Source organism: Felis catus, chromosome F1, assembly GCF_018350175.1.
Source record: "Felis catus isolate Fca126 chromosome F1, F.catus_Fca126_mat1.0, whole genome shotgun sequence".
In the NCBI taxonomy this organism is placed as follows: domain Eukaryota; kingdom Metazoa; phylum Chordata; class Mammalia; order Carnivora; family Felidae; genus Felis; species Felis catus.
Window position 1 is genome coordinate 31,674,669 of NC_058384.1, and position 979,846 is coordinate 32,654,514.

The following is a 979,846-nucleotide window of genomic DNA, read 5'->3' on the forward strand; positions in this document are numbered from 1 at the left end:
TAAAGGGTACAATGTGATTATTAGATACATGTATACATTGTGAAAAGATTCCCGCCATAGAGTTGATTAACACATCCATCAACTCTCAGGTTTACTTTTTCTTTTTTTTTTAAGTGAGAGCATTTAAGTTCAAACTTAATTATAGACACAGTATCATCAACTCCAGTTACTATGTAATAGATTAGGTATTATTCTTACTGCAACTAAAAGTTTGTATCCTTTTACCAATCTCTCTCTCTCTCTCTCTCTCTCTCTCTCTCTCTCTCTCTCTCTCCCCCCCCAACACCTGGCCCCTGGCAACTATTTCTCTGTTTTTATGAGTTCAACGTTTCATTTTTTAGATTCCACACATATGTAATACCATGCAGTATATGTCTTTCTCTGACTGGCTTATTTCATTTAGCATAATGCCCTCCAGCTTCACCCATATTGTCACAAAAGGTAAGATACACCCTGTATCTTGGCTATTGTGAATAATGCTCCAATAAATATGGGAGTGGGGCACCTGGGTGGCTAGTGTCTGACTTTTGATCTCAGCTCAGGTCTTGACCTCGGGGTTATGAGTTCGAACCCTGCACTGGGCTCTGTGCTGGGTGTGGAGTCTACTTAACAGAAACAAACAAACAGGGGCGCCTGGGTGGCTGAGTCAGTTAAGTGTTCCTCTTGATTTTAGCTCACGTCATGATCTCACAGTCTGTGGGACTGAGCCCCGTGTCGGGCTTCCCACTGGCTGTCAGTGGAGGCTTCTTGAATTTCTCTCTCTCCCTTTCTCCCTAATCCTCCCTTGCTCGTGCATGCTCTCTCTCTCTCTCTCTCAAAACAGATGAGCTTTAAAAAACAAAAAAACCTGGGAGTAGAGGTATGTCTTCAAGACAGTGATCTTGTTTCCTTTGTTTACATACCCAGAAATGAGATTGCTAGATCATATGATAGTTCTATTTGTAATTTCGTTAGGAACTTCGATACAGCTTTTCATAGTGGCTGTACCAGTTTACATTCTCATCAACAGTATACAAAGATTCCCTTTTCTCAACAACCTTGCCAGCATTTGTTATCTTGTCTTTTTGATAACAGACATCCTAACAAGTAGGAGGGGATATCTCATTGTGATTTAGTGTTTTAAAAATATTTTTCTTATTTTTTATTTTAGAGAGCACACGTGAGAGGGGGGAAAGGGACAGAGGGAGAGAAAGAGGGATTTTTTTTTTTTTGAGAGGGAGAGAGAGAGAGAGAGAGAGAGAGAGAGAGAGAGAGAGAGAGAACAAACAGGGGAGGGACAAAGTGAGAGGCAGAGAGAGAATCTTAAGCAGGCTTCATACCCAGTGCAGAGCCTGTGGGGCTTGATCCTATAACCCTGGGATAATGACCTGAGCCAAAATCAAGTCAGACGTTCAGCCGACTTAGCCACCCAGGCACCCCACTCTTGCATTGTGGTTTTGGTTTGTATTTCCCTGGTGAGGAGTGTTGCTGGACACCTTTTCATGTACCTGTTGGCCGTTTGCATGTCTTCTTTGGAGACATGACTATTCAAGTCCTCTGCCCATTTTTAAATTGGTTTTTTGGGGGGTTTTATTTTTTGGTTTGAATTTATGAATTCCTTTTATAAATGTTAAATATTAATACCGTATTGGACTGGATGTGTGGTTTGCAAATATTTTCTCCTCTAAAGGCTCGAGGAAAGAATCTTTCCTTTCCATTTCCAGCCTATCCTGCCCCCAGATGTTCCTTGGCTTGTGGCACATGACTCCAGTTGCTGGCTTGATAGTCACATGATCCCCCTCGTTCATATCTTCTTACAACACCCTTCTTCTCTTCTTACACCACCACCAGTCACTGGACTCAGGTTCCTCCTATCCCCCTGATTCCAGTGTGATCTAATCTTAACAAAATACACCTGGAAAGACTATTTCCAAATAAGGTCCCATTCTAAGGTTCTGGGTGGACATGAGTTTTGAAGGGGATACTGTTCAACACACTATAGTGTGTATACATTCCTGATATATTGACCCTTTTATCATAATGAAATGTCCCTCTTTGTCTCTAGTAATATATCTCAAAATCTAATTTGTATGTGTTTCATTAGCTTCATAAAATCAATTAAAAGGTATTCTATATCCTTTCATATTCTGGAGGAGATTATCATATATAATATGGGACTCACCTATTCCCTGAAAATCTTAAAAGAACTAAGTGGAAAATCTGCCTATCAATTTGTGTTTTGGATAACATTTATGACTTCTCCCATGAAGAAGTTTTGTTTTGTTAACTCTCTGAGTCAGTCTTGGCAATTCAGAGGTACTATACTGCAGTGTTTCTCAATGAGAGTTCTATTTACATTTTGGATGGGTCAATTCTTTATTTTTCAGGATCATCCTTCACATAACAGGACAATTATTTTGGGCCACTAACCACTAAATGCTAGTAACACTCCCCAGTCATTAGGAAAGCTAGATCCATACTCCCATGCATTTCCAAATAGCCCTTGGGAGAGGTCATTTGAGAATCAATGGCATGGTAGTTAAGAAGGTGGACTACAGAGCCAGACTTCTTGGGTTTGAACACAAGCTGGGACACTACTGAACAAAGCTTAGCTGAATTACTCAATCCATCTGGTATCTCAGCTTCCTTATTTGTAAAATCAGAATAGTAATGGCACCTATTTTTTTAAATTTTTTTAAATTTATTTTTGAGAAAGAGAAAGAGAGAGAGAGAGAGAGAGAGAGAGAGAGAGAGAGAGAGAGAGAGAGAAGGCAGGGGAGGGGCAGAGAGAGAGGGAGACACAGAATCCGAAGCAGGCTCCAGGCTCTGAGCTGTCAGCACAGAGCCTGATGCAGGGCTCGAACCCACAAACTGCGAGATCATGACCTGAGCCAAAGTCGGACGGTTAACTGACTGAGCCACTCAGGCGCCCCAGTAATGGCACCTATTTAATTATTGTTATGATGATTAGTTGATACACCTAAAGTTCTTAAAATAATATCTGGTACATAGTACATGTTTGATAAATATTAGCGAACATTTTTCTACCAATTTGTCATCTCAACATGTTTTTATGTGACTGGATAATATTTTGAAATGTCAACTTTTCTTCTCCTTTTGGCTCATCTTTTTCTTATCTCTCCTCCCTCTTATTCCTTCTCTTATTCCTTACTCCTTGTAGGCAGCTAGGCAGCTGTGAGCTCATTGTTTTAGGGAAGGGATAAAGCAGAGTAGTAAACAGAAAAAAAATAATTCTTCCTGAATTTGGTTTCTAAAACTGTAAGCCATTAGGAGAATAGAGAAGGTTCCATATATAGATACCATATTTGGGAGAAATATAACTGGAGAGAATTGGACTGAGTCTCACTTCCCCATACCCCCACCCCAAGCTGCAACAAGACTAGAAAGAAATTTTCAGACTAAGGAAGAAGAAAATAGATATTGTGGGGAAGTGATAGGAGTATACAAGTTGACAGACCTCAAAAAGATAAACCCTGTACTCTGATTCATTGGACACCAGAGAAGTAGTAAGGATCCATGCAAATACGAGGAATCTAAGGCCAGGGGAAAGGGAGGCTATACTCTGAGCTGTGGGATAGTAACATGATACCAGAGAAAAAATGAGCAGGAGGACAGATTGGATTGTGCTGACCAGGCTTTAAATCACCTTGCATTTGGTATCCCTGCATGGCGTGACATGGAAGTAACAGAGAGAGAGCCACCATACCTGATGGGACCAGGCAGACAGGAATGAAGACATCTCAGTAGCAAATGGCATGGATCAATGGCAGGACCAGACAGAACAACGGACATCTCAAAAGGTACCTGAATGAACAGATAACAATGAAGTCTAGTTGAGTATCTTCTCCCCACCCATGCTGTGGAAACACAAAAACCACGCCCTGCTTCCTCATCTCTCTATCCCCGTCCCTCAAACTCCAAATTGGCAGACAGCAGGTTTCATCCCTCTCCAGTTGAGTGAAGCCTTCGAAAAGAAAATGAGAAGAATTATAGAAAAATAAATTTGGGTTTCTTGTATCACTGGGTTGTAGACAGATTTATAGGTCTATGTAAGCAGAGTCATCCATATTTTCATGTTCTCTTTAAGTTTTTAGAGCAATATATCTGTTGATATATCCTTTATTTTTTAATTTTTATTATAATAAACTTTTTTTAGTCTTTGCATTTGCTTATTTTTTTTTCAAGTCAGTTTATCAAAGGTTTGAATCTAAAATTAGAAGAAAGCAAATGGGATGGAGACAATTGTTTTTCATCATAAACCGTCCACACTCCTTGATCTTTTAATCATGTGCACGCATTATGTTGCTGAAGGTTTTAAACTATGTTTTGAAAGAATGAAGGCAAGCAAGGAAACAGAGCCAAGAAATATAAACTATATTTTATGAAACACAGTTTTATGAAAGCAGAAAAATTGGCATTATGGCTGGAGGGATTGTCGAAGTCAAGGGTAGGATTTTAAGAGAGATTCTGGACAAACTACAGTGCTTTTTTTTTTAACTTAAAAAATCTACTTTTAAATTTGCATACAGTATGAGTGTGTGTGCACACAGTACTATGCATTTTAACACACGCATAAATTCTTTTAACAACCATTAACAGTATACAGAACAATTCCAGTATCTCATAAAATTCCTTCATGTTATTCCTTTGCAGTCAGACCCTTTCTACCTTTAAACCTTAGCGATCACTGGTGTGCTCTCTGTCCCTTTAGTTTTGCCTTTTCCAGAATATCAAATAAATGGAATCATGCAGTATGTAACCATTTGAGATTGGCTTCCTTTGCTTAATAAACACATTTGAGTTGCTGCATGTATCAATAGTTTCTTCCTTTTTTTTTTTTTAATGTTTATTTATTTTTGAGAGAGAGAGAAAAGAGAGAAACAGAGCACGAGTGGGGCAGGAACAGAGAAATAGGGAGACACAGAATCCAAAGCAGGAGCCAGGCTCTGAGCTGTCAGCACAGAATCTGATGTGGGGCTCGAACCAGCTTTGCTTTGGGACATTTTGGACAATTACTAAAAATGCTGCTATAAACATTTATGTACATATTTTTGTGGTAACATATGCTTTCATTTCTCTGAGACAAACATACAGAAGTGGAATTGTTGGATTATATGGTAAATGCATGTTTAACTTCATTATAAGAAACTGAACAACTGCTTTCCAAAGTGGCTATACTAGTTTGCATTCCTGCAGCAATTGTTCTGGTTGCTCCACATATTTGCTGGCACTTAGTCCTGTTACTGATTTTATCCATTTTAATAGATGTGTAATATTTCTTGTGTTTTTTTTTTTAATTTTTTTTTTCAACGTTTATTTATTTTTGGGACAGAGAGAGACGGAGCACGAGCCGGGGAGGGGCAGAGAGAGAGGGAGACACAGAATCGGAAGCAGGCTCCAGGCTCTGAGCCGTCAGCCCAGAGCCCGACGCGGGGCTCGAACTCACGGACCGCGAGATCGTGACCTGGCTGAAGTCGGACGCTTAACCGACTGCGCCACCCAGGCGCCCCTCTTGTGGTTTTAATCTACATTTCCCTAATGATTAATGATGCTGAACATCTTTCCATGTGCTTATTTGCCATCTGTGTATCTTTAGTGAAGTGTCTGTTCAAACTTTGCCCATTTTTTATGGAGTTGTTTTCTTGTTAGGTTTTGAAAATTCTTTAAATATTTTGGACACAAGTCTTTTGTGACATTTAGCCATACCTTTCATCTTCTTTTTCTTTTTCATACCTTTCATTTCTTTCTTTTCATTTCTTTGTAGTATCCTTCATGTAGCAAAATATTTTAATTTTGGTAAAGTCCAATTTATCAATCTTTTCTTTTAAAAAAAATTTTTTAAAGTTTATCCATTTTTTGAGAGATGGAGAGAGAGCACGAGTGAGGAAGGGGCAGAGAGAGAGGGAGACACAGAACCTGAAGCAGGCTCTAAGCTCTGAGCTGTCAGCATGGAGCCCAACACGGGGCTTGAACCCATGGACCGTGAGATCATGACCTGAAGTCAGACACTTAACCAACTAAGCCACCCAGGCACCCCAAATCAGTCTTCTCCTTTAAATATGGTGCTTTCGGTATTGTATCTAAGAACTCTTTGCCTAATCCAAAGTCACAAAAATTTTTTTCTCTTATGTTTTCCTCAAGAGTTTCATATTTTAACTTTTACTTTTAGGTCTATGATCCAGCTTTGATTTAATATTTATATGTGGTGTGAGATGTAGGTCAAGGTTCATTTTTTCACATGTGGATATCCAGTTTTTCCAGCACCATGTATAGAAAGGGCTGTGCTTTCTTCATTAAATTGCATTTGCACCTCTGTCAAAAATGAGTTGGCCAATTTTTGTGGGTCTATTTCTGGACTCTATTCTATTCCATTGGTCTATGTGTCTATCCTTTCACCAATACCACATTGTCTTGATTACTATAGCTTCATAGTATGCCATACAACTAGATTGTGTGGATTCTTCAATTTTGCTCTTCACTTGTAAAGTTGTTTTTGCTATTCTAGTTCCTTTATCTTTCCTTATAACTTTTAGATTCAACTAATCTATACATACAAAAATCCTGATAGGATTTTTATTGCAGTTGTATTAAATGCATAGATCAATTTGGGAAGAATTGACATCTTAACTATACTGAATCTTTTAATCCATGAACACTGTATGGGTGTCCATTGCTTTCTTTCATTGGCATTTTGTACTTTTCGGCATAAAGATCCTGCACATATTTTGTTAGATTTATACCTAAGTATTTCATTTGTGGGAGAGAGGTGTGGGTCACCTTCCAATTGTTCATTGCTAGTGTAGAAACACAATTATTTCACTTTTTACCCGACACCCTACTAAATTCATTTCTTAACATTAGGACCTTTATGTAGATTTTTGAACTTTACTACATAGACAGTTATGTCATCTGAAAGTCAAGATAAATTTATTTCTTCCTTTCCAATCAGAATGCCTTTTATTTTTCTTCCTTACTGCAATTGCTAGGACTTCACCAAAATATTGGGTATGAGTAGGAAAAATGCACATCCTTGTCAGGTTCCCAATCTTGAGAGGAGGGAACATTCAGTCTTTCCCCCATTAAGTGTGATGTAACTCTAGGTTTTGTGGATGCCTTTAATCAGAGTCCTTCTATTCCTAGATTGCTGTTTTTTTTTTTTTTAACATTGAGATATGAAGACAGCCACATACGTTATAAATGTTATGGTTATATTCTATTTGTTTGCTGAAGTAAAAATGCACAATTTTTAAGATAGAAACAAATGCATAGAAAAGTAGTGAATACCATCTCTTGAAGAGACTACTAAGACCATGTCAAATGCTACCACCCCTCCTCACTCTTCATTATCTCTCTGCCATTTTACCAATGTGGTCTCTTTGATGGAGTAGGAGTTGGGATGCTGAATTGCCAGAGCAGTTTTGCTTGGAAAGCCAGGATCTGGCCAGGCACATCTCAACTGCTCAAGGAGTCCCAGCCTGAGAGTCCTCTTGTGAAGTCCTCAGATGATGGTCATTACCATAGCTATTAAAGAACCAATGACCTCTAGATGGGTTGGATTCTTTTTTGGGGCTCCAGACATGAATTTGACCTCATCTTGGATGAACCAAATATTTATTCATTTATTTATTTGTTTGTTTGTTTGTTTGTTTGTTTATTTATTTATTTATTTATTTATTTTTAGGAGCACAGATGAAACCTCTTGGGTTTGTGATGCTGAGTTTTAAAAAATCATGATGTTGAATTTTGTTTAGTGTTTTTTTTTTTTGCATCTATTCAGAGGATCATGTAGTTTTTCCTGTTTAGTCTGTTAATGTGGTAGATTATACTGATTTCTGAATGTTGAGCCAGACTTGAATTCCTAGGATAAATGACACATGGTCACAAAGCATTTTTCTTCTAACATGTTGGATTCAATCTGCTAAATTTCTTGAGGATTCTTGCATCTTTGTTCATGAGAAATATGGATTTGGTTTTGTCTATATTGGTTTTATCTGATTTTAGTCTCAGATAATTTTGATTTCATAAAAATGAGTTGGGAAGTCTTCCTTCTTCTATCTGCTGGAAGAGCTTGTGTAGAACTATTATTTTGTCTTTCAGTGTTTGGTAAAATTCACCAGTGAAGCCATCTGGACTTTTACATACAAATTTGATTTCTTTAATAGTTACAGTACTATTCAGCTTATCTGTTTCTTCTTGGGTACATTTTGGTAGCTTTGATAGTGGTCTATTTCATCTGAGTTGTTGAATTTGTGAGTATATAGTTGTTCACATTATTCCCTTACTATCCACTGGGTCAGTAATGATACTCTCTTTGAACATGTATACATCAGGAATGACACAGTACGATCAAAAACAGATAAAAAAAGAGAAGGTATGTAACTACGGCTGCAGAGGCCTCAAGCCTTGTTATCATTGACTCCTTCGTGTCTTTAAATTCTATATCCAGTCAGGTACCACATCCTTTTGATTTGTCCTTGCCAGTATTTCTTGCAGTTTCCCTCCATTTCCATTACTGCTTGGCACAGCCCTGTAATATCTCCTAAACTATCTACCTAAATTATTCCACTGCCTGCCTAACCAGTCTCACTGCCTTTTCCCACTTTAATTCACCCTTCACACTCCTGCCAGGCTTTATTTCTTAACTTCCAATGGTTCCACTCTGTCTACAAGATAAGGATCCTCTACGTCTGGTTTAGTCTTGCCTTTTGAATTGCAGTCCATTGTATCCTCCTAAATCAGGGGGGTCTTCAACATGCAAGCTTTGGAAGGGAGGGATGGGTCATGAATCTCCTAAAATTAGAGTATAAAATGTGATATGAATGCGAACTTTATTTCCAAGGCAAGGTTCCAACCATTATCAGATGTTCAAAATGAAAAAGAAAAAAAAAAGTGCTAGGAAAAGCCTTCAACCTAATCTTTGTTTCTATAATGTCTCAAGAATACACTATTAAAAAAAAAAAAAACAATACAGCCTCTCCAACAGTTCCCACATCAGTAGCAATCACTCATTTCTCTGAACTTAAGAGTCACATAGCTTTAATGATCTAGCCTAACCTTAACATTTTACAGATGAGGACCTAATCTAGCACTTAACAAATTTGTCCAAAGTGGCTCCTGTAGAACTTTTCTGTGCAACTGAGTGCTGGTGTGCTATTTTGTTGGTCTTTTTTTATGAATAAATTTCATATTTCTCCTTGAGGTCAGGAACTAAACCTCAGAGTTCTTTATAACTCCAATTATCTTTACTGTCTTACATAAACTAGCTGCTCAAATGTTTGCTGAGAACAGTGATAATGAAAAAGTCATACTGAGGCAAAGGAAGAGGGCTGGTTAGCGAGTACTGGGTTAGGAATACATTTTTAAGAAGCATAATAAGCACATTTGGAGGACACAAAATATTAGTAAGCTCAGATCTTAGCCTCTGATATAATGTGAACTCTCAAGAGTCTGCGCGAGGAGAGCTCTGACAGTTCCTAGACAGAGGCCAAATTTCCACAAACAGGGATGCTCAAGACAGCATTCAGAAACAACTCCTCAGAAGCAACTAACAGGGGGATGTCCAGGTATTGTTAAAGAGAAAGGATTACAGCACCTGCTTTTGAGTGAGCTACACAATGGATTCGAATTTCAACTCCACCACATCCATGCTATGTCACCTTGAACAAATTATTGAACTTTCCTGTGCTTAGGTTTACTCATTTGTATCTCCCTAAGGATTGTTGCAGTGATTAAAATAATGGCTGTGAAGTGCTTAGGTCAGGGTCTTAACGCCTAAGGCACTCCTTCATTAATTGTTGCTATTATTTAATGAGAAGAAGGGTTTGGGGACGGAAGGAGGGCGCTGTGCGGAGAGGGATGGTCCGTTCCGTCGGAAGCGGGAAGATTCCGTAGCAGACAGGTAAGGTATATTCAAAGAAGGGCGAGGAGTCGCGTTTCCACGGTGTGTACCCGCAGGACCCCTCAGTGGCAGCGAGAGGAAGAGCTGGGAGAAGTGTCAGACCAAGAACACACCCTCCACAATATATATACGAGAAACCAGAGATCGGCTAAGATGAATGCAGCTTAGGAGAAAGGTCTCATCTTTTAGGGAAACCTGGACCTTTGGAAGCGGCCTCATTTGGGAAGAGGAGGAGGGCAGCCCAGGGCGTGGCCGAGAGGTCGGGAGAGACGTTGAGGGGGGTGGGGGAAGCGAGAAGGGGAAGAAAACGCCAATGCGGCCCTTTTCCAGTCACTGGACTGACTGCGACCGTCACTTACAGGAAACTGTAGGGGAAACGGCCATTTTGGGCGGGCTCGACACTCTCTGCACGACGATGCCTAGGAAACACCGAAGCAAAAGGCACGGAGCCGGATATTCTACCACGCGGTCGTTGCACGACTGGAACCCGCTGGGAAAACAGCCCAGGAGGCGCCCCGCCCACGACGCAGGGAGGGGCGTGGCCACGGGCCACTTCCGGCCGCGAGTCCTTCAGCCGGGGCTGCGGGCGCGGGAGCGGTTCTGCTCTGGCTGTCACGCTCTTCAGAGGGCGTTTCCGCACGCGACGTCGGGAACCTGGAGCCGTTAGGCAGATTGTCGCCAAATGCAGCCTTTTTCCGGCATTTGTTTGGGATTCCATTTCAAATTCTATAGTGGATTGCTGCCAAATGGCAGAGGTTTCCTGGGATTTGGTTTTCCATAGATTAGTTTGCCCAGATTTGATACCAGTACAATATTGAGATTTCTCATCCAGCACTGTGGATATTTCTCCGTTAATTCAAGTCTTCCCTCGTTATTCAGCTGAAGTCTTCCAGTTTCCTTGGTGTTTTGCACATTTCTTTTTAGGTTTTTTTCCTGGAAGTTTTTGTTGCTGCTTTGGTTTATTTGCTCTTCCTAATGGACTATTATTGTACCCTAGGATACTTTGGGGTTTGGTGTGTGGATCTATGTGGTCACTTCGCTGAACCTTTATTTTCTAATAATCCTCTTGGATTTTGTAGGTAAGATTTCATCTGTAAATAACAATTTTGCCTTTTCTGAAGAATCCAGCACAACGCTGTTTACTAGCCTCAGGGCTTGCTTACCTCTTTCCGAAGTTACTTGGATTGCATCTTAAAGTTACTTGGATTGCATCTTACCTTTCGTTCATGATGGGTTTTTGAAGGTTTCTGGCACTTACCTTTTTAAAAAATTAATTGCACTTTGTTCTTTTTCTGGTTTACCAATTCGTTTTATTGCTTCCTAAAATCAGAAATGGGTATTTATTACCAAATACTTTCAGTATTAGTCTTACAGATGATCATATAGCTTTTCTCCATTACCCTACAGTAATAGAAACTACAATAATAGATTTTCTAATGTTGAGCCATCCTTACAGTCCTGGTATGTATTCTTCCAGTACATTGCTGGATGAAATTGTTGTGTATATCATATAGGACTTTTGTATCTAGGTTCATAAGTGAAATTGGCTTATGGTTTTCTTTAGTTGTCCTTGTCTAGTTTTGATATTAGTTTAGGGTAGGTCTCAAAACGACCCAGATTAGTTTCTTTTTATATGACCTGGAATAGACCTAGTGTGTGAATGATCTATTCCTTAGGTTTGAGGAACTCATCTTCAAAGCCACCTGGGTGTGGTGCCTTTTTAAGAGATAAATATTTTTTTCCTAGAAAAGTATCGATTTCATTTACGTTTTCAATTTTTTTGGCATTAAACTATCCTTGTGTCATGAGCATGCTATGAAGGCACACACCCGGGTTGTGTCTTTCCACAGTGTTCACTTTATTCAGTCATAAATCAAGGTTAACAATTATAATGCAGGTTCAGAATTTCAAACTCAATGACATTTCACCATGTGATTAACCTGGCTTCTTACCGGTACACAGAGCAGAACGTAAGACAAGCTACACAATAAACAAGATAACACAAAGGATAGGATGTTGAAGAACCAAACACGAAGTCAGTCTGGGGGCACGCAGTTGAGATGAGTCTTGGTCAGGTCTGGGTCAGCAGCTCTTAGCACTTACTGCTTATGTTCAAGCAGTGAGGGCTCTCAGTTTTATTGGGAAATCAATTGGGCAATCTTCAATGGCGGCTGCCTTTTTTTAAATGGTCAGACATAGAGGGGTCAGTGTCTGGAAAGTCTGACATTTTGCTGCAAAATTCCTCCCTTTTTAAAGGGATTTAAGGGGAGCCCGGGTGGCTCAGTTGGTTAAGCGTCTGACTTCAGCTCAGGTCATGATCTCATGGTTCGTGAGTTCGAACCCCATGTTGGGCTCTGTGCTGACAGCTCAGAACCTGGAGCCTGCTTCAGATTCCGTGTGTTCCTCTCTCTCTGCCTCTCCTCCACTCATTCTCTGTCTCTCAAAAATGAATAAGTTAAAAAAAATTTTTTAAGAATAATAAAGGAATTTAATCAGTCTGGGGCCCCTGCAGACCTCTGCTTCTGCCTCTTACCAGTTCTGGGGTGTCAGCTGGTGGTGGTCACCATGATACCTGTTAGCTGCAGTACCTTTAACTGCTCGTGTCATTGCTTGACATAGGTTCCTGCTTGACATGAGTGACTCCATCCCATTCTCTACACTCTGGGATTAGCATTTTTTGATTTCACATTGTTCTTATTCATTCTTACATATTCAATTGAAGTCTTTTTTCTTTTTCTTGGTCAGATTTTTTGAACCACGTTTTGGTTTTTGACTGATTGATTTTGATTTTTTATAGATAACCTTTATCTAGAAGTTTTTTCTCTTTCATTAATGTGTGCCTTTATTAATTTCTTATTTCTTTGTTTTTTTTGTGTGTTTTGTTTTTGTAGAATCTTGAGTTGAAAGCTTATTTTCTTTACAATATTTAATAGGAAAGGGGCACCTGGGTGGCTCAGTCGGTTAAGCATCTGACTTTGGCTCAGGTCATGATCTTGTGGTTCTTGAGTTTGAGCCCCGAATGGGCTCTGTGCTGACAGCCCAAAGCCTAGAGCCTACTTCAGATTCTGTGTCTCCCTCTCTCTCTGCCCCTCCCCACTCGCACTCTGCCTGTCTCTCTCTCAAAAATAAACACACACACACAAATGAAATATTCAATAGGAAATATTACAAACATAACATTAGAGAATAATATGAACACCTATATACCAACCACTTCACTTTATCACATTTTAACATTTTTCCATATTTTCTTCACAATTTACTGTTATTCAGTTATAGCCTCTTATGAACACTTCTGCAATCTTTCTCCCTCTCTTCTTCCCTAAAATGAACTCCTTCCCATGAAAGCTTTTATACATACATACATACATATATATGTGTGTGTGCATGTGTGTGTATAATGTATATATAGCTATATAAGTACCTGTAGTATTATTTTGTAGGTTTTTAAACCTAATATTAATGTTACCATTGTGTAACTTGCTTTTGTCATTCAAAGTTATGTTTGTGAAAGCTATCCATATCATTTCATGTACTTCTTACTTTATCATCTTAACTGCTGATCTTTACATACATTCCATTGTATGACTAGGAAGCAATTTATCCATTCTCCTGTTGCTAGTAATTTAATTACTCCTGGCATTTGCTGTTACAACACAGTTAACGGACATTCTTTAACGTATCTTATTAGGCACATCACAAGAATTTTCCAGTGTATGTCTAGAAGTGGAACAGCAAGGTTTGCACAATCCAACTTTATTTTTAATGCCAGATTCTTCTCTAGTGTTTTTGCCAGTTTACCCTGCCCCCAACAGTGTAGGAGTTTCTGTTGCTTGACATCCATGCCATCCCTTGTTTGTTTTTTCCCAGGTTTTTTTGTTTTGTTTTGCTATTGTAAACAATGCTGGTAGTAAACTTCATTGTATGTGTCTCCTGGTACACATGTGCAAAAGTATCCCTGATACATAACTAACAATGGAGTTGTTAGCTCTGTTTTGTTACAGATATATGTTTAAAAAGCATATACATATGCCCCCATATTGGAGATATTTCCTCTTTTAATAGTAAAATTTAAACCATTCATATTTATGTGCTTAGATTTAATTCTAACTTGTTTTTCTATATGTTGTGCTTCCTGTTGTTTTCTTCGCTTTTCTGTCTTTGGTTTGATAAAGTTCCTTTTTCCAGATTTTTTTTTCTTCAGTAGTTTGAAAATTTTATGTTCAATTTTTATCTAGTGGCTACTTTTACTGTATTTTAGCTTAATTTAATTTGTACTTTTATATAGTCATGTGGAGTTTATCAGCATTTTTATGAGGCAATCTTATACAGTGTTAAGAGTAGAGACTTTGAGGCCAGAATGCCTAGATTCAAATCCTGGCTTTCCCATCTATTAGCTGTGTAACCTAGAGCTTATTACATAACCTCTCTGTGCTTCAATTGCCTCATCTGTAAAATGGGGATAAAATAGCATATACCTGATAAGATTATTGAGAGGATTAGTGTGTTAATGTATAATAAGTATGTAAAATTCTTAGGACAATGCCTAGCATGCAGGGCATAGATCTAATCACTACTTTTCTCATTTATGTAATGGACATAATATCTGATTTGTTATAAAAATAATGCATTATTGCATATATACTATTCAGTTTATTTATTTTATTTATTTATTTTTAATATGAAATTTATTGTCAAATTAGTTTCCATACAACACCCAGTGCTCATCCCAACAGGCACCCTCCTCAATACCCATCACCCACCCTCCTCTCCCTCCCACCCCCAATCAACCCTCAGTTCTGTTTTTAAGAGTCTCTTATGTTTTGTCTCCCTCCCTCTCTAACCTTTTTTTTTTTCCTTCCCCTCCCCCATGGTCTTCTGTTTATTCAGTTTAATATAATGAGTACCTTCTATGCACTTGAACTAGTATGCTTTTTGGCTTCAAGGAGTTCATGATCTAGTAAAGACACAGACCTAGAAACACAGGTGCATTATGACATAACCTTAATACTGTTTCCATGTCCTCTCTTGTCCCCTTCTTATCTATGTTCCATACAGAGCAGTTTTAGAACACATTAATCAAATCGTGTATTCCCCTGCCAAAATCATGTCCACTTTCATTACACTTTACATAAACCACAGTCTCCTCGCTATGACTTTAACATTAGACTCTGGGCCCTGCCTCCCTTTCTAATTTCATCAAGTCCAACTCTCCTCCCTTCTGGTGGCCCCTGCCACACAGGCCTCTTTTCAGTTCCTTAAACCAACTCTCTTTTTCCTCAGTGCCCTCTGCCCAGAATTTTCATCCCACCTGCTCTGACTCATCATGGCTGACTCATCTTTCAGGTCTCCGCTTGATTCAGTCAGGTTCTTAGTTACAGACAACAGAATCCAATCTGGCGAAGATTGGGACTTTGTTAATATTACGTAGCCCCCGAGTCTCCAGGAAGACCAGAAGCCAGATGCAGGTGCAGCACAGCTGGGTCTGATACCCAAACACGCTAGAGGCTCTAGTGAAAATCCACTGCTGCCACCACCACCTGACACCAAAATCACAACTTCTACGAACACAGGCTCTGAAAGTAAGGATGAGGGAACCAGTCCCTTCGGTACACTCATCACCCTCACCACTGGGTAGCCGGAGTGGCACATTTCTTTCTTCACCTTTTTTTCCCCTAATGTGTTTATTTATTTGTTTTGAGAGAGAGCACCTGCCCTAGCGGGGGCTGGGGGCCAAAAGAGACGGAAATAGAGAAAGAATGCCAAGCAGGCTCCAAGCTGCCAATGCAGAGTTGGACGTGGGGCTCAAACTCATGAATAATGAGATCATGACCTGAGCTGAAACCAAGAGTCGGAGGCTTAACTGACCCAGCCCCCCCAGGCACTCCTCCTTTTTCATCTTGCAAATGTTTCTTGCAACAAAAAAGTTGAATCTTTCCAACTTTATCTTTCAAGTTTAAGTTTTGCCAGACCATGCCTGATTGGTAGGGCCTAGGTCACATATGCCTGTGCTGCAGAGGGGGTCAAGGAGGCGAGTCTTGTCACATTAAATTCCTCAGGTATTATAAGCGTGTCCAAAGGGGCTGGACAGTCAGAAAACATGTCATGTGAACACTAAATAGCATGTTACCTCAGCAAAAGGCACTCCCCAACAACCCTAAGTATGCACATACTCTCTCCAGCCCAGTCCTATTATTCTTTCCCTGTACTCTGTCATTGTCTTCAAGGCTTTTATCACAACTTGTATTGTATATTTGTTCAAATGCCTTATGAATCCTGGAGCCAGAGTCTAGTCTCCATGTGGAGTTTCACTCGAATACGTATGACTCAAGCAGCCAAAAATAATTTAAAAATGTATTTCAGTCTTCAACGTGGATCTCTTGGAAGAAAAAAACATCAAGGGGGCTCCAGTCACAATTCCCAAAGGTTCTCATAGGTTCATATTCCCTTTTCTCTCTCCTTTCACTTTCCTCCAGTCCTTGTGTGCGTTGGTTTATCATTTCTTCATAGATTTTGCCCCTAGAGCTCTGTCTTCAAATGTTTTCTGCCTGCTCTCATCTTGCATCACAAACATGCAGCACTGGTCTGTGAGATACATTTTTCTCAGAGCACAGGGTGAAGAAGTGGAGAGGCAAAGTCCTTATCGGACAGAGAAGGCTGAGAGTATTTACACATTGAACATTCTGGCTCACCATTTGTGACTGACCTCCAGATTATAAATTTTATGAAGACAGGGACAAGATCTGTTCTATTTGTGCCTAACACAAAAATCTGACAAATACATAGCCAATTAATACTTGTTTTCTAGAAAAGAGAGAAGTCCAGGGGCGCCTGGGTGGCTCAGTCAGTTCAGCTTTAAGCGTCCAGCTCTTGATTTCGGCTCAGGTCATGATCTCACAGTTCATGAGATCGAGCCCCGTGTGGGGCTGGCTCTGCACTGGACAGCATTGAGCCTGCTTGGAATTCTTTCTCTCCTGCTCTCTCTGCCCCTCTCCTGCTCTCTCTCTCTCTCTCTTTCTCTCAAATAATAAATATTTTTTGAAAAAAAGAAAAGTCCAACAATTGGAGTATAGACCAGGAAGTCTATAGCACAGAGCCGGAGCTCTCGGCCTAGCGAAGGGTCGAAGGTGGTGAGTGGGATGTACAGTAAGTGAAGACTAGTTTGGGAAGACATCCTGGAGTTGAAACCAAAGAATCTTAAACAGAAAGAGGTAAGGATAGTGAAGAGTATTCCAGTTAGAAGTGCAGCACCAGCACACAGAAATGTCCAATGGCTTGGGGTGCTATTGCTAAATATGAAGTAGGAGGACTGTCAGGAGGTGGGTTGGGGGGGGGGCATGCAGAGGCAGGCATGCAGAGCCTTGGCTTTGGCCTTTGGGTGATGTGGCCACAGTGGGTGTTGCGAGGAGTCATTCTCAGATTTTCATTTCAGAGAGATTACTGGGTGGCAGCGTGAGGTTAGATGTGAAGAGGTGAAAGAAAAAAGTGTAGCCAAAAACGTAGGCCTGCAAACAGGACAGTAGTGGGCAGTAGAAACAGGTAGTAGGAATAGTTTCAAGAAATTACTTGGAAGTCAAATTGGCAGTACTGGGTGGGTGACTGGACGGGGAAGGTGAGGGAGGAATCTAGAATAGTGTCCAAACTTCTGGCTTGGATGATGAGGTCATTAGCCGGGGTAGAATAAACAGGAAGCATCACAGGTGGGCAGTGGCGGGGAGAGTGGGAAGATCTCCAGTTCAGTTATGGTGAAGTGTACTTTAAGGTACCTGTGGGACTTGAAAGATCAGATGTGCAGCAGGTACTTGGATATTTAAGCCTGCAGCTTAAGGCAAAGGCTGAGGAGGGAGTGGCATGGAGGGGGCGGACTGTGAGCTTAAGAGTTGGCTGTGGGGTACACTGTGAGGGACCACTGTTGGCAGGGTGGCCCTGCTGACATTCTTTGCCTTCCTACCTCCCTTGGTACTTCTCTTCATCTCCTCTCCCTCCTCCCCTAAAATGTGGTGTTCTCAGGTGACTGCACCACCTGGGTCCCCTACTATGCCATCAAGGCTTTATCTCCAGCCCACAATTCTTAGGTACAATTAAGACCCATGTCTCCAACCACTTTCTAAGAGAAAAGAGGTAGTTGGCAGTGTGGACCGATTGCCCAAAGCACCACACAAAGGCTTTGTGCTCTCTGTTCTGTTTAGTTGTGCTCAAGATTGGCACTGTGAATTGGAACTGGCTGTGACTATCTCTTGTTTCTCTGAAAAATCAAATTTGGATATCAGGGGTCAGAGTTCAGATCTGTTAATATGCATTCATATGTAGAGTACCTCCCCACCCTACCTTAATCCTGTACATGCCTTTCTTAACTTCCCTCTTACACCTATTTTTTTCTCTTCATCAGGAATTGAAATCTAACCAAAATAGAATAAATTTAAATATTTGTGATATAGAGGCACCCCGCTGGCTGGGTCAGTAGAGCATGGGACTCTTGATCTTGGGATTGTGATTTTGAGCCCTATATTGAGTGTAGAAATTACTTAAAAAATAAAATCTTTAAATATTTCTGACATAGAATAAAAATAACTGCTCAGATAGTAAAAGAGGAAAAACAGTTTACATGGATCCACTTCTATAAAACAAAAATCACAACTCTTATTTTTGAGAAAGAGTCCTTTTTACTCTGTAATACCTTGTTTCATGATCACTGTTTCAATGATGAAGGGACTCTGAACTCATAAGCAAACCATGCCATGATTGAAGCTTTTTATGTAGAGAAGCTAGTTAGAACACAAAACCAGTATTTTGATAAATTCACTTTAAAATGTTTTTCATACCCACTTAAAACTAATTACAACAATATGATCTTCTACTCCCAAGGACTTGGACTGGATTAGGAACATTGAAAACAAACACACAGAACCACTGGGTCTGGCTGTGTGATCTACAGAAATGCTTCCTGTGTGTGAGGTCAATCTGTTGACCATCAATTGTGCCAGAGTTCACCAGCAGCTACAGTGTTGTTCTTTAGTATGTTTCCATTGTGAACTTATTTCTTTAAGTCTTTGGGATGATTTCTGCAAGATGAGTCTTTAGCATCTTGAAATTTTTCAGAGAAGAGATTAAGAAAGTCTCAATTATTCCAGAAGCCACTGGTATAAAAATCATGTTTCTTCTATCAGATCGACTGCTCAAAAGCTATAAGGTACACGGTCCTCATTCGGGTAAGCTGCATTAAGTGGCCCTCAGCCCAGGGCACTTTATCCCCACACACTCAAGGGAGTTGGCTTGAATGTCAGGAAACACTGAGTTGCATAACAACAAAGGAGGGCTCAGGAAAACTGGGATTCACTTGACTGGTATACACACCCTCGTAGATAGACCCACACAGACAGATGCGTAAGAATAGAATCATTTCTGTTCCTCACAAAGTACTCACAACTTCAACAAGAAAAGTCACAGGTTTATATAAATGCCCATTTTCATATCAGTTTATGAATTCAGAAGTTCTTTCAAAAAGAATAGGAGATACTGCTTTTAGCAATCAGTTTGGGATGAGAATACTTCTGACACCATAGGAATAATAATGGTGTTCTCCCTAGGTTTAAATTCCTCTTATCCATTTATGACATTTTTCTCCATCATGTACTAAATTCTACCCATCCTCACAGTAACTTACTATTATTACCAACATACTTTTAAACTAGGTGTATACATACATATACATGTACATACATATCTACTAAATTGAACCTTATGAAACTGTTAATACTTGACCTTTTCTGACCTATGAAAACAGCTTTTTTTCACATGGTTGTACCTAATAAAATATGAGCTTTAGTTGGATGACTATATCTCCATATATATGTATAAACTATCTCTCCCTCTCTCTCTCTCTGCACACACACACACACACACACACACACACACACACACACATACACACAGTGCAGTACTTTCTGTTTACTTCAACAGGAAGAATGAAAATGCTTCCTCTATTCACCAGTTCTAACACAGCCTTGCAAAACTGTACTTGGTGACTACTGGTAATTTTTAATGAAAATATTTAGAGGTGTAGTAATTTCCACAAATTTTGTATTTGACCAAATAAAGTCTGGTCCAAACTGGGCTTATGGTCTTTGAAAGTACATCACCCAACTACTTAACTGGAATAGTCTACCCTGGAAGATGGCTTTTGCAGGCTTATGGTCAGGTCTAGAATCAGCAGGCCAAATAATAAAATACCAAAGCATTTTCAATTCTTCCTTTGTGTCCTCAGTAACATTTCACATAGTGCCTACCATGAGACGCTATGCTAAGCACCAGTAAAACAGATATGCCCCAGACCTCGCTTTCAAGAAACTTAACATCTTTCAAGAAATATAAAAATATAAATAATGAGAGAATATTCTAAGGTTTTAAGTTTCAAACTGGGATAGAGTAAAACGTAAAAAGAAGATAGCACTTGAGAAGTTTTAAACTGCCTTCAAACACCAAGTGGCAAGAAGCCAAATACAAATGTGTACTAAGTTCAATGTCAGTCCATATGATAATCACAGGTGTCCTCCTCCATGGTTCTGGACCCAACAAGTCCTTCATCACCCCCAGAAACAGGGACTAGAGATCCTCTAGGTCAGTTAAATCCACGGCCACTTTCAGGAACACGGTGTCATCTTTAATGTAGGTGTTCTTGGCGCTCTCCAAAGTGGAATGAGCCACGAAGCGGGGGCAGCCAGACGCAATGTTCATCTCTCCATCAGGTCTTTTAAAGCTACTGCTATTGGGGTCAGCCTTGAAGGTCTCCATAATGTGGTTCTTTTTGCCACTCTGGTCCAAAAGCATCAGGGTCACCCTCTGCCTGAACGGCCACTGCAACAGTGAGTCAAACTCCCCTCGCATCACCACGAAGTACAGCGACAGGTGTGTCCCCTTCCCGGACCCATCCCCGTTTAGGTATGCTCTAGCACAGAGCCGGTAGCCGCACCGGCTGGTGTAGAAGGGCTGGCTGAAGATGGACACCGTGTGCCCATCGAGTGCCTCCCTCTTCTTCGTCTTATAGTCTGTCACCTTCCAGATGAGCTTTCCGTTGTAGCAGGCACCTTCTAGTAGTTTAAATCTCTCTTCGTTTTTATTCAGCTGTGCTTTATGAATATTAATGTGGGCATCATGTTTGTTAGTCTCCCCTTCCAAAACAACTGCAAAGAAAGAAAGACAAAAAAAGATTCCATAGGCCTTAAAGTTGTCTTTAGAATGTGCCCAAAGTGGAATTGTGTTATCTGAAGAGAAAAATAAAATTCTGACATCCTAAAGATGAACTGAACTCAATGTCCACCAATGGATCATTTATATGAATAATTAACTCAGTGACTCGCATGTCTTGGCAAAAGTAGCACCAAGGAAACCCAAATACACACTCTTGAACTGAAGCTCACCAAAGCATATAGAAGACACACAGCATTTGACTCATGTGCATTAGCATGGTAAGGCCCATTATTTAATAACTGGGATGCTTTTAAATAGCCAAGCCCTTTCAGATTTTCCTATACTTCAAACAATGTTTCCACCGCATCTCTCCCTTAGTTTTTTCATTATTTTCCACTCTTCTTAAAAACCACCACTCCCTGTGTTTGGAATTTCCTGGCCCATTTCTACCCTTTGCCTGTTCCAGCCCCTGCTCATCGCCGTCCATCATTTTCCCCCGAGTGGCCAGAATCTCATGCTGTTCTGTTTCACAAATACCAGATTCGACCATTGTTTATCCTGGACAGCTGCGACTCTCCATCTGGCCAGGTGTTTGCTTGTTCCAGAAACATATGCAGACAACAGAGTCATCCAAAGAGAAGTAAAATACGTGCCATACCTAGTCTTTGATCATTGGTTTCTAGCAGAGTAATTTTCTGCTTCACTGTATCAATCGCTTCCACCAAAGGCCTCAGATCAAATTTATTTTGTTGCTGGTTAGCCACTTGTAATAACTGACGCACTTGAGCTTCTAGCCAAGCGGACTTGTCAATGAGACTGGCAAGAGCCTTTCAGTACAACATGGATCATAATGTAAAAAAGAAAAAAAAGTTAATATCTTAGTAATTCATTGATATTGAATTTTTTCAACCCAAACATTTCACATTTAATTAATCAATTAATGCAATGAAAAATGCACAGTCTGGAAGAGAAAATTCAGTGAGGTTCACAGAGAGATGAACTACCTAGTATCTTCCTCCTCCTTCCGGTCACAGCTCCTGTTCCAAATTTTTGAACTTCTCTTCATCTGACTTATACTCCTCCCTCAATTTCTATCCATTTGGTGCTCTAACCTATCTTTATATCTTTGTTCTCCTGTTGTTTCTCCTCTTGCCTTAATCACTTCCTTCTCAGAGGCTATTCTGATCCACGCCTGCCCTGTTAGAAGGCAGAGAATGAGCTGGAAATAGACCCATCCGTTCTGGCCTGAGCCCTACAAGTGGTCCAGAAGTGCAATGAGGTAAGGCTTGAACTTTAGATTCCCTGCCTGGGTAGAAGAGAGTAAATAAAACTAGACCCATACTTCTCTTCCACACTTGGCCCTCAGGACCTTAACTCTGACTGGTTTTGTGTTAGAAAAAGGTCAGAATTGAGATAATAACAAAAAAGATTTCCTTTTTTTCTACACACACACACACACACACACACACACACACACACACACAGTGTGCTGACAAAGTATGGGGAAATTACATGGCCTACATTTTTCTGGGATAGTCCACATTTCAAAACTGCTACCCATACCACAGGTCTTAAGATCCTTTTCACCACAGGGGCGCCCGAGTGGCTTAGTCGGCTGAGCGTCCAACTTCGGCTCAGGTCATGATCTCGAGGTTCGTGAAATCAAAGCACATCCCCCCTCCCCCCATCAGGCTGACATGATGACAGTGCAGAGCCTGCTTGGGATTCTCTCTCTCTCTCTCTCTCTCTCTCTCTCTGCCCTTGCCCCACTCATACTGTCCTTCTCTCTCAAAAATAAACATTAAAATTTTTTTTTACCATAAATTTTATAACTACAGTAAAGATACTATTCATTAGAAATTTGTTTATGGTTACTTAACATTCATGATTTGCAAGTAATTTTTGATATATTTTAGTGTTTAAAGCATTTTATTCCCAGGGCACCTGGGTGGCCCAGTGGGTTAAGAGTCCAACTTTGGCTCAGGTCATGATGTCATAGCTCATGAGTTTGAGCCTTGCATCAGGTTCTGTGCTGACAGCTCACAGCCTGGAGCCTGCTTCAGATTCTGTGTCTCCCTCTCTCTCTGCTCCTCCCCTGCTCATGCTGTTGCTCTCTCAAAAATAAACATTAAAAAATTTTTTTAAATAAATAAAGCATTTTATTCCCAAGGGAATTAATATTTCACTTTGTTGACTATGGATACACTCAATGAATCTTACATAAAGGAACTAATATTGGCCCAACATCAATTATAACCCTAATTGCCATAAATTATATAAAGTATTATGTCAATTCTGTTAATACCTTAGTTATATTATTATAATTAAATATAACATAAATAAATATAATATTATAATTACATAATTATATTAGTTAACTTACTGACATTGTTAAATGTACTGGGGTTATGTAAAAGAAGATCTTTATTCTTATGAAATACATAGTGAAGTGTGTACAGGTACAGGGCCATAATATATACAGCTTACTCTCAAATGCTTCAGAAAGTACATACACATACAGCAACAGAGATGTAGAGAGATATGGGACAAAATACTAACAATGGGTGAATTTGGGCGGAGAATGCACAGATTTTTTTTTTTTTTTTTTTTTTTTTGAGAGAGAGACAGAGAGAGAGAGCATGTGCACAAGCAGGGGAGGGGCAGAGGATCCAAAGCAGGCTCCATGCTGACAGCAGAGAACCCAATATGGGGCTCAAACTCACCAACTATGAGATCATGACCTGAGCCGAAGTCTGACACTTAACTGACTGAGCCACCCAGGCACCCCAAGAATACATGGGTATTTTTAAGCACTATCTTATTCTTACAGCTTTTCTTTACATTTGAAATTATCTCCACTTAAGAAGTTATAAGAAAAACCCTGACTGCCAATTGAAGGTCAAATCTTGGCTATGAATAGAGAGGCCATTTCTCACCTGGATGTTTGAGAGGAAGCTTCCATTTTTGCCGAGTAGCTGTGCAAACTGCTTGAACTCCTTTTCGAATTTCTTTACTGTTTCTGCTAACTGCTGGATTTTACTTTCTTTCTGTTCTAGGCTCTTATATAAATCAGAAATCTAATAACAGAAATGGGAATGAGATCATTTAAGTGTATGTATACAAGTTTAAATAATTTAAATACAAGTCTAGAAAAATATTGTAGGTAAGAAAGTGTTTCTAGAAAAATAAATATACATGTAAGTAATGAGTCACTAAATTCTACTCCTGAAAGCATTACTACACTATATGTTAACTAACTTGAATTTAAATAAATTTCAATAAATAAATAAATTAAATTTAAAAAAAGAAAAATACATGTATTTCTAGGAAAATATTTACAGGTAGATTTCTATATAATATTTGTAGGTGCTTCAAAAAAACCAGATCCACAGATTTCTCATCAGTCTTTTTCATAGCTTAACCAGCTATGATGGTTCATCTAATGATAGTGACATCACTTGACAAAATTTACTGAACTAGTTCTCTTCATTTATTCAGTATGCACTTATTAAACAACCACACAGTACTGATCATCACAGCACAGCAGATGCTATCTGCACAGTATCAATAGTAATAGCTGACATTTGCTGAATGTCTGTCATACCCTTGTATTCATTAGCTCTCTTAATTCTCAAAAAACCCTATGAGTTGGGTATGATGATCAGTTCCGTTTTATAGATAAGGAAACAGAGGTAGAGAGTTTAAGTGACCTGCCCAGCAGACAGCTAGCTTAGCAAGTGGTAGGCAAAACATGATATGCTCTTAGAATCTGTAATTATTTCAGGGAAATAACCAAAAGCTTTCGTGTGAGCCTAGACAACCCTCCTCCTATCGCCTCATCCATTCAATCAGCAATACTTACCAACTTTAAACTCCCGACACACAACAAAACAAACGATTCTTATATCTACTTCTCATTTCATCTCATTTCGTTTCACACTCACTGTAGCCTTATTTCTCACCTGGGCTGCTACAATAGCTTCCCACCTGGTCCTACACCATCCCTCGCACTCCCGCCAGATGGGAAGCTCTATGGGAATTGGGACGCATGTCCCACAGTCTGCTGTAACCTTGGCAACTGGTCTGGTGCCTGGCATCGGCAGGTATTTGATAAATATTTTTAGTATGAACGAATGATGCTCTCCCTTTCTTTACACTTGTTTTTCTCCAATTCATCCTTCATGCTGTAACCAGAGACAAGTCGATCTTGTCACTCCCCCCCCCTCCCTTAACCATCCTTAGTGGCCTTCTTTCACAGACCCTACAGGGTCCTACATGATCTGCCCCTGGCTACTTTCTCAGCCTCCTGCCTATTCCCATCCCACCTGTGCCCTGCGCTGCAAGCCTACACACTTCTATTGTCCATCGAGTCCTGGTCTCTCACACACTTCCTCCTCCATCTAGAAACTACCACTTTTTAAGCCTCTACTCAAGGACACTTCCTCTCAGAAACACTTCTTCACTAGTATCACCTACCTAGGTCATCTCTCAAGTTCTAAGACCCCCTGACTACACTCTAGCATTTAACTTACCTTCATTACTCTTATTGCTTTTTTGGGTTGTTTTGGTCTTTTCCTCCACTAAACTATTGAGGCTACATCTCCCTTATTTCTTCATCCCCAAAGCCTTGCACAGTGCCTGGCACACAGAGGGCATTGGATATGTGTTTTATAAATGAACAAATGGTTGCAACAACCATCTGCTCTCTGGCCCCAGAATCTTCCATTTAGATCCTGAGAGCTGATTTCCACCTACATGGTTGACATATCTCCCTGATAAGTGTCTTCTCCCTCCACCTTACCTCTACTTGTCCTGCAGTGTCCATCTCAGATAATAATTCCATGTTCTCCGCCTTCTAAACTTACAGCTTGCCATTGTGACCTTGGAGTGTCTCTCAATGCCCTTCCCATCCCCAGACACAGCCTTGGCTGAGCCACCAGCACCATCACTTCCAGTATCTCGCCTTCACCTAGTACTGAACTGCTTATTACATTGCCACTGTGCTAAGAGCTTAAATATATTAGCTCATTTAACCCTTCCAACAACCCCATTTTATGAATGAGGAAATTGGGGAAGAGCGGAGTTAAGTAGCTTGTCCAAACTCATACGGCAAGTGTGGGGCCAGGTCTCAAAACCAGGCATTCTGGCTCCAGAGCCCTCACTGTTCAATTGCCAGGCTCTACTGCTACATTGCCTAGTTCGTGACAACATCCTTCTGCCTGGTCCCCTGTCCTCATGCTCTCCTCTCCCTCTATCCATCTTCTGTGCTACCACCAGCTATCTTACTGTTTAAAGCCAAACAATTAGCCAGCCAAGCAGTGGTCTTCGCCTGCCCCCACCATCCAAAACTTTGCTTCACGCCACTTTGCTTTCATGAAAGACCTGCGTTAGTGCCTGTTTCACTAACCGAAAGAAATCAAAGAGGATCTTCGCTTTCATGAAATGGTAGTGGCTTCTTTGCTTTACACGACATTGGCTTATGAAAGGTTCCATAGGATTGCTCTGTTTCCCATTGTGTGAGAAACCTGTATTTTCTTATCTCGAAACCTCCATTAGCTCCCCTATTACTGACAAACATTAGTTCAAACTTTGGCCCTTAAATCCTTCTTGAAACAAAGCAGATATGAATGAACAAAAAATAATAATTGAATGTACAGTATCTGCAACCTCTTAGCTTACATGGACGGCCACTGCAATCTGCACCCAGCACACCAGTCTCCAGCTCTTTCTGGCTCACGTTCAGGAGCCTCACCACCCCAAAACCCCAGTTCCCTGAACCATCAGCCTCTCTCATAACTCCTGGTCTTGGCACAAGCTTTCCTTTTCTGGAACGTTCTTTCCCCACAACATTTAAGTTGACAAATCTTTTCTTCCTTCAAAATGAAGCTCGGATGTGCTACCTTGAAGAGCTTTCCCCAAATCCCACAGAGCAAACTGCTGCAGCCTCTGTACCCCGGACTGAGTAACAGCATATCCTATGGCACGGCAACTTATCTATTTGCATTTTTGCGTTGTGAGTCCTTCAAGGGCAGAAGCTGTGTGTTTCTTGACTCAGAGCCCCTAGCAACGCACCTCATAGCTGATGTATAGCAGGTGTTTGTTGAATGAGTGCATGGATGGATGGATGGATGGATGGATGGATGAGGCAAGTGGTACAGAAAGAACTTAGGAATGGTTATCAGGCAGTGTGCCCTCTACCAAAGTCACGGTCTGAGTGGTCTTCGCACTTTTCTCCAGGGTCTGACCTTGGAACTCACATACCTACTTTAATATGGAATTAGACACCATAAACTAATTGGCAATAATAGAATTCAGCTCCCTCTCTTCCTGACATGGGCTTGAGAAGTCTGATCCTCTGAGATGTTCTAACAAAATAATTAACTTTTATAATAATTACTCAATAGAATCAGCATTTGGAGTCCATTATGAATATTCCAGGGACTGTGGCAGGCATTTGCACACATAATTTCACTTGGTAATCACAACTCAGTGAAATACATATGTATGTATGCATTTATCAGGCTGCAAAGCTTTTCATAGGCAGGAGTTAAGACTTACTACAAAATATATAAAACCCAAAATGCCTAGAACAGATAGTTAACTATTGCTTCATGGTAAGATTGGTCTAATTAAAAAACATCAAGCACCTGCTAGTCACCTACTAGGTGCCAGATATTAACCAAAAGGCGTGTGGATAGGCTGCAGAGACAGTGTGGTATTTCTAGACTAAGAATCAGGGGACATGGGTTTGAGAGTAAATTCTACCACTTACAAGTTACAAACACATCAAAATTTCTTTGAGCTTAGTTATTTCATCTGCTGAATGAAAGGGTTGGGTCCAGAGATCTCAAAGGCACCTTCCAGTTCTAATATTCTATAATCCTATGGGTCTGCCTGGCCACTTAGTAGAAAACCATCTACCTCCAGTAGACATGTACTCAAACAGAGGAGACTATAAAAAGCCAACGATTACCAGCCCCAGTGGTTGTGATGCCTCCCCTTATATCTGAATTCTTGAATATTTACCTGTTCTTCTAACTGGAAGTTCTTTTCTAAAACCAGAAGCATGTGGTCCCGTAAGGCTGAATGCTCATGCTCCAGCAGGTTCCCCCGTTTATCCTTCAATGTGAAGAGGAAAGGAAGTCAGGCTGCTGAAAAGCTCCAAACATGAAGGTGGTGACGAGATATTCTGCTAAAGCAGACCTTAACAATTTTGCTTGCTTGTCTGAAGCTGAGTTGCAGAAGAATCAGCCCCTCCAGGTCCCTTTCCCAGCCACAGGATTCTACAGTGCCCATGAGACAATTTTAAACTTACAGAAACAGAGAATCGGGCCACTGTCAAAATTTCAATGCGGATTTCCTTCCTTGTGCTGGGAATGTGTGACCGTGGGTCAAGTGTAGTTATCCTCTGTCAACTATTCCCACACAAAACCTATCTCTTTGGCGGGTTAGCTTCAGATCAGTTTCAAGCCTAGGTTAGTTCTCTCTCCTACCAAGCACACATTTTCATGCTGTCTTCTATCAAAGGCCACAGGCATGCAACCTGATTGTAATTTCAGCCCAGGCAAATTTGTTGCCCTCAAAATCAAATAACAGGTTTATAAGAATAAAGGGTTACTTCTTCCCTGATGATTAAAATACCGAATTGCAAACTGCCTATATTACTAGTAAAAGCAAATGGTAGATGTTCTGGGTGATCTGTGGACCAAAGCATACATTTATCAACAATTTTCCTTCAGTTTAGGATTGGCCCCTTCTCCAGAGAATACCTTTCCTCCTCCTTTTCTTCCTTTTCATCCTGGAAGGTCTAGACTACAGCCCAACTGGGAGTTTAGGCCTAACTATTAGGAAGATTCCTTTCAGAGCTGGAAAGCAATGCCATATTTCATGCACTAAAAAGGTAAACCTTATCCTTTTTGTAGCCAAGACTGTCACTGGTTTGATATGTGAAAATCTGTGGACTCCAATGATTTTTTTTAATGGTTCCCACAATATGCATTTTTAAAAATAGGTTCTTAAAATAAGAGAAATGTAGGGGCACCTGGGTGGCTCATCAGTTGGGCATTTGACTTCAGCTCAGGTCATGATCTCACAGTCCGTGAGTTTGAGCCCCGTGTCAGGCTCTGTGCTGACAGCTCAGAACCTGGAGCCTGTTTCAGATTCTGTGTCTCCCTCTCTCTTCCCTTTCCCTTCTCATGATCTGTCTCTCTCTGTCTCTCAAAAATGAATAAACGTTAAAACAAAATACTACATGGCAATGAGAAAGAATGAAATATGGCCTTTTGTAGCAATGTGGATGGAACTGGAGAGTGTTATGCGAAGTGAAATAAGTCATACAGAGAAAGACGTACACCATATGTTTTAATTCTTATGTGGGTCCTGAGAAACTTAACAGAAGACCATGGGGGAGGGGAAGGAAAAAAAAGGGGGGGTTAGAGAGGGAGGGAGCCAAAATATGAGACTCTTAAAAACTGAGAACAAACTGAGGGTTGATGGGGGGTGGGAGGGAGGGGAGAGTAGGTGATGGGCATTGAGGAGGGCACCTGTTGGGATGAGTACTGGGTGTTGTATGGAAACCAATTTGACAATAAATTTCGTATTAAAAAGATTTTTTTAATAAAATTAAAAAAAAGAGAAATGGGTGCTTTCCAATACAGCAAGATATGGAATGAAAAGCAAAAGGCCTCTTCTTTCCAGCACCGCATCCAATTTGCTAAGTCTCTCACTCACCAGAGTCAGTGAAGATATATACACATTTTTAACTCAATGAGATCATAACCATATTTAATTTTTAAAAATACATACCTCATTCTTTTTATCAGATGCATGGTATTCCAAAATATAAATAATATATTATAATATATAATAAAAATTATACAGCCAGTACTTTAGTGATGGACTTAGAGGTTTTTAGTTTTTTGTTGTCTTTTGCTACATAAACAGCTTCGTGTGAGGGTTTGTATATGCGTGTAATCATTGCATACTTATGAAAGAATTTCTGTGAGATAAATTCCTAGCAATAGAATTACAAGGCCACTGTATGGGCTCACTATTTTTTTTTTAACAAAAAATTTATTTTATTGTATTTTATTTTTTTATTAAAAAAATTTTTTTAACATTTATTTATTATTGAGAGACAGAGACAGAGCATGAGCATGGGAGGGGCAGAGAGAGGGGGAGGCACAGAATCTGAAGCAGGCTCCAGGCTCTGAGCTGTCAGCACAGAGCCCGACACGGGGCTCGAACTCACAAACCATGAGATCACAACCTGAGTGGAAGTCGGACGCTTTACCGACTGAGCCACCTAGGTGCTCCTGTATTTTATTTTTTTAAACTAAGCTCTGGGTGCCTGGATGGCTCAGTTGTTAAGCATCTGACTTCCACTCAAGTCATTATCTCATGGTTCATGAGTTCAAGTCCCACGTCAGGTGAGCTCATGCCCCGCTTTGGGTGAGCCCTGCTTCTCTCTCTCTCTGCCTTTTGCTCACTTGCACCCTCTCTCTCTCTCTCAAAAAAGAAAAGAAAAGAAAAGGAAAGGAAATAAAAGAAAAGAAAAAAAGAAAAGAAAAGAAAAGAAAAGAAAAGAAAAGAAAAAAAGAAAAAAAAATAAGTAAGTTCTATGCCCAACGTGGGGCTTGAACTCACAACCCTGAGATCAAGAGTCACATGCTCTACCAACTAAGGTAGCCAAGTGCCCCTCACTTTTCATAGATACAACTAAACTATCCTCAGAAAAAGTTGGGATATTGTAAGTTGTTTTAATCTTTGTCAATTTGATGGTGAAAGTTATATTTCTTGTTATAATATACATTTAGGAGTGAGATTGAGTGTCTTTTCTTACATCTGTTAGTCAATTGAATTTTTTTCTGAAACTACTCATATATTCCTATGCCTACTGTAATGATTCTTAATATATTAAGGAAAATATCCTTTTTTGTCTTGTCATATGTTGTAAATATTTACTTCCAGTTTGTGGTTTCCCATTTGATTTTATTTATGGTATTTTTAAAAATCATATAAAAGTTTAAAATATTTGTAGTTAAACATCAAAATTATAGCTCCTGGTTTTGTGTTAGTCATCTAAGAAAGACTTTTATATCAAGAATAAAAAAATCCACTCACCTTTTCTTCTAGTATTTTTTATGATTTTTAAAATAAACTTTTTTTAAAGTTTACTTATTTTGAGAGACAGAGTGAGTGGGGGAGGGGCAGAGAGAGAGAAAGAGAGAGAGTCCCAAGCAGACTCTGTGTTGTCAGTGCGAGGCTCCATGCAAGGCTTGAACCCACAAGACCATGAGACCATGACCTGAGTCAAAACCAAGAGTCAGGTGCTCAACCGAGTGAGCCACCCAGGTGCCCCTAAAATAAACTTTTAATTTGGAGTAATTTTAGATGTACACAAAGTATGAAACAATACAGTGCATGGTATATCTTAATGCCTAAAAGTTTGATCCATCAAGAATCTGTTAAAATGAGGTAGAAAGCAAACTTTCTTTTCTTTGTATATTTTATAAATTTATTAAATGACATTTTTAAAGGTGTTTAACAGGTAATAAAATACATTTTATTTTTTTATTTAAAAAATATATATTTTTAACATTTATTCATTTTTTGAGAGATAGCACAAGCAGGGGAGGGGCAGACAGAGGGGGAGACACAGAATCCAAAGCAGGCTCCAGGCTCTGAGCTGTCAGCACAGAGCCCGATGTGGGGCTCGAACTCATGAAATGCGAGATCATGACCTGAGCCGAAGTCGGACGCTTAACTGACTGAGCCACCCAGGCGCCCCAATACATTTTAAAACATGATTTCAAATCAATTCCATCTCAAAATATGTGGTAATAGAAGGGGTACCATAAAACCAAGATTTATAATCATCAGAAGGATGACTCCAGAAAGTCTCAAAATCTGGTAGAGGCAGTGGAGTCTGAATTAGAAATAATTACCATGATGGTTAATTTTATGTGTCAGCTTGGCTAGGCTACGGTGCCCAGTCGTTTGGTCAAAACTAATCTAGATGTTACTGTGAGGAACTTTTGTAGCTGAGATTAACATTTACAAATCAGTTGACTTTAAGTAAAGCAGATTACTCTACGTAATGTGGGAAGTCCTCATCCAGCCACCTTTTAAGAGCAAAGAATAAGGTTTCCTCAAGAAGCACTTCTCCTCGGGGCGCCTGGGTGGCTCAGTCGGTTAAGCGTCCGACTTCAGCTCAGGTCACGATCTCGCGGTCCATGAGTTCGAGCCCCGCGTCGGGCTCTGGGCTCAGAGCCTAGAGCCTGCTTCTGATTCTGTGTCTCCTTCTCTCTCTGCCCCTCCCCCGTTCATGCTCTGTCTCTCTCTTTTTCTGTCTCAAAAATAAATAAACGTTAAAAAAAAAAAAAAAGAAGCACTTCTCCTTAAGACTGCAACATAGAAACTCCAGCCTGAGTTTCCACAGTGTTGGTCTGCTCTGCAAATAATCAGATTCACCAGTTCCCACAGTCACATAAGCTAATTTCTTAAAATAAGTCTCTATATGTATATGTAGGTATGTATCTCCCATTGGTTCTGTTTCTTTGGAGAACCCTGACTGAAACGGCCAGTCTAAAAGTTCTCCAAAGTGAATGTCCTTCTGCATCCTGAATGGAATCAAAGAGTGAAATAAGCCCGCCAAATAAATGATACAGTAGAAGGCAGGGGCAGAAACAAAACGGCATTCCATACCTTTACAGTACAGCCATAGTGCTTAAAAGGACAGTCTTGTTCAGCTTCAGGACACACAGCGAGGTGTTCATCCACCTACGAAACAGACAGCCTCACGCCACAGAAATTCATCACCAATTAATTCTCCAACTGCCTGATAGAACTGCAGCGTGCAGGGGACCAAGGGTGGCTTGGGAAAAAGGGAGGGAACAGAACGGGAAAAGCCATGCTGAGGCCTGGCAGAAGGAGAGCTGTGGTAAAAACCGAGAAGAATTCTCAGGGAAAAGGGAAGGGAACACAGAGATACGGCTGTCGTGGGGTTATTTAAACCTTGGGCTTCTGCCTGTGGGATTTTATCAAACACATACCACATTGGTTACTAAAACTTTACCTTACGTAAAATCTAAGAGAATCATTTACAGTTACCTCAGATCTTGGAATCATCTGCAAACACTTGTTAGGACAAGATACTGGGTACTCAGGACACAAGTTTTCCTCATGATTCTGAAACAGAGAAAGTGTGATGAAACAGAGCCAAACTGCGCCTCCCAGGGTTCCCTACTATGGCCTCACAGGGTTTATGCATAGGTCTCTGGGGATCTGTGTTATGTGGCTTGCCCTCTACAGGAAGGTACAGCCTAGTTCCAAAAAGGACTAAATAAAGATGGCCGCTTTCTTCATGTAAATTAATTCAATTTTCCAATTATTCCAAAAGGTCAGAGGGCGCAGGACTCACTGAGGGCAAACTTTGTGAGTCATCAGTATGGCTCCTCTGGTACATGTGAAAAGTACAGCACACTCTCTTTTTCTGCCTACGTCCTGCCACTCCAGATGGACTGAAGCACCCTGAGGACACAATATCATCACCTCCTCATGACCCAGCACCTAGCACTGCTCCTTGCACAATCACACTTAGTAGGTGTTCAAACAGTGCTTTCACCAATGATAAATGAGTAGTGTCCTACCAGCAAGGTTTTTGGCTTTTTACAGAACTCTAAGATAATTCTTTGGACCTATTTCTGTACAAAAATAAATTCACTGTGACCACTCAGGTAGAATTTAGTCCCATAAAAGACAATCTTTCTTTCTTTCCCTTTCTTTCTTTCCCTTTCTTTCTTTCTTTCTTTCTTTCTTTCTTTCTTTCTTTCTTTCTTTCTTTCTTTCTTTCTTTCTCTTTTCTTTTTTCTTTTTCTTTCTTTCTTTCTTTCTTTCTTTCTTTCTTTCTTTCTTTCTTTCTTTCTTTCTTTCTTTTCTTCCTTTCTTCCTTCCTTTCTCTTTCTCTCTTTCTTCCTCTGTCTCTCTCTTTCTTTCTCTTTCTTTCTTTACCTGTAGATTGATTACTACCACATCTTTTTTGCAATAAAGGCATTTTTCCTCTCGAAACTGGCAATATGCGCTCAAATGTTCTTTCAGATCTTTCCGAAGGACTGGCTTCTGACAGTTCTCATTAGAACACTGCACGGCTTGAAACGGGCATTGCTGGAGGTGGTCCTGCAACAGATAACACAGGCCAGTGGGCCCCGCTGACCAGGGCGGCGGGAGGGGAGCCAGCTGGAAGCCTAGAGAGGGAGGGAGGACACTGGGGGCAGCTGGGCAGACAGGGCTGCAGAGGAGAGGGCACGGATGGGGCTGCCCAGACGGAGGCTGTGATGGCTAGCCTTGTTTGGTAGGAGTTAGGAGGACAGGGAAGATGGCTGAAGAAGGAAGCAAGCTGAGTCTATTTCAGATTATCTAGTAACATGCCCGAATTTGCAGGGTAGTTCCTAAACACTTTCCTTAGGCTTGCTGAGTAATTTACCAGTCCTGTAAGGGCATTTTTAATTTCTTCTTGTGCACCCTCCATCCCCACTGCCAGCACCAAGTACTAATCTCTGCATGGCAGATGGTAAAAGCTGGGACGGAGGGAAAGAGCAAATAAGAGTGGGGCATATCCTAAGTACATGAAGGAAGGAAAAGGATTAAAGGAACAAAGGGGAGGGAGAGAGAGCTGTTCCAGAGTGGTCAAAAAAAGCAGATGGGGAAAAAAAACCAAAACCAGAATCACAGGCCCAAGAAAAGCTGGGAGCGGTCAAGCTTGTTAGTCAGGAAATGTTCTTAATCAGAATACGAGACAACGAGAACATGGACAGTGTTCGTTCCAGTATTCTTTATGGTATCAATTTTGAAAAGGAGGTGGTATATCTTTTTTTTTTCTTTTTGAATGTTTATTTATTTTTGAGAGTGAGAAAGGAAAAGGGAGCTAGGAGGGGAGGGGCAGACAGACAGCGAAACAGAGGATCTGAAGCGGGATCTGAGCTGACCCCGACATGGGGCTCAAACTCAGGAACTGTAAGATCATGACCTGAGCCATAGTTGGACACTTAACACACTTAGCCATCCAGGCGCCCCCAGCAGGAGATATATCTTAATAAACGCTTTGGATCACTGCAAGTTATTGTGATGCTAACAAGTTATCAAAACCCTATTGATGTTATTCCCAGCAAGACCCCTTACAATACTGTTGGCAAGCTCCGGCCTGTGGGCCAAATCTGGCCTGTTACTTGCTTTTGTAAATAAAGTTTTTCTGGAGAACAGCCATACTTATTTGTTCACATACAGCCAGAGGCTGCTTTCCATCTGAAATGGAAGAGGTGAGTGGCTGATACACAGATTGTATGGCCTGCAAAGCCTAAAAAATCTACCGACTGGCTTTTGACAGAAACACTTTGCTGACCCCCTTCCTAAAGGAGAAAAACCAACCAGTTTTTCTACAGGAGGTAAATAAATATTACAGCTACTCTCCTTTACCTTTAGTAATAAGAAACAAACAGTGACCGTTGAAATCCGTATCTTCTCCAAAATTCACTGCTGCTACCCCTCCGCTCTCACCAAAATAGTGAACATCCATCGGGATTCTCCTGCCTGAGAACCTTCACCTCACCTTTGGAAGCCAGGGTGGTGGTGGGGGGAGGCAGGAATGAGGGGAAATACAAAAGAAACAGGTGAAAAGACACCAGCCACTCTTCTCTAGAAAGTGTGGATCTGGTCACAAAAGCTGATGGATGGATGGTCCATTTGAGCCTCATTTCCTTTTCAGCCTTAGTGACAACAAAGCTGGAAAAGAGGCCTTGCTCCAGGGCCTATCAACCCAGGAGAAGTTCAGTGAACCTCCAAAGAAATCCTGGGGTTAACAAGGAAATCATTTACTCATTTATAAGCTCAGTGCCCGGGGGGTTCGGAGGCAAGGTGGAGAAAAGGCTGAATCACCTGAAATGTGTTCCAAAAGATGTGGGTGGGAGAGCAAAATTTCAGCAGCCCCCAAGCAATTCTCTGGAAGCTAGAGATGCCTGCTTCTTATTCCTGCACAGTGTGATCAAACCTGATACGGGCCTGCCGTGGCACAGCCACATTTCCAGCTTCCCATTTATGGAGCTTCCCCAGCTGGCTGGAAGAACCAGGTAGGGCAGTTCCATGTGAGAGAAACTCCCCTTCACTACCCCTACACCTCGTGTGTCTGCAGCTCACACCAACGCTTCCCCTTTAAATCACATCCTAGTTCTGCTCTGCTCTATGTTATATGCCTTGGATCATAAACCAACGGGCTGGGACCCACAGCTGCTGGAAACACCCACCAGCATCTGCCAATGCTTTGGGGCAGGGACCCTTGCAAACGTGTCTTTGTGCACACTGCCCTGGCTCCCACCCTGGGGACCCCAAATCTTTTACAGTTCCCCAGAACTGGCATGTCCTTTTGCTCAGCATGTCCCACAGCTTCTCTTTTGGGTCAATGACCCCTAACCCACAGTGTAGGTCCAGCACATATAGTATGCCCTCCGTGCATTCCATATGAGATGGACCTCTTCACCCACACTTAGCTCTTGGAGTGCTGCACTGCAGCCAACTGTATTGCTAGACAGGAATTCTCTGAGGGCAACCCAATGAGCCCCCTATCATGCTTTGCCCAGTAACTGTCATATAAAGGTGTTCAATACATGCCACTGGAAAGATAGCCAAAGCAAATATTGCTCAAGAGTAACACCCACCTGGTATCGCCCCAGAATAATCTTGGCGTTACATGAAGGAGCATTTTTGCAATACACATATAAGTTCAGGACTTCTCTTTTGCAGCAATTGTCTTTAAACACCTAAAAGAGAAACACAACAGGTCTCATACACTCCAAAGCTTCAGAGCAATGTGAATGAAACTATTATTAATTTGGTCTTCAGATACATCTCAAAAGTCAGGTGGAGGGGTGCCTGGGGGGGCTCAGTCAGTTAAGCATCCAACTTTGGCTCAGGTTATGATCTCACTGTTCATGGGTTCAAGCCCCATGTTGGGTTCTGTGCTAACAGCTGGGAGCCTGGAGCCTGCTTCAGATTCTGTGTCTCCCTCTCCTCTCTGCCCCTCCCCAGCTCACACTCTGTCTCTCTCTCTCAAAAATAAATAAACATTAAAAAAAAAAAAAAGTCAGGTGAAACTTCCAGACAGTGGTTGGAATGGAAAGATCAGATTCGTCATCATAAAAGAAAAGGCTTTCTCAGATACGTATTTCCAACAGGCCACTGAACATACAGGCCAGGAAATTCAATGCTCAGCACAGTAGGCTGCAAGAGAATCTCATGGTGCACTTGACCTCATATGCTCAAAGGTCAGAAGGTGGGCTGTGGATGAGGGTGACGCTTTCAGCTTCCTGTCACAGTATAAAAGTTTGTATTAGTCATCAGGTACTGTCACTGAAGCTGTGAGGACTTGCTATTTCAGCACACACCAGGGGTTGGCAAACTTTCTCCATAAAGGATCAGATAGTCAGTATTTTCAGCTTTGCAGGCCACAATGCAATGTTTTCTTTTGCAACTATTCAACTCTGCTGCATACAATACTTAAATGGATGAGCTTGGCTGTGTTCCAATAAAACATTATTTATGGACACTGAAATGTAAATTTCATATAATTTTCACATGTCACAAAACGTTATTCTTCTTTTGACTTTTAAAATAAATTTCTTGCTGGGGTTTCTGGGTGGCTCAGTCGGTTAAGCATCCGACGTTGGCTCAGGTCATGATCTCACGGTTTGTGAGTTCGAGCCCCATGTCGGGCTCTGTGCTGACAGGTCTGAGCCTGGAGCCTGCTTCAGATTCTGTGTCTCCCTCTCTCTGTTCCTCCCCCACTCAAACTCTCACTCTCTCTGTCTCTGTCTCTGTCTCTGTCTCTGTCTCTCTCTCTCTCTCAAAAATAGATAAACATTAAAAAAATTTTTTAATGAAATATTTTTTTGTTTTGAAATAGTTTACACACTCATGAGATGTGCAAAAGTAGCACAGAGTTCCTGTGTACACTTGTTTGGATTTTTTTCAATGATTTATATGAAAACCATTCTCAGCTCATGGGCCAGACAAAAACAGGTGGAAGGCTGGATTTGCCTCAACATATCTCATGTTGTAGTATGTCAACCCCTGGTCTAGTGCGTGAGGCAAACACAAGCACAGCACTGTCCTCTACTAGGCATTTGGAAAACACAACATAAGAGCATAGACAAGGAGCATGTACATTAGACATGCTCAGGGAGCTTCCTGGAGGAGGTGATGCTTGAACGTCCTGTAACAGAATTGTAGAGGAAGAAAACTGAGCTTAAAAGAAGTTTTTTTTTTAATTTTTTAATGTTTATTTATTTTTGAGAGGGAGAGGGAGGGAGAGAGAGAGAGAGAGAGAGAGAGAGAGAGAGAGCGCACACGTGCACAAGTGGGGGAGGGGCAGAGAGAGAGGGAGACAGAATCTGAAGCAGCTCCAGGCTCTGAGCTATCAGCACAGAGCCCGATGTGGGGCTCGAACTCACAGACTGCGAGATCATGACCTGAGCCAAAGTCAGATGCTCAACTGACTGAGCCACCTTAAAAGGAAGTTTTAAGGGAGAAAATCTTCATGATCAGGGGTTAGGTAATGGTTTCTTAGATGCAACTAAAAGAACAAGTGACCAAAAGAAACAAAAGACAAGTAAGACCTCATCAAAATGAAAAGCTTTCATGCTTCAAAGGATACCACCAAGAGTGAAAAGACAGCTCACAGAATGGGAGAATATTTGCAAATCATACATTCGATAGGAGCCTTGTATCCAGAATATATAACGAACTCTTAGAACTCGACAATAAAAGACCAATAATCCACTAAAAAATGGGCAAAGAAATTGAGAAGGCATTTCTCCCAGAAGATACACAAATAGACAAAAAATGAAAAGATGCTTAATATCATTAATCATTAGAGAAATGCAAAGCAAAGGTACCCACTAGAAAGACTTAATCAAAATGATGGCCATTAACAACTTTCAGCAAGGATCTAGAGACATTAGAACTCTCACAGTCTGCTGGTAGGAAGGTAAAATGGTGCAGTTGCTTTGAAAAATCGTCTGAAGAAGCTCCTCAGAATGTTACACATAAAGTTACCATTATGGCCCTAAACAAAATTACCATACAACCCAGCAATTCCACTCCCAAGTATACACCCAAGAAACATGTACACTTTACTTTATGTTATTATTTTCCAAGAAACATATATACTTTAAAGGTAAATTTTATGGCATATGAATTATACTTCAATAAAGCTATTGTTAGACATAATAATAAAAGGAAGTTTTAGAAATTAACTAGAGGAGAAAATGAATTCCAAGAAACAGGATGTTTAATTTCTCCAAGCAACTTAATGTACCTGGAGCTGGTGTCGGAAGGGGGTAAGGAGGGGGCAGAGTAGAAATTTGGTTGGGGGCAGGGGGAGAGGCATCAATAAAGACCCAAACAAGCCTCTGAAACAGTGGTAGGAGTAGGGTTTGGCCTGACCCCACACCAGAGGAAAGTGGACTCTAAGAAAGGCCCCCCTCTCCCGCTCTACTGCTGCAACCTCTATATCCAGTTCAACCCAGGACACTGGTTTTTCCATCACTCAGAGAGCTGCTAAACCCAAGCGGTGATTTTCTTACCTCCTGAGATTTGATAACCTCCTTATCTACAGGGCAGAGTGGGACTGCATTTAATTCTCTGGAGAGAAAAATAAAAATAGAGCTGGAATTAAGAGTTGACCTCAAATGCTCTTCCAAGAGCAGCCCCAGCACTCCAGCCATGCTTGACCCCTTTCAGCTCCCCTGAACAGACCTGGCCCTATCTTCCCTCCTGCTGCTCCCTCCCCCAAGAAGGGTTGTGTCTCTCCCCCACCTCCCACTGCAGTTTCAGCACCTTCCCAGTCTGCCAAAAAACTCCCATTCATTCTCCAAGATGCAGGTCAAATAGTCAGTCCCCCAGACAGAGTTAAATGTCCCCTGCCAGTGCTCCACGGCAGTCTTTTGCTTATCACACTGTGCCACAACCTGTCTCTTCACTAGACTGGAGCGTTCTGGAGGGCAGAGAGTGGGTCCTGTTCCACACTGACCTCCAGCTCTTCCTCTCTGTACAGTGAAGCTTAGTTTAGCAAGGTGCCTGGAACACACAGGTGCTGAATAGACAAACCCATGAATAAACGAGAATGTGCTGTAATAACCCTCTTTCCAAGCTTGGTAGGAAACAACCTACTTAGTGCCCTAAAAAAAACCCCAAAGCCTGCTTCCATAGCTTCCCTGGTCTTCTCCCTCAAAATGGTATGACCCAGGTTTTCCCACTGCCCTAAGTGGACAGCATCCATTGCAGAGAGGTCCATTCTGGATGCGACACCACCTCTGCCTTAAGGCAAGGAAAAGTCGGAGCAACAACTACACAGACCCCTGTGAGATGCAGGTCCTTCCCAACACAGACTGTGCATCAAGGTTTGCCTCGCATGTGGTCTGAATGTCAAGAAAAGGTGACTATCGTGAGCCCTGAGTAATGTAGGGGATTGTTGAATCATTACATTGTACACCTGAAACTAACAGAACATTGTACGTTAAGTATGCTTGATTTTTTTTTATCTTTTGACTTATCGTTCATTTTTTATTATTTGTTCACACCATCAGACTTATTATTCTTGCTGATTTAAGCAGAACATAAAACAAATATGGATCCCGAGGCTTACTTTCAGAGCTACCAGCATAGATAAATTACTACGGCGATCCAATCTGGAAATCCCTAGTTACCAGTAAATCACTGCATGAAAGAGTAAATGAGGCCCTCTTTCCTCACGGGTAGGATTATAATGTTTCTTAGATTTTCTTGAAAAAGACTTCACATTTTCTCAAATATACAGGAGAAATATAGTTCCTCTCTAAGCCCTACAGTACCATTTATGTGCTCTCGTCTTAAATATAGAAAAATTACAAATTTTGAAATTGATTTTATAAATGTCCACATTCTAGATAGAACTCTCCAACCTGTACAATATTAGATATTAAACATGGATTCAAAAGAAGTTACTAGGAATTGAATTTTTTTTTAAAGGGAAAAAAAGGTGACTATCAATAAATGAGAGGCCAAAAAAAAAGGTTATTCCTCAGGCTCTCAGAGAGAGCCCCTGGGAGAGCCCCTCCTCGCGTTCGCGGTTCTGCGGCCAACCACAGCAATTCCAAAAACCACAATGACAGCCGAGTGGCCACGTTCGACACTTCCATCCCAGGAACAGCCACGCCTGGTCTGGCCAGAGCTGCAGGCCCTGCCCACTCACCTCAGGGACAGGATGCAGTGCTGACAGAAGCGGTGCCCGCACCCCGTCTGGTGCGGGTTGTGAAGCACTGAGTGGCAGAAGGCACATTTGTAACGTTCTTCCAGCTGTTCCACAAACCGGTACTCCGTGTTGGGCTCAAAGTCCAGGGAAATGGAGTTGCCGGAATTCTGGCGGATGAAACCACAGGGGACCCCTCCTTGCTCCTCAGAATAAGCCATTCTGGGGGAGGGGGGTTGAGAGAAGGAAAGTTAAGTGTGCAAATACCAAAACAACTACAGCCATCAGGTGTTGTCGTGGTTGGTTTCCTAACTAGTGCACTGTCACCCACATGGTCATTCTGTTATGACTTTGTAGCAACAGTGACGATCTCCAGCCACTGGAGGGCTTCTGCACAGGGGAGATGTCTCCGGGGGGGGGGGGGGGGGTCAGGAGGGAGGCTGGACCAAAAGACTTGTAGCAAGATTTTATGAGACTTCAGCCCCTCGTCCATCAACCTTTTCCAGATGTTAAATTATCCTGTCAGTTTGGCCACATGCTCGGACCAAATAACTATGTTCTAAGCAAACCCTTATTATGGAATTTTCTTCCGTTCAGTTGAGAGAATTGAAACAAATACTTTGTCAACATTTTTCAGAAGCAGGAACCTTTTATACCAATACATTTCTTGCAATATATGTAGCCACATCATTTCTCACCTGCACTAAATAAGCACATTAACTGCTCTCTCGTCCAATCCATTCTCCATACTATAGCCAGAATAGCATTTTCAAAATGCAAGTATGATTGAAGGTTCTCTCCTCTCATCATTCAGTGGCTTCCCAGGATCTTAGGGGAAAGTCCACAATGCTAAGAGAGCTACAAGACTGCATGCTCCCCACCCAGCAGCATCCCAGACCTCTCCTCCCCTTGCTTTCTGCACTCCAGCCATATAGGCTTTCTTTTCATTTTTCTTAAATTTCTTTTTTTTTTTTTTTTTAACATTTATTTATTTTTGAGACAGAGAGAGACAGAGCATGAACAGGGGAGGGGCAGAGAGAAAGGGAGACACAGAATCTGAAACAGGCTCCAGGCTCTGAGCTGTCAGCACAGAGCCCGAGGCGGGGCTCGAACTCACAGACCGTGAGATCATGACCCGAGCCGAAGTCGGACGCTTAACCGACCAAGCCACCCAGGCGCCCCTCTTTTCATTTTTCTAATACATCAAGCTGTCTCCTGCTACAGGGCCTTTGCATAAGCTATTGCCTCTGTCTAAATGCTTCCCCTAACCCTTTCCCTTCACATTCATGCTTCAAACTTCAAGCATCATATCCCCAGGTAAGTTTTCTCCTTTCCGCCCTCCTCTCCCCTCCCTCCATCTAACAGCAGAACACCCACTCATCAGTCTATAAAACATGCATGGCCTCCAGGGAGAGGCTAGGGAATAATGGTAGGTGGGTGGCCAGGGGTGAGTGTGTTTCATTGTATAATTCTTTTGAATTTTTGAACATGAGTATATTACCTCTTCAGAAATAAACATTCAAAAACAAAAACTAAACATCCACTGTTCTATCTGTCATAGAATCAAGTTCTGAAATTCAGAACCGCATTTGATTTTAAATTAGACATGCAGGTCACCTGGGTGGCTCAATTGGTTAAGCGTCTGACTCTTGATTTTGGCTAACGTCATGATCTCATGGCTTGTGGCTGTAAGCCCCGCATGGGGCTCTGCGCTGACAGTGTGGAGCCTGCTTGGATTCTCTCTCTCTCTCCCTCTCTCTCTGCCCCTCCCCTGCTTGCACTCTCTCTCTCTTTCTCAAAATAAATAAACTTTTTAAAATAATAAATTAATAAATAAACAAGTAAATGAATTAGACATGCATTTGTGTATTTCATTTATATCTGTGCCCTTCAATGACACATAGGTCACATCCGATCTTACTCATTGTTGTGTCTCCAGCCCTTAGCACTGAGCCAGGCATGGAGAACTCAACTCTTTGTTGAATTATTATCATTGGAAGGACTCTTTGAAACTCGTCAGCAGGACAGTTATAACTAGTGTTGCTCTCTAGCACAGTGATCCTTTTAACTTTTTATAAGGATTTTCTCTACTTTTGAAATCTGATGAAAACTCTAGACCTTCCCCCCAGAAAAGAGCACACATACCTGGTCTCGGGACCTTTAAGGACCCTCTGAACCCACCAGTGGTCCCCAGGTTAACAACAGCCTTGCCTCCCCTCAAGGCAAGCCTTGCCTCCCCTGGAGTAAGCATACTGTCACTTTTGGCACAGTGCGGGGAGTGGTGCTTCCAGGGTGTCTGGCAGTTGGCTAAAGGATGGGAGGCAATCGAGGGTGGTCCCTGGAGGTGACAGCCTTCCACATGGCTAGGGAACAGGAAGGCTTGGCCTTCAGGCTTGCTTGCTTTGGCTTGCTCTTGAGATCCCTCAAGATTTCCCTGCAGCTGATGAAGTCAACTGGGCCTGAGAGCAGCTGCGTGGCCTGACTGTGCGGGTGGGAGATGGGTGCCGTCCAACCCCCAGCTCGGCTTGAGTCAGCTGCGGGTCTCTCCCTCGGCTGGAGCGGGCTGATATGGGGTGTGGCCGCCATGAATGGAGCGGAGTAAGCAACTGGCCTCTTTCAGCAAATAAAGCTTTCTCTTTGGAGGAGCCCCGCTCAGCAGAACAGGGGATTTTTTTATTTTAATCCTGGGGTTTGAGACCAAAGCCCCGCCTTTTCCTCTCTACGTTTCCTGCAGAACTTCAAGGGTGGTAGGTAAACAGCACAAGATGTGATTGTTCCCCTTTTAACAGGGCTTACTCTTGAGATTTCACAAGCCTTAATTATGAAGGTGAAAAGGCATAGTACTTGATTTACATGCACAACCCTAATCCCCAAGACTCACCTTTCTCTCAGAGAAATGGAAAAACCAACTCCAAACCTCCCTAATCTGCCCTGAGTTCTCTGGTCCCAAGGGAAGACAACAACTCATGTCCCACGCCCATCTAGGATTCTCTAAGACCAGGCTCATGTCTGTGTCACAAAGCATCTAAATTTGGACTCTCAGAGATGTACCCTAAAGCAACGGGCTTGCTCAGCTCCCAAAAGAGGGCAGTTAAGATGTAGTCTGAGTTCAGTCTGAGTTCCCTTCCACCACATTCTATCCTCTTTCCTAACAAAAAATTTAATACACTCATCTGTGTGTCCATCTTTCTCTACAATAGCAGTTCTCAAACTTTTTGGTCTCAGGACCCTCCCTTCCTGCCCCACCCCCCCACTTTAGACTCTTAAAAACTGAGGACCCAAAGACCCAGAATAGCCAACACAATATTGAAGGAGTAGAACAAAACTGGAGGATTGACACAACCCTACTTCAAGACTTACTCTAAAGCTATAAAATCAGGATGGTGTAGTAGTTGTGAAAGGACAGATAAGTGGAACAGAAGAGAGAGCCCAAAAATAGACACACATAAATACAGTCGACTGATCTTTGACAAAGAAGCAAAGGCAATACAGTGGGGCAAAGACAGCTTTTTCACAAGGGGTGCCAGACGACTGGACATCCACGTGCAAAAAAAGAATCCAGAAACAGACTTTACGCCCTCACAAAAAGTAACTAAAAATGGATCACAGACTTAAATGTAAAATGCAAAACTTTTAAACTCCCAGAAGACAACAAGGGAGAAAACCTAGATGACCTTGGGTATGGCCGTGACTTTTTAGAGACAACACCAAAGATGCAAACCATAACAGAAAGAATTCATAAACTGGATTTCATTAAAATTTCCTACTCTGTGAAAGACACTGTCAAGAAGACGAGAAGACAAGCCACAGACTGGGAGAAAATATTTTCAAAACACACATCTGATAAAGGACTGTTTTCCAAAACGCACCTCACCCAGGAAGAAGACAAAGAAGCACATGAAAAGGTGCTGCACATCATATGTCATCAGGAAAATGCAAATTAAAACAACAATGAGAGGGGTGCCTGGACGGCTCAGTCTACTAACATGGTTAAGCATGTGACTCTTGATTTCGGCTCGGGTCATGATGCTGTGGTTTGTGGGATGAACCCTTGCATCAGGCTCTGCACTGACAGCATGGAGCCTGCTTGGGATTCTCTGTCTCCCTCCCTCTCTGCCCCTCCCCCACTCGCCTCTCTTTCTCCCTCTCCCTCAAAATAAATAAATAAACATTAAAAAAGAAAAGCAATGAGATACCACTACTCAACTACTAGAACAGCCTCAAACCCCAACACTGTCGATCCCAAATAGTGGTAAGGATGTGGAGTAACAGGAACTCTCACTCGCTGCTGGTGGAGATGCAACACTTGGGAAGACAGCTTGGCAGATTCTTGCTAAACATCTCTTACCATCCAGGAATCCCTCCTTGGTATTCACCCACAGGAGCTGAAAACTTATGCCCACATAAAACCCTGCACACGGATGTTTATAGGGACTTTATTCCTAACTTCCAAACCTTAAAAGCAATCTAGAGGGGCACCTGGGTGGCTCAGTCGGTTAAGCGGCCGACTTCGGCTCAGGTCATGATCTTGCAGTCCGTGAGTTCAAGCCCCGCGTCGGGCTCTGTGCTGACAGCTCAGAGCCCGGAGCCTGCTTCAGATTCTGTGTCTCCCTCTCTCTGACCCTCCCCCGTTCATGCTTTGTCTCTCTCTGTCTCAAAAGTGAATAGAACGTTAAAAAAAAAAAAAAAAGCAATCTAGATATCCTACAGTAGGCAAATGGATAAATGGTGATACACCCAGACAACAGAATATTCTTCAGCACCAACAAGAAATGAGCTACAGCGGTGCCTGAGTGGCTCAGTTGGTTGAGCGTCTGACTTTGGCTCAGGTCATGATCTCGTGGTTTGTGAGTTTGAGCCCCACATCAGGCAGGCTCTGTGCTGACAGCTCAGAGCCTGGAGCCTGCCTCAGATTCTGTCTCCCTCTCTCTCTGTTCCTCCCCTCACTCGCACTCTCCCTCTCTCAAAAATAAATAAACATAATTTTTTTTTAATGAGCTATTGAGCCATGAAAAGATGTGGAGGAATCTCAAATACATATTATTTAGTGAAAGAAGCCGATCTGAAGAGCCTACATACTGTAAGGTTCCAACTATACAACACTCTGGAAAAGGCAAAATTATGGAGGCAGTAAAAAGATCAGTGTTTGCCAGGGGGAGAATGGAGGCAGGGAGAGATGAATAAGTGGAGCACAGGACTTTTAGGGCAGTGAAAACACTCAGTATGATACCATAATGGTAGATACATATTCTACATTTGTCCTAAAACAACACCTTATCTGACTAAGGACAAATCCTCCAAGAGAAACTCAATTATTATAAACCATCTCTCCAGAAGTTTCATCAACCAGGAAAGAGTAACTCATCACAGGAGAAGAAACTAGAAGGTGATACCCAGACAAACCTGGTCACAAACTATCACAACTCTTCTAAGGGATCATTCATCTTTTCCTAAAAATCACTCACTCCCCACTAAAAAGCCTTCTTCCCCCTCCCTTTTCCCTCTTACAATGAATCCTGAATTCCAAGCCACCTCAAAGAGCTATCCATTTTTCCCTGGGTATCTCCCATGCATACATGAGTTATATATGTTAATAAACTTGTTTGTTTTTTCTCCTGCTAATCTGTCTTTTACCACAGGGGTCTCAGCTAAGAACTCAGAAAAGTAGAGGGAAAATTGTTTTTCCTCCCCTAAACAATGTAGGTTCATCAGCTGTGACAAATGCACCTCTCTGGTGGGGAATACATGCACAATGGGGAGGCTGTGCATGTGTGGGGCTGGGGGATCTGTAGGAAATCTCTGTACCTTCTGCTCAATTTTGCTGTGAATCTAAAACCACTCTAAAAAATAAAGCCTCTTAAAAAATTGAGGACCCCCAAGTTTTTGTTTATGTGGGTTCTCTCTGTTGATATTTACCACTTTGAGTTTAAAACTGAAAACTAAAAAAAATATATTTCTTGGGGGTTCCGGTTGGCATCTGACTCTTCATTTTGGCTCAAGTCATGATTCCAGGGTCCTGGGATCAAACCCTGCATCGGACTTTGTGCTAAGCATGGAGCTTGCTTAAGATTCTCTCTCTCTCTAAAATAAAAAAATAAAAAATAACATAACATAACATAACATAAAATAAAATAAAATGAAATAAAATAAAATAAAAAAATAAATTTAAAAATAAATAAATATTAAAAATGTCTACTTCTTTATTAATTCACTTTAAGATAATGAGCCAATTATATGTTAACATAAAACATTTTTATGAAAAATAGCCATTTTCAAAACAAAAAAAACAGTGAGAAGAGTGGCATTGTTTTACATTTCCACGCATCTCTGGGCTTAACAGAAGATAGCTGGGCTCTCATATCCAATTCTCCCACGTGCAGTGTATTACAGAATCACACATCATGAAGCTTTTGCAAAACACCACTGTATGCTCAGGAAAGCAGAGTAAAGATGGTAAATGATATCTTAGTAGTATTACGAAAATGGTTTTGCTCATGCAGATCCCCGGAAAGGGTCTCAGGGAGGCCAGTTTGTACAATTTGCCAATTTCTGTGCCCGAACATACCTGAACTAAGTAAGAGCCCATTAGCTGCTTTCCTGCTAAGAATTGCCCCAGCACCCCCGGGGCCCTTGCTCTATCAGGCTGCTGGGTGGGCCCATGTCTTGTCAGTCTTTGTGCTGGGCGGCCCAGCACAGTGACCTCACAGACCATCTCCTTGCTCCTGCTGATTGACCAGCAGAGTCCTGAGGACCCGATGCCCCACGCTCCCTCTCCCCACCTTTGTGTCTTGCTCAGCTGTAGTCAGCACGCAGAGGTCATCTACTGACCCTGTGCACTCTCTAATCTGTTATCTTGCCCAGTATTTGTTCTTATGAAATTGAGTTTTTATCTCATTAGATATTTTTTTAAAAATAAGCACTTATGTTTTGCTACACCATAGGCACTAGATGTTTTTGGACAGTATTCTTGTATATAAACTGAACTGTGGTATCTCCCAGGACGGGGTCTGTCTCCTGCCTCTGAAGCTTTTTCAGGCGCATGACCAGTCCCCAAAATGGAATCAATTCAAGGTGTTTGTTCACTGACACAAGACAGTCCCAATAATAGAACTATGAGGGCTGCTGTTTCTTTGTCTAACAAATATATTTCTCTAATTAATTGAACATTTCCAGTGAGTACTCTGTCATTCCCAGGCAGCTATTTAGTGGAAATAAATAAGAGTTACATTTTATTAAAATCTTTCCCCTTTGGGTATAATAGCTTATGTAACAGGAATAGTAGAAAGAGTTCAGTTCTCGCAAATAAGAAAAGAAAAGTCATCAAAATCACTTTCAGGGCTTGTATACCTCCTTATTGGAGTAAACAGTGCCTTTTTCCTTGGGAGAAGATATTTGCAAATGACATATCTGATAAAGGGTTAGTATCCAGAATCTATAAAGAACTTAGCAAACTCAACACCCAAAAACCAAATAACCCAGTGAACAAATGGGAAGAAGACATGAATAGACACTTTTTCAAAGAAGACATCCAGATGGTTAACAGACACATGAAAAGATGCTCAACATCAGTCATCATCAGGGAAATACAAATCACAACCACAATGAGATACCACCTCACACATGTCAGAATGGTTAAAATTAACAACATGAGAACAACAGGTGTTGGTGAAGATGTGCAAAAAGGGGAACCCTCTTGAACTGTTGGTGGGGTGTTCTCTCTCTGGAGAATAGACTGGAGGTTCCTCAAAAGACTATAAATAGAACTACGCTATGATCCAGCAATGGCACTATTAGGCATTTACCCAAAGGATACAAAAACACAGATTCAAAGGGGTACATGCACCACAATAGCCAAACTGTGGAAAGAGCCCAAATGTTCACCAACTGATGAATGGATAAAGAAGATGTGTGTGTGTGTGTGTGTGTGTGTGTGTGTGTGTGTGTGTGTGTATACGATGGAATATTACTCAACCATCAAAAAGAATGAAATTTTTGCAATGACATGGATAGAGCTAGAATGTATTATGCTAAGCAAAATAAGTCAGAGGAAGAGAAATACCATATGATTTCACTCATATGTGGAATTTGAGAAACAAAACAGATGAACATATGGAAAGGGAAACAAACCACAAGAGACTCTTAACAACAGAGAACAAACCGAGGGCTGATGGAGGGAGGTGGGTGAGGGATGAGTGATAGGTATTAAAGAGGGCTTGTTATGATGAGCACTGGGTGTTGTACGTAAGTGATGAATTGTTGAATTCTACTCCTGAAACCAATATTGCACTATATGTTAACTAACTAAAATTTAAATATTAAAAACAACAACAACAACAACAGTGCCTTTTTCCTGCCATTGATGGAACTCACAGTGTGGGCCTCCTGCTGAAAAGTTATTTACTCAGACCTAAAAAGACAACAGAAAATCACATACAATAAGCCTTATAAACCTCATTTTTTAGCTTCATAAATTACTGCATCTTTTTCTCGAGAATTTTCTAGATATTCCAAAGGCAAAGCTGTAGATGTCAGGATTTAAGTTCTTTACTTAGAAATTTCTTCTGATTCATTTTTGGGGAACACATAATGAGCAGTCTAACATTCTGAAGCAACAGGAGTTTAGGTTTTAGTTACAACAGAAAGGACACACATCTAGCAGAATTCAGTCTCAGGTTTAAAAAAGAAAAGTAGGTCCTTGTCTACTTTTCTTTAAAAAAGAAAAGTAGGTCTGTCTGTCTGTCCACACTACTTCCACAGGACCCCAGACATCTTGTTTAGATGAATGAAAGAATGTTTTTATAAATCATTTCAGACTTTGTAAGATATAAGGCCAGGAGCTATGTCTCCAGAGTTTTCAAGATCTGATTCTTGGGAGTTACTAGTTACTACGGATGAAATTCCAGCGTGAAAATGGCACAGGCCCAGAGACCTGGGCTCCATCCCTGCTCTGCCACTCACCAGCTACGCAACCTTGAGCAAGACACCCTGCAAAGCAACCTCATTTACACATCCCTGCATGGACTCAGCATGCACATGTCCTGGTTTGGGTCCCAAGAGTGCAGAGATCTGTGATACTACATCTGCTGTTGGAGGGTCTCCAAGTCAAGCAGAGGCAAACAGACACAAGAATGATGCATTATAACACCCTTGTAGCAAGTACCACAAAAGAACTGTTTGAGCCCAGGTGTGGGGTAGCTAATGCTCTCTGGGGTGTCTGTGCTGATTTCACAGAGAAGAAAACATCTCACCTGGTCTTGAAGAAGAGGGGAAACATTTTCTACATGAAGGAAGATAAAAGAATTTTTCAGAGGCTATCATAAAAGTTCTGGAATGGTTAATAATTAACTGTAGGTGAAGTGGAATTAAGGGAACATGCCAGTTATTTGCCTATTGGTTTCTCAGGTCCACTCTCTGCTCCCCTGCCCTGGTCTGCATCACCACGTGGGGTGAGGGTTGGCCCCCAATGCTCCCTGGCTTCTGGCTAGATTCGGATAATAAGAGAGACTGTCAAGACATTGAAATGTGGAGGGAGAAGCCAGAGTATTTCTCTCCCATCTCTTGGAGTTGGGTAGCATCTCAACAGTGACTGGGTCTCCTCCATGGCTGAGGGTGGTCTCCAGCTCCTAAGCTCTAGAGGGGGTGGGCAGCCTCCCGCATGACTCATCTCCAAGTTCCCTCACCCCGAGTCTCCTGTTCAGCTTCCCAGCTTACCTGTATAAGTTGATTCCTGTGTAACTAAATTCCTGTCAGAAACCCCTAAAAAAGTCGCTGTGAGATGTAAGTGTGGAGAGAGAGGGAGAGAGAGGAGGAGCATGGCATGAAGAGCCCTTAATGAATGCCAGTCAGGAATTCCAAATTTTACCCCAAGGTTTAGATCTTTTTAGGGATGCTGAACATACAGGACAGGCCCAAACAGGGAGTTCAGGGGAAGAGGCTGATCTAACAGATGAAGAAGGATGACAATGGCCTGATCCAAAGCAGGGGCAAAGAGAAGCCATGTTTGTGAGGCATTTCTGAGATAAAATGCAGAGAAATGGGTTAGAAATGGGTTCCGTGGAAGGGCCGAAGGAGAGGACAGTGGAGGATGACTCCCAGGTTCATCTGATGACACCAATGGGAGAGGATGAAGGAGAGAAGCAAAGAAGCAAGGATGTGGGTAGGGGGTATATCCAGGTTGAGGTCCCTTAGGGACAGTCTTAAGAGAGTAGAGGTGAGTCAGAAGACAAGACAACTAACATCTCTTCCAGAATAAATGACGTGATTCCTAGGAATGGCCACATTTCCTTTTTGGTATATCGATAAGTGGTTTTAAATTGCCCAGGGCATGAAATTTTTTTTTTTTTTACTTCACAAATAATTCAGTTGTCATTTTAGTGATGGCATTTGACATAATAGGTTTAGATCTATGTCAGGAAAATAAGATCTGGAGAGAGAAGACATCCCTGACAGACAGCAATGGGAAAATTCCTTGGAGCCAGTATTGAAGTCTGCCCTTCCCACTTATACCTGTGGCTACAGCACAGACCTTGTTTCCTCCCTCCTTGGGATTGAACAGGTGCTGCTTCCCCCAAAGTAACCCCTGTTCAGCCTCATGTGACCCTCCACACCTTACTAGGTCTGAGATCCTTCCTGCTAATGACTTCTGGGGTCCAGGGGGGTTGATAAGTGTCTAGCAGTGATGGGGAAGGGTTTGAGGACTGTGGGAGAGGCCTACAGCCTTCCCCAAGGCTCCTTTGTAAGGGAGGGTCCTGAGATCTGCAGAGTCAAGAGAGGCTGCCTTCTCTCACAAGTGGGACTTACAGGGCCAGGTAACAAGGTGGGGGCACAAAGGCTGGGCAGGAGCCTCAGGATGGTCCTTGAGCCATGGGCAATGGAGGGGTAACACTGCACTGGCCAATGAGACCTACCAGTCATAGGGTGGGCTGCTAGAAGGCAAACTGCCCATTTCTCAGCTCTGTTCAGGCTTCACCAGCATAAGGAGCCAGCTCCCTGATGGATGCTCACATTCAGCAAGAGGGGGCAGGTGCAAGGATGTTATTCCCCAAACCCACCTGAGAGCCAACAAAGTGTCCTGGGCTAAAATTAAAGGAGAAGAGATGTGGTTAGTAAGGAGGAAAAGTTAAAATGTCAAATCCCAAGACGCAGCAACCCGAGGAGACTCTGGAATCTGTGCCCTGGCTCAGACAGCCAGGTGCCCACCAGTTAGGATAGGCAGCTCCCTCTCTCAGTCACCTGGCCTTTGAATTCTGAGATTCTGCTCTTCCAAGAAGAACAGCTACTACCAGGAAAGTGAAAAAAGAAGAAGAGGAGGAGGAGGAGGAGGAGGAGGAGACCAAAGAGGAAGAAGAATAAAGGCATTTTATCTAGTACATTATCCTCATTGCACGAGGGAGAAGTGAGATGGATTTCAAGTGCTTACCAAAGCCTGCATCTTCAATGGCTCAGAAAGATCTTTCCTTGGAAGATGAAACCCCTCAAGAAAACTGCTCAGCCTCAGCTCCAACCCCTGATCTTCTCTTCCTCTCCACTGTTTCCATGGCTTAACACAACAACAGTGCAACTGCACTGTGACCTCTGGGAGAAACTGGTTTTATTTTCATTGACCTTTCACCATGCAGGCTAGACAAAGAGGAAGGGCCTTGGAGAAATACAGAAGTAATGAGGCCATTTTCCATCAGGCATAATGTGGGAGGGAGACCATGCAGAGGCCAGGTGACACCACAACAGCCAGATAATTTGTGACAACAGCTCACCAAACCCACCACCGATCCACGTGACGGCTGGCGTTGGCACTGCAGAAGCAGAAGCAGAAGCAGCGTGTATTTTCTTTTCCTTTTCTTTTCCTTATGCTTTCCCAGAAGAGGGTTTTCTTGGATACAGGATGAAGGATGTGGGTAAGATTTTAATTCCTGTGAAGAGAAGTATGACTTCTCTCCAAGTTGTCAGGAAACTCCTGGTTCCTTGTTTTCCCGGGAGTGCAGCAAAGCACCGCTGGTGAAGAAAAGGGGGTTCAAGGGCTGAAGGGCATCCCCGCGCCCTTCCTGGGGCACCCATCTGAAGGTACCCCATGGCAGCTGCTCCCTGAACATCAGTCTCACTCACAGGGAAGCCTCAGAACCCTCCAGAGTCCACCAGGCTCCAAATGATGCTGAAGCAGACCTTTCAGATTTGCTCTCAGAAACTTAGACCAAGAGAAAAAAAATAGAGAAAACACTACTGCTCTTGCCACGTGAAAGTTTCTTCTTTAGGAAGCTTTGACTCTATCTCTCTGCCCCTAGCCTCAGCTCCCACTTTTTCAAAGCCCTCCCTGCTGTCGGGGTTCAGCTCCTGGGCGAGCTCCTAGGGAGAGCTGTCTTCATTGATCCCCAGATACTCAGAGCCAGCCCTATGCCTGGCACACAGCACTCAGTGTTGGCTAAATAAGGGACATCTAAGATTAACGTGAGGCCTTATTGGAAAGGGGCTGTCAGAAGGAGGGCCACGAAGACAACCTAGGACAAATCTGAATGAGGTAGACAGAGGGCAAGGGGACAATATGAAAAGATATGAATGGGACCTAAGGGCTGGAATTGAATCTGGGTCAGGATTACACGCAGTGAGTCTATGTCTAGGCTCAGAGCCAGCTAATTTACATGCATAGTCTTGTTTTAATCTTGACAGCAGCCCTAAGATGTACATACATCATTAGCATCCCCAATTTGTTGAATGAGGAAACTTGGAGAGGTCCTATGGCCAGGAAGCAGTGGAGGCCTTCAGGGGATAAGGAGGAGCTGGGGGTTCCTCTCTGCTTCTCCAAAGTCTGACAAGAGGCAGTGTGGTATGTTGGCTAGCACCATGGACTCTGGAGTCGACCTGCCTAGGCAAAAATCTTGATTCTATCCCTGAATAGCTGTATGACTTCAGGCAAGTTACTTGGTCTCTACACTTCGCAGTTTCTTCATCTATAAAATAGTGATAATGATAATGATAATTACCTTGTAGAATCTTTAAAGATTAAATAAGTTAATACTTTACATTAAGGATCAGCTGGCCCACCACTTGTTTTTGTGAATAAAGTTTTATCAGAACACAGCAATGCTCATTTGTTTACATATTGTTCATGGCTGGGGTTTTTGTTTGTTTGTTTGTTTGTTTGTTTGTTTGCTACCACAGTGGAATTGATCAGTTGTGCCACAGACCACATGGCCCAAAGCCTAAAATATTTACTATCTGGTTCTTTACAGAAAAACTTTGCTGATCCCCCTCTGCATGAAGAGCTTATAACGGTGGACACAGGAAATGCTGTGATGACTATTATTATTATTAAGCATTTGTTCCCAGAGTCCCTCCATCAAGGTCCCCTACCCTGGGGATGACCTGACTGCCTGACATGTGGGGCATGGTATCAGGCTCTGGGGGCTGGGGAGGAACAAGACAGAAAGTGTTCAAGCCTGCTCCTGTGGGGCTTACAACCTAATGGAGGAGACAAGGGAGTAACAAACTACGGTGAGTCCTTTGAAGAAAATAAACAGGATGTTGAGATAGAGAAACAGGAGCAGCCACTTGGACAGGAAGGGCTCACGGAGGAGGGGATACCTGACCAGCGAGGGGAGGAAGGGGAGGAGCAAATGTGAGGAGTAGCAGGAAGGACTCTGCAGGCAGCCGGGACAGCAAGGGTAACGATCGGTTCTGGGAAAGGCCTTGCCATGTTCAAGAAACAGAGAGGCCAGTGTTGCCTAATGTCAGGGACAAGAGGAAGAGCAGCAGGAGATAGGGCCGGAGCCAGATCACATGGGCCTGGTCGCCCACGGGAAGGAGTCGGGTATGTTCTAAGAACACAGCAATGGGAAGCAGCATGAGTACTTCAAGGAGCCAATGGCAGTGTCTGCTTTGGAGCCTAAAAAGACCATTCCAGATGCTGCACGGACAATAGACTTTGAGGCTGGGGACAGGGGTAAAGCAGTCAGGAGGCTGATCTCTATGTGGGGACACTGTAGCCATCAGGGAGAGATGACACAGAACTGAACTATGGTGGTGGCAGGGAAATGGAGCAAATAAATGACTGCATATGAAGCTTGGAGGCAGGGAGGACTGGAGGCTGATGCCAGGATTTGGACCTCAATACCTGGGGGGAGGTGGTTCTGTTCAAGGAGATGGGGAAGAATGAGGGCAAAAGGAGGGACATGAGGAGTTGTTTGGGACCAGAGGGAAAGAACCTCATCCCTTTCCTGAAGACAACCCTGCAGGTGGGAGACAATGACCTCAACCACTCCCCAACATCTCTTCCCCTCCCCCATGCAACCTGCCTAAATATTCCCATTTCCTTCCCACGTTTTTTCATGCTTGTGTGTGTTCCCTCACTCACTGCTTTTCTGTGAATGCACTTTGCTTTTGCTGTATCCCTATATTCCTACCCCGCTCCGGTCCCCTTGTCTAGGCACAGAAGTGATGGTGATAAATGACAGTTCTGATCACAGAGTTGAGTCTGGAGAGCCCATCCCCCCCACACACCCCACTGTCCCCTCACCTACAGTCAGCACTCCCATTAAGGCTTGAATCACAACTACTCCCTTGCAGGTGGGCACAGCACCTTGCTGATTCATCTTCACTTACATGCATAAGTTGAACCCATTTCCATGATTTCTTCAGATACCACGCCCTCCCCCAAACAGGGTGCTACTCCCCCTCATCGAGGACCCTTCACTAAGCTAACTGCTCTCTCTCCACCCAGAGCTGCCTTTCTGTTGTCATTTTTCTCACTTCTCTATTTCCTCCTCCAAACACATTTTCCTCCTCACTTCACCCAGTGCGTTATTCTGAACTCATGCTTACACTGGACTATCTCCCACTAAATGTTCATTCATTCAATCACTTTGTGTAAATCTTTCCCTCGCTGAGGACCTACTGCATGCAGACACTGATGGGGAAGCAGAAATGCAGCACGGTGGGCCTGGATTCCCTCCACCCCCACTCCCACCAAGCAGCACCTGCATGGGCCACTTAGCCCCCTCCCCTCCCTTCCATTCCTGGCTGCAGCAGTGCCTGCAGACCTGTGTCCCTCCTAGGGTCCCATGGGCACATCCCTGAAGCCTTGCCTGCTCTCCCAGTTCATCTGTACCCTGCCCTTGAACAACCTGGGGTCCCCGAATCATCTGAGTGTTGGGCGGGGACTGGGGGAGTGGGTAGGTAGTTTGGAAAAGCATATTATGTTCGTTCCATGACCTCAACTGTAATCACACAATCAGAGCTGCTGATTAGTCTGTCCTAAATCATGGCCGTCCTGCCCTTTATGTGGCATTTGGTACTTCCTCCTTGAAACCCCCGATCCCTTGGCCCTGACCCCCCCACCGACCACACTTCTGCAGGGCTCCACATGGGAGTCCCCTGAGACTGGATCAGCCTCTGTCCCTCATTCTTGCCAAACTCCCACCTCTCCTCATGGGAAAGGCCTCCTCATCCCAACCGGACTTACTTCCACATGTGGGTGGGGATCCCCACTTCATCACATGCTGGGGTGTCAGCTCAGCCTCACAGCTCTCTCGCCCTCTCCCTTCCCAACCATCCTATTTTCTCATAGACAGGGAGACCGCGATTCCAGGGGCTGGACAAGCAGAGCCGCATGGCAGTCTGGATACATGGCCAACAGACAATAGTTTAGATCAGGCTGGGAATTTAGAAACCTTCACCTGGCCTCACCCTTCTTAGCCCAAGGGTGCTCAGAGGAAAAGGGAGGGACCTGAGACCATCCTAGACAGGCTACAGAACAGACGTGCCAAGCCACCTTGGCTTGACCTTTTAGTGATTTTTAGCTACCAAAGGCCAACATCATTCTAGCCATGCCTCATCCCCCACACATGCTTGCGCACAACTGCCTCTGTGCTAGGTTCACATCTCCAAAGCTGACCACAGATGTGTGATGCACTGCCCACTGTCTGAGAGTTGGGTGAGGCTGTGGCCGGGACATGAGCTGATGTTCTGTGAGAGGCAGACAGAATAATCTCTCCTGATCAGCAGTGAGGCCAGCTCTGGCCCAGGCCCAGGGAGGAAGCAGATGGGACCAGAGATGGCCCTCTCGCCCAAGCTTGAGGGGAAAAGCTTCCTGAGGTCTGCTACCCCAGGTATACCCCAGTTGCCCCACCCACACATGGGTGGGCACCCTAGAGTCTTGGTCACAGAACGCTGTAGTCCCTAGTATAACACTGGATGGACATCAGGTTCTTGAGATCAGGACCACAGAAGAGGGAGAGAAGGAAAGGAGCCCAGGGAGGAGACCCAAGAGAAAGAGAAAGAATTTGAAAGAATGGCTTTCCCCCACAAAACCAGCCAGTCAACTGTGACAGGGTTTAAGAGATGAGTTAGACAAGAGTGTCACAACCTTTTAAAAACAGTGAAACTCATCAAACCAAATCTTATGCAGAAATATCAGTAAATAAAAAAGTATACAGGGGCACCTAGGTGGCTAGTTGGTTAAGCGTTAAACTCTCAATTTCAGCTCAGGTCGTGATATCCCAGAGTCGAAGACAACCCCATGATGGGCTCTGCTTAAGATTCTCTCCCTCTCTCCCTCTGCCCCACTCCCCCACTTGCACTCTCGCTCTCTAAAATAAAAAATAAATAAATAAAAATTGTACAGAGGAACTATTTTGGTTGAAGCAAGGCCTGTGGGGTTTCCTGTGGTCTATACCCCTCTGGCAACTTTTTTTGGGCAATCTTAGGAGTTCCACAGTTTGATTTTTCAAGATGATAAAAATAACACCAGTTACACACACTCTGGTACTTAGCAGTTTCTACTTTTTTTTTAATTTTTTATTTTTTTAATGTTAATTTTTGAGAGAAAGTGGCAGGAAGGGGCAGAGAGAGAGGGAGACACAGAAGCCGAAGCAGGCTCCAGGCTCCAAGCTGTCAGCACGGAGCCCGACGCAGGGCTTGAACTCACGGACTGCAAGATCGTGACCTGAGCCGAAGTCGGAAGCTCAACCAACTGAGCCACCCAGGCGCCCCAGCAGTTTCTATTTTTACATACCACATCATACCCGGTCCTCACACTAACCCTGTGGCAATATCATCACATTTCTGATGAAGTTCCTGAGGCCCCAAGCTGTCAATCGAATTGCCCCAAATCACACGGCAGGCACATAGTGGTGCAGGAATGTGAACCTAGGCTTCCTGACACCAAGTGCAGTGCTCTTTGCTCTGTGTCATAGCTAGAGGGAAATGGACCACATCCCAACCAACACCAAGATGGAGCTCTCGAGGAGAGGCAGGACAGCCTAGAGACCAGCTCTGGACCCAGACCGCTGGGTTCAATTCCTTCTGCCATTCACTTACCTGTGTCCTCTTTTCCTCATCTAGAAAGTGGGAGAATAGTAGCTGCCTCTATGGCTTGGAGTTAAGATTGAAGGTGTTGATCCACGTAAATTACTAGCACACAGTGCCTGCCACGTAAATAAGCACTAAATATCCATGCATGTCCATCCTTCACTCCTAGTCAGCACTTATTCAGTGCCTGCTGTGGGCATAGGCCTGTGCCTCATTCTACTGCGGGAGAGGGTGGAGTGGGGGTCGACCCCCAGTTACCAGACAGTTCCTGTCCCCAAGAGGTTTTCAGTCTAGGTGGGGGCCATGCCTGTATACAAAGTACGCCAACAATGTGCTCTAAGAGTGTGCCCGGGAGCATGACAAAGATGCTGACTTGGATACTTTACCCCAGAGAAACAGACCTCTGTTTCAGAAGCCTATTTGTTACAATCTTTTAGCCTACCCTAGTTAACATATTTCAGAATCAGGATCTCTCAGTAGTAGCCAGATTCTACAGCCAGTACCGTGTGAGATGCACAGAACTAGACCATTGGGCCAGCTTCTAGACTCCTCCTCCTCCTCTGCACTGGCTACTCCTCATGTCCCCATCTCTCAGAGGGCCCAGGCTGGTGCTGGACCTCTTCTCTCTGGTGAGCTCATCTTGGCTCCTCCCTTAGATGCCATCCCTAACAGTGCCCCGATGTCTACCTGCAATCTGGACCTCTCCTCATTCCAAGTGCCTAGTCCATACCTCTGTGTTTGTTTACCTGGCGCCCCACCCAACCTGCTCCTCCCATGGCCTTCCTCCACCTCAGTAAGATGCTGTCACAATCACCCTATTGCTTGGACCAAAACTCGGGAGCCACTCACCCTTGACTCTTCTTACTCTGCACCCCACAACACAAATCCTCTCGGCTCTTCTTCCAAACATATCAAACCCTGTTCCCTACTTTCAGCACAACCGCCCTGGTCTAAGCCAGTGTCATCTCCCTATGGGGAACAGCATTAATCTCTTAGCTGGCCTCCTGCCCCTGTCCTTCCCTGTACAGCCCAGTCGTACCCCAGCAGCCAGAGCTATCCTTTTAAAAACAGAAGTTAGACATGCCACTCCTCTGGGCTCCAATGGCCCCCATGTCACTCAGGGTTAAAGCCAGTGTCCGTTGAGTCCAATGCAATCTGGCCTGTCCTTATTTTCTAGCACTCTCCACCTGTTCACACACTCTAGTCCCATGGCCTCACTTTTTCTTGACTAGTGCAAGCGCCTTAACTTGCTGTCTGTCCCCCTGACACCTGAATGGCTTGTTCCTGCACTTCAGGTATCTGCGCCAACGCTCACTCTCAAGTGAGGTCTCCACTGATCTCCCCAACTGCAAACACAACCATCCCTGACCACACGCCCCATCACCTGATGCATTCTTTTCCAGAGCACTCCCCACCATCAGGCATGTTGAGGTTTACTTCCTTACTGCCCGGCTTCCCCAGGCAGAGCGCAAGCTCTCCAGGAGGCAGAGGTGTCTCCTTTGCTTACTGAGGTGCTAATACTTAGAAGGGTGCCCATGACAGGCATACCATAAACACTCACAGAAAGACTGAATGCCTGCCTTACCGTATTCTGCAAAAAGCAGGAAAGCTTCCCTCCTACCTATGCTGCTTCCCGGTACCTAAAACTTCCTATCTTAACGGTTTATTAGTCCTACAATCCCACCAGTTCCAGCTAGACAGAGGAAACTTGAGGGGAGCCTGGGTGGCTTAGTCAGTTAAGCATCTGACTCTCGGTTTCGGCTCAGGTCATGATCTCGCAGTTCGTGGGTTCGAGCCCCACATCGGGCTCTTTACTGGCAGTGTGGAGCTTGCTTAGGATTCTCTCTCTCCCCCTCTCCTACTCACGCTGCCTGTCTCTCTCAAAACAAATACATAAACTTTTAAAAGATTAAAAAAAAAAAAAGGATGGCTGACTTGGGGAGAGGTAGTCAGTGTCAGGAGGGGAGGGTCTAGCCATACAGGGCTGGAAGAGCCAAGTCTGAGCCATGGTCCTTAGTCCTACTAACATGAACCAGTCCCTGGTGAGATGTCATGGGGGAAGCCAGGTACCTGGGAAGGAGGGGAAAATGTTGAGGAGGATTTTTAAAGGTAGACAAGGCCAACAATTCAACTCAAGAAATATGTATAGGGCCCTCACCCAGGTGCCTCACAAGGTGCTAGACAGGTGAAATCACATTTGCCAGGGTCCTTTTCTGGAGGCTTCACCATGTGAACAGGTAACAGAGATGGAGGCCAGGTTTTCCTTTTCAGCTCACTCTCTTGTTTTCACTATCTATTTCAAACCTTTCTCTTCTCTGCAAACCGTGACCACGCCCCCCCCCCAGGCCTCACCCAGAAACTTCACTTCCTATTGCACACAGAAAATAGAAGTCTTCAGACCAGAAAGACCTCCGCTTCCTGCCACCAGACCTATGTGTCTCCCTGCACGGGGGCCCCTGCTCTGCCCTCTCCCTCTCAGAGCGTGTTACAGGTGACCTCTGAATGAAGCCAACTTCTCCACCTGTCCTGGACCCCTGCCTCCTCAGGGAGCTTCACATCCACTGTCACCCACCCCCCTTCCTCATCGCCAACCTCTCTCTTTCAGCTGGCTCCTTCCATCACTCTCACACAACCACGATCTCTCTAGAGATCAAGCAACACGAAAAATCCTCACTCTCACATTTCTCGAAAGTTCGAGCTCTCCTTCCTCTCACAGCCAAACTTCTTCACTCACTCTCACCCTCAACACAGCGGAGGGACTGTCTCCACTGGCCTCTCTTCAGTCCAGTCCTCAGCCGGCTCGGGCCTGGCTCACACCCTCACCAAGCCACCCAAATCGGTGACTGCTGGCTCACTAACGCCAATGGTCCGTTTTCAGACTTCATCTTACCTGGCTTCTAAGCAACATCAGACATTGTTGCCCCCTCCATGCCCTTCCCCAAATACACACACTCTCCCTTTAGCTTCCCTGAAACCACACTGTCCAAGAACAGAGACAATGTATGAACTAACAACTCCCAACTCTCTCTCTCTCTCCAGCCCAGACCTCCTCTGCATCTAGACCCACATGAAGGCTGCATGCTGAGTGCCTTCTTCCGATGCTTCCGAAAGCCAAAGCATCTCAAACTGAACCGATTTCCCCTCTCCTAAGTTGCTCTCCCCAGAGCTACCTCTTGGTAAATACCCAACTCTTTTATCTTCCTGCTGTTGCCAGATAACTGGCATCATCCGGGCGATGCCTTCTCTCTCCTCCCCCACATCCCATCAGTCACAGAGGCCCCCTGAGTGTACCTGACAGGTACACTCCGCCTCCTTCTCTCCACCCCCGCGACCAACACCTTGATTCAAGCCACCATCCCTCTCACTTGGGCCACAGCACAGCCTCCTACAACTGGTCTCCCTCACCCACTCACTCCTCCAGAGCATTTTCCACACACCGCCTGACTGAGCTTCTGAAAACACCAAGCTGTGTCACTCACACGATCTTTTCACAGCCTCCCATTCCTCTTAACGTTCCAAAGCCCTAATGCATGCTGCAATGGTCCTGTCCAATCTCTAGGGTCATCTGGAAGCCCCCCTCCTCCCCTACCTTTTATTCTCCATTCTCCCTGGTCTTTTTGCCATTCTTTTTTTTTTTTAAGTTTTTATTTATTTATTTTGAGAGAGAGAGAGAGAGAGAGAGAGAGCGAGCAGGGAAGGGGCAGAGAGAGAGGGAGACAGCAAATCCCCAGCAGGCTCCTAACAGTCAGCACAGAGCCCAACCCGGGGCTTGAAGTCACAAAATATGAACTCATAACCTGAGCTGAAATCAAGAGTCAGATGCTTAACCAACTGAGCCACCCAGGTGCCCCTGTTTGCCATTCTTCATACAAGTGGCAAAACTGCCCTCTTTACAGCGTTCACCCCTAAGGCCGGTCTCCCTTTGCTCAAGCTGCTGTCTCCACTGGAAACATCCTGTCCTCCCCTTCCCCTAACCTCTTTCTGAGCGAAACTCACTGAGGCCCAGCTTAAGCATCACATATTCAGCCAGGCCTTCACATGCCTCCTCAGCCACGCTAGGTCCCCTCTTCCAAATTGCATGCTATTTACCATGCTGTACTTCTCCTTCATAGCATTTACTATGACTGCAATTCATTTTTGTATGTCATTATCTGTTCACTATTAACCTGAACCAGCAAACAGAAAGCAGGCCTGGGGCTACATATTTTTCAAGTTGCTGGCACACAGCAAGCGCTCAACTACCTGAGTGAATTAATAGCTGCCATTTTGGGGGCCTACAACGTGACAGATACTGTGGCTAGAAGCTTTACATGGGTTGTTCCACTGTGCACAGCAACCCATTGAGGTGTGGGCACCAGTTTTATTTTCCTATTCACATTCTACCGATCAGGATTATATAACGTGTTCAAGGTAACACAGCTGGTAAGTGCTGGGTTTAATATCAGACTGGTCTCCTCTCGAAGCCACTACACCACACTTCCCTCTGTACTCCCACAGTGCTCACTCAGTGCCTGACACACAGTAGGTGCTCAACCAAGAGGGATAGATAGAATAACCCACTATCAAGGGTGTAGGCCTCACCCTTGAGGTCTACAAAGAAGAATTACAATTCCCCTCTTCCACAGGAAAGAAGAAAATGGAGTGAGAGCTTCAAAGGGTCACCCAGCAGTAGGTGGCCATGCTGGGCTGGATCCTAGGTCTCCTGGCTCCTATCTAGAGTGATTTTCTCTACAGCATAAGCATAGCTAGGCACTATCGGGTGGAATTATGCAGGCAAGCTGTGCAGAAAAGAGGTAACATAGCAGGCCTGAGACTGCCATCCTTGGGAAGTTCTGTTTCCAAGGATGGCCCTTGGTTAACATCTTAGAAGGTGGATTTGGGGCCAATTCTCCTAACTAATTAGGGTGGCTCACTGTCCCCAAACTGTTTTGCAAACAATGTGGTTATTCCTAAGCACCTGTTTTTCTTCTGGAAGTCTGGAATGTTGGTATACGTTAGGCAGAGGGTGCCTACATGACCAGTCCTCAATAGAAACCCTGGGCACCAAGTCTCTAATGAGCTTCTCTGGTAGCAACATTTCACATGTTGTCACTATTCAATGCTGGAGGAATAACATGACCCTATGTGACGTCAGTGGTGGAGAGGACTCTTGCAGCTTGTGCCTGGCTTCTTCTGGACTTTGCCCCATGTGCCTTTTCCCTTTGCCAATTTTGCTTTGGATCCTTTCATTGTAATGAATCATATCTGTATAAGTATACGCTGAATCCTGTGAGCTCTCAGAGAAAATCATTGAAGCTGGGCATGGTCTTGGGGAAGCCTTCTTAACAAGAGATGAATTTGGGTTTTCCTTCAAAGGCAGGGGGCATGAATTAGTAGATTAATACAGGAGGCACTCTAGGCAGAAGAAATGATGTGAAGAAAGTTAGGAACAGGGAAGTCAGGTGTAAAAGGCCTTACAGCTGTTTAACACACCCTAAGCAGAGCTGACATTGAGAGAATCAAGCACTATGATTGTAAGGTGGAAGAAATGGATGCTAGAGAAGTCACATTTGCTCCAATGATCCAGCATCAATGAAGTGAATCAAGTGAAGTCACACATATGGAATTAATACCAAGAAAAGAATGAAAGAAGGTAGTGTCTGTCTGTCCACGGCTAATATCTATGGCATTGGACATTTCTCAGAAAGGTCTGCCAGAAGTGTCACTGAGCAGTTGAAGTAACAATCCAAATTATTGGCTTTTCAAATAAACCACTTCAATATGGGGGCTCCAGAATAATCTACTTCCCATCCATTAAAGGCAACTATTCACTCCTTCCTTTATCCCTTTCAAATGCCTTTGCCCAGGGTCCAATATCCCCTCCCATCTCTCTGGCCCACTTCTCCTCACTCCTCAGGAGGGCTTCCTGGAATAACCCCACCCAACTGGTGAATCACTTCTTTTATTCTGCAACTACTGAGCACTTAGGCCTTCACTTTATGTTAAATTATTTGTCTTTAACCCAGGGAAGCAGGGTAAATTTGCTAGGTTGTAGCGTAGGTATCTGCCCAGCCTCTTCCTCAGAATCTTAATGTCATGAAGGCAGAAGAGGGACTTTCATGACTGTTTAGCTTCACTCCACCCACTTGCCTCCATCCTCTGGCCTCAAGGGCCCTCTACAAATGCAAATGGAAGGCTCAGAACACAGCCTGGCTGTTCCCAGCCACCCGCCTTAGTAAGGGAGTGTGGAAAAGGCTCTGGCTGGCAGTTCTGTACCCAGTCAACCTCACTCCACATTTTGCTCTGCTTGCATAGTTGGATCCCATTAAAGGACTTCTCTGCTCCTGGTGATCAAGCCAGTGCCTGTATTTTGCTTCCCAAATCCATTGTATTTCTTCTGCCGGGTCCCTGTGTCACCTTATTACCAGCACAACTATCCCTCCAAGATGGTGGCTGCTGTGCCCACACATTATTCTAAAGGCTGGAATCCTGCCCCTGAAACGCTCTCCCTGGGCCTGGGCCTCCATTATCTTATGCCTCCTGCTCTCCTCTCTGCCTTCTGCCTGCCAAGGGCTTGTCCCAGCTTATCCCCACCATGTCCAGTCCCATCCCAGCCCACCTACCTGGCTGCTGAGCTCTGCTCGGTCTAGATTGCCAAGTGTCAGCAACAGGCTAGTTTAAATGATGGGCTCCCTCGGAACTTGGCAGTTCTTTTGTTTGTCTGTTTTTAATTTAATGTGAATGCCTTTAGGCTCCACACACATTTTCCACCTCCCCAGAGACCCCACAACTCCCTATTGCTATCAAACACATAGAAGAAAAACAGCTTTACTGAGTACCCGCCAGACACTAGGCTCTGTGTATATATTGGCTCATTTAATCCTTCCAGCAACCCCAAGTGGGTGACATTACTATCTCTATTTACCATTGGAAACAGAGCCTCATGGAAGTTGGGCAACTTGCCCAGATCATGCAACTACAACCAGCAAGTCATAAATTCAGATTTGAACGCAGCTTCTGAAGTCCACACTATTTCCACTACGCATTTAGGCGGCCCCTCTGCAGCAGTGCAGGAGAGGAAACGGAAAGGCAGGAAAGTGAGTGAATGCACAATCAAGGTAATACAGGAAAGAGGTCGAATGGATGTGTCGAATGGACGTGAACTCAGGGTGCCGCCCTTCGGACCAGAACCGGCCAGGGGAGACAGGCCAGAGGTGACTGTGGGAGAACAGTGATGTCTGCACAGGTGAGGGAGAACTCAGAGGAAGGCACGGCTTGGGATGCATGTCTGAGGGGCTCCAGAAACATCACGGCGAAGATTCTGTGTGTCACAAATCAAACTGGCCAGGAACAGAGCTGGGTGAGAGACAGAGCCTTTCCTGAAGAGTGTTGGTTTGAGCCATGGGAGGACAGGGGGGCTCTAGGGAGAGGAGCATGGGGGTTAGAGGCCCAGCCTGAGGACACAGCCTGGTCCTCATATGGGCACTTGCAGGGAGGGAGGAGGATGAGAAGCTCAAGGTCAATGAAGGGAACGTCGGTGGGGACAATGGGGCACCCTCCAAGGAGATGGGCAACAGCTGCAGAGCAGGCTGGCGACTGAGGATTACCAGGCCCCAGAAACCTTCGGGCAATCTGAGCGGCAGGGCAGGTGCACAGCGTGGAGTGAGGAATACATAAGTGCAAGTGCTGGCTGCTCTTTCCAGAAGCTTTTCAGTGAAAGGGAGAGAAGAGGGGTTGCAGAAACATGGGCTGTTCCTGTTTAACAGAGGCTGAGCTAGTGGGGCAGAGGATGAGGTCAGTGGTAAGGGAATGATGGATGGAGCCTGTCAGAGGGAGAAGAGGGCTGCATCAGGGGCATAGGTGGAGAAGGTGCTCTCCCTCCCATGGGTCAGGAGAGTACCTCTTCCCTGAGAGGAAACAGACCATGGGGGAAATCCCAGGGATGTTCTGGACTGGAGAGGAGAGAAGCTGGTGGAGCGCATGTCCAGCAATGAGGCATGGGCAGCTGCTGAAAGTGAATGGGTCCCCCTTCCCTGTTCACACACTCCGGAAGGGGCGCTCCCTGGGCTCTGTCATTCAACACGGGGACCACAGACCCTGCAGGTACCTGCAGAGGTACCCAGTTCTGGCCACGGCACCATCTAATCATGTGTCACCACCTGCCTCCAGATAACATGACGCAGAATATACTCCCCACTGCCGCTTCAAGCTGACTTTGAATTTTTCTGTCAGGACTGGTGAGTATTTTCACTTTTATTTCCTCTCTGGTCCTCCAGTCCACTTCCCCACAAGACAGGGCCTGCCAGGGGCCATGTGGGTCAACTACTGTCTGACCCTCCAAATAAAGCTTTCCTCTGGGCAAAGCAACAAGCTCAGTGGGGCCCAACCCTGGCCTCAGCAGAGGGCCCTGGTGCCCTCTACCCTCAGCACACACACAGATGCCCACCTCGCTCTGCTGGGGTGATGACTCCTGCCCCAGAGTAGTCCCAGTAAAATCCACCATCTGCACAGAAAAAGCTCTTCAGAGACTGGGTCTGCCACAGCTCCCCCCTTCCCTTGGTCTATTAGCCCTTAAAGACCCCCAATCAGTGACAAAGGTGTCAGGTGGATTTTGATGAATGCCTTTCTGGTTCCCTCACGCTCCTCCTGCCCAGAATTCTGGCTTCCTCTAGCCAAAATACCAGGAGAAGAGCACAGGAATTAGAGTCAGAAGACTTGGGCTGGGGTCCTGGCTGGTCCCTACATTCTGTGAGATCTTTCCGGTCACTTCTGTGCCCTAGCTTGCAACCAGGGAAGTGGAAGGAACAGCAACCTCCCTTTCCCTTCTCTCAGGGAGGCCATAAGAAGTTAATCAGGTCAGAAAGGCTATTTTCAAACTGCACAGGGCTGTTCTGATTCCTGGGGTCTAAGCAAGCCCTGCTGACAGCTCAGCCTCTCTGTCCAGAGCCCCACCAAGCACATGTTCCCCAGCCATCAGTCCCAAGGGAGACACATCTCAAATGAATTCGACACAGACATTTGTTTAGGCCTACTCTGTCAGATTCCAGGACCCAAACCAGAATAGACACAGGTCTTGCCCCGAGTTCACTGAGTTGGGGTAGAGCTAACAGAGCAGATGTCTGTCCATGTGGCGCCCCAGGCAGAGCCTCCAGGGGACTCTGCTCTGTGTGGTTGGGAGCACACCAGACATGTGTTACCAGAGTCCAGACTGAGGAGGAGGTGGGTAGATTTAGTTGTCTGAGAAACCAGGGTGGGGGCCTGGAGCAGAGGAACCAGGCACCTTAGGGACCCAGGCCCGGCCCAGCAGTGGAACCTAAAGGGTTATTACACTCAGGACTTCACCCTCACCATCCGGGAGACGAGGAGAATAATCCTGCATTGGCCTGACTCACTAGAATATCAGGGAGAACAAAATGAGAACAGTAAAGAGAAGACGCTTTGAAAAGGAAAGAGCTTTACAAACATGGAATTATTTTTTCTTCAGGGTCCTCTGCTGAGAAGCTGAGATAATCACAGAAGGTCTGATTGTCTAAAGGCTGACGAGCCTAGCGGGGCTGACTCAGAGGCATCCAGCTCCCTCGCTCTGCAGATCGCCCCCAATGAAATATCCCAGTTACAGACTTAGTACTTCCAGTGGACGGGGCCTCCCTCTCCTTTCCGTACTCTTTCCACTGCCCTGCCACCCATAGCCAATGGGTGCTCAGGTGATGCTTGCTGACAGATGGAAACGCTGCCCATCCTACCCTCATGGCCACGGACCTCAGCTCAGAGGACCTGAGAAAGTCACCTCCTCCATCATTGCCCCTCCCGCAGGTCATCCAGAGCTGGGCTCACACAGGTGACTTTCTCCTGCCTGTGTCCAGGATCTGAGGGCCTACCCATCCCACACAGTTCAAAACAGAATGGTAACGAAAACAAGAAAGCCTCGACAGGGGCTAGATATTTTCTGCTTCCATCTCACAACCAGCTTTCCTGCAGCAGTGACCTTACTATGCAAATCAGAGTAGACCACAGGGAGGAGTGGTCAAATAGTTTTCACCCGACCATCAACTGCACTAACTCCCTTTCACCGGCCATGTGACAAGGGCAGACAGCCAGCAGCAGCACCCTGGGTTTGAGAGGCCCTACCCAGCCTTTCCCGGCCTAAAATTCTCTCTCACACACGTAACTGTTCTATTCCCAGAAGCACCTCCATTTCTTTGCATTTTGTCTTCCAGAGCCCTTTTAAACCGTGAACGTCTCTAGAGGAAGAAACCATATTCCACTGGCCTTAGTCACACAGCACCTGTGCCCAATAAATATTTACTGAATTAAATTGGTTACTAGATGCCTGTCCTCAGGGACACGGGTCACGGCCCAGGGCTGTGGAGGGTGGGGCTGCAGGGGCAGCCTTTTCCCAACCTCACCGCTGGCCTAGAGCGGCCCTGCCAGCCACGGGGCGATAACTGAGTTCGAGAAAGTAAATCTGAAATAGCCAAATATGGAAACTCTGCAGGAGGGGGCAGAACCAGCCGAGAAAGTCGGCAGCGGGCAGAGCAGCCCAGTGGAGTCAGCGACAAGAGTGAGGCCCCGGTATTCACAGAAAATCTTCAGAACTGCCAAAACCCTGCAGAGCAGCGGCAAGGGGGAAGCGATCTGTTCCGGGAAACCCAGATTCCACCAATCCTCTGGGTGTCCCAGGGCAACTCACCTCCCTGAACCTTGGTATCTTCCAAGACCCCTCCGAGCTCAGCTTTGGGTGTGTGTGTGTGTGTGTGTGTGTGTGTGTGTGTGTGTGTGTGTGTGCTGTGTTGTGTGCTGTGTGGTGTTTCTAAATGAGCACGCTCAATCGAACAGTTCGTGGAGGTTTCCATTCATTCCAATATTAAAGTTTCATTCCAGAGGGCTCCGGTTGGAGAAGTCCTGCAGAAGTGGAGGGGGCGCTGAAGGGTGCGAACGGAGAGCCTCGGGTTTGCAGTGCGTGCGTGCAGGGCACGCCTGGAAATCACCCCTCAACCTGAACCTGGTCCCTCCAGGCCACAGCCGTGCTCTACAGCAGCTCCCCAGTCCAGACCCCCGGTCTCCGTCCACGACACACCCTTCTGCTGCAAAGAAAACCCGCTCGGAGCCGCGGAGCCTGGCTCTGACCCTCAACACCCAACTGCACCCCCTCGCCCGCAGCAGCGGCCACCAACCCAGCGGGCTCCCCCGGTCCCCTAACCCCCACCCCGCGGCCGCCCGGCGCTAGTCCGGGACGCGCTAGACGCGAGCGCGGCGGGCGGCCAGGCCCGGGACCCCCACAGCCGAGCGCCAGGCGCCAGGAGGTGGTTGCGGGGCCCGTGCCGCTGTGGCGCTTTCGGTTTCAAAGCAAACGGGACGAGCCGAAGAACGCTCCTCGGTCCCCTCACTCCAGCTCTACAGCCTCGGGGCTTATCACCGCGGCGCGGCCACCGCCCCGGAGGCGACCTGCCGGGACTCACGTGTGGCTCGGCGCGGGGGTGCTCAGCCGGCGCTGGTCCGCAGGCTCGCGGCTACTCCAGGCAGCGACCGGCGACGAGGCGGGGGCCAGGCTCTCAGCCCCCCAGCCCTGCTCGCTGAGCCAGACCGGGGGAGGAAGGAGGGCGGGCCCGGGACCCGGGAAGGGCGGGGCCTGGGGCGGGGCCCGGAGCAGTCCTGGAGAGGGGCGCAGGCCCCAGGGGAAGGGCGGACGCGCAGGAAGGTGTCGGGTAGGACGCGGAGAATTACTGAGCAGTTAGAAATCTAACCTAACCACACTGGAATCACAAGTACCTACAAATAAAAAGCATCTCAGATTTTCCTCAAGTGCCTTTGAACTGTACCATCTTACCCTTCAACCTGGGACAACCAAGCTGAGCCAGTCCTTTCCTGCTTTGACTCCCTTAGCTCAAGGTCTCAGGTCTGGTTGGAACCAGTCCTTCCCCATCTTCCTCAGCAGTAGCACAAATTTGTCCGCCCTCCTCCTTGCTGCGTGTCTAGCAATCCTTTAGAATCGTTGAGGTTGACCTTGGACCAAGGGCTCCCCAGACATCTCTTTGGATCTTCAAAACAACCTTGTGAAGTAGGCCTGTTCCTCCTCATTTTACCTATGAGCTGAGGTCCAGAGAAGTGACCTGAAGTGAGGTGCCCGAAGGTGGACACTCAGCAAGGGCTGTAGTTACAACTTAAATCCAGCTCTCCTGACTCCTAGATACAGGCCTCTTTCTTAGAATACTTCTCTCCAGGAGCGTATGTTCTGAATGGTATTTGTAGGCTATATAAATCTCTGTGGAGGTTGATGGAGCATGAAGAGCGAGATTTTGGAATGAAATAGATCAGAAGTCCAATTCTAGCTTCCTCACTTTCAGTTAGGCAACCGTGGGCAAGTACTTGATTGCCCTGAGCTTTGATTACTCATCAGTAAAAGGGGAAAATTAGTAAAATGCACAACCCAGAGATGCATGGGAGCCAGGCAGAAAGAGACAGGAAGGAGGCCCAAGGCCTCCAGTCATGGAGGAGGGGGAGGGACACTGGTACACTACAGAGCTTGTGTGGGATCTGGAGGAGCAGCCAGGCTCCGGCTCAGGCTCAGGTTCCATGCCATCCTGTCCTCCTGTGGTCTCCATTTTTCAACAAGAGCCAGAAATCCAGATTCCAACTTTTGGGTTGGTGAGCCAGATTAACCACTCCAGTGGGCATTGCTTTGGGACTCTAGACCCACCTCACAATCCTGTGTGAAATAAATGAGATAGCATTCCTATATTCCTGACACAGAGTAGGCACTCCATGAACCTTACTGTCTCTCCCTGTTCCCTTATACATCTTCTCTTATCGTTGCCTACTTCCTGACTCATTACCCACCACCCCCCCCCATACCCTGACCAGCATCTACAAGTCATTGTTGATATGTTTTGTAAGGGTATATCTCCTTTCACTGGCTAGAAACATTTGCAGGTGTGCACTGGGCTCCTTGTACTGTCATTGACTATGATTCCATGGTTTCTCCCCCCTCTTCTTCCCTATCAACTGAATAAAGCAGGCAATTTGTCCCTAGAATCATATCTGAGTTTTAAATACAATGAAATCAGATGCTGGGACAGATAGAGAATCTTTAGTTGTGGGGAGTGGGGGCTGCATGACTTCAGGGCTAGGAAGTTGAGAGAGAGGAATTTTCAATAGGTGTTACTGTTAGTCAGAACTAAAGGTCATGTTCCCAGCTCCCCATGTTGATCACAGAATCCTGGGCAGGGTGTCTGGGAGAATAGAGAAGACAGACCCTGGGAATAGACCAGTCTGATGGAAGAGATATGATCCCTTTCTTCAAGGATCTTGAAGATGGAGGAGAAGGACAGAATGTAAATGTACATAGAAAACCAATATTAAATACTTGCAGGTTATAGCTAACATTTATTGTCTTATTATACACCAGGTACTGTGCTCAGTGCTTTGTTGATATCAACCCATTTAATCATCAGCCCTATTTTATAGATAAGAAAACGCATGTTTTGAATAATTTGCTCAATTGCAAAATTCTTAGTTTGGGAAAGGTGGGATTTTAACTTTGGAAGTCTCGTTCTAGGGCTCATAACCACTACACTGCATGTAAATTCAAACAGAACAACTTTAAGAAGGAGATGAATGTTAGCAATTTTATGTTCTGAAAATATTTGCAATGTTACAAACAGAATCCAGTCTTCAAACTAAATCCATCTAATAAAAATAAGGGCAAGATTGGTATATACCAACTTTTTACACCGAATAAAAGAGCTAAACTTTTTATCTATCTCATATAAACACTTTAAATTTACCCCCAAACTTCAGAAAGACATGGCTTTCAGCTGTTTAATTTGCTGGATAAATTAATAGGGTAGGTGATTGTAGCCCTGGTTGTCAATGGAAAGATTGTGTTGATGGAGAGGGGAGGACGCCACCTACTGGAACAATAGATGGATGTATTACCTTCCTCAAGCTGCCCTTGTGTGACAAGACTGGTCAATACAAGCAGTTAGAGCAGAGTAAAAGGTCATACCTTCCAACACCTAGAGATCAGTGAGATGAGAAAAAAGGAAAAAAATTCTTCTTGAGACCTAGATTGCATCTTTAACTTCCATTGTAAGTTACAATGGAAATTCTTTGCCCATAATGGAACCACACGCGGAAAGTGTGATATAGCAGCAAACCACTCTCAGGCAAAAAGCAAAACCTCAGGGTGCTGAGCACATAGAACGCTCACTTGCTCGCTAAGTAGGTCCTGCATCGAGGCAATAAATGAATGAATATCTGTGGGTTTTCTGAATTTAAATTCTTGACCCAGTGATATGTTGTCCCTTTGCTTTCATCAAATAACCTTTACCTCAGTGAGCCCAGCAAACACCACAAGAGAGGCAGGAAGTGCTGGGAACAGGGAGCTTCTCCCAGGATGGATATAATTTAAAAAAACAAAACAAAAGACTTGTTTTCCAGATACTGTTTTTCCAGAGGTATATCCATTATCTGGTAGTACCAGAATTTACTTATCCATTCACCTAATGAAGATCATCTTGGTTGTTTCCCATTATGAAGTAGAATTAATTGGCAGTTATGAATAAAGCTGCTATAAATTAGTATGCAGGTTTCGGTGGGATATAGATCTCCATATAGTCTGTATTTGTTCCAGAGGATCACTCTCTGAATATACACATTCCTCCCTCCCCTTCTCTGTTCGTGGTTTGATTGTGTGATTGTCAGCTCTTTTGTTGCAACAATTAGATTTTTATTGTTTTAAAATTAGGCCTGCTGTCTTCACTGTTTGCTTGGCCAAATGTAGATTCGGTCCATTTTGACAGTTCCTTTAATAAGATTCACACATGCAATTCCCATCAGTGCTTGGAAAAACATTTTAACATGTTAACTCTGCATAGTCACTGTAAAGTATTAAATATATGTGTGTGTGTGTGTGTGTGTGTGTGTGTGTGTGTGTGTGTGTATTAAGGTTATTATTTAGCCTTAGGAACCATGAAGTAAGATTGTGGGTTTGATTGGCACAATCTGGTTTTGTTAGACCTTGTAGTAGGTTGGTAACAAGGAAGACCATTCATTATTTGATATTTCTCTCTCTCTTTTTTTTTTTTTTTTTTTTTTTTTTTTTGGAGAATGGCGCCTACTCTATATGGAGAGATTTTAAACAATGCTCTTGTAACCCTGGTTATCCACATCCTCTGTTTTACAAACAGGACAGAAGCATTAAGAAGGAAAGGCATATGCTCAGAAAGGGTTTAACATGGGGAAAACTGACAAATTTCAAATGCCTTTGACTCTTACAACACCTCTGTAGTCCATGACCTTGCCTCTCTATCCTGAGAAGTTCCATATGATCCTCAGCAGTCACAATAAGGGCCTCTCATTACGATACACCATTCTGGGGCTGCTGCATCCACTGCACACACTTTGGTTACATTTCCCCCCCTTTTTAAACAAATTTACTGTCATACTTTCAATACCACAAAATCCACCCAATCAATGAATTTTAGTAAATGCATACAGTTATGCAACCATAAAATTTTAGAACCAACCCATCACCCTATGTGTCCTTTTGCGTTCCATCCCTACTCCCAGCCCTGGACTCAGGCAAGAGGGGATCTGCTTTCTGTTTCTATAATTTTGCAGTTTCTGGAAAATTTATTTAAATAACTACACAGTATTTTGTGTCAACTGGCATAATGGTTTTGAGATTCATCTAGTTTGTTGCATGTACCAATAGTTTCTCCCTTTTCGTTGCTGTTTAGTATGCCATTGTATGGATACACCACATTTTCTTTATCTCTTCACCATCTGATGGGCATTTGGATTATGTTCGGTATTGGGATATGAATAGCGCTGCCATGAACATTTAAGCACAAGTTTTTGTATGCACATACATTTTCATTTCTCTTTAGGTAGATACTGAGGAGTAAAATTACTGGGTTGTATTGTATGTATACCTTTATTTATTTCTCTTTTAATTTTTTTTAATGTTTATTTTTGAGAGAGTGAGAGACAGAGCACGAGTGGGGGAGGAACAGTGAGAGAGGGGGACACAGAATCTGAAGCAGGCTCCAGGCTCTGAGCTGTCAGCACAGAGCCCAACGCAGGGCTTGAACCCACGAACAGTGAGATCATGACCTGAGCCGAAGTCGGATGCTTAACCGACTGAGCCACCCATGTGCCCCTGTATGTGTACCTTTAATCTGTTAGAAATTGCCAGCTTTCCAAAGGGGTTGTATCACCGCATCATACTGCATTTCTACCAGCCATATGAGAAATTTTCGGCTTCTCTGCAAACCTGGCAATGGTTAGTACATATTGTCAATCTTTTTAATATTAGCCATTCTAGTGGGTATTCTAGGTACCTTATTGTGGCTTTACTTTGCATTTCCTTTATGACTAATGGTGTGACATCTTTCCATGGACTCATTTGTTATTTGCATAACTTCTCTATCCAAATGTCTATCCAAATTTTCCACCCATTTGAATTGATTTTTGTTGTTCTTGTCTTCTTATTGTTGTAAGAGTTCTTATTGGGTTCTTAAGAGTTCATTATACGTTCTGGATACAAATCTTTTATCAGATACATGTTTTATAAATATTTTCTCCCTGCCTTTTTATTCTCTTAGTTGTATCTTTTTGAAAAGATGTTATTAAATTTTGAAGAAATCCAATTTATCATTAATTTTTTCTTTTATGGATCATTCTTTTGATAATGTATTTTATTCCAGGAGTTTATAGTTTCAGTTCTTACATCTAGGCCTATGATCCATTTCAAGTTAATTTTTTTGTTCACAGTGTGAAGTAAGGATCAAGGTTTTTTGTTTTGGGGGCCATTGAATTACTCTGGCACCATCACTGAAAATCAATTAACCATATATGCGTGAGTGTACTTCTGGACTCTATTCTGTTCCATTGATCTATATGTCCATCTTTACACCAATATCACAGTGTCTCTATTACTGCAGCTTTATAACAAGTAATCAGTTAGTGTAAGTCCCCAGTTTTGTTCTTCTTTTTCAAAATTGTTTTGGTTAATCTAAGTTTCAGGTTGGCATTTGTTTGTATAAATAAAGTTTTGTTGATAAATAGCCATGTCTGTTGATCTATATATTTTCTTTAAAAATTTTTTCTTATTTATTTATTTTTTTTATTTTTAAGAGAGAGACAGAACTTGAGCTGGGAAGGGTCAGAGAGAGGCGGGAACACAGAATCCGAAGCAAGCTCCAGGCTCTGAGCTGTCAGCACAGAGCCTGACATGGGGCTTGAACCCACAGACCACAAGATCATGACCTGAGCCAAAGTCAGATGCTTAACCAACTGAGCCACCCAGGCACCCCTGATTTATATATTTCCTATAGCTGGTTTTGAACTACATGGGTAGAGATGAGTAGTTGCATGCAACAGGTGTGGACTGCAAAGCCTAAAATAGTTACTGTCTGGCCATTTATAGAAAAAGTTTGCTGACCCCTGGTCTAGAGCCTTTACATCACCATGTAAATTTTGGAAATAATCTGACAATTTGTACAAAACAAACCTGCTAAGATTTCAATAGAGATTGGGTTGAATCTATGAATTTGAGGAGAATTACTATCTTAACAATATTAAGACTTCCAATCCATAAACATGGTGTATCCCTCAATTTATTTAGGTCTTCTTTAATTTGCCTCAGCAATATTTTATAGATTTCAATGAATAGGTCTTCACGTCTTTATTAAATTTATTCCTATTTTACTTTTTGATACTATTGTCAACAAAGTTGCTTTCTTAATTCTATTTTTAGATAATTCATTGCTAATATATATGTAATTGATTTTATATCAAACTTGTATCCCATGACCTTCTTAAACTCATTTATTATTCTAGTAGGTTTTTGGAGATTTATTTTTTACATGCCATCGTCCACAAATAGACAATTTTTTAAAATAAATTTTTGTTCTTCCAATCCGTATGCCTTTATTTTTCTCACCTTTTTGCATTGCTAGAAGCTCCAGTAAAATGTTGAGTAGAAGTGGTGAGAACAGACATCCTTCCCTTGGTTTCAATCCAAGGAAAAGCCTTCAGTTAAGTGTGATGTTACCTATAGGCTTCTTGTGGATGGGTGCTCTTTATCAGGTTGAGGAAGTTCTCTTGTATTACTAGTTTTCTGAAAGTTCTTATCATGAATGGGTGTAGGGTTTTGTCAAATGTCTTTTTGTGTCTACTGACATGATCCAATGGTTTTTTTTCCCTTTATTAGTATGATATACTACAGTGATTCTCAGCAGAGGGTGATTTTGCTCTCTGGGGGACATTGGGTAATGGCTGGAGACATTTATGATTGTCGAGCTGTGGAGGGGGCTGGTGCTACCGACACCTGCTGGATAGAGGCTGAGGATTCTGCTATACATCCTACAGTGCATAACAAAGAATTATCTAGCCCCAAATGTCAATAGTACTGAGGTTGAAAACCCCGTTACATTAATTGATTTCTGACTGTTAAACGAGATTTGCATTCCTGGGATACACAGGAATGGGTTATGTCATGCAATTCTTTTAGGATACTGGTGATTTTATTTAATATTTTCCTAAGGATTTTTGCATCTCTGTTCATTAGAGATATTAGTCTGAAGTTTTCTTATCTTCATTTGGCTTTGAATCAGAATCATAATGCTCTTATAGAATGAGCCCTGTATTTTCTGAGTTTGTGTGGGTTTGATATTATGTCTTTAAGGATTTTATAGAATTCATCAGTAAAGCCATCTGGGACAAGACTTCTCTATGTGTGAAGATTTTTAAGTTACAAATTCAGTTTCTTTACTTAATTCAGATTTTCTTTATCTTCTGAGACAGTTCTGGTAAGAATGTGTCCATTTCATTAACCTTTCCAAATTTGTTGGCATAAAGTGGTCATAATATCCCTTTACTAGTTCTTTTAGTTTCTGTAGGTTATACAAGGATGACCCCTCTTCCAGTTTAGATTTTGGTAATTTGTGCACTTTTTATTCTTGATCTAATGTATTTTGTTGATCTTTTTGAGAACTACTGGTTTCAGAGATTTTTCTCTATTATTATTTCATTTATTTCAACCATCTATTTACTCTTTTCTATTTCAGTTGAGTTTACTGCTTTTTCCCCCGAGCTTTCAAGGTAGAAGAAAGCTTAGATGACTTATTCTTTCTTCCTATGTAAAATAAATACTTAAAGATATAAATTTTCTCCTAGGCACAGCTTTGTTGCATCCAAAAGATTTTTAGATACTATGTTTTTACTTATTTTCGGTTCAAGATATTTTCTAATTTCTCTTGTAGTTTATTTTTTGACCCGTAGCATATTTAGAAATGTGTTTAATTTCCAGACATCTGGGAATTTCAGAGATTTGTTGCTTTTTTAAAGAATGTTTTTAAAAGTTTACTTATTTATTTTGAGAAAGAGAGACAGAGTGTGAGTGAGGTAAGGGCAGAGAGAGATGGAGAGGGAGAATCCCAAGCAGGCTCCACACTGTCAGCGCAGAGCCTGATGAGGGGCTTGAACTCATAAACCATGAGATCATGACCTGAACTGAAACCGAGTCAGAGGCTTAATGGACTGAGCCACCCAGGCCCCCTCTGTTGCTTATTTATAATTCCATTGTACTTAGAGGACATTCTCTGGATGATCTGAATCCTTGTCCACTTATTAACACTTGTTCATGGCACAGAGCATGGTCTATCTTGGAAATATTTCATGTTTATTCTGTTGCTGGGTAGAATGACCTATGAATTTCAATTAAAGGTAAAGATGTTGATAGTGTTGTTCAAGTCTTCTATATTCTTACTCATTTTTGGTTTTCATGTTGTCAATTTATGAGAGATGGTTATTGAAATCATGGACTTTAATGAGGATTTGCTTATTTCTTCTTGCAGCTCTAAGAGGGATCCTCTGATGAATGGGCACCTTTTCATTATTAAATGACCATCCTTGATAATATTCTTTGCTTTGAAATCTTTGACATTAGTCATTCCAATTTTCTTTTGTTAAGATGGGAGACAGTCATCTATTTCATTAGTTTTCTATTGCTGCATAACAAGTATTGCCCCCAAACCTAGCAGCTCCAAACAACACGAATTCAGTTTCTGTTGTAAGAAATTAGGGCACAGCTTGGCTGAATTCTCTGCTTCAGAGTCTCTCATAGGAGGCAATGCAACCAGAGAATGCAATCATCTGTTAACAAGACATAAATCACAATCTTTTAGTCTAACCATAGAAGTGACATCATCACCTTTGCCATTTCTTATTGGTCAGAAGCAAGTCACTACATCCAACCCACACACAAGGGCATGAATACCAGGAAGGAAATCTTTGGGGGCTGTTCCATATCTGTGCCTCTAATCTGAGGTTATTATGGGATACTTCTGAGAATGTTTTCCTGTACTTTTGCCTTCATGGAGTTGGGAAGTTCCTTAATTCTATGAGGTTTTGTCATAATCTGTCTCCATCTGCTGGTCGTACCTCCCCTGGCTTTCTAGCACTGCTAAGTGTTATTTTGATTTTTGTTATTTCCTGTCAGTTCAGTAAGATTTTGGAAGGGAAGAAAAATAAACTGAGGATTGTAGAGCTGAAGTAACTTGTTCAATAGAGTTGGAAAAGAGTCATCACAGTAGAGGGAGGATTTTTTTTTTTTTTTTTTTTTTAATGTAAGTCAAGCAACAAGCCCTTCAACGATCGATTGTTTTAAAACTCTTGGAAAAGCTACAGCATGTGAAAAAAAATGGTCTCGGGAGTAGAGGCCTCTTGAAGCCAAATCCTGCCAATCATGAAAGCTGTTCTGGGCAGTAAGCTAAGTAGATACTTCAAGAAGTAACTTTTGTTGTGGTGTTAATTCAGGACCTCCTTAGTTTTGGTAACTGCACCCCATATATTTAAATAAGATTAGACCATATAACAGAGAAAAAAGACATTATATAAAGCATCCTGGGAGGTTAGCCTTTCTGCCATTTATATTGTGAAGACTGCTCCTAGATCTCTCCAGTTCGCATTCCCAGCATCTTTTCCTTAGAGACTCTGCTCACCCAAATTCCAACTTTAGGATTCTCAAGTTTCAATTAACCACATTGTAAACACCCATTCCCTTTATCAGTAAACAATGGTCTACTTTAAATCTGGAAAACATCTCAACCCAACACTAATTCCTGGTCTTCATCATTCTCCCTTAGGTGTGCCAGACTTTTGCAAGTAAAGGAAGGGCAAATAAAGCCACATGGCCTTTTGATACAAACACACATCCAGGAGCAATTCAGTAATTTACTTCCCAACTCCATTGCTACTAAAATTTATTGCTGCAGAACATTCCTTCACTGAGGTAAAGTTATGATACGGATTGAAGTTAGGAGGGGTGACCTATTTTGTCCTAGGAGAAGGCAGTTATGTACTCCCAGTAATGCTGCGAGAAAATGAGGTCGCTTCTTACGTTTTATATCACGTGGTTTCTCAGACTTGATTATTGGATTCTTTCTGCATTTACTTATTGGGTTATCTTCTTATGGATATCTATAATGAATGCCTAAGTTAAAAAACTAACAGACGTTAATTTCTTTTTCTTATGTTTCCTAGTCCAGATGTATTCATCATTTTGGAGAAACACAAAGAGAAACATAGATCTTGCTCTGAGTTCTAAGTTGGATTATTAGTAGCTTTGAGGAGACCTTGATACTCTAGTGTTAAGTGAGCAGCCATTATTAACATGTCTGAGTAATATTCCTTGGATAGCAGGAAGAAACATTAAAATACTATAACATATTTACCAACTAAACTTGGTACTTCAACAAAAAACTTGCAATATTATTTTTTTTTTTTAAATCATGACTGTTACTTTTTGCTTATTCCCTACATTTATTCCTGAAAAGAATGCTGGCCTATATTAATACAGAATTTTATATTCTTTCATCTTTATTCTACATCTTTACTCACTTAATTGTAAAATTATTAAGGAAAAGTTATGACCAAAACTTACCTTTACCTCCATCCATATTACACTGGAATTAAAGAATATATAAAAAATATTTTTTCATTAATATTACCAGGCATATCAATAGTGTGATTTATTTTTAGTTATGTAATGAAAAAAAATACTTGGGTGTAGATTTTTCAAAAATGATAACCTTGACATTATGAAATGGTCATTAAAATATTTCTAGATTTTGCTTTTTTATAAAAATCAATAGAATTTCACAGTGAAGAGGTCCTAAATTCCTCATACAGCATGAAATTATATAAAAATAGAAGACATAGACACCTTTAACTCTTTAATCCTTTGATTAAGCAGCAAGCATATCACTCTTCCAGGCCAAACACTGCTTAAACAAAAAAGAAAATTAATGGCGTGCAAAATATTTACAAAATATGCAAAGCACACAATAAGACATCTCACTATATACATGTGTCATATTACTAATGAAGCTCAGATTTTTCTACTGTGTGCTCTAGTGTACGTAAATAAAATCACAGCACATCCCTCAGATACAGCATCTTGGCCCACGGGTGGGGTAGAACAGATTTTTAAATGAATCATAATATACTTAACAGCCGGACAGATGCTGGTGCTGACCAACGTGACTGACATGTCCCACACACTGTATACTGAAGGTCTACTGACGAGAGACAAGACAATAAGAGCTGTATAATATGCACATATGCAAGACAATCTTTAGAAAAATGCTTTAGATATTTTCTTTTAAGATATATAACTGCCCCCCCTCCCCTCGTGGCTTTTAAAGTAAAAATAAGTATAAATTCTTGAATATTAAGGATTTTAAATCTAGGATTTTTATCTAGTTACAATCCAGGGGCAGGAACTATTTAAGATGATCCAATGAGAAAGAAAAGACACACCCTGGAAAAAGTTTGTGCCAGAACTTAAGGTCCTTCTGAAGAAGAGTGATCTAAAACTTCAAAATTGAAACTAAACAAGGAATTTAAATCTACAGCTCTTTTAAGGCTTTAGAGCCAATGGTAAGGATTATTTTTCCAATATTGGGAATATATGACTTCTCAAAACATAAATTAGGGCCTTAGATGTTGTCAAGTAGTTTTAAATATGAGAATGTAAATGTGCAAACATTTAGCCTTATGTTTCACTAGGATAGTAATCTAAGTGATCTGTCCCTTTGCACAAGTCATGATTCCAATATGAAATCACTGTATCAAAAATATTAGTAACACATTGTTGAAATACTATTACTTGCAAAATATTCTTTGTAGGTACTTAATGATTTATGAGTTCAATTAAGACTTGAAATGTTTTTGCTTCTTTATAAAAAGGGGTCTCAGCATTTTAAGTTAACAGCACAATTGTGACAATATACTGATACATCTTTAGATGACACAGAACAAATTCTTAAATTTATTTTATGAAATAATGTTGATGATTTAACCCTAAACCAAACCCACAAGCACAGGTCGGCTGCAAGGAATACACAAATGTATCCAAATAGTACAATAGAGATTTATCAAGAAAACATCCTTTATATTAAATGCAGACCATATTAATAAGTATGAGGGCAATTTTAAGTCAGAACCTAAACACAAAAAGGGTACTGTAAATAAATGCTTCCATAACCACTATCTCCACGTTACTGACAAAATATAATTCTCTTCTAACGTCCCCGAATATAGGCAACTAGTTAAAAGCAGATAGCATTTAGAAACATTAAAAAAAAAAAAAAAAAAAAAAGTCAAAATTAACTCCATCTTCAAGGAACTTAAAGACACCGTACTTCAACAAATTAAGTCCTCATTTGTACGTACAATTATTATTCCGATCCTCTTATTACTGATAGATGATGGGTCAATGACCTTTAAGCAAGGACTTTGTACTAGGACCCTGAAGTGTATGTTAAAGGGTTAGTAGGTTCAGTACATTCTTTGTGGTTTCATATAATTGCTTTGCAATTGATTAAATTGCTTTCTTTTAAAGGAATATATTAAAATTCCTTTGGAAAAAAAAGCAAGATTTTTTGAAAAAAGGGATATGCACTATAGTTTCTTAAATATGCATTAAATGAACATATGTCAAAATCTGAAATGCAGGCTATTTATTCTTGCACTCCTAACATAGGAAAATGTTGTTAAAAATTAAATTAAGGAAGAAAGAAAAAAGTCAAACATCCTTAAGAAACTTAAGGAGTTTTCACAATTCCTAAGTCAATATTCCTGTACTAAGAGCCTTGACTATGAAGAGGCAGAAATATAAAGAATCTCAATAAAATAAATACAGTAAAAATAAAACAAGAAAACCTTGGTATATAGAATACTTAATCTTTTTTTCCTTTTAATGAGATCATGTCACTGAACGTATACTCTACAAAGGAGGCTAACCGTAGGCTTTTTATCGTATAACATTTAGTTCAGTTGCATGAACTAAAAAATTTCTTAGACATCCACTTATGCTAGCCCACTGCCACAGAACTAGTTCGCAGCCTCAGTATCTAGGAAGGATTATTCTGTCCTCTTTTGCATCAGTCTGATGAGCACTGGTATAACGGTAGGGTGAAAAGTTACTGTAGCTCTGTCCAATTTAACTCTAGTGCAGTGAGGACTGTGAATCTGTCTGAATTCCGATAAGTGACGGTGGCTGTTGACCACCGACCGTGGACAACACTGGTCTTGGGTTTAGACGGGGTGGCATAGAATTAGCAGGGCGAATGAGAGGTGGTGGAGGCTGATTTAAAGTTGGCCGGGGCTGGATGAACCGAGCCTGCTGCTGGAGTGGAGGAGGCTGCCGGTGAAGAGCAGGGGCAGCAGGCAGTGTTGGACGAAGAAGTGGTGGAGGCTGGTTCAGAGTGGCAATGGGGGCTGTTGGTGTTGGAGTGGATGATGGGGCAGGAGGTGATGGACCCAGAGTCCGAGGAGCCTGTGGGGTCTGTGCCTAGAGGTGAGGAAACAAAAATACATGTATGAGATGATAGTTCCTAATGAACTTAATACAACATAGTTTGGGCTGTCACAGGAAAAACAAAACAAATCAAAACAAAACAAAAACGTAACACCAGTGTTTTTTGGAAGCACAAGCTTCTTTTATTTTAAACAAAACAAAACAAAAACCAAAAACCGAAAAAGCAACGAAGCTACCAAACAGGCATCTTTATTAGTAAACAGCTTAACACTGGAAATAAAAATAAGACTATGAAAGAACAATACACTCTCCATTCTTCTGGGATCAGAACTTAGCATGTCATTAGGACTTAAGAGTCACGAGAGAGGCACCACTGAGTAAGTGTATTGTCAACCTTTCATGCTCATTTAGCTAGTCCTCTGACAAATTAACCTTACAGAACACCACACAAAATGATTCCTCAACTCATATGAGCTCAAATTCCATACACAAACACACCTCCTCTTCTTCATCAGTGCTCTTCCCTGATGGCACATTAGAAGCACTTTTTGTCTCCTCCCCTAAAGCAGAAGCATCACCATTAGAAGCCTGGGTTCCTTGTTCTGCTTCCCACTCCTGCAATACCTCCTCTAAGTTAAACCGACGCCTGTAGTTTACAAAGAAGTTCTTCACTTGGCCAACAGTCTTGTTGCCAATTACATCTGCAATAGCTTGAAAATCTTTACCATATTTGCGGACACCTGGAAGGCAAAGTAAATAATACACCTGTGAAGGATCAATAAGGAGAGCTGTGTGTACTACACATCATGCACACACAAAAGATACCAGCAATGAAAATCCTTTCTCATAAACTCTGCTCATTTCTCAATTCTGAGATAGAGACTAAGATATCACGGTCACAGATGAAAACTATCAATTACGTCATTTCATCGAGCCAGCCACTTGCCTTCAACTGAACAATCAGGAACTTACCATTTTTTACATACTCAGTTATTTTCTCCAATCCTTTCTTGAACTCTCAAATACAGTCCATTTATTGTAAAGCATTGAATTCTTTGTTCCATCCTCAATTCCACATTCATTTATTTCCCTAGTAGCCAGTCACCTAAATTTGAGCAACACCGTTTGTAAACAAAACTGGATGGGAATAAGCCATCTCTTCTATCCCCTCAATGGACTGAGTGAGTAGTCTTAGAGTTCCCCCATTAAGAAAAGCGTTATAATTTGGTTTTAATATCGGCTTCACTATGATTACTTGCCTAATCTCACCAGGGTACCAACGTATAGAAATAAGAATTTAAACACACACGAAAAAGAATCATCACAGTGTGACGGACAAAAACAAGGGAAGCTATTTTTTGGAGGTAGCTGGATTTCAACTCCTCTAACAGTTGCAAAGGCTGTGCATGTGGAGGAGTCCCAGCGGTACTGCAGAGAGGGCTTGTTGGGCTTATCGTCACTACTGTAAATTTAGGAAGGACTGCACATTTAGTTATTTGAGAACTTAACTTTTCACTATGGAAGTTTTACTATAACAAAAGATTACATTTGATTTATGAACTTGAGATAGTCAATTATACTACAGAATTTGAAATGACTTTCTGTAATCAGATGGGTAATAAATTGCTCTTAAGGGAATTGTAAAAGGAGGTTCACTGACTCATTCTAGAAAGAGATGCACTTAGCTCAAAAGATAAAAGCTGTCAAAAATTTTGATTTTACAATTTGATAACTACTGTTTAAAATACAGAAACAGTAACTCATTAATTAGACATGAGAAAGGAGGAAAAAATGATACTTATGATAGTAAAGTCCGTAATTTAACCTAAGCAACCAGAATCATGGGGCTTTAAATAAATTCAACATGTACACAATCACAGATGAGAGAATAATATGAGGATATGTTAACACCCCAGGAAAAACGCTAGGCACGTTCTTAGTGGTACCTATTGGTATCATCTCCCCAATTATCTTCTTAAAGCAGCATCATGATATGACAAAATTCTTGCTTTTAATTTCTGCCCTTCTTTTATATGGAGAACTTGGGAATGAGTATCTCCTGCTTACATTCAACTAGCTAGGCTTGACTCCTCAATGGTGCATTCCTTTATCTTAAAGGGCATTCTGGGCAAGAAGTTTGAGATTATTAAGCTATAGTGATTTTTAATATAGAGTTCTGGGTTTATAAACTATGCTCATTTCCTCTGTTCTCAAAGGCGAAGACATATGCATGATAATAAATTATGACACTTGACGTTCTTTACAGCATTTAGCAATATAAATTCTCTTTAAATCCATGAGCTAATGTCCAGTTTAAACTCTGTAGTTGAGTATAAATTCTAATGGTGACTAGGTTCCACTGAGGGCTTATTTGGCAATAGAAATCCAAGGTTATTTAATATTAGAAATTACTTCTATATATTCAAGTACTTCTCTATTACTTATACTTTGAAAATAACAAATTATTTGAGATTGCTGCACTTGAAAATAACTACTCTTTAGAAATCAGACACAGTGTTCTATCGATGTACTAATTTTCAAGGGATCGTTTACATTTTAGAAATGACCAAATCTACTGAATACATGAGTTTAGAAATGAAAACTTCAAATAAATCTGAGATTAGTTCTTCTGTATTCTAGCAAGAAGTCACATTAAAATTAACTGAGTCCAAGTATGAAGATATTATAACGCTCAGAACACCTATTTCTTTAGCAAAATATATTCCAAAATCTACCAGTAAGTTGTCCCCATGTCTGATTCCATTTTATAGCTGTCCCCTTTTTTGATTTCCCATTTTCTCTTGCTCAATGGACTTTACCGTGTCACCAACATTGTCGCACTTCCAGAGTTACAGACCCCTCAAAGCAAAACTACTTCCTATAGGAGCCTTAGTTTTCCCAGATACTTTGGATATCAAGGACCTTTTCCAAGTCACCTAGGTTCTGAGTCACCCAGGTATGTTTATTATTAACTCATGGATGCCAGTCTTATATAAACTACTTTGCAAAATTTTAAGGCTCAGATCAGACCTCTGGAGTCTGGTTGAGGATCCCACTCATGTCCGGAGAACAAGTGGGCTTTCAGGGATATTAATACCCTCAGCCTGCAGGACAGCTGGGCAGGTTCTGGAACAGCCAGAGCTCTTTGGCAGTCCCTTCTGGACAACAGCAGTCTCATCTGTTTTCCCCAGTGTGTTGTGACAAATTTTGTATTTTTTTTTTGTATGCCATGATGTGAGAAAGGTTAGGAAGTACTGTCCAATGAAATGTAAGTACACAGAAAATGTTCAGGAAATAGAATTGATTTTTCTTCCCCAGACAAGAGTCACATATAGCTAACTTCTTTATCACCTTTACACTCCCCATGATGCCGGCTCAACAGCCTATTTTGGTTAGAAGGTGGAATTCTTAAGTTTATACCGTAGCTGATTAACTAGGTAAACTCTAGTGAAACACCAACTGAAGACTTAATGGGGCAGCTCCTTGAGAAGAATCCCCAGCTAGCCTTCTGGAGGAAAACCTAGCAGGGGCAGTCAAAGCAGAGGAACTAACTTTAACAACACAGGACATCAGAGCTACTGTTGTGCCGATTTGGACCTTGAAGAAGGGTGGTCCATTCTTTTTTCATAATTTATAATAGGCAAGGCCATCTGATTGATTTATCAGCAAGGGAATTAAACACAATGATTAAATCTCTCTCTTTCTATAGATGAAAAAGGCTTATTAGGTCCATCTGAACCATGGCTTTAAATTAAACTTCTCACCTTTAGGGCAAAAAGTCAGTTTTTAAAGGTTACTAGAATGAAATTTTAGAAAATCCTGGAAGATGTAAATTGTAAATTTCCCAGGAAGACAAAGAAAAGCATTTTCAGTCAAATTTCGAAAGTTCATTTGAAAGTTACAGTGAACAACTTGGCTTCCTATGCTGGCAAATGATACTTTAGAATCTTTAACATACACTTTTAAAGTTCTGTTTGGGAATTAATATAAAAATATGACTGATATTACATTTTATAAAAGCCCACATATTCCGAACAGTATTCTTCATTCCACCCCCCAAAAACCATATTCGTATATATTTTTTAATTTGGCTAGTAAGATTGTAACTTCAGAAGCATTTGTAGCATGGTGTTTCCCAGCTTTGGACATGAAATTACAGACTTTTTTTTTCTTCCTGAGACAGAAGGGATATCCCGAGACCGCATTTGGTACGTTTAAAAAGTTATTTTTTAAAATCTGATTTTGGACTACAAAAAAATAAATCAAAACATTACAGTGGCAAGCTGCTTCTGGGCAGTAAAATTTGGAGGAGGCAGGATATTGTTTCCTGCTTCTTGTAACAAAATTTCTTAAAGTGAGCATATACTTAGTATAACCAGGAAATCCATTTTGAAATAAGAACATAGTGACATCCAGAAACTCCAGGGATACAGCTCTTTCCTATCAAAAAAAAGATTAATTTTCAACTCAAACCATTTGGGAACATGCACTTCTTTCTATCTCCTGCAAATCTCTTCAAGAATTCATATTAAGGTGAAAAAAAAAAAAGATATCAATAGCAGTAGGACAGTGAATGGTGCCATGTAGGTGAGGGCTAAAAGTCAAAATCATATATTCTCTTTCTAATGTCTACCCTTTCTCTTCTGAGTCTTGTGTTCCAATCTTCCCTGTTATAAGTTAAATTCTATCACAAAAATGCTGGAGATTTTGAATCAATTATTTGAAGTGCATGCATCAGAGGGCTGATACTTTTGGGTCTCCATTCTTATGATACCTTTTGATAGAAGAAACTCTCTAAAGCAAACAGGTGTTTTTTAGATGGAAAAATATGAATCACTTATTTCCATTTCCTTTTGATCATTCATGTACTGGGTTACAATCCCTATGTTTTAATCAAGTGCCGAATCTGTTTTCCCCTCCTTTAGGAACCATTCTAGCTTTTTAAAAACGTATGAGATAAAACTAGAAAGACAATTTCTAGACTTGCTACTTAATTTCTCCTAAAAACAAATGAAACATACAAACTACAGGAAGAGAAGGTAACATTTAAGTGTAAAAGCATAACTGACTTGAACAGTTTTGTCGTTTCCTGTTTTAGAAGAGAAGGCAGGCAATATGGAAAAAAACAACTAAAAATTGAAGTTGACATCTTGATAAAACTGGAAAAATTTCTTGTCGTTTACCTTAAAATAGCACTAATATTTTAGGTGGGGGATGTATTATTTTTTAGCACTAATGATTAACACAGTTAAGAGAAGGTCTAAAATAAATATTGAATACCATGCTCTCTCTGCCTCTACACACTTTAAAGAGTCAATGGTTTGTACTATCATTTAAACGTATTATTTTTTTGAAAACAGCTAATAATTGTTCCATTTTACATGAAAAAAAAAAATACACCGAGAATCTAATTCCTTTCTTAATTCTTGTTATGAAATGTTTATCATATGAATATCAAGATTGATTTTAGGATAATTCTAAAAGCACTATAGATTAGAAAAAATATTTATATGTAGATGACACAAGCCATAAACAGAGATATTTCCATTAACACAAACTGTGAAGACTGTAATTAATTTCACTGTTAACTAATTTGTTATAGTAAGAAAACACAGACACATAAGGCTGGAACAGATTACAGAAAATGTAGAAATACCATTCTAAGCAAGTACTTTTAGAGGTTTAAATTAGTTGGTGTTTATAATATCCTACCTGTGGACTCTTGAAGAATGTTACTCAAGTTTTAACATAGCTAGAACTAAAATTAACATTTAGTAAAGTGATAGATTACACAAGTATAAACAGATATTCTTGTTTGGTCTGAGCATGACTTCCCCCCTTCCAAATAAGGGAGAAAAAAGGAAAAATAGTTTATTATTTATTTAAATATTTATTATTTAAATGGTAGTATTTAGTTAACAACAGTATGAGTATATGGTAAAAAGAAAAAAGTGGGAAATATATGTTTAAGCCCTAGGAAATGATCTTAATATATTTATGTGGTTTTAAAAGAGTTACAACAAAAAAGTTGATTTAATAGAATTATAAATCTCACTAAATGACACTAGAATTTACAAATTTCTCTTTCCAAGTCACTCTAATAGTCAACTATGAGCGAGATTTAAAAAAGCATTTAACAAATGAGTATCCAATCAGAATATACACACAGAATGTCTTAAAAATAAAGTGCTTATAAACTATTAATATCAAAATATAAATGATTTACTTTGTGAAACTGAAACAGTCATAAGAATATCATCTAAAGGTTTATCACAAATAAAGATTAAAGAGAAAAAAACCCCAAACAACTGCCCGCTAAGACAGGTACTTCTGAATAGCAAACTCTAAAGTAAAAAAAAAAACTGCAGTTATGTACCTTACCTACACTGAGACTCAGGTTCAGGTGACAATACTATGTGATTGCACTGTTTATAAGACATACTTCTAAGAATTTTATAAATGTGTGGGCTCATTAGCAAAAAAGGCACTTTTTAATTTTCCCTAAAATAACTATTTTGGACACAAATAGCTCTATATTATTTTATTTTATGAAACAAAAACCACCCAAAATGAAAAAAAACAAAAACAAAAAAACCCTTAACAAACCCAAAGAGAAACAAAAATTCCACATACAGAGTTAAAATAAATAAAACGATGACATTAACATATTAAGAGAGTACCTTCAAAATCCTAAGACATGCATATTTCTGTACAAATTGCTACATCAGTATGATTTATTTAAGGATTACTTTTTAAATGGGCATAAGAATACAATACTGAATATATCTCAGCAGAGGGGAAATGTTTGATTATATTCATAACTATTCTTTTAATATATATAAGCTGAGATAATGCCCACATAAATATATAGCTTAAACTATAAATGTAAACCTTGCCATTGTCCCTCTCCTTGAATGCAGCTCTGCATCACATCCAGCCCAGCCATAAGACTCAATGGTCTCTACCACTTAAAAACAGTGCTGCAGAACAGTATCAAATCCTGAATGCTTTGGAAACATCAGCCCAGATTTTCCCAAGTAAGTCTCTTCAGAAAATCCTTTACTGGGATAATTTTCTTATACTAGAGTACAGGATTAATATACTAACCTTTAAGCAACTGAAATACTGGAAATCAGGGTTAAATTCTCCAGGTTTTATACACACACACGCACGCACACGCACGCGTGCACACACACACACGCGCACACACACACACACACACAAGGTCGGACAGAGAACACAGGCTTTACATCAATAAAAGCAATGCCTCCTCAAATAACTATGTTAGAGCTATTAAGTCACAGATCCAAATCAGTATGAAGCAGCCTCTGGGGAAAAAAATTTTTTTTGTTAAAGTAAGCTCTACGCCCAACATGGGGTTTGAACTCATAACGGTGAGATCAAGAGTCACATAACCTACCAAATGGGCTGCTAATTTTTTAATCTGAATTTTAAATAGTTTCTAATTTAAAACTGGCTACTACTGAACATTATAAACTAATTAAGCTTTGTTCTGACTCATTCAGAAACTTAGTTCCACAATTATAGATGTGCTCAATGCACGTCCAGTACCCTGCCTCCGTAGGATCAAGCATTCTGTTTATGAAATGACTATTTTGTGCTGTATAGGCCAAAGAGAAGGATGACATCACCGTGTTGGCACCGTCCTGTGACAGTTTCTAATCACAGTGGCCAGGTAACTCTGACTCACTCTAATCCAAACTGCAGAGTTGTCTATTAATCAGTTTTTAATTACATTATTCTCATATCCAAATGATACCTGCAGATCATTTTTGAGTTAAATATGTTCTCTATGCTTGAATACCTAGAAATATTTTTTAAAGTACTTATATGTTTCACGGGGGCCCAACTTTCTTAGATAAAAAAAAAAAATTGCTAGTAGCTACTGACCTAGCAGCTATTAGCGTTCAACACAAAGAGGGCTCAGCCAGGAAAACGAAATTATAGACCAAACTTACAATTACACAATCAGTCCTGCAGACAGTTTATCTTGAAGGGAAAAGAAAAAAAAAAAACAAAAAAACAACACACAGCTACAACACTGAATAAAAAATATACAGTTTGCCCTTCCTTAATTCAAACATGGGAAAATCCAAGTTTAAAATGCTTCCAATTTGCCGACAGGCATTCATAATACAAAAAGTGTTCTGTCATATAATTCAACAAAGCATTCTTATAAATAGTGCATTTAAAATGCTTTATGTATATTTTTAAAAGCATCTCTTAACTCTCTTTTGTTTTACATATATATGTATTTTTTTAAAATTGGGTTTCTAATCATTCAGTGTCACATATCTCAAGTTACAATACGTTGAAAGTGTATCACTAATATTTTCAGTACCTGACATTTATCAAGAGAAACACTATTATACAGAGTAATTAGAAAAACCAGAAACATAATAGTTTATGCTCTTAATGATGAATTATCAATGACTAATATAAAGAATGAACCCAACTGCAGGAACACAGAAGTAAAGGCACAGAGAAACCATATGACTTGTTTGAGCTTGTCATCACCGTCATGGTTAAGGCTGAGAATGTGTTACACGCTGTACAGGACCCAAAATGCATATAGGCTCAGTAAGTCACATCCACAAGAACAAAACAGAATTCCTGATTATCAGGACTTTGTGGTAAACACAAGAGCTCTTTCTTGATCCATTTCTAAAGAAAGGGAAGAACTATGGTCGTCACCTTTCATGACAGGTTAAATAGTTAACAACAATAACTGCTTATCTTTAATATACCTTGCACTGCTAGAAGCTGCTCCTCTGTGGTCCAACGGGCATTAATTTTCTGATTTGACTACAAAATTAAAGAGAAGTTTCCTAATGAGGATATGAAGACAGACATTTTTCCAAAGTGCTTATTTTTTTTTAACTTTTCACCAAATCACAGACATGAGATTACTAAAACTCTGATTTACGTAGATTCTGTTTTTATAAGGATTAAAAAAATATATTCTGAGTTACCTTTTACCCACACAAAAAGATAATGAAAGTGAAATGTACCAATTTGGGAGCATGAACAACATTCACATTTATACTCTAGTCAGAGGCATTAAAACTGAGAAAATCTATTAGTCACCCATTTTCCAACTACAATGTTCCTACCACCCATGGCAAATGTTAATTTTAGCTTGGTTTTAAACATTTAAGAGAATTAATCTTTAGAGAAGATCTGTGACTCTCTTTAAAATTTTTTCTCTTCATATTTAGAATAAACCTAACCTTGCTCCACCAAAACCAGTGTTACAAATGAATATAGAACTAGAGACGAGGCCTAACTCCTAAAATATTTCTTTTAATTTCTGAAGCAGAGAGTGACGCACTATAAGAACAGATTTTTCCCCCAAGACCTCCTCACATTTCTCCCAATATTTTTGTTTAAAAAAAAAATCCAAGTTTAGGATTTTTATTATGACAAAATTACAACATTAAACACCTAATCAAATTTCATTAGTGTATACTCACTGATTAGTACAAGGACTTCTGGCAGAAGAAGGAGGGACAGAAATAAGTACACCAGCCTACAGAGGTTTGCAGAAGAAACTACCAGATAAATTGTCCTGGTGTAATGCATGGATGGATAGGCTGTAATACATGGATGGATAGCAAAACAGAAAGAAATGCTTTCTTTGAGAACAAGTGTTTAGGTCTTATCTCACTCAAGGTCTTAGCAATAAGAGTTTCTACAGTACAAAGAGGTTCTGGGTACATCTACTTTCTCACCATGAGGAAGATGTATAAAAAGCAAGCATTCAGAAGAAAGACTAAAAGAAAAAATTTAAATTAGAAAAAAATTATTAGAGAAGAAAGGAAAAAAGTTTAAAAAAAGACTGAATAAAGGAGGGACAAACCTAAACCAGAGAGCACTGAATACCAGGTGATGAGATTAAAAGAGATAGCAAGGCAAGGCCAGACAGACAGTGGATAAGCCTCAAGGTTAGGATACTGGCAATGAAACAAAAGAACAGCAAAAAGGTCAAGAAAAAGAGGGGGCTATAGCATAAAGAAGCAGTAATAAGAGTGAACCAAAGTTTAAAAGCGTAAAAACGAAAGAAGGAAGGAAGGAATGGAAAAGCAAAAGGAGACAACAAAAGAAAAATTCAAAATTTTAAACATATGTTCCCCCAAAAGAGGGCTAACAAGAATGTAATAGGAGCTAATATTTGAGGTGGCAATCTGATGCCACCTGGGCTGTGAAAGGTAGATAAACGAGGTCCTTGGTACCCAAGGATAATTGTTCTAGAACCTTTTTAAAAGGTCCAGGTATTTCAGAATAAATGGTGTAAAAAAGAATAAAGGGTTGACTACAACTTAATCTGAAATATGAAACTAAAACTTACGAAAATTATTTTTTAAATAGTTAATGATTTCACTCATATGCTTTTATTTATTTTTTTATTTTTGGCATATAATAGTATAATGGCACAACATTCACCAGCTTTGAAATTTGTAACATGAGCATATAATAGGTAATTCTGTTTTGAAAACTTCCAACAATTTTTTCAAGGGCCTCCCTTAATTCTTTGCTACTCAAATTGTTCTTTGAAATGCGTATGAGTCATCAACCTTTTTTCAATTGTTAACTCTGCTAAATACCCATCTGTCAACAATTTTGCAAGTGATTAAAGCCATTCTCTTGTACTTTCATAGACTTTATGAAGTTTTGCATCTTTTGCAAGGTTTATAATTTCATTTTGGTTTGTGCTGTATTTGCATTAGATTAGCAAGGAAGTAATAGAGAAGGATGCTGATGTGATGGATGGGAAAGATAACAGCCAGAGTTAATGAGGGATAGCTGGTGAGCAGAGCCTAATTTTAGAAGTGCTTAGTTCATCAGTGAATATTCTCTTGTTTGGCAAATTTGCTTATCCATGAATCCTTTAGATTAATGAACATTGGATACTGAAGATCTCCTGTAATACTACATTACAAGTGTTCTGAAGATTAAATTTAGGATAAATGTAAAATTTTTGTAAAGCTACGTTTAGAACATATGTTAAAAACCTCTAGCACAATGCCTGAGCCAACTGAAGTTGAAGTTGATTAACTGATGTTTGTTAAACCTGAAAGGCAGAAACTGGGAGAAAAGGTACCATTAATGAAAAGGGAACAAAAAATAAAAGAGCAGTAACACGCACTATGAAAACTTATTTTCAGCTTATAAGCAAATCAGGACACAGGAAAAACACAAATAGCTATTAATAAAATTAAAAGTTCAGAGTATATGGGGAATTTAAAGCTGAGAGCGAAAAGTCACAATGACTAGAACAAAAAAGAAGGAAAGTTGGAAGGGCTGGACATTGAGGTGGGTTTAAGAACAGGATACGTTTCTGAAAGGCAAAGATGAGGAGAAGGCATATCATGTATCGGCAACAACAGATCAACAATTAGGAAGAACTAATAAGTAATCCTAGAAAGTTGGTGATATTTAACTAAACTAAAGTATGGTAAGGATCATTTATGGAAGGGCAGTAAATATCAAGGTTAACGAGTTCACACTAAATTTAATAAGCAATCGTTTCTTGGGGGAGAGGGAACAAGGGGAGAGAAAGAAGATTCTAAGCAGAATAAGACTTTAAGCCCACAAAACTGGGAGAAGGGTGGTGCTGTTAAGGACCTAAGAAGTTCTGAATTGCTGACTGGGGAGGTGTGGGAAGGCAAGGCTAAGATGGTGACAGTGACTGGGGATTCACTGACAATGAGGTCATTAAGCAGGACATTCAGGTGGAGCTCAGGATCCACTTGAGGCTCAAACAGGTTCATCCATGTAAACACAGTTTTTAAGGGTATGGAAAAAAGTTTGAGGGAAAACAATGGAGCCATAGCTTACTTAGATGAAGGTTCTAGAATCAGCCCATGAATTAAAGAAAGATTTTTACTTTTAATTCCAAATTACTCTTGAAATATTCTTAAAGGTGGTAATGGAGACAGGCACACAATCTCTCAGTAAGTCCACATGGCCAGGTATTCCTCCAGCACTGAAACGGACCATTAGTTTTTCAGTGAATCCTAGATGAAGCCTTTGGTTGAAATTTAGGGTAGTAACGAATGAACAACATGAATACATACATAAATACTAGAATTTCAAGTCAAGGAAACTGCTCACACAGGAAGCACATGGAAGCTGAAGCTGACTCAAGAAACAGTGGATTCACAGTTCCACCTCCTAACTGCTCACTCTGGGGGAGATGCTTGATAAAGGGAGTCCAGGCAGGACTGCCAGCATTACTCTACTTGCTATTATTAAACATTCTTTTTCATTTGGCTGAGTATCTGTGGTTGAGTTTGTGTCATTTACATGTACATATGATGTAATTTTAATATATTGAAGTGATGAGCTTGTATGCTGTCTCCAAAGAGAAGAGAAATGAATGAGGATAAAAACTTGGGAGAATGCTTATATTTATGTACAGAAAGGAAATTACAGCTGAGATGGGAACATAATAGTTATAAAAGACAACATCACCTCTCAGAAGTTAAAGGGAGAAAGAGAGGCTGTCATCTATGTCAAGGGCTCAGAAAAAGGCCAGGGAAAGGAGTGAGAGCTGTGGAATTCGGTCACTAGCACCAGTGTTAGCCTTTAAGAAGCAGCTTCAGTTGAAAAATGTAGGGAGGGGGATTGAAACTGCATGAATTAGGAAGTCTGTGTATGACAGAAGGGAAGCAGTGGAAGAAAGGGAAGACAAGGAGAAACAGGGTCAAAATTTTTTAAATATACAGGATTCCTTTAAGTTATTGATTTTCCTGTTCTCTTTCAAACTCAAGAAACTTTGGTAGAGATTTAACTTAAGGAAAGGACAACTAGAACGTATCTAGCAATCTAAAACTGTGTAGTAATTGTGGCTAGCTAGGTAGTAGCACAGAGAACATACTTCTACAGCAAAGCCCCAACTGAAATGCTGTTGTTTTAAAAATAACACATTACTCTAAACTAAAATAATCCAATGTATAATGTCATTAAACTAATAAAAGGCCTAAAGAGCCTTCTAGAAGAATCTATGACATCCTTAGAAGATCCTTCAGAATCTTCACTGCATCCTTTCCCTGTTAAATCAGTCTTGACATCTTTCCCATTTTTGTCAGTAGCAGATTCATACTATCTCTGACTTGAAAGAATTAGGAAAGGTCACCAAGTTAAACCTTTCATCCAATGCTGAAAACTCCATCCAATATCTGTAATGAAAGGAGGTCACCCACTTATGCATGAAAATATCCACAGATGGGGAAATTTCTAGCTTCAAAAAGCACTTTTTTAAGTTTCTTCCTTCCTGGATTCATTAATCTCCTTGTCCCCACGCACCTACCTCCAAGTAAAACAAGTCAAAGCATAACCCCACATGTCACCACTCCTCCCAACACTCTTACACGGTTTCAAATAGATACATTAATTTCTATTTGGCAACGTTCTTTGGATTTATCACTTGCTGGCCACTCCTACAATTAATACCTGACCCTACCCAAAACTCCTTTTATCATTTACTTTATCACTCACGTGCTTAGTATTTTAGCAGCTATAAAGATTCCAACTTAGCCTATGCAATACTACCAAGATAATCTTCCTAAAATTAAAAATTCCCATTACATCCTTCCTATAGGAGGAACTTATAGGTCTTCCCATTTGACTTAATTTAAAAGGCAAACTTCTCTTCCTAGCTCTCAGACTTTTATACTCCTGCCCTTGCCCACTGCTCTCTATCATAAAGAAGTCCCTGTGAAACCCAATCTTGTTAATATCTCTCTCATACACCATGTTTACTCATCCTCTGCATCCAACTTTGCCTTCCTAAGTAGACAACATGCTTCATGAGAAAAAACTGTTTTATGTTTTACACTTCCACTGGATTCTGAATAGTAATCAGCACTACAATGAGCACATCCTAAGTGCTCAGGGAATACCTGTTGACTGGTTTTTCCCCACTGGATTTATACATAGTTCGAATGTACTGTTCAACACCAAGCCAGTGTTCATACTATTCTCTCCATCTGCCCTTTCTTTATGTGTAAAACTCCTATTCGTCCTTCAAACTTCAGCTAAAACATCTCCCGTTAGGAAGTCTTTCCTGATTATCCTAGCAAGAATGAATATTACCACTTGTTTTCCTGTAGCATTTTACTTGTAAATCTATCACACAACTTCAGTCATTTCGTCTGATAACATCTAGACGGTAAGGTGGTGTTTTTTGTTTTTTTTTTTTTAAAGCAGATGAAAAAATCCATCTCTTCCTCATTTTAATGTGTCCCCTCTTTCCCTTACGCACTTCCTCCAGTGCCTAAAACAGTGCCTTACATGAAATAGGTGATCAACAAATACTTATGGGAGTGAATGGACTTTCTTCACCAAATATTTTCCTAAATGAAAACAACAAATACAACCAAATGAGTAAGTAAAGCATCTTAATAACTGTTTACTTCCCGTTCAGTTACATCATTTAGTAGCCTACTGTTCCAATGGTTAATGAAATTCTTTTGTTAGGTATTAGGTAGAAATCCTATTAACTAACCTAAAGAAAAGGGGATAGATTAATTTTTCAAGGTGTTTACTGTGACTGTTAATCTAGTATTTTGAAATGTATCTATTCAGGTTATTTTCCCCTGCAAAGCAACAGAAATTATATGATAAATATAAATATATCCTGGGTATTTCCTAGATAATAAAATACACATATTTTTTCAAGTCATCTGAGTTCAATAAATCAATCTCAAAGTAATATTCAAACTTCACTCTATGGATAATAGAATGTTAAGATTTTGGTAGTTTCATTTTATCATTATTTTTACCAAAAAACCCCAAAAGATGTAATAAATGTTTGATAACTTCTAACCCCAAAACTGCATTTAAATGTGAGAATCAATATACAATTTTGCTATTAAATGAAAACTTTCAAAAGTAAGAGGGAGCATGATATTAATCTAGGACTTCAACTGAACTCTAAGATTCTGAAATATAGCCAAAATTTGACTATTTATTAGATGTGTGGCTTTGATCAAGCCAATTAACCTCTCTGAGGCCCAGTTTTATCGTGTAAAATAATAGTATTTGCTTCATCTACTTCTTGGGATTGATACGAGCATCAAATGAGATGGCATAAAGTTGTAAGTGCTATTGCATTTTCATGTCTTACTTTATATAATGTTCATGAGTGAGGTTATCCTTCAATTTTCTGGAAATACTGAGGTCAGAATCAGTTTCCTTGAAAATTTGGTAGATGTTTTCTGTAAAACTGTCTGGGCCTGGTGTTTTCTTATGAAAAAAAATGTTAATTGTTCCTTTATCACATTTTCTTTTTAAAACAATTTGGTGAGATAGATTTTCCTATGAATTTCTAAGTTTTATTTAAATTTTCAAATTTATTGACAAAGTTCTTTAAGGTACTCCCATGTTTTCAGTATCTGCTATTTTTTTAAGTTAATTTATTAATTAACAGAGACAGAGAGACAGAGAGAGAGAGCGCGCGCATGAGCATGTGCACAAGTAGGGGATGGGCAGAGAGAGAGGAAGACAGAGAATCCCAAGCAGGGCTGGAACCCACGAAACCATGAGATCATGACCTGAGCCAAGATCAACAGTTAGACATCCAACTGACTGAGCCACCCAGGCACCCCTATCTACTGTATGTTTTAAATTTAAGTTTTAAGTTATGAAATTGTAGGCATTTAAAGTTTTTGGCTTTTATGCATTTAAAGGCATAAATATAAAATTAAAATAATTTCAGTGTAAAATTTAAAATAATTTTTGTTACAATAATATAAAGTAGTATTCTTTGTATTACTATTTCTAGATAAATAGAAATGTCACTAGAATGTTTGCCGGATAACCTGTGGTTTTGGAATGAGATATTTTATTAGTCTATATATATCTTATTCTTTTCCATTATCTAACCTTCTTGAAAGAGACCTTTGAAACAAAAACACAAAAACAATTTTATTCCTAATGATTCTTCCTTTCTAAAAGATTCAAATGAGACAGAATATGGTGCATTAGCTCTGAAGCACTGTTCTTCTGCCCTCCCCCCACCAGTCCCTCACACATATTTCATTTGTAGATATTTCAGGCAACCTGTGATGGGGCGTGGGGGTTGGGGTACGGGGCATCACATTAGGACCAAATAAGATTATTTGATTATTACATACATAGAAAGGCAAGTCCAGGATATGAAGCATAGCATAGGAGTCTTAAAAAGAGAGAATGGAGAAAAGATTTAAAATAGAAGCTTCTGTAGAAAGATTTGATTGGACTTTACGGGCATTTAAATACTCCTACAATTGTCACAAATATCCAAAATATATTAGATTTCAGACGAAATACAAGAAAGGCTTGAGAAAAAGGTTAATCTATATCTTGTTTTTAGATTTCACATTTTCAGGGGTATGAGTATAAGAATGTTAATTAAGTCCACATACTAAAATCCTAACACAAAATCTGAATCAAAAGACAAATACCTTAAAATAAAAAATTAAAATTGCTAAATGAGCTCCTTTTATTGTAATCTTTTTCCTGTTGTATTACCAAGTCACACACCTCGAGCAAATATTGCTATAGACCCAGAGATGTACTGGCTTGCTTCTCAATTACCTTCTACTCTCAGTGCACTGGGCCTATTTGTATAACTGTTTTTCCCTACTTCGCTTGATATGAATTGCTAAGCGCAGGAAAGAAATGAATTCACTTAAATCACTAGGCAAGTCTCAAAAGACTAACTATCTAAATGACAAAATAGAGACATGACAAATTACCCACATTATGACATCTTCAAAGTATTAACAACGCATGTGACCAAAATAGTAAATACTGGATAGATAATTCAAAGAATAAGGTTTCACCACACTTAGTCACATATATTCTTCAATAACATACCTCAGGAGGTTTGAATTCTTCAATTCCACCTTCCATTTTCTGTTTAAGTGCACTGTTTACTTGCTTAGCATTCTGAACCTTCAACAAAATAACCCAAAGTATGAATCAGATCACAGACTTAGGTAAATGTATGAATATTCAATAAATGAAAAGGATATAGGATATATACCAAAACCTGCTTAAATTTTATTTCAGGAGGACAAACACTTATACTTTATCACACTTGGGGCCATTCAACTAATACCCACATCAACTAATATATGTATCAACTAATTATTTATATATATCTAAAAAACTAATAGTCTACAAATCATGGTATCTGAGTATCTTTTAACAATATCACCTCATAAGAAAAATGGTATATAAAGGAATTAAATTCCATTACTATTTCTCATTACCATAATGTTTTGATCGAATAATTATTCCAATAAGAATGATAATTTTAATAATTATAAGTATCACTGTTGGTGCTTCACATGTAATAAATCATTTAATTCTCAACTATTTTGTGAAGTAAGTATAATCAGTTCTGCTATAACCTGACATACGCATTCTCAAAAATCAGCCCACTATGCAAAGCTGCACAATAAAAAACCACAGGACTTATGGGGAAACAGAGTTAGGGACACAACACTGAAAAACCTCATCGATGACAAAAAAAAAGGAACCTCATAAAAATAATAGCTTTATACATTCTAAATAAAAAAGAAATTCACAAATGCTACAATAAAGATGGTACTTCACCTTGGAAAAGACCTGAGGTTGCTTATAGAAGGTAGTGTCAAAACAGTTGCAGCTTGTGAGTTACTGGGAAGTGGTAGAAGGAGGTTATTTGAAATCAGATGCAAAGTTTTAATACCACATGTGGATGTGTGTGGTTCGTAATATGCAGTGAACTGAGGGAGATAGTACACATCTGAATTGTGTGGATATATACTCAGCTAGGTACAGTTTTTCACTGACAAAAGTCAAACATAACCAAATGCAAAATGCACATTGTACTCAAATTGTTTCCTAGTGTTATCAGTTGTGTTGGAACAGATTCATGTTTTCAAAACAAGCTTTATAGCAGAACTGACTCTACTTTTACTGTAACCATTTTAGAGATGAGGAAGGTAGGGCACAGAGAAGTCAAGAAACTTTCCCTAGGCCACAGCTCTAGGAGGCAGAACATGAATTTGAACGATGCCAAGTTTTTAACTACTATTCTACTAGAAATATTATTAACATTTACTAGATTATTAAGGGTTAGGATTTTTTTTTGCTCATTTGGTTACATTTTTTCTTGGTTTGCTTTTTTTTAGTTTGGCCAATATTTATAAAGTGATTTGTGGAAATTTTTTCCTCAGAGATCATTCAAGTGTGGTCAGCCATGTTAGACATACAAAGATAAAATGTAAAAGTCTCAGTCTTTAAAGATTTCATAGATTAGTGGGGAGATAAATATAAAAGTATAGTAAATGCTAAAACACCCAACCTAGACTTGGAGGAAGAGAGAGAAAGGAGTAAGTGTTTTGTATATGTGTTAGTGGGTGTGGGTAGTGGGGAAAATAGGGGATGACACCTAAATTTAGTTTTAAAGGATTAACAAGAATTAAGCAGGGAGATAAGGTTGGAGCAGGAAATGCCTTCCAGGCAGAACAGCAGGTAGAAAAGACAGGAAAGCAGTTAGGCTGGGCCAGAACAAAGAATTTGAATCTTGCCTAAAGACTAAAGGAAACTTTCTGAAGAACTTTTAAGCAAGGGAGTAAATGTAACCATATTTGTCTTTTTAGAGCAATAATTCCAGTTATAATTTGGAGAAGGGGATAGAGTGAAGACGAAAATTAATCTAACAAGCCAGAGAAGAAATACTGAGGACTTCAATTACCACAGCAGGAAAGAAGGGGTGATGGTGGTGGCACACAGACGGATAAAATAAATAACTTGGAAACAAAATTAAGATGTGCTTGTAAAAAGCTGACAGGGGAGACTCAGGAATCAAGGGTAACTCCAGTCACTGGCCTGAATAAGTGAGTGTACGTGGTGCTGAGACAGGGAATGCAAAACGAACAGGTAACTGGAGTGGGTAAGGGAGAAGTCCGTTTGGACACTAGGAGATGGGTCTGGGATATAAAAGTAGTAGAATTTATAAACCCAAGAGTGCAAACCTTTACTACGTCACACATCAAAGGACTAACCAAGAAAGGAGTTTAAAGCTTTAAAGAAGGTCCTTCATAAAAATCAATAAATATAAGCTATAAGTGAAGTAGTAGTGTCAAGGATAAAGTATAAATACAGGTGACTGAGTACCTTTTATCCCTTCATTATTTAAAAAAATTTTGAGCACTTGGGCACCTGGGTAGCTCAGTCAGTTAAGCATCTGACTCTTGATTTTGGCTCAGGTCATGAACTCATGGTTCGTGGTTCAAGTCCACATCAGGCTCTGTGCTGGCCGTGCAGAGCCTGCTTGGGATTCCCTCTCTCCCTCTCTCTCTCTCTCTCAAACTAAATAAAAATAAACTTAAAAAAAATAAAACAAAAAATAAAAAAACAAAAAATTTTGAGCACTTTTAAAAAATTTTAACCATGTTAACCAAAAAAAAAAGTTGAACGACTTTCATACATCAAAACTGGGTTTTCCTTGGCTTTAATACATTAAAATGACATAATCCAATCTAACTCGTGTTAACACTTTCAGAGACACAACGCAACTGGAAATACTTTTGCCATTCCAGTGGATATTTCCAAAAAGCAAATGCCTATGGGTGCTCCTGCATCTTCAAAAGAAAAAGAAAAGAAACAGAACCACATTTCTCCAATGATGGCTGTATTTCCCACACTGCAGAAAAACAATAAAAATCATCCTCAAGAGTTTCAATATGTATTGTAACAAAGATTTCACTCCTTCAGTTTCCTTGCTGACTTCTTAGATCACTTGATTAGAAGACTGCTTTCATTGCTTTTTAACTGCTATTGGTACTTGGTGGGATCTAAGTTTTAAACTTCTGTAAAAAACATTACAAGCTATTTCATGTAATTTAATTTTGGGCTGAATATTCTTCAAAGGACTTTATAAATAATACAATATTTTAAATGAATCCCCAATTCACTTGTCTTTCTACCATATTGTTGCTTTCTCCAACTTTATCAACAAATGATCTAGTTCCATGTAAATTCAAGAGGAACCCAGGGACTGGCACTCTTCTAATAAAGCCAGTGACCATAGGAAAGAAGCCCCTGAAAACAAGAAACAAAATCAATAAATTTCAAAGATCATGCCTACCGAAGGGCCAACCAACAAGGACAACAAATATACCACCCAGGAAAAATCCTGTAGCTTTCATGTTATGTTTTTGGAAGAAGACTCTGAATGCAATTGTAAACCAATTGTAAACCAATTGCAAAAGCCAAGCTAGTCACAAATAAAACATTTCCAATAGCCAGTAGTGCTTTGTCAAATAAGAGAATCATTCCAAAGAACAGGAAAAATACTCCATATCCTGTTAATCCCACTCCAATTCTCTGGGTGTCCGGTAAGGAGATCATGGCTGCAACGGTGAGAGCAGTTGCAACAGAACCTCGGGGTGCCCAGGGCGTGAAGCAAAGTCAAGAGAAGCTCCAGGAAGCAGCCCAGGCAAGAACCACCACATCTTCTGGAAAGATGCAGCCACTCCTACCCCAGCTTTAAGACCACTCAAGCCATTTAAAAAAATTTTTTTTTCAACGTTTATTTATTTTTGGGACAGAGAGAGACAAAGCATGAATGGGGGAGGGGCAGAGAGAGAGGGAGACACAGAATCGGAAACAGGCTCCAGGCTCTGAGCCATCAGCCCAGAGCCTGACGCGGGGCTCGAACTCACGGGACCGCGAGATCGTGACCTGGCTGAAGTCGGACGCTTAACCGACTGCGCCACCCAGGCGCCCCGACCATTTTTAAAAATATTACAGACAAAGTGTTTTAGAAGTTCTCTAAGGAGAAGGGGTGTTGTAGTTTGGGAGATGGGAGTCTTACATACATTCACTGTTCAACTAAAGGCTAAGCATTCAGTCAAAAACATGCTACCTATATTAGAGAGTCCAGCGTCAGAGCAGTCAAAGGAAAGGAAGTCTAAGAAGGAAGAAGTGGTTGTCAGTGTCAAATATTATTGAGCAGTAACAGATTCAAGAGAAATAAGAACCAAGAAGAGGGCATGAGATCTGGCAACTTGTTAATAAACAAACTTGAGATTGCTTTTGCAGAGGTAGAATTAGGACAGTGTATGGGGCAGAAATTAGATTGGGATGGGTCAGAGAATATGTGATGATAAGAAAGCAGAGGAAGCTAATATGGTAGATATTTATTCAAGAAGTCTGTTGGAGAAGAGAAGAGGAATGTAAGAGCAGTTTGGGGAAATAACAAGGGTCAAAAGATAGAGAAATCTGAATGTTTGGGATACAGAAAAACGATCTTGCTCCCACACTATACTGCTGCAAGATTCTTACATTTTATATACAGTGGTATAATATTAACTCCAAGGAAGCATATTGTAATACTTAAGCAAGGACGATTATGGTAGGTTGAAGAGGCATACTGTAATCTCTAGGGCAACTACTTAAAAGATGCGAAGAGATATAGTTGAAAAATGTAAGTAAGATCATGTCACACTTCTCTTTAAAATCCTTCAGTGATTTCCTAACTCATGATTAATTTTACATTTCTTAACATAAATTCCTGTCTGCCTGTGCTGTAACGTGAAGGCAAGTAGAAATTAACGAAGAGCTTTAAGATGAATGATTCTGATCATACGAGTATTTTAAGAAGATAACACTGACAGCAATGTATAACATGGAGCTGCAGAGAAGTGGATAGTAAGGACAATCAACAAGACAGTTAGGGTTGGATAAGAGGTGGTAAGGGCCTGAACAAAGGTAGTAGTGATGGGATTAAAAATGAGGGGACTGATTTAAAGAAAATTTCTCAGATAAAACTTACACAACTTGGTTACCACTTGGGTTTGTGTGTACTGGGGGATGTGATAATGGCAAGGGATAAATCAAAGATGATTCTCATGTTTCAGTAAGACAGAAAACAGAAAAGAAATCTTTAGGGGATAGATTAGATGCCTAGCAGGTAGCTAGAAATACAGCAATATAGAGCTTGGGAGAAAAGTCACAGCCTGAGAAGTAGATTCAGCTGTCACTGGCATGTAGTGTATGGTTGATACAGACCAAGAAAGTACAGACTTGGAAGAGTACCTAGATCTAAGAGACAGGGAAAACAACAGAGACAAATAAAAAGAGGAAAAGGTGACCGAGAAAGGCCAGAGACCTAATGACAACCATTAACTGAGTACATACTATGTGCGAGGCACTGCTGTAAGCATTATCATGTATTTTCTTATTTAATTCTTCCCAAGCATCATATTGTTATCCACATTTCAAGATGAAGAAACTGAGTTAAGAGTTAAACAGCTCCCCTAAGGTTACACAGGAAGTAGACGATGTAGGTGGGGTTAAAATTTAGGTTCACTGATCCTATATCCTTACTCTTAACCATGATTAACCTAATTATGATGAGAATACATTTATAATACCTCGGTTGCTACCACTGGTAATAATGATGAGGAGGTGAGAGCAGCCAGTACTCACTGAGCATTCAAAATGTGCCAGACGCTTCTCAACAACCTACGTGTAAAATCTCAAACAATTCCCAACAACTTGCAAGAGAAGTAGGATTATTACCCCCAATTTCATAGATATAAAACTGAAGCTCAGAGAGTCTATTATTTCCCAGTATCACAGAGCTAACAGGTAGTGATGCTGGGATTCAAATCTAGAATAGACAGAAGCATCTTTGAATTTGGAAACAAAGTAAATTTTAAAGACTGAAACTTATGTAGCTGAGAAACAGGTAGCTGAAACAGGTAGCTGAGAAAACGTGCAAAGAGCTGAAGTTCACTGAGGTTTCAAAAGGGGATAAACAAAATGGATAGGATCATTAAAAATGATTTTTATGAAATACCTGACGTTTTAAAGAGATCAGCTCCATGTCCAGTTGCCGCAGGATGGTGTTGGCTGCATTGGGACTACAGGAAACTGCTACCACATCCTCCTGGGTTAAATACATGCCCTTAGGTGGACGGCACTTGGAGCGCTGAGAGTGATGGCGGTGTTGTAAACTCTGATACTCTCTCCTTCCAAGTCCAATCTTGCTGGTTTGGACAGGCTGTTCAGTATTGCCCTAGAAGGATAAAGGTAGAGTAACAGGTTATTTCATTTTCACGCACAAATAACCTGAAAACAGTCTATTACTAGAAGTATCTGCTGCACTAAGTACACCTAAAAAAGACTTCTAACCCATTACATCACGTATGAGTACACACGCAGCACTTACCAACGGGGGGAAAAAAGTATACAACATAATGCATCCCTGACCCAATCTACTCAATAAAATGTTTGGTTTCCAGCCCAGAGGCCTATAGAGGACTATGAACAAATGAAAAAATAAGTTGGACTCTAAACTATTATTCTTGTTTGCTTCAAAATAGAATACCATTTCCCTCAGCAATAAAGGGCCAAAAAAGCTATAACTTATTAAGTGCAAAAGTATTTTAAGAAATTAAAAAGAAGCAAGTTAGGAATTATGACAAGTGGCCAATAACATTTCATTCTCACTTTAAAGTTGTTGAAAGAAAAGTAGGCCCCTAAAGATTAAAAAGGACACAGAATTATCTTTTTATTTTTTTATTAAAAAAATTTTTTTAATGTTTATTTTATTTTTGAGAGAGAGAGAGACAGAGCATGAGTGGGGAAGGAGCAGAGAGAGAGGGAGACACAGAATCCAAAGTAGGCTCCAGGCTCTGAGCCATCAGCACAGAGCTCGACGCGGGGCTCGAACCCATGAACCCTGAGATCATGACCTGAGCCGAAGTCGGATGCTTAACCGACAGAGCCACCCAGGCACCCCTCTTATTTTTTTAAATGTTTATTTTTGAGAGAGCGAGCGAGTGAGCAGAAGTGGGGGAGGGGCAGAGAGAGAGAAGGAGACACAGAATCTGAAGTAGGCTCCGGGCTCTGAGCTGTCAGCACAGAGCCCAACGCAGAACTCGAACTCAGAACCGTGAGATCATGACCTGAGCCAAAGTCGGACACTTTAAACTTGACATTTCTAAACTCTAAATCTATTTATCTGTGAATAAAATATGATGTGAATTTGTATTTTGGAAGAGGTTAAGACAGTCCTAATAATAATGACCATGAAATGTTAAGTAGGATTTCATTGTTACTTTCAATATTCTTAAAGTGTGACATAAAAATACAATGTTATTCTGTGCTTCTGAGACAGGAATCCATTTGAAACTGCCCATTAGGTTGAATGGCACCTAATTTCAACTGAACAGATTTAATGCTCCAATTCTTTTTTTTTTTTTTTTTAATTTTTTTTTCAACGTTTATTTATTTTTGGGACAGAGAGACACAGAGCATGAACGGGGGAGGGGCAGAGAGAGAGGGAGACACAGAATCGGAAACAGGCTCCAGGCTCTGAGCCATCAGCCCAGAGCCCGACGCGGGGCTCGAACTCACAGACCGCGAGATCGCGACCTGGCTGAAGTAGGACTCTTAACCGACTGCGCCACCCAGGCGCCCCTAATGCTCCAATTCTTTAGAAAAGGAATCCAAGGGGATAAGTGAGTATGCAGGAGCTGGCACTTGCCTAACACCCATGCTTCAATGGATAACAGGTGTGTCACACTGGGGGACATCTATGTGGCTCAGTTGGTTAAGGGTCAGACTTCAGCTCAGGTAATGACCTCACTGTGAGTTTGAGCCCTGATCCGGCTATGTGCTCTCGGTGCAGACCCTGCTTTGGATCCTCTGTCTCCCTCTCTCTCTGCCCCTCCCTTACACTCTCTCTCTCTTAAAAATAAATAAATTAGAAAGAGAGAGAGAGAAAGAAAGAGAGAAAGAAAGAGAGAAAGAAAGAAAGGGCCTCAGGTTGATAGGGCCTTCAGACATTTAGCAAAAACAAATGCAAAGTGTCTCTAGAAGAATGCATTTTATTTATTTTTTCTTAAAGTTTATTTATTTTGAGAGAGGGAGAGCATCCATGTGCATGTGGGGGAAGGGCAGAGAGAGAGAGAAAGAGAATCCCAAGTGGGCTCCGTGCTGTGGAGCTTGAACTCACAAATCCGTGAGATCATGACCTGAGCTGAAACCAAGAGTCGGATGCTTAACCAACTGAGCCAACCAGGTACCCCTTAGAAGAATGAATTTTAAACCCACGTCTCAAAAGTTTTCCACAAGTATGTTCCAAGGAAAATGAGCTCCCAACCACAAACTGCAAACAAGTCCCATGAGTGACAGACAGCAGAACAACAGAATTAGATCTGCAAAGATTGAAGATATTAGAATTACTGGATAAAGAAAATACAACGTGTTACATGTGCGTAAAGAAATAAATGACAGAATTGAAAATATGGAACATTCTTTTATGAGTCTATCAGAACTGACTAAGCAGATATGCAAAAGAACTGAATAGAACATCTAGAAATTAAAAAAAATAGTATAAAGAAGATTAGAAATTCCGTGATTAGAAACTCAGAAAATTAGACAGAGCTCAGAAGAACAGCAGCAACTGCACACATGTAAAAATGACCATAATGCAGTACAGAAATATGGAAAGACAAAAAGATGGAAAATGAGATGGTTAAGAGACATGTTAAAGTCCATTAAAATGATTCCCAAAGGAAAGAATAGGGAGAATGAGGAAGACATAATATTCAAAGAGGCAACCAGTGAGAATTTTACAGAACTTAAGACATAGGATTTAGGAAATACAATGAATCCAAAACAAGTTTACAAAAAACAAAACAAAACAAAACAAAACAAAACAAAACAAAACACAACAAAAACACCAACAACAAAAAACCCCAGCTCCACACAGATACATTAAAGTGAAACACCACTGGGGTGCCTGGGTGGCTCAGTTGGTTAAGTGTCTGACTTTGGCTCAGGTCATGATCACCTGGTTGACAAGTTCGAGCCCCGCGTCAAGCTCTGTGCTGACAGCTCAGAGCCTGGAGCCTGCTTTGGATCTATGTCTCCCTCTCTCTGTCTGACCCTCCCTGCTCACACTCTGTCTCTCTCTCAAAAATAAACATTAAAAAAAAAAAAAGTGAAACACCGTTAAGACAAAGTAGACATGTGCCTGTGTGGCTCAGTCAGTTAAGCATCCGACTTCAGCTCAGGTCATGATCTCACAGTGTGAGTTTGAGCCCCACATCAGGCTCCGTACTCCTGGTGGTGTGGAGCCTGCTTGGGATTTCTCTCTCTGCCGTCTCCCACACCACACACGTGCCCGTGTTCTCTCTCTCTCTCTCTCAAAATAAACTTAAAAAAAAAAAAAAAAGACAAAGAAGAGACCATAAAAACAGAGAAAAAGACAAATTACCTCCAAAGGAATGATAATTAGCCTGACAGCAGACTTCTCTGCAGCAACAATAGAAATGAGAAGCAGTAGAATATTATATTCAAATAATTAACTGTCAACCTAGGAGTCTAATCCCAGCAACCAGGGTTTCAAGAACAAGAGAGATATAGACATTGTAGACATACCAAAACTAACTGTGTTTATAAGTAACAGATTCTCACAAATTTAACTTGTAGAAGATACATATACTTCAGGACAAGGGGAAATGATTTTTGAAGAAATGTCTAAAATTCAAGAAAGAATAATGAGTAAATTTTAAACACGTGTATAAATGTAAATAAAGAACAACTATATGAGATTTTAAAAAACAAGATGCAACTTAAATTAGACAAAAATAGCATATAAATGAGGAGGGTAGTGAATAAAGTCAACACATTCTAAGGGCCTTGTATTAATCAGAAAGTCATTAATTTAGATTTTAAGTTAAATATGCAGGAGAGTGTCTGGGTGGCTCAGTCAGTTAAGCGTCTGACTCTTGGTCTCAGCCCAGGTCTTGATCTCAGGGTCTTGAGTTCAAGCCCTGCATTGGGCTTCACAATGGGTGTGTAGCCTATTTCAAAAAACAAAAACCAAAAAAGCCTCCACCAAGTTAAACATGCAGGAAAATTTTCCAGGGTACACAATAAGAATAGAAATATAGAAACATCCCAAACTAGCAGAGACTAAAAAAATGGAACAGGAATTGCAGTCTTAATGCCAAAAAAAAAAAAAAAAGCAAGCCATGAAGAGAAACAAAACTAGAAAAAACAAGTCAAAAGGTAAGAACAAGAAAGAACAAAAATACACATAGATCAGTGATTCACAGAGAACACTGTTGAAATGCTGAAAGAAAATAATAGAGATACACCAGGTAAATACTTAATAAATGAAAGATACCAGGCAAAATAATCTTTAAAGCAGAACACATTACAAGAGATGAAAGGGTCATTACATATTGATAAAAGGTTCAATTCAACAGCAAGATAAAATAATTCTAGACTTCTATGCACCTAATAATAGCTTCAAAACATAAAATATCACAAAAACATCACTTCTCAATTAATTGATCAGTAAGCAGATAACAAAAACCATGCTAGCAAGGAAGCAAGCAGTAAGAGAACATAGACTTCAAGCACAGAACGGACAAGCTACAATTAATAGACACAGACAGAATCCTGTAACCAAAAGGGTATATATTCTTCTCAAGCACATAAGGAAAAACATTTCTGAATATTCCATATTCTAAACCTGGAGGTTTCAAAACATGTCATCAAAATCCTCAACATTCCAGTCACTGAGAAGTGGGGATCTATATCCTCTCCCCTCGATTCTGGATCAACTTCAGTAACTCACTTATAACCCACAGAAGTGATGCTGAATAACTTCCAAGGCTAGGCCAGAAATGGCTGGATAGTTTCCACTTAGTGCTTTTGGGATGAATGCTTTGGAGAAAACCAGCCCATGGTAAAAAGCCAGATCACTCAGATCACTCACGGGCCATCAGGCTAGAGAGGAATGCCAGCTGACAGCTAGCATATCAACTACCAGTCATGTGAGCAAGTTGAAAACCTTCAATTATACTCTAGTCGATGCTGAAACATAAAAACCATGCCCTCTACAATTAGGAATAAGGTAAAAACATTTGTTATCATAATGTTCTTTTCAACATAATAATGGTGAACCCAGCCAGTTCAATAAGGGAAGAAATTAAAAGGTAGGTAAGAATTGAAAAGAAATATTACTATTATTTTCAGATAACATAAATACCTTTGTAGGAAATGTAAACTTATCTACAAATAAATTACACAAAAGTTTCATCTCTCCCTATTTGTATATCTCCACTTCTATATGTAGATTCAAAGGAATATCTAATATGGCTTTTCTAGGAATTGTTAAGCCTCAAGAGCAAAAGTCAAAGAACTTACTCTTTTTGTTTTATTTAGTTTTGAGAGAGATTGAGATCGTGCGCAAAAGCAGGGGAGAGGCAAAAAGAGAGAGAGGAACACAGAGGATCTGAACACCAAGCAGTGGGACTTAACCTATCAGCTAACAAGACTTATTATAAAGATATAGTAATTAAGACAATGTGGGACAGGGGATATTTAAGTGACAAGCAGACTAGATAGCCATGTATATACAAAACCTCATGTATGATAAAGCTGACACTGCAGACCAATTAAAAGAGATAAACTCACTTCCATATTAGAAAACAAAAATAACAATGGATTTCTACCTGACAACATGAACAAAACTAAATTACTAACAGATCAAGGACTTAAGTGTAAAAAGCAAAACTTTAAAATTTGAAGAATATAAAAGAACATTGAAATTTGAATATTTATACGCTTCTGACAAAATAGGTGTTCACCAAAACACGTAAAGAGAGTTAAAAGATAAACCACAAACTGCTAAAAGATATTGCAACATGCTTAACTAAAGGATTAGTATCCAAAATACATAAAGAATTCAATATGAAAGAAAACTTTTATATTCTGTCTTAAAAGACAAAAACCCAACAGAAAAGAAGATAAAAAACAAACACAAATAGCATTTTTTTCTAAAAAAGACACAATAGACAGAAAAATATTCAGCGTCATTAGTAATCTGATGAAATTGAGAAGACAACACCATTTCATATTACCATATCTGTAACATTTTATAAGTGATTATGTCACATATTGGCAAGTGGCTAATAAGTACCCTATGGTCCAAAAGAAATACAACTGAACTTGAACAATGTAGGGGATGGGTGCACTGACCTTCCTTATAGTCGAAAATCTGTATGTAACCTTTAATTCCCCCAAAACTTAACTACTACTAATAGCCTACTGTTGACCAGAGCCTTATTGACAATTAACACGTTTTGTATGCTGTATATATTATACACTGCATTCTTAAAATAAACTTGGCTAGAAAAAAGAAAATGTTATGAAGAAAATAAACCTTACAGTACTGGATTTATTGAAAACATCTGCATGTAAGTGGACCCACAGAGTTCAAAACCCATGTTGTTCAAGGGTTGACTGTACATCAAATGTGGAAAATGGTTTGCCATTACCCAGTAAAGCTGAACATGGTTATACCCTAGAATAATTCCATTCCAAATACTGCTAGGGTATTATTCCGTCAAGTCACTGGTGGCATTTTGGTGGGAAAAATCTGTGCTGTGCATTGCAGGAGAGCTGGTGGGCATGCCTTTCCCACCACATACCGGCAGTGCTCTACAATCATCGTAATAACGAAAACCCCTCCATAATTTCTACATGCCCCTTATGGGTGCAATATTAAAACCTGCTAAACCTGAGAAGCTCTGTTCCAAAAGAATGCTTAAAAAAAGTTTTTTTAAGTGTTTATTTATTTTTTGAGAGAGACAGAGCATGTGGGGGGGAGGGGCAGAGAGAGAGGGAGACACAGAATCTGAAACAGGTTCCAGGCTCTGAGCTATCAGCACAGCTAGGCAGGTTTGGGAAGAAAGAGAATTCCAGAAAAAGAGAGAACCAACATAACCACAGGACAAAAGCCAGGGAACTAAAAAACTTATCTAAAACACTGCTAGTAATTTGAAATATGTGGGGTGGGGTAGGGAATGCCTCACTAGAGAGCTTTGTGTTTTATCCTAATCCTACAAAGCCATGAAAAGGTTGCCAGCAGTAAATTTGGTTTTCAAAAGATTGCTTCAGTAATAGGGTTAAAGAACAGACTGGAAGGGGTGGTGGGAAGAGTCTGGAAGCAAGGAGAGAAGACAGAACATTCCAGTAATTCAAAGAGATGAAAACCTGAAAATAAGGCAATGGCATACAACATAAAGAAAAGGACAAAATTTATTCTTGAGAGAAAAAAATTAAAAACAATGACAAAACAAACAGAATTGAGAAAGTATAGAATAGTATAGTTTAAAATAGTAACTGAAAAAGAAAAAAAGTCACCAAAATTGAGACACAACAGTTTAAAAAGTAGACAAGAATCGCGGAATCGTGTTACAAAAATCAAAGAACAGATTTTCAGGAAGAAGGGAGGGGTGAGTTACTTGAAATGATAAAGAAAGCACAAGTAGAATACAATGAACAATCAATCACTGGATATGGCAGTTAGGTCACTGATGACCTCTGTCCATAGTTTCAGTGACGTGAAAAGATAGAAGCCTGACTGAAGCAAAGTCAAGAGTGAAGTAGTTACTAAGGAGGAGAGTTTCTTCTAGACTGGTAGAGAGATACTTATGCTTTTCTATTATTTTTTACTTGAGTGAGAGCGAGCGAGTGAGTGCACACAAGCAGGGGAGAAGAGCAGGGGAGAGAGAGAGAGAGAGAGAGAGAGAGAGAGAGAGAGAGAGAATATGAATGAATGAATCCAAAGCAGGCTCCACACTCAGTATAGAGTCTGATGTGGGGCTCGGTTGTGGTGGGGCTCGATCTCATGACCTCAAAATTGTGACCTGAGCTGAAATCAAGAGTCAGATTCTTAACCAACCAACCAACAGAGTCACCCAGGCACCCCAAGATAGTTATGCTTTTAAACAGAAGACCTGGACATACTTTTGAGCTGCAATGAAAAAGCTGAGGGGCATCTGGGTGGCTCAGTTGGTTGAGCATCAGAGTTCAGCTCAGGTCATGATCTCACAGCTCGTGAGTTCGAGCCCCACATTGGGCTCTGTGTTGACAGCTCAGAGCCTGGAGCCTGCTTCAGATTCTGTGTCTCCCTCTCTCTCTGCCTCTTCTCCACTCATGCTCTCTCAAAAATAAACATTAAAAAAATTAAAAAAAAAAAAAAGAAAAGGCTGAAAATATGGCATAGAGAGGGATAACTAATGGAAAAAGTTCTAGATGTGACATGAAAGGATAGACAGGATCAAACAAGCAATGGAATTATATAGCACAAGGGAAGGGACCTTTGTTACTGTGTGAGACAGGCATTTAGGCAGACTTCATTCAGTAAATGTTCCTGATATCATTTCATACTGACAGATCTGTAACATTTTTTGAAAGTCTGATCACCTCAAATACTGACAAAGTGGACAATGAGTACTGTGTAACGTGCTAGGAGATACAAGATACACAATGTAACTCAGTCCCTGACTTCAAAAACTTTGCTGGAATGTAAGGGAGCTCCTGCTTGATATTTTCTCTGTGGAGTAGAGAAGTTCTCTGCTGAGATTTTGGGCGGGGCAGAAGCGGTAGATGATGTATACAGAAAACCAGCAACTTTTATTCAGGATTTATTATGTCCTGGGTACTCTAAGTGATTCTATACATATTACCTCTCTGATTCCCAGAACAATTCTTTTTCATTTTACCAATGGAAAACCTGGAGGCTGAGAGTTTAAAAACAGGCATTAAGGACTACACAGAGACCTGAAGCTATTTTTTCTAAGTAGCAACAATTTACATGATTGTGCCATGTTCTCCTGCTGTGCCTCTCAGACCAAGGACAGCAACTGAAGAAGCAGTGTGGGTTTACAGGGTTAGGGAAGGTATGCAAAATAGGGACATGGGGACTTAAAGATACTAGGAAGAGAGCAATTTAAGTAGTTGATCCTTGGGTCTATAGCTCAGGGAAACAAGGCAGACTTGGAAAAAAATTAAGGAATCAAGTAATTTGAAAACATTTTGCAGTAGTAAGAAAATTAGTTACATATTAAATTGAGGCAAGAGTAGGATCCTTAAGTTGTCACTGATGAGAATTTAAGATGATGGCCAAGGGCCAGGACAGGCCACGGCAGTGAGTTCCTTAAGAGGAATAGGAGTCATTAAACAGGATGAGGTCACATTCTGTCTCCCAATTTCAATATTCACCATTCCACAGCTGTCTATAACACAATCTTTTACCCTTCAATATTGGGTCTATTTTGTACAATTACATAATTCCTTGCTTTTATAAATGAGTGTGTATAACAATTTAGCCTTTGCTTGGTAACTTTAAGTCATCATTATTATCATTTTGAGGAATATGGGTGCTTTTCTAGCTGGGGATTCTTCCATCTCTTCCTTTGAGGCCGCTTTTAATTTTCACTGCTATCAGTATACCACTACTACAGACAGTCCCCAATTTATGATGGTTCCAGTTACAATTTTTCAACTTTATGATGGTGTGAAAGCCACAGGCATTCAACAAAAACTGGACTTCGAATGCTCCTTTTCCCAAGCTAGTAATACGCAGTATGATGCTCTCTCGTGATGCCGGGCAGTGGCAGTGAGCTGCAGCTCCCAGCCAGCCACGCAATCACGAGGGTAAACAACTGATTCACTGACAGCCATTCTATTTTGTCCTTTTGGTACAGTATTCAATTACATGAAATATTCAACACTATATTATAAAATAGGCTCTGTACTAGATAATTTTGCCCAACTGTAGGCTAATGTATGTTCTGAGCATGTTTAAGTTAGGCTAGGCTAAGGGATACTGTTCGCTAGATCAGGTATATTAAATTTCATTTTTGACTTCAATATTTTCAACTTACAATGAGTTTATTGGGATGTAACCCCATTACAGACTGAGAAAGATCTGTAATTTCTAATTTGCTATAACATGGAACAAAAAAAGTATTTTCAAGAAAAACTGTGTAACAAAACCAGAAAGCGTAATTTTACACTATACTATACTTATATCATCTGAGGGTGGTTTTCTTTTCTCTGGATTAAAGACTAGGGATTGTGGCAGGGCTTTTATACTTCTAAGTGGATGAGATAACCCAGCAATTTTTTTTTTTTTTTAATTTACTTATTTTAAGAGAGTGTGCACAGAGGAGGGGCAGAGAGCAGGAGAGAGAGAATCCCAAGCAGGCTCCTTGCTGCCAGCACAGAGCCTGACGCAGGGATCGATTTCACCACCACAAGATCATGACCTGAGCCAAAACCAAGAGTGGCATACTTAACTGACCGAGCCACAAGGTGTCCCCCCCTGCCAACAATTATTTAAACTATTGGCTAACTAGGAGTTCTAGATATTACTTTTTTTTTTCAAAAACCTCTAACACTGAAACTTACTACTTCTTATGCCATTATATAAAAATGTTTTCCTTAACATGAAATACGATTCATTCCTTTTTGCATGGATTTGTAGAACAACTATAAGTACTCTAATGATCATCATTACCTCTTTCTTGGCTTCTTTTTTTGGATCATAATCACTATCATTTCCATCCATTGGGTGTGTTTCTTCCACATCATCATCGCTGAGAAGAAACAAAGATCAGTAAACTTAATTCCATTTTTATTCTATTCCAGGGCTCTTATCAAATTGCAATACACCTTGCCAATAATCTCACTAAATATTTCCCAACAAAACATGAGCTGTCTTTGGGAAGATGAGCTTCTATAATTTAAATTTCTGTAGTATTTGGAAACATTGATCCTTTTGGGCACATATAATCATTTTAGCAAACATTTCTACCTAAAAAGCAGAGACCCAATAGGAAAAATATTTAGAAAGAGTATCATTGGGAAAGAGAACACATATATTAATTTGATATAATACTCATGATTTCAGTTCTCCAGTTGGAGGATAAAGACAAACACCAGGAAGCAAAATGATTTTATATCACCAGAAAGTGGTGAAATAATGTGGATTTCAATTACTCAGGTTACTGTACTCAGGCAAGCCATGTTCTAGAGGATATACTTCTTAATGTATTCTAAAATATGTATTGAATACAGCAATACTAAAAGAAAGCCATCATGAGTACAGTTAAACACAGCTCCAATGTAACTCAGCTGCAAGTTTGCTGGCTATGACTAACAGTGAAAGAGTTGCAGAAAGTTCTTGCTCTTAAGACTTCTGATCACTCAACTCTTCCTGTCAGAGCAGAAACATGAATGTAAGGTTAAAAAGTATTTACAATGTGTTGTGATAATTTTTCTTCCTTGGGAAATGTAAGCAATCCAATCCAATGTCCCTAACAATATAACTATATAAAAGCATCCAACCTACCTGTCACCCTGATTATGTCTATTGGCTAGTTTACGAGCCTGGCGATCCATCAAGCTTGTCCTAGATCGAGTTTTTTTCCAGGAATAGTAATATTTTACAAGGCTAGCAATTGTTTTATCTGGAAGCTTGAAAAAAAAATCATGTCAATATCAGCAAGTTTAATTCATAAACTGATTAACAGAATGAATAATATTTCTGATATTATTCTTTGATACTTAAAGTGATAGATGAAAAATATTTTCATGGGTACCTTTATGAATTATAGAACTAAAAAGTGCTGTTACAGTCACAGGAAACCGTCACACCTGTGTCACTGACATTTCTGAATGACTATTCCTATTTGCTCTGGGGGGGAGGGGAGAGAAGAATGTCACAAACTAACATGGTAACAATGCACCTAGATGTCCCTCAGTATGATGTTAGCATTTCATACATATTTTCCTTAAAGAGTTACTTTTTCCCTCCTCTATAAATTGGAATTTTTAAATTGATACATAATTAATATACCAGGAAATTCACCCATTTAAAGTTTACAATTCAGTGGTTTCTTTTTTTTTAAAAAATTTTTTTTCCAACGTTTTTTTATTTATTTTTGGGACAGAGAGAAACAGAGCATGAACGGGGTAGGGGCAGAGAGAGAGGGAGACACAGCATCGGAAACAGGCTCCAGGCTCCGAGCCATCAGCCCAGACCCTGACGTGGGGCTCGAACTCACGGACCGCGAGATCGTGACCTGGCTGAAGTCGGACGCTTAACCGACTGCGCCACCCAGGTGCCCCATACAATTCAGTGGTTTCTAGTATATTTGCTAAGTTATGCAACCATCACTCTTTAATTCCAGACATTTCCATAACTTCAAAAAGAAACCCCATACCCATTAGCTGTTACTCCTTGGTCTTCTCTTATCCCAGTCTCTGGCAACTAGTAATCTACTTCCCGTCTCTATGGATTTTCCTATTTTGGACCTTTCATATAAATGGAATCATACAATATGTGACCTTTTATATCTGGCTTCTGTCACTTATAATGTTTTCAAGAAAAGCTATTCAATTCTTAACAATGAATTCTTTTAATCATTTTGTTTTAAATCCAGGTTTTAAGATGATAAATAATACAGACTTTAGCTACCAAATAAAGTCTTTGGGTATTAAAATGACTAATGATCATGCACTGATTTGTCATCCTAGCAAACAAGGATACGCACTCCCAATAAAAAAGGCTCTCTTCAGTTAATGGAACACACTTATATATATTTGTAAACATTATATAATTTTTCATCCATTCATCCATTAATGCAGCAACTTCTCAGGTTTATATTATTTTGACACCATACTAGAAATTTAAAAAATAGAAATAAAGGGTTTTTCTCCTTAAAAAAAGGCAACAGCACCTGTGCAATATTGAAATACAGAACTTTAAAAATTAATTTTCATATCCAAAGGAATATAAATTAGAAAATAAAATCCTAATGTTAAAAAATGAAACATTTAAAAATAAAATTGAAATTATGATTTTTTCCCTAGAACAAGCACATTTAATAACTCTATTACACATACATTTAAGCCAAAACAAAACATGACTTATAACGAAATAGCACATTAACTGTCATGCTTTAGAATGGCTGTAGAAAATAGGACCATAAGCAAGTATATAGGTATTTTAAATGTCAAATATTTTTAAAAATGGAAATTAGACTGAAAACTTTTTTGTATTTAATAATCAGAAAGTGTTTAATGATAGCATAAGATATCTTTCAGGTATGAAACACAGTAAAACCAAAATTACCATACCATTTGCTGAATCCTGTGAAAGCTTTTCCCATGAAAACTAAAGGCTTGTTCAAACAGGACTTTATCTTCCACTGTCCACTCATCCGGAAAGGGAGTGAAATTAGGGAGATCAGCAAGGGACTTCTCAATGTTATGTTTATGCCAGAACAACATGCCAAGTGCCTTTGAAGAGAAATCATTCCCCTTTGGTTTTAATGGACTTATGTTCCATCACACTTAAGAGAGTTAAACACAAATTAGGTTAAAATCTTAAGCCTAAGACTTCAACTGAAAATACACTCACAGTTTGGGGCTTTTAATCAAGGATGCCCAGGTAGCAGACCTCATTTATTTATTTCTTTTAAAACAGGGCCTCAGAACAGTGAATGTTCTTACATACCACATTTGCTGCATGATCTAGGAAAAACAGTGAGCTGAGGAGAGTGACTATAATTACTAAGGCAGGTTTGTAGGCTCATATCAAGACTCTGACCCACGTTTACTCATTTGTCAATGTGTAGAGAAAAACATGCTATAAGGAAAAATATCTAGTAAATACGGGAATGAAACTATCAATCATAACACAAAACTAGAAGTGTTCAGTCAAAACATAGTCATGTTTTAAGTATTAACCTTTTAAAAGTATATCACCGGCTCAATAGTTCCAAGGAGTACCTCAATTGCAACCTTATTATTTACCATATATATTTCTTAAAGTTCTTCATTATCATAATATACACAAAAAATTTTTATGAGGCATATTAATAACTCCAATGACTTGTTTACCAAATCATAAGAAAGCATGAAATGGGTAATTTCTAACTATTGCACAACTTTCCCTTCTATGATTAAAGTCACAGACCTTTACCTTTACTATAAGGTACTAACACATTTCATTTTTTAAGAAGAGATATAGCAACTTTTTAAATAATGAGTTTTAAAATTAATTTTTGTACTTTGGTAATACTCCTTTAAAATGAATAAGAAAATTAACATATGTGCTGTCACATTTTCAAGGATTAATGCCTCAAACATTAAACAAAAAGTCAAGAATTAAAAACAAAATATATAATCAAAGGCTTCAAAATTCATAAAAAAGGTAACTACATTTAGATAAACATCTCGATTTCACAGAAATGATTTCTTAGTATTTAACCATGTTAGACTATAAAGTTAATTCTCAAATAATACAGGTTATCAATAATTTGTTTGTTTTACTATTAATTCTGATAAAGGTCATTCCAATAATTAGCTGAAGAGATTTAAAAATCTCTTATTTCATTTTTAATTTTTCATATTCTTCATTCCCTCATTATTAGAGATAATGAACCATCTGCTATATAGATCTTTTATTTTTTTAAATTTTCTTTAAAGTTTATTTCTTTATTTTGGGAGACAGAGAGAGCAGGAAAGGGGCAGAGAGAGAGGGAGAGATAATCCCAAGCAGGCCTCGAAATGTCAGTGTGGACCATGAGATCATGAGATCTCGTGAGATCGTGAGACCATGAACTGAGCCAAAACCAACAGTCAGACGCTCAATCGACTGAGGTACCCAGGAGCCCTGTCCTTTTAAAGCTATCTGATTTTTAAAAATGTTCTTTGTGAATTATTTTATTCAAAATTTAAAAGTCTTAAACATTTCTTTCAATAAAAAGTTTAACTTGTAGGTCTTTTAGATTAAAAGATCACAGGGGCGCCTGGGTGGTGCAGTCGGTTAAGCGTCTGACTTCAACCAGGTCACGATCTCGCGGTCCGTGAGTTCGAGCCCCGCGTCGGGCTCTGGGCTGATGGCTCAGAGCCTGGAGCCTGTTTCCGATTCTGTGTCTCCCTCTCTCTCTGCCCCTCCCCTGTTCATGCTCTGTCTCTCTCTGTCCCAAAAATAAATAAACATTGAAAAAAAAAATTTTTAGATTAAAAGATCACAGAAAATTACCTGTACTCAATAAATAAATAAATAAACAAACAATTCCATTTTTTGGTAAACATTTGTCAGAGTCATCCTAAAGGCTTTCAGATACTTTTAGAACTCAGAGTAGAGTAACAAACAGAAACACTGAAAGAAAAATGTTCAAGTCCTTGAGACAAAAGTGTTTATAAAAGCAAAATCCTTTATTCTGAAAGGTCAGACTTTGCTAGGACTTTTGTGGTATCTACAAAATTGGTTGAACTACACTTTCTTAGGACAGAAACAACCAGGAGATATTCTTTGGATTCAGCAAGTATTGAGGCAAGCTTTAATATCAGAACATTTCTCTACACACCTGTTCCACGTTGTAGCCATGTTTCTCTTTTGCAATTGCAATATATTCATCCACTGCAATGAAACAATATTACATAATTATTATTTACTTCATTTTCTCAGGTCTACATTTTTTAACAAAGTGAAAAAAAATAGCTGAATTCATTTTCCATGAAGTCATTACAAAAAAAAAAAAACAAAAAACAACAGACTTTTACTTCTAGGAACAGGATTAGAAGCTTACTTGGTTTAAAATTTTACCTACTATGATTTATAGCTATGATTATACAGCACATATGTACTAAATTCAATGACATTACACAAGTATTTTTGTGTACAAAAAAGACCAATTGGTATGTAGTCTATAGAGCCTAATACATGTAAAATATTGGATAATTTCTTCATTTTCTGTTGCAATCTTTATTTGAAGAGACTTAGCTGTTTCAGACCCCACCTCGTAGTAAGAGTTGGCCCAAGTCTTTACCTTCCCCTTTCTGATCGCTGTACAAAGGACAGTTTATCTATGGTTTTGCCAGCTATACATAATAACACATTTAAGTGTGTTTCAGTATCCCTAAATTTTCTTCAGCTCTTCCTGTAGGCCATATAGAAGGTGTCTAAATATTCCATTTTCATTCAACTTCCATATGTAATCAAGCCACCAGAATTACTTAGATAAGCACAGCTTCAATGATTATGTACTAGGTATTTCAAGGCCTCATTGCTGAGACATCTGCCATTTCACATTCAGCAGGACTCGGTTTTATGTGAAATCCATATAGTCACTCCTGTTTGATCCTTTTTTAAGTATATTATATATTTTTTAATATATAAAATTCTCCTTTAGCATATTTGGAGAAGCAGAGGTTAAGAATTCTGATCCCAGAACAGCTAGTTTACCAGGGCTTGATTCTCAGCCTTGCTGCTAGTTTTTTGACTTTAGGCAATTAACTTGACCTTTTCGTACCTTAATTTCCTCACTTTAAGACAGTATCTTCTTCCTAGGATTAAATGAGCTAATATACATCAAGTGCTTAGAATAACAACTGACATAATTTTAGGTACTTTATATGAGTTTGCTATTATTAGTAGTCAATATAATATAGCTTAATATATAAATAAGATATTATAACAATAATGTTGTTAGAATAACAACTATTTTTTATGGATGCTACTATATAGTTCCCTAGTGCAGGGATCCAAATATTGGTGCAGAAAACCCAAATATTATATTTCATTTAGAACTTCACGTAGCATTAAAACACAAGACAGGTCTAAATACATGCTGATTAACTTTAACAAAAATGTCTTACAGTTCTATAAACAGAAGGCTAACCAATACCAGTTAACTTGTGGTTTTCAACCTGGGCTATGCATAGAATCAGTGAGGAAGCTTTTAAAAAGTAAGTCCAGACTCCACCCCTAAAGATTCTGATTTAATTGGTTTGAGATAGAGACTAGACATCAGTACTGTTTTTTAAAAGTTCCCCCAAACGACTCCAATGCACAGCCAGGGCTGAAAACCACTGCACTAGATGTTCAGTCTAGGACATTCTACATGGATACCACACAATCAGGATATGGTGGCTTTCTGAATTTTGTTTTCCACTTTGCTAAGAAATGCACCATTGTATAAAACACTGCTAAGACAGCAAAAGCCATTGATACCCTGATGCTCAGTTTATGAATGACAACCTTTGCTTGTAATGAGAACTGAACCAGAGAAACCTGATAATCTCCTTCAGGGTTCTCAGTATACAGTCCCAGGCCAAATGTACAATTTTGTGTTTTCTGTTAAGAATGCCTCAAGGGCATGTAATTCCTAGATTACCAGCTAGACCTTTTTGTTGGTATTCCAAAGCTCTCAAATAGGAATTATCAGGTATGCAACATAATACTCAATTTTCCATTTTTAGTTCTCTTATTGCATCAATAAGTATGCTTAGACTTATGCACATGATATATAAGACATCATTAATTTTCATGGGACTAAATAAACCATCATGGGACATCTTTAAGATTTAGCAAATATTTTTAAAAGACAAGCTTATTTTATAGCTGCAAGAATAATTGTGTGGTGGTTTCTGTTTGGGTTTTAACAAATTCAATGATAACTGAATGGAGGGGTGGGTATCTTAGTTTTGTTACCTGCACGTTTCCTATATCTGATGTGCCGCAAAGGATCAGGTCCGCTACATCACATTGAAGTCTAAAGCCACACCATGATTCAAGAAGTGCATGGTCAATGATCCAGAAGGTCTCCGTCCAGAAATGGAGAGCTCAAAGATGACCTGATTGATGGCTGCTGAAGTCAGTTCTTTCCCCTTTCCTCTTTAAAATGGTAATGATAGTGGGGTCTTTGAAGTTTGAAGGCATTTCTTTACAGCTCCATATACTGAGGAAAAGCCTGTGCAGATGTCTACATAGTAACTCCCTCCCCTGCTTGAGGATTTAAGCAGCAATGCCATCAGATCCTAGGTATTTTCAGTCTTCCTGGGACTGACACAAATTGGAACGATCAACCCACTATCTTTCAAAAGGAAAAACATTCTAATATAACAACCTCCATCAAAACACAAAACAAAACAAAAGCAAACCGTTTTCTTACGAGAATCTAAGCAACCCAAAACAAATATAGGTTGGATTTTGAATTGGTTGATAGATCCCTATGGACATAATATTCAATTTCAGAAAACTTACATTTGGTATCTGGGATACTGTGATACGGAGACCATACAAGCATTCCTCCATTGTCTTTATCTGTGTATTTTGTAGCACCTGGGGAAAAAATTGATTACTTTAAATATGATGGATTTTATTTACATTCAAAATAAATATAAACAAAGCAAGCTTTATTTATCTCTATTTTATATAGTACCTGCAAAAGGACAAAGAAAGTACAGGGAAACAGAGAAGGAAAACAGGCTCACATTAAATATACTAAATATTTCATTTATGGAATTGAAGAAAATTTCACAAACACTAAAATTTACCCCTAATAAAGTTTACACTCTTTAAATTAAAAAAAAAAAAAAAAACTTTAAGTACATTATATAGCCCTAATTCTTGGCAGGTAATAAACCTGGTTTGATCTTCTGTACATTACTTAGGGGTCATTAAAAACTCTTTTAAGTTTATTTATTTTTGAGAGAGAGCATGAGCGAGGAAGGGGCAGAGGGAGAGGGAGAGTATCCCAAGCAGGCTCCACAATGTCAGCAGACAGCCCAACAGGGGGCTGGATCCCACAAACTACAAGATTATGACCTGAGCTGAAATCAAGAATCGGGCACTCAACTGACTGAGCCACCCAGGTGCCCCAATTCTGACGTTAAAAACTAGAGAATACATCAGGTGGTAACTTATTTCTGTTTTGCCCCATATCTAAATGGGCCAAGATTACCATAATTTAAAAATACTTATGCCTGCTTTTTAAGGTTTTTATTTAGTCTTATTCCTTGTGAATCTGCCAGCTATTTTTTTTCGGCATTTTCATTTATTAGTTTATATTTATAAAAGTATGTACTCTGTGTGAGAGGAAAACAAAGTAAAAAACTGTAAAAGTTAATAATGCTGTTGAAATGTAACCTGAGAGTCTACCTCTAACGTAGATGCACGCCATTACTGTTTCTTATTTCTAATCTGTTATAATCTAAAAAGTCAGAAAAATCAAGCTCTATTGGAACTGCATGTAAATTAAGCACAGAATGGATGTAAGCTATCCCAATGCCAAGTACACGCCCGTGGGTTCTGTCTTTTAATTACTTGGTGGTCTTTTTCTGGCTTCTAATTCCTAGGTGCATTCAAGTTAATTAAAACCATCAAGAAATGAAGCATTGTTGCCACCTACTCACTTGAAGACTTGTGTATGAATATGTCATAACTGACTTTTATGAGGTGTTGATAGCTACCACCACTAATGGCAAGAATTCCAAAATTGTTCACATAAAACATTAACAGAATTCTCAGGTTCAACTGTAATCATTCATAAAGTTATAAGATATTTGGAATAAACAACATTCACTTCCAGGGGTAAAGAACTACTACTACAATCTCAAACTAGAGAAGTTATCTATCCAACAATAATTTAATATAGTTCAGTAGTTTTTAATTTTTGGAGAATCATTACACATCACTACTGTATATGTATAATCAACAAATTATAGTTAGAAAATGATATATGTGATATATATGAAGCTAAAATTGTTGAAAAAATATATGTGTTTTACTGTAAGGAAAAATTAAGGATGGAGAAATCTGAAATGAGGGAACACTACCAAAGTAGTAGAAAAACCATAATTACAAGTGAATCGAAAAGCAAAACCTACTGCAAGTTGTCACAAAGGTCTTCAAAAAAAGGTTTTTTTTAAAATCTTTATTCATTTTTGAGAGAGAGACACACACACACAGAGTGCAAGCAGGGGAAGAGCACAGAGACAGGGAGACACAGAATCCAAAGTAGGTTCCAGGCTCCGAGCTGTCAGCACAGAGCCTGACGCGGGGCTCAATCCCACGAATTGTGAGATCATGACGTGAGCCAAAGTTGGATGCTTACCCAACTGAGCCACCCAGGCATCCCTGTCAGAAGTATCTTTAATAAAAGAGGACAAAAATAAAAGCTGAAAATTTACAAAAATGCAAATTAGGAGTACATTATGAAAAATTCATATTCAATGAAAACAAATTCCAGGTTTTTTTAAAAAAAAAAAACTTCAAAAGTAAGATCTAAATTAAATTTCTAACCACATAAAATACAAACACAAAAGCAAAACAGGCAGCCACTTGATGGAAATAAAACAGACATGCTATCTAAGTGTTAGAAACCTTTTATCTACTGCTATTTCTAGTGAGTATTCTAAATTTCAAATCTTTAACATGGCACTGATCTTTTTTCACAATGGATTATGACAATAAGATAATTTAAATCCTACTTAATAGAATAAGGAATGCAACAAAGGTTTCCATAAGTCTCAAGTCTTAAGAGCACATCATGCTTAATATTTAAACATATTTCCTTGCATTTGATTCTTGCATTAAAGAAAATCTTAATTAAAATATCTTCCTGAAATGTCTCTCCTTACACAGATATAAACTTTTTTTTTTGTATTTTTCCCTATGAAGAATAACAGTTAAGTTTCCAAAAAAATTCTTAGCACTGTAATTAAGGGCCTGATCTGACATCCAAACTGTGGGGACTAACAGCTCTTCTAATATGGGGGTAGGGGGGTGGTGCTAATAAGGGAGAGTAATCATGTCTGGTAGTAGAGAATGCCTAATTAGGCATTTCACAATGTTCTTTTCCTAACCCTTGAACTAGACTTCACCATTTTCAATCATGTATGTGTCAACTAGGCTTAAGAGATGATTGATGTTCATAGGAAACGAGATATTTTAGCATAATGGTTAAGAGTGTAACCATTATACAGCCAGACTCCAAGTTTGAATCCAACCTCTGCCACTTCCTAGCTTTATCATCTTGGGGAAATTTATCTATGCTGTCTGTGCCTCAGTTTAAACTCTTCTTTAAAACATGGATAATGAGGGTTGCCTGGGTGACTCAGTGAGTTAAGTGTCCGACATTGGCTAAGATCATTATCCCGTGGTATGAGTTCAAGCCCTACATCAGGCTCTGTGCTGACAGTGCAGAGCCTGGAGCCTGCTTCATATTCTGTGTCTCCTTCTCTCTCTGCCTCTCCCTCCCCCTGCACTCTCTCTCTCTCTCTCAACAATAAATAAAGCATAAAAAAAAAAAAAAAAGCCACGATGATGAGAGTACCTACTTCACAGTATTATTTAAAAATTTTTTTTTTCAACATTTATTTATTTTTGGGACAGAGAGAGACAGAGCATGAACGGGGGAGGGGCAGAGAGAGAGGGAGACACAGAATCGGAAACAGACTCCAGGCTCTGAGCCATCAGCCCAGAGCCCGACGTGGGGCTCGAACTCACGGACCGCAAGATCGTGACCTGGCTGAAGTCAGACGCTTAACCGACTGCGCCACCCAGGCGCCCCTTCACAGTATTATTTAAACATTAATGAATTATGGGGCACTTGAGTGGCTAAGTCAGTTAACCGTCTGACTTTGGCTCAGGTCATGATGTGAGGCTTGTGGGTTCAAGCCCCCATGTTGGGCTCTGTGCTGACAGCCCAGAACCTGGAGCTTACTTTGGATTCTGTACCTCTCCTTCTCTTTCCCTGCCCCTCCACTGCTAGTGTTCTCTCTCTCTCTCTCTCTCTCAAAAGTAAATAAACTTAAAAAAAAATTACAAATTAATGTATGCAAAGTACCCAGCATCTAGTAAGCTTTACCCAGGACATTTCTAAGCATAAGTATATGCTTATTGAAAACAGTTCTTTCTTGAGTTCCCTTCTATCTCTGAAACGGCTTCTAGTCACCGTATCAATCAGATAACAACATAAATGAACACAAACAGCTGATGCCTCCTCTCACCAACCCCTTGAAAATGAGATTGGATAGCTGAAGTGACTAGCAACTCAGACCTGACTCCTCTCCTACAAAAGAAGAGGAGAAAGTAACTTGTATTATTAAAAACAATGTACCCCTCAGGATGCTTTGCATCCCATAAAGTTTTATCCTTTCCATTATAAAAGTTGAACAAAAATATTAAAAGGATATAAACTCAATGGTTATTTTTCTTTTATGTGTACTAATATTTAACATTATATCCCCAAACTGTCTGGTACTCAGAAATAATACTGAGAATCAAACTTGACTCACCACAAAATAATCCAGTCTTAGAAGTATCCTATCTTCTAAAGAGATGAAAAAACAAATAGAAACCTAGACAGCAAGCTACCATCATGTAAAAAAACTATATAGTAGCAGGACAGTTCTGAAAACAAAATTATTAAACGGTTTTTAAAAGCATGAAACACTGAAAAACTTAATCCTTTTGAAATGTTTTAGATATCCTTAACTGCAGTTGATAAAGTACATTTATGAGACCAACTGGGAAAAACCAACAACTAAAAGCCAAAGGTATAATTCTGATAAGCCAGGATTTCGACATCTATAGGAAATTTCAAAATAGGTACAAAAATAAAAATCTTCTATTTCTTCTCAGATTTAAGACATTTAAAATAAGGATTTTGACTGAAATCCTGGGATAGTCTATATAAAGAACTTAAATCCTGGGGTGCCTGGGTGGCTCAGTTGATTGAGCATCCAACTCTTGATTTCAGCTCAGGTCATGACCCCAGGATTGTGGGATTGAGCCTCACGTCAGGCTTCATGCTAAGCATGGAGCCTGCTTAAGATTCTCTCTCTCTCTCTTTAGGGGTGCCTGGGTGGCTCAGTTGGTTAAGTGTCCAACTTCAGCTCAGGTCATGATCTCATGGCTTGTGGGTTTGAGCCCTGCATCAGGCTCTGCGCTGACAGCTCGGAGCCCGGAGCCTGCTTCAGATTCTGTGTCTGCCCCTCCCCCGCTCATGCCGTCTCCCTCAAAAATAAACATTAAAAAAAATTTTTTTTAAAGATTCTCTCTCTCCCTTTGCCACTCCTCCCCATTCTCTCTCTCTCTAAAATAATAATTTAAATACTGAGAATATTAAGACATACCAAATATATATTTTTAAGAATTTTTTAACGTTTATTTCTGAGACAGACAGAGCATGAGCAGGGGAGGGGCAGAGAGAGAGGGAGACAAAGAATCTGAAACAGGATCCAGTCTCTGAGCTGTCCGCACAGAGCCCGACACGGGGCTCGAACTCACGGACCGCAAGATCATGACCTGAGCCGAAGTCGGACACTTAACCGACTGAGCCACCCAGGTGCCCCCATACCAAATATTTTTTAACATTCTGCAATTTACAGATTTAATTCACCACCTTCAAACTGGGATAAACAAAGACTTTCCAAGGAGTACATGAGCATAAATAGATTTTATGGGAATCAATTTTCCCTTTAACTTCCCTATGTTCCCTTTCCCACAAAATCTGCCTAAGAACTCACCTGCAGTCTAAGCTGTATACTCATTCTACTCTGACCCTCTTCACAAATACCTTTTCTCACTTAAAAAAGCAGCTCTCACCCCCTCCCACATCTGACAAGAGTACACTGCCTAAAATCTTAAACCTCCGTAGTGCCAAACAAAGGGTGTTTGCAAGGCTCTCCTTTACTCAAGGCATCATAGCTATTACAATTTCAATCAATTACACAATAATTGTAATCATTCAAATCAGAAGAGACTTAACACTTAGAACCTTAGGTTCACAAGAATACATATTACAGTGGTAGAGATCAATAAAGCACTTCAAGCTAAAAAATATAAAATCCTGTGGGGAAAATGCACGGAAATGATGTAAAAGATAAAAAGGAAAAATGTAAACTTTCAGACTGTGAGCCTATTCATTCTTTTTTTTTTTTTTTAAAGTAGGCTCCTCACCAAGTGCAGAGCCTAATGCGGGGCTTGAACTCATGACACAGAGATCTAGATCTGGGCTGAGGTCAATCGGAAGATTAACTGACTGCGCCACACAGGTGCCCCATTTCATACTTTTTATAAATAGATATTATCATATTACTGCAGTAAATTTAATCTCATACACTTAAAATAAGGATATAACAATTTTATTTCAAAGTGTTAATATTTTCAATACACTGGAGATCATGTTTTTCAACTATTTAAACACAGCAACAAGTGATAGATGTCAAAAATATGTAAGAAAATCTTTTTTTTGAAAATTCTTTTATGGATATACAAGCAAAACATCTGTAGACCGCTGCTTTATAGACATTAATTTTCACCTAATCTTATGATATAGTTAACATTATCTCCCATTGACACATGAGAAAACAAAGGTCTGGATACATCAGATGGGTCATCAAGGTCACTAGGCCCTATTAACTAAGAGGCATACAATACGATTTGAGGCTATAATCACCACAGGAAACTGCTCCTCCTTGATTGATGAATAGTCAGGAGGCACTAAATAAAGTTGGGAAGACCTAGCGAAAAATGTAAAAAAACAAAAAAAAGGCACCTAAGAAAATAATCAAATCCAATTAGTAAATTTTTATAAAGGTCTTTTTAGCAATGATCTGTTAATTAACATAAACTATTCCTAATCTCCTATATTCACTAATTCCAACTTAAATCACACTTCTTCTCATATTTTTTAAAATACCCATTTTGGTAAGTCATTCTGTGTTTGATTTCTACCATCACTATCATCTCCCCCAATAAAAATATCCTCCAGACACACACGAATCCTCTTTTAATTTTCCTATATTCTGATCATAATAATCTTGGTAGCTAAGGAATTTTTCTTCCAAATAGCTTGCATGGTTACTGGTGAATAAACTCTATGAAGTGGTTAACAAGACTAAAGATGATGTCTCTGAAGAAGAGAAAAGGAGACAGGAAATGACCATTTCTCAATTTCTATCATTAATTAATGAAGATCTCTTTTCCTTTTTCCAATGAAATGTTTTAATTTCTCAGCGAATTACATTGAATTGATACGAAGTAGAAACTTCACACAACAGTACAACACTCAGAATAAAATAGACAATGGTACTATGTTGAAAGGTGTAGAGGTTCAATACTTCCTCGTAAAAAGTATCTAACAACTGATAATCTTCATTTGTTTGACAAGATTTGCTTACGATGGCTATAGAAAAGTCCACCTAGGTTTAAATGATAACTGGTTTTAGTTGTGTCCTTGGGCTCAGTATTCTTCTGCAGATGATTAAGGAGAAAACTTCTAGATGAGGTTTTAAAATAGGACATATATCCTTATTCTAATAAGGAGTATCAATTGTAACCTAAGTAAATTGAAAATATGACTAAAAAGCAAAAAACAAAAGAAAAACCTTTACAGTGGTCTATGCCATGGCATGTATAAATAGGTTCCAGCAAGAAGCCTGGGTTTTACACACAAGACCACCTAATCTACCTGTGTACAGCTGTCTATGAAATATAAACCTACCTAGTGGAGCAAAAAGATAAATGTTTATTAACATATGAACAGTTCTGACTGTTGAGTTCTAATTTGTAAGTAAGTTTATCATTTCCCCAAAAAGCAGAGTACCAACGAAAGCCCCAAATCAGAAAGGTATAAGTGTATGCAGAATCATTCTTCCTAATTATGAAATTTAACCTTTACTGAGTAACTCCCACATGCCCAGTCATGTATTCCTTATAAGAATTCCATGAAGTTTTTTAATTTCCATTTTACAGCTAGGAAACTAAGGAACAGGGAAGCTTGCTCAGAGCACAAAAATTAAACAGCTGGGAACTGAAATCAATGTATCTTAAGCCAAAGCATGCTTTTTCCAAATGTCAATACCTGAGGCAGCATAGTAATGTGAAAGTGTCATCCACCTACTAGTTGCATCAATAAACAAAATTAATTTCACAAAACATTTAAAATTATTTAAGCCCACCAGCACACACATTTGATAGCTTCTGAATAAAATCTATTAACAGCTATGTCATTTAGAAGGCAACCCAGATCTAGTGAGAGCTCTTGTATCATTGTTTTTACCTACTGAAAAACAGACTGCTTTGACAAGCCTTTTAACACTCATTATTTTATCCTCTCCCCTGGGACAGGAGGAGCTGCTATCTAAAACTCTTCAAATGGTTGGTAAATAGCTCGCATTGCCGTAATGGGCAGGGGAAGAACGATAATACCCATCTACACCCTATAATGAAGCAAACAAGCTATACCCCTTCCCCAAAATACAAGTAAGCCATATTAATTAATATCTAATACAGAACTCGAGAGTTCGACACAATGTTATTATAAGCGGGCAATGGGCAAAAAACTGATCAACTGTAAGGGAGAAGGGAAGAAAAAAAAAAGAAAAACAAAAAACAAAAAAATGGGGGAGCTCCTTCAAAGTCTGTCCAAAGCCTGCACTGAAGAGGGTCTGGGGTGGGGGGAAGGAAACCCGCTCCACTCCGGGAGGCTCCAGCAAGGGCGCCTCCATATGCGGAACTCTCGCCCAATCCCCGTCCAGACTGAAATCCCGTGACCGCCAGAGAGCCTGTTTGGAGAAAAGTAGACAGGGAGCCCGCAAGCTGGGTTGGCAGAGGACGCTGGAACCTGGCTGCTCGGGAGAAAATGTCTCCTTGGCAGCTGCAGCCACTGTCCTGTGGTCTGACTTCCTAGGGCTGGCTCGAGGGCGAGGTGTGCCTCTGGCTTCTCCCCACCCCCTTCCCCCATCCCTTTCTCTCCGCGGCTCCTACACTCCGCAGGGCTGTCTCGACCAAAGCTACACCACCTAGCCAAAAAGAAAAAAAAAAAAAAAAAAAGAAAAGAAAAAAAGAAAAGAAAAGAAAAGAAAATCCCGTGTGCGCGCGGGTCGGGCAGGGCTCGCCCTCGGCTTCGGCCGATGACAGCAGCCCCCGGCATCCGCCGCCCTTGCGGAGCGCGGCCCTCCGCTCCCCGGGGCCGGCGGTGTGGCAATTGACATTTGCATGGCTCTTCCACACGCAGCCCGCACACCCTCTCTTCCAGCCCTCGGCCCAGGAGCCGCTCCTTTCCCAGCCCCGGACCCCCGAATCCGCCGAGGGCCGCCTCCCTCTGCTCTCTCCGACCTCGCCCCAGGCTCATGGGGGCAGAAAGGCGATGCCACCAGCGGGCAAGTGGCCTCCAAAGGAACCATGTTAACCTTGCAATGCACACATCTGCCCACACGCCCTGTGTCACAGCCCTGCCAAGCCTGACAGCCTCCCCGCCAGATGCCTGCCCATCCCAGCCCCGCATCCCCTCCCAACCGCACACCCGGACCCCTACCTCGCCCGCCCTTCCACCCTAAGCCATTCCCAGAAAAGGGGAGAAAGGATTTTGCTTAAAACAAATATATCTACCTGGATCAAATTCAGGGATCCGAGCTTGGTATTCAGCTCCGACTCTCATCCCAACATCTGCAAAGCAATGCCAAAAAGAAAAAAAAAAAAGAGAGAGAGAGAAAGAAAAAGAAAAGAAAGAAAAGAAGAAAAACGAAGAGACACTTAATAAAATATAAAAATTGCTGGAGGGAGGAAAGAAGAGGCGGGTGGATGGGAAGATATTAACTCCGGGCACTCCGGGAGATGGCAGCGGATGGGGGCGGGGAGCGGGGGGGGGGGCGAGGGCGGAGGATTGGTCGAGGGCGGAGGGACGGGGGTCGTGGGGGGTGCTGCTGCACTGCACCGGGAGTTCGAGGCTACCGCAGCGCCCGGGCTCCGAGGGGAGGGAGGGCGGGAGCGCGGCGAGGGGAGGGGGCTGGGGGAGGGGAGGAGGGAGAGGGGCAGGCGGGCTGGCGGGGAGGAGTTCGAGGCTACCACCGTGCTCGTCGTCGCTGCTGCAGCCGCTCTCGGGCTCCGAGTAGTGCAGCCCGCCGTTGGTGGACGAGGCACCGCCGCCGCCGCCGCCCGCCGGGCTCTTGGCGCTGCCGTTGGCCGATCGGTTCTTCCCCAGTAACTCGGGCCCTTTCTCCATCATGCCGGGCATGGTAGAAGAGGGGAGGGGGAAAGGTGAAGGGAAGGGGTAGGCGTCAGGGTGAAGGGGGAGATGGCTTACGAGTGAGGGCGGGAGGGAGAGGAGGAGGAGGAGGAGGAGGAGAAGGAGGAGACGGCGGCGGCGGAGGCGGAGGCGGAGGAGGAGGGTGTTAATACGGAGCCGCCATAACCGCCCCGGTCCGGCAGTAGCGCAGTCGCCTCACAACAACCCGCCCCGGCCCCGCCTCTCTCCCCTCCTCCCTCCTCCCGCCCCGCGCAGTCCCGGGCGCCCCTGTCGGCCGCGCCGCGCTCTACGCCGCCGCCGGTATCACTCCGCCCCGCAGGGAGGTTCCGGCCGCGGGGCGGGGAGGGGCGGAGGGGAAGAGGGGGAGGGGCGGGGAAGCCCGGCTCGTCGACTGCCCGGGCAACCCCAACCGTGCGCTAATAAAATCGCCGCAGAGGCGCGGCCGCCTCTCGGGCTTCCTTCCTAGGGGGCGCTCTGGCGCGCGGGCGCAGGCAAACGCGAGGGCGTGGGACTCTTTGCCCTCTTAGGGCGGAAGGAACGCGTCCAGTCTGAGAAACGGCGGCCGCGACCCGAGGCGCCCGAGTCAAAGGAGCGGCCCCCCTCTCTCCGAGGGGCTTGGGGGTCCGGACGGCCGGGCGGGTCTCGGCGGGAGCCTGGGCCCTTTGAGAGACTGTGGCGGTGCGGCTGCTCGGTTTCGCGGCTTCTCCGCCGCCGTCGAGCTGGTGTCGCGCCCTTGCCCGCCCTGGAGTCGGACTGTGTAGCGGGGCGCCCTGCGAGTTCCAGGCCCAGTGGGCCTGAGTAGCAGACGCGGTCATGGTTATCTGGACGCTGGTGTTATTGTTTCTGAATCCCGGAACTGGGGCCTGACTCCCTAGAGAGAGTGAGGGTGCCGAGATGAGTTTCCAGTGCTGACCAGTGCAGCTGTATTTGCTAAAAGGTGTTTTGGGGTGTTTTTTTTTTTCTAACCATTCCCCCGTTTTCTCTTCTCACCTTTTTATTTTTTACCCATTTTTCATCTTGCTGTTTTTTCAGTTAGAAGTGGGTGCTGTCAGTGGTGAAATAAAATTAGGACCGAGGCCTTGTCCAGTTGGTGCTTACTCAGTCCGTGCTGACCCGTGGTCAGGGCTTGGAGCAGAGCTGTAAGGGAGGGCGGAGTCCTCCAGTAGAGGTGAGGCAAGAGCTGCATTCTGGCAGGGTTTCCAGCCTGGCAGACGACGTGCTCTGTAATGCTTTTCTGAATTGCCTTAGCCAGAAGGAATAGGGAACTGCATATTTCGTTTACTAGATTTGAGGATGTCTGCTATGTGCCACGCTGTCTGGCATTGGGAGCGATTTATGATTTGCTTCTCTATCATTTACTTACTGTTTTTGCTCAGCAGTAAGAATTGAGGACTTCCTGTGAACATCTAGCATGCAAACCTATGCAAAGCAGTATTTGGGATCCATAGGTAAGGTCTTCTCCAAATCCTTAAAGATTGTCTTGTATGAATTCTGTTATAGGTCAGTGCGGAGTGGATCAAAGCAGAAATAAGCCTCTCTGGCCAGCCCAAGACTTCACTGAAAGCAGTAACATACCTAAAGCAGGAATGCCTCAATCAGGAATTTAGCCAAGAAACAAACAAACAAAAGCCTGGGAAGTAAATAATTTGGCAAGATCCCTGTCTAAAGGGAAAGTCTCCTGAGCAGGTACAAAACCTATCTTGTTCTGATAGTGGAGGTAGTTTGGTCTATCAAAGTTTTATGTGATTCTATTAAGTCATACAACTAAACCTATTATTCCTTTACTTTTTTCAATAAGTGCAGTTCTGAATATTATTTTAATTTCCATATGGTTTTTCTACAATGAGAGAACGGCTTGGCCAAATGAAATAAATAGCCATTTCCTATGACAATTACATTTTTCACTGTAAATGAATACATTGGTATTTTTATTTTTATACACAAGCTTCTAATGAACATGATTCAGCATGTCTGGTCCAGTAATGCAAAGGCCGGACCCTAAACTAAGTGAATTCACAAAAGATAAATACTGCTCTGAGGCCTTTTGGCCAGCATGTTTTCTAACTCCCCAATTTTGCAACACCTTCCAACCTCTTTTGCACTGAAAGGAATTTCTGCATACAGTCAAGTGTTAAAACATGGTGAAGAGGGGCACTTGGGTGGCTCAGTCGGTTGAGCGTCGACTTCAGCTCAGGTCATGATCTCATAGTCCATGAGTTCGAGCCCCACGTTGGCCTCTGTGCTGACAGCTCAGAGCCTGGAGCCTGTTTCAGATTCTGTGTCTCCCTCTCTCTGCCCCTTCCCTGCTCATGCTCTGTCTCTCTCTGTCTCTCAAAAATGAATAAACATTAAAAAAAATTTAAAAAGAAAAAACGTGAAAATTTGGGGACTTTTGTAACTTATTTCTAATTATTAGTAAAACCCTTAAAGAAGATTCTACACTTTATTTGAGTAAAGCAAAGAGGGCAGAACAAGGGCATTCCACTCTTAGGAAAAGAACCTCAGGGATGGGGGCTTTTCTTTCTATTCTGCCCCTGAAGAAAAGGAAAGCACCTGAAGCTGGCCTGGTTCTGAAGAATAATATTAAGCCTTAAAATGATTTCCCAACACTTAACAAGAACAGTATTTTAAAAAAAGGAAAAACCTAAGAAGAAAATCTTGGGGATGTCTGTATTATCAAGGAAGAAAAAAGCTTTAAGAAAGCATTAATAAATAAGGCCCAATGATGCAGAATCATGAGAAGGGTTTAAGAAAAGGCCTCTCGATTTGTTAACTAGAATAATGTTAGTTATTTTGTTTGGCTGCTTTTTATTTAAAATTTTTTTCTTTTTTTTTTCTTTTTTTTTTTTTTTTTTTTACTATTTTCATTGCAGTTTAAATTTGGAATAGATGATACATTCTCATACTTCCAAAACCAAAAATTGTAAGAGGAGGGGCGGCTGGGTGGTTCAGTTGGTTGAGCATCCAACTCTTAATTTTGGCTCAGGTCATGATCTCACAGTTCCTGAGACCAATCCCTGAGTTGGGCTCTGCACTGACAGCTTGGAGCCTGCTTGGGATTCTCTGTCCCTCTTTCTCTGCCCCCACCTGCTTGCGCTCTGTCTTTTCTCTCTCTTTCTCTCTCTCTCTCTCTCTCTCTCTCTCTCTCTCTCTTTCTCTCTCAAAAACAGACATTAAGAAAACAAAAGATATAAGAGGAAATACTGAACTATTGTACTGGACATCCAGCAATTGTAAAAAGGCAAGGGAAAAATGTATAAAGATAGGAAAGAAATACATAAATCTGTTATTTGGAGAAATCTTGATAGTCTGTAAATAAAGTTATAATCTATAAACCTTTAGTATTAATAATGAATTTAGTGAATTGCTGGATAGTATATAAATCAACTATATATATATATATATTTTTAATGTTTTTTAAATTTATTTTTGAGAGAGAAAGGAAGGAACAGAACGTGAAGTAGGCTGCAGGCCCTGAGCTGTTGGCACAGAGCCCAACACAGGGCTTGAACTCAAACCCTGAGATCATGACCTGAGCCGAAGTCAGATGCTTAACTGACTGAGCCACCCAGACACCCCATAAATCAATTATATTTTTAAATACTAGCACTAAGCAATTAGAAAATGAAATCTTAAAAAAGGGGTTAACATACAAATGCATCAAAGATGTCAAATACCTAGTGTATTAGCTTCCTATGACAGCTGTAACAAATTACCACAAACTCAATGGCTTAAAACAAACTCCTGTCATATTTCTGGAGACCAGAAGTCTGAAATCAAGGTGTCAGCAAGGCTTCACTCCCTACAGAGGCTTTAGGGAGAATCTGTTCCCTGCCTTTTCCAGTTTCTGATTTCTGCTGGCATTCCTTGGTTTGAAGCCACATCACTCCAATCTCTGCCTCTATCTTCACATTGCCTTCTCTTCTGCGTGTGTCGTGAATTTTCCTCTTCTATTACACAAAGACACTGATAGCATTAGGACCCATCTGGATAATCCAGGATCATCTTCTTGTATCAGGAGCCTTAACTTGATCACATCTGCAGAGACCCTTCTTCTAAATAAGGTAACATTTACAGGTTCCACAGATTAGGACCTGATATTTTGGGGGCACCATTTAACCCATGACACCAAGGAATAAATCCTAATGAAAGACATATAAGAACTATATACAGTAAAACCTTAGTTTGCAAGCATAATTCATTCCAGAAACATGCTTGTAATCCAAAGCACTTGTATATAACAGCGAATTTCCCCATGAGAAATAGTGGAAACTCAGATGATTAAATCCACAACTTAAAAATGTTCATATTAAAATGATTATAATACTCTAATATAATACAAAATAAAGAAAATGCAAAATGTAAAGGAAAATAAAATTAACCTGTACTTACCTTTGAAAATCTTCGTGGCTGGTGTGAGGGAGAAGAGAGAGGAAGGTTATCGTGTAGGACGACTTTCCCTGTCACTAACAGATCACTGCTGTCTGTTGGCTCAATGGAATCTTCTTTTTGTGCAGCTAAAATGAAGAACCTATCCAATGACACTTGCTTTTGACTCCTTTGGAGGATTTCGTGGAAATGTGACATCACATTGTTGTTAAACAGTTCCATCACTAACTGCTACAGCCTTATTCGGGTGGTGCTTTTCTACAAAATTTTGCACTGTTTCACACATTTTACACATCTCCCTAATCTCATTTAAAGTGAGGGATTCTTCTGCCTTTTTCTCCTCCTCTGCAGATGAGATGCAGACATAGACTTCTTATAAAATCTTACAGTTTCAGCCATTCACATACCTCATTCATATTTCTCAATGATTTCCTTCTTCCACTGTAATCATCCCTTCCTTACTGCCTTTCTTTTGAACCTTTTTCTGCAGGGGGGTGGGCATTGTAAACACTCGCACGGATGTTGACTACAGTACAGTATTAATAAACTCTTGTCATATACTGTATTTAATGTAACTGACAAGCAGCAGAGAAAAGGGTCTATATCTGCAGGCAGACTGACCTAGAAAAAAGCATTCCTAAGCTTACTCTTATATAGAAAAGCAAAGGACTATCCATAGGTGCTTTGGAGTCACAAAAAATTCACTAGTGCCAGTTGTAACAACATTCTGAAAAATCACTGATTTCTGCTAAACACCACGTCTCATGTGACCAAGCATGGGAGATGGTCACCCACAATCTCGCAGAGAGAGGGAGGGAGAAAAGAACCATTGGCTCAGTTGTGAACATGTGACATTTGGTGTCTCGTACTACTCATATTGCAAGACATCGCTTGTTTATCAAGTTAAAATTTATTAGAAATGTTTGTTTGCCTTGTGGAACACTCACAGAACAAGTTATTCTCAATCCAGGGTTTTAATGTACTGAAAATTATAGTATTGAGAGAAATTGGAGGAGGCCCAAGTAACTGGTTAGATACAGTATGCTCATGGATTGCAAGACTCAATATAAAAATGTCAGTCACTCCAACTGATCAATAGATTTAGTCTGATCCTTATTAGAATCCCAGCAGATTGTGTGTATGTCATTTGACAAGTTGAAACTTCTATGAAAATTCAGAAGATCAAGAGCAGCCAAGACAATCTGGAGGAAGAACAGAGTTGGAGGATTTATGCTACCAGGTGTTAGAAAGTAGATGGATGGAACTAAATAGAACTTGTGAACATTTTATGCAAAGGTGACCCTACTAATGTGGAGAAAACAATGGATGCTTTAATAAATGCTGCCAGGTCAATTGACTATGTGGAAAACAAAAAAACTTTGATGCCTACTCATACTAAAATAAAAAAAACAAAACTCAATAGATTGTGGGCCTAAAATAAAAGGTCCTAAATAAGGACCTAAAATAAAAGGTGAAACAATAGTGCTTTTAGAAAATACCATAGGTTATTGTCTTCATAACTTTGGGGAGTCAAATTATTTCCTAAGCAGGACATAAAAGACATGAAAATGTTGAGGATTCCAGAAAATAGTATGGGGATTGCCTAGCTGGCTCAGTTGGTAGAGCATATGACTAAATCTCAGGGTTGTGAGTTTGAGCCCCACATTTGGGTGTGGAGATTGCTTTAAAAAAATCTTAGTATAGGAAATGTAAAGGATCTTGAATTATGTCAGGAAACTACAAATAATTTTGTATTCCTGGAGCATGGAGTGAACTCAGAATGAGCCTAGAGAGGCAAGGACTGAACCACATAAAACCCTTGATAGTATTCAAAGGGTTAAGCAATCTATAGACAATGGAAAAGTATCAGAGGGATCTAAGCAAGAGAGTGATTTAGTTCAGTTGGTATTCTAGGTGAAAATTAAATGTGGCAAAGAAATCAATTAGGCTGTTGAATTAGGAAATTATGAGGTTTCAAATTATGGCAGTGATAGCATGAATAGAAGAAGTGGGGACTGATGAAAATAGGAAGTAAAATTAGCAAAATTTGGGGATTGGTTGAATATGGAAATAAAAAGGGGATGGAGGAGTCTAAGCTGATGCCAGGATTTTGGCTTCAGTGTCTGGGTGGATTGTGTCAACAACAGAGTTGATGGATACTGAAGGCTTATCAATTTGACAGACAAGGAAAATAAATTCATTTCCAGATATGTTGGGTTCTCAATGGGGAGATATCCAGCATGCAGTTAGATATATAATTAAGATCAGGAGTGCAGAAAGTGTTTTATTACCAATTGGTTGTAGCTAACTGAGGTCATGAGACCTAACTAGATCTCACAAGAAGAGGATGTAAAATGAGAAGTATAAAGAGCTGAGAATGAAAGCAAATGAGGACCAATGTTGAAGGGCTATAAAGAGGAAAAGAAATCCATAAAAGAGACTAAGCATAAATACAGAAATAAGAGAACTCAGAGAGTATAACTTCCTGAAAGCAAAAGTATAGAGAGATCTGAATAGAAACAGGATCACCAGGACAGCAGAGAAGTCAGTTAAGATAAGGCAATAGTGTGTACAATGCTTCAACAAGTAAGAGAACATGAATGATTTTGGAGAGCAGTTTTACTGGGATCATGAGCAGAAGAACCAAACTGCAGTGGTTTGAGAAGTAAAGAGGTCCTTTAAGGAAATGGGAACAAGTAATATGATCCTACTCCAGAAAAGTACTCATATGGAAAAGAAAAACACGGAACTACACTTAGCGTCTTAAAGCCAAGTAGCTATAGAGTTATAGGCAAGAGTATGTATATATGTAATATTTCAAAAGTTGAAGTACCAGGGATGCCTGGGTGGCTCAGTCAGTTGAGCGTCCAACTTTATCTCAGGTCATGATCTCAGGGTTTGAGCCCTACATTGAGCTCTGGGCTGACAGCTCAGAGCCTGGAGCCTGCTTGGGATTCTGTGTCACCCTCCCTCTCTGCCCCTCCCCTTCTCACATTCTGTCTCTGTCTGCCTCTCAAAAATGAATAAACATTAAAAAAATTTTTTTAAGTTGAAGTACCAAATGCTATTTCTTCCCTGTTACCAGATGGATATACACAGCTGGAACTTTATGCTAAGGAAAAGAGAGAATAAAGGTTATCTAGGTCTCTGTACATAGTAGATGCTTAATAAATGTTTGCTGAATTGAACAAAACTAACATCCAGACCATAGCAGTATGTATCTCCTTTCTAATAAACACACAAGTAAATATATCTGCCTTTATATGCTGAGAATATTTCTGAAAGTATATATAAAGAAACTTTACTGTTGGGGAAGGGGTGTCACAGTCTGAGATGGAAGGGGGATTTTATTGTTTGTATATTCCAGTCACAGTTGGTCTCTTTTGCCATGTAAATGTATTACTGTTCTGAGGAAATAAATGTTTAAAGAATCAATAGACAAAACAAAGATAAGTATAATTTTTAAAATAATGTAAAAGTAAAGTTCCACCTAATAGAAGTTGAAAAGTAGAACGGAAGAGGAAAGATGGAAAGAGGATAGACATGTTATCTTCATTTTACAAAAAGAAAAAAAAAATTAAGCAGGGAAGTAATTGTGGACTACACCTTAATTCACCAACTAAACTAGGCACACAGGAAGGACATCAATAGATGTCCTATTTTATTCATATTATCAAGGCTTATAATGATTTTCTTTATGACACCAACTTTGCTGAAAAGTTTATTGGTTTTTGTACTCTTTCACTATTACTTTAGAAGTGCCTGTCTCAGAATAAGTTTAACGCCAAAAAGGAGTGAGATGATGCTGTGCAGCATTGGCCCAATGGTGGGGAGAGCCCAAACATTTACATATTTACCACAGGAAGGAGCTTTATGTTTTTGTTTTGTTTTGTTTTTTGAGAGCCATAGATTCCTAAGGTGGGATGGGGGTGGGATCATATAATCTTAAAGAGCTGACAGGACATTTAGAGGTCTGGCAATGCCCTTTTTTTTTTCTTCACCGCCAGGAATACTTACATTTCTGAAGCTGCTCCTACAAACTCCATTTAAACAGATACAGAGACAGTAAACTGCAACACAAAGTAGATTATTTCATTTTTTAAGATGTTTGAATCTTAGAAAACCTCTTATTTCTCTTTTCTTTTTTTTTTTTACCCAAAGTTTAACTATATCTAGAAAACCCCCAAACAACTGTCTTAAACAAAATGAAAATTTACTTTTCATAAAAAAGATATCCAGAAGTAGGCAGTCCTGGGCTGAAATGACAACTTCAATGAAGGTGTCAGCGATCCAGGCTCCTTTTATCTCAGCCCTCCACCTTTCCTAGAGTATCATTTTTTCCCTTGTGATCCAAGATGGCTGTTAGACTCCAGGAAGGAGGAAGAAAGGCAGAAGGGCATACCCCTTAGCTTTAAGGAGATTTTCTAGAAGGACCGCATGCAATTTATGCTGATATATCGATGTCACGTGGTCCACTAATTTCAAAGGAGGCTAGGAAATGTCAAAGTGCTCCACTAAAACTCAAGGTTCTATTGCTGAGGATAAAGGAGGAAATGGGTACTGAAAGGCAACTAGCAAGCTCTGTCACACTAGTCTCAAATATTTGAAAAGAACAGTCATGTCCCACTTCAGCTTCTTTTTCAGACTAAACAGCATTATTCTCTGAGAAATCTTCAATGATACTGTTTTCAGATCCAACAGCTTTTTTATTATCTTATTAAAATGCTCTGGTTTGTACTTAAAGTAAGACACTCCCCTCCCCCTCCCCCATGTGAGGTCGAATTGGTGCAAAATCAATTGCAAATTGTTGGCCCCTTTGCACCTTTTTAAGATTAATTAATCTCAGGGGTGCTAGGTGGCTCAGTCCGTGAAGCATCCGACATTTTATTTCTGCTCACTTCAAGATTTCATGGTTGTGAGATCAAGCTTCTGGTTGGCTCTGTGCTGGGGGTGGAGCCTGCTTGAGATTCTCTCCCTTTCCTTCTGCCCCTCCTCCGCTAGACGCTCTCGCTAAAAGACAACAAAAGACACATTAAAATTAATCCATCCTGAAATAAGCTTTATTGGCAATAACTGCACATGGTTACTAAATCTGGAGTCATCTCTGTTCTCTGTATCTTTTACATTTATTATTGTTTAGCTTGTCTCTCTTAGACTCCAGGAGGTTTATTTCCCCTTTTCCCTCCGTCCCCTCCTGAGCAAATGAATATAAATGTATTGTCATTTAATTTCACCTGGTTGTTTTAGCTTATGTGAACCTTTTGAGAACTTTTTGAATTCTAACTTTCCTACTTAGCATATGACTTAGCTGTGGGCATTTGCACCTATGATAAAAAGAATTTCTCTTTAAGGACAGAAATAGTGTCAGGGGGTCTGGGTGGCTTAAGAGGCCAACTTCGGCTGAGTCGTGATCCTGTGCTTCATGGGTTCAAGCCTCTTGTCGGGCTCTGTGCTGACAGCTCCGGGCCTGGAGCCTACTTGGGATTCTGTGTCTCCTTCTCTGTCCCTCCCCAGCTCATGCTCTGTCTCTTAAAAATAAATAAACATTTAAAAATTTTTTTAAAAATAGTGTCTTAATTTATATTCTCAGCATTGGGTACAGTCCCTGTGCATAGTGGATTCTCAATATTTGTTTGTGAATGAATCCTGCAGTTAGAAGTAAAGGACATTTTCCTGAAGGTTTTTTTTTTTTTTTTTTTTTTTTAATTCTGGAATTGTTTATGAAAGGAGACTATGAAATCTCCCTGCCTTTTAAAATAATATAGACATTTATGTGTCTGGGACAATTATATTTGAACACATATCCTGACTTTTAAAAGTGGGAAGGTGATTTAAACAGTTTTGCTAAATTTCTAGATCATACAAATATGATTTTATAAAGACTTATTTGGTTAAATCAAAAAAAAAGGAAAAGACTAGACACTGACAAGTTTAAAGTTTATATCTTAACTCTGCCCCTAATCCATATTATCCTTTCCTTACACACTTCTTTCCCTAAGTTTTACATATTACAAAAAATAGAATTCACAAATCAAAATTTGTTTTCAATTGAAAAAGGCATTTAAAGAACATATTCACTAAAATCAGTCTAGGATCCAAATTCTGAGCTATTTTGAAGATTTGGGGATAAGATTAGGGGCACCTGAGTGGCTCAGTTGGTTAAGCATCTGACTAAGGCTCAGGTCATGATCTCATAGTTTGTAAATCTGGGCCCTGCTTTAGGTTCTGTGCTGACAGCTCAGAACCTGGAGCCTGCTTTGGATTCTGTGTCTCCCTCTCTCTCTCTCTCTCTCTCTCTCTCTCTCTCTCTCTGCCCTTCCCAGGTCATGCTCTGTCTCTGTCTCTCTCTCTTAAAAATAAAATAAGCATTAACAAAAAATTAAGATTTGGGGATAAGATTAGATAGGGCAACCTCTGAAATGGAAACAAACTAACATTAAATTCATTTGTGGAAATAACCCTAGAGAGTGACTTGAAAATGTTTTAGAAAAATGCTGCTCATGAAATTAGGGGGCTTCTAATATATATTCTTATAGACTGGAGATAGTAATCTAAATGTAATGTATAGAATGATCTATAAATTTGGCACTTAGACATTAATCACACACACACACCAGTAACTGGCACATAGTAAATATTCAGATGTTAATTATTATTATTATTGTTATATGTATAGATTAGAAATAAAATCAAAGAGCTTATTCAGAAAGTGACCAAGGAAATGGCACCCCAAATCTATACAATTTTCCTTTACTTAGAATACAATATTTCTAGAGGTAACAATACAAAGAAACAGGTTCCCTAAAGAAACTCAATTTACTGGATATATACAGGATTTGTTAAAAGTAACTTACCAACTGTACTATGTTTAGTCCCCCTTTCCTTCTGGTTACAGGGTGTCTTAGCTACATCTTGATCTGATTTCATTACTTTTGGTTATCAGAATAATGTGATTCTCTTTAGCATGGGCCAAATTTGTGGCTCTCAGGGCTTGCAATGGACCCTTATTGCTACTAAGTCTCTCTGTCTCTCTCTCACACCTACACACACACACACATGCACACACACATACACACACACACACACTCAAGTACACATCTCATTTCTCATCTCTCAGCTCTATTTTCTCTGTGTTTACCTTCATTCTCTGTTACTGCAAGAAACCACTTCTTGATAGGAACTTCCTTTAAGCCTTATTAAATAGCAAGGAATGAAGGAGAAATGGGGTGCTTTACTAGACCAGTGGCTTTTCAAACCTTTTGTAACCCAGTGCAATACAGATTATATTGTCAACCCAATAGAGACAGACATAAATGTGTACCAGTCAGCTGTTTCTGCATTATAACAACAAGAAAATCTCAGGGGCATACAACACTAAGCATTTATTTTCGCTCAATGGTGTATATTGGTTAGGGTCAGCTGATCTATGCTAGACTCAGCTGGGTGTCATGGCTAATTCTTGGCAGGGTTTGCTCATGTGTCTGGATTGGTTGGTGGTTAGCTGACATAGGCTTCTCTTACTCAGGGGAGGGTCAGCCTTTTTGTTTTATTATGTTTTCAACTGACTGGACAAGGCTCACCCACATTAGAGAGAGCAACGTGCTTAATCAGTCTAAGGATTTAAATGTTAATCTTACCCAGAAACACCTTCAAAGGAACACTCAAAATATTTGACCAAATATCTGGGCACCCTATGGACCACTCAAGTTGACACATAAAATTAACCATCACAGCCTTTTTATGCTTTGCTTTCCTAGAATAGTAATCGACCCCAATCTACCTCTTAGGTTACTCCTTCCCCACCCTCCTTCAGGAAGAAAAATCATTGTAACACTCTTGTTTCTGGAAGATATATCATATTTATCTGTGGTTTTGTGAACTCCCAATCCACCACTGAATACTCTTTGGGGTTTAATACCTCACTGTGAATAATACTATTTTATACAAAATTTGTCTTATATGATTGTATATTTTTTTTACAAACACACATAAAGCTATTTAAAATCCTTGTGAAATAGAATGGAATATAAATATGCATACATTGCTTTTACCAACCAAATTTTTTACATCTTTAACAATTTCTCTTATAAAGTGAAAGCTGTGTTTTAAGAAAGGTCTTAAGTTGTTGGGTTTTCAGACTAACTCAGTCTTCTCTTTTTCTTCCTTTTTAAAAAATGTTTATTTTTGAGAGAGAAAGAGAGATAGCGAGCAGGGGAGGGGCAGAGGGAGAGGGAGACACAGAATCCCAAGCAGGCTCCAGGCTCTCAGCTGTCAGCACAGAGCCCGATGCAGGGCTCAAACTCACAATAGTGAGATCATGACCTGAGCCGAAGTCAGACAGTCAACTGACTGAGCCACCCAGGTGCCCCTTTTTTCTTCCTGTTTTATTAATAAACCAGAAAAGGCTTTCCTGGTTCTTAGTTTTTTTCTATTTTTTTTCACAGTTTCTTAGTTTGAAAGAACAGAGATGTTGTAGACACTAGCTGATAAACCCAGAGTCTTTAAAATTCATTCCATCATGATTTCATAAACATTTACCCATCATAATTTTGAGATATTTGGAACACATAGATGAGTAATTTATAGTCAGTTGCTTTTAGGGATTCATAACTATATGAAAGGGGGGGGGGGGAGGGAGAATGATCAAAAACATAATCCTGGAACTTAAAGCCCCATGCTTCTCCACTTTACAGGTGAACTAGATGCAAAAATCTATAACCAGTTGGGCAGATTATATTGAATGGTGTAACCCAGTACAAGAGAAAACACTGAGGTGACACCCACTTTTATAAATCTGTACCTGGGTTTGAGCCTGGCTCAAGAGAATTAAGCCACTGGGCAAAATGCCAGTCTGGTGACTGACTGGCATGAGTTCAATATGACTTGCCATACCTCCCAACAATCCTGTTGTTTAAAGTCCACTCCTTTTCTCATTCTCAACAAGGGCTATTTCAGATAGTCTCCATTGTTTTCATTTCTCCATCTCTACTACTCACTTCTCCACTTTAATAGATGACCTTTTTTTCTGACTTCAACCCTCTCCCCCAACCATAAGCTATTAACACTCAGCCACCAAATTATAGTCCAAGCCTCTACCTTCCTTCCCCTTCCAAAGGTCAGTGTAGAGATCATGGGGAAGTTCGGACTCACATTGCCCTTAAGCTGCCTACTCAGTTTCTTTTCTAGGTACCTAGTCAGCTGTGTGTCACTGTTTTCTGTACTGCTGGTCCCTGAGAGGAAATCTGGGACAGGGTATCCTTCAGAGAAGACATGAGACTGGGGAAGACTACCACTCCAGTTTATCCAGGATCATCAGTTAGACTGCAAATACACATGAATCTCTTTACTGATGCATTGGGCCAATTTTAAAAGTGGATTTGCAATGTGGAAGAGAAAAGGCCAAAACTCTGCACTGAATGGGCTTCTCCCTGAATCCAAAGGAAAACTATCTGTAACAAACACTGTCAGTATCCTGCCTCATATCCCCCTGGGCTTAAGTTCACTGTGAGTATGGTTTCCACACACACAGTTTCTTACCTCAAGCCTCCATGTCTTTTTTCCTTTGCTTGAAGGGTCTCTTCAGTCCCATGGGAGGTTGTTCCGCTACAGCAGGTATGCAACACACAAGTGTGGAGGGGGAGTTACACCTTTGGGGGCAATCTTCAACCAATAGGGATTGGGGTGGGTGAATAAATGCCCCAGCTACCTCACCACCACAGGGATGATTCTGTGCTGTCCCACCTGGTTTCTCAGAAGATTCTCTGTGGGATTGAGTCCTAGTTGTCTACTCATTAACAATGGAAAACCACTCATTGCTAACCCATTCATTAACGCCACTCAATAAAGCACACTTGCTGGCTTTTCTCCCTTTTCTGTCTCACTTTTCCCAAGTCTTCTTCTGTGCTTCTTAGAATCACCTCACAAATAAACTTTCTACACCCAAAGCCTTGCACCCAAGAGTTTGCTTTTTAAGAAGCCCAAACTAAGATGTTGAACAACTTAGGTTTTTCAGAAAGGGATTCCCATAACTAGAGTCACCTACACTGACTATGCAGCTTTCAGATTTGTTTCTGTCTCTTGTGAAACTTCTTGTGAACCATTTCAGAGTGTCTTGGCCTCACTTATCTTTTATTCCAGCTCCTGCTGTGGCAACCAATTCTCTGCATATTCTTTCAGCTTCCTCTAGGTGCAACCTGGCAATATCTCACATCAGGCCCATGGAGCTTGCTTCTCACTCTCCACCTGGGCTTTGTCTGATGATTCCATAGTGAAGAACAGTGTAGAAACTGATTGTGGTTCTCATGCTTATGCAACTCAGGAGTACTGAGCCACGCAACTCATGGCTTTGGGGAGGGGATCTTTGAGCAGTGGGGTATGGGATCCAACTGACAAATACTACCCCTGTTTTATCTCTAATTAACAGCCTGGAGATGTATCTCAGGCAACTCCTTGGAAGCCCCAGTGGATCCTACAGTAAATCACCCATAGTAGTGTCCAACTTGATAATGCATCTTTGCGGTGGTTTTTTGTCTTCCCTGTTCCCCCACATCCCTTGATCCTGCTTCCTGGTTCACACTCCTCAATAAAGAATCTATACTTAAGCCTTTGTTTCAGGCTCTGTTTCCTGGTGAATTAGGGTAAGATAGTACCTTTCTTCTTATCAGCCTCATTTTTTAATTCTTCCCTATGAAAGTTTTATCAACCTTTTGGTAAACCAAGAAGGTGGTGGCTCCCTGGATTCATAGTTCTTGCCTCATTTGTACTATTTGTACTATTCTGTAAATTTGCATTATTTAGTCTGAAATGATGCCCTGTAGTTTCAGAGCCTGGTGAGGGATGTCAAATCACACAGATCCTTTTTCCCCCTTTTTTCTTTTTGCTTTGGTGCACAGCTGTGGGGAGATTTGACACACTGGCTCTCCTAGTGGGTCCAAAATAGGTTGGAACTTGTGAGTTGGGTCCTTTCTTTGATGTGACTATCAGTGTAAATTGCACAACTGTTGCTCTCCTGCTGTACACGAAGAGACAAACATGAATACACTGTGGTGGTAGTCACCATCTAAAATGGCTCCTGGTGGCTTTTTCCCTGAGATCAGGAACACGACAGGGATGCCCACTCTCACCGCTGTTGTTTAACATAGTGTTGGACGTTCTAGCATCAGCAAGCAGACAACAAAAGGAAATCAAAGGCATCAAAATTGGCAAAGATGAGATCAAGCTTTCACTATTTTCAGATGACATGATACTATACATGGAAAATCCGATAGACTCCACCAAAAGTCTGCTAGAACTGATACACGAATTCAGCAAAGTTGCAGGATACAAAATCAATGTACAGAAATCAGTTGCATTCTTATTCACTAACAATGAAGCAACAGAAAGACAAATAAACTGATCCCATTCACAATTGCACCAAGAAGCATAAAATACCTAAGAATAAATCTAACCAAAGATATAAAAGATCTGTATGCTGAAAACTATAGAAAGCTTATGAAGGTAATTGAAGAAGATATAAAGAAATGGAAAGACATTCCCTGCTCATGGATTGGAAGAATAAATATTGTCAAAATGTCAATACTATCCAAAGCTATCTACACATTCAATGCAATCGCAATCAAAATTGCACCAGCATTACTCTTGAAACTAGAACAAGCAATCCTAAAATTCATATGGAACCACAAAAGGCCCCAATTAGGCAAAGTAATTTTGAAGAAGAAGACCAAAGCAGGAGGCATCACAATCCCAGACTTTAGCCTCTACTACAAAGCTGTAATCATCAAGACAGCATGGTATTGGCACAAAAACAGACACATAGACCAATGGAATAGAATAGAAACCCCAGAACTAGACCCACAAATGTATGGCCAACTAATCTTTGACAAAGCAGGAAAGAACATCCAATGGAAAAAAGACAGTCTCTTTAACAAATGGTGCTGGGAGAACTGGACAGCAACATGCAGAAGGTTGAAACTAGACCACTTTCTCACACCATTCACAAAAATAAACTCAAAATGGATAAAGGACCTGAATGTGAGACAGGAAACCATCAAAACCCTGGAGGAGAAAGCAGGAAAAGACCTCTCTGACCTCAGCCATAGCAATCTCTTACTCGACACATCCCCAAAGGCAAGGGAATTAAAAGCAAAAATGAACTACTGGGACCTTATGAAGATAAAAAGCTTCTGCACAGCAAAGGAAACAACCAACAAAACTAAAAGGCAACCAACGGAATGGGAAAAGATATTTGCAAATGACATATCGGACAAAGGGCTAGTATCCAGAATCTATAAAGAGCTCACCAAACTCCACAATCGAAAAACAAATAACCCAGTGAAGAAATGGGCAGAAAACATGAATAGACACTTCTCTAAAGAAGACATCCGGATGGCCAACAGGCACATGAAAAGATGCTCAACGTCGCTCCTTATCAGGGACACACAAATCAAAACCACACTCAGATATCACCTCACGCCAGTCAGAGTGGCCAAAATGAACAAATCAGGAGACTATAGATGCTGGAGAGGATGTGGAGAAACAGGAACCCTCTTGCACTGTTGGTGGGAATGCAAATTGGTGCAGCCACTCTGGAAAACAGTGTGGAGGTTCCTCAGAAAATTAAAAATAGACCTACCCTATGACCCAGCAATAGCACTGCTAGGAATTTACCCAAGGGATACAGGAGTACTGATGCGTAGGGGCACTTGTACCCCAATGTTTATAGCAGCACTCTCAACAATAGCCAAATTATGGAAAGAGCCTAAATGTCCATCAACTGATGAATGGATAAAGAAATTGTGGTTTATATACACAATGGAGTACTACAGGGCAATGAGAAAGAACGAAATATGGCCCTTTGTAGCAATGTGGATGGAACTGGAGAGTGTGATGCTAAGTGAAATAAGCCATACAGAGAAAGACAGATACCATATGTTTTCACTCTTATGTGGATCCTGAGAAACTTAACAGAAACCCATGGGGGAGGGGAAGGGAAAAAAAAAAAAGAGGTTAGAGTGGGAGAGAGCCAAAGCATAAGAGACTCTTAAAAACTGAGAACAAACTGAGGGTTGATGGGGGGTGGGAGGGAGGGGAGGGTGGGTGATGGGTATTGAGGAGGGCACCTTTTGGGATGAGCACTGGGTGTTGTATGGAAACCAATTTGACAATAAATTTCATATATTGGAAAAAAATAAAATAAAACAAAATGGCTCCTGGTGATCTGTGATCCTGATATTCACTCCCTTGTACAATCCCCTCCTCTTGAGTGTCAGTGGGATCCAGTGACTTGGTTCTAACAAATAGAATACAGCAAAAGTGATGAGATGTCACTTCCAAGATTAGGTTAGAAAGGACTGTGACTTCCATCTTGCTCACACATTCTCTCTGGTTCTTCTCTCTTGTTCATTCTGATGAAGCCAGCTGCCATGTTGTGAGATACCCTATAGAAAAGCCTACATGGCAAGGAACTGAGAGAGGCCTCTGGCCAACAGTCTGCAAAGAACTGAGGCCTTCAGTGCAATAGCCCAGGAGAAGCTAAATCCTGCCATTGACCAGATGGGTGAGCTTGGAAACACACTCTTCCTTCAGCTGATATTTGAGGTGACTGCAGGCAGCCCCCAACTTACTTATAATTTTTTCACTTTACAATGGTATGGAAGCAACACACACGCATTCAGTAGAAACTATACTTCAAATTTTGAATTTTAATCTTTTCTGGGGCTGGCAATATACAGTACAGTCTTTTTCATGACACTGGGCAGAGGCAGTGAGCTGAAGCTCCCAGTCAGTCAGGCAATTATGAGGGTGGACAACCATTCTGTACCCAAACAACCAGGCTGGTTTTCACTTTCAGTACAGTAGTCAATAAATTACATGATATATTCAACACTCTATTATAAAATAAGCTTCCTGCTAGATGATGTTGCCCAGCTGTAGTATAATGTAAGTGTTCTGAGCATGAAGGTAGGCTAAGCTATGATGTTTGGTAAGTTGGTTGTATTAAATGCATGTTCAACTTAATGGCATTTTCAATTTATGATGGATTTATATGGATGTGATCCCATTGTAAGTCAAGGAAGATCTGTATAGCCCCATCCAACATTTTGATTGCAGCCTTGTGAGAGACCCTGGCTCAGAGGACTCAGCCAAGCCATTTTGTGATTCCTGACCCACATGAACTGTGAAATAATAAATGTTATATTAATAATATATTGCCCTCGGGGCACCTGGATGGCTCAGTCCGTTCAATGTCCAACTCTTGATTTCGGCTCAGGTCATGATCCCATGGTTGTGGGATTGAGCCCTACACTGGGCTTTGCACTGAGTGTGGAACCTACTTAAAATTCTCTCCCTCTGCCACTTTCACTCACTCATGCATACACACACTCTCTCTCTCTCAAATAAAAATAATAATAATAATAACAATATATTGTCCAAAAACAAACATTAATTCTCTGGGACAGTAAATCTAAAGCCATAAAGAAGAAGAACATATTTTCTGGTTACATTTGATTTGAAATGGGTTGCTTTCCACAACTCACCCCCTATTGGAATCAACTAGTTACTTTAAACATTTTATTTATTTATTTATTTATTTATTTATTTATTTATTTATTTATTTATTTATTTATAGCATGTGCATACATGTGAGCAGGGCAGAGAGCAAGGAAGAGAGAGAATCCCAAGTAGCTCCAAGTTGTGAGTGCAGAGCCTGACACAGGGCTTGATCCCACAAACTGTGAGATCATGACCTGAGCTGAAATCAAGAGTCAGACACTCAATGAACTAAGCTACCCAGGCACCCCTACTTATTTTTTATTTGAGAGAGAGAGAGCAAAGGCAGGGGAAAGGGGCAGAGGGAGAGAGAGAGAGAGAGAGAGAGAGAGAGAGAGAGAAACCCAAGCAGTCTCCACTCAGTGCAGAGCCTGGAGCAGGGCTTGATCCCACAACCCTGGGATCATGACCTGAGCTGAAACCAAGAGTCAAACACTCAATCAGCTGAGCCACCCAGGTACCCCTCTACTAGTTATTTTATATTGTAGAGTAGTTAGTTCTTTTTATATTTTCTCTTTCAGCCTTCAGATATAATAACTGAGTTGTAAGTATACCTACCTTAGTTGAAACCACTAAAATGATGGTTTGAAGTGTTTCCCTTCAAGAAAAACAAGTTTCCATCCTGTTTTTATGGCTGCAAGGCCAAATGTCTCTCTCTCTCTCTCTCTCTCTCTCTCTCTCTCTCTCTCTGTCTAAAGTATGTATTCAGCAAACTTTGAGAACCTACTACTGGGTGCACCAAGTCCTCTGACTAAGGTTGGGGGTTACAAGGATTAACTAGACTTGGTCTTTAGTGAGGGAGTCTAACAAGTCAACAAGGCCATTAAATACGGTAGGATAAGCCTCAGTCGCTTTGGAAACACAGAGTGGGGATTCTGTAAGATTTTTTGTAGGACTTGATTTCTGAATTGAGATCTGAACAAGTGGTAGATGGCCAGATGGAGTAAATGGAAGGGAGTCTGTGGTAAGAGCGGAACAGTATGTGCAAAGCCTTGGAATCTTAATCATTAGGTTATTCTACTTCACTTTTTCTGTATTTTTAGTATCTCCCTTTCCATTTGGCCTCTTCTTCTTGGCCTTTAAACATCTTAATATTTACTAGAATCAAAAACAATGAAAAAGAAGATGGCAGAGTAGGAGGACCCTAAGCTCATCTTGTTCCACAGATAACAACTAGATAATATACCAGTGAATAACCCAGAAAATGACCTGAAGACAAGGCAGAACAAATGCCACAACTAAATATAGAGAAGAGGCCATATCGGAGAGGGTAGGAAGAGCGGAGATTGGAAGCTAAATGGACCTGCAGCACTGTCGCTGGGAGGGAGGGAGACTGTGGACATGGAAAGGGGAAAGAAACATACCCTTACACTGAGGGGCCCACACAGGAAAATGAATCCCCATAACATTTGGCTTTGAAAACCAGAGGGGCCAAATTTCGTGAGTTTTTACAACCAGTAGGACTTAAAACCTGGATTTTAGAATCAACAGGCTCAGCTCTGGGAGAGCCAGGAAAGTCAAAAGGAAACTGACTCCCCACCCTTAAAGAGACAATATGAAAAATAGTCCATGGAGATACAGCATAGAAGCAGCAGTTTGAAAAATGCCTGGGATGTACAGGAGGGAGAGTAGTTTACTCATCTCAGAGCATGTCCCAAAGGGGCAGAGATCCTTGGGAGACCTCTCCAGGAATAAAGGAGCAGGCAGGGGCCAATTTCCTCCCTTATCCCCTAGCATAAACACATGGCCACCTATAGGAACCACCCTAGTGCTGACACTACCTAACTTGCTAACACCAGTCCCCTATTCCTCTCTGTCCCCTTGTGCTGTGTTTCAGTCAAGGCTTGTCTCCAGCCAAGCCTGCCTCAGTCCTGAAACTGCAGGGCCACTCCCACAGAGGGCCAGTGGCCCAAACCTTGCTAATACCGCTGGACTGCTACACTGCCCAACACCCCCCCCCTTCCCGCATATTGCAGATCTGCTCCCTCCAATATGTTCTTGGCTGGAGCCCATCAAGGGAGGTGCCACACACCTGGCAGTGTGCAAGCAGCCCCTCACTGCCTAGCACCACTCCAAGATGACTCCTGCCCTGGAGAGAGGGGAAGATAACCACACACACCAGTCAGAGGCCTCAGCGGTGTGCTGAAGGCTGACAACTGGTCTGACTGCAAGCCTCGCACAATAAGGAAAGCCTTTGGGCTTTGGGAAAATACCCTGCAGTTTGGTGCTGCCACATCTCTGGTAAATGCTTAGTCTGACTCAAACCCAAGGCAGCTCCAGACTGGCCCACTAACACCACAGGGAACTAAACACTGACCACAAAAGGCAAAGAGAGCCACTGCAGATAACAGGACTGAAGAAAAATGTGGCTGAGCCACAATAGCAGGGCACATGCACATAGGAGACACACCTGAAGAGCCAGATTTCAGTAAACAGGGAACATTGCACTGCAGGACACTATAGAACCTCTTCTTAATAAGGCTATTATTTTCAAGAGCAGGAGACATAGCTGACTTTCCTAACATAGAGAAAAAGACACAGGGAGTTAGACGAAATGTGGAGACAAAGAATAAGTCCCAAATGAAAGAAACGGACAAAAATCACAGCAAGATATCTAAGCAAAATGGAAATAAGTAATATGTCTGATAGAGAATTTAAAATTATGATCATAAAGATACTCACTGGACTTGAGAAAAGAGTGGAGGACATTTGTAAACCCTTAACAAAGAGATTAAAAAAGAACCAGAGATGAAGAACACAATCAAAGAAATTAAAAATACACTAGATGGAATAAATAGTACATTAGAGGAAGCAGAAATACAAATCAGAGACCTAGGCAGAGTAATGGAAAGTAATCAAGCTGAGCAGGTGAGAAAAAAATTATGCAAAATGAGAATAGACTTAGGGAACTCAGTGATACCATCAAGTGTAATAACATTCACGTTACAGGGACTCCAGAAGGAGAAGAAAGAGAAAAGAGGGGCAGAAAATTTATTTGAAGAAATAATAGCTGGAAACCTCCTGAATCTGGGGAAAGAAACAGAAATCCAGATCCAGGAGGCACAGAGACGCCCAACAAAATCTCCCCAAGGAGGTCCGCACCAAGACACATAGTAATTAAAATGACAAAAAGTAGTAAGGAGAGAATTTTATTTTTGTAAGTTTATTTGTTTGTTTGTTTGTTTATTTATTTATTTAGAGAGGGAGAGAGCACACATACACATGTGAGCAGGGGAGGGGCAGAGAGAGAGAGAGAGAGAGAGAGAGAGAACCCCAAGCAGGCTCCTCACTGTTGGCGCAGGATCCAATGTGGGGTTCAATCCCACGAACTGTGAGAACATGACCTGAGCCAAAATCAAGAGTCAGATGCCTGACCTAATGAACCACCCAAGTGCTCCAGGAAAGAATTTTAAAAGCACCAAGAGAGAAGAAAACAGTTACATACAAGGGAAACTCCATAAGGCTGTTAGCTGATTTTTCAGCAGAAACATTGCAGGCCATAAGGGAATGGTATGAAAATATTCAAAGGGCTGAAAGGAAAAAATCTACAGCCCAGAATATTCTATCCAGGAAGGCTATCATTTGGAATAGATGGAGAGGTAAAGAGTTTCCCAGACAAACAAAAGTTAAAGAAATTCATGACCACTGACCTAGCCCTACAAGAAATGTCAAAGGGGACTCTGAATGAAAAGGAAAGACCATAATCAAGAATAAGGAAAGTAGAAAACACAAAAGTAGTAACGATAAGTGTACCTGAAAAATCAGTCAAAGGACTCACAGGATAAAAGGATGTAAAGTATGACACAGTATACTTAAATATGGGGAGGAGAAATGTAAAAAATGGGTTCAAACTTAAGCAGCCATCGACTTAAGATAGACTACTATATGCAGAATAGTAACCACCAATCAAAAGCCAGTAATAGAAATGCAAAAAATAAAGACAAAGGGATCCCAGTATATCACTAAAGAAAGCCTACTAATCATGAGAGAAAAGAGCGAGGGAAGAAAGGAACAAACTACAAAAACAACTATAAAACAATAACAAAATGGCAATAAATACAATAACAAAATGGCAATAAATACATACCTGTAAATAACACTCTGAATATAAATGGACTAAATGCTCCAATCAAAAGACATAGGGTGATAGAATGGATAAAAAATAAGACCCATCCCCATGCTGCCTACAAGGATTCATTCCAGACCTACAGACACATGCAGATTGAAAGTGAAGGAATGGATCAGCATTTATCATGCAAATGGATGTTAAAAGAAGCTGGGGTAGCAATACTTATATTGGACAAAATAAAAAAAAAAAAAGATTCACCAAGATCAAATGGGATTTATCTCTGGGATGTAGTGTGGTTCAACATTCTCAAATCAATGTGATACATCGATAAGAAATGGATAAAAACCATATGATCATTTCAATAGATGCAGAAAAAGTATTTGACAAAGTACAAAACCAAGAGGGTAACAAAAGGCGAAGAAGGATACTATTTAATAATAAAGAGAACAATCCAGCAAGAAGATTTAACAATAGTAAATATTTCTGCCCCCAACAAAGAAGCACCCAACTATTTAAAGCAGTTAATGACAAACATAAAGGAAATAATTGGGGGTACCAGGGTGGCTCAGTCAGTTAAATGTCAGACTCTTGATTTTGGCTCAGGTCATGATCTCACAGTTCATGAGTTTGAGCCCTATGTCGGGCTTTGCACTGACAGCATGGAACCTGCTTGGGATTCTCTCTCTGCCCCTTCCCTGCACTCTCTCTCTCTCTCTCAAGATAAATAAATAAGGTTTTAAAAAAGGAAGTAATTGATAATAATACAATAATAGCACCCCACTTACATCAATAGACAGATCATGCAAACAGAAGATCAACAGGGAATTAGAGGCTTTGAATGACACATTGGACCAGATGGACCTAACAAATATATTCAGAACATTCCATCCTAAAACAGTAGAATACACATTCTTTTCAAGTGCACATTGAACTTTCTCCAGAACAGATCACATATTAGGCCACACAACAAATCTCAACAAATTCAAAAAGATCAGTCATACCATGCATCTTTCCTGACCACAATGTTCTGAAACTAGAAATCAACCACAAGAAAAAAATCTAGGAAGAGCTCAAAACATAGAGGTTTAATAACATGCTACTAAACAATGAATGAGTCAACCAAGAAATCAAAGAGGAAATAAAAAAATACATGGAGACAAATGATAAAGAAAACACAATGGTCCAAAATCTTTGAGATGCAGCAAAAGCAGTTATAAGAGGAAAGTTTATAACAATATAGGCCTTCCTCAGGAAGTAAGAAAAACCTCAAACAACCTAACCTTATACCTAAAGGATCTAAAAAATGAACAACAACAACAACAAAAAACCCAAATACAGTAAAAGGAAGGAAATAATAAAGATTAGAGCAGAAATAAATGATATAGAAGCAATACAAAACAAAATGAACAAACAAAAAGAAACTAAAAAACAATAAAACAGATCAATAAAACCAGGAGGTGGTTCTTTGAAAGTAACAACAAAATTGATAAACTTTTAGCCAGAATCATGAAAAGAGAGAGAGAGAGGGGATTCAAAGAAACAAAATCAGAAATGAAAGAGGAGATGGGAATGCAAGCTGGTGCAGCCACTCTGGAAAACAGTATGGAGGTTCCTCAAAAAACTAAAAATAGAACTACCCTATGATCCAGCAATTGCACTACTAGGCATTTATCCACGGGATACAGGTGTACTGTTTCGAAGGGACACAGACACCCCCATGTTTATAGCAGCACTATCAACAATAGCCCAAGTATGGAAAGAGCCCAAATGTCCATCGATGGATGAATGGATAAAGAAGATGTGGTATATATATATATATATATATATATATATATATATATATATATACCACATCTTCTTTATATATACATACATATACATATATATATATACACATACATACAATGGAGTATTACTTGGCAATCAAAAAGAATGAAATCTTGCCATTTACAACTACGTGGATGGAACTGGAGGGTATTATGCTAAGTGAAATTAGTCAGAAAAAGACAAACATCATATGACTTCACTCATATGAGGACTTTAAGAGACAAAACAGATGAACATAAGGGAAGGAAAACAAAAATAATAAAAAAAACAGGGAGGGGGACAAAACAGAAGAGACTCATAAATATGAAGAACAAACTGAGGGTTACTGGAGGGGTTGTGGGGGGGGATGGGCTAAATGGGTAAGGGGCATTAAGGAATCTACTCCTGAAATCATTGTTTCACTATATGCTAACTCATTTGGATGTAAATTTAAAAAATAAAAAATAAAATTAAGAAAAAGAAATGAAAGAGGAGAAATAACAACTGACATCACAGAAATACAAAGGATTATAGCAGAATATTATGAAAAACTATATGACAACAAATTGAGCAACCTAGAAGAAATGGTTAAATTCCTAGAAACATAACCTTCCAAAACTCAACCGGGAAAAACTAGAAAATTTGAACAGATTGATTACCAGTAATGATATTGAATCAGTAATCAAAAAACTTCCAACAAACAAAAGTCCAGGGCCAGACAGCTTCACAAGTGAATTCTACTAAACATTTAAAGAAGACTTAATACCTATTCTACTCAAACTAGTCCAAAAAATAGAAGAGGAAGGAAAACTTCCAAATTCATTCTATGAGGCCAGCATTATCCTGATACCAAAACCAGGTAAAGACATTACAAAAAAAAGAGAACTTCAAGCCAATATTTGTAGTTGCAACAATCCTCAACAAAATATTAACAAACCAAATTCAAAAATACGTTAAAAAATGATTCACTGGGGTGCCTGGGTGGCTCAGTCGGTTGAGCGTCTGACTCTTGGTTTTAGCTTCAGGTCTTGATCTCAGGGGTCATGAGTTCAAGTTCTGCATTGGGGTACATGTTGGGTGTGGAGACTACTTTAAAAAAAAAAGGTCCACTAAGATCAAGTGAGACTTATCTCTGGGATGTAAGTGGGGTTCAGTATTCTCAAATAAATCAAAGTGATACATCACATTAATAAGAAAAGGATAAAAACCATATGATCATTTCAATAGATGCAGAAAAAGGAGTTGACAAAGTACAATATCCATTCATGATAAAAACCTTCAACAATGTAGTGTTTAGAGGAAACATACCTCTAAGGCCATATATGAAAAACCCACAGCTAACATCATATCCGATGGTAAAAAACAGATCGTTTCCTCTGGGAACGAGACAAGAATGTCCACTCTCACCAGTTTTATTCAACATGGTACTGGAAGTCCTAGGCACAGCAATCAGACAAGAGAAAGGAATAAAAGGCATCCAAATTAGTAAGGAAGATGTAAAACTTCCACTATTTGCAGATGACATGATAGTATATATAGAAAATCCTAAAGACTCTAACAAAAACCTACTAGAACTGATACATGAATTTAGTAAGGTCACAGGATACAAAATCAATGTGTAGAAATCTGTTGCATTTATATACACCTAAAATGAAGCAGCAGAAAAGAGAAATTAAGAAAACAATCTTATTTACAACTGCACCAAAAATAATAAAATACCTAGGAATAAACTTAACTGAAAAGATGAAAGAAAGGATTGGAAGAACAAAGTTTGTTAAATGTTCATACTACCGAAAGCAATCTACACGTTTAATGCAATCCCTATCAAAATACCAACAGCATTTTTCACAGAATCAGAACAAACAATACTAAAATTTGTATGGAACCACAGAGGACTCTGAATAGCTAAATCAATCTTGAAAAAAAAAAAAAAGCAACGGTGGATGTATCACAATTTCAGATTTCAAGTTTGCTACAAAGGTGTGGTAAGACAAACAGTATGGCACTGGCACAAAAATAGACACATAGATCAATATAATGAGACAGAATACCCAGAAATAAACCCATGACTATATGGTCAATTAATCTTCAATAAAGGAGGCAAGAATACGCAATGGAAAAAAGACAGTCTCTTCAACAAATGGTGTTGGGAAAACTGGACAGCTACATGCAAAAGAATGAAACTGGACCACTTTCTTATACTATACACCAAGAAACCTCAAAATGGATTAAGGACCTAAGTGCAAGACCTAAAACTATAAAAATCCTAGAAAAGGACACAGGCAGCAATTTCTCTTGCATCGCCCATAGCAACATTTTTCTAGATATGTCTCCTAAGACAAGGGAAACAAAAGCAAAAATAAACCACTGGGATGACCTCAAAATAGGAACCTCTGCACAGCAAAGGAAATAATCAACAAAACTAAAAGACAACCTACTGAATAGGAGAAGATATTTCCAAATGACATATCCAATAAAAGGTTAGTATCCAAAGTATATAAAGAACTTCTATAACTCAACACCCCCCAAAACAAACAATCCAATTAAAAAATGTACAGAAGACACCAATAGACATTTCTCCAAAAACATACAAATGGCAAGCATCTCAACATCAAAAAGATGCTCAACCTCATTCATCATCAGGGAAATGCAAACCAAAACTATAATGACGTATCACCTCACACTTGTCAAAATGGCTAAAATCTAAAACACAAGAAACAAGTGTTTGTGAGGATGCAGAGAAAAAGGAACCTTCTTGCACTGTTGGTGGGAATGCAAACTGGTACAGTCACTATGGAAAACTGTACAGAGTTTCCTCAAAAAATTAAAAATAGAACTACCCTATGATTCAATAATCACATTCCTGGGTATTTAGTCAAAGAATAGGAAAACAGTAATTTGAAAGGATATAGGCACCTCTATATTTCTAGCAACATTATTTACAATAGCCAAATTATGGAAGCAGCTCAAGTGTCCATAGATAGATGAATGGATAAAGAAGAAGTGATAGGTAGATAGATAGATAGATAGAGATAATGGAATATTTATTGGACATAATGGATATATATATAATGGAATATTCCTCAGCCAAAAAAAAGAACAAAATCTTGCCATTTGCAATGACTTGGGTGGAGCTAGAAAGTATAATGCTAAGTGATATAAGTCAGAAAAAGACAAATACCATATGATTTCACTTACCTGTAGGATTTAAGAAACAACACAAAGGGGGGAAAATGAGAGAGAGAGAGAGAGAGAGAGAGAGAGAGAGAGAGAGAGAGAGAGAGAAATCAAGAAGCAGTCTCTAACTGTAGAGAACAAAGTCATGGTTACTAGAAGGGAAGTTGCGGGGGGTGGGGGATGGGTAAAATAGGTGATGGGGATTAAGGAGTGCATGTGTTGTAATGAGTATTGGGTGATGTATGGAAATGTTGAATCACTGTGTTGTACACCTGAAACTAATATTACACTATGTGTTAACTATACTGGAATTAAAATAAAACCTTAAAAAAACAGAAAAAGTCATTTTTATTTTGTTTTTATCTAACCTGTTTGGTGAATACCTTAGTCATGATCAAAATGAGATAATGCATTTGGAAGCAATATTTAAACTGTAAAATGCTACACAAAAGAATCTAAGACTATAAAGACATGAGATTGCTTCTTCTCTTCCCTAGAGGAAACAATCCTAAATCTGTTAACCTTTCTAAACAGGATTTCAATTCCAACCACACAAATTCTTGAGAATCCACTAAACTGCAGGCAGAAATAGGGCCCCACACTGATCCTTTACATCCAACATGTCCTTATATGAGGCCAGAACAGAGTTCCTCAGACTGCGTCATGCTGCCCTAGGTCTGACTTAGATTTCTAGCTTTTAGTGAGGTGGAGTATTCTTTGCTGATTTGCATTTTCCTCATTGTAGCACTAAGCTCAATCATGCAACCTTTCTCTGTAGCGTTTCTTTGAAAGCACCAAAAAAATTAGCTTCAAAATTATTTTAAGTGATAGAGAATATTTAGTCCTTCCCTCTCACCACCAAGAAAAATATGACAAGTTTCAGGTTTGGAAAAACTACATTTTCCCGTTTATATCCAAATTTGAATGACTGCTTTACTACTCACCAGAAAAAAAATATTTCCAGTTCTCAGAAACCCACTATCTACTGACTGCTAAGTAGCTTATTTGTAGTTGGGAGTTACTAAGTTACTTCAAAATTCCTTTTCTATATAAGATACTACTAAACTTTTGGCAACAATAAATTTTATTTTTTTTTATGGGAAGCTAGGCAAAACTGCCAAGGGAGTATTACAAACCACAAAATTGTTATTATTGAGAACAATCTTAATATTATGTGGCAACAAAGATACTGAGCCACATTCCACATTTGTATAAATTCTTCTGAAGTATAGCACGGCCATAATCAATGTTATATGATTAAATTTATTTCAAAATCTTGGTGGATCTGAGGCATATAAAATAATAATACATAATATAATAATAATAATAATAATAATAATAATAATAATAATACAGAAAGAGAGAGAGAGTAGGCAAGGGAGGGGCAGAGAGATAGAGGGAGACACAGAACCCGAAGCAGGCTCCAGGCTCTGAGCTGTCAGTGCAGAGCTGGACGCAGGGCTCCAACCCACGAGACCATGACTTGAGCTGAAGTCAGATGTTCAACTGACTGAGCCACCCAGGCACCCCTAAAATAATAATACGTTTTAAATGAAGTCAGAACATTTTCTGAGTTTTCCCCCAAATTTTTGGAGAATAAGTTTCTTGGTCAATGTCAAGAATTTTTGAGACCCTGATAGTTTGTCTTAAAATAACATTTTATTTAAAAATTTTAGGCTCTTTAGAAAGAGAAATTGCTTTGAAATGCTAATTACCCCCACCCTCCTTGGTTTCTATTGCATTTGTCATCATATCATCTTAAGACATGTTGGTAAGAGGCTGATATGGAAGGGCTTTGAAACAAGAAGAAAGTCTTTCCAACCTTGAATTAAGGTAATTTTAAGTATCAAGTCTGCAGACATCCAGGGGGTTGTTCAAGAACAAAGCTTCATCTGTTGCCTGTTCTTATGCATTTTAATGTACTGTACACTAAGACTCAAGAAAAAAAGGTTTAACAAGCTTCTGACTTTTGATTGAAACTCTTGCAGGGTTTTTCACAAAAAACACACACATTTTATAACCCAGAGAACTAAGTAAAGATTTTTTTTTGTTTTAAGAAGAATGAGCCAGGTTTTGAAAGGCATTCTTCTAGAAACCTAAAACTTTGCTGATTGCTTCCAGGTTTTGATATATTTCTGTGGTTAACAGGATACCACAGTAGGGGGCATCAAAGAGATAGTAAGTTTTGCACCTAGAAAATAATTCTATTTTTGTATTGAAATTGAATTTGCCTTTATAGATAGAATAAATTTACATTTCAAATAGCAAAGGGAATTCTGCAAAGGACTCCTACAACATCCAGACCCAAGTTATGTATAGTCTACCACCGTCAGTGACTTCTTTGCCAATTATCCTGGATCTGCAGAGAAATTCTTATAAGGGCATTTTAAGCACCATGAGAAATGTATGATTAACGTTTAGAGAAAAGCAGTCTAGAATATAAAAACTATAGGTTATATGTCCAAAATACCTTTTTCTGAAGATCAGGAACTGTGGTCATCAGGGAGAATAGACACCTAATAAACAGAAATGCGAGCTGCTGGGGAGTAACAGGAGTTTAAGCTGAGTGAGGTGTGCCCAAAGCTCAGGGTGCTACATGGTGACCTGGATGGGGTTGGGGAGATGCCTGCCTGCATGGTGAGCCAGGTGCCTGTCAGGTGCCTGTCATCCTCAGAGAGGCTGTAAGGATTAAACTCACCTTGTTGCTCATCCCTGTTTTCATTTTTTAAAAAATGTTTATTTATTATTGAGAGACAGACACAGAGCGTGAGCAGGGGAGGGGCAGAGAGAGAGAGACAGAGCATGAGTGGGGAAGGAGCAGAGACAGAGGGAGACACAAAATCCGAAGCAGGCTCCAGGCTCCAAGCTGTCAGCACAAAGCCCAACGCGGGGCTCAAAACTCACAAACCGCGAGATCATGACCCAAGCCGAAGTCGGTTGCCTAAACAACTGAGCTATCCAGGAGCCCCTCATCCCTGTTTTCATTAATCAACACCTAAGTTTCTTGTCCTTGGCCTAGTCTTAAACTTTACTTCCCACCTCTTTCCAAATCATTTCACTGCATGTTTAGGAACTTCTAGTCCACAGATTAAACACTCTTGAATAATCTCAAACTATGACTGGGAACTCAACCTTCAAGTCTTGGCTTAACTGAAACCTGGCTCTCACCTAGAGATACCCTTCTCTGTGGGGATTTCCAATCGCGGCTATTCTGACACCCAGCTATGGAGAAAGACATTTATTTTATCAGCCCATAAATGGGACCGCCTCCTTCTTGCAAGTATTTAAAAGTTGCCTTTTTTCTTTCTGATTTTCTTAGCATGCATAGCCTGACCCTGCTCAGCACTATTTTTGAGGTTCAGTCAGCCTCCGAGAAGAATGTGTCCTCTTCTTCTTCTGTTTTTGTTCTTTGTTTTTGGCTGACAAGAGGCATGTAGTTCTTGGTGAGTACATTTAATTGGTAAAGGTTTGGTAAGTCTAAATGATGTTTAATAGGAAAAGTTCATATTTTGATCCTCATATTACCTTTCATTTTTTACAATATAAAAAGGTTTTTTATATTAAACTGTGAGTATGTATGAGAAAGGAGCCAATTTTTTAAATGTTTCTTTTTGGGGGCGACTGGGTGGCTCAGTGGGTTAAGTGTCTGCCTTTGGCTCAGGTCATGATCTTGCAGTTTGTGAGTTTGAGACCCGCATCAGCTGTGTGCTGACAGCTCAGAGCCTACAGTCCGCTTCAGATTCTGTCTCTCCCTGTCTCTGCTCCTTCCCCACTCATGCTCTGTCTCTGTCTCTGTCTCTCTCAAAAATAAACAAACATTAAAAAAATTAAATGTTTCTTTTTGTATGTTAATCGACTACCTTATGGAGTTTTGTTTTGTTTTATATATCATTTGCCTGGAGTTACTTAATTATTTTCTTAAGTACTATTTACTGAAGCCAAGTACAATTACTGGTGTACTTAGGTTGTCTTTTCCAAGTTTTTCTCCCTAAATCAGACTCTAACTACTTTGAGGGCCACACTACCATGCTTATGTGACAATTACTTAAAGAAGCATTCTTAAGTCCTTGGAGGGATTCTGATCAATGCTTTCTCTGAAACCTTGTAAAAGTATTTTACTTCCTTTTGCAGCAAAGACAAGTAATACTGCTTATAATAAGTTTGGAAAGATTACTTGAATGGAGGCTGCTGCTTCTCACATTTCCATAAAAAGAGGCCTGTAGCAATCAACATTCTGCTAGTGCCATCCATGTTCTAGACCTTCACTTTTCCATCCTTATGTAACACTCCTTTCTCTGGAATTGATACTATCTGACTATCCTCATTGCTGTATCTTCACATCTTAAGGTTACTCCCCTCACTCTTGAAGATTTTGGCTCCTGTCTTCTCTTCATAACGACTTCCATCATCCTAGATGGCTCTCTCTAACACTAAAGCCTCAAAGTTCTTTGACAGCTTGACCCCATTAACCCATCCCTCCAGTCACAGTTGTGGAAAGGAAGGCAAGTGTAGTAGGCCGAAGCTTTCATAGGCCCCAATGAACATGCTAGTATTTATGCTCTGTATATCTCCTTGCCTTGACTCTGAGCTGGCTGTGTGACCTGTATGGAAAAATTACATCAGTTCCAGCCCTAATACTTAAGAAGTCCTGAGAGCTCTCTAAAAAACCTGGGTTTGGAACTGATGTGTCATGCTTTCTTTGAAGTCGGTTGTTTTAGAAATGTCTCTTTCCCATCGCGGGTTGCTTGGAGTGAGCTCGCGGGTCTGTAAGACCAGAAAATTGAGAGTTTCTTCGCGCCCTGTAGCTGCACCAGGGGGCTCTGCCGCTATCACCAAGCCACAAAATGAACATGTTGAGTTACACCGGAAGCACTGTGGCTATCATTTAGATTACCATGAGAAAAAGAGAAAGAAAGAAGGTTGAGAGGCTCATCAACATTCAAAGAAGGCAAAAAAGATGATTGGTCTGAAAGCTAAGTTCCACCGTAAACAGCGCCATCCTGAGAAAATACAAATGAAAAAGACTATCAAGATGCATGAAAAGAGAAACACCAAGCAAAAGAATGATGAAAAGGCTCCACAAGGAGCAGTACCTGAATATGTACTGGACAGGGAGGGACAGTCCCAAGCTAAAGTACTTCCCAACATGATTAAACAAAAATGAAAAGAGAAAGCAGCAAAATGGGAAGTCCTTTGCTCAAAGTTCGTGCCCAGGGACAAACAGAAGTATTAAAAGTTATTCGAACAGGAAAGAGAAAGAAGAAAGCATGGAAGAGGATGGTTACTAAAGTCGGCTTTGTTGGAGATGGCTTTACTCTAAAACCACCTAAATATGAAAAATTCATTAGGCCAGTGGGCTTACTTTTCAAAAAGGTCCATGTAACACATCCTGAATTGAAAGCCACCTTTTGCCTGCCAATAGTTGGTATAAAAGAGAATCTCTCATCCTCACTATATACATTTTTGGGTGTTCTTACAAAAGGTACTGTCATTGAAGTGAGCATAAGTGAGTTGGGTCTTGTGACACAAGGAGACAAGGTTATTTGGGGGAAAATATGCCCAGGTTACCAACAGTCCTGAAATCGATGGATACATAAATGTGGTCTTGTTGGTTTGACAGCAGTTTCAGACAAGTAACTTTACAATTACTGATTTCAACAATAGAATTTAGTGATTCATCACTTACATATAACACCCAGTACTCATCCCATCAAGCATCTTCCTTAATGCCCCTCACCCATTTAGCCATCCCCCACACCCAACACTCCTCTAGCACTCTTCAGTTTGTTCTCTGTATTTAAGAGTCTCTTATGGTCTGTCTCCCTCTCCGTTTTTATATTATTTTTGCTTCCCTTCCCTTATGCTCATCTGTCTTGTATCTTAAATTCCACATATGTATGAGGTCATATTTGTCTTTCTCTGACTGACTGATTTTGCTTTGCATAATAGACTCTAGTTCCATCCACGTTGCTACAGATGGCAAGATTTCATTCATTTTGATTGCTGAGTAGTATTCCATTAGTGTGTGTGTGTGTGTGTGTGTGTGTGTGTGTGTGTGTGTATCACCTCTTCTTTATCCATTCATCCATTGATGGACATTTGGGCTCTTTCCATACTTTGGCTATTGTTGATAGTACTGCTATAAACATTGAGGTGCATGTGCCCCTTCGAAATAGCATACCTGTATCCCTTGGATAAATACCTAGTAATGCAATTGCTGGGTCATAGGGTAGTTCTATTTTTAATTTTTTGAGGAACCTCCATACTGTTTTCCAAAGTGGCTGTTGCATTCCCATCAACAGTGCAAAAGTGTTCCTCTTTCTCCGCATCCTCACCAACATCTGTTGCTGCCTAAGTTGTTAATTTTAGCCATTCTGACAGGTATGAGATGGTATTCCATCATGGTTTTGATTTGTATTTCCCTGATGATGAGTGATGTTGAGCACTTTTCATGTGTCTATTAGCCATCTGGATGTTGTCTTTGGAAAAGTGCCTATTCATGTCTTTTGCCCATTTCTTTACTGGATTATTTGTTTTTTGGGTGTTGATTTTGATAAATTCTTTATAGATTTTGGATACTAACTCTTTATCTGATATGTCATTTGCAAAGATCTTTTCCCATTCCGTTGCTTTTTAGTTTTGCTGTTTCTTTCACTGTGTGAAAACTTTTTATTTTGATGAGGTCCCAATAGTTCTTTTTTGCTTTTGTTTTTCTAGCCTCCAGAGACATGTCAAGTAAGAAGTTGCTGTGGCTGAGGTCAAAGGGGTTTTTGCCTGCTTTCTCCTCTAGGATTTTGATGGCTTCATGTCTTACATTGAGGTCTTCATTCTATTTTGAGTTTGTTTTTGTGTACGGTGTAAGAAAGTGGTCCAGGTTCATTCTTCTGCATGTCACTGCCCAGTTTTCCCAGCACTACTTGCTGAGGAGACTGTTCTTATTCCTGTGGATATCCTTTCCTGCTTTGTCAAAGATTAGTTGGCCATACATTTGTGGGTCCATTTCTGGGTTCTCTATTCTGTTCCATTGATCTGAGTGTCTGTTCTTGGGCCAGTACCATACTGTCTTGATGATTACAGCTTTGTAGTACAGCTTGAAGTCTGGGATTGTGATGCCTCCTGCCTTGGTTTTCTTTTTCAAGATTGCTTTGGCTATTCGGGGTCTTTTCTAGTTCCATAAACATTTTAGGATTATTTGTTCCAGCTCTGTGAAGAATGCTCATGTTACTTTGATAGGGATTGCATTGAATATGTAGATTGCTTTGGGTAGTATCGACATTTTAACAATATTTGTTCTTCCTATCCAGGAGCATGGAATCTTTTTCCATTTTTTTGTGTCTTCTTCAATTTCTTTCATAAGCTTTCTATAGTTTTCAGTGTATAGATTTTTCACCTCTTGGTTAGATTTATTCCTAGGTATTTTATGTTTTTTTGTGCAACTGTAAATGGGATCGATTCCTTGATTTCTCTTTCTGTCACTTCATTGTTGGTGTATAGGAATGCAATTGATTTCTGTGCGTTGATTTTATATCCTGCAACTTTGCTGAATTCATGGATCAGTTCTAGCAGTTTTTGGTGGAATCTTTTGGGTTTTCCTTGTAGAGTTCCATGTCATCTGCGAAGAGTGAAGGTATGACTTCCTCCTGGCTGATTTGAATGCCTTTTATTTCTTTGTGTTGTCTGATTGCTGAGGCTACCCCTACCCTACTTTCTTTCCCTACCCCTACTTTCTTGAGGGTTTTTATCAAGAAAGGCTGCTGTATTTTATCAAATGCTTTTCAGCATCTATTGAGAGGATCATGTAGTTCTTACCCTTTGTTTTATTAATGGGATGTATCATATTGATTGATATGTGGATATTGAACCAGCCCTGCATCCCAGGAATAAGTCCCACTTGATTTGGAGAATAATTCTTTAATGTATTTTTGGATCCGGTTGGCTAGTGTCTTGTTGAGAATTTTTGCATCCATGTTCATCAGGGATATTGGTCTGTAGTACTCCTTTTTAGTAGGGTCTTTGTCTGGTTTTGGAGGGTAGGTTCTAAATATAATGACTACTATTTTTATATTAGAAAGGTGAGAGAGATTTGGACACACAGAGACACAATGGAGACAATGTGAAGACAGAGACAGGGATTGGAAAATGGGTCTATAAGCCAAGGACTGTTGGAAGACACCAGAAGCTGGAAAAGGCAAGGAAGGTTCCCCCCCTAGAAACGTTGGCATCTTAATTTTGGATTTCTGGCCTTCAGTACTGTAAAAGAATAGATATCTCTTGTTTTAAATCATCCAGTTTATGGTAATTTGTTACAGTAGCCCTAGGAAATGAATACACTGACATGCACTAATGGATGAAGTCACTGCCTTGAAAGGAAATGGGTGACCACAATTCTTGGATCCATCTGTACCTGGATGAATGCAACAGGCCTGAGCTTCTAATGCATATAGCTGATTAGAAAAGTAGACTTGGAGTCTCTTATACAGATCCTGTCATATCCCTGACTCTCAGGAACTTCTTCCTTCCCAATGCTACTTCAGATATTAAGTGTATCTACCTGCTCTCTGCCAATCCAGGATCCTATCTCTTCTGATGTAAGGTAGTTCAGTTCAAATGTAGTGTTTCCAGTTAGCACCAAGGACAGTAACTGACTTAACTTTTCAATAGTACTGTCAAGGGACATAATTATGGACAAGGGACATATGTTGAGGGACATAATTTAGGAGTTTGGAGGGCAGTTTGCACAGGATAAATCCAAAATAATATTGGTATTCACCCCACACTATGCAACTTGCTTTGCCAATGAACTATGAACTGAAGTAACATGTATGCTTTCAGCAGAAGTTTTGAGAACTACATGTGATTCATCATAATATCTTTTTCCTGTTTCTGCATACATGGAATCATGCGTCAAGATGGTCTCCATCAGTATGGGTCCTTGAGTGTCTTTAATGAGTAAACTTCCCTTAGTGCTCTATAGTAGATATGTAGTGTGAAGAAGAAGTAATGTTTGTTTTTTAAAGTACTACTGAGATTTTCAGGTTGTTTGTTGCCTCAGCATAACCTGGTCTATCCTGTCTATTTCAATACCAATATCAGTAAATTCAGTGAGCATCTAAAATTATACTCTTCCTTTCTTGCTCTAATGCCTTTAGAATTCATTTTAACACTTACTCTCCGTATTTCTGTACAACATAAGATAGCAAAATCTTAACATTATTAGAAACCGTAATCCTTCTCTTCTTGTTTTAAGTTTGCAATTAGCTCTCAGGGAATCTCTAGAGGTGCCAGACATTGTATGATGCTACAGTGGCCAGAAGTTTGGAAACTGCATTTCCTAAACTCCCTTGTCATCAGGGTTTGGGTTTTGATTCTTACAGTAAGAGTTATTCATGCTAGATTGTGGAAGGTGGAAGACAGTAGAAATCATTATGGCTCAGTCAGTCTTAGCAGGCAGGCATGTGGTCTTCAGCGACATCAGGTATGAGATTTTGCAGTGGTTTCTAGGCTTTCTACTGAACACCATGTTTTGGTGTAACAGGCTGTTGAGATGATTGGTGTCAGTTTCATGTAATTCCTGAAACTTTCTGATTTCCAAATATAACTGATGACTTTCGCTGTCCATTGCCCTCTTCCACACTTTCAAAAGTTTTATAAATACTTTCCTGCCCAAAAAGCAGTGGTTTCTGTTTTCCTGACCATAGACTTATAGACAATGATCTGACTCTAGTTATTATTCAGGCATAGACACCAATCAATCAGAGCAGATGCTAAACTAATAAAAATAGATCCCAGTTATAAGAAACCAGTACAACTTCACTGGTGGTACCAACTGAATATAAATATCAGCTCTGGTTAAGGAATTGGAGAAACGTGTATGTGAGAGAGGCATGAAGTGCATTGCTCTCCCTATGGACACAGTCTTCACAGTTTAAAGTAACAGCTTCATCTGATAGGTAAGAGGTAGCTTCATTGCTAGTATGGTGTAACAAACGTATATGGTCTTTGTCTCAAGTTTCTGGCACAGAGTTCCTAAGACCCTTGGAAATTCCTGAGTGATAGGATAGTCTTTTGTCATGCATTAGAAATCCTTTTGAGCACACTTGAGTTTATGCTAATGAGACAACTTAACATGGGGTCTCCAGATAGCCTTGAGATGGAGCTGGTCACCAGAAAGATCAAGTGATTAGAGTATTGGAAGTTTCAGACCCACCCCCTGACCTCCAGGAAGGGGAAATGAAGGGCAGCTACAGATTAAGTGCTATAAAAACTCTTGAACAGCAAGAGTTGATAAACTTCTGGGTTGGCAAACATGTGAAAATGGGGGGAAGTGGAGCACCCAGACATCATGGAAGCTCTGTACCCTTCCCATAAACCCTGCTCTATGCATCTCTTCCATATGGCTATTTCTGAGTTATATCCTTTTATAATAACTAGTAATACAGTAAGTAAAATGGGACAGGGAGGAAAACAATAAGAAAACATCATAAACATGGATTTATTAAGGAGTTTTTGTGTGTCTGAAAATGTCTTTATTTCACCTTCACTTTTGAAGGACATTTTATTTTTATTTTATTTATTTATTTTTTATATGAAATTTATTGTCAAATTGGTTTCCATACAACACCCCGTGCTCATCCCAACAGGTGCCCTCCTCAATGCCCATCATCCACTTTCCCCTCCCTCCCCCCCTCCCCCCCCATTAACCCTTAGTTTGTTCTCAGTTTTTAAGAGTTTCTTATGGTTTGCCTTGAAGGACATTTTAACTGGATATAACTTTTTTGGTTGGTGTCACTCTCTTAAAATTTAAAAACTTTATTCCATGGTCTTCTGTCTTCCATATTTTCTTTTGAGGAGTCAGCCATTGGTTTTTATTGTTACTCCTTTAAAATTATGCCTCTCTCCCTCTTCCTCTGCTTTTAAGTTTTCTTCCTTCTTCTCTAATTTTAACAGTTTTATTCTGATATGTATAGATATTATTTTCCTTATATTTGTCCTACTTGAGATTTTTCGAGCTTTTTGAATTGGTTGCTTATTGTCTTTCAAGAATTTTGGAAAATTTCTCAGACAGTGCCTCTTCAAATACAGTTTTTGCCCATTTTCTTTCTCTTCTCCATTGAAACTGCATATTTTGATTGTTTTACCATGTTTTACAAGTCCATTGTATAATTTTCTTTATTTTCCTTTCTTTTTACCTGTTTTAATCTGTATAATTTCTTCTGACCTATCTTCTAGTTCACTGATCATCTCTTCTGTTGTGTCTAATTTGTTGCTAATCGTGTGTGTGTGTGTGTGTGTGTGTGTGTGTATATATGTATATATGTAGTACTTTACTTCTTAAATTGTATTTTATTTTTATTTTTATATATCTTCAATTCTCTAATAAAATTCTCTGTATTTACCTATTTCGGCATCATTCCCTTGATATTCTTGAATATATTAATCAACTTATTTTATTTTTTATTTTTTATTATTATTTTTAAAATTTTTTACTCAATTTATTTTTTTAAATTTACATCCAAGTTAGTTAGCATATAGTGCAACAATGATTTCAGGAGTAGATTCCTTAATGTAATCAACTTATTTCAACTTATTAAAATGATAACTTAAAAAATGAATAGATCTGAGTATCTATTTCTACTGTTTATTTTTAGTTTGCTTTTTAATCATTTGGTCCAGTAAATTTTTTAATTTAATGCTGGACATTGTATATGAAACTTTTAGAGGCACTGGATGATGTTATCTTCCTCCAAAGAGAAATAAATTTTTAAAAATTTCTTCTTGCCCTTATTTAAGTAGAGACAGATTACATTGATTCTTATCAGTCTTTTTGATGGTTGGAAGCTGGGTTTAAAGTTTTGTGAGGGATGACATATCACTGTTGTAGCCTTTAACCTAGAGTATAGTTATTTAGAAATGTCTACTTGAAAACTGACATACTGTCCAGAATTCCTTTTCCATTTCAGACTCTGAGTTCCTATTTTTGTCTGTTTAGCTTCATAAGACTGCCTAAATCTCTATGTATCCTTTAGACACCTTAACAAGTTTGAGGTGTGTGTGCATGTGTGTGTGTGGTTTTTTGTTTGTTTGCTTTTTTTTTTTTTTTTTTTACAGTTAATGGTCTTCTTCCTTACACAATTCCCTCAAAGTCTTAGGATTCAGAAATTTTCTTGAGGCAAAATCCTTGTGGAATGTTCTACTAATTTCTCTGTGATTCTCTTCTGTGATCCTGGCTGTCATACTTCTCTTGAATCTTAATTTTTGTCTTCCTATCCTCATGAGAGTGCTAAAAGCTCTTGGCCACTGCATTAGGCTGTGCCGTTATCTCTTAGTTAGAAAATGGCAAATTCCTGAGCGGAAAAATTTGTGGAGAATGTCTGATATTTTTCAATTTGTTTCCCTCTCTTCTAGGATTTTGACTTTCCTGGTCTGGCTATTTGGCTGTCTTCTGTATCTTCAAATGACTGACTTTTTGTTTCTGTATTTTATCTAGCTTTATAGTTGTTCTTGATGTGTGTTAATTTGACAAGAGCTTCTCTTAAAAATCTTAATGCTATACTTAAAAATTAAAAGTCTAGGGGCGCCTGGGTGGCGCAGTCGGTTAAGCGTCCGACTTCAGCCAGGTCACGATCTCACGGTCCGTGAGTTCGAGCCCCACGTCGGGCTCTGGGCTGATGGCTCGGAGCCTGGAGCCTGTTTCCGATTCTGTGTCTCCCTCTCTCTCTGCCCCTCCCCCGTTCATGCTCTGTGTCTCTCTGTCCCCAAAATAAATAAACGTTGAAAAATTAAAAGTCTAAATCCCATACAGCCTTTTATGGTTAAAAGAAGCAGAACATTTCCAATTGCTACTTATTAGACTCTTAAGTTTTTAGCATCCTCTGGTTACACCAAATAGAAGATGACTTTCAAAGATTTTCTTAAAGCATCTCCTGTGTTCTCTTCACTTGTGATACACTCATATAAATGTCCACTATGTGTCTATTTTTCTACTACATTTATCCCAACAGAAGAGTCTGAATAGCAACAAAACAAATGCTTCCAAACAGATTAGTTGAGAGGAAGAAATACAACTCTTCCTTAAGTAAATAATGCTGAACAAAATTCTCACTTTTTGCTTATTGAGAATCAGGGTAGTAGTCTGCATCAGTGCATTTTTGTTCTTGAAGTAAATAACTCTCTCTGGTCCTACTTTCTTAAAAAAATTTTTTTTAATGTTTATTTATTTTTGAGAGAGAGAGAGAGAGAGAGAAAGAGTTAGAGTGGGAGAGGGACAGAGACAGCAGGAGACACAGAATCTGAAGCAGGCCCCAGGCTCTGAGCTGTCAGACAGAGCCCAGTGTGGAGCTCGAATTCATGAATGGTGAAATCATGACCTGTGCCAAAGTCAAATGTTTAACAGACTGAGTTACCCAGGCACCCTTATGGTCCTACTTTCTATTGCCCTCAGATAGTGGCTTATCCCAGTAGTGACTTTTCAAAATGCAATCGATGCATTTCATTTTCCACTAGAAAAAATTTGTCATAATTTTTAACACTTTTTTGTGATGTGGCATCAATATGGTTATCCATGATTCATTGACTGAATGCTTGTCTTGTTCTAGGTACTGAGCATGCAGTGGTAAGCAAATAGACACATGGTTGTTATAGTCTGTGATAAAAATGACAGGCCTTGGGGTGACTGACTGGCTCAGTTAGTTGAATTTTGGCTCAGGTCATGATCCCAGGGTTATGGGATCAAGTCGCATGTCAGGCTCTGTGCTGAGTATGGAGCCAGCTTAAGATCCTCTCTTTCTCTTTGCTCCTCTCCCCGTGCCTGCACTCTCTCACTCTCTGACATGTCTCAGGGGGATGATGCAGGTAGAACTCAACCACTCTTTTCCCTGAATATTGCCAGGCTGCTGCACTGTCTTCATTCACAGTTTGGCTGTCTTCTCCTTCAGTGATGCTTCTGAAATTTTGTGGTTTGTAATACTGAGTGCTTCCACATTGCATGCTCTTATTCTGTTTTTTTCGTGGTGATAATGTTGTCTTCCTTTTTGTTTCATCTATCTTCTCCATGGTAACTTCTTGAATCTGCCAAATTGATGTTACTTTTTTCCTCTTCCTTTCTCTCAACCATTCCTGCACAGTTGCCAAGGGAAACCTGGTAAGTATTAAATGTAGTATTAATTTAAATATTCTCTGTTTGTATAGAGATAAAATGCATAACTTTAATGACATCTATTCAAACTAGCTTCAGGCTTTTACTGCATTTGCTTTAGTTTTTTATTAGGCTCACAGATGTTCCAGAGTTGAGGTTCCTGGAAGTCTAAGTACCAGTTAAATAGAGTGATGTCTATGAGGAAAAAGTTTAGATAATGTTGTTAGGGAAATTGGGGGTGGGAGATAAGCATTATGGCCTATTTGAGATTATCTTAATTAACAAAAAAAGACTCTAATATGAATAAGTAACGGATGGCCTATAGGCATTTTTAACTCATTCGTAGAGTCTCTTGCTCCTGGTTCCCAAGTGGTAAACAGCAGGAAACAAAGGCTACTCCCTCTGTAAAGTTGGCTAACTTCATCCTGCCCATTTTTCCCCTTCAATAAGCTGGTCAGTCTACTCTCAGCTTCTCAAATTCTCACTATCTTTAGTTCTACAGTTTTGATTGGCTCTGTCACATTATGACAGTTACTAACTAGTTGACTATTCTATTCTCTGCTTTGTGTTGCTGGACTCTGAAAACCACAGTTTTGCTTTGCCAGCTGCCTCCTGTTAGGCTTTGACAATAATGATTCTTTACATTGACAATGACAAGCGGTTGCAGTGTTTGGTTTCTGTGTGCAGTTTTTCCCATAATACCAGTACCAGAGAAAATGTAAATGCAGAGAAATAATACCATCTGACCAGTGTTCTTCCTCAAAGGATTAAGTACCAGTTCCATGGGGTTCTTCTTCCAAACCTCTACATTTTAATAATACCAATGTCTCCCTTTTCTGTTTTCCCTCAGCCCTAAGACTGGTACTTGCTTCCTGAGGTTACTTTCTTTGTGATGCCTTAGCTTCCATGTTTGCCTTTTCCATTCCTTACACATGACTAACAATTGTTTAGATTAAATTCTCTCTGTTAGAATAATTTATGTGGTTTTTCTTTTTTGAACGTGACCCTGACTGGTGCATATGTGCCATTTTATTTCTTCCATAAGACATGCCGTAGGTTTATGGCACACTAAAAGTGTATAGAGAGTGACCAACATTCATATCAATCAGCCCATAGTTCCTGGCTCCCAGGTAAGGAATATACTGTAGCAAAAGGCAGTTCAGATAGGAACAGGGTGGTATGTAGTTACTGATTTCTAAAACACAGAAATTTCTAGTAAAAATTTTAGCACAATGCAGAAAACTCATGAAAGCATGGGGAATGAAGTTTATTACTACAAAATTAAGCTTTCTTTTTGGTTCTCCAAGATAATTGAATGTTCCCAATGGATGAGGCTTAGGATCTCTGCTGAAGTAATCTGCAGTCTAACTCTTGTGGTAATTTTTACTTAACACTTCTCATAAGGATTATTAAATAATTATTTATTAACCCAATTAGGCTGCTTCTTAAGGACGGGGACTATGTCTGTTTTGTTCCTTTCTGTATTTCCAATTTATAGCACAATGCTTGGCAGAAAGATGTTCAAAAATTTTGTCAAGTGAGAAACAGGAGGAAAAAGATTTTAAATCTAAAGATCACATGCATAGAGCACACAAAATGTCCCTTTTTGGAAGTCACCAACTGGTCTAGATGCCCAGGACATAATTTTCCTCTAAAGTTCCTCTTATTTTATTGTTGAAGGCTGTCTATCAACCAGGAATAGAATTATTTGGTGCATATAAGCTGTTGCCATTCTACTTCCCCTTTCTAGTAAACTCACAGTGTAGGAGGACATCAAGGTTTCTTGTTCAGAAAAATGATGGGCCTGAAAGCCTTTCTGCCAAAAGCACCTAGAAATGCTGGATAAAAGTTAAGAAGCATCATCTTAAATATGTTTCTGAGTTGAGTCCTGCTTTTTCCCCCCGCTTATCTATTCTGGTATTTGTTGTCCCCTTTTTTGGAATGTTTAGTCCCTTAACATTTAATGTAATGAGAGATGAGTTATTTATTCCAGAAGTTACAATATACATAATTAACTTTTCAGTATATTTGGATTTAAAGTTTCAAGTCTCATAATGTGTAAATCTTCATTTGTCCATTTAACCCTCTATCTGCCATCCTTATGCTCTAGTTATCATATGTATTACATCTACATTCATTATAATCTTCAAAACTAATTTTATCATTTTTCTTTAAACAATTATGTTTATTTGAAATAAAATAGGAGGAGCAGTCATATATATTTATTCAATATTTACCATTCTTGATTGATGGCTCTAATTCATTCCTGAAGATCTGAGCTTTTCTTTTATGTCACTTCCCTTTAGTCTGATGAATTCCCTTTAGCATTTCTTATAGTGCACTCTGGTAGTAATGAAACCTCCTAGTTTACTTTTATTTAAACACTTTTTTATGGGGCACCTGGGTGGCTCAGTTGGTTGGGTGTCTGACTTCAGCTTAGGTCATGATCTCATGGTCGCGAGTTTGAGCCTCTCATCAGGCTCTGTGCAGAGCCTGGAGCCTGCTTTGGATTCTGTGTCTCCCTCTCTTTCTGCCCCTCCTCCACTCGCACTCTGTCTGTCTGTCTGTCTGTCTCTCTCTCAAAAATAAATAAACATGAAAAAATTTTTTTTAACTTTTTAGTTTTCTTTCATTCTCATAGGATATATTTGCTAGATACAGCATGCTGAATTAATAGTTTTTTTTATTTAAGGACTTAAAAATTATTGTTCACTGTTTTCTGGCCCTCATAGCTTTTGATGAAAAGTCCAAAGTCATTGAATGATTTTCCCTTTTGTACGTAATATTTCTTAGAGCTGCTTTCACAATTTTCTCTTTATTTTTGGTTCCAACAGTATTTGCTTCTCTGTTGCTGTGTAACAAACTATTCTAACACTTAGCTAAAACTATACGCATTTATTATCTTACTGTTTCTGTGGGTCAGACATTCAGAATGTGGGTTCTCTGATATAGGTCTCTCATGGGCTAACTACAGTTTTCTCAGGCTTGATTGTGAAGAATGTGTACATAGCTCATGTGTGTGATTGTTGCCAACATTCAGTTCCCTATGGGCTGTTGGCCAGATGTCTCAGTACCTCATGAGCTGTTGGCCTGAGGTTTCCCTCAGTTCCTTGCTACATGGTCCTCCATAGAGCATCTCACAGCATAGTAGCCTGTTTAGTGAAAGTAGGCAAGCAGTATGGAGGAAGGGGGGGGGTGGCGGTTGGGGTGGGGAGAGAGAGAGAGTGTGCACACTACCAAGAGGAAAGTCATAACTTTTGTCATCTAATCATGGCAGTTACATCCCATCAGTTTTCTCTATTTTATTCACCAAAAGCAAGTCAAAAGGTTCAGCCGCACTCAAGGAAATGGATTACACCAGGCCATGAATACCATGAGGTTGGAGTCATTTGGACCCATGTCAGAAACTGCTTACCAGTTTGACTATAATATGTTCAGACATTGTTTTCTTTGTATTTTTTTTTAAAGTAGTCTTCATGCCCAACATGGGGCTTGAACTCACAATCCTGAGAACAAGAGTTGCATGCTCTCCTGACTGAGCCAGCCAGATGCCCCTGTATTTATTCTTATTGGGATTTGCTAAGCTTCTTGAATCTGTAAATATATATATTTTATCAACTTTGGTATGTTTTGTTACCATGATTTCCTCATATATTTTTTCTACCCCATTCTCTCTCTCCTCTATTTTGGGGATTCCAATTGCCTGTATGTCAGCCATCTTGATATTTCATCCCTCAGATTCCTAAGGTTCTGTTAATTTTTTCAAAAATTTTCTGTTTTTTCAGATTTCTATTGATCTAACTTGAAAACAACTGACTCTGCTCTCAACTTTATTTCAGTATTAAATCTATCTAGGGAATTTTTCATTTCAAATATTGTATTTTTTAGTTCTAAAATTACCATTTAAAATATGTAAAAATGTTGTAACCCTTATTAGAAATTTTTTCAAATTTTCACTATAATAGCCTCAAAAAATGGAAGTGGTCAGACCTCTCACAACCTCTGAAAAGATGATTACTTAGAAGATATTCAACAAATGTTCACTGATTTGAATTTAGTCATAACAAAGCCAGTGAACAGAACATCAAGTCATAGAAATCCAGGAAAGGAGCAAGTAATACCAGATATCTTTACTGACTTGATTTGGGGAGTCAGGCACACTGACTTCAGATAAGTCTGATTAGTAGAGTACCAAGAAAAGGGAGTGTGTGTCTTCACTTACAGACAAGTGGCAGGCAGATTGTAAGATGGCTCCCATGATTTCTGTCAATTGGTGTTTGCATCTTTGTGTAATCCCCTGCCCTTGAATGTAGACAGGACTTGTGACTTGTTTTTAACAAGTAGAATATGACAAAGGTGATGGAATGCCACTCCTGTGATTATGTTATATAAGACTTTGTCTTGTTAGCAGACTCACTTTACAGGCTATTTGCTAGCTTGATGAAGGAAATGATATTGTTGGGGAAACCTACATGACAAAGTCCTACAGGTGGCCTCCAGCCTCCAGCCAGTAAGAAGCTGGTCTTACAACCACAAAGAACTGAATTCTACCAACAGCCCAAATCAATTTAAAAGCAGTTCTTCCCCCAGTTGAGCCTGCACATGAGAACGCAGCCCAGCTAACACCTTGCTTCTGTCTTGCAGAGGACTGAGCTAAGCCATCCTAAGTCTCCTGACCCATAGAAACTGTGAAATAATAAATATGTGTTGCTTTAAGCCACTGAATTCATGGTAATCTGTTATGCAACAATAGGAAATGAATACAAACTGCATTGTTACAGAGTTGTGCTACCTTTTATTTTGTTGATTTTCTGAAGTGATTTCCATTCTTAACATGCTGCTTAAGTTTTAGCACATGAAATATTTTGAGAGCAGCAATTTTATAGAGTCATTGCAGGAAGAATAGGACTCCGGGGAACCCACAAGAAAAGCTTCTTTTTTATGATCTGGGGCCAGCATTACCACTCTTGTGAATTTGTCCATAAAAATAAAGGCTTATTCAGTGAGGACAAATGCATGTATATAGTTTTAATTGTATTGTTGTAGTGGCAAAATAACTGGAAACAAATTTTTAATAGCTAAATTGCTTTCCAAAAAGCCTGTTAGAATTCACGTTTCTTACAGCAGTGTGTAAGTGCCCTTTTTCCTCTGTATTTTAATGGATTTCTCCTATCCATCTGTATTAGTTTGCTAAGGCTGCCAGAACAAAGTACCAGAGGGCTGTTTTTTTTCTGGGCCTCTCATCTGGGCTTATGGAAGGCTGTCTTCCACCTATGTCTTCCCATAGTCTTCCCTCTGTGTATTTGTATCCAAATTTTCTCTTCTTATATGGATACAAGTCATATTGGATTAGGGCCCACCCTGATGACTTTATTTTTATTTAATAAGGAAATATATATGTGCTTGTACTTATTATCCTTCATGATATATCACCGTTGTGATATTATCCTATTTTTTAAGACAATGACAATTCTCCTTTGTGTATATGTTTATATATTTGTGTATAATTATATAAAAGTGGAAAAAGGTATAGAAAGATACAATATAGATTGGTAATATTGGATACATGGGGGGTGGAGGAGAGGGATGGTAAGGAGAGTGGCAGAGATGTAGAAAGCAAACAAGCAAATAAAAATCAACAACAAAATAAAAAAGATACAGTGTTCATGCATGGATGGATAATACTATAAAATTTATTATTTTGAAAATTTTGGAGAGGGCCACCTGGGTGGCTTAGTCATTTGAGTGTCCAACTCTTGATTTTGGCTCAGGTCATAGTGCCAGGGTTGTGAGATAAAGCCCCGCATGGGGGTCCACGCTGAGCATGGAGCCTGCTTTGGATTCTCTCTCATTCTCCCTCTGCCTCTCTCCCTCGTTCGCATGCTGTCTCTCTCTAAAATTAAAAAAAAATTTTTTTCTTTCATTGCCTATATATAGTTGTATAAAAAGAGTTGCAACCTCTCATTGACAAAGAGCAATAAGCATTTACTTATCTTCTCCAGCTGTGGCTTAACTGGACCAGCAGAGAAGGTTTTGCACAAAGTGGGATCAGTGGGAGGGCTAGAGCAGACTCTTCTTATGGAATAACAGAATCTCACGAGGTCAAGAAGAGATATGAGAGGCATGAGCAGGCCTAGGCTTGAAACTGGTACATTGTCATTTATTGGCCAAAGGGAATGACAAAGTCAGGGGACTGGGAAGTATGCTCTACTCATGGAAGTGGAGTCAGGAGAGAGAGTTAATATTTCTGACCAATAATCTAATCTACAATAGTTGTATAAATATCTATTTAGAGTTATGTATTTCCATGTGTACACAAAGAGTTTTATGAAAGGATAGATCCAAAATTAATGGGGATTATCTGAACATGGTAATGTTGGAAATCATGTTTACTTTTTGTTCTTTTTACTTTATGTGTTTAAATTTTTTGCCATGCATATACTGCTTTGTATCATCAACGATAACAATAAACGTATTTTATTGGGAAATAAAGTAATTTCCTCAAATGAAGGGGATGGTAGGGAGAGAGAAGAGCAGTCTAAGTAGAGAAAGCCCTCTGGAGTCAGGCTGGCTTCATGCACACAGCCATGAATCCTTAAATAACTTAAGTAGAAATTTTCTGACTTTGCCAACATAATTTTGGTTATTATGCAAAACCACTGAGTTCAGTCAAGTAGATATTCAGTTGTAATTTGGTATATTATCATCCTAATTTAATTTAATAATTATTTTCTGCTCTATAAGGAAAATAAAGGAGTGGTTCTCAAAAACCCAGCTGGTCCCTAATTGACCGGGGAGCTTTTCAAATTATATAAATTTCAAAGCCCTACTGCTGACTCAGGTCTATGAGGTGAGGCTTAGAAAGTATTTTCACAAAGCTCGCGGATAATTTTTATGATCACTCACATTCGGAAACCCTTGGATAAAGCTGATGTTGTAGACATTGTCCAGCATCCCCTCTTCCACACAGACGATGAAAATGAAAAGAATTCAATTATGTGATTGTCTACAGGCTTTCAGAAGTCCTGACCGAGCAGACTAGCTCTTTATATTGCTCCCATGTCACTGGTGCGAACACTTGCCATGCGGCTTGACTGTGTAGACTCAGATATAAGTAGCCGTGAGATACGTGAACCTGATTCCTGGGGTTCATTTATATACCTGCTGAGGAACTGATTTACTTTTAAGTGAAATTTAATAGTTCTGAGAAATTCTTGATTAGGCTGACTTCCATGGAGAGGGTTTTCTAAAAGTGTTGACAGACCTCCATATCACTAGAAACATCCTTCCCTAACGTCAAAATGCAAGTTTTCCTTCAGACATGCGGGTACTGGCTCAGTGAGCCTAGAGGTACATGCCCTAGAGAGGGTATAGAATAATTTCCTGAGGTTTAATTTTTTTTAACGTGATTTGGTTCCTTTTATGCTTTGCACTTTCTTAACAGCCAGGCTTTGAGACTGCTTTATTCCCAAGTGGGCTGAGCTGAGGCCCATTGGAAGAGGAGATAAGCCTATTCTCTGCACTCTGGCTAAGAAAACAGAACAACAAACAAACAAAAAAAACTAATGTCCAGAATTTGGGGGGTTAGGGGAGGTAGAAAAGATTTGGAATGTTTGGATATGCAAACGTCCTTTCCTTGAGAGAGGAAGTAGAGGAAAATCGAGGAAGCTACAAGGTTCTCTGACAAGCTTGTCAAATTTGTCTCAATGTGGAGAACAAAATCAAATTGACAGGCAATTAACAATCTGGACCTGTTTTCAAAATTTCTCTGCATTACAGCCAAAGGAATTTGGAATTTACAGAGATACACAGTAGAGTAAATTTCCTCTCATATTTCATGTGCGTAAAATGTGCTGAGAAAAATAAATAAACCTAAACTAAACGTACAAGAATATGTATTTCTTGTTCTCTTGCCCATCTCAAGGGCTGGAAAATTCCATCTCTACCCATTGCATCTTGAATTTCTCACTTGCTTGGTTTTGGAGAGAGTCTTATACTCCAGGCTGTAAAAGGTAGGCACAAATTCCTGTCAGGTACAAGCATCCTGATTCTTTCTAGCCACAAATTTGACCAATTTGTCCCTTGTGTCAATAATTGGGATTGCCAAGAAGAAAATGCAGAACAAATAAAAATGTGACTAGAATTATAAATTAAAACAAAAGATAAAATTCAGATTTAAAATTTGGTTCTGTTAAAATGTGCTGACTCTGGTCTGGGGGAATGCCATCACTCTGTGGCTAGTCCTAACGAGTTCCAACATGGCCCTTTCCCTCAATTTTTCCGTCCATTATTCTTCCCTCACAGGATGCCATTCATCACTATATTAAAAGTGGTGATGTCTTAAGAAAAAAAAACCTCCTAAAGATATTCCATATAATGCTCAAGGTAAAAACGCTGCCTTCCCTTCTCAAAGAGTAGAACTTAACCAAGTGGCTATTACTTTACTTTAGGTTGTTTTGGAGAATATTTTTGTGGACCAAATTTATTCAATAGTTTTATGAAACAGCTACACATTCCGTTCAATTTGAAGTAGTAAAGTGCTTTCAAAAACCTTGAAATTTACTTGAAATACAGCTAAAACATAGTACTCAAATTTATTATATGGATACAATTTGTTTTTGGATTTAGGATCGTTTCAATTTCGTTCCAGTGTCAGTTTAGGCTACCACTGTTAAATCAGCCTTGGAAATGAAAGAATGAGTCTGGTTAAAAACATTTTTAATGTTAACTTTGGCCCTTGATAAAAGAAGAATTTTTTCTTCTAAATAGGGGAAGAGAAGGTTGGGAAGTACCATGTCAATGATTCTTAAACGCTGTTAAAACTGCCTATCATCCGAGGGTTTGAAGGCAGGGCGCAGAGGGAAGCAGAATGTTTTAGATGAAAGCTTTCCCTCTCCTTCCAGGATCGTTTTAACAATATGTTAAACCATATTCTTATTCTGACTCCCAAGATAGTGACCCAGAAAGAGATAAAAGAAAGAAGAGAAAGGGTCAGTTAAAGAACCATTCTGGAATGTTTGACAGCTGTCTAAAAGTCCTGGGTTAGATGAGAGCCTTCCCCCCACCACCCTTCCTAAATTCAAGTCTTCAAATGCATCTTGTTTCTCAAATAAACAGAGAAACAGATGAAGTTTAGTAGTTTGTTTTAAGAGAAGTCCAAGGAGTTTATTTTTTTAATTCTAAAGGCTCAACCAAAACTTCATCAAAAGTAGCAGAGAGGGGCGCCAGGGTGGCTCAGTCGGTTGAGTGTCTGACTTCTGCTCAGGTCATGATCTCGCAGTTCATGCGTTTGAGCCCCGTGTAGGGCTCTGTGCTGACAGCTCAGAGCTTGGAGCCTGCTTCGGATTCCGTGTGTGTCTCTCTCTCTGCCCCTCCCCTGCTCGCACTCTCTCTCTCTCTCTCAAAGAATAAATAAACATAAAAAATAAAGTAGCAGAGCAATTAAGTGTTTTGACTGTTTTAAGAGGACCAATGATAGTGTTTAGGGATTGAATGTTTGTGTTCCTCCAGGATACCCAATATGGTGGTATTTGTAGGTGTGGTCTTTGGAAGGCAATTAGGTTTAGATGAGGTCGTGAGAGAGGACCCTCATGATGGGATTAGTGTATTTATAAGAAGAGGAAGAGACACTGGAGTTCTCTTTCTCTCTGCCAAATGAGGACACAGCAAGAAGACAGACATCAACAAGCCAGGAAGAGAGCTCTTACCAGGAACTGAATCTGCTAGCACCTGATTTTGGACTTCCCAACCTCCAGAACTGTGAGAAATAATAGGCTGTTGTTTAAGCCACCTAGTCTATGGTATTTCATTGTAGCAGCCTGAGCTGACTAATAGAGATAGTTCAAAGGAGTAGTAGTCTTAAGATGTACAGAGTAATCCTAACAATAAGTAATGGCACATGTAGAGCATAACAGAAATAAAGTAGAATGGGTACAAGTTAATCATCTGGTCTTAGGAAAACCAGACTGAAAATAAATGTTTAGGACTTCTCCTTTCCAACCATTACTGGAGTAGTTGGTCTTGAATTTCTTCTCCTACTACCGACAATAAGAACACCAGAAAAAATATGGTTTTAAGATTTTTCCTTATTTTTGGTTTTCATCAGTTTTCAAACTTATTTATTTTTTAAATTCCAGTACAACTAACATATAGTGTTATTGGTTTTTAGCAGTTTGACCCTGACATGCTAACTAGCTGTGGTTTTCATTGTATTTATCCTATTTGGGGGTTTGTTGAGCTTATTGGATATGGAAATTAATATTTTCTACTAAATTTGGGAAATTTTCAGCCAACACTCATCAAATATTTTTCTGTCCCATACTCTCTTCTCTTTTGAGACTCCATTATATTGTCCCACAGGTTTTTGAAAATGCTTCAATCTTTTTCTGATTGTTCTTCATATTGAGTAATTTTTTTGATCTCCTTAAAGTTTACTGATTCTGTTTTCAAATATGAAGTTGAGTCTGACATTACAAATATGTAATGATTTCCATTTCTATTATTCTACTTTTCACTCTAGAATTTGTATTTGTTCTTTTTTAAAAAATAATTTCCACATGTCTATTGAGATTCTTTATCTGTATGAGAATTGAGACCACTGTTTCCTTTAGTTCTTTGAACACATTTTAATTCTTTATAATGGCTGCTTTGAAATCTTTGACTTCCATATATATAATATTGGGCCCACTTGGAATCACTATATGTTGACTTCCTTTCTCCCTGAATGTGTCATGCTTTCCTGTTTTTTGGGTTATTTTTTTTGTAAGGCTAGTAATTTTTTATTTAAAACTGAATATTATAGATAATATATTGTATCAACACTGGATATTCTTATATTCTTCTAAGGATTGTTGGTTTTTTTCTTTAGGCAAATCACATTCTTATCTTCATATTTTCTGCTAATATTATTATTAATTATTTTTATTTTATTTTATTTTATTATTATTTTTTTAATGTTTTATTTATTTTTGAGACAGAGAGAGATAGAGTATGAGCAGGGGAGGGGCAGAGAGAGAGAGCGAGACACAGAATCTGAAGCAGGCTCCAGGCTCTGAGCTGTTGGCACAGAGCCGGATGTGGGGCTCAAACTCACAGACTGTGAGATCATGACCTGAGCCGAAGTCAGATGCTTAACCAACTGAGCCACCCAGGCGCCCCTATTTTATTTCAAAGAGAGAAAGAGGGAATGAGCATGAGCAGGGGACAGGGGCGGGGAGAGAGAGAGAGAGAGAGAGAGAGAGAGAGAGAATCTTTTTTTTTTTAAGTTTTTTTTTTTTCAATGTTTATTTATTTTTGGGATAGAGAGAGACAGAGCATGAACGGGGGAGGGGCAGAGAAAGAGGGAGACACAGAATCGGAAACAGGCTCCAGGCTCCGAGCCATCAGCCCAGAGCCTGACGCGGGGCTCGAACTCACGGACCGCGAGATCGTGACCTGGCTGAAGTCGGACGCTTAACCGACTGCGCCACCCAGGCGCCGAGATTGAGAGAGAGAGAGAGAGAGAGAGAGAGAGAGAGAGAGAGAGAGAGAAAGAAAGAGAGAGAAAGAGAGAGAATCTTATGCAGGTTCCACATCCAGCATAGAGCCTGATGCGGGGCTCAGTCCCATGATGCTGGGATCATGACCTGAGCCAAAACCAAGAGTTGGACACTCATCTGACTGAGCCACCCAGGCGCCCAGGATTGTTGTTTTTTTTATTTTAATAAGCAGTTAATTTGACTGGATTAAAACTGTTATAGTCCCATTGGTATCATTGGTATGTCCCATGCATTCATAAACTAGTAGTCAGTTTATGGGCAGATTAATATTCAGGTTTTGACACTTTTGCCCTTTTAGGATTACATTTCTAAATTTCTAGCTGCTCTTTCAGCCTTGAACTCTGCCCTCTGTCACACTGAATGAGTAAGGCTTTAGTTTTCTGCTTCTGGATATATGGAGTTTGGAAGAATATTTTAAGACAAAAACATCCCAAACATAATTCTTACATATTTCAGTCATGGGTTTTCAAGTGGAAACTTTTCCGTGGTTTCTTTTGAATGCCTTTAAATAGTTGTTTTTTAAAAACATTTTGTCCAGATTTCATAATCAGTATCTGTGCAAGGATCTGCTTGAATATATCACCCTGTAAATATGGGAAACTAAACCTTCACCCTTACTTTTGAAAGATATTTTTGCTGCACTTAGAATTATGTGCTAAAAGCTTTTTCTTGTTTTTGTTCTGCACTTTAAGAGGTGTTCATTGAATTCTGGCTTCCACTGTTTCTAATGAGAATTTAGCTGTCATTCTTATCATTATTCCTCTGCATGTAATGTATCTCTTTTTCTCCAGCTTGGGTGTGTGTGTGTGTGTGTGTGTGTGTGTGTGTGTGCGGGAGAGCATATGTGTACTTTGTCTTTGTCAACCTGGGGTTCACTAAACTTCTTGGATAAATATATGCCTAAGTACATGTTTTTCACAAAGTTTGGAAAAGTAATTTTTGCTCCATTTACTCTCTTCTCTCCTTCTGTGATTCCAATTATAAACATTAGACTGATTAACTTCTTTTAAAAACATATTATTTAAAAAATAGTAACACTTCATAGTGGGATTTAAAACATATGCAACAATGAAATATATCACAAAAAAAGCCAAAAAATATGGAGGACTAGAAATGGAATTGTAATACAGTATACTCCCTTTATTGTATGTGTACAATATTAACCCTAATTAAGCTGTAATAAGTTAAAATTACATATTGTAGTAAGTCAAAATTATATATTGTAATCCCTAGAGCAACCACTAAAAATAATGCAATGATGTGTTGCTAAAAAAATTAGAAGAATTGAAATGTAATATTAAAAATATTTGCTTAAGCCCAAAGAAAAAAGAAAGGAGGGAGAAAAGAAATAATAGATAGGACATATAGAAAACTGAAAGCAAGATTGTAAACCCAGTCCCAAAGATATCAATAATTATATTCACTGTAAATGGATTAAATACTGCAATTAAAAGAATAAGATGGTCAGAATGGATTAGAGAGAGAGAGAGAGAGACAAGTGTCTACAGAAGAATGCACTTTCAACATAAACTGATAAGTTCAAAGTACAAGAATGAGGAAAAGGAGATCATGCAGGCAATAAGCATAAGAAAGCAGTTGTGATTATATTAATAGACTGCAAAGTAGACTTCAAGGAACATTGCCAGAGATAAAGAGGAACATTTTTTTTAATGTTTACTTATTTTTGAGAGAAAGAGAGAGAGAGAGACAGAGCATGAGCAGGGTCAGGTCAGAGAGAGTGGGAGACAGAGAATCCAAAGCAGGCTCCAGGCTTTGAGCTATCAGCACAGAGCCTGATGCAGGGCTCAAACTCACAAATTACAAGATCATGACCTGAGCTGAAGTCGGACACTTAACTGACTGAGTCACCCAGGCGCCCCAAAAGAAGAACATTTTGTAATGATGAAAGGATTGATTCATCAAGAAAATATAAAAATCCTAAGTATCTATAAACTTAATAATACAACTTCAAAATACATGAAGCAAAATTGAGAGAACAAAAGGGAGAAATAGACAAATGCACAGTTTTTAACATCCCTCTCTCGGCAATTAATGTAACAAGTGGATAAAACAAATAGACAAAAATCAATAGGAATATAGAAGATAGATCAACCAACTTGACTTAATTGAAATTTATAGCATATTTCACCCAGCGACTGCAGAATATGAATTCTTTCAAAGTGAATATGGAATGGTTGCCAAGTTAGACCATATGCTGGCTCATAAAGTAATTCTCTATAAATTTTAAAAGGTTGAAATCTTATAGAGTATATTCTCAGAACAGCATGAAATTAAATTAGAAATTAATTACAAATAAAGTACCTAAAGAAACTCTAGATATTTGGAAATTAAACAACTCATTTCTCTATAAGCCATATGTCAGGAAACAGCAAAGAGGAAAGTAGAAAATATTTCAAACTGAATGATAATAACAAATACTTCAAAAGTTATGGGGAAATTTTTTGTTTATCTTTTTTAAATGCTTATGTCAGATCATGGCAAATTCTCAAATCAATGACCTCAGTTTCTACCTTAAGAAGCTGGAAAAAGAGGAGGTAAACAAAGTTAGAAAAAGTACAAGGAAAAAATAAAGAGCAGAAATCAATAAGACAGAAAATATCCAAACAATGGGGAATAATAAATAAAAGTTGGTTTTTTGAAAGCAGTAATAAAATTGGCTGACCAAGAAAAAAGGAGAGAAAACACAAATTACTAAAATGAGGAATGAAAGAGGGACTATGGATATTAATGAACTATCTGGGGTGATGGAAATACTCTGTATCATAATCGTTATTTTGTTACAGGAGTATGTACATTTGTTAAAACCCATTGAACTGTACACTTAAGATGTATGCATTTCACTGTAAGTAAATGTTACCTTAATTTTAAGAAGTTAAGTCAAATGTATCATGTTCTCTGTTGGCTTCTTTCTTTCCTTTTGTGTATGCTTTTGTGCAAACCAGCATTTAGGTAAGACTTGAATTTATTCATCCTGTTCTCTAACTTGGATTCAACCCATTCTCTAACTTGGAAATGCAGTCTTTTGACCTATTCATTTTGTAGTTACTGTAATTGTATGTTCTTATTTCCTTTCTTCTTAGATTATAAACTCCTTAAGAATAGGCCTGTCTCTTCTGTACACTATGTTCTGAGGACCTCATCTGGTACCATGAACTTTGTGGGTGCTTGACAAATATCTGGATTATTTCTCAAGGTCCAGCTTTTGATCATAATTAAAGCAAGCAGAACTAACCAAGATAGGATCAAATATCAGGCATTTAAGAGGGTGAATTAGAGCATGGCTGTGAGTGCTTTTGTGAGTGACTGTACATGTATAGCTCTGTTCCACAACAGATGAAGAACAATTTGGGTTCATTCCACATTAGTTATTTTTTTTCTTTTTGTTACTGGGCATGCTTAAGACTTCTCTTTTTTTTTTTTTCAACGTTTATTTATTTTTGGGACAGAGAGAGACAGAGCATGAACGGGGGAGGGGCAGAGAGAGAGGGAGACACAGAATCGGAAACAGGCTCCAGGCTCTGAGCCATCAGCCCAGAGCCTGACGCGGGGCTCGAACTCACGGACCGCGAGATCGTGACCTGGCTGAAGTCGGACGCTTAACCAACTGCGCCACCCAGGCGCCCCAAGACTTCTCATTTTTAATGGGTCTGGAAAATCATCTCAAGAATGTTACTTTGTTGTAAAAAAAAAAATCTCTAACGATGTTAATGATTACCGTGCCTCACTTCCTTGTCAGAAACATCATCAACAGAAATGAAATCACATAGGATGTATAGGGGAAAAAAATTCCCTAAGGTCATATAAATTGTTAAATGTACAACACTCCATGGTAAATGTTAATTAAAATAAAGTCAAATGGGAGGGACCATATCAAATATGCATTGGAGCATAAGATGCATTGGATAAGATTTACTTCTAAGCATGTGCCTTTGAGGGAGTACAGAAGAATTAAGAGGGCTGGTGGGAGAAAGAAAGAAGTGGGGGACAGATTGGGGGTGAGGACAACTTATTTTTAAAGCATCAGAAGCTTGAGTTCATCAATTCAGAGGCCATATGCTCCTTTCTTTCCTCCTCAACATTTATTGTGCATTGATTTTGTACCACGTGCTCTGCATGGTTCCATGGCCATTGAGACAGTCCCTGCCCCTGGGACAGTCTGGGACTTATGGGGATTCAGTGTGTAATCTGTACAAAGTGCCTCCTATTTCTGGACATTTGGGCACCTTTCAGTCTTACTGTGTTTATTCACTTTATGGATCCTAATACTCCTCCCTCTCCCCTGGCAGCTCTCCACTTAGATTTCAAACTTATGAAAAACTAGGTCCTGTCTTATGACTTCATCTGTTATTTTATACAGAACTTAACACCCTGTAGGCAGCATAGCATTACTGTCCTTAGCCTCCAGCAAAGGGGCCTTTGGCTTGGGTCCTATGCCTAAGAGGGCTCCATTTATCACACACACACACACACACACACACACACACACACACACACACACACAAATATAAATGTGTGGACTGTGTGTCACTCATGAGATGAGCTCAGCTGTGGCACAGCATGACCTGTAATCCTAAACAACCCCTCTTGAGACAAACCCATTCATCTCTCCATCCCTTTTTCCTGTCCTCAAAATAAAAAGTGACTGTGTCTGCGTGCTGAAGATTGTAGTTTGTGCCACTGCAAACATTAGAAACAAACATTTCTGAGGGAAGGATTTGAGTAGTAGAAGCACTCAGGTAAGAGAGAAAACTAATTAACTAACCTGCCAATTTCTTCGTCTCAGATGATATGAATACATTTTCACACAATGAGTTGTTATGTTGCAATACTGCCTAGCATCCATTTTCTTACTCGCTTACAACCATTGAACACGACATCGGGGATTGTGTAATACTAAATGATTCATATTACTCTTAAGTTGATATGTACTAGGTCTAGATATAACATGTGTTATAACTGATTCTTAATTTTTTTTAAACATTTATTCACTTTTGAGAGACAGAGTGTGAGTGGGGGAGGGGAGGGAGAGAGGGAGACAAAGAATCCCAAGCAGGCTCCAGGCTCTGAGCTGTCAGCACAGAGCCCGACACGGGGCTTGAACTTACAAACCATGAGATCATGACCTGAGCCAAAGTCGGACACTCAACCGACCAAGCCACCCAGGCACCTCTATAATTGATCCTTTATATAAAATCTCAGATATAGATGCTGATTTAAGAGATGATAAAAATTATTAAATGATAATATATACAGTGAAATTAAAATATCTTGTAATATTTAGCAATTGCAATACTTTTTCATACGTAGCTTTATTACAGTGTTTGAGCATGATACAAAAATTCATGATTTGTTTTTGAATCTAAATAATGCTGTAGAGATTTTACTTTAGTTGCTATTGTTTCAGCAAAGTTTCTCCAAATTCAAATCAGTAAAAAGCAAACAAATAAACAAACAACAAAACTTACATAGGAACTTCTCTGGTTCAAGAAAGCCCATCTAATTTGGAATGACTCACAGTAGAAACAAATTATATGAAAAATCTTGATTCTGACCACATAATTAGTGGTTTTGCTAAGATGAAAACTAGAAAAGTAAATTTCATGGAATAAATGTAATTAATGAATTTTGTGTGTCTTTGTTTTGTTATTCCTCACTTATTACTGACTCATCAACAGAGCACCCCAGACATGCAGTAATAATTAAATTCAGTTATCTCTGATATTTAGCTGACTTTTGATCATATAAAACAACATAATTTCATACATTTAAAAATATTTGTTATGAAAGGTAATTTGTCAAGGTACAAGGATAGAACCTATTTTATTTGAAAGTTTATTAATATAACTTAGAACTTTCAAGTATTTTTTTTTTCTGCTGGTTTGTAAGTCTACATTTGTCCTCTTGCGCTGGGCCATGTATATGCTAGGGGAAGTTTCACAAAGTACTGTATAATGAATATATTTTTGTTTATTGGTTGATATAAGAACTTCATGGGAAATAAACATTTTCTTCATGGTTAGAATTCATTTTAAAAAGCAATGCTTTAATTTGATGAAAATCTTTTTCTAGCAATTTTTTTTAAGTTTATTTATTTATTTTGAGAGACAGAGTGTGTGTGAGCACAGCAGAGAGAGAGGGAAAGAGAGAGAATTCCAAGCAGGTCGGCACTGTCAACACGGGGCTTGGAGCTGGATGCAGGGCTCAAACTCAGTAACTGTGAGATCTTGACCTGTGCCAAAATCAAGAGTCAGATGTTTAGCTGACTGAGCCACCCAGGCACGCCTTCAAGCAGTTTTAAATGAAAGTTTCTGGTGATTTCTTTCCCTCTAGAATGATTCTCATATTTTAAAATAGCATTTGATAATGTATCAGTTGGCTTCTTTTCTCCTTTCTGAAAAGCTCAGATATTAAATCAGATGCCCCTAAGGGAGTCATCTTGAGGTGGGTGGTGTGATGGGGGGAGGCAGAGCCCTCCGAACCAGTCAAGAGCATCTTGCCAGGCTGTTTGGTGTGGGGTCAGAGCCTCAGTGGGAGGAGGAAGCAGTCTACTTTGTGGGGAGTGCAGGGTGGGGTGTTAGAGCCAAGCTGGGTAAGGAGGGCATTCACATGGTAGGGCACCCAGAGCAGAGTGTCAGAGCCCAAGCTGGGTGGAAGGGTGCCCGTGTGGAGTGCAGCCTGGCCATGAGGTTTCAAAGCCTGAGCAGAATAAAGACGTCGTCTATATAGGGAACACCTGGCAGCAATCATGGGAAATGGATTACAAACTGGGGGATCAATCAAAAAGATGAAGATATCAAGAAAAATGGGAGTCAGGATTTTCACTATGTAGTGGAAAGGGAGAAAACTGGGATGAACACTGTGGTGTTAGGTTGGAATTGGCTGTATTGGTGTGAACTCATGATTTCAATAAATATAATACTTTAAATTAATAAAATAAATAAAGAGATGGGTATAGATGTGCATGTGTATGCACGATGGCCTTGCAGTAGCACCCCCTTTCCACCTCAGTAGCACTGAGCTCACTTTCCATCCAGGTTTCTAAATATCATTTTCTACTAAATAAGTATCAGGGTTTTCCAGAGATGACTGATTCCAGGGCTCAGTGAAAACTTTTGGGACATCCTATTGGGCCAGAGAGTAAATCGTTCTCAGAATGAAGGCCCCATATCAAAAGGATATATGCACAGCACAGGAAACCATCAACAAAATGAAAAGGAAACCTACCGAGCAGCTAATACCCAAAATAAAGAATGCATAAAAATCAATAGAAAAAACCAATTTGATTAAAAAAAGGTGGGGAGAGGAGATCCGAATATACATTTTTCCCAAAGAAGACATACAGATGGCCAGTGTATAATGTACCTATACCTGTTGCTCAACATCATTAACCATGAGGGAAGTGCAAATCAAAACCACAATGAGATATCACCTCACAACTGTTAGAATGGCTACTATCAAGGAGACAGGAAATAAGTGTTAGTGAGAGTATGGAGAATAGGAAACTCTTGTACACAGTTGGTGGAAATGTAAATTGGTGCAGCCACTATGGAAAACAATATGAAGTTTCTTCAAAAAAATTAAGAATAATAAAACTACCATATGATCCAGCAATTCCATTTCTGGGCATTTGAAGAAAATGAGAACACTAACTTGAAAAGGTATATTCACCCCCAAGCTCACGGCAGCATTATTTCCAGTAATTAAGATACAGAAGCAACCTAAGTGTCCATCTACGGACGAATGGATAAAGAAAATGTGTTGTAGCCTGGTGCCCTCCTGCTGCTCCTGCTGGGCACTGCAGATGGCCAGGGCTCCACCCACAGTCTGACCTCTGCTTCAACACCCTGTCAGGTGGTTTGAAGCTTTTTGTTAAGAGAACAGAAATGCTTCTGCCTCTTTTCAGGAACTGGAGGATAAGAAAGAGTTATCAGAGGGATCAGAAGATGAAGAATTGCAGTTAGAAGAGTTTCCCTGTTGAAAACACTTGATCCCAAAGACTGGAAGATAAAGCGATGATTTTAAAACATCACCCAGACAAATGGAAAGCAGCTGGTGAACCAATAAAGAAGGAGATAACAACTACTTCACTTGCATAACTAAGGCTTACGAAATGTTATCTGATCTGGTGGAAAGACAAGCATTCAACAATGTAGATCCTACTTTTGATAACTCGATTCCTTCTAAAAGTGAAGCAAAGGACATTTTCTTTGAAGTGTTTCCCCCAGTGTTTCAAAGGAATTCCAGATGATTGAGTAAAAAGAAAAATGTCCCTAACCTTGGGTTATGAATTCATCATTTGAAGATATTGATGAATTTTGTTCTTTCTGGTATAATTTTGATTCTTTGAGAGAATTTTCTTATTTAGATGAAGAAGAAAAAGAAAAAGCAGAATGTTGTGATGAGAGGAGATGGATTGAAAAGCAGTAGAGAGCAACGGGGCACAAAGAAAAAAAGGAGAAATGAACAAAGTAAGAACATTAGTTGACAATGCACATAGCTGTGGTCCAGTGATTAAGAAGTTTAAGGAAGAAGAAAAAACTGTGAAAGAAGCAGAAAAGAGAGCCAAAGCAGAAGCACAATGGAAGGGGCGAGAAGCTAAAGAAAAACAAAGACAAGCCGAACTAGAAGCTTCTTGGTTAGTGAAAGAGAAAGAGGAGGAGGAAGTTAGACAATAAGCATTATTGGCTAAGAAGGAAAAACTATTCAGAAAAAAGCCATTAAAAAGGAAAGGAAAAACTTTGAAACACATAAGACCTGGAATCACTTTTTTTTTTTTTTTGAGAGCATGAGCAGGGGAGAGGGGCAGAAGGAGAGAGAGAGAGAGAGAGAGAGAGAGAGAGAGAGAGAGAGAGAGAGAGAGAGAATCTTAAGTAGGTTCCATGCTCAGTGCAGAGCCAGATTCGGGGCTCGATCCCAGGACCCTGGGATCATGACCTGAGCCAAAATCAAGAGTTGGACACTCAACTGACTGAGCTACCCAGGTGCCCCTGGAATCACTTTTCTGACAATGAGGCAGAGCAGGTTAGAGTGATGGAAGAAGTGGAAAAAGGTTGTGATTGACTTGAACTAGCAAGCTTACTGTGTTTGAAACACCGACATCACCTACGAAAGAAGTAGCAAAATCTGCTCTGTAAAAAAGAGAAGAAATAAATGAGCACATTAGAAAAGAGAGGAATCTGAAGCTCTCATGTGATAGCATCTAAGAATGCAGACAAATCAACTGACAAAGTGGAAATGGCAGTAAAAATTAGGCAGAAGATGATTTGCAATTACTACTTAATTGAACCTCTTTCCTATGGAACAAAGTGAGGATGGGAAGTTATTGCTAATTACATGAACATACCTTCTTCTGGAGTCAAGAGAACTGCCAAAGATGTTATTGGTAGAGCAGAGTCTTCAAGAACCTGATCCTCATAAAAAAAGATGACATAAACAAAAAGGATTTTGATAAAATTTAAAAAGAGCATGGAATGGTGTCCCAAGCAACACCTTCAGAACAATTTGAAGGTCCACGAACAGATTTCACCCCTTGGACAACAGAACAGAAACTTTTGGAACAAGCTTTGGAAACACACCCATTAAATACACCTGAGAGATTGGAAAAACTACCAGAAGCAGGGCCTGGCAGGACAAAGAAGGTGCTTGAAATGATAGAAGGAATTTGTTGGGATTGTAAAAACAGAGAAAGCTGTTCAAATGCAAGTGCTGAATGCAAGTAGACCCAAGAAATGGCTCACGACAATTTTTGTTGTATGTGCATTTTTAAAATAAAACTGAAAATACTGTACAAAAAGAAAATGTGTATATAAAAAAATTTTTTTTGATGTTTATTTATTTTTGAGAGAGAGGCAGAGTGTGAGCGAGGGAGGGGCAGAGAGAGAGAGAGGAAGACACAGAATCTGAAGCAGGCCCCAAGCTCTGAGCTGTCAGCACAGAGCCCGACTTGGGGCTTGAAGTCACAAACTGTGAGATCATGACCTGAGCTGAAGGAGGACACTTAACCCACTGAGCCGCCCAGGCACCCAGCCACCCAGGTGCCCGTGTGTGTGTGTGTGTGTGTGTGTGTGTGTGTGTGTGTGTATACACACACACACACACACACACAATTTATTCAGTTGTAAAAAAATGAAGTTTTGCCATTTGTGACAACATAACTGGACTTGAGGGCATTATGCTAAGGGAAATAAGTCAGACAGAGAAATACAAATACCAAACTCCAAAATCAAATAAAAAACCAAGCTCACAGATACAGAGAAGAGATTGGTGACTGTCAGAGGTGAGAGGTGGGGATAGGTGAAGTGGGTGAAGGAGGTCAAAAAGTACAAAAGGTACCAACTTCTGGTTATAAAATAAACAAGTCATAGGGATGTAATGTACAGCATGGTGACTATAATTAATAATAATTTGAAAGTTGCTAAGAGTAGATCTTAAAAAGTTCTCATCACACACACAATTTTTTTTTGTAACTATGTATGATGCTGGATGTTAACTAAACTTATTGTGGTGATTATTTCACAATGTGTATTAATATCAAATCAGTGTATTGTACACCTACAATTAACATAATGCTACATGTTAATTATACCTCAATAAAAAATAAAAATACAACAACAAAAGCACAAAGAAGCCAGCTTGAAGGAAATCTTACTGATCAATTTGAGCAGCAAAAAGATATTATCTAGGGGCGCCTGGGTGGCTCGGTCGGTTGGGCATCCGACTTCAGCTCAGGTCACGATCTCACGGTCCATGAGTTCGAGGTCCGTGAGTTCGAGCCCCGCGTCGGGCTCTGGGCTGATGGCTCAGAGCCTGGAGCCTGCTTCCGATTCTGTGTCTCCCTCTCTCTCTGCCCCTCCCCTGTTCATGCTCTGTCTCTCTCTGTCTCAAAAATAAATAAACGTTAAAAAAAAAAGATATTATCTAAGAGATGGTAACTCATTGAATATAATAGGAAGTCATAAGTTCATGCTAATATAAATAAATGATGATTTGATGAAGAATGGAATATTCACATTATTTTAAAGTGTCTCTACGTAAAATATTTATTAATTATAAAGAGAAGAGTAAGTTTGCAGTGGAGAATCTTGGCAGACACCATCTAAATCAAATAGTTAAAGCTGACATTCTCTGTAAAGGAACAAATCAAAATCTGCACCACCTGGGAATGCAATGTGATCTCAGCATTGTTTCTGCAATATTCCCACCAAAGATGCATAACCTGAATTTAACCGGGAGAAAACATCAGACAACTCTAAATTGAGAGACATTCTATAAAATAACTGGCCTGTCGTTTTCAAATGTCTCAGGGCCATGAAAGACAAGGAAAGACAGAACTGTTCTAGTCTGAAGGAGACTAGAAACAGAACATCTCAATGCAACGTGTGATTGTGAACTAGATCTATAAAAGACAGTAATGGGACAATTGGGGTCTGCGGATTAAACTGGAGTGTAGTGTCAGTGTTAACTTTGTGGTTGTGATGGTTGCATTGCAGAGTGTGGGAGGATGTTATTTGCAGGAAATACACACTAAAGCACTTACAGGGTGATGGGGCATCAGGCTGGCGATTTATTCTCAAATGCCTCAGAAGAAAAGGTCTTTGAATTCCACTTAACTTTTCTGTAAGTTTGGGATTATTCCAAGACAAAAAAATATGCTAAATATAAAAAATTGAAAATAATCCCTTCGAGTTATAATTTTTAATTTACAAATTATAATTCTGAACATGAATAGAAAATCACAAATCCGTTTTGGCCAACTAACCTGAAGCCACTTTAAGAGCACAGTTTATGTAAGACATCCCCATTGTTCTAGTGAAATGGGAGATAAAACGCAAGAAATGTTGTGCCTTGTAAGTGATATATAAGCACAAAATCTCATGTAGCAAGGGGAGAAGCCTACATCCATATGAATACTGAGTACTCAGTACCGAGGTCTGAAGTAGACTGCTGAGCACAGAGTAGATTTCTTACATCATTAGAGCAGAAAAAAGCATGTGTTCTGCCTACTAAGACAGAACATCACAAATGGTTGGATTGTTAATTAATTGATTGATTGATTGGTTCATCCTGGCTCTGCCATTTACTAGCTGTTAGACCTAGACAAGTCACTTAATCTTCCTATGTCTCAATTTCCTCATATGTTTAAGGATAATTACAGTGCCTACTTCATAGGTGCTCACAGGGTAAACTTTAAATGAATTAGTATATGTACTGCCTGGCATGAAATAATGCTACCTGAAAGTATTAGCTGTTGTTGTCACTGTTATTAACTCATTCATCAACAGTACAATCTGCATTTTTCACTGTTAATGATGGTAATGTCATGGTATGTCACTCCCTACAGGAAAGTGACAGAAACTTTCCCTGCTGTGGAAATTTCTTATACCAGCCCCAACCCCCTCCCCTGCACCCCTACCCAGACTGTGTCCCTCTGGACCCTTCTTAATGGCAGAGTGTCGGTAGCCACCATGGCCTGACCTCAGCCTAGAACCCCACTGGCTGAGCTGGGAGCCCTTAGCCAGCATATCTAGAACATATTTTATATTTTCTGGCAAATGGTTCATTGTTTTCCTTCATGTGACTCTGCCTTTAGGATGTTTGCCTCTTTACCTCCTTGTAGAACTAATCAAACTGTCTAGAACTACTGACCAAACTCCACCTCCTCTGTGTCCCGCAAAGCTCCCCTGTTCACCTTGGTCCATTTTGAAGTCAACACAGAATCTTCAATACATTTGAAACTGATATACTGTTGCATTTTTATTTGATATTTTATGTTTTCAATAACTATTCAGTGCTTAGGCCCCAAAATTCTATGATTATGAGCATATGATTATGAGCCTTGACAGAGGAGGGCTTCCAGAATTTTTTTAAGGATCATGTGTAAAATTTTAAGCTTTTATTATTGTTATCAGTCAGTAGTGAGACTTCAGTTCTTGTTTGCTTGCATCTATTTGTGGGACTCATTTAGGCAACTAACTCCCTTATGGTCTGTGAGTCATTTATTTATGCATTTTACTGCTGTGTCACTGTGACGAGCAGATGGCAGTAGATACCTCCGGACTTGATTTAAGGACTTGAATTTCCCTTGCATTTATGGATTGCCACTTTTAATGCTGCCATCCCCTTCAAAGTTGCTTGCTGGAGAGCATCTGAGAATGTACAGTAAACACCTGTGTGTGCTTTACCTTGTCTAGCACAGATGCCTAAATGTGGACCCCAGTGGAGAGAATAGGAATTTCAGAGTCAGTCGACTACAGCTGCATTTAACACTTGGCTCTTCAAGAAGGTAGTTCATAATAGCTGATGAGTTTGGGCAAATTTCTTCATCAAAGAATAGTGAGTGACATTGACTGTTGACTCCCCAGAAGGCCACCAGAAAAACAAAAGAAAACAAAACAAAACCTATTGATCAAACAAATCTATTTGTATTGGATTTGCTGTAGAAAGGGGGAGCATCATCTTGACAGAGAGTAATATCTCAGGAGAAGTCAGGGGAGGATACTTATAGGATTTAGATAGGTTGGATACCTTGTAATGTGGAGAACTAGTTGAGGAGGGGGAGAAACTGTGACATAATAATACTGGATTGGTGGTCCTAATGAGACAAGCATGCAACTAATGTTGGAATTAACCTATTTTAGTTGGTTCACAGTCTTATTTTCCAGAGGCAAGCAGGTCATTTTTGCTTCTTTTCAGAGGGACAGGAAGGTGTGTCTAGTTGTAGGACTGCTTAACATAGGTTTAGGAAATGTGTTAGTTTTAGTTCTTAGTGATCAAATTATGTTGTTGGATTATCGTATTACAAAGAATACCATATATAAATGAGAGTGGCACTGAGTAAGTGCTCATTATAATGTTTCTTTTCTCTCCTAGCCCAGCCACTCCCCAACCCTTCCACCTCTGTTTATCTATATGGGGACCTCCTCTTCTTGGTAACACCATCTAGATCAGTGGTGTGCCATAGTAATTAATAGTTCTCAAAAAAGTTTATTGATGGATGACTGCATGGCTCAGTCAGTTAAGAATCTGACTTCGGCTCAGGTCATGATCTTATGGTTTGTGAGTTTGAGCCCCACATCCAGCTCTCTGCTGCCAGCACAGAGCCTGATTAAGATTCTCTGTCCCCCACCCTGTGCCTTGCTTGTGCACGTGCTTTCTCTCTCAAAAATAAACATTAAAAAAAGTTTATTGAATGAATAAATAAAAGTCAAAAGATAAAACTTTAAAAATCAAAATCAAAGTATTTGCAGAGTTTTAATAATAGTTTAAACCCGTGAAACTGGATTTCTTCCAAGCATAATTAATTTATTTATTGCCTTACTAAATGCAAATTTCTCATTAACTCATTAAAGTTCTGGAAACCTAAAAACCTAAGGGAAAGCACTTAGATTTTGATTCCAAATATTTAGTTAAATTATTCAACTTCATTAGCTCTCATAGGGAAAAGTTATTCAAATTAGTTAAGAGTCATTATCTAAAGATGTTCTAAAGATGCTACAACATCAGAATAAAGTGAGAGGACTGAATATTAGGTTCCTTTTAGCATCTTTTTCGTTTTTGAACTGGTAGGCTTTGTTTTTGATCACTTTCATTAGGAAACAATTTCAGTTACTTCTGAATCAGTTTGCATCTACTTTTATTGATAAAGTACAATAAATTGTACAATTGGAAAGGTCTTACATCCCATAATGTTCCATTTTCCCACAGCACTTGCCTGATTTCTCTGTCTCTGTTTCTGTCGTCGTCGTCGTCTTCTTCTTCTTCTTCTTCTTCTTCTTCTTCTTCTTCTTCTCTCTCTCCCTTTCTCTCTCTCTCTCTCTCTCTCTCTCTCTCTCTCTCTCTCTCTCACACACACACACACACACACACACACACACACACACACACGGAGGATCCCAGATATCAGATGGGAATGACATTATATCAGCAGTTCCCTGATCACTAGAGCCTCTCAGAACTTTTAAAGGTACATGTATCAGAATACTTTCTCTCCTCACCAACCCTAGGAGATTCTGATTCAGTTAAGTCTAAGCTGAGCACTTAGGAATCTATTCTTTTATTTTTTTTTATAATTTTTTTTAACGTTTTATTTATTTTTGAGACAGAGAGAGACAGAGCATGAACGGGGGAGGGGCAGAGAGAGAGGGAGACACAGAATCAGAAGCAGGCTCCAGGCTCTGAGCTGTCAGCACAGAGCCCGATGCGGGGCTCGAACTCACGGACCGCGATATCTTGACCTGAGCTGAAGTCGGACGTTTAACCGACTGAGCCACCCAGGCGCCCCAGGAATCTATTCTTTTAAAAAGCATCTCAGGAGATTCTGGGGATCAAACAGGTTTGAGAATCAACCCCTGAGCAATATGGCCTTACGAGCATTCATAACTCCTGTTTTCAGAGGATCCCTGCATTCTCTGACAGTCATTCACGCACATCGGGTGCAATTGCTTGGATGTCTGCCTTTTCTGCCACCATTCTGGTTTCAGTGGACGCAAGCAGGGCACATCTGGTTACAGGCATGCTTCATTAGCTGCAAGGTTAACACAACTGTGACTTTTTTTTTCTTTTGGAGGGCCATCAAAAGGACAAGATGAACAGGAAAAGGAAATTGAATATAGTAAAATTCTATTCTTCTTTTAAGAAACTGGAGCCCCCTTTATTCCTTTGTGTGCACAAGGTATATCAGCTGACAATGGATCATGAAAACCTCAGGAAGAAATGTCTGAGTTTCTATAGAATTTAAAGCCCAGACTGATCTATTTTAGTTTTGAGGCAGGTGCTAATTCTTGTGGCTAAGGCAGGCCTCTCTCACTCTTTCATGTGGTGTTGGACTAATAATAGCTACCATTTATTGGCAGCTGCTATGTTCTGAGAACAAGTTCAGCACTTTCTCTACTTTGTTTCATTTAATCTTAACAGCAACACTGTCTTCCTCATATCACAGAAGAAGAAACTGAGGCTGGGAAAGATCAAATAATTTACCCACGGTTAGAAACCATGTAAATCGCACAGCCAGCTGGACACCCAGGTTTTTTAGCTCCAAACCTGTATCCGGAAAGTATTACAGGATAGCGATTACAACTGTGGGCTTTGATCCCTCCTGCCTGGGTTCAGCCTCAGCTGTGTAACCTTGGGCAACTTGTGGAACCCCTCTGTGCCTCAGTTTCCTCATCTGAAAATGAGGTTCTTAACCCATTAAATGGGCAAAAGATCTTGGCAGATGGCAAATAACCTTATAAAAAGACACTCAACATCGTATGTCATTAGGGAATTGCAAATGAAAACAACAACGGCATACCATTGCGTACATATTAGAATCTCTGTGATATCTACCTCCCACCTCTTTTCCAGTATGCAACTTGGGCTATACTGCAATGAATTTCAGCTGTTTGATATCCCAGTGATTGTAGGTTCTTAGCCCTACAGTTGACTTTGAATTTGAAATGTATCCTTTTGGTCTATCAAACTTCATTGAGTTTATCTATAACCAAACTTCACAGTCTGATATGAATTCTAGATTTCAAATAACCTTTAATCTCTTAGAGGACAGAATTACAAATATTCCACTAAAGTTAATTACTTTTTCTAGAATGGTATACATATATGTGTGTGTATGTGTGTACCTGTGCATGTGTGTGTGTATTAAAGATAGGTATTGTTTTATGTTCCTATGAATTCTACAGATATTTAATTAAAATATGTAGACACTGAATATCCTCAAAACAGAATCACTTTTTTATGAGTGCTTAAAAGATTGAAATGTTTATGTATAGATCTTCTGGAGAAAGGACAAAGACACGGTTTTAACAACAGAAAAATAATCTATTGCTTTGCATTTTTAGATATGATAATTATGATAATATTAGTGCGTGAAAATTAATGCATGAAAGCTATTTCAAACTAAAAAAATCTAGGGGAAATGTATGTATAAAATATGATATTATCAGTGATTATTCTAATAATATGCTGAAAACACATGTGTACTTCTTACAAGTAAACTCTAAATCATAGTTTTTCACTGGTGCTCTTGATTTATGGATCCTTGGAGTTCTCAAACATGAATCTTAACCTTTCAAGGTGGCCTAGAGGATGCATTTGGCTTATCAATGTTGATGGTGTGGAAAATTCTCAAAGGGGAGAACCCTGCCTCTCTGGATAGTTTATCAATAGGCCAGTGAATGTTTGACCCTTTTATTGAGTCAATCTATTGTGTTGATTAGTCCAGCTTCACAGGGAACCAAAAGGCTTATGAGACAGTGTTAATAAAATACTTTTATTCCCTAGAAGAGAGGCACTTCACAAAAATGAAATGTATACATCTTAAACAATTTAAAATTTTCTGGAATACCAGAAGTTTACTTTACCTTGAGTATGTTGCTCATAATAGGCTTTGTATTTTTATGATAAGGGAGGGAGTACTCTGCAGGGTTAGGTATGATGCCATTCTCTAAAATGAGAAAATTACAGGGTGCCTGGGTGGCTAAGTCGTTTAAGCGTCTGACTTTGGCTCAGGTCATGATCTCACGGTTTGTGGGTTCAAGCCCCACATCAGGCTCTGTGCTGACAGCTCGGAGCCTGGAGCCTGCTTCAGATTCTGTGTCTCCCTCTCTCTCTGCCCCTCTCCTGCTCATGATCTGTCTCTCAAAAATAAATAAACGTTAAAAAAATTTTTTTAATGAGAAAATTAAGATCCCAGGTAGTCAAGTGACTTTTCAATAGCCAACATGAAATGTCTTTCTGCCTGATCGAACTGCTCTCACTCTACTTCCTATAAAGGTATGAATATCCCCTAACTTCTCTAATTTTTCATTACCATCACCACCTGGTCTCACTGCCTCCAGGCTTAGGCCATTTAATATATCCTCTTCATTGCATCTGAAATGATCTTTCCATAAAATGCATTTCTAATCCTATGACTCCTATCTTTAAAATCCTTTGTGGCTTTCTGTTGCTTTTTGATAGAGTAAACCTTTAACTGGGCCAACGAGGTCTGACATAATCACCTTGTTAACACATCTCTACCCACATCTCTCACACTTTTGTATTAAGCTGCACCACCTCTTGTCCTTCTATTTCCCTAGCCTGTAATGCTCCCCACACCAACTGATTCTTAGAAGGGGTAATTCCTTCATGTCTCTACTGAGATCTTTCCTCTCCCCATACCCTATACTCTGTTCTTACTCTCCTGACCCATTCTCCCAATTCTACATTGGAAAAGTTCTGGGACCCCTGATGGCAAAGCACATTCACTCCTTGAGCTTTCTGGGGGGTGTTGGCAAGTAGGGGGCAGGAAGGCCCTTGGAAGGAACAATCCTGCACTGGTTAGGAAATTAACTTGTGTATAAAGTTAGAGTTGCAAGTTAGGCACTCAAAGTATAGCAAGTAAGAAAGGTTACAAAATGTTACAGTGATCTTTTCTGTCAGGTGATTTTTTTTGTTTCAGTATGTTTTTCCTGCAAAAGAAACACATACCAACTTAATAATTATGGAAGCTTATATCTAATCGTTTGCAGTGTTACTCAAATGTTGTCTGTTAACCCATAGCATTATGATCACCTGACATCAGATTGGAAATGAAGATTGACAAGATCCCAAGCTGATCTAAATGCACAATAAATTTTAACACACTGACAAGCTAAGCATAGGCTTGAAGTTAGACAAGTCTGGGCCCTAGAGTAACACTTTCCAATAGAACTTTCTGTGATGATAGAAATGTTCCATATCTGTACTGCTCAAAACATTAGCTGTTAACCACATGGGTCTATTGAGCACAAGAAATGTGGCTAGTGCCTGAAGAAGGCCTCCTTGAGTATTTAGCAAAGTACTGGATTGGCACATATGTATAAGGAAATTATCCAGATTGGGAAAGAACCATCCAAGAAGATTAAACTATAGAATAGGAGAATAGGAGTGCCTGTTCCTACAAACTCAGTGCTTTATACAGTGTGGCAAATATTAAGCGTTTAGCTTTTGTTATTGTTGGTGTTGTTGAATCCTTCTACTCTTAAGAAAGTTACTGTTATTAATCCTCATTTATAGATGAAAACAGAGGCACAGAGAAGTTAAATAACTTGCCTAAGATCATACAGCCAGTATGGGGTAGAGCTGGGTCTCAAATTGGTTCTACTTGACTTCAAAGCTCATATTTTCAACCACAAAGCTGACCTAACTCCAATAGAAGAGATTATATATATTTCTTCTCCTTTGCTCTTCAGTTCTGCACTAGCTCCAGATCGACTGGGTCTTAGTGTAAGCGGATCTTCAAAAAGTGTTTGTGGTTGATAAGAAAGATGGTCCTTTCATAACCATTTCTGGAAAATGCCAATATTCCCTAGGAAGCAGCTCACATATCATTTCTGATTTTCCCCTGCACTAATACTAACATGATTTCTTAAATGCTGACAATATGTGGGAAGGTAATTTGAGACTTTCCCTCTCTGCTAGAAACTAGAAGTATGAAACAATGACTTGGTGATCTGAACAGCTGCCTGGCCTTTCTCTCCATCCCTTTGTCAATCACAGTTCTGCTCTCTGACCTGGGTTAATTAGTTTATTTTTAATGCCCCCATGTAAAATACTTGTCCCCATTCGAAAATGCTCTGTAATTTGCAACTCGGATTGCCTTCCCAACCCCAACTGAGCACTTGACTGCCTTTTTTCACGTCATTCCCTAACCTCTAGACACAGCTCTCTTGCCATGCCAGTCACCTCAGTGACTCTATCATCTCCAAGGCCAAGTAGAAACTCTTTATTTTTGGTTTATGTAACCCATATGTCAGCTGTAGATCTATTACCCACTGACACCTAAATAAAGTCACCTCAATCCTAGGAAAGTCTAGTATTTCTCTCCAAGATTTCTGTGTCTGCATCTTTTGCATGAATAGTCCTACTGCTGGGCTCAGGTTTTAGTGGGTAGTGCCTCCACAGCAACTCAAATATGTAATTCTGCTTGTTTTTAAGTTCTATACACATTTAAGGAGCTCCCTAGAATTTGACCATAAAATTAGCTGACACAAAGCTAATTTTGGAAAGATTTATACTACATCAATGCAAATGACTTCAAATTGAACATTAGCCATTCCTTTTTTGAAATGCCTTTTAGCTACTCCAACATTACTGGCCTTTTACCCTACATGGTCTCCAACTACACATCATATCCCTGATTCTTCTCTTACCCTCCCTTTTTAGAAGTTAAAACATATTTTTTTCTTTGCTTTAGGAAGATCACTGTAGCCACTTTCTAAAATATTTACCATGGTGCCCGCTGACATTCACACTCTTTGGTCTGTCATAAGCAGCAGTCCAAGTATTGGCTAAAAAAATTATAGTAACCTCCCTAAGAAAAATTCTGGTGCCAACTATTAAGATAATACATTTTTCACTTCCATTGACCTAATCTTTGCTCACCTTTCCATCCTCATCTCCCCACTTAGTGCAAGTGCTATATTTCTGCTGTCAACACATTATGTTTTTCCTCATTTCCATATTTTAAAAAGTTGTCACTGCTTCTGCCTGGAACTCCCTTCCATCCTCCCATAAAAGGAAATATATTTTTTAAAGGGAAAGTCATGCCTCTTGTACAAGATAAAATTTGAAAAAAATTAAAGATTTTATTCAGCTCATTAATTAATATAGGAGTTAGTAAGATGCTACAACAGGTTCAAAGGAGAGTCCAGAGAGCAGAAACTTATATGGGCCATACAGGCCATTAGGAATATTGAGAAGAATTTGCTTCATAAACACTAAACTGTTTTATTCACATTGGTGGGGGAAAATCAACTGATGCTCCATCAGAAAAAAATTCATTTCTACATCTCTGGACAAAATTAATTTGCACTTCTGTAAGTTGTCTACAAATTACAGAGTTGTAAGTAGCTCAAAGGTCATGAAAGGCATGAAGACCCCCGTAGAACTGGATATCTTTGGAGGATATGCTAAAAAAGACTTGGTTTTCATTAAAGACATCCTGTAATCCTTTTGGTCCATTTCCAAGGAATTCACAATTTTTCTTTATAGTCTCTTTCTCTCCCTCTACTATTTTCTGCTCCTCTCTTTCCCCATTTGGTTTACCTGTCTCTGGTTCCTTGTGGTCAACTCATTCCTTTCTACATACTCTCAACCCATGTATTTAATAACCTATCTATAGTTTGCTCAGGATCTGGATCGTTAGCTTGCTAGACAGTGGTTTTTATTTAAAAAAAAATTTTTTTAATGTTTATTTATTTTTGAGACAGAGGGAGACAGAGCACGACTGGGGGATGGGCAGAGAGAGAGGGAGACACAGAATCCGAAACAGGCTCCAGGCTCTGAGCTGTCAACACAGAGCCTGACGCGGGGCTCGAACCCACGAACCATGAGATTGTGACCTGAGCCAAAGTCAGATGCTTAACCAACTGAGCCACCCAGGCGCCCCGTAGACAGTGGTTTTTAAAATAATTTATTTCTTGGGGCCCCTGGGTGGCTCTGTCGGTTCAGTGTACGACTTTGGCTTAGGTCATATCTTACAGCTTGTGAGTTCGAGCCCCACAGCTGACTCTGTGCTGACAGCTCAGAGCCTGGAGCCCGCTTGAGATTCTGTGTCTCCCTCTCTGCTCCTCTCCCACCCATGCTTTGTCTCTCTGTCTCTGTCTCTCTCTGTATCTGTCTCTCCCTCAAAAATAAATAAACATTTAAAAAAAGTCTTTAAAATAGTTTATTTCTTTCTCCTTAGGAAAGAATCAGGAAACCATTGTTTGTGTGCTTGCGCTTCTGGTTACTCTAATGTTTCACTCAGCTGGGTTTGGAGGCTTGAACTACTTGAACTAGCTATAGGGTTTCTTAATGTATTTTTTCCGTATCTTAGATTTCACTTTCTTCTTTATGATGTTGGAAGGTTGAGTGCAGTTCAAATATTGTCCTTAACAAAGAGCGTAAGAACAAAAGGGACCTTGAGGAATTCCATATTTTCTGTCATTTTTTACATTTTTTATGCATACGTATTCTACAAATGGTGGTCCTCTGCTTTATATATTCTTTCACTTGTTCTAAGAGTAAGGTTTGGCTGCCTGCAGCAGTGTTCACAATTCTCAGAAAATTAAGGGAATTAGTCTCTGGCATTTGGCTCACAGTTTGATACAACTCTTTGGCATTCATCTTTGGTCATTTCTGCATTTATGTCCTGAATGTGAACTATGTGGAGAGCTGTAGTGCTCTGGGTTCTTTATGTTCTTCTTCACTTTCTTCCTTCTTGGGATGATACATAAGAGTACTCTTAGAATTGTATTGGACAAGTCAATACTTTATAGAGGTAAATTATATTAAGGCTTCTGATAATTCATTCTATATAGTTCTTACTGAAAGATACTTTACTGAGTAACTTATTAGGTGGCCACATAAGGGGCCTATTGATGTTGAGATGGTATTTTTCAAAAAAGGATGGCCAATGAGTAAACAAAGTGGCATTTGAAGAGCAGAGGTAAGTAGATCCCATGCTGGTGAAGAGAGAAATCTCGTGATAACAAGGTCATATATAATGCAAACAAACCAAAGCTATCCAAACGGTGTCACGATGATTCCCCCGTGACTTACAAGCACCATTGGGAGTTACTCTTCCACTGGATTTTCAATTCTGAATCATGCCTAGTGTTAATTTAAGCACAGAGAGTAAAGTCTTACACTGTTCTCCTGGCTGCTCTGGGTACAGTTGGACAATCATTTGTGTGGTTGAGGCTATAAAATCTGCTGCTCACAAAGCTGTAGGGATTGAGGCTCTCTGGGGTGGGTCAGCTGGAGAGGAAGGCTCTGCCTGGGGTAGGCACTGTAGTGGGTGGAAAGCCAGCTGTGGTAGGCGGATCCAGCCTTAAGTATGTTGTCATGCAACAATGGGCACCCTCAAGGCCTCTGCCCACCGTTTCTCTTAAGGAACCTCTGTTATAGCTTCCTAGAAAGATTAGTGGGGAGTGGAGATTTTAGCTTCAAAGGTAAACCACTAGGGTTCATGGCTTTTGTTTTTTCTCTTCTTGTGCAGCATCTTTCTGGTCACAAACCCCTGAACTGCAGGCAATTCAGTTGCACCAACCATTTTTAAACAGTAAAAGGGAATGGCAGGGCATAAAGACATGACTGAAAACAAACAAACAAACAAACAAACAAACAAACAAACAAACAAACAATGGTGTGCCAGACATTGTTCACATTGCTTTACATTATTAGTTTGCTCACTCCTCATCACACCTAAGTGAAGCAGATAATGTGTTATATGTTACAGATATATAGATTATATAAAATTATATACATACTGTTCTATGTTACTCAGTTAATTTGCTCGCAAAGCAATAATTCATTAAAAAAGGCTCTTCTTGTTTTACACAATTTACAGTTATAGCTTGGTGGGGTTAGGGGGATGTGAGAGAGGGGAGTCCTTGTCTCTGTTCCATTGAATTAATTTCTTCCCTCTAGTCCAAAGTATCTCCCCCTAACCCACTCCATCCTCTTTTAATTTCTGAGGGGAAAAATTCCATGTGTGAAGCTCAGCCATTCCTTTTGTAGCTGGCCATCCCCAGAAATATTGATTCAGCATTTGACACCATGATTGAAATCACACTGAACTTTCCAACTTTCATGCTAAACGTCTTGGTCTGCTTCTCTACTTGTTGATCTATCTGTGATCTTCACCAGCAATATAGCCATGGTAGCAGGTCCCTAGCTGGTTTTATGTGTCTCATAGTTGATGAAAATCTTTGGCTGACAGATGGTGATGATAGGAATCTTTTAGAATAGTTTTTGGGTTATTTGAGCTACCACTGTTTCTTTCAGAATAGTAATAACTAACACTTACATAGTGCTGACACTGTGCCAGGCCGTATTCTAATTGCTCTATGTATATTATCAAATTTTAATCCTCACAATAACCTATGCAAGCAAAATTAGTTTGACTTATTTCCTTCCTTCCAGCATTTTCTTCTAATTCCAAGTCTCATGTGGATGCAGTAAGTAGTGGGACTTAACATCACATGCTCACACTTGATTACAAGGGAGGCTGGCAAGGCAGGCCCTGGTCTTTGCCTTGGGAGTTGGGACTCATCATGAAGAAAGTGAACACAATATGGAAATGTGTTTAGAAGATTCCAGGACACCATAAATATAAATAATGCCACTACAGAGACAGAGGAGGAAAATCAGGAATGTGGCATCACAGAAACCAAGGGAAAGTGTGTTTCAAATGCCACAGAGTGCTCACTTTGGCAGCACTTTAGTAAAGTTGGAACAACACAGAGAGGATTAGCATGGCCTCTATGCAAGGATGACACACAAATTCATGAAGCTTCCATATTTTTAAAACAAACAAGCAAACAAAAACACCAAATGCCACAAAGAGATAGAGTACTACAAAGAGTGAAAAATATTCATTGGCTCTAGTGATGTGGAGGTCACTGGTGACCTTAGGGAGAACTGTTTCAGCAGTGTCGGGAGGGGAAAGAAATGGATTGGACTGAGGAAAGAATAAGATTGGAGGAAATGGAAGTAGTGAGTTTAGGCAATTTGTTAAAGATCAGCAGTGAAGAAGGGGAGAAATCTAGGATAGCAGTTGATAGAGTGGGAAGTGGGATCAGGGATTAAAAGAAAATTCGTATGTGAAGGATTCAGTAGAGAGAAGATGATGAAGATATAGGATAGAAAAGATATAATCAATAATGGTAAGCTTCTGAGAAGGTGGCCAGGGATGGGATTCAGCACTATTTCAAAAGGTGGAATAGATGAGAGAATGGCAGCAATTGTAAACAGGTCTTTGTGGTAGAAATTTAAAGGAACCCCTATGGTAGACTTTGTCTTTTGAGAAGTGGAGGCATTTACCATTGAAATTGGGAGAATGAGGGTGTGTTGGTTGAAGGAGGAAGGTTATAAATGGTGAAGAATAGCAAGCAAGCTGACTCAGGTCATACAGGGTAACTGCCAGGTCGTGCTGAGGGCTCCGGCAGGGTAGGAAATCATTAAGGTATAGATAGAAATGCGAATCTGGCCTTTTTCACAATTTCCTGCAGCATGGTTTAGCCAGCAAGATGCAGGCACAGAGGGAACAGATGATGTATTCATCCAGGGTTGGGTTTATGAAAAGACAGAGGGTAGAGGGGCAGGAGAGTTTAAGATGCTGGTGAGAGAGTTACCAAACGGATAGACCAGGTAATCTAAACTACTAACATGGAAAGTAAACAGCATGGTAGTGGTGGTGGTAGTGTTAACTAATAGGGAGTTCAATGGCCTGAATGTCCTAAAGATACAGAAGATACAGAAGAATGTTTGTGGTGGGTAATGGTCGAATAATCAAATGGGAAAGATAGAAGCTTAGGGTCAAAAGTAGATGTGGTAAGCGGCCTCTAAGAAAGTTCACAATGATCCCTGCCTCTGGGCATTTATACTCTTGTGCAATCCCCTCCCCTTGAGTGTGAGCTTAATTTTTAATAAACAGAATATGGCACAAATGATGGGGATGGGATGCAACTTCTGAGATTAGGTCACAAAAAGACTGTGGTTTCCATCTTGAGTATCCAGTCTTGTGCTCTCTTACTCCTCATTCTGAGTGTCTGCCATGTTGCGAGCTTCCCTAGAGAAGCACGTGGCAAAGACTAAAGGATGCTTCTGGCCAGCAGCCAGTGAGGAACTGAATCTTTCCCAAAACCATGTGAGGGGACTTAGAGGCAAATCCTCTGCCAGTTGAACCTTCAGATGAGACTTCAGTCCCAGCCAACAAGCTTGATTGGTCTCATGAGAAGCCTTATACCAAAGGTACCCGGCTAAGATCCCTGGATTCTTGACCCAAGTAAACTGTGAGATAATAAATATTGGCTGTTTTAAGCTTCTAAATTGTGAAGTAATTTGCTATGCAGCAGTAAGTAACTAAGCAGGGTTATCACAGTACTAATTAGATGCTATAATCGTTTGTTAAAGGAAATATAAGAACGTTTTCATAAAAGTCATGTTAGAATTGGATTAGAGTAACATTTTTGTTCCAATACCTAAAGACTGAGAGAGAGAGATATCAGGGAGTGGGGGAAGAACAGAGAGTGAGAGAGACAGTGGATCTGAAGCAGGCTTTGTGCTGACAGCAGAGTCCAATGTGGGGCTTGAACTAACAAACCACAAGATCATGACCTGAGCCCAAGTAAGATGCTTAGTTGACTGAGCCACCCAGGTGCCCCAGTTAACACTCTTCCAATTTATCTGTTAATGTCCTCATTATTTTTAGGAGTCAATATTTATTTAAGTTTATTAACACGTTTTTACCAGTTTCTCTGTTTGCCATCGCATCTTGTACTCCACCTCTCTCTTCAGCTCATTTTCTTTTCTGCTGTAGTAAATTCTTAATCATTTCTTTCAGCAAATGTCTATCAGTTTTATCCTTTCTATATCTGAAAATGCCTTGTTTTATCCTCTTTTTATTTATTTATTTAAAAAAATGTTTTTTTTTTTTGTTTGTTTTTTTTTTTTTTTTTTTTTTTGAGAGAGAGAGCATGCACATGAGAGAGGGAGGGGCAGGGACAGAGGGAGAGAGAATTCCAAGCAGATTCCACTCCCAGCATGGAGCCTGATATGGGGCTTGATCCCACAACCATCAGATCATGACCTGAGCTGAAATCAAGACTCAGACACTTAACCAATGAGCCACCCTGGTGTCCCTATCCTTTTTTAAACATTAATAGTTCAGATGGATATGAAAATAATTCAAATATATAGAAATACCGAAAGGCTTGTACAGTGAACACTATATACCAACTACTCAGATTCTTTTTTTTTAATTTTTTAAATGTTTATTTATTTTTGAGACAATGCGAGAGACAGAGTGCCAGTGGTGGAGGGGCAGAGAGAGGGAGACACGGAATCCGAAGCAGGCTTCAGGCTCTGAGCTGTCAGCATGGAGCCCGACTCGGGGCTCGAACTCACAAACCATGAGATCATGACCTGAGCCAAAGTCAGATGCTCAACCAACTGAGCCACCCAGGTGTCCCTAGATTCTTTATTTGTTAACATTGTGCTGTATTTGTTTTAACTTACATCTATTTATTTATTTTTCCATCTTATTTTTTTTTTTAATTTTTAAAAAATGTTTATTTATTTTCTAGAGACAGAGAGAGCAAGCAGTGGAGGGGCAGAGAGAGGGAGACACAGAATCCAAAGCAGGCTTCAGGCTCTGAGCTGTCAGGACAGAGTCCGATGTGGGGCTTGAACCCATGAATTGTGAGATCATGCTGAGCTGAAGTTGGATGCTCAACTGACTGAGCCACTCAGGCACCCTAGTATCCATCTTATTTTTTGATGCACTTCAAAATAAGTCCTAGACATCCATATACCTCATTTTTCAACACTTAGACTGAATATGATTAACTAGGGTTCAGTATGTGTTTAGAGTTCCTTTTTTGAAATAAAATATACACTATGCATAAAACTCAACTGTATCATTTTATGAGTATGACAAATACATGTACTTGTATAACCTATACTCTCTTCAAGATACAGAATAGTGACATCACTCCAGAAAGTTCTATCATGCCCCTTCCCAGGCAATCCCCACTATTCCCCTTGAGAGACAAACACTGTTCTGATTTCTTTTTCACCATAATTTCATCTGCTTGTTCCAGAGTTTTGTATGAGTAAAATCATAAACCATGTTCTCTTTTGTGTAAAATTTTTTCACTTAGCATAATGTTTTTGAGATTCATCCATTTATCTGTAGTTCATTTCATTTTATTACTGAATATTATTCTATTGCATGAGTATGCATACATAGTATATATTTTGGTGGTGAGGGATACATGCTGTTTTTAGGTTTTAATTATTATGAATGAACCTGATATAAATAAATCTTTTTGTTGACATGTGTGGAATTCCTGGGTTGGAGGGTAGGCGAATGTTTAGTTTGGTAAGAAACTCAGGCTAGGTGGTCCTCTTTTCATGCCTAGAGCAGCCATGGCTTGTGGTCCCAAGAAACATCTGAAGCATGTAGTAGATCCAAAGCATTGGATGCTGGATAAACTGACCCATGTGTGTGCCCTTCATCCTCATAAGCTGAGAGAATGTCTTCCTTTCATCATTTTCCTAAGGAACAGACTTAACTATGCCCTAACAGGAGATCAAGTAAAGATCTGTATGCAGCGTTTTATTAAGATTGATGGCAAGGTCCAAACTGATATAACCTACCCTGCTGGTGTTATGGATGCCATTGGCATTGACAAGATTGGGGAGAATTTCTTTCTTTCTTTTTTCTTTTTTTATTATGATTTTTAAAATTTTTAAAATTTACATCCAAGTTAGTTAGCAAATAGTGCAATAATGATTTCAGGAGTAGATTCCAGTGATCCATCCCCTATGTATAACACCCAGTGCTCATCCCAACAAGTGTCTTCCTTAATGCCCCTTACCAATTTAGCCCAACCCCCCTCCTGCAACCCCTCCAGCAACCCTCAGTTTGTTCTCTGTATTTAAGAGTCTTTTATGTTTTGTCCCCCTCCTTGTTTTTATATTATTTTTTGCTTCCATTTCCTTATGTCATCTGTTTTGTATCTTAGATTCCTCATATGAGTAAAGTCATATGATATTTGTCTTTCTCTGACTAACTTCACTTAGCATAATATCCTCTAGTTCCTTCCACATAGGTGCAAATGGCAAGATTTCATTCTTTTTGATTGCCGAGTAATACCTCATTGTATATATACCACATCGTTTTTATCCATTCAACCGTCGATGGACATTTGGGCTTTTTCCATACTCTGGCTATTGTTGATAGCGCTTCTATAAACATTGGGGTGTATGTGCCCCTTTGAAACAGTACACCTGTATCCCTTGGATAAATACCTAGTAGTGCAATTGGTGGGTTGTAGCTGTATTTTTATTTTTTTGAGGAACCTCCATATGTTTTCCAGAGTGGGTGCACCAGCTTGCATTCCCACCAGCAGTGCAAAAGAGATCCTCTTTCTCCACATCCTCACCAACATCTGTTGTTTCCTGAGTTGCTAATTTCAGCCATTCTGACTGGTGTGAGGTGGTATCTCATTGTTATTTTAATTTGTATTTCCCTGATGATGAGTGATGTTGAGCATTTTTTCATGTGTTCGTTGGCCATCTGGATGTCTTCTTTGGAGAAGTGTCTATTCATGTCTTTTGCCCATTTCTTCACTGGATTATTTGTTTTTTGGGTGTTGAGTTTGATATGTTCTTTATAGATTTTGGACACTAACCCTTTATCTGATATGTGATTTGCAAATATCTTCTCCCATTCTGTTGGTTGCCTTTTAGTTTTGCTGATTGTTTCCTTTGCTGTGCAAAAGCTTTTTATTTTGATGAGGTCCCAATAGTTCATTTTTGCTTTTGTTTCCCTTGCCTTCAGAAATGTGTTGAGTAAGAAGTTGCTGTGGCTGAAGTCAAAGAGATTTTTGCCTGCTTTCTTCTTTGGGATTTTGATGGCTTCCTGTCTTAAGTTTAGTCTTTCATCCATTTTGAGTTTCTTTTTGTGTATGGTGTAAGAAAGTGGTCCAGGTTCATTTTCCTGCATGTTGCTGTCCTGTTTTCCTAGCACCATTTGCTAAAGAGACTATCTTTATTCCATTGGATATTCTTTCCTGCTTTCTCAAAGACTAGTTGGCCATACGTTTGTGGGTCCATTTCTGTGTTCTCTATTCTGTTCCATTGATCTGAGTATCTGTTTTTGTGACAGTAGCATACTGTGTTGATGATTACAGCTTTGTAATACCTCCAGCTTTGTGATGCCTCCAGCTTTGTTTTCTTTTTCAGGATTGCTTTGGCTATTTGGGGTCTTTTCTGGTTCCATACAAATTTTAGGATTGTTTGTTTTCTAGCTCTGTGAAGAATTCTGATGTTATTTTGATAGGGATTGCAGACTGGGGAGAATTTCTATCTGATCTATGACACCAAGAGTCGCTTTGTTGTTCATCAGATTACACTCAAGAAAGCCAAGTACAAGTTGTACAAAGTGAGAAAGATCTTTGTGGGGACAAAAGGAATCCTTCATCTGGTGACCCATGACGCTCGTACCATCCACTATCCTGATCCCCTCATCAAGGTGAATGACAGCATTCAGATTGATTTAGAAACTGTAAATAGTACTGATTTCATCAAGTTTGACACTGGTAATCTTTGTATGGTGACTGGAGGTGCTAACCTAGGAAGAATTGGTGTGATCACCAACAGAGAGAGATACCCTGGTTCTTTTGATGTAGTTCACGTGAAAGATGCCAATGGCAGCAGCTTTGCCGCCTGGCTGTCCAATATTTTGTTATTGGCAAAAGCAACAAACCATGAATTTCTCTTCTCTGTGGAAAGGGTATCTGCCTCACCATTGCTGAAGAGAGAGACAAAAGACTGGTGGCCAAACAGGGCAATGGGTAAAATGGTCTTTAGGTGATGTGATTGGAAGTCTTTATGTTTAATGAAAGATAATACAGCATGATTTAAAAAAGAAACTGTAAGGCTATTTTCCAGAGTGATTTTTATTATTTTACATTCCCACAACAATGTAGGAGAGTTCTGATGGCTCCACATTCTTGTCAACATATTGTGTTGTCAGTCTTTTTAATTTTAGCCATTTTGTTGTGTATATATGGGAATTCATCATGTATTCCATTGTTTCTGACTCTCTTGTTCATGTTGAGATCTCTAATGGCAGCATCATGTTTTCACTTCTTTGCAGCTAATCTATTTTTTCCTATGATAGTTTTTAAGACGTTATCTTTTCCTTTTATGTTCTGAAGTTTTACTGCAATATGTCTAGGTCTGGATTTGTTTTCCTTTATGCTGCCTTTTCAGTTTGAGAATTTAATTCTGGAAAATTCAGTTTGGTGTAATTTGTAATTATGTCTGTATGCTCACTGTTGTGGGGAGGTTTTATCAGTTGGACCTTAAGGTGTACTGGTTGGTATAGGTTTTTCCTATGGGAGCAGTTTCCTATTGGTTTCTTATGGGACTATGTGAGATTTCTATGTAAATTTCTTGGCACAGAGTTGCTACACTGTGAGGGCACTTGGGAGAATTCCATCCCATATATGTGAATGCTTTGTCTAGGGGTTCTGATTTCTGAACATCAGCTGTTTCCACCTATGTTCTGGGCAAGCTGAGAAGTAGGGCCAGTAGGTCCTAATTTTCTAAGCTCCTGGCTCCATCAAAAATCCAGTTCCAGTTTCCCCACTGTCCACAGAGACTGTGTCCTCAGCTTATATCTTCACACAAATACTAAAACTGCAGCCCCACAGGTGCATTTTTCTTTGGGTTACAAGTCCTGCCCCCCACCCCCCGCCATTAGATTCCTACTAACTGCTATGGATTCCTTCCTATTCTTGACATCTGAAATTTACCCCTTTTTACTTTTGAGATTGAAAATATGTTAAAGATATGTTTAAAAACATTTTTTTCCCGGAATATCTTTGTTTTGTGTAGAAAGGCAGTACTCACTACTCCTTAGCTCAATCTGTCATCTTGATTGTAAGTTTCTACTTAGTCTTTAAACCCATTGCAATTTGGTTTCTTCCCCACTATTCCATTGAAAATGTATCTACTAAGGTCTCAAATGACCCACTAATCATTAGATCCAGCGGACATTTTCCAGTGTTTACAGCAAATAGCATAAGATGGTATTCTTTACTTCTCCCACTTAAGACTTTCTCCCTCTGGGCTTCTATAAAGCTGCTTCTCACAGTTGTCCCTGCTTCCAAATTTGCCCTTTTCTGCCTCCTCTGAAGGCTATAAATTGTTGATTTTCAGTATCTGGCTCTACACACACGTGTCTCTTGGGCTCTTTACCTGTGGGTATCCACCTGCCTACTCAATATTTTTTGCATTGTCCCACAAACACCTCAACTTTTCCAAGACTAAATAAAAATTCCCCTAAATCTATTTTAAGAAATACAGAAGAGTAGAGTGTTATTTCTATTGATCATGGCCTTCAAAGGAGAAAGTTTACATGAATGTGGAAGAGTAGTGGTTTGGATATTGTAGTAAGGAATTAGATGAATTCTCGCCACAGCTTCTGGTTTCTAGGTACACAGACCAGGGAAGATGAATACTTTTCTCCAAAGAAGGGGGATCTGTGGGATTTCAAGATCTTAGAGGAAAGCCAGCTTTCAGTTAAGAGGAGATGGGAAAGTCTTCAGTGATGAGATCAAGTTGAACTATGGTTCATTGGCAAAGAAAGCAAGATTTAGTGTGTACAACAGAGAGGAAAGTAGCTGAAAGAAGAGAAAATATAAAGAAAGAAAGCACTCCCCAGGTGTTTTCTGAGCTTCTTGAGGGCAGGTGCCAATCATAACCACCTTTCCATCCTTAGAATCTATCCCAGCATCTGGTATATGCTAATCTCTGAGCAAATGTTTGTTATAATAAAATGAGACTGTTGTAAATGGCTTTTAATTATTTTCCATGAGGGGGAGTGCAGTAAAAGATCCTGCTCTCTGATGATAAGAGGAAATGAGAAAGAAGGATATTAGCTTTGGGCATTTAGAAGGACATAACCCAATTCTACAAACATTTATAAATGCCTATTGAGTTAGCCACAGTTGAATGTAACACCCACATCTGGGTATCCTTTCCCCCAGTCATATAGATTAATTGGCTATGATTCTGATTGCAGCAGATTCTCTGCCTTCTCCCAGCACTTAGGGGGAGATATCTATAATACAGAACAGGTCCTACTAGTGGATATGGCCCGCCCACTTCTCTTCCTGTAAGTTTATTAGAAAAGAATTTTTTTAACAGAAATTAAATATAATGAACAATAACCAGTCACTGGGTTATAGCAGCTGAAATGTCTCTTGCTGCAAATTCCCCCTCTTTTAGTTATTTCTCTCATGGTGGCAAAGCAAGTGAGTTACCTCTGCGTATAATTTCTCCTAATGATGCTAATTATTTGGTAATGAGACAGTGTCCCTGCTTGGCCATTCTGGTGCCCAGGCCTTCCAAGATTCATAGGAGACTCTCCCAAGTTTGAGGGGTTCTTGGCTTTCTGAAATCTGCCACCTATACCGGAAAGTATTACTAAAAGGAAAAAATGTAATTTCTGTCTTTGCATAATGCCATTTCCCCCCTCTGGTGTGTGGCATTGTTTTCCTCTGCATTTGATAGATTTTTTTGTTGTTGGGCATAGAGATTTTTCTGTCTTCTCTTGGACTCTTCCCAGCCAGTCTACAGACCTCCATGCTCTCTCTGTAGTGGCATACCTCCATCACTATCAATCCCTTTGTGGACTCGCTAATTACATCATGGTTCAATTGCTTTTGTCAGAACAAAGATTGGAAGAGTTCATCTCTGTTTCAAGGAGGTCTGCATCTGTTGTGTGATACAGATATAAACCCATGTTGTGATTGAGGGGTAAACAAAATGCTGCAGAGTACAGGAAGAGAACTAAGAAGGATAGGCGACAGACATTGGAGTAAACGTTTACAAGTTTTCATTTTAGACTCTGTATCCTTCTTGGTAGAAGTTCTCGACAGTAGTAGCCCACTTTCTGGAGGGAGAGACAGGAAGCTTAATTGGAATTCTGGTCACAGCTATTTAAAATTGTCCCTTTAAATAAAAAGTACCTTGTCTGTTATGTAAAAATACAGGAACTCTCAACTGCTTTGCCAAAGCACATTGGTATATTGTGAATCCTATACAAATGTGTCACCAAATTTTGACAAATTTGTAAGATTAAAGCTTGCTCCAACTGAGATTCCTACATTTCAGTGATAAAACACTGAATTTTAAGCTGAGTAGATCCTGGAACTGAATGTAGAATAGGGAACAGAAGGTGCCAAGTAAGAGGTAAGAGGCATAGTGTACTGTCAAACCAGGCCCTCAAATGATGGTATGTTTACTGAACACTTGCAACCTTGGCCTGTGAATCATCAAAGAGAATGTGGACAGGGCAAATAACGTGACTTTCTTTTCACAGTGTTGAGGGTTGGGCAGGAGAATGGGGAAACGGCTTGACAGGCTTTCATAGACACTGTGAGACATCATCACACTGAGTAGTGATGGTGGGTTAAAGATTACTGACTTTTCAGTGTTCTTTTAGGCCCTTTAATCTCTTCAAGTGTGCCACTAAAATTTATAGTATTCAAAATGGTACTCCCCCAATGCCCTGAATGTAGTGCAAGATGAGAATCACTATAGTAGGTACATTTAAAATTAAAATGAAAGAGATCTCCTTGTTCCTTTTTCTTATCAGGTAGAAGCCTTTAACATCTCTTACCTCAAATGAATATCATCTGTTTCCTTTTTATCGGAGTCACAGAACATAAGAACTCATTAAAATCTGAGTTTTATTAACTCTCTATGACAGTTTTCCCCCATTCTTTTCTTTATCTTCCTTGCACAAGCAGGATTATGAGGCTGCTTGATAGGTTTTTAATATTGTCATGAAAAATCTCCCCTTGGGCATGTTTGTGCAGGAGATAACATAACCTTAAGAACCTTATTCAAATGAAATGAGCAGATACCACTGAGACAGCTCAGCACCAAATACCTTTCAGATAAGTTCTTGTCAACCGCCGCTTGTTAGCTCATTTGTAATAGAACAACCACTAGACGGAGCTAGGACTTAAGAAATCACAGCTGTAAGTTGGGTGACTAATGTGATGGGTAGAACGCTATCTTATGCAAGAAGTGTATCATTACTTTGATTTCAAAGCCTATGCAAGCCTTACGTCACTCGGCTAGCGGCTGTCATCTGTTTACTTTGTGTCCACACAGGATGATGTCCATAATGGCCCAGTTTACTTAGTCACTCGAATGACGATGGCTCATCTTGGTATAGCACTTTACAATTTAGAGTGCTGCCCTTGGCATAATTATGTTTGATCTTCCCAGTTACTCTGAGGCATTGCTGGGCAAGAATCAGTTCTTGTATCTTTGAGACCAGTAAATGGAGACAGGGTATCTGCAATACATTAGGATGTGTCAGGATGGTTAACCCGGACTATTGAGGTTGTGGGGTCTGCTTTTCCCTCTTAAACTTGTGTTTCAACTCTTGACCCAGCCTGGAACTAACTAGAAAGCTGTCAATTCATTCCTTTTGTGGGGCAGTCTCTGGCCACACCCACTGGGGGGAAAAGGGTCATGTGCAGGTGGAAATCTCCCAAAATAAGTGAGCACAGGAGAGTGAGCAAACGTGAGCTCCTGCTCAGAAACCTTTGGTGTGTGTGATTATTCATCATACCAGGGGCAGGTGTGGAGACAAGCACCTCACTCCGTGTGGTGTAGACCATCCTTCAAGCCCAGGTTGTGGTTATTACTTAATGTCAGGTGTTCAGGAAGGTGCCCACCTCACTCTCCTATCCCAAGCATATGCCCTCGGAGGCAAGCCCACTGTTTTAATGTTTGTCAGTTTGTTCCTGTTTCCTAACATTACACACCGATACTAACAGGGCGTGCGTCAACTAAAAAAAAAAAAAAAAAAAAAAAAAAAAAAAAAGCAAAAAACAAAAAAAAAAGTTATATACAGTACATATATTTTCTCAGTCTTTTGTTAAAATATCGCTGGATAAGAGTGGAAATCAGGTCAGTCAGTCACTCAGCAAATTTATCAAACGACCAGAACCTGCGTTAGTGCCTTCGGTTATCTTTAAAAACACCTCAAGATAGCTCTTCTGGAGCCGGATCAGTTGGCCACTCTGCAAGTCTGACCTCTTACAATTCAACTCCTTTAACTACTGGTAAAACACTGGCAACTTTCACAAATAAGGCTAACAGACCCTAATGAGAGGCGGGAAAGTGTTCCAAGAGCCTGGGAGCTCCCAGAGGCTCCAGTCTGAAACAGAGCGAAGGCAGACGGGTACAGCGTCATGTTCCCCCAAGGCTCGTGGTGATCTTGTTGCAGGTGAATCCACCCAGGATGGCGGCTCAGAACGCCCCCCTCTTCACCAGCCCAAGGCGCACCTCGAACCCATTTCCCGGCGGTGCCCAGAGGGTGGCGCTGTCAATCCAGCCTCGGCCCACGACTGCCCGCCACTTCCCGCCGCTGCGGGAGCCCCCCGCTCGCTCTCCCGCAGGCCGGCGGGGGGGGGGGGGGGCAACGCCCGGTAGGGGGCGCCCCGGCCCAGGCGCCGCGGCTCCCTCCGCCCACCCGGAAGCGGCTGCGGCGAGGCGAGCCCCGGGCGAGTGCACAGCGAGGCGGGCGGCAGGGAGGGAGGCGCGAAGAGGGCGCGAGGGTGGCAGCCGGAGGGAGCCGCCGCCCCTGGCCGCCCGGGTCCCCGCGGGGCGCATGGGGCGCTTCGAGCCGGGATCGCGCGCGGGCCCCGCGCCCAGTTCCCTGCTGCCGTGAGAAGCCTCGCCGGACGCCCCCAGGACCCCAAGCTGCCGGGAGGATGACCATGGCCGGGGGCAGGAGAGGACTGGTGGCCCCGCAGAACACGTTTCTGGAGAATATTGTCCGGCGGTCCAGTGGTAAGAGGTGCATTCGGATTTCGGTTACCCAGGCTTTTTATCCGTGCCTCGATTGCCGACGCCTCCCGCCGCTCGGCGCCAGCAGATGCAGCAGAATCCGGAGCTCTGCTGGGAGCCGCGGCGCGGGCGCCCGGGGCTGCCTCCCGGAGGCTGGGCTAGGTGGGCAGGGTGGGGCGAGGGCTGTGGGCCCCCATCCCAAGAGGAGAGCTCTGTTGGGGACGCCTTTGGGGCCTTTCTTGCGCCTTCTCTGTCTCCTCTCCAGAGAGCGTGACAGCTGATGGGTAAAGTACTGGGAAAAGTGATGGGAAGCCGGACGCGGCAGGAACGGCAGCGCGTTCCCCGTGGGTACTGCCCACCCCTCAGGGAAGGCTATCCAGGCTCTCCCGGGGCTGCACCCGAGGCGCTGCCTCTCCCGGGGGAGAGCCAGCGGGAGAGAAGGCCACTCGGGTTCCGGCCCCCGAGGGATGGGGGACGGCGGCTGCCTCCACCTTCCATCCGGGAGCCGAAAAGTCCGAGGTGTAGGGACGTGGGGACTTAGGGACGTGCCGCAGGCCACCCGGTTCCACCTCTTCACCCACCCACCCACCCTCTTCGAGGTTAAGTTAAGGCTCACGAGGGGCAGAGTTTCCTGGACTTAGGTGACAAGCGGAGCACATAGTTGCAGAGCTGGCCAAGCAGTCACAGGGGCAAACCTGTCATAGTTCCTCTCTTCCAAACCCCAGCAGCGTTTTATGCCTACAAATTTTGCTCACCTATAAATTCCCAAACTCACCAAGCCTGTAAATCTATCCATTACCCAGTAAACCGGTGCTCCCCGCTGCTCTCTCTCTCCCTCCGTGGCATTAAGATGGACAGTGGCATGAAGCGCTGGACGGCGAGAGTCCTAAGAGCAGGGACGGAAAGGGATACATTTCAGATGTCTCCTTTAGGAGCCACAGCAAAGCATCCTGGCTAAAGCACTTGCAGAGCATATAGCTCGGCATCTGGAAGGTGCGGTGCACCCGTTCATCAAAGGGCTGAAACGAAAGGGGCCAAGTCTGGAGATGCTCTTTACAGGCTCCGGGACTCCTTTCCTTCCAGAGGCAGACGACATGAAGAGTTGACTTAGGAAATAGGTTTTAAAAATGTGGAAATATGACAGTTTCAGAGCCTTAAGGAGGAGCTTGTATTAAAATCATGAGCTTCTATTTGGATTTAGTTAGGGGTTCAGGGGAAGAGCATGGAAGGTGACTTATGCTCCCAAGAAATGCTCTTTATTAAAAAGTGATTTAAGTTTAGCTCACAATGAAAACCTTATTAATTAGGACAGCATATTGTGTATTTAAGTATTTTAGAAATGGTCATTTATTGTGTGCCTCGTAAGAATAAGGGCATTGAAGAGTCTGTGGTTAGTCACCTTTCCCTTCAAGGTCTTCCTCACTCAAACTAACTAAGGTGGCATTTAGAACAAGGTCACAGCTATTACCTGGGACTTCAAGGGGATGCTGGTTATTACATGAATAGTCACAATGAACTCTTCTGTCATAAAAAAAAAAAGCTGGAGGTGTTCGTGGGGTTTTAAATAAAAGCACTATTTAAGAGTTAATTTGCTGGGATCTGGCGTATTAGCTGGGGTAGGAAGAAAAAAAAAAGAGAGGGAAGGAGGCAAACCATAAGAGATTCTTAAAAACTGAGAACAAACTGAGGGTTGATGGGGGGGTGGGAGGGAAGGGAGGGTGGGTGATGGGCATTGAGGAGGGCACCTGTTGGGATGAGCACTGGGTGTTGTATGGAAACCAATTTGACAGTAAGTTTCATATTTAAAAAAAAAAGAGTTAATTTGCTGTGATTGCTATGGTTATTGACCTGTGAGGAGTCATGGAGATAGTCTTGCAGATTTGGGGATCCCATTGCCAGTGACACCAACTTTCTCATAAATAGCAGTGACAATTCCATTTTTTTGGGGGGGTGAAGATGCAGTGTCCTTTAAATTAGGGGAAACCTTGTGTCTAATGTGTACCATATTCTGTTTTTGAGTGGAGAGGGAGGTAACAGAATCTTACATGTAGCAGTCATAAGGTTCCTTGGGCTTGTAGGAGGACCTTAAGAATTGTGGAACTAATACCACACACACACACACACACACACACACACACACACACACACACTGAATCTTGGAACTGAGAAGGCAGAATATCCTAGTTTAGTTGATTTTCTTAGAGCCACTTATCTCTAAGCATATATAGAATGTCAATAGAATAAGTAGCTGGGAATATTTTTAGCATTGGCATTTTAATTTTAGTACTGATTCCAAAAATTTGACTTCAGTTAACCCACCAACCAACCAACATCAACCACACAGACAAAAACACCTTAGGAAAGTCAGGTGAACATTTACAATTATCTATGATTTCAGAAGAAGATATTCTGGTCTTGAAATGTGAGATTTAAGCTTTTAGTTATCCCTTTCATCACATTTCTAAACACAAATAGAAAAAAAAATGTGGACTCTTGGAAATATCACAATATCTACATGCATTATTTTATTTTACTGGGATGGAAAAAGTCTATTTAAAAATATTGATTGTCTCCTCCTAAAATCCACCAGCCATTTTTTTTTGGACATTACAGTATTTAAATAGCATTTTACCTTTAAATAGCAATACTTTTTGACCATCTTTATTAAACATTTTCTCCCAGTAATCCTATGCAGTATTACTGTTCCTCTTTTACAGATCACGAAACGGAGTCCTAGGAATATTAAGAGACTTATTCAAAGGAGCAGGCACACAGTCCCTGACGCAGGTCTTTGGAGGGTATCATTCATCCTTTCTGTAGCATCATTGTTCCTCCAGCCATATGACTTTGCCTATGGAACTATTGTTATCCTTAAAAAACAAAAACAAAACAAAAAACCCCCCGACTCTCATTATATGCTTGTGGATAATAGAACTGGCTTTGTCTTGGGGCATTTGAATATCTGGTATCTGGAATATGATAACCTGTAGGATTAGATGCTATGTCCTCTGCCTCTTCTTTCCCCTCTTGGTATAGATGAAGACACTGAAGGGAACACATCTCCTCAAATATTTAAGGGCACAGCTGATGAGACCCTTGACCCCTGTGTCACGCTCCTATGTTACACTATGCAAAGACCTTCCTTGTATTACCGTTATTTTCTCTTAGAGAAGCTTAATTTCCCAGTGGAGATTAAATAAAATGCTATAACACCCAGGACAACATCCATTTTGGCTAATAGCCGCACTACTACATCCAAACAGAATAACAAGGCAAAAGAGAAGCTGATTCTGTTTTAAGGAAGGCAGTATTTTCACCTTTCTCAGGGGTTCAGCTAAAGTCACAGGCAGGGTAACAGGCACTTATTCCTGCACCTGCTGTAGTTATAAAGTGTTAAATAACTTTTCAGAAAATATCACCTCATATGCCAATGGGGGAGGTGCAGTGCCTCCATTTTCAGTGTCAAGAGCTAAGAATCATTTGGTTAGGTAATTTACTTACAGCTAGTAAAAGGCAGAGTTAGAAAAGGCAGAGGCACATCAGGGACTAGTCAGCGGTTGTGACAGGTTTGTTCATTCAAAAAGGATTTGTTGAGCACAGTTATTGAACACTGGGGATAAAGTGGGAAACAACTTTACCCTTAGAAAGTTACATTCTAGTGAATCTTGGTCTAAGCTTCTGGACCCCGTTCCACACTGTTTTCTGGCTGCAGCTCTTATTTAGGCCTGATGTTGTGTTTAAGGAAAAAAAAACCCCACAGGACAATTTCTAAGGTGTTTACTGGTCTTGATGGGACTAAAATCTAGTTTAACTTTCTCTGATACTTTCCGAATACCATTTGAAGGAGAGATTTGATAATTATCTGTTTTTTGAATAGTCACAAGTAGTTAGCAGGAATAATCAATTCCTCCCCAATTTTGCTTGTGGTCATGTTGGTGATCATTTCAAATCCTTCTATTGATTTTTTTTTTACCACATAGGCAAAGCCAGCCTGATTTTCTTTATATTCACGATTGGAAAGTGTTGTTCCAGAATATTTTTTGATGGTTGCTTAAATCTGCAGGCACTTACTGTCAGAATGGTTGTTGAAGCAAATAGGAGATCTGTCTTAGGAAGGCTGGCAGACCTTAGTGCCAGGAAGCTACAAAAATATTACCCTAAATGGTCCCATTCTAGGCAGAACATATGTTTTAGTGCTCAGAAACCTATATCAAACAATTGTAGGTGCCAGTAAGAATCCGTGCACATTAGCAGGAGTGAAACGCAGCACATTTTGGTACAGATTTATGTACATGTATAATTTACAGATTGCTAAATCAGCTGTGTTTTTGTATAGTGTTAAGTTGGTTCAGGTTGTTGATATAATTAGTACACAAACAGGATGAAAGCCGCGGGTAGTGTTGTGTCTCCTCATAGATGTGTTGAGCCACGGTAATATTTACAAAACAGAAAACTGGTTAAAATACATTGTTGCTCTGAAAGGGGGAATGGATGGTCATCTGGATTATTACCAGCCCAATAGTGCTTGTTTCCTCTTGTAATGTGCTCTAAGATAACCTTCAGCCAAGGCTCAGCTGTCTTGCTCTGAAAGTGTCAAAAAGTTAAACCTTGTGACTGATACTAGCTCGGAAACAGGGAGAAGGCTTCTGCTTTAACAGAAGGTAATAAAGCTTCCAAACCCCACGGTTTCTATGAAGTCCTTCTATTTTAATAATCTGTTGTAAAAGAATAGATGCATTTGTGGTCAGGCTTCCTTTGGCAGTGGTTTCTCCCACATTGCCTTGAAGTTTCTCAAATCTTTGCCTTCCCTTTAGTTTTGCTTGTTAATGGCTTCTAAGCAAACATTTAAAAAAGATTTTAGTTCTTTATCCAAAGGAATCCCTTTTGTAAAGGCAGTGTCTGCTTTATGCATTTAGGGTATTTGGACTGTGGTTTGTTTTTGTGTCTTTAAGTGGCCACACCTGTACCTGGTGAGAAAGAGGTACACCAGAATCACAGAATCTTAGTTTTTGAAGTACTGTTTTTTCCAGTGTTTGAGTAGACTCCAGAACATCCCTCTCTGTTGTTATCCAGCCGGTGCTTGAATACCCTCAGTGATGGGACACTCACTTTGTCAGGAATGTTCTGTTTTAAGTAACTGTAATTGAGTACTAGTTTCTCTTGTCTTGTTTTGCCTTCTCTTCCCTTCTCTTCCCTTCTCTTCCTTTCCCTTCCCTCCCCTGTCTTTCCCTTCCCTCCCCTGTCTTTCCCTTCCCTCCCCTGTCTTTCCCTTCCCTCCCCTGTCTTTCCCTTCCCTTCCTTTCTCTTTCCTTCTCCTCTTCTTTCTTTTCTTGTTGTTATTCTTTGGTCTCACCCAATTCTTTTTTTTTTTTCCTATTAATATGGTGTTTTATTTTTTTTTATATATGAAATTTATTGACAAATTGGTTTCCATACAACACCCAGTGCTCATCCCAAAAGGTGCCCTCCTCAATACCCATCACCCACCCTCCCCTCCCTCCCACCCCCCATCAACCCTCAGTTTGTTCTCAGTTTTTAACAGTCTCTTATGCTTTGGCTCTCTCCCACTCTAACCTCTTTTTTTTTTTTCCTTCCCCTCCCCCATGGGTTCCTGTTAAGTTTCTCAGGATCCACATAAGAGTGAAACCATATGGTATCTGTCTTTCTCTGTATGGCTTATTTCACTTAGCATCACACTCTCCAGTTCCATCCACGTTGCTACAAAAGGCCATATTTCATTTTTTCTCATTGCCACGTAATATTCCATTGTGTATATAAACCACAATTTCTTATCCATTCATCAGTTGATGGACATTTAGGCTCTTTCCATAATTTGGCTATTGTTGAGAGTGCTGCTATGAACATTGGGGTACAAGTGGCCCTATGCATCAGTACTCCTGTATCCCTTGGATAAATTCCTAGCAGTGCTATTGCTGGGTCATAGGGTAGGTCTATTTTTAATTTTCTGAGGAACCTCCACACTGCTTTCCAGAGCGGCTGCACCAATTTGCATTCCCACCAACAGTGCAAGAGGGTTCCCGTTTCTCCACATTCTCTCCAGCATCTATAGTCTCCTGATTTGTTCATTTTGGCCACTCTGACTGGCGTGAGGTGATACCTGAGTGTGGTTTTGATTTGTATTTCCCTGATAAGGAGTGACGCTGAACATCTTTTCATGTGCCTGTTGGCCATCTGGATGTCTTCTTTAGAGAAGTGTCTATTCATGTTTTCTGCCCATTTCTTCACTGGGTTATTTGTTTTTCGGGTGTGGAGTTTGGTGAGCTCTTTATAGATTTTGGATACTAGCCCTTTGTCCGATATGTCATTTGCAAATATCTTTTCCCATTCCGTTGGTTGCCTTTTAGTTTTGTTGGTTGTTTCCTTTGCTGTGCAGAAGCTTTTTATCTTCATAAGGTCCCAGTAATTCACTTTTGCTTTTAATTCCCTTGCCTTTGGGGATGTGTCGAGTAAGAGATTGCTACGGCTGAGGTCAGAGAGGTCTTTTCCTGCTTTCTCCTCTAAGGTTTTGATGGTTTCCTGTCTCACATTTAGGTCCTTTATCCATTTTGAGTTTATTTTTGTGAATGGTGTGAGAAAGTGGTCTAGTTTCAACCTTCTGCATGTTGCTGTCCAGTTCTCCCAGCACCATTTGTTAAAGAGGCTGTCTTTTTTCCATTGGATGTTCTTTCCTGCTTTGTCAAAGATGAGTTGGCCATACATTTGTGGGTCTAGTTCTGGGGTTTCTATTCTATTCCATTGGTCTATGTGTCTGTTTTTGTGCCAGGTCTCACCCAATTCTGTCCTCTTATAGCCACCACTCATTTGAGATCTGCCCCATGGAACAAAACTGACCTATTTCGTTCCTTTTTCCACCAGAAAACCAAAAAAAAAAAAATTTTTTTTTGGTGGTAATTTGATAACAGTTTTCCTGTCTTGATTCTTCTCCTTTTTTTAAAAAACCTTTTTCATTGTATAATACCACAGTAGGAAGGCACATAAGATAATTTTGTATAACTCAGCACATTTGTATAAAGTGAATACTGTGCTGTCCCCATCTACGTCAAGAAATAGAGTCTTGCCAGCTCTCCAGAAGCCCCCGGGGGCCCGTGGGACCCCTCCTGATCCCAACTCCCTTATTCTCCAAAGAGAGCCATCTCTTGACTTTATGGTGATCACTTTCTTGCTTTTCCTCCTAATTTGACCACCTTGTTTTATATTTCTGAACACCGCAGTTGCTTTTTGTCTGTTTTTGAGCTTTATATGCCTGGGGCCCTACCGCATGTATTCTTTTGTCAGTTGGGGATTAACCTGTATGGTTACATGTACCGTTGGTTCATTTTCACGGTGACATAATACTTTATGGTATGACCTACTGTACGTTTTACTTATCCACTCTGCCGTTAATGGACATGTGTTGGTTCACACACTGGAAAGCAAAGACGTACCAAAGAAAGAGGCAGGCCACTCCAGACGGGTAGGTGGCAGGTTTAGTAAGCAAAGGAACTTACTTAGGAGGCTTGTCTTGGGCAGCTGAAAGACAGGTAGATTCCCCACCCACCACCAGAATCTTAAAAGTTTATATGGAGGCCTTAATTGGGGTCAGTCGTGTATTCAGTCCACATGGTATCAAACCCTTCGTCTCTCAAGGCTACATGCTTGGAGTGGCTCCCACTGTGGGAGCAATGAGCAGAATGTATACCCCAAGGGCAGGGGAGAGGGTGTGGGGCCTTCAGTTACCTGGGTCCAGTTTGCAGGTCAGCCTAGTGGTCATGTTGTCTCAATGGCCTCCTCCAGCAACAACTGAGTTGTTTCCAGGATTTTGTTATTGGTGCTGCTGCAGGTATTCTCATACATGTCTTTTTGGACATGCGGGCAACATAGTTCTCATGCATGCACAGTTGGGGTGTGTATGGTTAACTGTGGTAGATGCTGTCGAGCAATTTCCCGAAGGGTTTGTATCAATTTACAGTCCCACCAGCAGCGGAGAATTCTCGTCACTCCTTGTTCTTGCCAAAATTTGGTATTTTCTCCTTTTTCTCTTCAATACTGACTTTGCCCAAACAACCTAGTAACTAGCAAAGCAGGGTCATTTAGAGTTATGTTAATAGCAAGCACATGAACAAGTTTGAAGTGAAAACAAAACTTGCTCTTGTCCTTTGGGAGTCATCAGTATCTACTGTGTGTTGAAATGTTCTCACAGTCTGAACTCCCTCACGCATGATGGTAAATGACATGAAAGACTGGAACAATTAGAATTGTGTGCAAGAAAGGGTACAGGCAAGGGTGCACCCATGCACACGCGCGTGTGGATGTGTGTGTTTAGCAGACTCATTTTTCTTAAATAGAGAAGCACTAAACCCTGGGGACAGAGATTATGTAAGAAGTAGAGCTGGAAGTGAGAGGGAAATAGGAAGTGAATGATTTATGTTTATTTTAATGGAAGATGGAAAATGATGGAAAATGATGGAAGGGCATAGATGAAGGAGGAATGAAAAATCACAGATAAACTAAAAGGAAAAGCAAAGGCTAGCTTATGGGTTTAGACTCACAAACGTGGTGGACCTCCTTTGTGCCCAATACTGTGCGGGAGTCTGAGCATACCAAAATGAGTGAGACTTTTCTTATATTGGGTCTCATTGAGGGATTTATGATAAAGACCAATATGCACGTGAACTTCAGAAGATTTAAGAGATGTTGTGTCGACTGAACACACACTGTGCATTTTTCCATTATAAATGCCTTACCCCAAAATTATTCTTAGATTTTTATAGCCATTTATTTTTTGTGTGTGAGATTGGTTGTGGGATGACCAGATGCCTTAAGTCAATTTAAAGAAGATTGCAGAATGTGTGAAGCTTCGTTTTGGTGGGTGGAAGCTTTCCTAAAAAAAAAAAAATCTCATTTCTTGGGATATTTCATTGCTCTGACTTCTTTGGCATGCTGTCTTGGGTTGTTCACCCATTGTGAGTTTTCAGCTGTTGGCTTTAAAAATAAAACAGTGATTTTATCAGCAAATTGGTTTTATTCAGAAATCGCAGAGAATGATTTGGGACAAGCAGGCTGTGGCAGAAACCATAGGCTAGTCCAACAAAGGAATGGAACGTTATTTTATGGAGAAGAAGGAGGAAGTTGGGAGGGGTTGTTTTGAACAAACATCCATTAGAGAAAGGCAGGAATTCAGGGTGATGATGGTTTCTCATTGGATGAGTTGCTGAGGTGGTTGATTCTTCTAGGAGATTCAGTGTGCATCTTTTCCTGTTGGGGCCTGTAGCTGTTGATTCTTTCCTGTTGAGGATTCTTCTTTGGGGGTCTATAATGGACAGTTCTTGGTGTTGAGTGGTTCGGCGTGGGAGCTCCCTTTTCTGGCCTCTGCATTCCATTTTAGTAGGGTTTCCCATTATTAATTTTCACATAGCACGTCTTAGATGCTGGAATTTGTTTGATGCTCTGGTTGTTCTCTGTGCATGTGTAGTCTTGCTGAACACACTGCGACCTGACCAACTTCAGCATCTCCTCGGTTCTCAGGGTCTCTACTCTAACAGTCATGCACTGCTGTTAATGACAAACTACCAGAAATTCTTCCGATTGCGTGTTAGACAGTTATGCCAGTAATCGTTTGCTTACTCATCCTAAGATTGTTCATTTTGCATAGTTAAAATGACAATCTTCTGATTAGTCCTATGTTGCATAAAACTGATGTTCTGAAATTAACGGAATCAATTCTATAATTATTAATGTAATTTTTAACCAAGAGTGCTCCCAAACCATCATTTTTCATATCTTTTTAAAAATTTTTTTAACGTTTTATTTATTTTTGAGACAGGGAGAGACAGAGCATGAACAGGGGAGGGTCAGAGAGAGGGAGACACAGAATCTGAAACAGGCTCCAGGCTCTGAGCTGTCAGCACAGAGCCCGACGCGGGGCTCGAACTCATGGACCATGAGATCATGACCTGAGCCGAAGTCGGCCGCTTAACCGACTGAGCCACCCAGGCGCCCCTCATGTCTTTTTAAAGGTCCTGCCTGGGTGGCTTAGTTGGTTGAGTGTCCGACCTTGGCTCAGGTCATGATCTCACGGTCCGTGAGTTCGAGCCCAGCGTCAGGCTCTGTGCTGACAGCTTGGAGCCTGGAGCTGCTTCGGATTCTGTGTCTCCCTCTCTCTCTGCCCCTCCCCTGCTCGTTCTGTCTCTTTCTCTCAAAAAATGAATAAACATTAAAACAAATTTAAAGGTCCTGTCATGACATTGGGTGCTTTTGTAAAGAACGGCCTCTCCTTCTTTCCTTCTTTTCTGAAAGCAGCAGCATATAGGCGCCCTGCCCTGACATTTGAGTGCTGGGGTCAGTATCTCAAAGATGATACTGTACTGGCAAACTTTACTGATATTTAGCTCCTGCTTAGGTTTGGTTTCTATTTTAAAGTAGGACTTCACAACCATGGCAAAGAAAATGGAGTTAATTTGATTTGAGTGGTAAGATCGTATTTATTTTATCTCACTAGATTTTTAAGTTTTGTTTTCTTTTGTGTCTTCTCAGCATTATTGGTGTGGAATTGGTTGGAGTTCTACACTGCTATCATGAAGGTTGTGTTTTGAGCCTCTTTGTGAGTCTGTGTACTGCCTGTCTTCTGCTTGCCTCCCTAGGGCCATTCTCTTTTCTTCTCCAACCTGCTCTCTGTCTGTGAGGCCAACCTGTAAGGATTTTGTCAGTAGGCTCACTTGCCTTCTGGCTCCTGGCTCGCTTCAGCTTGTGGGGCATACCGCCAGGAGATGGGAGGGAGAATTTATTTATTCTGTGGTGTTTATTCTCCCAGTTTCCTCTCTACAGCATTCTCCCTCCATCCCTAGATCATAGCCTCGTTGTTTTCCCTTGATTAAAGGTTACATATCCAGCTCGCTCTCTTTGGGTTTGGGTAGAGCTGAATGTCTTACAGTTTCCAAGCAATACTAACCCTGGGGGGGGGGGTACTGTGCTGTCCCTGAAGTTTTCCTTAGTGGTGTTCTGGGGGCAAGCTACAGCTGGCTGGTACTACCTTTCAAGATCTGATTATGGGCATCTATTCTAGGTTCTGGGACTTCACGTTGGTAGCTTTAAATATACCATGCTGGGAGTATTTGCACCTCAGAAATTGGCAAATGGTATAAATAATTTGCCATGACTCACCAGCATGCTACTGCCCATACCTCACCCATATGGCTTTGTAAATAGCTTTGTTATCAAACACTCCTCTAACTATTTGAGTGTGCCATTATTTCCATGCCACAACTGACTGATAGAACCAGTTACTTGTTCTCTGGATCAAGTACTTTCTCAACGTTTATGTCCAGACCAGATTTAATCATGGGCGTGAACTTGGTGAGGGGGTGAGCTCAGATATTTCTTTTAACTTAACAAAAAAACCCTGTGTTCTGCCTGCTGAAGGCAGTGTAGCCTTGTTTTTCAACTCGACAAGTCGGTCACCCTACTGGCTGAAGAGCTACTTTTATATTCCTTCCTTTATCTTTTCTCACTTTCATGAGCTCAGAAGTCAGGAAAGACCATAAGTAAATGGGGGAGTTTATCAGAGACATCAGAAGGCAGTAGTACTAGTTATAAGCACCCATTGTAATTACTGGTTATAATCATGACCTTAGACAAATCGCCTTTCTCACGTGTGTCTGGCAGTATGTGAAGGTTTTACATGCATTGACTCTTCTAATGCTCACTATAACCCTTGTTCTGTGGGTACTTCAGTTATTCCTATTCTACAGGTGCAGACACTGAGGTTTAAAGAGACTAAGTAAATTGTCTTCAGTTAATTTCTAACAGTGGAATCTCTAGGAATTTGTTAAGGGTGAAGATTCTCAGGCCCTACCTCAAACCTGGTGCATCAGAAACTCTGGGGAACGGGCCCAGTGACTGTGTTTTACTGAGCCCTCCAGGAGGCTCCATGCATGTATGTGGCAGTTGGAGGACCAGTGATTGTGAGATAACCCCATGCGTTTTTTGTTTGTTTGTTTGTTTGTTTGTTTGTTTTTACTTGCAAAGTAAATGGTTGGGTGCTAGGGTGTGTGGATGGAGGAGGGTTCACTGGGTGAGTGGTCTTTTTCTCTATAGTCTTTCAATTAGTTTTCTAGTTTCTCTCACATGCTATTCCTGCCTTAGGTAGGAGCTTGTGTTTCAGTGTCTTGATTCTCTCCAGGGACCTGCTGGCCCTAGTAGCCCCCTCCTTGGCCAGATCCCTCTGGAATTTTGAAGTTGTAGTTTCCTCTTCTGCATAGTTACCCTCCATCTACTTTTCCTCTTCCAGAAATGGAGCTCATGCCTGCTGTTAACTCCCTTCTCTTCATTGTTGTTATGTTCCTTTTAATTTTTAAGCCATCATCCCAGAACGAGGAAATACATGTGTGGGATCAATCTGCCATTCTGAAGTGATAACTGATACTTTCTGAAGACAGAGGAGGCCCTCAATTCTAGTCATTCTCCTTCTGTCAGGTAAAATTACACTTTATACTTTTCCCACCTGGCGAGCCTGTCCAGGGATTGTGCTCTGGCCTGACTTCATGGAGTGTGCCACTTTTCTCTGTTGTTCCTGACAGTGGCAAAACTCAAACAATTTAGTAATGAGTTTGATGTCCTTTATTCAAGGGAAAACAATCCATGGATTGGGGGAGTACAGTTCCTCACAGGCAACAGAGGCTTTTACAGAGGGATTTGGGACAAAAGCGGGTTTTATGCAGTGTTAGACAACGCAGGAACATGGCATTACTGTTGGTTAGGTGGTCAGAAATTTCCTTATGAGACTAGCAGGTTCTGTTTTCTGGGTAAGGTAGGCTAGCTGAAGCTGAGTTGGAGGACTGGAATTGGTGTGTGTTAGGTGTCCTTGATAGGCAGTTCCCAGTGTGGGCTGCCTTAGGTTTAGATTTGTGACATGGGCCAGGCCGCTGGGGTGGCCACCATTTTGTGGATCCCAGTATACAAATTAACTATCCTTCTCTCCCCCAACTTCCAATCCCTACCTTCTAATTGTCTCTAGTTATGCCCTCTCTTTGAATTTTCTGGTTTTCTTCTCTTTCTCTATCTTCTTCTGGCTCTTGGTCTCAGTCTCCTCTGTCTCTCCTGTATGTTCTTTCAACAGCCTTACATTCTCTTCTCACTATGTATTGCTACAGGTCTCTCTCTGTTTTTTTTTGTTTTTTTTTTTTTAATTTTTTTTAACGTTTATTTATTTTTGAGACAGAGAGAGACAGAGCATGAACGGGGGAGGGGCAGAGAGAGAGGGAGACACAGAACCGGAAGCAGGCTCCAGGCTCTGAGCCATCAGCCCAGAGCCCGACGCGGGGCTCGAACCCACAGACCGCAAGATCGTGACCTGAGTTGAAGTCGGATGCTTAACCGACTGAGCCACCCAGGCGCCCCTCTGTTTTTTTTTTTTAAGTTTATTTATTTTAAGAGAGAGGAAGAGAGAGATGCAGAGAGAAAGACTCCCAAGCATGTTCCATGCTGTGAGCATGGAGCCTGATGCAGGGCTTGAACTCATAAACCATGAGATCATGACCTGAGCTGAAATCAAAAGTCAGACACTTAACCAGTTGAGCCACCCAGGCACCCCTGGATTGCTACAGGTCTCTTGCTCTTGGGTGCCCATTCTCCAGTTCTGGCTCATGCTGTTGTATTCTCTGTTGGCCCTCCTCCACCCCCCTCCCCCCACTTCCATTCTGTCTGTCTCTCCTCTCTCCATCTGTCTTCCCACCTATCTCTGCCTACTGCTGCCTGCCATGGATGGTCTCTGTCTTCTGTCTCTGTTGCTCTTGGCCCTTTGTCTATATTCCTGTCTGTCCATATTGCTCTCTGCCATCTGTCCTCATCACCACCTGGCTGTCATCTCTTTCCTTTTGTTTGCTGTCTCTCTTTGTCTGTAGTCTCTGCCTCCATCTATCCATTTCTGCCTTTGTCTGTCTCTTTCCAGTTCTCCTGTCACATGCCTCAGTAGATGCTCTTCTGTGTATCTGAGTGCGTTGTTTCTCTCTCAAGACCTCCTTTCTCCATTTACTTACCAGCTGCATGGGGTCAACTCTATAGATCTCTTGGCCTTAGTGTCTGGGTTTTGTTCTGAGAATCTTATTGGCCCAGTGCTGACTGTGGGTTGCTTGGCTAGTTGTATACTCCCAGTCTAGTCTGCTGTGACTGGGACCTGGGTGTGTGGTGGGAAGGGTATGGAGTTCTGTGATGTATGGGCTGTGGCAGATACACCTAGACAGGGAAGGTGGGTGGAACTTTCAGATGGACAGATGTGTCCCCTGCACTCCTGCCATGCTTAGGACTCAAATATTTGTTGTGCTAAACTGGGCTGCTCTAAGATTCCTTCCATCCACCATGGTGCTATACTTTAGCCTCACTGAGCCATTTACCAAGAACGTTTTAAAATAACACAGGAGACGAATGTAAAACTAATTAAAAAATCTTTGTCTAGTACTGCTTAATATTCTATACTGCTTACTTTGAGTCACTTTTTTTTTTAAGTTCTGGGAATGAATTTTTATTGTGTGTTATTTACTGATGGTCAAAGAGTTTTGTTCAAAGTGACTGTAATATGTAAAGATGTGCATTAAGAAATGATTATGACTATAAAACACCTACTTGATTAATCTGTTGTACCATTTGTCAGCAACTGATGACACCAACAAATATTTGTTCACAGCAATTCAACATACCACTGACCTCTTGTTTATTAAGTAAACTATCATTGAGTCATAAAAAAAGTTTACATTTCTCACACAGTTTTATTTCCTTCCAAACTGCTTATAAAACTGATTCATCTGTTTTTAATGCTTTAAAATCCTTTAATTTGATGCTGAATGTAGGTGGAGGTCATGCCTCTGAAACCACGTACTTAGGGGCAACTACCCAGTTAAACAGAGTTTGAGTTTGCTCTTGAAATGGAAAGCTCTCATTCCATTGTAACTTACTGATATAATCAAAACATATTTATGAAGTATATTAAAATTAGAGGCAAAGCAAGTAACTATCGAATCTCTTGGGAGTTCAGTTTGTATTGTACCAGGATTGGGCCCTTGATAATTTAGAAGGGTCCTTTTCATGGAATTTTATTGTTGAAAAACACAGTAGAGCCTAAACATGATTAAGATTTTAAATGTTTTATTTAGGTGTATCATCCTGACCTAACTCCTCGTTTCTTATCTCCTCTCCATTCTCCCAAATATTACCAAATCTTGATCTGGGTGGGTTTTTTTTTTTTTTTTGCTTTTTTAAAAAATTAATTTCTGGGGGCGCCTGGATGGCTCAGTCGGTTGAGTGTCCGACTTCAGCTCAGGTCATGATCTCGCGGTCTGTGAGTTCGAGCCCCACGTCCGGCTCTGTGCTGACAGCTCAGAGCCTGGAACCTGCTTCGGATTCTGTCTCCCTCTCTCTCTGCCCCTCCCCTGCTCATGCTCTCTCTCTCTCTCTCTCTCTCTCTCTCTCTGAAAAATAAGTAAACATTAAAAAATTAAAAAAAATTAATTTCTGGTATGGATTTTATTTAGGTTCAGGCAAATCAAATTATTATTTTCTTGTCTTTGTCTAGTGCTTACGTACATCTTGTTCTCATTTATCTCAATCATTTTTCTATTGTTTTAAAAGAAAGAAAAAATAGTTTTACTCAAACTTGCTTTTTATAAGAGCACTGATAGATAGCCTTAGTAATCTTGTAGCAGTGAAAGTATCACGAAGATATGTTCCCTTCTAAGAGAAATATCTCTAGTTATTAGAAGCATATTGTCAAATGTACACCACAGGCCTCCAAATAACCAGGGTTCTCAGGGAACAATACATTTGTGTGAACTGCTTGCTGAATGTAGCTTTTATCTGTGTGATTGCCCAGACTGAGTCACCTTTCTAAGCCATTGCTTTAGTTAGTTTCTCCTTTGTTACTTGTGGTAATTATGATGAAAAGTAATTTTCTAATAATTTCTCTTTAGAATATTTCTGTGTTATGCTTTATGGGCAAATGGTAAGTTTGGAGTGATTTTGACCCATCTTACTTACTACAGTGTGGTCTGGCTCATGGCCCCAATTGGCTGAAGAAACTTTACACTGGGTGGGAGGGGGTGTCTTTCAAATTTTAAGAGTATTTGTTTTTATTCTACAAATTGGAGGAAACTGTGTGGGCTGAGGAAGGTTGAATTTGGGAAACCTTACATTTCATTGCATTTGCTCTTACAGCTAAAGACCTTTAGGGGTAAAAAGGCATCAGAGGGAGGCAGTAGAATCTGGCTAATTTGCATCAAAGACCGGGAGACACAGGGAACTTTAGATGAGAGCCAATGAATAAATCATGGCAAGGGCAGCCAAGTTGAACCTACACATTTTACTGAACAGTGTAGGAGGGACTTGATCAGTTCAGAGAATATGAATTTGGAAACAGGCTGTGTGCTTCAGAATGAGCCACTGGCTGGCTGGAAGTTTCACATTCTATCTGCAGAAGCTATCACGTACAGTCAAAAGCATATGTCTTACCCGGATTTTATAGATTACAAAGACACATTTAGGCATTTTCTGTATATATAAACTGACCCACCAACATGTGATTTATTTCTACTATAGCCTCCCTTGACAACATGGTATACTTTTACATTAAAATGGCACATCATATCATGTCTCTAAAACCAGGTAATTCACTGAGCAAAAAGCCTGGTACAACATGGTTCACCTGAAATGTATCACTTTCCACTTAGTTAAGTTTAGAAGGTGTTTCTGTTATTTTTTAAATTTAAACTCAAGTTAGTTAACATACAGTGTTGTCTTGGCTTTAGGGGTAGAACCCAGTGATTCATCTCTTACATATGACACCTAGTGCTCATCCCAACAAGGCCCCCCCCCGCTTAATGCCCATCACCCATTTAACCCATCCCCCACCCACCTCCCTCCAGCAACCCTCAGTTTGTTCTTTGTATTTAAGAGTCTCTTATGGCTTGTCTCCCTCTATTTTTATCTTATTTTTGCTTCTTTTCCCCTATGTTCATCTGTTGTATTTCTCAAATTCCACATATGAGTGAAATCATATGGTATCTGTCTCTCTCTGCCTGACTTATTTCCCTTAGCATAAATACACTAGTTCCATCCACATTGTTGCAAATGACAAGATTCATTCTTTTTCATCACAGAACAGTATTCCATTGTATATATATACCACATCTTCTGTTTCTGTTATTTTTAAAGTGGCCTAGACTCTACAGAGTCCAGCATTTAGAGAAGTGATATTTCAAGTTAATGACTGGTTGATTACTCCACAAGGGTGGGTGATTGAAGGTTGTAGAGGCTTCATCTGATTTATTCTTTGTTATGAATCTGGTTACTTAGTCAGATTTTATTGCTGCCGGAAGCATAGAAAACTAGTTTGCCTCCACTGAGATCCCTAGAGCTGAAGTGACATTCACACAGCTCATTAGGGACAGTGCTGCCACTAGGACCCACCTTGTGGTTGTCCCCATGGTTGTTCTTTCAGACGGTGCTCTGGAGACCCTAGGGATTGCTGGGGAAGGGTGGATTAATAGGGTGTCTTTTACCCACCCCTTCCCCATTCTCCCATTAGTTTTAATTGTTGACGAGGTTCCTTGGTGCTTCTCTGTTTAATCTCATGGCCTCTGTCCTACTTGGTGCCCTGTGCTTGTAGATTCTCCATATGGTGTCTCCAGATGTATAGCTCTGGGCTCACCTGGCAGCTCAGGGCTCTCAAGAGTGCAGAAGCAGATGCTTCTGGACCTTAAATGTGTAGGCCTGGGATTGGCATAGCATCCATTCTACTGCAGTCTGTTGGTCAGAGCAAATCACAGGCCCACCCAGATTTAAGGTGAGAGAACTAAATAATAAATAAGGGCATGAATGTGAGGAGGCATGGTTTATTGGGGGCTACCAGTATAATCTCAACTGACCGTACCAGTTGTCAGAGCCATCAGCCTGAGACATGTAAGGGGCTGGTCTGTACTAAAAGAAGAGAGAAGGTGAAAAGGCTTATAAAGCACCAGCAATGCTCTGGAAGGGACTGTATTGCCTCTTCCTTTGTAGGTATTTTATGAAGACTGTAACCAGTGATTGGTTTGATAGTGCCAGGAGGCAGGAAAGCAGATGACCTCTGAATAACCTTTGGTCTCTTGGAGCCTTGATCTGCGTCAATGTGTTGGAGAGCCTTTAACCTTTATCCCTCCAGATTTTTACCCAAGTGAAGACTCTCTGAAGGAGCCACATGAAGGTCAAAATACGGTATCAGGTTTATAACTATTAAACTGGACAAGGGAACATGCTGCCACCTGTCTCCCTCCTCAAGCCTGGACTTTGGCCTCTAGACCATGAGTCACTGACCTACTCCTAGGCCAAGAAGCTGGAGATGACAGAACAGAGGGCTGTCACAAATGGGTTCTGAGAGAAGTAGTTCAGGCCCTGGCTTCCCCTACCACACAAGGCACAGGCAAGTCTGAGAGGTCAAGATGCACAGAGTGGATTCCCCTTGCCCTTGAGATACCTATTGATAGCTTGATCAATCTACTTAGGCAGGTATAAATGAGGGGGGTGAAGAAGGAGGTCAAAGTATTCATTTTAACACTTGTTTCTGGGGATGGGTAGATACTCCTTTCTCTCAGTGGAAGCCCCAGGCATGGAAAGATAAATAGCTATTTATCATAAAAAGCTATTTATCATAAAAGCTATTTATCATAAAAGCTATTTATCAAAGTAGAGCTTTATAGAGGTACTGTATTCTGCCAAATCTAGAGTCCTGGAGTACTACCAAGGACTTTGAGGGAGCTGCAGAATTTGTGAGCTATGGTTCTGCTGATTTCTGTTAAAGATTACTGCAGGGCATTATACAGTTAAGAGTATTGGCTTTAGTGTTTGTGATGGTTAATTTTTGTGTGTAAACTTGACTTGGTTAGAGTATGTCAAGATATTTGGTCAAATATTTTTCTGGGTGTTTCTGCGATGGTTTTAGATGAGTGTAACTTTTCTATCAGTAGACTGAATAAAGCAGATTGCTCTCCCTACTGTGAGTGGGTTTCATCTAATCAGGTGAAGGCCTGAATAGAACAAAAGGCTGACTTTCCCCTTTTGTCTGACTACTTTTAAGCTGAGACATTAGTTTCTCTCTGCCTTTGGGTTTGAACTGAAACATTGGCTCTTCCTTGGCCTACACCATCATCTCTCTTGTTTCTTAGGCATTTAGACTTGAACTGGAACTACACCATTATGTCTCTTGGGTCTCCAGCTTGCCAACTGCAGATCTTGGGACTTGTCAGCCTTTATAATCACATGAGCCAATTCCTTATCATAAATCTTTCCCTCTTTCTTTACATATATAAATACGCACACACATACACATACACACACACCTCCTATTCGTTCTGTTTCTGTGGAGAACCCTGATACAGTGTTAGACAGTCCCAGCTCTACCAGACATATGACCTAGGGAAAGTTTCTTCGATTTACTAAGCCTTTGTACAATATCTATAAAAATGGATTAATACCAGTGTCTACCTTATGGAGTAATGATCCAGTGACTGTTAATACACGCAGTCTTGAAGGTGATGATGCCCTTTTCACTGATGAAGAATGGCAGATATCCCAACATTTTCCAGTTTACAATCTCCAAATCACTTATATCCAGATCAGGCCAGTTCTGCGGCAGTCTGTTTTTTGATGTTTTGTTCATGCAGTGGGATACTTACCTAATTAAGTTTTGTTTGGCTTTGAAATAAATTTTCATATATTCAGCTAGGAAAATAGTAAATAATCCCAGAGTCATTTATGTTTGGATATGTAGTGCATGTCTCTCCCTTTGACTAGAAAGTCCATGTCACTTCACTAGAGCCCTCTTCTTTGGCATTCTTCACCAGCGGGAACATAGCCAACCGCCTGGAAGAATTAAGACTTGGTTAAGCAAAAGTGCTGTCATGGGGTTCTTGCACCAGAATTTATTGCACTTTTTTTCACGGGATTCCCGCTTTCTGAACCTATCTCTTTTGCAGACATACTTCTGGAGGCATGGTAGCAAATTGACTCAGACCCACCTAGGTCCACTTCTTTATTTTATTTAGCAAATCTTATCTCCCTCAGAAGCTCCTGCTCCACTCAACAGCAAAGGGAGATTATGAATATCCCAGTTAGTAGTATCTCCAGCTCTTCCATTTTAACTATTCTTTTTTTAAGGTGTTTATTTATTATTTTTGAGAGAGAAAGAGGGAGAGGGGGGAGGGGCAGAGAGAGAGGGAGACACAGAATCCGAAGTGGGCTCCAGGCTCCGTGCTGTCAGCATAGAGCCCAATGCGGGGCTCAAAGCCATAAACCATGAAATCATGACCTGAGCCGAAGTCGGACACTTAATCGACTGAGCCACCCAGGTGCCCCTTTACTATTCTTTTTTAGGTGACTTAGTCTCTTGTGCTCAGAATCCAGTTCTGCCCTTCCCATTGCTTTTCCCCATGATGGTGTGTGGGGTAGAGGCAACAGAACTTGATGCCCTGCCTCAACCCAACACATACTCCCTTGTGTGTGTGTGTATATGTGTATGTGTGTGCATATGTGTGTGTTATGTGTATGTGTGTAAATGTGTGTGTGTGTGTATGTAACTTCATCCCATCTAGGCCCCCATTGACTGTGCAGTTCATCTCTGATATTTGCCTGAACCGCCAAGTGGGGCAGTTTGACACACAGCCTTTGGCTACTGGGTGGCTTCACTCCACTGTGATAACCATCTGCTTATGCAACTTCAGCACTAGTGGCATAGTTGGAAGCTTCTGGATCCTTTCCAGACTCCATAAGAGCTGAGGCGGTGCTCAGGAGGCTAATACAGCCAGGTTTACTCTGCAGCACCTTTAAGTTGCCAGTGTGGTGTCCTCTCCACAGATGTCAGATGGGGATCCAGGCACAAAGTGTCCCCTCCTCTCCTGTCCCTTCTCTTCTGTCACTGTGTGGAAGCAGTGCTGTTATAGAATAGGTCAGCATACTATGTTTTAAGAAGTGGGAAGTGATAATTTGCAAGTGAGGAAAGAGACAAAACATTGAAAAGTAGACAGAAGAACCCAAACATTTAGATGAAAAACAATTGCTTCTACCCACATCAATATTTCCTGAGGACATCATTGTAGATCACAAGATAGAATCATGATATATGATAACAATAATGGCATTGTTGAATCATCAATTAAAGGTCTCATTATACTTAGTATTTTTATAGGAAGGAACATTAATGTGTTACAAAGATTTTCATAGAAATGGTCTGATTTTAGTACTTAATGGAGTAAGAGAGAGATGATGTAATATGATGATTAAAAGCATGGATTTTGAAGTCATATAGACCTGGATTCAAATCCTAACTCTAACCTGCTATGACTGACTGTGTCTGCAGACGCTCAGTGTACTCATGAGTAAAATGATGAAATCCATGACACTTCCTTTAGTAAAGTAATACCACCTCACAAAGATTGTTACAATGGTTAAAAAACCCCACCTTAATATATGATAAAGTCTCAGTACAGAGCCTGGCACAGAGTAAATAACAATAAATGGTATACATTATTATTAATACCTGGAATATTGCCTGTGTGGAATCTCTTAGTTTCTGATGATACATGTGATGTTATTTGTATAGGTAGCCCACAATTTATAAATAGATTGGATTTTGGAAGTCAATTTGCAGGTCAATTATTTGTAGCTTAGGAATTGAAGGGAATCTAGAATATTCTCCCTTTCCAGCAACCATAGTAGGATATACGTGTGTGCAAGGGAGAGGCAGGGGAAAGGGGAAGAATTTCTCTCCTGTTGGAGGCAAATGACTTTGTGACTAGGACTAGAATTCTTTCCTTCATTCAGGCCACATCCTTCAGTAAAGAGGGAATTCCTAAATCTTCTATCACATAGTGACAAGGGAATCTTGCTCCCTGCCAACTATAATTTCTTGCTTGGGTTAACAGTGAGAGATAACTATTTTGGAATTTTGAAATCTATGATTGAAAAATCCTCTGACTGGATGATCAGTAGGTTGATGTTTCTATTCCTACACTACTTCCTATTTTTCTATTTCCTTTCTGAAGTCCAAGAAGATACTAGGAGATGTGGTTTTTCCCAGATAAGGCTGTTATCTGCACCCCAGGGACAATGGAAATGCTTGAGGAAGGGTGAGCACATTTCAGGATGGCCAGAATGCAGTTATGGGAAATTGCAGTGATATCTGGAGCTTGAGTGTATCCTGTTCTCATTTTTTAGCAAATAAAAAAATTAATCAATAAGTTAATTTTTTCTGATTAAGTTCATTAAAAATTAAGAATATACTTATTTTTATCAAAGTAATATACGTTCTTGGTTGAAAAAAAATCAAACTGAAGAAGCTTATGAAGAAAAAGAATCATCCCGTGCCTTGTCCCTTTGCCTATCCTGCTCACCAGAAGTCACATACTCTAATTTTAGCTGTTTCTTCTTATAGTTTCTGCCATGTCTCTAAATAATATGCATTACAGCTATTTCTAGATTTATCACTTTTAGCTATTAGCTGTTGACTTCAGTTAATTTAGCTGAGTTTTTATCTCACTTTATTTACTTTCTACCCTTTTCTCCTAATACAATTATTTTACTCCTTTATTGGTTATCTTTGCAACTTTAAGGAAAATCTTCCTTCCTTCCTTCCTTCCTTCCTTCCTTCCTTCCTTCCTTCCTTCCTTCCTTCCTTCCTTCCTTTCTTCCTTCCTCCCTCTCTTTCTTCCTTCCTCCCTCTCTTTCTTTCTCTTCCTTCCTCTTTCTTTCTTTCTTTCTTTCTTTCTTTCTTTCTTTCTTTCTTTCTTTCTTTTCTTTTCTTTTCTTTTCTTTTCTTTTCTTTTCTTTCTTTCTTGACAGAAGGAGAGAAAATGAGTATGAGCAGGGGAGGGGCAGAGAGAGAGAAAATCTCAAGCTGGCTCCATACCTAGCATGGAGCCCAACTTGGGGTTGGATCCCATGACCCTGGGATCATGATTTGAGCCAAATTCAAGAGTTAGACACTTAACTGACAGAGCCACCCAGGCGCTCCTATATACCTTTCTTTTTTATTATGTCACCACTAGACACCATCCCATGATTGTTCTCACTTCTCTCTCTCAACTTATCATTTGCATTTTCACAGTGTTGGAATTGATACAGTTATATTCAGATACTTATAGTTAAGTATTTCATGCCTTGACCATATGTTGGTTTTAAATATTGGAAATTAATAAGGTGTTTACACTGTTGTGAGAGCGATAATGACATAGTGTGATTTGGTTTCCTTTCTTGCACAGCTTTTGTTTTCTTTGATGCTTCTAATTTTTCCTGCCTCTCTTCCCCAAATTATAATAACCATATTGACTTTTTATGTTGTTTCAGGTGATCAAGAAAGTTATCAGAATCTGACTTCCTCTTTCCCTAGATAACTCTCTTCTGGAACTTCTGTTCTCTGAACCATTCTGTGCTAAATCTTTCTATTAGCTTCCTTCCTGCTTTCTATATTTGGAGCCACTCTTCCTTCTAGTTCACATGTTGTCTTCTTTCCTTACTCCTTCACTTTGCTGATACACATCCCCAAGTAACTTCCTGAGGAAGAATATGTGAGAAATAACTTTCCTAGCTCTTTGCACATCTGAATATCTTTATTCTACATTTGGTTGTTTTAATTAAAAAAAAAATGTCTCTGGCTTTTTCTCATGTTGTTCTTTCTGCTGTTCCTGTTAGGAGGCAAGTTGTTCCTCTTGGATTGGTCCTCTCTGTCTTATTTCTTTTTTATTTTTTAAAATTTACATCCAAATTAGTTAGCATATAGTGCAACAATGATTTCAGCAGTAAATTCCTTAATGCTCCTTACCCATTTAGCCCATCCCCCCTCCCACACCCCCTCCAGTAACCCTCAGTTTGTTCTCCATATTTATGAGTCTCTTCTGTTTTGTCCCCCTTCCTGTTTTTATATTATTTTTGTTTCCCTTCCCTTATGTTCATCTGTTTTGTCTCTTAAAGTCCTCATATGAGTGAAGTCATAGGATTTTTGTCTTTCTCTGACTAATTTCACTTAGCATAATACCTTCCAGTTCCAGCCACGTAGTTGCAAATGGTAAGATTTCATTCTTTTTGATTGCGGAATAATACATATACACACCACATCTTCTTTATCCATTCATCCATCGATGGACATTTGGGCTCTTTCCATACTTTGGCTATTGTTGGTAGTGCTGCTATAAACATGGGGGTGCATGTATCCCTTTGAAACAGCATACCTGTATCTCGTGGATAAATGCCTAGTAGTGCAATTGCTGGGTCATAGGGTAGTTCTATTTTTAGTTTTTTGAGAAAGCTCCATACTGTTTTCCACAGTGGCTGCACCAGTTTGCATTCCCACCAACAATGCAAAAGAGATCCTCTTTCTCCGATTCCTCGTCAACATCTGTTGTTGCCTGAGTTGTTCATGTTGGCCATTCTGACAGGTGTAAGGTGGTATCTCACTGTGGTTTTGATTTGTATTTCCCTGATGATGAGTGATGTTAAGCATTTTTTCATGTGTTGGTTGGCCATCTGGATGTCTTCGGAGAAGTGTCTATTTGTGTCTTTTGCCCATTTCTTCACTGGATTATTTGTTTTTTGGGTGTTGAGTTTGATAAGTTCTTTGTAGATTTTGGATACTAACTCTTTATCTGATATGTGTTTTGCAAATATCTTCTCCCATTCCATTGGTTGCCTTTTAGTTTTGCTAATTGTTTCTTTCACTGTGCAGAAGCTTTTTATTTTGATGAGGTCCCAGTAGTTCATTTTTGCTTTTGTTTCCCTTGCCTCTGGAGACGTGTTGAGTAAGAAGTTGCTGTGGCCAAGATCAACAAGGTTTTTGCCTGCTTTCTCCTCTAGGATTTTGATGGCTTCCTGTCTTACATTGAGGTCTTCATTCCATTTTGAGTTTCTTTTTGTGTATGGTGTAAGAAAGTGGTCCAGGTTCATTCTGCATGTCACTGTCCAGTTTTCCCAGCACCACTTGCTGAAGAGACTGTCTTTATTCCATTGGATATCCTTTCCTGCTTTGTCAAAGATTAGTTGGCCATACGTTTATGGGTCCATTTCTGGGTTCTCTATACTGTTCCATTGATCTGAGTGTCTGTTCTTGGGCCAGTACCATACTGTCTTGATGATTACAGCTTTGTAGTACAGCTTGAAGTCTGGGATTGTGATGCCTCCTGCTTTGGTTTTCTTTTTCAAGATTGCTTTGGCTATTCGGGGTCTTTTCTGGTCCCATACACATTTAGGATCATTTGTTCTAGCTCTGTGAAGAATGCTGGTGTTACTTTGATAGGGATTGCATTGAATATGTAGATTGCTTTGGGTAGTATCGACATTTTAACAATATTTGTTCTTCCTATCCAGGAGCATGGAATCTTTTTCCATTTTTTTGTGTCTTCTTCAATTTCTTTCATAAGCTTTCTATAGTTTTCAGTGTATAGATTTTTCACCTCTTTGGTTAGATTTGTTTCTAGGTATTTTATGGTTTTTTTTGTGCAACTGTAAATGGGATCGATTCCTTGATTTCTCTTTCATTGTTGGTGTATAGGAATGCAACTGATTTCTGTGTGTTGATTTTATATCCTGCAACTTTGCTGAATTCATGGATCAGTTCTAGCAGTTTTTTGGTGGAATCTTTTGGGTTTTCCTTGTAGAGTTCCATGTCATCTGCGAAGAGTGAAGGTTTGACTTCCTCCTGGCTGATTTGAATGCCTTTTATTTCTTTGTGTTGTCTGATTGCAGAGGCTAAGACTTCCAATACTATGTTGAATAACAGTGGTGAGAGTGGACATCCGTGTCTTGTTCCTGACCTTAGGGGGAAAGCTCTCAGTTTTTCCCCATTGAGGATGATATTAGTGTTGGGTTGTTCATATATGGCTTTTATGATCTCGAGGTATCCTCCTTTTATCCCTACTTTCTTCAGGGTTTTTATCAAGAAAGGATGCTGTATTTTATCAAATGCTTTCTCTGCATCTATTGAGAGGATCATATGGTTCTTGTTGTTTCTTTTATTGATGTGATGAATCACATTAATTGTTTTGTGGATATTGAACCAGCCCTGCATCCCAGGTATAAATCCTGCTTGGTCGTGGTGAATAATTTTTTAAATGTATTGTTGGATCTGGTTGGCTAATATCTTGTTGAGGAATTTTGCATCCCTGTTCATCAGGGTGTCTTATTTTTTTAAAAAATATTTCTTGTGTTTTTCTGTGCTACTCTCTGCAAGACTTTATCTTCTAACATTTACATTGAATTTTTAATTACTCACTTTTAATTTACAGGAGGTCTTACATGTTCTCTTATTTTTTTTTCTTTGTCATCCTGTTCTTGTTTTATGGATGTAATATCTCTTGAATCTCTCTAAGGATGCTAATTGGGGATCTTTTTTTTTTTTTAAAGTTCTTTTTGTTTCCTGTATTATTTCTGCTTCTTCCATAGTCATTTTTTTTTCTGTTTTCTTTTCCTCTAATTTTTGTGGATTTTTACCTTTTTAATTCATTTAATTTTATGTTAATGGTGCCTAGAGAGGAGAGAAAATAAACACAAGCAGTCAATTATTATCTATAACTGGCTCTTATTCCCTCTTAACACATAGCTTTAGTGGGGCACTAGCCATGAAAAAGCTCACTCAGTTTTCTTTAACTGCTCTAAGTCTTTGAAGGAAATTACTGACAATTTTACTCAACAAGAGAGATAGTTAAACTGACTGGACTTCATATACACTCAGGGGTGATTTAGTGAATGTTGTGCTTTTTTTAAAGGCTAAGTTGTTCTTTTCAAGAAATGTGAATTATTCAGGAAGAAAAGACCAACATATAAAGAGTTATTCTGTCTCTAGAACAAAGTCGAAAATCTTTGACAGTCAAGACCCATCCCAGTCTGGTATTTGGGCTCATTCTCCAATCTTCCTGACTGACCTTTGTTTGTCTACACCTGTCTTTATGTGTTCCATGTTGTCAGACCTTTGCTCATGTTGCTTCTCAGCCTGGAATGTTCCCTTCCTCCCACAGCCTTACCAAAGGCAGGCATCATATTTTCGTTTCTCTAAATATTGTTTTTGTATCATACATGTTAGGCATTCACAATGTTTGAATGAGTCTTACTCATCTTTCCAGACTAGAACAAGTTCATATATGACCCCTCTGAGACACAATTCTTTGCCTACCTTGGAGTTAATCAGTTTGTTACTGCTTTCTTCAGTTGGTTATGCACATCTTCTTGTCCTGATAAGTTCCTGGAGTGCATGGACCATATCTCATCAGGCTGGATATCTCCAGGGTCTTATAAGGTGGGTTGGTACCTAGTGGGCACTCAACAAGTATTCATGACTATATGGGAGAGACAGAGGGAAAGACTGGTTGTAGATTTTCAATAAAAGCTTATTTATAAATTTAACAGGTTTATAGATTAACTTCATGAAAGTTGTGTTTTAAATAGATTTAATAGTTCCTTTTAAATAGATGAAAACATTCTCAAAAGTAGATTACTGTATTTAGTTATTTCTCCTCCCTTTCATTCCTCCACTCCTCCCCACATAGATAGGAAGGATGGTTACCCATGTTGTGAATAAATAATAAATGCTGTACTAGAATAAAATTAACCTCCCAATTAAATGAAGACATTATATGTCACTACTGTTTCACTCTATCCAGTACACATACACAAACAAACCCCCATCAGTTTACAATAAAGAAGGGTTTGTGCATGTTCTTTCTTTTCTTGAGGAAGGGGTAAGTATTCTGTGGAGAGGAGAGAGCCAAGCTAAAAATGATTATATTTAAATTCTGGATGTTATTTGCTTAATTTAATGTCTTGAAGAGAAAAAAAGGGACAGTTGATAGAGCACAGAAAATACTGAAGGCTTTTGATTTTCAGAAATGTGGGAAGTGATGAGAACCCACTGAGCAGCCATACCTGCTGACTTCATCCCTGCATCTGAAGTGAACGTGGGCTGGTGGTCAGTGAAAGAGCTCTGACACGTGGCGTCTGCTGCTACAAAAATCTCAAAATCAGCAAGAAACCTTTTGCCATCACGAGCCTCTTGATCAGGTTCTGCAAGGCTCTAGTATGGGGGGGGGGGGTGTCTAGTCACTTCCTTACCAAGAGGAGGGCTATCTGGTGTGTTTCTTGAGGCAATCCTCTGTCTCTCTTCCTCTGCCTCCTAAGAAGACTGTCTCCTCTTAGCATGGGTAAATGCTACTCAGGGTCAACAAGGCCAATGTGTAGCTTTTGGCCAAAAGACTGATAAGGCTAAGATGCTAGATGGAGCCCAGAAGAAATTCCTTTTATGTTCTCTCTTGCTCCATAGTACCAGTGTACATTCATTGAGATTAGTTAGAACTTGAATGTATCTCCTGGGAATCACTGAATCTCTGCAAGATTCATCGGTTGGTTGGTTAAGTATGCTTCCTTGGCTAACTTCTTCTTGGAGTATAATAACCTTAGCATTTGGATTCCAAATATTCAGCTCTAAAGGACTGTTCTTTTGTATTCTGCACAGGGCCATTTTCCTGTTGAAGAGACTGTTTTAGAGGGAAGCAAAGATACCTGGATTGGTTGACATTATTTATATCCTCATTGAATCTCAACTAATGTCTTGCCTCATATGCCCTTTTCTTTTCTTTTCTTTTCTTTTCTCCTTCCTTTTTTTTTCTTAACAGATACTAATTTTGTGTTGGGGAATGCCCAGATAGTGGACTGGCCTATCGTGTACAGCAATGATGGATTTTGCAAGCTGTCTGGCTATCACAGGGCGGAAGTGATGCAAAAAAGCAGTACCTGCAGGTATTTATGTTTGGGGTTGTTCTGTTGACCAGTCTATCCTGGTATTTTCTGGAAAAATAAAAATGGCTTACTTGGTGTGGGATTTGCCTTTCTCTCATTTAATGTTTATACGGGAATGTTTATGGTAATATTACCTCTAGTTCACGCAACATGCTGGGAAATCCAAGAAGCCTTAAAGCATGGTCTGTACAAAATAAGGGACTTGAAGTCACTGAGATGTGGGGGAGGGGTGCTAGAAAAACTCGGGAAAGTCATTTTCTTTATAAAACAGGAATTCAAAAGTTTGTGAGATGTTACATGATTTGAAAGATGATGAAATAAAATCAAATGAAAATGAAATAAAATTTTAGATGAGTAAATTAATTTTTTAAGATTTATTTATTTATTTATTTATTTATTTATTTATTTATTTATTTAGAGAGATTGATTGAGAGAATCTCAAGCAAGCTCTGTGCTGTCAGCACGAATTGTGAGATCATGACCTGGGCTGAAACCAAGGGTCAGCCACTTAGCTGATTGAGCCACCCAGACACCCCAATGATTAAATTAATTTAAAAAAAATACATGACTATTTGAGAAGAATCACTATGATGTTGGAAACAAGGACTTTGTTCATAGGGCTTTTCACCAGAAAAGGAGAAGAGAGCTAGGATTTTGTTGCCTTCTGAATCATTCTGTCACATCTCCGGTCACAACCTCAAAGACAGAGGCAAATGATGCTAACAGTGCACATAGCCTATGCATTTGACCGGGTTACTAACCAGGCTGTACCCTTGAGCTGTGGTGCTAGAAACACTCTTTTAAAGCACCTTCACGGTGTGGAGGAGAGCAGAGCCAGCAGAGCACGCAGAGTAGAGCCTGTCCCTGGCCGTGCCAGACGCCCCCCTGCACTGCCCTGGCAAGGTCTTGGCTCAGCACAGCCTTGGGCTTCTCTCACTCCTTGCCTTCTTCGGAGTCTTCTGTCTTTAGTGGTGTTTGCATTAAGTGGAATCGTTTTCCCAGACCTGCCAGATCAAGAAAGCAACTCCTCTCTGAGGGGTGGCAAAACCTGTCTGACACAGGCATAGTCTTTGGTTTTCATTTTGATGGTATTAAATCAGCCATGTAACTAGTTTGGTGAAAAGTATTAAATGCTTTGAAAATACCATTTTCTTATATTTTAGGTGTTTTGGGTCTGGGGAATGGGAAATGTAAGATTCCCCTTCTTCCCTCAAAGATTTGGAAATTATGACTATTAAATACCGCAATAAAATTCTGTTATATTTGTGGTTCTCCTCATAAGCATCTACATCCATATCTGCGTCTACATCGGTATATACACATATACAATAGAAACAAATCGGGAGAGTTAGCTTCACTTTTTGGTGTGACTGAAGCAACGTTTCCTTCCCTTTCTTGCTTCTTATTGGCTATAATCAGACACTTAAGTTAGCCAACTTTTTTATGCACAACTGTAGGAAACGTATTTAATTCTCTGCAAGTGTCCCCTCCCTAACAATAAAGTAAACATGCCTTTGTGCTCACTATATTCCTAATGGCTCAGGAACCTCTTTTGCTTATTTCTTGCATTGTAGGCATATGAAATCTAATGTCCAGGTAAAGGAAACTTATGGCTACCGTTATATTACAGTACATAAGACTGATGGAAGCTGGGAGTAATTACGGCACTTCACTTATTTCAAGTCTCCATTTTACAGGGATTCATTTTACCTTGTGAAGGAAACTGCCAGCATGTATACCATCATGTCACGTAAATGGGGGTCACTTATCTAGCAAATTAACTCAGAGAAAGCTAAAAAAGGCAACTGGCGGGGCGCCTGGGTGGCGCAGTCGGTTGACCGTCCGACTTCAGCCAGGTCACGATCTCGCGGTCCGTGAGTTCGAGCCCCGCGTCAGGCTCTGGGCTGATGGCTCAGAGCCTGGAGCCTGCTTCCGATTCTGTGTCTCCCTCTCTCTCTGCCCCTCCCCCGTTCACGCTCTGTCTCTCTCTGTCCCAAAAATAAATAAACGTTGAAAAAAAAAATTAAAAAAAAAAAAAAAAAAAAAAAAAAAAGGCAACTGGCTATATAAGATGGTCCCAGAGCTCCGTTTTTACCTCCTAGGAAAAGTCCTCTTGTTCTCAGGCAGGGCGAATTTAGTCTTGATCTAGCCATCTTTTTAAAGGTAATTCAACAAGCTCGGTTGTCTGTTTTCCTGATTCATAGATGAAAAGCAGAGTGCTGCATGAGAGAAGCACAAGGTGAACCATAGATAATAATGTCTCTCAGTGGGCTGGGAAGGGACATAATAACACAAGTGACACAGAATTTATAAAGTCAACAGCTAGGGCACATTTTTTTTTTATAGAGTGCTGGCAAGCAGAAGCCTACAGTAAGCTCAAGGCTGTTCCAGTATGAGGCCAAGCGAAGCATTGGAGTTGATGGTTGCCTCTGAGGTTCTTTGTAGCTCTGAAATTCTAAGATTCTGTGATTCAAGGCATCAAGAGGAAGTTGGATTGCATTCCGCGTGCACAATTTTGGAAGATGGGATTGTTTAGGAACACAAGCCACTGCTTCCACATTACCCGAGATTCAGAGGCTGGGCGTTGGTGTCCTTCTTTTCTGGTCACATGCAGGCCTGAGGTGGTCAGGAGTGGCTTTTCCTGCCCCATTGAGAGATGGCTTTTGTCCTCTCCCATTTTGTTAGTGTCCCGGTGCCATGGTTTACTCCACCTAGTTGGGGTGTGTCTTATTCCTAGAGGGACAAATCTGGGTCTTCAGACCATATTCATGGTGGGGCCCAGGAAAATGGACAGTCCTGGCAGTTTTCGGGCCTCTGCTGAGAACCAGTATTAGTCGGTAGGAATATCTACTATCTAGAGGTTTTCTCTAATTTTCTTCCATGTTACTTATCTCCACCACCCCCACCCCGCCTTAGTCTACTTTTCTCCAAATGTGAGCAGTACTAAGAGTTACAGGATTTTATCATTTCAATTTTTTAAACCTGGTGCTTTTTTGGGGGTGGGCTGGGGTGGGGTCGGTAGGAAACAGAGCTTCCCAGACAGTGGCTGAATCTTCTGTTTCTTTCCTCAGCTCTGCCTTAATGTTTAGAGCATCAAATTGCACCCTTTGGTGCAATTCTTTGGCTGATGAATTTCTGTGATTTTTTCCCCATTCTTTTGTTTATTTTGTTGGGAATTAGAAGAGGAAAAATATATGGCCCACATTTATTCTGCCATCTTTCCTGGGAAGTTTCGCTGAGTTGTATTTCTAAAATGCAAATCTGATTATGGAACTGTCTTGCTTCAAACCTCCCAGTGTTTGCTCCCTCCACCCCATTGCTTTCAAGATAAAGTTTAAATGACTTCACATGGCTTGTAATGCCATGTGCTCCTTCGTGATTTGGTCTGTGCTTTTATTTCTATGTTATCTGTTGTGAAATCTCCCCACCTTGTGTATATTCCAGTCACACTGAACTGAACTACATTCAGATTCCAGAATTAACCTCACTCTTAACCTCTGTGCCTTTGCATATGCTCGTCTTTTGCCTGGAATGTTTTTTCCCTTCCTCTTCTCATTAATTTCCACCTGCTCTTTAGATTTCATTTGCCTCTACCCTGGGAAGCCTTCACTGACCACTCTGTGCCTGTATTCTGTAATTCCAAAAGTGTTGGTCATACTGTTTCCTGATCCACACTTTTCTGGGTGTCTTCCTTATAATACTGTTCATTTTTGGGGGGCAGTGGTAGAGTGCCAGTCACAGTTGAATTAGTGAAGCTTTCTTGATTGAATGAATGTTTGCATTTGTGTGTGTGTGTGTGTGTGTGTGTGTGTGTGTGTGTGTGTTCATTTCACATATCACAGTGCTGGGTATAGGAAACATATTTAACATATGATGGTACAATAGTCAGTATTTGTGGAACTAACTTCAGCTTTTTGGTTGATTTGCAGTTTCATGTATGGGGAGCTGACTGATAAAGACACAATTGAAAAGGTTCGACAAACATTTGAGAACTATGAGATGAATTCCTTTGAAATTTTGATGTACAAGAAGAACAGTGAGTATTAAGACCATCCTGAACCATACCTTTATTTATGCACTTGGGATAGTAAAAGAGGTCCTGTTCCTTTGTTACTGTCTTGCATTTTCTTTTCCTCCATCAGCTGAGTGTTGTTACCTGAGGCTGTTGTGTCTGTTTTGAATAAAAGGTTTGGATTGCCGAGTTACCCTGATCCTTATGGAACATTTGAACTTGTCACCGACCAAATAAGACTTCTTGATCTCTTTTTCTGCCAAGTTGGTGTTTTTCCTGTATGGTGAGCTGTTGGCTCAAGGCATTTGTAGACTTTAAGCCTTCTTGGGGGAAAGGAAGACGTGGGACAGTGACTCTGGCCAGATCCTCTTTGTATTTGTCTTCCGTAGTACCTAGCACAGTAGGTAACACCATCAGATGCCCTATTAGGTGAAGGGGATTAAGAGTACACTTATCTTGATGAGCACTGAGTAATATAGAGAATTGTTGAGTTACTATGTTGTATGCCTGAAACTAATATAACATTGTATGTTTAACTATATTGGAATTAAAAAAAAAAAAGAGTTTCTGAATAGGGGAGGCTGAGGGTGTTGAGTGTCCCAACTTCAGCTCAGGTCGTGATCTCACAGTTCGTGAGTTCAAGCCCTGTGTCGGGCTCTCTGCTCTCAGCACAGAGCCTGCTTTGGATCCTTGTCCCTCTCACTCTCAGCCCTTGCTCTGCTCACATTCTCCTTCTCTCTCAAAAATAAATAAAACATTAAAAAAAATACAGTTTCTGAATAGAGTTCTTCTCCTGATGACCTCAGCTTTCCATCAGAGACAGTATTAATATTCACAGTGGGGTGTTAATATGTATTTGTTTTTGCTACGATACTTCCTCAAAGTGTATTAATGAAGAATTTACATCAATAGCCATACACAGCTTAAAACTTGCTTTTCTCTTAGGAGGTTTCCTGTTGAATGGGGATTAGCTATGTTAGAAGTATGGAAACGTGGGGCATGTGGTCATAGCAGAGCTGCAGAGATGTTAAATAGTACTTTGCTTTTGTTTTTAAAAAACGATTTTGTTTGTAAAGCATTCTGTTCTTTATGTAGGATTGAATGGTAGGTCATAGGTTCAATACAATGTTTCCCGCGTGGCCCAGATAGCATATGAAGATAAGTGTTTATTTTGGTGGCATTCAGAGTGATGCATTTTGCTCTGGAAAGCAAAGGGCACATGTTGCTTTTATCTGGAAGGTGCTGGGACTTTTCTTCAGTACTGCAAGTGTTGGACCAGCCAGCTGAGAGGACTGTTTGTTTGGTGGCCTGTGCTGGTGCTGATCTGAGAGACTGCCTCAGGGCATCAATGAATCCAAGAGGGTTGTTCCTGTAGCTTTGATGTTAATGTGGCTCCTTGTTCCATCTCCCTCTTTCAGCCAGTAGATCTTATTCCTACCTCACTATTAGGCAGGAGAGGAGCGAGGTGAAGACTGTGAATGGCTCTGTGCTGATGGGGAACACAACCCAAAGCACGAGCTCTTACAGGAGCACACTGGCCTTCTCCTCTGCACATGTGCCTTGAGCTAATGGAGTCAGTTCAAGGTTTTCCACACTGGGAGCCTTTCGTATGGGACAGTGTGGATTTCCCCTTGACACAGAATACCAATTGGGTAGGTGTATCACAAAAATAATGCTTTGCATTTATATTTTGCTTCAGAGTTTTCAACCTTCATTACTATGCATTTAACTTGTTCAAATTATATGTGTTTGGCACAGAAAGGAGGGAAAGGGGAACTTAATTTAAATGGAGTCAGTGATTTCACTTGCTAGCCCCGTCAGGGGGTAAGTACTCCAGAGGGGGTATGCAATGGGAGGGGGGACGCTTGCTGTTCCCTCAGCTGCCTCCCAGGCTGAAGGCCTTGTATTGCGAGCATCTCATTGCACTGAGGGTGACTCTATACTTCAGGTAGACATGGCCCACATATGTGTGCCAATTAGTTCAACTATTGTTCTACCAAGGAATGAGCATCTCTTCCCTCCTTTCAGGTTGTGGTAGGCTTATTGAGAGCTGCGTGCCCGTCTCCAGCGGGGCACGTCAGCCTAGCATGGGACTTTACTTCCTGAGTGGTGGTAAGGAATTTTCAAGAGTAATTTGGTCATTTGAAATTTTTACCTTACCCTTTGACTTCAGAAAATAAACTCTGTAGAAGGTATGACTCCACTCTATTTTAAAATGTTGATTCTCTAAGCCCCATACAGTAGGCATGGCTGATGTTATGGATATCCATTGTATAAGAAGTTAAATTCCTTACTCAGGGTCATGTGGAGCCAGGACCTGGTTTCCAGTACTTGTTCCAAGGCCATTCTTCCAAGACTGGGACTATCTAACTGTGGGTACAAGGCAGGGCCACCATATATGGTTGTGCAGGCTACGCCCTACGTGGGGGGAGGGGGTGGCAACTGGAAACCAGCTTGTGGTTTGTGTGCCGAATCCTCCGTGCACCCTAGCCTAGCGTTACATCTGTGCTGAGGGAGGAGCTTCTCTTTCTGATTTATACAAAAATGTCTAGAGGGCCAGTGGGGAGTTCCATAAAAGGCTAAGCCTGTATGTAAAACATGCAGCATGAAATGCAGATAGTAGTGGTTTCTTCCTAGGAACCTGTTCACCAGCCCTCTCCCCGCCCCCCCACTCCAAATCCCATCCTGTCCTCAGGAATTTAGAAACTTTAAATTATTTATTAAGCCTGGGAATTTTATATTTGCACTGAATTCTGTGCTTTTTTTTTAACTGCTTTTTTATTGACCTGCTACTCTATGTCAGACACAGGCTTTATGCTAGGGATGTGGTTATGAAGACAGACACAGCCTCTGCCTGTACAACAGATGGTACAAAGCCCTAAGTGGTTTTTTGTTGTTTGTTTGTTTTTAATACTCATTTATCTTGGGGTGAGTGCAAGTGGGGAAGGAATAGAGAGAGAGAGAGAGAGAGAGAGAGAGAGAGAGAGAGGATCTGAAGTGGGCTCTGTGCTGACAGGCTGACAGCAGTGAGCCTGATGTGGGGCTCAAACCCACGAACTGTGAGATCATGACCTGAGCCAAAGTCTGATGCTCAATGAACTGAGCCACCCAGGTGCCCCCCTCCTTTTTTTAAATACTTATTTCCAAAGTGTGTGTGTGTGTGTGTGTGTGTGTGTGTGTGTGTGTGTGTTTTGATGGTGACAACATTTGGAGGAGGTCACTGAACCCTAACTTAGGAGGGCAGGGAAGGAAGTCTTCCTAGCAGACAGGAAATCATGCAGAAACTGAGGGAGGGTGGGAGTTAGGCAGAGGGAAGGGCAAAGAGTAGCCAGGGCTGATGAAAGGCATGTGGTGAGAGCAAGCGCTGAAGTTTCAAGAGACCCGAAGCAGGGCTTCTCAGACTTTGACATGCATAAGAAACCACCTGCACATTGCAGTGCTAGTTGTGGTCAGTAGGCCTGTGAAAGGGTCTGAGCCTCTGCTCCTAGGTGATGCCAGTACTGCTGTGCACGTATCACATGCTGCACAGCCAGGACAGAGGGCAGCTATAGTGAAAACTGACCTCCATGCCTACAGGGTGTGTCTCCTGCACGGCTGGATCCCCTGCACCCAGCACAGTGCCTGATACACAGCAAATGCTCCCCGCAAACTCATGGAGTAATTACATAAACATATACACTGAAAAGGGGTAACCGTTGAGGCTGGAGAGGTTTGGAGGGACCAGGAACATAGGCACATTATAGAGTTTAGAATTCGCCTTAAGAACACTGGTTGAGAAAGAGGGTGGGGGTGAGGGGCGTTAAATATATAAGCAGATTTACATTTTATAAAGATGACTCCAGTAGAGTGGGGGAGATGGAATGGAGCACAGGAAACTGGAGGTCAGGGACCCACTTAGGAATGACTCCCCCCTCCCTTGATGAGATGGTTGCGGCCTGCTGGGGGAGGGAGGAAGAGTCAGTTATGAAGGAGAGAGGTCCAGGGATGTCTCCTCCAGGACTGGGGAGGACTGAGTGTGGGGACTTCATCAGTGGTACCCACTGACTGGCTCTCCCCTCCGTCTGCTTGGCCCTGGGTGGTGCCCAGGAAGTGGGAAGCACCGCGTTTCCTGTCAGGAACTCTACTTCTGACCTGAGGTAGAGCATGCCCAGTAGGTAGCAGCGCAGTTAAAAGAGGTGCTGTGTGAATGTTTGTTGAGTGACTTTGAAGGGGCTTGGTAGTTACCAAGAAACAGATGAGTGAAAGAAGCATTTGATTCAGAGAGAGGGTATCAGAGCCGCGGTGGGAGCAGCGCGGGGCTGAACTGACCAGTGATGCCCTCAAGGAGCAGACTGAACAGAAATGGGCGGGAGGAGAGGAGGGAGGAGACAAAATGTCTGGTTCAATAGACTGAAACTCTCAGCATTTTAAAGCAGTGTAGAATCCCACGGGAGAAAAGTCACCCCTGTTGAGATTTTTAGCTGTGAAATGTCATCATCTAGAAGAATTTATATTTTGTTTCTATGATTTTTAAATTGAATCATTTTTACTATGAGAAACACATGAAGATATGAAGAAAAACAATTGCCCCAAAGACTCAGAGAAATACTACTATGCTATTAAGGTTTTGGCGTGTTTAGGTTTTTCTTGCACATGATACATAATTGAGATTTTGATGTGTATTCTTTCTTTCTCTTTCTTTCTTTCTTTCTCTCTCTCTCTCTCTCTCTCTCTCTCTCTCTCTCTCTCTCTCTTTCTTTCTTTGTTCTTTCTCTTTCTTTCTTTCTTTCAAGAGCGTGCATGAATTGGGGGAGGGGCAGAGGGAGAGAGAGAATCTCAAGCAGGCTCTACATCCAGCGTGGAGCACAACAGGGGGCTGTGGGATCATGACAGGAGCCGAAATCAAGAGTCGGAAGCTGAACTGACTGACCCACCCAGGCGCCTCTGACGTGTGTACAACTTGAAGTCATACATATATCAATCTTTTATCATAAAAATATCCTCATTAAAATTCCCCATAAATATAATTTAGAAAAGAATTTCATTAATACTTCTTCCATTGTTGGATATTTATGAGGCTCTAAACTTTATTAAACACAGTGCCAAAGTGGGTATCTTCATGTAAAGGTATTTATTGACATTCTGAAATATTTCCTAGAAGTTAAGAATTACACTGTCAGAGAATGTGAACTAAGGTTCCTGAGACACTTTGCCAAACAGTGTTTCAGAATTGAACCCATTCCCAAGTTCACTTGCAGATTTTGAGTCTGACTCATTGTACTACACCAGCACTGCAGTATAACTTTCAATTTATCAAATTGCCTACAATTAAATTTTTTTGTTTAATGAGTATTTTTAATGCTAGTGAGACTGAAGTATTTTTTCCTATTTATCTTCCATTTAAAATGATCATTTCTTTGTTAATTGTTCAGTTTCTTTGCTCATATATTCTATTTAATTCTGGTGATTTTCTTATTGGCTTTTTTAGTAAACTCGTAATGAATTGCTTTTTTTCCCTCTCTCTCATTCTTTACTAGTATTTGCAAGGACAGCCTTGTAGAAAGAATCTTCTATTGATAAGCATTAATGTTTGTCCTACTTTTTAGGAATTGGGAGTAATTAGCAAAAGGCTTCCTGGTGTGCTTTGGAATGAATGTGTGGAATACTATTAAATATCTTCAAGGATGGATTACTTGAAAGATTTCTTTCTATCTGTTGGCCAGTCTGACGAACAAACCCAGTCATTTTAGTAGTGCTATGTGTTTTGTATTGTTACTTCACTCATTCACAGTATGTTGGATAATTTTGTTACATCAATGACAATCATTAATGACCTCATTCAGTAAATATTTGGGGGGTCGCTCTTGTGCTAGGCACATAGTTTTTCCATTTTTCAAACAAGAATATCATGAAGTATGAGCTCTGAGTGAAAGCAGGACACTCTGGGTAACTCTCCACAGCATGTGACTGACCTCACAATTTGTGGTGTGGCAGGTGGCCTCATGTTTGAGACTTCTAGATCAGCTTCTCCATTAGAGAAGCTGAGGAAAAGGCTTCTTACTGTGGTTGTGCCAAGCCAGCAGGGAGAAGTTGCCAGCCAAATACTTATTGATTACCTACTGTAGGCCTATGGGTTTGAGCCAAAGAGATCCAGGTATAAGAAACTGACTCTGCCTTTAAGGAGGTTACAGTCTAGTTGTGGAGAAATCTAATAGAAAAACCATCATATTTTGCCCATTTTTCTAATGGATTGTCTTTCATTTATTCAGTGCTAGGAGCTCTTTATATGTAAGGGATATTGATTCAATGTTGAAAAATATTTTTCTTATTTAAACATGTTTTCTTTTTAATTATATTTTTTATACCATTTATAAGTAAAATGAATTTATGTCACTATTTTCCTTTATGGTTCTTTATATATGTTTATATATAAAGCTTTATATGGAGCTTTATATATGTTTAGGAAGCTCTTTTCCTTACCTAAATGATAAAAATATTCTTCCTTTTTTCTTCTGGTACCTTTATAGCTATGTTAGAATATTTAAAACATTAGGGCGCCTGGGTGGCTCAGTCGGTTAAGCGTCCAACTTTGGCTCAGGTCATGATCTCATGGTCCGTGAGTTTGAGCCCTGCATTGGGCTCTGTGCTGACAGCTCAGCTCAGAGCCTGGAGCCTGCTTCGAATTCTGTGTCTCCCTCTCTCTGCTCCTCCCCTGCTCACACTCTTTCTCTATCTCTCAAAAAATAAACATTTAAAAAATTTTAAATTTAAACATTAAATATGTATTTTTATGTATTATGTGACGTAGCAGTCTCAATTTATTTTCCACATTGCTTATTCAGTTGTCTCAGTTCTATGTACTAAAGAATTCAGCTCTTCCCTTTTAATTTCAAATGTCCTTTCCTTTTTTTGTTTATTTATTTATTTATTTAGAGAGAGAGAGAGAATATGCATGCGAGGGAGGGGCAGAGACAGAGGGAGAGAGAAAATCCCAGTCTCCATGATGTCAGCGCAGAGCCCCATGTGGGGCTTGATCTCATGAACTGTGAGATTGTGACGTGAGCTGAAATCAAGAGTTGGATGCTTAACCAACTGAACCACCCAGGGACCCTGAAGTGTCCTTTTCTTCTATGCTAGATTCTCACACATTTATGGGCTTGTTTCTCTCCTCACCTTTTCCAGGAGTCCTTTTGTAACTTATTAGCTATGTGAGCTTGATTAAAATGCTCTCCCACTTGGGTTCCCCATGTTTAAAATTGGGGGATAATGTAGTCGCAATCCATCTCATGGTGGGGCTATGAGAAATAAACCACAATGGGCTCCACTGTAAGCACTCAATGAATTCAATGAATGATATTGTTGTTTTAAAGCCAGTGCCCATGGCTCTTAGTTCCTGTGCAGTTGATCTTTGAACAACGTGGAGTTAGGGGTACCAAACTGTCTCGCAAGTGTGAGTATAACTTTTTTTTTTAAAAAGATTTTGTCAATTCCTTGGGTCTTTTTTTTTAAAGCTTATTTATTCATTTAGAGAGAGAGAGAGAGAGAGAGAGAGAGAGAGAGAGAGAGCGCACATGGGAGGGACAGAGAGAGACAGGGAAAGAGAGAATCCCAAGCAGGCTCCACAGCATCAGCACAGAGCCCGACAAGGCGCTCAGTCTTACAAACCATGAGATCATGACCTGAGCCAAAATCAAGAGTTGGAGGCTTAACTGACTGAGCCACCCAGGAGCACCTGGAGCACCCAGGAGCACCTCCTGGGTGTAACTTTTGACTCACCAAAAACAACTACTAATAGCCTATAATTGACTGGAAGCCTTATCAATAACATAAATGGTTAAAACATATTTTGAATGTTATATGTCTTACTGTATTTTTAAAGTAAGCTAGAGAAAAGAAAATGTTACAAAAAATCATAATGAAGAGAAAATACATTTACCAAAAAAATACATTTACAGACAATATAGTTACAGAAAAAAAATTGGGGTATAAGTCAATGTGCGCAACTCAAACCTGTTTTGTTCAAGGGTCAGCTGTGGTAGATGGTCCTTGTCACTATTTTTCTTTCAAAAAAGTTCAAAGATTTCTTGGCCCTTCTTCTGCTTTATTTTTCTACTTGAATTGAATTTCAATTCATCAACTCCGAGAAAAACAAACAAAAAAAGAACAACTGAGATTCTGATTGAAATTCCATTAAATTTATATATTAAACAGGGAGGTTTGACATCTTACAAAATTGAATCTTCTCATCTACAAACAATGTAACTCTCTCCATTTATTTAGGCTTTGTGTTTTGCTCTTCAATCAAATTTGAATTATGGTGAGGCTTAAGCATTGATTTTTCTAGCTTTTCCCTCATGTTTGAGAGTGGCCCTCTTTCTCAGAACAGGTAGAGGCAGCTTTGGAGTTTTATTAAACACCTTGAGATACATTCTCTTTTGAGTCATCCAAACACCTCTGTGAGGTGAGATTGAACATTTCAATCTTACCGGCAAAGAATTTAAAAGGAAGGGAGGAACGTATCAGACATGTGTGTAGTTTTACTGAATCTAAAGTAATTCTATTATCGCTACTTTGCAAATGAGGAAACCAATTCTAAGAGGTTAAGGTGACATGGCCAAAGTGTACAATAAACTAAGAGATAGGGCTCAAACCCTGGGCTTGGGAATCCCAATCAGATGTTCTAATGGCCAGTAGCCACTGCTTCCCCCTGGTGTTCTCTCATACTCTCTGTATTTGTTATTTATCTCAGTGAAGGTGACCTGAGACCAATTGGTCTGTTTCCTGGGGCAGCCGCCATGCCCTGGTCTAGTTTCTGGATCTATCTGAATGGCTCATGCAGCCATTCCCATGAGCCAGTGATAGTGGCTTGGTCAATTCTGTTGCTGTTGAATATGGCCTGGCTGCCTGGTTACAGAGAGTACCTGGGAGGAGGCCCAGGGTAGGAGGAAGCCTGATGGAGGCCAAAAAGTCCCTTGTACATCTGAGCCTTGCTGTTTTGTTATCTGACTTCTGGGGTTGAGAAACACTATAGCCAGGTCAAGTTGTCAGGTTCATTACTCCATGACCCAAGGGAGCTAGTAAAGGATGAGAATCACAGAGTGACCAGGAGGAGGGGCCTACCCCAGGGCTGCCCTTCCACTTGCACTTTCAGCCAGGAAAGACCTGCTGTCCCAGCAGCAGCTGCCTTTGCCATCAGCCTTTGCTGTGTTTTTCCTAGATTTGTGCATTGATCTTCCTTTATTTATTATTCACCCTTTGTCCTTTTACAGAAACAGGACATCAAATACTTGCTTTTCTCGATTTTTCCACTGTAGCCACTTGGGTGCAGAGGCAGAATTTTCCTGATTAACCTCATCTCCCTGATTTTGTGACTGTATGTGTGAATATTTGTGCATGCATTGCTTCTCTTTATCTTGGTGGAAAGAATCCTACTCCAGAATCTGGGCTCTAGGAGAAATCCCTGGCCTCTGCCTCCAGGAAGCTCCTGAATATCCTTGGGGGCATCCAGAGGGATGGAAGAGAAACTGAGTGGGGCTCCAGGGTCTGGACAGCCTATGTTCACTTGAAGCAACTGTTTCATATATTGAGACTTAGAGTAACGTTTCACTAGTCAAAAATGCTTTGCTCTTATGATTAAAAGGTTGGAATTACTGTTCTGTGCCACCTAGGTGGGACTCATGTTCTCTTTTGAAAGAATTTCAGAAATAAAAATTTAAGCCCATTCTGCTTGCTTTCCTAGATTTTGTAGGGAATGATAATTTGGGAGAGAGGAAGTTCTGAATGACTGTGAAGACACTGGAAGTAGGATTTATTTCTTTGAAACTCAGCAGGCATTCTTAGAGTTCCTACCCTGCCAAGGTTGTTGGTTTTCACAACTCCAGAATGGTGCCTCCTGGAGTTGAGCCACGTAATGACCTAATGGGATCCTATGAAAGCATTGCACTAGATGCCATTTAAATAGGGGTGCAGGCTGATAAGACAGCGGCAGTATTTCAGATATCTTGCTCCAGAGTGGACTATGGTCTAATTAAGGGAAGAGTCCTCAATTGTTAAAGTTGGAAGGGGGCCAACTCATAGCACTTTCTTTCCCTGCCTGTGATCAGAACCAATCAACAGAGATACAGGAATCAGGCAAATGGAGGTTAAAATATCACTTTGAAGTCCAGTAAAGCTGATCCTAGAGAATGTAGTTGATGTCTGTGTTCAAGTAAAGTTTCTAAAAGTGAATTCTAGAATCAGACGGACTTACCCACCCAACACAGGTAGTACTGGAGAACCGCAGGCTTCTACCAGTCATCCCCTGCCTTTTTGACTTCTCCCCTACCATCTATAGAATGGGGACACAGAGCAGAATGCAGATTCATCTCTAAGAACGCAGATGTGGAGAAGTGGTTGAGCTAACATATCCAGTTCTTGACCCCAAAATTACCAACCCAGGGAAAAGACTCAAGAGTTCCTTCGAAAGATGTCTCTCCACGAGGAAACACCGGATCGGGGAATAGGTTTCCTCTCTCAACAAGCCCAACTGATCAGCTTGAGATGAACTCTAAGGCAGTGAATACTGACTATGGGAAGTTTTGGTATGAGATTCATATTTATTTACTGAAAAGAAATGATCAGGATAGCATGTGTTTACTCAGGGAACATTTCTGGAGGAAACATCGGGCACGGTTTGGTGGAGAAAAGCACACAGCCTTAAACAGTTTTACGTGTAGAAATGGGGAGAGTCCGGGGCGCCTGGGTGGCTCAGTCGGTTAAGCGGCCGACTTTGGCTCAGGTCATGATCTCGCGGTCCGTGAGTTCGAGCCCCGTGTTGGGCTCTGTGCTGACAGCTCAGAGCCCGGAGCCTGTTTCAGATTCTGTGTCTCTCTCTCTCTGACCCTCCCCCGTTCATGCTCTGTCTCTCTCTGTCTCAAAAATAAATAAACGTTAAAAAAAATTAAAAAAAAAAAAGAAATGGGGAGAGTCCAAGATGAGCTTGAACTCTAGCAAAGTGAAAAAGTCCTCCCAGCATGACTAATACAGTGGGGCTCTCATGATCTGGTTGATATGGGCTAACGTCATCAATCCCAAGAGTCATAAATGGAATATAAAGATTAGATGGCACAGTTCCAACTGGAAAAGTTCACAGGCATTAGGCCCAGCTGACACAGTGCAGTGGATGGCCCATAGGTGGTGGCTGGGAAGGCCGTGGTTCCAAGGATTCCAGCAAGATTGAGGCTTCTGGGGTTAGACCTCACAAAAGCGGGGGGGGGGGGCTCTCATCTGATTCCTTAGTGGTTTGATAAATTCACATTGTTTTCTGGTTTACCATCTGAAAAAACTTGCTTAAGTTTTTTTTTGTTGTTGTTGTTGTTTTTTGTTTTTTTTAGAGCAGAAAGAAAATGGTTTTTTGATTTGTTTGCTTTTTGTCTTACCAGCTAGGATATAATGGAGAGCTGTGGGTGTATAAGTTCACTTGATGTGACACTTTATTCTGAGGTTTCTGTTGCTTAATTGAAAATGGTTTAAAACCTACAGGTTCTGAGCAGGGGACTGGGAGGAATAGTAACACAGACCTTTCAAAAACAGTAGGGGTTTCAAAGGCCATATTCTTCTTGACTTTGGAATGCTGTATGTGATTTTTGTATGGTGGATTTTTCTTTTGAAACACATTTTTCTTAGGGTGACCTTATAACCTATTTGTCTTCTGTAAGCATCCAGAAACAGGCAGCCGAAAATTATGGAAAGGGAAAATGGACAGAGGATTAAAATTAACTATGGATGATTACACAGATAATATCAGGATTTAAAGAGAATATATTTCCATATGATCTATTTGCTGCCTGCTTGTATATTTTATGGTTATTTATACTTCCATATGAATAAGTGGTATAGCCAGTTTTGTAAAGCTAATGTCAATCAGAGACGTCTCTCTGTCCATGTCATAGGATAGAGTTTGCTGTGATTGCCAGCAGAGACCCAGGTACCTCTTGGGGGTTTATTTCCATCTCCAAGATTCAGTGAGTTGTTTGCTTGTTATCTTCTTAAAGTAAAATAATATATGTAGAATGCTGAACACCATGCCTTCTCTAATTCTTAACATGGAGAAATACTTATTGTATTTTAACTTCAAAATGGTTATAAAATAGCATGTAAAGTTTTATCCCAGTTATGCAAAATTCAGCCAATAGTTATTAAGTTATTTCCCAGATGCTGTTTAAGGACCTGGGGTATGAGAACTAGGTAGGGAAGAACCTACCATTTCTTTGTGTCTCATTAATTTTTGCATCAGAGAGTTGATTGGTGTGGCTTGCTGTGATGTCCTCTATAGTCCACCCACCTCTATATGTCCACCCACCTTCTCCTTGTGTAGATTAGGGCAGTGCTTTGGAAGACCTCATTTATCCCCCATTTTCACTCAGGAATAAGGATTGGAAGTTAAAACACATTTGTTGAGCTTCCTAAAGCACTAATATAATCACAGCCTAAACCACCTAGAAACCTCCTTTTTGAGGGAGCCTATGCTGGGAGAATCATCGTGGTGGTTCTCCTCCTTCTTCAGTGCGTTGTCACCTGCCCCATTGTATTGGACCTTTTGGATCTTTATTTTTGGGAGAGAGACTTAGAAATATACCTTTTTTTTTGGCCCATGGTTGATTGAGCATGTGAGTCAAACTGATGGATTCCCAAACTGGATTTTGACAGTAGGGCCTTTTAGCAATGGAAATTGGAGTTTGCGTGGTCTGCTGTCCATGGTTGGCAATGCCCATTGTTGGTCCCTACTGTTTACTTGTCCCCTGCATGGTCTAAGGCAAGTATGTAGGCTTCTGTACCTTAGTTCCTTCCGTAAGATCAGGAGGTTCTTGACCCATTTTCTAATCATTTTGCAAGGGTTAAGAGATCTACACTTACAAAATCATTTGAACTAAAGAAAATCCCTGCCAAATAGTCACCATGAAAGTTTTTTATTCCAGCAAGAAGAGGAATTAATGGTATGATATCCCAGCACCTAAAGGAATGAGACCATTCAAAAATGAATTAATATGTGTACCTATTCATTTCCAAGTCTTTATTCCATAGCCCCTCACGTGAAAATGAAAATTACTGACCGACCTTTTGATGTCTCTTTCAGGGACACCTGTGTGGTTCTTTGTGAAAATTGCTCCAATTCGAAATGAACAGGATAAAGTGGTTTTATTTCTTTGCACTTTCAGTGACATAACAGCTTTCAAACAGCCCATTGAGGATGATTCATGTAAAGGTTTGTAATTCTGATTTGTACAAAAACATTTATGCCTTCCCCCCCCCCCCGTGGTGTGTCTCCCATTACGGGGAATTTGAGGTTGCCAAGGCAATCTCTGCACAAAGATCAAGATTTAAACTCAGATTTGTGTTGGGTAAAGCACTGTATCATTCTGGAATGTATTAAGCGGGAGAAGGGGAGGAGAAAAAAAAAAACTTTGTTTAGGAAAGCATTTGAATCAATTTTATACCTTTTGTAGCTTAACCCTTTCCAGTAAAGGTTAGACAGAAGAAGGTAGGTGGGCATCTTTGGTATCAGCAGAGTCTTTTTAGGTGTTCCCAGGACAGGTCTCAGTCAAGTAAATGAGGCAGTCCATGGCCACATTCATCTTACTTGTATATAAACTTTGTTAGATTTGACTGACATCTCTCCCTCTGTGGTTGATGGAGCTATGTCTGTGGCTGGTGAATTCATTGGAAACATGGTATTAATGAGGCCAGGGTCTTGAGTAGCCTTTCCATATGGGTCGTTTGATCAGCTTGTGACCACAGATTTTAGTGCTCACTTCAGCCATATCACATGCACGTATTGTTTGAATAATACTGGGGGCCAAGGAAGGAAATGGCTCAGGATTTCTAGAACACGTATATGCTTGAAGAGGTTCCACTAATCAGATGTACAAAAGATGGCTTGTGATTCCCAGAGGTTTGGGATTAGGGGGTGTCACAGCCCTCTCTTCCATCTGTCTTCTCGCATGCGCACGAGACAGTCAGGAGGCCGTCAGCTCTTCTTTGTTGCAGTGCTTCTTGGCTCTGTGGCTGATTTTCCAGCTCTCTCTGAGAACTCTGCTCCTTGCGGTTTCCCAAGATGCAGCAGAGAGATGCTAGAAGGGCCCGGGCAAGAGTAAAACTGGCAAAATTGTGATTGTTAAAATGTGCCTTAGAGGAGGAAAGAAAAAACATTATGTGGGTGCTGAATCCTCTAGCACATGTGGATGCTCACATTTACAGAGTTCAGAGCACAGTCCTGTGTAGACCAGTGCATCCTATTTTTTAAAACTGATAACGATAACCCAGTAAATCGATTTTAGCCTGCCTTTTGATTTTAAGACGACTGCAGATGTCAAGTTTCTCGGCCAGTTCCTCAGCCTCCTGCAGTCTCCTTTTTCTCCTGCAGATCTGTGATTCCCTGATTCCTAGTTTCTGACTTGCAGATTCCTCAGTGCAACAGGGATTACACGGTGATAGACTCACTTATGATTAACGGTCACCCTTCTGTCCTCCAGAAACGCCATTGGCTTTTTTTAACTGAATAAACTCATAGATCCTGTTTTAAAGGCAGTCAGATATTTTGACATTTGCTTTTGCAAGTTTTCTCTTAAATCTTTAAAGTAACGTGATTTGGTTGAGTCAGCACACTTGCGTTTCACCACCACTGGAACATTTTTGGGTGACATGCAAGTATTGTTTAGTAGGAAAGACATACCCAACAGAGAATGTGCCACCTGGGTGTCTGCATTTGGTTCTTATGAAACGTGAAAGAAGAGATAAAAACAGTGACGCGGTGAGGCTCACCTAGGTTTATTTTCCAGGAGTAAAAAATGCTCTACTTCACTTAACCTGCCTCAATGATGCATTTCCTCGCTGATGAGAGTTTTGGTACGTGCACACGCACCCACCTTAGTGCTCCCTGCAGGAACGCTGCTAGTGGATCATCCTTAATGTCTCCGTAAGCCTGTACATTTTAAATGCCATGATGGGTATGTTTAGACACTCCCACTTTTATGTCACTGTGGCCCTGGCTGACGTTGATTTGGTAGTCCACTTGGGACAAGGTCAAATTTTATATTATTCCGTTTACGATAGAAGAGCATGACAGTTCTCCAGGCCTTGTTAGTTGTAAGTCTATAAACTGAAATTCTGGCTGCAAGGATCGAATCTAGGAAAACACGTTGCTGTGTAGCTGGATTGTTCTCCTGACTTGACATTTCTTCTTGGATGTGCTCTCACATTGAGAGGTTCTGGCAGGTCCAACTGGGTTTTCAGTACAGCACCTCAGTCAGCCATAAGAGTCTCAGAAGTCTTGCTGACCCAGGCTTGTTTAGAATTCACTTTTGAGATGGAGTGGAAGGGTGGATTATCCCAAACCCCAGAAATCCCCAGATAATTGCTCTTTGGCATAGCAGCACAAGATGTTTCCCAACATCAGATTAGTCTTCTTTTTAGTCAACTGTACTCAAATTGTCTTTAAAGTGACTTTATTTTCTCTAACTTTGGGGCTTGGGAGTGGGATAAGTGCATCCAGTAGTGACACGAGAAAGCCACTTGGTGCCTAACATTTTCCCAGAAACACTCCACAAAGTGGTAAACACACAGGGTAATCTTCAGTGGACTATTTTAGCATCTGACACAACGTAACTCCCCTTTGGCGAGTGATTGGGCCACCCCAGACCCCCTTTCCTTTAGTGTATCAGTTCTCAAGCTCCTTTTTATGAATCATCTGGGCCCCTGGACTTCCTTATCTCTTTTCTGTCCATCTTTTGACTACTTCCTTTGCTCTCTGACAAAAGGTATCTGCAGGACCTTCCTTTGGACAGAAAATACAAGTCGAGCTAGGTTTGCTGTTTAGTAGCAGCTCTGGGGTGTGTGTATATGTATTTGAAGTCAGAATGACAGAGTAGATGGGAATTCTTGGATGAAATGAGAATGGAATCTCTCACTTTTCTGTTATTATGGATAATTGGTAGTGGGGCTGCAGGACATTTTTCTCTGTCCTATTCTCGCTTCTCAGCTGGCAGGCTTGGGCAAGTGGGTAGAGAAGAGTTCGATGGTAAGGCTCAGGGTTTGCTCTCTGCATTGCTCCCCAAAGGATGAGGATGGATTACCCCTCTTGTTTTGTCTCTTACTCCACCAAATAGTCTCACACTGAAGGAGCGAATTCATTTTCAGAGACCCACAAATTTAGTGCTACATAGTTAAACTTGAGCCAGATTCAGATAAAGTAAAGGAATGTAAAACTCCAGAGGAGATTTTCAAAGGCCAAAGACTGAGAATATTCAGGGGTGAGGCCTCTGGCAAGCTGCTGTAACTGCTGATCTGTCCGTATGTCTTCCTGTGGGATATTCGTGAGGCACTCTTGGGAAAGAAACCGGGCAGTGGATACCAGCCACAGGTGCCTTTGGCCCCTTCAGTATTAACATTTTATCCCTCTGCCCTTAGGATGATGGAAAGGTGATGATTTAGTGGCTGCTCCTCAAAGAAGCCACCCTAGATTTTTGGTTGTTTCTATAGTGATAGGGAAAAGACCAGGGGAGGAAGACTTGAGGGTGCTTGGGCAGTGTCCACACTGACTGTCCATCTTGGTCCTCAGTGTCTTCTGTGCTCTTGTGTATGTTGGGTTATGGCACCCGCTCCTCTAAGAGAATCTGTGACTCTGCAGATTAGGGCAAACTTGGCCTCGCAGCCTCCCCACCGAGGTCAGGATACCTTGCAGCCGTCTCCTCTTCAACTTCTACTCAAAGTGACTTGGCATGATTTCCCAGGGAGGAGCCTATATGTCTGTCTTTTCTTGTATCCCTGGACTTCTCCTTGGACGAGGTGGAATTTCATCTCACTCCAGAGTCATCTCTTCTTCTGGCCTAGGGAAACACAGGGCTTTGTGGGCTAAAGAAGCCTAGTGGGTGGCTTACCCCAGTTGAAACCAGTAGCTATTGTGTGGTCAAGGAAGGGGAAAATAGTTGCCCTTACTAAGAATGGAGAAAAGACCTAGTAAGTGCTTTTTAGCTGATTGCTGGATTACATATTGTGTTCTCTTTCTTATATCCTTCTTCTCCCGTCATGCTTCCTCTTCCCTTCCTGCCCACCCCCTCTCACCCTAAAGACACACAGTAAGTGTGTGTGCTGAAGAGCTATATGTCTGCCTAAGGCAGAGGGGAGTGTACAAAGGAAGGAGTGAGCTGTTCTGCTGGTGATAGGGCAGGATCCTGGAAATGTTCCCTTAGTTTCCTCGTGGAAAATGACCATTGGACTTCCCCCAAGGAAGATTGTCTTGAGCTAGGTTCGCATTGGGTTGTCTCCTCCCATTTGGCCTTTTGGACAACAGGAGCTCTGTTGTTTTCAGGAATGTTTCTCCTGATGGCTTTGGTCCAAATTATACAAGGTATCTTCCATAAAATCCATTTGCTCCTCTTATGTGTTTTTAATCTCATTGCATGGCTCTCACCCTAGTCACCCAAATTGGGAACCCAGAGGCTGCCTGGATTGCCACAGTATTGTCCAGGCACGCAGAGTCTCTTGCCTGGGGTCCTAACTGGTCTTTTATCTATCAACCTTGTTTTTTATTTTTTTAAATGTTTTTATTTATTTTTGAGAGAGAGGGAGAGAGAGAGAGAGAGAGAGAGAGAGAGAGAATCTGAAACAGGCTCTAGGCGCTGAGCTGTTAGCACAGAGCCTGACATGGGGCTCAAACTCATGAACTGCGAGATCATGACATGAGCTGAAGTCAGATGCTTAATCGACTGAGCCACCCAGGCACCCCTATCAACCTTGTTTTTTAAAATCTACTATTCACATTACCATTCTGTCTTTTGTCTTTTTTCTTCTTCCCCTTCTCCTTCTTCTTTTTCTTCTCCTTCTTCTTTTTCTTCTCCTTCTTCTTTTTCTTCTCCTTCTCCTTCTCCTTCTCCTTCTCCTTCTCCTTCTCCTCCTCCTCCTCTTCCTCCTCCTCCTCCTCCTCCTCCTCCTCCTCCTCCTCCTCCTCCTCCTTCTTCTTCCTCTTCTTCATGTTTATTTATTTATTCTTAAGAGAGAGAAAGTGCAAGTGGGATAGGGGCAGAGAGGGAGAGAGAGAATCTGAAGCAAGCTCTGCATTGTCCGTGCCACCCTCAATGTGGATCTCAAACCTACGAACTGTGAGATCATGACCTGAACCAAAGTCAGACGCTCAACTGGCTGAGCCACACAGGCGCCCACCATTCTGTCTTTCTAAAGTGAAATCAGAGTGCTTCCTCCTCCCTACTATATTTGAACTCCTCCCTGGTTCCCTATGGGTTTCAGAATGAAGTTCAGATTTCTCAGTTTGCTATCTAAGTTGTTATCACCAAAGTTCTTCTCCATCTGGCCCCTGACAACCACTTTAACATCACTTCAAGCCACTGTCTACACCCCCCTCCTCTCTACCAGTCATGGCATTTGGGATGTCTTACTCTTCACTGACATGTTACCCTATTTTATGATTTTCGCTTTTGTAGGTGCTGTTCCTTCTGTGTGCAATGTCTATCTTTTCCTTCTTGTGTTTTTAACTCCTACTCATCTTTCAAAATTTGTCCTAGTGTTACCCCTTCTGGGAAGCCTCCCAAGCCTGGATTAGATAGATATGCCTTCTCTGGACAGTCTTGACCATAGCATCCTATACTCATCTCTGTTATAGAACTTAGCTAATGAGCTAAGTCATGGCTTATGTCATGGCTTTTAAAATTTATTTGCCAGTCTTCCCTACTAGAGCACATGCTCTTTGAAGCCAGAGTCTGTATCTTATTTATCTTAGTATCTCTAGTACCTAGCACTATGCCTGGTATATAGCAATTATGTTTATAGAATTAATACATGAATGGATGAAGTTTTTTCATCTGGCCAGGCAATGATTCCTACTAGAAAGTATCTGTAGTTCAGAAAGAACATGGGGTGGAACTTGAGGGAGAACTTATTTCCTTCCATCAGAACAGGCAGAGCCTGGCCGTCCTGATAGAGATGCGATGGAGAATTTCACACTGCCTGTCCGTTTCCCCATCCAACACCCACTCATCTTCCCATGCTGTCCACTGAGGTAGCCGAGAGCCAACTCCTTTAAGAGCCACATCCTTAGAAAGGTTTCGGGGCTAGCCTGAGCCTGGGGAAATGCCTAGAGGTCCAGGGATCTTTCTTTTCATCCCTTGTGCTAGATAGACCAGGACCCTGAGTTCCCTGCCAGGCAGGGTCTGGGGTATCTGTCCTGCCACCTCCTTCTTATCATTGGTCCCAGAGTATGGGTCATGGTGGTGGTAGTAGTGATGGTAGTGGAAGGGTAGGTTGTGGGTTAGGTTGGGGGGGTGTTGCAGAGCCCTCGTTGATGTCTGCATGCCCAACTATGTTTTACCTGATTGAAAATTATACTTTCTGTTCTTGAAAATCGTTGTAGAATTCAATTCCAGTTTTGTTTGGAGCTGAAAGAGAGCCTAACTCTGAAAGAGACTTAAAAAAATTCTGGTTGACAGCTCACAAAGCAGATTCCAGTGAGCATCTTCATAAATGGTACATTTGGGGGAGATGTGAAACCTCTGCAGAGTCTGGACCATCCCCTCCTGTTAACATTAATGGGACCCCTACCGCCTGACTACCATGTGTCTCTTTTCAAGCTGACTCCAGCGGTCCTATTTCTCTGCTTGATGGCATCAGGATGGATGAAAATGCCACTGTCTTTTATTAAACCTAGAACTTCTGGAATAAGATAATAAAGCACTGATTTGCTATTCTTTCCATGTTGACGAAAATTTATCCAGATCATGATTCTTAAAGGTGCAAAAAAAAGGGCCATTCTGCTGCTTAACTTCATTCCTCTGGATTCGAAGTCTATCTTGGAAAGGTGCTCCAGGGTAGAATTTGGCAGAACTGAGGTCTGCTGCAAGGTGTTGAATACTGCTAAACACTAAGGGATAAAAACCAAAAAAAATCACCTAGTCCTGTTTTTAGCTGTAAAAAGAGTTGGGTGCTCTGTTTACTTGCTATCTACTCCAGGTCTAGGTCTTTGGAGCACCTCAACCCCAAGGTTGGTCTTGAGAACACTGACAGGGTTTCATGGATCTCTTGAGGCAATTGCCATGGTCATAACCTGGATGCAGATGAGTTGGGTTGCTGGGTATTGGAATGGACAGTTGTCTTTGGAGATAATTAAATGCAGTAAAGATCACTCATATGTCTTAGATTCTGCGTTGTGTAGGGGGCTGGATTGGAAAAAGATCAGTATTTTACTTTTCCTGGAGGAGCTGGTCCAGAGTGCCAAGGAGGCCTCCAGACAGCCTCTGTTTTAGTCTACTAACCTGAGCACACTAAACTTAGCCCCTTTGTTTTACCGGACAAATGCACCCTGCCTTTAGGCAGCTAGAGTATTTTAATTTCCACTTTATAGATAAGGCTTAAGCAATTTAAATGACTGGTTGGTGATCACAAAGAAAGCTGGAGGCAGAAATGGGACTTGTGTCCAGATTTTTTTTGCTCCAAGTTCAGTACTAGGCTCTTTGGGATTCTTGTTATTTGGAGGAACCTGTCAGCAACTGTCCTTCCCCCATCCCAGAGCAGACTAAAATATGCTTGTGCTTCACCCCCCCCCCCCCCCCCCCCCCCCCCCCCCCCCCGCCAAGGGATTAGATTCATTTCTCATTCCCCTGGCTTTGGAGAATGCATTGCATGGGATAGCCATTTAACTGGCTTGTCCACATAACACTTGGAACCTGCTTGGTCTCTACTAGATCAGACTACGTGGGGGTTGGGGGTAGCTTGAGCCCAAAGTCTGGGAAATATCTCAATTGCCTGGCATTATCTGGCAGAAAAGCCTTGAGCTAGAGTGGAAACATCTGGGTTCTGGACTCTGTAGTCATCTGAGCACTCTGTGCCTCAGTTTTCCTATTTGTAAAACAGTACTAAAACCTGTCACAAAGCTATGATTAGGATAATGTGAAAGGTGAAGAGTAAATTGCGGCACAAATTTGTCCAGGTGCTTTTCTGAGCAGCGAGTCTGGGCTGGGAGGAATACAGAATGATTCATGGGAGCCTAGGAGGACAATGGGTGTATGTGCTTCTGACAGCCTAACTTGTGGTGTGAATGTCCATGACCTTCAGGACATGGTTGAAGCTGTCCTTTCTCTCCTCTACATGCTCCAGGCTGGGGGAAGTTTGCTCGGCTGACCAGAGCACTGACGAGCAGCAGGGGGGTCCTGCAGCAGCTGGCTCCCAGCGTGCAGAAAGGCGAGAACGTCCACAAGCATTCCCGCCTGGCTGAGGTAAGGGCAAGGGGCCAGCTCGTCTTAAACCACACTTCCCTGGGATCCCTGGGCTGAGAAAATGCCACAAAGCAAGTGTGTGGTTTGGAATGGACTTTCAGGACCCTCACACTCATGTGTTGGCTGGGCTGCACACCATAATGAGTGACTTTGGGAAAGTGACCTAATTCCTTTGAGCTTTGTACTTTCCCATATGTAAAAGGGGCCTGCAGACAGCTCTGTTCTAATGTATTGAGGTTACAGGTGTCAGTTCACTTTTTTTGAGGGAGTAGAGAAAGAGCTAGAAGTGCTATAGACATGAAGGGGTTTTTACTTCTAAACCATAAACAATTCTGTTATTCAAGCAATACATATTATTAGAGGGGAAAAAAAGGTACAGAAAGCAAAAAGAAAAAAACCAACAACCTGTAATCTCACTAACCACATGGCTTTATTGTAATTTTTGTATACATTCTTTAACTCTTTTCTTTGCATATGTTGTCTTTCCTAAAGCCTAATAAATACATTTTTCATGTTAATATTTATGAAGTTCAGATGTATCTAAGAATCAATGTGTATATTTGATACGGTCGTGTTACCTTTTCTTCCCTTTCTATAATCATGAACATCTTTCCAGGTTAATACATGTACCTGAAATTCTTGTTGTTCTGGTAACCTTTGTAGTAAGGAAAACCTGTGACAGGTGGCATTCTCCCTTTTACTGGGACAAATGAGCAGCTGGGATGCCTGGACTTAACGCACCCAAATTACTGGTCTCTGTCTTTGGTGGTTCTGCATCCAAATCACTTACTATCTGCCTTTGATGGTGTCTGGCCCTCATTCTTTCCACTCAGCCTGGTGGACCAGGTAAGAGCATTATACCCTGCACACAGCAAGCTTTCATTTTAGCCAGAGATGACAGTGTATGTTGTCTCTCTGCCTGGTGGTGGCCACTCAGCTCTTGACCCTTGCTCAGATGCCAGGACCCTTTCTGGCCTGACTCCTGGCTCCCGGACTCCTAAGAGAGAAACTGCCAGCATGGTGTGGCTCACAGGGGCGCTGTGCACAAGTGCACTGAGTGTCAGATGCGTTAACTACAGATCTCCTTGGCGGCATCCCAAAGCTTTGGCCAATAGTGGGAGTGGGAGGATTCACCTGTGTCATGTTAGAGAAGGAGAGGCATTTGGAAGCATAGGTTTTGGTCATGATGTGGGCTTAGTATAAGATAGGAAGAATAATAAAGGAGACCTTTTGTTCACAGCCTGCACTTTCCTTGTTGGGTCTTTTGGTTAATAAAACAACCTCCTTTGGGGCTGTCCTCTGCCTTGCTGACTCTTAGCCACTCTGCTTGCCGTTCCTTGCACACACCACGCCTGCTCTTCTCGCAGATATCTGCGGGGCAGTTCCTTCACCAACTCCAAGTCTTTGCTCAAATGTCATTTTTTCTGGGTGGCTACCCGAATCAGGGTTCTACCAGAGAAACAGAACCACTAGGATATTTGTATGTTAAGAGATTTATTGCAAGGAATTGGTTTATGTGATTGTGGGGGCTGGCTAGGCAAGTCTAAAATTTGTAGGGCAGCTTGGCCAACTGGGAAAAACTCTTGGACGGATCTGATGCCAAAGTCCACAGATGGTATTTCTTCTCCTGCAGTTCTGCTCTTAAGGCCTTTCAACTGATTAGGCAGGGCCCGCCCAGATTATAGGGTATACTCTGCTTTCCTGGAAGTCAGCTTATTGTAGCTATCACATCTACAAAATTCCTTCACTGGAATGCTTAGATTAGTGTTTGATCAAATAACTGGGTACCATGGCCTAGCCAAGTTGACACATAATACTGACAATTACAGTTCATGCCTTGTCAGCTTGTCATACACATTTACTTAAACCATACTTAATCTCCCAATAAAGACAGTAACAAAGCCATACTTTCACTTAACATGCTCCACTTATCCTGCATATAACCAAAAACATGCCAGCTCTTCCCACAGAAGAGGACACAAAATCCTTGGGTGATGTTCACTCTTCCCCTTGATGCTCTGTCACTTAAATACTCAGATGTAAACTAGTATTAATGCATCTTATGTTTGTTGATAGGGGGCAAGAGAGGGAAGAAAATAGAGTATTTGCTTAATATATGTATATATACATATATATGCGTATGTATGTACTATATATATACACACACACACATTTGTATGCAAATGAAAATACTCATAACTCCTAATTCTCTCCTGCTCTTTTTCTCCACTTAGTCCCTTATAATGTACTATACAGCTTATTCATTTATTCTGTTTGTTATTCATCAATACATCCCAAGTACTTAGAACAGTGCCAGGCACATAGTATATAGCTTATCAGTAATGGTTTTTTTTTTTTTTTTAAATTGATTGAATTGATGACAGAAAGGAAATGATGTAGTGTTTTTGTCGACCTGTCTGGCAGAAGCACTTGCTCATTGACTGGCAATATGAAGCAGACATCTGGGTCCCATCCCAGGGAATAGTAAATTTTAGTTAGCCTGGCTAGAGGCTTATGGATTGTATCTTTACCAAGAACCAGATTTGGATTTTGTTGATTTACTCAAACGGTTTTCTGTTTCCAATTCATTGATTTCTGCCCTAATGTTTATTATTTATTTTCTTCTATTTACTTTGGGTTTAACTCACTCCTCTTTTTTTTTAGTTTCCTAAGCTAGAAACTTAGATTATTGATTTTTGATCTTTCTTCTCTTCTCATATATGCATTCAATGGTGTAAATCTTCCTCTAAGCACTACTTTCACTACATCCCACAAATGTAAGTTCTGTGTTCATTAAAAAAATTTTTTTTAATGATTACTTATTTTTGAGAGAGAGAGAGACAGAGTGCAAGTGGGGAAGGGGCAGAGAGAGAGGGAGGCACAGAATCCCAAGCAGGCTCCAGGCTGTCAGCATGGAGCCGGATGCAGGGCTCGAACTCATGAACTGTGAGATCATGACCTGAGCCAAAGTCAGACACTCAACTGGCTGAGCCACCCAGGTGCCCCAAGTTCTGTGTTCATTTTAAACTGTTCTCAGTTTAAAAATATTTTGAAATTTCTCTTGAGATTTCTTTTTTTTCTCATGTTATTTATAAATGTGTTGTTTAATCTCCAAATATTTTGGGGTTTCACAGCTATCTTTTTGTTATTGCTTTCTAGGTTTTAAATCCACTGTAATCTGAGACCAGACATTGTATAATTTCTGTTGTTTTAAATTTGTTAAGGCTGTTCCACTGACAATAAGTTCCTTAATTTTTGTCGGAGAAAATCATGATTTCTCTCTTACTTTTTTAAAAAAAAAGTTTACTTATTTATATATATAGAGTGAGCACATGTGCAAGCTGGGGAGGGGCAGAGAGGGAGGGGGAAAGAGAGAGAGAGAGAATCCCAAGCAGGCTCTGGGCATCTGAGCAGGGCCTGACGCAGGGCTCGATCTCATGAACTGTGAGATCATGATCTGAGCCAAGATAAAGGGTAGGATGTTTAACTGACTGAGCCACACAGGTGCCCATCTCCTTCACTTTTTAAAGATCATTTTATAGGGTACAGAATTCTAGACTGGTGATTGTTCGTTCTTCTCTCAACTCTAAATATTTTAGTCTGCTCTCTTTTTGCTTATGCTTCTGAGGAGAAGTTAGATATACTTCTTATCTTGGCTCCTTACAGGTTAGGTATCTTTTGCCTCTGGCTTCTTTCAGGATTTTTTTTTTTTTTTTACCTTTGATTTCCTGCAGTTTGAGTATGATGTATGCCTGTGTGTGTTGTCTGTTTATTTAATGGTCCTATATTCTGTTTGTGTTCTGTGAGCTTCCTGAAACTGGGATTTGGCATCTGATATGAATTTGGGGGAAATTGTCAGTCATTATTGCTTCAAATATTTTTTCTGTTTCTCTCTTTCTTCCCCTTCTAGTGTCTCCCTTACACCTATGTTACACCTTTTGCAGCTGTCCCACAGTCCCTGGATATTGTTTTATTTGGTCCTTTTTCTCTTTGCTTTTCGGTTTTGGAGGCTTCTATTAAATCCTCAAGCTCAGAGATTCTTTCCTCAGCTGTGTTCAGTCTGCTAATGAGCTCATCAAAGGCATTCTTCGTTTCTGTTAAGAGTGTTTTTGATATCTAGTATTTCTTTTTGGTTCTTAGAATTTCCATCTCTTTTCTTACATAACCCATCTGTTCTTGCATGTTACGTTTTCCATTAGAGCCCTTCGCATATTAATCATGGTTGTGATAATTCCAATGCCCCATCATACCTGGGTCTGGTTCTGATGCTGCACTGTGTCTTTAGACTGTTTTTTGGCTTTTGGTATGGCTTGCAGTGTTTTGAAAGCTGAACTTGATGTTCTGGGTAAAAGGCACTTGGGTAAATAAATAGGCCCTTAGTGGTGTGGGAGTGAGGTGTCAGGGGAGAAGCAGCATTTATAGTCCTATAATTAGCTGTTCTAAGGAGCTTATGCCCCTGGAATGTGAATTTCACGAATGTCTCTCAGTATATTCCCTACTTAGGCCAGACAAAATGCATAGAGGGGCCCAGAATTGGATATCCCCACCCCCCTATCAGAGAGGCTCCACGAAACCTAATACATGAATTAGGTTCTGGTTCAATAGTTTCTCCTGAGGGCAGACTTTTTTTTTTTTTAAGAAGAATAGAATGCTCTCATGTATTTCAGTATGGTTACTTTTCTCCTCCTCTTCAAGAAGCATGAGAGTATATTTTGCTTTGATTTTCACTGTGAGGATGGCTACAGGTCCTGGAGGTCAAGCTCTCAAAACCACGAGTGGCTCCCCCTGGAACTTGTAATTCTCAGACTTGGTCACACTGAGCCACCTGCAGGTTAGATTTCCCCATCCGGCACTAGTTTTTGTGCAGGCTTCTGCTCATGGAAAGTTGTTATTTCTTTTATTCACCTGTCCTCTTCTCCAATTTTGGTGCAGCACTTGCTGTGAAGTTTCGCTTCTTGGATGGATCTAAGAATTGTAGATTTTTCACTTTGTTCAGCATTTTTACTTGTTGTTATGATGGAGTGACAGTTTCCATTCTGAAGTGGAAGTTGGCAGGTAAGTTTTAAACAGAGAAAATGTGTTCCCTGCTCATGGCCTGTCGCCAGTTTCCTGCTCAGTTTTCTCACTGGTAGGGGCCACTGGCCAAATGGTGATTACGAGTGTGGATACTGCAGACCTCTCCCACTTCTGGGAAGGTGTGGACACAAAGCCCAAGTGGACTGGAAATAGCAGGTTTGCTTTTGTGTGGATTGCATGCGTTATTTTCAAGGCCACCTTATTTCCCTGTTAGACTGCTTTCCTGAGCTCAGGCAGTCTGGCTTTAGTGCTCACCTTACGCCTCAATATCTCCCTCCTGGACTGATTGTAGGAAAGAAGGAGGCACTTACTGTATGCTATGTTCTGGGCTTCTTGTCTTTAATCCTCTAAACAACTTGGAGCAGTTTTACAGAGGTGGAAACTGGGGCATAGGGAAGGTCACAAACTTGTTCATGGTCACCTGGCAGTAGGGGGTAGACTCTGGATTGAGAACCAGGTTTATGTGACTTTAAACCCAACCTGTTTCCCAACTGGGCCAGTTCCTTCTGTGAATTCCATGATCTCCCTCCTCTCAGGATAGAGAACCAAGGCCACTTTGTCTGCTGTTCTGGAGCACCCTGTTCCCTTGACCTCAGTTATTAGTATGAGCACCTGTTCTTTTAGCGGGCCAGTTTATTTTCAGATCTTCGTGCGTGAGTCAGGCCAGAGGACCCTTGTCAAGGGTTGAGTTCTGTGGGATACACATGCTGAGTAACATCTGTGAAGGAGAAGGGGGAGGAAGCGGCACTGGGGGAGGGGGGCATCAGACCACAGTGCAGATCTGGTAGAGGCTCTGCAGCCTGACCGGAGCTTTGTAGCAGAGATGGCCTGCTGGGCCGGGCAGGGGGGTCCCATACAGGGCACAAGGGCCAGGCCTCTCAGCCACCGTCTTGCTCAGTCAGTGGCAGGTGCCTCAGTGGAAAGTTCAGGTTTCTGTCCCTGAGGAAGCTAACAGGGGGCTGTCCACTAACTGCACCTGCAGCTGGGCAGAGAATCCTTTCTGGAAGTGGGATCTGAGGGGTTGTGTTTCAGAGTTCGCTAGCACACTGTAATGCTTTCTGCCTTAATAGGGAGGAGAGGCACAGTCAGTGTATGGAAGGGCATCACTCCTGCTTAGAGGATTCCGCACTGCGGTTTTCACACAGGGCTGACCCTGCTGGGGTTTGGTCCATCTCGGAGCATTCTGCCGCCATGCCAGCCTCTCTGTCTGGAACGGCTGTGGGGAAGACACGGAGGGGAAAGCACCTTTCCCTGTCACGTCCTCTTTCAGTGCTTCCCTGTGAGTGAGCCAGCTCAAGACATAATGTAGATATGCCATCGTGACGGGCACATCATTCAGCCATGTGCCCAGGGGTCGCGTGGCCCAGCTCCTGATTCTCACCATCTCACCGTAAGGACACTTGGTACCTGGCACGTGTTCTGCTGTTCTCCACGCCAGTGATCGCAGTGATGGGCTGAAGTAGCATTGCAGGTTCCAACCCACTGAGCAACTTACTCAATCGTGAGAGTTCAGGCAAGTCATTTCACCCCTAAGAGCTCCCATTTCCTCCTCTTCCTTCTCTTCAAGTGGAGGGAGTGAGTTCAAACGAGAATAATATGTACCCACAGATTTGTTCAGAGTAGGTTCTCAATGCAAACACTCTGGCATATAGTAAATGCTCAACGGTATTAATATTAAATTTTCATTTTTGGTTCTTTAAATCTTTATTTAAAAAGTTCTCAAGGGGCGCCTGGGTGGCTCAGTCAGTTGGGCGTCTGACTTTGGCTCAGGTCGTGATCTCACGGCTTGTGAGCTGTGCTGACAGCTCAGAGCCTGGAGCCTGCATTGGATTCTGTGTCTCCCTGTCTCCCTGCTCCTCCCCCACTTGTGTGCACGCTCTCTCTCTCTCAAAAATAAACACTACAAAAGAAATTTTTTTTTAAAGTTCCTCAAAAAAGGAACTTTGGGACAAGATGGATGGACATTGAGTACAGTGCTAAGTGAAATAAATCAGACAGAGGAAGGGCAAATAGTGTATGATCTTACTTATATGTAGAATCTAAAAACAAACAGGCAAACAAAAAAACTCGAAGTCATAGATACAGAGAATAGTTGATGGTTGCTAAGTTGGGGGTGGGAGAAATGGGGGAAGGGGTTCAAAAGTGTACAAACTTACACTTATAAAATGAGTAAGGGGGATGTAACATACAGCATGGTGGCTATAGTTAACAATACTGTATTGCGTATTTGAAAATTAGTAAGACAGTAGATGTTAAAAGTTCTCATCAGAAGAAAAATTTGTAACTGTTAATGATCATTTCACAACTATACAGATATCAGATCATTATGTTGTATATCTGAGACTAATATGTTATACGTCAATTACATCTCAGTAAGGAAAAAATTTCAGTTTTCAGAGATAAAACAGGTTCTTCTTTATCAGATTTTAAAACAGAGGTATATAAAGTAAGAAGTGAAATGTCCACTATTTCTTGGAAGTAACCATTTTTAAACAGTGTATGAGTTTTATTACAATGTGTTTGTATATATTTATAGTGATTTTTTAAACAAAAATGTGGTCCTAGCATACAAATTATTTTCCATTGTGCTTTTTTCCCCTACTTACTCGTGTATTTGGGATATTTCCCTAACAGTACATATGCCCTTCATTCTTTTTTTTTTCCCCTTTAAAAAAATTTTTTTTGACGCTTATTTATTTTTGAAAGAGAGAATGGGGGAGGGGAGGAGAGAGAGGGAAACACAGAATCTGAAACAGGCTCCAGGCTCTGAGCTGTCAGAGCCGGATGCGGGGCTTGAACTCACTAACCTTGAGATCATGACCTGAGCCAAAGTTGGAACCTTAAGTAACTGCACCACCCAGGTGCCCCACCTTCATTTTTACTGGTTCTTTTGCCTTCCACTGCATGACTGTATCCAGATCTATTTAGCTATATTCCCTTGATGGGTATTTATACAGTTACCAATTTTTGGCTATTATAGATAACACTTCGGTGAACCTCCTTGTATGTATATTTTTGGTTTTAAAATAGAAATCCTTTAAACAGAGAGGTAAAGAGTAATTTAACAAGCCTTCTTTTATTATACAATCTATATAGTGAATGTTGACAGTTTCTCACTTCAAATTCTTTTGTGAAAATTAAAATATTAAAGATAAAGTTGAGGTCCTCTTTAAACTTATTCCTAGAGGTAGTCATTACCCTGAAATTGTATGTCTCCTTACTACTGGTGTTTTAATATTTTTATCACTTATGTATTTAACCATAAAGCGCATATGGTATGATTGTGTGTATTTTAAAAATATATTTGTACAAATGATATCATACTGTGATATTTTATAACTTGCATTTTACACCCAACATTGATTTTTGAAAGCTTTTTATTTGAAAGAATTACAGATTCACAGGAAGTTGCAAAACTAGAATGGAGAGTGGTTCCTTTCACCCAACCTCCCTCAATGGTAACATCTTATATAACTGTCCTACAATAGCAAAACCAGGAAATCGGCATGTGTAGAATAAGAATCGCGTTACTTAAATTAAAGATTATATATGGGCTTTACCAGTTTTTACATGCATTCGTGTGTGTGTGTGTGTGTGTGTGTGTGTGTGTGTGTGTGTGTATGCATGTAAGTATATATTTAGTTTTGGAAGGAGCTGCCAAACTATTTGCCAATTGCAGTTGGTTATATCACTTCATCTTCCTACCAGCAATGCGGTTTCTCTACATCCTTGCCAGCATTTGATATTGCCACTCTTTCTCATTTTTCACACTAATGAATGTATCGTGATAGCTCATCGTGGTCTTAGTTTGCATTTTAGTAAATGGCTCAAGATGCTGAACATCTTTTCTTGAGCTTGTTTCCAACTACAAGCTTATTGGGTAAAAAGCTTATTCATGTCTCTTGCCCATTTTTAAATTCAGTTCTGCTAACATTTATTTCTTTTTTTATTGCATTAAACATGTAAGCATACTTTAAAATCTTCTCTCTTACCATTTAATTTTCTCTCGAGCTTATCTACAGCTAGAGGTTTTTGGTGGGAGTCTGTTGGGTCCTCAGTTGTGGAGGCATCTGGATATGGTGGTTGAGTGTGCCTGTACCGTATATCATAAAGTTTCCCCGGGGTTCAGACCAGCTTTTCTGTAAAAGTTTTAGCCCTGGGGCTTCCAACCGTGTGCACAGTGTGAATTCCGGCTCCACCCTTGTGTATGGCATACGTTTGGGGTTTTGATTTGTCACACATAATGCTTTTTCTCCCCAAAGTTCCAGACACGTGTCCAGTTTCCTTTTATATGTGGTGGAGGTCTTTTGTTCTTGTGTTTCTCTGTCAGGGCAGCCCTTTGTCACCCCAGCCAGAGCCTGTGTGACCCTCTCCTGTCCTCTACAGCGTGCCCCCTCTTCTGGTAACCCCGCTTCCAAAAAAACACCTGGGCTGTTTGGTTTCAGCTCCTACTGGCCGCTTTGGTTTTGTGCTCCTGTTTCGCTTCCGATACCTGAGAGTTTGAACTTTACGATTTCTTTTTAAATGTTTAATTTTTAAACAGTATCTCAGCATGTTTGGTATAACTGAAAGTTTGCCGTATTTGCTTGGTTCACTCTATTGACTGTTGGCTCTGTAAATACTTGCGCTCGTGAATATGACAGGTTCCTAGAAGTACGATTAAGGAGACAGAGGGTACAAACATTTAAAACTTGGTAGAAACTGCCAGAGTTCACATGACAAGGTTGTACCCATTTATGCTGCCTGTCTAACCCCATGTGCCACTTTCTTCTGTCCCCATTACTGCATGTGGTGCTACTGATTGCTTTACTCAGTCTAAAGTTTTAACATTTAAATTCATTAAAATTTTTTAAGTTTATTTATTTATTTTGAGAGGGAGAGAGAGTGAGCACGAGTGAGGGAGGGGCAGAAAGAGAGGGAGAGGGAACCCCAAGCAGGCTCCATGCTGTCAGTGCAGAGCCTGATGTGGGGCTCAAACCCATGAACCATGAGATCATGACCTGAGCTGAAATCAATAGTTGGATGTTTAACCCACTGAGCCACCCAGGCACCCCAACATTTTCATTAATTTTTAAAGGAGGAGCACTTACTTTTTTATGTACTGCACAGGGATTTGATAGGATAAATATAGAAGATGCCTGCCTTACATGGTCAGGGATGCTGCCCCAGCCGCCCCTCAGTACAACGTGCCTGAACTGCATGAGCTGGTGCAGAACCAGCCAGCAGCCTGGGCAGCTGGACAGAGATGCAGAGAACTGAAGTTTACTTACTGCACATATGCACAGCCACGCTTGCTGTCTGCATTCACAAGTGACGCTCAGAGGCACTGCCTGCTGCAGAGGCAGGTACCAGGTCCAGGATGAGTCTGTGTCATGGTTCCTAGTTTTCCAGTCTCACAGGCCGGAATCACCGGTGGAGGCTGCCAATATGTATGGGAGCAAAGGGTTATCCTTTTTCCTAGAAGCAGACTGTATGTACCTTGAAATTGGGATTTCCTGCTTCACTTTTTTGCTTTCTAGGTGTTGACTTCATTTGACTCTTCAGACTCAGGGAAGAGTGACACGCTCCAGTGATGCCTCGCTGCTACATGATACTCTCCTGTCTTGGAGAGGAATCTAACTTTGACAACAGAAGCTTCTGCTACAGGGTTTTGGGCTAATTTTGCCTCTTGAAAAGAGTCATTTTAAATAGAACTGTCTCAGTGTGCTTGTAGGTAGTTAAGTTTGTCACTACCGGAGGTTTTTGGATGACCACTTGATGGTATTTTGAATGTGGGCTTGGGAAATAAGGATGGACTAATGGCCTTGCCGTTGCCTTCCAGCCCGGAAGGCCAGCATCGCTCCATGGGCACTCCCGGTCCATGGGGCTCCTTCTGACCAGCCCTCTCTTGTCTGACGCCTGGCGTCTTGTGCTTGGGGGAGGACTCTCGGCTTTTCTCCTTGGTGTATCATTTTGTTTATGGTTTATTATATTTTAATAAACTGTTTATTCAAGACAGGCAGGGGAAAAAGCAAGTGATCGGTTATACCAGGGATCACCCATACATTTGATTTTGGTAAAAAGTTATAAATGATCATGTGAAATGATGCTTAAGGATTTTCTGTAGTTTTTTTCTTTTCTCCTTTCCCTCTCTCTCTCCCTCTCCTTCTCCCTCTCCCCATCCTTCCCCCTCCCTCCCTCTTTATTTTTCTCTCTCTTTCCTTCTTTCCTCTTAAGAGATAAGATGAGATAGTAGAATGAGAAGAGGATTTGGAGTCAGACTGACCTGAATTCTCATCCAAAACTCCACTACATTCCAGCTATGTGACTTTCTGAAAGTTACTTCACCTCACTTATCTTTCCTCATCTGATGAAATAAGGATACTACCTGCCCCGAAGGATGGTAGTAAGGATTTGCGATGCTTTACGACAAAAAGTGATCTTATCGCTTCCTGCTTAAAAATCCTTTAATGTCATCTCGCCACTTCTTTGGGTGAATTTAAAATTTATGTAATGACTTACAAAATCCAGCTCATCTCTCTCCAGCCTTATCTGGCTGCCCCGGCTCTCTCTGAGCGTTGTTGGCCAGGTGGCACTCTCACCGGTCAAACTCTCCTTCCTCTGGGACTTGGAATGTGCCCTTCCTCTGCCTGCAAGTTCTTGCTCCTTCTCTGGCTGGGCTAGTTCCTATCCATTCCTCAAGTCTCCAAGTACACATCACACCTTCCCAACGGTCCCTGCCCCACTCAACGCCAGCTCAACCTCCTCAGTCCCTCTCCTTGACATGTGCAATTTCCGTGTTGAGCACTCATGCCGCCGGGAATGCTGTCGTTGAATATTTGCCTCTTCTGGTGGATGGAAGGTGTGTGAAGGCAGGGGCATTGTCTCTCTTATTTATTCTACATCCGTGCCATCAAACGTAATAGTAAGTGCTTGGTAAAATGTTCATTAAATGAATGAAAGAAGAAGGAAGCAAGAACCTCATTCAGTGCTTCACACTTAGTAGGTCCTCACTAAATGTCAATTCCCTTTCACATTAACCCCCTCCTCCCTTGTCTGTCTTGGCCATGGTAGTGGAATACTATTTCTTGCTGATTTGGTGGGATGGCAACATTACTGTCATTCGCCCTCATCACTTATTCTCAAAACCTGAATTTAAAAAATTTGGATAAAGATTTCAAAATACAAAGTTAAAAGAATTTCTCAGCAGAAACCAGAGTAGAAGTAAGAAGAGTAAGAAGTAAGAAGAGTAAGAGGAAACCCAGATCGTTACCCTATTACATTTTGTGGGGCTTGGTACTGGACCATGACATAAAGTACATGGGTTAATACTTTTAACTGCTTCCCACTGCCTTTATCTCTTCCATGAAAGAACAAGGACATCATGGAAAAAGTTCTAAAAATAACACCTGTCTGGTTTATGGAGAAGGGTGTTTATGACAGGAATTAAACAATTGTTTAGCTTGGAGTGTTTGAAACCCCAAATCAGGCTTTATTTTGTAACTGGAGCATCATTCTCAGCTTCGTTAACATCCTGCTCTCCCATTTCCTTTGTGCATTTTCTGGCGGGGACTGAGTTTGTCCTCACTCTGTAGTCATAAAAACCAAAATTGTTTCTAAATAGAAACAGAGTCTGTGTTAGGGAAGTGGGCGGGGCACGGGGGGGTGCGTTTGCCTGGAGTAAGGGGTTCTGAGGGCTAGGGTTTCTCTTTGCCCACAGGGGGAGGATGTTTGAGAGAGTCGTGGTGGATGATGGGATGGTGGTGTTTGTGGGTTGCCCTGTGTCCTTAAATGGTCAGTGAAGCCAGTTTGGTTGGTGAATCGTTGAGTACGTTGGGGCCACTGTGAAAGAGGAAGTTCCCTGTGTCTGACCCTGGGCCCTTCTGCTGCCATCCTCCCGGGAGATGACGGCTGCCACCCTCCAGGAGATGGCAATCTTGAAGCTGCTCACTCCTCTGACCCTTGTTAGGACCCATCCTGGCCATGGTGGATTGGCCAGGTCTTCAGTGTCCCAGGACAGGAAGACTTTAGAGTTTGCCCATGATCTTGTCCACTGCTCCTCCCTATTCAGCCCGCATCGTCTCTTTCCTGGAATTCTGTGGTACCTCATAGCAGGCCTCCCTGTGCGTCCAGGCTTGCCTCTTCTCCTTCTGTCACCCGGATGCTGGAGTACCTTCGCACACAGCAGTTGATAATGCACCTCCCTTACTTAAAATTCTTACCTTGACGTAAAGAGCACATCAAGGTTTGCCTTCCTCTTCCCTTATATTTAGCATCATTTTCCAATTTTGTCTTCTGTAGACACGTCACCCCATCAAAACACAAAATGACAACAAAACGCAAACCACTTCTAGGCCTCAGCCACACCAGGCTTCTCCCACACTCAGCTCTTACCCCACTTCCTCTACATAAGCCGTGTGTACACTGGGTGCTGAAAATGCCCTGCCTGCGTTTTGTCTGTCCATGGCTCATCCTTCAAGGGAGGTCTTGGCAATCACCTCACGTCTAAGCTTTTCCTGACTACCTAAGTCAGTTCATTGTCTCTTTTCCTCTGCTCCTGAAATACTTTTATACATGCATCTCTTACCACTTTTGTATTATATTTTAGTAGTTTGGTTGCACATCTCTTTTCTCTTCAAAAATTTTTTAATGTTGTTGGGATGGGCACTGGGTGTTGTATGGGAAACCAGTTTGATGATAAATTTCACATTTAAAAAAATAAAGGAATGCCAAGGTCTCTGGCATAGAAACTCAAAAAAAATTTTTTTTAATGTTTATATATTTTTGAGAGAGACAGAGAGACAGTGTATGAGTAGGGGAGGGGCATAGAGAGAGGGAGACACAGAATCCGAAGCAGGCTCCAGGGTCTGAGCTGTCAGCACAGAGCCCGACATGGGACTTCAACCCACAGACCATGAGATCATGACCTGAGCTGAAGTTGGATGCTTTATCGACTGAGCCATCCAGGCACCCCTTCTCTTTTCCTCTAAACTATGGGATCTTTGGATCCTCATGGGTGACTTTGGTGTCCAGGTGTTCATGGTTGTTTCCATAAGAGTCCATAGAATTGATGGGATCTCTGAGACCATTTTATTTTGCCTTTTTTCCCCCTAAATAAATGTATTTTGTCAGTCTTCCTTTCTTACAAGGCCATTTTAGTTCTGTCATTCTTGGTCCGTGATCTTTGAGGAAGCCAAGGCCGTTAGGCAAACAGGACGTACTCCATGAGCTGATTGCTGGAGTCTTCCTGATTTTCACCCAGGATCTCCTGACTGGGAGAAGATATTTGCAAATGATCTACCCAATAAGGAGTTAATATCCAAAATATATAAAGAAGTTATATAAGTCAACACCAAAAACTCCCACAAATAATCCCATTAAAAATGGGCAGAGGACATGATAGACATTTTTCCAAAGAAGACATGCAGATAACCAACAGACACATGAAAAGATCCTGAAGCAATCTTTTCCTTTATTTGTACAAAAATACTAGTGTTTGGATACTGCTTACCTATTTACAAGAAAAATTCATACATGTACACCCATATCTATATCTCTATTTTTGCTTGACCTTCACAGTATCTATCTGGAATAAGTGGTATTAGCTTCATTTTTCAGTAGAGGAAACTGAGGCATGGGGACCTCGCTTTGCCTGAGGCTCATCAGTAATGAAGCGAAGATTGACTTCCCTGATTTTTTCCTTGATTCACAAGGGAAAAACATGAGCTGGGAGTGAGGCATAGCAGAGGGCAGCACTTGAGATGCTCTAATTTCTAATCTACTTCAGTAGGAATCACTTTGTGTGGTGACCATCTTTTGACACAGAGGGTTTCCGGGTGAGGTGGCTTGGTCCCGCTTCTTTCTTAATCTAGCTAGGTGTGGCTTGGGGACCATGGCATATGGTCTTCAGGGAGATAGGCTCTGGCCAGTGTGGCTGGTTTGGGACTTTAACTGGGAAGGCCTAGAGAAGGTCTACACTGGGGGATGTTGCTTTCGACCAGAAGCTGGGTTCATAAGATGACAGGGTGACGTGTTGCCATCATGCAGAGGCCTTGTGGAAAAGCTGTAGTTTTCAAGGGTCCTACGACAGAAGAAGAGCATTGAATTAGGAAACTGGGCTTGGTCATCTGCAGTATGATTGTGAGCAAGCCCTTTTGCCTTCTGGGCCTATTTTCCCAATTTGTAAAATAAGAAAAACACCGGCCTTCCCCTCTCAGGAGGTTGTGTGAGATGTGATGACGTATGTCACTGTGCCGTGAAGGGTATTTCAGACTGTACAAACAGATTAGTGAACACACTTGAAGGCTCGGAGTTGGCAGCCTGGCTTGCGCTCCTAGCTCTCTGCTTACTCAGCCCTGGTATGACTCAGGGTGAGTCACTTTGTCTCTCTGAGCCTCTGTTTTCCCATCTGTAGAACCCCCTCACAGGGTGATTACGGGGATTCAAAAATCCAATAGAGGATTTTGGAAGTAAAAGCACTAGAGAAATGTGACAGCCAGACAGATGTGCCTCTTCTTCATCTAGGGAAAAGCCTTAACTCCAGAATCAGTGTTTGAGATGAGCATTCTTTGGCATCATCAGTAATGGCCTGTAATGAGCCTGGGACTGGGTGTTGTAGGGGGAGGAGGGACAGGGAGAGTGTGACACTTGGTGAAGTAGTATCTGCATTTGGGGGACTCCTGGTCTGATTGGGCAGATAGGACAGACACAAGCCCGCTCTTGGAAGCGCATTTTGAAGGGGCTTCCAGACCTCTGCCTTTGGAAGCTTCTACTGTACGAAACGAATCAAATGAAAGAAACTAGAAGCTCGTGTTCCTGCCGACAAATGCAGAAAAGAGGTGGGGAAGATGACTGGCTGCTGTGGTCCCTGGGACCGCCTCACCAGGTCATTGTGTCTTCACGTCTGGGGAAGCTGTTCCTCTGCAAAGCTCTGGAAGTGTCACTGAACATCTAACATAAGGCAAGCCTCTTATGGCTGGACACAAGGTGGGCATCCCATCTCTTTTGAATCTGAACTCGAAGACTTCCTCCCTTGGGAGGACACTAACCCTTTCCCAGATAATGATATTCTGAATGACTCTGAGAAAGCTTTTTCTCCTGAGGATGACAGTCCTGGAGCTCATCAGAGTGGTGCCTGGTCTGAATCCATTTCCACACACACTTCTGAGGGGGGAGGTAGGCCAGTCTCTCAGGAATCTTTCTGATCAACATGCATAATTAGTCCTTTGTCACTGGACTCTGAAAAGACTGTTGGAGTCAGATAGTTAAATGGATGCAAAATATTCTTTTGATCAGGAAACTTTTCTTAAGAATATTGGTTATCATGAAAAAGTTGCTTCATGGATATTTCCACCTTCTGTTTTCTTTTTTTCTTTTTTTTGAGAGAGAGCACGTATGTGTGCATGTGCAAGTGGTGGAGGGGCAAAGGGAGAGGGAGAGAGAATTCCAAGCAGGCTCCATGCTGTCAGCACGGAGCCTGATGTGGGGCTCGATCTCACAGCAGTGAGATAATGACCTGAGTAGAAATCAAGTGTTGGACGCTTAACCGACTGAGCCACCCAGGTGCCCCTCCACCTTCCATTTTCTATAGGTAATTGCTGAAGAGTTAACATGAGAGTAAAATATATAGGATCACCAAGCTACAAAAGCTTGACCTTCTGGGAATCATTTGTAGCCTTTAGCATAAAGATTTGGAAAAGAGTGTCACATTTATTCTGATCAAATATTCTAACATCTGAGTCTACTCCCAGAATGCAGTTACCCCATGGTTTCAGTGTGAAAGGCTACATCTCAGAGATGGAAGAGAGAAACTGAATTCGAGTCCCCAACAACCCTCCACGTCTAGCTTCACACCTCAGTCAATCCCCTTTGAACACATGATGTAGGAATAGAAGTGGGGGGCAGAATCTGCGGTCAACCTGGCAGTTTGGGGGAGGTATGAAGACACTGTTGACTCAGGCCTCATTCAAGCAGGGCTTCATAGTATCCCGGAAAGCTTGGGAATCCACTTAGAAATAATTATGGATTATATTAAAGTGTCACAGGAACAGCCATTTTTCTCTAAAAAGGCATTTCCTCCTGAGGGCTTGTTACCAAGAATCCTGGAGCTCCAGGCAACTTTGCTGTACCATCAGCAGGTGGCTGCTTACTTGTGGATTCCTTTAAGTTCTTGCTCAATAGTCTTATCACCCAGACTGTATTTTGCAAACAATACAATAAACCACTAATTAAGTCACCTACCTTTCCCCTGCCTTTCCCTTAGCTGAATGCCCAGGACCTCTTCTTTACAATGCTTGTAATTCATCTATATTCATTGACTTTGTAAAATTAAACTTCTGATTTTGAGATAACTATAGCTTCCACATGGAAGAAATAATACATAGAGATCCCATGGGCTCTACCTCAGTTTCCCTGGATGGCAGCTTCCTGCAAAACTATAGAACAATATCACAGCCAAGATACTGACATTGGTACAGTCAAGATACAGAATATTCCACTGCCACAAGAAAGCCTTGTGTTGCTTTTGTGTAGCCACACTCACTTCCTTTCTGCCCTCACGCCCTCCGTAAGCCCGTGGCAACCATTAATTTGTTCTCTCTTGGTATAATTTTGTCCTTTCAAGGATCTTGTGTGAATGGAATCATGTAGTACCTTATCTTTGGGGATTGTTTTTTTCAGTCCCGCTCACTGCATGTATCAATAGTTTGTACCCTTATATTGCTGAGTATTTTCTGTAGTGTGGATGTACTGTGGTGTACCTAACCATTTATCTGTTGAAGGACATCTGGGTTCTTTCCAGTTTTTAGCCATTAGGAATAATGCTCTGTAAATATTCGTGTACAGGTTTTTGGTGAGCATAAGTTTTCATTTTAATGGGATAAATGCCCAGGATTGTAATTGCTGGGTCATACGGCAGTTGCATATTTGGTTGTTTAACTGCAGAATTCTTTCCTGGAGTGATTGTACCATTTGATATTGACACTGACAGTATATGAGTGCTCCAGTTTATCTGCATTCTCACCAGCCTTTGGTGTTGTCACTGTTTTCTAGTTCAGCCATTCTCATAGGTGAGTATTGATAGCTTATCATTATATTAATTTGCATTTCCCAGATGGCACATCTTTTCATGGGCTTGTCTGCCACCTGTATATGCTCTTGGAGGAAATGTCCCTTCATGCCTTTTCCTCATTTTCTGATTGGATTGTTTGTTTTTTTTATTGTTGAGTTTTGAGATTATACATTATAAACTATATATTCTAGATACTATTTCTTTGTGGGGTATGTGGTTTGCAAAAAATCTTCTCTAGGTCATAGGAGTGTTTTCATTCTCCTAAAAGAGCATTCTGCTCTTGGTGGGTGGAGGGTTTTATAAATATCCACTAAATTCTGTTGGTTGATGATGTTGTTGGGTTATGCTATATCCTTGCTAATTTTCTGTCTGGTTGTTCTATCGAAGATTGTGAGAGAAGTGTATGGACTGGACTGTTTCCCCTTTCAGTTCTACCAGTTTTTGCTATGTCCTTATGAATTGACCCTTTTATCATTATGTAAGACACTTTTCTGTCTCTGTTGTTCAGATTGGGTAATTTCTATTGTTTCCTCTTCAAGTTGCACTGATTGTTTCCTCTTTCCCCTCCATTTTGCTGTTGAACGTATCTACTGAAATGTTTACATTGGTTATTGCATTTTTGGTTCTAAAATTGATATTTGGTTCATCTTTATATCTTCTCTTTCTTTGCTGAGACTTTCTACTCTTTTGCTATTTCTGACACTTTCTATTTTTTTTTTCATTTGTTTCCAGCATATTTGTAATTGCCTGTCCAAGCATTTTTAGGATGGCTGTTTAAAAATCTTCATCAGATATTTCTGACATCTCTGTCATCTTGATGTTGGCACCTATTGGTTATTTTTCACTCATTTGATATTTACCTATTTCTTGGCATAACAAGCGATTTTTGGTAGAAATGGGCATTTTGGAAATTTTATATTTGGAACTCTGGATCTTATTTAAGCCTTTTGTTTTAGGTGGCTTCCTTTGACCTGAATATGGCAGAAGAAGGGGGAGGTATCCCCTCATTTCTACCAGGTTGGGGTAGAAGTTTAGGTTTTTAACCCAGCCTCTATTGACACCTAGGGGTGCTGCTTGTTATCTCTGGGTTGGGGTGAGAATTCTGTTGCCCATTGAACTTACACTGATACCTCCCTGTCTTGTGGGCAGAGGTGGCTTCATTACTGCTGGTGGACATGGAAATCCAGGCTCCCTACTGGGCCTTTTCCAGCACTAGCCCCATAGGGAGGAGGAGAAAAAGGAGGAGGTTGAGTGCTTCATTACAGCCTTGAGATGGGGGAAATCTAGCTTCCTAGTAGCCTTTGCTGGCCTGGGTAGTTATGGGGCCACCCATTTTACTGTGCTGCTTGCCTACGGTAGAGTGGTTATTATCTAACAATTTTCTGTCTCGGGAGGCTGCCCCTTTCCCATTCTTGTCGCTATAGAGAGTGGGCTTTTGTTGGAACGTTTTTTTTGTCTGCATCCATTGGTCTTTCCAGGTTCTCGGCTTCTTTAGCTTTAAGTCTGGGAATACATGAGGCACAAAGAAAACCCAGAGAACACATCTCTGTTATGCCTAGGCAGTTTTTTGCTTTTTTCCTCTTTCAGAGTCTTAAATTTGTGTTAAATGTAATGTCCAAGATGTTTAGCTGTACTTAGAGGAGGAGTAGAAAAAGTGTGCCTACTTTATCTTTCTGGAAGTGCAAGTCCCTTACAATTTATTTTTATTTGCTTTATTCTTATAGGTCTCTCTCTTTTCCTGCTTGGCGGTTTCAGGCTCAAGCTTCCTTAACCACACTTGTATAAATTCCTTTCCATGGGAAGAGAAGTTAAAATCCCAAGCCTAGAAGGGCTATGTGCATCGGGGGGAGGGGTGGAAACAGTTCCCGTACCCAAAGATGTACACTGGGCACTCTATAGATTTCTGGCTTTCTTTCACTTGCCTTTTAAGGCCTGGAGCCAACCATAGAGGAGACAAGGGTATTCAGATTATTTTATATTCACTAAGGGCTCTTTATCCTCTAGGGGAAAAAACGAGTTCTCATGACACAAGAGGAAGTTTCACCTAGAGATTTATAAGAACCTGTAGGTGGCACAGAGGAGCAGCTGGGGGTAGGGGGTGAGGGTCCCTTCCAGCTTGGCCTGGCCTCTGAAAGCTGGCTACTGAGTGTGAAACCCATCTGTGATACTTTCTTAGAGCTGAGCTTCTCTGGACTTCATCCTTCACTGAGTCTGCTTCTGCAAAAGCCTATTATTTAGGGAAATGTAGCCTTGATGTGAAACAGCATGTGTTTCTAATCCAGCTAGACCTAGTCTGGGGCTTGGTTCCATCTTTTGCTAGCTTATGACCTTGAAGTTCAGTCATCCACTTAAAAACCATCCTGTAGTGCCTGCCTACTCTGGGCCAGCCACCATGCTGGGTTTTGGGACAGAGTAGTGGTACTTTTCACTGCTCCCTTTCCTTTCCTTTCTGACCATAAGCACGTCATCAGCTGGTTTTATGTAAAAAATATGTAAAAAAATCAGACTACTACTCATCTCTTTCCCAGGCTGTTATAACAAGTCCCCTGAGTCTGTTCTTTGCTCTAATCCTCTGCCTCAATTCATTATCTACATAGTAGCCAGGGTGATCTTTTAAAAACACGCACCAGATTAATGTTCTTTTGTTAAACCTCTCCAGTTCCACTCAGACATACTGGGAATGAAGTCCAGTCCCTCCTCATGGCCCACTAGGTCCTGTGTGGTCTGGTTTCCGCTCCCCCTCTGAACTCATCTGGCATCCCTTTCCCATCATCCAGTCGGCTTTGGTCATGCCAGACTTCCCTTTTTGCCTGAAAACATCAAGCTTGCCCCCCCAGGGTTATTTGCTAGTTATTATCTCTGCCTCAGATAGTTTTTCATACAAGTTTGAATAGATGGTTTCTGGTTGTCATTAAGAGTTTCAGTTCAAATGCTGTTCCTCCCCTGCTCTTTATGTCATATTCTATCCAGTCACCATGTCCCTACCCCTTCCTCTTAGTTAGCTCTTATCACAATTTGAAGTTATCTTGATTTGTCTACTAGTCCAAGCTCCATGAGAGCAGGCATCACACTGTTTCCTTCATTGCTGTATATCCAGCATCTAGGACAGTTCCTGGCACAGAATGGTGAATATTTGTTGAGTAAAGTTGCTTAATCCTCTTCAGCCTCAGTTTCTGACTTGTTGCATTGGAATAATAATTAGCCAACAATACAGGGTTGGGTTTAGAATTAAGTGAGATAATAAATGTATGTGAGGTACTTAGTACAATGCTTGGCTCACAGGAAGCCAAATAATAGATTTTCATTGTTTCCTCATGATTATATTATAATGTTCACTTCCATTCTCTCATACTCCTCTAGTACCCCCCCCCCCTTTTTTTTTAAGAGAGGAAGTGTGAGTAGGGGAGGGGCAGAGGAAGAGGGAGAGAGAGAATCTTAAGCAGGCTCCATGCCCAGTGCAGAGCCAGACGTGGGACTTGGTTTCACAAACTGCAAAATCATGACCTGAGCCGAAATCAAGAGTTGGAGACTCAACTGACTGAGCCACCCAGGCACCCTCTCTAGTACCTGTTTTTGCTCCTAATGATCCATCTGGAGTGTCATGAGCATTTAATAGTGACAGATGCTGATTGGTCAGATGCTTGCAATGAAATCCTAACTTAGTTCTCTCTTGATCATGTTTTTCTGTACAGGTTCTACAGCTGGGCTCAGACATCCTTCCCCAGTACAAGCAAGAGGCACCAAAGACTCCCCCTCACATCATCTTACATTACTGTGTTTTTAAGACCACATGGGATTGGATCATCTTGATCTTAACCTTCTACACAGCTATCCTGGTCCCTTACAATGTCTCCTTTAAAACCAGGCAGAACAACGTGGCCTGGCTGGTTGTGGATAGCATCGTGGATGTGATCTTTTTGGTGGACATTGTGCTGAATTTTCATACTACTTTTGTTGGACCAGCTGGGGAGGTGATTTCTGACCCCAAACTCATCCGCATGAACTACCTGAAGACGTGGTTTGTGATTGACCTTCTGTCCTGTTTGCCATATGATGTCATCAACGCTTTTGAGAACGTGGATGAGGTTAGTGCCTTTATGGGTGATCCAGGGAAGATTGGTTTTGCTGATCAGATTCCACCACCCCTGGAGGGGAGAGAGAGTCAGGTACATGCCTCAAATCTCAGACCTTGTTGTCATGTCTTGAAAGCTGAATAAATGTGGGTGGTCAACAGAAGAGTAATTACATGGGTGGGAACTAGCATGGCTAATGTCTGGAACAGAGGGAGCATGCTTGATAGATATCCTGGCCTGCTGTTTTTGTCCTTTGGAGGTTTGGAGGCCCTGCATGTCCATGAATGGATGTGGAAGAGACCAGAAGCTTCCTTCTTATTTTACGTGGAGTGCAAGCCACTGGCTCAGGGGTGGTGGGGCTGCAGAAGCAGGCATGCATTGCCACTGCATTGGTGAATCTTTCACTTGGTATGCAATTGCTGAATGCCTACTTACTGATTATTCTAATTATGGGGATTTTTGTGTCATCTGCTGCTGACCTTTGGCTGTTGCATAACTAATTAACTCCTGGCAACAGGGATGCTATTTAACCCCCAGGTTTGCTTGCTTTTTTTTTTTTTTTTTTTTGTAAATGTTGGAAAAGAATGATTTGTTACTTGGCAATGACCACTGGAATTCAGTGGTCCATACTCTCCCTTGCATACATTTGCCGAGGGAGTCAGGCTATGGTCAAGTTTGCCCTGTGACTAAGAGGAGTAGTGCTATTGCTGGATTACGCTGCTTTGGATTGTTAGTCCTGCAGGCAATGGAGGGGATGAAGAGAAAAATGCTCTTTAAGTGTATTGGAATTAGGACATGCTCAAACAGTCAGTGAATGGGTGCCTGGGACGAGTTGCACAAGGAAGTGGCCACTGGCCTGGTTCAGGTGATTTCCTCCTTTGAAAAAGCAAGGATATCATGTCATCGCAAAGGAAAATGCAGATTCTTATCCAGCTTAAGTGTTACATGGGAGTTGTTCTTTCTTTATCCTGCTGCCTACTTGATCCTCCAAATGCATTAAAGATCAAGTAGTTCGTCTGGTAAATCTTCAGCGTCATGTAGCAGTGGGCCCTCACTGCCTCAGATTACAGAGGGTCCTAGAAATCTCAGTCTGGCTAGGGTGTTACCTGGGTGGGTAATTCAGGAAGCCATCTGGAGACTGAGTTGAGGCAAGATTCACTCTCTGGGCTAAAGAGCTAATGGGACTAGACTTGAGATAATTGGAAGGAATAGCCAGCTCCCTGCCAAGACCACAGGGCCTGGCCAGTGACTCTGTGACTTGCTGGTGGCATAATGATACCTCTCAGCCTTCAGATCAGTGTCAGTAATGGGTGAGGACTCCAGCCCTTTTCTCTTTGAGAACCCAGCTACCTACCACTTCTCTCTCCAGGAACTGATGTTGAGATGCTCTAAACCCAGAACAACCCCTGCTTTTATCTGTGTGGTGTGTTTTAATGTACTTTGAAATCCCAATGGCTAATGCTCTGGGTGGCTTGTGTGGATTTTGTAGCTGTATTGGATGAGTGAGACTGATCATTTACAAGAATGAAATTGTCCCTAAAGTGAATGTTGGGATTCTTCAGTGTGAATTTGAGTACACGTTGGGAATGATATTTTTCTCTGTGAGCACATTTCTAGATTTTATGTTAGTGAGGAAATTATTATCATTTTGGCTCAGATAACTGAATGATTTCAGCCTAAAAGAGCTTCTCCTACACATATGGGAAATGAAATTTAACTTAAAAAAAGAACCTCTCGAGTTTTAAAAATAAACCATTTGCTATTTAGAGCAATAGCATTGAAAAATTGCAGATAAATAGAACAGTTCTTTGGCTTCTGCAGGTTCTTGTTAAACATTGGCAGAGCCATAAACACATTTGTAAATGTGTCAAGATTACCTCGTCGGTTAGCAAAGCAGGGCTTCTCCTCAAGCTCTGTATGTCAGGTTGGAAGTCCTTTGCCATCAATCGTGAGTACCCCTGACATGGTTTCTGATTTCCATAGTCACTAAGTAGATTGGCTGGTAAGAAAAACACCAGCTACCCGTAGCTTTCTAGTTGGAAAGGGTTTAGCATCAAAGCTCTCACTACCATCTCTTGGTCATAAATAATAATATGAGTATTAAGGGGCTATAGCTATGATTTGCTTCCATAAAGACTTGATTTTGTATTTAGTGATTTCTTTTCAAGCCCTGGCTGATACCCGAAATAATGCCTTTTCATAACATCCGTTGTGGTCTGGGGGAAGTCAGCACTAGGAAACTGAAGATTTGGCTCCTGGGCCTCTTGGTATCACCTGTTAAGACAGCTGGGATTTTCCAGGGGCACCTGGGTGGCTTGGTGGTTAAGCATCTGACTTCTGATTTCGGTTCAGGCCATGATCTCGAGGTTTGTGAGTTCAAGCTCCGCTTTGGGCTCCACACACACGGAGCCTGCTTGGGATTCTCTCCCTGTCTCTCCCTGCCCCTCCCTGCTCTCTTTCTCTCTCTCTCTCAAAAAAAAAAGAAAGAAAAAAAAAGAAAAAAAGCTGGACTTTGTGCAAGACATTTAGCTTCTCTGGATCACAGTTTTCCTATCTATTCCTAGCTATATTTCCTATCTATGGCTACCTTTCCTGCCTGAAGGCATGGCCTCTGTGCAGCAGAATATTTGAGTCCCCTACTAGCTGCAAAGTGAGTTTGAGGAGTTGTAAAATCTCACCTGTGTTCATTTTACCTCTAGGAGCTGATGATAAAAAAACAAGAAGTCCAGCACTTTGACCTCCTACTTGCAGTGGGGGTGGGAGGAAGGTGGGATGGGAGGAGGACTCAGAGCCCAGGAGGACCACGAAGGTCATCCAGTTCAACCCTTTTAACTCACAAATAAGGGAACAGACTTGGAGAATATGACTCACTCAAGAGGATCCAGCAAATCATATGGTTACAGCAATGTTGAGTCTCCTTCTGACTCCTCTATATTCTTATATATTTTTTTACATGTTTATTTATTTTAGAGACAGAGAGACAGAGCACAAGTGGGGGAGGGGCAGAGAGACACAGAGACAGAGACTGAAGCAGGCTGCAGGCTCTGAGCTGTTAGCACAGAGCCTGATGAAGGGCTCAAACCCACGAACTGTGAGATCATGACCTGAGCTGAAGTCGGACACTTAACCGACTGAGCCACCCAGGTGCCCCAACTCTTTTCTATTCTTAATAGTGAAAGAATGGATAAAATAGGAACAAAACGTTGATGGACATAGTTGAGTCCAAACTGACCAAGAAGCTTCCAAAGTCTGTGGCTCACCCCTTGGCCTGGTTGTGGTGGTGGGGAAGTTGGGCACTGCGTATGAGGAGTGGTACATCTGTATTCCCCGCAAAGCAACTGTGTTGGTGATGAGATGGGCAGTTGAGGCACTCTCTGAGGGACAGACCCAGCATGGTTTCCCAGGCATAGGCCTTTTGTTGAAAGACGCCATTAACTTAGTGGGAATGGAAGTTTGCAGGGCGGCGGTGGTGTGGGGGGTGGTTTAGAGGAGGTCGGGGAGGGCATGAAAGGTATCCCAACTGTTGAACCTGGATTAGGCTGGATAAGAAAATTCTGATTAATGACTCAGCAGTTTCCCATCCGCTGCCTGCTGTCTTCTCGCACTCACTGTATCGTGGAGTTGCTGATGTAAGGTTGCAACTCCCTCTGCTCTAGTCCCTTTCTTTGGGGGAGTGTGAGGAGAAAAAAACATACTGATGCATTTCTCATAAAAAATGCATGGAGCTGAATTCTCTCTGGTGTCTTCCTAATTATACCAATGGAACTGTATCCCAGTGGGGACCACCAAAGAAGAGGAATGTGCGGTGGTGGCTTTACCATCTGTGTGTGTCGGGGGGGGGCGGTGGGGGGGACTGGGGTGTGGGGGTGGGGTGGGGGCTCTTGAAGTGAAAGGACTAGACCCGCCCAAGGCTTGGGTCAAGAAAGAACCAGGTTAAATTGCTAATGCCAGCCATTGTGAATCCAGTCCTGTGGATGTCGCCCACCTCCATGATTTAAGCCACACAAATGATCCCTTTTGACTCAACTTGTTTCACTTATGGAGATGGCCTCCATTTGCGTCATTGTCCAGTCTGTTGGTAATAATCTGTTTTGGAGGCTGTTTGGGAATATGTTTGCACATTAGTTAAACTGGTGGGAGCACAAAAGGTCTGGAAATGGGGTGAACCGACGCTTCAGTGGGTATGCTGAAGCAAAAGCCAAATGGGTCTCTCTCAAGCGCTTAGCGGATTACTGGCCTGGCGTGCTTCATGGATTAGAGACGGAATTATTCTTCACAAAACATATTCCCTTTCCCCAGGAAGCCTTATTGCCTACCGCCATTGGAGTGCACAGGGGGAGAATACAGCCAATCAGGCTATCTCGCAGGTCACAGTTCTGGGGCCAAGAGCTTCCTCCATCCCTGGCTCTGTAACTTGGGATGGCAGCACCACCAGCTGGTGCCGCTGACACAGCTGACCCTTGCCAAGAGCCTCTCTCACAGGAGATGTTCCCCTTAGAGCAGAACAGGACTGAGGAGTGAGAAGATAAATAGTACGGACAACAGCTTCCCTTTAGCTAGTGTGTTTAACGTTCCAAAACATTTCACACAGATTATCTTTATTCTAACTCTCCTGTGGCCATGCACAAACTGCAGTGAACTAGGAGGAAGGCAGTTTGTCAGTCAGGAGTCCCTCTGCTACCCAGCTGTGCAAACTTGTGCAAGCGTTTACTCTCCCTGGACTCTGTTTGTGTCACCTGCAAGCTGGGTCCATCCCAGCTTTAACTTTATGGATCTAGGGCACCTATTATCCTGGCTTTGCTGATGAGGGGAAAGGACCAGGCCATCCAGGTAGTGAAATGGGGCTTCATTCAGTCTCTGACTTCTAGGCTTGCACTTTTCCCCAGGCAGGTCATGCTGCCTTATCACAGAATTGGAGCCAGAGTGAACCAAGCTGTGCATGTCGGTGCCCAAGTCTCCCTTTCTGAATCATTCCCCAGCATGGCCACTTCTGCTTCCCTCCTACACCACGGACAGGTGAGAGGTTTGAGCGGTCAGCAGGGGCGACCCTAAGTGGAGGTTGCTGGTCCACATGTGCAGGGCTGGACAGTGAGTGTGAAGGTCACAAGTGACTCCAGCGGTCGGTCATCTGCCCTGCTTCTCTCTCCTTGGCAGATGCACTCCTTTCTAAGTTCCCCTAGGTTCACTGTTCCTGGCTCTTTCAGGCTTTCACTGATGCTGACAGCAAATTGGACCCCCATGTGTTGCTCAGCCTATAAATTTGTGGTTGTCAGTCCTAACCTGTGGTTTTTATTTAGGTGGATGGACACCAGTTTAATTTTCACACAGGTGACTCCTGTGAGGTCAGCCGGAAGTCATGAGATGACCTGGGATTTCCTTTCCTAGAGTCCCAGCAATAGAGGCCATATCTATGGCTTGTAGTAGCAATTAAAAAAAAATCAAGTCTTTTTCAGAGCAGTTTTAGGTTTATAGAAAAATGGAACAAAAAATGCAGAGGCACAGTTTCCCCTGTTGTCACCATCTTGTATCAGTGTTGACATTGGTGATAGCCAATGTTGATACGTTATTATTAGCTGAAGTTCATAGTTGACTCTAGGACTCATTCTGTGTAGAGCACATTCTAAGGGTTTGACCTGGCTCCATCATTATGTATCATACATAATGTTTCACTGCCCTAAACATCTTTGTGCTCCACCTGTTCATCCTGCCCTCCTCCCTAATCCCTGGCAACCACTGACCTTTTTACTGTCTCCATAATTTTGCTTTTTAAGAATGTCATATAGTTGGAATCATATGGTATGCGCTTTCACTTAGTAATATGTATGTAAGGTTTCTTCATGTCTTTTCGTGGCTTGAAAGCTTATTTCTTTTCATTGGTGAGCAATATTTTGTTGAGTGGATGTACCATAATTTATTCAGTAAGAACAATTAAAAAAGATACTGAAAACCATTGGTTATTCAAGCCTGATCAGTGCAGGCTTTGTCCTGGGATTTCTTCTTCCTGTGGGTCCCTTGGACACCGAGAGTGGACAGGAGCTGAGACCCTGGCAGGCAGACTGACATGTCTAAGCAGCCTGTGGTATCTCCTGGATAAACACTGACAGTGTTTAACTTAACACAAGTTGTTATGTCTGACACTATGATGGACAGGAAAGCAAATGTGCTATACTAGCCTCACATTTCATATGCTTTTCCTTGGCATTTCTTTTATTTTTGTGCTATTTGTACATCCAATTTTGGCAAAACAAAAGAGGACAGGAGCAGACACACTATAGTTTTCATGTACATGTCTTGTTATGGGCACGAAGTACTGCTGATAGGCATGTTTCTCTTTTGCCAGCTCACAGCAGTGGCCAGGGGCCAAGGTCTGATGGCAGTGATGTTACCCGTGTTGTTGTTGTCTCCTCCATCTTACCCATGAGGGGAATCCAGCCTAGATCATTCCCTCTTATTTTTTATTTATTTTTAAAATCAGTCTTCTTCCTAACTTGTGCTCAGAGCTCATAAAGGACTGTGGAGATCCTTGGAGCAACATAGACTCAACTACTACCATGCCTCATTTCCCTCTGCTTTCTAACTGTTCTCCCCTAGGCTCTGTTCTGGCCAACTCCAAGTTCTATTTCTCTTTTAATTCTCCACCAGCTTTTCTTGGTACCTCTTTAGGGTTGTTCCTTCTTTAAAGAATCTTATTGACTTGGGTGATAAGGGATGGGAATACAACTCTTCAAAGAGCTTGCAGCCTGATGGGGGCCACAGGTGATTGACGCCGGCAGAGAATGTGAGAGGTGCTGTTCTAGGGGTCAACTCAGGGTGTTGTGGCTTACAACTGGGGAGTACTTAGCCTAGTGAGAGAATCCAGGAAGGCTTCCTGGAGGAGATGGCTGGGGTTAGATTGGTGAGGAATAAGGAGGGTGTTCTTGGAAGAGGAGAGATCATATGCAGAGGAGTTTGCTGTTAGGGCTGAGCAAGGCATTCACTGTGCCAAAGCAGAGTTGGCACTCGGGGAGGGAGGAGTAGTGAGAGGGAGGCAACATCCAGTGACAGAATCCTGGAGGCCTTCCAAGGAGCTTACATTTTATCATGTGGTCAAGAAGAAACCGTTAAGGGTTTTCATTAGATGTGTAACATGATCTGACTTTGATTTTTTTTAATGTTTATTTATTTATATTGTGAGAGAGAGAGCTCGAGCAGGGGTGGGGCAGAGAGAAAGGGAGGCAGAGAAGCTCAAGCAGGCTTTGCCCTGCCAGCGTAAGCCCGATGCGGGGCTCGAACTCACAAATCCTGAGATCATGAAGCCAAGAATCGGATGCTTAACCTACTGAGCCACCCAGACACTCAATTTTTGATGTTGAAGGTGTATCCAGGTGAGAGGGAGAGGGAAATATCACATCTCCCCTCCTGTAGTTCCCTTGAACCCAAAGCTGTCAGGCTGTTCCCTCCACCCCTGCACTGAAGCAGCCACCACCTCCCTGCCCCAGATCTCCCATTCCTCTGGCCCTCACCCCAATACCTGGCCAAGCCCCCACCCCGAATCCTGATTGGACCCAGTTCTCTGGCTCCTCCAGGCTGTGCTCCAGTGTCTCAGCGTGACTGGAGAATCCATCCATGTAGACCCACCCTTAGTACACTTGGGGTGCCTACTGTGTTTCTCCAGGCACTGCCTTCCAGAGCAGGTCATCTGTTCCCCTAACCCATTGAAGTCTGGCTATCACCTCCACCCCTACTCTGAGCCTTGCTCATAAATCAAGTGACTGCACGTGGGGGTTTATTGTTGGACTCTGTTACCATGTTCCATTGGTTTGTCAGTTCTTAGGTCAATACCGCACGGTGTTAATTAGCATAGCCTGGCAGTAAGTATTAAAATCAGTTACCTGTGTTCTTTTGCTTCAAGATTGCTATGTCTATTTTAGGTCCTTTGCACATCCGTATAAATTTTAGAGTTGGCTTGCCAGTTTCCGCTCCAACCCAAAAAAACCTGTTGGGATTTTCGACCAATTTGAAGAGAATGGAAGTCTTCATATTGAGTTTTCCAAATGTTGACCATAGAATATCCTTTAATTTAGGTCTTCTTTAATTAGCAATATATTAGCAAAATATTCTTAGCAATATTTTGTTGCTATTCTTTTTTTGTTGATGTTGTTAAACTTATTCCTAGACACCTAGTGTCTTCAGCACTCTGTAAATGGGACTTTTAAAATTTTCATTTCCTAATTGCTTTTTGCTGGTTTAAAGTGTTTTTTGTTTATTGACTTTGCAGCAGAGTTACCAAATTTGCTTATTAATTTGAATATTTTATAGGTTACTTAGAAGTTTTTACATGTACAATCGTGTCTTTGTGAATAAAAACTACCCTTTTTTCTCTGCAACGTCTTTATACTTTTAGTATTATTATTATTTTTTGACTTAGTCTTGGCTAGGATCTATAATATAATGTTGAATGGAAGTGGCTATAGCAGACATCATTCTCTTGCCTTTCATCTCAGGGGGAATATGTTCAGTGTTTCACCATTAAGTATATTATTGACGTTAGTTGTTTATAAATATACTCTTTGTTAGGTTAAGGACCGTCTCTTATATTCCTAGTTTTCTGAGAATTTTTATCATTAATGGGTTTTAAATTTCACCAAATAATTTTTCTGTCTTTATTGAAATAATGTTTTTTCCTCCTTTAATTTAATATTTATTAATTTCTTCCTTTAATTTAATTTATTAATTTATTAGTTATTAACTTATTAATCAATTATGTTGGTTGACTTATTTTTATTTTTGAGAGAGAGAGAGTGTGTGTGAGAGAGAGAGAGAGAGAGAGAGAGAAAGAGAGTGAGAGAGGGGGAGGGGAAGGGCAGAGAGAGAGAGAGAGGGACAGAGGATCGGAAGCGGGCTCTGTGCTGCCAACAGCGAGCCCCATGTGGGGCTCCAACTCATGAACCACGAGATCACGACCTGAACTGAAGTTGGACACCCAACTGACTCAGCCACCCAGGCACCCCGATTGATTGACTTTTGAGTGTTGAATTAACCCTGCAGTCTGGAATAAATCCTAGTTGGTCATGATGTATTGTACTTTTTTATAACTGTAAATGATTTTCTAATGTTTTATTTAGGGGTTTTGCATTTATGTTCATGAGAAGTGTTGGCCTCTAATAATTTTTTCCTCGTGATATCCTTGTCAGGTATATGCAGGGAAGTGTATCTTCTTCCACTATTCTCTGAAAGAATTTGTGTAAGATGAGACTTTCCAGATATATAGGAATATAGGACCATTCAGGTATTTTTTTTTTTCTCATGTCAGGTTTGCATTGTTAAAGATTTGGCCATTTCTTCTAGTGTGTCAAATGTACTGGCAAGAAATTACACATAATTTATGGTTATTTAAAAAAACTTTTTTAAATGTTCATTTTATTTTTGAGACAGAGAGACAGAGCATGAGCAGGGGAGGGGCAGAGAGAGAGAGAGAGAGAGAGAGAGAGAGAGAGAGAGAATCCCAAGAAGGCTCCAGGCTCTGAGCTGTCAGCACAGAGTGGAGCTCGAACTCATCAACCATGAGATCACGACCTGAGCCAAAGTTGGACGCTCAACCGACTGAGCCACCCAGGCGCTCAATTTTAAAGAAATGTTGGATCTAAAGTGATTTCCTTTATTATTCATTGGTCATTTGTGTCATCTCTCTGTTCATCTTAATAAGTTTTGGTAGAGTTTTCTCAATTACATTAATCTTTTCAAAGAACCAACTTTTGGCTTTGTTAATTAATTGTCTGCTTTATATTTCATTGATTTTTGCTCTTATTTGTATATTTTCTTCTACTCTTCTGGGGGCATTTAATTTATTAGGATTAGCCTCCCCCCCAACCAGGTTACTGGGATGGAATTATTGATTATTCAAGCAAAGATTTAATATGTGAACTTAAAGCTATTTAAATTTTTTTAATGTTTATTTATTTTTGAGAGAGAGAGAAAGAGAGAGCGACAGCACGTGCATGCCAGACAGAGAGGGAGACACAGAATCTGAAGCAGGCTCCAGGCTCAAGGCTGTCAGCACAGAGCCCGATGTGGGGCTTGAACTCATGAACTGTGAGAACATGACCTGACCGAAATTGGAGGCTTAACTGACTGAGCCCCCAGGAACCCCTAAAGCTATTTTATCTCTAAAGACCTTTTAAGATCATCCCAGAAATTTTGACTTGTCATAATCTCATTATTCAGTTCAAAACACTTCTTATTTCCACTGTGATTTCTTTTGTTTCAAAGTGTGTTGCTTAATTTTCAATCTTTTGATAATTTTCTACTTACCATTTTGTTACTTATTTCTAGATTAATTTCTTAGTGGTAAGAAAGTACACTATATGATTTCAATCCTTGAATTTTGTTGAGACTTGCTTCATGGTTTAGTATCTGGTCTATTTTGGTAAATATTCTATATGAAATTGCCAAAAATATATATTTTGAAATTGTTGAGTGTTTATTCTCTGTAGACTAATTAGGTCAGGTAGATATATATTTTTTAATTTAAATTTTAGTTAGCCAGCATACAGTGCAATATTGATTGCAGGAGTGGAATTCAGTGATTCATCACTTACATATAACACCCAGTGCTCATCACAACAAGTGCCCTCCTTTTAAAAAAATTTTTTTTTCAACGTTTATTTATTTTTTGGGACAGAGAGAGACAGAGCATGAACAGGGGAGGGGCAGAGAGAGAGGGAGACACAGAATCGGAAACAGGCTCCAGGCTCTGAGCCATCAGCCCAGAGCCCGACACGGGGTTCGAACTCACGGACCGTGAGATCGTGACCTGGCTGAAGTCGGACGCTTAACCGACTGCGCCACCCAGGCGCCCCACAAGTGCCCTCCTTAATACCCATTACCCATCTAGCCCATCTCCCACATACCTCCCTCCATTAACCCTCAGTCTGTTCTCTATCATTAAGAGTCTATCATTAAACAAACATTGTGGTTTGTTTCCTTCTCCCCTCTTCTCCCACCCCTTCCCATGGATTCATCTGTTTTGTTTCTTAAATTTCACATATGAGTGAAATCATATGGTATTTGTCTTCCTCTGATTTACTCATGTCACTTAGCATAATGCATTCTGGCTCCATCCATGTTGTTGCAAATGGCAATATTTCTTTCTTTTTGATGGCTGAGTAATATTCCATTGTGTATATATACCACATCTTTATCCATTCATCGGTTGATGGACATTGGGCTCTCTCCACAGTTTGGTTATCATTGATAAGGCTGCTGTATAAACATTAGGATGCATGTATCCCTTCAAATCTGTATTTTTGTATGCTTGGGTAAATACCTAATAGTGTAATTGCTGGATCATAGGGTAGTTCTATTTTTAGTTTTTTGAGGAACCTCCACATTGTTCTCTAGAGGGGCCGCACCAGTTTGCATACCCACCCAACAGCACATCCTTGCCAGCACCTGTTGTTTCTTGTGTTAAAAATTGTCTATATTACTATTTATTTTGTCTACTTGTTCTGTAAGTTACTGAGAAAGGGGTATATACAATCTTTAACTTTATGGAATTTTTTTATTTCTATGAATTTTTGCTTTGTAGATTTTGGAGCTATGTTACTAGATGTATACACAGGTAGGACTGCTTTGTCTTCCTGTTGAATGAGTTCTTTTGTTGTTATTAAATATTCCTGTTTTTATTTAATAATACTTATTGCATTTAAGCCTACTTTGTCTGAGGTTAGCATACACCCAACTTTCTTTTGGATAGTGTCTGCATGGCATGCTTTTTTCCATTTCTTTTCTTTACATTTCCTGTGCCTTATTTATTGAAGTATAGTTGACAAACAATGTTACATTAGTTTCAGGTGTACAACATAGTAATTGGATAGCTCTGTGTGCTGTGCTAACTACAACTGTAGCTACTATACAACACTATGGCAATAACATTGACTATATGCCCTACGCTGTACCTTTTATTCCTGTGATTTATTCATTCCATAACTGGAAGCCTGTACCTCCTACTCCCCTTCACCCATTTTTTTCCTGTACCCTCACACCCTTCCCTCTGGCAACCATCGGTTTGTTCCCTATATTTATGGGTCTGTTTCTGCTTTTTTGTTTGTTTGTTTGTTTTGTTATGTAGATTCCACATATAAGTGAAATCATACGGTATTTGTCTTTCTCTGACTGACTTATTTCACTTAGCATTTTACTTTCTGGATCCACCCAGGTTGTTACAAATGGCGAGATTTCATTGTTTTCATGGCTGAGTAATATTCCAGTGTGTGTGTGTGTGTGTGTGTATACCACTTATCTATTCATCCGTTGGTAGACACTTGGGCTGTTTCCATAATTTGGCTATTGTAAATAATGCTGCCACAAACATAGGGATACATATATCTTTTTGAATTAACGTTTCTGTTTTCTTTGGGTAAATACCCAGTAGTAGAATTACTGCATTTCAGGATATTTCTACTTTTTATTTTTGGAGGAACCTCCATACTGTTTTCCACAGTGGCTGCATCAATTTACATTACTGCAAACAGTGCCTAAATGTTCCTTTTTCTCCACATCTTGGCCAACACTTGTTATTTCTTTTTGATAGTAGTAGCCATTCTGACAGATGTGAGGTGATATCTCATAGTGGTTTTGATTTGCATTTCTCTGATGATTAGTGATGTTGAGCACATTTTCATGTGTCTGTTGGCCATCGATGTTTCTTGTTTAGAATAATGTCTATTTAGGTTCTATGTCCATTTTTTAGATTGGATTATTTATTTATTTATTTACTTATTGGTTTTGAGTTGTATAAGTTCTTTATATATTTTAGCTATTAACCCTTAATTAGATATATCATTTGCTTTATCTTCTCCACTCAGTATGTTGCCTTTTCATTTTATTAATGGTATTCTTCCACGGTGCAAAAGCTTTTTATTTTTGATGTAGTCCCAATAGTTTATATTTGCTTTTTTCCCCCTTGCCTAAAGAGACATATCTAGAAAAATGTTGCTAAGGTTGATGTCAAAGAGATTATTGCCTGTGTTTTCTCCTAGGACTTTTATGGTTTCATGTCTTGCTTAGATCTTTAACCCATATTGAGTTTTTTTGTGTATGGTGTAAGAAAGTGGTCTACATACATTCTTTTGCATGTAGCTGTCCAGTTTTCCCAGTACCATATACTGTCTTTTTCCTACTGTGTATTATTTCCTTTTTTGTCATAGATTAATTGACCATATAAGCATGGGTTTATATACGGGACTCTCTATTCTGTTCCATTGATTTGTGTGTTTTTGTACCAGTACCGTACTGTTTTGATTATTATAGCTTTGTAATATATCTTAAAAAAATCTGTGATTGTGATGCCTCCAGCTTTGTTGTTCTTTCTCAAAATTGCTTTGTCTATTCAGGGTCTTTTGTGGTTCCATACAATTTTTAGCATTATTTGGTCCAGTTCTGTGAAAAATGCTATCGGTATTTTGACAGGGGTTGGATTGAATCTGTTGATAACTTTGAGTAGTATGGACATCTTAACAGTTCCTCCAATCCATGATCATGGAATATTTTTCCACTTGTCTGTGTTGTCTTTAATCTCTTTCATCAAATTTTATAGTTTTCAGAATACAGGTCTTTCACCTTCTTGGTTAAGTTTGTTCCCAGGTATTTTATTCTTTTTGGTGCAATTGTAAATGGAATTGTTATCTTAATTTTGCTTTCTGATACTTTGTTATTAGTATGTAAAAAAAAAGCACAACAGATTTCTGTATATTAATTTTGTATCCTGCAACTTTACTGAATTCATTTATCAGTTCTAATAGTTGTTTTGGTGGAGTCTTTAGGATTATTTGTGTATAGTCTTGTGGCCATATTTAAAAAAAATATCTCTTGTAAATAGCAAAGGATTGAGTCTTTTTTATTTGTTGAAAATCTGGTCTATCAACAGTTGTCTTATAATTGGAATATTTAGTCTACTTACTTTTATCATAGTTGTTGCTATCACTGTGTTTTAGTCTGTCATCTTGCTATTTATTTTCTCTTTCCCATACTTGTTTTGTGGTTCCTATTTCTTTTTTTTTTCCAAGCTTCTTTGTATGAATTAAGTATTTGTTTATTATTCCATTTAATTTCCTAAGTTAGTTTTTTAGTTGTATATATTTTTATTATTCCTTCAGTGCTCTCCCTAGAGATTACAGCTGCATTCTCCACATATTGAAAGCTATTCAGTTAGTACTTTTACCCCTTTGCAAACTACATAAGATATCTTCACAATAGTTTAATTCTATTTAACCTCCTTTTTATCCTTTGTGTTATTTTTGTTATAAACCCACAGGTCTTTGTTACCATTATTGTTTTAAATAGCCAATATTATTTTTTTGTTGAAAAAAATTTTTTTAATGTTAATTTATTTTTGAGAGAGAGAAAAGTACAAGGAGAGGAGGGGCAGAGAGAGACAGAGACACAGAATCTGAAGCAGGCTCCAGGCTCTGAGCTGTCAGCATAGGGCCCAACGTGGGTCTCAAACTCAAACTGTGAGATCATGACTTGAGCCAAAGCCGGACACTTAACCAACTGAGCCACCCAGTCACCCCTAAGTAGCCAATATTCTTTTGTATTTATTAATATATAATATTAATACATTATTAATTATATTATTAATATAATGATATTAATAATATTAATATATCTTGTTTTTAGTTTTGTATTTCTTGGGGGGAGGGGGATCAATTTCTTACAGCCTGAGCATCTCCTTTCGTTCTTTTTCCCAGTGCTGTTCTTTTGGTGATGAACTTTTAATTTTTTTTAGTGTATTTATTTATTTATTTTTATTTTATTTTTCAACGTTTATTTATTTTTGGGACAGAGAGAGACAGAACATGAGCAGGGGAGGAGCAGAGAGAGAGGGAGACACAGAATCAGAAGCAGGCTCCAGGCTCTGAGCTGTCAGCACAGAGCCCAACGCAGGGCTCGAACTCACAATAGTGAGATCGTGACCTGGGCCGAAGTCGGATACTCAACCAATTGAGCCACCCAGGTGCCCCTTTTGGTGATGAACTTTTAAAATCATTTGTTTGAATGCATCTTATTTTGGATTATTTTCTCAAGGTATAAAGTCATAGGTTTGCTTTTTTCTTTTTAAACCTATTAGCAATTTAAATATGTTATTTCTTCTGATGAGAATTCAGGTGCCATTCTTTTGTCTTTCTCCTGAATGTGATGTGTCTTATTTTCCTCTGCATCTTTTAAAATTTCTTCTATATTTTTTTATTTTTAAATTTTGACTGTTAAGTTCCTGGGTCAGATTTGTTGTTGTTTGTTTATCTTGCTTCAGATTTGCTGAGATTCTTGAGTTTGTGGATTGATGGCTTTGATAATTTTTGGAAAAATCTTGGCTCTTATTTATTTTAGAGAGTACTTCTGCATCCTCTTTTTTCTTTCCTTCTAGGACTCCAGTTATATAAGCATATTTCATATGTTTCTTGTGTTCTGTTCTGTTCTTTATTCTCTTTTCCATCTATGATTCAGGTTGACTAATTTTTATTGACCTATATTCGAATTCACTAATCCTATTTCTGCTATAATCAGTCTGCTGTTAAATCTATCTGATTAATTTAAAATATAGGTTTGATTTAAAATATAGATTTATTTCTAGAATGCCCATTTGATTTCTTTTTTCCCCTTTTGTAATAAGTTAGTTGAGATACAATTCAGATACCACACAATTCACCCATTTAAAGTGTACAACTCAGTGGGTTTTAGTATATTTCCAGAGTTGTGCAACCGTCACCAAAATCAAGTTTAGAATATTAACAATTAAAAAAAATTTTTTTAATATTTATTTATTTTTGAGACAGAGAGAGCAGAGCATGAACGGGGGAGGAGCAGAGAGAGAGGGAGACACAGAATCAGAAGCAGGCTCCAGGCTCTGAGCCATCAGTCCAGAGCCCGATGCGGGGCTCGAACTCACGGACCACGAGATCATGACCCAAGCTGAAGTCGGATGCTTCACCAACTGAGCCACCCAGGCGCCCCTAGAATATTAACAATTTTTTAATCATGGTAAATACATAGAACATAAAATTTACTACCTGGACCATTTTTAAGTGTCCAGTTCAGTGGTGGTAGGATATTACTCATTGTCTTGGTCTCAACACTACCATTCACCCACAGAATTCTTTTCACTTTGCAAGACTAAAACTCTGTGCCTATTAAACAATAACTCCCCATCTACCCATAAATTCAGGTTTTGTGTGTACTACCACCTTACTGTTGATGGAGTCTGAGACACAGGGAGGTTGGTGCCATTATTGGAAAGTACATCGCTTGTGAGAGGCAGAGCAAATCTTGTCTTCCCATTTGAGGAGGTTCCAGAATTATGGAATATTTGGATGATTATGTGTTTAACTTTGAGTTCACTGCAGCCTGGGGGCCCCATTTAGATGATTGTGGCTTCTAATGGAATTATCCAGCCCAAACCAACAACAGCATCCATGGCCACATATACAAAAAGGGAGTCTGAAGGATGTGGAAGCTACACTAAGGGCTTTTGAGATTACACTTTCTCAGAGAATTGGTGTCTAGTGTTATTTCCCCAAGCACAGGAAAGCTCTGTGGATAAGACATAAGGTTTGAGGATTAGGTGTATCTCAGGGTGTAGGGAGGCAAGAGAGCATTGCCTGTCTGATGGCCAAGGCCTTTGTAAGAACTCAAGGCTAAGCCTTCCTTTAAGAAGTAGTAGTTTTTAAGAAGTAGTAGTTTCTGTATGTCTGTGCTGTTACCTTCTTTTTCTCCCTTTTTCCACTTATTTATTTATTTTTAAAATTATATCCAAGTTAGTCAGCATATAGTGCAACAGTGATTTCAGGAGTAGATTCCTTAATGCCCCTTACCCATTTAGCCCATCCCACAACCCCTCCAGTAACCCTCTGTTTGTTCTCCGTATATAAGAGTCTCTTATGTTTTGTCCCCCACCCTGTTTTTATATTAGTTTTGCTTTCCTTCCCTTATGTTCATCTATTTTGTATCTTAAAGTCCTCATATGAGTAAAGTCATATATTTGTCTTTCTATGACTAATTTAGTTTAGCATAATATCCTCCAGTTTCATCCATGTAGTTGCAAATGGCAAGATTTCATTCTTTTTGATTGCCGTGTAATACTCCATTGTATATATATACCACATCTTCTTTATCCGTTCATCCATCGATGGACATTTGGGCTCTTTCCATACTTTGGCTATTGTTGATAGTGCTGCTATAAACACTGGGGTGCATGAGCCCCTTTGAATGTGCTTTTACCTTTTTAATATGTTGGGAGTTTTTAAAGGCAAGAATGGTGCTCAATGCATATTAATTGATGGCCTGAATGTCACTGTCCACGTATTTGATTTAGAACATAGGGGAAGCATTTGTCTTAGGTTGAATGAGAAACTCCCCCATAGAGAGATATGAGATGGTCAAGAAAAGTCCCTTACAAATATTATTTCTCCCACTAGCCTGCTTGAAATCTTTTGACTTTCATGCCTCTTGTTATTTGTTACATGTTTTCATATGAAGCAAAGTAACAAATCAAAATAATTGTAATTGTGGGAATAGTGGTAGGCAGTGGTCTCTCGTGACCTTTGGGGAGCAAGAGGGGTGTGTGTTCACTGTCAGACCACGGCCTTGTGGGGTGGAGGCCTGCTGTGAAGTTTCCTAAAGCATGGCCTGCCCCAGAGACATGGAGGGTGTCACCAGAGATGGGCTGTCTTCTTCACAGTGGTCCAAAGATGGACCAGCAGAAGTGGTGCAAATAGTGAATACAGATTTAGGTGTGCTGTAAACAGATTGCCAGGTGGATGTGGGGCTATGTAGGAAAGAGAGATGGAACCTCATTAAAAGGAAACATAAAGAAAGAAAAAGGAAACAAAGAGTACTAGGCAATAGAAGAGACTTACCTTTTTTAGTTACATTTTTGTATAACCAGAGTTCTTTGAAAGGGACGTGTATAAATGAAAAGCTTCTATTTGAATAGAAAAAGCAACAAAAAGCATTGCAACACTTGGAGGAAAGAATGGAGCCTTGTAAATAATGTCATTTTAAATGTTTTACAGAACCCCTTCTTTATGTCTTATTCCAATAAAAGTGTTTTGTTTTGTTTTGTTTTTTAAAGCAACCACTAGAGCAGATGAGAGAGTAAATATGAATGTGTTTTGTGCTCTTTGAGAAAAGAATGACAGAAACATGCCTCTATTTATTCACCAGTCATTGACTGAACAGCACAAATAATAGAGCTCTGTGTTAAATTCTTTGGGAATTTTAGAGGAAATAAAATTTCTTCAGGCTGAGGGTTTTGAGCCAAGTCTACAGGAAAGGGATAGCCAGAGACTGGCAAATAGAATTGTCACTTGGTCAAACAATGTAACTTTCATGATGAAATAACCAATTGCCTGTCTGACTCTGTCACTGACTAGCTATGTGACCTTGGGCACATTAGTTATCCTCTCTTAACTTTGGTGTTCTTATCTTTAATGAGGGCAGTGTCTGTCTTTCAGGGTGTCATGGGCATTAAATTAGGTAACGTGTGTGAATGGGTGCAGTCCCTGGCACATCACTAGCACTTAGGAACTAGGACTGCTATTATTGTTTCTGTTTGCTCAAGAAATGATCCAAAAGAGTGATGATTACTTTCCTCATGAAGATAGTTGGCCCTGGGAAGTCTTGCTGTTGGGAAGCTCTTCTTTATTCCTGAGCACATGGGCTTGAACCACCTGATGACCATTCACACGCCACCCTTCGTGGAGCCTTGGCTAAAAGTGAGAGGCCCCCAAATGCAGGAGAGATTTTGCAGAGATTTTGCATTAGAGGTCTAAAGGCCAGACCAGAATAGCCATGCTTAGGGCTCACTCCATTTTCTGGTTCTGGGTACAACTTGATTGCACATTAAAATTACCTAGGTTGCCTGTTGAAAATACATATTCTCAAGCTCCACCCCAGTCTGCTGGTTCTGAGTTCCTGAAACTCATATTTTTAACATTCTCCTCAGCTGGTTCTTCTGTGGCCATCCCTGACTAGCATTTGGAGTCATCTCGGACCATTGGAAACTTTCCTGATGGGCTGTTAGTGGCCTCACCGATGTTCTAGGCCTTAGCTGTGTGCTCCCTGTTTTCCTGGCTCTTGGGATGTCTTTAGATGTTGACCGGCTCCTTGGGGTGCCCTCCTCTCTCACAGCCATGCCTTCTCTGGGTTCTTAAAGCCTGCACAATCACCCCAAATTTGAATCAACAAACAAGTACTAAGCTCTAGAGCGGCAAAGTATGCAAACAAAACAGAACAAGTTCTTGTTCCCTTTGTTCTTCATGCATTGGTCTGTGACACACACCTCTTCATACTGTAGTGGTGATAATAATTATACCATAAAAAATAGCTCCTGTTTATTGGGCACTTATGTGCTGGGCATGTACTGGGCTAAGTGCTTGATGCTTATCATCTAATTTTGTTTTATTTTCACAATTCAATGAAGGAGACTTACTCCCATTTTATAAGAGAGGAGATTGAGGCTAAGAGTGGCCGTATTAGGGAGGACTTGAAACTTTGGTGTCCCCACTCCCCCAACCTCTTACATATGCTAAATGCACCTGACAGGTTAGGTTAGTGAATGCAGGGATGCCTAGGTACTTGCAAAGTGCTCTGAGAGCCCAAGGAAGTTGTTAAATGGGCTTGATGGGACACTTCATGGAGGAGGGGGCAGATGGGCCATGCCTTGAGGGAGGAGGCTTGTTTTGACAGATGACACTGTGACCAAGCAGATTTTCCTCACTGCCATGGCTGGAATGATTGAGGACTTCAGTGTCATAACATCTCTGGGTGGTTTGGGGGGGGGGCAGTTAGCCTATTTTTGTTACTTGTTGACATGGTTGTGCTAATATTGATAATATTCTTCCTTGAGTCATAGTTTACAAAGTAGAGTTTAAAATGTAGAAAACATATAAAAATGTTTACATTTTACAACTTTTCAGAGGAAACACAGGTGGAAATAGAAGGTTCCCAGTATAAAAGGTGGTTATTTTAAAGGACTGCCTTGGCTTTGTTGAGGGTCACTGGAGAAACATGTCTTGAAGCTGACCCTTCTTTAAGAGTAGTTAGGAATGCCAAAGTTTAGGAAGTTTTAACCAGGGGAAAACTAGGATCAGGAGACAGGAGTGAAGAGGGACCCTCTAGCCTGAGCAAGTAGCATAGCCAAAGCTTGGAGGTAGAACCTGCATGGTGTGTTCAGAGCACAGGGAGCTGCCCTGTAGGGGCTGGAACATAGTGTGTGAGGGAGGGAGTGGGAGATGAGTCTTGAAAGGTGGGATGTGGGGGCACCTGGGTGGCTTAGTCGGTTGAGCGACTGACTTGATTTCAGCTCAGGTCATGATCTCATGGTTCATGAATTCAAGCCCCATGTTCTCTGCATTGACAGCTTAGAGCCTGCTTGGGATTCTCTGTCTCCCTCTCTCTCTCTGTCTCTGCCCCTCCCCTGATTATGCTCAGTCTCTCTCTCTGTCTCTCTCAAAATAAATAAATTAATTAAAAAAAAGAAAGGTGGGATGGTGGAGGCTTTGAATTTGGGGTACCCTTTTGATGGAGGTATATACACCCTCGACTTTAACTCCAGTGTGGGGGATTAATTTTATATCCTCTTATCCAGTAGGGCCAAAGGAAGGGCCTTTGGGGAGCATCCCACATGGTTATCTCACCTGTTTTGCCATAATCCCTGTTGGTATAACAAAGTATATGTTGTCCAGGTTATTGTGGAGTTCTAAAGAAGCTACATACACTCCATATTGTAATGCTTTAGCACTTTACATTTTTTCCATATGAAATATCATTTTTGATTCTCATCATCAGAACAGATGGAGTATTGCTCTTGGGTCCAGTAACAGTTGTCATTTACTGAATTCCTAAAATGTGTTCCCACCTGTGTCAGTGCTTCACAAACATCACTGAATCCCCACAACTGTGCAAGGTAGTTGTCAATTTTTTTTGTCTTGGCTGATGAGTAAAGCAAAGTTTAGAAAGCTTCAATAACTTTTTCATAGAGGCCCCATCCCAGGGTTTAGAAACCAGACTTGTCTTACTGCTGAATCCATGTTCTTTCCACCAAGCCTTGCCACCGCCTCCGTCTTCCTGCTGGGGGACCTAAGGTCCAGAGGGGGTATCTTGTCCAGGGCACACTTGGAATGGTGAGACAGTAGCTTGTCCAGGTTACTGTGAGTCTTTTCTTGACCTGTGAGCACCCTACTGGCTGCCAGATACCCCTAGTATAACCCTTAGTATAACATGAGTTATCGGCCAGCTGGCCCCTCTGGAATGTTGTAATATTCATTCTTCTTCATTTGTTCAAGGATGCACAGTCTTCCCTCCCTGAGTAGTTAGGACTCCGAACTCCTTCCTAGGGTTGACAGCTTAGTCATTATACCGTCCTCTCATATTTACAATTGTATTCACCCATACTTGCTGTGTAAACCTCCAGAAACAGCCTGTTTATAAAGGGTCCTTTGACAAGGCTGTACCTCCAGTCTGATTTGAGGATGCTGCTATATAATTCATTACAGGTTGGCATTAGCTAAATCGAATATAATCCATCATGCTTATTAGATGTGGTGGGGGAGATGTGCACCCTGAAGTTTCAGCAGGAAAGACACATTAAATATAAATAAGCTTGCGTATTTTCCCAGGCAGCTGGATATGCGGAGTGGGGCCATGTGTTTATAACATAGCAGCTTTTCTGCAGTGGCACAGAAGAAATAGTGGGGGCTGGGGAAGAGAAAGCACTTAGAAGCCTTGGAAGTAAACTGAGCTAGTTACAAAGTACCTCTTAGAAAAACTAAATAGTAAAATGTGTGAGTGGAAAACCGAATAAGTGGTTCTTGAGGTAATTACCACAGATTTCTCAGGTAAGGATGGAGCTTTCTCCAGGCACAGGTATCTTGACACCTACAGGGTCTCCTAGTTACCCAGTGGTTTTCACAGCTTTTGGGCACTCTGGCTGTTTTCAGTCTCCTGAAGTGCCACATATACTCTACATTCTAGTTAGTTTGCAGCTCTTTCATTTTTGTTCCTCAACATCAAAGCAAACCTTTATTAATAGCCTCATTTTAAGAGGCACTAGGGCATATGAGGTCTATGGCTTGGTTCAGTCCATATTTTGGAGGATGTGCCCTTGAAGGCAGCACTGTTGTAACTGGCTACCTAAATCTCAAAATCAACCCAGTATTTAAATACCCATATGGATAGGCTCTAATACTGGGTTTGTTTGTGTATTTCTCAGCTGGGCAGCAAATCTCAGCTCATGGCTAATAATAAGAAAATTCACAGACTGGTTGTGATGTGTATTTCTTTCTTTTTTTTTTTTATTTTTTAAGTTTATTATTTGTTTTGAGAGAGAGCAAGCACAAGTGGGGGAGGGGCAGAGAGAGAGGCAGAGGAAGAATCAGAAGCAGTCTCCATGCACTGTCAGTGCAGAGCCCAACGGAGGCCTTAATTTCATGAATGGCGAGATCATGACCTGAGCTAAAATCTAGAGTCGGTTGCTTAATCGACTGAGCTGCTCAGGCACCCCTTGATGTGTATTTATGATCACAATGAATACTTGGTGTCTTTTACCTTTATTTTTGCTTCATAAACATATTGGAAGTTCATCAAAAAAAAATTTACCTACAGTACAAGCTAACATCTATAAGAGTCCTGAGTTTAGTAGTGTGGCACTTGCGTGGGGCAGGTGCGTTGAAATAACACAAAGATTGGCCCCAACTATGTTTTCTTTTACCACTGGTGGGCTGGCCCATGATCACAGGGGCAGTGACAGAGGATGTGAAAGTGCCATTGCTTGATCCAACTCATTCCTGGAAAAGCCACCTTTTCCAGTAATACCATTCTTTTAAAAAAGAAAAAAAGGAAAGAAACAGAGCTACCTAGTTTTCATTTCCTATTGGACACCTTGCCACACTTATTCTGTCTCTCTCCTGGTTATAGCTCAAACCTAAGGACATGCATTGACCATCTCTTAGTTTCATCCTGCTAAGCATGTCAGTCTCTGGGGCATGATAGAGACACACACAGCTCGTTGGGCAGCACTGCCATTGCGGTGAAGGACATTTTCTTGCTTTACTAAATGTTGTCAAGTCTAATATTGAGCAGACAGCACAGCGTGAAGCATAGCTTCCATTTTATTTTGGTTTTCTTCTAGAGTAAGAATCTGACTGTCTTCGTTTTCACTCTACTGGAACATGGGCACTTCTTCCCTGCTGAAATTCATATATTAAACAGATATTTGTGTAGAGGGCTTATAGGTCTTCTGTTTTCACAGAATCCAATCCAGATTAATCATTATGATCATTTATTATGTCTTGGAGGCAGCACTTTCAAATGTGTTACTTCTAAATATTTATCCCATGACCAGGAGGTGGATTTCCCAGGTGATAGCTTATTGCGATAAAGCTGGCTCGCGTTACTTAGTTTATTTTAATTTCATCTGAATTTTTAAACAGTTCTCAGCCTATCTTGCAATAATAAAGGTTTTTATTACTTTTCACATCCTTTTCCTATCTGTTATTTAATTCTGTTCTCAACATCCTTATGTGGTTGTTGAGAATTTTATGGAAAAGAGGGACAGAGGTCAGGAGCAATGGACTTATTCAAAGTCTTATGGCTGGTGGAACTGAAGACCAGATTTCCTGACCCCTAGACAAGTTCTCTGATTCTTGCCTGATTGGTTCCTGACATTTTCTCTGTGGTTAATATGAACTTTGTTTTTGACCTCTTCTTTTCAACTGTACCTCCTCTCCAACCTACGCACCAGATTTATATACATGTTTGCACATGCATCTGTCCACATATCTGTGTTCTCCTTTGCCTTTACTTCCCCATCTGACCTTGAAATTATGAGTTCTTTAGTGTGTCCCCAAACAGTCTTCACTTCTAGAATTAAGTGGGAAATGGAAGAGGATGCTGGAGCAAAGGGAATAATTCTGGTATGGGGGAAAAAGCTCAGGAAGTTTCCCAGTATGCTTTGCTTGGGTCACTGGAAAGCTGGCCCCATTTCTGCTTCACTTTGATGGTATAGATGGACTTTGCACAATTTGAAAATAATTAGACGGGGAAGAACCTGGTTTCAGATTATGCCATTTATAACTGAGGAAGTGTTTATAGCTAGAAAGCTGAAAGATTTTTATATGGAAAAAAATTCCCCTGTATTAGGGACCTGATTCACTTGGGACAGCTACACAGTCACTCCTACTCAATCATTAAGAAAGACAAACACTGGCTTTTTTTTTTTCATGCTGGTGATTTTCTTCGTACAGCTATGGTGTGATAAGGGATGATTCATTTTGTTGTTGTTGTTTCTTCTATGACTCATTCATGGACTGAGGAGTCCTTTGGACTTGTTGTAGTTTCTGCAGTGATGACATCTCTAAAACTCCGCTTTCTTTTGGGCAGTCAGTTCCATGGCATATCAGCCCATCATGGTCAATGTGTAGAATAAGACATGGGTTAGACTCCTTGCCTGTTTCCATCTTGTCTAAATATGCTGTAAGCACTGTCTGCCTGGATGGGGAAAAGTCTTGAGTGGCCTTATCTGAGCGCCTCTAGTATCTGTTACCCCACTCATGAAAAGGATTTTTTTCCAGAAAGCCAAAGGATTACTTAGAGAAAAGGATAAGAGTTCCTATTATGGGATATTCATGGATCTTTCTCCCTGGTTTCAAGATACCCAGTAAAGATTTTAAAAGTGGTCATAGTGGAAAATGCATAGGTTCTGGAGCCAGTTGACCAGAGTAACATTTATAACTAAGCCTCCATATCTTCATAGGTGAAATGTAGGTCACAGTGTCTTGTCATATGTATACACACACACTTGTATGTACAGTATATTTATATGCTACATACAAGTGTGTGTGTGTATATATGTATATACACATGCACATACATACACAGTTACCTACTACATTGTAATGACTGTTCTCAGGTTTCTTATGTTGCTTCTTAATATATATTGGGCGCTATCACCCTATATAGGATTTAGGATCAGAGTAGAGAACTGGATGGACTCTCTGTGCCTATTACTGCTTATATTTTTCTCAAGACTAGACAATTCAGCTACAATAGACAATTTCTTTCAGTCTTGGATTGTATCATAAGACAGTCCATATTATTCTTTTCTTTTTCTTTCTCCGAGCTTCCTGCTGACCCACCTATTTGTACAAACTGTTTCTTTGTCATCTGTCATCAGTATGCTTCTGTAGGGATGTTGGGCTCTTAACAACAGGCTGCTTATAACTCGCATGTTGGCGTGAATTTGTTACGGGAAGATTACTTGAGGTAGAAATCCCTGTTAGAGGGTAGATTCGTGTGAGCACCAATTATAGAAGGTGATCTCCAACCTATAGCCTTCAGTCTGTCCTGTCCGTTATGGCTACCTTGGCATGTCTTGACCTGCATTCTGGGGACCAGGTTTACTTTTGAGCTCATGTGCCTTGTCTAGCTTCCAATTTCAGGCTATGCTCATTTAACAGTTGTTTCGGACAAAGCCTGGATTAAAGCTTGCCAGCCATGAAGGAACCATTTCAAGGGTAATTGAGATGGAAGAGATGGACAGAGGAGGACAGAGCATATTTATTCCAAATTCTTGAAACAATTTAGCGTTTTGTGATATGTTAATATTGGTGCCAAATTAAAAGTGTCTGTTTATTAATAAGTGTTCTGCCAGAACCACCTGGTGTTACTTTGTCAGAAGCTAAAGATAGTGCAATAAATATAACAAAACTGCATTACATTATTTAATTTGGATCTCACTAATTAATATGGCCTCCTGTTAGCATTAGTTTTCTGTTAAAGTAATTTGATTCATTAAACACTAAATGAATGGCTTGTTTACTTAAGAAAAGTACTGTGTACAGAGTGGGCTGGGAGATGGGAGATGGGAGGATTAGTTGAGATGCCACTGTAACTGGTTTTAGTAGAGTGTACCTGGGCAATTTTCTCAGGCTTGAAGCACCAGAAAACACTGTAGAGCTTGAAATAAAAACTTCTGAGGAAAAATTATAAAAACAACATAAGAAAAATAATTGAGGTTAATACACCAAATATATAGGCAAAAGTTTAACATCTACAGTATGTTCACAGAAATGAGAGAAATATCAAGATGAGGGGGAGCAAAAAAGAAGAATGGAAAATTCACTTGGTGGAAAATATAAACAAACAAGAACATGTTTGAATTTCTAACAATTAAAAATAGTAAATGAAACAACAAGAAATTTCAAATATGGACTAGCAATGCTTAAATGAGGAGGTGGTCACATCTTCTCCCTAAAAAGTAACTCTAAAGCTTGATGAAATTAGTGAAAATAACAATTTCAGTACTCTAGAAATTGACCTAAATTATATAATCATCTGAGAAACATTTATACATAAAAAGAGCCCCTACAGAACTTCAGGTAAGACCAGTGGCCGTGTGTGGTTGTTTGCTTGGGGCACCTGTTGTACCCCCCTTCCCCCACCGCTCAGTTGGCATAGAGGTCTGCCCTGTAAGACAGGCTGTGAGGACCAGCAGTTGTACTGCTTCAGTCAGAGGGGATTCACTTGATTTGGAGTGACTCATGACGCCCGCACCCACCAGTGTTATCAGTGGAAGTGACAATCTCTGTGGTGGGGTAAATGGGGAAGATCACTATCTCTAGCTAGAGCTTGAGGTTGCAGTTGTGATTAGGGCAAAATGTTCCCAACTGAAGTGCAGCAAAGACCAGAGAGGGCCCAAACTATCCACATACTTCTGGACAACCTTGAAGCTATTTGCACATGCAGAGAAGACACTAAAAGCCAGCAGCAAACAAAATACTAGGCAGACTTAAAACAGATTGATTTTTTTAAAATATAATTTATTATCAAATTGGCTAACATACAGTGTGTACAGTGTGCTGTTGGTTTTGGGGGTAGATTCCCGTGGTTCATCACTTACATACAGCACCTAGTGCTCATCCCAACAAATGCCCTCTTCAATGCCCATCACCCATCCCCCCCCCCCCAATCAACCCTCAGTTCTCTGTATTTAAGAGTCTCTTATGGTTTGCCTCCCTCTCTCTCTGTTTGTAACTATTTTTTTCCCTTCCCTTCCTCTATGGTCTTCTGTTAAGTTTCTCAAGTTCCACATATGAGTGAAAACATATGTTATCTGTCTTTCTCTGACTGACTTATTTCACTTCGCTCTCCTACTTATAAATAGATTCACTGGCAGAGGATGGAAACCTTATGGGCTTGAGGTGTTTGATCCCATCCTCTGACTGACTACCAAAGCTATGTAGACACAGGAGTGAACATGAAGAGTCCAGCCTTAAAAATAAAAACAAGAATAATGATAGTTAAGAAACACAACTCAGCAGAGACATCATGAGTATATACAGTGAGAGAGATAGATTTCACAGATTTACCGGAGGCAAGTTACTAAACAAAAAAACAAAACAAATAGCAATAACCTACTATGGTTGTATTATCTATAATGTCCCGTTCTCAACAAAACATGAGGCATACAAACAGTAAAGTGTGATCCATACTCAGGAAAAAAAAAAGCAGTTAGTAGAATCTTCCTCTCAATGTCCCTAGATATTGGATTTAGCAGACCAAGACTTCAAAGTAGGTATATACATGTTCAAAGATGTAAGCAAAGCTATATTTAAAGAATTAAAGGATAATATGACAGCAATGACTCAACAAGTAAAGAGCCAGAAATTATGAAACAGAATTAAATCATGATTCTGGAGTTGAAAAGTATAATTGAAATAAAAAAAAGTTACTGGAGGAACTAAGCAGCAGATCTAAGATGGCAAAAGAAACAATAAGTGAATTTGAAGATAGGTCAAGAGAAATTATCTAATCTGAAAAGAGAGAAAACGATGAAGAAAAATGAATGGGACAAAAGCCAGAGTGAAAATTATGGAAGCTGCAAGAGAAAATTAGTAATGGACTCATTGATACAATTAAAGTTAGACTTCTCATCTGAAATAATGGAGGCCAGAAAGCTATGAAATGATTTACTCATTGGTCAACCAAATTTAACAAAGAATCCTGTATCCAGGAATCCTATAGCCATCAAAACTATCCTTCACAAATGTAAATAAAATAAAGATGTTCCCAATAAACAAAGACCGAGAGAATTGGTTGCTAGCACACATGCCTTTCAAAACATATAAATGAAGTCCTTCATAATGAAAAGGAAATGATTAGGTTTAGCTTAAATCCCCAGGAAGAAAATAAGGGCATCAGAAATGGCAAATATGTGTGTGTGTTTTTTTTAAATTTTTTTTTTAACGTTTATTTACTTTTGAGACAGAGAGGGACAGAGCATGAACGGGGGGAGGGTCAGAGAGAGAGAGGGAGACACAGAATCTGAAACAAGCTCCAGGCTCTGAGCTGTCAGCACAGAGCCCGATGCGGGGCTTAAACTCACGAACCGCGAGATCATGACTTGAGCCGAAGTCAGACGCTTAGCTGACTGAGCCACCCAGGCGCCCCAAATATGTGTGTTTAAAAAAAAAAACTTTTAAGTATATCTTTTTATCATTTCTTCTCTTAACTTCCTTAAAAGACAAGATTGTATAAAGCAATAATTATAATCATATATTGTTGAGTGTATAACATATTCAGATGTGATATGACAATAATAGCATGAACTCTTTTAAGAACAGAGGAAGAGGTAACACATCAAATGGAGAACACTTTATCTCTAGAGCTAGTAGTGTTCTGATAACAAGGACAGACAGTATAAGAAATAAAAGAATAGACCAATATCTTAGGAACATAGACATAAAACAACACAGTATTAGCAAACCAAATCTGGCAATATATAAAAAGAATCATTCACCATGAGTAAGTGGGATTTATCCCTGGAATGCATGGTTGTTTTAGCACCCCAAAATTAGTTAATGTAATAAAGGCAAAGGTTGCATGATCATCTTAAATGTAGAAAAAACATTAATAAAAGCCCAACACCTATCCATGATAAACACCTTTAGCACACCAGGAATAGAAAGGAGCTCTCTCAACCTGATAAAGAGTAGCTATGAAATACAATGGTGAAAAACTGGATGTTTTATCCCTAATATTTAGAAGAAAAAAAAAACACAAAAGAATGAAGGAGGAAGTAAAGAAGGAAAAAAGAAAGCAAGGAAGGAGCTGTAGTCATCCAAATTGGAGAGAAAAAAGTAATATTGTCTTTATTTGCAGATTAAATGATTCTTTATATAGAATATTCCAAGGAGAATACGAAGGACCAAGAACTAATAAGGAAGTTTAACAAGGTAACAGAATACAAGATCAGTATACAAAACTCAATTCTATTCCCAATTCTATTCTGTTTTCTCAGAAAAAAAAATCCAAAAAATTAAATTAAGAGAATGATTCTATTTACAACAGCATTGAAAAGAATAAAAGTTGGAGGGCTTACACTAATTGATTTCAAAACTTACTATAATGCCACAATAATCAAGAACGTATGGGGTACCTGGGTGGCTCAGTTTGTTAAGCATCCAGCTCTTGATTTTGGTTCAGGTCATGATCTCACAGTCATAAGATCAAGCCCTGTGTTGCACTCCATGCCGAGTGTGGAGCCTGCTTAAGATTCTCTCCCTCTGTCCCTTTCCCCTGCTCATACATGTGCCTGTGCTCTCTCTCTCTCTCTCTCTCTCTCTCTCTCTCTCTCTCTCTCTCAAATAAAGTTGAAAAATTAAAAAAAAAACAAAGTATGGAATTAGCACAAGAATAAACATATAAATCAGTAGAACAGAATTGGGAATCTAGAAATAAACATTTACATTTGTGATCAGCTGACTTTCTACAAAGGGGCTAAAATAATTCACTGGGGGAGAAGAATAGTGTGTTCCACAGCTGGTGCCAAGACAGGCATCTTTATCCCTTCCTCACACCATACACCAAATTTAACTCAAAATGAATCATAGATCTAAATGTAAAAGCTACAACTATAAAAGTTCTAGAAGACAACATTGGAGAAAATCTCATCACCTTGGGTTAGGCAAAGAATTCTTAGATAAAATACCAAAAGCACAATAAAATGAAGGGAAGAAATGGATAAATTTAACTTTATCAGAATTAAAACATTTATATTTCAAGAGATACCAGTAAGAAAGTGAAAATATAAGCCACAGACTGGGAGAAAATATTTGCAAACCATATAACCATTAAAATATTTGTATCCAGAATATATGAAGGACTCTTATTATAATTCAGTAGTTGCTAAACCATCCAAGTAAAAATGGGCAAAAGAACTTCCTCAGGCCTTTGAGAACTTCCCCTTGGAAACCCAGCCTGAAACCCCTAGGCCATGAAGGTGACCTCTAGCAGATCACATTTTATAGCGACCATTCTCCCCTTCTCAAAGAAGAGCCTTCAGCCCTGCCGGGAGCTCTCTTCCACAAGGGAGTGAGTATGTGACCCCCCCCCCCCCCAGCCTAGAAGGCAGATGCAAAGGAATAAGAGTTGCTATTTAATGAGTGTTAACTATGTGCCAGACACTTGACCTATGTGGTCAGCTGAATAAGGGCCCCAAAGATATCTCTGTCCTAATCCCTGGAACCTGTGAATGTTGCCTTATATGGTAAAAGGAGCTTTGCAAATGTGAGTAAATTAAAGATCTTGAGATGTGGGAATTATCCTGGATTGTCCAGGGAGGCCCTAAATGTGATCACACGTGTGGAGGCACGGGGAGATGGAATGGCAGGAGAGGAGAAGGTGAGGTGATGACAGAAGCAGAGACTTGAGTGGTGAGATGTGAAAATGGAGGAAGTGGCCACAAGCCAAGGAATGGGGCAATCATGAGAAGCTGAAAAGTTAAGGAATCAGATTCTCCCCTGGAGTCTCCAGAAGGAACCAGCTGTGCCAACACCTTGACTGTAGTGCAGTGAGACTGATTTCAGACTTTTGGCCTCCAGAAGTGTGAAAGAATAAATCTGTGTTTTTTAAGACCCACTCTCAGGATGGGCAAAAGATTTGAATAGATTTTTCACCATTACAAATGGCTATTAGCATGACTAAAGGTCGTTTTCTTTTTGTCCTGTGACTTATTTATTTTTTTAACTTGTTTTTAATTTTTTTGCCTTTGACTAAAGATCCTTCACATCTTTAATCATTAGGGAAATATATATTAAAACCAAAAGTAAAGTACAGTAAAACCTTGGTTTGCAAGCATAATTTGTTCTGGAAACATGCTTGTAATCCAAAGCACTTGTATATCAAAGCAAATTTCCCCATGAGAAGTAATGGAAACTCAGATTATTTGTTCCACAACCCAAAAATATGCATATAAAAATGATTACAATACTGTAATATAATACAAAATAATAAATAAAATACAAAATATAAAGAAAAAATAACCAAATTAACCTGAACTTACCTTTGAAAACCTTCGTGGCTGGTGTGAGGGAGACAAAAGAGAGGAGGGTTATTGTGTAGGACAACTTTCACTCTCACTAACAGTATCACTGCTATCTATTGGCTAAATGGAATCTTTCTCAGTGGGGGCCATTTGTATGTGCTCACACGGATGTCAACTACAGTACAGTATTAATTAACTCTTGTCATATACTGTATTTAATGTAACTGGCAATTAGGCAGCAGAGGAAAGGGTCTATAGCTGCAGGCAGCCTGACCTAGAATGAAGCAAAGCATTCCTAAGCTTACTCTTGTATGGAAAAGCAAAGGACTGTCCATAGGTGCTTTGAGGTGACAAAACATACACTAGTGCCAGTTGTGGGCACCTTCCAATGTTCTGAAAAATCAGTGATTTCTGCCAAACACTGCAGCCTGAGACCTGAACATCTGAGCATGGGAGAGGATTACCCATAATCCCGCAGTGTGCGTGCAAGAGAAGAACCACTGGCTCAGTTGTGATCATGTGACGTGTGGCATCACATACTACTTGTATTACAAGACACTGCACATTTATAAAGTTAAAATTTATTAGAAATGTCTGCTCATCTTGTGGAACACTTGCAGAACAAGTTACTCGCAATCCAAAGTTTTATTGTATATCTATTTACCCACCATAATAAAAAAGACAATATCAAATGTTGATGACAACGTGATGAAATTGGAACTCTCATCCATTGCTGGTGAGGAATATCAAATGATGTAACCACTTTATTTATTTACTTTTTAAGTTTATTATTTTGAGAGCACATGTGCTCAAGTGGGGGAGGGGCAGAGAGAGACTCCCAAGCAGGCTCTGCATCAGTGCAGATCCCGATGTGGGGTTCACACTCATGAACTTTGAGATCGTGACCTGAGCTGAAATTAAAAGACACTTAACCTACCTAGCCACCCAGGCGCCTCATCAAATGGTGTGGCCACTTTAAAAATAGTTGGGCAGTTTCTAAAAAGTTAAACATAAATTTCCCACCCAACTGAGAAATTTCACTCCTAGGTATCTACCTATGGTATATGAAAGTGTATGTCCACACAAAAACATGTATGCAAATGTTCATGGTAGCAATTTTCATCATAGTGGAAAATCTGGAGACCACCCAAACGTCCAGCTGGTGAATGAATGCATTTTTGGAGGATATTGGAAATGTACGACATGCTGGATTATGGTGATGCTTTCACACAGCCTTATACATATACTAGTGATCATTTAACTGCACACTTACCCCAAAATGGTGCTGATTTCTTGGGAGATTGTGGTGAGAATGGGAAAGTCATATTTTGAAAACTGTGACTCTTCAGGAAAGTAATGTAGCAATAGATAGTATGAAAAATATATATTAATGTAAATGTCTGGACTTCACTCACTCTTAAAAATGTTTTTTTTTTTTTTGGAATAATTCAAAGGAAGAAAAATATCCTATGTGCATGGAATGTTCCTTGAAGCATTCTTTGTAAATGTGTAACACCAGAAGCCACTAGTAGTTTCATAATAGAGAAATGGTTAATACATCATTTAGATGAAATATAATGTTTTCATTTAAAAATAGCTATGACATGAAGATATGTATAGTATTCTCATAATCAAAGAAAATAGTCTTTAAAATTATATGTTAGCTATAATTAAATTGTGTAAAGTTATGTATACCAGGCCCACACTGGAAGGGAGTGTTAACTGTGTATAGTTGACTCTTTTTACCTTTTTAAAAATTCCATTACTCTTGCGCTAAAATTGTCAAAATAAAACAAATATGGCACCATGAGGGAAGAAAAATAGTGACAAATGGTATTGGAGACATTTATATTTGTATCACTTTTTAAAAATTTTTTTCATTTATTTATTTGTTTATTTATTTAAATTTTATTTTTTGTTTTTAAAAATTTACATCTAAATTAGTTAGCATATAGTGCAACAATGATTTCAGGAGTAGATTCCTTAATGCCCCTTACCCATTTAGCCCGTCCCCTCTCCCACAACCCCTCCAGCAACCCTCAGTTTGTTCTCCATATTTATGAGTCTCTTGTGTTTTGCCCCCTCCCTGTTTTTATATTATTTTTGTTTCCCTTTCCTTATGTTCATCTATTTTGTCTCTTAAAGTCCTCATATGAGTGAAGTCATGATTTTTGTCTTTCTCTGACTAATTTCACTTAGCATAATACCCTCCAGTTCCATCCATGTAGTTGTAACTTGTAGCTACATGGATGGAACTGGAGGGTATTATGCTAACTGGAGACATTTCTATTTGAAGAGAAAAGGAGGGATGGATGGATGGAAGGATGGATGGTTAGGAGTTTTGTTTTATAGATTCAATTGGCATGATTCGGTGATTGGTTAGGATATGGGGTTGGGAGAGAAGAATCTCTGTGGTCAATAAATTTCTCTCTTGGAAGATGGTGATTCTGTTAATAGAAAAAGAAAAGAGGTCTAGGGGCCACAGGCAAAGATAGTAATCTCATGTTTTGTTATGTTATTGAGTATGTACCTGAAATAAAGGTATTCAGTTAATATCATTTCCCTTTTGGGAAGTGCCACTGTGATTTCCATGTTGAGATGTCCAAAGGTTTAGAATGAAATGGGTATATAGAAGTTCAAAGGGTAGATGTGGAAACCATATAGATGTGGGTGCTAGAGCCTGAGGAAGTCATGAAAGTTGATGAGTAGGCATCACTGTGACATGCTAGAGAGCACATGGCAGTAGATGGTGGTCCCTGGTGTCAAGGAGTAGAGGACTAAGTAAATAGGTGGCCAGTATAACTGTCCTTAGGCGTTTGGCAGTGAATAGGAGGAGAGAGGTGAGACAAAACTAAAGTCATAGCCAGACTGTAGAAAGAATTTGTTCCATAGGTCTTCCTGAAGATTTTAGGGTGAAATTTTCCTGTTACTTGAAGAACCACCTAGACCCAAGGTACTTCAGCCTTCCATTGACTTTAATGCACTTTGCCTGGCAGATACAGACCTTTCCCAGTGTAGCAAACACCATTTCCTGGTGTTCTGTAACTGAAATGATTGTTGCCCTAATGATGATTTTCTCCTGCAGTGAGAAAAGAATTAAAAATAATCAATTTCTCATTTTACTGACTCTTTCAAGGACTGTCTTCACCAGAAAACAAACTAGCTTGCCAATTTTGACAGCCTCTTTGTTAAAAGCAGGGTTTTATCATTTCTTTTCTCCCAGTGTATAAATAAGCCTTTTTAAGAAGTAACTTTCGGGCAGCTGAAAATCATTAAAAAGACGGAGGGCTTTCTAGATGAGGAGTGACAAAAAGATCACAACTCCTTGGTCTGAAATTACAAAAGTGGAGCAGGACAGAATCAGAGTCTAAATTGACAGAAGCTACGAGGAAACAATCTGGTCCATACATCTTGGACACCAAAATGAGAGGCAGTCTTCTGATACTATCTACCTCATGGGGTCTTTGCTAGCATTAAGTGATACTGTACATAAAAATGCTTTGTAATCCATCAAGCACTATTCAAAAATGACGTTATTATTAGAATTTTGTGGGTGGTGTTTCGGACAAATAGAAAAAAAATCTCTGCTTTGTAGTTGGGGAAGGAGCATAAGCCCATGGAGTGTAAACAGAATGCCTATGTGAGGTCACAGACATTTGAACCCAAGTAGATTTTTAAAGCCCACTGGGTCTTCTTTGTGTGTTCCCTTGACCCTGAAGTTGAACTACTATGTGCTCATTATCACATCTATTTGTTAAAGACCCGCTAATGGATTTGATGGACACTAAACCCACCATTTCCCTCAGTATATTAAAGTTCCTTTAAGTTATAAAATATTATATACTAGAAAATAATTATAAAGTGTGTAAATATTTAACAACTTGCTCTATAGAAGAAAAAACATCCTGATTTGTAGAGTTTACTAATTTCTATGGTACAAATACTTCTTCCATAACTGATTTCAGGCTACTAATCTGAGGTCGCTGAATGTCACTTGGGAAGAGATGCACAGTGGCATATCATTATATAATATTTTCACTATCCTGACACAATAAATGACCTCGAGAACATGGATAATAGTAAAGTGGGATAAAGATAGAAAGTAATGTGTTTGAGTATTTATTACCTTTGCTTTAAATATAATTCATTTAGTTTTAAGTTTGTGTAATTTTATTTTATTAAAAAAATTTTTAATGTTTATTTATTTTTGAGAGAAAGAGATAGAGTGCTAGTGGGAGAGGGGGACACAGAATCTGAAGCAGGCTCCAGGCTCTGAGCTGTTAGCATAGAGCCTGACGTGGGGCTCGAACTCACAGACCGTGAGATCATGACCTGAGCCGAAGTTGGACACTTAACTGACTGAGCCACCCAGGCGCCCCTAATTTTATTTTATTTTTTTTTAATTTTTTTAACGTTTTTATTATTTTTGATACAGAGAGAGAGAGACAGAGCATGAACGGGGGAGGAGCAGAGAGAGAGAGGGAGACACAGAATCGGAAGCAGGCTCCAGGCTCTGAGCCATCAGCCCAGAGCCTGACACGGGGCTCGAACTCACAGACCGTGAGATGGTGACCTGAGCTGAAGTCGGACGCTTAACCGACTGAGCCACCCAGGCGCCCCCCTAATTTTATTTTTAATAATATCTGTGTTTAAGAACTCACTTTCAAATTTCCTGAAAATTTAATAATTGCTCATTTGAGCTGGTATGAGCTGGCTCAAGTATGCAATACTCTGAATAAGTTATGGGTCAAAGATCAGAAAATATTTAGGCCTATTAGATGGGAAAAGTACCATATATTAAACTTGTAGAATGAAGCTACAATATTGCTTAGATGGCAATTTAAAATATTAAATGGTTCTATTAGTAAATAGGAAAGAATAAAAAATAATGATGTAAGCACTCAAGATGGTAAAAAACAACTGAATAAATCTTTAAAAAGTAGAAATAACATATAAAGTTAAAAGCAGAAGTATTAGAAAATATACAAAGGCAGGCTCATCCATGTCAAAAGTTGGTTCTTTGAAGAGACACACAAAATTGACAGAACTTTTCTGAGATTAATCCAGAAAATAAGAGAAGGCACAAATAAAAGAGCAAAAATAAGGCATATCTACAGATATAACAGAAATTCAGAGAAGAGTAAGAGAAACTTAAGGACTTCTAGCAGTATGTTTGAAAACTTAGATAAAATACGTTTCTGGGGGTGGGGTGGGCGTGTGGGGATTTAAAAGGGACTCAATTAAAAAATATAGAAAACTTAACTTCTCTTATAACTATTAATAATTGAAGTGGTATTTAATAAACTTCTAATAAAGAAAATACTAACACCAGGTGATCTTATAGATTAATCCTACCAAATTTTCAAGATAGATATCGTGGTAGTCTTAGGTAAAGTTGCTGAGAGAATAGAATAAGGAGGAATATTCCTAATTCACTCTGTAAGGCAAGTTAAGTTCACAATACCAAAACACACAAGTATGGTGAGGTAGGAAAAGTACAATTACAGGCCAAACTCACTCATGAATATGGATGCAAATTCATAACGAAGTAAATAAAGTGCCATACTATACAGAAAAGGTAATATGTCATAACTAAGTGCAGTTTGTTTTAGGAATGCATAGGCAGTTCAATATTAGAAAATTTATGAATTTAATATATGAACAGATAAGTGGAGGTAACAATATAATTATCTTAAAGATACAGAAATGGCAGTTTCTTAGATGTCAGTACCATTTATGATTAATGTCCTTAATCTGGTAAAGAGTATTTACTAAGAAACCTCTGATAACATCCTTCTAATGAGGATATTTTAGAAGCATTTTCCTTAAAATCAGGAACAATGATGCTCATGATCACAGCTTCAAATCAGCATTGTACTGGCAATACTTACCAATAGGATAAGAGAAAAAGAAAAACAGTGTAAAGATTAGGAAGGGACAAAAGAAGAAAAATTAAATGGGAGGATATCCTCTAGCAGATATCCAGACTTTCTTTATAACAACATAGTGATTGGGACAGTATAATTTGATGCAGGATAGACAAATTGATGGAACCAAATAGATGGAGGCCCACACATATGGGAATCTGGTAATAAAGAAAGGTGGCTTTGCATGGTCCTGGGGAAATAATTGGTTCTTGGATATTTGATTATTTGTATGGGTAAAATGATAGTGTTTTTTTTTCTTATACCACACATAAACTCCATATAAATTGTTGACTTAAATGTGAAAGGCAAAACTTTAAAACTTTTAGAAGTGAATCTAGAAAAACCCCTATGTCCTTTGATAGCAAAGGGCTTGTTAAAGCCATTGCTGAAAAGGCTAATCATAAAAGTTTGAGGTGTTTGGCTGTAATAAAATTAAGCATTTTTGTTTGGCAAAGATAGCATGAAAAAAATGAAGAGACAGGTTACTAGTCCAGAGAAGGTATTTCCAAAACTTATAATCATTAAAGTATAAATTCCCAGAACATGTATTTTTAAAAGTTCACCAAAGCAATAAGAAAATGGTAAAATGCCTAGTGAAATTAATAGGAAACACACATGAATAGGCATTACGCAGAAGAGGAAACACAAATGGTCAACAGCATAGCAAATGATGCTCTGCCTCATTTCTAATGAAAGAAATAAAAACAACACTGCAAGAAGCTACTCTTACATACTCAGTAGCTTACAAAATTTGAGAGGTTTTATAACATCAAGTGGCAATATGTGATGGGACAGTATAAAATCCAGCAGTCCTGCTCCTAAAATCCCAGAATCCCTAGAATCTCTTGCAAAGATTCATTAAGGGACATGTTCAGAAGCATTGTTTCTAAGACTTAAAATCTGAGACAACCCAAAGCTCCATCATTGGGAAAATAGGTAAAGATGTTGTTGTACACTTACCCCATGGGATGTTCTTAGGTGGTAAAAATGAATAAACTTCAGTTATTTATAAGCAGTAGAATACCTGAATCTTAAAAATATAACGCTTAGCAAAATCAAAAAACTGAGGAGAAATTCACAAGGTGTATTTATTATGTTCATAATGCTCAAGAACTCAAAACTAAGTAACATATTATTTAGGGCTCCATATACTTGTTAAAAGTGGAGAGAGCGAGAGAGAGAGCGAGAATTAACCCTGGCATAAACACTGCTCTCGTCTTGTGTAACAAACCTTAAAAGCAAGACCTGAAGAGATCAAAGAATATCTAAGTGATGTAATGGTCTCCCAGAACAAAGCTCAGTAGTATTTATAGGAATACAAAAACATCCAGCATCCAGTGAGGTGAATTCAGTGTCTGCCATCAAATAAAAAATGACCAGTCATGCAAAGAAATGGGGAAATGATCAATCAAAACTAACCTATAAATGATACAGAGGATAAAATTAGGAGACAAGGCATGAAAGCAATTAGTATAATTGTATTCCGTATGTTCAAGAAACAAGAGAAAAGACTTAGAATGTTAAGTGGAGTCATGAAAGATATAAAAAAAAAAACAACAACTCGTATCGAACTTCTAGAGATGAAAGCTGATGTGGAAAATGTTGGGGTTTAGAGCCAATGCCTCCAAAGAATTTGGAGAATTCCAAAGACTTTGAACCCAAAGGCTCCAAAGAATTCTTGAGACATCTTTGGTGCAAAATGGTGGTTTCATTAAAGCATGGGGACAGGACCCATGGGCAGAGCTGCACTGGGGTTGTGAAGAGTGACTGATTATATACCTTCAGGTTGGGGAAGGGGGTTAGAGATAGTGTAAGTCTCTAAGGTATTTTGGAAGCAAGGTTTCCAGGACCTTGAGGGGCTAGCTGCTGTTAGGAAAAGGTCATTTATTACTGTTTAGTAAAAACTCAGTCATGAGACCCTTCAGATATATATATGTATATCAGGGGGTCATGATTGCCAACATATATCTTGGGTGTGTGTGTGGGGGGGGCGGGTAGCAATAAAGGAAGTTTCAAAAGGAATTTCTATATGTTAAAGTAGACTTACAGGATCCTGGGAGGTTGGGATGATGTTAAGCTAAGATTCCCTTTTGCCCTTAGCAAAGTGTCATCATCAAGGCAGCTGAACTCCTAGAGGAAGGTCACTCTGCCTGTTTCAAAGACTTGTCAATGAACTGTAAGTTGTAAGGAAATTTAATTTGTTCTTTTGCCTTTGTTTCTCACATCAAAAAACTACTATATCTAAAGTGGAAAATATGCTGGATGGGCTTAGCAGTAGATTAGAAGTTATAGAAGAAAAGATTCATCATCTTAAGGACATTCTAATGGAAGTTATCTATTAGATAACAGACAGACACACACACACAAAAAGAAAAAAACCACTGAAAAACAATTCCACTTTTGAAAGATGCTGTTGAGAGAATGAAAAGGCAAGTCACATATGGGGAAGATGTTTTTGCAAGTCACATATCTAATAAAGGATTTGTGCCAAAATATAGAAAGAGCTCTTAAAACTCAAAAATAAGAAAACAAACACCCAATACATATGAGCAAAGGATTTTAACAGACACTTGATCAGAGCACACATAAAGATGGCAAATTAGCACAGGAAAATGTGCTCACATCATTAATTATCAGGAAACGCAACTAAAAGTGCAGTGAGCTATCACTACATATCTAGAATGGCTAAAATGAAAGACTGTACCAAGTATTGATGAGGATGTGGAGGGACTGGAGCTCTCTCATATGCTGCTGGTAGGCATGTAAGTTAGAACAATCATTTTGGAAACTGGTTGGGAGGTTTCTTAAAAGGTTCAGTGTATGCCAATTATGTGGACCAGCTATTCGACTTTCGCTTGCCAAAGAGAAGAGGCAGCGCATGACCGTATGAAGACTTGTACACAAATCTTTTTGGTAGCTTTATTTGTGTTTTATTTAATTGGACAATCCTAAAATCTATGCACAGGCCATGCGTTAGCAAATTGTGGTACATTCATGCAATAGAATACTACTGGGGTGGTGAATATGTTCGTTATCTTTATTACAGTGATGGTTTGATGGTTATGCAGAAATTGCCAGTTATGCCTCAGTAAATCTTTGTGTATCCCAGGAGAATAAATAATCCAAAATTTATGATGGTAGTTCCCTCTGGAGAAGGTTGGGAAGGGGTACACAGGTAGATGCAACAGAATTGGTAACGTTCCAGTTCTTAGATTGGGTCTTGGGCTTGTTGTTTTTATGTAACATATATATACTTAAACAATAATTTTATGTATGTGAAAATTAAATAATAGATTTAACAAAATGCTATTGGTAGTGAAGAACATTCTTGGCAGAGAGAGCCTTTTAGGCTAAATTTTGAAGGCCATGGCACAAAAGGAAAACTGCTAGTAATATATCTGGAACTGGGAGTAGAGGAGGTCAGTAGGAAGAGAGGAGATGTAGGAAATTAACAGGTGCCAGGTTGGAGAGGGCCTTGAATGCCATCTGTGAGACTTGAACTTTACTTATAGACACTGGGAAGTCACTGAAGTATTTCATGCAGGCAGGAGACAGAAGATAGGATTAGAGTGTTAGAAAGAGTCCTACATTTATTTCTCCCTAAGGAGTCTAGATCGAAGGGGGTTGCACTGGAGCCAGGGAGACCAGCTGAAGTGCTGTTGGAGTAATCCAGGCAAGAGGAGGTGAGCGCTGTGGAAATAGAGAGAAAGGGAGGCATGCAACAGATTGCCAGAGAATTAGGAGAAGAACCAAAAGGGAGTTGTCAAGAAGCCGAGAGGGGAGAAATTTAAGAAAGACATGATTGTCAACAGTAGTACATACTGCAAAGAGATCAAATACATGGGGCTAAAAATATCCTACTGATAGACCTGATAGAAGTCATGTGGTGAACTCAAGTGGGCACACTGAAGGTGGATGCCAGCTTGCCCTGGGTTCTGCGTGACTGCTGAGGAGGTGGAGACCTTGGATGAGAACTTGAGTTTCCAGAGACTAGTCTGACCCTGGAGGGAGGGAAAGATTTGTTTATATACAGAAGGAAATGGAGGTTGGAGATGGGAAAGTCATAGAGTCCTCTGACTTGGGGAATCCAGAGCAAAGTGGGAGGGCTCAGCCTTGACATAAAGAAGGCTCACTTTTTTCTCTAAGCCTTTAGAATAAAGAAGCAAAGGTGGCTCCAGCTCTAGATATGAGTAGAGATAGTAGGTGTGAGAGAAGGAATCTGAGGGAGTTGGTATTTGGTAATTTTGATTGTCTGGGTCAAATAAGAGCTGGGTTAACTTTTGAAATTTGGTACAGAAGTTTAGAATAGCTATAATAGCATATTAAACAAACACAAACAAAACCACATAACATTATTGCTATAGTTAGGGCCATTGCATATGGTTGTGTGGCTTAAATATTGCACAAGACTAGAAGCACCAGCTTTCTCATAATATTGTATGTGAATGGTACTCTGGAGGGTTGTGAAGTAGGTGGCCTGAACAACTGGACATGGCAGACTTAGCTCTAAGCTAGGCTGAGATTGGAAACCATAAGTTTACAGTAAGAACAATTGGTCCTGAGATTAGAAGCTATAAGTTTACAGTAAGAATAGTTGGCATGTTTGTCTGATTTTTCTCTAAGAGTGAATCTTTGGGTTGATTCCAAATATCCAAGGGTTCATGGACTTTTGGGAACATGGAGGAAAAAGACAAAGGATTGAATGTTAAAGATGATTGTTCAAGGGTGAGGGGAATGCTTAACTTGAATCTCTGTTCTAGCTCAGACATCAGTGTGTTCTCATCCCCTCCCTGTACTGTGGATGTTAGTTTGTCTCCTTCACAAAGCTATAAGCTCCATGAACAAGTGACCAGTCTTTTTTTTTTCCTATTAATTTTTTATTTTTAAATTTTTTTGTTTTGTTTTGTTTGTTGTTTTTTAATATGAACTTTCTTGTCAAATTGGTTTCCATACAACACCCAGTGCTCATCCCAACAGGTGCCCTCCTCAGTGCCCATCACCTACCCAACCCTCCCTCCCACCCCCCATCAACCCTCAGTTTATTCTCAGTTTTTAAGAGTCTCTTATGGTTTGACTCTCTCCCTCTCTAACTTTTTTTTTTCCCTTCCCCTCCCCTATGGTCTTCTGTTAAGTTTCTCAGGATCCACATAAGAGTGAAAACATATGGTATCTGTCTTTCTCTGTATGACTTATTTCACTTAGCATAACACTCAGTGACCAGTCTTAATGTCCCCTATATCGCCATGCTTAGGTCACACCTGCGTATAGTAAAGACTTCATGAATATCTGTTGAATGGACAGATGGATAAATGAGGTCTAGGCTGCATGAGGAAGGAAACATTCAAAGAGCATGGACTAGGGAAAATGGAAAGAGGTAGGGTGTATTTGATGCATTTCAAGGACTAATGAAACAGGAGTAAAGGTGTGAAAGAGCTGGAAGGGGTTTGGTGGTCAGAGTTAAGAGTTAGTACAAGCCTGTGAAGTGCAAATTCTCAGATACAGCCCTGGGAGTGGGTGCCGGGAGTGAGAAGAGGTAAAGGCATGAGTAGGAAGACTAGGACACCGATGTCCGGCACATAGCTGATTCCAGTTAAGGGAGTGCAGGGTGGGTGGCCCGAGTTCAGTTAGGAGTTAATCTGCCTGTACTGAGTAGCTGTGCTGCTTTTGTTCTTTCCCTGAACAGCCAGCCTTTTTTTTTTTTTTTTTTTAAATACAATTGCTGGTCAATAGTTTTAATAATACTTTGATATTTTAATAAAATTACTCCAGTACAGAAAAAGCATATCCTACTGGATTTTACCCCATTGCTGATACATTTCTCTATGCCCAGGGAAAGCTTATCCCATTCACCCCTAGAACTGTGACAGGCAGAATATCCGGAAAGAAACTGCTTCTGCCAAGAAGCTTACACCAACAAGTTACTAGATGTAGCAGATACCCCGCCCTATTATATAAATCACGTGTATAGCAGGTTCAAATGCTCTTCAAGTATGGAGAACATTCTCTTTGACAGACGTTAACAGGGGTGTCTCCATTTCACTTTTTCCACTGGATCCCATGCTTTACAAACCCTTTCTGTACTTTCCTGTGTACGTTGGTCTGGTTTCCTCAATGCACACAGGCTTCTGTGTCTCCCCCTTTATGCATTGCAGCCCTGCAAATGGGGTCTACCCCTCGTGGGGTTTCTGTAACAGCCCTGAGAAAAGAACAGCCTACTTCCCCTGAGTGGGACCCCCTGAGTGTGCTGTTTGAATGCAGAGATCCTCACTGCATGTTTAGGCTGAGCCTATCTGGGGGCAACTCCTCTTCCTCCCACTTTTCGTTAAAAATGGTCCTTTACCCATTTAACTCATTTACAGCCTTTATAGCACTTTATAGGGATATTATCTTGTTAAACTTTTTCCCCTTATTTTTTGTCTCTCTCACTAGAAGAGTAAGCTCCGTGAAGGTTGAACTTACATGATTTGTTTAACGTTGAGTCCCCAGAACTTTGCACAGTGCCTGGCACGTGGGACCGCTCGGTAAATAAATCTCTCACATCATTGTTTGTTGTCTGTTCCTACATATTTATCGAAATGAGGATGAGGGGCACCTGGGTGGCTCAGTTGGTTAAGCGGCTGACTTTGGCTCAGGTCATGATCTCGTGGTTCGTGAGTTCGAGCCCTGCGTCGGGCTCTGTGCTGACAGCTCAGATCCTGGAGCCTGTTTTGGATTCTGTGTCTCCTTCTCTCTGACCCTCCCCCATTCATGCTCTGTCTCTCTCTGTCTCAAAAATAAACATTAAAAAAAATTAAAAAAAAAAAAAGAAATGAGGATGAAAGTACCTGCTTCGTGGAGTTATGGGGATGAAGATGTGATGCGTGTAAAGCACTTAGCATAATATTTGGTGTGTGAGTTATGAGTCTCAATAAACGGTGGCTGGTACAAGGGAGTGGACACATTCAGGGCCTGCCCTTGAGACCTCTGAGCTGAGAAGTGAGGAAATCGTCTGCGTCTCACTTGCCCTCCCCCTACTGAGCAGTAGGTGGTGCTCTGGAGAGAGAACACCAAGGGGTTCTGTTTGCTGGAGCAAGGAGTGTGTGCACAAGGAGAAGAAATTCACCTCCTACTTATACACCTGTTTTTATTCTTGTTCTCTTGTGTCTGTGTGGCTTGATAATCTTCTCCTCCCTGACTTCTGGTTTCAGAAGAATACTGTGTTTGATTAAAGAACGCTTCATTCCCATTGTTGGTTTACCATTCTTCCTTTTAAAAATCTTCCCTATACCTGAGTGATTGATTCATAGCATCTCTATATAATGAATGTTATCTCATCATGTCATGGCTAAGACCTATATTTGTGGCGAGCGGTTCTGTGCACAGAACATAATTACTTTTGCAGCAGCTTGGAATGTGTCAAAATAATGACCAGATGAACAATCGTAATGGACAATATGGCTCATGGTGGCAAATCTGCAGAGAGCACTAACCATATCATTACTAAAATCAACAGCAGAAACCTGGACCATCTGCTAGCACACCCCACCCTGTTCATTGGCTGGGTCTCTTCTAACGGCTTACACTCAGCTAGCATTTGTGAAGTGCTGCTGTGTGTATAGCAGCCTGGGAGGTGCCGTGGGAGATAGAAAAGTAGCAGAAGGCATTGGTCTCTGACCTTGATCTTGCTATCTTGTTGGAAAAGAGAACATGTATTATGATGTAACAATTGGAAACAGTATAAAAATTCTATATTCACATCGCTTAATGAAGCAAAGGAGTGAGCTATTTGGGTTGAGGTCTGTTAGGGGAGACTCCTTGGAAAAGGTGAGTCTAGAATGTGGTCTTCAGGAAAATGGTCAGATTTGGGCTGTCAGGGTGAAGACATTAGAAGAGAACTTGAAATGCAAAAGTTGAGAGATTAGCACGTCATGTACTGGCATCTCCAAGGAGAGGTGAGGCCAGACTCCTGGGCCTATGGCAGCTTGTATGGGACATGAGTTTGCAGAGGAAGTAAGGGCCAGCAGGTTTGTGTGTGAATCTGAGCTTGGTCAGTTTTATTTTATTTTTTATTTATTTATTTATTTATTTATTTATTTATTTAATTTTAATTTTGATTTTAATTAATTTATTTTTTATTATGAAATGTATTGTCAAATTGGTTTCCATACAACACCCAGTGCTGAGCTTGGTCAGTTTTAAATGGCTCTAGGAGACCCCAGGGAATGCATGGCATCTTCTTTTTTCCCCCTTTAGATGTAAAAATCATGTGACAACATTAAAGACAATTATAATGAAAGAAAATTGTTTACTATACATCATCGTAACCCAGGGGTTAGCAAACTGTAGCCTGTAGGTCAAATCCAACCTACCATCTGTTTTTGTATGGCCCATGAGTTGATAATAGTTTTTACATTAAAAAAAAAAATTAACGTTTATTTGAGACAGAGAGAGACACAGCACGAAGGGGGGAGGGTCAGAGAGAGAGGGAGACACAGAATCTGAAACAGGCTCCAGGCTCTGAGCTGTCAGCACAGAGCCCGACGTGGGGCTCGTACTCACGGACTGCAAGATCATGACCTGAGCCGAAGTCGGACACGTAACCGACTGAGCCACCCAGGAGCCCCAGTTTTTACATTTTTAAATGGTGGAAAACATTCAAGCGAGAAGAATAACTTTGTGACATACAAAATGACATTAAATTCAAATTTGAGTGTGCATAAATAAAGTTGTATTAGAACACAGGTACATTTATTCATTTACATATTGTCTGTGGCTGCTTTGGGCTGCAGTGGGCAGAGTTGAGTAGTTGAGGCTGGATGGCCCACAAAACTTAAAGTATTTACTATGTGGCCCTTGACAGAAAATGTTTAGTGACCCCTGCCCTAACCCACTAATTTCTTTTTTTATATATTAAATATAATTTATTGTCAAATCGGTTTCCGTACAACACCCAGTGCACATCTCAACAACTGCCCTCCTCGATGCCCATCACCCACTTGCTCCTCTCCCCCAACCCCCATGAACTCTCAGTTTGTTCTCTGTAATTCAAGAGTCTCTTTTGGTTTGCCTCCTTCCCTCTCTGTAACTTTTTTCCCCCGTGGTTCTCTGTTAAGTTTCTCAGGATCCACGTTTGAGTGAAAACATATGGTATCTGTCTTTCTCTGCCTGACTTATTTCACTCAGCATAATACCTTCCAGTTCCATCCACGTTGCTGCAAATGTTGCCAGATTTCATTCTTCCTCATTGCCAAGTAGTATTCCACTGTATATATAAACCACATCTTCTTTATCCATTCATCAGTTGATGGACATTTAGGCTCTTTCCATAATTTGGCTATTGTTGAGAGTGCTGCTATAAACATTGGGGTACAAGTGCCCCTATGCATCAGCACTCCTGTACCCCTTGGGTAAGTTCCTAGCAGTGCTATTTCTGGGTCATAGGGTAGATCTATTTTTAATTTTTTGAGGAACCTCCACACTGTTTTCCAGAGTGGCTGCACCAGTTTGCATTCCCGCCAACAGTGCAAGAGGGTTCCCGTTTCTCCACCTCCTCACCAGCATCTATAGTCTCCTGATTTGTTCATTTTAGCCACTCTGACTGGTGTGAGGTGGTATTTCAGTGTTGAACTCAATAACTTCTTCATTTCTGCCTGTTTCCTTTTAGTCTTTATCTAAATGTACACATAATTTACATAGTTGTACACAGTTTTGCACACAGGTTTTCTCCCTTTGTATCCTAAACATTTTCCTGTAATAGCCATCATAATTATAATTTGAACTTGTATCGTGCTTTAAAATGTAAAAAGTGCCTTATATCCATTTTCTTGTTTTACTATTAGTGCCCCTGTGATAAGAGGGAGTGCTCCCATTTCACAGAACGGTCATAGTGATTAAGCGATCAAGGTCACAAAAATAGCAAGCAGGTAAAGCCAGGATTTTTGACTCCAAATCCCTTACTCATTTCAGTTTACAATATTGCTTCCTGATAATTGTGTAATTTCCCCCCAAGTTGATGTAAATTATTTTTAATTATTCTTCTATTGTTGGATATGTAAATTGTCCCCAGTTCTTCCCTTTTACCAGTAATGGCTTAGTGAACATCATGTATATGACTTGTTTTGTCTTTCATTTATTTTAAGGGAAGAATTTAGATTTGTCCTATCATCTGCTTTTCAGCAGAGAGCGCCAGTGGTATGAATGAGGTAGGGATTGAGCTGTAAGTAGAGGGGATAAAAGGTGGTCTACCCTTGTTCAGAAGCTGCCTGCTCAGAGGATGAACTAATTTCCAAAGTTACTTAGCAGTTATTTGTGGGGTGCCTGTTAGTGCCAGAGGGCTGGTAGGTTTTGGGCATTTGGTGTTGGAATCGATGGAGTCCCGGCCTTCCAGAAACTAACAGTCACGTGTGGGACAGAGAGAGGATGGGCAAGCTGGCCATGATGTTCCCCAGTGCTGAGTACCACAGGGATGCCTGCTGGATGCTTAGGAAAAGGCTGGTCTGGCTGGGAGCTGAGAGAAGAGTCTTAAAACACAGGAGTAGGGGGTTGGTCAGGTGAAAAGGGGGAGATTGGAGGGAGGGGACAGTGGGACCAGATGTAATTTCAGGCCCAGGGACCAGCCTATGTGAAGGACAGGTGGTGAGACGTACCTGGCACATCGAAGGGATTCACGTTGTTTGCCATGGCCAGAGCATAGGTGTGTGCAAGGTGGGGAGAGGGAAGGCAGGAGGAGCAGCGTAGGGCCCAATCACGAGGGCCTTGTGTGCCTCACTGGGGAGCATAAGCTAGATCGTAGGGCACAGGAGAGTCTAAACAGAGGAGGATTGTGAGCAGAACTGCCTTTTTGGAGAGAATGATTGAGTCGCAGCACAGAGGATAAATTAGGTAGGGGTAAGCCAGAGGCAAGGGGCCAATTGGGGTGGCTGGTGCAGCAATCCAGGTGGGAGACGAGTGTGTCTGTGTGGATGGGAAAAGGTGCGCTGGTTCCAGAAACCACTAGAGGAAACATGAATAGGACTCCATGGTTACTTCATGTGGGGGATCAGGGAGAAGGAAGACCCTGATGTCATCCAAGATGACAGGTTCCTAGAATGGGTGTTTTGTCTTTTAGATTTTCCTCCCCACTGTTAAAGTCCAGTAAAAGGATTACTGGACAAAGCATAAGCATTTTTGAAGATTCTTGACATGATTTGAAGGTGTTGCATTCTCAAGGAGGCAATCAGTTTACAGTGCCAACAAATGGGTTTTTGTGTAGAAGGGAGTAATTTGATAAAAATAGTGTAAGGTGATAGAAATGTGGGGATCACATTCAGTCAGAGAACCTGGGGTTGGGGGTGGGGGGCTCTTGCAGAAATCCAAGCCTGAAAGTAAGGGTAGGGTATTAGCCAAAGTTTGTCATGTTTCTGTCAATAGCTGATCATTTGTTCATTCAGGAATCAATTACTGTGCGCCTGCTCTGTGTGAGGACTGTGCTGGAGGTCTCAGGGACATATCAAGGAGAAAGAAAAATGTTCTTTTGCCTAGAAAGTGTTCCTATATGTAGTAAGAGATCAGGATATACAGCAAAAACTTTGTAAAAGGTAGGACACGATGAATGTAATAATAATGGTACAAAATGCTATGGGAATTCAGGAAGAGATTGATCTGGAGCAAGGGTGGGTGGGGTGGAGGAACAGGCAGATTCAGACCAGGATTCCTTGAAGAGCTATTGTTTGAGTTGGTTTTTATTGACTCTAAGTGGAAGTTTTGGGCAGGTGAATGGGAATAGTCCAGGTGGAGTATGCGACACAAATCCAGGGACATGATGCTTTGCTGTTTATTGTGAGATCTCCCTTAGGGCTGTAGTAGATGCTGCAGAGAAGGCAGCGCTGTGGGTTTCTGCATGTAAAGCTGGATGAGTAATACAGGGGTTTCTAAAACCAGGAATGTCTCCATGATTCTGTGCCTCAAAAAACAGTGCCCTAGTTTTGGTCACAGAGTGATGCAATGGAGAAGGATTTCTGATTCTGAAACATGGTTTTGCCTCCGGGCTTTTTACTAGGTACGGGCAGGACATCTTGCCCTCCCTGAGGCAGGCTGGTGTGCTTCCAGGACTGGACTGGGTATTCTCTGGCTATTTTCTGGTTGGTGCTCCCTAATCCCCACCCCCCCACCCCCCCGCCAAAGTACAAGCCACACCTCAGGCTACCAGGAATGTGCTTCCAGACCAGTGGAACACATAAAGCCTGACCTTGATGGTATGATTGCATTAAGACATTTTCAGTTATTTTATGAAAACCAACTGGAATAATATTCCTGGAAGAGCTTTGTAAGCTGTTAAGTGCTGGGTGGGTGCTACGTAGTCATTCGTTCACCGAATCATTATGGAGGGCCTGCTCCAATGTTCTAGGTGCTGAGGATACAGCAGTGCCCCTCGGCTTTGTGTATATATTCTAGTATGTGGGGCAATCAACAAACAAAATGTAAAGCCTATAGTATGTTAAATCTGATAACTGCTCTGGAGAAAAATGAAATAAGGAAGGTAGATAGGATGGGTATGTTGGGCTGGGCATCGTGAGGGGTATCAGAGGGGCATCCGAGAAGGTGTTGTTTGAGAAGGTAACATTTGGGAAATGGCCTCTTGGTGAATGAGGGATATTGGGGGTGTTGGGGTACAGGTGTCCCCGGCAAAGGAAAAGCAAGCACGGAGGCTCTGAGGTGTGAGCCTACCTGACATGCCTGAGGAACAACAAAAGTTCTCTGTGACTTAAGGTGAGGGCAGTGGTAGGAAATGAGGGTGGAGATGTCCTGAAGCAGGAGAGAGAGCAGTGCAGAATATGTGGGTCTTGAGGCCACTATGGGGACTTCAGCTTTTGTCCGGAGTGAAAGTCATTGGCAGACCCGTTTAGTATAACTCTCGTCCCTGCGCTGTCCTCCCAGTCACCCTGAGCCAGCCGGCCTGGTTAGAATCCAGCTAGGACACTTAGCTCACTTTGTAATCTTGAGCAAGTTACTTAACCTTTCTGTGCCTCAGTTTCTCCTCTGTAAAATGGGGAGAATAGTGGTTCCTACCTTATAGGATTTATGAGAATTAAATGAGCTTGTGCTTGTAACATGCAGTGCCTGGCATGTGCTAAATGCTGTGCAAGAGTTTGTTAAAAACAAAACATTTTTTAAATTACCACATCCTCAGAGACTCAAAACAGATATTTGTGCACTGATTCATAAGCAGCATTATTCACAGTGGCACAGGGGAAACACCTCAAGGGTCTATCCACAGGTGAATGGAGAAACAAAATGTGGCATAAAACTGCTGCAACCACTATGGAAAACAGTGTGGAGGTTTCTGAAAAACTTAAAAACAGAACTACCCAGGGCGCCAGGGTGGCTCCATCAATTAAGCGTCTGACTCTTGATTTCGGCTCAGGTCATGATCTCAGGGTTCCTGAAATCAAGCCCCATATCGGGCTCAGGGCTAGCAGTGCAGAGCCTGCTTGCGATTCTCTCTCTCCCTCTCTCTCTCTCAAAATAAATAAATAAACTTAAAAAAATAGAACTACCCTATGATCCAATAGTTCCACTCCTGGGTATGTATCTAAAGGAAATGAAAATACTCACTTGAACAGATACCTGCACCCCCATGACCATCGCAGCATTATTTATGACAGCCGAGACACGGAAACAACCTAAGTGTCCGTAGACAGACAAATGGATAAAGGAATTGTGGCACATATATATACAGTGAAATACTGTTCTGCCATTAAAAAAACAGCAAATAACTATCACTTGTGACAACATGGATGGACCCTGAGTGCATTCTGGTAAGTGAAGCAAGTCACACAGAGAAAAATAAGTATTGTATGATATCACTTACATGTGGAATCTTAAACAAAGGTGTAAAAACCCAGCCTCATGGAAAAAAAATACTAGATTTGTGGTTGCCAGAAGTGGGGCTTGGGGGAGGGGGAACGGGAGGAAGGTGGCCAAAAGGCACAGACTTGTAGTTATAAGGTATGTACAACATGATGGCTATAGCTAGCACTGCTGTATAAGGTATAGGAAAGTCGCTAAGAGAATAAATCCTAAGAGTTTTTATCACAAGGAAAAAAATTTTTAATCTATATGAGATGATGGATATTTTTTTTTTAGAGTACAGATATACAAATTTATTTATTTATTTATTTTTATTATGAAATTTATTGTCAAATTGGTTTCCATGCAGCACCCAGTGCTCATCCCAACAGGTGCCCTCCTCAATGCCCATCACCCACCCATTCCTCCCTTCCACCCCCCATACCCTCCAAAAAAATGGTTAAAGAGGGAGGGAACCAAAACATAAGAGGCTCCTAAAAGCTGAGAACAAACTGAGATAATGGATATTAACCAGACTTACCGTGGCCATCATTTATACACACACATGGGTGTGTATAAACACACATGTGGGTTATATACACACAATGGAATATTATTCATCCATAGAAAGGAATGAAATTCTGACACATGTTACAGCTCCGCGATCCCTGGGGTCCCAAAGTTCTGTGATGCCGGGACTCCTGAGCCGAGGCTCATGTCCTCAGCCCTCCATGTACATCTGGGCCATTCTGCAGTCCCATCCTTTGGCAGCCTCCTCTGGCCATCTGCTTTGTGGTCTGGGGCACTGCGGCTCTGTCTGCATGGAGGGCTTTGCAGCTGAGAGCTCTGTTCTGTACAAAGACGGGTCTGTGTCCTCGTGCCGCCAGGAAGGGATTTTAATTATTGTCTGTAAGTGCATCATGACTTTAAAAACCATTTGTACATAATGCCACCGCTACCAGCAGCACTCATTTGTAGAGCTTTTGATTTTAACTTTCTAACAGGCGCCCCCGTGAATTATTTTGCTGTAGCCTCATTATAGTTCTGTGAACCAGGTGAGGGTTGAGAGCCCTTCAGAAGAGCCTCAGCTTGGCCATTGGCCTTTGGGTCAGCCTGTCCCCCCTCTCTGGGCCTCAGAGGCCTCATCTGGGGTAGGGCTGAGAGTCTTGGGAGTCTCTTAGTGCCCATTTTGTTTCACATCTGAGGTGAAGTAATTGGAATAATCAATAGCTTGCTGTTGATCATATAGCCAGCTTGCTGTCCCTGGACCTGTTATGTGTGGGAAACCCACATCAATGGAGTCCCCGTGGAACATACATGAGGTGCTGCCCTGGGAAGTCCTAGGATGCCATCCCTCCTGTCTGCAGGTCACCTTGCAAGAGTCCAGGATCCTTAGTCTGTCCAAAGACAGCATGGTCCAAGTCTAAGCTTTTCCATGGTATTGGTCTTTAGGCATTGGTCTTTAGGTATTGGTCTTTAGGAGCATCATCTTTTTATCCTAGTACTGCTTTTGTTTGTTGCTTTTTCATTCTGCTGCTTGCTGTACATACACACAGCCTACCCACTGCTTGAAGAGAAGGTGGGAATCCGTCTCTCCTACTATGGCCAGCTTGGCTTTGGGGGAGGACTTCCCGAGTGAATGGAGGAGAATAGTAAGCTGATTTATGTCTTTGGAACAGCCATTGAAGGGTCTGATTTCATTGTTTGTTTTTAAAAATCTGATTGTAATCAACATACATCATCCTTTGTGGCTCTTATCCATCAGTTCATTAAAAATGCATACATTCACATAAAATGGGGAGAATTAAATTGTTTACCCTATAGAATAGTTATAAGAATTAAGTGAGTTGGTGTATATAAGGCTAAGAGTTAGGGTAGCTTGCCATATTGCAGATGCTTAGTAAATCATGGCTGTGATTGTTTGCTGTTACTTAGCAGGAAGCAGGATGGGGTTGACTGGTCAGGGTTTCCATTGAAATAAATTCTAAGTAGCATGTTTGTTATTTTAATAATTTCTAATCATGGTAGTCATAGAAGTGATAGATCTTTTAAAGTGAGTTTAGAAATCCAAATACCTAGGTATATATTGTATTCTGTTAGATTTCCAGGTATCCTTGGCCTTTCCGGTCCTTAGGAAGTGAGCCCAACTTTCACGTACCCCTGGAACTCTGCATGTCCGGAAGTACAAAGCCAGGACACCTGCCTGCTTTCCTTCACCTTATGTGGTGATTTGGGCAAATGCCCTTGACTGGTTGATCTCAACTTTTCAGGGAGGGGCCATTATTTTACCTCTTTATTAATTCTCACTTAGTGGTGACTTCTTTCTGCATTGCAGATCTTTTTCTTTTTTACTGAGAGCAGAGAGTTTCTCCCCTTTGTGACTCTCTCTCTTTCTCTCTCTTTTTTTTTGGCTGGATTTTTATAGCTGAAGGGGAGCAAGTTGACCACCTCTCAAATAACTACAAATACTTTTGTGAACATTAACCCTGTGTAAATGCATTTCCCCCACTTGACAGGTGATGAAATGAAGTTCAGAAAGGTTGGGTGACCCGCTGGGGTCATGGAGGTAGTAAGAACCATACCAGAGGCAAAGGCCTGGTTCCAAGCCCAAGTCCCACACGTGGCTTTGGGTGTGCAGATGCTTTGGGACTTCTCATGGTGGCCTTTTTTTTTTTCTTTCCTAATGAGAAGACAATTTCTCTTCTCTATGGCTTCTCTTAGTCTCAAAAGTTGTAGTTACTGATTATTTTAACCATATAGAATGGTGACTATTCTTACTTCTGCCTGCTTCCAGAAAGTTTAAAACTCTGTATTTACCAGAAGCCTCTTAAAGGAGCCATAATTTTTCCTTAGAACATTCCTACAGAGACTTATCCTCAGAGGGCCAGATGGCAGGAGGGTAGAACTCTGTGTATGTGAGTTGCTTCACAGAATGAAAGTCTAGAATGATTAGTGGTCCTATCACTGTTCACTGGTAAGGCTGCAAAGAAGAATAGCCCTCAAGGGCTTTAAATTTTTTTGTGAAGATGGGGCACAATTAAAACCATGAATAACATTAGGGGTGCCTGGGTGGCTCAGTCAGTTAAGTGTTTGGCTTCAGCTCAGGTCATGATCTTGAGGTCCGTGAGTTTGAGCCCTGCGTCGGGCTCTGTGCTGACAGCTCAGAGCATGGAGCCTGCTTCAGATTCTGTGTCTCTCTCTCTCTGCCCCTCTCTCTCTGCCCCTCCCTCTCTGCCCCTCCCTCTCTGCCCCTCCCCCATTTGTGCTCTGTCTCTCAAAAATAAATAAAATGTTAAAACCCATGAATAATATTAGAGGTAAAGCACTGACACTACATTAGCTCTGAGAATTTAAAATCAGATTAGTCTAAAGCAAATTAAGGGCTAATTAATGAATGACTAATAGTAGTGGGTAATAAGGGGGTCCTTATTACCCTTAACCTACAGGTCCCTTAAGTTACGACCATGCAGTCTTCCTGAGAGTCTTCTGTTTCTCCTTGTCCCTTTCTCAGTACCCAGTATGTCAGTCACACACTGTGTCCTGGGGCTAAGCCAACCCCCATGGCCGCTCCAGGCACCATGCTTTGATGTCCCCAGTGGTCCCTCAGAAGTGGCACCCAGTGCTGTTTGCCCATTTCAGCGAGCTAGTCCTTGAGCACTGGGGACACCTTGCACCCGCCCCAGTTCTCACAGATACAACCCAGGTGGCTGGGCTGCTGGCCTGCAGCTTGCTGTATACCAGGATCCCAGATTCTGGGGCGCATTTTACACGTCCAAACCAGCTGCTTGAGCCTTCCTTCCTCACCACCCCACCGGAGGCCTCAGGGCCATACCACAAATTCCAGTGTTTGTCAGGAAACATTTAAGGGCTCCTTTATAGTGTCTGGGGACTTCCACCTTCTGATTGGAAGCTTTGTTTTGGGTGACAGTGAAGCAGAAGTGGATTATGTCTGAGGAAGGAGGGAGAGTGGTTTTTATTTTTTTATTTTTATTCTTTTAAATCTTTTTATTTATTTTTGAGAGAGTGAGCACAAACGGAGGAGGGGTGGAGAGAGGGGGACAGGGGATCCAAAGCAGGCTCTGTACTGACAGCACGTATCCCAACGTGGGACTCAAACTCACCAACTGTGAGATCCTGACCTGAGCCAAAGTCAGAGGCTTAACTGACTGAGCCACCCAGGTGCCCCAGGAGTGTGTTATTTATTTATTTATTTATTTATTTATTTATTTATTTAATTTTTTTTTCAACGTTTATTTATTTTTGGGACAGAGAGAGACAGAGCATGAGCAGGGGAGGGGCAGAGAGAGAGGGAGACACAGAATCCAAAGCAGGCTCTAGGCTCTGAGCTGTCAGCACAGAGCCCGACGCGGGGCTCGAACTCACGGACCATGAGATCATGACCTGAGCTGAAGTCGGATGCTCAACTGACTGAGCCACCCAGGCACCCCAGGAGTATGTTTTTTAAAGCCAAATTAGACTGCATGGGGAATGATCTCCACCTCCCTCACCATTAAAGAAAGTGTTATCACATGTAGTCAGGAGGTCACAGCTGCATGCTCACATGCTACTCTTTGAGGCGATGCTTTTATAATGTCAGCGCTGTTCCATATCAAGAGCTCTGGCCAAGCAGGGACACATGCCCTCCTTAGTCCTCAGTGCCCCACATTTCTATATGTACACAGCCCTCAAGAAAGTCACTGGATTTTCACCTACACCAGACCCTAATGTGGTGTTGGCTCTGAGAATTTAAAATCAGATTAGGCTAAAACGAATTAAGGGCTAATTAATGAATGACTAAGTTCTGCAGAAATGTCAGAGCTGCAGGTACAACATGTATTTATTGCCTCTTTTGGTAGGAGAGAAAGTATAATCTAGGCTACTTGGATTCACTTCACTTCCTTGGAAGAAGAAAACCTGAGATAAGTATTCTGAGAAAGACCAAAACATGGCTTGACAAAACCAGATTCTCTATTCTGTATACGTAGGATTTTATTTGACCAGTGATAGCTTTCAATTTTCGGTGCCTCTAGGAAGAAAAAGAGCCGATGGTTTAATATCGCAACTGAATACACAGTTTATTTCAAGGTTTGAATTGTCAACAAAAGGAACGTGAATGGTTTCAAGTGATATTTCTAAACTTCCTTCAGTGATTGTTTTCTGTGGAATCTGCAGATGTGTCTTTTGGATACATTCTTGGATTAAACAAAGGGAGGGTTGCAGGCTGTCCCATTTCTGGTTAGAAGGCTCCCGTTAAACTCAGTAACCACATCCTCCTCCTGAGTATGGTCCATAGACCTGGTAAGTAGAAAACCGTTCCCTTCATGCACAGCCCCAGCCCTTGTGGTAGTTCAGCCTTTATGGTGGAAGCTGACCTGTGTTTGCTGCTGCACTGTGGTCATTTACAAGCTATTTTCTCTGTGGCCCTATGGTAGGCATCATGAGGACAGGGTGTTCCATGTTTGTTTTTGTGCCACTGGTGGCTCTTGGCTGTATCTTCCTGCACTAGGTTTTCAGGAAGTGATTGTTGAATTAAACAAGCCTAAAGTGAAATGTTGAAGCAATGAAAGGGAAGCAAATTATATTTAAGCTTCAGTGAGTAACTTCCAATAAGATCTGGTAAGCCAATTTATTGCTTGTAGTTGAGATGGGTCTATAGTGCCCAGAGTGGTGGGATCATCGTGGAATATTTCTTCTTAAAGTCATATATGTTGTTGTTCTTGTTGTTGTTTTAAGTTTGTTTATTTATTTTGAGAGAGAGAGAGAGAGAGAGAGCACGCATGAGCAAGCAGGATAGGGGCAAAGACAGGGGGAGAGAGAGAATCCGGATTCAAGCAGGCTCCACGCTGTCAGCCCGGAGCCCCATGTGGCACTCAGTCTCGCTAGATCATGACCCGAGCTGACATCAACAGTTGGATGTTTGATTGAATCAGCCACCCAGGCCCCCAAATCATCTCTGTTTTTAAAACAGACAACAAACAAACCAAGCTTTGTTAATAAAGTTGTAAATCCTCACACCAGACCACTAGGTTTGCGACCCTCATGAGTTCTTGTCGTAAGGAAGCATCAGTGTAGGTTTCGGTTAATAAACGTGTATTGAACAACTGTGAGGAGCTAGCACTTTAAAGATGGGAACTTAGAGCAAGGAGTTAAGGACATCCACTTAGGAGTCAGTTGATCAGCCTTCTAATTCTAACTCCACCACTTTTTACCTGTGTGATACTGGACAAATGGAAACAGTTTCTTCATCTGTGCATTGGGTATATAATATACTTACCTCCCAAAGTTGTGAGGATTAAGTGAGGCAATCCTTGCAAAGTCCTTAGTGTGCCTGGCACTTAGTAAGGACTCAACCAATGTTAATTAGTACTCTTACTGAAGGTGTGCTTCCTGACCTCAAAGGGCTGTCAGCCTAATATAAAGACATTGTGACATTCCTGCCTCAGGACATTTGTACCTGCTGATTCTTCTATCCGGAACATGTGTCCCTTAGATACTCTCTGGTCCACATTCTCATCTCCACTGGGCCTTTACTTAAATGCCAAGATCTCAGGGAAGTTTTCCTTCACAACCCTATTTGATGCTGAACATCACCCCCTTTTCCTGTTACTTTTTATATTCATTTACCACTTAATTTTTTATCTTTTTTTCTTATAACATACCATTTATTTTATTTATTTATTCTATTGTCTATCTTTCCGAATTGAATTCCAGAAAGGTGAGGATTTTGGTCTAGTTGGCCGCTGATCTGTTATTAGTGATGGAAATCACATGTGCCCCATATTAAAGTGCTCAATAAGTGTTTGTTGAAAGAATGAATCAAGGACTAGTCATGGGAATCTAGTAGAGGGCATGTTGAACTCTGCCTGTGTGTATCGGGGAGCATCACAGAGAGATGATGCTCTGTTGAGTCTTAGGCTAGCCATTCTTGACCTTTTTTCTGCTAACACTGTCAAAGATTTTGGAGGCTGAGAAGTCCCATAAACTGCCATCTGCAAGCTAGAAACCCAGGGGAGGTGGGGGTGTAAGTTCTAGTGTGAGTGCAGGAGAAGATTTGATGTCCCAGCTTGAAAACAGTCAGGCAGGGAGTGTGAATTCTCCCTTACCCAACTTTTTGTTTCATTCAGGCCTTTAGTAGATTGGAGGGGGCCCCTCACACTAGGGAGGTCAGTCCGTTTTATTCCGTGTATGGATTCAAATGTTAATCTCACTCTAGAAACGTCCTCACCGACTCACCCAGCATAATGTTTGACCAAATATATGGACACCCTGTGTCCCAGTCATATTGAGACAGAAAATTAACCATCATAGCCACACACAGAGGATTCGTTTTCTGTGTGTGACATCTGATTCACAGTTTCAAGGGTGCTACTGTATCTACACCCCTTTCTCTATAGGTCAGGAAAGCAGATGGGAACTCAGATGAGAGAATAGTACTATTATTGGAATAAGTTTGGATTCACTCTAACACTTATTTTAAAAGGCAAATGTCTTGTATACTTGCTAAGGATATATGACTCATCCTGTCACTGGGGTGGTGAGAAAGGTCTTTAAGAATGGGTGTTTCCTAGGCAGACAGCCAGGGAAATAGTGTTTGAGACAGAGGGAATGGTACATGCGAAGGCATGAAGCCACAGTGTGATTGTTGAACCACAAATAATTTGATATGACTAAAACAGAAGGTGCCTGGAAAGGAGGCAGTGTGAGGCAAGGCTGTTGGGGGACCAAATTACAAAGGATTTTGTTTGCTAAAGAAATGGAATTTTATCTAGAAGGCAGTGGGAGCCATTAAGGGGCTCTAAGCAGGGTTGTGTCACATTTTTTTAAAGTTTATTTTTATTTATTTTGAGAGAGATATACAGAGCAAGCGGGGAAGGGCAGAGAGAGAGGGAGTACCAAGCAGGCTATATGCTGTCAGCACAAAGCCCAATATGGAGCTTAAACTCACAAACTGTGAGATCATGACCTGAACCAAAATTAAGAGTAGGACACTTAACCAACAGAGCCACCCAGGTGCCCCTAAATTATATTTAATTGTTTTTATAACTTGATTTTTTAAAAATTTGAAAAAAATATAATTTACATGGTATAACATTCAAAAGGGTATATACAGTAAAGAATCTCCCTCCCTGGGACAGTCAGTGTTTTCAGCATCTTATCTTTACTTCCAGAGATGTTATATGCATAGACAAGAAAATATGCTTATTTTCTATTTTTATACAAATGGCAGCAAAATTATTCATTGGAATACTGATGTACCTTAATATCACCTCTTTAAAAAGAACATTTAGAGGGGCGGGGGTTGGGGAAGTAAAAAAAATAAATAAATAAAAATAAAAAAAAATAAAAAGAACATTTAGTTAAGAAAAGTCTGTATAGCCAACTGAAAAGATAACACCTAGTTTTCTACTTGGGAGACTGTAGACCTAGGACACATTCTCCACATTGGGTTGTAGGAGATGGGCTGAAGGCTACATGTGTCAAACTCAAGAACTCATGGGATGTCCCAGTGAAAAGCTCATAGGGGTCTTACAGTCGGGAGAAAAGTCTAGTTTGGAAGGATGGACTTATAGGTTATTAATGTATAGATATGGTGGTTAAAGCCACGTTAATGGATTCAGCTGTCAGGGAAAGGGGTAGGTGGAGAAGAGAACAAGGCCCAGAGCAATGCCTTTTTAATAATTATTAAATGTCTAATATTAGATATCTAATTAGGAATAAAGTTACTGTGGGAATCAAGGGAGAACAGTCCCTTCCACATGGTTTACTCAGGGTTCAAGTCTGGCAAATATAAGGGAAAAAAGTTTATTGAAAGGTTGTTAGGTACTCACAGAATTTTTGGGAAGACTCAGAAGATATTTGGAGGCTATCTGGCAAAATCATATTCTAGAACTGGTGCTGTGAATATGCCACTGCTGCTATTGGACGTGGACTTGCAATGTGCAGGATCGATAACCACCATCACTGGACCCTGGGCACCAATTCCAGAACCACCACCTGCTACCTCTGGGAATGGGTGATGCTGCCATGCTCTTGCAAAAGGGGTCCTGCACAGTTCTCCATTAGATACTATTCAGTGATGGGGGTGGGTGTCTCTGGTGGTAGATTCTAGGTCATGTGCCCACACTTTAGCTGCAGCAAGGGTTGGAGAAAGAAGATTTGTGATCTTCAGCTTCTGGGGTGTGAAACAAGTTCTACTTTGTAAGGTGGTGATTCCTTAAATTCAGGAAGACAGGTTAGACACTGTGTGGCCATGAATAATGTTAAATGTCCATTACAGATGTCAAATGCTGTAGGGTATAACAGTTAGAAGGTAACTGGTGATCTTCAAGATAGTAAATTTCTGACAAGTGGTGGGAATGGACGTCTGAATGCAGTGGATTGAGAAATGAGGGGGAAATGAGGAAACTGAGCCATTGTGTGTTGATTATGGTTAGAAGGAAGGAATATTAGGAAGGGGAGGGGAGTTATTATATCTGGAAAGGTGTGTAGGTCTTGAAACAGTGGTATGATCTAGTCTAAGAGAAATTAGTCTTTGAAAGGGAGGTTTGAAGAGAAAGAGGAGAGAGAAGTGTGGATAGTTGATGGAATGATGCCTGTGAGCAGGTGGAGGAATAGGCTTTGGTGCAGTGTGGAAAGACGTGCAAAAGCACATACTTGTATTTGTGGAGATGGGATGTAGAGGGAGAGTTGATACTAACAGCCTCTACTTTCTCTGTGTGTGGGGAGATAATGTTGGCTTAGAATGAGAATGGCACAGGTCAGGTGGGGTCTTGAAAAGACTAGTGAAGATTTGGAATATCTTTTGGTGTGAAGGGGAGAAAGGGTTGTTCAAGGAAGAGAAAAAGGATGGCTTAGGAAAATCGAGGGACCCAAATGAGAATGGAAATGATAGCTAGGCCCCCGCTGTTGGATCCCATGCAGTACCAGATTTGGCAGGAGGGCAAGACGAGAGCTTTTTGGTTGGTAGGGAGATGGAAGTGATGGAAGTGATGTAACAGGGTCTAGTATGATGGGAAAAGAAGTGAAATCTAGAGAGTTGATGGTTGGAAAAGATACAGATATCAAAGAGAAGCCAAAGAGTAGGTTGGGTTGGATGGGGATAAAGGAGAGAGTGGAGAAACAGAAGGAAGCATGTAATCATCATGTTGAATGCTGGGTGTGTAAGATTTCAGAGAGAGAGTGGTTTCCAATGATGACTAGGCTCAGAATGTGAAGAGGAGGTGAAGGTCACTGGGAATAGAGAGGCTGGAGTGTTGAATAATTTTTCTTCATGGACATTGAAGGTTCCCAGGCTGATAGCAGGAGATAGGCTGAAAATCCAGGTGCAGAGATTTAAGGGATGAAAGGACAAAGTTGATAAGTGGGATAATTAGTGAAAGATTAAGTTAAATTATGGCATATTTGTAAGCATTCAACAGATGGTAGCCATCAATAATCAGATGGCTGTAATGAGGTGTTTTTGCTAGATGGCATGAATCTTAAAGGAGGGGATTTTGTTTTGTTTTGTTTTGTTTTTTTGGAGTGCCAGCCAACTCTTGTTTGGAAGATGGAAGTGTGGAGATTGAAAATTCCCTGCTCTGAACTCCAGGATGTAAGGGAAAAGCAGGGTGCTCAGGGAGAACTGGCTTCAACTAAAGCAAGAAGATGGTAGGAAAAATCCAGGCGGTTGTTGAGGCTGGGAGTTTTTTTTTTTTTTTTTAATGTTTATTTATTTGAGAGAGAGGGAGAGGAATGGGGGCAGAGAGAGAGAGAGAACAGGGGAGGGGCAGAGAAAAGAGAGAGAGAGAATCCTAAGCAGGCTCCATGCTGTCAGCCCTGAGCCTGACATGGGGTTGGATCTCCTCAATGATGAGATCATGACCTGAGCCAAAATCAAGAGTCAGATGCTTAACTGACTGAGCCATCCAGGTGTCCCGAGGCTGGGAATGGTTTCCAGAAGACTCGCAGGGAAACATGTGAAGAAGGCCTTTAGCTGCAGGAGATTGCAGGAGGAGAGTAATCATGTGCGGTTGAACACAATAAAAAAATCAAGTTTGCCTGCAGAATCTGTTATGGATGCCATCATGTCACCACCCCAGGGAAATTATTCAAGGACCTGAAAGACTGGGTAGATCTTTTCAATAGCACATTGTCATTAGTCTGTGACAGTGTTATATCAATACATATGGCAGATGAAAATATGAACCAAAAGTTGATGAATCTGGCTAATTGAGAAAGTAACGTATAGATAGCTCAAGTTAACAAAATGATTTATTTAGTCTGGGTAAATAGGTAAAACTTGATAGTTCACATGCTGTCTGAATAAGATAATTGCCAAATGTCCATTTCAATCTGAATTGCATCAATATCACTACAGCTGAGTTTATTGAGGTTTCAGAAGTCTTCCTTGTAGTCATAGTTGTTGGCCTTTGGTGATGAGGATGGCATGGGTTCTCACCATCCCTTCATCCATGTTAGTTCAGCTTGAAAGTCTTGGTTCTTCATAATTTTAAGGTTGTGATAAAGAACTTTCTGGTACAATCTGGAATGTGAGATAGGCTTTCTGATACAAGAAACTCCTGGGGAAATGTGATTCTCTACCATATGGTGCTATCATGTTTTTAGCATACTAAAATTAAAAAAAAAATTTAGAGTATTCTGTTTATCCCATCTAGAACTTGAAGCAAATAAGGAAGAAAAACCACACAAACTAATAGTTTGAAATGATTTTAAATAGCTAGAATTCATGTAATAGCAGACAACTTACACAAAACCATGTAATAGAGTATCAGCGTATACAGATCAATAACACGATGAGGAAGTGTTTATTTTATATTGTTCTGGAGACCTCTTAAAATGAGAAAGAATTCCTTAATCAAACTCTTCAATTCAATTTAGAAAATGTTTCAGACCTTTTCTGAGAAGCTGCTGGCTTTAGATCCTGTGTAGGTATGTTAGTCTTCCAGGGCAGCTATGACAAATTACCACAAACTGAGTGGTTTAATACAATAGAAATTATTCTTCCACAGTTTGGAAACTAGAAATCTGAAGTCAAAGTTTCAATAGGGCTGTGTTCTCTCTGAAGGCTCTAGGAGAGAATCTGTTCCATGCCTTTCTCTTAGCTTCTGGTTTTGCTGGTAATCTTTGGCATTCTCTGGCTTGAAGACACATCACTCCAATCTCTGCATTGGTTAAAAAAAAAAAAAAAAACACCTGGTTTTCTCTCTGTGTGTCCAGCTCTTCTCTTTTTATAAGGTCATCAGTTATACTGGATTAAATATGACCTCATCTTAACCACCTATACCTACAACAACCCCTTTCCCAAATAAGGGGTTGTTTCCCAAATAAGGTCACATTCTGAGGTTCTGGGAAAGACATGAATTTGGTGGGGACACTATTTAGCCCAATACAGGAAGCTTCTAAAGTGAATAGCAAATGACTTCTGTCTTCAGGAAGATGTAGCACCTGCTGTGGTTGGGGAAACTATAGGGCCAAGGCAACGTGTTCAGTTGGTAATGGATACAGAATACCGTGGACACATAGAGGGGTGAGCAACTGGTTGTGAGTCCAGGGTAGACATGGAAGGCTTTAGGGTAGAGGCAGTGGCAGACCTGAAGGATAACTAGTATACCGGCTGGTAGAAAGGGAGGAGCAGGGCATTCTGGGCTAAGGGACTAGTCCGAGCAGGCACGGAGATGGAAGTGTGCATCCACCATGCGGGAAGCTCAAGAGGTCTGGGGTGTAAGGCTATAGAAGAGCAGGCCTTTGGGTAGTGTGGTTGCATGTGTTGTGTGGCCATTGGGAGGGGAGGGAGAAGGGAGGAGGGAGCAGAGGGAGATACGAAGGGTCATGGGAGCACAGTCATTCATGTCCATGAATGACTGCCAGAATGGGATCTTAGAGATGTGAAGTGGTGAAGGGGGGAGTTCAAGGAGAAGCTGAATGACCGTTCCTTAGGGAGCTCTAGAAGGCATCCCTGGACTCGGAGGGCTAGACTGGATGACATCTGTTCTTCCTCTCAGCAATCAGGTTCTGTGGCTGTGAGATAGAAGTATTGTATCTTGCCTCTTGCACTAGTTACTATGCTCTTACTTCCTCTCCTCTTTCTTCCTATCAAGCCTCTTCCCCATGCCAGGCACTGCAGCCATAACAGTGAACAGGAAGACAAAGACAGCATCATTTTAATCTTTTCCCTGTGGTATTAGCACAAGGAGTACATAGTAGGTTCTCCTTAAATGTTGCTTTGAATTGAATCTGAGTGGGGGAAAATGACAAGGCAGTTTTGCCCTGGGTAATAAGTTCTGCTTCATGGTTGATCTGCTGTTGAAAGATGATCTCAGTAACCTCTTTATGAACAGGTGGAGAGTAGGTGGCTGCTTACATGTGTTTGGTTTCTGAGTCATCAGAAAGGCTCCTTTGCCTCCCAGAATATCTCCTTCATCCAGGCTGTGGATACTTTTAATTCTACTATTGGAGGTTAGTTTCCCTCTGTTAAAATGCAGATGCCCTCTGGAGAGAGGATATCCATTTACTCTCAGAAGTCGTTTGCACCTTAATGGGGGGGGGGGTTCTTGGCCTTTTCTGCATGGCAGGTTTTTGAGGAAAGCACATGGAGGGAAAAGGGGACCCAGGGGATGAGTACTGGACATGCCAAAAGTAAACTTTGTCAGAGTTAGCAATTTGGATAGCTGACCCTGGGGATGTAGTCTCTTGGCTTAGAAAAATCCATTATTACTTATTTGCTGATGTATGTTGGGCGAGAAGTGCTTATTTCTATTGTAAGTTTTATGGCTCCAAAACTGTTGTTTATTTTTTAAAAGGTGCAATACTAACTAGAATTTAAATAAAAATTTGAAAAAAAAAATAAAAAAGCCAAACCAAAATAAATAAATAAATAAATAAAGGTGCAATAAATCCCATCTTCCCCACTCTCACCTCAACAAAAGTAATTTGTGTGGCAGCCTGATTTGTGGTCTTTATGGACAAGGCTATGCTACATACAGTTTGTGTGTTCACGTATCAGGGAAGGCTAATAATATCTACTGTACCAAATATCCTCCAGAGTTTTGGTGGCTTGTTTCAGAGGTTTCTTTTTTCATTCACATCATAATATGATTCAGATTGATTGGGAAGGAGAGGGTGTTCCACATAGTCTTTCAGGGACCCAGGCTTCTTCCATGCTGTATGTCCGCCATCTTTATTACTTGGCCTCAGGGTCACACTAGCCTCATCTGGAAGGTATGTCAAAGGGAAGAGAAAGCATACTTCCTTTTAACTGCCTTGACCTGGAAATGATACACATTTCACCTCACATCCATTGATGAGAACCAGTCTCAAAGACCCACCGAGATGGGAAGAGGCTGGGAGATGTCCAGGAAGAGGAAGCAGCCTTGGTGAGCCTCTGACAACAGGTCATCAGAAAGCATTTACACATTTTCCTTCTGTCTGTGACATAACCTGACCCTTGGGGGTTGTTATTAAGGGAACAGGGAGCAAGAGAGACTAGCAGTGACCTGGAAACTGTCCAGTGTTTAGAATGGTGAAAAGTCATTCATTCTGCTTGGTGAAGGACATCATCCTGCTGTTGGATTTTTGCTGTGTGAGGGAGACTGCGGTTGTGGTGCAAAGAGATGTCTCTATTTTGTTTGCTTGTTTATTTCCTTTTTCATGGAAGTAGGAAAAGCTATAGGAATTTGGGGATTTTGAATGCAGTGGCTTCTATAATGTTACGTTTCCTCTAGTCCACTTCCCTCATTGGGATGAGAGAGGCAGTTGTCTGGATGAGAGAGGCAATTGACTTGTCCAAATTCATATAGCAAGTTAGTGGTTTACTTCAGTCTCAGACCTGTTTTCCAGATTTCTACTCTGGTGTTCTTTCCACTACTGCTATTCCCTTGGAGAACCACTATTTGGAGACTAGACATGCGCTGCCAGGGTCCACAGGATGATAGGAGGCTTGATCAGGTGAAATTGGAAGCTTCCTTGTAGCTTGGAGATTCCTTGATTGTGTTTGAATATATGGTGTCTGATTGTATAATCCCTGGCCTGATGGGAGTGATGTAGTTTCCAAGAATTTGTAACTCTCCTGAGAAAACAGAATCTTAGCTTTTTATTCTTCTCAATTGTGTCTTTAATACTTTTTTATCTTTTTTAAAACTGTGTTTGCTTTTTAAATACATATTTTTTCTAACTGTAAAAGTAACAATTTCAATTTTAGAAATTAAGTAAATATATTAAGATGTAACAAAAATATATACAAATATAACAAAAAATATTCTGTAATTCCATAACTCAACAATGCAGCAGTAACCACTATTAATATCTTACTTTTCTATGTGTGTTCCCTAGCCATTTATTGAATACATAAATACTTGTATACTTATGTACAGTATAATTAGAATGAAATATTATACAATATGAAATAAATATTATACAACTCTTAAAATATTTCATATTACTTAATATGAAATATTACATAACCCTTAAAATTGTTTTAAAATAGTAGTGGTATGAAATATGCTCATATATATTTGTATACTTATCATAATATAATTAGAATAAAAATCTAATTTTATTTGTCTTGCTTGTCTTTTTTTTAATCTGCTTTTTAATGGAAATGGTAAAAAGCAAATGGAAATTCATATACCTTGGAATAAAATTCGAATTGTATTATGCATAACTGTACAAATATGTATGAGCATTTCTCCATATCATGACTTATGTTAAAACATTTTTTAAAGGGTTGCACAATATTGCATCTTGTGGAAACACAACGTGCTGAAGGAAACAGCCCAGGCAGGGAGGAGGGAAGGAGTAGTAGCATCTTTGGTTCTTGGCCCTCATGCTCTGCTCCTCTTCTCCCAGGGCATCAGCAGCCTATTCAGCTCACTGAAGGTTGTCCGGCTGCTACGTCTTGGGCGAGTGGCCCGTAAGCTGGACCACTACATTGAATATGGAGCCGCTGTACTGGTGCTGTTGGTGTGTGTGTTTGGGCTGGCTGCTCACTGGATGGCCTGCATCTGGTACAGCATTGGGGACTACGAGATCTTTGATGAAGACACCAAGACCATCCGCAACAACAGCTGGCTCTACCAACTGGCAATGGACATTGGCACCCCTTACCAGTTTAATGGATCCGGCTCAGGGAAGTGGGAAGGTGGTCCCAGCAAGAATTCCGTCTACATCTCCTCGTTGTATTTCACTATGACCAGCCTTACCAGCGTGGGCTTTGGAAACATTGCCCCATCCACAGACATCGAGAAAATCTTTGCAGTGGCCATCATGATGATTGGCTGTAAGTATGACAGTTGCTGGGACTGGGTGGGGGATGGGCAGGGGACATCCTGTTTCACCATAACTTCTATTGGTTGGAAATAGGGGATGGCTACAACGCTCACAGGATCAGGGTGTAATGACTTAAAATAAGCCACATTCTGTTCTTTTTTTTTTTTTTAGATGAGCTTTAAAGTTTTCCTGATAATTAAAGCATTGCATGTTTGCTGCAAATATTTAGAAAATATTAAAGGGCACATGTAGAAAATCGAGACCAATGAAATTCTACTTCTCAGAGATAACTACTATTACCTAATAAAGTTAGAATGAAATCATCATATACAACTTGGTAACCTGCTTGCTCATAGAACAGTGAATTGTGAAAAGTCTTTCCACGTCTGTTTAACTACAGCTCTAGGTCTGCACATTCCCTTATGGTACCAGAGAAAGAATATATGGAAAAAAAGAATGTTAGCTATCTCATTAATTATCTTTTATATTTATTATATGTTGAAATGATATTTTTATATAGGGGGTTAAATAAAATATCCCATTATAATTAATTTCATGTTTCTTTTGGATATTTTTAATGAAAAATTTAATTTAATGCTCCTAGGAATATTTTTTAATTTTTTTTAAATATGAAATTTATTGTCAAATTGGTTTCCATACAACACACAGTGCTCATCCCAACAGGTGCCCTCTTCAATACCCATCCCCCTCCCTCCCCTCCCTCTCACCCCCCCATCAACCCTCAGTTTGTTCTAAGTTTTTAAGAGTCTTTTATGTTTTGGCTCCTTACCTCTCTACCTTTTTTTTTTTTCATTCCCCTCCCCCATGGTCTTCTGTTAAGTTTCTCAGGATCCACATGAGAGTCAAACATATGGTATCTGTCTTTCTCTGTATGACTTATATCACTTAGCATAACAGTCTCCAGTTCCATCCACGTTGCTACAAAAGGCCATATTTTATTCTTTCTCATTGCCAAGTAGTATTCCATTGTGTATATAAACCACAACTTCTTTATCCATTCATCAGTTGATGGACATTTAGGCTCTTTCCACAATTTGGCTATTGTTGAGAGTGCTGCTATAAACATTGGGGTACAAGTGCCCCTATGCATCAGTACTCCTGTATCCCTTGGGTAAATTCCTAGCAGTGCTATTGCTGGGTCATAGGGTAGATGTATTTTTAATTTTCTGAGGAACCTCCACACTGTTTTCTAGAGCGGCTGCACCAGTTTGCATTCCCACTAACAGTGAAAGAGGGTTCCCGTTTCTCCACATCCTTGCCAGCATCTATAGTTTCCTGATTTGTTCATTTTAGCCACTCTGACTGGAGTGAGGTGGTATCCGAGTGTGGTTTTGATTTGTATTTCCCTGATGAGGAGCGACGTTGAGCATCTTTTCACGTGCCTGTTGGCCATCTGGATGTCTTCTTTGGAAAAGTGTCTATTCATGTCTTCTGCCCATTTCTTCACTGGGTTATTTGTTTTTCGGGTGTGGAGTTTAGTGAGCTCTTTATAGATTTTGGATACTAGCCCCTTGTCCAATATGTCATTTGCAAATATCTTTTCCCATTCCGTTGGTTGCCTTTTGGTTTTGTTGGTTGTTTCCTTTGCAGTGCAGAAGCTTTTTATCTTCATGAGGTCCCAATAGTTCATTTTTGCTTTTAATTCCCTTGCCTTTGGGGATGTGTCAAGTAAGAAATTGCTACGGCTGAGGTCAGAGAGGTTTTTTTCTTGCTTTCTTCTCTAGGGTTTTGATGGTTTCCTGTCTCACATTCAGGTCCTTTATCCATTTTGAGTTTGTTTTTGTGAATGGTGTAAGAAAGTGGTCTAGTTTCATCCTTCTGCATGTTGCTGTCCAGTTCTCCCAGCACCATTTGTTAAAGAGACTGTCTTTTTTCCATTGGATATTCTTTTCTGCTTTGTCAAAGATTAGTTTGGCTATACTTTTGTGAGTCTAATTCTGGGGTTTCTATTCTATTCCATTGGTCTATGTGTATGTTTTTGTGCCAATACCATGCTGTCTTGATGATTACAGCTTTGTAGTAGAGGCTAAAGTCTGGGATTGTGATGCCTCCTGCTTTCGTCTTCTTCTTCAAAATTACTTTGGCTATTCAGGACCTCTTGTGGTTCCACACAAATTTTAGGATTGCTTGTTCTAGCTTCGAGAAGAATGCTGGTGCAATTTTGATTGGGATTGCATTGAATGTGTAGATAGCTTTGGGTAGTATTGACATTTTAACAATATTTATTCTTCCAATCCATGAGCACCAAACGTTTTTCCATTTCTTTATATCTTCTTCAATTTCCTTCATAAGTTTTCTATAGTTTTCAGCATACAGATCTTTTACATCTTTGGTTAGGTTTATTCCTAGGTATTTTATGCGTCTTGGTGCAATTGTGAATGGGATCAGTTTCTTTATTTGTCTTTCTGTTGCTTCATTATTAGTGAATAAGAATGCAACTGATTTCTGTACATTGATTTTGTATCCTGTGACTTTGCTGAATTCATGTATCAGTCCTAGCAGACTTTTGGTGGAGTCTATCAGGTTTTCCACGTGTAATATCATGTCATCCGCAAAAAGTGAAAGCTTGACTTCATCTTTGCCAATTTTGATGCCTTTGATTTCCTTTTGTTGTCTGCTTGCTGATGCTAGCACTTCCCACGCTATGTTAAACAACAGCAGTGAAAGTGGACATCCCTGTCATGTTCCTGATCTCAGGGGGAAAGCTCTCAGTTTTTCCCCATTGAGGATGATATTAGCTGTGGGCTTTTCATAAATGCCTTTTATGATGTTTAAGTATGTTCCTTCTATCCCGACTTTCTCAAGGGTTTTTATTAAGAAAGGATTCTGAATTTTGTCAAATGCTTTTTCTGCATCAATTGACAGGATCATATGGTTCTTATCTTTTCTTTTATTAATGTGATGTATCACATTGATTGATTTGTGAATGTTGAACCAGCCCTGCATCCCAGGAATGAATCCCACTTGATCATGGTGAATAATTCTTTTTATATGCTGTTGAATTCGATTTGCTGGTATCTTATTGAGAATTTTTGCATCCATATTCATCAGGGATATTGGCCTGTAGTTCTCTTTTTTTGCTGGGTTTCTGTCTGGTTTAGGAATCAAAGTAATGCTGGCTTCATAGAATGAGTCTGGAAGTTTTCCTTCCCTTTCTATTTTTTGGAACAGCTTGAGAAGGATAGGTATTATCTCTGCTTTAAGTGTCTGGTGGAACTCCCCTGGGAAGCCATCTGGTCCTGGACTCTTATTTGTTGGGAGATTTTTGATAGCTGATTCCATTTCTTTGCTGGTTATGGGTCTGTTCAAGTTTTCTATTTCTTCCTGTTTGAGTTTTGGAAGTGTGTGGGTACTTAGGAATTTGTTTATTTCTTCCAGGTTGTCCAGTTTGTTGGCATATAATTTTGATAGTATTCCCTGATAATTGCTTGTTTTTCTGAGGGATTGGTTATAATAATTCCATTTTCATTCATTATTTTATCTATTTGGGTCATCTCCCTTTTCTTTTTGAGAAGCCTGGCTAGAGGTTTGTCAATTTTGTTTATTTTTTCAAAAAACCAACTCTTGGTTTCGTTGATCTGCTCTACAGTTTTTTTAGATTCTATATTGTTTATTTCTGCTCTGATCTTTATTATTTCTCTTCTTCTGCTTGGTTTGAGGTGTCTTTGCTGTTCTTCTGTTTCCTTTAGGTGTGCTGTTAGATTTTGTATTTGGGATTTTTCTTGTGTCTGGAGATAGGCCTAGATTGCAGTGTATTTTCCTCTCAGGACTGCCTTCGCTGCATTCCAAAGCCTTTGGATTATTGTATTTTCATTTTCATTTGTTTCCATATATTTTTTAATTTCTTCTCTAATTGCCTGGTTGACACATTCATTCTTTAGTAGGGTGTTCTTTAACCTCCATGCTTTTGGAGGTTTTCCAGACTTTTTCCCGTGGTTGATTTCAAGCTTCATAGCATTGTGGTCTGAAAGTGTGCATGGTATGATCTCAATTCTTGTATACTTATGAAGGGCTGTTTTGTGACCCAGTATGTGATCTATCTTGGAGAATGTTCCATGTGCACTCGAGAAGAAACTATATTCTGTTGCTTTGGGATGCAGAGTTCTAAACATATCTGTCAAGTCCATCTGATCCAATGTATTATTCAGGGCCCTTGTTTCTTTATTGATCCTGTGTCTAGATGATCTATCCGTGGTTGTAAGTGGAGTATTAAAGTCCCCTGAAATTACCACATTCTTATCATAAGGTTGCTTATGTTTGTGATTAATTGTTTTATATATTTGGGGACTCCCGTATTCGGCACATAGACATTTATAATTGTTAGCTCTTCCTGATGGATAGACCCTGTAATTATTATATAATGTCCTTCTTCATCTCTTGTTACAGCCTTTAATTTAAAGTCTAGTTTGTCTGATATAAGTATGGCTACTCCAGCTTTCTTTTGAGTTCCAGTAGCATGATAGATAGTTCTCCATCCCCTCACTTTCAATCTGAAGGTGTCCTCAGGTCTAAAATGAGTCTCTTGTAGAGAGCAAATAGATGGGTCTTGGTTTTTTATCCATTCTGATACCCTATGTCTTTTGGTTGGCGCATTTAGTCCATTTACATTCAGTGTTATTATAGAAAGATACGGGTTTAGAGTCATTGTGATGTCTGTAGGTTTCAGGCTTATAGTGATGTCTCTGGTACTTTGTCTCACAGGATCCCCCTTAGGATCTCTTGTAGGGCTGGTTTAGTGGTGATTAATTCCTTCAGTTTTTGTTTGTTTGGGAAGACCTTTATCTCTCCTTCTATTTTAAATAATAGAATTGCTGGATAAAGGATTCTCGGGTACATATTTTTTCTGTTCATCACATTGAAGATTTCCTGCCCTTCCTTTCTGGCCTGCCAAGTTTCAGCAGATAGATCCGTCACTAGTTTTATTGGTCTACCTTCATATGTTAGAGCATGTTTATCCCTAGCTGCTTTCAGAATTTTTTCTTTATCCTTGTATTTTGCCAGTTTCACTATGATATGTTGTGCAGAAGATTGATTCAAGTTATGTCTGAAGGGAGTTCTCTGTGCCTCTTTGATTTCAATGCCTTTTTCCTTCCCCAGATAAGGGGAGGTCTCAGCTATGATTTGTTCAAGTACACCTTCATCCCCTTTCTCTCTCTCTTCCTCTTCTGGAATTCCTATGATACAGTTATTGTTCCATTTGATTGCATCACTTAGTTTTCTAATTCTCCCCTCATACTCCTGGATTTTTTTTATCTCTCTTTTTCTCAGCTTCCTCTTTTCTCCATAATTTTATCTTCTAATTCACGTATTCTCTCCTCTGCCTCTTCAATCCGAGCTGTGGTCACCCCCATTTTATTTTGCACCTCATTTATAGCATTTTTTAGCTCCTCGTGACTATTTCTTAGTCCCTTGATCTCTGTAGCAATAGATTCTCTGCTGTCCTCTATACTTTTTTCAAGCCCAGCGATTAATTTTATGACTATTATTCTAAATTCTTGTTCCGTTATATTGCTTAAATTGTTTTTGATCAATTCGTTAGCTGTCACTACTTCCTGGAGTTTCTTTTGAGGAGAATTCGTCTGTTTCGTCATTTTGGATAGTCCCTGGGGTGGCACAGAACTGCGGGGCACTTCCCCTGTGCTGTCTGGAGTAACTTGTGTTAGTGGGCGGGGCCACAATCAGACCTGATGTCTGTCCCCAGCCCACCACTGGGGCCACATTCAGACTGGTATGAACCTTATCTTCCCCTCTCCCAGGGGCAGGACTCACTGTGGAATGGTGTGGCCCCTGTCTGGGCTACTTGCACACTGCCAGGCTTGTGGCGCTGCTTTGATGGGATCTGGTGTATTAGCTGGGGTAGATCCACAAGGTGCACAGGGGCTGGAGGGGTAGGCTTAGCTCGCTTTGCCATCGGTGGTCCCCTGTGGGAGGGGCCCTGCAGCACTGGTAGGGAGGCAGGCAGACCTGTTGGAGGGATGGATCCACAGAAGCACAGTGTTGGGTGTTTGCACCATGCAAGCAAGTTTGGTGCTGGGAACTGGTGCTGGGAAATCCTTTTGGGGTTTCAGCTGGGGGATGGGAGAGGGAGATGGCGCTGGCCAGCACCTTTGTTCCCCACCAAACTGAGCTCTATCTTCCGGGGCTCAACACCTCTCCCTCCTGGTGTCCTCTCGCCCTCCCGCTCTCTGAGCAGAGCTGTTGACTTATAACATTCCAGGTGTTAAGTCCCACTGGCTGTCAGAACTCCATCTGGCCCCTCCGCTTTTGCAAGCGAGACTCGGGGGCTCTACCTTGCTGGGCGGGCTGCCCCTCCACTGCCCTGGCTCCCTCCCGCCAGTTCATGTAGCACGCACCACCTCTCCGCCCTTCCTACCCTCTTCCGTGGGCCTCTTGTCTATGCTTGGCTCTGGAGAGTCTGTTCTGCTAGTCTTCTGGTGGTTTTCTTGGTTATTTAGGCACATGTGATTGGAATCTAAGTGATCAGCAGGACGTGGTGAGCCCAGCCGCCGCAAGCTTTCCCAAGCCTCTGGAATACTATTTTTTTTTAAAGTTTATTTATCTGAGAGAGAAAAAGAGACAGAAAACAACTGGGGGTGAGGCAGAGAGAGGGAGAGAGAGAGAATCCCAAGCAGGCTCCGTACCGTCAGCAGAGAGCCCAAAGCAGGACTTGACCTTACAAGCCATGGGATCATGACCTGAATCAAAATCAAGATTTGGATGCTCAACTGACTAAGCTGCCCAGGTACCCCAGTGCCATCTTTTATTTAGTTAAAAAAATGTTTTTGTAATGTTATTTATTTATTTAATTTTTAATTTTAATTTTAATTTTTTATTTTTTAAAATTTACATCCAAATTAGTTAGCATATAGTGCAACAATGATTTCAGGAGTAGATTCCTTAATGCCCCTTACCCATTTAGCCCATCCCCCTTCCCACAACCCCTCCAGTAACCCTCAGTTTGTTCCCCATATGTATGAATCTCTTCTGTTTTGTCCCCCTCCCTGTTTTTATATTATTTTTGTTTCCCTTCCCTTATGTTCATCTGTTTTGTCTCTTAAAGTCCTCATATGAGTGAAGTCATAGGATTTTTGTCTTTCTCTGACTAATTTCACTTAGTATAATACTTTCCAGTCCCATCCATGTAGCTGCAAATGGCCAGATTTCATTCTTTTTGATTGCTGAGTGATACTCCATTGTATATATATACCACATCTTCTTTATCCATTCATCCATCGATGGACATTTGGGCTCTTTCCATACTTGGGCTATTGTTGATAGTGCTGCTATAAACATGGGGGTGCATGTGTCCCTTTGAAACAGCACACCCGTATCCCTTGGATAAATGCCTAATAGTGCAATTGCTGGCTTGTAGCGTAGTTCTATTTTTAGTGTTTTGAGGAACCTCCATACTGTTTTCCAGAGTGGCTGCACCAGCTTGCATTGCCACCAACAATGCAAAAGAGATCTTTCTCCACATCCTCGCCAACATCTGTTGTTGCCTGAGTTGTTCATGTTGGCCATTCTGACAGGTGTAAGGTGGTATCTCACTGTGGTTTTGATTTGTATTTCCCTGATGATGAGTAAAGTTGAGCATTTTTTCATATGTCGGTTGGCCATCTAGATGTCTTCTTTGGAGAAGTGTCTATTCATGTCTTTTGCCCATTTCTTCTCTGGATTATTTGTTTTTTGGGTGTTGAGTTTGATAAGTTCTTTATAGATTTTGGATACCAACCCTTTATCTGATATGTCATTTGCAAATATCTTCTCCCATTTGTCGGTTGCCTTTTAGTTTTGCTGATTGTTTCCTTTGCTGTGCAGAAGCTTTTTATTTTGATGAGGTCCCAGTAGTTCATTTTTGCTTTTGTTTCCCTTGCCTCTGGAGATGTGTTGAGTAAGAAGTTGCTGCGGCTAAGATCAAAGAGGTTTTTTGCTTGCTTTCTCCTCAAGGATTTGGATGGCTTCCTGTCTTACATTTAGTTATTTCATCCATTTTGAGTTTCTTTTTGTGTATGGTGTAAGAAAGTGGTCCAGGTTCATTCTTCTGCATGTCGCTGTACAGTTTTCCCAGCACCACTTGCTGAAGAGACTGTCTTTATTCCATTGGATATTCTTTCCTGCTTTGTCAAAGATTAGTTGGTCATACGTTTGTGGGTCCATTTCTGTGTTCTCTATTCTGTTCCGTTGATCTGAGTGTCTGTTCTTGGGCTGGTACCATACTGTCTTGATGATTACAGCCTTGTAGTATAGTTTGAAGTCTGGGATTATGATGTCTCCTGCTTTGGTTTTCTTTTTCAAGATTGCTTTGGCTATTCGGGGTCTTTTCTGGTTCCATACACATTTCAGGATTATTTGTTCTAGCTCTGTGAAGAATGCTGGTGTTATTTTGATAGGGATTGTATTGAATATGTAGATTGCTTTGGGTTGTATCAACATTTTAACAATGTTCTTCCTATCCAGGAGCATGGAATCTTTTTCCATTTCTTTGTGTCTTCTTCAATTTATTTCGTAAGCTTTCTATAGTTTTCAGTGTATAGATTTTTCACCTCTTTGGTTAGATTTGTTCCTAGGTATTCTATGCTTTTTGGTGCAATTGTAAATGGGATCGATTCCTTGATTTCTCATTCTGTCACTTCATTGTTGGTGTATAGGAATGCAACCGATTTCTGTGTGTTGATTTTATATCCTGCAACTTTGCTGAATTCATGAATCAATTCTAGCAGTTTATTGGTGGAACCTTTTGGGTTTTCCTTGTAGAGTTCCATGTCATCTGTGAAGAGTGAAAGTTTGACCTCCTCCTGGCCAATTTGGATGCCTTTTATTTCTTTGTGTTGTCTGATTGCAGAGGCTAAGACTTCCAATACTATGTTGAATAACAGTGGTGAGAGTGGACATCCCTGTCTTGTTCCTGACCTTAGGGGGAAAGCTCTCAGTTTTTCCCCATTGAGGATGATATTAGCATTGGGTCGTTCATATGTGGCTTTTATGATCTCGAGGTATGCTCCTGCTATCCCTACTTTCTTGAGGGTTTTTTTTTTAATTTTTTTTTCAACGTTTTTTTATTTATTTTTGGGACAGAGAGAGACAGAGCATGAACGGGGGAGGGGCAGAGAGAGAGGGAGACACAGAATCGGAAACAGGCTCCAGGCTCCGAGCCATCAGCCCAGAGCCTGACGCGGGGCCCGAACCCACGGACCGCGAGATCGTGACCTGGCTGAAGTCGGACGCTTAACCGACTGCGCCACCCAGGCGCCCCCTTAAGGGTTTTTATCAAGAAAGGATGCTGCATTTTGTCAAATGCTTTCTCTGCATCTATTGAGAGGATCATATCGTTCTTGTCCTTTCTTTTATTGATGTGATGAATCACATTAATTGTTTTGCGGATATTGAACCAGCCCTGCATCCCAGGTATAAATCCCACTTGGTCGTGGTGAATAATTTTTTTAATGTATTGTTGGATCCAGTGGCTAATATCTTGTTGAGGATTTTTGCATCCATGTTCATCAGGGAAATTGGTCTGTAGTTCTCCTTTTTAGTGGGGTCTTTGTCTGGTTTTGGAATCAAGGTAATGCTGGCTTCATAGAAGACTTTGGAAGTTTTCTTTCCATTTCTATTTTTTGGAACAGTTTCAAGAGAATCCATTGTTTTTTGGGAGATTTTTTTTCAATATATGAAATTTATTGTCAAATTGGTTTCCATACAACACCCAGTGCTCATCCCAAAAGGTGCCCTCCTCAATACCCATCACCCACCCTCCCCTCCCTCCCACCCCCCATCAACCCTCAGTTTGTTCTCAGTTTTTAAGAGTCTCTTATGCTTTGGCTGTCTTCCACTCTAACCTCCTTTTTTTTTTTTTCCTTCCCCTCCCCCATGGGTTTCTGTTAAGTTTCTCAGGATCCACATAAGAGTGAAAACATGGTATCTGTCTTTCTCTGTATGGCCTATTTCACTTAGGATAACGCTCTCCAGTTCCATCCATGTTGCTACAAAGGACCATATTTCATTCTTTCTCATTGCCACATAGTACTCCCTTGTGTATATAAACGACAATTTCTTTATCCATTCTTCAGTTGATGGACATTTAGGCTCTTTCCATAATTTGGCTATTGTTGAGAGTGCTGCTATAAACATTGGGGTACAAGTGCCCCTATGCATCAGTACTCCTGTATCCCTTGGGTAAATTCCTAGCAGTGCTATTGCTAGGTCATAGGGTAGGTCTATTTTTAATTTTCTGAGGAACCTTCACACTGTTTTCCAGAGTGGCTGCACCAATTTGCATTCCCACCAACAGTGCAAGAGGGTTCCCGTTTCTCCACATCCTCTCCAGCATCTATAATCTCCTGATTGTTCATTTTGGTCACTCTGACTGGCGTGAGGTGATATCTGAGTGTGGTTTTGATTGTATTTTTGGGGGGGAGATTTTTGATTACTAGTTTGTGTTCCTTACTGGTTATGGGTCTGTTCAAATTTCTATTATTTCCTGTTTCAGTTTTGGTAGTGTATATGTTTCTAGGAATTTCTCAATTTCTTCCAGATTTCCCATTTTATTGGCATATAATTGCTCATAATATTATTTTATTATTGTTTTTTTTTTCTTCTGTGTTTGTAGTGATCTCTCCTCTTTCATTCTTGATTTTATTTATTTGGGTCCTTTCCTTTTTCTTTTTGATCAAACTGGCTAGTGGTTTATCAATTTTGTTAATTCTTTCAAAGAATCAGCTTCTGGTTTAATTAATCTGTTCTACTGTTTGTTTGTTTTTTTTTGTTTCGATAGCATTAATTTCTGCTCTCATCTTTATTATTTCCTGTCTTCTGCAGGTTTTGGGTTTTATTTGCTGTTCTTTTTTCAGCTTTTTAAGGAATAAGGTTAGGTTGTTTATCTGAGATCTTTCTTCCTTCGTTAGGAAGGCCGGATTGCTATATACTTTCCTCTTATGACTGCCTTTGCTGTGTCCTAGAGGTTTTGGGTTGTGGTGTTATCATTTTCATTGGCTTCCATATACTTTTTAATTTCCTCTTTAACTTCTTGGTTAGTCCATTCATTCTTTAGTAGGATGTTCTTCAGTCTCCAAGTATTTGTTACCTTTCCAAATTTTTTCGTGTGGATAATTTCAAGTTTCATAGAGTTGTGGTCTGAAAATATGCACAGTATGATCTCAGTCTTTTTGTACTTACTTAGTGCTGATTTGTGTCCCAGTGTTTGGTCTATTCTAGATAACTTTCCATGTGCACTGGAGAAGAATGTATATTCTGCTTTAGGATGAAATGTTCTGAATATATCTGTTAAGTCCACCTAGTCCAGTATGTCATTCAAAGCCATTGTTTCCTTGTTGATTCTTTGATTAGATGATCTGTCTATTGCTTTGGGTGGGGTATTGAAATCTCCTCCTATTATGGTGTTACTATCGATGAGTTTCTTTATGTTTATGATTAATTGATTTATATATTTGGGTGCTCTCACATTTGGGACATAAATGTTTACAATTGTTAGGTCTTCTTGGTGGATAGACCCCTTGATTATGATATAATGCCCTTCTGCATCTATTGATACAGTCTTTATTTTAAAGTCTAGATTGTCTGATATAAGTATGGCTACTCCGGCTTTCTTTTGTTGACCATTAGTATGATAGATGGTTCTCCATCCCCTTAGTTTCAATCTGAAGGTGTCTTTAGGTCTAAAGTTGGTCTCTTGTAAACAGCATATAGATGGATTTGTTTTGTTATCCATTCTGTTACCCTATGTCTTTTGATTGGAGCATTGAGTCCATTGACATTTAGAGTGAGTACTGAAATATATGAATTTATTGCCATTATGATGCTTGTAGAGTTGGAGTTTCTGTTGGTGTTCTCTGGTCCTTTCTAATCTTTGTTTCTTTTGGTATTAATTAATTAATTAATTAATTCATCTTTTCTCCCCTCAGAGAGTCCCCCTTAAGATTTCTTGCAGGGCTGGTTTAGTGGTCACAAACTCCTTTCATTTTTGTTTGGGAAACTTTTTATGTCTTCTTCCATTCTGAATGACAGCCTTGCCAGATAAAGAATTCTTGGGTGCATATTTTTCTTATTCAGCACATTGAATATATCCTGCCTTTCCTTTCTGGCCTCAAGCGTTTCTGTGGATAGGTCTGCTGCAAACCTGACCTATCTTCCCTTGTAGGTTAGGGACTTTTTTTTCTCTTGCTGTTTTCATGATTCTCTCCTTGCCTGAGTATTTTCTGAATTTGACTATGATGTGCCTTGTTGATGGTTGGTTTTTGTTGACTCTAATGGGGGTCCTCTGTGCTTCCTGGATTTTGATGTCTGTGTTTTTGCCTAGGTTAGGAGAGTTTTCCACTATGATTTGCTCACATAACCCTTCTACTCCTGTTTGTCTCTCTTCCTCTTCTGGGACCCCTATGATTCTGATGTTGTTCCTTTTTAATGAGTCACTGATTTCTCTAATTCTTAAATCGTGCTCCTTTGCCTTAATTTCCCTCTTTTTTTCTGCTTCATTATTCTCCATAAGTTTGTCCTCTATATCGCTGATTCTGTGTTCTGCCTCATCCATCCTTGCCGCCGTGACATCCATCCATTATTGCAGCTTAGTTTTAGCATTTTTTATTTCATCCCAACTAGTATTTACTTCTTTTATCTCCGCAGAAAAGGATTCTAGTCTATTTTTGACTCCAGCTAGTATTCTTACTATTGTGATTCTAAATTCTGGTTCAGACATCTTGCTTGTATCTGTGTTGGTTAAGTCCCTGGCTGTTGTTTCTTCGTGCTCTTTCTTTTGGGGTGAGTTCCTTCCTTTCATCATTGTGAAGGGAGAAAAGGAATTAATGAGGTGGAAAAATTAAAATAAAAAAATTAAAATTAAAAAAATATTAAAATTAAAAAGTTAAACACACACACACACACACACACACACACACACAAAATTGAATAAATGATGCTAGATCCTAGGTGTGTTTTGGTCTGGGTGTTGAAAGTGGTTTGAGAGATTAGAGAAAAAAGGGGGAAAAAAGGAAATCGTTCGAGAATTTGAAAAAAAATGAATACACTGAAGTAGACTAAAATGAAATGATGGAAGTAAAATAGAATTTGAAAAAAATTTACGTAAAATTGAAGAATATAGTAGAAAAAAAGTAAAAATATTTTTGATACGAATTAAAAGTAAAAATGAATTCTCTTGCAGTATTCATGAAAAAGAAATGAAATGAAAAAGAGAAAAAAGCAAAAAGAGGGAATCGTTTGAAAATTTGAAAAAGTGAATACACTGTAGTGGACTAAAATAAAATGATGGAAGTAAAGTAGAATTTGAAAAAATTTACATAAAAGTAAAAAATATGCTAAAAAAATTAAAGAAAATTATTTTTAATAAAAATTGAAAATAACAATGAATTTTTTCTCTTTCTGTATTCATGAAAAAGAAAAGAAGTTAAAAAGAGGGAAAAAAATTGAATAGATGGACCTGGTAAAAGATTTAAGTACGACTGAAATTACTTTGTTTTTCCCTAGAAGTCAGAGTATGAAGTGCTTTTTAGTCCATAAAATATGCCAGCGGTGAGACTTGTGTTCTTGAAGAGCGAGGTTGGCCCAGTTGGGTGGGGCTAAGTGTAATGGCTCCGTTCTCCAGTTGATGGCACTGCTAGCCTACTGGGGTGGACTGTTGTGGCACTCCTAGGTGCATATGCGCAGGTGTGGAGCAGTGAAAATGGCATCACCCAGCTATCTAGTCTCTAGTATCGGAACTCTGTTCTCCCCCATCAACAATCATGCACCCGTCCTCTGTCTTCAGCTTTCGTGCACTCCCCGCTTTTTCACTGTCCATGACTAAGCCTCAGGAAGTACCTCTGTCCCTAGTTTTGTCTCAGATGTGACTGCTTTTCCCAGCCCCTTACTTCTGAAGGACTGCAGCTTTGAACCATTCTGCCCCTCTGCAGGAGGGTCTTGGTGTCTCACCAAGCAATGGTCAAATGTCGGCTGCACCCAGGAACGCTTGCTGGACCCTGCTGCTGCCGGTGCCCCGAGACTGTGACCAGGTGCCAGCCCACCCCAGAAAAAGTTCACAAGATAGTGTAGCAGCAGCATTTCAGGGATTATGGAAAATCACAACACACATCTGGAATGAGGCTTCACCCTTAACGACCTTGTTCCAACACCAGCAAATGTGGGCGTTCTCTGGGTCTGCTGGGACCAGGGGTCCTCAATAGTTTCTACCAAATGTCCTTACAGCCATGGAACCACTATTCCCTGTGTGGCCCAGGAACCTCCTGGACCCCACTCTGCTCCTGGGGATTCGCCCTTCCCATCAGAGCACCACCAGGTATCGAGCTGCAGAGTTGCAGACTCTGTGCTCCCCTTGTTTACAGTTTTAATGGAATTTAAACCCTCTCCTTTCTTCTTTCTCCCTTTTTAGTTTAGTTCTCTCTAGCTGCTTTTGGGTAGGGGTGCTTTACCCGTATTCTCCCTCCCCACCATGTCTTCATCCTCTCTCCTCCCTCAAAAGCTGTTCCCTGCCCACCGCGGCTTTTCAGTCCCCAAGTTCACCTCTCCGTGCCATGTACCTGCTGAATTCTGTGGTTCAGATTGTGCAGATTGTTGTGTTAATCCTCCAATCAGTTTTCTAGGTGTGTAGGAAGGTTTAGTGTTGGTCTGGCTGTATTTCCGGGACGCAAGACACACAAAAAACTTCCATGCTGTTCCTCCACCTTGGCTCCCCCCCTATTTTTCATACATTTTTGATATCTGCTTGATGGTTAAGAAATTTCCCAAATCCCCATAAAACCCCATGAAACCCCACAGGATAGAAAGGCTCCTGTTCAGTTCAGTAGTGATGGGTTATTGGACTACTTGACTGGACTGAAAACCAAAAACAACCCCAGTTCTTGAGGAAGGTGTTTGTTTGTTTATTTATTTTTAATTTTTTTAAACGTTTTATTTATTTTTGAGACAGGGATAGACAGAGCATGAACAGGGGAGGGTCAGAGAGAGGGAGACACAGAATCTGAAACAGGCTCCAGGCTCTGAGCTGTCAGCACAGAGCCTCACGCGGGGCTTGAACTCACGGACCATGAGATCATGACCTGAGCCGAAGTCGGCCGCTTAACCAACTGAGCCACCCAGGCACCCCGAGGAAGGTGTTTAAATACCTGTCAGTTATCTATTGACCATCACATAGCTGTTGCCAGTGGCTGGTCTGGGAACAGCCTTGGGCTGGAAACAATGAACTGCCTTCACTGAAGGGAGTCTTAGGGGGAAGTAGACCTAACTTGCCTGGGGAAAGCATTATGTATTCAGATGGCTTGCACTCACTTGATGAGTGCACCCTGTTGGCACTTCCATGACAAATGGCGACATGGGAGAGGACAGTCCTCCCATGAATTGTCAGTGTGGACCAGAGTCTGGTCACACCAGGCAGAGGCTGTTTTGCCTGATGTACTCCTTCCAAGTGGAGTAGACACATTAATTTCTATACCAACCAGGAAACCAGGAAACCCACCAGGGATGCAGCAAGTGGGTTTTGTTACCCCAAATGGTCACATGTGCTGCTTGCCCCTTTTCTGCAACCACCTAATCATGTCTGATGCAGTTCTTCCATACAGGCCCTCTCTGCAAGGCACAGAGCTGGCCTCTGAGTATTTACTGAATGTGTCTAGGGGTAATTGATTTGTGGGAAGTGTGTGCTGATTGAGCTTTTGGGTTTGTGTCTTACTTTAATATGGGTCTTAATAGAGATGATTGCCTGGCCATGGGAAGCAGCGTTAAGTATCTGTGGGTGGCTAATTGCTTTAGCTTAATTAGAACTTGAGGTGCTTTCTTATGTCGTATAAAAGGATTTAAGACCTCGGCTCTTCTAAGATTATTTCAGCCTTACTAGTACAAGTTTTCTAGGTAGTGCTTGTAGCGTTTTTGTGAGCTTGGGGGCATCAGGTAAGCAACAAGATGTGCCAGCCATGTTGTGGGCCTAATTTCTGTCTCTAAGAGGGGGAGATGAGACATTTTGTCAAATGAAATACCTCATTATGTCAATTACAGAAAATTTGTTAAGAGTGGTTAGAAAATGGGCCCCATGTTATGGGCTCGCCAAAGGCTTTCAGATACGAAGAGACTTCATTGCAACTTTTTTCCTGGAAGAAAAGAAAAAAGAAAGTAGCGAAGATAAGCAGTTTGTGTTTCCAAAATTGTTCTTTTAGGAAAAGCGTAATTTCCTGGGTTTAGTCTCTGAGGGAAACCTCAATTATTATCACCTCTTTTCTTTCCCTTACCTTCTCAGAGTTTTATGATCTTCCCATTTCTTTTTTTAAGAGTGTAATAATACACAGGTAGTCACCTCTGCATTATGCAACCAAGTGTGATGGTTAAGTAGGCAAGTCTACTTAACTGTAATCCTGTTTCCAGAACACTTGTTATTTGCCAGGTGCTGTGATAAGTGCTCCATCCGTGAATTCTCCTGCTGGTAACAACTCTGTACTTTAGAGATTATTATCTCCATCTTGTACGGAATGAACTCAGAAAAGGTAACTTCTTGGGTCACCTGGGTGGCTCAGTTGGGTAATTGTCCGACTTTGGCTCAGGTCATGATCTCATGGTTTGTGGGTTCGAGTCCTGCATCGGGCTGTGTGCTGATAGCTCAGAGCCTGGAGTGTGCAACGGACTCTGTGTCTCCCTCTCTCTCTGCCCCTCCCCCACTAATGCTCTGTCTCTCTGTCTCTTTCTTTCTCAAAAATAAATAAACATTAAAAAAATTAACAAGAAAAAAGAAAAGGTAACTTCTTTTCCCAGAACATGGGGCTGGTAAGCAGGAGAGACAGGATTTGGATCCAAGCCCCTCTGAATTAAATGCTAGGTTCTTCCCATGGAGGCCACCTGTGGTCATGTGGGCTGAGAACACAGACCAGCACAGCAACACCTTGAAAATTCTCTCCATAAATTTTAACAGGTCAACAGTTTCTGCAGTGGAAAGTTTTTGTATGCTTGTTGTTGTTTTAATTTAAGAACAAGATTACGATACAGACTTGTGGGACCAGGTGCTTTGGAAATCAGCCATTTTTCATCAACCTGTCACTAACAGTTACAGCTGTTCTACTTTCCATGTGACACGTCTGACAAATTGTGGTGCTAACAACAAAGTTATTGTGCTCTGTGTAATGTGGTGGTAATTATCCTTGTAAACTCACATTCTGAACAACCTTTGTTCAGGACAACTGCTGATGTCTTATTGGATTTATGGGTCCTCTTTTACCTTGCTTTGCCTGTGTGCACACATGTGCACACTTTCATCCTTACTGCTGGCTCACAGGATTGGACCGATGCCAGAGCTGGGATCACTGGTGGTAGGGAACATTGCCCACAGCCTGCATTTGTGCCAAGGGGTCATACCTCTCTCCCTTTCTAGTCACTCTGGCACTCATGCCCAGCAGTCCCTAAGGAGTAGAGACACAAAAGCCAGTGCACTTTTGAAGTAATGGTTACTTTGTGAATTTTTCCTCTTTGTGTTGAATTTTACATGTGCTGGTAATATTTTTTGGCTATTCTGTGGCATTGTGTTAGCTATAATATAGGTTATCCAGAAGCCTCCTGTTGTGTCTCCTCTCTGCTCTCTGGCACTGAATATCTCATGATAACTTGGCCAGTTCCCCAGAGAATGTCAGCAAAAGTAGGAAAACTATTTTCAAGCTTGCCCACCTTTCTAAATTCTGATGAAAAGTTGTAATAGGAAGAGGTGAAAACTATTGGCTAAAATGAGTTTTTGCATAATACAGTCTAGTTCTATCCATGTTGTTGCAAATAGCAAAATTTCATTTTTTTATCGCTAATATGCTAAATGAACTAAGTCAATCAGAGAAAGACAAATATATGTGGAATTTAAGAGGATCTTAAATACAGAGAAGAAACTGAGGGTTGATGGAAGGGCGGAGGAGAGGGGGAAAATGGGTGATGGGCATTGAGGAGGGCACTTGTTGGGAAGAGCACTGGGTGTTGCATGTAAGCGATGAATCAAGGAATCTACCCCCAAAACCAAGAGCACACTGTATACACCATATGTTAGCCAACTTGACAATAAATTATATTTAAAAAAAAGAAACAAAACAGATGAGCATAGGAGAAGGGAACGAAAAATAAAATATGATAAAAACAGAGAGGGAGGCAAACCCTAAGAGACTCTTAACTATAGAGAACAAACTGAGGGTTGCTGGATGGCGGTGGGTGGGGGATGGGCTAAATGGACGATGAGCGTTGAGGAGGGCACTTGTTGGGATGAGCACTGGGTATCATATGTAAGAAATGAATCATTAGGTTCTACTCCTGAAACCAGTACTACACTGTACGTTAACTAACCTGAATCTAAATAAAAATATAAATAAATGAGTTTGTTTGTGATTAGGCTGTGGATATAGGTGATCTATGATGTCTCACTTCCATTCTGACATCCTGACCTGGACCAGGGGCTAGGCCAGCCCCCACCCTGATCTCCCTGACCTCCTCATGTGGGTCTTTGGTCCCTTGCAAAGGCTCACCCTGAGGTGTGGTGAGGCGGCTCCTTACATCTTGCACATCTCCTGTGTGCTGGTGATGCTGAGATGAGAAGGCCACCCTAGCCCTCTGTGTGACACCTGGGAGAGAATGTTCCCATTCAACAGGCATATGCTGAGTGCCTCCCCAACAGACCCGGAGCTGTGTGCTAAGGATCTGCGTGCTATGGATGGCACTTGCAGAGAGTCTGAAGGGGGTGGGGGCAGTGGGAAGGATAGAGACAGGTCCCATCGCCCACCAGCCAGGGACGAAGGCCTGGGGATGGAGCCACCACTGTGGGCCAAACCTTGCCCAGGCCTCCCAAGGATCCCACAAAGAAGGACTGCCAGAAGGAAAGAGTCTCTTTATCTGGGACGTCTCAGGCTAGGGACACGACCCTGTCTTGGGAGCTCTCCAGGGAGGATTTGATGGTGAGGAGACAGTTCCCATTTTCCTAATATGGGCTTTGCACTTTTCTGATTCTCTCCTCATAATGTCATTGCTGTCATCCTGTCATTATAATTAAGCCACATTCATTTCCTTCCTCTCTGATAATGGCAGAGGGTCTAGACATTGTACTCCTACCCCAGACACATTCCACCCCTAAAGCTGAACATCCGTCTCCTACCTCAGCACCGCACACCTGTTTCTTTGGATTCGTTTCTCTCTTGCCTGTCCTCCCCCACCTCAGCTCCTTAAAACCAGAGCAGAATGTCAGTGCTGGAGGGACCCTATGAGTGTCTATTTAGTCCACATTAGCCCTCCTTCTGGTTCTTCTGCTGTGCCAGATCTCATCCTGGTCATTGTTTTAGTCAAGTCCCCCCTTAGCCCAGGGGATACCTGAGACTAGCTGGCTTCCAGACATCACCTTCTCTCCTGGGGAAGGGACACTAGTAACCTGCACACCTGGACATTTGAGCCCACTACCTCACCCACCTCCAGTATGCTTTGTGGCTTCCTTTCCACTTAAATTGTTATTTGCAAGCAGAGACTTTCCCTGCCTCCGTCATGATCTTTTTCAAACATTTCTTGTTTCTTTACATTTCACTTTTGTTGAATATGCTTTTTTGCATACCAATAACGTGGTTTTTCAAAAATGATATGGTGCTCCTCTCCCAGGAGGCTGTGAATATACTCTTAGGAGACTTTAAACACATAGTAGACTCTTAATAAATATTTATGGCTTTGTTGATTCTGAACAATCGAGGAGCCTCTAGAGTTTTGGAAGTGGTCTTTAGTGCCATTGGCAAAGCTTTATTAGTTAGGATATGGATTCTGCTGCTGGACAGAGACAGAGAGTACTGGTAGCATCAACAAGGGATATGTTTCCTAAAAGTTTAGGGTTGTTCTGGCTGCTCTGCAACCATTAGAGACCCAGGCTTCTCTGGTGTCTTCAGCACATGCCTTCTATATCTGGATTCCATATGGCTGTTCCGGCTTCAGCCATATGTTCTTTTTCAGAAAGCAGAAAGAAGGGGAAGGGAAAGACTAGAAAGTTGTACCAAATTATTTTTGTTCATATCACATCGGCTGGAACTTGGTAACCTGGCCACACCTAGCTGCAAAGGAGGTTGGGAAATGTAGTCTATTCTGGGTGGTCACGTGGTCAGGTGGAAACACAGTAATACAGACAAAGAGAACAGCTGTTGGAGAACGAAGCAGTGTCTGTCTGCCTCAGCTTTCCTCCCTCTTCTTATCTCCCTTCAGTTGACACTAGTAAACATTACAGGCACACCCTGTTGGAGCTTCATTCCTGAATAGCTGGTTGAGAGACTTTGGTTCAAGTCCTGGATCAGCTCTGTGCTTTGGGTTGTACCCTTTAATTTCTGTGGATTAGGGGTAAGAGGCTCTCCTTATTATCTCACTTAGTAGAAGTGAGAACTAATGACATAATGATGTATGATAGCTCTTCGAAAGAGCTGGAAATTTTACTTTCAGATGTCGTGATTTTATTGTTGTTAGTAATAGCTATTATTTCTTGCTCTTCCCAGTTAATTTTTCTTTCCTATTCTCAGAAAAAAAGAAAATAATAATTGCAGCTCCTTTCTCAGGAACATGGAAGTGCTGTTTAGTTTCACCTTTGGTTTATGTTTATTTGGGAAATGGAGTACTATCCAGAATGCTATGGGAAAAGAAACTATTCTAATCTATTCTTAGAGGTTTATTCCTAGCCAGCAAATCAGTTTATTTTTTTCTCTAGAACCTGATTTTTTTTATTTCTGCCTGCCACTGTATAGTTCACATGAGTATCAAGCTGCTTTCTGTCTTCTACTTGCCTTTTTCCTCTCCTCCAGAAAACTCTCTGGCTACTCCCTCCTGGTTTTCAACCATTGGTTGTCTTCATGCTCTTAGGCCTAATGGACTCTACTTTGGGTTTATTAGCTTGCACTTAGAATGTACTGCTCTTTAAATATTCTTGTGACTTCCTAGTTATCTGTCTTGCCTCGTCTATATTTTGTTAACTCCTCTGAAGCTTTGAGCTTCTGGAAGGCAGGGCCTGTGGGTCTCCTGGGCCTTCCCTTTTCTTCTTTGTGCCGGGGCACATGCTGTTGAACCTGGGAAAGACCATGAGCTTTGGAGCCGGGCACGTCTGGCTTTCAGACCCACCTCTACTTCTGATTAGTGCCTTCACTTTTGGCACTTGCCTCAACCGAAAATGGAGACCCCAGACCCTACATGACCAAGTTTGGAGGTGAGACATTGAAACGTTGCAGCATACCTAGCACGGTGCTTCTCACATGGGGTGTTCAAACAATGGTAGTTCTCTCCCTAGTCCTCCTGTCCCCCTCTTCCGCACATTTCTAGGGCTCTCCAAACAATATGTCTCAGCCATTTATTAGTTATTCAGGTGTGCCGTACTTTAAGAGAATTTGACCTTGCATGGAATATCAGGTGTATTGCATTGTTTAAGGTACAGGTCACTAAAATACACACACCTGGATGTGAGTTTCTTTAGCTATAAAGCTCTTTAAAAAGAAAATTTGTCCTGACTTCAGAGCAAGTTAGAAGAAGCTCTTAAAAATGGAGAAAGGAATTATGTATGGTTGGAAAGCCTCCCAGGCATCTCTGTCCAGATCTGACTGGCAGGATCTTCACTGGGCAGGAAATAATGCCATGAGGAGTGAGAGAAGGGGCTTCTGCTTCCCTGGAGAAGGAGAGCAAGGGCTAGAAACACAGGCGCACTGGGCACCCGGAATGTGCCAGGTGTCATGCTGGGAACTTTACCTTAATCAGTAACCTCATAAGTGGGCGTTATTATCCCTGTTTTGCAGCTAAGAATACTTAGGTTCAGAGACCTGACATAACAAGATCACAGGTTAAGAGGCGGCTTAATTGAGTTTTGAACCCAGTTTTATCTGACATCAAAGTTTCACTTTGTTTTGTTGCTTCTTTTGCTGATTATTTTGGAATATGGGAGCAGAAAATGTTCTCTGTGGTATGAGTGGTGTTGGGAGACAGGAGAAAGAGCTGGGGAGAGAAGGGGCAGTGGAAGGATTCCAGAGAGGGGGTGCTTTCCTTGGAATCCTTCCCTATTATTTTGAGTTACAATCACAGTGACAAAATATCTGAGTATGTGTGTTGTGGGGAGACATTATCCTCATTCATAGCTGGACTACTGTACTGGGCAGAAGAATTTACAATAAAAGTCTTGAGATGTCAGGGAATTCTGCCAATGGGAAGCCAACTGGATGAGGCGTATTGTTCTTGATCTTACAGATACCCATGTCATTCACAAAACTTCTTTTTCTTTTTCAAAATACAGTTTCCATTCAAGTGAATATTATCACGTGGAGCTGTTGCTTCTATGTCTTTTGTTGCCTTTGAAACTCTCAATGTTCCACAGAACAGGTAGCATTCTCTCCAATTTTTGGATAAGGAAATTGTGGAGTCACTTGCTGAAGGTCACACAGCCAGTCAGAAGCAGAGCTGGGCTCAAGCCTGGGTCATCGCCCTTGGCTCAGTGCTTCCCCTTTTTGCAGATCTCCATGGTAGCAGTTGGTACTGGTAGGCACGGCCACAGGTTATGGCAGCTGGCCCCTTGATGGGATGCCCTCAAAGCTTGATGAGAAGAAGTGACAGTGGGTGAAGAATGGGTAAGGCTTCCATTCTATTTTCAGCAAAGGAATTTGATTCATCAAGTTCACATCTCTTGGGCTGCTTTTTTTTTTTTTTAATTTAATTCAATTTATTTTTTTAGTTTACATCCAAGTTAGCATATAGTGCAACAATGATTTCAGGAGTAGGGCTGCTTTTTATAAAGCCTTTATTCAATGTGGCTCTCCACTGATAGGCTGATGACTACAGACAGCCAGAGAGAAATCACACAGAGGAGAAAATCATTTTCCCCCTCCTTCTCTAAAACCTGAGAGGAAGAAAGCCCACCAGGGAAATATGAAGTATGGTCCCTGAGAAAACAAATGTTAGATTGACCTGCCAATTCCCCCCAACCCCAGTCAATCAGCGGTTTACCTGAGTAGCCCTTTGTTCACTTAACAAATGGTTTTTGAGTGTCTGCCACATGCCAGGCACTGTGTAAATTCTGAGAACGAAGCAGTGAATGAGTCCAAAGCAGGCTCTGCCCTCCTGTTGCTCATGGTCTGCTGGGGAGCCAGATGAGTATATAAGAAGTTGCAGTGAAGTGAGGTGAGTCTCTGCTAAGGAAAGGATAGGTTGTTATGGGAACATGGGCAGGGATCAAGCAGGAGGACAGAGAGTCTATGCCCTGCTCGTTTGGAAAGAGCCTTGGGAAGACATCATACCTTCCTCAATTTGCTTATGATTTAGCTTGGGAAATACAATTGCAAACCGGAGAGACTGTGTGAAGATGGAAAGTAGGACAGTAGTCCCCACTCCCTGTCATCTGTGGAAGACACATTCCATGACCCCCAGTAGATGCCTTAAACTGCAGATGGTACCGAACCTACATATACTGTTTTTCCCATATAAACCTATGAAAAAGCTTAATTTATAAATTAGGCACAGTAAGAGATTGACAACAACTAATAATAAAATAGAACAATTATAACACTAGATTGTAAATGAAAGTTATGTGGATGTGGTCTCTCTGTCAAATGTCTTACTGCACTGGGTTCATATCATCCTTGTTCTTGTGATGACATGGGATGAGAAAATGTCTGTTGCTGAGATGAAGTGGGGTGAATGACAGAGGCATTATGACATACTGTTGAACTACTGTCAACCTTCTGACAATAGACAGAGGAAGGGTCATCTACTTCCAGACTGTGACTGACCACGGGTTACTGAAGCCACAGATAAGGAAGGGTGGGGTTGTAACTACTGTAGATGTTCGTGAAATAGAAGTAGAGCCTCTTGCTTCCAGATCTCTGGGAGGGCAGTGATTTTTTTTTTTTTTTTTTTTTTTTTTGTAAAGTAGAGATGAGAGTGGCATTAAAGAAGAAAAAATTTACTGACCAGCGAATAATAGGATTGTCAGGGCTTATAAAGATGGACAAGTAAGAATAGTGCTAACAATAAGCTAACCATGATGTGCTGTGTGTAGAACACTTCATATGAATTTGTCATGAACTCTCCTAACACTCCCGGGTTGCTGGTGTTCTTATCCCAGTTTCACGGGTGAGGAAGCTCGGAGCAGTCAGGTATGTTCCCCTGACTCAACCTTTTGTGACTGGTGGAGTAAGAAATCAAACCCAGATCTCTGGCCCCCAAGCTCATTGTCTCTCCATCATCTGTGTTGCTACCCCAGTCACTGTCGCCAAGGGAGGATGGCCCTGAGGATATCAGTGACATAGCCTGGAGCGGAAGGCTGCCGAGAAAGCAGCCACCACCCCTTCCTGTGTAATAGGACAGCCGAAAGAAATATGTGCTGATCCAAGAGGGACCAAGTCCCCACTCTGTGCCTCTTGGCTTTTCAGCACCTCAGTCTCCTTCCTGTGGTGGGCTAGTTCTTGGTGACCACCTCCAACTATCCATCATGTGCCAAGAGACAGGGATGGCCATGAGTTGTAGTGGGGCTAATTTACTGAATTTCTTGAACACCCAGATCTCAGTGTTTTGGTGTGCCACTTAGAAATGTCATTGCAATGCAGACTTTATTATCTTTTTTACTTGGAGGACATTATTGGTGATTTCTGGATTAAATTGCTCAGTTTGTTAAGCTAAAGATGCCACAGTCACGATACTGCTCAGCTTCAAAGCCTGTCCCCTTTTCCTGGGCAGTCCCCTTTTCAATCAATGCTGCTTAGAGAGGAGACCAACTCAGAAATGAGGATGGTTTCTGAAAGCCATTTCCATTGCCAGCAAAACTAGTTAAGCTGTGTGTGCAGTTGACATTGGGTCAGGAAGATCATTTTAATTTCTAAAATCATTATAATGTAGATAGTCCATGGGCACAGAAGACCTGAGCATGGCTATGAATCCTGACTCCATTACTTAAGAGTCAAGGGAACAAGATACTTAATTCCTGAGCCTGTTTCTTCATCTGCAAAATGGAAATTCAGTGGCACACAGGACAGTAAAAGTTCTTCCCTTTTGGAACCTTTGTTTCTGCTTGGTGCTAAGCCCAGAGCCACAGATGGCCTGTTGGTTGATGTTGATGCCATTCTTCCAGCACCCTTGGTCTGTACTGTTTGTTCAGCAGCTCAGCAAGGGACTCTGGTAGGTGTTGGCTGGGGTTTTAGAGACAGGAGGAGGTGTGCACAGTTGGTGATGGAATAGGGACAGTGCAGGGCTCTGCATACAGAAGTGCCTGATGAGGATTTGCTCACGGAACTAAGTATCAAGATGAAAATTTCCTAGCGAGGACGCCACAAGCGAGGAGCTAGCTGTCAGGGCCAACTCTGCAAATCCTCACCGGGTAGTGACTTTGCAGACTCGAAAAATGTTTCCATTTTCACTTTTCCCCATTGTGGTCCTCTGTGTGTATGAGAGAGAATAATTTTAGCTCTCATCAGCTAGAGGTCTGGCTCTGAATCATAGCTACATGGTGATAAAAACCCACTGTTGCCACAAGAAAGCTTGGCAGGGAGAGAGGTCTTGGTACGAAGAACAAAATGAAAGAGCTGGAGGCTTAGAAAGAAAATAAAATACGTGAAAAATCACCAGCGATTTCTGCAGAGCTGTGGGTGCCCTGCTTGTAGAGCCAACTGTGTTCAGGAGGGTGACCCTTTGTTCTTCTGTGGGGATGCAGAGAGGAGCTGGGCTGGGCTGGAATGGGCGTGATGGCAAAGCCAGAGCAGGGGAGGGATCCATCTTCCTTACCCTCCCCACGTAACTGAGGGCCAGGCCCCCCTCTCAGAGCTCCCTGGGGTAGGTATGAGGGAAGCAGAAGGCACCCAGTGGGGTAACAACAGTAAACTCTAAAGGGTCCTTATAAAGCAAGGCACATATGTGCATCTTAACAGAGAACAGCAGACTGACCCCTGCTCTGCAGAGACAATATGCAGTGGGGCTCTCTCGGGCTGTGGGACTCTGTCAGTCTAGCCTTGGCAGGCAGCAAGCAGGAAGGTGAGGAAGCGGCAGAAGCCACAGGTTCTCTCCTGATTGTCGTTTGATCCAAGCCCTCCTGGGAACTCAGGTATTTAATTACACTGAGCTGTATTCATAGGCCTACACCGGAGACCTTGGCTGCTTTCCAGTGCCTTAAGTGGATGGGAGGCAGGATTTCTTAGCAGAGGCTTTTTTGGACGTATGGCGGAACGTGTGGTTCAGGCCTTCCATCTTTTCTTCTTTGTCTCCCTCCCTTCCACAAACATTTGTTAAACCCCTACTGCATGCAACCACTTAGAAATGGTGAATAGACAGATGAATAATCAGCCATTCTTTTTCCGTGATGATTAACTAGGTCTCCAATTAGATCAGGGGCACTCACAGAATTTTGGAATTGAGAGTGACCTCAGGATGTCATCAAGGTGGCATTAGATCCTTGAATCCCTTCCCTGAAGTTTAAACAGCCCCTGGAGTGAGACCATTCCATTTCCAGGGAAGCTCAAGGGTGAGAATTTCCCTTTCATATGAAGCTAAAATTCCCTCCCTGTGGATTCCACCCCCTTTTCTCGGCTTTTGCCTCCTGGGACTTCGTGGGACAAAGTAGCTTTCCTTTCATACAGTAGGGCTTCAGATATTTGAAAATGATTATGTCTGCCTTGAGGCTCCATGACCAGCTTCTTCCATGTGGTTCTGAGAAGTTTTCGGTGATGATCTTTTCTCTCCCCTTTGTCCATGTGTCTCTCATGAGGGGCCCAGGAGTAAACAGCTTTCTGTCTGTGGTTTGGTCCCAAAGGGAGTAGAACTATTGCTTCTCTCATTTTGAAATCACATTTATGGATTGAAAGAGCATCAGAACTAGTAGGGGTCTTAGAAACCACCTGTTCTAACAGCATCACTGTGAAGATAAAAAGATGAGGCCCAGAGAGAAGTGGCTCACCTAGTTAGTGGCAGAGCAAGAAAAGGACTTAAGTCTCCCCAAATCCCAATCCTTTAAGGTTTGAGCACTTTCCATCACTCCTTACCACATCTCTACATCTCTCTTAATTGCTCTTAATTCAAAATTTTTTTTTTTGACTACTACATCATGCTGTGGATTAAAATTCACTGGCACACAGCTAGAGTCTTAAGTTATTGCATAGGCTCTCCTATGAACAGTGTTTCTACCATCTTCTGCTTTTCCAGTTGGCTTTTTGGATCCAAGTCTGTGATTTGACATTTCTCCAGATGTGTTTCCCCATTTCCCTTAGCTGTGCCAATCTGGGAATATAGTCATGGAACAAAGTCATAGTAGTAGGAAGAAAACAATTCCTTTTTCTGTCACTTCAAGCAAGATCATTAGAACCTGGTTTATGGTTTCAGGGGTATTAGTGATATCTCATGTTGACTCAGGAGTGACCATCTCCTTCCACCTGGTAGTATTCACTTTCCTTCCCTATCCAGTGCTGTCACTTACCCTGTGGTTCTCCAGTTGTGAACCCCACCCTGCTGGGCTATGGACTTTCTCTATGAAAGTGCTGATGTTACTTGTTCTGTGTCTCCCACAAAGACATGCAGAAGCTTGTACTTCACTACTGTGGGGGCGAGATGCCCTCCTCCTACCTGTCCTAAACTCTGGCACCAGCACACAACAGGATTATATCATGTTGCCAGTTAGAGAACACTTTTATCTGACTCTTGGTTCAGCTTCTTGAGTTTGGGTTAGAAGACACCGTGTACTGCTGTATTCTCCCTTTCCTGCTCTCACAGGGTCTCACCCTATCCCAGTGTTTGTAGACAAAGCTCATTCCTGGTAAGCCAAGGAAAAGTTGGCTTTTGAGACTCAACTCTGTGACTGCTGGTAGGGTGAATCCTTCCCCATTGGCTACAACTTCTTGGCACTAGGAGGGCTATTGTTCCCTGGCTACTTACCCGTCTTATCTGGGAAGCAGCCATTAGTTCCCTGCACTACTCTCATCTGAATGGCTCCTGGGGCCTCATATGTAAATAGATTCCAGCCTTTTGCCCCCATGTGCTTCGGCATAGTTTTGGCCAAGTTATGGTTTTGGATTTATCTTTATGATTTTTTGATTGTTAGATATATGATTTGTAAATATTTTCTTTCATTCTGTAGGTTGCCTTTTCATTTTCTTGATGGCGTCCTTTGCACAAACTTTTTAATTTTATGAAAGTCCCAATTACTTGCTTTTGTTGTTGTTGTTTATTCCTCTTGCCATGTTAAAGGATAGCGACTTTTTTTTAATGTTTATTTATTTATTTTTGAGAGAGAGAGAGAAGGCATGCTGAAGGGGGGATGGGTAGAGAGAGGGAGAGAGAGAGAGAGAATCCCAAGCAGGCTTTGCACTGTTAGGGCAGAGCCTGACGTGGGGCTCAGTCTCACGACTGTGAGATCACGACCTGAGCCTAAATCAAGAGTTGGCCACTTAATTGACTAGGCCACCTAGGCACCCAAAGGATGGTGATCTTTAATCTGTCCTCTTGGTTATTGCCTCCCTGGCCTAAAGTTATCCATGAATTTGATCAGCACATCATCTGTCTGACGGTGTTCTGGCCCAATCCTTCCTTCATGTCACATCATATAAAAGCAGTGCATGCTCTAGAACCCCTCTTCTCCTCCTACTTCAGAAACTTGCAAGGGAACTTCCTAATGGATCAGTGAGGGTATCAGAGTGAATATGAGGGAAGGCACAGAATTAATAACCACCCACAACCTTTATTATAGATAGGAAATACTGCTTTGTGAATTTCACTGGATGTCTCTTATTTCTGTGTAGTGAAGGAAGTCCTGGGAAATGATGATGAAACTCTCTTCATTTTTCTGGGATACTGCTGAGAGCTAGAGCCAAGACTGTTGTTGTGGGGAATGAGAATCAGCACTGTCCTCCAGTGGGCATTCCTGAGTGTTACCTGAGTCTGGGTCCAGGAAGCATGTGGTGTTGAACAGTGATACCTGACCTGGTAGCATCTTGTCATCCGGTCCCCCTGCACCGTGACTTCCACGATGCTCTGGAAGCCAGAAATGGCTGCTGCTCACCACATGTTAAACTCCCGACCTGCTTTTCACAGTCAGCGCAGCCCTAGGGGACTGTCTACTCCCGAGGCTTGGAAGCCAAGCACGAGGCTTGGGGCAGGGAGAGAACTCACATGAGGTCACATGCTGACCTTTCCACCACCAGCCCAGCTGAAAATAGCACCCACAACTTCTGACTCCGGGAGTTCAGACCTGACTATGCATTTGTCATGCACATTGTTCCCTGCAGCCAGCTGCTCCCCCGAGACCCTGAAACCAGCTGAGAGAAAGAGAGAGAGAATACCACAGTGTGAGTATGACGAGTGTGCAGGTGAGGTCTTATTCGAGGGAAGTAAGAGCTTACATTGGAGCAGGTGCACTTGATTAAGGGAGAATGAAAATATTAATTCTAGTTCCCTATGTTGCTATGATGCTTTGCAACAAACGGAGTGTATTGTACACATTATGCTGTTTAATCCTCATAGTAACACAGTTGAGGAAGCGAGACTCAGACTGGTTTCCCTGACGTGGCACGGCTACCAGAGCTCACACCTAAGTCTTCTGAGGTGTTCCCTTAGCACCCCACAGCTGCCCCTTTGGGAGCCCCACTGAGAACAAGGGAAGGCTGGGCCAGTTTTACCTTGTTCTTTTTTCACTGCGATGAAAGACATGAGGCTCACACAGAGCTCTCTTGCTCACAGCTGTCAATTTGGACAGTTTATTGTTAGCAAAAGTCTCAGTTCTGTGGACTTAGGGCCACATGTCAGGAACAGAAGGCTGAATAATGGACTCTGCTTTGGGGAGGTATCTGCATTGGCCATTTAGGTCCTGGCCTGTCTGAGGGAATAGTCAGTCTCCTGGTGCTCTGTGTATAGAAGCTCATCAGTACCAAGATGTCTTGCTTTTCTGTGTTTGGGGCAGTCGGGATAATGGCAGTATTGCCAATGATATTAGGCACTAGGATTTATTGAATACTTCTTATGGGCCAGGTACTCTGAACTCGTATTGACTTATTTAACCACCACAACCCTATGAGATGGGACTATTACCATCACCCCCACTTTATAGAGGCACAGAAGGTGATACATCATTTGTTTCAAATCAGCTAGGAAGTGGAGGAGCTGGGTTTCACAGATTCCAACTGCAGATACTTACCTAACTCAGTGAGTGTGGAAGACCTACCCTATGCCCAAGATCTCTGCGGTACAGTCAGCTTTCTTCCTGCTCTGCTGATCCTGTACCCCTGCTTCTGCCTCTCTAAAGGGCTGAAGGTGTAGGGAGTTGTGAGAGAGGACCAGGTGGGGTAGACCCTCTGATGAAAATAGGCCGTAGAGATGTTCTCTGATTCACCTTGCCTTCCCTTAGCTACTCACTCCCTTTGTGGCTTCGAGAAGTTCTCAAAGCCGAGGCTACCCTCTGAGCTCATTTCTTCATCTGCAAAATGAAGCTGATGATGTTTACTTGGCAGAGTGGTTGTGAGGACATAGTGTCTGTGAAATCCCTGACACGGGGCCTGGCATGTAATAAGTTCCAAATAAATAAGTGCTGGAGTTATTAATCACTGTTAGTATTTTCCCTTTTCCTTCTCCTTTCTATCCCTACCCCAGATAAAGATGTGGGTGTTGCCCCGTGAGCACTATCTGGATGTTGTCTGACCCCAGCCCCTCTCTCAAAATTGGTGCAGAGGCCTGTGAAGTGGGAGAATGTGGCCCACTGCCATGCAGCCCAGTTCCAGAGCCATCTCTTGTTATGAAATGGCAGGCATAGTTCACTTATTCATGCCACTGGCCTTTGGGATAAATCAAGTACAGTGCACCAAAGAATTTTCTTCCCACCTTCCCCTCAGTTTGTCAGGCCTCCCTCCACAGCTGTGAGCCACTAGAGATGGAGGCCCTGGATGGTAGGCTGGGGAGAGGGGAGGTCTGGGGAGACGAACGATGCTCTCCTTCTACATTGTGGGCAAGCTTCTGTGACATCACCTTTCTGCAGGGCTTACTCAGCTGTTGCTTTCCCCATTAATCAGGCTTCTTGCAAAGCTGTTATCTCATTATTTAAATATCCTCCAGTCGAATGTTCTCACATTCATAATTTAATGACCTTAATTATGCATATTAGCTGCCTGCTGATATTCCATGGCTCCTCAGAGGCCAGGAATTGGACTTGGAAGTGCATGTTCCCTGGCCAGGTACATGAGGAGATCAGAGAACATGAGAACTCCTAACGTGCCATAGGCCTTTCCCCAATGACTGCCACTCACTGTCCTCAGAGGTTGGGTGTCTTGGCTCAGCTGTGCTGCCTCTTTGGGGTGGGGATGAGAAGAGAACAAGTACTTAGAGGGCCTGGTTCAGTGTCTACTCCCAAGGAGCACTTTTCCTTGTCTCTGTGTTTCTCCACCTGGAGACAAGACGAGTAACCCTCATCTCTGCCTTCCTGAGAATAGATGCGTGGGGTACATTTGAGATCTGCTGTGTAACCTTGGGCCAGATCTTTCCAGAGAGGACTTCAGTGAAAACCTTAAGGGTTGACTTGAGGTCTCTTATTTCAGTGAGAAGGTGAACAGAGTTTAATCTCTTGGTTATGTAGCATTCCATTTTTTCCTAAACTTTTTTTTTTAAGTTTATTTATTTGAGAGATACAGAGACAACATGAGTGGATGAGGGGCAGAGAGAGGGGGAGAGAGAGAGAATCCCATGCGGGGCCTGAACTCACAAAACCTCGAGATCATGACCTGGTCCAACCGAGAGTTGGACACTTAACCAACTGAGCCACTCAGGCACCCCTTCCTAAACTTTTATTTAATGCCTACTGTGTACAAGGCACATGGTAGGTATTTTCCAGGTAGCCAATAGACCTGTCTTTGCACTGAGCCTACATATTGATAAAAAATGTTGCTATTTGCTGACGTAGGAAATACCTACTGTGTCCACTATCGGTGCATACAGTGGGTGGAGGCAATATTTCTGAGCTACCCGAGGAAAGATAAGTCATTTTGCCTACTTGTGCTTCCATAGGCTTGACATCATCCCTTCTGAATCTTCCCAGAGAGGTTGATGATTTACTGTCATTCATTTGACAGAAGATTGAGCAGTTAGATGCTGAGAATAAATGAAACAGTAAAAACGTTGCAAGGAGGTGACCGTAGCAGGGGGACAGACAAGAACACAGGCAGTTGCAATGCAGTGGGAGAAGTTCCGTGGTTGTTGGTGAGTGTGTTTCTAAGAGAAGATGTGGGTAGAGGTTTCCTAATCCGGTCTTTGGAGTCAAGGAGAAATGGGTGTTTACTGTGCCCTGAAGGCTGACTGGAGTTAGCCAGGTTAAAAAAAAAATTTGGAGATGGGAGCACATGGAGGCAGTCCAAACAACATGGTGCATTTGAAGAGAATGAACTGAATTCACATGGTTGGACCATAGGGAGAGAGAGCAACTAGCAAGCATCAAGGCTCCAGTAGAAAGTAGGGGCTAATTTTGCAGGGTCTCATGGGATCAGAGCTCACACTTTTGCCAGAGGGCAGGTGGAGCTGTCCAGAGATTTTCAGCAGGGAATTTTACCATGAGAGAATGGATGGGAGCGAAAGCCTAGATGCAGAAACAACAGATAGGAAACTTCAGTATTATTTTAGTGGAGAAATGATAATGATCTGAGCTAAAGCAGTGATAGTGAGGATGGGGAGAGATGGAAGGATTCCAGAAATATTAAGAAAGTCAATGGACAGCTCTTGGCAATGTCCCTGCCTGGGGTTGAGGACAGAGTGTGCCACTGCACTGCTGCCTCACCGTGAGCTTCCTTCCCAGCCAGACAGGTAGATAGATGCGGCATTTTAACAATGCCCAAAAGCACCACTTTGAGCCATATGGAGGGTCTGTGGGCGGCTGGGCAGCGCCAGTGGGAAACAGACGGGCTGGCCAGGAGCGATGATGAATGAGCACGTCTGCCAGAGCCAAGACTTCCCTCTCAGCCTCCCTCCCACAACTGCTGTGTGCAAGGGCCCGGGGGCACCCAGTGGCAGAGATGCCACGGTCAGCAGCAGAACAGCGTCCTTGTTTCTTCTCTTTTTCCTGCAGTGGCCTTTGCTTGAGCTCCTCTGGGGCAAAGCTGAAGAATTGCTCTGTCTTTACGAGATTATTTTACTAAAGAAAAAACTGGTCAGATCCCTCTCCAGCCAAGCACCATGTGTAGATTTTGTCTGCTCTGCAGACCTGGGGAGAGACCGCTCCTGGTTGAAGGGGCTGTTGGGGGTGGGAGGGAGGCACCCTTTTCCACCCCCTCCCCCTCCTCTCACTGGTCCATTTGCTCCTGGTTGATGTTTCCTCAGGGACTGTTCATCACAGTCTTGCTAGACCCCCCACCCCTCACCTCATCCCACTCCTCTGGGCCACCCACGTGTGCACTTTGGAAGGTACCCAACCTCCTCAGAGAGGCCAGCCCTCAGCGCTGGCTGTAACATGGTGGTGTTTGGAAAAGGGAAGGCTTCCCACTGTCCTCCAGAAGCCTGGGGTTTGGAAGTCTAAGTGCTTTGATGTTTGTTCTCCTAAAATCACAACCCACGTTTTTCTCATTTGGGGCCACCGGACTTTGCTGAAAGTGATCCAGGCTGGACCCACATTTGTATCTTTACCCACTTCCTCCTCCTACTCAGGCTCCTCTCCTCCTACCTTGTGGGAACGACCACACTCTTACCCATTCCCATTCCCAAGCGCCACATTCCTTCCCTCTGGCTCCTTTCCTTCCCCACTGCTGTCCGTCATTCTCCTCTTCCTAGACAAGTCTTTGATTCTGGGCTGCAGAAATGTTTCCCAGCAGCTTCCCTGGATTGTTGAAGGATACTCTTGCCCTCCTCGAGGTCAGGTCTTGGATCCTGCTGCTCTGCTCACAGTTGACAGGTGTGCCTTACTTGGCCGCAAGCTCCAAAACCACCACGGGGGCTTGAAACCTCTCACCTGGGAAGCCTCTCCCAGCAGCCTTCAAATCCTTGGCTCTGAAACCAACCTGCCAGCGGGGCCTCTTACCCTTTGTTAGTTGTGAAAGAAACCACTTCTGGGGAGAGGCCCCTCCCTTCTCAGTCTCCTTTACATAACCGAGGCGCTGGCTGCCTTTGGCCTGGATAAAAGTACTCAGTGGATGCCTTTTTTTCTGAACCTCTTTCTCTCACCCCTAACCCTGATGCCCTAAACTCACAGCTTCCTTGGAATCACTAGAAATAGAAATGGTTTGGGGCGCCAGGATGGCTCAGTCGTTTGAGTGTCCGACTTCAGCTCAAGTACTGATCTTGCGGTTTGTGAGATCGAGCTCTGTATCCGGCTGTCTGCTGTTGGCACAGAGCCTGCTTTGGATCCTCTGTCCCCCTCTCTCTTTCTGCCCCTCCTCCACTCGCTCTCTCTCAAAAATAAATAAACATTAAAAAAAGAGAGAAAGAAATGGAAATTGTTGGGTTTGCTTTGGAATTGTCTCTTCCAGTGTGAGGAGAAGGGGACAATGGGGCGGGCGCTGTGTGTTGGCCTGCTTCTGAAACTCAGTAACCATGGTGAATGCCCTTCCAGCAGTCCAAGACCAGGGAGGCCACGGAGCAAGGGGCTGGTTAGATTGATTTATTCTGGCTTTGGCCGTGTCTTGTGAGCTGTTGGGATCCAGTTGCTGTGAGCCAGATGGGAGCAGTGGTGTTCTTCGGCCCAACTGGCTACCTACTAACGCAGGTAGTAGAAGCACCTGGCGTGGCTCCATGGCCCCTGGGACTGCAAACACTCTGCTCTTTCCCTTTCTCTTTGTGTCATCTTGTTAGGTCCTTGTTGGTGCCTGTTTTGGAGTTGGTTGCTCCCCAGTGCATAGGAGGTCAAATTAGTGCCCTTCTGTTCTTGGAGGGGGTAGGGGGAGAGGACCCTGGCTCCTGGGGGACTCGGCATGCCTCCTCTGCATGGCTGCTCAGCGTCGCTGGTGCCATCAGCAGGGGCATTAAGGGAGCCTCGAGTAATTGCCCTCTGGTGAGCTCCTCTTAACGATTTTTATTTGTATCGTAGTGTCATTTTATCTTTACCTGACAGCATTGGTTCCAAGCCTCTAAGCATTACTCGGGTTTTAAAATTTACACGGAGAGCTATGTGGACTGTGCTTTTTTCATTTCTTCGTTGTTCATATATGCATGGAGCCCTGTGTTCCAGGCGTTGGGCCAGACTGTGGGGATCCTGGAGGTGGATCATTCTCAGAGTCTGCCTTTTAGGAGTTTGTAATCTGGGGGCTCAGCAGACAACTCTAAATCAAAGTGGGTGTGATCCATGCTGCAAAAAGGTCTCTGGAGAAAGGGCTAGAGTTTAGAAAATGAGAAGTGACTCTCAGGAAGATACTTCTTCTACGACTGCAAGAGCAAGCCTTTGAGAATACTGTGTTCACGCTAGTGTGCTCCCCACAGGTCTGTTATCATTACTGGGCAAGCAGAGATGGATTCATGGACCGTGTAGTATCTGATGTGAGTCTGAAAGAAAGCTCTGTGTAATTCAGATATGGGGATAGACACTTCTTGTCTGTCCATCTGGCCAGTGGAGATGTACCATGGACCTTAAGCAGCCAGAAGAGGAAGAGTCAGGAGTCCTACTTGCTTGGAAAGACCTCATGTATGGGCTTCGGCGACATTTACACTAGGCAGCTAGCAGATATGGATAGCTCACAGCCAAGGAATGCCAGTGTGTAAGACAAATGGGCCCAGGAGACCTGGGCTGGGATGTTGTAATGTTTGAAGCTATACAAAAGAGGCAGGAAAAGGTATTTTGAAAATAAGCACTGGCCTTTGGAGGTCAGAGATTCCAAGCCATAGGAGATGTGGTCCTAGCCCCAGGCAGCTCGTCATCTGAGTGACTGTTAGATCCCTTCACATAAAACACATAAATGGGGCATAAGACAGTGTGTGAGACTGTTCTCCACTATCTCAGGGTCAACAGGGTTGCTCTAAACCCCCAAAGCACCTCTTCTTCCTGACTTCCTTAACTCTCTTAGTAATACCACCATACTCCCAGGTACCAAGCTTCTGCCCCTAGGCCTTTTCTCTCCTCTTCTGCATCATTTCCTCCATGGAGAGCCTGGAAAGTTGCATCCCCTTGAACTTGGTGTCTATATACTCCTTTAGGGTCTTGTTACCACACCCTGATCCTGGCCCGCTTCACAGCTCATAGGAATACGATAAGAGCCTCTTGATTTGACCCCTACTTCTTGCTTTTCCCTCTTTCAACCATCCCAGAGCTGGCCACCCAACCCAACCACCTGCTGCCATGCAGGGATTGAATTGGAGGCTGAGGGTGGAATGCATGCCGAATCCTGTAAGTAGGGCATTGTGGTTGTCCAGGTGACAGCTGAGGTAGGCTCTGATGATAGTAATGGCAGTGAAGATGGAGAGAAGTGGGAAGACCTTGGGTAAACTTCGGAGGTGGAACCAACAGGAGCAGGTGATGGATTGGCTGTGGAAGGGGTGGGAGTGGACGTTGTAAGATTAGTTGATGAGTTGGACTAGTTAGACTAGTTGGGAGACTAGTGCCTTACCTGGGGCTGGGTTGGTGGAGGTGGCCCAGGTCTTGAAGTGAGGACGGGGTGTTATTTAAGGGTGGATCATGAGTTTGGGTTCAGATATGTTGAGTTTGAGCTATCCAGGAGATGTAGTAGAGTTGACTTATGGACTGGGGCTAAAGAGGGAGTTTTGACCCAGAGATAGAAATCTTGGAGCAACTGGCTTATAGCATCCCAGTTAGATCAGGGTGTTAACTGAGTATATACTGTTATATCCAGCTTTCCACCAAAGGTCTTGGAGGTGGTGTGTGTGTTTCATTTTTATGTAGGCGGAGTGAGCCATGTGTAACAGGGTACTGAAGCTGGGCCCCTTTCTATCTGGCCAGGTTCAGGAAAAGGAGGATGGGGATAGCAAACAAGGAACCATCTGTGATTAAGCACATTGATGAGGGAACCCCGTTGTTCCTTTAATCATTGCCTGCGAAGATGTCCGTGGCCCTTCTATTAGTCCCGCGGAGAGGCAGTTTGCGTGAGCCATTCACACCTCTCCTCACTCCCTCATGACCTTGGCCCAGTGTTTGCACACCAAAACTAAGAGTGTGGCTAATTGCATCAAACCCACCTCAATACCACCCACCGGCCTAGTTATTATTCCTGCTTCTACCCAGAGTCCTGTTCCAGAAATTCTGTGAACAGACCAAACATACCCAAGTGCTTCACACCTCCCACAGACTTCCCTAGCCCACCAGGCCTCACAAAACATATTTGTCCTTTCAAATGAAACAGTAATCTTGGCTTATCTAGATTCAATAGTCCAGAGATGTCTGTAGCTGAAAAAAAAAAAAAAAAGGAACTTCTAATGCGCTTCTGCTCAGGCTCACTGTGCAAACAGCCCCAGCCAGGCTCTGACAGGAGGACCAGGTGTGGTTTGTGCCAGATGGGTGCCTGCCCTCCCCGCTGTGGCCCTCCTGCCTCTCTCAGTGTGTTATGAATGGGGACTGCTCTGAGCAATCTCCATTCCCATCCAGACGTCTCTGTGTTTTTGAACTGCTTTATGTTTGTGTACTTATTTGTTTAAAGTCTGCCCCCTTCTCTGTAAGCTCCTTAAAGGGAAGGAAGAGTCTGTCTTGTTTACTGCTGTATTCTTGAGGCAGCAGACAGCACCTGGCAGATAATACATGTTTAGGATTAAAGAATCATATTATTCACTCATCATTTATTCATCATATATGCATCATTTACTACCCCTTTATCCTAAAGTTTTCTCCTTCACAGTGGGGCTTCTCTAGTTCTATTATGCCCATGGTTTTGTTTTGTTTTGTTTCGTTTTGTTTTTTAAACTATCCTTAACATATAACATCTTTGCAGTATTGGTTTTGTAAGAGCAGGATAGCCATTAGCAGCCTGGGCCTTAGCATTGGGGCTTGGCATGGGCTCAAGACATGGGCTTGTGTTCTGTTTTCTGCCCACCAAATAGCTGCATGACCTTAGGCAAGTGACTCAACCTCTCTGTGCCTCATTTTCCTGACCTGCACAAAGGGGACAAGTTTCTTACTCTAAAATGTTGTTGTGAGGAACCAGTGAGATCACAAATATAAACTGCTTAGGGCCATATCTGGCCCACCAATTAGTGATGATTAAACACAAATACATTTTAAGTGTGTCTACCATTATTCATTACATCGTTTACATGGCTCTCAAACTTTTGGGTTCAAGACTCCTTTATAATCTTGTTTTTTTATTTTTACTTTTTTTAGAGAGAGAGAGAACAAGTGGGGAAGAGGGGCAGAAGCAGAGAGAAAGAGAGAGAGAATCCACACTTAGCATGGAACCTGACATGGGGCTTGATCCCACAACTGTGAGATCATGACCTGGGCTGAAATCAAGAGCTGAATGCTCAGCTGACTGAGCCACCCAGGTGCCCTGACTCCTTTATAATCTTTTTAAAAAAAATATTTATTTATTTTGAGAGCAAGCGAGAGAGAGAGCGAGCGAGCACTGAGCCTGATGTGGGGCTCATCTCATAAACCATGAGAGATCATCACCTGAGCCAAAATCCAGAATTGGATGCTTAACCAACTGAGCCATCCAGGTGCCCTGACTCCTTCATAATCTTAAAAATTATCAAAATCCCAAAGAGCTTTTGTTTGTATAAGTTATATCTATTAATACTTATTGTTTTAGAAATTAAAACTGAAAAATTTTTAAATCACATATTTTGTTAAGTCATTTAAAAAATAAACCCATTGCATGTTGCGTATAACTATATTTTCTAAAACAAAACAGAAAACATTTAGTGTCAAGGATAGTATTGTTGTACATCCTTTCAAATCTCTTTAATCCTGTCTTAGTAAATGACAGCTGGATTCTCATATCTGCCTCTGCAGTCCATTGCGTGATCACAGACCACATAACCCCTGGAAACTTGTGAGAGATTGAGAGTGAAAAAGAAAATCAATGGCTTAGTATTATTATGAGAATAATTCTGAACTTAAGGACCCTCTGAAAGGGTCTCAGAGATTCTCATTGGTTCCTGGCCACATTTTGGGAACTGCTGTTCTAGGTATTGGGTTCCAAAAATTAGGATCATAGTCAGATGTTTGGGGCTAATCTGAGGAGGAAATCAATGAGACTGAAAACCTTTGTGAGCTGACTGAGCCCCACAAGGTGCTGTGAGAATCTCAAAACCTGAGCATCTTCACTTCATTCTTTTCTCCTTCTTCAGCATGCAGGCTGGTTGATAACTCTCAGAAGAGCCTTCTTTCACTTTTTTCTTCTCCATTTTTTCTGTCTCCACTTGAGTCCAGGTTCTAATAACCCACTCCTGAATGTCAATGCCGGGATTCTCTCCTGGGTGTTGACCATGGATGTAGGAGAAAGAGCATGAACTCTGGAGTCCATATATAAGTGATGAATCACTAAATTCGACTCCTGAAACAATAAATAAATAAATGAAACAATAAAACAAACAAACAGCTCTGGAGTCAGACCTGGCTAAAATTCTAAGTTCATTTACCATGAGGCAATGGTTGCCCCATCTGTAAAAGGCAGTTGCCAGGACTGTCCTCAGGGAGTCGTGTAGTTCTAAATGAGATCATGATGCCACACACCTGGCATGGGGCCTGGCTTGCAGTGGATACTCAGTTCTGCCAGCGCACTCCTGGGGCATCACTGAACCCCCCTCCTCTGAACCCCCATGGGTTTAAGCCAATACTATCTGCATTTACCACTCACTTGCAGGTTGTGTTGTTTCTTCAAGATTGTTTGGCACAAGAGGCACAACCATGCCTATAAATGTTTCTGTGCCTTCCATGGGGCTGAGGTTTATAAATATTTATTGCTTTGTGTAAAAGAAGTAGAGGATGCATTTTCTACCCTTGCCAGATGAATGGTTTTGTTGGAGGACATATTCCATCTGTCCAAGGAGATACTGTCCTACTTAGAAACTGGTGTTCTGTTGTTACCAACAAGTAACAATCAGCAGGCAGGTCAGATGCATGGACAAGAAGAGATGGCGGGGCGCCTGGGTGGCTCAGTCAGTTAAGCGGCCGACTTCGGCTCAGGTCATGATCTCGTGGTCCGTGAGTTTGAGCACCGTGTCGGGCTCTGTGCTGACAGCTCAGAGCCTGGAGCCTGTTTCAGATTCTGTGTCTCCCTCTCTCTGACCCTCCCCCGTTCATGTTCTGTTTCTCTCTGTCTCAAAAATAAATAAACGTTAAAAAATTTTTTTATTTTATTTTATTTTATTTTATTTTTTTTTCAACTTGCCAGTGCTCCCTTTGTGGTCAAAGCAATAGTATCTGTGATACTCTTTTAGCCTTGGCCAATTATTATTGCATCTGCCCTGTGTAGAGGCATGTATGAAGGTTTGAAGGTGAATAAAGCATGGGCTCTACATTTAAGGAGCTCCAAGTTCAACGAGAAGATAGACAAATAAACCCACTGTTAAAATATTGTGCAGTTGATTGGGCCAAGATGGAGTAACAGAAACTAGATTTAGCCTCCTGCTTGAAAACAAAACAAAACAACCAGACAAAACATATGAAACAATGCCTTTCCAGATACTGGGCATCAAACAATGAAGGACAATGATCTCTAAGACACATAAAATAAAAGAGGCAAGCACTGTGACTGCCCCAGATTATTGCCTTAGAACAATTTCGAAGCTGTGAATCCAGGAGGAGGAACTCAGCCCTGAGGACAGGCAGCAGTATTTTACAGAATAGAGCAGCAAACAGGAGAGGCTATGCAGACAGAGAACTCTGGGGATATGTAGAGAGTGTCCCCTTGAGTTTTCAATAGACCACTAATCACTGTATGTGAATGAAAAGACTACCCAAGTCTAGGGAAAGAACCAGGCAAAAGGATTAAGAAAAATGTGCTCACATGGGGCTGGTAATAATGCCTATTCCCACCAGCCAGTCTGGATGCATAGGCACTGGGTTGAGTTCTCAGGAGGGTCTTTCCTTGTGGGGAATAACCAGGTTTAGACTAAACACTGTTCTGGTCCCACATAACAAATCTCAAAAGCAAGACCTCTAAGGATCAAACCGTTTCCAACTAACTTAACCATTTCCTAGAACAAAGCTCAAAAATATTTGTAGGAATACAGAAATATCCAGCACCCAAAAAAGGTCAAATTCCCAAAGACTGACATTCAATAAAAAAATTACCAGCTATACAACAAAGCGAGGCAAATACAACGCATGATGAAGGAGAAAAATCAATTAATCAAAAATCAATTAATTGATTAACTAATCAATTGATTTTTGATTAATCAATTAATCAAAATTAATCCAGAACTAATACAGATGTTAGAATTACATCTAGCAAAATAATTAAGTTAGTTATTGTAACTATACTGTATGTGTTCCAAAAGCTAAATAGGTACATGGAAGATTTTTTTTTATCCAAATTAAGCTTCTAGAGATGAAAAGAATAATGTCTGAAGTTAAACAAATACAGTGGATAGGATTAATGGTAGAAGCAGACACTAGATATTACAGAAGGAAAGATTAATGAGCTGGAAGATCTAGCAATAAAAACTACACAAAATGAAACCCATAGAAAGAAAAGAATTTTTAAAGAATGAGCAACTTCAAGGGGCTAATATACATGTAATTGGAGTCCTTGAAAGAGAGGAGGGAACAGAAATAATATTTGAAGAAATAATGTCTGAAAATATTCCAAAGTTGATAAAAACTGTGAATTTACCAATCCAAGTACCCAGAGAGCCCCAAACATGAGAAACACGGGGGGACAAAAGCCCTATGCCAAGGCACATCATTATCATATTGCTCAAAAATCAGTGATACAAAGAAAATCTTTAAAGCAACCGGGGGTGGGGGGGGGAATATGTTCTATATACTGAGGAATAAAAATACCAGATTTCTCCCTGGAAACAATGCAAACAGAAGACAATGGAGCATCACCTTTAAAGTAGTGGAAAAAAAAAAAAGTAAGGAAGGAAAGCAGGGAGGGAGGAGAGGAGGGAAAGATACAAACACTGTCAACCTAAAATTCTATGTCCAGCAAAATATCTTTCAAAATTAAAAAATAAAATGAAGACATTTCAGACATACTAAATCTAAAAATATTTCTCACCAATAAACCAGTACTATGAAAAAAATGTACACAGAAGTCCTTCAGACAAAAAAGAAAATGGTAAAAAAAAAAAAAAAAAGAAAATGGTACTGGGTGGATTATGGATCTACATAAAGAACTAAAAGCACCAGAAATGGTTGCCCCACTGCCTGAGCTTTCTTTTCTTCTTTTGCTGACTCCCTTCTACCAGTCCTTCAAGACTCAGCACAGATGACCACCATCTTTCCCCAACCTCTGAGGCTGGAGTCTGCGTCCCTCCCAAAGTACTCTGTGATGAGCCCTTATACTGCATTCATCATACTGTATTGCAATGGTCTGTTCACTTATCTAACTTCTCTAGGAACTTAACAAGCTCCTTGAAGGCTGAGACCATGTGCTGATAACTGGCGGATAGTCATTGACTAACAAACACTTATTGGGTGGATCAGAATTCTGAACTAAGACATGATAGTGATGATAAGACAGAAAGGGCTCTGTCTGGAGACACTTCTGAGCAAAATCATTAAGACATCATTGGTGACCAGGGAGTAGTAGTAGATTCTACTTTGTTTCTCAAGATGCTAGTCATTTCTGGACCCCTTTCTGTCATATCCAAGTTCAACATGTATTATTATTTACTTAACATTATTTTTAAATTGGCTCATACATTTTTTAAAATAACGAAATGTATTTTTTAAAGAAAAAAAAATACATGGTAACAAGTTCTGGGATGGAGGCATGATTGGCAGAGCCATTGGTGGGTGTGGTGAGCCCCTGTGAGTCAAGGGAGGCTTTGCTATTGTTTGCATGAGTGGGTGACTGAAAGAAGGAATGAGGTGTCATTTGAACATTTCTAACAGCAAGAATAAGCAAATCCTCAAGCAGAAAAGTAGAGAAAGGCTGCATCTTGCAGAGGGTACTGTGTTCGCAGAAGCTGTGAGCCTGGTTTGCCGATGCATTTCAGGCATTCAGGGAATGGTAAGTGTGACTGGGGGTGAGGGCAGGGTTTTATGGTGAGAGTTTATTTTTGGCCTCAAGCTGGTCCTGAAAGAATGAAGCTCACTCACAATAGGCCAGTGTCTGACCTCTTCCCCTCTGCCTAGTATCTCCTCTAGAAGGGATGGAAGAACACTCATCTGAAAATGCCATGAAGTCTCAGCTCAGAAACTGTGATACAAACCGGCATGAATGCCTGGCAGAGAGCAGGGCAATCTGTGAGCACACATCCAACTCCTCTTACCAAGCGCAGTGTTGGTGGGGGAGTGAGGCCGGCATGGCTCCAGGCCGGGCCTGTGGAGGGGGACGGGGGTGGAGTGTGGCAGGCAGGTTTCCTGGCTCCTGCTCCTCTTCTCCCACCAACAGTCGGAGTGCCCCTGAGGTTGAGGAGAGAATAGCCCAGAACCTGAAGGCAGGTCAGGGGTTGAAGGCCTTGGTCCCTGACTTATGACTTACTGGTTGTGTGCCCTTGGGCAAAAACAGTCTCTTTGACCTTTGGGTTCTTCCTTCTATATAGTAGAGCTAGAAAGAAATTCTCTGCCTACCTCAGGATGCTTGAGGCTCACAATGTAATAGATGCAGGAGTGCTTTGTAAACCCTCAGATGCTGTGCAGGTGCTAATTGTTCATGTAGAGGAGAGAAGCCCTCTCAAGAGGCTTTTGAGTAGGAGGCTGCCTTTCGTGTAGACACCATATTATTGGACTTCCTCTTGGAACCAAAGATGGCATACATGGTCCTTTCCCAGAGTTAGAGTGAAGCTTGCTGAGGGCTCTTTCCTTTTCAAAAGGTAATGGCCCTGGCTGTATGCACGCAAGTGCCTGTGAATGCAACACAGGCATTGTGTCTCTGCCCTCTCTTTGCTGCTTCTAGTTCTTTTTCTCTCCATGACATGGGCAGCTAGGGGCATGGCTTAGGGCTGTTAGTGGCTGCAGAGCCAAAGGGGCTGATGAAGCATTGTCCAGATCTTGGGCTGGGAGGAGGAGGCTTGCATCAGACCATATGTAACCCAGGCCCTTGGTTTAACCATCTATGTTTAATCCTTTGATGAACCTTGTTCAACAGCCATTTAGCAGTGCAATACATTCCTATTGAACCTCTTGCATTTCAGACCCTGTAGTAGGTTTTGCCTGTTTCCTTTTCCTCAGTGGGCCAACCTCCACCAGACTTGCTTGGAATTGATGAAAGGGGGCTGCTCAAGACAGAGCATCAGAAACCTGTGATTTATATAGTGTGTGTGTGTGTGTGTGTGTGTGTGTGTGTGTGTGTATTACAAAGGCTTTCTCATGGCCCTCTTTAATGCTGTAAACAACACTATGCAGTATGCAATATAATTTTATGTGCACTTGAAGTCAGGTTGGCTGGGCTGAAAAGAGATTTAGCAGCTTGTTCAAGGTTGCACAGCTAGTAAGTGGTGGACTCAGGAGCAAACCTAACTTCTGATTGATTCTAGAATCCCTGTGCCATCCAGAACAGGACATGAAGTACATTGTGCCTTGTCTAGGAGGAGGGCCAAACATCTTTAGGATGTGTGCTTTGTGTCTTTCCAGTGCTGACAGTGGGTTTGTAGAGAAACTCCTCCACTCCCAGATTTGGTGTGGTCCCTCCAGTGATGGAGTGATGGAGTGATGGAGTGCATGAGGCAGGCTGACTAGGTTAGCCTCACACATGATGGCCAGGAAATCTGCACTCTTCTCCACTGGAAGCAAATCCCTGATGGCACCCTTTGTCTTCATTAGCACCGATTCACTTCTCTGAGGCACCGAGCTTACCGTCTATGACTGAATTCATTTACATTCATTCCTCTGAGGAGACCTCCAAATGAAAGTTTTTCTAAACGTTCCCTCCCCCTAACTTCATACCCAGCGCTTGTTTCTGGTCTATTAGATTTATAATTTAGGAAGAAAATTAGGTGACTTCATTTTTTAGGGCAGGATTTATTCATTTTAACCCCCACCATTGCAACTGGAGCTTAGTACTTTATTCTTCCAAAATGCATTCCTGCTAAATGCTGGTGGCTGCATGCTTCACAGCCTTTTTTCACAGTTTCTATGTTTTACAGGGTATTAATGACTCCATTTTGTAGAGTGATAATGTGGTGATGCTTTTTCTTTTCAGGGCTGAAAAGGTTTAGAGAGTCTGCCTGATGTGGCTTCTAATTAGAGGGGAGTTTAGATGCAAGCATTGATTTCTTCTTTCCAAACAAAGGGAAACACCTCAGCCATTCTCCAGCAAGCACATTCAGCCAGAAATGGGAATGATTTTTTCCCTCCTACTCCTCATCTTTCTTATGTTTGTATTTTCCTCCTCCTCCTGACTGCTCACAAGTACACCAAAAACTTCTCTGACTCATAGCACACGGGAGCCAGCAAGTTCTTCTTCTAATCTTGAATGTTCCATGCTTTGGAATAATAGAGGGGCCAGTGGGTTTGCCATTTGAGCTGCTTCAGCATCTGCAGGCGTGGGTCTGAGCCCTTGAGATTCTTGAGGGCTATTTTTTTTTTTTTGGCTTTTTAAGTTTTTATTTTAATTCCAGCTAGCTCACATACAGTGTTACATTAGTTTCAGGTGTACAGTGTAGTGATTTCAACAATTCCATACATCACCCGGTGCTCATCAGGACAAGTATACTCCTTTGAGGGCTACTTTGGATCTGGAGATCTGGGGAATGAGGTTAGAAGTGTTTGTGGGTGGTGGGGGAAGGCGGTTCCTTCAGGAGCTTTCTCTGAATCTGTCCTGATTTCTTCTCCCTTGGTTGGAGTTTAACTTACACCCACATGAGAATCACTATTTCATAGAAATATTGCTTATATATTTGATATGTGTACCCATGACTACACATGTCTGTGAAAACCACCTCTTTTAGACACCTTTATTTATTTATTTATTTATTTATTTATTTATTTATGTGTATTTATTTTGAGAGTGAGAGAGCAAGTAGGGGAGGGGCAGTGAGAGAGGGGAGAGAAGAGAATCCCAAGCAGGCTCAGTGCTATTAGTGCAGAGCCCGATGCAGGGCTGTATCATATTAACTTGAGATCGTGACCTGAGCCAAAATCAAAAGTTGTTGCTCAACCAACTAAGCCATCCAGGCACCCCCATCTTTTAAAAAATTTTTTTTTAATGTTTATTTATTTTTGAGCCAATGTGAGAGACAGAGGGCAAGCGGCAGAGGGGCAGAGAGAGAGGGAGACACAGAATCCAAAGCAGGTTCCAGGCTCTGAACTGTCAGCACAGAGCCCTACGTGGGGCTCGAACTCACGAACATTGAGATCATGACCTGAGGCGAAGGTGGGTGCTTAACCGACTGAGCCACTCAGGAGCCCCGACCCCCATCTTTTTTGAAAAAAAAAAAAAAACAATACTTAAGGGAGTTCTTTTAGCTGGTGGCTTCATAAAATCCAAAGATGGCCAACACATAGAAATAATTTAGTTCGGTAGTGAATTCATGTGCCAAATTTATAATTCAGAAAGATAATTAAGTGACTTCATTATTTATTCATGTAATTAATTTCTGTTCATTTGTATGTTTGGCTTATATTGTTAATGACAGGATGAAAGGGATTATTCATTCATTAATCCACTTGGTACCACCTGTGTTCCAGATAAGTGTCTTGTTGGGAATACAGCAATGGGTAAGACAGACAAGGTCCCTGCCATCTTGGAGCTTATGTTCTAATGGAGAAAACAGAAAATTAATTAAGTCATAACTAGTCCCAGTGGTGTAGATATGTTTTATATTTTCCTCAGATGGTAATACAGTGATACACGCACAACAGGAGTTGTTCAGTTATTTGCAGAACAGAAGGATTGAAGAATTTGTATGGAATAGTGCATTGAGAAAATGAAGGCAGATTTAGGGAGGAAGTTTTGGGTGGTAGTGGGTGAACTTTTGGGAGTTATCGGTAGTGTTGCTGATGAAGCTGGTGGACTCTGATGGAGGGATGCAAGTGTGGGAAATGGGACATGATGTGCCCTGCTAACTAAAGACTTCCGTGGCCTACCCAGCTCCTCAAGTTGTAGTTTCATTCCTTCCCACCTGGGAGCTGTACCTCAGAGCCACTTTCCTGGCTGATTTATGCACCAGTGAGACTCCCCACAGGGCTGCGCCCAGAATCTTCTTCAGACTCTGCAGCCCCATCTTCTGCTCCTCCCTATGTTCCTACTCCTGCCCCTGCTCCCTCTTCTCCACACAAATGACTAGATAAGTATACCCTTAATTAGGGGTGCTTCTAGGGGCGCCTGGGTGGCTTAGTCAGTTGAGTGTCTGATTCTTGGTTTTGGCTCAGGTCATGGTCTTGTGGTTTGTGGGTTCCAGCCCCATGTCAGGTTCTGTGCTGTCAGATTCTCTCTCTCCCTCTCTCTGGCTCTCTCTCTCTCTCAAAATAAATAAACAAACTTCAAAAAAAAAATTAGGGATGCTTCTAAACTTCTAGAAGCAGCATTCTCCCTCCAGTAGCAAATAACACTTTCTGCAAGCAAGTCATTTATCCTGACTGGTGAACTGTGGAAATCAGGCGTGGTGGTGGTGGTGGTGCTGTTTTTTGTTTTTGTTTTTGTTTTTGTTTTTTAATTCAGGGGAAAAGCCACACCCTAACACCCTAAGTTGACTTAGATTTTCGTCAAGAAAGAAAAATCACCAAATCACCTTGGAGCTGGTTAACTCAAGCCCAGAGCTAAGGTTTAAATGCTGGGGAAGGAGAGGTGGAGCAGGCAAGCTTAATGTACTTAATCCATTTTGAGTTGATTTTTAGTGTGACTTGCTGGAGGCAGAGCAAATTATGCCTGCATTTGGCCATGGACTTAGAGGGGTGTTATGGTGCTAAATGACAACAAGGACACCAAGGGATTCCTTGAAAAAACTAGATGTCCTTCACAGCCCCATACAGAAGTGCTCCTTGAAAGAATAGGGATTGTACTGGCTTCCCTCTTTAATTTGTGGGCATTAATGTTGCCGCATTTTTGTGGCTCTTGAGAGCCACCCGTAAAACTGATGGCCCCACAGAGACGGAGAAGCCTCAGGGAACTCTGTACATGTGAGGAGAAGAGCAATGAAGAGATTTCCATCTTTCCCCTAGTCCCAAGTACCCCTGGCCATTTCAGTATAGTTTCAGGGAACATGTCATGGCCCATACCCATCAATGGAGGAGCAAAGAATTAAATCCAAGAGAAATGGACAGAAAACACTTTTCTACTATGTTAAACAACCAGATTCCAAGGAGTGTCTGTCAACTGCAAAGGGAAGATGGGGGAAGAATAGGTTTAGGATGGGGGTGGGGGAGGGGAGGGATAGATGAGGGGTTTAGTTTTGGACTTGTTAAGTGTGAGATGCCAAACAGAGATGTTTCAGAGCTTTTTAATCTGATCTACCAATCCTGCTTTCTAGGTTTAGCCTATCACTGTATTGACATCTACTTTAATATAGATGTTTAATACATTTTTTTTAAGTTTTATTTTTTTTTATTTTTTTTATATGAAATTTATTGACAAATTGGTTTCCATACAACACCCAGTGCTCATCCCAAAAGGTGCCCTCCTCAATACCCATCACCCACCCTCTCCTCCCTCCCACCCCCATCAACCCTCAGTTTGTTCTCAGTTTTTAACAGTCTCTTATGCTTTGGCTCTCTCCCACTCTAACCTCTTTTTTTTTTTTTTTTTTTCCTTCCCCTCCTCCATGGGTTCCTGTTAAGTTTCTCAGGATCCACATAAGAGTGAAACCATATGGTATCTGTCTTTCTCTGTATGGCTTATTTCACTTAACATCACACTCTCCAGTTCCATCCACGTTGCTACAAAAGGCCATATTTCATTTTTTCTTATTGTCACGTAATATTCCATTGTGTATATAAACCACAATTTCTTTATCCATTCATCAGTTAATGGACATTTAGGCTCTTTTCATAATTTGGCTATTGTTGAGAGTGCTGCTATGAACATTGGGGTACAAGTGGCCCTATGCATCAGTACTCCTGTATCCCTTGGATAAATTCCTAGCAGTGGTATTGCTGGGTCATAGGGTGGGAATGCAAATTGGTGCAGCTGCTCTGGAAAGCAGTGTGGAGGTTCCTCAGAAAATTAAAAATAGATGTTTAATACATTTTAACCAGTAGGTCAGTTTTCTTCTTTGCTCTTCTTTTAAAAATTATCTTAATTATTCATGTACTGTTACTCTTGCATTGAAATGTTAAAATCAGTTAAAGTGCTCTAAAAACTCTTGGGAATTTGCTTGGAATCACCTTTATAGCAATTTGGGAAGAATTAAGATTTTAATAATGTTGATTCTTATCATAATTAATGATTTATTTCTCCATTTACTCAAGCATTAAAAAAATTTCTTATGCTATAGATTGGATAATTTTCTCCATAAATGTTCTGTGTATTTTTGTTAGGTTTATTCCTAGATGTTTTACACTGCTTCCATTGTGAATGGTCTCTCTTTCTCTCTCTCTTTTTATTATGCTTTCTAATTGATTATTGCTTCTCAAATAATGCTGTCAATTTTTAAAAACTTTAATTCCAGTGTAGTTAACATTCAGTGTTATATTAGTTTCAGGTGTACATTATAGTGAGTCAACACTTCCATATATTACTTAACAGTGATAAGTGTATTCTTACTCCCCTGTTGACTTTGCTTGCAGATTTTACATCCAGCAACCTTCCTGAACTCTCCTATCAGTTCTACTAGTTTTTTTTTTTCTGATGGTTCTTTTGTATTTCATACATAGATAAATACATAACCTACACCTACAATTTTAACTCTTATTTTTTAAATCATTATCACTCTTTGTTGTTATTAAATTTTTAGGACATTGAGTATAATATTCAATAGTAGTAGGCTCATTTTCTTTGTTACTGACTTTAAAGGAAAAGCTTTTAAAGTTCCCCCACTTTATTCACTACTGAGAATAATGTTGAGTCTTGGTTCTTTACAGGTTAAACCACAGCTTCTTTAATCTAGGCTTCTTAAAAGTAATTGATAGTAAGTTTTATTGAATACTTCATAAGTATCTCTTGAGAAGAATATTTTATCTCAATCTGTTGAGGTGGTGAATTACATTCCCTCCCTTCCTTCCTTCTTTCCCTCCTCTTCCCTCCCTTGTTCCCCCTCCTCTTTCCCTTCTTCCCCTTATCTTAGGTATAGAGAATTGAGTTGCTCATAAACTCCCCAGAGTATGGAACACTCACAACCTTGGTCTGTCAAGACCCTCTTCTTAAATTATCATTATTATTCCCTTTAACTCACTATTTTACCTTCTATTTGTATATTTAGAGATATGTGTGTACTGGGAAATATACACTGGAGCATTGTGTGTATGTAGAGGTATATGTATGTGTGTTTAATTTACATAAAAGGTACTGTGCTATGAATGTCATGGTTTCTTTTTGTCCCTTCAACTCCGTGGTCTTTGGCATTCTATCTATGCTGCTATATATAAATATATAAAAATCTTTTAGTTCATTAATGTTTTAAAGTAATATGATAGAACTATATTACTACTGATGTGATTCTGCACAGAATTCAATTTATACAAAACTACATTTTACTTCTCCCCTGGTAATGGGGACTTAGGTTACCTCCCATGGCTTGATACCAGAAATAGTGCTGTGATGAATAATCTTGTTCATGTTTCCACAGGACCTTTGGGAGAGTTCTTCTGGAGTATAAATGGATGAAAGTGTGGCACTCTGCTAGCTTTTCTCATATTGGTCAATTCTTACATTTCCAGGATAATTCCTACTTGATATTCAGTTAGAATGCTTTCAGCTATAAATAGAAATCTCTAACTCCAATCGCCTTAAATAAACATTAGGAAAATGTATTATCTCACATTATAAGATGCCCTGATGTAGAGCATCTTCAACGCTGTTTAATTCAGTGGCTCAAAGGCAACATCAGATTTTTCCATCTTCCTGCTGTGCCGTCTTCCACATTGCTGTTACCTTCTGCCACAGTTCCAGGACTCATGTGCAGGTACTACAGTGCCCAGCAGAAGTAGAAGACAACCTTTTTTCTTTGAATCTTTTTAAAAGTGAGGAAACTTTTCCCAGAAGTTTCCACGTCCACCCTCAACAGACTCTTTTGTGCCTCACTGGCCAGAATTGCATTATGTGCTGAGGCCTAATCTGCTCCCCAGCCTGGGGAATAAAACCATCCCAACTTCCTTAGACCAGTGACTCTTAAGCCTGGCTACACATTAGAATCACCTGGAAGCTTTAAAAAAATGAATCAGGGGCTCCCAATTTCACTTACCTGAGTTCTATTGACTAATATTTTATCTAAACTTTTTACTGCTCTCTCGTGTCTCTTGTGGTGATTGGTCTACTTGAATGTTTTAAATTCTTTGCTTTAAGTCTTCAATGATTATAAATCCCTGTGATCATTTACCATATTCTGTGTCTGGAGGAATTCTTCTTCATTTTCTATATTACTTTTGGATTCTCTTTTCTTTTTATGTCCTTGAACCGGTGGTGTATCCTTTTCATGGCAACAGGTCGGGGCACAAGAAGGAGATCCCACCTGCCTGAGCACATTTCAAGCCTTTGTTCATGGTACACTTTCTGATATCTCATTTTTTCAAGTAAAGTCGCATAGTCAAATCCAAAGTCAAGGAGGAGACAATTTCATTAAACCAACCATAAGGCCATTTTGTGGGTATGGATAATAATATAGCTCAGGAGAATGAAGGAGTAAGACCAGCGATTCAACCTATACCAGGCAAGAAGTGAAAAAGGACAATTCAGTGGTTATGGTAGCCAAACAATGAGAGAATGGGCAATGCCGCCAGGTGCTACGGAAAAGGCAAGAACTAATAGGCCACTTAATGTGGCTCACTGGTCTTTGGTGAATTTTAGAGAAGTTTGAAGTGTTGCGGATAAAAGCTGGATTAAAGGGAGTGAAGAATAAGGTGGCAGAAGAGTCATAGAGTTGAGAAGCTGTGTTTATGAAGAGCTGGGAAGAGAAGAAAATACACTGCTTTTTTTTTTTTTTTAATAGGGGAAATCTGGTAAAGTTTAGAAGGGAAATGAAGGGAGATTGAAGGAGCTGTTTGATAGGGAAGAACTGTAATCATCAGGTCAGGCAGAGGGGTGGTGTGTAGAGTACATGGAAGAATTAGCTTTAATCATCACTGCTGTCATCATAGCTAAATTTATTAAGCTTTTATTATGGTCCAGGCACAGTATTTTCCATGGATGATCTTGCTTAATCCTTAAGATAACTTTAAGAGATACACAGAATGTATTATCCCAATTCCAAAGTTTGGACACAGTCTCAAAGGAAGAAAGTAAATTTCCTAGGACTACCCAGTTAATAAGCATCAGAGCTGTTACTAGGAACCAAAGGCAGTGTTATTCATCCTAAGGAAGGATGGGTGTGGAAGAGTGATGAGTTGAAGTGAAGGTGGTTATGCACCCTCAAACCTGATGATCTCACAATGATGCAGTGTATTGAGTTAGGGGAATAAAGTAACCTGAGTAAGGAGAGAAAGAGGCAACTACAGTAGGAAGAATGTATAAATACCATGGAGGAGCAGGGGGATATTAAAAAGGGCCACTCTGTTATAGACCAGTTCTCATTCCTCTCTGTCAGAAATGATCAATTTGACAAGAGATAGAAAGAAAAGGACTAAGATTTGAGATTTGACATGTCCACTAATGAGATATGGCTAATATGATTCTGGGACCAGGATAAGAGGAAAAGCTAGCTAGCTAACAGAGGCTGCAGCTGTGAGCAGAGATATGAGTATATTTAAAATAGGGATTGGGGGAGGGCAGCTGGGTGACACTGCTCCCGTTGGGAAAAGAGCCGAGAATTTTGGCTGGGAGAGTACCCTGTGCGTTTTCATCTCAGCCGTGGTGTTGGGGAGCCCACAGTTTCTGTTTAAGAGAAGACCATCAAGCCTAAACCAAGTCTTGGATATTGAATACCACAGAGACAGTTTTACGTGGGGGAGGAGGGACAACACTGGATCTTTTCATGACACCAGTTACCTCTTCTGTATACAAAGAATAACTGGGACTAGACTTGCTCTCCTACCACATACAACTGGAAAACCAGACAAAATCTTTGAAACAACCCTTTATAGATACTAGGCAACAGGAAGTACAGTTCTGTGACTCCTCAAAGAAGGGAAGCAAATTCAGTAAGCCCTATGAAAGTTCCAGCTTTCTGTCTGGGGCACTTTCTGGATCACCAAGCAGACCATGGAGATATTGCTGAGCTGAGGAGATATAGGAATTTGGTTGGGGCACCTGGGTGGCTCAGTTGGTTAAGTGTTCGACTTCAGCTCAGGTCATGATTTCATGGCTTGTGAGTTCGAGCCCCGTGTTGGGCTCTGCTGACAGCATGGAGCCTGGATCCTGGTTCAAATTCTGTGTCTCCATCTCTCTCTGCCCCTCCCCTGACCTCATGCTCTCTCTCTCGCTCTCTATCAAAAATAAACATTAAAAATTAAAAAGAAAAGAAATAGGAATTTGGAGAGGCTAGGGTAGCTGGAATGTGCTTGTAGAAGATGCTCAGGATCTAGATAGAGGTCTTTTTGAATTTATAGCTAAATACTAACTATAAGGTAAAACTTCATGAGGCAGGCAAAGGATGACTAGATACCCGTAAGGTGAATGATTCCTAGAGATAATACACAGTTAGTAGAAACTTAAGTTCTAGCCAAGCAGAGTGGAAGATCCTTGATGAACATTGAGGGCATTCCAAAAGAGATCCCAAGAGAGTCACAGCTCAGTAATGGGACTAAACAAGTCCTAGAATAAACTCTACTTAGTAATATTTTAATAAAGCTTGGAAAAGGATTAAGCTGATATGCAAATAAATTAACTGCCTGACAGAATACAATCCAAGTCTTTATTAAAGAAGACAAGAAAATCCAACATTTAATAACATAAAAGGCACAATTTCCATCATGTAATCCAAAATTACTAAGCATATGAATTAAGCAAAAAAAAAAAAAAAAGTGACCTATAATTAGGAGAAAGACCAGTTAATAGCAGCAGACCCAAAATAACAGAGAAGAAAGAATTAGCAGACAGGTCTTTAAAACAGCTATTATAAATATCCATGTGATTGGAATCCCAAAAAGGGAGAAAGGTAAAAAAAATAAAAGGAATTAAAGCTAAAAGCTTTCTAAATTTTGTGAAAATGATAAAATCACATATCCAAGCAGCTCAACAGTCCCCAAGTAGGATAAACACAAAATAAAAGCACGCCAATTGAATTTAGATCAAATTACTGAAAACAATTTATAAGGAGAAATTTTAGGACTGTGCAAGAAAATATCGCATACAGAGACACATTACATATGGAAGAACGAAGGTTAACAATGACCACATGCTTCTTGTCAGAAACTTTTAAGCCAAAAGCAGATGGCATGGTTATCTTTAAAGTGTTGAAGCAAAAGCACAACAAAATAAGCTATTAACCTTGGACTTTATATACAGTAAAAATATCCTTCAAAAATAAATATGAGATAAAAACTTTTTCAAAGGAGCAAAAATTGCCAAAATTTTTCACCAGCAGACCTGAAATGCAAGGTGGATAATATCAATGAAACTTAGATCTACACAAATGGAAGAAGAGCATCATGTATGGGTAAATACAAAAAAAAAAAAAACAAAAAAAAAAACAAGAAAACACAGCCTGAAGAGGGTATATATTTTATGACTCCATTTATGTAACATTTCTGAAATGACAAAATTATAGAAATGGAGAACAGACTAGTGGATGCCAGGGCTTAAGGGGGGGAGGGTGGGAGTGAAGTGGCTATCAAAGGGAAACATGAGGAATCCTTGCGGGTTGGGAAAGGTGCTAAGAGTATTTCAATGGGGAAGTAATCTTTTCAACAAATGGTGCTGGAAAACTTGTTATTCATATTTGAAAAGGAACCCTCCCATCACACCAGGCATAAAAATTAACTTGAAATAGATAAAAATTAAAACCCCTAGAAATCAGGGCATTTTTGCAACCTTCAAGTAGGCAAAGATTTCTTAGGATACAGAAAGTAGTTTGAAACATAGAAGAAAGAATGGATACATGAGACTTCATCAAAAACACTATCAAGAAAGACACCGTTAAGAAAATGAAATTTCTAGCCACAGACTAGGATAAAATAACTGATAAAGGATTTGAATCCAGAATATATAAAGAACTCATACAACTCAGTAATGAAATAAATCAATTGAGTTTTTTAAATAGGCAAAAGATTTAGACAGACACTTCACAAAAGCAGATATATGAATGGACAGAAAGCACATGAAAAGATGCTCCATTTAATTAGATATCAAGGAAATGCAATTTAAAGCCACAATGAGATACCCACCAGACTAAAATTAAAAAGACTTGAGCCTTGCTGGTGGTGGGTGTGCAAAATGGTATTAACATTTTGGAAATTAGGCAATTTCTTATAAAGTTAAGCATGAAGTTACAATAAGACCCAGTGTTTCCACTTCTGTGCATTTATCAAAGAGCAATGAGAACATATGTCCACACAGAAAGTTAGACATTAATGTTTGTAACAAATCAAATCAGGAAAATCCCAAATGTTCATAAGCAGATGAATAAACAAATTGTAATATATTCATATGATGTAATACTATCAACAATAAAAAAGCAGTGAAGTAGACATACACAAAACATGGCTAAATATCAAATATATTACACTGAGTTTAAAAAAAGCCAGATCTGAAATAGTACACAATGTATGATTTATATGAAATTATAGAAAAGGCAAAACTAACTTACAGTGAGGTAAGAAAGATAACTGGTTGCCTGGAGCTGGGCACTGGGGCACAGATAAAGATGTTTGAGGGAACTTTTTGGTACTGTAATTAAAATGTTCTGTATCTTGATTGTGTTGGTGGTTACATTTGTCAAAACTCATCAAGCTGTAAACTTCAAGTGGGAACATTTTGTCACACCTAAATTATACCTTGATAAAGTTGTTTTTAAAAAATTAGCATCATCTAGTTGCTTTTCAGTCTACCTCTGGCACACAGCTCCATATGCTAGGCTGAAGCAGAGCTCCTGGAGGTGGTTCATTTCATTTTTGACATTGCCTAGGTTTTCTATGAAACTCTTATATGTATGTATGTATGTGTATGCATATTACATATATGCATATATATACACATGGATATATATACTTTATTGAAATAAAAACTCATATATATATAACTCACACATTTAAATTTTATAGCTCAGTGGTTTTTAGTGTATTCCCTGAGTTGTGAAAGCATCACTACTATCAATTTTATTTTCATAATCTCAAAAAGAAACCCCATACCCATTTGCACTTCCTATGTCTCCCCACATCCCTTAGCCCTAATTGCATTAGTAGGACTGTCACTAATATACCTTCTCTCTGTATATGTATAGGTTTGCCTATTTTGGAAACTTCATACAAATTAAATCATACAATATGTGACTTTTCTGACTGGCTTGTTCCACTTAGAATACTTTTTTTCAAAGTTCATCTATATTGTAGCATATCTCAGTAATTCATTTCTTTTTACTGCTGAATAGTATTCCATTGTATGGATATATCATATCTTATTTATCCTTTCATTATTTGATGGACACACAAGTTATTTCTACTTTTTTGGCTCTTATGAATAGTGCTGCTATGAACATTCACGTACAAGTTTCTTCATGGACATGTTTCCATTTCTCTTGGGTCCATACCTAGGAGTGAAATTGCTCGGCCAGTGGTAACTATATTCAACATTTTGGGGAACTGTCAAACTGTTTTCCAAACCATTTGCACCATCTGCATTCCTACCAGCATTTGACAAGGGTTCTGGTGTTTTCGCATCTTCACCGACACTTGTCTTTTTGGTTATCACCTTGTTGTGTGAGGTGGTGGATGTCATCATGGTTTTGATTGCATTTCCCTGATGACGAATGATGTTGAGCAACTTTTCATGTGTTTATTGACCATCTGTATATCTTCTCTGGAGAAATGTCAATTCATTGCCTTTGCTTATTTTGTAATTAAGTTGTCTTTTTATTATTGAGTTTTAAGAGTTCTTTATAGTCTGGATACAAATCCCTTATCGGATTTATGATTTACAAATGTTTTCTTCCATTCTGTGGTTGTGTTTTCACTTGTTTGATGGTATCTTTTGCAGCACAAAAGTTTTCTCATATAATCCAATTTATCTTTTTTTGTTTTTTGTTTTTTTTTTTTTTTTTTTGCGTGTGTGTTTTTGGTGGCATAATTAAGAAGACTTTGCCTAACTCAAGGCCATAAATATATACTCTTATATATGTATTTGAAGAATTTCATGGTTTTAGCTCTCATAGGTCTGTGATCCATTTTAATTAATTTTTGTGTGTGGTATGAGGATAAGGGTTGGACATCATTCTTTGGTGTGTGGATATCTAGTAGTCCCAAATCCATTCGTTGACAATAGTTCTTTCCCCCATTGAATTTCATTAGTATAAATACATTAAAAAAACACTAAAGCTGGCCTTCATCATACTTTTTGATTCATACTTAGCTTATCCATCCATCACATAGCTGCCTGACAGGGAGAATAACAATGAGGGTCAAAATGAGGGTCATCTCATTTGATTGTGCTTTGTCCTACAATCTAGGTTACATTTCAAAATAAAAAGTATCTATCTTAAGGAGTTGGGGCAAAGTAAGAGAGGGGCCTTTGTCCACTTTGAAAAACAGAGATTCTGAGCTGTGCCTTCCTTTTCCCACTCTGGGAAATGTGACAGGGGTGGAGGGGACCAAGGAGGGACCAGCAAGGCAGCCCACACACATAGCTTCCATCCCATCTGGAGATATAGCATTTTTCTAAACTCTTTCCTTATTACATAAAATGCCTTTATCAGCAAGAGAAATAGCATTTATGAGTTACAAGGCTTAACTATGGCATTATGTGTACACCGTGAACATTTAGGCGTCAAATAACAATTTTTGATAAATAAAAGGCTGCCTTCTAAAAAAACAAAAAACAAAAAAGCAAAACAAAACAAAAGAACCGTGTTCCCACTACCCTAGAACCCAGGATCATTTTGTTTGCATCACAATGCCTGCAAAGGTTAGCATCTTTGAGTAAGTTGTTAACAGATTTAGATCTGGACTTGATACTGTTTCTGTGCTTAAAAACTACATGACCTTGGGCAAGTTATTGAAAGTCTGAGTTGGGTTTTGGATACAAAATGGGATAATAAACTACCTTGCAGCATGTCTGTAAGGACTGAATTAACAAGCTGCCATGTGAAAATACTTGGTCCAGACCTGGCATGCACAGCCCTGCAGGGGGGATAATATCTGCCCAGGACTGTCCTTGGTAAAGAGCATGTGCTCAGTGGATGCACAGATAGGCTCACCAGTTAAATCAGACCAGGTCTCTGCCCCTTGGCAGATCCAGACTTAGAAAGCTTCCTTTTTGGAAGCTTTTCGTGGATTCAAGGAAGTTCTCTTGGCCATTTTTTACTTTTTCAGGAAATAAGTAATGCTGACTGTTTCATTTGTGAATCTTCCAATTTAAGTCCTCACAGCCTAATGCAACTTGCATGCCCTAAAAGTTCCTTCTCCTGCCTGCCAGGACAGGGCAGATTCCAGTTAGCATTTGGTTTTCTTGCCCAGGAAATCACCATTGTTGAGGTTTGGCCAATCAACAGTGAGCTGAAGCCTCCCTAGGCGGGGATAAGGACCTCTCCTTCACATCCCCTGAGTGTTTCTTTAATGTTGTATTTCCCACAAGAGCAGAGGCTGGGTCTTTCTTTTTTCTACTTGTATGCCCAATGCCTAGCACAGTACCTGTCACATAAATGTGTACTCATGGATGTCTGTTTTGAGTAAAGCATGAAGGAACACTTATCAATCTGTCTCTAATGAAACTATCCAAGGCAAGCTTCTTGATCTTAGGCTCAACTCTCTGGGTCATATGACTTGGTTTCATCCCAAGGTCTGCCTTCACGTGTAAACAAAATAGGCATCCATCCTCATGGTGTGATTTCTGGGCTGCTGATGAGGCCTCAGGCCCCTTGTTTATTCCTTTTTTTTTTTTTTTTCTGCTTCTACATGCTAGAAATTCTTTTAATAGAAGTAAAGCCTTTTATTATAAACAATATTAAATGTATTTATTGGTGTGACTAGTTACCTATTGACCCAAATGTACTGTAAACCGGTGCTTCTCAGATGTCAGTGTATGTACAGATCACCCGGGGATCTTATTAACATGCAGATTCTAATACGTAGGTCTGGCATGAAGCTCCTGTGTCTGCATTTCCACAGTGCTCCCAGGTGATGGTGCAGCTTCTGGCCTGTAGACCATACTTTGAATGGAAGGCTCTGCTATGGGCTGAATTGTGTCCCCTTAAGAGTCGTATGTTGGGGGCACTTGGGTAGCTCTGTCAGTTAAACGTCCAACTTCAGCTCACGTCATGATCTCACAGTTTGTGAGTTCAAGCCTCACATCAGGCTCTGTGCTGACAGCTCAGAGCCTGGAGACTGCTTCAGATTTTGAGTCTCCCTCTCTCTGCACTCCCCCCCACCCCTGCCACCACCGCCTGCTCTCTGTCTCAAAATTAAATAAACATTAAAAAAAAAAGATTTAAACTTATTTGTTGAATCCTAACACCTAGTATTTCAGAATGTGACTATATTTGGAGATAAGGTCTTTAAAGGAGATAATGAATTAAAGTGAGGTCATTCAGGTGGGCCCTAATCTAATATGATGGGTTTCCTTATAAGAAGAGGAAATTAGGACACAGACTCACACAGAGGGACAACCAAGTGAAGACATGTGTTAATCCATCTACAAGCCAAGGAAAGAGACCTCAGAAGAAACCAACCCTGCCGACACCTTGATCTTAGACCTCTAGCCCCCAGAACTGTGAAGAAATAAATGTTTGTTGTTTACATCACTCAGTCCATGGTCCTTTGTCATGGTGACCCTAGCAAACTAATACAGGCTCTGTTCCAGGGTTTCTCAGCTGAGAGGGCATCCAAATGACCTATGATGCAAAGTTTAGATTCAAGACCTTATTATTAGAGGTACTGGGTGAGCATCTCCAGAGTGAACACCAGCTATAAGTATGAGTACTTTTTAAAAAGACCCACCCAGAGTTCTGATGTGCTCCCCTGGCTAAGAACAATTCCACTTCTTGGTGGAAAGTTCTACCAAGGGGTTGGGTAGGGGGTGAGTGTCTAGTCATTACTGCAAAGCCTGTAAGAGAAAGACGTTAATATGCTATAGTGAGTCACCAAATGGGTGACTTGTCCACATGGCTGGCAGAGCTGGGGAAGGAGGAAGAGGCCAGGCAAAGACCCTCTGTCTGTTTCAGTGACTTAAGAGTTTCCTCCTGCTTAGCTTTTTCTCACCACCTCACCCCTGAGGTCAGTGGGGAAAACAGGTCTGAGGTGGAAGATGGGCAGCATAGTTTTTCTGTGAATACCAATCAAAGAGCAAAGGAGCAACAGACATTCAGTTACTTCAAGGGGGTGTTTCTGGCTCTCTTAGAGAAATAGGGGTGGAGATCATGCCAGTCAGGCTTGGTTTGTGAAGGCTACATGGAATGCCTCTCACAGCAAGTGTCTCTAAAGAGTGGATGTTACTCATACTAAGAATGAGTGCAATGAAAAATTTTGATTCTAGCTAAATATGGCAAGTAGGGTTTTGGATGGCAGCTACCCAAAGGGTTTGGAACTCTTGCTCTGTGTAACAAGCTCAGTTGAGAACTCAAGATTCAATAAGGAGGAACACTTGAAAGGATCTTGATGATAAGGGTGAGAAAATGCCTCCAGAACATGGGCACCATTGCCTGAGGCAGGAGATCACCTGCCAACCAAATCGCAGTTAAGAGTAAGCGAATTGCTTGATTTTTTTCTTTTAAAGCTTGTGAATTTATTCTTTTTGTGTGTGTGTGTGAATTTATTCTTTGAAAATAAATGAGCTATCTAACTACAGTTCAAGTACTGGCAGGTAGAATGAATCACTGGGAGAAAAAGCGCTAAGGGGAAGAGTAGATTACAGTAGAGCCCAGCCCCTTAGACCATGTGTGGAAGCATTGCCGGCTTTCCCCACTGAGTCCTATGAGGCTCTGTTCTAGAAAACCAGCAGGTAGGTGGGGAAGGTAGGGGACCTGAATATCCCAGAAGATTCACTGAGACTGGGCTTGCTCTCCATGGTGCTAATGGGGCAGCTTCTAGCTCTCCAAGCTAAACAATATTCTTGATACCCTTACCTGCTCTATGTCTTATGTTTAGTTCCCAGCCTAAAAAGGAAGAATATGGTCAAGGTCGTGTCCTTAAAAATTGGCAGAAATCCAGAGCCTGGGCTTACTTCTCCCCAGATGGGGCCTGTAGCCATGGCCACAGTTCTCACACCTTTGGTGGAGCCATTGGCCACCCCAGGAGAGGTATTATTTTGGGGGTGAGGAATCAACTCTGGCAAAAGCTTACAGGAGATAGTGAGAGAGGTTTGAGAAAGAGTGAGTTCACATTTCTTTTCTTTTAAAATCTTTGTTTTAAACATTGTGTGAAAGAGTCAGAGTCTTTATCCCCTTGTTATAATTTCTATCCCTCTTTACTGTGGTTCCTTCCTCTTTCAGTGTGTGCCTTTGCCCATGGCTTGTGATGTCACTGGCCTGTGGACCAATTTCAGGTGGATAAACTTTAGATGATGCTCTGGAGAGGAGACTTCCAGAACTTTCCCACACTGGTACCTTTACCCTTTCTCCTTCATCAGTAAGCATTTGTGTCCAGGTGGGGTCAGGTCAGAAGGAATCAGGAGGGCAGATTTTTCAAGAGAAATAAATTGCAAAGGGCAAGCTGAGGGGTGAGCCCCAGGCATTTTTAGCATTAGCTAAAAATCTCCTAGGGGTTGTCATGATATGAAAGCCAGGGATAAGGACAATTGCTTGATTCCCTATGCTCATATTTGTTTTGGCTGATGTGAGGTGTAACTTGTACCTTGATGGGCCGGTCCAGGTAGATGATGTACTCGGTTGTCATTGGTTGTGACTGGTAGACAGCCACTAGTTGACAGCCTGGTCCCCAGGCTTCTCTGACATAAGCTCTGTCATATTCCTTTTCAGTCTGCAGTGGTTGTGGATTGTCCAGGTCTATTTTCCTTTTTTTGTTTTTGACCATACTGGAATCTGGCGGTGACCATTCTTCCCTCCTCTTAGACTGGATAAATTGTCTGAGCCACATTGTTCTCTGAGCTTTGATGTCTTCATTTTTAAGTGGAGGGGGGTCCTCCTTCTATTTTTGTTATTTTGTGAAATGAAGTAAAATATTTCTTCTTATGATTTGACAATAAATAGAGATTGGGAAGAGAATCCATTATTATATTGTATAAAATAAGATTTATGGATTTTAAATTAATGTGTGGATTCCAAATAGAAAGGCTCCTCTGTTCTGATAATTGATCACTTGCTGAATTTTTCCTACTTCACAGAGAGTCAAAAATGGGAGGTAACATGTTTCTGGAATAACATGATTTTTGATCCTGGGTTATTTTATCTATGTGTTAAAAACTTATCAGGAATGTCAGACACATTACATCAATAGATAAGTCTTTGGTCTAATTTTTTAACTAGATAAGCCCTTTTATTTCTAGGGATATTGAAATGTTGCCTGATTCAGATTTATCAGTTTCCAAGAAAATGAATTGAACTGCTTTACAAGAAGCAAAAGACAGTTGGGCTGACTTTAAGCAGGATGGTTAGGTCTGTAGGTAAAATTTAGACAAGAACACTGATCAGACAAGAATAACTAATAATGGGCTCATCTGGCAAAACCCAAGATATCTCTCCCAAATTGTGTTTCTGTGATGCAGAGCTAGGGACGGTGGTAGGTTTTTAAGCTCTTAAAGGCAAATATTCTCTGTGTAGTTCTACCCCGTTAGGCTGAGTCTGGGCTCTATGGGATGCTCTGGTCCCTGGATGCTCTGGGAAGCCCTTGCCCAACCAGGGGCCCTTGGTCCTCTTGTTCTCCTGTAGAACAGAGTCCCCTTGGAGGTTTGAGGTCCACTGGAGGATTTCTGTCTAGTGGGCTCAGTGGTGGTGGGTCTGTCATGGTGAACTCCACCTCTCTCTCTTTGTCATCTGTCTCAGTGGTCAGGCCTCTAGGGAGCAGTCCTGCCAGCAATGGCTTTGCCACATCCCAATCTTGAGCCCCGTTCCAGAGCTGCTTTTTGTTATTTCATGCCTATTGTGCTCCATACACTGGGCTAGAGCCTTTATATATGATCTCTTCTAGGCCACAGAGGCCCTGCCAGCTAGGTGTTGCCTTTGGCTGGCAGAAAAGGAAGACTCGGAAAGGGACAAAAGTTGATGTGGCCAGTGAGTGGCAGAGTGGGGGGTTGCATATAGCTGTGCTTCACTCCAAACTTTCTATCGCAACTGAGGGACAGTAACCCTGGCAAAAGGAACATCTTAGTGGTATTTTATCCTGATTTTTCAGTGGCCCTGCATTCATTCCTGATTGGCACTAGGAGAGCCAATGAATGATGGAAATGTTGAAACCAGAGAAAGAAGAGAAGACACAGATCCCCAAAAGAGGACACGTCACTCAGATGAGATGTGGTTGTGAACCTCCCCCCCCCACACACTTTTTGTTTTTTTTTTTTAGCATAAACAAATGGTGTAGTTGTACCTGGAATTTTCTAAATTGCTTTAGATTCTATGGGTCTTTTTAATGAGACAGCTAAGAAATTCCAGCATTTTTTCTTGATGTGTGAGGCTAGTGTTTATTCATGAAAGAAAGGGAACCATGAAATGATGTTAACCTTGCCGACATTTGTAGCCATAGAAGGATTTATTGCCTCCCTTGGACTGAGCATGTTTGCTTGAATTGCATTTAAATAGTGCATCCTTACTTTGAACGGATGAGCTAGTGGATGAGATTTCTAAGGGTAGAATTCCCTTTCCACAAGGGTTCTATTAATTGTGTGTTTTACAAAGGACAAGGGAGTCCTAGATTTTTTTCTTTCCTTAGCAATTTGTGGACTAGAATCATTGAAATAGAAGGAGCTTTAAAAATCACTTTGATTACGTATTAAAATGGACTCTATCAGCCAAACAAAGCATTTATATGGAGCCCATGTTAATTGAGGGCCTACTATGTGCTCAGTGGATAACCTCTTGGTTGGCCATTCTCCAGCTTTTGTCTTACAGTCTCCTCTTGTTTCCCACAGTCCCAGCTCCGAACACCTGAGCTCTTTTGAGTTCTTGAGCATGCTGAGCTCTTATACCCCTCTGGGCCTTTGGCTATGATATTCCTTTGGCCTGGAAGTCCCCTTTTCCAGTTTCCTTAGCAGGCTTTTCCTCACCCCTCATGCGTGCGTCCCCTTAAAGCTGCTTTCTTCACTCCCCAGCTGGAAGAAAGTCCACCACCCATCCCATCTTGCTTTCTTCCTAAATGTACTGTTTTTATCCTTTGAACACTTCAAATTTGAAATTATATATTTGTTTAGTGATGTGGTTTCTTTTTCCCCCATGAGTCTTCAAGCTGTGTGAGAACAAAGGCAAAGTTTATTCACCAGGATATCCTTAGCATTCAGCATGCTCCCTGGCACATAGTAAGCAGACACTCAGTAAATATTTACGGATGTTTGGAGTAGGTATTATAATTCCCAGTTGATGCAACTGAGGGGTGGAGAGGTGATGTGACTTTTCAAGGTCACCCACCTAGTAAGTGGCAGAGCTAGGAGTCTACTCTTGTACCCTATTATCAAATCCAATGCTCACTTCACTTTAAAGTTCAGTTTTTGACTTTTCCTTAGAAACGTAGCTTTTGGGCACCTGGGTGGTTCAGTCAGTTCAGTGTCTGACTCTCGGTTTTGGCTCAGGTCACAATCCAGTCTTGCGTCGGGCTCTGTGCTGATAGAGCAGAGCCTGCTTGGATTTTCTCTCTCCCATTCTCTCTGGCCCTCCCCTGCTCATGTGTGCTCGCTCTGTCTCTCTCTCTCTCTCTCTCTCTCTCTCTCTCTCTCTCTCTCTCTCTCAAAATAAATAAAGAAGCATTAAAAATAAAGAGGCATAGCTTTCTTGCTTCATTGTTATACTGACAGAAACAGACTCTTTCAGCCATAAGAGTTATATCATAGTTCAGGAGTAGAGAAAGTACTGAATGAGGTACATCAGACTGAGAAGACAAGGTATCTTCTATTAATTGGGAGCTCCTTGGGCTCAAGAGGCACAGCTCTCCAAAGGCTGGCAGCACTATGACCAGAGAGAGGTCTGGGTTGACTCTTTTTACTGTGTCCCAGAGCAGAAAGCACATGGTTTAGTCTTATGGAAATGCATGGGCCAGGAAGGCTGGTTTTGAACAGCTCTTGAGGTGAGCAAGAAGGTTGATTTGGCAGGTGTTGGAGGCAGAGAGGTGCCTCTCTCTTCCTGGTGTAAAATGACCTCTTTGTGTATGAAAGAAGAGACACTGGGAACATGGTTACTGGAGGTCAGCTCTCTCTATAGAGATGGAAGAGACATCTGGAACAATTTCTAGAAAGTGGGCTTTGATCTGCCCCTGGATGCTGACAAACAGAGCCCATGTTCCCTTTCCTTCTATGAAAGGCTGTTGTGGTTTTGACTCGTTGTAAATCACTGATATTAGAGTGGCATTGTTCTGCCTCTTGGCTTGCCATTGGGGCTGCTGCATCAGGCCTGAGCTGGTGTCCTGAAATCCCTCAGGAGTCCCTGCTTTGCCAAGGCCGAGCTAGCAGAGCTTTAGGAGAGGTGATATGCTTGCCCATCTCTGGATCCTGCTTTGGATTCAGCATTTTATCCCTGGGTTCTGAGTTTAACACTGATCCAAAGTCTTTTAGATAAAAATAAATGACTTGCTTTGCCTCCTTGCTGCTAATGTCTTCCTTGACTTTCTTCCTTTTCTGAAAGCCCTTCTTCCTGGGATGGGCATTTCAACAAATGCTTTGCTTTCCTTCTTCTCACATGTGTTTAGCTTTCCTTCCCCAACTACAGGGAATACTCCCAGGGAGGATTCCAAGTCTCACACAGCATGCTCTTCCTTCTAGACCATGCACTCACTGTTCCATAGAGACTTAGACTTGAATCACAGACAGTGACAGCAGGAAAGAACTTGGTGATCATCTTGCGGGGGGTGGGGTGGGAGGGTGTGGTTCCATCTTGGGATTTGCGAAGACCAAGGGTCTTTGGCAAGTTGGAGGAAGGTGCAGGGCAGGTGGGGCTCCCTTCCCTTCCCATCTAATGAGCCATTCTTAATTGTTTTACATATTGAACTTCTATCTAAAATGTTGTTTGATCAAAGGGCTTAGGCTTAAAACCATGGTTTGAGGAACTCTATTCTGGTTCAAACCCTCCAGGGAGGCAATACAGATCAGAATGAAACCTCATACTCTTCACCTAAGTGGAGTTGTCAAGCTTTCAGCAGGCACCGTATTATTTTTCATTCTAATTATATCATTTTAATTCTGAATTGTATCCATGTAGTAGAATTTTTATACAATTCTGTACAAGTATAGGTATATTTTAACATGTGTACACAATACGCACACTCACATACAATACACACATATATGTATATATATGTTTAAGACCTGACTCCAATGCCCACATCTTTAAAGAAACAGTTGGTAAGCAGTTGGTAACCTCCCATCTGGAAGTAATCTTGCATTGCCTTTTAACATGCTATTTACAGATTTTTTTTCTCTTAATTTCCCTCTGCCTTGAATTGTAATTACTTGTGTGTATTTCTCTCCCCTATAAACTGTACGTTCTTTAAGGTTTGAAACTCTGAACTGCTTATCTTTGGAATCTCTGTAACACCTAGCAATGTGCTCTGCACATGCAATGAAGGAATCAGTATTTTATAGTGTAGTATTTTATTATGAAGTCAGAATTTCATGCTTGGACCTCATAAGAACCTAATTAACTTTTCATAGAGAAAAATGCCACATGGCTATAGACTGACCATCCACCTCACAGATGTATGCTGTTATTCACAAGGTGGGGCAGAGAAGATGGTCTTGAGTGCTCAATACAAATTAATTTCCATCACTGCAAAAACAACTCTAGCTATGGGGCTTATTATAGGAGGCCAAGAATGTTAGTTATTAGGGAATTCATGGAAGTGGATGTGATGGTTAATTTTAATACATTAGTTTAATGCATCAATTTGACTGGGCCCCTGGGTGGCCATGTATTTGGTCAGACAACATTCTAGGTGTGTCTGTGGGGGTGATTTTGGATGAAATTAACCTTTGAATTAGTAGACTGAGTAAAGCAGATGTCCCTCCTCAGTGTGGATGACCCAAATAGAACAAAATGTTGACTCTCTCATGAATAAGAAGGACTTCTTTATCTGACTATTGAGCTGGGACATTGGTCTTCTTTTTTCTTTTGTTCTTCTTCTCCCCCTCCACCCATTGGTCTTTTTCTTGCCTTTGGACTAGAACTGAAAAATTGGCTCTTGGTGGTCTTGAGCTTGCCAGCTTTCATACTGAAACTGACACCATCAGCTCTTCCGGTTCCTAGGCTTTCAGACTCAGGCTGAATTATGTACTGGCTCTCCTGGGTCACCAGCTTGTTGACTGCAAATCGTGGGACTTCTTAGCCTCTATAATTGTGTGAGCTAATCCTTATAATAAACCTCTTTATCTCTGTCTTCCATTGGTTATATTTCTCTTGAGAACCCTGATCAATACAGATTTTGGTATTGAGGAATGGAGTCTTGCTGTGACAAAAGTATAAAAATATGGAAGTAGCTTTGGAACCAGGTAGAGGCTGGAAGAATTTTGAGGTGCTTATTAGAAATATGGATGTTAAGTGCATTTCTGGTGAGGTCTCAGACAGAAATGAGAAACATGTTATTGGAAATTGGAGAAAAGGCATTCCTTGCTATAAATGGCAACAAGTTGACTGAACTATGTTCTAGTGTTTTGTGGAAGTTAGAACTTCCAAGCAATGACATTGGATATTTAGCTGAGGAGATTTCTTTAAAAAAAAAAAAATTTTTTTTTAACGTTTATTTATTTTTGAGACAGAGAGAGACAGAGCATGAACGGGGGAGGGTCAGAGAGAGGGAGACACAGAATCTGAAACAGGCTCCAGGCTCTGAACTTTCAGCACAGAGCCCGACGTGAGGCTCAAACTCACGGACTGCGAGATCATGACCTGAGCCGAAGTCGGATGTCCAACCGACTGAGCCACCCAGGCACCCCAAGCTGAGGAGATTTCTAAGCAAAGTGTTGAAGAACTGTTTTTTTTTCCTCCTGACTGCTTATAGTAAAATGCAAAAGGAGAGAGATTAAATAAAGAAGAAATTGTAATGCAAAAAGGAATCAGAACTTGAAGATTTGGGAAATGCTCAGCCTATCCATATTGCAAAAAATAAGATAGTATGTTCTACCTAGAACAGCAAGGGTATGTCTGGACTATCACTGAGTAAAGAATTTATGGGATTATGCAGAAACACTGCGTGTTTGAACCAATGGGGACAGAGATGGGACAAAATGATGGAAGCTGTCAGACTTCTTGGATTTGACAGGACAGGACAAGAAAGCTATTCAACAGCAAAGATGTACTGCCCTTCAAGAAGAGGGAAAGTGACTCCACAAGCAGTTCAGAGATCATCAGGGCCACCACCTGAGTTTTACCAAGGCAGACAGCCTCTGCCTGAAGCCTTGGGGTGGGACCCTGGCTTGGCAAAAAGCCTCAGGGGAACAACTTGTGAGGTTAACGGGGAACTGCCATCCCAGTGGGCCTTGGGGCAGAGTGTTGAACCAAAAAGGATTATTCATGGGACTTAAAAGCTAATTTGCCTTCCTAGGTTGGACCTATGTGATGTTTAGACAGGACTTTGGACTTAAGACTTTAGAGTTGTTGCTGGATTAAGTTAAGACTGTAGGGACTTTGGGGATGGAATTAATGTATTTTGCATGCCAGAAGCAAATAAATTGGGGGGGGGGTGGCAGAGAAAGAATGCTATGGACTTGATTGTATCCTTCTGAAATTCATGTATAGAAATTCTAATATCCAATGTGACTATATTTGGAAATTGTACTTTTAGGAAGTAATTAGGGTTAAATGAGGTCACAAGGATGGGGGGTCCTAATATGATGTGATTGGTGGCCTTATAAAAAGGCCAGACTCTTGTCCTCTCTCTCTGTATATATGCACTGAGAAAGGCCATGTGAGCACACAGTAAGGAGATGGCTGTCTGTAAGCAAAGAAGAGAGATCTCACCAGCAACTAAAGTTGCTGGACTTTGATCTTGGACTTTCCAACTTCCATAATTGTAAGAAAATTAATTTCTCTTGTTTAAGCCACCCAGTCTTTGGTATTTATTGTGACATCCCGAGCAGACTAATATGGTGGGATGTCTGCAAATCACTCTTGCATTAATGGTCCAGGGCCTGGGTGGTTAATATGGACTGTTGAGTCTTGACAGAACTCAACTCAAATGCTTATTGTTTTGAATTGAATTTATTAAGACACGGGTCAAGAGAAAGCAGTCGTATGACCAATAAGCCAATGAGAGACATAAGCCTTGGATTATTTATATTGTTTATGCCCTAAACTCTCTATGTCAAATCATCTTCTTAGATGTAAAATAATAGGCAGGAGAAGTCATGCATTGAGTAATGTAATTCAACAGATATTTATTGAGATCTACTACCTATAAAGGTACCTTGCTAAGTCTAGGTAGAAGGTATTAAGACTCCTAAGATGAGGCCTCTGCCTTCCAAGAAATTATAGCTCCCTGACATTCCTGACTCAACAATTCTTAAACACATAGGTGGATATTATCAACTTTTAATGTACTTCAGGTTGAGATTCCCCATCAATCGTAACTATTGTTCATCTTCAAGGACTGTTACCTCCCAGAGTTTGGCCCAGTCTGTTATTCATTCTTCCACTCTTCATCCCTGATCTGTACTGTTGGATCTTGGGGAATTGCTACATTTGATCTAGCTTTGTTTCTGGTCATCTTAATCACCAGGGAGATACTAAAAAACCTCTAAAAAATGGAAAAAGGAGGGATAGGTTCATGGGTTACAAGATTATTGCATGAAAACTTGACATAATTTAGGTGGGAGATGTTCAGAGGTGAAATTTAATTTAAGTATATTATAATTTCCTGATAGGCACTAATGATCGTAATGAAACTTCACTTCTAACCAGTGATTATGATTTACAGTGGTAGTACCTTGACCCTACTTAATGGAGGCATTCATTGTGCTTCTTTGCTGTTCCCCACATTTCCTTATCAGCCATGACGTGAGCAATAGTCCATTTTAGCTTTTGGGTTGGGTGTTACTCTGCACATAAAGGAGGAGACGTTGTCACTTTGCTTTGAAATCTAGTACCTATATCATGGAGAGTTTCAAGGGGCAGGGATATCTTTTGACTTTCCCACATAAAAATATGGAAAGAACTGACCTTTCTTGTTGACACTGTCTTTGCCTTTCTTCCATAGTAGAAAAGCCTGTAATTTTTAAATTTGTGGGAAAATTGGACATTTGTGGGTTAATTGGCAATATTTGCATGTGACAGTTAGTCTCATTATGCTCCAATTATATTAATTAAACTCTGTCCTGGAGAGTAGGCATTCACTCATTTTTCTTCCCTGCATCCCTCCAAATGTGCATCTGCAAGCTGCTTCCCTGTGGTTTTATGAGCACGTGGGGCAGGGTCCATATTCTCTCATCCTTTTATGCTCAGCACAGTATTGGCATATCATAAGTGCTTATAAATGTTTGTTGAATTGAATCAAACACATAGAGACACAGTTTGGAAAATCAATGATGGTAACTCCAGTGGTTTTTAGACTCCTTCTCCGTGTCAAGCCAGTGCCTACATTTGCTAGTCCACACATGTGCTTTGTAAGCCTTCCCATTCCCATTTATTTTATAAATTAGCAAAGTAAATAAGAAAACAACCTATATGCAAGGTGAGAGATGGGAGAAAGGAGGAAACTTATATTTCAATGCCAATTTTATGCCAGGCACAGGGTAGGAACTTACACATTCGCTGTCTTGTATTATCACCAAAGCATTTTTCCCCTCGGTCCAGCAGGTTAATTTTAACAAAAAAAAAAAAAAAAAAAAAAAAAAAGCCAGCTGAAGCAAAGAAAGAAAAAAAAAAGGAATTGCAACTTGGCTTGCTGAAAATCCCTAAAAGCATCAGGTTCTGCTGAAGGGGTTGATAAAAATGGGTTTAACAGAAGTCCTTCTATGTGGTCTCATCACTAAATCGTTACCTGTTGAGACAACAGTTTTCTAGATGATATACTTACAGTGAGCCATACTGAACTGCCAAATCCTTATTATTCCTTACTTACTCTGAGTCAATTGCTCCTCACTTGGACAAGGTAGCTGTTTCTGAAGGAGGGCTGTATGTGAGGTAGAAGCGGGAGGCAACTTGCCTCCTTAATATGTCCATGCTTTTAAAAGGGGATAAAATAGGTGATGTCATGGTAAATGTGCTCCTCAAACAAAATGTGATTACAGATAGTAAATAGTTGCCTTCCATTCCTGATAGTAAATGTGAATATTAATGCAGTGCTTTTTCATACACACACGTGTATTAAATGAATGTCATCTTGTTACTCTCTGGTAAACGCTGTCATTTGGTTATTTTTTATTAGCCGTGACCTCTCCAGGACTACCTTAATGTGGGCCAAGATATAAGAATGCATAGAGGTCAAATAATATCCACTGAAGGGCAGTTCATCTCTAGTATGTCAGGTGCTGGGAGACTTTATTGCAGAAACAAAAGAATTCCAACCCAAAGACTTACTAATAACATTACCAGAGTACAGTTACAGAATAGAAAGATCAGTGTTCAGCAAGAATAGGGAGAGCATAAACATTTGTCAAATGGCTAGCTTGGTCCTTCCACCTTCTAAAGAGGCAAGCATATTAGTGGTTGGTTTCCTAATAAATTATACAACAGGATGCTCCAAGGGGTCCATTTCCTGAAGGTGATTGCTCAGCATCATGGAGCACCAAGCATCGTTAGCACCATTAATGGTCTATCAGAATGGTCCAGTGGTCTAGAAATGCCACTCACACATTTCTTGGAAGCACATTAATTCAGCCTGAGAAGAAGCAGAGCTTTGCACCAGACAGTTGATGCACTGTTATATCATCCCTTTTTCTCGCTTCTTCTAAGAGAGCTCTTCCTACCTTCTGCAGATCCAAGTGATGGGTCCATATTGGGTGGTTTTGAATATTTTGCAGGCTACATTCCTTATTTGTTTCATTTATGGCATTTTAGAGGAAAAACTACTTTCTCCTTAACTGTGGCTTATTGACCTGCTAATATATATAATGAATGAGGGAATGTGGGTCATGCAACCATCCCCAACTGGGAAACAGCACTCCTTAGAGTTCTTACATTCATAGTTACCAATCACATCATCACTGAGGGGTTTTTCATCCTGTCTTACTTAAACTCCAGCTATTTTGTCACCTAAAATTAAAAAAACAAACAAACAAACCAGTAACACTATACAAGGGTGGTATGAGTAATAAATATCATGATTAAAGGTGCTAGCCCTGCACCCGACACTTTAGTGACCACTCAGTAAATGTTAGTTGAATTTGGAATCCCCCCCCCTCCCTGAGGAGTCACCTCATTAAAGCATTGTACCTTTGGTTAGAGTATAATAGGTAGTTTTCATCATGTCCATTTGTTAGCTCAATCCCTCACCATCTGTGTTCTTTGTTCATCTGCCAACCTAGAAAAATACTCTTCTTGTCTCTAAATGATGAGTTCAGTTTTTTTAGATAACACTTTATATTTTGGGCTTTATTAAGGTGGAATGCTGTAGAGTGTTATTATTTTCAAGAAATAATTTAGTGTCTTATCTAGATAATTAAGGTCTTTGTGTTCTATAGGTAAGCTTCCTGGTCATGGTAGGAGAGAAAACAACGTGCTCTTGTGCCCTCGTGCTATCTTTGGCTAGTGGAGCAAACGGGAAATCCAGAGCTGGTGGGGACAAAGCCAAAGCTGCAAGTATGTTAGATTTACTGAGTAGGCACATGTTGGTTCAGCGTCCGTAGCCAGCCTGCAGTAAGTGGAATTAGAACACTCAGCAGGGACAAGTTGGTTCTTTGGAGAAATTTGTTAAAGAAGGAGTTCATGTTGTATCCAATTTAAACCCTGGGGGATTTGAAAGTTCTTGTCCATGCACCTCCTTCTGCACCATGGGCTTATATTCTAGTAGTATTTGCAACACACTAAGGTTGCTTGCACTTGTAGATTCATTGGTTCTTAGGAGAAAAAGCGTCTTGATCCATACAGGGGAAAAGCCTACTAGAGGGCAGCTGCCCCATGTTAAAGTAAGAGAAGAGATTGTAGAATTCTTGGGGTTCTTCAATTCATGTTAGCAGCTACTCTTCCAGCATGGATTCAATCTTCTGGATCTTCATGGCCCTGTTAACTTTTCCCTATGCCTAAGAAGGCTTGGTTAGGTTTTCACAGTGGGTGGTGGAAAGAAATAGGCAAGTTTATTCAGTGGTTTTTAAGAACATTTACATTTGATCTAGCTTTAGAGGGGAGTAAAGTCACCATCTCACAATTTATTATTATTTTTCCCAGCCTGACTGATATTCTAAAAGTCAGCTTCACTGTTCTGGGGGGGTAAACTACATTCCCTGTTCCCTGATGGCTCTCTTTACAGTGCAGAGGATCCCAGAAGCTTTGGGCTGGAAGAAACCAGCTGGGAGCTTCTAGTCTCTAGGTTTTACAGGGGGCCTTGGAAGCTGGTCCGTTACAGTGTTAATATGATATTGAACCACCATGGCTCCCTTGTAGTAGAGGACAGTCAGATGTGCAGGTAACTAATGGAGATGGGCATAGCTGGGAGGAGGTTGAGGCATAAACTAATGAATCTTTTACATACTTAAATGGTATTTAACAGGAAACAGCCCCATGTGCTGGTCCATTACTGACTAACCATTTTGGGGGTCCAGATTTTGAACTGTTTTTAAGTAGCAAGGACAGATTTTTGCAGATGCTAATGCCATTTTGCCTGAGCTCCTTATTTACTGGCCCACATTTGCAGGACAGCTGCCCTGGTGTCCATTTATGGGGAGAAAGGTAGCAGGCCAACACAGGATTCAAAACCATGAGTTTGTCCTCATTAGAAGTGGGCTTACCAGTGGTGTCAGCCATGGCATCCTTCCTCCTGATGGTTTGGGTGAGCTTGTGATTTCTATAAGTTTTGTTATTTAAACTGTAACAGGGAGGCGGCTGTAAGTTTAGGAGACCTAAGGGGCCTTTTGTGTCTGAAATGATAGTTCCACAGAGAACTCTGGGTATTGGCCCCGACCATCCCCTGGCCTCTACATCATCTCTTGAAAACAGAGTCTTAACTTTCTCTTCAGCATCTCTGGAGAAGACTCCAAACTTGATTTTGCAAATTGCTGGAAGCAACTTCTTCCCAATATCTCATCGCAGGCCCACCTGGTATGATATTATTTCCATGTTGTCCCTTTTGATGGGGTGCAGGGGAGAGCCTCCTTATACCTGAGTGTCCCTCCTGCCTTGCCTGGGGTGTGTTTAGAAACGATTGTGTGAAACGGCACCAGCCAGTTCTGGTTTTCATGGTATGGGGTCCCCCCCCCCTTTTTTTTCTCTTGTCCTTTGTAATATATTTTCTTTCCCTGGCCCTTCATTTAACCCTCTCAAAGATTGGAAATACTCTGGAGATTACCTACTGGGTATCTTGTTTCTTATTTTTTGTTTTTGATCTAGGCTGCTTTTTGTGGAAGAAAAACTCCCGAGCCACTCTGCGGTGTGTACAGTGCCTTTACTGAAAGGCAAGTGCCCTAATGCAGTGAACGCTATGGACGAGAGACATCTATCCATGACTCATGTTGTCACAGACTGAGAAAGATATGTGTTCAGACATTTCCTGGAGACACTTTTCAGAAAACATCAGAACACAAACACACACACACGCACACCCCTCCCTGTCCCAGCCCTGGTTAGCTTATTCATGGGTCCAGGACCTTTATTCCAGGTAGATCTTCCTTTAGACTGGCTGTCCCCTGATTCTTTATTTGTGCTAGGGAAGATGGAATCCAGCCTACAAGTTCCAGGGCAATTTCTTCTACTGTGAATACAAAATATTTTCTTTGAAGCCTTATCTTCTGAGTTTTAAAAGATATCAGGATATTTCTCAATGAAATTAAGTAGACTGCTACTTTAAAACTGGAGTCTAATTCTTTTTTTTATTTTTATTTTTAAATTTTTTTTCAACGTTTATTTATTTTTGGGACAGAGAGAGACAGAGCATGAACGGGGGAGGGGCAGAGAGAGAGGGAGACACAGAATCTGAAACAGTCTCCAGGCTCTGAGCCATCAGCCCAGAGCCTGACGCGGGGCTCGAACTCACGGACCGCGAGATCGTGACCTGGCTGAAGTCGGATGCTTAACTGGCTGCGCCACCCAGGCGCCCCATGGAGTCTAATTCTACATAGTTATTTTCTTATAGCTCTCAAGGGACTTTCCTTACTGTAAACCTAAAAAGATCTTTGAAAATGTTATTTTTAATATCATAGACTTCTATTTAGCTATTATAAAACATTTTCAAAAGGCAGTAATAGCAACAATAACAATATCTGTCATTTACTAATTGCTGACTATGTGAAGGACACTCTTCTAAATGCTTTCCAGGCACTAGCTCAATGAATCCTTTCAATCACTTTATTGATTACATGCTATTGTTATCCCCATTTTCAGATGTGTAAACTAAGGCATCAAGGGACTAAATCATTTCCCCAAAATTGCATTGCCAGTGAGGACTAAGGCAAAGGATTCATTTCTAGGTATGGCTGATTCCAAAGTTCTTGAACTTTCCAGTGTCCTATGTGGCCTCTTAATCCTCAGTGTCATGTAAGAATACTGAGTTTCAGAGCAATTAAGTGACTTGATTCTGGTTCCCCAGTCTGAAGTAACAGAATAAAATTTAACTTTTTTTTCCTTTTCCTTTTATTGGTTTCTCCCTCCCATGTAATAGGGCTCTAGGTCAATATTTTAGTGAGCTCAAAGCATTCACTAATTCCCTATTGTGTTCCAGGTGCTGGGGTAACCTTTGGTGATACAAAGATAATGAACTTCCTGCTCTTAAGAATTCACAATCTGAGTTTGGGGGGTTATACAGATAAAAACACAGTGACAAATGCAAGCAGTATGATAAATGTTCTAATAGGGCTAAGCACAGGGTGTTTGGGGGAACATAGGGGACAGGTGGCTAACCCAACCTAGGGACTGTCCAGAAAAGCTTTGTAGGGGAACTGAGTCTCTAGGAAAGAATGGGAGTTAGTCAGATTGAGACCAGGAAGATGTTCTGGACAAAAGAAACACCTTGTACAAAGACCCAGATATATTTGAAAACATGGAGTCTTTGGGTACCACCAAGAAACTTCTGTGTAACCTTGGGTTTAGAAGGAAAGAAATCAGAGAGATGAACACAATTTAAATCACAAAGAACACCGTAAGTCATGGTAAGCAGTGTTGACTTCTGCAGTTGGCTGGGTATCACTGAAGGATTTTAAGCAGGTGTTGTAGAGGATGGGCTAGAATAAAGAATTAAGCTTGGAGGCAGGGAGACCCATTTAGGAGGCTATGAGAATTGTCTAGATAAGAAATGATGAGGGTCCTGACCTCAGGGAGAGGCAGTGAGTCAAGCTTTTCCTATCTCCCCAGGATACGCTTAATTGATTTATTTGTTGCCTTCAGCAGCCAGCTTGTCTGCCTGGCTGTCTGTGTTGTCACCAAACTTTCATCCCTCGTCTTTGTAGTTTTGCCTTTCTTTGCCTTTCTGACCTGTGATTCATGTATTGTCTCTCCTCTGAGACCTCAGCTCCTTGGGGGCAGCAGTGTATCTTTCTTATCTTTGTTTTTGCTGTACTATGCCTGGGATGTGTTCTTCAAGTTTAGTATAGCTATAGTCTAGAGTCCTTTTTGAGAAATAGTAGGAAGAAGGGGTTGTTGGAAAGGAAGGGCGAGGGAGGAGAATTCTTCCATGCTACAATAAGTTGAGGGATGTTGATGGATGAGAATTTTGTATGACTCCACTTGGACTCTGCCAAAGGGCATCAGCCTTCTTCTGGGACTTAAGGTAATTTCCTGGCAGACTCATTATTTACTCTTATTATGTTACACAACTTCTGTGCCATCTCTTAGAAATAAATGAGACCTCAACACAAGTAATTAGAGATTAAAAACAGCATCTGTTGTTTTATTGTCTATGTTACTAAGTATGCACCTACCCTCCACATTGTAAGTGAAACCCTGTGCTGTTTCCTATAAATTCTGGGGGAGATGGTCATTTAGTTCAGAGGCTTTCAGAATCTCTTTATCTTAAATACAAAGCCTACATGGAAGCCCAACATAGAAATCAAGTTTATACAAAGAGCTGCTCTTGTTGAAGCCAGATCCAAATTTGGGGTCCTGAAGCCGTGTCCAGTCATTCTCTTTGTCATCCCATCCGAACCTCCAAATAAAGGGACTGTGAAAATCACTACTTAAGAACAGCAATATTTTCCCTTTAACCATTCACTTTGGTCAGTTTCTCTTAAGTTACATGTGGTTTTTCACCGGTACTTGTTGGTTTTGTTTTTATGGTCTCTAGTGCTCCACCACTTTTTGGGCCCTCCTGTCTACCAAGAAGAGGGGGATTTGGCCCTTCTTCTGCCTACCCCCACTTCCCTCCTCCCAAGTTCTTATAAACCATTCTTCAGCATTGAGTGGAAGATAATCTTGCACCTACCAGTAAATGCCTACAAAGACCCTAAATCAGAGGTAATTATCATTTAGATAAAAAGATTTCTTTGAAAGGGTGTTAAGGAGGTATGCCTTCCTTGAATTCATGCAGTGTATTGTTCTGGTTAAGATTTGATTATAATGGAGTTCTGGCTCACGTGAGTGTGTTTCGTGGCCTTCATGCTTTAACTGACTGTGTTAAAATTACTACTTGACTTTATGGAATAAGAGGCTGAACTCTGTCCTAAAGATTTTTCAGGGTTACTGAAAGGCTTAGAGAGGAAAGATACCTCAGCCTGTTTGTGCCTACATGTGAAATTGTAGTCATTTATTTGTCTTGAGCACTCACAAAAAGGATTTGTATGAAATTTGGTAAAGAATTACTTTATTAGAAGAATCCAAGGGAATTCTATGGATGTGAGTTTTTAGGCGCTCTGCTGAAGATAATCAGCCATTTCTCCCCTTCTGTTCTAGAAGACTTTACCACTCGTATACAGAAGTTCATCAAGGGGTGAGGTGAGGGGCTCACTGTCAGCCATGCAAGGTGGCATTGGAGTGAATTCTTTCTTTTAAAAAATTTTTAAATTAAATTAAATTAAATTAAAATTTTAATTTAATTTAATTTTTCTAAGCAGACTCCACTGCTAGCATGGAGCCTGATGTGGGGCTTAAACTCAAAACCCTGAGATCAAGACCTGAGCTGAGATCAAACTGATTGGGCCACCCAGATGCCCCTGCAATGAATTTTTTCCATCCAGTAAAATAGTTGTGAAGTTGTGCCCAACTCGAGAGGTTGGATTTATAAACACAACGTATTTAGTAATTGTCAGCTCTGTGAAGTGTGATTATTCACTTTGGAAAAGGTCTTTGCGAGTAAGTGTATTTATCCAAATTCCTAAAAATAGTCCTCTCGTAGTGCTTCCCAGGGATTGTTTACAGATCATTAACAATCTAGAGTAAAGAGAAGAAAAACTGAAAGCCAAGATGTTTAGGTATCTGCTGGCTCTTAGAAGAGAAATCTGGAAAGATGATAAAGAAATGATTTAAATTCCTCAAATTCAACTTATACATACTTTTTTTTTTTGAGAAAAGCAGCACCCATTAAATAGTTTGCCTAAAGAATATGTTGACTATAATTTGCTAATGTTTGATTTTCTGTGTAATATATAAGACATTTAAGTGAATGTAGTGAAATCTGCAGCCCCCTCTGAGGTGGCTTCCAGGGCTGAGTGAATGAGAAGAAAAGGTTCCGCCTACTGAGCAGTGAGGATTGAACTTTCTCTCACTTTGATTAATGTCAGTTGTAATCTCTGAAGGAAGGTACTTACCTAGAAATGTTATTTCTCCTTCAGATAATGATTATTATCTTTTCAGAAGGTTATTTCTTGTTATCTTCTAGAGGGAGACCGAGTAATGCTGGTTGTCCTTAAAAATACTTATGTTTGAGTTTTTCATTTGTTTTTACATAATTTTAATGTAGGAATATCTGATGTAATTAAGAGCCACAAATCCTCAAAGCCAACAAAAAAAAATTGTAACCAAGGGAGGAAAAAAAGTAGATGTGAGAAGACTCTGAATTGGGAAAGTGAACTCATTAGATTATATCAAGATACTTGGAATATTCATTTGAACTTTAAATATTTACAGAGTGTCTAGCACATGCCAAAAATGTATAGGCTAGGTTAGGTTTAAGGAGAGGATTATCAAACATCTGAGAAGGGTCAGATAAGAAGCTATGGTCTTTTGGGCAGACCTTTCCTGGAGTTCCTGGGAATTCCTAGGAAGTTGGCAAATCAGGACATATCCAGAGAGGACTGGCTGCATGGAGATGGATCTGGAAGCCATTTTATTTGAGAAACTATTGAACAAACAAGAGAAGTTACCTGGAGAAGGGAAGATGTTTGGTAAAGAGATCATGAAAAATGTTTTAAAATGTTTACTTTTCAATATGATAGTCACTAACCACATGTAGCTATTTCAATTTAAATTACTTAAAATTAGATAAAAATTTAAAGACTAGTTCCTCAGTTACACCTACACCTTCCAAGAGCTCAGTAGCCACATGGAGCTACTAGTTACCATATTGGCCAGTGCACAGATATAGTAGTTTCCATCACTGTGGAAACTTTTATTAGATGCTGCTGTTTTAAATACCTGAAGAATTTCATGTAAGAGAAAGAATGGATTCATCTTGCATATCTCTAGAAGATATAGTTATGCCCAATGGAGAAGAACTGGAGAGGAAGTTTTTCCAACAATTGAGTTTGGTCAGTAACATAAGAAGCAGAATAGGAAGTTCTCTAAGAGGGGAAATATTTTTTTTAATTTATTTTTAATTTTCATTTTAATTTTTTAAATTTACATCCAAGTTAGTTAGCATATAGTGCAACAATGATTTCAGGAGTAGATTCCTTAATGCCCCTTACCCATTTAGCCCATTTCCCCTCCTACAACCCCTCCAGTAACCGTCTGTTTGTTCTCCATATCTAAGAATCTTTTATGTTTTGTCCCCCTCCCTGTTTTTATATTATTTTTGCTTCCCTTCCCTTGTGTTCATATGTTCTGTGTCTTAAAGCCCTAAGAGGGGAAATATTGACTCTTGGTGACCCTTGTCAAGGTTACTGTAGCAGGAAGGATAAATAGGTGAGTTTTGCAGCTTCCCAGCTAGCAGACTTTGTCTGTCTATCCATTTCAGCCCCTAAGCCACAACCCACCCAGCCCACTCAGGCATCTGTTAGAGCTCTCTGCCACTTCCTTTTGTTTGGTCATAGAAAGTACTTGATCGTCTGACTGAGACTAATCTCACTTCCCTCTCTCAATTTTGTCATAATCTGATTTGAACCCTCCTTGGGAAAGCTGGTAATTTATAAAGTGTATTAAAAGCTTATTTCTCAATGAAATTATGCCTAGAAATAACTTATTTCTGGAAGTGCCAAAATGGAGATGTATTTTCTGAATATAAATTTGGATGGATGATGGCTGGGGATAATGAAAAGGCATTGTCTTCTAACCCTGCATAAGCTTGAATTATCCAGGGTCCTGTATATTCAAATACTTGAATTTAAGCAGAGTGAATCATCAATTAAAAGTTGGCAACAATAATTTCTTTGGATAAGCCACAAAGCAAATAGTTCACCTATGAATTTGGAGAGGTCTATATTTGTAGGGTATTTTTATGGCAAAGTCATCCTTCCTCAAAAGCTTGGTCAAACTTACAGAGAATTAAGGAACCATAATTAATAGGTATTTATAAAGTTCTTTAGTAGCTTTTAAAGAGACTACCTGATAACTCAGAATTATTTCTGGAAATCTAAAACCAGGGTTGGTTACCTGAGCATATTCCTTAATTGAAGCTTGATGGTGTTGCCTTGTATAAGAATCTTAACTCTGGTCAAGACTGGGCAGGTTTATTGGTCTTTTGTACTTCTTAAATGACACTCTCAAACTGCCTGAGATTATCAGAGGAGAAATCATTGGGAATTGATGGGAAATCATTGTCTACTTTTTTTTTTAACCTTAGTTGTTTATCTTTAATGTCCTTTAATTTGCTCCTTTGAATGGTATATAGCTGGTCTCTCTTCTTTCTTTCTCCTCTCTTATTCAACACAGAATCTGGTTTACTCTTGTCCAATGGATGGTGTGAAAATACACTCTAGGCAAGTGTTTTATCATTGACATATCGTTGACATATTCCAACTCACCCTGTGCTTGAAGCTTAGGTATTATTTCTGTGCCCTGACCCTCCAAAGAAATGTCTCTTTAAGGCAAGCATGGGTGCATTTATTTGTCAGAACTAAGTTTCTTCAGGAAAGTACCCTTGGTTTGATGTGGCTACAGTGAGGAAGGACCTCTTAACTATGTCTGCACACAGTCAAGAGGAAGTTCTCAAGGGCAGTGATGCTTAAATCAAACTAAAGAATGAGAAGGAGTTTGTGGCATGGATGAGGGGAGATAGCATTCCAGGTAGTGGGAATGGCCCATACAAAGGGAGAGAAATCACAGAACTTGAGATATTTAAAGGAAATGCAGGGATGATTCTGTGAAAAGAACTAGTGGGAGAATCATTAATTTATTAACAAATATTTATTAAGCACCCATGATGTGCTAGGCACCGCAGATATATTAGTGGATAAAATGATGATTCCTGTCCCTATGAAATTGATATGTTAGTGGGAAGAGTGAGACAATAATCAATACCTACAATAATGGTATTAAATTAGTTATTTCCAAAGAGCTTAGAACAACCCTTGGCACACGATAAGGGCTACATGAGTGTTTGATTGATAAACCAAATAATTTTATGTGCTTGCTAGACAGCAGTAAGTGCTGTGAGGGTTGAAGGGTGGGGATCACAGAGTTTGGTAAGGAAAGTTGGAAGCACCAAAGGGAGGCATTATGAATGGGTTGTAATGGTACACCCTCTTTGTGAAACCTTTTGGAAAAAGTACCATTGAACAAAGACTTAAAGGTGGTACAGAGTTCACAATACAGTTATTTTGGTAAAGAGCCTTCTTGTGTATGTAATAACCCGTGCAAAGGCAGGAGAATGTCTTCAGGAAACAGCAAGGATGCCAGGGTGGAGGAATGAGGTTGGAGAGATGAGAGGGGACAGACAGAAGGTCATCATAGAGGCTCCTAGTTCATCATGAGGACTTCTTGGTCATCATGAGGACTTTGGCTTCTATTCTGAGTAAGATGAAGAGTCGTAGGAATGTGATCTGACTTAAGTTTTAGGAGGTCAGTCTGGCTGCTCTGTTGAAAACAGACTTTAGGGGAACAACATTAATGGTCACATGAAGCCACTTAGGGTACCAACCTATAAAGGGCATTGTTATAGCCCTAGGAATTTGTAAGAAAGACATTGTTCCTACCACTTTAGGGAAAGTACTATACATAGGAAGTGAAACTTAACACTGGGACATGTTTGGTTGGGTAACAAAGATATACACTGAATGCCTTCTGAAGACCATTGGTCTAGTTAGCTGCAGGGCTTTTCTTTACTGAGGGAGAACTGAAGTTTGCTGTCAGAGTTGAATTGTCAGAACCAGAGAGGAGAGGCTAAATGGGCCTTCCTTCCCTACTTCCCTCCACTGATAGCTCATTCTCTCCTTAGACTAGGGTTCTTATTTAATCAGACTACCCAGAGAGCCCTGTGTGTCAGTACCACCACACTAAGGAGAAACGCAGGGGGCAGATCCTAAGTGACCTTAAATGCCCTTCATAATATACCTAGGAACATGAGCCACATACACTTCCATGAAGACCTTTATTTTCCAGACCCTGTAGGAGGATATTCTATTCTTTCATGCTGGTAACAGTTTTATTCCACTCTTCAGTAATAACGATTCTTGTTCATTATTCAGAAAGTCACTGCAAATCATTTCTGAAAGTGCCTGCTCTTGAACAAATGGTTTAGCTGAGGACGGCTCAGAAGATTAACTGTCACTGTCCTAAAAGATGTGGACTCTACCTGGGAATGGATCCCTGCAGATCTTTGACATAGATGAGTAGTTTCCAAAACCCATATTTAGAAAGGATGGTCTTGGGCATTACATAATGATAAAGAGGTCAATTCTTCAAGAAGATATAACAACCTTAATGTGCATGTGCCTAACAACAGAGCATCAAACTCTGAGGCAAAAACAGAACTGCAAGGAAAAATAGATGAATCCACTGTCATAATTGACAAATTCTACACCCCTGTAACGAAAATGGACAGAGCTAGCAGGCAGAAAATCAGTAAGGACAAAGCTGAACTCAACAATACCATCAGTCAACTGGATATGATTGACATCTGTAGACTACTTTATCCAACAATGGGAGAATACACATTCTTCTCCAGCTCATATAGAACATTCACCAAGATGGACCACATTCTGGCCATAACACACATACTAACACATTTAAAAGAATAGAAATCATACAGTGTCTGCTGTCATACCACAATGGAATGAAATTAGACATTAACAAAAGAAAGATAACAGGAGAATCCCTGAAAGAATAATCTAAGCATGAACAACCTACTTTAATTCAGCACACTTTGTTGAGTGCCTCCATCATGGCAGGTCCCCAAGGGCAAGAACCATGGCTATGTCTTTGGCACACTCATTCCCTGACTCCATGATCTGTCAGTACTTGTATAGTAAATAACTAAGGATTTAGCAAAATAATAAAAATTACCTGGAGTTCATAATGTACTGGTAAGAGGTGGGAGTGGGGTATCCAGAGATCCTGACAATGCTAGCATATTCCATAAATGCTCTGAGATCTAGGTGTCAAGGATAGTGTATTCCATAAGTGCTGAGATCTAGATGTTATTATGAAAACATTGAGGAGGCAGTCTTTATTCGTTCCTGATCTGTGGATTTTGTTTTATCATGTTACGTCCTTTGCCTATTTCTCCTTGTATCACATTGTGAGTTCCCATGTCTGTTATTTTCTGCATATTGTAGTCCATGGAAGTGGGGACTTAACAGGGACTCTTGATGGAATAGTGATAACTACCATCACTTATTGAGCTCCTCCCATCTTCACGAACATTTTCTCAGTTAACCCTCCAAGAGCCTATTGAGGCAGGTGTTACTTATCTCCATTTTATAGATAAGAAAGTGAAAAGGGCTAATGCATCCAAAATAACCAGCTAAGGTGATGACCATTGGCACTGGTTTGTGAAAGCAGATATATCTGATCCAAAGTCATGCTTTTAGCCACCACTATGGTCTGAATCATACCCTTGTGGTGTGAATGTAAGAAGATAATTTAATATGTCCTCCTTTACAGTTTCTCTTTGGGAAAATGGCAGTAATTGTTCCCTGCCTATTTCAGTTGAGATATTCAAATGTGAGCTGTAATGTACAAACATAAGGTATTGAAATAATGACCTGTTTGCTATGTAGCAAAAGTGCCTTTAGCATAGAAATTGTCTTACTCATCTTTGATCTTCCGGGTTCTCCACCCAAATCCTTGAAAATTAGTAGTACTTGTTAATGTGTGTTGCATGATAGAATTACAAGATAGGGAGAGATTAGATAGTCATGAAGCGTTTTGCAAATGGATATTTTTAAAAGGTTGGAATTATATTTATGAAATTGGAGAAGGTAAATTTATATTCTCTCCAGGTTTAAGAAATGAGCTCTTTGATGGTGAATGTGTTTCCCAACCAGACTCTGAGTTGCCACGTGCCAACTCTGCAGGTCCTGGGCAGACTTGGCGGAGGAGCTGCCTCGGCTCTGTGCCTGCACAGCATGGTCAGGAGGGATAGGTAATTGCTCACTGGGCTCTGCACACAAAGGCACATTTTGCAACGCTGCTTTTTGCACGTCGTCAGTTGGAAATGTAACTTTCAGAGCAGAAGTCAGTTTAGTTTGTATGTATTCAGAGTGACTGCAGAATTGCTGTAGCAGATAATTTCATGGTGAGAGGAAAAATACTTCTTAGATATTCTCAACTGAAATCCTGAAAGCTGAACTAGAGGTTGTCAGCTTTTCCTTTCGATGACTGTGCTCCCTTGAAAAAGAAAGAAAAGAAAAAGTAATCTTCAAGTTCTTCCCAGGAGGGATGAGATGCCATGACCTCTACATTGTTTGACCTTTTCCACTGACTCTTTTCTAGTTGGTTTTATTGTCTAAAATGAGTTGGGCTGATGTGAGGTTCCATCCTTATTATTTTCACCTTATTCTTTATGGACAGCATTACTCACTCCGCCAGGAACTGTGTTGTGAAGTCATGAGCATAGGGATATGGGTGTAGGAGAAGGGGTATTGGAGGCTCCCAGAAACCCATCGTTGCAAGTAGAAAACAGCTCAGAACACACCTACTGGTCATGGGTCTGGAGAGTCTCCACAAATAAAAAATGAAAAGCATATGTGCTCTTGTCAGTTTGCTAGTTCAGTGCTTCTCAAGGTATCTGTGATAAAGAACTAGTTTTTGATTTCTTAAAATACCCAATCCCTCTCAGACTAATACTTTTGTCAAAATATAGTAAGTTCAATTTGGAAAAATTAAATTTTAATTTTTTTTTAACGTTTATTTTTGAGACAGAGAGAGACAGAGCATGAACAGGGGAGGGGCAGAGAGAGAGAGGGAGACACAGAATCGGAAGCAGGCTCCAGGCTCTGAGCCATCAGCCCAGAGCCCGACACAGGGCTCGAACTCACGGACCGTGAGATCGTGACCTGAGCTGAAGTCGGACGCTTAACCAACTGAGCCACCCAGGCACCCCTGGAAAAATTAAATTTTAAAAAGATGAATAAAATACAAGCCCCAATTTTTAAATTAGATTCAACAGACATAAACTTTTAGTTCAGTAAACATATTCAGAACAAATAGAAAAAGAAAGAAATTACAAACACGGTGCACATCTTTTATTTGACATGCACACGCTGGTGATTAATATAGAAAATTCCTATTACACTTGTACTTTTGTCATTCCACAATCATAATTAAACAAAGTTATGAGTGAAAAAGCAATTCCTTCTATTAAACGCCTATATGCACACTTTGAATGAACACCACGCATAGATGAGCTTGCTTCTTGCTTGTTAATTTATTGAATCTAGGTTGGATTGACAATAATGCTGTTCTCGGGGGATAGATGATGAAGCCCAAACGGAGTGCATCAAGGACACAAGCCATGGTTTAGGCACACAACAGAAGCATGCTGAATTAAAGTAGGTTGTTGGCAACTAGATGATCCTTTCTGATACGTAGTTCTGGGAACTACTCATCCATGTCAGAGATCTGTGGGGCTCCACTCCCAGGTAGAGTCCACATCTTATAGGACTGCGACAGCTAATCCTCTGAGCCATCCTCAGCTAAACCCCTTTGTTCAAGAGCAGGCACTTTCAGAAATGATTTGCAATGACTTTCTGAATAACAATGAACAAGAACCATTATTACTGAATTGTGGAATAAAAGTGTTCCCAGCTTGAAAGAATAGAACATCTTCCTACAGGGTCTGGAGACAGGAAAGAAAGGCCTTCATGGAAGTGTATGTGGCTTATGTTCCTAGGTACGTTATGAAGGGCATTCAAGGTCATTTAGGATCTGGCCCTTGCGTTTCTCCTTAGGGTGGTGAGATTAACATACAGGTTCTCTGGGTGGTCTGATATAACATTCACAGGAATAAAAAAAGAGACTCTAGCTAATTTAGCATTGCTCAGAATATTCATTTGTAATTTTTATCTGAAACAAAGCAAGTGGTGTTGTGTGTCTAAATTCATCTTCAGTTCTTCATCAGTATCCAGTTCCAAAAATGTTAAATTTAAATTATCTTTTGATGAAAATATAAATCCACAGAATTGTATATATATAAACTTAAAAAAATAAATTCAAAACACTCAAATTCAGAAAATATTTGTTGATAACTTTTTTCAGGTATGCTATCTCAACATCATCTCCTCCTTCATTGATACTTGTTAAATTCTGGAACATGTTGTAAACTATGGAAATTGTTGTTTTAAGTGTCCACATTTTGTTTTTGGTCTTCAGTCTTACCTGTCATTAAAAAACATGTTTCTCCTTTACATGGAGGTATTAGAATCATTAAAGTAACAAGGACAGACAAAGAAACAAGTTTGGATGTGTTATTTACATCTTTGTAAAGTTGAGACCAAGATGGCAAAACACCAAGAATTCTTTCTGTGCTTAAGACATTATTGACAAAACTTTTCCCCTTGATAACTGTCAAACATCAACATGCAATGCTGTTGATTATTATTAGCTTCCTTCTCAATAATTTATTCAGAGTAATCATGAACTTAATATATTTACCTTTATGTAATTTACAATTTTTACTGCATCACCAAATACAGTATTTCTTTTAGCTGACTTATTTCTGAAGTAAGTCTTTCTCATCAAAGGCAGCAACGCACTAATTTACACTCTGGTGCAAATTTATTAACTGGGTAATTCCAGAATGTTTTCTTATCTTTTTAGCTGTGCTATCAGAACATACTCTACACAAAACTTGAACTCCAAAGCACATCTGTTGACAATGTAATTTTTCTTAACTTTATGCTTTTGAGAGCGAGTACTGTCTTTTGGCAATGAGCATGGAAAAAACCAAAACAAAACGAGATTCGTTCTTCATATCACCATCATGTTCAAATCATCCACGTACTGAAAGATTGCGGTCTTAAGTCTTAGCAGCATCAGTGCATTCAACAGGTTATAATGGGAAATACTTTGCTTGCTTTCTTTGGTCTATGACTTGGTCTTCTGTATCATTAGGCTGGTATGTTACTCTGTGATATCATTTGGAAGTGGTAGTGGAGCCTACCTTCTTAACCACAGATTCACCCAACATTTCCAAGTAAATACCTCTGATGCAGATTTTTACATTTATTGATTGCATGTGGTTTTTTGCCTCAGCAACCAAAAGTGCTATTTTTATTAGAAGCCTGCAGAGTGTTAATAGGTAAAAATTTGAACATCTGCTTCTGTGGCTTTCTAAGGCAATGTACTCTTTTATTTCAAATAATTCCACTGATTTTGAGCTTTTTTTTTTTAACTTGTGTAAGTAAACCCTACCCAAGAAGTTTTGGAGGTGTCATTACTTAGAACATCTCTGCCAGGAACACATTTGGGGGTTTAGCATGCCACCCTCAAACATGGCTACAAACCCAAACTTAATATATGAGGAATAGTATTTCCAAATAAAACTGGCATGAACTTCTTGGTTTCCATTTCTTTGGAATCACTTCCACTGCCATTATTTGATTCACTTCTACTGATGCATTCAGCCAAAGTATGTCTTTTCTTGAAACAAACAAACAAGTGCTGTGAAATTTCATTTAAGGTCTTAAATTAGAACTAAAAATACATGATGCAATTTTTTCTTTCTTAATTTAGCTAATAATGTTAAGCTATAAATGAAGCAAAGTTCCATTAAAAATGGAAACATTCACAAAAATAGCAAGTTATAAAAGTAAATACATGCCAACATTTTCTCTATCTGCCTTGTCTTCTCTGGCCTCCGTTGTCTGACTTCCTGACTGGCTATCTCACATTTCTCATCTGAGCTGGCGAGGAGGTAGGCAGGAAGACATTCATCTAGTAATGACTGTTTAAAATCCTTCTGTAGCCTAATTCATGTGGGAAAATAGGAGACCAGGGTTTTATGGCTTGTGTTTTACATTTCATGTCATTTCCTAATGGGTATGGTAGTATCTGTATCCTGGGGAAATGAGATGTATTTTATCCCATTGGATATGTGGCATCAAAAATAAGTACTGACTTCAGGTGAACACATATGTTTTGAGCATTACAATGTGCACAGCCCTGTGCTAATGTGGTAGGGAATACTGGGGTAAGTATATCATAGTTTCTGCCTTCTCTGACCTGACAGTTTGGTAAGGAGGATAGCTCAAATATAAAGTATATTGAACGTCTGTTGCTGCATAATAAATTACCCCCAAAATGTAGTGATTTCAAACAGTAGCAATTTATTATTTAGTTAGTTAGTTTTTTGCTCATAAATCTGTAGCTGGTCAGTGGTTCATCATGGTGTCTCATTTATGTTCCATATGTTGTCAGTAGACTCAGCTCAAGTGGGGACTAGATGATCCTTTTTTAAGATGGCTCACTCACGTGGGTTCCTGTGTGCAGGCTGGGAACCCAGCTGGGGCTTTGAGTCAGGGACCCAGGTTGCTTTCCATGTTGGCCTCTCCACTGGCTGTGTGGACTTCCTCCAGGTATAATGGCTGGATTTCAAGTGTGAGTGTCCCCAGAGATCAAGGCAGAAATGGATGGCACTTTAAAGACCTAGCCTCAGAAGTCAAGTGACATCTTTCCTACCATGCTCTAAAGGTTGATGCCATCACAAAAGCCGACCAGGTTTAAAGAGAGGGGAACAGACCTATCGATGGGCATGTGTCAAGATTATAGAAGGGTAAGTGTGATGGGACATATTGTTAAAACCATCGTTAGAAAACACAATCGTACAAATTATTCATCCATTCAGCAGTGTTTATCAAGTGCTTTCTCCATGCCTTGAACTGTTAATGGCTTGATATTCAGAGGTAAATAAGACAGTTTCTGTCTAAAGAAACTTATAGTTGGGAGGGGGGGAGATGATATAGTTAACTATGTGTCATAAAACGTTGTAAGTACTATGCCAGAAATTTGTGCAAATTACAGTGGTGGCTCAGAAGGCGAGGTGGTAAAACTCTTCAGGGAAGTAGCATTTTAGAGCATTGGCTCTAAAAAGATATGTAGGGCAACCGTTCTCAAAGCAGGATCTTTGTATCCTTGGGGTCCCCAAGAGCTTTTCAATGAGGTTGCGAGTTCAAAACCGTTTAGGTAATAATGTGAAGACATTATATGCCTCTTTTACTGTGCTGATATGTGCACTGATGGTACAAAACCAATGGTGTGTTAAATAGCCAGCACCTTGGCATGAATCAAGGCAGTCCCAAACTGTATTAATTGTGATTATATTCTTCACTGCTAGGCACTTGTTAACTTTCATTAAAAAAATTTTTTTAATGTTTATTTTTGAGAGGGAGAGAGAGAGAGAGACAGAGTGCGAGCAGGGGAGGGCAGAGAGAAAGGGAGACACAGAATCCGAAGCAGACTTCAGGCTCTGAGCTGTCTGCCTGGAGCCTGATGCAGGGCTCAAACTCACAAACCATAAGATCATGACCTGAAGTCAGACACTTAGCTGACTGAGCCACCCAGGAGACCCTGCCAGGCACTTGTTAAAAAAAAAAAAAAAATCTAGTTTCACTTAAGAATGCCCTTGATGAAGTGATAAGAATAGTTAAATTGATTAAATCTTGACCCTGGAGTATATATTTTAATATTCTGTGAAACAAAAAGAGAAGTGTACGTAAAGCACTTGGGCGTACTGGAATACTATGGTTGTTCCAAGGAAAGGCATTTGCGCAATTGGATTCCAAGCTGAAATAGCCATGCCCTTTCCTGCTGTTTTCATTACCATTTTTACTTGAAAGAATAACTGACAAAGTGTGGCTTTCCAAACTGGGGTATTTGGCAGACAGTTTCATGAAAATCAATGAGGTGAGCCCATCGCTTCAAGGAAAACAACTGACAGTATTTGTTGCCAATTATAAAATTAAAGCTTTCAGGCAAAAATTAGAATTATGGAAAACTGGTAACTGCCATCGTGAGTTTGACAGTTTCCAACACTAAAGTCTGTTTGATGCAACTGATGGTGATATTAATGAATGTGATTTCTTTTGATATTACTTGATGGAATGTGTTGTCTTTTGGAAGATCAGCATAACTTAATGAACTCATCATACCTGGGTAAGAAATCCATTCAAAGTGCAAGATAGACCAATGTATTAACGTAACACAATATGAAAAGTTCATTGATATGATTTCAGATTCCACATTAGTCTCTAAGAAACTACTGCTTGTTGAATTTCAGTATAATATGAAGGAAGAATGTCCTTAGTTGTCTGAGAGGTCTGTTAAAATATTCCTCCCTGTCCCAACTACATATCTGTGTGAGACTGGATTTTCTTCATATGCTTCAACCAGACCAATATATCGCTTCAGGCTGAGGGCAGCAGGTATAAAAATCTAGCTGTCATCTATTAAGCCAGACATTAAAAAGATTTATAAAAACGTAAAGCAGTAACACTCTTCTTACTAACTTTTTTATTTTTGGACAGTATTGCTATTTTTGTAAAAGATGTTATGTGTGTTAACATATAGTGAGTGTATTATTATTTTTAAGTGGATAAATAAATATTGTAAAGTGTTCTCAGATTTAAGTTCTAACATGGTTAAGAGTAATAGATATAATCTGCATAAACAAAAGCTCTTTGTTGTCCTCGATGTTTTAAGAGTAGAAAGGAGTCCCAAGACTCAAATTTGAGACCCGAGTCGTAGGGGTCACATTCACTGGAATAAAGGACATGCTGGGAACAGAGGCTCAGAGCCTAACTGAGGGGAACGGGGCACAATCAGCACACTGAACAAAGCCCAGAGGGGCTTCAGTGAGGGGCCTGAGAGGAGACAGCAGAGAGGTGCGAGGGACAGAGCTGCCTGGGTAGCCAAGCGCCAGGGCAGTGATAAAGTGCTCCGGCCTCAGATCTCCTAGTTCAAATCTTCACTCTAGCACTTGGTTCCTGTTTGACTTGGGGCTAGTTACTTAACCTCTCTGTGTCTCAGTTTTCAGGTATTTGCAATAGGGATAAAAATACTGCCTGTTATCTAGGTCTGTTAGGATTCAATGAAATCAGCTCTGTACAAACCTGTATAGTACTTGGCACAAAGAAAGCACTCAGTAAACGTTGGCGATTTTTTACTAAGATGTTTGGGCTCTGCTCTCCAGTAAGAAGAGTGTTGGAAGGCTTTTGAGCAAGAAAGAGATGTAACTGGATTAAGATGTGTTGTAAGAGAATTTCAGGGACCGTCCATGTCACAGTTGGGCCTTTTCTTCAGGCAGTATGGTCCTTTGGGGAAAATACTGAAGCTGAGCTCCCCTGGCTACTTTTCTGGCGGAAGTCTTCAACCTCAGGAAACTTCTTGGGCATACCAGTTACTTTAGGAACAATTTGATACACAACTGGAAATCAGTTCTCTTTTGTGGAAAATTTTGCTGGGCTGTGAACTTACAAATTTGGGTTTGTTTGGGTTTTTTTCTCCTTTTCACTCAGACTGCTCTTCGTGTGCATTCCTAGTTACAGAGCCATTTCGCTCACCTAAAGTAATTGCCTGCCTGGTGCCCATTCTTACATTACCATAGTTTCTGAGATGGTCAAACGTTACTATGGACACAGTCAGTGGAACTTGGCTGGGCCGGGAGCGGCTCACGGGAAGAAGAGACATTGGTGGCCAAGAAACCACTGGGTTATTCTGGAGAGTGAAATTCAGTTCATCAATAATGAGTTGAGGGTTTACTCTGTGCCAGGCACTGAGGAGCAAAAGAGGTGAAAGAATACACCTGCCAACCCCATCCCAGAGAAGCTTGCCTTTCTTTTGTGAGGGAAGGAGGCACGTTTGCAGATAACTACCTCGTGAGGTTGTGTGTGCCACATTGTGTGTGTCACATTATGTGTGACAAGTGCTAAAGCAGAAGTAAAGGCAAAGTATGTTGGGAGCCCAGGGGAGAGCCTACCTCAGGCTTGGGCTGACAAAGACTTCCTGGCATTTGAGCTGGGCTTTGACAGAGGGATCAGGTTCTAATAGGCAGGATCAGTCAGCTAAGATTCTCTCAGTGTGGAAAACATGAGTAAAGATGGGGATGTAAAGTAGGCAATGTCGGCAATGTATTTGTGGCACCCCAACGCAGAATGAAAATGTGAAGCCCTTTCTTCAAAAACCATTAAGAATTTCAAGACGGGCAGCACAGGACTCACCCAAGCAGGGGGCCTTCTAAGGACAGAGGCTACGTGACTGCACAGGTTCACGTCCACGGAACCAATCCCGAATCAGGGTACATGCAAGGTTGTCTGAGGCATGGTGCATGAGAGCGGGGAATGGGAGACAAGTGTGCACAGGCACGTTCAAAATGTGGCCACTGCTGTGTTGAAGCAGGATTTGAGGTGGTCTGGGAGGGCCTGGACAGAGGACGAGGGCTCGGGTCCTTCGAGAAGGGAATGCTCTGCCCACCAGGAGTAACAGCAGGAATGGAATGGAGAGGATGGACACATGTGTAACTGAATTAAAAAGGGTGAGGGAAGGGGTATGCAGAAATGAGACCAAAATGTTCAGCCTGTGTGACAGGACTGATAAGGCAGAGGAGAGCTGGTAGGTGTGGATGTTGGGCGTTCAAATACATGTTCTTTACTGATTGGCTGATTTATCTGCAGTGACTTCATTACCCTGCTAGGATTTAACCAAACCAGTAAGACTTAAATGGTGGAAATAAGTGAGTATGTGTAAATTCTTCAGCAAAGGGCAGGGCCCGTATATGTTACATGCATATTTTTTATGTTTATTTATTTTTGAGAGAGACAGAGTGCAAATGGGGGGAGGGGCAGAGAGAGAGGGAGACAGAATCCGAAGCCGGCTCCAGGCTCAGAGCTGTCAGCACAGAGCCCAATGTGAGGCTCAAACTCAGAAACGGTGAGATCATGACCTGAGTCGAAGTTGGACACTTAGCCAACTGAGCCACCAGGCACTCTTAAACCAATGATTTTAAATTAAAAAAAAAAAAATTTTAATGTTTATTTTTTGAGAGAGAGGGGGGCAGAGTGTGATTGGGGGAGGGGCAGAGAGAGAGAGAAGGAGATACAGAATCTGAAGCAGGCTATAGGCTCTGAGCTGACAGCACAGAGCCAGATGTAGGGCTTGAACTCATAAACTGCGAAATCATGACCTAGGCCGAAGTTGGACACTCAACCTACTGAACCACTCAGGTACCCCTATACCCTCATTACATATAATGAAGCTCTGAAAATGTCCACTGCTAGGAGTGGACACATGCTAGCAGTTTGGGGAGCAAGTCTTGATTTGTGCAAATCCAAGCATCTTAGCCTGATGTAGGGCTTCAGACCTGGCCCCTGTGCACCTTTCCAGTCTCCTTTCTCACTGCCCCCCATCCATACCCTGTGTCCCAGGGCTAAACCAGTTGCTTTTGCTTGGGAGTCTTCCTTTACCATTCCACTACCATACCCTCAACTCCATTTATCCCTCAAAACTCCTCTCTGGACATGCTGCACACCCTGCCCACCTCCACGTCCCCCCTCCCCCACCACTTCCCCCAATCTAGATTGCAAGCTGACCACACTGAGTCTCATTTGTCTACTCATGTAGACATTGGTCTTATCAGGCATCGTATCTCAGTGCTAGCACCACACCTATCACCAGGGAGACAGTAAATGTTTGCGGAATAAATGAATGAACAAAGTGATGAGTTTGGCCATTAGTTTGAAGCGATTATCTGAAAGCCCATTCAGTTTCGCATTAATAGTTGAACTGCTTTTGGTTCCAAAGAGGGCACATGGCCTACAGTTTCTAAGCAGCAGAGCATATACTGCTGCCGATTAAACTACCACATACCAAATGGGGCTTACTTTTATCATTCTGACACCTCAGCCCACTTGTTGTAACGAGACCAGGAGGAGCAGGACCGGCCCAAGTGCAAGATGGGGGTGGGGATGGTCCACACTAATGCACTGTTAGTAGAGAATTTAAAAATATTACAATATCAACCGAAAGTTGGACTATTTCTATTCACACCATGGGCTGTTACTTCTAAATGTCAGTGGTAAAATACTCCTTCCCCCTCAGAGGCTCTCCTTCTTTCTCCCCGCAGAAACTGCCTGTGAACCCCACTGGGGAGCAGCCCAGGGTTTTAATCATGCCTCTCAGGGCAGAGTAGAGAGTATTAATCTGCTCCTTCTATAAGCTTGGGCCCCTCAGAACTTCCTTTTCCTCCTCATATTGATGGCATTGTCACAGTGACCTTCCCAGGGCCAACCAAGCCTGTCACTTCTCAGGTTTTCTGCATTCTTCTTTCAGATTCAGGGAGGCATCCAGAGGATTGACTGGCTCAGACAGAGCCTCTCTGAGTGGAGTTGAATTCTATATTTTAGAAGAGAAATAGAGGGCTGTCATGGAATCAGGATCTCTGCCCCTGTGTGTATGCTGGATGAGAGTCTACTTCTGGTCTTCCATTTACTGGTGTACATATAAATTGTAGACCCCAGTCAATGAAACCATCTTTCCGAGACTCCTCCCTGTGTGCTGAGTTAGGTTGAAAAATATTTCAAAAGCTACAGAAGCTATGACAATTTGAAAACTTTTGCTAGAGAAAACTTTGCTAATTTTGCATCAGAATTAATGTAATTTGATACCATGTCTAGGCAAAGCAAATTAGCAGCTTGAAAGGTATGGTGATACCAGTGGATCACTCAGAAATACCAAGGTGGATCAAAACCCTAGAGGGGAAAGCAGGAAAAGACCTCTCTGACCTCAGTCGTAGCAATTTCTTACTTGACGCATCCCCAAAGGCAAGGGACTTAAAAGCAAAAATGAACTACTGGGACCTTATGAAGATAAAAAGCTTCTGCACTGCAAAGGAAACAACCAACAAAACTAAAAGGCAACCAACAGAATGGGAAAAGATATTTGCAAACGGCATATCGGACAAAGGGCTAGTATCCAAAATCTATAAAGAGCTCACCAAACTCCACACCCGAAAAACAAATAACCCAGTGAAGAAATGGGCAGAAAACATGAATAGACACTTCTCTAAAGAAGACATCCGGATGGCCAACAGGCACATGAAAAGATGCTCAACGTCGCTCCTCATCAGGGAAATACAAATCAAAACCACACTCAGATATCACCTCACGCCAGTCAGAGTGGCCAAAATGAACACATCAGGAGAGTATAGATGCTGGAGAGGATGTGGAGAAACAGGAACCCTCTTGCACTGTTGGTGGGAATGCAAATTGGTACAGCCACTCTGGAAAACAGTGTGGAGGTTCCTCAAAAAATTAAAAATAGATCTACCCTATGACCCAGCAATAGCACTGCTAGGAATTTACCCCAGGGATACAGGAGTGCTGATGCATAGGGGCACTTGTACCCCAATGTTTATAGCAGCACTCTCAACAATAGCCAAATTGTGGAAAGAGCCTAAGTGTCCATCAACTGATGAATGGATAAAGAAATTGTGGTTTATATACACAATGGAGTACTACGTGGCAATGAGAAAGAATGAAATATGGCCCTTTGTAGCATGTGGATGGAACTGGAGAGTGTTATGCTAAGTGAAATAAGCCATACAGAGAAAGACAGATACCATATGTTTTCACTCTTATGTGGATCCTGAGAAACTTAACAGAAACCCATGGGGGAGGGGAAGGAAAAAAAAAAAAAAGAGGTTAGAGTGGGAGAGAACCAAAGCATAAGAGACTCTTAAAAACTGAGAACAAACTGAGGGTTGATGGGGGGGGGAGGGGAGGGTGGGTGATGGGTATTGAGGAAGGCACCTTTTGGGATGAGCACTGGGTGTCGTATGGAAACCAATTTGACAATAAATTTCATATATTGGGGGAAAAAAAAAAAGAAAAAAAAAAAGAAATACTGAGGTGGTTAGTGTCTCCCTTGGCCCTAAGCCACCTGTCAGAATGAGCACCCAGTTGGCGGGCCGCTCTGACCTTTCCCCTGGAACCTGTGAGCAGAGCGGCATCTACATCTTGGGATGCTGGTTGAGGTTGCCACACCTGTGTTGTGCCCAAAGGTGGAGAGACCAGGCATAAATAAGGAGCTTCACTGCCTGCAGGATAAAACCGAGGGACGCCTTGCATGATGTGGGGGTCTTGTTACAACCCAACTCCCTCTCTCAGGGTTGCCCCACCACCGTCCTTGAGTTCTAGGAACCAGCTATGCTGAGAGACTCGTGGTTCGTTAGATGAGATTTGTTCTCTCGACGGTCCAGCCTTGGCCATACTATTCCCTTCGCCTGGACTTTTCCATTTCCCTGCCCCCTTCCTCACTTACCAGACTAATTCAAGACCAAGTTCTGGCAGTTTCTCATGCAGGAGCGCTTTCTTCCCTCAGTTCCCCAAACGGAGTCAGTTAAATGCAGACTTTGTTTCCAGGTACTTCTATCACAGCTAAATAACCTCAACTGACCTCTAGCCCACATTGTCCTTGTCCTTGCCTTCTGTACCTTTGGAGATGTTGTTTCCATGGTCTGGAACACCTTCCCACATGCTTCCTTCTATCCTCAGCTTTGCCTCTCCAGCAGAATTCTCTGGGGATGGTTTCTTCTCTTATCACAAGGCCAATTATGTTTTGCTAAGCACTGGTCTTCCAGTCCCTGATAGCTAGCACCAAGTCCACTGTTCAGTGGTAATGGTATGGTGAAGCTGAATCAGAAATCCAGAGGAGTTTACCACTCCGGCCTTTTCTCTTAATAGCAACACTATCAACAGAAGACTAGAATCCAGTGATTTCTGATTGCTATTTTTTGGACAAATTTATCAAGGTAGGTACATACCTTATCAAACAGCTAAATAGAGGTTGGATGTTGTTTATTCCTCCCTAAACTCAACATATCCACCACTGCTTAGCTTCATTTTTATTTTTCTCTCTCCCCTCAGGGTAATTTTGACTGTTTTGCAGCCCCAGTGATTCAGGGCAAGGCGCCCAGGGCCCTTGGCTTGTCCAAGGCATCATGGCAGACACTCAAGGCTTGGCTGTTCAAAGCTCCAGTGAGGCTCTGTTTCTTCCTCCTGACATTTGGCCAGCCGCACCCCCCCCCCCCCGCCACTTAGCCATCTCTCTTCATGAAAAATAATGACCTTGCTAATTTCAAGGCCTAAAATTACCTTTTTCTCTACATACTATTTCTTAATCTTTCCTCTTTCAAGTGAGAAAAGAAAAAAAATCATAAAAGCCACCTTTTTCCTTCTCTCTGTAAAATCTGAATCTAGCCTATGATTATTTCTTCTCAACTAGAAAAAAGTTCATTTATCAACTTAGTTACTAATTTCTTCAATTAACTACACTGCCTCTTTTATTTTTTTAATCATCAGTACGCAATTAGCATGAAGTACTTTCTTGGCTAAGCCTGTTCTTTTATATTCTGTTTCATAAAGGCATCATACTCTTTTCCTTAACATTTTTACAATAGTTGAACATAGCCAGACTTTTTCAAAACAAGGCATCCAGTGGTTACTTGCAGACTAATCTTGAGGCTCACAGATGGGAGGGAGATAATGGTGCCTATAAGAATCATGGGAAGTTTTAAAAAACGTACCTGCTAAACCTCTTCTCACCCCACTTCACCCCTGAGCATAACTAAATCTAGGAAAATGTAATTTTTAAAAAAGCTCTTTTGATGATTCTAATATGCCTCCTGATTGAGAATCATGGTCATGGGGTGCCTGGGTGGTTCAGTCAATTAAACGGACAACTTCAGCTTGGGTCATGATCTCGCGGTTTGTGGGTTTGACCCTGGTGTTGGTCTCCGTGCTGACAGCTTAGAGCCTGGAGCCTGCTTCACATTCTGTGTCTCCCTCTCTCTCTCTGCCCCTCCCCTACTTGTGCTCTCTTTCTCTCTCTCTCTCTCTCTTTCTCTCTCTCTCTCTCTCAAAACTAAACATTAAAAAAAGAGAATCATGGTCACGATGGTTGGAGGTAGGCAGGGCCCACATGAGGATTGTTGATTTCACACATGACTTACATTGGGGAACAGAAGGGGAGGCCGGTTAGATGTGATAGTTATGGGAGGCTTCTGGAAGAGTTATGTCTGTTTTGAGTTGGATCTTGAATAATAAAAATATAGCAATAACTGACATGTGTTGAGCAGGTACCGCATGGAGCACTTCATATACATCATCACGTTTAATCCTCACCAAGGGTGGTCTTATCCCCTTTTTGTACAGATGGGGAAAGTGGAGCTCAGAGAGATCAAGCGCTTAGCTCAAAGTCACTCAGCAAGTAAGTAGCAGAGCTGGCATTTAATCCTGTAGTCAGTGTGAGTCCAAAGCTCTGACTGCTATGATGTGTCAGATTTACTGGGAGGGAAGCAGCAGGGATTCGTGGTGTGGGTTATGGCAGGAAAATGATTTCTACCTGATCAAAATCTTTGCGGGAGACAGATAATCTGGGCTTCTAAGAAGTCCTCAAAGTCAATTATGGATGTCACCATTAGGCTGGAAAAATTGTCTTTCTGACTCTAAGAAGATGAGAAAGGCCAAGTTTTTATCATCACGAATAGACCTGGTGTATTATCATCCATTTCAATTTTTCTATCTAATTCCATAATCATAATTCATAATCATAGTCATTTCTTAGAGATCAGAGGGACTTCCGCATCCATGCAGTCTTGTTTCTTGTCTGACTCCCTCATTTGGTAGGTTTTTTTTTATTCAAAGAAAGGCAGCAGCAGCACGAGGCCAAGGCAAGCCCGCCACCACCCGCCTCCAAAAGCAGTGCGGCCCGTGGCCGGGGGCGGCGGTAGTGAGACCAGCGCTGCTCTCCCGCCCCCTTCCCTCCGCGGTTTCTCTGCTCGCCGAGTCGCTGGGTTCCCCGGGCTCCGCTGGCCTGCCCGCCGCCCCTGACCGTCCGACGGCCCTCCCCACGCAGGCCTGGACGCCTGTCACCCCGCCGCGGAAAGCAAAGTGTGAAGAGTGGGGAGCGGGGAACCATGGACGCGAAGAGGAGGCTCCAATGGAGATGAGGAATCAGACTTCCGCAGCTGTTGGAAAACTTGTCCCCGACAATGGCAGATCAAATGGTGGGAAAACTGAGGCTGAACAACTGAATTTGTGAACTTAGACTTGCTCAGTGTCATAAACGCAGGATTGATTTCAGTTTCAGATCTCCAACAGATACTTAAATGGAAAAAGCTTGAGCTTAGTGACAGTAGCGTCTTTGGAGGTCTGGACAAGTTAGCAGAAAACCTTTCAAATCCCACACCTCTGGACCACAGTGGCAATACACGGCAAAATATCAGCACTGTGGAACCTCTGAAAAAGCGGGACTGCCTGAAAAGTGCGCATCTGTTTAACTGGGGTTACTAGTCTGAATGACTAGGGAGAGACTATCTCCCCCAGCTGACCTACCTGCATGGCTATGGCCAAGAGGATGAAGAAGCCCCTGGCTCAGAAGCCCAGGTGGATGCTGTGCAGGAAGGGGATCAGGGCAAAGGGGAAGATGAGGACAAGGATGGTGAGGAGGAGGAGTGTGATGGCCAAGAGGGTGACGAGGAAGAGGAGGGTGGAAAAGGGGTGACGATAAAGATGAGGTGAGTGGGGAAGAAGACGACTTTGGACGTGATGGACAAGGTGATGAGGATGAGGAGGAAGAACGGTAAGAAAGCAGGAAAGATAAGAGAGGAGAAGAGAAACTGATGATGAAGGAGAAGATGATGAAGACCCAAACGACCTGCAGGGAAAAAACTGTTCGGTATTGGTTGGACTGCTCACTGGTAGCTGTTTAAATGATAATAATAAAAGGGTGGCTGTGATACCAGCCACAGGACACCCACCCACCCAGAGAGCCAAAGGATAGTCCTGTCACGTTCTGCCTTCCTCCTTTTGGCCCCTCTTCAAAATCCACCATCAAGCTTGGAGACTTCGCTCCAACAAAACTGTGAGCACTGTTGGGTCTTTGTGTAAGACTCTTGCTGTAGCCTGGGTCATTGTGGTTGGCCACTGACAGTTACATGAAGACTGTAACAGCATTTTTACTTTCTGTACAACAAAGAAGGTTTGCAAATAAAATCTTAATGTAAAAAAAGGACAATTTTCCACAGCAAAGAATTAGCTGGCCCCAAATATCAATGATGCCGAGGCTGAGAAACCTGGTATAAATGTTCGGGGCATGGACTTTGTAATCCAGATTGTCTGAGTTTGAATCCAGCTCCATACTTACTAGCTGTGTGACCTTGGCCAAGTTACTCAACCTCTCTGTGGCCCGTCTGCAAATACAGCTAACCATAGCCCTTCCTCATAGGGCTGTGAAGAGATTTAAATGAGTCAGTATAGTTGGGGCACTGGAGCCGTATGTCCACACAGTCAACGTTTGTTTAAGAGAGGCGTCTGGTGCCGTGGCAGGGCGGGTTCCCAAGCCAGCCTGCCTGCGTGTAAATCCTTCATCTGCCACTTACCAGCTGTGTGACTTTGGGCAAATCACTTAAACATTCTTGACTCAGATTCATCTGTAAAATGCAGATAATAATAGTATCTGCCATTAAGATAAATTATGTGTGCAAAATGATTAGAACAGTGATTTACACATCATAAAAGCTGTGTACGTACCGGTTGTTATTATGACTCTTAGTATTTCTTTATTAAGTAAATATTTGAGCCTCCTGTGCACAAAGGGGTGGAATCACGTGTGTTACGGCTATGAGACTGCAGAGTCAAGATTGGGACCACTGACTCAGGAAAGGATAGCCCTGTCCGATATGAGAGTTTACGACTCTCTCTACTCCTTAGCATTCTGTGTGGTAGAAAGCTGGGTAAGGGATGACCATTTGGGGTAATTATTACTTTGGAGGCAATGTGGAGAGAGGCGCTGTGACCCCACAGTGTCACTTAGCAACCAAATAATTCCAGTTCTGACTTTGAACAACTAAGATCACGGCTGGTTTCCAGTGAGGAAAATCACCAGATGCTAGAAGTACCAAGACCAGACTTGTCAACATTGGAGAAAGGGATTTTAATTTCTTTCTATTACTACTATTGGAAGAGGCAGTTCTTTAAAAGACATTTTGTGCAGTCGCTGTTCCATTTTGATTCACCATGGTGATTGTAGGGCCTTTTGAAAAATTTTCCTTTAGGTAGTTGTTTTGAGATGTAGAAGAGAAAGTTTGAGCTTTCTGTGAGCTTATAACTTTAGGTGTAGACATAAGGACTATTGGAAAATGAGCCCAGTTAAGGTTAACACACACTTGTCTAAATGGCTTTAAAAACTATGTGTTATATTAAATGGCTTTGTTAATTAGTTTCTCTTTGATGACTCATATTGGAGAAACAGAAACTTAGGGCTCTCAGTTATCAAGTAAAGCAAAACAGTGGGTTTGCAAACCTGCAAGCCAGCCTACCTTGTTAGCCAGGTGTAACTAACTAAGCGGTTGTCTCTTTGCAATCAAGAACTCAGCAAGCACAAAATAAGTACAAGTAGCAAATTATTTGGAGACCTTTCCAACCTGTGTCTGACCTTCTTGATTCGTTTGCAGAAGTAATTGCTGTGGAAATTGCTGTGCTTTTATCTGTGGCGCTATTAAAACACTGGTTGCAATGAGGTGGTACAGACTGCTTGGTTAATGGGTTACCGTGGAGTGGGAGCCGTTGTTTCATTCGACAGATGAGAAGTAGCTGAAAATAACCTTCTCTCTCTCCTGTAAGAATTTTGCTTGTTAAGTGACATTCACCAACACAGCAGAGATTCAGCGTGGTAGAGGAGTTTGTGCTATTCTTAGCAAGATATTAAGTGAGAGTTTTCAGGCTTTTCTTGTTATAAAGTAGGGAATGTATGAGGGTTTTATATTCCCTGGTTTCAGGGAATCTTTCTGTGCTCAGGGGAATAGCTGTCTGGCTTGAGAAGGAATGAGGACGTGGAGTTGGTAGGACATTCAGAGCCGAGTAGTCCTTTGCATCAATGTCCCACGTGTCATGTTACCACTAAGCTGTGGGATTATTCCCTCATTCTCTCCTGGCTTCACTGCCATTGCTCTTTCTCGTGGGGTAAGGTCAGCTGCCTCCATGGCCTCATCCTGCTTCCTCAATATGGCCCAGTATTTTTCCCCCCTCCAACCAGCCTCCCTCTTGGAGTGGAGCATTGAGGATCCCTGTGGTATAAAGCAGCATTTCTCAAACTTTAAGATGCCTCAGAATCACCCGGAGAGTTTGAAAAAATACAAATTCCTGGCTGTCACCCCCAAAGATTTTGACCCAGTAGACCTGGAGGGGGCATGAGAATTTGCATTTCTACCAGCCGCCCAAGCATGTGATCCTTGTGGTTTGAGACCACACTTTGTGAAGCCTTTGTGTGATATTACAATAGTATATTATATTGTGTGATTTATAATAGTAAGTACATATTTGGTGTTCTGGCACAGAGCTCCTAAAACCCTTGGAATTTCTGTGCTGACAGCAATAAAGGTGTCCCTTGTTATGTTAATGAAGTGACTTTTGGAAGCACTTAAGGATCTGGGTTGGTTGCCTGGGGAGCTAATCATGTGATTAGAGGGATGGAACTTTGACCCCCTCCCTTGTGTTACCCATCCCCCAGCCCCTTCCTGGGAGGGGAGAGGAGATGGAGTTCATTCACCAATGGCCTATGACTTAATCAATCTTGCCTATGTAATGAAGCTTCCATAAGAACCCAAAAGGAGAGGATTTGGAGAGCTTCCAGGTTGGTGAACCAGAACACTTCCAAATACCATGCCAGGCCCCAAACTCCAGGAGGACAGACGCTCCTTTGTTCAGGGTCTTGCCCTGTGTATCTCTTCATCTGGCTGTTGAACCAGTAATCTAGTGAGTGAACAGATTTCCTGAGTTCTGTCAGCTGCTTTAGCAAATTAGTCGAACCCAAGGAGGGGTTCACGGGAACCATTTTCAGAAGTACATGTAGCAATCTGGACTTGCAAATGACATCTTAAGTGGGGCCAGTCTTGTGGCGCTGAGCCCTTTGCCTGTGGAATCTGATGCTGCCTCCCATAGATAGTCTCAGAATGGAGTTGAATTGTAGGACACCCAGTTGGTGTCAAGGAAATGGCCGTAGGGTGTAGAAAAGGCCCACCGACACCATAAACCTTGCACTGTTGAACCTGAGGGAACTCTCCTCTTTGGGACAGTTTTCTTCAATAGTTAGCCAATACCAATTTCTGAGCACCCACTGAATGCAGAGGAAGATGTCCCTGAAGTGACCACCACAATTCCTGCACTCCAGAAAGTATTCTGTTTAAAGAATGGCACAAGCCTACATATCACAGTAGGAGGGAGCCACTGAAAGCCAAGAGCTGAGGGGACCAGAGTCCAGGGGTGATGAATGGAGGGATGTTAACACTGGGTGGGTGAAGAAAGAAAACTAAGATTTATTTTGGATCCCCCCCCCCCCCATGCCAGCATTGTGGTTGGCATTTGTTGTGTTAATTCCCTGAATCTTCACAGAAATCTGAAGGGTGGAGATTATGCTCTCTTTCATGAATAAGGGACCTGAGGCTCTTATGACTCGAATTGGTGGTGTCAAAGCCAAGGGCAAGCCACCCCAATATGAGCCACTTTGGCTGAATATTATTTTGAGCATAAGAAGACAATCAACACCCTGTGGGCTCAAGAGAAGCTTTCGGTCTTCTCTTAACTGCATAGGAGAATCTAAATTGGGGGTCTTTCTCAGAATAAGGGGTATTAGTAGAGATAAATTTTATCTGAGTGATCCATCTATATGGCAGGAGAAACATCAAATTATCAATTATCTGCTCTCCTTATCTCCCTGTGAAGGAGCTTTCCTCTGGAGTCCCAGACCCCTGCCTCCTTCTCCATAGTTCAAGATGACATCTATACCTCATTTTGCCTGACTGTCTTTGAAATTGCCATGTCTGTGTGGATTCTCTGTATGCATGCTTTTAAATTTGATTTTCTCCTGTCAATCTGTCTCAAGTCAATTTGATTCTTGGTCCAGCTCGAAGGACCATGAAGGGGATAGGAATTCTTGCTCCCTGACAGTGGCAGAGTCAGTAGGGTTCTTACTCTTCAGAGACCAAGTTATTTTCACTATACCATGTTGCTTCCCAGCACAGCACATGACACTCCTGAGTATTCAGTTAATACTTGTTTGTTGAACAAAGACATCAGATAATTAAGTTAATGGAGGAATGTTTCCAGGAAATGATGACTCTGGAGATGGTCCTTAACCGTCCTACTATTAATTATTGTTATTATCTGTTGAGCATTTGATATGTACCAGGTACTGTGATAAGCATTTTCTATATATTATCCCACTTGTTAAAAAGTAAACTATAAGGCAATTATTAACTCCATTCTATATGAAGATATTTAAAGAGGAGGAATGATTACCCTAAGGTTGGTAGTGGAACCAGGTCTCCAAATTGCGGCTTTTTGTCTTCAGAGTACAGGTTTCTCCTACACCAGGTTGATCTGCTAGCATAACAGTTTCTTTTTTATCTTCCCATTGTTACTACTCATTTCTTCCCAGACAATGAGATAGATTCATAGCTATGGATTTCAAATCACAGGAAATAAGATTTTTAAACTTAGTTGCCAGTTACCATGCCAATATAAACATTATCCTCACACCCACTCATCATTATCACATTAGAATAAGCAAAAGCAATAACAGCAGCAAAGACCAAAAATACTACATGAACAAAATTAGATGTGTTGCTGTCATGTGGGCCAGATGATATGGAATGAGGACTTCAGTCTGGTTCCCAGGCCTTCCTCCCTACCCCCTCTGCCTTCCTGCACGCTTACGGTTCTTCATTCCTTCCCAATCTCTGAATAGCTTCATTCAGAATCAATAGTATTTCAGATGATGTGTCAAAGCTCTTGGCATTGAGGGATTTTTGAGATTCCTTTGAAGGCCTCTGTTTTTGCATGATGAGCTTGATTTAAATCATCTCTTTCTGGACTCCAGTATTTTCCTCTAATGATAAATTTTGAGTCCATCTATGCAATTAAAAGATAATAGTGCCCATTCAGACTAATGTTCCAGGTTACCATCCTAACAAAATGCTGTCTGATGTGTGCGTTTTGACATTTGACTCCAGGACGATAACTGAAAGAGACGATAACATTGACGATCTCTTTGTTCCAACTCAGTACTCTGGGTGCTTTCCCCCAGTGTCTCGTTCCTCCGGATAACCCAGGGAAGTGAGCAGGTGTTATGTCTTTTGTCAGGCTGATGGAAATGGAGGGAAAAAGAAGTAAAGTAGTTTGCCTCGGGCCACACAGCTCTAAGTCACTGAGCTGGAATTTGAACCCAAGAGGGTATAACTCAGAAGACCCCATCCTCTGCCTTTATCAGATAATATTGTCGGTGCCGAAGTCACTGGGTTCACCTGTCATAATTTGCTGGGCTGTTCCTAACAAAGAAAGCCAGGAGATTCCATTTGTGAGCTCTTCTTTGCCTTTTTTCAGTTCTACTTGCTGTATCTCATTACTGTCTTAGAAGTGAAAGGATATCTGTGGACTGCTTTGAGCTCCCAGTGCTGGTGTTGTGTGTGTTAATGATTTTTACCCCCAACCCACCAGTGCAGCTATATGATTTAATGAGTGGCTCATCCTAATCAGATGGCTGGCTAATGGGGAATTAAGGATCATAAGACTGGTGGTTTTATTCTAACAGAAATTCATATAACAAGAGTCATTTTCTTCAAAAAAAAATGAAGAAATTAAGTCTCATTAAAATACGCAGTAAGACATAGTCTTAATGGATAGTGAATTTGAGGCACTATCTGGTTTAAAAGCAGGGATTGGAAAGGGCTTCTGCTTCCTTGGTTTTTTCCTGTTGGCATCTATGAGATCTGGGGGCGGTGGGATAGCCAGGGTAGGAGTAGAGTTGAAGAGGAAAAGGGGTGGAGAGAAGGAAGGAGGGAGGGAGGAAAAAGAAAGAGAGAATGTTATAATCCATTTTCTGCAAGTGGGCTTTTTATAGATAAGCAACTCTTTCCTTTTGGTCTGTCTAAACCTACTCTAAAAAAAGAAATTGGTGAATAATGTAACCAGCCTTGATCATGAAGAACAAATCAAAACCAACGTTTATGTCCAGAGAGTTTGACACTATATTCTGAAATGAAACCTGAATCGCACAAGAGGATAGAAAATCATAGTACTGTGCTTTTCAAAGTTCCCAGCAGTAACAGTATCACCTGGAAACTTGTTAGACATATACATTCTCTAGGGACCACCCAAGACCTACTAAATCAAGAAGAGTCAAGGGTTCAGAACTGTATAAAATGCCCTGCAGTTATTAGGACACACACTGAAACTTGGAAGTGGGTGATTTAGTAGAGTATGGCATTGGAGTCAGAGAGACCCTGAGTTCTGACCTCCCTGCATGCTGTTTCTCTGATTTTGGACTTCCGTTTCCTTATCTGCCAAATAGTGATGGTACCCTTCTTTAGGTAGTGTTGTTTTTTATGATTACTACATTGCTTTGAGCTCTTGAATTGCTGGCTTCGAAGATTTGGAAACTATTTTTCAAATTTGTAGGGGTCACTTTGTGCCAAGGCCAGCAATTCCTAATTGCCTTTGCAAACCATTAGTATTATTGTCAGTAAACATGGCTAACTGAGCACACACATTTACATCTATCTGATCACTCCTGAAACCCCTCTGAAGAAACAACAAAGGAAAGGTCTTTTTAGGGCTTGGAATCCATAAGCATAAAGAGCCCTAGAGTAGGATAACAAAAATTTGAAAGCTAGAAAGCAGTTATTGACTTGGCAGACCAAAGAGAGATGAACCCTAAGGTGACAGAGGGGATATCTAAACAATAATTTGTTTTACAGCAGAGCTGCCCAAAAGCTCAGGCATTAGTGGCAATAAGTGCCATTAGAAGTGAGAGTGAAGGAGGGTTAAGAATAGGGCTGGTTGAAAGTTTGTTTAGGAAGCATTTAGACCCCAAGATATCCTTCTATGAAGCTGGGTTACTACCCCTCCTCCACTCACAGAAGCCTTGTGTATTCTTGAAAGAGAGTCTCTGGGCTGGGAGACACCAGGGACATAGGAAGGCAGAGGTACCACAGGACAGCAGGGCTTAGGGGGAAGTTTATATACTGAATGCTGAGACTTTCAACCTCCCTACTTGTTTGCTACATGCTGCAAGCATTCTCCAGACAAGAGATTGAGGACTTCTCTAGGAACTCAGAAAAGTGCAAAAGGACAATCCTAACGTTGATGGCACCATGGATTCTTCAATACAAACTCCAGCCAGGTCACCCTATCATGAATTCTCACAGCTGAACCCCACTCATACACACAAAGGCTCTTGATCATTTTTTCTAACTCCTCCTCTAAAATATGAGCAGGCATCTAAGATTACCATATATTTCTAATATGAAAGGCAGGCAAACATAAATAAATGAGGAAAAAAAGACCAAACAGGGATAAGAAAACTTAAAACTATATCTATTGTTGATATCCTCAGAAAATAAGATATTAATGTCAATGAAACAGAACAGAATTGCTGTTTAAAAGCAACATTTAAAGAACCAGAAACTGATGGAAATGAAAAGTATGATAGTAAATGAAAATTAAATAAAAGGAAAGGAGATAAAAATTGAAGAAGTCTCCCATAAAGTGATAGGAAACCAGAGAGAAAAATAAGAAATTTAGATTAATCTAGGGGCCCAGCATCTGATTAACAGGAGATCTGGGAAGAAAGAGTAGAAAATGAAGAGGAAGAAACCATCAGGGAAATAACCCAATTAATTATGTAACTAAACTATTAACTATATAACTAAACTTACTGTCATATTTTTCAATATGTACATAAATCAAATCATTATTATACACCTTAAACTAATAAATGTTATATGTCAGTTATATCTCAATAAAACTAGACAAAAAAAAAAAAAGATGAGACCAAGAGAATCTTTTACCAATATGACTTTATAAGCCTACCTCCATTGTTAAGAATTCTCTTTTCAATTATGATGTTTTTACCTGATTTGTCTCTTGCATCAATACTTATTCCCTCTGTGTATTCATTCAGCCCATGCTCTTTTAGTCTTTTCCTGTATTCGGCATAAAAGGGGAGAAGAAAGATGTCAGAGATGTCGTAGCTATACCCATATCAATTCATCTTCCATGACCACTATGTTCCCATCATTGCCAGATGGAGTGGCAATGTGATAAGAGCTAACAAAGGCCTAATGACCTTCTGCGGAGAATCAAGAGTATAGAAACAAGAATGGGTATGAGAGTAGAGTCTTCTTTAAATTCTGTTTTAATACATCATTTGGAATCCTGTATGAACAAAGTTAGTTTGGATAAACCCATAAACTATCAACAGAAAGCAATAATTGCTAAATTATTAAAAAAAGAAAAAAGACATTAGTCCTTTAAGGTTTGATATACCTGCAAAAGTAGTTTTTTTTTTTAATTACTTTTTTAGCCTTTTTGAATTTAGGAGTAAATTATGCTCTGCAAGTTTATTAGAAGTTGAAGTGCATTTTCCAACAGGAGTAATTTTGTGAGTAATGACCAATTTCCTAGAGAAGCCCACAAGTCTGTTTAACCCACTGCTTATTAAAAGTATGTGGGTGACATTCTAACGGCTCTGCAGAAGCCAGCCACCCAGAATGCCAGGGACGCCCTGCTGATACAGAGGTGGGGTCTTCACATCGTCACTCCCCTTTGTTAGCAGGCAGATGAGGTCCTGCCTCTGCTTCAAGAACCTGGAGTAGAGGGGCGCCTGGGTGGTGCAGTCGGTTAAGCGTCTGACTTCAGCCAGGTCACGATCTTGTGGTCCTTGAGTTCGAGCCCCGCGTCGGGCTCTGGGCTGATGGCTCAGAGCCTGGAGCCTCTTTCTGATTCTGTGTCTCCCTCTCTCTCTGTCCCTCCCCCGTTCATGCTCTGTCTCTCTGTCCCAAAAATAAATAAACTTTGAAAAAAAAAAATTTAAAAAAAAAGAACCTGGAGTAGATGTCCCAAAGACACAGAGATGAGAGATGAGGAAGCGGTGTGGCTAGTGGCTCTAGATGGGGTGGGGTGGGGGGGCTGCTAAAGGAGACCTGGGAGCTAGACAGCAGGTTAAGCATAAACAAAGAATAACCAGGAACTTAGGACCTGAGACCTGTTAAACACACTTCTTATTTCTAAACTCACTCCTGCAGTGTCTCTTTCTGTTCCACTGAAGATCCTCGAGATTGAACTACCTACTTTACTTCCTTTTCCATTGCCCTTAATTTGTTGCTTCTAACTAGGGTTTCCCTCCGTCTTGGGTTCATAAAATAGAACGGTCTCTCAATTTTCCTTCTCCCTTGGCTTTTGAGAAACTGTGAAGAATTTTATTTTAAGTGATTAAAAAAAACTGACTAGAAATAAAAATTGTCCTTATTATGCTTATCCTTCTGTCACCCCATCCACCACTGTCACCACCCTCCATGTTTACTTTTTTCTTTGCCCTTCCTTTCCCTTCCCCTCCCCTCCTTTACCCTCCCCTCTCCCCTCCCCTCCTCTCTTCTCCCTCCTTTCTCTCCTTTTTTCTCCTCTCCTCTCTTCTTCTTTTCTTTCAGTTTGATCTGCTGGAGACAGGTCTAGGAAGGAAGGAAGGAAGGAAGGAAGGAAGGAAGGAAGGAAGGAAAGAAAGAAAGAAAGAAAGAAAGAAAGAAAGAAAGAAAGAAAGAAAGAAAGAAGGAAAGAGAGAGGAAGGAAGTGAAGTAACCCAAGAAAATTTCCTTGAAATGAAGGCTATAAGTTTCCAGATTAAAAACCTAGTACAATGGATGAGACCTGAGCCAACAATCAGCAAAAGGCACAGCATTATGAATTTTCAGAACATTGTGGAAAAGTAGTTTCTTGTCAGAAAAAACAGGTTCAGTATGAAGGATAAAGGATCTGAATGCTTTTGACTTCTCAACAGAAAGAGAAGACAAGGGAGAGATGCTTCCATCGAGAAATGAGAGAAATGATTTCTCATCTAGAATTCTACACCCAGCTCAGGTATTGAGTGTAAGAGTAAACATTAGGGCTCAAAAGTTTTGCTCCCATATACCTTTCTCAGAACACTATTAAAGGATGCCTTCTACAAACAAAAGTGAGTAAACAAAGAGGGTGGAAGATCTGAGATACAGGAATCAGGGGACCTAACCCAAATAAGTGAAACCACTTCTAGAATGCTTAGGGCAGAGACACCCACGGCTGGTGATGGAACAGTTCAGAAGCCTCCAGAAGAGATTTTTGTAGCTTCTTTTTTTCCCTAAGTTTATTTATTTATTTTGAGAGAGAGAGAGCATGGGAAGGTCAGAGAGAGAGAATCCTGGGCAGGCTGTGCACTGACAGTGCAAAGCCCAATGTAGGGCTCAAAGTCATGAACCGTGAGATCATGACCTGAGCCAAAACCAAGAGTCAGACACTTAACCTATTGAGCCACCCAGGTACCCCCAGGAGAGATTTCTTTATGGAAATGAAATTAATAGGCTAATATATTTTCATATATTAAGAAGAGACTTTGTGGTAGAATTTGGAGTCAAATTAGAGGTAGGTAGATTAAGCAAATGAAAATATCATTAGCTACAGGGAAAAGGAAAAAAACTGTAGAAAAGGAAAAGTAACCTGAGTATACTACATGGCTTTGCTGTGAATATCATTCATCTAGTTACAATAATATCAGCACAGATAATTATGGAACCAAGATGATGATATAACTATGTTGGAGGATGGGGCCATGGGAACAGGTGTGGGAAAGGAATGTGAGATGGGAGGGGAGTACAGGTAAGGAGCTAAATTCTCAGAGGACAGTGGATAATTCCTAAAACTGAAATATCAGGACATGGTGATTTGAGAATGACATTCAACAATGAACCTCAACAGCAAAACAACCAGCTAACACAATGGAAAAATGGGTGCGTCTGCAGAATAGGAAAGTGGGTGAAAAGAAAGAAGGTCTAGGGGAGCAAAGATTTTAAAAGATGTTTTGGCCACTTAACTCTTTAGCCTATATGTATGTGTATGGATACAAAAATAAACATGAAAATTTGAAAAGGGAAACAAAAATTTTTGCCAGCAAGTTGTAATTAAGGGCCAGAGAATACTGTTTTTATTTCTTTGGGTGGGACCCAGGGCTCTTGCTATGATACAGTGTTAACTCGTGCCTGGGTGGCTCAGTTGGTTAAGTGTCTGACTCTTGATTTCAGCTCAAGTCATGATCTCATGGTTTGTGAGATTGAGCCCCGAGTTGGGCTCAGTGCTAACACCATGGAGTTGGCTTGAGATTCTCTCTTTCCCTCTCTCTGTGCCCCTCCCCCGCTCACACACACACACACGCTCTCGCTCTCAAAATAAATAAACCTAAAAAAAAAAAAAAAAACCTGCTCAAAGAAAGAAAGAAAACTGCTCTTACCCAAATCAGCATTTTGCTTTGGGACTGGGAAAGGTCTTTCCCACCATGGAGGGGCCCAGCTGTTTCACATTTAGAGTCATCCAGGGAATCCTCAGAGCTGGGGGGTTCTGTTATGCAGGGACGTTCCAATCTCCTTCTCTTCCCACATCACAATCAAATATCTATTCAAGTGAAATCTGGACTTACACGTCATCTTTCCCAGTTAGGCTGTGAGTATGTAAGGCATAATGCTTTATAGAGAGATATTAATAAATAAAATGTGTGCATGAAAAATGTATAACCTCACTTCATACAAAATTAGAGAAGGGGCATTGAGAGCAGAATTATCCATTTTTAATAGTAATAATGTTTCTGATAGTAATAATAATTGAATAAGGCCCTCCTGAGGACCTTCAACCTTCTAGAATGTTTCAGAAGCAGACTGGCACAAGAGCAGCCCTGGGCTGTAAATGATAGATGTGGCATTGCTGCCTTAATTGACCAGCATATGCCGTTGTCTCAGACCTGCGCCTTGTTCTCAAATCATGGACAAGAGAGCTATTCTTACCGTATTGATTTGGTGTAACTATATTTTTAAGCTCAAAATTAAATTAATTTTCTAGCAGCCATCTCGAGAAAGGCACCTCTTACTCTTCATGCATGACCTTTGGTTCGTTGTGGACCAGAAAACAGAGCTGAGCCAGGACTGCCATACAGGCTTATTGAGTTAGAGTCAGACTCACTGGGAACAAGGCAGCTAGCCCAGGGAGGCCGGTTTTGAGCACACTTGGTGATGCAGGAGGCAGGAAGCAGGAGACCTGACCCTGTTGTGTCTGAGGTTATTTATGAGCTTACAAAGGCTGTGTCTGCATTATTCAGGCTTTGACTACTTTTGCTTTTATCAAGCTTCTTTTGTTCAGATTGGTATCACTCCCTGGTACATTTCTAGAGCTGGCAGCACTCTTTCCCATCCTCATTTGTGTCTTTTCAGGTGGAACTTGGTCCTCAGTTTCTTAGGCAACCGTATCTGGCACTGGTGGACGGACTAACTGAAAATTTCCTTCCCTAACATCCATATCCCTGCCTTTCTCTCTTACTCTTCCCTCTCTTAGTTTTTGGCTAAGCCTGAGTAAGATCATTTGAAAGAAATTATTGTGGCCCCTCCATGCGATGGGATGGCATGCATCAATAAAATGGAAGGAACCATTGATACATGCAACAACATGGATACATCTCAAGGGCATTTTGCTAAGTGTAAAAGGCCAATGTCAAAAGGCCACATACGTGATTCTGTTTATATAGTGTTTTTGAAATGGCAGAATTATAAAAAAGGAGAAGAGATTAGTGGCTGCCAGAGAGAGTGAGTATAAACGGGGAGCACAAGAGAGGTCTCTGCAGTGATGGCACAGTTTTTGTATTCTGTGTGGTTCTAGTTACATGAACCGGCACGTGTGATAAAATGACACAGAATTCTACGCATACTTCATGGCAGTGTAAATCTTCTGGTTTTGACATTGTGCTCTAATTCCATGAGATGTCACCAGTGGGGAAACTGGGTGAGGGGTATACAAGATCTCTCCGTACTGTATCTTTACAGCTTTCTGTGAATTTATAATTATTTAAAAATAAACTGTTTTTTTTCTTACAAAGAGGAATGAGGTATTCATAACGAACAATATGGATGAATCTCAAGATAATTATGCAGAGTGTAAGAAACTAGTAAAAAAAAATAGTACAAAAGAAAAATATAGACAAAATGGACTACATCAAAACTAAATACTTTTATGCTGCAAACAATGCCATCAAGAAAATGAAAAGACAACCCACATGGTGTGAGAAAATACTTGTAAATCATATATCTGATAAAGGATTTGTATCCAAAATATATAATGAACACTTACAACTCAATAATAAAAAGACAAACAACCCAACTGAGAAACAGGCAAGATTTAAGTGGACATTTTCTTTAAAGAGCAGACAAGAATGACCAGTAACCATATGAAAAGATGCTCAGGTCATTAGCCATCAGGGAAATACACATGAAAACTACAATGAGATAGCAATTCTCACTCACTAGGATGGCAGTAATCAAAAAGACACATGGGGCACCTGGGTGGCTCAGTCACTTAAACGTTCAACTGTTGATTTCAGCTCAGGTCATGATCCTAGGGTCATGGGATCAAGCACCATGATGGGCCCCTGGAGGCTGCTTAAGATTCTCTTTCTCCTTTTGCCCCTCTCCCCCCCTCTCGTGTTCTCTCTTTCTAACAAAGCAAAACAAGACATTTGGAACTCTCATACACTGCTGTTGGAAATGGAACACAGTGCAGCAGGGAAAAGAGTTCCTCAAAATGTTAAACATAGTTACCAGGTAACCCAGCAATTCCACCCCTAGCTATATGCCCAAGAGAATTGAAAATATGTTCATGCAGAAACTTGTACATGAGTGTTCATAACAGCATTATTTATAATAGCCAAAAAGTGAATGACCTGGATGCCCATGAACTGATGAATGGATAAATGAAATGTGGCTTGTCAATATCCTTGAAGATTATTTATTCAACAATAAAAAGGAATGAAGTACCAATACATGTTGCAACATGGATGAACCTTGTAAACACTGTGTTAAATGAAAGGAACCAGCCACATAAGTTCATATCTTGTATGATTTAATTTATTTGAGAGGTCCAGAGTAGGCAAATCTATGCAAACAGAAAGCAGATTACTGGTTGTCTAGGGCTAGCGGATTGGGAGGGAAATGTGGAATGACTGATAATGGGTATGGCGTTTCTTTGGGAGGGGGATGAAAATATTCTAAACATAGATATAGTGATTGCACAACTCTGTAAATAACAGCCATTGAATTGTATTCTTTAAGTGGGTGTATTTTAGGGTTATGAATTATATCTAAATAAAATGTTTAAAAAGAGTATATATTGTATGATAACGTTTATAGAAAATTCTTGAGAATGCAAGCTAATTTATCGTGACAGAAAATATCAGCAATCATTTGGGAATGGGAAGGATTATAAAGGTCCATGACCCAACTTTTTGGGAAGTGATGGAAATGTTCACTAATTTGATTGTGGTGATGGTTTTATGGGTGTATACATACGTCAAAACTTATCAGATTGTATACTTTAAATGTCCAGTTTATTATATGTCAACAATAACTCAATTTTTTTAAAAAAGCAGAGCAAAAACATGTGTGAACTTCACAAATAAGTATTTATTAAGTTTTAAAAAATAATTTGACAGATACTTATCGGGTACTGGCATAGTGGTAGCTCCCGGGGATACAATAGCAAGAAAAAGATGGGTCCAGCCTTCAAGCAACCCATACAGGCACAAGGAAAGAAAGAAGCATATAGTTGCAAAATGGTTTATATACTATTTCCAGCTGTGTAGAAATATGCCTGGGGAGTCATGGTCACCTTCATGGGGAGGCTTCCTGGAAGTGGTGGCACTTGAGCTCAGCCTTCGAGGGCAAATGGGAGTTAGAGGTAGAAGGTGGGGTTTGGTGATGATGTAATGGTCCTCTTTCCTGACACCAATGTAGGGGGAGCAGTAGGAGCACATGGTATGTACTTGTTTCTCAGAGGAGACCTGATTTTATTCTCGCCATGTGAAAGCCGTGCTATTTTCCCCAGGAGCCGTATCACAGTGGATTATTATATTTACATGTACCTTAACAATAAGTGTGAAGCAAAGCTATAAAGAACATCCTTCATTGCGCTTGGCAGACTTGCTGTTATTTACTTGTTTGTGATGATGGATTCGGGGTCTGTCCTTGCACTACATTGTTGCCTGTGTGAAAGCCAAGACTAAATGTTTCATTCACCATCCTGTCCTCGGCAGGTAGCGTAGTACTTGGCACAAGAGGAGCTTGAAGAAGATTACTTGCCAGTAAGTTAGGAATTGGGCTGATACAGAATAACATATTTGACTGGTGGCCTTAGGCATGGCTCAAACTTTTTGAGGTTCTTCTGCAAAGGTCAGGACAGTCTGCCCTAGGTGGGGGGCAGCTCTGGCCATTGGCCTGCTCTGGACAAGTTGAGCATTCTTGGGTCCTGGTTCAAGGACCACTCATGTGTTGTCTCTTGTCTTCCTGCTTCAGCACTTCTCTATGCCACCATCTTTGGGAACGTGACGACCATTTTCCAGCAGATGTACGCCAACACCAACCGGTACCATGAGATGCTCAACAGCGTTCGAGACTTCCTGAAGCTCTACCAGGTGCCAAAGGGCTTGAGTGAGCGAGTCATGGATTATATCGTGTCTACCTGGTCCATGTCCAGAGGCATCGACACAGAGAAGGTAAGGAGGGTGACAAGCTCAGGTAGGCCCTGTGTGTTGGCTTTTCCAGAGAGACCTGAGGCACTCCTAGAGCAGTGGTTCTCTAACCTGGCTGTGCATCAGAATTCATTTGGGTAGTTTGGGGTTCCCACATCCTACCTCCAGAGGTTTTGATAGCTTCCAGCTCAGCTTTGCTCAAAGACCAGCAATTAAGAGATTCGGAGCCTTTATTTAAGAAACTAGAAAGACAGCATGTATCTCTTAGATAAGAGAGGAACTGGAAGTCTAACTTATATGATGATAAGACTCAGGGCCATGCAGAGTGAGGTAATCGTTGTGACTACTTTTCCTTTAGCCTCGGGCTACGAGATGGCACAGCACTGCCACTGATTCTGTCTTTATTCAAATTTTTGATATTTTGTTCATCGTGGATTTTTTTTGCATGAATTCTGATTTTTTGAGATATTGTATTAAATTATAATTTATCTTGATTACTGAGTTTTTAGCTCGAGACTGTTGCCTCACTGCAGTCTCAGCTCTGATGAGAATCCGGTGATTCGTGGTCATTAAAAACAGATTCCCAGCCTCTATCCCAGATGTATGAAATCAGAATTTGGTGGAGGGGAAGGTTTGAGGAGAAATCTGCATCTTTAACAAGTGCCCAGGTGATCCTATTCATCAGATGAGTCTGGGGAATACTTACGAAGGGCTTGCGCCTTAGTCGTCGTTGGCTTGAGCAGAACATCAGACATCTCTCTAAGGCTAAGGTATCTGTTTTCCTATCTGGAAAATGGAAACAGCAGTAAATCCCTATTTTTCTCTACGAGTTGCATGATTCTAGATGTATTTCAATAAAGTGAAGAAAATTTCGTGGCTGGGAAGAATACAGAAAAGGTACGGTGGGTTTCTATTCATTTAGGAATTATCTCCTGTGTATATTTTCTATAAGCAAAAATGTAATCCTATGTCCATTTTTCTCTGCTTCTCAGTGTTTTCAACCACACTTCTCTTTTTACTGCCAATCTCTAAGGGCTTGGGGAATTCTGATTCCTTTCATTGTTAGAATAAGAAAAACAAGTATAATGCTGTTGCAGAAATAAAACACATTCAAAGCCAAATTCAACTGGCTTTGGATCAGCTATCCTTGCTTCTGCTCTTCCTCCGTTAGAATAGTTAGTTGAGAGTTGACCGTTTGAAAGGAAACCTTGAACTCAATTGAACAGATTCCAACTTAAAAGGAATGATCGTTCGGTTTTGTTGAAGATCTGCCATAATCACAACAGCAACATAATAAGCATACCACCATAGCACCAGCTACCATGCCTTGAACACACATTAAGAACAGATACTTAATGGGGCGCCCGGGTAGTTCAGTTAGTTAAGCATTCGACTCTTTTTATTTGTTTGTTTTTATTATCTTTTTTAACATTTATTCATTTTTGAGAGACAGGGCATGAGCAGGGGAGGGGCAGAGAGAGAGGGAGACAGAATCTGAAGCAGACTCCAGGCTCTCAGCTGGCAGCACAGAGCCTGACGTGGGGCTCAAACCTACGAACCATGAGATCATAACCTGAGCCTAAGTCGGATGACTAAGCATCCGACTTTTGATCTCAGGTCAGGCCTTGATCTCAGGGTCATGAGTTTAAGCCCCATGTTGGGCTCTGTGCTGGGAGGGAATCCTACCTTTAAGAAAAAAAAAAAAAAAAGAGGGGTGCCTGGGTGGCTCAGTCACTTAAGTGTCCAACTTCAGCTCAGGTCACGATCTCACAGCTTGTGAGTTCGAGCCCTGCATCAGGCTCTGTGCTGACAGCTCAGAGCCTGGAGCCTGCTTCGGATTCTGTCTCTCTCTCTGCCCCTCCCCCACTCATGCTCTGTCTGTCTGTCTCTCAAAAATAAATAAACATTAAAAAAACAAACAAACAAGTATTTACCACGGTTTCCATGTGCCTGGCCCTGCATTCATGCGTCAGTTATGCTCTACAGCAACTCTGGGAGGGACCTACTGTTATTTCTACCCAAGAGATGAGGACACAGAGGCCCAATTAGTCTTGTTAACTGCCTCTGGTCGTAGAGTTAACAATGGCAAAGTCAGAATTTGAATCCAATTTTTGTCTGACTTGGAAGCTTTTCCTACTATTACTTTTTTTTTTTTTTTTTTTTTAATTTAAAACTGTACTGGAGGGAAGAAGGATAAGAAGATGAGTCCAGATGGAGTTGCCCTCATTTCTCACCTAGGCAGAGAATCAGCCGGGCGGGTCTTAGTCTCTGGCTTTGCCAACCACCTGCCCTAACTGCGCCTGTTGTTTTTGCCTCATTCAACGAGGCACGTAGGTTCTGTGGGTGCCTGGCAGCTGATGGAGCAGAAAGGAACTTTGATCTCTCAGCCCTGGGGCTCCTTTCCCAGGGGCCAGGATGGCTTTGTAAATCTGGTTGTCTGGAAGGAAGCCCTTCCCCACCCGACTGCAGGGCTGGGCTGGGTGGCTACCCATGGGAGATGGCGCCTAGTCAGCATTTGCCCTGCCCCTCCCTGCCACCTCCCTTTCCTGGCAGGCTTTGGGATTTGCAGCAGGTCCTGCTCTAGGTGAAGAGGGAATACTGTGGCAACTCACTGCAGAGCCCAGCCTGGCCTGGGTACCCCCTCTTCCTGGCGGGGGCTTTTGGTGGACGACTGTTGGGGAGGGGTCCAGTCTTGTCCCTGGACTGTCCCTGGTTCCCCTCCCCTCCGTCCTGAGTCAGAATGGTCAGTGATGACCACAGAAGTCTAGGGGTATGTGGGGGTGGGGGGTGGGAGGGTGGCAGTGCTGGGCTCCTCTAGTTTGATCAGTAATTAGCTGGTGACCGTGAACATGTCGCCTGTCCCTCTGAGCTTCAGTTTCCATGTCTGTAACGCATGAAACTAGATGCCTTTTAATACTAAGGCCAACCTCTAAGGCCCCTTTGGCTATGACCTTCTGGACTTCAGAGGCTCTCTCAGGCTGACCTGTTGTTCTGCTGTGGTAACAAAATCAGAAACGCGAGCTCACATGCACTGAGCACTTGTGTGTGTCAGGCATTGTACCGGGACTTTCCACACACCAGCTCGTGGAATCTTCAGAATTCCTTACTCAGGTTCAAAAATGAAGACTTGGGAAAAGAAGCTAAGTATTGCTTCAAGTTCACACAGATAGTAAATGTTAAAGTCAGGAATTGAATCCACGTCTACCTGACCTTAAAGTCTGTTCTCTCAACCATGTATCTGTCCTGTCCAGCCTGGGGAGGTCCCATGAGCCTCCGTGGTGACATTTCCCATTGGCCTTTGAGGCCCTCAGGAACCAGCAGGGATGGTGTGTCCTAAGGACCAAACAGAAAGGAAGGTGCCCAGGAAGGGGTCTCCAGCTGAGAAGCATTCAGCTCAGAGAGGAGTATTTAGGACCCCTCTAACCTGTCCAGTGTAGAACCAACAGAAGAATGATGGAGATATCTGATGGCCACGACTGTCCGGATTTCTCTACTCCTGGGCTCCCTCTCCTCCTCACACGTGCTTTCCAGTGGCTCCGGGAGCAGTCCTCATGAATTAAACATTGTCTCCATTCCAAGGCCTCTTTCACTTGCAGCCTCTGCCAGCAAAGCCCAGCCCAGGGGAAACCAAATATTTACAGGTGAAGTCACCTGGAGAATAAATCTTGGCTTTGAACTCCCGAGCACAGTTTTGACATGACATGCAAGTGTTCTTCACTCCCTGGTGTTCTGCTTGGGGAAAAGAGGATCCAAATTAAATCTGCATTTAACAGGAGTCTTGTTTTTAATGAGCCTCAAGGAGGGAAATACTTAGCAAGCGTTCATTCTAAGCCTTGGCAGTCTGAATTTTCCTCTGCCTCAGTCTGTGCTCTGTCCCTGTCTCAGAGATCCTGCTTACTTTCTCAGCATCCAGCCACCCAAGAGCAAGAAGGAAGAGGTGCACAGAGCATGTATGGAGTCCCTTCCTGGGTCCTGCACTATCCCTGGGGAAATGTACCAGTAGATGTAATTTCATTTCATCCTCACAAGCCAATATGCATTTTATGGGAGAAACTGAAGGGTAGAGCAGTTAGGTCACTTGGAGGGGAAGGAGCTGGGATTTCAACTGTTTGACCTCCTCTGTCCACTGCCTCACTTCCATGCAGAATGCAGGGGCACCTGACAGGATGGGGTATGAGCAAAATTGCCATGGGCATGGTGAGACTTGGACAGAGTTTTGAAGGAGGCTGAGAAATTTCCAGATTCCAAGGGGAGCGCCAGCCACAGAGGCACATGGGTGCAGAGAAAGCAGGGAAGCAGGGAGGGGTGCAGGTACCCCAAGGGAATGTCTTCACTGAACGTGTTTGATTTTATGCCCCCAGCTTTGTTCACTAGGCTAGGATGGGAGAAAGGATTATTTTAAGAACACTCCTAAAGAAAAGGAAAAAAGAAAAAAAGAGAGAACACTCCTAAATTTTTCTGGAAAAGTCCATTTGAAGGCATCCTATTGTGTTACTTAATGCTTGCTATGTAAGGGGCCATGCAGTGGTTACTTACAAAATTTGGTCCAGGGAACTATTTCTCCCCCTAGAAAAGGCTGAAAATTTTTCCTTTCTCAAAAGAGAAGACCCATATGACCTCTTATAGTTCCCCTTTTGTCTTGACTTTATAGATACTAAGAGTCAAATTTCAAGTGCATTTAGTTTGGGCAGCTATGCGATATAAGGAGTGGTTAGTATCTAAACTAGGCTGTGGACTCAGACTACCTAGTTAGAGAGCCCAGCTCTGCCATTTTCCAACTATGTAACTTTGGGGAGATTATTTATCTCCCCTGTGCCTCAGTTTCCTTGTCTGTATGATGATATAATACTTGCACTCACATCATAGGGTTATGTGAGGATTAAATTAGCTACTAAGTGCATGTAACACTTAAAAATGTAACATCGTTGCTGGATTTTACTTATTTGGTTATTATTTGTCTCTTCTCACCAGGTGGTAAGTTACACAAGGGCAAGGATTTTTGTCTGTATTGTTCACCACTACATCCTCAGAGCCTAGAATGATTCTTGGCATATAATAAGTGCTCAATAAATAAGTATGAAACAAATGAGTGACTTTAAAGCACTTAGCAATGCCTGGCACACATTAAGTGCTCACTGATTATTACTTTATTTCTCTAAGCCACACCCATATTCAGTCCGGTAGTGTCAGTTCTGTCTCCAAAATACATTCTGGGGGCGCCTGGGTGGCTCGGTCAGTTAAGCGTCCGACTTCGGCTCAGATCATGATCTCACGGTCCGTGGGTTTGAGCCCCATGTCGGGCTCTGTGCTGACTGCTCAGAGCCTGGAGCCTGTTTCAGATTCTGTGTCTCCCTCTCTCTCTCCGCCCCTCCCCTGTTCATGCTCTGTCTCTCTCTGTCTCAAAAATAAATGTTAAAACAAATTAAAAAAAAATACATTCTGAATTAGACCACTGCTCACTGGCTTCCCAGCTAGCACCCCAGTTTGGGTCTCCTCACTTCTCACCAGGATGCTTGCAGCAGTGGCCTAACAATTCCATAACTCCATCCTTGCCACCCCTTGGTCAGGGCCCTCTATCTCCATCTTAAAATATAGTTCCATCTTGTCACTCCCCGCGTGTCATAATAATCCTCCAGTGTGTCCCCACCACACTCAGAATTAAATCAAAGGCTTTTCATAATCTAAAGTCTCTTCATGCACACTTGGCATTCTCCTGAAATCTCATCTCCTACCAGTTGCCTCCCTTTCACATTTTCACATCTTTCACATCGGTTATTGCTTGGGTCCCCTCACAGCCTTTGCCTTTCTGCTGAAATGTTCTCTTTCAAATGGTTCCCTCTGACATATGTTGCAGGTATCAGCTTAAATGCCCCCTCCTCAGAGAAGCCTTCCCCAAATATGGATCTAAAGAGTCCCATATAGGGGTGCCTGGGTGGCTCAGTCAGTTAAGTATCTGACTTTGGCTCAGGTCATGATCTCGCGGTCTATGAGTTCGAGCCCTGTGTCGGGCTCTGTGCTGACAGCTCAGAGCCTGGAGCCTGCTTTGGATTCTGTTTCTCCCTCTCTCTCTGCCCCTCTCCCACTCACACTCTGTCTCTCTCTCTCAAAAGTAAACATTAAAAAATGTTTTTAAATAAAATTAAATTAAAAAAAAAAAAGAGAGAGAGAGAGAGTCCCATGTACTCCTAGCCCTGACTCTCCAGCCCTTCTGAGCATTTAGCACGGATTTTTGTGGTCACTGCTTATCTCTCCCACAAGAATGTAAGCTCCATGAGCATAGGGACTGTGGCTGTCCTGTCCACCAGTGCATTGAAGAGGGCAGTCTAGCCCGGTGGGGGTTACTTCCGCCCCTGGAGTCCTGAGAGGCAATGGGATGGAGACCACAGTGAGGACCCTGACTCTGTTTGTTCCTGTGCCCGGCCAGGTTCTGCAGATCTGCCCCAAGGACATGAGAGCTGACATCTGCGTGCACCTGAATCGCAAGGTGTTCAAGGAGCACCCAGCTTTCCGGTTGGCCAGTGATGGCTGCCTGCGGGCACTGGCCATGGAGTTTCAGACAGTGCACTGCGCCCCAGGGGACCTTATCTACCATGCAGGAGAGAGTGTTGACAGCCTCTGCTTCGTGGTCTCCGGCTCCCTGGAGGTGATCCAGGATGATGAGGTGGTGGCTATTCTAGGTAAGTGTGTTGCTTTTGCTGGACATATACCTCTGGTGCCCAGGGTGGGCTTAAGCTACCGGAAAGCTCAGTGCCACTGCTACCTTCAACCAGGGAGAGATTGCTCCTCAGAGCAAGGTCAGTTGGCTAGCGTCTATCCTACAAACAAATATTTCAGTGCCTGTTTTGTGCCAGCTGCTGTCTTAGGCACTTGGAGTATTTCAATGACAAAAATGGGTTTTGTCTTCAAGGGGCTTCCAGGCTACTAGAGGAGATGCACAAATGAGCAGATACCTGCATACAGTGCAAGAGGTACCCAACTCAGTGTTCCAGTGTCAGTAAGACTTTCTGGAAGAAATGATACCTAAGCTGAAACCTAAAGACTGGAGAGGAGAAGGGGCAAAGGAGTGTCCTAAGCAGAGGGGAAAACTCATGCTGTATTGAGAGAGAGAGAGAGAGCATCCCTGTTGAGAGAGAGCATGATTCATTTGTAGAATCGCCAGTGTTTCCCCTTCAGCGTGGCTGGAGCACACAAAACAAGAAGGGCCACAGGGAGAGATGAGGCCGGGAGGGAGCTAAGCCCTGGGCAGATCATGGCAGGCTCTGGAAGCCACGTTAAGGGACTTGGGCTTTATTTCAGGGAGCCAGCGAAGGGGTTTAAAGCAGGAGAGAGGCACAGTTGTATTTGAACTGTAGAAAGATGGCTGTCATTGCTGCTTGGGGAGTGACTGAAGGGGGATGGCTGGGGCAGCAAGATGAGGTTGGAGACATGCTATCCAGGGGCAGGTTGATGGGGCCCTGAACTGACGTAGTGGAGGGCACGTGCAGAGAAGCAAATGGAGTTGACTCATTTAAGAAGTAGAATCAACAGATGGTGGGTTTGCTGTGGGGGGAGAGGGAAGAGTGGATGGGGACTGCGGGATTTCTCACTTGGGTGACAAGGAAGCCTGTGTGCCACCCACTGTACTAGGGGATGTGGGAGGAGGAATGGGGTCATAGGGCGACATGTTGGTATTTTGGCATTTTGAGCATCAGTGGCCTTTGAAGGATTCATCTGATTGCCTGAGGTAGCTACACAACAGCTCTTTACTGGGGACATGTCCACCTCTCTAAAGGGACAAGCCATCATAGTAATAGCCATCATTTACTGTCATCTAGTCTGTGCAAGCATTTTACATATGTATTCTCATTTTAGCCTTATGGTAACCCTACGAAGTGATTTTATTATACCCATTTTTAAAACATGTTTATTTATTTGAGAGAGAAAATCCGAAGCAGGCTCCACTCTGTCAGCGCACAGCCAAACTAGGGACTCGATCCCACGAACTGTGAGATCACGACCTGAGCTAGATCAAGAATCAGACGCTTAACCAACTGAGCCCCCAAGGCGCCCCATTATCCCCATTTTGTAGATGAGCCAGTGAAAACTCAGAGAGGTTAGGGAACTTTCCCAAGGCCTCACAGTGGATGAGGTCTATGGAGACAGCATCCTGGAGTCCCTCTGAGCCCCAAACCTGTACTCTGATCCATTTGGCAATACTGTAATCCTCACAATAATTTATGTAGATTGCCAGGTACTGCTAGGAATTGTGGACATCTTTAATCCTTTACATATGATTTCTTAGGAAACTGAGGCAGGGAGAGGTTAGGTTACATGGATGTTAGACGTGAGATTCAAACTAAGAATACAAACTAAGTATCTAAGAATATATATATATGGCTCAAACTTTGTTCCTGCTTGATTTTGGAATACATGATATGCAGCCTTCCTCTTGCTCCTCTGGCCGCAAGCCAACTTGCCCTCTTGATTACATTCTGCTCAGGTTAACCCAAGGATGATTTATATTCCTTCAGCATGAGATGGCAGATGGTCAGAGGGAGACTGGGATAGAGACTGGGTGTGGGGTGAAAGTTGTAACTGGTTTTTTTTTGCTAAAATAAAGGTCTGGATTCCTGCTCTGCAGACAGGGTTATTCTGTTCCTTGCCTTCCTCATCCACAGAAAGCTGAGATTTTATTGTGTATAGGAACAGAACACACAAAGGGTAGGGCCACTGCTTCGGGGAGTGCAGCAGGGAGAGGCCATTTATCCCTTCTTTTAATACTCATCTGTGTCCTGGATAGAGAGGACTTTCTATTGGAAATCACTGTTGAGATATTCACCTGGCTGAGAAGAAGAGTAGTGGCTAGTGAGCTCTCCTTTGAGTAGTAATTGGAATTGAATTTGAATTTGAATTGATCCTTCAGTTAAGGGCATCTTTCACTGATCCCCCTCAGTGAGAACTCACCATATGCCTTTCCAAGGAGTCTATGCTGGTGACCAGCACCATCCCCCTTTCATCCTCCTAAGCAGAGCATCCTTAATGAGCTCAAACAGCTGCATATTCGGAGTTGGGGTTGGACACTGAGGCATGGAGATAAGACAAGATCTACCGGAGGGTTGAGGAAGACAAATGACTACTTCCCTGCTGGGTCTCATTTCTCCTCAGCCGGGGATTCTTGTAGGGAAGCAAACCAGGCCTTGCTCCACTGTTGACTTACTTGGTCAGTTGACAGCTTCTCCAAATTCAGCCCTCTGTCTCTGGCCCTCTGGACATCCTGCCTGCTTCAGTTAGCAATGTGGACAGGACCTCTGCAATAACCCAGCAGCTTCAGATTCAGAGTGGTTGTTGCCCTGAAGCTGTCCAGACTAGAAGAAGCTTCTTCTTTGTGTCCCCAGGAGCCAGATTAGATCCAAAAAGTAGGTCCAAACTTGACATCCTAAAAAAAGCCTGTAATATTTCAAGTGGCTCTTATTCTAATACAAGGGCATGAGACAAGTCCTTTGAACTTACTTGACCTCAGGGCCAAGAGTGATTTGCTCCCTGGAAACTTAAGTTCAGAGTTTTGTTGTTATTGTTGTTTTTTCCCAATTAGGATATCTTTTGCTCAATTTACTGAACTTGATTTTTTCTTGCAAAGGGGGTTCAGGTGACAAATGGTTACTAGAACCAGATCTTGATTGCCTTTGGATGCATTTTAGTGCAATCCAACCACAATTTATTGAACACCTACTACTTACCAGGCACTGTCATAGAATTGGGGTTATCAGTGGACCACACATTAGCCCAGCCTTCAAGGAGCTTCTATAAATGCAGGAGACTGACATTATTGAAAAGGCAACAGTCACGCTGCTTGATAAGTGTTACCACTTCTAAAGGATCACTGGACAAGTAATTATTGCGCAGGTACCGTATCTAGTGCTCCCACAAGGAAAAGAAATAGCCAGGAATCCTTAGTTATCATGAAGCGGAAGCCTTTAGAAAAAGCCCAAAGCTCCTCTGTCTCATTCAGTTGTCTCTACTGTCTTGTTATCAGTTCACTCATTTGCATGCTGTTAATTTGTTTCTTCCTTCCAGCTCTAATATTCTCTGTTTAATTTTAGCATGAGAATGAGGAAAAGGGTCAGTATCCCTGAGTATGTTTAGTATGTGCTAAATACAGAACCCTAGAAGAGTTTTCTAGAAGAGTGTTCATCAGACTTTCTTGATTCATCTCACCATATGAAATGGTGTATTGTGTCGTCAGCGAACACACACACACACACACACACACATACACACAGTTATACATCAAGCTCAGTGCTTACTCTTGCTGCATGAGATGCAACCTGGTGTTTTCTATTAGATTCCATTCTCTTTCATTTAAAAGGAAATTGACGTCGTGACTCACTGAATTGCTTTCTTAACTGACTCCAAAGCCTGCAGTTTAAAAACACAAACGTAGACAATAGCTCTTGTGGATTGAAAGGCTTGCCGTCCCCTGTGGGCAGAGAATATACTGGATAATGTCTTAGAATCTCCTTTTCCTCCGATGTTCTCTGCCTTACGTTTGAGAGGACACCTTCCCACTCTTCTCTCAGAATTCTCTTGGAAATCATAAATGTGTTCTCAAATTTACTTTCTTCATTCTCTGAAATAAATTCAAGCTTTTCACATGTACATTTTATTCATTATATTTTTAAAGTAATTTTCATCTCATTTTTCATAGATATCAGAATAGAAAGGTATAGGTAACCATTTTGCCCCAGCCCAAGCAGTGGAAATGCCCAAGCACCTGCAGGGAAGTTGTTATCTCCGATCCGTGTTACTTGACCAAAGGAGATGAGTCATAGACTTTCATCAGGGCTCTGCTTGAGTGTGATCCATCTCCCTGTGTTTCCATCTTAAAATGCAGTGTTTAAATGATTTTGTTTCACTGTGATTTAGTGTCCCTACAGTAACTTCTATGGGTTTTGCATTTTAATACTTAATTTGTATTTTAACCATGGATCATCTCGTGTCTCTTCTTTTTGTTTTGGTTTGGTGGTTTTTCATTCTCCTGGGCAAGACAGAATCTCTTTGGCCAGACTGCACTGAGTTGGGGAGAGAACCCTGGAACTGGAGATTTAGCTATAGTCCTGGTTCTGCACTAATTCCCTGCAGGAGTTCTGCCACTAATTGATAAAGTCTCCAAGGCCTCCTGTGCTTCTCCTATTCCCATCACACTGCATCAATTGCATGTTTACTCATTTGTCCTTCTTGTGAGCTGATATCCTTTGATGTCATATCTGTAGCTTGGCTCAGCATATGGAAGGTACCAAGGGCTGTTTGTGGAATTGAATTGAATTGAGTTGAGTTGAGTTGAATTGAACTGAACTGAAAGGCAGTTAGAGAGTGGGATGTGAAGGGTCCCATGGTCCAGAATAAGGGTCTGGATTTTATCTTGTGGGGTTGAAGCACTCAGAAAGAGTTTCCGTAAAGATTTGGGTTCCACAAATACAGAGGCATGGAGGTTAGCTAGGACACTTGGCCGAGAAACGATGAGGGCCTACGTATGGTGGTAGAAGGGAGATGTGGAGAAGAGCCAGAGCCCAGAGGTATTAGGGAAGGGATGGCCTCTGGGCTGTGGGAGGTGGTGGGAGGGAATCGGTTCTGGCACTGCATGGACAGGCAGCAGAGCCAGAGGAGGATGAAAGATGAAGGGTTTATTTCACTGAGTTTATAGTACCTTTTAGAATAGATCTAGGCATGGCTCTCAACTAGTAGAAACTCTTTTCGACTTCTGGATGGGTCAGAGCCTGCTCAAGGAAGGGGAGCAGCCATGAGGAAGATTGACAGGCTGTGGCTTATCAGACACTCTGAGTTAACTTGCTACTTGCGGTCCTGTCACTATTGAACTAGGATTTACATGTAGATTCTCCTTAAATGTGCACATAAAGTTGTAAATGCTTTTTCATGATGCAATCTTTTTTTTTTTTTAATGAACACCCCCTTCTCATGATTCCTAGTTTAGAAGACACTCATCTTTGCTTAGTTTCTTTGTGTCCACTGACCTTGGTTGACTATTAATGTGGCATGTTAGCAACTATCACAGCATAACGGGGTGTTAGTCTCTTTGCAAGATGGGTGGTGTAGAGAAAATCCTTGTCTTGGTTGAATGTTCTGTTCTACTTGGGGAGACAAATGCATGATTAGTGACAGTAACACAGGTACATATTCATGGAGGAGGCAGGAGTTGACTAGGCTTGAAAGGACTAGTAGGAGTGTTTGTAGGCTGTGGCTTGAAGTGGGAAGAGTAGCATAAGTCTAGAGAGTCACTGGAGGTGGGGATATATGTAGGCACATTCAGGGACCAGTGTGAAGAGAGGAGAATGAGGAGAATTTACATGTGGCCAGTGGTTCTCAACTTTAGTGAACACAAGACTCAGCTGGAACTCTGGTGCTCAGTGAAGATTCCCTGTCTCCTCCCCAGCTCTAGGATGGAGTCTTGGAATCTGCATTGTTCACAAGCCCTCTCTCCTCTGGGTGGTTCCATTGCATGTGGTTAGAAGACCTGTACCATGAGAAACATAGCTTTAGGCAGTCACTGCTTGATGTTTTTGGTAGAATGTGATCAGAGGATGACATTGTAGAAAGTAGTAAGGCAGGGAAGCACATGGCAGGGGCTTTTATTACATTAGCCTAAAGCATATGAAATTGCCAATGTTGAACTATTTTTGACCTGCCAAAATGGTAGAATAAACATCTTATGATCTGTATTCAAGGGGAGGAGGGCCCAATTTAGGATGATGGTTCTGTGAAGGTGGAGTCAGGATTTGGACATATGAGGTAGAACATTCTAGATGGAAAGAATGGCGTGAGTTGAGGCCTCAGGAAGTGGAGAGTATATTTTATAACCACAGGACCAGCATTGGAGTGGGAGCTGAGAGCCCTGAGGGGCAGCAGTGGGACATGGGGCTGGAGAGGCAGATCAGAGTGGACATTTCTAAATCTCAGTGGGGAATAACTGAAGGCAATAGGTAAAGTATGACACCATTGGAGCTGTGATTTGTACAGATTAATGAACTAGACAAAGAGATAGGGAGGGCATTGGGTGACTGTGGCTTATAAGTAGAGATGAGAGGTGTTAAGGTATGGGCAATAGAAACTGAGTCAAAAGTAAGGTTGCCAAATCAAATACCAGACATCCAATCAAACTTGGATTTTATATAGATGAGTAATTTTTTGTGTATTTCTCAAACATTGAATGGGATGTACTTATACTAAAAAATTATCCATTTATCTGCAATTCAGACTTTAATAGGGTGTCTTGTGTTTTTATTTTGCTAAATCTAGCAACCTTTGATGGGAAGGACAGATTGATGAGACATTCTGGAAGGAAGAGTCTGAAAGGTTGTATAGAATAGGATGCAGGGAACAGCCAGAGGGAGGTGAGGGAGGGGATTCTGACAGTGAGTGGGGAGAAGAAAGCACCGGAACAGAGGAGATTAAGTCAGGAGGAAGACACAAGAAAGGTGATGTGCTTGGTTTTGATTTGTCCCATTTAAAGACCAACTGGAGTATTCAACAGCTATTCGGAAAGGTGGGTCTGAAACCAGGAAAAGAAGCCAGGGCTCTAGACAGAGATTTAGGGTTCAGGGGAAGGAATAGGAAATAGGAAAAATAAACAAAAGAGACAGGAAAAATAAACTAAAATAAACAAAAGAGAGCATTTTTTAATGTTTATTTATTTTTAAGGAAGAGAGAGAGACAGAGTGTGAACGGGAGAGGGGCAGAGAGAGAGGGAGACACAGAATCCGAAGCAGGCTCCAGGCTCCGAGCTGTCAGCACAGAGCCCGATGTGGGGCTCGAACTTATGAACTGTGAGATCATGACCCGAGGTGAAGTCAGATGCTCAACTGACTGAGCCACCCAGGTGCCCTGAGAGCATTTTTATAAATGACCAAGTATAGCAGAGCATTTTAAAAGAAATGGGAGTGTAGCTATTCAAAATGTTCACAAGGAATTTTAAGTGGTATTAGAAATCCTTATGATAAGCAAAGTAAGTAAAATATAATTTTTAAATGCAATATGATCTCAGCTATGTGGGGGAAAACATTTGTAGATAAAAGCCCACAAACATCTCTACTCACATGTCATAGTTGATGTCTTTAGTCTGTGAGGCTATAAGAGATTTTCATTTTCTGCATATATGTATGTGTCTTTCAAGTCTTCTTTTTAAAATTTGTTTTAACATTCATTTTTGAGACAGCATGAGTCGGGGAGGGGCAGAGAGAGAGGGTGACACAGAATTCGAAGCAGGCTCCAGGCTCTGAGCTGTCAGCACAGAGCCCGACGTGGGGCTTGAACTCAGAATGGCAAGATCATGACCTGAGCCGAAGCTGGACTCTCAACCAACCGAGCCACCCAGGCGCCCCTCTTTCAAGTCTTCTTTAAAAGAGCATATGCTACTTTCAAAATTGGGGAAAATTTTTTTTTTAAATTTAAGGTAGATCTTGAGAAAGCATTATTCCATATATCCTTTTGGCTATTAGGATGCAATTTGAAAGAATAAAACTTTTTTTCAGAAAGAAGTCTTGACAGCATTTCTTCCATTATTTACTGATCCGGTCAGAGAAAAAATGACATTTATCTAGTGGGTACTACCCAACCCCTCCCCCAAACGCTTCTTGAAAAGGAGGATGACTAGACATTGAAGACAGAGTGGCTATCTAATAAGGATTTTAAAAAAAGAACAACAGCTTCATGTAAAACCCTCGTTATTTTAGAGATGGAGGGGCTAAATCCTTCATGGAGATGCTTCCTGGGATGCTTGTGAGCTGGAGGGGATGGGGGGAGGCCCCCCAGTTCCTGTGCTACCATCTCTGCAGTGCATTGCTCCACACCACCCTGGGGACCTGGTGTAGGGGCCGGGTGAATATTACAACCGCACACCATATAATAATGTCTTTTGCTCATGCTCAGCACAAGGGGAGGAGGCTACACTGAAGTGTCTCTCTAAACACTCCAACCAAGCATTAATATTCATATAGCTGTTCTATCAGCCGAAGCAATTATATTAAATCCACACTCCCAGCAAGAAGCTATCGTATGAATAATCTAGAACTTCAGAAATGCAAAACATTTGTGTCAGGTAATGCACACATTACTTGATTGAGACAGGGTGGGGGTGGGTACCAGGTTCTACTTCCTAATTCTGTTTTTATTTAAGCAACTTCAAAAATTGGTTTGCCTTCTCTGAAGACACTGGTAGTTAGGAGAGTTAATAGATCTTTCTAAAGGAAATTCTTATAACTTTAGTGTCCAGACAGAGGGGACTGGTTAAATTTTAAAAAATATGGTAAATCAAGGCTGTTGTTATGATGATGGTATAAATAGTTTTATCAGCATGCAAAATGTCTTAAATATAATGTTAAGTGGAGGAAAAACAGAGTGTGTAACTGTATGTGCAGTAACCTCAACTACATAAAAATGCATTTGTAAACAGAAGGAAGATGCAAAGTGTACCAAAATGTTCATCAAAGTTTTCTAGGTGGTGGCCTTAAGAGCCAATATTTTCTGTTTTTCAGTACATTTCAGTCAGCTGCTGCAGTGCACATATAGTCTTTTATAAACAAGAAGGGGGAAAAAATCGAGTCAATTTGCAATTCTTATCTGTAGTGATCTTGGAAAATTATCACCTGCCTCCAGTGAAAGATTTGTGATCTGTTTACTTAGTAGAGAGACGTTCAGCTAATTTAATTTTATCTAATTGCAGTTGTGGAGAATATAAGGAGAGTGTCATGATGTTTCCAAGCCATTGCTTTAATTTAACCAGTTGTGAGTGAGCCCCGTTCAAACAGAGATGCCAGCATCGTTTGCTCATGTTTAGTATAGTCTCCACAAGGAAGGCTGGTGACCCACATTTGAGTGAAATTTTAATTCCTTTAAGCAGAGCCTTTGTACGATGGAGTAATTTCTAACGTTCATTATCTTTACATCTTCATTTTAAATTCGCCTATAAATTTTTCAGCTTAGCATTAAGCTGGATCAGAGTGAATTACGGGACTATTTCTGAACAGGTCAACAAATTCCTTCTTGAGCTGGGCTGACAATATAGCTACCCGAGGACACCTGAGTTCTTGCACTCAGGCTGAGGACCAATCTCCTCCTCAAAGCCTCCATCCTAAGACAGTCTGAGTCTTTTACACCCTGGCCCACTTTACCATGTTCCACTCAGACCCGTCTTTTCACTGATGTGTTGATTTATTCATTCCATAAACATGCCAGGTGTAGTCTAGGGATTGAAGATAGAATGGTGAACCAGACAGATACACCTGGGATAGAGCTAATGGTCTTATCACAGAGACAGACAAGTAAATATGTAGTTTTATAATATAGTATGCCAAGAGTTGTAATAGGAGTAAGAACAGGAGTCTACGGAAGCTTATAAAACAGGCATCTAATCTAGCCTGGCCAAGAGAAATCAAGGAAGCTTCCCAGCAGAGATGGTATCTGAGCTGAGATTTGTATGAGGGACTGAATTCTACCACATGGAGCAGTGGTGGTGGGGTTTGGGATAGGGGATTAAAGAGAAAGTCTTCGAGGCAGAGGGGATGGCATCTTCAAAGCCTTAAAAGCAGAAGAGTGACATTTGTGTTTAGAAAGGTTATCCTGGATCCTGTGGATAGAGGGCAGGAAGACCACCAAGGACAATGCTAAGAGATGAGAGTAGCTTGAAGACTTAATGTCAGTAGAAAGGAAGTAGACAAATTTAGGAGGTATTTGATGGATAAAATTATCAGAGCTTGGTCCTTTATTGGATTCAGAGAAGAGCAAAAGGGTTAAGTCCAGAATGACTCGGACAATTTTGTTGTCTGAATGGGGAACACTGGAGGGTGGGCAGGCTTACCTGGGAGTGGGACCAATTCCATTTGGGGATTTGCGGGTTTGAAGTAAGTGAATGAGTCCATTGTGAGATTCTAGACTCAGAAGAGAGACCTAGGCTTGAGGTATGAACGTGAGGACCATCATGATCCAGGTGACAGTTAAAGCTGGGGAAGACTGAGAAAAACCCAAGGAGAAATAGGAGGGTAAGAAGCAGTGAGGTCTAGGTTTGTGGGTTCAAGCCCTGCATTGGGCTCTTCACTGGTGGTGCAGATTCTCTCTCTCCTTCTCATAACCCTGCGTGCTCATGCTCTTCTCTCTCCCTCTCTAAATAAATAAATAACATTAAAAAAAAAGAAGCAACGAGGTCTAGAGCAGAGCCCCAAGGAATGCTAGTTTATCTGGGACATGTAGAGGAACCTGCGATGGATGGCCAACAGGGGAGGGTGGGATATCACAAAAGACAGGGAGAGAGGGAAGGAACATTTTCAACTGCTACAGAACCAAATTTCACTGACTGGAAGATGCTATGGATTGTAAGACATGCCAATATTTTATGGCCCACTAGGACATAATGCTGGCAATTAAATGGTGATATGTCATTGATTATAAGACACAGTCTGATTTCAAACATAAAAAATGCTAGACAACTTAAATATATACTAGAATCCAAGAACTAGAATACGTTGAGGATTAAAATACATCTGTTAGATGTATCAGGAAAAGAGCTATTATTGACTATGGCGCGAGTATCATTAGCGGGGTTTGGGGTCAGAAGCAAGATTAGAGTAGCTTGAGGAATGGAGAGAGATGGCTGTTAGTTCCAGGATGCTTCATAAATTGCAAAGATCTTCCAGAGTTCTGAACCAAGAGAGACACAGCAAGTAAGATAGACACCAGTCCAAGTATCACTTTTTTTTTCCTGATTAAGCTAATATCAGAGAATATGCTTTGTATCTGTGTCCAAAAAGGCTTCCCAATAGTACGCCCCAGAATTAGGCCTACCCTGGTGCTGATCAGCACAAGCCTACCCCCATGAGGGTCTGCCTGGCAAATCTCACGGCCTGGAGGCACAGAGAAGGCAGGCAGATCTTGAAGAGACCGACGGGCTACCCACGTGCATATTCTCCTTCCAAACCCATCACTCAGAGGAGGAGAAGAGAGAGGCCAAGAGTGGGATGCATCTGGAGTTGCCTTTATGGAAGGAGGAGTGTAGAGATGGTATAAATAACATTATCAAGAAATTGAGCCATAAAAGACAGGAAAACATAGCCCAGACCAGCTAACTGCATTTCCAGCCATCCAGCTTCCCATTTAGAAAAATTGCCCATCTCATTCCTGTGTCTCAATTCTCTTGCCTCACTGTAGAAGGCCAGATCCTTTCTCATTTTTCTCCATGAGATCTCCATGGTCTTGTCTAAGATAACCTCCGACATATGTTGGGATTATGTTTTTTTAATGTAATTATTTTATTTTATTTTATTTTATTTTATTTTATTTATTTATTTATTTATTTATTTATTTATTTATTTATTTATTTATTTATTTAAATGCAAGTTAGTTAACATATCATGTAATAATGGTTTCAGGAGCAGAATTTAGTGATTCATCACCTACAAATAACACCCAGTGCTCATCCCAGCAAGTACCTTCCTTAATGCCTATCACCCATCTAGCCCATCCCCCTACCCACCTCCCATCCAGCAACCCTCAGTTTATTCTCTGTATTTAAGAATTTCTTATGGTTTGCTTCCTTCTCTGTTTTTATATTATTTTTCCTTCACGTCCCCTATGTTTATCTGTTGTTTCTTAAATGCCACATATGAGTGAGATCTTCTATTTGTCTTTCTCTGACTGACTTGTTTCACTTAGCATACTATATTCTAGTTCCATCCATGTTGTTGCAAATGGCAAGATTTTGTTCTTTTTAAAAAATGTTTATTTTTGGGAGAGAGAGTGCACAAGCATGCATGCATGTGTGTGTGAGTGGGGGAGGGGAAAAGGGAGAGAACAGAGGACCCAAAGCAGGCTCCATGCTGACAGCAGTGAGCCCTGTGCGAGGCTTGAACTCACGAACTGTGAGATCATGACCCGAGCCCAAGTCTAGTGCTCAACCAACTGAGCCACCAGGTGCCCCAAGATTTCATTCTTTTTGATCACTGAGTAATATTCCAATTTATATATATATACCACATCTTCTTTATCCATTCATCAGTCGATGGACATTTGGGCTCTTTCCATACTTTGGCTATTGTTGATAGTACCGCTATAAACATTGGGGTGCATTTGCCCTTCAAATTAGCATTTTTGTATCCTTTAAAATGCCCAGTAGTGCAGTTGCTAAGTCAGAGGGTAGTTCTATTATTAATTTTTTGAGGAGCCTCCATACTTTTTTCCAGAGTGGCAGCACCAGTTTGCATTCCCACCAGCAGCGCAAAAGGGTTCCTCTTTCTCCACATCCTCGCCAACATCTGTTGTTGTCCGAGTTGTTAATTTTATCCATTCTGATGGGTGTAACAGTCTTGGTATTATGTGTTTATCTGTTATACTTCACTGTTACACATTTGTAGGTGTTGTCTCCTCACAGTCCAAGCCCCTTGTAGAGACCATGTCTTTTCCTTGTTATAACACCCTCTTCGTCACTGGGACACTGCCTGGTCCATGATAGGTAGGGTTCAGATTGTTGCACTGGATTGGATTGTATGCAAAGAGACACCATCTGGGGTAAGATGGGAGTAAGGTGTAACCCCATTTTTGGGCACTCCCAATCTAATAGCTGCCTGGGAGAGAGAGTCAGAGACAGTTCACATTGGACCTGGCATGTGACATTGGACTGCCACAGTTCCCGTGTGGGTTCCAGTGACCAGGTTTTATGGCTGATCCACACCAGCATCCTGTCTCTGATACAGAGATGGTTTGCTGAAGAGCATAATGATTGCTGTCCTTTGTACTAACTTCATAAGAAGGCAAATGATCCTTCAACATCTCTGAGGTCTCCTGACAACACCTAAAATGAGACCAAACCTTTCTAGAATGAGATGCACCTCTGAGAATGGGGTGACGTGTGTGCTTGTACATGGAGCCTAGGCCTCCTGAACATCTCCAGGCCCTGCTTTCTTTGTTGGCAAAAGAAATCCAATAGAATGTGTTGGCTCAGCACCCAACCCCACACCACAATCAGATAAGACCTAGCACTTAAAGCTAAGGCTTTATTCCTAGTAGTATATTTTCACAACTTGGACGGGAAAGCAAATTGATGAGGTTTCCACTATGCCTGTTTGTATTTGATGTTCCTTCTCACTTCTCTAAACCGTCGCAGATGAAGCAGAGGTCACAGACTGCCAGCAGCATTTGTTTTTTCAGTAAGAGCAAAAAGAAGGGCATTGTGGCTTCATTACAGATAAAAGAAGGCAGCGTTTACAAGGTACCAAAACTTTACTTATCTAGTCTTCCCCGTGGTCTCTGATGACCCAAGGGAAATAACCATAGATACACGTGGGAGGATTAAGTATTCCAAAATAAGCTGGAAAATCTATACTTCATCATCTTTGGAGTAAGGCACATGGGGGGTGCCCGTGGCAGCATCCCTGGCTGGTGTCTGGCCTGGTACACGGTGCGTTTTCAGCAGATCCTGGCCCGCTGGCCACATAGTCAGGGCTGGTCTGGGAAGTGGGTGGGTATCACCAAGGTATTTAGCTGAAGTTATTGGAGCTTTTTCCCTGAATGTGCTTCCAGAGCTCTATTGTCATGTTATTGCCCAATCCTTCAGACACGTGGAAGCCCACGCTTTTCCCTGCAGCAGGTGGAGAAAGCAGGTGTGGATATACCTTCCCCATAGAGCTCAACACATTGTACTGCCCCACTGGATGGTGTCGTGGACTCCTGAATTGGCTAGGATGTGGGTTTAGCTGCTCCAACAGAAAAACCCAAGGTAACAGAAGCTTAGACAAGACAGAAACTTGTCTTTCTCTCATTCAACAGTCCAGTATAGAAGGGCTAGCATGTCAACCTCATGGTGTTGGGCACCCTGCTTCCTTCTTGCCTGTTGCTTCATCCTAACTGGGTTGTCACCGTGGCCTCCTGGTCCAAGAGAGCTCACATCCTTGTTCTAGCCACGAGGAAGGGAGGAGAGGGGAAGGGAAGACCCTAGATGTTGCACACATCCTCTCTGCAACCCCAGAGGTTTAACCAGAACTTGGACAAATGTCCACACCTAGATGCAGTGCAGCTTTTAATTCTGGTCATGTTTGTGCCCAGCTACCAGTCATGGCTTCCATTACCATAAGAGGACAGAACTGGTTTTGGAGAACACTTAGATTTGTAGGCCATAGCTCCTTAAAGTCAAAGCTGTCTTTGATATATCCTTTTTCCCATCAAGGTGGTGCCTGATCAAGGTGGATCCCCTTAATTGTTGACTGGAAAAGAGGGTTTTTTGAAGGACTGAATGCAGAGGACAGCCCACTGGGAGCAGCGTGGAGACCACATGGCAGCTTGGGAAAAGCCTGTGGAGTCACGGGCAATTATTTAACCTCTCCGGAGCTCACTTTCCTCTTTTTAAAATGGGCCTGGTGATCCCTGTGGAATTTGCTTCTTGGGGCCATTAAGAAAACTCTTCTTTTATTGTGTCTGCTATTTACTGAGCACCTATTGTGTTCCAAGCACAGGGCTAGGGCTTTGTTCACATTAATTACATGTAAACCACACAACAACCCAATGAGGTGGGTATTATTATCCACATTGTTTAGCTGGGTAAGTTGAGACTGGGTGGGGTTTGGTAAGGTGTCCAGTGCCATTGGTTTATGTATGTACCCAACAGCTATTGAGTGCCTGCTGTGTGCCAGAGCCATTGCTGGGGATGTGGTGATTCCAGGTAGGAAGAATGTTTCCAGAGTACAGAGGGTACACATGATAGGGAGCCGCTCTGACCATGGTCAGGGAGGAGGTTGGGGAGTGTTTGGAAGCTTGAGCAGGAGTTATCCAGACTAGGGAGCACGGTGGAGGTCTGAGGTGGTGCTGGCAAGGCCCTAAGGTGGGCAGGGAGCCAGACATGGAGGGACCATAAGAGCCGCAGTGTGGCCGGAAGGCCGACAGTGAGCAAAAGAGGTGGCAGGAACCCCCTCAAGCTCCTAGTCGGGCAGTCTGACCTGTCTGGCCCTGAGGCTTGTGTTGAGAGAGGATCATAAAATGCTTGGAAAACATGCTGAGGGCAGCACCAGGGGGCAGGGCTCGGCAATTTCTCTTTGTGTCTTCAAGATGTTTGAGGACCAAACAGGGGACCCAGAGGTCACATGGCTGCCTTATATGATGAATCTAGGACCTCTGAGAACTGCCCTTGTCCTCGTCCTCGTCCTCGACCTCTTGGGCCGTACAGTCCAGTGGTGTGCACACAGTCTGCTCAGAGTTTGCCTGGAAGTATTTGTCCAGCCTGTCTTCCATGTCTCATAAGCAGAATTATTCCTAGGGCGGGAGACAGCAATGCCAGTCACCATCCTGATGAAGTGGGTGACAAGACACCTCTGGTCTTGAAATGGCTTGAGGGCAGAGGACCTCCTGATACTCCAGACAGGAGGAATATAGACAGTAGGGTGGGCTGAGGGGGCTGGCCCTCACCGCACCCCATGTTCTGGCACCTCTCTCAGCACCCTCAGCGTGGCTCCCAACAGCGTCATGAATCCAGGTCTTTAAATATTGATTCAGCAAGTTGGGGTCGCCCACTCAGTGTACAGAGTATGCAAGATGCTTAGGTGAGTTTGCAGCTGAATGAGGAGACCAGGCACTTTCCTCAAAGGATTACAAGGTATACTGGCAACACTCACCTGTAGAGTTAGTCTTGTTAAAGGGTCATATGCAGTGCCTCAGGGCCTTTGTATGTGCTGTTTCCCCTCCCTGGACTCATCTCTGTACTACATCTTTATGCTGGTTAACTGTTCTCAGCTCAGACATCACATCTCCTTGAAAGCCTTTCCTCACCCCATGAGTTTGAACTGGACACCCCTCCTACATGCTATGCTGTCCTGTCATGTTAGAATTAGGCACTCAGCCCTGATACATTATAGTCACTGGGGTCTCTGTCTCTCACTACATCATGTCTGTTGTCCCCCTACCATACCTCAGCTTCTAGAACAGTGCCTGCCAAAAGTTGCATGAATGACTGAATGAGTTCTTTCTAATTAGTTTGGGTCTAGAAATGCTTGGTGATTTTAGAAGCAGACAATCATGTATATGGCAGAATTATGTTTTGCTACTATAGGTTACCATTATGAGTGGTCCTTCTAAGAGTACACAATAGGGAAAAGTGAAACAGCTGGAAATTTCAGTGTTGCTCTGACCCGTAGGACCTGCTAAACTCAGCCTGTGTTTGAATAAACAGGGCCTTGGGGTGTCTGGGTAGCTCAGTTGGTTTAAGCATCTCTTGACTTTGGCTTAGGTCATGATCTTGTGGTTCTTGAGTTTGAGCCCCACATTGGGCTCTGTGCTGGCAGTGTGGAGCCTGCTTGGGTTTCTGTCCCACTCTCTCTCTGACCCACCCCACTTTCTCACTATCTCTCTCTCAAAATAAAATAAAAGTAATACTTAAAAAATATTAAAAATAATAATAAACAAAGAAACAAACAGGGCCTTTTCTGAAGAGTTTCAAACTCAATTGTCAGTTTCAGAGCCGAATTGCTTTCCTGTGACTTTTTAACATTCGAGTAGGCTTTTGATCCTCCCAAGGACCCAGTTCCAGCACTGCTAGCATTTGCCCTGGTCACCCCTCCCTGCGTGCCCACCTTCCATGCCCCTCCAAACTTCCTCACGTGGCTGTTCCAGCCTCTGCCCGTCTTTAAGACCAATTATCTACAGGGTCTTGGTTTTCTCCTGGGCTCCTCGCAGAGACCTGCCCTCCCTCTCCCTGTGCCTCCTCAGTCCTGTGTCCCACCTTCCACCTGTGTTTTATGAATGTTCTTCTGTCCCACGTCTGTACCCTATGGGCCTGTTTGTGTCCACTGCAAAAGTGAAGGTACAGTGAAGACAGCTGCACTGAAGGGGTGGGAGGGGGAGGAGGATTAATTATCACAGGGATGTTTGCTTGGAGTTTTTAATTAGACTGTCCTGCCTTACTTCCCCTCTTCATGCCTTTTTCTTTTCCCTAGCTCAGAACTTCCACTTAGAATGTATTTTAGAAACTTGGAACACTTAGGTTTTAACATTCTGCACCCAGGGCCTCAGTGGAATAAGTAAACCAATAAGCTGATTGCCTCAAGTAGTTTGATTGCCAAGTGCACTGGGGTAACTTTTGTTCTTCAGTGAATGATCGTTTCACGCTAGGGAACAAGGGTTGAATGTGAGTGTAGGGCTTGTCCAGCCTTCCTGATTCCTAACCCTGACCTGGGAAGTCATTATTCCCAGAGCTGTGTGTCGATTACAAGCAGCCTGCCAAATGCTCTGTATCCTTCCTTTTGACAGTTTCCCCCAGTGACATGTGTCATAAATACATTTCTCATTTGCCAGAATAGGTTTGGGTTTGTTTTGAATCTGACGGATCCTCCGACACCACGTTCTTAAATCTCACTAACAGATCATTTATACCAAAAATGCTGCCTTGACAGGAAGAAAGATTGTGTGATTTTCAATGTGGGTTGAAAATCAAATCCAAGTTCTAACAACACTGAGACTTCCTGGACCCTACAGATTAATCGTGATTATCTTACCGTGAAATACTTTGGGTAGTAGGAACTACTCTCTACTTATTGTTTCTGTCAAACCTTTGATTGGAAAAGTTTTCACAGTAGGCATGTTGTCATTTCTAGAGATGCTTATAAATTTCATGGTGTGTCTCAACCATAACATGGTTGTCCTTTGTTTTAGGCAATAAGTGTGCCCCTGAAGAGTCATTTATAAACAGAATTTTTACAGATAAGTTCATATGTTAAATACACATGAGCAGCTATTATTTTACTTTCTGGGTTCTTTTATAATTGGAAAAACTACTCCAAACTTGTTTGAGAAGTGTAATGCTCATACATTAGATTTTGTTTAAATGAAGGACAATTGGGGCGCCTGGGTGGCTCAGTCAGTTGAGCATCCGACTTGGGCTGAGGTCATGATCTCACGGTTCATGAGTTTGGGCCCCACGTTGGGCTCTGTGCTGACAGCTCAGAGCCTAGAGCCTGCTTCGGATTCTGTGTCTCCCTCTCTCTCTGCCCCTCCCCTGCTCATGCTCTGTCTCTCTCTCTCTTTCTCTCTCTCTCAAAATAATAAATAAACATTTAAAAAATTAAGAAAAAATAAATGAAGGACAAATGACCCTTACATAAGGTGAGGGTTAGGGGTACTGACACTCTGTACAGTTGAAAATCCATGTATAATAGGGGCATCTGGGTGGCTCAGTTGCTTAAGAGTCCGACTTCAGCTCAGGTCATGATCTCACAGTTTGTGGGTTCGAGCCCCACATTGGGCTCTATGCTGACAGCTCAGAGCCTGGAGCCTGCTTCAGATTCTGTGTCTCCCTCTCTCTCTGCCCCTCCCCTGCTCTCACTCTGGCTCTCTCTCAAAAATAAATAAACATTAAAAAATTTTAAAAATTAAAAAAAAAGAAAATCCATGTACAACTTTTAACTCCCACCAAACTTAACTACTAATAGCCTACTGTTGACCAGAAGCCTTACTGATAAAATAGTTAATTAACACGTAATACATATAGGATGGATTTTCTATCTTATATGTATAATATACTGTGTTATTACAATAAAGTAAACCAGAGAAAAGAAAATGTTATCAAGAAAATCATAAGGAAGAGAAAATACATTTTTGGTGGCATACTGTATTTATTGGAAAAAATCCACATGTAAGTGGTCCTGTGCAGTTCAAACCCATGTTCTTCAAGGGTCAGCTATAATCTTAATGAGAATCAGACGGTATTACCAATGGTCTTGTACTCTCAATTGTTCTGGCTTAGTTATAACACATCTCACCCCAATAGGAGATACAAGATTTGTAAATTCTACATTTTCGCACTGATACACAAAACACTCAGGAAAATCTGCTCCTGTGAGAACCACTCCTTGCTCCTTCTTGTCTCATTCTTTCAGGGAGGGATGTGGGGTGCTGCCAGCTCAGAGTTGGGGGTGATTTGTGATGTTTTGCTGAAATATTAAGTAACTTACTAAGTAATTTCTCACAGGCTTCTCAGCCCAGAGCTCCACAATTCTGTGTGTTCTCATTACCTATTTCTGCATAAACTTCCCCTAAATTTAGTGGTGTAAGGAATTTGTTACTGTTTCTCACCATTCTGTGGGTTGTTTAGCCCAGTTGGTTGGTTCTGACTTGGGCTTTCTGCATGTGGCCCACACACCAGTGTTGGCTGGGGCTGCGGGCATCCGAAGCCTTGATTGGTCTGATGGGCCAGGCGGGATGGCTTATTTAAGTGACTGGCAGAGGCTGGCTGTCAGCAGAGAGCTCAGCTGGGCTGTCCACCAGAACACTGATATGTGACCTCTTGCGTGGCTTATTCTTCTCAAAACGTGGTGGTTGGGTTCCAAGAATGGGCATCCTAAGAGTAAGTGTTCCAGGAGACCCAGGCTGAAGCTGCAAGGCTTCTTATGATCTTGCCTTAAAGTCCCAGTCACTTCTGTCACACTCAAGACAAGGGACTAAGACAAGTTGAGAATCAAGGGGAAGGAAATTAGGGCTTGCCTCTTGATGTAAGTTGCAGCCTACAGATGGGGTCCATTTTTTGTCCACCATACTGTGTGTTGGAAGAGCTCTCTCTAGAAGAATAAGATTACATAAAAATGAAAGGCATGGGAGGCATTGCAGCACATTGGGGGGGGGCAGTTGTAGAATGCTTGCTATGCATGAACTAATGGCCAGCCTTGTTGGTTAGAACTCAGTACCAGGAAGCACACACTGAATGAGCCCATCTCCACGGAAGCTGGTAGCATCCCACAGAGAGAAGCATTCCCATGCAGTGGCCCCCACCCCAAAGTAACCCCCTCATAGTACAGATGATTGAAAAACACCTGGGAAGGGAATTGAACTAGCACAGTTTTAAAAGCACTTTTATCTAAAAATTTTTATCTACATCCTCATGCATGTGTCTTGTTGATACTGAGTCTGTAAAATGATTTTCACAAATCAGAAGTATACATTGCCACACAAACACATAGGAAACTGTGAAGTAATGTGTCTAGTGCACTTGATTTCCAGCTCATGCTGTGGAGGTGCTTGGAGAAGGCTGTGCCCCTGGAGTACCTTATATATAAGAATGGATACTTTGGCATTTGAGAAAAGATCGAGTTCTGTCCAGGTGCTTGGGAGTCTAATTGCCTCCTTGGCCTGAATGAGGAAAACACTTGCCTGTTAATCATATGGAGTCATGGGTACCCAGGTTCCTGCAGAGAAGTGTGGCCAGTCTGGATACATAGGCCAACAACCCTTGAGAGTTGTGAGAGTTACTCTCTACCGTCATAGCCTTGTTTATTGCCCCCGGAATATTCCTCTGAATATCCTCAATCCTGAAGATTCAAATTTGTGTTTATCTGTGCTGAAAATTTAGAGGCAAGATAAACAACATTTCAAGCCATTTATAACCAGAGGCTGTGCTGGGAAGGGATTGGGCTTTCCATTAGACATATGTTAAAATGTTGGACTTTGGGAAAGATAGGGAGAATATCCCTAGATGTGAAAAGCAGGTGATTAAAAGAGATTGATACAAGTTTGATCCAGAAGATGGTTATGTGGGATTAGTACTCTGTTGACTTACTAAATATCCTCTTGTGGAATGCCAGGCATGGAGGGTCCTGGAGATGCCAAGTGTATGGGGCCCATGTTTTTATACTAGCAGGAGGGCCTTTGGCAAGGGTGAGGAACATGGAAGGAGGTGGGGGACAGAGGGTGAGGAATGAGACACCATGCAAACATAAGCCTTAGGGCAGTGGACGGAGTGTGGGAAAGAGTGAACTCCACCCTCGCCTGCCTTTTTCCACGCGGATCATCCTAAACAGAGGAGACCTCTCTTGATCTTCAGCTCCTGATGGAGAGTCCACACCTTCTCCATACTAGTCACCTCTCAGTCAGTCGCATGAATGGAGATCCATAATTCAGCCTCCTTACTTCTCTTTTGCCTGCACATATTGACAGAACTCCTGTTAGGTGCCAGACACTGTGTGACGTGGAGGGAACTCTCCTATTGGGAGTTACACAGCAAACAAGGAAACAAATGATGTAGTTATAGATTATGATTGGCATTTTGGGGAAATGGGGGTGTGATAAAGAATTATAGGGTGAGCACTGGGTGTTGTATGGAAACCAATTTGACGATAAATTTCATATATTGAAAAAAATTTTTAAAAATGCAAATCTCTCAAAAAAAAAAAAAAGAATAATAGGGAATTCCCCGTTTGGATAGGCTGTTCAGGAGGTAACTAACAGTCAATGACCCTAAAGTCATTGGTTAAACTTTGACATGTCTTACACGGTATTTTAAAGTTCCTTAAGTTACGTGTTGTTAAGGTTCAAAATAAAACCTGTGGGTTTTTTTTTTCCTTTTCTGAGCCTAAGTTGTAGAATGCCAAATGGACAACAATTTGGGGAGACAAAGGGAAGCCAACCTGGATGGCCAGACGCCTTCTGGCTGACACTTTCTTCACCACCACTTTCTCTCCCTAGGGAAAGGAGACGTGTTTGGAGATGTGTTCTGGAAGGAAGCCACCCTTGCCCAGTCCTGTGCCAATGTTAGGGCCTTGACCTACTGTGACCTGCATGTGATCAAACGGGATGCCCTGCAGAAAGTGCTAGAATTCTACACAGCCTTTTCCCACTCCTTCTCCCGGAACCTCATTCTCACCTACAACTTGAGGAAGAGGGTAAGCTGGCAGTTTTGGTTTCTTTTCTATCAAGAACAGTCTCTGTGCACTTAAGATAACCACACGGGCGGGAAAAGTCCTTTCGCGGTTTATTTAAGTGGAGCAGTGGTTCTGTGCATGGCTTGCTCTTCAGAGCTTTTGCTATGAAATAAGGGAAACAGGAATGTTGCTAGATTAAAAAGATGGATTAACTTTGCTGCAGAAGGGGTTGGTTCATGAGTGTGTCCGTGGGCTTTTCCCCAGCAATATCTACACCTTCTGGCATTGTGAAAAGATGAGCAAAAAATGAGGTCATTAAGCATAAGAGACTCTTAAAAACTGAGAACAAACTGAGGGTTGATGGGGGGTGGGAGGGTGGGGAGGGTGGGTGATGGGTATTGAGGAAGGCACCTTTTGGGATGAGCACTGGGTGTTGTATGGAAACCAATTTGACCATAAATTTCATATATTGAAAAAAAAATTAAATTAAATTAAAAAAAGATGAGGTCATTAGTCAGAAAAGTGACTGGCTGGGGCTACTTAATTCAAATAAACTGAACTCTCCTTGGTGACTAGGACTCACTAAATGGTGTGAGACCATTCGCCAGCTGATAATAATAATTTTTAAAAGCTATGAAGATGATTCAATTGGGCCCAGAAAATCAGAAAGGTATGGAATCTGATTGCCTAGAGAGTATCTTGTATACATCTGCTGATTTAAGGGTTTGAGAAATGAGCTGTTTTAAGACCCAGAGAAGATTTCTGGTCTGAAATGGTTTCTTTCAACCCTCAGATTATCAGGTTCCATCTGCCTCTGTGAGGACTAAACTATTCGTCTTGTACTCTTTAGGTTTTTCATGACCGACTTTCCTGCACTTCATCTATCTCTTTTAGTTAACAAGGTAGCTCTGACCCATAGAAACCGCCTATAGGGATTATCATAGGAATCTTTCAACAAATGACCTCATAACCTTTCCTCCAAAACTGTTCCTCTTCTTATGGTCCTTGCCTCTGTTGACATTATATCACCCTTGGGGTTCCAAGTTAGAAATGCTGGCATCATGGTTGATGCTTCTTCCCAGTCTCCCATGTCTCAGGTTACTCCTCAAATCCTTTGAGTTCCACCTAAGCTCTCAAACCTGGGTCCACACTCTACTTCCATCCTTGGGGCTCTCCCTGAGCTCTTGGGACACAGCACCCAGATGCAGACCTTTCCTGTTTCTGGCACCATGCAACAGGCTCCCGCTTGTATCTGTCCTCGACATGGCACTTCCTCCTTTGGCCGATCCTATGACCTTAAAAACAAATGGGATCATGTCCCTTCCTTTGTAAAGACTTTTTGCCCTCAACCTAACTTTAGGATAATGTCTGTATGCTTCAGCATGGCTTGTGTGGCTTTTCACATCTGGCCCTGACTTAACTCCCAAGCCAAAACCTCAGCCACTCTTGCCATGCCCACTGCTACCACCCCGAACACTCCCACCATGAGGACTCTGCACAGCTCTGCAAGCACCACACCCTTCAGAGCCCTGGGAGTCCTCAGCCAGGCATTCTTTTTTCTCCTTCTCTGTGTGACAGGTGCCTACTAACCCTTAAGACTACTGAAATGTTTACTCATTCACTCATCAAACCCAGTACACACCAGCTGAATGAGACTAGACATATAAAGCTGAATAACACTCAGTTCCTCATTTCCAGGAACCTAAAGTCTAACAGAGAAGATCAACACAGGAAGGATAAATGTAGTACCGGAGGCTAAGTACAAGAAGTATGATTTATATAAGCTATTGTGGGAGCAGTTTGAGCCAAGGCACAGAGAAAGGAATCAGCCTTTTGTCTTTCAAGTTACTTGTACAAGGTTCCAAAGGCTTATTACCTGGTTACCCCTAATATATGCTTGTGAGTCCCTGCTCAGAGGCCCAAGAGGGCAAGGCCTGGGTACCTGGGTAGCCCCAGTGCCTAACCCAGTACAGAGGATTAATAAACATTTGGCTTGCCAAGGAGAAAGAGGTGGAATCTCTAGGCCTCAGTTTCCACATCATACAATGTGAGGTTGTGGATTGTTTTTATGGTTCTGTGATTTGAACGCTGGCCATTTGAATTCTCATCGGGAATGGGCAGTGGTGTTGAAGTGTGCATTCACAGTTCTTATTTGTTTATTTGGGAATGTGGAATGCTTGCTAGTGGTACTTTTAGCCACGTGGATTCTTCTAAAGTCTATTTTTTTTAATTTTTTCCTTCTTTTTATGAGAGGAAGTTGATTATACTCAGCTTTTGGTGCTGCTGATAATATAGGTTGAAAAAAACACAGTTTGGGTTATTTGGAGTAGTAATCATTTTGGAATAACTGTGGATCAAATAAATCTGTCTTATAAAAAAAAAAAAACAAAAACAGCAGTGCCTCCGTGGTCAGACTATCTTCATAAGTACAGAATGCTTGACTGCTCTTGCCGAAGGGAAGACTCAAGGGTGGCATTTCAGAAAGGCTGTCATGGAGGAAGATTAGGTGGGGTCTGTATGGACACAAGGTGTAGAGGAAGCATCCAAGCTGTAGAAGATATGAGAAAGATCAGGTGGTCCTTAAGGTATTTAGACATTCCCTGGATACCCCTCAGAGATATTGCAGAGGGCCCTGAGGCATCCAATGGAGAGTCACATTAGTTGACCTTCAAATGTCTTTCCAATCGCAAATGCCTCTGAGTCTGGCACAATTTTAGTGAGGTTCTTTACAAGAAGAGGTAGCCATTCTTTTTCTTGGAAAAAAGAGGCTGTCATGTTTTGGTGTTGCCATTGTAATCTCTCATTGTGTCCTTCTGAGAATTAATTCATAGTTACATAGGGCATAGAAGACAAGAACATTGCATGCATGAATTATTCTTGTAGCTATTTTTTTTCTGGCAAAGTGAAGTGTATTCTTGTGGCTGTTTCTGTCTTGGCAAAATTGAGTGTTATTTGCAAAGATTCCCGAGAACATAGTGCCTTTGACATCTGTTTGGGGAGTTGTTTGGTTCTGTCGACGTCCTCTAGTGCACAGCAAAAACTCTGAGCTGGAAGGTGCGTCAATGGCCATCCAGTATCCCCTCCATTTTCCTACCACCCTCATTTCACAAATATGACCTTTTAGAGAAAGGTCACAGAGCTGTGTCAGTAATGAAAGAATTGGAGCCAGAAATGACTTATCGCCCAGGCCTCTTGCTGACGGGCCTCTTGCTGATTCTCACAGCTTCGTGGCCTCCCCTGGCCTCTGCATTCTAAGCCTCGTCCCTTTTTCCCTGAATCCATGTGTGTGAGCACCGCCCAGCTCTCTGCACTGCTGTTGGGACCCAACTCAGGAAGGGACATGTCACCTTCCTCTATTTCCTCCAAAGACGCCTGAAGTCATAGACAAGGATGAAAGAGGCACGACCCTGAAGCCAACCCTGCATTTTGACCTTTGGATTTCCTTGCCTATGGGCACTGAGCCAGATGAGACCTGGGTCTGTGTCCCACCTCTGCCACTTAGTGCTTCTGCAAGTCATAAGTGCTTCCTCAACTGTAAAATGAGGATGATGAGAAGTTCTACCTCGTAGGATAATTGTGAGGATTAAATAAGATAATACCGGCAAAGCTCACACACAGGATCTCACACAGTACAGGCTCAGTTACATTGTGGGTTATTATTTTGTTTTACCCACTTGACACCCTACTTCACTCTACTCTTTATTATCTTGTGCCTTTTGGAAAATAAAAAGAAGGGAGCTTGGGGCACCTGGGTGGCTCAGTTGGTTAAGCATCCAACTCTTGGTCTTGGCTCAGGTCATGATCTCATGGTTCGTAGGATCGAGCCCCATATCAGGCTCTGTGCTGACAGTTCAGAGCCTGCTTAGGATTCTGTCTCTCTCTCTCTGCCCCTCCCCTACTTGTACTCTCGCAAAATAAATAAACTTAAAAAAAAAAAAGAAGGCAGCTCTTCTGCCTTTGCTTATATAGGGTACTCACTCTGCAGAATGTTCTGTGGGGCAGGTGTTATTCCAGGGTTCTCTGTACCTCCTGCAGCTGCTCTGGAATGCTGACATGGTGCTTGGCTCCTGCCAGTAGAGAGGTCAGTATTCCCTCACTATTTTTGCCAGTTTCATTCATGGAGGGAAAAATTAGGCCATTCTGACATCTTAAGTCAGCCAGGGAGTCAGGATTTTTCCAAGAGGAAAGCACAGCATCCTTGTTTCCTCTAAGGGAGGTTGCATGAAAAGAAGGGGAGGAAGAGCCTTCCTCCTCCCAGACCCTTGGCACTCTGGGGTGAAGGCTCTCCGGGAATTTTCCTCAAGGCCCTGAGTGGTCTTTTTTCTGCAATCAGAGCTTTGCACAATACTAATAGTAACATTATTACCCACTCCTGATACTGTGCAAGCTGCAAGTTACGCCCCAAAGTTGGTATGTGTTTCATGTCCGTTTATTAAGTCCTCAGAATAACGCCATGACATTATAGTATCAGTCCCATTTCTCCAGGGAATAAACTAGGGCCCTGTGGCCCTGTGGAGAGGAGAATCACTTCTCCAAGGTCACCCAGGCAGTAGGTGGCAGGTTCCAAACTCTGCACGTGCTCCTGCTGCTAAGCAGCATCGCATCGTCCTGTGCAGCTTCTCCCATGCTGGCATTCTTTGGCTTCTGCTTTCTCCCAGTTCACTGACCTTTCAGGGGTGGAACAGAGTGTCTCCAAAGTATCTTCACTATCCCCCAGCACACTCAGAAATCTATACAGTAAATCCCAGTCTGGGGACACAAGATGTTCCCCCCAACAGAGTGACAGCCACACCACAGCCGGGGTGTGTGGGAGGCATAGCACACCTCCCTTTGGTTAAACAGCAGGCTACGCAGGCCATGATATTAGTAACTTATGAAACAGAGCACCCACTTTGGGGCTAGGGACCTAGGTTTGAATCCTGGTTTTGACTACTGACCAGCTGTGTGCTCTTGTGAACGTTCCTAAACTATTCTAGGCTCATCTGTAAAAAGACTCTAATAAAAGTCTCTCCTAATTAGGTTTATTGAGAAGATCACATGCATTACAACAAAACAGTGACATAGTACCTGTAGGAACTGCTCAATACCTGTTTATACCTTCTCCTTCCTGCAGCCCATTTTTTCTCTCTGCCTTCGGTCTCAGAAGTTCTGAGTTCATGCTTTGCTCCCCTTTGTTTATAACCAGACCCTTTCTTTAATCAGTGTCTCACTTGGGCTCTACTGTCCTTTCAACCTGGGATGAGGGTTCCTTTCCCAGGTGCTAGCTAGGAGATTGGGTCTTCCTGCTCATCATTAGGACAGTAGGGAAAATGTCTCACAATTAAATGATGTATTGTAGACAAGCAATTAGGTAATTAACAGCAGTCAGTGCATGGGATAATTGGCATGTAGGTAATTGGTAGGGTGGTTCTCATTCTCTGTGCGTGGGGCTTTATTTTTAAAGCCAATGTTGTTGTGGTTTTGAGTATGTTTTGTGTAGTGTTTGCCTATGATAATTTGTTCCAAGATAGATTTTTCTTAGCTTGATAAGGTCCCAACCTAGTGAGTTTGGAAGGAGCTGAGACTGTAGTTACTGGTGGCTTCAAAGCAGGGGCCTACTAATAATGCCTGTTTTCTAAAACTGAGGTTGCCATAGTGAACTATCTTGAATACTATATGTACTTTTCAACACCCCCTCTCCCCCCCCCCCCCCACACACACAACACCTCGTAACCAAAGGGCATTTTCTTCTGGAGCGGAGAAGGTGAAAGCATTGGAGGCTTGGAAAAAGAGCTCTGCTCAGAACTGGCGTTGGAAAGCCTCTGTTTTCTTTCTGCACAAATTCTTGTGGAAGGTGATAAGATGGAAAGATCAAAAGGCCAGGTGCTTGGAAATATATCCCCTTTCCCACTGAATCATCACAGCCTAAGTTTTAAAAATGATCTCTACATAGCCCATATATATATTTTTTGTCATTCTTCCATAGTGAGGGCTTCTGTGGAATCAAAATCATCCATTAGACTGTCAAGCTATAAAGATAATAAAATCAGGGTTTTGGAATCAGGGTTGGGGAAGGGATAGGTCATGTGAGTGGTAAGACCACAATTCTTTCAGGAAAACAACATAAAAATCAAAGCCAAGTCCCTTTTCCCTCAAGAGGATCAGGGGATGATGTTAGGGACTTGTGTGGACTTCCATGGATCCTTAGGCATTCTCCCTAGTGCTCCCAAAACACATAGCAGACCCCCATCATGATCCCTGGGGTGTGGGAGAAAATGAAAATGCTCCATGCTTTGTTATGAATCAGGTTGAAATGCAGCTGGTTTGGGTATATGTGGCCATTTCCAAGGAAGCAATAAAGTTCTGGAATGAATGTGGTCTTTGAAGCTAGATCACTGTATCTGGGCTCAGCCACTTGCTAGCTGGGGGTGAGGGTGCAGGAGGAGATTGAACAACTACAGCTATTCCTGTTTTGTGGATTCATACTATCTACCCCAAAAGGTAGCTTTGGGAAAGATAATCGTGGGCCAGCCACAGTGCCTTACACATAGCAAGTGCACAGTCAAGTTACTTTCCTTCCATTATCCGTGGGAATGAGGGTAGCAGAGTGAAGAAGGAGAGCAGGAGTCCCAATAGTGTGGCTCATAGAATAAGCATATGGAGGCAATAGAGACTGATGGTTACAGATGTGGACTCTAGAGTCAGAGTTCTTGGGTTCAAGTCTTGGCTCTCCTTAGTGACCTTGGGCCAGTAACCCAACCTCCCTGGGCCTCAATTCATTCATTTATAAAACAGGAATAATAGCAGTACCTTAGAAGGGTACTTTGTCAGAGCAAGATCTCAGTGTTTGTGTTGCTCTCACTATTGTTATTGTTGAGCTTAGCTTTTCTGGAAATGAAGAGATGCCATCAAGTGCTAAAAGTTTTAAAAGGAGAGTAGGGGCTGAAATTTAACACCTAGAAATCTCCCAGACAGATGATTTCAAGATCTGTGCCTAGACCTCTCAGGTAGTACCAAAGGAACAAGTGATTCATCGGTGAGGTTTGGTAAAGAATGGCTCCGTTGGACTCATCACAGATCCTGACTTCCTCCTGTGACAGAATGGATAGAGGGAATGGTAGAGTCTAATGTGGAGAAGGTGCTGGGGGAGGGAAGTCGTAACTTATCTTAAGCCTTATCAATCCTGATGCACTATAACATAGTGTGTTTACCACAAGTTAAAAAAAAAAAAAAAAAAGATCTGTCCAAGTTCAGAGAACCATAAGGCCAATGCAGTCCTTTGGAGAGTAATGTATCTGCCTAATATTTTCTTAGAAACGTGTGATTGACTTGTAATAAATAGGGGAGTATTAATGAGTCCCAGATCATGGGTTCAGTCCCCAGGTGAGCAAGCTAGCTTCCTGAGGTCTCAGATGCTTGGTCTAGCATTTTGCACATTTATTTGCCCCCTGAACAGTTTTTGAATTCCACCTGCAAATTTCTACTATCTACTATAATATACCTATTAACATCTGTCAGAGCTGGTGTTTTACAGAACATCTCTCGGAAACAGGGACTAGATTGTCTTTAATGTCTCTTCTGTTTTACATGGTCGGCGACCTGTAGAATAGACAGGACTTGTCTGGGAAACATCAAGAAGCCAAAGAGAACTCCAGCACAGTGGGAATCTTGGTCCCTCGGTCCTCAGTGAAATCCCAAGCAGAGATTGTGGGCAGACTCTACCAGCTTTCTGAACATCCCCCTGAACTCAGCTTTCCCCCCTCACCTCTCATGGGCCCAGTGGCTCATCCATTTCCAGTGTGCAGTCAGCCTTGTTGGCAAAGAGCAGTTTGTCCTTGGTTTGGCAGTGCACGTGCTAATAAAAGGCTGCTGACAGATGTTTTCTCCCTGGCTTCGCTAGTCCCTTATTGGCCCAGTCAAACTTCATGTTCTGACCCCATCTGCCATGTTTCTGTGCTTCCTTGTTCCCATTTAAGTCCTCCTTCCACTCTTAAAAATTTGCGCTTTGGCTTTGAACGTGTTCTTATACATCTTGCCAGTGAGTCATGGAGGTTTTTATTCTAGCCTGTGCTTTTAGTAAGTGGAGAGTTAGGATTTCAACCCAGGTGACCTGTCATAATAATAACTACCTTGTAAGATGTTAGATTAATGGAAGCAAATGTTAGTTCAGCCCCTCCCCCCCCAAGGGGGCTTTGAACATCTGCATCAGGAGCTCACACACAAAATCTAACCCAGTCCAGATGTCCATGTGGATGGTTTCTGGTATAATGTGTGTCACAGACCCACCCAATTTTGGTGCTTCTCATTGCAAACTTTGCTGGTTGCAATTTACTTGTTACTAGTATCACTTACTGGTTTGTCCTTCCTATAATTTAGGCTTCTAGAGTGAAATTCTAAACCCACGATGGGGCCCTGACTCCATATAGCTTCTCTTTAATCTCTCTAGGGTAGGTGAGACCCCCCTGTCTTTTGATCCAGTAAGTATCAGTCACCTTCTCTTTGTAGGTCTTATCATGCTTCCAATTAACTGTTCACTGTAGGTCTTCCTTTGCAGTCTAGAAGCTCTGTAAGGGCTAGACCTTGTCTGCCTGATTTACCTCTCTTTCCTGATTAGCTCTCTTAGAGCTTGGTACAAAGCAAGAATTCAATAATTAAATGAATGAATGAATGAATGAATGAATGAATGAGTGGACCAAACAACCATCCATCCAACCAACAAATTATCATAAAAATACACCAGCTGATATTGGGCATGTGCCCCCTTCTTGTTATATTGTTTTTTTTTTAATGTTTATTTCTTTTTGAGAGAGAGACAGACAAACAGAGAATGAGCAGAGGAGGGGCAGAGAGAGAGGGAAACACAGAATGTGAAGCAGCTCTAGGCTCCTAGCTGTCAGCACAGAGCCCGGCATGGGGCTTGAACGCATGAACTGTGAGATCATGACTTGAGCTTAAGTCAGATGCTTAACCAGCTGAGCCACCCAGGCACCCCGGTATAAGTTAAAGCCTTGACTATGAGATAGTTTAGAGATCTCTCCTTCTGTCTGTCTCTGAAACTTTGCCCATATATCCCATCTCATCCCTCTCCCATTTTCTCTTTCCCAGGCCCTGAGTATTGAGGTATCTCAACTTCTGCAGGTACCACTGATGCCAGCATAAGATAATAATAATCACCCCCATTTATTGAGTGTCTCCCAGGCCACCTATGCACTAATGCATTTGTATGCATTATCTCATTAAGATGCTGAGGAAACTGAGGCTCAATTAGGTTAAATAATTTTCCATGGATCCAGTAAGCTAAATGGAGCTGGAATTTGCGCCCAAGTCTGGCAATCACCAAGACCATATTCTTGCTTTTGTGCCCCTCCTGAAAATGGAGACCCCAGCTCACTAATCTGGGGTTAGCAGCCCCCAAAGGAAGCAGAGCCTTGTGAAGCAAGTTTAAGTCCATCATGAGAAGCCAGAGGAATGACCTTCAGCTCTGGGTGCCAGCTTGACTGGAGCTGTGGACCTGGGCAGGCCCCTGAAGATCAGGCCAAGGCCAAAGTCATCCAGAGCTGTGGAGAGGCCTTAACAGCAGAATGGGTATAGGGTAGCAATGAGTCTAAGGCCCTTTCTAGCCCAGAAGTAGTTAGCAAGGGCTGTGAGGAGGAGATTTTGAGATGGGTATTGATCAGGGGTGGGGGGGGATAGAATTTACCTGACTGGGAGAGAAATATAGTCCTCTGCGGGTACCCCTGTGCCTCATTGTGGACAGGGCACAGATGGTCAGTTAAATGGCTGATACTTAATCAGGAAGGTGTCTGTGGAGAACAGTGAATCTGAGTTACTAATCGGTAATAATCTGTGAAGAGAGGGCCTCCTGAGGGAATCCACTGGCCAGTTTCCCCACTCCCCAGGTTTTTTTCTTGCTCATTCCCCACCTGGTTTTGAGGACTCCAGAAGGGAATTGTTCCAGACTCACAGGGTACGGCAGCTTCAGCATCAGGGTTTGACTTTTCTGGAGGTGCCTAGAGACCCCAGGGAAAAGTGGACCATCACAGGGGACATGATGCTTTCAGGGGCCCGAGTGAGCTTGACATCTCTTCCATGCACTTCCCACCACACCTGCTGATGTTATAGGAGCCTGGCAGCCCCTCAGACCTCTCACTTTTCAGGCTTTAAAATCCACCTGACTGTCCCCGGGCGGCCTGTAGTAGCAAAAGCCAGCAGATTTTCCATGACAGGTTTAATTTTTAAAAAGCCCCTTGCTACAGGCAGCATGTGGAAGATGGTGCCTTATCCCTCAGAGATCAATTTGCAGACAGCTCCTGCATTCTGCTGCATTTCCCAGCGCACTTGTTGCAAATGCTTAAACCAGACATGAAAACAGCCTCTGGTTCACAGGGTATGAATTTCTAAAAGAGGATACTTGTTCATATTATGGCGCCTAAAATCCTGCCCTGCTTAGGCTGGAGCACATCACACATTTGGCCCTTCCTGGAGGTGCGGCATGAGAGTGTGTCCTAACCCTGTCGGACCTCTGTAATCATCTGGATGAACAGAGAAGTGAAGCTCGGTCCCAGTGACTAGAAGCAGGGTGAGGACTTCCCCAGGCATGGGACAAATCCAATGGCAGGTGGCAGGGGGTGGAAGAATAACATGGAAAAGGAACAGAACACCTGTGAGCATAAGAAATGGCATCGGATACTAAAAATCCTCAGTGGTGGATGTTCACTGGACTTGTGATCATTTTGCAATGTATACAAATATCGAATCATTGTATCGTACACCTAAAACTAATAGAATGCTGTGTGTCGATTATATTTCAATTAGCCTGACAAAGCATGTACATTACTGAGGATTCTGCAGCCAGCAGCATGCCGCGCAGTAAAGCGGCAAACTTTCCTCACTCAAGCACAGGGAGGAATCCTGCCATGGAAATTTGATTTCACTTGATTTCATAACAGATGATAAATGATTATATAAGGCTCAGGTGGCGGGAAGGGTGCTGCCTTTCTCCGATCTCTTCCCTGTTTGGTTTACACTTAGCTCCAGGGAGGACTCTGGAAATCTGCTCCAGGTGAAACTACTTTCTCTTGCCCTCGGACAGCAAGGAGCTGGGGAAAAAACGGGGCTCAGGGAAAGAAAGGGGACTGAGAAGTCAAGGTGTAAAGGATGCCTGTGACTGGAGAATTCCAGGAGGATGAGTAGATTTTGCCAATAGTATTCACCCAAGAGAGGAACCTGGCACCTGCTCGGCGTTGCTGAACTTTGCCTGGGGAGGCGCATGCCTTTGCTAACCCCGGACTGTGAGTTGGGCTGGAAGAAAATCCCAGGGAAGAGCTTGTCTGCCAAATCCAGCTTTCCCAATCCTTCCGCCCCGGGGCCAGATGAATGTAGCTGCAGAGCGGCTTTGTTTCTCTGTTAGGCCGCATGTTGAGGCAGCTGGGAAGGTGCCAGGATTTTCATCCTGGGCTTTCTGCTTAAGCTCTTCCTAATTCTACTCTGACATTTCTCTCAGGTTAGAACCTGAACAGGGATGCCTTTGGCTCAAGGGCTCAAGGCTTGCTGACTAGCACTGGAGGCAGCTCCTAATTACCTGCGGTTACAAGCGACACAACTCCTTGGAATCTATAACCAACCATTTCCAGCAGCCCCAGCTTCCCTGATGGAAGAGTTGCATCCCGCAGCCTGTGCAGGGCGGCACCCCCTGTGTTCCGTACTTCTTCCTTCTCTCTCTCCCACTGTTGGTGACTGCTCCGTGGGCTCAGGGGTCCCACAGGAGGCCGGAGCATGAGAGGTGTGCTTTGGTCACTGCCCAGGCTCTGGCTACCGTCTCCTTCTGCAGAGCTAGGCACTGTTTGCCTGTGTGCGTGCACACCCCTCATGCACCCTTGGCTGGAAGTTTTCAAGCTTCTCAATGGACTGGTCTGTCTGCCAGCAGTGCTGCTGCTGCTGCTGGGGTGTGTGTGTGTGTGTGTGTGTGTGTGTGTGTGCGCGCGCGCACACACGTGCTTGCACACACGATTTCCTCCCATCAGTGATTAGTCCTAAACGAGGCTGGAAAATACACCAACACTTGCTGGATCCGATCACCCCCCAGCAGCCTGTTCCTCTACCAGCTGGGGTTGTGGGGTCAGCTCAGCTTAGCTACAGAAGTTTTTTTAGTTTTTTTTTTTCCTTCGGGGTAGAGGTAAAGATTAGCCTGACATTTGTAAGTTTGAAAACCCTGTAAAATGCCATGTGCAGTCAGTTGTTATTTGTCCACATGTGTACTTTGTAGAAGGTAAATGCCCCCATTTGGGGCCACGGGCTGGAACCCTAAATCCTTAGTAATTATAGTGGGCAGAGCACATGGGGGGAGGGGGACAGGAGAATAGAAACTGTACATGCTGTGTACTCTGAGTGCAGGGCCTTTGGGGCCAGGGACCTTTCATGGCATTTACAAATGATTCATGGCTACAACCCCCACAGGGAGTTTACTATAGGTTATTTAGGATCCTGAGGCTTTGGTTCAGGACAAAAGATACTCCTTCATGGAAGCAGTGGGAAGCAGTACATCAAAGGCCCCAGCCCAGAGCTTGGGAACAAATGTTCGGGGTAGATGCTAATTCTTCCCCTCAGTGAGGCCAAGCGCAGCCCCATTGGGGAGCCTGGCTTCTGCCTCTCCTAGGCTGCCATGGCATCGAGATTCCAAGTTTCAATTGTTGTTGACCTAGCTTCCACTTTGTTTGCATGCCCTTCCTATTGTCTGCGTGTGTCCGGTATGGTACAGGAGTCTGATTTTCCTTGTCAGTCTTGAGCTTGCCAAGGAAAATAAAACCATCAGGTTGGAAGCTTCTAGAGAGTGGCATCCCATCCACTTCCTGACACACCAGCCGGGCTTCCCCAAGTGTATTACTTCCCCGTGGCTGCCATCATGCATGACCACACACTGGGTAGCCGAAAACAACAGAAATGGACTCTCTCACACTTCTGGAGGCCAGAGGTCCAAAGGTGAGATGTCAGCAGGGCTGCGCTCCCTCGGAAAGCTCCAGGGGAGAATCCTTCCTTGCTTCTCCCAGCTTCTGGTGGCTCCAGGCACTTGCTGGCTTGTGGAAACCTAACTCTAGTCTCTGCCTCTGTATGCAGATGGCCTTCATCCTTTGCCTCTGTGTGTCCAATCAACCTTTCCTTTTTCTTATAAAGATACTGGTTGTTGGATTCGGGGCCTGCTCTAATTCTAGGACAGTCTCATCTCCAGATCCTTAAGTTAATTACATATGCAAGGTGCTATTTCCAAATAAGGTCACATTTACAGGTACTGGGATTTAGGACTTGGACATTTTGTTGGGGGGGGGGGTGATGCAGTTTAAGTCATGACACCACCCTTTTCCTCCCCTCCTTCCCTCTGTTCTTCCTCTTCCTCCTCCTCCTCTGCTCTTTTTTCCTCTCCCTCCTTTTCCTCCTCCTCCTTCTGTTCCTCCTCCTCCTCCTCCTCGGGTCCCTTCCCAGAACAGGAATTCTTTTCTTATGAAGAATATTCTTGTGCAAGCTGTGTTCCTTCTCCTGGATGGTTCTTGGAATAAGGTTCAAGTATTTGGTTCATCCTAGTTCCCTTAAATCTTAGAGTAAAATATTTTCCTTTGCTTTTCTCATGAGTAGTCTACTTAGAACCCGGTGGAACTCTGCTCCAAAGAGAGATTGACAAGACACACAAAGCACCAGGCTCTCAGAAAAGAGGTTTGTGTTAGACGTTAGAGAGAACTTCCTGCTGGCAGAGGTTGTGAGATGTTGGTAAGTAATACCCACAGCAGATGGTTACGAACAACCTTTTGTTGACCTTCCAGCTCTGATCTCTCAGATTCTCATTCTGAAAACCTTTGATGGTCCCTTACAGCCTCAGAACAAAGTTCAGGGACCTTGTGTCAACCCATACTTCCCGCTGCAAATTGCACCTTCATGCTGTTGCCTGATGCCCGGCTGCACCGGCAGTCACAGCACGTGCCATGTACTTAGTTCCATGTACATCCTCTCGCGTGGAGCGCCCCTCACCCTACCTCACCTCCTCCCACTGATCCCAATCCAGCTGTCAAAACAGGATTCAGATTCTACTTTTCCCACTCAAAGCCTCCTCCAGTCTACTTCCAGCTAGAATCTCTCTCTTCCCTTCCTATTTGTCTTTCCAGGGTATTTTGTTTGGTCCTTTAGAGGAGGTATCATTCATGTATGATTGAGCACATATCTGATGTTTCCTGTGGATTTGGGGGCCTTACTCCTATTTTTATTCATTGCATTCCTTCATGCAGTGCCTGGCACACAGTAGATGATAATTTAATCTCCTAGAGTAACAACTCAGTTGCCACTCACCTGCCTTTGCACTTCAAGTCCAGAAGTGGGGATTCCAGCCCTGTGTTTTCAGATAGGCTGTCCTTCACTGCTGTCTCCAGCAGGCATCCCCAGGTCAGGCTGCTCACACCCACTGCACCAGGGTGACAGGCTATCCCAATTTGTATGGAACTGTCCTGGTTTCGGCATCTAATGCTCTACATCCTGAGAAACTCATCAGTCCTGGACACACTGGTTATCCGACTCCACACTCAGTCTCTACTGGCTCTTGCTGAAAGTTCCTAAGAATTGATCGTAAGTCTGGTTCCATCTTTCTGCAGTCATTTGTTGTAAAACCACTTAGCTGCTTTCTTCACCTGTAGGTGGGCATCTGGCCCTGGCGCTGCACAGCCCTTCTGAAGCTGTCCCCGAGACAGTATCATAAATGTGACTTCTGAACTTTCCACCCAGCTCTTTGGCATCCTGGTCTGGTCTCCTCCACACCAGCCCAAATTCTAACTCAATCCATGTAGCTGACCCTTCCAGGTAACCTTTCTCCCCTCACTCCTCCCAACTCTGTGCCTTTCTCATATCAAAGAGGGCCTCAGAGGATTGGAGCCCAAACCAAACCCTCCCCTCTGTAGAACCACAACTCAAAGATGCCTCCTCTATGAAGCCCTCCGTAGGAAACTCTTCCCCACCAGCTCATCACCACTCCATCCTTCTTCCTCTAGGGGCTCCTAAGTGATTGAATGGATCATGACCTCTTGGGGGGAAGTGCCTGGTGCCCTGAACCAGTGTTGGGACCTGAGTTCCACCCCGAGTTTCCTGTAAGGTCAAGTTCTTAACCTCAGTTTCATTAATTGTATAATGAGAAAGTTAAGTAAGCTCTAGTATTTTTACCAGCCTTACCGAATTTGGATTCCAAGGGTATCTGCTCTCCCTCTATGCTCTGGAGAGCCTCAAGTACAAATGTCTTAAGCAAGACAGCAGTGGAAAGAGGCTTCTGGAATCTCCTCTCCAATTGGTACATTCCCTCCTCCAGGCCCTGCTTGACTTATAATTCCAATCTTTATCCTTTGACTCCCCAGGATAATCCTATCCTGGCCCAGCTGTGAGTAGGACAAAAAAGCCACCACCTACAGCTTAAGAGATCTTAAGGTACAATTAGAAGACTGATTCCTTTACCATGACTTGGCTTACAGAACTCAAGATTTGAGAGGAGAGGTTAAATTCCTGAGCCTTGTCCTGGGCTCAGTTTCCACCAGACCCACAGCTATGTCTCCCTCTCTGTGCCCAGGATGAACTTGTCAGGACCTATGTGTCACTTCCCTTGGATGTTTTCAGTGTAGCTAAGGCTATTGAAAACATGGACTGGGTGAACCTTGGGTTTCGAACTCTCTAACTTGTGCACATCTTTGTGTGTGTGAGCACCTACTTTTAACATTGCACCCCACTTTACCTTCAACAAGGCATTGTCACATATTTTATTTCAACTGATCCTTGCTACAACTTTTTGAAGTTCGTACTATTATTACTCCTGTTTTCAATGTGGGGAACCTGAGATTCAGAGAAGTAAAATGTAGGATGTGTGGCAAAACTAGAACTTAAACTCGTATCATCCAACTCCACATCCCACATCCTTTCCACTAGCCCACTTGCCTGTGTGCACCTGCAGTGAGATAGTGAACAGCCTTGGATCTCCCCAAACTCCTGTTCTCCCTGAGAACATTCCACTGACAGAGGCAGGTGGCCAAGGGACCTACCTCATCCTTGGGCTTAGTTCTATAAACTAGTGTCTTCCACCCAAATCATCTCTTTGGTCTTGTTAAAATGCAAATTCTAATTCAGGTCTGGCGGGGGGAGTCAACATTTAGCGTTTCTAACACAGCCCCAGGTGACACTGGTGAGATACAGGAGGCCATCAGGAACCAACATGCCACGTTCCTGAGTGCAGACACAGCCTCAGTTGATGGCACTTTGAGGAGCACACTTGAGCAGGGCTGTAAATAGGTGGACAGGGACAAGGAATCTCTATCTCTCCAGTCCAGTCCCCAGGAGTCCACTGTTCTTCCCCAGTGGCATAGGCCATGGAGAGGCCCAAGAATGCTGATCATGGAGTAAGAGAACCTAAATACCCACCCCTCCCCTCCACCCCCATGGAATCTGTCTGCACTCAGGAACGTGGCATGTTGGTTCCTGATGGCCTCCTGTGTCTCACACATGATGTGTCAGCCTGGGACCTGACCTTCATGCCCTTGAAGCTGTGGTCCCTTGGCAGAGTGAAATCAGCTTTGTCCCAGAGTGGACCCGAGGCACGTTGTAGCATGACACCTGCCTTGCACTGTGTTATACCAGATGGATGGCTCTCAAGTCTGATAACCATAGTTTCTCAGCTGGCATATACAGTCTAGAAAAGGTCTTTTCAGCTGCTTTCGGGAGCAAATGGACATCTGGAAATAGAGTTTTAAATATACCAAATACCAGTATTTCCAGGTTTAAAAAGCAAAGCATAATATTTGAATCCTGGATGCCCTAGAAAATCAAGGCAACATAAGGCACCCATAAAGCATTTCCTCACAGAGACCTTCCCTGACCCTGATGCTTCCTGATTCAAGTTAGTGCTCACATCCGTTTTTACTCAAAGCGCTTTTTCCCCTTCATATCACTTAAATGATTGATAATATTAAGTATACAGTCTTTGACTGGTATTTGCTTCTCAGAGTAGTTTTGTCTTTTGCTGTATCCCCAGTAATTAATGCTACCTGTGTCTTTGAGGATGGGTCCCCTGATCTTTACCTCTCAGGCACTAGGCAGTGGTTTTCAGGGTGTGGTCCCTGGTTAGAAAGACAAATTCACGGCCTCACTCTAGACCTATTGACTTAGAATCCGGAGATAAGCTCAGAAACTTGTATTTCATCATGCCCTGCTGGTCATCCTAGTGACCCCTAAATCTGGAGAACCATTGCATTAGGGTTTGGGACAAGTTCTACAGTATCACACAGCATGGGTTCTGGTGCAGCCTTACAGCAGACGGTCAGTAAGAGAAGAGTGACATGGGCTCCTTGGACCCTCTTGTCACCTCACAGGGAGGTGCTGGGGCCCATTTGAGGTCTGCATTCCAGTGGAGGGACCCTCACCCCTTGCCCAACTTCCCCCTTATAGTGTGAGACAGCAAGCTGGTAGAGAAGGGACGCAGAAAGGCTTTGGCATGGGCATGCTGGATCTGGGGAGCTCACTGGTTACAGGAGTACTCTTGGAAAGCTAGCTTCCTGGACTCGGAGAGCCCTGAGTCCAGGAGAAGCTGCAGACCCCACCATCCCCAACAGAGTGGAAGCCCCAGGCCCTGGGAAACAGACCTTGGATGTAATCCCTCCCAGGAGAGAAGCAGTCCAGCCAGCTCACTGCCCTGAAAATGCAGAGTGATATCCCAGGGTCTCTGTGGGACAGCTCTGCTTCCAACCCTGGCACTTAGTAGGCACTGGATGTTTTTAGGGGTGAATGAGTAGGATCATTTCCAATTCTGAGGCCGATTCTGCTTTTCTGAGGTTTGGGTTGGTCACCAGCAGACTGGTAGCTTCTCAAATATCCAATCAGTCATGATCTCTCTTGATGGGCTGGCCAGAAGCTGCATTAGCCCGTTTTGTCGCCATACCTAAAAACAGGTGCTTGTGCTGGACTTCCAGATTCCTCACTCCCATGCGGTCAGCCTGGCTTTGTGAGAATGCTCAAGGGCTCCTCAGCTTCCCTCTCCAGCTGTAACCAGCACCCCCAGGTGGCCAGGCCAACTCAGGACAGTAGAGAGACCCAGTCTGTCTGTCCCAGGGCCACCCAGGCAGATGCAGTAGCGGGGACTATTTCTTTCTCCCCGAATGGAAGAGCTGACTAGAGACCTGGCCCTCAGAGCTTTCTCTGAGGCATCCTGACCCTCCTGAGAAGATTGATCTTGCCTTGTTCCTGCCATCCACCCAAGGAGCCTCTCTCCAGGGCACTGTGATTGACTTTCATTGTTTAAGTAGCAGCCTCTGAACAGCTCAGGGAAGCAATTACACAGCACCTTCCAAACACCCACAGAAAATGAAATGACGGGGGCTTTCTTGTTGGACAGGTCCCCAGCCCCAGGCTCTCATCTCTTTCTTCTGCTCTCCATGCCTTTTGCTTTGACCAGAAGCTCACATTTCTCCCCCATCTTTTGTGAAGTAATCTCTTTATCACATGAATCCTTTACAACCGACCCTCTTCCTTTACTCATAATTTCTGCTCAGTGCCTTAATCTCCATCCTCTGTCTTGATTTCCTCCCTGCTGCCATGCATTTTCTGGACTTGTAAATAATGCCACTGACAAAGCTTTGAAGTACTTTTGTAGTATTTGCCACCCCTGAAAACACACACACACACACACACACACACACACACACACACACCCATGCCACGAACTGAGCTTCCTTCATCTGTTTTCATAACTTGAACCTCTCAGGTACCTTATTCCTCCTCTCACTTTGCATTAGGCTCCCACAGCTTGTTAAACCTGTTCCCAGGTATGATTATCTTCCAGGCAGCTTCTCCATGATCCTTCCTGCAGAGATGAGAGCTGGGAGGTTGGGGGCAGTAGGGACATAATCAGGGCCCCAAACCGCAATGCTCTTACTCAAACCCAGCCCTGTCCTGCAAGCCCCACTGTGTGCCCAGTGCTGTTCCAGGAAAAGTGCAAGGGATGGAGCGTCTGGGTGCTGCTTCCTCCAGCCCACATGAGATTGAGGGCTCTGGAATTCTCAAACTGGGGATCTCACTCATTCTGCATCTGCTGTGCCCCAGCATGGTTCTCCTGGAGACTTAGAGAAGCCATGGGTACTAGAGCATCAGGAATTCTAGTCTAATGGAGGGAATTCTTTTATGACAACTCTCTTTGGCCAAAGGTCACCTTGAGCCAGTAGTCTCCTTTTGCTAAGATTTACTCCAGTCAAATTCCTAGGAATAGAATGATTGATTCCTTCCGAATTCATGGTGACTAGATTTGATCCATTGTCATTTGCTCCATTGTTTTTGGTTTTCTCAGACTTCCCATGACCCAACGTGGTGCTTCTGAGAAAGCCTGCATTCATGCAAAGACATCCCCTCCTGCCCTCAGCTCCAACAGGTGACTTCCTGACTCATCCCTGGCTGCTCACCCAGTTGTCTCCCTTCCAGGAGTTATGGGAGCACTATCTCTAATCAATTTACTTCAGGCAAATTAAGCAAGACCTTGCCTTCCAGGAATCCTGTCCACTCCTTTTAATCTAGCTGCATTCTTCAGCCCACCCCCAGCACATTTCCTTTATGCAGTTCTTTAGAATATTCCCACATGGGTATCAAGTTAATTAATGCATAATGTCACTACAGGGATCAGCAAGTCCCCTGGGCCGTCCCTTACAGATGGCAGGAGGTTGACTTTTTCCACGTGGTACCTAAGGCTGGTCCTGGGCACTGAGCACAGTGGCTGTCTGTGCAGTTTGGGATGCACAATCCATATAGGGTTGTCTGTGACGACTTCCCATCCTCCTTATGACTGCTTCCTTGCAGTGGAGCTTGGGTAGAACCATTGCTCACATGCAGCTTGGTGTCAATATCCCAGGGCTGGGAGTCCCAGGAAAAAAAGGTGTCTTCACTTCTTCATTTCTTCCTGGCCTCTCTTTTGCAGCTGTAGTGTTTTCAGTGTCCTTATTCCTTCCTCTTTTTTGCCCCTCCCTCCTGTACAAGCAGAAGGACCAAGGAACTAGACTGCCAAGGAAGAGTTGGGTTGGCCTGGGTCCTTCTGCATTCTTCTTGCCTTTTGGGATTTTCCTACACCGTGTAGATAGAGCATGTCATATTTGCTAGCATGTTTCAGGTTAGTGATACAAACTCATTTATCCTAGGTGGTAAACTCTACATTTACAGAAACCAAAATGAAGAGGAAGTTTGGTAATATTCTATTATTTTGTATGTCTTCATTATCATGGATCGTGTAGTGACATGATTCAGAAAACCCTCATGGTCACACTGAACAACACATGTACCAGCCATTGGAAGGATCCCAGTGACCAGTTTACCAAAGCCTGAAATGGACCGGTTTAAATGAGCATGTGTCCCCTCAGGTGAAAGTTATTTGCCTTTTAGAGATGATTTTCTATGAGGGGCAAGCAAGTACCTTGGTCACTGGTTGAGCAATGATTGAAGGGATTGCCTTCAGTGCCTTTGGTTTCAGTGCCAAGCTTACTTTTCCCCTGTCTTAGCCCGAGTATGCTGAGTGTGTTTTGGTTCTAACTAACCTGAGTTTGGTTCTTCAGAAGGTTCTTTAATAAAGAAAAATATTTTTAATCATAAAATTTAATCAGAAGCTTTGTCTCAAAGCAGGGAGAAAGGAAAATTAGGCCACTACCCTAAAGAGAAGACTGTTTCAAATCCACCTAATTAAGCCCCAACAGGTAAATAACAAAGGGCAAAGGAAGTAAGACAGTGGCAGCCTGTAAGTAAAATTCTAAAGGCTTTTCAGAGGAGAACAGCTTCTGGCAGAGTGTAGGACTGAGGATCTAGAATAAAAGGAGAGAAAATACACCCAGAAACAACAGAATTGGGTAATCGGAGGAGTAAGCAGCACTAGATATGAGAAGCCTCCTAGCATGGCTAACATTTCATCAGTTCTAAATCTAGTCACCTTTCTTAGAAGGTAAAAGTCTGTTTTTAAAAAGATAGGAGGGAATGGAAAGAGCTTTATCAGAAGTTGATTTGCGATTCTATTTGAAGAATATATTTGAATATAATTAGAAGAGACAGGGTAGGGTATTCTTTCCAGAGACGGTATTTCCTGGTGTGGTGGGGAACACTGAATGTATTGACGGAAATAAGTGGGTCACACTTTATTGTCTTGTTCATCTTTATCTATCTGTGCTCTCCTTCCTTGTGCATTCTTCTCTCGATTGCATCAAGTCCCTCCCTTCCTTCCAAGCCCTGGGTAGGTCTCAATTTTGCCAGGAAGTTCTACTATCCTTACTTAGTTCTTATCACTCCAGCTGGGTTGAGGGTGCCCTCAGAGGTCGTTCCTCTTCTGGATCACAGAGGAACACTCTGTCCAGGGTGCTGATCGACTGTCTGTCCTGCGGTTAACTTGACTTGTAAACTTCCAGATATCTTGGACTGAAAATTTATTTTGGCTAAAGCCCTGTGGCCAATGCCGAAACAAAACTACAAACATTTTTAGTTAGAGAGTTGACAAGGGCTGCCAGTAGCACTCTGCCAGACTGTTAAGGAGGTGTTTTTTTCTTTTCTTAACAGTCTTTTTTTTTTAAGTGTATTTATTTATTTTGAGAAGGGGTGGGGCAGAGAGAGAGGGAGAGAAAAAGAATCCCAAGCAGGCTCTGTGCTGTTTGTGCAGAGTTCAGTGTGGGGCTTGAACTCACAACTGTGAGATCATGACCTGAGCTGAAATCAAGAGCCAGACATTCAACCGACTGAGCCATCCAGGTGCCCCAATTAAGGAGTTTTATCAACATTTCTTTTTCTCTATCCCTGCTGGTCTCCTTTCAGTGAAAACAGGCCTGGTGATGTCAGAGAAACTGGGTAGCACCAACCCAGCAGACAGATCTCATGGTAGATTTGGGCCTGCCAGGTTGTCATGATCTCTGAGGATTTTTTGTGACCAGCAATGGCCTTTCAAAAGCAAGAATGCCATCTGGTGGGGGCCTCCAGCTGTTGCTTGGAGGGCTGTCTTATTCTGACAACTATGATTAGGGATGAAGGGTTCAGTTCTACATGCCGTGTAGGAAGATGGCTGACCCTATTATTCTAGCCCTTGCCAGGACATAAAGCGAGCGTTTTTGAGCATACGAATGGCCAGTCTCTGAATTCTGTGTTCTTTCTTTGGCAATCAAGCCCTAAATTCTGGACTCTTTTCACACAGTTTCCCTCTTCAAATTCTTGGGCTTCCATTTCCTTTTCAGTAAAATGAGAATTAACCCACATTTTGGAGCTGTAAGGAATATGGGAGCCCGTCAGTAGTATTTTTGGTAGGGGAGTGGTATCTTAGAGCAAGAGGAGTTCTTCGAATGTCAGTAGTAAGACAGCTAGACTGACTAGTCCTCTCATGGAGCATCTAACACTTCTGCTGAGGGGCTGGGGAACCAAGAAGGAGAGAGTATAAGGATTGGGAAAGGAGATGGCCTATCAATTAGAGTTACTGTTTCAGGCAGCAGAAAGTGACATTGGCTAATCTGAGAAAAAGAGAGTTTGTTGGAAGGACGTAGAATAGCTTACAGGTCTTGCTGAAGAATTGAGCTGAGAGAAAATAAGATCCAGGACAGGAGAGACTGCTGACAAGACTGTCAGGACATCACTGCTGGATGGATTCATTCCAGTTGGTTTTTCTCTCTTCCCATTCTTCAGGATTCACAGACCCAGGAGATAAAGTCCTGTAGTCCTATCTTGGATCATAGGCCCAGCTTTAGCTAGATTTCTTCATGGTTAAAAATATGTAAGTGTCTCTGATGTGTCAGGCTGTGTTGTATATCAGGGATACATCAGTGAACAAAGTTGCTGTCTTCATGGGTCACTTGATGTAGAGTGGTCAGAGAAGCCTTCACAGACTAGAAAACATTTGAGCAAAAACTCAAATTATGTGAGGGGAATAGGCTGTGTGGATATCTGGGAAAGAGGGTCCATACAGAAGAAACAACAAGTGCAAAGGCCTTGAGGTATACAAAAGACAGCAAAGAGGCCAATATTGTTGGGGAAGAGTCAGTGAGGGGAATGTGGTGGGAGATATTAGAGAGGTTGAGGTAGGGGACTCACCCTGTAAGACAGTATGTGGATGTTAACTCTTACTTGGAGTAAGTAAAGTGGAACCATCAGAGAATTTTCAGCAGGAGAGCAATGTTCTCTTAGATTTTGAAAGACTGATCTGGTAGCTATATTGAGAACAGAGTGGAGCACAGCAAGGGTGGATGCAGGGGGATCAGTTCAGAAAACACTGTAATAATCTAGATAAGGAATAACGGTGACAGAGAGTGGAGGTGTGGGGGAGGTGGTCGGATACCATGACAGAGTTTCCTGTGGGAGTATAAGAGAGAGTGGAAGATGATTATAAGGTCTTTGGCCTGACTGACTGGAAGGATGGAGTTGTTCCTAAGTTGATGAAGACTTTTAGAGGATCAGGTGTGAGGAATATGTGTGGGTGGGGCAGGCTGGGATCAGGAATTCAGACTCAGATCCTGGGTTGTATAAATTTGGGAGTCATCAGTGTGTGTGTGTGTGTGTGTGTGGCCAGTATCCTGGACCTGTGTACTCAGCCAGTGGAGAGAGAATGGTATAGTTTGACTCATAGGCAAGTAAAAACCCTGTTCCCATTGTGGTCAGCATATAGAAACCTTTTGGCGGCCCTCTTGTCTTGCAGCACTGGGTTGAGGACTGACTAGCAGACTTTTATAGATGGGATCCCTGCCCTCTGGGGCATGACAGTCCTTTTTTGCAGGCTCTAGTGCTGAGCATGTATATCTTCCATCTTCCTTTGCACCCATCACCCCCTCCCAGCATTATAAACACCCCCCAACACAGCCACATACACACATTTATTCAGCAAACATTTGTTGAATGTCCAATGTATGGAAAAGATAGCAGAGATGAAGTGTCACTCCCCAAGGAGCTGGACTTCTGAAAGATGAGATGGACAAAGGACAAATGATGGAGATAGTGCATGATGAGTGCTGCCTTGGGGATGCACACTAGGCCCATGGAGGCAGGAAGGGGTTGAGAAGTCTCGCAGAGCAGATGCTGCCTTCTGCCGGATCCTATCACATGAGGGAGAGTTCACTGGTGGAATGTGAGGCTGTGCGGTGGGCATTCCATAGTGGTCAGCATGCCCCAGTCCTGAGGTGAGAAAGAGCATGGGAAGTGTGGTGACTCTAGATCATTCCAGATGAAATGGAGTCTGAGGCCTGAGTGACTGGAAGGAAGAAGCAGAAAATGAGGCTAGAGAGTTAGGTGGTGGCCACTTGCAGAGGGCCTTGTAGCCTTGAGGAGCCTCCAGAGAGGTGCGAGCAGGGGGAGGATATCATCATTTTTTAATTAAATAGGAGGAGGAGAAATATTAATGTTAATATTAATAGTGGCATTTCTTGAGTGCCCAGCATGGAGCATTTCACATATATTATTTCCTTTAATCCTTTAAACAACTTTGTGGAGTAGGTACCATTAAGGCTTTAAATGGGCACCCTCTCCAGTTCCTAAGAAGCCCCATGAGCAGATTGGCCATCACAGAGTCCAGGCCTATGGCTCTCACTGTCCTCCACTGCCACAGGGCTTGGCATCTGCCCACAATGTTTTGATGGCAGGAGAGAAGGCTGAGCCACCTGGGAAGGTCCTTGTCTGCTTCCTGGAGTGTCCACTGTACATAGAAATTTAGGGGGTGATTATAAAAGAATAAAAGCAGGTGTTTTGTGGAGTAGAATACAATGCAGTTACTGTAAGATAAATGTAAGACTTAAGGAAAGAAATGTTGCATTTTTTAATAGGCCTTTTTGGGGGCTTCTGTTTTTTCCTCTTGCTCCCTGCCCCTTCTGGAACATTTTGGTGGGAATTCTTAAGAAACACAGTACCCTAGTGTTCTGACCCCCAAAGAAGAAACAGCTTCTAGTGAGGTCTCTGCAGGGGTGGGGGGGTGCTGCTTGAGAGTAGTTAGGACTGGCTGAGGAGTAGGGGGTCCTATCTAAAGGGGCTCAGCAGGATATCCTCACATGTAATCAGTTACTGTGACTCTCCCCGGTTCATCTGCTTTGTAAGTTCATCATCCTTTGGAATTGGGTGCAGGATATATGACAGCTACATAAATTTGGAGTTTGTTTGAAGTCTGCTTCCTTTGCACAAGATTTCAGAAACTTGCCTAGTAGCACCGTGCACCGAGCCATCTGAGCTAGGATTGATTTATCTCCTCTAGGGGAGCTGAGCGTGACTTCAGAAATGTGAGAAATGGAAAGACTAGTTGGAGATACTTCAGGCATTAACTTTTGGAGATGAAAGGTAAAAGACTACTTAGGACCTGACCCTGCACAGGACAGAATAAAATACCAGCTGCGACTTGTCCTCTAATCTCTCCTTTTTTGTTGTATACTGCAAATGAATTTGATCTCCCATCCCAGCCTCTCCCTTTACGGCCCTGCCTAAATCTGCTCTCCTCAGAAGAATCTGTGTCTCTTCCCTTGACTGTCAGTCATCAAGGTCTCTAAGCCAGCAAAGTTTAAAATTTCAGGACTACCCTGGTCTTTGCCCACAGCTGGTATGACTTATGCTTCTCAAAGAGCAGTGCAGTTTCAATAACCAGAGTGATGTCCTGAATTTGCTCAAAGGAAAACATAAATGTTAACACAGGACCTTGTCAATTAATTTTCAATGGTGTGATGGCTTTGTGACAGGCTGGTATGGAAAGTAATTGAGGGGGAAGGTGCTTTGTCAGGGTTCTCAGATCCCCTACCTCACCTGCACATAAACAGAGAGGCGTTGTGCTGCTCTGTAGCCACTCGGCATAGTCTAGATTGATCCTCAGGGGAAACTCCAACCTTAGCCCAAATCCCATGAGCTTTACTTCCTCTTTCTCAAGTCAGAACATTTTCTAAACTTAAGCTCATTTGACTGGAGCTCCACTTAGAAAAATGTTTACTTGCTTTGCACGGCTTTCTGAGAAGGGAAAGAAATACATTCTAAGAACTTGAGGCAAGAAAGAAAAAAAAATATTAGACCCTGTCAGATGACTTTGTTTTCCATCTAGCTTGCTTCATTTAATTGATAATTTGATTCCTGGGTTCTCACGTCACCAAAAGCAAGGAGAAAGTACCTTATCTTTTCCACTGACGGATTGAGGGTCCCTGGGCATCTGAACGATTCAGAGGCTGCACCCTGGGCTCTGAATAGCCTGTCGCCTAATCCAGAAAGTGTTGGGGCCTCTTGTGTGCTGAAGACTGAGTGAGGTTCTGTCCTAGAAGACAGGCAGAGGGAAGAACCTCGAGCCAGGAACACACAATAGTTGAGTCGGCCAGGCTTGTGGCAGAGCGCAGAGCAAGGATGTACACTGAGTTCTGCAACGACCCAGGTCAGTGTATACTCCGGTCACTGGGAAGAGCTCTGGGGCTTGTGCATAAATCGTGCCCTTTTGTGTCTGACCCACCATCTCCTGAGCACCTCTCCCAGCCTGTTCGTGTTCTTTCTGTGGGCCACTTGGTTTCTGGATGTGAGGCTGCTGAGTTGATACCTGACCTGGCAGTGCATCCCAGGGGAGCCCACACAGGGTTACTCAGTTCTGCCTGGCAGGGGTGGGGCTTGGGAGGCATTTCCTGCAAGAGGAATTGATCCTCACTCAGCTAACCCTTCTCAGAGCTGTGGTCTGATGGTGGAGGCTGCAGCCACCTCGATTTTGGGCGTCCTTATGATCACAGCTGGTCTGAGTTCCCTCTGATCCGACAGGCTCTTGAATGACTCGGAGATGCTCAGGGGCCCATGTGCCACCATGGCACTGCGGGCCGCAGGCTACAGGAGAGCACTAACGTGTTTCATTTGCTCAAACCTGATGTAAGTCAGCTCTGCACAGCAAATCAGAAGTGGTTGAGATAAAAGGCGTGATCTCTCCTTCTCAGCGTGGGTGGTGAAGCATCCTTCTGAACCGGGAAGAGGAATCAGGCAGAGCGTACTTTTCATATATTGATTCTCACACTTGCTCAGTGTTTGTTCAAGTAATGATTTGTGAGTTTAATAAATGTACCTAGAGCTCTGTGACTTTACCTGAGAACTCCATCAGAGCCCCCCTAAGATAGCTCTGTATTTGAACAGCAGCATGCGTGTTTTTTAAAGAGGTGGTTTAATCAGAATTTATACTGTGCATTATTTTTTAAAGGACTTGCGTCATTTCTTGAAATCCCAACTATTTCATAAAATCTCCCCAGTAACTGGAAATAAGCCCTTGAGTTCCTCCCCCTTCCTGTAACATGCCCATTTCTACGTTATTAAATTCACTTATTTAAGGCTCTGTAAATAAATTGTGTATGAAGAGAGGGCATCTTGAGGTGGAGTAAAAAGTGAAGTGGGCCCACCATTGTGAGGGACTGTGTGGTGGTGGTAAAAGTTTCTGAAGCCACACAGCTCAGATCCAGATCCTGGCTCTGCCTTTCCTCTCTGGTAGTGTGGGCAAGTGTCTGCATGTCTCAGGGATAAGGGGCCGAAAGAATTTTTACTCCAAGTATAAGAACATTTTATAAAACATCAAGAGCTATGTCTACATTATTACTGTAACCATAAATAACCTTTCATAGGAAGCTTAGGGAAGGTGATGGGAGAGCCAGAAATATTTCAGCATCATTTCTGCTCTTAAAAAGCTTGCAACCCAGCTGGAGAGATAAAACACAAGAAAATAGCAGGGTGGAGACAACTCTCAAATCTGCTATCCTTATTTAATCAGTGGGCTTCTTCTGTGTCATAGATTCAGCTGTCTTGTAGACAACAGAATCCTCATTTTAATAAGGAAGAGGAGAGTTAAAAAGACAGGACAAGTAAGGTGAATACCCAGGTGCCTGCCTGGATATTGTCCACAAGAGAGGGTTATAATGGCCATCGAGTATATTGCAGAGCACAGTTGAAATCAGAAGAGCCACTCAGTTTGATTACGATTGAGCCTGAGTAGGCAATATGAGTATTGCAAATTGTTTTAAGTATCGTTTGAAAAGGACAAAGCTAAACACGAGGGTTTACTGGGCTCCAGACTGTGTAAGAGGCTTGCTGTGGGGCCCTGCAGCCCTGAGGCCAGGTCAGGAATCCAGGCTGAGTTTACCTTGCTTTCTGTTTCATCTGACCGCCTGCTCCCTGCCCCCACCCCCCAGAAAGTTTTCCTGCCCCCAATGACCCCTGGCTCTCCCTTCAAGTAATAAGGCACCAGAAGAACTGCACTGGGGCAAAAAGCATGAGGAAATAGCAGGTTTCATCACTGATTACTAGATATGCTCAAAATTGGAAGGGACCAGAGGTAGAAATGAGACTAGGTAATATCACTCATCTGCTTCTAAGCTCAAAGCCATTTGCTGTCCTTTAACAAAGGTGAAGATGACTTGTGAAGAGGCCACTGTACCTGAGGTCACATGGCAACTGGTACAGACCATTCCAGCCCTTTTTCTCACTTCCCTATCAAGAACTCTTTCTGACTCAGATGTACTGTGTTTTGACACCCAAGGGTGTTCACCCCTGACCATGTCCCTTTGGAAACTGATACCAGCTGCCTTTTAGAAAAAAGAGAATTCAGACAGTGAGTCTCATTTTCCTGCCTAGCCTCAGGCAACGGTAGTTCTCAGCTGCAGCTTGGAGAGGTCGTCACCCCCACGATAGCCAACAAATCCAGCATTTACTACAGACCACATTCTATCCTTAGCACTTTGCAGATTTAACTATTTTAATCTCACCCCTAAGTTGCAATTGTTCTGGAAAACAAGACCAGTGGCCCTTCTGTTAGAATAAGACTTTTGGCTTTACTGAGAGCTGCCTGCAGGAATGAATAGAGAGGGCCTCTTTTCTCCAATCTCTTCCTTGACTGATCTCACCAGGCCTGGGTGGTTTATATCCATGAAAGAGGGTGGGGTGAGCAAAAAAAGACAATGGATATTCTTTAGATAAAGTAAGGCTCAAAGCAAGGTGATCTGGGGAAGCTACAGCATTTTGTGGCTCTTGTTTTGACTTAACGCTGCATTTGTACACTTTGAGAGCTATTTGTGGAATGCTGATAACATTTCTTTGAAAGGAGTCACCATCATCACCCAAGGGGAAGGGCCTTATCAGTTTGCTAGGACTTTTCATTTTTTCTAACTGACAGCCCAAGGAACAAGTACTCTGTCTATTGTTGAGTAAGATAGATTGATTTCTTTTTCACAATAATTTTTGAGGTGTTTTGCAAGTTATGTATTACTAATGACAGTAAACTACGATGTTTTCAGATGATTTACTTTAAAAAATTATGCAATATTCAAAATGATAGCTGTAATAATGCCATTCCCACTCATTGCGTTCCAGTATGTTTTCTTGAGCAGAGAAAAATGTGAAGTTATAGCTTGCTAGCTGGGAGGGCCATGCTCAATGCACAGTGTGTTTGAACATCCCCTGCCATGTGTCAAGGTGACACTATTGCCCTAAGTATTTAATGCTAGATTGGAGTATGTTCACTAGAATCTTCCACTTGATTTTGAAGCAGGGGGGAAGGACAGCTGAATTTTTTCTTGATGCTAATGAGTAAAGTTAAGTTCAGGCCAGTGGCAACAAAAATAAGGAAACATAAAATGTAAGAAAACCTAAAGAAGAACCCATTTATTGTGATTGATTTGGTCCCTTAATTCATAAATGTACCCCATGCTCTAAATTATCTTCCCCTCTCCACCTACATGCAGGAAAATTTAAAAATACAGACTAGATCGAAGGGAAATGATTACTTTTAATCCGTTTCTGCCCATTGCTCATAGTCTAATCTATAATCCAACCTCAGCCACCCTATTTGAGCTTTCTTTTTAAATTTGGTAGCCTTTGTGTTCTTACCTGCCAATATTTATTTTGGCTCTTGAGTCTCCAAGAGACAAGGGACCCACATCCGAATTGCTCTGGAAAATATCTTTTACAAAAAAGTGCCCAATAAAGGCCCTTTGGCAGTTTGGGATGCAGATGACTAGGGATCAGAAGAGCAGCAGCCCAACCCAGCCAATTGCCAGTGAGGCATTTTCTGGCTCTGTTTATGCTCCCATGTTAAGTGGCAATGCCATCAAAATGTAGACCTGAACTTTGTACTGAAGGGACTACCCAAGGCTGAGATTTTCCTTAGTAAACACATCTGAAGCTGGCTCCTCTTGCTGAGCTGATCAGGACTGAGTATGGCAGCTGGATCCCTGGGTGACTCTGTGTGTGTGTGTGTGTGTGTGTGTGTGTGTGTGTGTGTGTGTGAGAGAGAGAGAGAGAGAGAGAGAGAGAGAGAGAGAGAGATGCCTGCACACATACCTCAAACCATTAGTCTCCACTATTTCTTTTCCTATTTCAAATGCATGATATGGAATGACCAGAGAGAAATTTATTTTGGATTTTCATGTCATAAAAGCAAAAAAATTCACTCCAAATTCGTGTTTTGTAATTGCTATATTGAAATCTATTATTTCTCCTTTAGTCTTCATCATTTCCTCCATGTGATCACCTGTCCTTCTATTTGATCTCTCCACATAGTCTATTCACCCATTCTACCATCCACCATTCATTAAGAATTCATCATGTGCCAGGCATTGGAAGGGAAAGATACTCACAGCCTTCCTTGTTCACATGGACTCAGGCTGAGGTTATCATGAAAGAAAGCACAAAGACAGTCTAGAAACACAGAACTTATCAGAACTTGGGAAAAAAGGCCAAGAGTCTTCAGGCTCCTAAGCCTCAGTTCATTATGGCTTAGAGCAGTTGTCTGCCAACTATAGTTCCCAAAGAGCTTATTTAAAAATTTAGGCTCTGGTGCCAACCCCCCAAGATTAAGAGTCAGTAGATACTGGGTGTTCCTTAAGAGCATGCATTTTAACAGGTACCTGGTGATTCTACTGCAGGTGGTCTACTGACCACAGAGAACACAGATTTAGAACCCCCGAGTCTCATCATCTCACTTTAGTGGTCCATCATAGCTGCTTTACTTTGCTTTGTGGTTCAGATCAATTTCTTGTTCAGAAGATGGTTGAGATCCTTGTGGAATTAGTTGTGCAAACCCCTAGAGACAGAAGACAAACTTCAGAGGAATTTTGTTTTTAATTTTTTTGCTGCGTCCCATCCCATGACAGTCTTTTGGACTATTTTGAATATTGGAGAGAGGCTGAAAATGCACTTGGCTTTTGCATGTTAGCAGAAGCTGGACTCCAGAGAAGGCTTGCCAAGCATTTCTAAAGAAACAGACTCTCTCATGCCTTTATTAAAAGGAACTTGTTTTGTTTGAGGTCAGAGTAATTCCTGTTGTCTAATGATAAAACATCTATACACATGTTTTTGAGATTATATCTCATCTTGCCTCTTTGCCTAGAGTTGTACACATCTTTTGCATCATTTCCTCCTGGACAGTGACAAGTTTACCAGAGGCCTTGCTCCTATGTCCTATGTGCTTCTTGAGTAATGGAAGCCTCTATGTGCACATTGGAACTTTCATATACTTAGCAGGAAGGAGACCGTATTGATATCTTCCTTGGTTTTACTGATCAAAAAATAGGGCTTCAATATTGAAATACATACTTCCCCCCCTACTTTGAAATTCTCTCTCTCTCTCTCTCTCTCTCTCTCTCTCTCCTTGGTGGCCAGAATAGTTTCTTCTGAAATATGAAGACTTACAATAGAGTATGAAAAGACTTTGTGTTCTTTCTAATCATAAACAGCATCAAGGCATAAATAATCATTCGCCATCATTAAGAATTGTTGGCTCTTTAATACATGCAAGTAGTGACTGGTGCCAGACTGAATGTGGTGATAAGTGGCCTTAGCCTTCTTGAGCTCATTATGGTTTCTCACAGCATTTGTGGTGAGAAACATGGGAGACTTCCATACTCTACCGAGGGCTGAGTAGGAATTTTTGGGTTGGAACCTACACTTTTGAATGAACAGGGAGCAGTGCCCTCGCCCAGGCACTGTCCGTGGTCCTGAAATATTAAGCACATCTATCACCAACTCCTCTTTTTGGGGGACCCACTGCAGCACATCAGCAGCAGAAATTTCTGTCAAATTCATCTTGTTAATCATCTCATCATACATCTAAAAGTGCTGTCATTAAAATGGGACAAATTCTGGGTGACTGGCTTGGATAAGGGGTACAGGCCCTGGCCACAGAAACGTATGCCTCGTTGTGCTGCCAAGTGGTCCAAGAGGATTTGAACCTGACCATGGCCCTGTCAGGTCTGGGGAGTTGAGATGGCCTGCATGGGATGATTCACCACATACCAGCCCAAGATTCCTGACACTTCAAGGTCCAGATGCCAACCTGTCAGGGCTCCCTCTGTCCTCTGCATGAATTATTATAGGCATCTGAAAGGGGCCTTTCTTGAGCTGTTAGTTGTAATTGGATTCATGAGTAATCAATTTGCTCCTAAGTCTCTCCATTCTTTTCTGCTTGTTTATGGTGCAATTGTGCATGTGCAAATCACCAAATGAGCCTTCCTTTCATAAGGTAGGCAAGTGCTGCTGCCAGTTGGGAGCCGGTACCAGGATCCCAATTTTTTTACTCCTATTTATAGCCTGCACTGGGGAGACTCTGGCTTGTGTGTTGGAAAGGATGAAAACAATCCATGTGAATTTTTGATATGCTGCTTTGTTTCTTCATTCCTTCATCAATATTGGTAATGTGAGAATGATTAAGAGGCAGTTTCTGTCCTCCAGAAGCTTGCAACCTAGAGAGGCAAACACATAACTATAATACAATGTCACAAGGGCTGTGATTACCCAGAGGTAGGGAAATAGTCACAGAAAAGGTGGCATTTGTACTGGACCTTGAAGGATGAATAGGAGCTCAGTGGACAGTGAGGGTGTGATGGGCATTCCTGACAAAGAATACAAGGCCAGCAAGAATGAAAATACATGGATGTGCAAGGCCTGGCTGGGGACCAGTGAGTGGTAGTGTGCAGCTCAGCACAGGGACTGGGAAGGAGAAGGGGCCAGAAACCCATTTGGGGACAGGCCTTCAAGGAGACAAAAACTTGTGAATGAGGCAAATGCAGTCTTGGCTGCTCTGCAGAAGTGAGCATCCACAGTTGGTCATTAAGCTCCTGATGATCCTTGATGTTTCTGTGCAGATTTCCTCCATTTGTATTTCCTTTTGTTTAGGAAGCCTTCCCTGTTCACCCTCCAGTCTCTCCTCTCAGGCTGAGTTAAGTGATCAATGGGCAAGTTCATCATTCAGCCATCACATTGGATTATATATTTACCTTTCCTGCATGAAGCTTCCCCGACCAGACCAGAAGCTTTCTCAGGTTGGACGCTGGACCTTATTTGGGTTGTTTTTTGTTTTGTTTTGTTTTGTTTTTTGACCAGCATCTAGGACAGTGCCTAGCATGGAGAGGATACTCAGTAAACGTATCTTGGATGAATATGTGAAAAACTGAATGGATGCCCTAAAATTTCCTGTAAGATGGAGACTAAGACATTACATTTAGGGATTTGAAAATACTTTCATAAGTAATTCAGACACTAAAATGTATCTTTGTAGTGTAGCTATGGGCTATGAACAGTAGGAAGCTATTGGGAACAGAAGTTTCATGAAAGGGACTGTTAGCCAGGGAGGCCTTAAGGCAATTCTAAGCTATCATCTGGCCTGGAGGAAAGGGTTAATTGGATGGCAGTGACAGGCTGATGGCTCCAGTTAGCCAAGCCTTTATTATACAGCCCAACCTAGACATATCGGCTGAAGTGACTGTGTAGCTCTCATCCTCAGGAAAGCAGTCATCTTAATATGGAAAATCATTTTCCATCATTTCCTCATGACAGGAAAAGTCAGGGAGATGGGATGTTCTGTTCCACATGACAGTCAGTAGATGTTTCAATCCTGATGATTTTGCCCTAGAAAATGAGGACTATTAACTGAAGCATTCATTTGAATTGGCAGACAGGACCCATCTGTCTGAACAGATGAGGTAGGAGTGTGACGTTGACCATGAATGTCCTTAGTGAGTCAATACACTCACTTTGGGCCCCAGAAGGTAGCATCAGACCCTAAAGTCAGATTCCAACGTAGGTCTCCAGCACATGGCTGGAACTGGATGGTAAAACAAAAAGATTTTGAATGTCTGAAAATCCTGTTTACAAAGCCCATGCACTCAGCTGTATGGGAAGGACTCTTAGTATTCACCCTGTTTCTTATCCTGTTTATAAGGAAAGTAGAGATTATGCCAAATGGACTTCCTTTTTCTGAATCCCAGGTCTCTCCATATGTCCAACAGGAAAGCCATTTGATAAAATACTCTTTAAATCTCTGGATGATTCCTTCACAATTGGCAATATCACAGAGAAAAATGAGCAGAGGCTTGGAATCAGATTCAGATCCTAACTCTACTGTTTACTGGATCAGCCATTGTGGTTATTCAGCCATTGTGGCCCATCAGAATCATTCAGGGAGCTTTAAAAATATTCCACCTCAGAGATTCTAATTTAATTGGCTTACAGTTCAGCCTGAGGGCTAGGAATTGGGGCTCTAAGGTGCAGCCATGGTTGGGAACTGCTATATCAAAAAAATCACCTTGGAAACGTCACCCAGCCTCCCTGAGTCTTACATTTCATTGCATGTAAATTAGGGATTATATTTTGAACCTCACAGAATTGTGAGATGAAATCAGATAAGGTCTGTTTGGTAAGTGATGGCTACTGTTATTATCATGTTGCTGAAGATGGGATTGGGGATGGGCACTGTTAGGTAGTGACCTTGAGTCTCCCACACGAATGACACAAACCACACACTTTCCCAGCCTTGGTGGGGACCATGCAAGAAACTGTAGATGGCTCGGTGAAGTCCATGCCTGGTGTGTGGTGAGGAGTGCTCAGTTCACTACAGGAACAGACCACAGGCCCTTTTTCCACATGAGGACATCCAATTCTGCCCAACGACCAGGCTTTGGCTCACAGGTGACCCTTCGATAACCTTCTGAGGGCTGGACTTTTCCATTCCCATGGTTAGATTGTTTGTCTTCTTTGTTCTAGAATTATTGATTTCTTGTTTGTTTCTTTCTTTTTAATCTTAAAGAAATAAGGACCTGAAGCCAGAGGAACTGAGGGAACAAAAATACCTTGCTTTTATTTTTCACTTTGTTGCTCAGCACACTGGCTGACAGTCCCTACATTGTCGTCAGAAGGTCCCTTAGATTTGATGAGGTCAAGTTGCCAATTAGCTTTATTTTAAAGGAAAGATATGGGAAGAGTTTCCTCTCAGTGTTTCCCTGGGGAGGGCTTCCTGGGGGCCAAGGTAGACCCTTCCCCACTTCTCCTCCACCTCTGAGGAGTGGCTAGACCCATGAGGGATGGTTCTTCTCCCTGGGGGCCACAGTCACTCCCAAGAAAGTCACTCCCAAGGCTCGACATTGACCACCATGATTGACCATGACCCTCCTGATAAAAGAACATTTTCCTGATGACTAAAGGATGAGAGAGGCCCAATTTTACTCTATATAACATAGTTTTACATTTTTAAGCATAAAAATGTCAGATTTTTTTTTCAGGAAAGAAAGGGATTTGATAGATTTTCAGACACCAAATATGGGTTGGATCAAATGGGTTTCCTGTCTGATCTGCCCTGCTTATTTAAGTACTTTGGTGAAACATCTCCAATGATTAATTTTCCCCTTAAAGTTGCTTAACCTTCAGAAGTCTGTTTACATTTCCATTAATCAGTGATGATTTTATCAGGTTAAGTTATCTCCTCTGAGGCCTTTCAGTAACCAGAAGCACATTAACCCCTGCAAGACAAGTGTGGGATTTTTTCAGAAATGCCTCAGTTCTCCTGTACATATGGAGTTAAAACAAACAATAAAATTTCTAGGAGGGTGTCTTTTGCTCATTATGTAAACTGAAACTCTCTTCTTCCATCCCTTAGGCTTTAGATTACTATACTTTACTGGACCCAATTCTAGGGTATCTCAGAAACCCACAGAGAAGGACAATCATTAGTTCCATCAACTTATATTGAGTCCACACACTGTGCCAAGCCAAGATGTGGAAGATGAATCAGAACCCAAGGAGCTCGGGTGGCTAAGAAAAGAGACAGACATGTAAATTATCTATTATAAATCCAAGGGTAAGGGTGATGAGTACAGGGAAGAGGCACACAGACGCAGGGGTAGCAGAGTGCAGAATCCATCTGTGCTATCAACACCACCAGGCACTCCTCTGCTGCCCACTTCCTGAGGCACAGAAGAACAGATCCTTTCCCAAGGAGCTCTGTCTTTCCTTCATTCCCTGGTTACTCAGTGTGTTCTTGCTGGGTGCCAGGCATTGTTCTCAGCACTAACAATATAGTGATTAACAAGACAGCTACAATTTATCTGTGATGGCCAGAATAATGGGAGAGGTGGTCCCTCCCAGCAAAATGTGAGTGTAAAATTTGAATCTGTGCGACTGTATCTAAGCATAGCTAAAGCCAAAGCAGCCCTTGGAGCTCCAGGCAAACTTTGGGGTTGATAGAAAGGATCAATAGTCCTTTCTGTCTGTGGAGCTTCAACTTTTCCAAGTGTCTTCCATTCTCACCTTTGAGCTCTAACTCCAGCCCCTCGACATAGCACAGCCTGGATCATTATTCCTGTTCATATAGGACAGGGAGGGGGCTGCTTGGGTTTGAAGTGTAGTCTCTTGGCCTTAGAGAAAATTTTCCTTTTTATGTCTTGGTAAAGTTCATGGTCTCTTATGAGGCTCCATCTCAGGGCTTTGGCCTCCTTACAGAGTCTGGGGCTGGAACCCATTGGAACTTGCTCAGTGCTTAGTCATGGGTTGATGGGCATGGAGGGAAGTGTGAGGGTATGTGGGAGAGAGGCTCATTCTCAGTAGAACATGAGTCAGTTTAAAAACATAAGGACAGAAAGCTGGGCCACGGCTGTGGTCCCTTCCTGGATCCACGGGGAAAAGGACAGCTCAGACATAGCAATTGGCTTCTGACAGCTTCTTTCTGCAGCTTCTGACATGCCTCAAAGAAGCAATGAGGAGCTGAGACAGAGTCTACTCTGTGCTTTGTTGCCTGGGAGCAATTATATCCCTCCACTGAGGGAGAATCTAAATTTTATTTCAGTCATCCACTTCTATGTGGTCTTCCATTAAGTCTTGGAGTCATATCAGGGATCTCATTATTGTAAATACAACACAAAAATACCTCAAGAGAAAATGCATTTTATGAGATCTAAAAATTTTATTAACCCAAACTAACAAGCGCTTATACAGCTGGTGGCAGCCTTTGTGAGCCAGAGCTCTTTCACTGAAGAATTTTCATTAGAATTAAAACCTCTCTGGTTATTAGGTGGTGTTGGCTAAGAGCCAGGGCAACAGGACCTGGGTCATGCAGGTTAAATTTAAGTGCTTTTAGTCACCAAAGCATCAAGCATCTATTATATGTGCAAATCCAGCACCAAGTGGAGAGGTCATAAAATACAGTGGAGAAAACCCTGAATGGAATGTGTGTTGTATAAATCTGGCCTCCTCACCTTGGCTCCCAGTTGCTCAGGGCTCTTGTGCACAGCACTTCTCTCCTGCTCTCTGGGTGATTGAGACCTACCTGTAAAAAACGAGGAGATTGAACTTGGGTCCTTTAGAACTCTCCTACCACCAAAGCTCCAGGAGAAAAGGTATGGACTGTGAAAATTATAAAGGAAGGAAATGCATAAGGGTGAAATAATCTAATAATATCAGCTTACCCTCATATTATGATGGTAGTTTTGTTGACTCCACTCTCGTCCCCCCACCCACACCCTGAGGAGGCCCCACTCCCTGGACAACAGTGAGGGACGGGGAGAACAATCTAAAGCTGCTATAATTGCTCCCATTCCTGGTCAGGAGAGAGATCTGCCACCTTTTCCTGGGCCAGAGTCCTTCCAGACAGGGGTTCAGCCAAGAATAACAGGTGAAACAATGTGGAGATAGCACTGTATGATTTACTATATACCACTTTCGGCCAGAGTCTGTGAGAGGAACAATAGATCTGTATTGTTCCTAATTCTCTTGAGCAAGCAGGTTCAGGTTAACCCATTTAGATATAATTAAAATTCTATCCTATATGACTTACCCTTTGTCTTTGGCACAGATCATTCCACGTTCTTCCCCATATCATCCCTAAGCTAACCTGACCTTGAGCTACTCCTCCTTATTTGCTACTTACTTTAATTGCATGTGGTTATTCTCACATTGATGTCATTGTCATAAAATAAAGGTTTCATGGCCTGGACAAGCCTTGATGAAGCTTCATGGACTTCATGAACTTCTGTTTGGTTAAACCCTCCAGTCTTCTTGTCTCACCTCATTTTGCTTTTTTGTTTGTTTTTGTTTTTGATCAAAAGAATGCAAAGAATTCCTCAGTTCTCTCCTTCTCCACCCCTCACTTCCAGTACACCTTTGTTTTCTTCCCCCCCACCCCCGCCCCACCCCCATCCTTAGGTTATGGCTGACCATAGTAATTATATTCTCCAAATTCTGATGCTCTTTCTAGTTTCTATAGAGTGGTTTGTTCCTATTAATTCTGTCCACTTGGCAGTTTCCAGTTTGCCTTTTCACAAGTCCTGTTTGACCTTAACATGCCCTTCCTGTTGTGGCTGGTGGGGGGAATAGTACAGTAATGTGGCCCTTGTTTTCAGAGAGGTGGACATCTGCCTGCTCCCCCATTTGAGAGGAATGGAGGTACACACACACACAGCCTTAGAAGAGGGAGGGGAGGGAGCCCAGTGTGCCAGACCTTGGGTTGGGTGTCTGACCTTTTGTCTCTTAATCCTTACACCACGTCATGAGATGGTATGGATTTTTTTCCAAGTTTACAAACAGAGCAACATGCTCCTAGAGTTAAAAAGAATTCCTATTAAAAGTTAAAACAAATTCATCTCATTCCACAAATTCAGTCACGCAAGAAAAAAAACCTTATCTTTCTATAAATCAACTTAGGTTCTGTTACAAGCCCCCATGCCTACAAGTAATGGAATTTGGGGTGACTCCCCTCATTTCTCAGGGGTTGACTCAGATTCTGTCCAGTAGACCTCCCTGTGATGATGGAAATATATTTGCACGACCCTATACAGGAGCTCCGAGCCACATGTGACTATAGAGCATTTGAAATGTGGCCAATGCAATTGAGCTAATGATTTTTTAATTTAAATTAATTTAAATTTAAAGAGCCACATGTGGCTAATGTCTAATAGTATTGGACAATGCAGTTGTGGACAAACTTACATGGTGCAAAGGCATTTAGTTGGTCTTGGTTGGAGGCACATCCTGGGAATCGTCATTTACCACATTGAGAACCCTGAGAGTGATTTTGTTTGCATCGGGATGTCCAAGTCATTGATCCCTGCAGACTCCTGGGTCACCTCTATTTCTGACCCCATGCCTCTTTAGGATTGGCTTCCTCTTAGTCACCTCTTCACACTGCATTGGGTCTAGAGCTACAGTGTTTAATATGGAAGCCACTAGCCATATGCACCTGTTGAGCACTTGAAATGTAGTTCATGAGGATTGAGGTGTGTTGTATGAAATATACAATGGATTTTGAAAACTTCAGTATAAAAAAACAATATAACATATCTCCTTAATAGTTTTTTAGGTTTATTACATGTTGAAATGTAAATGAATTTTGGACATATTGGGTTAAATGAAACACTAAAATTAAATTTCATCTATTTCTTTTTACTTTTTTTAAATGTAGCACCAGAAAGTTCACATATGTGACTCACATTTGTGGCTTGCATTATATATCTATTGGACAGCACTGGTCAAGGGGGTTACTGTGCTGTTCCTGAGTTCCCCACAGGGAGATATAAATCCATTTTCTGAGAGTCTGGCTTACAAGATGGGGGAAGTGTTAAGAGGTAACAGGAAATACCAGAGGTGGAGTATTTCAATATATTACTACCCACCCCAGCAGCTGGGTTCCCCAATGAAGAAGAAAGAGTGCCCAGACTTTTGGATCCATGAACCAGGGCCTGGGCCTCCTTACAGGGTGAGGGTCTGCCCAAGAGTGAAGTGAGGCCCAGGGAAGGAGAGGGAACGCTAGTTAGCCTCTGCCTTAGGGCACAACATGTCTCATGGATTAAAAGCAGAATCCCTAAAGGTAGTAGTAATAGTAGATGCTATCCTGAGGTGTAGTCTGGGGACTAAAGTACATTTGTATCCTGATCCATGGTGGCTCTACTGATGGATCCTATCACAGCCTCTACATGTCTTACTGGGTGCACCGGTCGGTGCATTCAGTCCCCGTTGTCAGGAACTGGATCCTTCCTCTGTCACTCCAGACTCTAGCTCAGGGCCTGGCCTTTCAGAATCCTTAGGGAAATGATTGTTTAATTAAAGTTAGGCAAACAAGGGCTGCTTTTTCTTCCCACAGTGTCTCACCTGATCCCAGAGGCTCTCTGGGAGGCAAAGAGAGGTTACTTGTAAAGCAAAGTGTTTTTAGAAATTAATTAGTATGTGGTCAGAAAGAAGGTATAACTTAAACAGAAGATGTAAACTCATCCCTTTTGATCAACCAGCTGTGCGTGAAGTACCTACTCTTGGCAGAGCCCTAGGGATCTCCAGAGTTGGAGTAGAGAGAACAGGAGTTCCCAGGGAGCCTAGTTGGAGAGGCAGGACATGAAACCAGAGACAACCTGGTCCCCATGCCCAATGGACCATGTAAACAACCAAAGATGAGCAAAGGAGGCCTCAGATATGTTGGGGGAAGGTAAAGTTCCATGCAAGTTAAAGTTCATAAATCCCATCCCATTCCAAATGCCTGTAAGGAAGACCCCATCATTTGAAGAATCCTGCAGACAGCCATCCTATAAGGTAAATTCTTTAGTAACAGCATACAGTTTTTGGGGGTTTTCAGAAAAGTCTTGATTTTTGTGTCACACGCCCCCTTTTAAAGCAAGACCCAGCTGAGTGTTGCAAAGGAATGTCTTTGAGCAGGGATGAGGCATGCTTAGAAAATGGGATGCCAGGAAATGTGACATATAAACATGCTGGTTGCCTTCTCTGAGGGACCTTGGCCATTGTCCCAGCATCTGCTTCCCTTTGGAGCCCTGAGGCCAGGGCAGCAGGGCCCCTGGAGCTTCTCTTGAAGCTTCTGGTCTTCTGTCCAGCTGCTCTGGTCTCAGAGCCTGTGCTGAGGCCAGAAAGATCCCAGCAAAGACTCCTTTTATCCCAGGCCCCCCAAAAAGGCTGTGTTGGTTCAGCTACATACCTCAGAGAGCCTCTTCCCTTCAAGTCCTACAGAGGGGACTTGAAAAAACAGGAGCTTGTTTTTATGATTATTTTTGCTGATATTGGGTTAGAATCCCACCCCACTTTCTCAGCCCTGAAAAATCATAGTTACTCATGGTTGTCTATAACAATTAGCTCTTGATAGGAAAATTATGCCCTAGTGACAATGGTGCAAAATCCTGGAGGTGGGGGGTGGGTATGAGAAGATTAGTAACGTACAGTTGAACCAAACTAAACTAATCCCATGAAGATTTATATTGTGTGTTGGGTAAATCTGGCTGTTGACAGCTGAGGCTCAGCAAAAGATAATTGGGCTCCTTGTCTCTCCCATCCTGGTCCTCATCCTCATGCAGAGAGTGACCAGAGGCACACTCAGTGCCTGGGCATGAGTCATCTGCAGGCAGCACACTGGTTCTTCCCGAAATGGTCCCCAGGCCTGTCAGAGTGGGTGGAAGCTTGTGCTTGCCCCTAATGGAGAAGAACTGGGGGGTTCTATTTCCAGAACTTTCCCTGAATCATCACCTGTCTTGCTGCTTCCAGCCTCGCCGTGGAAGCAGATCTTTCATGTAGACTTGACCTGAATGGAGCCTTCTCTGAGGTCTGGCTGCCCCTATGCTCTCCCTCTAGAACCAACACAGACCTCCAACAGAGAGTCTGTGCTGATCAGACATTGCCATGGATTGTCTCTTTGGGAACCAGCCCTCTGTCCCAGAACATTCCAGGGAGGACTCCCCTTAGTGCAATAGCGAGGGGCAAAGGGGGTTATACATCAGCTTCACACAGGTACTGCATAAATCACGTACTACCTAAGCTTGCTGTTTATCATCCGGGTTGTTCCCTCCAGAGGAGACACCCAGGAGAGACAAAGGGCATTCAGAGGAGGGTGGAATACATACAAGATAAAGACAAAAAGGAGGGGCACCTGGGGGTTAGGTCAGGTTTTGACTCCGGTCATGATCTCACGGTTTGTGAGATTGAGCCTCGTGTTGGGCTCTGTGCTGACAGCGTGGAGCCTGATTGGGATTCTCTGTCTTTCCTTCTCTCTCTGCCCCTCCCCACCCACTCTCAAAACAAATAAATCAACTTTAAAAAAAAGACAAAAAGGATATAGACCTCACCCCCTTCGAGGGCAGGGATGGTGTCATGATCCTCTGTGTTTCCTGTATGTAGCACAGTGAGTCGTACACAAGAGCTATGGGCCATCTGTTTGAGTGGATGAATGAATAAATGGATGAATTGAGACCTAATTCATGAATTATGCTGCACATATGGACCCCTGTAATAAACATGTATATTCTGACCCCTGGTATGGATGCGGCAAGCTCAGTACATGTGTAATTGCATTTAGTCCTTAGTGACCATTTCACTGACGAGTTTTGAGTTGAGCAATTTGCATAAAGTCACATGGCCAGTAAGCAGCAGAGGCCTCCAAAACTAAGTAAAGGGGAAAAAAAAAAACAGAGGAAGAAAATATTTAACAAGCACAATCCCAGGCTGGGTTTTATTATAAACCCTTTCACCTACCTTATAACATTCATACTTTATAAAATTGGGCAATAAATAGGGGAGCATGGGAGGCTTAGTCAGTTAAGTGTCTGACTCTTGATTTCAGCTCAGATTGTGATCTCACGGTTCATGGGTTCGTGGGTTCGAGCTCCAAGTCAGGCTCTGTGCTGACAGTGCAGAGCCTGCTTGAGATTCGCTCTCTCCCTCTGTCTCTGCTCCTCCCCCGCTCCTGCACACACACACGCGCGCGCACACACACACACACACACACACACACACACACACACACACATTCTCTCTCTCTCTTTCTCTCTCTCTCAAAATAAATAAACTTAAAAAAAATTGGGTGAGTTAGGTTTTACTCTCCTTATGGACAATTGTAGAAACAGCTTCAGAGAAGTTAAGTGATGTGCCCTCGGCCATTAGCCACACACACAGCCATGCACGCCACCATTAGCCATTACACAAAGACTTGGAATTACATCCACTTGCCACAGCCAGAGCTCTTTCTGTGACCTTCGTGCCCTGCCCTCCACACCTTAGACAAGACAAGGCCTCTCTGTCACTTGCTTCTCACAGTGGAAGCAGTGCATGCAGTATAGGTCAGTAGGTTGGAGAAAAATATCAATACTCACACCCTTTGGTTAGGGAAAACTTGAGAAGCCACCCTCCTGAGTGGCAGGAGAATGTGTGAGTCCTTCTAGGTTGTGGAGGCTCTTGGCACTCGGGCCTGATTTGTTGATGCTGAATTCCTGCTAACTTCACTCAGCTCAGAGCTGCCTCAGTCCTGAATGAAATTAACTGCTGTGTATCTGACTTCTGAACTTACCATTTCATGAAAATAAATGATCTTTAATACAACACAAGGAGATGTATTATTGATTACTGCCTATGTTGACTGGGACTGGGCTGGACCCTGAAAATACAGACATGAATAAGTTAGGCCAGGGGGAAAGGCAGAAAGGTCTATGCCAGAAGGAAAAATGAAATAAGTGCTAAGTTAAATCACTTGTCATGTGCTATGGGAACAATTAATTCAGGCTGACAATGTATTGGAGGGTTTCCTGGAGGAGGTGGCATTTGAGTTGGACAGTGAAGAATGAGGACATCTCTGGGCAGCGAATGAAGGATTGGGTATTGCAGGCTGAGAAAATAGAAAAGGTAACCAGAAGGTCTGTTCTTTTCCACAACCACTTCCCTAGCTCTCCACACCTCTGGGCAAAAATTCACCACCCAAAGCCAAACTCAATTAAAAAGGCAAATCTCTTTCTTTATGGAGAGCAGGAGTGGGATCAGAGCTTGATACATATTTTATCCCCAGAGCCTACAGGTCAGGGCAATTAGAAGATGCTCATTTAATATTTATGGAAGAAAGGAGAGAGCCAACGGCATTCCTCCAGGCCAGAGTTAAACCACATCTTTCATGCTGAATGCATTATTTGGACACTTAATGATCTCTTTGTGAGGCACTGGGCACTCCCAGTTGTGTCTGATCATATTGCCATCTTTGCTTTGGCCTCTAGGAGACTCAGAACCCGATTGGCATGTTAAAACCTTCCAGTCAGCTTTTAACTGCATCTCATTTATTACCTTATTTTCCTCTGTTCTCATCTATTTGCTAATGTTATCATTTATCTTGTGGGTTGTATACAGTCTAAAGAAAGTGTATTTGAGTTCATTGGTTTTTGAACTCAAAATCATTTTTAAAGGTGAATAAATTGGCAAACACAAGAGTGAACCCAAACTAAAGGAATGTTGCCCACACAATAGCACCCCCCTGATGGAGAAGGTGGGGTGAGAGGATGCACAAGTAGTTATCTGAACAAGTGTCAGGGGAGCCAGGCAGAAGGGAAGGCCACTGGCAGGATGGGAGGGAGGACACAACTGTTCACAGCCTCTTCAAGCCCTTGGCCCTGGGCCTAAGGTTCACAGGCTAGAATCCCAGGGCCCTGTGAGGGTCATAGAGAACAAACGCTTCAAGAAAACAAAGATACAAAGCTGTTGTCAGAACTGCAGCAGTTTTGACATCGCCTCCTGCTTCCTTAAGCCTTGGTGTGGGAGGAATGGACAGCCAAGGTGGCCAAGAGAAAAATCAAAACAAAATAGATCCAGGATCAAAGTTTCCCTTGCCGTACTGCAAAGGGTAGACCAGGCCAAACAGATCTAGAAATAACAGTAAGACATATATTCATTTTCTTCCTCTCTTCCTCTCTCTCTCTCTCTCTCTCTCTCTCTCTCTCTCTCTCTCTCTCTCTCTCTCTCTGCCTCTCTCCCCTTCTCCTCCCTCTTCTTCTTCTTTGCATCCCCCTCCTCCCCCTCCCTCTCTTTACCTGCCCCCTCCTGCCCACCTTCTTCCTCCTCCTCCTCTTTCTCCTTCTTCCTCCTGTTATGAAGTTCCAGGTAGGCCTGGGCTCTCTGTTTCAAGTTTCTCTCTCAGCCCTTAGCCAGTCAAACTTCTTTCAAGTATCAGGAGGTATCAGGAAACAGCTCCTGAAGAGGTATTGATTTGATGTGAAAATTTCACATGGGCTGAATGCCCCTGGCCTTGGTTTTACATTTAGCTCATGGAAGTGCTATTTTTGTGAGTTGTAGTCTTTTAAAAAATTTTTTTCAGTTTGTTTATTTTGAGAGAGAAAGAGAGAGTGTGAACAGGGAGAGAGAGGGAGAGAATCCCAAACAGGTTCTGTGCTGTGCTGTCAGCACAAAGCCCAAAGTGGCGCTCGAACTCATGAACTGTGAGATCATGACCTGAGCCAAAATCAAGAGTCAGACGCTTAACTGACTGAGCCACCCAGGTTCCCCAAATTGTGAGTTGTAGTCTTAAGGACAAGCAAATATTGTTCATAGTTGACATAGCATGACCATGTTCCTTTCATGGTTGCTGGAGACTTAACATTGCTGGTTTGAATGGTGGAGTTTTCTTGTGCCTGCTTCATGCTGGTTTGTGCTCTTTACTAGACTTCATGGTGTTCCAGGGACGAGATTTGAGCTCAGAGAGTAGACTCCTGGCTCACTGTTAGGGGTGGGTCCTGTGGGCTTTGAGTCCCGTTGGGGCCCACGGTGGTCGTGAGAAGCTGCCCTTCTGCCCTGATGGACAACATTTGTGGGGATGCCTTCTAGGCCAGGGGCCCAGGGGCTTCCTCTGGAGAAACTTACTTGGCCTCTGAAAGTCACAAATGCCCCATTTGTGGCCTTGGTCTTGCACTCCTTCACAGTTGTTTATCCCTCCCCTACTGGGTGCTGGCCCTAAAGGTTCGGTGTGAGCAAGGCAGGCAAAGGTCCTGCCTGTCCAGATCACAAGTTGGTGAGGACCTCAGACGAGTGCATCACCCTGGAACTTAAGGAGGACCCTGATGAGTATTACCAGATGATAAAGATGACATAACAGACAGTCACCCAACCCAGGTGTAGGGTGAATCTAGAGGAGGTGCCATCTGAGCTGAGACCTGAGGGAAGAGTAGGAGCTGGCTAGGCAAAGCGGAGGAGGAAAGGCCTCAGGAGGAGGCTGAGGTTTCTCTCAGACAGAGGAACAGCATGAAGGCATCTCAGAGGCCACAGCATCTGGCATGGTTGGGAATCTCTGAGAGCAGTATAGAAAGGGCCAAGTGAGATATGAGCCAGGTTCTGTAGGCCTAGGGTTACAGCTAATGTGCTCCGTCAGACCAAGTCCTGGGAATGGGAGTTCAATTTAGGGACATGAAAGGGAACCACCAAGCCTGGGCCTCTGAAGAGGGGACCTCCTCCAGCCCCCCGCAAAGCTCCACAAGACTCCAAGACATTTACATACATCTTAGCAGGTCTCCAGTGTGATTGCCCAGCAAGATTTCTGACATGCAAGTATGATTGCATTTGTATCAGCCATGGTGTCTGGCCTCCTGTCCCTCCCCCATGGAGGGGCTGGGGCTGGCCAGCCCCAAAAAACCAGTGCTTAAGGCTAGCTTGGCTAAGAGTGGACCAAGGGTGAGTTCCGTGGGCCAGGAATTAGAGGAGCCAAAAGAAAGGGAGGATTCTGGGGCCAGAAAGGCAAACTGAGCCAGAACCTCCACAGGACAGCAGAATCCAGGAGAAGCTAGATACGCAGCATGAGGCAGCATGAGGCCAGTGGTTAGAGCCAGTACTTTGAAGGGAAGCAGGTTAGAATCATGGATCAGAGGGCAGGGGCCTCATGATATGTCCCCTGACTGGTGAGGATGGGCTGGCCTGGATTATAGGGAGTAAAAATACTTACCCCTCTAAGTTGGTCTAACTCTTTGGTTGGGTCTATTGACCTCCTTTATTTGAACATGGGATCATTGAGGGAAGGGTTTGTGCAAAGCAGCAGCTGTGACAAAAGGACCCGTGTTTGAGGATAGGCAGATCTGATTATGAATCCCAGCCCTGCCACTTACTAGCCTGGTGGTGTTAGGTTAATGACTTAACTGCTCTAGCTTCATCTTCCTATTTTGTAAAATGGGGATAAGGATAAGGGTGTTCAGGAGGTCTAATTGCCATAGTGATTGTACAGTATGGATTTTATTGTCTCCTTGTGTGATGCTTCTCCTATGCCACCCAGACAGGCAAGTCTCTCTCCAGCCCTGTATGGGAAGGCTGCTAGGCTGGGGGGAACCCAGGCACCATGTCTGCACAGCAGTCAGATCTATTTATACATTATCTATCCATCTGTCACTCTATCTATTTATCTATCATCTGCCTACCCATTCATCCATCCATCCATCCATCCATCCATCCATCCATCCATCATCAATCTGTATGCCTATGTATCTGTCATCCATCCATCCATCCATCCATCCATCCATCCATCTATCCATCAATCTACTCACCCATCATCTATCTGTCCATCTATCACAACCTGTCTACCTACCCATCCATCCATCCATCCATCCATCCATCCATCTATCCATCCATCCATCATCTATTTGTCCATCTGTCAATCTCTCCATCCATCCATCACTACCTGTCTATCTACCCATCCATCCATCCATCTGTAGCTTTCTTTATATATGTTTCTTAAACTCATAGGAGTCTGACTCTTGGTTAACTTAGCTTCATGATATCACCACCAGCACAGGTAGTCTGTCTCAGGTCTCTATGTTCATTTTCTCAGGGTGCCATTATAAAGTACCACAGCTTGGGTGACTTAAAGAACAGAAATGTATTGTCTCACTGTCTTGGAGGCAACAAGTCCGAGATTAAGGTGTCAGTGGGGCTGGTGCCTTCTGAGGGCTGTGAGGGAGAAAGTGTTGCAGGCCTCTCTCCTGGTTTTGACGGTTCATGGAATTCTTTGGTGTTCCTTGGCTTCTGCTGCGTCACCCTGATCTCTGCCTTATCCTCATATGGCATTCTCCCTGTGTTCATATCTATCTCTGTGTCCAAATGTCCCCTTTTTATAAGGACACCTGTCATATTGGATTAGGGGCCCACTCTACTCCAGCATGATCTCATCTTGACTAATTACATCTGCTGCCATCCTGCTTCCAAACAAGGCCACATTCTGAGGTACAAAGTGGTAGGACTTAGGCAGATGCATCTTTCAGGACACGATTCAACCCAGAACAGTCTCCCACTCTTTTCTCCAGCTGCCTGTGCACTTGTAAGATGGCTGTGTAGGATCATGGCCACAACGAGGTAGGGTGTGGGATATCTGAGTCAAATGAGCTGCTAGAATTTGAATCTACAACCTTGACTTGGCAGGACTCACAAAGTGGATGCACCTTATCATTTTGGGTTATTTACACCTTTATTCCCCATGTATAAAAGCATGAGAAGTACCAGAGTATCTTTAGTCCACACACCCCTGCCAGGCACTACTCCAGCCCCTGGCCGTGGGCCTCAAATACAAATTCCTCCTCCACCCTCATCCTCCCTCCTGGGTGACTGAGAATCGTGATGGTGGGAGGCGTTTGGAGACTAACATAGCCAGACAGAGACTTTCCATTTTGGAATTAGGAATCTAAGTGTTGCAATAGGACCAGAGGTTCTAACTTTGCAGGAAACCTTCGCAGAAGAGAACGTGACCCAGTTCAGACCCCCTCCCCACCCCGATTTCAGACTGTGTCTGGGTGAGTGCCTGGGAGAATGGGAGGTAACCTTTCTCCCTTGGTGGATTGGTCCAGTAATTGCCGGAGTGAAAGAGCTGCGCATAGTCCGAGAGCGGCCAGCATATTTCAATGGTCAGTTCATGGAGGCTCTAACTATGAAAGTTGCTTATGAGATGTAACTGTGTAAATGGAAGCTCTAGGGATGGTCACTGTGTCATTAAACATGCAGGCACAGAAGAGATGTTCCATTTTGGGGGCTCAGGATTCCCAGGGGTAGTTTCTGAGTGGAGGAAGCCTCTCCAGTCTTCACACAGGATGTCTCCTCTGGGTTTGGTGCTGGGGACAGAGGCCTTTGGACTGTGCCTCACGGCAAGGGCATGGCTGTGCAACTCCTATCAGCTCCAGGGTAGCTGTGGTCTCCGTGTCAACTCTTCGGAGCACATAGCTGGCCGAATGCCTTCTCATGTCACCGTACACGCAGAGCCCGCCTCCTGAGTGCCGTGTTGGTTAGGGAGGCCCTTCTCTTGGATTCCAGCCAGCCACAGCTCCCCCAACCCCCCTCCAACCTTTTCCAACTCCACCCTCCTCTCAAGAGCCCCGCTCTTTCTCCAAAGGGCCACAGCGAACCTTTGGGTCCTTCCAAGGGAGCAGATGCCTGATTTTTCCAGTCTTGAGAAGAGAATACCTGACTCTTGGACAGTAATCTGCCTTTTTCCTGATGCCAGCTACCACCCAATGCATACATTTGATATAAATGATTTACTGAGGGGAAAAAACAAAAACTTCCACCTAGGTGAGCAGGAAAAGGAGTGAAACAAGGGAGGGAAACTGAAGAAACCTACCTGCCACCCTCATGTGTCTTTTCACATATGTGTATAGGAGAGTGTTGTGTTCATTCAGTCAGGAGACGCTGGGCTCCTGCTGTGTGCCAAGCACTGTGCTTAGCCCTGAGGGGGTTGTGGAAAATGAATCAGACACGAATCCTGCCCTGATGGATTTTGGGGGGAGTTCAGATATTTGCATAAGAGAGTGATTTCAGGGCAGAAAGCATTGTTTATTATTAGAGCAGAATGGAGATCGTGCTGTGTTTGGATCTGGCTGGGAGACTCAAGGAAGGCTTCCTGGAAGAAGTGGCATTGCAGGCCTTTGCAGAAGAGGTGGGATTTGAACCAGTGGAAACGGGCATGGGGGAAGGGAGAGCAGTCCAGCATGAAGGCAGCATGGGTCCCTCTGGAGTTGGGGTGTAGGATGGGCATGAGGCATTCAGCGTCCTTCTCTGTCTAGAGAGTAAGGCAGCTCAGGGCTGTCGCAAACACATGTGATGCTCCAGGCCCCGTGTTGCATTTGTGCGTCTGTGCTACATGCTGTTGTGTCTCTGCTCGCATTCAGTGTCCAGTCTCGTCATGTACCTGAATTACACACCTGGATCATAGCTTGAGCACAGCTCCCAATGGCTGGTGGACCAGGAAAGGAGGACTTGTTTGTAGTTCTGTGAAAACTTTCTGCCTAAATAGATTCATGTGACATTTCAAGGGATCACAGGGAAGGCCCTTTTTATTTGTTCTGTCCCTGGGACCAGACACATTGATAGCTCTTTTATAGGCTCTGCAGGGGAGGGAATGGCCTGGCTGTAGGAGTTTCATCTTTGTTAGCTTGAAGGGGCTTTTTAGAAAATGCCCCCGCAGACAGGCCACATCTGGAGCCAGCAGCCTGCCCCTGGGCTGGGGCATTAAACCTACAATCTGATGAAGACAGTCAATTCTCCCCCTGTGCGGCCAGCTGGTTTCCCGGCTGAACACTCACACCTAAACTCCGCTGCCAAGAGGGCGGATCCGGCAGCCACTTTATTGACCATATAAAAAACAGAGTGGGGGAGTGGAGCAGAGCCGGGCTTGGGTTTTACTGCCAGTAATTGCTTGTGCTGTCCCTGTCCTTGAACAGTTCTTGATGTAAATAGCTGTCTCTGGGAGCAGAGTCTGGGTCAAGCCAGGGTAAATGCCTGCCTGCCTCATTATGGGCAGACTCTCCGTGTGCCTGGCAGGGGCAAAGGCCTTGCACTTCTCAGTGCTGGGGGCGTGGGGACAGACGCCTCACTTCAGAGCTGGGGTGGGGGTTCTGCCCAGCCACCGATTACCTGGCACCCCCTCCCACCACTTCTGGGCTTGGCTGCCTTGCCCACACCTACCAGACTCGTCTCAGATATTGGTCAAGAAATAAGGTATATGGGGGTGCCTGGTTGGCTCAGTTGGTTAAGGGACTGACTCTTGATTTCTGCTTGGGTCATGATCTCATGGCTCAGGGACGGAGCCTGTACCTGGCTCTGTGCCAACAGCACATGGGATGGCTGACCGCGGCTTGGGATTCTCTCTCTCCATCTCTCTCTTCCCCTACCCCCCCCTTTCAAAATAAATAAAAATTTAAAAAAAAAAGAGCATCTGGGTGGTTTGGTTGGTTAAGTATCCAACTTTTGGTTTTGGCTCAGGTCATGATCCGAGGGTCTTCAGATCCAGCCCCAGTCCAGCTTGGGATTCTCTCTTCCTCTCTCTTTGCCCCTCCCCTGCTCGCTCTCTCTCTCTCTCTCTCTCTCTCTCTCTCTCTCTCTCAAATAAATAAACATTAAAAAAAAAAGAAAAATGTATATGGAAAACTGACCTCAGTGCCTTCTTATACCTGTCCCAGCACACAGTCCCTGCCCCCCACCTCAACACCTGCTGCTTTCCTGGATCGTGAATTCCCAGAGAGAAGGCACTTCCTGCCCCTCCTTCTGTGTGGTGCCCGACATAACTTGGGTGCAGTATGTGTTCATCAAACGTGAGGTGAGAGAGAACCTGGGAAGTGCTAGTCAGGGACCTCCTCGGCGCTCAGACTCTTCCACTTAAGCGCTGACATGTTTTTGAGCCTTAGTTTCCTCATCTGCGAAATGAAAGTAACAGGATCCACCTGGGTGGCATGGTGAGCCATGGTGGCCAGTATGCTTCGTAAAAATTGCTAGGAAGTGCTTTTATTGCCTTCCATCTACTTGCTAAAAGATACGGTCTGAGGCACAGAAGAACTGCTGGTCCCGAGGTCAGGCCACCATTTCCTGGCTGTAAGGACTAAAGGACGTTCCCACCCCTCGGTGGGCCTCAGTTTCCCCATCTATAACACCACGAAGTTAAGAAAAATGGCATGTGAGATCCTTTCTAGCCCTATTTGTGGTTCTAATTAAATCATTAAGCGCCTGTCACCCACATCCTGAGTCACCAGTCACGGCGCACGTAATCCCAAATAGTGGCTAAAGCAAAGGTCATTTTTATTTGATTTTCAAATGCTTTGCTTGTTTTGTGGCAGATTGTACCCTCCATGCTGCATTTTGCTTCTGCAAATACTGAAGGTTGTTTGCATCTCTTGAGCACAGCGAAGGTTGTGGACAGGGAAGGGGTGACGGCATGCCCTCAGGGGACAGAGGTCAGTCCCTCTGGCCCATTGAGTCTGGAAGAGACCCTTCCCCCACCCCCTCCTATATTGCTTTGTGGAAGAGGGGAGATTTCGGGATGAGTGAAAATAGGGACCGTGAGGAGCAGAATTAATTGCCAAATGGACAGGATCTGTGGTTCAACTTTCTATGTCTGAATCTCCACTATACCACCTACCGTTTCGGGTCTCGGTTTCCTTATCCGTAAAATGGGGCTGGTAGTGATGGTATCTACCTCAGGGCTGTTGTGAGGATTAAATAAAACACAACACTCGAAGAGTAGGTGGCACATCACCTGGCAGTAATGCTGTTGTTGATTATGCTTACGGCTGGGGGGCATTGCTTAGGGGAGGCATGGCGTAGGTGCAGACTGGGATTGGAATTGGGGGGCCCAGACAATGGGGAGAGATGCAGTATGACCTGGGAGGGCGGGAGGAAGGGGGAAGGATGGCTGACCATAACAGGTGGGTGTGGGCCGGGAGGAGGACCCTGGCTCAGAACAACGGGTGAGGGGGTCTCCAGAAGGAGGATGACCAAGGAAGGGAGACCATGAGGCCTCTGAGGTCTGTCTTCTGAGCACTTTCCCTTGATTATATCTTCTAAGCAGTCATATCAGGTGGTTTTAGCCTTTTGTTGTCGTTGTTATAAAAATCGCAGCCAAATGGGGTCTGTGTCTGGGCCAGCCAGGGTCCCCCAGAAACCCCACCAGCCAAGAGGGACTAGAACTTGGCTCTCCAGCCCCAAGACTGTGTCACTGCCACTCTGATGCTGATGCTTGGTTACCCAAAAATCACACACCTCAGGAAATTTATTTTCTCTGTCTGACCTGAGACCTCCATGCATTTCTTGAGGTGAAGGTTAAACCCCCAGGGAAGAGGGACTTCACGAGGCCTGTAATTCTTCTCCACCAGCCTCGTCAGCTCCTCAGGTACAAGCTGTGGGAGAGCTCAGGTCTGAAGACTTAGAAGGAAGTATGTTTCCACCAGGGGCCTGAGCTGACAGTTCCTTTCCCCTGGAGAGGCTGGCAGGACTTGCCTATTCAGGGACTTCTCAGCAGGCGCCCTCGGCTTGTCCCTCCACCCTGGCCCGGCAGAGAGGCCTTGGAGGGGAGACATGATGAAGTCTATGGCTTTCTCCAACATTCTCCGTGCCAGTGAGACAGATGAGTTCTCGTCTCCAGAGCACACACTGCCCCACCTCCCTGCCTCCCCCCCACTTCCTTCCCACCTGCCTGGGAACACTCAGAGCCCCTATCCACCTACTCACAACCCCCACGCCCCTGCTGACCAGAGAGGGAGAGAGAGCTTGAGTTTGCAGCCTGGCCAGGAGAAGGCTTCTGGATGAGTCATTTGCTGTCCTTGACTTTGCAAAGCATGTACAGAAGAACGGACAGTAACCAGCTGTTCTCCATGCCTGTGAAGGAATGAGCAAGTGAAATTGGGTTTAAATAAAAGCAGACACAACTATATGTGTGTATGTAAAATTGACCATCAGATGATGAACTACAGAATTGACTCTGTGGACCTTCCAGAAGGAGAATAGCATTTGGGGTTGGAAAAGCCAGGGACCTTGCGTCTCCCAGCCTGTGCCTTCATTTGTACGAAATAAGAATACTTTGCCCCACATAGGCTGCAGGGCCGCTATGACCCCAAAGGAGATAGCATGTGTCCCAGCTTTCTGTCAACCATGAACGCAACAAATGTCAGTTGTCATGCTGTTAATAATGCCAGGCATAATGGTTGCTTGCATTGAGAATGGTTTAGAAGGTCACTGACCTGAGGACAGAAGACTGGGCCAGGTGAGCCCTTGGGGTCCCTCTGATTCTAGCATCACTCTCTGTGTCCCTCTGCCTTTGTTATCAGAGGAGATGGGGCTGCTGGGAAACAAAGGAGGAAATGAGAGCGTCTGGTGGAAAGGGCCTGAGGTATCTAATCTTTGGGGCTTAGAGACTGTGATTGAAAATGGCCAGGGCATCAAGATTCCTCCTATCTAGACATCAGTGCTCCTCGGCCCCTCCCTTCCCTCAGACTTTCCAGCAGGAGGCAGGAAGGGCCCCTGCCATTCAGACATGTCCTCAGGTGGTACCAGAAGCTTCCCCCATCCTGGATCCTTGATCCAGGGAGATTGCATTGTGGTGTCTGCCCTGGTCCAGGCACCTTTCCCTGACCAGGCGTTGCTTCCTGGGCATTGGCAATTGGCAGTGTTAGTGATCCCAGAGTAATGTGCCTCATCCATCAGAGGGGCTGTCTGCTGATGGGGTGCCCTCTGTACTCCAACCCCGGAGTCCCAGCTCTGCACACAGACCTGGTGTCTGGATTCCTGTCATTCATCCTAGCCACTGGCCTCTGCCCTCCTGCTTGGGGACTGGGTCATTCCACAGCAAAATAAGAAACTAGGGGCACAAACCCAAGATTACAGGTGTAGCCTAAGAATGGACCTTAATATTTTAAAATCAGGTACTTAGTGAGCACATGCTATGTGTCCTGCACTGTGCCTGGATCTGAGAGCGACACAGAAATGGGAGACATCGTCTCCGTCCTTGGAGATCCCGCAGGAGAGTAGGAAGACAGCATTTATTCCTGACTTCTGTAGAAGCTTCAGTGAAGAAAAACATAATGATGTCATCAAATATATCTTAGTAATGTTAATAAGCAGTGTTTATTAAGTGTGCGGTAGGTATGTGTTAGGCACTTTACATGTATTCTTTCTTTTCATCCTATAATAATCCTATGAAGTATGTAGGCATTGTTATTAGCTCTATTTTACAGATAAGGAAACTGATATTCAAAGACATTACAAAAACTTGCCAGACATGTATGAGAATGCTTGTTTCCCACACCCTTATCAACAAAGCAGATTGTCAAACTTCAGGATTTTTGCCTGAGAGTTGAAAAAACGGTACCTCATGGTAGTTTAAATTTGCACTTCTGTTATGATGACTGACATGTGGCTTTTCTTCATATGCTTTATAGTCATTTAGATTTTCCTCTTCTGTGACCTCTTTTCATATCCTTGTCCATTCTAAAAATTGGAATGTTTTTTTTTCTGATCAATTTCTAGAAGCTACTTTTTGTTTATATAAATACAGATAAATATCTTCCCATTTTGTCATTTGTCTTTTAATCTTGAATATGTTGTCTTTACAGAATTTTTTTTATATAACCAAAAATTTATTTTTGGAATAAATCCAGCTTCTGGATTCCAGATTAGTTAAGAAGGACTTCCTGTGGTCTCTTTAGGTAATAAGTTGCGTTAAATATGGGGGATTGGACATTGGTATCTATTTCTCATTTCTCCTTGAAAACCCAATGAAATGATAGTAGAGGTTTTGTTTTGTTTTGTTTTGTTTTGTTTTGTTTTGTTTTGCAGTAGGAAACATTTTATTCCCAGGCGCTAAGCAGCCCTGTGGCCACCAGCCAAAAGCGTCTAGACTGGGCAAGGCCAGTCCTCATGGCCCAGCCCTGGGAGGCAGGGACTGGCAGCCTGGGTTTGTTCCAGAAGGGTTTTGGCAGAGACAGAAGCATGCGGGACAAGGAGGGGTTACTCCTTCCGGAATCTCAGGCACTTGCTAGCTGGCATGTCCACCGTCTTCTCCAGGAGCAGGCCACTGGCTTGGCCCAGGTCCTCTGGGAGGACCGTGTCTGAAGTCCCTACTCCAGGCTCCTGCATCTAAGGGCTAGTTCAGAATCTTCGTTACTTTGTGGAGTGATCTTGCCGTTGGTTTCATAGGGCCAGTAGGTGATCAGCGGCACCATGGGTTTCAGCAGGTGCCCTGCTGCTCTGAAGAGCCCCTTGGTGCAGTTCGGGGGGCTGATGTGGATCACACTGATGCCAAGCAGCAGGTCCAGTGACCGTGGCAGGATCCCGCCCCATTGCTCCCAATCCCGGCTCATGTCCAGGTATAGCAGGGCCAGCACGTGGGATGGCCCTGAGCCTGAGTGGTGGCAGAGATTCTGCTGTCCAGGCAGCGCTGGTCCATGGCTGCCATTCGGTGTGGGGGCGGGGGGGAGGCCTGCGCGAAGTGGACCCTGAGCTGGTCAGGGCCCGAGGCCACCTTGTGCCCATGGACACCACACACGCACAGGATGGGCTACTTGTTCCTCTTGGCAGCCGCTGTCACCAGCAGTGCAGCCGGCCTGCCAGGAGCGTAGTTGGACCTAGTGAAATGTGTGTGTGTGTGTGTGTGTGTTTTAAAGATAGAAACCTACAAGGACAAATAAATTGAGAGAAGAGAAAGTAGCAGATAAGTAGTTTCAACAGATTTTTTTGCAGATGGAAGGTGGATGGAGGAATGGTAAATGCTGTAGGAAAGTGAAGAAACCCACAGCCCAGATGCAAACATGCAAGGATGAGAAAGGAACCTTCTCTTTCTCTCAAAACTCAAGGAAAACTCTAGCCTTGGGGAGGGGGAAGAAAAGGATACAGCAGCTAAAACTAGGAATGGGGGAGTGGTGGTTTAAAGTTTTGATCTGATGTCTAAGATCTCTACCTCATGCAGCCAGGTGACTCCAGAGCTAATGCAGGGATCAAACGAAGGACATAAAATGTATGTATCCCTGAAATAAAGTAGGATTCTATAAAAGAAATAATCAAAATATGAGCAAGAACTTTTGCACCTTAAAACACAGGGCAGCAGAAAATTTAAAACATAATAATTTTGGAAGATAAAATCAAAGAAATCTTTCAAAAAGTAAAAAGACAAAAAGAAAAAAGGGGGAGGGGTGATAAAATTGAAACATCAGTCCTACATTTTGGTTCATAGGAGTTCCAGAAAGAAAGAAGATAAAAATTGAGGAGAGAAAAGCTGTCAAAGAAGATAACGTAAGGACCCTTTTCAGAGTTGAAGAGCAAAAATCCTCAGGTTGCCAGTCATCAAGTGTCCAGCTCTTTGAATAAAGAAAACTCACATAAAAGCATATCATTGGGAAATCCCGGAGCTTCAGGGGGTTAAAAATAAAAGGCCTAAAAACTTCCAAAGGATGTTTGGGGCGCCTGGGCGGCTCAGTTGGTTGAGCGTCAGACTTTGGTTCAGGTCATGATCACACTGTTCATGAGTTCAAGCCCCGTGTCAGGCTCTGTGCTGACAGCTCAGAGCCTGGAGCCTGCTTCAGATTCTGTGTCTCCCTCTCTCTCTGTCCCTCCCCTGCTCATGCTCTCTCTCTCTCTTTCTCTCTCTCTCTCAAAAATAAATGAACATTAAAAAAAATTAAAACTGTCATAAGGATGTAATTGTTTACCTGCAAAAGATTAGGTGTCAGAGTACCTATCTCAATAGTAACACTGACATACTTTCAAAATTCTGTTGGAAAAATATTTCATCCCAGAATTCTGTATCCAAACTATTAGTCAAGAGTGAAGATAAAGACATTTTTAGGAATTCAGGGATGCATATTATTTTCAGGGCATTTTTCTTGGAGAACCACTGTAGGGTTTGCTCCTATGAAATGAGAAGGAGACTAAGAGAAAATAGCAGTTATAGCACAACAGTGGTGGGGGGTGGGGAGATCCTGAGCCTGGAAAGCAGCCAGACCAGATGAGAGCAAGGGGACAGAGGGTTCCAGAAATGGGATCTGTAGGGGAGAAAAAGTGGAACTGGTTATTTAGAAATATAGAATATATTATTAATGGACATAATATAGAGGTATCAGAATGTATGAAATAGTGAAAGGTTCATGGACAACCAGGCTGATTTTTTAAAAATTGAGATAGTAATTAACTCCAGGTAAAAAGAAAAGTTGTATATATAAATATAAATACTTATATTTATATATAAATTTATATTTATTTATTTGTGTATATATAATATATACATTATATATACATTGTGTGTGTGCATGCGTGTGTGTGTGTGTGTGTGTGCATATATACATATCTTGTCCAAGCATAAATTGCAGAGCCAAAATTCAAAGCTGAAGCTGTCTGATCCCAAAGTTGGTGCCTTGCAATCTTATAGGGTAACAGTGTGTAGAGTAACTGTGTGACCTTAGTAAGCCGCCTCCTAGGCTTCAGTTTCCTCACCTATAAAGTAAATAGGCTACACCAGAAAACACAAACCATACATGAAATGATAGAAAAATTTGATCATGTCAAAGTGAAAAATGTTGGTATGACAAAAGAGAGCATAAAAAACGATTAAAAAACAAAACTATGGACTAGGACGGCAGTTGGCACACTGGTCTGACTCAAATTTGGCCCACCACTTGCTTTTATAAATAAAGTTTTATTGGAACACAGCCACTCCCATTCACTTATGTTTTGTGTGGCTGTTCTTGCACTACAAAGGTGGAGTTGAGCAGTTTTGACAGAGATGGTATCGTGGGCCTCCAAAAATAGAAAATATTTATGATTTTTCCCTTTGCAGAAAAAGTTTGCCAACCCGTAAACTGGGAGATTTTCAAAATGTATGTAAACAGCAAGAAATTAAGACCTAAAATATATAAAGTAAGTTGACAAATCAATATGAAAAAGACAAAAGAGAACACAGGATTAAGGTGGGAAAGAAAGGCAGTAGATGGTGATGTTGCTCTCCAGGCAGAATGCCTCTGAAGGAACCGGGGGGTTCCTGGGCACAGATAGTCTCCAGACCCCAGCCTGGGGGGGGACCTCACACACATGTGGCCACAGAACCCTGGTGAGGGAGTGAGGCTTCCCCTGGGCACTGCCCACCTGCTGCAGGGACTGTGGCAGGGATTTGTGAGTCCTGCCAGCGGGCAGTGGGGAGTCTGCTCCTCATTTTAAGGACAGCAGTGCTTTGCTCATTCCCTGCTCAGAGCTTCTGTAAGCCTCTCGCTTGTCACTCCCAGTGCCCTTGGGAGAGAGTCTAATTGTTGCAACCATTGTATATAAAAAGATATGTCCTGAGAGCAATACCTTCGGTGGCTTGTTGCTTTCCAATTTGCCTTAATTGGCTCGTGTGTTGGCTGGCTGATTTTCAAGGGGCAGCAGGAAGAGAACTCTTCCTAAGTGGGAGGGGGCACTGGGGCCATCAGCTCCCTGTTCATGCTTTTTCAGCCAATTTAGCTTAATCCTGGGAGCCAGCCACTGAGGAGTGGCTGAGTTCTTGGCAGCTGGGCAGGAGGGAAGCAAAATTAGCCTGGGTTTGTGAGCTCATACCTTAGGTTCAAATATGCTCTATTTATCAGCCAAATAAACTCTGAGCATCAGTGCCTACTTACAAAATGAATGATAATAGTTGTAGTCCAAGCACCAAGTACACTCATCTGGTAAGGTTGACATGTTTGTTTTATCCAGGAAAAAAAGCATGCATAAAATGTCCATCAGTGAAATAGTTTTGACATGTCATGGCAAGTGGGAATGGGGTGGGAGGAACAGAGAGCAGTGCACGGGAACTTGGGGATCTTGCCAGCACGGGCAGTGAAACTTCCACCACCACCAGGCAGACCACTCTGGTTCCACTTCCCTCCTTTCATTATGCAGTGACTTCCCCGCATACCTGAGGACCAGCCTACCCAGGCCTGAGGGGTTCCATTCCTGCCCCTAAGACAGCTCATTTAAGCTTCTCCTGTCCAGAGCAGGGCTCTGTCTTGGCCATTCTTGGGCTCACAGGACGAAGATGGTCATCTGCCAGGCTTCATCTGGGCAGCTCTGTGTCCACATGCCCACGTCTGAGCTCCTGTGGTCTCGGTGGCGGGACTGCCCTTCCCACTGAATCGGTGACCTGGGGGGGCCACATTCACTGATCATCAGGTGGTGCCATGAGCTGTGTGCACCTTAGATCTCATTTAATTCACCCACCCACCCTGGGGGACACGTTACTCTCTCTACACCAGGTACAAGAATGACACAGAGAGACCAGCTTTGGAGAGGAGAAGGGCCACAGCATAGAGACAGAGCGTGCAGGCCGACATCTGGCCTGGAGACTCAAGCTTACCTTCCATGTGTCTGTTACATAGGCTGGGAGGTGAGAATGGGGAAAGGAAAGTGACTCCCACTTTCAAGTCCCTGTTTTCTTCTCCCTGGTGAGAATCCAGGAGGAGGAAGGGCCTCGAAGGGTCTGCAGGCTGGATGGCAGGCAGGTGCCATAGCTACAGGCTCCAGTTTCAGACAAGGCTGAGCTCGGCCCCTCTCTCACTGTGTACCCTCTCTCGACCTCAGCCTGCTCATCTGTGTAACGGGACTACAAGAGTGGCTACCCCGTGGGGTTGTTGGGACTCACTGAAATAATGTGTGCAAAGTGTTTAGGACAGCACCTGACGGACAGGGAGAGCACAGCGCCTGGCGGCCACTGTCATTTTCAAATGACTCTGGGCCCCCTCTGTGGGTGCAGCCCTGGCTCACTCCCTTCCGTGGTTTTGGTACTTGAGTGCTCACTTCTCTGCCACGTCTTGTCTGCCCTTTCTCTTGCTGTTTCTTATTTCACCCTCCCTGTGAGGCCCTTCTGCAAGGGCCGCTTCTCTTTCTCTTCTGCCTTCTGTCCATCTTGTCCTGTTCTGTTCTGTCTGTTCCCCTTTTAGGGCCTCTGTCCCTCTCAGAAGCCCAGTTCCCCTGGAACAGAGCAGGCATCCTCATGACAATTTCTCTTGCTTCCACCGGATCCCATGGCCCCTTTCTTGCCCCCTGGGGATCTCCATAGCCTTGGGGGGGGGGGGGCAGAACAGACCAGTGGGACCGGTTTTGTTGCACTTTTGCCACCTCTGCCCTGTGTCCCCGAGAAAGCCAGGGATCCTGCAGCGTCCCTGCTTCAAGTCCGTGGGCGAGCATAGGCATGGGATGGAAGGAAAGATGGTCCAGATGTTCAGCTTCTGGGGCAACTCAAATGCCAGAAGTTGTTCCTGGAGTGAAAGCTTCGTCATAGAAACGCTGAGAAACTGAAGGCCAGATTCTGCAGCCCGACAGCTCAGCCTTCCTTTGTTGTATTGGATTCGGGAGCAATTTCTGCCATCTGTATATGAAAATAAGGAGATACAATCCGTAAGCTGTCTCTCTGAGTGCCATGTGCTTACGATGGTCTCGTGTGAAAAAAGTCACAGAGAGAAGGGGGTGGAAGTGGTGTAGCCACTTGATAGGCAGCACAAAGCCCTTAAATGTTGCACTGGCTGCGTCCTGGCAGGAAATTGCCTCTCCCAGAGGCACTGATGTGGTTGACCCCACCTGGTGTGGGGGCATGGCTGATGGGACAAGAAGAGGGTGCTTGGCCTTTGGGAGATTGCACGGCCAGGTCCAGCATAGATCCGCAGGCTAGGAGGAGGGCACAGTCCCTCCCTCCATGTGGGTGAGTGGCAGCGGCACGAGTGTGCAGTCTGCTCGGTCAGGCTAGAGCTTTATGTGAGTGTGCAGCTGGGGAGACAAGTTATTGCACTTGCTCCGTAGGAGTGAGGAGTCGTCTGGGATTGAAAACACACATCCCGTTTCTGCATTTGGTAAAAGGGCCTTCTGGGGTTGCAACAGAGGTGGGTGGGTGCGTACTCCTGAGGGCTGAATTGCCTTCTCAGCCCTCAGGCTTGGAGCCTGGTCCCACCCAGTAGGGAGGCAGCACTGGGTGTGGGTAACTGACATTGGTCATACTTTACCATTATCCCATTAACCCTCAAGGGCTTTCAGTGCTCATCCCGGGATAAGCGCAAGACCTGCTGCAAGTAGGTGTCTTGCCCACGTTCCCTGTGTTCAGTCGCCAGCAAAGTCCTCTTAGCCCCAGGTGCTCAGCTCTCTCCAGAGCCCTGGAGACCTCCCCAGGGCAGCTTTCTGAGCCCTTCCCAAGGCTCCTTTGCTCTGGAATCTGCAGGGATCCCAGCCCTGGTGGCAGAGCTTGAATATCAGCCAGCTTGGGCTCTGGTCACAGTTCTGTAGACTAATTGAGTAAACAACAAAGGACCTAACCCCTCTGAGCCAGAGTCCTTCATCTTTGAACGAGGGGTAATAATAGTTCCAACCTCATGGGCCTGCAGTTTGGAGTTAGATAAGGCATGTAAACGCTTAGCACTGGAACTGGCTCAGGCGACGGCTGTGAGTCACACAGGCCACAGCTGGGCAGGGGGTGATTCATCCAAAGACCGGGTGTTTCTAAGACAGATTTGGGTGAAAATCTGTGTCCTCCTCCCCTGCACAGACCTTGTGCCTACTGTTTTCTGGAAGCTTTAGGAACAACAGATCCTCTGAATGATGGGAATAGACTGAGCAGAGAGGAGGAAAGAAGGGGACCCCCAGTCCTTGTAGCGAAGAGAACCAAGAGAAAATCAAGGCCTTGACGAGCCCTTACAGGCTCCAGAGAGAGGAGTCAAGGTGCTAGTGACACTGGCAAAGGTGACATTAGCCAGGGTCCCCAGCCAGCCCCCACAGGCAGTCTGTGGTGAATAAAACAGACTATGAACACCAGGTGGGGACTCAGTCCTCTCCTTCCCACGCACTGCTCCGTTTCAACTTAAACTTTTTCCCCCTTGGCTCCTCTCCCTGCTGCACTGAGGGTCCAATTGGGAAAACAGAAATTACAACCACACTAATTGTTAAGAGAAGATTTAAATCAGGGAATTGGTGTTAAAGGCTGAAAAAGGGAAAAGATGTTAAGGACGCCCAGAGACTAAGAACTAGAAGCAGCAGGGGCGCCTGGGTGGCTGTTGTTTGAGCGCGAGACTTTGGCTCAGGTCATGATCTTACGGTTCGTGGGTTCGAGCCCCTCCTCAGACTCTGTGCTGACAGCTCAGAGCCTGGAGCCTGCTTCAGGTTCTGCGTCTCCCTCTCTCTCTGCCCCCCTCCCCTGCTCACACTCTGTCTCTGTCTCTCTCAAAATTAAACAAACATTAAAAATAATTAAAAACAAAAAGAACTAGAAGCTGCAGCAGCTCTCCCACAGATGGGAACACAGAGAGAGGCATTATCACATCCAAGGAGGCTGGAGGAGGCCTCCGGTTTCCTCGAGGGGCACTCTGTGCTGCTAGTGTTCACACCTCCAAGGAGAGGCGCTGCGTCCCTGGTGCCAAGACATCTGAGACACCCCCGGGGCTTGTCCCCCAGCTCTGGGGCTGGGACCTGATTTGGGGGTGCGCAGGGGGTGAGGAGCGCCACGGATGTGTGCTCTGACCAGCACGTGCACAGGGGGGCTACTGCTGGTGCCCCGGGGAGCAAGCAGAGCTTGCTTGGGGAACACCACAAGGGGCCTCTGGGGTGGGGCTCAACTGACCACTGCTGATCGCACAGGAAGTACAGGAGCTGCGAGCAGGGAGGAGGCTTCTTCCCTCCTCCCCCTGCCTTGCAGTCCTGCTGGGGCCCCTGCCATGGGCAGAACCTAACTAGAAGCCAGCTGCCCAGGGAGCCTGGGAAACGTGGGTGGCCAGCTCCCAGCTCCAGCATCTCCAAACAGAGTATGGAGGGTGGATTTGATGCCGATTATCAATAAGTAAATAACTGAGGCCTACAGCATGCACACACACACACACACACACACACACATGCACACGCACCCTGGAGTGTGCTGTCTCCTTTTAGCCTCATGGTGTTCCCCAAGAGATCTAGTAAAGGGTATTATTGCCAAGTGATAAAGACAAAACCGAAGACCAGAGAAGTTCATTGATCTGCCCAAGTCAGACAGTCAATCACCAAACAGTCATGGAATATCTGTAGGATGCCAGGCATTGTTGTAGCTCCGGCGCCACAACAGTGAGCAAGACAGAGCCTGTCTCAGCAAGGACGCTGGTATTGTAGCTGGTGGTGTGGGGATAGTGGGAGTGGGGAGACGATCAAAGCACACTGGAAGACAGGTAAGCACACCAATAATCTTAGGCACCAAAAACAAATGCTGAGTGCAGTGTGAACACGTCAGGTGCTATGGGGGGGGGGGGGGCAGGGGTTAGGAGAGGTCGACGCCCCAGGGGATAGAAATAGCAGCTGAATACCAAGAACCCAAGTGCATGGACAGTGGCCATTCCAAGTCACCCTCACCTCTGCAAACTGGGAGCTGTGCCCCTCCCCCACCCTGCTCCCAGTGGGAAAGTTCTTCATCAAAACACACCGTGCAGAGCAGCGAGTCTGCGGGCACCTCTGAGTGGCTGCTGTGGCGAGGCCAGGTAAGGGGAGCACAGGGCTTGAGCCGTCGGAGGCAGGGCCGGGACCTCAGCTCAGGAACCAGTGGTTGGCCTCTCCCAGGGGTAGAGTGGTAGTGGCCCAGCCCGTGCCCCAGTCCATGGCTGAGGAAGGGGGCCGTGGCAGCCAGTCCAGCCTCAGCCTGGTAGGGATTGTGAGAATATGATAGAGGCACACGGGGTCTAAACCACCTCATGGACTCATAGGAGAGGAAAGGCAATGGACTGTCACTTCCCAAGGGGAAGGCTCTTTTGTTTTCTTTACATGCGGACCAACCACCTCATGCGCGTTGTCTGTCTGCCCGTATTCAGTAGACACTGCATAAAGACTTTGTGAATGGCTGATCAGAGCTGTCTCCTCATGGAATGAGGTTTTGTAGAGAGTGTCCTCTCTCCTTATGACAGAGCATGAGGCTTAGGGCCACAGCGAGGAATTCAGGTTAGGTATCAGGAAGGAAGTCCTGAGCGTGGGGAAGCTCAGCTTGCTCTCCTGACGGGCAGGGGCACTGCCCAACTCCAGGGTTGATTCACGTGGTTTGTCTGGTGTCAGAGAACTGGGCCCCTTTCCAGCTCTGGGATCTGGGGCCTACAGCTGCAGACCCAGAGCTGAGTTCCTTCCTAACAGGAGGAGGGGACCTGGCATGGCTGTGCTCCCCACCAGTGTTCCTCCTGCAGGCAGAGGGCTCAGGCAGCACAGACATAAATACCAGAGGGCCAGGAAGAGCTATTTTTGTCTTCAGATCCAGTGCCTCAAGGCCTCTAACCAGGATGGGACTCCGGACTGGGGACGGGGACCGTGATGCCTGGTGCCCAGGAGGGAAACACAGAGCAAAAGAGAGTGGGTGTAGCTAGTGAGGGGCTCCGTGTGTATGCATAGAGCTGGGGCCAGCTCTCCAGACAAGCCCACATGCTTCATTCAGGGTGCTGTGCTGGCAGCTCCTGAGGGGGCACAGGCATCTGGGAGCTCATCAGAGAGAACTGGCCCTCACTCTGACATTGTCCCAGACCATGTCCTGCCTCTGCCCACCCTGGTGTGAGACACTTCACTGTGCAGACAATTCTGATGATACGTCTGTAGTTTAGATGTGACTGAGACACTGTGGACACCTCACGGAGGGCAGAACTGACAAGCTTCCTTGACGGTAGAACAGCTGCACCCAGTGAGCAGTGGGGCCCTCCTGGACTCGATGGTGTTGAGATTCAGCACCCTAAAATGGGGGTGTTAACCACACAGTAGAAAATTGTTTATTGAGATGGTCAAACCCTAGAATAATCTAAATAGTGAAATTGTTACAACCATTATTTTACACAACTAGATGATTGCATGAATGTAAGAGCTGTTTGCTCTAGAGCCTAGTGCATGGGACAGTGCAGCTTGCCGGCTGAAGCGGTGAGTGTCCCAGCAACCCAGTCACATGCCACAGACAGTGTGCCACGGATCATGAAAGATGACAGTGATGTCAGAGCCAGCTTTCTAGGAATGTGCAAGTTGTCAGGATTCACAGTTGTTTGTCCATTTTGGTAGAAAACACCTCTTTCTAAGTGTAGGATAACAATTATGCAAATATATGCTTTGTATCAGAGTCTTTAATCCAGAAAAAATGAAGAGAATGCAGCCAACCAGAAGACGCTGGGATGGATGAATCTCTCTTTCATTATTGTCCCCTCCGGGTGGTGGGAAGTACACAGTGGAGAGACATGAATCCAGAGGACATCGGGTGTAGATTTACCTGGGTGAATGACTTCTGTGTCCACCTTGGGAGGCTGTGAGGAGTCACTGATGTGGTCAAAGCAATTAGCCCCAAATCTGGTGCTTTGTTGAATGGCTGGTTGGCATTAGCCACTGTTGGGCTTGAAGGCTCAGACGAGGAAGTGAGGAGAAGCACTGGAAAGAGACTCAGATGCAAGATGGCGGTAGTAAAATGTTGACCCTTCAGTGCCTGCCCTGAGTTGTCCCTTCTCTCATGGGCTCCCCTTGCTGCGGTCTCAGGGCAGACCCTTTCTCCTATTTCCCATTGCCCTTTGCCTCGGGTCAGAAAGCAAAGAGAGTATTCACCCTATGTCCAGGATGGAAAGAAACAAGGAGACAATGTGAGCAGGATTGTGTGGGATAATATGGCTGAAGGGGCATGGGGAGTGGGCATCTGCTCAGAGAAGTATTTGGTGGGTTTGATGTCTGCAGATTCCAGGTCACCTTCTACTTTTTTAAGTTGTCATGTGGAATAATGAGACCACATCATGTTAACACAATTTCACAAATCACGATTAGTGTGTCCCCAGACAGGAGGGAGGCATTATGGAGGGTGTGTTGGAGGCTGAACCCTGGTTCACCGGTCTTAACCCCTTGGTATCTCTGATGCAAGAGGAAGGAGGTCCGGTCGGTCGGGCTTTGAGTCTTACCTCCACCATTTGCATGCCCTTAGGTAGTCATTGACCTTTCAAGGCTCAGTTTCTAATTTGGAAAGTGGGGATAATGACTGTGCCCAGCCGCAGGGTCGCCGTAAGAATGGCACGAGATACCACACGTCTGGCATGCCAGACATTCTCCATCGGCGTCTGCGCTTCCACCGGCACTGCGGCCACAAACACGTCTTTCTCCATTGGTGACATTTCTCCCTTTTGCTATTGCATGTGCTGTCCCCTGTCTGAAACCTTTACTCAAATTCTTTACCCCTTTTTTTAAAATTTATTTTTGAGGGAGGGGGGCAGGAGGGGCAGACAGGGAGGAAAAGAGAGAATCCCAGGCAGGCTGTGCACCTGCACAGACATGATCATGACCTGAGCCGAAACCAAGAGTCGGACACTTAACCGACTGAGCCACCCAGGCGTCCCCCTGAATTCTTCACCTTTGACACCTGACTACTTCCAGCTCCTCCTTCCAGAATCCTCTCAAGGGTCGCCCCCACCAAGAATGATACTCAGCAACCATTAAATGTCAAACGCTCTTTTTAAGGGTTTTGCTGCTACTGTCCAACTTCACCCTCACGAGAGCCCTGCAAAGCCAGTCATGTCATCTGCTTGCACAGGTGAGGAAGCCAAGGCACAGGGAACACGACCCCAAGTCTGTCTGATTTCTGGAGCTGGTGCTCAGCCCGTCACTCCGCCCTGACTATACCACCAGTGCCCACCCTCCCCACCACCCTGGCCTCCGCGCCTTCTGTTGAAGCTGTGTTTGCCAGTCTGTCTCCTGACAAGCCGGCACCCCTGGGAGGGCAGAGCCAGGCTTCATTCTCTCTAGCCACAGGTGCTGGCAGAACATGGGCTTAGCTCAGTGAGGGATGACTGGCTCTTGTCCTTCTGGAAGCCTCGACCCCTCCCTGAAGCTCAGGGCCTCCCTGTTCTGGGCAGTCCACATGTTCATGCTGCTGTGGAGAGAAAATGCAGCACTTGATTCCATAATGAGCCATTTCTGAGGGGGTTAAGAACTGGCCTTTTCAAAAAGCGAAACCCAACCCACCGCCTTATCATATCAGTCCATCTCCACTTTGTTTTTCCACATTTTCAGTTTGTAAATGGCCCGGTTTGTTAACCTTCATGTTTTATACTCTGCCATAAAACCAGGCAGGGCTACTGGTGGAGGGGGCTGGTGGGAGAGGAAATGATGAGGAAGGTTATGTCACCAGGGCCTGGAGGGACCTCAGGGTGGGATCAAAGTGGCTTGGGTCCATGCCAGCATGGGCCCCTGCTCTGGGAGAAGAGGCCTGCCTCCCCTTGTCATGGGGAGTATGTGTGTATACCTTGCTGCGTGCCCTGCTTGCAGTCACCCGGCTCTGTGCCCTCCATTCCAGACAGCAAACCACTTTTTGTCAGATCAAAGGAAGGAGGAGCCAAAAGTGATAGCAGGGCCTATCAGACCCCTTTCAGTCATCCTTCAGGGACCAGGGGCTCCTCGGGTCTCCCTAGGGTCACCCCTCTGCCCCTCCTCAATCCCAGGCAGCACACAGGAGGGCCGAGCCTGGCTGGAAGTGTGGGCTCCGGCAGAGAGGTGCAGGGCGGGGACTGGGGTGCTGTGTGGCCGCACTCCCATGTGAGCATGCGTGCGCAGACGGAGGATGGCAGCGTGGCTGTGACCTCACTAGTCATTAGCCCAAGCGTTCTGAGACCCCAGTCAACAGATCTGGGTCGGGCTGCCTGCGTCAGAATCACCTGGGTTCTTGTTGCAAATGCTGGTTTCTGGCTGTGCTGCGGGAAATCCTCACTCAGTAGTTACAGCCTCTCTCGGAGGTTTGAAGTACAACCAGATTTGCGACGTTGATCTGGTCCAGGACCAGACTTACCCAAGTAAGTCTGTAAGTAAGGACCTGACTTAGCCAAGGTCCACAGCAGCTGGTCAGTGGCCGGGTTGGGACCCTTCCAAGCCTGTGTGCTTTCTACTGTTTATACATGTTTGGGATTGGGGGCATGTGTCTGAATCTAATAGAAACCAAACTAAATTCCTTTTGGTTTATCTGTAGTTTTCTATAATTCATGCTTAGTCTTTGTTCATTTATGTAAACCACTGAGAATTGACATTATGTGTATGTTTTTATTTCCAATCTGAGCTCTTTCAAGTAACTGGGCTTCCACTCGGGTGTCCTCCCCTCATCCTCTGTGCCATCAGGGCTCCAGGTGGTCCATTCCCCTCCCCATTCTGTCTTTCCCCTACTTGTGCGGCTAGGACCCTCTCGCTCTTGCTCAGTGGCCCTGAGGGGACTACTGCTCCCCTGGGCCCGGTCTGGGGCTTGGAAAAGGCTTGGGCTTGAAAGGGGCTGGACCCTCCTTGAATGAAGCCCAGAAGGTCGGTGGCCCTGACTCACCTCCGATTCCAGGGGGATTGCTTTTTCAGACACATCTGAGATAGCGGCTCAGAAAGCCCTGCAGCTTGATGACCGGATGTCAATTCAGTTCAGCTCAACAACCGCTTATGAAAGGCCTCCCGGGCCCAAGGCTGTTGCTTGGTGAGCCCCCAGCGGGATGCAGAGATGGATGTGTGAGGCACAGTGGCCATCCTGCCCCGGGGCATCCTTTGTCTCCCCTACTGCAGTAAGTCAGGAGCCGCTCAGCATTCTGGGGGGCCACCCTTGCCCAACACGTCAGGCAAAGGAAAATATATGCCCCTGTGAGCCGACAGGACTCTGGCTGGCCAGGAAGGATCCAGACTTATCCTGTCATTGGTGACTGGACCCATGCCAGCCTGTCCCCAGGGTCCTGGCCTTTCTGGTGGGCGAGTAGAGTCCCAGTAACCATGTCTCCAGACTGGCCCCTGTTGCCTGGCCCCGTCTACCAGTCACCATGTGAAGAAAGTTGACAGCAAGGCACGAGCACCAGCTTGCCCCTGAAGTTGTTTTTACCTAGCTGTGTGACCTCCATCTAGCACAAAACCTGTTTCATAACAAAGTGTTGAACATCTCATGTAATTTATGGAATACTGTACCAAGAGGGAAAAATAGCCTGGTTGTGTGGGTACAGAATGGTCATAGTGTGTCAGTTATCTGCTCCTGTGATCGTGTAGCTGATGGGGAGCCACAGCTCACTGCCACTGCCTGGCATCATGAGAGAGCATCGTACCGCATAGTACTAGCCCCAGAAAAGACCCAGATGCAGAATTCCAAGTACCATTTTTTTTTAATTTTATTTTAAATTTTTTAAAAATTTACATCCAAATTAGTTAGCATATAGTACAACAATGACTTGAGGAGTAGATTCCTTAGTGCCCCTTACCCATTTAGCCCATCCCCCCTCCCAAAATCCCTCCAGTAACCCTCAGTTTGTTCTCCATATTTAAGAGTCTCTTATGTTTTGTCCCCCTCCCTGTTTTTATATTATTTTTGTTTCCCTTCCCTTATATTCATGTTTTGTTTCTTAAAGGCCTCATATGAGTGAAGTCATATGATTTTTGTCTTTCTCTGACTAATTTCACTTAGCATAATACCCTCCAGTCCCATCCACGTAGCTGCAAATGGCCAGATTTCATTTTTTTTTGATTGCCGAGTAATACTCCATTGTGTGTGTGTGTGTGTGTGTGTGTGTGTGTGTGTGTGTGTGTGTGTGTGTATATATACCACATCTTCTTTATCCATCCATCCATTGATGGACATTTGGGCTCTTTCCATACTTAGGCTATTGTTGATAATACTGCTATAAACATGGGGGTGCATGTGTCCCTTTGAAACAGCACACCTGTATCCCTTGGATAAATGCCTAGTAGTGCAATTGCTGGGTCATAGCGTAGTTCTATTTTTAGTTTTTTGAGGAGCCTCCATACTGTTTTCCAGAGTGGCTACACCAGCTTGCATTGCCACCAACAGTGTAAAAGAGATCTTCTTTCTCCGCATCCTCGCCAACATCTGTTGTTGCCTGAGTTGTTAATGTTAGCCATTCTGACAGATGTAAGGTGATATCTGAGTGTGATTTTGATTTGTATTTCCCTGATGATGAGTGAAGTTGAGCATTTTTTCATGTGTCAGTTGGCCATCTGGATGTCTTCTTTGGAGAAGTGTCTATTCATGTCTTTTGCCCATGTCTTCACTGGATTATTTGTTTTTTGGGTGTTGAGTTTGATAAGTTCTTTATTGATTTTGGATACCAACCCTTTATCTGATATGTCATTTGCAAATATCTTCTCCCATTCTGTCAGTTGCCCTTTAGTTTTGTTGATTGTTTCCTTTGCTGTGCAGAAGCTTTTTATTTTGATGAGGTGCCAGTAGTTCATTTTTGCATTTGTTTCCCTTGCCTCTAGAGATGTGCTGAGTAAGAAGTTGCTGCGGCCAAGATCAACGAGGTTTTTGCCTGCTTTCTCCTCTAGGATTTTGATGGCTTCCTGTCTTACATTGAGGTCTTCATTCCATTTTGAGTTTGTTTTTGTGTACAGTGTAAGAACGTGGTCCAGGTTCATTCTTCTGCATGTCGCTTTTCAGTTTTCCCAGCACCACTTGCTGAAGAGACTGTCTTTATTCCATTGGATATCCTTTCCTGCTTTGTCAAAGATTAGTTGGCCATACGTTTGTGGGTGCATTTCTGGGTTCTCTATTCTGTTCCATTGATCTGAGTGTCTGTTCTTGGGCCAGTACCATACTGTCTTGATGATTACAGCTTTGTAGTACAGCTTGAAGTCTGGGATTATGATGCCTCCTGCCTTGGTTTTCTTTTTCAAGATTGCTTTGGCTATTCGGGGTCTTTTCTGGTTCCATACACATTTCAGGATTATTTGTTCTAGCTCTGTGAAGAATGCTGGTGTTATTTTGATAGGGATTGTATTGAATATGTAGATTGCTTTGGGTTGTATCAACATTTTAACAATGTTCTTCCTATCCAGGAGCATGGAATCTTTTTCCATTTCTTTGTGTCTTCTTCAATTTATTTCGTAAGCTTTCTATAGTTTTCAGTGTATAGATTTTTCACCTCTTTGGTTACATTTGTTCCTAGGTATTCTATGCTTTTTGGTGAAATTGTAAATGGGATCGATTCCTTGATTTCTCATTCTGTCACTTCATTGTTGGTGTATAGGAATGCAACCAATTTCTGTGTGTTGATTTTATATCCTGCAACTTTGCTGAATTCATGAATCAATTCTAGCAGTTTTTTGGTGGAACCTTTTGGATTTTCCTTGTAGAGTTCCATGTCATCTGTGAAGAGTGAAAGTTTGACCTCCTCCTGGCCAATTTGGATGCCTTTTATTTCTTTGTGTTGTCTGATTGCAGAGGCTAAGACTTCCAATACTATGTTGAATAACAGTGGTGAGAGTGGACATCCCTGTCTTGTTCCTGACCTTAGGGGGAAAGCTGTCAGTTTTTCCCCATTGAGGATGATATTAGCATTGGGTCGTTCATATGTGGCTTTTATGATCTCGAGGTATGCTCCTGCTATCCCTACTTTCTTGAGGGTTTTTATCAAGAAAGGATGCTATATTTTGTCAAATGCTTTCTCTGCATCTATTGAGAGGATCATATGGTTCTTGTCCTTTCTTTTATTGATGTGATGAATCACATTAGTTGTTTTGCGGGTATTGAACCAGCCCTGCATCCCAGGTATAAATCTCACTTGGTCGTGGTGAATAATTTTTTTAATGTATTGTTGGATCCAGTGGCTAATATCTTGTTGAGGATTTTTGCATCCATGTTCATCAGGGAAATTGGTCTATAGTTCTCCTTTTTAGTGGGGTCTCTGGTTTTGGAATCAAGGTAATGCTGGCTTCATAGAAAGACTTTGGAAGTTTTCCTTCCATTTCTGTTTTTTGGAACAGTTTCAAGAGAATAGGTGTTAACTCTTCCTTAAATGTTTGGTAGAATTCCCCTAGAAAGCCATTGTTTTGGGGGAGATTTTTGATTAGTATTTTGTTTTCCTTACTGGTTATGGGTCTGTTCAAATTTTCTATTTCTTCCTGTTTCAGTTTTTGTAGTGTATGTGTTTCTAGGAATTTGTCCATTTCTTCCAGATTGCCCATTTTATTGGCATATAATTGCTCATAATATTCTCTTATTATTGTTTTTATTTCTGCTGTGTTGGTTGTGATCTCTCCTGTTTCATTCTTGATTTTATTTATTTGGGTACTTTCCTTTTTATTTTTGATTAAACTGGCTAGTGGTTTATCAATTTTGTGAATTCTTTCAAAGAACCAGCTTCTGGTTTCATTGATCTGTTCTACTGTTTTTTTGGTTTTGATAGCATTAATTTCTGCTCTCTTCTTTATTATTTCCTATCTTCTGCAGGTTTGGGGTTTTATTTGCTGGGTTTTTTTTCAGCTTTTTAAGGCATAAGGTTAGGTTGTGTATCTGAGATCTTTCTTCCTTCTTTAGGAAGGCCGGATTGCTATATACTTTCCTCTTATGACCGCCTATGCTGTGTCCCAGAGGTTTTGAGTTGTGGTGTTATCATTTTCATTGGCTTCCATATACTTTTTAATTTCCTCTTTAACTTCTTGGTTAGCCCATTCATTCCTTAGTAGGATGCTCTTCAGTCTCCAAGTATTTGTTACCTTTCCAAATTTTTTCTTGTCATTGACTTCGAGTTTCATAGCGTTGTGGTCTGAAAATATGCACAGTACAATCTCAATATTTTTGTACTTGCTGAGAGCTGATTTATGTCCCAGTATATGGGCTATTCTGGAGAACGTTCCATGTGCACTGGAGAAGAATGTATATTCTGCTTTAGGATGAAATGTTCTGAATATATCTGTTAAGTCCATCTGGCCCAGTGTGTCATTCAAAGCCATTGTTTCCTTGTTGATTTTTTGATTAGATGATCTGTCCATTGCTGTGAGTTGGGTGTTGAAGTCTCCTACTATTATGGTATTACTATCTATAAGTTTCTTTATGTTTGTGATTGATTTGTATATTTGGGTGCTGCCACATTTGGCGCATAAATGTTTACAATTGTTAGGTCTTCTTGGTGGATAGACCCCTTGATTATGATATAATGCCCTTCTGCATCTATTGATAAAGTCTTTATTTTAAGGCCTAGATTGTCTGATATAAGTTGGCTACTCCAGCTTTCTTTTGTTGATCATTAGCATGATAGATGGTTCTCCATTCCCTTATTTTCAATCTGAAGGTTTCTTTAAGTCTAAAGTGGGCCTCTTGTAAATAGCATATAGATGGATCTTGTTTTCTTATCCATTCTATTACCCTATGTCTTTTGATTGGAGCATTGAATCCATTGACATTTAGAGCGAGTACTGAAAGATACGAATTTATTGCCATTATGATGCTTGTAGAGTTGGAGTTTCTGGTGGTGTTCTCTCATCCTTTCTAATCTTTGTTGCTTTTGGTATCTATCTATCTATCTATCTATCTATCTATCTATCTCTATATCTATATATCTATCTATATCTATATATCTATATCAATATATAGATATATAGATATATAGAGATAGATATAGATATTTTTTCGTCCTTTCTTCCCTCAGAGAGTCTCCCTTAACATTTCTTGCATGGCTGGTTTAGTGGTCACAAACTCCCCTAATTTTTGTTTGTCTGGGAAATTTTTTATCTCTCCTTCCATTCTGAATGACAGCCTTGCTGGATAAAGAATTCTTGGGTGAATATTTTTCTGATTCAGCACATTAAATATATCCTGCTACTCCTTTCTGGCCTGCCAAGTTTCTGTGGATAGGTTGCTGCAAACCTGATCTGTCTTCCCTTGTAGGTTAGGGACTTTTTTTCCCTTGCTACTTTCATGATTCTCTCCTTGCCTGAGTATTTTGTGAATTTGACTATGATATGCCTTGTTGATGGTCAGTTTTTGTTGAATCTAATGGGGGTTCTCTGTGCTTCCTGGATTTTGATGTCTGTGTCTTTCCCCAAGTTAGGAAAGTTTTCTGCTATGGTTTGCTCACAAAACCCTTCTACCCCTATTTCTCTCTCTTCCTCTTCTGGGACCCCTATGATTCTGATGTTGTTCCTTTTTAATGAGTCACTGATTTCTCTAATTCTTAAATCGTGCTCTTTTTCCTTAATCTCCCTCTTTTTTTCTGCTTCATTTTTCTCTATAAGTTTGTCCTCTATATCGCTGATTCTCTGTTCTGCCTCGTCCATCCTTGCCACCGCAGTATCCATCCATGATTACAGCTCAGTTATAGCATTTTTTTTATTTCATCCTGACTAGTTTTTACTTCTTTTATCTCCACAGAAAGGGATTCTAGTCTGTTTTTTACTCCAGATAGTATTCTTATTATCGTGATTCTAAATTCTGGTTCAGACATCTTGCTTGTATCTGTGTTGGTTAAATCCCTGGCTGTTGTTTCTTCGTGCCCTTTCTTTTGGGATGAATTCTTTCATTTTGTCATTTTGAAGGGAGAAAAGGAATTGATGAGGCAGAAAAATTAAAATTAATAAAATTAAAATTAAAAATATTAAAACTAAAACACACACACAGACACACAAATCCAATAAATGATGCTAGGTCCTAGGTGTGTTTTGGTCTAGGTGTTGAAAGTGGTTTGACAGATTAGAGAAAAAAAGAGGGATGAGGGGGAAAGGAAATTGAGAATTTGAAAAAAAGGAATACACTGAAGTAGACTAAAAAGAGATGATGGGAGTAAAATAGAATTTGAAAAATTTACACAAAAGTAAACAATATAATAGAAAAAAAAAGAAAAATCTTTTTAATCAAAATTAAAATTAAAAATGAATTTTTTTCTTTCTGTATCCAAGAAAAAAGAAATGAAAAAGAAAAAAGAGGAAAAAAGAAATCGTTTGAAAATTTGCAAAAGTGAATACACTGTAGTAGACTAAAATAAAATGATGGAAGTAAAATGGAATTTGAAAAAAAATTACATAAAATAAAAAATACAGTAAAAGAAAAATATTTTTAATGGAAATTGAAAATAAAAATGAAGTTTTTCTCTCTCTGCATTCAAGAAAAAGAAATGAGAGAAAAAAGAAAAAGAAAATTGAATAGATTGACCTAACAGATTGAAATAGGACGGAAATTAGTTCGTTTTCCCCTAGAAGTCAGACTATGAAGCACTTTATAGTCCATAAACTAAGCAGGCGGTAAGACTTGTGTTCTTGAAGAGCGAGATTGGCCCAGTTGGGTGGGGCTCAGTGTAATGGCTCCATTCTCCATGGCACTGCTAGCCTACTGGGGTAGACTGTTGTGCCACTCGTAGGTGCGTATTCACATGCACAAGAGAGGTGAAAATGGCGTCACCCAGCTACCTAGTCTCTAGTGTCAGAACTCTGTTCTCCCCAATCTGCAATCTTGCACCCATCCTCCATCTTCAGCTTTCTTCAACTCCCTGCTTTTTCACCGGCCATGACCAAGCCCCATGCAGAACCTCTCTCCTGAGTTTTATCTCAGATGCGGCTCTTTGCCCTGGCCCCTTGCTTCTGAAGTACTGCAGCTTTGATCCGTTCCGCCCCTCACCGAGCAATGGCCAAATGTCGGCTGCACCCAGGAACACTTGCTGGACTCTGCTGCTGCCGGACTGTGGCCAGGTGCCAGCCCGCCCCAGAAAAAGTTTGCAAGATAGTGTAGCAGCAGCGTTTCAGGGATTCTTACAACACACATCTGGCACCAGGCTTCACCCTTAACAACCTTGTTCCAGCACCAGGAAATGTGGGCATTCTCTGGGGTCTGCTGGGACCAGGGGGCCTCAACAGTTTCTACCAAATGTCCTTCTAGCCATGGAACCGCTTTTCCCCGTGTGGCCCAAGAACCTCCTGGACCCCTCCAAGATCCTGGGGATTCGCCCTTTCCACCAGAGCACCGCCTGGTATTGAGCTGCAGAGTTGCAGACTCTGCGCTCCCCTTGTTTACAGTTTTAATGGAATTTAAACCCTCTCCTTTCTCCTCCCTTTTTAGTTTAGTCCCTGCGGCTGTTTCCAATTTTCCACTTTCTCTCCAGTGCTTTTGGGGAGGGGTGCTTTTCCTGTATTCGACCCCCCATGCCGTCTCTGTACTCTCTCCCCCCACAAAAGCTGCTCCCTGCCCACTGCAGCTTCTCGCTCCCCAGGTTCCCTTCTCCACACCACGTACCTGCTGAGTTCTGTGGTTCAGGTTGTGCAGATTGTTGTGTTACTCCTCCAATCAGTTTTCTAGGTGTGCAGGATGGTTTAGTGTTGGTCTGGCTGTATCTCATGGACGTGAGACATACAAAAAACTTCCATGCTGTTCCGCCATCTTGGCTCCTCCCTTCCAAATACCGTTTCTAATGAATGTATATCCTTTAGCACCATCATAACATCAAAATATAAATCAGGGCCCATCTGTTCACTCTATGTGAACATATAGTTCAGAAGCATATCAGTTGTGCATAGAGAAGTCCACTTGTAATCTCTCTGTCTCCATGGGACCATGAATATCAGACACAGATGTGTGTGTGTGTGTGTGTGTGTGTGTGTGTGTGTGTGTGTGTGTTGAGGGGTGGCATACACATCATTTCTTTCACCCCAGCATGGGCTCACAAACAGGGAAATGGCTGTAATTTATTCACTGACATATTCAGTGAGTCACTGACCATTGATTAAGCACTATATATATTAGGCATGACACCAAAGATGAAAAATAAAAAACTGAATAAAGCATTGTGCCTGCCTTCAGAGAGCTTCCCCCAAAGGAAAAGACAAACAAGCAAAGTGTTTCTTTTCACAAGGGTTGCAGTGATCTTTGATGGAGGTCTGTGTGGCTGCCCCACGTTTGCTACCAGCAGGGTCTTTGACCCGGGGTGGGGAGAGAAGCTCGTTGGGAGTACATGACTCCTAAGCTAAATCCTGAAGCTCACATAGGAGTCAGGTTGAATGAATGGGGCAGGAGATGAGATTGAATGGAGCTTCAAGTAGGTGAACAGGGCTTTTTCAGAACCTGAGATTACTCAGTAAGGATGGAGCATATAGAGTAACTGAGGGGTGGGAGGCAGGAGAGTTAATCATGCAGCTTTGTCCGTCCACTAGGGGGCGATGGAAACCTGGAACCCCCCACTCTGGCTCAGCAGCAGGGTTAGATATAGGAGGCAGCATCTGACTGGAACACAGCATAGGAAATGGCCTTCTCATCCATCAAGGGGATGCACAAATACAAAGGGCACCCCATCCCCCCACATGGGGGTGGATTTCAGTGTTTTCCAGAGGGGTTTCTAGGAAACACTACTCTTTCAAAAGAGGGAGTCTGGGGGAAAGCGTTCAAGAAATGCCATATGCAGTAGTCTCCTCTTAGACATTCATCAAAGACACATTAACATGGTAAGACTCTGAGAAGTCCTGCAGTAAAGCAGCCAATTTACCATTGTGGTGTGGCTCAAGTTTATTTTATCTTGAGATTTATTCCCCCTCAAGATCCCTGTTAAAACATCATGGAACACTTCAGAAAAGCTGGATAGACTTATCCTCAGGCCTCTGTTCATTGCCTGGTCAGAGCAGACAGCACCCTGGGTTTGGGGTCTCGGGGTCTTGCCTCTCATTCCTAGAGTGCCTGGTGCTGGCAGCACAGACCTCATCGTTGTGAGTCACGGGGCCACCCCTGCCCACTCAGATATGAAACACTTGGCCAAATGCATGGACATGGCTGCCTCTGAGGTGAATCTTCCCAGACCAACTTCTCCAAAAACGTGGGTGACATTAGTAAGCGGAACCCCAGACCCCAGGTCAGCACAGCTGTCAGACCACATCAGCCCTGTGTCCCCGAGGGGGTTGCTGGTTTTACTCATTGATCCTCAAAGGAGGGTTCAGGCATTTTTGCAGGGCAGGAAGCTCTTTCCTGGTTCATCTGTCCATCAGATGGGCCAGTGCTGTTCAGGTGGGGCTGCCGCCAGTGACAGCAGCACTAGGGTGAGCCTTTGGGATAAGCCAAGAGGCTTCAGAAGAGTCAGCGCAGAAGCAGAAGTCCCCGTCTCCTTCCGCGGAGAGCCCCAGCCCAGGAGGGCTGAGCTGCCCCCACCCATGTGGCTACAACATCTGAAGACGTTGCCTGGGTCAGGCCGGCCCCGAGCCCTTAGTCCAGGATCCACGGGGCATCTGGTTGAAGAGCAGAGGATACACTGCCCCTCATAAACGTCCACCACAGGTGCATATTACAGCCTTTGTCAGCTTACTGGTGTACTTCACTGTACAGCCTCTTGGGATCAGCTTTGTGTTGCCCCCTCAATATTTGAAGAAGTGCTTCCTTTTCTTTAGTCTTAGAATATCTCATTTCACGTTCAAGAGCTGCCTTAACCTTTGATGTTGAGAGAGTTGCTCAGAGGACCATGTGTGTTCCAAGCCAGCCCCTTCCTTTATACCACTGACTACGACATCTGTCGTTCCATCTTTTCCAGGCAGAGGACATTCTCCCATTGATTCATTAGCTCATATGTGTCTTTTATTCATTTATTTATGCCACACATTATTTATTGAGGGCCCTCCAGGTACCAGGCATTTTCTAAGTGCTGGAAATAATGGGCAAAACAGACAATCCCTGTTTTCTTAGGGTAATTTTTTTTTTAATAGAAGATACAATGAGACATGCCCAATACTGTTCTAGGACCTCAGGGAGATTTCAGAGTTATAGGCGTCAACACCTGGTATCATGACTGGGAATGGCTGCTTGCAAGGAACAGAGCCCGACTCCACCTCAAGTAAAAACAGGATGATACTGTTAAAAACCAGGTGTCCTGCAGGACAAAAGGCAGGAAACGAGCAGGCCACCAACTCTTGAGTACATGTGCGTTCTCACTCATCCTTTCTCTCTTCCTCCCTCTTTTCTCACTCCCCCTCTCTTCCCACCTTCCTTCCTTATTCCCGTCTTCCCTCCTCCCCTCTGTAAGAAGGGATGTGCCTGGGTTAGGAAACGGATGGCAGGGCTACCACAGGTGGACACAGGCCAGAGAGTAGTTAAGGCAGAAGAGAAGTTCGAGCACAGAAAAGGCGGTTGGTGTTGGGAAGCCAGAGGTAACTTAGACCTCCATGGAATCAGGGAAGCCTTTCTGGAAGAGGTGCTATTTGAGCTGGGTCTTGGTGTTAGGGGGATTTGGATGCCCAGTGGAGAGCAGGGGTCATTCCCAGAACAGAGCACAGGGGGCAGAAGCGGGGAGGGAGGTGGAAGTCTGGTACCTCAGAGCTGGAGGAGCAGGGACGGTCCTGTTCCTTCTATTTATCATCCCTCCATCCCCGTGATGCCTTTCGTTGGATTTCTCTTCAGGTTGTTTTCCTGAGTCCCACAGTTTGGATCTGCAGGCTAGACTACAGAAGTAGATGGGATATGGCTGAAGGGAACTAGGGGAGGTGGGGTTGTTAAATCACCACTGGGCAGGGCAGGGCTGGGAGAAATACTGCCCAGCACAGGTCAGAAAGTCATGCACTGTGACCCAAGGAATGTAAAGACTTAACCAGGTGGCAAGAGGAGCGACCGCATCCCACCCACCTGTTAGTGACCCAAGTGTAGAGTCATCCGGCATCAGGAGCTTTGATGGAGAAATCGGGTGACAGGTGTGAGCCAACGATTTGTTGATTGCATCTAGCAACTCAGTGTGTTGGACTCCTCTGTATTTATGGGCGCTGTAAAATCAATCTCATCGGTCAGACCTGAGAACCTAATGAGTGGTGCCATCAGAGAGCTCTGGCCAGGGGGGCTTCCTGGAGGAGAGGGTGAGTTATAAACCATCTGCACCTGGAGGTTAAAAAGGCAGAGGCCTGGAGATGGTGAGGGAAGGAGGGTTCATGTTAAGCATCTACAGCGGGCCTGTGCTTTCACATAAGTAATCTTGTGCTGGCTTTACACCAAGTCACAATAGTGGGGATTTTCCCCACTCTTCAAGGAGGAAATAGACTCTGAAGGTAAGATGCCTGCCTGAGGTCACAGGTGGCAGGGCTGAGATTTCTTTCTGACCTCAAAGCCTGTGGTCCTGGCATGCTACCATGTGTGCCTCTCCAAGACCTGCAAGTGCTGTGGCAGGTCCTTGGGGCAGGTTCTGGGTTGGTCCGAGGCTGCCCGCACAGGGCACAGGGGTTTCCAGGTTGTGGTGATGGAAAAGCTGCTGCTCCCTTACACAGGCCTCTCCTCTGCTTCTCAGTGATCTCAGGACTGGTCCTTGGACGAGTGATTTATATAAAATAGACAACCTATTGCAGGCGGCTTCCCACAAGTTGAGATGTGGGATGGGTCACACGTGTCCCTGAGCGCATCCGCCACACTCAATGTAAGCCAGAAATTACACAGCTTGCCTATCTATAATCAGAGGTCAGCACCGGGGAAAGCCCTGTAATTTATGGCTCTTGCTCTACTCAGAACCAGATTCATGGACAGTTTTCTGACTGTCCATCCTCTGCATGAAGCACTGTCATCATCAGTAAGTACCTGTTGGACGTTTAATGGGTCTGGGGTTTGATGACTTGGGTACAAGTCCCTTATAGCAAACTTCTATTTTATGTGACATTTAGCTACCCTGAAACCTTGGTTTTCCTCTTCTCTAAAATGGGAATGTGTCCCAGTGACTTTACAGTGCTGCTGTAAGGAATACATGAAGTGACGTTAAAGTGCCTTACGAACCATCCATGTGGCTGTTAGTATTAGGACAAGCTCGTGTGCAAAACCATGGGATCTTCCCCCGTGAGCAGCCTGAGGATGGGGAGGGCTTCTGTGTGAGACTTGCTTTTGCTTTCACGGCCAGCTGTATTTCATTTCACCAGATCTGCAGGTGGCAATGGCAGTCTTAGCTGTGGCCCTGCCTGGGGATTTGTCTGAACTTTCTTACCCTGCAATGTGGTGTAGACCAGGAGTGCTCAAACTTCCATGCAGAAGAGTCACCTGGAAAGCTTGTTACAGATTCAAGGGCTTCCTGTTGGGAGGTTCTAATACAGCAGGTCTGAGACGGGGGGCAGAAGAATGATTTCTGTAAAGCTCACCAGGTGACCCTGGACTGCAGGCAGGGGCCCAACTCAGGCACTGGGACAGTCTCCCGGAAGGAGGCCATCTGGCACCTCCAGCCTCCTGGCGTGTGGGGATGGAGAGGCTGAGGTTTGTTCCTCTTCAAGAGGATGACAGCAGGAGTCCCTTCCTTGCTGTGGGCAAGCTGGAAATGAGTGTCCTGGAAAAGGCAGGTGTGGGCAGTTCCCTGAGCAAAGCCCGGGATGGCGCTGGAGGGACGCGAGCCCTCTGGGAGCCGCAGCCCTTGGCGGGGCGCTGACAGCCTGACGGCTGATGGGCTGAGCTTTGCTGTCCTTCTGTCTCACTCCAGATCGTGTTCCGGAAGATCAGCGACGTGAAGCGGGAGGAGGAAGAGCGCATGAAACGCAAGAATGAGGCCCCCCTGATCTTGCCCCCGGACCACCCTGTCCGGAGACTCTTCCAGAGGTTCCGACAGCAGAAGGAGGCCCGGCTGGCCGCGGAGAGGGGCGGCCGCGACCCGGACGACCAGGATGTGGAGAAGGGCGGTGCCGTCCCCGAGCACGCGGCCAACCACAGTCTGGTGAAGGCCAGTGTGGTCACCGTGCGTGAGAGCCCCGCCACGCCCGTGGCCTTCCAGGCGGCCTCCGCGGCGGCGGTGTCGGACCATGGCCGGCTGCACGCGCCCGGCGCGGAGTGCCTGGGCCCCAGGGCAGCGGGGGGCGACTGCGCCAGGCGCAAAGGCTGGGCCCGCTTCAAGGATGCCTGCGGCAAGGGCGAGGACTGGAGCCAGGTGGCCAAGGCCGAGTCCATGGAGACGCTCCCCGACAGGACCAAGGCGTCCGGAGAGGCCACCCTCAAGAAGACAGACTCCTGTGACAGCGGCATCACCAAGAGCGATCTGCGTCTGGACAACGTCGGTGAGGCCAGGAGCCCTCAGGACCGGAGCCCCATCCTGGCGGAGGTCAAGCATTCTTTCTACCCCATCCCCGAGCAGACGCTGCAGGCCACGGTCCTGGAGGTGAAGCACGAGTTGAAGGAGGACATCAAGGCCTTGAACACCAAAATGACAAATCTTGAGAAACAGCTCTCTGAGATACTCAGGATATTAACTTCCAGAAGATCCTCTCAGTCTCCCCAGGAGCTGTTTGAAATATCGAGGCCCCAGTCCCCAGAATCAGAGAGAGACATTTTCGGAGCAAGCTGAGTGGTCTAAAAAAAGAGTCAAAGACCAAAACCCACCGCCCTTCCCTGGACACCATCCCCACCACACACACCTACATGACCAACAACTTCCAAAGTAGGCTCTCCTGACCGAAAATCAAAGTGGGACCAGTCGCTTAGGCACGCGCGCGCTTTCTCTATCTGGGCACAGATGCGGGAAGAGGTGTGTGTTACCACCCTGCTAGATGACGGCTGTTTTCCAGCTGTCTGCACAATTTTGGAAGAGGGGGCATGCTGAGGGTATTTTCCTTCATTTTTAATTTTTTTACTGCCACGATATTTGTAAAAGATGACAACCCACCAGAAAAGAAGAGCAGCTATTTGGGGATTGGTGGGAAAGCACTGGAGAACCCCTCATCTATATACCAGACTGGGCTCCTTCACCAAGACCCCAAAGACTGCGGTGGGCACAGGGATTTCCCAGCATTCCCTGTCCTTGTACAGCCCATGTCTGTTGTCACCTTATATTTGCCCACAGTCATCATTTGTAACAAGCTCGGGACAAGGGGAGTTTGAGGGCCAGGGAGGTTAGGGCCTCGTGACTTTCTGTCTTTAAGGCCGGAAAGCAGGGAGGTGCTCCGGGCGCCTCCTCGGCAATCCTTTCCCAAGTGTAAGAGCTGCACGGGGCCCTTCAGGAGGCAGAGAATCTCTGGGCTGTGGTCAGCGGCCTGCTGTCACAGGAGAGGCCTCAGATGAACCTCTGGCCCTGCTCCATGCCACTGGCCTCATTGCATGGGCCCCTTTGCTTCTTTTCCTTCTCGGCCTCTTCCCAAGCGTTCCTGTGGCATTTCTCAGGGTGTGGGGCACCGGCAGGAAGGGTGATGAGCCCAGAGTTGCTTTACTAGCAAAGCAGACACACAGACACACACGTACAACCTCAGAAAAACGATTGTAGCAAGTCCTCTGTTTATATTATGATTCTCACCGGGATTGATGGCCCTTCAGCAGTTTGCATTATGTCCATTGCATGGGGTCGTTATAGGATACTTGGGAGCCATGCCTGGCCTTATTTTAAAATTAACCTCTCTTTCTTTTACTAACGTCAGTAGGATTTCAAGAAAAACCGCGAAGATGTCAGGGTCACGGTTGTACTTGCTTCAGGAGCAGAAGGAGAATGAGGTGGCAGGTTCTCAAGCTGTGTGAGGTGATGGACAGAGACGGCCATGGAGCTGTGGGCCCAGAGGAGGCCTGAGCTCAGAGGGACAGTCACAGAGCCACCTGTGGGTCATCCAGGTCCCTATGCCATGATGCTTGGGGACACTCCACGGCCTCCTAGTCACCTGGGGTCAGATTATTCACGTGCTCCTTTCAATGGCATTGGAGAAAGGAAAGAGGGGCCCTCCCAGGCACAGTGGAACTAACTCAGGGGTTATGCCCTGCCCTAACAGTAGACAAGCAGGGTTGGAAGTTCAGCTCTAAGAACTAGCTTGGAGAGAGTAGAATTAGGACCTGGACTATTGGTGACAGCAGGGACCCAGCCAGGGCGCTGGCTTTCTGCATGTATCACACTGCAGCACCCTCACCCTTAGCGCTTGGTGTAGCTTAGCTATACAAATCCAGAACCGGTGTTAATCCCCTCAGTACCGAAGGGGACCTGCCAGGATGGCACTTGCCCTACCAAAGATAGAATTTCTGAAGGCCTCCTCTCTGGGCCCATCTCTCCCCTCGCCCCTTTGGTCCTGTTTGGTGGCCATGGCAGGTCCCAGGACTTGGCCCTCAGTTGTCTGGGCAAAATGGGGCTGTCCTCTCCTGGCTGCCAGCATTGGTGCAGATGGCCCTGGGGAACAGAGTCCAGGGGGTCAAGGGAAGGGCCCTTCCCCAGGGGTCCCCGTACACTTATGCAGCTTCTCCTGGGAGGCTTACCGGGTGGCCGCTGGCTTCCTGAGGCTGCAGCATTAGATTTAACCTCAGACGGCAGCATACAAATAGGAGGAAGTGTAACTTCCCAAGGCCAAGTCTTAACTATTTGTGACTCTAGATAAAGCACTGAGACTTTCAGTCTCTTTGAGAAGCTGCCAACTCGTCCAGAGGCTATAAAATATCTGGAATCCCATCTGCCCCCAGAATGTTCTAGTTTGCTGTTCCTTAAATGTGCTCATTAGCCTGCTTCTAAAGTTTAGTACCCACTACTTTTAAGTCAGGGCAAGGGCCCTGGATGACTCTATCATCCAGCTTCAGAAGCATGTGCCCAGCTCTCTGTGGGCTTGGTGACAGGCTCCTGTCCAGCACCCTGCAGGCCACTGGAGAGGGGCCCTTTCCTTCCCCACTAGCTCTGCCTGAGGGGACAGGCGTTTATTAAGAAATGACTCCCCATCTGGGTCTGAGGGGCAAAGATGCTAATATGCCAGGCTTGGAAGCCAGACCTGTTTTGGGGGGAAAATAAAGCTTCATGAATGTACTCCTGGACTGACTCCTAGGACATGAATCGGGCTAATGACCAGAAAAGCCTGGATCTGCGGTGGGAATGTGCTCATCTCAGGGCCGCAGGGCCCACATGTGTGCCTGTGGTGACAAATCCCCACAGTGTGGCCTGTACACGCTTTTAGTCTTCTCCACTTAAGGACTCCACTTATGGACTTTTGCTTTGTTTCCTCTGAAAAAATTAGTTTCTCAAATGAGCCAAACCTTCTCTCCTTCCACGTTTATGACATGCACTTGGCCATGGACCACTTCGTGCCAACTACCTACTCTTGCCTGGACGCTGCTCTGGCTTCCTGAGCAAGGACCACAAGCTTCAGATACTGACTGAATCTTCCACTGTCTGGTGGCTGAATAGAGGTTAGGGAAACACAGAATTACTAGTTGTTGGACTTAACATTTAGACTTTAGAAGTTATGTTGAGATATTTACCTGTTTTTTGTTTTTTTCCTTCTTGAGGGAAGGGGACATGATGTATTACACCATTGCCCAGTACTTGCCAGTTACTTGATCTCGTACTTAAACTCCTTACCTCGGATGTTATTCGTAGGGTGGCTCCACTTCCCAGAGAGTGTCCTGATGGGCTGCTTTGGAGCAAGAGGTCTTGCCCCAGCACTTGGCTGCTTGTTGAACTTGCTCTCCCCGACCGATGGGGGAGTGGGAGTGAGGGCTGAGTCTATGAAATATGACGGCCAACGAGACGGAGTGCCTGTTCTCTGTGGAGGATGGGACCCCGGCACTGAGTGCTGCTGTCCGGTGCACCTGCAAAGGCTCCTCCAGTGACTATGCCAGGAATCCCCTAGAAAGGAGAGGGAGGCAGCCCTCTGGTTGAGAAGGTCTGGTCTAGTGCACAGTTTTGACATCTGCACCTCCATCCATCCCATTCACTCATGCTTAGACCTCCTGGCTTGGTTCTAAGATGGTTCCTTATATTCTCAACCTCAGAGTCCATCTGTGTGCAGAAAGTTTGTAGCCAGTATAGTAGGCAACCAGTGGCTTACAAAAACAAAAACAAAAACAAAAACAAAAACAAAAACAAACAAACAAAAAAAACGGATGCTATGACAGCATGGGCCCAAGGGTTCCAAAGCTGTTTCCATTTCTTGTTATCCAATCCCTGGGCCTGTTTTACCCTCCACCCTCTAGATCCTGTGTGGTGTTGTTGGCCAAACATCAGGCCCTTTTCTGGAATCTTCTTTCAGAAGCAGAGCTAGCATGGCTTAGAGTAAAAATGCACTCCACCACCACACCCCATCCAGCAACTTCCCCTCCAAATCCTTCGGTGGAAGGTGAAACAGGCCAAGTGTCAGAATTTTTGTTGAAGCCTCTGTAGGGACTCAAAGAATGCGTTAGGAGCACCCGGTGTAGGGAGAGCCTCATCTCTCCTTGTTGCATTGACCACCAAATGGCACATGCACTCTCTGGAAAATTGTAGGAGTCCTGGTGGAGATACAAATTGCTGTGCGTTTGATGAGTAGATTGTACAATGTTTTGCAATAAAGATGTTTAGCCTTAAGACCCTTGAATGGAACTCCAGCTGTGATGGAGCTGCCGACATCCTCCTCCTCCTCCTCCTCCTCCCTCCTCACATCGTGTTGCTTTAAGAGGAACCCACTGAGGGCACACTCAGACCCCGGGGTAGCCTCTCTTCTGTCACTAAATCGTTGTACTGCCTTCTTGCTCGCTTCGATACAAATACCTTCACCAGCTCTTGTGCCCTCCAGCTGGGGGATTTCTCTGTCCCCTTAGCACCAACCGCAGCCATCAAAGAAAGCACCATTTTCTCACCCAAGGTATTCATGTTGAGAAGTGTTGACTTCCACTCCCTCTGATACACAGTTCAAAAGGATCAATGTGAATGTGCAGCTTAAATTAGTTTCAAGTGAAACTTCATTCTCATGTGAGCAAGTCAGACTTACTCTGGAACCTCTAGAACTGGACCTGAACGCCCTGCAGGTGCCAGGCCCCATGGGTGCCCTCTCAGCCCCACCATTAAACTTTTCTTAGAGCCATTGTCTCTTTATCTGGGACTTCAGAGCCGGTCAACGGATCGAGGAGCTATTTAATGAGAAGTTCACAGATCTTGTATCAGGATATGAACAATGAGAAAGATCTTAAGATGCACCCTGCCCCAATGAATGTATTCTCTTAAAATTCAGACATTGTCCTTGTGCATCGGTTGGAGACTGCCCACATCTGACGTTTCACCAATGCTGTAAGGACACTTCTACTCCTCAGCAAGTTTGTCAGCCTGGGGCTTCTCCTTATATTGACGCTCTTTTTATTGAGTTCCGCCAAATCCTTCACTGGGTTTTTCTTTTTCCTTTGCATCTGCCACTTTGTCCGAATGAGCATGAACAGACAGAAGTACAAATGAGCTGATACTATTTTTATGGTCAGTTGAGGATGCTGCCAGAAACTCCACTGTATGTGTGCCGCTTGGGAATGTTAAAAGGAACATGTGGGCCCCTCCATTGATAATATTCCCTTCTCGACATTTTTAAACAAGCACAAATGATATTTGTAAAAAAAAAAAAAGTTTAATTTTATTTATTATGGTAATAAACTATTTTATACATGATACTTGCCTTTGCCTTTTCTTCTATAATTTTAAGGCACTGAATTGGGTGTTCTGATCCAAGGTGCCAGAACAGGGATGGTACTTTGTATTCAAGAGTCTGAGAGGCTCTAATCTGGACGGCACCTCTAAGTGTGGTTTTGGAGAACTCAGAATTCCAGAGACACCAAGACTGTATGTCTAAGGACAGCACAGCGAGAGGATGGTCGTGAAGGTGCTTTGCCATATGATCTAGACATAGAGCTGTGTCTGCCATACAGATGTACAGAGATGCCCTCAAAACCTGGCATCCTGGAAAGCTGTGGCACAACACATTGATTTAACACTTATCTGAAGGTGGCCTCCAAGGAGAGGTGAACTTTTAAACAATTTGGATTGAAATTTAAGATTTATGAAGGCTTCCCTGCCTTTTCAAATACAGTGTAAAAAACATAATCGAATCTTTTTGGAATGATTCCGTAGCAACAGTGGGAGTTATGGGCTGTGCTTTAATTCACTGATGGTCTCAGAAGCTAGTAAGGTCGAGGGCTGCTTGCCCCTAAACTAACGAGTCTTCTCTAGCAGCCCTCACTTCTGCTCTGGTTTTAATAGGTATGACTTCCTGCTCATGGCAAGATTCTCCATAATACCGTCAACCTGAGTTCTTATTTAATACTACTGGACCACATTTCAAAAAGGGCACTTTTCTTTTTGTAGGCAGAATTTAACTCAGGATGAGGAATCTGTGGTCTGTACACCATATTCGGGCCTCTGCTTGCTCTCATAAGGCCACAGGATGAATACGGCATTTTTAATGACATCCTCCCTACAACCTATTATTTCATTATGTTGCAGAAAAGCATAATAAACATTAAAGGTGATAGTATTTAAAATTCCAAGTGATTTGATATTCATTCAAAAATCTCACCTAAAAAAAGGAATCTCACGTAATAAAGCACTGAACAGTATGTTCTTGATATATCTTCAATTGTGAAAAAAATCTCTTTGTGAATATGATTTTTATAATTAGTCAAAAGGACTAGTAATACAGAGCTAAGTAACAGATACTACATTCTGGGTGCCAAAGGGGTTTCAACTATTAAAAAGGGGGGATTTTGTTGGTTTTAAGTTTATTCACTTATTTTTTAGAGAGCACAAGCAGGGGAGGGGCAGAGAGACAAGGAGAGAGAGAATCCCAAGCAGGCTCCACCCTGTCAGCCCAGAGCACGATGCAACACTCTCTCTCTCACTGTGAGATCATGACCTGAGCCGAAGTCAGATGCTTAAACGACTGAGCCACCCAGGCGCCCCTGTTGATTTGTTTTAAAATAAAACGGCTCAGGTCATGATCTCACGGTTTGTGAGTTCGAGCCCTGCATCAGGCTCCACACTGGCAGTGCAGAGCCTGCTTGGGATTCATTCTCATTCTCTCATTCTCTCTCATTCTCTCTCTCTCTCTCTCTCTCAAAATAATAAACATAAAATAAAACAAGACAAAAAACAAAATAACTTCCCTGAAAAAGGGCCTCAGATTTCTCAATGCCCACTGAGAAAGGCCAGCACCATCAAGATGATCTGGTTTCTCAACAGTTGGTCCTACTGGATGTATATGTTCTGGTACATTTGTTAGAAAGCAAACTCATTACGATTAATTTCTTATGCTGATCTACAATTATGTTATTATTTTAAATAAGCAAGGGAGCAGTCTCAGTTTTTTTAAGGGGAACACCGGTCCCACTAAATTACTATCCTCCCAATACAGACATCATTGTATAATTGTATAGATGATGTATTTTCTTTCTATGCCTGCAGTCTTTAATAGAACAAAAGGTTTTCTCCTGTCACTTCAAACAAATTAATCTGAAGGAATAATAAAATACCTTTACGTCTTCCTGTACAGTCCCGAATTAGTCAAAATGGCCACGAGTTGGCTGTCCTTCAGATGTCTTGCTTGCTTCCTTGGGGATCATCTTGGCAATCCTGCTTGGAGCGCTCTGGCTTGCCCAGGGCTAGGTTGAGGTCAGAGGATCCTGGGGCTAGAAGTTACCTTGGGACATCGTCTAGTTGCTTTCCAGCCCCATGCCTGAAGTTGCCCAGGGCTGATGACTGTGGAAAGTGACATGTCACACGCTCCTCAGCTGGAACTGCTCTGTCTTCTCAGAGATACTTCAAGAGTCTCATTTAAAGTAACTCCAAGATTTTACTTCACATGCATGAAGAGAGACTTATTATTGTTTTCATATTATAGTTGGAGAACAGCAAGAGGTTAAAGTAAGAAAACAATGGTCCTAGAAAATCCACATGTTGGTTAACTGGGCCTCAAATAATTTACTAATTCTTGAGAACCACTCTAAATCATGTGATAGTTTAAAAGAAATTCAGGCTTATTACTTTCAAATATATTCACCGATTCTTCTAATACAGTTGAGTGAATGAATAAGCCTGTTTGTTTTTACATCAATGGTGTCTCTGAAGCGTTCAAAATTCTTTGTATTGTTTATACACGTACGTACATTAAGACACTTGCCTACAATCATCTTCACATTCCTGTGTTTCCTTAGCCAGCCCTTTCCTTCCATGTGAACTTCAGCCAAACTCCCTGCAGCTGACCACAGTTCCTGAACTAGTATTGGTCCCTGATGTACTGTAATCATTTGAGTGCTCACTCTTCCCAGCACCTTGGAACCACCTGCCTGGGCCTCCTTCTCACTTACCAAGTCGGTTGCTGAGGCCACTGCTACCAGCCCACCTGCCCCTCTGGGTCTGTTCCTTGAAGGAGCCAACACCGGGTGTGCCCACTCCACACCATCCACCCTACAATTGCTCTTCCAGGCAGAATGGCTAGGAAGAACGGATGTCAGCAAGATGGCCGGTCCTGCAGTCTAGGAGTATCTCATTAAGTTCAAACCATAGCCACAGTAGATAACAAATACGAGATATGTGGCCAGACCAGGTCCAAGGGAACCTTTCATTCAATGACAATTTAATTCAGGTGTTTGAGATATATACTAAGTTTGCCCATGACGAGGTACACTATGTCTTGAAACCTCAAAGCTTCTTTACCACTTAGCACCTTCCCTCTCAAAAGAAAACCAAGAACCAAAACCTCCAAAGTCAAACAGACATATTCAGAATTATCTACCACTTGGGTCAGTGGCCTGTCATCACTTTCCAAAAGAATGAATAATTGAGACTTACGTGTTTCGATTTTAAGCATTTTCCTCAAAAAATAATTCAAAATGATTCTACAACTATGTAAATTATCAATGTGATAGGAAAGGCTCCATTTTATTTGAAACAAAACAAAACAATGTGAACTACTGAGTGTAAATCACTGAGTAGGAAGATGACTGCTGGAGCTTACTTGCATGGAGAGGAGAAAAGACCACAGGATACCATGCTTACCCTTTGTCACTTACCAGATAGCACCTGTCTGTGAACACACTACCTCCTGGTTTCTTAATTCTGCTTCTATATTGGGAAATGAAGATTAACTGTCTGCTAGAGGAACTGCCATATTTATACTTCTCAGTAAATCTAGGGCACAAAGCATCCAAATGTCAGTCACCTGGGTAGTGTTTAAATAACTGGTCTTCTGTACTGACCCCTTGGAAACCACAGGACATGCTGTATGTTCTTTGACTGGGTAACTAGAAACATGACATTGTCCCCGCCATGCTGGGGAACTGAAGTGTGAAACTCAGACCCCAGTGCTGGTTCTAGCGACCATACTGCAGGACATGGGGAAGAGGTCATTTACATGTTACCAAAATGTTTCAGAAGGATGCTCAGTGGCGAACAGGCCTTATCACTATCAGGATTTCTGTGCTCTAATCGAGAAACGTCTATTGCATGTAATTCTTGGTAAAGTAGAAAGAACCCAAAGGGCCACTGGGCCTGGGTTCTAGACCACAACGTCACCATGTGCAGCTGAGCAAGATTCTCCTGCTCTGGACCCCTGCTTACTCAGCAGCAAAGTGATGGGGGAGATGAGCTCCAGATCCCCAAAGTTAGAAGCCTCTCTGGTTGTCAATTTTCTATGAGAGCTCCAGCTTCCAGTCTTGGAGTGAGGTAACTTCAACAAAAGATGAACAGATCAAGCACTGGTCCCTCGGAGGTTATCTGGTGTGTGAGGTCAGGGTGAAGCACCATTTGCTCGGAGGCCAGCAGTAAGGGCTGGCATGGGCCAGGCAGCTTTAGTCCACCAAGTATGTCTGGGACCAGGCAATGCCCACATGGGAGTAGCAGTACAGGAATCCCAGGACAGAGAGTGTCACGTACGGCCAGCCTGCAGGGGGAGGGCAGAGATGGAAGAGCAGTTAGAAATGCCTGGGGTGGGACCTCCCACGGGTGCAGACTCTCCCCCTTTGGGGAAGGCAACCCAAGAAACACAGGCCTCGGTTGACACATTTAGACACATACCTCCCAGAAAGTGTGCTCTAACTGGAACGCCAACAACCCGAACCCTACATTCCCACTGGGGTCAGCATAAAATGAAGAGTGCACTATCTCAAATGGGAATTATATTTAGAAATAGGACAAGCTTTAAAAGAATACCTATTTAGAAAACTAAAGCATTTAATAATCAAAAAAGAAGAAAAGTCCACAAGACCCACAGTAAATCTCAAAATATAGATTGGCCGTCATATTGAATTGAGTGCCATCTGTAAGCACACAGAAGGGAGAGCCTAAATTAAACATTTGCTTTCAAAACTCAAAGCTTTTAGTGGTTCCTTCTATAAGTACTTGTCTTAGAATATCTGATGTTCTTTTCTTTCCTCTTCTTCTCCTCCTTTCCCTCCTCCTCCTCAATTAACAGCCCTTTCTGCTGAGTACTTGTCACTTAATTATCTCCATGGCTTCTACATGTTTCACTTACTCAAACATTTCTTGGGTGCTCTGGAGATCCAGAGGTGCTATGGAAGGTACCAGATGCCAAAATAGGTGATCCCACTCCAGCTCAGGAAAGAGACACACACACTACTGGGATTTATGAGCCATGTACTGTGTGCTAGATAATGATGTATACAGAGCACATTTCAACTGGGCCGTGTGGGTGAGCAAGAGTGTGTTAGATGGAAAGGGACAGGGAGAAGCTGCCAGAGAGACGGCCAGGAGTGTATCACAGGCCACCCCAGGAACATGGATCATGGGTTTGTGGCTCCTGCTCGGGGAGGGGCAGGCAGGGTAAGGACAGAAGTAGGGAGGCTGCAGGGGGGAGCCCCAGATGGGCTTGCTACTCTACAGGCTCTCTTCCTACCATGTCAACAGTCAGCTGCTTATTAGTGTTAATAAAAGTTCAATTAATATAGCATAGTGGTTAAATGTGCAAACTCTGAAGTAAAATTAAACATCAGTTCAAATCTTGGCTCTGTTACTTGCCATCTGTGTGACCTTGAGCAACTTAATGAGTCTCAAATGTAAAACTAAAAGGATAGAGCAACTTTATTAAGAGTCTTTATAAGATGCCATGAACTTGATTGCGTCCCCCTGCCAATTCATATGTTGAAGCCCTAACTCCCAGCGTGTATTTGGAGGTGGGGCTTTTGGGAGGTAAATGGGTTGAAGTCAGATCATGAGGGTGGGGCCAGGATGGGATTAGTGCCCTTATAAGAAGAGACACCAAGTCGGGGCGCCTGGGTGGCTCAGCTGATTGAGCGTCCGACTTCAGCTCGGGTCATGATCTCACAGTCTGAGTTCGAGCCCCGTGTCCGGCTCTGTGCTGACAGCTCAGAGCCCAGGGCCTGTTTCAGATTCTGTGTCTGCCTCTCTCTCTCTGACCCTCCCCCGTTCATGCTCTGTCTCTCTCTGTCTCAAAAATAAATAAACGTTAAAAAAAAATTAAAAAAAAAAAAAGAGACACCAAGAGCTTGGCTTCTCTGTCTGCCATATAATGGCACAGTTAGAAGGTGACTATATAGAAGTCAAGAAGATGGTCTTCTCCAGGAACCAAATCAGCTGGCACCTTGATCTTGGACTTCTCCAGTCTCTGGAACTATAAGAAATAAAGTCTCTTGTTTAAGCCACCCGGTCCATGGTATTTTGTTATAATGCCCCGAGTTGACTTAAGACATAAGGAAGGAATGTGTGAAATGATGTAAAGGCCCGCATGGTGCCTGGCCTACGGTGGGCACTAAGGAAAGGTGGCAATAATGCTGGAGAGAGGGCGCAGAAGTCTTTCTCCACCAAAATTCGAGTGACAACAGAGAGGCCCAGCTCCGGTCTTCCTCTGAACTCATTTCAAACTTGCTTCCTTAGACTAGCTTGGTACCAGAATTCTCCTAGGCCCTCAAGGCAAGACAAGAGAGGGGAGCAGAGGACTCACAAAAGCCTGGCTCTAGGACCAGCCCTACAGTCCTACCTACTGTCTGCTACTCAGCCAGTGTATTTGTTTCCTGTGGCTGCTGGAACAAACGACCACAAACTTAGTGGCTTCAAACAACAGACATTTATTCTCTCATACTTCTAGATGCTAAAAGTCTGAAATCAAGGTGTTGCAGGCCATCTCTCTCTAAAGGTTCTAAGGGAAACTGCTCCCTTACCTCTCCCAGCTTTCGATGACGCCAGACATTCCTTGGCTTATGGCAACATACCTTCAATCTCTGTCTCTGTCTTCATGTGTCCTTCTTTCCTATGTACCTCTGTGTCCTCTATTCTCATAAGGAAGCCGGTCATTGGATTTAGGGCCCACTCTAAATCCAGGATGACTTCTTCTCAAGACACTCAACTAGTTACATCAGCAAAACCCCTATTTCCGAAATGAAGTCACATTCTGAAGTTCCAGATGGACATGAATTCGGGGGGCACTATTCAGCCCAGTAGAGCCAAGTACATTTTCAAACTTCAAAGTGGACCCATCCTGCCTGGAGGCCCTCTGATCTCTTACCTCTGTGGCCCAGACACAGATGCCAGGAGTCCTGTCAACATCTGCTCCTCAGTGGGCTCAGGGAGCAGAAATCAGGGAGGGGGCTTTGGGCACAGAAAGCAGTCCCAGACTTCAGCTGTGTTTAGGGTGACACATTGGCAGGTGTTTGGTAAACACAGAACCCAGAGGTTGGCTATAGAGGTGGGAGAATGGGGATGTTTTACTTACACAAAGCTGGGCCTGAGACATTGGACAGCTGTGTCCAGCCCCATGGCTACAAAGCTTTCACATCCCCGTGAAAGCTTCCGGCCAGCACATAGAACTGAAAGGAAGAACAGCCCTAACGCTGCCCAGAAGTGAGGCGTACACGTGTTCAGTTTGGACCACAGCTGGGCCGTGAACTCTACCATTAACTGTATGTTATTTGCAGAGGCAGGCAGACAGCAGTTAGGAGACTTGTAATCCTGACTCTCCTATGAGACCCTAGGAGGGCTTCCGTTTCTCCATCTACACAATGGGAAATCAAAGATAAACAGAAGCACATGAAATAAAATAAGATCGCAGATGTGACAGTGCTTTTAAAAAGTGTTTCAAGGGGCACCTGGGTGGGTCAGCTAGTTAAGTATCAGACTCTCGATTTCAGCTCAGGTCATGATTTCAAGGTTTGTGGGATCAAGCCCCACATCAAGACCTACGCTGACAACGTGGAGCCCGCTCGGGATCCTCTCTCGCCCTCTCTCTCTGTTTCTCCCCCGATCACACGTGCACACGCTTGTGCGTGCTCTCTCCCTCTCTCTCAAAATAAACATTTAAAAGGTAAATAAAAAGCGTTTCAAAAATGCAAAGAATTACTACAGAACCACCTGAGAAGTCTACATGTACAGTGTATGAAGCAGTTACGAATACATAGCTTTCTGGCCTTTTTAACATGAGTGTTCCTACAGATAGTAACCCCAGTGTATACTGGATGGCAGCCAAAGACCCCTTACCTTTTCCTGACCTCAGGAGCAAGATATGTGATGGTAAGGAAAAGACAGATTCCACAAGTCACCCTTCCACAGCCTTCAACCAGTGTTTCATGAGCATTTTCTGTGTTTCCGGTCCTCTCCTAGACATCAGACATCAACATCACCCTCTGTGGGGTGCCTGTAGGCACAGGGTCTTTGACTGTGGCAGCTGCTAGCGAAGCACTGATGTGATCCAAGTGTGGGGGGGTTGCTTAGGGAAGAGCCTCCTCTTTATCAGGGCTCAGATGATCACAGAATAAGACACTGGGATGGGCTGGCATTCTGGCAACGTTCAAGGTTTGCTATGATGCAGGCATCCAGGCTTGCCATCCGTTAACAAAAAAGATGGTGTCAACAAGGGTTCTTCGCTGCCAAATGAACACAGACCTCACCCTGCAGCCCTCACTACCCCTGGCCCTTCCCCACTCTGTGTTCTCCTTCCAGGGTCTCCTTTCTCACCAGGATTTCCGATCTACAGCGTCCGGTCAACTCCCATACCCCCACATCCCCAACCCTGCGCGTGTGCACACAGACATACAGACCCACACACGTGCACACGTCCCATTAACGTAGCTCATAAAGCCTGGTGGCAAGTATGATATTAGTCAAAGGAAAAGATGCTTCTTAAGACAGTACTTTAAGGCCAAGCCCCCTGCACACTCAGCATATTCATGGCTAAGCTCCCAGACTCAGTGATATGTCCCAGTGGGCTTTTGATACCTGGACCTGTTAAGATCGAAACAGCTGAACAGTTTTAGCAGACGACACCTAAGCAGCACTGGACATATCACAAACAGGAATCCAGCAAGCCAGACGACAGTTGCAAAAGATTGGGTAATATAGTTAATAGGGCATATTACTTGACAGATAATGCACATAAGTAGGATATACAGCACAACAGATTCAATTAAGAAGATCAATGTAGATGGTATAATAGATGGAGTTAATAGGATGGAGGTGGTTGGATCATGATATTGTTAATAGGACACTGGTGAGTTGTATAATAACTACATCTAATGAGAATAGGTAGGACACAGAGGGAAATGTCTATAGCTAAAAGAAAGCAAGCAGTGTAATTTTACTTGAGGTTATTATGGCTGAGCAATTTTCTGAGCAATTACATCAGTCTGAAAAGACAGGAAAGGCCGAGGCTCAGAACAGTGAAGGAAAAGACCATCATCATGCAGGGCCGTGACAAGTCAAAGAATATATCAGATTGGTTTTCTGGAAAGTGATGGGATAATCAGAACAAGAAGTCTAATGAACACCTTTGTTTAAAAGGTAACGTTGTAAAATGACTGCAGCCACCGTGGAAAACAGTAGGGAGGTTCCTCAAAAATTAAACACAGAGGGGCGCCTGGGTGGCTCAGTCGGTTAAGCGTCTGACTTCAGCTCAGGTCATGATCTTGTGGTTCACGGGTTCGAGCCCCTCATCAAGCTCTGCACTGACAGCTCGGAGCCTGGAGCCTGCTTTGGATTCTGGGTCTCCCTCTCTCTCTGCCCCTCCCCTGCTCATGCTCTGTCTCTGTCTCAAAAATAAATAAAAACATTAAAAAAAATTAAACACAGAATTATCACATACATACCCAAGAGAATTCAAAGAACCAGCAGAGAGATTTGTGCACCCGTGTTCACACTAGCATTACGTACAATAACCAAAAGGTGGAAACAACCCAAGTGTCCCCTCACAGACGAATAAACAAGATGTTGTCTGTACATATAGTGGAATGTTAGCCCTAACAAGGAAACCCTGTCATAGGCTACAACATGGATGAACCCTGAAGACATTATGCTAAATGAAATAAGCCAGACACGAAAGGACAAATACTATACACGAGGGACCTAGAGGATTCAGATTCCTAGAGACCAAAAGGAGAATGGAAGTGGCTAGGAACTAGGGGACTTATTGGAGTTATTGTTTCATGGTGCAAGAGCTTCCGTTTTGCAAGATTAAAGCAGTTCTGGAGACAGACAGCGGTGATGGCTGCACAGCAATGTTCATGTGCTTGATACCGGTGAACTGTTCACTTAAAAAATGGCTAAAATGCTGAATTTTATGTTATACATAATTTACCACAATAGACAATTCTATGCTGAAAGAAGCCATTGACAAAATAATACATACCGTATCATTCCATTTATGTAAAACGAAAATTGATTTGGAGTAACAAAAAGCTCCTTAGTGGTTGCCGGGGGGCTAGGACAGAGGGAGGGACAGATTACAAAGGGAGCACTAGGAACCTGAGGATGATGAAAACGTTTTGCATCTTGATTACGGGAATGTTTTCAAGGGTATATATAACTGAAAAAGACCTTAAATGGTATTTTACTGTGCACAGATGATTTCTCAATCTCAAAGTTGTAAAAAAATTTTCAAAAATTAAAAAAAATTTTTTAAGATAACACTGGAACATTACCGAATCACAGACTTGCAGTTTTCTGCTGCTAGGCCATATACGCCCTAAGGTATTCAAACAAAAGATGCAGATGCAAGAAGAACAATTCACTTTTGAGATGACGGTGGTCTGCAATCCTTCAACTCCCTAGGGGCAGGAGGACAGGCTGCATGGAGGACCGAGCAGTGGGCTCCCCTAATCATGCTCTCTTCCACTGGGCCCTCTGAGTGGGAGGAGAACGCTAAGAGCTTTTACTTAACTATGCGGACACACTCAGCAGCTGAATCAGCACAAATCCCTATCCCAGGGAAGAAATCAATCCTTCCTAATGGGAGAGGAGTTAATTGAGTCGCTGAATTGTGTATGAGCTATCAATTACCCCATCAAAGGCTCACTCAGCTGTCAGTTTGGGCAACACTCCTAAGCCTGTGACCACCATCTTGGCTTTAACAGGGCTTTTTCAAAGGCCACATCCTACTGCTAACCGTTTTTATTATTTATTTATTTACTTACTTATTTTTAATGTTTATTTATTTTTGACAGAAAGGAGAGAGAGCGAGAGAGCATGAGTGGGGGAGGGGCAGAGAGGGAGGGAGACACAGAAGCCAAAGCAGGCTCCAGGCTCTGAGCTGTCAGCACAGAGCCCAACGCAGGGCTTGAACTCACAGACTGCGAGATCATGACCTGAGCCAAAGTCGGATGCTCAACGACTGAGCCACCCAGGCACCCCATGCTAACAGTTTTTAGAAGAAAATGGCTGGTGACCAGCACATGAACAAACTTTGCAGGGAAGGCTTTTTCCTGCCCTTGCTGCCAGTCCCCCGGCACCATAGTCTCTGTCATTGTGTGAGTAGTTTATAAAGAATATGCAATCTACTACACAGTTTACAAAGAATATATAGTCTTGTGAATCCTTACAACACTCCAAGATAGAAATCATTAACCTATACTAATATTCTTGCTTGAAGCCACACTGCCTCAAAAGGGCCCAGAGTCCACATCCCAAGTCCAGGATGTCAGGCTGAATCCTATTTCGAGAAAAGTCTGAAGGATTTCGGCCTGTCCTTTTATTTTTATCTATAATTATCCGTCATTAACAACGAACTAATGCCCTAGCTTCCTCCTTCTATCCACCCAGGCGAGTTCTCTAGCCAGAGGCTCTGATGCCCTGTTGTCCATTGACTTTCTTGCTCATCCACCTCTCAGTTGTCACCTTGCTGGGTTAAGGAACACTCTCAGCTTGGCATGAGGATCCCTAGAGCTGAAAAGACAGACTCACTTTCTGGTCCCATGGAACACCAATGTCAGTGACTCAAAACCATTCATTCTAAGAGAGAGGAGGTTCTCATTATTCCGGAGAGCCACTGGGCTACAAAGGAAACAAGTCTCACTCCCCAAACTCTCCTTGGTTGAAACCTAAGCCTGCAAACGTGAAGGATGTATTATGATTATTAAATGCCACCAACATATCCAACCATATCCCTGCGGATGCAGGCGCATATGTAAGAGCCCACATTGCCATCCTGGTGAAGACAGATAGGAGGCTGATGAATTTCAACCTCCACACAGCCTTTGTGAACGGGTAGGCTCAAAGAAGGATATCCAATGGGGAAATGGAATCAAGAGGTGATTCCAGGAGACACTGCAGAAGACAGAGTCATACGACTTGGTGACTGATGGATTTGGGAAACAAAGAACAGACTCGCTCTCACTGACACTGAGCACTGCCTCACATGGTACACTCAGGGTGGACATTCAGCTAGTACACCTCAGAGAGATTCTATCTAACGTTAACAGGCTGATTCACTACCCTGCTAGTCAGTAAAAGCCATGGTCCCAGCTGTTCCCTCATGACCGTTCTCTAATAACACATCAAAAGAGGTAAACACCTGGTAAACACATGTGCTCCAGGCACATGGCTGCCGTCTCTTTGGATTGACTGGTCTGTGCCCATGCCTTACACTTGTTAGATATTTTGAACACCAGCTCCCTACCCCGTACATTGGTGACATCCATTCCAAGGCCAGCAGAGGTGAAGTGTTTCTCCCCTTAGAGAGCTAGCTTGGGCAGCCAACTCTGGTCCGAGGGTGCCGGCTTGGGGTCTGAGAAGGACCAGTGTCCCTGCGCCCTGGGGTTCTCTGCACCACCCTGCCAGCCTCACTGCTGTCATTTCATTCATTATTCACAATAACTTCACACGCCGTTGCCTTTGTTAAAAGAGCTAGGTCCTGACAGCCTTTATTTTTAACAATATTCAGGCCTGATGGGGGGGGGGGACGATGAGGTGCCTGGGTAGCTTCATTTAAATCTCATTTACTCCAGTAGTCCCAGATCAGAGATCATGTGGAGCCATTCATCAAACAGTCCTGGCCTGTAGACCTTCCTTAACAGCTCAATTTAGGGCTGGAACCTTAATAAGGCTATAGGGCAGGAGCCTTTTCCCATCAGAGGGCTACCTTATCGAGGGATACACAGCAAGAGCAAAGCTGCCCAGGCTTCGAAGCCTGTGAACTGCCGGGTCTGTTTTCAAACCCATGGGGATAGGGACGGAAGGGCTGAGGAACAGGCTCTGGCCACGTTAGGGTTAAATAACAATTTCTTACCTCCATATAGTTTACAAACCTGGGTCTCGAACCCAGGTTTCGAGGCCTTAGTGTTTTTCCAAAAAAGGCTCCACTGCTTCTTTCACATCCTTTCATGAGAAAGGAGGACTGGATGGTTCTTATCTGCTCATGAAACTAAAGCACGAAATCCTAGGGCACTGGTTTTCTAACGTGAGCCCGCGTCAGCACCTGGAGAACACCTTAAAAGAGAGTACACGGCTCTGATCCAGGGGGCCTGCGGTGGGCCTGAGATCTGCATTTCTAACGCATTCCCAGGTGAGGTGGATGCTGCTGGTCCAAGAGCCACATTTTGGAAACCATTGTTCTAGGGGAACTGTTCTAGGGGGCACTGTTCTGAGGGAAGAATTTTGTACTAACAGAGTTGTTCATAAACTGGGCTCCTTCCCGGAACAGAGGAGACAGATGGTTATGGAGCTTTATGTTATCAGGTACCTTGCTGGGCGCACTCCACATTCTCACAGCCTCCTTACCGGGCAGGTATTATTAGCCCCACTTTGTAGAAAAAGGAAACTGAGGCTCAGAGAAGTAAAGTAAGTTTCCCAAGGTGTAAGAGCTAGTTGGTCATCATGCCAAAGTGAGACTTAGGGCTGTGTGACTCCAACTCCACTTGGCCACCTAAGCTCCCAAAGCCATAACCTGGGCCACATGACGGAAAAGGCCCACACCGGGCGCTTGCCTCCTGGCCTGGTCCCTCTCCGTAAATTCTCTACTCCTGGTGCCTAAGGTAGCAGCAGGGAGGGAGAAGGAGCAGGGTTCTATTTTCCGGCATCATCCACCACTAAGTCACTAGGTCACATGTCTTCAGAAGCCGCAATCTCTCCGTTTTCGTCAAGGGGGACAAAGAAAGCACTGATGAACATGTTTATCCTTCGTCTTGTTGAGAGCCTAACTTAGGTTGTATCCATTAAAGAGCATGTTCCCAGGGGCATTTCGGGGACTCTGTCGGTTAAGCTTTCAGCTCTTGATTTTGGCTCAGGTCACAAGCTCACGGTTTGTGGCTTCGAGCCCCGCATCGGGCTCTATGCGGATAGCATGGAGCCTGCTTGGGATTCTCTCTCTCCCCCCCCCCCTGCTCACACACTCTCTCGCGCTCTCTCAGATATAAACTTAAAAAAAAAAAAAATTAAGAGCATGCTCCTAATGCCTGAGTGCCCTTTTATTAAAATTGTCAGAGCCACGGTTAATTGGCCTCTGTCATGGGCTGAGCCTCCACAAAGTATCTAGCAGGGAGATGCAGAGGAAGGGGTAGCTCCAAACCCCCTCCGGGAGCTTCCTGACCAAGAGCTGTTTGCCAGGCGCCGTGTGCACCTTTTAACCGGCACAAACAGCGGTCATTAATAAATCACGTTGTTCATGGTCAATTTCACATCCTGATGCAGCCAACCTAGGCTGCATTTTTCATCCTTTCCTACCTCCCAGTACAAGCCTGGCGGGCAGAAGCTTACTGAAGCACTCACTTCCATAAAGTAAAATCATTTCATGTGAAATTGAGGAAGCGGGGGAACAAGCCAAAGCCACTTTTTCTTACTCTGACAGCGTAAGTAGATGGCAGGGCTGAGAAAACGCATATTTTCCCTCTCTGGGCCAAATGGGTGAGGACTTGCTTCCCAGAAAACTGTCCCTGCAGTTGGTGCCGCCATCCCAACTCCCACCACTGGGACCAGCGGCTGCACAATCAGAACACGCTTCCCAGCTGTTTCTCTTCCTTAACCTGTGTTTCTAATACAGTCTAATTAAGGCTGTTGCTCATCGTTAATTCATGGCCATACTATGTAACATGGCGGACACGGCCTAACAAAGGAGCGCTCATGAAAGGCACTTCCCTCAAACAAAAGGATGTGCACAGGGCGGATCAGGCTCCCGGTCACACAGCCCGGACAACCACTCACCCACAATGGTGTTTATGAGGCACCTACTGTGTGCCCGGCATTGAGACAGGCCACCTTGCTCCTCGTCAATATGAGCAGTGTGTGCCTTCATCTGAGGTCTGTGAGCAGGTGCCCCTGAAGGCTTAGCATGCCACCCTGGGTCCCGAACACTTCACCTGACCCTCCAGTCTTGGTTCCTCAGCTCCATCATCCAAATGTACATATACGGAGACCCGCAGATAAAACATAGCGGAGACAAGATTCTCAAACAACCGCAGAGGCTAGGAGGATGGGCTGTCACAAGTAAGTTGAAATGTCACTATGATAAAACAGCTGAGCCTCACGGTTTTTGTTTTCTAACCCAGCTATGCAAATATGGGATGGAGGAGGCCCGGGAGCACCTCACGGGAGCAGGGGCTGACGCACCTGGCAATGTTTCCGTGGGAACACGAAGACTCTGGAGAAGACAGCTGCCTGCACATATATAAAAGTCTGCCCCTAGAAGAGGTCTGAGGAGACATCTGCACACCTCGGAGGGTAGAGCTGTGGGGAGGGGGAGACTCTCTGGGGGGCAGAGGCACACTTTGGCAGTGGGAGCCCCCAACCCCACAGAAGCTCAGGAGACAGCGGGCTTCTTCCTGTAGGGAATGCAGCAGAGGCAGACAAGGAGGCCCGGGCACAACGGAGGAGATGCCTCTTTCACACCAGAAGCAGAACCAGGTTTGAGAGTCCATGAGTCTGCTTCTCTCTTCCCAGGGCACTAGGACCAGGCTGCGCATGGTACACGGGCAGCAGATCACGATGAGACGGGACAAACACAGATACAGTTGTGGATGTCTGAGTCCTCATTCACAAGACTCCCAAGTCCCTGCTATAGGTGATCAAAAATAAACTTTGTTGCAAAACCCCTGAACGATCTGAAGTCCGTTGACAGGTACGCCTGGGAGAAGAGGCCCCCGGCATCTACTGGCCATGAACATCTAGACTTTGCCAAGGGACAGCAGGGCAGGAAGTCACTCCAGTCACACCCAGTCTCCTACCACCCCCAAATGAATGTACCAGAGAGAGCTGGAAAGGACGAGAAAGAGAGCGATGCCTACACCATATGAATATCTGAAAGATGATGTCAGTGATGTGTCTGACATGCTCTTTTCCAAAAGCAGTTGTTACATAAAGGGCTGCAAATTACTTGACTTATATTTCTCAGCAAAAACAGAAGAATAAAAGCAGGGCCTCAGTGGTAGTGGTGGCTGCTCTTCCCGGAGCTCTCAGCAGGGGCAGTGGCTGAACTCACCACCAGCCCCTCGGGAAGAGGAAGGAACCATCCGTCTGCCTGTCAGCGATGGTCTTGCTCTCACCTGCTGCTCCCACTTGCTGCGTCTGCGGAATCTATTTTGCTCAGGAATGGGTGGGTTTGAGCGCTGCAGGTATCAGGGACCAAAGAGGCCGTCTGTGCCCCATCTTCCAGCGCCGCTGCTTGACCCAACGGCCACCGCCACCCTCTGCCCTGCTCCTGCAACCTGGCACAGGCAGGCCGCCTGTGTCTGGGGTGCAGTGGGGGGCAATGGAGCAGACCACAGACCTGGCCTCATTCGTGCCGACTTGAACCACCTGAGCTGCCTGGGGCCTTCCTGAGAAGGGACTTGGCAGAAGCACAAAACAGCTCCAAGATTAGTTCAGAAAAACACGGCTCCAACATTTACAAGTGGGATTTTGAAAAGGCCTCTCACTTCTTAGGTGTCAGTGTAAGGAGAGGCGTGGGAAACAGGTAAGTATGGGCAGGCTCAGGGGATACTCTGGCAGCAGCAGGGTCCACGTGTCACCGTCCAGCCAGCTGGCCTGAGAGCGGGAACCAGCTTGTTTGTCCCGCAGCAGCTGGGACAGTCGCTCAGAGCAGCTCAGTGCTCAGGTGGTCCCGGGCACCAGGAGAAGGCAGCACAAGGAGAGGCCGACTGTAGCCTCAGGACTGGGTCCTTCTCTGTCAAAGAAGCATCAGTGCTTCCCAGGGACAACGCAAGGGCTCTATTTAGGGGAGGGAAAGGAACACAAAAGACCCCCCAGGACTCCCCCATCAAACCCACATGTGCTGGAGCCCCTGGACTCTGCCCAGGGCAAGCGGAGAGGCACAGAGCTGCCCTGCACCACAGCTACTCCTCCCCTGCAGGAGCATGGGGCAAACACAGCCACCTGGCCCAAGATGGCAGCCAGAGTCAGTGTCACGTGGCAGGCGAGGGGCTAGCGACGGGGATGTGTGTGCAACTGGAGGGTGAGAGAAAGCCACATGCACGTGCAGGTAGATTCCAGTGAGGCTGGCCAGCTCCAGGCACCATGTTTCACAGGAGACACTGCCACACAGAAGCCACATCAAGGCAGGTCTAGAAGGGCTCCAGAGCATGGGCATGCTGATAAGTCAGAGTTTAGTCTGGAAAGAGACCACAAGATCACATGCAAAGGGAATCAGACTTATTGTGTCCCTCTGGAAGACAGAACTGGACCACAGACTGAACTTACAGGAGGTAGACTCTGGCCACCATTGAAAGGAGCAAGTACCAGGCAGCACCTCCCCACAAGGCGGGCATCCCAGGCTCCCATCCCTGTTGGCATCAGGCAGAGTCCCCAAAGATGTGTCTTGGGGACGGCAGTCTCTGATGGGAGTGGGACTAGAGGCTCCAGGGTAATTTCTTCCTCTCAGACATTACGATCCTATGAAATTCCAGCTCTCAAACCATCCTGCCCTCCCCCACACCCCAGGAAATGTACAAAGGCTGAGGTCAGACTAAAAGCCCCTGTGTCAGGAGCAGGGGAGGAGGGACATCCTGTCTGTACTGGAAACAGAAGGCCATGTCGCAACAAGCTGTGGAAATGTTACAAGATACAGCAGGTTTTAGTGAAGTGCTTATGAGGATATTTACCTGATGTAGAAAGTGACTCAGACACTTTTTTGGACTTGGGTTACAGAAAAAGACATTTTTGTGCCTTAAAGATCCCATTCTGAAGGAACACCGTGTTCCCCCTCGGGCTCCCAACTGGCTGTTGGCCTTGATGGCGGGTCTGTGTGGGACCGCGGGCAGTACTGACAGAGGCTCTGGGCCCACACCCAGATCTGTCCCCCGCCCCCTGCCAAGGGTCCCTTCCGGCAACCCCGCTCTCCTGGGCAGCCTGCGGGTCCTGACCCTGTCCAGCCTTTGCAGAGAGCGAGTTCACAGGGGATGTTCACGGGGAAGCTCTCGTCCTCACCTGTCAACTGCTCGGAATCAAACCCCTCGAACCAGTCTTCTCCAGGGGCAGAGAACACAGAGCTGCTGCAGAGGGGCTGAGAGGCAAGTCAGACGCAGCCTGGGTTCCCCAGGGATGTTAGGAATCAACGTGAGCAGCAGCAAGCGTGAGGGTGTTCACACCCTTCCCTGCCTCCTCTGGGCCTCCTGTTGTGCCAGCAGGAGGGTCAGGGAGGCTGGGATCCTGCAGGAAAGAGCCACCATGCTCTCTCCTCCTGGTAGTCTTTACATGGGGTTAACTGTCAGCTGCCAGCAGCCACAGATTCTGGCTTGGTTTTGTTTGTGACCTCAGAGCACAATATTTACACTCTGGACTCCTTGTGGAGTTCCCAGATGCTCCCTCGGTGAGGGTCAACTCAGGGCGTGGAACCAGGCCCCAGTGTGCTTTCTCGGATTCTTCTACAGTGACAGGGCAAATGTCTACCAGACCGCCCCAGGGCTCGTGTCTGGACTTCCCCCATCGGGCCGGTGTCATCGACCCAGTTCTTCCTCACTGGGTCCCAGCAACAAGGCTTGAGGTGGCTGGAAGAAGGAACTGTGACAACCCCTCTCACCATGGCTGTTGGTGCCATCTCTGATGACATCTTGAGGGCAGTGCTGACCAAGCCTGCTGGCACCTTTCACTTCACAGAGCCTCCCACCCCATTTTCTTAGGGCTGCTGGGTGTTCCATTTGGGAAGATTTGGCTCCGTGCTTGCAGTAAAAGCTGAGAAGGATCTGATCTGAAGAAAAACTCATCTTTGTGACTCATCATTCGCAACACTTATTGAACTCCTACTCCATACAGGGCACTGGGCTAAGTGCTGGGATACCAGAGAGATTGAAAGGCTAGCTTGAAGTTAAGGAGACTGGAATTGGGTGCAAAATAACCTCAGAGTGTCTCCTGATGTAGATGAATGAATGAATGAATGAATGAATGAGCCAGCATTCATTCAACATTAAGCATGTTCTCATGTGCTGGACATAATGTCAAGGGCTGGGGAAAATGGGCTAGGAAAGTCTGGCCCCCGACCTGACAGAGGGATAATGGGGGAGGTATGTGTGCGGCAGGACTCAGAGCACTGACAGCCAGTGTAGAGAACGCAGGAGCTAAGGAAACATAGACTGTGTCTGGTCACTACCAGCCTGGCAGAGCTATTCCGCTCTCTAGACCATCTTTCAGTGGTTCCCAGCCTCTAGGTACACCCCCCCGCCCTCAATGGAAGAAGGCCTGCCCAGCAGTAAGACTGTCCATGTCACGTGCCCCCAGCAGGCACCAGGTTCTGCCTTCCATAGCAGCTCACTGTTTCACTGTTTCTGGATCTCTGTGAAGTGAAGAAACCAAAGCAAACGTCTTTATTACTGGCATCACAATCCCTGCAAGGAGTTCACACAGACAGCCAGGCAGGAAAGGCCGTACACTTCTGTTTTCCCTCTACAGACCCCCCAGCTGGAGAGCTAGGGGCAAGGTTGTGTTTGCTTTGATTTCCTCTCCCTCCCCCACACCTCTGCTCCTTCCCCTTCATCTCTCCCTGGCCTCCTCCCACCCACCCACCCACCGCACATTTAATATGGATTGCTGGGGCAGGCAAGGCTCTGCTCCCTTAGCCTTCTCTCATGGAAATCTCCTAGGGTGGCTGAGCCGCTGCTATGAATCTAACCTCTGTTTCAGGGACTTCCCCCAGTTTTTGACTATGAGGTCGTCCTTCAGTTCTAGGCCAATCATGACAGATGAAAGCAAGGATCACGTTAATTTGCCTCAGCCACACCGGTAACGGGCCTCAGGGCCAGGTTCAGGGCAGTTGTGAAGCTCCCATCTCCTGACTGACCCCCTGGATCCTTCTTTGAGTGTCCCTTGCTGCCAACAAAGCCCTGGGCCTAGAGGCCACCAGCTGCAAGCCCAACTTTGCCTGCTTTCTAACCTGAAGCCAGATTCTCTATGCTTCTCTCCAGGATGGGCCACACCCCATCACTAAGCTTGTTTTGCTCCCCAATTCTGAGCAGTTCCTACCGGCACAGAGGAGGAGGGGAAGGAGGGCTCCTTCCAGTTTCTAGTTCTTGTCAGTATCCCTCCAGCAGCAGAAGGCAGCTGTAGCTCCAAAGCTCAGCTTCTATTGACATGTTCAAGTTCAGTAGGCCTTGCCTCCCTGGAGGTCTGAGAACCAGCCACGTAGCACCTCCTAGTCTGAGGTTCAAGCATAAGCCAAAGGGCCAGGATACTGAGGTTCAAGCATAAGCCAAAGGGCCAGGTTCAAGCATAAGCCAAAGGGCCAGGTTTCCCAACATGGTATTTAATCAGTAAAATTTCATACAGTGGATTATCTCCTTTTTCTCTTTATGACTTTGTGATATGAGAATATGTAAAACAAAAACAAAACCAAAGCCCTCCTGGACAAACTAGAGAAGGAAGGTGCTGTGAAGCCACAAGTTAATAAAGGACAGGCTTGCCCAGTGCCCACATATGCCTAGCTCATTTCCCTACCATCCCCATCACCCTTCAAGGACAGAAGGATTCAACAGCTTGTCTAAATTAGTACCTACACAGGGATATCCAGCTGATATAGGAGATAAAGAGATGAGAGCTTCCAAATGTTCTCATGAAGGGTTTGAGTCAAAACCGAATCCCCTTAAATGTGTTTATGGTAGGCTAAATTCCAAAGCTGCAAATAAAAGACCCTTGTATTATGTTTGCCCTCTTATTAAAAACAAAAAATAAGAGCATGCGTGCCCCCTTTGTTAAACCCAAGAATGCACTTGTAGTCCAACCCTTTTAATGGAACCTTTAAAAATAAATTTTTATATGGTACTTGTCTTTCTCTGCCTGACTTATTTTGCTTAGAATACACTCTAGATCCATCTGTGTCATTGCAAATGCCAAGATTTCCTTCTTTTTGATGGCTTCCTAATGTTCCATCGTACATATGTATATATGTGTATATATGCATACACAGACACGTATAATACACACACCACATCTTCTTTACTCATTCATCTGTTGATGAACATTTGGGCTCTTTCCATAATTTGGCTATTGTGGATAATGCTGCAATAAACACCAGGGTGCATGTGTCCCTTTGGTCTGTATTTTTGTATCCTCTGGGTAAATACCTAGTAGTGCAACTGCTGAAACTAATATTATACTGCATGTTAACTCACTGGAATTTGAATAAAAACGTTGTTAAAATAAGTTAAAATAAGTTTTAAATTTTCTTTTCTTTTAGGAGAAAGTGTACAGCGAAGGAGAGGGGCCGAGGGAAAGAGAGAGAATCCCAATCAGGCCCTGCACCATCAGCATGCAGCCTGATTCGGGGCTTGATTCCATAAACTGTGAGAGCCTGAGCTGAAATCTAGAGCCGGGACACTTAACTGGCTGAGCCACCCAAGCGCCCCTAAAATTACATTTTTAAAAATCCTATTTCACCACTCTCTCTAGGATGAGGAACCGCAAAGCAGAAAGGAACAGTATTGCCTGTCCTCACAGCTGGGGCCAGTTTCAGGAGCCAGAACACTCAGCCCCAGAAAAGAGCACTCGCCCTGCACTCAGGGATCCTGAGTTCCACCACTTGTTAGCTACATACACTAACTCCTCTGAAACTCTTGTTTTCTCTAAAGCCAGGATCATCAATCCCTATTCAACCAAATCGTGAGGAGTGGACTGCTCAGCTCCCCATTCATTCAGCAGGATGCCTGAGTAGGGCAAAACTCTGGCAAGAATGTACTCAGGCATCTCACAACTCTAGGTCTTTTTCAAAAAAGGTTTCCTCGTGCCTAAAACAGGCCACTGAACAAGCCCACTTTTGCTTGTAGAGATACAGAAACACAAACCCTGAATGGACTATTTTGTTGTTTCTAACCCCAAACTGGCTGCCATTTAAACTTACCATCCTTCCAGCAGGGCTGGTTGTCAGTAGTGCGACTTCTGTACCAACGGCTTACAACCCCATGCCAACATTCTGACGCGCTACTTTCCCATTCCCCAGAAGCTAGAGAAGCTGGTTGACACCACAGATGACAGGTCAAGACCTTTCACGACTGGACCCCATGTGGCCACTGCCAGAGACACCACAGTACCTGAAGCAGCCACCTCTCAGACACAGTGTGGATGGCTCCAAGCAGCCCATCCTCCCAAATGGAAAAATGCTGCACTACCCGTACCCCACTATCTGAGGGTCGTTATCTCCACACAAAGGTGTACATGGCCACGGCGAGGTTTGCCTCCAGCACCGCCAATCATTGCTGTATTCAGTTCCATGCTGGAACCACCTCGGGGTGACCCACTCAGGCCTGCCTAAATTACTCTTTGGAAAAAAATTACCCTTTGGGAACTGATGTGGGTCCATGCCTCATTTCATAAATCCTTTTGCAATTACGCTGTGGCACAGACCCCTGAAAACGAGTCTACGTTCCTGACCTTACTTAGACATGCGAGAAAAAGGGCTCCTGTGTATGCTATGTGGTCAGAGGGTACCCAGAGTGTGATTCCAAACACTAGCTGAAGACAGCCATATATTTGAGGGTAATCCCTAAGTATTACATACTAGAGTTGAATATATAGCCAAATATATGCTAAATATCCCTTCTGCCCTCCTCAAGTAGTTAGCTGAAGCCAAGATTATACAGTTGGGCTGATTCTGAGGATTTGAATTGCTAGAAGCTGTTTTCATATACACCAATTGGGTTATTTAACACAAAATTCAACAGTACTGGATGTCTGAGTCTGAATAAATTATAGAATCATTATGCTGGGAATGGTCTGGTCTTAAAAGGCTCAATTCTGGTGTCACTTTAACTGAACCACAAATTCCCTGAACATTTCTGCACACAGGCATATTAATTCAAACATTCGTAATACAACCCATCTTTGCACTTTGCATAATGCACGTTCAGACCTCTGTGAAATTTTACAATTAGTCCTGCATTTTTTATTAACACATGTGCAATACGTACAGCCACTATTTGTTCTTTATAGAACAAATAAACCCTCGCCTGGGGGGGGGGGGGAACTGCTGGAGAATGCATATGGTGTCGTGCATAATCAATCAGCTTGTGGGGCTTTAACACTAAATGTACATGGATTTAGAGTTTTGGGATAATAACCAAATAGCACTGAATAAGCAGACTGGATATTGAGGACAAGACTGTAAACCTCTACCAATGAGTAATGAACCCAGAGCAGTGCAAAAGCAGAAGGAAAAACCAAATGCTGCCAAGAAGGGGCGGGGAGACCTTTTCCCCACCACCAGCCCTACCAAGCATACTACCAGGGGCGGAAGGGATGAATAATAAATGCACAGCTTCAAGTCTCTTTCAGCCAAACATATGTAGACTACGTATTCATAGTATTCCTCTGAGGGTCAGTACAACAGCACTTGATTTACTTGAAGACGCCCCCCATGCGAACATGGTTCAGATGTTGAGACTGACGATACCACACGTGTCAAGAGAATGAAAAAAGTTGTATTACTCACAGCAGACCCCCAAGCTCTTCCAAAATGACTTGAGCAAAGGGGCAGGGGGCAAGTGGCTTTGGTTTGCACTGTGGTTGAGGGGAGGGCCAGGGCGAGCAGTGGCCGAGCATGCATAGTTTGAACTTCCTGGCAGCACTCAGAGAACGAGCAAGTCCGTTTTCTTGTTGGCTTTCCCAGAGATGGGACACAAGGGGGATGAAGGAAGGGTGGGGCTAGAATCCTGTCAGCAAACATCAAAAATGGAGCCATGCTCTTTATTACAATTTCCCTACCTTCAAGCTGCCATTTAGGGATTTGAAACCCTACTTGGAAATTTACCTACTGTGTGACTCTCTTCTCATCAGTAAAAGTTGTACAATATTTAAAGGAAATAATGTCACACCCATCAAAGGAACTCGCCCAGTGCCTGTATATAACGGATGCTTAATAATTGCTTCTGCATCTCAATCTGGAAATTTACCCTTAGTTTTTGTTCTTATGAAAACCAGAGAAGCCACCAGCTCTAGTAAGACTCTTGAAACTATTTTACCAGAGGTATTGGGATAAGGGTGAGACAGGAAGTACAGAAGGGGCTATAAGGCTGGTGGTGGGGGTGGGGGGATCAGGGAGGGTGCTGGCCAGGGCACTGCAGAGGGCAACCTTCCCAAGACGTGTTACAGAACATGTCTGTAGGAGGCATCTCTTCTGGTCACAGGGGACAGGTAGCTACCCCACCCAGTGGGGTGGAGCAAAGAACAGGAAATGTAAGTGTTATGGATTGAATTATGTCCCCCCATGTATGTGTTTAAGTCTTAACCCCCACTACTTCATAATGTGACCTCCCTCAGAAATACAGTCTTTGCCCGTGGAATCAAGTTAAGATAAGCTCACCGTCAACTACAGTGGGTCCTAAATGCATTATGTTTGATGTCCTTGAAAAAAAAAGAGAGAGACCCACACAGAGAACAATGCCATGTGCTGACAGAGGTGGAGGTTGCAGGCTACGGCTGCCAGCCAAGGCCACCACCAGAAGCTGGAAGAGGAAGGAAGGATGCTTCCCAGGGTCTCGAAAGAGTGAGGCCCGGCTGATACCTTGATTTTGGACTCTTCTCCTCCAGAACTGTGAGAGAATAAATTCTGTTGTTTAAGCCCTACTCTTTGTGCAGTTCTGTTACAGTAGCTCTAGAGAACCAACACAGTACAGAAGAGATCACCCATTACTTCCTTCTTTCCTTCATTGAAGATTTGAGCCTGTAATTTTCCTCAAGATTGGAATAACTGGGGATACTAAAGTTCTTTAGGATGATGAACAAATCACAGATCTTCATATGTTGCCAATGAGCCTTTAATTCCTCAAAATTATTTTAATAATGAGAAGATATTTTATGAAAAATATCTATAGTTTGAGCTTATAATTTTTACACTACATGGTTAATATTACAACAAATGTGCAAAGAGAAGATAAAGATGAATCTTTGCAAGATCTGTAAGCAAAGACCAACGTTAACAGTGATTATATCTGAGTTATGGGATTATGGGTAATTTTTATTTTCTTTTTGTAACTTTCAAGTTGTCCTCATTGTAATAATTTTTTTTCAAAAATGGCACATTTTTACTTTCCAAATGACATCATTATTTTCATAAAAGCAAGAAACAGGATTCAGGGCTTTGTCTTATGAGCTTTTGTCTTGACTTTCAATCCTGGGGCTCAGAGATCTGTTCGTAGCCTCCTGATTAGGCCTAAAAGGATTAGAATGGGGCACACAGCGGCAGGAACATCATTTGCTCCTTTAGAAATTAGAAAAAAAAATTAACTCATCCTGTCAGCACAAGAAACTCAGGCCAGGGAGCTTTCGGGTAATAGTTTCTGATTTCATATAATATGGACAGTTCTCTTATTCTCAGGAGTTTTCGCAAATTGGCCTTTAAAGTCCAGCTGCTTATAAGTCTCTTTGTAACAAAAATCAAGCATATTTAAGAGTATTCTGATTCTGCTATGACTGCGCAAACCTAATAGAACCTTGTCTCCTGCTCCTTACAACTAAACACCGCAAAAATACATAAAGCAAATACCTGAGGACTCAAGAACGTAAACGACGGCAACAGACTTTAGAGGAGTCAAATTTAGTGAAGCGCAAGGGTAAGGTTCCCACTAATTTTTCCCCTTTTCTCTCTGCTGTGCCCAGAGTGTGCGGCCCCACTGTGGGGCTGCAGGATGGAGCGACAAGATGGAGGCGAGCTAAAACTGAAAGAAACCTTGTCTTTCTGATCAGAGCAACCAAGAAAAAGGCCTCTGTGGGCTGAAGAGTATAAGGGGAATCTCGCAGAAGGCAAGAATGAACTGGGAAAGGAAGCACAGGACTTGCAGTGTGAACCCAACCAGGTTGATTGTTCTGTATCTTTGATGGTGGCAGTGACCACATGGGTGTGCATACTTGTCCAAATTCACTGGCCACCATAAGGTACTTAAAAGGGTTGCATTTTATTATATGTAAGTTATACTTAAACAAAGTTGATTTAAATTTTTTTTAAAAGAGAGCCCAGAAATAAATCCACAGTGAGCGCTCCAGGCCCAGCAGCTCTACTTCAGAGCTTGTCCATCCCACCGCCCATGGACTCCCCGCCGCGCCTGCAGCGTCCCACACTGCCCGCAGCCCACAGGTCCTGCAGCAGATCTTGGCCCTCACCGACCAGAGCCTGGAGGAGGTGTAGGCCTGTAGGCTCCATGACCAACGTGGGGCTTGAACTCAGGACGCCAAGATCAAGAGTTACACGCTCCACTGACTGAGCCAGCCAGGTGCCCCAAGATCTATCTACTTTCTATGTCTACTACCATAACTCAAAACTAAGCCAGCAGCATTTCTGGACTATTCCAGCTGTGGTAGCCTCCAGACTGGTATTCCTGGTTCCACACCTTGCCTTCCATTCTGGTCTCAGGGCAGCCACAGTGATCTTTTAAAAATGCAATCCACTTAAGGATAGGCAAATAGATCAATGGAATAGAGTTGAAAATGCAGAAATAAACCCATACATATATGGCCAATTGATTTTCTACAAGGGTGCCAGGATCATCCAGTGGGGGAAAGAACAGTCTTGTCAACAAATGGTCTGGGAAAAAACTGGATCTCCATATGCAAAAGAATGAATCTGAACCCTTACCTAACACCACATACAAAAATTAACTCAAACTGATTGAATACTTAAGTGTAAGAGCTAACCCTATAAAAACTCTAAGAAAACATAGGTATAAATCTTCATAACCTTGAATTAAGTAAGCAATGGTTTCTTAGATATGATGCCTAAGGCACAGGCAACAAAAAAAAGAACAAAGTGGATTTCATTAAAATGAAAAATTTTGTGCTTCAAAGGACACTATCAAAAAAGAAAAAAGACAACTTACAGAATGGGATAAAAGATTTGCAAATCATATATTTGATAAAAGGCTAGTATCCAGAATATATAAAGAACTCTTACAACTCAATGATGAAAAGACAAATGACCCAGTTAAGGAATGAGCAAAGGATTTGAACAGACATTTCCCTAAGGAAGAATGGCTGAAAAATACATGAAAAGATGTTCAATGTCATTAGTCTTTGGAGAAATGCAAGTCAAAACCACAATGAGCCACTGGTGTGGCTATAACAAAAAAGACAATAACAAGTGTTGGTAAGGATGTGGAGAAACGGAAAACCTCATAAGTGGCTGATGGGGAATGGAAAATGGTGCAGCCACTTTATAAAAGTTTGGCATTTCCTCAAAAAGTTAAACATAGAATTACCATATGACTCAGCAGTTCTCCCTAGACATATGCTCCCACAAAAACGTCTACGTGAATGTTCATAGCAGTATTCATATAACCAAAAGTGGAAATAACCTGAATTTCCATCAGCTGATAAATGGGTAAACAAAATATATCCGTACAGTGGAATATTATTTGGCCTTAAAAAGGGATAAAGCAGTGATACACAACAACTTGGAAGAACCATGAAAACATGCTATAGGAAATGTGTCAGTCACAAAAGGCCCCAGACTGTGTGATTCCATTTATATGAAATGTCCAGAAGAGACAAATCTGTAGAGACAGAAAGATTAGTGGCTGCTGGGTGGGAGGAGGGGAGAATGGGGAATCACTGCTAATGGGAACAGGCTTTCTTCTGGGGGTGATGAGAGTGTTATGGAAATAGATAGCGGTGATGGTTGCACATTGTGAATCTCCTAAAAGCCATTGAATTGTATGTGTAATTTTAAGGGTGAATTTTATGATATGTGAATTACCTCTCAACAAATCAATACTAATAAAAAATACAATTAAGAGGCACCTGGATGGCTCAGTTGGTTAAACGTCCGATTCTTGATTTTGGCTCAGGTCATGATCTCACGCTTCCTGAGACCAAGTCCCATGTCAGGCTCTGAGCTAATAGCATGCAGCCTGCTTGGGATTCTTAACCTGTCTCCCCTTCTGCCTCTTTATCTCAAAATAAATAAATAAACTTTTTTAAAAATGCAATTCGTGTCAAAAAAAAGAAAGAAACCCACACATATAAGGTCAATTAACTTATGACAAAGGAGCCAAGAATATACAATGGGGAAGGGCAGTCTCTTCAACAACTGAACAGCCCCATGCAAAAGAGTGAAACTGGACCACCTATTTCACCATACATAAACATCAACTCAAAATGGATTAAAGACTTGAACATAAGACCTTAAACCATACAACTTATAGAAGAGAACACAGGCAGTAAGCTCCTTGATGTGGGTTTCGATGATGATTAAATTTGACACCAACAGCAAAGATAAACATGAAGCTATATCCAACTAAAAGCTTCTGCATAGCAAAGAAAACCATCAATAAAATGAAAAGTCATCCTACTGAATAGGAGAAAACATTTGCAAATCATGTATCTGATAAGGGGCTAATATCCAAAATATATAAAGAACTCATCCAACTCAACAGCAAAAAACAAACAATCCAATTCAAAAATGGGCAGAAAACCCTAATAGACATTTTCCCAAAGAAAACATGCAGATGGACAACAGGCACATAAAAAGATACTCTATATCATAATCATGAAGAAATGCAAACAAAGCCACCATGAAATATCACCTCACACTTATTAGAAGGGATATTAACAAAAAGGCAAGAAACAAGGATTGGTGAGGATATGGAGAAAAGGGAAATCTTATACACTATTAATGGGAATATAAATTGGTGTAGCCATTATGGAAAACAGTATGGAAGTTCCTCAAAAAATTAAAAACAGAACTACCATATGATCCAGCAATTCCACTTCTGGGTATTTATCTGAAGAAAACAAAAACAACTGGACAAGATATCTGCACCACCATGTTCACTGCACCATTATTTACAATAGCCAAGACACGGAGACAATCTAAGTGTCCACTGATGGATAAATGGATAAAGAAACTATGGGTGTGTGTGTGTGTGTGTGTGTGTGTGATGTAATATTATTTATCCATGAAGAAGAATGAAATCTTGCCATTTGCAACAACATGGGTGTACTTCAAAAGCATTATGCTAAGTGAAGTGAGACAAAGAACGACAAATACTGTATGATCTCTCTTATATATGGAAACTTAAAAAAAAAAAAAAAGCTTATATATAAAGAGAACAGATTGGTGGTGGCCAGAGGCAGGGGGAAGGGTGAGAGAAATCGGTGAATTACTATTTTTTTTTAGTTTAAATAGAATTATTGTTTATTTAAAAATATTAAAAATCTCTTTAAAAGTTAAAAAAAAAAAAAAGAAGCTGGTACTGTCTCCATAATAGTGAGCATAGAATCTGGTAAGGAGGCAGCCAGGTATGATGGAAAGCACATCCTGTTTACTAAGCCAGGTGGCCTTGAACAAGTCATTTAACCTCCTGGATTCTTTGTTTCCTCATCTATAAAATAGGGACTATAATAACTAACCTCCAAAAGAATTCTGTGTGAGAACTAAATAAAAGCCAGCGTCCAGGCAAGTGCAATTAGTAGATGTTAGAGTATTTCTACCTCAGATGATCACTTGGAGAGCATCACAGTGGATGACAAGGGAAAGCGACAAAGACAGGCCTTACTAGTGGCAAAAGCTGTTGGATTCATATCACCTGCTGCCTTATAACAACCTGTTCTAAGCAAAAAGTGTTCCATGATTAAATGTTTAGGAAGTGCTGAATTAAATAAATGTCCCTACTTTATGGCAAAACTGCAAAAGACGACAGACTAGGCAAAAGTTTTCCAATGAATTTTGCCAAGGATCCCTATTTAAGATCCCTTCTTTAGTCTCCCAAGAAATTATTTCCTTAAAATAATAACTTTGGGAATACTTTGGGGAAAGCTGACCTCTTGCAATGAGCCTAGGAAGGGAATTAAAAGCAAAAATGAACTATTGGGACCTCATCAAGATAAAAAGCTTCTGCACTGCAAAGGAAACAATCAACAAAACTAAAAGGCAACTGACAGAATGGGAAAAGATATTTGCAAATGACATATCGGACAAAGGGCTAGTATCCAAAATCTAGAAAGAGCTCACCAAACTCCACACCCAAAAAATAATCCAGTGAAGAAATGGGCAGAAAACATGAATAGACACTTCTCTAAAGAAGGCACCCAGATGGCCAACAGGCACAAGAAAGGATGCTCAACATCGCTCCTCATCAGGGAAATACAAATCAAAACCACACTGAGATATCACCTCACACCAGTCAGAGTGGCTAAAATGAACAAATCAGGAGACTACAGATGCTGGAGAGGATGTGGAGAAACGAGAACCCTCTTGCACTGTTGGCGGGAATGCAAACTGGTGCAGCTGCTCGGCAAAAAAGTGTGGAGGTTCCTCAAAAAATTAAAAATACAACTACCCTATGACCCAGCAATAGCACTACTAGGAATTTATCAAAGGATACAGGATTGCTGATGCATAGGGGCACATGTACCCCAATGTTTATAGCAGCACTTTCAACAATAGCCAAATTATGGAAAGAGCCTAAATGTCCATCAACTGATGAATGGATTAAGAAACTGTGGTTTATATACACAATGGAATACTACGTGGCAATGAGAAAGAATGAAATATGGCCTTTTGTAGCAACATGGATAAAACTGGAGAGTGTTATGCTAAGTGAAATAAGTCATACAGAGAAAGTCAGATACCATATGTTTTCACTCTTATGTGGATCCTGAGAAACTTAACAGAAGACCATGGGGGAAGCGATGGAAAAAAAAAAAAAAGGTTAGAGAGGGAGGGAGCCAAAACATAAAAGACTCTTAAAAACTGAGAACAAACTGAGGGTTGATGGGGGGTGGGAGGGAGGGGAGGGTGGGTGATGGGTACTGAGGAGGGCGCCTGTTGGGATGAGCACTGGGTGTTGTATGGAAACCAATTTGATAATAAATTTCATATTAAAAAAGAAAGAAAGAAATGAGCCTAGGACTGAGAGTCAGGAGACCTGGCCTCTAGTTCTGGTCCAAGTAAATTTACCTCCCTGGGCCTCAGTGTCCTCTTCTCCAAAATGGGAAACTTAGGCCAGAATCTCTCCTCCAAGATCTTTTTGGATCTAACTTTCCACAATTCTATGGTTTCTGCAAAATATACTAGATTGTCTTGCGTTGGAGGGAAGGTGAACCAGAGACCTCTGAATTTCCAAATAATTCTTCAAAAATGCCCATACTTTCAGCTCCAAATATCACAAACAAAAGCAAAAAAAAATTAACTTCTTTATGGCATGAGCATTTCCAGAAGTATTACAACTCATTCATGGCATATGAATATATCACTTTCCACTAGTTCTAAACACCACTGGTTCACCTAATGTTTCCAGATGCTTCTGCAACTAGCTCCGTTATATTTAAATTCTGCCCACTAAATTGAATAAGATGTTCCCTCTTCTCTTGCAACAAAGCTGTCTGGTTCAAAAAAATAACAGAGCTATCAAGGGACAACAGGAAAACTGCACCGTGCAGGCAGGTGGCTCATGTAAAAAACCCTCATGTGATTCATTTCCCAGGACTAACTCGTGATCGACTCCAACTCTGCATCTTCACCTACAACTAGAATGTTACAGCGGTGGCTTACAGAAGATGAAGTAGTGGTTCCCCTTCCACACAAGCAGTACGTTCTAGAAGGTTTAGAATCTATCAGCTATTACCAATATATATAAATAATTCATTTGCGATTGATCAAAGACTAGCACTAACCATAAGATTTATACTTTTTGTTTCCTAAATAAATCAAGGGATACACCAGTATTATAGAGATGTCAGTTCTCACCAAATTTATACACATATTCAATGTGATTTCAATCAAAAGTCAACCAAGATGTTTTGTTTTGGGGTTGTTTCCGTTTTGTTTTGTTGTTACAGAAATTGGTAAGATGTTTCTTCAATTTTTTATGGAAAGCCAAAGATCCAAGAGTACCTAAGACAAGCTGAGAGAATGATGGCAGGGAAATTATATTACAAGCAACAATAATTATAAAACTTCCTTAATTAGGACAGTACAATGTTGACTCAGGAGACACACCATTGGACATCTGATTTATGATAAAGATAGTGCTGCACATCAGTGGGGAATTGATGGACTTTTCAATGAATGTTGATCTTTATATCATACATAAAATTAATTCCAAATAGAGTATAAATCTAAATAGGAAAGGTAAAAAAAGATAAAGCTTCCCGAAGATAATATAGAGTGATATCTTCACCATCTTGGAGTAAACAAACATTTCTTAATGAGGACACAGAAACCACTAACAATAAAGGAAAAAACTGAGAAACAGGACCTAATGAAAATGTTAAATACCTACATATCAAAAAACATCATTAAAAGAGTAAAATATGGAAGTTATAGAGTAAGAGAGAACATATTTGCAAAACACAAAACCAACAAAAGACTTACCTGGAATATATAAAGATTATTTATAAATCAAGAAGAATAAAGCAAGTGACTCAATTTTTGTTAATGGTCAAAAGACTTCTAAGGGCACTTCTCAAAAGAGAAAATACAAGTAGTCAATAAACATACGTGAAGATGCTTAAACCTTAGTCATCAAGAAAATGCAAATTAAAATCATGATGAAATACCATACACACACACACACACACGAAGAACTAAAATCAAGAAGATGGACAATTCCAAGTTTCAGAAAGGATATGTAGCCACTGGAATCTTTCATGTATACTGGTTAGACAATAAATGGGTGCAACCACATCAGAAAACTGGTGACTTCTACTGAAACTGATCACACACATATACTAAGACCCAGCAATGCCATTCCTGCATCTGTACCCATAAAAGTGTGGCACGTGTGCACTAAAAGACATGTACAAGATTTTTCAGAGTAACATTATTTGTTTTTTTTGTGTGTGTGTTTTTTTTAATTTTTTTTTCAACGTTTTTTATTTATTTTTGGGACAGAGAGAGACAGAGCATGAACGGGGGAGGGGCAGAGAGAGAGGGAGACACAGAATCGGAAACAGGCTCCAGGCTCTGAGCCATCAGCCCAGAGCCTGACACGGGGCTCGAACTCACGGACCGCGAGATCGTGACCTGGCTGAAGTTGGACGCTCAACCGACTGCGCCACCCAGGCGCCCCCAGAGTAACATTATTTGTAAGAGCATTAGTCTAAAAGCAATTTAAAAAGTCCATCAATAGTTGGATAGACATAATTATAGTATATTCAGACAATGGAATAATACAGCAATAAAAATGAATAAACTATTGCTAGACATAATGATACTGATGAATCTTTCAAACATTATGTTGAAAGAAGCAAGACACCAAAAAGAAATATAGTCAGCTCTGCCAAAATGTGATGTATATGTTCCTAAAGATCACCACACTATGCAAAATCAAGCATTAAACCACAGGGCTTAGAAGATATTTACAAATGACATATCTGATATAGGGCTAGTATCTAAAATATATAAAAAACTTATACAACTAACTCAACCCTCAAAACAACAAATAATCCAATTAAGAATGGGCAGAAGACATGAACAGGCATTTCTCCAAATAAGACATACAAATGACCAACAGACACATGAAAAGATGCTCAACATCAGTAATCATCAGGGAAACAGAAATCAAAACCACAATGAGATATCACCTCACACCTGTCAGAATGCCTAAAATCTAAAACACAAGAAACAACAAGTGTTGGTGAGGATGTGGGGAAAAAAGAATCCTGGTGCACTTTTGGTGGAAAGCAAACTGGTAGAGCCACTGTGGAAGAGAGTATGGAGGTGCCTCAAAAAATTAAAAATAGAATTATCATATGATCCAGCAATTACACTACTGGGTATTTACCCAAAGAATACAAAAACACTAATTCAAAAAGATATATGCACCAGGATGTTTATGGCAGCACTATTTACAATAGAAATTATGGAACCAGCCCAAGGGTCCACCAACAGATGAATAAATAAGTGGTGTATACACACACACACACACACACACACACACACACACACACACACACACTGAAATATTATTAAGCCATAAAAAGAATGAAATCTTGCCATTTGTAACAACCTGAGTGGATCTAGAAAGTAAAATGCTAAGTGAAATAAGTCAGTCAGAGAAAGACAAATACCATATGATTTCACTCATATGTGGAATTTAAGAAACAAAACGAACAAAGAAAAAAGAAACAAACCAAAAACAGCCTCTCAAATATAGAGAACAAACTGATGATTACCAGAGGGGAGATGGATGGGGAGTGGGGGTTAAATAGGTAAAGGGGATTAAGAATACACTTATCATGATGAGCACCGAGTAATGTATAGGATTGTTGCATGACAGTATTATATATCTGTAAGTTATACAATATTGTATGTTAATACTGGAGTTAAAAAAAAAACTAAGGGTTAAGGAAAAAAACCATAAGGGCATAGAGTTAAGGGCATAGTATTCAAAAACTTTGTCAGTGACACATAAAAGTAAAAAAACAAATCTAAGGGATGCCTGGGTGGCTCAGGTGGTTGAGCATCCAACTCTTGATTTCAGCTCAGGTCAAGATCTCGCGTTTCAAGAGACCGAGCCCCACATCAGGCTCTCCTCTGTCAGAGAGGAGCCTGCTTAGAATTTTCTCTCTCTCTCTCTCTCTCTCTCTCTCTCTCTCTCTCTGCTCCTCCCACACTTGCCCTCTCTCTCAAAATAAATAAAACACTAAAAAAAGAAATCTAATAATATTGGTAGCATGGATTTACACATGTAAAATTGTTAAGAAATGAATCAAGTACTAAAATAATATTTGTATTTGCAAAGTAGGTTTCCTTATTGAAGTGGACATAAAAAACCAAAGGGGGCACCTGGGTGGCTCAGTCAGTTGACTCTTGATTTTGGCTCAGGTCATGATCTCAAGGTTCATGGGATCAATACCCACATCAGTTTTTGTGCTGAGCATGGAGCCTGCTTGGGATTCTCTCTCTCTCTCTCTCTCTCTCTCTCTCTCTCTCTCTCTGCCCCTCCTCTGTTCACACGTGCATGCTTGCACTCTCTCTCCCCCCCAAATAGTAAATAAACTTTAATAATAATAAAAAAAGAAGTGGGTATCAGAGGGCTGCAGCTTGTGGGTAATCATGGAGTGATGGAAGGAGGGCTATCTGATGCTGGACGGAGTGTTGTAATACAGGATGTGGATGGGTGTGGTTCACAATGAGGAACGGAAGCAGCTGGTAGATGTTTGAGGTGTGTGCATGTGGGTATGTTCTGTACTTCTACTGGGCTCAATTCAGCTGGGTGCAGTTTTCTGCATTCACCTAGGGTTTCTTGAAGACAAAACTACATATAAGCAAACACTCAACTGCATTATGCTCAGATTGCTGCCTAAGTAGTAATCATGATGAAAGTGAAATCCATACTTTCAAAAACAAGCAGTACTGCTGAACTGATAGTACCTTATTACTCTATTTAAATAAAGTCCAAACACGGAAAATTCACCCCTGACATTAGATATCAGGATGCAGATTACTCTAGAGGGGGTTGTAACTAGAAAGGATCACAAAGAGAAACTTCTATAGTGCTGGGTATCAAACAGGTGTGTCTACTTTGAAAATTCATCATGCTGCACACTTAAGGTTTGTGCACTTCATGTATATGTTTAAATAAAAGTTCCAAAAAAAAGGCATGTTACATTAAAAATTGAAAAACAAGATCTACGCCTTTTGGGAAAGCTTCCTGGGCCTTGAAGATAAATGATGAGGTTTTCCTACCCCACTGGATAGACATTAAGTTCCTTCCCAAGCAAGTATACTAATCATCCATACTTATGTCACAAACATTTATATAGCTCTTCTCATGCAGCGTTCAGCAGTCCATCATTCACACCCTAAAGAAGAACAAAGTAGGATTCCTAAGTTACCAACTCCAGACAGGTACTTAGCAGAAACCCCAGCATCTTCCTAGCAGTGAAAAAGGAGCTAGATGACACAACTTCGAGTCTCAGCTCTGCCATTTCCTAGCTGAGTGGGTCTGTCAAGTCACTTAACTAAGTTCAAGCTCCCTCACTTACCTTTAAATAAGAATAATAATTCTGCTCAATCTATATTACAGGGCTGTAAGCAATGAAAACGCTTTTCAAAATGTAAAGAGATATATATTATAGGATACAATTAAGTATTTCCTCTCCCACGTTCAACTGAAATTTAGTTGGTCTCCTCCCATGTTGGTGTAGGTCAACAATATCTTGGACATCAAGACTCCGAATAACAAGCATGGCTGGCATCACCTAAGGTTTTCTTTTTTTAAATACAGCCCCATGTGTAATGAGGGTTCCATAAAAGCATTTAGATGGTGATGGTGGTGAGCATTTGGTGCTCAGATGGATTTATGTCTTTGTGAGAAAAACGTGTGTCCACACAGCATTTTGATGTATGTTTAGATCTAGAGGCATTTTTAAAACTTCCTCTCCACCTTACTGGAGTCAGCCGTCAGTTATCCGTGTGGAGACAAGACTTTTCGTTACAGCTGACACTGCCCCCACTCCACTCTCTGCTGCCCTGGTCATTGTCTTCCTAAGGCTCTTCCATTTTAATCTCCTAAAATTCAAGTTCTGTTTTCCTTATCAAATCAAGCAAATTGAAGAGGCTGCAAAATCTGATATCTAATAATATGCCTCTAAACCCAGGTGCTGATTACTTGGATATGTTACAGTTTGGATTATCTGTACCACCAGACATCTGAAAGTTACCAAGAGCTGTTGGGTCCTTGTAGCCTTCAAGAATCTCAAAGCATATTATAGATTCTACCCACTAAACTCAGTGGGAGAGACACACACACAGAATAGTGTTTTCTCCTTCTTAGCCATGGTGCAACAAATCTAGGCTTGAAGAGATTGGCACTAGCAGGGCACTTGAAGGGAAACTAGAAATTTCCCATATTGTTAAGTAATGCTGGAACTGAAAGATCAATTATGGGAGAGAATCTCAGGGTGATAAAAGGTGCATTTCAATCAGAATCACTAAAGATGTTTACTGAAATACAGATTCCTGAGTGCCAACCTAGACTTACTGAATCAGAATCTCTTAGAGGTAGGGGCTCAGGATTCTGCATTTTATTTTAAAGTTTATTTTATTTATGGAGAGAGAGAGAAGAGAGAGAAAGAAGAGAGAAAGCAAGGGAGGGACAGAGAGGGAGAGAAAGAGAGAATCCCAAGCAGGTTCCACACTGTCAGCATGGAGCCCAACATGGGGCTCGATCTCAGGAACCATGAGATCACGACCTGAGTCGAAACCAAGAGTCAGATGCTCAACTGACTGAGCTGCCCAGGAGCTCCATGGGTTCTGCATTTTAAATAAGCTTTGCAAGTGATTCTGATGAGCATCAAGTGTGGAAACCATACTGGAGGTTGAGCAAGAGAACAGCTGACATCATACTGATTAATGATGACACAAAGGGGAGCAATCTCATCAAGAAAGCTGTGTTAGACCAGGTCAACCTTGAAATCATTCAACATTGTGTTAATAATGAGAAATGCAGCTACCAGGCATCATGCATGGAGCCACAGACAGGAGGCAGGAGAGAATGTCATACATATTTAACATTGAGTTGTCACAGCAAATAAACAAAACCAGAAAATTTCCTACATACCATTCTGAGGGCTCATCAGAGGTGAGATGTGGCCCAGGTGTTCCTGCTACTTCAGCATGCCCCTGGCTATATATACAACTAACCCCCAACTCATGTGCATCCATCTGTTTACTGGATGGATTGATAAAGAGCATTTCCTCTGCAGAGCTTGGCAAAGTCACATTACCAGGCATTGCAACTCATAAGGACACTAGAAATGCCAAACTACCATGATGAAAAACAGGGACTAGCATGGTTCCTGGACTTTAGCAGATGACCAGTGAATAGTTTTTGGATTTATAGAATGAAGTAGGAAAGAGACAATGAGATGGAATGATATGGGAGGATGGAAGGAAGAGTAAACGATAGAAGGAAGGTCAGGTGAATGGACAAATGGATGGACAGATGAACAAATGGATTAATGAACAGGTAGAATAACTATGCCAGACCAATTACCTTTCAGCCCCAAAATAATTTTAAAAAATTACTGAGATGTAATTAAAATACTTTAAAATTTGCCCATGTGAAGTGTATAATTCAATGGCTTTTAGTATACTCAGAGTTGTGCAACCATCACAATCAATTTTAGAATACCGTATCAGCCCCCCCCCAAAGAGGACTCCATGCTCATTAGACATTACCCTCTAAAACCCCATCCCTTCCAGACCTAAAGTAACCATTAATTTATTTTTATCTCCATAGATTTACCTATTCTGGATATTTCATACAAATGGAATCATATCATATGTGGTCCTTTGTGATCGGCTTCTTTCACTTCAAGATTCATTTATGTTGTAGCATGTACCAGCACTTTATTCCTTTTTAGTGCTGAGTAACACTCCATTTTCTAGATTATACCACATCTTATTTACCTATTCATCAATTGATGGACATACGGGCTGTTCCCACTTATTCCATTATTATGAATAATGCTGCTATGAACATTCATGTATAATGTATATAATTTGTGTAGATCTATATTTTCATTTTTCTTGGGTATATACCTAGGAGTAAATTTCTAGGGTAATTGTTTAACTTTTTGAAGAAGTTCCAGACTATTTTCCAAAATGTCTGCTTTCTACTATATTACATTTCCGCAGGTGGTGTATGAGGGTTCAAATTTCTCCTCACCAATATGTAGTTTTCATTTTGGGCTTGTTTATTCATTTCTTACTACAGCAATCCTAGTGGTTGTGAAGTGGTATCTCATAATGGCTTTGATTTGCATTTTCCTGATGGCTAATGATGCTCAATATCTTTTCATGTGACTATTGGTCATCTGTAGATCTTCTTTGGATAAATATCTATTCAGTCCATTTTATATTGAGTTATGTGTCATTTCATTATTGAGTTGTAATAATTCTTCATGTATTCCAGATACAAATTATCAGATATATGGTTTGCAAAATTTTTATGGTTGCATATTTACTTTCTTGATGATGTCCTTCAAATCACACACACAAAATTAATTTTGATGATGTCCAACTGATCCATTATTTTTCCTTTTGTTACTTGTCTTTTGATGCCATATATAAGAAATCATTGGCTAACCAGGGCCACAAAGATTTGCCCCCAAAAGAATTTTGTAGTTTTAGTTTTTACACAGAGGTCTTTGATGAATTTTGAGTTGATTTTTGTATATGATATGAGGTAGGGATCCAACTTCATTTTTTTGCATGTTGAATATCCACCAAACTATTTTTGACAGAAGAAAGGGGCCATGTGGGTAGAATAGCATTAATATAATAATATTACCAATAATGAGCTACCATTAGTAAGGGCTGTGCAGTTTTATATTTATTATTACCTTATTTAATCTCCACAGTCACCTACGAGGTGCATATTTTTCTTAATATACAGCTGAGAAGCTGAGTGTTAGTGTATCTTGTCCAAGGTCCCAAAGCTAGTAAATGATTCAATTGTGTTTGACTTCGGAGTCCTTTACCACCATTCTACACTACCACTAAAACACAACTCTCAGTGGGGCATCTGGGTGGCTTAGTCAGTTAAGGGTCCAACTTCAGCTCAGGTCATGATCTCGCAGTTTGTGGGTTTGAGCCCCACGTTGGGTTCTGACAGCTCAGAGCCTGGAGCCTACTTCAGATTCTCTTTTTCTCTCTCTCTCTGTCCCTCCCCCACTTGTGCGTGCTTGCTCTCTCTCTCTCTCTCTCTCTCTCTCTCTCTCTCTCTCTCTCTCAAATATAAACAGTAAAAAAAAAAACCCACAACCCTCAGAAATTAGGAGATTTCTCAAACACACCTACCTTCTCTTAGCAATCCAATATGAATTCATGTATCAAGAATTTATATGATGCCTTCTATTTATATTTGAAGCATTTGATCATTTCTTGGATGTTTTAAATGGTATGTCTGACTCAAAGGAAAATCAGGATTTCTATAGAATTTAAGAAAGACTTCTTTTTCCGGCAATGACAGGTAAGTTATTTGGACTAATTCTCCCTGGAATTGGAAGTAAAAATCTCACCAGAAGAAAAAAAAAAACAAAAGTAAAATTGCTAGATAAATATTTTATTTTTTTCAAAAGGCTGGCAACGTTCAGTACAACAGTAAGGAATTTCCTGGCCAAAATCTAAGAAAAAGTGAGAACCAAGGGAGACAAGGGAAGTTCTTTAAAAAGTTTTTTTTTGTCATGGGGCATCTGGGTGGCTCAGCTGGCTAAGCGTCCAACTTCAGCTCAGGTCACAATCTCACAGTTCGTGGGTTCAAGCCCCACACTGGGTTCTGTGCTGATGGCTCGGTGCCTGGAGTGTGCTTTAGATTCTGTCTCCCTCTCTCTCTCCACCCCTCCCCCACTCACACTCTGCCTCTCTCTCTCTCTCTCTCAAAAATAAATAAACCCAAGAAAAATTTTTTAAATGTTTTTGTCATGAGAACATTTGTTTTTCCAGATTGTGATACAATATTTGGGGTAAGATGACAGAAATAAAATTCCAGGCTGCTAAAAGTAGTGAGTCTAATAGCAAATCACAAAAGCATATTAGATTAGGGCCTAAAAAGGAATCAAATCACCTATTGGTTAATGGTGAACCAGAAGTAAACATAGCCTCTTTCTTCAAGACAGAAGAAGAAGTGAATCTCTCCCTAAAAAAGTATAACCATGAACCAGTCCTATCTGGTATCCATCAAATAAATATAAGCACAAATTTTGTCTGGAGGAAGGTACCTTTGTAGTGGACCACAGGAAAAACCCACATATAATCACATAAGACGATGATCAGCACACAAAGATAACCAAGCATACAAGGAAAGAGGTGACATCAGTAAGACCCAGCACAAAAAGAAGACAGTAGATATAAATACAGATTTAATATAATGAAAGTATCAAACATTGATTATAAAGCAATTATACTCACTACGTTTAAGAAACAAAAGACAAGAGGGGCGCCTGGGTGGCGCAGTCGGTTAAGCGTCCGACTTCAGCCAGGTCACGATCTCGCGGTCCGGGAGTTCGAGGCCCGCGTCGGGCTCTGGGCTGATGGCTCAGAGCCTGGAGCCTGTTTCCGATTCTGTGTCTCCCTCTCTCTCTGCCCCTCCCCCGTTCATGCTCTGTCTCTCTCTGTCCCAAAAATAAATAAACGTTGAAAAAAAAAATTAAAAAAAAAAAAAAAAGAAACAAAAGACAAGGGATGCCTGGGTGGCTCAGTTGGTTAAGTGTCCAACTTCGGCGCAGGTCATGATCTCCCAGTTCGTGAGTTTGAGGACCGCATTGGGCTCCACACTGACAGCACAGAGACTGCTTTAGATTCTCTGTCTCCCTCTCTCTCTACCCCTCCCTCTCTCTCTCTTTCTCTCTCAAAAATAAATAAACATTAAAAAAAGAAGAAACAAAAGACAAATCTGAAAATATCTGCAGAGAACAAGAAACTACAATACATAACCCTTCCAGATGAATTTGGCCTTGGAAAAAGTATTAATTGAGGTAGTCTACTGAACAAGCTGCTCATCTCCACAAAGACCACCTCTTTGTCCTGGCATTTTCCTCAGCACTTGCATATTCCCTCAAACTGCAGAGGCAAAGGAAAGAAAACAGAGAAGTCTGTAGAGGCCATTTTTTCTTCAAAATTCAGAAACTAATCTATGTTATCTACAAAAGCAGCAGATAAACCTCAAGTATTTTTGTCTATCTCAGGCACCAAAACCATTAAACTATAAATATTATGAAGAGTTAGATAATTCCCTAAAATCTTCCCTGGGAGAATTCTGAAGATCTCTTCTGTCTTTCCTATCCTTTGACACTCAGCATCCCTTGTCATCTCTCACATAGCTTCCTGACTGGCCTCTCTGTTCCAAGCACTGCTCCTCTACAAACAGCCTCCACAATTACCTCTATGTAGATCTTTCAAAAATAAGAATCATGGTACTATCTTGCAAAAATCTTTCTGTGACCCACCCCTCCCCAGCCTATTAAGGATGAAGTCCATACTCTGTACCTAAAAAAGCAAGTACCTAAAAAAAGTTCCTACCTTTTTGGTGTTCTCTGGTGCAACCAGCCTATTCATCAACATCACACCTTGCATCTTTCCTGCCATGATCCTGAGATGCTTAGACTTTGTTCAGTGTGCAATTTTATGCCTTCATGGCTTTGTGCATGCTGTATCTATCCCTCAAGTCTGGTACTTCTCATCGTTGAAGCTCACCTCTGATGTCCAACCTCCTCCATGATGACTTTATCACTCAGAATATAAAGTTAAGCATTCACCTCTTTGTTCCCAAAGCACTTATCAAAACTGGTATGTCCCAAAGCACTGTTGCACATTCTTCCACAACTGATTACCACTGTATCCTAAGCACTCGGCATAATGACCGGCAGGAATATAGGGAAGCCCTCTCCTTCAAGCATTTTTCTATGTAAAATAGATCTTAAGCCTCATTCAGACTCACTTAACCACTGTGCCTCTTTTTCCTGAATCAGATAGTCTGAGATGTTTCCCAATATCTTATTTCCTTACTCTATACTTTTGCTTCTTTTAGTAAAATCTTCGCTGATGAAATGCAAAAGGTATGATCCAAGTCTCTAGTGATCTTGTTGGGGCAGCCACCAAGTGAGGAAAGTAATCAAGACTCAAGCTTCAAATGTGATAAAAGTAAGTGATAGGTAACCATAGACATGAATAGAATGTTAAGACCGGACCAAAAGCAATTCTTTTATGTTAAAAGTTACCTGGTGTCTTCTAGCTTAGTAAAAACACAATGACATTCCTAGGAAAGGTGTGTTTCCCCAAACAGGCCTATATGACCATCCACTGGCTATTTGCCATTTGAAAGTCAGCACACAACAGTGCCCGTTATGTCGTCTGACATTTTTTGATTGTGTGTGATTGACAACCTTAAGAATATAAATGATCCGCTCTTATACATTGTAACAAATGTGCTCAAAAACCTGCTCACCTAGGGGACTCAGCTTGGAACAAAGGTTATGAAAGTGGTCCCATCTACCCAATGTGTAAAGAATAACTGAGGAAAGGGAAATCAAGCGAAAGCCCATGTTCCTGAGTCATAAACTGGGTGGCCTGGCCTCTCCCAAGCAAGCCAGATACACCTAATGCTCTCTGGTGTTCTAACAGTGTTATAACCGCTGCCTCAGCCCTCAGTTGTCTGTTTTCTTCTCCCTCTAAAAGCCACAGGTTTTAGGTAACTCCCTTTGCTACCTACTCCTAATCCCATGAAGATGTCTACCAGCATAGCAAGACAATCACCTTTAAGACAAAATTTTAGATTTCCCTTTTGCTTTACTGATAGGTGAGTCAGTTTTTTCCCCCCAAGGTCACATGAAAGCACCACTAGAAAAAATAAAGAAAAGTCCTGAGACATGCTGCCTAGAGATCTAAATAGGGCTCAAATTAGCAGCTGCCTCCTTCTCTAGGCAAGAGCTGGCAGCAGCTGGAGTGTGACAATACTCAGAGGAGAACAGAGGGGAGCAAAGGGGCACTGCACTGAGGGACAAAGGATTCAAGCCTCAGGTCGGCTGGATGCTGGGCCACTTCCAAGTGGGGCGGTCCATCCTGCCTGACCTCCCAGGAAGCCTCAGTGTGCCCCTTGACACGGGGTGACATATACTTCCAGACCAGCTATTTCCATCTGCTGCTTCCGGTATAATCAGCGTCATGGGTTAGAGAAGGACACATGAGAAGATAAATATTAAGCACAGACTTAACTTGAACCTAACTTGAAGAGGGTGTTTCTGACCTTCTAGTTCTGGACTTATGTGTTGAACTGCTCTGTTTCTTTGGGGGTGGGGTGGGGGAAGAAGTCACTGCCAACCCATCTGAATACCTTATCCCACCACCTTCCTGCACCACACATCCTATGTGAGTTTCCTAAGGTTGCCGTAACAAAGCACCAAAAACAGAACGGCTTAAACAACAGAGATGTACTGTCCTAGTTCTGGAGGCTAGAAGTCTGAAGGCAAGTTGTTGGCAGGGTCATGCTCCCTCTGAGGCCCCCAGGGGAGGTTGCTTCCTTGCCTCTTGCTACTTCTGGTGGTTCCAGGCTTCCATGGCATGTGGTGGCACAGCAGGAGCCCGTCTTTACGTGGCCATCTTTTCCCTGTGGCCTCACCTCACCTTCCCCGTGTGTGACTGTCTCTGTACCCACATGTCCCCAGTTTATAAGGACACCAGTCACACGGTACTCCCTTTGTCATGTCCTCTCTTAGCAGGTCCCCTTGTAAAGAATACTCCTCAGCGGCAGGTAATGTGAACAGGGTGGCGGCTGGTGGACTGTAAGAATTTCAAGTCCGTACAGAGAAAAGTGGTCCAGATGAGGCTCGAATGCCTGTTGACACAAAGCTCTGACCCTTTAACTATACTAAACAGGTGCTCACAAAACAGGATTCATTTTTTTTTTCTGTCCTTATTTCAAGACAACGAACAAGTTTTCCTCAGTGGTTTTCATTCTCATTCACTGAATATCCATCGGAATACCTGACTGCCTTAATTACACTCAAGAGAGGCGACCACAGTGATGGACAGAACTCCTGAGGCAAGGAAAGCCCCCTGGATTCCACTTTCTGATCCCTACTGCAAATAAACAAACAAAAAACACAACCAGCCCACGCTGCTGCCTCATGCTGCATTTTCAGCACTACGTGAGGTAGCACAGGTGTTTGGCTCTTAATGACAGTCGTGCTGAGGTCACTTTATTTCTCTGGTAATTCAGATAGCATGCCCAAATAAAATGATCTTCTCCTTCCCCTTCTCTCCTGGTCCGAGTAAGGGTGATTAGTATGAGAAACGGGCCAATGAGCAAGCTAACTCAGTGCCTGAGTAAGGCTGCCAGAGGGAAAACCAACACCCGAGGGCTGACGCGTCAGGTGAGCAAGAGTCCTTCACCAAAGGGGCAGACTCGGTATAAAAACACTTCGCTGCAGGGGTGAAGACCAGCTGGTGGCCAACCCAGTGATGGCCACGGGCTGGCCTATCAGCCCAAGAACCTGGAAGTGTGCCCCCTATCTCCTCCCTCCAACCCCCCTGTGATAAGTACCAGGAACAGAGCCATGAGCCAGGCACCGTAGACTGTGTCTCCCACAGTGGGACCCAGAGATGCTCTGTGGTGAAAACAGCGGTTGCCTATCTTGATGCAGACCTTGCAGAGGGAAGAAGTGAGAGGGCAACACAACATAAAGGATGGGGGATCTGCACTCAAAAGTGAGTGACACGCACCTGGTGTCTCTGTTTACTAGCTGTGTAACGACGAACAGGTTTCTGACCTCTCTGAGTCTCAGAGTTGTAACGTGACAACGTCTGTCTGAACTATCTCGCAGGATTGCCAAAAAGATCAACTGAGCTGGTGAGGTGAAAACTACTTAACAATGAATAGTTAGAATACCAACAGTAGATGCTAAAAGGCAGTAAATCACATTTAGTTAGAGCACCCAGAAACGTCTGAATGCCAGGCAGCCTAGACATCTATGCAAAGCAAAGGAATATTTGCTTGGTAGCTGGGCTTTGGCCTCACACCCTGAGCAGAACTCCACATGGCCAGGCTGGCCCACAGAGAAGCTCCTTTAAGTTAGACCATCCTCAGTGTCCCAGTGTACCAGAAAGTCACAGTATGGATAACACACCTGCATGCATGTATATACAGACACACACACACACACACACACACACACACACACACACACACGTGTCTGTTTCACTGCAGAGTAGAGCTGGCCTAGGCCTCTCCTGCCCTTCACCAGCCACAACAACTTCTGGATGGGAGTTATTACATGGGGGGCAGAGAAAGCCTCTTCAGGGGAAAGAGGGAGAAATGGCCACAAGAGAAGTGGCCAAGGGGAGAGATGGCAAAATGGGACCAGTGTGATTCCTGTTACCTGTCCAGCCTCACTGGATCATCTCAACAGTCACGCTGTTGGGCCAGCTCTCTGCTCCCTCTGAAAATGCAACTGAGATAGGCTGCAAAAAACGCTCACACTCCTTGACATGCCTGTATCAACATCTCTGCAAAATGAGCATACCACTCCTCCTATCAGGGGCTGGGGTCTATGTCCCCTCCCCGTGAATTTGGGCTAGCATTATGACATGCTTTGGCCAAAAGACTGCAGCAGAAAGGAAAGCGTGCCAGTTCTGAGCCTAAGCCTGAAAGTCCTTACATACTTTCTGCTCTCCCTCTTGGACCGTGATGACTGCCATGTGAATAAGCCTGGGCCAGTCTGCTGGAGGATAAGGAGCCAACGTGAAGCAGACCTGACTTAGTCAATTCATCCAAGCCAGGGCCCCAGAAATGTGAAAACCCAGGGAAGATCAGCAAATCCAACCCATGGCTGACCCACAGATGTATGCCTGAGACTGTCCTAGACCAGCCAGTCCCCAGCTGACACTGACTCATGGGCTAAATAAATATTTCTTCTTTTAAACCATTAACTTTGGCGGTGGTTTGTTATGCAGCAGTGGCTAAATGACACATGCTAACCTGGACAACTATTCTCCAGTCCAGTCTAACACTCCTTTCCTCTGGGCTAGAATAAGGACTATGGAGTAGGACACGAAGGACAGTGACCTTCTTTTCCCTACAGGGCACTAGTCTTCAAAATGGGTTATACATACCACTAGGGCTCAAGCAGGACTTTCCAAAGTATAAGTTTAGAATAACTGATTTCCAGATCCTCAATTCCACATATACATTTATATATCCATTCTTATATATCTTATATATCCGTATATACATACCTCCATTCTTCTCTAAAATTTAACCTAAGGTTAAGGTTCTCCTTTCCCCTACCCTTTATCTACCTTACAAAGGAAAGGTAAGCTTTTCCCCCATTGTTCTGTTACCTCAGGATATTATTCCAGGGTGTAAAACCCTCAAGGGAATTGGTAAAACATTCTGTGAAACCATCCGGCAGTATCTGCAAAAGCTGGATATGTGCATAGCGTGTGAGGCAGCAGTCCTATTCTCAGGTATACACCCAACAAAAATGTGTACACAGCTTCACCACAGGTCATATATCTGACTCGTGGTGGGAGCTAATAGCTGCTACGTTTGTCAACAACAGAACGGGTAAATGAATTATAACATGTTCAGAAAATGGAATACTTACTAGTACTAAGCACAAAAAATCCATAACCACACTCAAAAATATGGATGATTCTCTTGGGGCGCCTGGGTGGCGCAGTCGGTTAAGCGTCCGACTTCAGCCAGGTCACGATCTCGCGGTCCGTGAGTTCGAGCCCCGCGTCAAGCTCTGGGCTGATGGCTCGGAGCCTGGAGCCTGTTTCCGATTCTGTGTCTCCCTCTCTCTCTGCCCCTCCCCCGTTCATGCTCTGTCTCTCTCTGTCCCAAAAATAAATAAACGTTGAAAAAAAAATTAAAAAAAAATATGGATGATTCTCTTAATGTGATATTGAGCAAAAGAAGCTAGACACAAAAGAATGGATAGAATGCATTTCTGTTTATATACACACAAACAAGCTTCCTGACAAAAAGCTATGCATTTAGAAGCCAAAATAGTGGTTACCCAAGTAATTGGCGGAGTCATAAGAAGGGAGTTTTAGGCACAAGTTATACGTGTGTGTTCACTTAGAGAAAATTCTTATGATATATACACACTTCTGGGTTATGGTATATTTTAACAAAAAAAAAACTTTAAAATAGTCAGAGGGACAAAATAAAGGGATAATTACATAATTCCTTTACTCAAACAACCAGAAATTCCTACAGTATCCATCTCAAGAGAAATGCAATTCTAATAAAATTTTACTTTTTATGTTTAATAATTACTTATCATTGGTATTATCTTTGTGCTCCTTTGAATTATGCACTAATAATTATAATGATAACTCAACCTAGGAGAAAATGTTTACATTTCTAGACTTATGGCAATCAAAAAGTAAACAAACAACACAACAATGCTACAAAGAAGTAGGGCAGCTGAAAAAGGAAATAACTTTTAAACAAGCAAAAATTCTGCGGGAGAAATGAAATACAAATAGATCAAGGAAATAACATTGTGAAAAAGATCTTGCTCATATATAATTTTTAAATGTTTATTTATTTAGAAAGGTAGAGCATGAGAGCAGGGAGGGGCAGAGAGAGAGGAGGAGAGAGAGAGAGAGAGAGAGAGAGAGAGAATCCCATGAGCCCGATGTGGGGCTCAAACTCATGAACCGATCTTGAAATCAAGAGTCAGACACTTAACTGACTGATCCACCCAGGTGCCCCTGTCCATAAATATTTTTTAAAAGATGATGGTGGATAGCAAATCACTAAATTTTTTATAATCCATACTATTTAAAGGTATCAGGTTTATTTTTAAATGTCAATATTCATATTATAGCAAAAATGAGATCTCTTATACTTTTATTTAAATTTATAATAGAAGAGTGCAGATGCCTACATTATAAAGTGTAATAGTGTACACGATTTTTCAATAAAGTTTCTTTATTAGGGGGAACAAAAGCCAAAAAGAGTTATAAGAAAAAAACAGTTCGGTATAAAAGAATCTCCCCAAATATCCTTCCCTTAAGATTCTGTCAGGGCTGTATGTTCTACCTACATTATTTAGGTTAATGTACATTAGTCAGGATGTTTTTGGTTAAAAGTGACAGAAACAGAAAACCAACCAAACTGGACTGTCAGTCAGTGAAAGGTCTGATATTTTACCCCCGCTTGAAAACAACAAATCAGCCTGTCAAAATTTCAGGGATGCTAGCAGAAGACATGAGACTCTTGGGTCAGAGACAAAGGACTCGGCTTTATTACTCACAGCAATAACAGTAGCCAGAGCATTTGTGCCATTTCCCTGAGCCCCACATCCCACAATGCAGTGCAAAGAGGGCCAGGGGATGCCTGCACAGGCAGTGAGTTACATCATAGGAGATAAACCCAGGCTTAGGAAATGCAAACATTTTACAATGGGCAGTAAGCCTGCCTGACCTTTGCCCCAGAGAAGGATATTATCTTTATTATACTGAATGGTAAACAAATACCCTCTACTTTGGAGAAAGATACTGTCTCCATCTTCCAAAGATGTTTGCTATACAAACATTCTTGGAAATATGGTCTGAAAGAGAGTCAAAAGATCTACAGAAACACAAGAGAGTCCTGGAGAACTGTCTCACAGCAGGAGTTGAGAAAAAACAAACAAACAAACAAACAAACAAACAAAAAACAACAACAAAAAAACGAACAGCAAGGAACTCCTGTAACTGAAAAGTAACAGACACGTTGGCTTCAAGGACGCCTGGATCTAGGGGCTTAAAAATCTGTGGCAGTGAGTTGTCTCCAAAACACAGCATCCAACATGTAGCTCTGCTTTCCTCAGAGCTGGCTTTCCTTGCTACCTGGCTCTCACTGGTGGTGGCAAGAGGGCTGCCAACAGCTCCAGCCCGATGTTCTGACACCTCCGCAATAGCGAAGGAAAGAATGTTTTTCCTTCCTGACAGTTCCAACAGAAACTGGCCAGTCCCGGCACATGTTGAACCCTGAATCTTAGGTGCAAGATGTGCCCTACCAGAATGGCACAGAATGAGAGTGCGGTGGGAGAGGTTTGCTCCCAGAGAATGGGGGACTGAGCTGAGCCGGCAAAGCTACAGCTTTCTCCTATACTACTCCCTAAGTACCCTGAAGATAGCAAACCTCACAAGTACACTTTTGTGAAATTCAAATACCACTTCTTTTTACAGGCTGATTCTCATTTTAATGAAGCTAGCAGCATATCCAATTTGCTATTTTATAATCAAAGCTCTTTAGGAAGAGGCTATCTCATCAGTGCCACAGGAAGAATGTTCTGTTCGATAGTGATTGTGACCGTATTGTGCTATTCCAGGCTAAATAATGGCTCCTCCAGAGATGACCACACCCTAACCTCTGAAACCCACGAATATTACTCCACCTGGCAAAAGAGACTTTGCAGATGTGACCAAGTTAAGGATCTTGATATGGGAAGATTACCCTGGACTACCCAGGTGGGCCTGTTGTAACCATGGGTTCTTTGTAGGAGAGACACAAGGAATCAGACAGAAGGCACAGTAATGACAGAAGTAGAGGGACAGAGGGAGGGATTTAAAAAGGAGGAACGTCAGCCAGAAGCCACGGGGTGTAGGTGGCTTCCGGAAGCTGGAAAAGGCAAGGAAACAGATTCTACCCTAGAGTCTCCAGAAGAAACGAGTCTCGCCAACACTTTGACCTTGGTCCAGCCATACTGATTTCAGCTTTCTGGCCTCCAGAACAGTAAGAGATAAATTTGTATTGCTTTAAGCCATCAAATTTATAATCATTTGTTACAGCAACTACAGGAAACAAATGCCAGTGGTGGCATAAAGCAGGTGGTCAGTGCCCAGTGCAATAGTAAACAGAAACACACCCAACAAAGGGTCCTGCCTCATGAAAGAATTTGTTCCAAAGCTGAGACACCTGGTGATGATGGCTTTGCAGAATTTCCTTCTGGTACAAAATGTTACTGAATTCCATATTACATATTCTTAAGTTTTAACGCTTTTTAATAATGCTCAGTAGTGACTGGAAAAGACAGTATGGTAAAAAGGGTCCCTTGGCTACCGATGCATAAGATAAAAACTAGCAGAGTTACCATTTTGGACTTGATCCTTGCATAAGGCACCAGTTCCAGAAGAAGTGGGTTAAGGCCAGCGCCCTCCCCTTTCATCCTTATCTGGCATGTGCTGGCACAGCTGGTGTTGAACTATTCCTGCACCCGTAGCGGAAGGTATAATAGTAACTGTGATAAGCAGTCAAATAAATTAATAACATAAATTCCAGGATGCGTGGTTCATTTCAGAAAGCAAACATGTCCTGCAACCCCAAGAGATTTCTTGGTTTGGGCCTTACAGTACAGGCTTACGAATCCCGCTACAGATATCCTTTTATATATTGAATATATTATCACATGGTGAGCAGTTATATATATATATATATATATATATATATATATATATATATATATATATAGTTAGAGAATAAATGAGACTTAGATTTTTTAAATTATTTTGGTTTGACTTTAATTTCTATTTACATATTTGTAATATGCTTTTTTCCTCTTGTCCCCCATTTTATTGAGATATGATTGACATATAATATTGTATTAATTTAAAGTGTATAAGATGGGGCGTCTGGGTGGCTCAGTCGGTAAGAGTCCAACTTCAGCCCAGGTCATGATCTCAGGGTTCATGAGTTTGAGCCCCGCATTGGGCTCTGCACTGCTAGCTCAGAGCCTGGAGACTGCTTCCGATTCTGTGTCTCCCTCTCTCTCTGCTCCTCCCCCATTCACACTCTGTCTCTCTCTCAAAAATAAATAAACATTAAAAAAAATTAAAATGTATAAGATAGTGATTTGATTGTAATATACCTCTGCATATCACCCGCACATATATGATTGGGGGCATGTAGATTAGGGCCAGCAAGAAGTAGAGATTTCAAATATTATATGCTAATAAAACAGTAAAAATCAAAATTATTTTTATTTGTGCCTAAGTTCTACTAGTCTTTACCTGATATTCTATGTAAAGACTGCTTTAAAATGTTCCCATAGTCCATAAAACTCTTTGCAAATGAATTCACAGAAACTCCTGGTTAACAGGAAAAAGTTTCCCACAATCTTACAGAAAGTAGTATTTAAATGTACTATGATTCAAATTCCTTTCTAGATATTTTAGAAATCCTCTCAGCTTTAACATAACCCCAGGCGCACTGCTGGATAAGAACTCCCACTCACTGTTTCTCATGTCCTATACCTAGTGACTTGGCCTGAAGTGCTTTTTAAAAAACCCATGTCCAAGCCATCTGGGAGACCATGTGGCATAGAGTAAAGATGAAACCAAGACATCTCTAAGTCTTGAAATTCAGATTCCAAGAATAGCCATAAATGGACCAATGTGTAACCATGGATGAACCTTATAACCTATATCTACAAACAACTTTACCGTGAGTACGATGGGTGGGAAGCCCCTGCTCCTCTAACTGTTCTACAGCTCGCACAGGATCCAGTGAGGCAGAAGCAGGATCGATCGGAGCAACAGAAACTCCCTTTGAAGGTGACGGCTAGCGAAGATGGCGAGACAAAGTAATCACAAAGAAAGGCCCCTGAGACACTGACTTCTGCCCCCTGTCTTCTCTCATCAAAAACGAAATTTCAGTCCCAGGAACTTAACAAGATGTGAGGGCAATGAGTTTCTATCTAACCACAGCCTTCCAGAATTTCCAGTGTGATACCCCAGTTCAGCTTTAAATAAAATGCCTGTCCAGAGCCATTTGAGTCAGGAGACAAATAAGTTGCCTGGACAAGCTAGTAATCAGGGAGGAAATCTACTTTCTCCTTTCTCAGCTAGAAATAGTAAGCAAATATGGGGAGTGTAAAGGTTCTGACCTGCATAAAAAACAAAACAAAACAGAACAAAAAACTACTAGTTCCTCTCTCATTGCAATCTGGAAAAGAACCACATTCTCCTTGCCTTGGCACAGGGCCACTCCAGGAACTAAGTGTTGAGATGGAGTTTGCCAAATTAGATCAGGCAACAAAAGGAGGGAAACAGGTGTAGTGTGCGTGTGTGTGTGTGTGTGTGTGTGTGTTTGATTGTGTTTGAGCGTGCGCGTGTGTGTGTGTGTGATGAGAAGTCAGGCAGAAGAATATTTGGTGGATACCATGTCCCTATGAAATTTCTGTCACTGCAAAACCCTAGATGCAGGATCTAGGTCCCTACCTCTTGGGAAAGGATTAGGTCCCTTTTTTACAGAGTCCCTGCCTACTGCTGACAAAAGCAAATGGACCTTCCAGAAGCAACACCACCTTGCACACAAACATTAATAAAGCTCTCAGCCCCTCAAGGCCAGATATATTCCCAATGTACATCCATCCCCTCCGAACACAGGGCACTGCCAGCTGTAGCAGGACTACAGGGCACCGCAAGGATACTTGAGACACAATTGCTTTATGGAGCTTGGTCTTGCAGACTTGGAGTTATAACTCACTGATATTTCTGAGTTAGAGAGCAGTCATCATCTGCTTGTTCAAGAAATTAACTTATACTTCAACGTCAAGGATTTAAGACAGGAGAAAGCTCTTTCCATCAACAGATGCTTTTGAAGGCCAAAGAGTTATGTAAGAAGCAACCTGAGTTTGCAAAGCATGCGACAGCAGAGCCCCCTAGAGCAGGTCCGGGGACCAAATCCCCAGAACACATCCTTCTCAGATCCCTGGATCCAGCTAAGCTCCTTAAATATATGAGGCCTAAACATTCACATTCCTCAAGCTGCTTGAAGTAAATTTCAATAGCACAAGTTTGGGGACTTTTGGTTTTAAAGGCAAAGATATAGATGATTTCCCGTAATTAATTGAATATTACTTCTCCAACCCCTGCAGCAGAGAGAACACCCGATAAAAATGGTGTGTGATGCCTTGAGAGGGCCGCTTAGCATTCCCATCTGCTGGCTGACATCTTCCAATTTCCTGGCAGTAGGGCAGTGTGCCTAGCAGAAAGGGCAGGGTCTGATTTTACAGCCTGGTGTTACCAGCCGCATAGAGACCAGGCTAGAGATTTTTACATATGCTACTAAAATAAGCTTTGTAGCTTAAAGCAAACAGACCCATGCCAAAATCCAAGGAACTGGAGATAGGGAGATAGTGACCTTAAGCCAACATCTCCAGGCTAACTGTGAGGTATTTCCAGGCACATCAGCGATGTGGGGAAAGGGCTCCCTGAGAACTAGCGAAGCTGTATCCTCTCAGCCCCTTCTCTGGCGGGGGTGTGGGGGGGGGAGATTTGCAATCTCCTCTATAACCCCCATCCTCAGATGCCTGGCTGCCCCTCCCTGCCCTTCCAGGACTCACAGAGGCAAGATCTGTTGGAAGGACACCCATTACCACTTCCCGTATCTCACTACAGCAGGGCCCAGCCCATCAAGGTGCACAGGGACCAAGTGTGTTACCCTTGGGGAAGGGCCACCTTCCCATTCAACCTGGAAATCTAAATACTGAGCTTGAACTCTCCGTCCCCTCGCTCTCTCCTGTCTCATGTTCCTCAGTGAGTAGGGGTGGGTCTCAGAACAGCAAACTCCATTGGCTGAAGAAGAGGCCAGAGACGACCAGGGTCTCAAAGTCCTGATTCATTCATCAGCTGATACATGTGCAGGTCAGCAATCCTGTATCTGAAACCATTGGGAGCAGAGGAGTTTCAGAATTCAGATTTTTTTAATTTTAGAAAGCGAATGTAACACCCCCAACAGAGTTATGAGGAAACATCCTACAAACTCATTAGTACTTTTTTGTACCCAAACATGAATATTCATACTACTGTTCTATCAAGTCAATCAAATGAGTTATGAAGTAAAATCCAGAGGTCTCAAGGATGGGAGATTTGGCACCATCTGCTTTAGTTTCCTCCAGGAGATACTGAAATTCACTCAAAGACCCGCAGTGGGGAACATGCAAACAAGGGAACTGCCAAGTCCCCAGTAGACATCCCCTGCCTCAGGAGGCCCATGGGACGGACCAGCTGGGATGGGACCAGGCTGACTTAAAGACTCTCTGACACAGTAAATGCCTTCTAAGCTGAGCCTCCCTGGCCTCAGAAACCAGAGAAATGCTTCCACAGAGCCCTCCATATTTGGAGATTGGGTCTCCAGGACTCAGGCACCTGGCTCCAAAGGTACAACATAGATCCAGTCGAAGGCCATAGCAGGACCCGCACGGCAGAAGCAGACGGGTTTTTTTCTGAGCCCTGACCCCGGGGTGCCTGATGTTAGTTCCACAGGGTGCAGGGCAAAGCATGCCTTCAAGAAGCAGTAAGAACATCTTATAGCTGTGATCTTTCCTCCGCCACTTTATGTGCCGGCACAGCCAGATCACACCTCCCACCCTGCTCTCTTCTCACTCTGTGCCTGCTGCCTGGGGACCTGTATCCACCCCCCGTGGCCTCATGTACCTGTGAGCCCTTGACTCCCACAGTTCATGTAGTCCAAACCTCCCCAGCTGTAACCCACATCCAGACAAACACTTGATTACTGAAGTATAGTTGACATACGATGTTGTATTAGTAGTTTCAGAGGCACAACATAGTCATTCCACAATTCCATACACTGTGCGACGCTCACCACAATAAGTATAGCTACATTATGGCACCACGTACCATTATTATATTATTAATTATATTCCTTATGCTGTACCTTTCATGTCTGGAACTTACTTATTTTATAACTGAAAGTTTGTACTTCTTAATCCTCTTCACCTATTTCACCCCCCACCCCATGTCCCTCTCCCCTATGGCAGCCACCAGCTCTGTGTATTCACAAGTCTGTTTCTGTTTTTATTTTTTTTTAATTATCAATATTATTTATTTGTAAATTCAAAAAATTCATTTTTCCCCCTTTGTTAGAGTACAATGTTTGTAAATGAATTATCACAGGCCATAGCATCATAATCATAGTGATCGTGGAAGTGACTGATGGTTTTAAAATCCATGACCTGGTAATTCCATAAATTTGTGTTAGCTTTTGTATTTTGACTAAATGAAACTGAATGTTAATATTCACAAGTATCATTCATTTTGACTCTTGAATACTCAGGGCTTTCTTCTTTGCCTTATCCATCTATATTTATTTGATGAAGAATTACTTTAGCAAAAATTTAGCTTTTATGTATATCAGTTGATCATTTCTACCGCTATTCCATGAGCTACAGTTTTCCTTGGAAAATCTCAACCTCAATATCCAACCAAAGAATGTTATTTCTTGCATGCTTATTGTAAAAACCAAACTATTTTTTTTATTCTACATGTAAGTAAAATCATATGGTATTTGCCTTTGTCTGACTTACGTCACTTCGCATAATACCCTTCACGTCCATCCATGTCACAAATAGCAAGACTTCATTCTTTCTATGGCTGAGTAATATCCCATCACACATACATACCACATCTTCTCTATCCACTCATCTATTTACGAACACCTAGGTTGTTCGTAATCACCAAACACCTTGGTGATTGTAAATAATGCCACAATGAACATAGGGGTGCACGTATCTTTTTAAATTAATATTTTCATTTTCTTTGGGTAAATTTTCAGTAGTGGAATTTCTGGATCATATGGCATTTCTATTTTAATTTTTGAGGAACTGCCATACTGTTTTCCACAGTCCAACTCACATTTTTACCTGCCCCTTGGGCACCTCCAGGTTGCCTCATGTACTGTCTCCTGCTGTGCCATAACCTACGAATATCTGTGCACTTCCCCACATCTCCCTCTCTTGCACTTGGGCCGGTCACGTGACTGGTTCCGGCCAATGGAATGTGAGCAGAAATGCTGTGCGTCACCACTGGCGGGGATATTTAATACTTGTGTGTCATCCCCATGTGCTCTTCTCCTCCATGATGCCAGGCCAAGAAAGTAAAGAATCAACATAGAAACATTCTAGGTTCTGGAGTCACTGCCTAGAAAAAGCCACTGGACCCACAATGAACTGTGAGAAGAATAAACTTCTATGGGAAAAGATTACTGAGAGTTCAGAACTATCTGACAGAGCAGCTAGTGTTAATTATTCCCACACACCTGCCTTCTCCACCTGGCAAGTTCCTACTTGCGGCTCAAAACTCCAATTCAATTGCCACCTCCTCTGTGAAATCCAGTTTTTGCGGGAAGGTAAGCCACTCCATCCTATGACCTACGGTAAGTCGCTCATGCATCTGGCACAACTACCTCAGTCTGTGGACACATTTCTGTTTGCATGTTCAGCTCCTACATTTATGTGTGCTTCTTTTTTGTAATGTATTCTCAGTGCCTTGGAAGTGGCAAATACCTGAGGCCTCATTTCCGGAAGCAAAGATCGGAGCCTTCTTGTCCATGTGACCAGCAAGTCCCAAGTCAGCATTTTCCCGAGTCACAGCGTCCTTGGCGTCATGCTAGGTACTGTGGTTGGAAGCCAGGAAAGTAGGACACTGTCGCCCACCTCAAGGAGCGTGTTTTTTTTCTCGAGACCCTCTGCACCCCATCGGCTCCCATCTTTATTAAAGGACGGCTCCCACTTAAAAAGTACATTGTCTTTTCAGGAACCATCAGCTAAGATAGTTCTCAAAAAGTAAGATCAAAGAGGGGTTTTGTAATGACGAGAGGAAAGCAGAGCAGGGCTCTCTCATGGCCCCTTTGAGCCTGGCTCCCCCAAGCTGCCATGGTTTAGACTTGTGACCTGGCATTCTGGGCTCACGCAGCTGTGCCGGGGTTATTTCTGGTATGAAAAAAGCTGCAGTGAAAGCATCACTGGCTCCTCAGGGACCCGTATGTAGAGACGACAGCCTGGTCATGCAGTCAATCACGTCGTTACCGCCTGGCAAAACTTCCCAGACCAAAGGCACAAAACCATGCCATTGGTCAGGGAAACAGAACAGGGGACCTTGGCTTTTCACACCCGGTAAACTGGCTGGAGTAATGTGCACTGTAGGCAGGCCTCATTCTCCCAAGTCTCCCAAGGCCGTGACAGAGCTCTTAGTTCTGGCCTAAGAGCAGTAGGGACCATAAATAAATGATGATCGATTATTAATGCAGTGTTTCCACAGTAACCCCCACAGACCAGCATTTTACCTGCTGGAGGACACCGACACACACTGCTTCCTGCACATTACATACAAGACTGGCCATGAGTGTTGGCATCCCGCTGTTCAGACAAGAACACCTACAACAAAGAGCTGTGGCAAATCTGGGTGCCAAGCCCACAGCTACATGAGAGCACAGTGGGGCTTCCAGGACCTTGCTGGCCAGGATGCTCAGAGCGGTAAATGAAAGGTTAGACTTCTGCAGTATACTGAAGGCTGGGATGATTAGGAAGGAAGACTAGGAAACTTTTTTTTAAATTGTTTTTTATTTGTTTTTGATAGAGTGAGAGGGAGAGAAAGAGAGAGACAGAACGTGAGCAGGGGAGGGGCAGAGAGAGACAGAAACACAGAATCCGAAGCAGGTTCCAGGCTCTGAACTGTCGGCACAGAGCGTGACGCAGAGCTAGGACTCGTGGACCGTGGACCCTGAGATCACCACCTGAGGCGAAGTCAGACACTTAACCGACTGAACCACCCAGGTGCCCCAGGAAACTTTTTAAAAACCAGAGTATTAATTTAGTAGAAGGCAACAGCAGAGTTTGGGAGAGCTGGGATAATACCTTTTAATGTTAAGTGCCGCATGTAATAGACGAGAGGTACATCGACGTAGGGGCCCCTGAACGTTATGGCTAAACACGGGGAATTGTTTCTGGTTGGTATTTTATGGGTCACATACCACAAACAGAACAATGAACGCCTCCCGCTACACCACACAGATGTACCACAAGGTATGTGGCAACAGCATACGTGGAAAACAAGAAATTGACCGAAAACAGCGTTGTCAGGCAACTTACCTTGTATGAAGATCCTGTTCCAGTAGATTTTCCCAACTTGACTGCCCCCAAGAAACACCAGGTTGGACAGGATCAGCATGGAGGTGGAACAAGACGCAAAGGCGGCGTGGAATCGACGGCGGGCTTGTGGGGAGAGGAAGTGAATCTGTGGGGAAAAGGCAGGTGGTGTCTCACTGGAGGGGCACAAAAATAGTGCTGAGGTACCACCGGGCATCTCTAGCACCAGCCCAGGACACCCAGCCCAGAGCCTGAGCTGGGGCAGGACTTACGCAGCCATAAAAACTTCCATTCCTGTGTCATGCTCACTCCGGTCTAAGAAGTGATGCACCCCCAATTTGTTGCTTCCTACTGCCAAACGGGCTTCCCCTGACACGTTTCACACAAGCACTGAAGCTAGTCAAGATTTGTCCAGAATGAATGTGTCCACACATCCTCTGCATGTGAACTACAGGTATAAGAACTGTTTAAACTGGGCTCCCTTATAACCAACACAACTCCATGTAACGAGGTCAAGATCAGGGTGATGTTCTGGGCCAGGTAACTTGACTCTGGGAAGCCATCCTGTCAATCTGACCCACTGTGAGGAAGAATCCCATTAAGAGGGAGCAGGAGAATCAGCACAAGCCGACCTCATTCCCGGAATCAGAGCTCAGGGTACACGCCCCACTGAGAGTGAGCCTGCGGCAGCTTCCAAGAGCGGCCGCTTGTCACAGCACCTGAAATACGCAGGAAACAGAGAGGTGGTTTCCAACAATGATGATGATAAAGAATTCTGCTCGTCCATCTGAGGGCTTCATTGCACTTTTTCCTTCCCTTTTAATAACCTCTTGGGGACTGCATCAAGTAAACAGAGCCTTTCTTTCTTGGTACTGACTGTTCTGGTGGTCCTCCTGAGTAAGATGGCAGAGTGCTGTGCCTGGAGTGTGTGAGCGCCATCGACACATCCACAGGGACTGTTCTTAGGGACTGCATATGCAGAATGAGAACCAGGTGCAGTGCAACAGCAAGGCCAAAGGGCCCCAGGGTTTCTGACAAATACCTCCATCAAATCCAAAGACACAGAAAAAGGAGAGAGCAGAGGGTTTGGAGATCGTTCCTGAATATCTTCCTGAAACCTACATATTTCTGGGATCACTTGCATCCTGATTTCAGCTGTGCTCCAATTACAAATAGAAATCTGAATTAACCAAATTCCTAGTATGAGAAAAGGATTAAGCTGGAGGGTGTCTCTGGAAGGAGGCTTGCTTAGTTCTGGCAAGTCTGTTACGGATTATCTGGGGCCACTGTGTAAGCCTTGGTCAGTGTCTTTTGGAAACCTAGAGAAATCAATTTCTGACCCCCTCTTCTTTTCCTCTCCTGCCAGTTCCAGCTTCTGTTCTATATGCTCAGATACAGCTGCAATCACATGTCACCCCATCCATGGTGTTTTCCGGCATCACCTTGGAGCATGGTTTTACTGCCACCATTATGTCAAAGTAAAGTGTGATCTTCTCACAGATAAGTTGTGTAGTTGGCACTGAGTCATCTGCTTGGACATCATTGTTCTGGAAAGCTCTCAGATGATGCTGACATGTCCCCAGTTAGAGGCTACCAGACAAGGTGACCTCTAGTCTCTCCCTTGTTCTAAAAGGCCACAAGCATGTATAGAGGACACTGTCAAGTCAGACCAGACAAGAGTTAATTACACAGTATAAAAACAAGGGGCGCCTGGGTGGCTCAGTCAGCTAAGCGTCCGACTTCAACTCAGGTCATGATCTCGCAGTTCATGGGTTTGAGCCCCGTGTTGGGCTCTGTGCTAACAGCTCAGAGCCTGGAGCCTGCTTCGGATTCTATGTCTCCCTCTCTCTCTCTGCCCCTCCCCTACGAGTAGCGCTCTGTCTCTCTCTCTCTCAAAAATAAAACATTAAAAATTTTTTTTTAAACGGTGATGAAAAAGACATGGGCATGAAATGGGCTTGTAATTCAGCACTCTTCACCTCTGAGAATAGGGAGACATTAATCTACCAGTTTCTGCATTTGAGAGCAGAAGATATTTTCTGTGTATCACTGGCTCAATCAGCAGTAACTAGGGAGGCAGGAAGAGAGGAAGGAGGGAGATAAGGGGGAAATTCAGAATGATAAATTAAGACAATATAGATTACCCTAACTGGCACAAATGTATCCAAATAATTCTCTCCAGGTACAGGACCACTGATAACGTGTTTCATTTCTAAGGGACCCGGTGAGTCAGATGTTCTGGCACTTCTGTTCCAAGCCCACCTGTGTCCTCCAACCTTACATCCTGTTAGGGGAATTCAAAGGCTCCATGTAATCTTTTCCATATTAATGTCAATGACACAGAATGCACGTAGATTGGTTAAGCTCAGAGTGGTTCTCCTTTTACAGGAAATGATTACAATTATTAAATAACCAACTGAGAGATACTGAGAGAGGAAACTGCTCTTTGCATTGGGCTTAGTTCTAAGCAGGACTGAGGAGCCAGGTGACCCAGTAGGGGGCAAGGGCCAGGCTGGTAGGAGGCAGAGGTGTGGGGCAAGGGGCAGAGCAAGGGAGGAGGTGAGGCGGAGAGTGAGTCCTGGAGGCACAGGGCTCCTCATTTCAGCACCCGAAGCTCTGGTTCTAACAGATCTTCCTTTGCTTCTGTGATTATTCAGCTATATGAGTCAATAAATTCCTATTTCTGCTTAGGGAAAAAAAAGTCAAAATAATAGCAAATATGAAAGAGCCTCTGATCTCAGAGGCAATGGAGGACATCTAAAATCTGACAAAATGGGCTACAATTCAATTTTTATAAAGAGTTAATTTTGCAAAAACTAAGCAAGAACATTAAAGGCACAGGCTTTTAGAATCAACACACCAGAAAGATACAAAGGAGAAATCAAGATGCTTATAGGCAGTTGTTGATTACCAAAGTAGGAGACAATAAAGTAAATCCAAAAACCTGATTGAACTAATAGCCCCATCCTCTGAACTAACAAAATTAGCCTGCCTGCCCACAAGCAGCAAACTTGACTCAGCATCACTTCTCTGCCCTGTGGATCAGTGGGAGAGCAGAATGAGAGGCACCAGGAACAAAAGAGAGGGCCTGTGCGGATAGCCCACGGTTAATAGCAAAGGGGATGTGAATCTCAGCTAGAACCCATCTCTCCTCTTCGGAGTCCCTGAAAACACTGCGGGAGGTGACGGTTTAGACACTGGGGATCTCCCTCTACCTTGGGAGCCATCTGGTTTTTCAGCCCCTGATTTACACTCCAGACCCAAGTTCCATGCTTAGAGGTCCTAAGGAGGGAAGAAGTCACATGGGCAAGGCTGGAAGGGTATATCTGGCCAGCTCCACCAATAAATACGACTTTCTACATCTCTAGGGCCATGGAGTCAACATTCCTACTTTAAACTCTTGATTTCTTGGGGCGCCTGGGTGGCGCAGTCGGTTAGGCGTCCGACTTCAGCCAGGTCACGATCTCGCGGTCCGTGAGTTCAAGCCCCGCGTCGGGCTCTGGGCTGATGGCTCAGAGCCTGGAGCCTGTCTCCAATTCTGTGTCTCCCTCTCTCTCTGCCCCTCCCCCGTTCATGCTCTGTCTCTCTCTGTCCCAAAAATAAATAAACGTTGAAAAAAAAATTTTTTTTAAATAAAAAAAAAAAACTCTTGATTTCTTTTACACAGTCTCCTTAGATATCCTGTAGCCATTGTTGCCATCACTCCTGTGGTCCTTCACGTCTAGGATACAGGCTATCTGTTCGTGTGCACAGGCCACGCCTCGTATGTTAGTCATGATTCAGGTGCTGAAAAGCCTCCCTGGTAGGAGAGGTCATGTGATGGACTGTGCTCCAAATGGGGAAATAAGCCAGTGTATAGCGAGGAGCCATCAGGTATGAAAATAGGAATTGCCAACTTGGTCAGATAAGGCAATGACTGGTAAACAGAATCTGATTTTAACACAAACGCAACAGGATACACCAGAGCTCTGGTCTGGTCATGGACTCTTCCCATAGGAAAGATGAGGCTACGGCAATTCAATATCCTGGCAGCAAAAAACTGGGAATGGTTTTCCAATCCCCAGGGGATGGTTAGAACTTGCGGAGCAGCTTTTGGTTGTCCCAAGGTAACAAAATTAAGGCATGAGATGGCAGAGCCCAGGGATAGTAAACATATTACAATGTGTGAGACAGAACTGTCCTGCCCAGAATGTCAACAGTGTCTCTTGAGCATGGGTGAAATGTTTTCTTCTATGTTCCTTATAAGCCCACTTCCCTCTTGGTCTGTGGGGGCACAGAACCTCCCTTCCTGCCTCATTAGGAGCGATGCCAAAAACGTTCCCCCTTTCCCCTGGGGCCCAGAGAAAGGCATCCCAGGGCAGGGACAGTGCTCTTCACAGTGCCCCAATGTGAGGCTCCCCTAACCCACCCACCACCCCCTGGCACCCAACTTGAGAGGAGCCTCCTGTGCCAACCACAGATAGGCATGGTGTGCCACCAGTCCCGAGGCTTCTCTCCCTCACACCCCACAGACCCAGAGGAAAGAAGAAGAATAGAAAGTATCACTTCCTACCCTAGGGTGACCAGTTCTCCCTCAGGGACTCTGGCTTCAATAACAGGTTGAGATGGTTTCTCTCCATGTTAGCATTGATATAACCCACTCTTTAGCAGATCCTGGACTTTGGGCCTGGATACAGCAAGCCCCACAGAACACCTAGAAGCACACACCCAAGGTAGACCTCTAATTCCTCTGCGTGAGTTCAGGGTCTCTGATAGAAGAAACAAGACATGGGGTGTGGGAACACTTTGTAAGGACAGCGTACTTTAAAACTTCCCTCAAAGCACTGCTTTATACTTCCCTCTAAGACACTGACTTCCAAAGACAAGGAACTAACCCAAACAAAGTAAACCTTGGGGCAGAACTAAACTGTCAAACTAGTTTGCCTTTCCTCCTGTGAGGTGTCAGCTCCTGTGTTTATTCCTATCTCTATGGAAACTCCTCTCTCTTTTCCAGTCAGCATCCTGTCCCTGGAAATCACAGGACCTGGGCTGGGGCGAACAAGTTGGGTCCTGGGGTGGTGTGGAAACTGGGTCAGAAGTTACTCTCAGAATGTGCACTAGGATGGGAGGCAGATGGCGCGGTGGGGCTGCAGACTGCTGTGCGCAGTGGGTCCCACGCTCGTCCACAGAGGGGCTGCATGTGGGGCCGAGCTGGGAAGAGGGGACAGGCTGAGCATCTGGGGGAGCAGATGGGCCGGAGGAATGGCTGCTGGAGACTGACAAAGGCTTGGCAAGTGGGACCTGATACTGTTTATTTTTAAATGGGAAGAAGCTAAAAAAAGAAATTGGGTGGGTTTGAGCAGCTGGACACAGTTCTTCCATATAATCACTGAAGTCTTTCATTTTCTAATAAAAATGCTACCCAGAGGGTAAGAGAGGATGCACAAGGAAATGGCATGGGGGATATTGCTGGAGACCAGGGAGAGTAAATGAGGGTAAACACCCCACAGGCTGTAAAGATGAGACCAAAGGTAACAAAGAAACAATCAGAGCTCTTGTGAAAGAGAAGGGTGGCCAGGGCAAAACACTCAGGAAGACCCGAACTCCTGTCCCATCCTGCGCCAACCCGCCAGGACACCTCTCCCCGCGCTTCATTGGACAAGGCACTTTGGTCCCTTCCATTCAGAAGTCCATGTTTCATGAGTAACCCCTCTCTCACGCTCCTCCCTGTATGGTGAGTGCTATTCTTCCATCTGCATCACATAAGACCCATGAATACTCTGTGTGTGCTCAGTAATTAGTTATTTAACACCTGCCTCTCTCTTTGCCCTAAATAAGTTACAGAATCTCCTGACTTCCTTAATGTTCCATTCCATCCTATATCCATGCCAAAGGAATATATGAAGGCACTCAAAAGCAGCACCTCCTTCCTTCTTGTAAGTGTACGAAGCTTCAAAATATATCTGGTCAATGAAATGAAAATTTCCAGTATCTACTACTGAGATCTAAGCAATGTATGCTCCTGAGAGAGAATCAAATACTGTGGTGATAAAGACAAAGCCAACTTTGCTTAAATGGACAAGTCACCTGCTCCACAGTTTACATATCCTGCTTGGTTAAAAATAGCACAGCCTATAGTCTGGCATCCGAATCCATGCAGCATATGAAGCAATTTCAGGGGGCTTTCAAATAGCCAAGCAAACAATAAGCTCTTGGTATAATCAGAGAACTTAAGCCATATTTGAGGGGCTGGGATCCTGCCAAAAGTTCTGGAATGGCCAACAGTACTGTCTCACCCCGTGTTCTTGCTCTTCTACCAACATGGCCGTGCTTTTAGTCCTCATGTCTCTGCTCTGGATTGTACAGAAGCCTCTTTGTTAGCTGGCATGCTATACTCTGGCCTTTCCCCCTCTGGTTCGTCAGGTACACTGAATATGTCCCTCCATTGCGCAAAATATCTTGGTGGCTCTTTTACTACTTGAGACTAAAATCCAAAGAAGGTCCTTTACAATCAGACCTCATTTTACTTTCCAACCTTGATTCCTGCTAATGACACAGCTCTACTCACTGTTCTTCCAACATGGCACGTACTTTTACAGCTCTGTGCCTTTGCACAAGCTGTTTTCTCTACTGAAAATGTGTCCTCCTAATTCTTTCTTCAAGCTCCAGCTCAGTGTCAGCTCAGGAGACCAACAGCTTTGGACCAGTCCAAATGGTGCTCAGGTTCTGGGCCCACTTTTTAACTGCACTGCTCCGGGCAAGCTCAGACTCCGAGTTCACAGTTGGTATTTGATAAACATAGGCTACTCTAACCCTGTCAGAGTCAGTCACCCCTTTTCTGTGTTTCTGTAACCCAGGGGATAGATAGTATCAATCTATATGCTTTAGCTATACAATTTCTGATGCAAAAACAAATTCACTATGTGATGACATTAAGCTATATTGCTAAGTAGGAGAAACTATTCCCTTTTTGCAAAGGAGAAACTAGAAGGGCATAGACTTTAAGTAACAGGTCCTAGGTCATACACTGGTAAGTAGAGTAGTAAGGATAGTACAGGGATTCACACATTCCCCTAACTCAAATGTCTTCATGCTGCCTGCTATACTGTACAAATTTATGTCTGTGTAGCACTGTGTGTCCCTCCCCTAGAATGGAATCTTCAAGATATTTGTCCCTTCAGTGCCAAATACAAAGTAGATCTTCAAGAAGTGTTTTTTTCCTTGAGATACTTCAAATACGTCAAAAACTAGTACTTAGTTATGCATGTGTTCCTTAAGCAATGGTTGATAGATATTCACCAAGTGTCAATTTCAGGAGCTCAATATTTTCAAGAACAATATGGCTTAAAATAACACCGGAAGTTAAAAAAGTAATTGGAATTCACCATTAGAGTAGGAGATTTAACATATCCCCTCAGAAAATGACACCTAAAAGATCAAAGGTAAGAATATAAAATAGCTGAATAAAAATTAATAGGCCTAGCACCCAAACTGGAAAGGAAGAAGCAAAACTTATCTCTGATTGCAAAGGAAATGATTTCATATGTAGAAAGAACTAAAGATTTTATATACATAAAAAAAAACCCAAACTGTTACAACTAATGAAAAAAAATTCGGCAAAGATTCAAGACAAAAATCAACATGCAAAAATCGGCTGCACTTCTATACACTAACAATAAACCATCTGAAAAGCAGATTAGAAAAAGAATTCCATTTACAATAGCATCAAAAAGAAAAAAAATACTTAGGAATAAATTTAACTAAGGAGGGAAAAGACTTATATACTAACAACTACAAAACACTTCAAGAAGAAACAGACATCCATATTCATAGATTGGAATATTTAATATTATTAAGATGACAATACCACCCAAAGCTATCTACAGATTCAAGGCAATCCCTATCAAAACCCCAATGATGTTTTTTTTTTTTCCAAAAAACAGAAAAACTCATCTTAAAATTAAGATGGAATCTCAAGGGAACCTAAATAAGCAAAACAATCTTAGAAGAGGAGAGGCTATCAAGATGGCGACACAAGAGGTTCCTCCCCTTCCCTCCTTCTGGGGCTGCACTGCATGCACAGCTATACATTCAGTAAATGGAGCAATTTACACTGAAAGAAATCCAGAAACTGGCAGAGAAACTCCTACACATCAGGTAAATGAGAAAATACCCACATCTTAACAGGCAGACAAGGCTGAGACATACTCTTGCCATAAACCCCACCCCCCACATAGCATCCTACAATTGGGAGAAAAACCCTAATTCCCAGCTTATCCCTGAGGAACAAAGATTCTGAACCCCACATCTAGCACCCCAAATTTTAAGACTCCCATTGCAGGAACAGGCAATTAGCTCTGAAAACCAATGGTGCCTGTGTTCATAAGGCCCCCAAGACGAGCAAACAAAGAAGCAGTCTTGAGGGGCACATGAGCACTTGTCACAGCTCTCTCCCCAGAGTCACCACTAAGAGAGCAAGCAAAAATCTCCCAGTCTTTCTCTGAAAGAGGTCTACTGCATAGTTTAAAATTTTCTGCCTGAGAGTCAGACTGCTCATTTAGCACACATCTAAAGAATGTCTGTGATCCTCCCAGGTCACTGGGAGGCTGGTGGACACCTCCCCCACCTTTTCCCTCCAGCTCACTCCAAGTTGCCAGTATCTCCCTGGAAGGAGCCTGAATTACACCTGCATGCCAGCTTTTGCAGCTGCTGTCCAAGGAACAGGTCCCCCAATGGCCTAGCTCTGGTGGCCACTGAGGCTTCCATTCACAAGTCCCGTAGGACTGCAGCAACCAAAGAAGCAGTTCCTAACAGGCACAGGAGCACTCTCCTGAGACCACACACCAAGTCTTGGCACAGACTGAGCAGGCAAAAGTTCCCATCTCCCAGTTTTTCCTCGGAAACAGGTTTAAATATATACTCTCCCAGCTGATGATTGAGGGTCTAGATTCTAATCATACTGCATCAAGGTGCTGATTGTGACCCTCCCCTAGGGCACACTAACAGGTCTTAGCACATCTTCAGCTAAGAAGGCCGTTAAGAATGAAGAAGGTAACTTGAACTTGGACAATCACAAAGGTTTGAGAAAAAAATTAGAAGCTCAGGCCAGGCTGACTGACATGGTTCAACTTCTACACAACACAACTCTGTCAAGACTAAGAGACATGGTAATTTTATCTAATGCAAAGAAACCATTACAGAGAGTAAAATATATATATATATATATATATATATATATATTTATAAATATATATATAAATATATATATTTATAAAAATATATATATATATTTATAAATGATGAATTAAGAAAACAAGGCCAAATAAACAACAAGAGATAATAATATATAGGAGATTTAAAACTCTTTGGAGATTATATAGCAATATATTTGGTAACGTAGCTGAGAAACAAAGTATCTAGAAAATATAAATTGCCTAAAATTCTCAAAGAAAAAGTAGAAAGGCTGAAAAAGCATAACCACAGAAGAACTGAAACAGTGGTCAAAGCTCTACACTTAAAGAAAAATTGGCCAAATGATCTTAATGAGCAAGTTCTACCATAAGATCAAGGAACAGACAATTTCCGGAAACTGTTTCAGAGGATTGAAAATCATGGGAAGCTTCCACTTATTTCATGGTGCTAGTATAACCCTGATACTAAAGTCATAAAAAGCCAATATGGGGAAAGAAAATCATGAATTAATCTTTCTTATACACAGTGCCTTAAAAATTCTAAATTAAATACCTGTAAATTGAATATAGGAGTGATTAAAAGAATACTTGCAATTGAGTAGGATTTATCCCAGGAATGGAAGGAGGATTCAGTATTAAAAACATTAGAAATTTATGAGAATAATTAAAGGAGGATAATCTTATGATCAATCCATAGATGCTAATAAAATATTAAGTAAAACTGCACACTCATTCATGATTTTTTAAAAAAGCCAACTAGTAAAAGAAAAGAGGAAGCTTCTTTAAGCTGATAAAGAAGATATGTCAAAACCCAGAGCAGGTATTCCCTCCCACTAGCTTTAAGAAAAAGACATTTTCTCTTCTGTCACTCAAAACCACGCTGAAAGTCTCCGTCAGTACCACAAGACAATTAAATGCAGCAAGAGTTAAATTTGTTGGCAAGGACAAACTGTCATTATTTGTAGATGATATGACCATCTATTTAGGAAAATCAAAAGAAACAACTGGCAAATTACTAGAGCTAACAAAAGATTTAAACAAGAAAGAAGCAAAATTATCAACTCAAAACAAAAATCAGTACCTTTCTTATATCAAAGCAATAATCCACAAAGAAGTGTCCAAGACTTCTGAGGAGAAATGATAAATCATTATGTAATAACCTTAGGGAAGGCTTGAATAAATAACTATTCATGATTGAAAATTCAGAGTCAATATCACAGACATGCAAACGCTACCCAAATTAAGCTACAATTCATTGCAAACCTAACAAATTCAGATATAAATACCAATGTCAGGAATCAAGACATACTATAGAACTCTAGTATTTAAAATAGGAAGAATCGAGTAGATCAATACAATAGAATGGAGCCCTAAAACAAACCCATGTATACTTGGATATTGACTATATATTAAAGGTGGTCTTTCAAACAGGTAGGGAGAGTATGGACCACTGAATAAAATAGTTTTTTTAAGTCATTTATTTTTGAAAGAGAGACAGAGAGAGCGAGTGGGGGGGGGAGGAGGGAGGGAGAGAGAGAGAGAGAGAGAGAGAAGGAGAGAGAATCCGCACTGTCAGCACAGAGTCCCACATGGGGCTTGAATTCACAAACCATGAGATCATGACCTGAGCTGAAACCAAGAGTCAGATGCTTAACCAACTGAGCCACCCAGGTGCCCCAGAATAAAACAGTTTTAAGATATAAAAACCATTCTTAGTTGCAGGCCATACGAAAATAGGCAGTAGACCAGATTTGGCCCATGGGCCATCATTTGCCAACTCCTGTTCTATTCTATTCTTGGTACCTGCCCTAAAGGAATACTTACATATATGTACAAGGAGGCATAAATAGGCATCTCTACAGCAGCTGCATTTGCAAAAGAGAAAAATTAGAAGCAACCTAAAATTTCAGCAACAGAAGAATGGCTAAAAAACATTACATATCCATACCATGTCCAGTCAGGCCAATTCACATACACTAATATAGAAACAGCCTCAAAATAACACCATGAGGAGGGGGAAAAAAAGCACATATTTTAGAATATTTATCCATTTATTAAACCACACACACACACACACATAGCAGTAAAGGTATGGAAAGCTATACTCCAACCTGACAATAATGGTTACCTCTCATGGGAGAGGAAAGTGAGTAAGGTGTGTTTGCTGGGGTCAGAGGAATTATTGTCTTAGAGGGCTTCAGTCTTACCTGTATTTTTTACTTCATAAATTAAAAAGAATAAAATAATTTAAAAAAGGAAGTCTAGGAATCTTTCTACTTAATGACCTTAGACCCTGGCTACCTCCCCTAAGTATGGAGTCAAGGCATGTGGGTGAGAAGACAGAAGCTAGATGACTGTCACCCCCCAGTTATGACTGCTCATGGCTGGGGCCTCCCTCTCCAGGTAGCACTAAGATCCCTTGGGACTATTAAAGAAGCCTAAAATGTGACAGTTGTGGCCTCAGCTATATCCTGTTCAAACACAAAAGCAACAGCTTAGGGCAACTCCCATTTTTAAGCAAACTTGGTATTTTAAAATCTAAAACTGACAAACAGGTAAAGCATTCCAAAATGATTCAGCCAACAGCACAGAAAACTGTTCTAGGACATCCAGTTAAACACAGGAGATGAGAGATCTTTGCTCCCTCCAAAACCCCATTAAAAAGCAAGTAAGCATTTGATGGGGCACCTGGGTGGCTCAGTCGGTTAAGAATCTGACTTCGGCTCAGGTCATGATCTTACAGTGTGTGGGTTCAAGCCCTGCATCAGGCTCTGTGCTGACAGCTCAGGGCCTGGAGCTGCTTCAGACTCTGTGCCTCCCTCTCTCTCTGTCCCTCCCCCGTGCGCACTCACTCACTCTCTCTCTCTCTCAAAGATTAATAGACATTAAATTTTTTTAAAAGCAAGTCAACATTTGAAAAGGTATAAACTCACAGGCAAGGAATGGAATAGAAGTGAAAAGCAAGTGGTTAAAATGAACTCATTTTTACAAGACAGAAAACAGATGGAGGAATTAGCAGCACTGAGACACCTAGATAGTAGATGTCAGAGGAGAAAGTCATTCCTACACCAGATCCCCAGAAGGCCTAGCCATTAGAGGCACCATGTACCACAGACGGCAACAGTAAACCACAGAGACAAGAAAACAGACAGGTTGGTTAAAAATCTTGGTAATGTAGGGCACGTGGGTGGCTCAACTGGTTATGGCCTCACAGTTAGGGAGTTCGAGCCCCACATCAGGCTCTGTGCCGACAGCTCAGAGCCTGGAGCCTACTTTGAATTCTGTGTCTCCCTCTCTCTGTGCCCCTCCCCTGCTTCTTGCCCTCTTCTCTCTCCTCCCCTGCTTCTTGCCCTCTTCTCTCTCTCTCTCTCTCTCTCTCTCTCTCTCTCTCTCTCTCAAAAATAAACAAGTATTTAAAAATATTTTTAAAAAATCTGGGTAATGAGGGGCGCCTGGGTGGCTTGGTCGGTTAAGCATCTGACTTCGGCTCAGGTCACGATCTCATGGTCCATGAGTTCGAGCCCTGTGTCGGGCTCTGTGCTGACAGCTCAGAGCCTGGAGCCTGTTTCAGGTTCTGTGTCTCCCTCTCTCTCTGCTTCTCCCCTGTTCATGCTCTGTCTCTCTCTGTCTCAAAAATAAATAAACGTTAAAAAAAAAGAATACAAATCTGGGTAATGAGCATACAGACCCTGGGGCTTCCTTCTTTCTCTGCCCCCCACTCCCCATGACGAAGGCGATGATGAGAAATTTTTTTTGTGAATAAATTGTATCAGAGTGACTCTAAACTCAGGGACAACGGGTACAGTGGCATTTCAGAATGCCAAAGATATTTTCATTAAGTTTCTCAAGAGAAAAACAGATTACATATAAAGAATCAAAAATCAAAATGGCATTTCTCAACAGTAAAGCTAAAAACTAGAAGACAAATTACATCTTCCAAATTTTTCAAGAGAAATTACCTTTCAACCTTAAAATTCAGTGCTCAGACAATCAATCAAATGTGAGAATAGAATAAAGACAGTTTGGGAAATGCAAGTCTCAAAAAAATTTATTATCCATGGTCCTTTTCTAAAGGCCCTTCTACTAGGTCTAATAGAAGTAGTCCTTGTACTGAAGGACGTGCTCCACCAAATCAAAGGGAGGAGAAAACAAGGGGACATGGGGTCCAAGACCCAGGGATTCAGCCCGGGAAAGAGGAGGAGGAAAGTGTCAGGACCAGCTGTACAGTCCATCTAAAGAGATATGATCCAGATGGGACAGAGGATGGAAGGGCCCAGGAGAGGTTCTCCGGGAAAAGAAGAGAGCTGACAGATTGCCAAATACATCTGACCACATGGAAATGACTATTCTGAGGGATTTTTCCATTTTACTGGGGAGTTTGCAAAGAAGTGGTGATAGTAAACTACTAATCAAACAAAAAGAGGCAAGGTGATTCTTAATCTGAGGTGGGCAAACAGTGGACTAGAAAGGAAATTCAATTATAGCATATTAACTGGCATGGCAGTAAGCCACACTTAACATGGTGGTAATGGGAACATCGAGTGCTGATGGAACCAAACACAGAGCTACTACCATATTGGAAGGAGAAGTAGGTCTCAGATGCTAAAACCTCATGTAGAAAGCAGCTAATATTTATAATTCTTAAGGGAAGAACTAAGAGAATATACTTTAGAAAGGTGGAAGTAAATGTCAGAAACAACTGAAGTGAATTGGAAGTTGTTGCTGATGAGGAGAAGGATGTATGAGCAGAATGGAGACTAAAGATTCCTTTACCTCAAGGAAGCCTTGCAGGAAGATTTGACTTCTGACCCATAAACAGATATTCCTTAAACTTTCTGGGTTTCCATTTTTTCCCACTGCAGAACAGGGATAATGACAGTACTTACCTACAAAGCTACTATTGAAACCACATGACATAATTTGGTAAAAATGCTCTTGTGAGCATTGCCACTTCACTTAGAGCAATTTTTCCATACGCAGGTAGAGTGAAGCCACAACTAAAACACAAGATGTCCAAGAACTGAGGGCTGGAATGTGAAATTGATATAATGCCAAATGGTTCTGCCTAGCTTGCTTGTCCCGAATTGCAATTCTTTGTTATTCCCGAAGAAATCCATTTTTGCTGCTTAAAAAAATTTAATGCCAAATGTACACAAGCAGCAAGGAGAGATGAATGAATAAGTGTGTAATATTTATCAAGGCAGGTGTCTCTTCTTACCTAAAATTAAGGAAGCTCAGAATAAATTATGTATAACTGAATTTGACTCCCTTTCTAATTGAACTATGTGTTCTTAGACATATCACGTACGTTCCCCGGTCTGGAGTTTCCTCATCTGTAAAAATGGAGATAAGCAATACCTGCCCTGGGTGGTTGTTGAGGTGCTTCAATAAAATAACCAATGTGGAAGATCTCTGTGCAGGGTCTGGTACAGTTTCTTCTCTGGCAAAGGGTGGCAGCTAGAGCAACCCCACATTAGTCTGTTCCTTCCATCTCTAACATACATCAAGCAACCAGGGTCAGCTAAGCATAGCCTCCTGAGGAGGGATCCATCATGTTCCCTTTTCTCTCAATCACCCTTAATTAGATAACAATACGTATTCACCGTAGAAAAGGCTGAAAATATAAATAAGTAAAACCAGGAAAATATGTATCATAAATAATCCCCATCAATAAAAAGCTAATCACCATCTGTATGTTAGTATGTAACCTTCTGCGTACCTTTCCGTATGTGCACGGAAATTTAAATAAAAATAAATTTTTATTCTACCTATTATTCTTTATTCATCTTTCTTCACAGTTAAATTATTTCAAAATCGCTACTTTCAGTGGTGGGATAGTCAACTTACTAGATGTCCTGTACCTCTTATGCTCTTTCCTGCTACCCCTCAGGGGATAGACAGTGGCCATTCCAGCACTTACCTGAGCTTACGGGGTGGACTAGAGGGTTGACACAAAAGGAAAAAGCAAAAGCCCCCTTAAGTTGTGTGTTTCAGTACATGCTGGCAATCACAAGTACAATGATACCAACTCAGCTATCTCAAATGAGGCCAGCAGCTGCTCCATAAGCTTTTTAAAGCAGTGTTTATTTCTAGGTCTTGGGAGGAATGTGAGATATTTTGGAAGTCCTGCACATCTCTGACTTCTCAGAGCTTTAAAAATGAATACATGCACACAAACATATATATCTATATACACACAGACACATATACACACATATACATATACTACATATAGATGCTATACAGTTATGACATACATATAATATTCACTGCACATAATATGTAAATACACACTATAAATAAATACATACTGTAAAAATATATTGCACTAAGTATGTGCATATTATTTTGGGGAAAGTGGGCTAATTTCATCCTTCTATTGCTAATAGGAACACTGAAAACTCAAGTTCTGCTACCTCCAGGGAGTAATGGGTTTTCTTGGAGGAAAAGAGACCCAGATTTAGAAACACACATCCAAAGCTTCAGCACGTACATAATAAAGATTTTGCTTTTCCCTAAGTTCATCTGTAGAAACCGCTGGGCACCAGGCTGTGACTTGAATAACCACCACTTATCTGTGCTGTAGAAGCAGGAATTGAGGGCTCTCAAGTAATGAATCTAATCCCACAAGCCACCTGAAAAAGCCCATTTCAACCACTGACATTCAAGCCATGGATCTCATCTTCGGCTTAGCATTCTTTACCAAGAGTACAGTTCCCGAGGCTGGGAGCCTGTGCTGTGCACTTAGCAGGAAAAAAGGACGAGAGCTGGCCAGCCCTGGGGGGCTCACCAGGCCACCACTAACTGGAACCTGGCTCTAGTTCAAAGTCTTCTCTCTGTCAGCAGACCCAGTAACGGAAAGTTAAAAAGAACCTTTGAAAATGTTTTTGCCATGCTAACCATATCTGAACTAAGAGGTGGAATTATTTGCCACATTCCACCTCTCAGACCAGAGGGGTTAAGGCTTAGGTTCAGGTTCCCACAGAGAAGAAAATGTGTAAGCAGTGAATTGCGCAGTGTGCTTCCTGCATCATTAATGATCCTTCGGAGTGGGAGACAATGGAGGGGGCACCATCAGGTCGTCATCCACCAAGGAACACACTGTTCATAACAACACGCATTGCTTTTGCCATACAGAGAGGCCCGGGAGAGTGCTAACAAGCCGGCACAACAGGCTAATTTGACGTGTGGGATTAATACGTTAATTTAATGCTCTCCTGTTTGGTTAAGTGTTTTGCATTTCTATATTTCTAAGTTTGCACTCAGATCCTTTTATATGGGAAACCATTCGGCTTCTCTAGCCTCCTTTCCTTCATCCTCCTGAGTGATAACTCCTCATCCGCCATGTCTGCCTCCTCACCTGAATGGCAAGCCTATTTCTGACTTCAGGCTGTATGTGTGCTATTCTCCTGACCGGGAATGCTTGTCTTTTCTCTACTGACCTAGCCAAGCCCCGATCTTAATTCTCCAGAGTCCTACTCAAGCCTCAGCTCTTTAAACCATTCCTAAAAGCTTAGCTCACCCTGACCACCACTCTTCACAAACATCGGCTGCCTCCATGACTCATTCTGGTCTCTCTGTGCAAAATACCTTACATTGGTCCTCAACTGATTTGCACATGCCTTGCATCTCCAGCTGGACCACAATCTCCTATGACACAGGGGAGATGCCTCATAGCTTCTTTCTCCCACTATTAGCACCCTGGCCTGGAGACATAACCATTCTTTAACCTCATCTTACTTTATCCCTCCCTGGCATCACCATCATTGACCACTCCCTCCATGAAATACCCTCTTTTTCTCAGTTTCAGTGAAATCACCCTCGAGATTTTCCTCCCCCTGTTGGCCCCTTCTCCTCTATCCAACTTTTAACTGTTGGTGTTCCTCAGGTTCAGTCCTGGGCCACCACCTTTTCTTCTCTTTCTGTACTCTCTCCAAAAAGTCCCAAACACTTCCATGGCTCCAAAATACCAAGTACATGCTCCCAAAAATCTATCTCTAGCCTGGACATTTCTTCTGAGAAATGCCTGGGAAGGCTAAGCCAATCAACATTCTATAACGTTAATGAAAATAAGACTTTTTTCTATAGATCACTTAGCTCTTCATAAAGAAAAGCTCTTGTTCCATGGTTTTATTGCCTCTGTTCCAAAGCAGACATCACAAAGATGATTATCCTGATAGGCCACCACGAAATACCTTGTTCTTGGAGGGAACTGACGAATAACAGACTCTACCATATACAAGGACAGACTAGTACACGATAGGCACAGAAGCACTGAAAGAGACGCCAAAAAAAGGAAATGAGGAGGAAGGGACCATGTTTTTCACTCAGAGTTCCCCAGAGCTCTGCAATGTGTCTCCCACATAGGGTACTGAAATTTTTTTTCCCCCTAAATGAGCAAATTAAGAAAGGACGAATCAGACTGACCTTGCCAAAGGAGCCAAGTCTAAGAAGGGTTCCAGTCTTGAGAAAATGGCTTATCCATAATAAGTACTCGATCTCCATTTCTTGAATTGATTTAAGCAGTAGAGAAATAGAAGATCATGAGCCACTCTCAAACAGACCTACTCTTCTTAGACTAGTTTGCTTTGTGATGCTTCAGTTAGGTGGGACTGGAGTCACTGACCTTCTTATCAGGCCAACTGGCATGTATATCCTGCCAATTAGTGAGTTAGGATTCCACAAAACTAAGCACTGGTTATATATCATGTCAATAATTCTTATAATTGACTGAACTCTCAAACTCATGGGATTTCTGTATCTACATCTTCAAAGTCAAACCAACCAATATAGCAGATAAACTGAATGTGTATCAGCACAGAGCCATGGTCTTTGGGCTCCTTCTGACACATCAGAGCATCAGATCCCTCTCAGAACCATTAGACTGACCCTCCCTGATTGTCACTGGAGGCATCTTTCCTCAATTAAGTCTATAAATAGAAATTTTACTGCTTTAGAGAGGACATAAATCAGCTCAGCAGGATACTCTTGGGGCAAAGAAGAGGAGACATAGGCAGGGGGAGGAGGACATATTGAAATTATTCAATGAAATGAACATTAGGAATGGGGGGGGTGAACTGCTTGAGGTATCGATTCTCCTTTGCATAGGAATAACTGACAAGCAGCCTGGAGGTATCTTCCTTCAAAGGAGAGAGCACATCCAGAATTGGCAAGAAGTAATGTCACTCTACTGATGTTTCACAATGTGTCCACTTATTAAAAGATTTCAATGCTGAACACAAATTCTAGCTCCCCGAGAGAGTGCTTGTGTAGAGGAAAAGCATGTTGCTTTAGCAGTTAACTCCTCTTTTGTCCGCCCAGCTCGGGTGCTTTGTGAAAGTACCTTTCGTCAGCTTCCTACAGCTCTGTGCCTCAGTGAGTCACAACCAATAATCCCACATCTCATAAAGCAGCAGGGTACCAGAAAGGCTAATTTCTCCCCATCCATTTCTTTCCTATATATATTTTGTTCACTGAGCGTTAAAATAGCATTTTGCCATCACTAGACCAATTACTATCTATGCTGCTATGGAAAATAATAAGCTCCCTGTATAATGCTCAACAAGCCTCAGCTTTAGGAAGTTCTTTCAGTTTTCACTCTGTATTCTCCATGCTGCTGCCATGAGCCTACTTCTTCTTTAAAATTTTTTTTTCAACGTTTATTTATTTTTGGGACAGAGAGAGACAGAGCATGAACGGGGGAGGGGCAGAGAGAGAGGGAGACACAGAATCGGAAACAGGCTCCAGGCTCTGAGCCATCAGCCCAGAGCCCGACGCGGGGCTCGAACTCCCGGACTCGAACTCCCGGACCGCGAGATCGTGACCTGGCTGAAGTTGGACGCTTAACCGACTGCGCCACCCAGGCGCCCCGAGCCTACTTCTTCTTGTACTGCCCTCAGTGAAATCAGAAAATATTCACCCATTCGACAAGTATTTACCGCACGCTTACTCTGTGCCAGGCATCGTGATGCATGCCAAGGACACAAATCTCTGACTTCACGAGGCTAATAGTTCAGTGAAAGATATAAGGATTAAACAAGTTATTGGATAAAAATATTTCATTGCAACTATGATAAGTATAGCAGAAGAGATCACATACAAGGTGTCCAAAATGAGTTGTTGATCAGGACCTGATTGACTTAGGAGGGTCAGCGAAAGACACCCAAACAAGATATCATTCAAATTGCAATCTGAAGGATGAATAGAGATGGAAGTAGAGGGGAGAGAGAGCAGCCTAGGAGATGAACGAGGCTGTGTGAGGCAGGAGGGGCCAGGTGTGCAAATGAAGAGAAGAACAGAGTGTAAAGTGGGAGAGGGGGGCCGAGGGGTGGGGAGCAGACCCCCGAGGGGTGGGGGCCGAGGGGTGGGGAGAGGTAGCAAGCTCAAGATCAGGCAGGGCCCCATAGGTCATGTTAAATATTGAGAGCTTACCCCTAAAATAATGGGACACCACGAAGGATTTTAAGAAGGATAACCGAAGATGGTTAGGTTTTTACTGAGAAGTATCACTCTGCACTATGAGGATAAAGAACTTAAGAAGGCAAAATGGAAGCAGGTAGACTAGTTAAAAGCTATTCAGTAGACTGGGCAAGAAATGAGAGCAGTGAGATTAGGATGACTTAGCAGAAATGGAAATAATTTTTAAAAGTTAAGATCTACCGTGGTGCCTGGGTGGCTCAGTTGGTTGAGGGTCCGACTTCAGCCCAGGTCATGATCTCATGGTTCGCGGGTTCAAGCCCCACATCAGGCTCTGTGCTGACAGCTCAGAGTCTGGAGCCTGCTTTGGATTCTGTGTCTCCCTCTCTCTCTGCCCCTCCCCATTTCCCCCTCTCCCTCTCTCTCTCAAAAATAAATAAATATTAAAAAAAATTTTTTTAAAGTTAAGATCTACCTAGGTGACAGAATATACCATATGAACAGGTAGAACTGAGGGACAGAGAGTACAAAGGTTAACTTCATGTCTTTGGCCTTGAATAACTAGACAGCTTATGACTTTTCTAGAAATAGGGAATGCTAGAGGGAAAGGAGCTAGTTGGAATTATGGGGGGAAGAGGTACACAAGTTCAGTATTACACATGCCAAATCTGAGATTTACCTGTGAGATGCACAAGTGGAGCCATTCAGTAGCCACTGGATATATGAGGTACCTCATCATTAATGAACATCACTCAAAATTATAGCAGAGTCCAACACTGTACATTTAATTTTTTTCTAGATGGGGGTATGTTCTAGAATTGCACTGGTCAAAATGGAATCCCCTAACCACATGGGGGCTACTTAGCGTCAAATTAAAAATTAATTTCTTGGTGACACTAGCCACATTTCAAGTGCTCAGTGTGGTTGTGTCTCCTGTATTGGTCATTTCCATTATTGTAGAAAGTTCAATTATACAGCCCTGCCTAGAACATCAGAGGGCTTCCTATTCACAACACTCAGCTCTGATTAGTCTTCCAGTGAATGTTCAACTGCCATTCTATCAACACTGAGAAATCCTACTGTCTTTTGTGCTCCAAACAAAGCTTTGATTTTGAAGATGAAAAAGATACAAGAAAAGAAGACATGATCATCTTTGTTACTTAGATATCTTCCAATCGATCTTTAAAAAAAAAGATAAAAAAAAACCCAAGATGAAGAATAAATGCCATGGAGAGAGTATGTGGGCACCCTGGGGGGGCAGGGGTGAACTCACATTGTAAAAATACTATCAGATCAACGATGGAGGAAATTAGGTGCCAAGGAGGCATTAAGGCATCAAGTCTTCATCTGGATTTTGACAAAAGAATGGGGAATATATTCATGAAAAGGGAGGGAAGGAGAGTAACCCAGGTTGGGAAACAGTTTATTCAAAAGGCTATACAACATTTGAAATGCCAGCCATGTTTCTCTGAAGTTAAACACAATCTACGTTGAACTGTGTAAGAAACAGAGTAGTAACTCTTTGGGTGGACAAGTGGAAGAAGAACTAAAGAATCAACCCGATTGTGCACTGACTTAACACTGCAGCTAACTCAGACACTGAGCTAACCACCGGGGATATAAACAGTGATGGAATCCTGATCTCGTACACAAGGAGCTCCACATCTACACAGCCATAGCCAACTACCAGGCTGTCAAGATAAAAGGTGATAAAGTAGGTTTTTACAAAATATGTTCCTGCTCAATAAATATGTATAATATAAACACTATATTCACAATATATATGCATGTACCTCACCAAAAAGTGCATACTCAAAAACTACTATACACGGAGGTGTCTGAATTGTGGATGGATGCTCAAATGAGGTACTCACGTGAGGGTCCTGGAATGAGCTGATGAAGCAGAGCAGACATACAAGGGCTTCATCCTGTGTCGGCTTTCACTGTTTTCATTTTCAGACCAAATTAACAAGCCATAGGCTACAAGGCACAGTTTGCATTACTCCTTTAGCATTTTTGATTTTTAAATTTTATCACTAGCATAAGCCATGGCTCAAAGTCTACAGAGCAGTGCTTAACATTAAGTTCAAGGTGAATTTTAGACCCTTCATGAAGGAACATGGAAATATGTTACAGGGCTTCAGCCTAAGCTGAAAAAAATTCTCTGGCTTTCACAGGTGATAATTGGGTTTCAGACTTCGGGGAAGGCTATTCAGATTTGAAGACGGAGATTGAAACCTTGATGATACCACCTTTTACGGTTTTTCTTTGTGTTGCATAACCATGACTTTCACTGAAATTCCATTTTCTATAAGAATTCACTGACATTTCTTTCCTGCTGATTGCTGGGTACTACTACTGAACAAAATATTTATCTTTAAACATACACGAGCATATTTCAATTCCTTCAGATGTGTTATTTTGCTATGTGCTTTGCATGAGTTTTTACTGAAATAACTGTCCACTTTTACTATGACCATCTTCGTAGGAAAAAAAAAAAACTCGAATGTACTCTATTTGGTGGTGTTGGGTTTTTAAAATAAATTTGCTTTCGTTGCATATACTGGGGGAGTTTAGGCACATTAATCATTTCCCAATAAATTTCATGTGTTTTATTGCCTGCCATGAACACTGATGATAGCATATTTCTTTTTAGCTTCTTTTTTCAGGGTTATCAGGAATATTGCTGCACAGTCACAACTGATGATTTCCTACAAGATTCTAATACAATGTATATCATTTTACACGATAAAACCTTTGCTCATAGTTTAAAATCACTTAAAATATGTGTGTAAAGTACCTAATTTTCCAAATCATTTTCCTGTAGAATTGGAATGCGTCTTAAACACTTAACTGTTTTTTATGCTACAATAACACTACCTATTGAATTAGCCAAGATTAAAAATACCAGCACTACTCAGTATTAGCAAGGGCATTCTCATGCACTGTAGGTAGAAATGTAAATTGGCACACTGTCTACAGGGCAGTTAAAGAAGAGTTAAGCAGTAAGCACGGCAAAAAAGGTGAAAAACACCTTTAACTTAGCAATTTTACATACAAGAATTCACCCTGGTTATATTACTCATCTTGGTTTTGAGTGACAACTGCAAAACAATTAGAATAATATGATTGTCAATAACAGGAGAATAATTCAATAAATGACTCACACAGCCACATAATGGAATTCTGTACAGCCATTTAAAAAGGGCTGTTAGAAATACATTTGGTGACATAGAAAGGTGGGCCTGACACAACCGTACCTCTGGGATAACAGAATTCGTTTTAAAAGTTACACGTGTGTGTGTGTGTGTACACATAAATAAAAAAGAAGAGTTGGTAGTAATAGTAATTTTTGTTGAGGTATTTTTTTCCCCTTGTGTGAATTTTCTTATTTTTGTATAATAAGCATGTATTGCTTTTATAGTTAAACATTGTGTAAAAAAAAAAAAAAACTGCTATTTCTGGGTACATCTACTCTGAACCAATCTGGCAGGAACGGCCCATGTTGCGATGAATCTGATGACCATCTTCCCTCCCAAACCTAGTCCACCTAGCTCAACTGTTCCCCCGCCGCAGGGGCAAGGGTCCTGCTCACCAAGCTGTCCTGGATGCACGGGGTCTGCACAAGCCTCTGGACGGTGTTCTCCGCGACGACTCCCAGCCAGTTGAGCGCTGCCCAGTACCAGAGGTAGTCATGGCCACCATGCCAGAAGCTCACAAATGCAAACGTCACTGCAGTGGCAAACAGTGTCCTCAGCAGGCCATGCTGGGACCCGCCTACTGGAATGTACACATACCTACAGAGAGAAGAGGCCATCAGGAGCCATGCGGTGGGCTGTCCCTGCAATACCACCTGTTTCTGCGCTTGATTCTCCCGTCACACGTTGTTACTGAGCAAGTGAAGGTCCTTCCCGACTTCCGGGAGGCTGCAGAGCACTCCTGGAATTCCCCAACACACAAGACACTGGCAAAAACACAGGCCTCTTTTCTGAGGGGCTTTAGGTCAAATGGATACACAGGCTCATTACCAGAGCAAAGTAGCACTTACAAGAGGCAGGGTAAAGAGTAATGAATTCTGTTTGTAAAAGGGGCGTGCCCAACCCTGGAAGGCCAAACACAGAATGACAATTAAGCTTCCAGTTACATGGGGACCCCAACCTTCAAGACAGATACATATTATACAGTTCAAACTACTATATTTATGGTAAGCCCAGTATTTAAGCACAATTGCTGCAATTAGGCTCATAAATAGCAGGAGCTGGGTGCAGAATAGGGGTGCCAAGACCGGTTGCCCCAGCTTTCCAGGCAAGTTGCCCACAAGGAGTAGTGACGTTGCAAGAGAAGAGCTCTGTACTCACAGGTTAGCCAAATTATTGCCCAAAATGCACAGCCATCCCTTGGGTATGCTTTCTACTGCTGAGGTAGCTATTTGACCACGTATATAAGCAGGACCATCTTCTTCAATCAGTATTTTCCCACTGTGGATAAAACCCAAACTTTGGATTTTGAGGGTTTTTTTCAAGGCTGCTTCAATCTGGCAAGGTAGGAGCATTTCCTCCTTGAAGCAGCCTTTTAACAAAGCCCACAGGATGAGGCACCTGGGTGGCTCAGTCAGTTGAGCGTCCAACCCTTGTTTTCGGCTCAGGTCATGATGCCAGGGTTGTGGGATCGAGCCCCATGTTGGGCTCCATGATGCGCATGGAGCCTGCCTGGGATGCTCTTTCTCCCTCCCCCTGCCCCTCTCCCCTGAGCTCTCTCTCACTCTCAAATAAATAATTTTTTTTAAAAATCCCAGAGGCCTTTCATGCTGGTCAGTGTTTCTTTGCCCAAACTTCTTCCAGGAAGGAAAATGAAATCATCATTCCCTGAATACAGTGTGTTCCGGACACAGCACCAGACACTTTACCTGCATTACTTGGTTTGATCCTTTGAAGCACCATAGGGTTTACGCCTGCTGTCCCAGCATGCCAACCAGTTTACAATTTGCCCTGTTACTATATTGTTTTAATACTCTGTAGGAAATGTTATTTTGAAAATCATCTTTAAATAGAACAGTTTCATAGACAAGTCAAAAAATAGAAATGAAAACCACTCCTCGGTCAATAAATATTTCAAAAAAACTATTTGATAAGTATTTTTAAATACCCTCCTTCACTCTCAGATGTGTTCCACTTTAGATAAAATCACATGATCAGCTTAAACAGCCCCATTTTGTAGGTGAGAAACAGGCTGAGAAGTTAACTTGACCAAGGCACACACCCAGGAAGGGGAGTAGATGCACACCTGTAACCACAGAGCCAGAGTTCCTGTTTTCCACTACACCTATATCTTCCACTCCAATCTAAAACCAGAAAGCGTGTGAGAATGTAGCCATTTCAGAAATAAGTGGAGCAAAGGCTTTCTCTTGTGCAAAAACAAGCCCATCTTGACAACTAAATTAGCAAATAGGTATCCAGCACTCACTACAGATTAAGGGTTCCTCCATCTGCTGTCCAGCATTTATTTAGGCATCCAAGGCAGTCTTGGCATTATGGGAAACACGGAAACATAAACCATTGTTTCTTGCCAAAAAGGACAGGTAGAGCTGGTTGTGAAACAATAGCAAACAAATCCCTGTGTTAGGCTATGTGATTTGGTCCAAAGCAGACCAAGAGAGTTTAAGTGTGGAGGAGAAGCGAGTGAGTGCAGGCAAGGCCATGGCAAGGCCAAGAGGATGAGCTTTGCTAGGCGAAAGGGAGAAGGGTGGGCACTGCATCTTGGACCTAGAAAGGCTGGGCAAGGAGCCAAAAAGGCCTGACTACCCCAGGCACAGCAGTTTTATTCAGTGCTCTGCTGCCCCCTAGAGGTTGCTTCGTTATTGGTGTAAGATATTCCTCAGCAGAAGCAAAAAATGGGCCACAATTCTCTACAGCCTCCTACCTGCCTGGAGGTAGCTGCTACCCCACCATGGCATTCCATGAAGCTGCGCTTCACTTTATACAGTGTTGTCAAAAGGCTGCAGGGAGTGAGAGCGAGAGCGAGAGCGAGAGACAGAGAGAGATGGACAAACCAATGTTAAAATAACTGCTCTTTACAGCAAGTATGCAGATAATTTTATAAAACAAGTTAATACTAATACCAATACTCTTCTCACCCAACATAACTATTTCATGTTGACCTTTTTATTGTATCTCACTATGTTAAGGTGAGCTCCACTGTATATATAAGAAAACCCAGGATAGGGGCATCTGGGTGGCTCGGTCGGTCAAGCATCTGACTCTTGGTTTCGGCTCACGTCACGATCTCACAGTTCGTGGGATTGAGCTCTGCTCTGCACTGACAGCATTTCACTGACGGCACAGAGCCTGCTTGGGATTCTCTCTCTCCATCTCTCTCTACCCCTTCCCTGCTCACTTGTGTGCTCTCTCTCAAAATAAATTAAAAAAAGAAAAGAAAAGAAAAGAAAACCCGGTGTAGAATAAATCCTCTCTCTCGTCATCCACACCAGTGGTCGTTCATATTGGATTCAACTCCAAGAAGGATATGACAAAGAAGTGTCTAGCCCCATAATTAGATTCACAGCTATTTTAGGGATTCTGCACTATGGCTTTATAATTTGGCCTTCAAAACGACAGCCAACAAAAATCTGAGAATTCCTCGTATTCCTAAAATTTATATACAGTAGGCCTCCAGGAACATGAGGCTGCTTATTTTAAACCAGAGGAGGGTATGGTTACCAGACTGAAAGATAAAAATCCTTTCTTCATTCTTAACTTCTGGAAGGGAGTAGGTGCATAAAGAAGGAGAGTAACAGGTTATTTTCTTCTACAAATTCTACCAGTCTTATGTCAGTTCCATGATTAATAAAAACAGAATATGTCTCTTTTTTAAAAACAGCCGTGTGACCCCACTTACTGAGATCCACTGCACAGTGAAATTGATTTCCCAAAGGAAGAAAGCTTTCAGCACCACCTTCTCAGCAAAGCAAAACATACAAAGATTTTTCTTGCCAGTGACTGTGAGCTTGGGTCTGCACAGAGCCTGCCCCTGCCAGGCAACCTCACGAGGTCACTGCTCACAGAGAACACTGCTTGAAGAAGTTAGCAGCCATCCGCAGCAGCCTTCTTCATTTAAAACCATCTCACGGAGTCAGCGCAAGACAGCAAACCCCCAACTCAGGAGGAGGAACTTATAGTAATAATATCCACCCTTTACTGAATATCCGTGAGCCAGGTGCTTTATGTATACTATTTCTAATCATAACAACCATCTAACAAGGAACTAATGACCAGGCCTGTTTTACACAGGAGAGGTGAAATCCTAACCGAGAATGTTCTGGTTTCAGAACTCCCAGGCCTGTGTCCTAGTGTGCCATTTTTTATTGTGATAGGAGCATTTCTTGGTGATACGTTCCTCTCATTTGACCAAATCTTCAACGCAGTCTCCACAAACACATTCACCAGTATTTTATTAACTGAAGAAATGTCCTTTGTAGCAAAGGAATCTTGCTGGGGAGAAAGATGCTTATTATTTATAAAGGCATTTGGGCCAAAGAGCACAGTACCAGAAGTCCGGAGGTATAAGTTCAAATTTTAAACAGACCAATTAGTTTCCTTCTGTCCCACAAGAAAAGAAGACACATTCTATCTTGACCACACCGGCATCCTGCAGATGTCGGACTACTAAGGAAGTGGGGCATGAGAAGTGGACTCTTGGGGGGCTGTTGCTGAGTAGGTGTATGTTAAGGGAGAAGAAAATACGTATCTCTGTCAGATCCACTATGAAAAACTCAAGAATATGTCCTACAGTAGAGGAGAGGGGTGATGAGAATCCATGTGGTAAATACATTAATCTTAAAACCACGACACTCCCTTTTCCCAGGACCTACACACCAGCTCTCCAGCTTGTCATATTATCTTCAAACTCTTTGCTGGGGCCCAATGCCAGACTCCCCCCACCCCTGGAGGCAAGAGGATGAGGACACTGAATGCCTCGTTTCTCACTACCCCATGGAATGAGGTGAGGTGGGCTTGCGGGTCCCAGGGTTCAGCTACCTGTTGCTTGGCAGGGCTGAGGCAGGCAGTGACTGACACCCCATTCCAGCTCTGCCAGATCTTTCCATCCTTATTTCCCACTGGCTCTCTCAGCAAATCATGAATTCCTGAACAAATGGGGCTTTCACACCTCTACGCCTTTGGTCATACCATTTTCACGTCCTCCAACCTCTCTGGTTTTCCAACTCCAATTGAACCTACAAAATTAAGTGGTTTTTCCATCTCCTCCAGGAAGTCTCTTTAAAATATTCCCACTCTATTTAACCCAGAAAACCTACTGTTTGTACCACTGACTAAACACTTATTCATCAAAAGATGTCTTTTCTATTAGGTTGTCATTTAAACTAAGCTGAAAGATTCTTTCAGAAGTACTAGATATGTGATGTGGGTACACGTCTGCAAGTGTTACCATATAGTTCCTAGTTAACAGTATTTATGTACTAGTGACCTAATTTTCATAGACTCCAATAGCTTTTAAACTTGTGACAAATTGTCACCACTGCCACAGACCAACCAGGGAGGATAGTAGGAACCAAGGGAGGATTGTAGGGTCCTGCCCCAGTTACTGGGCGAAACTTCACAAGACACCCGTTCCTAAGGAATACAGACACTTGAAGGACCCTGGAGTCTCTCCATACTTTGTAATCCCTATTAGGGCCAAAGTATGTGGCCCCAAACCTCTAGACCTATCCCAACCGCAGAAGATTTGACAATGACAAGTAGTAGCCTTATAAAGACTAGAGCCTTTAGTCGCTGGGAAAAGCAAGACTTCTGGCTGCATTACGTTGCTGCTGAGGTGACCTCACCTGGTCTTCGCCTGGGCTCTAAGACAAGCTCCTGCTTAGAGTTCTTGCAGAGGTGGCCAGGGTCTCCTAAACCCAGCTCTCATGGGCAGTGGTTCCCTGACCTGACCCTGGCTCTGACTGACCTTGGCCCACACTTAAGTCCTCTCTCCCACAGCCCAGTCAACCCCCATCTTCTAGGTAGTGGACAAAGACCTGGTGTTTAGATCTCACAAAGGAAGCTACAGACTTGCTTATAATAAAAAGCTTTCAGAAAAAGATGCACACAGTAAAGAAGTCCAGTACAGATCGTAATGGAATTTTAATAAGTAAAACTCGGCAGCTGGTTAATGGGCAACTCTAGACTTTATCATCTCCAAAAAGCTAAGAGAGGTCCACTTTGAAAGCAGAGGGCACGTTTTAGGCAGGGCTAATTCTCAGCTCTTTCACCAAGAGATACTGGCTGTAAGTTTTATATCCAACTCTGAAAAACTGCTTATTAAAAATGCTATGTCCTATTTGGCAACAGAACATTGTAGAATTTATAAAATAGAGATTAAACTCAGGCTATATTTAGTCTACATTTAAACTTCTAGGTTCATGTAATTAGATGCCAACATTTTTTTTTTAATTAATCTTTTCATTCCACAAAGCCAGTAGCTCAGTGGGTTGAGGTGCTGTGCTGATAAACTCAAGCCTGTAACGTCTTTCCTAGGGAAAGAGTCAGCTCTACCTTCACAGACCAAAACCCAAACTCTAGCTCCCCAAAAGCTCTATCTTCCTCACTGCAGAAGAGGCTGACAGAGAATGAATGGCTCAGCCCAGCCTTCTTCACCACCAGAACACAGCCCAAGTAGCAACAGCAGCCAAGCACAGGGCAAGCAGGAGAGCAATGCTTGACACCTGGAGATGTAACCTTGGTCCTGCTCGGTCACCTACCAACCACTTAACCTTGAGCTTGTCAACTAAGACTGTTCAGCTTAAGTGTGTACACTGAGCAGATACTAGGAGCACTAAAACCTTCTTTGGGTATGGGCTGCTATGAAGATCGGACGAGACAATATGTGTAAGGAGTTTAGAGATTTCAATACTCCATATTAATGGGAGGATGCATACTTACTAATAATCAGCCAGCAGCACCACACTTGTATTCAGGACAAAACAAAATGCCATTATCATAATCATCAAATGCCATTCCTATGTTTTCCATAAGCATGTGAAGGCAACAACACCTCTCACCTGGTTGCTCAGAGATTTTTTTTACTTGAAACCATTAGCCTTAAATATGCCACCATCAGAACCAAGTTGCTCAGTGCTCAGGGGTCTAAGCTATGGATTCAACACCCACTCACGTAGATCTGTTGATGAGGCTTAGCCAAAGAGACGTCAGCTCTTCTCCAAACATCTGGTATTAGCTACAGAGGGGCCTGTAGAGGGTATGTGGGTGGGTCTGTCACCAACATCTCACCTACAAATCACTGCTACCCTTCCACTCGGGCTCCCCCTTACCTACTGAGTACAAGAACCATCTGACCAAACCCTTTCCTGGGTGACTCCTGGGTGGGCAGGGCTTAAAGAAAGTGCTTTTATAGGTACTCATCCAACCAGTTTAAAGTAGCCTAATAATGCTCTAGAAGGTTCAAGCTTTGGTGATACATGAGTCTTTGCAGTACTATAATCTTCATAATATAGACTAGAAGGAAAAAAAAGAAAAAGCAAGTAACCTTTAAGATGCAATACTTCCAAACAACTTCCAGTCACAAATGGAGGAAGCGAAGGCCCAGCTGGAGGCGATCATAGACAGGGGTGCACACCATTTCCCTCTATGAGCTTTCCAACCACCTTCTGCTTATAAGCACATTGAAGCCTCAGCTCTGGGGCCCATGTCTATTTTGGGTTATAAATAAACACAGTATAAAACAGATTCTTTGGAGATTTGAGCAGAGGAGACAGAGTGGGAGTTTATACTCTTTAGTGCTATGGAGCTGAGTCTAATCGCTAATAAAAAGGTCCTTGAGCCTCAGTTTAATAACCACCAAGATTTCCTGGCTGCCTGCCTGTCTCCCCACCTTCCTCCCAAGAGGATGCTAAAAGCATCTATAAGCTTCCCTGTGCCAGATGAAGGGAGGGGTGTATGGAAAGTCAGAGGAGAAGGAGCAAACCCAGATGTCTGCATGGTGTAGGTCTGTATGGTTCCCCATCTCATGGAGGGAAAGGGTTGAAGGGAGAGATGCCATCCTTCCCTCCTCCTAACACGTTTCCCAACCTTTGCTCCATCAACAGCTCCCAAACCCCAGATCAAAATTACAACCATCCTAGGCACACAACTCCTCTTATAAGCAAATGTACTGTTTCTCTCATATGTTCCCTTTTTGATCTCTGCCTCTCACCCGCATCCTAACCAGTGCCACCCTACTGGTCTAATCTTATAACTCAATTATCATGACTGTTAGGGAAATGTTCACTACAAAATGAACTTGCACAACTCAAAAGTTGCTGCATGGGTACAATGCCTCGAGTGTCTCTGGAACGAAGGGCTCTGAAGACTAGCGTCATAAAGAAATGCCTAACTGATGACTGAAGCATTTCATTCTCCATCTGGGTTTATGGTGTAATGGTTTTAAGACAGCCATGCTAGACAGGGCCCCACAGAGGTAGGAACCCTGGCCCTGACAGGTATATGGTCTATGTTCCCACAGCAACACAGTATGTCACACATAAAGTCCACTTGGTTGGTTGTTCAGGCCAAAACAAAAACTAACAGTTAAGGAAAAAAGGTGCAAGTTCTGTGTCCTCAGGAAGCATCTAGTCTGACAATGGTAGCCACGTCCTTATCCTCAGGGGGTCCTGCCTATAATAGATTCCCAATGCATCACGTCCTAAGTTAAAACCTATCTGCCTGGCTTTAAAAAGTCATTCTTCAACTGGCTCCCTCCTATGCCACCAACTCCATTTTGAGTGTCCAAAATAGGTTTTCCACTCCAGTCAGTGAACTTCATTCTTACACAGGTCTAAGCCCCAGGATCATGCCAGCCCATCCCCCAACCACAGAAGACTCCTGACCGTCACTGCCACCATTTGATCTTCCAAAATGGGTTCAACACTCGCTTCAAGGGAAATTTCTCTTGCCAATCTCACTGAATGCTGGTGGCCCTTTGATTCTTCCTCTCTTCAGAATTCACATATTCATCACAGCCTCATTTCCTCAGACTTGTTGATGGGCTGCTCTCTAGCATTTGTGAGCCACTCCATCAGGTCAGCAGGCATGTAAGATTCCCCCACCACACAGACAAGACACGGAATAGGGAATTGTGACACTTCCCTTTTTATTGCCCTCCCCCAGAGTCTACCTTAGACTCTGAATTCTTAGACTCAGTAATTCCTGACCAACTTCCTTCTTTCCCTCATCCTCTTTGTTTCCCTGATTCATCTTCCTTCCCCTTCTTTTCTTTGGCTATCACTCTCTCTAAACAAAATACGATTCTCCAGCTAGAAAGTATGGCTTCACAAGCAAATGTCACTGTTTGCCACATACTTCTCTAAGGTGCATTCGGGTTTGCAGGGTAATAGTTACAAAGTCAGACTAAATCCCAGACATCAACAGGAGGTGCCCTGAGCAAGGGGACAGCTGGCAGAGACTGAGAGGTGGGACATGTGCCAACTCCAATTTCCCCAGAAAGCTGCCAGAACTACACAAAAGAAAAGGGAGATTTAACCACACAGCAAAGATTCAGTGTTAAATGTTTTTAAAACTAAAGCACCCAAGTTGGGAGGTTTAAGATTTGTGATGTGAACTTTAAAAGCTTCAAATAAAATGATGGATATGCCCATCAGTATTAGGTACCTGCGAGGGGAAGGTGTTCCCAAGGCCACCAGGAGTGGGGCTTTAACCCCTCAACTTTCTGACACTATCTCTTCCTGGGCCATGAATGTCACTTCCGAGCCCAGTGTGTGTTTTTGCTACAAGAGAAGAACTGAGCTGAAGGGTCAAGATCATCGTTGAGCATGAATTAATGAATGAATACACACACACCACCTTAGAGCATAGAGGAGGGTGGGAGTCTGGATGGGTAAGTCAGTCACAGACTTCAGTGTTGGTCCCTTTTCTGGACCTTGGTTTATAACTAAGAAAGGATCAAGGGCTAGGGGAGAACTAGGGGATGAGATCTCTATAGTTTGTAAGATGAATGTTCTAGAACGATCGATCTCAGTGGCATGCTGTTTTTACTGGTTTCTACTGAAACAGAGAGGATCTGTCTTTTCTAATGGATTTTCAAGACATGGAGTGCCTGAAATATGAGATTATGCTTCTGAGTTCCCCATTTCCCCACCTCCCTGCTGCCATGAAGCTAACTCATGAATTAACGTGAAATGCATGAAGAAAGGGTTATCTGAACCTGATTCAAGGTGATGAATCCTTTCCTGGTAGCAAGTTTCTACCCACCAATTTATCTGCTTTGCCAATTCATACATTTATACTCTAGACCTTCTTAAAGAGTAACAGCCCATTGGTAATGCACATCCGGGGTGGCCATGGATGGGGTTCAGTGCCCAGAAAGGGAGAAAAGCGGGAGAGAAAATGCCAGAAGATTATCATACAGGCACCATTTTTAAAACAATGCCATTCAAGGCTGTTTTCAGGAAGAAGAAAAATAAAGGTCTCAGGCACCGAAGTGATTTTCAAAAAATCATCAAAGCAAAATGGTTGCTGGTGGTAATAAGAGGCTACTCCCTCTCTGGACTGAAATCAGCACTCCGACAAATCAGCTCTGACATAACGATTTCAACTGCCTCTCATTTATCGTAATTATGATCCACAATCCCTATCAGGCATGATACTTTAAGGCTGGGTACTGGAAGGGAAAACTGATAATGCTTGGGTTTGAGCACAAATGGCAATAAATCTGCAGCAGCATCCAACACAACCATGCTAGCACAACATTTACGGAAACAAAGCAAGAACATCATCTCATGCCCGGAAAACAATGCCCCAGTAAGCATTCTTCCCTTAATGCAGTGAGAGGCCGCCCAGATGACACTGCTTATTCGAAAGATCCCATGGTAATTGAATGAACTCTGGAGTGCACATTAGAGATTAATATTTTAAGAGCTGGCATTTTACAGAGACAGTCTAAGAATGACATTCAATGTGTGTCACAAAAGGCAGTCTTCCATGGATTAAAAATGCCACTGTTCATGCAGTAAAATCATAAGAAATCCACAGATGTCAGGTGTGGAACTGGATATTAACATCGTAATCTGTGTTGGAAAGCAGTCCCATCCCAAGGGTTGAGCAAAGAAGTGGACCACAAGAGTGGCATTTCACTTGCTCCCTGGGCTCCTTCTCAAATGCGGTCGAGATGAACAAAGATGTTTTATGGGCTGGAGAGTACAGTGCTTGACTTTTACCTTACTCCTGAGAAAGGTGGGCAGAGAGAATGGGGAGTAATCGAGCAGTCCCCAGCTACAAGCGGCGAATGTGGCTGCAGAGAGAAACCAGGTCTCGAGTCTGGGGAAGCAGAGAGGCAGCTCGGGTTCAAACAAAAGAAGTGATGTTCCTGGATCTTCCCTCCAACACCACGGTCCTGCCATCCAAGCCTATAGCCTATAGCCAGTGAAGCTGCAGACAAGGGCAGTTCCCAAGAGCAGCCATTTCTTGGGGGCCAAAGAGCAACAACATCCCCTCAGAGCCCCTGGGTATGTTCCAGGCTCTGCCTCCACCTCCATTGCCCTGAACAGCAGTGACCCAGGCAGGGCCCCAGAGTCTCCATCTAAGAGACACGTTTATAATCCATGTCCAGTTCACCTCATAGGCTCGGATGTGATGATCAAATAAACCAAAAAGGATGAAAAGGAACTAGAACATAACGTAAACATGATTATTATACTAACAGAATATACATAATGGTATATTAGGGATACTATCATCTATAAAGTCAGGGAAGGAATTTCCATTGAGTTAAATATGTTGCTTAATAAAGAGGAGAGAGAGAGAAAAAACAGACTGCTCACTTGAGCCAGACACTGTGCTAAACATTTTCTGGGTGTTATTCAATTTTCAAAACTAACCTGAGAATTCTCCACCCCACCTCCAACCCAATTTACAGATGAGGAAAATAGAGCTCAGAGAGGTTATTTACTTCCCTAATCACAGAGCTGGCAGACTCCTTCCATGGGACATCAGAGAGCAGAGCCTGGACCAACTGGGGAAAATTACAAGGAAGCATGTCCTACACAGCTAGTGGTGAAGGGGAGAGTGAGATTCAAGTCTGACTCCAAAATGTGTGCTTTTTTTCACTAGATCAAGTGGTTTCTCCAAGATAACTATGGATGTTAGGCATAGATGACCCATATGCTTCACATTAAAAAAAAAATAAACAGATACTACTTAACCTAATAATTTTTACCTTTTAAAGATATCTACTGAGTCCCTAGTAGGTGGCAATTCCCATGCTCAGTGCTTTATAAAGTATTTCACCTGATTTAGCATTTTTTAGTGTCTCAGAGTCATTTTTGTGAACTTAAATTATCATCGTAGCAGCAAAGCATGATAGTTCTAGATTACCAGAGGGTCCAACTCACTATGAGATGACAAAAAAAAAAAAAAAAAAAAAAAAATCCAATCCATTTCCACTCAAATAAATCTGGCGGAAACTTATAACACCTCCAAGTCCAGAGGGAGGAAGAAAGGATCTCAGAAGCCATCTTGTTTATGGATCCCTGTACCACACCCACAACCAGAAGGCATCCAGCCTACACCTCAATACGTTCAGTGACCGAGAATTATCGACTTCTGGAAAAAGTCTTTTCTACCATTTTTTTTGGCAATTTAGATTGAACAGAACATGCTTCTCTGTACTTTTCACCAATTAATCCCAGTTCTCTTTCTGAAGAAACATGGAACAAAGGTAGCAGGTCTGTAGCCAGCAGCCTGTCAAATATCTGATGAAGGTCCTCCTCTCTCTCCAAAGGCTTAAATTTGCAGGTGACATATCCTCAGTTTCTTTATTCATTCTTTTATATCTGGTTCCAAATCTATCATAGTTCACTCTTTTCTAGATATCTCCTCACTTGTCCGAGTTCCTCTGGGATTATGGTACCTGAAGCATATTGAACATTTATGGAATGACATGAATAATGAAAGACTAGGAATACCCATTCTTTTTCTAATCATATATTCATATAATTGACAAATATTTTCTAGGCATCTACTACGTTCCAGGAATCATGCTAAGCACTGGAGACATATGGGAACGTGTCATGTAAGACTGCCCTCACAGAGCTTGCATCCAACCTGTCATACTGACAAAAACCCGTGAGGACATTGGTTTCAGGGCAGCCTTACCTCATGCCAAAGGTTACACTCACTGCTTTTCTGAGAAAGTCAAGATCACCATATGAGAGTGTCTTCATCTTCTTCCCTAACCACATACATCTTGGCACCTATCCACCCATTCATTTGTGTTCCCATAGTGGAAGGGATGGACTTCCCATGACTAAAATGAACTCTGCTCTTTGGTTTTCTCCCCTTCGGCCTCATAAGGGACCATGCTCCATCAGTTATTCACCCCTCTCCTTACATCTTCATCCAGCGTATGTGAACTGATTCTCTCCTTAGCATACACATTCCAGCCCCTCTCATTTTATAAACACCTTTATTTCATCCCACAACTTCTACACCTTCAGTTTTGATCCTAACTTCTTTTCTTCTGAGCCACTTCTCCATATCCTTGACAGAGCAGGCCACACACAGTCTCTAAGTCCACCCCTCCCACCCACTCCCTAATCTACTGCAGTCTGACTCCTGCTCCTCCCTATTCCATTTAAACAACTTTCGTCAAGGTCATTAACATTCTCCAAATTGTCAAAGCCAAGGGATATATTCACATCCTTCTTTCCATGTCTTATCTGCCACATTTGGCTTTGACTGTGCCTTCCATATCTTATTACTGTAGTATGACTTACATTCATTTTAGAAAAATTAGAAATAGATACACTAAAAAATCCAAAAATAACTACCAATAACCTTTTTTGTATATCCTCTTTGACATTTTTCTATAAATGCACATAGATGTATACTGCTCTTAAGAATAGGATCAGGGGTGCCTGGGTGGCTCAGTTGGTTAAGCATCCAACTTCACCTCAGGTCAGGATCTCACGGTTCATGAGTTCGAGCCCCGCATCAGGCTCCGTGCTGATAGCTCAGAGCCTGGAGCCTGCTTCAATTTCTGTGCGTCTGTGTCTCTCTCTGCCCCCTCTGCCCCTTTTCCAGCTCATGCACTGTCTCTTTCTCTTTCTCTCTCAAAAATGAATAAACATTTAAAAAAAAAAAAAGAATAGGATCATGTATCACTTGAGGAAACTGCTCTGTTCATCTATCATGAGGATACTTCCGTTTTTTTTTTTTATATTTTTATTTAAATTCTAGTTAGTTAACATACAGTGCAATATTGGTTTCAGGAGTAGAATTCAGTGATTCATCACTTACACAGAATACCCAGTGCTCAACACAAGTGCCCTCCTTAATACCCATCACCCACCTCCCCCATCAACCCTCAGTTTGTTCTCTATTCCTTCCATATTCACATTTTTTCTTCCCTTGGCTCCAGTGAAACCACGCTCTTCACTTTCCTTTCACCTCTAGAGCCATCATTTCTCAGTCTCCCATCACAGGCTTCTCATCCTCTGCCTAGTTCTAAAAACTTCAGCAACTTCTCTCCCCAGACCTCTCTGTGTTCACACCGGGAGACTGCATCGGCACATTAACAAAGCAATTACTGGAGCGTGGGTTCATCTACCACATGAGCCAGCTAGTCAGCCACACACAACAGGTAAACAGCGATGCTAACATACACAAGGTGCTCGGGGCATGTCTGCTACACTAATCAGAAGGCAAGAGGAAGGGGGAGAGGAGTTCTAGTGAGGGCTACTGCTGGGGAAGTGACTTGGCACACTTGAAGACCAACATAAGGGCAAGGAAAAGAAGAAACAAAGGATGAAGGCAAAATGACAAAGAAGCATCAAAACCAAACTCCCTCCTTTCACACCTTTGCTGCAGGCTGGACGTGTCATGGAATTGCTGAAGTGTGTGACAGAATGGGCAAGAAGTAGCTCCTAACTACCCCCTCACCATCAGCCTCCAATAATCGCTGTGCAAGGAGACCCCTATGAGGTGACCCTGAAGCAGCTCTCCCTGGATTTCCCTCTGCGGCAGAGTTGAGGAACCCTCCCCACCAGGCTTCCCACCCATCACTTCATAGACTGCCTTCCACTACCTCACCCCAATTTCACCTTGCAGCCCCTTCCCAGATTAACGTCATTCATCTGCCAAACCCAAATGATCACCCTCACCTCGGACACAATCTTTTCTGCTATTCTTAAATTCTTAGGGTTTTTACAACTACACAAGTTTCCATTTCACTTTCTTGACTGCACAGAACTGCCATAGGGCTGAGACCTAGTATGTTACTTGAATCCATATCCCCAAATGCCCAATACACTTCTGTGTTCCTCTGGGAGCTTGCCATAGGCAGAACCACCCACTCCAGGGCACTAAGATAAGAAGAGGTCTTGGGGCTCCTGGGGGGCTCAGTCAGTTAAGCATCTGACTTTGGCTCAGGTCATGATCTCACGGTTCGTGAGTTAGAGCCCCACGTCAGGTTCTGTGCTTGACAGCTCAGAGACTGGAGCCTGCTTCAATTTCTGTGTCTCCCTCTCTCTCTGTCCCTCCCCCATTTGTGCTCACTCTCTCTTTCTCTCAAAAATAAACAAACATCCAAAAAAGATGAAAAAAGAAGAGGCATTGAAGCACAGTGGTTCTAACAGAGCATGGGTTTCCCCCAGGGCTCTAATGCCACCTTCACTTCTCAGTTGTGAGGCAGTGGCAGAGAGTTTATGTTCTCTGAGCCTCAGGTCTCTAATTGGTAGCATATAAAACCCATAGAGATGCTGGAGAGATTAACTGAGATATTGAAGGGAGAGAGTTAGAACAATGCTTGGCATACAGCAAGCACTCAAAAGATGTCAGATGTCAGCTGTGACAAAGAAAACACATTTAGAAGCAGTCAAGTAAGAGAAAGCCAAGGGCTCCTGCACTTCTTTCGAAGCATTAACATCCCCACATCCACTGTAACTTCAGAATTTCTCACCTACTCCCCACCTCCTGACCCTTGATGACTGGATTAAAAAGAATTTCTACAAAGCACTCTTTGGACAAGCATCACATTCCTTAACAAACTGCCTAAGTGGAAGCCCCCAGTGTCAACAATCCAGGTTAGAAAAATACACATTATTCCTAAGTATCTTCTCTAATTAGCATTTGTATGATTTGTACAGCTAATATACTTTACACTAGAGAGTGTTCTAGAAATATCAGTAAATTCCCCATCTCCTAAGTGTTCACCAGCTACCTAAAGTTGAACTGGCTTATTGCATGATATTTGTGAACTGTAATCCTGTAATTAAGGCCTCATCGGTCCCTGCAACGCCAGTGCTCTGTAATGGTTGGTATAATGTAATCAAGTTTAGGTCATATTCAGTTAGTCTCTGTTATTCTCATTCATTCACGTATTAAGTCAATACCCACTATGGGCACCCACTATACACCAGGCATCGCTAAGTGCTGGGGATACGCACACTTCAGTGATGTCTCTGTGCAATTTTTACGGCACTGGGTAGGTCTTGTTTCACCATCTCTAAATGAGCCTTCATTAAGGATTTTGTTAAGTGGCTCTTCGTCACCAGGCATTGTGCTGGGCACGGTGAGGAAGATAAAGATGCTGGAGGTACAATCCGTACCCTCAGTAAGTTTATCGTCTGGTTGACAAACAAAACAAACACTGAAAAACACAGCAGTGTAAGGCAGTGTAAGAAGCACCAAGACAGGAATCTAAATTAACATTTATCCAGTACCTTCTACCTGCAGCCTCTTGGCTGGGCACCTGCCATATTTAAAACTAGGAGGTAGGTTAAAAACCGTCAATTTTCCAGATGAGAAGACGGACTCACTGAGTTCAGACGTGGACTCAGATCTGTCTCTGAAACTGGCATCTTATCACCATATTGTGCTCTTAGCTCAACTTTGTCACCTAGACCTATTTATGCATTTATACTGATTTATACAAAATTTATGCAATGAGGTACAGAATCATTGTTAAGTGTCTTGCTCGTATTTTAAAATTATGAATAGGTTTGTTTTGGCTCACCCTAAACCTCAGCTAGGGACTGGAATGTGGCAAAGAATTCTGTATTTAAGCCAGGAAAGCAGGGGGTTACTATCATCGTATTCCTCAGTTCTTTACCTGAGAAAAAGTACATGTGACAGAACCCTGCAGAGCACCTGGCTCTCAGTAATCATGAACTTCTGCAGTGGACTGGATTGTGTCTCTCCCCAGATTACTATGTGGAATCCTAACCCCCCAGTGTGATGGTCCCGAGAGGAGAGCCCTTGGGAATGAGATGAGTGCCCTCATAAAAGAACCCCAAAGAGCTCCTTTGCTTCTTCCACCGTATGAGGATACAATGGAAGTCGGCAGCCTGCAGTCAGAAGAGAATTTCCACCAAAATCTGACCACGTGACACCCAAACCTTTACTTCCAGCCTCCAGAAGGGTGAGAAATAAATTTCTGTTGTTTATAATCCACCCAGCCTATGACATCTGTGACAGCAGCCCATACGCACTAAGACAGCCTCCATTATCCCCATGGGCAGCACAGCTCAAGGTTTGGCATTTCTGAATCTGCAAAGGCACCCAAGTCAAAAAGAAAGGGAAGGGGAGTTTATTTTGATGAGGTACCAATAGTTCATTTTTGCTTTTGTTTCCCTTGCCTCTGGAGACATGTTGAGTAAGAAGCTGCTGGAAATAGAGGGTATTATGCTAAGTGAAATTAGTCAGAGAAAGACAAATATCATATGACTTCACTCATATGAGGACTTTAAGACACAGAACAGATGAACATAAGGGAAGGGAAGCAACAATAATATAAAAATAGGGAGGGGGACAAAATATAAGAGACTCTTAAATATGGAGAACAAACAGAGGGTTACTGGAGGGGTTGTGGGAAGAGGGTGGGCTAAATGGGTAAGGGGCATTAAGGAATCTACTCCTGAAATCATTGTTCCACTATATGCTAACTAACTTGGATGTAATTTTTAAAAATTTTAATTAATTTAAAAAAGGGAAGGCACATCCACTGTGCTCTCCTCTGCTCATCTTGACTGATGATGTCTTTGCCATCCCCTTTCCACCGGCTCTTTCCAACCAAGAGCTGCATACCACAAACATGGCTCAGAATAATCCAATTTTGAGAAAACCAGTAAAGCATGAGAGAGACAAGATACACACATTCCCATTTTTTTCTTCAAGTAAAAATAACTTCGAGGAAGCCAGTTATGCTCTCATCCTGCTCTTTTTCTTCCTTTCTCACAATCTTAAAGAGAATAAAATAATAATAATGATACCACCACCACTTTCAGAAACTAAACACCAGCTCAAAGGTAGAGCCCTGGTCTTTAGATGGTACTAGAGAGAGAAAATGGAGGACTGAGTGCCCCAATAATGTGGGTTTCCACATGATTCTAAGATTTCGTGGTAAAGGAAAGCACAGGAAACCTTTTACAGAGTGGCAGAGTTTTGAGGCGGTCAAACCAGAAGAAACAAACAGCGTGTTGTGGGCTAAAAAGCCTGTAGGGCCTTCTGACGTCACAGTGGACGACAGCCCTCAAATGGCCTGACCACCACCAGAGAGGGTCACTCCCAAGTTGTTTCAGACTAATCAGGTTCTTGGCCTCATTAGAAATGCTTCTGGGTGAAAATGTTGTAATTTCTCAGATAATACGTTGTGGGGTCTGGGACACATTGTTTCACTAATGTCTCTCTCTCTCTCTCCCTCATACACACACACACACACACACACACACACACACACACACACACACACCTTCATTTTCCTGGGTAAGGAGCACAATGACTAGATGACCAAAAGAAGGGACCAGTCACCACAGAGCTGTCAGTATAGCAACACAATCAGGTTGAATCCTGGCTAGGCACATGCAGACCAGACGTAGATCTCCACCGCTGACGTGTGGCCCCCCAGAACACTCAGTGGGAAGACCAGGCCATTTTTGTGGATGGCAGCATTGAATGGTGGAAAGATGCAGGTGTAGTAGTGAGCTAGGCCTGGATCCAAGGCCTAGCTACTGCTTATATCATCAGCATGACTATCCGAAGGGAGCTAAAGTCTGTGCTAAATAATATATGCTGAATGGAATTAAAAATTCAATCTATTATTACTAAATCCTGCTTCACATTAACCTCTACTGACAAATCTCTCTTCAGGCACTTAGAATCTACTCTAATGATTCAACAGCTATTTACCAAGCACCTAATATGGGCCAGAGATTAAATTATTTACTTCCAATCGTAAACAGAATAGACATAGGTCTCTACTTTCATGGAGCATTCTAGTGGAGGAGACTTAAACAGGTAAACAAATGAATAGGTGATATACTTTCATTAATTTCTGTGAGGCAATAAAGCAAGATAAAGGGCTAGAGTCAGAGCACATAATTTAGAATCCCACCATAGACGGCACTGTGTTACTATGCGTTCCTATGTGTTAATTTATACCCTGAACTGGGAGATAAACCTCTTGTACATACAAAGCACATGTTGTAAGTCTTCATTCCCTCTGACATCCATTAGAGTGCTGGCTACACAGTAAATGCTCAGAAAATTCTTACCAGTTGAGTAAGAATGAGCTGACTAAAGAGTATTCTGTAAGTTAGATATCATCTAATCCCATGAGTTACTACTTGACATCATTATAAAATAGAAACTTTGGAAATGCAGTCTTGTCACGACTTCCAGACCAAGAATTCTGATATATACTTCTCATCCTTGCAACAAATCTGACCCCAAGAAAGTCCCAAGCCACCCATTTCAATTTCTTTGGGCACCTTTCCCAAGGATGCCCCATCATAACACATACCAGCCATTGAACCCCAATCTATGACACCAAACCACAAGAATAACTGAAAAATTCTAAATGGATCAACAGCATCTTTCCTCTAGAGCCGTTTGGGAGGTTTGAAGAAAAGGGCAGAGATTGTTTACCCAATTGAAAATGAAAGTATTTTCCTTCCTCACTTTTCCAAAATTCGTAAGCCCTTTCAACCAGCAACTCTCAAAACTGACCAGGAAACAGCAAGAAAAAAAGTTACCAAATCCATTTCCTAATGCTAGAAAGATTATTTTTCCTTCCCTGTCCCTTCTCCCTAGCAATTCTCCCACTAGAATCCCTAAACACCACAACCACTTAAGCCAACAAAAACAGATATGTAAGACCCAGGGGTAAGTCCTGGAAGGTGCCAAGGGTCTGACCTTCAGGACACTGTATCCTTTGCTTCCAAGTCAAGTAACAAAAGAATGAAACACAGGGTCAGCCAGGTAGGAGTCACTACCTTCGATTAAAGCACCAACTATCCTGATTCTTTCTGTAATAGGGACCCATGCTTTGTGAAAAACATTTTATATTCACTTGGCTTTCTTTTATCCAACTACCATTTGTTGGATACCTTTCAGTAGAGGGTCCTATGCTAGGTGCTATAAGCAATTCAAACCTAAGAAGAAAAATCTTTCCCATCAAGTAACCTGCAATATAGTATTACCTCCAGATACAAGGTGGAATCAACCATTATCACCACCTAAGCTCAAGAAAATACCCTGGGGATCCTGGTCCACATAAGGTGTACCCACTTGCCCAAGACATAGCTGAAGGTCAAGTAGGAAGACTGTTCTTCTGGCCCTCTAGAACATGTGTTCAAATGTCCATGTGGACCGTTGTCATCTGACCTATTCCACTCACATACTCCTGGCCACCTAGATAATCAGCCAATAATCTTGCCCACTCCTTTCCTGATGTTAGTCAACAAATAAGGCCCTGGGTGTCTATTACCCAGGCAGGAAACATTCATACCGAAATGTAACTTGAGTTATGATCTTCAGGCTGAAGAAGATTCCAACTTTTCAACTCTGAACTAGGGGTTTGTAGAGGTGGAAAGGTGGGGAGAGAGGAAGCTGGCTAGTCTCATATTCACCTGTCATCCAAGGAAACTGATATCTGTGAGGGTATTTACTGTAGTGAACCGGTTCTTGACATAATGCATTCTTTCTGGGGGCGCCTGGGTGGCTCAGTCAGTTAAGCATCTGACTCTTGATTTCAGCTCAGGTCATGATCTCATGGTTCTTGAGTTCTAGCCCTGTATTGGGCTCTGCACTGACCATGCAGAGCCTACTTGGGATTCTCTCTCTCTCCCTCTCTGCCCATCCCTGCTCGTTTTCTCTCCCTCTCTCTCTAAACAAATGAACATTAAAAAAATTTTTAAAAGATCTTCTTTCTGTATATTTATCCAGCAATTTACTGTCAGTTAATAACATAGTGCATTTAATGCCTTCAATAAGCTGTATACCCAAAAGTTGGTCCCAGCAACACAGAGCCTCTCTTCCTGAGGTCTCTTTCTCATCCACGGGTCTTTGGCACCAGTGGCCCTTTTCCATGCTCCTTTAGCCTCTCAGGGTAAGGACTAGGTATGGGTGACAACCAGCACAACATATAGGAAGCATCATGGAATTTGAGTCCCATGCCCCTACATCCTTAATGCTATACCCTTCTTGATGTAAAGGGACAAAATGCCTAAGCCCTTCAGGAAGTCACTGGCTTTGAGCCAGTTTTTCAGTGGCACTGAATTATGCTGAATCTGATACACTTACTCTCCCAGAACAAGTCATACTCATTTGTGAGTGGCTGGTCAGGTTAGGGGTGAAGCCTGTGGTCAGTGGACTGTTATTTTGGGTAAATTATATGAAGTTAAATTCCATACTTTCAGTCTCATCAGTACCAGTCTCCAACTCAAAGAGCTAATCAACAACATCTGCCAAACTACAATCAATTAAATGTGGCAAGAAAGCAGAGCTGTGGTGTCAGGCTTCAGACTGCTTCTGGGTCTGCAAGATAACGCATGTATGTGTGCATCAGTGGAAAGAAAGGACACATGGGGATAGGACAGTGATGTAGTACTGGCCAGACAACAGGGTAACAAGCCTCCAGCACCTGGTGAGTGCAGGGAGCAGTGGGGAACAGGATGGTTGTGCCTGTTTTTATGTAATAATGCACTTAGCGAATGCCTGGGGGCTGAACACAGCCAGGGCATCTAGCGACAATCAAAAAGAAACAGCCCTTGCCCAGGTAGAAATGACAGTTTAGCAAGGGTAGAGTCAAATTATAGAAGGTTTTCGGTTCTTGCTCCTTTAAGAAAACCTAGAGAAAGATACTGTTTAAGAGGAAATTCTTGGGGCGCCTGGGTGGCTCAGTCAATTGAGCATCAGACTCTTGATTTCAGCTCAGGTCATGATCCCAGGGTTACAGGATCAAACCCTGGGTCAGGCACCATCTGAGTGTGAAGCCTGCTTAAGATTCTCTCTCCCTCCACCCCTCTCTCCTGCTCACGCATGTGTGCACTGTCACGCGTGCGCTCTCTCTCTCTCTCAATAAATAAATAAATAAATAAATAAATAAATAAATAAATAAATAGGGGCACCCAAGCTCAGTCAGTTAAGCATCCAACTCTTGATTTTAGCCCAGGTCATGATCTCACAGTTGGTAGGATTGAGCCCTATGTGGGGCTCTGCGCTGACAGCATGGAGCCTGCTTGGGATTCTCTCTCTTCCCCTCTGTCTCTCTGTTCCTCCCAGGCTCACGTGCTCACTCTCTCTCTCTCTCAAAATAAATTTTAAAAATGTTTACAAAAATTCTTAAAAATAGGAGTGCCTGGGTGCCTCACTCAGTTAAGTGTCCGACTTCGGCTCAGGTCATGATCTCATGGTGCATGAGTTCAAGCCCTGCATTGGGCTCTGTGCTGACAGCTCAGAACCTGGAGCCTGCTTCAGATTCTGTGTCTCGTCTCTTCTCTCTCTCTCTCTCTCTCTCTCTCTCTCTCTCTCTCTCTCTGCCCCTCCCCTGCTTGCACTCTTTCTCTCAAAAATAAATTTAAAAAAAAAACATTTAAAAAATTTTTAAAAAGTTTTTAAACTTAAAAATAAATAAATAAAATAAAAGGAAACCCTCTGCAGAGTCAGGAAACCTGAAACAGTACTGGAAGGGGCTGGGGGCGGGGAGGGGGGGGTTATTACACACTCCTTTCCCAACCACCACATGGTGGACACAAGCTGAGAAAAAGACAGTGCTGGAGAGAAAGAGGAGGAGCCAAAGAGCAGAGTAGAATGAACCCTCTGCAGACCACAGTTCTGATTCTTCATAAAATACTTTTTCAAAGGAAAACTGTCACCGAAAACAAAACAAAACAAAACAGAAAATCAAGGGGAAGAAAGGATTTAAAGAGAAAAGAGCAAAGATGGCTGCTCTTATGAAAACAGGGACTCCAAACATCAACATTAATAAGCGAATTTATTGGTGGCAAGAAATTCCAATCAATACTAATCAGGCTCAGCTGGCCCGCTTTTCCTTGCTGGTTTTAATGACACTTCCTAGCCCTTATCTGATTGGGACCCCACACGCATGCATACTAATGAGGCCACCAGCACAGAATTTATTGCTGGGCTTCGAAGGAGCCTGATGGGCACCATGTCTGTCCCCGAGTATCTGTCAGCCAATATATAAGGATTGCACCATTAGTTCAGTTGGCTTGTTGGTTAGCCCCTAAAGGTTTCAACCTGTATGCTTGATGGCTACACATGGCTGAATCCTGTCATCTAACGGTTATGAGGAATAGCATGTGGAAAACTGGCTGGTTTGAAATAGTGCAAACTCCCCTCTGAAAATAGAAAACCAGAGAATTCCTGCTTCGGACGGTGATTGAATGATGGCCTCTCCTGACATTTCCCTAACTGTCCAGCTATCCCATAGCATTTCTCCCCTCCCATAGACACCCCCTTCTTGGGTGCCCTTAACAGGATCTCAACCCAATTCCAGGACTTCCGCAGCCATTTGTCCCACAGCTCCACTCCCACACACAAATTCTAACACTTCTCCTTTCTGCCCAGCACCCCAGTACCTGCCCCCAGCACAGGCAGGAGCTATCGTGCATTCCACCAGCCTGGAGAGAAAGACAGTAAGTTTTGTGGACAAACGTCTCTCCACCCCTTACGTGTGCTTTACCTCTGGTGTCAGGGTTGGGGGTGGGGAGGAGCAGGCAGAAGGAGGTGTTCTTAGGTGAGCGCTTAGAACAAAATGGCCATCCTCTTTCTTTCACGCTGCCCCTGCTTCTTCAAAATGGCCAGTGGTCAGTTCTTCCTTATGGCAATGTGTCCAAACATCAGTCTTTTGTGGCAAGTGTTTATTTGTTCTTTGGAAGGAACTCCTCCTCCAGCACCTGCATATGAGATATCCTTCTCAAGTTCACCACCATCCTCTGGTCCCTCTTAGAGGAGGCTCAATCCATATCTTCTTGCTTCTGGGACTCCTTACCTTGTGGGCAGCCTTCTTGGCAGGTGGGGAAATATGAAAAAGAGAAGATACCAGCAAGATGGTCAAGCCCAGCTACCTTCAAAGGGGCCCATGCAACAGACATGAAGTTCATGTACTCTAGCCCTGCCAGATGACTGACAGGAGACTGATTGATGGCATCCCTTCCAGACCCTCCACCTCTCTCCTGACCCTGTTTTCAAACCACGGCGGCTTTGGGCATTCTCCAAACCTGGTGGCTTGATGACTTTCAAAGGTGAAGCCATCGCTAGTCCTCATTTAACTGAGGAGTAAGACTTTGGGGCACCCCCAATATTTATGAGTTATTCTCTTGGGGTCTTCCTCTCTCAGTTTTAGAGAGGAGTAACATTCCTTCTCCTTCCCCCAAGATATAGGGAAAAGAGGACATGAATAGCATTTCTTTATAAACACCTCAGTTCTCCTAACCCTTCCTCTTCCCTCCTAACCCTTCTCTCTTTCAGTCCCTTACTATGGTCAGGAAAGCGATGGGAAGGGGCCTATAAGGCTGCTTCTCTGACTCAGGACTTTCAGTAAGGTCTGGGAGCACTTAGAATTCTGAATTATGAACTGACAATGTGGAGCCATTTGGCTCTTGTCCCAGCTTTGGGTCTTCATCAGCTCCACGGAATAAATAGAAAACTCTTGTGGCTTCATGCTCCCAAAGTTACCCACTCTTAGCTCAGATCTCCACTGACCACATGAGGCACCTTTTAGAAAGACTTGATGCCATACAAATCCATCCCTAAAGACAGGCAGCCCAGGGAAACCCATTCTCCTGGGCATGGTTTAGGGATGGCATCTTCCCATTTAAAGGACTTCAGCACCTTCAAACTGGAAACTATCCCCTTCCTTCCCAGCGTCTCTCCCAACACACACACCACACCTACCTGTGTACTCACACACATGCTTACAACACCTCCATGGGGACACACACACACACACACACACACACACACACACACACACACACACACACACACACACACACACCCCTGACTCACACAAAGTGAGAGGGGCCTAGTCTCTGGGTAGAGTGAAGAGTGCCTTTGTCCCCAGACCCAAATCTCAACCTTTAGGAGCCAAACCCTCCATGGATCTCTCCCCAATACTTCACTCAATGGTGCAATCACTTCCTTGGCCCTCAGAGTAAGAGTGTCTTTGCAGCAGAACACCAAACCAAAGTTTGTCTTCTAAAGTCAGGAGTACCAAGCAGCAAACTGAGGCTACGCCCCTAGTTGAACTAGGGTAGAAGGCTATGGTTCTCCTAGAAATAATTAATTAATTCAACAAGTATTTTTGAGCCCCTACATTATCACAGACACTCTGGAAGGCACTGATACAGCAGTGAACAAAACTTATAATTACACAATTAAAACAGTGGGTGGGTGCCCTCATCCTAAAATTATTAACTTATCTTTTTATTGCCATTATTATTATTATCACTATTACTACTGCTGCTGCTGATTTATCTTTCTGAAAATGCCTGCTAGACAAATCATGGGCATTCACTGCCCCCCTCCCTGTCTCTCCACACACAGTGTTCATAAACCCTGTCAACCCTTGATTTTGCTCGCTCATGCAAGGCTTCGCATGCCTATGATGTATGACAACATAAACGGAGCCTGCTCCACTTGAAATTTTCAATAAAAATACAGATCTAAGTGATGAATATTTTATCCAGTGAAGAAAACAATTTCAGGGCCATTTCTAATAACATGTCAACCCAACAGGAGTGGGAGGGAGATGGAGAGTAATGAGGTGGATAAGCACCAGAAGAAGCCAAGGCCCCAGGCAAACCAGATTGAGAGAGAGAGAGAGAGAGAGAGAGAGAGAGAGAGAGAGAGAGAGAGAGAGAGAGGTGGGGGGAGGACTGAAAGCTCCGAGCCCAGCCCTGTTTGCAGAGGGGAGACTGAGGCCCACAGAGAAGTGATTAGGGAAGCTCACATTGCAGGGGCCTAACCCAGCCAGTTCTGAGTGCCAGATGTGTACCTCTGGCCTCAGGAAAGGGTATTTGGGGATGCTCAATGAGTGTTTAGAAGGGATACAGATGAAATCTGAAGGAGACTGTGAAACTCCACTGCTGAGTGAGCTATGACTCCAAAATGCGCATAGGTTTGGGCTTTATTACTCTGCGTTTTTGCACATTCCTGAGGTTCCTCTCTCCTGCTTTCATGGGTGTGTGTCTGTCTTCTCCACGATCCTGGAAGTGCCTCGACAGAAGAAATAATGTCCCTCTCCTCTGCCTGAAAGGTTCCTGAGGAAAGGGAAGCCATGTAGCCTCTCTTAGCCCTAACTCCTGGGGGAGCCCCGATAGAGCATGAAGAGGGGCTCAGGCTGAGAGCAAAGGAGAAGCAGCAGGGGCTTCCATGCTCTGAAAATTCAGCGTGGGGTTCAACATCACAGAATTTGGCCCTGTCTGTTATAAGCCAAGAAACCAACCTTGGTTCCTTCCATCTGGTCAGTGATGAAGCCACCGGGGACAAGAAGCTTCCACAGCTGCCTCTAGAAACCTACCTTCTGCTCCCCTCTGCAGCCCCTCAGTCTCCCATGGCTAAAGGAAGATGCTGAAGCTTTAGGGCAGCCCCTTCTGGGAGGCAGCTACATCCATAACTTGTCACGAAGGAGGGGATTATTATGGTCCAGCCTCCTTGTCTCAAGGTGGGACAACTGTGAAGGGCAACCTGGCTCTACAGCTACCCGTGGGGTCTACTAAGAAACACCTCTCAGCAACTGACAGCAGTTCAACCTTCCCTTTGCCTAATCCTGCTGCCCTCGCCCCCTCCCACATGTCCACCCCAAGAGCACTTCCCGGTAAAGTACCTGCATTCAGAACTCATCTCAGAGTCTGTTTCCCAGATAATCCACTCTCTCAGCCAGGCACAGGCTGAGGTTTGTGCGAAAGGGCATCTGGGAAGGAGATAGATCCAATGCATAAGTTACTTAGGTTTTAAGCAAGCAAGGCACTGATTATTTGCCAAACACACAAACTTTCCCCAAAGCACTCTGAAAGTCATGAGAGGTCTGCAGGAATCTCTCTGGAAAATTACAATGCCCTGAGGAATTCTCAAAACGTTTTCCTGCCACCTGCCTCCCTGTGCATCTTCATTATTCACAACTTTGTTTATCCATAGAAACAAAATGTTAGAGCTGTCATCAGGAATACAAATGGGAAGCAAGCTACTCTCAAGGCAATCAATAATGCTGAGTAAACAGTGGGATGGCAAACTTTTTATTTTTCTTTAACTGCTGGTCATGGATTATGAAGAAGGAAAGGAAATTCAACTCTTCACATCACAGTCGACTGTCAGTAAGAACAGCTCACTTCCCTATCTATTTTGCCCACTCAGGCATAATTGAAATGGCCTTGAGAGTGAATAAAAATATTAGATTCACTTTCCAAAACTTCATCCTTACAAAACTTTTGTAGGATCTCCTCCTTTCTGCAAAGCTTACACGTCTGTTTATAAAGGCAAAGGCTTCTCCCTTGGTTACCAAAGTACCTTGGTTACCAAAGCAGCCTGGGAGCTGATAAACCAATTTGTTTTGCCCTCAATAAATCGTTCATTAATGTTGCCATGACATTTAAAGTTTAAAATGGTTTTATGACTTGAGATTAAAAAAGAATCATTCCAATAAATTTCTTATAACTGAGAGGATTCCTAGCATTTTGATTAAGTGGTTCCTTGTGATGATAAAGTTTTATCTTGAATAATGAAGGGGGAAAGCATTAATCACTTTAAAGTCACTGGTAGCTGGTCTCAAGAGCCCAGCTGCCTCTCCTGAAGGATTACTCAGAAACACAATTTAAAAAAAGACAAAGAGCAAACCACCAATCTTCTAGTGGGGTTAGAATTTTCAGAATAATTCCTCAATCTGAGCGGTCTCTAAAATGGTGCCGAATCATCAGAACGGTGACAAGTGGTGCTGGGTTCCCTCCTTCTGGCTGCTCATACCATAGGACGGGAGGAGGACAGACAGTCCCAGCTTTTATTTCACTGCTGGCTCTTCTGCAGGGCGCTGGGGCAGGGCCGCGCCAGGAACCTCTGCAGGCACTTGATTTTGGTCGCTGGAGTACACACTGGGTCTTAAGAGGGACCCAAGATGTCTGAGGAGAGCTGGATGTCACCGCTGAAATCCAAACTCTGGCTAATGGCAGGATTCTTACTACCACACAGCGTTAGCTCTGTATCAACCTGTAGAAGTTCCCATTCCTGTTTGAGACATCATTTCTGGAGAAAAGACAAACCAATGAGAGTGAACTGTTGGGTTTCAGTGGGGTTTAAGAGTATCTTTCCCATCTCTCCCCTCCCCTACCCCTAGTCTTCCTCTGTAGGGGAGAAGGGACTTGAAACAACATTTACTAAATACCTGCCATGTGCTTGTCACTGCACCTTTAGCTCCATATCATTTAAGGTGCAGAACAATGCTGAAGAGGGTGTTAATACTGCCATTTTACAGCTGAGAACACTGAGGTTCAGAGAACTTACATAACTTACCAAGGACACACAGACTATGAGAGGCAGAGATAAGATCCAACCTCAAGCTCCATACAAATCTCCGTTCTCCGATGTACTTTTGGATGTACACATATCAATCTCAAGCCACCCACAAGGTAGGTGACTTCAACCAATCTGGGCTGAAGAAGAAATCAATGCTGATTTGTGCATTTCAGAAAAGACGAACTCTGTGTGGCTGGAATGATCAAACAGCTGGGCTTGAAGGCAGAGAAACACTGAGGTGGCGGGAGGGAGGAAGAATAAATGCTTCAGGAGCCAGCACAGAGGCCTGTGGCTGGGAATCAGCACAGTGCCTGGAAGGGTGGCATGGGGGCGATGGGTGCAGAGAGTAAATTTCCTCATCACAGGCCCTGATGAGCCTTTGGTCCATGTGCCTCAAGACAGATGATGATTCATAATGTTATTTTTAAAGGCAGAATGCAGGTGGGCAGTGGGATCCAATTTAACAATAATCATTTATTGCAGTTATGGATACCTTAATCTTTCCAAACCATTTCCTTTGACACTTTTATCCTGTAACCATGCCATCAGTTAAACAAGATATGTGCTATTATGCTCATTTTAAAGAGAGGAAAAATGAGGCCTACCTTCCCTACAACTCCTCCAAGCTAGCAGTAAGACTAAAACTCAGGTTCCTGACCACCAGGCCCTTCAAGGGGATGAATATCATCCACTAAATGGCCCTGGAGAACTGGCTGGAACTAGGTATTCCCACCCCGCCTTACGCTCTTCTCTGTGCAATTTCATAAGTCAGGAAGCCCTGCCCGCTCATGCTGGACTCCTCAGAGGACCATGGACTCTGAATAACCTCTCTGCAGGCCCACACTTAGCCAGTCGACCCTTTGCGTATCATCAACAAAATGCACTCCCTGAAAGGCCTCACTGCCAACGGCTCAATGCCAATGCTCCATTCTAAGAACCTGAGCTTATGTTGAAAATAAAGACAGATAACGTCTGACCCTTCCTCCTTCACCCCACTTCCGATAATAAAATAACAATGACAACAAAAACAACAATAATACCTAACTCGGTACTTTAAATGTATTATGCCATGTGATCCTCACAATAACCCTCTGAGGCAGGTACTGTTATTATTCCTGTTTTACAGATGAGCAAACTGAGGCCCAAGGAGATTAGAAGATTTGCCTGACTGAGCTACCAAGGGGCACAGCCAAGAGTGAAACCCAGGAGTTGGGCTCCAGGGTCCATGTTCTTAATCACCACACGGTACTGCCACCTGCCAGGCACTGAATCTGGGGGTTAAGCACAGAACACCTTCCCATTAGTGCACGTGTGAGGTTAAAACACCCTGTTGGCTGATGGCCACAGCGTACCAAGGAGAACTGGAGCCCGGGGTATGGCATGGGCATCAAACAGCAGCTGGGCCCCTCGCCAACCTTCAGCACGCACCTGCTGCACTATCTCTACCAAGTGCCTTGGTTCCTACTCAAGGTCCTTCACTTGGACCCTGATTCATCCATTTGTTCTTCATTTATTCATTCATTCAGCTTACAAATAGTTATTAAAGATTTACTATTTTCTAGGCCTTGTAGACTCGGACACAGCCTTTCAAAGCAGCTACTGTCTCTATTAACCCGCATCACTGTAAATGAGCCCCTTGAAGAACCGTGCCGCCCCATCTGCCACAGTGCCCACCGTTACACAGGCCACCGTACGGCCTGAGTTCACAGCAGCCAGCTTGGCCTTGGTAACTGCGTCAGACCCCATTCCTCGGTGTTTGTGGAAACTTTCCCCAGGTTTCCTTTGCCTTGGTACGCACAAGCGAGCAATGAGGGCAGAGTGGAAATGTTCGTTAAGACAGTGGGGCTCCCAAGGAGGGCCCATCGCTTCTGGGGACCGTGAGTACAACAGGTATACAATGAGAATAAAAACAAAGCTGCCCCATCAGAGCCTTCCCCCAGGACCCTCTGGACTCTGCTTCTTGTAAACACCCCCTCGTCGCATGGCTGTTTATGCCCACCCCATATACTGTGACAGTTTCATACTTTCACTTTTTAAAGGCACTGGCACTTCCAGGCTGATCTGCTGTGCCCTCTACACACATTTGGGAACTACCACCTATGTGGTGTGACATGCCAGCTCCAACAGCCCAGGCTCAGGACAGGCAGAGGGAAATGGCCCTTGAGTGGGAGTTACTGGAAGACTTGGTCAAATTTACAAATTAAAGCTATTTGGGAGGAAACCTGGAAGCCTGAATTACCAGCAGCTTTAGAAGAAGCGAGATTTCCACGACTCACTCACTCACTCATACTCCTCACCGTGCCCAACTCAATGTCAGGTGCACAATGAGTGTCTAGTAGGTTTAGAGAACATAAGTAGTAACTAGATTACTGGAGTATTGCCAAATAGAGGCCCTTCGGGCCCTGCCTTAATGAGCAGATAAAACCAATGTGCCATCGTCACAACTAGCCAGAGTGTCGCCTAGGGGCCAGGGATATATTTCCTTAATGGGATCACACATGCCCTGCAATTTTCTGTTAATACAATTAACAAGTCTGGCAATTTCCTTTCTCACAGAGAGCAAAGACAAACTTCTGCTCAGGCTCTACTCAAATTATGAGCCAAAAAAGTTTTTTTTTTTTTTCTTATAACCTATTCAATTTACCTCTCCATATTACATTCCAACCCCTCCTGCCATCTATTGACCACTGAAGCCACCTGGGACCATTTGAAAGGATCCCAAGAAGCCTTGGGGACTGTCTCCATTCCAAGCATCATTATCTATCACTTCACTCCAACTGTGAAAAAAAAAAAAAAAAACCCAAGCCACCCCGTCTCCATTCTCCCCTCACTCTTACTATCAAGATTCATTATCAGGTCTTGTCTCTTCCACTTTCATGGTATCTCTCAAATCACTCTATCCTGCTCACCCCCACTCTCATGGTGAAGGTTCAAACCCTCTTGATTCACTGCTCAAATCCTTACAACTCCTTGTCTATCTCTATGCCTCCCTCCTTGCCACCACCAGCTGCCATGTGCTCCCCACACTGACGTTGAGTTATTGATTTAAAAAACACAGATCTGATCCTGTTAATCCTGTGTTTAAAGCCACGCAGAGGTTCCTCATTGTATGAGCAGGATGAAGTCCCAGCACCCTGGACTGTCTGTCCCTCAAGGCCCTCCTCTTACCACGGTCCCCTGCATGGGCCTGACGCCTCTACCCCAGCCACACTGGACCTCATTCTTTCCACATTCACACTTATCTTCCCACTCTGCACCTCTGCTCCGGCTGTTTCCTCTCCAAAAATGCCCTCCTCCATCTGCCATGCCTGCCATGGCAAAATTACAAAGTCCAGCCCCTGCGTCACATTCTCTGGAATGTTTCCTGGCTTCCCCAGACCGAGTTGATGCTTCCTCTTCTGTATTTCCCTGTAGTTTTATCCATAGCCTTCACACAGCCCGCAACAACACCACATTCTGTAAGCTCTGGGCCACTCTGTGTCAGGGGCCCTGTCCTTTCCAGCGTTATGTCCCCATGGCACAGTGTGTTGCCCGGCACAGCAGCCACTGAGAGAATGTTGGCTGAATGGATCGGTTGAACTTCAGAGTAATCCAGGCTGCTGAGGACCAGCATACTGCCATCTAAAATGAAGCATCTAGACTGAACTGTCAGTAAGAGGAGATACAGAAGAGGAACTTCAGTGAGAAAAGAGCATGCACGAAGGATGCCGCAAATGCCCTCCCTCATGCCCTTCCGTGGGTCCTATTAAGTGCCAGGTATTGAGCTAATAAGTGTTGGTGATAAAAATAATGAGCAAACCCAGGCATGATCCCTGCCTTAATGGAGTTTACAACCCACCAGGGAAGAAAAACAATGAAATCATTTCATGAATAAATTTAAAAAAAAAAAAAAAAACTGTAATGAGGCCCCAAAGAGGTAGAACATACTGTTTAGAGAGAAATAATAGGAGGGTCTGACTCAGAGATCAGCAGAGACTCTCCTAAAGAAGTGATGACTAAGTTGAGTTCTGCAAGGAAAGTTTATTAAGCAAGTGAGAGAGGGACAGTATTCTAAGAATATGGAGTAGCTTATGCAAATGCCCCATGGCAGGAAGGGAAACTGTGCTCGCAAGGAACTAAAGAAAATTCATGAGGCTGAAGTGCACAGAGTGAGAGGTGCACAATCCTGGATGAGGCTGGGGAGGTAAGGAAGGTAAGACCCCAGAGCCAAGGGAGTCTCACAGGTCTGTTCAAGAATTTTGTCTTCATTCTCAAAGCAGTGGAAGCCACCAGAGTCTTTTAAGCAATTAACTGTGTTTCAAAAAACTCATTCTCAATACAATATGGAGAATGGATGGGGGGTAGGGCCAGAGAATAAGTGGGTATTGACCAGATGGGAAACTGTTTCAGTTGTCCAGATAAAAGATCAGTGTGGCAACTGAGATTTAGAGACAGTAAGCAAATTTGGGAGACAGAAGATATGTAGAATCAACAGACATGGTAGTGGATGGATCTGGGGGGTGAGGACACGAGAGGTATCAGAGATGACACCTGTGGTCCGGTACAGATAGCAGGAGAAGGGAGGGCACCGTTTGCTGAGATAACAACTCTTAAAGAGATCAGTTCTTGGGGGGAAATCATGAGTTGTGGTTAACAAATATGTTTTGGATGAACCGGGAAGGGGACATACCTATAAAAGAACTGAAGCCACGTGAAAGCTGGATTAGGAATAACTGGCATAGTATTCTTTGAAAAATACCCCAGAACCTTATTAGACCCTTCTGACTTTCCCTAGATAAAGATACCTGACAAGGTCACCTGACAGGAAGGCACATAGTCAAATTCACTAAGACTGTGTATATTACCACCTTACACGCATCCCAGTGGAGACGCCTAGAGCTTCAAAAGATCCTGTCCCAGGTCCAGTGGTGGGAGAGTGGGAGCGGGCAGTGCATACCATTTCTTTCTCTGTCCTTTTATCGGGGTCTGGTGTGTAAAGGTCAAGGATCATGGAATAGACATATCTTGGATCTTAAATGTCTGGCCCACAGTCCATCTGCACCCCAAAGGCACAGAGGAAGGAAGAAACGTCAACAGTGCACCTTGGGACTAGCAACTGGTTTAGGATAAACGGAAGGTGAAGAATACAAGAGCAGAAAAATAAGGTCAGGAAGAAAATCAAGGTTGGGAAGGTGAGCTTGGTGGAGTTTAATATGAAGGCCTCTGACTGGAATGCCTCTGAACCTTGTCCTATGGGTAGAGAAGAGTTTTCAAGGTTTCTCAGGAGATAAGGAGACTCTGATCCATGTTCTGAGTAAGTAATAAGGTAGTGCAAAGGACGGACTAAAAGAGGGAAAGAACACAGGCGACAGTACAGAACACAGAGAGGAGGCTATTGGAAAGGTCCTATGAAGAAATGATGAGAGCCTAGCAATGAATTAAAAGGAAGGGAAAACTACAGAAAGTAAAAATTCTTAAAATCTGAGTTTAGAAGCGTCAAGAGAGATTATCTGAACAATCCCTTCAGTTCTTCAGGTAAACCACACAGAACCATCCCACGCCTGAAGTGTCACTTCCTCTCCCCCGCCTCCTAGTTAGCCTACATTTATTAAACTTGCTAAATTTTTCCTTCAAAACACATCTGCTTTATAAAAAGGCTACTCTGTCATTTCCTGACCAAGGACTCACTAAACATGCCTTCCCTTTCTCAGAAGGTTCCAGACGCTTTGGAATGAGAAAATTAAAACCTTTGCTAAACTCTGGTCATTACAGTGATGTAATTTTACCCCCAATGCTTACCTCAGAGCCACAACGTCATATTAACCCACCTCGCTGGCCCCAGCTCTGAGAGCAGCCTCTAAGCCATTTGCAAATGTAGAACAGAACCAAATGAAAAACACACATAATGCATATACTTAACATGATTTAGAATAATATTGATTCTTTTAAACAAAAACACTGAAGTGGCAAAAACCGTTTCAGAATTTTATTAATTTCCTAAACCTAACACTGACACGGCAAAAACAGGAAAAGAAACTAATGTGTCTGCTGGACCGGAGAAGAATCAAGATGTACTTTTCAAACACGAGGACACCAGTGGGGTACCCATGACTCTGTGATCCAGGGGTAACAGTTCAGTGATGGCAGGAAATCCAGGCAAGTTGGAGGCTAACTTCCAACCCCCACCTGTTTATTCTCCGCCTGGGGGTGCGGGGAGGCTAGAAGATGGGTAAGCAGAATAATCAAGGTCTGTGAGGATGCCGAGATATCATTTCTGTCAAAAGTGACAACTTCCTCTCTTACCAATCTTTAAACAGTTTAAATTTCACCCTCCTTTACCATCCAAAAAAAGCAGGGCTGGAGGCAGAGAACACAGCCTCCAAAAACAAAAGAATGTCAAGGGAGAGGAGAAGGAGAAAGCGGGGGAGGAAGGAGGTGAATCCACCAACTGGTCAGTTATCCCATTTAGACACGGGGACTCAATAGAGAACCACTGAAATAAACCCTGACAGACTCCCTGGCCAACGCAGAAGACACTCACCACGAGAGTCACATGGCTGGCCTGAAACTGAGTGGACCTCACACTGAGTCATTCAGATCAGGATGTAAACAATTCCACCTAACCTCTCTAAAGTTCCCCATGGAAGTGGATATTCTGTTCTAGGAGAGTCAACCCTTATACATATTTCCAGAGGGCGCCTTCATGGATTTTGCCCAAATATCAATTTTAGGGGATTACCCTAAGCCATCTTCAGAGAACACACGTACTCCTGCAGCTCTTTGCCCATAACCCCATATGCACTGCTATCCAGGGGCCCTTTTGCTTCCCCTGTGTGGCCTCAGTATTATCACAGTGACCAAGAACGCCAGTCCTGGAGTCGAACTGCCTGAGTGAATATTTGGCTGTTCAACCTTGGACAGTTGTTTAAACTCTCTGAGCCTTCTAACTTTAGACAGAGTAATAATAGTACTTCCCAACTTCAAAAGGTTCTCCTAAGATTTAACTGACATACTGCATACAAAACACTTAGTAAATGCCTGAAATATAGTAACTACTCAATAAAGGTTGCCTCTTATTGTCATCTTCTGTGTTCTCTTCTGTCGAGAGAAGTCAAGAGCTCTTTAAAAAGTGAGGAAAAAGTAGGGGCACCTGGGTGGCTCAGTCGGTTGAGAGTCCGACTTGGGCTCAGGTCATGATCTCACTGCTGTCAGCCTGTCGGCGCAGAGCCGGCTTCAGACCCTCTGTCCCCCTGCCTGTGCCCCTCCCCCACTTGTGTTCTCCCAAAAATAAATAAATATCTTTTTTAAAGCAAGGAAAAAATAGTCGTAGACTAGAGTATCAAATATTGGAATGGGTATAGTTTAACTCACTTCATCAAGAAAACCGAGGTCCAAGGGGTAAAATAACTTGGCCAGTTTGATACAGATAGGAGCAATCTCCTGGCTCCTATGTTATTGCTTTTGCTAATAAACAGGTAAAACATGTCATGTTCGGGGCGCCTGGGTGGCGCAGTCGGTTAAGCGTCCGACTTCAGCCAGGTCACAATCTCGCGGTCCGTGAGTTCGAGCCCCGCGTCAGGCTCTGGGCTGATGGCTCGGAGCCTGGAGCCTGTTTCTGATTCTGTGTCTCCCTCTCTCTCTGCCCCTCCCCCGTTCATGCTCTGTCTCTCTCTGTCCCAAAAATAAATAAACGTTGAAAAAAAAAATTAAAAAAAACAAAAACAAAAACAAAAAAAACATGTCATGTTCAAGTACAAAAAACAGAAGGAAATTAAGATACTTGTGGTCAGGGTCAACTGAATTATTCACAATTAGTATATGAATGTCTGTAAGTTGTGTCACTAAGGAAAATACTGGAACATGTGTTATGATCTCAGGTAGGAATGAAAAAAAATCAGTATTCTCCATGAAAATGTACAACTCAGATGAAGAAATGATCCCATGTTTCCAAATCACCGTTCAATTCATATTATGTATTGTGTAATTATGACTGCTTTCTAGGACTTTCACCACATGCCCTCTATTTAGGTGTTACTGTACTTTACAACTTTGCTCATTCATTTTTCATTCCCATCTCAAATCCCTGCTAAAGCAAAAACAAAAAACAACATCAAAGAAAGAAGGCCAATTCCTGTCAGCTTGTTTGCTTATTAGAGTCCAAGAACATAAGAGTGACAAGATGCCAGGACTGGGTAGCCAAAGCTACTAGTTTCACAAAGAAATCGAAGCACACGGGGCACCTGGGTACCTCAGCTAAGGTCTGACTTCGACTCAGGTCGTCCTACAGTTCATGAGTTCGAGCTCCACATCAGACTCTCTGCTGTCAGCATGAACCTGCTTTGGATCATCTGCCCCCCTCTCTCTCTGCCCTTCCCCTGCTCATATTCATATTCTCTCTCTCTCTCTCTCTCTCTCTCTCTCTCTCTCTCAGTAAACTTTAAAAAAAAATTGAAGTGTAAAAGAGGGCAGAGGGGAAGACTTGTTCCATATCCTAAAACTGGTAGTTTTTCCAAATAATCTTTTTCAAATACATAGAATTCCTGAATTCCCTCCAGTGTCTACTCTTCTTCATCGTGATTAATCCCAGTGCTGTGACACAAGCTTGCCAGGTCTCATCCCAATCCCTGGCTTGAATTATTCAGAAGAGGCAACACAACAGGGTAGAGAGTGGACTCTTGGGGGTGGAGTAGACCCAGATTCAAAGCCCCAGATGTGCCACTTACTGCCTGAGAGACCCTGTCAAGTCTTTAACCCCAAAGAGCTTGAGCTTCCTTCTTTAGAAAATGGCAGTAACCCACAGTCTCTCTATTGGAGTCACAAAAACAATCTGGAGAGACAACATAAAGAGCCTGAGCCTGGCACGTGAGGCCTGATGCGTTCTTAGGCCATTACTATGGTTTTACTTGAAAATGTATCTCAGTGTCATCTCTAATTTTTTTCAATATAAAGTTTTATCTTTTCACTTAAAAATCAACACTCACTGAAGCAAACATACACACACACATGCTGTGTGTATGCACATGGATGCGTGCGTGTGGTGTGTGATGGAGGAAGGAAGGGAGAAACAGACAAAGAGAGGGAGAATCAATCACCTATTGTGTCATCATCAAAAGAAATCATGTTACTACTTCAGTATGTTTTCTCCCAGTTTTCTTCCTCGGCAACAGTGTGGATGTTTGCGTGCTTGCTACCTTCTTGTAGCTATATGTAGATGCAATTTATAATCCTGATGATAAATGCTACCTGGGAGAGAGGCTGTTCCGGAACATCTTTTATGTCAGATTACAGAATTATTGCCTAAATTAGGAATAATGATCCCTAACAACATTCTTTACTTTTAAGTTTTGTCTAGATGCCATTTTGAAAAGCAGCACCAAACCTTCCACCATCTTCTATGTCATGAGTGGCAAAGTAAAAGCATAGTTCATTAGATGAAGAGTCTCCTCAAGATTTTAGTGATAAATTGAGTCTTAAGCCTGATGAGAGTCCCACAGAGCAATCCAATCTTTTCCTACTTCCTCATTATTAGATTTATCATTTTTATTCTACTTCAAGAAACTTTTTCAATGAAAGGTTGCAAGGTGTTATATACTTCATAAGTCCTTGGTTATCTGAAAATGCCCTTGTATTAAGAACTTCTCTTCACTCAGATTACGCTCTCATGTCCAAGAAGATTTATTGTAAGAAAACGGGACAAAATTCAGAGTGTGAAAAGGGCTTCGCGGGAACAAGAAAGGAACTGACACCATTACTCTGCCTCCTTCTATGTCTCCCCTGCTTCTCTCTGACCCTGCTCGCTCCTCCTTTCTCTCTCCCAGTCTGCTTCTGCCTCCTCCCAGTTTCTGCCTCTGTCAGGAGGTTAGCCTGCACATCACACGACTTGCCATGGCACTAACGATACCCTCATCTCCATGACTTTCCAGCTCCAGTCCTCAATGTTGACCGCAAGTGTTGACTCTTTCAAAGCTCTTGAAGAACGATCTCATTGGCCCAGCTCATCTCTATGTGCCAGATGTGAAGTCACAGGTTACTTCCCAGAGATTTGCACTCCTAGTCCAATCAGGTTAGCTGGAGATGGCAAGGCCCCTGACTCAGGTGCCCACCTGCTCCATGGGTCCTTCCAGATGAAGGTGATTCTGTGAGGAGAGGGCTTGACCATAGCCAGGACTCCCCCAAGGCATTTTTTTTAAATTTTTTTTCAACGTTTTTATTTATTTTTGGGACAGAGAGAGACAGAGCATGAACGGGGGAGGGGCAGAGAGAGAGGGAGACACAGAATCGGAAACAGGCTCCAGGCTCTGAGCCATCAGCCCAGAGCCTGAGCTCAAACTCACGGACCGCGAGATCGTGACCTGGCTGAAGTCGGACGCTCAACCGACTGCGCCACCCAGGCGCCCCCCAAGGCATTTTTAGAGCAGTTCTTTTTAGACTTTACACAGTAAAACAACTCCACTGGATAGAAAATTCTGGAATGACCATCTTTCCCTCTTGGCACACAGTAGACAGTGTTTCACTGTGTCTGGCATGAAGTGTTGCCAAGCAGACGTCTGACATCTTTTTACTCCTTACCAGTCATTCTGTCTTCCTGCTTGCACCTTTGTATAGTTTCTTCCGTTGTTCAGTGGTTTTAAAATTATGGCAGAACAGGCCTCCATATGGTTCCCTTTCTGGTATTTTATCTGTAATATGGCTAAGTCCTTTAAGTCCAGAGAAGTTTTCTTCTGTATTTTTTTTTTTTTCAATTGCTCCTGTTCTCATTACTCTGGTTTCATTTTCAGGAACCTCAACAACTGTATGTTTATTTTTCACATTTATTATTTTCCCTCACCATCTCATCTCTGATTTTTCTCCAGTGTGGAAGAACAGCTCAAGACTGCCTTGCACAGAGGAGTCATCATTCTGAAGTACCAATTCTGATCTCCAAAGTGGATTTTAATTATGTGATTGTATCCTTATTTTTCCTCAATAACCCTTTCTTATTTCACCTAGCTCCATTTCATTCCCTTCTTATTCTCTATTTATATCTTGGCACTCCTATTTCTTTCATGCCACATCTTCTTCATATCATACTGAGGAGAGTAAAAAAAAATGTAAATATTTCTCCTGTTTCTTGTAATAAATCACCTTACAGATCTGCTCTTCCTCTGAGACTTGAGATGATATCCCTTTACTTTATAATGGAATTTTTTTCAATGGCTACATACTACTTTTTTTCCTACATAAATCCCTAAAGTAAAATGTATTCAGGCTCAACATCTATCAACAACTTGGTATCTATCAACGAAGTTTATTGCTCTTAGTTTTCTTTTTCATATTACACTGGGAATTATATTTCAGTGATGGAAATAGTTCAGTTTTGTGATACACTATAACAGCAAATTATGGTACACAATGAATCCATTCTGATCAAAATCTATATGGAGAAAAGCAAAGAATATAAAATAAATACAACCGTTTAAAGGAAAAATGCCAGGTAGTATAGAAGATGCTCTAACTGCTATTTCTAATTAGGCAAAGAAAACCACTAAAAAATTTTTAGAGCAAGGGTGCCTGGGTGGCCCAGTCGGTTAAGCGTCCCAACTCTTGATTTCAGCTCAGGCCATGATCTCACAGCTCGTGAGTTCAGGCCCACGTCAGGCTCCGCACTGACAGTGCAGAGCTCGCTTGGGATTCTCTGTTTCCCTCTCTCTTTGCCCCTCCCTCACTGTTCTGTCTCTCTCAAAAATAAGATTTAAAAAAAAAATTTAGAGCATCTAATTAAAGAAAAAAAAAGCCACCCAGAATCACAAAATCTCTCTCAAATTAATAATGAAGGAGGACTTCTAAGGACTGTGGTTTCTCACAATTGTTCTTCCAACTGAAAAAGGGAAAAAGTAACAGTTTGTTGCCTTTCACTTTGTTCTCTGTCTTCTTTAGCAACAGCCAAACCTCATTCTCCAGCCAATACACATGAAAACAAAACAAGGTACAGCGCCCAGTTCAATTCCAAGTTTCTGACAGGTGTTCTATGATGTGGTTCATCTTTCCTAGTGGGGAGGGAGAGCACTGTCCCCTACTCATCTCCCTGCCTGTCTGATCAAGTAACTAACATGACACAAAGAAATGGCAGTTCCCAATGCGTTGACAGGGTCCATTCTGTCAGCACTTCTACCTCTAGCAGCGCTTTGTGGAGGATGCAGTGCAAATACGCACCGCTGACAGTCGAGCCCATGTCCCCTACTTGCTGTCTACTTAACTCTGGTACCACGGGGTCTCCATGTTGGTGCAAAAGGAGCGTGCTTACGAACAGAGGAAGAGCACGATAGTTGCACTGGGGCAAAATTCAACTACGCACTGGAGAGGGCAGTGTGCTTTTCTGGTGGGCACGGACCATGTGTTTCTGAACTGGCAGGGCAGACGGGAGGGGTGGGGGGCGGCAGGGCAATTTCCTTTCTCAGACCAGTTCCGTGTGCCATGTCAAGGAAACTTTTCGTCAACTCTGCCAACAGGCTGAATTCCAGTCTTACTTTCCAGTGTTTACCGTGTTCCTCTTTCTCAGGGTTCTCTAGACATTACTAGGGGCAAACGAGTGAGGCTGTATCAGAGGCCACAGGCAGACATCATTTAAAGCTTGAAGCCCTGTGGCCACCTCTTTCATATCCTCTTTTAAGGTACAGTTCACCTGTGGCCAAAACCAGGGCTTCAAGTTCAAAACCAGTTCAAAACCAGACATGGTATTTTATTTTAGAGCTGTGCTGCTCAACCAAGAGCAATTCTTTTTTTTTTTTTTAATGTTTATTTATTTATTGAGAGAGTAGGGGGAGAGGTGGAGAGAGAGGGAGGGAAAGAATCCCAAGCAAGGCCCCGTGCTGCCAGTGCAGGGCTCATCACGTGCCTCGATCTCATGACCGTGAGATCATGACCTGAACTGAAATCAAGAGTTGGACACTTAACCAACTGAGCCACCCAGGTGCCCCAAGAATGATTCTTACCCCTTCCCTCACCCATCTCAGTTTTCACTGCCTGGAGACATTTTTGGTTGTTACAACTGAGGCTACTACTGGCATTTGGTGAGCACAAACCGGATGCTGCTAAACATCTACGGCACACGGGGAAGCCTTCCATGACAAAGCAGCATCTCGTGGAAAATGCCCATAGTACCATGGCTGAGAAATCCTGCTTTACAGCAAAGGCCCATCTCAAACAGTAGCCCGTGGGGGAAGGATCTGATAGGTGTCTTTGCTCCTCCCATCACCTGTATCAGCACCATACCCGTTGCCTGAGTGCCACAATTACATTGGCTTTCTGTTGATTAGAATACACAAATCTTTAAATGAGAAAGGACAGCTTTTGCCCTCTATGATACAGATGACCACGCAGGCGAGATACGGCCACTAACAGGCAGGCACTGACAAGTTCCCAGTCCGCTGGCAGTAACGTGGTGCTGAGCCCAGCCTGATGGGGTGCTGCTTATATACTTCATAGCACTGGCTTCAGTGATGAGCTCACTAAGGCTCTCAAAGTTTTTGTTCTTGGTAAGAAATATATATTAATTTAGCAGGGGAAAAAGGAATTACATTTAGGCATCAGCTAATTATTTTTCAAACCATACTTTTGTCGTGAAACTTTCCAGGACTATCCCAGGCTGAAATAATCTCTCCTATATAGCTCCTAAAACAAACTAATTTTCCTTCCCATTTTTAACTTCCACTTATCACATGCCACGTCATATTAAGGTAATTCCATACACAGTGTATCTTTACTATGCTAATCAACATTTATGCATCTTTGTATTACCAACACCCATGCTATGGTTTGACTATGTCAGGTGTTAAAAAAAAGTATTTTTCTAATTGAAGTACACTTGACAATACAATACTATATTAGTTTCAGGTGTATAACCTAGCGATTCAACAATTCTATACATTATACGATGTTCAGCACAATAAGTATTTTCCCTAATTAAAAAGAAAAAAACCACTTCTTGAACATGTTTCACCATTTTAAGCCGGCCAAATCAGGTAGTGATCCGCCCTCTGATGGCCAGGGACAAGCAGTGGCATCAGGGACAAGCAGTGGCTGGACCTGACATGCAGGTGCTCCAAGCCTGTCGGGGGCAGCTCTCTGTGAGTTAGGGAACAGGCTACTGGCTGAGGAATCGCTAGGATTACACCTGGGCACACCCAGGCTGCTCCTCCAGGCTCTGTAACTCAGACCTAAAAGGGTCCTGCTATTGACTGCAATGTTTTTAGCACATTTGCACGTGTTCTGTTATTTTGGTTTGGTCTGGAATGTTGTTTACTTTGTTTTTTGGCTCTTAGAAACTCACCCATCGGTATGCTATCCACAGGGATTCTCCCCCACTCTGAAAACATTTTTGACCAAAATCCTTGCTGTATTTTTGGTGCAGATACAGCATAAGGAGACCCCACCACCACCATCTCACACACACACACACACACACACACACACACACACAAGTGCATCCCTCAAAGCAGTGTCTGTTACAAAAGGCCAGTCTGTGTTTGATGTCTGAAGCAGAGACAGAGCTATCTGTATGCCAACCCAACTGGCTTTCCCTCTCCTACCGTTCTCCCTCCTCCAACCACAGGGATTCCAGCCAATGTCCAGAGAATCATCAACTACAAAAGACAGATTATTTCTTAGATATCTGTTACGTTTCTTCTACATCCTTGAAAACAGGACACATCTTTTTCTACCTAAGAAATCAGCAAGGGGCACCTGGGTGGCTCAGTCAGCTAAGCGTCTGACTTTGGCTCAGGTCATAATCTCTCGGTTGGGGAGTCCAAGCTCCACGTGGGGCTTTGTGCTGACAGCTCAGAGCCTAGAGTCTGTTTCAGATTCTGTTTCTTCCTCTCTCTCTCTCTCTCTCTCTCTCTCTCTCTCTCTCTCTCTCTGCCCCTCCCTCGTTCATGCTCTATCTTTCTCTCTCTCAAAAATAAATAAACATTTTTAAAAATTAAAAAAAAAGAAAAGAAATTGGCAAGAAGGCATCACCCTGTTTCCTGGTCCCCTGCCCCCACAGAATTTCAGCAAAGTGGGTTAGAGCAACAGGCCAGTAACCAGCCTTATACTACTTTACAATGGCACTCAGTTCTCCCACACAGATCGTTTAACCCAATCCTCACAAAATCCTGTGACTTAGTCACTGTCTTCCCTTGGCAGCTGGGTAACAGAGACTGAGATAGGCACATTCACATGGCCAGGGAGCGGAGGTGCTGGTATCTGAGGCCGAGTCCTAGAACTCAGAGCTCTATGCACAGCAGCAGCTCCCCCCAAGGGCTACGATTCCATCTCTCCATTGGTTCTGTCCCAGAGAGGCCTCTGTGCCCCTCCCTGGCACACCAACACAACTAGTCAATCTTACAAAAAGCAGGCAGCTGGTTAGGAAGACTAGTGAAGAAAATGTGGACACAAAGCCAAAGCTCTACCAAAGGGCAACTTCCAACAGTGCATCCTACTATTAGCACATCCGTGGAAAGCAAAACCCAATCTAGATAGTCTTTGTCGATGGCCAGAAAGTTAGACACAGGTGGTACAATTCTGTGCATATGTTGGTACTGATGTGATCTGTAAATCTAAATCCTTTCTCCAGAAATTCTATTATTGTTTATGTGCACAGCAAGTGGGAGATTTATGGGGTGGAGGACTGCTTTATAAAAAGAGCATGCAAGCAAGTTAATAAATTAGTAAGTAAAGTACAACAATACCCTATGGGGAAAAACGTATACATCTCTACTCTGTGTAATATGAATAATCATCACTCCATGCCCTCAGGTAGCCAAGTTAAATATGACAGGAGTGCACAAATCTAACCGGGCACCAGTGCAGTGACATAGTATGAAGCCTGAAAAGAAAAACCAGTGGTCCCTGCATGAGCCATCAGAGAGCCAGGAAGGAGTCAGATGCCACTCTGGGCCCACAGATTCCCGCCCAACGGGACCAAGAAGAGAAGCTAGGGGAGCATTCAGCATATCGAGGCCTATTTAGCCCAGTGCTGGGGTAGCCAGCAGGTGTGGGAAGATGTTCTTGCACTTTATACCACAGCCTGATGCTTCCAGTTCTCTCACCGGCTCTGTGAGGTTGACTGGCAGCGATGGTTTTCCCACCCCCATCTCCCACAGTGATGTTAGGAACCCACGAGCATTCTTCATTGTGACACCACAGCAAGCGTCCAGGTGCCAATACAGACTCAGTTACGCCAGGCCTGTTTTTAGCTCTTAGAGTCAGGGCTGATTTCTCAGGTTAACAAATTTTAGTGAAACTAAATTACCTTAGTTACCTAATTACCTCTTAATATCCTCATTAGAGAGAAGTGGGGATATCACTACCAGAGAAAATCCCTAAAATCTCATTTTATCCGTACCTTCATTGGCAGGACTACACAACCCCTTCAAAGATCCCCAGCTGATAGCAGTGATGGCGTGACAGGATTGTGCTGCTCTCAAAAACATCCCTATGGGCACGCTTGAAACACGGCGAGAGAGCTGCTGCCCACCTGCCTGCCCAGCAAGATGCATCAGCAACAAGACTGCAGGCTCTCCGCAGGTGAAAGCTGCAGGTTATCTACCAACCCCAGACCTCGGAGGCAAGTGCAGACCCATGTCAGCATCGCAAAGACTATCTGCAGAAGTAAGCCAGAGAGCCGCCTCCAGTGACGCGGCTATTTTGACCATACTTGCTTCCCTGGGGCTGACCATTGCAACAGATGCTGTCTTCCGAAGCAAACAAAAGAGCTACCGACCGGAGAGCCAGGCTCCTCTGTGCCATTCACCTCCATCTCACCAACCACCTCTGCTGGTCATGCTCAAGTTCAGTGCCAACAAACGCTGGTAGGGTCAGGAAGGGAGAATCAGGGGTGTTACACCAATTCAAGATATTTATCTTAAAGTGCTACCCTAGATGTCATGAGATCTTCAAACACAAAGGAAAAAGAGAAGTGTCCAAGGCACTCATAAATTGAGGGAGAAAGACCCACCCACCTATATTCTCCCCCTCCCTCCCCCCAAAAAAAAACCAGGATGGAAAGATGATAAATAGCCCAGATTTGGCTCACCAAATATACTGTAAATCCAAGTCCCATTATTTAATTATAAAAATTGCCTTAAGTCTGTGTCCCATTCTCCAGACTCTCTGGTAGGACCCTTCCTTCCTTTCTTCCAGATTATACAATTAGAGAACACTTTAGTTCTGGCATATCTGACTGGCTTGATCTTTCTCATTATGTCACATGTATTTGTTTTCTGCCTCCAACTAGATCACAGAAAAATTAAGCAGTTACTTGCTTTTCTGTCCCCTCATTGGCTTTAATATATTCTGTGTATAGTATGAGCTCTGTGCATGGTGCTGAATGAAACAGAAAATCTAGTATTTTAAATTCTGGTGTGGGGCCTCGAGAAGACCAGAATTCTTGAATTGCTCAAGTGTGTACAGGAATCTGTCCACTTCCATCAAGTCACAGAATTCTGCTGATATATAGGATCAGAGAGAGAAGGGACCTTTTAAATCTTAAGGTGTTTTGCAGATAAGTGAATGATGCCCAGAAACTTCTAGTGACTTTCTCAAGGCTGTGAAATAAATGAAAAATCTAGGACTAGAATCATGGGTGTCTGAAGTACCAGATGAGAGTAAAGATGTCACAGAACCAAGAGAGAAAATGAGGAACCACCCTCCAGTAGAGCAGAAGGAGACGATATATATTTGCATCTCATCCCAGCTGAATAATTTGCTTGGGTAATCAGATGCACATTCTCCGCTAAATGCTTTCTAGTTCATTATTTTGCTTAAAAGTGATTAAAAGGTTCAAAAATAATTATCTATTTCCATTGACAAAATGGATTTCACTGCAATAGACTCAGTGTATTAATAAACACTTACACATGCCACTCTATGAAAAACATATTGTCTGCAAATAACCTTTCAATTAGAAACAGATGCTGTGGGCTTTCAGATTCTGAAGTGTTTTTATTTTAAATGGCCTGGTCGCAACTGAAAGCAGGCTGGCAGCAAGCTGTTCTTCCTTTCTCTTCAGGATCTGTTTCGAAGACCTGACCTTCCAGTGGGATCTCACATGACTCCAAAGCACCCAGGATTCACAGCCTGCCAGGCCAGAATGTGCTTCTGAATCTGTCCTCTCAATAAAGATCGCCCCACCTCGGCCACTGAGCAGTTTCCATGCTGCCTTAGGAGGAGGAAAGGAAAGAGTGTTGGTTGTGGTCCCTGTGGATAGTTCCCATCAACAAAGATGTTCTGAGCACCTGTTAGACCCCATGAGAGGTACTTCCCGTGAGTTCTTTCTCCTCGTCCTTGAAGCAGATGGTATTGTAGACAAACGGATGAGAAGTCGGCAACAACAGTCCTCACTTGGGGAGCTAAGTGTTGTACATGCGTTTTACACGCATTAACAAATGTAAGATAGCATCATTATTGTCTCCACTTCACAAATGATAAAATCAAGGCTCAGACCTACTACGCAACAGGGTAGGAATTCAAATCCAGGTGGTCTAGGCCACAGCCTGTGCTTCTAACCGCTCTGCTCTCCCACCTCTCTGCAGCCTCCCATGATGACAGTCTACTCTTCCAACAGGGCTCCTCCTCTTAGCCCATGCCAGGAATCCTCTTCCCACTGTCCCTTTACCTAGAGGCCAAGGGTCCTCCACCCTTTCAGGTTTAAAGAACACCTGAAATAAATACAGTCTGGTCGACAATAACACACTTCTTTAAATACCGTAGTTCCTATGGAATTGGCAAATAGGAGGACAATATCCATATAAAACAGAAGTTGGGTCGGATTTTATGTATTTTTTCTTAGCCCCCAAGTAAAAGCATCCAAACACAAGGCTCACTGGCAGAGCTGCCCTACATTACTGTCCAGATACCCACTCATCCCGTCTCTGGCTCCCACTGGCCCAGCTGAACCACATGCTCTTAGAGGCACCTTGGGCACACTTCTCCATGACCCTGGGTAGAACAACACCACAAAACAGGGACCCAGAGCCACCCATCTCAGTCACGGCTCAAGCCGTGCAAAGCTGGCGAGTACTTCCCCCCACCTCCCTCTGCCCTTGTCTCCAGAGCCCAGCAGCCTGGGCCCCTCCCTAGGGCCCCTTCCACCATAAAGGCTGACACTAGACTATTTATTTCCTAGGAATTCAGGGTGACACTTCCCAGTTGTGCTAATACTTTTATTAGGATTGTTACTGTTTCTCAGTGTCCTGGACAGAGTTGTGTAGGTTTTGAATGATCTATCCAACTCTATTTTTTCCATAAATCTTATTGTTTTTGCGTGTGCAATTTTATATAACCTGAAGTTTTTCAAGTTGCCTCACATTTTGGTGGAAACACTTGAATTGATATCAATACTTAAAAGAATTAAACTCTACCCAATGACCTTGAGATTCCTGTGGTCCCTCTTCAGCACTGAGTTCTGTGAGAAGAGACCTACTTACGGCCTTGACCACGCTCATTTACATAGTGTGATAGAGTTTTTCATTGCAATCAACAGAATCCACTCTAGCTAATTTAAGCACAAAAGGAATGTCTTAAAGGACATTAGGTCACAGAATATCTGGGTGGGCCAGCAGATCAGGTCAGGCTCGGAGATGATCGGGGAACCAGACTGCTCTGCAGATGCCAGCGGTGCTGTGGCTGTTACCACAGACGTGAGATCAGCCCGTCTAGGCTGATCTGGAAGCTGCACTTCTCTCCACCACCCTTACCAGAAACACTTCTGTGGGACCTTTCTTGTGGTCTGTTCTAAATCAAAGTTACCACTCTGATACATCTGAGTGACGGCCTGGGATACATTCTGACCCGAGATACAAGGGAGACCCAGAAAGTGACTTTTGACTTGTGCTTGGAGGAGGTAGATTTCCTATGGCCAGAAATTCTCCAAAAGCGAGACTGTGTTCCAAAGATACTGAATAGCCAGAGTATAGAGGGTCCATGACCCTCAGGAAGGAAATCTTAACACAACTCTTCGCATATACTGACCTCCTGATACTAGGCTGGTGCCTTACTAAGCTCCTGCCCCACAGCAAGGTGACCCCATTCCTCACAGCCTGCTTGCTTTAGTGTTGTGTCTAATGAACACCAGCTACACAGCATGCACCCTCACTGCAACACAACTGGGTCATAAATGTTGACCAATATTTGGAACCAACCCCACGATTCCCAGGCTGCACTTCTTAATAAGCAATGTTTGAAGGCATAACATTCCCATGAGCACACTGGGATTTTGACAATCCTCCGAAACAAATGATGGAGAAGTAACTTACTACATGGACTCACAGCATCATACCTATTCTCTGGTATCCCAGCAACTCCTTATTCCCACAGACTGCAGGGTATACCCAATTCCCAGCTCACCAAGGATACTGTCACACACTCTTTCTTTTCATTGGGCTGAGCTGTGTGGATGCAAATGAATCTGCTCTAATTAATACGAAAGTGTACATCACTGCAAATGTTGGTATTATTAGCACTGGTGATGATATTCCTCACGAAGGATCCTCTACTCTAGTATATTAATTAGCAGGCTGTACTATACATTTTCTATTGAAGCTTTCTTCTTCAGTAGGCCAATGCCATCGTCCAAGTGAGGACTTTCGACATGCTAGGATACACGTGCATATGTCCGTTTTGACTACAGCTACACTTTCCCAGCAAACTTCCTAGTCTCTCATTTCCGAGTTACTGCTTAGAATCTTGGCCTGACTTTGACCTTCCAAATGGCATGGAAAGCCTTGCACAGCCTGGCCCAGGACAACTTCCCAGCCTCACTCCATGTTCCAACCACAAGGACCTTCTTTCTTTTCTTTCTCGTGGAATACACCCTGACCCTCCACCCCAGCTTTGGGTATGTTTTTCCCCCCACCCTTGACCCCAAGCATTGCTTCCTAGGGGAACCTTCCCCATGGCGGGCTCTCCCCCAGCCTGATCCCACCTAAATCAGGTGCTTTGTGACACACACCCGTAGGACCATGTGTCTCTCCTTTTTGGCACTACTGGCTGCTGTACCTTTCCAGACACGCATATGCTCTTTGACAAACACTTCTCTGCTCCTAAACCCTAAGCTCCATGAGTGTAGGAACTATGTTCCTTTTGCTAACTACTGTGTTTCAAGTACTGAGTAGGGGAGAGTGGGTACCAAGACTGATAAATAAGTGAATGGATCCATACATTTAGAATGATTGATCTCACCCAGTTGGCGCTTACTTATTTGCTTGGTTTAACCCAAAATTTTGAAGTATCTGACTGTCTTCCTAAGGCAACATTTCACAAAGGGGAAACTGAAGCGGTAATATTAAAAAACTTGCTGGTAAAGCCATATAACTAGTAAGTGCCAGAGCTGGCTTGGATTTGGCCTACAGCCATCTCTAACCTATGGGCACAACCACCCGTTGCCAGGTGCTCAAAGGAAAATGCAGAAGAAACCAAGCTCCCAGTTCTGGCCTTCAGAGGTGGCAAGTATGATGACAATGATGATGGTGATGACGACAACTAACAATTACCAAGTGTTCACTCCGCTGAACGCCATTTAAGCACTTGATGCATATTATGCCATTTAATCCTCAAAAAAACAAAAACCCGTTAAGTAGGTATCACTATTAATACCCACTTACTGATGTGAAAAGTCAAGCACGGAGCTGCCTAGTTGCTCATGGACTCAACAGTGATGCAAACAGCTCTCAAACCCAGGCCGCCTGAGCCCGGACCCCAAGCCACTGACTGTGGTCAGCCAAGACAGAGCGCGCCCATGGGGGCATCTAGCTCTTCCAGGGAAGTCAGCAGGGCTTAGCAAAAGAGGTGTCCTCCAAACCAGCTGCCAAGAAGGCCTCTGCAGAAAGAGGGGACAGGCGTGCACAGAAAGAAGAAAATGAACTAGCAAGTCTTGCTCAGGGAACAAAAAGAAATTTAAAGAGAATGCTCACAGGGCTGTGAGGTCTTAGAAAAAGCCCTTGAACAGATGCTTGAGGGAGGAGGGGGCTAATTAAAACTGATTTTTGTTTCTAAGCTATTTTGATTCAATGCCCTTGGGCCCGAGGGGACTGACTGGAAAGAAGAAAATAAAGGTGAGGTTCACAATAGAAGGCAAGTGAAAGATGAAGTGGGTTTCAGTTATGGTGTATGAGCATGTGCAGTTAATATCTATAGGAGGAACTAACAGAATTTAGGAACCAAAATGGATATGGGGCGTGAGGAAGTAGGACATTTCCAGAATATCCCCAGGGCTTCTACTCTGGTTGATGGGGGGGTTGGGGGGGGGTGGCTGGGGGAGGGAGAAGAGTAGGGTTGGGACATGAGGGGAGGTAAATAAGGAGTCCCATTTGAGGCAAGCTGAATGGCTAATAAGGTAGAAGCTTATCATTCAACTGGGCAGGCAGAAATACAACAGAACACCCAGCATCTCTACAAGGGAAGTAGACAGATGGCATTATCATGTAGACCAGTGTTAGGCCAGAGAATGTTCTGTGATGACAGAAATGTTCTATCTCTGCTCTGCACTGTCCAATAAGGTAGCCAGTAGCTACTCATGGCTATTAAGCACTTAAAATGTAGCTAGTGCCACTAAGGAACTGAACTTACAGTTGTGTTGACTTTTAGTCATTTATATTTTATTTATAATAAATAATATAGCTAGTAGCTACTATATTGTAAATCTGGACAACACAAGTGGCCCTCTAGTATTAAACACACCAAAGCTGCTTATCAAAGACTGCTGAGATTGGAAGGGACCTTGGAGTTTATCGGGTATAATTCTCTCATTTCACAAATAAGGAAGCTGAGGTCCAAACAGGAGAAGACACTTGCATGAAGTCATTACAGCCAAGAGAGCAGAAAGGCAGACTACTGCCGTGGTCCTCTGCATCTGATCCAGTGTCCTTGCCACTTCGTGGACTGCTTCTGTTCTGATGTAAAAATAGCTGCAGTTCTGACTCTGGCGTGTGGAACTGAAGCAGCTCATGGGCAAAGCCGAGTAAAGATCACACACTGTCTCCGCTCCACTAGACATACCAAATTTCATTGGGTAAGTAACCCCATCAGATATTGTCATTGCAAATTACAGAACCCACTCCGATTAGTTTTAATATGAAAGGGATTTATTAAAGAAGGATCAGCAATTTGCACAGTCTCTGAGAGAGGGTCTCAAAGCCAGGCTTGGAGGCTATGCGGTCAGGACAAATCATACTACCACTGCTGGAGTAGTGACGGGGACCCTACCGTGCCTGCCACTTGGCTCAGGGGAGAGGCTCCCAATCACCAGTGCTGGGTGAGAGGCCCCAAACCCGGACCTCTGCCTCTCAAAGCTGGAAGGCACTGCCGCCAGGCTCACCAGCATGCATTCCAGGTCCTACCTGCACGTACCTGTTCTCATCGGAGTCTAAAATAGAGGGAAGGGGGAATCTGAGACCCTTCCCACACCGCAGGAAAGCAAATTTCTGGCTTCCATCTGGCATGGAAACCCCATAGGGCAGAATGATCCCAGGAACTAGAAAAAGAATTCGAAAAAGAGGCAGCACCACCATCATTACTTAACAAATGTCCTGTCAAGTAAATAACCCATCTGCACTAGCTCAGACCGCGTGGATCTCACAGCCTGTCTTGCTCAGCAGCATCCCTGACTCAGAGCTTTTTACACTTAAAATAATGTCTCTACATTGCAAATTTTCTCAATTAATTCACCAGTGGCTCTTCTTGATTTTTTTAAAAGATACATTTATTCCCTGGAACATCTGTATTGATAGAAGCTATGTATGGTAGGAAGTGAATTCTGCATTTCAACTCTCAAGAACATGAAGGGTTTCTTTTAGTTTTCTTTTTTTTAATCTGGGTTTTCTAATTAACAAACCTAATATAGCACAGCCGTGAAGATGAAGAATTCTAAAAACTTCTTCCTTAAAAGTGGCAGTAAGACAGAAGCAAAGTAGATCTAAGAAATCTTCTAAGAGCTGAAAATTACTGTAATGTGGAGCATAATCATCAAGGCCATTCCAACCCCCAGATTCTACAAAGAAAGGAAAGGACCACAAGCCACTCCAAGTGTTTCAGTCTGGACAATAAATAAGAAAAGCTGTCTTGGACTGTGACCGTGATGGGTGAAGCCGGGGGAGGGGGCGTGGTTTTTGACAAGAAAGGGGAGAAAACACCAATGCCTTATGTGAGGCCTTTCAGGAGCAAACCAGATGGGACTCTGCTCCAGGCAGCCCCAGGGGGGAGCCAGCGTTGTGGATGTAGGAGGCCTCCTGTCCTAACAGTGGCTGACATCCAAGAAGAGAGGCACTGGGAGAGGAGTGCTGAGGGCTGAGAACGGGCCTTCGGAGACCCTGCAGATAAAGTTCCAGGGAAGAGCGAGAGGCTGGGCTTGTAGGGAGCTCCCAAGACAAGATGGTTACTTCTCACCAGGGGAAGGCTGCAAACCTCCATTCTGAGCGAGCCTCCTGGAGCCAACCCCACTCTCTCCAGCTGCCCATGCTTCTAGAGAGGGCCTACTGCCACGTTCCACCATGGTTTCATTGCCTCCAAGTTAATGCCCATGTGCACAACCATACCTTTTACAATATACCAAGCAAACATAAGCAGAGGGAAATAGAAGGGTAGTTTGGGGCTATTGTTCCTCAGCAGAGCAGCTCTCACAGCAGCTGGTTGTCAGAGAACCTTCCCTGGGGAGCAAGGACAGGCCTGGGTCACCGAGCTCCAGCTTGGGGTGGAGCAGCATGGCAATGGCTGAGGTTTAAGAATCCCAATTTCACTAACTTGCCAGCTCAGCCTGTCGCAGTGAGTTTTAAAAAATATAAATCAAATCATGTTACTCCCCTACTTACAACCTTCCAGTGGGCTTTAAAAGGGAACCCAATCCTCTCCACAGTCTGGCAGTGGCCTCTGCCTCCAGACTTCTGTGGATTCCTTGCTCCATGACCCTGCAAGCCCCACAGCTTCCTTCCCTTCTATTCCTCACGGGCCTCCTCTTCATCTCAGGGCCTCGGCGCCTGCCCTGCTCCCTGCCTGGAACAGCCTAGCCCAGACCCTGCTCTGGCTGCCTCCTCCTCCTCACTCACATCTCTGCTCAGTGTCCCCAGGTGCCTCAGAGAAGCCTTTCCTATCTTTCCCGTGCGGTCACAAATGGCTCTCAGCCCGTGCCCTCCCATCACCTCATGGGAGTCACTGTGCCCACTGACTTGTTTGCTTGTGTATTCTGTCTCCACCCACTGCAATGCAAGCCAACTGACGGCAGGACATTGTCCACCTATCACTGCCTTTCCCCCAGCTCCTGGAAGACTACTAGGACCACTTACTGGTTACAGAAATGGATTATGTGAAAAGATAAGGAGATGGTTACCAATAAGTCCGTTACATTTTTAAGAGTTAAAATTTATTCATTCAAACATTAAAAAAAAAAAATTAATGGTGCCAGACGCTCAGGCAGCCCCCTACCCTACACTCAGACTGGGAACACTGGGTTTCAGCTCTGTCATGAAGGAAATGAACTTAATCTGTTGCTTTCCTTTTTGTTTTAATGGAAAAAGCATTACATTTTTAAAAAATGAGATATAATTGACATATAACGTTAAAAACAAGACAACAGACCCAAAATGGAGTTGCTAATGCTAAGCCCCACATGGAGACTTAATCAAACGGAGACTTAACTGCAGTTTCCACTCTCCCAGAAATGGAATCTTAAACCAGTCAGTCAGGAATCACTACATCAGCACAGGTTAGGTAATGTGACCCACAGACCACAGCCATTCCCCTTAGCAAAGTAAGCAAAGTAACCCTGCAAAAACCAATCCAGTTTTTCGCCTAGTTTTTGCTTTGTTCCCACTCTCTCCTGGCTATGCAAGTCTTTCATTATATACAGCTCCTCAGGGCTCCTTTCTCTCTGGCTAGATTGCTTACTGCCCTGTTTTGGTTCCTTTTTGCTCAAATAAACTCTTCAAACTTTACACACGCCTCAGTGTATCTTTTAACAAACATCCTATTAAATTTCAGGTACACAGCATAAAAGGCCCAATATGTGTATGTTGCAAAGTGATCACCAGGGTAAGTCTAGTTAACAACCATCATCTCGTGTGGTTATGAATTTGTGTGTGTAATGAGAACTTTTAAGATCTACTTTCTTAGCAACTTTCAGATTTGCAATTCAGTATTATCAGCTGTAATCACCACACTACGCATTACATTCTCCGGGACTTACTGATTTCACAACAAGAAGTTTGGACCTCTCAAAGGGCCCTCTGTACATTAGACACTATGGGGTATTATTGGAAATGTATTCACGAACCAGACCCTGCTCTCAAAAAGCTCACTGTTGAGGAGGAATGTTTGAGATGCGCAAGCTATAGGCTCCAAACTTCCCTGAGCATACGGGTCACCTGGAGCGAGTGGTAATGATACTGATTCCTGCCACCTTGCCCCATCTAAAATATTCTGGCAGAATCCCATGGTCTTGGAAGCTTGGGAGGTAGTGCTATCAAGGGAGAAAGAGGAAGGCTGCTTGAAGGAGGCAGCATTGAGATGGACTTGAGATGGGGCAGGATTTGGATGTGGAGGAGGGATGGGCGAATCAGGCATAGGAAACCCATGAGCAAAGGAAAGAAGCCAGGAAATTTGGGAGGGACAGAAAGCCGCATTTGGTTCCATTTGGCCACTGTGCAAAGGGAAATAATGGTGAGATGAGGTGGAAAGGCGGCCTGAAGACCAACTGTGGTGGCCCAGGACATGAGGGTATAGTCCGATTTTGACTGAAGGGAAGAGAAGTACCGACTGGTTCTGAGAAGGGAGTGACAGCATCAGGTAAGTAGGCAATTTACAGAAGAGCAACCAGTGGCTCAGAAAGGGTTAATGAGCTACCTAAAGTCACACTGGTGGAAGGAGAAAGGCCAGAACTCAAACCTGCTACTCTGATTCCAGAGGTAAGGGGGTGGGAGGAGAAGGACAGAACCAGCCCTTACTGAGTCCTCAAGTGTTTCCAGGCACAGAGCCAAGTGATTACCATGTATTATCCCACCTCACCACACCTGTAGGAGGTAAGAAGCCTGAGTTTCAGACAAAAGTGCATATCCTTTCTCCAGAAACAGGAAGGAAAGGGTGAGGGGGAAGATGTGAAGGAGACAGACTCAACAGGATTGGGAAACTGAGCAAAGGAACGATGGTGGAAGCAGGGCAGCGCCATGGAAGAGGGGACAGTCTCGTGGAAGGGGGTGGGGACAGCCTGGTAAAGGCGGGGGGGAAGCCCCATGGAAGCAGGATAGCTTCTCTTCAGCACCCTGCCTGCACTTTCATTAACTGCCTCTGTCGGGCCTGCTTTGGACTCTGGCTTTCTTCACTTTTTATTTAAAACACTTTGTTACCGGAACACCACACAGATCATTAGCTGCTGGTTTTCATAAACCACAAGTGGAATGAAAGAAAGGTTTAAAAAGAATGCTGTGCTACTGCAGTCGCTTCAGAGAAGATGAGCTTGCAGCAGGCAGGGACAAAAGACACTTGGTGGCTCCCCCAGGTGCCACTTCTCCCTTCCAGTTGCCACAAAGAGAAAATCAGCAGGGCCTAATTAGGACTGCAAAGACGCAGAGTTTAGGCTCACCTCAGGTGGGAGCAGCTCTTAATCAGCACATTTGCTTTCCATGCCACTATTAAAATTTATTTCCTTGGACAAACGAAAGTTGACTTCCACGTTATATTTATAAAATTAAAACTCCAGAATCCTAGGGGCACCTGGGTGGCTCAGTCAGATCAATTCTCGATTTTGGCTCAGGTCATGATCCCAGGGACGTGTGATCAAGCCCAGCACCAGGATCTGCATGGAGCATGGAGCGTGCTTAAGATTCTCTCTCACTTCCTTTGCCCCTCTGCACACACTCTCTCTCCCTCTCTCTTTCAAAAAAATAAAAATAGGGGCACCTGGGTGGCTCAGTCGGTTGAGCGTCCGACTTCGGCTCAGGTTGTGATCTCAGAGTCTGTGAGTTTGAGCCCCGCATCGGGCTCTGTGCCGACAGCTCGGAGCCTGGAGCCTGTTTCGGATTCTGTGTCTCCCCTCTCTCTCTCTGACCTTCCCCCGTTCATGCTCTGTCTCTCTCGGTCTCAAAAAAATAAATAAAGGTAAAAAAAATTTAAAAAAAAATAAAAATAAAAATACATAAAATAAATTAAAAAATAATTTTTTTTAAGTTTATTTATTTTGAGAGAGAGAGAGAGAACACATGAGTCGGGGAGGGGCAGAGAGGGAGGGAGAGAATCCAAAGCAGGCTCCATGCTGCCAGCTATGGAGCCTGATATGGGGCTCAAACCCACAAACCACGAGATCATGACTTGAGCCAAAACCAAGAGTCAGAGGCTTAACTGACTGAGCCACCCAGGCACCCCTAAAAAATAAAAAAATTAATTTAAAAACATCTAAAATCCTATGTAACAAATCAGGTATTTTGCCTCTGAATTATCTTATGTGTGTGTTTAGAATATATACATAACAGTTTTATCTTTCTTTTATATTTATGTACAAAAATATCTACACACACATACAATAACTCAGAGACAAAACGCCTGTATATATATATGCATATATACGCATCTTGTGTGTGTGTATATATACACATATATACACATATATGTATACACACATACATATGTGTGTGTATGTATATATATATACACACACACACACACATATATATATATATCTTTAGATGTTTCACGTATGCATTTTAGTGTTTCTAAACTCCTAGACTGAATACAGATGCTAATTATCTTCCTATTACCATCTGGTTCTTACTTCCAGGGCCAAATGCCTACCTTCCTCTCCTTAACCTCTGTTTCCAGAGCAGCTTAGAGCCTAAACGGGGATCAACTATCCTAAGGAAAGAGGGAGGCTTATCCCCAGCTCTCTTCCTTCTTCTCGGGAGGAGTCTTTAGCCCAAATTAATCCTTCATTTGACTGCTTGCCTTCTTAAAGGCAGACTCTTTTGAACATTTCACACATCACAGAATCCAAGACATATTTCAAATGATGGTGAGCAGACTTCTTTGTCAACACCATGAATGCTACAATTGACTACAGCAAATGTGGTGGTAGACTTTGTGGTGCTCGAAATAAAGGAGGTTAAAAAACTGCCCTGTGATTCATGAAGCTCAAAACACCAACATTTTTTAGCCCAAACAACCCTTCTATTCTGTGCTAGAGCTAGTTTTATGAATGGGTCGGGTATAGGGTGTCACCCAGGGAAAGCCAAAAGCAGCTTTGTGCCTTTCAGAATTCAGTGAGCCATTAATTCACACATTACTGCAATTCGCTGCCCTCTGGCAATTCAAAGACTCCAGACTGTGCTGGAATCTCAGGATCCCCCTCCAGAGGAACAAAAGGCACCACAAGTGAACAGTTCTCCCATTCTACCTTCTCTCTCACCAGAGCAAAACGCTTCACAGGGGCATACACTGTTTCATACAAACATTAGCATCTCTGTAGGATTAAATCTACACTATATTGAACACCATTCTAAAAGCAGAATCTGTTTACTCACAGAAAGGAATTTCTCTTCTACTCTGGAGATCTCAAATAGCTTTAGGGCCACACCAGAGGCTCAGTGACGTTTTCTATTTGCCGAAGAAGTATCAGTGGCAGGAGCCCACACTGCGTTTCTGCTAGTCCTGACAGGACATCAAGACACTATCCTTAGGACAAAAGTAGCGACTCTGATGTACTCACACATGATCTTTAGAATAAAAATGGAAAATAGTGGTAAAGAAAACTTATTTTGCTATTTACAAAAAAAAAATTCTTATTTGAAATGAATTATATAGCTGAGTATAAATAATATAGAAAAGAAGATGAAAGTACAGGTAGTATTTTTTCTAATTTTTAAATGTGTAAGACTAATGGCAATGCAAAAATTGTAAAAGGAAGACAGACAAATCTAATCTTTCAGACATCACAGAAGATGGATGGCTTCAGGTCTTCTTTTGAAAGTCAGGATGACATCCTGTATCACTTAAAACTATTCCCTAATGTGAGGAACTCAGAGAAGGGCAGGAGGGCAGGTACAAAGCAGTTACAGCGTGCGTTTGTAAGAAGGGTGCAGCTGCCTACAACTCTGGGTAAAATGGAAAAATGCCTGGGGACGCCTGGGTGGCTCAGTCAGTTAAGTGTCTGACTCTTGATTTGGGCTCAGGTGGTGATCTCACGTTTCCTGAGATGGAGCCTGAGCCAGGCATCGAGCTCTGTGCTAATGTGGAGTCTGCTGAGGATTCTCCCTCTCCCCTCCCTGCCCCCCGCCCCACTCTCTGCCCTCCCCTGCTCACAACTCCCACCTCTCTCTCAAATCAATAAACTTTAAAAAAGAGAGAAAAATGCCTCAGTCAGCAAGAATCCAACCCAACATCACTAATCATTTTTACTTCCTTGCCAAAACTAAACTAAGCTAAACTTAAACACGCTACCCTGGTCTTTAAAATGAAACAGAGCTATTTTCTTCCATAATCTCTCTTCCCAGATTGGGCTTTTTTTTTTTTTTTTTCCTTTTTCTTTTGTAGAGTTACATTAAGAATCCCAACCAAGAGCCTTCTTCTGGGGCTATTCTTAAGTGAGTTGTGATTACTGTTTCCTGAAAGTCTTTCCTTTGATTTCTGTGAGATTTGGAAGGACTGAGGTCACTCGATTTTCCCACAGTCGTCATAAAACACCAATACCAAAAATGCTCACATTTCATTAAACGTGACAGCTCCTTCCTGCCCCACAGCTCAGTGAAATACCCCAACAGCTTAAAGGGAAGCATGCCCCACCTTGCAGTTGCCTGGGCTGGGATTACAGATAGGGCTCCTGGCTTTGTGGAAATTTATGTCATTCCAGAGAAGTCGACATTGCTTCCATCAACATAAAAGATGCAGCTGATTAATTTCAGGGAGGCTGCAGTTTCTCTTATGGCAAACACAAAGTGTTCAATACAGCCGATGACCCAGAGTACATGTTAAGAGCTTGTTGTAGCCAATGAATGTAGTTAATTAAAAAAAAATCGATGCCAATTTCTCCAACACCTCCTCTTTTACAAAGGGAATATATTTTCTTCTCTTAGCCAATACAGGGTGAGAAGGATTCAAGCAGCACTGCCTCACTCTTCCAACCCTACAGTTCTCTGCAGTGACTGAGTAACAGGAAAATGCCATTGCTCTGTGGGCCGCAAAGACACCACTCCCTGCCTTTGCTTCCCAGCTCCCAGGGCAATCACTTGCTGCTTCTCTCCACCCAACTGAAACCACTTTCTCTAAGTCTAAAGGACACTTAACACCTTCTGGTGACTAAATACAAGAGCCCCTCCAATTAAAAAGAAAAAAATCTCCACTCAAACCACCCTCTCCACCAGCTGCCTGGCCTTTCTTCCTTCTCCTTCACAGCTTAACTCCTTTTTTTTTTCTTTTGAGACACACACACACACACACACACACACACACACACACACAGACAGAGGGAGCGTGAGCAGGGGAGGGGCAGAGGGAGACTGAGAGGGGGAGAGAGACAGAATCTCAAACATACTCCACGCTCAGCACAGAGCCCAACATGAGGGCTGGATCCCATGACCCTGGGATCATGACCCAAGCAGAAGTCGAGTGAGATGCTCAAATGACCGAGCCACCCAGGCACCCCCACTGCTTAACTCCTTGAGACAGTTGCTGCTGCCACTCCATCACCCGCCCCTCACACAGTGCCCCAACCCACTTCAACCTGACTTCAAGGCCATCATGCCAGTGAAATAGTTCTCACTAAGGCGCCCATGAGAAACAGTGCTCAGTCCCCTTCAGTCTTAACCTCCCAAGCCAGGAGCAGAAAGGATGCATTTCTAAAGGGAGCTACAAATAAAGGGGTGATACCTCCACCCCATCCTGGGATTCCTAAGAGATGGAGAACTGGAGGCTCCCAGCAACTACCTCCCCCCAACATCTCTATCCTCCAGCTCCCAAACTGGGAGGAGCATAAAGGAAGGAACTCAGAGTCTTCAAATTCTTGGCTTGGTGCAGAGTGTATCATGGCCATGGGGGAAGGGGGTGGAATGAGGAGACTTCATCACAGAGACTGGGCACTCCTGCAAGAAGGGGAGACTGACCCCCTCATTCCCCAAGTGGATACACAACAAACATGTTGATTTGCTCTGCCCTTACCAGAGCAAAGGAAAGGACAACTGCAGAGAGATGTCAGGGCAGAAAGAAGCCTTAACCCCTACTTCTGCTTGGTTCACAGAACACTAAGGTGACGAGTTAGAGCATCTCACCAGTACCACCCAAAAGGGCCAACCGCCAGGACAAAGGGATCCCAGCACCAGTTACATTAGAAACACTGAACTTCCCCCTTTCCCTCCTCCCCACCCAACACAGGAAATGCGGTTGGGTCCCAGAAGAAGGAAAGGCAGGAGGGGTCCCAGAGGCAGACCACCCCTCCCCCCACCTCAAGGCCCCTCACACCATAAGCCTGGCAAGTGATAAGCTCAGGGAAAGCTTTAAATCAAATGCCTGTTTGGGGCGCCTGGGTGGAGCAGTCGGTTAAGCGTCCGACTTCAGCCAGGTCACGATCTCGCGGTCCGGGAGTTCGAGCCCCGCGTCAGGCTCTGGGCTGATGGCTCCGAGCCTGTTTCCGATTCTGTGTCTCCCTCTCTCTCTGCCCCTCCCCCGTTCATGCTCTGTCTCTCTCTGTCGCAAAAATAAATAAACGTTGAAAAAAAAAATGCCTGTTTTTCTCATAGTGGTATTCCCAGACGTATCCAAGTACATGGCCCACGACAGGATTGATAATTCTTTGTTGAATAAATGGCTGAACAGTTTCTTCTTAATCCTTGCCCTCCTTGTCCTTTCTGCCTCATTTTGTTCATTCACTCGAAGCACAAATGTTTGTTGAAGGTTGACTCTACAATCTAATCACAGAAAGGTGACTAAGACACGTTCCCTGCCCTCAAGAAAGTTAGTAGAGAAAATAAAGTACAAACTTGCATCCGCCACAAGGATCAGGTGAACAGTGGCATGGTAGCAGGACAAAGTACCAAAGACACTAACTCAAAAATCCAAACCACTCCTGGAAGTGTACCCAGACTGCTTTTATCAGCGTACACATGGAATCCTCATGCCTGCCTTTTCGGTGAACTCTGGTCTTTCATCCCTCCTGCTGTAATGCATTTACCCTTTAATGCATCAAGGGTAGTAGTTAACGCACTACCATCTATGTGTGATATCCTGGAGAATGCTAGGGAAATCTATATTCCTTGGGCCTAGGGTGGGCCAAAAAGATCTCAATGCACACCTTTGGATGAGGCCCTGGAGAAATGACGAGGTGTGGGTGGCCTTTCTTGGAACACCACTGTATGTGACGCAGCACGAAGGAAATGTTGTGGGTTTAGGATAAAGGCGATGCCAATGATGCACGTTTCCCTTCAGACAGCATCTTACCCACAGAAAGACGGCCCTGCATGGTGGTGAGCTGAACCACTGTAACACCTACCCAGAAAATCACATGGGATTTATAACTGTGTATTAGCAGACTCTTAGAATTAGCATTTACAGTCTCCTATTTGCAGAAAGCAAATCACTCTACATAATTTCCAGTTCCCTTGTAATCACTAGCTTACAGTCCCTTCGGAAACCATTATTGCTTCTCACGTGCCTTTCTGACAAGTGTTTTTTATGACCATTTTTCACCATTATTAGAATAATACATGCCCAATACAAAAAAATCTAGAAAATACAGCAAAGTTGACAGCAGAAAAATATGCAAATTTTTACCAGCCCTGTTAGTATTCTGGTATATTTCCATTTAACCTCTGTTTGATTTAATAGCTATTTGGAATTAATATGCCCCATAAGCCACTCTGGTAAAAATCACCAATAAACTTAGGATATAAACTGCCATCTGTAATCTCTTCCAATTATGAACGAGGTTGTATCTGCATGACTATAAAACAACCAGTAGATTCAACTTTAAAAGCTTAAATTCAATGGAGGGAAAATTGGTGAAGTGGGTTGTTTAAGGTATGAAGGCAAGCTGACTCTCTTCATTTCTCTATTTGTCTTCCCAGCAGCCCAGCACTTGGAACAAGTTTGCCCATGCTTTTGGGAAACTACCACTTTAGCTATAAACCGCTTTACACAGAAGTTCCTCTGACTGTTTAAAAAAAGGATAATTTTGCGTGCAATTCTTGGAGGCCCAAAACACCGTGATGTTAGCAGTGTGTGGGGTTTTTTTTTTTTTGACAAGTATACAATTGCCATTATTTAACAAAATATTTAAAAAGGATTGTATTTTCATCTCAGTCTTCCATAACAGACATGCTATGCAATGATATCTAGAATTAAAATGATGGGCTTACCTGATTAAGAAATCATGCAGTCCAACGTCAAAATACCTGTTCAAAGAAGACACAGACAAGTATATCAGTAAAAGAAATGCGCAGCAATGGCAGACTTGACCAAAAACATGTAAATTGCATTCAGAGCACGGTGAATAAATCAATCACTCTGTAACAGTGGTTCTCAAAGTATAGCCCCTGGAGTGGGGCCATTACAGCAGCATTACCTGGGAACTTGCTGGACATGCGAATTCTCAGGCCCTACCTCAGGCATACTGATTCAGACACTCTGGGGATGGGGCTCAGCAATTAGATTTGACAAGCCCTCCAGGCAATTCTGATGCAGAACCACTGCTCTATGATAGCAAAAGTGTCTCAGCAAGTCTACGCTTTTTCTCTAGAAAAAAAAAAAAGCCACAGGGTAGATTTTGTCACTTTGCCAGTAGGTGAGTCCTTTTATCACACTAGTTGTCTTAGATGTTTACTTGCTCAAAAATAAATGAAATTATGTTTTACAAGTACAAAACCATTGGGGCCAAAGGTAAGAACAGGGGGTGGGGAAGCGTCAACTCTGTCCTTCCATGCTCCTCCCAGCCGCAGTCCCCAGAGCATTTTTTTTAAAATTTTTTGATGTGTGTTTATTTTTGAGAGACAGAGAGAGACGGAGTGTGAGCAGGGGAGAGGCAGAGAGAGAGGGATACCCACAATCCTAAGCAGGCTCCAGGCTCTGAGCTGTCAGCACAGAACCCAACACGGGATCGAATTCACAAGTTGCGAGGTCACGACCTGAGCCAAAGTCGGATGCTTAATGGATGGAGCCACCCAGGTGCCCCTGTCCCTGGAGCTTTTTACCAAAGAGCAGCCCTGTCCATAGCTGGGTCTGCCCTGGGAGGGAAGAGAGAAGAGCAGCTCCATGCACTTGCTGGTGAGCCTGCCCTTGTGCCTGGGCCTCTCACCAGGCACCTCCCACCAGTAAGTCCTGGGCAGTGGTGGACCCTTTCACATACAACTTCCCCTGACACCCCCAAATGGGCTGAGTCCATATGAATGGCACTGCCTTGGTTTCTCTACCACATTTGTTCTCCCTACACCTCTAACCACTTAACCAGTGTCCTTCTCTCACCTTTGGGTCTGGTTGTGAGTAAAAAGGCTCAGTGGCCAGAACCGTGATGCTGCTGTCCACCACACATAACCACTACTCCTAACACCTAGAAGGTGGTCACTGTGTCCCACCCAACAGACTGGCCTCCCAGGTTAGCAGAGTAAAGCCTGCCAGAGTAAAGCCTGAGTTACTTCTGTCCCTACAGACAATGAGCAAGAGAAACAGAAATCCCCCCTAGAGTGGGGTCTGACTGCCCAGGCCCTGACTGTCCCTAGGTTCCAGCTCCACCCCTGCCCTGTTTCTGGAACATTCCAGCATGCCTGGAACCTCACCTCACCTGACATCTAGCAGATGCTTACTGACATTAAAGTAGGATGCCTTTGGGTACCTTTAAATGGCAAGCTTCCTTTGTGTACTGAAGCATCTGTTTACAGGTCAATGGACAGAGTAGGATAGAAGAGAGCAACAAAGTTCACTGGATCACTTACCTGAAGTCATTACACGATTCAAGGAAGATACATAAGTCTTCTGAAAAGAGCTCTAAAGGGAGATGTCCCTGCAGGATTAGCTGATTTGCTTCAGTTGATATTACACTGACCTGAGATGCTAAGTTCTGCCTACAATCATATTTAATGCAAATTAAAAAAAAAAAAAACTGAAATGATCCCTCCTCTCAACTCAAACCAAGGCCATGTTCCTCGGCCACATAAGTAAATATTCATATGACAGATAGCAATTTTAAGATCTCCAGGATCTGCAACGTGGGAGATACAAGTTTGTATAGATTAGAACAAAGATCTCAGCTTCCTTCACTCATCCAAAACCTATTCAGCCCTTTCAATTACATCAGCTACATAAAGCATCAGACTCTGTTGCAGGAATCATAGCATAAAACAGACACAGATGGGATCAAAAAGAACCACAATATGGTGGTGAGGTAGGTGAAAGAAGATTCTGAGGGAGTAATGAACAACCTAATAATATTCACAGAAATGACTATGAAGTATTTAGAAGGTGGCAACTACTGTACGGTGCCCACATACACAAGCCATTGCCGGTGAGGCCAGGGATTGGCATCTCCATTCATCAGTGCAGGGAACTAAAGCGGAGAGGCTAAATGACCTGCAGAGCTCACAGCTAGTAGAGGACAAATCTGGGAGTCAACTGGACCCTAAAAGCCATGAATTGCTTACTCTTCCCACTAAAAGCATAGGCTCTCACTACCTCTCATTATTAATAATTGAAAATTATTCTTCATTCTAAGAACCGGTCCCTTTCCACCTCCTCTGATTTCTGGTTTTCCCACTATGGCTGCCCGGCCCCAGGCAAGCCCACCCCCTGCCTCCCTGGGCACAGCTGCCCCACAAGTGCCATCTATCTCCCTGAGTCTTAGAATCAAGTCAGGTTCTGGGAAGTTATATACCTTCTCTAGGCTGCAGCTTCTCCGTGGGAAAATGGATAGCCCTTACTCATGGAGGGTTATGAGAATTAAGTGATAAGCAAAAATACAGTGCTTAGCACAGTGCTTGGTATACTGTGAGTACTCAATAAATAGTAATCTCCTTCCCTCCAATTTTTAAGAGAAGTTGTGGTTTATATATACAATGGAATACTACTTGGCAATGAGAAAGAATGAAATATGGCCCTCTGTAGCAACGTGGATGGAACTGAAGAGTGTTATGCTAAGTGAAATAAGTCATACAGAGAAAGACAGATACCATATGTTTTCACTATTATGTGGATCCTGAGAAACTTAACAGAAGACCATAGGGGAGGGGAAGGAAAAAAAAAAGTTACAGAGAGGGAAGGAGGCAAACCATGAAAGACTCTTAAAAACTGAGAATAAACTGAGGGTTGATGGGAGGTGGGAGGGAGGGGAAAGTGGGTGATGGGCATTGAGGAAGGTACCTGTTGGGATGAGCACTGGGTGTTGTATGGAAACCAATTTGACAATAAACTTAATATTAAAAAAATAAAAAAGAAGAGAGAAAGAAAGAAAGAAAGAAAGAAAGAAAGAAAGAAAGAAAGAAAGAAAGAAAGAAAGAAAGAAAGAAAGAAAGAAAGAGAGAGAGTGAGTGAGTTGTTTTAATGGAAGCCCAATAGTAGGAGAAGGAAACCACATCGAAAGGACATAACAGATCTCACTATGCAGCCCAGAAAGACAGGTGAGGTGATCCAGGGCACAGGGAGGGCCTGAACAGTAGGGTAGAGGGTAGTACAGCTGGAGAGCTGAGGGACAGGGACAGAACTCAGGAAACAGGCAAGGGAGCAGGAAGACCAATTATTCTATGGAGGCCTCATAGGGAGCCTTGAAGTTGGATGTGAGAGCCGGCGGGGAGTGCAGGGGAGCGGGGTCTTGCCACCAGGCAGGGAAGGCATCATCCTATCCTGCCTGCCCTGGCCCTGACTGGCATCTCACTAAGAAGTGCCAGCACACACTGGTGCATGCCCAGCTTCACCTGCCACCACGGTATCCTCTAAAATCTAGGGCCTAAATGTACAGAAGTCAGTGATTGTGGCACATGGTGTTTCAGAACATTTCTTCTTGTGCATGTGTGGCTGGTCACGGATGGAATTTGGGGCTGGGACAAGTGGGTGTCTTTAAGCACCCTGTGATAGGCAGGCTTGGGAGGAGCTGACAGTCACTTGGAAACAAATGGAATGAAGAAGGTCAATGGGGATTGGCAACATAAAATGTACCACGAAAAATGTAAGGGGAAGAAAACAGAATTTCCTCACAGGTATTCATGTCTTACTCTTTCGCTACATCAATTCATCTGTGTTGATATTCATTCATTCATTCATTCATTCAACCGAGAGATATTTTGTCAGAGCCTTCTGTGTGCCTGGCGCTGCTCCAGCCCTGAGGACATGGGCGACAATAACACAACAAGGGCCCCACCACACACGGCACCCACGTCTTAGGTGGAAGGGGTGAACAGTAAGTAAGCCCTCCATAAAGAAGAGAACACCAGAGGCCGAGAACTCACACAGGTGACAGGACAGAGGGGTGGACCACACAGCTGCTCAGGGAAGTCCTCTCTGGCCAGGTGACATCCGGGTTGAGATCTGTATGGTCAGAAAGGGCGAGCAATGCCAAGACCGGAGGAAGAGTGTTCCAGGCAGCAGGACATGCGGGAAAAGCCCCAAGGTGGGAAGGAATGCGGCAGGATGGAGGAAAGGAAGAAGCCAGCATGACTGGGACAAGCTGAAGTGGGGGAGGGGGGCAGGGAGCAGATCTGAAAAGGCTGTACCTAAGGGTTAGGGCTTCATTTCAACATCCATGGGAAGCACAGAGGGTCTTTACCAGGGGAATGCTATTTTTTTCATTTGTTTAAATTTCATTCATTTAGGGGTGTGCTTTGATTTATCTGTGTATGAAAAGAATACTCTGGGTGTCCTGAAGAGAAAGGATGGGGACAGAAGCAGGGCAGGGAGCTGCTGCAGTCTAGGTGACAGGTGACGGGGACTCACCCCAGATGCAAACACTGGAAACAGAGCGGAGACACGGGGATGGATTCAGACATGATTCTGTGGACGAGTACAAAAACTTGCTCTTTGAGAGAGGGAGGGAAGGAGGGACAGAGGGGAAAAAGTAATCTGCAAAACAACAGAGGGCCTCACAGCCCGCAGTTCCACACCAAGCAACTGGTGGCTCAGCCAGGCCGTGGCTGCTTCTGGAAGCTCCACAGGAATGCTTGGTGGCCCACATCCAGGCCAATGGAATGACAATATTCTGTGACTGGTTTAATTTGGAGAATGGCTCCCCTGCTGGAAGAACTGTAAATTATGGCAATGGTTTGGGATCTTTTTAATGAATTTATTGTGGTAGAATACACACAACATAAAACTTCCATTTTAACCATTTCTTAAGTGTACAACTCAGTGGCATTAAGTACACTCACACTGTTGTGCAAACAACACCACCGCCCACATCCAGAACTTTTTCAACCTTCCACTCCTCTTTACCATGGTAAGGCTGATTGGGGGTCTTTCCAAAGGGTTCAGGGGCGCCCCCTCACATGGGGCTGTGTCTTTAATTTCAAAACACGAGCCAACCAATGAAGTCTAGAGATCTCTTCTCACTTAGTCTTCCTGTATAGATGTAAAAGATGCCTTCAGGAACTAGAATAATAAAGGAAATATGCTTTTCTTATTCTAGAATTGTATGCCAGGCACTGGCTAGGCCCTCAGTGTATTCCCTCTTCCAGTCCTCACCACCTGCCAAAATAGATCCTTATTTTATAAAGCCTCATGTCCTTATCCCCTATCACATAGCTGGTAAATGGCCAAGTCAGGATCAAGCTGAGTAACAAATGTCAAAGTCAGCACTTTTTCCCTTTCTGTGCTCAGCCGCTGACTCATCTAACAAATATTTACCATGTGCCGGGTAGTGAGAATTCAGTAATGCACAGCACAGAGCCCCTACCTCAAGGAAAGTTGAGCCTAGTAAAGAATGGCGGAGTCAACAAGAATTTCAATACAGTGTGATTGATAACAATGTTCTACCCCCCCCCCCCACAATGGATTGCAAATTCCATGAGGGCAAGAACCAGAGCTGGCCACTGAGCAGATTCGCAATAAGTACCTGCTGAGTGAACCAACATGTGAATGATGTGCTGTAATAAGGCACCGATTCCTCCGTCTGCTTTGGCACTGAGCACAGGACATTGCAGATAGAGATGCTCAAAGTGGTTATTTAATACATCAATTACTATGCATAAATATATAAAATACATACCCACAGATGGAAATGAGGCTTCTCTTCTGAAACAAGATATCTATCAAAGTGTAGCACAATACATCTTATCACCTTCTAAGAAAATGATCTCTCATAGCTACCAGCCCACGGTAAGGCAGGATTTCCTTAAGAGACATGAGAAACAGTGACCTTGCACATATTACCCTTGATTCCTTCCAGAAATCAAAACTAGGAAGTCTTTTATGTGTGGATGTGATATGGAAGTTTTTGCTGTCTGAACATCAACTGGTAGCAGCAGCGGGAGGCAGCTTTCAGCTTGCTGCATAAAAAGAAAGTTTCAAATAAGCTGCAATGTTCTAATACAGCTGTGAACTTCCCATCACAGGGTGAGCTCAAGCATGGGTTGTAAGGGTATTCAGAGGAGACTGAACCATTGCACAGAAAGCTGGGATGAATGGATGACCTTGAAGGGTCTGCCTAGCCTCAGGCTTCCAAGTCCCTGTTTAGTCACTTTCAGGAAGCATCTCCAAGTCGGAACACTCCCTTCCACAGCAGCAGCTCCTCTGATGACCATCAGCACGGTTGCAAACTGTGCCTGGGCTAATGCTCCCGCAGCAGCCCTGATGGCTTATTTATTACCATTTTGATTGCTGGCCTTGGTAGAGCCCCACAGGGCACTAGAATTAAGCTCAACGCACCTGACACAGGAGTGCTGCAGGAGTGTTTACCCCCAGAGCAACCCCCGTGCTGGCAGAGGATGGTCAGCCCCACAGAGCATCTCCTTGGCAGAACTTGGAGTAGAACCCACAGGTGGTTCCAGGACTTGCCCTGCTCTGCCAGGCTGCCTGCCTTCCGGGCTTCAGGTCCTCAGGACCACAGCTGGTATGGTCACTTAGCAAGCCACGCGCAGGGCAGTGTTTGGATGAAGCATCACTTTCAGATCTCAGCTCTTGTTCTACTTCTTCAACCCACAGACCTCACAGCTTCTCATCTCCAGACGTGTTCATCCCACTAGTTGGCCGCCAGAGTTTAGCTCTCTCACATTCCTGCCTAGAAGTGTGAAACTGACTTGGTTGGAAGTAAAAACCAAATCAAATCACTAGGAAAATAAAGTTTATACCCAGACTCAAGGAGTCCTGACCAGTTCTGGCCAGGCTACCTAACTTAAATTCAAAGAATGGAAAAGACCTTAAAGTCTACCTAAGCTGACCTCCTCACTTGCCAGAGTGGGAAATAGGATAAAAAAGATGAGGTAATCCTCACACAGTTCCACAACCAGCAGCAGAGCCAAGATTAACAGTCCCCGAGACCCTACTTCATCATTCAACATGTCACAACACAGCCCTCCTCCCAGTCTCAACTGGCATCTTTATTTTCAGGGGACGTCCCAGACAGTACTGGCAACAGGCCTCCTGATGACAGCACATAATAACGGGCACCATGTCATACCACGTCCATCCCGGCTGTGAAAGTCATGCGAATACAAAGCCTGCAGGATGCCTCTGCAGAAGCCCTCGCTCTCTCACGTTCCTTCCACCATCTGGTCCTGTCTGGACCTAACCTGCATATCAATTTGAGATTCAGAGCCTGCTGAAAGTCAACAATAAATAGTGATGCTGGGTGTTATCTATAATAACCAAATTATGGGAACAGCCCAAGTGTCCAGCATTTGATGAATAGAAAAGGAAGATGTGGTGTGTGGACCTATGCATGCATGTACGCATACTATGGAATATTACTAAGCCATAAAAAATAATCAAGTCTTGCCTTTTGCAATGACACGGATATAGCTAGAGTGTCTTATGGTAAGTGAAATAAATCAGGGAAAATAAATACCATATGATCTCATTCATATGTGGAATTTAAAAAGCCAAACCAATAAGCAAATGGGGAGGGGGAAGGAGGGAGGCAAACCAAGAAACAGACTCTTAACCCTAGAGAACAAACCAGAGAGGAGGGGGGCAGTGAAATAGGTGATGGGGATTAAGGAGGCACTTACTGTGATGAGCACTGGGGGATGTAAGGAACTGTTCAATGTCTATATTGTACACCTGAAACTACTATTACACTGCATGTTGACTAACAGGAATTTGAATAAAAGCTTTTTTAAAAAAGCGATGCTGGGGGAGCAGGAAAAGGGAAAGTGAACTTAGGCCAGAAAGACCCCATTTGATGAAACACCAAAGTCCGACGGGAAAGTAGAAAGTGAGAACTGTAGCCCATGAGGACAAATTCTAAAAAGCAAACATAGTACAAAATGGTGTCGGGTTTCACAGGACATGCTCTTCGCTCCACCAGACAAGTGTGTCTGCCATCAGATCATTTATTAGCCAGAAAATTCTGGGAAAGTAGCCCAAAAGCCAGGTCATCTGGGCATTTCAGAGTACTGGAGAAAGAAAAGGAGAGAAGGTGCTAGTTTCAGGTATAAAGGGCTCAAGAGTGAAGAGCTTTACAGGAGAAACCACATCTCCCAATACGTGGAATTTAGGTCTGTGCTCCAGCTATCTCATTTAATAGTACTTGACCATGGACAAAAAAAAAAAAAAAAAAAAAAATCACTGCTCCACATCACAGTTGTTTTAACTGTGGCACAGAGAAAATAATACCTATGGCACAAAAAAAGGAACAAACGTAGTGGGTACAAGTGGTTTATAATAAACCTTCCACAAATGCTCAAGATTATTTTCTTTCCTCCTCAGATTTTATGAAGTCCCCAAAGACTCTTTTCTAAACCGCATCAATGCCTTCTGCATTCATTCATCCAGCAAACATTTATCAAGCACCTTCTAGATGTCAGACACTGCAAGAGATGTCTAGGATACAACAGCTAAGTCCCCACCCTTGTGTATATTCCAGAAACAACTCCTGTATCTGATGGGTGATTTGAAAACACTTTCTCTCAGTCTGTGGCTTATTTTCTTAAAAGTATCTTTTGAAGCACAAAAGTTTTAAATTTTTAAAGATCCACGTTGTCATTTTTTTTTTCTATCGTGGACCATGTATTTGGTATCATTACGTAAGACAGCTTTGCCTAACCCATGGTCCTGAAGATTTTTCTCCTATGTTTTCTCCTAAAAGTTTTAAGCGTAGCTCTTACATTTCAGCCTTTAATCTATTTTAAGTTAATTTTTGTGCCCACCATGAGGTAAGAGTCTAAGTTTATCTAGCTTTCCATGTCTTCATGTAAAAATGTCTCCTGGACATCCCTGTCAACATGGAGGTCACTGGCAGCTTTGACAATTGTGTAGTCTCGTTGAGTGGTGGAAATGGAAGCCAGACCAGAGCCAAGAGCAGAGTGAATAAAAGGAGAGGAAGCAGAGACAGTGGCATATAAATAACTCATGCAATGACTTTGGTTCTGAAGAGGAGGGGGAAGGGTAATAGCCGCAAAGGGATAAGACAAACGAGGTTGTGTTTTGTTTATCTGGAGAGAAATCTTCCACTGGGATAGGTGATGGGTGCAGATGGCAGAAGACTTCATGGAGGCAAGAATTTTAACAGAATAGGAAGCAGAGCTATCGTGAGAGAAAAATGGATAATGCTTAGACTCCTCCCACTGGAAGCCAACTGGCAGTGACTCCCACAGAACATCACTCAGGTTGGAACACAAAGTGTTACTGAGATGCAGGGGAGCTGATTCCAGAGCCGCAGGAGATGGTAACAGATGTGCTCTTCTTTCTTCCGGATGGCACTTGCAACAGTGATGCCCCTAAGGGGCAACCGGAACAGCAACACAGAAGGAGAAAACTCTGTATCTCTGATGGCACTACTGATAGGGTCCTGCTGATCCTGCCCCGCCCCCTGCTGCCTCTGACAACACAGCTACTCAGTTATCTCCAAATAGAGAGTAATAACTGACTTGTGCCTTTCATTCCCCCCTCAGGAAAGACTGTATAGAGACATGGACCTCAGCTCCAATTTATAAAGTAAACTGGGCCCAAGATACCCAGTGCTTCAGGAACCACAACCAAGTAGGTCAGGCATCAAAAAGTTGGGGCTTAGGAACTGGGCAATTAAACAAGTCAACGCTTACCCAAAATAATGCCACCAGGTCTCAAAAATGTAACACAAAGCAAATGCTTACACAATCTTAAAGGTTGATAATTTCTTCTCTGACAGAATGTGGCCCAAGGTTGGAAACAGATATGTTTCCAGTCAGTCATGTTATTAAAATTGCATTCCAATGCTCAGCTTTGCTCTTGTGAGTACACATTACAATGAAGATCCTTCATGATACAGAGTTTGATGAAGCTGCCCACTACAGCTGGGAAAACTGCCATCACATGATCATATCAAGGACCTAGTTTTGCTTCTTGGAAGAGTCGAACATTTGGTTCTTCCACTGTCACTAATCCAAGGCCAACTAGTTTGAAAAGACAGAAACAAGATTCAAGTGTGTTTTTAACAGGGGTAAGGTACACAGGTTTTTCCTCCTTTTTTACAGGGAAATAAAAAATTCTTTACTATAATGGAATTCAAAAATAATGATCATTATATCTAAAAGTGATACTTAACAGGGCACCTGGGTGGCTCAGTCGGTTGGGTGTCCGACTTTGGCTCAGGTCACGATCTTGAGGTTCGTGAGTTCGAGCCCCGCGTTGGGCTCTGTGCTGACACCTCAGAGCCTGGAGCCTGCTTCCAATTCTGTGTCTCCCTCTGTCTCCCTCTCTCTCTGCCCCTCTCCTGCTCATGCTATGTCTCTCTCTCTCAAAAATAAACATTAAAATAAAAATTTTTAACCGATACTTAATAATACATTTTAAAATAAATTCAGTATTAGCATCATTCTCACTAAATTATACCCTTTCCCTCCTCAGTTTAATTTTCACACCCATTATATACCGGAGCCTTGGTAAGAATGCCCTTTTGTATTTACCTTCTACTTGACTGTCTAGGATATAATCAGATTCCAGAGTTTAAAACATCACGTCTCCAAACGTCTACAGCCTCTCCTAACTAATTGCTAGCAAAACTTCTTAGTCTCTCCTTGGGCATCTCTTTCACCTAAATGACACTAGCTAATCAAAATGAATATGACTATCTTTCCTTCAAGCTCTCTTTACTGAAATCCAGAAGAACAAAATAAAGGAGGTCATAGAGCAACAATCTGTCAATGGGAGAATAACCCCTATCACAATGCAGGAGCACAATGCAGGAGCAGAGACCACAGGGACACAGATGGGGATGGAGTTCTGTGGGGCTGTGTCACCATACAAGGCTCAAGGCTTGAAGCAGCAGGACACAAATGCTCTCACCAGGACTGAACAGGACATAATGCATAAGTCTGATCAGCACAGCAGAGCCAGCAAAGTCAAGTCAAGAGACTGCAAGGCAGAGAGCTTACACACACACAAAAACTCGTGGCTTCTCATAAACCACCATGGAAACACTTGCTTTTGTTCTTCATAGTTATAATACAAAAGCCAGATCAAGAGGCCAACCCTGGAGCAACCTCACCAGAGGATCCTTGTTCAGACAGCATTCTGGACAGGGAAGAAGACATATTTTCTGCAGCGGACTGACAGTGCAGCTTGGTCTATCGGGAATCTAGCCTGCAGGGATGTGTACAGGTTGGGACCTAAAGGGATCTTCAAAGTTCTGAAGTTCAGTAGTCCTTAAACCGCTCACTCGGGCTCTTGTCAGTGGTTAGCACCTGTGTCATAAAAATTAAACCCCTCTCCCTTTGGATGTTACCAAAAATGAGACGGCCTTCAAAGGCAAAAGAGATCTTATTTCAAAAACACAGGAATTACATCGTAAATAATCTCCGACATTTTAAAGTTGACAAATTTTAAGAAAAATCAAAATAAATTACCTTTAATAGGAACACTGATGCTACTACAAGTACTACACCTCGTTCTTCTGAACATAAACCCGTTCAAGAGAATAAAGAATTTAATTTCCTCCTCTCCTCAACAAATATGTATCATATTTACCATGGGCCACATTCTGTCAGGTGCTGCCTACAGTTTCTGCTTTGCATGAGCCTCCAGCTTAGGGAGACAACTGATACATAAATTTAAAAACCACAGTAAGCTCAGCATGCTATGAGAGCATCTCTTGGAGAATAAAAGGGCCTCTATCCCCGGGAGCCTGCCGAGTGACAGTCCTCCCTTTATCCCCTGTGACCGGCAGATGAGGAAGAGCCCTCCGTCACCAAGGTCTTCACTAGTCAGAAAAGACCTAAGGCTGCAGGGCTGACAAGTATGAGCCTTCCGAGGCACAAACAATAAACACCAAGCCACGAGGCTTCCAATAAATTGGTAGCATCCACTTCATCCCCAAGAAACGACTCCATTTTGAAACTCCCACAGTTTGAAGTTAAAAGCCAGGGGCCATATGTTTCTACTTAGTGTTGTGCTTTCTACTGGTCTCCTAACTATTTAACTAGAACCTTCTAGCCTGCTTAGAGCCTGTTAGTACCTCAAAGATAGTTTATTCTTTCTCAGTCACTTATGCTTCTAAACAAAATAAAAGGAAACAAAACAAAACCAAAAAATACCAGCTAGGAGAGCTAAAACATTTCTTTTTCAGGGCAGGGTAGATCAAATTACATAAAAAGTCACGTTGGTAATTATTCTGTAAGATTCCTTTAAGTAGGGTACACCTTTATTTATGTAATAACCCCCCTTCACAAAACATTAAGGTTTCAGTATAGCCATTTACCTACAGGTAGAATCTTCCACAAGCTCATTACCTAGACCACAGTCACAGAGCAATAAACAAGCAGGAAAAAAAAGGCAGCAAGTATAACTACTACCAGAAGCCTATGTACTATATACTATGAGACTCTTGAGTCAAGCCACACAGCTGTGCATAATACACGGTCACAGATCTGAAGTGGGAATTTACAAACAGTAGATGGACTTGTCCAATGACAAGGTCAAAGATACAGAACCACAGAAACCAGACAGGCAAACTATGAAAGGACACTAGAGCAGGATCATTTTATTTAGGGATAAGCAGTCCCAGGCAGCACATTTAGACTTCCGTGGTACTGTTTCATTGTAAAACTCACTGGTGTTAATATTCATGGTCTGAGAGTCAGTGGTAATTAATTGTGGGAGTAGAAGAGTATCAATAACAAAGCTGCTGAAACAGGCTTCTGCCAGCTAATGGACACCTCTGCCCCATGGTGTCCAAGATTAGACACTGTAGAGCAGTGTTTCTTAAACATTTTTCCTACATGACCCACATTAAAAAATGTAGCTCCTATCTCAAGCCAGCATTCACAAATATAGAGAGACTGTGGTAGCCAGGCTCCAAGATGGCCCTCAGTGGTCCTCACCTCCTGGCATTCACACCTAGGTGCGGTCCCCATCATGCCAAGATTGGTGTGTGTGAAATCTGGCAGAGGTGATGACCTGTCATTGTTGAGAACAGGTCATAAAGACCTGTCATTGTTGAGAACAGGTGACTTCCGTGTTGGGGATGCTGTCTTGTTCCCTTTCTCTGATGATGTGCTCTGGTGAAAGCCCACTATGATGTCATGAGCAACACTAAGAAAGACCCATGGGGCCAGGAGCTGAGCCTCCTGCCAACAGCCACAGGAGTGACTTGGAAGCGGGTCCCAGTGACTGTAGCCCTGGTGGCCAGCTTGTCTTCAACCTGAGTCAAACCAACCAGCTCGGCAGCCCCTAACCCCCAGAAATAATAGACGCTTGTTGTTTTAAACTGCTAGGTTTGGGAGATAATTGTTACACAGAAATAGATAACTTCTACTGGTGTATAACTGAAACAAGAAGTTTCAAGAAGCCTTACTTACTTTTACTCTGAGCAATTCAGTGATATTTTCTATTCTGCTCCATTTTTCATAAAGCTGTTTGCAACTCACTAAAATGAGTATGTTCTACCAATAGGTAGAACCTAAGTGACTCAGTAAACATTAACAATATACCAAATAGCTTGAGTCCCATGTATGTATTGATGTGTGTGTATATATATACACACACACGTATGTATACACATACACACTTGTGAATATGCATATAGACAGATAGATACAGAGAGAGTATATACTAACAAACCATATCCATATCTATTATTTCCACTGATTCTCACAATAACTCAGAGTAAGGCAAGGATTAAGATCCTACTTTCCAGGTGAGTAAAATATGATGCTCAAAAAAGTCTGTCTAACTTGCCTGAAGTTGAAGAACTAAGAATAGCAGAACCGAGCCCAGCACCCAGGCCTTCTAACTCCTGGTACTTCCCCAGATGCAATCCATTATATAAATTTCTCCTTATATACCTATATAAGGATATATGCATATTAAAAATTTAGTAGACATTTAGTAATAGGTAACATTTTAAGTTTGTAATCTACTATGTAACTATCCTCCTGGATTTTCATTTAGTCACCCAGGACATCACACTCTCCTACTTTTCCTCAGACCTCACTGGCTGCTCCTTCTCAGATGCCTTTGCTGATTCCAAACTGTCACTGCCAGAGAGTCAGGGCTCCTTAGTCCTGGATCCTCTTCTCTATATGCTCATTCCTATGGTCTCACCACCAAGTCTCTCTATCTATAGAGAGAGTTAGTATTTCCAATTTGGACCTCTCTCCTGTACTCCAGACCCATGTATCTCCTCGCCTTTTTAAATATCTCCCCTTGGGTGTCTAAGAGAAATTTCAAACTCGGTACATCCAAAATTTAAGTCCTGATGGCCCCTTGCATCTACCCTCCTGTAGCCTTCCCTTTCCGTTAAAGGCAACTCTGTGCTTCCAGCTGCTCAGGCCAAACACACTGCAGTCATCGTAGACAGTGAGCTCCAGAATCAACACAATTGTGAGATGAAAGAAACAAACGAACAAACCAAATCTAGCATGTGTCTGCTTTAGCAGAGGGACAAAAGAATTAATAATGTATCTTTGTGCTCACTAAACCACACCAGAGGGTCATTCTCAACTTCAAGTGCCTGCTGTAAAGAGAGACTGACAAAGAGGAGCAAGCTTAGAGGCTACAAACCAGTATGAGGAGGGAATAATACTGGGAACTAGATAAATTTAATATGGACAAGTAACGGATCAGAAAACAGGATGGAGTGATTGTATGCCCAGGTAGATTTAGCACAATTGTGATTATGACCAAATGGACTGCCTTGGGAGGTTTCCTGTCACTAGATCACACTGCCTTGTCTCAGTGACCTTCATCCATCTATCCATCCATTCATCAGCACACAGTAAATAGACAATGAGTATGCAACAATGACCAAGATATAATCCGTCTCTCACAGGGGTAAGGAGAATAAAGAAAGACCTAATGTACTTCCTTCTATTCTAGAAGGAAGAACAGGAGTTCTGGGAGCTTGCACAATACAGAGTGATATCTAGGTAGGCTGCTCAGAATAAAGGAGCCCGACCTGAACTTTGATGTCTGAGGAAGACATCAGAGGATGTACTAAGTGAATGTAAAGGATACAGATAGATAGGAGACAGGGAGGGAGAGGAGAGAGATGACATTCCAGGCAAAGGAAATGATTTATAAGAAATAGAGATAAAAGGAATGGTGCTTGGGTGGCTCAGTTGGTTCAGTGTCCAACTTCAGCTCAGGTCACGATCTCACAGTCTGTGAGTCCAAGCCCTGCTCCGGGCTCTGTGCCCACAGCTTCGGATTCTGTCTCTCCCTCTCTCTCTGCCCCTCCCCCACTCATGCTCTGTCTCTCAAAAATGAATAAATGTTAATAAATAAATAAAGACAAAAGGAAAGGATATATCCCATTAAGAGAAAGGAGGTGAGGAAGGTATCCTCAAATACTTTGGTATGACATAGGGCAAGGGTATAGAGGCAGAAGCAAATGGAGAGCAGAAAATAATCATGCTAGTGGTGAATGTTTAGTATCAGAACTCATTTAATCCTCACAACAGCCCCGTCAGGATGGTACTATCATCATCATCTTCTCCATTTTGCAGTTGAGACAGCGGAAGCCCTAAGATGTAAATAACTTGCCTAAGGGTTCTCAGCTGGGAAGTAGCCGAGGCAACATCCTAAACCAGGAAGCGAGGCTCAGAGCCCACAGTGGTAAGCACTACCTCCATGCTGCCTCTCTGAACACGCTTGTCTATCACGGGAGTTCATAGTTTATCCTCAGGGCACCAGAGAGCCATTAAACAGTTTTAAGCAAAGGAATGACTGGATGGAGATTTGCCTTCCAGAAAGATGCCACTCTTGCCTGAGGTAAGGAGGAAGAAGAGACAAGAGTAGGGTGTAGAGGATGGTGGTAGTCCTGGTGAGATTGACCTGAACCAGGCTTGAGCCAGCACAGACTAAGGTCAAGAGGACTCAGCACATAAAGAAATCACTGCTTCTTCCCATTTCCTCCCACTTTCAATCCAGGACTATATTTAACCCCATAAAAATGGTGTCTTTTTGGGCGCCTGAATGGCTCAATTGGTTAAGCATCTGACTCTTGATTTCAGCTCAGGTCATGATCTCATGATTCGTGAGATCGAGCCCCATGTCGGGCTCTACGCTGATAGTGTGGAGCTTGGGATTCTCTCTCTCTGCCCCTCCCGTGCTTGCATGTGCACTCTCTCTCTCTCTCTCTCAAAATAAATAAAAGTTTTGTTTTGTTTTAATGGTGCCTTTGGGCAGGTTTTATGAGATGACTGCATAATGAAGAAGCTTAAACACATGTCTGTTTTCAATTTTTTTCTATATGGAGCACTACTTTTTTTTTTTTTTTCTTTTGGGCCTGGTGCTCTTTACAATGTGTTATTTTTGCCTTTTGGTGTGAAAAAATTAGTTTTGTAATTTCTTATTTTAAGTATTTTTCTAGGTTGAAAGTAAAATTCTCTATGATGGAATATTTTTATTAGATGAATTTGCCATAATCTTTCCCTATTACTGAGTTTACCCCTGACAAAAATTAAGACACTCAGGTTAAATGCCATAGACCTCAATTTAAATTTCTAGTGTAATGCCACCATCAGGTCAGTGAGTCCTTGTTTCATTCCCTTTGAGAGAACATTAGTTTTGAGTAAGAGTCTCATTAAGGATTTTTGCCTGAGGACATGAAGGGATCTCAAACTTGGGAAATTTTCTGAGGTACTTGATTTGGTCATAATACCACCTCTTGGGTGAATATGAAAATTCTTAAGCTTGATATTTGACTATCAGTTTTCACATCCACAGGGCCCTCCCCTAGAGAATTCTCCCGAGAACGAAGTCTGTGAAAGAGTGTTTCAACTCCAAATGGAGATGTCCAAGGACATCAGCAGAGACATGTTTTTACTCATTTAAACTTGTGATCGTTAATATCTGGCAGAGTGCCTGCTGGTGGCTGAAATTTCTGTGAGATGCCCAGAGGTGCCTTTTCTTTCTTTCAAATGTGTTAAGGGCCAGAGTGCTCCCTGGTTTTAACAAGTCTCTCCTTCTCCCCTCTCCTAAACCATTACCAGTTCCACCAGTCTATTCAGGCCCAATATAACTTGAAGACCTCCTGTGGCCTATGTGCCTGGAGTCCAGACCCCTTCATCAGACATCAGGGAGCAAAGCTCAGATGCCAAACCTGGGCTGATTCCAGGGCCACAGTATTGGGTACCAGATCTCAAAACAGTGCATTTCAAATACATAGTGGACTTTTGTAGATTACTGTTTTTCCTAAAATGGACTCATAATGTTCTTTGCATCCTTCTATATCTCAGTCGTTAGTAGAGGTTCTATGTTAGGACAAAAATCTTTAAGGACTATGCCCCCTATAGATAAGACCACTTAGCTAATTGGAAGTAACAGTGAGTGAAGTAACACTCTTCTCTCAAGAGTGGCATCATAAACTCCTGGGGAAAAAGACTTGGAAGTGACATGGGAGGAGCATCCATAACTTTCTGCTCAGCCCCTCTTTAAGGACACGCATTCAAGATGTGTGCTATGCTTCATATGGTTATGGGCAGTTTTCCTGGATTTATAGATAAGCAGCATGTAGGTAGCCTGACCTACAATCTCAGCTTTATAAGCTCCGTGTAAGAAATGGGAACACAGGACTTGATAGTTGCCAAGACTACACTGAATGTCAGTTGCTATGCAGTAGAAAAAGAACATTACAGAAAGAGGCCCTGGTCAAGAGAAACTGAGAAAACACTTGGGGGAGGCTAAAAGACAAAATAATGACGTGGGGCTGGTTAAAAACACTGTGAGTCACGGGGCACAAAATAAGATCTTCCAATTAGAACTGCTTCTCTCTCAGGGGGGCTTTAATCGGTGTTTCCTCAACATTTATGTATTTAATTACGTAGAGCAATTATGTAGTTAAACCGACAGGCCCTCAGAGTGACTTTTCAGTCATTCTTCCTAAAGAATCCCAGTTTAGCCCTGCCCGGCGGTTTATTTTCTTCTCCTCTTTCACTCCCTGCCCTCTGCTTGGCTAATCTCCCTACTTCCCACTCAGCTCCTCAAAGCCAGCAGAAAACTATTCACCAACAATAACACAACCTTTTGCAAAACCATCACATTTTAAATAACCTACACAGCATTCAAATCCAGTTGAACCAAAAGTGAATAATATTAAAATAATGACTTCTTTTATTGAAGAGATTGAATCTTAAAAGAATAAGCACTCGTGGAAAACCCATTACTTAGGATTTTCCAGCTGACAAAATTTATCATAAACCATTCAGGAAAGCAATGCTTCTGTTGTCCACTTTGGGTATGGAAATTTCCTTTTTCTCGTATGCTGAAGTTGATAATGGAATTCCTCAAAGACCCCATTTTGGCTTATTTGCTATCTGTGAATGTTTTATACCTTTCTCATTTCATTCATTCATTGAACAATTAATAACTGAACATCCACCATGTGCCACACATTGTTTTGGTTCTCAGAATACACCAGTGAATAAAACAGACAAACATGGAGTTTCCATCCCAACACAGAAAGAGAGAAACAATAAAAAAATATACACGTATCGGTAAGTAGACCATACAGTATGTTAGGGGATGATAAGTACTAGAGGAAGAAGGAAAAGTAGAGCAGGATAAGGGAGATGAATGGCATGTGGGCTACCATTTCAAACAGGATAGTTAGGGTAAGCCTCATTTTCAAGATGACAACTTGAAAGAGAAGAAGAATTTGTGACAGAGAGGGCATTCACCCAGAAGAAAGAAAGGAAGAGCCAGATGACCTTCACAGGTGTCCCTTCTGTATCATGAACTACTATGTACCTCTGTCGGGTTCTCCAGCAACCCTGGACCTCTTTTCCCGGCCATTCGCTATCCACTCACCATCTATCGCTCACGTTAGCACAATGAGACACAAGTCCTTCCTGTCAAAATGAATGTGGAAGAGGACAGTGCTCTGGGGCGACCACCATGAACCTCCCTTCTAACACTCCTGATCCTTGCTTTCAACTGGATACCCCAGGAAAGAACTAAAATAGGTGCCATGTGGCTCTCCAGGAAACCATGCTTATCCTCTTCCATTGCTAAAAATCCCTCTTTGTTATTTTCATTATTTTTTAAGTATTAACTAATTCTGGGCATGGCTTCCCTTACCACATCCTCAAAGTTATGTAACTCCCTTTTTCTCTCCCTTGGTCCTGAGCCCCTCTATCTACCCACAAACCTTCTGCTTTGCCATCTGAGCTAACCCTCGAGCCATTCCCCAGCTATACAGATGTACAGCATGGCAGGCTCATTCCCTTCCATCCTCTCTCACCTCCCTGTTCCCTCTGCACCAAGATAGGCACTTCCTGGGAGTGAAATCTGAAAAGCCACACCACAGGTATGAAGAATAGCCAGTGAAAACAACTCAAAATAACGATATGGCTTTAGGTGAATAGAGACTGGGGACTTCATTATTCCTCTTTTTCACATTCTCCAGAGGCAGACTTTTCCCTCCTTGCGGAATAAACCTGAAGAGGCTTTTAAACTATAGTATAATCAGCAAATCAAGCTCTTCCTTTAGGCTAGCGGCCTGTGCAGGATTTAATGACATGGGGGAGAGAGAACACTTGTCTGCCTGTGGCCAAAGCCAGCAGGAAGACAACCAAGAGGCTTGACCTTAGACAGTGATTCCTAAGCTGAATGCCCTTGACTTTTCACTTTGTAGAAGTTCCTAACTTTCTAAGTACACAAACTACAGACAAAGTACTATAAGAAATGAATCATAAATACTGGGGGCAAATTCTCTATAACTAATAACCTCAGCAGTTGGTGTGATTTTGTAGGAAACACTGTTCGTGCCCCATCATGAAGGTCTGGGTATGGACCCTGACTGTCCACCAAACAGACACACACCCGGTCTTACCATTGTCTAGCAGATAAGAACACAGGGCCACAAATGGTTAGAGTACTTAGAAAAGCATCCAGTATCTTGATAAAAGCTCTAATAATTAACGATGTCACTAGCACTTTCAACATCTGCAGAATAATCCTTCAAAAATAGTGAAGAAGAAATGAAAAACTGAGTGGAGTGGCTTCATTATGGGTAAGCATTAACTTAATGTAGTTCTAGGAAGAACTTAGAAATATGGTCTTTGACAGGCTATTATAGAAATTCATTTCCCCTATTGTGAGAATACTTTGCGTCTACACATCTCTATGTTATAGCTAGCAAAGGTATTAACATCCTGATTATATTTCTATCATTAGGGATAATTTGGGGTGATAAAAAATCATTAAAGAAGATAACCCATGCAAAGTGCCTATTTTGCTTGATGCAAAAGTAGAATAAGTAGGGTTGATGGGCAAGGACAAATATGTGAGAACATTAATTCCTACCTCAATTTTCAGAACGAGAGAATTTTGAAGCTGAAGAGGATCTTAAAAGATCTGAATTCCATTCCCTCATTTAGCATTAAAGGAAACTGAGCCACAATAGTACAGCTTATCAAATGTCCTCTAGAGACACAAGATGACACAGGGCATGGTCTGAGATCCCCCGGTCCAAGTGGCCCTGGAACCCAAAGCATTGCTGGTGAAGGAGGTCCACATGTCAGTTCTGCTGGGAGCACCCAAGGGCAAAATGAAATGGGCCTTGTTCTTAAGCATCTGTAATGGCAAGGATGAGGCCAAACTGGTGAACAAGTCTTCGGAGCCTGATACTGAGCCCACAGAGAGAAGGACTGCCTTGGAGTGGTCGGATTCCGAGACTCTGTGTCCCATGTCCTAGCACAGGTATGTTCTCCATTCTCACTCCCATTAGGTCTTGGGCCCACTCTTGCATGGCATGGGAGGTTTGGCTTCGTTGTTCTTTCTCCTTCCTCATCCACATCCTCACATACTCTCTTCTCCTTCCCCTGGTAGGCACTTGACATAAGGCAATATATTGAGGTTCAAGCTTGCACTCAATGAGGAGCAAAGAAACTCCAAAAACCTCCTATTAATGGTACTTTTCACATGGCCAGCTATGACCCTGAACTTACCTATAGACACTTCAGGGGTCACGGAGGAGAGAAGAGTCATTGGCAGTGCAGGATCTACACAGATGAGGTATCCTTCCCAAATACGATTTGAGTGTGTCCAAGTCAGGTTAATGGGACTTCCCTTGGCTAAGACTAGAGCAACTTGAGTACTAAAAACTTAAAAGTACAATGATGAATTGTAAACTTCTGAAAGATAGGAAGTGGTAAAACCATAAGGATAATAAACAGATGTTTCTTAATGGGGGCAAGGCTCTTATTTATAGTAGAACGCTAAGTGCCAAAGCTGGAAAATCATTTGCAACCATCAGCAAAGACTGGCTCAGGGCAGGATCATCCAAAAAATGCTAAATCAAGGGGGGAACGCTGAAAAAGAGCAGGATATTTGCTTGGTTTTAGAGTACTTCCCACAGAATCCTTATTAGTTGCAAGAAAAAAAAAAGGTAACTATACAGTAGATGAATCAGCAACATGCTTTCAAGATGATGAAAATTAGCGTCACTAACAAGAATAGTTGGACATGGTGTGCTTCCAAACATGATGTCCTAAAACGGACAGAGTATTTCTTACATAGTATTCTTACTTGAAATGCATAATCTAAATCTAGTCACAAGGAAACATCAAAGTAAAAATGCAGAGTGTTCTATTAACTAAGGAAGAACTAACTATACTCTTCAGGGTCATAAAATACACAGAAAGGCTGTGGGAATGTTCCAGATTAAAGGAGACCCAGAGCAGTCCAGCACTTTTCCATTCTCTCTTTTGAGAGAAATCGGGCCTGGGTTAATAATAGGGTTTACCATCCCTCAAATGAATAATGTACAGGCAGAAAATCAGAATTTTAAAATTCACAGGCCTCTTACATAACCTAGTTCATGCTGAGTCTTGCAAACATAAGTAAAAATTAGCCCTCTCCTCAAAGATGAGCCTGCCATTCAGCCACAATCCCATTTTGCTACTGGGCTTTGCTTAATTAATATTTTTCTAAATTGTGAATTCACAGCATTCTGAACACAGCTTTTGCTCTGTGGAAAAATGGATTTATCCTTTTACTATAGAAATCGATTTATATTATAGAAACTGATTCATACTCACATTATCCTACTTTGGTTACTATGTCTTTAATCCCCTTTCTAACTGAACTTTCACAATGCAGTACATTTGGAGATGTATAGTAAATATGATAAAAAAAATAACTTCCTTCAGGAAGCTGGCCATAGCTGACTTAAGTTTAGAAAGGAAAAATACATCCAGTAATATCACTTCTTCCACTTTGTATTATGGACATTATCTAGACCATGGTGCTAACCGCAATCAGAAGCAGATCTATTGTTCACACCACTTCCCCTTTCCCCACAAATGCACAGACACACACCTAGCTTGAAGCTGGAAGGAACCATTAGAAGTCAAATAGACGTATCCCCTGCCTTAAGATAACAAGGTATAAGGAGCCCTGATGAAGCCATCACAGCCAAGTGGTCCAACAATTGACTGAAATTCACGCAGGTAGGCGACAATAATAGGGATTAGGATCCTCCAGTGGTTCAGACCAGCATTCCCTCTAGTCTTCTAAACAAACGTGGAACATCACTAAATTACTGCACTTTATGGTCTAGCTCCCCAGCTCATCTTGAGAATCACTAATATGGTTTGATTCATTACATTTAATTTCCCACCATTTGAAGAGTCCCAATGCTCTCTTCATTGCAGTAGAAATAACGTTTGTGGATGTTGTGCCAAAGTAACAGTAGAAAGATTCGCAGTGATAAAGGGCCACCCAAACAGAAGATAGAGCTTTATCGTGCCTTAGTTAAACTTACTGGTGGTAAATCTATAAGAGGTACATTCATGTGAGAGAGTACGCATAAAAAAAATATAACCCTCTCCATGGCCCCAGGATCTCCAACCACAAAAGAAGCTACATTACACAGCACGGTACCTCTGGAAAATAACCTCTGGCTTTGAATCCAAGATGGAAGCTGAGATCTTGGGTGCATGAGGAAATGAGAAGAGAATGATGGGGAAAAGCTACTGTCATGAGCATATTACACCTTTTAAGCAGTGAGAAATTCATTTAATAAATCGATTGAAGCCTGAAATCTAATTAAATCTAAAAGAGGTAGCAACCTGAAATGCAAATAAGTTCACGCTTAAATTGTATACAAGGAAGCTCTGCTGTGCATGCCTTTAATAATGCATTACCTAAAGTGTTTTCTGTATTCATTAAAGCAGTGCAGCGACGTGCCATGAATTATTTCTATGCTCTACCTCGGATACAAATATCTTCATGCTGGCAATCTGTTTAGCCACTTTCCCCTTCCCAGTCAAGGTGAATGAAATGTGGTTCTCAAGGGCTGTGATAGTGGTTGTAAAAAGCAAAGTCAAAACTTAGTAAGGCAATATGCATACCTTCTATTCAGAAAAACAATGAAGTATTTTTCTAATTACCAGCACGATATATTTAACATAATTTGAGCGTGCAAGACTAATACTACAGAATGGCAAATTGCTTTATAGAAACCAGCACTCCAATTAGTTTGATTTCAAGCTGGAGCACATCTTCAGATAGGCACCAGTACCACTGAGTGCTTCAGTCTGGAGGTTCAGCTCTCTTTGAGAAGCGGCAAAGTAGCAAATTCCAGAAGCTGTGTTCCATTTGTGAAGTGGGAGTGTTTCAGGGGCAAGGGAGGTTCCAGAAAGTTCATTTTAAGTTGTCAGCAAATGACTGCATTGAGGCTTAGCTCTGGATGACTGCAATACCCCTTTAACTGACTTCCTGCTTCTATCCTTGACCCTAAAGACTACCCTCATAACATAGCACAGTGTCATTTTTCAACTCAAAGCCCTGTCATGTCTCCCCATCTTGGTGGTTAATTTTTTTAAGTTTCTATTTAAATTCCAGTTAGTTAACATACAGTGTTATATTAGTTTCAGATGCATAATACAGTGACTCAACACTTCACACATCACCCAGTGCTCATCACAAGTGTACTCCTCATACCTCATCACCTAGTTCACCCATCCCCCCGCCCACCTCCCTTCTGGTAACCATCGATTGGTTCTCTATAGATAAGGGTCTGTTTCTTGGTTTGCCCGGTTGCTCATTTGTTTTGTTCCTTAAATTCCACATGAGTGAAATCATATGGTGTTTGTCTTCCTCTGACTTATTTCACTTAGCGTGATAACTCTCTAGCTCCATCCATGCCATCGTAAATGGCAAAATCTCATTCTTTTTATGGCTGAGTAATATTCCATTGTGTGTGTTTCTTTATACACCACATTTTCTTTATCCATTCATCAACCAATGGACACTTGGGCTGTTTCCATAATTTGGCTATTATAGATAATGCAGCTGTAAACACTGGGATGCACGTACACTCTGAATTAGTATTTTCATATTCTCTGGGTAAATACCTGGTAGTACAATTGCTGGATCACAAGGTAGTCCTATTTTTAACTTTTTCAGGAACTACCATACTGTTTTCCAGAGTGGCTGCACCAGTTTACATTCCTACCAACAGTGCAAGAAGTTTCCCTTTCTCCACATCCTGACCAATATTGCTGTTTCTTATGTTGATTTTTTTTAAGTTTGTATATTTTTGAGAGAGAGAGAGTGTGTGTGTGCACATGTGGGGGAGGGACAGAGAGAGAGAGAGAGAGAGAGAGAGAGAGAATCCCAAGCAGGCTCCACACTGTCAGTGTAGAGCCCAACGCAGGGCTCAAACCCATGAATTGCAAAATCAAGACCTGATTCCAAGTCAAGAGCCACACATTTAACTGACTGAGCCACCCCGGTGTCCCATTTTCTGTTGTTGATTTTAGCCATTGATAGCTCATTATACTTTTGATTTGCATTCTCCTCATGGTAAGTGATGATGAGCATCTTTTCATGTGTCTGTTGGCCATCTGGATGTTTTCTTTAGAGAAATGTCTGTTCATGTCTTCTGCTTATTTTTTTAATCGGATTGTTTGTTTTTTGGGTGCTGAATTTTATAAGTTCTTTCTATATTTTGGATACTAACCCTTTATTGGATATATCATTTGCAAATATCTTCTCCCATTCTGTAGGTTGCCTTAGTTTTGTTGATGGTTTCTTTCACTGTATGGAAGTTTTTTATTTTGTGTCCTTTGCCTCAGGGGACCTATCTAGAAAAAAAAGAAGTTGCTATGGTTGATGTCAAAGAAGTTACTGCTTGTGTTCTAGGATTTTTATGGTTTCATGTCTCACATTTTAGGTGTTTCATCAATTTTGAATTTTTGTGTATGATGTAAGAAAGCAGTCCAGTTTTCCCAACACCACTTGTTGAAGAGACATTTTTTTCCATTGGACATCCTTTCCTTCTTTGTCGAAGATTAATTGACCATATAATCGTGGGTTGATTTCTGGGTTTTCTATTCTGTTCCATTGATGTGTCTATTTTTGTGCCAGTACCATATTGTCTTGATTACTACAGCTTTATAACTTGAGGTCTGGAATTGTGATGCCTCCAGCTTTGCTTTTCTATTTCAAGACTGCTTTGACTATTCAGGATCTCTTGTGTTTCCATAAAAATTTTAGGAATGTTGGTTCTAACACTCTGAAAAATGCTAGTGGTATTTTGATAGAGATTGCATTGAATGCGTAGATGGCTTTGGGTAGTACAGACATTTTAACAATATGTGTTCTTCCAATCCATGAGCATGGAATATCTTTCCATTTCTTTGGGTTGTCTTCAATTTCTTTCATCAGTGTTTTATAGTTTTCAGAGAATAGATCTTTCACTTCTTTGGTTAGGTTTATTCCTAGGTATCTTATTATTTTGGTGCAATTAAAAATGGGATTGTTTTCTTAATTTCTCTTTCTGCTGCTTCATTATTGGTATACAGAAATGCAACAGCTTTCTGTACATTGATTTTGTATCCTGGGACTTCACTGAATTTGTTTATCAGTTCTAGCCATTTTTTGGTGGAGTCTTTCAGGGTTTCTATATAGAACATCATGTTATCTGCAAACAGTCAAAATTTTTCCTTCCTACTTGCTAATTTAGATGCCTTTAATTTCTTTTTGTTGTCTGATTGGTGTGGCTAGGGCTTCTAGTACTATGCTGAATAAAATTGGTGAGAGTGGAATATCCTCATCTTATTCATGACCACAGGAAGAAAGCTCTCAATTTTTCCCCATTTAGAATTAAATTAGTGGTGGGTTTTTCATATATGGCCTTTACGACGTTGAGGTATGTTCTCTCTAAACATAACCATGTTGGGGGCTTTTTATCATGAATGGATGTCGTACTTTGTCAATGCTTTTTCTGCATCTACTGAAAGGATCATATGGTTCTTATCCTTTCTTTTATTAATGTGATGTATCATGTTGATTGATTTGTGAATATTAAATACAGTGGTTAATTTTGTGTGTCAATTTGACTGGCTTTAGGAGATGCCCAGAAAGCTAGAAAAACATTATTTCTGGGTGTGCCTGTAAAGGTGCTTCTGGAAGAGATCAGCATTTAAATTGCTAGAGTGAAGAAAATGGCCCTCACCAACGTGAGGTGGGCACCATCCAGCCCACTGACGGCCTGATTAGAAGGAAAAGGCAGAGGAAGGGCACCTCTGCTCTGCTTGAACTGGTACATCCATCTTCTCTTGCCCTCAGACAACGGTCTCTCAATTCTTGGGCCTTTGGACTGGGACTTACACCATCAGCTTCCTAGTTCTCAGGCCTTCTGACTCAGACTGAATTACACCACTGGGTCAGTTGGCTAACTATATTTCCTGGGACGCCTGGATGGCTCAATCAGTTGAGCATCTGACTCTTGATTGTGACTCAGGTCATGATCTCACAGTTCATGAGATTAAGCCCCGTGTCGGGCTCTGAGCTGAGCATGGAACCTGCTCAAGATTCGCTCACTCCCTCCTCTCTGACCCTCCCCCACTCACATGCACACATGCTCTTTCTCAAAATAAACAAACATTTAAAAAAAGAATGCGCAATGGCTTACAAAGCCTTACCTGACCTGCCATCCCACCACTCTCCTCCCACCACTCTCCTCTGATCACTCCACACTCTACTGCAGCCACACTGGCATCCTTACTATTCCTTGCACACTTCAGGCACACCTCTGGCCCAGGACCTTTGCACTGGCTGCACCTTCTTCCCGGAACCCTTCTCCAGGCATCCACGTGACTCACATCCTCTCCTCCAAGTCTTCATCAAATGTCACCTTCTCACTGAGGCCTACCCTCATCACTCCATTTACAGTTGGTCCCATAACTTGCTGATTACATATTTGTAAATGTGCCTACTTACTGAAATTTATAACCCCAAAATAAATATTTGAGGCATTTCTGCAGTTGTTCTCAGACAAGCTCAGAGTGGCAAGTAGTGTGAGTCACCCCATGCCACATGCTCAGCTGAGGTAGAACAAGAGGACACTGACATCTTATTTCAGCTCAAATGGTAAACAGTGGTCATTTTTGCAATCTGTCTAGGGCCATGGTTTTTGCATTTCTGTGCTTCTTGCTGGTGAGTTCACTGTTTGAAATGGCCTCCGAGTACAGGGCTGCAATGTGTCTAGTGTTCCTAAGCACAAGAAGGCTATGATATGCTTTATGGAGAAAAGATGTATGTTAAATCAGATTCACTCAGGCATAAGTTATAGAGCTGTTAGCCAGGAGTTCAATGTTAATGAATCAACAATATATATCAAGTGTCTTTAAACAGAAACACACATTAAAACAAGGTTATGTATTGACTGGCTGTCAAATGTTGTGATTAAAAGCTCACAGGAACCTAACCCTATTTCTCCCTTAGGAGCAATGGTTCAGTCTTTGCTAATTCAGTGCTCACAACAAATTTCACTGACTGCAACCTTGCCCCCAGACTCCAGATCCCCCCCACCTGGCTCTGTCTTGCTCTTTCATGTATTAGGTCCTAGCACACCACTGGAAAGTAGACTCTGTGACTGTGCATGCTTTTGCTAGTTTTGTTCACTACTCTGTCCCTAGCACCAAGCACACTTTCTGACATATAGCAGGCCCTCAGCAAATACTTGGTGGATCAATGAATGAAAAGATGGTGGGAGAGCCAGAACTTCTCCTGAAGCAGAGGTGTGGACGAGTACATTCCTGAGAGACAAGTCACACAAGAGGGTATCCAGGAACACAAGGAATGAGGTGGGAATTCTGGCCTAGAGAGTGTCTATAACAGACAAGTAAGAGAAACAGTTCAGGGTCAGCTGGGACTAAAGGAAGTAGAGGCTGGATGAGACAGAAAAGGTGTGCCCGCGAGCTCTGAAGCTGAAGCCAGATGGACAGTTAGTAAGTTTCTGAGGGTAGACCGTACATGTGAAATGGTACAGGCTACTGAGGAGCAGAGATTCTAATGCAGTCCAAGTGGAAAGGAATGGGGGTGCCAAGTACCATCATATTTCCTGTCTCTCGATATGGCTACTGCAGAACGGCTAGGGCCATCATTAACCTTTGATAACTAAAATTCCTGATGTTGGTCCCCTGCAGTAAGCTCCACAGAGTTGCCTGTGTGAGAAGCAGCTGTATCACAAATCAACAGCTGTCGGTCAGAGTGTTTGCCTAGGCAACTTTTGACTTGGTGCTCAATTTTGCCTCCTGAGCTTGTGTTCTGTCCGTGGGATCTGTAATACGCAGGCCAGGTCTCTCCCAGGTCCTCATTCACTAGGTGTCAGCACTCATGGCAGGTGGCTGCACCTCACTGTGCACCAGATGAACTTCTAACATGCTGCACAGCTTACATTTTAAGTCAGCTCACCATAAACACACACATAATTAACACCTGCATGGTTCAGTAACAACCAGAACATGAACCTTATTTACCTATAAAGAAAAAACCAAATTCTCACTTCACCCCAGCAGGTAGGCATCATTAGCCCATTAACAGAGAAATTGAGACTCGAAGCTTATTAAGCAATTTGACCATGGTCAAAGATCTAAAAAAGGAAATTAAGTGACCCCAGATCTGTTGGATTCCAAAGCTCACACTCTATTCTCTGTACTATTGTATTCTCTTAGTTTTTAAATAAATTGCTATAAAATGTTGCTCTATTTTCTCCAACAACTTTATGTCAATGGTCACCTACTTCTATTTTTTAAAAAAAAAACAACTTATTTCTCATCTCTCTATTTCTCATTTCTCTTTATTTTCAAGGAATTAGTATAAATTTATTTTTCGTAGTGTCCATTGACTCTACAATATTTATAACTTTAGAGACATGACAGTTTAAACCTAATTACCTGTAAAATGCTTAAAAAATAAATAAATAAAGCAAATATTGGGTATATTAAGCAATGTTATTAAGAGATTACATGGTGTTATCCCAGCTCTACCACGAATCTCTTTGACCAAATCATTTAACATTTCTGGGCTTTTATCTTCCCCACCAATAAAATGGAGACAGTAAAATTAACACCCTCCCTGACTAACGCACTGAACAAATGAGACAACAGATCTAGAAACGTGTATGAATGCTGAAGTGCTATACAGGCTCAGTGATGGTCATGCCTGTCCTGGAATACACTACTTGTGAGCATTAAATCCCTGAGAGACTCCCTCGTTCGGCTCTGCATCCATAAATTGGTGGCTGGCACATAGTAGGTGCTCAATACTCACTGAACAAACAGAATTTGGACTTTTATATGTAATCTATCAAGGTGGTGTTTATAATTTATTTAAATAGCCCATAAGTGGAAGACGAAAAATAAAAAGAACCTAAACCATCTGAGAATCAAACATGAAGATACAGAGTAGTTTGGGGGAAGGTCATACTTTAAGACACTCTGCTCAGTGAGATGCTGATAAAACTTGCACTGGAAAAGCAGATATACTTTTTCGCTATGGCTGCTGCTGGGCACCTCTACCAACTGCTCAGCGGTCAGAGCACAGAGCCATCAGTCATGGCTTTAAGCCCCGGTAGGCCAGGTGGCTTGGCACAGAGACCGCCCCCACACTGATAATCCTCTCACAAATGCTGGTCTCTCATTATGGAGAGAAGGGCTCTGGACAACCATTCCCGATACCCACAAAACATCTGATTTTGGAACAGCATGTTTGAGTTGCATAGATGAGAAACTCCTACATGTGTGGATTCTTGAGGACAGCTCCTGTACCTACTCGGCGTCGTGCTGGAACAGTGCTGCGTCCCTTGTGCCAAGGCTCCATTAGAAAGTGCTTTGATAGATGGGAGAGAATTTCTCTCCTCACTTCATCTCACACCCTCCCGTCTCCTCTGACTCTTCAGCTGGGAGATCCTCAGGACACTAAGGATTTTCCCAGATTACAAGAGCCAGCCCTAACCCTCCTCTTTTGCCATTCCTGGAGACAAGGATCACAGCCAAACCCCAAACGTAACTCAAGTTAAGGTCTCCATCAAACCCAGGAGAGGTGCTGGCAATTTCTTGGCTTTACTGACAGGACTTGAGTGACCAACGACCTTGAGGAAGAAAAGCACACAGACCACATTTTAGTTGCTAATGATATTGAGTCAAAGGCAAAATTCTGCCAGACAATATTGCTGTCAAATAGGAAATGAAACACAGAAAACAGAACATACAAAACCAGCCCCTCCGATTTCTCTAAGGACCAGTCTCATGGGACTGTGCGACCACACAACTATTTAAAGGAAATACACCCTGTCTCAAATACATGCATCTCACTCTGTTGAAAAAACTCACTTGAGAAGTCATGAGGAACCTAAAATTTCAGCCCTCAGGTTTTACAGTAAAATGACAGACTGCAAGAAGGACACCTAACCCCTCCTGCAACAAGAAAAAGTAGTCTGTGAAATATACTGCTGTGACAATTACTGCCACCAATTATATCCGTTGCCAACTAGACAAGTAATATTATTACATGCAAATTTACATCATGATGGCAATGTGTCATAAGAGGACTTGGGCTACTGCCACTACCAAGCCTCTGTGAGCCCACTTACCTCAGTCCCCTGATACAGCCCTGCTCCCCACTCCCAGCTAAAGAACCAGGGCCGTAATAACACAGGAAGCAGCCTCGCCTTAGTGCCACTCGCTCGCTCACTCACTAATCAGAACCCAACTGGCACTTGTAGGCTACCTGCATTGTATATCTTAATTAACTTCTTAGCAAATCTTCTAGCAATATACTGCAGCTAGCAACATTTCCCACAAATGTAATGACTCCCTGTATCTATCATCTCTGCTTCAACAGGAAGGTCACAGGCGCTGCTTTCCTGAAGTCTGGTGGGCTGAGTCTCCCATGTAAATAGTCTCACTGGGAACTACCTCCCTGCAACGGGGCAGCCCTCCGTAATCCAAGAAGGTTATCTGCAGATCACAGTCAGCTCCCAGGAGAGGTTGGGCATTCCTTCCTAACTCGGCAGAGTCCCTCATCTTTGGGCTTCTCACACACAAGGAGCAACTCTAGGGGAACAGAAGGAAGAGGGCCGAAAAGGGGAGAAGTCCACATGTAGGAAAACAAGTTGGAGAACAAATGTCTTCTGGGGACAACAAATGGTGGTGGGGTGGGAGATTCATTTTTCCTAGGTTTTTGTGACTACAGACCAGTGGCCTCTCCATCTGGTTTGTATGCCTCTAAGTCTACCTTATCAAATTGCTTGTTCTTTATCAAAAAGCCACCCTCCAGGCCCCTCCATACTTGGACTGGTTGAGCTCATCCTACCTCTGTCCCTCTGTGGCCCCATCCCCTAGGGACATCACCAAAAGCTCCCGCTGAAGTTCTCCTAGGACCCAGTCCCTGTGACCCATGTGAATACTCAGATATACTTACAGCCACTCGTGGCCATTATTCAGGTAGCCTAGAGTCATGGCAAATCAGGGAGGAGGAGTCCTTAGGATTCACCTAGCCCAGTCCAGCGCCTCCTAAATTTTAATGCATATACAATGTCCCCAGGAGATCTTGTTAAAAAGTGGATTCTGATTCGGTAGGTCTTGAGGTGGGACCCAGGATCCTGCATTTCTAACAAGCTCCCAGGAGAGTCTGACGCTGCAGTTCCTCAGACCATAATTGGAATAGCAAGGATCTAAGGCAAGGCTCTTGCTAAATACAGGCATTTCCTATATTAAAGTAAAGTATCATATAAAAAGTAAGTAAGGAATGGTAGTCTCCATTCCCCATAAGCTAGACACAATGACTGTATTAACAAGTATAAATATGTGTTACGATACATGAACTTCACACAAAGTACCACAGAGCAGAGGAATGCGCAATCCCCTGCTGGGTGGGAGAGGAGCACAGCTCAACAGAAAAGGCAACACTGAAGCTGGCACTGAACTGTAGAGCGAGCGGCGTCTTGTCTGGAATAAGGAGGAGGAGGACTGTGAGCTCTACAGCACCAGGAGGCCAGCACCAAGGTCATGGGAGTCTGTGGGTGAACCGGGTGGGCTAGACCGAGGAACAAAGACTAGTCTTGTACTGCTGTAATATAAGGTGAGTGATAAGAACTTGAAATAGTAGGTTGGAGCCAGGTTTGCATGTCATACTTAAGGATAAAACACTATTTTCAAGCATGACAGGCAGAGAATTAGTCTTAACTTTTACCCTGAAAGCTAATTATAGTTCACAGTACTTAATAGAAGACAGAGTATCCATCTTGTTCAGCAGGTAAGCAGTTGGACCATATCAGAACCTTTTGTTAGCATTTCTAGAGAAAAGCCTTTGAATGTCTACTACAGTCAGGTGGATCAAAATTAAGGTGCCGGGTTTTGAACCTGTAGCTATAGCAGACTAAAATCTCAGGATTTACAAAGTGATGACACCAAACGTTTTTGCCTTTCTGCTTGGTGTAATAGGAAAAGGAAATCTACTCACTCGTGGTGCTAATTGCATGAATTTTCACATACTCCTCTATAAGCACATGCATTTATGCATCTAAACCTTTCTTACTAAAACGATTAGGGTTTAGATTTTAATACAGCAAGAATGTGCTACCTGCATGATCTTGGACACCTGACTTACCACTCTGGGTCTCAGACAGTGATGGTAACACCTAACTCCTTACTCAACTATACTGTTATAAGACTAAATTCATACAGGTAATTTTTAAAAACTAAAACAATGTATTCCGCTCCCAGCAATCCCTAGTTCCTTGTCCAAGCACTCACAAATTCAGAACTACATCTAAGTGAATCAGATCTTAGAGTATTTTTCTCTGTATTAGAGAAAGAATAGCCCCCTCTACCTACAAGAGTTGGGCCATAAAGCTACCTGCCCTAGAGAAGAATATGTCAGAAGAGAAGATAGGAGGAGAAAGTAGAAAACCTACCTCTTGTGACACAGTGAACTGTGGGAAGACATGGAAGAGGACAGAAGACCTCAGAAACATGTCCTAAAAGGGAAGGTTATTATACAGGTGGAGGTAAAAACTCAAGCAGAGAAGCTCTGGCTTTCCTTTCTGGTCGGAGCTGACAGACCACCTCTACAGGATGCTCTCTACTTAGGCAGAGTGAAGGAAAGAGCCTTGCTGGCACTGCTGAGCCTCCTTCAGCAGTCTTACGGCAAGAAGAGACCCAGAAGTTCCTGTATTGAAGGTAGTAAGATATGGGCCAGTAAACCTGGCTTAGGTGGTTTAGGGATACCTGTGATGAATGGCAAGTGAGCCCATTGCAAAGAGTAGTGCACAGCCTGGCTGGGGCATGGCTGAGACTTAAAGGGGTGTGCCTAGTCAAGAAGAACTGAGGTGAGGCCACATCAGGAAGAGAGGAAGTCTGAGCCCTAACCACACCATGTGGACCAGCTTCCCCTCATTAGACCACATTCCTGGGATCAGATCAGACCCACTCTCCTCTGAGCCCAATTTAATGGGGGTTTTGCCCCCACCACTTCACTGAGACTGCTGTTGTCAAGGTCACCACGACATGACCTCTGTGGGAACCAACTCCAATGTCAATCTTCATTTTCCTTTACTACTTTAGGTTGGGATCTAAAGAGAAGACTAGACATGACAGAAAAAAGGAGCAATGAACTTAAAGATAAGCCAACAGAAAGTATCCAAATTGAAACACAAGGGGGGGGGGGAGATTTGGCGGGCAGGGTGGGGTGGGGCAAAAACCAGAACCAAGCATCAAAGAGCTGTGGGATAACATCAGACAGTCTGACACATGTGTCACTGGAGTCCCAGAAGGAAAAGAGAATGGTAGGAAAGAACTATTTGAAGAGATGATGTCCACGAATTTTCCAAAATTAATGAGCTAATAAACCATAGATCCGAGACCCTCAGAGAACTCCAAACAAAGTAAATACAAAGAAAAATACACCTAAGCACATCACAGTCAAACTTCTGACACTGAAGATAAAGAGAAAATCTTGAAAGCAGCCAAAGGAAAGAAAAGGCATAACGTAGAGAGGAGTTACATCAGGCTTCTTGTCAGAAACTATGCAAGCCAGAGATAATGGAGAGACATCTTTAAGATACTGGGGGGGGGGGGGGAACAGTCAACAAATAATTCTATATCCAGTAAAGATGCAAAATAAAGACATTTTCAGAAAAAAAGAGGTAAAAGTTCAGCCAGTAGACCAGAAGGCTAAGGAAGTTCTTCAGGTAGGAGGGAGCATAATGCCAAATGGAATATTTAGATCCAAACAAAGAAATTAATAGTACCAGATATGGGCTGGGGAGCGGAGGGAATGAGGAGTTATTACTTAATGGGTATGGGTTTTCTGTTGGGAAAAGTGATAAAGTTCTAGAGATGGATGGTGGTGGTGATTGCAGAATAATGTAAATGTACTTAATGTCACTAAACTGTATACTTAAAAATGGTTAAAATGGTAAACTTTATATTATGTATATGTTACCACAATAGATGGATGCATGGATAGATAGATAGATAGATAGATAGATAGATAGATAGATAGATAGATAGAGAAGTATGAAGGCGTTTAAAAAAATGAGACTTAAAAAGCACAACTCTCGAGGCGCCTGGGTGGCTCAGTTGGTTAAGTGTCTGACTTCAGCTCATGATCTCATAGTCCCTGAGTTCGAGCCCTGCATCGGGCTCTATACCGACAGGCTCTGAGCCTGGAGCCTGCTTCAGATTCTGTGTCTCCCTCTCTCTCTATCCCTCCCCCACTCACACTCTGTCTCTCAAAAAATGAATAAATGTTTACAATTTTTTTTAAAAAAACATAACTATCAAGATGGTAGCTTTAAATGCAACCAATACCAATAATTACATTAACTCTAAATGGTCTAAACACCCAATGTCAGAGATTGTCAATTTGGATAAAAAAGCAAAATCTAGCTCTATGCTGTCTACAAAAACCTCATTTGAATTATAATATTAAAAATAAAAAGATAAAAACATACCAAAAGAAAGCCAGAGTCAGGGCACCTAGCTGGCTCAGTCAGTTAAGCCTCCGACTTCAGCTCAGGTCCTGATCTTGCAATTTGTGAGTTCGAGCCCCATGTCAGACAGCTCAGAGCCTGAAGCTTGCTTCAGATTCTCTGTCTCCCTCACTCTCTGCCCCCCCCCCACTTGCTCACACACTTTCTCTCTCTCTCTCTCAAAAATAAACATTAAAAAAAATTTTTTTAAAGAAAAAGCTGGAATCACTATATTCATATCAGACAAATAAACCTCAGTCGCTTAAGCATCTGACTTCGGCTCAGGTCATAATCTCACGGTTCATGAGTTCGAGCTCCACATCAGGCTCTCTTCTGTCAGTGCAGAGCCTATTTGGGATCCTCTGTCCCTCTCTCTCTGCCCCTCCCCTGCTTGCTCTCTCTCTCTCAAAAATAAATATTTTTTTAAAAAAGAATACACTTATTTAAAAAAAAGAAAGAAAATCTGTGGGTTCGGTTATTCAAAATCCTCTTGGACATAATTTTCCCATTCCAGATGACACCTACGTAGCCCTGTTAGTTTCTTCAGGAGGCTCCAAAGGTTAGCCTTATTGCTTCCTTTTACATAAGCACCACTGATTGTGCATGATCAGGGTTTCACTCCTTCCCTGCCCATTGAGAACAGAGGACAGCTGGGGGGCACCTAGGTGGTTTAGACGGCTAAGCGTTTGACTTCGGCTCAGGTCATGATCTTGCAGTTCATGGGTTCGAACCCCACTTTGGGCTCTGTGCTGACAGCTCAGAGCCTGCAGCCTGCTTTGGATTCTGTGTCTCCCTCTCTCTCTCTCTGCCCCTCCCCTGTTCATGGTCTCTCTCTCTCTCTCTCTCTCTCTCTCTCTCTCTCTCTCTCTCTCAAAAATAAACGTTAAAAAAATTTTTTAAGAAAAGTGGACAGCCTCTACCTTATTCTCCTGTCCCTAAAACAATGAAGGTCCTTTAAATTTTTGTTTTGTTTTGTTTGGTGGTGGTGGCGGCAGTTGGTTGCTTTTTAGCCTCTAATGAAGAAAAATAGAAGAAATGTTTCCTTTACTCACCCCCGTTTTTTGCCAGACCCATTAAAGAAATATAAATTCCCTCTTGGATTCTAATGGAAAGTCATTCAATAGAGAAAAGATTGAAACATTCACATTTTAAAGAAAAGTTAAAGAACCTAGAATGCATGCTGTCAGAAGATGGGCCCAGAAAGAGCCTCGGTATAACAGAGGAAATGGGTAATATGGCCAAAGATGGCATTTTCTATGGCCAGAAATGCAGTTTGAATGGTAGGTTAACTACTGGAAATAAATTGTTAGACCCACACTTCACATGTAAGCCAATTTTTCTTTGATCTCTTCTTCAAGGGTGTGGGGGCAGGGGAGATCATGCATCTTTCACTCAGGAAATACCTGTTTGTTGAGTGACTACGATGTGTCAGGCACCATATTAGCTGACATCTCAGGCTCAGAGCTGGACTGGAGCCTTTCCTCAGCCAGTCCTGTCATTGCCCACTGCTTCCCCAGCCCGGCTTACCCACAGGCAGATTTCTCTGTCACCTCTGGCTTTGCTAGATTTTCAAGCACAATAAAACAAAAAACAAAAAACACGAAGAAGCTACCACTTTCCAAGGAACTACTAAGCCCTAGGCTCAGCCAACTGTCACATCCCCCCCTATGCGGCAAGTACTATTATTATGTCCGTTTTAGAAACGAAAAGCTAGCCCAGGGCATTTTCATTATTTGCCCAAGTCACAGAGCTAGTAAGCAGCAAGCCCTTGGTTAGCAGGCTGCCTCCAAAACAAAGTGACCTCTTATTAACAGCACCTGTTCCATCCTTCCCCCTTTGTGTTCGCGCTGCCCCTGCTGCCTGTCCAGCAGTGCTGACACACATGGTATATATATTTCACCAACTCCATGCTTCCATCTTGTCCTGAAACTTGAAGCCAGCTATGATTCAAAGGCAGGACTACCGTAAAGCCAGCAATTTGTATAGCTAGTTTTCATCATCTACCACAGGCCTTAACCAACTCTCCATCGAGGGACCTAAACTCTTCTATTGACCTAAAAGCTGATGCAATCAATTCCTCACTAAAAGAAGGGGCTCAGGCTCCTCCCCAGCCCCAGCCCAAAGATCTCCCCACATCTTAAGGTCTAGCAGTGCCCAAATTTCTATGGGATAAGCTGTGATACATGAGTTTGCCTACGAAGACCTGAGAGCATCATAATTCAAGAAAGGCAGAGGGCAAGCTGTGCGAGATGCCTGAGATAATTGAAATTGACCCATAACTCACCAGCCGCCATGGGAAATTCTATCACTTTGCACACTTTGCTTCCATAGCTAAAAATCAAATCAGGGGACATGATCAGACTTCTAATTTGAAACCTCAGACATGCAATGTCATCTTTAATGACTCCCGGCAAAAGATGCTCATTACAGATCTCAGCCTATCTAAATTAAAACATGAAACCTAAAAATTGAGCAGAAAATTCTCAATTTCTCAGGTCTAGATGGCCACAGAAAAGTCACAAGTGAGAATACACATACTCCTTAGGGTTTTGTTACGTCTGCAAATATCTGAGCAGGAATTATATGAAAGAAGGGAACTAGAAGGAAAAACAAAAACACTGAGTCCTAACTTTCAGGTATGGGCCATCTAAGTGAATAGCAATTTTTCATGACCAATTTAAACTAACTAGGATGTCAAGGAATGTTATCTCTCTGTTGATGGCCAATTTCATCTGTTCTATGACGTAGTGCTCAGATTCCTCTGATACAGTAGGCTGCTGGATTCAAGTCTTCTTTCACTGCTAAGTGAACTGAAATATGGTGCAATCAGTCAGCACGATTTTCAGGTGTGTAAGCTGCCTTTAAAACGGGAGGCTAAAAATTCATCTCTCATCATCAGCTCTAAACTTCACATTCAGTGTGGATTTTCTAGAAGGTCAGGTAGCCACTGGACATTTTGCTCAGCCTGTTTTTAAACCTCTTCCCTCCACTTCCTATCCACTCCGCCCCATGTGTCACCATATGAGTGGCTGCCACTGCCCAGAATAATCTGCATCACCAGCTTTCACATCTGTTCATAACTCAATTCTTCTCAGACCTGTATCCAGGAAGGGGAAGAAATTCCCTGTCTGCAGCAAGGCTTCAATAGAGGGCCCAGAAATATTAATGTAAAATTCGATGTAAACAGAAACTACAAATTCACAACTTTATTTTCCCTCAACGTGCATTTTACAGAGAAAGGTTAGAGAGTGGGGACCAGGCCCACTGTAGGGTTAGGCTACTAGAGCCTGAACACGAACATGACAAACTTCCTTTGAAAGGCAGAGGCACATCTGCAAAAAGGGAAGCTCTTTCATTCTTTTTTCAATTCGAAACTACTTCTTCTGAGCCTTACACTGTGAGTTATAGGGGCGCCTGGGTGGCTCAGTCGGTTGGGCGTGCGACTTCAGCTCAGGTCATGATCTCGCGGACCGTGAGTTCGAGCCCCACATCAGGCTCTGTGCTGACAGCTCAGAGCCTGGAGCCTGTTTCAGATTCTGTGTCTCCCTCTCTCTCTGACCCTCCCCTGTTCATGCTGTCTCTCCCTGTCTCAAAAATGAATAAACGTTAAAAAAAAAAAATTAAAAAAAAAAACTGTGAGTTATAGTACAGAGTTGACCTCCCTTCCTTTCTTAATGTGGAACAGTTATTGTATGGAAAGAATGAAGGCCGAGGTGTTTCTAAGTATAACTGGCAAACTGGAAAACTCTTCAGCAAACTAAAAAATGTGAAAGGGAAAATCTACACACCCATGTATGCCTAGAAAAAAGCCAGGATAAAAGTCTAGGTCACTCCCAGGAAAGACCATGTTTGTTATTTCATCACATGCTCTTGTAAACACTTCCTCCTAGGACCACATCACTCTGGGGGCTCACCCAGAGCCTCCACTCACAGTAACTTGTATTACTCTCTCACCTGTTTGTCTTAAAACTGGAACTGGGAGGGAGGAGAGAGTGTTTCAACAACATGGAGTCTACACGATTTGAGTTTAGTTCTAATCAAACATGACAAAGGTCTTGGCAGATAAGCTCTCTCTGCCTTTGTTGTGTATTTACAACAGAGGGTTTGGGACCAAAAAATAATTAACTGAAATAATAAAGGACAAGAAGACGCCTACTCTGAATGTGAAATAGAGTCAACAGTCTAAACTGCTTCTTGTGACAATCAATGGGGCAGAGATTTATGGACAAGGAGCCTAGAGCCAGCATGCCCAGGAGTCAGAGTTTTGTTTTTTTTTAATTTTTTTTTTAATGTTTATTTATTTTTGAGAGAGAGACAGAGTGTGAGTGGGGTAGGAGCAGAGAAAGAGAAGGAGACACAGAATTCGCAGCAGGCTCCAGGCTCTGAGCTGTCAGCACAGAGACTGATGCGGGACTTGAACTCACAAACCGTGAGATCATGACCTGAGCCGAAGTTGGACGCTCAACCGACAGCCACCCAGGCACCCCATTCAGTTTTTTAACATGCCAATCAAGATTGGAGAAGCTCTTTAGAAGAATATGCTTCCTAAGAAATGCATTAGGGCAGCATTCACAAAGAGGGAGAGCAATCATGCTAGGTGCACACCAGTCACTGATGATGTGACCCCAAATCATGCTGGGTCCCAACCCACTTATTCAGTACATTACTTTCACGTAGGTCAAAAGTTAACAGAGCCTCCCAACCAGGCTCACCTTTTAACCAAGAACTACTCCATGGCCCCCTGGCTAGAGAGAACCCCTTTTCTACCATTTTCCAACCCTGTCATTAAAACTGGGCAACCTATGATATTTGATGAACTAATTAAGAGCAAATCAAAGCAATTACTTAACATTACTTGCAATAACCACATGAAATTTCTAATCCCAATAAGCAAACTGAACCAATAACAACATGCATTTACAGAGGCTTAAAAAAAACTCAGCATCTATAATCAGTTATAATGGAAAACCAGGATGTTGCAGGCTATCTACCCCGTTTTTAAAAGCAACATCAGATATGGTAATATTCACTGAGCTCTTCCTCTACCCGGGCCCTGGTTCTTCTGCCTACAGAGATGAAAGACTGAAGGCGCCCTGTGAATGAACCAGAATGGAAACTGTGAGCAGGGCCAAGCCTAGGGTGAGGGAAATGGAGGTGCCTAAAAAGTGCTGATTCCCATGATTGCCCAAGTCCCCAGTCTGAGCTTTGTACCTTAGGTTTGCAATTGCAAAACCAAGCCCTGTCACATGTTACATACTAGAAGTGCTAAGAAACACACAGCAGCAAGCAAGCCCATCTGGAGAACAACAATAACAAACAGCAGGGGGGCTGAAGGATCTTTTGGAACAAAAGCTCCGGCCAACCATAAGTTCATGGGGCAAAATCAAGAAGAGTAAGAAAACTCGCAAAACACATCTGTCTATCCATGGGCACCAAGTACAGGAATAATAAAAGGGTAAAAGCTAACATTTGTAAACATCTGCTGTGTGCCAAATGCCTTAATTGCATTAGCTTATTTAATATTCAAAACAACTCTTGAATGTGGGCATTATTACCCTCACTATTATTATTACCATTTAAGAGAGAACTAAAACTTAAGAGAAATTTAGTAAATTGTCCCAGATCTGAGAGCTAGTAAATGCCAACAGGGACCTATGCTATTTTCCTAAGTCTGTTTTTTTTTTAATTGACACTCCCACATATACAGAGGTCATTTTCAAGGAAAACAGAGAGCAATAAAATGGTCAGTATCTTGTAGCATATCCCAAGCTATTAAGAAACCATTGAAACATAACCCTTTGTGCATCTGTACATAAACCTGGAGAGAAACTTTATTATTTCACCTATCTTCATAGCCTGACAGTATTTTTGAGTGGTTCAGAAAGCACAGATTGCCATCCTATTAGACAGATGAAGAAACCCAAGTGCCAACTGTGGTCTGAGTTGAGGGACAGAGAATGGACAGTGGCCCAAACCCTTTGAAGCTCGCCAAGCCATGGCTCCTCCCACTGGACATCCCCAAAGGGCTTTAATAAACCAAACTACTGACCTCCACATCCCCGTGAAACTGAACATGGTGCTCACACAGCGAGGGAGGGGTGGTGGTGTGAGTCCATCCAGGCGCATGAGCAGAGCTGGGACACCAAAGAGAACCAAGTACTTCAGATAGAAGAAGATCACTTGAGCCAATGCCAGTCCTCCTGAAAGACAGAGGGACCCATCAGACACAGAGGTAAGCAGTAGAGCAATCTCCTGGGAAAGATGCACCATTCCTGAAAACACACCGTCTGTTCCCACTTCTCCACCCCTCCCTTCTCTTCTCCTTACCTCACACATTACAAAAAGTTTCCCACGTTGGTTTTGAGCAATGAGAATTTTGGATTAACAATTATTGAAAACTCCTTTATTATTGTAATGGGCAACAGGACCTCTTAGCATTGATGCTTTAACAGACACTACACTTAAAAGCATTTTATATATATATACTTATGCATTTAAATTATATATGTATATATATGTGTATACATACACACACACACACACACACACACACTATGGTTTAAAAAAAAAAAAAACTATTTGTAAGGGAAAATCCTCCCCAAATCTTTCCAAAATTTCACGAGTTCGCATCCACTAGGATGACTAAAATCAAAAAGATCAACAAGGGTTGGTGAAGATGTGGAGAAATTGGAACTGTGACATACTGCTGGCAAGAACACAAAATGGTGCAGCCACTTTGGAAAACAGCTTGGCATTTCCTGAAATTATTAAACTTAAAGTTATCATATGACCCAGCAATTCCACTCTTTGGTACATACCCTAGAGAAATAAGAAGAGATGCCCACACAGAAACCTATACCCAAATGTTTGTAGTGGCATTATTCACAAAAGCCAAAAGATAAAAACAACCCAAATATGCATCAACGGAATAAACAAAATGTGGTAAATCCACACAATGGAACATTATGTTGCCTTACAAAGGAATGAAATACTGATATATGCTACAACATGGATGAATCCTGAAACACCATGCTAAGTGAAATAAGCCAGTCATGAAAGGCCACATATTATATTCCATTCATAAGAAAGTTCAGAATAAGGTAACAGATATAGAAAGTTGATTACTGGCCCCAGCACTGGAGAGGTAGGGGATGGGATTATGGGGGAGGCAGTGGCTGAGGGTAGGGTTTCTTTTTTTTTTTTAATGTATATTATTTTTGAGACAGAGACAGAGAGCAAGCAGGGAGGGACAGAGAGACAGACAGACAGACAGACAGAATTGGAAGCAGGCTCCAGGCTCTTAACTGCCAGCACAGAGCCTGACACAGGCCTTGAACTCACAGACTGCATGCGAGATCATGACCTGAGCTGAAGTCAGATGCTTAACCGACTGAGCCACCCAGGCGCCCAGGGTAGGGTTTCTTTTTGAGGTGATGAAAATATTATAAAATTGCCAGTGATGATAGTTGCACATATCTGTGCATATACTAAAAGCCACTGAATTGTATACTTTAAGTGGGTGAACTGTATGGTATGTGAACTAGATCACAACAAGGCTATTAACAAAAAAGCAAAACAAAACAAAATAAACCCCAGGACAGCCCCAGGCTACAATGGTCTCTTGGCCTATATTACGCCTTTCCAGAATGAGAAGAACACAGGATGTGGACACTGGGCAAGATGTGAGGTCTGAGACACATGCTATGGCCCACACAGGCCTCTGCCTGTCCCCAGTGGGAATGACCTGCTTCTGCAGCTGGGGCTCAGGGTGCTCTACCAACCACCACCTCTCCTCTGGCTCCCTGTCTGGCCGCTTTGACCTCTGTGCCCTATGCCTGATGGGGTACCATGGATCTGGGCCAGATACTGGCCCCCATTCACACTGGTCTCAGCACGTAGGTGAGGAGATGCGGCGGGTTTGTCAGAGCGGTGCTCACAAGGAGAAGGTTGAGGGCAAGGTGTATGTGGAAGCCCTTGAGAAGATAACCAGCAGCCACGTGCTGTCCAACCTCAAGAGCGCCTTCTCCAGTGTGTGGGAAATACTGCAGGGCAGGTTGGTGCAGCTGAGCAGGATTATCTGTGGGATATTCAGAAGGAAATAGCTAAGCTTTAAAGAATACTAGCAGAAAATATTATTGTTTGGATCTTTCCATATTATACAAAGATCTTGGAAAGAATGTCACTACAATGGAGAGTGTGGCTGTAAATGGCAATTCTGTGCCAGAAGAAACACATAAGTCTGAATATATAGTTTGGGCAAAGGCAAATGGTGGTTTAAATCTGAAAGCCACATGTCCTACAAGGAAAGAACCAAATAATCACTCTGTCTCCTTCCCAATCAGGAGTGGTCAAACAGGTTCTCAGACTCTGGAAACCAGACTACAAACATATGTGTTGAAAGAGCTGGGTATAAAATAGTAGCATTCTTGGATGTGTCTGATAGCAGTCAAGAAAGAAAAGCTGATGTGTGTGTATAATTATATGTCTTAAGTGTGTATATATACACAGTCATCAAGAAGCGGGACATATGTGCTAGCAATACCATCTAAAAAGGGGGAGCAGAAAACCACACTAAATGGGGAAGAAATCTATTCCACTGGCCAAGATGGCAATGAAGGGGACTCTAAAATACTCTAAAATGAACCACCAGACTCTAGTCAGAAAATTCCCAGAGCTAAAAGAGGCAGGGCACAAATTAAAGGGCACAAAGCCTCCAAAACTGAAAATGATCAGCTTGAAGAAGTGAAGGCATTTGAAGACCCAGGGAAGACTGTGCAAGGTTACAGTCACTGGGAGCTCTTTTACATATGAAACATCAGAAACTTCTTTTCCCCATTAACAGGCTGCAAGATCAGGGAGAACAAGCTACTTCCTTCCCAAATACTGCCTTCAATGTGATGCGGGTTTTGTACACTTATCACGTATGAGGCACAGGAATTAAAATCTGTCAGATTCTCGGGGCACCTGGGTGGCTTAGCCGGTTAAGTGTCCAACTTTGGCTCAGGTCATGATCTCATGGTTCGTGGGTTCAAGCCCTGTGTCAGGCTCTGCGCAGACAGCTCAGAGGCTGGAGCCTTTTATGGATTCTGTGTCTCCCTCTTTCTGCCCCTCCCCTGCTCATGCTCTGTCTCTGTCTCTCTCTTTCTCTCTCTCAAAGATAAACAAATTAAAAAAAAAGCCCTTAGGATTTTTTAAATGGTCTATTCCATTTAAATACTCTATAATTTCAATTCTAGCATCCTTTCATCTATATCATGCATGAGGAAGTATCATTAACACTGCTATTACACATTACCTTACAGGTGTTTTTGTACTTACCTATATTTTCTACCACACTGCAGACTGCTCAAAGCCCATGACCACATGATTGAACATCAGGAGTTTTAATAGCACATGCCCAATAAAGAAGAGCTTGTCCAATGAGAAGTTCTTCCCATGGATAAAGGTAAGGGTCCAAACTGTACTGGATCCTCTTAAACTGTTAGATTCCCCTATAGACTCAAACAACTTAGCATCTGCCTAATGAAAAGTCTTCATGAACCCAGAATGGGTCAAGCTGTGTCTTATGCCAAAGTCTGCCAAGGACTGGGGAGAATTTGCCACAGACTGGAAAAGAGGCCCCTGGACTCTGTTGACTGGCCAGCTGCATAGCTACCATCTTTGTACAGTCAAGCCCTGCCCTCAAGACTCTCAGAGTCAGTTTAAGACACTGATTCTAGATTCACTCTGTTTCAAGAAGCATGCTGTCTCTGCATTGTTTTCTGTGCCCACCAGCTTCTGTGCCCTGACTCACTGCTGCACTCCAACCTCCAGCCTATGCTGGGCTCTCACCTCCATCCATGGCCTGACTTTATCCCTGAACCTTTTCTGCTCCAAGGAAAAAAAACCCAGCCACTTTTAACTTGTCTATATTTAATCTACTCTAGATTTTGCTTAAATGCTCCATGACTAAGTCAGTGCAGATTCAGGCAAACTAGACATTTTGTAAAAGTTTCTTCTTATATTAAGTTCTTTATAACAATGTCTCATGCCTACAGTTAACAATACTGTATTCTACATTTTTTAAACAGATCTCAAAGTAAGTGTTATAGCACAGTTTTTTAAGAACCTTTTATTATATAAGACCTAGGATAAGAATCAGATGTATAAAGATTAATCAAGAAGATCTGAACAAACCAATTACTAGCAAAGACATTAAATCAATAATTTAAAAACTCCCAAGAAACAAAAGTCCAGGACCAGATAGCTTCAGAGGCAAATTCTACCAAACGTTTAAAGAATTAATACCCATTCTTGGGGCGCCTGGGTGGCGCAGTCGGTTAAGCATCCGACTTCAGCCAGGTCACGATCTCACGGTCCGTGAGTTCGAGCCCCGCGTCAGGCTCTGGGCTGATGGCTCAGAGCCTGGAGCCTGTTTCCGATTCTGTGTCTCCCTCTCTCTCTGCCCCTCCGCTGTTCATGCTCTGTCTCTCTCTGTCCCAAAAATAAATAAACGTTGAAAAAAAAAATTAAAAAAAAAAAAGAGAACTAAAGGCCAAAATCTCCAATGAACACAGATGCAAAAATCCTTCACAAAAATACTACCAACCAAATCCAACAATACTTTAAAAAAATCATTCACCATGATCGAGTGGGATTTATTCGTAGGTTGCAAGAGTGGTTCAATATTCACAAACCAATGTGATACATCACATCAATATGAGAAAGGGTAAGAACCATATGATGATTTCAGTAGACAAAGAAAAAGCATTTGACAAAGTACAACATCCATTCCTGATAAAAACCCTCAACAAAGTAAGTTTAGAAGGAACATACTTCAACATAATAAAGGCCAGTTATGAAAAACCCACAACATCATCCTTAATGGGAAACAACTGAGAGTTTTTCCCCTAAGGTCAAGAACAAGACAAGGATGTCTGCTGTTACTGCTTCTATTCAACATGGCACTGGAAGTCTTAGCTTCAGCAATCAGATAACAAAAAGAAAGAAAAGGCATCCAAATTGGCAAAGAAGAAACAAAACTTTCACCATTTGCAGATGACATAATGCTCCACACAAAAACCCTGAAAGACTCCACCAAAAAAATGGCTAGAACTGATAAACAAATTCAGTGAAGTCCCAGGATACAAAATCAATGTACAGAAAGCTGTTGCATTTCTATACACCAATAATGAAGCAGAAGAGAAATTAAGAAAATGATCCCATTTATAATTGCACCAAAAACAATAAGATACCTAGGAACAAAACTAACCAAAGAAGTGAAAGATCTGTACTCTGAAAACTATAAAACATTGATAAAAGAATCTGAAGATGATCAAAAATGGAAAGACATTCTAGGCTCAAGAACTGAAAGAACAAATATCGTTAAAATGTCTATACTACCCAAAGCAATCTACGCATTTAATGCAATCCCTAACCAAATACCACCAGCATTTTTCACAGAGCTAGAATCAACAATCCTAAAACTTGTGTGGAACCACAAAAGACTCTGAAAGCAATCTTGAAAAATAAAAGCAAAGCTGGAGGCATCAAAATTCTGGACTTCAAGTTATAAAGCTGTAGTAATCAAAACAGTATGGTACTGGCACGAAAATAGACACACACATCAATGGGACAGAATAGAACACCCAGAAATCAACCCACAATTATATGGTTAATTAGTCTTCAACAAAGAAGGAAAGGATGCCCAATATAAAAAAGAATGTCCCTTCAATAAATGGTGTTGGGAAAACTGAACTACTTTCTTACACCATATACAAAAATAAATTCAAAATGGATGAAAACCTAAACATAAGACATGAAACCATAAAAATCCTAGAAGAGAACCCAATAACTTCATTGACATCAGCCACAGCAACTTTTTTCTAGATAGGTCCCCTGAGACAAGAGAATCAAAAGCAAAAATAAACTACTGGGACTACCTCAAAATAAAAAGCTCCAGCACAGCAAAGGAAACAATCAACAAAACTAAAGTGCAGCCTACAGAATGGGAGAAGATATTTGCAAATGACATATCCAGTAAAGGGTCAGTATCCAAAATACACAAAGAGCTCATAAAACTCAACACCCAAAAAACAAATAATCCATTAAAACATAGGCAGAAAACATGAACAGACATTTCCCCAAAGAAGATATCCAGATGGCCAACAGACACATGAAAAGATGCTCATCATCACTTACCATCAGAGAAATGCAAATTACAACCAAAATTATCTATCACCTTACACCTGTCAGAATGGCTAAAATCAACAACATAAGAAACAGCAGGTATTGGAGAAGATGTGGAAAGAGGGGAATCCTCTTACACAGTTGGTAGAATGCTAACTGGTGCAGTCACTCTGGAAAATAGTATGAAGGTTCCTCAAAAAATTAAAAATAGAACTACCCTACGATCCATCAACTGCACTACTGGGTATTTACCTAGAAAATACAAAAATACTCATTCAAAGGGATACATGCACATTTTTTCTACAATATATTTAAGCAGTAATATTTACAATAGTCAAGATATGGAAGCGGCCCACGTGTCCGATTGATGAATGGATAAAGAAGATGTGGTATAAGATGTAAAGGATCTGTATGCTGAAAACCATAGAAAGCTTATGAAGGAAACTGAAGAAGATACAAAGAAATGGAAAAACATTCCATGCCCATGGATTGGAAGAATAAATATTGTTAAAATGTCAATACTACCCAAAGCAATCTACGCAGTCAATGCAATCCCAATCAAAATTGCACCACCATTCTTCTCGAAGCTAGAACTAGCAATCCTAAAATTTGTACGGAACCACAAAAGACCCCGAATAGCAAAAGTAATATTGAAGAAGATGACCAAAGTGGGAGGCATCACAATCCCAGACGTTAGCCTCTACTACAAAGCTGTAATCATCAAGACAGTATGGTACTGGAACAAAAACAGACACATAGACCAATGGAATAAAATAGAGACTCCAGAATTGGACCCACAAATGTATGGCCAACTAATCTTTGACAAAGCAGGAAAGAATATCCAATGGAAAAAAGACAGTCTCTTTAACAAATGGTGCTGGGAGAACTGGACCGCAACATGCAGAAGAATGAAACTAGACCACTTTCTTACACCATTCACAAAAATAAACTCAAAATGGATGAAGGACCTGAATATAAGACAGGAAATCATCAAAACCCAAGAGGAGAAAGCAAGAAAAAAACCTCTCTGACCTCAGCCGCAGCACTTTCTTACTTGACACATCTCCAAAGGCAAGGGAATTAAAAGCAAAAGTGAACTATGGGGACCTCATCAAGATAAAAAGCTTCTGCACTGCAAAGGAAACAATCAACAAAACTAAAAGGCAACCGACAGAATGGGAAAAGATATTTGCAAGTGACATATAGGATAAGGGGCTAGTATCCAAAATCTAGAAAGAACTCACCAAACTCCACACCTGAAAAACAAATAATCCAGTGAAGAAATGGGCAGAAGACATGAATAGACGCTTCTCTAAAGAAGACATCCGGATGGCCAGCAGGCACATGAAAAGATGCTCAACGTCACTCCTCATCAGGGAAATACAAATCAAAACCACACTGAGATACCACCTCACGCCAGTCAGAGCGGCCAAAATGAACAAATCAGGAGTCTATAGATGCTGGAGAGGATGTGGAGAAACGGGAACCCTCTTGCACTGTTGGTGGGAATGCAAATTGGTGCAGCTGCTCTGGAAAACGGTGTGGAGGTTCCTCAAAAAATTAAAAATACATCTACCCTATGACCCAGCAATAGCACTGCTAGGAATTTACCCAAGGGATACAGGAGTGTTGATGCATAGGGGCACTTGTACCCCAATGTTTATAGCAGCACTTTCAACAATAGCCAAATTATGGAAAGAGCCTAAATGTCCATCAACTGAGGAATGGATAAAGAAGATGTGGTTTATATATACAATGGAATACTACTTGGCAATGAGAAAGAATGAAATCTGGCCATTTGTAACAACATGAATGGAACTGGAGAGTGTTATGCTAAGTGAAATAAGTCAGGCAGAGAAAGACAGATACCGTATGTTTTCACTCTTATGTCGATCCTGAGAAACTTAACAGAAGACCAGGGGGGAGGGGAAGGGGGAAAAAAAGTTACAGAGAGGGAAGGAGGCAAACCATAAGAGACTATTAAATACTGAAAACAAACTGAGGGTTGATGGAGGGTGGAGGAGAGGGGAAAGTGGGTGATGGGCATTGAGGAGGGCCCCTGTTGGGATGAGCACTAGGTGTTGTATGGAAACCAATTTGACAATAAATTATTTAAAAAAAAAAAAAACTTCCAGAGAAAGTTCACCAACAAACTAGTTTCTGAGAGTGCACTATGGCATAATAATAACAGCTACTGATGATTAAGCACTTACCATGTCTATATGCCAAGCAGTTTGCCATCATCAGATTTCATTTTCAGAACATACCTCTCTGTGGATATTATTACCACCCACATTTCACAGACAGGGACTTGGACGTAGAAAGTTTACAAAACTTGAGTAAGGGCACACACCACTAATAAGTAGTAGAGTCATGACTTGAATTTGGGTCTGCTGCCTCAGCGCACCATATTTACTAGACTCACATACAAATCGGAGAGCAGACTTGACGGAAGAGAGTTCGTGAGAGGCAGACCAGATGGGCAGGATAATGACGGGGCTGTTACAGGCAGCCGAAGAAGATATTCCAAGCAGGAAAAAAATGCAGAGACAGAGCTCTATAGACCCTTAGGAAAGCCAGCTTCAAGGAGCACACTGTAAGCAAAGATGCCCAAGAAACAAGCACACAAGGTAGTATGCTGTGGTAAGCAACTCCAGATTCGTAGGTCTGAGAATTCTGATCCTCTTAGCATCAGAATGAGTGTGTTATTAATTCAGAGAGTTTACCTTCCAAAATGCTTAATCTTTGGACATATCGAAAAGTCTAATTTTGAAGGCTTTCTTCTTACTAGGTTTAAATCTAGGTTAAGTCTTAACCTGTTTCTGGGGAGGGGCGTAGAATATTAATTCCTATTTGCCCAATCTCTTTAATCATAAACTGTTAACATCACAGGGGGGAAGGCTATAGTCACAATAAATCACACTTAAGGTCAAAATAATTGTTTAGCAAAAATATTGAATACTTCACAAAACATATCTTAAAGTAAACTTAAGGTGTTCCAGAAGCATTTTTATATGGCAAAATAAATTTTGAATCTTTTTTTTCAAAACTGACTATAGTAGCCTAACAGAACAGGTCCTTCCCTATCCCAAACTGTGTGGGGAAAAAAAAACCCACGCAGAAGCAAAGCACGGGTGCCCACGTGTACACACACACACACACACACACACACACACACACACACCGCCACATAAGACTTAATGAAGTAAAGTAGGAACAGGAGGAGATTTATAAAGGGCCAAATGACCTGAAAATTCTAAAGAGCAAATTTTCAGGTGAAGACCAGGTATAGATTACAGTTTGAATTTTGATGCTTCCCTATGAAGCATCTACTGGGCAAAGTTGCCTAGTAGAAGCACTCTGTAAAATCTATGTGCAAAAAGAACTAGAAATCAACTACTAATTATTCTCCTGCAAATCCTTCAAGGAACAAAGAATCCCTCTAGAAAGCAGATAACAGCCTCCTGAAAGTATTCAACAAATTCATATTTCCACACATCAACTTTGTAGAAAGACCCATCTATTGTAGGTCATCTGAGAAGGCACCTGTACACTAAATAACCTGGGCATAAAAACGGGTTAAGTAGGATCAGCAGAGATTACAGCATTCTCAGGGATGTTGGGGATGGGAGGAAAGGGAATAGTTGGGCATTCTAATAACAACCATAGTGCCACTTGCTGCTTCTTATAAAGCTCCATCAAGCGGGCATCTCTTCCATTCTTCAAGCAGGCACCATGAAATTACCCTCCCACCACATGGAGTATCTGTAATTGAACAGTCAAGTTCCACAGTAGTAAATCCCAGAGAAGTGCTGGGTTCACACTGCATTAAACTCCAATCACCTCGGGGTTCTAATCCAAGGAGAGAATTTATAAAAATTAATTTTTTCTACTGCATCTTAACAAACCTTAGAGTTTGTTAATGCCTCCAAAGGAAGAGAAGAGAATCTCACGCTATCTGACATGTGTCTGTATCCCCACTTTTCAAAACAGACATCAGATGTCAAATGCTTTATCCCTCTCCCCTTGTGATATTGCAGAAGGAGAAAAAGAAAATAAATGACTTGGTTAGCATTTCATTACCATGTAGATAGGTGCACAGACGTTATTTCAACAACAGCTGGCACTTAAACAATGAGCTAAAACCCTCTGACTGCATGCACTCAGGAGATGGGTCCCTAAACTCCCAACCACTGAGCAGTTGACATTTCAAACAGGACTCTAACGTACACTCCCCAGAGCTTTATTCTATCTTTACCATGGAAAACCAACTACCTTTCAACCATTTTCACTTTCTCACTTCTTCACTCTCTCAAATCCCTTAGAAAGCTCTTTTTTATCCCCATCATCTTCTATACCTCAATCTACCATGGTGAGACATCATTCTATAAAGAACTCAAAAAAATGTGACCTTTTTGATCTCTTTTAAAGAAAAACCGTAAGTTACCACCATATAGTTACAGTCTGTCATATTTTGTCTTCATAGAAGATTCTGATGTTCAAAAGAAAACGGCCCAATATTTGGCTAAACCATGGAATGCACAGCACCAAGAGAGAAGCTATTGTGAACTACAGACTTTGTGTGATAATGGGGTGTCAAAGTGGGTTCATCAATTTTAATTAATGTACCCTCTCCGATGGCAGGTGTTGACAGTGAGGGAGGCTGTGCATGTGGGGGGTTGGTGGGGTATTAGGAAATCTCTGTACCTTCCATTTCACTGTACTTCCATTTCAATTACCTCAATTTCACTATAAACCTTAAACTGCCACAAAAAAATAAAGTCTTTTTTAAAAAGAAAGAAAACAGTAATTACTACCTTTTAGAGATACCACTGAAATATTTATGGATAACGATAAGATGTCTGGGATTTGCTTCACAATGATGTGGGAGAGCGTACAGATTAATGAAAATTGGCCGTGAGTTGATAATTGTTGAACGTGAGTGATGAACACATGGAAGGGTTAATTATGTTAAGGCCTTTAATCTTCTAAAATACAAAGTTTTAAAAGGGGTGGTATTAAAAGTCCCCACCTGAACCCTAAATTTTAGCCAGGAATATTCAACTTCCTCCTCACACACCAACCAAATGCATCTGCAAGGACAGCGAGCAAAATGGACTCATGTCAGCATAATCCCACCTCCTTGCTCACTCTATAAGCACAGAAAAAAAGGAAAGTGTAAAGGAGAGGCAAATTAGAGGAAGGAGAAGGGGGAGAATGCCATGAAGTAGAATAACGAACTTGCTTATTATCAGACCTTGTATCACTGGGAATTGGCGGCCTGTGAAGTGGGTCTCTGATAGCAAGATGCCCCGCCATGATCTTCATCAATTACAACAGTGTTTTCCCAAGTTTATCTGCTCTTAAGAATCAACTGGGATAATTCATCACAGAAATTCCCAGGCTTCTCCTGGACAGATTCTGATTTAATAGGTTGGGTCAGAGTTCTGAAATCTGAATGCAAAACAAGTACAATGGGATTACATACTGATAAGCCCATCATAAATATCGTATGGCCAAAATGCATTTATTACACCTCATCTAGCAAATACCATAGCTTAGCCTAGCCTGCCTTAAATGTGCTCAGAACACTTACACTAGCCTACAGTTGAGCCAAATCATCTAGCACAAAGCTTATATAAAGTGTTGGCTATTTCACGCAATTGAATGCGTGCTCTACTCAAAGCAAAGAACAGCACGGCTCTAAGTGTGTCGGTTGTTTACCCTCGTAATCGCGTGGCTGGCTCAGAACCGCGTCTCGCTGCTGATGCCCAGCGTCACTAGAGCACACCGCACGGGATATTGCCAGCTCGGGAAAAAGATCAAAATTCACAACTCAAAGCATGGTTTCTACTGAATGTTGTCCATTGCTTTTGCACCATCCTAAAGTCAGCAAGTGTTAAGTCAACCCGTTGTAACTCAGGAGCCATCTGTACTAGGAAGTTATGTTCAGTCAAGTCTGAGAAATTCCAAGTTCAAAGATCCACACCCTACTTCCCTTTCCCCCACTTGTGAAAATATACATCAAGGTATAGCGATTTGGGGGGGGGGGAAGGGGAAGGTTACCCTTCTGTTGTGGTTCATTTATATTTTCTGACTTTCGTGTAGAGAAAGGAAAAGGACGTCTCTCCTGCCCAATCTGTTTGCTGAATGCCAGAACTTCAAAGGCAATGTTCCAAACTCACTCTGACATTCATCACTTAGTTATCCAAAAAGAGAACACGCAGAGAATTTTAAAGAAAAATCTTGTGCCATGGGATTGACCTTTAATTTGATTAGCTAAAGGCTGCTATAATTTTGACAACCACAACTTAACTGGGAAGAAACAACGTTCTGCTAGCCTGAGGGGAGATCAGCAGTCACTCAGGCATGATCTAATGCTCTCGTTAGAGGAACAAAGACCCAAGCCCCCCTGTAGAGTTTTTGCTAAAATAAATACCTCCACAAAAAGTTGTGCTACAGACAACTCTTTGCAAAGCTGAATTCCATAATGTAATGAGTAGCGTAAGAGGAAAAAGCCAAAATCACCGCCAGTTATCAAAGCTTCCTCAAAGGATAAATCCTCAGGTAATTCTCAAATCTGCTAGCACTTCAGGGGGAAAAAAACTGTCAAAAGTAAACTAGGGTACGTTTATATATGTTATCTATATATTTATTTAATCTGTAGATTCAGGATAACATTTTCCCTCTGTGACAGTTGAGCTGTGATAGTCCTTGAGGGATGTGAAAATGATTTAAAATGTACCAATTATAAAAGATGTTAAATGATTCTTTTTAACCCTTCAGAACAGGAAGGTTGCACTCCAAGCACCTTCCCTTTCACAGGAAAACAAATGTTTGAAAAGCAGGACATGTCCAAGTCACCAGCAGTCTATGGATCTTCTACACATCATCTGCTCCAATAGCTTTAATAACCACCCATTCGCTACCGAATCCCAAATACATATTGTTAACACTGACTGGTCTCCTAAATTCCAAAACTGTAGGTGTGATCACCCCTGGACATCTCCACTTCCACACCTCTGGCCCCACATGGTATCTGGCACCCAACATGTGCCTAGTAAAGGTTCGGAGAATGAATGAGAGGGTAATGATTCCTTCTGGAGGCGTCCTGAAACTTTGTTGAATTGATTTGCATTAAATGGCCATCGTTTTTTCAATGATCACAATTAGATTTGAGGAAGGCTCATACTTAAATAATACTTCACAATCATCAAGCCCATCTAAACTTCCTTAATATGCTTGGTGATACAAAATTAGTGACAGTTCAGGACAAGAACACTCAATTTCACTCTCCTAATCAAAAGTAATTCATTATACTAGTGGGGGGTGGAGGAAGGCATCAATCTGAGGGAGCAGGGAAAGTAGCCCAGAAGTGAGCTGTTTTGGAGGAAGAGTCAGCTGGATGGAGGAAGCCTCAAGCAATGATGTGTGCCCAGCATGAAGATATGAAATGGCCCCGTATGCTGGGGAGGGGGCCCAGAGCATGTGCAGTAATGGTGACGTGGCTTCAGCAGTAAGAAAGGCATGGTCGGAAAGGGTCATGCTGGTCGGCTGAAAAGCACAACTTGATAGTAAAAGACCTGAGAAAGCAAGCATGGATGTGAGATGGATGTGTTTTTGTGTCGGAGAAAGATTGATCTGTAAGAGAACAGGGGATGGTTTTTGTTTATGGCAGGAAAAGGACAGGGGAGCAGATGGAGCAGCATGGCAGGAGAACAGTCGGAGTTTCAGGCAGAGGAACCAGGGAGCTCCAGTTGTCAACTGTAAGTTGCCTGTGTGGCTTTCCTCCAAACATTTATTAAAGTGCTCTCATGTACACAAATGCTTTGTGTGAACAGACCTGTGTGTGTGCGCACACATGCACAAATCAAGAAAAAGAACCAAGTACCACGCGACAGGACAATGCACAGCAGGGACAGTCCTTAAACAGAACTGATTCCACAAGGGAGGAGAGGCAGAGGAGGCCATGAGCTGGCAGTCTCAGGAGAGCACTGGGCTCTGCTCAGTTCAGGGAACAAGGAGTCATGTCCACCTGATCTAGAAATTAAGGAGCTGGGAGACTCTCACTGCTGAAACCCAGTGACAATCTGATCTACGGCCTGTATATAAAAATGTGTTCTACATAAAATCTGGAAACTAGAATATATTAAAAATTTTTAATTTTGCAGAGGAGTTTCACAAGAACTTAAAAGCACGAAGACTCAGGGATGTCACGACAACTGGGATGACAATGGCTACTTGGGCAGACCTCCTCTTTCCGGGCCAGAAGCACCACTACCACCTCACATTATAAATTGCCCGGGAAGCTGAGTATTAGACGGACAAGATTTTGTCTAATTTGCACTGCTCAGACTACCTAGCTTTTACTGCCACCTCCTGGTCCTTTCCAGTACGACTACTCTGAACTAGGGACACTGATAGCCACACACACACACACAATCAATCAATCAATTGCTGCGTTCAAGAATCTTCAGACAGAGCATCAAATTAAACCATGACCACATTGCAAATGGAAAGCTGTGAAACCTGGTGGGAGCCCCTGGACAAGGCGTTGTACAATGATAAAGTCACCCCAGCCAGGCTGATCTCCCCCAGGGCCGTCAGCATCCTGAGAGCTGATCAGAGTCAGGAGGTATTTGCATAATAAACCAAGCTCATGGAGACAAATCTATAATACCAGAAAAATGCCAATCTGCCAATTAAGAGTGATAAATATCACCTCCAAGGTAACAGGAGCCTCACAGTTTTATCCTATGCCTCTTTTCTCTCTGGGCCAACCACACAGGAAATCAAATTACGCACTCAAGGAGTTGCCTGGTGAGGAAGAAATCAGGGCCAGGGCATTAGCCAGAGGAAATGAACACTTAAAGGCATGCGGCTCTGAGAGAGGAAGGCATCTGCCCCACCACAGGGATATTCTGTCAGCAGACATGACAAAGCAAACTGTCAGGACAGGGTATCCCTCCCAGTCAGTGCCTGAACGGGAATTGTCAGGACTTGCCTTTTGGATGCTTCTCTGTCTAGTCCTGCCCAAACTGACAACATTTCTGGTTGGCAGAATCCTTGCATGGATATGCTAAAGCTTCCAACGAGGCTGTCATCAGTGACGGGCTGCCCAAGACCCAGATCTCTGATCCACTGTGCACTGATACAATAATCTGCTCTTTGTAATGGGCTGTACTTTCCCTATTCCTGAGCTTCTGGAGACACCCCACGGCAGTACCGTGTACTGGCAATAAACAGGTAATGACAATTTCCATTCCCTGAGTAATTGCAAGTTTACAGGGATTTGCCCATCGATCACCACAGCTATTCCTCTCAAGCTCCCTTTGGGGTTCTTTGGGGAAGTGCTAAGATCCTTACTTTAAAGATGAAGATGGTGAGATTCAGAGATGGTAAGTGGTTTTTCCAAGGTCACAAAATTAGTGAATATAGAGTGGAAACTAAAAGATCTTCAAACCCCAAGTGAGTCTACGGAGGACACCTGCTTTGAACGGTCAAGGGTGCCTGACGCACAGCACCATATGGAATAAATAGTGTCAATTATGAGCTACCTACTATTCTAGGCACTGGGAACACCATGATGACCAATTTAAATAAGGCTCCTACCTTCATCTGTCATACATGTATTCAGTGGTGAGGAGCCCAGCGCAGAGAATAGGGTGATACAAAATGCTGGCGGGCCATTTCTTTTTGGGAAATTGCTTCTCGTAGGAGGGGAAAGATTCTCTTATTTTTTAACGTTTTATTTATTTTTGAGACAGGGAGAGACAGAGTGTGAACAGGGGAGGGACAGAGAGAGAGAAAGACACAGAATCTGAAACAGGCTCCAGGCTCTGAGCTGTCAGCACAGAGCCCGACACGGGGCTCGAACTCACGGACCGTGAGATCATGACCTGAGCCGAAGTCGGCTGATCACCTGACTGAGCCACCCAGGCGCCCCTTTTTTTTTAATTTTTATTTTTTAACGTTTTATTTATTTTTGAGACAGGGAGAGACAGAGCATGAACAGGGGAGGGAAGATTCTCTTAGAAAATGACATTTCAGCTGAGACAAGAATGCTGAGAAGTCACGTGATGATCAAGGGGAAGAGCATTCCAACCTGAAAGGACAGTTAATAAAAATGCTCTGTGGTGAGACTGTGCTCATCTAGAGAGAAGCCTGTGTGGTGCAGTGCAAAAGGCAAACAGAAAGTGATAGGAGACCAATGAGAGATGTGGCTAGGAGCCAAACCACACAGCGTTTTGTTAAGAAGAACTAGTCTGGTTTTAGTCAATGCACAATGGGAAGCTGTCACACTATGACAGAAAGGTGTCGCTTTTCAATGGAGTCACAGCATTCTAGAACCGGTTTACACCCCAGAATCCCAGAGCTCATAACCTTGCTGTTCCTGGTGCACAATGGATTCAGATCTTCTATTAATACAGAATGTTTTCCATAAACAGGTAGGAGGTATTTGAAAGACTCTAAAAACAACTTATCTTGCAGGAAGGAAAAAGGGTTGTCCCATCAGAGGGCCCATATTTATAAGTGGTGGGTTCACAACCTCAACGTTCAGGCAAATCGAGCTCCGTGGAGCCCAGCAAGGCTCCCTTGGGGGCACTGGCTGTCTTTTAGCAGAGCTCAGTTCAGAAATGCTGGGAGACACAGCCAGGCCCCATGCCCCTCCCCCCCACCCCCCACAGCGGCATCTCCCTCAGGCTCAAGCCCATCCTGCTCTCCTACAGTTCACTGCTCAGATGGCAGCCTGACAGCTGCTTTCTCTGGAACTCAAAGATAAAACCTGTAACTGTCCTATAGCAACGGGATGCTCAAAACACCCCACAAGGGGGAGCAGGGAAAGAGAATCGGGAAGGGAGGGACTAGAGTGGGAGGAAGACCTATGCCTTCTGAATAGAAACTCACTGCATAAAAGAGCCACAGTCATCCACACTCGCAGTTAAAACACTGCCGAAACAGGGAGGGAAAAATAGCCCCATCTAAAGACCCATTTGGCAAGGAGTAGCCAAGTCTTTGACCTAGGAAATCACCCTCAGGAAATCATCAGGGATGACCAAAATGGCTTATGCAATTATGTCCACTGAAGGATTATTTATAACAGGGCAAAATTCAAACCAGTGATCAACAACAGAGAATTGGTTAGTGATATTACAGCCAAGCCCTGGAAAGGAATACCATAAAACTGGTAAAAATCATACTCTCAAAGAACAGAATCTGTAAGAGTATTTCATCACATAAGGACAATTTCAGAATATATCAAGCTGAAAAAAAATCAGTTGTAAGGGAAACAGGGCAATGAGCAAATCCTTGTAAATAATCTAGACAAGAAAAACAAGGTAAATGGGAAAAGTAGATGGCGTCTGGAAATCACTTTGATTTCCCACTCGGCGCACACAGCCTTATATGCGCTGGTGAGCGAGCCACTTATTAAAAACTCATCTGGGTTACAGTCTGGCATCAGGGAGTGCTAAGAAAGATCCATTAGGAAAGTGAGCAGGTGCCTTTTGGCAAAGACACTGGACCTGCACCTCTGTAAAAATAATGACTTGTGCTTTCTGTCTGCAGAAGGCCAAGCAGGCTGCAGATTTCCTATCCCCCATCCCTACCCACCCCCAGGAGGCCTCCTCTGCAGCTCTTAAATTTTCAGGCCACTCAACAACAAGGGGCTGTGGTCTAAAATCAACACTGCATTTGTAAGACTCACTACAGCCTTCCTCTTGTTTCTCATTCCTTACCCTCCACCCCTCACTCCCAGCTCCCTACTGCAGTCGCTGTGACTGCCAAGCATTGGCTGATGCACCAGAGCCAAGTGAGAGCAGTGAAGGCAGCAAAAAGGACAAGGGCTTGATGGGCACCGAGGAGGGTGCTTGTTGGGATGAGCACTGGGTGTTGTATGTAAGTGATGCGAATCTATCCCCAAAACCAAGAGCACACTGTATACACTGTATGTTGGCCAACTTGACAATAAATTACATTAAAAAAAAGAAGAAGAAAATCATAATGAACAGACAATAAAAAAATAAAGTTTACAAAATAAAAAAATAGAAAAAAAAAAGGACAAGGGCCTGAACAGCAACACACTCAGCTCCCACCTAAGCTTGGCCACCAACCAGCTGTGATGCTGGAAAAGCTACTGGGTCTCTATGAGCATCCATTTTCTAATCTGTAAAATGAGAGTGTTTTACATGTCTTCTCTGTGAGATCTAGTTTGGCTCTGAGATTCCCAAGTTCAAATTCTCTCGAATGTCTCATCTCCAAAGAAATACCTGGACCATGGACAGGAGATGACTGAATGTATCTGGAGCCCAGGGATCTTCCCAAACTATCTGCATGTTACAATGACTTTCATTGTACAAGTCTGGACCCTGAAGAAACAATTTAGGTTGCCTCTTCTATGGGCCTTTAGGGGAAGCCATTCCTTCTAACACCTCTCTTAGGTGTTACTTGATCATGCAAAAGCACCATTTCCATTCACTCTACACTCAATTCTGAGTTCTCCTATAGGGGGACCAATCATCCCATCTTGTTGAGGACTGGGGGGTTCCCAGGATGAGACTTGCAATACCAAGCCCAGACAGTCCCTGGCAAACCAGGACAGCTGGTCACTCTATCTCTCATTATACTCACTGTTTGGTTTGCTTCTCCCAAAACACCCTGACACTACACAAAAGAAAACAAAACTCAACACCTGTTGATTTGTACATACATTGCTGCTCAAATAAACACCATCCACAGATCAGCAACAATGGAGTCCTTGGGTTGCCTCAAGGACACTTCTGTCAGCAGGCAAGGGTGCCTTCATTTGTCTCATCCCATTAGGTGCTCTTAAATTGGCAGGGTTATTTGTAATCAATTTTTTAAAAAATGAGAATTTTTATCAGTATTCAACAAAAAGCATATGAATAAGAGAAATCACTTATTTTAGCATTGAACCAGACATTATTTCACTGCACCGTTAATGCCCTTAAAGAAGATGGCAACTAAAAAACAAAAACAAAAAAACATATGGCTCACAGCAGAAGACTCAACAAAAGAATCCATTTGTTCCTGCTTTGATTCTTTGGACAAATACATGCAGAGCACCTATTCTGTTCCAGGCAAACAATAATGAAAGAGAAACACATTCACATGGAGTTTACAATCCATATGTCTGATCGTTAATGAATGTTAAAGCATTTAACACATTTCCCAAACTGGCTCCAATCTGGTTACCCATAATACAAGTTAAAACATTACGTGTTGCACCCTTAAGATCACAGAAAAACAGAGTATGGACAGAATATCCACCTGTTGGTCTCTTCCAAAACATTTCATATTCCTAGAAGACAGACACTGTGTCTTCTTTTTGTAACTCTTCAGAGAACCTAACACCATTTATGAAATGGACCTGAGAATTCTAAAAAGAAGAAGCAAAGAGCAAAGGAGGAGAATGTTCCAAGCAAGAAGTTAGGAAGGAGGCTGTTCTACTGCCTGTGATAAGTCAACTGTACTCAGCACTCCTTACAATCAGCATGCTGGAACCCAGGAGCACTGGAGCAGCAGAGAGATCACACCCAATCCCAACAGAAATCTTGGAACAGGGAGCAAAGTGTACTGTACTCCACTTTCAGAGGTTCTCTGCATACTCCGGAGAGGGGAGGACACAAGCTAGTTTAACCCCTAGGCCTAAGTCTTTAGAAACCAGCACATATATTCATGTAGTGCAGCAGCTCAAGAAAAGTTGTCAGCGGTCGCTTTCAATCATCACTGGTCACAGGAGAGTAGGGATGACATCTAGACTTGCAAGAATGCCTGGGTAGAGAGCCCCAGTAAGGGTGGACCCAAAGGCTGTGGTATCTCACCCACCAGGTGCCCGAGGTGGAATCCCAGCCTCCATCCCTGGCTCCTCCCTCAGTCCCTCACCCCCCACAGCCAACTGTTTAGTAGTGCCAATCAGTTCTACCCCACAAATGTTCCAAATTTGCTTTTCTGTCCCTTACCGTAGATCTTGAAACGCTAATTACCCTGGTTCAGACCTCCAACACCTCTTTTTCATTTTTGGTGGGGGGGTGTTTTTTGTTTTGGGAGTCTGTTTGTTTTGCCTAAACAACTTTTTAAACTATGCATTCTGCAAGGACAGAGGCTGGACTTTACATCCGTGTCACCTGAACCGAAGAAAGGTATGAATCCATCAGTTCATTCATGAATGTGTAGGGCACAATTCTTTCACTGTCCCCGTCTGCCTGGACTTCCCACTTTGCCACAAGGCTCCACCTCCTAGCCAGACTTTCTGACCCATCGTAGCTGTGACCTGCTTTCTGTGTGTCTCCTAAGCTATATCTAGCCAGACGACCAATACACGAATAGGCTCCATGCCTTGAGAGGAGGCAGTGTTATATACATGAGCCAGAGACGGCCTCCACACATTGGCTCCTAGGTTATTTCTGCACACCAGGCTGACACCCAGTGAGTTCAAAATCTCACTGGTGCCAAACTCAAATTTTTATACATACAATTGTTTTAAACATAGCCCAAATCAACAGACTTTTTGCCATCTAGAGCCCGCCTGCTGTAGCATACCCCGTGAAACTGCCCTAAACCTGCTAGCCATAGAGAAGACCAACCCCAAGCCACTGGTGCCCTTCAGAGCCCTCTGACTCAGAGACTTCCCACCAAGCTCCCCATCACATCACCTAGACACTACCCCCTGTGATTCCACCCTCTCCAGTCCCCTTGCCCTGATCCTCTTCCCAGTGCCCCTCCCCATGACGTAGCCTTGGAGGACTTCATTGTGAAGGACTTCTTTCCCCAATGCACACCTGTCAAAGTATCACCCCAATAAAGCTGTGTGTGCTACTGCTACCTCTTGCTCATGTCTTTTTCCTTCATCAGCCGTGGACTCCCTCCAACCCCCACCAGGCAGAAATCTGGGGAGTTCTTCATATTTAGAAGTTCTTTGTAGTTCCAGTTTGATAACTTTTAATCTGTCTTGTAACCCTAGCTTTAAATTTATCATCTGGCTTAATCAGTATTGTTTTCAAAAACCTAATCTTTGCCTGCAAAGTTCTGTTCCAAGGATTCAGGATAGCCTCCTAAGCTCCTGGTTAGGAGACCCTGGTTACCTATCTAAATCTTATTGGGCTTTTGAGCTCTGGCCCCTATTCTCCCATCTTGGATAACAATTTGGGGCCCTGGCTATATCTGTCCGGATCCATGTTTCTAACCCATGCTCTTGGCGAACAGCTCTGGAACTATAACTTTATCTACAGATGCTGTAAGAAAGTCTTGTACCGACTATTTTATGAAATTTCTCGTTTCCATCCGTGAGATTCCACAGTTCAGAATATTTGCAACAGAGCTTATTGTGGCTGCTTAATGTGGCTGCCGACAGAATCGAGGATAATGAGCACAACAGCAAATGGTATTTATGGCCTTGTTTGCAGACGCACAGAAAAGCAAAGAGGTTTGTTAACATAATAGGATCCTGTGGCTTGATTTTTTTTTAAGTTATTTGTTATGACACTGAGTGAGACTGAGATCCTACTAAGAAATGCTGGACGGAAATAATTAATCGTATGTGCTTCTGAAAGCCAAGTACATTTTCTTAGTGAAGTTGTAACTATCCAAAAATATCAAAAAATGAGGTCTGACCTCACACAAATCAATTAAGTGGATAAGAAATGCTGATACACCTTAAGTAGTAACTTTTCCCTTAGGCATTATTAGCCCAAGTCAGGCCTGAAACACAAACAACACATAGCTAGGAAGAATGACCGAGAATCTGAAGGGAATGCCATGGGAGATGACATTCTTAGAGAAACAAGGATAAGTACAAAGGCTAGAAGTGACAGTGGCCTCACTCTATGTTAGGGGCATGTTGATTTGAGGGGTTCTGCCTGCCTGTCTTCTGGGCTGCATACTGACTTTTTGCAAACAAGATACTCTAATCTTTGCACCTTACTCTGGCTTCAGAGCCATCAACATCTGACAAATATGTGCACAAAACTGTTTGCTGCTGGGGGAAAACTCTCAAGTGCTGTGTAGGAAGTCTATCCTAGCTGGCAGTGAACATCTACCTGGCCTCCATTTTTCAGGAGGCACTCACTTCTCTTTTCTCAAATGTCTGGGACCTAAAATAAGGCACAGCCCAAAGCAGAAGGGGATGCCACAAAAAAAAAAAAAAAAAAGCCTCAGAAAATAAGAGGGAATCTTTTCCTAGCACCAGTAACTTTACCATCTCATCTCTCCTGTCTCACAAAGAAAGCCTCAGATAAGATACCCAGTGCACATGGCACCACATTCAGGACACAGAGAAGATGTTCCCAGCTTCTCCCAGGTTTGCTCACAATAGATACACTGGGACTAAGTATTTAGGTCTGAAATACTCAAATAGCCCATGTATGAGCATATGTACACATACAACCCCCAACTTTATAAGAAAGAAATGGGCCATATCATCATGGATAAGCTAGGTCACTGGAGTGAAAGAATGGGCAAGAAAGCATAAAATTGGGAATGAGCATTTTTAAAAATGAGAACAAGAGAGTCATATAAAGATAGGCTCTTAGTTCAGAGAAAATCAACAGTGCTCCCATTTTGGTTACTGGAACTCAATTTGGTATACTAGCAATGCCAGATTACTTCTAATTTAATGGACCAAACTCGCCCCATTTGCCTTTGGTTATGGCATTTTCCCAAGAGAATCCACTTTTATTCATGTTTATGGTGGCAAAAACACAAAGAATTCTTAATTTTTCACACTGGTGTAGCACAATTAACCCCACGTGTTAATTTTTAAATGTCTGTTTCTTGGCATATGGGTATCTGTGCTCTGTAGATTTGTGCTCTTTCTTCATTCATCCATTCAATAAAATGGATTTAAATCCCAGATATTGTGCTTGGTGTGGCACACATAGCAATTCACCTATCCATTTGCCCTTTCTTCCTAAAAAGAATTTTAATTTTGCTCAAAACGTACCCTCTTATAAACAGTCACCTTTCCGGAATGCTTTGCACCTATGAGTGGCCATGACCCGTATTTGTCCTATAAGAATGTAAGCAATCTTCTATTCCATGGGGCTTCTGGGAAAATTACTGCTTTTCCAATGAAAGGTATGATTTGAAACTTACCTTTAACCTTTTGTCTCCCCTCCTAGAATGCATATCTAAAGGCCTAATGGTGAAGCCACCTTGAATCCACAAGCTACAGAAAGCTGGAAGGAGCCTAAGTCACGGATAACTTCCTAGCGTAGCTACACCATCCATAATGACTTGCTGGTTTTTCCCTTATTCTGAGAAAAATAAAAGCTTACATGGTGGTACTACAGCAGTCAGGCATATTTTATGTGCAACCTAACTGGGGATACAACAGTCAGCAGAAAGAAACTCTGCTCCTACCTTTCAGAACCTTAGTCTCAAAAATGAATGGCCAACAGTCACTACTCACTTATCAACATGAAAGACACCAGAGAAACAAAGGAGAAAACAGGAACCTGGAGGAAGGAGCAATGCAAAGAGAAGAAACCCTCCCCCCAAACACGTGAAATATGAGTGAAATATGAGTGAAATATCATCAGTGAAATATGAGAAGATACCATGATCCATCATAAAAGAACTCTATACGAGACCAACACGTGAAAACCAAAACGGAGCTCTTGAAAATTAAAACTATTAAAGCCAAATTTTTAAAAATATACTAAGAGACAGGTTAGAAGAGAAAACTGAAAAAATAGTCCAGAAAACAAAGCAAAAAAAAACCAAAAAAGATGAAAAATAGGAGAGAAAGCACTAGAAAATTAGAAGCCCTGTCTAGGAGCTCCAACAAATGAATAAAAGGAAAGAGAGAGAGGAAGGAAGAGAGGGAGGGAGGGAAGAAAGAGGAGGTAAGGAAATCATTAGCAAAATAATTCAAGACTATTACTCAGAATTAAAGAAAATCAGTTCCCTTTTTGAGGATGCAGCATTATGAAATTTTAGAACATTCTGGACAAATATCTTAAAGGCTCCCAAAAAGGAGGATTAAAAGTCCAGTTTCATACACAAGATCAAGAAAAAGAACGGCCTTGGATTTCATTGTAACACCACAAGCTAGAAGATAATGTGGCAACATTCCCAAAGATCTAGTGAAGAAAGATCTGAATCCAACTCTGAATCCTTTATCTAGCCACCCTATACATCATCAGGAAGGCAGAATAAAGACATTTCAGACATGTAGGATATCAAAAATTGACCTCCCCTATACCCTTTTTCATACTGAAAAATATGCTCTGCCAAAACGGGGGAGTAACTCAAAGAACACATGTTCCAGGATATAAGAAAGAAGCAAAGCAAATCCCCAGGTTAACAGGGAGGGGAATTTCCCTGGACAACAGTTAGTTATGCAGCAGGCCTGGAGATCAACAAATCCAGATGGAGACCAGACAAAAGGCTCTAGAAAAGACTTGACGATAAAACTGATAGATTATGTGAATACATTCCAAAGAGATGTACATAGCTGGAGGAGAATGGGGGTATAAACTGAGGATGAATACACAGAGTATCAAACAAAGACAATCATTAACTTCAGGGAGTAAAAGGAAAATAATCATGGTACAGGCACAACTCAGCCTGTCGTATAATGAAAGCATTACACACTCATCTAAGCAGAACTGAAAATAACCCTACTGCAAGGCTAGAAGGATGAGGAGCATATGGATGGGGGGGGGGGGATAAAAGTTAAATTATCATCTTCTAGAGTGCAAATGTAAGCAGTAGCTTACTACTGTTGTGTTGGGGGAAAAAAAGAGATAGAATGGTGACTGAAGTATGGAGTGAGTGGTCAAGTTTGTTTTTTAATGATACAGTGAACATTTTCATTACTTTGGTTGCCTGGCTCCTACTCTACCCTGCTGTGTTCAGGGAACTCCCCATCTTATGGGTCTTTGTAGCAGGTGCAGCCTACCTCCCACTAGAGAATGGGAAATACCACACACTTGTTTCCCTAGAGGGGAAGAGACTGCATTTTACCTAATGTCTGCCAGTCACACAGGGACATCTGGTGGCAGTGACATTAATGACGGCACCCAGTGGCCAATGTTGGTGTTGATGGTGTGGACTGCAGAGACTGGTACCAACAGTAACTGTGATGGGGGCAGGAGCACCTTCCCAGAATCAGCTCCGTGACAGAACTTGGGGTTTAATCCTGGCTACACAACTCTGAGTTCAGTTTGCCAGCCCTCCTTGTGGTTTCCAGCCCTTCCTGTTTTTCCATTTAATGCATTTGGCTTTCTATGTTAATCATCCAAGAGTATCGTTGTTGTTGTTGCTACTTCTAAGGTTCAGAAATTGACACTCAAGTAGCTAGCTATAGACATCAGGCCCTTAGGGAAATCTAGGGAATCTTGATTATCTGGATTCTTAAGGGCTTAAGGCAGTGAAAATCCAGCTAATAATAGATAGTGATGCTCTGGAAACTTCAGGAGCACAGTGTTGAAACTGTTTGATAAACAGTTGCCTGTGGTCACCTGGAAAGCAGCAACCATTAAAGGCAAGTCCCTGAATGGCCAAGTCTACACTATTGTGGTGGACATGATGATATACTGCTCAGACATTCCTCCAGAAGGGAAGGACTTATTACCCCACCTGATGGGGGCATGGGGGGTGACCATCAGAAACCCTAGACTGTTAGCCTCTTTGGGGTTGCCTTGGCTCAAGAAAGCTGCCTCATCATCGTACCCTTTCTGAGGCAGCCACATCCAAGGACTGATTGGCATGTGGGTATAAAGACTCATCCCCTCACTCCACTTAGGACAACAGTCAAGGATCATCTCACTTTCAGAACTTTCTACAGGATCAACTGAAGCTCCCATTGCATCACAGCTCAATTCTCCCTCTACCCCAGTCCTGCTTCCATCCCTTTCCTTCCACAGGTGGTAATTCCAAGACAACCCTTAACATGCACCTGTAATCTAGCCTCCCTGGGGAACCCGAACTACAATTATTAAGAGCGTGGTGTCCTTAATTCAAGAAATATGATGCGGGCTGCTTACTTCCAACTCCCATGGAGAGCTTTAGCAGGAGAGGAAGAAGAGAATGGCAGGCCCAAATTCCTAAATTCTCAGTTCAAGCAGTGGGTTGAAATCCAAGGATCTTTTATTACTCTGAGAAAGGAAAGGAAAGGAAAGGAGAGGAGAGGAGAGGAGAGGGGAGGGGAGGGGAGGGGAGGGGAGGGGAGGGGAGGGGAGGGGAGGGGAGGGGAGGGGAGGGGAGGGGAGGGGGAAAAGAGAAAAGAGAAAAGAGAAAAAAGAGAAAAGAAAAGAGGAAGGAAGGAAGGAAGGAAGGAAGGAAGGAAGGAAGGAAGGAAGGAAGGAAGGAAGGAAGGAAGGAAGGAAGGAAGGAAAGAAAGAAAGAAAGAAAGAAAGAAAGAAAGAAAGAAAGAAAGAAAGAAAGAAAGAAAGAAAGAAAGAAAGAAAGAAAGAAAGAAAGAAAGAAAGAAAAAAAAGAAAAGAGGAAAGAAAAAGGAAAAGAAGGAAGGAAGGAAGGAAGGAAGGACAAACTCTCTTATGTCCTGTAACCATAGTACTCTGAAAGCCAAAACCAATCAAAAAGTCTGATCCTTGTGTTTATCAAATGACTGTTATCAACTGAATTCTCACCCTTGTGAAGTATCTAACACAAAAGTTACAGCACCGATCTATAAAGAATGGGACCCCTGGTGGTTCAGTTGTTTGAGCAGCCAACTTCGGCTCAGGTCATGAGTTCGTGAGTTTCAGTCCTGCATCAGGCCCCATGCTGATAGCTCAGGGCCTGGAGCCTGCTTCAGATTCTGTGTCTCCCTCTCTCCCTACCCCTCCCCAGCTTGCACTGTCTCTCTCTCAAAAATAAACAAACGTTAAAAAAAATTAAAAATAAAAAAAAAAGAATGGGACCTCTAAGGGCCAAAGTAGAGGTTCTTGATTACTCAGAATATTCTGAACCCCCAAACCTTCATGAGCATCCCTTGCCAGCAGAAGCAGCCCCCCACTTTCCTGTGAGAAAAGGCTGATCTGGCCTTGACTGAACACTCTTTAATGAAATCACTGGAGGAAATTACTGTGCAAGAGAAGTCAGTTTTCCTCGTCTCTCTACCTACTTCTCCCCTGTATCTAGGTTAGACCCCAGCATGCCCCCAGGCTTTCTTCACTCCAAAAGAACTGCGAGACTGTGTTACTTTATATTGACAAAAGTCTGACGAATATGTGTGGAAATGGTTTCTGAAGATTCTAGATGGAGGAGAAAGGGACAAATGGTACAATGAGCAGAATTATCTGCGTGTGCGCTCTCACCAGCAACTGGGGATTCCGGAGGGCGACTGCAGCAGCTGGCAGAGATGCTGTTTGAGAGTCTGGAAACCCAGTCACCACAATCACCCATTCTTATGGGACTGGGATGCCAGAAATTCTTTAGGAAATCATAGAAGGAAGTAATAGAATCATTTCAAGGGATAGGAATGTCAGGGTAAATTCATCGTGGGTGACCTGCTAAACCCACCCCCTAATTATGTCCCCACGAGAACCCAGATGACACTCCCTTCACCAAGACTTTGAAGAAATACATTAGTGAGGGGAGCCCAAGAATCTCTGAAATGCACCACCAATGCCATTCTCTGAGCTAGGGGTGCTGTTAGGGGACAGTGAGCTTCTTGATTCCAATGGGGAGACCAGGCTCCTTAAGTGAAAAATGAAGCAGCGGCACCTACCCCCACCCCGGCCCGAGGCAAAGTGGGCATGTTACCACAGTGAGCCACGTGGCCAGCTCAGTAGTCACGATGCTCTGACCCACAGACATCTCTGGTGAAAGTTAACAGACTATGAAACTCCCAGGCCTTAAGTAGATGAGGAATCATATGAGTCACCCTGCACAACTGACTGAACTTTTTGTCTGGTTCCTCACCTGGAATACAGAGATTAAAGCACCACCTACTCATAGGGTTGCTGTGAGGGTTCTATGTAGATATACGTAAAGCCCTTAAGGTAAAGGCTGACACAGAGTAAGTGCTCAATAAATGCTAGCTGTCATTATTGCCATTATTATAAATCCGTATATCTGGCAGAAAAAAAATCAAGTCTTAGTAAACAGAGACCTGACTTAAATCACCATGATAGTTCTAGACCTTCAGCCAAATCCGAGACCTGAATCGATTCACAGATGTAGGGCTTCTTGAATGAAGGAGACACTAAGTCACCATGAGAGAAAAAACTCTACAATTCTACAAGTACATAATATGATTCTCCTTCTTCCAAGCAAGGCCTAAAGACACTTAGGTCATTTCCTAGGATGGCTGTGCTCCTAGAGAAAGTAAAATATCCAGAACTTGGGGGAATCGTTGAACATGCACTCTGAGCTATCCCTGATGTCATAGAAACCCCAGATGCTATTCTGGTCTGTGAGTCAGAGTGGAAACAAACGAGGGCAATGCTAACTAGATTTTTGACCCGAATTTGTTACACAGCAGGCCCAGTGGGACCCCATATCCATCTGAGTTCTTGAGGAAAGAGCTTGCTCCTAGATGTGTGAATTAAAGGCTGTCACCGGAGGAAGGAGAAGCTACAGGCACTCCTCTCCCTATCAAAACAGTAACCTAAGAGCATCATGGTATCTCTGATAAAATTGCAGAGATGAAGACTAACGTCAAAAGATCCCAAAGATGTAGGTAAAATGATTCTAGTCAAATCCCCATTTAACTCACCAATTTGGCAGGTGCAGGAGATGGATGGGCCTTGGAGAATGAGTTTGCATCACTGTAGATTTAATACAGTTAGGGACTCCAATTAGAGATGTTCTTCCGGATGTGACATATTGGGGCATATTCACAGAGGCTCTGGCACCAGCTTTTAGCCTGGAAAACTTTTTCTATTTCGTAATAACTAGTGAGTATCCAAAGTAGTATATTTTAACCTTGTGGGGACAAAAGTACACCTCCACGGCATTACCTTAGGATAATTTTACCCCTCCAGTTCAGAGTCCCTAACTCACCTATAAGAAACAAGTTTGTCTCATTCTCACAGGAGACCTAAAATTGGCTTGGTACATTAATAGCACCCTGATAATAGAACCTATAAAACTAGAAGTGCCAAGTATACTAGATGTCTTAGTAAGATACAAACATACCGGAAATGAAATAGAATATAGGTTATCTTAGAGAAGTTTCTGTGTGGTCAAGATCCAAATGAAAGACAAGTAGATCCACCTTATGCCACTTAGCCTTAAGAAAGAGGTGTGTGTGCGTGCGTGTGGGGGGTGTGTGCAATACGCACACGCACGCACCCACACATACACACGCCCACACACACTCAGGATCCTGAAATCACAAATACACTGCAGGAAATGGGACCTCACTTTCCCAATTTGCTGACTCCTGCTAATCGTGATCCTTCTCTCATCCCACACCTAAGGCCCCATAAGGACTTGATTAAAGGGGGGAAAAAAGAGCTCTGTTCACTGATGGCTCTCCTTGGTATATTTGGAGGAGTATTGACAGGATGTGGGGAAGAAATATTTAAGTGAACACCTCACAATGAGGCCAATGAGAATATCTGTGATCCATATACTCAACCAAAGGGCCCCTGCTGTTCTCAATAACATGGTGACACCCTGGGCATATCAGCCAGCCTCTTTCCAAAGCCATTCTAATGATTTTAAACAGAGTCATGACCAAAGTCGCCATAGTGGTAGCACAAAGGCTTTGTGTGAGATCAGCACAGACTGCCCTCACCAAATTAACCTATCACTGCTGCTGAGTGCCTAACTTGCCAGCCTCTCTGCTCCAATATCAGGTTAATTACTGGACCCTTTCCATCTTGGAAGTGCCAGAGAGTTACGGCACTCTGGATATGGATTTGCTTTCCATACTCATCATGCTTCTGCCACCACTGACTGTCTTATGGACTGTCATGTCATCAGACATAACTTTGCTCCTATCTAGTGACCTCACTTCGTACAAATGGGAGTAAGACGATGGGTCATACCCATGGGATTTTCTGACGTTATGCCACCATCCAGCAGCAGCTGGCCTTACAGAATAGTCTATCAATAGTTCCAGTATGGCACCAGATGAAAGTTATTGTCTTATGATGTTGGAATGCAGTCTTTGCCTATGATGTTCAGGTGCTGACCCACAGGATGTAGAAAGTACGCTGAACCAGTGACTACATATGGCGCTCTTACCCACAGGTTAAATATGTAGTCAGTATCCAAGAAATGGGAGTGGCACTCTCACTATTATACTTTTAGTCCACTCCTACGATAGTTGCTGCCCATCCCTGGAAATCAATGATCAATCAAAGATCAGAGATCTTATTACCCAGCAAAGAAATGCTTTCATATGGGGACACAGAATGATTGCATTGAATCAAAGTCTACTATTACCCAGCCATTTGGAGCTCCTCATAGAACTAGCTGAACAAGTAAAGAGGGATAATTATGTAAGCTGAGAAGATTAACACTCACTATCGAGGGGAAATAGTTACCCCTATATAATGGAAGCAGAAAGGAGTACACGTGGAACTTTGGGGACCTTGTAGGGTGCCTCCTAGTATTGCCATGCCTACTGGTTAGTTAAGGGAAGATCACGTTGGACAAATATATACAGGACTACCAGGGGCTCAGAGCCCTCAGGAATGAAGATTGGGGGATGCCTGGCTGACTTGACTCCTGATCTCGAGGTTGTGAGTTCGAGCACCACATTGAGTGTGGATATTTCTTAAAAATAAAATCTTGGGGCGCCTGGGTGGCGCAGTCGGTTGGGCGTCCGACTTCAGCCAGGTCACAATCTCGCGGTCCGTGAGTTCGAGCCCCGCGTCGGGCTCTGGGCTGATGGTTCGGAGCCTGGAGCCTGTTTCCGATTCTGTGTCTCCCTCTCTCTCTGCCCCTCCCCCGTTCATGCTCTGTCTCTCTCTGTCCCAAAAATAAATAAAAAACATTGAAAAAAATTTAAAAAAAAATAAAAAATAAAAAATAAAATCTTAAAAAAAAGAAAAGAATGAAGATTAGGATCACACCACTGGCAAAGAACCTCAAACAACAAAGGTAGTGGCTGAAGGCAAGAAAAACACAGAATGGGAAGTAGAGTAGGAAAGTTGCAGAGCTGATCAGAACTAGCTCTAAAACATTTACCTATTGTTCTTATTTGCTGCCTTTACATATAAATTTTCATTAATATTCCTCTTCACTCACATCCCCTTCTCCTACCATTTCACATCAAGTGTGTTGGGGGTGGCTAACTCTACAGCTGAGCCCACGGTTACAGAGTGTTAACATTATGGCGGAACCCAAGGAGGCACAGACACCCCCCTCCCCGAGAGTCTGGACCTGGAGCTGGATGCACTGACTGATGAGTTTTCCTCTTTGGGGAACAGGACGCACATGTCTTCAGCTATCCATGGGACGGTTGTGTATCTCCTTGAAGATGTTCGGCCTGTGGCATACTGCTTGAGGACTGTATCTGCTAAGGTCTCCCCTCTTTCACTGAAATCCTGTTTGAACTCATCAGACACAAAGAGGAGCTGTTCAGCATCCTCTTCCTGTACACTCCTGCATATTAATAGAATTCATCCTCCCATTGGCCTTCAGAAAGCTACAATTACTATCACTTTTCACACTAGTGTCTGCCCTTCTGACTGCTTTTCACTGGTTTCAGCAGATACGTTTAAAGTTTCCCCAAAACTGCTTCTATTTTCTCGCTGCTCCCTCATCCTATGACCCTGGGTTATACCCCTCCAAGACAACCAGCGTCAACAATGGCTTCTTACTTGCCAAATGAAACAGAATCTCTTCGGTCCCCTCTTACTTGGCCTCTCTTTAATTCTTGAAACCTTCACAAAACCATTTGCTTCCTCCTGCATTGGTTACTAATCCTTCTCATTGGTTGCCGACTCCTCCTTCCCTACGTGCCTCTTAAATGGCGGTGTTCTTTCTCTAAAGTTCTATCCTTTCAGTAAGAAAGTGTTATGGAGGTGCCAGGACAGTCCCTCAGGAGACAGAGGCAGCCCCATTCAGGTCTGGCACAGCCCTGACATGGTGCCACTCCTAGGCCCCTAAAGCTCTACCTACTCAGCACTCATGCAGCAAATCTCCCTGGAACCTAGCTTGAGCCAAGAAGCTGGTTATAGGAGCTCTAAGCCTCAATGAAAACTGAAGTAGAAGGGAAAAGAAATCAACCTCTCCCTGAGCAAGGATAAAATAAACGGGAAGGAAATTCTATTCTGACATCTCCAGGAGGGTATTACAGGGAATGAAAGAAAAACAAATGTCACCCCGTTGCCATGGAGTCCCTAATGTCCTCTTAATTACACTGAGTAGCACTTGAGCTCTGTCAGCCCCACGCCAGCCACCACTGCATTTTCCATCTCCAGCAAGAGGGGATCTAATACCTTCCACACAGTTTGTGAATATCCTCATTGTTTGATTAACCACATCAAACGAATCCCACAGTAAACAACCTCTATTTACATCCCTATTCCTGTTAACTTTGCAGTCATCACTCTTTGGAATAAAAACATAAGGTGCAGGATCCCCCTTTGGCACTTTATGCAAAATCATGGCTCAGTCACTGGCTTGGATGTCTGCTCACTCATTAACACCAATGTAATGTCATTCACTAGGCAGCGTCCCTACAAAATGTATTTTCTTCACCTGAACATGCATATGAAGGGTGCATTCAGCACCCAAGCAGCGCCCTGGTGAGCACCAGGGAGAGACAGACACCAAAGGTGGTGGCATAGTTCCTTTTCTAGCTGTAGAAGGAGAGCTTTTGCTCTACTTAGAGGTGCTCAGGATGGGTCGTTTCTGGGCAGGGCAGAATACTGCCCAGTCCTGAGGTCCTTAGAGATGAAAGCCCAGTTGCATATCTTCTGGTGCATAAGACAGACAGGCAGCTTTTACTTGGGCTGTGCTGCTGCCTCACACTGTACTGCAAATTCAGGATGGGGGGGAAAAGGCATTACGGAAGGAAAGAGGATAGAAATGATCCAAAAAAAATTGAAATATATCTTCACTATTTCCGAAGGAAATGAGAAACTGCACACCAGCACCCAAGGCCCCATGGCCTTTGAAAGCCTTTTAAGTCCTTAATGTTTGTTTTCTTTCTCTCTCCGAGCATCTTAAAAGATATTAGCTCCCAGACCCTAAAGCTAGGGAAAGCCATGGCAGCCTGGAGGAAGGGACACCCAGAGGAGAGACACGGGGAAGGCAGGACTGCCACAAGGCTAGAGAGGAGCAGGTGAGGGTCACTGGGCTGGGTCTGAGCAAGGGCACCTGAGCTGCCCTGACAGGGACACAAAACACCAGCCATCATCGCTGAACACCGCTAAAGCAGCATACTGGCTACTGTCTCTATCTTCTCCCTTCTGATTACTCTACAGCCCTGATTGAAACTCCCTATAAATGACCGAATCAACAGTGGAAAAAGCCAACCATGGCCAAAGCCCACAGCACCTTTCAAAACGAAACAGACTCTCTTTTGTCCCTTCTTCCCCGGCCTCTCTTCAATTTCTGATAAACTGAGCGTCCTTTTCTTCTTGAAACCTTCACAAAGCCATCTGCTTCCTCCTGCACTGGTTACTATTCCTTCTCATCTGTTGCTGGCACCTCCTTTTCTGCCTGCCTCTTAATTGCTGGCATTTCCTCAAGTTCTATCCACGACCCTCCTTTTTTTTCTCACTCGACACATTTGCTGGTCCCTTCATACCCAGGAACGCTACATGTGATGGCTTTCAAGGGTCTGTCTCATCCCCAGTCCCTCTCCTGAGCTCCAGTGCCATCTAGCTAACTGTAGCAGAGACGTCTCTGCCTCGATGTTCCATTTTCAACTCAACTTGTCAAAAACTGGACTCTTCACTCTTCCCTAAAACCTGCTCCTCGTCCTCCTGTATCCCTGGCTGCTGGTGAACGGAAGTGTCAGTCATCACCTCAACTCTAAACTCTCTAGACTCGTCCCTCTGCCACCTCCCTTTCACAATGGTGAGGAGACACCACTGACCTTACTTCCATCTTTCTCCTTCCTCACTTTCACCTTCTTCTTCTTCAGCCCCCTGCTCCATTCAAGTCCTGACCGTCTGGCTCCTGGTTAACTAACAGTCCGTCATGTAAAATGCCATCTGGCTCTTTCACATTTGTTGAATGAAGAGACGGACCACATTCTAACCGATTTTCCTATTTACAGTCTTACTCCGCCCTGATTCATATCCTGCACTGCAGGCAGAGTGATACTCTAAACCCTAATTCTCATTCTGTTTCCTCTCTGCTTAAACACTTGATGGTTTTCACAGTTTGAGTATTTAAAATGACCAAAGTAGTTAAATTACTTCCACGGCATCCTATTGCCTAAAAGGTAAAGTATATCGTCCTTAGCATTGTTCCAAGTTATCCATTAAAAAACCCCTGTCTTTCCGGAAGAATCTCTCACTATATGTGAGACTCACATCCAGCTCCACTTACAGTTTACAGTCCCAAGTGCACCACAGTAACCCGTACCAAGCAGGACCTTTGCGTATGCTGCAGCCCCAAGCCCTCCCCCTCAGCCCTGCCCGTCCATTTTAAGAATCAACTGAAGCATGAGCCCCTCTACAAAACCTTTGCGACTCACCCCTATTTCCAGAGGTAGCAGGAGGTGAAGAGTAACCCCATCCTCTTTTGTACCCTCTGCCCCACTGAATCCATACAGACATCTGTCTCAGTACTATAAAACTGTATATGCAGTAAGAAAACAATGTTCTTGGGCACCTGGATGGCTCAGCCAGTTAAGCCTCTGATTCTTGGTTTTGGCTCGGGTCATGATCTCATGGTTCATGGGTTTGAGCCCCATGTCAGGCTCCACACTACTACAAAGCTTGCTTGGGATTCTCTCTCAGCGTCTGTGTCTGTCTGTCTCTGTCTCTCTCTGTCTCTCTCTCAAAAATAAGTAAACCTTAAAAAAAGAAAAAGAGAAAACAATGATCTTCATGTATGACTTCACTAGAATAAGCTTCTGGAGAACAAAATCTGTGTCTCATTCACCTTTGCAACCCTTAATGCATGGCACTTAATAAATACTTACTGAATGGAGCAACGATAGGACATTAATTAATAGGACATAGCTCAAATAATAAATACTCCAGTGCTAAGGGTATTGAGAGTAAAAGTTACTTTCAAGTTGGAGAGGGTTGATATGAAGACTTTCCTGTTTTAAGTCAGAATTCAAATTCAAATGGAGTCTGAATACCGGTTGTCCAAGAAAAGGTTAGCACTAAGGTGACACTATAAGGACACATTAGAGAATGAAAGTGGTTACTAACTGATAATCACGACAAGACTAGCAGTGTGAAATAGAAATGTAAAATGGGATTTATGCCACTCTGCAAATCATAAAAGCTAAATTGCTTTAAGAGTGACATGAAGTATCAATTATAAAAAAATTGAGATCTTATTTTCCCGGCTGTCTCACACTAACTTTCAGAACTTTCTGTTTGAGAAGAAATCTCCAAGACACTGTTCTCTACTTCCTACTCAGAAGCAAACATTCCTGGCTGCCCACCAAACAAACCCTCCCACAGTCCTTGCCATTGAAAATGCAATTTTGTTCAAGTGTTCAAACTCCCTCCTACCTCCCCTCTCATGGTGACCTGGAAGAAATTTCTAATCGTAAACCAATCATGGGACACCTATTCCCTTTGCACAAGGCTAATTACAATGTGGGCATATAGCACCCATTATGGCCATTAGACATCAGAGGAGAAAGGTTGGTGGGGTGTTTCTGCAATGCACATGTACTGTTTCTATAATAATGAAAGGTCTCACAGGCAAATGTCTTTATGACCTGAGGGTCGGGAAAATTTTTTTTTAACTCTCCAAAGTGTGACAACCATAAAGTAAAATTCATAAATTCAGCTACATTAAAATAAATTCTGTTCATCAAAAGATAAAAATTCAAAAGTCAAACCACAAACCAGAAGATATTCATATTTTCAAAAGCACATATAACTGGGAAAACACAGTAATAAATAAGTCCTTTGGATTCATGAGAAAAACACAAAAATCCCACTGGAAAAATGGGCAAAAGTTATCAATAGGCATTTTTGCTGAAAATGATATACTAAAGTCTTATAAACTACTAAAAGATGCTCAAATTCGTTAGTAATCAAGGAAATGCAAATTAAAGCTATGAGATCTAATTCACACCACATTTTCAAAATTAAATGTCAATACCATACAATCCAGCAATTCCACTACTGTGTATTTAACCAAAAAAAAATGAAAATACTAATTCAAAAAGATATATGCACCCCTATGTTCACTGCAGCATTATTTACAATACCCAAAATATGGAAGCAACCTAAGTGTCCACTGATAGATGAATGAATAAAGATGCAGTACACACACACACACACACACACACACACACACACACACACACACACACACATCTGTAATGCAAAAGGCATTTCTTACTATGGGCCAAAAAATTTGAAAGCTACTTTCGTTGCACATGTTCTCCAAGAAATCTACAGAAACAGCATTATGCATAATAGCAAAACCCTACGATAAATTCAAATATCCTTCTATTAATAGAGTAGACAAATAATTTGTAGTATATGCATACACTGGCATGCTATACAACAGTGAAAACGCTACCTATGGTAACATGTATCAACATGATGAGTCTCAAAAACACACTTTTAGGCAAAGAAGTCAAGTCACAGAATAACACACCAAGTATGAATTTTTATATGAAGATTTCTTAAAATATGCAACTTTAGAGATTTAACTGTGGTAAAACTATAATGAAAAGGAAGGGAATAGATTTCTGGTTTCCGGTCCAGCATGTAAAGAGCAAAGAAGTCATCACTGCACCCTAGTAAAAAATAAAAAGCTAAACAAACTGATAATTACAAATATTCTTAGGTGGATCAGAGAAGTGAGGTCACAGGGCAAATGGCTGCCAAAACATGGAGACAGGTGTACCCAGAGAATCACAACTTACTGGAGCAGAAATCCCTATGGGAACAGGTACAGGGGTGTGAAAATCTGGACTGTAAATGATACTGCTGGAGGCTCGGTGTGGAAAAGTCTGAGAGTTAAAAACCACAGGGGAATAAAGTCATAGGGAGGCCCCTGCACTTTTGTGAGCTTTATTTCCAGGAGTTCTACCACACTCTCAGGATGGAGATTAGAGAAAAATCCCCCATGCTCCTGGCAGGGAGAGGGGTAAAATAAACATCTGGAAATACACCAGAGCATTCCATTCTTCTTAACAAGGCTTGCCCTCCAGACAAACTATTTTACCATACCCTAACCTATTGGGGTTTTATCAAAGCCTAACCAACCCAGGAGATAGAAAATACTCAATTCTAGGGGCGCCTGGGTGGCTTGGTCGGTTAAGCGTCCGACTTCGGCTCAGGTCATGATCTCACGGTCCGTGAGTTCGAGCCCCGCGTCGGGCTCTGTGCTGACAGCTCAGAGCCTGGAGCCTGTTTCGGATTCTGTGTCTCCCTCTCTCTCTCTGCCCCTCCCCTGTTCATGCTCTGTCTCTCTCTGTCTCAAAAAATAAATAAACGCTAAAAAAGAAATTTTTAAAAAAGAAAATACTCAATTCTAGTCTGCTTTGGTCTTCTACATGAAGGGAAGAGAAACACCCAACTCCAGTCCCCTCTAGCCATCCTACACTAGCTAAGAGGGTTGAGGGGTTAAAAAAAAAAAAAAAAAAAAGAATCATTTGTGAAATTCACAGCACAGGGACAAGGCTTATAAAAGATGGAGACCTAATCACAGAACTACAGAACACTTCCCCTTCCCAACACCTTACCATTATATTACTAAAGGCCTTTACTGAAGTTCTTTTTTACTCACTACATTATGTCCACCTTTCAAAAAATTTACAAGGCATACTAAAAAGCAATCAATCAATCAATCCCCCACAGTTTAAAGACACTGAGAAAGCATCAGAACCAGACTCAGTTATGGCAGGGATGTTAGAATTATCAGATCAGGAATTTAAAACAACCATGATTAATACACTCAGAACTCTAATGGAAAAAGTAGCCAGTATGCAAGAACAGATTGGTAACATAAGCAGAAAGATGGAAATGCTAAGAATCAAAAAGAAATGCCAGACATCAAAAATACTAACAGAAATGAAGAGTGCCTTTAATGGGCACATTAGCAGACTGGATACAGCTAAGGACCTGAGCTGAAAACAAGAGTTGGATGTTTAACCAAATGAGCCACCCAGGTGCCCCAGAATTTCCCCCAAATTAAAGACAGACACCAAACCAAAGATCCAGGAAGCTCACAGAACACCAAACAGAATAAATGTCCCCAAAAACTACACCTAGGCATATCATACTCAAACTGCAGAAGATCAAATATAAATGCAGAGGAGGGTGGGGAACCTAAACTGTAGAGGAACAAAGGGAAGAGTGACATCCAACTTCTCCTTGGAAACCATGCAAGTATGAAGACAGTATAATGTTTAAAGTATTGAGAGAAAAAAAAAATACCAACCTAGAATTCTGTATCCTGCAAAATGATCCTTCAAAAGTGAATGAAAAATAAAGACTTCCTCAGATAAACAAAAATGGTGGAATTTGTTTCTGGTAGGTTTGTCTTGCAATAAGTGTTTTAAAAAGTTCTTCAGAGAAAATAAAAATAACATAGATCAGAAACTCACATCTACATTTTAAAAAAGGAAGAGTTGAGGTACCTGGGTGGCTCAGTTGGTTAAGCGTCGGACTTCAGCTCAGATCAAGATCTCACAGCTCGTGGGTTTGAGCCCCACATCGGGCTCTCTGCTGTCAGTGAAGAGCCCACTTAAGATCCTTTGTCTCCCTCTCTCTTCCCCTCCCTTGCACACATGCGCACGTGTATGTGCACATGTGTGTGTGCACTCTTCCAAAAATAAATAAGCATTTAAAAATAAAAACATAGAAAAGGAAGAGCAAAGATAAATAAGTTTTTATTTTATCTTTACTTATTCTAAGAGATAAGATTCTGTTCAAAACAAAAGCAACAATGTATGACTACAGTTTATATACATGAAATGAATGACAGCAATTATACAAGTGATGAGAGGGAGGAATTAGAAATATTTTGTCATAAGGTACTTGTACTACCATGAAGTGGATATAGTATTACCTGAAAGTGGTCTTGGGTTAGTTGTAAATGTATACTGCCAACTCTAGAGCAACTACTAAAAAGTTAAAAAGAAGTATATCGGATATGCTAAGAAAAAAGAGAAAATGTAATGATAAAAATTCTCAAAACCACAAAAGGCAGAAAAAGAATGACATGCAATAATAGGAACAAAAAAAAAAAAAACAAAAACAAGAAAAGAGCAATGAATAGACAACATTAAGAACATGGAAGTTATTAACCCAATTATATCAGTAATCACTTTAAATGCCAATGGTCTAAATATACCAAATAAAATACAAAGATTGTCAGAATGAATCAAAAAACAAGACCCAACTATATACTGTCTAAAGTAAACCCGGTCTAAATATAAAGACACATTTAGATTACAAGCAAAGGGACAGAGAAAGATATACCATGTTAACATTAATCAAAAGAAAGCCACAGTAGCTTGGTTAATTTTCAGACACATTAAACCTCCAAGGAAAGAAAATTATCACGGATAAAGAGGGACACTACATAACAATAAAAGAGTCACTTCTTTAAGAAGACATAATAATCCTCAATGTGTATGTACTGAACAACAGAGGATCAAAATACATGCGGCAAAAACTGACAGCACTGCAAAGAGAAACAGCCAAATTCATTATTACAGTTGGATATTTCAACACCCCTTTATTAGAAATGGGCAGATCCAGGGGTGCTTGGGTGGTTTAGTCGGTTGGGCATCCGACTTCGGCTCAGGTCATGATCTTACGGTTTGTGAGTTTGAGCCCCATGTTGGGCTCTGTGCTAATGGCTTGGAGCCTGGAGCCTACTTCAGATTCTGTGTGTGTGTGTCTCTCTCTCTGCCTCTCCCCTGCTCGCTCGCTTGCTCTCTCTCAAAAATAAACACTAAAAAAATTTTTTTTTCATTTTTTTAATTAAAAAAAAAAATGGGCAGATCCAGCAGGCAGAAAATCAGTGAAGACATAGTTGAACAGTACCATCAGTCAACTGGACAGAATTGACATCTATAGATACTTCATCCAACAACAGAATACACATTCTTCTCAAGCTCACATGGAACATTCACCAGGACAGATCATATGCTGGGCTATAAAACACACCTAAATAAATTTAAAAGAATAGAAATCATACAATATCTTTTCTTAGACTATAATGGAATTAAACTAGAAATCAATACTAGTGATAGCTGGGGAAAATACTTGGAGATTAAACTCACTTATAAATAACACATGGTTCACAGAAATCTCGAGAAAATTAAAACATATTTTGAACAAAAATGAAAATACAATTTATCAAAATTTATGGGATGCAGCAAACAGTACTTAGAGAGAAATTTATAACATTAAATGTATATGTTAGAAGAGAAGATCTATAATCAATAATTTAAGTGTCCATCTTAGGAAACTAGAAAAAGAAGAGCAAATGAAATACAAAGTAAACAGAAGAAAGAATAAAAATTAGAGCAGACATCAATGAAATTAAAAATAGGAAATTAATACAAAAATGTCAACAAAACCAAAAGCTGGCTCTTTGATCGATAAAATCAGTAAGTCACTAGCTAGGTTAAGAAAAAAAAGAGAGAAGACATACATTACTAATACGAGAATAAAAGTGAAGATATCACTACAGAGTCCAGGAACATGAAAAGGATAATAAAGGAATATTATGAATAACTCTATGCCCATAAATTCAATAACTTAGATAAAAAGAACCAATTCCTTAAAAGATACAATCTGCCAACTCACAAAGAAACAGAATAGGCTTATATCTATTTAAAAAATTGAATCAATAATTAATAACCTTCCAAGACAAAAACCATTTAAGGAAGAAAGTATACCAATACTACAATCTCTTCCAGAAGACATAATTTGAGGGAATACTTCTTAACTCATTCTAGGAGGCCAGCATTACCCTAATACCAAACTCAGACAAAGACATTACAAGAAAACTACAGACCAGTATGTCTTCATGAACACAGATGCACAAATCCTCAACATATTAGCAAATCAGAGGATCAAGAGGTACAAAATTTCAGTTACTAAATAAGTCACAGGTAAACTATACGATAGGGAATATAGTCAATAATATTGTAATAAAAAGAATTAGCAAACCAAATCCAATAATGTATAAAAACAATTATACACCATGACAAGTGAGATTTATCCCAACTATGCAAGGCTGGTTCAATGTCTGAAAACTGATTAATATAATCCATCACATCAACAGACCGGGGCGGGGTGGGGAAGCATATGACAAAGTCCAACACCCATTCATGATAAAACCTCTCAGCAAACTAGGAATAGAGGGGAATTTACTCAACTCAATAAAAAGCATCTTCAAAAAACCTACAGCTAACATCATACTTAATGGTGAAAAAACCAGAAGCTTCCCCATTAAGATCAGGAAAAAGGCAAGCATGTCCCCTCTGATCACTCCTTTTCAACATCATACTGGAAGTCCCAGCTAATGCAATAAGAGAAGAAATGAAATAAAAAGCATATATTTTGGGAAAGAGGTTACATGATTGTCTACATAGAAAATTCCAAAGAGTCAACAACAACGGTAAAACCTCCTGGAACAAATAAGCAATAGTAGCAAGGATTCAGGATACAAGGCTAATATACCAAAGTCAACCACTTCCCTAGATACCATCAATGAACACATGGAATTTGAAATTAAAAACAATACCATATACATTAGCACAAAAAATATTTAGGTACAATTTAACAAAATATGTACAAGTTATATAAAAGGAAAACTATAAAACATGTTACACAAATCAAAAAAGAACTAATTAAATGGAGAGGTATCCCATGCTCATTGATTCAATTTTGTCAAGATATCAGTTTTTCCCTAATTGATCTATTCAAGGCAAAATCCCATCAAGTTATTTTGTGGATATCAACAGATTCTAAGGTTTGTATGGAAAGATAAAAGACACAGAATAGCTAACACAATATTGAAAGAGGACTGACACTATCTGACTTCAAGACTCACTGTAAAGCTACAGTAATCAGGACAGTGTGACACCCGCAAAAGAACAAAAAGATCAATAAAACCGAGGAGACCCCCATAAATACAGTATGCAATCAACCTTTAACAAAGGAGCAAAGGCAATACAATGTGAGCAAAGTTAGTCTCAATAAATGGTACTGGAGGGCGCCTGGATGGCTCAGTCAGTTGAGCGTCCGACTTCAGTTCATGATCTCACGGTTTGTGAGTTTGGGTCCCGCATCGGGCTCTGTGCTGACAGCTCAGAGCCTGGAGCCTGCTTCAGATTCTGTATGTCCATCTCTCTCTTCCCCTCCCCCACACGCGCTCTGTCTCTCTCTGCCTCTCAAAAATAAAGAAAACTGGGGCGCCTGGGTGGCGCAGTCGGTTAAGCGTCCGACTTCAGCCAGGTCACGATCTCGCGGTCCGTGAGTTCGAGCCCCGCGTCGGGCTCTGGGCTGATGGCTCAGAGCCTGGAGCCTGTTTCCGATTCTGTGTCTCCCTCTCTCTCTGCCCCTCCCCCGTTCACGCTCTCTCTCTGTCCCAAAAATAAATAAACGTTGAAAAAAAAAATGTTTAAAAAAAAAATAAAGAAAACTAACTAAATAAATAAATGGTACTGGAACATCCAAATGGAAAAAAAAAAATCTAAACACAGACTTTCCACCCTTCACAAAAATTAACTGAAAATGGAGTATAGATCTAACTGTAAAGTGCAAAACTATAAAACTCTGGGAAGATACCATAGGAGAAAATCTAGATGACCTTGGATGTGGCAATGACTTCTTAGATACAACACTAAGGGCATAATCCATGACAGAAAGAGTTGATAAGCTGAACTTACTGAATTTTTTAACTATTGTTCTGTGAAAGACACTGCCAATAGAATGAGAAGACAAGCCACAGACTAGGAGAAAATATTTGCAGAACATCTGTCTGATAAAGGACTGTTATCTAAAGTACACGAAGAACCATTAAAAATCAACAATAAAAAAAAAGAAAATCCATTTAAAAAAAAGCAAAAGACCTTAACAGACATCATGAAAGGATATGTTGTTGAAGGGGAAAAAGATGCTCTATGTCAAATGTCACTGGAGAACTGCAAATTAAAACGAGTGAAATACTACTCTATAGCTATTAGAGTAGCCAAAATACAAAACACTGACAACACCAAATGCTGACAAGAACGCAGAGTAATAGGAACTCATTCATTGCTGGTGACAATGCAAAATGATACAGCCACTTTGGAAAACAGTTTGGCAGTTTCTTACAAAACCGAATACACTCGGGGCGCCTGGGTGGCGCAGTCGGTTAAGCGTCCGACTTCAGCCAGGTCACGATCTCGCGGTCCGTGAGTTCGAGCCCCGCGTCAGGCTCTGGGCTGATGGCTCAGAGCCTGGAGCCTGTTTCCGATTCTGTGTCTCCCTCTCTCTCTGCCCCTCCCCCGTTCATGCTCTGTCTCTCTCTGTCCCAAAAATAAATAAACGTTGAAAAAAACAATTTTTTTTTAAAAAAACCGAATACACTCTTTACCATCCAATCCAGCAATTGCACTCCTTAGTCTGTATCCAAAGGAGTTTAAAACTTGTATCCCCACAAAAACATGCACACGAATGTTTGTAGCACACTTACTCCTAATTATAAAACTTAGAAGCAACTAAGAGGTCTTTCAGTGGGCAAACTGTGGTACATCTAGACAATGGATTATTCAGCACTAAAAATAAATGAGCTATCATGCCATGAAAAGACATGAAGGAACCTTAAATGCATAATAGTTCTAAGTGAAAGATGTCAATCTGAAAAAGCTCCATACTGTATGTTTCCAATTACACGACATTCTGAAAAAGGCAAAACTACAGAGATGATAAAAATATCAGTGGTTTCTGGGGGTTAGAAGGGAGGAAGGGATGAGAAGAAAGAACACCAAGGATTTTCAGGGCTGTGAAACTACTCTGTGGCCTTACGGTGGTGGATACATATCATTAGACATCTGCCAAAACCCAGAAACTGTACCACAAACTCCAAGAGTTAATCCTAATATAAATGATAGATTTCAGGTCATAATGATGCATGGATGTAGGTCCATCAGCTGTAACAAACGCACTGCCCCAGTGGAGACGTTGGTAGTCGTGGAGGCTGTGCACGTGTGAGGGCCAGGGAATGCATGGGACATCTCCGTACTTTCCTCTCCAATTTTCTATAAACCTAAAACTGCTCTAAAAATAAAGTCTCTGTTTTTCAGTTAAAAAAAAAAAAAAAAGGGAATGAATGACACAACCAAAACTCAGGAGAGGGTGACAGAAGGTGATGGGTTACAGATGTAAACAAAGGGCTTCTAGGAATCTGGTTAGTTCTTAAGCCGAGTGACAGATCCCCAAATGAATCAGTGATGACTTTTCAGAGTCCCTGGATTTACCGCCCCTGGTGCTGACCATCGAGATAACAGCTTTTCCTTGTTTAAACCCCATTTTGAGTTGTGCTTTCTGTTATTCCCAGTTAGAATCACCCAAACTGGTAGTGTCTTAATTTGGATGCAGTACAACTGGGATCTGATTTAGCATGTCAACATTTAATCCTATTCTGTTTGTCTAAGCAGATCATTAAAACTTTACATTAGTTACCCTCCAACTATAAAAAAAGATACGTTTGAGGGAAATAAAGAAACTATAATTAAAACAACTCAGTATTTTTCCAACCCTAAAACGTACCTCCCTTGAAAACATTCTGATTAAGCACGTGTGATACCAAGGACAATCAAGACTTTTAAAAAAATCTATAAATCACCAAAGAGATAAGGCATCAGGTTTGTACTCTTGCCCTCCGTGGGGAGCGGCTTAATCTGGCTGGAAGATCACACATTTCCCATTGGAGCTACAGGCTAGAGGTCAGACCACAGGGCTGAATTCAGCTACCACAGGAGTTCTTAAAAGGAGAGCAAACAAGGAAATGAGATTTTGTTCAGAAAGGGGCATGGTCTCTGCTGTTTTGACCAGAGAACTAAAGAACAATGGTTTCTTCACAGACAAGTCCTATACTAGAAATTGCGCCCTGCTTAGGAAATCACCTCCATTCCACCTACTTGCATAGACAAAAAAAGGGGTGGGGCAATAGAGGGACATACATAGGCACACACCATTCATTCTATCTACCAGACACTATGAGCTAAGCCCTTCACCTGCATGGCTCTATTTAATCCTCAAAACAACCCTGCAGGGGCACCTGGGTGACTCAGTCAGTTAAGCGTCTGATTCTTGACTTCGGATCAGGTCATGATCTCTCTTGTGAGATCGAGACCCACATCAGGCTCTGCACTGACAGTGTGGAGTCTGCTTGGGATTCTTTGTTTCCTCTCTCTCTGCCCCTCCCCTACTCATGCACGTACTCTCTCGCTCTCTCTCTCTCTCTCAAAAATAAATCAACGTTGGGGAAGAAAAACCTGCAAAAGCAAGTCTGCTCATCTCCTAAGATGAAGCTATGGAGAGGTTTAGTAAGCTGCCAAAGGCTGCCCACTAGTGGTTCCTGGAGCTGAGATTCACACCCATGTCTGTCTGATTCTAAAGCTTGTATTCGTTTCTTTATTATCATACACAAGAACCACAAAGAATACCACAGGACAACTCAGTCTTGGAGCATTACCTCTTTGCAGGGACTCAAAGGCTGCCCCTGCACCCCCGCATCTCTTACGCACTGTTAAGTCCAGTGCTGGCCACACCATGAAGATGCAGACCCAGCCAAGCTTAGCAGGATTCCATGATGAAAAGGGATCCCTACCATCCTCGGCTCCCAGACCAAAAAGCCTGGCCCTCACATCCACCAGCCACTTCACACATGCATCGTCTTGGCCACAAGACGAACAAGGTTGAAAAACCCAAAAAAAAAAAAAAAAAAAAAAAAAAAAGAGCGTTTGCTCAAGGCAACTACACCCCGTCTGCCCCCAGTCCAGCTTCACTCTGAAGCTGACTCTTGATGCTCGTTCTCCCGACAGTCATTTCCACAATTACCTAAGGTCCAACAAGAGACAGCCCTCAGGAGAGGGGCGCTGCTGTAGATGGCGTGCATGTACATGAGGTGAACCATCAGCTCTGCCAGCCACCAATAGCAGAGGAGGCGACCCAGCCCCAGGGCAAAGGCTGAAAGGCTGGACTTCAGCGAGCAGTACTCTTGCTGCTGCATCTAAAGTAAAAACAAAAGAAGTCATTAGATTGCGTGTGGACTGTTTGCATCTTTCAAATAGTCCCCTAGACAATGTTTCTAGCATACTTCTCACAAATTTTATTCATATATGTACTAAAAGAGGATTGGTTTAGTTATTCATTGTTCTTAGGTGAAAAAGTCACACCCAAGACCGAAAACTCTGTCCCAGAGTAAGAACAGGGTGGGGCCAACAAGCTAGCCAAGAACCAAGATGGGTTCTGCATCCCTCCATCCCTGGCAACAGCCCTGCAAAAAGCCAGGGTGGAGGGCAAGATCTGATACAGTCTCTCTTCCTCAGGACTCTGGAGTCTCTTTGGGCCCAGGTGTCACCGGCCTGTCTTCATCCATCACCCACCCACATGTAAGGCTGGTAAAAGTAAGGCCAAGTCAGGAAGGGGCACAGGACTGGTAAGAGAAAGGGAGAATGAGACACAGAACCTGGCAACAAGGAGAAAATGAGATGTGGGTGTGTCGTCTTACCTGAAGTTGTTTTTGAAACAGGCAGAATAAACGCAAACAGGGACACTACATGGGACAAATCTCTGGCTCGGCAGGCAGTGCAGTGTAACACTTAAGAACATGGACTTTACAGTCAGAACTGGGATCCAATTCTAGCCCAAACCACACGGCTGTGTGATCCTGAGCAGGTTACTTAATCTCCCTGAGGCTTGTTTCCCTCATATATAAAGTGAAAAAAAAAATTGCCATGACTAAATACGGTAACACAGAAGAGGTACTGAGTATAACACCTGGCATATAAAAAGCACTGGTTAATTGGTAGTATCTGATAAGTGATGTGCCTCCTACTGCCTTTCTTCACATTCTTCCCTCATGGCATCCCAGACTACTGGCTACAGGGCAGAATTAGGACACAGTTCAGAGCCAAACACCAAAAGTAAAAGAAAGAAGTTCTTATTGTTCAGAGTCACCAACAAACTACTGAGCTCACTCAATATGTGTGGACATATTGAGTCAAAGTAGCCAGGCTCTGGGTCTTGCTTGCCCCATTGCCCGCTGCTTAGGGACACCCAATAGTTTAAAATACATAATAGATGTTGAAAGGCAGAAGCATCTTGTAAAATTTGCGTGAAGTCCATCAATTTCAGACTTACACCACTAGACAAACGTACAAAAACAAGAGAGAGCAGGTCAATTTCTGGATCTTGCTCTGACAAGATTTTATTAGACTGAAGGCTGCTATGTAATACAGAGGTGAATTTAATGCATGAATGATGAAGTAGAATCTGCAAACATTCGCTGGCAGAAGAAATGGGCTTGATTTAGCTTTTGACGGTTTGGGCTCAAGACACCACACAAACAGGTAAGGCCCATTCTTAGGGCCTCTTTGGCTTCCAGGCTCCTTGAACATCAAAGGCACAAGGAGTCCCGCTACAGTCAGGAAGAGTGAGAGGCAGTGCCCTCAGAGAGGAGGGGGAACCTGCACACCAGGGTGGGTATTTTTATTCCACTTTGACAATGCATTCTACCACTTCCGCAAACTGTCCTCACACAGCAAGAAGCCAGCTGAAGAAATTCTGGCTGGCTCAGGGGCATTACAATAACCTGCACGAATGGTGTGCTCCCTTTCACCATCTGCTTGGGTAGCTGCACCAAGGAAAGCTCATTGGTTTAATATTTTCCATGTAAATTGATCAAACCAACAGGAATTTCCTTTTTCCATTACCTGTCCACAGATGGCCTTAGAAAGGTATTTTGCCGAGCCATTCCAACCTCCCTTGTTAGAACCAACAGTAACTGCTGGGAGAGATCTACCAGGTCACCTGGGAAGAGTTTTCCAGGAAGGAACACTGGGCATATGAGGGCTTTGCAGACGCATATAGATCACAGCCGAATGCAACCACAGCTGAACTATGTGACCCAATGCACATCCCTTACCAGGCATAAACTGAGGGTGATTTTCATTTGAATGCATACCATAAGTGTGCATGCTCTCCAAGACTGCATAAAGTCTACCGCAATGGATCTGTAGGCCAACGGATGGATAAAACTCCAATGCAGAAACACCTACCTGCCCAATCATTCATGTCTACATTATTGAATTGAGAAGAAAAGGAAATAACTCAAATGTCCAAGAGTAGGAGGTTGGTAAAATGCATGAGTGCACCTCAATATATTATGTAGCCGTTAAACTATTTCTTTCAATGTGTATAAATAATGAAAGACTGGAAAGATACATACCAAAATGGCGACAGTGACTGTACTCTTTTTGGTAGGATTTTTGGGTTGCTTTTAACAATTGGTTATTTTTATTATCGAGGGGAAAAGTAATGGAACTTCACGATATTGTGAAGACTTTGGTCCTCTCTGCTTATGACCAAAGTAGAGGCAAGGTCCTCTACTTCTTCACCTTTCTAAAAACCATCTAGCTTCAGGATCTCCCCTGGGCAGCCCAAAATCCTCTATGGGTAAGTATTTCTCTCTCTCTTTCTCCTACACTAGACCCATGTTTATTTCTCAACTTCCCACCTTGCTTGTTGATTTCTCAACTTCCCACCTTGCTTGTTGCTCAGTACCTATGTACTGAGTTCCTCTTTGTTCATTCTTTTCCAGCTCTCTAAAGCAAATTCATTTTGATCTAATTACCATCAGCAATTGAGGAAACAATTATGAACATAGTGTCCATTGGTCTGTGGAGGCTGGAAGAAGAGTTCAACCCAAGGCAATCAGCAGAGCTAAGACAGGAAGAGGCACCTACACCATTCCAGAGCACAGGTGGGCCTTTCTTGGTGCCACACTCTTGGAGGGAAGCAAGTCCCCGGCTGAATGTGATAATGGCCTCAAAAGCATTGTTGACAGAACACAATCTTCAAACAACCAAATGTCCCCAGATTCTAAAAAAGCAGCTCTCTGCACGTGGCCTGTAGGCCCCTAAGCGCAAGCCTACCCTAGCACAGGTCCCCTGAAGACCAGCCCCGCACCTGAGGTCTCAGAGCATCACTAGGGGTGCAGCCCCATCCCACAGAGCCCCCCCCCCACCAGCCAGGCAGTCAAGAAAACACGTCTACCTAATCACCTCTTAGCTCCAGGCAATCACTGTTCAAGGTCAGTTCAGAGGACTGCCTTCGCTTCCCCAAACAATGTGCAGTCTAAAATGACACAAATATCTATAATTAAGGAGAAACGTGAGGTGCATTTTGTGGCTGATTGGCTTCCCAATAATGGCTTACCTATTCTCCTCAGGGCAAAACTTCTCTACCCAGTTTAATAAGGTATAATTACGTGTCACCACTGGACCAGAAGGGCTGGACTCTTCTCCACAATGCCCCCTTTTTTGATGCCAGATGCCTCCTCATTCCGAGTAACAGAAATGTCAATCCTTAATTGTACAAGTGAATACAGGAGAAGGAAAACAATCCAGTTTCCTTCTATTCACTTGTACTTAAAAAAAGTTATTCATATTTCTTTAGAGTCATATGATTGCAGTCCATTTGTAACTTCAATCTAGTTGACTCCCTTTTAAAAAAATTCAGCATTTGTCCCTTGCCGATCCAGCAGGAATAAAAGACATGCCATACACAGCTCCCCTAATGAGCAGGGCTGCTCTCTGGCCTGCGTGCGAGCATTTCATTTCAGAGATCTCAAACCTCGGGGGGTGCCAACCGTTAAGACCATTGGAAACCACCATCAATGGGAATTTTGAGTTAAGACTCCACTAAAAAATACACATTAACTCATCTGCCAAATGCATTTTAAAACATGTTATATTTTAAAACCTCATTTCATGCAAATTGCATAAAAAGGAATATTGAAGCCTTTCAAAGATAGTCTGATGATTAAAGATGACAGTTCTCAAAGATGAAAGGTTCTCTTCCTTCACACACTAATAATACATATGTTTAAGAGCGCCAAACAAAAGCCTTCCCTGGAGCCAATGTTCGACTGTGCCAAATCTGCTCCAGCCTCTACCCTTGGGTCAAGGGCACTGTAGCCAGGTGTCTTATTCCTTTGTAATGGAGGAGCATCTCTCTAGTCCATGGTCACAGACTACACCCCCTACTCCCAACAAAGCATTCTGTCATCAGCCCTGCCCTGCCCTCCCCAGGCATCCAGACCAGGCCAGGGGTTTTCAGGGGTCTCTGTCACAACAGATGTACCTACAGCTGGTGCAGCTGCCACAGGACGAGGACCTCCAGACCCAGATGTCCACCGGGCCACACGGCATCCTCTAACTCCTGTGGGACTGGCTGCCCAGCTGGCAGCAAGGCTCACGTCTGTACTCCTTCCACCCCAATCTGCATTCTCTTAGCCTCTCTTTGTTTCCGTGTTACCATCTATAAAGTGGTGGTAACAACAGTATCTCTCTCCGCCTGTGGCCTTGGTGATGAAGAAGTTGGCACATGCCAGGCCTGGCTGAGAGCAAGTGCTCAGTCCGTGTTATACCAGGTGGCCTCTAGAGCCAGAGCCCGCCCCAAACCCGGAGCAGCATGTCTGTGACATTGCCCACCTGCCCAGCTCTCACAGGCCCCAGCCACTCAAGGGCTGGGCTCACCCCGGTACATGCGGCAACCACCTACATCTCTCTCCCGAAGAGACAGAGTCAATACAACTGGCCTCTTCTAAGGCCAAGAATGGCCACTGCCCAGAATTCCCCACTGCTGTGCCCACCTACGTGACAGGTCACCCAGAGTCTTGGTTCTGGCCTGAACTGTATTAGTTCACAACCTTGGGAGCTTCCTGGGGTAGAATCTAAAACCGGCCCCTATACACAGAGGGCATGGAGAGACAGAAGAAAGAGGCAGGCCACTCCAGATTGGTAGGTGGCCAGTGTAATAAGCAGAGAACTTCTATACAAGACTGGGCTGGGGTGGCTGCAAGAACTCCACACCTGCCTACCAAATCTTAAAAGTTTATATAGAGGCCTTAACTAGGTTCAGTCACATATTCAGTCCAGAGGGTCTCGATGACACCCTATTCTCAAGTCTATGTCCCAGAAACAGCTCCTAGTGGGGAATGGTAGGCCAATTGTACATTCTAAGGACAGGGGAAGGGGTGAGGAGCTCTGACTGCCTAGGTTCAGCTTGCGGGTCAACCAGCAATCACATCCTCTCCAAGACCTCCTCCAACAACCTACCCCAGAATTGTCACACACTTTCGGCTAATGACAACAATAACAGTAATCATTAATACTTCGTAGTGTTTACACATTAAGCCATGTTACCTATACAAAATCATGTGATCCTGAGAACAATCCTATGAGGGAGATACTATTATTCTTCCTATTTCACTGATAAGGAAACTGAGTCACAAACAAGGTAAGCAATTCACCAAATGCTCTCTAGCCAAAGAGAAGCAGGAATTCAAACCCTGTAACAGTAGGGTTGGGCTCCAGGGTCTTTGCTCTTAACCACCATGCTCCCCTGGAGGCGGGGGGAGCACAGCCCTCAGCAAGGAAAAGCCCCCTGGCCCTACCACACTCAGACTCACTGTCCTGCCCCACACCAGCCCCCCCCCCCACCGCACAATTCCACCTGCTCAGGGAAAGATGTGGGGACCCCAGGCTCCAAGCTAAGTGAATAAACAAGCCTTGTGTGAAAGTGCCTCTGCTTGTTAACCTGCCCCCAGCCACAGAAGAAAAATAAGCAGGGCATATGTTCCTGAAACTGCAAATACCATCTGAGAGGGCCTTCAAGTCAAGGCCCTGCAGCCTCTTGACAGGCAGATTTTTATCTGCTCACGATCAGTGTGCAAATCTCACATGCCTTACCTCACAGAGGACACCTCTTCTATGCTTCCCTCATCTTGTGTATGCAATTTACACACAAACTGGGTGAAAGATACATTCTCCCCAGGGTGTGCCTAATACTGTCATTTAACCAACCAGAGTTTGCCCTTCCAGTTGGTTTCCACAATGGGGCTCCGCTGCCCCCTGGTGGCACAGCCTCATTCTCTGGCTCTCGCTGACCTGACCACCTAAGAACCATGACTGTCAGTCAGTATTATCATTTTAGGTGACATTTATTCATTCACTCACACAAACGTTGCTTACAAGGTCTTCCAGTTGGCTTTCCTCCTCCCACTCTTGGGAGTGCAGCCCCTTCCTTCTTGGCCCCCCGGAAAGAATTCTTTCACTACTAGCTTTAGCTTCCTGGTTAACTGCTCCCCTTTGAGACACATTTCTCTCACAGAAGGTAAGTGCCCCATAAGACCTTCTGTAACTGCAGAAACCTCTCGGCTGCTTTTACTTGTCCTGCAGCTTACTAAACATTTTGCCATTTCTACACCGACTTTCCTATGCATCTTCCCAGATCGTACAGAAATGTTTCAATTTGCCTTCTGAGTTTCCTGGTTTTAGCAAGTGCTACCATTTTGAAAGGAATGAAAAAAGAGGGGTAAGACAGAGATGCAACCAGAGCCCCTACAGAATGAAACTGGAGGGCCTGAACCCACACTGCACTTGGTCACCCCCACCCTCTGGCCCCCAACTCTACTGAGGAACTTAGGACAGTTCAACCCCTCAACCACCAGCAGGCATCAGAATCACCTGAAGGCCCATTAAATCCCATTGCTGGGCCCCACCCCCAAAATGTCTGAATCAGATCTGAGGTGGGGCCCAAGAATCCGCATTTCTAACAAGTTCCCAGGTGTTCCTCCTGCTGCTAATCCAAAGACCACACTTTGGAAACCACGGAGCTAGAAGATCAGCTGCCATCACTAGCCACCTATCTTTCACACAATCATTTTAAACATAATTTTCAAACACAATCTTCAAATACTTCATGACAGAGGAATGATCCTATGTAACCCAAACTGAGGTATGAGAAACCGTATGCCAAACATGTATCTGCCTGGAATATCCATTTCACTTGAAGACTTATGGAGAAAAAAAAGTTAAATAATTTAACTGGCAATTTTAAAACTGTACATTGTTGTTATAATGCAGAAGTACACTTTTGAGTACAAGAATAACTTCAGGGGATTTTTAAGACAGAATACGAGATTTTTAAGAACCCTGCTATTTTTCCAGGGGGCACCTGACATGCTCGCCTTTGGAAATATGCAACACTGCTGCTGGCCCTGCACTTTGAGCCCATTTCCAGGCATGTGTATGTGTACATGTGTGCGTGTGCATGTGCTGTGTTTTATGTGTACATGAGTTGTACTGCGTGTGCATGTACATGTGGACATATGTATTAATATTCTCACCTCCATCAAGATTGTTTTGGTGACAGGAGGTAGGAATGTCCCTTGAGAAACACAGGCTTTAGGTATTATCAATTACTAAACTTTTATTAACTTCATGAACATGTTCCATGAGGCTAGCTATAGAATGAGAACAAAATTTCTAAGTAGGAGGGAAAGTGAGGTGGGAATGACATAGATAGCTTGATGGGAGCTTCAGACAAAGCTGTAGGGAAGCTGGGTCTTGGACAGAAACAGGCACTTGAACCCAAAAACACACTGTTACCTTGAAACTCTCTCTACCTGCACTCTGTTGGCTCATCTAGGTCCCCCTGAACAATTCCCAGGCGATGGCAGTTACTTCATAAGCAGTTTGTGACAATAAAGGAGAACATGATATTTTCCAACCAACAGCATAGATAGTATCTCTTTCTACTTTTCCCAGTACCACCACCAGAATCCACTTTTGTCTTTCCCTGGGACTTCCTGGCAGTGGATACCCACCCCTAAGTTCCTTTCTGTGCCCAGTTACTAATCCTGGTTGCCAGCACCCACTGAAGTCAGGGTGGGGGGTTCCTAGAGCCAACATGCCCCAGAGACAGGCTGATCTGTATTTCAAATACTTATTTCTCCTAAGTATTTCATTTGTTACCTAAGAAGTCACAACAGAAACATGTCTTAAATTTGTGGGCACCCCAGAATGAAAAGCCTCAGGAGTCTCATGGATGGCCATGGCCAACAAGGACGGAGTGCCGATCCAGTCCCCCCACGGGCTCTACCTGGGTGATGAACTCTGGGAAGCTGAGGATGGGCCCGTTGTGGAAGACGGGGTAATAGAAGACGTAGGCCACCAGCCAGGGAAAGGAGTAGAAGCTGTTCTCAGTCTCCTGCCAGCAGAACTCGAGGCTGAAGCTGGTGTAGTACAGGCAACGCACGGTCAGCGTGAACTGCAGCAAGTAGTACTCGTTCTCCGTCTGGTACCACCCCCTCTGCAAAGTCACAAGAAGAGGACAACTCTGGAGTGTCAAGGAGGGATGCCATCCGGTCCCCTGGGAAGGAGACCGCTTCCACAGAGAGAGCAGCTGTACCATACAGGGGGTTTCTCCACCACTGGGCAGCAGGTAGATCTCAGTGGGAATGGAAACCAGGAGTTAATGAGCAGTGGGAGGAAGAGCGTCTCTAACACCGCTCGTCTACTTAGCGTTAGGCCTCGTGTGCGGTGATGAGAGTTTGCCCAGATATGCATCAGATTCATCCAGTGGGGGACATGGAGATGAGCTACAGCCCGTGGATACTTGGACAGTTCTTCCAACAATACTGAAGGCAAAGAGAGGCTTATAAATGTCACATGGGATTCCTGTGTTCAACATATTTTTCCTTTTGCTCTTCTGTTAATCTGGCTCCACATGTAGTTGAGAACTACTTGCCAAATAAGCTTTAGAAACACAGTCAAGAAAAATAGTCCTTGCCCTCGAGGTGTCTAAATTCCCACACAGCAGATAGGCATGTAAGTATATAATTACAATGCAGCACGAGATAAGACATAACAAGCATGTACTAAAAGATGTATGAAATAAAAGACAAGAAGCAAATGCGGTAGAATCTTAACAGTACTAGGTGGGAGTAAAATTTGGATCATTTTATAATCTTTACGTTTTTACATTTGCCATTACATATATTGCCTTTTTAATGAGAAGAACAAGTTATGGGAATACAGACAAGATATAACGGGGGACAAAGAAAGGAATAGTTAATGTGATCCATGGGAGGACTTTTACAACTTTACACAGAAAAACCAACCAGTGAAGAGTTTCTATTGCATGTCTGAGCCTTCAGCAGCCACTGAGAAAGACTAGGAGAACTGCAAGTGCAAGCATGGAAACCCGGGGCTCCTGAGTGGCTCGGTGGGTTAAGCAGTTAAGCGTCCGACTTTGGCTCAGGTCATGATGGGCTCAGGTTCACGGGTTTGAGCCCCGCCTCAGGCTCTGTGCCGACAGCTCAGGGCCTGGAGCCTGCTTCCGATTCTGTGTCTCCCTCTCTCTCTGCCCCTCCCCTGCTCGTTCTCTGTGTCTCTCTCTCAAAAATAAACATTAAAAAAAATGTTTTTAATAAAAAAGCATGGAAACCCAAAGCAAGCAGTTTCTGCTCATTTCTTTCCTTTGGGCAGTATTTTTCAAACCTCTAGTCTGCATAATAAATGGAATGTTTAGTCACTACCAACATCCATAACTGATGCTAACTATCGCCACACAAATGATAATTACGATTGGAGTCTGTTTTGTACATTTGCCAGGTCCCCAAAAAGTTAGGTGTGAATTATTTTTATTGCAGACCTATTTTTAGACCCATGTATTTAAATGATCACCTAGTTAATCATTGTGGGAAGTCTCTTTTGTTAAGATGGAGACACTACCCTACTTTCTCTCACAAGTCCAGGTTTTGACATATGTGCTTAAAGTGTTAGCCCCAATCCGTTGGTGAGAAAAATTAAAATAGAGTAACAGGAAATACCACTGAATTTTCAAAATGCTACAGTTTTTACAAAATCACTCAACATATATCATGTTATCAGAGGCTCAGAGAAACTCCACATGGAAGACAGAGCACATACTACTTCCATTTTCAAAATGATGAAATTGAGACTCGGGTTAAATGACTGCCTCCAGTTTCAAGAGTAGGAAACACAGCTACTAGAAGAGACACGGAACCAAGTCATCCACTGGCTCATCTTTCCTGCAACTGTGCCAACCCACAGTGCGTAAGTGCTATCACCTAAGCCAATGGATGAATGATCATGTGAACAAGAGTAAGGATACCACGATACCACAAGACTTTCAGTGCCACAATGACTAAAGAAAGAATATCAAAACTTCCCAAGATTCTCTGTGCAAGGAAAATACCTTCCTTATCTGTTGCAGGGACTATCATGGGTACTGCATGAGATGAGGCATGTGAAAGTTCCCCATAAATTGTAGAGCACTCTACAGATGATTTTTTTGTTAAATGCAGAGAAGACTATTGCTTTCTTTTCCTGTTGCTCCTTACCCTCTGTTCCTATGACATCTGGCACCATCCATGCCTACCCACACTGGAAAAAGAGGTAGAAGGTCAGCCCTGGGCAACCTTAGAGGGCTAAGACAGGGTCAGACACAAAAGACAAGATTCCAGAAGGCAACACACCCGGATTCACATGCATCAACCCCATATGGTCACTAGGGGGACCCCCACCATGAGTCTTCAATTGACTCTTGGCTGAAAACAAAGGCATCTACCCAATGGGAGCACTTCTAAAGGGGCCTTCTCCTTCTCCAGGGTAAAACAGAGACACTTACCTTAACTTCCTCCACATCTTGCAGCCTCAGTGTGGTGAGCAGGAAGAGAGAACAGAGCCATGACAGGAGCTGCGACTGGAACTGGGCCACGCAGAAGGAGATGAGGGTGTGGAGAAAAATTATGGCCGTGCCTTGGGCCCCCAGAACACACCAGGAGGCCCACATTCCGTAAGCCCCCAGGATCCAGGGTCTGTGCTGCAGACAGGGAGGGACACAGTGAGAGACACACAGAGCGAGAGGGCAGAGAGGAAAAGAGAAAAGAGTGAGTGAATGGGTATTGCTATTAAAGGTTCTACATAGAAGCATAATGCTTACTGATCCATTAACCAAACTATTCTCACTGCCCTGGGGATTTAGTGAAACCCAAACAGGTTTCAGAAGGACCTTCCACATTAGCCCTAGAGTGACGGCTGCCTACCCTAGAACTCCACCAGATCCACCCAGAAGGAGCCACTTTCCTGCCTTCAGCCAAAGCCACCCAGACCACTGGATCCTACAACAAGATATTGAGCTGACTTTTCAAAAGACACTATGGAAGCCAGAAGCCCGTTGGGAAAACCACCATCCCGGAACCCTGCGTACACCATCCTGCAAACGTGAAGGTAAAAGAAAGTATTTGTACACATTTCTCAGGTGTTTCATTGAGACAGTTGAGCCAACCAAACCACAAACGGCTTTCTAAGGTCCAAACCAGATTTCTACAGTGAAATATCTCAGTGTATTTTTACTAACGTATTGTTTACTGTTTACAGAAAAAGTATATCTTACCTGCTTTATACAATATTGAGACCTTTGTATAGTCAATCTGATTGGCATGTTCATTCGCATTTTAGGAGAATCAGAATGTCGTTCTATCCAATTATAAAGTTTTATAATTACTGACAGTAAATAACTAAATGAATATGCCTTTGCTTTTATGACATATTCTTGGTCATATCTGGCTGATAAATCCTTACCTAAAACCACAATACTGTTTTAACATTGTTAGAGAGGCAACATATTATAGGGGTTTAATTACTCAAGCTTTGAAGTCCAACTGCCCAAATAAATCCTGATATCCCCATTAACTACCTGTGTGACCCCAGGCAAGTGACTTCATCTCTCCATGCCTCAGTTTTTTCATATGTACAATTAGGATAAGGGCATGTACTTCATGAGGATTAACTTAATGCATGTAAAACGCTTTCCACAGTGTCTGCATACATAGTAAGAACATGACCAATACTAGTTGTCTAGTCCTAGAGGGAAATACAATGGGTCTTTCTGGTGTACATTTAAAAATATGGTTTCCAGGAATACACCACATTGAAAAGTTGGGAATGCTTGAAATAGGTCTCCTTGTGAAAACAAGGAGAATTCTTTAAAACAAAGACAGATGTGGACCACAAACTGTAAGTCTCATCCTTACATGCTAACTCTTCCAAAATACTGCCAAAGTACCATCCCTTCCCAAACCTATGCTCCAGCCCAAGAGAGAACATTTTGAATGAGCAACTAGGTCAGCCACTTTTAAGTTCCAAGAAAATCAGAGAAAACTGCAGTTCAGTTTTACTATTTTTCCATCCTACTGCCCACAGAAAACAGCTACATAAATTTGCTTCAGATTTTCCCCCAAATACTCACCTTTGGGCAGAGTCCATTTATAAGAAACAAGGTCGCCAAAGACCATTTTAGGAAGTAGTTTTAGCAAATGAGAAAAAAAAAAAAGGTTTTTCCAACATAATCCACAGCATTTACCACCAGGAATCCTTTTCCACGCACACATGGCAACATACATACACACAGCTACACTTTTATTAAGCGTTATTTGACCCATTTGGAAGAAGCCTGTTTGTTTGGCTTTCATTTGGGAACTTAACCAAAGACTAAGGGGCTTCAATTTGGAAAAAGCTGAAGGAGATTCTCTGGTGAATTTAACGGTGCCCACCAAAGCTACCGTACAGGCCCACATGTTTGTCCCCAATTCTCATCCCCCCACTGTCTTCCTCTTGCCATCTAGGACAGGAAGACCACATTTAATACCATTCTAAGGAAGCACAGAAAACACTCTCACGTTGCCTTCATGTTCTCCACTAGCCCTCATATTATCTACTCATTCTCCCCAGTGGGTCGAGGGATCCATGGCAGACAGGTGATGTAAAGAAAAAGATAAAAATAATAGTTACTTTTTTAAAACTTATATAAATTAGGGGGTACCTGGGTGGCTCAGTCAGTTGGGCATCCAACTTTAAATTTTTTTTTAATGTTTATTCTTATTTTTGAGAAAGAGAGAGAGAGACAGAGAGAACACAATCAGGACAGGGGCAGAGAGAGAGGGAAACACAGAATCTGGAGCAGGCTCCAGGCTCTGAGCTGTCAGAACAGAGCCTGACACAGGGCTCAAACTCACAAACTGTGAGATCATGACCTGGGATGAAGTCGGACACTTAACCAACTGAGCCACCCAGGCACCCCAGTTAAGGATCCAACTCTTGATTTTGGCTCAGGTCATGATCCCAGGGTTGTGGCAGCTGGAGAGGGGCTAGAAATGGAAGAGTGACCCTGCCCACCCATACAAGCTGCATCTGGATGGCCTGAGGAAGGGGTCTTTCCCCAAGTGCTTCAAAGACCATTTTCATATGCAAAGGCCTAGGGAGGCCTGTTTCACCGATATCTACTCCAAAAGTGCTTCTGTATTTATCAAACTTTTGTCTACCTCTTTAGTGAAAATGCTTAAGTAGCAGGTATTAAGCTTCTGACACCAAATATGCTGGGAACTACCTAACTTTTCAAAAATCAAAAATAAAATGGGTTATGTTTTATTCAAAAACAAGATTTCTCATTCCTCGCCAGAAGGACTTTAAGACTTTTTCCCCCAAGCTTTCGGGGCAACCTGGACAGACACACGGTTTTGATCACACACATAATCTATGTCAAGCTCAAGTTTTAAAAAATCCACCTAAGAGTCAACAAAATCCCAGTTTGTTTAAATTAAGTGATGATTATGACTGGAAATTATGGGCCACTTGAGAAGAAGGCACAAAGAATCATTTTGATCAAGTAAAGTACACAAAACATGAGCTTAATTTAAAGCTGGGCTGTGATGTTTCTAATTTAGAAATTTAAATTCTAATTCTATACAATGCTTTTGAGATTTTTGAGATAGTTGTAGATTCACCTGCAGTTATAAGAAATAATACAAAGAGATCCCCCCTCCTACACTTCACCCAGTTTTTCCCAATGGTAATATTTTGCAAAACCATACCATATCCAGCAAGGATATTGACATTGCTACAATTCACCAAATTTATCCAGGTTTCCCCAGTTTTGCTTGTACACCTTTGTATGTGTGTGTGTTTAGTTCCATATAATTTTATCACAGGTATAGGTTCAGTCTCCACCACAGGAAAGACATGTAACAACTTATCTTTACAGATGGAGGTAAATAGTTCTATCACCATAAGGATCTCTTGTGTTGCCCTTTTGCAACTACCTCCTTCCCACTCTCTTTATCCCACATCCTTAACCCCTGGAAACCACCACCATCTTCCCCATTTCTAAAATTTTACTTGAAGAATTGTATGCAACCTTTGGGATTGGCTTTTTTCACTCAGTGTAATTCCCTGGAGACTCATCAAGTTGCTGAGGGTATTTAAAGTTTGCTCCTTTTTACTGCTGTGTAGTATTCCATGTTATGGATGTCTCACCACTTATTTAACCATTCACCTGTAAAAGAACATCTGGGATTCCAGTTTTTTGTTATTCTGAACAAAAGTGATATAAACATATGTGTACAGTTTTTTGTGTAAAAATAAGTTTTTATTTCTCTGGGATAAATGCCCAAGAGTGCATTGTTTGGGTTGCATGGTAGTTGCACGTTTAGTTCTACAAGAATCTGCTAAACAGCATTTCCACCAGGAAGGTATGAGTGCTCCATTTTATTCCCGTCCTCACCAGCATCTGGCACTGTCACTATGTTTCATCTGAGCCAGTCTGCCAAGTGTGCAGTGGTATCTCACTGTGGCTTTAATTTGCATTCACAAATCTCTTTCAAAAAGCATCAAAGTGTGAGCAACCTGAAGCTCGAGAGTAAGACAGGCTGGGCAAACTTTGTTGAGACATAGGACTTTCCTGACCCCCTTCACTCGCCTTATTCCAGGCTCTTCAGTTTCTAACAGAAGATGAAAAGGCAGGTGAGGGAAGAGAAGAAACTTTTAAAAGTCTAGCAAACAATCAGAAAGAAACTACATTTCTGTGACAGTTGACAAAACGGCAAACTGAGAATGCAGTAGCCTTCCTCATGGGACACAGTGCTTCCCGCCCCAGACTGAAGTAGGTCGGCCACCTGCCCTCTGCTCCCACTGCTCCCTGTGTCTATGCTGAACTGCTTCTCAAGACGGCCCATTACGGACTCTCTGCTTGATAGTCCCCCTTCACAGGCTAATATCCTGCCTTGTTCAAATTACAGTAATATAAGCCCAGAATCTAACATGGTGCCTAGCATATAGCAAGCACTCCATAAATGCGGGATAAATGAACGAATGGTGGAACAGTTGGGTGGGTACATGGGTAGATGTGGTCGATGGATATGCTTCCCCAAGTCTTTGGACTTAACCTAGTAGTTATGACTAACAAGTAACAAGAAGTTAGCACCAAAATTTGGGGCTGTTTAGTCCACTAACATGAAAATCTGCTGTTTTCCAAGGTCCCTACTTATACCGCTTAACCCCTTATAAACAAAGGCTGCTTTGCCAGTGCAGATGGAACGGAGGGAGTCACCTGACATCTCCCTGCCTACTGCCTGTTTTCCATCACAGGGGTCTCTTACAACTCTACCTGTGCTGGGGGAAATCTCAAATAGTTTACAACCGATAGGGCACAGGCACCAAGCTATGAAAGCAGACATCTGTGATAGAATCTGTTGCCCATCACCCCACCCACTGCGGGGGGGGGGGGGGTGGTTCAGAGAGACTAACCCTAAACTGGTGTGTTTCCAAGGCTGAAACCACCACCACCCCTGAGGAAAAACTATGTACTCACCCTCCTTTTCTTCAAATCTTCTTCACTGGGAGTCAAGACCCAGCCACAAGAAGAGCTGGCTGGCAATGCCCCCTCTTACAACATCCTTACCTTTCCCCCACTTCAGCTTGTTCTGTGCTGCAGGCACCGAATGATAAAAGGGTGTGCCTGCGTGGTTCCCTCATTAGCTTAGCTCCATCGGGAAGAGCAAAAGGGTAAAGCCTTGGTGAGGACAACTGTTGGCAACTACACCAGATTTTGCTGTCTATGAATTCTTTTTGTACATCTGCCCAGAAACCACTCAGTGGGGGCAATTGTTTGAGAAATAAGTAAAGTCAATCAATAATCCTTATGTATGCCATAATTTATTACATACTACATCATCAATTGCAGCTGCTACTAAAAAATATAGTTATATATTTTGGGGAGGGATATATATATACATGTGTATATGTATGTGTATACACACACATATGTATGTACACACATACATATATATACACATACACACATACGCGCGCACGCGCACACACACACACACCTATCCCCAAACAAAGAGGGAAAACCCAAAACCATCCCAGAGTCCCAACAACCACATTCTAGCTGCTTCTCCTGGGAGCAAAGGCCAGTGGGCCCAAACAAAGCCAATTCCATCCCTCCTTAGATACGCACTGATAGAGGAAGAAGAGTCTGTTTAGCACAAGAGATTCCTATTAGGTGTGTGGTTTCAATAAAATGCTGGCAGAGAACACTGTTGACCACAGCCTTCCAGAGGTTAGTTTCCTCACTTCAGCCAATGCCACGGAACCACGCTTTTCAGTCCTGTGGCTGATGAGCTCAGCTGGTCAGGGCCCGGTGCTAATGATGTGGGTTCTGCCAGTCAGAGGTACCGTGAAAACGTCGCTCTGTGGTTAGCAACAGCAGCCACCCTCAGCCCCCACACCACGCCAGCCTTCTCAAAAGGTTCACACAGGGATATTTTTAGCTCTGAGGGCAGAGAACACAATGTCTCAGGTGGTAGCAAGGCCACAGGGGTGTTCAGGAAAGGAGGCAACTGTCTGACCCACCCAACACACAATCCAATCATAACAAACCCACAGCCAAAGCTCAGAGCCATTACTCAGCCTCCCCTCCCAGGGTACCGGCCCTTGGTCCAGTCTCGCCAAAACCCAGAGAGAAAGCCCTGCCCAGAGAAAAGGCATTTAATCTTGTCCAAGGAGCTCAGTGGAAAGTTTTAGGACTTGTCCTGGAGAAGAGAAGAGAAGGGAAGAGAAGGGAAGAGAAGAGAAAAAAGGAAATCACACTGTTGAACCTCATCTGCCTCTCTCTGGGAGGAGCTGGGCCACCAAAGGAAGAGATGAGATGCGATAGTAGTTGGAGATGGGAAGCATCCTTGAGGGCTTAGAGGTTGGGCCAGGGAGAACTGCAGACATACTAACATGCCATCTGTGCAGGTGCTGTCTGTCCATAGCTCATGGCGCCTCTGGAAACGGGGGAATAAAGACAAGTATAGCCCAAATCTTCCACCGTAAGTCCCCAAAACATCGACCATCTGGAACACTTGGTCCAGGTGGTGAAAGCACGAAGCTAATGGGGCCAAAGCTGTGGTTCGTACTTACACATCAGGGCCAAGCAGACTCAGACAAAGAGAGCACTGTGCCCCAGCCACAAGCAGAACCCTGCCCACTGGCTGTCGCACAAAGCAAGCCTGTGGTTGAGAGGAGGGGATGGGAGAGACACACACACAGATGACTCAGTGCACACTTGGCAAGGAACACCGCCTCCTGACTTTGCATATGATGTGCTCTGCGGATGTAAAGTCCACCTGTCCCCCTGGGCCTGGTAATGAAATGCCAGAAGCCAAAAGAAGCAAACCCTTCCACTTCCTTCAAACTGCAGCTCATGAGCACCTCCTGGGAGGTCTTCCCTCACACCTCCAGGCACAGGTGCCCACTCCTCCTCCCAGGATCCCAACCCACCAGTACATCAGGTCCACAATCAAGATCAGTGTTTGGTCCCCTCTTGTTCTCACCCAACTTCCCAGGGGGAAGGGCTGTGGTTCTCAATCCTTTCCCCCAACAACCCAAGCTTGAAAGAGGGTCAGAGACAGCAATAGCACTGCTAGGAATTTATCCAAGGGATACAGGAGTACTGATGCATAGGGGCACTTGTACCCCAATGTTTATAGCAGCACTCTCAACAATAGCCAAATTATGGAAAGAGCCTAAATGTCCATCAACTGATGAATGGATAAAGAAATTGTGGTTTATATACACAATGGAATACTACGTGGCAATGAGAAAAAATGAAATATGGCCTTTTGTAGCAACGTGGATGGAACTGGAGAGTGTGATGCTAAGTGAAATAAGCCATACAGAGAAAGACAGATACCATATGGTTTCACTCTTATGTGGATCCTGAGAAACTTAACAGAAACCCATGGGGGAGGGGAAGGAAAAAAAAAAAAAAAGAGGTTAGAGTGGGAGAGAGCCAAAGCATAAGAGACTGTTAAAAACTGAGAACAAACTGAGGGTTGATGGGGGGTGGGAGGGAGGGGGGGTGGGTGATGGGTATTGAGGAGGGCACCTTTTGGGATGAGCACTGGGTGTTGTATGGAAACCAATTTGACAATAAATTTCATATATTAAAAAAAAATAATAACAAAAAAATAAAAATAAATAAAAAAAAGAGGGTCAGAGAAAGACATCCATGGGCAGAGTATAGGTATGGCTGAATAGGCAGCCTCTGCCCTCAGGGGCTTTAGAATCTCAAGACAGTTGCTTCCTCCCTTGAACACCCTAGAGGTGACTGCTCCCGGGAGCACACACAGACCAGTCACAGCACACAGCCAATACCAGCAGACCACAGCAGCAGCCACCACGTACTTGGCTTTTATCTTACACACGCATAACCTTGAAAAACATCAGACCCTCACCACCACCCCAAGAAGCAAGCAGCACCATCCCTATTGCACAAATGAACAGGCTCAAAGTTATCGACTAACTCACTTAACACGTGTGGCTTGAAAGCAGCAAAGCTGGGATTTGCCCAAGTCCTTCCCACAACTACTCTGAAAACTGCCTAAGATAAAAAGAGTCTCAACTCAAAGTAACAAGCAAATTCAACGGAAGAACATCTATATCCTAACCTAGGTAGATTTCTGATGGTGGTCCATGCAAATGGGAGCTAAAAATGGAGGGAGTCTGGAAAGAGGGAGGAGCATCCAGCCAAGAGCATTCCTAAAGTTAATCTACATCTCAAATTCTCCAAGGGGCTAGATCTCCTGGGGGGGAGTTGGTTCTTGAAGACAAGAAAACATCACTCTTTAGGCACAAAGCACAGGCATGCATATAGTACATAAAACGGACAGTGTATCTGTGGTATTAAAATTTCACAGTAAGAAAGTCACAATCGGGAAAAGTTTTATGTAAAAAGACTCTGGAGGAACAGGGGTAGTGACAATGAAAAAAAGCTACAGAAAACACTGATCTGTAGAAAGCAAACAAGAAATAGCAAGAGTAAGAGTGAGAGGCAAAGGAGACCAATCCGACATGGCCACGTCAGTCTCCGTGCATATGAAAGAGTCACAGGGAGGGCAGGAGATGAAACACTCAGTGTGCCCAAGGCACCCTCAGCTCTCCTTCTGCCCCACTTCACTCTTCCACATGTCCAGTTACAGTATATTAAAAATCAAACACAGAGAAAGGAACGTTTATAAGATTTGTAAGGTATAAAGAATAATGAAATAGCACTGGCATACCCACCATCAGCTTAAGATAAGACAAGGCTACATCAGTGCTTTAGAGGGTCCTGGGCATATATCAATTATACCTCAATTAAAACAAGTCATAAACTGTCAAAGGGGAAAAAAGGGGTGGGCCTGCATTCCCCCCAATTCTATCCACTTCCCACCCCAACCAGACATAACCACTATCCCGAATTTTAACAGTAATCTCATCTTTGTAAGCATATATGTGAATGTATCATTTAGTTTTGCATAATTCTGAGCTTTATAAACATGGGATCTTATCTGATGGATTCCTCTGCAACTAGCCTTATTACTAGCTCAATGTTGTGATCCAAAAATTCATCCATGTTGACAATTCTAGCTATGATTCAGTCCTTTCCATGGAATACGTTCACTATAATTCCTCCATTTCCCCATAACGGACACCTGGATTCCTTCTGGTTCTTCATTACAAACATCAATCACTGCAATTAATGGCCTGACTTGCCCTCTGACTGGCAAAAAGAGTTTCTCCAGAGACTATGTCAGAAGTAGCACTAGTAGCCTTGGGCTATGCATCTCTTTGAAGTAATATATTACAAAGAAGCTGGACCAATACATATGCACAACCTTTCTGTATGAGTTCAGGTAGCTGTTATTTGATACAATCAGGATTTTTGTTTTGTCTTTGCTATGCTGGAAAGTAGGAAATGATACAGTTTTAAGATGTATCTGTTTGATTACTAAAAAAAGTTGAACAGGTGTTCTAAGTTTACTGGTCATTTATGCTTCCTCTTCTGCAAATTCCTTTTCACATTTGTGCCATTTTTTTCTATTGGGTGATTTGTCTTTTTCTTAGGAAATTTCTTTATATATTCCAAATACTAATCCTCTGTCAGGTTGCAAACAACTCTATTAGTGACTTGCCTTTCACTTTCTTCGTTGTGTCTTTGGCTACATCCAAAGATGTACACTAATTATACACTGATGATTACACATAATTATACATTGAGAAGTTCTTATTTTAATGCAGTTAAGCTTATCAATTGTTTTCCTTTACAATTTTGTATTTTTTGGGTCTTAAGAAATCTTTCTCAACCCTAATATCAACAGATAGTCTAGATCACACTTTGTAAAAGTTATATGCTTTTTTCTTTTTAAATCCTTAATCTACCTTGAAAAGGATTATGTGTCGTATGAGTTAAGTGTTCATTTCTTTTTAATATAGCTAAACAATTAGATCAGCACTGCTTACTGAACAGTTCATCTTTTCTAATAATCTTTTTTTAAATTTTTTTTTAAACATTTATTTACTTTTGAGAGACAGAGCACAAGTGGGGGAAGGGTAGAGAGAGAGGGAGACACAGAATCCAAAGCAGGCTCCAGATTCTGGGCTGTCAGCACAGAGCCCTACACGGGGCTCAAACCCACAAACCGTGAGATCATGACCTGAGCTAAAGTCAGACGCTTAACCAACTGACCCACCCAGGCACCCCTGAACAGTTCATCTTTTCCACATAGATATGAAATGCCAATTCTGTCATAAATCAAGTTTCCATCTATGCATAGGTATTTTCTAAACTCTATTCTGTTCCATTGGTCTATTTGTCTATCCTGGTACCAATACAACAATGTCCTAATTATTATATCTTTGTAAGTCATACTTTCTGGTAAGGCATATCCTTTGATTTTGGTACCAATCTTATACTATCTTCATTAAATATACATTTCCTCCTTTTCTCTTTTCTGAAAAAGCCTGGTTAAGATTTAAGTCATTTGTGTCTGGATGTTTGGCAGAATTGGTTTATTACTAGTGTTTTTTTATTTTTTTTTAATTTTTTTTATTTTTGACTGAGACAGAGCATGAGTGGGGGAGGGGCAGAGAGAGAGGGAGACACAGAATCTGAAGCAGGCTCCAGGCTCTGAGCTATCAGCACAGAGCCCGACGTGGGGCTCAAACTCACAGACTATGAGATCATGACCTGAGCCAAAGTTGGACGCTTAACCAACTGAGCCACCCAGGCGCCCTGATTACTAGTATTTTCTTAAATAGATTTGACTAGTGATTAAATTTCTTTTCATGGTTTTAGTAACTATTTGGTCTATTTCTTCATGAGTCAGTTTTGGTAAGTTATATTTCCAGCAATTTGTCTGCTTTGCCAAAGTTTTCAAGATTTTTGGTGTAAAGTTGTGCAAAATATATATCCTCTTACCCTATTTTTTCATCAGCTTTTCCATACTTAATATCGGTTATTTGTGCACTTTCTTTTTCCTTGACCAATCTTACCATTAATTTCTACTTTTATTTTTGTTGTTTTCTTCCTTCCTTTTTTCTGTTCTTTAACTTCTTAAACTGTATGTACTTTGCTCATTATTTTTCAGCCTTTCTTCTTAATAGGAATGTGTAGGATTATGGTTTCCAATTAAATACCATGCTAGCCACACCCTACAAGTTTTGATACATGTAGCATTTTTCATTTATTTCTAACTATTTTCTAACTTATAGTATGATGATCTCTTTTTGACCTACAAGTTATTTAAAAGTATGTTTTCTTTAATTTCTAAATGAGTTAGAGTTTTTAGGTCATCTCGTGTTACCAGTTTCCAAACTTAATTGCACTGGGATTAAAGAGAGTAACCTATATAGAACAGATACTTTGACATTTTGTTGAAAATACTTTGAAATGTGTTGAAATGTATGGTCTATATGTCATTAAATTTTATAAATATTCTGTGAATTCTCCAGTTGTTAGATATAATAATTTACATATATTTCTTATATCAAGCTCATTAATTATATTTTCCTTGTTTTTCTAAATGATATATTAGTCATGAAATTATGTTAAAACCTCTCCCTATAATCAAATTTTTTAAGGCTTTTTTTTTTGGGGGGGGGGTGGGGGAGGACAGCAAGACCCAAGCAGGCTCTGTGCTGTCATCAAGGAGCCCGACATGAACTCAGGAACCATGAGATCATGAACTGAGCCAAAATCAAGAGCTGGACACTTAACTGACTGAGCCACCCAAGTGCCCCATAAACTTTTCTATCTTTATGGTACTGATCAACTTTTGCTTTACATCTCTTAAAGCAGACAAAATTAGAATTGTAACACCCTCCTAATGGAATTAACTCTGTATCATTAAACAATAATCCTCTGTCACTAATAATGCTCTTTGCCGGTTATTAATAAAACCACACCAGTATATGGGTGGACAGGGGAGTCTTAGGTTTGCTTGGAATGTCTTTTCCCATCCGTTTACCTACCAAACTTTCCATGTCCTTCCATTTTAAGTACATCTTGCTAAGAAGCACATCTCAGGACTCTATTTCTTTATTTTCCCTTACTTCTGTTTTTCTTTTTTAAGTGTATTTATTTTGAGGGAGGGGGAGGGGGAGAGGACACAAGCGGGGTAGGGACAGAGAGAAAGAGAGACAGAATCCCAAGCAGGCTCCGAGCCATCAGCACAGAACTGGATGCAGGGCTCGAACTCACAAACTGTGAGATCATGACCTGAACAGAGATCAAGACCCAGACGGACGCTTAACCAACTGAGCCATTATTTGTTTTTCTTTTATCCAGTCCGACAACCTTTTTCTGGGGGGTATGGGTGGGGACTGGGTCCATTTATATTGATTGTGACTACTGATCTATTTATCTGCCATTTCTTTTGTGCTTTCTCTTTGTCCTGTTTTCTCCATGTTACACCCTTACTTCTTAATGACATTTATGACAAATGAAGCTCCTCGTTTTTAAGGGGGTTAATAATAATGCTCTCTTACCACCCCTACCTTACACAAAATGACGAATTAAAATCCTGCCGTGAAAAGCTCTCCTAAAGTTATAAACCTAATCAGTGAGAAAGCCAAAGACCCGACACATCATCGTCATCTCGTACTCTTCTGCTGCACTGCAGTTCACCCACAACCATGGCAGCAGTAGCAAGAGTGGACACATCTCACAGATCGTCCTCGACATCCTTCGTCTTTCCCTCACACAAGTAACAGTGACAGGTAGTAAGCTATTCATTTCACAGATGGGAAAACTGAGACCTGGGGCAATAAGTCATCTGTCTGTGGGCAGAGAAATTTTAGTTAGACACAAAAATGTTAAATCTCTAGAAAACTTGAAGTCTTAAAAAAAAAAAAAAAAAAAGACCAAACAAATTTGTGGAAGAAAAGAAACCCATTAATGAGGGCTTAGGTACCTAAAATCGCTACTAGCTTAGGGACACCCAAAAAATTATTATTTACTATTGGGTCTGCTCAGAAAGCTCTATGAAATGTTTCAATGTATGAAGATCTGGCAGGATATAACAGTGAAGTTTTTGCCATTTCAGAAGATGGGAACCACTTGGGTACAAAAAAGTAATCGGTATCACATTTAAAACAAAGTTAACGTGTCGTTGAAATTTCCTATCTTCCAGGATGAGACACGATCCTAAAAAGCACCGATTTTCAAGAAAGAGCTAAAAAATAGCCCACGTCCGGTACACGTTTGTAACCACACGACACCCTGTTTTCCTTAGCCTCACACTGTGGTCTGTCATGCCCAGAGGCTCCTGCTTCTTCTGTCTCTTCACCTCCGTGAACCTCTAAGAATCAAACGTTTCCTGTGGGCTGACTTCCAAGTCAGTTTTTGGTCGGGTCATCTTTACTGTGTAGATTTCCAAGCACAGACTCATTTTTTTTCACTTGGGGAATCTACGGAGTCAAGAAGCGTGTATCAGAAGACGCTGGACAAAAGCCTGGCCCCTCAGCGACAGAAAGATCCTCCAGGAAGCGTCTGAGATCCCTTGGGAGCTAAACCCATCAAGAGGCTTTCAATCCTCCCTCCTGTGAAAGCACTTCTCAAACATCCCCTTTGAAGTAGCCCTTGTTCTCCACTCCAAGCCAGGGCAAGAATAAAAAAATACTACTGGAATTCTGATCTACAACAGCTACCGTGGCATAAAGTATTCAACATTGAAATGATTCCCATTTAGTGATATCATTCACTACTTTCTCCTGAACTTATACATTGTCCTCAACAATCGGTGTTGTTTTTTTTTTTTTTTAAATGTTTATTTATTTTTGAGACAGAGAGAGACAGAGCATGAACAGGGGAGGGGCAGAGAGAGAGGGAGACACAGAATCTGAAACAGGCTCCAGGCTCTGAGCTGTCAGCACAGAGCCCGACGCGGGGCTCGAACTCACAGCCCATGAGATTATGACCTGAGCCAAAGTCGGAGGCTTAACCGACCAAGCCACCCAGGCGCCCCTAATCGATGTTTTTTCAATACGATCATTTGATCAGGTATGATCTTAGTTTTATTCTAAAACCTTCATATTCAATGGTTTTAAAAATAACCTGGAGGAAGCAAATGCAGGATAAGAATGTATGAGATCTTTACCATAAATGTCTTATTGATCATTAGCAATTCTTTCTCATCTTTTCCAGGCTCCCAAGGCCAATATCCACATCTCCTGATTCCCAGTTCAGGACTCTTTCCTCTCAAAAGGCAAAGAAGCAGGCATAAGAGGAAATGCTGCACATAATCCTACCTTCCTTGCAAGCACGCCGGCCACCTGAGACACAGCCATGTGGCCCAGCAGGAACCGCACCAGCTGCTGTTTTCCCCATTCCATCCAGAAGCTCCACTCAAAGTCATTTGGGTCCTAAAGAGAGCAAAACAGGAGATTATCCGAGGGATTTTGGTACATCTTAGGCAGAACACAAACTCCAGTTAATAAAACAACCGGAAAGAAGGACAAGAGTCCAAACTCCAAATGACATGCGCGCATTCCCAGCCCCAGCGCTGCCACAACACCACCAGCTTGTACCCTTCCCTCCAGCTTGGCTGGTCTCACTGCCCTTCTCCGAATCAGTGTCTTTTCAGAGCTGATCCCCCAGGACCCTCTGTGGAACAAAAACCATTATTATTCCCATTTCATAAAAGATGAAACAGAGGCTTAAAGAATTCAATTCATGTACCCAGTGTCACATAGATAATATCAGTTCATTGCTTGCACTATCTCAGGTTAGCCACACAAACAAGAGAAATGCAAATTGGCTGCTAATAAAATTGCTTAAGGTCAATTGTGTTAAGTCTTGCTGTCAATTTGGGCAGGAGAATGAAATTAACCAATTCTCCATAGGATAAGGATGAAAGAATGAAAGATATACTTCACTTCCCTTCAGGAAGCTCTGTGTCCAGGAACACCCTGTGTGTAGGTGTCCATTATCACCCCATGTCTAGACATGCACCAGGAACAGTATCTGCAGCTCCCTGGCAGAAGCAGGTGGAAACTTCTGGGTAAGACTAGACGTGTGAATAGCTGGGGACCAACATCCAAAAACCTTGGTTTGGCCTTGGGAGCCCTAGGGAGACCATGGCAGCTGATTCAAATATGGAGGGAACAAACAGTGATTGGCCATTCTAAAATGGGCAATGCACGCTTGGCCAATGAGCATCTCAATGATGAAGCGGGGATTTGAGATCCTCAGGATTTTCTAGCCCAACTGTGTGGGTGGGGAAGGAATCCCCGAGTGACTATTGATATGGAACAACTCACCAGTCTCTGCAAATGGAACTTTAATTGGATTTAGAGGAAAATACATGATTTTTTTTTATACCTAAGGATTGAAGAGTAATTTCATACCAGTTACACATTTAAAAATTCTTTTTCCAGAAGGTATAGCATAGATAAAATTTATCTTGATTCATATCAGACTATGAATACAAAGGTAGCAAACCTCGTAGCCAAGGTTATAAGCTTGTTTTGGTTTAGATCCCAGATCTACCCATATACTGTTTGTGATGACTCTGAGTGAGATACTTTATACCTTTCTGACCTATCTGCTCATGTGATAACAGTACTGATCTTCCAGGGGTTTGTGAAGTTTAAATGAGAACATATGCATACCGAAAGTTTAAAACAGTACCTGGCATGCTGCACTCAATAAAAACTGCTACTTGCCACCAACTGTTAGTCCCATGTACTTCTCATCCTATGTTAACCAGCAAGACTGTATCGTGCTTTACAATGTGCCACTTGTTTTTAAAAAAAGTTTTTCCATTTTCCAAATGAATACAGTATTGTACGTCATCAAATAAAACATGTTCCTCACATTCAAGATCCTGATCCATAGACAACCTGCTCGTAGAGCCCCCATCCCCATAAAAATTATGGGTCTCGTCCAATTCTTTCCATTCAGAGATGATGACAGGGTCCAAGATGTGCACGTGCCGCATGGCCAGGCAGCAGCAGAGAACTCAAACCTTTACCTTGGCTCTCAATCCCTGATCCAAAGTTCATTTCCTCATCTCAAAAATTTCAGATGAGTCAATTAAATGAATGAATGCAAACAAACTCAAAGGTCACGTGATGATGCCATGCTGGGAAAGTGCCGCTTTTGTAACAAGGATACAGGCAAAGAGACGCTAAAAGTCAAGGTTGAATTTTTTTAATTCCCCCCTCAAAAATATTCCAATATCCTACCTTTTTTATTATAAAGAGTGTTCTTAAACACTAAGAATAACACTTTAAATTCAGAACCCCAGGCTTACCAATGTTTCAAAGCTTCTCCAACTTTAACTTTCTAGGGGAAAAATGGTATCTCATAAAATGTAAGAAACCAAAAAGACCTTGATGTTCCAACGGAAGGCCCAGGCCTACTGAAAACCCTGTGCTAGTAAAACCCAATCAACAAAAGTTAGGGTCCTTCATCATTAATTCCTTTGCAGAAAATATCCATTTAAAGGAAATAAAAGCATTTCTCTCACGTCTATCCTTCTCCATTTAACATATTTACCTAAAGGAAATCATGTCTATACTAAGGAAATAATCGGACAGAAAAGTTGAGCCAATGAATGGAACAAGATGGCCAATAACTAGTGGTTGATGATTTGGGTAAGAAAAAATGTTGACTCACCTGCTTTTATAAGCAAAAACTTTACAGATACTGAGTTCAATCACACGTTTCAAGGCAAATGTTAAAGCCTCAAATTAAGAACAATTTTTTCATATTCTGTTCCTTCCTCCACTTCCTTTCTTGACCCTGCAGTTCTTAGTCAATTAAAACACTCTTCTTCAGGTCTCTAAGTGAGCCAGACATAAACTAGGGATCAATTCAAGTCAGACAGAACCAGGAAGGCTCCTCCACAGAGAAAGGGGACACTAAACTCCAAGGAACAGTAATCTACATCCAATCTTCTGGATCCGTGCTTCCCAAGCTTCAGTGTGCACACAAATCATCTACACATCTTGCTAACATGCAGATTCTGGCCCAGCATCTCACCTCTGGGATGGGGCCTGGGATTCTCTATTTCTAACAAGCTCCCAGGTGATGATATCTGCTGGCCCAGGGACCACATTTTGAGTAGCAAAGATCTACATCACTTATTATGCCTCCTTCCACCTGAATGGTCGTCACCCCAGAGGATCCTTAACAGTGTACCCCACCCCATACAATTCCCAGTCAGGGACACACTAAAGCTAATATTTGCCAACAGAACAACCATCATCCTGCTCACTGTCGGAAACTCTGAGCACCTTAATTCAACATGTTTTAAACTAAGTTAACATGCACAGTTACTCATTCTGATACTTTCAATCTGCAACCAGGCAAAACCGAGAAACCTAAAAGCACATGACAGTTCTAGGCATCTCTTAAATAGTGACTCCAACTTCCTGGTGAAACGGTCTTTCCTATTCTTCACAAAAGAAAGGGCCTGGGCCTGGTATTCTTAATTGCTTCTTTCCCCATCCAGAGAGCAGAGTCCTATCCTAGGCCCTGTGGGAAAACCTGTGTATTCCTCACCCTTGGGGAACTCACATCACCAACACTGACACCCCGCAATCAAGACACTGAAAATCCACTGTAAAACAAGAGAGGTCACAGTGATGTAATTCAAACACATACACTTGTATAAGTAAGACCTTTCCTTCTCATGTAAATCACTACCATTCTGGGTATGTGTTTTCTAACAACCTCACAACAACCCTTCAAAGTTTTTTGAATAGACAAATTATTTGCCCATAACGAGTAGAGGGGAGAGCTGGATTTCAAACACAGACCTATCTGTTACCAAAGACGAAGTCCTTTTCCAAGATGTTCCTACTTGTGCTGACTCTACCTGGACTTCCCTAATCCACCCAGACACACACACACACACACACACACACACACACACACACACGCGCGCGCACACACACATACATGCACCCTACTAACCAAACTGCCTCCGAGAGGGTACCTCCTTAATACCACCATAACCACAAAGATGTTGGCTCAAGTGTGAGGTCTTCTTCCCTCTTCCAGGTGGACCTCGTTGTGTCCCTGTCATTCACATCTGAATTCCAGCACCTTTATTATAACTTATTGGAGCACTTTTTATTATAGTCAATTCATGTATTTTCTCTCTAGGGAGAAAAATGGCAAGTTCTTGAAAGTAACCTTGACTTAACCAAATTTGCATCAGGTATGCCCAACATTTGGCAAGCCTTAAAAATGATGGGGAAGGGGTGACTGGGTGGCTCAGTCGGTTGAGCGTCTGACTTCGGCTCAGGTCATGATCTCACAGCTTGTGAGTTCGAGCCCCGCATCGGGCTCTGTGCTGACAGCTGGGAGCCTGGAGCCTGCTTCAGATTCTGTGTCTCCCTCTCTCTCTGTCCCTACCCCTCTCACGCTCGCTCTCTCTCTCTCAAAGATAAATAAACGTTAAAAAAAATTTTTAATGGTGGGGGAGTAAAATCAGCCTAAGTTCTTTTTTTTTTTTAATTTGTTTAATGTTTTTATTTATTTTTGAGACAGAGAGAGACAGAGCATGAGCAGGGGAGGGGCAGAGAAAGAGAGGGAGACACAGAATCCGAAGCAGGCTCCAGGCTCCAAGCTGTCAGCACAGAGCCCGACGCGGGGCTCAAACTCATGGACCGTGAGATCATGACCTGAGCTGAAGTCAGACACTTAACTGACTGAGCCACCCAGGCGTCCCTAAAATCAGCCTATGTTCATTTCTACTCCTGCACAAACCTGGGTAAGTCACTAGGCTCTCTGGATCTGAGCCTTCTACGTCTAAAACGAAAGGCTAAACTAGCATGATGTCTAAGATGCCCTTAAGAGAGTAAAAAAAAAAAAAAAAAAAAAAGTAGGGGTGCCTGGGTGGCTCAGTACATTAAGCAGCCAACTTTGGGTCAGGTCATGACCTCATGGCTCGTGAGTTGAAGCCCCACATGGGGCTCTGTGCCGACAGCTCAGAGCCTGGAGCCCATTTCAGGTTCTGTGTCTCCCCCTCTCTCTGCCCCTCTTTCACTCTCATTCTATCACTCTCTCTCAAAAATAAACATTAAAATTAAAAAAAAAAAAAGCTACTTTCCAGACCAAGGGAAAGAGACACTACTAATAGAGTGTCTATAGACTGCTGACTGAGCACCCACCATTCTGGCAAGGGGCTGATCTCCCATCACCCCCCCAATGACCAATCCAGGCCTCCACACAGTCCACCTGCTCTGTTCCAGAAAGTCCACCAGCCTGCCCTCTTCCCCAGATTGGGTAGAAACTACTACAGTATATTTACTATGTCGTAGGATTCTGCCCATAGCAAGATAAGTCAACCATCCTCAGAGAGGCTACATAGCATATGTCCCAGGTCCAAGAGCAAATACATGACAAAGGCTGATTTTAAAGCCCTAGGTACTAGACCACAAGGCCCATATTTCATTTGGTAAATACCTATAACATAAAAATAGTTAAGATGGTAAATTGTAAGTGCACAGCTCAGTGGCATTAAGTACATTTACACTGTTACACAACTGTAACCACCATCCATCTCCAGAATCTTCAGCTAGAATGTTCAACTACTTGACTCAGAGTTAAATCTGACATTCATTTCCATGCTTCTCTGGAGCCCTGAAGGGAGGATGGATGGAGATTCCCACAGAGTGATTAGTACCGTGTATGTTTCTGTGCTATGCATGGATTTGTTAAGTATAGATAAACAATAAACTATTTTAGTCTGATAGTCCCAGAAACACAAATTCAAGAGTTTTCAGGCGCATATCCTGAAACAGATAGAGATACTCACAGGCCAAATCTGAGAGAGTTGACATGCTCAAGACCCCCCAAACCCACTCAAAAGAAAGGAAGGAAGGCAGAAAGGTTCTAGAAACTGGACTGAAGAGAAGTGAATCCATGGTTAACCAAAGGGAAACATGAACATTCAGAAAAGCTACAAGATCTGAAATGCCAGGGGAAAGGGACCATCCTACCTTCTTCTCAAAATAAAATGTTGGCTCTGTATGGCCGACTCTTCCAACCCTTTTCTAGCATGACTTCCTATACATTAGAGGTCAGAAGGCAAAAAACAACAACAACAACAACAACAAAAACCTTACATTACCTACATTTCCCAGAATTCCCTGCAGCTAGCATGTCTACATGTGCCCCAGCTTCTGATGAACAAATACACAATGACTCTGATAAGAACATAAAGATGTGCAGGCTGGGAGACTCTTCTGAAAGTATAGTGGCAGAGGCCCTTGCTTTTCCACAGCACCATCAGTGGACACTCCAGGGTTCAGTCAGTCCATCCGGAGGGTTGGCAGTTTTGGTTAGCACACTCGCTGCACTGTCCACTCAGGCTGGGACCTGTGCAGCAGCCACAGTTTTGCTCTGGAAATTGCTCCTGGAAGTTCACTTCGTGCCTGTCCCTGCAGTCCCTTTGACTGTTCTAAAATCTCCTTAAATCCCTGCAATACATTCCTTTCTGCTTAAGCAGACCAGGGTGGATTCTGTTGTCTGGAACAGAACCTCGATCAGCATACTTTGGAAGGGATTTTTCTCCTGACTGCAATCCAGTTCTACTTGTGTAACAGAAGCCACTACGAGAATATTCACTTTATTTATTTATTTTAATATGAAATTTATTGTCAAATTGGTTTCCATACAACACCCAGTGCTCATCCCAACAGGTGCCCTCCTCAATGCCCATCACCCACTTTCCTGTCCCTCCCACCCCCCTTAAACCCTCAGGTTATTCTCAGTTTTTAAGAGTCTCTTATGCTTTGGCTCCCTCCCTTTTTTTCTTCCTTCCCCTCCCCCAAGGTCTTGAGTTTCTCAGGATCCACATAAGAGTGAAAACATACGGTATCTGTCTTTCTCTGCCTGACTTATTTCACTTGGCATAACACCCTCCAGTTCCATCCATGTTACTACAAAAGGCCATATTTCATTCTGTCTCATTGCCAAGTAGTATTCCATTGTGTATATAAACCATAATTTCTTTATCCATTTATCAGTTGATGGACACTTAGGCTCTTTCCGTAATTTGGCTATTGTTGAAAGTGCTGCTATAAACATTGGGGTACAAGTGCCCCTATGCATCAGCACTCCTGTATCCCTGGGGTAAATTCCTAGCAGTGCTATTGCTGGGTCATAGGGTAGATCGGTTTTTAATTTTTTGAGGAACCTCCACACTGTTTTCCAGAGCGGCTGCACCAATTTGCAGAGAATATTCACTTTAAAGAAAACTATTCCAAAATAAGTCTATTTATTGCAGGAAAATGAAATGGAGCAAAACACCAGCCTAGCCGGTCCAAGGGGTTCTAGAACTGGATAATGAAGGCAATGAGTGTTGCACATTCACAAGTGCATCTGTTTATATATTTCAAAACCAAATAGAAAATGATCTACCTTACTTACCAATCTGTATTTTTCATTACCATAACTCTCTTTTTCTCAGAGAAAACAACAGAGAGCTGAATATACTGTATATTACTATTTTCCTTACCCTCATATCCAGCATTTCACCAAAAAAAAGAAATATAACAGAAACATTAGACACTTTTGTGTATCTATTTCCTACATAGCATTATGTTCATCTTATTTACCTCAAGACCCAATTCCTAATCACACTGAGCAAGTCACCTCTGAACAGGGAAAACCTTTATAAGATACCTGAATCCAGAAACGTTTCCCTGCACGTTCAAAAGCAACAAGCTCACCTTAATGGCCTATAAATTTCCAAAGGAGAAAGAAAAAGAAAAAAAAAAAAAAAAAAAAAAAAAAGGACTAATATGTAGGAACTCCGCACAGAAGAAGCACTGCTCTCTGAATGAACTCAGGCTAATGATTCATTTAGCAATTATTGGAATAGTTTTATCTTTCAACAGATGCTTTGCTATTTCTAAAATAATTTGAACAAAATTATTTTACTGCCCACAATTTCCAGAGACACTCTTCCCCCAACCAACATTTCCTCAAAGATAAAATGTTTTCCCTACCAAATTTTTTATTCTGTAAATAATAAAGTCTCTGCTTAAATGTCTTTACCGGCCTCCACAGGTAAAGAAGATACTCACAGGATAGGGATCCATCGACAGGGTTGGCGTAAACTACAATGGTTCTACTGTGTGTCATTCCCAGTCTCTTAACTGGCCTTCATGATCTAAGCCTCACAATCCATCCAGGGCATAATGGGGGCAGACGGATGTTCTGCAGAAGAAAAAGCCTCTCAAGATGACTTAACTAAATCAAGAACACTTAAATTCTTCGAATCTCTTCAACCCAACTAACAACCTAAACTCAGTAACATTCTCTGACTACCCCTCTACCTACCTACTTCCTAGAAGTTGTTCCAGAGTATTCAGGACTTATGCATATACTTGATCAAACATGTAAAGACTCTGTCTCTGCCTTGTCTACTCTATATTTCTCCTTTTCTTCCTGGAGCTAACAAAAAGAATCAAATTTTTAAAAACAAATAGTACATTCTAGTATGAAGTCAAGGCTTTATAAAAATTATATTCCTTTCTCCACACCTCTCAAACTGGAAAAACACTACATTTTCTACCAAGTATATGGAGAAATGAGTTGTAAATGAGTAATAAGGCTGATAAATAAGTTAGGGATCATGACAAAAAAGTAATAGAACAGGATGGCTGGACAGCCAATTATTAACATATGATTTCCCAGCTACAAACTCTAATAAATCATGCATTCTATTAGCATCTCTTCTCCTGAATACCAAAAATACAAAAGGAGTCACAGTAACATAGAAGAAAAAAATGGTCCGCCAACCTTTGAGGGCCTTGGCCCCTAACATGGACCTCCCACTCGGAGAATTTGCTTTCTGCTTAGGAAGTGTGCATACATACAAGAAAACTAGTTAATACACAACATCCCTGCAGTGGGCAAAAACTAGCAAACTAGAACTCCAGGTGGAATCCCCAAATGTCAAGTCTTCAGGGAAGAAGGCCAATTAAGAAAGATATGAGGGATAGAGGCACCTGGATGGCTCAGTCAGTGAAGCATCCAACTTCGGCTCAGGTCATGATCTCGCATTTCATGGGTTTGAGCCCCTCACTGGGCTCGGTGCGGACAGCTCAGAGCCCGGAGCCTGCTTCAGATTCTATGTCTCCCTCTCTCTCTCTCTGCCCCTCCCCACTTGTGCTCTGTCCCTGTCTCTATCTCTCTCTCAAAAATAAACATTAAAACATTTTTTAAAAGAAAGATATGAGTGATAAAAAAGAAAAACTGGCATTTTTGTCATCTCTCCAGGGGGTACAGGAGGGCAAGTCTTCATCATCCCAGATACCATTTTTTTCCTTGAATTTTACACACTGCATGAAAGACCAGGGAAGTGGCAGAATGTATGAAGGGTTCTCCCACACACCTTTTCTATCTGTCCCCTTTGCCCATTAGCTGCCCAAGCTCTCAAAGAGACACCTCCCTGTGAAAGAGATATTACGTATACTGGTCTCTGCTCCCAGTGCCTGGCACAGAGCTCCTAAAACCCTTGTAATTTCTTGTAAGAAGAGCATAGGAACATTTTTTGTTCTAATACTTGGTCTTTGACCCTAGTTCCTGACACAGAGCTCCTAATTCCCTTGGAATGTTCTGGTTGGGAGGAACACCTTTTGTTGTAACAAGGTGACTCTTGGTGGCCTCCCAGATGAGGGCTGCTCACCAGAAAGACTAAGCCATGATTAGAAGCTTGGAATTTTCAGCCCCACCCCCTCTCCAGAGAGGGGAGGCAGGCTGGAAGTCAAATGAATGTTCATGCTTAGGTGAGGAAGCCTCCATCAAAGTTCCACAAGTACCAGGGTTCACAGAGCCTCTGGGTTGGTGAATGCACGGAGGTGCTGGGAGAGGGCACTCCTGGAAAGGGCATGGAAGCCCCACACCCCTTCCACAGATCCCGCCTATGTACTTCTTCCATGTGACGTTCACATGTATCTAGTATCACACCCTTGTATAATAAACTCCTGTCTCCCTAACCCTCCCATTAAGGATAGCTAAAAACTCTGGATATAACTATAAAACAAACATAAGACGACTCTGAAAGATGAAAAGAAGAAAGCAGCCTGGCTAGGAAACTCAGGATTTGAGGAATGACGTAAACAAAATAATATAACCCACAGATGGGCTTCATAGAGCAGATGACATAGGAAAAGAATCACTGAACCTAAAGATAGGTCAATAGAAATTATACAATCTGAGAAACAGAATAGGCTTAGAAAATAAACAGAACCTCAGAGTCCTGTGGTACAATTATAAAAGATATAACTTTCATGTCACTGCAATCCTGGAAGGAAAGGAAAAAAATGTAAGGCTGAAAAAAAAATTAAAATAATGGCTACAAACCACACAAATTTGATAAAAGGCATAAACCTACAGATGCTGAATGAACCCAAATCAAATTAAATACACCAATTAAAAGAAAATGCAGGGGCACCTGGGTGGCTCAGTCTGTTGAGCGTCCAACTTTGGCTCAGGTCATGATCTCACAGTCTTGAGTTCGAGTCCCGCAACGGGCTCTGAGCCTGCTTCTGATTCTGTGTCTCCCTCTCTCTGCCCCTCCCCCCATACTGTCTCTCTCTGCCTCTGAAAAAATGAATAAACGTTAAACATTTTTTTTTAAATGAAAAGAAAATGGCAGAATGAATTTTTAGGAAATGATCCAAATCTATGCTGTCTATAAAAATTCACATTAGGGTCACCTGGGTGGCTCAGTTGGTTGAGCATCCACCTCCTGATTTCCTCTCAGGTTGTGTCTCATACTCTCTTGGGTTTGAGCCCCACATCCGGCTCTGCACTGACCCTGCAGAGCCTGCTTGGGATTCTCTCTCCCTTTCTCCCTCCTTCCCTCTCTCTCTCTGCCCCTCCCCCCAGCTCGTGGTCTCTCTCAAAATAAACTGAAAAATAAATTATAAAAATTCATTTCAAATACAGGTAGGCTGAAAGTAAAGGATAGAAAAGGATACACCATACAAAAGAAAGCAGCAGTCACTATATTAATATCAGATCAAGACGACTTTGGTAAAAGAAAATCACCAGGCTCAAAAGGATCATTCAATAATGATAAAAGGGTAAATCCGACAAGAAGACATGACAACCCTAAATGTGTCTGCACCAAATAACAAAGCTGTCAAATCCATGAAGAAATGACAGAAAAGGAAAGACAAATCCACCATTACAGCTGAAGACTTCAACACCCCTCTCTCTCAACAGTTGATAAAACTGCTGGACAGAAAAACCAAAGATACAGGAAAACTTACCACCAACCAACAGGATCTAATCCACATTTATAGAACATTCCATCCAACAGCATCAGAACACACATTCTTTTTAAAGATCCATGGAACATTCACTAAAATAGACTATATCCTGGGCCATAACACAAATCAACAAATTTAAAAGAATTTCATCATACGCAGTGTATTTTCTGACCACAATGGAATCAAACCAGAAAGCAGTACCAGAAAGATAACAGGAAAATCTCCAAACACCTAGAAATTAAGCAACATACTTCTAAATAACCCATTCTAAATAGCCCTCCCCCCTGCCCCATGCTTGGCCTCTCTCAATAATAAATAAATGTTAAAAAATTAAAAAAAAAAAAGAGTAAAAGTCTCAAAACTCTAAGCTACCACCTCAAGAAACTAACAAATGAGCAAAATAAACTCAGAGTAAGCAGGAAGAAGGAACCATAGATAAGAGCAGAAATCAAGGAAACAGAAAAATCAACGGAATGAAAAGCTAGTTCCTTGTAAAAATCAAGTTCACAAATCTCTAGCAAATGGAGAAAGAATAAGAGAAGACAGCCTAAATTACAGATATCAGGAATGAAACAGGATATCACCAAGCTCCACAGAAACTGAGGCTAATAAGGGATATTATGAACAACTCCATATACATTTGACAACTTAGATAAAATAGAATAATTCCTTGAAAAGCACGAACTACCAAAACTCACCCAATACAAAATATATCATTTCAACTACCAAAAAAATTAAATTCATAATTTAAAAACTCCCTAAAAAGAAATTTCTAGTCCCAAGTGGTTTCACTGAAGAATTCTATCAGACATCTAAAGATGTTCTTTTTAAGAGGGAAACACTAACACATTTTGCAAGACTCACAATAAACACATGAAATCTGAAGTTAAAAATACAAGACTATATATAATTGCTCAAAATCCAACAGTACCAAAAGAGAGAAACTACAGTCCAATATCCCTCATGAATATAGACACAAAAATTCTAAACAGAACATTAACCAATGAACTCCAGCAATGTATAAAAAAATTATACACTACAACCAAGTGGGTTTATCCAGGGATAGAAGGCTGATTTAATATCGAAAAATCAATCAAAGTAACCCACCATATTAACATATTCTGAAGAAAAAATATCCCATGATCATATCAACTGACGCAAAAAACATATCTGACAAAATTCAATGCTCTTTCATAAAAATTCTCAGAAAACTAGGAATAGAGAGGAACTTCAACTTGATAAAGAATATCTACAAAAAATATACAGAAACACCAAACTTATTGGTGAAGCCTGAATGGTTAAGAATAAGAAAAAGACAAGGATGTAGACTCTCATCACTCTTACTAAACATAATACTGGGAGTCCTAGCCAGTACAATAAGAAAATAAAAGGTATACAGATTGAAAATTAAGAAATAAAATTATCCTCATTTGGTTGTCCAAGTAGAAAACCTTGACAAATCCAAAAAGGGAGAAAACAAAAACACCTCCTATAATAAATGAGTTCAGAAAAGTCATAGGATATAAGATCAAAATATAAAAGTGAATTATACTTCTATATACTAGCAATTAACATAGAAATTGAAATTAAAACTATAAGACCATTTATAATTGCTCAAAATTTAAACACTTAGGGGTGTCTCACTGGCTCAGTTGGTAGAACATGCAACTCATGAGGGAGGGGAGGGTGGGTGATAAGCATTGAGGAGGGCACCTGTTGGGATGAGCACTAGATGTTGTATGGAAACCAATTTGACAATAAATTTCATATTAAAAAAAAAAAAAAAGAACATGCAACTCTTGATCTTGGGATTTTGAGTTCAAACCCCAAATGTAGAGTTTAAATTCAAAATAAAATTAAAAACAATTTTAAGTGTTAAAAAAAAGGAATTTTATAGGTATAAATTATAGGTATAAATCTAACAAAACATGTATAAAATTTGTATGCTAAAAACTACAAACACAAATAAATCAGAAGAGGTATATAGAATAATACGCTACCCTCAAGGGCTCGAAGAGTCAACGTAGTAAAGGCATAAGTGTTCCCAAAATTGATCTAACATTTTAACAAAATTCCTACTGAAATCCTAGCAAAATGTTTTGTAGACACAGAAAAGCTTATTCTAAAATGTATATGGGAAGGCAAAGGAACTAAATGAGCTAAAACAATCTTGAAAGAGAATAAAATTAGAAAGATTATATTACCTGATTTCAAGACTTACCAGTAATCTTAGAGAATGTGGCATCAGTGGAAAGACAGACACACAGATCAATGGAACAGAAGTGAGAACCCAGAAATACAGCCATACTAGTCTGGCCAATTGATTTGTTTTAATTTATTTATTGTTGAGAGACAGAGTGCGAGCAGGGGAGGGGCAGATAAAAAGGGAGACACAGAATCTGAAGCAGGCTCCAGGATCTGAGCTGTTAGCACAGCCTGATGCGGGGCTTGAATCCATGAACTGTGAGATCATGACCTTAGCGGAAGTCAGGCACTCAAGCAACCAAGCCACCCAGGCACCCCTGGCAAATTGATTTTTGACAAAGGTATAGAAACAATTCAATGAAATGAAGAATAGTCTTTTCAATTAATGGTGCTGTAGTAACTAGACATCCATAAGCAAAAAACATAATAATAATAAATGAGCCTCTACCTAGGCAAAGATAAAAATTAATTTGGGGTGCCTGGCTGGCTCAGTCAGTAGAACATAGGACTCTTGATCTCAGTGTTGTAAGTTTGAGTCCCACGTTGGGTGAAGATATTACTTAAGAATATTAAAAAAATTTAACTAAAAATGGATCATGTATTTAAATGTAAAATGCAAAATTATGAGACATCTGGGAAAAAATTAAAAATCTATGAGCCATACAACTAGGCCAAGAGTTCTTAGAAATGACACCGAAAGCACAACCCACAAGAGAAAAAAAAATTACTAAACTGGACTTCTGTGAAAGACCCTAAGAGGATGAAAAGTCAAGCTACTGACCAAAAAAATATTCACAAACCACCAATCTGACAAAGGACTAGTATCTAGAGTATATAATGAACTCTCTAAACTCAACAGTAAAAATAAAATAAACAATCCAGGTGGAAATTGGCAAAACACATGAACAGTATTTCACCAAAGAGAATATACAAATGACAAGCACATGAAAAGATGTACAACATCACTGTTAGGGAAATGCAGATTAAACCATGAGATATCACTGCACGGCTATCACAACAACTAATATTTAGGGTCTTAATAATACCAGATGCTGGCAAGTATGCAGAAAAACTAAGTATCTCATGTATTACTAGTGGGAGTGTAAAATGGTAGAGCCATTCTGAAAAATAGTTTGGGCTGCTCTCTACAAAAGTAAACATACCTGTATCGTACAATCCAGCAATCAAGCCCCTAGATATTTATGCCTGAGAAATTAAAACTTATGTCCACACAAAAACCTGTACACAAATACTCACATTAGATGTATTCATAATAGCCCCAAACTGGAAACAGCCAAAATGCCTTTCAACAATGGAATGGTTCAACAGTGTGTGGTCCATCTGCATCATGGACTAACACCCTGCAGTGAAAAGCAATGAACTACTGATACACATAACTTGATGGATCTCAAGGACGTTATGTTAGAGTGTGGAAGAAAAAAAAAAAGTCTCAAAAGGTTACATACTATATGATTCCATTTGTATAACATTCTCAAAATGACAAAATTATGAGATGGAAAATGTAACTGGTTCCATGGGTTAGGGACAGGGAGAACAGGATGGGTGTGATTAGAAAGAAGCAGCAAGAGGGTTCTGTATCTTGTGGTTCTGTATCTTGCTTGTGTTGGTGGTTAGGGGATAGAAAAGGAAAGGAATGGAACCATACTCAAAGTCCCAATATACAAAAGGGCTAAAACTGTAGTTTCTGTGGTTGAACCAGGACAAGGCATACAGACAGATTTCTGCTTCGCCCCCTAATGGTGGCTCCAGGAGCGGCAGTGACTACAAAGTTAGTTGAACACTCTCAAAGTGGATGACTCAGGCTTCTCATTTGCATTCCCATAGTACCCTTCATAGAGTACAGTCTTTTCAAATTTAAAAGAATATTTCTTCCAACTCAATATTTCTAACTATGAGAAGCATACTTACAGAATTTCTTGTACAAACTTTGGGTAGAGAGTAGTACTGATGGATAAAGAGTCACCATCAGTGAACTAGGCGTTGTGGTTGGTGGACTAGTAAGATTGACAACCCAAAGGCATACTCTGGTTTCTCTTCAGATCGAATAAATCTTTCGCCTTTTACTAAAGATTTCCGTGGAGAGAAACAATTCTGAGTCTTTGGACAATTTTTTGAGGCCTTGCTTTGTGTAAGGCTGTATTGGTTGTTGTAACAAAAGACCAATCTTGTAGGAGGGAGAGAAAAAAATAAGTTCTTACAGAACGTGTGAAATCTTCCCTTTTGCTAACTTTAAAAGCCACTATGCTGAGTGTCAGCAGAGTGACACTCAGCAGACTTCTAAAATAGCAAGATTCTAATTAGGGACATTACCTGATAGAAGCATTTCACTGTATGATTAAGGGTGAGTAGTTTACTAGAAAGGTCTTCTAGTGACAAATAGCTTGGAATCCCTCTCCATATAATTTCACAGTAGCACAAGCTCCAAAAGGATTTCATAGGGTTCTGGGACTGATTTCTTCTGCTTGCCTAATAAATGTCTGTGTGATAGAATTTGGTCTGAGGTTTGCTTTCATGAAACCTGGTTTGCCAAATGATGAAATAACTAACCCCCACCCCCACCTTTATTTACATCTTCGCCCACAAGTCCCATGATCTCGATCTCACTCTCACCCTGCAGCTGCTTCTAACTTCTTTTAACAGAGACTTACCAACTGTGATGTCATGATTTTAAAAGGCAATAACCTTTTAAAGAATGCTGACAGGCACTACTTCTAGGAAACTACTGAGAGAAGGAAGCATTTCCCTTCCTCCCCGCATCTCTGCCCGAGTTTCAGCTCCAGGCCGCAGTTCACACTGCCTAGGCTAGAAGGATCTGCTGCTTCCCTCTGAATGCCGTTAGAACACGGAAAGAAGGAGTGAGTTGGCATGTGAAGGGCTCTAATCGGAAATCCAGTCCCAGATGGCTGCAATTCAAATAATATCCAATATCGTTATCTAAAGCCGCACCTGAGAGTCTATTACCATAAGCAATGTTAGAAATAAATAATTTATAAGTGAAAGAAGTGGTGTTCAATATATATGGTGGGTTAGAGATTTTCTCAGGCTCTAATACTCTTCATAAGGATGAGGCACAACAGTCCCTCAGCCAGTGGCCCCCTCTTCAGAGTACTTGGATAGTGAGTTCAGCCCTGAAAACACACACACAGAGGGGCCGGGGGGGGGGGGGGGGGGCATGAGCAGGGGAGGCACAAAGAGAGAGGGAGACAGAATCCCAAGCAGGTTCTGCACCATCAGCACAGAGCCCCATGCAAGGCTCAAGCTCACAAACCCAGAGATCATGACCTGACCCGAAGTCAAGAGTTAGATGCTTTACTGACTGAGCCACCCGGGCGTCCCTGGAGGAGTACTATTGACCCATCATTTAAAATGCCCTGCGAATTAAATCATCATTCTCTCTTCAAATATAAAAATAAAAGTCATCCCTCAAAAAAAAAAAAAAAAAGCCCAGCACCCAGAGCTTCAGGGAAAATGGCCCTAAGTCTAGCCCTCCTTTGGTTCTATGTCCCTTCACTTCCTAAGACTATCCCCTGATCAGACTCAACAGGGCGTCTGCTCCCAACCATAGAGTAGGGCTGCCTCAGCCTCGGATGAATCCGTCCTGCAAGGGGCTCGTTGGAGAACCTAAAGTCAGAGAGCAGAGGCTTCTCGAGCTTTCAGGAACAGGTTTAATGGGAAGTTTGGCACCCGCCTACTAATAAATGTTGCACACATGGCACAATTCACATCCAGACTCTTTTCCCAGAACATACTACTTGGCAGCAAAGTTGTGGGACAGGAAGATATTTAACTGCTACCCACCTCCACCTGCTGGAAGCTACTAAGAGTAAAACCGAAGAATCTGACTTTTGTTGAACCACCAAGCAGATTTGGGTCAGTTCAAAGCATGGCCCTCCAGGGAGGGCCTCAGCTCAAATCTGCCTCCTCCAGGGAGCCTTCTCTGGCCATTCCAAGGCTAGAAATTCTCCCAGAAATTTTTGGCTATACTAACAAGAGACACTCACCCGCCTGGAAACATTGTGTTAAGTGTAACGCTAGGGTCAATTTTCAGGCAGGACACACAAATAGGGCCAGTTGTCCTGGCTGTATATTACTGGTATCTGTTCAGTTTGCTTGAGGCCTCTCCCCTTTGTTAAACACAGACAGCAGCAGCCCTGTTAAAGCTATCTGTCAGCCTGGCATTCTCAGACACGGTGTAAGCAACTTAAGGAAAGAAACCACACCTCTTACTTCTCGGCTTCTGGCACCTCTCGCAGCCTGGGCCCCAAAGCAGTTGGTAAGTAAACAGTCACATGTAAACTGACTGCTTTGTGGCCAAGAAATTTCTCACTCAAAACCTATTTCCCCACTGCAAGGTCTAAGTATTCATGGGAAACACCCCGTTTCTACTCATCCCTCTCCCTTTCCCCTTCTCTCTCTCTCTCTCTCTCTCTCTCTCTCTCTCTCTCTCTCTCTCTCACACACACACACACACACACACACACACACACACACACACACACACACTTAGTTTTGCAGAGCTAAACTCTTGGTTCTAACTTCACCTTATTTCCCCTGGCTTCTTCAAGTGCCTTTATAATGAAACAATATTTTCTATGAACTAGTGGATATGAGAGAGAGGAGGGCAGAGCAGGGTGCCTGTAGGCTCAGAGTGAATGAGCAAATGTGATGTGTACCCATCTGCAGCGCAGATCCCATTTGGACACAAGGCAGAGAGTCTGTGTCACCACCACCTCAGTTTCGCCCTGCCACACATCAAGAAGGAAATCCAGCTGGGATGAAGCTAGATAAGAGTATACTGACAGGTAGGAAGCAGGAGTGCTTTATGTTAACAAGAGGGAAATCAAGCCCAACGTGTGCTCGTGAACCTTCCTTCCATCACCAGGCTGTGGGTTTCTTGGCCCCACCATGTGGAGATTCTTCAGCCCACATTCTCTCTGCCTGGAGGGGCTGGCAGAGTGCACAAGAATCTGCCTCTGCTGAGCAGCCCCTCTGTGAAGGGGCAAAGCTGCATAAAATCCAATTTTCTGTTAATAAGGATAGGCTTAAAGTTCTCACGCACAGCCCAAGTGCTTATTAATCTGTTCCCATCAGATGGAGGGAGGCAGAGATATACAATGACACTGGCATCATCTTTGAGAGGCTATGGCCTAACAAAAATGAGGTAAAAAACCTAAACTCTCTAAACCCGACAGAATTTACGCACATGAAACAAAGCCAATGTTGCTGAGGGACCAGTGTTCCTTCACAGTAAGCCCCCAACAAGACAGGCGGGTTCACCATAATCCAGCAAACACTAGTGGACTCTCAGGCAGGGAGAGGTGGAGACGAAAGATCCTCTTACATCTACAACAGATGACGGTTAGATAACAACGGTTCAGGAAGGAGTCCTGGGAATGGAACTCACAGAAGAGAGAACGAAATGCCAACCGGAGGCGGGAGCAAGGGGAGAGGAGTCGGGGACGGCCCCCTCTGGGCTGTTCCTCCAGCAGAGGGGAGGTGCACACCAGCCCGCAGGAAGCATCATGTGTAGGAAACATCAAGGCATCTTCAGGGAATGGCAGACAATCCTGTTACGTAGCAGCAAAGGGTGACCATGAGGATCTGAGGTGCCGTAACCAGGTAGGGTCAGTGGACAATTAGGCCTGAATGTCAGCTACGGAGTCTGTACTTCACACATCAGAAATGGGGGGCCACGAATGGGTTCTGAGTAACATTAGGAGATAACCCATCTCGGACATTAACTCCAGAGATGCACAAATCTCGGGGGCTGAGGGGAGGTAAGGTAAAGGTGCAGGGTGGGCAAAGCAGGAAAATCACAAGGTTCCTGGAAGAGGCCACAGAAGACCCGAATCCCTTCAGAGACTGTCCACTGCCTTCTGAATAAAGTCCGGACTCCACACATGGCGCCCAGGGGCCTTCATGGTCAGCCTGTATCTTACGCCTCCTCCCCACACCCAGCCTCCCAGCCAAGCTGAATGATTCTCGCTCTCTCATCCAGGTCCAAATGCACACTACGCCCTTCACCCACCTTCCCCACTGGCTCCCAGCACCCCCGCTGGAACTGCCATGAGTCTAGGTCATATGCACCTTCTGCTTCCGCACGCCCCACGGAGGGTCGCACCACACGCCTCGCCACCCATCGTCACCTTTCCCCCAAACCCAGAGCCCAGTCAGGAGACACACTGAGCCCGGAATGTCCTGGCCTCCCCACACCCAGCACATCCCCTGCAAACCTCTTACACAGTAGACTCGCAAGGAATATCTGTTGAGTGAATCAAAACAGAGCTTGTTGTGTTTTTAAGTATTGAAATACAGAGGAATTAAAAATTAAGCTGAACCTGAATATCTGTTGAGTGAATCAAAACAGAGCTTGTTGTGTTTTTAAGTATTGAAATACAGAGGAATTAAAAATTAAGCTGAACCTGAAAATCTGTACAGGCAAAAACTTCAGTAGCTAAAAACTGTCTGTACTTCAGAATAGTACCTCTTTTCTCCTCACCAAGACTTAACTGAACAAGCTTCCCTTCTCTGATCGTGTCTTTTCTTCCTAACCCTCTGACAGGCACCGAAAATCCCTCTCTGCCTCTTCTTCTGAAAGAACTCCTTACCTACAAGGATGCCCCCGTTTCAGAACCTGCCACAGGAAGGAGTGTCTTCAGGAAAGAAGGAGGAATCAATTACATGTAAAATCCTTCGTGTTGCATTAGGCTTTTGAGTGCTCTCTCCAGCAACAGTCTGCTTCTGGATTTAAATGCTTCTCTGCAGAACATTACCTGCTTGCCAGAGAAGGGGAATCAGCAAATCTCAACTCGGAAACAAGGAGGTTTTCCACAGAAGGTAAAAAATAACAAGCACAACAACAACAACACGTACTGGGCATACGTTCTGCACCAGGCACACACATGCTGGGCCTTTTCTGTCCAGCATCTCTTTCCCCACAACCTCCCCTTCCCGTGTAATAAAATTAAGGCTCAGAGGAGGTAAAGCATTTTCCAAAATGCTGTAAACTGCATTGTGAACTCAAGTCCAACCAACTCCAAACCTGCACTCTTTCCATTACGCTACCAGAACCAGAAATGATAAAAGGGGAAAAAGTCACGACAGTATGACCTGACATAGAGTTTCGCTTGTCATCAGTTTGATTCAGACCCTGTCCAGAAGCAAGTTTCCTATATCAGGCAAGGAACATGGGCATGAAAAAGTTTCCTTTATCTCTTGGGACCACGAGCAAGAAAACCAGCACGAAGACAAAGACAAGGGGACCGTCAAACACCAAGACAGAGAACGGCCAGAACTGGAAAGGTACCAGGCAGGACCCATCCCTGGCCACCCGTGGGCTCCCAGCACACAACTGCTCCAAGAAGCACTGGAGCCTGCAGGGAAGGGCGCTTCTAGGCCCAGAGAGCAGATATTGCAAAGGATGCAAATGTCTCAGCATATGGGTCGTGAGCAGTCATCGACGGCTGCACCCACACAAGCTCTCCCACCACATCTGGTGTCTCAGCAAGTGCGACTGACTTTATACCAGGCCCAAAGGCATTCCTGATTGGGCTATAATCCTCCAAACTGTTAATCAGCAAAAACTGGAGGACCATGGTCCAGCCCAGACCCCCTTCACTATCCAAGGAAGCTCCATCTTGAGCCAGCATCTCCCCAGTGCCTCTTTCTCTTCTCCAGTCATGGCGATCCCCTCTGGAACAACATCTCCCTACTGAGGACCATCCCAAATCCTACCATTCTGTGGAGCTCAGCAGTGCGGGAACTTCCTCCTCCCCAAAGCGGTTTCTGAACGCCTGGGCCGCAGTGGTCTCCCCCTACCCTGACTATAAACACGGGCGCACTTAGCATTTACCTACATGTCTATCCAGATGCAGTTAGTTCTGATGCATTTAACTCCAGTGTCACAACCTGGCACAGTTAAATTCAACAAAACACTCACTTCTTCTATTCTAGGCACTGAAGAGGCAAGAATGATTAAATCCCAGCCCTGACGTTGTGGGACTCACAGTCTAGTGAAGGATGGATAATATAAGATACAACTGTCCAAATACATTTATCATCATAAGGCACAAGATACAATCCAAAGCATTCTATCACATCACGGCATCTATTTGCTTCATATCATTTAGCTCAATCTGTGGCTGTTACAATTGTCCATTTACCTACCGTCCATCTGTCCCCACCAAGAGACAACGGGACAGGATCCTTGTCTGTCTGGTTTGCTACTGTGTCCCCAACACTCAGTTCAGACATGGGCACAGAACCACACTCATTAAAAGTAGTACGTGTGGAAGGAGATAAAGAGAGAGGCAGTGAAGTGTCAGGAATGATGAGCACGAAAGCCCCAACTTAGAGGTCCAGGCAACGCTTCTGTGACAGGGAGACAACTGGGCTTGGATATGAAGAGGGAGTAAGGACCAGACCGGGAAAGGGAGAGACACAATCCAGAAGAGGAAACCGGATGACCAAAAGAAAGGGCAAATCAGAAATGACAAAGGCAGTGCAGGGAGAGCTAACTATTGCGGCAGACCAGTTACTCTGGTAAATGCCTGGAGACATTTTTGACGGTCATGACTTGGGTCAGTGGTTGCTGGTACAGTCCAGGGAGGCTGCGAAACACCCTGCAATGTACAGAACAGCTCCCCCACAACAAAGAATTATGTGGTCTAAAATGTCAGTAGCACTGAGTTTAGCAACCCTAACATTTAAGGGATGGGTTGGTCAGAGAACATTGAAGCTTTTGTCTAAAGTTCACAATTCCTACACTCACCAAATAGCTTCTTTTGATTAGAATTTGGAGCAGGGTAGCATTTGCTTACCACCTCCTGTAACCTCAACAAAAGGAAATGTTCAGCAAGGAGTGTCCAGAACCTATCTGGCCTCTCTATTAGCTGAGATAAGACTTTCAGCAGATATCCGTGCACTCCCTAATGCTACATTTGGCCTCTGGGTCTGTTTTATGATCTTCACCAAGAACATAGTGTCAATTTCCCTCATCCGTTGACTATCCACCAGAACTCTCTGTCTTCCCTCTAAATTCTAAGACTCCAAACTACCCAACCCATTTGCAAGGGATGAGACATAGAAAGATGAGGACAACAAGAAGTGCTCAATAGCACCAGATAAATGGATGGGCGGTCAGATAAACAGAGGGATGGACAGATTTTTCAGAGTGGAAAAAGACGGAGTCCTTGGAGCTCCAAGGGCATGCATCTGTGCCTTGTGCACTTTTCCAGGAAGGCAGGGTTGTGCTGCAAGTTGACACCCACGCCTCCCCCAGCCCTGTTATGGGTGGTGGGGGCGGGGGAGTGGTCTGTCATGGAGAATCCTTAGCAAAGGTCATCTCCCCCAGACTCCGTGGCCTTGGCAGGGAGTCAAGCAGCTGGACTTGAAGGAGTGGCAACAGGAGCTGGGAAGTCAGCAAAGACAAAGCCCCTTTGTCTGGAAGTGGCACACACAGCAGGACTGAGCCTGCCCCTTGACAATGAAATCTGCGGTAGCTCCAGAACATGCTGGGGCCTGACTTTCAGTTCAGCTGCGCACACTGCCTCCCAATCACTTCTCTTCTCAAGAGCTGAAAGTCTCTTAGTCTACAATGGGTTTGTTTATTTTTGCCCCTGGCAAACACAATTCGCTATTGTCTGAAACGCCTGAATTGTAACTCTAAGAGGGAAGGGAAAAAAAATAAAAAAAGAGAGATCACCATTTTTTTGTTGTTGTAAAAGATCCAATAGGGGAATATTTCTGAAGAGTGGATCTTAAAGCTCACAAGGGCTACCTCCTGCTACATCTCAAATTCCACCATGGCAGCAGTTTCCCAGATTTCTTCATCTCTAAAGTGAGCATGACACCATCCACTTTACAGTCTTACTAATATCCTAAAAGGGCTTTTTTTTTTCTTTGAGAGACAGAGAGAGAAACAGAACATGAGTGAGCATGTGCAGGGGGAAATAGAGAATCTTAAGCTGGCTCCACGTGGAGCCCAACACGGGATTCTATCTCACAACTGTCAGATCTTGACCTGAGCTAAAATCAAGAGCCCGACCCTTAGGGGACTGAGCCACTCAGGGGTCCCTAAAAAGGCTTATTTAAATCAGAAACATTTACAAATGGATGCAGTGAATGAAAACTCAATTTACATCCAACTTTTCATGGGAACTTCTGGTGAGTAGAACAAAAAGCCAGGAATGGTGCCCCATGCGAGGCAGGACATTCTTCCCAGTCCCAGAAAAACATAGGCCTTCCATCTAATAGAGTGGCTCCATACAAAGCCAGAACTGGAAAGAAGGGACAGATTACCCTAGAAAATCATAATGGAAATTGAATAAATTGCTACAATTCTAAGCAAGACCTGCAACTCTCACAGTAGAAAACTATCAGCACAGGCAGTGCCCAGTTTGGAAACGAATCGTCTTCCAAAAGTTCAATTTGTAAGTCGGGTGTTCGGAACTTGGAATGCATCCTTTTATATCCCAAGCCAGCCCACAAACACTGACGGAACTTCAAATACATCTGGCACACCACCCACGGCAAAAAAATAAAAATAAAAAAGCAATGTCTTTATATCATTTAAAAAATCTATCAAAGCTCTCAGAAAGACAAAGACACAGCTCATCACTGGCCAAATACAAAAGTGATGCAAAATACTGAAACGAGGTTTGAAAATTGAGAAGCTTTATCATTTACCCACTAAGTACCTTCTTAAATCCTCCAAATAAAGTGCCGGCCTCCAGGTCAAACTGTCGGTCCAGTTCCTCTTCATGTTCTGACAAGAAAAACAGTGTTTCATTAGTCACAGATCTAAATAAAACTGGGTTGGTTAAATAGGAGACGCATGAAGAGAAAGTGTGCTATCCTGGAAAAGCTGCCGGTGGTCTCAGCTACAGGCATGGAAACGGGTCACACACCTTGACCTGCCGTGCCAGCCTTCTGTGACCTAAGTTCCTGGAACTACGTACGTAGTGGGGCTGACAGAAATGCCCCCTTCAACTTGTAATAAAGGTCACAAATGGAGAGTGATCAAGAGAGAAAGCTTCCAGCACCAGGAACCAAGGGAGGAATTAGCAAAAATGCCTCACTTGTATAGCTGGTGAAAAATTATCTTAAACAGATCACACCACAAAATGATGATCACAGCTCCATGATATGGACATAATGCTAACAAGATTATAAAATGGAATCATATAATGGTAGTAAGTATAAGCATACAGTTGGTTTAAAACAAAAAGTATAACAAAATATTCATTCAAATATTTCTTAACGGTGTACAATAACCAGGCCCACATTTTATATCAGGAATGAAGCAAAACAAGACTGGCATGGCCTTTGCCCTCCTGGGGCTCATGGTACCCCAGGGAAGAGAGACGAACCAATAATGATAAATTACAACAGTGCTGATGAATACCATGTAAGGAAGTGAGGAATGTTAAGGTGTCTGTGCGACGTCCAGTAGGTAGCCCGATGGGTATGAATGGAGCTCACAAGTACCCTAAGTTGGAGATGAAGACTGAGGAGTCCTCAGCATAAGGGTGATGAAGCCACCAGAATGGCTGAGATCGCCCCCAAAAGGCACAGAGTGCATAGACCAGGGAAAACCAATGCTCATCAGACCAACACCCTACAAAAGCCACAGAAGAACCAAAAAGGAACTACCCAGAAAGATTACAGGAAAACCAAGTGAGTGTGCAGTCATTAAAAAAGAATCACAAAATGATGCTGGTTTCACAGTAGGATCCAGGGGCAGATTCACACACACTAGAGGCAAACAGCAGCCCGAGCCTCCAACCACAGGCAATACTGCCTCTAGGAACAACAGAAAAAGGAGGGGTGGTAAGCACTGGCCCAGGGTGCCCCAGGGCACAACTCGAGGACACATTCACACTGTATCCCGAGTGGTCCAAGAGGTGCTGGGGAGATGTGGGATTGCAACAGGGCTCTGGTCCTTTCTGTTACTGCTGTACACACATCACGTTGTGTGTGTGTGTGTGTGTGTGTGTGTGTGTGTGTGTGTGTGTGTGAACTGTGCACAGACTCAAGTCCCAGGGAAGAGCCCACAAACAAACAGAACATTATGCAATCCAACAAAGAAATAAAAGTAACAGGAACCTCCTAAAATTCATTAACATAAAAAGGGTGGAAAACCTCTAGGCCTCTGGCCTCTTCTGTTCTGGCTTCACTAACATACAAAGAGCAACCTCCAGAAACATCAGAATTGTGCAGAATTGAAACAAAGCAGAAACCTGCTTTTTTTTTTCTTCTTTTTTAAGAGTACAACGCAGAAGCAGTGAAATTTTACAGGCTAAAGCATCAGACTTCTTGAAACTGGAACAGAGCTCCCTCTAGTGGGAAAAAGGAATCCTACACAGATAGAAGAATTTCTACAGACCAACTGAAATTACTATAGGAGACACCGTCATACAAAATATAAAAAGATGAAATTAATTTTAGCATATTTTATTTATCTCAACATGGAGTCAGTATTAAACAATTACGGATGAGTCATTTTACATTCCTTGTTCTTACTAATTCTTCAAAGTCCAATGTACATGTTATCCTTACAGCACATCTCAATTGGAAACGGTCACATTTTGAGTGTTGTATGGCTAATGGCTACAGTATTGGACAGCACAGCTCTCCACCAAAAATCCTCTCTCAGGTTTAGAGAATTTCTACAATTCACCCTCGTCTGATTTCTACACACACACACACACACACACACACACACACACACACACACAAATACATTCGCAACCCCTTTGGAAATCACTGCCTCCAAACAGTCTTAAGTTAGTTGACAATGTGCTGCTATGTAACTTGGTTGAGAGAAGAGAATGGCCGCTGAAAACGTGTAGCGGGAAATCCTTCCTGAAGAGCTTCAGCCCTCAGAACCTCTCCAACGAGACCCTCCAGGTAGGGATCCCATATTCCCATACTAGAGGCAAGAGATTTCATCATACCTCACACACACTCAAGCAAAAGGGCCCTGCAAATGGAGAGAAGCCTTCCCTGCCTGAGCATTTCTCTCCACACCACACAGGCCTGACTGTCGGGCAGAGCCAACTCTTTCTTCGAGGTGCCCTGGTTCTATTTCCCAAAATTCCACGCTCGCTCCACAAAACTGCCTGAGAGCATAGAAATGAAGCAATTTCTGCTGATGAGCCCTCATTACTAAATCAGCTGTTGATTCTCCCCACTCCAACCACCACCCAACAAAAGGATACATCAAAGCCCCATTCTACCTACTGAGTGAGAGGATTTGCATTTTAATCGATGCCAATGAGCTGTGGTGGTAAACCATTTACTTAAAAGCACTAACTAACCTACCCTTTTCACCCTCAACATTATGATAGGAAACCATTTCTGGGGTAGGGTGGGGGTAATTAGAGGGCAATAATCAGGAAGAGGGGGAAACACACACACACACACACACACACACACACACACACACACACCCTCGTCTGACACCAGCCACTGCCAGGGACCAGCACGCCCAATCATGGCTTAACATGTCCTGCTGTTTCTATGCATTTGAAAAATTCCAATCAGCTCCTACTGATTCTTTATTTCTCTAGGAAGCCGCTGGGTACAGCAGACTGTGGCAGTAAGTAAATGAGTGGAGAAAGGGAACAGAAAAGATGGGCTTCTCAAGATAAGAGAATTTAATGGTAAGCACCTCTCAAACATTCACATGAAATATAGAGAAGGATGACAAAGTGCTGGTTTTTCCAGGACAACTCCTGAGAAATGGGAGGCCCTCTCCTCCCTTCTCCCAATTCCCACTAAGGGAATGAAAACTTGATTTGGAAATAGCCCAAGCAAAAGCAAATCAAATATGTAAATAGGATGCAAAGCAATATATAACATAAACAGCCTTCAAATCTAATAGGGCTGCTCATCTGCTACTCACCTGAAAGAAGCCAGGCCACCAGGGGCGCGATTTGCATGGAAATCCTTAGGGCTCTGAGAAAGGAGGAAGCAGCCCGGGACTGAGATGGAACACTCCAGCAAAGAGGAAGTCATAAGCTCCTGCATTTCTCTTGTGTTGACACAACAGGGAGCCCCGGCTGGACGAGTGAGGAGCTGTGGAGTCCAACACTGAGGGTTGCCTTCAAATGCCCTCCAGCCCAGGCCCTGTCTCAAGTCACCGTAAGTTTACTGCAGGTGTTCAGAAAGTAGCCTCTCTGGAAGCCGACACTCCCCTCCTTTGAGGGCCAGGGTCCACAACGGAGGAGAAGGCCAGACAAGCCTGAGAGGATAGGCCAGGAAGCTTAGATTCCGAGTAGGAAAGCCGGAACTCAAATGTTTCCTATGACCTTGGCCACAGGTGACAGGGGAAAGAGGGTCAACTCTAACATGAAGCATTGCCAAACAGATCACTAGGAGCCTGAGCTGTGACACCACACTACTGATGCTAACCACGAAGATAGGCTGTCCACTTCTTGGCTCCCACAGGGGCTATGCATTTGGGTCCTTTCACAAAAGACCTGTTGACTAAAGGGTCCCCAGTGGCCCCTTCCACAGTATAAGGGCAAGGCCACCTGTTGGAAAACAGGACCAGTGGTAGCCCCCCCATTTCCCCTCCCAGAACTGGGCCCTCCAGAGTTGCCGGTTCGTCTTGCAACCAAATTCCTCTAGTCAAAAAAGCAGGGAGGATACCTTTTCTCCTGATGACAAAGCCCATCCCTCATGAGTAGTTAGTGTGTTGTATGAACGTGACAAAGAATCTCTAAACGTGCTGCTATATCCTTTCCTCATAAACAAAGACTAGGGGTAAGTGATAAGCACAGGTGAGTTTAGGAATAAACAACAGGTAAAGGTGAAAATGCTCAACTACAGTTGTATCCCACTTTAAGAACAACTAGTATATAAACAAAGAAATTGGACGTGGCAACTCAAATCATTTGTTGCATGTTTGCTTAAATATCAGGGCTTCCTGGTGCCATGGAGTTTATTTAGAGAAACATTAACCTCGGCCCACTGAAGATTTTTTTTTTTAATTTTTTTTTTCAACGTTTTTTTGGGGACAGGGAGAGACAGAGCATGAACGGGGGAGGGGCAGAGAGAGGGAGACACAGAATCGGAAACAGGCTCCAGGCTCTGAGCCATCAGCCCAGAGCCTGACGCGGGGCTCGAACTCCGGGACCGCGAGATCATGACCTGGCTGAAGTCGGACGCTTAACCGACTGCGCCACCCAGGCGCCCCCCACTGAAGATTTTTAAAAACAAAAATAAAATGTCTGTGAAATGGAAATGCCAATTTATGGAAAACACCATTCTGTTTAATATCCAACTAATCCTAATATCCAATTTTTCAGGCAGAGAGCACAGCATAACAGCTAAGCCTGGGCTCTGTAAAGCCAAAAGGATCTAGGGTAGCCTACTGTTCATTACAGAATAATCGTCACAGGAAAAAAGTGGTAGAATTTATAAATAAACCCAAGAGATTGTGTTTTGAAAAAGCAAATACGCTGAATAGACAAACCTTTGTAAATTCCCTAAAGCAGGAAAAAAAAATGAGACATGTAGGTTTCAAAACATTGTATGACATGGGGCACCTGGGTGGCTCAGTTGGTTAAGTGTCCAACTTTGGCTCAGGTCATGATCTCATGGTTCATGAGTTCGAGCCCCACATCGGGCTCTGTGCTGACAGCTTGGAGCCTGAAGCCTGCTTCGGATTCCGTGTCTCCCCCTCTCTCTGCCCCTCCCCTGCTCATGCTCTGTCTCCCTCTGTCTCTCAATAATAAATAAATGTTAAAAAAAATTTTTTTTAATAAAAATCTTTTTAAAAAAATTAAAAACAAAAACATTATATGACCTACAACTGGATGTTAATACATTTGAAAATTTCAATGAAATGGAAAAATATAGGGCGCCTTGCTGGCTCAGTAGGCAGAGAACATGACTCTTGATCTCAGGCGTGTGAGTTTCAGCCCCATGTTGGATATAGAGATTACTTAAAAATAAAATCAGAGAGAAAAGAGAAGTATAAATTACTCGAACTGACTTCAGAAAACCTAAATATAACCTGAAATAACTGAAAGATACTGAAGTTTTCAGTGAATCTATTTCCAGAGACCCCATGCCCAGACAAACTTACAAGTGAAGAATATCAAACTTTGATGCTGACATTTCGCACACTATTTAAACAGTTCCATAACATTACAGAAAATGAAAAGTTTTCCATTCCTATTATAAAGTTAACAGAATGCCAATACTGAAATCTGATTAAGTGGAAAATAAAACTACAGACCAACGAATCTCACTTAGAAATTAACTAAAAGAAAAAAACTTGGAAACAAGGTATGTATTTGAAAATACCATGGTCAAAGTAGGTTTGATGTAGGAATCCATATAAACTAGACTGCAAAATTTATTACTTTAAAATATCATGTCAACAGCTTGAAAAGGGAAAACTGCAATCATCCGTATAGTTGCTTTAAAAATGAATTCAACATTTATTGCTAATTTTAATAATTTAGTAAAGGGGGCTAGATTCATTAGCATGATTTAAAAAAAAAAAGCAAAACTTACTCAATTTTTCAGTAATGGTAAAAACTATAGAGGGATTTCCATTAAAGTTAGAATTAAAAATTGGGTCACCTGGGTGGCTCAGTCAGTTAAGCGTCTGACTTCAGCCCAGGTCATGATCTCATGGTTCATGAGTTCGAGCCCCGCATCAGGCTCTGTGCTGACAGCTTGGAGCCTGGAGCCTGCTTCGGATTCTGTGTCTCCCTCTCGTTCTCTCTCTCTGCCCCTCCGCAGCTCATGCTCATACTTTGTCTCTGTCGAAAATAAATAAACTTAGGGGCACCTGGGTGGCTCAGTCGGTTAATCGGCCAACTTTGGCTCAGGTCATGATTTCGCCGTCTGTGAGTTCGAGCCCCGTGTCGGGCTCTGTGCTGACAGCTTAGAGCCTGGAGTCTATTTCAGATTCTGTGTCTCCCTCTCTCTGACCCTCCCCCGTTCATGCTCTGTCTCTCTCTGTCTCAAAAATAAATAAGCATTAAAAATAAATAAACTTAATTTTTTTTAAGTTAGAATTAAAAATAGCATTCTTTCTCAACTACTACATTGTTCTAAAAGGCCCAGCTAAACAATAACAGAACGAAACCATTAGTATCAGCTGTGGATGATATTGTCTAAACACAAAAATCAGGAAAAATCAAAGATAAGTTAATGGAACATTAAGAGAATTCAATAAACTGTTGGAATATAACATACACAAATCAAAATAAATACCTTTAGACCAGAAATAATTAGCTACAAGTTACAGGAAATACAATAGGAAAATTTCCCAATCATAAAAGGAAAAAAAAGAAAGACTCTGAATAGAAATTTTTGCAGGACCTATTATGAAGAAGGCCAGAAAACTTTGAGGGAAACAATAGAAGGACCTTGAATGCACAAAGAAAAAATACCATATCCCTGGGTGAAAAAGTACAATATTATAAGAATGTTAATTATTTACAAATTAATTTCTAGGCTTACTGTAATTCTAATGAAAATCCTGTTGAGATTTTTTTGTAGCACAGTTTCAAATATGTATACAAGAAGAATAAAGCAGTAAGAATAGCTAAGTGTGGAAATGAAGAAGGATGAATAGTAACTTTATCAGATACTCAAATATTTTATAAAGCATTTTTAATTAAAACCGTGCAGTTAATGATATGTGAACTGATTGAGAAATCAATGAAACAGAGAAGACATGCCCACCCTTCAAACAATCTGAGGTATATGTAAGAATTTAGCAATGACTGGGCCGCCTGGGTGGCTCAGTCGGTTAAGTGCCTGATTCCTGATTTAGGCTCAGGTCATGATCTCACGGTTTGTGAGGTCAAGACCCACACTGGGCTCTGTGCTGACAGCATGGAGCCTGCTTGGGATTCCGTGTCTCCCTCTCTCTGCCCCTCCCTAGCTCGCTCACAGCCAGCACGTGCTTGCTCTCTCAAAAATAAACATTTAAAGAAAAAAATATTAAACAATAATCAAGACTGCATCATAATTCAATATAGAAAGAGTTAATTGTGTTTGGTTATCTATTTGGGAAAATTTTAATTTTTTCACTTCATATGATATACCAGATACATAGGAGATGGGTTAAAGAAGAAAGCTCAAGTTGCTGAAATACAAGAAGAGAGATGTTCTCCAAAAGAAATATTACTGGCACAACCTTCTTGGAGAAGGGGAAAACTGTCTAAAACCTTAAAAATATTCATGCAGTTTGACTCAATGACTCCTCTGGAAATCCTTCTTCCAGAAATGCTTCTGAGAAAAGCTATCAGGTACAATACAACAACACAAAGAGATTCCTTATAAAATAACCATTCAACTCATACAGTTGGAACATAATGGAAGAGAGCAAACCCAAAGAAACAATAAGGAAGGAAATAAAAGCAGAAATCAATGAACTGGGGCGCCTGGGAGGCTCAGTCAGTTAAGCATCCAACTTCAGCTCAGGTCATGATCTCACAGTTCGTGGGTTCGAGCTCCACATCGGGCTCTGTGCTGACAGTTCAGAGCCTGGAGCCTGCTTTGGATTCTGTGTCTCCCTCTCTCTCGGCCCCTCCCCTGCTCCCTTGCTCTCTCTCAAAAATAAACATTTAAAAAAATTAAAAACTAAAAAAGAAATCAATAAACCAAGAAAAAAAAAGGAAACAACTGAGAAAATCTAACAAAACCACAAACTGAAAAGATTCATAAGCTCTCTGGCACAGTTGATCAAAGCAAAAAACTAGAAGAAGGGAGGGAAGGAGGGATGAAAAGACAAACAAGGGAGGAAGTCAGGGAGACAGTGAAGGAGAAGATGTAAAACAAAATACACAATAAGAGAGAAAAGCAAACCACAGAAACAAAGTATTTTTAAATACGAGTATTACGAACAATACACTAATCAAACTGAAAACCCACATAAATCCTCAGAAAGCTACAAAATGTCAAAATAGGTACAAGAAGAAATAAATTTGAACATAAACCAATAAATATATTGAAACAGGAGTCTAAGACTTCCCTTCCCAGATGTTTTCCCAGGTGACCTCACAGCATTCAGGTTTTCACAGATAATTCAACTGTTTTCATGTCAAGAATTACACCAGACTGACATGAAAACAACAATATACGGCCCTCTTTTAGGTGTAAGCATGAACAGAGCTACCACATGGCATAATCTCCTCTTTCTTCATGTAAAGTGTATGCAGAGATACATAAAAGTGTTCTACATCTACTGAACCACAAGGGCATAAACTTAACGCAGTAGGTCTGGATTAGCCACAACGCTGTCGAGCGCCAGGGGAGAGGTCACCAAGCATAGCAGATCACCACCACCCCACCCCACGTATTTCCAGATGACTTGGAGATGCTCTACGCCTGGTAGAGTCGGGAGGAAGAAGGGGTGCTCTGTTCAGTCCCTGCTGTGAATTGACCAAAAGATTCCATTTGACTAAGGCCATTAAAATCAGTCTGCTGTCCCTAATGGCCTGGCAACCATGCTTCCACAGACAAGAGCACAGTGAACAGGATGCCTGCTCCATGCCCAGAGAAAGCAGCCGTGCAGATGCCCACTGGTGGCATTTCACTTAACGGGTAAGTTTTGAGCCTGTAATATGTTTTAGGCACTATATTTGCTCCAGATACAAATGTCCCAAAAAAGTTTACAGAAGACAGTTTTCCCAGTGACCTACTTCTACCGTGTGGGTAAACAGCACTTTTCCCCAAATTAGACAGTAAGACAAACAGTAAGTCAAACAGCATGACCACCTCTGGGTCAGCTGAGGTGTAGAAAAGCTTTGTGCTATCCACAGAAGGATTCCCTCCACCCCCATCCCAGCAGCTCCCATGACACAGAAAGGGAAAATTTTATTCCAGTGGGATACAATTTTAAAATTTAATAGAATAGATAGAAGAGCTTCCTCTTTTAAAGCAAGATGCTTTAGGAATTAAATTATCAATAAATAGGAGAGGCAGAATAGGATAAAATATTGGGGCTAGAGTTGGACACATTGGAGTTTAAACGCAGTTCCACTGGAACTTACTAGACATGTTACCTTGGATAAATTATATTTTTCAGCCTCTGCATCCTCATCTGGGTAAAGAAGTACAACAAACATTGTGGTAAAGAGACTCCAAAGATGACCGCCATACATTCCATGCACAGGCGTGCTGCTCCAGCCATATGGAGGTATAGTCTTTCCTCCCCCTGAATCTGGACTGGCGCTGTGGTTTGCTGTGACCAATAAATGAGGTAGAGGTAAGCTGTACAACTTCCCAGGCTGAGCTTCAAGAGATCTGTGGCTTCTGCTTTTGTGCACTTGCAGTACTCCCTCTTGAACCCAGCTGCACTGTTAGGAGAAATGTAAGCCATGTGGAGAGCCATGCAGACAGAACCTCTGCATGCTAGCTGACAGCCCCCCACTGAGGTCTTGGCCAGCCATGTGAGTGAGCCACCAGATGCCTGCAGCCCCAGCTAACACAGAGCAGACCTGCCCTGCTGAGTCCAGGAGAGGTTTGCTAAAAACAAAGTCTCACAGACCACAAAAATGAATTAGTGTAATCCATAACATCAATAAGACAAAAAAGAAAAACCACATGATCATATCAATATATGCACAAAAAGCATTTGACAAAATCCAACACTCATTTATGATTAAAAACTCTCAGCAAACTAGAGATAGAAGGGAACTTCCTCAACTGGATAAAGAACATCTACAAAAAACATACAGTAAACATCATACTTAACGGTCAGAAAGCTTTCTAAGATCAGAAAAAAGGCAAAAGTGTCCTCTTTCACCATTCCTTTTTAATATCATAATGGGAGTCCTAGCTAGTGCACTAAGAAAATGAAATAAGGTATACAACATGGAAAGGAAGAAATAAAACTGTCTTTGTATGCAGATAATATAAATATCTATGTAGAAAATCCAAAGAATCTACAAAAAAAACTCCTGGAACTAATAAGCAATTATACCAAGGTTGCAGGATACAAAATAAATACGCAAAAGTCAGTTGCTTTCCTACAGATGAGAAACAAACAAGTGAAATTTAAAACTGAGAACAATACCATTTACATTAGCACACCAAAAAAGTGAAATATCTAGGTATAAATCTAACAAAATACATACAAGTTATATGTTAGGATAACTAGAAAACTCTGATGAGAGAAATAAAAAAATGAAAAAGACAAATTGAGAGATATTCCATGTTCATGGATATTGTTAAGAGGTCAGTCTTACTCAACTTCATCTATAGAGTCCATGCAATCCAAACCAAAATCCCAGGAAGCTCTCTTGTGGAAAATGACAACATGATTCTAAAGTTTATATGGAGAGGCAAAAGATCCAGAATAGCCAACACAATATTGAAGGACAAGAACAAAGTGAGAGGACTAATATCACCCAAATTCAAGACTTATTATTTTTTTTAAAGAATACTTAAGTCTACTTTTTCTCAATGTTTATTTATTTATGAGAGAGAGAGAGACAGAGCACAAGTGGGGGAGGCGCAGAGAGAGAGGGAGACACAGAATTTGAAGCAGGCTCCAGGCTCTGAGCTGTCAGCACAGAGCCCGACACAGGGCTCGAACTCACAGACTGTGAGATCATGACCTGAGCCAAAGTCAGACTGAGCCAGCAGGTGCCCCCCAAATTCAAGACTTATTATAAAGCCTTATGACTCAAGAGACCGTGGTGTTGATGAAAGAACAGACAAATAGGTGAATGGAACAGAATAGAAAGCCCAGAAAAAGACCCACATAGACACAGTCAACTGACCTTTGACAAGGAGCAAAGGTAATACAACAGAGAAGAGATATTCTTTCAACAAATGCTGGAACTAAATGTCCACATGCAAAGCAACTGAATCTAGATGCAGATTTTACACTCTTCACAAAAAATAATAGCAAATGGATGTTATAGATCTGAATATAAACACTACTGAATCCTTAGAAGATAAGGTAGGAGAAAATCTAGATAAGCTTGGCTATGGGAATTACTTTTTAGATACCAAAGACACAATGCATGAAAGAAACAATTGGTAAACTGGACTTAACCAAAATTTAAAGTATCTGCTCTGTAAAAGACACCATCAAGAGAGTAAGAGGACAAGCCACAGACCGGAAGAAAATATTTGCAAAAGACATGTTATCCAAAATACACAAAGAGCTATTAAAACTCAAAAAGAAAATAAACAACCCAATTAAAAAATGGGCAAAGACCTGAACACCTCACCAAATAAGACTATATATATATATATATGTTTGTATGTGTATATGTATATACATATATACAGTCTTATGGCAATAAGCATATGAAAAGATTCTCCACATTACATCAGGGAAATGCAAATTAAAACAATGAGATACCACTTACACACTTACTAGAACGGCCAAAATCTGGAATACGGACATCAATTTATGGAAAAGACTGCCTCATAAGGTGAAGCCTCATGATGAAGATGGCAGAGGGACATGGTAGAAGGAGCCAGCTCTCTGACGCTATCTAGACACAATACGAGGCTTGTAACAATTATGTTGGAGGCTGTGTTTCTGCTGCCAAACATGTCTTCAAAGTAATAAATATACCACATCATAGGGCTGTTCTAAAGATTAAATGAGACAAGATACAATACGTGAAGTATCTAATACAGTGCCTGACATAGAGTAGGTTAGCTCCTCCTACATGGGCCCTGGGAGCTCAAAGGCTCCAGTAGGGGAATGCAAATACTTGGCCAGACTTGAGAAAACAATAGTCCTCATCTACTTTAGATGATCCGTCTCTGCCACCAAGTTCCTGACTCTGAGTGGGACATATGTAGAATGGGAGAAAAGTCAATCCTGGTGATGTACATCCAAATCAGTTCGAGTAATATAGAAGGAGGTAGGTGTTCAGGGCAGAGCACTCTCAACTTTGCAATTTTAAGTGGACTTTTCAGCATACTCTCCTGTCTTCAAGATAAAGTCCAAACTCCTCAGATCAATATGCAATGTCCTTCACAGGCTCTCCCTGCTTTTTGATCTAGGCTCAACTCCAGCCACTGTCCCCTCACACTCTACACTCCAGTCCTCCCGAGGGGTTTGTAGTTGCCAGACCATGCTATGCTTCCTCATACCCCAAAGGCTTGTCCATGTGCTTGCAAACCCATCTCTGTCCACAGATCCTCTGATGCCTTCTCTACCTTCCTGGCTCCTGTTCTGCCTTATAACAAAGCCCAGTAATTATCATCAACTAGGAAACTGTCCCTGACCATGCAAGAGGCCATCTTGGTCCCTCCACATTTCTGTCTCCCATTCTTCCACAGTGTGGGAAATTTTAGTGGCACATGGCCACCAAGCTAAAGACAATGTTTCCCAGTTTCTCAACTGTGGCCATAAAACCTGGTGCTGGTCAACTAGGGGTAAGCAGAAGTGACAAGGGTAACTTGCCCAACAGGAGGGTTTCCATACCCCTTCCTATGGGCTGAAATGCAGATTTAGTGATGATTCTTCTTCAACAAGCATATGAAAATCACTAAACATAGCAGAACGAAAGGGTGAAAGGAGTCTGGGCCTCCAATACCTTGAGCTGCCTCCACATATCTCAGAAGCAATGAGGGTGGAAGAGAAACATAAGAGGTTACTGCAGATCACCTCCACAGCCTTCAGCAGCCATTGAATCAAACCTTCCTATTACAGAAGACCAGCCACCGGATCCCCTCAAAGTTCCAGGATGAGGGTGAAAAATTGCATTGATTCAGGTCATGGACTCAAAGTGTCCCAGACAAGAGAAAGCAAAGCAGGGTCCAAGTTATCCCAAGCCCATTAGACAATTTTTCTCACTCTTCTACCTCTGAGTACTTCCTTTCTCCTTCCTTTCTTGAGAGAAGTTCAGGAAAGCTGGGGTCTTACCTCTTGAGACTTTGTAAACTTCATAGAAAGAATATAAGTGGAAGCCTAGTGAAGCAAATAGGTAAAAAGACAGTTCCCATCGGGGCAGCATTGCTCCTCGTGACAAAGGGTCTTGGCAGACACACTGAGAGTTTCTAGGAAGAGAAACAGAAATAAAAACATTAAGCCACAGACATGACACTAAGGAACAGAATCTTATCAGTTCACTTGCTCTCCTAAGGACCCATCACTATTTAAGGTGATACAGATAGAACCCCAGTCACACTTCCTTCTGCCAGTGACTGTCTGCATCTTGCATCCAACATGCACACATACACGCACACGCCCTGCCTGCCCCGGGTTGGGCAGGTCTTCCCTATGAGCTCCCACAGCACCCCATCTGCCTCTGCACCCCAGACAGTTGTGTGTTCAATGCCTGACACGCCTGCCTCCCCCTATGGGGTAAGCGCTTGGAGAGCAGGGACCATGATTCGCCGAGTCCCCAGTAACCAACATGGGCTGTGGAATGTAGCAACAGGGGAATAGTGCTCCATGAATAATAAATGGCTTCAAATCCTGAATAGAAGAAAAGTACAGATCTCTAAAACTCTTCTAAGCCAACAGCTTTAACCTCCTCATTCTCCCCTTCAGATGTCATCTGAAGTTGTTTATATGAATGGATGAATGAAAATTACTGTCTTCCATCATGTATAAACTTAAGGGAGGTGAATAATGTGACTCCCATCAGCTATGGCAGACACTGCTAGCAGCCCACCCCACAATATTTAGTCTCCCTTCCTATACAGTAATGGAACTTTTAACTGAACACATGGATGCTAAGCTCAACTATATAGTGTAGCCATGTGTGGGCATTTGAATAGTCCTGGGTGGCTCAGTTGGTTAAGCATCCAACTTTAGCTCAGGTCATGATTTCATGGTCCGTGAGTTCGAGCCCCACATCGGGCTCTGTGCTGACAGCTCAGAGCCTGGAGCTTGCTTCAGATTCTGTGTCTCCCTCTCTCTCTGTCCTTTCCCTGCTCATACTTGGTCTCTCTCTCTTCTGCTCAAAAATTTGTGTATAGTCCTGCGTAGAAGGCAATGATCATCCCCTTCCTGCTGGGAAAAGCTGGAACAGCCACATGGGGACAAGAGGTGAAAGCCATGTGGAAAAATAAGATCGAGAAGCCTCAGTCCCTGACTCCATGTACCACCTCACCCCCAAAACTTCCCTGGACCATTTATACCTATACTATTAAATGAAAGAGAAATGCACTTCCAGGTTGTTTAAGCCTCTGCTATTCTCGATCTCTCTCTTATGGCAGCCATGTCTATATTCTAAGTATTATTAGAGCAGGTGATAGGAAGTCCTAAAATTCTTCAAATGAAATCATCAGCTCCCAAGCAACAAAAAGCCAGTTAAATGGCTCACATTGTTTTCCTTAAGCCTCTCAAATATGTCTCACTATGGATGCCAAACTAAAATAGGAGCAAAATTTTAAGCCCCAAAAAAATACTTCCTCATATGGGACAGTAATGCCAAAATCAAAATTCAGACATTACCCCATTTTATTTTCACAAGACCCTAGTGAAGAAGGTGGAGCAAGAGAGACAGGCAATTCACAGATGACAAATGTGAAACAGGATAAGGCCCCACAGTCAGAAATAACTGAGCCAGGTCGTCAGACCACTGGGCCCCCCATGCCTCCCCCTCAGCCACGGCTAGCCCCATTAATGCCCGTTCACAAAGTTACTTGTCCCTACAGCCTGGCTCAAAATCCGCCACGCCCAAACTCCTTTCTCCAGGCTGAGACAGCAGAAAAAGATACACACTTCGGCTTTCATAAAATAGAAGGCCAGAAGTCAGTGGTCCTCCAACCAGAGTGCCCCTTGGTAATGACCTACACGTTGCTCAGGCAGTTTGGTCTCCTGCAACTGAAGGCATCCAGAAGGAGGCACTCGTGCTTTCAAGCCCAAACACTCAGCAACAACACCACCTCCTCAGGTCCCCCTGCTATTTTTCAGAACCACTTCTGGCTTTAAGCAATTCTACTCACACTTCATTTTTAAATACCTGGCATCTCCTAGAAAACTTTAGAATTTCTTTCTGGAACTTTGTGGGAATATGGTAATCTCCACTTTAGTGGGAAGTTAACTTTAACCTCCGGGTTTTAGGAGTCTCCTTTCAAAGGATGTTAGTATTATATTGGATGGTCTCCTCACCTCATTAAGAATATGTGATTAGTTGGGGCGCCTGGGTGGCTCAGTCAGTTAAGTGTCCGTCCGACTTCAGCTCAGGTCATGATCATGCGATTTGTGGGTTCGAGCCCTGCATCAGGCTCTGTGCTAAAAACTCAGAGCCGGGAGCCTGCTTAGGACTCTGTGTCTTCCTCTCCCTCTGCCCCTCCCCCATTTGTGCTGTGCCTCTCTGCCTTTCAAAAATAAACAAACATTAAAAAAATTTTTTTACAAATATGTGACTAGCAAGGGCTGAACTCCTAAAAATGCTACCGAAATGTAGACATAAATAATCTTAGAGATTAAATGAAAATTCTAGAAGCCCTGCTGTTTAGCAGCTTTTCAGGGACACTGTCTTCTAGGACAATTCCTCTGCATTAACAAGTTTCTTTCGGGGAACTAGAAACACTTCCGTTTTTGGTGCTCTTCGCTGTACCGTGTATATCTTGCAGACCCACACAAAGACACACAGTCATGAGCAACAAAGCAGCAGAGCTGTATCTTCACATCTAAAATTTGGGGACTGGACCAAATAGCCTCCATCTGCCAGCATGCTGGGAAATTCTGCACCAAGCAGACCTAGGGGGGAGTCCCGGCTCTGCCATTTGCTGGCTGAGGAACTTGAGTGGGTCACAACTCATGGGGCTGTTGAATGAATTCAATGTAAAATGCTTCTCCAAGCCCCGGCACAGAATTAGTACCCAATACATATTAGCTATGATCCGTCCAACGGGACCAGTTAGTGAATTTAATTCCTCAGAAGCCTACCTCGCCAGAGCCTGGTTTTTCTTCCTGAGCTGATGAAATATCACTGACCCTCCGTGGGGCGTGGCCATGCCCTCTGCTGCTGAACGGCATCCCCAGAGCTCTTGCTAAGGTCTCACACTTTGTCCACACCCCAGCCCAACCCCAGGCCACCAGACAGCAAACACACGGTCCTTGGAGGCCACCTGGACAGCTTTCTGCCCAACACATCTTCCTCACCACTACTTTGCTAATCCCCAAAGGAATTACATGCATACTCCCTCCTGTCTTATTTCATCCCTCACAGTTCCAGGAACGCCACCTCAAAACTCTACCACACAGGCACTCAAGTGTCCTTAACAGTCCTCTCCTCCCAACACCACTCTTTTTAACTCTTGCCCACCCATCTCAAGAAAATTCCTGGGGCACCTGGGTGGCCCAGTCAGTTGTTAAGTGTCTGACTCTTGATTTCAGCTCAGGTCATGATCTCACATTTCGTGAGATCGAGCCCCGCATCAGGCTCTGCACTGACAGCGTGGAGACTGCCTGGGATTCTCTCTCTCCCTCTCTCTCTCTCTGCCCCTCCCCAGCTCTCGCTCTCTCACTCTCTCTCTTTCTCTCCCCCCTCTCTCAAAATAAACAAACATTGAAAAAAAACAAAATTCTTCTCCCCGGTGTGTTCTTCCATATTCATTTCAGCTGTGCCCTCAGAAACGAAATCAGAGTAGATACATTTTAAAGCATTTAATGACCCAACAGCATCAAAGAAAAGGCAAGTTGGACATTGGAGAATATAACTAGAACTTTTTTAAAATGCGCAAACCCATAAAGGTGCCCAAAAACACTCTCAGAAAATTCTCAAGTTTCTATTTCTCATTGTCTAAATAAGCATGTTCTTTAGGGATGGGCTATCACAATGAAATCAAAGAGGTCCTTCCTCAAACGTGTAGGTAACACTTTGCTGTCCTTCACGCATGGATCCAGTCCTGCAGCAGCATTAGCAGCTAAGTGGGCATCTGTGAGACCGCCTAGAAACTAATCACCATTTATAAATTACTTCTGCAGGAAAAGCCAATCTATAACAGTACAGCCTGTGTTTAGTAAATGTCTACCTCATCAACCTTTATTTATTTTTGGGACAGAGAGAGACAGAGCATGAACGGGGGAGGGGCAGAGAGAGAGGGAGACACAGAATCGGAAACAGGCTCCAGGCTCTGAGCCACCAGCCCAGAGCCTGACGCGGGGCTCGAACTCACGGACCGCGAGATCGTGACCTGGCTGAAGTCAGACGCTTAACCGACTGCGCCACCCAGGCGCCCCAATGTCTACCTCATCAATCTACATACACGAGGCTGTACCATTCATACATGAGAGCTAAGGAGGGATGCAAAGATGTATGACAGGAAAGGGAAGTGTCTGAGAACACTCCCACCTTAAGGGGAATATTGGTCAGGACTATGAAGAAGCAAAAATGTAGCTAGTGGAGGTGAAGGGAAAGCAAGAGCCATGTGGCAGAGGGCCTTAAACATACAGGATTACAAATTTGGATTTGATTTGCTGAAGAAACCTCAGGCTTGAAACCAATCGAACTATTTGAGTGAAGTTTCAGGAAGAAGTCCTTTGACACTGTGGTAGTGTAGAGGCAGAGAGGGCAGCGGTTGGGGAGGAAGTACAGAGAAAGTGCTAGAACCAAGCAACACAAAGGAAAATTAAGTCGTACCTGGCTTGAAATTAGTCCAGGAGGCAGGAGGATTAAAGAAGAGGAAAACTACGAACACAGAACAGCAACTCCAAGCTGGAAGACCAGAGCATCTCAGAGCTAAGTATTATTGATGATGGGAAGATATCTGAGGTAAACGAAGACAAAGAGGTAGAAAGGACATTTAACATTAGGTGTTGGAAGGAAATCGCAGCAGGTTTCTCTGGGATCAAAGGGAAAGAAGTTAGACTGGAGTAACAAGGAACTTTACCTACATATTGGGGTGCAAGAGCCCCTGAGGCTGGGCATTCGAAAGAAGCATTTATCTGGGGACTGTAGAACTCAAGAGACCCACAGAATAAAATCTTCGCTGTAAAAAGGCAAGAATTCCTCAGCTAACAGTTTTTTCTATACGGAAGTAACTCACATTTGCATTTACTTTGTAATTTAACACTCCACCTGCTTTCAAAGATACCATCTACTCTAATCCTCACCAGGAGGGCTAACTGTTAGCTCTTTTTCAGGAATCAGAATCCTGCTTGGGGGGGCAGGGGGGGCGGGGGGGGGGTAGGGAGGAGGCAGCGATCTGCCCAAACACACAGAACAGCCAGGGAGGAACAAAAAACTTCTCAGCTCCGCTTTTACAGGCAGAAATCCTATTCCTTAATCTTGGCAGAGAAGCATAGCTCACTATGCCAAACCCCAAACTGTGCATAAACATAACTTGTGTAAGATGCTTTGCCCCAGCGATTTCCAATACCACTTCAAATGTATCTTTATTTTTGACGCATGCAACAAATGGATTCGACAACCACTTCCATTTCAAACGTTTCCTGCTCCTCAGTCTTGATGCCTAGCACTGAATGAGCTATAACCACATATCCACATGCACCAGAGGACTTTAACACAGCACTCTTAGCACTGAGCTAACAATCCTTAGATGCCAGAGTCACCACGATCACTTCTACCAACTAACTGTTGCTCCATGTCCTAAAACTGAAATCTTCCTCTAATGGCTTTTCTTACAGGGATTAGCCAGCCAATCGTCACAACAACTTTTTGAGGTTGCTACTTCTGGTACCCTCATTTAACACAAGCAAACTAAACCAAAGCCCAGAAAGGTCAAGAAACTTGCCCCAGATCACACAGCTAATAAGCAGCAGAGCTTAGCTTCATACCCACCAAGTCCAACCCCAGAGCCTTCCCTCGGCCACCTCCCTATTCTTACAGAGTGCACCAGATTCATTTTTTTTTTTTCAAGGTCTATGATGAAACCAATCTGTCAGGAAAGCTAGAAGGTAATACAAGCTACACACAAGCAAAAGAAAATTTTAAAGTTATATGTAATTAGATACTCCCTTTAGGAAGAAAAGAAAATTTGTAAATCAACTAGATGTAATCAAAATACACCCGAACCATCTAGCTCATACATTCCTTAAAAGATTGACTGAAGAAGACAAACTAAACCAAACCAATTTACTCAGATATAAGAAGGGGGAGTCAGCAGTTACACAGAGATAAGGGCCGAGTAAAATTGAAATCATTCTAAATTTAGGAACAAATTTAGCACTCTAGAAGTCACAAAGTAGTAAAAGTAAAAAGAGCATGTGCACACTGAAATGACGATGGCTTTGAAGAAAATGAAATAGTAGGGCAATATTCTAACACAGTGGGAATAACTGTTATGAGACTTGCTCTTTTCTAGGGTCCCATTTGATGAAACAGAAACTTATTTTGCAGAACATAAATTACAGGGCTCTCACCAGGAAACCAAATCCAGACACACCGTGTCTTCTCACATCAGTTTTCCCCAAACCCTACATAAGAGTCTTCCAAAGAGTCTTATCCTTTTACTCGTGCAACACTAACGAAAAAAAAAACACTTCTCCAAACCCAAAAAAAACCTTCACTAACACAGGGGGATGATTAGGTGTGTTGGAGGAGGTCTGCTGGACTGGGCAGAATGTCTAATCACAGAGTATTTTTAAATACACACACTAGTTCCAAGTATGCACCAAAACCTCATGTATCGGTTTTGTATCACTGCACAATAAACACCACGTAGCGGCTTAAAACGACAAAGATCCATTTTCGTCATGATTCTTTGGGAAGGCGATCCAAGCCATTCTGCTGATCTTACCAGGCATCACTCACGTGACTAAGTCACCACACAGCTCAACAGGGACTGGAGGGGCCAAGATGACCTCACCCGTGTCTAGCGTCAGGTGCCTGCTGTCAGCTACGGGCAGTGCCTCTCCACGTGGGCACTCAGTAGGCCTGACCCTTCACAGCATGGTGGCTTCAGGGGTTCACAAGATCAAAGGCAAGTGGGGCAAGGTCTCTTAAGGTGCAGGCTCCAGAATTCACAAAGCCTTTTCTTGGTCAAAAGACCAGTCCAGACCCAAGCAGGAAGAGAAGAGCGATTCCATCTAATTTTGAGAGCACAGCAATGACAACTTCAGAGGGGACAGGGACACAGCTTACCATCCCAGTATGTCAGTATGTCAGAGTTACTAATACATCAATTCCGGAAAGTTAATGGGAAAACTACAGTTCACAAGGGAGCTTTAGTACATGTCACAAAAGTTGTTATTTGTATATAAAATGAAAAAAAAATATGTTCCCCAGATCAGAATTTCAAAATCAGTAGGGCCCCTACGGCCATCTGGTCTCATCTCTAGCCAGTTTGGGAATTCCTTTTACTATAACCTACCTATTTCCCATAACATCACAAGGCAGGGAAACATTTTCTAAGAGGTCCTGATTATTATCCTGCTGTTTCCTCAAACTGTCAAAAACCATCCCCTCTATTTTTAAAAAACCTTCTGCCACTTAGTCTGATTGTACCTTCTGGAACCAAAGGCATGGAGGCAGGGTCACAAGAGGATTTAGAGATGGCTCTGGAGTCAGAATGCCAAAGTCCAAATCCCAGCTTTGCTACTTTCCAGCTGTATGCCCTAGGACAAGTTGCTAACCTCTCGGTGCCTCAATTTCCTGCTCTATAAACAGGGATAACAGCACCCCTCAAGGGATGCTGTGAGGATTAAATGAATTTACAAACAGATAAACAGTGCCTTGGGCATAGTAAGTTCTAAAATGCTATTCTTTTTGTTTTTAATGTTATTGTTCTTATACTAAAAAGGCTTAATTCTTCTCTCCAATAATACTCCTTTGAATATTTAAAGACAATTAATGACACACACTCCATCCCAAACCGTCTTCCAGGGCACACATCCATGATTCCTTCAATCATTTCTTCAGTGACTTGGTTCCTAGACCCTTTACTATTCAGTCAATTGTCTCTTTATAGTATGGGTACCTAGACCTGAACTTAAAACTCCAGACGTGGCACAGAGTAGGACAAGACCATCACTTCTATTCTTCCGGAAACCACACTTCAAATAATGAAGTCTTAGATGCATTTCTTCATTCAACACGTATCAGTGAGCTCCTGAGATTCAGGGAGTGTGCTATTTATGAAGACAAAATATAAAATCCCATCTGTGAGATCCCCCAAATAGGGCTCTCCCAGAAATGCCCATGTGCTAATCCCTGGAACCTGTAAATATACTTCCTTACAGATCAAAGGTATTTTACAGCCATCATTAAGTTAAAGATGAGGACATTATCCCTGATTATCCACAAAGACCCAATGCAGTCACAAGTGTCCTTCTGGGAGGGTCAGAGTAAGGGACCACAAGCAAAGCAAAGCAAAGTCTCCCCTTGAGCCTCCAGAAGGAACAGCAGCCCTGCCCAGCCATTTTGGACTTCTGACCTTCAGAATTGCAAGGTAATAACCTTGGGTTGTTTTAAGCCACTAAATTTGTAGTAGTTTGTTACAGAAACAATAGGAAACACAACACACCTGCCACTTGGGAGAAAAGTATCTAACTGAAAGGATTTACATTTAAAAAATCAGAATTTTTTTTTTTTAAGTGGGCTTCCTGCCCAGTGTGGAGCCCAGTGTGGGGCTTGAACTCACAACCCTGAGATAAAGACCTGGGCTGAGATCAAGTGTCTGATGGACACCTAACCAAATGAGCCACCCAGGCACCTCAAAAATCAGAATATTTTTAATCTGCTAGAAACTTAAATTGTCAGAAAATTAAATCTAAAACAAAATTTTGCATTCAGTTCTCAACTTGACATTTTTTAGTTTCCACCTCACACTGATATCAATCTTAATATCAAACAGAGCTCTAAGTCTTTTTATATGAACTGCCATTAAGCCATACCTCTGCTGTTAAAAGACTGCCAAAAAGGAGTCACTTTTATAAATCCCTAGTTCACAAAAGCTACTGATGTGATATTATACTGTCTCCACTGAAAATTCTCAACCTGTTTTGAGCCTTTTTAATCAACAAGAGTCATGCCAACTACGTCTTACACTCCCCAGATTAGGGGCATCTGAATGAATCAAAAATTTTTATAATACACTATTTTAAGTAAACTTTGTATTAAAATGTACTTAAATTAAAATTAAGACTTTCAAAAAGCAGACTCACTCCAGTAATTGCCTTCAGATTAAAAGCAAAATGCCTCAAAAGTCCTGTGTGTCCTTTCCTGTAACTCCACTAAAGGTCACCATGAGCCTGACTCCTATCGTCCTAGTTTATTCAGTTGTGCCTGGCTTTGAACTTCATATAAGTAGAATTACATAGCATTTACTCTGTTGTGTCTATTTCCTTTTTGTTCAGCTCTTCTTTATATTTTTTTTTAAGTTTATTTATTTTTGATAGAGAGAGACAAGACAGTGAGCATGCAGAAACTGGAAGGAGTAGACAGAGGGATCAGGGAGGGAGAGAGAGAATCCCTAGCAGGTTCCATACTGGCAGCGTAGAGCCCCACGTGGGGCTTGACCTCACGAACCGTGAGATCATGACCTGAGCTAAAATCAAGAGTCAGTTGCCTAACCACCTGAGACACCCAGGCGCCCCTCTTTTTGTTCAGCGATATGGGAGGCTCATCCATGTTGTATATGAGTCAATAATCTGTTCATCCTCATTACTAAAGAGTATTCCACTCTATAAACTACTCTGCATTTATCCATTCTACTGCTGATGAACATGTGGGTTGTTTCCAACTTGGGGCCAGTATGAATAGTACTGTTCTGTCCATCCTCTTACACGTCTTTCAGCACACATATATATGCCTTTACTACTGTGTTCATCTGAGGATGGAGCAGCTGGGTCATAGGAGATGTGTATGTCCAGCTTTAGTAAATGATACACCAATTTCCAGAACATTTGCACTAATTGTCATACCCATCAGCAACGTATGAGAGTTCCAGTTCACCCATTACCCAACCAGGACAGGTATCCCCCACTTTTTGAAAGTTCAGGTTATGCCACTCCACTTTTACAAAAGACCTACATTAGTACCCGTTTTTGTTAACCAAAAGAAATCCCAAGAAGATTTTCACTTTTATGAAAAAAAGGCAAAAAGAGAAAATGGCATTGTGTTTGTTTTGCAGCCAAGCACCCCAAGCAGCAAAAGTGGCCCCCCTCAAGCTCCTTCCCAGGGAACTACACTGAGCATCTCAGCATCATGCCATCAGAGCTTTGAATTGTATCTGTGGGCATCTGTGCTCGATCTTGATTTACTTCATGCCTTCACTAGCAAAATGTGTCCGAAGGTACCAGAAATGCCTAGAGGCACCTGGGTGGCTCAGTTGGTTGGGCATCCAACTTCCACTCATGTCATGATCTCACAGCTCCTGAGTTTGAGCCCCATGTCAGGCTCTGTGCTGACAGCTCAGAGCCTGGAGCCTGCTTCAGATTCTCTCTGCCTTTCTCTCTGCCCCACTCATGCTTGTGTGCATGTGTTCTTTCACTCTCAAACATTAAAAAAAATTTTTTTTTAAGAGAAAGCCTAAAAGGGGTTATTTTGGGGGTCTGGGAATGCTCAAAAATTTTTCCATATAAATTAATGGTTAATTGCTTCTTCGCTTCAGGTTACAAAAGATTTCACAAGAACAATCTGCTTTCAGATATTGAGGGAAGCCTGTACTTAGTCTACCTTTTTTTTTTTAATATTTATTTTTAAGAGAGAGAGCACAGGCAGGGGAGGGGCAGAGAGAGAAAATCCGGAGCAGACTCCAGGCTCTGAACTGTCAGCACAGAGACCAATATGGGGTTCCAACTCAGGAATGGCAAGATCATGACCTGAGCCAATGTCAGACACTTAACCAACTGAGCCCACCTAGGCGCCCTTCACAGTCTGCTTTTAACCACTCTGGTGAGTATAGAGTGATGGCCCACTCTAATTTTAATTTGCATTTCCCTAATTACTAATGAAGTTAACCCTCTTTTCATGTGTTCCTCGTTTAGGAACACATGAGATCCTCGTTTAGGAAGTGACTTGCCCATTTTTCTACTGGGCTGTCCATTTTTTTCTCAATGATTTGTAGAAGTTGTTTCTAAATTCTGGGTATAAGTTCTTTATTGGATATATGTATTACAAATATTTTCATCTATTCCCTAGCTTGCCTGCTCACTCCCCTTATGGATTCTTTAGATGAACAGAAGTTCTTACCAATATTTTCCATTTTGTGTACTATTCAATAAATCTTTGACTGTCCGTAGGTAATGAAGATATTTTACTTTGCTTTCTTCTAGAAATTTTATTATTTCAGCTTTCACATTTAGGTGCAAGATACAGCTTGATTAATGTTTGCATATGGGATGACATGATTAAGATTCATTTTGTCCATATGAAGATCCATTTGGCCCAGCATTATTCACCAAACTGGCCATCGTTTCTCCACTGCACTGTGTTGTCACTTTTGTCACAAACCACACGTGTGAGCCTGATTATGGATTCTCTACTCAGTTCCATGGTCTGCCCAGCATTGTGCCAATACCATATTAACATAACACATATTGATCTAGTCGTCCAAATTTGCTTTTTCTTAGATTGCCCAGAATTTCCAAATAAATTTTAGAACTGGCTTATCAACTTCTCTTTTTAAGAAATCTGCTAGAATTGTGACTGGGATTGTACTAAAGCTGTAAATTTATTTTCAGAGCAATGACATACCCTCCATTTTATTTAAATCTTTAATTGTTCACAATGTTTTAGCTTGCAAAAAGTTATCATGTATCAGTGTTGGATTTTGTCAAATATTTTTTCTCTTTATTTGAATGTGGTTAAATTACATTTATTTTCTAATGTTAGCCAAAGTTTACATTCCTAGAATAAGTCCAAATTGGTCACGGTTTAGTATCCTTCTCAGACTGTTAGATTTGATTTACCAATACATCATTTTGCATCTTTTCTGTGGGACTATGGCCTGTAATTTTCTTGTAATGTCCTTATCAAGCTTTAGTAACAAGGTTATGCTGGCCTCATAAAAGCAGCCAGGGAGTGTTCCCTCTTTTTCTTTTTTTTTTTTTAATGTTTGTAATATTTCCTTTATAAAGCCATGTAGGCTCAGAAATTTTGCTTTGGAAAGGATTTTAACTCCAAATGTCATTTCTTTAATAGATACAGGAGTATTCAGCTTTTATCATGTCTTAGATAAGGTGTTTTATTAAAAAGTGCCCATTTCGGGGTGCCTGGGTGGCTCAGTTAGTTGAGTGGCCAACTCTTGATTGAGGCTCAGGTCATGATCCCAGGGTCATGGGATAGAGACCCACGTCAACCCCCTGCTTGGAATTCTTTCTCTTCCTCTGCCCCTCTCCCCTGCTTGGGCATGCACTCATGCACGTGTATGCGTGCACGCTCTGTGTGTGTGTGTGTGTGTGTGTGTGTGTGTGTGTGTGTATGTGTGTGTGTGTGTATATATAAAAATAATAAAACATTTTTAAGGCCCATTTCATCTGAATTTTCAGCCATTACCAAAACTATTCACAAAAACACCTTAAAATCTTTTACATGTCTGTGGAATATACAGTGATAACACCTTTTTCTTCTCTGGCACTGGTAATATCATACACCATTAAGGTTCATACCCACTCTCAAAAAACAACAACAACAACAACAACAACAAAAACCTCCCCTGGGGGTGCCTGGGTGGTTCAGTCGGTTGGGCGTGAGTCACTCACATCTCATGGTTTGTGAGTTCGGAGCCCCGCATCGGGCTCTGTGCTGACAGCTCAGAGCCTGGAGCATGCTTCGGATTCTGTGTCTACCTCTCTCTCTCTCTCTGCCCCTCCCCTGTTCATGCTCTCTAAGATGAATAAACTTAAAAAAAATTTTTTTTAAATAATCTCTCCTGTACTATATGACACACATCCACTATCACAAGAATATTCTCCAGCAGCATTATCCATAGAAGACGCAGAGCAAGTGGAGTATGTAAACAATCCAGCAATTCCCTCTCAACAGCTTTTATCACCAGAAACAACCACACCTGAGTAAAAGGAGACACTAACTGAAAGTTAATAGGTATTTATAATGCTCTAGGGTGGCCAGCAAGCACTCGGAAGAAAAACACCAAGTAGGGTTTGTAACCTAGGATACCCACCCCCAAGGTGGCCATAGGGAAAATTCAGGGGGCCATGAACCTATAATTCTCTCATACGTCTTTATTTTCATGAACCTCTAACTGAAATGCAGGATTTCATTTACTATACACGTGGACAACAAACTATACTAATAAGAGCAGTTCTGGCAACTTCGTCACCAGTAAAAGTCAGATACCTTCATACCATAGTGCACCTGCTGCAAATACCTGAAAATATCATTTAGTGCACCTCCAGTCCACCTGGAGGACTCGGTTGAACGTCCAGCTTCAGCTCAGATCATGATCTAGCAGTTTGAGTTCAAGACTCACGTCAGGCTCTGTGCTGACAGCTCGGAGCCTGCAGCCTGCTTTGGATTCTGTGTCTCCCTCTCTCTCTGCGCCCCCCCCTCAAAAATGGATTAAACATTTAAAAAAAATTTTTTTTCTAGGGGAGCCTGGGTGGCTCAGTCGGTCAAGCATCCGACTTTGGCTCAGGGCATGATCTCATGGTTTGTGAGTTTGAGCCCTGCTTGGGGCTCTATGCTGACAGCTCAGAGCCTGAAGCCCACTTTGGATTCTGTGTTCCCTTTCTGCTTCTCCCCTACTCACACTCTGCCTCTCTCTCCTTCAAAAATAAACATTCAAAAAATAATTTGAAAATTGGCTTCTCCAGGGGTGCCTGGGGGGCTCAGTGGGTTAAACATCGGACTCTTGGTTTCAGCTCAGGTCATGATTCATGAGTTTGAGCCCTGCATCAGGCTCAGCACTGACAGCACAGAGCCCGCCTGGGATTGTCTCCCTCTCTCTCAAAAAAGTAAATTTTTTTTTTAATTGGCTTCCCCTAACTCCAAAAAGGTCCATGGCAACCCTCCCCCCCCAAAAAAAGGGGGAAAAAATCTACAAGGAATCAAGGATTTCACCCTAAGTTAGGAACTCTAGTGCAACAATTAAGGAGCACCTCACCTTAGCCAGGCCCTAAGCTGCAAGCAGGAAACACACTGATAAGTACCACCTAGGCTGGCTAGTTCCTGATGTTACCAGAGTTCCCACAAACATCTAGCCTCCCACAATAATAACTGCTCTCTCCAGAGACTTGGCCTTCACCTTAAATTAGTCTATCTAACCTGCTTCCCAAGGAGGGAGCAAAATAAGCAGTAGATACAGTACAGGCTTTGATCTAGAAAAGGGAGTGTAAAACTCGGCCCTGAAATTTACCAGTTTGTGCCACTGGCATCTCCTCCGAGTCTTTTCTTCTGCTGTGAAAAGGGATAACACCATCTATCCTCCCCAGTGGTTTTAAGGTTTAAAAATAATGGGTTTAAAGCACCTGACAAGCGCATCGTCATTGTTAATATTAGCTGAATCGTTCAGGTCAGAACTGACCGTCCCTATCCTCTACTAATTACAGGGACTGCCACAGAGAAAAGTGAGAATTATTACAGGAAAGATGGAGCATTACGAATGGAAGGAAAAAAACACTGTACTTATAAAAACCACCACCTCCTCGGTGAAGCCCTTCTTCTCATGTTCCCATCGCACTTAATCAAGTAAGTACTTGTTAGCACCTAAGTGCCTAGCTCTGCGAATGAATGAGGAATACAACATAGAAATATTGAGTCTCACTTCCATAAAATGCAAACCACCGAGGACGCCAACTTCTAGTTGGCCCTGATCCAAGAGCCAGGAACCAAGGAAGCAGCACATTTCTTAACACCAAGGCCACCCCAGTACCTAGTCCGCCCACTTTGGTGAGAACTGCGGGGAGGAGGGCCTTTCCAAGTAAAGACCGGTGCCCCTGGAGGCTAGACTTCGAAGAGGGAAACTGAGTCTGAAGAATAGAAAGCAAAATAAATCTCTAACTTTGCGGTTGGGGGGGCGGTCACTGGAGCCGCAGCAGTAGGGCAGGCGCACGTCTAACACCGCCGAGGAGACCAGCGGGAACCGGGGACCAAGCCCGGGGAGAAGCCGCTGGCGGGGACGTGCGCGGACTCGGCGGGGCCTGCGGGAGCCCCGCCACCGTGCCCGGAGGCCGGCCTGGCACGGGGCGCAGGGCCCGCCGCCTTTGTCTCCACCGCGCGACAGGGAGCCTCCTCTGCCCCGCCCCCGGGCGCGGAAGCAGGAACCCGAGTAGGAAACGGAAAGCTCCTGGAGCATTTGTTTCTCAAGGGAGTACACCGAAGCACGAAAGTCAACATCTAACCTCCCCGGGACCCGCTGCGGTCCCCGGCTACCAACCTCCGGGCTGTCCCGGGCAGCGGAGGCGGCGTTCACGCGCGCCACGAGTCCCCAACAACCCTCTCGGCACTTCCGAGTCCCGGCGGCTGCGGCGGCGGCCCGCTTCCCGGGAAGCCGCCCTCTTCCCCGGGAGAGGCGGTTGGAGGAGCTGCCCGGCGCACGTGCTCGGAGAGCGCGCCCCCGCCGCCGCGCCCGCGCGCCCTCGGCTCCGGGCGGCCCGGCTCGGACACGCGCGGCGCTCCGGGAACGGGGACAGCCCGCCTCTCGTCTCGGGGTGTGCGGGGCTCCGACGGAGGGGGACCCCCGAACTCCCCGGCTCGCCCGCGCGGGGAGGGCCCGGGTTCCTGCGCTGAGCGGCGCGGTGGCCTGTCCCCTAACCGTTTGCTACTTGCAGGCTAGCACTTTCGGAGCGGAAGTCACCTGAAACTCCAGGTGGGCTCTAAATCCAGCCCAGTGGTCCCCACGGGCGAGAGGAGGTGGCTTGGTGGAGTGGAAAGAGGGCGGCCTTTGCGGCCCGGCTGCTTGACCCTCTTGCCAGGAGAACTTAGCCCCTGTGAGCCTCCCAGCCCTCCTCCGTCTAGCGGAAATAAGCTCCCCTGCTTTCCTGGAGAATAAGTAAAGACCGAATGGGATGAACGGTATCACCTGTAAAGCAATTTACGAAGATAATCACCACTGCAAAACTGTATGCCAGTGATTTAGAATGGGCTATAAAAACTAGAAGCGACTTCTGAGCGCTGTTACCCAGAAGACGCCAAGTCTGCCAGAGTTGCACAGATTTACCTGAGCAAGAGAATCACCTGGACTCTTGTTAAAATCAGAGGCTTCTGGATCCCTCTTCGAACCAATGGAATCAGACTCCCCAGGGAAGGGGTGGCTCAGGTGGCTCTACGTAAATGTGGATAACTCTGCCTTAGGCAGCAGGGAAACACAGAGACTCTAACTTTAATCTAGCAGTCATTGAAATAGTCCAGGAGGTTATCTTTCTGATTGCAAAATTCTCTGAGAAACTAGAGTATAAACTCTCTCAGAACAGGAACTATCCTCTCTTTCAGCTCCCACCATCCCTGTTCCCAACGGCTAATATACGATGGTGTTAGGTAAGCAGGTGTTAATATTCTAGCCCCAAGGAGAAGTGCCAGATGTATCAAATAAAAACACAGGCTGCCCAATTAAAATTGAATTTCAGATGAACAGCCAATACTTTTGTAGAATCAGTATGGCCCATGCAACATTTGGGATATACTTACACTTTAAAAAGTATTCGTTGTTCATCTGAAATTCAGTTTAATTGGGCATTTTATCTGGGAACCCGCACCCTCACAGAAGAGAGTGATAGAGTAACAGCTCAGGTAGTGGCAGACTCAGGGACAGGAATGAGATTCCTACCTTATTTCTAAATGACATTAGCAGACAGTAATGTAGGTTCCCTGTCATTTACACTTAACCCCTTTCTACACAACATATTCACCTGAAATAAATAAATAAATAAATAAATAAATAAATAAATAAATAAAGGCAGATGTAATCCTAGGTAAATTAGAAACATCAGTCAAAAATAGTCAAAAAGTAAAGGGAAGCAATAGACTAGGAAAAGTATTTGCAGGCACTATGATACAGAGTGTTAGTATTATATATGGATTAAATAGGAACTCATTTGAAGTCAATTGCAGATGAGCAAGTCACAGAAATAAGGAATCCAGTAAAAAAAAAAAAAACAGTTGGGATATACAATTAGGAAACAAATACATTGCAAAAAGCTTCAAGAAATGCAAAGTAAAATAAGAACACATTTTCACATACCAACTTGGCAAAAATTAATAAATGACATTAAAGACTGGCAAAGGTGCTGTGGGATAGCACTCACACCCAACTTTTTAGGTAAGTAATGAATTTGGTAATATCAAAACCCTTCCAATGTATCAAAACTCCTAATGTTTAAACTTTTTGAATTGTTTATGGGAATAAATCCAAAGGAAATTATACATAATGTAGAAAAATGCTCTTTGTGAACAAAGATTTTAGTTTTAACTTCTATTAATTTATTTAATCACAAGGAAAATATACGATAATGTATCTCAATTTTCCAAAAATAAAGAAGTAGAAATTAAACTAAAATATATGCACTCTTCAATCTACTAGATACACAGGTTTTTAAAATAATGGTTACTGTTCATGTATAATATGACCAGACTATATATTTTTTTAAAGCTGTGTGTGGAAAAAAGACTGGAAATGACTAGAAAGGAAATAAGGTTAAATTTGGGTGGTGGGACTTGCTTTATTTTTAATTTTTCCACATTTTTTATTAAACACACATTAATTTTATAATAGAAGACTAATGTGTTACCCCTGAAAAAAACAAACAAAAAACTTTTCTTACCATAAAGTTAGTTTTATGGACTCTAGAATCTCACTTTTACATAATCATATACTGAATGTTGAGGCTGTCTAAATATTAAAAGCTCCTTAAAACATTTTCCCTAAAGATAAACACCTTAACAAACTCTGCATGTTATCTGTTAACCTAGGGACTATCCTTAGCCAATTGCTAGTCCTGTGCTGAATTTCTCAACTTAGTCAATCACATAAGTGTATGCAAATTAAAGTGCCATAAATATTTCATAAAATTCAGCAAGTCATATGAGGCCTTGAGTTTTTCTCCCCTTGAATTACGTTCTGAAAAGGGACAAGCTTAATAGCATTGACCTTTTTATTTTTTATATTTTGGTAGTAAAATACACACATAACATTTACCATCTTAACCATTTGTAAGGGTACAGTTCAGTAGTGTTAAATTCATTCACGATGTCATGCAACTCTAGACTCTTGCAACTCTGTACCCATTAAACAGTAACTCTCTGCTACCCTCAGCTCCGGGCAGCCCCCATTCAACTTTCTGTCTCTGAATTTGACTTCTCTAGGCACCTCATACACATCAACCATACAGCATTTGTCCTTTTGTGAGTGGCTTATTTCACTTTGTATAATGCCCTTAAGACTTAGCCTTGCAGCATGTGTCAGAATTTCCTTCCCTTTCAGGCTGAATAATGTTCCACTGTATGTATATACATTTTTATCCATTTATCTGTAGGTGGACACTTGGGTCCTTTCTACCTTATGGCTGTTATGAATCATGCTTCTACGAACATGGGGATACAAATATCTCTTCTCTGAGACTCTGCTTCCAATTCTTTTGGATATATACCCAGAAGCAGAATTGCTGGATCACATAGTAATTCTATTTTTAATTTTTTGTGGAATCACCATACCATTTTCTATAGCAGGGGCACCATTTTACATTCCCACCAAGAGTGCCCAAGGATTCCAATTTCTCCACCTCCTCACCAATGCTGTTATTTGTGGCTTTGTTTGTTTTTTGATAGCAGCCATCCTAATAGGTGTGAGGTAATATCTCATTGTAGTTTTGATTTGCATTTCTCTAATAATTAGTGAGGTTGACCATCTTTTCGTGTGCTTATTGACCATTTACGTGTCTTCTTTGGAGAAATGTCTATCCAAGTCTTTTGCTTGTTTCTTAATCAAATTATTTGTCTTTTTGTTGTTGAGCTGCAGTTCTTTCTATTATTTGGGATATTAACCCCTTATGAGATACACGATTTACCAGTATTTTCTCCTTTTCCATGGGTTGCCCCTTCACTCTGTAGCCTGAGTCCTTGGATGCACAGAAGATTTTAGTTTTGATGAAGTCCAGTTTATGTAGTTTTTCCCTTTTCTTGCCTGGTCTTTTGGTGTCATATCCAAGAAATCATTGCTAAATCTACTGTCATGAAGCTTTTCTCCTACGTTTTCTTCTTTTTTTATTTTTAAAATTTTTTTTTAACATTTATTTATTTTTGAGACAGAGAGAGACAGAGCATGAACGGGGGAGGGTCAGAGAGAGGGAGACACAGAATCTGAAACAGGCTCCAGGCTCTGAGCTGTCAGCACAGAGCCTGACGCGGGGCTCGAACCCACAGACCGTGAGATCACGACCTGAGCCGAAGTCGGCCGCTTAACCGACTGAGCCACCCAGGCGCACCCCCCCCTACGTTTTCTTCTAAGAGTTTTATAGTTTTAGTTCTTAAGTTTTGGTGATGGATCCATTTTGACTTAATTTTTGTATATGGTGTAAGGTAAAGGTCCAAATTTATTCTTTTGCATGTGAATATCTTTTGCATGCAGTTTTCTCAACACCATTTGTTGAAAAGCACAGACATCTTTTAAAGGCCAGGGTTTAGAGTGAGGGGTATTGTCTGGGACTTAACACCAGGAGAAAAGTTGGGGTTATTTAGAGGAGGGGAGAAAAAAGGGGAGGATTTTCTTCCCTTCTCTCCAATACTTCACACATACGCAGAAATGAGGCTTTCAAAGATCTGCGCCAGCCTTTGAGCAAAAGTATCAGAGTTCTGGGGCTCCCTGACTTGGAGCTGAAGCAGCCACTCCCAGGGCCAGAAAGCCAGAGCTGCCTTCCCTTGGAAGGCTTTTGTGAAGCCAGAGAGAATCCTCCCTGGAGTTGAGAAGCAAACTGAGGCTAAAGTAAATTGACCAAAATTAATGAAAATTGAAGTTTGAAAAGGGAAACTAATCTGTATTTCTTTAAGAACAAATGTATCAAAATTAGTATGTAAATGTGGGTAATTAACGGTCAGTCACTTTTTATGCCATTATTTTAATCCCAAATTGTCAATCAGGCCTGCACTGGGTGTGCTTTCTCTCTGATCCTATCCAGACAGGCAGCCACTGTCCACACTGCAGGGCTGGTACTTAGGAAAGATTAGCCAGGCCAACTCTTCTTTGTGAATTCAGCGATGACTTAGCCATAGAAATAATATCCCTTAAACAGGGGCACAAATACTTGTTAAGACTTAATTGATAAAGGCTGAAAGATAAAGGACAGAATTTCTAATTATGAAGTTCCAGGCACAGGCATTCATGTGGAGCTACTGAGAAGCATTAGGGCTTTCCCAACCCTCACCACGGGGCACAGGCTCTCATCTGTTCCACCTATAAGGACGTTGGCGCTGGTTTATGGTGATCCCCAATAGTCAACATCAAACAAGCATTTCTTTGTCCAGCCTCTACTTTACACACAGCACAAAACTAAATGCTAGGGGACTTTTGTTGGTTGTTTTTGGTTTTGTTTTTAATGAAAAAAAAAAACAAAAAAGACTTGCCTTGCAGGAAGTCGCAGCCTAGCTGGGAACTCACCAAGTATACACAAAACGACTAGTAAATAAGGAGCGCATCTGAAATAATACAGTTCATACTACCCACATATGCTCAAGAATGCAGTCATATCAATAGCCTGCACAATGCAGAGCACTGTTCAATGTCCTCTTATCCGAGAACACTTCCCTGACCACCCTGGTAAAATTAAGCCCTGCCCAGATACTTTCTATTTCATTGCATTATTCTTTTATATTTTCCTAGAACACTACCACTCTCTGAACTTGTTTTTTTTTTTTTAACATATTTATTATCTAACTCAGCATTATTCAGAGTACTTGCAAGACATAATATATTAGTAGATTGTAAAATAAAGCTATGGGTCCCACGAGACTTAATTTTTTTTAACAAAATAGAATAGAGGAGAATAGAGAATCAAATACGATAGGAAAGGCTAGATAATATGAGAACACACCACTGGATTTTAATTAAGGATTGTGAACTTTGGGGGCACCTGGGTGGTTCAGTCGGTTAAGCATCTGACTTTTGATTTTGGCTCAGGTCATGAGCTCAGGGTAGTGAGATGGAGCCCTACATTGGGCTCTGCCCTAAGCATGGAGCTTGCTTACAATTCTCTCTCTCTCTCTCTCTCTCTCTCTCTCTCTCTCTCTCTCTGACCCTCCCCTGCTTGCTCTTTCTCTCTCTCTAAAAATAAACAAAAACAAAAAAAAGAATTGTGAACTTTGTCAGAAATACTGCATCCAATTGCTCTGAACAGAATTAGGAGAGATAATGGAAGGCTGTGACAAATATCAGCTAACACAGGAAAACTCTATCTTCTAACAAAATCTCATTTGATTATCTAGTATATGATGTGAATGTGACCATCACCATTACAGGACAGTTAACAGAATTTATATTTTATAGTAACATTAATCAGACTTCATTGTAAAGCATTTTTTTTCTGAAAAGACATTACCAAGTAATATATGTATCAGGTTTGCATCAAATATATATGTTATGAAATTAGCATGAACTTCTCTTTCACGGGATTTCTCCTTACTTTTAAAAAAGGATGATGAAGTGAAAATTAGAGGGATGCCCAAGTTCAACCTCCAGATATCTACATCTGTAACGAGTGACAATGTTGAGGTGCATGCTTTAAAAAAAAAAAAAGAAGATACAAGACTATAAAGTCTTCAGAATGTCTTTTTAGGGGTGCCTGGCTGGCTCAGTCAAGGAACATACGACTCTTTTTTTTTTTTTTTATGTTTATTTTTGAGAGAGACAGAATGTGAGCAGGGGAGGGGCAGAGAGAGAGGGAGACACAGAATCGAAGCAGGCTCCAGGCTCTGAGCTGTCAGTACAGAGCCCGACATGGGGCTTAAACCCATGAACCACAAGATCATGACCTGAGCCAAAGTTAGACACTCAACTGACAGCCACCCAGGTGCCCCAGCGAGTCTTGATCTCGGGATTGTGGGTTCGAGCCCCACGTTGGGTATAGAAATCACTTTTTAAAAAAATCTTTAAAAAATATTTTTAATAAAAAAAATTAAATGTTTTTTCATTGTGTAAAAATCCAACAAAAGTGACAAACCCCAGTATATTATGTTGTAATGACCCCTTCAAAACTAACAGGACACTGAGAAACAGCACACAACTTGTCAACAAGCCCCACAAACACTTTTTGGACGACGAAGAATTATTGGCACAATTTCTTAGTAGTTCTACAGACTGTTAATGAGATTTAGTTGCATATGATTCAGCAAAAGAAAAATGGCTCATACAGATGTTTAAAAATTACTCTTCTAATATAACTAGATATGATACATGTGATTTATAATGTGAAGTTGGCTAATAAAATTTACAACTCTTTGGTATAACACGATTTCTAGTTAAATCTGTGGAACCGTAGAAACTTCTAAAGCCATGCTTCTCAGGGTGCCTAGGTGTCTCAGTCAGTTAAGCATCTGACTCTTGATTTCAGTTCAGGCCATGATCCCAGGGTTGTGGGATTGAACTCCGAATTAGGCACGGGGTGTGGAGCCTACTTAAGATTCTCTCTCCCCCTCCCTCTGTCCCTCCCCTGTCTAAAAAAAAAAAAAAAAAAAAGATTTAAAGCCATGCTTGTGATCCATCCTGGAAAAGAGAACACATGCTGTGAGTTATTCAACTTTTCTAGTTTCTGCAAGATGACAAGGGATGTTGTATGTTTAAATTTAACCTCACACACACTGGATCAGATATATTTACAAAACGGGAAAAAAATGACTCATTGGTCAACATCTATTAAACTGGAAAAATAGTAAAGGAATTATGAGTGACAGAGCCAGCAGATATGGCTAGAAAGCATAACAGAGCAATTAAAATCTTGTTAAAAGCTACTAAAAACACTTGTGCTTTGAAATCAGCATCAATAGGAATTAAACTTGGCATCTCTAGAAATAGTTGTGCTGAATTTCATGGAAGCGTTAGAAAAACCATGGCGAAGTTTATTAAATTCATTAAAGAGAGCTCATTGAACAAAATATTGATGTGCTTTGCTCAGACTGGCGCAAACCAGACACTCATGCTGAAGTTCATTGATTGTCCTAAGGGGACCTAACGGGAAGTCTTAGGCAGGGTGAATAAACTCAGAAATGACAATAACATTTTTCTAGTTGAAAAGCAATCTCGTTTGGCGAACAATCTCATTTTTGAAGACATGTTTGGGATTTTAAATTAGTATATTTAACTGATGATATTGATATTTTAAATGAACTCCCATTTACAACTTTAGGGAGAAAACAATGTAATTTAGCAAGTCAAATATACCCAAGATTCCAAAAGACATTTTGTTATGGCAAGTAAGACTTAAAAGCTATCACCTTAGCTCCTAATTGTTCCCAATACTGCTGCAGCACATTGAAGAAGAAATTATCAATAAAGACAGGGACTGAAATAAAGTTAAGGATACTGTTATATTTTACCCCTCAGTTTCAAATTTGCGATCATGATTTTCCAGAAAAGAAATTATAAAATTAGGGCACATTTTTCCAGATGAAAGAAAAACATTTTCCCTTTGAAACTCATTGACCCAAACTTGGTGCCCCAAAGGGGCAAGTGAATTATTGCTGCTTTATTCTTCATTTGCACTAAAAAATGATCACAAGACATTAAGACTTGACTTAGAGTCCTGACTTTAGAGTAAGACTACAGAAGAGTTTCCATTGCTAGGTAAAAAGAATTCATCGCTATTATTACCACTGACAATAAACAAATGTATGAGCCAGGATCTTCTACCTTTAAAACTTATTAATACTAAGGACAGACATAGGCTCATGAGTTTATGCACAAAGTATCTGTCTTTGTCTTAAGGAATAAACTTAGAAGGAAACAAGCACACCTGGAGCATTAAATAAAATCTTGCCTAACTCTTGATTTGTATTACTTATTTGGGAACTTTTTCTATGCTGCATTCGAGGATTGATAACAATATTTTATGTTTTTAGCTTTTTATATGTAATAAGAGTAAGTATTGTTCCACCACACTTACGATTCTGTTGTGTGGGGCAGGGGAGGGAGAGAAAGCATGTACTTCATTGTTGTGCAAAAAGTATTTCTTACTGGGAGGTGTGATTTAATGGTTTTTTTTTTAATGTTTATTTATTTTTGAGAGAGGGAGACAGAGCACAAGCTGGGAAAGACTGGGAAAGAGCAGAGAGAGGGATACACAGAATCAAAAGCAGGCTCCAGGCTCTGAGCTGTCAGCACGGAGCCTGATACGGGGCTTGAACTCATGAACCGCGAGATCATGACCTGAGCCAAAGTCGGACGCTTAACAAACTGAACCACCCAGGCACTGCTCAGAGGTGTGATTTAAAAGAAGGCTGAGGGGCTCCAGGGTGGTTCAGTCAGTTAAGCATCTGACTCTTGACTTCAGCTTAGGTCACGATCTCACAGTTTGTGAGTTCAAGCCCTGCAATGGGCTCCACACTGACAATGAGGGGCCTGCTGGAATTCTCTCTCTCCTCTCTCTGCTCCTCTTTCTCTCTCTCTCTTTCTCTCAAAATAAATCAATAAACTTAAAAAATAATAATAATAATAATAAAATAAAAGAAGGTTGAAAAGCACCAGTCAATGTCTGCCCTCCCCTGAAACCAGCCCCTCTAGAATATAAACTCCAGAAGGGCGAGAGTTTGATCTGTCCTGTTCACCACTAGTAGCATGTAGTATAGTGCTTAGTATATATTTAATAACTATGTGCTTGCTGGATACACAAACTAACCAAATTGGGAAAAATAATAGTTTGTAATTGCCTTTTGTTTGCATTACCCAAGCATCTTTCTTCCTTTTATAGATACGTGTTTTAGAAAAAAAAAAAAAAAAAGGAGAAATTACTACAGTCATTTCTGTTAAGGGTCTTCAGGCTGCCAAGAACTAGGAAGGACTCCCAGTCCCTTCTAGTTTGGGAAAAGATTGTGGATGACCTTGAGTTTTAGGGCTTAGGGAGCCCTGGATGGGAAATGACTGAGAGCTGCAGAAGGGATCACGTGCAGGCCTAACACAGTTTACAATAAAACCATTACTTTTCAAACTGAGTAGAAAGCAGCCATGCTTTGACAAGGCAGTTGAGCCCTTTTAGAGCTGAAAGATACAGTCTAGTCCCCCTCCCTCATTTCATAGATGAAGCAAAGAAAGAAACAGACATGAGAAATGGTCTTCAGGTGTGCAGGGAAGGGACAGATTCATTTTTGTTTCCTTTTTATAAAATGGGGATAATATTTGTGCCATATCATAGGTATACTATAATGATTAACTGAAATAATAAATGCAAAAGACCAAGCACAGTACCTGACCCATAATATACACTGAGTCATTATTAGCTATGATTATGACTATTGCCAAAAGAACATATAATGCTTGGAAATGTTCAGTGAGGTTTTATTTCCTTGTGCTTCCTTACACTATTTCCTCTACCACTCTGTCATATTCCATACACATTGTTCTCAGACTGAGAGTGGAGAAGCTGAAAATAAAAAGTCTGTTGAATGTCTGAATGGATTTATTTTAAACTCATAGTAGAGACAACATCTTGAAAGACAGGACTTTCTTTTATTCTGAAAGCTGTGCATTTTGAGAAAGAACAAAAATGTGTGTGGAACTCTTTCCTGAGTTTTGGTTTGGGACCCCGCACCCACCCCATGAGCCAAACCCCAGGGGAAGGGAACAATAGAAACCTACTATTAGGGCAGTGTTTTTCAAATTGTGGGTTGAGACTTACTCTTGGATCATGAAATGCATTTATTTATTGGGTCAAAACCAGCATTAAAAGAAAAGAAATGGAATGGAATAGAAAATACCAGAGTATACTGCAAGGAGTAATGCTAAGTATTATTTCATGAAGCTGTTGTTTCATTTGTGTTGTGTGCATGTACTTAGCCATGATGTAAACTGTGTTCCCTATTGTAGTCACGGCCAATGAAATTTGTATATCACCAGGGATGCTATAGCAGAGGGCATGTGCATCACTCCTCTCAGAATGTCCCAGGGAGAACAACAGCTCCTCAGAGAATTGCCATGTCCAGAATACTGTTGGAAGAGCAAAGTAGTCATGGTCTAAGGTGGCTGCCAGAGCCCCAGGCACCTTGGCAAAGTGGGGAAAGGTCTAGAAGGTTACTGTGGCTGCCAAGAAGGATGGATAAGAAGTCCTGAGACTTCCCAGCCAAACAGAACTGAAAAGGGGCGCCTGGGTGGCTCAGTCGGTTAAGCGACCAACTTCGGCTCAGGTCATGATCTCTCAGTTCACGGATCCCAGCTCTGTGTCAGGCTCTGTCCTGACAGCTCACAGCCTGGAGCCTGTTTCAGATTCTGTGTCTCCCTCTCTCTCTGCCCCTCCCCCGCTCGCGTGCTCTGTCTCTCAAAAAATGAATAAACGTTCAAGAAAAATGTTAAATATAAAAGACATAGCACTATACAATTATGTAGAAAACAGACCTGCCCAGAGAACTAGAAAACAAAGCTTATTTTTGAATCATAATACCCTGGGTTAGTGCCTGTAAACGGATCGAAAAAATCAAACAGAAGCAGCTGAGTTTACCTTGAATTAGGAAAGACTACATTTTCTGCTGCCAAGCCGGCACTGGAGGTTGCGATGCCGGTCTGAGGTCAGTTCTAGGAAAATAAAGTTACATCTTTGAATACCAGGGGCTGTGACTGTATAAAACATCAAACCTGACACGCTATTATTAATGAGGCCTTCAGTTTTGGCAATGAGAAAGTCCCGAGCAATCTCTAAAAGAGCAGTTTCCATGGAATGGTTAGGACGCAAGCCAGATGGGAATGTGGGGTAAGGACAGAGTGGTCAGCCTAAACTGCTCTTTGGAGACACTGTTCAAGTGGAGAAACCTAAGTAAGGTTTCTCCAGGCAGAATTTGCAGGCACGTGAGAAAGGCTCACACAGAGCTATCTTGGGTAAAGGTAGGAACTAGGGCTAAAGGTAACTTCCAATGTGGTACACATTGGATACATTTTGTTTTCAGGTGAACACATAAAATTAGCAAAGGAAAGGTGATGTCACCCAATGGCACCACACATTTCAGCACCTGCAAGATGGAGTGTATAAAATTGGGAGAGGTGTCAGTAATGGTGTGTGTCTGATCACAGCTGATCTCCCAGTGCCATCTCCTTCTTGGGGCCCAGAACTCAGAGATCTATAAATATGCGGGACCCTGTGGGATGGTTCCAGGGTGCCTCCTCCTAGGAGCCTCATTCCATGGTATGGCCCAAACCCCTCGTCACTGAAACCCCATTGCCCAGGGGCTGCTGAGTTTTGCAGACCTTGTTCTCTGGTCACCATTTTGCCGTTCCTTTTCTGTGTCCTCTACCCGTTTCTCTGCCCAAGGGGCAATTCTGTCAAGGACTCCAATGGAGAGTTCAAAACTGAGGCGAGGAATCTCTGCTAAACAAGTCTCTCAAAGGCTGACCTTTCTCAGGAGACAAGGGCTGTGTGTCTGACCCTGGCACTCATCCACTCTCCCCACCCCCACCCTCTAGTCCAAGGCGGCTCTGAGGAGGCAGCCATGACATCACTTCCTTCCTCTGGATCTGGGCCGCCAGGCCTCACACGGGCAGCCTTCGGCCACCGAGCCCAGCGGAAGTGGAGCAGCGACAGAGCTGGGCACGCCCTCGTGCCCACCCTCCTTTCTCGCCTGGCTCACCTTCCAGGGCGGGTCGCAGGCGTCTTGAAGAAGTGGGCCGTCTTCAGAGCAGCCGGTGCCTGCAGTTTACCTTCAGAAGCTACGGGGGCCTGCAGTGACGAAGAGACTCCACTAGGTGGCCGCACAAGACCTTGTTTGTTTGGTGTAGGTGCGGAGGAGCTGGTGGCAAGAGACACTCTTGCCAGCCAGCCACTTCCTCACTGCGTGTGTGTGTGTGTGTGTGTGTGTGTGTGTACGCGCGCGCGCGTGTTTACGGGGTGCTCACTGGGCAGAACAGAGAGGCAAAAACAGAAGTTTAAGAAAAGCCAGTATCAAAACACCTAAATTTACAAAACAGTTAAGTAATGGGTTATTCACGCCTATTAATTAGAAGGAGCTCAGAGTTAATAAGGAGCAGAATTCCCTTAATACCTTTAATCATTTTTAGATCATCAGTTGTTTGGCAGAGAAAGTGTTAGCCTACTAACATTACTGCCTACTGAGAATGAACCAAGAGTGAGGATGTTGCGTGAGACCTGCACACCTCTAAGAGTCTGATTTGTACATTCCTTTTCATTCATAATCAGAAATTTAATGAGTGTCTACTATGTGCTACAGGATGACTAGGCTCTGAGGACACAGCTGTGAACAAGACTGACAAGACCCCAGTATTCTCACAGTTTAACTTACATTTTGGAAAAATGCATACATGTAATCAAGATTGCGTAGGTTTTCTCCAGTTCTGTTATTCTATGATTCCATGACCGTACTTTTCCCTTGCCTGGCCCTCACATGTAGAAGTATGGGCTAATAAGACACAGTTAACCCACCAAAATTAGATGCACACATGTTTCCTGGAGGAAGGTTGCGATATAATTTCCAGTACTTGGTCATTATACCATCAGGGGTTCCATGAAGAAACAATGCCGTGGAATTTCCAAGCCTCTCCTCTTTATCCATCACCCACATTTTAAATGATCTGCCAGAGCCAAGACGTACCATCTGAGATGTGGACCATTCCTGGGGCAGAAAGAGCAGTGTGCGTGCTCAAGAACAAAGACTTAAGTACTCAATTGGAAAATAAGCAAGAATACTAAGGAGGCTGTGGAATAACTCAGAATACAAAGGTGTGGCATTTTTAAGCACTGCCAAATGTATTTCTCTAGCCAAGTCAAACATGATACAATGGAAGCTAGCTTCCAGACTCCCTACATGAGAAAGTACAAATCCTAGATTCAGTGTGGAAATCCCCCATGGATCAGGGAGTTGTCTGGCTTGATCTACAAGAGGTCGGGATATGCTTTGCATGCATGTGTGCATGCATGCATGTGTGTGCACAAGCACAGATGAGAGCTAGAGGAAAGACTATTCATGTGGAATCATGGAACAACAGAACCAGAAGAGCTCATTTAATCCATCATTTTAGGGTTGTAGAAATTGGGCCTACAAAAGGGAGGATTGTGCTTGAGACCACAGACATGAGACTATAACCCAGTATCTTGTCTCCCAGTTCTCAACTTGTCTATTTTCTCTGTTCTACAAGTGTTATAGAGGTGTGAGTTGCCTTTCACATTTGAATTTACTTGATTTTCCTTGACACTCTGTATTGGTTAAATGGTGGTCTCCCTCCTCTCCAAAGGATATGTCTACCTGGAACCTGTGAATGTGACCTTCTTTGGAAAAAGGGTCTTTGCAGATATAGTTAAGGATCTTGAGATGAAATTTTCCTTAATTAGGGTGGTCCTTGAATCTAATGGCAAGTGTCTTTACAGCTGTTTTAGGAGAGAAGACATATAGAAAACAAAGTGATATGAAGACAAAAGCAGAGATTGGGTGATGCCTCGACAAGCCAAAGAATGCCGAGGATTGCCAGCAGTCGCCAGAAGCTAGGAGAGAGGCATGGAAAGGATTTTCTTGTGGAACGTCCAAAAGAAACCAACTTTGCTAACACTTTGATTTTGGACTTCTGACCTCCAGACTTACAAGAGAATAAATTTCTATTGTTTGGGGCAGTTTGTTACAGCAGCTGTAGGAAACTAATCCATGTGCGTCTCTCAGTTCCCCCTCATTACCTTTTCTTATCTCTTCCTTACCTTGGAAATGAGTTCTTTTAGCACAAGAACACATCCCAGTTATGAGAGGCCATTGCTGTTGGCAGAAGAAAGATTGCTTAGGGATGGTGCTCTTGGAAGAATCTGAAAACGTCAGACACAGAGGAGCCACTAACAAACACCAGCCCCAGAAACCCTCACTCCCAACATGATGGTATTAGGAATTGGGGCCTTTGGGAGGTTTTTAGGTTTAGATGAGATCAAAAGTATAGGGTCCATGATGGGGGTGGTGTCTTTCTGAGAAGAGGAAGAGAACAGAGTTTACACTCACTATCTGTCTTGTGAGGACACAGCAAGAAGGCAGCTATCTGTATGCCAGAAAAGGAGCTCTCACCAGGACCCAACTATGCTAGCACTCTGGTTTTGGACTTCCTAGCCTCCAGAACTGTGCAAAATAAATCCCTGCCACCCCATCCGTGTTCAAGCCACCCCATCCGTGGTGTTTTATTAGAGCAGCCTGAGCTGACTGAGATAGATAGACACAGAGATGCTTCAGCCCTCGTGTACAAATACCCATAAGGTCCAGAAACATAAAAGTCAGTGTTCACAGTTGAGTGGCTGGAGACACAGCAGAGCATCCCATACAGTCTGATGAGCAGAATGAGGAAAGGAAGGAACTTTGATCCTTTGAGAAAATGGCTCAGATCAACCATGAGCATGGAAATGCTAGAGAGAAACAGCAGCCAGTGGTGGTGACCCTGAGGGATTAGGGAGGAGGGATATGAGCTTCCCAGGGGTCCTAGGCAAGCAGCCTCACATTCCACAGAGACACAGACAGACACACAGCCGGGTCCTTGGCATCTGTCCCTATCCTGCCCCTGATTTTCTCACTTGGGATCAGGAGCAGGTCATTTCTTCTCTAGCTCTATGAGGTCTGATCCCAAGTGATGTGGTCACTTAAAACCAGAGTCATGCATTGAAGAGAACGTTCAGGGTCATTCAAAATTTCCTCCCCCCCTAGGAAACTGACACTGAAGTCCTTCTAGTCTAATAGGGCTTGCTGCCTTTAGGTTTGCAATGCTCTCTTGCTGCTTTCTTTGGAAAGTCCTTTTATCCCAAGGAAATCTTGCTCCTGGGCTCTGGGATCGGCCAGTACATACTGATAGGGGCAGGATCTCCTGGGGAAACATGTGGGCTAAGTGGTTTCTGTTACTATCTGTCTATGGTCAATCCCCTGGAAATCCCAGGGGCCATGCACTAGGAAGAATAGGGCAGAAACCTGCAACTGGGTAGCACAGGAAAGGCTCAAAGACCTGTGGTACTTATAACCCAGGTTTGTTGCTTCTTATCCACTCACACAAGTCAGCCTCTAGACCTTAGGTGTGAGGGCTAAGTAGGAGACTCTCATTAACTGAAATTAGTCTATGTATCTGGTCTGGGTGTTCACATGAAGACCAAAGCTAGGCTAGACCAGGCAAGGATGCCATGGCCTGACAGTTACCTGTCCCTGACAGTTAGTATATGTGGTAATATCTCAGTTCAGGGGCTCCTGGGTAGCTCAGTTGGTTGAGCATCCTACTTTGGCTCCAGTCAGGTTCATGGTTTGAGCTCCATGTCAGTCTCTGCATTGAAAGCTTGAAGCCTGGAGCCTGCTTCAGATTCTGTGTCTCCCTCTCTCTCTACCCCTCCCCTGCTTGTTCTCTCTCTCTCTCTCTCTCTCTCTCTCTCAAAAATAAATAAATAAACATTAAAAAATATGTATCTCAGTTCAATTTGTATCACACATAGTCTCAGAGAGACAGGGAAGATCATGGCATTGGCCACATACAACTCACCAGAAGAGATCCCTTAGAGTTGGATTGAATCACACAGACATCAAGGAAAATCACAGATATGTGCCACTTTGAGAAACCCAGAATAGGAACTTCTATATAACAGATATACTAGGAAAACAATGATTTTTCACTTTTTTCCCCTAGGGGTGGGATTTGGGGTGGGTAATGACTTTTTGGGGAAGGGTGGGGAGGATTATACCTCAAGTAAACTTAAAATAGAAGTGGAATGTAAATAATATTAAAGGCCAAATCTATTGCATAATGCCTTCTAGCTTATTTTTCCTTTTCATGTGGTTGTTGGCAAATATCTGGAATGGGAAACAGGATCATCCTTTTGGGAGGCTTTCTCTTTGTGTTTCTCAGTGTTGCAGAAATAAACACACAACTTTAATTTGTTCCCCAAAGAAAGGGATAATAAAAAACAACCACTCAAAACTAGTCAGAATTGCTAGAAGAGCCGGGAAATAGCGTTTGTGGTTGGTTAGTTTGTTTGGTTTTCTTTGTAGTTTTCCGGGAAGTATAATGAAGACAGTAGCTTCCCTTTGGGTAGCACATTCATTGCAAGGGCCACAGGACTGATGCATCTGCTGAAGTTATCTCTCCGACTGAGCTCCTGCCCCCCCCCCCCCCCCCCGCTTTGGGCTGGGCTCAGAGCTCTTGCTTGAAAAAGTCAATGGTGTCATTCTAAGAAAAGCAGGGCAGCTGCTATGAAACTTGGTTAGAAGTAACATAGTCTAATGAATGCCACCTTGATCCCAAACTCAGGTTCATACATGTCAGAGAAGGTACCTAAATGACTAGGTGGCATTTGCAGTCAATCTGCAGGTTTGTAGGATGCGGCTGAAAGAGGAGGAAATTTCATGACCACTGGTGGGGGGAAAATTAAAGGCCAGCATGAGATTTATTCCCTACGTGGCATTTTAACCTGGTGTGTGAGCCCTATAGAAAAGGTTCTGAGCCAGAGCTATAGGATTGGTCTTCAGGAAGGACTCTCTGTGAGGACTGAAGTTGTAGTAGCACTCTTAGGTCCCTGTGTGGACAGGGGACACTGAATAGAGCTGGAGTCACAGAAAAGGGGATAAACCTGGGGGAAATTTTTTTTAATGTTTTTTATTTTTATTTTTGAGAGAGCAAGAGACAGAGCATGAGCAGGGAAGGGGCAGAGAGAGAGGGAGATAGAATCCAGAACAGGCTCCAGGCTCTGAGCTGTCAGCACAGAGCCCGACGTGGGGCTTGAACCCACAAACTGTGAGATCATGACCTGACCGCAAGTTGGATGCTTAACCAACTGAGCCACCCAGGCACCCCCAGTCTGTAGTTTTCAACTGTGCTCTGTAGTAGCCTAAGTTCTGAGATTGGGGGAGTAGCTCACGGCAGGTTCTGCCCTCCAACCACCAACTCAACCAACAGCAGTCACTACCTCATCTATTTTCCCTATGGTAAGAAAGTTTTGTAACTTAACAGAAGGTCTTTATAGTTTAATAGAAAGGTCTTGGACTGCCCTGCTTTAGGGTTCTCTTGACTAAGCTTCTTATGACTTGTACATAATAGATTTTCAATGGATTCTATATTTATTTGTATGAACAATCTAGCCAAAAGAGGACTGGAAGTGATAATAACTTTTTATTAATGGATGAGACCAGAGTAAATGATTTGTTTCTAAAATATATTGAAAAGAACAAAGCAATTAAAATATCAAGTGTTGGGAATACTGTTTTATTTCTTTTGCACACACCAGAAGTGAACAAGCACAAATCTTAATGTGAGACATTTATATTGATTCTTATCATTGGAAATGAGCAAGATAGTGAAAAATCATGAATACATTTGTTACTAACTATATTTCAAAGTTATGGCTGGTTGTGTGGGTCTGTTAAACAGTTGTTGGCTAATTTTCCATAGCAAAAAAGAATAATGACCACCTCATAAATTGTGTTTCTGTATGCATTTTGATTAACAGAGATTATTATTGATTTAAAAAGGGGAGTCTGAAAGGATTAAACTCCATTAATAAATAAATACTGTCTGAATGTTAACAGTTTTAAATGTCACTAGCCTAACACTTCATAATACACAGATCTAACAAGTATTTTCCTCCAGGCAGAAGGTCTCCATGAAAAGAGCTTTGAATATAGCAGTACATTGAAGCACAACTAACGACTTGGCTGATTGTTTTTCTCTATGGTGAGTTGATGGGCCATTTGCAAGAACTTACCCATTTGTGTAACTATGTCTGACCAGATGGACCTGCTCCAGGGCAGAGCATTCTTTTGAGGGCCAGTCAAAGCTAGCTAGATCAACAGATTTGAAAATGGCCTACTCGTAAATCTATCAAATCACCTCTGGCTTGAGCTAAGGTTCTGAGCAAATAAAACCATGTGATCTTCTAGAATATTCTCAGGAACTTTACTTGGAAGCCTTTGAAAGGTAGGTAAAGTTCTCTGAAAGTCTCCTCGGCTTGATTAGATTTCCTCATTTTGTTTAGAACAGGTCAGAGCTATGAGGAACTATTCTGAAAAGGGGATTAGCATTACCTAGAATTCCAGATCAAAGATAGCTGCATCACAACCTAGGGGTACCGCAGGTAACTTGAATCAGAATATATGGACCAGATGCAGCCTTCCCCGTGCAGCAATAGACCAGTCCGAGACATGTGGCACAACCACCGTCTGTTTCCAAGCGGGCAAAATGATCCAGCAGGGTCTGATCAAAAGGGGCCAAATGGGAATCCAGTTTCATGAGTTCTTGGCAGCAGCAATGCTCACTGTTAGGGGTACACTGAAATGCTAACAGGAACCAGCCCGCTCCATGTGAGGCGTGAGACTGGGACTAAGCCCAAGTCCTGAGAAACTGAACTGGCAGCGATGGGCTAGGCGGCTGGAACACAGGCTAGGCCTACCTCAATGCCAAAGACCAGGGCAGAAGGGACCACGCAGACAGCCGGGCTAATCATGTGCTTCTATTTTTTGTATGTTACAGCCAACTCCAAGGCTGTGCTCCCAGTGCTCCAACCACAGGCAAAAGGCAGCAGCAGAAGGTCTTTACATCCCTGTCTTAACGGGGAAAAAAATGCAACCTCCAGGCAAGGCTCCCTTGGGCTGTAGCCAGTCCCGGGGGGAGGGGGGGCGGACAGGGCTGGGGATGAGTGCAAAATGTAGTGCCCAGCATCAGGCTGAGGAAGTCCTGAGTTTGAAGTATCCAAATGCGCAGAACAAGTCACAGATTAGGTGTGCTTCTTGGTAGACCCCCACCAAATTCTGCATCTGTGTCTTGAAAATGTGCTTGTACTGAGAAACAAAGAGCACCTTTTCTCTGGCCGAATGCACGCAGGTGAATTTTGCATTCCGCATAGCTAAACAACAAATCCTTGGAAGAATTTCTGAATCCTTTGGAGAAGTATGAGGAGGTAGTGTGAGCTTTCCCGTGATCCTCCATAAGCCGACCATATCTTTGCTTTTCTGCATTTTCCCAGAGGCTGGGAACCAGGCCCAAAAAATGTTGACAGGAAGGGGTTTTCCAATGTAAAACAAACTCAGGCTCACGTTCAGATGATACAAAATGTAAATGTGCAAAATCGCATCACGGTCTTGCTCTCGTTTTTTTATCAGTCCAGAAAGCAAATATCCAGAAGCCGCTCCAAGTCATGACTTCAAAAGCGCATATCTTTTGCTATCTGGAACCAGCTTCCACCATGCCACATAACCCCCTGGAAGATTAGCCAACATCGCTTTCAACTTACCACTTGCAGCTGCTTGGAACTCCACATCGATTCTCCGCAGAGTTGCAGTGCCTAACTGGACAGTGAACACATGAATCTCTGCCAGCACTGGCGTCTACGGCACCATGATTTGCAAACATGTTGAATTGCTATTTTATTCAATAAATGGGATGTACAATAGAAAATAGGTTTGGAAGTTACATCAAACTTGTTTATCCTGCTACAGTGGGCTGGGTAAAGCTATCGGGCTTTAGTTACGAAGGAATCTCTGTCGGGAAGGAGTAGGCGGAGTTCTGCCATTCTTTCCTAGCCTAATATTAAGCCCTCAGTGTATACCCAGGCCACACCTCCCCACCCCCACCTCAAGACCTCTTCTCCCAGCACTAACTCTATAGTTTAGGTTAACCAATACTAATTATGCCCTTGTTTCCAAGTCTCAGTGTTATTTGTTTACTTTTTTAATGTTTACTTATTTTTTGAGAGAGAGAGAGAGACAGAGCGAGAGGGGTAGAGGCAGAGAGAGGGGAGACACAGCATACGAAGCAGGCTCCAGGCCCTGAGCTGTCAGCGCAGAGCTTGGCGCTGGGCTCAAACTCACGGACCGTGAGATCATGACCTGAGCTGAAGTTGGACGCTTAACTGACTGAGCCACCTAGACGCCCCTCCAAGTCTCAGTGTTATTAATCGATGCCACTTTTCTATACAAGTTCTAAATATATATATATATGATTTTTATGTATTAATAAGTCAATATTCAGTGCAAAATATATAATATACATGTGCATGTTTGTACACATGTATGTGTATATACATATTTTATATACATGTAATAGATGTATTGTATATACATGTACATGTGTGTGTGCGCACATATGTGTGTTTATATATGTATGTATACATGTAAGTTTCCTCCTTGTCAGGGCTGTGCCTTCTCCATCAGCTGGGAGCTCTCCAAGGGCAGATGTTTCCTCCCTCAGTAACAGTTTCCTGGGATGATGCTCTGCCTGTCCCATCAATCAAAAGGCATTCTCTGTCCCAGGACTGGGAACTCCTTGACCATTGTCAGAGAGGACTTAGGAGAGAAGAGACAGTACCTTCTGGATGTGCCCAAATGAAGAGGGGGCAGTGAGTACACAGCAGAGCACACAAGGGGAGGAAGAAACTCAAAGATTTGCCCACATAATAGCTACACTTACTTTGCCAGCTTTTTCTGTCTGAGTGATTGGGTGTGGTCATTATAAGAAGGTGACTATTCCCTCAAGTAAATAGGGTATGCTATTTGGTGGAAAGGAAATTGTAAGAGAAAGTGTCTCATTTCTGCAGTTTGAAAGCAGGTAATCTCTGTAGTCTGGGTGTCTATTTACACTGCTTTTCAGCAATAAAGAGTAACATTACCTTAATAACCCGCTCATCTGAGGCAGGGAGGATACTTAAGGCATCAGAGAAAGCAGCATTTACTCTGATGAGCCACTTTCCCCAAACAGCATAAGATCGACATCATTCGCCCAGGAGATTTTTTTTTTTAATTTCTAAAAATATTTCCTGGTTATGACATGTGATTTAAAGCACAGGTACCCTGGGCTTACTTTCTGTGATGGCTAATGACACATGATTCCCACCCCTGTCAGAGAGGGGGAAAGGGGAAAATAGATGGTAGCGCTAGACTTTGAAAGAAGAAAGTTTTACAAGTTAAAAAAAACCCAACTAAGTAATTACGAGGCAGAAAATGGCTTCGTAATTTGATCTTGATGCTTCCAGAAACACCTCTGGGAGAGAGTGCTCAGTCAATGGGAGAATATCAGTTCTGCTCCCCAGACACGGAAGGGCAGGAAAGTTGCTTTTCTTGCCTTTTTCTCTTCAAAGAGACCTGTGGACATTCTGACCTCAGCACTGCTCTCTTTCAGGCGACAGGAGCATTTATTTCAAAATGGCCTTTTTTTGACACCTGTTCAAAAACTGCCTGATGACAAGCCACACCCACTCCCACAGGGCATTGTTCTTGGTTCCAGCCAGCTTGGAAGCCTGGTCTCAACTTGCACTTTTAAAAGGATCTGAGGACAGATTCAGGGGAAGATTTTTTTTTTTTTTCCATAGATACGGCTGGAGGCATAAAGTTTTGTGGGTTTTCTTTTCTTTTCCTTTCTTTTTGTCATCAACAACTAGTACTTACAATGCAAACAGATGCCTTTTCTTTGACAGGAAAAGCTCTCCTGGGCATTATGGCAGTGGGGACTGGGGGTATGCCCACACAGTGAACTCACTGATTCAGACACAGCAAATCAAAATCTGATCATTTTGGCCTTTGGAAAAAGGGCCCTTTTACTGTCTTTAAAACAATTTACTTAAAAAGGTAATTGAAAGGGTAGTCAAAATCAGAGAAGGCACGCTCAATCTCTTTAGCATGCTTCTAGGGATTGTAGGATATTGCTAGGATAGAAATACATGTTGTTCAGTACAAAACAGTTTTACGTGTTCATTAACCGAGATCCATAGAACCGTAAAACCGCCTCTGGGAAACCCTATGAAGTTGACACAAGTATGATCATGAAACTAAAAAACGCTTGAAATGGACTCAACAGTCTTTAAAATGATTTTGTAGGGGCGCCTGGGTGGTGCAGTCGGTTAAGCGTCCAACTTCAGCCAGGTCACAATCTCGCGGTCCGGGAGTTCGAGCCCGGCGTCAGGCTCTGGGCTGATGGCTCGGAGCCTGGAGCCTGTTTCCGATTCTGTGTCTCCCTCTCTCTCTGCCCCTCCCCCGTTCATGCTCTGTCTCTCTCTGTCCCAAAAATAAATAAATGTTGAAAAAAAAATTTTATAAAATGATTTTGTAATGCAGGTCGCAGTGAGGTGGGAAGGTATAGGCTGTGGTTTCAGGATTTCTGGGTTCAAATCCTGGCTTACTTACTAAGAAATGTTAGGTAACTGCTCAGAGGCTGAGCTGTCTCATCCTTTGTAAGAAATTTCTCATTCACAAAGTGTAAATGAGATATCGGTTGCCAAAGTGCTTTGTAAACTGTAAAGTGCTAGGCAAATGTACTTTGTTCTGAGAACCCTGTTGTTAGATGATAACATCTTTGAATGCTTATTTTTTTGAGAGAGAGAGTTTGCATGTACACACTCACACATGGGAATACAGGAAGGGCAGCATGAGAGAGTGAGAGAAAGAATCCCAAGGGAGATCCATACTGTCAATACAGAGCGTGATGCCAGGCTTGATCTCATGAACTGTGAGATCATGACCTGAACCAAAATTGAGAGTTGGACGCTCAACTGACTGAGCCACCCAGGCGCCCCAGATTATAACATCTTTGAATCTGAATTTCTTCAAGTAGATCCCAGGAATCTATATGTTTAAACGCGATTAAAAAGTATTGTGCCATTAGGCTGAGGAATCAGCTCGGTGTGGTCCCTAAACCAGCAGCAACTACACCACCTTGGAACTTATTAGAAATGCAAGTTCTCAGCCACGCCAGCCTCGGATCAGAAACTCTGAGGGTAAAGTTCTGCATCCGGGGTTTTAAGGAGCCCTTCAGGTGATTCTAAGCCAAGTAAAAAACTGGGAACCACTGGTCTAGGGCATTACTGCTCAAGCTTGAGTGCTCATACAGCTGACCTGAAGGTCTTGTTAAAATGTCTGGGATGATTGTGGGGAGGCCGAAAGGGTAGCAAAGACCTGGAAAACACTAGTCCCCTTTGGCAGAAAGAGTTTCCACCCTGCAAGGCCACCTCAGGCCAACGCCTGACAAGATTACAGAGAGAATTTCTCTTCTGGGACACATCCCCAAGACTGAGGAGTAGGGTAGGAGTTGGGGATCCCTTCTAAGTTGCCTAAGGTCACTGTGCCTGGTGGAGAATGAGGCAGTACGGATTGGGTGGGCGAGAGAATGCTGTGGCCCTGTATGGGCTGCCCCTTTATGTGGCTGGAAAAAGGGTAACAACATCCCCTAAACACTGCTCAGATCCCCATGTTACAGAGATGGCTTTCTGTCAGCCTGGAGGTGGGGGTGTGAGGTCATTCCAGAATATTAATTCTGGAAGAAGAATCTGACTCCGTGTCTTCTCTAGAATCATTTTACCAAGATGAGTTTTTGATAGGGGAGGAAGAGAAGAGCTGGATCAGAATTCCCGCAAGATAATTCTTGAAACTCGACAACCCAAACACCTCCTCCTGATTACTGTCTCCCCAGTGAGTGCCTGCCTCTGGGGAAAACGTGGCCAGAGAAGACTTTGATTTCAGACTCACAGGGATATTTCCAGCGATGGAAAAAATAGATACTGTATTCAAACGAGGAAAAGCATTTGACAGAGCCTCTGTACCTCCGTCCCCGGCTCCCTGGGTCCCTGCACCAGCCTCACCGACACAGTCCTTGTCAGAGAACGGGGTGCTGAAAGGAGGTTCTTCTCGGTGGGGAGAAGCATCTTTCTGGGGTTTAATGAGATCATTTATTGTCTCTTTGCTCTGACGAAGATTGTAAATGTGACGGGTGAAATATAAAGAATAATTAGTCCCAGAGGTGAATCCATCCCCTACAATATGTCTTTTCTCCCTCTCAGCCTGTTGAAAAGTTTACTGCTTCCAGATGCGCCTGATTTCAACAGTTAAGAGGAGCCGGTTCCTTTTGAGCTGCAAACTTGTCAGGGAAAAGCTTGTTCCTGAGAAAAGGCTTAAGCTACAGCAGTGACTCCTGAAGAAACCTCTGATGTAGGAAGGAAATATGGCCCTAGCGAGGCATTGCTGGCCTCCCCGGGGGCCTTGACCCCTATGAGGAGGTGGAGGAAGGCCTAGGTCAGCCCCCATTACAGTAGCAACTTCTCACTAATTAGCTGTTAAGGAATCCGGCAGCTTCTGAAGGAGACATTTGTGAGGAATGCTTTCCTCAGATCCTGCCAGTGTGCCAGCAAAGCCAGCAAGCCCCAGCCCAGCCGGGAACTTCCTGCTTCCACAGACCTCGGGATGGGCCTCAGCCACCGTCTGAGGGGCCGCTGGAGCCCACACATCAGTCTTTGATAAACACCAGCCACTCCCACTTCAGAAACATAAGCTCTTTAGTCCCTGCCAGTTGCCTGGTAGCTTGAAGAGAATCCTAAGAGCTATGAACCCCCAAGGACTGTATGATCCAGCCTTGTGACTTCAGGCACGAGAAAAACTGTTAAGAGCTGCTTTTTTGCTCACGTCCACTCTCTTCCTGAGGCCCTTTAAGCTGAACGGTGTCCCCGAGGGGCCCTGCTGGGCAATGGGGAGTGGGGGGGCGTGGGTGGAAAGGGGGAGAGGAGGGCACAGCCAGATATTCCAGATGTGGGCCTCGAGAGGCTGGGGCAATGAGGGAGTCTGGCTGAGGGGGCCCAGAGCCTAAGATCTCCCGTGGCAGGAGGAAATGGCGTCCCCAAGAATAGATGCCTGTCTGTGAAGAGGGGCTGGGGAGATGGGGCTCCAGGGGGTAGGTGGACTGCATTCTGCTTGCTTGAGTATAAGCAGAGGAAGTGGAAAGAAGGGGTGGTGGTGCCATCTAGCACACCTAACGTAGAGGAAGCACTGCCTGACAGATCCTGCAGAAACATGTAGCACTGCAGTGCCCATGGGGCAAAGAGTGGATGGGAGGAGTAGGTCCTGAGTTAATGAAAATCATTCTCCACCCCTACACACTCATTACCCTCTCCTCTCAATAGTCTCTTTGCTAGGGTTCCTCAAATATACTAGGCATGCCCCTCTGTCTTAGTCTGGGCTACCCCAAAAGCAGACTCTGAACTGGGGATAGAAATAGGGCCAACTTCATCCATTAGGATTATCCAAAACGGGGGTCACATAATCTTTCCAGGGCTCATGAAAATGTTTTCTTTGAAGAAGCAAGAGGAAAAATAAATGAAATTTCAGATTAAAAATGTTTCAACACAGGCGCATCTGGGTGGTTCAGTCAGTCAAGCGCCCAACTTCAGCTCATGATTTCACGGTTCATGAGTTCGAACCCCGCATCGGGCTCTCTGCTGTCAGTGCAGAGCCAGACTCAGATCCTCTGTCCCCCAATCTCTCTCTGCCCCTCCCGCCTCTCAAAAATAAATAAACATTAAAAAAATAAAAATAAAAATGTTTCAATACATAACACTAGCATATTCATCTTGAGAATAATAGGATCATAAAATACATTGCTTATTTTTTTTGAAGAAAGGGCCCATGGCCACAAAGACACAAGTACCTAGGACCCAGGAAAGTCACAACGTGGCCCTAGGTCTGGCCCTAATGTTACCCTAATGTAACAAATAACAAATGGAGGCTCAGGGAAGTTAAGTTCTTGCTCAGCGCTCCAGCTAATGGGCTGGGGAGTTCGGATTCCTGCCCAGGTCTCTCTGCCACTCAGAGCTCCGGCTCTTCCCCAAGATCTGTAGAAACTGAAAAGACTTGGGTGGGTGCTTCCTTTTGCAGGGGAACATGTGCCTTCTCTCTTGGCTGTTCTCATTTCTCAGAAACAGGACTGGGGAAGGCCCCCAAGCCTCGGGCAGCTCAACATCTGCAAACAGCCGGTCACGGTGCATGTCTGCAGACTCTTGGAGCTGCTCCTTCAGCTGCGGCCACATGCGTATTTGTGGCTTTCCTCCTTGGCTTCTTTCCCCAGGTTTTCATTCCTTTTATTCTGAAATGGAGCTGAAATTTTTCCAAAAGGGCCTATGGTGGACACCCAGAAGTCAGTAGGGACTCCAAAAGGAAGTTAAGGTCGGGGATGGGGGCCAAGAAGAGCGGGACCAGCCTAAAGTATACAACACTCAATCCTTTATTGCTCACATGTGGCCTGACCGCTGGTGGACTGGCTCCAGGAAAATCTTAACCCTGGACTAAGCCTCACTCCGGGCTGTCCAGGCCAGGCCTGGATGTCTCCCCCCAAATCCCCCCTGAGCCAGGCTGATATTTTTTTCATATTATAGCTGCAGAAAGCACTGAGCTGGGGCTCAAAAGACCTGGTCCCTCTAGTCCTTAGCCAGGCCACAAACTTGAGCTTTGACCTTGACAAAACCTCTCTGGTTCTCAGTTCCTTCATCTGGGAAATAAAAAGCCTGTTGGACCCGATGATCTTCGAGGTTCCAAAAATTAGGCAAACAGAAAACCTGTGCTGCTAAAGCTGCAGAGTCCTGAAAAATACACCCGTTGCTTTTTTAAAAAGCAATCCCCAGAGCCCCGCAGGCCGCCAGTGCCGGGGTTTGTGAGTCTTGTGTTGAGGACATTCCGAAGCTGCCCCAGTTCCGGGGACGGGGGGGGGGGGGGGGGGGGGGGGGGGCAGGGGGTCGGAAACGGGCATCCCCTGCAGCGCAGCTGTGGCTCTGGCTCCCGGCAGAAGCAGCGGCATTTCTGGGGAGACCGTGGCAGGGCTGGAGGAGCCTGGCGCCGAGAGTCAGGTGGACCGCCTGGGACACCTGTGCCCCGGCCCAGTTCGCAGGCCCGGGCCGCGGGACCTCTTGGCGTCCCCTTCCGCGCCCGCCGCTCCCGCCCGGGCCAGGCCGGCGCTTTCCCCCCACCCCACCCCCGGGCCCCGAGCGGCTGCGGCTCGCGGAAGTCGCGCTCTTTCTTTCTTTTCCCCTCGTTAGTGGAGCTGAAATCTGATCGTGGAAAGTCTGGGGCGGGTCTGAGACCCGGCCGGCTCGGGCTCCCAGCGCCCGGGGCGATTCCTGCCGGAGGAACCCAGGCTGGGCCCGCCGCGGGGGCGGGAGGTCGGACACCTAGGGAACAGGCGGCTTTGTCTCTGGGCAAAGTAGGAGAGGGACTTAATTGCAGGGGCGGGGCGGAGGAGGAGACCCGGTTTGCCGAATGACACCTGACAGCTCTGAGAGAGTCCCCCCACCCGCACCCCGCCCCGTCCCCGCCCAACCCCCGCCGCTGGGGGGTGGTCCTGCTAATCCCCTTCGCGAGAGGAAGCTAATTGCTGCAGCCGGAGAAAGCAGGATAAAAGCGAGCATGGACCCACACCCACCAGGCCTGGAGTCATGCTATTTGCTGCTAAATTAATATAATTATATTACCTAATGCAAAAACTACGTTAAGAACTCCGGCCTTTGGCTGCATCTAGGAGCTTCTGATGGGTTAAAGGCAACATCTTGGTTTAATTCCCCCTTTTTTCCCAACCCTCCCCCTCCCCCCCCTCGCCAAACTACAAATGTCAGAAATAAATTATCGAAACCAGATGTAAGGGTTTGGGTGCACATTTTCGGGCAGTTCTGCGCTAACAGATGCCTTGTATTAATAATGTACAGTTGTGACAGGAAATATGGTTTAGAGTCCTGGAAAAACATGAAAGCTAATTCCATTACCCCTTTTCATGGTACCTACTTCTTCTCAAATGCTCAACTGGTTTGGATTACAGCGAAACTTTAGAGGAAAAATGATTTGGTCTGAAACGGTAACTCAGCTCTGCTTTCCAGCCTCTCCCCTCAAGCACCCACCTTCCCACGCACCTGCAGACCTACATTCTATGTGCAAATAACCAGAGATGAGAACATCTGGACCTGGTCACTCCTCAGGGGACACACTTCCAAATGTTCCCTACGTTCCTGTTTCATGGGGACTTAGTAGACAGGAAGGCAGGGCCAATGATCCCAGCTTCACACTCTTGCCTGGGACAGTCCTTTTCAACCCCGCCTATCCCCTCACACTTCACTTTCAGCAAAAATAAAAACAATAAAACACTTCTATGCTCAAGGAACCAGATAAATCCTGGTAATTGATCTCGGGAGAGGGATTATTAAGGGGCTAAGTGCAATGCTTTCCAGAACAGGGGGTGTAATAAGCATGAAGCCCAACAAATGCACAATTTGTTATCTGTATTTCATCACTTGATGCATTGCAAGCAACTGGATTGAAAATGGCTTTTCTCTAGGAAGGGAGAAGGCGCTAAAATAGCTGTAACACATCCAATGACAGTTATGGTCTGTTGCTGAAAAATGTCTGCGCGCTCCATGTCTCACACAGGCAGGCACACTCAGGAAGGTCAGAATGCTCCCACTTGCCTTCGTAAGGGACGGATTCTCCTCCACTTGATGCCAATGTACAATGCAAAAAGAGAAAATTCGTTCGAGGTCTTCCCCTCTCTTACATTCTGCCCGTGAGGAAACAACAACCAGCAAGGGCATCCAAAGTGTCCTGGATCTGTAGATGAGAAAGCCTTTTCCTATTCAGATAAAGAACAGTTAAGAAGGAAAGCTATCTACCAGTTCAGTTAAATGGGACCAAAAACAATCACGACATCCAAAATAATAGCTAATACTTATTGACAGCTTATTATATGCCAGGGACTGTCCTATCTGCACACATACCTTGTGTCATCCAATCCTAAGAATACCCAATAAGGTAAGTGCATTACAATTATGTCCCCAGTTTTTAAAGGAAGAAACTGGTTTTCAGGGATGCTGAGTCATCTGCCAAAATTCACAAAGCAGCAGAGCCAACATTCAGAAGTAAGTCTGTCCGATTCCAAAGTCTGTTTCAAACAACCTCTTACACTTGATCTAAGCCAAAGGGCCAAGAAGCAAGCAGCCTCTTGATTTACCCTGATGGGTCACGAAAGTGTGTCCTGAATCGTGGGCAAATCTGAACTGTGTCATCCTTTCAGCAAAACTTTTTTTCAGGCAGAACGCAGAGTCTTAAAGTCCAGAATAAATTAACAAAATGCTGTCCTGTAGAAGTTAACGGCACAGATGAAACTAGGAATTGGAGGAAGCTACTAGGGACCAGGAATCAAATCTTGGCTCTGAGCCCTGGCTTTAGCTCTTACTGGCCATGAAATCAAAGCAATTAGTCTTGGCTTCAGTTTCTGTACCTTTAAGATTGACATGATAATACTTGCCCTATTTGTGAAGATTATGTGAAATAATGGCTATCCAAATTTTCACCAAGTACAGAGTAGTTAGCTGTGTGATCTTAGGCACCTTCCTTTACTTTTCTGATCCTCATTTGTCTCAACTGTAAAACTATGTGATTGAATGAAACAACATGTATCGTGATTCACCTTCAGCTCTGAAACTGTAGATGTCAAGGATTCCTTGTGGCATAGTTCAAAGGGGCAGAAGCCAGGAAACGCAAGGAATGTCTTCCAAGAGAGAATAGTTGAATAAAATGATTGCCCATCCACACCTTGAAACAGTATGTAAGCAATGAACAATGAAAAATCAGAGCTATGCCAGATAGCGTGGAGGAATTTCTATGCAGTGCTGTTGGAGGCGAAAAATGTGGAAAAAGGTGTACAAGTGATCTCACATTTGTAAAACAACAAATGGCACTCCCTCCAGTGTGTGTATGTGCATGTATTCTACATAGAATTATCTGAGCAAAGAGAAAAATATGAGAATATGTACTTTTTATTAAAGGCGTTAAAGGGGGAAAGCGCCTGGGTGGCTCAGTCGGTTGATTGTCTGGCTTCAGCTTAGGTCATGGTCTCCTGGTTCGTGAGTTCCAGCCCCGCGTCGGGCTCTGTGCTGACAGCTCGGAGCTTGGAGCCTGCTTCGGATTCTGTGTCTCCCTCTCTCTCTGCCCCTCCCATGCTAACACTCTGTGTGTGTGTCTCTCTCTCAAAAATAAATAAACATTAAAAAAAATTTTTTAAGGCATTAAAGGGAATACAAAACAGGGATAGGGCTGACCATAAAAAAAATGGGAAAGAAGATTGGATTTAAAAATAATGGGGTACCTGGGTGGCTCTGTTGGTTAAGCATCCAGCTCTTGGTTTTAGCTCAGGTCATAATCTCACAGTTCGTGAGATTGAGCCCTGTGCACTGTCAGTGCAGAGCCTGCTTGGAATTCTCTCTCTCTCTCTCTCTCTCTCTCTCTCTCTCTCTCTCTTTCTTTCTCTCTCTCTCTCAAAGTAAATAAACTTTAATAAATAAATTAATTAAATTAATGAAAGAGCATGTATATGCTCAAATCCATGCATTTGTGTGAAGATATATATTTGTGGATATGTGTTATTTTAAGAAGCTGAGTCAGTCATAAGTTATTTTAAATAAATAAAATGTGGAGTGCCTGGGTGGCTCAGTTGGTTAAACATCCGAATTTGGCTCAGGTCATGATCTCACAGTTTGTGGGTTTGAGCCCCATGTCAGCCTGTGCTGACAGCGTGGAGCCTGCTTGGGATTCTCTCTCTTTCCCTCTCTCTCTGCCCCTCCCCCGCTGGTGCTTTCTCTCTCTCTCTCAAAAATAAATAAACTTTAAATAAATAAATAAATAAATAAGTAAAGAAATAAAGAAAATGTTTCATTTAAACTCGTGTCAAGATGCAAGAGATTTCTCCCATACAAGTACGTACCCACGTAAGGTGCTTCAATCACAAGTTGGTTGTATGTCACTGGGTATTTAAAATAGAAAGTTCCCTAAGGCAGTCTGACTATTCCCCTGCCCCTTAATCATGTCTATACTACAAATTTGCATAATAAAATGTCTTCACACATGAAGAAAACCTTCCCAGCACTTCCACAAGTGCTTCATTTGTGTTAAAGGAAGACCTGCTGAGGTTCTCTGTGCAGGTACCAGTGGAGGGGCCATGATGTAGCAGAGAGCAAAGCCAAGCCCCTGCCCTCATGGAGTTTACCTCCCAGTGGGAGAGACAGATGATAAATACAAGTAAATAAAACCTAGGACAGGGAGTGATACCGACTATGAATAAAAACAAAGCAGGGAAAGAGATGGAGACAGAGGAGGAGTATCTGGCACCAAATTCAAGGTGTTGAGAAGAGACCTCCAAGGAGGTGATATTTGGACAGAGATCTGGGTGAAATGAGGCAGTGAGTAAAGCACAGTCCAGCTGGAGGAATTAGACCGGAGGACGTGAGTTTGGCACATCTCAGAAGGAGCAAATTTGCAAGCAGAAGGGAGACCATCAGATTTGTCTCATTCCCTCCACAGCTACCAGCCTGGTCCAAGCCACCACTGCCTCCCACCTGGTCCGCCCGTATAACCTCTAGCTGGTCTCCCAGATTCTGTTTCTTGTTTTCTATGGTCAATTTTCCACACTTGCAGCCTGAGTGATCCCTTTAAAATGCAAATCAGATCATGTTACAACATGGTGCAAAAGCCTCCAGGAGTTTCCCATCGCCTAAAACAACCCTCAAAGTCTTTGCCTTGGCTGATGAGCTCCCCAGGATCTGGTTCTAATACCTCTCTGACCTCAGCTCACCATGTTCCCCTTTGCTCACTCACTGGCCTCCTTGTTCTTCCTTAACAGGCCAAGCACACACCTGCCTAGGCCTGGAGTTCCCATAAACGGACCATGAATCATCCAGTTGCTCCGGCCATGGGTTTAAGAGTCACTCTTGACTCCTTTCGTTTCTCACACTCCGCAGCCAATCCATTAGCAAGTTCTGACAGGTTTACATCTAAAGAGATCCCAAATCAGACTACTTATTATCACTTCCATCAACAACCCTAATCCCAGCCACCACCACCTCTCATCTGGATTACCACATCAACCTGCTAACAGTCGTCCTGATTTCCATCTTGTCCCCCACAGCCTATCCTTTACCCAGTAGTCAGAGGATCCTTTCCCAACAATTATTCAACATTCAACAAGTATTTATTGAGCCCAGCTATGTGCTAGAGTGTGTTTTAGTGGCTGGATATTCAGCCCTAAACAAAATTTAAATTTAAAAGCTTCCTGCCCTCTAGGAAGGAAGATGTAAAGAAAAAAATGAAAAAGAGTTTTGTTTTGTGCATGTGAAAACAAGCAATCGGTGTAGCTGATCAATATTATCAAAAACGTTTGGATATGTGGATACAGCATGAGCCAGTGGCACTTTATTGTTGTTTCTTAAAATTTTAGTTTAACAAATTCAGCACTCAGGATGCTCTATTTTTTCCAGAATTGGAATGTTTTGCACCCAGCTGGTGGTAGATGCCTTGATATCACATTCCAACTTCAGTGTATGTGTTGTACCTAAGATCTAGTTTGGAATGATAAAATTTTCAGACATTTAAAAAATGAAAAATAGAATTCTCTGCTAAAGCATATGAACCCAGGCATTTCATTTGGATAAGATACTCAGGAAGCAAGCTTTTCAATAAAGCACATAGGCAAGGATATCTATCTACTGACTTGTGTCGGTTTCAAAAAGGATTTGAGGGAAAAAAAACATACAGAATTGACTAATTTTGACTGTCATCAATCTCAATTTAAGTTTGGTCTTATTCTCAAACTTTTATTAAAATGCTTCTTCCAAATCACCTTTAATTTTTTTTTTTTTTAATTAGGGTATTTGCCCCAGGTACCTGGAGGGCAAAGATTATCGGTTTATTCTCCATTTGACCCCAGTGTCTGATATAATCCCTGGTGCAGAATAAATGTTTGTTGAATGAATGAATTAAACTTTCCTAGGGCAAGCTTTAAGTCTGAGTCCTCTATCCAAATTGGAATAAATACTGGCATAAGGAAATACCTTTTCAGCTTTTTATGAACATTTCAGCAAGAAGAATATTATGACTGTCGTTTTCCACTGGCAAATTCTAAAAAAAATAATAAAAAATAAATAAAAATTAAAAAAAAATCCATGTTTTTCAGCTCTTTTTCTTCCAAAGTCCCTTGTCTCAAGAGGGTGTAGCTGTAAGGAACAGAAACCATTATAACCATGCTAAATACAAATGTTTAGGCATTAGGTACCTGAAAAATTATTGCAGGAGGTGAAGCAGCAGATTGTAGAAGGTCTCCTGGAATGACTCCCAGAACCACACCCTGGAAATGGCCTGCTGAGAGAGCTGCCAGATGGGTGAATCTGAAACTGATGAATTTAAAAACCCACAGGCCATTGCTAGATTCAGGGATTGGTAATCTGTCACCAGTGCTACCACAGCCACGACCTCTCGCCATCTACAAAGCTAGTGACAAAACACTGAAGGATGCTGTAGAAAAACACAGTGTCTCCACAGTCATGCTTCCGGCTGGTTCCAGATGACTCTGGGCAAGACCCTGGGGTAGGATAAGCTGGGATGCTTGGTTCTCAGGTGGTTGCTTAACAACCACAGCTGCAGGAAGAGAGCCTTTGCCTACCTGCATCGAGTACATCTCATCTGCAGAACCTAATCCTCATCCAGAACCTTAGCTGCAAGGGAGTCGGAAACAATTTAGTTTACCAGCCTGCAGTATAACAAAATCGTAGTGGGGAGTGTGGAATAGATACTGAGTGCCAAGCAACCGTAACCAGTCCTTTCCCCCATTTGGGGGAAGAATAACAATACAGCTAACATATGGCATTTACTCTATGCCAGTTTAAAGAAGAAACAACTATCTGTGGCATCCCTAGTATGAGAGTGTTAAACTCCATGAACAAACCCACTTTAATGGGAAGAGGAATTTCAACCCAGTTAATGTGAAGGCAAACACCATCCTTGTTGAAGCTGGCAGAGGGAGCAAGGAACAGTGAGACATTTTAGATGGTAAAAGGAAGAATGAGGGAGGGAGAAGAGTTGCCCACTTTGAATACATATCTTTGATTTCATACTGACTTCTCTGTGGATATACTGAATGTCTTTCAGCAGGTCAGTGTGTGGGGTGGGGAAGAGACACAACTGTCCCCAGGCTGAGGGGAGAGACCCAGTTCTTCCTTCTAGGGTCCCCTGGGGGTCTGGCTTGGTTCTAATAATACACAAAGCTTAATGTGGTTCTAATTAAACACAAAGCTTGACAAAGAAAAAAAATGAGATAAAATGGAGAGGGCCTGAGGGTGGGATTTGGAGGATTCTGGGGGGCCACTGAGGAGAACAACAATGGAACAATGAGTGTTTTGGTGCCAGGGAGAGAAGACAGTGCAGAGCAGTGTGTAAGTGACAGCAGAACCCTGACAATAGTGGAGCAGCTCCTTAAGAACCAGAAGCATAGGAAGAGGCCCCCAAGCTACTCAGCTTGTTTCCACACCCCCATTAGGGTTCTACCCAGAGCCATCCCTGGCACCAGAACAAGCTAGGCTCTGGATGCCTCTCCCCTGGTTAGAGCTGGTGAATCAATGGCAGGACTCCCTTGTTGGAGTAAGCCCACCTGTTGAGTTAAGACCCGCTCAAGAACACTGCCCAAAGACCTGGTCCTTGGAGAGTAAGACCGATTTGGTCAATGACCAAATGAGGTCTAGCCAGGAGGAGCTATGGAGATGGTGATAAGAGAGAAAAGGGTGGGGGTGGTAATAAATGGAATTGCACATTGAGGAAAGTCCACCTGGAGGACCCTTTAGCTTGTCCTATAAAGCTCAAGAGCCTGGAATAACAAGAAGAGACAACCAGGACTCTGCTTCTTTACCTTGTGCTGTTCCTCTGAAGCAGTTTGGACAAGAGGCTGCCCTCTGCTGGTAGGCTTGCAGGGCCATCAGAGAAGAGCCAGCAGCTGCCCCTGGGACCTTCCTGGTCACATGCAGCCTGCCTCTCATACTCTTCAGTGACCTCAAGGATTTCTCTTCCCTTGCTTATGTCTGTTCAGGATTTCTAGAGTTAGGATCCCTGTCAGATTAGTGGTAAGAGCATTCCCTTGCCTCTCTGTACCTCAGATTCCTCATCTCTAAAATAGAGGGAATAAAACTACTCACCTCAAAGTGTTGTTGAAAGGTTAAATGGAGATCTAATTTGTTTAGACATTACATTAACATGCAATTAGTTTCTAACAGAAACTGGCTCATCATAAGCGCTGAGTAACCATTGTCAGCATTTGTTGTCTTATTCCAATGGGTTCTTTCCAGAAGTTGGAGATCCCAGATTATTTAGAGACAGCCCATGGTGGAGAAGGTGAGAATGGATGGGGAGGAGGTTGGGTGGGGAAGCGATGCAAGCTGCAGCAAGGGAAAGTGACTGAGAAAACTGGCAATGGATCAGAGGTTGACCAGTAAGATGGAATGGAGCATCCAAGAGAATAAAGGTAACTAGGACCAGGAAGAAACTTGGCCGGGGCCGATATGGGTTAGAATACATATGTGGCTGTTCTACTAGAGGCCAAAATAATGATGTCTCTAAAAAAGTATATTTCTTACATAAAAATCAGGGTAGATAATTCAGGACTGAGAGGGGTGGTTCTGTGGTGTTTGGAGATCCAGGTTTCTCTCTTATTGGAGAGGAAGGTTTCTTCTATCTTGTGACACGTGACTCTACCTCCTCCTCTAGGGTGAGTGCTTCAGTCCCTGCCACAACTTCTACCTTCCAGCCAGTGGAAAGGGAAGAAGAGGTGATGGCGGGCACATCCATTTCCTAAAAGAGTGATCTAGAAGAACTACATGTCACTTCTGCTTACATCGCATTAGTCAAGACTCAGTCATGTGTACATACTGAAATGCAAGAGGCTAGAAATCTGGTCTTTTGCCGAGTAGTCATGTGCCCAGCTAAATTTTGGTGATTTTTTTCTTAAAGAAAGGAAGGGAAAATGGCTATTGGGGAATGACCAGTACTGTTGGCTACCGCACTTGTGCATATTTTGGGATTCTGATAGAATATTTATTCCTAATGATTTCTGAAAACACCAGCAAACTTATGCCATATTCAAAAGGCCAACCTGTACATGGAGTTCAAAACTGGAAGCTTCCTACAGTGACCCTCACTACCACCTGAGTACCAAAGCCTCTTCTTTTACCACTGTCGATGGAAAAAGACTTGAATTGTCCAATTCCTTTCCCAGAAAATGTTTAGAAGATGAAGTCAAATGAGTATTAAATAAACTCTTCCTCTTGAGTGATTCCATCCATTGCCACCGAGATTTATTAAGCAGCTTACCTTTTTCTGGGAAAGGATTATGAAAGGACAGAACATGCCAAGCTTTTTAAGTTTGACAAAAATACTCACTTAGATTATTATTAGATTTTGAGATAGGCTCGGAAGGTGATGAAGGAGCTTTTTGGAATAGAGCCAAATGCTAATGCTGATTTCAACAGCTGAGCAAGATCTGTGCAAGCACTCCAAGATCACTCCCATGTTCTCTGTCCTGCTGTTAAATGTCTAAGACACAGCTTTGCATACGTTCACATGTTTTTATTTGCCCCAAGGCCTTTCTGGAGGGAGCTGGGATACAAATAAACCACAGGATGGATACCTTCTCAACTAGAAAGTGGGAATGATCCAGATCCTTTGTTTCTCTCCATTACTCTCCTGATAGGGATGCATCATTTTTAAACAAACATCAAAAGTATGCTATGAAAAGGGATCAGTGTTAGCATCAGGGGGCTTTTTTGTTGTCTTGCAATTGCCCGGCTATGAAAACTGAGAAAGGAGATAAAAGAGAAGACAAGAGAGGAGAGAGAGGCACTTAACCTTTTGATTTGTTTTCCTACCATAGACTATTTTGACAGACTAGTGAAGCCAGTGGACCCCTTTCTCCATGATAGTGTTTTCAAATACATAAAATAAATACATAGCATTACCCAGGAAAGCAATTATGTTGTGATAGAGTTCTACTCAGGGAAGTCTAATTTGGAGGTCTGTGGACCCATTGGAAGGACTCTCTTGGTTTCCTCCCATGCCTAGATCGTCAACTTTCTTCAAATCAAGCCCAAGTCTCAACTATTCAGGCTGCCTTAGCTGAGCATTTAAACGCACCCCTTCACATGAAGTCACTACAAAATAGGTCCACACTCTTTCCCAGACATATAGTCACTTGTGTCCTGTGGACACGTACCTGGAATTTGAAGGCTGTTGCCATAAAGCTCAAAGCACAGGTGTCTTTACTACAGGTCAGCTTGGCCCCATAGGAACAGATTGCTAGGGCCTCTGCCCAGATGCCCCTTCCTGTCTTATAGCACTGAGCAGAGATTCAATATTGGGATCCATTCCCCAAAAGTAAAAACTTCATGATAAATATATGAGTTGTACTCTTGATAACATATTCAGTGAGCAGGGCTATTTTCATAATAGCAGAAGCTTCTGGCCTTTGAAAGAACTCTTTGAGGAAAAGAGGCAGAGGAGAGATAGACTGATAGGGAAGGATGGGAGGGGGTCAACCTCTCACCCCTCGGTTAATTCTACCTCAACAATGGATCTAGACTAGGGGAACTACAAAGGCCAGATACACCTCAACTTTGGTCTTTGGGTGCTTCCTCACACAGACAAACTTAGAATAGGGTGGATGATACTGGCTAGGGCCCTGAGACTGCTATCAGTCCAGAATCTCAGAAGCCTTATTGATAACTACAGTGGTACCTTGTCATGTGTCCTCAGGAATCCCCAGGAGACAATCTTTTCTTAGGTTGCCTTCACTGGGACCCTACATCTGAGGGGAGCTATTTTAATGGCTCAAAAGGAGACTCAGCTGATAAAAATCTTAGGAACCCAGGCCCTTCTCTAACCATCATCAAGGACTCTGGTGGGGGAAGAGCCATCTACAAGTTCCACCCTGAGATACAAGATCCCCTCTGAATTACCACTTAGAATAGGGTTATTTTAATTATTTCCACTGTGGATGAACCAAAAGAATCCTTCGTCTATTTAAACCCCGTATGAGACCCCCACCATTGGACTGCACTTAGCGTATGTCTGGTTACTGCTCACAAAGTGCTTGGGCCACTTAGGGAGAACCTGCTGTTTCCCCACCTCTAGGAACACTTGAACCCCTGTCCCACAAAAGAGAGAGAACTCATCCCAGGAGTGCAATGTTTTTTGGAATTTCTCATGTTGTGGATTTTGTGCTTTCCTAGAACTATACACTACTAAAAAAGTCAATTTTACTATATGTACAGTTAAACAATATTTATTATTATTTACTATTGTCCTAAGGTACCAGAAGACAAAATTAGAGCTAAGTGTTAACAGTGATTTGTTTCCAGGTGGTGGGATTGGTGGTGAATTTTAGTTTCTTCTTTAGGCTTGCATATATTTTCAAAACTGTCTTCAATAAGCTGGTATTGCTGTTGTAATCAGAAGAAAAAAAGAAAACATACCTTGTGAGCAACTACTGCATTGAAGCCAGAGGCAGTTACTGAATCTTAACCACTTCAAGGCAAAGACAAAGGGAAAGATGTCTGTGTTTGTTAAAACAAGGGGTCTTTCACAACTGAGGTGACATGGACGAAATTCACTGAAAGATACAAATTATAAAAATAGATAAAAGAGGGGCGCCTGGGTGGCTCAGTTTGTTAAGCATCCAACTCTTGCTTTTGGCTCAGGTCATGAACTCACAGTGGATTCAAGCCCCTGTGTAGGGCCCTGTGCTGACAGTGTGGAGCCTGCTTGGGATTCTCTCTCTCCCTTTCTCTCTCTCTCTCTTTCTGCCCCTCCCCCGATCTCTCTCTCTCTCTCTCAAAATAAATAAATAAACATTTTAAAGTAAATACAAGAAGGAATAGAAAAATCTTAGTAGTCTTATCTCTTTTGAAGAATTCAAATTCATAACTTGAAATCTTTCAAAAAACTGCAACAGCAAAACAAAGGCCTCTAGGCCCAGATAGCTTCTTTAGTAAATTCTATAAAACACTTAAGGAAGAAATAATGCCAACGTTACCAAAGCACTTTCAAAAACTAAATGATGGGCAGATATTGCCCAACTGATATTATAAAACTACTTTATAACTAAAACCAAAATTAGACAAAGACAAGGGCATTACAAGAAAAGAAAACTGTAGACCAATATCTCTCATAAACAAAGATACAAAAATTTTTAATGCAATATTGGCAAATGGAATCCACAAAGCATAGAAAAGGAAATGAAATAGTCTTCCTTTTCAGGACTATTCTAGCTATTCTAGGTCCTTGGCATTTTCATATAAAGTTTTGAATCACCTTGTCTAGCTCTACAAAAAAGAAAAAAAAAAGCTTGTTAATCTTAGAATGTAGTTAAGAAAGTGAATAGACAAGCCATGAATTTGCAGAAATATTTGATATAAATGCACGTGCATGCACGCATGCACATATACTCTGGTAGACATACAATGGGTCTCCCAAAGATGTCTATATCTTACCCCCTGGTATCTGTGACTTCATTACTTTAAATGAGAGAAGGGAATTTGCAGAAACGACTAAATTAAGAGTCTTGAGTGCCTGGGTGGCTCAGTCAGTTAAGCGTCCAATTTGGTTTTGGCTCAGGTCATGATCTTGAGGTTTCATGAGTTCAAGACCCACATTGGGCTCTGTGCTGACAGTGCGGAGCCTGCTCGGGATTTTCTTTCTCTCCCTCTTTCTGCCCCCCCCCCCCAACTCACGTTGTCTCTGTCTCACTCAAATACACTTAAAAAAAAGAATCTTGAAATGGGGAGGTTATCTTGGATAATTCAAGTGGGTTCCATGTAATCACAATGGTCCTCATAAGAGGGAGGGACAAGGGTGATAGTCACAGAGAGGAGGTGTGAGGACAGAGGCAGAGGATGGAGTGAAGCATTGCCAACATGGAGGAAGTCACTCTGCAGGTAGTCTCTAGAAGCTGAAACAGGAATGGAAAGGGACTCTCTTCTAGCTTCTGGAGGAAGAATGGCCCTGCCAACATTTTTATTCCAGCACAATGAAACCCATTTGGATTTCTTTTTTTTTTTTTTTAATTTTTTTTTTCAACGTTTATTTATTTTTGGGACAGAGAGAGACAGAGCATGAACGGGGGAGGGGCAGAGAGACAGGGAGACACAGAATCGGAAACAGGCTCCAGGCTCTGAGCCATCAGCCCAGAGCCTGACGCGGGGCTCGAACTCACGGACCGCGAGATCGTGACCTGGCTGAAGTCGGACGCTTAACCGACTGCGCCACCCAGGTGCCCCTAGGATTTCTGACCTCCATAACTGTAATATGGTAAATTTGTATTGTTTTAAGCCACTAAGCTTTTTGGTAATTTGTTACAGCAGCAGTAGGAAACTAATACTACAGTCACACACATGAAAACTTATACTCCTATATCAGCAAAGGATTATTATTTTAACAACATGATTGAGATATAATTCACATAGCACATAGTATATTTGCAGATATACCACCACAAGCAATTTTAAAACATTTTTATCACCTCAAAAAAAACAAAACAAAACAAAACAAAACAAAACCCTGTACTCTTTAGCTATCACTCCCTGTCCTCTAAACCACCGAGCCCTAAGCAAACAAGATTTCACTATTCTGGATTATTTAATACAAATATATGCATGCAACATATGATCATATAATACATAATATATGCCTAGCTTCTTTCACTTAGTATAGTGTTTTCAAATTTCATCTATGTTGTACTTCTCTCCCTTTTATGGCTAAATAATGTTCCATTGTATGGATATACCACATTCTGTTTATCCATTTGTCAGTCAATGAACATTTGGGTTGTTTCAATCTTTTAGCTATTATGAGTAAAGGTATAAACATTTGTGTACAAGTTTTTATGTTAGCATATGTCACCATTGCTCTTGGATAGGATTCTTATGTTACTGCCAGACTACTTTCCAAAGTGTTGCACCATTTGACTTTCCCACCAGCAATATATGAGGGTTCCAATTTATCTACATCTTCAACAACCCTTGTTATTACATAACTTTCTGATTGATTCATGCCATCCCAGAGGATGTAAACTAGTATCTCATTGTGGTTTGATTTATATTTCTTTGATGACAAATGATGTCCAGCAACTTTTCATGTACTTATGGGCCATTAGTTTATTTTCCTCGGAGAAATGTTCATTCAGATCCTTTGCCCATTTTCAAATGGAATCATTTGTTGTAACCTGAGTTGTAAGAATTCTTATGTTCTAGATACAATTCCCTTTCAGATCTATGATTTGCAAGTATTGTTTCCTGTTCTATGGGTTGTCTTTTTACTTTCTCAATGGTGTCATTTGAATTAGGAAGTTTTTCATTTTGATGGAGTCCAAATTATCTAATTTTTGTTTTGTTACTGATGGTTTTGGTATCATACATAAGACTCCTTTGCCAAGTCCAAGGTTATGAATGCTATTCTATTTTTTTTTCCAAAAGTTTTATACTCTTAGGTCTTACCTATGGATCACTGATCCATTTTGAGTGAATTTTTGTATATGTTGTGAAGTAAGGATCCAACTTCCTTCTTTTGCACGTACCTATTCACATTTCAACTCTTTGTTGAAAAGACTATTATGTTCTTATTAACTGGTGTTGGCACCTTTGTCAAAAATCAGTTGACCATAGACAGACGGTTTTTGTTTCCGGACTCTCAATTGTATTCTGTTGATTATGTCTTTCCTGTGCCAGCACAACAATGTTTACTGTTGCTTTTTGGTAAGTTTTTAAATTGAAAACCTGAGTACTCGTTTGTCTTTTTTTTTTTCAAGATTGTCTTGACTATTCTGGGTCCACTGAAAATTCATATGAATTTTTGAATCAGCTTATCAATGTCTATGAAGAACTAGTGGTTCAAATGCTACAGACTGTCACTTTCATTTTACTAGATATTTGTAGATTTTCTTCAATAAATATTTCTCTTTTTTTAATTCTCTTAATTTTTTTAACTCTTATTTATTTTGAGAGAGAGAAACAGTGCAAGAGCAGGAGAGGGGCAGAGAGAGAGGGATACATACAATCCAAAGCAGGCTCCAGGCTCTGAGCTGTCAGCACAGAGCCCGACACAGGGCTCAAACCCACAAACTGGGAGATCCTGATCACAGCTGAAATCAGAGGCTTAGCTTATTGGGCAACCCAGGCACCCCTTCAATAAATATTTCTTTATTTGTTATATGTCCTTATTCCCAGTGTCCGACTTTGGCTCAGATCATTATCTCATGGTTTATGAGTTTGAGCCACACATCAGGCTCTGTGCTGACAGCTCAGAGCCTGGAGCCTGCTTTGGATCCTGTGTCTCCCTCTCTCTCTCCCCTCCCCTGCTCGTGCTCTGTCTGTCTCACTTTCTCTCTCAAAAATAAATAAACATTTAAAAAATGTATATGTCCTTACTCCCATTTCCAGAGCCTTTAAGTATCGTGTTTTTTTAAAAAATGCTTTTCGCCAATTTCACTAGGGGGTGGTTCTGCAGAGCTCTTCACACCATCATGCCAGAAACCAACCTCTCAAACATAAGCTTATATTAAAAACCCCAACAACTCAATATCAAAGAGACAACCCCATGTGGATGCAGATATCATACAATCAGAAGTCTCATTCATCGCTGGTGGGGTATAAAATAGTACAAAAACTACTGGAAAATAGTTTGGCACTTTCTTATAAAACTTAGCATTCCACATACCCTATTACTCATCAATTCTACTCCTAGATATTTAGCAAAGAGAATTTGGAGCTTATGTCCACACAAAGACTTGTATGAGAATGCTCATGGTGGCTTTATTCATAATAACCTGGAGACAACACAGATGTCCATCAATGAGAAAATGGATAAAAAAAACACTGATATATGCATTCAATGAAATACTGCTCAAGAATATAAGGGAATGGGGCACCTGGGCGGCTCAGTCGGTTGAGCGTCCGACTTTGGCTCAGGTCATGAGCTCACAGTTCGTGAGTTCAAGCCCCACGTCGGGCTCTGTGCTGACAGCTCAGAGCCTGGAGCCTGCTTTGGATTCTGTGTCTCCCTCTCTCTCTGCTCTTCCCCTGCTCACATGCTGTCTCTCTCTCAAAAATAAATAAAGATTAAAAAAAAAAGGATAGAAGGGAATAAACTATGGACACAAGCAGCAATGTGGCTGAATCTCGAAAACATCAGGCTGAGCCAAAGAAACCAGGCAGACAGAAATGTATATTCTTTTTATATGAAATTCTAGAAAATTCAAAAAAAATTGATGAAAATTGGTGGAAAAAATTGGGACAACAGTTGCCTGGGGGTCAGGGTAGGGATGGAAACAGGATTGGCAAGGAAGAAGCATGGGAAAACTTTTTAGAGTGATGGAAGTGGCGTGTGTCTTGACCAAAGTATGGCTTATACCAGTGTTGTCAAAATTCATAGAGCTTTTACTCTTAAAAGCTGTGCATTTCACTAAATGTGAGTCAAGCCAATATTAGAAAATGAAGGAAAAACCAGACAAAGTGCATAATGCAAGGACAGAAGACAGCCTGGATCCTCTTAAAGGAAGAGACCAGGGGAGACAACCGTGTCAGTGGGATAAATATATACAAACAGCATAAGTAAAGAAAGACATGGACTTAGAAGGGGAAAAAAGGACCAAGATAAAAAGAAATGTCTTATTTGTGGAGGAGTGTCAAGAATCTAATCAGATGTCTGAAGATTGGATAGGATATAGAGAACATAAAAGAATACTCTGCAAAACTTAATGAAAGTCAATGTGAGTGATTCTTCCTCATCTGAGAAATATGTTTAGCCAAACAACCCCTTGCCTACTTACTTCAGTGACTACGGTTGTCCTGGGTCTGCCCTGTGGCCACTGCAGACCTACAGCTTGGTGGTCATTTGTTGACCACCAGTCTCATGGGGCAGGGCCTGTCCCTGTGGGGCTGTGGCTAAAGCGGTCCTGGGAAAGCCCTCCTCTGTCTCAGCAGTTGTTCTCTCGGGACCTGGTGCCTTTTTTCGGGCACTTAGGATGAAACCTGTACTTCTGAGAGGACACTTAAGTAAGGGAGAGGAGGGAGAAGCTGGAGGTGAGAAGGACTGAAAGAGGTAGTGTGCAGTGGGCTACAAGACAATTCCTAGTGGGTAGGGCAGTCAGTGGAGGAGACAGCATCCTTCTTTTGAAAGTTATCACATTTCTAGTGGCCAAAGAAATGGCCAAGCTGGTGTTTAGTTATTACTTTAAAGATTGTCCATAGAGAAGCCTTTAATTATAAAGCTCCCTGAAACTATTATCTTTGATTTTCAAAAAAGGCTGTGATTTTCCTGTGATGAACAAACTACCTCCAAGAGATTAAGAGCAGGGGCTTTGGAGTTAGGCATTCAAATTACTGTGTGAACTTGGGTAGATAACCTGGCCCCTCAGAGTCTCTGTTATGTTTTCTGTAGGAGGAAATGTGTGGCTGAGCTGTCCTCCCCAGAAATTCCTGTGTTGGAGTCCTGACCCCTAGCACCTCAGAATGTGACTGGAGATAGGGTCTTTTAGGAGGTAATGAAGGTACAATGAGGTCATATGGGTGGGCCCTGATCCAATACGACCGGTGTCCTTATAAGAAACGGAGACTAGGGCAAAGACAAGCAGAAAGTGAAGACCATGAGAAGGAGAAGGTGGCCATCTACAAGACCAGGAAAGAGGTCCCAGAAGAAACCCACCCTGCTAACACTGTGATCTTGGACTTCTAGCCTGGAGACCTGTAAGAAAATAAATTTCCATTGTTTAAGCCATCCCATCTGTGGTACTCTGTTATGGTAGACCTAAAACATTAATACAGGGATCATAATTCCTACTGAATTGAGATAATGTATAAGAAAGCATTAAGTACAGTGCCTGGGACTCAGTGGATGCCCAGTAAATGCCCTTCTGGACATACGAACTGCCAAACAATGTGTAAAAGAGACCTTTGGCTCGTGCAATGGACTAAGGCTGGGGAGCACTGTGTGTGTGTGTGTATATACATGTTTTGTATATTTTGCATGTTCACAGATGGAATAGATCAGTCATAGCCATGGAGCTCATGACGAAGCCTGGAGCAGAGTGTAAGCTCTCTGAAGGTAGGACCCCAGACTGGATAATCAGATTCTTATTGAGCTAAATAGGCCAGAGGGCCAATGCAGCCCTCTGCCTTTTTGGCTAAATAAAGTTTTATTGAAGCACAACTATGCTTATCTATTCATATGTTGTCAATGGCTGCTTCTATGCTATAAAAGTATAGGTGAGTGGTTGTGACAGAGACTAGATGGACCTCAAAGTCTAACAAACTTAGTCTCTAGCCCTCTATGAGAAACTTTACCAACTCTGTTATAGAACCCAAGGTAGTAGGGACTCAATAAATTCTTTTCTCCTTCCTTTTCCTCCTTCCTGGTATAAAAAGAGACCAAAAAGAAAAAAAAAGGAAAAAAAAGGAAGAAAAGAAAAGAAAAAAATGGAGATGGGAGGTACTGTATATTCATCTTGTCTAATGCCTCTTTATAGTTATGAGGAAACAGCAGTTCAAAATGGGGAAGTGTTGACATCCTGAAGGTCATACTGTTCTGCCTCAGTTTCCTCATCTGTAAAATAGAGATATGAAAATTAAAGGTGCTAATATGTGTAAAGCAATTCAATCAGTTCCTGGCACATAGTTTTCCTATGATTACTATTACTGTTAACTTCTGTTTTCCTATGAACAACCTGTAAAATGCTTATTTTTTTTAGTTTATATATACATAATCCATGTCCTTCCCTGCAGAGAGCATGAGAGATGGGGGCAAAGACGGATTTGAAGCTGGAAAGGCAGAGACAAGCAAAGGAAGGTGTCTGCTTGGCACCAAGCACTGCTGGATGGCTCCCCTTACTTCCCCCCCCCCCCAATCCCGCCATCCCTTCCCCAGCCAGCGTGTGCTAACGGAATTCAGAAGGTAATACAATCACCAGGCTCTGAATTCCTAGAGGATCCTGGCTGGGGGCTACTAGTTGCTGGCAGGAGGCCGGGAGGCGGAGAGGGCTCAGATAAAGATCAAGTACCCACAGCCCTTCCATTTCACCCGGGGTGGGAGGGGGAGGGCTGCCTCCCTAAGCCTGGCCTCAGCACAGGTTTGCAGATTTTCTCCAATTGGCTGCCTGGGGAGAACGCGTTCAGCCCGGAGAGCCTCAGGAATGGGACTCTAATCAGACCCAGGTGTAGAGTAAATCTTGCAGCTTCCCATTGTTCTTGCTGCTTCCACCCCCACCTTGGTGGGGGCCAGCAGTGGCCTGATCGGGGAGGGCCTTTCCTATGGGGAGAAACCTGGTGGCCAGAGTCCCCTCACCCTCTCCACACGTCCCGCTCCACCACCTATGCTTAGAGACGCCCTGTCACCCTGCCAGGGAGCCAGGATCCAGACAAGGCTTTGATTGCTTTTTGCTTCCCCCAGGGTCAATGAAAGGAGAAGCAACAAATACAAGCTAGTCGGGACAGAGAGAAAAGGAGGGCAGAAAACACCCAGAGAGGAGGAGACGAGACCCCCTTCAGACCCCTCAGGCTGCGAGAAGACACCGGCTCAGCCTAGAGCTCCCTCTCTGGAGGCAGAAACGTGAGGCACCCACAGGGCAGAAGAGGAGTAAGAAACTTATTAACATGAGCACATTATTCGTAGCAGTGACTGAGGTATAAGGGGTGGTTACAACCCATTGTTGTTATACTGTATTTGACAGGAGAGCATGGTGTGGGGATATGTGAAAATTCCTTTTTGACTCTTTTCAGAACCAAATTCCTGGCAAAGCTTGAACAACTGTGGCAAAAACCTGCCCGGAGTGCTTCCTGCCTTCTCACTGAGATTCAGAATAAACACTTCCTGAAGCCTTGTCGTCACCACACAATGTGTAGGAGCTTCTATATACAGTGGATTCTCATTAGTCCCAGTAGTTATGTTCTATACAGTCACTGCAAACACTCACTGAGCTAGCAAATACCGAACCGTTGTTTCTGGGGGAATTGCAGGGTTAAGTTCCTGAGAGCCCCTGGTTACATTTTCATCAACCCATCAATACACAACCTCCTTTTATGTATGCGTGCTTGTGTTTACTTAATAGATACTGCTGATCCATTAACATCAAATTCACGGCTGAGGGGCACTATAACTCACACCTGAACCAAACCTACCTTACACCTGTATTTTCTCTCAAGGCACATCATAGCACTCTTGTGCTTAGAACAGTAGACGGCACTTCAGCACTCTGCTTGGGCCCATTTTAAACAGCAAAACCAGGGACGCCTGGGTGGCTCAGTCGGTTGAGCGGCCGACTTCCGCTCAGGTCATGATCTCTCGGTCTGTGAGTTCGAGCCCCACGTCGGGCTCTGTGCTGACAGCTCGGAGCCTGGAGCCTGTTTCGGATTCTGTGTCTCCCTCTCTCTGACCTTCCCCCGTTCATGCTCTGTCTCTCTCTGTCTCAAAAATAAATAAACGTTAAAAAAAAATTTAAACAGCAAAATCATCAGTGAAAGAAAAAAAATACAAAAATGCCAAAAATATGGCAATAAATTGGTCACAAAAAGGACACTGGTTTACAGTATGAGAGCTGAAATGAGAAGGTGTTGTGCCTTGTTTGACTTCAGCTGGAAACGTGTGTCAGCTGACTCAAATTTTCCACCTCTTTGTATGTGTTCCAGAATGATCCTGAGAGTCCTGCGAAGATTGATTTGGGGTTTACAAATAAATTTTAGTGAGTTGGTGGATTTGTAACTTATAGAGTCTGCAAATAATACAAACCAACAGTACATTGTCTCATTCACTTCTTCTAATGATCCCATGTAGTGGGATTATTATTGCCCTGGTAAAAATGGGAAAACTGAGCATCAGATGGGTTATGCAGTTTGCACAAGGTGATACAGCTAACCAGTGGTGTTTGTATTTCTCCCACAGCAAATTTAAGGCATTTCACTTAGAAAAAATATTGCCAGAGAAGAGAGGACCATCCCGCCTTAGTCAGTCCTTTATTCTGTATCTATGTACTGTAACTAAATGGACTTGTTCAGCTGTTGCTGTGAATTGATGTGTTCTGCTACCTGGTTTGGGCACTCTTCTGGGAATGAGGGACCAGGTCCCTTTTCCTCCTTCCCCATATTGAAGCTTCCTGAGTATAGAGAGGTTCTCTCCCACTGTTTATTTCCCAAGAGATTCACAAGCAGACTCTTGAAAAGTCAGACCCATTCCTTTCCCGGATCCAGCTACTGGACATGAGGGGCATGTAGTCTGGGGCAAGTGTGGGAGGCCACGGGCAGGCTTTGCATTGATTCATTTGGTAGATGTGACAAATATCAGCCCCTTGCTATTAGTTTAGCCCAATGCTGAGCTCTGCTCAGTCACTGTGAAGACATAGGAAACATCTCAATCCTGGTCCTCTTTAGGAAGGTTACGTGTGATATGAAGAGACTAAATAGGACACATAGATTATGGGCCCATAATGGGTCAGATCCATGCCAGGTGCAGGGCCAAGCTTGGGGCAGGATTTCGGTGGGGGAGGGGATCCATGAGGACTGGAGCATGTACTTCTTCATGCAGAAGGAGTCATGAAGTGGGCTTCAAGAGGTGAAGGGAATAGAAAGAAGGAGGGAAGGAAGGATGGAAGTCCAGTCATCAGGAAGGTAGGAACAGGTATAGCCTGTGATAGGCCAGTATGGCTGGGTTTGGAGGCTGGGTCTATACAAGGCAGCACATTCTCTTAGTTCGCTCTCAAATAACACTGAATGGAGCCAAGGGAAAATTCATCCAGGTTCCTTACCAATTACAATGGGGCTTCAGCCTCTTCCAACTTCTGAGTCCCTGGGCATGAAGAACCAATGCAGACATGCACCCTGACAACAGGTCATGGTACACAGAAGATGGAATGCCCAGGGTGGCGTTCTGTGGCAGACATCTTTACCTTCAGGAAACCAGAGATATCTTTGCCTTCCCAACCCGTTTACTACACTCATTCCTCAATCCACTCCAATCTGCATTCCACCCCATCACTCTAAATAAAGTCATTCTTACAAAGGTCACCAGTGACCTTCCTGTGACTATCTCCAAAGCACATCTTTGCAGTTCTCAAGTAGCTGGATACTTCTCTCTTGGAAAGTAAGCATCACAAAATCAGGAAATTTTGCATTCACTCCTATATTTCCAACACCTAGAGCAGCTGGTGTAGAAAGTGATGAATGAATGAATGAATGAATGAATGAACTTTCTTCCAAAGCTTTCTGTAAGGTCATACTCTCCAATTTTCCCCCTACCTCCTTCCCTGCTCCTATCTGTCTCCTTTGTAGATTCATTTTCATCCTTCCATGTGAGATCACTCCAAGTTTCCATTGTAGGCTCTTTTCTCTATATTCTCTTTCCTTGGGAGGTCTTATCCATTACCTCCCAATTACCATCTGTGGCAGAGTATAAGGATAAGGATAAGGATAAGGATAAGAACATCTATGTATCTATCTCATCCCACATACCCCCTCTGCAATGTAACTGACACTCTGCCACCAAAAAGTGGGATCTGAGTTCCCGCCCCTTGAATCTGAGTGGCAGCTTATGACTTCCTTGGCCAATGAAGTATGGTGGAAGTGACACTATATGACCTCTGAGGTTAGGTCATATAAAAAATACAGTTTCCATTTGGCTCTCTCTCTTAAGAGTTTCACTTTTGGAACCAATCCATCCTGTTGTGAGAAAGCCCAGGCCCCATGGAGAGGCCACATGTGGGTGTTGTAGCCAACAGCTAAGCAGCTAAACTAAGGTCTCAACCAACAGCCAATATCAACATCAGATAATTCCAGCTCCCAGCCATTGAGTCTTCCAGCTGAGATGTCAGACATTGTAGAACAGAGTTAAGTCATCTTCTCTGTACCCTGTCCAAAGTCCCAATACACCAAAACCATAAGAGATAAATAAATGATAATAAATGATCATTGCTGTTTTAAGCCTCTAAGTGTTGAGGTCATTGTTACTCAGCAATAGATAACACTACACCATGTATGCTGGTATCTCCCACATTTATATTTCCACCCCAGTTTTCTCCTTTGATCACTAGATCCATGTATCTAAATGCCTACTCATCATCACCACTTGTATGTCTTAATGGAACTACAATCTCACCATCTCCAAAACTAAACTCTAATTTCTCCACAAGTCTGCTCCTTTTCCAGTGTTTTCTTTCTCAGTAAATGGCTCTACCTTCCTAACCATTTTCACAGTCCAGAATTGTACAACCCATCCTTAACGCTTTCTTGTCTCCCCTGATCCACAACAAATCCTTCTATAAATTCTGTCAGTTTTATCTCTTAAATGTCTCTTTGATCTAACAACCTGTCCTCATTGTCACTACCATCCTGGTCCAAACCACCATCACTTCTCACCTGCCTTCATCCCTGCAGTGGTTCCCTGTCTTCTCAAATCCCACTTGATTCTCTCCAATTTGTTCTTCATGCTACAACCAATGTGATCCTTTTGTTGAGCATTTGAATGCCTTTTCCTTGCTGTGAAGGTCAAGAGCAAAATCTTTAGCATGCACTGCAGGACCTGGGAGATCTAGCCTTTGCCTAACCTCTCAATATTTGTGCCAGCTTCCCCTAGATCTGTGCTTGGCTCTAGGATAGTTCCTGGATTGAGCTGTGCTCTTCTCAACAGAGGGATGTGCAGATGTGGTCACCCTCCCAGAAAATCTCCTCTGCCCCCATCTTTCATGTAGTTAATTTTTTCCATTCTTCAGATCTTAGCCCAACCAAGAACACCTCTCCTGATTCTCTTTCACTCCCCATGTAAGGTCTCCTGTTATATGCTGTCATAGCTCCAGCTACTTTTTTTCTTCGTGTGTGTGTGTGTGTGTGTGAGAGAGAGAGAGAGAGAGAGAGAGAGAGACAGAGAGACAGAGAGACAGAGAAAGAGAGGGAATTTTAAGCAGGCTTCGTGCTTGACATGGATCCCATGACTCTGGGATCATGACCTGAGCTGAAATCAAGAGTCAGATGCTCAACTGGCCGAGCCACCCAGGCGCCCTTCTGGCTACTTTTTAATCACAGCATATTTCTGTCTATAATTACATATCATGTGTGAGATTATTTGATTAATATGTCCCCTACAAGACCACAAGCTCCAAGCCAGTAGCACTCGTGCTTGTTTTGTCACTAGCATGGTCAGAAGGCATTCTGTAAGTATCTATTTTTTTCTGGAAGAAATGATTTGGTTGAGGTGGGGGAGGATGCAAAGTGAATGACTGAGCAGCAAAAGCTCCAGCTTTGAGGGCCAGCAGCTCACTGCTCAGTTTTATGAACCTAGTAAGTTGGGGGAGATTTTGACGTGAACTATGCAGCCCCTTTCCCCTCTCCATAAGACACTTTTTCTTTCTAACAAAATATCATTTTTCTTCAGGTTTCAGACCCCAGCACCAGTTCCAGGGGTGGAGGTGAATGATTTCAATTAGTTTAAACCAATCAGGGCAATCCTCTTGCCCAGGACTGATTTAGTAAAAGGCATGAAACACAAGGCTAGGGAGACGACAAGGGAAGTTGAGCTTTAACCAGGGACAGGAAGATGCTCTTGAATGAAGATGTGACATTTGGAGCCATGGTAGTGTCTTGTGGCCCTGAGAGAATACAGGCCCTGTAAATGGCAGAGGTAAAGCCTACCGATGGAGAGAACCCACCTTTTCAATGAGTGGACAAAATCACCAACTTGAAATTGGGATATGTGACAAAACAGTTTCCAATTGGTTTAAGCCAGGGTTTCTCAACAACACCGCTGCTGACATTTGGGGAAGCATAATTCTTCGTTGTGGGGGCTGTTCTGGGCTCCGTAGGATACTAAGCAGCACCCCTGGCCTCTGCCCTCTGGATTTGAGCAGCATCCCAAAGCCAAGTTTTGACAACTAAAATTGTCTCCCTTTATTGCCAAGTGTCCTCTAGAGGATAAAGTCATCCTCGCTCGAGAGCCACTGGTATAAACCAACGAAACTAAACTTTCTGTTATTTGCAGCCAAAAGCACTGATACAGCACCCCAGTGATCTTTGTTACCCACGAGAGATTAATCTCTTTATACCTTGTCATGCCCACATCTGCCTCTAACCCCAGACCTTCTCACAAACCCATTCACACAATTACACCTCTCTGCCAGCTCTGTTCAATCCTAGCCTTCCTAACCCCTGCTTTGCATGAGCTCTCAATACTCATTCACTGCCCCAGCCACATCCCCACCATCTCTGCCTTCGCCATCTCCTATCACTTTCTGTGGGGGCTAATGACGGTGTTTTCAGTGCCCTGCTCTTGCTCTGATGCATGTCTCTGCCACTCCTCCCACTCATCGGGGTAAGGCCAATAGAAGTTTGCTTTAACCACCCCATACCAACGCTCTTTCCCCATCTACTCCCGCTTCACTCGTTTCATCTATCTACCCATCCTTCCTTCCTTCCATCCACCCATCCATCCATCCCCTACTCAACATCGATTGTGCACACCTACTATGTGCTAGGAGTTACAATAGGCGCTGGATAGCAAATTGATTAAGAGATGGAATGTGTCCTTAGGATGCCTGGGTGGCTCAGTCAGTTAGGCCTCTGACTTTGGCTCAGGTCATGATCTCACAGTTTGAGCCCTGCATCAGGCTCTCTGCTATCAGCACAGAGCCTGTTTCAGATCCTCTGTCTCCCCCACCCCCCACTTCTCTGCCCTCCCCTGCTTGTGCGCTCTGTCTCTCTCAAAATAAATAAATAAACTTAAAAAAAAAAAGAGAGATGGAATGTGTCCTTAAAGAGCACACAGTCTGGCTAAGAAGCCAGTTCACTAAGCCAATGAGAAGAGTTACTAATGTTGAAGACATCTGACCTATTAAGGAAAAATGTGTTTTCACACCCTGAGTAGCCCTCACATTTAATTAGGTGTTCAAGATAATGCTGAGAACGATTTTCATCTACACGTGAAGCAGGCCTGGCAGGACCGTATCTGCAAATGTGGTTAGTCCAGTTCCAGCGACTGGATGAACTCGGGAAAAATAAGAAGGCCTACGTTTAAGCATACTCTGTTAAGTCAGACTTTTTTCCCTTCCCTTCTGGACTTTTCTCCAACTGGTCTGAATTAGCAAGGTCCAACTGTTTCTATTTAAAGAAAAAGGCAACAAAATCTTCAGGGCGTGCCTCCAAAAATCATGCCAGAAGACTCACACACACACACACACACACACACACACACCCACCACCACCACCACCAACCTCATCATCCACACGCTCTGCCCTAGGGACAGGGACGCACACTGACATACACTGTCAAGCAGTGAAGGGAAAAACAGAAATTGGGCATTAGCTCAAAGGGCTTGAAGCTGAGGAGAGGAACGGCAGCGGGAGGGGCAGACCAGGAGGGGAGTTGGTGAAGAAACTGTTCCAAGCACAACAGAAAAGGTCTCGCCTGAAGATTCTGGATTTCCTCTTTGGTTCTTTCAAAGAATAAGTCTCTGGTTCTATTTGGGGGGAGAGGGGGAGTCGGTGGGGGGGGGACCAGCACTTGTGGGGTGTGGCCTTGGGTTCTCTCTTCCCTTCACAGTAACCCTATTGTTCAGAAACTGCGGCCAATTTATGGAAAGAGGTGGAATGTTTATGTAACTGACTCTGCTTTAGACAAGACGTTTGAAAGGGGGGAAAAAATGACAGATGGAAGGAGGCCAGTCCAAACAGGGTTTTTCTTCCTTTCTGGACACAGATGTTGGAAAAGGGAAGAGAGGGAAGGTGGGAGGGAGAGAAGAAAGTCAGGGACCGAGAAGGCATGCCAAAGCCCGAGCTGGCCAGAGACAGCCAGAGTCTGTCTTTGTGGCCAGGGGCAGAGCTTTTGGAGCTGAACCTCCATTTTTGGAAGCTGCTGTTTTAATTAAATAGGTCAACCCAGTCAGAGCCGCTCTGGTGTGAGGTCTGGATCTCATTAGCCTAAAATGGGTGGGGTAGGGCGGGCTGTGGGGGAGTGGATCCCCTGGTGTGTACGTGGGGGGCGGGGGGGGGCCAGGGATGAGGGAACTTCTTGACTGCTTTCCCCAAAGCCAGGCCCCAGGCAGCTGGAGCTGCCAGGAGGGTCAGACCACAGATGGAGAATGCGCTTCATTAAGCACGGAGTGTGCTCTGCAGCCTGGAGGCCCAGGCAGACTGGAAAAATCAGAACTGCTTTAAGTAGGGGGGACTGGGGGGGGGGACTTGCAGGGACAAACCTTACCCCTCCACCAGCCCAAGTGGGTGAGGAATCAGGAGAAAAAGACTCATACCTATACCTTCCCTTGAACCTTGGGAGCTGACTTCAGGCATAGAAGGCAAAGGTGGGAACGAGGAGGAGATTCAATCTTTGTCTTCCCGATTTCAGGATTCCTGATCTCGGGAGCCCCTGATAGGGGAGGCGGTTCCCTGCCCTTAAGGAGCCAGGTGTGATGCAGGAGTGATGCGGGAGACTCAGTCTCTGCTCTTAGGAACCCCCAGTAGATAGCCCTGACCCCGGGGTCTCTAGTCTGATGGGGACGTGGGAGTCCATGTCGGTGGTCAGGGGCAGAGCCTTGGTAAATGAAATGGCTATCAAACTCATACAAAATCAGCATGAAAGCAGGCTTCAGCTAATTTCATGCAAAGTGAGGACAAGGTGTATTAAAGGACTTTATTTACAGTGAGATGAGTTTAGGGATGGTTCCTGGAGGAGGGTAGTTCTGAGCAGCAGGAGGGACATGCTTGGCAAGAACAATAGGACAATAGCCTGTGTGAGAGTCTGTTACACGTTCTTAGTTCACAGGGAGCAGGACTTAGAAGCCCACAGCCCCAGAGGTCTCAGTTTGATTGGTTGGAGGTAGTGAGGCAGGGCCTGGATGTCCAACATCTGACAGTAAAATAAAGACGAGTCCACTGACTGCCAAGTTTTCCCGGAGAGATTCAAACTGCAGTGACATTGCTGTCAGCACGTCCCAGAGGCCAGAGACCAGTCACGTCAGGTGTCCCCAAGAATAAGATGACCATATAATTTATCATCTAAATGGGGACACTTTGGAGGTGGATAGGAATGTTATTGGTAATTATGCTGGGCCCACAGGCATAAATTAGGCCTATTCCAGATAAACCAAGACACTTTGCTACTCTCCCTTCCTAAAATCTTTACGAGTCTAGGTGTGTGTGCAGCTGAGGTTTCAAGAAACTGAAGATTAGCTTCAAATATCCTCCTCAGCGCCTCAGTTGTGCTCAAAGATTTTTAGACAAATATGATTAGTATACTAAATAAAATATGTGTGTATGTAGCACATGTGTACTTATGAATAGTATGTGTGTATTTATGTATAGACATACATCTCTGTCTATATAGATAGCTAAACAGAGATATATACCCATATAATATAGAAGTTTCATGAATTTTCTTTTTCTTAATTTTTTTACTGTTTATTTTTGAGAGATAGAGAGATAGAGCATGAGTGGTGGAGGGGCAGAGAGGGGGGAGACACAGAATCCAAAGCAGGCTCCAGGCTCTGAGCTCAAATCCACGAACCGTGAAATCATGACCTGAGCTGAAGTCGGCTGCTTAACCAACTGAGCTACCCAGGCACCCCAATGAATTTTCAAAAAGTTTTTTTTTCAAAACTTTGTATTTATTTTGAGATAGAGTGTGGGAGAAAGAGCACTTGAACAGGAGAGGGGCAGAGAGAGAGAAGAGAGATAATCCCAAGCAGGCTCTGTGCTGTCAGCACAGAGCCAGATGTGGGGTTCGATCTCACAAAGCGTGAGATCATGACTTTAGTCGAAATCAAGAGTCAGAAGCTTAACAGACTGAGCCACCCAGGCGCCCCTCAAAGATTGTTCAACTTAAAATGAGAGACCTCGAAAACCTTAGCATCCCAAGGGACGCTATCACAGATGTATGTTATTTGTGATTGCCCTAATCGTTTGGATGCCCTCTTGATATTTGAATAATTCTTCAGGATATACCTGCCACCTTCCCAGGGAAAAGTAAGACAAAATGAAACTGCCCACACTTTCCAGTTTCCCTTGCCGTGAGGGGGCAGGTTAGTGATTTCGGTGCCACCAGTCAGATGCACTTTTGGCTCAGAACAGAATTACCTGGAGACAGGGACATGGTAGGGGTCATCCTCTTTGCTGGCACCAGATCACAGCGGCTTCTTGCTCCTGACAGGCAGCATCTCCTTTGGCAGCCAGATCTACAGTGTGACTCTGGGAACATCCTAAAAACTCAGCCTGGAGTCTAGTTTTTCAGTCCTTCCAATATCCTTACTAAGTCTCTTCATGCTTAAACCAGATGGAAAAGGTTCCAGCCTCTTTGTTTTGCTTTAAAGAAAGACTGATCAATTCAGATGATTCAGAGGCAAAGTTTGAGGGGTTTTTCGTAACACACTGGGTGAGGGCTGAGGCTCATCCCACCCCCCCCAGGAGAGATTTAGCCCCAGGGGATGAAACGAAACTATAAAACAGGGGCACCTGGGTGGCTTGGTCGGTTAAGCGTCCGACTTCGGCTCAGGTCATGATCTCACGGCCTGTGAGTTCGAGCCCCGCGTCGGGCTCTGTGCTGACGGCTCAGAGCCTGGAGCCCGTTTCAGATTCTGTGTCTCCCTCTCTCTCTGCCCCTCCCCTGTTCATGCTCTGTCTCTCTCTGTCTCAAAAATAAATAAACGTTAAAAAAAATTTTTTTTTAAAAAAGAAACTATAAAATAAACCATCCCATTTATCCAGTGACCAGTCCCTCTTTCCACCTGGGTCTATATCCACTTGCTTCCCTCTGCCCTCCCCACCTTCCCTGCCCCCATCTCTGGAGCTCCATCACATTTCCTGTCCACATGTCCTTACACTGCCCCTCAGATGTAGAGAGTCAGAGGACATGTCTCTCTATCATTCCGGGGGGTAAGATGAGGTCCAGAGAGGGTGAGGTCTTGGCCATGGTTGTGCAGCTGGCTAAGGGTAGACCCGGGATGGCGCCTTTGCTCTCGGCCTCCATCTCTATATTCAGGAGTCCGGTGCTTCCCAAGCCAGGAATCCCTGGAGCCCTGAGCCCCTCAGCCATCTGCATTAGCTTGGTGTACAGTGAAAAGAGCAGTTGGACTCAGATTTCGAGTCCTATCTCTGCCCTGAGGCAGAGTAATCCTTGGTGAGTCACTGATCTTCTTTGGGCTTCAGTTCCCTTTCCTGTTAAATGAAGAAACTGGAACAGCTTGCTAATTCTTAACCTCTTGGATGTCATAGACGCCATTAAAAGTCTGATCCTTTTTCTCCTGTCCCTGCCTCCACCCCTCAACAATGCACACAAGATATTTTCTGTAAAATTTCAAAGGGATTGTATCCTCTGACGTAATACCTGCCTGGGCAACCATATAGAATTGTTAGGAGAATTAGGCCAAAACTGAGCTACAAGGGTTTTGTCAGCTACAAAATGTTTTATAATTTTGAGAGATCAATTAGCCAGCATGCTCTTCCTAACATCTGGGGGATGGCGGTGACATTAAGTCAGAGTTCCCAGTTCCTGGCATGAGAACTGGACCCCTCCGATGTTCTCTTACCAACAGGTGGCCCTCTCCCCACTTGTGGGGCCTCACTGAGGCTGCATCACGTTCCACAGTCCAGGCCCCTGAACATGGCTGCCCTCAAAGCTCTCTGCAGCCTACCCCCTCCGCTCAACACACTTAGGGTGGCATCTCTCAGACCCTGTCCCTTTGAGGACAGGCACATAATCACTCATCTACTTTTATTCTACAAGATGGCAGAGAGCAGTCAGAGAGTGTGGATGGATGCAACAAGCACGGTGACATCTGTCTCAGCCTTGTCGTCCTGTCCATCACTCCTATTTCTCAGACCACATGTCTAAACTTGGGGCTCAGAACATATGAACCCAGGACTCATTTCTCCTTGGGATGGTACTGTCAGGTGGGAGGGAGATAGAGACAGGCATGTGCAGCCTGATTAGAGGCTAGGGCACACACACACTCACACACAGACACGCACACACACACAGTCACACTCACCTGGGGAGGGCTGTGTCTGTCACAGGCCTGACCCGGCCTGCACGGCACCAAGGCACTACATCAAAGAAGAGGAGTGGTGGAGCTGGTGGTTACTCGGGCATGTGGCTCACCTTCCTGCCGGTATTTTCCCTGACAAGACTTTACTTGCCACCCACATCCTCCCTCTCAGGTAGCAGAGAGGATTAACAATCGCTCTGCTCCTAACAAAGGCCCTTGCCACCCCAGGGAACATTATTGCCTGCAGCCTCTTCCACTACCTGCCCCCCCCACAGTCCTGGTTCCACTCACTCTGGGATGGCTCCACATATCCCCCCTCCCAGGTAGGGTGGATGATGTGAGGAGGGAATGGACCGGAGCCAGGACACCCCAGGATGTTGACTCTCCAGTGCCTGGAAGTTTTCTCTGGACAATCGCTGGGAGTAGCAGCAGCATTCAATACCTTTCTGTGGTTCTGTAGCCTTGAACTAGAGAACGGGGGGATCTTCCCCAAGAAGCAAGATCATGGTGCCCAAGCAGCAGAGAGGAGAAGGGATGTTGTGAGGTGGGGGGTGGGTGGGGGAGGTGGGGGAATGGGGGGTGGGGGAGGTGTGGGGAGTGGGGGGGTGGAGGGGCTGCATGTCTCCCTGCACAAGGGATCAAGGGAATCCAACATTAGACCCACTGCCCTGGGCCAAGGGTCCAGAACTACACCATCCAATATGGCAGCCACCAGACACATGTGGCTATCGAGCACTTAAAATGTATCTTGTCCAAAGTGATATGTGTTGTAAATGCAAAATACACACTAGATTTAAGACTTAATGCCAAACAAAAAGAATATAAAAATATTTCATTCATAATTCTAATATTGATTATATGTTAAAATGATAATTTTTGTATATATTAGGTTAAGTAAATTATATTATTCAAGTTAATGTCACCCACTTCTTTGAATTTATTTTTTTAGATGTGGCTACTAGAAAATTTGAAATTACATATGTGGTTCACATTAAATTTCTACTGAAGAGTGCAGGTCCTACAAAAGCAAAGCAAAAAGCCCACCCAGGACACTCAGCTTTGGAGAGAGGACCAGTAAGGAAAGCCTACCTCACAGAACTTCAGCTAGGATCAGAGCCTCTGAAGAGTTTACAAGAGAATGAGCCAGAACTGAGCTAGAAAGCAGAACACCTGATGCCCATTCCAATGCTCAAATCCCTCAAGACAAGCCTCACTCATTCCCTCACTCTCAGGGCTGAGCTGTTGAACAACTGGCTTGGGGCAGAGGCCAGGGAGAAGGTGTCCCCAGGACTCTGGGGCATTCTGTCTCGTGGACCCACTGAGGTTTCAGGGACCTGGGTGGTGGTGGTACATGTTTCTTCCTGCCAGGAAGGCTGTCACAGCCTCCCAACTCAGAAAAGAGAGATAGCCCTTGCAATGCAGGGCGTGTTCTATTATTTATTAACCCCGAGGAGGGCTGCCCACGCTGGCCTTCCAGCTGGTTAATTGGATTTCATGACAACTTTTTTAAAGGGAATTTTCAGAGGAGCAGTGTTGTGTCCTGCCCCAGGGGTCCTGTGAGCTTCCCTCTGTCTCCTTGAAAACACAGCTACTGCTGTATAACATGGAGCTTTAATCAGATATGTCAGGGTAGTCCCGGCCCCATCGGAAGCTGTGGTGGGGCTAACAATCCGCTGATGCTCACAGATGGGAAATAAGTCCCTTTCTTGGCTGAGATGAAGAAAATATACACTGTATCTGATATGCAGGGGATTGCTGGTTAATTTGTGTGTCATTTCTGCTTTGATTACAGCCCCTGCTACGTGAAAGTGGACTGCTTATCAAAATCGGAAGGCTATAGGTTTGCATTTCCTTCTGGTGAGGAGGCTAATAAACATAAGGCCTGTGATAATAGTTATTATCAAGATAGAAGTCCCTACTTAAACAATTACTTTGAGAACAGGCAGCTGAACACTAGTATGTCGTAGATCTGCTCATTGTCCTTTCTCTGCAGTCAGTTCTGCCATGGTTAAGGCCTCATCCAGAGGTGCTCAGGGGTGGACAGCAGGGGAGCCCTCTGCCAGTTCATGGCCATTCAATGTCCCATGGCCTAAGCAACAGATAAGGAGAGGCACAAGCCCTCCTGTGCAAAATCTATATATTTCCCCAGCCTGAGCTTTCAAGGACAGGCAAGAATTCTTGGCGTTGTGGTAGGATTTACTGGAGATCTCTTTTAATTTTTTTTTTAATGTTTATCTATTTGAGAGAGAGAGAGAGAGAGAGAGAGTGAGCGGGGGAGGGGCAGATAGAGAGGGAGACACAGAATCCGATACAGGCTCCAGGCTCTGAGCCATCAGCACAGAGCCGGACGCAGGGCTTGAGCTCACAAGCTTCGAAATCAGGACCTGAACTGAAGTCGGATGCTTAATCAATTAATCGATTAGTCAACTGAGCCACTTTGGTGCCCCAACTGGAAAGCTCTTGTAAACTGTTAGAGTCCTGCCAGAAAGGGTTCATTTATTGGGAGGGTTGCTGAGGATGGCTGTTGACAAGCTTAAAGCAAGAAGGCAAGGAACTGAGCCTCTACCCAGTGTCCTTCTTGTGCTGAGTTCTGACAATAGACACTGAGATTAGGTATATGCCCATAAACCACTGTCCCAAGGATGGCTGAGGAGAGTCCTGTCCTAGGGTTTGGAAGGGACCCCACAGAGAAGGAATGCAGGGCAGGCGCTGAGGCACCCAAACCTCTGGAGACTGAGGCTGACAGTAGGGCAGGCAGCCAGGGAATCCCTCCGACTGTGGTCTATCTCTCCCTCATGGATGTGCTCCCTGAATTGTGCCCATATCAACAAGGACAAGAATCACAGAGCTATTAGTATTGTATGCCTATATTGTGTAAAGTGACTTCTATCCTTTATCTGTTTACACATCCCAACAACCTAGGGGTGTAGGTTTTATCATGAGTTTCATTCTACTCATGACGAAACCAGAGCTTAGGGAAGTCATTTGCTAGACACAAGACATTTATAGAAAGGGTACATTTATGTACCCATAAACCATTGTCCTGTGGTCACAAATTTATGTGAAACCAGGCTAGTAACTAAGATCTCTGATTCCAAAAACCCATGATTAATTCCTACTTTTAATGCCTTTCTAAAAACAAAAGAAAACCCAAAAGCCTATGAGTCTCATTGAAAACTCATTATAGAGAGGGGGGAATCTTACATAGTAAGATTAGTAGTACATTTTCAAGTTAAAGGTAACTAGTGGGAGGGAAGTGACCAATTGTGGAAACACAGGGGATTGAAGTTCTGGTGACTCTGATTTGGCTTCAAAGACGTGACCAGAGGATGTCTCCCAGCAGCTGCCCCCCAGAAGGGCATAGGCTTCATCCCAGTCTGGAGGCTCCAACCCACCCACCGGGCACTCCTGCCCTACAGAGCAGGACCTGGGGTTGGGCTTTCCCTTCCCAGCTCCTCCCCACCCCCTCTGCAGAAAGCTGGAGACATCCCTCACTTCTCCAGCTTCTTGTTTCTCTAATTTTATGATTGTATGAAAATAAGGTTCCCAAATTGCCTTTAATTAGCTTTAATAAGACAGCCTTTTTGCTAATTAAAATGATTATTAAGAAACCATTTATTGAGAATGAACACAGTTGTTAGAACCTAGGAGAATTCTGCACTCTTAATAATAATAACAGCAGCCATCAGCAGCCCTGTGGGCCACCAGTTCACCTGCCCCATTCCTGAATTCAAATGGGGTGATACTCTGCCTGGGGGCCCAGGGTTTCAAACCCCTCCCTCTCCAGGCGCCTCCAGGACCACATGCTGCCTGCGTTGCTAGGGATGCTCATTTCCCACCCACCCCCCTCCTGCACTAGGGTTCTTACCGTAGAGTCTGGGCCGAGTATGGAAGCAGGGCGGTTTGCCTGTCAGAGAGCCTGGTGCGCACCGAGCATAGCTGGGCAGGCAGGCTGTGAAACCTCAGGCCTCACTCCATCTCCCTGGGTCTCGGCCTCCCAGACTATGTGTCAAAAGGGTGGGTGGGCTGCATGGCCTCAGAGGTCCCTACCTCTCTTGGAGCTCGATGCTAAGGCATCTGATGGAGCCTTCACTCCCAGAAAGGCACACCTCTGGGTAATGCGGGAGCTTGGGACCGGCAGAGCCACGCGGCTCCTTGCGGTTCTCCTCCCCTCCCTCTTCGGGAGGGCTGTGCAGGCAGCCGAGGCAAGGCACTCTTGTCGCGAAACGCATGAGGAGCCTCAGAGACGCCCTGCCTCCCGCAAGGAAGAAGCGGGGCGCGGTGTAGCGAGGCGAGACCCAGGCGCCGGGCCCGAGGCGTGTAGGTGTAGCTCTGCGATCCCCCATCTCCGGGTCCCTGGGTCCCCGACCGAGGCTCTCTCCCCTGCCCCTCCCCACCCCGCCCCCGGCTGCACAGTTGCCGACAACTCCCGGGTGAGGGCGAACGGCTGTCATCTTTTCCTGCAGGGAGCCTGGGAGCCAGAGCCTGGAGAGGATTGGACCGCTACCTAAAGCAATACCCGTGACGGGGGCGCGGAAGGGGACAACTCAGATCGAAGGTGGTGCAGCAATGCGGCAGTGCAGAGAGGCCCCGGGGAATTTTTAGGGACGTCGTCTGGGCTGTGTATGTCTTCAGGGGCCGTGAGTCCACGTGCTCTGACTCCCCCTTCCCCACTGTCCTCCCCGGGTCCTTCCAGGAACCTGGTCCGCAGCCTATTAAAAAGATTTTAAAGTGTTACAGTGGAGAACGTGGGCTTTTGAGTCCCACAGACCTGGGCTCCAGGCTGGTCGGCCGAATTACTAGCTTTGTGACCTTTTGTGGCTCCATTGAGCCTTAGTTTCTTCCCACGGAGCAATTGTAAGGATTGTATGCAACCAGGGCGGTGAGGTCGCCCAGTCGGAAGCTGGTGACCCAAGCGCCAGGGTCAGTGGACTGCACACTCAGGTGCAGGTGCAGAAGCTTCAAGGCCAGACCTCAAGGCTCAGACGGCTCCTCCCTGCACGGGGGCTCTCGGGCAGGCAGGTCAGCGCCCCAAGATGAATCTGAGACCTTAGCGGGGGGCGACTACCCGCTTGTCTCCCGGGTGGGGCTGGGGCCTGGGTGTCTCGTCAGAGCTCCCCAGGGGGTTCCTCGGTGCTCCCAGACTTGAGCACCAGTTTCGCGGAAGAAATAAACAAAGAGGCTTTGGTGGGGAGGGAGGGAAGGGAGCAGGTGGGTCCTCTCCCCTCTGCAGGCGGCCCCTTCGCACCACACTCACATGCCCGCGGACACAACCACATGCACGCTCATGCACACACGCACGCTCACTCGGAGGGACCCACGCTTACACACACACACACACGCACACGCACGCCCATTCGCGCCGTCACGGACACTCACACCCACACCGCCTGTCTTCTCCCGGAGAGCCCTGCGGCCGGGACCCCGGCAGACCTCCGGCTGGCGCGGATACCCTGGCGCTCCGAGGGTCTCCGGCCCCGCGGCCCGGGGCGCGCTGCTGCCGGTGACAGCGCGGCTCCTCTGGGCCCGGGGCGCTCCGCAGAGCCCCCGCCGGGCCGCGCCGCGCTCGCTCCGGCTCTTTGTTATGCTAATTCCCCTTCCCAGCTGGTGCCAGCTGCCTGCACAATGAGCGCCGGGAGCCCTCGCCAGCCCTCGCCAGCCAGGGAGTGGGGGCGGGGTGGGGGTGGGGGCTCCGCGCCCTGCACGCGGGATCCTAGCCTGGCCCAGCCTGGCGAGGTGGTGAGCGGCCCAATAAGCGTCCTTGCCTGCGTCCTCCCCTCCCCCACGCTCGCAGGGCCGCGCCCCTCGGGGCCTGTAGGGCATCCACTGATTCATTCCAGTCGCCCCGGCTGCCCGCCCTCCAGGTGCCAGGGCTTGATGAAAAGTAAAAGGCTCCTCGGCGGCTCGAGAGCAGTGCGGATGAAAGAGAAGCAGCCGCCTCCCAGACCACACAGCTAATCCTCCCATAAACCTCGAGCAAATAAGGGGAGAGGAAGAACAGGCCGGCTACAGATGTGGAGTGCAGCCTCCGGGGATCCCCAAATTAAAACTCGTGCAGGGGAAGCACTTGGACCACCACCAAATGACACTAATTGGGTTATGGGACCATAATCTTGGCTCCTATGAAAAAACCCAACAGTTATAGTCACAGCTGCAAGGACTGTCTTCAGAAAAAGAAGGGGGAAAGTCCGCTATTTTATTACTCATAAACAGGAGAGAAAACAGGGTTCGCGGATCTCCTGCCTGCGTAGGGCAGGCAGGCTGGTTGCTTGAAGGGGAGGATAACTTTGTGTCAGGAGGAACAGTGCTGTCTGTGGCTGGCTGGCTAGGGATGTGTGGAGCTAATGGGCTAATGGGATGGGGGGGGGGAGATACTCTCCGGGGAGGGGGGGGGAGAGCGAGGGGGCTGTACTGAGACACCGCGGGGGGAGCATGGCGTATCTGGAGGAATGTATTTCAGACAATAGGTTAGCAGCCATATGCAGAAAATCATTCTGGACAGGAAAACTCAGAGATTCATTCCTTTTAAGTAACATCCAGAAGCAGTTTCCCGGTTTGACTGGTGGCGGGGGTGTAGGGGTGGTGGGGAGGCATCCTGGGGAAGGAAAGGATGGGGTGACGTGCAGAAAATGAAGGTGAAAAATCTTCAGGAAGATCCACTGGTTGTTAGAATCACAAATGTTAGTTCCCAAGGAGAGAGATCTTAGATGCCCTTTGAGTCCAGCCTCACCATTTGACAGATGGGATATTAAGACCCAGAGATGTCAAGGGGTTTGTCATGGTTAGACAGCTAGTGGGTGGCAGGAATGGGCAAGAACCTGTCTCCTAACTCCTACTCTCATGCGCGCGACATTAACTTGGTAATGATTTTGTTGTTAAGAAACAGCAGTCATTTGATCAGAAATCAGTACAATAGACCTCAAGAAAATAAAAAGTTAGAAAATCTTAGAGATTGAGTTATTATAAACCTTGTTTGATCTGTAATGAGAATAAGAGTTGGAAATCAGTCGGTTCTTAGAAATTCCATCCCAGGGTTCTTTCTAGCATGTATTTATTTATTCATCCATTACAACACCCAGATGGACTGATGGCCCCAGGATTTCTTTATGGGTCCTTTCAGTGCAGGGACTGATACTGTTTTCAGACAGAGAGATGTCCCCCAGCCCCCATCCCCCACTGCCCTTCTACATTAAGTCATCTTGGCTAAAACCAGCTTGGGTTAAGGCTGGACTGGTTGAGAACTTTTTTTTTTAATATAATTTCTTTAAGTTTACTTATTTATTTTGAGAGAGAGAGAGAGAGAGAGAGAGAGAGAGAGAGAGAGAATCCCAAGTAGGCTCTGCACTGTCATGGGGTTCCCACGAACCGTGAGATCATGACCTGAGTCAAAATCAAGAGCCTGATGCCTAACCAACTGAGCCACCCAGGCACCCCTGGACTGGTTGAGAATTCTAATCAATCATCCTTGCTGGTAGGTATTTATTCTACTCACAGGAAAATAAAAGTATCCATTCTAGCTGCTGAGTTTCCAAATACAGAGAGGGGGAGGGTCTAGAGATGGCCAGCCTAGATTTCCCTGGGCACAATGAGGTGTCCTGGCTTCCCAGTGCCTCTCTCAGCTGAAATGGCAACTACTGGTGCCAATCAGGAGATCTAAGAGCCTGGTAGTGTAGGAGGAGAACCTGTTGCGGAGAAGTCTTGGAATGGTCATGGCACAGCACTGCCATTTCCTTTCATTATATCCAGGTGCCTGTTTCTCATTCTCAAACTGTACGGTTCAGTTTGGTGGTCTTTGAAGACTTACCAGTCAGCAAGCATCACTACAAGTGTACTTTGCCCCATGGAAAAACAAACGCTTACGAAAAGTTGAGAGAGTGGAAATTTCATTTGCTAAAGGGAATCTTATGTTGAAGCCATCAGTTGGGCTCTGAGCTGAAAGGCAACATAGGTAAAGATGAAATTTTGAAGTGGGAATAACTACTCCCTAGCTGATCTGCTTTTTAAACTTCTATCTTATAGGTGGAAACTGTAGCCTACTTATTTTATGATAGGCCATGTCCCCCAAAATTAGGATTATCCAGAAAATACTGCTTTGGCCTCCATTACCAGATGTAAGAACACTAGGAATCATTTTGGGTCTAAATTGTCCACATTATATAAATACTCAAAACTGTATTTTTTCTGAGTAAAAACTAACTTTAAGAGAATCATTTAATACAGCGATTGAATTAACTTGAACTTGGACAAATCCTAGGGATGAGTCAGAGGTTAGCAGTTTTTCATCTTTTCACTTATAAGGGATACCTCTTATTCCCTTAATATAGTCCATGTTCTCAGAGATTCTATCTATGAAACCAATTGTAATTACTAAGGATAACGCTTTCATTTTCCCAGAGTTTCTTCTCAGTTTGTGCTGTGTTAACCCAGAGTTGGTTTAATTCCAAGTAACAGTAAAGAAATCTGCCATGGGTTAGTCTATGCAACTGCTTTCAAGAAATTTTGATTTCCAGTAAACCTTTTGAAATGCTAAAAATATCTCAAGGACACCAATGACTATTTTATAGGTGTTTAAGGGTCTTGATTCCCCGGGTTTGACAACACCTCTATTTGTTTCAAGCTTGTTATACGGAACCCAAAAGGCTGAGCGCTTTCCACAAAAAAGGAGAATCTGGTTTTATCAGGGTCCAGCCTTCAGGGCATCCAGGGACGTTAGTGAATAAGTCATGGGGGCTCACCGTCACCGCATACCCATCATGTGCATCTAGGCAAGGGTGCGTCACTTCCCTAATATTAAATAAAGCCTTTAATCCTGGCAACCTTGTCAGGTGGGTACATTATGCCACCCCATTGTACAGACAAGGAAATCAAGGCACCAGGAAGTGAAGTGGCTGCAGGCCAAGGTCAAGCTTGCATAGCTACAGATGCATCCAAGCAGCGGGATTCCAAATCCCACTCTTAACCCTCTGCTATAGTCCAGTCTCACGAGAAAACCACAACTGCTGAGCCTGAACTGAATAGGAGAGAGGTACGTTAGGCTAAGAACTATACCTAGTCACAAAGATCATTTGGCGGATTAATTGAAAAGCACAGCATCTATGGACTTGGGAAACAATGAGAAACACACCCAGCTCCCAGAAAGGGCAAACAAACCATTTCTCTCTTCTTGCAAAAACGTAAAGGAAATCCTTTAGTCCCTGAAATAGTTTTCCTATCTCCCTAAAGAGGTTGACTCACCACCCCCCCCCCCAGGGAAATTCTTCTTTCTGTTTGGATCTTTACACTTTTCCTTAAAGAAAGTGAGCTCACTCTGCAATGCACATGGGGCACTGTGTTTCTCAGACTTCTCACACTCTACTCTATCAGAGAGCAACTCCTAACCTTTTGCTGAATTCCCTTGCCTTATAATCTGTCATTCTCCATCTTTTCCCAATCACGCACAGAGCTGTTTGTGAGTTTTGAGGAAGCTATAGATGCCTGAGTTCTGGGCCAGGTGCACTGAGAGAGCTCTGCTCACTTCTTGATCACCAGGATACAGGGTTATGTCACATCTGATCGTAGCTCATTGCAGTCACCTCAGAAAACATCTGCAGAAAAAACACTGTGTCTAGAAGTACCCCAGGCTAGTATCAGGGGGCAGGGAGCATCACATGCCTGATGTTTGAATCCAGCTGCTGCCATGGAATGACCTGGATGAAGGGAGTGCTTGCTGAAAGCCAAGCCAGTCTGGGCAGTACAGGCCTTCGCGTGGATTGGGCCTCTCCCAAATTTTGCTTTGTCCATTGTCTTGGCATCTTGGCAAGAGGCAAGATCACAACTTCCGTCTCTGCAAGTTCTTTTCTATGTGTGTTCTATCTCCCAAGATCTGGCATTTTGTAACGTTTTATAATTTTAAATCAAGGGAACAGTTATAAAAATGGGGTTGAGAAAAACGTGGGTACTTTCATGAGAAATGACTAATTCATCTCCATACGTTCTATCAGTTTCACTGCGGTCAAAAGCAGGTGTTTCCAGGCTATGAATAAGTAGTTTGCATTTTCAGAATTAACAAATTGGACCAACACCAAGGAAAAAAACCAACAATCATAGACAGCCCACCAGAGAATTGTTTACCAAAGAAGATGAAGCTCGTGGCAATGGTTTGCAAACACCACCAGACGAGCTTGTGTAAATGCCCTTCGTGTAGTCATGGTTCCTCAGCTTGTCACACATACTGAAGGAAAACGCAGAAACAGGAAATTACAGACTATTTTAAACAGCATGTTTTATTAAACTCACTTGCTGATGCACTTTATGGCAGGATGCGAGATTCAAGTGTTCATAACTTACATCTTTGCAAGTGCTTTTCCTAAGCGAATTCCCCCAGCTGAAATGTGGCATGTACACAGGGCTGGAAACAATCTCTCAACTGGTAACTGTTTCACCCCTGGTCATGTAGCTCTCACATCCAATGGAGAAGTTTTAGCCATGTGGAGATAATCTACCTTGCTTACACACTCTAGGAGAGCAATGGAGGCAGTGAGTAGTAACTTGCAAGATCCTGAATGCATTTTATTTTAAACCACAATCAAAACACAGCAATCTTAATGTGAATTCCTAGAAACCATACATTGTCTCTTTTGTTACCGAACTATTGATTTCCTTCCCCTCTTCCTGGGACAGTTCTGCATCTCATTTAAACCATCACTGTTCATGGCCTGCCGACTCCCTGTTTTTGAAAAGGCCTAGCAAAACTGGCATGGATAACCTTCAGTAGAAATGAAATGGCTTCAAACTTCAGGGGCTGTCGCAGAAAATGGATTTGAACAACTAATTATTTTCAAAAACGTTTTCTGCTCACAATTTGTTTGAGGAATATAAAAGCCTGAGCTGCGTGGCATACGAATCCTTATATCCTTGTCTGATGTTTATTGTGAGGTTGACATCTCTTAACGCCCATGTCTGCTGCCAAGTTGTTCCCAGCTCTTCTCTAGATACACAGAAAGGAAGCCATTCAGTGGAGCTGTAATACAAGTTCATGATTGGAGGGGTGGGTAGCCCTGCTTTGATGGAGTTAACTATGATCTCCAAAACTAAATGTTCATTCGCTGGCTTCACCATTTACGAAACAAAATGTTCTAAATCACCACAGTCTTTTTTTTTTTTATATATATATGAAATTTATTAACAAATTGGTTTCCATACAACACCCAGTGCTCATCCCAAAAGGAAAATCACCACAGTCTTAAAAGATCGTGCCAAAGATGCTTGACCCTAATTACTAATTGGTCAGCAGTCACTTCAAGTTTTTGAGTGTTTCTACCTTCCTCCCACATCCTGGCTGCTGTAATCCTGTCCTTGGGACCCCTTCAAGGTGAAGCACAGAATAATAGGATTTTTGAGAGTGGAAGCTAGGAGGACCACGGTATCTTTGCTCTCTTAAAGGGCCTCCGCTCCACTTTTAGAGAGGAACGACCAGAGGCAAAGGTGAATGATTTGGTTAAGGAGATGCACCAAGATGCCTCAGGGAGTAGCAATTAATGGCATTCTTGGGGGAGGTGGGTCATTTTCTTAAGTGAGTATTTCCCTTCATTTAACTTTTAAAAGTCCAGA

At 42.5% G+C, this 979,846-nt stretch overlaps 4 protein-coding genes, 3 long non-coding RNA genes, 2 other non-coding genes and 6 pseudogenes across 41 annotated transcripts; 10 read left to right on the top strand and 5 right to left on the bottom strand.

Annotated features, from left to right (window-relative positions):
* Window positions 1–18,635: 18,635 nt before the first annotated feature.
* TRAF5 (TNF receptor associated factor 5) lies at window positions 18,636–70,245 on the bottom strand. 3 transcript variants are annotated; one of them, XM_003999324.6, is made up of 11 exons: window positions 70,097–70,245; window positions 41,364–41,582; window positions 39,718–39,775; window positions 36,793–36,894; window positions 34,097–34,261; window positions 33,197–33,274; window positions 32,792–32,866; window positions 28,112–28,204; window positions 24,022–24,162; window positions 21,744–21,912; window positions 18,636–21,078 (listed from the first exon to the last, which is right to left on the bottom strand). In XM_003999324.6, the coding sequence occupies exons 2-11, from the start codon at window positions 41,579–41,581 to the stop codon at window positions 20,501–20,503; spliced, it is 1,677 nt and encodes a 558-aa protein (XP_003999373.2). In that variant the 5' UTR covers window position 41,582; window positions 70,097–70,245; the 3' UTR covers window positions 18,636–20,500. The 3 variants fall into 3 exon arrangements, with proteins under 3 accessions (XP_003999373.2, XP_006942861.2, XP_006942862.2); XM_006942799.5 differs by lacking the exon at window positions 70,097–70,245 and adding an exon at window positions 52,268–52,628; XM_006942800.5 differs by lacking the exon at window positions 34,097–34,261.
* A 10,620-nt stretch (window positions 70,246–80,865) lies between these two features.
* On the bottom strand, window positions 80,866–134,352 carry RCOR3 (REST corepressor 3). Of its 8 annotated transcripts, XM_045048783.1 has the most exons (13): window positions 134,009–134,069; window positions 133,550–133,606; window positions 130,614–130,677; window positions 124,412–124,489; window positions 121,734–121,786; window positions 119,494–119,655; window positions 117,704–117,828; window positions 116,870–116,948; window positions 106,334–106,552; window positions 100,351–100,428; window positions 92,235–92,292; window positions 83,965–84,206; window positions 80,866–83,499 (listed from the first exon to the last, which is right to left on the bottom strand). In XM_045048783.1, exons 4-13 carry the CDS (start codon window positions 124,452–124,454, stop codon window positions 83,155–83,157), a joined length of 1,404 nt encoding a protein of 467 aa, XP_044904718.1. In that variant the 5' UTR covers window positions 124,455–124,489; window positions 130,614–130,677; window positions 133,550–133,606; window positions 134,009–134,069; the 3' UTR covers window positions 80,866–83,154. The 8 variants fall into 8 exon arrangements, with proteins under 8 accessions (XP_044904718.1, XP_003999375.2, XP_006942863.2 ...); XM_003999326.6 differs by lacking the exon at window positions 130,614–130,677 and having other exon boundaries at window positions 134,009–134,352; XM_006942801.4 differs by lacking the exon at window positions 130,614–130,677 and having other exon boundaries at window positions 134,006–134,352.
* LOC102899732 lies at window positions 102,830–104,149 on the bottom strand (annotated as a pseudogene).
* A 401-nt stretch (window positions 134,353–134,753) lies between the features above and the next one.
* KCNH1 (potassium voltage-gated channel subfamily H member 1) lies at window positions 134,754–600,757 on the top strand. 6 transcript variants are annotated; one of them, XM_045048780.1, is made up of 12 exons: window positions 134,754–135,123; window positions 135,687–135,872; window positions 252,930–253,053; window positions 256,983–257,089; window positions 270,159–270,287; window positions 278,183–278,301; window positions 300,118–300,591; window positions 367,435–367,864; window positions 484,208–484,407; window positions 490,808–491,060; window positions 512,854–513,050; window positions 594,887–600,757. In XM_045048780.1, the coding sequence occupies exons 3-12, from the start codon at window positions 253,031–253,033 to the stop codon at window positions 595,739–595,741; spliced, it is 2,787 nt and encodes a 928-aa protein (XP_044904715.1). In that variant the 5' UTR covers window positions 134,754–135,123; window positions 135,687–135,872; window positions 252,930–253,030; the 3' UTR covers window positions 595,742–600,757. The 6 variants fall into 6 exon arrangements, 5 of the variants coding, with proteins under 5 accessions (XP_044904715.1, XP_044904716.1, XP_023103776.1 ...); XR_006591669.1 differs by lacking the exons at window positions 134,754–135,123; window positions 135,687–135,872 and adding an exon at window positions 223,989–224,265 and having other exon boundaries at window positions 594,887–595,921; window positions 596,808–600,757; XM_045048781.1 differs by lacking the exon at window positions 134,754–135,123 and having other exon boundaries at window positions 135,467–135,872.
* LOC101092659 lies at window positions 165,996–168,072 on the top strand (annotated as a pseudogene).
* LOC101092909 lies at window positions 195,867–197,745 on the top strand (annotated as a pseudogene).
* Window positions 212,074–212,178, top strand: LOC111558488. Its single transcript, XR_002739389.2, has one exon. It is a non-coding gene; the product is annotated as a U6 spliceosomal RNA (small nuclear RNA).
* On the top strand, window positions 215,008–223,861 carry LOC101086868 (annotated as a pseudogene).
* LOC123382769 lies at window positions 466,634–477,078 on the top strand (annotated as a pseudogene).
* LOC102901760 lies at window positions 568,767–569,524 on the bottom strand (annotated as a pseudogene).
* Window positions 600,758–603,989: 3,232 nt separating the features above from the next.
* Window positions 603,990–922,431, bottom strand: HHAT (hedgehog acyltransferase). Of its 18 annotated transcripts, none has more exons than XM_045049157.1 (14): window positions 922,294–922,431; window positions 921,174–921,247; window positions 894,585–894,718; window positions 881,410–881,477; window positions 857,492–857,605; window positions 843,225–843,419; window positions 840,672–840,881; window positions 832,560–832,731; window positions 786,338–786,488; window positions 744,827–744,862; window positions 708,832–708,918; window positions 682,292–682,493; window positions 659,114–659,258; window positions 656,584–658,758 (listed from the first exon to the last, which is right to left on the bottom strand). In XM_045049157.1, the coding sequence occupies exons 3-14, from the start codon at window positions 894,673–894,675 to the stop codon at window positions 658,511–658,513; spliced, it is 1,719 nt and encodes a 572-aa protein (XP_044905092.1). In that variant the 5' UTR covers window positions 894,676–894,718; window positions 921,174–921,247; window positions 922,294–922,431; the 3' UTR covers window positions 656,584–658,510. The 18 variants fall into 18 exon arrangements, with proteins under 18 accessions (XP_044905101.1, XP_023103764.2, XP_044905102.1 ...); XM_045049155.1 differs by lacking the exons at window positions 921,174–921,247; window positions 922,294–922,431 and adding exons at window positions 899,263–899,389; window positions 909,923–910,060; XM_045049166.1 differs by lacking the exons at window positions 656,584–658,758; window positions 921,174–921,247; window positions 922,294–922,431 and adding exons at window positions 603,990–605,021; window positions 909,923–910,061.
* On the top strand, window positions 765,107–768,362 carry LOC123382886. The gene is made up of 3 exons (XR_006592009.1): window positions 765,107–766,034; window positions 767,332–767,470; window positions 767,862–768,362. It is a non-coding gene; the product is annotated as an uncharacterized LOC123382886 (long non-coding RNA).
* LOC111558408 lies at window positions 802,647–809,759 on the top strand. The gene is made up of 2 exons (XR_002739300.2): window positions 802,647–802,904; window positions 809,595–809,759. It is a non-coding gene; the product is annotated as an uncharacterized LOC111558408 (long non-coding RNA).
* LOC111558475 lies at window positions 872,732–872,848 on the top strand. The gene has a single exon (XR_002739376.2). It is a non-coding gene; the product is annotated as a U5 spliceosomal RNA (small nuclear RNA).
* A 33,793-nt stretch (window positions 922,432–956,224) lies between the features above and the next one.
* Window positions 956,225–957,331, top strand: LOC109495451. 2 transcript variants are annotated; one of them, XR_002150853.3, is made up of 3 exons: window positions 956,225–956,304; window positions 956,698–956,930; window positions 957,027–957,331. It is a non-coding gene; the product is annotated as an uncharacterized LOC109495451 (long non-coding RNA). The 2 variants fall into 2 exon arrangements; XR_006591900.1 differs by lacking the exon at window positions 956,225–956,304 and adding an exon at window positions 956,322–956,464.
* Window positions 957,332–979,846: the final 22,515 nt, after the last annotated feature.

Coding starts and splice junctions, on each gene's coding strand:
- TRAF5 (XM_003999324.6), bottom strand. CDS start 41,581: ATGGCTTATTCTGAGGAGCAAGGAGGGGTCCCCTGTGGTTTCATCCGC. Junction 33,275..34,096: donor TGGTAGTAATCAATCTACAG/GTAAAGAAAGAA, acceptor TCTCTGTTTCAG/AATCATGAGGAAAACTTGTG. Junction 21,079..21,743: donor AACCAATGATCAAAGACTAG/GTATGGCACGTA, acceptor CTTTCTTTGCAG/TTGTTTTGGAAGGGGAGACT.
- RCOR3 (XM_006942801.4), bottom strand. CDS start 134,174: ATGCCCGGCATGATGGAGAAAGGGCCCGAGTTACTGGGGAAGAACCGA. Junction 121,787..124,411: donor CAGTATCCCAGATACCAAAT/GTAAGTTTTCTG, acceptor GTTTCATTGCAG/TGGATGAATATATTGCAATT. Junction 100,429..106,333: donor TGATCTCTTTAAAACGTCAG/GTATTTCATAAA, acceptor ATTTTGTTGAAG/GTTCAGAATGCTAAGCAAGT.
- KCNH1 (XM_023248008.2), top strand. CDS start 224,187: ATGACCATGGCCGGGGGCAGGAGAGGACTGGTGGCCCCGCAGAACACG. Junction 253,054..256,982: donor CAAAAAAGCAGTACCTGCAG/GTATTTATGTTT, acceptor GTTGATTTGCAG/TTTCATGTATGGGGAGCTGA. Junction 270,288..278,182: donor TGAGGATGATTCATGTAAAG/GTTTGTAATTCT, acceptor TACATGCTCCAG/GCTGGGGGAAGTTTGCTCGG.
- HHAT (XM_045049157.1), bottom strand. CDS start 894,675: ATGCTGCCCCGATGGGAACTGTCTTTTTACCTATTTGCTTCACTAGGC. Junction 857,606..881,409: donor TATTTGGAGGATTTAAGAAG/GTACTTAGTGGG, acceptor TGCTCTCTTTAG/GACCCAAATGACTTTGAGTG. Junction 832,732..840,671: donor TCCCAGAGTTCATCACCCAG/GTAGAGCCCGTG, acceptor TTTTTACTTTAG/ATGCAGCAGCAAGAGTACTG.